Here is a 1,049,560-nt window from a genome sequence, read left to right as displayed (position 1 = left end):
GCGTGGTCTCATTGACTTTTCCGTGACTCGTTCACCACGCGAGGCGAACCCCGAGAATCCGATAAGTACTAACATGTATTCAAGTATTCACTAAGTAGCCTGCGCACTCACTCACCACCGCCCCCCCATTCCTCCAGGCACTGGTTGTGCCTTTTACTATAATTTTATTTTTGTTTTGGGGGGTACTGGGGATTGAAACTGGGGGCGCTTAACCACCTAACCACCTCTCCACCTCTCCAGGGTCTGGCAAAACTGTTTAGAGCCTCACTAAATTACTGAGGCTAGCCTTAAACTTGGGCAATCCTCCTGCCTCAGCCACCAGAGCCACTGGAATTAGTGGCGTGCACCGTGCCCAAAAAGAGTATGCCATTTTTAATGTGCTTCACCTCTCTTTTATCCTCAGACACCTGGTCCCAAATATGAAGAAAAGGACTTTATCCCACTACTTGACACCCAGTGAGATCTCAGGAAACACTGAACCTGAACATGGGCTTTGCATTCTACCCATTACACACACCACTGTAATTGGCTTGTCCTCATTCATTTCTCATCTTGGTGGAGTCCAAATTCATTCGTGATCTTTGGAGAAACTGGATCCATCTGTTCTTATATCAGACTCACAGCTCCCACCAACCCCCACCACACACACCGGCTCTATCAGGAGTTTAGTCTGTTCTACCATTTAATCTCTCATGTTTTCTCCTAATTTCGGTCAAATTCATTATATCTAGGTTTGCATAATTTCTTCACACTCCTGTGAGAGCAGCGTACCAGTGCCTCCGCTCACATTCCTGTGTAACTGCCTAAATTGTGTGTGTTTTATTGAGATGAACTGCTTACTGTGTTTTCAGCTTCCTTTCACCCTCTCATCAGCTGCTGATGTGTGAAATCTCTTATATCCCATAGCGATATAAAAGTCTGGTACCAGGGCTGGGGTTGTGGCTCAGTGGTAGAGCGCTTGGCTTGCATGTGTGAGGCACTGGGTTTGCTTCTTAGCACTGCATATAAATAAAGGTCCGTTGACAAATAAAATATATTAAAAAAAAAAAAAAAGACTGGCACCATCTATCTTACTCTCCAGTTTTCCAACTTTGTCTTTTTGCTCTTTCTTGGAGAATACCTCGAGTTTATCGTTTGGACATCTACAGAGTTTTTTTGTTTTTAACTCTTAAGAAGAGTTCTATTTTAATCTTCAAATGTCCCTTTCTTGTGTTATTTTATTCTTGCTTCATGTACATATTTATTTATCATATCCTTCAGAGAATATTAATATATTTTTTAAGTTTTCCTCTCCCTACTATTCATTTCAGTCGCTTTTTGCTATTAAATTGATCTCCTATCTTATTAGTTGTCTGTGGTCCTTCACTATTCACTCACACTTAATAGTCCTTAAAAACATGGAGTCAAGTGCTATAAAAACGGATGGGAAGCTCTCAACATGAGGTTAGGGCTTGTTTTTTGAGAGCTTTGCTGTAGGATAATCTGTCTGGGATGTTAGTTGGACACAGATGATATAAGTATCTGTACCGTCATTCTTTCTGGCTGGTCAAATTCCCTAAAAAGAAAATGAATCCACACTCAGCCTGAAGTAGTCTAGGAGTTGAGTAGGGAGCACAAACTGGAGTATTCCTATTTATTCGTTATTCCCATGGGACAATTCAAGTCTTAGTTTGGATTTTCTAAAAGGCAGACTGTGAGAAAGGACCTGAGTTAAAGTAGTCAGTGATGGAGGTGATCTTAGGAAACACTGGTAGCAGAGCAAGGGATTGAGTCAAGGAGGAGAAGAAATCCACTATGGGTTTATTATCAAGAAAGTTAGCATCATGGAAAACTGGAGCTTACTCCCACTAAAAAACTCTGAAAGCCAGTGTAAAGCATATAACCTCAGAGTTATTCCACTCAAAGGGTTAAGGAGATGGGAATTTATATGAAAACACTTATCAGTCATTTTATCACTGGAGAAGAGGTGTCCCCTCTACAAGGTCTGAGGAGTTCCTGGAAAGAAAGGGGAATTCAACTCAAGAAGGGCAGGGTTCTTGGCATAATTAATGAAAAGGAATTGCGTAGGCACCAGTTAAAGACATAGAGTAGGAAAGTACACAATAGATTCGGAGGAGAATGAGGGCACTCTCAAGAGACACCCTTGGGTATGAAACAAGGAATATGCCTTTAAGGGGGAATTTAGGTCATTTTGAGAGTGAGAGACACATTTTGGGGGTTCCTGTTTGTTGAAGGTGAGGAGGGTATAGAAAGGTATGTAGAAGTGATAACAGTTGAATGATCCCAAGACAAGTTCTAGTGGTTTGGTCAATTTCCAGATCCTCAGGCTCATGTGGTCTTCATTATCAGATCAATAGATAGCACTGGAAAGTAAATTATAGATGCTTATTTGCTTAATTACTGGGGGTGTAGGGCAGGCCCAAGATCACTACAGTTAGGTTCCCTTGCCAAAGCTTCCAGAGGGCTATGTTTTTAGTATATAGCCAAGATCATGAAAACCCTGATTCAGTGTATGTACTCAAGGTCATAAACATTTTGTTTGTGAGCATGTACTCACTTATGCAACCTGTTGGCAATGTGCCTTCTTTGGCCTATACATAAAACAGTCCTATGAAAATGACTTGGGGAGCTAAGGGCTTGGGGCTGCTGTCACCTTCAAATAAAGTATGTCTACTATCCCAACTGTGACTGGCATCTTCCTTCACCTACTAAGATCCCAAAACTCTTTCCCAGGGTCTGAGCCTCAACCTGACTGGGTTAATTCACGATTTACCAGTAGATTTACATATTTTTCAGAAGTTTGGGAGTAACAGAAAAACCATAGGCTTAGGGAACTCCTGCTAAGAGGCCCCACCTCTTACAAGTTTCACCACCACCAAAAAAACACCAAGCTGGGCACCTAAACATTAACATATTGAGTTTTGGGGGGTCATTCCAGATCCAAACACTAGATATATAGAATGGTATGCAGAAATATCATGGCCAGAACAGTGACATATGCCTGTAATCCCAACTACTCAGGAGACTGAGGCAAAAGGATCACAAGTTCAAGGCCAACCTGAATAACTTAGCAAGACTCAGTCAGAGCTTGGGCTGCTTACAGGTACTGGTGCCTCTCAGCTATCACTGCTGCACCCGCCTCCTGGGCCTCTGCCAGGCACTCGGGGTGGGGGATGGCAGGATCAAGACAAATCAGTTGGAGTTCCTGTGTTCCCAGAGGGCTTGATGCCAGGGGGTACTGGGCTCAGCACTGCCTCTGGAGATCAGGCCCCAAACAGCCCTGTGGCCTCCTCCACATGGCTTTGAAGGTGATCCAAACCGGTCCCTTATCTGTACATAATGACTGGGTGGTCTGGCAAGTGTGGCAGCTGCCTCTCTGGGCTGAGCATGGCCTGTCCCTTCTGGCTCCTGTAAATATTGGATCAGTGAATGAATAAAACTGCTATGAAATGAAAAAATAAATAAAATAGATAAAGGGTTGGGTATGTAGCTCAGTGGAGAGTGCTTGCCTAGCATGACCAAAGCCCTGGCTTCAATCCTCAGCTCTGAGAAAGAAGAAAAGGAAGAAGAAATATCTAGCTAAATAAAAACATGTCATGTATAAATGTGTTGTTTATATAAAATGACTGAAACTCTAAATAAGCCCCTTTTCTTTGCCCTCCCCTTCCTGCTCTTCCTGTCGTGCCTAACTTCCATGCACTGATATGTCTGTCATAATGGGAGGGAGCAGTTTAAAGGGGGAGAATGGAGTTGTCAGATTCAAATAGGAAAGCTCTAAGCTGATGGTAACCAACCTTCTTTTGCATGAAGAACAAATCCAGAAAAACAAAATTATTTCAGGAGGTTTTTTTTTTAATGTCAATTTTAAAAATCAGAAATACAAACTCTACAACAGTTTTTTAAAATTCTTGTATAAGTTTCTTATCACTGATTGACTAAAATTTCAAAAACTAAATTACTAAGACAAATTATATCTCAATCTCTGAATAAATTTTCTTGTTGAGTAAGCATCCTGGATACTGGTTTTTCTTTTCTTCTCTGATCTAGTTAGCTTTTTAACTGGGAAAAGGAGTTTGTCTTACACATCTCATATTCTTAATGAGTTTTTATCAAAAACAACAAACAAATCAACCAAAGGAAGTACTTTGCAATCACTGTTAAAACAATCAGCTAAGTTTGCTCCATTACTCTCCAAAGCTGATGCAATTCTCTCCAGACAGAGACCCCACCTACGGTTGCCCTCAAAACTGGTTAACTAGTCCCAGAATATACCAGAATCCAACACCAAAATCTGTTTCAGCTACTACCAGCAGAGGGTGTTCGTGCCTTTTCTCCATTTTTAAATTGACAGAGTGCTGACTTTGGTTTTTAGTACAAAAGCAGAACTTTAAAACAGACCTTTACCACACATGGGACTCCACTTATAAGGCATTAGGGAAATTACATTATTTTCTGGTTAAGGGATTCAGATTTCTGAGGAAACCCCCACACAATGAAAGATCCCCTTAGAATTAGTCATCTTTTATCTATTCTCTAGTTATCACAGCACTGCCAAATGGCAGGACAATCTCACTCTCTATATTAGTTTTCTATGCTATTATAACCAATTACCACAGACTGGGTACCTTAAACAATACAATTTATTATCACACAGTTACTGAACACATCTCACTAGGCTAAAATCAATGTGTCAGCAGGGTTGTGCTCCCCGCTGCAGGTTCCAAGGGAGAGTTGATTTCCTTAACAGTTTTTCAGAAGCCACCTGCATTCCTTGCTTCGTGTTTCTCTCATTCCTTCTTTCAAGTTAACAATGGTAGTTGATTCCTTCTTGGTAGGTAGTAGTTAGCAATGAGCAGTAAAATGTGAACCAATAGCACAATGGTCACAGGGTTTCTTTGAAATGGCCTTTAGTAACACTCAAGTAACTAGTGAACAACAAATGTACTGACTCAGAATAAACAGGAGGAAACAAAGGGAGTCAATTAGGAAATATGTCAAGAAAGGAAGACAGAAGGTGGAACATGCCTGTAATACCAGAGACTTGGTGTAAGCAAAAATAACCAACATGGTTTCCGCACCACTATGAAAACACAAATAACCAGGATGGAAGCGGACCTCAAAAAGCTTCCTTTATTCTGCATCAGAGTCAATCAATCAGGGACCAGAGGTACTCATTTTCTGGTAGAAAAATGGTCCCCAGTTACAGAAGGAGTTTGAGTTTTATAGTTTACAATGAGGGTAGTTTAATTATTGGAGACTGAAGCAGGAATTGTCCTTTGAGCAGTTAAGGAAAATGTTGTAAAAAGCTGAAACTCATTGTCTCTGGGAAAAAATCAGAACTCTTCTTCCTTTGGGACCCATTGCTACCCAGAGCTTCACTATATGATTTTCTCCTTCCAGGACTCATTGACAATAGGAAAGGGTAAAAGTCCAGGGCCCAGCATTTTAGTATCCACCTCCTTCCTTCAGGATCCATTGTGGTTGGAACGGGATGAATGTTTGCTTTTGGTGGAGACGCTTGGGGATGAACCCAGGAAGGAATAAAAGTTTGCTTTTATCCCCTCAGGGCCCTTTGTTACTGGGAAAGGATTTACTGGGAAAGGATTAATGATTGCCTTCCTTTTCCATCTTCCTCTGGGTCAGTTTTGGGGGGTTGTCATTTTTCATACCCTTCACTTGAGAAGCTGAGGCAAGAGGATCACAAGTTCAAGGTCAGCGTTAGCAACTTATCAAGTCCCTAAGCAACTTAGTGAGAACCTGTCTCAATTAAAAAAATTTTTTTAAAGGGCTGGGGATAAGACTCAGTGGCTAAGCACTCCTGGGTTCAGTCTCTGGTACCAAAATTAAATAAATAAATAGAACTTACCTCATGGCAAGGTCTACTGAGGTCATTGTAAAGTTAGTGTTTATGGTCACAAGTTCCTCAATGTATTTCTGAAGAGAAATTTCTTGAATAGCTCAAGTACACTAGGCTAAACTTTGTCTGGCCACTGACCCCAATACCCACATTAACAAAGGGTTGACTTGTAGATGAAGCCCTCTTGAATAGGATAGACCACTATGACAGTTCCAAAGAGGACCAACTAGGGTCACCCCCCCACACACCCAACCTGAAAGATGGTAAACATCTGATTGGTGAAGACTGCTGAATGCAATTCTTCTGACCAACATCAAACAGCAATAAGTTTGAAAGAAGCATCTTTTCCTTTGTCACTCTCTACTCAGAGATGATCCACTCTCATTTCAGAATGCTTTTTGCTTGGGCCTTTCTTTACTTTCACTTATATTAAATTTCTCTTGCATGGCTTTTCATGTCTGACCTTAAATTTTCTTTCACCAGAACTCAAGAACAGAGTTTTGTAGCTTCAGGTCCCCACTCACCTGTGACACTTCTTATATCACATCTCTCTTTCTTAGTCCGTCTCCCTCTGACTTACTCATACCTCCTCTTTCACTTCTAGAGACACTTGTGATTCTATTAGTCCCACCTAGATAATTCAGGGTTCTCTCCCTATCTTCAAATTGTTAGGTAGTAGTTGGTAATGAAGAGTGGAATGCAAACCAATAATGTAGCAGGATCACAGGGTTTCTTTAAATTGTCTTTAAGATTAATGAGTAATCCAGTAACTTGTAGGATAACAACAGATGTACTAACTCTGAGAATAAACAGGTGGAAATAAAGGGAACCAATTAAAAAATATGTCAAGAAGGAAAGATGAATGGGGCTACCTCCTGACAGGGCCAACTGGGATCATTGTTCAGTTAGAATTTATGGCCACAGGTTTCTCAATGTGTATCAGAATAAATATTTCTTTAGTAGTACAGGAAAACTTAAACTTTGCCTGGCCATTTACCTCAGAACCTGCGTTAACACAGAACTGACTTATAAATGAAACCCCCTGCCCCCCATGGATGGTCACAGTGACAGTCCTGGAAAGGACCAGCTACTGTGCATGTCCGCGTGTGCGTGAATGCGCGCGCGCACACACACACACACACACACACACACACACACACACACATGCGTGCATGCACACACCCCCCACACACATCCACCAGGGGGAAACTGTACAGAAAATTGATAAAATATGGTTGGCAAAGGGTGGTATTGTTCAAATTGGGTGCTGACTACATTAACTGTGGCTCTTCAACTCTTTTCTAGTTTAAGTATTAATAATAAAAAGTTTTTTTAAAATAATATATTCTTACTGAAAATTCAATGGATATTTTTTTCTCTTCTTGTTTCTTTAGTACCTAACAGGGAAAATTATAGGAATATTGAAACTGTACAAAAATATTGTTAAATGCACCAATTTGAAACACATTAGGCTTTCAAAAACTTTATTGAGAAAAAAATCTATGCATGATAAAATGCTGTTGACTTTTTATAAAATTAAAATTTTACTTTTGAGAAAATGATAGATGCATATCCAGTTGTAAGAATGAAGATCTGGTGTACCCTTTCCCAGTTTCCAACAATAACAACATCTTGCAACACTAGGACAATATCATAACCAGGATAATGAAATCAATACAATCAAGACAGCACACTTTCATCACCACAAATATCCTTCATGTTGTCCTGTTAAAGCCAACATTTTCTGTTGAGGTGAGAAATATTTACAAAATGTTCCAAATGAAGAGTTTTCCATGACTTTTACCTGCCTTCTCTTAGGACTTATTAGCAACTGCTTAAAATGACTAACACCTATTTTTCAGAGCCATCAGACATACTGCTTGGGTATACTGCATAATATGATATGATATAATATAATATAATATTGTCACAAGGCCTAACTCTGAACCTACATGGAGGAATGCTTATCTTGTTCATTGTGTAGCAGGGAAGTACTAACATAGAATGCTATGTTTTGGTACAGTGAGCTATCAGAACACTGGCAAGCGCCATTTCCTTGTTCCTTTGACAAGGAGTTATTCCCCTGTTGGTGCAAGGTTGAGCTATGTGGCCGTTTTTGAACTCTTGGTGTCTGGACTCCCGTAATATAATATGTTGTGTATCACCTCTGGCCTATCGTGACTGTTATATGTAAATTGGCACATACCCACTATAAAAGCTATTTTTGCTGTGCAATTAAGCAGACACAGTTTTCTGAAACCATCTCAGGAGGGGTTTCTCCACACCCGCAAGCTCCCCACAGTCAATGCTGGAAGGGCAGGCCCCTCAGCATAATATATTGCCTACTATTGTCAGGAATCATAGATTATCAACACATTAACTCAAAAAAGGGATTGAGACAGCACACAGAATAACAGAGATGTCTTGGAACTCCTAAGTTGCGAAGGAGAATCCAAGGGCAAACAGTTACATAGGCTTAAAGCTGGAAGTCTCCACAATGTGACAAATACTTCTGGTAGCTGCCTCCTCCAACATCCATTTTCCTTCTTCCTCTTAGTTTCAGGACTCATTTAAAAGCTCATGTTTCCTGGCATCTCTCACAGATGTATATTGCTACAAGCAGCAACTACACTTTTCCAAGGAAGTTTGTTACTGAAAGCCTAACCCAGAGATCCTCAAGAAACAGGACAAAGATGGAAAAGGGGAAGTGACCAATCCATTTGCTTCTCTCTATCGGTCCGACCAAAGCAGTTACAATTTAGAGAAACAAAAGCCGGGTGATGTACAAATATAGGCTTAGTTGACCTGAAGAGGTGGCATAATGAGACAAAAGGCAGGAAATACACATATCTAGATTTAGTTAGCCAGTGCTAGACAGGTCAAGGTCAGGCAGGGGACCATCTCCATTTTCACCTTTCTTGGTGCCCTGGGGAGTGAGGAGAGGTTTGTAGCCCTTCAGCTTCCACTCTCTGCATGAGGAACTTTCTGTTAATTCAGAGCGGGGCCCCCAAATTCAGACTGTTTCAATGAAAGTAGAAGGGTAGACTAGGACCTCTGGGAAGTATCTATATAAAATTGGCATTGATGGAATTATTCTGTGTTCATGCAATAGGTAACAGACATGACAGGTTGGAAAATGAGGTTAAGGGAATAATTTTATAAACTGGGCACACTGTGCTGACATCCCACATGCTTTCTTTCAAGCCATCTTCCTGCAGCCCTACCTGACTTAAGTCAACAGCATATATTACATTCCTCAGCAAACAACCTGTTATCTGCAGGAGAAATCCAGGCCTGAAATACTGATAAGAAGAGCACAACTTACCCTGGGGGATGGAGCTCTTTTTTGGACATTTACACAGATATAGATGACACAACTCAGTAAGATAACCATAAATTCTGTAAGAACAAGTTTCAATTAGAACTTGTTCAGCATGGGCCAAAGTGACCTAGAGTTGTCATGCATAGTGGGAGCTTGAAAGTCTGATGTAATTCTGCCCTCAGTCAAAAGTCAAGAGGTGAACCTGGGCGGGACTCTCTGGACTTCCCTGGGACCCCCCTATAAAACTGGAGGGCAAGAGGGATGCACCGTCCTTTTCCTCTGAGAGGATCCACTCTCTCTTTAGAGTGTTCTCTTTTCCTTTTCCATATCCCTTCAACAAACTCCTGCCTGCTATTCTGAGCAACATGGCACTGGAGCCACAAGCTGCCAAGTTATATAGTTCAACTATCCTAAGGTTGCCACATTTGGGGGAACCACAGCTGCATGGAGAGGACTCATAGATGCACTCTGATTGACAGTCCTGCTGAGCTCAGTGTGCAAGACATCTCAGCCCAGGTGCCAGACAGTTGAATGAGACTCCCAATAATTCTAGTCCCCAGCTGTCAAGTTCCCCTTCTTAACTCTCTAGTGATTCTGATCAGATTAAAATTGACCACAGATTTAGGAATTGTGACAGGTTAGAAAGTTCTTTTCATATCACATAACATAAAGGTAGCCTTAGTTAAATTCAACACTTTTCTAAAACCAGGGCTTACTTTGAAAATGGTATAATCATATTGTTATAAATCATCATTTATTTATTAAATTATATATGCATGAATATTTGTTGGATGGTTGCAAGCATGGATCTGAGCAATATCCAACTTATACCTTTAGTTGAACCTTTAGTCCTGTCAGAGGGACCTATTACTGCCCACATTTCACATTTGTGTATATGAGGCACAATGAGGTTAAAGTAGGAATTGTAGCTCCCACAGCCTAGCTTCCATAGTATTCAGTGTTAACAAGGAATTCCCAACAAACAAAACATTTTACCATTTTTAGAACTTAATTGCCATTTTTATGACCATGGTCTTGATAAGCATACATCATTTTCAACTGAAATAGCACATGGCCCATGATAGGGCTATCTTCTTACCAACTCTTCAGAGATCCTTGGAAACATTTTGCTATGCTCAAAGGTTGGTTAATGGAGCCATGTTATTATTAAACAAAAGTTTTAAAACTATACAAATTGGAGTTATAGAGAATGTTTCCATCCCAAATCATTATCAAAATGCTACAAAAACTAAAATTTTCGCAGCTACATTTTGTACATTAAGAGCACTGGCCCAGCTGTCTCTTCCCTGCATGTGGGATTATGAAGATGAAGCCACAGAACACCCTGGAATCTCCAATGCCTTGCTAGAGGTGTCTTCTCCAACAGTTGCAGCCCACCATCCCACACACTTCAGGGAGGGGCTTGAAGAAAAGGATGCTTTCTGGCCAAAGTGACCAGCTCAAAGCGAAACAATTCTGCACTGATGCAAGGGGGGCATCTCCATCTACACTGTGCCAAGGGAAGCAAGTCCCCATCTAAAAATATACACATTGTTTCACATGTTTTCTGTTTGTACAGAGAACCAAACTGCAATTACATTCTGCATATAACCTGCCTCCTTATATTACAAAGGTAAGCCTTAAACCTGAAAGAAAGAAAGAAAGAAAGAAAGAAAGAAAGAAAGAAAGAAAGAAAGAAAGAAAGAAAGAAAGAAAAAGAAAAACAACAACAATTATTTGGCATAAACTGGAATAAGCAGATATGCATTTTCCCTCAAGGACATTAGCTTTTGCACTATGGGAGTGGGAGGGGCTTCCATTATCATCAAAATTTGTTTTGGATACCACTGCTGAATAACAAACTGTCTCAAATGGAATTATGGTTATGGATTCTGTTGGGTCAGAAGTTAGGGAAGAGTATTGGGGGTGGAAGTGGATTGCTTCTGCTTCATGTTCTCTGGTATCTCATCTAGGAAGACTCAAAGACATGAGGGGGACTTGACAGCTGGGGACTAGAATCATTGGGAGTTTCATTCACCTGCCTGGCACCAGAGCTAAGATGTCTTGCACACTGAGCTCAGCAGGACTGTCAATCAGAGTGCAACTATGAGTATTCTCCATGCAGCTGTGCTTCCTCAAAACATGGCAGCCTCAGGATAGTTGAACATATAACTTGACAGCTTGTGGCTCCAGCATGAGGGTTCCAGTGGGCAAGGCAGAAGCCTCGCTGCCTGTTATAACAGCATTGGAACATTGGTAGTCACATAGTATCACCTCCATCCTATTTTATTGTTTGAAGTAGTTCCCAGTGTATCGTTTCCAGACAGGATACATAAAGCTCACACCTTGATGGGAGGCATGTACAAGGGTTTTATAGTCATGTTTTAAATCCCTCACCCCTAAGTGTTAGAAATGGAAGCGTAGGATCCTATGGAAGGCAGTCTTAATTCAGTTCACCACCCTCCAGCCTCATTTTCATTGACCCATATCATTCACTTTTTGTGAGAAATCAGATCTTTAGCCTCCCTATCATGCCCGGAATGTGCTGGCAACATGGTAGCAAGAAAACTCTCCCTCCTTTCCTGAATTCAGTGTTTATCATTGATTAAGCCAAATTTGAGAGAGGAACCCTTGGCACTGGCTGGACCAATGGCAGGCAACCTGCCCAATGTTCTGAACATTAACAAAACCAATGCTCTGTTCAGGACCCAAAAGTGAGATGACTACTGGGGGTTATGCCCAGGTGTGACCAGGTCATTTCTTGCCTTGACTTTACAAGGAGCCATTGTGAGGGAATTTCAAACTGCAGGTATATAATAGAGTGGCTGCTACCGAATTTTTTGTCCTTAAGTCCTTGTCCTTGGTGGTGACCTGTTGGACTCCCAGATAGTTAGCACATTTGGTGGTGGTTGGTGGATGGTGATTGGTGGCTGGTGGTTGTGGTCTTTGGATGTTGTGTGTGTGTGTGTGTGTGTTTTGTTGTTGTTTTGTTTTTATAAGCTAGCATCCTCATTCGGGTTTAGGATGAGCTATGAGAGTAGTCAGAGCAGTGTAGTGCTGCAGGGGCAGAGCTCCTGCTATGAGCCTACCTTCACAGACCATTATATGGTCCTGCAGGACATTGGGGAAGGGGTTTCACCCAGGTGAAACTTGCCCATCATCTGCTCACCAGGACAGAGGATGCGGTGAAGGTCTTAGCAAAAGTAGCCTCAACTCCCTGTTCCTCTCTGAACCAGAGAAGATGTCGGCCTTGGGCCCCAAAACATGATCCAGCTTTTCCAGTCATTGAGACTAGCGAATATATCTACCTCATCATGGAGCATGCAAGTGGGCGACAGCTATGGGACCTCATCCTGGAAACTGATGGCATGCAGGAGAAGCAGGAGGCAGGCAGACTGTTCAGGCAGATCTTGCCTGCCGTGGTGCAGTACTGCTAGAGGATTGTGCAACTTGACCTGAAACCGGATAACACCATGGTGGATGCCAGCGGCAAGGTCAAACGCATTGACTTTGGCCCGAGCACCAGATTCACAGCTGGGAAGAAGGTGAAGAGGTTACTTGGCACTCTCCTCTACATTGCCCCTGAAATCATCCATGGGTCCTGCCACCCGATATCTGGAGCTTGGGTGTGGTTCTCTATTCTATGCTCACAGGGAGAGGTCCATTCGCAGTGAGCAGCAACAGGAAGGTGAAGAAGCTGATTGAGCAAGGAACATACAGCATACCCCTGTATGTTCCAAGGGAACACAAAGCCTCATCCATGAGATACTCACAGTGGACCCCACATAGAAGCCCACCATAGAACAGGTAATGGGGTACCCATGGCTGAGCCAGGGCAAGGAAGCTTCTCCCAGACTTCCTGGTGAAACACTCCCCAAACTCCTGGATCCTGCAATTAGGAACATCATGATCGACATGGGTTACCACCCCTACAATACCTGGGTGTCTGTGGCAAGTTGCAAACTTAATGACATAATGGTGACATACCTCATCCTTAAGCACCAGAGAACTCAATGGGGAGACTTGTGCACTCCAGGTGAAGCCCAAGCCTGGCCTGGGCCCTGAGGATCCTCCCAGGGTCTGCCCTAAAAAGGGTTCTAGTGAGCCTGCCCTTCCCTTGCCCTGTGAGCAGCAGCAGCCTGAGGAGGCCCAGCAGACCCAGCAGAAGACTGCTGGAAGTGCCAGCGTGCCTGCCATCCCTCTTCACTTCCTCCATGAGGACACCCCCGCCCCCCAGCCTAGCCTCCCAGCCTCACCCTGTGCCCAACCACTCACCCTCCCAAGGTACCTCCACAGGGCAACCCCACCACAGCAGCGGGGGTTGGAAGAGGGTGAGGAGGAGGATCACCAAATGCATCCAGCAACTCTGCTGCATACCCTGCTTCCATCTGTCAGCATCCAGACACAGGATGTAGAAGGGTAAAGTTTCTAATCTGCAAGGCCTGAGTTAAAAAGTGAAGGACCAGGTATTGTTAAGTTCCTCTGCTACACCCAGAACCTGAAATTCCTGAGGCAGTTAAGACAACGCCCTACTGGCCATTTAGCCTAGGGCCCTGTGCAGCTTGTCATGTAGGCATACAGGGCCCGAACCAATCAGTTTGAATGTGTACCCCGCTTAGGAGTGACCAATCACCCCCGCCCGACCTGTTCCCGCCAATGAATGTGCTAATCATGTATGAGAGTTGTTGTTCAATTTTCCCGCACCTCATGCTGATTTGTTCTGATGTATGCAAAGCCCCCCCCACCCTCCCCAAAAAGTGTACTTAAGCACTGCTCGACCCCTCCCCGGGGCTCTGGGCTGCTCTCCCTTCTTGAGTGAGCACGGAGCCCCAGCGTGCTGGAATGGATCCCCAATAAATCCCCTTCTGCAATTGCATGAGTCAGTCTCTTGGTGGTCTCTTCTTCCGACTTTTCGCCGGACCCTTACAGGTGGCTCCAGTGGAAATGCCCAGGCCAGACAGACAGAACTGACAGCCAGCCAGAAGACCCTGAGCTCTGTAGATGCTGAATCATGGTGTGGGAGGGAGATGTGCCAACTGGTGACTGGCTTAGGCTTCTCAGAAAGTACTGTACTTCCAGTCAGGAGTACATCTGCATCCACCTGGAGTCTCCTCTGCCCTCACCTGAGAAACACATCATCATAGAGATTATTGCCTGGTAAACTTCCCCCTGTCCTGCTCTTTGTCCTCTCTCCCATACTTTAGGAGAAATTTATTTCTATCTTCTTTTTTTTTTTCCTTCTTCACAAATTGTATAATAAAATTGATGTTTCAATGATAGAAGGCAGTTTTTTGTTTTGTTTTTTGTTTGAGAGAGAGAGAGTCCTCAGGGCAAGGGCTGGAGCTCAGCAGCCATCCACTCCAAGGCCTGGACCACTGTGCCTCCCTCTGCTGCTCACTATATATACTCACTCACCTTGAGCCAGGGTAGATGTGGACTCACTTGCCTTAAGCCAATGTAGATGGGGACTTGCTCTCTTTGTCATAGTGTAGATGAAGATGCCCCCCTTTAGTCAGTGCAGACTTGATTCACTTTGAGCTGGTCACTTTGGCCAGAAGCCATCTTTTTCCTGTCTTCAGGCCCCTCCCTGAAGTGTGTGGGGATGATGGGTTGCAGCTGTTGGAGAAGACACCTCTGGTAAGGCATTGGAGATTCCAGGGTGTTCTGTGGCTTCATCTTCATAATCCCATGTGCAGGGAAGCAAACGCCGGGCCAGTGGCAGGGTTGGGCCTGCCTACAGCAGTGGCTGGGTGCTTTACCACATGCCATGGAGCCTCCTCACCCAATAGCTCTTCCTGGTGGCAGCTACAGGTTGTGGAGAGTGAGCACATAGAGAGCAGAGGTGTGACATTCCAGTTTAAGGGAACTAACGGTTTTTCTTTTAAAGGATTAATGATTTTCAGTGTAATATACAGTGGTATATTTTATGCCGAAGGTATTTGCAGTTTGTTTCTTTGCACAAACAAAACGCATGGGCCAATATTTTAAATTTTTCTATTATGAGAAAAACCATATTCCCTGTACAGTGTTAAAATTGTTTAAATGATTGAAAATTTTTAGACACTAATGTTTCAGTATATGAAAATAAGGTATTTACATACTGTCAGAAAAAAAAAGTATATAGTTACAATTTAGTATATGTACCAGGCATGCTCAAGACAACTTATATCCTCCCATCCATTCATCATCCATTTATCCATCCAGTCTGCCAACTGAGACAGGGGCAAAAGATGGATAGCTAATTATCAAAGAACAGGAACCCATCGCCAACACCTATGGGAAAGGGGAAGAATTGTAATTTCCAACACAAGCAATCACCTGCTGGATGGCTCTTTTCATGCCTTTTGGTCATGTAGGCATGTGAGGAAAAGGAAACCTAAAATCTATAAAGGGTCAAGACACCTCTACTCCCATAGGCACCAGCTCTGGGTCCCCTCCCCTCTCAAGGACTCTCTCTCTCTCTCTCTCTCTCTCTCTCTCTCTCTCTCTCTCTCTCTCTTTCTCTCTCTCTCTCTCTCCTGTCTCTTAAATAAAATTTACTTTTTGTTCTTGCCTTGGCATTTCATTTGTGTGTTCACGTTCTGCAGCATTTATTGTTGTATTAATTTTATTCCAGTACTCATGTCTTCTTATTTCTTTCATAGAAGCACCCACCTCCTATGACTTCATAGCTTGATTTTTTTTTCTGAACCAGACTTTTACCATTCACCCCTTGACTGACCTACCTACAACATTCCTAAAAGGGAAACCCAAACTGCTTTCCTCACGTAGCTCCCTCTCAGCCTGATGCAGCCAGAGGGGTGATTGTCCATTTCCCCTTCCAGCAGTCAGGGTTCGCTTATCAGAGGGGATATTGAGGCCCGGGGAAAAGGACAGTCAGTTTAGGTAAGAAAGATTGGGTCAGGAAGATGGGGGCTGATTCAAAAGGAAATAAAATGCTAATACCTCCAGAGCACTTCCCCCTCCTCCAACCTGTTACCAAGGTCACCTGCCTCTAGGAAATTGTTCCTCCCAGCAAGAAGTTGTTAATGAATACCCACTGAATGGCTCTCTTCCTGCCCTTTGTCATTCCACCTTTTGGTGGAGCAGAATGGGAGCAGGAGGGGACATGAGCAGAAAGGATGAAAGGGGCAAAATACCCCCACTCCGTCAGACACCAGATTTGGACCCCCTCCTCTACAAAGGAATTGCTATACCCCTCCACCCGGGCCATCTCTGTTCTCTCCTTGAAACAAAACTTTTTACTCTTGCCTCAGCATTTCTCAGGTGGTCATTCTTCAACACCTGGGCAATAGGGATCAATATGCATTAACTTTAAGTTTTTTTTTTTTTTGTACTAGGGATTTGACCCAAGGGCACTGAACCACCGAGCCACATCCTCAGCATTTTTTATATTTTATTTAGAGACAGGGTCTCTCCAAGTTGCTTAGGGCCTCACTAAGTTCCTGAGGCTGGCTTTGAATTTGAGATCCTCCTGCCTCAATCCCACAAGTCACTGGGATTACAGGTATGTGTCACCATGACCTGCCAGGTGGAGTGGATTTTCTTTTTAATTTTTTATTTGTAGATGGACACAATACCTTTATTTTATTTATTTAGTTTTTTAATGTGATGCTGGGGATTGAACTGAAAGGGTAAAGTTTCTAAGCTGGAAACCTTGAACTGAAATGTAAAAGATTAGGTACTATTAAGTTCCTCTGTTACACCCAGATTCCTGAGATAGTTAAGACAACGCCCTACTGGCCATTCAGCCTAGGGCCCAGTGCAGTTTGTCACAGGGCCCGAACCAATCAGTTTGAATGTGTACCCAGTTTAGAAGTGACCAATCACCCCTGCCCAGCCTGTTCCCGCCAATGAATGGACTAATCATGTATCAGAGTTGTTGTTCAATTTTCCCGCGCCTCATGATGATTTGTTCTGAGCCCCCCACCCTCCCCAAAAAGTGTACTTAAGCTCTGCTTGACCTCTGCTCTGGGCTCTGGGCTGCTCTCCCTTCTTGAGTGAGCACGGAGCCCCAGCGCGCTGGAATGGATCCCCAATAAATCCCCCTTGCCATTGCATGGAGCTAGTCTCGTGTGGTCTCTCCTTCTCCGACGTTTCGCCGGACCCTTACATTTGGTTCGTTGGCCGGGAACTGCGCATCACCGGACAGGGAGACCTAACGAACTGCTTTGGGGGTAAGTAAGGCGCCTTTCTCTCTCTCTTTCTCTCTCTTTCTCTCTCTCTCTCCCCTCCTTCTTCTCTCAGGTGCGATCGCTCAGGTTTGGTCTCTGGTGGCTCAATGGTGGGCGTCCCCAAAGGGCATAATCTCTCAGAGCCTCGGGTGGGGTTGGCAGTGTGTGTGTGTGTGTGTGGCTGTCAGTGGAGAGCGTAAGCTCCCCCTGGCGGTGACTGGCAGACGTGCCTCAGGAGTCACAGGCCACACCCCCAAGGGACGCTTTGGGGGACTCGGGGGGACGGAGGTGCTCCCCATCAGGTAGAGGGGCGAATGAACCCTCGTTGGTGTATTTTGCTGCCAACCCGTCTGGTTTTGCCGGCAACTCTTTCTGTTGAATTCACTGTCTTTAATTTGTGCTTCTGAATTTGTGTTAAACGTTTACTGTGTGTCCGCGTTTGCGTCACGTTTGTGTTGTCTCCCTGCGCTTCAGAGTGGCCCACCCTCGGAGTTGAATGGCCCCCAGGAGAGTCCCTCCCATTTCAGCCAGGGCTGCATGGCCATCCAGATCATGGTGATCTAACCTTTCAGGACCTCTGGGAATCTCTTCCTGCATGGGTGGGGTCCGCGCAGTCCGCTGGGAGGATTCCACCCAGCGGTATGGCGGATCTGTCCTGTCCCTGTTCCTCCCGGCCCCTCCACCCATCTGTCCTCTCCGCCCCCTGGCCGTCTCCCCTCCTGGGAGGGGAGAGGGGTGCTCCAGCGGGAGCGGCGGACGGGCAGACGGAATCGGGGGTGAGGTCAGTGGGGACCACCCCTCCTCCCCCTCCTCTGCCGGCAACCGGCTGCCACCGGGCGTATTTCCACCACAGCAGGGCGGGTGGGGTTGGAGTAGGAGTCCGCAGGGGACTGCGTCCCCCCCCTCCAGCTGTCTCAGGTATTTCATTACAGTGATGAAAAGCCGACTAATACAATGATTATTAGGAAAATAAAGCAGCAGTAAGAAAAAAAAATTAAGCTTTAAGTTCCATATCCAAACCATAACAAGTTGAAATGGAGCCTAAGTAAGGTGACTTGAAAGGTTAGAAATCCTATTAAAATCATTACATACATGGAAGTACTGTCAAGGAAATGGTAGGGTTGATGACTCATTGTGTCACCAGTCTGTGGGGCTCAGAGGCAGTGCTAAATGCTCCATCTCAAATCTCTTTCTTGTCTGTACATTGTTGACTATAGTTCTTTTAGACTCACTGTTGGGCAATTGCATAATTCAGCTCTTCCTGGTTGGACCTATGGGACAGTTTTCTGCAGATACGTTTATTTCACTATATGTTGATTTTACTATTGGAATCAGAGAGTTTTCAAATTCTCTTCTTTAGTGCTGAATGAGTGGGGTCTAAGTTTCAATCTTCATTTCCAAGATTGCCCTCTTGTTATTGTTCCTTAAAGCCATTTAAGCTAAGTTTCTGTCTCTACGCATGAGTCTTGGCTAACACACTAGGTGTGCTTGCCCTTCCTGTATTTTGGGGAATCAAGTGAGAGGTCTACATGAAAACCTGGGGTTTATAGTTGCCATGGTTTGGGTGTGATTTGAATTTCAAAGTTTCATGTGCTGGAAGCTGTGTCCTCAGTGTGGTGGTGAAGCCAGATTTAAAGTTAGGTAGTCAGTGTAGTTAGGTAAATCGGGTCTAATATCAAGTGAAATCTAAAATGGAGGCCATGCTGAGAATGACTCAGGGAAAACACAGGACAACTCATGGAATGTTAATGAACTCCCGAAAAGGCCCTAGGCCAAAGTCCACCTCAAAGAAACAGCCCCCAACAGATTTGGAGATAGCCCATCCCAGAGAAGTGATAAGCTCATCCCAAAAGTCCTTCCTGCCCGTTTGGCCCACCTGTGTCCTAACCCTTCCCACCTACATTCCATCACCAAAACTATAAAAAGGGGAAACAACCGCACTTCCACGGATTCCACCTCTTGGGTCCCCTTCTTCCTCCGGGAGAAGTCTTTTCTGCTGTCCTTTAATAAACTTCTAATTTCTACTCTGAACTTGCCTCGCCGTGTGCTTTTCTGGTGTTATTCTTCAACATTGGGGAAGCAAGAACTCGTCACCGGTCAACAGTGGTGGGAGATGTTATGGAATATTTAAGAAATAGAGTCTAAAGGGAGATTTTTGAATTATTGGGGACATGTCCTTAGAAGAGATTAAGGTATTTCTTGTGGAGAACCTTTGAAGGTCCCTAAAAAGGGTTATTAAAGCCCGAGCTGGGCCCACTCAGCTCTCTTTCTTCCCATTTGGTGATATCTTCATTTACTCCCTTATGAACTCCCCCTTTTGTCATTCATTATGATATGATGCATACAAGAGGGCCCTTGACAGAGCTGGCCAAATGCCACTATCATGTACTTTAACCTCCAAAACTATAAACCAAATAAACCTCCTTTTTCTTCTTAAGTAGCCTGTCTCAGGTATTTCATTACAGTGATGAAAAGCTGACTAATACAATAATTATTAGGAAAATAAAGCAGCAGTAAGAAAAAAAAATTAAGCTTTAAGATGGTAACAGATGTTTATCAGGATTAGAGCATCAGTCCAAAGCAAGAGGGCAATCTTGGAAATGAAGATTGAAACTTAGACCCCACTCATTCAGCACTAAAGAAGAGAATTTGAAAACTCTCTGATTCCAATAGTAAAATCAACATATAGTGAAATAAACGTATCTGCAGAAAACTGTCCCATAGGTCCAACCAGGAAGAGCTGAATTATGCAATTGCCTAACAGTGAGTCTAAAAGAACTATAGTCAACAATGTACAGACAAGAAAGAGATTTGAGATGGAGCATTTAGCACTGCCTCTGAGTCCCACAGACTGGTGACACAATGAGTCATCAACCCTACCATTTCCTTGACAGTACTTCCATGTATGTAATGATTTTAATAGGATTTCTAACCTTTCAAGTCACCTTACTTAGGCTCCATTTCAACTTGTTATGGTTTGGATATGGAACAGCCCCCAAAGTCTCATGTTGAAAGCATGGTCCCAGCACAGTAAGGTTCAGAGGTGGGGTTTTTACACAATGAGTGGATCATAAGGGCTTTAGCCTTATTTCATTAATTAATCTATTGAAAGCTGAATAGCTTAATGGGAGGTGGGACCCACTTGGAGGAAGATGGCCACTCAGAGAGTGTCCTGGAAGGGTTTATCTTCTTCCTGGCCCCTTTCTCTCTTTCTCTCTGCTCCCTAGCTGCCAGAGCTGAGCAGCGCTCCTCTACCATGCCCTTTCAGCATGATGTTCTGCTTCACCTCAGGCCCAGAGCAACGAATAGAGCATGGCCAACCAGGACAAGAGACCTCCAAAAATAAGCCCCAAATAAACTTTTCCTCCTTTAAGTTGCTTAGTCAGAATATTTTGGTTGCAGCAATGAAAAGAGGACTAACACACAACTCAACACTCTACAAGCAATCTTGAGATGCAGTTTTACATCATATGTTGCTTTCTGTCAGTACTACTTAGAACCCCGTAAAGGAGAGGAAATGGTCCAGATCAAAACTATTTGAGAGAGAGGAAAGCTGAACTGTACCTAGTAGGGTAAGTGCAACACCACACTTAGATGGTCCCAGGCAAAATCAGGATCTGGGGTTTGGAACTGGAAGGAGACTACTGGGCAAAAAGCTTATGCTTTCCAAGTCAGAGGCAGAGTAATCAAAGATCAAGTTGGAAATGAACAAAAAAAATTGGTAATTGCTCTAAGCCATTAGTAAATGGCTTTCTAAAAGCAAATTTTTCCAACTTTTAATAGGAAACATTAGTACAAGTCAATGAAGAGATCTACTCTGGGAATAAATAATGTAGGCAAATTTTATGTTTATATATTTATATAGTCCAAGTCATGACATATTAATATGCAAAAGGAAATTGTTAATTTCCAAACATTTTCCCATCTCTACCATTATGTTCAGGACAGTGGGGTTATTTGAACCATAAGTTTATAGTTTCCAAAATTATATAAATCAAAAAGATCATCTACTTCTAGCTTCTGAATATCATTTCTTCAGATACATTTATTTGGGAAAGAATGGCAAATTATGACCGAAAGGGCAGACTGCCAGTTTTCAAAAGAATGCAGTCTAGCCTTATTTCAGGACCTACAATAAAATCTGTTCATTCAGTTTTCTACAGAAGAGAATTTGCATTGCTAACCTTGAATAATACAGCATGCATCTCTAATTTAGACAGTATATTCATTCAGCCACAGCCATAAAAGCAATGCAGAAACATATGATAGTTTTAACAAATTTAAAGTTTTATTTGCAAAGCAGCAGCCCACTCTGTATAGCTGCTGCACTTACAATGAAGTACTGTATTATTACTTCCTTCCGCTGCCCTGCTTATGTTCCCAGTCTTGCTTACCTCCCCTCTCTTCCCTCTTTTTTCTAGCTCCAACCCACTATTTCTGGAAATGTTAGCTACCCAGTGTACATCCTTGCATATCTACTCCTACCCTATAAAACACACACACACACACACACACACACACACACACACACACACATCCCACATGGAGATTTTTCTCATTGTTTTCCAAAATAAAAGGCTATCATATTTCTGAATTTCCTTTTCTTAGTGAAAATCCAACTCAACGGATAGAGTTCACTTACTCTTTTGGTTATCTCATGTTCTATGTCCCTTGATATTCAATGAGGTGGAAATACTACAACTTTGTCAATCATTTTGTTATTAATGGGCATATACTTTGTTTCCAGTTTTTTTGTTGTTGTTGTTTTATAAAATACCCAATCTATATTTACATCCACATATAACAACATAATGTTAAGCTGAAATATATCATAAATAAAATAAGTCATGTTTACTGTTTCACAACTTAAGTATCAACAATTAAACAAATCAAACAATGAAATAAATACACACAAATCCAACAAATTATACCTCTATTATATGTACTGTTGTCTCAAGGGAAAAAAACACATACAAAACCAGTAGTATCCCAATAGTTAATACTGAACAAAAACCATACTTTGAAGTACATAGGGCGGTAAAAAAAATTTATATTTTTGTCCATTAAGACGTGGTTGGAAAAGAGAGACCTGAAAGCCCCCAAAATTTCAGCATAACACAAACTCCCTTGTTTTCAAATAGATTTGGTTATTTCTTTAAAAAAATATAGGTTTCAGCCCACTATTATCACATGCTCCCTTTTAAGATTTACATTTTCAGTCACAGTAAGCTTTCTGTAACACCCACTGGATTAGTCAAAGACGGAATCAATCATCTTGCAAATGTGTTAATCTTCAAAAATAGGCTATAACAAGTGCAAAACTATGAAAACAAAATCTAGATTATGTACATATGGCTCAGCTTGTGAACAGCAGAACAGGTCATAGTGTCCACTTTCCTGATTCACTGCAATGCCAGCAGACAGGTCTCGGACTGGATCTCCCTGAACACAGGAGTTAAGACTTCTATCAAGGACGACTTGCATTGCATAATGGGGAAAAAAATCAAGATTCTTTGAGCACTTTACCCTTGTTTTACGGAGAGGAATAGGGCAAGAAAAATCAGCAGTGCAAATTTATCTTTGAGCAGGGTGCAGTGACGCATGCCTGTAATCCTAGCTGCTCAAGAGCCTGAGGCAGGAGGATCATGAGTTCAAAGCCAGCCTCAGCAATGTCGAGGTGTTAAGCAATTCAGTGAGACCCTGTCTCTAAATAAAATACAAAATAGGGATGGGGATTTGTCTCAGTGGTTGAGTGCCCCTGAGTTCAATCCCCAGTAATCTGCCCCCCACCCCACACACAAATTTTTATCTTTGAATTGGGTTCTTAATAAAACATTTTGTGGTTGCTAAGCCCATAAGCTGATAATAAACTCAGCCATGGACAGCACATTAAAGGAACATAAAGTTAAAACATCTAGTGGGCCAGCTGTAAACCTGAGTTGCATGTGCACCAAGAAAAACAAGGTGGCTGCAAAACCCAACCTGGAAAGGCTGCTGATGTCTAGACACAGAGGTCCAGGAGGCAGGACTGTTGTAGGGACAAACAAGGCAAGGCACCTTGTTTGTAATCAATTAATCCCCTGAACCCCGAATTCAGGGAGTTTCAGAATTTTATACCCAGCATGTAAGGGGAGGGGCTCAGAAGTTCACAGTCTGCAGAAGTTCACATAAAAGCAGCTTTTTCTTTTACTGTTTTGGGCAAGTTAACCCTTCAAGGACAACACCTGAGAAGGGGAGAGCTTCTTCTCCCCTTTCTTTCCTCCCCCTGCCAGCTGTTACCTTCGAGCCCAATTGGTAACTTATTTTTATCTTAGAAATGTAGACATCTCTGTGAAGCTTCAGCTCAAGGCCAGAGGCCTTATTTACACATTTCTACAAACTACTATACTGGATACATGTTGTGAAAAATTAGTAAGGGGGTGTCCAGCACCTGGAGTGTTGATTTCTTCCTGGCCAGAGGCCAAGTAAAACAGGACAATACAAAAATAGGAAGTTTATCTACATTGAACTATTTTGTAGAGACTCTTTCGCTGACAGTCCTAAATCAGCCATGGTGAAGATTTCTGGAGAAGCCCAGTTAAGACTTTTCTGTGGAGAAAGGGGGTGCCACTACAGTACCAGTAGGTCCTGGGTTAGGACAGTGTCATGTCCATTAACTTCTCTGCTTAACCAAATGCCAGACACACCAAGACTTCGAAATACAAACCTAAAATTTTCTCAACAAACTCTCATACCCTTTAAAACTGCTTCCCAGTATTTGTAAGTTAGCTTTTTTATATACTAATTTAGGCAAAAACCTCCCCCAAAGCTGAATCCCCCCACGTCCCCCCACACACCATGATTAATGATAGAAAACAAACTGAAATTGTTCCACATAGAGTTTGGTATGTTTACTCAAGATCTGGAGGAAGAGATTCTTTGCAGATGCACTCCTGTAAAGCCCCACAAACCACCCTCAGTGAGGACTACAACTGGGAAGGAGACAGTCTCCTCCAGTGGACATGCTGGCAACATCTGCATTAAAAGGGTGCCAAGTTCAGAACAGCTGACCTCAAGATACCACCACACATTTTCAGAGAGGGTCCACATATCCATTAACAATTGTGTTAAGACAACAGACTGCAGAGGATTCAACATAATACAAATCATTGAGAATTAAAAACAAACAAACAAAAAAACCCCACACATTTAAAATGAGCATAAACAGCAGAAACTGCTCCACGTTTTGAGCTCCAAAAGAGAAACTATGAGAATTTCATTGGGAATTCACATTATTGACCAAAATGACAAAAAACTTGATTTATTATTTTTTTGGGAAAAAAATGTCTTGCTGGATATGTTTGTCCTTTCTGTGAAATTAAATTTTAGTTCATCTTTGAGAAGGCAAGTGGTAAAAGCTACTGAAATAAGCTGTGATTATACTATACATAGAACAGGTATAGAACATGTAAGGAACACTACAGCTTGGAAAGTGGTTCTGTTAACTTTTGTACCAAATAGCAATGAAAACTAGTTGGAACAGTTGAGCTGAGTATACAGTGCGGATTGGAAATCTCTATTTTGTCCCTGAAAAATATATACATGTTTTTAGAATTGACTAAATAAGTGGAGTTTTTGCATATTTGAGCTCTTCTGAAAAAAAAAATCATCTGAAGTCAGGTGGGTGGGGTGGGGGAAAGTATATTATACTTGCACCTCAGGTAAATTCTATAATAAACTCTATAATTTTAAACTACTTGTTTAAATACTGTGTGCTCCTTTTCTCTAGTGTTTCCAGTTTTCATTCCTACAAAACATGCTACAATAAAATTCAGTTATGTATGTTCTTACATAATGCTGCATTTATTTCTAAGGACTAGCAGAAGTGAGAGTACTATGGCCAAGGAATGTAATAGTTTTTATTTTAAAAGGTACTGCCAGATTGTGTTCGCTATAGTCTGCATTGAATTCACAGATCCAAAGGTAATACGCAAGCATGCGTGCTTCTGTGCTTACCCCATTGCCTCTAGCCATAAAGTCACTGTTCTTTTTGTTTGTTTTGTTTTCAGATTCCAGAGATTGAACTCAGGGGAACTGGAACACTGAGCCATATCCCCAGCCCTAGTTTGTGTTTTATTTAGGGACAGGATCTCACTGAGTTGCTTAGTGCCTTGCTTTTGCTGAGGTTGGCTTTGAACTCATATCTCCTACCTCAGCATACCAAGCTGCTGGGATTATAGGTGTGCGCCACAGAGCCCAGCTTCACTGTTCTTTTAATTGTTGCACTTTGGGAAAAAGTGATTGTTGTATTTTTATATTTATTCATCTTTATTAATATATTATATTTTATATAAAATTTATATATGTATTCATTACCTTTATTAATTTTACCTTGAATACACACATAAGGAGTTCTGGATCAGAAACAGATTTTTTATTATAGTTTACTATTATTATTAACAGTAAATAAGTTAATATTAATTGATATTAATATTAAATTAACTGGCCCTTTCTTACCCCAGCTCTGACTCAGTTGTCATCTGCATCATCCAAGGGAGACTTCTGAATCTCGATAGATTCTCGAATAGAGTTGTTTGGAATTGTTTTTTTTTTTTTCTCTTAGCAGTTTGTGAATTTTATTTTATTCTCTATATCTTCAGGTTTTTAATGAGAAATGTGATGCCAGGCTGATAATCTTTTCCCTTTTTAAATAATCTTTTCTTAGAATCCAACAGATTCTAAATTTATCTTTTTTATTATTTGGAGTTCTGGAAATTTCCCAAAACATGCCTGTAAGTATATTTTTAGGTTCTATTGTCTGTTGTTGTTTTATAATCAGTCTGATTGAAATTTGGTGTACTCAATTGTTCTTGAGCTCAGATAATTTTTCTTCTATTTTAAAATTATCTCTATCCTTCAACTTGTTTCTTTTCTCCTTTTTTATTACATGATTCTTTTTTTTCATGTAAACAACTTTTAGTTTCTATATAGTTTTCTTTTTTTTTTATCTTGACAATTCATACATTTGAATCAAATGGGGTATAATTTCTCATTTTTCTGATTGTACAGGTTGCAGAATCACATTGGTTATACAGACACGTATATACATACAGCAATAATAATGTCTATTTTATTCTGATGTCCTTCCTATCCCCCCTTTCCCTCCTCTCCCCTCCCATCACTTCTCTCTACCCAATCTAATGTAACACACTTCTTTTTTTCCCCTCACATCATCATACATGTATTCTGTATAATGATGAGGGTCTCCTTCCATCTTCCGTGCACATCCCCTTCTCCCTCCTTTTCCCTCCAACCTCTCTTCCCTATTTAGTTGTAATCTTCTTCTCATGCTCTTCCTCCCTATCCCATTTTGAGTCACCCCCCCTTATATCAGAGAAGACATTCAGCATTTGTTTTTTAGGGATTGGCTAACTTCACTTAGCATAATCTGCTCTAATGCCATCCATTTCCCTGTAAATGCCATGATCTTGTTATTTTTTAGTGCTGAGTAATATTCCAATGTGTATAAATGCCACATTTTTTTATCCATTTATCTATTGAAGGGCATCTAGGTTGTTCCACAGTCTAGCTATTGTGAATTGTGCTGCTATAAACATTGATGTGACTGTGTCCCTGTAGTATGCTCTTTTTAGGCCCTCACACATCAGATAGAGCTCTAATCTCTAGAGTATACAAAGAACTCAAAAAGTTAAACAACAAAAAAATAAATAACCCAATCAACAAATGGGCCAAGGACCTGAACAGACACTTCTTAGAAGAGGATATACAATCAATCAACAAATACATGAAAAAATGCTCACCATCTCTAGCAATCAGAGAAATACAAATTAAAACTACTCTAAGATACCATCTCACTCCAATAAGAATGGCAGCCATTATGAAGTCAACCAACAATAAGTGCTGGCAAGGATTCAGGGGAAAAGTTACGCTTATACATTGCTGGTGGGACTGCAAATTGGTGCAGCCAATTTGGAAAGCAGTATGGAGATTCCTTGGAAAGCTGGGAATGGAACCACGATTTGACCCAGCTATTCCCCTTCTCGGACTATACTCAAAAGACCTAAAAATAGTATACTACAGATACTCTTAATAATTACTTGTTGCATCTCCAGGATCTGTTTTCCAAGTCTTATGTTTTTCACCATTTCTATTGCTTTTTTTCTTCACCATTACTACCATTTATTTAAATATATCTGCTAAATTTTAAAATCAGAAACTTATGCTTAAGGTTTCCAGAAACTATTTCATGCTACAATTGGATCTCAACCAATCTTCTTTACTTCCTGTGATTGCAGTTCAGGTTGTTGTATTTTTCCTGCAGCAGTTTCTATTTTGCTAGGAGTCACCTGGTATATTAGTAAACTAAACAAATTACTTCAAAAAGCTATATAGTGTTAGAAACAACCACTGATATTTATTATCACTGGGGAATTCATGCAGAACAAAAGGGTGCACAGGAAAAGTGGACATCTCCTTTCTTCCCCTTCTATCCCAGGATAGCAGACCCATCTACCCATCCACTCATGTAAAGATAATTATATTCTATAGTTTCCAGAATATCTCTAAGCATATGCAAATATACACACAGGTAGCAAGGTAACATTTGGGGCTTCTTGTTTTGAAATAAATTTAGATTTACAGAAAAATTACAAAAACAAGACACAAAAAAATACATACCCTTCACCCAGACTCCCCAAATGTTAGTGTTTTACTATATTTGATATCTTATCCTTTCCATGTATTTTTTCTAACAATTTGAGATTAGGTTAAAAATGTAATGCCTCTTGAACACAAAATATGAGGGTGCTTCCAAAAAACAAAATCATTTTACTCAATAACCATAGTAAAATTATAATAAATCAAGAAATTAGCAACAATATTATATTATTGGTGGCTCCTCAGGCTCCGGCGGCAGCGGCAGCGGCGGCGGCAGCGCTCGCCTCGGTGTCTCCCCAGCGCACCCCAGCCGCCTCCTAGCTGCGCGACGCCCGCTCCTACGATTTGTAGAGGAATATCCATCCAGTCTGTTCTCTGCTTAAAGAAGTTAATAAGGGGGATCCAACATGGCCGCCGGCGAGGAAGCAGCGATTCCAATGTCTCCACATTAACGGGATCAGAAAGACCCATTGGAACAGCGGCAGTATACCTACTGAGGAACTTCTAGCAAAATTCTGTTAAGAGGGGACCTGCTGGGAATTGGTAGGTTTATTAGAAGTGTCAGTTTGTCCCAGACAAGTGGATCTTAGCTGGCCACGCGGGCGCGGAGGTCCAGTCCCGCAGCCACCAGCCGCTTCTGCAAGCGGCCAGCGGCCCCGAGCGGCGCGGCCCACCCGAACCCGCAGACGGCACCCACCATCCCGCCGTCCCAGGGAGGCCCCGCTCTCACTCAGCGAACGGCCACCCCGCCCGCCCGGATCTTAGCCACGCGGCCGCAGCTGCCCGGCTCTACAGGCAGCCCCCGGCGGCCCGACGCAGCGAGAAGTGTCCCCGCCTGGCCCAGCAGACAGTCCGTGCCCTCCCGGCTCTACTAACAGCCCCGCCCACCCGGCGAACGGCTCCCCCCCCCCCCGAGACAGCGTGAAGGGAATCTAACCAACCCTTTACGAAATAGCGAACTGGGAACTAAAACCAGAGATTGTGTCAGACCAGAGACAAGCCAGTTCCACCCCTCCCTTCGGACACTCCGGCAAGGAGCCAGGGGCCCGCCATAGCAGAGAGGGGAAGTCAACAAAGTTCGGCCAAAGAGATTCCTTCCCAGCGGAATCTACTTTAGCAGGAGTGTGACTCCCACCCACACCAGATACAAACAACCGGGAAACTTCAAAATCTCTCCGTGGGCGTGACCGTAAAGGCCAAAACACTCTCGACCTCCAACTCCCCTTACTGCCAGTGACGAGGGCGTGACTGTAGGGGCAGAGGGAAGCAGAGAAGACTCCCCACCCCCAAATCCCCCAACCGCGAACTGAGAGGGTGTGACGGTAGGGGCGGAGGGAAACAGAGGACACTCCAGACCCCCAACTCCTCCTACCGCCAGCAGTGTGGTTGTGACTGTAGGGGCTGAGGGAAGTAGAGGGGATCCTCGACCCCCAACTCCTATTACCACCAGCAGCGACACCAATGGTCTTAGCTGCCAGATTCCGAAGGTGTGCCCACCAAAGGGGTCCGGAAAAATTAAACAATTGACTCCCAGACTACAGCTCCACAGCACTGGGGCTTAGATGAATGACAGCGGGAGTGCTCAGTAGTTAGGGAAATAGAGCACTCGATGGGGCTGAAAGTGTAACCAAATCCTTGGGGAACTGCCTCCGGTGAGCAGGACCTGGCTGGCTGGCAGGAGGAAGGGGAGGAGGGGCCGTAGAAGTGAAATGGCTCTGGACCAACAGGATTGAGAGACTCCCAGGAGCCGCCTTACAGGGATTGCTGTTGACACATTGAGGGCAAAACTCAGCCCGGAGGGCACAGCTTTGCCTACGGGAAGAGAAGAAAATGGATCTCTAAGACCTAATTTTATTTCCTATTTCATTTTAATTTTTTCTCTACCTTTTCCCTCTCTCTCTCCCCTTCCAAGTTTTACTGCTCTTCCCATTCTCCTCTATGCTATCTATCTCCCTCTCCTTCTTTCTTTTCAAGAGCACCTACCTTCCCCTTCCCCCCAACTTTCATCCCAAGCATTACGTCCTCCATTTCACGTAACTGTCTAAATACAAATAGGTGTGCGCCCTCCCCCCGCGCCTGCAAGGTAGCCGGACCTGCAACCAACCAGCAGGTCAGGCCCAGCAACCTGGGAGTGGCAGAGCCGCCCCACGCGCCTGCAAGGTAGGCGTACCTGCTACCAACCAGCAGAACAGGCCCAGCGGCCTGCCGATGTGGTAGGCACAGTGCCCCAATTGGAGGAGGAGAAGAGCCCCTGCCCGCGCCTGCGCGGGAGACTTTGCAACTATACAAGAGTAATACAAATATATAGGGGGGAAATTCAATAACACAACAGTCTCAGTAAGCAGAAAGAAACACGAACAGTATGAAGAGACAAGGAAAGAAAGGACCACAAGCAATGCAAGTCAACTCAACGTTAGAAGAGGTAATATCTGCAGCAGATGGAATGTCAGATAAAGAATTCAGGAGATACATGCTTCAGATGATCTGGAGTCTCAAGGAAGACATTAGACAGCAAAATCAGACAATGAAAGATCTCTTCAACAATGAAATACATAAACAAATCCAGGAAGCAAAAGATCAACTATACAGGGAGATAGAGGTTATAAAAAACAAACAAACAGAAATCCTAGAAAGGCAGGAAGCAATAAACCAACTTAAAAACTCAATTTAGAATACTACCAGCAGAGTAGAACACTTAGAAGATAGAACATCAGACAATGAAGACAAAGTATTTCAACTTGAAAAGAACATAGACAGCTCAGCAAGACTGTTAAGAAACCATGAGCAGAACATCCAAGAAATATGGGATAACATTGAAAGACCAAACTTAAGAGTCATTGGGATACAGGAAGGCACAGAGCTCCAAACCAAAGGAATGAGCAATCTATTCAATGAAATAATTCGAGAAAACTTCCCAGACTTGAAGAACGAGACAGAATCCCAAATCCTAGAAGCCTACAGGATGCTGAATGTGCATAATCATAAGAGATCCACACCTAGACACATTACAATGAAGATGCCCAACATACAGAATAAGGAGAGAATTTTAAAAGCTACAAGAGAAAGGAAGCAGATTACATTTAGGGGTAAACCAATCAGGATAACAGCTGATCTCTCAACACAGACTTTGAAAGCTAGAAGATCCTGGAATAACATATTTCAAACACTGAAAGAAAATGGGTTCCAACCAAGAATTGTGTATCCAGCAAAATTAAGCTTCAAGATGGAAGATGAAATTAAAACCTTCCACGATAAACAAAAGTTAAAAGAATTTGCAGCTAGAAAACCATCTCTCCAAAAAATCCTCAGCAAAACATTACAGGAAGAGGAAATGGAAAATAGCAATGAAAACCAACAGTGGGAGGTAGGACAGTACAGGGGGGAAAATAATCAAAGAGGAAAACAAACCATATTCAGTAACATAAATAAACAAATATGGCTGGAAGGATAACCCATATCTCAATAATAACCCTAAATGTTAATGGCTTAAACTCACCAATTAAGAGACACAGGCTAGTAGAATGGATCACAAAACATGACCCAACAATATGCTGCCTACAGGAGACACATTTGATAGGAAAAGATATACATAGACTGAAGGTGAAAGGTTGGGAAAAATCATATCACTCATATGGACTTTGGAAACAAGCAGGAGTGTCCATACTCATATCAAATAAAATAGATTTCAAGCCAAAGTTAATCAAAAGGGATAAAGAGGGACACTACATACTGCTCAAGGGAACCATACACCAACAAGACATAACAATCATAAATATATATGCCCCAAACAATGGTGCAGCTATGTTCATCAAACAAACTCTTCTCAAGTTCAAGAGTCTAATAGACCACCATACAATAATTATGGGAGACTTCAACACACCTCTCTCACCACTGGACAGATCTTCCAAACAAAAGTTGAATAAGGAAACTATAGAACTCAATAACACAATTAACAACCTAGACTTAATTGACATATATAGAATATACCACCCAACATCAAGCGATTACACTTTTTTCTCAGCAGCACATGGATCCTTCTCAAAAATAGATCATATATTATGTCACAGGGCAACTCTTAGACAATATAAAGGAGTAGAGATAATACCATGCATCTTATCTGACCATAATGGAATGAAACTGAAAATCAACGATAAAAGAAAGAAGGAAAAATCATGCATCACTTGGAGAATGAACAATAGGTTACTGAATGATCAATGGGTTATAGAAGACATTAAGGAGGAAATTTAAAAATTCTTAGAGATAAATGAAAACACAGACACAACATATCGGAATCTATGGGACACATTGAAAGCAGTTCTAAGAGGAAAATTCATTGCATGGAGCACATTCCTTAAAAAAAGAAAAAACCAACAAATAAATGATCTCATACTTCAGCTCAAAATCCTAGAAAAAGAAGAGCAAAATAACAGCAAAAGAAGTAGAAGGCAAGAAATAATTAAAATCAGAGCTGAAATTAATGAAATCGAAACAAAAGAAACAATTGAAAAAATTGACAAAACTAAAAGTTGGTTCTTTGAAAAAATAAATAAGATCGACAGACCCTTAGCCATGCTAACGAAGAGAAGAAGAGAGAGAACTCAAATTACTAGCATACAGGATGAAAAAGGCAATATCACAACAGACACTTCAGAAATACAGAAGATAATCAGAAATTATTTTGAATCCTTATACTCCAATAAAATAGAAGATAGTGAAGGCATCGATAAATTTCTTAAGTCATATGATCTGCCCAGATTGAGACAGGAGGATATAGACAACCTAAACAGACCAATATCAATTGAGGAAATAGAAGAAACCATCAAAAGACTACCAACTAAGAAAAGCCCAGGACCGGATGGGTATACAGCAGAGTTTTATAAAACCTTTAAAGAGGAACTAATACAAATACTTTTCAAGCTATTTCAGGAAATAGAAAAAGAGGGAGAACTTCAAAATTCATTCTACGAGGCCAACATCACCCTGATTCCTAAACCAGACAAAGACACTTCAAAGAAAGAAAACTACAGACCTATATCTCTAATGAACCTAGACGCAAAAATCCTCAATAAAATTCTGGCGAATCGGATACAAAATCATATCAAAAAAATTGTACACCATGATCAAGTAGGATTCATCCCTGGGATGCAAGGCTGGTTCAATATACGGAAATCAATAAATGTTATTCACCACATCAATAGACTTAAAAATAAGAACCATATGATCATCTCGATAGATGCGAAAAAGCATTCGACAAAGTACAGCATCCCTTTTTGTTCAAAACTCTCGAAAAAATAGGGATAACAGGAACATACCTCAACATTGTAAAAGCAATCTACACTAAGCCCCAGGCTAGCTTCATTCTGAATGGAGAAAAATTGAAGGCATTCCCTCTAAAATCTGGAACAAGACAGGGATGCCCTCTCTCACCACTTCTGTTCAACATAGTTCTCAAAACACTGGCCAGAGCAATTAGACAGACGAAAGAAATTAAAGGCATAAAAATAGGAAAAGAAGAACTTAAATTATCACTATTTGCAGATGACATGATTCTATACCTAGCAGACCCAAAAGGGTCTATAAAGAAACTATTAGAGCTAATAAATGAATTCAGCAAAGTGGCAGGATATAAAATCAACACGCATAAATCAAAGGCATTCCTGTATATCAGCAACAAACCCTCTGAAATGGAAATGAGGACAACCACTCCATTCACAATAACCTCAAAAATAATAGAATACTTGGGAATCAACCTAACAAAAGAGGTAAGAGACTTATACAATGAAAACTACAGAACCCTAAAGAGAGAAATTGAAGAAGATCTTAGAGGATGGAAAAATATACCCTGTTCATGGATAGGCAGAACTAACATCATCAAAATGGCGATATTACCAAAAGTTCTCTATAGGTTTAATGCAATGCCAATCAAAATCCCAATGGCATTTCTTGTAGAAATAGAGAAAGCAATCATGAAATTCATATGGAAAAATAAAAGACCCAGAATAGCAAAAACAATGCTAAGCAGGAAGTGTGAATCAGGTGGTATAGCAATACCAGACTTCAAACTATACTACAGAGCAATAGTAACAAAAACAGCATGGTATTGGTACCAAAACAGGCAGGTGGACCAATGGTACAGAATAGAGGACACAGAAACCAACCCACAAAACTACAACTTTCTTATATTTGATAAAGGGGCTAAAAGCATGCAATGGAGGAAGGATAGCATCTTCAACAAATGGTGCTGGGAAAACTGGAAATCCATATGCAACAAAATGAAACTGAATCCCTTTCTCTCACCATGCACAAAAGTTAACTCAAAATGGATCAAGGAGCTTGATATCAAACCAGAGACAAGGCATCTGATAGAAGAAAAAGTTGGCTACGACCTACATACTGTGGGGTCGGGCTCCAAATTCCTCAATAGGACACCCATAGCACAAGAATTAATATCTAGAATCAACAAATGGGACTTGCTCAAACTAAAAAGTTTTTTCTCAGCAAAAGAAACAATAAGAGAGGTAAACAGGGAGCCTACATCCTGGAAACAAATTTTTACTCCTCACACTTCAGATAGAGCCCTAATATCCAGAGTATATAAAGAACTCAAAAAATTAGACAATAAGATAACAAATAACCCAATCAACAAATGGGCCAAGGACCTAAACAGACACTTCTCAGAGGAGGACATACAATCAATCAACAAGTACATGAAAAAATGCTCACCATCGCTAGCAGTCAGAGAAATGCAAATCAAAACCACCCTAAGATATCATCTCACTCCAGTAAGATTGGCAGCCATTATGAAGTCCAACAACAACAAGTGCTGGCGAGGATGTGGAGAAAAGGGTACACTTGTACATTGCTGGTGGGACTGCAAATTCTTGCAACCAATTTGGAAAGCAGTATGGAGATTTCTTGGAAAGCTGGGAATGGAACCACCATTTGATCCAGCTATTCCCCTTCTGGGTCTATTCCCTAAAGACCTAAAAACAGCATGCTACAGAGACACTGCTACATCGATGTTCATAGCAGTACAATTCACAATAGCAAGACTGTGGAAGCAACCTAGATGCCCTTCAATAGACGAATGGATAAAAAAAGTGTCGCATTTATACACAATGGAGTATTACTCTGCATTAAAAAATGACAAAATCATAGAATTTGGAGGGAAATGGATGGCATTAGAGCAGATTATGCTAAGTGAAGCTAGCCAATCCCTAAAAAACAAATGCCAAATGTCTTCTTTGATATAAGGAGAGTAACTAAGAACAGAGTAGGGAAGAAGAGCATGAGAAGATGACTAACATTAAACAGGTATGAGAGGTGGGAGGGACAGGGAGAGAGAAGGGAAATTGCTTGGAAATGGAAGGAGACCCTTAGGGTTATACAAAATTACGTACAAGAGGAAGTGAGGGGAAAGGGAAAAATAATACAAGGGGGAGAAATGAATTACAGTAGAGGGGGTAGAGAGAGAAGAGGGGAGGGGAGGGGAGGGGAGGGGGGATAGTAGAGGATAGAAAAGGCAGCAGAATACAACAGACATGAGTATGTCAATATGTAAATCAGTGGAAGTGTAACTGATGTGACTCTGCAATCTGTATATGGGGTAAAAATGGGAGTTCATAACCCACTTGAATCAAAGTGTGAAATATGATATATCAAGAACTATGTAATGTTTTGAACAACCAATTAAAAAAACCAATATTATATTATTAACAAATCTATAGACCTTATTCAAATTTCATTAATTATCCCAGTAAAGTCTTTTATAGCAAAAAAAAAAAGGAAGCAATTTTTTTTTTGGCCCAGGATTCTATCCAAGATTTATATTGCCTTTAGATGTTATTTCTCTTTATTGTCCTTTACTCTGGAAGAGTCCTCAGCTTTTCTTTTCCTATTGGTATTTTTTTTAAATCATAAATGTAACAACTCTAGGCAGACACTTTGCCATTGAGCTACATCTCCAGCCCACAAATAGAATAATTCTGTGCATAGTTATGTCCCTGTTATTTTTTAACTGAATATATTCTGGATATTTTCCATTTCATCATACACTCTATCTACCCCATTCGTTGTATTGGTTGCATAATATACTGTATTAGTCAGGATGATCTAAGTTATGTTGTGATAACAAACACCATCAAAACATTAAAAAATTTTTTCTTCTGTATTGTGAAGTCTGCTGTCCTTCCTGTGATGGCTCAGTGGCTGGGTTACTTCCATCTCATGACCCTCCATCCTAATATACAATTGCTACAGCAAAAGAGAGCATATAGAATCTCAATGGGCCCTTAAAATACTTCTCAAATTTCAGGGGCCAAAGAAAATCACATTGTCATGCAAAACCAAAAAGGGGCAGGGATGTGAATAATTTTTCTGTGCACCCAAAAGGAGAAGGTATTGAGAAATGTATGAGAAGCCAGGCACGGTGGTGCATGTCTGTAATCCCAGCAGCTTGGGAGGCTGACGCAGGAGGACTTCAAGTTTGAAGCCAGCCTCAGCAACTTAGTAAGGTCCTAAGCAACTGTAAGCAACCTAGTGAGATCCGGTCTCAAAATAAAAAATCAAAAGGGCTGGGGATGTGTCTCAGTGGCCAAGCAGCTCTGGGTTCAATTTCTGGTAAAGAACAAACAAACAAACAAACAAACAAAAGAAAAGAAAAAAAAGAAGGAAAAGAAAAAGAAATATACTAGAAATGAGTACTAGAAACGTCTACCATATATATTATTCAGGAAGTAACCATAGTATAAAAGAGAGCTGCCTCTACCTTTTATTCGTGGTGCTAGGGATTGAACCCAGGGCCTCATGCATTCCAGGAAAATGCGATACCACTGAGCTACACCTCCAAGTTCTTATTATTTTATTTATTCATTCATTCATTTGTGATGTCATTGCTGTGTTGTCTGGGCTCATCTCTGACTCCTGGGCTCAAGTGATCCTCCCATCTCAGTGAGTAGCTGGCGCTACAAGCATGCACTTCCATGCCCAATAAGCAGACCCTTGTTATCAGACTTTTAGATTGCTTCCAGATTGTTTGCTTTTGAAAGATTTTTATACATTCTTTTTTTTTTCTTCACACACACTTGTATGGGCTTGTCTACAACATAAATTCCAAAGATATATTGCAAAGGCAAAAGGAATGTACATCTGAAGTTTTGATAGATAATGCCTGACATTTGGGCTATGTGCAAGACAGAGGAATCCAAATGAGAAAACAAAAGGAAAAAAGAAATGAGAAGGCAGAGAGAGTAATTTCAAGCTCTACTACACCTCAACATGTGTTCAGTAAGCTCTTTTTATTTATTTATTTTTTTATTTACTTACTTACTAGTTGTAATTGGACACAATACCTTTATTTTATTTATTTTTATGTGGTGCTGAGGATCAAACCCAGGGCCTTGAATGTGCTAAGCAAGTGCTTTACAGCTGAGCCACAACCCCAGCCTAGAGCTCTTTGTTTTTACCTTGCACATTTGAGTGGGTTTCTGGTCTTCTATAAGTCATATTAGGCTCTAATGGGACAGAAAGAGGAATGTCAGGGTTGGGGTTGTGGCTCAGTGGTAGAGCACCTGCCTAGCACATGTGAGTCCCTGGGTTCTATCCTCAGTGCCACATAAAATAATAAAGGTATTGTGTTTACCTACAACTAAAAATAATTAAAAAGAAAGAAGAATGGCATAATCCTTATTCTCATTTTGATTTTCCACCTAGTAAAAACATTTGGGCACAGAAGGAGCTAAGTACTGAGTTATGCAACCCCAATGTTCTCTACTGGCTAATGTTTTATAAGTTGAGATGCTTCTAAACCAAGGCCAATGATTGATAGAAGTAAATCTTCCTCAGTTCTGGAACAAAAACACAGCCTGACAGAATTAATACTTGTAAAATGGGTGTACTAACAAAAGCAATATATAGATTCAATGGAATCCTTAACAAAATACCAATGACATTCTTCAAAGAATTAGAAAAAATAGTCCTGAAATTCATTTGGCAGAATAAAAGACCCAGAATAGCCAAAGAAACCCTAAGCCAAAAAAGCAATGCTGTAGGTATCACAATACCTGACTTCAAATTATACTACAGATCTATAGTAACAAAAATTGGATGGTACTGGTATCAAAACAGATACATAGACCAATGGTACAGAATAGAACACACAGAGACAAACCCACATATTTACAATCATCTGATTCCTGACAAAGGTGCCAAAAATGTACATTAAAGACAGGCTTTCTGACAAATGGTGCTGAGATAACTGCTATCCATATGTAGAAGAATGAAATTAGTCCCTTACTCTTACCCTTAACTAAAAATGAATCAAAGACCTCAGAATTAGACCAGAAACTGCAACTCCTAAAAGAAAATGTAAGGTCAATACTCCAGCATGTAGTCACAGACTATGACCTTTTCTATAGGATCCCTAAAGCTCAGGAAATAATAGCCAAGAGGTAACAAATGGGATGGCATCAAATTAGAAAGCTTCTGCACAGCAAAGCAAATAAGTAGGAATGTATAGAGAGAACCTACAGAATGGGAGAAAATATTTGCTGGCTACTCTTCTGACCTAGGATTAATATCTAGAATATATAAAGAATTCAAACAACTTAACACCAAAAAAAAAAAAAACCCAACCAAATAACCCTACTAATAAGTGGATAAGTGAATTAAACATTTTCAAAAGAAGAAATACAAATGGCCAAAATATATGAAAAACTGTTCAACAGCATTAGCAATTAGGGAAATACAAATCAAAACTATACCAAGGTTTCATCTTATACCAGTCAGAATGGTAGTCATCAAAAATACAAATAATAACAGCTGGAGAGGATGTGGAGAAAAAGGAACACTTTAACACTGTTGGCGGGATTGTCAATTAGTACAACTACTGTGGAAATCTGTATGGCGGTTCTTCAAAAGACTAGATATGGAACCACCATATGCCCCCACTATACCTCTACTTGGTATTTATCCTAAAGAATTAAAGTCATCAAATTACAGGGATATTGCATACCCATGTTTCTAGAAGCACAATTCACAATAGCCAAACTATGGAACCAGCCTAGGTGTCCATCAATGGATGATTGGATAAGGAAAATGTGGTATGTATACACAATGGAGTTTTATTCAGCCATAAAGAAAAATGAAATTTTATCATTTGCAGGAAAATGAATGGAACTTGAGACTACTATATTAAGTGAAATAAGCCAAACTCAGAAGGTCAAAGGTCATATGTTTTCTCTCAAGTGTGGAAGCTAGAAAGGAAAAAGGAAAAGAAAGTTTGGGGATGGGGAATCTAAGAAAAATCAAAGGGAGCTCAGAAGAGGTAAGCGATCACAGGGTGGGAGGAGGGAAGGAAGAGGGATGCGTTTGGGAGTGATATTGACCAAATTATATTGTTATATTGTGCTCATGTATGAATATGTAACAACAAATCCCATCATTATGTACAACTATAATACACCAATAAAAAATGTGGAAAAAGTTACATAGGTATTTTGACAAAATATTTACTACAGTTAAAAAAAATCTGCCCCTGCACATATACACCCACATGAGCACCTAGCATTTTTTTGAAATTCTATAAAATTCTGGTAAGTGAATTTTCACTAACTAGCCCAGTTTTATTCAGATTTGCCAATATGGCAATTATTTATAATTAGTCACATGGTTTGATCATGAGAATCCTGACTGAAGGCAAAACACATGTAGCCAGTGTGAATTCTTTGCTTAGAGAAACATGAAAATAAGGAAGTTTTAAAATGTAAAACAGAGTGAATTATGAGTCCCAACAATCCTGTGGTCCGCTCCACCCACTTTGAAGACCTTGGCAGATATTAACGTTCCAACTAAAGATATTGGTTCCCTAATCCCTGACAGAACCTTCCACTCTAAACAACATGAGCTACTATAGCAATTACCATGGACGCCTGGGCTGTGGCTATGGTGGTCTGGGATATATTGGGGCAGGTATGGTATGGCTGCTGCTACTGCTCATATTGTTGTGGAGGATATTGATCCTATGGATTCTTCTGAGACTTCTAGAGACACTCAAGATTTGTCTTCCTGTGTTTTCTGACGCTATTTTCTGGATTCTTCTCCTTTTTTAAAATAGTAATTATTCATCTAGGCTACTTGAGAAGGAGAGAATAGTTAAAATTCTGCATAGATTATCTCCATTGAATATAATCATCTGCAATGTTTTGCTTTATAAAAGAAATTTTTTCTCTTGTTACTATTTTACAGTTAGTGCTTTGCTATAATTTGTTCAACATCCATCATGTGAGATGAACTTTTTTTAAAGATTAGTTGTTTGAGGGGCTGGGGTTGTTGCTCAGTGGTTGAGCATTTGCCTCACATGCATGAGGCACAAGGTTGGATCCTCAGCACCACATAAAAAAATAAAATAAAGATATAAAAAGTATTAGTTGTTTTTGCAGACTTTACTGAAAACTTTGTAAAGGAACAGTATATATATCTATATATATACAGTATATATACACACACACACACATATATATATGAATATACACATATGTATATATAAGATTTGCCAATATATATTTATATACACACAGATACATAGATAGTATGTGTGTGTGTGTGTATGTATGTATGTGTATATATATATATATAATATATATATATATATATATATATATATATATATGTATTTTTTTTTCTTTTTAGTTGCTGATGGACCCTTATTTTATTTTTTACATGTGGTGCTGAGAATCGAACCCAGGGCCTCACACATGCTAGGCAAGTGCTCTACCACTAAGCTATAATCCCAGCCCTTGTGAGATTAATTTTATTTCAATTATCAAAAAAAATCTCCTGCACTGACAATTTTAAAAAAGTAAATTACACAGCCTGAGGAAAGTCTTACTTTTAAACTTCATATCTGAACCAGAATAAATTCTTCTCATTTTAGAAATCCCAACTCAGATTTCACTTACTTCATGAAGCTTCACCTACTGCTACCAGAGCCAATCCTGGTCTTCAGCTTTTCTGAATTCTTATAATATGTGACATACAAGGTAGCCAACAGTTGGTTTTATTTTTCTCTGTTGGCTTTATCTCTAAAATTAGATTTTGAAGTTCACTGAAAGTAGGGAAAATATTTTCTCTTCATTTGGAACATTCCATAATACCTTGCAGAGGTGTCATTTAGAAAAGATGAAACTGCAGACTAATTCTACCTAAGTCATGCTAACCTGATTTGAGTGTGTTTATGTGATCATTAAATGAAATAAAACTCAGCAAAAAGCAACACATTATTTCCATTTGCCAGATTTCTCAAGAATATAAATTAATTAGTGCCTGTTGATACAACTGCAGCAGCAATTCTGAACACTGATAACATACATGTATCTGTGGCATTCTAGTGACTTCAGATCATTTTATTAGACTTATGTAAACTTGGCTTTAGTAAGCCTACTCTTATCCTATAAGTATATTTATTTACAGAGTATGGAATTCACTCTAGAAGCACTTGTCCTATAATCCTATTTATTTTTAAAACTAAAAGTTTGGAAATTTATTTCTAATTTTTTTCTCTCCCTTTCTTGGTTGATCATTCTATAAATACTTTTGTATGACATTCTCATGCATTTTTTCGGATTTTTACCACATTCATATGTGTCTATGAATGACCTAATTGTTGTGCATAATTTAAAATTTTAAATGTTCTCATACTCTACTCATCATTTTGCAATCTCCCTTTTTCCTCTTCACAATATGTATTTATAATTTGTCTCATTTTTACTATACTCTAGATAATCCATTTTAACCTCAATGTAAAATTTAACTTTAGCAAACCTATTTTTTCTATTGTTGCACATCTAAACTATTTCCCAGGTATAAAAAATACTACAAAGAATGTTCATGTTCATATCTACTTATGCACTTATATGAGAGTTTTTCTGATATATATATATCTATAAATAGAGTTGCTGGGTGTGTTTTTCTTCAACTTTAATTTTGCCAAATATCTCTCCAAAATGGTTGCAATAATTTAGATTCCCAGCAGTAATATGCAAGAGTTCTCATTTCTCCCACATCCTTGCTTAGTTAATGTTCATGCGATTTGTCACAGTGCAGAGACTTCAGCCATCAAGACCCTGTTCTGCCCACTCACTGTATGACTTAATGGGATCAATGCCTTATGGTGCATCCAATGGGAAGCTCTACTCTGTAGTTCTCTACTATTTTTATTTTTTGGCCAGCTTCATCTGTCAATTAATTAAGATTTACTTCTTCATCCTAATTCTATGATTTTCCCTTTATTTATGTGGAAATACTAGTTCTTAATTGTTATGTCTTCCAGTAAATAATTCTTTTATCATTAAAGAGTTTTACTTTTTATTCCAAATGACACTTCTCGTTTCTAATTCCATTCACTTTCTATTAAGTCTGTTAAATGCTGTTAACATTTCTGCATAGTCTTTTTTAAAATTTGTATTTCTTACATCTTTTTTTTACTTTTATTTTCAAGTTTCTGGATGATTTTGTATGTGCATCTTGAACTTTAGGGTATTATTTTTATTTATTTATTTATTTTTGCAGTGCTAGGGATCAAACCCAATGCCCTGTGGATGATAGGTTAGTGCTTTACCATGAGGCTATACTGCCAGCCTCAGACCTATGTAGATTTATTTGTTTGCTTGCTACAAATGAAATGGGTGTTTTTGATCCTTTAATAAATGAGTTCTATTCAATTGTCTCCTATAGTGATTTTGGTACATTTGAATTTACCTAAGTCTTATCTTTACTCTCTTTTCTCTCTTTTTTCCCTTTTATTCCTTTTCTGTTTTCTATAAGACTAGTGAAGTATTCCATATTTTTTCATATTTGTTGAATTTGAAGTTACGCATTTTCTTTCTTCATTTTCTTTTTTTTCTTTCTTTCTTTCTTTTTTTTTTTTTTTTTTTTTTTGAACCTAGGATATTGAACCCAGGGTCACTTAATCATTGGGCCACATCCTCAGCCCTTTTTAAAATTTTTTTATTTTGAGACAGGGTCTCACTAAATTGCTTAGGGCCAGCCTCAGTTACTGAGACTGGCTTCCCACTTGTGATCAGCCTTCTGAGCCATTGGGATTCCAGGTGTGTGCTGTTTTACTTTAAAGATAAAATATATAGAAAATGTAACTGTCTGATAAAGCTAACAACTAACAAGTTTTTTCAATATATTGTAGCCTATTAAGAGAAAATAATAAAAAGAAAAAGAAGGAAATAAAAAGAGAAATAGAGGTACAAAAAGTAAGGGTTTTTTGTAAGAGGAAAGAAATATCCACAAATACATAAAGACATCCACATCCTCAAGGTCAGAGTTTATGAAGTAAAATCTTTTATTACAGCTAAAGTTCTCTTAGAGCTTTCCTTCCAGGTATTTAGTCAAGGTGTGGAGACTGTTCCAGCCTTGGTCATTCTAGCCCTAACTTTGCCTTAAGGTTTACTCCCTATTTATACGCAGATACTTGTAGCCAATGTGACACCTTGTGAGTACATTTCAGACTCTTCTGAACGCAGGTTTTATAGGAGAAGGAGAAGGAGGGGAAGGGGGAGGAGGAGGGGAAGAAGAAGAGGAGGAAGAAGAAGAAGAAGTAGTAGTAGTAGAAGTAAGAGCGCTGGTCTGCAGAGAAGAAAAGGGCATGAAAGTGGCTGCGGAGGTGTCTTAGCAAACTCTCCAATTTAGCCAGGACTGAATCTGCATCCTGGGCAAGCTCCTTTCCTGGCAGCCCCATAGTATAACAGAATGCCAGAGAATGCAGAAAGAAGGTCCCTTGGATAGTACTTCCTCCCTCCACCTTGGAAACCGACTTCCAGTTGAGAGCTTAAAAAAATTGTGTGATTAATTCTAACAGGCTTCTCTTTCTTGAGTACCTTTCACATTCACTACCTTGTTTAGTCTCACATCCACCTCCCTGAAACATTAAGAGTTTTTGTCCTCATTTAAAGGCCTGAAGAAATTGAGGTGGTGAGAGATAAAATAGTTTACCCAAAGTCAGGGCACAGCGTACTGAACACCAAAGCCCTTATGCCTTACCATGACCTCTCGTCCTGCGGCTACTTGCAAGAAGTGGTTGTTATTAAACAAGAGGTGTTGCCAGAAATAGTTTCCACTCCATTCACCCAGCTCTGAACAAGATTTAAAAACCAAAACAAGATTTAAATGACTATGGGCTGTGGTTGTGGCTCAAGTAATAAACTGCTTGCCTAGCACACGTGAGGCACTGGTTTCAATCCTCAGCACCACATACAAATAAAATAAAAATATTGTGTTCACCTAAAAAAAAAAAACCCTAAAAATAGATATTAAAAAAAAAAGATTTAAAAGACCAAACAAAACCAGTGGTTATATGAAAGAGTGAGCAAAAACAATGGTCCTTGGGGATTGGGGTTCCACACCTGGCCCAGATTTGCAAAGATGAGGTTTGTAAACAAGCTATAGAAAAGATCAAGAAAATTTGGCTGTACATTAAGGCAGCCCAAATCCTTCTAGGATATAAGACAGGAGGGATTCTTATAGTGGTAAAATGGAAAATAAAAGAGAATTCTTTCCAAAGGCTCTAGGGAGGCTGCAAAGAAAACCACTAAGCTGTTTTGAAAGTAAAAGATAAAGACACTTTTGTTATTTCCCTGAAAGAAGTGGAGTGTGGTGTTGATAAACACTGTTTTATGTACAGATAAAAAGCAAAACCAGGCCACGCAGTAGTGACTGGCAAAAACTATTATTGATGAAAGGAACAGGAGAGGCCAAGTGAAAGGCCTGACCTCCAAGGGACTAGAGGCCTCTGAGCAAGAGAAAGCTATTGTCTGAGTTTAATATTGTTTAATAAAAAGAATTCGTGCTTTCCTATACTTGGACTCTCAGAGACTAATAAAATTGTGTTGTCTAATATAATAGGTTATTTGAGCTTGAAATTGTGGGAGGGGGAAAAACCCAAATATAGGTATTCACATTTACACTAAATGTAAGAATTAGGCAGATTATCTTCAGAAACTTTTATCCCACTAAACTCTGTGGATACAAAAATCTCAGAAGATTAGAGACCTATTCTGTGAACACAAAATTACAAATCTAGGAGAAATTCAGTCATGATTTAAATTTCTGTGATTTCTTTGAAACATAAGCCATGGAAAGTCCAGTTCACTTTTAGGAGCCGTGAATTTCACACTGTTCTAGGAAATAGTACTGTTGCCCTTTTGGAACTGATTATTTGTAGTTTTTGCTGATTTTTATTATGAAGATCTATACTTTGATGAAGAGGAGACAGACAGTCTTTTTTAACTATTTGAAGTTTATTCTTTTTTGACATAAAACTATGGAACACTCAGATAATCTATGTCATGTTAGTATTCCTACAAGAGAAAACAGGTAAGACTATGTAGGAAGCATTAGCAGTAAACCTTAATGCAAACAGTCAATGTGTTTAAAAGTTATTAATCCATAACCTGTAAGTTTTAACTGTATATGACTTAAATGTTAAGTTCCCACATTTTAAGATTGTCTTCTACAGTACAAATCCATATAGCCAGATTTACCATTGGCTTTGCAAATCAGAGAAGTAGATAGAATGTGCAAGAATCAAAGGATAAATAATATTATGAATGTATATTACTTATATTACCTAGTTAAAGCCATAATCTGTTAAAACAGCTATGGGTTTATTTCAAAAATGTAATTAAATGCATTACTAATAGTGTAGTGGTGTTTTCCAATGTTGGTAAAATTATTAAAGTTCGTCACTTTCATAGAGTCCAGATTGAGCTGCCAGACGCTGAAACTCTCCTTCTGGGTTAAAAGCTTGTTTCACATCCAAACCTTTCCCATTGAGTGCTAAGTATTTGCTGAAAGTTGGTCGAACACGAAGCTGTTTAGGAGCTGGAAGTGTTTGGTTTGGATGGGCTGAAATAGATCAAATTAAAGTTAATTCAGAAAACCTATTCTAAACAAGTAAGTCAGTTACACTTGGTATTCATAATCAGACTTTCAAGAAAAAAAAAATGATTATGGGGAAAGTCCCTTAGGATTTATACTATACTGAGATTGGTGTTTCTTATTAAAGCTTCCTGGTTAGATTCTTTCTAGCGCTGGGGTCGATAGTGCGACTTACCTGTAACATCTAATCTCGTGTTACATGTGGTCACCCCAGCTTCATTCACTGCAGACACCGTATACCACCCAGCATCTTTCTTGTTTACATCTTTTATCAGTAAAGTCACTCTCCCAGAATTGTCATGATATAAGCTAAATGAACAACAAACAAATATAGGAATTAATTTTTTTTTTTTTTTGGTGAAAGTTTAAGGATGTCTCTGACCTACCAAGTCAGACTAATAAGAAGAAAAATAGTCGAAAATTCCAAGGCTGTATCTGATCATTGCCAAATAGCTATTGGTTTTCTTGAATTAAACATGTCACCAGTGGGTGTAGCTTACTGCTCACCTACTAAGTAGAAAACTCTGGATTCAATACCCAGCACCACACACACACAAAAGCCATCCCCATTCATCTTGTTATATATTTCCTTCATCCATCTTTCTTCATTATTAATACAAAGGTAAATCCTAGGCTATTTAAAATTTCAGATTAGTGGACTCTAACTTAATGAATTTTCATTACATTTCTTTATGCATTTTAAAAAATTAGACAAATTGAGACTATAATTGCATGCCATTTATAATGTATGTTAAAGTATAACTGTATTCATCCAAATCAACTCTAGGCAAATCTAGAAATACTTATCCTACCTTATTCGGTCAGTGTTGAATTGTACCATTTCATTATTCCTTTTCCAGAAAAGCTTTGGTGGAGGTATAGCTGAGATCTGGCATTCTAGTTTCACTGATTCTCCCTCAAAAACTTTTTTGCTCTGTGGTTTGTAGATAAACATTGGTGCTCGTTTATGTTCTTTTGCTACACATTAATAAAAAAAAATCAAGTGTTTGGAATATTATAAAATGATCTAAATCAAACTTGTGTATGTTGACATTAAAGTTTTTAAAAGCAGCAACAGAATTAGAAACTTTTTTAGTTTTAGTTAAAATGCTACAACATACATTACTATTTCATGATGTTGAATTCTTTAATTGTAACATAATGACTCACTGAATTTATAATTATGTTTTATTCAAAGAATTTAAGTCATTGATCTGTAGGGAAGTAGCATGCGTGGTGGTAATAGTTCTAGACTTGGGTTCATCTTCTCTGTTGGGGGCATGTAGCTCAGTGGCACTTGCCTAGCATGTGTGAGGCACTGGGTTCCATCCTCAGCACCACATAAAAATAAACAAATAAAGGCATTCTGTTCATTTAAAACTACAATTTAAAAAAATAGGCAAATATCTGTAATTATTATGACTTTGTGAAGCACATGACTGAAGGAAAAAGTGATGGTAGAGTACTGTAATTCTGGCTTTTCTGAAGGAGAAATGAGGAGACTGGACAGATGCCAGCCACGGTCTCTTTGAGCTCTAATACAGAATTTCTGAAGCCATCAGCACAAATAGACTTGCCCAAAGTTTAATCACTTGAATTATGTGTTTATTATGTTTTATTCCTAGGTCACTAGATTTTCTCTTAGATTTTCAGGCCTTTTCAGACTATTATAGAAAAATATTAAAAGATTTTTATTTAATTTTGACATAATACAAACTCAAAATGTCTGTCTTTTAACCTGATCAAGTATTCTATATAATAAACAGTGAATTAAGGCAAAATATCCCATATATGATAATACCATAGTTTAAACCATTTTAAATATGGTATGTTTAAAGTACTTACATTGTAAAACAGACCATGAGTTTTTTAAGAACTCTTCTACCAAAAAGAAATGTGAGGCATAAGTTTTGTCATGCCTGTTTACTAAAACAAGTGAATATATTTTTGTTATAATTAGAGACTGATTTCCTAGAAAAGTTACCATTTAGCCAGGTATGATGATACTCATCTATAATCCCAGTAACTTGAGAGGCTGTGGCAGGAGGACCGCCAAGGTCAAGGTCAGCCTCAGAAACTTAGTCTCAAAATAAAAAATAAAATTTTTAAAGTTTTATTTTTTTAAAACTAAAATTTTTAAAGATATATAGCTCAGTGGTAAAGCATCCTTGGGTTCAATCTCCAGCATAAATAAATATTGCCATTAACTCATTTAAAATTATGATAGTTTATGACAATTCTGTAATAACATGAGTCAGGTTGGTCATTTTAGACTATAGACCAAATAAATAATATAAAGTTTTTACTTTGAACCCCGATAGGTTCAAATTTAGTCTGTCTAAAATTTTATGATTTCTTTTCTAGAAAAGCTTTGATGGTAGATCTGTCGTTCTAATTTCACTGACTTTCCCTCAAAATGTCTTTTTAAAAATTGTTGTTCTTGTAGATAAAAATTGGCATTCTTCTAGGCTGGGTAGACATCAACCTGGAGCATGAATTCCTCTGGGGTTTTCTTTTCTTTTCTTTTTTTAAATACTTTTTCTGTACTGCTGGATTTGAAGGGTCTCTTCAGTCTTACCAAGGACATCCAGCTGCACGGTGAAGGTGGCTTCCCCTGCTCTGTTCCTGGCAACACATGCATAAGCCCCTGCATCTGAAGCTCTGACCACTTCAAAGATGAGTGAATGGAAACCCTTCTCAGATACTATCATTTTGTGCAACTCATCCGACTGAACTGGTCTTCCATTTAGATACCATGACACATCAGGAGCCGGCAGGCCACTCACCTAGAAACAAAAACACAGGGCATGACAGAATTTTAAAAGTATGGCATCATGGGAACCCACTTGTCCACTTAGGAATTTTTAACAATTTCAGTATCTGAGTGGGTTTGTGATAAAAAATGCAAAGCAAGAGCTTGAAAAGTTATTTGTAATTTTAAAAAGTGAAAGAGTGGAATTAAAACCCATGAAGTTAATATGTTATTTTCAGACTAGCTCAAGTCCCATCTAACTTTCATATACAACCTCAAGCTCTTTACGATCTTAATTAATATATTGACAACATTAATTTATGTTACGTTGGTCTCCTCAAGGAATATGGAAGTCGTATGGCTTTTCTGGCTGAATGTGACTGCAAAGGAAGTCCCAGAGGCACTTATCTAATTGTTGATTGAATGAGTAACTTTTTATTTTATTTATTTATTTATTTATTTATTTTTTTGAATGAGTAACTTTTTAAAAACAGCATTCTTCAGCTACATTGTTAAACGGCAGTTTGCTAAATATTTTTGGATAAGCCTTAACACTAACTTTTAATCATTTTTTTTTTGGAGAGGAGAGAGAGGGGAGAGAGAGAGAGAGAGAGAGAGAGAGAGAGAGAGAGAGAGAGAGAGAGAGAGAGAGAAATTTTTTAATATTTATTTTTTAGTTCTCGGCGGACACAACATCCTTGTTTGTATGTGGTGCTGAGGATCGAACCCGGGCCGCACGCATGCCAGGCGAGCGCGCTACCGCTTGAGCCACATCCCCAGCCCAACACTAACTTTTATTGATAAGAAATCTGAAAAAAGCATTTTCTAAGAATAAGATTTCCAAAATGAGAATAATAAAAATGTAGCCTTTTCTAAAGAGCTGTTCTAGCCTTAAAAAAAAATAAACACCTCTTCTAGGCCAATAGAAAGCAGGGTGGCTTAAATTTTTTGATGGAGGAGAATTAGAGCTGCATCATACTTTAGAATTCCTACTGTTATGAGACCTTTGGTTTATATAGAGTATTAATAGAGTATACCTATTTACTCAATTAATCATTATAAGTTTATAAGGTACGTGTCTTCGTCATTCCCATTTTACAGAAGAGGAGACAAAAGCACAGAGTAGTTGTTCTGGTTTGGATAGGAGATATTCCACCCAAAACTCACATCTGAGACAATGCAAGAAAGTTCAAAGTGACAGGAATGGGAGGTTATACTTCAGGTATGTATAATGTGTTAAAATACACTCTATTGTCATGTGTATCTAAAAAGAACAAATTTAAAAAATTAAAAAATTCAAAGGGAAATGATTGGGTTACAAAAGCTTTGACCTATATCAGTGCATAATTCACTTGAATGGATTAACTGGGTGGTAACTGTAGGGAGGTTGGGTGTGCCTGGAGGACACTGAGGAATGTGCCTTTGGTATACATTTTGCCTCTGATGAGAGAATCTCCCCCCTCTTCTCTCTCCCTCTCCCCCCACCTCCCCTCTCCCTTTCCCCCCACCTCCCCTCTCCTTCCTGTCATGTCCAGAGCTGCTTTTCCTTTGTCACACCCTTCTGCCTAGATCTTCTGCATCACCTTGGGCCTGCTGCAATGAAGTTGGCTGTCTAGGGACTGAGACCTCTGAAACCATGAGTGCCAAATAAACTTTTCCTTCTCTCATTGTTCTTGTCATGTCTTTTGGTCACAGCAAAGAAATAGCTGACTAAGACAGCAGTTAAGTGACTTGTCTAATTTTACACAGCTTAAAAGAGGCAGAGTCAGAGTCAGGATTCAAACTCATATCAGTTCAGCTCCAGAATTTGTGCTCTTATATATTTATATGTACTACTTTTCCGGTCTTTCCCTTTTCTTTTTTGGAATTTTTGTCTTTCCAAAAAAATATTTATTGGTGCATCATAATTATACATATTAGTGGGATTTGTTGTTACATGTTCATATATGCATACAATTTCATTCCCCTGTACTTCCCTTTTACCTCCTCTCCTCCCTCTCTCTGGTCCCCTTCCTCTACTCTACTGTTTCACTTCTATTTTCATGAGAACTCTGTCTCCTTCACCTGCTTTTCTTCTCTCTCGTTTTTATATGTGAGAGAAAAACTACAACCTTTGACTTTTTCTGAGATTGGCTCATTTCGCTTAACATAGTATTCTTAAGTTCCATTTGTTTTCCTGAAAATGACATAATTTTGTTCTTCTTTATGGCTGAATAAAACTCCATTATATATAAATGCCACATTTTCTTTATCCATTCATTCAGTTATGAACACCTAGACTGGTTCCATAGTTTGGCTATTATGAATTGTGCTACTTGGGTATGCGTGTATTCCTATAGTATGATGAGTTTAATTCTTTAGGATAAATACCAAGCAGTGTTATAGCTGGGTCATATGGTGGTTCCATTCCCAGCCTTTTGAGGCTCCTGCATTCTGATTTCTATAGTGGAGCATACTCTACTTTTCAAGCTGTGTACCAAGCTATACAGTAGGAAGAAAATATAATTTTCAAAATTTGGTATCTCATGGTCAATTTTCCCCCAGAATGTTAAACTCTTCTCTTACTTTGAAGTCCATTCTGCAGAATCTTCCTTCTTCAATTGACATGTTTTCTGGCACTTGAATGAAACGAGGTGGGTAAAATTTCTCCTGGATTGCATCCTGATCATTCACATCTCCTCTTGAGGATGATCTACTTCTACAAAAACATTTTAATAATAACAATGCATAAATGTTGTCATGCAAGTATAGTTTGGTCATGAAGTTTGAAAGCCCAGAACCTACTGTTTGATTTGTTAGTATAGTAACAATGGGCTGGACTATTAGAAATGGTAGCAATTCAAACATTTGGTACATTTTTGCAGGAAATGATTGCCTTGAATTAACGAAGAAGCTGATCTACGAGTACTCCACAGATTATTCTTATCATCTGCAAAGATTTATTAGAATTTGGACAACTTCTCATTGTCATGAGAAAGTTGTTTAACAAGAAAACATAATCTTGGCCTATATTACCAAAACATTAAAAAAAAACTTCCTCAATATAAATCTGATTAATATTAATTAATTAATTCTACTTAGTATTAATATAAAATTTAATTACTATTAATATAAAATTTTGGCTCATCATCTCTGACATGAGAAAATTCACATTGTGTTTTAAAAAGTAAAGTAGTAAACTTGAGGGTTTTGTAAATGTTACATTTTTAAGCTAAAAATATTCTAGGTAGCAAAACATCAAAAATGTTAAACTTTTTTTATTTTTATTTTTTTTACCTTACTTGTGATGTAGGAACCTGCAGTCGTGCATGTTCTGGATTGTGATGCTTGAAATCAAAACATAGTGAGAATGTTAACACACAGGTATTAGCTTAACATGAAGCAGAATTAAGCAGTTGTAGTTGAAAAGAACTTGTCTATTTGGCTGTATTTGTACAGTCATGGTTAGTTTTACATATTCAATTTTTAAACATTTTAAATAGACTACAAACTTCTTACTCTAGCAAGAAATGCCTACAATAAATAGTACTATTTAACAGGTATTATTTATAAAAATTAGCTACACTTGGGATTGATGAGGGTTCATTTTTTAACATAACTATTTTGTGACAAAGGGTGATGTGATCCCCCTGATGTGTTTGAAATGGGAGTACATGGGACAGATTGTCCTTTAGTAAAACAGGAATAGACATGAAGTCACTTTTGTTGGCAATAGATACAGGGTCTTATGCCTGCTGCTCAAAAGTGGCACCAACATCAGTAAACACACATTAGACTGGAAAATACTTCTCTTTATAGCTCGTGTCACAAAGTCCTATGGGTTGCCATTGGAGATAGGTGTAAAACTGTAAAAGAAAGCTTTGAAAACCAGCATGGATAACTTCCTGTTAATAAAGATATATTTACTTTAAGCAAATATCTTTTAGGATTTATATCCAAGTATCAGAAAATTATTTCTGTTTGAGAAAAAAGTCAGAAATTGATGGAAATTATAATATAATTAATTAATTATTTAGGGACACTTTTGTGTATTTTACTGTTCTTGGAACAGTGGGAGATAAAAAGCAGTGAAATATACAGTCCTTGTCCAAATAAATACCTGAAATAATCCATATGGGAGCATAGAAAATCTCAATATAAAAAATATATTTTGGGATGAATCTCTTTAGTTAATATGTCTTAGTTATAAATGGACACAATGACTTTATTTTTAAAATTTGTTTTTATGTAGTTCTGAAGATCGAACCCAGTGTCTCTCATGTACTAGGCAAGTGCCCTACCACTAAGCCACAACCCCAGCCCCTGTCTTGTCATTTTTAAACAAGTCTTAACAACTCTAACAATTTTTGGCTAGGCTTAAGGTTCTTTAAAATGTCAAAACAACTATTCATTTCAGTGATCCAAAAATCCAATAATTTTTTTTGGTTAAAAATTATTCAAATTGTTTTGGCTCTGGTTTGAATATATTTTATTCAGAGATGAAGTATTTCTGTTGTACCATAATTTGATGACATTTTGTATTATTTAGGTTTAGTATTTGAAGTAAGAGTTATCTTTTCTGATTCCAAATGATATTTATATTGTTCTTTTTTTCTGGTACTTTTGGCTTCATTTTAAAGGTTTTAAAAAATGAATGAATGAATGAGAAAACAATAGATTCTCACCCTTGAAATAATATACTGTGCATTTATAAGATAAACTGTCATCCACATAATGTTGCTCTGAGTAATTTCTACTATACAGATGGGGTTGTGTCTTATTCTTGTAATTTCCTGCACCAAGTTTGGAGCCCAATAACTAATGGGTGTTCCATGTAAATATGCTGAATTAATGAATGAACAAACTGCAGTCACCAAGATGAAATATAAGTTCTATTGTCAATGTTTACTTTTTTCTTCATTCAATCGTGCTCATCCTTTTTCATAGGTCTAATTGCATTTAACAGAAACCAAAACCTGATTTTCAATTTTCTATACTTGGAAGCTTGGAATTCTTGAGTTTCCCATTTCCTTCCCATGGGTCCCAGTTTCTTGTGGACTTTTCTGTAGGGCATTAGTGCTAATTATAAAAGGAAGATGTGTGCATCTTGGGGCACAGGCCTGTAATCCCAGTGACCCAGGATGCTGAGGCAGAACGATCACCAAGTTTGAGGCCAGCCTGGGGAAGTTAGGGAGACCCCCCCTCTCAAAATAAAAATAACAAAAAGGACTGAGGATGTAGCCCAGTGGTAGAGCACTTGTCTAGCTGCTTCTTCAACTGTATATTTTCCTTTAGGTTAAGTTAATCATTAAAAACAGATTGATCAGACACAATCCTATGGGATATTTGTTTTATGCCCTCTGTAAAATTAACCTCTTCGTGCAAAGGATTCTTTTGTTAATCTGAGAGTCATTACTTGTAAGAGTTTTTTGTTTTGTTTTGTTTTAAATACAGGAACATGACAAAAGGAATTGAACATTTCATTAGTACCAGGAGTATAATTTAAAACATTGAGATGATTGACATTTATGAGAAAAGGTTTTAATTATTTTGAGCTTTAAATTTTGTCCTGTTAAAGGTTTACAACACAAAGTCTCTGCCCCTGTAGAAAGAGTCCTAGGTCTACCTGACTCCTAAATTTCCAGATAAAAAGTAATATCATCAGCCTGGTGTTTTGATTTTATGTCAGCTCATCTGCAGACATTAGGACTACAGAAAATGTGGTAAAATTTCACACCCGCACCTATACCCACTCACCATCCATGATGGCCTTTGTATATTCTAATGGAGAATGGAAGTGATTGGCTTTTATTTTCAGTGCTGTTTATAAGCATTTAGAAAGGCAGACATTTAAAAATTGCACAGAATAAAAGTGCTTTAAGCTGGGTGTTGTGATCTGTGCTTGTAGTCACAGGAATTTGAGGCATCTTGAGCAATATAGCATGAACCTATCTAAAAAACAAAAGAAAGAAAGAAAGAAAAAAGTTTCACTCAGATAAAGGTTATTTTAATTTACCTGTGGTGAATCCTGTGCATCACTATTCTGAGCCTGAAATACAGCAGCTGCATTCTGTGGTCCCAGCAATCTGCGAGCCATCTTCTCCTCATATGTTAGTCGCTTTAAAGAAGTCAGTAGAAGATGAGCATCAGATTTACTACAAGGTATTCAAACAGATTTACCTTAAAACTACTACTGTAAGTCAGAACTTCAAAGAAGCATGGTTCTGTCCATTGAATTATAGATTTTATGTTTTAAGCCATTCAAAACATTATTTTCCATCTTTGTACTATTTCTCTCACGTCTAATAAAGATTCCTGTAGGATTTCTATTTGCTCCTAAGAAAAACAGGCATAATCACCCTTAGATAAGACCCTCCAAAGTAAGGGGGAAATCTTTCCTTTCCTCCTTATTTTGCATATTCTAGTCTCCTCCTTTTTAAAATATAGTATTGTATAACTTCACATTCAAAAATAAATTTTTATTAAATGAAATCACTGATCATTTGATTGTACACACTTCTGATTGATACCAGTGCAACTGATATGCTAAATGTACTTGGATTAAAAGGAGATAGCACTGTTTCAAAGATCAGTGATAATACCAATGTACACTGTGCTACATAAAAATTATAGCTTGATGTATTTATCCATCAATATTATATAACAAAGAACATGAAGAAGTTGGGTTGACAACATTTTCTATTCATTATTTGGCCATCAGACATTTTATGAGGGTGATGCTTAAAACAAAATTTTCATTAAATCATTCAGATTGATTTTTCATTAGATTTATTCTTTTACTATTGAAAACCAATCAGTGATTTCATGCAAAATAATATGAACTAGCCCACAAATATTCCTTCTTTTTAGATAACCCTATTCCTTGTTGCTTATATGAACAAAGATTTGTGAGACAGAAATAACTTTCTTATTGAAATTAAATTTTTATAGTTTAATTGGTCTTTTGTACAAAATAGACATCTTTACTTGATTTCCATTATGAAGAAGGGTGTCCTTGCATTTCAGCTTCCTCTCCAAATCTTGAATCAAAGCTTCTTTAGATCCCTGTATTTCGTGGTCAGGAGTCCTTGGTGTGGGCTTAGCATTTGCAGTTTGGGATGGCTTAGCATTTACAGGTTGACCAACCGAAGATTGTTGATAGCTTATAAAGGAAAAAGAAGAAAACTTCAAAATTTAAAAAAATAGAATCAACTTCATTTTGTAAGTCATCTGCAGATATGGTGAGAGCACCACAAAGAACTACTAGTGTTATTAAAAACACAAAATATATGGGAAATTAGGATATTTCATGCAGAATAATATGGACTAGCCCACAAATATTCCTTCATGGGAAAACTGGCCACTGCCCTAATGAGTATTTTGCCATATCATAATGAATGTTCCCTAGTTATACAAATGTGACAACCTTGGTCTGTTTTCTGACATGTTCCTGTCCAAATATTCACAAGGATCATTAAAAAAAACTTCTGGGCTAAATGGAAACATAGCTCCTCCCAGTGGAGCAAGACTTCACTTAAGCTGTCTTATGGGAATCACTAGATTGTAAACAGATTGAAGAAAAAAAGGTGTCTTATTACTTATCATTGTATCATTTTATATTCACTAAGCACAGGCATAGGAGATATTGTCAACTGAGTGAATGTTTTTCATTGTACTCAAGATATTATGTGTTGGAGTTGTTGATGTACATTTTCCCTCCTTCCATTTCAGTTTTCTTATTTTGACTCTATTAATCCTTAACTAAAGTCTGATTTGTTCAGTTAATAGCCAAACCAAGTGTTTAAATAAACAGTGAAATTTTTGGTTTTTTGCCCCCTCCAGATTGAATTCCTGGGCTAAAATTGCACAATTCCTTTCGTCATATAGATCTCAATTTACTCCAGCTGTCTGAAAATTTAGCCTATTGTGTGTTTTTTAATACCAGCCTGCCATCTTCATAAAAATCACACATTTGTTAAAGCAAATTAGAATTAGGTAATTTTAATTTTCAGACTATCATGATACCTCTTAGAAATCCTGGAGGATTAACAAAAGCAAGCCTGAGAATCACCGATATCTCTGAAACCTCAAATACTTTATTCACTGAATATTCCCATAATTTCCAGCTTAGATGGCTTGAGTGTTAACAGTTGATACCTGTTCCTATTTATAAACTAATATTTTATTTGTACACAGCTTTATGAGTCTGATTTTCTATCACCAATTAGCCCAACCCTTAATTTTGTTACAGATCAGAAAACTGAATCATTGAGCAAGTGTGGCACTTGTTGAATATTACAAAGCACATTTTTAAAAGAAGGAATACTTAGAAATTCCTCTCAATTTCTATTGTGTGTGATTTGATTAACTGAATGAAATGTTTGCTTACAGGCTTCCTACCAATGAAAAGCTAAATAAAGCTTTCAAACTTCTTTAGGTCAGAATTCAAGGGATTATCTTCGAAGACAGAGCAAACTTGAGCCCATCATAACAATGAGGGAGTTGTGCACTAATGTTCAAAGGTCCAGGGCTTTCCACCCTGTACAGCTGAACACAGAACGGGTATCATGTAGCTATGGGAAGATTAAAAGAGGTATCTCTGGTTGCTGAAAATGGAACAGCTAAAGCTGGATCTTTGATCTTTGGTTTGGAGACCTCCTAGGCTTTCTTTCTTATTCTCTCTATTTTTGTCTTTCTTCCTCTCTTCTTAGGTCTGTGCACAGAGCTGGGTACATGATTGAGCCTCTGTGAATATTTGTTTTATAACTTTCTTTCCTGGGCAGGAATTTGGAATGGAATTGAAAGACTTGACTAAGAGAAACATTATAGTCAGGAAAGATTATTTTAGATTTAAACATAGATGAAAATGATTATCTGGGTAAATGTAACCAAGAAAGATCTACGATGTATGATATGGGAATGATGGAATTTGGGGAGGAAGAGAGCAAGGAGCTCTTAATTCTTAAAGGCATCCTTCAAAAATATTAGGTCAGGGCTCGGGTTGTGGCTCAGTGGTAGAGCCCTTGTCTAGCATGTGTGAGGCAGTGGGTTCAATTCTCAGCACCACATATAAATAAAATAAAGGTTCTTCAACAACTAAAACAATTTTTAAAAAAATTAGGTCAGGTCTATGAGAATGCCATTTTTATAGCTCAAAAACAGTTGACTATCAGCCATTTCAAATGTTTTAGCCTAATATCCGTATGATTCTAACATGTGATTTTGGTTTCTCTGATTATTTTTTGAAATATGGAAAACGTTTATTTGCAGGTTGAATGTGTGTACTCGGTTCAATTAGGTTTCCAATGTTGTCACCAATACTAGACTTTCCAGAAAAATTAGCCTTTAGAGAAGACTGATAGAAATTAGCAAGAGTTTCAGGGAATGTGTCAATATGCCTACAACAAGACATATTCAATTCACAAGACAATTTATGAGATGCCTCTGATTGAATTCTCTGACGTCCTAGCCAGCCAAGAAATAGGAAAACTGATAGCCCTAAGTATGCATAAGCATGAAGTATTCAGTTCATGTTTTAAAAAAAGCCCAACCACCATTTCCTTCTTCATATCAGGTTCTCCTAGGACAGTCTTAGGCTGTGGAAATAGTACATGCTTGCCTAAGGCTGCAGGTATTTTTCCCTGGATTTAGATCACCCAACAAATTTAAACAAGTTATGGTTTTAATTTCCAAAGGAAGCCTTAAAGTCCTAAGTCTTCACCTATAACAAGCCTTCCTTTTGCTCATGGTAAACAAAATTCATACATGTGAGTGTCTGAATCCCAGATTTTTTAAAAAAAATTGTTAATTTAAAATTCTTTGAGCCAAATAGATATTTAGGATTAGAGGGGGAAATGGATAGGAAGAAAAGACTAAGGCTGAAAAGAAACTTAATAGCCTTTGCTTATGTGAGAGGAAATCCTATCTGAAGAAGGGTAGACAGGTGTTCTTCATCTCAGTTGAGCCCAGACCAGAGGAATTAAATTTACAGCAAGAGAGACTTAGCTTAGACCTTAACAAAAAGTTCACTGTTCTTGGGTATGTTAGAAATCTTGTTCTTTTTTTTTTTTTTTTTTAAGATGGAAACTAATAGGTAAGTAATAGTATGGGGTAATAGGTAATTTGAGTTCAGCTCAGCCTGGACACTGGAGAAAGGATCAGATTGACTTCTTGTTGCCAGTACTCTGGTTCAATGTGTTCTAGGAGGATTATGGGATGAGACTGTAAGGTCACATTGCATTTTTACATAGTACAGAATGAATTGCAATCCATCCCCCTCCCCCCAAGCACCTCAGATACAGGTTCACTGTACATACAGTATATATATAAAAAATCACTTACTTGGATTCCACAGTGGAAGGGGTTTTACTGGTACTGTAATCAGGCTGTGATGGTAATATGGAGCTGAGGAAGCTGGCCGGGGACTGGTTATAGGTGCCTGTAACCCTTTGGCCTGGGTTGGAGCCAGCAAGCGGCTGGGAAGCAGGGAAAGCTGAGGAGGACATGGTGATGTGAGAGCTCACTGTGGAGGTGGCAGAAAACCTTTGCTCTGTGCACTGGCGGGGCTGGATCATAATGGAAGACTGTTTGGTCTGGCTAGAGAAGCTGGATGTTTCCGGTCCAGGAGGCTGCAGTCTGGAGCCACATGGGTTTTGGGACTGGATGAAGTGTTTTGGACGTTCGTAGTTAAACATGCTTAGCTGGCAGATGGAAGATGAAGGCAAGTTATTACTACAATGATTTGTTCCTGGAAAGGCGGGGTCCTGAATGTGGGGCTGCAAGTCTGGAATTAGGGAAGGTCTTAACAAATCAGAAGCAGCCTTGGTCTGCCCCTCCTTGCTGGGATCTTGGGAATAGTGTGCTTCTGGCTTTGGTAGAGTGGGCTTCTCTTGATGAATATTGTTCCTTCAAAAGGAAAAAAATAATTAAGTTGTAATTTTTATTTAAACAATATTGTTTATTTGACTTTTTTTTTTCTTTTAAGGTTGTAGGACTTTCTGGCTTCTGGACTTTCCCTTCCTTTATCTGCATCTTTGCACACATGACTTTCCCCCTGAGAATAGGTAAAAATGATTCATTAGTGTTTGTTTGCCTGGGTAATAGCCTATATAGGGGCTTCAAAATGTAAAAGCATAAAATTGTTTTTTCCGAGAGGTTGTTTTCTAAAAATATTTTTTAGTTGTAGATGGACACAATATCTTTATTTATTTTTATGTGGGGCTGAGGATCGAACCCAGTGCCTCACAGTGTGAGGTAAGCACTCTACCACTGAGCTACAGCCTCAGCCCCTCCAAGAGGTTATTTTTAAAAAGAAATTATTTGATGATGCTCAGTGTGATAAGTGTATAATCTCATAATTAACTTTTACCCAGATGCTGAAGATTTATTAACCATAGAGATTTTATGATTTAAAATTAATAGCAGTTAGGGCTGAGAGCGTAGCTCAGTGGTAGAAGACTTGACTGGCATGTTCAGGGCCCTGGGTTCAATCCCTAGTTTCACAAAAACATAAATAAATAAAAAGATAAATAATAGCAGCTAAATATATAAGGTAAGCCTCTGTTCAGTATGAAGTCTTCCCATTGCTCATCTAAACAGATTAATTGTCCTTCTGATATACCAATTAATTAATATCCTGATGGTCTCTAATGAACAATATCTTGGTAAAACAAGGGAAGCAATATGCTTCATTTATGAAGAACATGACTTTAATATTTATTCTTTATTCTTTTGCCCTTTCTCAATTTTACAAAGTAGGGTGAACATCTACAACTCATTTTTTATCAACTTCAAGTGGATTTTTTTTTTTAGTCTTACAGTGCACTCTTTCTTTCCTCTTAATTCCAAGTTGGCTAACCTAGATGGTAATTAAGGATTGCCTTTGTGTATGCTTGTCTCTGTATATAAGTTACAGACTGCATTCCAAAGCCACTAGTAAATTTTTTTCTGTTATTTATAGATTATACTTTCTAGTTATTGGTCTTGATGTTCACTTAAAGTTTTACCTTTTATTACTTGTTTAGGATGTCTTTTAGACTAATTTTGGAAAGGTTTTAGCTTCTCTTACTTATTCTTTTAAAATAGCAAATAGGAAGTAGAGATGGAAAGCACTTAAGAAGTTAGTCTGTCCTTGGAAAAGATGATACTATTTTCCTTACTTGGCTCTGCAGTAGCCTTCTTGCCTTCCTACAGTAGTAGATTCTTATCTTTTTATTTATTTGCCATTAAAAGTAAACTTGATTAATAGCAGTTAGAGCTGGGGATGAGGCTCAGTGGTAAGAGTCCATGCCTAGCATGCACAAGGTCCTGGGTTCAAACCCCAGCACACACACACACACACACACAAAAGCAAAACAAAACAACAACAAAACCTTGTAGGATTATATTTGCTGCTGATTTTTTTCATTACTATGAAAAATCTAAGCAAGATTATAAATAGACATAATACACAAAGATTAGCCATATATATTATTGTAACATTGACCCTATTTTTATTCAAAATATCAGATAATTTAATTCAAAGTACATTTGGTTTGTTTCACATAGTATGAAACAATACTAAGATAATGATAAATCAAACTTTTAACCAAAAAAAATCAACCAAATTGTTTATCATCATTGAAACAAAGTCTTATAATTATTTGAGTTAAAACTGAAAGAAAATATCAGTATTAGCATTTTTTCCAGATCAAACCAACTTCATTCTAAGGTTGTATATGTAGCTTAGAGTTAAATTAAAACTGGTATTTTTAGGAAAGAATAAAATACAACTAAATAGTCAAGCAAAAGAGTCTCTTGAAAGAGGACACTTAAAAGATTTATATTCCTTAATTTAAAGTTTATGAACACAAATGCCTTCAACCAGAGAACATTATAGAAATCAACTAAATTAGGCCTTTAAATTGTTGGGGGAAAACATCCAGAGGGCTTTAAGTCAGTCTCCTCAAATAAAAGGTTTCTATTTTAAGGCAAGTCGTTCTGTAGTTACGGGTTTATTCACTCCATTGCAGAAGTGAATCTAGAGTTTATTTCCTAATTTCTTTTCTGGGTAGATAAATTATTTGGACTCATTCAAGTAACTCATTTCAAGTAACAAGGAATAAACTATTTAACAAATAGCCAGTACATATTTTCCCAAAAGAGTTTCCTAGTTTTCTTTACACTTATTTTCAGAATATCTTTACATACATTTTTTTTCTCTCTCTTTTTATTTTTTAAACATATGGTTTCAAGAATGTCAACTATCTTGTACATTTTGGGGATGGACCTACATAATTTCTGATATTTTTTAAAGCTCAGTTAAAAATATGATCTTTTAAGAGTTTCATTTTATCTATGTCTCAATAAACTTTTATGCAAATACTTATACAGATAACTCCAAAAGTTTTTTTTTTTTTTATATTTGTAGTTACTCTTCAACAATCCAATTCTATCAGAGGTTTGATTACAAGACAGTATTCTTTTATTCCAAGTATTGTTGAGTCAATTCAAAGATTTTATAAATAAAATAGTCTCCTACTTAAAAAATACTAACTTAAAATATTTTAAAAATATTAACTATTAAAAATATTTCTAATAGAGCAGAGACTGCACGAAAGATAGGGGGAGGGTTTTTGAGACCATAGGACATCATCACAATTGCAGTCAGATCAAGCGTTTCAAGGAAAAATGATGCTTTAAAAATAATGACACACAACCATCTTTCTCTCTGACCTTTGTATAAATGCCTTCCAGTTTCCATGGAATGAATAGGTTACTTTCTCTTTAAATCTTTATAAAACAAAGATTTAATATTGGGACTTTCAGACTTTTTAACTGCAGATTGTCTTTGGACCCATCCCTCTGATTTGGACAAAAAACAAAAGCAAAACTCCAAACTGTAGCATGAATAAAGAAGGGACTTACCCGTGGTTCCAGAAGTTGCCAGCTGGGTTTAACCCACTATTGAAGGGAAGGAAAAGGCATCTCCTTCCCTCACGGGCTAATCTAGTGGCTCTGTGCTTAGTATTATAGCACCACTGACTTTTATCAGCTGCCAAACAGTGACATCTGATGTGCTTGCCTGTCCATCTACCTATGCTGGCATATCAAAGTAAGAGTCCACAATCTAAACAATATCTCAGATGTCTTAGTGATATTTAAGGAGTGGGATTACATGAGCTTCTCTTGCAGGCCTCTTTATTTTAGACACGAAGTTTGACTATGAGCTTAGCAAGCTTCTGTCGGGGGAAGAGCAGTAAATTGGGAAATGGGAAAAAGTGTAAAGAAAACTCAATTTATTTACTGTGATGGGGACTTGGATTCTTCCCTGTTGAAGAGACGAGAACTAAAGGAAAAACAGCATTCTAAGATAAGGTTTTCTATCTAGTAAAACTTCTCCAGTGATAAGACCAGTGGTGGACTGGTTCCAAATCGACTTGTATTGCATCATTCTTCATCTGAAAGCTCTTTTTCCACTTGCCTAATGAGAGTGAGGGTGGAGTTTGATTCAAGCAGTTTGTTCAAAGAGGAGGTGTGGTCTGGGCAGAGGCAGAAGAGCAGGGTCATGCTGATATGTCACTGGGAAAGTAGGCAGATGGGAAAACATAATTTAGCTTTATAAGCAAGTTTCTGAATCTGTCTGGTGTATGCCCCTTTGACTTACAACTTTTATTCTAAAAGAGTTTTGAAATATTTAAGGAACAACCAAACAAATAAGCAATCTATGCAGGCTGTCAATCTTCCTTCCTTCCTTTCTTTCTCTTTTATTCTCTCTTTTCTCCCAACAGTTAGTTTCCTTTCTATTTTTCTCATGGAGACCATTATAGCATTTAGACTTCCTTTATTATTTTATTTTATTTGTTTATTTTGATGTGGTGCTGAAGATCGAACCCAATGCCTCATGCGTACTAGGCAAGCGCTCTACCACTGAGCTACAGCCCCAACCCTAGACTTCCTTTTTTTCTAATTGAAATTTTACTTATTCATTTTTTACACATGTAAGTAAAAAAACTATGGAAGAAACCTTCAAATCAACAAAAATGGTGGAGTGAGGTAGGTGGCCTGAGGATCAGGCCAATGGAGTAGAATTATCTCCATTTAATGATTTCAGTCCCTCTCCCTCACAGGTAGATACTCCAATCTGGATTTAATTACCACGTGCCTTCAAGTCCAACAAATAGATGTTTGAACACATTAAAACACACGTAAAACTCATCACGACTGACCATGTTGGGGTTCCTTCCTTTGATACTCAGTGAAAGTTTGGTAATCACTGCCTGAGCATGCAGCCATTACTTAGTAGAGAAAGCATGCTACACTTGATGAGTAGGTGGCTGCCTACAAAGTCTTATTTCAGGAATCTCCCAAAATATTTCTCCACATCTGCTCATTGATATTTCAAATTCCATTAACAGGAACAAAACCTTTCAATCCAAATTAAAATGAGATGCAAGTGACATAGAAATAATAATAGCTAACACATAACAGCATCTACTATGAATAAGATGCTATTCTAAGTATTTTAAATGTCATATATGTGACTGCCATTTGGTTCTGCCTGAGAACAGGATTTGATGAGGGTAAGGAAGAGGAGCTATTAGATTTTAGATCTCTCAGTACAAAAAATTTGAAATGCACTTGCCAAGTAGGTAAGATGGCCAGAAAAACTGCTAATCCCCAATTATAGTAGATTCTGAAAAATACTATAATTGAGGAAGAATTTCAGTTCTGGTTATTCTTTGTCCTTCAATATTTGCCTCTTCTTATCTTTAGGGGTTTGCAAGATATAATGTGGGCTGCAATGTAATACATGTGGTCACCTCCAGTGTTCATCAAGGCTAGTGTTCTTCCTATAATAAGGGAATTAAGGCATGATTTAGGTGTATTTTGTGACACCATTCTTAACAGTTAAGGATTCACATTTAATAATATATTATGAGTCTGTTTTTTTCTACTTTTTAATGAATTGTTTACTTTTTTGAATTGTGTTTTAAGTTCTGTCACAAATGTGGCCATATGAATGGTTATTTGAGAAAAATACCCACTGCTTTTATCTATTTGAGAAAAATCTTAGAATCCTAAGACTGAAAAGAATCAGGAAGATAGCAAGTGGGTGAACCTTATTCCAACTGTTTTCATTTCTTTTTCTAAGTTATCAGTTAGGGACTCTAAAAAATCAATCCAATGCTTAACAAAATGTGGTTATTCCCTACTATCTCATTGAAATCTTCCCTACTGCAGATTAGGGGAATTCCTTGACCTATTGTCAGAGGAAACAGGATTACTATTCAGCTGTCATTCACTCTTCTTTATATATAGCTATTATTGTTTTTTAAAATGTAAAGTGTATATTCGAAAAAAAGATTGATTCTGTGAGATACTTCTAAAGTCATAGTCAGATGTCCATGATAAAGATCATTTCTGTTATGTCAACTGAAAGGACTAATTAATGAAATTGTATTTACTTCAGGGTACACATAATTTATTATGGTTATTGAGATTCTGCACAGAGATATAGTGAAAAGGAATTTGACTTTTATAGAAGAAGAAATGTTCAAAACAATGAAGGTGGTGGATTGAGGCAGGTGACCTGAAGATTGGGTCAGTTGAGTAAAATGATCTCCATTTGATGGCATTTATAATTTGAAATACCCAGTTTGCCATTTGACCTGATCTGATAATCCTCTCAAGCAAGAAATGAAAATGTACTCCACTGAATTTGGCATCAAAGAGTAAAAATGATAATAACATTAATTTGACTAATGTTCTAAAGCTTTCTTGACATATTACCTTTTTTTATAATCTGTTTTAGAGACAGGAGTGGGAATATTCTACCACATACTTGCTATGTACACTTAGTCAAGTTGCTTGAACTTCAATCTTTAATAACCAATTGAAAATGGAGCTAGTATCTGCTTTACCAACCTAAACAAGGTGATGGTGAGGGACTTGAAATGGGAAGTCATATACAGACTATCCTATGGGCACAATATACCTCCTCAACCAGATTTAAATATTTCTGAAGGAGGGGCTGTTTAATTATTTATCTTTTTGATTGGCAAAGTATAGCTCATAGTAGACAGGAAAATTTTGTTCGCTTCTATGGAAATTTTAATCAATAGTTTTCTCCACAGATGATTTTATAAAAGAAATAAATAGATAAATAAATACATAATAGAAGTTCATGTCTCACTTTGTTATCAGAGAATTTCAATATGCAAATGGCTATTCAATATTTCTTTTCTTTCCTTTTTTTTTTTTTTTTGGTACCAGGGATTGAACTCAGGGCACCCAACCACTGAGACACATCCCCAGCCCTCTTTTGTATTTTATTTAGAGACAGGGTCTCACTGAGTTGCTTTGCGTCTTGCCATTGCTGAGGCTGGCTTTGAACTCACGATCCTCCGCCCCCGCCTTCCAAGCTGCTGGGATTACAGGTATAATGTACAATTTTACATTTAACAATCCTTAAATAATAACAACAACCAAAGATGGTAATCTCCCATAAAAGATACCATCTTACAAATTCAATGCCTTTAAAACCTTAAAGGCTCACTGATACTCATGAAGAAACCTTTAAGATGTCAGTATTGGCCAACTTCCAAGGCAAGTCTAGCACAAAAACAGACAAACATATAGAATGTGGTTAATAAATGATTGTTGAATAAATTGCAGTCTTATCTATTGTTCCACCCACTCACTCTTCCTGGACCCCATCAGGAATCTTTATTTATAAAAGTAGTTACTGCTTGGGCAACTAGAGATACCAGAAGCTAGAGTGATTCCTGGAGACTAACCCGGAAACCACAGTCATGGGCCCTTACTGGAGACCTATTGTTCCTGATTAAAAAGAAAACAATGCAATGAGAGCATGTTTAGTGTAGTAAAGTAATAGCTACCACTTATTTATTTATATTTGCAGTGCTGGGGATTGAACCCAGGGTCTTGTTTAAGCGAGGCGAGTGATCTGCAACTGAGCCACTTCCCACTCCTCTTGTTATTTATTGAGTCCCTACTATGTTCACATACTTTGTTTTGGGTCTATTAGTTTCCAAGTCCAAAGTCCCTCACTGTCTTCATTGCAAGGAAAACTTGAAGTATGTATCCCAAGGTCATGGAAACATGAGGAAGGAGCTCTCGACAACATGAGCTGATCTGCAATTTGTGTCATTTGTAGAATTAAAAACTTGAAGCAGATGGCCTCTAGTTGTTTCTATCAGACATGATATATTTCTCTTACCTCATAGACCTAAATACTACCCAAGAAATCTTTTCTTTTTTCCCTCTCTCTTCTCTTCTTTTCTTTTCCTTCCTTCCTTCCTTCCTTCCTTCCTTCCTTCCTTCCTTCCTTCCTTCCTTCCTTCCTTCCTTCCTTCTTTCTTTCTTTCTTTTTTTCTTTCTTTCTTTCTTGGATTGGAGGAACTCAAACGTACTTTACCTCTAAGCTACATACTCAGCCCTTTTTATTTTTTATTTTGAGCATGCCAAGCTTCCACCTTAATCTTCAGAGTTGCTGGGATTACAGACATGTGCCACCCACCCAAGAAAAATTTTCTTAAAAAGGATTTCAATATCTTTTTTTTTTTTTTTTTTTTTTTTTTTTTTGCGGGGGAGCACCAGGGATTGAACTCAGGTAAAATATTCCACTCATGTCAGGGGTATTCAACTACTGAGCCACATGCCCAGCCCTATTTTGTTTTTTATTTAGAGACAGGGTCTCATTGAGTTGCTTAGCACTTTGCTTTTCCTGAGGCTGGCTTTGAACTTGTGATCCTCCTGCCTCAGCCTCCTGAGTTGCTGGGATTATAGGCATGTGCCAGGTGCCTGGTGATTCTATTATCTTTTTATTTTCTGGTTAACAGAGGCCACAATTAGTTATACTTAGTAGTCAAGTATGATGATATATTAAGTTTTTAAAAGTGTTTAAATTAAAGATAACATTTAGGTTGGTGCAGTATTTAGTGTCATATGTTAAATATTGCTAAAACAAAATTTAAATTTAAAATGTGCACTAATTTTTAGGTTGGTTTCTTTAAATCAGTATTTTTGTTTGAGGTTTGTGTTGTGTTTGGTGTGAGGACTGGTCAAAATATGGTGAATTGTGTTATTTTAAACATAATCTGGCTGGCAAATTCACTTACTGAATTACCTCTTCATTTTTGCATTTATCCTTTAAACCCTAGAACAATTCTCTCTTTATTGTAAGATTGAAAATGAAGAAATCCATATCACAAAATATTTTAAGTATTTATATTGAAATGGGACACTGAATTCTATTTGGGGAAAAGATTCTAATTCTTTAATATCTCGTGCCATTTCAGCATTAATAATGTTTTTCAACAAGTCTCTTAAAAGTGCATGTAAGCGCGAGACTTGGGATACCATGGTAAAGGTGCACCGGATGTCAAGGGAGGATTGACAAAGATAAAGTGATTCATCTTGGAATGCAAGCTCCCCAAGGGCAGGTGCTTTGTCACCATAGACCTACAGGACCGAGGGTTTTGCTGAAGGAGTTAACGTTAGGTCTGTCTGTCCTTACCATTGTGGTTGTACCTCGGGGGAATTTCCATTGATGGTGCAGACATCCCTTTTCACCTCCTGGATCTCACGTTCATTGTAAGTGGCTGGTTCAGGATTAGATGGCATAAGGTTTATTGGGGTATCGTCTGGATTTTTGTCCTTTGTGTAGCCTTCATTTTCCCAGGGGAAGGGGGCCAGTTTGGGAGAGAATTTGCTCATGGAAAACTTGGGAGAACTCTTAGATTTTTCTACTTCATTTCCTTCTGAAAAATATAATTAATCAACAGTTAAGATAGAAACATACTTTTTCTTTTGGCTCAAAGCTGAATTGGAAGAAGGAGATTTCGAAGGGTAATTACCTGGGGAAACAAAGAGTCTGGCTGCCGAAACTGCGGTTCCAGCCTCATTTTCTGCAATGCACTTGAACTCCCCAGAGTCTTCAGGAAATGCTTCCGTGATGATCAAGGTGCAGACTTCCTCTGTTAAGGGAAAGAAATCCAACTTTATTGGTACATTAGGATGCTCCAAGTTCAAAAACCAAAACTTAGGATGATACCAGGGAGAGTGGTGATTCGGAATCGATTTGGGGGAATTAAAAAAAATCTATCCAATTAGATATTTTGCCATCTGAGCAGGCTTATGACTATAAATCTCAAAAATACAATCTAAAACAATCCCTGTATAGTTCTTCTTCCTGGACTCTCAGACATGTCTGTTTTCTCTTTTAGAATGAGGTCTTTGAAAGCCGGGATTACATAGGGCATGATAATTACACCTGTCGTCCCAGTGAGCAGGGAGGCTGAGGTAGAAGAATCACAAGTTGGAGGCCAGCCTCAGCAACTCAGTGAGGCCCTAACAACTTAGCAAGACCCTGTCTCAAAATGAAAAATAAAAAGGACCGGGGATGTGGCTCAGTGGTAAAGTAACTTTGGGTTCAATCCTCAGTACCAAAAAACCCCAAACCAAACCAAACCAAATCAAAACAAAAGCACTTTATTCCTTGACTTCTATGTTTCTGTAGCTTTAGTGCTTAGCATAAAAGAACTTTAGAAACATTTTCTGAACCGACCTAAAAATTATCGTTTCCTTGGTGCTTAGACCTAATTCTGTGTGATGGACACCCCACTTATAGCTATACAGAGAACGGTTGGGTGTTTGACATCAAGACTGCTTCTGTGTCAAGTTGCTGAGTCACAAATACTAAATCAAGTAGAATTAGAGGGGAATGTATGGTCTTTGAGGACAGGGATCTTATCAGTCTGGCTCATTGCTGTCTTCTTAGTGCAAAAAAGAACCTATCCATAGTATGTGCTCAGTAAACTTGTTGATGAGTGAATAAATGAATAACTGCACCGACAAATCCCAGGTTCCTTGCTTCTGTTGTTTCAGTTCAGAGCTGGCACAGGGTAGCTCCAAAAGAGCACATGACTTAGGAGACAAAGGTTATTGATGCTAATTTTGATTTAATTGATTATTAAGATGTTGAAGAATAGTACTTACCAGGAATGGATGATAAACAAGCTTCTGGAAGATAAAACAGGAGAAAAGAGAATTTAAATGATGATAATTAATTTAGTTGGGAGAGGGGGCCATGAATGTATGAGAAATAAACAAAGGCAAAATAAAAGATTGACTGAAGTCTGGAGTCACAGATTATAAATTCATTAGAAATTCTGAAAATGTGCATAATGGAATGAATGATTGGCAGAGTGCTAGAACTTAATTTTTGTCCTGGCTCTACCACGAAATTGCTCTGTGAATTTTAAAAATTACTTTACTTCTCTAGAACTTAGAACTTCATCTCTAATATGAAACGAAGACTAAATAAATATCACTTCTCTGGGTGTGAACCATTGGTGAGACACATTTTTTTCCCCAAAGAATCATTTTAATTTTTCTGATTAAATTTTTAAATTAAATTTTTCTGATTGTATTTCTGATAGCAGTTTTCTCACTAATAAAATGGGGGTAATAACATATATCAAAAATGTGTATGAAAAGTTGTTTATAAAGCATAAACTCAGACTATAACATGAGGTAGATCATCATTCTTGCTACACTTCCCTAATTATTTTTAGAAAAATTATGCAATAAAATGTATAGAAAGTTGTGCATCGATTTTCATCCATTTTACCCTTGAAAAAATATGTTTAGTCTCACATTTCTTTTTTTGTTTATATGCCAAGGACTCCTTAAGAAGAGAATTAGGATGACTCTATGAAAATAAACCAGTCTTTCCATAGCTATTAAAATTATTTTTTTCAGTTGAGTGCTGCGACATACACCAATAATCCCATCTGCAGAGGAGGCTGAGTCAGGAGGAGCATAGGAGCCCAGGGGTTCAAGGCCAGCCTAGACAACATAGGCATATGCCACCTCAAAAAAAATGTATTCTTTCATTAAAACAGTTATCTTTTCTTGTGTGTGTGTGTGTGTGTGTGTGTGTGTGTGTGTGTTTGTGTGTGTGTGTTGCTGGGGATTGACCCCAGGGCCCTGTGTGTGCCAGGCAAGAACTCTACCAAGTGAGCTCTATCCCCAAGTTGTTTTTGATAAGGAATTATCTGGATTTGAAAAAACAATTATTTAACAGTAGCAATGACTTAGCCTGTAACACATCAGCTATTGAACTACTTAAAAGCATGAATTTGATTTCAAGGTTAAGTAAATGCAACTGAAAAGTTTGTCATGATACTTTTCCTCAGAATCCGGAAGTCATCTGAGCTGGCAATCTGCTCTTCCTCTCTGTACCAGTGAACTTGAACTGAAGCCGTGGCCTGCACTCGGCATTCAAACACGACAATCTGACCTCTGGTTGTAGAGATGTCTTGAAGATGCTGAAGAACAGAAACAGAGTTCGCTGAAAGGAAGAAGCTCCTGTACCATGTGCCACCTGCAGGACATGTGCACACTTTGGCACCGTGACTGTTGAGCACTGTCTGCATGTTAAGCAAAACGAGGAGAGGCTGGGCATTGTTTGGGACCTTATATTTTACAGTCAAGTGTGAGTCATTTTCATCTTAACTTCATAGTGTACAATAAAAAAAAAAAATTGTTGTTCGCTTCCCTCAGAGCCATTTTTTCAAATTAGAAAAGAGATTAGTGGAAACGCCTTTGTTGTGATGAATTTGATTATTTTGTGGAGTATGTATCTAGTCACAGATTTGGTCTTTATTATTTTGTTTATGGTAGTATGGACAATATTGTTGATTTTGAAAGCCCCTGAATCATGAATTACAGGACCTGGGCCAGAATCTCAACTGTCACTGGCTGGTGGAAGCTGGTCCTAGGAACGTAGAAAAGACTCAGCCTCTGTGGAACTCAGGTTCTTTGTGAAACAGGGCTAGCAAAATGCACATCCTACCTGGAGGATTTGAGGCTCATTTCATATAAATAATCTAAAAACTTTCTGTGAGGCCTAAAAGTTATATTGATATATAAGAAGTGTTTATCAACCATCGCTAGTTCAGTCTCATGATGCACAAATGAGCGAGTTAGTGGTGTTGGTGGTAAACCTACATCTTAAATCCGGATCCCTCTTCCTTCCCTACCTGCAACCCCAAGGTCCTCTAAAACCCAGAATTACATTCCAGATTATAACTTGGTTCTGAGGCCAGAGAAGGATGTATCTAGATCCTCTGTCAGGTCAAACCTACATGAGACCTAAAGACAGCCTAATCTTGACACCTGCTGACAGATGTGTGCCTCATGAGGAGGAAATGCAGGTTAAATCCTGGCCCTGCTTTTCATGCTTTGGGCCAGCAGTGGGCAGTGGTTCCGGTTCTGTTAGATTTCATAACTAGGAAACTGACCAGAGAAGGCTCAGGTCTAGTTTTGTTTTAACCTACGTGATTGAATTCAGATGTTTTCAGTGGATGGCTGGGGAAATAGTGGCCTCTGACCATGACCTTAGCAGGAAGTAGCTACTACCTTGCTGGTTGACTCTATCAGAAGGGCATCTTATGAATCACTGGGAGAATTTGACTGTATCTTGAGGTCTGGCAGAGCATAGTCTCCCTAAAAAAGTTGGTCTAAGCATTGTTCTCCAGAGATAGAGGATTGACACAGAGCAAAAGTCTAAAGAGCATGGGATAAACCAAGAGTCGCTCTGGGACATCGAGCCAATCTTTTTACTCTTTCCTGGCTTCAGTTTTCTCCTATATGAAATGATAATAATCTCTGAAATCTCTTCTGGTTTCTCTTTCCTTCTTTTTACTCCTTCATTAATGTCTACCATTTATCTGTAAAATCCAATTCTGTCATGCAGTACGGATAGGTTACCTTGGTGAACACAGGGGCCACAACACAAATGGATCCTGACAGGCTACTGCAGGGGCTCTGCATCTGTGTTGGAGAATAAAAGAGAACATGATGCCATCAGCCATTATATCAAAGCCCCCAAACCCAAGTACTTAGTGGCCATAAACTAACTGCATCCGTTCTAGTTACTATGAACTAGTCCAGTTTTAGCCACTACCCACCATACCCTGAGTTTCCTTTTTGGAAAGGATGAGACTTCTAATTTAAATGTCAGTTTGGATGTCTGCTCTGACGCCACCCTTTCTTTTTCTTCCAGCATTCCATCAGCGGAGACGATGAAATAGAACACTGGGCAATTGCCTTTGAGAAATGGTTACTGGCATGCACTTAGAGACTGCATGTTAAAGGTTTAAATAACTTCTAAATTTTACCAACTAAATTTTTTTTCTCCCTTCATACAGTTGCTCTGGTCGGTTTTTTTTTTTAAAAAAGGCATCTCCAGCCTTTTTTTTTTTTTTTTTAATTAAAAGGGAATTCATTCCTTGGATTACTGGAATGCTCTGTTAGGGAACTGTTGCTCTGGTCTGGCACACAGACAAATGGCCAAGTCATAGAGCTACCCTGGAGTTATTCCTGACACCCATGAGTTTCCTTTCCTGTTCCTTCTGAGGTTGTGTACATGGAGCTGTTCTTGTGCACGCTTTTAAAGAAAGTTGTATCAACTTTTTTTCTTGACCTCAGCCTCCATTACTGGTACCCTCTCAGAAGGTTTCATTTTAATGAAACCTACCCTCTGGGGGTCAATACACAATGGTTGAACTAACGTAGAATAACTTGATCTGATGTTGGAGTTTTCATTAACTGGAGAACTGATGGTCAGAGAAACTCTAGTGGTTTTCTTCTTTATCCTGTGGGGAAATCAAAAGCAAACAAAACCCAGTAAGAGAAAGATTCAAGGTGACTTTGACAGCACAGTCTTACTATATACTTTTGAATGTAGCACATATTTTTGCTTATATTTCTTAGTTTTCCCTAGATTTTAGTAATAATTTCAATGCCTTCCCCCCCCCTTGGAAATAGATTTTTAGAGAATTAGATCTCCCAATAATTTCACTTTAATTTATTTTTTGCTTTAATATAGTAATCAATGTACTGTTGTGAAATAAATTATCCAGAAGAAATAATTCATAAAGCAAATAAATACTTCAGAGTTTCTCTGGGAAGTCTTACGGTATTTATTTTTTAAGTGGAATTTCTCCTATATTCATATACAACAAATGCACATCCACATGTGATTCTGTGCTTACCCTGACATGTCTGTAGTATATTCCAAGCACAATTCCAGAGATGACACTTTTTCTTACTTTCTTGGGCACCTATATGAAAGAAAAAAAAAGAAATTCTGTCTAAATTTTGCTAGCATTTCATAAAAATTAAGTCAAGTATATGGTATTTAGGACCAGCAAGTTAGTTACAGACAGCAGGTTAATCCAGAACATTGGAATTCTGAGAGATGGAACATTCTCAGTTGTAAAAGTCCAGATGTTTGCCTTTACACAATTAAAAAGCTTGTATCTAGAAAAGGTGTTGAGTCATTTCTCAAAAACATCATTTCAGAGGATGCTATGGCTTCTTCCTTCTGAAACTCAGGTTGAAATTTGATTGCCTTTGTAAGGGTGTTGGAAGGTGGGGCTCTTAAGAGGTGATTAGGTCCTTAAGAGGGATTGGTGCCTTTCTCAAAGGACTAGTTACCCTAATAGTGGGTTGTTGTAAAGTGAGACTGACCCTTGTGTTTTGCTTCTTCTGCATGTGCCCAGAACCCCTTTCAATTTCTGACATGTTATGAAGCACCACGAGGACTTTACCAGAAGTGGCCTCTCAATCTTGAATTCCCCTGCCTCCAGAACTGTGAATCTGAATAGACATCTTTTCTTTATAAATCATCCATTCTCAGGTATTCTGTTATAGCCACTGAAAACAGACTAAGGCAGAGGACATAGATTCATGTCTGTGAATTTACGTTTTGATCTGAGGCCTACAGCATATTTGTGATAAGGAATCCATTGAAATACCTTGCAGTATACCTTATTGAAACATCTTATTATATTTACAAAAAAGAAGAATGTTGTCTTGGTTTTGTGGAGCTACTATGACAAAATACCTTAGATTGGGTAGCATATAAACAATAGAACTTTATTGCTCATAGTTTTGGAGGCTGAGAAATTCAAGATTAAGGTGCCAGCAGATGAGATGTTCAGTGAACATTCACTTTGTAAATGGTGCCTTGTTACTGCATCTTCACATGGCAGAAGGGTTAAGGGAACTCTCTGGAGTCTCTTTCATAGGGATATTAATTACATTTATGGGGTTGGATCCCTTCTGATCTAACCACTTCCCAAAGATCCTAACTTCTAATACCATCACAATGAGTATCGGATTCCAACATATGAATTTTAGGGGATATCAACATTCAAACCATAGAAGATGTTGCCAATGTTCATATCATCTCTATGATGATTTTCTAGAGAAATGTATCTCATTTGTTAGTATCAGGAATAATCGGGCTTCTCCCATGGGACAAATTTAGTTTCTCTTCATAGACACTACGAATCTTAATATTGGTGTGTTTCTTTCTGTGTTAGCTACTTAAAAGTTTAGAGTTACCTTCAGAACCAATAATTCTACAGATATTAGATTTAGGATCTTCTGGACTTGTAAACTGATCCTTTAAAAATAAATCTGTATCTAGGGTAATTTATTTCCCTAAACCAACATTTAGATCCCATGGCTCCACAAAGAACTTTTATGTTATTACCAGGACAGGTAGATTGGAAGATTAGCCTTCATAACAATATATTGTATTTTCATGAAAGCTATTAGTTTATAGAAATAGAATATTTAAAATTAGTTAAGATTTAAAATTGACATTTAAAATTATAACTATTTCAAATCATAAAGTTACTTTATACCACAATACTTTAACGTTAATTGTACATATTGTGTTTGACATTATCATTGGGACTAGATTTGTCTAATCTCCTCCTAATCTTAATACATAATCCCTTCATACTCATGACTTTTTTCAGTCTTCAAAAACTTCTGATCATTTTGAAGTTTTATGATCTGATATTAGCTTGGTAATTGTTTAGACAACAATTTAGGTGGTGTACAAGATTTGCTAATACTACTTCATGCTTTATTTTTAAGGTGGATAATGGTTACAGAACATACATTTGTTTTTTTTTTTAAATATATACATACATACATACATACAGTTTATATAAATATGTATGTGTATGTATACACACGCATACACACATATATGTTTACTCCTTTGTATATAGTACCTCATAATAAATTTGTAAGATTAAAAATAAATCTATGGGCCGGAGCTGCCTATTGTTTTTATATTTGTAAGAGTTGATTAGTTACCTTTTCCTTCTTTTTTTTCTTTTCTTTTTTTGAGTCCAAAATTGTGCACAAACAGAAAGAGCACATACCTTTTAGGCTCTACACAAGGTGGATTCAAACCTAAAAGAGCTGCATTTGCTTGCCTTGGATCATTTTCCTAATGAATGAAAACTTCACAAACACTCAAACTCTTGAAGTGGTGAATGCTTCCGGATACCTTCTATGCCAGGACTCCAGGAGCAACACAAAAGAGTCTGGAGTTAGTTGACACAGTTAAATTATATGAAGCTTGTTTTAGTTAGCATTTTTGTCACTGTAACCAAAAGAGCTGACAAGAACAATTAGAAGAGGAAACATTTATTTTGGCTCATGGTTTCAGAGATTCAGTATGTGTTTGGCTGACTCCATATTTGTAGGCCTAAGGTGAGGCAGAACATCATGATGGAAGAGTGTGGAAGAGGAAAATAGCTCAGGACATGGCAGTCAGAAAGCATAGCGTGCTCCACTCACCAGAAACAAAATATATAACCCAAAGGCACAGCCTACCTTCTCCAACCACACCCTACCTGCCCCGTTAATTCATGTCAGTGGATTAAGCCATCTATTGAGTTACAGCTCTCAGAATCTACTCATCTCACCTCTGAATATTTTGCGTTGGTCTCACACATGAGCTGTTAGGGACTCCACATATTCAAACCATAGCAAAGCTCAATAATGCAAGATATACATAGTAATAATATAAGTTTCATGATAAAATGCCATAAGACATCAGTAAGATTAATATCAAATGACATTAAGTAGTGCCAGTGACATCATAAGAGAGCACATGATTACCTCACAGGATATTTGAAGTAGATATTTGAAGTAAATAAGGGGACAGAAGCTCAGTTGGTCTAAAAGCAGTTCTTGCACAGGGTAGGTCTTCAACTGAACTTTGCAGAATGTTTAAAGTTGGAAAAGGAAGTACATGGATGTGAATGAGGAATAGGGGTTGGGAGCAAGTAGTGGTGAAGGATAGAGGATATAGAAGGAAGGAAGCAAAATTTTGAAACACTAAACTATGTGCCATGTACAGTGCTATCCCTTTATCTCATATGTGGGAAAGCTGTCCATAACCATTAAATGAAGTTAAGAACTCTGGGGTTGCTTGCCTGGCTGTACCATTAGGTACCTTAGACTTCCCTGGAAGTCTAGTTTTCTCCATCTGTAACAGGAAAAATAGTTTGTTTATTTCTAGGGTTGTTTTGAGGATTAAATAAGAAATCCCATAAATCACTTAATTCAAATATGGCATATATCAAGCACTCAATAAATGTTAGTTGCTATTATTATTGTGATGGTCGTTAGAGATACAGGTGATATGCTGCCTTTCCTCAGAGGATTCTAATGTAGTTCTTGGTTTTTTGCTCTCTTGTAAACTTAGAACCTTGTATTATAATAGTACATTTTTATTTTTAACCATTTACTATCATATATTTTTGTTTGGAAGCTTCTTAAGTTCAGGGATCTTTTTACATGTCTACCATCCCCAAAGTATCTAGTCTCACATTGAATACATAATAGGGTCTACCATCCCCAAAGTATCTAGTCTCACATTGAATATATAATAGGTATAGAGTTGATTGGTTTTATTGATTTTTTTGCAGTGATTAGTTTTCCTAGGAGGCGAGTGTTGCTTTGTGGTGTTTCCCTCAATCCCACCCCACACATAAAAGCAACTGATGCAGAAGAATTTCTCCTCTTTTGACCTTGGCAGTAAGTCCTAACACTGCATAACCTATGTATGATTAATTAACCATAGAATTATAGACCAAGAGAAGGCATGAGAAATCTTTTTGTCTGGTATTTTTTTTTTATGTCATTTATCTGGCATCAGAGAGATGATATTATTGGCTCAGGTCATACAAACTGATGGTAGAAGACTAAGGATTAGGATATAAGTCTCCTATCTTTCAGTTCAATTCCTACAAGCCTATGCTATTAGGTTTTATTATCATATATGTTTGAAACTATGGCCATTAGTCTGTAAAGTTGAAATTAGAGCCAGGCATGATGGCACATGAGTGTAATCCCACTGGCTCAGAAGGCTAAGGCAGGAGGACCATGAGTTCAAAGCCAGCCTTTACGACTTAGGTCCTAAGCAACTCAGTGAGACCCTGTCTCAAAAAAAGGACTGGGGATGGCTCAGTGGTTAAGTGCCCCTGAATTTAATCCCTGGTACCAAAAAATTAAATTAAATTTAAAAAATATAGTTGAAATTAGTTTTCTTTTCTTGTTATCAGGTTACAGTGTATTTATGGTTCTGAATTTACTGGGTAATAGAATAGTCATTTTACTGAATATAAACTCCGTGAAGTCAGAGACAGTCTGTTTTGCTCATTCCTGTATCTCTAGTGCCTAGAATAGTGTCAGACAAGAGGCGAACAGTGTATATATATGATGAATGAGTGTGTTTTTCTTAGCAGTATTGGTTGAGATTTCAGCTGAGAATGTTTTTGACTTGAGAATATCTAACCTTCAAGTAGCGAAGTATAGAGAGAAACCAATAAACAACAGAGAAACTGGCTGTGGCAGGAAGATAAAAATGTAATGCTTCCCCCCTTGGGAAGAGAGGGATTAAGTGAGAGAATGTGCATGAAACTTCTGGAACTTCTTGGAAGAACCACGCTTTATAAATAAATATAAGGTCAGTTGGTGCAAGAGGCTAAAATTTCCTCTAAGCTCCTTGGCATTCTTAAAGGAGAAGCTGAAAAATATTAACAGAATTGTTTTGGTGGTGAGTGGGATTCAGGTTTTACCACTGGAAATTGTCCTATGCCCCTAGGCTAATGAGAAAAGCAACAAGAACAAAATCTAATCTTATCCAAGGGAAATCATGAGGGGGGCTCCCAATATTCCAGATGCTTCCTGTTCCAAGAATGAGCAATCCAACTTCATAGGCAAGGCACTAGGCAGCCCACGCTTTTCTTTTAATCCCTGGGATGAGGAGGCCAAGTAGGACTTCCAATTTCCTGCCTCAGATCTTCCAACCAATGAAAGGTGAAAATGATAACTAATGGGATCAAGAAATGCCCTGGATCTTACTGGGGGTGTGCCACTGAGTTGAAAAATCTGTCTGAATCAGTGTAGAAATGGACAAGATATAAAGAAATCATCATGTTGGGAGAGAGCACTAATTCAACACTAAGGAAGTCTGAATTGTGGTTTTAAATGTCATTAATTGGTTATGACTTTGGAAAAGAACTTTGGAGTCTCAGTTATCTCATATCTGATGAGAAGTGAGATACTCTCTAAAGGCTCTTCTAGGCCTAATATTTGTTCTTTTAAAACATTTTTTTTTAATTTGAGGGTCTGACCATGCTTTTAAGTCTCTGATCTTCAGAAATGCCAGAGTAGAGGAAATCTGTACCAAGTAAGAGGAAGAAAGATGTTGGTGCTAAAAGCAGGAGCAGTTAGTGCCTGAGACAGTGGCTTTGCCTGCCACTCCTTCATGTTGAGCCTTAGAAATTACTTAAATAGTTTTAAAAAAAGTTATTTATTTGTTAAAATAGCTCTTTCAGAATTCATTTAAAGTAAGTGATAAAAACAAAATCAAACATACAAAGGAATAATTTCTGAAAAAAATCTCACTCTTAAATATTGGGTTCTCTTGCTAAAGTCGCTGTAATCTTTGTATTTGATTCCTCTATATTTCCCTCTAGGGAATAGAAGAACAGATTTTCAAAAGAATATAATGTCTTTTGTTTGACTACTATGAATATACCATACTCCAGAATATCAAAATAAAAATATGGTCCCTACAATGCAAACTGCCCTGAAGTATTCCTTCTTGATTTTAGGTAGCACTGGGGATGTCCTTGAGAGAAAAAATAGCTAGGAATTTTACTTTGGTGATGAGTTATGCTTGCAGGCTTCATGTCTCACGTAAATGGTAACCTTTGCTGAATGTAACCCTAGCTCTTTGTAAAGAGAACAGAATTAGACTCCACCAAATGAAGAGTCCAAGACCTTGGCAATGTTACATTGGAAATATGACAAGATACATGGACATCATACAAATGAACAATGACGATGCCCTCATGGCATTGCCTGAATAGCTAGGGTGTATGCAGAGTTGTACTAGCTTCGTGGATATTATGTGGGTTCAGTGATCTGAAAAATAAGGCATTCAATCTATTTAGAAGTGAACAACTCAAGAATTTGATAGTAGTTCTATTAGAAACAAATGGGAAAAAAAAGAGAAATGAGGTAAAGAGGGTTTTAGTAATGCATAATATTTTAAAAGTTTTAAAATATCACCTTAGTGAGATTGCTTTGACTACACAATAAGCTAAAGTTGGTATGTTCTTTTAAAATGTTACTTAAGTTATTTGACTTGGTGACAAATTTTATTGTGCTATTCCAATCAATTTTCTTTTGTTGGGTTGGCCTATTTTATGATTCTATGTTTATTTTATTTTTTATTTTTTTTTTTAATTATTTTATTGTTGGTTGTTCAAAACATTACATAGTTCTTATTATACCATATTTCACAGATTGATTCAAGTGGGTTATGAACTCCCATTTTTACCCCGTATACAGATTCTATGTTTATTTTAAATATTTATTTCCTACTTGGTAACAGATACCACACTAAATAACATTTATTCCCATAAAGATAATTAATTTGAAGTCTCCATAAAGCAACAGTTATCATGAAAGATGCTCGTTTTTAATTTTAGCTATAAATATATTTACATATATATTAATACACTTAATATGGTTATTATTAATGTATAATATCATGTCAATGTAGAATGTAATATGTTAATATTAATTAGAACAACCAGTTATATATCATATTAGTATATAATAGTATGTAATATTATTTAATAATTATATATGTTATATATGTCCTGGATATACTCCTAGCCCCAAATAAATATCTTGATGTTGGCTTTGAAACATTCTTAAGGAAGTTTTGGTATATGGAAAATTATAAAGACGTGCCTTACCATTTCCTCCCTAGTTTATGTAGACCATTTTCTACTGATTTTAATTTTTCTAGATCTCTTGATTCTTTACCATACATCCTTCATATTTGTCTCTGTCTCTCCCCTTTTTTGTCTTTTAGAAAAATAAATTACATTTTTAAAAATCTCTAACATATTAAGCTAATGTCAAGATTGAGCTATTGTTTTCTGGATGATTTGAAATTTTACTTGGTTGCACTTAAAATTTTGCCTCTTACCCAGAGTTTTATCAAGTTTCTGGATTTTGCTCAGTGAAAAGAAAGAAGTCTGGGGGCTGGGGTTGTGGCTCAGTGGTAGAGCACTTGCCCAGCACGTGCAAGGCCCTGGGTTGGATCCTCAGCATCATAGAAATAAATAAATTACATTAAAGTATGTGAAAAAAAAAGGAGAAGAAGGAAGTCTATTCTGGCATCATTGATCATCTATCTCTCCATTTTAGAATAAAATACTCACTGTTCTGATTTTTAGTTTCCTTTAATATCTAATCAGTATTTTGATAGAGTTTCTAATAACTCCACAAGTTATCATAAAAGATACCTGTTATTAAAAAAGGTACTTTCTATTTGGTATCTATGTAGCCTAACCTGTAATTGTTTTCTTCTTGTTAAGGTCCTCACCATTCATGGCCTTTCTCAGATGGCTTCTTCATCAAAGGATATGAGACCAGGTCATGAATTACGCATGTTGCTGCTCTTCCCCCTGATGCGGAGATCCTAGTGGACTTGGAAACAACTGGGTCTTATCTTAAAGATTGCTCCCTGGGAGGCTCTTCTGGGACATGCAGTTTTTCTCCTGTGGCTTGTTGTTTGGGATCAGGAATTCAAGAAGAGCTAGCTGGGCAGTTCATCTCTAATCTGTGGGCTAGCAGATAGGGCATGATAATGCGTGTCCACAACGATTTCTTCACTCTCAAGTCTGTCACCTTGGTTTCCTTCTCTCTCCACATAGTGTCTCAGTCTTCAGGGCCTCTCCATGTGATGAGGGCTTCTCACAGCATGGTGACCTTAGAGAAGAAGTTGGATTCCTTAAATGGAGGCTTCGGGCTCTAGAAGCAAGTGTTCTAAGAGCCATCGCTTTTAAATGAAAAGTTCTTCCACTTTGTTTTGTTGTAATTTCTCAGACTCTCAATTTTGGAAATACAGGAACTAGTTTTAAAAGGCCCATTTTGTAGAATTCTTCCATATAAAAAATTCAGGCCTTAGGACTCAAATACTAAGTTAAATGGGTGTTTCGTTTGAATTATATGGCAAGGTATTTCTTGTTTTGTTAGGGAAATATCAATTTCAGGTAAAGATTGGATTTTGGATACTTTGTTAAATTTGATCATAAAATAATGACATTATTTGCCTTGGGGCAAAGGAATAGTAGGTCAGAAGCCCACATTTCAAGTGAGTGATCTACAGTGCTTTTTGGGTCTCTTTTCTCCAACACGTACAGTCATCAAGCTGATGAGTGATATCAAAAGAAAAGTTGCCTAGGGTTAAGAGCTTTATTGTCTTGGAAAAAATAAGTATCTTTTCCATCCAATTCTTAGCAAAATTCTGCCACTACACTTTGGTCAGTTCCCTCCCTAGATCTCTCTCCCATACACACGTGTTTTCTTCCTTTAGACTTATCCCTCCAAACAGATCTCTTCTCAAGGGTACATCAAAACTGATGTGTTTTATTCTAATAGACTGGTTCAAAGACACAGTGTCTTCATGAACACCCCCACCCCTCCATTTGTGTTTAAACTGGAAGAGCTCTCACTTCAACCCTGTGACACCCGATCCCGTGGAGGCATTCTGAAGCAGACAAGGCCTCTCAGAGATGGGGGAGATCAGATTCCTTTTAATGTCTTGTATATCCTACTGAATGCAGAAGAGACCTTCATATTTAACCCCAAAACTTTATGTCCTTAGATGTTTGTCTCAAATAGGAAGAGGATGTTTGTCTTTTAGTAATACGTTTTTATGTTATAAAGTCATGCCCGATTTTTAAAAGCAGTCATGGCACTTCTGTTTGTCCCCCACCCCCTACCTCCCGCCCCAACACACACACACACACACACACACACACACACACACACACACAAGTGATTGCCAAGAGGAATAGTGTTGTGTGCATAAGGACAGTTAAGACCATACACTGTCATTAGCTGGGTGTTAGGTTACCCACCACATGTGCTAGAGCTCTGTATAACTAGAAGACTCCTAAGAGGAGAATCTGTGGCATTAAGCAGGCTTTTCAAATTAAAGAAAAAGACCTCGAACAACCACCCTCTTTGAGCTTTATTTTTAATAACTGCAAAATGAAGTTAATCATACAGGCGCTGTATTAACCACTTTATATACATAACCTCATTCGCTCTTCACAATAACCCCAACATGTAGGGATATTATTATTCCTGTTTACAAATAAGGAAAAACTCTGAGAGTTTATATAAATTTTCAAGTAAATGAAGAAACAAGGAATAAAATCCACCCAACCCATCTTTAAAACAGAGAGCTCTTAACCTCTATCATACAGATGTACTTCCTTGACCTGTGCAATATGTCCTCCCAATTTGGACAAATTGGGAGGTTAGGGGAAAGGAGACCTAGGCTCTGAAGAGTAGCCTGAAGTTCTACTTTATATTCCAGCATTCAGTTTTAGGAGAGACCTCATAAGAATATGAACAGAAATGTCCACCATTAGCCCTCACATACACAGGATGCTGGGTCATAAACTTAACTCTGAGAATGGTCTCTGTTTATTGCTTGGATGTATTAGAAAATACATGTGTTGTCAAGATAAATTGAACTTTGCAGTGTGTAAAAGCTGTTTGTTAAATGTGAGAGAGATGTGTAATAATTGTGCTGATTCTATTTTTTTTTTTTTTGATGCGAAACATGGTTGGGTTAAAGTCCCAAAGACCTTGGTCAGAGGCCTTAGTGAAGGCAGAACAGAAAGTGTGTTCAGGAACTAAATATAATTAAGCAGCCCAAAGAGTAAATTATCACTAGGTCCAGGCCCCTCACTGTAGAATATGATGTAATGATATCCCACCATGGTTTTCTCAAGAAAGTCGTGAAGAATAACACAGGGGAGGAGAAGGGGGATTAGGGCAGGTTAGCAGGATGTCTTTCTCCAGAACTTTCTTCTATTAGCACGGTTTCATTTAGCTATTTGCCACCCTGACAGTGTTGAACTGTGTGAAGACTGAGAAGCTATGGTACAGAGTTGAAAAGAGACAGTGACAAGCTCATGAGTCAAGGGACAGTCTGAAGTGCCAGGATGTGAGAAGAGACAACCAGGTAGGGCAGGAGCTTTTGGAATTGAGGTCACGAAGAAAATGAGGCTTAAATGGAATGGAGTGAGGCAGGCAGGGTTTGTAGCTTCACAGTTTATCTCATGGTTGTCCTGGTTTCTACAGTCATTCCCGAGACAGTACAGAAGTGGTATCCCTAGAGTCATACAATCATTGAATATTAGAGTCCCATATAATTTTGGAACCCATCAAGTAAACCTATTCTCTTAATTTTAATTTAAAGGGAACTTACACAGTTTTCCAGTTGGCCCCCACACAGTTTTCATGTCTGATTTTCACATTAGGCTTTAAGGTCACTTTCCTTTGCAATTTACTTTCCTGTTTAATATCCTACCCAAGGCCTAAGGATATAGTTCAGTGGTAGAACACTTGCCTAGCATACATGAGGCCCTGGGTTCAATCCCCAGCATACCATACAAACATACACATGCATGCACACACAACACACATACACACACAAATTCTATCCATAAAAGACCCCATGAATGTTTGTATGAAGGAGATATTTAGGTCGTTGGGCCTGATCTATCAGACAATAGAATGGGAATTTGTAATTTTGTTTAACTTTGTAGCCACTAGAATGAAATTAGTCAATCTATAGATATTTATAGTTGCCATTCAATGTATTCCCTTGTTTCTGAGGACTGGCCAACATATTTTAGGCATATAATTTGGATAACCTTTTGCTTTCTAGGTGCCCAAACATTCTGCAGGGAAATAAAAGATGATGATAAAAGCCCCTCAAATATCACTGGGTCAAGCCCCATCATGCCCTCAAAATTTAATGTGAATATGTATTACCTGCAAATGTTTTTAAAATGCAGATGCTGATTCAGTAAACCTGGGATGGGATCCAGGAATTTACATTTCTCACTGACTTCTTGGTAAAACTGATGCTACTGATCTGTAGACTACACTTTGAGAAACAGCCTGAACATTGGTTAATGTGGAAAGCATGCACTGAGAATAGTGAGGAATTTGGTTTCCTGGAAAATACTGATTAGGATCAGATCTCAAAAAGCCTTGAATGCCACATCAAGGATTTACATATTACATGTCAAAGAATCAATGCAGATTTCTGTACTAGGCTGAGAGTGATATGATAGGACCTGTACTTAAGGGAGATTTATCTGTCGTCATGTATAGGACAGATGGAGTAGAAGTTTCATATTAGGTATCAAGTAGCAGAGATTCAACTCCTGGCCCTTAATGCCAAATGAGAAAAAGTTTCAGAAAGGAGAGATGCGGGGACTGGCAATATGGAAGTCCTATAGCTTTGCAAACTGGCCCTGAGTTGGCAGGTTAGGAGTTATTTGGATCATAAATTTCTTCAGTATGTCCAAATTCCAAGAGATCCCTGCCAATCTCTTGCTTTTTTTTTAAAAACATAGTGTCATTTTTTAAAATACCTTTGTTTGTTTGTTTATTTATTTATTTATTTTTATGTGGTGCTGGGGATTGAACCCACTGGCTTATGCAGGCTAGGCAAGTGCTCTACCATTGAGCTACGACCCCAGTCCACCATCTCTTGCTTTTTTAAGGATTCAGTCATCAAATATTTAATTGTCAAATTTCTCTGCTAGATCTAATTTTAAAAAATGAATTAAGTGCCAAGTACAGTGCTCTGCCATAACAGGCATTTGTGTATCTCCTGGAATCTTTTTATTTTTTAACTTTTTTGTACATGGATGCAAGACCTCTGTTTATTTATTTTTATGTAGTGCTGAGGATCCAACGCAGTGCCTCATACATGCTAGGCAAGTGCTCTACCACTGAGCCACAACCCCAGTCCCTCCTGGAATCTTTAATGCAGGTCCTACCCTTCATCAAACTCATGTTAATGGTGAATGAAGTAATCCATTCTGCTTAAATCTCCTATTTTAACTTAACATGTAAATATATACTCTTGATAAGAATATGTACAAAGTAAGGACATGATAAAGGCAAAATACAGGATAGTGATTACACTTGGGGAAGGGTAGGAGAAAGAGGAAAGAAGATCAACATAGATAATGTGATTATTAATACTATCTAGTTCTTGAGTGATGGGTTCATGGGGTTTGTTATATTTTTTTAAAATAAAGAAACGAGCCAGTTGTGTAATGCACACCTATAATCCCAACGACTCAGGAGGCTGAGGCAGGAAGATTGTGAGTTCAAAGCCAGCCTCACAACTTAGCAAGGCCCAAAGCAACTTAGCAAGACTTTGTCAAAAATAAAAAAATAAAAAGAGGCTGGGGATGTAGCTCAGTGGTAAAGTAACCCTGGGTTCAATCTCCAGTACCAAAAATAAGGAAATAAATAAATAGATAAAAAAGACTGTGGATGCAGCTCAGAGGTAAAGTGCTCCAGGTTTAATTCTCAGCACTACTACTACTAATATTAATAAAGAAAAAGAAATAAGTCAGTAGATAAGAGAAAGTAGAAGTCATGCATGTTAATTAATAATTCAAAATATGATTATTGTATTTTTTGTGCACCTGAGGACTATTAGAAAAACTACATGAACACACACATTCATACCTCATGGACAATCCATCCTGTCTACGTGTCAGAGAGGGAACTAAAGTTGCTACATCAGCCTATACCTATGGAGGGCTTTTCTGTGTAGAATAATGCCAGGATGCAGATAATTTAAATAGTTATCATATGTCTGACCTGATGCTTGGTGAGATCAAGTAAGGCAGTAGTAGCCCCAACAAAATATACCAACATTCTATTATCTAAATTTCTGTTCCATTTGGTAGTTTACAGAGTGCTTTCACAGCAGGTCACTTACTCAGAGTTGCATACTTGGATTCTTGAAACTGGGGCCAGGGCTTGCTTTATGAGTCTCTTAGAAGAATTTAATATGCTCTGAGTATTGTCATACTTAATATTCACCAGACATTAAAGCTTTCCTAATCATTGAAATGGTATCAAGGCATAAAGAAATACATTCTGAGAAGTCAAATCCACTTTCAAAATGAAAATGATATATGAAAACTGTTCTCTTTTTGTTACCTGTTTGCTAAGTGATTGCAATTCTGGCCCACTCTACTGAACATAAAGAAATTGCTAATTTTCAGGAGCTTAGGATTTAATAAAATATAGTCAGTGCTAAAACTACTTTGAATATAATTTAATTCTTTTGGTGCATAACTTATTTTTAGGAAATTGGGTGTCACACACACACACACAAAAATGAGTTTTCCAGACAACTGAAACCAAATTACTAGTGCCAAAATATTTTTTAAAAGAAAATTAGTAGGGCTTGGATTATGGTTCAGTGGTAGATCGCTTGTCTAGCATGTACAAGGCCCTGGGTTCCATCCTCAGCATCACATAAAAATAAGTAAACAAAATAAAGGTATTGTGTTCAACTACTTCTAAAAAATAAATATTAAAAAAAAGAAAATTATTAGATGTGTGAGGCAAAAATTTTAAAAATTCAGAGAGTATAAAGAGTATAAAGTGAGAAGGAATAGCTGATCCTTTCTACTACCCAATTTCTACTACTACTAACAGTTTCTTATATTCTTCCAGTAAATTTATCTGCTCATCCAGTTATTTATGTCATTTTTTCAAAAATGGGATTATATTACATATACTATTCTATATTTTGTTTTTTCACTTACTATATTTGAGTCATCATTGGATAATAGCACATTAAAAAATCTAATTTATTCTTCTAAATTTCTACATAGTATTTTGTATGGTTCATAATAGTTAACTTAATCAGTTCCCTGATGAAGAAAATGTGGATTGATCAAAACAAGACTTAAGTGATTATCTTTGTAAGTTTAACTTTGTGTACCTGTATAAGTATATTTATACCAGGGAATAAATATACTTACATGGGGGAAACGTGTTTAAAATTTGAATGGTTACGGTCAAATTGTCCTTTTCTAAAATAGTACTTTCTCATCAGTTTTTTGAGTACAAATTCTCCTAATCCTCACAATAGGGTATCTCCTTGTTTTGTAGACTTGCATCTTATAATAAAAAATGAAGTGCTATATCTTTTTTTGTGTGTTTATTGGTCTCTTCTTCCTTCATTTATAAAATGCCTCCAAACTCAACATAGAACATCGAGAATGTATTTTTACAGCTACATTTTCACAATTACTCTGCCTTCCAGGTGGACATTTAACAAATCATATTTTAGAACCTTGAGATTATATTTCTTTTTATCCCCTTTCTTTTTCTTGTACAATACATTGTTTCACCAAATATCTAACACTAAGATGATGACATTTGGTTTTTCCTATTGGATTTAAGGAACAGTTGCACTTTACCCAGACTCTAATCTATTTTGAGCCTCATAGAAGTTTGGAAAATTCCTGAAGTGGAAAGTGTGTGTGTGCGCACATACACACACACACACACACACACACACACACACACACACACGGGGGTGGGTTGTGATAATTGACTACATTTTCTCCCAACTCTGTCAAAACAGTACATTACTCACCTCCCACTTCTGAGAGAAATAACCTTGCAAATAAACTTGTACTTATGTATATAACTCCAAGTTTAGGGCTTATGCCTCTTTTTGTGGTCTATTCACTTTCTCTCTATGGCTGTTTAGGAAGTGTCCAAGAAAAACAACAATGCTGGTATTTGGTCTGACAGTTGTGGCTCAGGGCATCAGGGGGACATAGAGCAGAATTCTTGCTGAGGAATATGATCCTCACTTGATTCTAATTTTATCTTTGTGGTACAGCTTTTAAATATGAGAACAGCTGGTGTTGGATAAATCTGTCTTCACAAGCTGTATGAGATTGAAATAAAATTAAATATTTGAGGTTAAATTCAAATGCAAAGACATGGAAAGGACTGATTAATCTTTTGACATTTCACTTTCTGCATCTTGGTGAAAAAGGCATTATTCGTTGTAAGCTCCTAGCAATAGTCCTGTTTGGAGCTTAAGATTAGTAGAATGTGTGCCCTAACTTAAAGTTTAACAGCTCATAAAAGGTAAAGTATGATTCTTGCTTTTCACCCAATCCTCCACCCTGCTGATAAAATGATAGCCTATACATACCTGATTTTGTTAGCAACCTTTCTTTCTTTCTCTTTCTCCATTGAGTAAAAGGTTGCTACCAATGAAATAGTGAGGGCCTCACTTCCACTTGGGTTGGGATAAAAATCCTGTGTGGCCTCTGAAAGTTGGCAAATGATGGGACCCCAAACTCCCAGGAGAGTCTCCCCCAGGTGGCTAAATATCTTTCTAATTGTTAAGGAATAAATAAGGGTGTTGAGCTCAGAGGATAGTCAGGTTGCTGGCCCTTCTTCAGTTGACTGGATTACTAAGGTAGAAACGCACTAAAAATAAATCAGGGCACAAATTCTCCTGCCAGAAGTTGAGTATTGAGATAACTTGTCTGCCCAGAGGTGTTGACATCATCTATTCCCCTGATACACTGCAAATAGGAGGCAGAGTGAGGAACAGACTTGGCATGGACTGGGGTCAGTGAGTCCTCAGTCCTTGTCCTGTTATACCTACTGTTGTTCTTGGCCATATTCAGTTAATTGGTCCCTGTACCTCCTCTAGGAGATGGTTAGGTCCAACAAAGTGAGAACTGGAAACCAAACTCAGGGCTAATCTCAGGGGAAATCACTTGGTCTCTCCTAGTTTCAAATATGTTTTTGCTGGATCTCTATGTCAGTTAGGTTTCAGTGTTTCCCTCAGGGGGTCAGATTCTGCCAGAGCTGGAAATGTTGGAAGACTTCTCAGGAGCTCATTTCTCTGGACCTGAAGATTTCACATTGATCCAAGTTGCCTCACATTGAGCAAGGAGTCTGATTAGTGATTTTTTTGTTTCTGTCGTTGCTTCAGATGTTCTCAACAGAAACTTTTGCCAAGTCAGGATCTACAGCTCTCATTTGAACTAAAATGGGAGGAAACCCATGCAAATCCCTTCCTTCTTTACATCTGTCCTTGCTCTCTTTTAGTTATAGCAAGTTGTATTTAACTCAGATAATGCTTTCTCACCCTGATCAAGTGCTTGATACTCACAAAATGCTTTGACACAAAATAGCCCGTGACCAGAACAAAGTCTGTAAGCAAGGCAGATGTTCAGAAAAGCAATCAGATCTTGGCAGAGGCTCATTCTGAGAACCCCAGGAGCTCTGGGGTGTCATTCCAGTCTGACTGAGGGCTCTCTCTCTCTAAATCAGGAGTGTTTGTTTTTATTTTTGTAAAATAATTTATTTAAATATTTCTACAGGGGCTGGGGATGTGGCTCAAGCGGTAGCGCGCTCGCCTGGCATGCGTGCGACCCGGGTTCGATCCTCAGCACCACATACCAACAAAGATGTTGTGTCCGCCGAGAACTAAGAAATAAATATTAAAAATTCTCTCTCTCTCTCTCTCTCTCTCTCTCCTCTCTCACTCTCTCTAAAAATAAATATTTCTACAAAAGAAAAAAAGAAAGAAAAAGAAAAGAGCATTCTCATCGTTAAAAAAAAAAAAAAAACTTAGAAAATACAGAAGGAAGAAAAATGCAACCAAGATCCAGTTCACAAAACAAATCTCTGGGTTTCTTTAGTTTTTGTTTTTGTTTTTGTTTTTGTTTTTTTTTTCCTAATTGAATCTGTGGGCTGGCAAGAAACATCAATAGGTACTTACTCATGTTTCCATCCTTTCTCTGCAGTTACCATAATATATATAAGGGACTTTTTAATCCACCCTCCTCCTGTACAGCCCCTTCACAGATAGGCAGCAGTCAGGCCCTCAGAGCTGAGCTCTTAAAGGGAAGTCAAAGTCCCCCTGCCATCCCTGGTAGAGATCAGATATTAACATTCTCCTATCATCACCTTTGTCTCTTGGGCACATGTCACTCTTCCTTTCTTTCTGGCTGTATCAGTACATTTCCTGTTCATCTTTCCCTGCTAGTCATCATTTCCCATCTTAAAGTCACCAGTAGATTTTGCCTGACTTCCCTGGGGTAAAGTCAAGGACCCAGGAACCGATAAAGAGAAAGAAAGGACAAATAGGGACAGGGCTGCTTTCTCTAGTCTCCCACTCACTCAGTTTGGGAGAGCTGGGAAGGTCCATTGACCCAGGCAAAGAGTGCTGGGAAGTGCAGGAACTTTCCTAGCTCCAGATGTTTGAAGTCCGAGGAATATTGAGCTCCAACATATCTTTGAATACCCTCCTGAATTTTTCTTAGTTTTTTAAATAAGAGACACTAGTTAAGTGTTTTTATTGATGAATGTGGGAGTGAGGAAATGTGTTTGGTCCTGACGATAGTCGTCAGAAGCCATGGTACTGACTTCCCATATAAACCTTAGGATTGTATTCTCTGTTCTGCGCCCACGGAATTAAAATCACTTGATTCTCCTAATCTGTAGGATCAATATGCGAAAACCCAGCCAACCAGCAGTCTTGGTTCCAAAGGTACTCACAGCCTCCACGATGTCTGTCTGGTTTTCTCCTCCTGTTGTTCCCAGAGAGAGCCCCTCCAGGCAGATCCCTGCTCTCTGGCAAGAAGGGGCATCGACTGGGATGGCAGCTGTGTTCAAGGAGGTTAAGGGATCAACTGGAAGGGATGGGGAAGGGTCTCCCTATTTCATTCTATTTGCTGCAATCACAGCTTTCAATTTATCACACTTGGGTGGTGTGGGGGGGTGCTCATCCTCCCAACAGAGGACTGAAAATATGTGACCTCGAGTTAATCTAATAATTATACATCAAATATAAATGGGGACAAGGAGATAAAAGGCAGGGCAGAGCCAAAGGCTCCTAGGGAAAGGAAACATTTTTAGCTGGAATGTAAAGAATTTTGGTATTGGCATTGAAAGGAAATTCAAGCTGCCCTTCCTCTGCATCCCAAAGACAGGAGATAGCTCACAGTTGTTTGGGTCAGGATTATAATTTTACTGATTTCAGAAATCTAATATCCACCTTAGCGTTGGCTTTAGTGGAGGATCCCTGCAATGTTGTAGATCTTATGGAAATATCTTTTATGTCTAATTTTATTTTGACAAATAATTGCATATATGTGTGGGGTACAATGTGATGTTTCAATACATGTGTACATTGTGGAAAGATAAAGCCAGGATAACTAAAGAATCTATCACCCTACGTATTTATCATTACTTTATTGTGAGAACAGTTAAAATACTCTTTTTTGGCTTTTTTTGAAATAGTACATTATTTTAAAAATTTTTTTAGTTGTCGATGGACACAATATCTTTATTTGATTTATTTATGTGGTGATGAGGATTGAACCCAGTTCCTCCATATGCTAGTCAGGTACTCTAACACTAAGCCACAACCCCACCCCCTATTTTTAATTGTGGTCACTTGCTGGGTAAGAGAACACCAGGATTTATTTTTCCTCTCAAACTAAAATTTTTTACCTGTTGAACTATATTTCCTCTTTCCCTGACCACCTTCCTTCTCCATCTCTGGCTTCTGTTAACTATCTACTCGTAGAGAGGCAAATTTAATTGTCACACGGTACACTTTCTTTCTTGGAAACTTAAAATCTCTGTTCTAGGTGCTGTTGATGGATGTGCATTTGACTGTGCTAAATTAATCAATAAACTTAAAATACAATAAAAAGAGTGAAAGTTCAATACATAAAGAACTTTCCTATTATCATGAGCAAGCTGAAAATTTCGGTGAGAAGTGTAGACTTCCATTCTCTGTAACAAATTTTAGTATTCAATAGCAAGTTTTTATTGAGGACCTACTGTCTGCCCAATAGTGAGCAGCTGGAGAGTGTGATGGGAGATCAAAGAAAAGGAAAAAGCATAAATGTCCTACTACTACCATTTACAGTGACTTAAGTGAGCAGAGCATGGGACGTGCGTGGTGTCCATATTTTGACAGCCACTCACCTCAGTGAGTGTATTTTTAAAAAAATATCTTGGATTTCCTTTATCTTGTTTAGTTTCACACTCCAGACTCCTTCTCTTTCTAGTTGCAGCCAATTGTTTAAAAATCAAACAATGCTTGTTGGTCAGGACAGGAGCTCAGGGCACTGTGCTGGAATGATCCATTAAAAGCGTAGTCTCCCTCATCAAAGGATGGCATGTCCTATCATAAGAGTAGTAATTCATGCAATGTGGTCATGAGTGCTGACAGCTAAAGGGCTCTATTACCTGCAGGAATCTGTGACTCAGCATGTGGCCCCTGGAAAGCAGGCTCTTAGCAGCCATTGGAGCCCAAGGTGAGCTTCAGGTCACCCAGGCCAACACTTCCTTCAAACACTTTTTAAACATAAGAACCTGAGGTCAAAGAAGAGATCGATATTTGGCAAGAGAGCCAGTTGCTATCAGAAGAATGTCAGCCAAAAGTTGTACTATTTGGAAAAAAAAAAAACCATTTTCTGGTTTCAAAACATTTTCATCATTCCAAAATGAAACACCTTACCCATTCAGAAGTTTCTCTCCTTCCTTCAGAATGCTAAGCATGGACTAGTGGACCTTTCCAGGTTATCTGATCCTATAGCAATCTATATCTTTCACTATCTTTGAACAATTTTAAACGCTGTAAAGTTGTAGGAAACCGAGGGTTAATGCAAATTATTCTTGTCTCTTGAAAAGCAAAATGAAATTTGTCTTGTACCGATCACTACCTCCTACACACAAGCGATTAATTTTGCATCTTTTAAATTTACTTCCGTATTTTTAGTTGCCTGTAGAAGCAGTTTTTAACATCTTACTGGTACAGTTAATTAAATAAGTTAAATAAAGCCTTTGACATGTTCATTTGATATTAGTATGACAGTTACAAGTTTACCTTAAAATTTATCTTTTACCAAAAAAACCCCACAAAATTTTAGTAACACTCTCTATTGTTTCTATTAAAACAACAATATTTCAACAAATTTAAAGATGTAATTGGCTTTTACTAGTGATTCATGAATCAGGACAGCATCTCATTCTGTAAAATAGAATAGGTGCTCCACTGACCTTGACAATACAAGGTGAGAACAAGAAAACAGAATGATTTAAAAAGCAGACTGGTTATTATCAGGTTACTTTTCTTGTAAGAATCAAATCAGAGTGGATTTCCCTATGATGCTAGCTCTTCTAAATTACTTGGAATCTTCTGTTTGTACGAAAAACTGGGGTTCCACCTGCTTCATTAAAGTTTTGATGCAATTATATAGAACATAGTATGAGACTCCATTTGGCTGGTTTTCTGGGGGACCAGTGTAGGAGCTCAGTCTAAAACAATGGACTCACTGGGGAATGAAGTCATCAAAATCATAGTGTTATATTGAGTGCATGTATAAATATGTAACAATGAATTCCACTATTATGTCTAATCATAATGCACCAAAGGGGTGCGGACAATGGCCTCCTGTATGTTCTATTTAAACACTTTCTTAATTGAGAATAGATATTGGCACCAATTATATGAGTTTCTGAAATGAGTAAGCAATTTTTTTTTGTAAATTTTTAAATCACATTTTCATGTCTTCATTGACCATGCATTGTAAGTAACAATTTTTAAAAAATAATTTATTATGGTTAAGTTCATGGAACATAAAATTAACAATTTTTTTGAAATAAGTATTTCAGTGGCATTTAGTACATTCTTAATTTAGTGTAAAACATTATCTACTTTCAAAACATTTTGCTGGTCATGGTGGTGCTTGACTATAATCACAGTGGCTCAGGAGGCTGAGGCAGGAGAATCTTGAGTTCAAAGCCAGCCTCAGCAACTTAGCAAGGCCCTAAGCAACTAAGCAAGACCCTGTCTCAAATAAAATATTTTAAAAAATGGTTGGGGATGTGGCTCAGTGGTTAAGTGCCCCTGGGTTCAATTTCTAGTGCAAAAAAAATTTTTTTTTATCAATTCAAAATGAAACACCTTACCCATTAAGAAGTTTCTCTTCATTCCTCACTCTCCTTCCTCCTGACAACCACCCATCTGGATTCTATCTCTATGAAATTTCCTGTTCTGGATATTTCATATAATTGGAATGTGTTTGAAAGCTTTCATTGAACATAATGTTTTAAAGTCTATCCATGTGGTAGCATAGATCAGTACTTCATTCCTTTTTATGGCTGAATAATATTCCACTGTATATATATACTACAATGTGTATATCCATTCAACTAATGATGGCTGAATGAATATGGCTGGACATATGGCTGTTTCTACCTTTTAACTAATGTGAATAGTACTTCTGTGAGCATGCATGGGTATGTACTTGTGTGCATCTCATTTTCAGTTCTTCTGGGTATATACCTAGGAGTGAAATTTTGGCCTCACATGGAAGTTCTGTTTAGCTTTTGGAGGAACTGCCAAGCTTTCCATAGAGGATAAACTGATTTACATTTCTACCAACAACGAGTGACGGTTCTAGTTTTTCCATATCTTCGTCAACCCTTATTTCCTTATTTTCTGTTTTTTAAATCATAGCCACCGAGTGGGCATGCAGTGATACATATTTGTGGTTTTGATTTCCTCAGTAACTATGGATGTTGATTTTATGTATTTATTAATCACACAGAATTTTGAATGATGCATTTTTTGAATCTACTAGGGGAGTTGACTTTTGAAAAGAAATATTTGATGACACCCATAGTATTAAAAGTAATTATCCCCTAATTTATGTTTCTTAATTTCATATTTCATGTATTAATTTTCATTACCTCTAGAAAGTTCTCTGTTTTGGAGGCAGACTGGAAAGGATTTTCTCTACCTGCTACATGACTGTCTTTGCATGGCGTTCTTCACAGACCATGCTTGGGTCTTCAGGCAAGGGCTGTTAAAGAACTCAAAAAAAAACGTTGCCATGGTGATAATCTCTGTCCTTGTGAAACACTGCTGTGTGAGCTGTTTTATGCCCTACAATTTTGCTTGGAGCTGTTTCTTTGCAAGATTTATTTGCTGATTTGCTTTTTAAATGTGCACATGTGGTACATTTTTACTAACACCAACAACAGCCACAACAGCCATTGATATTTATTGAACATTCATTAGATGCCAGATTGTCTACTAGGTGTTTTAATCCCAGAAGAAAGTCAGTTCCTGAGATTGGATTTTATCTTTCTGTGTCCATTTTTGCACCCTAACATTTGTCCTGGCCCTGCATTGACTGACTGAATGAACACTCCTTTGAGGTAATTATTGTGATTATCTTCATTTTATAAATGAAGAAAAGGAGGTTAAGAAATGTAAAGCAATTTTCCCAAGGTCAAATGGGTAGGCAGTAGTGGAATGCAGATCAGAACTCAGGCTGTTGCTCCCAAGTGTCTATCCTATGGCCTGTGAGCCACAGTGCTCAGGAAAACACGTTCACCTCTTCCTTCCATATCCTACTTGGGCAGCAAGTTATTTTTATCAAAGAAGAAATAAGCTAGTCTCCTTTCAAGAGACTAATTGTTGGTGGGATAAATTAGTACAATCACTATGGAAATCAGTATGGAGGCTCCTCAAAGGACTAGGAATAGAACCACCTTAGGACCCTGCTGTCCCCTCCCCAGTGTTATCCTAAAGAATTAAAATCAGCATAGTATAGTGATACATGCATACCCATGTTTATAGCAGCACAATTCACAATAGCCAAACTATGCAACCAGCCTTGGTGTATGATTGGGTAAAGAAAATCTGGTATGTATACACAATGTTTTATTCAGCCATAAGGAAGAATGAAATCATGTCATTTGCAGGAAAACAGAAGGAACTTGAGAACATTATGTTAAGCAGAATAAGCCCAATTTAGAAGGTCAAGGGTCATATATTTTGTCTCATGTGTGGAAGCCAGACAGGAAAAAAGAAAAGAAAGATGTTGGGGGTGGGGTGGGGCAGATCTCATGAAAACTGAAGAGATATTTGTTGAGTAGAGGAAAGGACTAGAATGATGGAGGAGGGAGGAGAGGGAAAGGAAAAATACTGGGGAATAATATTGTCCAAATTATATTGTCATATCATATGCATGTATAAGTATGTAACAGCGAATCCCACCATTATGTACAACTATAATGCACTGATTAACATATGGGACAAAATAAATATCCGTTCGACAAATATTCATCCCCATTCAACAAAACGTTTGTCGAAGGTCATCTGTATGCCTAGACAGCTGTGTGTTTTGTCTTATGTCGAGAACTGAGAGTTAGAAAATACAAGATTCTATCATGGGATCTGCCATTGGCTGGGTAATACAGTCTCTCCAGACTTCAGACTCTTTAGCCTCAGCCCACCCCTGACTCTAAGAACTAAAATTTCCTTCCCCCTGGCCTTTCCTTTGAGAAGTATTATACCAGAAGGGACTTGATATTTTATAGTTTCTCGGAGTTCTCCTCTTGTCTGTGCCATGACTCTGCTGAGAAGTAGTTTGAGAAGGCCAGTGTTCAGAAAGCCAAGAACAATTGTCTAGTGCAATTGTGTAGAGATTCTCCATTTTTCTCAATCTTGTATTTCTCAGTCTTTTTGGTGCCCCGGGTTGTCTTATATCAAAATCTTAATATAGTGAATTTTTCTTTGAAATTCATTTGGTTAAAGAATACACATGCTGGGCTGGGTATGTACTCAGTGGTAGAGTGCTTGCCTAGCCTGTGTGAGGCCCTGGGTTCAATCTCCAGTACTACAAAACAAACAAACACAAAAACTCAAAACAAAACAAAACCCCATATGCCTTATACAGGGTTTTTTGCTTTTGTTTTTGTTTTTAGGATTCCAGGAAAAGAGGATATTGCCTAATAAGGCAGCAAAACTTCCAAAATGATGTGTCTAATTTTGGGGGGAAAAGATCTTAAAAATAAAACATTTAAAATAAATAACATTTATTTAAATAAATAAACATTTAAAAATAAAACATTTAAAAATAAAACACATATTTTAAGGCCCACTTATTTTATACTTAAAATTGGGCTGAATATTGTATTTCTTATTCTTTAAAATTTAGCCAGTAAATATACCAAAAACTTACCAGATATCTGATATGTACAAAACACAGTGCTGGATACCTAAGAAATTAAAAGATGAACTTTGCTCTCAGTCTTGTAAAAATTATGAAACCTATATAACTAGTCTCAGCCTGTGATGAGATGTCACAAGTCCCTCAAGCTAAATCTAAAGTGTTCAGGGAGGTCCTGGAGCCAAGTCTGAAGGATGTCAATACTGAGAAGAGACACACAGACAGACCAACAGGTGGAAGGAATAGCATGATTACTGGATCAGAAAGATGTATTGGGAGAAGGATAATGAATTGGAAGTTGTTATCAAGTTTACATTTTTCAATAAAAACTGTTAAATTGTTAGAAAGACCCCCTCAATGATTAGTTCTTTTAATTGATTTTTTAAAAATAAATATCAGTGGAATGCTGATTAGTTCTTTATATGCCTACAAATGTTCTTTTCCCACTCCCATAATAGTTAAAGCTTCCTTCCTGGGGTTTCAAAAATTGACTTCCAGACCACTCACGTATAATGGAATCAAGCTTTTATTGAAGCGCACCAGTGGTGGCTGACCAGAACATAAAGCTGTTCCCCTAATCAGCCCCGAACAATTGCAAGGACGCTCCTTATAAGCCTGAAAACCGCAAAAAGGATGTTTGGGGGTTCAGCCAATGCAAGCAAGCCAAGTTACAGAAGCAGGAGAGTGCAGTCAGGCGGAGGGACGCTTAGCCAATCATAATTAGCCCAGTCACCCCAGTTATAGAAACAGAGCCCTGTTACCCTAGTTACAGAAACAATGCCCCATTAGGTAGTTCTGTGTTCTTAAAGGTTTCTATAGCAAAAGGAAAAGAACATCTTACCCTGATCATGACCCTTCTACTTGGCATGGTTGTTTTACAAAATGGAGTTACTAAACAAAATGGAGTCACTTTTGCTTTTACTATCACACTCCTATGTCACTCCAAATAAAACAAAATAATAAATCATTAGTTCCTTCATTTCACATTCATTAGCTTGCTTATAGTCTCAGATACTTGGGAAGCTGAAGCAGGAGGATCGCTTGAGCCTAGGAGGTCAAGGCCAGCTTGGGCAACAGAGAGACCCTGCTTCAAAATAAGAATGTTTATGGAGTACTTGATCTGTCCCAGGTGCTTTGCCAGGAGTGTAAGCTATAAGATAAATTAGCATTGCCTTCAAAGACCTTACAGTCTAGTAGGATGAGCAACTCTTGGTTGGAAAAGGGATACAAAGAGAGTGCCCATTTTATTTGAAACGGGGCCACTTTGGAAAAGAATGAGCTTGGCTGCACTAGGCTGATCGCCTGAGCTCTGTTTTTAGCCCTTGGGAGCAACCTCAGGATGTGTAGCATTCCAGGACAGCAGCTGCGTACTATATTCTGAAAATGACGAAAGTGGCGCCTCTGTTTTTTCCAGACCCACAGCAATGACTCTCACTGGGAAGGAGAACCAAGCTTCTTTGCTCCTGGCTTGTGCTAATAGGCGTATTTAGAGGGGAAGTTTCAGATTTTCTTGCCTAAAGAAAGGAGATACGGGGGAGGAAAAGAATAACAAGATCAGAAACTATAGAAGTCATTTTTAAAAATTATAGAATCCACCTATTGAATTGATACAGCAAGATGATGATGATGATAATTATAATAATAGTATTTATTGAGTGCTTACTTTGTGCTAGGCACCACGTTGAAGGCAAACATCCAACATCCAATGTAACTCACACAACAGTCTGAAAAATGATAGCATTTACCCTGAAAGAAAGAATAAAGGAAAATAACTCCTACTTTAGAAAATTAGTTACTATTTTCGTCACCTTTTACAGAAAAGGAAACTGAAGCTTAAAAAGATTAAGTAACTTTAGTATGTGACATAGCTCATGAGTAGATATACAGTAATGACATGGATACTGGAATGAGTTTCATATTTCATATTTAATAGAGAAAACCGAGGCCACCAGAGAAGTGATTTGCCCACAGGCTCAGAGCAGAATGACGTCAGAGCCAGATTTAGAACACATGTCTTAATTTCATGACTCTTTTACATTTTTTCAACCTTTTATAATAGAAAATTTCAAATATATACATGTATAGATGTATAAGTATCTATCTCAGCTTTTAAAATTAAACCAGTCTTATTTCATCTATGTCCCCACCTTTTTGCCTACCCCTGCATATTATTTTGAGACAAATACTAAACATCATATTATTTCATCTATAAATATATCAGGATGTTTATCTAAAAGATGTCTCTTTAAAAAACATAACCTTAGTAGTACCATCACACCTAAAAATTAATAAGAATTCCTTAAAACCATCAACTATTTAGACAATTGCTCATTGTCTCATAAATGCCATAATTTTTTTCTTTACAATTCATTGGCTTGAATCAGGAAGTCTACACTTTACAAAAGATTGATATATCTTTTAAGTCTCTTTCAACCCCTAGTTTTCCTCCATCTATTTTTTTTTTGTTTTCTTATAATTTAATTGTTGAAAAACTAGCTGATTACCCTATAGAGTTTGCTGTAGTTTTGATTTTGTTGATTGGATACCTGTAGTACAGTTTAAGATGTTCTTCTGTCATCTGTATTTCCTAAACTGACAATTGGATCTAGAGAACTGATAATATTCAGATTTGATTTTTTTTCTTTTTGCAAGACCTCTCATAAGTGATGCTGTGATGCTGTGTTTCCCTAACAGGTGACACATACTGCCTGGTTATCTCTCCATTTGTGATGTTAGCAATTGCTGCTGCTTAGTACCTAGATACAGTAATTTATTAGCAGTTGCAGGACCTTTTAATTTACCCTCTTACCTTAAACAACTAAAAAACCCAACAAGATTTATGAAACAATGAGTTTTAGACACTGGACAGCAAGCATCGCTGACCATAGTCACATCCTTAAAGGAAGGGTAATGACACAATGTTTGCATTTAGTGAAAAATTAGTAGGCATGCAAAGAAGTGGGATAATATAATCCATAACATGGATAATCCTCAATTAATAGAAACAGATTACAGGAATAACACAGATTATAAAATTAGAAAGTGAAGATATTAAAACAGCTCTTATAGATATGCTTCACATATTCAACAGAGGAAAACATAAGCATTACAAGGAGAGAAATGCAAGAGACATATATGACTCAAACACCATAGGGAACTTCACCTTTATGCAGAGGTAGAAAGAATCAATTAAATATAAATAAATAGATGAGCAAAAGTAGTCTTAGTTGAGTAGAGGAAGGAGAATGGGAGACGGTAGGGAAAAGAGAAGGAAAAAGGGAGGTATCATGAACTGAAATCAAATTCCACGCATTATGAGTTTGTTGGGATGAACCTAACTACTATGTGTAACTACAAAGCTAAAAAAAAAAGACATCAAATTTATAGAAACAAAAAATAAATGTTTGAAATGAGAATATTGAATGGGATTAACAGCAGATTAGATGCAATAAAAGAAAAGATTAGTAGAATTGAAGGCATAACTATCCAAAATAAAACACAGAGAAAAAAGACTGGATAAAAAGAAAAAAGTTATCAGTGAGGCTATAAGACAATGTCAGTTTATCTATTATGAATTGGCTTGGAGAATGGACAATGACTTGGAGGACAGAGACACCAGAAAAACCTTCAAATAAATGATGACTGAGAAATCTTTCATGTATTTTAAAGGACTTGGAAACATCTTTTTCTAGACAAAAACTCTGCAGAGAAAGAGAATGGCTTCATGATGAGTAGGTAGAAAGCTATAATTTATAAACTAGCCCTTTTAGACTACAGGGTGACTTCTATATGGAATATTGTGTTCTTCTCTTAAGACCATCCTAGAAAAAAATTCACTGTTTGTGTTTTTGTTTTCTTATTTTTTTCCTATCCCTAAGTTTCTTATCCACTTCTAAAGTTATTCCCTTCCCTCACCTGACACTTTGAACTCCCTTGCTTATCCTAGGAAGTCATGCACCAGTTTGCTGAGCTGCTGCCTGGCTCTGGGTCCTTCCATCCATCTGTGCATCAATCTCTAGTTTCCACTAATGAAAGTTTAGTTCACTTTGGTTTTTCTTGTCAGCTCATCTTAAAGGCTTATCCTTGATAATCAATTCTAGTATATCCCAAGAAATTTATGTACAATACTAATAGGTCACCATTCACATTAAAAAGGCCATTCAGAAGTATGCTTTAATTCCCAGTTATTTATCTAAGGCACAGACAAAATACAATTATTCAACAATCATTTCTCTACTCAACTGTGTTAGGGTAAAATGAGTAAGACCTAGCTCCTGCCTTCTGGAGCATCACAGACTTGAAAAACAGACTTACAACAAAGTTGATATCACATAGTAGTACACTAAAGGAAGTGTGAGTGAGGGCACTGAGCCTTCAGTGGGTTACAGGCCAGCAGGACTTTCTACACTCCAGAAAAGAGAACTTTGCAATGGATCTGATGGGAAAATAGGAGTGAAAGAGTTTGAGAAGGTGAAGGCATCTCTGGTAAAGAGAACTTGACCAAAGGTGGACACAATTAACATTAATATCAGTTGCTATTTACTGTGGGTAAGCCCAAAGCTTTGCATATATCATGTCATCTGACTCGAAAAAAACCTTTTCAAATGGGCATTTTTATGACACCCACTTTACAGATCTGGAAATGAAGGCTTGGGAAAGTTCCATAACTTTCCCCAGGCTGTCAAACACAGCAGAGTACACAGCAGGGAATGAATCACTTGATTTGAAGTGAACAGAATTAGTCAAGAGATAGTGGTTCCAGTCCAGACTGCAAGTTACCAACTGCACAACCCTAGGTGAGCCACATAAGTCTCTCTGAGCTTCGGATTCTTCCATTGTGGAGTGGAATCACACCTCTTGCCCCCCCCATAGTTGTTGGGAGAATAAAATGAGATAATAGGTTTGAAAAATGTTTTGTGAATTATCAATCTCTGTGCAAATATAAAAGGAGGAAAAAGGATGCGGGAATTCCTCAGGGGAATCTGGGTTGCTAAACTCAAGACTGAGAAATCTTTCTTTCTGTATTGCCCTATGTGCCAGAAGGTGGCAGCAGGATCCTATCTTTGCTCCTGTTTTCAGTGGCGGATAGACCGAGGGAGAAAATTGGAAAGGTCTGTGGATGTTGTGCTATGCTCGGTTCTCCAAAGGTGAAGACAATTTATAGTTTGTCCCTTTATATCTGCTTGGGATTGGTTGCAGGACCTCAACTGGTATCATAATACAATGATTCTCAATTTTTTTTTTTATAAATAGGCATAGTGTGTCCATAGTACCTTCACACATTCTCCCATAAACTTTAAATCATCTCCAGATTACTCAGAATACCTAATACAATGTAAATGCTATGGAAACAGCTTTTATGCCATATTGTTTAAGGAATAATAACAAGATAAAGGGTCAGTCAGTACAAATGCAATTTTTAAAAATGATCAAGGACACATGTTTTCTCTCATCTGTGGAAGCTAGGGAGGAAAATGGAAAAGAAAGTTGGGAGGGGACAGGTCTCATGAAAATGGAAGGGAGATCTAGTGAGTTAAGGAAAAAGACTGGGGAAGAGGGGAGGAGAGAGAAAGGGGAAACCCTGGGGAATGACAGTATCCAAATTATATTGTTATAGTGTGTTCATGTATGAACATGTAACAACAAATCCCACCATGATGTGTAACTATAATGCACCAATAAAAAATATGAAAAAAAATGATCAAGAATTCAACCCACCATGGATGTGCATCCTATGGATATGAGGGCTGATTACATTTCTTTTCCACTTCCTCCATTTTCCACTCCACCAAATGCCTCTCAATGCCATATTAAATAGTTTCTCAAAGGACCCACATTCTCAAACCAGATTCTGGGAGTACTTGCTCCAGTATTGAAAAGACTCAGGGAAGGGAAATAATTTGTCCAAGATGAAGTAATCAGTTTATCCCAGAGGTAAGACTTCAGCCAGATTTCTTCTTATGGTGCAGTCTCTGAAAATGTTTCGGGGGGCTTGAAGCAGTTTTTTTTTAATATTTATTTTTTAGTTGTAGGTGGACACAATACCTTTATTTTATTTTTATGTGGTGCCGAGGATTGAACACAGTACTTCATGCATGCTAGGTAAGCACTCTTCCTTTGAGCCACAACCTCAGCCCTTGAAGCAGTTTTGACTCTTGCAGTGGAAAGAATTTTGAGGACTTTCTGAGGCAGAAGGTGATAAGAAACCTCTATATAACATCGATTTGAAAGATCTTTTGAAGAAATGTTGCCAGAGCACATAATTAGGAGCCCCCAAAGGTCTGAAAGACATGCTTTAGAAACTCTCGGGCAGAGCCTCCATGGCATATTGAAGGACTGACTTCAGAAAAAAGGCTGGGGCCTTAGCTTTGCCCTCCCAATTATATTTTTCCCAGAGGTACATGTTCTAATGAGGCCATTCTCAGTACACCCTGACTTCTGGCAAAAGATGGTAAGACTGAGGGAAGCCACCTTGAACACTCACTATTGATATTCCACATAAAGGTAAAGAGGGGTAGAATAAAAGAAGATGGACTTGAGAGTCCAACAGATATGGGTTCAAAGCCTGCCCCAGTTACTTACTTTCATATGCAGTTTTCATAAGTTCCAGTTTTCTGATCTATAAAATGAGGATAAAAGAACCTACCTTTTTAGCTAGTCACCTTGTACAAGTTGTTTGACCTCTGTATAAATCAACTATGTTGTCTGCATACTTAGAATAATAATAATTAAATTAAAAGTCCTAATTCATAGTTTTATAATGATTATTAAGTTGTTAACAAGAACCATGCATGATACATGGTAAGAACTTTGTAAGTATTATCCATTACTTTGGTATTATTATCATTACCTCCACAATAGAAAGTTGTGGTAAGGATTAAAAGAGATAGTGCACATAATGTGAAGGGGACCTCAGGCAAAGAAAACATGTTCAAAGGCACAGAGATAACTAGCTATATGATCCGTCTATCCACTTTTAGGTGCTCCCTTAATAGAAATAAAAGCATATGCCTACACAAAAACTTGTACATAAATGTTCATAGCAGCTTTATATGTAATAACCCCAAATCATAAGTAACTTGATGTCCATTAACAGGTAAATGAACTTTTTTAATCCATGGTATATTTAGCAGGAAAAAGAAATGTACTATTGATACAAGCTGCAACATGGATGTTTTAGTCACCTTTTTTTTTCCTCCTGTGACAAAAAGACCTGACAATAACAATTTTAGAGGAGGAAAAGTTTATTTGAGGGCTCACAGTGTCAGAGGTCTCAGTCCATAGACAGCTGGGTCCATTCCTTGGGGCCTGAGGTGAGGCTGAACATCATGGTGGAAGAGTGTGGGGGAGGGAAGGGGCTCACATGATGATCAAGAAACAGAGAGAGACTCCACTCACCAAATATAAAATATATACCTCAAAGGCATGCCCTCAATGACCCACCTCTGCCAGCCACACCCTACCCACCTTCAGTTTCCATTCAGTTAATCCCATTAGGGGATTAATTCACTGATTGGGTTAAGGCTTTTGTAACCTAATCATTTCACCTCTGAGTATTTTTGCATTGTTGAGTTTTAGGGGGACACCTAATAGCTAAACCATAACAATGGATAAATCTTCAAATAATTTTGCTGATTGAAAGAAACAAGGTTAATAAAAAAGGAAAGAAGAAGCATACATACTGCATGATTCTTTTTATATAAAATTCTTGAGAATGCAAACTCATATAGTGACAGAGAGCAAATCAGTGATTGAAGAGAGGAAGAATTGGAAGGGAAGTATTGCATAGGGAGAGGAGAAAACTTTGGGGGACAATGGATATAATGTTGTGGTTTGGATGTGAGGTGTCCCCCAAAAGCTCACATGTGAGACAATGCAAGAAGGTTCAGAGGAGAAATGATTGGGTTATAGCCTTAACCTAATTTAACCTGAGTGGCAACTAGGGGCTGGTGGGGTGTGGCTGGAGGAAGTGCTTCATTGAGGGTGTGGCTCTATGGTATATATTTTGTATCTGGAGAATGGAGTCAGTCTCTCTCTCTCTCTCTCTCTCTCTCTCTCTCTCTCTCTCTCTCTCTCTCTCTCTCTCTCTCTCTCCCCCCCCCTTTCTCTTTCCTTTCTGATAATGATGTGGGCTGGTTCCCTCTACCACACTCTTCTGCCATGATGTCTGTCTCACCTCAAGCCCTGAGGAATAAAGCCAACTCTCTGTGGGTTGAGACCTCCGAAACTACAAGCCTCCAAATAAATTTTTCCTCCTCTATAATTATTCTGTACAGTGAAAAAGCTGACTAAAACATATGCTAAGTATCCTGATTGTAGTAATGACTTGACAGGCACATACATGTGACAAACCACACCTTACATATGTCCAATTTTTTGTATATCAAAGAACTACAATCAAGCTGCTAAAAATATTTTTTTAAAGAACAAGAAATCACAAAGCATTCCCTCCAAGTCAAAGTCAGCAAACATTTTTTTTTTTTTTTTTTTAGCCACTACCTTGCAACAAGAACTCTGTCCCACATGGGAGAGGCGGCAAAGACAAATGAAACCCAGTTCCTGACCTTGAGGCACTTTTTTTTTTTTAATTTTTTTATTGATTATTTAAAGCATTACATAGCTCATGATATATCATCTTTCATACATTAGACTCAAATTGTGTTTTGAACTCCCATTTTCACCCCAAATATAGATTGCAGAATCACATCTGTTACATATTCACATTTTTACATAATGCCATATCAGTGTCTGTTGTATTCTGCTACCTTTCCTATCCCCTACTATCCCCCCTCCCCTCCCCTCCCCTCCCATCTTCCCTCTCTACCTCCCCTGCTGTTATTCAATTCTATCCCTTTTTTTTCCCTCCCCCTTGCCCCTCATAGCCTCTTATAATTTTATGTATCCTTGAAGGTCTCCTACCATTTCCATATGCTTTCCCTTCTCTCTCCGTTTCTCTCCCCCCATTCGTCTTTGTTTACTGTAGTCTTTTCCACATGCTCTTCCTTCCTGTTCTGTTCTTAGTTGTTCTCTTTATATCAAAGCAGACATTTGGCATTTGTTTTTTAGGGCTTGGCTAGCTTCACTTAGCATAATCTGCTCTAATGCCATCCATTTCCCTGCAAATTCTATGATTTTGTCATTTCTTAGTGCTGCATAATACTCCATTGTGTATAGATGCCACATTTTTTTTATCCATTCATCTATTGAAGGGCATCTAGGTTGGTTCCACAGTCTAGCTATTGTGAATTGTGCCGCTATAATCATTGATGCAGCCGTATCCCTATAGTGCGCTCTTTTAAGGTCCTCAGGGAATAGTCCGAGAAGTGCAATAGCTGGGTCAAATGGTGGTTCCATTCCCAGCTTTCCCAGGAATCTCCATACTGCTTTCCAAATTGGCCTCACCATTTTGCAGCCCCACCAGCAGTGTACAAGTGTACCTTTTTCCCCACATCCCCGCCAACACTTGTTGTTTGACTTCATAATGGCTGCCAATCTTACTGGAGTGAGATGGTATCTTAGGGTGGTTTTGATTTGCATTTCTCTGATTGCTAGAGATGGTGAGCATTTTTTCATGAACTTGTTGATTGATTGTATGTCCTCCTCTGAGAAGTGTCTGTTGAGGTCCTTGGCCCATTTGTTAATTGGGTTATTTGTTATCTTATTGTTTAATTTTTTGAGTTCTTTGTACATTCTGGATATTAGGGCTCTATCGGAGGTGTGGGGGGTAAAGATTTGTTCCCAGGATGTAGGCTCTCTATTTACCTCTTTTATTGTTTCTCTTGCTGATAAAAAACTTTTTAGTTTAAGTAAGTCCCATTTGTTTATTCTTGTTGTTAACTCTTGGGCTATGGGTGTCCTATTAAGGAATTTGGAGCCCGACCCCACAATTTGTAGATTGTAGCCAACTTTTTCTTCTATCAGACGCAGTGTCTCTGATTTGATATCTAGCTCCCTGATCCATTTTGAGTTAATTTTTGTGGATGGCGAGAGAAAGGGATTCAATTTCATTTTGTTGCATATGGATTTCCAATTTTCCCAGCACCATTTGTTGAAGATGCTATCCTTCCTCCATTGCATGCTGTTAGCCCCTTTATCAAATATAAGATAGTTGTAACTTTGTGGATTAGTCTCTGTGTCTTCTATTCTGTACCATTGGTCCACCCGCCTGTTTTGGTACCAGTACCATGCTGTTTTTGTTACTATTGCTTTGTAGTACAGTTTGACCTCTGGTATCGCTATACCTCCAGATTCACACTTCCTGCTTAGAATTGCTTTTGCTATTCTGGGTCTTTTGTTTTTCCATATGAATTTCATGATTGCTTTGTCTATTTCTACAAGAAATGCCGTTGGTATTTTGATTGGCATCGCATTAAACCTATAGAGAACTTTGGGTAATATCGCCATTTTGATGATGTTAGTTCTGCCTATCCATGAACAGGGTACATTTTTCCATCTTCTGAGATCTTCTGCTATCTCTCTCTTTAGGGTTCTGTAGTTTTCATTGTATAAATCTTTCACCTCTTTTGTTAGGTTGATTCCCAAGTATCTTATTTTCTTTGAGGATATTGTGAATGGAGTGGTTTTCCTTATTTCCATTTCAGAAGTTTTGTTGCTGATATATAGGAATGCCTTTGATTTATGCGTGTTGATTTTATAACCTGCCACTTTGCTGAATTCATTTATTAACTCTAGCAGCTTCTTTGTAGACTCTTTTGGGTCTGTTAAGTATATTATCATGTCATCCGCAAATAGCGATAGTTTAATTTCTTCTTTTCCTATTTTTATGCCTTTAATTTCTTTTGTCTGTCTAATTGCTCTGGCTAGTACTTCGAGAACTAAATTGAATAGAAGTGGTGATAGAGGGCATCCCTGTCTTCTTCCAGATTTTAGAGGGAATGCCTTCAATTTTTCTCCATTCAGAATGATGCTAGCCTGAGGCTTAGCATAGATAGCTTTTACAATGTTGAGGTAAGTTCCTGTTATCCCTAGTTTTTCTAGTGTTTTGAACATAAAGGGATGCTGTACTTTGTCAAATGCTTTTTCTGCATCCATCGAGATGATCATGTGGTTCTTGTCTTTAAGTCTATTGATGTGGTGAATAGCATTTATTGATTTCCGTATATTGAACCATCCTTGCATCCCAGGAATGAATCCTACTTGATCATGGTGCACAAGTTTTCTGATATGTTTTTGTATTCGATTCGCCAGAATTTTATTGAGAATTTTTGCATCCAAGTTCATTAGAGATATTGGTCTGTAGTTTTCTTTCTTTGAAGTATCTTTGTCTGGTTTTGGGATCAAAGTGATGTTGGCCTCATAGAATGAATTTGGAAGAGCTCCTTCTTTTTCTATTTCTTGGAATAGCTTGAAAAGTATTGGTATTAATTCTTCTTTGAAGGTTTTGTAGAACTCCGCTGTATACCCATCTGGTCCAGGGCTTTTCTTAGTTGGTAGTCTTTTGATGGCTTCTTCTATTTCTTCTTTTGTTATTGGTCTGTTTAAATTGTGTGTGTCTTCCTGTCTCAATCTGGGCAATTCATATGCCTTAAGAAATTTATCGATATCTTCATTATCTTCTATTTTATTGGAATATAGGGTTTCAAAATACTTTCTAATTATCTTCTGTATTTCTGTAGTGTCTGTTGTGATATTGCCTTTTTCATCCCGTATGTTAGTAATTTGAGTTCTCTCTCTTCTTCTTTTCGTTAGCATGGCTAAGGGCTTGTCTATCTTATTTATTTTTTCAAAGAACCAACTTTTAGTTTTATCTATTTTTTCAATGGTTTCTTTTGTTTCAATTTCGTTGATTTCTGCTCTAATTTTAATTATTTCTTGTCTTCTACTACATTTGCTGTTGTTTTGCTCTTCCTTTTCTAGATTTTTGAGGTGTTGTGTGAGTTCATTTATTTGTTGGTTTTTTCTTTTTTTGAGGTAAGAACTCCAAGAAATGAATTTCCCTCTTAAAACTGCTTTCATTGTGTCCCATAAATTCCGGTATGTTGTGTCTGTGTTATCATTTGACTCTAAGAATTTTTTCATCTCCTCCTTTATGTCTTCTATAACCCATTGATCATTCAATAACATATTGTTCATTTTCCATGTGATGTAGGATTTTTCCTTCCTTCTTTTATCATTGATTTCCAATTTCATTCCATTATGGTCAGATATGGTGCATGGTATTATCTCCACGCCTTTATATTTACTAAGAGTTGTCTTATGGCATAATATATGGTCTATCTTTGAGTAGGATCCATGTGCTGCTGAGAAGAACGTGTATCCACTTGATGATGGTTGATATATTCTATATATGTCAGTTAAGTCTAGGTTATTGATTGTGCTGTTGAGTTTTATAGTTTCTTTATTCAGTTTTTGTCTAGAGGATCTGTCTAATGGCGAGAGCGGTGTGTTGAAGTCACCCATAATTATTGTGTTGTGGTCTATTTGACTCTTGAACTTGAGGAGAGTTTGTTTTATGAACGTTGCAGCTCCATTGTTGGGTGCATACAAATTGATGATTGTTATGTCTTGTTGGTGGATGGTTCCTTTTAACAGTATATAGTGACCTTCTTTATCCTTCTTGATTAACTTAGGTTTGAAGTTGATTTTATTCGATATGAGTATGGCCACTCCTGCTTGCTTCCGAGGGCCATGTGAGTGGTATGATTTTTCCCAACCTTTTACCTTCAGCCTGTGTATGTCTTTTCCTATCATATGAGTCTCCTGAAGGCAGCATATTGTTGGATTTGTTTTTTTGATCCAGGTTACTAGCCTATGTCTCTTGATTGGTGAGTTTAGGCCATTAACATTTAAGGTTACAATTGAGATATGATTTGTATTTCCAGTCATGCTTCTTTATTTATTTATTTTAGTTTGGTTAGTTTTGCTTTTTGGTTATTTTCCTCCCCCTTTACTGAGATACTTCCTGCTGTTAGTTTTGGGCACTATTTTTCACATCCTCTTCTTGTAGTGTTTTGTTCAAAATGCTTTGCAGAGCTGGTTTTCTTGCTGCAAATTCTTTTAGCTTTTGTTTATCGTGAAAGATTTTAATTTCAGTCAAATTTGAAGCTCAATTTTGCTGGATATAGTATTCTTGGTTGGAATCCATTATTTTTCAGCGTTTGAAATACATTATTCCAGGATCTTCTCGCTTTCAAAGTTTGTGATGAGAAATCTGTCGTTAACCTAATTGGTTTACCCCTGAAAGTAATCTGCCTCTTTTCTCTCGTAGCTTTTAATATTCTCTCCTTGTTCTGTACGTTGGCTATCTTCATAATTATATGTCTTGGGGTTGGTCTATTATGGTTTTGAATGTTTGGGGTCCTGTAGGCTTCCAGGATTTGGCAATCCATTCCATCTTTCATCTCTGGGAAGTTTTCTAGAATTATTTCATTTAATATGCTGTCCATTCCTTTGGTTTGAATCTCTGTGCCTTCTTCTATCCCTATGACTCTCAGATTTGGTTTTTTTATGACATCCCAAATCTCTTGAATAGATTGCTCGTGGGATTTAAGCATCTTTTCTGTGTTGACTATATTCTTTTCAAGTTGATAAACCTGGTCTTCGTTATCTGATGTTCTGACTTCTACTTGATCAAGTCTATTTGTAATATTCTCGTTTGAGTTTTTAATTTGGTTTATAGTTTCCTGTAATTCTAGGATTATTGTTTGATTTTTTTTTAAGATCTCTATCTCCTGGTAGAGCTCGTTCTTTGCCATTTGAATTTGTTTGTTTAATTCATTTTCAAAATATATTTTTATTTCTTGGACTTGCTGTCTCATGTCTTCTCTAATATTCCTTTCCATTCGAGTTAGGTATGCCTTGAGTTCTTTCCCTATACCTGTTTCTGAAGTTTCTATTTCCTCCTGTAGAATTGATTGAGGCACTTTAGAGCAATTCCACGCATGTGCTATATTGTCACAATCCTCTGGGGGAGGGAACAAGGATGGCCTCAGACAGTAAGGGAACCCAAAAGGTAAAATATGAAACAAAATCAGCACTATTCCTCTCTCCCTCTCTCATCCTCACCCCCACATGCTCTCATCTACATGCTCTCATCTCAGAACTCTGGAATATCAGGATTAAGACAGCTTTATAGGAGGACTGAGGCTCAGAGGGGAAAGTGACTTGCTATTACCACAGATTTCATCAGTGGCAAAACAAAATAAAGACAGTTTTCTGGACCCCCACCGAGAAAGATTTTGGGAGCAAATTGTACCATATCAGTATTTTCTTTCAAACTGAGCTTACTTTAGTGTCTAATGACTGAGGATTCGTAAGCTCACACAGAGATTTTGTAACAGCAATCTACTTCTTGCTTTAAATATAAATTTTTTTCATTTGACCATGATGGCTTATTTTAAAACATATTTTTCCCCTTTCTCTTCCCCTCCCTAACTATGGAAGAAGCAACATGAACTTTCTTCCTGTCCTAAGCCAAGTGATCTGTCCTTCAGTTCCAGTGTTCACAAGACTCAAAAAGACTTCAAGCCTGGAAACTGGAACACCAGCTCTCTCAAGGATGCAAGTTTAACATTAGTTATATCTACTGACATTATACTTGGAAAACAGCCCTTGTGCCCTCCTTTTAAAAGCTCTCCAGAGAGAGAAGATGGCAGATTAGAGCAAGAATGCACTTCCCTGCAGTTCCTTAGCCCTAGATTTAAAAAAGTGGGAAGACTGCTCTGCAATGAGGTGGGTAACTAAGGGCACTCACTGAAACTTAATACTGGACAATACAACAACAAGCTCCAGATCCAATGAGAGAGAAAGAACTCCCTTTGTTTCTGGTGCTTCAGAAAAGCTATTGGAAAGACACCAATAATTGTCACACAGGAGCATCTGCACTCCAGGACTGATATCTGGTAATTCATGTTCGTAGTGGTGAATGTGAAACCTGTGGCGGTTTGGTCCCTATGCCCTAAAAGTGGATTTTACCAGAGACCCCTGACATCCAGATGTCCAACAGAGACTGGCATCTCCCCAGCAACAGGATTCATGGATCAAATCTCAAGGTGAAAGAGTTCCAAAGATCAATCAAGACTAAACCCCAACTACTGGAACTTCTAATTTAGAACTCTGCATCATCCCCACTACAGGAATGCACAATTTGTCAGCACTTCTCCATCTACCCCACCCTATACTGGGAAATGAGAAACTGAGAGCTCCTAGAACCAGTTTTCCCTCCCAGGTACACCAGGTGTGGAACATAAAGATGTTAGATTTAATAATCCTAGGCCTTGACCTAAGGGTTACAGAGCACAAAAATAAATATGAAGAACAAAAATCCATCACTGCCAACAGTTTTGTTCACCTCAGTGGCAACAAGTCCTTTATGTCTCATTAAGATATTTTGGATTTTTCTCCTTTCTTATCTCTTTTTTCTTTTTTTTTTTTTTGTCTGTATTCCCACTATTTTTTACTCTTCTTAAAAACTTTTAACTTTAAAAATATTTTGAATATTATTTCATTATAATTTATTACTTTTTAACTTTTTTCATTCTGTGAGATTTTATGTGCGTGTGTGTGCTCACTGCATGAATATGTTTTAAATATATATATAAATGTGTATGTGTTGGGCTGGGGATGTGGCTCAAGCGGTAGCACGCTTGCCTGGCATGCATGGTGTGCTGGGTTCGATCCTCAGTACCACATAAAAATAAAATAAAGATGTTGTGTCCACTGAAAACTAAAAAATAAATATGAAAAAATTCTCTCCCTCTCTCTTAAAAAAGTGTTTATGTATACATGTATATACATATAGTTTTACCTTCATCTTAATTGCTTTCTTCTGCACCTGTTTATTATTTAGACTTATTTTGTTTTGGTGGGGTAGAGTTATACATGGATTTGAATTGTTTTGATCTTACATTTGCTTGTTTGTACTTAGTATTTTTTTAACCTTTATTTTATTTTTATGTGGTACTGAGGATCGAATTCAGCGCCTCCCACATGTGAGGCAAGTACTCTACTAACTGAGCTATAACCCCAGACCTATACTTGGTTTTTGTCCCTCTTATTTCCCCTTCTTCAGTCTCTTCCCCTAATAATTGGGAAATTTTCTGGTTCCTTCTTCCTCTCTTTCATTTTTAAAATTTCTTTTAGTTCATTTTTTATTTCTCCTTCTTTACAATTGACATCTACTACCTATCTTCTCCTGCCTCTACTCTGTTCATTCACATTTTTTAAATATTTCAAACTGTCTCTTGCCTTTCTAGCTTATTTTCTCTTCACTTAAGAAACTATAATCTCACTATCTAATAAAATAATATAATTGGTGTAATTCCTACCCCATACATGGTGCCCTGATTATTAATACAGTGGATGATGTAATAACCTGCTATTTAATGCCCAATCTAGTTCATGTGTTTTTTAAAATTTTGATTATTTTTGATTTTTGATTACTGATGCTGATCCCACCATTTCTATATAGGTGTCAATTGGTGTTATAGATGTCAAAGTAGATACTGAAAATTTATCTAAAGGCTGTACATCTGTTGCTTGCATTAGTGCAATTCTTGGCTTTCCCTTCCTCTAAGAGGACTTGGGACAGTTCAAGTTCACAGAGTAGAAAGCCTCCTGCTGAGCAATACTCACCACTCAGCCAAGTAACAACCAATCTCACCACACACAAAATCTAGCCCCACTTGAGCCTCCATAATACTTCAACACATAGAATCAGGGAGACAAAACCCCCAAACCAACAAACAGGCCACAAAGAGGAATAACCAGAGGGAAACCTCAGGTCCCACTCCTGGACATCTACTCATATATCAAAAACAGAGAGAAGTCCCAGAACAAAAAAAAGATAACTAGGGCTTGGGTTGTGGCTCAGTGGTAGAGCACTTGCCTCACATGTGTGAGTCACTGGATTCAATTCTCAGAACCACATATAAATAAATGAATAAAATAAAGGTGCATCAACAACTAAGACAAAAATTAAAAAACAAAACTACACACAAAAAAACACATGTATAAAAGAGAAAGGGCAGTCCATCTCAAATGATGTACAAATCCAAGACCTCTGAAAACATAAAAAAACCAAGTAAACAATCTCCTGCTGAAATTCAGCAAAGAATCTCACCAATGGAGCAAAGACCAATAGAGTAAAACGGAAAACACGGAGACAAACCCATATACTTACAGTCATCCGATACTTGACCAAGGTGCCAAAAATGTTGGAGAAAAGATAGCCTTGCTAATAAATGGTGCTTGGAAAACTGGATAGCACCATGTGGAAGAATGAAACTAGATCCCTGCAAAAAGCCAAATCAAAATGGATCAAAGACTTAGGAATTAGACCAGAAACTTTTCAACTGCTAGAAGAAAATATAGTCAAGACTCCAGCATATTGGTGCAGGCACTGACTTCCTTAACAAGACCCCTAAAGCTCAAGAAATAAAACCAAGAATCAAATTTAAAAGCCATCAAATTGAAAAGCTTTTGCACAGAAAAGGAAATGATTAATAATGTGAAGAGAGAACCAGATTTTCTCCCATTCTATAAGCTCAAAAATCTTAAAATCAAAAAAGTAAATAAATAAACAAAACAAATAACTCAATCAATAAATGGGCAAAAGAACGAAATAGACATTTCTTAAGAGAAGAAATACAAATGGCCAACAAATATATGAAGAAAAGTTCAACATCTCTAAAAACCAGGAAAATGCAAATCAAAGCTATGTTAAGGTTTTATCTCAATCCAGTCAGACTAGCAATGATTAAGAATACAAATTATAATAAATGCTGGTGAGGATGTGGGGGGAAAACTTACACTCATACATTGCTGGTGAGACTGCAAATTAGTACAGCCACTTTGGAAAGCAGTATGAAGATTCCTCAAAAAAACTATGAATGGAACCACCATATGATCCAGCTCTTCCACGCCTCAGTATTTATCCAAAAGAACTAAAAACAACTATATTATATAGCTACTTCAATGTTTCTAGCAGTACAATTAACAATAGCCAAATTATGGAATCACCCAGGTGCCTGTCAGTAAATGAATGGATTAAGAAAATGTTAAGTATACTCACAATGGTGTTTTACTCAGCCATAAAGAAGAATGAAATTATGGCATTTGCCAGTAAATGAATGGAAATGGAGGAAATCATGCTAACTGAAATAAGCCAGACTCAGAAAATCAAGGGTTGAATGTTTTATATATTGAAGCTGGAGCAAAATAAGGGAGGGGGGATGGAATATCATAAATATATAGGGAAGATCACTGGAGTAGAAGGAGGAGATCCCGAGGGAGGCAGGAGGGATGGGAAAGAGTAGGAAATGTGGAATGAATTTAACAAAATAACATTTTGTGCTCATATAAATAGACCACAGGAAATTTCACCTTGATATGTGTGTGGAAAGAACCAATCAAGAGTGGATAAATGAATTAGCAAAGGGGGATACAATAGAGGAAGGATAGGGAGGGGGAAGGGGAGGAGCAGAGACTGAAATGCAGTGAGTCAGATTTCATGCAGGTTTGATTTTGTTAGGATGAGCCCAATTACGGTGTATAACTATAATTCGTTTAATAAAAACAAACAAACAAAACCCCAAACCAAAACTCTTCTGCTCCCCTGGCAGGGAAAATCCTGAGACTTGAGCCTGCTTTTCTTATTTTTTAGAAAAATCAATAAAACTTCTTTTCCCTTTTTCTCAAAACCTTCTCCTTGCTATTGAGTCAGCATCAGGGACAGGGACTGAATTTCCATAACAACTTCACAGACAATGCAGCCAGATAAGCTAACTTTTGTACCCACAGCAAGTCCTCAAAGCAATTTTATGAGCATCTAGGGTCAGAGCCATTGGAAGCTCAGTCAAGATTTCCACACCAGTTTTCTTTCTACTCAATTACCACTCGAAGCCTTCTCAAGGGCAGGACCTCTTCATATAGACAAAGGGGTGGGAATTGAGAAAGCTCGGCAGCTATCAGCATTTGTAGCTCCTGATCTCCCCAAGATGGACCATAACTCACAGGAATGATTAAAATAAATAAAACCACATAGACCTCAGTCATCTCTTTATCTATCCTTTCTTCCTCCTTCTCTTGCCCTTGCAAGAACCTGAAGCAATTCTATAGTCACTGCTGCTAGCTAAATCTACCCTCTCCCTTTTCCCTCCCTCTCAAATCTACCTGTTCAACTCATTCCCCCTACTTCCTAGGGGATGGATACAAGCTTTCTCCAAATCCAAGAAAGGAGTGAAGATAAGGAGAGAGTGAGCAAGATGAACATATTTGTCAGGATAGGCTACTATATTCTATGGTTAAAAAAAAAAATACCAACAATACTCTCAGGACCAAAGACAGTGGGACTCGCCATCTGTGGCTCTTCTACCTTCTTCAATTTCTTTTTTTAGTGTTCTGTGGTTTTCATTGTAGAGGTCTTTCACTTCTCTTGTTATAATGATTCCCATGTATTTTATACTTTTAGAGACTATTGTGAATGGGTAGTTTTCCTAATTTCTCTTTCAGAGGATTCATCACTGGTGTATAGAAATGCATTTAATTTATGGGTATTGATTTTATATCCTGCTATTTTGCTGAATTCATTTATTAATTCTAGACATTTTCTGGTGGAGTTTTTTGGATCCTCTAAGTTTAGAATCATGTTGTCAACAAATAATGATAGTTTTGAGTTCTTCTTTTCCTATTTGTATCTTTTTAATTTCTTTGATCTGTTTAATTGCTCTGACTAGTTTTAAGGACTATATTGAATAGAAGTGGTGAAAGAGGGCATCTCTGTCTTGTTCCATTTTTTGAAGGGAATGCTTCTAATTTTTCTCCATTTAGAATGATGTTGGCCTTGGGTTTAGCATAGATACCTTTTACAATGTTGAGGTATGTTACTACTATCCCTAGTTTTTCTAGTGTTTTGAACATGAAAGGGTGCTGTATTTGGTCAAATGCTTTCTCTGCATCAATTGATATAATCATATGATTCTTGTCGTTAAGTCTATTGATGTGATGAATTACATTCATTGATTTCCATATGTTGAACCAACCTTGCATCCCTGGGGTGAACTCCACTTGATCATGATGCACTATTTTTTAAATATGTTTTTGTATGTGATTTGCCAGAAATTTATTGAGAATTTTTGCATCATTGTTCATCAGGGATATTGGTCTGAAATTTTATTTTCTTGATGTGTCTCTGCTTGGTTTTGGCATTAGGATGATATTAGCTTCATAGAATGAGGTTAGAAGGGTTCCCTCCTTTTCTGTTTCATGTAATAATTTGAGGAGTATTGGTATTAATTCTTCTTTGTCTTGTAGAACTCAGCTGAGAATCTGTCTGGTCCTGGGCTTTTCTTGGTTGGTAGGCTTTTGATGGCATCTTCTATTACCTTGCTTGAAATTGATCTGTTTAAATTGTGCCCCTTGACTCAGTTTGGGTAGATCATATGCCTCTAGAAATTTGTTTATGTCTTCGAGGTTTTCTGTTTTACTGGAGTATAAATTTTCAAAATAGTTTCTAATTGTCTTCTGTATTTCAATAGTTCCTGTTCTGATAGTTCCTTTTCATTGTAAATTTTAGTAATTTGAGTTTCCTTTTTCTTCTTTTCGTTAGGGTGGCTAAGGGTTTGTCAATTTTATTTATTTTTTCAAAGAACCAACTTTTTATTTTGTCAATTTTTTTAATTGAATCTTTTATTTCAATTTCATTGATTTTTGCCCTGATTTTAATTATTTCCTGTATTCTACTTTTGGTGTTGGTTTGTTCTTCTTTTTCTAGGGCTTTGAGATATAATGTCAGTTCATTTATTTATTGACTTTTTCTTCTTTAAATGAATGAGCTTAATGCAAGGAACTTTCCTCTTAGCACTGCCTTCATAGTGTCCCATAGATTTTGACAAGTTGTATCAGAGTTCTCCTTTAACTCTAAGAATTATTTTTATCTCCTCCCTGATGTCTTCTGTTATCCATGTATCATTCAATAGTTTATTGTTTAATCTCCAGGTGTTAGAGTAGCTTCTATTTTTTATTTTATCATTGACTTCTAATTTCATTCCAAATATGCTCAGATAGAATGCAAAAGAGTAAGTCTATTTTTTTGTCTTTGCTAAGATTTGCTTTGTGGCATATGGTCTATTTTGGAGAAGGATCCACATGCTCCTGAGAAGAAAGTATATTCGCTCATTGATGGATGTCTGTTAAGTCTAAATTATTGATTGTATTATTGAGTTCTATAGTTTCTTTGCTTAGTTTCTTTTTGTTTGGAAGATCTATCCAATGTGAGAGAGGTATATTAAAGTTGCCCAGTATTGTGTTGTGGTCTATTTGGTTCTTGTAGTTGAGAAGTGCTTGTTTGATATACATAGATGCCCCATTGTTTGGGGCATAGATACTTATGATTGTTATGTCATGTTGATATATAAAACCCTTAAGCAGTATGAAATGTCCTTCTTTATCTCTTTTCACTAGATTTGGTTTGAAGTCTACTTTATCTGATATTAGGATGGCTTGTTTACGTAGTCCATGTGAGTGGTATGTCTTTTCCCACCATTTCACCTTCTGTCTGTGGATATCTTTTCCTGTGAGTTGAGTCTTTTGAAGGCAGCACATTGTTGGGTCATTTTTTAAATCCAATCTGTCAATCTATGACTTTTAATTGATGAATTTAGGCCATTCATATTTAGAGTTATTATTGAAATATGATTTGTATTCCGAGACATTTTGGTTTATTTTTGGTTTTAAGCTTGACTTGGTTTCTCCTTTGATTGGCCTTTATTTTAGTGTAAGTTCCTCCCTTTGATGATTTTCATTATTGTTTTTCATTTCCTCCTTGCAGAATGTTTTGCTGAGAATGCTCGATAGGGCAGGTTTTTCACTGTAAATTCTTTTAACTTTTGTTTATCCCTAAAGGTTTTTATTTAGCAATCAAATATGAAGCTTCATTTTGCTGGATATAAGATTCTTGGTTGGCATCCATTTTCTTTCAGAGCTTGGTATATGTTGTCCCAGGATCTCATGGGTTTGAGGGTCTGGGTTGAGAAACCTGTTGAGATACTAATTGGTCTCCTCCTATATGTGATCTGATTTCTCTCTTGCAGCCTTTAAGTTTCTATCCTTATTCTGTATGCTAAGCATTTTCATTATAATGTGCCTTGGTGTAGATCTATTGTAATTTTGTACATCTGGTGTCCTTTATGCCTCAATTCATTCTTTATGTTTGGGAAATTTTCTGATATTATTTCATTGAGGAGATTGTACATTCCTTTGGTATGAATCTCTGCCTTCTCATATTCTAATAAATCTTAGATTGGGTTTTTTGATGTTATCCCATAATTCTTGGATGTTCTGTTCATGGTTTCTTACCATCTTCGTTGTGTGGTCAACTTTATTTTCAAGATTGTATATTTTGTCTTCATTATCTGATGTTCTGTCTTCCAAGCAATCTAGTCTGTTGGTGATACTTTCCATTGAGTTTTTTATTTCTTTTTTGTTTGTTTGTTTGTTTCCTTTATTTCAAGGATCTCTGATTTTTTTTTCCAGAATCTCTATTTCTTTCTTGAAGTACTCTTTTGCTACTGTACTTGCTCTCTTATCTCTTTGTTGGAGTGATCAATTTTTGCCTGTATTTGGTCACTTATGTCATTCTTTAATCTGCAGATTATTTTAATTATGTACATTCTGAACTCCTTCTCTGACATTTCATCAACTGTGCTATCCATGGATTCTGTTATTGTAGTATCCTGGTTTGTTTGGGACACTTTCTTCCCTTGTTTTTTCATGTTGTCTATGTGTCTTTGTTTCTTGCAGTGTGGATCTGTGGTATTATAGTTTCTATTCTATAATTTTGTAGTGTCCTTATAGATTACCTGTACCTCACTTTGGTGTTGGGCTTCCTGTTCCTGGCCAGTGTCCCACGATGGATGCCACTGCAACTAAAGGTGGTGACAGCAATAGGGGAGGTAACTCAAGATAACAGTGGAGGTGTTCCAAGATGGATGCAACCACTTTCAGAGATGAGGCTGAAAGGGTGGGCCTTACAACAGCTTTGAGATGCCTGATTGGAGATGCATCTGCCTCCAGGCCCTATCTATTGGCCTAAGGTGGAAGCTACTATGTGGTAAGAGCTATGGCAATGGCTGCAGTATACCAAGATGGAAGTGGGCCAGGCCTGGGCTCCCAGGTGGGTCAGCAGGTCGGTTGGGGCAGGTGCAGTCCTGGGCGTAACCTGGGCCTGGGCTCCCACCTGGGTAGGCAAGGGCCATCCTTGGCCTGGGCTCCAGCATGAGTCTGCAGTTCGACAGGGCAGTCCTCTGTTCTTTTGTTCTCTTAACAGTATTTTTCAAGAGCAAACATTTTAAATTTGATGAAGTCCACATATCAATTTGTTCTTTGAAAGACCATGCTTTTTAATTATTTATGCAAATTTAAATGCAGTCATTGTTACACTCTAGTCCTTGAACTAACCTTTTTTTTTTTTTTTTTTTTGTGGTGCTGGGAATTCACAGTTAATCCTCAAAATGACAAAGGAAATGACAATAGACAATGTGAACTCTTGTTTCAAGATTGGTTAGTTCAAGGGCTGGGGATATAGATCAGTTGGTAGAGTGTTTGCCTCACATATACAAAGCCCTTGGTTCAATCCCTGGCACCACAAAAAATTTTTGAAAAATTAAAATGTTTGCTCTTTGTTTCTTCTCATAGTGATGAAAAATCTCAGCATTAGCAGCTTGGACTCAGACACATATAAGCTAAATCTTGGCCACCAGAACCCCGGAGCACTTCATGGTCATTCTTTGACAAAGCCTCTTCTCACCCACATGTCTTTTTAGAGCCTAATGAACTTCTGAGCATCAGGGAATCCCCTTTCATAGATGGCTGAACTGACAATTAAGTGATATGCATAGGGCTGCAAAATAAGTTCGTGGAAGACTTGGGATGAGAGTCTTAACTCCTGGTTTTAAAGGAATGTTGATAGTTCCTATTGCATTAACACCAGACAATTTTATTGTATGAGCATGTAGCCCCCTGTGACCTCTCAGGAGGATGAAAAAAAAATGAGATCTATGACTGTTTCTTATTACTTGTTCTGTAGAGGAATTGAGGTTCCTCAACTGTCGGTCTAGGTTCTACTGAATCATTAACTCCTAAGTCATATCCCAGACTCAGGCCACCAAACTAGAGGCTCAGCAGTTCATTAGGCTCTAAAATCAGATCTAACATTTGCTGAAAGATTTTGGCTGAATATTTTCCAGGACCAATTCTGAAATCTTGGTTTCATACTTTTCTCATTTTCCTGAAATCTGAGACAGAGGACATATTTCTTTTTTCAAAAAAATTCATCACTTTGTGAAAAAACATGCTTATTCTACATAGTAAGAGGAATACTTACCATCTGGACATCCACTTCCCTGGAAGATTTTTATTTGAACAGACTGCCAGTTTTGATCTACCTAATGTTATAGCAGAGAGCAGAGATATTGGTCAAGACCGGTCAGGAATACTGGGCTTCAGTTCCTGCTTTGCAAATTTACCAATTCATATAATCTGAGTGATGATGTACCCCCCAGATTTTCTTCAGAAGATAGAGAATTAGATTCTAGTGAATATATGTATTCCCACTCTGTCTCTCTTTCCTAAATACTTACGTTGTAATTGTCTGGATTACTGACAATTTCAATATCCTGCCTTAAACAGTGCATTCTTCAAAGGCAGGAATCTAATTTTATTGGTCTCTTTATCTTCAATGTGTAGCAGAGAATTTGCAGATACTTAGTAAATTATACCTAAATGATCAATAAGAGGGTGGATTTGAAGATTTATGACTATGCAACTTTAGGCAATTTAACTAACCATTTCCTTATTTGTAAACTAGAAAAACATTACCTATCCACAAAAGTACTTTAGGATTAAGTGAGTTAATGAATGGGCATACAAGATGCATGATATTGTTTGGACTCGGCAGCATGGAACACAGAATCACAAAATCACAAAGAACTAGGAGACCAATTAGCCCCACTTCTGTCTGGCAAAGGCCTAATCATTCTTTTGATCTCAGTTTAAAAATGATTTCTTCTAGGTAGTTTCCCTGTCTACTTCTTTTCCCCATTTCCCTCAGACTAGGTTAATTTTTCTTGTTAAGTTCCTTTATAATATTATATTTTCTTATTTATGGCCTTTGTACTCTTGCTAAAATTCAATTTCTTTTTCTTTTTTTGCACATATTCTAGGCCAGTGCTCTACCACTGAGCTACATCCTCTACCATCTCAATTTACTTTCTTTTTAAATATATTTTTTTAGTTGTAGATGGACCCAATATCTTTATTTTATTTATTTATTTTTATATGGTGCTGAGGTTCAAACCCAGTGCCTCATATAGGCAAGGACTCTACCACTGAGCCACAACCCCAGTCCTCAATTTATTTTCTAAAAAATATAATCTCTGATACATTGTAAACTGCTTAAGGGCAGGGATTATATCATTCATGCCCACTATTCTATTAAAACACGTAGTAGATACTTATTAAATATTTATTTGTTGAATGAATAGATGGATTAACTTTATAGATGAGGAAACTGAAGCAATTGGCCCAAAGTCTAAGCTAAACTTTATATCTCTTGAATTCTTGTACCACAGTTGCCTCATGGACAGGCAGTTTGAATTCTAAAGTTTTTTTCCCTTAAGTTTTTGTTTTTCTCTCTTCCATTAAAAAACTTTATACAAATAACACATGTTCCTAATAGAATATTTAGAAGATAAAAATGAGCAAAAGGATTAAAAACAAGGGGGTGGTAGAATTTAGTAGGCTAGATGTAAAGACAATAAGAACATCTTAAAGCCAGTGAATAAAAGATACATTATCTTAAAAAGAGTAAATATAAGACAGTTGATTTTCCCAACTGAATTTAGGGAAGAATAACTTTAAAATAATAAATGATTACCAATTTGTAATTCTAAATCCCATTAAAATAGTCTTCAAAAGTAAAAGTTAAAATAAATACACATACTCATTTTTGAACAAAGAAGTTGTTTGTTGGCCCCTGCTGGACAGTAAGATACAAATAATAAATTAAAAATGCAAGAATAAGAACAGAATATAAAACAGCCATTATTATCAAATGACACGATCATATTCACAGAAAATTAGAAATAAGCTACAAGTAAACCATTAGAATTTACTAAGTAAGTAAACTTGTAAGAACACAGAATATAAGGTCAACATAAAAATTACTGGTATTTTTACATACTAACAATGAATAATTTATCAGAGGGCTGGGTGTGCGGCTCAGTAGTAGAAGGTATGCTCAGCATGTGCATGGCTTTGAGTTCGATCCCCAGTATCAAAAATAATAAATAAATAAATGATATTTGTGGGGTTTTTAACCTTTAAAAAAAGAAGGCAAATGAAACAAAGAGGAAAGAAAGCTATTTTGCCTAAAAGTCTTATCATCTGGGGATAAACACAGCCAGTGCTCTGGAATGTTTCCTTTCAGATATTTTCCTGGGTGCTCTGTACATGTTCATGAACAAACATATGTTCAAATATCTGTCTTTATTTTTAAGTTGAGAAATTTCATACAATATATAAAAAGTGCATAACTTGACTCATCAAGAGAAAGGACTGAGGACAGTCTAGGAGTCAGGGACACCACTGCTGTAGGAAAACAGGTGGCATCTTCTGGGACCTCAGGATGCGAAAATGGCTTCTTAATCAGTAATTCAATAATTTTTGCTTTTAGTCTTTTGCTTTTATTTCTCACTAGGGAAGAAGAATTGGCTTACTGGAAATGATTTAAGTTGTGCTCTGCATCGGCCCTTTAGAGAAAGTCTGGCTTCTCTAATAGAATTATTAATGGTGCCACTCTCCTAGATGCTGGTTGCCCTGAATGGCCTTTTCTTTCTAAAAGCTAGCCATTCCAAGAACCTACCAATGCAGCTAATTAGAAATTAATAGAGCATTTTCTTCCAGTTCTAGGATCTTCCCAGTTAGCTGCTCAGTTAAGGCACAACTCTTACCGGCAAATGACATTTGAGCCATAGAAGTCCACTTTGCCCTTAAACCTTCCTATGACTAAAGTATGTTTTTGTTGGTTCTTGTTCTTGTGCATATTTCTCAACCTCTTATATTTCACATGGATGCTTGGCCTCTTCTTCTTCAGATACTGAGTCTAGGGAGGGTAAGCCTCACTCACTATGTGAATCCTTACTTCAAAAAAGACAAGCAAAGATCTGTTGTCCCCAGATGTTATTCTACATCTATTGGTTACAGGTATTTACTCTGCCATGACTTTGTGCCAGATGCTGAACTTGGCACTGGAACTACTAAAGCAGATAAGATACAAGTCCTTTCCTTCAGGGAATTCAAATGTTTTGTGGGGAGGCACACATGTGAACTGGTCTTCATGGAACTGTGCATGTGGTAGTGTAGTGGCATCCCCTTCTCCACAGAAAATTTTAACTAAGCTTCTCCAGAAATCTTCACCATAATTGATTTTAGAACTATTAGCAATAGATTCTCTACAAAAGAGTTCAGTGTAGCTCCTATTTTCCTGTTGCTCTATTTTACTTGGTCCTGGCCAGGAAGAGATCAGTGCTGCCTATTAGTTTTTTTTTTTAAATTATTATTTGTTTTAATTAGTTATACATGACAGTAGAATGCATTTATGCACTTTGATATATCATACATAGAAGGGATATAATTTCTCATTTTTCTGAGTGTACATGTTGCAGAATCATTGGTTATGTAGTCACATATAACACAGTAATAATAGTAATAACGTCTATTTCATCTACTATCTTTTCCATCCCAACATCCCCTCTCTCTCCTCCCATCACTTCCCTCTACCTAATCTAAGGTAACGCTATTCTTTCCTAGTGCCCCTCCCCACCCCGTGCCTTATTGTGAATTAGCATCCACATATTAGTAAATGGTTGGAGTTGGAGAATATCATGCTAAGCAAAATAAGTCAATCCCCTTACTACTTTTTTATAAGCACGTACAGTAGTTTGTAGAAGTGTGTTTACAAATGCAAAGTGTGATTAAAAATAAAGACAGATCCTTTAACAAGGCCTCTGGTCTTGAGCTGGAGCTTCACAGAGATGTCTACATTTCTAAGATAAGAGAAGTTACAAATTGGGCTCCATGGGAACAGCTGGCAAGGGGAGGAGAGAAAGTGGAGAAGAAGCTTTCCCCTTCTCAGGTACTGTCCTTGAAGGGTTAACTTGCCCAGAACAGTGAAAGGAAAAGCTGGTTTTATATGAACTTCTGCAGACTGAACTTCTGAGCCCCTCCCCTTACATGCTGTATATAAAGTTCTGAAACTGCCTGAATACGGGGTTCAGGGGGATTGATTGATTACAGCGAAAGCTTTGCCCTCTGAACCTGGCTATAGGCAATAAAAATCTGTTTCCTGTTCCTACTTGGTGTCTTGCATGTCCGTCCCCTGCAACAGCAATCTACCCAGGGTACTCGGGGAGCAGTGGTGGAGGGCATACTAATAGCTCTGAGGAATTACAGGAGGTTGTTGAGAAACATTTAGCAAATATTTTGAGGATTGTTGGCATTACTAAAATCTCTGTGTAATTAAGAGTATGCCTTTATGCTCTCATTAGATAATTAATGAAACACAGATTTGAAAACATTCAGGCATCCAACATGTAAGTACTGCCCAACTTTTTTTAAAGAAATAATTTTTAAAAATATATTTGTATTGAATGCTCTTTCCTTGTCTGTTCCTACCTTATGCACTCTGGAAGCAGTGAGGAGTCTGGTAGAGAATGAATAAAAGATATAAGAGAAAGTCTTCGAAAGTTCACCATTCAGCTGAGAAGAACAGATTTATCTGCCTAACAGAGGACATCAGGAAATAATCAACAGACAGATGGAAGATGGATGGCTTCCTCTCACCAGTACCAGGTATCTTTTCCTTCTCCCTCAGGGGAAACACTACCCCAGCTTCAAGGAATTTGATTTGGGTATAGGAAGAGGGAAAAGAGACCCTCCTTACCCCATTGGAAATGCTCATCTTCTTTCTCCAGTTTATTGTATGGGTGATTCCAGGGAGGATTTTATGAATTCTTCATATCAATCTTTTTTAAAAAAATGTTTTAGATGTTGATGGACCTTTCTTTTATTTATTTATTTATTTTTATGTGGTGCTGAGAATCGAACCCAGTGCCTCACACATGCTAGGCAAGCGCTCTGCCACTGAGCCACAACCCCAGCCCCTTCATATCAATCTTGAAACACTTTTTCTATTTCTCTCTCTTTTAGTGTATATCCACTTCTTTCCTTAGTTTATTCTCACTTATGAGTATGAAAGTAAACTGAGTCATTTTTTTGGCAGAGGGGGGTGCATACCAGGGATTGAATTTAGGGGCACTCGACCACTGAGCCACACCCTCAGCCTTATTTTGTATTTTATTTAGAGACAGGGTCCCACTGAATTGCTTAGCACTTCACTTTTGCTGAGGCTTTGAACTTGTGATCCTCCTGTCTCAGCCTACTGAGCTGCTGGGATTACAATTGTGTACCGCCACACCTGGCTTGAGACTTTTCTTTGATATGAACTATTTTAGTCACTCTGAACTTTTTTCAGGCAGCTTTCAACCTAACTTAAAATACATTAAAAAGCTTCAGAACACTTGTGCATTGTTGGCAGGAATTAAATAAGTACATCCATTATGGAAAGCAGTGTAGAGGGTCCTCAAAAACTTAAAAATAGAACTACCATATGATCCAGCAATCCCACTTTGAGTACATATTTGAAGGAATTGAAATCAGTATGTCAGAGAGTTGTCTGTACTCCTGCGCTCATTGGAGCACTATCCATAGTAGCCAAGATAGAGAATCAACTTAAGTGGTAACTGATGGTTGAATGGTTAGAGAAAACACACACACACACACACACACACACACACACACACAGGCAAACTATTATGTCTTTAAAAAAAAAAAGGAAATATGTTAGTTGTGACAACATGGATGCACCAGGACAATGTTATGCTAAGTGAAATAAACCAGGCCCAGAAAAACAAATATTGTATGATCTCACTTACATAGGAAATCTAAAAAAAGTCAAACTCATAAAATCAGAGGGTAAAATGGTAGTTACTAGGAGCTGGGAGTGGGTAGGATTGGGAAAATGTCCAAAAAAGGATACAAAATTTCAGTGAGATAGGAGGAATAAATTCAGGAAAATTGCTGTGCATCATAGTGACTGTAGTTTAATAACAACATATTATTCTTGAAAATTGCTGACTACATCTTAAATGTTCTCATAACAAAAATGAAAAGTATGTGAGATGATGGATATGTTAATTAGCTTGATTTACCAATTTCAATGTATAGACCTATCAAAGCATATTGTACACTGTATATGTATATAACTTTTATTTGTCAACTAGATTGTACATGAAAAAGTAAATTAAAAAAAAATTAAAGCCTTCGAAACTGAGACATTGAATTACCCCTCTGGCAAAAGCTTCAGTGAGAATGAAAATTCTTTAAAGCTGTGCCTTACAATTTTTCTTTACCTCACACAGTGCCAAGTACATTATAAAGGCTTAATATGTTTTTCTTGATTTATTATTATTCTGTAAAAACCAAAGCTTGCAGGAAGAGAGACAAGCCTTTTCCTTAGGCTGTTGAACTATGCTGTTGAACCTTAGCAGCTTCTTACTGCTGAATCCTTCGGCAGGTTGATTCATCAAGTTATTTCCACCTTTTTCAGAATATACATATCCCATATACTGAACACATTTAAACCACATTTATATAATCTATATTTTGAATAACTTTTGTTGTTGATTATCCATCTTGGAAATTGGGTAATTCTGCTAGGGATCTTTTAAGGGCAGGCAGAAAGAAAACCGAGGGTACTTATTGCAAGAATGTTTTAGCATTTTCTCATTCATCTCTGGTTCCCTGGATAGGAACATGCAGACTAGTTAGTTTACTGATTCTTTGAGTGTTTTACATGGATCTTTTTTTTTTTTGATCCTAGTAATAGTCTTCCCACTCCCTCCCCACCAGAAAATTCCAAAGATATGGGAAATCACTCCAACTCAAAATGATTAGAGGTCAGAGGATAGAAGATTTTTGGAGTACTAGCTAGAGAAGTCTGTTTCTAGGACAACATGGCAAATGTCATCCAGATTCCTAAAAAGGGGAATATAGGCCATCTGGCACTGCAGTGAAGCAACTGAGAAGAGGAAGTCTTATGTCATTTATTAGGTGGCTCAGTGGTACACCAAGCTGATGTGAACCATCCACAAATACTGTAAAAACAGAGGAAACAAGGCTGATTTCCCTGGAACTCTCATATGAGTTTCATCTCTGTGGGGCCTCTTGGTTTATATTTCCATGATACCTTCTTTACCAGCTACTTACATACCTATGTTCTCCTGCTTATCATAAGGTAAGTCCCTTTGAGGGTAGAGACAACCATTTTAAAAGTCCATTTTCTTCACTACTTTTTTTTTTGAGATAAATAAACAAGGAAAGACTATTATTGATAGTTATACCACTGGCGACTCGTTTCACAGGAGCTCAAGCAAAGTTTAAAAGGAAAAATAAAAGAGCTTTACAGAGGAAAATTGCTCTTGTCATGGAGCCAGACAGAATTAATATTTAACCATATACAGGGATTTCTTGTGAGTGCTACAGGTGGAGTCAGTGTTAGAGGAGACTGGGCATATGAGTGTGGGTGCCAGGAGAGAGTAGTAATAGGGTCTAATGCTCTTTCCTGTGTTTAGTGGTTTGATGAGGAAACCAGAATCAGTATTTCTTTATCAAGTAAATCAAATGTCACATTGGATCTTAGTTATAGGACTAACCACCATCACAAGACATGGAAAGGGTATCCAGGGAGACTGACTGCTTCCTGGATTAGGGGTAACAGTCCTGAACTTTAGGATTCTAAGCTGACACCATTTGGACTTGGTATTTAACTAAGAATATTTGCAACCAGTACTGTAAGACTGTTATGTTTTAGTTCATTGAAATGCTTTTGTTGTTCATTTATCCCAAAATGAAAGAAAATTAAAAAGCTGAAGAGAATTAGACAGAGGGAAAAAGAAAGAGGGAGGGAGGGAAAGAATGGAGGGGAAGACAAAAGAAGGAGAGCAGAAGAAAGGGAGAAAGGAAGACAGAATGGGAGAAAATTTTTCACCAGAAGAAAAAAAATCACAGGTATTCAGAGAATATTGAATTCAAAAGAAAATACATTTTTACATAAATAAGCTGCATTTCAAATTTTATAGGTATAAGGGAGATTCATCCAAAGAAGTGATAAAGCTCATGAGAATTTAATGAAAGTCTCTGAGCAAATGGCTGTTTAAACAGTAGTTTAGTAACTTTTTTTTCAGCATGTTTTTTAAATTTTTATTTTTTTTAAACATCAGAAATTTATTAGTTGCTCAAAACATTACATTGATCTTGACATATCATCTATCATACAATTGTTTCAAATGGGGTATGAATTCTCATTATTCCCATGTGTTTTTGAAAACAATCTGATTCCTGTGTATAAGTGACTCTGTTGGGATGAAGGATCTTTTAAAAATGTTTAAGTGACAAGATATATGCAAGGTTTTAAAAAAAACTGGGGATAATTATAAAGTTGCTACTGATGAAGTCCCTTAGACCTAATAAAAGAGTCATAATGACCCTTATTTAGTATACATAACCAATTCAGGATATAAAGCCATTTTGTATTGGAAGCTCTATCTCTATTGGCCATTAGAGGTTAGTTAAAGTGATTTCTAGCATAATTGGAGTGCTAAAGAATTTGTGGTCAGTTCTAATAACATGTATGGCATTGTAGTAAAGAAAATGTACTGTTGCCATAAACTAGAGAATCTGATTCAGGCATGGGAATGAATTGCAATTACAATACATGGTTCAAATGTTATGTTAAAACCATCCCTTCAATCTGGGTTTCCCCCCCCCTATTTTCAGGGGTTCATGACTTGGCCATTAGAGATGTTACTCCAAGAATTAGCATTAGCTTGGAGTAATCTGTGGGTGAGTGAATGTGTGTTGAATTTTGGTTTTCTTTTAACATGCATGTTGGGTGAGAGGGGAAATAAACCTAAATTCACATAAAGTACAGAAAACTAATTGGTTATTTCATTTTAAATACTTTTTTAAACTTCCCAACTTTAACCTTGTTTGAAACTGCTATTTGCAGTTTTATTAGGGATGAGCCAATGCATCTAAATTCTCAGGAGGGAATTTATTGGGAGATATACCTGAAGAGACGAAGCAGGCCCAGATCCCTAAGATGATAACTTTGTGATTTAGAAACCTGAATTTTTTCCCCCTCTTTTTAAATTCTGGAAAGAATAAATTGGCATGCCTGCAGTTTATAAAGCTGGTCCCCCTCCCAGTTAATTGCAGTCTGATGACAAGAGTCACCCTTTGTTAATTACCAAATAGTCTGTGTTACCAAGGACTAACATTTTAAATTACTCAGCTCTATCCTCATGGGCCTATATATTAAATACTTCCAATTATATTTTCAGGATAGGCTTTGTATATTTTTATTGGTTATTAAAATCCTATGGTATATTTGTGGTATAGGAATGTTGTGGTAAATTGTTTTTCTATAAATATTTTGAAATTTTAAAAAATCCCTTCAGCTTTAATGTAAACTTAATTAGTTACCTGATTAATAAATTATGACTTGTCTAATTAAATTGAAGTTACTTGAGTGAAAGTTACAGTTTCCACCTGAAAGTAGAAGTGACTCACTGCTAAGGAGGTATGGCATTGCTTTCACTAGGCATAGCCTTAGTAATAATTTCCGTGGATAATCCACTGAACAACAGACTCTGGGAGTGTTGTTCTCTACCATCTCCACTGCTTGTCTTTCTTTCTGTCTGCTTTCTCATTTTATTCTCCATCAAAAATGCTGGTGGCTGGGTTGAATTATTAGAGTTATTCTTTTAAGAAAAGGCAAAACGGTTGATCTATGCCTCTGTGTGTTAGAGTGTACATTGGGGCTTATGAGACAGACAGGCTAATCTGAAGCAAGACTGAGTATAAAGTTGCTATATTTTTTGGTTTTGGTTTCTTTCTGCACTCTGCCATTTTCCTCACCACAACCTCCCCATCTTTCATCGAAGAAGAGCTTTGGTATAAAACATCATCAATTTTTATATACCTGTTGGTAGGTGAGCCAGTTTTAAAGATCCCTTGGATTCATCTGTGTGCATAGCGGAGATGGCAATATTTTCATATCTTTCCCGAGGTGCAAAGCACCAACAGTGGTGAATTAACACCACCAGGTCCTTCTGGAAATTTTTGTTGAGAAAGCCGTAAAAGAGAGGGTTTATGCATGTAGAAACCATGGCAACCAAGTGGCAAACTACAAATACCAGGTTATGTTGGCAGCTCATCAGCACCTCGTGATACCAGTCAAAGATTACATTGAAGATGTTCAAGGGCAGCCAGCAGGCTCCAAACGTCACCACGATGGAGATCAGCATTGTGTTGATCCTCTTGTTCTCACTGAGCCGGCTCTCATTTTCCCTCTTCCAGTCTACTTTCCTGTTTCTTTTGCGGAGGCAGATAACAATCTTCAGGTAGCAGATGAGGATGAAGCCCAGAGGAACAAAATACTGGAGCATAAACAAGGAAGTGGAAAAGAGGAGCTGGTTTATTTTGGAGGGCCACTTCTCTATACAGGCCACTCTGTGGGTGTAAATGTCCTTGGGGAGAGAGAGGTTGCGAAAGGGCTCATCAGTGAGGTGGTAGGACAGGAACAAGGGAATAGACAACAGAAGGGAAATGAGCCAAATAAAGGTGATGCCCCAGTAGGCATGAGAGATGCTGGGCTTCCAGCCACGGGGGTTGACAATAAGCTGATATCTTTCGATAGCAATTAATACAAGTGAGAAAATGGACACAGAGATTGAGACACTCTGCACATAGGAAGTGAGTTTGCACATGGTGTTTCCAAATATCCAGTGGTCCATCAGAGTGTAGACAACTGTGAAAGGGATGCACATGATACACACCAAGATGTCAGAGAGGGAGAGATTGGCAATCAGTATGTTAGTGACGTTCTGAGCTTCTCTCTGCTTCTTAAAAATGATGATGATAAGAGAGAGGTTTCCAAAGAGGCCCACAATTAAGACCACAGTATAGACTATGAGTAACAATAGTAAGGCAAGATAAGGGGGTTGACAGGACTCAAAGTAGAAAAATGCAGAGTTATTGCTCTTTGCACTGGTTTTATTAGATGCTGGCTGGTTGAGGGAAGCTTCCATTATGTCAGGATGGGTAAGAAGAGGTTTTCTAACTGTGCTTGGATAGGATTTTGATAATCAATTCTTGGAGGTACCTTGTTCTGAGGCTTCCAATGAGTAATTAGTAGTTTAATCTTCCCTGATCTCTGATCGTGTTTGATGAAAACATGAAAGACTTGAGCCTGATCTTGAGACCCTAAAAATTAAAAACAAGCCAGAATATTAATGCAAATTCTTAACCATATAGATAATTCTGTAGGTGGAACAATGACCCTTGAGGACATAGACAAATATCCAGTGGATCTCTTGTATTTTTACCCTCTTCTTATCTCATCTCAGGGTCCATCAGCATAGCCTTTAGAGCCGGTGAGGCAGGAAATGTGATGGCACCCCATTAACTGGGTAAGACATCTCAAATACACATTTGCATCCCATTAACATCTGTCTTTTTTTTTCAGGGTCATACAAGTATGTAGCCACTTGAGCCCACAGACTTTAAAATCATAAGGAAAGAAATTATGCTATGGAAGTCAAAGTACTGTTTTTGGAATTGGGATCTAGTATGGTTTAAATGTTTGCATTCCCTCCAAAATTCATGTCCCAGTACAACACTATTAAGAAGTGGAGCTTTTAAGAGTTGATTAGCCTATATGGGTTTTACCCTCATGATGGATTAGTGCCTTATAAAAAGGAATTGAAGGAGTAAATTTGCCCCTTCTGTCACGTGAGGACACACAATTCTTCCCCATCAGAGAATGTAGCAACAACCATTCTGGAAGCAGAGAGCAGCCCTCGCCAGATCCCATACCTGCTAGCACCTTGATCTTGAACTTCCCAGACCCCTACAACTGTGAGAAATAAATTTCCAAAGTTTATAAATTCTGAAGTATGTGGCATCTGTAGCACAAAGGCACTAAGACATGTTCAAATTAGGGCATTTCTCTGTGGTATCTGTATGGCTTTGGCATAAATCAATTACCTTTTCTCTTCAATTTTCTATCTGTAAAAAAAAATCTGAGTTGTTTTGAGGAGATCATGCATAATAAGATCATGCAACTAAATTCTCAATGTAGAGCACAGAATAGGTGCTCAGAATATGTATGTTGAATAAAATTTGTCAGCTCCACTGTCTAAAGCTCATCTATAGCCTTTAGATTGAGGGCTAAAATCACAGCAAATACACGTTCTCTTTCATTCTTATTGCTCAGTTTCTTTTACCAATGTCATTATGCTTTTTTTTTTAAATCAACTTCCTAAAGAATAAGCCAACATGGAAAGTTGGTTGGGTTTTCTTTTCCCCCTTCCACTTCGACCTCTTACCATGTGTTCTCTTTGGGCCAGAAATCTCAGCACTTAGAATGAATGGCAGAGAGTTCATCATATGGTTGCTATGGAATAACATTTGTCTTCTCTTCTTTTCTCTTTTTCTATTCTCTGGGGCTGAAGTCATACTTTGTACAGGCAATTTTGGGGTACACTCTTCAGATTCTGGGGGTCAAAGCAAGACTGCTAGTACCTAGTGAGCTACCACTTAGAATTAACTTTATTTAGAAACTATTCCTCCAATTCTTCTTCTTCCAGATCCCTTCTGACTGACTTCTAAAGGAAAGAGGGGCCTTGGTCCTAAAGCTTAGCATAGTATATGGTGGTCATATTCCATATAAGGGTGCACAATAGGCGTGATGAACTCTCTGCCATTCATTCGAAGTGCTGAGATTTCGGGCCCAAAGAGAACACATGGTAAGAAGTCAAAGTGGAAGGCGGGGTGGGGGCAGGTGGGGGGGTGGAACCCAACCAACTTTTCATGTTGCTTGTTCTTTAGAAGTGGAGAAAGAAAAAAAAAAACCCATAATGACATTGGCAAAAGGAACTGAGCAATAAGAATGAAAAAGAACTGTATTTGTTGTTTGAAATTACCTGGCTTATTCACACATTCTCCCTGAGTTCAAAGGCTTAGCAGATTGTTATTGGAAATAAATCACCTTAAGAATACTTATGTCTGTAACCCTTTCAACAACTGATACCACAATAAAGAACACTGTTAAAATACCATAGATGAATGGAAACTGTTGATAAAGACAGTGTGTTTTACAAAGAAAGATTCAGGGACTTGTCTGTGGCCCCAATGTGATGTGGTGATAAGGAGAAAGAGTAACACTTATGAGGGTGGTAATAGCTAAAAATAATGGTCTCAGGCTTGGGTGATTCAGGGGTCCAATAGACCTGGAAAGGCTCAGAGATCCTGGCTGAAGGGGAATTTTAAGATAGATTAAAGGTCTTTATGACAGTTGATAGACTAGAACTAAAAATGAGAAACAGAAAGCTTTGATTGCTAATTAGAGGCCTCCTACCAAGCACTTCCTACTTGGAGGAGGAAAGAAATGAAAAGGAAATGAGTAATGACTACATGTATAGCTTGGTACTCTCAAATGACACTGGACTTTCTCTTTGGACTCATGTCCTGCTGCTGACTATTTGATTTTGGGCAAGCCACTTCTCTTGGCCTCAGTTTCTTCACCTGTACAATGAAATTTTAAAATGTCCTACCTATTTCACATCTTGTTAAAAGGGGCAATAAAATAATATATTAAAAACATTTTATAAGCTGTTAAAAACTGTGCAAATACAGTGCTCATTATTGTTATTATTATTTTTGTTGAATATGTCAGTCGTGTGGGTGGAATTGATCTAGCCCCTGTTGGGGCAGGCCCAAAATGGCTGAAGTCAGGGTCTCTCACCAACACTTCCGAGGGACTATGTTATGTTTCTTTGTGTGTAGCCAAAGCTGGGAACCAGCTATGTTATGGTTAGTCAAAGCCAGAAGCACTCTGATTCAGCACACATACAAGAGGTCATAAACATTAACATGTGAGCATGCTCCCCTCTCTATGTAAGCCAGTGTGCCTTCTTTGTTTGAACTGTATATAAAAAGAGCCTATGAAAATGGCTCGGGTGCAGAAGTAGGGATGGCTAATGGCTATCATCCAAATAAAGTATGACCAATATTCCTAATGTGCCTTGCATTTTCTTTCAATTGCCAGATCCTTGAACCTAAGTTCCTGGGCCTAAGCCTTGCCCTCACCCCAACACCCCCATCCAACAAAGGGCTGAAAGTGATTTTATATCTGCTGTACTATTTATTTCTCCAACATCAAGTTTTTGTTGGGAAGGGGTGGGAATATTATACCTACATCTCATAGAGCAACCAATGCACAGAAAGGCCCAGGAGTTAGCTCACACCATACAAAATCATCAGTCTTTTGAGTGTTTTTTTTCCCCCAACTCTTATTACTATAATAAAGAAAAGCTTCCTATGAATTCTGCAAAGATAGGTCTGAATCACAGTTTTCTCTTTACAGATGTAAAAATTCACATAATTTTGCAGAGTTCTTGGTTGATTGGTAAGAGATGGGAATAAAGTTGGTAACCCTTGTATTGCCCATTCTTGTTGATTTGGGATGTCTTCCTAGCACATGGGGAATCACTCACCGTCCTGCAATAGCAAGTCTGAAACTTCATGGAGACCCTTCTTTCCTGTATGCTGACTAGGAGCAAAGTAAACATTTGCTCCCAGTCTATAAATTCCTATAGAGGCTTGGAGCTCAGAAAGGCCAGAAGATTAGATGGGCTTCATCTGGGAGGGACTCAAAGAGGAGTGCAAGAGTTACATTATCCAGTTGCCCTCCGCACAATTCAGAGAAGATTAATAGGAAAATCCCCAAATATGGACGTTAAATTGCAACATGGATTACACTTTACATAATTGGTAACTATGAAGTTAAAATATTTAAATCTAGCCTATCTGAAAGCAAAGTAATGTTAACCCCTGATTCCTAAAAAAATTCTTGGGATACATTTCTATTTTAGGAAAGTTCATCTCTGGCTAGCTTGATTGAAAATGACCCAGAGATTGAGATCTCAAATTAACAAACATGCTTGAAAAATGCCAGTAATTTATTGCACCTACCTGGAACTGGTTCTATTTTTGTCTCCTAATGAAATACTACAACAACATTGCATTAATTTTTTATAATTTTGTGTTTGCAAGTTTCATGATGAATTAAATAAGAGCATAATGTCCACTAAAATCTCTCTGGACATATTTATTTCTGTATATGAATGTCTTTTTGTTAGCATGTATATTTCTTCTTTTTAGCCATATAATTCTCTTTTGGGTAGGGGGTAGGGGTAGACTTTCTGTGGATTTGCCCTTTGGGCTTTTTCAATGTTTTCTCCTGACCATTCATTAACTTCCTCTCTTTCTGTTTATCTGTCATCTCTACCCTGTTTCCCCCCTTTCCTTTAATTGTCTATAACACTAAAAAAAAAGTATATTTCAGATTATTTGCAACTACATGTTGAACTGGAAAAGACTCTGAAGGTCTTACATATATCTCTTTTTACAGATGCCGCAGCTCTCAGAGTTACATGTTCTTTCCACTATTTTCTGCTGCCTCCTGTTTTATATTTCTTGAATAAAGTTCAGTATTTCCTATTTTTAATTTTAAAATTACTCAAACAACATTTTCTATTTTTTTCTTTAACTTTAGACAAAATGAAATTTTGCACATGCCTTACTCCCCAAGTATGCATGTGAGAGGCTCAAAATCAGAAACACAATGCAAACTCCCCCTCCCTGAATTCTCTTTCCCTTTCCTTAAATTTCTAGGATTACAGGTTCTTTGATCATGCTGATGCAGATAATGTCTCACCCTTGTCTAGGGCTCAGTGATTTTCAAATTACTGGCCCATCCCTTACTTAATTCATCTAGAATACCGGTGCTGACCAGGTGGGTTTTCTTGGGCTCTATGGCAGTCTTGAACTTCAGATAGTAATAATATTTAATACTAATTTACAAACATAGAAGTAAGACTTGCTCATGTTTGCATACTTAGTAGCTAAGCCAGAAATAAGACTTCTATTTTTTAAATAATATACAAACCAATATTTCTAGTTTATTTGGCCATTTCATTTTGTAAAAAAAAAAAAAAAAAAAAAAAAAATCAGCCCAACTAATCTTTTCTGTACCATGGAAACAAAAAAAGAACTGGAATCTCTGTAAAGACACATCTTAGAGCTTATGCTAAGAACACAGCATTACATTAAGTATCCACAATAAGCACCTAGAAACAAATCCCTCCTCTCTCACAGCCTTATTAAAAAGTATAATTGGTCTGGTTATTCAACATTACACAAACTTATTATCCTATTCAATTATTTACTCATTAAAAAAAAAACCATTTTGTGTCTATTGTAGAAATGTGTGCTATCTTTAAAAATGTGAGGATTACATTTGACCCATGCATTCTTTTATTACACATAGTTGGATTTTCTCTGCTGGAAATAGGTTATGTGTTTTTTCTAGAATTTGACAGTTGCCTGAGCCGATATAAAGTGTCTATGGAAAATATACACATTTTGGTTCCCAAAGCTAGTGTTAAAATCAAGCCAACACAGATTGTGTCTGAATTGGCTTTAATTTTCTTTGAAGATTAATGACTGAGCTTGCCATTTTAGGGATGTTGAGGTTTTTAGTTCTTAAAATAACATTACATCAAATACTTCAAAAAAGGAGAGCTTAACTCTGTCAATGAAAATAAGTCTACCAGGTGTTTATTTACTAACTGATAAACAACAGTAGTCAAAATCACATTGTGCCAGAACTAGCTTTTGGTGATTCCTTTTGACAGTTTTTCTACATTGGTGCATTTGAAAGCTGTAGAGTTGTTTTTCAGATCACATTTAAAAAAAGAAAAAAAATACAATTGCTACAATTAAGCCTAAAAGCATTGCAATTTCAATGTTTAATGATTTTCACATATTTAAAAACTGGAATATTTAAACATGAAATACCTATCTGAAAAACACATCTGCAAGATTTTTTTTCAGCATTTTTGAGGTGGGTTTCCCAATTTCTTACCTGTTGGAAATTTTCAGTTCTATTGCTATTCTTTTCATCTTCTACATGTTTTCTTTCTTCATTCCCATTATTACTATTTTGAGTTTATTTCTCTGTCAAAGGAAGACATATTAGCCATCTCTCCAAGTCCCAACATCCCTTCTTAGCTTATGAATCCACTAAACAATGTATACTTTCATTTCAGAAGCTGCTCCCTAGAGTTGGAATCATTGCACCGAGGACCCAGCTCTGGAATCCAGTGGCGCTGAAGCCACTGAGGAGCTGGAAGGGAGGAGTCAGGAATCTCAGCAGCAGTGAGATTAGATGCAGCTGTTTAACACATGCATTCACAATGTAGCTTTCCATCATTTTGTAGCGATGATAATAAGAGGGCATCTTGAAATTCTGTGCCATTTTCTACCACACACACACACACACACACACATACACATACATAATAGCATATTATACTCCTTTGAGGTATCTATTTTATATTTATGCTTATTTAAAAAATTTATCTTTGCCAAAATCAGACATTTGACTTAAATATTCCTGGGGAAAATTATTTATTTATTTATTTATTTAGATGTGGTGCTGAGAATTGAACCCAGTGCCTCACACATGCTAGGCAAGCACTATACCACCAATCCACAACCACAACCCCCTTCCTGGAAAATTTTAAGTAAACATTAATAGTTGTTGAACTGGACGTGGTGGTACAGACCTGTAATCCCAGAGGCTGTGGAGGCAGAGGCAGGAGGATCATGAGTTCAAAGCCATTCTCATCAATTTATCAAGACCCTAAGCAACTCAGCAAGACCCTGTCTCTAAATTTAAAAAAGGGGTGGGGGGGGGCTAGGGATGTGGTTTAGTGGTTAAGTGCCCTGGTTCAATCCCTGGTATCAAAAAAAAAAAAAAAAAAAGAGGGGAGAAGTCTTCACATTAATTGTTGTTCTTAGAGAATTTACCAGTAGTTAAGAGATGGAATTTATTCCAGGTTTTTCTATAATTTACGAGATTAATAGAAATACCTTTAAAATTGAAATTAATCCCATTTTTCTCAGTAAAGTATGCATTATAATACAAGATTTTTGTCTAACATCTTGAAACTGACAACTGAGCTGCTTTTGGACTGTAACTCAAAGTGTGGACTGAAAAGCACTTTTCCTGTATTTGAAAAATTATCATAAGAAGGGGGCTATTCCTCATTGTACCATTTGTTTAAAAGGATATCTATTCCCCAGTGTACATTTTTGGTAACTTTGTCTAGTATCAGATAACTGTATTTATGTGGGTTTGTCTCTGGGTCTTGTATTCTATTCCATTGGTCTTCATGGCTGTTTTGATGCTGGTACCATGCTGCTTTTGTTACTTTAGCTCTGTAGTATAATTTGAGGACTGGTATTGTGGTGACTCCAGCAAAGCTCTTTTTCCTCAGGATTGCTTTGGTTATTCTGGATCTCTTATTTTTCCAAATGAAATTTTATAACTGATTTTTCTAGTTCTGTGAAAGTTTTCATTAGTATTTTGATTAGGATTACATGGAATCAGTATACATGTTTGGTAATATGACACTTTTGACAATATGGATTCTGCCTACCTAACATGTAAAATCTTTCCATCTTCTAAAGTCTTCTTCAGGATTCAGTTTTCATTGTAGAGGACCTTCATCTCCTTTATTAGATTAATTCCCAAGGGGTTTATTTTAGGTTATTGTGTATGGGATATTATTTTTCAGCAGATTCATTATTGGAATATAGGAATGCAATTGATTTATGTATGTTGGTCTTGTATCTTGTTACTTTACAAAATTTGTTTATCATCTCTAGAGGTCTTCTGGTGGCATTTTTTGATCTTTTAAATATAATATCATGTCATCAGCAGAGATAATTTGATCTCTTTTTTCTTATGTGTATCTCTTTAATTTCCTCCTCTGAGATTTCATCTCACTCCAATCAGAATGGCAGTTGTCAAGACTACAAATAATAAGAAGTGTTGGTGAGGATATGGGGAAAAGATACACTATATTGTTCATGGGACTGCAAGTTATTGCAACCACTCTGGAAAGTAGTATGGAGATTTCTCAAAAAAAAAAATAAGACTAAAACTACCGTATGACCCAACTATCCCAACTTCAGTATATTTCCAAAAGACCTAAAATCAGCATACTGTAGGGATGCAGCTACATCAATGTTTACAGCAGCACAGTTCACAATAACCAAACTATGGAACCAACCTAGGTGCCCTTAAAGAATGAATGGATAAGGAAATGTGATATATATACACAATAGAGTAGTACTCAGTCATAAAGAAAAATGAAATATGGTATTTGATGATAAACAGATGGAACTGGAGACTATTGTGCTAAGTGAAATAAGTCAGACCTAGTAAGTCAAAGGGTACATGTTTTTTCTGATAGGCAAAAGCCGTCCAACATAAGGGAAAAAATAAAAATGAAAAGAAAAGGGAGATTCCATTGATGGAATAGAAGAAAGATCAATGGAGTAAAGAGAGAGGATTGATGGGGAGGGAGAAGAGATGGGATAAGGGAAGAACAGTGGAGTGAATCTGACCTAACTTTCATACACACACACACACACACACACATACCACTTTCAATCTCACCTTCATGGATAGCCACAAGACACTAATTTATTTAAAAAAAACTAGAAAAATAATTTGAAATAAGAAAATAGACTAAAAGTTGCTCAATACACAAGTAAATATATGATCTCTAGATGGAGAAGGATTTTTGAAACTTCTTCCAATTTATGTGTAATCTCATCAAAGAACTCTTCCTTCATCACCCTGTCTACATAGTCCACCCCCACTGCTTTATTCTCTACTATGGCACCCAATTTTATTTCCTTAATTGCACATATAATAATCTATAGTGATATTTTTTTAAAAGTGTATCAGCCTGATCATTTATTGCCTTTCTTACTAAAATGCTGTTAAGGCCAAGAACTCTGTCTTATTTACTGCTGCAAATTCAGTGTTCTTGGAAAATAGTAAGTCTTCAGTGAATACTTGTTGAATGAATTAATGAATGTGCTTGAACTCAATAGAAGAAAGCACAACGTAAAGGTTAACTGAGTTTCCTCTTTAAATAAATTTTAGGTCGGGCATGGTGGCACATGCCTGTAATCCCAGCAGCCTGGGAGGCTGAGGCAGGAGGATTACAATTTCAAAGCCAGCCTCAGCAACTTAGTGAGGCCCTAAGCAACTCAGCAAGATCCTGTCTCAAAATTAAATATAAAAAGGGCTGGGGATGCGGCTCAGTGGTTAAGTGCCTCTGATTTCAATCCCTGGTACCAGAAAAAAATTTTTTTTCAAACTTTTGCTTCTAAAATGTTGACATTATCTAAATTAAGACACAAAAAGGGGAGAAATATTTGCAACAAGTATGATACAAAAGACAATATTTTACATTATCAACATATATTTGAATTGACAAGAAAAATACTAAGATCCTGATATGTAAATAGGCAAATGATATGGACAATTAACAAGAGAAAATATGAATTAAATATTTGAATAAAAAAGTTTCAACTTAATTAGAGAAATAGAAAACAAAACAGCAATGAATTTTCATTTTCATTTGTCAAAACATCAAATACTGAAAAAACAGGAAAATACCCTATCCTGAATACAGAGTGAAGGGGTACTATTTACATTATTGGTGAAATATAATGTGGAGCACCATATTAAAAAATTGAGGGCAAACATCCAGGAGCCTTAAAAATGACTTATTTCCTTAATCCCAGTACTTCTAGTTGCAGAAATGTTCTCTAAGGAAATATTTGGAAATGTAGGTAAAGATTTTTACATGAAGATATTAATTGCAATATTATTTATATAGTAAAAAAAAATCAACCTAAACTTCCAACAGTAGGGAAAAGGCTAAGCAAATTAGAGTATACCTGTATGTTAGACTGTTATGCAGCCTTTGAAACTGGTATTTAAAGAGTATCATTGGAGTTAGGGATATAGCTCAGTTGGTAGAGTGCTCACCTTGCATGTGCAAGGCCCTGGGTTTTATCCCCAGCACCAGGGGAAAAAGAAAAAGAAGAATACCACTGACATAAAGTTAAGTAAAAAAGGCATGATGTAAAATCCCTGGATATAGTATGATCTCAAATATATAAAACAATTTATAGAATAAGGAAAATATACCAATTTAATGGTTTATTTCTAGGGTTAGAATTATGGATGATTTTTATACTGAATGATGTTTTATATTTTCTGTATTTTTCCACTTTTCTATATGTATGAGTTATTTTCATAACTGGAAAAATATTTCATAATTGGAAGAATCTTGTTTTTTTATTTTTATCTTTTTTTAGGCATACAATGTTGAAAGCTTAAGTTTCTCTGTACTGTATTTGTTGGTAAGAAAATTTAGCAAGCATTAGGATTTTGTTTGCCTCAAGCTAAAATTCACTGCTCTAATTTAAAGAAATTACTTTGGAGAGTAATAGCCTGGGACAACAGGCAATATAGTTGATGAAAAGACCTTAAGAAAGAATTAAAACTGTATCTCCCATCTCTCCAGAGCCCTTCAGCACTTACATCTGTTCTTATTGTATTGAATGCTTGTATTGTATTGAATTTAGTTATCAAACACATTTTGTTGTCTCTAATCTGAAATACTTTAATTTTAAATTAAAACATTAGGTGAATCTCTGAGCCTATATTTTCCAAGCTTAAGAAGCGCTTGAAAAATACAAGTTGTACATTCTAAATTAAAATCCCAGGCATCTGTGCTATATAATTGATCAATTATGGCAGGGGTTTGGTAAAAAGAGGTTCCTGGCTTTTCGTTTTGTTTTGTTTTGTTTTCTTCACTGGGCTGCAGCTGTCCTTATTTCTATCAAGGATCCTTTTGACTTTGTTAACAGCTCTCTGATATATGTTTTTTAAAAGAAAAGCTGTTATGTAACCTGTTTGAATTTTTTTTTTCTGTACTTCCTAGATGAAATATTTACTCACTAAAGCTTAGCATGCCACCTGAAGACCTGGGCAAGAGTGGCCTTGACTTGAATCTTGTTTTGAAAAAACGAATGTCATTTGGGATGTAGCACTCAGCAGCACAGTACAGCCTGTAACCCAAACATCCCTTGTGGTGACTAATACCACAGATAACACTCCTCCTCATCTCTCCCTCTGTGACCTTGAGACAAAAGGTGGTTATGTGCAAACATTATGAAGCATGTGGGCTATTGAGGCTATGAATTCTGCTTTGGATTGTGGGAGAAATTCTTAAGTAAGAGAAAAGACTAATTAACTTAGCACAAATATGATAGATTCTTGTATAATGAGGTCCTAGCTCCCATTACAGCTGAGCCTCCATTTACTTATTTCTCTTTGAATTCCAATATGGAGTTCAGGAGATACTCATAAATTTAGGATGATATTTGCAACAGTGGCCTATGGCCATTGAAGACTATTTGCAACATAAAACAATTCATATTCCTCTCAAATATTATATGTGAAGGTCCAGACATTGCTGATATTGGCAATAGATGAGCCTTGAACCCTAGATTTGTAAGTAGTTCTATTTTTGTAAAAATATATAATAGGACTTTGATTCTTTTTAATTTACATAAAAGTTTAAACTTTATTATAATAACTTCACTTAAAATTTGGGATTTGCTAATTATTACTTGTACTTTGCCTTTTAACTTTTATAATTTTCAGTGTTTTAGAAGAAAGGTGACATTTGAAAGCAAATACAAATATAATTTAAATTTTTAAGTATTTAACATACATTTTTATGATGTATTCAGATTTTATGCAGTTTTTCTTATATCAACAATTTTTTAATTGACAAATGAAAAATTTGTTTATATCCATGTTATACTATGTGATGTTTTGATATATGTATAAATTGTAGAATGATTAAATCAAGCTAATTGATATACCCATCACCTCAGATCCTTTTAATTTTTTTATGATAAGAACATTTAAAGACTATTCTCTTAGCAATTTTCAAGAATAAATTATTAAAAATGTTATACACTTTAAATAAATTATAATTATTAATCCTTTAGATCCTTAATGGTAAAATGACACAAATTATGAGAAAAACTTTTTAATAAAAACATGATTCATAATTTAGATCAAAATAAGGTAAGAAAAATAAGTTTCCTGGAATATATTTTTATTTATGAATTATATGTCTTTATCCTATTATTCATTCAAAGGCACCAGCTCACCAATGTTATATCCAGACATGTGCAATGATAATTCTTAGTTAAATTCAATGGGGTTAGATAGTTTGCCAACTTTTAGTTATGTGAAAATCATAACTTTACACATTTAAAAAAAATTTTTTTGTTACTGGGGATTGAACTCAGGGTCACTTTACCACTGAGCTATATATCCCCAGGCCTTTTTAATTTTTATTTTGAGACAGGTTCTTGCTAGGCTGAACTTGTGATTCTTCTGCCTCAGCCTCCAGTTGCTGGGATTTAAAGAGTGTGCCACTACACCTGGCCATAACTTTACATATATCTCTAAAATTTTTATCAAACTTCCTAATTAAACATTTTATTCGACAAATTGTTTTATAACTTTTACACTTCTAGAGATGTAGTATGGGCTTTCATTTCTACTCTGGCACTGGACTCTGAAAACATTAGGCACAGATATGTTATATGCAATTATGAATAAGTCAAAATGAGCCCCATTGTTATGTATGAATATAATTCACTAATAAAACATTTAAAATACTCTTAAAAATGTAAATTAATGCTGGGTGCAGTGGCACATGTCTGTAATCCCAGTGACTCAGGAAGCTGAGGCAAAAGGATTGCAAATTCAAAGCTAGCCTCAGCAACTTAGTAAGGCCAAGCAACTTAGTAAGACCCCGGCTCAATAAATAAATAAATAAATAAATAAAAAGGGCTGGGGATGTGGCTCAGTGATTAAGTGCCCTTAGGCTTAATCCCTAGTACCAAATAATAAGTAAGTAAATAAACAAACAAACACGTAATTAAAATGTCAGATTTTATTTCTTTAGTGATACACTAATGTTTGAACATACATTATATATCCTCATATACCCTATGGTGCCATAGTAGATAAATATGTCAAAGCATAATTCCTCTGAAGGAACTTTTTACTAGGGTTTCATTTGGGATGTTGGGACCAGTTAATTCCAAATATTACTTTCATTTTTGTTATCAACAGTTTCCTGAAAATGTAAGCCCATTCAGACAAAACACCCCTCCTCTACCCTCTTGCCCATTTTCTCACTTTGTTTAGCACTTCATATGTGCTTCTCTTGAGAATAGATTCATTTGCTGACTTAAATGTGCATTCTCATATAGTCCAGGACTCATAGAAAGGAATATATATGTGTTATCAAATATATATATTCAATTGAGCCTGATTCAAGGATTGTGAATTTATGAACTCACTTACCTATTAGAATTATCTGTGACCCTCAAACCAATATTCAGAGTCATCTGTAGTTATACACAAGGTGGACACAAAATTGAAACACCCAATGACCCATTTCAGGTTGAAAAAAAGGGCAACATTCTGCCTCCTTGTTTAAATTCTCATACTGCAAAATGAGCTCCATTTTGTGGTCTATTTAGTATCATGTTTTTCACATTTTTATGCTATGCTCTGTGTGTGTGTGTGTGTGTGTGTGTGTGTGTGTGTGTGTGTGATTTCCCTGTTTAAAATGGCTGAAGTACTATCTAGGGTTCTTAAGTGCAAGAAAGCTATGATGTGCTTTATAGAGAAAATGTTTGTTAGATGAGCTTCAACCAGGAACAGATTATATTGCTATTGTCATGAGTACATTAAATAAAGTACAATTAAGCAAAAACACTCATAAAAGTTATGTATTGATTGGTTGTTAAGAACATAATGACCAGAGTCTCATGGGAACCTAACTCTGCATTGCCTCCAGGGGCAACACTTCATGAATCCCCTGTTCATCACAGCTTTAGAGAACATAACTACTGCAAATAATGGGAATTCGGTTATTTATTTTCAACTCTCCATTGCCACTTTAACCATTACTTTTTCAACTTTGTGGGATTTCAGTATATTCTACTTGTAATGCAGAATTACAGTTTTATTTTGTTCTCATAGATATTTAATTCTTCCAGTACCATATAGTACAAGGGGAATTCTTTCTCCTACTGCTTCACAGTGCCACTTGTTTATATATCCAGGGTTTATATGTGTGCGGTGGATGGATTTTTTTGTGTGTTCTCCCACAATTCATGTATTGAAACCATCATTCCAGTGTGATGGTGTTGAGGTGAGGCTTTGGTAAGTAGTTAGGTTGTAAGAGTGGAGACTTCATGTATGGCATTAGTGACCTTATAAGAAGTGGCCAATAGCTCTGGCTCTTTCCATAGTATGAAGATACAAATGAAAATCAGTAGTCTACAATCTCAGATTTCTGAAGATGGTCCTCTCCAGAACCCAATTATAATGGCACCTTGATCTCAGACTTCCAACTGCCAGAACCATGTGATAAGTTTCTGTTGTTTATAAGCTGGACAGTCTATGGTACATTGTTATTAGCAGCCCTGAACTGATTAAAACAATATGTAAGTTTAGTTTTGGTTATTTTGTTCTTTTTTGACCATCCTTGTATAAATGTCATGGTTTTTCTTAAGTCTTTGCATTTCCTTATTGATTTTAGAATCAGCATCTCAAACTTATAAGTAGATTGCCAATGGTTGTTTACTAGGATTGAATTGAATCTGTAATTCATTTGGGGAAAACTGAAATGTTTCCAATATCAAATCTTCTAAATTCCATGGATGTGTTCATCCACAGTGAACACAGAACAAAAACCAAACTGTCATTATTCTAAGTCTTTCAGATAGAGGATTCGTGTATAACTGCCACATAACCTGGACTTCCATGATTAAAACAACTAAGCTTATAATGTTTAAAGAGAGGAAATACAAACCTGGAAATATCAATGGGGAACAGGATGATATAAAAAGGGACAAAAAATATTTGAAAAAGAACCAAATAGAATGTCTGGAAATGAGAAATTACCAAATACAAACAGTGAAAAAGATTGACAGAAGATTGAGCTAAATTAAAGAGAAAATTAGTAAACTAGAGGACAGATCAGAAGATACTGTCCAGGATGCTTTGAAGAGAGACAAAAAGATGGAAAGTAAGGAAGAGAAATTAAAATATATGGAAGAAAAGAGACTACTGTTCATTTAATTTGGGATTACAAAGGAAAGGAAAGATGGAATAGGTGGAGGGAATAAAGATGAGATGACTAAAAATATTTCAGAATGAATTAAATAATAAATAAATAAATAAATACCAAGTAGGATAACTCAAGACAAATCTACACAAGACCTATCATGAAAACTACAACAAACAATAGACAAAGAGAAAAAAATTGAAAGCACCAGAAGAAAGACTGGATTGCTTTCAACAGAGTAACAGTTGTACCAACAGTTGATTTCCTAACAGTGGCAATGGAAGCCAGACGACAGTGGAAGAGTATCTTTAAAGGGTTGAAAAAATAGCTGTCAGTCTAGTACTTACACTAAACAAAAAATATCTTTCAAGAGTGAGGGAACAAAAAGACATTTTTTAAAAACAAAAACTGAGAGAGACCATCTCTGGCCGATTCTCACTAAAGGAAATTCTAAATAATATACTACAAACAGAAAGAAAGTAATCCTACAGAGAAGATAGAAGATGCAAGAAGAAAAGAAGAGCAAGAAAAGTGGCAAATATATGGGTAATTCTGAATAAACACCGTTAACACTGGAACCTAAATAACAATCAGAGAGAAGTGTTTTTTTTTTTTCCAAGAAATAAGGATATTATTTGGGAGTAATAAAGCATTGCAATAGGCATACAAATGCCACAGTAAACTATGAGCATCTTCAAAAAGGTTCAGGCAAGGGCAAGTTTTTAAGGGCAAAAATGAGGAGAATTACAATGATCCTTCGGCTACAAGGATTAATAACAAGCATAGATAACTCCAGTCGGAGGTTGAATAGACAGTAGTGGGACAGAATCCTTGCAGAAATACTGTTTTGTATAAGGTTGTCTTGGCTTTTGTGCAAGGTGTGGTTCTAGAAAAGTCTTTTGTAATAGTATCAGGCTATCATACATGAATACCCTTTCCTTCATAACCTCCTGGCTTCATTTGTGGGTTTTTTACACATAGTAACTTCATTTTAATTTGATAACTTTCATAGTATAAAAGAGTGACCTAGTGGTTAAAAAATTAAAATGCACAATAATAACCACAAAATGATCCAAAAGAGAATAACTGGATTTTAAATGATACTGATGTCATCGAGGGTAGGATAAATATATTCCTTAACTTTAGTTTGGAATATTAGTTTGGCATATGAGATATTTTCTAGGATAACTAGTAAAAGAATAAAAACCATGTATTATTCCCAAACCAGTAGATGATGAAAAAGGGAAAATAAAATACTCATTCTTTGTAAGTTGAGAGTTAGAAAAGCAACAAGGTTGAATTTAGTGTTTCTGGACTTGGGAACATGGTGGATAAAAGCATTCTTAACTGAAGTAGAGAACTGGAGGAAAAAGAATATGGTGAGTTTGATTTGGGACAAACTGAATTTGAGGTGGTTGAGGGATTTCTCAAGGTATTAGGACAGTAGGTTGTCAAATCTTTGGTGGAAGCTTGTTTTTAAGCTAAAGTGGTTCTTTTTTATGTTTTTTGTTTGTTTGCTTTGGTTTGAGTACTGAGTTCACTCAGGGTCACTTAACGGCTGAGCCACATCCCCAGCCCTTTTATTTTAGTTTTGAGACAGGATCTTGCTAAGTTACTGAGGCTGGTCTCGAACTTGCCATGTTCCTGCCCCCCCATCCCCCCCCCCCCCCCCCCGTCTCCCCAGTTGCTGGGATGAGAGGCATGTGCCAGAATGCCTGGCAAAGCTAAAGAGCTTCTGAGTTCTTTCAGGATTTATGAATTTGCCTAACTATCCTGATTTCCACTTGACTGTGTCATACTGGCACACATTTTTAAATGGGTTTTCTAACTATCAATTAGAGACAAATTTTGAAATTGATGTCTCTGGAAGCCTTCAAAAACAAGGTGATTTTTATTTATTTTTTTAAGAGGGTTGTGTTTATTCCCTGTCCATAGGGATAGACTTCTCCAAGTGTAAGAGTGGGGTCTTTTCTTCTTTAAAAAAAAAGGGGGGGGGGGATTTATTTTCTGCTCTTTTCTGCCATCTGGTGGCATGTTAATGGAAAACTGTACTTGGATGGATAAGGAATTGAGTTTTTAAAAATATTTAACTTGCTGAAAAAACAACATATGGTTGTGTGCATTTGTGATTCCAAACTTTGAAACCATTAAAGCACAGCAGTAATTTTAGGGCACAGAATTTTTTCCTGTGTGTGTTATTTTCAGGATTCTCTGCCCACTCTTTTCTTTATCCTCCTTGCTCTGCTTCAACACTGGGTATTTTAAACCTCAAAAGTAGTGATAATTAAATTAAATAATCAAACTTAAATTTTTCCTTTAGTACTTCCTTTAATTAAATCCAATTTTGACTTAATAACCTTGTACATATGAGTGGCTTCCTTTCACTCCCACTTATGCATGTTCTTCTCTTTTTTGTCTAGCCTTGGGGTAGGCAGAATAATAGTCCCCTTCCCCAAAGAAGTCCATATCCCAGTCTCTAGAGCCTATGAATATGTCATCTTATACCTTACCTGGTGAGAAGTGCTTTGTACTTTGCAGATGTGATTAAGACTAAGGAGCCTGGCCTGGAGGTGCATGCCTGTAATCCCTGTGGTTTGGGAGGCAGAGGCTGGAGGATTGATCAAAGTCAGCCTCAGAAACTTAACAAGGCCCTAAGCAACTCAGTGAGACCCTGTCTCTAAATATAATATAAAAAAGGGCTGGGAATGTGGCTCAGTGGATAAGCACCCCTGGATTCAATCCCCAGTAACCCCCCTCCACCCAAAAAAAGACTATGTACTTTGAGTTGGGGAGATTATTCTGGATTATCTGGATGGGGACAATGTAATCACATGACCCCTCTCCTGATGAAGGAAAGAGAGAAACAGAGAGATTGTGACAGTGGAAGAATGGCAGAAGAATGTAAAGTATGAAAATAACTAGATTCGTAGTTGCTGGCTTTGAAGATCAAGGAAGGAGGCCATAAACCAAGGAATGTGGATGGTTTCTACAAGCAGACAAATTTTCCCCTGGAGCCTCTAGAAAGGAACACAGCCCTGCCAAAACCTTTATTTTATTATTATTTTTTTTAAAAAAAAGAGAGAGAGAGAGAATTTTTTAATATTTATTTTTTAGTTTTCGGTGGACAAAACATCTTTATTTTATTTTTATGTGGTGCTGAGGATCAAACCCAGCGCCCCGTGCATGCCAGGTGAGCAAGCTACCGCTTGAGCCACATCCCCAGCCCTATTATTATTATTATTATGGGAGAATACCGGAGATTGAACTCAGAAGCACTCAACCACTGAGCCACAGCTCTAGCCCTATTTTGTATTTTATTTAGAGACAGGGTCTTGCTAAGTTGTGTAGTGCCTTGCTTTTGCTGAAGCTGGCTTTGAACTCATGATCCTCCTGTCTCAGCCTCCCGAGCCACTGGGATTACAGGGCATGTGCGGTGGCTAAAAGCTTAATTTAAGCCCAGTGAAGCCCACATCAGATCTCTGGCCTACAACACTGTAAGATATTAATTTGTATTGTTATAGGTCACTAGGCTCATGGTGATTTGTTACAGCAAATGTAGAAAGCTAACACAAGCCAGGCGTGGTGGCTCATGGCTGTAATCCCAGCAACTCTGGAGGCTGAGGCAGGAGGATCAGGAATTTAGTGAGGCCCTAAGCAATATATGTACTGAAAATGTACTGACTGAAAGCCGATCATATGGGGGGTGGCTGATGGTTCCTGACATGGAAAGATTAATAACAGTGCGGGATGAGCAGATGAGGAGAAAACAGCAGCAGTTCTCTGGTCTTCCTGATGCTATCTGCAATCCAGGGCCATCTGTGCCTAGGATCTCTGCCTTCCACAGTCCCTTTTCAAGGACTTTGATCAACAACAAATATTTTTTTTCTTCTGAGATATCAGTTTCTCCCTCTATTGATTCGTTCTCATCAACAAACATTTTCCATTATCTCTCATCTTACAAAAAAAAAAAAACCCTTCTATTTATTCCATATGCTTCTGTAGAAATAATCCCATTTCTTAATAGCCCTTTCCAACAAAACTGCTTTGACTCTACTCCCTTAATTCTCATTCCCTCTCAGCCCACCTTAATTGCCTTGTCACCATCACACCACTGAACATTTGCACATCAAGGTCACCAGTGACCTCCATGTTCAATCCAGGGGCTTCAACTCTAATTGAAACTCAGCAATACTTATTCCAGTTTTTTTTATATTTATCTTTTAGTTTTAGGTCGACACAATATCTTTATTTTACATTTATGTGGGTTCTAAGGATCGAACCCAGTACATCATGCATGCTAGACAAGCACTCTGCCACTGAGCCACAACCCCAGCCCTATTCCAGTTTGTTTTTTAAAAACAGTTTTATCAAGATATAATTTACATATCATATAATTCACTCATTTAAATTGTACAAATCAATGTTTTTAGTTATGCAACAATCACCACAAGCCAATGTAATTTTAGGATATTTTGTATCCCCAATCAAAACCAAGTACCTATTAGCAATCACTCTTCATTTCCCTATCCTTTTTCTCTCCCAGTCTTATGTAAACACTAGGATTAGTGTTTACATAAGAAACTTTCTGTATCTTTAGACTCACCTATTCTGGATATCTTACATAAATGAAATCATGACACTTGTGATCTTTTGTGACTGACTTCTTTCACTTAGCATACTGGTCTCTAAGTTGATCCATATTGTAACATGTGTCAGTATTTTATCCCTTTTAATTCTCAAATAATATTCCATCTCTATTTATCAGTTCATAGACACTTGACTTGTTTCCATTTTAAAGCAATTATAAATAATACTGCTATGAACATTTGTATACAGGTTTTTGTGTGGACATATATTTTCATTTTTCTTGGACGTATAACACTAATGTGGACTGTTGGCCCTATGTTTGAGGAACTACCAATCTGTTATCCAAAGTGTCTGTCCCATTTTACATTTTTTTTATTATAGTGATCCTCTCCCTCATTCTTGAGATATTTTCTTGCAGTGGCTTCTAAGACATGATACTTTCCTGATTTTTCTTCTGCCTCACTTACCACTCTTTCTTAGTCTTTGTATGTTTTCCTCTTCTTTCTGCTTTTCTTAAACTGAACTTCTAAACACTGGAGTAGTTCTGTCTTAAGACATTTGGCTATGTAGTGTTATCACATGTCTTTAAATATGTATGCAAATTACTTCCAAATTTATATCATTAGCCCTAACCCCTATATTCATTTGCTTATTCAACTCTTCTTTGACTATCTAATGGAGATTTCAGACTTAACATATTCCAAAAAGAATACACAAGGACACCTGCCTCCTGCCCTAGTCTTCCAAATTTTAGTAATTGAATTGCTATCTACCCATTTGCTGAAGTGAGAATCCTCTGAGTCATTCTTGATTAATCTTTCTCTTACACACTTTATCAAAACTATTAGCAAGTTCCTTTTGATCCTGCCAGCCCACTGTGTTTGAATTTATCCACTTCTTTTCACATATTCTGCTACCAGTCTAATCCCAGCCATCATCATCTCTTCCTTGGACTGCTATGGTAGACTCCTACTGATTTCTCTGCTGCTAGTCTACAATCCCAAATTCACATAGCAGCCAATCTGTTCAATCTTATGACACCACATCATGTTATGTGTGTCCTATTTGAAGCTCCCACACCCGTAGTTTCTATTGCACTTGAATTTTGGTTTCGTTGCCTGGTACACAAGACCCTGAGCAATCCTCCCTTGCTTACCCCTCTCCTTATTTCCCAGCAATCTGCTCCTCTGCAGATACTCTTCAACCTTCTGAAGGTCTTCCTTCTTTGAGATCTTTACTCTAGCTGTCCCCTCTGCTCTGCATGCTTTAATTTACCAATAAAATAAAAGAAAGGGGTATAAGAATCTTTACATATAATCTCAAATGTGGCTTATTTTAGAAGTGATACAAACTTTTAAATTCTCATCAATGTACTCATGAATAAACTTTCTTGTGGATGGCGAATAGAAAAAATTGAAGAGATTATTATTAAAAAGGTTTGATCAGCTGCCTGCCACCATGCAAAAGGAGATGACCTCAACCCTGGCCAGCCCACCAGCAGAAGGAGGAGTAGCAGACCATAGCAACCCCGGCAGGCCACGTGGTAGGAGCAGAGGAACCCGGCCCACCAGGCAGTAGGAGTAAAGCCACTGCACATGCTCACTAGGAGCAGAACAACCCTTGAATCCACATTGCCAGAGAGGAAGACATACAGATGATATGAATAAACAAGGGAAGAAAGTGCCCCAAACAAACAAAGCTGATACAATAATAGATTTCATTGACAGCACAATAGATAAAATGTCAGAGAAGGAGTTCAGAATGTACATAATTAAAATTATCTGTGAAGCAAAGCATGAATTAAGAGAGCAAATACAGGAAAAATTTGATGGCTGCAACAAAGAAATAAGAAAGGAAATACAGGTAGCAAAAGATTACTTCAAGAAAGAGATGAAGACTCAAAACAAAACAAAACAAAAAAAGCCGAAATAAAGGAAATAAAGGAAACAATAACCCAAATTAAAAATTCAATATAAAGCATCAACAAGAGACTAGATCACTTGGAAGACAGAACCTCAGGCAATGAAAACAAAATATATAATTTTGAAAATAAAGTTGACCACACAGTGAAGATGATGAGAAACCATAAACAAAACCCCCAGGAATTATGGGACAACATGAAAAGAACAAATATAAGAATTATCAGGATAGAGGAAAGGACAGAGATATAAACCAAAGGAATGCACAATCTCTTCAAAGAAATAATATCAGAAAATTTCCCAAACATGAAGAATGAATTGGAAAATCAAATACAAGAGGCTTACAGGACACAAGATATACAAAATTACAATAGATCCTCACCAAGTCACATTATAATGAAAATTCCTATCAGATAGAATAAGGATAGAATTTTAAAGGCCGCAAGAGAAAAGTTTCAAATTACATACAGGGAGAAACCAATTTGGATCTTAGCAGATTTAAACCAGATCATCAAAGCTAGGAGATCCTGGAACAACATATACCAAGCTCTGAAAGAAAATGGATGCCAAACAAGAATCTTATACCCAGCAAAATTAAGCTTCATATTTGATGATGAAATAAAAACCTTCCATGATAAACAAAAATTGAAAGAATTTACAACAAGAAAGCCTAAACTACAAGAATATTCTCAGCAAAATATTCCATGAGGAGGAATTGAAAAACAACAATGAAAATCAGCAAAGGGGAGAACTATACTAAAGGAAAACCCAATCAAAGGAGAAAACAACTCAAATTAGAAACCAAAAATAAACCAAAATATCTGGGAATACAAACCATATCTCAAAAATAACCCTAAATGTTAATGACCTAAACTCATCAATTAAAAGACATAGCCTTGCAGACTGGATTTAAAAATATATCCAACAATATTCTGCCTTCAAGAGACTCATCTTATAGGAAAAGACATCCACAGACTAAAGGTGAAAGGATGGGAAAAACACATACCCACTCACATGGGCCATGTAAACAAGCAGGGTTTTCCATCCTAATATCAGATAAAGTGGACTTCAAACCAAAGTTAGTCAGAAGAGATAAAGAAGGACATTTCATACTGCTTAAGGGAAACATACATCAACAAGACATAACAATCATAATAACTATGTCCCAAACAATGGAGCATCTATATATATAAAACAAACTCTTCTCAATTTTAAGAAGCAAATAGATCACAACACAATAATACTGAGTGACTTTAACACAGCTCTCTCACCACTGGATAGATCTTCTAAACAAAAACTAAATAAAGAAACTATAGAACTCAATAATACAATCAATGATTAGACTTATATAGAGTATTTCATCCATCATTGAATGAATACACCTTCTTCTCAGCAGCACATGGATCATTCTCTAAAATAGACCATATATATGCCACAAAACAACTCTCGGAAAATACAAAAAAAAAAAGATACTACCCTGTATTCTATAATATCATAATGGAATGAAAGTAGGAATCAATGGTAAAATATATAATAGAAGCTACTCCAACACCTGGAGACAAAATAATATGATATTGAGTGAGCAATAGATAGTAGAAGACATCAGGGAGGAGATAAAAAAATTCCTAGAGCTAAATGAGAACACTGATACAACATATCAAAATCTCTGGGACACTATGAAGGCAATGCTAAGAGGAAAGTTCAATGCATGAGCTCATTCATCAAAATATTAAAAAGTCAACAATAAATGACCTAACATTACATCTCAAAGCCCTAGAAAAAGAAGAACAAATCAACACCCAAAGCATAGAAGACAGGAAATAATTAAAATCAGAGCTGAAATCAATGAAATTGAAACAAAAGAAACAATTTTAAAAATTGACAAAACAAAAAGTTGGTTCTTTAAAAAAATAAATACAATTGGTAAACACTTAGCCATGCTAATGAAGGAGAGAGGAAACTCAAATTACTAAAATTTGTGATGAAAAAGGAAATATCACAATGGATACTATTGAAGTACAGAAGATAATTAGAAATGATTTTGAAAATGGATAGTCCAATAAAAAAGAAATTCTCAATGACATTGACAAATTTCTAGAAACATATGATCTACTCAAACTGAATCAGGAGGACATACACAATTTAAAGAGACCATCAAAAGTCTATCAACCATGAAAAACTGATTCTCAGCCAAGTTCTATAAGACCTTCCAAGAAGAACTAATACCAATACTTCTCAAATTATTCCGTGAAATAGAAAAGGAGAAAACCCTTCCAAATTCATGTATGAGGCTAGAATCACCCTGATACCAAAACCAAAGACACATCAAGGAAAGAAAACTTTAGATCAATATCCCTGATGAACATAGACACAAAAAATTCTTAATAAAATCCTGTCCAATCACATAAAAAATATGTTAAAAAGATAGTGCACCACAGTCAAATTGGGTTCATCCTAGGGATGAAAGTTTGGTTCAACATACAGAAATCAATAAATGTGATACATCACATCAATTGACTTAAAGACAAGAATCATATGATTATCTCAATAGATGCTGAAAAAAGCATTTGATAAAATACAGCACCTCTTCATGTTCAAAACACAAGAAATCTAGGAATAGTAGGATTATACCTCAAAATTATAAAAGCTATCTATGCTAAGCCCAAGGCCGACATCATTCTAAATGGAGAAAAATTGGAAGCATTCCCCCTAAAAACTGGAACAAGACAGGGATGCCCTCTTTCACCACTTTTATTCAACATAGTCCTTGAAATTCTAGCCAGAGCAATCAGACAGACCAAAGAAATTAAAGGGATATGCTTAGGAAGAGAAGAATCCAACCATCACTATTTGCCAACAACATAATTCTATATTTAGAAGATCCAAGAAATTCCACCAGAAAACTTCTAGAACTAATAAATGAATTCAGCAAAGTAGCAGGATATTAAATCAATACCCATAAATCAATTGCATTTCTATACCGAAATGATGAATCCACTGAGAGAGAATTTAGGAAAATTACCCCATTCAAAATAACCTCAAAAAATATAAAATACTTGGGAAACAATGTAACAGAAGAGATGAAAGACCTCTACAATGAAAACTACAGAACACTAAAGAAGGAAATTGAAGAAGACCTTAGAAGATGGAAAGATCTCCCATGCTCTTGGATAGGCAGAGTTAATATTGTCAAAATGGCCATACTACCAAAACTGTTATACAAATTTAATGCAATCCCTATTAAAATCCCAACATCATTCCTTACAGAAATAGAAAAAGCAATCATGAAATTCATTTGGAAAAATAAGAGACCCAGAACATCCAAAGCAATCCTTAGCAAAAAAAAGTGAAGCAGGAGGCATCACAATACTAGACCTTAAACTATACTACAGAGCAATAATAACAAAAACAGCATGCTATTGGCACCAAAATAGACAGGTAGACCAATGGTACAGAATAGGAGACACAGAGACCAACCCACATAAATATAGACATCTCATACTAGACAAAGGCACCAAAAACATACATTGGAGAAAAGATAGCCTTTTCAACAAATGATGCTGGGAAAACTGGAAATCCATATGTAGCAAAATGAGATTAAACCTCTATCTCTCACCATGCATAAAACTCTAGGAATTAGACCAGAGACCCTGCACCTAATAGAAGAAAAAGTGCACCCAAATCTTCGTCATGTCATTTTAGGTCCCAACTTCATTAACAAGACTCCTAAAGCACAAAAAGTAAAATCAAGAATCAATATATGGGATGGATTCAAACTAAAAGCTTCTTCTCAGAAAAGAAACAATCACTGAGGTGAAGAGCTATAGTATGGGAGCAAATTTTTACCACTTTTACATCAGATAGAACACTAATCTCTCAGATATATAAAGAACTCAAAAAACTTAATACCAAAAAAACAAACACACAAAACGTAAATGGGCTAAGAAATTGAACAGACACTTCTCAGAAGAAGATATACAAGCAATCAAAAAATATATGAAAAAGTGTTCAACTTCTCTAGCAATTAGAGAAATGCAAATCAAAACTACTCTAGGATTTCATCTCACACCAGTCAGAATGACAGTTATCAAGAATGCAAGCAATAATAAGTGTTGGAGAGTGTTGGAGGCCGCGACCAAGTCAAGATGGCGCCTGGCAGTTTTCCAGGAGGAGTGGCTTGTGAGGCAATGCCACGGAGGCATCAAGATGGTGGGAACTCTTTATTGGCTGATTGCTGTATCTGTAAGGGAGCAATGCTATGATTGGATGATGCTGATTGAGTCATGCTTTATGTAAATCAGTTAGATACATATACCTCTGCTATTCCGCAATAAAGCAGTTCCCTTCAGTTCCATTCAGTTCCCTTCAGTTCCCTTCAGTTCCCGCTTCAACCTTCACGTTTGCTTGTCACCTCCCGGTTACTTTGCCCAGCTGGATTGCAGCAGGAGAGGATGTACACTCATACACTGCTGGTGAGACTGCAAATTGGTGTAACCACTTGTAGAGTGGTTTCTTTCATCTCTACAAGTGGTAGAGATTCCTCAGAAAACTTTAAATGGAACCACCATTTGACCTAGCTATCCCACTCCTGGGTCTACACCCAAAGGACTTTAAATCAGCATACTATAGTGTCATAAACACACCAATGTTTATAGCAGCTGAATTCACTATAGCTAAACTGTGGAACCAACCTAGATGCCCATCAATAGATGAATGGATAAAGAAACTGTAATATATATATGTATATATATATATATATATATGTGTGTGTGTGTGTGTGTGTGTGTGTGTATATATATATATATATATATATATATTTATACACACACACACATACATACATACATACATATATACACACACAAATACACAATGGAATATTTCTCAGCATTAAAAGAGAATAAAATTATGATATTTGCAGGTAAATGGATGGAGTTGGAGAATGTCATACTAAGCGAAGTTAGCCAATCCCCAAAAACTAAAGGCTGAATGTTTTCTCTGATTAGTGGATGCTGATCAATGATGGGGGTGGGGGACTTGGGAAGAATGGAAGACTTTTGGATTGGGCAAATATAGGAAAGATGGTGGAATGAGATGGAAATCATTACCCTAGGTACAAGTATGATTGCACTAACGGTATGTCTCTACACGGTGTATAACCAGAAAATTGAAATATTGCACTCCATTTATTAGCAATGAATTGAAATGCATTCTGTTGTCATGTACAACTAAGAAGAACAAAAACATTTTAAAAATGTTTTGATCAGGAATTGCACATAGCCATTTCAAGTCTCAAACCTGTGTCCTTCTTTTCATTTCCTTACCAAGTAATCTAAAAACAATTAGGTAGTGCTGAGCAAAGTAGACATCTGTACTGAAGTGAGAGGGTGGCGGTGGTGGTGGCAGCCTGGCAAGGACATCAGAGCTTGAATGGAGCAAGAAAGGAGAGTGTAGCGGGAGGTGACAGTGGCCCACTTTGCAATTGGAGCCTAGAGAGGTGAGCAGGTTTTCTGCACAGGATGCTGGTGACAGTGGCAACCTGGCACAGGGTGTGGAGTTGAGTGAGGGAAAAAAGGTGCCTAGTTTGAGTATGGAGTTGGGAGCTCATTGATAAATATTGGAGACTAAGTGGGATAAGAAGGATGCTTACTGGCTTGGCACCATGTGTCAGAGCTTGACTAGGATGGGGAGGGCATCTCTGCCACAGGAAGATGATGGCTTGGTGTGGGGGCACTGAAGCCCAACAGGGTAAGGAAGGCATCTACCTGGGAGAGCCTGTGGCAGCAAGGATGGGCCACCACAGTGTATCACATTCTGAGCAGGGTGTTTGAGTCAGATTTTTATTTCTCCGACCAAAAACTCTGACAATAACAATTTTAGAGGAGGAAAAGTTTATTTGGCACTCATGATTTCAGAGGTCTCAGTCCACAGACAACAGACTCCATTGCTCTGGCCCCCAGATGAGACAGAATATCATGGCAGAAGATTGTGGAGCAAGAAAACAGTTCAGGACATGGTGACCCAGAAGCAGAGAGAGCTCTGCTCACCAAGGACAAAATGGAAACCCTAAAGGAATGCCCACAGTGATCCACCTCCTCCAGTCATAGCCCCCCAGCCTAAAGTCACCAACCAGTTAATCCTTATTAGTTTAAGATTCTCATAACCCAATCATCTCACCTCTGAAATTTTTTGCATTTCTTATACATGAGCTTTTGGGAGACATCTCATATCTAAACCATAACCCAGAGCAAGGAGGAAATCTCTGTGAGTGAGTGGTAGCAGTGAAGGAAACTGATAACACCAGGCAGGACTGAGCTAATAAGTAAATATATTGAGGGAAATGAAGGTCAGTTTTTCCATTGTCAGAGAAGAGAGATATTTAAAAATGGAAAAGAAAAGGAACTAGAATGAATTTTGGGATACTGGATTGGAATTGAAATATTAGTATGAACTCATGGCTACATAGATGTATGTAGAAATAAATATAGATGTAAATACATTAATTGCATACATAAGTGTAGGTATGAACATAATGAACAATGTGTATAATACATAAATATATTTTCTATCTCTGAAAGCAGCAACACTCCCAATAGTCAGAAACACATTTACTGCCTATGTCTTGGTGTCTTAAGTACCATTCTCCATTAAAGGGAATCAAGAATCCTTATTAGTCGATTCCAGGGCAGGGCAGGGAAAGTCTCGGATGAGTTTGAAATATCTCATTAGGCCAGAAATCAAAAAGTACTCCAAGAATTGTGGGGTAATATCAAAAGACCACTGAAGTCATCTTGAATGAGTTCCTAATGATCAAATCTGGTATACTTTGGGCATCAAAATAAATAATGATAATAGCAGATTACAGCTCAGCTCATTAAATAAAATAGGCATCTATGGGTACATACTGATATACACAAATGAATAGATAGTTGGAGAGAAGACAATTAGTAAATATAAGAGGAATGATTAAGAAAATCATCATTTAGAAAATATCAGGATATAGCTGGGGATGTAGCTCAATGGGAGAAAGTTTGTCTGACATGTGCAAAGCCCTGGATTCAATCCCCAATATAAAATAAAGTCATCAGATAATAATTAATTCAGCCAAGAAACATCAATGAATCTTAAAAATTAGTGATCCCAGTTTCTTGACAGGCTAAGGAAAGAGGATTACAAATTTGAGGACAACCTGGGCTATTAAGAGAGACTATTTCAAAATAAAATATTTTTTGAAATAAAATATTCTTTGAAATGCTTGCCTAGTATTTAGGAGGTCCTGAGTTCAAGTCCCAGTACTACTATAATAACATTTAGCAATGGTAGTTTATTGAAGAAAAGGATATTATGTAGACCTAAAATACCTCCATACAAAATACTTTATAGTGACAAAGTTGACGTAAAAAGAAACTAATGATGGAGAAATCTATCAGACACCACCTTGCTGAAAGTTAACATCACCAATAATGGGACAAATAGAAATCCTTACCACCTGATAGGATTCATTGTCACTTCTGTGACGTTCATGCTAAAAATGCATAATTTTGTTTGATGAAGAAATATCTGACAAATTCAAATTGTCTTGTATTTGGGACATTATACAAAATCACTGGTTTTGAAGGCTATAATCTTCAAGAGTCAAATTCAACAAAGTCAAGGAGACTAAAGGAACATGAAAACAAAATGCAAAGTGTGATCCTGGATGAGATCTCTTCTCACAATTGTCAAAACTTGAATGGGCCTTGTGGATTAGTTAGCAGTAATGGATCAGTCTTAAATTTCCTGACTGTAATGGTTATATTGTGGTTATGTAAGAGAATGTCCTTGTTTGTAGGAAGCAATTATACCCAGCTTTAGCTGTGGGCACTGTTGTATATCATTAACAATTTATTCCGGCTTGTTTCAGTAAAAATGTTATTTGTACTATTGTTGCAACTTTTATAGGTTTTAAATGATTTCAAAAGAAACAAGTTAGATTTATATTAGAAAGCTAAAGTTTCTTATGAAAATGTTTTGATATCTTATAATGCCTTCCCCACTGAATTTTTTTCAACCAGACCCATATAGATAATTACAAATTTTTTCCAGTTTATCCCTCTATATTATACACATATTTTTCCTCTTCTCCTTTTCTTTCCCAGTTCTGGGGATTGACATGATAGGCAAACATTCTGCCATGGAACCGTATTTCCAGTTCACAAATATTCTTTCCTGTGTGCACTGATATTAAAATTTTTGTGAAACATTATTTGAGGCAGAGGGAGCCATCTATGCAAAGGCCCGGAGCTCAGACAGCACATGTTTTAGAACCGCAAGCAGTTTGGCACATCTGGAAAGTAGAATTGATGTGGGCACAATTGTCAAATGAAGATGGTTAAGTTTACTGGATGGTGGATCTGCTCACTGATAGGGGTCACATGATAATTCACTTCTATAGCCCTAAAACTGATAACCAAAAGCAAAACATTAGCAAGGATGCACTCCAACTAATTATGACAACCTTTGGACTAGAAACTGGATGCTGCTTAACCTCAGAATTCAATCACAACTTGCCCTAACTTGTGCCTCTAGAAAGTGCATCTCAGAAATGTGAAGAGGAATTGAAGAGGAGGCTACTCAGTACTAGTTTTCAAATAATTTAGCAAAAAGGACACTTTATAAGAGACACATGTGATAGGATAATTTATTGAAATATGAATTTGCCTTTAGTTCTGTTTTCCTGCCCCATTTTAAGAATATTTTCTATTTTCTTTCTTTGAGCTTTTATTCAGCAGGGTCAAAGCACAAGTACAACAATATAACTGCCTTTCATTTTTTTTTATTGGTTGTTCACAACATTACAAAGCTCTTGACATATCATATTTCATACATTAGATTGAAGTGGGTTATGAACCCCCAATTTTAGCCCAAATGCAGATTGCAAAATCACATCGGTTACACATCCACAATTTTACATAATTCCCTATTAGTAATTGTTGTATTCTGCTACCTTTCCTATCCCCTACTATCCCCCCTCCACTCCCCTCCCATCTTCTCTCTCCACCCCATCTACTGTAATTCATTTCTCTCCTTGTTTATTTTCCCATTCCCCTCACAACCTCTTATATGTAATTTTGTATAGCAATGAGGGTCTCCCTTCATTTCCATGCAATTTCCCTTTTCTCTCCCTTTCCCTCCCATCTCATGTCTCAGTTTAATGTTAATCTTTTCTTCCTGCTCTTCCTCCCTGCTCTGTTCATAGTTGCTCTCATTATATCAAAGAAGACATTTGGTATTTGTTTTTTAGGGATTGGCTAGCTTCACTAAGCATAATCTGCTCTAGTGCCATCCATTTTCCTGCAAATTATATGATTTTGTCATTTTTTATTGCTGCATAGTACTCCATTGTGTATAGATGCCACATTTTTTTATCCATTCATCTATTGAAGGGCATCTGGGTTGGTTCCACAGTCTAGCTATTGTGAATTGTGCTGCTATAAACATCGATGTGGCAGTATCCCTGTAGCATGCTCTTTTAAGGTCTTCAGGGAATAGTCCGAGAAGGGCAATAACAGGGTCAAATGGTGGTTCCATTCCCAGCTTTCCCAGGAATCTCCAAACTGCTTTCCAAATTGGCCGCACCAATTTGCAGTCCCACCAGCAATGTACAAGAGTACCCTTTTCTCCACATCCTCGCCAGCACTTGTTGTTGTTTGACTTCATAGTGGCTGCCAATCTTACTGGAGTGAGATGGTATCTTAGGGTGGTTTTGATTGGCATTTCTCTGATTGCTAGAGATGGTGAGCATTTTTTCATGTACTTGTTGATTGATTGTATATCCTCCTCTGAGAAGTGTCTGTTCAGGTCCTTGGCCCATTTGTTGATTGGGTTATTTGTTATCTTATTGTCTAATTTTTTGAGTTCTTTGTATACTCTGGATATTAGGGCTCTATCTGAAGTGTGAGGAGTAAAAATTTGTTCCCAGGATGTAGGCTCCCTATTTACTTCTCTTATTGTTTCTCTTGCTGAGAAAAAAATTTTTAGTTTAAGTAAGTCCCATTTGTTGATTCTTGTTATTAACTCTTGTGCTATGGGTGTCCTATTAAGGAATTTGGAGCCCGGCCCCACAATATGTAGATCGGAGCCAACTTTTTCTTCTATCAGACGCAGAGTCTTTGATTTGATATCAAGCTCCTTGATCCATTTTGAGTTAACTTTTGTGCATGGCGAGAGAAAGGGATTCAGTTTCATTTTGTTGCATATGGATTTCCAGTTTTCCCAACACCATTTGTCGAAGATGCTATCCTTCCTCCATTGCATGCTTTTAGCCCCTTTATCAAATATAAGATAGTTGTAACTTTGTGGATTAGTCTCTGTGTCCTCTATTCTATACCATTGGTCCACCCACCTGTTTTGGTACCAGTACCATGCTGTTTTTGTCACTATTGCTCTGTAATATAGTTTGAAATCTGGTATCACTATACCGCCTGATTCACACTTCCTGCTTAGAATTGCTTTTGCTATTCTGGGTCTTTTATTTTTCCATATGAATTTCATGATTGCTTTATCTATTTCTACAAGAAATGCCGTTGGGATTTTGATTGGCATTGCATTAAACCTATAGAGAACTTTTGGTAATATCGCCATTTTGATGATGTTAGTTCTGCCTATCCATGAACAGGGTATATTTTTCCATCTTCTAAGATCTTCTTCTACTTCTCTCTTTAGGGTTCTGTAGTTTTCATTGTATAAATCTTTCACCTCTTTTGTTAGGTTGATTCCCAAGTATTTTATTTTTTTTGAGGATATTGTGAATGGAGAGTTTTTCCTCATTTCCGTTTCAGAAGTTTTGTCGCTGACATACAGAAATGCCTTTGATTTATGCGTGTTGATTTTATATCCTGCCACTTTGCTGAATTCATTTATTAGTTCTAGTAGTTTCTTTGTAGACCCTTTTGGGTCTTCTAGGTATAGAATCATGTCATCTGCAAATAGTGATAATTTAAGTTCTTCTTTTCCTATTTTTATGCCTTTAATTTCTTTCGTCTGTCTAATTGCTCTGGCCAGTGTTTCGAGAACTATATTGAATAGAAGTGGTGATAGAGGGCATCCCTGTCTTGTTCCGGATTTTAGAGGGAATGCCTTTAACTTTTGTCCATTCAGAATGATGCTAGCCTGAGGCTTAGCATAGATAGCTTTTACAATGTCAAGGTAAGTTCCTGTTATCCCTAGTTTTTCTAATGTTTTGAACATAAAGGGATGCTGTACTTTGTCGAATGCTTTCTCTGCGTCTATCGAGATGATCATATGGTTCTTATCTTTAAGTCTATTGATGTGGTGAATAACATTTATTGATTTCCGTATATTGAACCATCCTTGCATCCCAGGGATGAATCCTACTTGATCATGGTGTACAATTTTTTTGATGTGTTTTTGTATTCGATTTGCCAGAATTTTATTGAGGATTTTTGCATCTAGGTTCATTAGATATATTGGTCTGTAGTTTTCTTTCTTTGAGGTGTCTTTGTCTGGTTTCGGAAGCAGGGTGATGTTGGCCTCATAGAATGAATTTAGAAGAGCTCCCTCTTTTTCTATTTCCTGAAATAACTTGAAAAGTATTGGTATTGATTCTTCTTTAAAGGTTTTGTAAAACTCCGCTATATACCCATCCGGTCCTGGGCTTTTCTTGGTTGGTAGTCTTTTGATGGCTTCTTCAATTTCATCCATTGATATTGGTCTGTTCAAATTGTGTGTATCCTCCTGACTCAGTCTGGGCAAATCATATGACTTAAGAAATTTATTGATGTCTTCACTATTTTCTATTTTATTGGAATATAGGTTTTCAAAATAATTTCTAATTGTCTTCTGTATTTCTGTAGCATCTGTTGTGATATTGCCTTTTTCATCCCGTATGTTAGTAATTTGAGTTCTCTCTATTCTTCTCTTCGTTAGCATGGCTAAAGGTCTGTTGATCTTACTTATTTTTTCGAAGAACCAACTTTTAGTTTTGTTAATTTTTTCAATAGTTTCTTTTGTTTCAATTTCATTGATTTCCGCTCTGATTTTAATTATTTCTTGCCTTCTGCTACATTTGCTGTTGTTTTGCTCTTCCTTTTCTAGGGCTTTGAGATGAAGTGTGAGCTCATTTATTTGTTGGTTTTTTCTTTTTTTGAGGAATGACCACCAGGCGATGAATTTTCCTCTTAAAACTGCTTTCATTGTGTCCCATAGATTCCGATATGTTGTGTCTGTATTTTCATTTATCTCTAAGAATTTTTTCATTTCCTCCTTTATGTCTTCTGTAACCCATTGATCATTCAGTAACATATTGTTCATTTTCCATGTGATGTAGGATTTTTCCTTCCTTCTTTTATCATTGATTTCCAGTTTCATTCCATTATGATCAGATAAAATGCATGGTATTATCTCCACCCCTTTATATTTACTGAGGGTTGCCCTATGGCATAATATATGGTCTATTTTTGAGAAGGATCCATGTGCTGCTGAGAAAAAAGTATATCCATTTGATGATGGTTGATATATTCTATATATGTCAGTTAAGTCTAGGTTATTGATTGTGGTATTGAGTTCTATAGTTTCTTTATTCAACTTTTGTTTGGAGGATCTGTCCAATGGTGAGAGAGGTGTGTTGAAGTCTCCCATAATTATTGTGTTGTGGTCTATTTGATTCTTGAACTTGAGGAGAGTTTGTTTTATAAATGTCACAGCACAATTATTTGGTGCATAAATATTGATAATTGTTATGTCTTGTTGGTGAATGGTTCCTTTTAACATTATATAATGTCCTTCTTTATCCCTTTTGATTAACTTAGTCTTGAAGTCAATTTTATTCGATATGAGGATGGCCACCCCTGCTCGCTTACGAGGACCGTGTGCGTGGTATATTTTTTCCCATCCTTTCACCTTCAGCCTGTGTATATCTTTTCCAATCAGATGTGTCTCCTGGAGGCAGCATATTGTTGGATTTGTTTTTTAATCCATGATACCAGCCTATGTCGCTTTATTGGAGAGTTTAAGCCATTAACATTCAGAGTTACTATTGATATATGGTTTGTACTTCCATCCATGTTTGATTATTTATCCTTTTTTAAAAAAAATTTAGTTTGTTTCTCCATGATTATCTTTCCCCTTGCCCTCTGTCTTTACTGAGGCACTTCCCACTGATGGTTTTGGTTATTGTTTTTCATTTCTTCCTCGTGTAGTGTTTTGCTCAAAATACTTTGCAATGCTGGTTTTCTGGCTGCAAATTCTTTTAACTTTTGTTTATCATGAAAGATTTTTACTTCGTTGTCATACCTGAAGCTTAATTTTGCTGGATACAGAATTCTTGGTTGGCATCCATTGTCTTTCAGTGTTTGAAATACATTGTTCCATGACCTTCTTGCTTTCAGTTTCTGTGATGAAAAATCCGTTGTTAACCTTATTGGTTTACCCCTGAATGTAATCTGTCTCCTTTCTCTTGTAGCTTTTAATATTTTCTCTTTGTTCTGTAAATTGGATATCTTCATAACAATGTGTCTTGGCGTTGGTCTACTGTGATTTTGTGTGCTCGGTGTCCTGTATGCATCTTCAATTTGTATATCTGTTTCCTTTTTTATTTCTGGAAAGTTTTCTGTAATTATTTCATTCAGCAGGTTACTCATTCCCTTGGTTTGAATCTCTGTACCTTCTTCTATCCCGATGACTCGTATGTTTGTTTTTTTTAATGTTATCCCATAACTCTTGGGTGTTTTTCTCGTGATTTTTTACCAGCCTTTCTGAGTTGGCTAGACTCTTTTCAAGATGATATATTTTGTCTTCATTATCTGACGTTCTGGCTTCTACTTGCTCCACTCTGTTAGTGATAGTCTCAATTGAGTTTTTAATTTGGTTTATTGTTTCCTTCATTTCTAGAATTATTGTTTGATTATTTTTTATAATCTCTATCTCCTGATAGAGATGCTTAACTTCTTCTTTTATCTGTTTATGAAATTCATTCTCAATGTGTTCTTTCGCTGCTTGAATTTGCTGTCTTGTATCCTCTTTAAGGTTCCAATCCATCTGTCTAAGGTGTTCCTTGAAATCTTTATATGACCATTTTTCTGATGACTCTAGGTCCTCCTGAATATTTAGGCTGTCCTGCATTGTTTGTACTCCTTTTCTTCCTTGCTTTTTGAAGCTGCTCATGTTACTTCTTGTTCTGTTTGACTGCTGAGTTACTGTTTACTCCTATAAATTTATTTGATGCTTGGGAGGAAAGCTATTAGAAGGGAAGGGAAGAAGTCACTAAAGAGAATGAGAGTAAGCAGGTAGAATTCAAGGAAGGGGGGATAAGATAATTGAAAAGAAATGAAAAGACAAAAGAAGAAAAAAATAGGAAATAAAAAAAGAAAAAAATTACATATAAGTGGTTGTGAGGGGAATGGGAAAATAAACAAGGAGAGAAATGAATTACAGTAGATGGGGTAGAGAGAGAAGATGGGAGGGGAGGGGAGGGGGGATAGTAGGGGATAAGAAAGGTAGTAGAATACAACAATTACTAATAGGGCATTATGTAAAATTGTGGATGTGTAACCGTGATTCTGCAATCTGCATTTCGGGTAAAATTGGGGGTTCATAACCCACTTCAATCTAATGTATGAAATATGATATGTCAAGAGCTTTGTAATGTTGTGAACAACCAATAAAAAAATAAAAATAAAAAAATAATAAAAAAATTAAAATTAAAATTAGAAGAAAAAATTTAAAAAATTGTAAAAAAAATTTTAAAAAACAAGAAAGAAAAATGAAAATGAAAGAAAAACCTAAATCAAAAAAAAGAGAAAATAAAAAAAGAAAAGAAAAAAAAAACTAATAAATGCAGTCTTAGAGTTTGATTAACTTCTCTTCCAGTAGGTGGCGCTGTGCCCACCAGGCCAAGTTTCTCCTGTCAATACACAGGAACCAATCACTGTGCAGCAGCTCCTCCCAGACTGGGCGAGTCTCCAATCCTGAGTGCCTAGGGCCTCCTCTTGTGTCTAGTCACTTCCCACTTTTCCTCTAGCCAGGCCCCTCTCACGGGTGCCGCTCACCACAATACTGGCTACACGCCAGGTCTGCTGCTCCCGGGAGCCCTGTTTTCATGAACGACTGGGCACACTCTTCCAGTTTGCCATTCCCTCAGACCCTAAGTTTGTAGAGCTTGGGGCTGAGAATCCTCAGCGAATTTTACTTGCCCTCCGGTAGCCACACCCCCGGTAGCTGGTGCAAGAGACCTCAGCTGTCAGCCCTGGTGGGAGCGGTAGTTCCGCGCCGCGGGTCCCGCACCACCTCTGATTCCTTCGGGCTGGCTATCGCGCTCACGGGAGAGCTGGGAGGGGCCCTTATGGGAGAGCTGGGAGGGGCCCTTAAGGTTTCCCCGATGTGTGGAGAGGGAAGGCTAGGGAATTACACACCTGTACCGCAGGTTTTAATGAAGTTATCTCCTCCGCCGCAGTCTGATGACGTCAGTTCTCTGCCATGGTGGTGTCTCTTGCAAATGGCGACAGTTCGTTTCCCTTTGCCGGGTGACCAATGCAATGGGTTGGTCCTTACTGTCTCTCCCAAGCCCCGTTTCAAACCTGTGGCCACTACCTATGAAGGCTTGGTAGGCATTTACCTCCGTAGGATCAGAAGGGCTGACCAGTTGTTTCAGCCAGATGGATTAGTGCTGAGTCACAGCTGTTTGTTCTCTGAATTCTTATGTGACTACTTACTAAACCTTTAATCTTGTTCTGGGTATCAGTTTCTTCACTCCTTGCAAAGTTAAGGTTATTCAATAGGATATTTACAAAGTCTCCGACCAATACTGTAAGGAATGAAGAAGTAATGGCAGCCATTTAAAAGATAGAGAAAGGAATACTGATCATATTTGCTTAGGGAAAAAAAAAAACCATTTGCTTGGCATATCTTCTGCTAAAATGGAGGAACAGACATTTCCTGTATTGTCAAAGCTGGTAAGAACATCTTCAACATTCAAGGATCCATTATTATGTCTTAAGAAGATATGATATTCAGGATAGAAGACACTTGTATATTGGACCCATGTACCAGCCTCCTCTTCAGTTTCTGTTTTCTTGGCTTCTGTTACTGAAAACAGATTAAATGATTCAAATCTTCTTACAGACACATGTCGCAGGCAATCATCCAGGTGCTTCTGCCTCAGAACCTGCCGCAGGAGCTTCCATCGGGCGGCTCCTGCCTTTCATTTTTAAAAGCCTAAAATCATTGAAGTGAGAACCACTCAGGTGGTCCCAGAGAAGAAGGAAAACAAGCAAGAGCCTAGGAGGGAGTATCTACTAAGGAGGCCTCCAAGAGGAATTTATTTGAGGAGCAAAATACTGTTCCTGTAACTATGGTGTAACAGGAACCAGGATCTAGCCCCTATGTGCTGCTTCCTTGTAATCCCCAGGAAGTGACCCATCCTTAATGTGAAATGGCTTTGTGGCAAAGTGGAAAAGCTGAGCCGTTGATGTTGGGGTTCCCAGCCTTGGTAAGGAGCCCAAGCTTAAGTTTGAGGACTAGTTTCTGGAAGCAGCAGAGCCATCTTTCTGTAAGGGACCGTGTGGTCCTGGACCATGATTCTTAGCAGTAACCAGTCTGGACCAAAAAGATCAGAGGGCCCTTCCTAAGCACTCTGGACTGTGTTAAACCCAGGGTCTTTGCCCTTGGGATGGGATACTGCTCCGGAGCTGACTGAGGAATGTTGGTTTAGATTTGATAATATGAAAATAATGTGATATTTTCTTCACCTAGAACTGTGAAATAATTTTCATCATACTCACAACTCCCAATGTTTGCAAGAAAATTTCTTACATTTGAAAAGGCCTTTTTTTCAGAAATATTCCATATAAGTTTTTAGTTGTACCTTTTCTGAGAGAGAATGGATGAAAGGGTGTTTGATATGTGTCCTAGGAATGAATGCCAGATGAACTCAGGATGCCTTAACAAGCTTGGTTTTCTTTTATTCTTTCTAACTCAAAAGTTGAAATGATGGAAAGGAAGAAAAAAGCTAGTCTGACATTTGGTAGAAGTAGGTAGTGACTTTCTTCAATTCTCTTCCCTTTGCCAGAACTCTGAACTGACTTGGGGCTGAGAGCAAGACTGGGGTAAATACCAGTTCCATTCCAATATTCTTACAGCTTTATCTTCTGGGTGCAAAGTCTCATCGAAATACATAACCTTCCTATTTCTTTCATTTTAGTTTGATATGAAAGAGACTGAGCCCTGGAAATTCCACTGTGACAGATTTTGAAAAAACTTCTATAAATGATGACTGAAAGGATACAAGGAAGACCCACTCTCTTGCTTTAACAATGTTTCTATTTTCTAAATCAGGATGCTTATACAGGAAATAAATGAACAAAAGACTTATGGATTTACCATGTGTGAAAACTCCAGCTGACTGCAGATTAGAGGTTGTGACTGTCATTACCTGTCTGTGGCCCTGGGCATATCATTTAACTCTGTTTTGAACTGGATGGCCACTGAATGTCATGTTTATTTTTATAATTTTATAATGTAGAATAAGAGACCCTTTTGAAATTGAAATAGAGGGTTATGTGGGACCTTATCTATAGTATATGCTTAAGTATAAAGAAATTTATTATTTTTCATGGAAATTTTAAATGTATAAGATCAATGTAGTGCTTTTACAGAATTATGCCCCAAAACTTAGAAAATGAACAACTATACATTTTGGTTGAGTACAGCAGATAATTCATAATGCTAGCTTTAAAAAAAAAATCTGCTCAAACAAATGATGGAAATTAGCAAAATATTATAATTGGAACCAAATTATATGCAATTTTCATCATTGAAAGAAGCCCCTTTAATTGATACTGATGAATGAAAAGTGCTTTATATGTTATTTCAGAAGCTGGAAAATGAGCATAATTAAGTCCTGGGCTGCAAAGGTAAAATAGGTTTCACATAAGGCAGTCTGTACCCTTAGCCAATGCAAAACCAACTAACCATGGCTGTACACGTGGGAGATTTCCGCCAGTGCTCACTAGTGGGAATAGGTTCTGCACAGACCACATTTTATTAGCAGCTTAATTTCATAGCCACTAATCTTCATTGCATTGCATTTTGGATAATTATTATTTTTTCCACTTTTTTTTCAGTTTTAGTTGAAAATCAAGATGCATGTAATTTTGTTTCTCTAATATTTATGTGCTGAAAGTATGATAAAAATATCACTTAATTAAAAATATTCTTTAAAGGTCTTAAAAACAGCATACTACAGGGACACAGCCACATCAATGTTTGTAGCAGCACAATTCACAATAGCTAAACTGTGGATCCAACCTAAATATCCTTCAGTTGATGAATGGATAAAGAAAATGTGACATATATTTTTTTTATTACTCAGCAATAAAAGAGAATAAAATCATAGCATTTGCAGGTAAATGGATGGAGTTTGAGAAGATAATGCTAAGTGAAGTTAGTCAATCCCAAAAAACCAAATGCCAAATGTTTTCTTTGATAAAAGGAGGCTGATTCATAGTGGGATACGGAGTGTGAGCATGGAAGGAATAGACGAACTCTAGATAGGGTGGCGGGGTTGGAGGGGAAGGGAGAGGGCATGGGGTTATTAATGATGGTGGAATGTGATGATTATTATTATCCAAAGTACAGGTATGAAGACTCGAGTTGATGTGAATATTCTTTGTATACAACCAGAGATATGAAAAATTGTGCTCTATATGTGTAATAAGAATTGTAATGCATTCCACTGTCATATATAAATAAAACTAAACAAATAAACAAAATAAAAAGAATACTTAAAAATGTTCTTTATATATTGAATGATCCAGAAAGGCTTTATACATACTCTGAATTCACTGAACAACTACCACTATATAGAGTCTTGCAGTCAAGTGAGTAGACAAATCTCTCTTTGCTACATTCACTGTATACTTGGAAATGAGAAAGGACCAGGCCAGCCTCAGCAACTTAGTGAGACCCTCTTCAAAATTAAATAGAAAGAACTGGGGATGTGTCTCAGTGGTAAATTGCCCCTAGCTAGGTTCAATCCCCCAGCATACCTACTCACCCTTACCACCTCCCTCCTACCACTTAAAAAAAATGAGGAAGAAATCAGATTTCTCAGGACTCAACATGAACAAGGTAAATAAGAATGTTACTTCATTCATAGCTCTAAGTACAGGAGAGGTTATATTTTTTAATACTTATTTTTTAGTTGGACACAATATCTTTATTTTATTTTTATGTGGTGCTGAGGATCAAACCCAGTGCCTCATGCATGCTAGGCAAGTGCTCTACCACTGAGCCACAACCTCAGCCTTGAGAGGTTACATTATTACATTACACTTTTTAGGATGATGAAAATTTGATCTTAGTATATGTGATTTCCTTTTTCTGCATAAGTGAAGAAGAGAAGATTTCTAAATTGTTCTTCACATTTCTAACTATACTATGGGTTGAAACTAGAAGTTGAAATGTGTTTAACAGGTAAGATTAAAAGCTTTCTTTTCACATTGGTCTGACATATGCTCCATGGATATAAAAATATTCATTACAAATTCTGCTGAAGGAAATAAATAGTCAAGACATTTCAGAGTTCTTACTGGACTAAGTATGGTGCCCCCCCCCAAAAAAATAAAAGAAAAGAAATATAATACATAAATAAAATAAACTTTTAGGGTAATATAAATATTTACTTATTTAAATATAAATAAAAGCAATAAAATCTAAAACAAAAAGTCAAGTAATTTGTGCAATTTTTTAAATACTTTTTAAAGTTGTCAATGGACTTTTTAAATTCTAATTTGTTATGTATGACAGCAGAATGGATTACAATTCATATTACACATATAGAGCACAATTTTTCATATCTCTGGTTGTACACAAAGTAGTCACACCATTCGTGTCTTCATACTTCATACATGTGCTTAGGGTAATGATGTCCATCTCATTCCATCATCTTTCCTATCCCCATACTCCCCTCACTTCCCCACCCACCTTTTTGCCCTATCTAGAGTTTGTCTAATCCTCCCGTACTCCCACTCCCAACACCATTATGAATCAACCTCTTTATAGCAGATAAAACATTCAGCATTTATTTTTGGGGGATTGGCTTACTTCACTTAGCATTACATTCTCCAACTCCATCCATTTACCTGCAAATGCCATGATTTTCTTCTCTTTTAATGTTGAATAGTATTCCATTGTGTATATATACCACATTTTCTTTATCCATTCATCTACTGAAGGGCATCTAGTTTGGTTGCACAGTTTAGCTATTGTAAATTGTGCTGCTATAAACATTGATGTAGCTGTGTCCCTGTAGTATGCTGTTTTTAAGGCCTTTGGGTATAGACCAAGAAGTAGGATAGCTGGGTCAAATGGTGGGTCCATTCCCAGATTTCCAATGAATATCCATACTGCTTTCCAGAGTGGTTGTAGCAATTTGCAGTCCCACCAGCAATGTATGAGTGTACCTTTTCCCCCACATCCTTGCCAACACTTATTGTTGTTTGTAATCTTAATAGCTGCCATTCTGACTAGAGTGAGATAAAATTTTACAGTAGTTCTGATTTGCATTTCTTTTATTGCTAGAGATATTGCACATTTTTTCATATATTTGTTGATTAATTGTATATAATCTTCTGAGAAATCTTTGTTCAGTTCCTTGTCTCATTTATTGATTGAATTACTTGTGGGGTTTTTTTTTTTGGTGTTTAGATTTTTGAGTTCTTCATATATCCTAGAGATTAGTGCTCTATCTGATATGCATGTGGTAAAATTTGCTCCTCAAAAAATGTAGGCTCTCTCTTCACCTCACTGATTGTTTCTTTTGCTGAGAAGAAGCTTTTTAGTTTGAATCCATCCCATTTATTGATTCTTGATTTTAATTCTTGTGCTACAGGAGTCTTATAAGGAAAGCATTGTACAGATTTAATGCAATTCCAATCAAAATCCGAATGACATTTCTCATAGAAATAGAAAAAGCAGTCATGAAATTCATCTTGAAAAATAAGAGATCCAGAATAGCTAAAGCACTCCTTAGCAAGAAGAGTGAAGCAGGTGGCATCACAGACCTTAAACTATACTACAGAGCAATTGTAATAAAAACAGCATGGTATTGGTTTTATACATACTCTGAATTCACTGAACAACTATCACTATATAGCAGTCTTGCAGTCAAGTGAGTAGACAAATCTCTCTTTGCTACATTCACTGTATACTTGGAAATGAGAATGGAGCAGGCCAGTCTCGGCAACCTACCAAAATAGACTGGTAGACCAGTGGTACAGAATAGCGGACACAGAGACTAACCCACATATTTACAGTTATCTTATATTAGACAAAGACACCAAGAACATACATTGGAGAAAAGATAGCCTCTTCAACAAATGGTGCTGGGAAAATTAGAAATCCACATGCAACAAAATGAAATTAAACCTCTATCTCTCACCATGCACAAAACTCAACTCAAAGTGGATCAAGGACCTAGGAATTAAACCAGAGACATTGTGTCTATTAATAGAAGAAAAAGTAGATCCAAATCTCCATCATGTTGGACCTTTATTTATTTATTTATATGCCATGCTGAGATCCGAACCCAGTGCCTCACACATGCTAGGCAAGTGCTCTACCACTGAGCTACAACCCCAGTCCTAATTTGTGAAATTTTAATGAATTAATCTGTAACCCTTTATAGAATTCATTCTTTATAAATTACTAAATCTGTCAGCATGGTGGTGCACACCGGTAATCCCAGCGATTTAGGAGGCTGACATAGGAGGATCACAGTTCAAGGTCAGCCTCAGCAACTTAGTGAGGCCCTAAGCAACTCAGTGACACTCTGTCTCTAAATAAATACAGAAAAGGCTGGGATGTGGCTCAGTGGTTAGCACCCCTGGGTTCAAACCCCATACCTAAATAAATAAATAAATAAATAAATAAATCTGATATACCCTGACAAACAGGCCTTGGAGAAATCTAGACAAAGTGTATGGACAGCTTTGCAGGTACATGAGTAAGGTCTGATAGCCCTGAAAGTGGATACCTTCTTTAGGTGGATGTAGCAGTTTGATAGTGCTGCCACAACAAAGTACATAGTGTTTTTACAAAACCAAGTGGCTTCAAGAACAGAATTTTGTTTTCTCACAATTCTGGAGATTAAAAGTCTGAAGTCAAGGTGTCAGCAGGGTTCGTTTCCTCTGGGATACCTCTCTTCAGCTTGCAGAAGGCTGTCTTCTTGTGTCTTCATGCAGTCTTCCCTCTGTATCTGAGTTGAAATCTCCTCTTCTTAAGAGGACATGAACCATATTAGATTGGGCCCCACCCTAACAAACTCATTTTACTCATATTACCTCTTTAAAGATCTTGTCTCCTGCTGGGTGCGGTGGCAAACGCCTATAATCCCAGCAGCTCTGGAGGCTGAGGCAGGAGGATGATGAGTTCAAAGCCAGCCACAGCAACTTAGTGAGGGCCACAGCAACTTAGCCAGATCCTGTCTTAAAATAAAACATTAAAAGGGCTGGGGATGTGGCTAAGCCCCCCTGGGTTCAATCTCTGGTGCAAAAAAAAAAAAATCTGTCTCCAAATAGAGTCACATTCTGAGGTACTAGGGTTATGACCTCAATGTAAGAATGGGAGGTGGGGCAGGTGCAGTGGGATAGAAACCAGCCCATGGATTTATCCCCTCCCTAAATTCTAATGTGAGGACGTCTGTAATAAATCACAACTCCTGAAGAATAAGAATCTGTACAATTCTCATTGACAAAGGAATAAGAAAGCAAACAGGCAAAATGCAAAAATTTTTTTTTAATAAATTTCAGGAAACTGAATATGCCTTTGCTTTGCATAGCTTCAAACCTCCTTTCTGACTCTGAATGACTCAAGACTAGGTCCTGGTCTTTCTTGCAGCAGTCACAGGTTCCCTTCTGTTCATGGGACAACACACTCTCTATTTCATGTGGTTATTCATCCTCCAAACAAATCTGGTAGCAAAGTAGGGTCCAGTCTTCCTTTCTCCCACTGCTTTTGCTGTTTTCAGGCCAAAATCATGGGAAGTGTTATTAAGTTATGGGTTGTAGTACTCAGATAGGTAGCAGAGCTCTACAAAGATTTAGGGTCTGGAAATAGACTGAGTTCACATCTGGCTGTTATTTATTGATTGTGAAACTAGGACACATGATGCTCTCTGAGCCTCACTTTCCTCCTTGATTCTTTGTGGACAACACTGTTTGCAGAACCATGTTGAAGATTGTAAAATAATAGACTGTGTGTGAAAATGTTACTAATGCATTGTAGATACTCAATAAGTGGCAGCTATTATTTCAGAGCTTTATTTATAGTAAACATTAAGAGGATTGGGGGTCTGGGATAAAATGAGGGAATATTTTATATGAAAAGTTATTGTTTTATGAAGTCTTTCCATCCCTTTGGATGTGTTTGTCCTTGTTTTGCTTTCTGTGATATTTCCTTAGCCTTATATTTCAAGTTTTTTTGTTGTTGTTGTCATTGTTGTTGTCTCATCTCTGTTGTCCTGTTTAGTTTCAAAGAGTTCTTTGTTATTCTCTCCATGTTCCCATTTTTAAATCTCCTGTCTTTTTTCAGAGATTATATGTCTTCTTTTTATTTTACTGAAAACCCAGTTGTTTTTGTTGCTGGTTTAAAAAAAATTTCCCTGCTGCTTCTTACATTGATTTTATTTCCTCTGAGTTCCTATTTACTCTTCATGGGTTTTGGTCTCACATTAAAGGATTTCTTCTAGTGTCTGGTAATCCTTAGCTGTTTGTTCATATTAAACAATAAGCCACTAAAAAAAAAGATGATTAGAGGCTCTGTAAGTATCAGACTTAAGTCAAGGGTGACTGAGTTGTGAATATTGGAAATTTTTTTCTTTTGGTCTGGTTATTTTCTCATGAGGAATCCTCCAATCTCTTGCAGTTTTAAGTCTGGTTACTAGTATTCTGGCAACAAAATGGGGAACAGTGCTAGACATGTCAATATTATTCCTCACTTAGCAGTAAGACAAACCCCTACTTTTCCTGGTAAATATAAGCAGAGTTGCTTTAACTTGGCCTTTTTAGAGAGTAGGGTTTCTAATTTATGAGGGGAGGCAAGAGACTGATGGATGCTTGTAACCGGGGAGATGTGAGGATTTGGGGGATCTAAGTGTTTCAATTATGTGCTTTTGTGAAACCTTCCTATTTTCAATCTCATAGTTATACTTACTTTCAGAGTGATATGATGCCACCGATTTCTGAATTCTTTTGAGATTTTGCAAAGTAAACTGAACTTCAGTTTTCTCTGCTATTTTGTTAATCTTGATTAGTTATCTGCTTATCAGATTTCCCTAAACATGTTCATGTTCTTTTCCCCCCTTTTTTTGTCCGTAAGGATTATATTAGTATTATCAGGCTGCCGTAACAAAACACCACAGACTGGCTAACTTAAAATAAATGAATTTTCTCATAGTTTTGGAGGTTAGAAGCCCAAAATCAAGGTGGCATCAGAGCTGAATTTTGGTGAGACTTCTTATTCTTGTTTTTGGATGGCTACTTTCTCCCTGTTTCCTCAGATGGCCTCTTCTCTTGCCTGTGCAGAGACAGGTCTCCGGTGTCTCTCCTCTTATAAGGACATGCCAGTCCTATCAGAGTACATCCCCATCCATGATTTGTTTTAAATATAGTTACCTCTTTAAAAGCTCTACCCCCAAATACAGTCATGCTGGAGATTAGCACTTCAATGTGTGAATATAAGGAGATACAATTCAGTCCCTCACAAGGGTTTATGCCCTTTAAAATCTTTACCTGTCATTTCAATGGAATTTTAGGAGCTACAGAAATTACATATATTTAGTTCAAATTTGTGCATTTGTGAAATTTTTTCAATTGTAGTTCCTGAATCATTTTGAGATAGAGAATAAATAAAATCTAAGGATTCTATCATTAGATTTTATTCTCTTGAGCGTGGGGCTCAACTTCTCTCTTCTCCTTCTGACCCTATCTTTTGTGCTTCCATCTTTTAATTTTTCCTCTGTGCCTCCTTCACTAGAAGAATCCTCAAATATGAAGATGCAAATTTAGGTTAAACTTTGCTAAAGTTACTATTTTGCAACTACAGTTATGCATAATTTAACCATAAGGATACATTCTATGAAACATATCATTAGGTGATTTTGTGGTTGTGAATATCAGAATGCACTCATACAAGCTAAGATAGCTATGATGTCACTTGGTATTATGCAGGAATGTTCAGAGGTAAAAATTACCTAAGTGTTAAATTAAGAGAGAGATGACCTAATCAGTCCATCCAAGTTGGATGAATTGAGTGGTAACTGTAGGCAGGTAGGGCGTGACTAAAGCAGGTGGTCACCAGGAGTGTGCCCTGGAAGGGTTCATCTTTTCTACAGTTCCTTCCCATTTCTCTCTGTGCTTCCTGGATGCCATAAACTCAATAGTGCTCCCCTAACATGCCCTTCTTCCATGATTTCTGCTTCACCTTGGACCCAGAGCAATAAAATCAGCCCACCATGGACTAAACTTCTGAAATCATGAGCCAAAATAAACTTTTCCTCTTTGTTCTTGAGTATTGTGGTCACAGTCATGCAAAGCCAACTAACTCATTAGGTGATACAATCTTACAGGATTGCTGTTGTATTTGTGGTCAATTCTTGACTGAAACATGATGTAGTGTACGACTACACTACAAGCTATGCTCAGATGAGGTATATTAGTGATATAAAAATGACAATATCTTCACTGAATTCTTAAAAGATTTATAAATTTTGAAGTCAAGAAGGAAGAGATTCAGAAATATGTAATCATGAATCTATATCCTGCTTATAGTCCATTGCATTTCTTCTGCTTAACAGGTTGAGCATAACCTTTTTGTGTGTGATATTAGGCAGGGTAGCAAATAGATGGAAGACTGTGGATAACTTAATGTCTTAAAGGCTCAGTATTTTTTAACTGAAATATTAGCACAATATTAAAAAACACCTCACAAGATTCTTGTGAGAATTCAATAATATGTGATATTTAGCTCAAGGCACTGAATAACATTAAAGTTCCGGTGAACATTTGCCAGACAAAAGTAGACATCTAATCCTCTTTTATCCATGGGTGTGGTGGCGCACGCCTGTATTCCCAGCTATTCAGTGAGGGAGGACAGAGAATTGCAGGTTCAAGAATAGCCTCAGCAATTTAGCAAGACATGGAGAAAAAAAATCCTCTTTTATCAATTAGGATTAGAGGTTTAAGCAAGGTAGACATTTTATTCCTCTCTGACCTAAAAGCCTAAGATTAGGCAATCCAGCTGATATAGCAGTTCCTTGATATTCTGGGATCCAGTCTCCTTCTTGCATTTCTTATTTCATCAAAAGGGTGTGACTCTCAGCTTCTCCATGCAGGAGAATTACTAGGGCACCAATCATCCTACCCACATTGTAAGCAGCAAGATAGAGAGATAGAGGTAGTTGCAAAGAAGTTAGAAAAAGACATGTGTTAGTTGTCTTTGGAGAGTGCTTCCTAGAAACTTCCACTTAATACTTTTGCTTACAGTCTGTCTATAACTTAGATATGTGACTACAACTAGCTGCAAGAAGGGTTGGGAAATGTCTTTAAACCTTGCAGCCAAGTGCCCAACTAAAAATCATGGGCTCTATTACGAATTAGAAGGGGTAGACCACATCTCCACTCTCCCCTTTCATATACTAGTTTCCCCCAAATAATCATAGCTATTAAACAAAAAAATCCATCTGCTCTGCCTTCTCCCTGCTCCCACTTTTGGAGAATAAATCATGATCTACCTTATCAAAAATAAGAAAATTTATCCACTCAAATTAATTGATCATCATATCAAGTAAATTCCTACTCCTAAATCTCTCTTAAATAATTCATCCTTCCCATCTGTCAAGGAAAATAGAAACTCTGCTTTGAGGACATAAGACAATGGTTCATGGTGAGACAAATACAAGTTACCATGGCCTAGAAACAGATTCAGGTTCAATGGAACAACATGGTTCTCCCACAGAAGAAGTTAAGTGAGCTTTTGCAGTCACAAAAGAAAGTAGGTGGCAATGAATCAAATGTATGATATGTCAAGATCATTGTAATGTTTTGAGCAACTAATAAAAAAATTTTTTTAAAAAAGAAAGTAGATGGGGTCCTTAAGCTAAGTTGATGACAAAGAGGCAGAAATAGCTCATCTCCAAGATTCAAATGTTTAACAAGGTAAGAAAATCTTTCACAGGATTCAGATGTTATCACATTCTTAGCTTTAGGGTTGATGGAGGACAGGTGTCTACCAAGTTTGTTCAATATCCAAAGAGTTTTGTCTAGTAGTCATGCTGCCTACAGGACAACTTTCTAAATATAATTGTTATCTTTCTCCTTAAAACTCTTGAATGGCACCATGTTCTTTATAGGATTAAAAGCTGAAATCATTAACAAGATATGTATATATATATATATATATATATATACACACACACATATATATTTATTATATATTTATTATTCATTATGTATTTATTATGATTATGATACAAATATGACTGACCATGGCCCAGAAACGCAGACTCAAATTAAATGGTATGATATGGTATCTATACACACCCATATACACACACACACACATACACACACACTCTCTCCATCTTTCTTGATTCATCCCTTACTTACCTTTCCACCTCATTTTTTCTTGTTCCCTTCTGAGGTAGGAAAATATCCACTTTTTAAAGCTCTGGGACCTATAAATATGTTATAATTACATGACAAGGGTGAATTAGGATTATTGATAGGATTAAGGTTTCTTATCAACAGGATTTAAACTAAATTATCCTGGTGTCTTAGTTTGGGCTACTCTAACAAATACCGCAAACTGGGAGGCTTAAATAGCAAAAATTTATTTCTCCCAGTTCTGGAGACTGGAAGTTCAAGACCAGAGTGCCAACCAGTTTTGGGTTCTGGTGAGGGACTTTTTCCAGCTTGTTGTCTGTTGACTACTCATTAAATCTTCACATGGTAGAAAGAGAGTTAGCTAGCTTTCTGGCTGCTTCTTATAAGGGCATTAATCCAATTCATAAGGGCTCCATTCTGTTAATCTAACTATCTCCTTATTAATCCAATTCATAAGGGCTCCATTCTGTTAATCTAACTATCTCCCAAGGTCTCTGCACCCAAATACCATCACATGAGGATTAGAGTTTCTAACTTAAGAATTTTGAGGTGACACATTCAGTCCATTGCCCTGGAAGATAGAGGAGTTAACATCAGAGTGAGACAATGTGAAAAAGTCTCAAGTGGTTTTGAGAAGAGTGAGGGGACCATAATCCAATGAATAAGTGTTAAAGTCAAATGCTGGCAAGGTTGGGTTCTTCTGAGTTTCTTTTTTTTTCTCCTTTTGGCTCACAGATGGCCATCCTCTTGCTATCTTTTTAAATGGTCCCTGCTTTGTGTATGTGTGTCCCTAGAGTCTCTTTCTTTTCCTATAAATCTTATTGAATTAAAGCTCTGCCTTAATGGCCTCATTTTAACTTAATTATCTCTCTAAAGACCTTATTTTCAATTATAGTTACATTTGGAGGCACTAGTGGTTAGGTCTTTAATATATGAATTTGGGTATGTATGGGGACATAATTTAGTTTGTAACAGAATACCAACTACAAAAACAAACCTTGAGTATAATAAAAAGTTGATTAAATGAGAAAATCAGAGTTGATGCTTTCTGGAAATACATAAGGCCACAGTTTTCCCTTTCTTTCTCAGTTCACTTTTTCTCTCTTTCTCTCTTTTTCTGGGTATAATTTAGGTACAGTAAAATAGTGCCATAGTCTGGCTGGGCACAAATCACGAGCCACTCAAGCAGGAACAAACTTTATTTTCCAAACTCCCGGCGAACGCGGCCCTCCTAGGCACACCACACACCAACCAGAACTCCCTCCACCAGAACTTCACCAACAACTCGAACTCCCCAGGAATCCCCATGAGAACTCCAAAGTAGCGCCCCCTACCCCCAGGCGGACAGCAGGTGTCTATATACAATTGAATACACAATCTGTTTCAATCCAGTATCATCTTAATGGCTCGCCTTTCAACCATTACTTCTGGCAAAATGCCAGGGGCCATTCTGACTCTGTGGCTCTCAACAAAATAGACCCTTCTAAGTGTTGTGTAACTACCATATCCAATTAGGTTTTTATAATCAAGTTTACAGGATGGATAGGAATAAAATGTCTATATTTCAGTTATATTTTTAATTTTTTGTTTGTTTGTTTTGGAAGGCTGAAGCACCTATTAGTAAGTTAGAGCCAAGAAACAAAGTAAACAAACTTAGGTAATGATAGAAAAAGTAAAGTAGAAAAACGTTTTTCCTACTAAATGGTCTGAAGGGTAGAAGATTGATTGCCTTTTTGCAATTGCAGTGTTTATATTCCTTACAGACTATCCCTGTCTTTACCTATCCAAAAGAAATTTAAAATTCAATCATATTACATTTATCTTGACTTTCGTTTTTTTTCCAAATAAGTATTTTTTTTTTATAGGTGGACACAATACCTTTATTTTATTTTTAAGTAGTGCTGAGGATCAAACCTAGTGCCTCACGCATGCAGGCGAGTACTCTACCACCGAGCCACACGCCCAGCCCTATCCTGACTTTCTTAATGTTCCCAAATATGTTTTGTTTTCTCCATTATCTTTAGCCACTTTTATACGTACGGTCTATACCAGTCATACCTCTATGGAGCTCTTAGTCAATAAAGAATAAACCATGAATGGATCCCCACTTAGGTGGTGTAGACTATTATTTTAAAACAATACAGCAGAAAACTGTTACTTTTGGAATTCTAATTTAGGTAGAAAAATAAGTTATAGTCTTTATTACTTCAGGAATTCATATTACACTCTTTCATTTGAATGACGATAAAATAAATTTCTTAAGGTTGTATGTCTCATCTGAGCTATAGTCACATTTACGACTATTTTCATCATCTCAACCTCTCTGAAATCAGAGTTCCATTTCTTGGATTTTATTCCATCATGTTGGCATTTTATGCTTCCAGATTCCAGTGTTATCCTTTTATTTTTTTCCTTTCTTTGTTATCAATCAAGTAGGAAATTCCGACAAACTTGATTTGTATATGAGTGTGTATGCGTGTAATAATAAAGTTAATAGCTTCCTACCATCCTTGCCTCTATCAGTTGTTCCAATGGCACCTATCATTATCTAGCATGCAATTCAGCATTCTTGTTTGTTTATTGTCTGCTTCTCCCCACTAGAATGTAAGCTTCATGAAGACAGAATTTTGTCTATTGTTTATTGCCATACTCCCACAGGATAAATTCCACACCATGTTAACTTTCTATCACTGTTGACAAAGTACCTGAGAAAAACAACCTAAAAGGAGGAAAGATTTATTTTGGTTTAAGGTTTCAGATCCAGGTGGGTGGGTTGGCTGGTTCCATTGCTTTAGACCACAGGGCAAGGCAGAAGGAAAAAAAGGCTTGGGGTCAAGATATAGCTTTCAGGGATTAATCCATCCATGATATTAGAGTCCTCATGATCTAATCACTTTCCCCAAATCCCCCTTCTGAACATTGATGGAGACCAAGCTTTCAACACATGAACTATTCTGGGACAAACCGGATCCAAACTTTTAACAAGCACTTACTAGGGTAATGCTTACATACAATATCTCACTTAATTTTATCACATGAAAGAGGTCTTTCATTAGTTCCATTTTAAGATAATAAAATTGTTTATTTTTCTTTTCTTTCTTTCCCCTCCTTTTTTGTTCCCCCTTGAGATAAGGTCTGGTTGTGTTGCCCAGGACAGCCTTGAACTCATGGGTTCCAAAGATCCTGCCTAAATATCCTGAGTATCTGTGCCCAGTGAGTTATATTTTTTGAAAGACTAAATAACTTGCCCAAAGCCACACAACTGATTGTTCATAAAGTAAGTGGTAGAGCCAGATTCCACTTTCCCCCTAAACCTTAAGCCCATTTATACATTCATAACATTCAAATTCCTCAATCTAAGTTTTAAGACAGAAAATCAAAGACCCTCAACCTACCTTGTTTCTAATTTCTACCCCAAACCACCTGCTCTTGAAGTTTTCCTTCAAATTTTGCTCAGATGAACTCCCTATGGAGATCTTATCTAGCCTTTGACTCTGAGGTTCAGTGCAACATCACCTCTGCCCTTAACTATACCTGAATATTTCAGGATATGAATTCCCCTTCTTCAATATTTTCCACATGGCTTTGGAGGCTGTTGGTCACATAACACTTCATATAGCTAAGTCCCCTTTCGTGTATCTTTGTGGACACCCCAAAAATTCAATTAATGGATTATCTTTTGTATTCCTGCCTGAGTGAGGATTCTTAAGGCAGTAACTGGGTGTGTGATCTTTGTGAAGAGTATTCTTCTGTTTAATTCCCTAGGTCTGATACCACAGCTTAAAAAAGCTAGCATTTTAGTTGAAAGGAAGCAGCGCATAGGTGAACTAAATAAAGCATTTAAAGGGTTCGTGGAGGTAAAATGAAAATGTCTGCTGGACCGTGCAAAGGGGAACTGTAGGTTTCCTGCTAAGGTTCAAGGATGGCAGGAGGTTTGTGGGGATCTCGCGCCTCGTCGGGGTCCTAAGGTCTGAGGTGCCTTTGGCGCCCTGTTGTCTCACCCTGGCTCGGGCTCTCTTTGCACAGGACCACGTGTCAAATATTTTAGATTAACCACGCGTCAGGCCCACTGTAAAGGGTTAATAACCGCCTTTCTGGACTAGGCCTCTGCCCTCCATCTTTGTGCGAACAGGAGGGGCGGGGACGCCAGGTGTACCCGGCCGGCCCAGACGCGGCGGGTGGATACAGGCCCCCAACCCCAACAGTCAAGTTTTCAAAAAGCCCGCGCGTGGAGCCCCAGGCCGTATCCGTTGGGAACGGCCCCCAGCGCGCCCCTCATTCCCTCCCCTGTCAAGCCGTAGGCGGGAGGAGGCGCGGGGGTGACAGGCAGGCTCTGCACACAGGGGGCGCCGGGGGAAGCGCGCACCGGGGAGCGCGCCCGTCCAGCGGTCGCCGAAAACGGAAGTGGGTGCAAGGGGATCGCGGTGATTGGCTGAACTGACATGTCTCTCAAGGGGCTGGCGCGAACGCCACTGCGGAGTTGGGCGAGGGGATAACGAAAGGGGAGGGGGAGAATCAGTGGGAACAGCCGCGAGGCTGGAAGGAAATGAACCGCGGAGGTGCGCAGAGCGCAGGAAGAGTCCCTTGTCCTGGTACACTGGGACTACAGGGAATGAAAGCCGGGGGGTACGAAAAGCGGTGTAAGCACACCAGGCCCAAGGCTTGAATAGACCGCGGAGGGCGGGGAGTCCGTGATCGAGAGCGGCGCTGCGGCGCGGTAGGCGGGACTAAGGAGAACGAGGCGGGGATTGGCTGGCAGCCCTGGGCTACCGTACGTCGCTGGTGACGCACGCCTCGGGGAGGGTGCGCGCGCGTTCAGCGGCCTCTTTGTGTGGTGCCCAGATTGGGGAGCGGAGGTGGCGGTAGCGGCGGCCTTGGTTGTCTTCCAGTCTCCTCGGCTCGCCCTCTAGCCGGCACCTCTCCCCTTCCCTCCCCCTTCCTCTTCTCCTTCCTTCCCTCCCCTTCCCTTCCTCCCTTCCCCGTCGGTGGCGGCTCCAGCAACGGCTGGGCCCGAGCTGTGAAGAGGCCTCCGCTAACGATAACGGCGGCGACGGCGAAACCTCGGAGCTCGCAGGGCGGGGGGAAGGCCCGAGCGGTGGAGATGGAGAATTCCCAGTTGTGTAAGCTGTTCATCGGCGGCCTCAATGTGCAGACGAGTGAGTCGGGCCTGCGCGGCCACTTTGAGGCCTTTGGGACTCTGACGGACTGCGTGGTGGTGGTGAACCCCCAGACCAAGCGCTCCCGTTGCTTCGGCTTCGTGACCTACTCCAATGTGGAGGAGGCCGACGCCGCCATGGCCGCCTCGCCCCACGCCGTGGACGGCAACACGGTGGAGCTGAAGCGGGCGGTGTCTCGGGAGGATTCGGCGAGGCCCGGCGCCCACGCCAAGGTTAAGAAGCTCTTTGTCGGTGGCCTTAAGGGAGACGTGGCCGAGGGCGACCTGATCGAGCACTTCTCGCAGTTCGGCACAGTGGAGAAGGCCGAGATCATTGCCGACAAGCAGTCCGGCAAGAAGCGGGGCTTCGGCTTCGTGTATTTCCAGAACCACGACGCGGCTGACAAGGCCGCGGTGGTCAAGTTCCACCCCATCCAGGGCCACCGCGTGGAGGTGAAGAAGGCGGTCCCCAAGGAGGATATCCACGCCGGCGGCGGCGGCGGCTCTCGCTCCTCCCGCGGTGGTCGCGGCGGCCGGGGCCGCGGCGGTGGGCGAGACCAGAACGGCCTGTCCAAGGGCGGCGGCGGCGGTTACAACAGCTACGGAGGTTACGGCGGCGGTGGCGGCGGTGGCTACAACGCCTACGGAGGCGGCGGAGGCGGCTCGTCCTACGGGGGAAGCGACTACGGGAACGGCTTCGGCGGCTTCGGCAGCTACAGCCAGCACCAGTCCTCCTACGGGCCGATGAAGAGCGGCGGAGGCGGAGGCGGAGGCAGCAGCTGGGGCGGTCGCAGTAACAGTGGACCTTACAGAGGCGGCTATGGCGGTGGGGGTGGCTATGGAGGCAGCTCCTTCTAAAAAATTGAAAATGTCTGGGAGTGGCTATAGGGGTAGCTCTTTTCAACAACCCAGGTGGGGTCAACTCCTAAGTCCCTTCCCCCTCCCACCGCCTTCTCCTTTTTGCCCTTGGGGGAGCCGCTTCTAAGGCTGCTAACCTTTGAGGGGTGTTCCCCTGTTTGCCTGCCACCTCTCTTGTCTCTCCCTTCGAGAATGGACTCGGCCCCACATACACATTTTTGTGTTACAGTCATTGATGGACTCTATTTTTTTATTATTACTTGGACCTTGGTCGTTTTTATACTAGCAAAATGTCTTGTTTTAATTTGTGTTTTTTTTGGGGGGGGGGAGGGAGTGAACTTGCTGATTCTGTAGCAAAACCTGGGCGGGGGTTGGGGCGGGAGGGGGTAGTTTACTTTGTTGTAAGGACTTGATACCTGGCTACAGCGTTTTCTATGAAACCTACTTGGATCCCATGCCTGAAATTTGGAAGCATATGTAAAAAAATCATTTTTACGTTTTATTTTTAATAAATCATTGTGTTTGACCGTACATGTCCAACATTTTTTTCTAGGATCCATTCCGTACCGTTTTAAGGGATATTAGTTGAGATTTTTCGTGTTAATTCTTGATGTGTACTTTGAGAAACTTAAAAGGTCCTGTGGGTTTTTTTTTTTTTTTTCTTTTTCCCATTGCCCTGCTAGTGACTTGTTGAATTTTATCCCTTACAGGCAAAACTTTTAAAGTGGTGGATGTAGCTTTTAAAAAATCTTAGTTTCTGTGCATACATCTCTTGTACTAAGCGATTTGCTTATCTTGCCATGGTTGGTCACTTTCTATGAGAATTTACTTAAAAGTATGTACTGTGTAGTTCTAAACGAAATAGTTTGTGTTAAGCATGTGTTTTCATTCATATAAACTGTTTAAAACTTTTCAGATGGCCTAGTTTCATCCCTTTTATTGGTTTGTCTGTAATGAATGGTTACAAATAAGGGTTATATTTTACCCTCACTAAATGCATTTTTGTATTTTCAGAGCAGGTTTAAAAACGTTTTTTTCCTATAACTGAACTGTTGTCTTCATGAAAATCCTTCTCCCAGTCTTTGTAGCACCATCTAATGGCAGAATGACAGTATAGCTGTAAAATAATTTGTTAAATCTGTTCAGGACAATTGCATCAGATTTAGAAGGTTTGCAGTCAAAAATCTGTGCAAACTTGGAAGTTACATATTTACTTGTAACTAAGTTGGGCTTCACAGAAATGTAGTTATGAGTCCCTATCACAGTCGCCCTTATTTTACATGAGATTTGAAAATGTAAACTGCTATACATAGCTTGGGCAGAAGCCCTAAATTGCTATGACAACTAATGAACCAGCTGTGTGTACTGGTATCTTAGGTGCAAGTTGTAAATCAAAATATCTGTGTTCTGCTTGGTTAACAAATGTATATTTGTAGCCCTTTCATGCGCTAGAATTCAAGTTGTTGTTTATAAAAAAAAAAAAAAAACATAATAGGAGAAAACTGCCTTCCTGGATAGAAATCTAGAATAGCAACGTTTATGGATATCACAAATAAAGAATTCAATTCTTTACATGATTGAGTGAGAGTATGTATAACCTGGTGGGCGGGTTCAGAGTGACTATTAATTTAGTGTACTTAAGTTGATTTTATGTTAGCTTAAAATATTGGACTCATCTTGAAGTTGGAAGCCCAAAGCTATATTCTAAGAAACTTCTGGAAAGGAGAAAACTGGGTTTTAAAGTATAAGAATATTTTAATGTTCACACATTTTTAATTATTGTCACTAATTCCCAAGGTCTAATACTTGCCAAAATTTTTTAAATTGTTGGGCTTTACTTTTAAAGAGGTGATTGGTAGTCTAGGTTATGGCTTCTGGATAGTTGCTTTGACAAAGGATGGCTAATGCTTGGCACAAATATAGATGTACCTCTGACAAATGGGATAGGTGTTTGTTCATTGAGAGAAGTTAAAAAAAATTGAAATCTTTTGCTGTCAAATAGTTATACAGTTTCCTTAGATTTCTGCTTTATTTTTTTTTACACATAGGCTATGCTTGATAATTTGGTCTAGTTTCATTTGGGGCCACTAGGATTCAGAAAATGATTTGCTTAAAATTTTCAATGTTTGTTGTTAAGCATTTTCCTTGACTTAATTTTGGTGGAAAGACCTACTTCTGGATCAGTTGGAATAGTTTATTTTTTGGAGGTTTTTTTAGTCTAATAAGCATATTATCACTTTGTAGTCCCAGAGTGACACACAAAAAGTTGGCAAATGAATTATGTAAAAAGATGTCCTGTTAATTAGAAAATCAACCTATTCTGTTTGTGGTATATTAACATTTTGGTATCATGTCTACCCTTAAAAATTTCTATAACCTGGACTGGCATCTAGTGAAGGAAAAAACATAGTGATATTTATTCTTTCTTGGGTTTGATTTGTGAGTTTTTATGTGGATGTTTTTGGAATGTGGTGCTTTTTGGATGGGTGAATGGGTAGGTCAACTTTTTTTTTTTTTTCTTATGGGAACTAATCACAACATCAGATTCAAGAATCAATGGTAGGAGGTGGTGCAGAACATAGCCAATATTGAGTACAATTTTTGTGCCTTAAGTTTAATTTGGGAGATAAATTTAAAATGAATTTCTTTGTCTTAATGTAAATATTTTTGTTTTTGTTACTTTTTTTAGTGTAAATTCTGAATTAATATGTTGAAAGTAGTGTAAAGGCTTTTTAAAGATGGTAATGATTTCAAGTCTTAGTTTACAAATGGCTAAGGTTTGTAGAGCTAACTCAAATTTGAATGAGTACACTAATTGTTTATTTCTGTAACTTAGTGATTTTGAACATACCTTTCATATTTAAACCCAATTCAGTTATTTTTATTTTTAGCAAGGTTAAAGGATTAAGGATGCTTGAGAATTTTGAATTTATGATTCTCCCAAGACTAGAAGTAATGGTGTCAGTTGTTTGGTTTGTAGGTTTATCTATTTACCTTTTAAGTGTGTTTAAGTTTCTCAAATTTGCATTTTAAGTTAAATTTGATTTTTGTGTTTGCTGGTTGTAAGTGGGTTTTTAGATTCTAGATTGGTTTGAGCATAACTGCATCTAGACAATATATGGATTTTACCCCCAAAGACAACATTTGTCCATAAGAGTAAGTCTCTTTCATACTAACCATTTTATCACTGTTACAGTATGATCTCGTTGGGAAAAATTTCCTCTCAATTCTGTTTTGGCCTTTTGAAACAGGGCAGTGAAGACCAGGAATGCTTTTTCCTTAGTGTCTTTTTGCAGGTTACTTAGATGTGTGGTTGTCTCATGAAAAAACATTATGTATATTTTTCCCAAGTAAAAAGTTCCTTGAAGGGGCTGGGGATATAATTCCTTGAAAGTGCATTAGGCCTAAAAAATGTAATTTCTACTTTTGTCATTTAAAAAATTGCATAACATTTGGATTGCATTTCAAGTCACAGAAAATATTTCAGTATTGCTAGGGAACATAAAACACCGAAACCTCATTGCTTTTTAGAGCTGGTCTATATTTTAAAGTAAAATTCAATAACTGCTTATAAAACAGACTAAAAAAGCGAGTAGTCCTACTAATATGAGCAAATCTCTTTCCTGGGTAATCATTATTAGGTGTATAACCAGCAACATCCTTTTTGTGTGCACCTACGTTAATATTTTTGTTGTTTATATCATAAACATTCTTGCATATAAAGACAAGTAGACCTATTAATGCCTATATAATGTCCCATAGCATAGTTTCTGCTGTAACTTAGAATATTCTGTTGGTAGACTTTGCTTCTTCCATTTCTTGCTATTTTAAAACATGAGGTGATGGTTAGCCTTGCAGCTGTGTTCTTTCTCATCAAATGTATACTTCTTAGTTGGTGCAATAGCTACTAAAGTTAAATGTGCTAGATAGTGAGAATCAGCATTTCTCAATACAAGTGTTTTTCAAATCCTAGTATACACAAAATGTACATATTTGTGGCTTTTAAAAAGCCTTGGTAAACAACTAAATTTACTGCAAATTTTCAAAATTTTACTGAAAAAATTTCAAAGCTAGATCATATATAATAATACAGTATTAGTGACCTATGACAATCATTGTATTGCTATTTTCCCCTTTGTTTTCTTTAGTAGTTTTCCTGCATAGTATTTCTCAATTTCTCCATATGATGTCTGCATTTATCACTTAAATTTTGTTACTATTTGAAGAATAGTATTGAAAGTTTGCTATGTGCCTTGCACTGTGGTAAGTACTTTATATGCATCATTTCACTTATTTTTGTTCCCAGTAATTCTAGGAAGGAAACCTGTTGTATTTTGCACAATTGTATATGAACTCAGATTCATATACAGACTTAAAACTTAGGTAATTTACTCAAGATTGTGAGAATAAGAAAAGATCTTTTAGCTTAGCTTTTAACTTGCAGTGTCCAGAAATAACCTTTATTTGGTTTGTTTTCTTATAGTGCTTATTTTCATGAAATTTATATATATATAGTCTTGTAGAACAAAACTAGGATCATTTTATATATATAATATTTATATGCATAAATGTATATTTTACATCAAAGACATCTTTACCTGTACATATTACTCTTATCATACATGTGTGGTCTTCTGTTGCCTAGCTACACCATGATTTATTGAGATTTATTGATAAGCACATTCTGGTTTTTCTTCCACTTATAATTTAAAGCTCCTTTTGCAGTATTTGGATTACCATTTTAGAACAAAACGAAGAGGAAAAAAACCCTTGGCCAAACCCATTTGTTATAGTGGTATCCAGGAAATCTGTGAGAGCCCCACAAGAAATTTTGGGTAGTCTATAGTCTTTTTTTTTAAGATTTTTTTTTTTAAACATTTTTGTTTTTAGTTGTGGATGGACACTAGTTTTATTTCTTTTTATTTATTTTTTTATGTGGCACTGAAGATTGAACCTAGTGACTCGTGAATGTGAGGCAAGTACTCAACCACTGAGCTACAACCCCAGCTCCTACAGTCTTAAAATTTTAATTTTGTGTTATAATTTTCCCCCCAAATTTTTGTTTTCATTTTTTTATGAGACTTAATTTAAGAACATAACTTGTTTCCATTAAAAACGAGCCTTAGTACTCTTATTTTCTGAAGGGATTATACATTGAGGTTTGGGACTATTTTATAAGTAGGCATATGCCATTTGTTCTTTTCTATTTTATCCTCAAAATTTATGGCATGATATTCTAGTGGTGTGTTAATAGAGGGTTTTCAGTGCAGAAATTGTCTATTTAAATTTTAAATGATTTATTAAATATTCTCATGAAGCTCTCGTTTGAGAGAGCAAAGCAAACAGACTGGAAAGGGTATACTGGGAGAGGTTTCATCTGGATCAGAGGTGGACAACACCAAAATGTGAATTTCTAGTTGAAATGTGGATTCAGTTCTTGCTTGTAACCTTGGTAAGTCAACTTATTTTCTCTATTTTATAATTGATTAGGTCCTTTCCAACTTGAAACTTTTGTTCTTTAGTTCTATTTGGTATTTATTAACAACCTTCAAGAGGAACTCTTAGATTCATTCTTAAATGCATTCAATAAAATTTACTGAATATTAATTAGGACCAAACCCTGTTTAAAGTACCCATAGTTTAGTTTGGTGGGATTTTTTTTTTAGTCAGAGATACTTGAGCTGTAGTGACAGTGTGGGGAAAGGTAGAATGCAGAGAAGGCATTTAGATTAGTTTTGACATTTGAAAAGGGCATTGCATGATTTATGCTCAAATGAAGAGGACAAAGTATTGGCTTCCTTAACCTTTTTTTTTCCTCCCTTAGATTGTTACATCACAAAGACCTGATACATCACAAGTATCTTAAACGAATATCATCTGTTTTATTGACTGTTTTGTGAGTTTTGCCCAAGTATTAATAATAAAACTGGTGTGGGAAGCAGAACTTTAAAGTATTTTCTTTCTTTTTTTTTTTTTAAAGAGAGAGAGAATTTTTTAATATTTATTTTTTAGTTTTCGGCGGATACAACATCTTTGTATGTGGTGCCGAGGATCGAACCTGGGCCGCACGCATGCCAGGTGAGCGCACTACCGCTTGAGCCACATCCCCAGCCCCAAAAGTATTTTCAATGGTAGAAATATAAGTCAGTTGAGATCTTGAAATGATAGTCATTGTAGATTCATATAAGTCACAAATTGGAGCTACTTACGAAAATATTCATAAGTTGTGAATTGGAGCAACTTATGGATTGCTGTAGCTTAATAAAGAGGGTCACTTTTGGAGACTTATTAAGCTACACTGTGTGTTTGCTGTTCTTGAATTTTCTTACGTGTTCTCCATGTTTTGATTTAATAGGTAATTTTATAAATTTTTTTTGCAATGATTTAATCAGTTTTTGATGAAGATGAGACAATTTGCTATAATTGAAAGATTATGTATATCCACAATTTCATTTTAAAATAGTTAACTGTGTAATTTTGGCGGGGGGGGGGTGGAGATCGGTAGTTTGAAAAGTGATAAATGGGCATGGATTATTAGCCTCAAATTGAGGTTAGCATATTGTGAGTGTTCTTAGGCTTAAATTTAGTCTCTTTACTAAATATAACGTGTGGAAGATTTTACGGTGGAAATAGAATTTATGGCTCATTCCATGAAGAGGCACAGATCTGGTTTGAAAAATTAGTCTTTGACATTGAACCTGCTGTTGAGTGAACTTCATATGCTCTGAAAGTGAGAGTTTAAATGCTACAAGATAAAACATTGATTATAAAAAGAAGGTATTTGAAAGCTGTTACTTAAAAAGGAATTTCAAACTAGAAAGGCTAAAGAGGGCAATTGAGTCTCTCAGCTTTTTTCACCCATTTTTTAAAACTCACCTGAATCTTCATTTGAATCTTGAGAGAGGAAAAGGATTCTGGAAGATGCTGTGCCAGGCTAGACATTTTCTTTCTTCTTTTTTTTTGGTGGGGGAGGGGGGCTTAGGTTTGAACCCAGGGCCTTGTACATTGCAAGGCACGCATTTTGCCATCTGAACTATATCCCCAGCCCCATTTTCTTCCTTTTTATCTTTTCCTTTTTTTTTTTTTTTTGAATTACTGTGAATTGAACCAGTGACACTGTATCTCTTAGCCATATTCTCAATCCCCATTATTTTTCCTTTTATGTTGAGACAGGGTCTTGCTAAGTTGCCAAGGCTGACCCTGAACTTGTGATCTTCCTGCCTCAGTCTTCCAAGCTGCTGGGATTACAGACATGTACCACTGCACCCAGCTAAGAAGTCTTAACTTCTTTACTAAGGCTTTCTTTAGCTCCTTTGATTCTTTCACCAGTTTGTATGATTTAGTTAAAAAATAAACAAGCAAAACACTACCTGAAATTAAGTGTCACTTCCTGCTCTCAAATTGGCTAATGTGAATTTGAGCCATTTAGACAGTATGTTTATTTCCCAGTGTTTACTATCAGTTTCATCAGGTGTTTATTGAGCACCTTCTTTGTGCAGAACACTTATGATTTGCAGATGCATAGCAGTGGGACACACTTTGTTGCTGTCTTCATATAACGTAACATCGTGGTTGAAATTCATCATAAAATGATGCAACTTTTCCTTTTCAGCATTGTGATCTTAAGATTATTCACACCTTCCAAACAAATAGAAGTTATTGCCGTTGAATATATATTCTCTTGATTAAAATTAATGTTCTTCTCTCTTTCATTGGTTGTTAGTTTGATACCAAATGAAAGGTGCCTTTTGTCTTTGGTGCTTATGTTGCAAATGTGATTTGCCTTATAGCATCTGATTTAATATTTCATAGTCTGTAAGGATGTACATTTTGGCATGAAGTAGACAAGGTTCCATTCCAGACCTGGTTACTTTCCAGCTCTGACCTAGTATAAATTGATCTGTGCCTCATTTTCTTATCTCTTAAAAAAAATTTAAAAAGAGACTAAACTACTGGTAATAATTGCCTTATAGGGCTTATAAGAATGCACATAAAGGGCTTACTTAGATTCTGGTAAATAGTAATGTTAATAGTATGCCCCCTGATAGGGAGATAAGACAAACTTGCAAAATATACACCTTTATTTCACCCTCACCCTATCATATAGTATTTGCACAGTTAATGATATTAATAACTATTTTGAAGAGAGTTGTGACGTATGCATATGTTGTCCATGTAGCATTCTTAGTAACTGAAACTTCCCTCACTTGTTGACGGAGTGTTGGGAGCTTCCTAAACTTCTGCTACTTTAACTCAAGTAGGAAAGAGCTGAATCTCGTTAGCTATAATTATTTATTACTATCCAGAAGGTAATAGTGAATATGAATGTTGGGGAGAGGTGACTTCTAGGTAGGAAAAAGGATAAAGAAAAGCATGTGGTTGATAAAATGTTTAGCCTTATTGGTCTCAGAGAGGCAAGAGGAGAAAAGAGGACACTTCAGGTAAGAACAAATAGGCAGAAACATGGGACAGAGAAGTACGCCTATTATGGGCTACACACTATAGAAGACACATTTAAAATGTTCTTGTTGGAGCCATTCAGTAGCCCTCCACAGAGAAGGTAGCTGGGGAGCTCATCTCAGAAAGGTTAAGTTTTTCCAGGGGCACCTAACTGGTGAAATAATAGTGAATCAAGTGTCAGTAATCTGTGGTCATACTCTTAGCACTAAATATTGGCTTACAAATAACTAGCAATATGTATTGGATTCCAAATAACTAGCAATGTGTTAAGAGTTATGAAAATTTAATTAGGGAAAAGTAAGTTGGAATCATGTTACTGAGATCTCAAGTAGAAGGTTAAGGAATTTGGAACTTTATTTGGTGGGCAGTGGAAGTCACTAAAGGTTTTTGAGCTACAGTAATTGTGAAACTAATTCAGTAAGATTATTCCAGTAGCACCCAGTAAAATAAATGTCAGTGGGAGATGTTTCAGGTAGCAAGACTATTAAGACAACTCCTGTTAATGAGGAAAAAGAATTTGAATGTGAACAAAGAGTTAGCATTAGAAATAGACTAAAGAGGGTCTGGGGTTGTGGCTCAGCACTAGAATGCTTGCCTAGCATGTGTGAGGCACTGGGTTCCCTCCTCAGAACCACATAAAAATAAAGAAAAAAAAAGTTTATTTAAAAAAATAGACTAAAGGAATTTGAGGGAAATTATGAAAGTATAACTGACAAATGATTGGGTATTTGGTAAATGCCCATAAGGGAGAGGGGAGTAATTGAATCAAAATTACTGCCAGCAGGTGGTTTTTGGAGTGTGAGTGAAGGAGAGATCAAAACGTTTGTTTTTTCATTTCCCTAAATACGATTCCTCAGCAACAGGTAATTGATGTCCACAGTTCTGTTCCCTTGTCCATCTTTTATAGCTCCTGGTCTTTTCTGGCTTGTGATAACCACCATCTCCTATTGCTATATCAGGCTTCCTAACCCTAAGATAGTTTGCCAGATCTTGTTGATTTCCCTTAATCTGTGCTGACACCCTTGTAAGTAGTGCCTTTTATGAAAACTTCAGTAACTATTTGAGTGCATCATCATTTGTTATCTCTTCAGTGCAATTTGTTTAATCCCCTCCGTATTTTCTAATGACTTGATCGTCTACATATCACCAGACGTGGAGAAGACATGGTTTTCACTATCCCTACGTGTCAGGAGTTTCCCCTCCATTTCTGAAATGCAGTGTCAGTAAATTTTACCATCTGGTAAAATTTATTATTCTTCTGCTTGATGATTCCAGTGATAATACAGCAGAGAACAAAAGAGACAAAAATCCATGCCCTCATAGAGCTTATATTTAGTGGGGAGAGACAATACAACAATAAATTATATGATAAAAGATGAGTGGTATGGAAAAAATTGAGGGGTTGGGAGTACTGCAAGGCAGGATGTGCTGTGAGGATTGTGCAATTTAAAATGGGTGGTATGGGTAGTTTTCTGAGAAAGCGGCATTAGAGCAAGGAATTGAAGGAAATGGAGTTGAAGAACATTATTCCAGGTAAAGGATTAGGAGAGCAAAAATTGGGAGGCAGGATTGCCCCTGGTCTCTGAAGAAAAACAACTTGTTCAGGGTGGCTGTTGCTAAGGAAAGAGAAGGAAAGCAGTAGTTTTGAGGTATCTGGGTACTTCGTATACAGTCCTACTGTGTGCACTTTTCGTATCACTGTAACAAACTTTAGCTATGGGTGTAATAATTAGCAGTGTGGAGTTCTGTAAGTCCTAACAAATCTCTGAACATGTGATCTTAAGGATTCCTGACACAGGTATCTTTTTTTTTTTTTAACTGTAACCGAATTTTTGGAAAACATCAGGTTATAGATAAAAATTGCTGTTTGGGCAACTTATCACGTAAATCTGCCAACTGTCTAGTGGAGAGTTCCTCTGAGCTATTTCTGTTTTGTTAATTCCTTTCTCTAAAAACTTCCCTTCAATTGGTTCTAGTCATGTTTTTGTACTTTAGTAAAAATAAATTTTGTACTTTATTTATTGAAATTGCCAACAGTAACTTATCAGAGTGGGAAAAGTGTTGAACAAGGAAGGTCATCTAAAATATAGATATATTTAGTAAAAACTTAATTAAAAATTAAAGAATTTATGTATTTTTTGGCTCTGGGACTCTATTATTAGGAATTTAACCTAAGAAAACAATTCAATTGAGAGGAAAAAAGTCCTTGCATAAAAATGATCATTATAATGTTGCAAAAAGTCGGAAACCATATAAATGTCAAACATTTGGAAAATAGTAAAATCTAAATTGTGCTCTGTGAGAAGGTGAAATACTTACTAACCCAATGTCTATCAACAGGTGAATGGGTAAACAAAATATGGTGTGCATGTACAATGGAATATTATTCAGCCATAAGAAGGAATCAAGTTCTGGTATGTGCTATAATGTGGATAAGCATTAAAACAAGATTTACTAAGCAAATTAAGGCAGACCAAAAGGACAAATATTTAGTGAAAGATTGCAGTCATATGAGATAGCTAAGACAGGCAGATTCATAGAGATAGAAAATAGAATAAGGCTAGGGATGTAGCTTGGAGGTAGAGGGCTTGTCTAGCATTAGTGAGGCCCTGGATTCAATCTCCAGTATTGCAAAAAAAAGGAAAAACAAAAAACAGTTGAATAGGGCTGGGGATGTGGCTCAAGCGGTAGCGCGCTCGCCTGGCATGCGTGAGGCCCGGGTTCGATCCTCAGCACCACATACAAACAAAGATGTTGTGTCCACCGAAACCTAAAAAAAACCAGTTGAATAGAGGTTAGCAGGAGCCAGGAGGAGGCAACAAGGAGTTACTGTTGAATGAGTATACAGCTTCTTGGGATGATGAAGTAGTTGTGGAAGTGGGAATAGGAAGTGGCATGGTTGTACAACACTGTAAATATACTTAATATAGTAATATGAAGATACTGAATCAACAACATGAACGTTTAAAAGTGGTTAACATTGCAAGTTTTAATATGTATTTTACTATGATAAAATTGTAACCTAATATTAATGTAATATGTAAGTATATTAGAGTAGTGGGATTTAAAATTACATCTTTAAAATAAAAACATTTAAAATAATATCATGGGGAATTGAAATTACCTAATTGCAATTATTTAGAATTACAAATGCCCTTTTTAAAATGCCACAGAAAAGCCAAGTGCAGTGGCGTGCGTCTGTAATCACAGTGACTTAGGAGGCTGAGGCAGAAGGATAGAGTTCAAGGCCAGCTTGAGCAATTTAGCAAGACCCTGTCTTGAAATAAAAATAAATAAATAGGGCTGTGGTTGTAGCTCAGTGGCAAAGCGCTTGCCTAGCACTTGTGAGGTACTGGATTTGATCCTCAGCGCCACATAAAAATAAATAAAGATATTGTGTCCACCTACAACTAAAAACAAAATTTTAAATAAGTAGGGCTTGTGGTGTAGCGTGGTAGAGGGTTTCTGGATTTGTCCCCTAATACTGGGCCAAAAAGAGCCACAGAATAATTTATTAAGTTCTCAGCTTTAGTTCTATTCCTCATATCTTCTTCCTCTTTTCCCCAAACTGAAAATTGTCTCCTACTGAGTTCCCTTAGTACCTTTTTTGCACTTCTCTTGAGTCTTATTTTTCACCATTATGTATGTCTGAAATTTTCTCAAATAGTTCTTTGGCATTATATTCATATGGGATTTATGTCGTGACTTCCTGGTGCAGCATAGAGAGAGGAGATATTCAGTGAGAACTTTTTGACTGAATTATAAACATGTATGAAGGTAGAGATTTATCAATTTTTTTTTTTTTGCATATTTGCACATGGGTTTTTCCTTATTTTAAGCATGCGCCTACTCTGTACCTGCTAGATGTGCAGATCTGACCCTCACCAACATACACATCACTACATTGACTTTGGGGCTATGTGTCATTTCTATTTTGCTTTCTTATGTAAAACAGTCCTCTTTTCTTTGTACCCAGAGGAAGGAACTGGAGAAGTGAGGCAAGGGCAGCAGATAAGAGAATCAAGACAGTTGATTTAAACTAGCATGTACCTGTGTAAAAGTCATAAGAAAGAATTAATGCTCATTCTTCAGTAGAATGAGAAGGAAATGAATTTTTTACCCACCTAAACCTTCCTAAACCACTGGTGTAAAATTGTTTCATTTTTGTTATGGAGAGATGTACACTTTCACCAGCAGAGGGCATCAGTTGCAGATTTGGGAGAAGAAGGAATTCTCAGGAAGACTCAGACTGCCCCTTCTTGTTGCTATGTTTGGCCTGACTTTTGACTCTCCTCAGGTCCAGTGGTGCTTCTCTAGTTCTCCCCAAGAGCAGTCTTTTGCTAGGTCTGACTGGTAAGCTAGATGAACAGAGACCAGTTTTTCTTTTTCTCTCTCCTTCCTTCCTTCCTTCCTTCCTTCCTTCCTTCCTTCCTTCCTTCCTTCCTTCCTTCCTTCCTTCCTAATACTAGGTATTTAGAAGCCTCCAGTGCCAGCTTCTATGTAATATTTTTAGGGGTTCAAATGCTGTTGTTCCTCTAGAGGTGACATGGAAAGGGCATTAGGAGAGGTCTTGACTCACACCTAGCTTTGGTCTTCTGAGTTGACAGTTGTCTCTGTCTCAATTGGCTTCTCTCTAAAATAAAGGTAATAAGATAGGGATAGAGCCTGCCCTGTACAATAACAAATAGTTGCCTGTGGGGTTTGGCAGACCTGGGTTCAAATTCCAGCTCTGTCATTTACTACCTATGGGCCTTGGTCAAGTTATTTAACTCTCAGAACCTCAGTTCTCTCACATAACCTGCATAAGGTTAAGAATTCAATAAGAGTGATACATGTGAACTTCAGAGTTCAGGGTCTAGCCTAGAGTAAAAATTCAAGAAATAGGAGTTATTATTCAGGGGAATGTTATCTTGAGTCAGAGGAAATTATGGACATGGAGAATTTGTAAGATTAAGTGCTCACTTCAGCAGCATATGTAGTAAAATTGAAATGATACACAGAGAAGATTAGCATGGTTCCTGCTCAAGGATGATGTGCAAATTTGTGAAGCGTTCCATATTAAAGAAAAAGAAAAAGATTTGGAAGCTTAAAAGTGCAACATAAACATCATGGGTGATTTTATTTTAGTGTTTGGTTCCAGGGATTGAAATTGGGAGCACTCAACCACTGAGCCACATCCCCAGCCCTATTTTGTATTTTATCAGAGACAGAGTCTCACTGAATTGCTATGTGCCTCAACATTACTGAGGCTGTCTTTGAACCTGCAGCCCTCCTGTTTTCAGCCTTCTAAAGTACTGGGGTCACAGGCCTGCACCATTGTGCCTGGCATGATTTTATTTTTGAATCTTTTCAGGACATGGATTCTTTTTTTCATGGGGAGGGTACTGGGAATTGAACTCCTGGGTACTCAACTATTGAGCCATATCCCCAATCCTATTTTTGTATTTTACTTAGAGACAGGGTCTCACTAAGTTGCTTAGTGCCTTGCCATTGCTTAGGCTGGCTGTGAACCTGCGATCCTCCTGTCTCAGCCTCCCAAGCCGCTGGGATTACAAGTGTTTGCCACTGTGCCTGGCAGGACATGGATTCTTACACCCTCAGAGGACTAGTCCTGAGAAAAGCCAAGCATGCTTCTGGATAAGATGCTGTTCTGTTTACCTTTTGACATTTTGGGGCCTGAAGTTCCTTTTTCAGCTTTTGCCTGGCTTTTTGGGGGGGGTACTCTAAGCAGTTGTAGGGATAGCCTATTCAGCAAGTAGTCCAGAATCTGAGGGGAAGTTTTGGTGGTTAAAGGTGTGGGTGGGCCTTAATTTAGCTTTGGTCTTTTCTAGTCCTTGCTGATCTCTAGGTAATAGTGACCATTGGAGATGTTAAAATGGCTCCAGTGTAGCCCCTATCCTGGCCAAGTTTTTGCTTGATTCCAGGACTCAGAGCTCATAGAGGCATAGTTTGGTAGCACTGGCATAGACAATGAAATAGTAGCTGCTAATGGTTACTGAGCGCTTATTACAGGCCCAATTGTCTGCCAAATGCTTTGTATACTTTCACATTTAGACCTTAACAACCCTGGGAGGTGTTATTATTGTTATTATTTTTTTATGATGAAATTAAGTCTTCTAAAGTAACTTGCTTAGGGTCATGATTCTGGTAAGTACATTTGGATCCTGTACTATCTAACGGTCTAGGTTTTTTTCATTGTTCTAAGTAGTCTTTGCTCTAGCTGTGCATCATAGCCACTGAGGAAACTCATTAAAATTCCTGCTCCTGTGCTCTGATTCTATAGTGTGAGGTCAACCTGACCCTCCAGTGTTTTGTTTTGTTTTTCCAAATTTATTGAGGTAAAATTTACATAAAATAAAATACAGCCATGTATAGTTTGAAAACCATAGTAGTTGTATACAGTCTAATTATTATTATTTAAAAAAATTGTTTTTAGTTGTAGTTGGACACAATACCTTTATTTTATTTGTTTTTATGTGGTGCTGAGGATCGAACACAGCACCTCACACATGCTAGGCAAGCACTCTATCGCTGAGCCACAATCCCAGCCCTTATACAGTCTAATTATTAAGACAATCAAGATATGAAACATTTTCATAACCCTAAAAAGTTTCTTTGTGCCTTTTGATCCCATGATGCCTACCCTTTATTTTTAAAAATTTATTAATTTTTTAATGTACTAGGGATTGAACCCAAAATGTCTATACTTCTATCTAGATGAGCTGATGTTTCTGATGCACAGATGGATATAGGACCACTGTACTGTGTTATGGTGACTGCAAATATGAGGATTTCAAGTCCTGGGAAATGTAGATAAAAGTGCGGGGGGGAAAAAAAAGAAAAAGGCAATTAAAAGGAAGAATGATCCGTCTGGCTGTCTCTTGATGAACTATCTGTACACTGGCATAGCATACAGATGGAGTATGGAAGAGAGAACTTTCCAGACTAAACCTGGCTTAAAAGTTTTTTCTTCTATCAATATGATTTTTTTTTTTCCCAAGCAACACATGAGCTTAAAGATTTTAAACACAGTTGATGTACAGGGGGAGATAAATCACTTTGGGGTGGAGATCTGGGGTCACTAACTATACTTGGCAAAATGTGAAGCCTGGAAGGAACTTTGGGCTTAGATACTGCTGGGCAGTCCAAGGATGGGGCCTTCTCCAGGCAGACATTACTTTGGTTCCTTTGACTTTCTTCTGTAAGAATTCAACAGCAATACTCCTTAATCTAAAGACTAGTCAGAAAAATTAGCCTAGAGGCAACAGATTCAGGCTTTGTCCCAGAGAATGTTTGGGTAATCAGGTAGAAAATGAGAAATGGAGCTTTGAAACCAGAGAGGATTTACAACAGGAGTCCAGAGATTTGTGTAAGGAGTCCAGAGACTTTTGATTCTGTACTTGGTTTTGCTAGATGATCTTTCTTTTCTAGATGGCTTTCTCTGATTGTTCTCTGGATAGTGAGTGGTGAATAAAGTGTTCAATGGGTAGGTAGCAATATGATTTTTACACACATTATAATGATTTTGTTTAGCATGGCAAAAGTAGATTGCAAAGGAAATTCTGTAGGATCTTTACACTGGCTCTTAATAGTTGTATTTTAAAACCTGAATATGCTCAGCCCTTAAGTATTTCCTTTTCTGAACTTTTTTCTTTATCTGGTTTGTTAGATGTGGCATTTCCTCTCTTTCCTGCATGATGAAGATGTGAATAATGATATGTACAAAGGACAAGTCATCTCATTCTTATGTTCGTCTTATGAATCACCCAGTTGTTTTCCTGGTGGATGCCTGTGCTCTGGCACGGATTCTGGGATTCAGTTTCCTTGTTTGTGATGTTCAGCTTTTTGTGGTCCCTGTGATTGACCTCAAGAGGAAACATGGAGCAGAGCTACAAGGCTGATTAGAGGAGGAAGGGGCATAAAGGGACATAAAGGGAGAAAGATATGAGGGGTATTGTGGAAAGAAAACACGAAGCTACAGTGCTATAGAGTGTAGATAAGATACCCAGGCCTCTTCTCACTTGAGGAAAAGTGAGTTGGGGGATGGCCCCATCTAAGAGGACACAGATATCAAGGGGGTTAGTCTTGGAGAATGACATTCTAGCTGGTTTGAGTTCAGGAGGCTGTGTAGAGTTTAAGTGGTTTTTTTTTTTTTTTTTTGCTTTGTTTTGTTTTTAAGTCTTTGTCAATTCAACTCAATGTTCTTCCCTCCATTCTGAGATTTCAGGGCTTTGTAACAGTGAAAATCAGAATAAGAATAATAGATATACTGAGCATCTCTCTTGCTTTTATATGCATCATGCTATATCTTCCCCGAAGCTCCATACAAAACTTGAGTCCATTAAATATTTTTCAAATAATCACACAGATTACACTGAGAAAAAAAAATGGGATGTTAAAAACCTTTAGAATGAAGTGATTTTAGAGCTAAAAAGGCATTAGAGACTGGTGTGATCCCTTGTTTGAACAAGGAACTGAGCATGGGGTCCAGATCTGGAGATCAGAGGACATAAGAGATTTAGTGGAAGACTTGCTAGTTTGAGCCACAAGTTAAATAAATTTCAGTATAACAGACTTTAGGAAGATGTTTTAGGGTTGTACTGTGAAATCGGTGGTCTTTCAGCATGGCCTAGGGCAATAAGCCTGTGTAATATTCATTGTGGTGGCTTTGCTGCAATAGACTTTGGCCTCTTGCAGTAAAATAGGGTTTGTTTCATTTTCACCTATTTCTACCACCTCTCTTTTTCTAATTCTATGTTCTTTTCCTCTTGTGTTCTTTTCAGTTCTATCAAGTTCTTTCCCCTTATTTCTCTCCATCTGTCAGACTCAGGGCTACTGTAGATTTTGGGAGGAGGAATTGGAACCTGAACTGTAATCCACAGTGAATTTCCCCAGGTGGATAAACTCCAATATAGTCCACAGAGGGGCCTCCTCATTCCAGCAATCTGGCTAGGCTGACAGACTCATAGGCTATGCGGAGGGGTGGGGGAAGGAGGGGTCAATATTTCTTGGGCTAGTGAAGAACTGCTGGATCCTTTGCAGCATAGGCAGAGGAGGCAGGAGCCCCTGAGTGGGCTAGCTGCTTGAGCTGGGGATGCCTGGGCAGATGCAGAAGCAGCTGGAAAGGTGGCACTGCACTTGGTCGCAGAAGCTGCCGCTGTTCCTAGGAGACAGAGAAGCAGCAAGCCTGCGGGGGGAGGGGGAGCAAGTGGGTTGCTGCTTTTAGCAGCTGAAAGGACTGCAGGGAGCTCTGGGTAAGACATTTTCTACTGCTGTTGCTTCTGCGGTAGAAACTGCCGCGAGTAAGTCAGAGGAAGGAGGATCGAGAGGGAGGAGGCTTCAGTTGCAGCCATGCTGAATCACTGTTGCTGATCAGATCTCCCGCTGGGCTGCTGGGAGAACCGGGAACTGAGCTAGGATCGCCGTGTATACGCACTGTTCAGCAGCTACCACCCCTGCTGGGCCTCGCACAATGGAGGGTGAAAGGTATGTATGTGTAAGTGCCTGTTTTGTATGTGTAAGTAAATGTATGCTTGTGGTATAGCCACTAGCTTTTGTGTTTGTATTGGTTAGGCGGGGTTGGATAAACCTGGCCACTGATGGATCCCAAAGAGCTTCAGAGCAGGGAAGCCCCTTTCTAAACCCACCCCTTACAGAAGCTCCAGAGATGGGATTCTGCAAATGCAGATCTGGGTTTGCTGGGCACACGAAAAGAAGGGACTTCCTGGCTGGTGTTGAGGAATAGTTTCAGCACTGGGCTGAATCAGGATTACCTTTCTCAGGCTGTTTCAAGGAGGCGTTTCCCTTTCTTGGCGTCTTTCCCGGGGTGTTTCTTTGGTGGGGGGTTTTGATGTCATAGCAGGGCTGGCCTGGCATAGAGCAGTTGGATTTTTTTTATACTCAAGTGCCCAAATCTTCAGGAAGTATACAGTGCTGATCTCTTTCCTAAAAAATGTGTGTGTGTGTGTGTGTGTGTGTGTGTGTGTGTGTGTTTTCAAGGATGGAGAGAAACTCAGTCAGATGACACTTTAGTATTTGGAAGGCAGATAACTGTGGATTTAACCCAGGGGCAATTTATTACTGAGTTAAATCCTCAGCCTTTTTTTTTTTTTTTAAATTTTGAGACTGGGTCTCACTAAGTTGCTGAGGCTGGCCTTGAAATTGTGATCCTCCTGTCTCAGCCTCCGGAGCTCCTGGTATTACAGGCGTATGCTACCATGCCCATCAAGTTTTATCTGTATTGAAAAGTTTATGTGAGACTTTTTATTAAATAGGGATCAAAAGAAGGGATTCAAGTTATTGTGTTGAGTGAAAACTAACCAGGGTTTATTTCCTGGCAGGCACATTCATATAAATTTTTAAATTATTATCTGAGGATCTGATTTTTGCCTTATTAAGGTATTCAGTACAGTGCTGGGTGGGTCATTCCTCTGTCTGGATTAGAAATGTTAGGCCATGTCTTCGTTCTTCGGGTATGTGCTGGTTGAGAACAGGGCTTACCATTTACCTTGAGGACAGAAGACTTAAGGGAGAGCTCAAGCCATGGCAGTGTACTGCTGAGGGGGAGGCTGTTGCTCTGAGCTGTAGGTTTGATACAAACAATAACTGGCTGGTTAAATGAGAACAGTCTCAACTAAGCTCTGTCTGGAGAGCACCTTGATAAACACTTTCCTTTGCATGTGCCTATAATGGGGCAGAGTGATATCATTAAACAACTTTAGATCCTATTAGAACTAGCATGTTAGGTGTCATCTCAACCTCCTGTTTGGACAGGCTCAGGACTGTACTTCTTGATGTTACTCCAACAGGAAGAGTCTGGGAATTTTCAGATCAAGAATGCTGCTAGTGCATCCTCTTTTGCTCTTTGCTACAGGATCTCCTTGTGTCTTCATCAGGACCTTGTTGGTATAATAGCTAGCAGAGGGCAGGGTGATGTTTTGGTGGTGTAGAGATTCTGAATCACACCTGTTTGCTTGACCTATGGCCTCTTGGGGCTGAGAGACTGACATGAGACTATCAGCAGTTGATTGGCGCTTTGGGTCATTGACTATGTTCCCAGTTCTGTGTTCAGAAATGTAATGATCCCTTGCACCCCAAGAGCTCTTTGGCACAATGTTCCCTGGTGCTCTCAGCTGGAATAGAACGTCCATGATGTCTGTGGCTTTAGGACACCTGGTTGCAAATGTTCTTTTGCTTTTCTTCTATTAGAGGCAGAGAGTAGAAAAGAAATTCAAACCAAGTACTTCCAGTGTCATCAGGTCACTGAGCTCATTGCCTTTTTTCCTACTCCAAGTTTAGCTTACATGCCAAGCATTAAAGTGTTCTGATACCTGGCTTCTCTCTTCATTACCACTACTTATATGCCCACTAAGAATTGAGGAAATGAATTAGTCTTTTTTTGTGGTCACCCAATCTGTACATTACTCCATCTAAACTCTAATTTGTGGTTCCCAGGGTTCCTTTTGCTGGTTGCCTCTCCCCCCTCACACAAGTTATCTCTTAAGGATGTTTTAGAATTTCACTTTGTTTTGGAAAACCTGAACTTTTCTAGTTCCTGCTGGTGTTCTTAATATCTCTAGGCTGTATCTCACAATTGGGTGCTTTTGTTTCATTTATCTTTTAAGTTCCCAAACTTGGAGATAGGTCTTCAGACCAAGGATGGTACTTTGTATTTTTTATTTTTTTGAATACTACTTATTGACTATCATATCACTGCACAAATAGCAGGTATTGGGCAGTTATTTGTTGGTTAGCTGATAACTTTTGTGAGAAAATCTAATAAGTAGAAAGAAAATTATTGAGAAAGAGATTGAAACCTTTGGCCATAGGTTCATCCTTGGATATCAGCCTTATCTCACCACAGGTAATTGACCTCATGGAATGTTTTGAGGTAGGGGGAGTGCGGAGGGAAATAACCTTGTTTTGTAAGTACCCTGGAAACTGAGGCTACAGAGCTTGAATGACTGGACTAGGATCACATGTCCAACCTCCAGGGACTGGATCCTGAATCTTGCCCTTGTTCCACATTTAACCTGAAGCTTAATTTGGGCTGCTTTTAAGCATAAACAATTTTCAATCAAGAGATTTCTAATGAATAGTAATTTTCTTTCTTGGCCATGAGGGCATGGAATTACCTTCTACCTTGAAAGGCTGTTAATTAAAAGCATAGGCTTTGGAGACATAAACCTTGTAGTGAAACTTCTTTATAATTGGTATGATCTTGAGTGTGTCACATTTTTACAGAATTAATTATTTTTGTTGTTTTTAGATACACATGACAGTAGAGTGTATTTTGACATTATACATACATGGGAGTATAATTTATTCTATTTAGGATCCCATTCTTGTGGTTTTATACACTAGGTTTCCCTGCTGATGTATTCATATATGAACATAGGAAATTTATGCCTGATTTACAGAATTAACTTGCATTTTCTGTGTAAATGGAGTAATAACAGTATCTATACTTCATGGAGTTGTTGTGAATATTAAATATTAAAGTCTGTGCAAAATACCTAGTAAATGTTTCTGGCACTGAATAAATACTCAGTAAAGTTTAGTTGTTGTTATCATTGGTGACCAACTATTGCTGTTTTATCCTATGACTTGCTGCTGGGATACTAACAAGGGCATATTTTAGGGTTTTCTTATATGTATCATCTGAAACAGATTATGTGGGACCATTCTCATGGGAAAGCTAAGGAGAGCTTAGCAGGCCATCATCTTTTTATATAAACTATCTCCTTATAATAAGATACGTCCTGTAGTTTGGCATTTCCTCTTTTTTAGGTTTCACCAAGATCTACCTTAACCTTCCCTTTTATAGATGCCTTATCTAGAAGCCTTAGTGGTTTGGAATCCTGACCTGGATATTCCCCTTTTCAGGCCAAGATCTTAAGAAGAACTTGTGAATTGGTGCTTACTTTTGCTGCATTCCCCAAGCTCTCTAGCTTTCTCCTGGACGTTCTGATGCTAAATATTTCCCAGCTTCCTTCTTGGGAGAATCACTGTGGCTTGATCAGTCACAGGAAAGTGACTTTGTCTTTTGCAAAGGAAAAGGATCTCTGACTCTTAACTGCTACAGTGATAAATCATGCTTGTGTTGGTGTGTGTGTGTAGAGGAGATAGAATTGAAAATGGCACTTGCCCTTGCTATTGGGATTTATTTCAGTTCTAGAAATCAACCTTGTGGGTGGATTAAAACAAATTTCCCACTTACATGATTGCAGTTAGATTCATGGAGGCAGAAAGTAATATGCTTGTCAGAGACTGAAGAAGGGGAGGAATGGGTATTGTTTAATGGGTATGGTGTTTCACTTTGGAAAGATGAAAAAGTTTTAGAGTTGAATAGTGGTAATGGTTTTATGACAATGTAAATGTAATTAATGCTATTATATAGTGAAAAATGATTTGTAAATTTTATGTTAAATGTATTTTACCACTCACATACCTGCACAGTTTTAGGGACAGACTCTGAAAGACCTGTAAGAGTTTCAGAGAACCACAAGTTTTGGAAGAAGCAATTTGAAGAGGAAATCAGTTGTCCATTTTTCTTAAAATTGTGCTCATTTTCTTCATCGGAAGCATTGTGATGCTCCAACTTGATAGTGGCACCATGTACCCAGGCTTGTGCCATGAATTTTTATCAGGTGTCCTCAGAGGACAGTTCTTCATGGCTGGTTCCTACCAGGGAGAGCCTACCCCTGGACCACAGGGAGCTTCTGAGCTGAACAAGGTCCTTGTCTATTTATCCTTGATCCAAGAAAAACAAAATAAATAATATATTTGGAGGAGACATGACTTTGAAAGTCAGTGCTCCCTAAATGCTGAGTTCTGCAATGCCTGTAGAACTCTGGCAAGACCCAGGGAAGAGCAAGTGTTGAGCAACTATTTCTATTCCCACTGGCAAGTCACTTAATGTCTTTTTACCCCTCCCACTTTTGAAAGTCACAAGTAGAAACTTTTGTAGAAATTTTTGGGCATGACTGCTTTCTGAAGCAGATGTCTGTACATTTCAATGATAATCGGAACCAAATTTTCCATTTTGAAAATACTTTTTTTGTAAAATACGGTTTTCAACTGTAAAAACAAGAAATCTGTTGGCTGTTGAGAATTTTTCTTGCTAAGTTTTAGATTGTTAGGACAGACCCAGACAAGAAATTTTGTGTACGTTTTCTAAAGCAAGTGCTCTACCTTATGAAATTTGCTGTTATAGAATTGACCTAATTTTTTTTCAATATCTAGATAAACCCTAAAACTAAGTTAAAATGAATAGACCATTAATAAACTATATAAAAAATAACTCAAACATACTTTGTCCTTAGATTATTTTTTTCTTGTTAAATAAGTTCAGTGGCTCTCAGGTTAGAAATCTGTAGCTTTTCATAATTGATGAGAATTTTCAGATTCTCAGCACAATGTTCCTGGATGTTTCTTTTTAACTTGTGAAAATATATTTTGTATTTTCTATATGAGAGCTCACCTTTCCCATTCAAGCCAAAAAAACTTGGCTTCCAAGATATCACATAAACGAGGGATATTTTTATTTAGTCTCTCTCTCTTGTTTAGTTCTTTCTGTCTAAACTCAAGTGTTTTGCTAGTGTTTCATAGTCCTTTTCATTTTTATTTTGATTTGGGGTCTTGCTAATTTGCTCATCCTGTCTTCCAACCTGCAATCCTCCTGTTTTATCCTCTTGAGTCTCTGGGATTACTACAGAAGTGTGCCACCATGCCTGGCTTTCTCTTAGTTTTGAAGAAAGCAGTCATGAACAGGGCCTTTAGGAATGTGATTAGTCACATACCTGTTTGTGAGCTTGTTTATGAAAGAGGACATTATAGGAAGGGCAGCAGTTGCTGGTCAGCTTTCATGAATCATATTGGTTTGTGTGAAGCCCCAAGTATGGAAATTCTAAGTTCAAAGTAGTTGATAACATTGATTGGCTTCAGTACACTCTGTAATTACTCACAATCAGTTGAGTAAAATAGGGCTCTATCATAGGTCCCAGAAGATTTTTAATTTTTTTTTTTTAATTTGGCCTATTTTGGCCACACAGGAAGGAACTCCAGGAGTGAGACACAAGGGATTGCATTCCCCTTGGCCTGATGGTCTATGGGCTTTATCCTAAGTCAGTGAACATTGTTATTAAGAGCTTAGGCCTTGGGGTCAGGTAGACATGGGTTTGAATGTCAGTTCTTTATTTTCTAGTTATATGGGACTTTTAGACAAACTTTATGTCAGTGCTTCAGGAGATCATAACAACTACCTCATAGGATTGTTCTAAAGATAAAATGAGAAAATGGAGGTAAAGTACTTTAATATATTGTCCACTACTGTGATTAACAGTTACCTGGGAACTGTAACTTACTGATACAAGTCTTCTGTATCCATGTGGGCTTGTATTTCATAGCGTCAGGCTAATGCAGAACCAGGGTATCTCTGCTGAAAGATTATGACAGGTATGGGGCTCTGTGGTAGCATCTGCATAAATGGTATTTCCTGATGGCAAGACTGCTCATCCAGTCCTGGATCCTGCTGCCAGGTCCTTCATTAACCAAGAAGCTGAAATTTAAATTTGATCACTTTGGTCTTGAACTTTAGGGTTAGGATACTTTTTTTTGCCGAGTGTGTGGGTGGTACCAGGGATTGAACTCAGGGGCACTCAACCATTGAGCCACATCCCTAGCCCTGTTTTGTATTCTATTTAGAGACTGGGTCTCACTGAGTTGCTTAGCACCACACCACCGCTGCTGTTGCGAAGGCTGGCTTTGAACTTAGAATCCTCCTGTCTCAGCCTCCCTAGACTCTGGGATTACAGGCGTGTTCCATTGTTCCCAGCTAGGGCTAGGATACTTATAGAAATACAGGTTTCCTAGAGTTCCATGGATTCAGGAATTCTATTTTTTGTTAATTTTTTTAATAATTATTTTTTAGTTATAGTTGGACATGATACCTCTATTTTATTTCTTGATTTTTATGTGGTGGTGAGGATCAAACCCAGGGTCTCACACATACTAGGTGAGCACTCTACCACTGAGCCACAACCCCAGGCCATTTTGTTGTTAATTTTAAAATTTGTTCTTTTTAGATACACGTGACAATAGAGTGTATTTTGACTTATAGTAATATAGAGTGTATTTTGACATGTAGTCTAACTTCCCATTCTTGTGGTTGTACATGATGTTGAGTTACACTGGCCATGCATTCATATGTGAACACAGGAAAGTTATGTCTGATTCACTCTATCTTTTTCTATCCCCAGTTCCCATCCCTTCCCTTCATTCACCTTTGTCTAATCTAATGAACTTCTATTCTTCTCTCCCCACTTATTGTGTGTTAGCACCCATATATCAGAGAGAACATTCAGCCTTTGGTTTTTTGGGATTGGCTTATTTCATTTAGCATGATTGTCTCCAGTTCCATCCATTTACCAGCAAATGTCATAGTTGTGGTGTTCTTTGTGGCTGAGTAATATTCCATTTTGTATATATACCACATTTTCTTTATTCATTCATCTATTGAAGGGCATCTAGGTTGGTTCCATAGCTTAGCTATTGTGAATTGAGCTGCTATAAACATTGACATGGCTGCATCACTTTAGTATGCTGATTTTAAGTCCTTTGGATATATGTCAAAGAGTAGGATAACTATTTCAAATGGTGGTTCCATTTCAAGTTTTCTGGGGAATATCCATACTGCTTTCTAGTGTAGTTACACCAATTTGCAGTCCCACCAGCAGTGGATGAGTGTGCCTTTTTCCCCACATCCTCACCAACATTTATTATTACTTGTAACTTGATAATTACCATTCTGACTAGAATGAGATGAAATATTAGTGTAGTTTTAATTTACATTTCTCTAATTGCAAGTGATATTGAACATTCTTTTCATATATTTGTTGACCAGTAGTATTTCTTTTTGTGTAAAGTGTCTGTTCAGTTCCTTTGCCCATTTATTGATTGGGTTGTTTGTTTTTTTTGGTGTTAAGTTTTTTGAGTTTTTCATATATCTTTTTTTTTTTTTTAAAGAGAGAGAGAAGAGAGAGAGATAATTTTTTAATATTTATTTTTCAGTTTTTGGTGGACACATCTTTTTTATTGTATTTTTATGTGGTGCTGAGGATCGAACCCAGCGCCCTGCGCATGCCAGGCGAGCGTGTTACCGCTTGAGCCACATCCCCAGCCCTCATATATCTTGTTTTGATAGTGTCCCATTGCTGTCCAAACCTGAAGAAGCAGAGTCATGCTGATGACATCATGAGAACCTGAAGTATGACAGTCAGCATGTCCATTTACTAATTTTTAGTGAAAACTATTACTGGTGTCATATTCCTGAGGGCCTGCTACCACACTTCTCTCTAAAGGAGAACGGTTGGGGAAGCCCAATTGGCTAAAAACTGGGTTATGGACCTGAGTTATGCCATTTGAGTATTTTTAGGCTTTAAGTTCCACAAATAGGATCTCATCTGAGGCTGAATGAAAAGCTGATATCCCATGATTAAATCACCTTTCTTCCTAGATAGTGAGAGATGGGCTGGACCTAAGGTTTTCTGATTCTTAATTTTTTAAAAAATATTTTTAAAATGTTGATAGACCTATATTTTATTCATTTATTTTTATGTGGTGCTGAGAATCAAACCCAGTGCTTCCTACATGCTAGGCAAGCATTCTACCACCGAGCCACATCCCCAGCCCTGATTGTTAGTTTTTTTTATATATTTTGATAGATCTTTATTTTATATATTTATATGTGGTGCTGAGAATTGAACCCACTGCCTCACACATGTCAGTCAAGTGTGCTACCACTGAGCCCCCATCCCCAGCCCATGATTGTTAGTTTTTGATTATTCCTTTCTAAAGCACCCTTTCTTTGCTGAGAGTTTTTTTTTTAAGTCGTAGATAGACATAATACTTTATTTATTTTTGTGTGGTGCTGTGGATCGAACCCAGTGCCTCACACATGCTAGGCAAGCACTCTACCACTGAGCCCCACCACAACCCCAGCACCTATTGAGGAATTCTAATGTATCTAGCAGTCTTAATTTAGTTCAGCACCATTCTGCCTTCTTTACTCTGTCTCATCTCTAGCTTGAATATAATGTTCTGGGCCACTGTCAGCCCATGATTTCCAAACTTTGTTTGCATCTCTTAAAGACTTTCATAGGAAAATAATCTATAGCCTTTTTCAGAATTTCTCAGATTCTTCTTTCCTCCCCTCCCCATATTCTCTCACTCTAGATGCTCTGGAGCTCCTCATTTGTTAGATCCCCTAGTCACCTGCATAGTCAGCCTGTCAGCCTGCTTGGAGAATCTTCAGTCCCCTGTCTATCTGGCTTGATTTTTAGTGTCATTTTCACTCATTGCCTGGATTTTCCTCAGGGAGGAAAAAAAAAGAGCCTAACAACTGATATATAGTAAGCCAAAATTCTTTTCTGTTCTCCTCTTTAGTCAGTGCTGGCTTCCTATCTCCTCACTTCCTCCTGGTTTTGTATCACAATTGCAGGGAACTGGATTATATAATCTGCCCCCCACTATGGTGAGGGAAGTTGAGGGAGAAAAAGTCATAATTATCTAATGAGGAGAAATGAGGAAAGATGCAGTAGTCAGTAGTTATACCTCATTTACTTATCCATCTATTAATTTACTCCATAGTCATTATTGAGTACCTATCATGTGCTCCATGCTAAGAATACAGGGAACTAAGACACCATCCTAGTTCTCATGGAACCCAGAGTCTCAGAGTTAAACTTGGCAAAGGGTTATGGAATTTTCAGGAATTTTGTAACTGCTATTAAATATAGCCATTATTAAAAATCAAATTATGTAACAAATTATATTAGAAACAAATATAATAAATACTCACAACTCATTACTTCCTATTTATTTCAATGTTATACCTTTGAGAGAATGTCTGTCATATCTTACGTAAGCAATATTATATATTCATTTGGCAGCAACACACATCTCTTTCCAAATCCCATGTTCAGTGACATCATTTGGAGTCTGCCATAGTGGGATTATTTATACCATGGAAGTTGACAAATGTTATAAATCAGAGATCCCTTTCCCCTAACCAACTGTTAAACATTTACCAGCACACACTGTGAGGGGGAGAGAGACAAGTAAGAGGTGTTTTCAGTACAATAGAGGGAAGCACAGAGTACTGTGGGAACACAGAAGAAGGGAAACGAATCTCGTGGGTGGAGGAGGATGATAGGGAAGGCTTCCAGGAGGAGGTTTGAGGGACTGGTAGGAACTAACTAGATCCAGGGAAGGAAAGGTGGGGATAGAACGTTCTCTAGGCATACAAAACTTCAGGCAGAAGAACCTAGCATATTTAGGTAATTTTAAGCATTTTAGTACTGCAGTAAGGAGACATTCCCAAGGCAGTGATAGGATTATTTTCTCAGATTCATTTATTTAAAATTTTTTTGATTGGTTCTTTTTAGTCATACATGACTCTAGAATTTATTTTGACATGATTATAGTAACATGGAATCGAATTTGTTCTAATTCAATCCCCAGTACTTGCATTTCTCTTCCTCCCAACCCCTGTTCTCTTCTTTCCACTCCATTGATCTTTCTGCTATTTACTTAGTAGTTGTTTTTTAGTTAGTATCTTGCCAGATTCATTCTGAAGGTAATGAGAGATCAGCAAGATACTTCACATAAAAATGCCTCAACCAGGGCTGGGGATGTGGCTCAGCGGTAGCACGCTCGCCTGGCATGCGTGTGGCCCAGGTTCGATCCTTAGCACCACATACCAACAAAGATGTTGTGTCCGCCGAGAACTAAAAAATTGGGGCTGGGGATATGGCTCAAGCGGTAGCGCGCTCGTCTGGCATGCGTGCGGCCCGGGTTCGATCCTCAGCACCACATACCAACAAAGATGTTGTGTCCGCCGATAACTAAAAAATAAATATTAAAAATTCTCTCTCACTCTCTCCCTCTATCACTCTCTCTTTAAAAAAAAAAAATGCCTCAACCATATCGGCATTCTGGAAAGATCCTTCTGGGTTTTGAGAGGAGGTTACTGAATTGATCCAGGCAAGAGATCATACTAGCCTGTACTGTGGTTGTGGTGTTAGTGACTGTGAAAAGGGAATGGGGTACAGAAAAGACATAAGACTGATAGGATTGGTGGCTGTTTGTGAGGGACATGTATAAGAAAGAACTACCAAGGATAACAGCCTGGTTTCTGTCTTGGATGGTGGATTGGTAGTTGGTTATGCCTCTGAGATCAAGAATAGAGAAGAAAGAATTGGCTTGAGAGAGGGTGGGGAACATTGATTTTGGATGGTTTGAAGGAAATGGCAAAGAACATCAATTTTGGATATGTATGAGTTACTTATCTAACCTCTAAGTGAAGTTAAGTAAGACATTGGGTATGTGTATATGAAATTTAGAGGATAGGGAAGGTGGGTTTGTTATGAGAAGGGCACTGATATTTAGACCTTACATATGTATATTTTAGAACTTATGTATTTTTATTTTTAACTTTTATAATCAGTATTTTATGTATATTTATAGTTTAGTTCTGAAGGCCAACTGTATTTAATTGTTGGCAGTGGTTGGGTCACACTATCTATTCAAGTGAAGGGCTTTCAGGTCAGAACTCATTGATGACAAAAATGTAATGAGGGTCCACTGTTTGTGTGGCCCTATGCCAGGCAGGCTGAGTTGTACAAAGAGTCCTCACACACATGGTCCTCGCCCTCCAGGTATGTTGAATCTATTGTGAGGGAAATAAGTGGTGAGATTTGTACCATGAAAAAGGAATCAAACACAGGGCAGTATTCTGTATGCTAGTTGAGTTATAGACCAGAAATACTATTAAGAATTTAGGGAAGGAAGAGATCACTTCAGACTGAAGTGTTCATAAGGCATCCTAGAGGAGGCAAGGCTTAACTGTTCCTTGGAGAACAGGTGTTTAGGTTATGACACAGGGAGATCAAGGAAATATTTTTGCAATGGATTGTTTGTCTGCTTGATACATAATAGATTCTTAGTAAATATTTGAGTAAGTAAGGCAAAGCTGATGTGCAGTTCTGTTTTAGGGGGCCTTGCATAGTATGCAGGAATTGTGACTTTATCCTGCAGGCTGATGAATTTTCAGCTTTTTATTTGTAGAGTCCTTTTGAAGGAAATCTTACATAGACACTGATATTTAAAACAAATAGTTCTGATGGAACCTCCAGCACATAATCCTCATGCCCACTGTGAAGAGATCTATGGACAGTGAGAATCTGAAAGACATGATCCCAGTGGCCTTTTAGAAGATCCATTTGGCAATGGTGTGCAGGAAGCACTTGAAGAGAGGGCATCTGGAATGGGGAAGAGCAGGTGGGAAGCCACTATAGTTGTCTAAGCCTGGAAAGAAAAGAAGCAGAAAGCCCAGGAAGAAAGGTCCAGGGCCAGCTTTGTCTATCCTTATGGCTATGAGTCTTGACCATCTCACATATATGATTTCCTAAATGGGGTCAATAGGTATTTGAGAGATTGGGAGATTATCTGAACCCCCTTTCCACACTCTCTTTCTGTGGGCTGTTGATAGGTTGTTGGCCTTTTTACCAGTTGGGCTAGGGGAATAATTCACTTAAGTGAGTTCACCATTGCACCAGTGTTAGTTCAAACGAGTATGTTTTTGAGGAACAGGTCATTGTGTGGAATTGATTAAATTATTCAGCCAGATACTTAGTAGTTTTACAAAGTTGACTAGTTTGGTATGTTCTGATTCTGCTGTAGCTTGTCTAGAAAATGGCTTAGATGATCATTTCTTTATATTTCTATAGGAAGGAGTGAGGAGTTTTCCTGGTCCATACTTTCTCACTACATCTATGACTGACGACAAATTTGAATGCTAACTATGTTTAACTAGAATGTTTCTGGAACTTTGGACATCGGGGTGTAGGTTCAGCAACCAGAGCTTCAAGTCTTGAGAGGAGCATAGATAAATTGATATGGAGGGAATTTTGTAGGTAGCATACCTCTTGTCAGATCATGAGATGCTAAAGACTAAATCACCTCAGTTGATCTAGATGGAGATTCTTGGAGGCTGGTGTGATTTTAATGGGGCTGGAGTTAGTGTTTGCTTTGGAGAATTCAACCACTATGTGTTTGTAGCAAGGATGTTTACTGATAAATACTTTTTTGTCATAAAGCATCTTGTGGCTGAGTCTTCCCAGAGAATTTCATGAATGTGAGTAGAGGGAAAGTAAAGTCCAAGGTCTTGGACTTGGACAAGAGGTTGGTAATATAACTCAGTGTGGTCTGTGTTTTGCAGGGATGAGAGTGGATCTACCTGCTTATTTGGGATCAAGAACTGAGAATGCTGGGGATTGGGCCTTGATAGATGATGGACAATCTATTGCAACTAAGTCAAGATCTGCTATGAGTTGAGGGAGAAAAGGTTGGGGAAGAAATGTAGAATCTAGCAACTCTTGTTTCTGGGCATGTCCTAGGCTGAGGTGTGTGTGTGTGTGTGTGTGTGTGCGTGCGCACACACACATTTATGTACGTGTGCATCTACTCTATTGCTGGTGTGAGTGTGTGTGGAGGTGTAAGCTGTGGAGGAAATAGTTTGAGGATGTTTGTATTATCTTGTATGAGAGTCTTAACTTCTCAGATCCCTCAGACACTCTCTTTAACATTGTGTTCCTCTTGAAGGTCAATGAGTTGCCAAGAAACTTATACCTTCTAGAAACCAGGGAGCCAGAACTCTTCAGCCTTCCTGTGTCTTCACAGAGTTGTAGAGCAGGGGAAGAAAAAGGCCTTGGGTTCCTTCTGATGTCCTTTTGCATCAAGGGTGGAAACGAGTTTGGATGGATTGGGGAAACTGATGTCCTTTGCCTGGGCAACCCTATGGTCATCAGCAAGACACTGCTTTTGCAGGGAGGCCATAGTGTGAATTGCATTTTATTGGACTTTAATCCTCTGACAATAGGCAATCAATGTTTAGCAATGTTGGTAAATACAACATTGTATTAATGGGGATTTATACTGTTATTGGACCATTCTGGAAGGCTGGAAAGTACAAAGAGCAAAAAAAGGAATAATGAGCTTTCCTGTTCATTAACCACAGTGGAGATTATTCTCAGTACTTCCAAAGTGGCCCTACTTGCTCTACACCTCTTCCACATTTGTAAAGTGGAGTTAATATTTTCAGAATTCTAATCTTGTTCATTTCCTGTCAAAACCTTTCAGTGGTTCCTTGATCCATACCAAATTTTGTTTATTCATCTTTGCTTTTAAGTCTCTCTCTAGTTTGGAGACAATATTTGTAGTGAATATTTATGCCATGAATGCAAGTATGGTTTAGTATTAGAAAGTATTTGTTGTAACACATTGAAAGATTAAAGGAAAAAAAACTCACATCATTATCTTATTAGATAAATAAAACCATTGGGTAAAATCCAGTATATTGTTGTTATTTAAAAAAATCTTTACTAAAAGTAGAAGGGGATTTTCTTAATATGATAAGGAGCATATATAAAAATCATGTAACAAACATATATAGTGGGAAAACACAACAGGCATCTTTAAAATCATGAATATTGCAAGAATACTATCACCTTTTCTATTTGACATTGTGTGGACATCGATAGTCAGTGCAAAATTTCTTTCAAAATGAAAGGGCTGGGCGTGGTGGTACACACCTGTAATCCCAGTGGCTCCAGAGGCTGAGGCAAGAGGATCGTGAGTTCAAAGGCAGCCTCAGCAAAAGCTAGGCGTTAAGCAACTCAGTGAGACCCTGTCTTTAAATAAAATACAAAATAGGACCGGGGATGTAGCTCCGTGGTCGAATGCCCCTGAGTTCAATCCCCAGTACCAAAAGAAAAAAGGAAGAAATGAGACCTGTAAGAATTGGAATATAGGGGGAAAAAACTCTGGCATGATATGCAAATAATCTGATTTTCCTGATTGAATCTGTGGTCAAATTGTTAGGAATAATAGGCTCATTTGGTAAGGTAGCTGGATATATAAGATCAATTTGCATAATTTGATTGTATTTTATGAACTATGACAATCAGAAAATATATCTTTAAAAAGACAATTTTGTTAAAAACTATAACATACTTGAGAATAATTCTAATCAAATGTGTAAAGTCATTCTATAGAAAAAATAAAATTTGGGTGACATTTAAGGGAGTCTAGTAAATAGATATCCCATGTTTGTGGATAGGAAGGCATACTATAAGAAAGGTGTTGGTTCTGTCCAAACTGATCTACAAATTCAGTGTAGTTCCTATCAGAACCACATCAGGGTTTTTCATGGAACTAGATAAGCTCATGCTAAAATTTGTATGAATGAGTGAAGAAACTATAATAGACAAGAGATTTCCTAATAATAATAATAGCATTTGGGACTTGCCTTATGAGATATCAGGCCTTATTATGAAGCTACAGAAAAAAAGAAAAAAGTGGTACTGGTCCAGAGACACAAAGTGACCAGTGGAATAGGTTAGATCCCTGTCTATTTGGAACTTTAATTTGTGACCCAAGGTGGCATTACAGATGAGTGGGGGAAAAATAAGTATCAGTTAATGGAGCTTATGGGAAAAATTGGATTTTTGTTTCACCTCATGACATATAAAAGAATATCACATGAAATTAGGGCTTAAATATCAAGGGCAAATGTTCAACTTTTAGTAGAAACAAATTAATTATCTTTCTGGCTTTGGAATAAGGAAGGACACTAACTCTAAAATAAATTAGGTGTGTAGGATTTTTTAATATGAAGTTTTTCATCTTTGCTGGGTGCTTCCTCTCTGATCACATTTTCTGGCTTGAGATTTTCCTTACCTGCATAAGCAGGTGGTAATCTTTCTTGTATATCTCTCAATATTTATCTTCCTCTGCTCAGCTAATTTCCTTGTACCCAGAATCCAAACAGTTCCTAGTTCAGATATCTATGGCTTATATTTACATGCTGAACTGATGTAGGGATGGAAGCCAGAGGAGGAGTCTGTTATGGTCAGACAAGCTGTGGTTTGATATGCTGCTTATAGTTGAATCTCAGTATGAGATCTGTGTAGGCTACTGGAACATTCTCTTAATTATAACAGTTCCTTTCTCTAGCCATTTGGCAAGGACAGGGAGTAAGGACGGACAGAGGTCCGCTAGGGCAAGTCAAAGGAGGCTACAGTGTCCTAGAGTTGGCATAAACTGTGGGTCCCCAAATCTATACAAGCCGAGGAGGTTCTGTTTTCGTACTAGCAAAATAAAGCTTAGCTTGGTTGAAACATAGCTCCAAGGTAAGTCTGGGGCCTTGGAGCCAAATAATTTCACCTGTTTGGAGAGAATATCCTTTCCTTGCCCATTCTTTTGGTGGTTCTTCCAACCTCTACCCCGCCATCCTACCCCATGAAGTTAACAGATAATTCAAGATAGTTGGGTAGTTATCTGGTTTCCCATAGGGATTTGAGTGTTTTGTCTCTTGCTTTCAGTAGAGAGAGGGTGTTGAGATTATGGGTGAGTCTTGCTGGTCCCTACCTGCTCACTTGCTCAGTTAGCCTATCCAGATGTCCTTTCTTTTCACATCAATTATAGTCCCTTGTCTCTCTATAGGATTATGGTTTCTTAGAAACTTAAACTATTGTGCCACTATTCTCCATACCATAGCCAATGTGATATTTCTAAAGCACAAGTTCGTTCATCTGTTCCTGTTTCCCACTTCTCTGAAACACTTTGATGTCTTCTCATCGTTTTGGAAAGAGATCCAAACTCCCCAGTCTTCTTGATACTCTTCCTGTGCTCTCTAGTTTTACTGAACTGCCTATACTTTGAACACACTTTGCTCCTTTTCTCCTTTAGGTCTTTATGCATACTATTTCCTGTCTGACTTCCTTTTTACCTGGCTAATTTCTGCTCTTCCTTCGAATCTTTTCTTTTAGAAATTTTCTCTCAATCTGGCATCACCAGAATAGTTTCTCAATTGGATCATGATACTTAAAATGTGATGTTTGAATGTTTACTTGGCTTTCTGCTCCATTGGACTTGGCTGTTTGAATGGTTTTGGGACAGCAGATACTGTGCTTTATTTGTTTGCTTTCCTTAAACTTAAATATGGAACTTGACACATAGTTGCCTCCATTAAATATTTTAATATTTAATAAAATATTAAATATTTTAATACTTGTACCCTTTTTTTTTTGTCTTTTGCAATACTGGGAGTTGAACCCAGAACCTCCTGCAAGCTAGGCAAGCATTCTACCATTGAGCTACATCCTCATTCTGTCTGCATTAAGATATTCAATTAATATTAATTTGTTAATTAAAGTATTAATTAACAAATATTCCAGTGTGGTAGTGATAGAGTGCTTAGTCTCCCTCCAGTTTGGGAAGGGAGTTAGGGACAGCATGAGGATCTTTCACCAAGACACTCCGAATTTGTGGAAGAAGCAGAGCTAGAACCTGACTGCCACAGTCTGGCTGGGCACAATTCAGGAGCCACTTGTCAAAAGAAACTAACTTTATTTTTAGAACCACACAAGCCAAACAAAACAGCTCCTCAGGAAAAAACTCTCAGAGCCCAACTGCCACCACCGGCTTCCCACAAGCCTCTCACCCACTCAAGCCTCACCACCTCCCACAATCCTCCTGCTCTTGAGGCCGATTGGCTGGGTTGCATGGGCAGAGCCAAAGAAGTCCCCCAATGAGCAGCTCCGTGGAGGAGCCAATCAGCTAGAGGTTACTGGGGCTGCTGTGAGCCAATCATCAGCTGGCAGTCTGAAGGGCAGGGAAACAGCCCAATGAACGTCACCGCAGAGGAGCCAATCAGCTAGATGTTGCTGGGGCCGCTGTGAGCCAATCATCAGCTGGCAGCTGGAAGTTTGCTGGGGCCCCTTTGGCTGTGGCTCTCAACATCTCCCCCTCTCTGTTTAAACAACAAGCATGTGGCTTGGGGACCGTGCCTGCCTTAGGTTGTCCAGTACTACATATGGTCCTTACCCGTCTTCAGATGAGCTGACCTCAGGGCGTCAGCCTCCTGTCTTAGGTTGGTACCATTGTAATTGGATCTTACACATCATTGACTACTGGTCCAGTATACAGCCACACCTGTGGAGAGGTCTTTGTCATGACAAGCAGAAGGGAGGAAGATACACCAAGCCAATTGATGGCTCTTGTTGGAAAAATTGTACCACCGATGACATCATCAGCAAAAATACCCCAACACTACCACAAGTCGCTGCACCAACAGATAGTTCACAATGCATACAAGTGAGTTCACAATGCATACAAGTGACACATAGTTTAGGCAAGTTCTGCAAGCACTTCAGTGATGGCTATTGCAGAAACTGTAGATTAGTTTTATCTTTGTCTTCACCGGCACTGGGATGAAGATAGGAATTCTGGCAATAATGGCTAAAGAAAAAATTATGTAACATTCCAGAAGGTACTAAAAGAAAACAATTTTCTTAACAATTTACATTGTCTTCACTGGCACTGGGATGAAGATAGGAATTCTGGCCATTATGGCTAAAGAAAAAATTATGTAACATTCCAGAAGGCACTAAAAGAAAACAATTTTTTTAACAATTTACATTATCTTGAAGAGAATTATTAAATATAATGAAAAGGAAAGGTGACAATTATTAAATATAATGAAAAGGAAAGGTGAAAGTAAACAAACAGATCTGTTAACCTTCTTTTTTGTTTACATATTAAAACAATTCTTAATAGTTATTTACCCAATTTAAATTAAACCATTTAAATCATGTGAATAAAAAAAATATTTGGATCCATTTTTTCATGAGCACTCATCATATATGATATATGGACATACGTACATTCAAACATATAACACAAAACACAAGTGTGCACACATAATACATACAACACATAACATAATAGTAAAGGCCTTATAACTTTTTACAGGTGAAATCTCCATTGCAATGTTTAAAAACTCTGTAGTCAAAAAAAAAAAAAATAGAACTGTTCAGCAAAACATTAACTTAGGTCTGTATGAGCTCAAAAAACAAAATAGAACTTCATGATATGGGAAAGGGCAATAATAAAATAGATATTGAAAAAAGCATCCTGGTTCTGTTGCAGATGTAAGGATAGCCAAATTGGAGTTTTGGATATCAGCTGTTATGGATTTGAGCCAAATCATCTTCTTTTTGGTCTGTAGAAATCGCTTTAGTTAATCTCTCTGGAATCCAAATCGGCTGCTGTTCTCCCTGTGGAAACACACAAACAGGCCCCCGACTCCAGACAATCACTGGGTCAGGACTTTAGTTAATCTCTCCGGAATCCAAATCGGCTGCTGTTCTTCCTGTGGAAACACACAAACAGACCCCCGACTCCAGACAATTACTGGGTCAGGACCTTTCCATTGTCCTGTTAGAATATCTTTCCAAAGTACCTTGGGCTTATGTACATTTTTTGGACACATATGCCTTTCCACAGCACTAAGTCCTGATGAATCCAAATTTAAAAAGTTTAGAGTAAAAAGGGTTATTTTAAGTTTATCTTTGGGGAATATATACCCCTTCCCAATTCCGTCTTTTTGCTTTAATAAGTACATTTTAATAGTTTGATGAGCTCTTTCAACTATGCCTTGTCCCTGTGGATTGTATGGGATTCCTGTTATATGAGTAATGCCAAATGATGAGCAAAATTGTTTAAAAGAGGTAGAAGTATAACCAGGGGCATTATCTGTTTTTAACTGTTTTGGAATGCCCACAGTGGCAAAATTTTGTAAGCAATGAGCTATAACATCTTTAGTTTTTTCTCCAGCATAAAGGGAGCCCATCAAAAATCCAGAAGAAGTATCAACTGTAACATGCAAATATTTTAATTTTCCAAATTCTGGCAAATGTGTGACGCCCATCTGCCAAATATGGTTAGGTATCAATCCTCTAGGATTGACTCCAAGATTAACTTGTGGTAAAAAGGTCACACAATTTTGACATTGTTTTATTATTTGTCTAGCTTGTTCCTTAGTTATTTTAAAACGCTTTTGTAAAGTATTAGCATTGACATGGAACCTTTTATGAAAATTTATAGCTTCTTCTAGTGTAGAGAAAATATGTATGTCATGTGTAGTTTTATCTGCTAAATCATTGCCCAAACTAAGGGCTCCAGGCAATCCTGTATGTGCCCTGATTGTCCTATAAAGAATGGATCTTTTCTGTCCCAGATTAAACTTTGTATAGTGGAAAACAAAGAGAAAACAGTAGAAGAAGGGGAAATCCTACCAGCATCTTCAAGGGATACTATAGCATTAACTATATACTGACTATCAGAAAATAAATTAAATACAGAATCTTTAAACATCATAAAAGCTTGTAATACTGCATTAAGCTCTACCTTTTGAGCTTATTGTTTGGGTACTAAAAATGTAAAAGTTTGATTAGGTGTAACTATTGCTGCTGTACCATTATTTGACCCATCAGTGAATATATTTGGAGCATTCATGATAGGTGTTTTTCTTGTCATTTTTGGAAAAATTACAGGATGCAATGACCAAAAAGACAATAAAGGATTAGATGGTAAGTGGTTATCAAATGAAACATTAGATTTGCACATGATTATTGCCCAAGTATTTAACTCATTAGCTAATTCATCAATTTGATTCATAGTATATGGAGTAATAATTTTATTGGGAGAAATTCCAAATACTCCCTTTGCTGTTTTTATTCCTTTGAGTATTAATTGTCCTACAGCCTCAGGATACCTAGTAAGAATATTGTTAGGAGAATAAGATAAATGTATCCATAATAATGGACCTTCTTGTCAAAATACTCCTGTAGGAATATTTTTTGTTGGTAGTACAATAAATAATAAAGGCAAACTTATATCAATTCTATCCAAATGCATATTTTCCATATATGTTTCAATGATTTTTAATGCCTTTCTTGCTTCAGGCGTTAACATTCGGGGTGAATTTGGATCTGATGGACCTTTTAGGATATCAAATAAAGGTCCCAACTCTCCTGTTGGTATACCTAGATAAGGCCTTATCCAATTTATGTCTCCTAATAACTTTTGAAAGTCATTAAGTGATTTGAGTTGATCTACTCATATTTGAATTTTTGGTGGACGGACCATGGTTGAGGATAATAGAACTCCTAAATAATTAATTGGAAAATTTAATTGTACTTTATCTATTGCTATCTCTAGATTATAATTTTTTAATAAGTTTGTAAGTGTGGCATAACATTCTAGCAATGTGTTTTTAGCTTTGTGTGCTAATAATACATCATCCATATAGTGAAATATTTGTAGTTCAGGATTTTGATTTCTAAGTGGCTGGATTACTTTGTTAACATAAATTTGACACATAGTTGGGCTGTTAGCCATCCCTTGAGGGAGTACTTTCCATTCATATCTCTGATCAGGACCTTCATGATTCAGTGCAGGGATAGTAAATGCAAAACGTGGACTATCCTCTGGATGAATTAGAATTGAAAAAAAACAATCTTTAATATCTATAACTAAAACATACCAAGTTTTTGGCAAAGCAGACAATTGAGGAATCCCCGATTGAGCAGGTCCCATAATGACCATTTCATTATTAATGGCTCTTAAATCTTGTAATAATCTCCATTTACCAGATTTCTTTTTGATGACAAAAATGGGAGTATTATGGGGAGTTACAGAAGGTTGTATATGTCCTTCCGCTAATTGTTGTTTGACCAGATCATGGGCTACTTGTATCTTTTCTTTAGTCAAGGGCCACTGAGGAACCCATACTGGTCTTTCTGATTTCCATGTAATTTTTATTGTCTCAGTGGCCCTTTGTGAAAATCCAACCCATGTCTGTCTGTTCCTTGATCTATTTGTATTGGTGCTGCTATACCTTGTTCTTGTTTTTCTAATCTTTTTCCTTTCCTAAAACCTTGTCTAGCCATAATAGTGGGTGCATTTTTTCATTGGAATGCACTTTGTAATGTAAGATCCTGCAGAAATGCTGGACAGTGTATTTCCTTTTCTGTTGGTCTGTGATGAGGAGAATAGCCTGATAGAGATGTCCCTGGTGGGTGGGCAAATATGCAGACTTATGGCAGTTCCATGAATGGGTTTACTAATGTGTTCTCTTTCCCCTCCCTCTTCCTTCCTGTTTACAGTGTCAAGCCAAACTCCCAGCCACAGATACAGGCTGGGGATGATGAGAAGAACCAGAGGACAGTCACTGTCAATCCAGCCCACATGGGAAAGGCCTTCAAGGTTATGAATGAGCTTCGGAGGTACTTTTCCTATCTTGCCTGTGCCCTTTCAGAAGGAACTTGCAGGGAAGCTTTATCAGGGACCAAGAACAGAAGTCAGAAAGCCAGCACCTAGTGAATTATGACTCTTCCCCACCCACTCTCAGTCATTTGGCTTCCTTCCCCTTTTCAAATTCTGAGACAGGACAACTTTGCCAGAAAATCTCTTTCCTTTATATTTATTTAACACCTATCATTTTAGTGATTAATCACAGGGGAAAATTCCTTTGTAGTTAAAGCAGGTCTGTTCCTAAACTTGATTTCCACTGAACCAGCTGCTTAAAAACCAATAATAGAACTGTGACACCTACACACAATTGCAAACTAAAGATTGTAGATGTTATATATTTTCTTTTCGCCTCTCTTTCATGCCTCGGGTTGAGCTTAGCTTGGCAGGACAGCTACATGAATGGAAGAATACCTAGTTCCCTAAATGCAGTTTGACTCTGTAAAGAAAGAAATGACACACAAATGTACTCATCCTCATAGAACTAAATGGTGAGGGTCTGCAGGCTGTTGGGAAGGCCAGTGTGTGTTTGTGTGACAAGCTTGTTGTAATACAGGTTTAGGGCACTGAACATATTTTTCTTTATGAATTCTGCACATGCAATCTTCCTTACCAAAGAGCTCGGCAGCTTCCTTTGCCCACCTTTATTTACTGGATTCTTTATTGTATTATAAAGTGAAATTGTTTACCACCTTTTTTCTTTGTAGCTCTTGAGCTCCCAGCGGGCAGGGACAACTTCTGAGTAATTTTGATCTCTAGCACTTGGTACGTCATAAAAGATTTGATTTTTTTTCTTTCGTTTTTTTTTTTTTTTTTTTAACCAAAGATGCCCAAAGGTACTGCCTAGGCCTTGGGATGGGTGGGTGGAAAAACAAATCAGAAATGTAAATAGGTTAATAAAAATCATCTTTCTATAGTGTGACTGGGTCTTATGAAGGAGGAATACAATAGGTGTCTGACAGGTGGTAGGTATGCAATAATTTGTTTCTTAAATAATGTAGAAGAAACAAGTATGTTGACTAACTTCGGAGAATACTTCTTAAAGAGAGATGATGCTTGAACTGAATGTGGAAGATTGAGTCAGAGTTAAAGACATGAAGGATATTGGGGGTAGGGAGAAACCTTCTAGCCTGAGAAATGGCATATAGCCAAAGAAGTGTCTGTTGAGTGGGGCATGAGCTACTTTTAAAAGTTTGATTCTATGTTTGTTTCTTCATTTCTTCTTTTTGCACAGCCTAGTCTTTGGCATTAAAAAACAAGTTTAATTAAATTTTTCTTATGCTCTACTGCTCAGTTTTTATTAGGCCTCCTGCCAGATTTCTTGGAAGCTTTGCCCCTAGCTGTCTTAGCCATAGGGCAGAGCTGATGTTCTTGTCTATGGACTTGGTCTCTTGTCACTATAGACTTTGTGTGTTGTTCTCTAGACACTATTTGAATCCCAACTTAGTTTTTTTGGGTATGACTTGTGTCCTTTGTCTGATTTAAGAATCTACTTAAGAGTCTAATTCTCTCATCGGGCCTTATTTTGCCTAGTGCAGCCAACTCTGGTGACCATTGAAAGGGAGAGCTGAGGGAATAGATGTGCATAGAGGATTCTTCCTATCCCCACTTCCCATTACTAGCATCATTTCATTTTCTTCAGCAGCTTAAAAAAAAAAAAAGTCATCCTATGTCCTCTCTGCTTTTGTTACAAGTTACTAGCATTTGTATCTTTCCCCAAGAGTAGGGCTTGACTTGGATTTAATCTCCCACAGTTCTGCGCTGCTTCTCTTTTGTGTTATTCAACATTTGCCATAGTTTGTTCTGAGTAGTGTTTGTTTCCTCAGGATGCTCTGTGGGATAAAAGAGACCCATACCCAAATGAGTTTGAAAAAGGCTATTTACTACACCTCTCTGAGGTGCGTAATGTATTTAGGCATGTGCAATATACTTGTTTGAACATTTCCCACACATAATTGAGTGTTAGGTAAAGACTGAGTATATTGTGAAATTTGTTTGGAAAATGCTGATCTAAACATGAAACATAGTCCTCTGCTGAAATTTAAGTAAATAATCTGTTTTTCTTCTTTTTGATTGATCAAATGGACCACAGTCTGTATGTATTTGCCTAGGAAATTTTTAATTCAAATTTAGGCATGAATTTCACTTTTTAAAATTAATTAATTAATTAATTTTTATAAAAGGAATGTATTTACTGCAGAACATTTAGAAAATACAGATGAATAAAAAGTCACTTATAGTTTTAATATTAGTGGTAACCATTGTTAATACTTTGGAGAATATTTTCTCTTTTTTTATATATTTTTTTTTTAGTTTTAGGTAGACACAGTATCTTTATTTTACATTTATGTGGTGCTGAGGTTTGAACCCAGGGCATGCCAGGTGAGCACTGCACCACTGAGCCACAATCTCAGCTCCCTATTTTCTCTTTAAAATATGTCTAAACCTGATTTTTTTATTCATGTAGCACTGTGTCAAATAGTCACTGTTTTATAACATTGAATGAATGATATTCTTTTTTTGCTTTATTAAAAAACGAAACAAAACAAAAACAGTTCCCAGGTGTGGGATGTCTAGGTTTTCCCCATTCCATATATAAAAAATATCTTCAGTGGTTATCTTTGTAGCAGTATAATGTAGTGGTCACATAGACTTTGGTTTTAAATCTTGGCTCTAGTGCTAACTAACTGTGCAACCCTGGGCAAGTTAATTAATCTCCCTTGTCTTACTTTTGTTACCCGAAAAAGGAGGCTAATAATAGTACCAGTCTTGCTGGGTTGTTAAGAGGATTAATGAATAAAGTACTTAGAACAGTGACAGCACATTTATTACTATTGCTAAATATTTGTGCACATTCACGGTTATTTCTATGGAATTAATTCTTAGAAGTAGAATTGCCAATTTCCATGGTCTATAGTATAATACTAACTGTTCCTTAGATGTTGCTGTGAGGCCCTGGCACACAGTGAATATTGTGTGTCAGCTATCTGATGATGAGAAGGAGGAGGAGGTAAACACTCTACTAGGTGGCCGGAATATGACAGTAGGTAAGATAACTGAAGTCTTTCCCTCTATGGAGCTTTTGTTCTCATGGTGTTCAAAAGGCTGTATCAAATTCCAAGATATTTAAATGATAGTCTTCTAAAAACTGTAGTGAAATAGATGAAGCAGGCAGAAAGGGGACCTGGATTGATACTTGATTGATCTGGGTGACTTTAATGGGAAATGGAGAGAGGGTGGGCATACTTTGTTTAGAAGAAGGACTGGGTTAAAGCATTTTGCCATGAAGGATTAAGCTAATGAAATGTTATATGATATTCCAGGGATCTGGGGTTATTTTTTGTGTTGTTTTCACATTCCCCTCTCTTAATTTTATGCTATATTAGCTCAAGCACACTTTTTTTTTTTTTTGTAATTTATGAATCACACAATTCACGAGTTTCCTATTATTTTTTACTGCCATGGTAGAGAAAGTGCTGTTGGCATGGTAACCACCCAGCTTTCTCTCCCTTTAGCACTAAATTGCTCTGCTCTAGTCAAACCACAGTGCCTCTGGCAGCAGAGTCCTAGTGACTCTTTGGCCCCTGACTTACCATCCAGCCAGTAGTGGAGATGTGGTCCTTTCGCATGACATACCCTGACTGGTCCTGAAAAGAAAGAAGCAGGAATGACAAAGCAACCAATTAGTATTTAGAACCCACAGTATTTCCTATTTCGACTCAACAGGCCTCCCCACTCCCCCACTTTGCCAGGGGATTGAACCCGGGTCTTGGCACATATTAAGCATGTGCTCTACCACTAGCTTCATACTATCCCCTTCACAATTTTAACCTCTCATTTCAACATTGGAAACAGTTCTCAGTCCTCATTTTTTTTTTTTTAATTTGGATGCCCTGACATTATGCCTTTATTGCCAGCAACGAACCATCTAAACACATTACTTTCTGTTTTTCTTTTAGTGACAGCTTTATAAAGATAGAATTAACATGCCATACAGTTCACCTATTTAAGATATACAGTTTAATCACTTTGAATTTTCAGTGTTATACAACCATAGTCAATTTTAGAATATTTTTGTTGCCCCCCCCCCCCCCCCCCCCGCAGAAACCCAGTGTACTTTAGTAGTTACCCACTCCCATTTCTTCCCCTGTCTTCATCCCTTTCCCACTTTAGCTCCAGGCAATTACTAGTCTACTTTCTGTCTCTATAGATTGACCTATTTTAGAATCATGCCACATGTAGTCTTTTTTTTTTTTTATTGGATGTTCACAACTTTACAAAGCTCATGACAAATCATATTTCATAAATTAGAATCAGTTGGGTTATGAACTCCCATTTTTTCCCAAATACAGATTGCAGAATCACATCGGTTACACATCACATTTTTACATACTGCCATAATAGTGACTGTTGTATTCTGCTACTTTTCCTATCCTCTACTATCCCCCCTCCCCTCCCCTCCCATCTTCTCTCTCTACCCCATCTACTGTAATTCATTTCCCTCCATGTTTGTTATCCCATTCCCCTCGTAAACTCTTAAATGTAATTTTGTATAGCAATGAGGGTCTCCCTCCATTTCCATGTGATTTCCCTTTTTTTTCTCCCTTTCCCTCCCGCCTCATGTCTCTGTTTAATGCTAATCTTTTCTTCCTGCTCATCCTCCCTGTTCTGTTCTTAGTTGCTCTCATTATATCAAGGAAGACATTTGGTATTTGTTTTTTAGGGATTGGCTAGCTTCACTAAGCATAATCTGCTCTAGTGCCATCCATTTCCCTGCAAATTCCGTGATTTTGTCATTTTTTAGTGCTGCGTAATACTCCATGGTGTATAAATGCCACATTTTTTTTTTATCCATTCATCTATTGAAGGGCATCTGGGTTGATTCCACAGTCTAGCAATTGTGTATTGTGCTGCTATGAACATCGATGTGGCAGTATCCCTGTAGTGTGCTCTTTTAAGGTCTTCAGGAAATAGTCCGAGTAGGGCAATAGCTGGGTCAAATGGTGGTTCCATTCCCAGCTTTCCCAGGAATCTCCATACTGCTTTCCAAATTGGCCGCACCCGTTTGCAGTCCCACCAGCAGTGTACAAGAGTACCCTTTTCCCCACATCCTCGCCAACACTTGTTGTTGTTTGACTTCATCATGGCTGCCAATCTTACTGGGGTGAGGTGGTATCTTAGGGTGGTTTTGATTTGCATTTCCTTGACTGCTAGAGATGGTGAGCATTTTTTCATGTACTTGTTGATTGATTGTATGTCCTCCTCTGAGAAGTGTCTGTTCAGGTCCTTGGCCCATTTGTTAATTGGGTTATTTGTTTTCTTATTGTCTAATTTTTTGAGTTCTTTGTATACTCTGGATATTAGGGCTCTATCTGAAGTGTGAGGAGTAAAAATTTGTTCCCAGGATGTAGGCTCCCTATTTACCTCTCTTATTGTTTCTCTTGCTGAGAAAAAACTTTTCAGTTTAAGAAAGTCCCATTTGTTGATTCTTGTTACTAACTCTTGTGCTATGGGTGTCCTATTAAGGAATTTTGAGCCCGTCCCCACAATCTGTAGATCGGAGCCAACTTTTTCTTCTATCAGACGGAGAGTCTCTGATTTGATATCTAGCTCCTTTATCCACTTTGAGTTGACTTTTGTGCATGGCGAGAGGAGGGGATTCAGTTTCATTTTGTTGCATATGGATTTCCAGTTTTCCCAACACCATTTGTTGAAGATGCTATCCTTTCTCCATTGCATGTTTTTAGCTCCTTTATCAAATATAAGATAGTTGTAGCTTTGTGGTTTAGTCTCTGTGTCCTCTATTCTGTACCATTGGTCCACCCGCCTGTTCTGGTACCAGTACCATGCTGTTTTTATTACTATTGCTCTGTAATATAGTTTGAAATCTGGTATCGCTATACCACCTGATTCACACTTCCTGCTTAGAATTGTTTTTGCTATTCTGGGTCTTTTATTTTTCCATATGAATTTCATGATTGCTTTATCTATTTCTACAAGAAATGCCATTGGGATTTTGATTGGCATTGCATTGAACCTATAGAGAACTTTTGGTAATATCGCCATTTTGATGATGTTAGTTCTGCCTATCCATGAACAGGGTATATTTTTCCATCTTCTAAGCTCCTCTTCAATTTCTTTCTTTAGGGATCTGTAGTTTTCATTGTATAGGTCTTTCACCTCTTTTGTTAGGTTGATTCCCAAGTATTTTATTTTTTTTGAGGTTATTGTGAATGGAGTGTTTTTCCTCATTTCCGTTTCAGAAGTTTTGTCACTGATATACAGAAATGCCTTTGATTTATGTGTGTTGATTTTATATCCTGCCACTTTGCTGAATTCATTTATTAGTTCTAGTAGTTTTTTTGTAGACCGTTTTGGGTCTTCTAGGTATAGAATCATGTCATCTGCAAATAGTGATAATTTAAGTTCTTCTTTTCCTATTTTTATGCCTTTAATTTCTTTCGTCTGTCTAATTGCTCTGGCCAGTGTTTCGAGAACTATATTGAATAGAAGTGGTGATAGGGGGCATCCCTGTCTTGTTCCAGATTTTAGAGGGAATGCCTTCAATTTTTCTCCATTCAGAATGATGCTAGCCTGAGGCTTAGCATAGATAGCTTTTACAATGTCGAGGTAAGTTCCTGTTATCCCTAGTTTTTCTAATGTTTTGAACATAAAGGGATGCTGTACTTTGTCAAATGCTTTTTCTGCGTCTATCGAGATGATCATATGGTTCTTATCTTTAAGCCTATTGATGTGGTGGATAACATTTATTGATTTCCGTATATTGAACCATCCTTGCATCCCAGGGATGAATCCTACTTGATCATGGTGCACAATTTTTTTGATATGTCTTTGTATCCGATTTGCCAGAATTTTATTGAGGATTTTTGCATCTAGGTTCATTAGAGATATTGGTCTGTAGTTTTCTTTCTTTGAGGTGTCTTTGTCTGGTTTCGGAATCAGGGTGATGTTGGCCTCATAGAATGAATTTGGAAGAGCTCCCTCTTTTTCTATTTCCTGAAATAACTTGAAAAGTATTGGTATTAATTCTTCTTTAAAGGTTTTGTAGAACTCCGCTGTATACCCATCCGGTCCTGGGCTTTTCTTGGTTGGAAGTTTTTTGATTGCTTCTTCTATTTCATCTATCGATATTGGTCTGTTTAAGTTGTGAGTTTCCTCCTGACTCAGTCTGGGCAAATCATATGACTTAAGGAATTTATCGATGTCTTCACTTTCTTCTATCTTATTGGAATATAGGTTTTCAAAATAATTTCTAATTGTTTTCTGTATTTCTGAAGCGTCTGTTGTAATATTGCCTTTTTCATCCCGTATGTTAGTGATTTGTGTTCTCTCTCTTCTTCTCTTCGTTAGTATGGCTAGGGGTCTGTTGATCTTATTTATTTTTTCAAAGAACCAACTTTTTGTTTTGTTAATTTTTTCAATAGTTTCTTTTGTTTCAATTTCATTGATTTCTGCTCTGATTTTGATTAGTTCTTGCCTTCTGCTACATTTGCTATTGTTTTGCTCTTCCTTTTCTAGGGCTTTGAGATGAAGTGTGAGCTCATTTATTTGTTGGTTTTTCCTTTTTTTGAGGAATGACCTCCAGGCATTGAATTTCCCTCTTAAAACTGCTTTCATTGTGTCCCATAGATTCCGATATGTTGTGTCTGTATTTTCATTTATCTCTAAGAATTTTTTGATTTCCTCCTTTATGTCTTCTGTAACCCATTGATCATTCAGTAACGTATTGTTCATTGTCCATGTGATGTAGGATTTTTCCTTCCTTCTTTTATCATTGATTTCCAGTTTCATTCCATTATGATCTGATAAAGTGCATGGTATTATCTCAACCCCTTTATATTTACCGAGGGTTGCCCTATGGCATAATATATGATCTATTTTTGAGAAGGTTCCATGTGCTGCTGAGAAAAAAGTATATCCACTTGATGATGGTTGATATATTCTATATATGTCAGTTAAGTCTAGGTTATTGATAGTGATATTGAGGTCAATAGTTTCTTTATTCAACTTTTGTTTGGAGGATCTGTCCAATGGTGAGAGAGGTGTGTTGAAGTCACCCATGATTATTGTGTTGTGGTCTATTTGATTCTTGAACTTGAGGAGAGTTTGTTTTATGAACGTCGCAGCGCCATTATTTGGTGCATAAATATTGATAATTGTTATGTCTTGTTGGTGAATGGTTCCTTTTAACAGTATATAATGTCCTTCCTTATCCCTTTTGATTAGCTTAGTCTTGAAGTCGATTTTATTCGATATGAGAATGGCCACGCCTGCTTGCTTACGAGGACCGTGTGCTTGGTATATTTTTTCCCAACCTTTTACCTTGAGTCTGTGTATGTCTTTTCCAATCAGATGAGTCTCCTGGATGCAACATATTGTTGGATTTGTTTTTTTAATCCATGTTACCAGCCTATGTCGCTTTATTGGAGAGTTTAAGCCATTAACGTTTAGAGTTACTATTGATATATGGTTTGTACTTCCTGCCATGTTTGATTATTTATCTTTTTTTTTTTTCCCCCTAATTTAGTTTATTTCTCCATGGTTAGCTTTCCCCCCTTCCTCTGTCTTTACCGAGGCACTTCCCGCTGATGGTTTTGGTTATTGTTTTCCATTTCTTCCTCGTGTAGAGTTTTGCTCAAGACGCTTTGCAATGCTGGTTTTCTGGCTACAAATTCTTTTAGCTTTTGTTTATCATGAAAGATTTTTATTTCATTGTCGTATCTGAAGCTTAATTTTGCTGGATACAGAATTCTTGGTTGGCATCCATTGTCTTTCAGTGTTTGAAATACGTTGTTCCAGGATCTTCTCGCTTTCAGCATCTGTGATGAAAAATCCGTTGTCAGCCTTATTGGTTTACCCCTAAATGTAATCTGTCTCTTTTCTCTTGTAGCTTTTAATATTTTCTCCTTGTTCTGTATATTGGATAGCTTCATAACAATGTGTCTTGGCGTTGGTCTACTGTGATTTTGTGTGCTCGGTGTCCTGTATGCATCTACAATTTGTATATCTGTTTCCTTTTTTATTTCTGGAAAGTTTTCTGTAATTATCTCATTCAGCAGGTTATTCATTCCCTTGGCATGAATCTCTGTGCCTTCCTCTATCCCGATGACTCGTAAGTTTGTTTTTTTTAAGTTATCCAAAATCTCTTGGATGTTTTTCTCGTGATTTTTTACCAGCCTATCTGAGTTGGCTAGACTCTTTTCAAGTTGATATATTTTGTCTTCATTATCTGACGTTCTGGCTTCTACTTGCTCCACTCTGTTAGTGATACTCTCGATTGAGTTTTTAATTTGGTTTATCGTTTCCTTCATTTCTAGAATTATTGTTTGATTTTTTTTAATAATCTCTATCTCCTGATAAAGATGTTTAACTTCTTCTTTTATCTGTTTTTGTAATTCCTTTTCAATGTGATCTTTAAGGTTCCTTTCCATCTGTCTAAGGTGTTCCTTGAGTTCTTTATATGGCCATTTTTCTGATGACTCCAGGTCCTCCTGAATATTTAGGCTGTCCTGCATTGTTTGTACTCCTTTTCTTCCTTGCTTTTTTATGCTCATGATATTTCTTATTCTGTTTGACTGCTGAGTTACTGTTTACTCTTATAAATTTATTTGATGCTTGGGATGAGAGGTATTAGAGGGGAAGGGAAGAAGTCACTAAAGAGAGTGAGTGTAGGCAGGTGGGGTTCAAGAGAGGGGGAATAAGAAAGTTGAAAAGAAATGAATAGACAAAAGAAAAAAGTGAGAAGAAAGAGAGAAAAAACGAAAAAATAAAAATTTAAAACAAACAAAAAAAATTATAATGGTATTAAAAAATGGAAATTAAAATTAAAAAAAATAGTAATAATAATAGAATAAAAAGAATTAAAAAAAATGAAACCATTGATAAGAAAGTTAAAGAACAACAACAACGTCAACTACAAAAAGTGAAAATAAAAAAAAAAAACTAATAATAATCATTAAAAAAAAATAATAATAATAAATGCAGTCATAGAGCTCGATTAACTTCTCTTCCAGTAGGTGGAGCTATGCCCACTGGGCCAGGCTTCTCCTCGTGATAGGTGGGAACCAATCACTGTGCCTCAGCTCTTCTTCCCATACTGTGCGAGTCTCCAGTCCTGAGTGCCTAGGTCCTTCTCTTGTGGTTCCTCAATCCAGGCCCCACTCGCCTGTGATGCTTACGACATTACTGGCTACACGCCGGGTCTGCTGCTCCTGGGAGCCCTGTTTTCAAGGATGCCTGGGCACACCCTTTCTGTTTTCCTCCCTCGGACCCTACGTTTGTAGGGCTTGGGGCTGAGGACCCCCAGCGAATTTGTTTGCCCTCAGGTAGCAACTCCCCTGGTAGCTGGTGCAAGGGACCTCTGTTGTCAGCCCTGGTGGGAGCGATAACCGCGCTCTTGGGCGCCACGCTTGTTCACGACCTTAGCAGCGCCGCCGCGGCCTCCGCTGCTCCTCGGCCTGGTGCCTAGCTCCCAGGGCCCAAGCGGCTGCCGCCGCGGCTCTCCAACCCCCTCCTCCAGGGCACGGGTCCCCTCGCAGGGGGGTGCCCAATGACCCCAGAGCAGGCTCTGCCCCAAGGTGCAGCAGGGAACAGGCGACCGAGGCGCTTGAGGCCGTGGTCCAGCCTTCAGAGGACAGGGCTCGGCACGCCGCCCAGTTCCAGTCTCTAGATGTGGCTGCTGGACAGTGTAGACAGGGCCATCAAGGCAGCATGCCGAAAGCAAATGGCGGCTCCCGCGGAGTGGATTTTCGGCCCGAAACCCCAGCCCAGCCAACAATTTCAGTCCACTAACTCTCCCTGTATATACAATATTAAAAAAAAAAAAAAAAAAAAAAGGGCGGGGTGTACTGAGCTTTCTTTGCCTCAGGTACTTAAGATCCACTGCTGATTACCCATTCAGCTTCTCTGCAGGGAGCAAAGTGAAAGAGGAAGCATATGGGCGCAAAGCGCCCGCGGCTCTGAACAGGAAAGCGTCTGGGAGCCAAGCGTCTCTTTTTCAATCTTTTTGTTTTTTTTTCTGCTGCTTGGCCGGGTGGTCCACTACAGACTAATGGTGAAAGGAGCTCTAACAAGCTGTGCAAAGTCCCTATTAAAGCCGCTACTCTGAGCACCAGTTTCAGCAGTTCAGCAACCCCCGTACGCAGCCCAGTTCGCTATTTCATAAAGGCTTGGTTAGATTCCCTTCACGTCGCCTCCTGAGCTGGGTGGGCGGGGGGGCTGTTTGCCGTGCAGGTGGGGACCCTTATCGCCGCGCCGGGCCCGGCCACCGGGGGCCGTTTGCAGAACCGGGCAGGCGCTGGCGGCCGTTTGGCGGCGGCTGGCAGGGAGACTGAACCTCTGCACCGCGTGGCCAAGATTCACTCATCTGGGACAAACTGTCACCTCTCATAAACTTACTGATTCCCGGCAGGTCTCCTTTCCACGGAATTTTGCTAGAGGTTCCTCCGTAGGTAGATTCTAGGTGTATTAATGGGTCTTTCTGATCGCGTTACTGTGGAGATCCTGAAAATACTGCTTCCTCCCCGGCCGCCATGTTGGGTCTCCTCCCACATGTAGTCTTTTATGTTTACCTTCCTTTCACTGAGCATAATGATTTTTAGGGTTCATCCATGTTGTAGCATATCTCAGCTCTTATTCCTTTTTATTGCTGAATAATATTTCATTATATAGACACAGCACTTTTGGCAATATTGAATAATTCTTCTTCAAACATTCACGTACATGTTTCTGTGTGGATATGTGTTTTCATTTCTCTGGAGTATATATTTAGGAGAGGGATTTACAGGATCATATGGTTATGTTTAACCTTTGCAGGAAATGCCAGACTACTTTCCAAAACAGCTGTACCATTTCCATTTCATAAGCAGTGAATGAAGATTTTAATTTTTCCAATTCCTCTCTTAACACTCATTATTATCTGTTTTTTTTATTATAGCCATCCTAGTGAGTATGAGATGATATCTTATTATTGTTTTGATTTGCGTTTCTTTGGTGACTCATGATGTTGAAAATGAGTTAATGTGCATATGAACAATTTCTATATCTTATTTTGAGTAAAGTCTATTCAGCTCCATTGCTCAATTTCCTAAAAAAAAATTGGATTATTTTTATGTTTTTTATTGAGTTCCCAGAGTTTGGGCTTTTGTGTTCTAGATAAAACCCCAGTATCAGATAGATGATTTGTAAAAAGTTGTTCTCATTTTGTGAATTGGCTTTTTGTATTCCTGATGGTGTCCTTTGAAAAGTACAAATGTTTTAAATTTAGATGTCTGTCATTTTTTTCTTTTGTTGTTTGTTTTTGGTGTTATTTAAGAAAACATTGCCTTTCCTGAAATCATGGGCTTTACTCCTGTGTTTTTTTCCCTAAGAGCTTTATAGTTGTAGCTCTTACACTTAGGTCTTTGATCATTGTAAATTAATTCTTACATATGGTAGGCGGTAGGGATCCAACTTGATTCTTTTACCTATTGATAACCAATTATCCCAGCCCATTTCCCAGTTAAAATTCTTGGTGCCCTTGTAAAAGAATCAAAATCAATTTCTGGACTCTCAATTCTGTTCTTTTGATATGTATAGTTATCTTTATGCTCGTTCTACATTGTCTTTTTTGCTGGCTGTCCCTCCATTCACACACACACACACACCCAAACACATGTGCACACACATACTTTTTCAAAAATAGAATCAGGATCTTACTCTGTTGCCCAGGCTGTCCTCATACTTGTGATCCTCATGACTCAGACTCCTTAGTAGCCTGGACTGTAAGCATGCATCACTTCACTGTGCTTGGCCTTCATCCTCTTACCCATCTCCCATCTTTGGACTCCAGATCTGCTTACTTGATAACCCTACTTAGATGCCCAATAGACAACTCACATTTATCATGTCCAAAACTTCTATTCTTAAAGAAAATACCTTGTGGGAATAAAGAAGAAAAAGAATAAGCTAATATTTGCCAAGTATTTACTATTAGCACTGTGCATTATGTCTTTTATGATATCTCTCAATTCTGTGATACTCTGGAGATGGTGTAACTCTCCTATGCTACAGAGCAGTGGGACAGAGTTTTGAATTTCAGTTAGTTCGATTCTAATACCTGAGCACCTTCCTAACAGCTACACTATACTTTTCTACAAATGGTAAAGCATATAGTCCACTTTTCTCTCCTTAAGATTGTTCTTTGGAGTAGTATCATAGCTCAGAAAAAAATGAAAGGAATCCATAGGATTTTTGGTAAGTGAAACAGAAGTGCTTGTGAGCCTTGTAGTGCTTTGGTACTGCCTTTTCCCTACCTTCAGGAAAAGCTTACCTTGACTTTTTGGCAAATTTCTCTTGACCATTTACCCAGGTAGATTTATTTGGCCTTGAGTTTTGTTTTCCACCTGTTGGAACTGCTCTCTTTCATTTATTTAACTGGATCATCTCTATTCCCCATTCCTTCTTATCTCTTTCTCATTTGTTCACAAATTATCAGCCGTTTTGGATATCTGCAATAAATTTCATTCTGACATTTGTTTGCTTCTAGCACTGAAAATTTGACTCTTTTTTGTTTCTCTTTAAAATATTGGTATCTAAAAAATTATTATTATTCATAAATAGCAGTAACTATAGCAACTATAAATAGCAGTAACTAAAGTCTCCTAAAATCCTTAATAGAAGTGAAAGTATCCAAGGTTTGTCTATTCACGTTGGGTATATAGTTTTTACAATAGTTTTGACCAGACTTAAAAAACAGCCTGTTCTCAGGTGACTTTCTGCCACTCCGTTTTATTTCTGTGATATGTGTCCTAAGGGCTGCTAAGACAGGTGCGAAAGCTGTGGCAAGCTTACTTGTTCATGTTCTCATAGGGGCAGCATCAGTTGTGTTCCTGTTTGTGCTGATGTATTCTGATAAGGTTGGTGTGTGAGGTCTGCTGCCCACTGTGGGGTGAGGTCCCAACTCCTAGGTTTTACCTCTTGGTTCCTGCAGGTCTTACCTTCTTAGAAGCCTACCACTGGTACTTTACGCCATGTGGTGGACATTTCCTGAACACCTGTTGTGTTGGAAGCCCATTGTCTTCTGTCTTTTCCCATTCTGAGTGTCAGCCACTTGTGAGGCATCATGGTCGAGTGGGAAAAGCACTATTTCTGGAGTCGAGAATTGGCCTTCTCAGGCGTCTCTTCACTTCTCTGGGCTTCATAGACCACACGACCTCTCAGGGCATTGCAGCTCCAGCTGTCTCAGGCTTTATGATCACAATTCTCTAAGTGAACCTGTCTTAATAGTTGACAGTGGCTTAATGTGCTAGACCTGAGATGGCAAATATGTAGTTTCTCTTCCATCTGCCAAGCATGGCAGACTCATTAATTGGTTTCAACATCCTCACATAAAACCCAGACATGACTTCAGATTTTTTGTACCAGTATATGTGTGCTAAACAACCACTACCAGTGAATCATGGTTGAGATGTGTTTGTTGTCCTGGTCTTCCCTCCTATCTGTAGTGCTTCCATCTAAAGGAGGCACTAGTAGGATTAGGTACCATAGAATGAGTTCTAGGGATGAGATATGTGCATGAAAATGCTGTCTCTACTTTCTATACTCCCTTTCTGTGGGACCTTGGGAAAGTTACTTAATTTCTCTGGGCCTCAGTGTCCTCATTTTTTATGTGGAAAGTAACAATTAGCCCCATATCATCATGTTGTAGAGAGGAATAAATGAACTAATATGTGTTAAAAATGCTTAGAACAGTTCCAGGCACATACAACTCAATAAATGTTATCCATTATATTAATTACAGATATGATAACAACTTGGAAGGCTGATAAAGGAAAAATTCTTGGTTTGACAGGGTCTTATGGCTCCCTGTCAATCTTTAAATATCCATCTGTCTATGAATATGAGTTGATTCCCATTTATTCATTCACTTATCCAGAAAAATGAAGGGTAAAGCTTTACCTTGACAGTTGTAGTGATTGGAGCTTGCAAAGGGTCTTCAGTTATGTGTGTGCAGGTAGAGGGCTCTTGGTTATAGTGTTAAATCTGGATGTGAAGAGACATGCTGGAGTCTGGCTTGCCTCTTACAGTTTTGCATGTGGGTGAACCCTCAGGGAGTTGTTAGCACTCAGTCTTGCTGGTGGCACACTTGGTGGTGTGCTCGTGTACCTCAGCATTCAGTCATTCACTAGCAGCCTGAGGTATTGCCACTGCTTTCTGAGCCTTTGTCCCCCTAATTCTCAGTCAGAGCTGATGGTATTGGGAACAGAGAGTGAAGATTAATGAAGCAGCCTGACTTACAGCCACAGAGTAGTTGGATATCTCTTTGTGGAAGATATATCAAATACTTGAATGAAGGAGCCCATCCCTTTGCTTAACTCAAGATAGAGCAAATTTCTATGGCTACTTCATGTGGCAAACCAGTGTGAAGTCTGGGTGGGAGAAAACAATATCCTGGTATGATGTGGGTAGGTGTTCGTGCTGTGACCCATCCTGTCCCTTCACTGGTGTCTTGCAGTAAGCAGCTGTTGTGTGACGTGATGATTGTGGCAGAAGATGTGGAAATAGAAGCCCACCGTGTGGTCCTGGCAGCCTGCAGTCCCTACTTCTGTGCGATGTTCACAGGTATGGTGAGGGGCACACAATAACCTATGGTGTGGGGCTGCTGCCCCCCTGGGAGGACATTGATGGTGGTGGCACAAGGGGAGGGAGGAATGAGAAGGCTGTGAAGCTTACTGTGAGGAGTTTCCCTTTCTCAGCTTTGTACCATAGAGAACTTCTGGAACCAAAGTCTCAACCAAGCCAGCTGGACATGTAGACCCTTGACCACTACGAGGAAGAGAGGTGGAATCGTGTAGTCCATTGGTTCTCAAGCTTTAGCATGCACCAAAATTAGGGAGTTTGTTAACAGTGCAGTCCTAGGTTCATTGCCAGGCCTTCTGGTCTCCCATTTTGCATGAGGGACACTGAGGCTGAGTGAGGGGAAGGGACTTGCCCAAGGTCATACAGTGAATGAATGGGACTTGGATTCTTGACACCTGGCCTAGTGCTCTATCATTGGACCCACATCTTGTTCTTCCCTAGCCTTTCCTTCCAGGCAAGCACCTGGGGTCTCCTCTAGCCTTTATAGAGGTATGGAAGAGATTTGAAGAAATGATGGTGGGGATTGGTATTGAGACATGAGAATGATCAAAATCTAGCATAGTTTCAGCACCTTTGCCAACTCCCCCGGGATCCGCTTCCTGGGCACATGTAGGAAAGGATCACATTTTACACTTAAAACTCTGGGCTGAATTTCTTGAAGTCCACAGGCTTCCCATCTGTAGTTCCTCATAGCACCTCCCCTGAATCAGATACATGCAGTGCTGTAAAAATCACTGCTGATAGAAGGAGGCCATCAGAGCTCAAAGGACCCTCTGACTTGGTCAGGTGTGCCTATCTCATGTTTTCCAAGAACCATTTTCCTGCTCTGAATGTAGTGACCATCACTCTGCATTCTATTTCTCTGGTCTGTTTCCTGGTGTAACACTCTCTTTGGAATGATCACAAACTCAGTTTCAAGGTTTTTATTTCCTTTTTACCCCTTTCCTTCATCCATCTCTTTCTAAAATAATTTATCTTGTCGCCAACAGTTATTTAGGTGAAACATTAATGAATAGCTATGCCAATATAGCTCTTTTTGTGTGTGTGTGATTTGAAAGTCCAGTATTGAGAGAAACCTGTTTGGAATTGCAGTGAATTGTAGTGTTGGCTTTGCTTTTGACTGATGAACTTGTTTCTAGGATAGATGAAATGCCTTAGAAAAGACAAAATGATTTTAGAGCTTGGGAGAACACATGCTTCTGGAGCAGGTCTTGGATTCTAGTAATTGAAGGGAGACTGCAAGAGAAGAAAGCTAGTCTCATGTAATGCCCAGCTCAGTCCTTCCCTTGGGTCTGGTTACCAATCATTGTTCCATCCACTCATTCATCCTTCCACCCATCCATCCATTTGCCCATCCTTGAAAACACTATCCACATATGTAGATTACAAGAAAAGATCAGAAAATGTTAGCAAGCAAAAGTAAAAATAAATAAATAAAAAATTACATGTATTACATCTCCTAGGTAAGATTATGGTTTATATCCTTTCATTTTTATATTTATAAAATGGACATATACAAAATCATTTTTCAACATCAGTAAGTTCATTTTACATGTACAGTTGAAATGTCTTTTTTGATAGGTATAATTTTTAAAACTCCTATTCATTTTCTGAGGTGTTTTTCTTGCCTCTTTGCCCATGTAGCTCCTATTTGTCTTTCATTACCCCACAAGCATCCCTTCCTCAGGAGGGCCTTCCATGACCCCTCAGACTAGGTTAAATCCCTTTGTTACTTACTTCCAATGTACCTTATACTACTACTCTCTAGTATTATTCCTAATCTCAATATCTGATTTCCCTGATCAATATAAGCTCTATGAGGCTAAGAATTGTACTTTCTTAACTGATGCAACTTTATTGCCTACCATAGTCTTCCATGCAATATGTGCTTAGTAAAAATGTTTAATTGAAGTTGGCATTATATTATGAATATCCCATGTTGATGAAATCATACCTACATTCCTAATTTCAATGACTTTGTAAGATTCCATCATATGTATCCTAATAGAAAATCCATCTATTCATTTGTTGGAAATTCTAGTTTTAATATTTTCCTATTGTAAATAATGCTCTAATGGGCATCCTTGCATCTTAATCTTCATTTTGATTATTTCCTTATAATAGATCCCTAGAACAGGAAATACGTGGTTAAAGGCCATGCATATTTGAAGAGCTGTAAGATGTTTGTCACCCTTCAGCTGTTCCAGCCTGTACTCCCATCAGCACTAAATGAGATTTGTATATTCTTGAGGCCCCTTGGCTTTGCTTAAATAGATATGAAAAACATTGCAAAATTCTGTTCTAATTATCAGATTTGGCTTTGAAATGCATAAAGTTCATTGTGAAAAGGCCCAGCTGACTCTTGTTAAATCTATTTCCATCAGCATGTTTAGGGCCCAAAGAAAATACACATGGTTTTATTCCAACTGAGTTGTATGATTTTGATCTTTTAGTCAGGCTTAGGTGTTTTTATGTGTATATTTTTTGTCCTTTGAGTTCATGTTGTCCAAATTTCCTGTGGCAGTTCCAAATACCAGCTCTACACTCCTTGACCATGTTCTGTCCACATGGAATACAAATGGTGAAACTGAGTGTCTCTCCAGAGAGTGTTCAAATCCAGCCAGGGTGTAAGAAGATCTAAGATGGGCAGTCACCTTACCTGCCCTCTGTTCCTTTCAGGATAACATGGGTAGTGTGTATGCTGCCTACCTTTGTCCTGTAAGTATGGAATACTTACAGCTTTTACACTCTCCCCATCTAGTATCTCCATTCCAGGGGATGCAATTTTCCTATAGAATGGGCTAGTCGAGATATATACATATATATATATATATATATATATATTTTTTTTTTTTTTTTTTAACCAGAGATTGAACCTATGGGTACTTAATCACTGAGTCACATCTTTAGTCTCTCCCCCCCCTTTTTTTGGATTCTGGACCTTTATTTCATTTATTTATATGTAGAGCTGAGAATCGAACTCAGTGCCTCAAACATGCTAAGCAAGTGCTCTACCACTGGGCTGCAATCCCAGCCCTCTTCAGCCCTTTTTTATATTCTATTTAGAGATAGGGTTTTGCTGAGTTTGCTTGAACTCATGATCCTCCTGCCTTAGCCTCCTATGCTGCTGGGATTACAGGCATGCACCACTGCACCCGGCTACTGGACTAATCAATTTTTTTTATCACGCCTTTTACTCTGGGCTCTCTATGCACTATAGTGTTTGCACTCCATATGAGTCTCTGACATGTCATTCCCATTTTATGGTGTTAAAGGAACTGAGGTCTAAAGAATATTGGGGCTCAGGGTCTTACATCCATTATTAAGGCTCAAAGATGTTTGGGGTTAATCCCACATGAAGACCTGGGAGTGTTATGTCCCACACTCTTCTGATTTTTTTGTACCATATACAGTATTGATTTCAATGAGTCATGATCCAGTTTATATTAGATTTAGCCTGATGTTCAACTCATTCCTTTGAACATATGAGTAGAAATAGGGAGAAGAGGTCAGGAGTGTGCTGGGGTTTTAGAGGCAAGGGGGTTAGAATTCGAGTGGACACCAGTCATTCACAAAGTAGAACAACAAGGGCCTGGCTCTGTTACCCCTAGGCATGCACTTATTCCATAGAACATTTGTTTTACCCTTTCTGCCTGCCAGACCCTCCCAGGCCCCAGTTCATGGCCTGTGCCTGTGTCCTGGGTGATTGTGTGGTTTGTCAGTGCGGGAACTCAGCAAAATCTAACATAGACAACAGGGCATAGAGGGAAGGAGAACCAGGGAGCCGAGTCCTTTCTTAGGGCCTGGAGGCAGTAGAAGTAGAAGATAGGCTCTGGTTTCTGAGAGCTTTGCCTCTATTGAGTCGGAGATTGGACAGAATATTTCATTAAATGCTGGAGGTACCAGAGTAATGTGGTACTCCAATAATGACTAATGGCCTCACCTTCCATGTGACTATCTTCTTGAGTCAGTCACCTTTGGACAAATGACAATGATGTAGGGTTTCTTCTTCCTATCCTTGAAATATCACATCAAAGTCAGATATCCTTTTCTAGCTTAGAAGACTCAGAATGGGGACTGAGAAATACAATACAATAGTTATGTCTAATAATGTAACTTATTATTAGATAATAATAAGGTGTCTACCATATCACTGTCTTGATGTAGAAATGGCCTTTTAAGCAGTGATTTGGATTGTGGTTCCACAGAGGCCTTTTTATTGCCTAGGAATGGAGACTGCCATTTATCCTCAGCATCTCCCCATTAGGTTGCACCTGGTTTGACTGAGATGGCTTAGGGAAGACTTGTGTGAGCTTAGAGCTCAGCCTTAAAATACACATCATCATGGGAGGTCACTTTTGCTAAGGAATGTTTTATGAATGTTAACAGGAAGTGATATAGAGGCCTTTTTGCTAAGGATTTAACACTAAAGTGCTGATGCCACCTTGCTTTGGGAGATAGCATGGTATCTTGGAGAGGGCTTTGGAGCCACAATGACGTGGCTTCCAATTCTATTCTCAGCCCTGAACCAAGGAACTCACTCACCCTCTTTGGTCCTCAGTTTTCTTATCTGTGAGACTGGAGTAATAATAGCTAGAGAGCAAATATAGGTAATGGGTTTAAGGCACCCAGCACAGAATAGGTACTTAATGCAGTTTACTCCTATTTGTAGAGCAATTCATCATTTCCAAAGCACTTATGCATTTAAGGGGTAGCTATGAAACTCACCATCCTGATGGTGTTTAGGATTGATATGAAATGTTTATGTGGCTACATAGGTGTTTCCTTCTGCCACTAGCTGGGCAGAGAAACCTGTGCAGGTGGAGGAGGTCTGAGATTCCAAGGAAGGTGGGTGATGAGGTGATACCTACCACTATGGCTCTGCAGGATCCTGCTGTCCCAACTTTCTCTCTTTGTCTCATTTAGCCCAGAAAATAAGGCAGGGCAGGGAATGTCCTTATTTCACAGGAAACAGAGGTCAGACTTGTGCAGTCAAATGGTCCAGACCTCTGATTTGCAGGAGGATTGGCTTGGATACAAGGAGAGGGCAGAGCATTTCTTTCTCATATGTGAGGTTAACACTTGACATAGGCCTTAATGCTCAGCTCTATCCAAACAAGTTGGCAACTTAGAGATTAGGACATAGATGGATGAGGGTTAGGGAGAAGACACTTCAATATCATTTTAACATACATGAAGGATCATTGTACAAAAGATAAGGTTCGCCTGTTTTCTTTCTACCTACCATACAAGATTATAAATTGCAGCACAGAGAAGCCAAATTGGGAATGAGGAAGAATTCCATAATGTAAGAACTCTTGAGTGCACCTTTTTCTTCTCTTTGAGGACATCCAGTTTTGTAGGGGCCTGGTAGCTTAGCTTTGGTTCTTCAGAGAGACCTGCCAGCCAATCTACCATTGCTTTCCCATTCTCAGGGCTTCATTTATTTAATAATAGCATTGAGTTTATACCAGTGACCTAGATGATGAGTCAGTGATTTTTTTTTTCTCCAGATTTCTTGAATTTTCTGTGATAGTAAAATATTTTTCCTTTTACTCCTCAAGTTGAGCCTCCTCCTTCTTGCTCTTCTTTGGCAATTTTTCACCTATAAAGATCTCAGTTGTACACATGGTATGCTTACTAGGATCTAGGATTAAGACTTGAACACTTGTACCTGATAGAGGTGTGGAATTTTTTTTAATTGGTTCTTTTTAGTTATACATGACTGTAGCATTCATCTTGATAGGTGTGGAATTATTTGCTCTCCTGGGATCTCTCTGGTTCTTGGAGGACCCTAAGGTAGGGTCCAAGAATTTAAAGAAGTTTAAGACACTGTCCCTTAGACCTGGCCATAGCATCTTCTACTTGATATTCTGCTGCAGTCTTCCAATTGTTTAACCTGCTTCCACTTCTGTTTGTCCATCCCAACTCATTTTCCACATTGTAGCTATAGTAGTCTCCCCCAAATAGCAATCTGATGTATCCCTCGCCTCCTAAAACATGTCAGGGGCTTCCAGTTACCTTTGAGATGAAGTCTGAACTCCTTAGCATGGGCTGCAAGACCCTCAATTGGTCTAGACCCTGCCTCTGTCTCCAGCTTTGTTTCACTCTCCCTCCTTTTGTAAGCTGTGCTCCAGCTAGACTGAATTTATTATGGCTCCCAACAGGCCTTGTTCTTTCTTACTTCCAGACCTTTCCATATACTATTCTCTTAGGAGTGCTTTTCCCTCATTCTCACTTCTCTCCTGAATAATTGTCACTCCTCCAGAGCAGTTGTTCTTAACTACTGTGAATCAATCCAATGAGAACAATGGATTCTCCCTAGAAAAGCAGGCATGTGCTCCCATGTGCTTATCACTTTGCACACAGCTTTAGGATGCAGGAATCCCTTACTGAAGAACTTTTGAAGCAGAATCTCCTATTCTTGCATTTGACACTCTTTGTAGTTGTTGAGTACTTGTCTCTTCTCTGCTAGACAGGTTCATGAGGGCAGGGTGAGGACTTGGTCATCTTTGTGTCCTCTGGGCCTAGCATAGTGCTTAGCTCACGGAGGCACATTTGATATATGCTTGCTGAATGAATGAACCAGTCTTACCCTGAGTGGATCTTGTTCTGTTTGGAGAAAATGATTTAGAGAACATGTATATTTACATACAACAAGTGGAAGATGGCGAGTGCCAAAAGGATATGCAGCTGATGTACATCTTTGAAAGTTCAGATCCTGAGGTAGCTGCTAGGGCCCCTTGTGAAGAACTAGCAGAGCAGGGCTCTTGTATTAATGTTAGAGATGGAAAAAACTTATGGAATGCATGTTCTCTTTTCTAGAAATATTTTGTCAAACTGTTAGATGTGGGTGAAGAAGCAAAAATGATCAAGCCCTTGATGGTTTCTACCCCTCAGGAGGTATTGAAGCCCATGGACTTGAGATGTCAAGAGAAAACCTCCCTTCTTCCTTTTTTTTCCTCTGACTCCAACAATAATTTTCGAAGTGCTTATTTTATGCCAAACTCTTTATTACATGTTGAGGATATCTTTACTAATAAGCCTAGCAAGGTCCTGGCCCATTAGGTTCTTGCTTGAAATATATTAAGTGCTATCTTGTCTCCAGAATTTGGAACGATGCTTTGAATTTGGGAATATGTTTATTAAGGTCATGGTTAGGGTCATATTTAAATTATAGAGGGGTTTATTAGAAATGACTCAGGATACAGAGTTAGGCCCAGCTTCCAATCCCAGCCCTGCTCCCTACTGTCTACATGCAAATACATCTTAAAGTGCCAGTTCTATAATTTGTCAAGTGGCAGCAATTATCATCCACTTTCAGGGTTTGTTGGGAGAATTCAATGAAATAATGTGCATGAACCCTTAGTAGAGGGGATGGTACACAGTAGTGACTATAACTATTCCCATTTTTAGGGCCTGTTTAAACTGAAATCTTAATTTGGTGTAATTGTTTTTGCTGATTCACAAGAAGCAATAAGATTGGATTCTATAAGTCTGTGTGACCTATACCAGTCTCTACTCTAAGAGAGCTTTCTTAGAAGATAACTATCATTCAAACCCCTAGTTTTTCTTTTATGGTGTCATTTTTTTTGGGCAGCTTATTAAAATTTTAGGTGCTTAATGTAGAAAATGAAAAATTTCAGAGTTATGCAAAGAAGCAAGAAAAAGTCCATGTAAGTCCCACTGTTCAGAAAACAGTGTACTAATCTTTTGTGGAGTATGAAAACCTGTTAAGAGTCTGGTAAAAATGATCTGTCCTGGGCTGGAGTTGTAACTCAGAGGTAGAGCACTTGCCTCGCAAGTGTGAGGCACTGGGTTTGATCCTAACACCACATAAAAACAAATAAAGGCATTGAGACCATGTACAACTAAAAAAAAATTTTTTTTAAATGATCCATCTTCCTTTCAGAAAAAAACAAAATACTTTTGTGTATGTATACAAATATTTTATACAATTTCAGGAGTTTCCCTTTGTTTACCTCAAAGTTATAAACCCCTCACCTGACCCCCAAGCACAAAGTCCACCCCAGAAAACAATTAGCTCAGGTTCCAGTTGCGCTCTTACAGGAGGGCTTCTCAGCCTCTTGGTTCTTATAGTCAGCCTGCTGCTTTTTTCAGTATCATTTTGTAAGTCTAAGATCTTAAACCAAGAATTAGCTCTATTTGATTATCTTTTGCAGTATATTTACCAATTGGACCCTCTTTAATGAACTACTTTTTTTTTTAAGTTGTAGATGGACACATCTACCTTTATTTATCTTTTTATTTTTATGTGGTGCTGAGGATTAAACCCAGGGCCTCACACATGCTAGGTGAGTGCTCTACCACTGAGCCACAACCCCAGCCCTTTAATGAACTTCTTATTAGCTGTTGAGAGAGAGAGAGAGAGAGTGAGAATTTAACCACTGATTTCTTTGTCTATGCTTGTTTTTGTTTGTGTGTCTCAGCATAAATTTGAGAGATTGCGAACCTAGCTTATGGGTGTAGGAGGAATCTACCATCTTTTCCTGTTTCCCCTTCATCCTGCACCAGGGCTCATTGTGCTGGGACCTTTTTCACTGGTCTCCATAGCAGTTAGAGAAGAGAGAACAAAGTAGAGAGAGGGTCTCTGGTCCTCCTGGTCTGGCAGTGAAGCCAGTGGGCAGGATTTGGAAATCACTCCTGCTGTCCACTTGTCTCCCTGTTCCACAGTCACTCAGATCTAGAACTGTGTCAGAGGAATCGTGTGCAGTCCGAGCAGCTTGGAGGTGGGTGTCTGCAACCCACATGCTTTACTGTACTTTATTTTCTTGGCTTCAGTTCCTTGAATTCCACAATAAACATTGGTTGAAAACAACTGCCCAGGCTGTTTTACCACTCATGTTAGGGCTTCTGAATGACTTTGTTTTTTGCAGTCAGGTTGTCCTTTATTTCATGTGCTCTCTGTTTCCTTCTGAAATCAGCACTTGCTGGAGGAAACTGGCACTAGGGAAACCTAAGTGCTGTCTTTATAGTGTAGGCAGGAATGTGCTGCTGCTGCTACAACCCTCATTCATAGCCCTGTATCCTTTATTTCTTGTTTTATTATCAGGGCCTCCCAACTGTTCTCCCTGGGTCGATCCAGCTTCCTCCCTGCTTCCAAAATTTCATTCAGAAATAGCCATCTGTTGATGTCATTCCCCTGTTTAAAACCTCTCAGTGGTGCTGGCCTCTGGATGAAGTCCAAGTTCATTTGCACAACTTATAGGGCTCTGCAAGTCCTGCCCTCAACCACCTCTTGAGCTTCCTTCTTCGCACCATGACCCGTGCAGCCACAGCAGCCTCTCACCATTCCCCCAGATGTATCCTTCTGGTATTTTCTTCCCTGTATACATATGGGGCCCATATCTTGCTCATCCTCTAATGCCCAGCTCAATACTGATCCCCTACTGCCTCTCTGGAGTTCCCAGGTGGGGTTTGTTGCACTTTCTCCGTATTCCTGGGATTTAGCGTAGTGGTTATAAATGTGGGCTCTTAAATCAGACTCCCTGGCGTTCACCCCATCCTGGTCCCTTCCTACATGTGTGACCAAGGGCAAGATGAACTACCTTCCCTCCTGTGTCTCATTTTCTTTTCGTGTAAAATGGGGATAATATTAATAAGCCCAATAGGTGGTTATGTGGATTGAAGGAGGCAACAGTTTAAAGTGGGGTTTCATTAGCACTCAACAAGTGTTATTTTTTTCTTGTCATTTTGGTACTTTGTACTTACCTTTGCTGAGTTCTTATTTTTTTTTTTAAATTTAGTTGTAGGACACAATACCTTTATTTTACTTATTCATTTTTATGTGGTGCTGAGGATTGAGCCCAGGGCCTCACATGTGCTAAGCAAGCACTCTACCACTGAGCCACCACCTCAGCCCCAAGTTCTTATTCTTTTATAAATCTTTTTATGTATCTCTTACTAGAACCTGTGCTCTTGGAGCACAGGTGCAGGTTTTGTTCATGGCCCTATGTGTACAAGTTTGCAGTAAACATTGGTTGAATGAGATACTGCACATTGATTTGCCTTCACACTAAAAGTAGGGGATGGTTAAGATGGGGTTTGTGGGTGGTCAGAGACTCAAGGCTATGTGGCCTTCCCATCAGTGGCTTACAATCTCTGCCTCAGTTCCTTCTGCTTCGCAGAGCTCAGGCCCTGTTTTCCTATTTCCATGACAAGGCAGGAGGCCTCTTAGAAGTTAACTCTACCATAGGTGCCAGATTTGTGTCCTTTTTGTTCTTGTTGTGAACTGCAGGTGACATGTCTGAGAGTAAAGCCAAGAAGATTGAAATCAAGGATGTGGATGGGCATACGCTTAGGAAGCTGATTGATTACATCTATACTGCAGAAATTGAGGTGACCGAAGAGAATGTGCAGGTGAGCCTATCAGTGAATTGCATGCTTGGGACCTGCCTTTTTCTAGCATTGTTTCATTTAACCCTCATAACTCAGGGGTCACTGAAGAAGAAACCAACACTGCAGAGAGACTGGGTGCCTTCCTGGGTCATAGGGCCAGTAGGTGGGCCAGCTGGCCCCTAAACTCCTGCTTGGCTGGCATGGGCAGCCATGTTCTTGACCACTAAGCCAGGATAACTCTGGGTTCTGGGAGTGAAGAATTTTTAAAGAGTGTGTGTGCTTTTTTTTTTTTTTGTAGTTGGACACAATACCTTTGTTTATTTATTTATATGTGGTGCTGAGGATTGAACCCAGTGCCTCACATGTGCTCGGCAAGCACTCTACAAGCCACATTGAGCCACAATGCCAGCCTTTGGGAGTGAAGAATTTTTAATTCATGTTGATTCAGTATCTCATGAAGGAAGAATCAGAAGCTTGGGTGACCTCTCTTATCTCCAGGTCATCTTCCATCTCATAAGAAGGGTTTTTCTGTTTTTTTTTTTTTTTTTTAGCATAAAACTTCATATTTACTTGAAGCTGAAACCTCTGTAGTGACAAAAATAAAAAAAAAACCTATTTCCCTTTTCCAGAATATCACCCCGTTTTCCCAGATCTATGTATTTGAGAGGCTGAATTGAAAATTGTTTATTCTCTCAGTTCATTCCAAATGTTTGAGTTCCCATTATCTGCCAAGCATTTTGTTTAGCTTTTGTGATAACAGCAGTGAACAGGGCTGATCCTATTGCCTGCCCTTAGGGAGTTTGCAGTCCAAGGGTGAAGAAGGCATTCAGCAACGAAGCACACCAATAATGTCTGTGCACAAATTGTGATAAGTCCTTTGAAGGAAAAGAACATGTCCCAGTGAGAGAGAATCAGGGAGCTGCATTTGGATGGAGGAAGGGATCTTGGAAAGTTGATTTCAGGACATAAGCTTTAAGCTGGGGCTATAGCATGAGTTGGGTGTTAGCTCCGTGTGGTGAAGCATGCTCTCCAGGGTCAGGGTGCAGGTAAGCAGAGCATCTGAGGTGCAATGCATTGAGTCTTGCAGAGCCTGCCTTGTCTCTGGCCCCTGAGATCATCTTCTGGGTGATAACAATTTCTATATCCATTTGGCTTAATCTTCCCCCTCCCTTTTTTAGTGGAAGTGTATTTTATATGTGCTGGAATGCACAGCCACTCTGTTTTGTTACTGGTCTTTCCTGTCCAGAGTAAAATGGGCAGTTCAGTGGTTATATGCTGGGTCCAGTGAGAGTCCAGACAGCTGAATGAGTTTTGGCCAGTAACAGTAAGTGCAAAATAATTTTAGTATCAGATGATTAAAGGGGAGGTCATATAGCTATCTGATTAGAACCTGTTTTCTTCTCTTTTCGTCATTATTTAATAACTTTTTCCCTGTAGAGTATAAAGTATTTACAAATTTGGATAATTAGAAGACGTTCTGCTCTAGATTGTTATTGCCTGCTTAGGTAATAAGGCAATAATAGCAATAAGGTAATAATAGTAGTAAGATAATAAGTAATAATAACTAAGGTATAAATAAGTAAAAAGTAACAAGGTAATAATTGGTAGTAAAGTAATAAGGTGATGTTTTTTGGTCTAACCCGGTGTCTGTCTCTCTCTAAATTAGCTTAAATGAGTATTTTAAGATAGAGAAGCAGCCAGCCCAGCCAGAGGACTTGGGAGAAAATGGCTTCATCACTGCTCTGTAAAGTACTTTGTGGGGAGGGAAAGTGAAGATATGAGCTCAGACAACTGGTGGAAATAGGGGCGAGGTGGGACTGGAGTAGCAAGGATGACCTGGATCCCAGCTCAGCCTGGGCACTGGTTCACAGAGGGTTCTTGCCCTGGTGCTTTCCCCCTGCAGGATGTCTGTTTCCTCATCTATAAAGTGAGGGCCTGGCTCTGTGACCTCTGGCCAGGGAAGGCATTCATGCTGCCTATCTCCTACCAGAGCTTCTCCAGTTCTCCCACTGACACTCTGTCTCACAGATCCAGTTTTCTCATCTGCAGAGCAGGAATCACAACAGTCAGTGAGTTATAGACTGTCTGTGTTCAAATCCTACCTTTGCCATTTTCTGTCTGTGTGGCCCTAGCAGGTTGCTTAACCTCTCTATGCTTCAGTGTTTTTATCTCTAATATGGGCATAGTTATAGTGTAAGGATTAAATGTATTGATATAGGTAAAGCACTTAGAACAGTGCCTGACACATGGTAAACAATAAATGTTGTCTATTGTTACCTAAAATGTGAAGGTGCTCATGGAGTCACATAAGTGTAGAAGGATTTGCCTGATTTCTCCTCTGCCTTAGGGCTGATGAGGACTGAAAGGGAAGAGTCAGAGAGGGTGTAGGCACCATGATAAGGCATGGGAGGTACGGATTAACCTGATCTGGCCTGGAAGTGGCTGGGAATTGTCCCAAGCAGAGGATAGTTTGGGATACCTCCTGCTCTGGGTGTGCCTGGAATGCTTGGCAAGGACAGAGGCCAAGGCCAGCTGCCAGCTGCTGCTCTGAGGCAAAGGCCCTTTAAAGGAGCTGCTAAATAGTTAGGTGGAGGGGAAGCATGCTGTAGAAGGCACCAGGGAAGGGGCTGGTCCCTCTCCTTCTTTGTGGCTGGTTTTATAGAGTCTCATCTTACTCCTTTATTTGATCAGTCATTCAAAACATGTCTTCTGAGCTCCTGCCCTGTGGGCAAAGAGGGTGGGCAAAGAGGGTGCCATGACAGGCTGCTTCCCAAGGAGCAGCTGGGCTGCAGGTGGAAACAGATGGCTGAACATGTGGGTGTCCTCCAGCATGGCGGGGTGGGGGTCAGGGTGGGCTGCCCTGATGAGGGCCGTCAGGTCACACCTAACTGAGGAAATACCAAATATTTGGGCCGAATCTTGAAGGAAGCCTGAGTGTCCAGACCTACCTGTGACCCACTGGCCTGTGACCCGCAGGGCCTGCTGTCTTCATCTATAAGTGTGGAGTGGGGCGGGGGGCAGCATGTGCAGGGCTCCATGGAGAGGCATCACGTGGGACTATAGGGGAACTGTCATTTGGAATCAGTGCAATATATGGTAAAACTATTCCTTTTTCTTTTCTTCCTCACTCTAAAATGTGGTAAGGTCAGGGATGACCTTGAGGAAAAACAAATCAAGAAAGGTTGAGGAGAGAGTCTGGATCAAAATGTAGATTCCCCATCATGCTCTTACATTTCTGCTGAGGCAGCTGCTTACCCATTGTCTACAAAGACATAATTTGTTGAGGATTTGTGCACTGAGGAGATGAGCATGGAGTCCCAGGGGCTCTTGCTGTGTCAGAGATTTGGGTCTTGGTTTAATGACCATGGGAGCCACACTTGGTCTCTCCAAGAAATTTGTAGCTTGGAAGAGACATTGAGTTGTCTTCCTGGGGCAGAGGTCACAACAATCCTAACTGATGCTTATTAATATTCATTATAAGCCAGGTAGATGAAAGTCACAACTAATATGACCCATCTTATACAGTTGAAGAAGCTGATGCACAGAGAGGGAAGTGACCTGCTACAGTCACGGAGGGAATAAGTGGTACAGTGGGGAGCTGAACCTGGCTCTTTCCTACTATGTTCTGCAGCTGTGGTGAGCTCACATCTTTGCTAAATGAATGAACCTTGGCTTCTGCTCATAATGATTAATCATAATAAAAGCTGATAACTGAGCACTGTCTTTGTACCAAGCACTATGTTCACTGTTTAAATGAATTGCCTCATTTGATCCTCACAAGCATTTAAAGCAGTACCGTTATCTTTACTCTCCTGTTGAAGAGACAGAGAGGTTAAGTAATTTGTCCTCAGTTACATGGTTGGTAAGTGGAGAAGGCAAAATTCCAAGTGACCCTTGTAATGTCAGTGCTGTTCTGTCCACTGTCCTGTTCATCTGTGCACCCCTCCTCTCTTCCATTCTCTCTTCTTTCTCTCAACAGGTTTCAATTTAGCACTGTTTCTGTGCCAGCCCACTCCATGGCTGGCCTAGAGACCCTGGTGGCCCTGTCACCTCCCCCTGTGCCTGGCCCCTGCCTCCCTGTAGGTGCTTTCTGAGGCAGGGCATTTCCTTTTGTTTTTGCTAAAGGAAACAAACTCTGTGACGGGATATCCTCTGCTGTGTTTTCATGTTATCCGAGGGAGAGAAAAAACAAAACTGGGCCTGCACATGAAAAATGGAGGGTTGACCATTTGCAGGCTGAAGGGGAACCCAAAGGCTCTTTGCTAAGGGCGACTTGAGTGCCCGTCCTCCCAGACATAATGCAGAGGCAGCGATAGGCGAGCAAGGAACATTTTGACTTGGGGTACTCCTCCATCTTTATGGGTGGTTCCAGCTTCCTCTCCTTAGGAAGAGGGAGTACTGACTAGTGATGCCACCAGGGAAGTCTCACTCCAAGCTGAGTGCCTGAGCTGGTCTCATGTTCATGACCTTGTCACTCGAGGAAGAAGTGTTTGACAAGAGAAGAGGAAATCCTCTGGAAGCCTCCTGATGTCAGAGCAGGGAACTCGAGAGTCACCTCATGGATATTTTGCTAGGTGGCGATTTGCCTTGCGTTTGTGCCCAGACCCCAGGGCTCTGTCTAATTGGGCCCCACTGTACCCCTGAGATGCAGTGGTGTACCTCCTGGCCTCCGAATCATCCCCCTCAGCATTCTGACTTTCTTGACTTTTTTTCATGCCCTCTTGTATGAAGTGAAGAAAGAAAAGGGCCTTTGACTCACCGCTGATCGCAGTGAAAGATCAGAGAGGGAATTGAGCAATCAGGGAAGCCACAAGCCCTGTTCATTTTAGGAAGCCTGTTCAGGAATGCTTTTGGAGGGAGTGGACCCAACATGATGGGTGTTGTGGAGAGGTGGGAAGCCTCATAATTTTTGCCCAGTAAGTGGGTTTTGTGACCAGAAAGGAAGATGAAAGCTATGTGGGTAGCTGTATCCAGGGATGTTTTAAAAACTGAAAGTGTAGGGGCTGGGGATGTGGCTCAAGCGGTAGCGCACTCACCTGGCATGTGTGGGGCACTGGGTTCGATCCTCAGCACCACATAAAAATAAAATAAAGATGTTATGTCCACTGAAAACTAAAAAATAAATATTTAAAAATTCTCCTCTCTCTCTCTCTCTTAAAAAAAAACAACAACAACAAACAAACCTGAAAGTGTAACCTAAGGAGTGTGTTCAGGAAATATTTATTATTATATTTCTCAGATTGGTTGTCTCATGACAACCTGAGAATTTGAGCACCTCAAGCTACTGTCTTGGTGAAGAAGAAGAAAAAGGGGAGGGAGTGTGTTGCTGGCATGATCTTGCTGGGACTTGTCAGGGAGTGCATGACTCTGGGGGTAGACTGGACTCTCAGGTATCCTTGGACTTCCTGGTTACCCCAGCCTAGGGCAGGCAAGTGTTGCACTTTGACTACAACTGAGCCATCTCCTGAGACGTGTGACTTGTGTTAAAACTGGCAAGGCCCCAGGAGCGTCAGGATGATGACTTGTTGACCTACAGTCTTAACTGCAGGCTTTGTCACTGGTGCTTGGTCAGGGTGTGCCATGGAGGTCATTTGGGAACTTGGAACAGGGCTTTCCATTCCTGGTGTGTATTCGGCAAGAATGGTTAATGGATCTCCATTTAACCAGCAAGCAGAGACTAATCTGGTCTTGGGATCAAGCTCAACCCAGGCTGAGCAAGCTCACAGATTAATTGAGTTTCCTAGTTTATGGCTGCTTGGGGGGCTGGTGACTGCCTACTGGGGATAGAGGTGGGGGAAGTGGTTAGATTTGGATCCTGGCTGTGTTCACTTATGTCTGAAACTCTCCGGCTAGGGTGATTTTTATCTTTTTTTCTTCCCCAGGAATTAATCAGTGGGTCACAAAATACCAAGGACATGGAGCTAATTTATTGCTTTCCACTGGGGACATAGGCAAGTGGAGGAGGGGAGAAGGAGCGGGTTTTCTCAAACTCAGCTGTGGTGAGGGGGACTTTTAGCTGTTAGGAGGCAGAGCCCTCCTTGTTGACTACTAGTAGACACTGGTAGTGGGGGCCTTGGTGATTACTCACATGGGCAGGGATGATAAAGGGGGACTGATTCTCCCAGTTTTAGCACTGAGAGTCTTGGGAAACTCTGCAGTCCTGGGAAAACCAGGACAATTGATTACCCTCTGAAGGGACAAGTCCTAAGAGTAGGGCATTATGTGTGCACTTAAAGGTGATGAGAGTCAGAGCTGAGGGCCCAGAGCTGTTTTGGGAGAAAGTCAGGGTCCAGAATCTAAATCATTTAAAGACTTTCATGGTGCCCAGAGTAAAGAGCAAATGATCTGCAGACTGTATCTTTCTGGGCAAGCCTTGTGGTTGGGAACAGCTGGGGGTCTGGCTGTTCTCAGTCACTCTGAGAGCAAGGGCCTGGGACGAGGGGATTGTTTTAGTGTGAGTGGATGCTGGGGGTAGGAGGAGGGGTCCACAAACTAAGCAGCCATCAAATTATTCTGCTCCATAATTTTTTTTTAAATTTCTTTTTAGGAATCATATATGTTCCTCTGATGGGGGTAGGCCAGGGGAGCAGAGCTAGATGGAGTAGGACTTTGGCCTTCATCCTTATTTTAATCCAGAGGGCAGACTTCAGCAGCTGTAGGGAAATCCTAGGGAAGCTTGACTGAGGCTGGCAGTCTGAGCCTGTTCCAGCCAGTCTTCCCTGACTGCTCGGAAAAACACATGCACTTACGCCTGAGCAAGAACTGCTTCTGTCTTGCAGGATACGGTGTAAATATTCATGTGTCTTGTGACCTTTTGAAAGAAAACTCACTCTCTAAGAATGTATCCAGAGGTAGATTTCACATTTTATCTGCTGGATAGGAGGATAAATATGCCTGAGTCCTGAGGGATTTGGGGGTGAGCCTCTTATTCCAGTAGATATAAGCTCCATGACAGTAGGATCTGGTTTGTTTTGTTTACCATGGAACTTTAGAGCCTAGACCAGTGCACAACACACGGAGGCTCAGCAGCTAAGTAGTGAGAGAGCTAGCGAGCCGCTCAAGTCCTTTCTGAATGCGTAGGGCAATGGTTCTCACACTTGGCTGTCCGTTAAAAGCTCCTGGAGAGCTTTAGCAACATCTCAATGCCCAGGCCATACCCAATGCCTATAAGTTGGAATCTTTGGAAGTGACATCTACACATGAGTATTAAACTCCAGTGTTGTAGTTTGACTACAACTAAGGAATCTCCTGGGACATGTGACTTGTGCTAAAACTGGCAAGGTGCCAGGAAAGTCAGGATGATTTGTTGACTCAGTCTTAACTCCAAGATTTATCTGAGAACAAGTGCCATACCGTGTGTGTGTCACATGTGGCTTTATTACTTTAAGCATGATTCATGAACCAGTAGCTACAAGCATTCCCTGGGTTTTTGTTAGAAATATGAGCTCTCAGGTCCCACTCTAGACCTACTGAGTCAGAATCTGATCCGAATAAGATCTCACTGATTGATATCACCGTGGGAAGCACTGCAGTGTGTCTTGGGGATAGAGAATCCCCTGGTGCTTTGGGTTGATGAAATGAAGAGAGCAGTGGGAAATAATGCTGGGAAGTTTGGACCTAATAGGCAGTGTCGAGCCATGAATAGATCTTAAGCTTGGGAACATGATTGGAATAGTCCCTGCCAGTGGGATATTGTGTCTTAGAATGTCACCTTCTCTTGTAGGTGCTGCTCCCAGCAGCCAGCTTGCTGCAGCTCATGGATGTTCGGCAGAACTGCTGTGACTTCCTGCAGTCTCAGTTGCATCCCACCAATTGCCTGGGCATCCGTGCATTTGCAGATGTGCACACCTGCACCGACCTTCTGCAGCAGGCCAATGCCTATGCAGGTAACCGGGAACTGGAACACTGCACCTCCTCTGTGGGCTTGTGGATTTAATCTCCTGGCCTGCTGTGTACTCCTCAAAGATTATGAGAAGTGGTCTCTGCTGTGAAGCAGCTCTGATTTAGTTAGGAGACAAAGCACAGGTGGGAAGGTAATTAGCAATAGGTGCATTTAGCTCATTGCCAAGTGGAATATGATTAATTGCTAGATGGGTGGTATAGTAGAGGAAGGAGATCTGAGAAGTCTTTGGGGCACAATAAATTGAACTGTTGAAAGAGATCTTTTGTTGTTATTGAAGAAGATTTTAATTTTGGTCATGATTATTAAAATTAATTACAGCATGTTCTGTAAACATGAAGTTAAAAGTCAGATACTGTTTGTTGCTAGCCTTCTATTGATAAACACATCCCCTGCTCTTCCTTTCCACACTGTCTTGCTTTCTAGGCTACTCACTTTCAGTCCTAACAACTAAAATGCAGGATCTGACTCAGCTAAAACCTGCTTCATCTGCTATCTACCTCCATTGATCTAAGCAGTTTGTTCCTACCATTAATTTTTGGTTTGTTGACTTTAGAAATTATGTGTTGACTTCTGCACAAAAATCCCACTGGGCTTTCTAAACCTTATCCTTGTCCACACACTCACCTGCTCTTCATTATTTGACAGTCACTCCCACAAATGAACCAAGTCATGTATTAATTTTTAATCAGAAAATTCTTTATTTTTCTTCAAATTAGACAGGAAGCTAGTAATTGTGTTTTTCTTTTGCATATCAGTGCTACAACCTCTATCTAGTTTTTGTCAAATACAACTGAACAATCCTCAATCTGATAATGTGTTGATTCCATTTTAGTTTTCTGGGAGACATTCTCCCTGCTAGAGCTTGTCATTCCGTTATTTTAATGGGACCCTGGAGGGAATAGAGATGAACTGAAAATTCAGCCCACCATGTTTAGCAGGACAGAAATCTTCATTACCATTTTTTTTTTTTTTTTTTTTTTTTAGCTAAAGGAAAGATCATAAGGGACCTAGGAAACAGGTCCCCACATTTTTTTGATAGATTCACTTTTGGCTGCCTCCTGTCCTTGCAATAAAAAGCTTCATTTTACCCACTCCCCAGACAAACTCTGTTCTCTGCCTCCTGTCCAGCAGTGTGTGGCAGGGAGCGGAGGACCAGCTGGATGCCCACCTGTAGCTCCCTGTGGTTCATGAGGTAATTAGTGTGTGCTGTGTCTCTTGGCATCCTCTTGTTTTCTCACCAAACCCCTGACTCCAGGAGACAGCACAGATTCTCATTTTGCCCGGAGTCTGTGAGGGCACAGATAGGACTGGTTGTTAAGATGGGCTTGGTGGTTATGACATTTGTAAGGACATTCCCTAGTAGCCTCACTTCTGAATCCTGTTGCCTCTTGCCATTCTGAACCTCGACTCTCCTGTTCCTCTGCTGTCCCTCTTGTGCTGTCCTTTCCCTTGCATTTCCCCACCAGACTTCTGCCTTTTCTTAGGTCCCCCTTTCTCTTCAGAGTGATGGATCCCCAGCCCAACCTCTGCAGAGGCCACTTTCTTGATGGATGTGCTCTGGCTTTTCTCCAGCAGGAGTTGATAGCTTGGCCACAGCTGTTTGCTTGTGTGGTGGCAAAGAAGGAGTGCTCAGGTGCCAGGAATTCTGTGGCTCCTCCTTTGTCTCCCTCACCAGCCCTTTCCTTCTGCCCAGTGTGTGCATGGATCTGTGCACATGCAGCACATGTTCCATCCTTCTGTAGTTGGCTGATAGGATTGTCTGAGATTTAGGGAATGTGATGAACTCTCACCTTTAACAAAGGCTCCCAGGCTCATGTGGCTTGGCTTTTCCCCTCTTTCAACATCTATATTCTCCCTTTGCCCTTTTTTCTATCTGGTGGTGCAAATGCATCTGTGGGAGAGAGGGGAGGATGCAGTTAGGACCATGTCCACCATCATTGTGTTTCCTGGTGCTGATGCTGTCATAGTGTTTGGGTTCGGGCAGCATTGAGGGTGCATGTGCATGTGCAGATACCCCGATGGATTCTCTTTAGCTAGCATTTGATGGGCTCTCGCTTTGGGTCACATCCTGTGTGAAGCATTTTATGGGCATTACTTTGTTTAATTCACAGAACAGATGAGGAAACCACAGAGAGGTAAAATAACATGAAGCCATATAGCTAGCAGGGACAGAAGTGGAATTCAAACCCAGACAGTTAATCCAGAGCTGACATTTGTACTACCACTGTCTATAGCTTCCAGGCCCCATTTGGACGTAAGAGACTTTGTGAGTCAATGAGTGAGGAGTGCAGGTGGCTGCAGATGGCATTTTCCATTAGAAGTGTGTGCCTAGAAACCTGTGCCATGTAGTCACCAGATTCCAAGAACAGACAGCGTAGACAGACACCCAGCTGTCTGCTAGACACAGGGTGTCTAGTCATTTTGGAGTAGGGAAGCATCATGTGGGCGTCTCCTTCTCTTCCTGGTTTGGCTGTTTCCTCCCCACACATGTTGCCTGTTGCCTCACTGCAGGAGGGAGCTGTCTCACTTTCCCTGGCTCAGTCATTATCATCCTCAGGCTGAGGGCTTCCTCCCTGTGTGCAGGCCCATGACCATCTCCCGGATGGCTTTCTTTGCAGCCCTCAACTGTGCACACGAAGGAGGTTATGTAATGGGATGGTGCAGAAGTTAAGACAATTATGAGAAGAAATTAGAAGTGAAGGGCAGGAAGCCTGTAGTGTCTAGAATTAAAATACAATGTGTTATGTGTGCCTACCCCTTGCAGTGATGTGGCTCTGCTTTGTTTTCTTGGTCTTGCACACTGGTGTTTAAATGGGGCCTGGTGCTCTTTACCATTGCTGCTTCTTGAGAGGGACCGGCTGCTTTGTCCCTTCATAAAGGTAGGCACCCACAAGAGACAGTGTTGTTCTGCCCAGTGATCACTGGTCTCCTGGGCCCTGACTTTTTTTAGGTGTTTCAAGCCAACAGATTGTAAGGCGACCATCTAATGCTTTGGAGCTAATTGACCCTGGGCTCCTTTTCTCCTCTATGATGGGTGTAGTCCATTCTGTCCTATTTCTAGGATGGTTTGAAGATTGGGTCAAGGAGGAGAGGCCGAGCAGACACCCTGGGCTGGGCTCTGCAGTCCTCCTGCCAGCCTCCTCATTTGCACTGAGAGTCTCAAAGCCGAGTCTAGGCTAGAAAGCAGGAGTCCTTGAGCTACCTCCACTAGTGCTGCAAGCCACACACAATTTGGGGATGGAGGATCATTTCCAAGGATTTCTGCCTTTGGTTTCTTTTTCTCCAGGTGCCCCAGGCAAATATGTCCTTACTGCTTCCTCATCCTCCCCAGGCTCTGGCCAGCTGGGCTGTGCCTTCACTTGTCTGCTTGTTCCTTTTCCAGTGAAAGATTTCTTTTTCTGTTATTATTGCTGCTATTCTACTTAAATACAAAACCCATCCCTGATCAGTACAGAAAAAGTGGATAGGCAAAAAAGAACATGAAAAGCACCACCATCTATCCAAAGAGAACCACGACCAACACCTTGATGTATATCTTTCTGAGGCCATCTGGATCTTTCTCATTGTATATGTGTGTTTTCCAGCTTTAAAAAAATCCTTAGCCGTTACCCATGTTGGCAGATACATTTCTTTACCATTGTTTTAAAACTTTAGAGAATGTAGTCAGTAAAAGCAACTTACACTTGTGCAAACAGTACATACATAAAAGAGCAAAGTCCATCTTCTAGGCCCTCTCTTTGAAGAGGACAAAGGGAATATATTAGGTAGCCATATAAAATTTGTATATTATGATTTTTTTAACTGACATAAATAGAATCATTCTGTACTCATTGTGTTTTTGTTTGACTAAAAACAAAGTCTTGGAATTGTTTCCAGATCCTTGTGGATGGCTGTATCTTATTATAATTTTTTATCTGCTGTATCATGTGGATGAAGTATAATTTATTTAACTAGTCCTCTGTCGATGGACACTAATGTTTTCAATTTTTTCTTATAGAAAATGCTTCAGTGAGAATTCTTATACTGTAGGGATGCCGCTTTGATACTATTGATCGTTGGACCAAAAAGAATGTGCATTTTTAAACATTCTGATGGAGTTGGGGATGTATTCAGTTTAGAACACTTAGCTGGCATGCACAGCACCCTGGGTTCCATCCCTGGCACCACATAAATGAATGAATTTATAGGTATTGCCAAATTTCTCTCTCAGTAAAACAAAGGAACCTTATTTTTAAGGCCAGTTCTGGCTTTCTGAGAAGTCTTCAGCCTCCCTGGTGACAGCAGGACTTTGGGAGGGGGCTGGAGCACCTTCCTTTCTCCAGGAGGCTGTTTGGGTCCCTGACTCCTGAAGTCTCTTCTGCTTCCTGTAAATCTGGTTTCCCTCTTAGAGTGATACCCCTGGGTTTTTTACTATGATATTTGTTCTGTGGTGGAAAAGAGTGGGGCCCACATTTAGAGGCTGCCTGTTCAGATTCCTGCTCCCAAGTGACACTCTCCCAGTCCTGTGTAGCTGGTAGCTGGGAAAGGGACCCTAGTATCTTATGCAGCCTATTTCTTATATATTATTATTGTTGTTTCCAAGGACTGCTTAATTTTTAACCTCAGAGGCCAGGGCCCAGGTTATTGTTATTTGGCCATGCGCTGGGCTATCAGCAGAGCTGGTGGGGAGGGATGTTAATGGGACTTCATTAATGAGATGGCAATTAAAATTCTTTGAACATGTTGTTTACATCAGTCTGCCAAAGTTGAGCTGAAACCCTCCAGCCACAGGATGGAAAAGCCATTGGATTTCACGTGCTCATGGAGAGAAATGGGCTCCTCCCCCACCAAATTGATTGAGTCATTTGAGACCTTGGAATGAAGTAATTAAATTAAGGGCTGTAGGAAAGTTTGGCAAAGCATTTTAAAGTCATTGACCTCTGACTCACTGAGGATCTTCTTATAAAACTGCTGCCCCCAACTTGGCATCAAGAAGTGGTGGTGGTGGTAGTGGTGGTGGTGGGAGGTTTTACCATTTTTGAACACTTGCTGGGGTGCACACACTTCACGGGCATTGACTCATTTTAGTCACCTAACTATAAGGGAGCCTGTTATTTGCTTAGTCTACAGGTGAAGACACAGAAACTCAGAGAGGTTTAGTAACTTGCCCAAGATGACACAGCTTATGAGTGGCAGTGCCAAGGTTCATGGTGAGGCGTCTGACTTCAGAGGCCTGTGCTCTGAGCCCCTACTTACCTCCCCTCCTGCACTGGCCAGTGCATTCTGTCTGCTGCTAGTGGTTGCCTCCCTCCTGCCTCCCTTTTATTTTCCCTTCTATCTTGAAGCTGGAAAATGCAGCAGCAGTGCAGACACAGATAGCTTTTGCTGCTAGCTCTTCTTTTTTGGGTAATTTCAGGACACTTCCTTTGTTTCTTCTATTTTCTAGGTAACAGGGAACTTCAGTGTTGCATCCATGGCACTGATAACTGGGCAATTTCGATATAGCGCTTGGCTCTGTATGTGTGCATGAGGGGAAAGAGAGAGAGGAAAGGTGGGACAGTACATATAGTTCTGGATTCAAAATGGAAAAGAGAGTCAATATGGAAAGAAAGCTCATTTCCTTTCATCCCTGGGGAGGGCGGATATAATTATATTTAGTCTGAGGGCTGGTGGTTGTGGCCCTTCTGGAAAGAGGTCAAAGTAGGTCTCCTTTACTTCCCTGTGGCAGCAGAATCTTCTCCCTGAAGCAGAGAAACTGTGGGCCTGGAAAATCAAATATTGATTCAAGAAAGCTTGCCTCCGCTCTCCAAAAATAGGATAATGAGGACCAGAAGAGAGAGACTTATGGCAGTTCTATTTCATTTTTTTTTTATCTTGCCAAATGTTTTAATTCTGTTTATGTGCTCACCTGTATTCAGCTGAGTTCTCCTGTAGTTGTGACCAGTGGTTCAACTCAGAGGTATTCACACATGTTCCCTGGGGCCACTGGCCCTGGGGATTATAGGGTTCATTTCATCTCTGCAGGTCAAAGAAATCACAAGTGGATTATCAGTTCCATTTGTTCTGGGCTGACAGCTTAGATGATCCAGATCAAATGATTTGGTTTACTTCTTCCCATAAAGAGAAAGGAACAAGCTTGAGGCTAGCTTGGGAGGTAGCCTGAGTCTTAGTCCTGAAGAATGTGAAATTAAGTGCAGTAATTATTTCATAGCTAGTAATTATTTCAGACATTGTATTGAACACTGAAGATTCAGCTTCCAACAAGGCAGACATGCCTTTTGGGGCTGCAGTCCCAAACAGACTTCATATGGTAAGGCAGGGCGATTGGTGATATGACAAATTATTATTTCCTGTTTTGGGGTATTTGGGAATATTGAATACCACTTTATGTAGCCTGTTGGAGAAAGACATATATATGTATGTGCACACACATACATACACACACATATATTTATAAATATATATATATTTTATACTAGGGATTGAACCAGAGGTGCTTAACCACTAAGCCACATCTCCAGTCTTTGTTATATTTTATTTAGAGACAGGGTTTTGCTGAGTTGCTCAGGGCCTCAGTTGCTGAGGCTGGCCTCCAACCTGTGATCCTCCTGCCTCAGCCTTCTAAGTTACTGGGATTACAGGTGTGTGCCACCATGCCCCGTGAGAAAGATCTAAGTGATAGGTTAGGTCTGGCTTTGGAACAGAGGACCGACTCCAAAATGCTTAGAACAACTTTCTCTCTCTCTAGCACCCCTGAGAAGAATTCTTAGGATTTTATGGTTTCCATATTGAGCTTTACCCCAATGTCTTGCTCAGGACTGGTTTTTATGATCTTAGGGATTAAGGTACCCATCAGAATATTTGTTATGATCAGACAGCCTTGGTTTCAAGACCTGGCTCTACCTCTTACTATTAGGTAAGCTTCTGTTTCTCCATCTGTAAAATGGGCATGTTGATATGCACTTCAGTATGTGGTAGCTACTATTAGGAGATGCCTCAACCTCCTCTACCTAGGCCTCCAGAGAAATCTTTTTTCTGGGATGCCACCAGTTTTCTCATCTTTTTAACACTGGAAGTGTGTGTGTGTGTGTGTGTGTGTGTGTGTGTGTGTGTGTTGCATGGTGGGGGAAAAGACTGGAAGTTACATGTTGGCTCTTCCTCTTCTCTATAATTTCTCATCCTAATGGAAAGGAGCACACACATAATGTTTCATGAACTAGGATTTAGAACTTAAACTTTTTAGTTAAAGTCTAGCTAATTAAGGCTCTTAACTAGAACCTTAGTTAATTAACACTTTTTCCACTGTTTCTAGTTTTGGTTAAGGAAGAAGCAAAAAGACAAGAAAAGTTAGTTTATTCCTGGAGCGCTCCCCTGTAAGGAGCTAGACTGTGGTTAAAGAATGCCTTGTCTCGTGGGCATTTGGCTCTTCCCTGTGATCTAGCCTTGCCTGTCTGTCCATTGCATATCCTGGCGCCTGGCACAGGTCCTGACTCAGTGAGTGCTCAGTAAACCTTTGTCAGGAGACTGACATAGTATAGTGTAGATGCTCACTAGACTCCACTACTGCTGTTCTTTACATGTGCTCTGAATTTTCCTGCTTCTCTGCTTTTGTTTCTACTTGAAGTGCTTCTCCCTGTTATGACCTTATGGACTTGGGTTGGGAATATTGATGCCTTGCCTTATCTTCTTATGAGCCAGGAGGCCCCTTGTGGGCATCAGCTTGTTTTTCTTCTTTTTTGAAGCAATGCTGCATTTGCTACATCAGGCATTAACAGTTATCTAGTTTTTACAATAGTTTCAATAAATATGAGTTTTATATATTCGCTTATTAGCCTATAATACTTTTATGAGATATATACTATAATTAGTGCCACTTAGTAGGTGAGAAAACTGCTGCCAGAGGAACTTGAATAACTTGCATTACAAAGAAAGTTTGTTGAACTCAATGGAATTAAACTTGGTTGGTAAGACATTGCAGGTCCACAGTCTTGTAGTCCTAGAGGATGTCTTGATGCTATGGAAAAACTTTTCTGTTAGAGTGATGCTGCCCCTAGAACTGGACTTTGAAACAGAAACATGGGTTGGTAATAGTCATCCTTTGTTTCTAAAGAGTTTCTTTTTTAAAAAATGTTTTAATTTTATTTATTCTAATTAGTTGTAAATGATAGCAGAATGTAATTCAATTCATATTACACAAATAGAGCACAATTTTTCATGTCTCTGGTTGAACACAAAGTAGAGTCACACCATTTGTGTTTTTAAATATGTACTTAGGGTAATAATGAGTTCACTGTCTCATTCCACCATCTTTTCTATCCCATGCCCATTTCCTCTCCCCTGCCTTTGCCCTATCTAAAGTTCATCTGTTCCTCCTATGCTCCCGCCCCGCCACTGATTCATCCCCGTTATGAATCAGCATCCTCATATCAGACAAGACATTCAGCATTTGTTTTTTGGGGATTGGCTTACTTCACTTAGCATTATATTCTCCAATTCTATCCATTTACCTGCAAATGCCATGATTTTCTTATCTTTTAATGTTGAATAATATTCCATCGTGTATATATGCCACATTTTCTTTATCCATTCATCTACTGAAGGGCATCTAGGTTGGATCCACAAATTAGCTATTGTGAATTGTGCTGCTATAAACATTGATGAGGCTGTGTCCCTGAAGTATGCTGTTCTTTGGGTATATACCTAGGAGCGGGATAGCTGGGTTAAATGGTGGTTCCATTCCCAGCTTCCCAAGGAATCTCCATACTGCTTTCCAGATTGGCTGCACCATTTTGCAGTCCCACCAGCAATGTAAAAGTGTGCCCTTTTCCCCACATCCTCACCAACACTTATTGTTGTTTGTATTCTTAATATCTGCCATTCTGACTGGAGTGGGATGAAATCTTAGTTTTGATTTGCATTTCTCTAATTGCTAGAGATATTGAGCATTTTTTTATATATTTGTTGATTGATTGTATATCTTCTTCTGATAAGTGTCTGTTCAGCCATGCTAATGAAGAGAAGTACAGAGAAAACTCAAATTACTAATGTGATAAAAAAGTAAATATCAAAACAGACACTGCAGAAATACAGAAGATAACTAGAAATTATTTTGAAAACTTGTACTCCTATAAAATAGAAAGTATCAAAGGCATCGACAAAATTATAGAGTCATATGATTTGCCCAAATTGAATAGGCAAATGATTTGCCCAAATGATACACACAATTTAAACAGATAAATTTTCAAAATCATAGAATTTGCAGGGAAATGGACAGCACTAGAGCAGATTATGCTTAGTGAAGCTAGCCAATCCCTAAAAAACAAGTGCCAAATGTCTTCTTTGATATAATGAGAGCAAATATGAACAGAGCAGGGAGGAAGAGCAGGAAGAAAAGAGTAACATTAATCAGTGACATGAGATGGGAGGGAAAGGGAGAGATGAGGAAAATTGCATGGAAATGAAGGGAGACCCTCATTGCTATACAAAATTACATATAAGAGGCTGGGTGGGGAATGGGAAAATAAATAAGGAGGGAGATGGATTACAGTAGATGGGGTAGAGAGAGTAAAAGGGAGGGGAGGGGAGGGGGGATAGTGGGGGATAGGAAAGGGAGCAGAGTACAACAATTACCAATAGGGCATTATGTAAAATTGTGGATGTGTAACCGATGTGACTCTGCAATCTGCATTTGGGGTAAAATTGGGAGTTCATAACCCACTTCAGTCTAATGTATGAAGTATGATATGTCAAGTGCTTTGTAACGTTGTGAACAACCAATAAAAAAATAAATAAACAGATAAATTTCAAGTGATAAAATAGAAGACACCATCAGAAGCCTACCAACTGAGAAAAGCTCAGGACCAGATGGATATACAACTGAGTTCTACAACACCTTTAAAGAAGAACTAATACCAATAATCTTCAAATTATTTCATGAGATAGAAAAAGAAGGAGCATTTCCAAACTCATTCTACGAGGCCAGTATCACCTGATTCCAAAATCAGGGAAAGGCACATCAAAGAAAGAAAACTTCAGACCAATATCTCTAATGAACATAGATGCAAAAATTCTCAATAAAATTCTGGCAAATCAAGTACAAAAATATATCAAAAAGATAGTCTACCATGATTAAGTGGGGTTTATCCCAGGGATGGCTCAACATATGGAAATAAATAAATATAATTCATCATCTCAATAGATAAGAAACGTGATCATCTCAATAGATGCAGAAAAAGCACTTGACAAAATATAGCACTCTTTCATGTTCAAAACACTAGAAAAACTAGGGATAACAGGAACATGTCTCAACATCATAAAGGCTATCTATGCTAAGCCCCAGGCCAACATAATTCTATATGGAGAAAACCTGAAAGCATTCCCTCTAAAAATTGGAACAAGACAGGGATGCCCTCTTTCACCTCTTCTGTTTAACATAATTCTTGAAATACTGGCCAGAGAAATTAAACGAAAGAAATTAAAGGGATACGTATAGGAAAAGAAGAACTCAAATTAGCACTATTTGCTGACAATATGATTCTATACCTAGAAGGCCCAAAAAATTCCACCAGAAAACTTCTAGAACTAGTAAATGAATTCAGTAAAGTAGCAGGATATAAAATCAACACCCATAAATCAAAGGCATTTCTGTATATCAGTGACAAATCCTCTGAAATGGAAATAAGGAAAACTACCCTATTTACAATAGTCTCAAAAAATAAAATAAAGTACTTGGGAATCAACTTAATGAAAGAGGTGAAAGACCTCTACAATGAAAACTACAGATTGCTAAAGAAAGAAATTAAAGAAGACCTTAGAAGATGGAAAGATCTACCTTGCTTTTAGGCAGAATTGATATTGTCAAAATGACCATACTTCCAAAAGCACTATATAGATCAAATGCAATTCCAATCTTAAGAGCTCTTAAAGATTCCAAAGTAGACTAATAAGTCTCATCTTTGACCTTCAAGTGAACAATCTCAAGACATAGGTCATGTGTTCTTCCATTTTATGGATGAAGAAGACAAGGTGTGGAAAGAAGTGACCATAGGAGATCACTTAGCCAGCTTTTCTCTTAGCCAAAGCTCTTCATCATGTTCTCCATTAGTACAATCAAGGCAAAGCAAAATGAACAAAAAAACCAAGTAATTGTTAAAAGTAGATGACGACTCTCAGGGAAGTATCTTCTGGAAGCAGAGTAAATACTTTCTGGGAAGCAGCTGTTAAGAGAGCTGAGTAATAATCTTCTACCAGAATCCTCTTCCCAGAAAATCAAGGGCAATCCTGTGTGTGTGTGTGTGTGTGTGTGTGTGTGTGTGTGTGTGTGTGTGTGACTCTCTCTCTCTCTTTCCTCTCTCCCCTCTTTCCCATCTCTCCTCCGCATCCCACCCCCCTCCACTCATATATGCTAGGCAAGTCTTCTGCCACTGAGCTATATTCCCAGCCCTATCTATCTATCTATCTATCGATCGATCTATCTGTCTGTCTGTCTATTTATTTAGTGAGACAGTGTCTTACTCAGTGGCCCAGGCTGGCCCTGAACTTGTAATCCTCCTGCCTCAGCTTCCCAAGTAGCTGGGATTATAGGTGTGTGCCTGGCTCTGTTGTTTCTTAAGTGTTGCTAACAGAAAGGGGACTCTGGCCAAAAATTTAGGGGCTCCACCTTGACTCTTTAGACTTAAAAGAGAAAAGAAGATGGTGTTTTCCTCCCTCTCCTTATTTCCATATTTCCTTTTCAATCCACCTTTACTTATTTAATGTTAATTAGTTTTAATCTTTGAGTGGTATAGCATTACATATATTCTGTGACCTTTACAGGAAGGTTTCTTCTAATTTTGGCACAAGTGATGCCAGTGGTCATTTCCATGGGCACCAGTTACTTTTCCCCGGATTACTCTGGTTTTGGTCAGTTTCCCTCCAGGAGTCACCATGTTGTTCTTTGCTTTGTATACATAACTTCATCCCTTGTCCAAGTAGAATTTGTTTCATCTTGGGCATAAACATCTTCAATTTTAGGAACAGCTATCTGCTCACTTTGGTTCCAGAAACTCTGCTCATGGCCAATAAAAGTGGCCTTGCATGGAGGCCCTCCAGATGCATTTGCCTTGTACATGCCCTCTTCCTAGCAGATCTCACAGGCTCTAAGAGCAGTGAGATTACTTCTTTGATCCCTTTCTCGGTCGCTTCCTGCTCATGCTCTGCAAATTCCTGGGTTCATGGGCACCAACCTCGGATGAGAGGCTACTGACATTGATCCCCTTATTGCATGCTCCCTACCAGATACTGCGTCTCGGGAGGATTTCAGGGGATGGTTCTGTATGAACAAAGAAGCAGTCCACTCTGGAAAGAAGGGACTTAGATTAAATCTGTCAGGCCCACAAAGCTAGAGATGGAAAGATGTGGAAGATGATTACTTCCTGCCTTCATTTAGCTCTGAGGCTTTCTGGTTTTTTCCTTATACCACCTAGAATATGCATTTCTGCATATCCATTGTCTTTCTTTTCAAAATCCAAGCCCATCTACATTGGGCTTTATGAGCTTGTAAGGAAAAAACCTTTTTTTTTTTTTTTCCCACATCATAGAACTTACTTTCTAATCTCTTCCTGTTTTCTTCATTGTTTTTCCTCTTCAAATGATAGTTCTTTACTCAACCAAACACAAACATGGGAAGGCCAGATGTGGCTCTGGACCAGATAGGTTACTGCAGTGTGCAGGACTCTCCTCTGAACCTGAAAGCTATAGGCTTTCCTGCTGACTTACAGAAGCAAAGACCAGCTTCCTACCCTGCTGACGCTGGCAGTTGTTTCCCTTTATGAAGAATCTGACCTTTAGGTTGGGTGTAGTGGCATACCTGTAGTCCCAGTGACTTTGGAGGCTGAGGAAGGAGGATTGCAAGTTGGAGGTCTGTCGTAGCAACTAGCGAGACCTGTCTCAAAATAAAATAAAATAAAAATCAGGGTGAGAGTGTGGTTCAATGGTACAGCACTTGTCTAGCATACATGAGGCCCTGGGTTCTATCCCCAACACCATGAAAAGAAAGAATCTGACTTTTAGGTTTTTCTTGTTATGTACAAACATAGTCCCAAGTTTCAGGATGGAGAGGTTTTAATAGTGTTGACAGAAATCATTAGGCTGGCAAGGAGCAAGTGGAGAGCCTTTTTTTTTTGTTGTTGTTGTTAGTGAAAGATGAAAAAGATTGTTTATAACTCCATCTTTGAGAATAAACTAGTAACATTTAAAGTTTCTGGGATGACATCATTACTCTAAGTACATGTATGAAGACATGAATAGTGTGACTGTATGTTGTGTCCAGAAAAGTTGTGCTATATATGTGTAATATGAATTGAAATGCATTCTGCTGTCATAACAAATTAGAATAATTTTTAAAAAGATGTACAAATAATAAATATACAAATTTTCAACATTAAAAAAAAAGAATCTGGGATGAAGGGAATTCACACAAGAGTCTGAAGTTATTTTCATATAGAAAGTTAACAGTGATTTTTGCAAGAAATAATTACATCTTAATTTCTTTGATTTTTGAGAAGTTGATGAGTGTGAAAGGGGCTTACCCATGATCTGATTTTATTTTTCATTATGTAAGTGCAGCTGGCTTGATATTTCAGGAGCCTCCCTGGAATGGAGGGACCCTGAATCTCATTTAAGAGGGTAGCCAGACCAGGGCTGGGGTTGTAGCTCAGTGGCAGAGCATTTACCTAACATGTGTGAGGCACTGGGTTCGATTCTCAATACCATCTATAAATAATAAATAAAATAAAGGTCTATAAACAACTGAAAAAATATTCAAAAAAAAAAGAAGAAGAAGCCATCTAGACCAAGCAGGGATGCTCTATAGTGAGAATTGGGTGATGAAGCCCAGAAGAGAATCCAAGAGGTTACCAGGTTGGGTGGAGTTGCAAAGAAAGAAGTGGGAGGCTTGGAGGGCGAGGAGCACATGTGTTCCTCCATGGTGCAGGGTTATGAGACAACTGAGAAAGGAGTGAGGTCTAGGACAAATGACAAAGATCCTGTGATCCCCAGAGCTTGCCAAACTAGAAATCATCTATCTTTGGGTGAATTCACTTTGGAAGAGCTTATAAGACACAGATCTGTTCTCATCGGGGCAAGGGAGTGAAGCAAGACAGGTAGTGTTACTTTCATTTTACAGAAGGCAGTTGTGAAGCCTAGGGAAGTGATGCTTTCGTCCCAAGGACACAACTCATAAATGGCAAAGCCAAAATTCGAACATAGGTTCCTTCTTTCTGAAGCAGGTGGCATTTCACTGAATATAATGCTCAGTACTAGCAGGATGATGGCCCAGGCAAATGTCAGGGTAGGAACTGCCCCTGGAGTTTTCCTTGTGTGGACCTCACAACTGTGGGTATTGCCTTGTTCTAATTGTCCCCAAATTCTCTTCCATCTTAAAGCTTTACACCTTATAGCTGGGTGTTAGTTTGGTACTGCTGGTGAACCAGAAACCTAATATAATAGGTGTGACTTTGGGCAAAAAAAATATGACCCCATCTTCTGATCTCCTAGTGTTGACCACTTAAAAGAATTCTCAGAGACTTCTAGTCAACCAGCTGTTCTGACCCACTTGGGTTTGACTGAGCTGCAAGGGGCAACGGTGTTTGTGCCTTGAGGGGAAATGAGCTCAATTATGTAGGCAGGTCCCAGTGGGGCTCTGCAATGCCATTATTAATCTCATGGAGCATGAAAAATATATAACCTCAGATTTCTCTGCCCCATATTTTTCTGTGTTGATATTCAGAACACAGGATCACACAGGGCGATGGATGCCTGTGCTGCTGAATTAAAAAGCCGGTTTCCCTTTGGCCAGATTCCTCTTTGTCTCTCCCTCTTCCTCCACCCTGGCCCCAGATCCTCCAGCCTGAGTCCACAGTTTGGCATGGCCTTGGCTCTTGGAAGAGCTGGAGTGTGCTGTAACTTTGTTTTCTTTACTACTACTACTAGTACTTTTTTTTTTCTTTTTTTCTTTTTCTTTTTTTTGGAACAGAGCAGCACTTTCCAGAGGTGATGCTGGGGGAAGAATTTCTTAGCCTAAGTCTGGACCAGGTGTGCAGCTTGATATCCAGTGACAAGCTGACCGTTTCTTCAGAAGAGAAGGTATGGAGTGGGCTTTGGGTGAAACAGGAACCTCACTTTTTGAGGTGGTCATGGGATGAACTTGTGGTTCAGTAAGATCTTTTATTCAGAGGCAGGAAAAAAAAAACTTACTATTTTTTCATCCTCCTAAAACAGAGGTGGTGGTGGTTTTTGACTAATGATCATTATATTCTGTACCTTTTAAAGAAGAAATGGCAGGGGCTGGGGTTGTGGCTCAGCAGTCGAGCGCTCGCCTAGCACATGTGAGGCCCTGGGTTTGATCCTTAGCACCACATAAAAATATATAAATCAAATAAAGGTATTGTGTCCAACTACAACTAAAAAAAAATATTAAAAAAAAACCCTTAAGAAAAAAAGAAGAAATGGCAGAGGTTATGGTGGTGATGGCAAAGCTGCTTCTATTTTCTGTGCACCGTAGTTTGTCAAACTCTGCGTGAAGTCTTTATGATCTTCAGTCCATTCAGCCTTAACCATATCCTTGAGGAGCAGGCCTTGCTGTCATACCTTGTTAAAAAGAGGAAAACTAGTTCTGATTCCTCTTCGTCCAGGAAGAACTTCTTTGCTCCAGAGGACATAGTCTGCTACAGTGAAAATAGCAGAAGCTTCCGTGTTGGCCAACAACTTCAGAGTTTACAAATTAGCTGTGTGACCTTGAGTGAGGAACTTTGCCTCTCCTCTGTTCCCTTACTGGTAAAGTGAGGATAATGGTATTAGAATAGATTCTTCAGAGCCTTTGAGGTGATTAAATGGGATAATATTGTACACAAAATGCCTGGTACTGTACATAGTTGGTGCTCGGTCAGTATCAGATGAGTTTATTCTTTTTTTTTGTTTGTTTTGTTTCTGTAATTAGATTCCTTTATTCTTTTTTTTTTTAATTTTTATTGGTTGTTCACAACATTACAAAGCTCTTGACATATCATACTTCCTACATTAGATTGAAGTGGGTTATGAACCCCCAATTTTACCCCAAATGCAGATTGCAGAATCACGTCAGTTACACATCCACAATTTTACATAATGCCCTATTAGTAATTGTTGTATTCTGCTACCTTACCTATCCCCTACTATAGATGAGTTTATTCTTGACCTTGCACCTGGAATCAATTTCTTCCTCTAGTATAACAGGATAACACTCACCTTGTCCTTCTGTCACTGTAGTTAGTTCTAAGCTAATCTTACTTCCTATACCCAACTATTAGGTCCCTAATCTTATTTCTTCATCCTCAGTAAATATTTCTTGAATCATCTTAGTCCACTGTTAGTATCCCAACTTGAGGTCCTTTCCTGAGATAATATTCAAGGAAAACACTTGAAAAAGATTTTACATCACACCAAACTGCCCAATGACATGGGTCTAGAGAATGGGGACATATTCGCAAGTCCCTACCTTTCATGCTGGGAAGGTTTGATTGAGAAGAAGAGCAGTTGTTTATTGGTCCCCGAGTCCTCCAGTGGATCCCCCAAAGTGACTAGCACAACTGTGGGCCCTGATTCCTCCCTCTAGTGGATCCCCAGAAAGTGACTAGCACAGCAAACTCCACACTCCCATGGGGAGGAGGCCTCTGCTTCTAGTATCTCTGATATGAAACAGTGCCTCCAGGGAAAACAGTGCTCTGGCCAGGTCATACATAGTTCCTTTCCTGCTTTAACCTCAGAAACTGAATGGACGCCTTTGCTTCTTTTCAAGTGTATTTACTGTCATCTCTGGGTTTTGCTTCCAAATTGGCACATTTGGAAGGAATGAACCAGTCAGTTAATTGGCTGTGTGAATGATGAGGCAGTTGGTGAATTTGGGGCCTGTTTGAGCATATTCTCAACTGTAAACTGAGAAACAGAAGAAGTCATATAAACAAAAGAGTGTTCAGAAGTGTTTGGGTTGGCTGTCACCCTGCTACCTTGAATTCATGCTGGCCTATCCTGCTCTGAGATCATAAGTAAGTTTTCTTCAAGAAAGGGTCTATAGGGCTAGAGTTGTGGCTCAGTGATAGAGCGCTTGCCAAGCATGTGCAAGGCACTTGTTCAATCCTCAGCACCACATAAAAAACGAAACGAAACAAAACAAAACAAAACAAAAAACAAAGTTATAAAAAATTTTTTAAAAGCTTAAACCCATTTTTTTTTTTTTAAATCTGTGCTTACTGTGGCAGGATTGCAGTTGGGATCAGGTGAATTGTTAGGGAGAGGCAATCTGGTGATCTGTAGACCATTGGAGTTTTGGACCGAGGCAGACCTGGTTCCGATCTCTGCTTATTGGCTGCATGACCTTGAGAAGTCACTGGTTTCTTTGAGTCTCGGTTTCCTGAAATATAAAACAGGCAGTCTAGTAGTACCTCCTTTATTGAGTTGTTATGAGGATTAGAGATGATGGATGTAAAATACCAGATAGTGTTTGGCAGGTACTGAATAAATGGAAGTTGTCATAATTGCCATAATTCTCCATTTTGAGACACCGTTGATAATAATAATGGTATCAGTTTTGTCATTGATAATGTTAAAATATGCCTTTGAGTTAGCTGAATCTTTTTGGAAATATGACTTTAAATGTACACTCTTAAAAATTGTTTCTAGTGGCTCTCATTAATTAACATGCTTATATATGAGTTATTTTTTCTGTATAAGCAGAGTGTTTTTCACATTAATGAAATTCTGCTGAAATGTTTGGTTGTAAGAAATTATGTATAAATTTAGGATTATGTGATACTTTTCATAAAGCGTATTATTTGTGCTCTTAATCCCTTTAGTACCTTTACACTGGCAGCATAATTTTACTCTTATCAAAGAGTAGTAGGTTTTTGTCTTTATTTCTCATTGGCTAAATCCATAGTTTTATTTTCCCTTGACAGATCAAGTATTGCTGGAAGCTAAATAACTAAAGACTTCTGACAATTAGATGTTTGTCATCTGAATACTCATCCTTTAGGCTTTGAAGATTCTGTGTCTGTTCCAGATTTTGTGATTTCTACTCCCTTTAATCATATTGCATATGATAAGTGATCTCTTGTACGTTCGATAGCTTTTCCTTTCAATATTGTTTCATAGTGGGATTTGGGTATGTGTTTGAAGTAATGTTAGGATGTTAATTTAAGTGAAAATTCAACTCTAGATAGTGTTAATTTTTGTAAGAAAATCAACTGAGTTCATAATCAAATAACCCGTGTTCATCTAAATCCTTACTTGAATAGTAATATGAGATATATCATGACTTACTTCCCTGCCTACAGCCCACATATGTCTTTCAACATATATTATAAATTGCAGACATGAAAGTGGGAAAAAGCTGTGCATCTTAAACTAGGAGATGTATGGTGTTTTATTGTTAATGATAAGTGAAAGTAGCAGTGGCCTACTGGATAGGTTCTATAGTCAAAGTGGCTGGATTTGAATCCCATCTTCCTTACTTGAATAAGTACCCACCAGAATGTATGCACCACATGGTACAAGACTTTTTCTGCCTAATTTTCACTGTTACAGTAGTATGAAGTTTCTGGTTGACACAGAAAATATTTGTTGAATGAGTAAATAAAAGAATCTCTTCAAAGCTCAATTTTTTCATCTGTAAAAGGTAGTGACTGTGTAAGAATCTATCTGTAGAGATGTTCTAAGAATGAAATGAGATAACATTTGAGAAATGCCTAGAACACAGGAAGTGTATGCTACTGTAAGATACTATTATTGCTGTTATTATTATTGTTACCACTGCTAAACTATTATTACTGTTACTACTGCTAGTAATAAATGTTGACCTGGGCTTTTGTCAGGGGGAAGTTTTTTCCAGTGCCCATGTTGGTTGGGGCTATTGGTGTAACCTGGGGTTCAGTGCCCAGAGGGGCTGGGAGTGGTAGTGACCTCATGCTCCCCAGCTTCCCTAGCATCTCCAGTCCCGTCTGGGCCTCTCCCACAGCTCAGAGATTATGCTTCTTCCAACGTTGCTCACTTTTTCCTGGACTCTCATCCTCCACTGAACTCATTCTCCTTGAAGCTGAGGATCCCATGGTTATCTTTGTGTCATGCACAATGCTGACACATGCCCTGGGAGGCGCCATGGAGGTGCTCAGCAGATGTTGTCTGAGGGAGTGATGAAGCAGACAGGCTGGACTCTGGCCTGAGCTAGCTGAGGATACAGGAATCATTTTAATATTTTTCCAGAGAATAGGACAGATAGGTGAACTAGAGGGCAGGGGAGGTCTTTGGCCTTTGTCATTTCTCTTGCTTTTCCTTCTTGTGTTTTCTGTTTAAAAATCCCTGTTTCTTGAGAGAGGACAGGTGGATCTGGTAGGTCTTATGGAATCTTACTATTTCTTTGGATAGGACCCTCCCATCCCCACCCCACCTCACCCCCATCAAGTTAAAGCAAACCCCTCCCTGGCTTCTGAGTTCTTTGCTTGGGTGGTGCAGTAGGGACAGAGCTAAGCTTGTGAACAGACAGCCTGATGAGCATATTTTCCTTTGAGAGGTTTTGGCCTTGGGCATCCTTAATGTCTTAGGGAAAGGGTGAGCAACCTTCCAGCCTAACATACTCTAAGGAAAAAAGAAATGGATTTGACTCCTGAGTCCTAGTGTGTTCTGCCATTGAATTGCTGCAGGACCTCGCCAGTTATTGGATTTCTCTGAATCTTTACTTTCTTAGTTAGTGAATGTTTTTATATCTTAGGAATCCCATGTTTCTTAGGAAACACTATCAAGGCTTTTCAGAGATAGCTCTGAGTGAGTATTGGTGGGAAATGGCCTGCATTTTAGGTATCAGTCAGAAAGAAATTAGTTGAGGCTCTTTAAAAAATTAGACTATGTGTTTTAATGAGAACTACAGGTTAGTGCTGCACTGCATGTCAGGAGCCAGATTGTAGCATTTTATGTTCTGGTAGGGACTGTGTCTTTGTCTTCCAGGATCATTAGTGCTGTTTGCCCTTCTGTCTGAATTTCTAGCTTTGGCTGAGGGATGCAGGCTGCTGGCTGTGGGATGCAGGCAAGATTGCTGTGGGATGTGTTATCTGGTGACCAAGTAGGTACCTTTCACTGTCTAGGCTGAGCTGTGGGCAGTCCTGCCATCTTCTGAGGTCAGTTGCCAGCTTCTTAGCCTGCAGGTGGTGATTTGGCCTAGGACCTTGCCTCTGTGTTCCTCTTTTGACTTTTCTTTGGAGAGAACAACTCCATAATCAACTATGTGCAGAATACCACAGAACTATGAGCAAAAATTTACCACTATGACCCACTGTTCTCCAGGCACATTTTGCACATTTTTTTTAAAGATGAAGTTTGTATTGTGGTAAGTTCATAGAGAAGTAAAATGTATGAAGCTCAGCACTTTACAAAGTAAAATGTCCACATAACTAGCACCCACATCAAGAAGCAGATCCAGGGCTCCTTTCCTCTCAGTACACCAGGCCCAGGAAGGGTAATTACTTCTTCTACCGTAGGTGAGTTTTACCAGTTCTGGAACTTTATATAATTGTAATAATGGAATACAAATACTTTTGTATTTGATTTCTTTTGTCCAGCATACTGTTCAGCATATCTCTTTTAATCTCCACAGTGACTTGCAAGGCAGAGGTTATTGTCTCTGTTTTGCAGAGGAGGAAAGAAACTAAAGTTCAGTGAGGGACATAATTTATTAGCATCAGATAACTCTGTGATTTGAAGCTGTGTCTGCCTTTTAAGACCCTGCCCTTCTTCAGTGGAGCACCCTGATAGGAGGATACAGGGATGAATGATACCTAGTCATTACTCTTCTGTAAATCCTCTTTGGGTGGGCAACATACTGGAAATATGTATCTATACTATGTGACTGAAAGAAGTTATTGCTTATAATCAAAGATCAAAGAAAACACCTTGGACTATTTTACTCCCAGTTGTTGGGTACGAAAGGCATCATGGAAAAGGAAATATCTGAGCTCAAACTTGGAATGTGAAGTTAGGATTTTGGAAAGCCATTCATCTTGGAGGGATAGTAGGAATAAAGACATAGAAGTCAGGAATGCTTATTGTGCTTGGGAGAGGGAGTACCCTGTGTAATGAGAATTGAGGATATTTAAAGAGGGGGTTGTGGGAGATGAGGCTGATTATGGAGTAGGGATCTGTAAAGAGGGAACCTTCTTCTTTAGGTTCATGTCAACTGTGTCCCATTAAACCACAATATTGCAAGGTGTTTATAGGTGCCCTCTCACAGTTAGCTGGGGAATATTTGGGAAAGTAGTTGGTCACTTTCTGCCTCATTTTGTCCTTTTGTAAGTGAACAGCCTAGCTCTTCTGCATGGCACTTGTGAATATGAGATGAAGCAACTACAAGAAAGAGCTCTTAGGTGTTATACAAAACCTTGAGATAATGGTGTTGCCAGATAGATACATGCAATTGGGTAGGTTTCAAGGGGGCGGGGGAGCCTTCAGACCAGGACATCTCCCAACTAGTGGTTTAACAATTGGCTTTCCAAAAAACAAGTAAATAAACAAATAAAGAACAGAGTAAAATCTAAAAGCCCTGATTCATTTGATGATTCACTTGCTGATTGCCACAGTGTAAATATATTCACCAAGGCTGATTTCAAACCATCAGTGTAATGTCAATAAACCCTCAGTTGGGAAGAGACATGCACAATGAGCTCCAACTGCCCACCGTTGTCCCTGTGTTGTATGTGACTGTGAGGTGGGAATATGGCTACTGTAGCTCTTGTTAAGCTTTCCTTTAAGAAACAAAACCAGGAGGCTCTCAAAATCATTCTTGTGTCTACAAGTGCCATCTTCTTGATTTAAAAAGATGGCAGCAGATTGGGCCACTGTTATTGCCTCAATCCCTGGGAAAGGAGGAGGATCCTCAGAGTTGATGTCCCAGGAGGGTGTGGAGGGCTTCATTGGTATTATAGAATTAAGAACTTGGTTTCCCAATTCAGTAGTCTGCCCCGGGTGTTCAACTAATTCTGCCTCTTAGAGGCACTATTGCATAACATTTGAACCTTGGTTTTTGGGGTTAGAACTGAATTCACAGCCCAGATCCACTACTTCCTGCTGGTGTGACCTTGAACAACTAGCTATCTCTCTGAGGCTATTTCCTCATCTGTAAAATGTGAACAGTAACACCTTCATAGAATTATTTTTGTGGTTTAAATGAGATCATGCATGTAAAAATGTCTAGCATTGTATGTGTTATTGATAAGATTAGCCCTCCTTCAATCCTGACTAACAAATAAGGTCCTACAGGACCTAGTCCCCCCATCTCATTTGTCAAAGTTAGCTTCTCCCCCATTTTGATAACAGTCACCCTTAACTTGACCCCTCACCTTGCCAAATCATCAATCACCCTGCCTTTTTAACTTGAGTTCCCCTTCTTGATTTTTAAAAAACATTTTGAAAGCTAGAATCCCTCATTTTTTCTTTTTTTCTTTTTAAAATTTATTTTAATTAGTTATACATGACAGTAGTATTGTGCACTTTGATATTTTATATATAAATAGGGTATAATTTCTCATTTTTTCTGATTGAACGTGTCATAGAATCATATCAGTTATGCAGTCATATATGTACATAAGGTAATATGTCTGCTTCATTTCTACTATCCTTCCTATCCTCATATCCCTTCCCTTCCCTTCATTCCCATCTATCTAAAATAACTCTTGTTTTCCCCTGGCACATGCCCACCCCCCACCCCCATTGTGAATTAGCATCCACATATCAGGTCCAACCTGCCTTGGCTGCTTGTCTAACCAGAAGGTGGGGTGGAAGGATCCAGTTAATCTGGTGTCCTCTGGCCAAGTCTTGTGCTTATATCAGAAGTATGGTGACCTGTGAACTATAGTCTTTTTCTCTAACTCTTCTGCACATAACAACCTTGTAGCACCCAAGAAATTGTGAATGAGGAAATGATATTATTTCTTTGTTTGAAAGTGAAACCCCAAGCCTGTCTTGTGGGTAGCTGATTATTTTCTCATGGGATCCACGAAAGGTATTATCATTTGAGAGAACATCATCCTGCCCTGCTTAGATTTTAGAGTAGGAGTTAACAAATTTTTCCAACAAAGGTCCAGATAGTGAATATTTTAGTTTTGTGGGTTAATAGATTCTCGGCTCTGCTGTTGTAGCAAGAAAGCAGCCCAGATTGTCTGTAAACACATGAGTATGGCCATGTTCCAGTATAATTTTATTTACCAAAGCAGGTGCAGGATTTGGCTCCTGGGCTGTAATATGTCAACTCCTGCTAGTAGACATTTGAGAGGCAGCTAAGAGTATGAGCATTAGAGCTAGGTTTGTTCTGCCTCTTTTCTAGCTCTGGGACTTGGGCAAATCACTTTATAAAGGGTAAGAGAAACTAATCATTGGATTATCATGAGAATTCAGGAAGATAATGTCTACAAAGAGGGCTATTGGGAATGACATTGGATATTTTGAAGGCAAGCTATTTAAATGTTTATTTGCTTGTTTCTTTTTCAAACATGAAATCTAAATGAAAAAAATATATATACATATGTGGTCTTCTCTAGCTGCTAGAAGGTCACTGCTATTGCTGACCGCTGTGGCTTTTCATGGCTGAGTAGGTAAACAGTGCAACTAAGCGGAACCTGTTAGACTAGTCAAGCCAAAAATGGAGAGAAGGTTAAATATCGACTTTGGTAGACTCAGCTTGCTTTTTAGCTTTTATAGCAATGATTAAGCTGGTCGATGGGGGAAGAATTGCCACAGTCTTGGCTGGGCACAGAATCACGAGCCACCACACAGCTTTGTAGATTCAAACAGCAATTCTTTATTCCCGAACTTACACCGGCCTCCACACACGCTCTGGGGCAATCTCGTTCTCCTCCCAATTCACCTACTCCACGAGGCTTTTTTTTCCAATATCCTTTCTGAATCTCACGAGAACTCAACGGGAGCTCAGGCAGCAGGAACACCCTAATCCCAGCAGCAATAATCCTCAACCTCCAACTTCCCTAAAAGCCCTATTGTCTTAAACCGGGAACGCCTTAAACTCAAGGAGCGGGATGCTTCCTCAAACCTGATCAGCTCTAAACCCGGATCCGCCCTGGTCCTTGAGCAAGGTCACCTTACATGCAATGTCAACAGCGAAATTCTAAGGCAAGTCCATATAACATGGGGTACGCTGGCAAGGAAATTTCGATGCGTCATTCCTACTTGGCAATGGCCCTCAGCATCTCCCCCCTTCTGATTAATTAAACAACAAGCAATGTGGCTTAAGGACCGTGCCTGGTAGGTTGTCCAATTCAACATATGGTTCTTACCCGTCATGGGAGAACTGACCTTTAGGCGTCAGCTTCCTGTCTTAGGTTGATACCACTGCAATCAGATCAACCCGTCACTGACTACTGGTCCAGCATTCAGCCATGCTTGTGGATAGGCCTATGCACCAGTGGGGGGGTGAGGTTCTTGCCTCACCTCTGTTGGCCCCCAAATTTAGCCTTGGTGCCAGTGTGGGGGGGTGAGGTTCTTTGCCTCACTTCTGTTGGCCCCCAAATTTTAGACCAATCACTAGTAGAAGGGAGGAGGATACAGAAATGCCACGACACCAAGCCAATTGACGGCTCCTTTGGAAAAATTGCGTCACTGGTGACACCATCAGCAAAGATATGCCAGCATTACCACAATTAACATGGGTGCGCTGGGAAGGAAATTGCATCACTGGTGACACCATCAGCAAAGATATGCCAGCAGTACCACAATTTGCTGCTCCAGACGATAGTTCACAATGCATGCAACTGATATATAGTCCAGGCAAGTTCTGCAGGCAGTTCAAAGTGGAAGAGTCTATCAATATGTTCATTTCTTCCCAAAGTAAATCGAGTCCTTGATTGAGCATTACTTGTTGAGTTATATTCATTGATGCATCAGTTTATACAGTTTACTGTGATGGCTATCATAGAAGCTGTAGTTTGGTTTTATCTTAGTCTTCACCAGCACTGGGATGGAGATGGAAATTCTGGCAATGATGCTAAAGAGACATTATCCTGAACAGAATTATTAAATATAATGAAAAGGAAAGATGAAAGTAAACAAACAGATCTGTTAAACTCCTTTAAAAACAATCCTTAACAGCTGTTTACCTAATTTAAATTAGTAAACAAACAGATCTGTTAACCACCTTTAAAAACAATCATTAACAGCTGTTTACCTAATTTAAATTAAACCATTTAAATCACGTGAATAAAAAAAAATTCGGATCCATTTTTTTATGAGCGCTCCTCATATATGAAATATGGACATACACACATACAGACATACAACACAAAACAGTGCACACATAACATACAACACATAAGACAATAAAGGCCTTGTAGCTTTACCTAGGTGAAATCTCCATTGCAATGTTTAAAACTCCACAGTCAAAAAATAAAACACAGTCAAAAAATAAAACTGATCAGAAGAACATTAACCTAGGTTTGTATGAGCTCAAAAAATAAAATAGAACTTTATGATGTGGGAAAAATGCAATAATAAAATAGATATTGAAAAAAAAAACACCTTGGTTAATCACTGTCCCAGATGTAAGAATAGCCAAGCTGGAGTTCTGGATATCAGCTGTTATGGATTTGAGTCAAATCATCTTCTTTTTCTGTAGAAATTGCTTTGGTTAGTCTCTCTGGAATCCAAATTGGCTGCTGTTCTCCCTGTGGAAAAACACAAACGGAACCCGGACTCCAGACAATAACTGGATCAGGACCTCTCCATTGTCCTGTTAGAATATCTTTCCAAAGTACCTTAGGCTTATGTACATTTTTCGGATACATATGTCTTTCTGCAGCACTAAGTCCTGATGAATCCAAATTTTAAAAGTTTAGAGTAAAAAGGGTTATTTTATCTTTGGGGGATATATACCCCTAAGATCCTTTTAAATTTAAGTCATTCAAAAGCATTCTGCCTTAGTTTTTAGAATTACTTTAGTCCTTTTAATTTTTTGATGTGGTTTTAAATCAATTTTCCTTCTATTTTAATGTTTTCTAAATTGGCTCTTGCCTATAAATTTTAACACCCTCATCTGAGACTTGTAATTTCTGCACCACCAAAAATTAAAATTGATGGGCTTTTTGAAAAACTTACTAATAATCTCCTTGTTCTTCTATTTTATCCAATATTTGACTTTAAAATTCTCTCTTCTACCTTTTTCTATCTAGAATGTCTGTATCTAATAGTTATCTTACCTTTTTGCATTTTCTATCTGAAATACCTTTACTTGACATTTTCAACCATTTTCTATCTTATTTCTATCTTCTAGTTTTCTTCTAAGGTTTTTATATTTACCCTTAGTTGCTTTTTTCTCTCCTAGTTTTCTTTTGTTTCCTATTTTGTGGGTTTAAAATTCTTGTCTTTCTACGTCTTTTTTATCTCCCTATATATTTTTTATCTTTCTACATCTTCTGTTTTCTTTTTTTTACCCTTCTGTACTTCTGTTTTTAAAGTTTTCCACTTCAAATTTTTAATCTTCTTTATCTAAATATCTTTTCTTATTATCTTCCCATTTTCATGGGTTTTTTTTTCTCCATCATGAAGCCATCTTAACCACCTTCAATTTAACCTTTTACAGCCTTTTGCAACTTATTTAGACATTTTACAACTTTTTACTTTACCACACAAAGATTATCTCATCTCCCTCTTTTTGGTTTAAAGTACATTTTAATAGTTTGATGAGTAAAGCAATCTTTTTTCCACCATGAAGGTATCTCGACCACCTTCAATTTAACCTTTTAAAGCCTTCCAATTATCATCTATACTGTACTTTTAAATGTACTTTTTCACTACCTACAGCTTCACTCTTTTAAATGAGGCTTAGATTCTGTTTAAATTGCTTTAATGTTAGTTTACATGGCTGCCCTTCAACCAAAGGCTTTTTTTTTTTCCATTAAGAAGCTTTGTCTCAATCTGCCATGTACAAATATCTTTCTCTTCTTTCTTCCATTCTCAAGCTTTTAAATTAAGTCTAGTTTCCTCAAAATCTTTTTAAATGGCATTTTACAACTTTTTACTTTACCACACAGAGATTATCTCATCTAGAAACATTTCTTTTTCCTTTAACCTTTTATATTAAAATATATTTCCACATCTTGAATCTTTTTATATCTCTTTTTTAACCATTAACCCTTTTTATAAATTCACATTCTGAAAGAACTCTTATAAAATTTCTGATTTAGACAAATTATCCACTTTAATAAGATGAAATACTTCCATGTTTTTTATGGTACTATTATACTGTAATTGAAACCCAACTGAAACTTCTTATACTCTTTGTATATAAATTACACATGATAGAATCTTAACTCTTAGTAACCTTGTTTTAGCAAAGACACAGACCAAAGCAATATTAAACTTTTTTCTATTTACCAATTTATGAAAACACACATAATGTTTAAATATATTACCTTATGGAACTTAATAAGTAAAGAGTACTTGATTTTATATTTAGTGGTTGATATTTTAACACTTTAGCTTTGTAAATTAATCAGATGTCTGTAAAAACCAAGATCTTAGACAAGTATAGTAAACAGAACTAGCCATCTCTTTCTTGTTGAAGAAAAATCCTTCTACAGGATACCATGATGGTCCCATTGATATACTTAATAACTCATCTTTAAAAAGCCATGGGCTACATTTTTGTACTGTATCAACATATGCCCTTATTGTTCTTGGTCTTACTGGGGTGCCTCCTTCTAACAATTTCTCTTCCTTGGAGGCAAACAACCTCGAACCTTGAGTCAACCATTTTCCCCAGTTTGCCTGAGAAAGTTCTATGAACAGGCAACTTGAAATAAAAACAAAATAAATCAAAACAAGAACACATTGTTTTTTGAAATGGTCACCCATTTTTTTGCTCTCCTTCAGGAGCGAGCAAATTCACTTACCCCCAAGCTTCAGACGTTCCCCGTACGGACCACCAAAATGCCACAGTCTTGGCTGGGCACAGAATCACTAGCCACCACACAGCTTTGTAGATTCAAACAGCAGTTCTTTATTCCCGAACTCACACCGGCCTCCACACACGCTCTGGGGCAATCCCGTTCTCCTCCCAATTCACCTACTCCACGAGGCTTTTTTTCCAATATCCTTTCTGAATCTCACGAGAACTCAACGGGAGCTCAGGCAGCAGGAACACCCTAATCCCAGCAGCAATAATCCTCAACCTCCAACTTCCCTAAAACCCCTATTGTCTTAAACTGGGAACGCCTTAAACTCAAGGAGCGGGATGCTTCCTCAAACCTGATCAGCTCTAAACCCGGATCCACCCTGGTCCTTGAGTAAGGTCACCTTACATGCAATGTCAACAGCGAAATTCTAAGACAAGTCCATATAACATGGGGTACGCTGGCAAGGAAATTTCGATGCGTCATTCCTACTTGGCAATGGCCCTCAGCAAAGAATGTGATCAATAAATCAACCCTACTACTCAAGGACTTGTACTTCATTGTTCAGCAAAGCTTTGTCCGACAGCCACTTGGAGCTTTACTTGGCAGTGTGTGGGAAGGAGGCCCAGAGACAGAGCAAATACCCTTCTCCTGCAAAAGCTCTTGGTCTGGTGGAGGGGAGTAGGAAGAAGTGTGGATAACCATATGCAAGGCAGAATATTAATGTGGCCGCCCATCTCCTCCTTCAGCAAGGCCAGCTTCTCCATCAGCCTCCAGCTCTGCCCTCCTCGCCAAGGTTCCAGCCCCGCGTTCCCAGTCATGCTCTCTGCTGTAGCCTGGGCAAGTCCCACCCTACTCCCTACTGACTTATTAAGAACTTATGTGTCCATTCATTCATTAAAATAGTATTTGAATATATATTATGTGCCAGCAAATAGGACAAGGTCCCTGTTCTCATGGATCTTTTAATAAAGGGCTGGTGGGGAAAACACATTGACAAAACAATGCTATGAGGGTAAGGACCATAATTGTAGGAAAGTTTGTATTTTTGAAATGTTCTAGGCAAGGAGGATTTCCATGGTGTTTCCAACTACATAGACACACATAGGCACACACATTGCTCCTTTCCTTTTGCTGTGTTCCATAAAAACAAAAAAAAAATTATTTATGGCACGCCATGTGATGTTTTGAAACATGTATACATTGTATAATGTTTAAGTCAGGGTAAACTTCCATGTCTCCTCAAAGTATCTTTTTGTTATGATTCAAAATTTTATGATTCTTTATGATTCAAAATCCTGTTCTCTAGCTTTTAAAAAAAATAATCTATTTTTTAGTTGTAGTTGAACACAATATCTTTATTTCACTTATTTATTTTTATGTGGTGCTGAGGATCGAACCCAGTGCCTCACACATGACAGGTGAGTGCGATACCACTTGAGTCACATCCCCAGCCCTGTTCTCTAGCTTTTTGAAATGTATAGTCCATTATTGATAGTCACCCTACTGTACAGTGCTTGCTACACCAGAGTTTCTTACTCCAATCTAACTTCGTATCCACTGATCAACCTCTCCTTACCATTTGTCTCTGTTCCCTTCTTTACCTTTCTGACAACTTTATGATTCCTTGGCCAATTAAAGTTATGCCTGGGCTGGGGATGTGGCTCAAGTGGTAGCGCGCTTGCCTGGCATGCATGCAGCCTGGGTTCAATCCTCAGCACCACATACAAACAAAGATGTTGTGTCTGCCGAAAACTAAAAAAATAAATATTAAAAAATTCTCTCTCTCTCTCTCTCTCAAAAAAAAAAAATAAAATAAAAAAAGTTATGCCTGTTCAGACTTAAGATGTATCTAGAAAATAGAACTAAGAATTTTAGGTAGAAAGCATTATTAATGTAGCAAACATAAAGAAAAAATAAGTTAAGAGAAATTGGAATTTTTTTTCTCTTAGTATATAAGCTTTTATTTCAACTTTATGTCAGGTTGTAAATTTTATTGCCCCATCTATCATTTTCCCTTATAATTTATCTTTTTTTCTTCACTTTTTATTATGAAAACTTTGAACATATTGTAAAGTTTGAAAGAACTTTACATACTTTTTACTGAGATTCACTAGTTAATATTTTGCTTTATTTTACTCTCTACAGACTTGATGTCTCATTTTGATGAACCATTTAGCAGTAAATTGTAGATACATGATACTTCACTCCTAAATATTTTAGTATGCACCTCCCAGACGTTTTTTTCTAACCATAAAATCATTTTTATGCCAAAGAAATTTAACATTGATAACATAAGTGTTGTCTACCAAATAATCAGTATTCAGGTTTTCCTAATGGTCCCCCTATTTCTTTTTAATCCATAACCCAAAGGTTTGTGTATGGTAGTTAGTTATCATGTCTCAAAATCTCATTAATCTATAACCATCCCTCTGATTCTTTTTAATTTTTCATTATATTACATTTTGAAGAATTCAGCCCAACTATCTTGTAGAGGCTCCAAACTGATTTGTCTAATTGTCTCTGTACTATAACATTCAGGTTAAACATTATCGTAAAAATACACATTGGGGGTGCTGTGTCCTCTTCATTAAACCACAATCAGGAATATAAGTTTGTCCTATTATTGGTGGTAAGTTTGATCCCTTGTTTAAGGTGATATTCGTCTGTTCTCCTGTTTGAGGGTATCCTTCCCCTGCTGTGTAAATAAATCTTTGGGATGATAGTTTGTGAATTTCTTGTTTCACAAAAACTTTTGATTCTAGCTTTCATTGGTGATCCTTGCTGAATCAGTTATCACATTGGTGGTTTTTGCAAAATACTGTTTTTCTAATTTTGTCATTCCTTCTCATTTACCACTTTTCTAAAGAAGAGCCCTTCTGATACTTTTCAAATTATCCTAGGAATTAATGGTTTCTTTATAAAATTTATTGTATTATAATCCATTACTATATTTTTAAAATTAAGATTCTGTTGAGGTATGGTTTGCACACAGTGAAATGTACAGATATTAAGGTACAATCTGATTAGTTTTGATAAATGTGTATGACATATAGTGTCTACCCTATAAAGATACATATCCATTACCTCCAAAAATCTTTGGCCTCTTCCCTAGTCATTTCCTGAAATCTCACCCCACCAGAGCAGCCCTGATCTCATTTTTTCATTATTCTCTTTGATGTTTGAGTTGTTCTAAGTGTTGGCAGTGAAGGTCCTATCCAGTTATTTCTGTGTCCTTTTGGCATGATCTCTTTAATCTGAGAGCACTTTTTTCCCCTTTTAAATTTGTTCTAATTAGTTATACAAGGCAGATGCATTTTTTGATTCATTGTACACAAAGGGAGCACAACTTTTCATTACTCTGATTGTACACAATGTAGAGTCGCATCATATGTGCAGTCATTCATGTACTTAGGGTAATGTTCATCACATTCCATCATCTTTCCTTCTCCCATATCCCCTCCCCTCTTCCCAGAGTTCCTCCATTCTCCCAACATGTGCCCCCCCCCCCCACCCACTTTCCACCATTATCAGAGAGAACATTTGGCCTTTGTTTTTTGGGGATTGGCTTAGCATGATATTCTCCAACTCCATCCATTTACCTGCAAATGCCATAATTTTATTTTCTTCTAATGCTGAGAAATATTCCAGTGTGTATACCACAGTTTCTGAGAGCACTTTCTTGTTTTCTTGTACAAGAAGGCGTCTTGTTTTATTCTTTTTGAAAGCTGAAACCAATAATAGAGATGATATTTTAATAACTTCTTTGTTAGTGGACTTTAGGTTGTTCCTTTTTTGTCCTTTTATGAAAGTGCTGCAGCAAACATCTTGGACACTTGTTGTTCTTGTGCTCTTCTATGAGTGTTTTTTGTAGTCTAGGGCTCTAGAAGTGGCATTTCTAGGTCACAATATGCACATTTACACTTTTGATTGATATTGCCAAATTCTTCCCTCTTCTCTTAAAAAGCCATATTTATCTAGTAAATTTCCACTGACATTACTGGTTTCCCCACAGCCTCACCAACACTGTTTTTTTTTTTCTTGTCTGTACATGGTGGTGCAGAGTTTGAATTTAGACTTAGCTTTGAGCAAAATAAACATCCAAACCACCTATCCTGTTTTTGGTTCCAAGCCCTCCAGTTTTGATTTACATAGAAATGAAATCTCTCCTCAAGAGAGAAGTTAAATCCAAGGAGAAATGTCTGCCCTTCTCTGTATTCGGTGTCACAGTCATCATCACAGCCAACTGCAGGCAGAAGGCCTTTTTACAATTTTCATTTTGCACTGAATGTGCAGGGGAGATTAGAGAGGAGAGCAATGCTGGAGGAGTGTGGCATTACCCCCAGGACATCTGGTCCTCTGCAGCCACCTTTAAACATTTGGTTCACAGTTATTGCTCTGTATTTCTACCCTTAAATAACTATTGGAACTGATTTTTATTTTAGAATGAACCATGATGATTCTACATTGGGGAGAGCAGGTTTATTGCAGGCATATATGTGCGTATTCACTCTTGAGAACATATAATAAAAAAGCTTTTGTTTTATTTTAAATGTTGAATCTTATGTTAAACACTTTTGCAGATGAATTATAACTTTTTTCTTTTTATAGATTGAGCAAGTTATTTGAAAGTGTTCCTTCTTTTCTTTATAGGTGTTTGAAGCTGTGATTTCCTGGATCAATTATGAGAAAGAGACCCGTTTAGAGCATATGGCAAAACTGATGGAACACGTCCGACTCCCTCTCTTGCCCAGGGATTATCTAGTGCAGGTGCGTGCTGGCCTGTCCACCGAAGCCTCAAGGGATAGCAGAGGCCACTCTGGTTGCATGGCATAGTTGAGATCAATAGATCTTCTGTGTGTGTTGTGGGCACCAACCAACTGGGTTAAGTTTGAAGTAGAGCTTAAAAGCATAGGTTTGAGGATAAGCTGTGTAGGTTTCAGTCCATGCTCTACTACTTACTAGTTTTGAGTTTTTATTCAAGCCTCAATATCTCCTTCCAGAAACAAGTTGTCAGTATGTAAGCCTGAAGCCTGGCTTAACAAGTGTTCTATAAAATTAGCTGCTTTCCCTGTAGATGCCCAAAGCCAGAAGAGTCATTTTCATAATATTTCTATGTTACCCTTCTGCTCTAAACAAGTTGGAGCCCAACTCAGGACTGTGAAAATCAGCTTTTCACAGGTGCCTAGAACACAGACTACCTCTACTTCTTCCAAGAAAGGAAAGAAAATTTTAAAATTATGGGATGTCCCTATAGTGCCACCTATTTCCTTACTTAAACCTTGTAATCAGCCTGTGAGGCAAATATTACAACACTCTATTTACCACTTTGGCCCTTGAGGCTGTGGATTGTGTTGCCCTCAGGGGTCACCAACCACCTGGGGAGAGTCAGGATTCAAATCCACAGCAGCCAGACCCTGAGGCACACGGTTCTGCCAGCTGCCACCTTTGTTGCTCTTCATTCCATTTCCCCATTACATGGCTCATTTTGAACAGTAAATGGCATTAGATACTCTTACAAGCAGGGAGTCAAAGCTTAAAATATATGAACCAAACTAAACATCGAGGAAGTAGGCCACCCCTCAGCTGTCCCGGAGGGTCTCTGGAAGGAAAGAAAGGTATGATGCAAGAATAAATGAGGAGGCTTAGCAGTCTGACAGCCAGCTCCTGTTGCCCTGTGCCATACTTAACCCCTTGAAACCTCAGTTTTCTCATCTGGTCAAAATAGCACTTGCCCTGGTAGGATTGTTTGGAGCAAAATGAGATGGTCCACATAAAGCCTGTCACACAGTGATCAGTGAATACTAGTTAATATTACCGCTGTCCTTGGGACTACGAGTACCATGCTGTTCTTGTGAGTACTTGTAAAGTCCTCTGCTCCTGACGCTGCTGGCCATAGGCCTAAGGCGTCAGTACAATGTCTTCTGAATCTGTACACCCCAGCCTTCTTTGCAGCACTGAGGGACACCCTTGAAGCCTCTATAAGGGCCCTGCATGCTACCTTGGAGGATACTAGTGCCACCTGGTGGCATGGTATCCCTGCTGTAGGAGAGGGAAGCAGAGGGACTGAACTTGCCTCTCATTGTCACAGTAGGTCTTCCCACTGTCCTGTGGGAAACTGACTGAAAGCAGGGTGGGCAGCCAGGGACCTGGGTTCCAGTGAAAGGTAAAGGGGACTTACAAACCTCCATTAAGTGTCCACGACTGAAACTTAACAAAGATATTAGGAGATAGTTCCTGGATTATTATGGCAAAATACGGTCTGGACCTGGAAAAGGAGGAGGTCAAAGGCACTGGGTGTGAGAACTGTTGTGTGGGACTCCTTTTCTAAAAGGACTTTTATTAGGCCTCACAGGGTGAACACTTTTGGGAAAGGATGTTTCCTCAGCATTCATTTGCCCTTGAAACTTCAGACCTGCTGGGGATGGCTGACCATGATGCAAGAGGGAGGGAGAGAGGGAAAACTCTTGCAACTAACACTGCCTGGCATCTGCGCCTCACAATAGCTAAAGTTAATTAGGCTTTTACTAAGCATTTTTAGATATTCTAAATTTATAACATGCTGTGTTTTGATAATAAACACATATACATATTTAACACAAACTTTGTGATTTTTTTTTTTTTTTTTTTTTGGTACCAGGGATTGAACCCAGAGGTGCTTAACCACTGAGACAACTCCCTAGCCCTTTTAAATATTTTATTTAGAGACAGGGTCTTTCTGAGTTGCTTAGGGCCTTGCTTAGTTGCTGAGGCTGGCTTTGAATTCTTGATCTTCCTACCTCAGCTTCCTGAGCCACTGGGATTATAGGCGTGTTCTACCATGCCTGTCAAACTTTGTGATTTTGACTGTTTTTGAGTATATGATACAGGGCATTTATTATATTCACAGTGCTGCACAACCATCACCATATCCATTTCCAAAACTTTCATCATCCCACATTGAAACTCTGTACCTATGAACTCTCTAGAGGGGAACTTTTAGTTCAAGCTGAATGAATTCTTTGGGAAAAGTAGCTGCTTGAGCAACTTTCCTTTCTCCCTAGCTTTTCTAGAGATTTTCTCCCACCCCTTTTATTTTTTAACCCCCCACATTTATGATTTGTACCATCCTGAGTGAGGCCCCTAATGGGAAGTTTAAAAAAAATCTTTCAAGGCTGTAGGGAGTTTTCTTGAAGAAGAAGATGCCCAGAGGTGGCAGAGGCTTTGACTTGCCAATTCTTCTTTTTCCTGCCAGCTCCAGCATTGCCCAGTGGATGATGACCCTGGCCCTATTTTCATTCTTAGCAATAGATGGGGTCCCAGGAGAGGCTCAGCCAGGTCTTGTGCTGATTGTTTGGAGGGTTGAGATGATTGAAGTGGGAGCCCTTTCTCATTCTGTGATTGGACTTGAATCAGGTCCAATCCTCAGGTCAGAAACCTTGTCTTATTCATCATTTTCTTCCTGGGGGCCAGCACAGGGCTGCCCAACCAGGAGATATCCAATCAGTGTTAGCTGTTGAATGGAATTGATGTTTCCCACCATCAAGTGGCCTCAGAAGACCCTGCTGTTCATTCCAGATATGTCACATAGTGATGTGAGCTGGGCTGAAGAGATGCTATTTAAGAGCCAGAGTACCAGAATGCACCCTTGCCTACTCATGGAGCATGTAGGCTTGCACTTGCTGAAGTCCTGCTTAGGTCCTGAGGTCTGAATACCAGGTAGAGAAGCGGGATCCCAGCGTAGATGGGGTATCAGATGAGGTCAGTAGATGGGATTTTGTATAGGACATTCTTTCTGCTCTAGTGTCAGTACTCACTTAGAGCCTCACTGGCCAGTTTTCTCCCTGAAACTTTTGCTATAAGAAAATGGATGACCATCTTGACCATCTTATTTTTCCAGTGCCTTCAAAGTTTGGCCCGTGGATCCTGTCTTCTTTCTTCTTTCCCTCCCTCTCTCCCTCTTCTCTCAGATCTCTGACCATTTGCCCTATACATTATAAAGCATTCAAACCAAGAGGAATGTGGGAAGAGATTTTCAGGCAACTCCTTATTTTTTACTTTGCATAAATTCATCTAAACCTCAATGTAAAAGCAAACAAAACTAATGGGGTTTTAGGTGCTTTTAATATACCTGTTTTACAGATGAGAAAACTGAGGATCAGTGACGAGTGGTGCAGCTGGGATTTGCATCCCTGTCTTAGGCCAGAGCTTGATCACTTAATCCTGTGCTCTTAAAATCCAGGAGGTGAGCACTAAGTTGTAACTCTGTGGATCTTTCTCTTTGGGTGTAAGATGAGATGATACAGAAATGAATGAGAGAATGCAGGAATGACCCACCCCAGAGACAGGGCTTGAGAAATGGGGCCAGGCTCTGTTCCAGTGTTACCTGTGGGTTGTTACCTCCAGACAGTTGAAGAAGAGGCTTTGATAAAGAATAACAACACCTGTAAGGACTTCCTCATCGAGGCCATGAAATACCATCTGCTTCCCCTGGATCAGAGACTCTTGATTAAGAACCCTAGAACCAAGCCCAGGACTCCAGTAAGCCTGCCTAAGGTAAGCCCCAGCCTGGCCACTGCCCAGAGTCAGGACCACATCCTAGAAAAATGCTTTTCCATTCACACTCCACATCCTTCCTCACTCCTGCCTACCCTACCTACATCTTGGTTGCATTTAAGACCTAGGACACAGAATCTGCTGGTTCCTTTGGCTAGTACCCCTCTCTTCTGGGGTATTCCTTTCCTAGGAGTTTCAAGGAAACCTCCAGTGTCATTGGGGGTGAGAATAACTCATAACTCTTCCATCCTGCCCCACCTTCTCATTTCATGCCACGGTTTGTGCTTCCTTCCTATTAGAAGAGGGATGGCTCTGTTGGTCTTTGCTTAGTGACAGCCGTAAACATTCTTATAGTGTACTATTCTTCGAGTCAGAAAAGTCCCAGTTCGGTTCCTCTCTCACCACAGGGAGGGACATAAAGGACCATTAGGGCTGCCAGAGAAGAGAAGGGGCCTTGAAGAATCCCAACAGGTAATGAAGTAGGGGGAGTAAGTAGGAGAAATGAGAACTTGTGAAGAAGCAGCCAGCAGAGGGAAGGACGAACACAGGAGGGGACCCTCTGGTTGAGAGGCTTGCTGACTGCTTGGTTCTAGGTAGGGTTCTTGCCTCTGGCCCTCAGGTCCCTTATTTGCAGAGAAAGGGATATAGCAATTGATCAGTCTTTCTGGGATCCTGACATAGTGTTGTGTGGGGAAAGGTCCCAGGCAACATGGGAGGGAAGTTGGGAGGAGAGGATGACACAGTGGGTAGCACAGGAAATTATTTAGGCCCTTGTTTGTCATCATCCTCCCCTCTCTAGCTGGCTGCCATCCTCTTTGCCTGCTGCTTCTAAGAAAGTTCCGTAGGGATAGAGAACAATAGGTTTTGTTGTCCAAAACTTGATGTTGGGATTCTTTGAGGTTTGAAGTTCCTTCTTTACACTCTGTTCCACGACCCTGGATCATGGCGAATAGAGTGGTGGCAATGTGAACAACTGTCACAAATGTCCCAGATAATAATATGAACAGCTGATCTTAAGTGCATGTTATGGGCTAAGTCCTAAGTGAAGGTGTCACATATGTAGCTTTTTATTTTCATGGTACTGGGGATTGAAACCAGGGCCTTGCACATACTGAGGAAACACTCTACCACTGAGCTACATCCCCAGCCCTTTCTAAAATTTTTATTTTACTTTGAGTCAGGGTCTTGCTAAGTTGCCTAGGCTGCAATCCTCCTGCCTTGCTCCCCTACCCCCCACCCCCCTAACCCCCCTTGTCATCCCCCCTCGCCCCAAGTTGCTGGCATTACAGTGTACATCACCATGCCCAGCTCACATGTGTATCTCATTTAAACTTCACACCCCAAGAGGTAGAGACAAGTTATTACCCTGGTCTACAAAGAAGGATATTGAGGTGATTTGTCCTGACATCACCACTGTTAATGTGGTAGAACCTATGTTTTCACTGAGTCATCCTCACCCTCCAAACCCTCTGTGAACTCTGTCCTTCTGTACCTAGCTTTGCCTGTGTATCTGATAGTGTACACTTAGTTGTCTTCCCATGTGTCCAGTGCTGGTCAGAGGAAGGTGCAGCCTCAAGGAGAGGGCCTTGGCCTGTCTGGCCATTTGTCTGGCTGCAACTTGATGCCCTTTTTAATTTTGTTGTTGTTGAAATTTTGCATTGAAACATCTTATTTTTTTTAAGTAAAAGTAATTTAGCTTTCTTTAACAATAGAAGTATGTGCTCATTGTAGTTTATTTAAAGGATGCTACAATGTAAAAATAAAGTTAAAGTCACCTGAACTCTCTCTCAGGGACAATCACTGCTACTATTTTGGTGAGTTTTCTTTCCAACATTTATCTCTGTACACTTTCTCACAAATAGATGAAAATGTATACTTTCAGATTAACGCTCTTGTTATACAGATTGAAATGTTTTCCCCCACACAACTATATGCCATAGATTACTTTTAATGTGATATCAATATGGGTGAAACCAGCATTTAAATTGTAATGGGTACATAGTATTTGTGTTTTCTGTACCTATGTATTTAATTGTCCTCTCTTGGTGGACTTTGCAGTATTTTCCATTTTTTTGTATTATGAACATTTCTGTGCCAAATATTCTTTATAAGATGACATTTTGTTTTAGTTTGCATTGCTTTAATTGTGAGATTAATCTCAGTTTCATATGACTATTGTCTTTTGTATTTCTGTTGGAGGGAATCTCTTTTCATGTCCTTGCCCATTTTTCTGTTGGATTGTGTTTTTTATTAATAGTTTTAAAGGGCCCTTTCTACATTAAAGAGATGAGGCCTCTGTATGTATGTACTTCAAGTATTTTCTTCTTAGTTTACAGGTTACTTCTTAACTTTGTAGTATTTTCTCCCAATCTGCCTTATCTTTTCATTTTCTTAACAGTATCTTTGGAAGAGCAGATTTAAATTCTTTTTGATAATTTGAATTAATAGGGAAAGATTATATGTATTTGTCATGTACAACAGGATGATTTGAAATATGTGTACATTGTTGAATAGCTAAATTAAGCTACCTAACCTATGCATTACCTCACATACTTATCATTTTTAGAGTGAGAACACTTAAAATTTACTCTTTTATTGATTTGTAACAATATAACAATACAACTAACTATAGTTACCATGTTGTACAACAGAGCTCTTGAGCTTATTCCTCCTGTCTGAACAAAATTTTGTATCCTTTGATCAATACCTCTCTAACCCTGCTCCTTCCCCTCATCTCCTAGGAACCACCATTCTACTCTGCCTCTGGAAGTTTGCTTTTTCAAGATTATGCATCTATGAGAGATCATGCAATATATGTTGTTCTGGCCTGGCTTCTTTCACTTATGTCCTTCAGATCCAATCATGCTGTAAATAATAAGGTGTACTTCTTTTTAAAGCTGGAGTGATATTCCACTGTGCATATACACCACATTTTTCTTGTCTCCTCATCCATTGATGGACAAAGGATGACTCTATCTTTTAGCTATTGTGAATAATTTGCAGTGAATACAGGAGTGCAGGGTATATTTGCGACATACTGATTTCAGATATATTCGTAGTAATGGGGTTGCTGGATCGTGTAATAGTCCTACTTTTAATTTTTTGAGTAATCTCCATTTTCTTTTTCATAATGGCTACACTTGAAAGTACAGAAATTATTATTTTTTCCAGTTTTGTTGTTATAGTTTGTTTTGTATTCTATCTTTTAAAAAAATCTTTGTCTTGCCTAACATCACAAAGATTTTCTCCTGTATTTTCTTCTTGAAGTTTCAAAGTTTTAGATTTTACATTTACGTCTATAGTCCATTTTGAGTAGTTCGTTTTTTAAAATATGGTATGAGAGTTAAGAATCAAGTTTCATTTATTTTGCATGTTAATATACAGTTGTTTCATACCATTTATGGGAAAGATTCTTCTTCCATCAAATACTTCACTTTTGTTGTAAATAATTAATTAACACATAATAATAATATATGTGTTAGTCTATTTCTGGATTCTGTTCTGTTCCATTTTTCAATTTGTCTGTCTTTATACCAATACTGTCTTGCCTTGGTTACTAACTTTATAGTAAGTCGAGATAGTATGAGTTTTCCAGTTTTGTTCTTCAAAAAGTTTTTTTATTCTAAAGTCCCTTTAATTTAAGAATCAGCTTGATTATTTCTACAAATAAGGTATGCAGATTTGATTAGAGTTATATTTAATCTCTAAATATAACTAAAGGGAATTTCCATCAATACCAAATCTTTTGATTCATGAACACACCATGTATTTCCTTTCATTCAGATTTCCTTTGATTCCTCTCACTGATTTTTTTTTTTGGTAGGGATTAAACCTCCCCCCCCCCTTTTAAATTTGTTTTTTAGTTGTAGGTGGACACAATACCTTTATTTTATTTATTTACATGTGGTGCTGAGGATCGAACTCAGGGCCTCACATATGCTAGGAGAGTGCTCTCCCACTGAGCCATAGCCCCAGTTCCCCCAAGCCCTTTTTATATTTTATTTAGAGACAGTGTCTTGTTGAGTTCCTTAGGAACCCACTAAGTAGCTAAGGCTGGCTTTAAACTTGTGATCTTCCTGTCTCAGCCTCCAGAGCTGCTGGGATTACAGGCATGTGCCACCACACCTGCCTTTCTCTCTGATGACTTATAGTTGTCCATGTGCGGGTCTTACATGGCTTTTGTCAGATTTACCCTTAATTTTTGAGTAACCTCCATTTTCTTTTTCATAATGGCTATACTTGAAAGAACAGAAATTAAATTTTTATGCTATTTTCAGCATCTTTAAATTCAAATTTTTAATAGTTTATTTCTAATATGTAGAAATGCAATTGGTAGAAAGGTTATTTAATGGAGAAGGAAGGGTTTAGGTGGTGATGACTTCACTGGAGTCTGAACATAAGGCAAGTATCTTCAGGAGATTGCTGAATACCCCAGGCTGACTCTCTGGGCAGATTTTTTGGACTTGTCTTCTATAGCATCAGTTCTTCCACTAAACTGTTGGTTCCATGACAGCAGGCATTACTCATCTGTGTCCTTGGCACCCAGCCCAGATCCTGGCACAGGGTGGGCAATAGTAAACATTTTCATGAATGAAAGATACATTTTTAAAGAAGTAATTTTATGGAGCTTTAGACCTGACCATTTATATCATCCCTCACTATTTCCCCCCAATGCTTTTGGCATTTATACATGAGCTTTTGCATCGATGTAATAAGTATTTATGTATTTATAGCCTCTTTTGATCACTAATGTAGGTTAGGCCTAGAAATTTGGTTCAACCCCAAAGGCATTCAATATTGCCCTCATTCATGAGAGATTAGAAGAATTGTGAGGAACCTGGATTGAACAAACAACTTCCCTCTAAAACTCAGCAACAATCTATAGGCTCTCACATATTAACTTATTAATTCACTCATCTAACACACTTCTGTAGAGAAATCACTAATTGCTAGGCAGTGAGGTAGGTGCTAGTGCCTCAAGGGCTCTTGTGAGGTGGTCTGTCATCTAAGGAATTCTCTGGCTGGGGAGGAGGGTAGACAGATGTGAAGGATAACTAGAGGGTAAAATTTCAGTGCCACCAAGGGGGACTGTCAGGGTACTCTAGGAGCATAGAGACAGGTAGAGGAAAACTTTCAGTAGGGAGCTAAAGCCTGAGCTGAATCTTCAAGGTCAAACACAAATTGTCCCTGGGAGCACACACCCAGAACCTGGTTCAGAGGACCACAGGAGAGAACTGGCTCATACCTTCTGATGGCCACTTAGGGTTATGTGTACTTTACATTTTGTTTCTTCCTGGGTCATTGTTCATATCACCAAAAGCATCGATGATGATGAAGTAGTATTGTTTAAATGTCAATGACTGAGCAGTTTGTTTGTAGTTTAAACTCTAAATATACATGATTTTGTCTTCACAATGAGTGTGGAAGTGCTGATGTTGGAGAAAATTAAGACCCAGTAAGACTAAGTGATTTGCCTAGACTTTTATAGCTCTTAGGTGGCAGTGCAAGGACTTGAATCCAAATTTGGTAACCTTGAAGCCTAGGCTTTTTAGCATTGCACAGTACTAATCTCTACAGTGATGGTAACAGCACATCTCAGTTACTAAGCTCTCATGATGTGCCAAACACTGAGCTAAGTGATTTTCATTTATTATCTCACAGGATTTTCATAATTGTAATTATCCCAATTTTGCACATAAGGAAATTGGATCTTAGGTTATATCACCTGCTCATTAGTTATCTATTTCTGCATTACAATTTTCCCTAACCTTGGTGGCTTATCATAAAAACATTGTTTATCTCATAGTTTCTGTGGGCAGGCATCCCAGAGTGGCTTAGCTGGGCCCTTCATTCTCTGGGTCTCTCATAAAGTCAAGGTATTGGTCAGGGTTGCAGTCATTGACAGGCTTATTTGGGAACGACCTGATTCTAAGCTTGCCCACATGGCTGCTGGCAGACCTCAGATTCTGGACATGGGCCTCTCCATAAGCCATTTGAGAATCCTCATGACGTGGTGGCTGGCTTCTGCAGAGCATGTGACTCTAGAGCAAGAAAATGAGAGGCAGAAACTTCAGCCTTTTTATAACCTCACCTCAAAATCAATGCCTCTTACTTTTGCATATTTTATTTACTAGATGCAAATCATTAAGACTAGCCTGCACTCAGGGGGAAAGGAATAACGCCCATATGTGAGTGTAGGAGGATCAAAAGATTTGTGACCAATCTTTAAAGCACAAGTAGTCAATGGCTGAGCTCAAATTTAAGCTTTGAATGACTGGCCCTAGACCTAAGCTCTGAACTGTTCTATGATATTGCTTCTCAACTCCACAGTAGGCTTTTAGATGGGTCATGTATGGAAAGTAAACTGATTCCTACCCTTTAGAGACTCCTTAAAGATAGAACTTTGTCAAACACCAAATAAGTGGAGGAAGAGGAGGAGTCAGGAGTTAATTACGCTAGTTGGAGGAGCAGCCTCAGGAATTCCAAGGACTTTTGGGCTTTTATGAATTCAGTCCAGATAAGCTTTCTGAAAGAGCAACTTCAGGAAAGGAACTGGTGGAGAGAGATTTGCACCATCCTTTGCAATTCTTGCCAGTGAGTCAATTTACCAGCCAAGTCCCTTCCCTGAAAGGAATGGGATTGTGCCTTGAGATCCCTGTGGAAGGTTATAAGGGTGTTTTTTCTGAGCTGTTGATGCACAGATCATACTGACACATTCAAGCCGGAACAGCTAATAGCATCATCTTGGCTCCCACACATTCACCGCCCTGCACTTTCCCTGAGGCTGGGTTGCCATGGACAACCAGAGGCTGTCTCTCAGCCACTTGGAGCCCTCCTACGTCGCCCTGCTCCACAGATGGCAGCAGAGAAATGAGGTTCCAGGAAGATGTAAATGAATCCTTTACAAGTGTACTGAACCTGGCACTTTTCACTGTCATTCTTGTTCAGTTGGCATCCATGCTCAACTCTTTAAAAATGACACCAAAAAGTCATTCAGGCTGGAAGGAGGCAGCTTGCTTCTGAGTGGGCTGGCCTGCTTTCAGATGATGTTGGAAGTAGAGGCTGCTGGCAGGTGGGTAGGATGACCTCTCATCTGGGCCAGGTTCCTCAATGGGCACTGCCTCTCTTCCATGTTGGTCCATACCCTAGCAAAAATCCTGGAGGGTGGCAGGTCTTGAAAATGTGCCCGTATCACCCCTGGAATTTTTAGTAGTACTTATAATTCCATCCGTAAGTTTCTTTTCTATGACTTGTTAAGAGTTTGTTTTTTTGTTTTTTGTTTTTTTTTAAAGAGAGAGAGAGAGAGAATTTTAATATTTATTTTTCAGTTTTCGGCGGACACAACATCTTTGTTTGTATGTGGTGCTGGGATTGAACCCGGGCCGCACGCACACCAGGCGAGCGCGTTACCGCTTGAGCCACATCCCCAGCCCAAGAGTTTGTTTTTTAAGCAACTGTTTTAAACAATAATAACGATGCTGGTGTTGATCTAATAATATGATCTAAAATTTAGTAGTTACTATTTACCAAGATGTATTTTATATTATTTAAGCCTCCTGACACCCTATGAGAAATACCCTGTTATCATGATGCTGTGGGTGTTGAAAATAAGGCTTAGCAAGGTTAAATGTCTTGCCTGTGGTCACGCAGCCGATTAGTGACATGTGAGTCCAGAGGTGTCTCAAGCCAATGCCCATTTTTTCATCCTTTCCATCCTCTCCCTGGGCTTTGCTCTCATGTTGCCTGGTTCTCAAACCCCCATTGTCTCTGCACCTTGCCTGTCGATACTTACCGGGAGCAGCTGTTGCTCAGGAACCTGCTGGGACAAGTCTGCTGGCTCGACCTGGACGCCCTCCTTCGGATGAATTTTTGGTGTTAGCCCTGCGGCCCCACGCACCAGGGTAAGAGAGACTCACTTCCTGCCCTGGCCCGAGGGACCGACTGGCTGGGCCTGCCTTCTGCCCAGCTCGCTGGTCATGGAATAGAGTTTGGACATACTCTGCTCTTGCCCTGTGAAGAAACTGTGCAGAACCCAGGTTGCTCCTTTCACCCAAGTGGAGATGCCAATTACTTCTGTAGCCCTAGGCCAGGATTAGGGTCTTGAAAGCTCTGTTCTGTTCACCAACTGTCCCTTTTCCTGACTAGTCTCTCCTAACTAATGGTTCTTAGACAGAATGGTTATCATTTCAGTGAGGAGAGACCAACATGCCTTCAATCCCAGTCATACTGGTAGAACCAGAATGATCTATGCAAAAGAACATTATATATATGTATGAAAAACTTGTTATTCTGGAATTTCTTTTCTAAGAAATCAGGTTGTTTTTCCATGGTCTCACTAAAGCAAATGTCCCTTTTACCTTCCGAAGTGAGAGGGTGTTTTCTTTGAGAGATGTCGAATAACCACTCATGTTCTACAAACCAGAGCTTTCCAGGCACCAGAATGTCTGCAGCCTTTAACACAGTGGAGACCTGGGATCAGGACCCTGAGGCAACTAGCAAGACTCCCAAGGACACTGCAGTCCTCAGGAGTGATTAAATGATGTTCAGTCCAGCATCATTGTTAGACCAGAACCAGTTCTTGGGCTTATTAGGATTCCTATATTACCAATTATGCTTATACAAAATGTTAAAAAATAGTAATCATTGCTAGGTGTGATGGATGGAGCCTGTAGTCCTGGGAAGGCTGAGGCAGAGGACAACTAGAGCCCAAGAGTTCGGGGCCAACCTAGACAACATAGTGAGACCCTGTCACTTTTTAAAAAATAGTGATCAATAAAAGAAGCTGATGTGATTCCATTGTCTTTGTTGAAGACCTCATAAGTCTTTAGTAAGCTGGGGTTTATCAGTGTTGGGGAAAGAAAGGGATATCCCTGTTGAACTACCTGGGCCTGGGTGAGGGCTCCCCAGAGAAAATGGTTTAAGTCTGTCCTTGCCCTAACAGCCTGTGGTCTTAAGCAGCAAGAAGTTTGTAATTTCAGAGATGTAACACATGTAGACTTTGGGAATACTCATATTTGCCTAATTGGTTGTTAAGATCAGGTATCTATGGAAACAACTTCTCTATAGTAGTCAAGATAGGAAATTTATTCTTTATACTCTGCATGATCACCACAATGGGGGATACTGTGCTCCTTGTACAAATGGCTTCTTGCAATAACTGCCATAAAAATTGGATTTCTTATACCTGCAAAGAAGCAGAATGTGTACTCACTTCTCCTTGCTGCTTTGATCCACCATCCCCGCCAGAAGTGACCATCCTACCCTACCAAAACCTTTACAGTTCCTCTTTTCAGACTATCATACAAAGTTTGAATGTTAAAAGTCATTTCTCATCAGTGTTTTTGTGAGCTCAGAGGCAAGTTTATTTTGAAAATGTGTCCTGTATTATTTTTGTCCTTGTACTCAGGTTTTATTTTAACACGAGAAACTTTCCATTTCTGTAATATTGTTTCTGTGTTACAATGAAAGTTCTTCCACAAGTGATGGATTTTTCTCCAGTATGAATGTGCCCCCTCACTTGGCAGGAGACAGTTTCTAGGACATGGTGAGGTTTCCTGAAAGCTTTACCTTTTTTTTTTTTTTAATTTAAAGAAAAAGCTTGATACTTTGTGCAAGGAACAAGTAATGCTTTGTTCTGATGGTTGAGTCAAAAGGTAGGAAAATCTCTTACTTTTCCTTTTTTATATCATTTGTTTTCCTCAATATTGCCAGAATTGTAATCTAGTGTTCCAACACATCTTAACCAAAGAAAGTGACATTCCAGTTTTATATTTTTTTCATTTGATAATTTTTTTCATTCGACTCCTTGCTACTTACTTTTTATTCATTAATTTTTTAATTTCAAAGAAACATCTGAGCCCTGAGTTTTACCTGGCAATATAAGGACATTATTTGGATTATTTTGGTAACTGATGCAGACAGATTTTCTGTCCTGCTAGGGTTTACTGTCTAGGTGGGAAGACAGACAAATCACTAAATGGTCACAGCACAAGGCAGAGCACACAGGGTAGCTGAGCACTCTGTGGAGGGACATGCAACTCAGACACAGAGTCAAAGAAGCCCTCTCTGGAGAAGAGACATGTAAACTAAGACCTGGAAGATAAGCAGGTGTTAAAACAAAAGGATTAAAAAGAAGAAGAATATCTAAAGTAGATGGAATGTTGTATTCAAGAGCGAGGGGTGGCATCCTGCAGAGAGAAAACTAAAATCTGGGTTTATTCCCTCTCAACTCCAGAAATTAGATTTCAAAGAAAATCCTTGCAACATCTTGTCTTCAGTTTAGTTTAGGACAATGCAAGTTCTAGGTATGCTTATGAACATAGGACTAGCCTTTCTGCTCTGGAGGAGTACGTTGGGCATAATCTGAAGTTTGCTAAGAGGCTGTGTTCATTAGTATACCCTGGACCTGCTTATGGCTACCTATGTAAGCAAAGAATCACAGATGGGAAGAATCCAGCTTTTCTCTGAAAAAGGCTGCTCTTGACACAGAGCAGTGGGACCTTCTGAGTTGAGGCATGGAAGAAAGCCTGCCTGGAAGCAGTAGTAGTTTAAGCCTGACCTGTGTCCCGAATTCCTGTGGAATGCTTTAGAAGTTAGAACTGATTTCTGAGCTTTGAATGTTTTATGACTCACATTTGGTGGGCTAACTCTGGTGATCAGCAGTCACCATGTGAGCAGTGCATGAGCCTAATCTGGCATCTTGGGGCATAAATTGTTGATCTTGGGCAATGGTTGTCTGATCTGGTTTTGCTTCCCCTTTTGGTAGATAATGTCCATCTGAGAGTTGTGCTCCTGTGTGCTCATGCAGGTTTTGATGATCTATCCTCTCCCCCAGAGTACATTGTGGGGAAGTAAAAAAGCATTATGATTATTAGTAATGGCAAAAATTGTTGATGGCATACCATTAGTATCATTATGAAATTCCTACAGGCCATGAGTTAAAAAAGTTGTTCTCCGAGTATGAAAGCTAGAACAGAGCAGCAGCATTACTTGGGAATTTGTTATAAATTTATATTATCAACCCTACTCTAAACCTGCTAAATCAGAAATTCTGAGTGGGGGACCACAGTTTGTGTTTTCACAGCCCTTCAGGTGAACCTGGTGCACACTGAATTTTGGGAACCATTGGGTGAATAAGACAGGTTGCAGGAAACAATCCCGTGGCTTGTATTGGCTGCCTGTGGCCTCTACCCTTTTCTCTCTGCTCAGGAAAATGTATTGGGATGCAATTGAGTGTACTGTGTCATACAGTAACAGTGTGAATGTGCCCAGTTATTAAAATGTGTAAACTACAGTTAGCTCTGGTATTTTAATTCTTATTTAGTGGTGGCATGTGACAAGAGTCTCAATAATGGGGATGTGCCACAGTTAGGTACGCACTGCAGTTCTGTTAATGAATGCAGTCAGAGTGATGGCTTTCCTTTATTTCTTTTATTCTGATTTGTTATATATGACAGCAGAATATATTACAATTCATATTACACATATAGAGCACAATTTTTCATAATTCTGGTTGTACACAAAGTAGTCACACCATTCATGTCTTCATACATGTACTTATGGTAATGATATCCATCTCATTCTACCCTCTTTCCTACCCCCATTCCCCCTCCCTTCCCCTCCTTCCCCTTGCTCTATCTATAGAGTTCATCTAATCCACCCATGCTGCCCCCCCAACCCCATTATAAATCAGCATCTTTATATCAGAGAAAACATTCGGCATTTGGTTTTTTTTTTTTTTTTTAGATTGGCTAGCTTCACTTAGCATTATATTTTCCAACTCCATCCATTTACCTTCAAATGCCATGATTTTATTTTCTTTTAATGCTTAATAGTATTCCATTTGTATACATACCAAATTTTCTTTATCCATTCATCAACTGAAGGGCATCTCGGTTGGTTCCACAGTTTAGCGATGGCTTTCCTTTTTTTGACCAAGTCCTGCAGTAGGAAATGCCATCTGGAGGACACACAGGTGTCCTGGATATTTCATGACATAGCATCCTTGCTATGGTATTTTCTGTCCTGTTTACAAAAATGCACTAGTTGTAACCCACTGAATTGGTTTCATAACCCACTAATGAAATGTGACCTACATTTTGACAAACAGATGCAATGACCTGTGTTTTCATGGGCTACGGACCTAGTCTTCAGAACAGGAGGGGTAGGGCCAGCCTCAGGCCTGTGTCAGGTTGCCTGCAGTTTTAGCCTCTCTTCTGCCACCCCTACATGTGTGACCTTGGGCCTTGTTCTCTGAGCTTACTCCCCTCATCTGTCAACATGGATGATAATGTCTGTCTCACAGGGTCATGGTGACAAGTGAATGATGACACACTTAGCACTGCCCGACAGTGATAGTGACTGCTGTACCTGTGGAAATAGCCACTGTTAGTGCCATTTTTCAAAGCATCATCAGTTAAATAAGTTTTGTGATAACCATCACACATATACTACTGTACAAATATTTTTTTTCTATACTGCAATGAGTGTGCCCTGCAGGCTAGACATTTAGAAATACTTTTAAATAATAATTTTTTCTTAATGCATCCAAATCTGCACTCTTCTAAAATATATTCAAGTTTGTTTCACTGTAAAATTGAACTTCCCATCCCAGTCCTCCAGGATACTGAGATTGCGGAGGATGCTTAAGCTTAATGTACCCCCACCATTGCCCCAACTAAGGTATTTTGGAACTATAGAACTTGTGGTTGTGTTTCTGTAGGAAGATGCTTGTTAGTTTTTTCTTTAATATTCATATATGTTGGTGACTTGTGGCAGCATCTTCACATACGTACCTCTGTAACTGTGAGCTCAGATAACACTCAGCCCCTGGGCACTAAGCATGTAGAAGAACCAGGGATAGATCACCCATTAATCTGGTGTTAGGAAGATCCAGCTAATGTCCCCTTGTCTTTCTGGAGGTCATGATTGTGGTTGGTGGCCAAGCACCCAAGGCAATCCGCAGCGTGGAGTGCTATGATTTTGAGGAGGACCGGTGGGATCAGATTGCAGAGCTTCCATCCAGGAGATGCAGAGCCGGTGAGTCCCCCAGTCCAGCAGCTGCGTTTTCCTGGCTGGTTAGTACCCTGTGTTGGAAGTCACACAGTGCTCCTTAGTTCTTCAGACACCTGTGTGTTTCAGGCTCCCTTGCCTTCCCTACCTGCTCGGTTTTGGGCTGTCCCTTCTGCGGTCAGTTCTTTCGTAGCTGGGAGAGTAACCAAATTCAGGCATTTGCTTGAATCAAGCAAAATTAGAAAAGCAAATGGGAAAAGAAATCCAGTGAGCCCCACAGTGACCCACAGGTGTCTGTAGTTGGAGATCGTCTTCTGTGGTGAGTTATGTGTTGCCTGCCTGCTCCCACGTTATCATGCATCACCACGCTCAGCCAGCCACCTGACCTAACCTTCGTGCCTTGGTTTCCTGTGCCTCAGGTGTGGTGTTCATGGCCGGCCACGTGTATGCTGTGGGTGGATTTAATGGCTCCCTGCGGGTGCGGACCGTGGACGTGTATGACGGTGTGAAGGACCAGTGGACGTCCATTGCCAGTATGCAGGAGCGCCGGAGCACACTGGGTGCGGCCGTGCTCAATGACCTGCTATACGCGGTGGGAGGCTTCGATGGCAGTACTGGTAGGTCCAGGACCTATTCCCTCCCCATCCCCACCTGGGTACACCCTCCATGCAGCCTCATTTTGTCCAGCCAGTTGCTGGGCTGACATCTGTCCTTCTGCAGCACTGCCTCAGCAACACACACATCCGTGTTACTCAGCTTTCCTCTGGGATAGTTATAAGGAGAAGATTTATTTTGGCTTATGGTTTTGAAGGTCAAGTCCCTGCTCAGGTCACCCTTTGCTTTAGGCCTGTGGTGAGGCAGCACCTCATGGAGAGAGCACATGGCCAAGCAGACCTGCCTGGCTCATCACCAGGCAGCAAAAGGGAACAGGAAGTGGGACCCACACTGCCATCAAAGGCACATTCCTAGTGACCCGGAGACCTCCTTCAAGGCCCCTTCTGCTGAAGGTACCCTATAGCACTGATCCAGGGACCAAGCCTTCAACAATGGGCCTTTGGGGGCAATAGGAACCAAACTACGGCACCATCCTTCCTTACCCAGCTTTTGGAGCCATAGCCAGGCCCCCAAAGAATAGGAACATATTAATACAGACTATGAAACTCTCCATGTATGATCTCTAGGGCTCTGGGAAGGAGCCTACACTCAAGTGTCCCTAGTCTGCACCTTCTACTGAACAAATAAGGGAACAAAGGCTCAGCAGTGGGAAGAAGCCTGGCCCAGGCCACACTGGCAGCCAGGCTTGTCCATTGCCCTTTCTACTGCCCCACTGAGCCTCACTAGACTGGGCCACCACAGGTGGACTCCTTGCTCCTAGATTTTACCTTGCTTCAAAAATTTCAGTCTGAACCATTAGAAGACATGGACTTGGAGAGAAGATCTCATCTGTACTCATACTGCTGGGTAGATGTCTCTGTAGACACCAACTCACTAAAATAAAATGGTGTTCTTCAGCCACAAGGGAAGAAAAAGTAAAAACACAATACTTTTTTACTTCTCTAAAGTTTCATTTATGTCTTCACGATTTGGTGATGTTTCTCATTCTTCATGTTGCTCCACAAATTCCATGGTCTTTAGCTTTTCTGGAGGCTATGTTTATTGAGCAGAAGGGATAGCGGTACATTGCTTCATTTAGGACCTGCTTTTTTGGTTCTAAGTAGAAAGTCCAACTATACTATGGCTTTAAAATAAAGAATTTTTGTTTTATTTTTGAGAAACAAGAAAAGGAGTTCCTGACTTGATCTAATTGCTCAAGGAAATTGGGGCCAAGTTCCTAAGATTCTCTGGGCCTTTTCCTTCTAATCACAATGTGGCTGTTCTATTTCCAGCCAATACATTTGTGTTCCAGGTAACAAGAAGCAAGAAAGAGTGATGCCTATCTCAGAAAAGTAAAGGTTATTTCAGAAATCCCAATGAGATTTCTACTTTGATATCATTGACTTGGTCACCCCTAGCTGCAAGGGAATCTTCAAAGGCAAGTTTTTAACTTTCTCGCTCCGGAGGCCGAGGAAGACCAGGGAAAAGGGGGTTGGAACAGGGGCTCGATGAGGCAGCCTCACGTCTGGAATCAAAGCATTCCTTTCTGTGAGTTCAGTGACTTATTTACCTTGGCAGAACAGCTCAGGCACACCCCCGTCCACTCATAACCCGTCCTCTGAGTCAAGTCTTAGTGTCCCCTCAGGTGGCCACTGCAGATGTGTTTCAGGGAGTCGTCAAGGGCCACATGGAGAGGCAGAGGTGGCACCAGGCCATGCATGCAGATCTGCAGCCCCCAGGTTTGGACTCCCCACTGTCAGCGGAGGCCTGGTGCCGCAGAATCTCACGAGTCTCTTGTCTCCCAGGCCTGGCGTCAGTGGAAGCCTACAGCTACAAGACCAACGAGTGGTTCTTTGTGGCCCCGATGAACACGCGGCGCAGCAGTGTGGGTGTGGGCGTTGTGGAGGGTAAGGAGGCAGCAGTGGGCGGCCAGCCCTACCCTGGCCCCCAGACCTTGTGCTGGGTCTGGCATCATGCCCGATGCTCTAACATGGCTCCATTTTTTCAGATCACTGCTGAGTTAGGAGCCATTGTTCCTGATTTAACAGAAGAGGGTGGTTGAGACGAGGGAGGTGAAGCTTTAGCCCAGGGCTGAGAGGTGTTTGATTGGGTTGGGGAAAACAGGAAGAGCCCAGAGGAAATGCCATCCTATCTCTGTCCACTTGTCAACAGCTCTGCTGAGGGTAGGAACCCAGAGTCCCCACTGTGGTGGATTAATTTTCTTGGATTAATTTTTTAAAAATATTTTGTTAGTTGTTCATGGGACTTCATTTATTAAAATATGGTGCTGAGGATTGAACCCAGCGCCTCACACTTGTTAGACAAGTATTCTACCACTGAGCCACAACCCCACCCCCTATTGAACATTTTTCTCATATGTGCAAACATGGCACATTAAGCAGAGCCTCTTCTCAGGTCTGACAACTCTCTCCGCAGGGCAGTTGGAAGTGTGCGGGGTGAGGCAGGAGGCTGGATGGGGGCCTGGCCAGACAGTGTGCAGTTGTTTGTAAATTATCCGTCTCTCATTTTATTCCCAAAACTCTTCTGAAGAAGATAGGCAGAACTCAGAGTTTCTCCACTCTCTCCAGATGGAGAAACTGAGTCCCAAAGAGTTTCAGGGATGAGCTGCACACCGCGGTGGTAGGGAACTGCGCAGCCAGTCCTCAGCCTGTCTCCCAGCTCCAGCCCAATGCTCTTCCACTGTGCTGTGCTGTCTCTGCTCCTTCAGACCATTAACAAGTGCTAATGGGTAGGAGTTTTACAAATATGTGTGAATTCAACGTGCCAAGGCATAAAGTATTTTTTGAACCAAAAAGGCTAGAGTTTATGGGATGTCATTGGCCCATTAGCCTGTCCTGATGCGTGGGGACAACTGGAAGATTTCTTCACTTGGACGTGTACATAGATGTGTGTTTCTCTCTCTCTCTCTCTCTCTCTCTCTCTCTCTCTCTCTCTCTCATGCACACAGCAAGAACACGCCCATGTACACATGCTTTGGGCTGAGTGGAATATGCAGTTAGACAATAATAGAAATATTCTTTTTCTGTACTGGTTTGCATAGTTTAAATTTTCATTTAAAGCTATTTTAACACACAAAACAAGTCATCTTAAGTGACTACAAGGATTTTTTTCCCTCCAACCAAGATAAATTGTTTCTTGCTGTCTCATCCTCTTGGTGGAACAGAAATTGATTTGTCTGCCAAATCTAAGTGCTTTGTCTAGCCACCTTCCCATTCCCCCCTTGTTCCTCAGCCAGGAATATGAAACAATAGACCAGGGCTTAAAAATAGCAAATCCCTGTTAATAGAGTCAAGGAGAAACCTTGAGTGGGTATTTTTTTCAGCTGATGCAGGGTTGGAATGGCTGGTGGGGGTTAGAGGAGGTGCCTTAATGGTAGTAATTTAGAACACTCCCCTTGACAAAGGCTTTTGTGAGCATGTTCTGTGTGTGGAAGAAGCATTGTCTTGGAGCCTGCCCTGTGGAGGTGGAGGACAGATTGGAACTAACTTTTCTTTCCCCTCCTGAATGTAAAGCTCCGTGGGCTGTGAGTCACCTGGGGCAGCAGTGGGACTAGGTGTGGAGGCAGGAATGCAGCTCTGTTCATTGTCTGGTTTGCTCCCCTCCCTGGCATCCTCTCCTGTACGCTGTGGAGTCTGAAGGACACTTAGAAAACATGGAGGAAATTAGGATAGCTTCTCCTGGCTTCTTGGAAGAATCTCTGCTCAGGAAAAGAGAGTATTAGGATCAGAGTGTAGGCAGAAGCTCCCTAGCAGAGTGGGGGTGTGTTAAGGAAAGGTCACATTGAACCAGCCACACCATGTGGGTGGCCTGGTTTTTTGTTGTTGTTGTTGTTTGTTTTGTTTTTGTTTTTGGGTTTTTTTTGCTTTGACTTTGGTGAGGGCTGAACGAGCAGGAGAGGTCTATTTTTTTAGAAGTGTCAGTGGAGAGGACTCTGGGGAAGAAAACAAAACCAGGCCCAGTGACAATAGAAGAATAATTTTACATTTCTTACATACATCAGTAACCCTGGTGGTAGGGTATAGTTTTGAGCCTAAAAATTTAACTTCAAGTATTTATTTCAGGTTTTCTCATTTTTGTTGTACTCTTATATAAGCATATAATGACCCCCAAAATGTATTGATTAAATAATCCTGTCAAAAAGATTTGCATTTGGTAGTGTTTACTCAGCCTATAGCTGGTTTTCAACATCCTTGTTCTGTAACTCATGCTCCCCGCCCCCCAAGATCAGGTGAAGTAGGGTTACTTCCTCTCCCCTACAGAAAGGGCTGTCCCATCGAATTCTAAGACTAGACATTAAATCCAAAAGGTTCAAATCTCTGTTGTCAAGCAGCTAGAATACCAATTTTCTGCTCCTTTGTCCCATCTTGCTCCTAGTCCCCGGCCCCAGGAAGAAATGATGCTATTGGGTAATAGCTTTGTGGTATTTTTATTTTAAAAATAGATGATGGTGCTTCAGGGCCCTCATGCATGGCTTGGAGCTCCCAGCGTTGTCTGCACAAAAGTCCAGCCACCTCAGCCCAGAATCTACATAGAGCACTCCACACACAAGCTCTGCCTGTGGAAATACGGAAAGAACAGAAACAGTGGCTCTGTGCTCGAGTCTGGGCTCTCACTGAAGAAGATTTTTCCACATTTATCCCATCTGTTATTGGAAGCCGTTAGCCAGATGGTTAGCCTGCCTGGTAATAGCCGAGAGCCCTCCAGCTCTCCATCTATCCAGTACAGGTGCTCTGTTCTAGAGAAGCATTAACCTAGTTCACCAGCAAGAATATGTTGAGCCTGGTGGTGCCAAGTCATAGGTTCAACTGGGTCTTTGGAGTTCTTATTTAGAACGAGGTTCAGAATTGCTTCTAGAGAGCTCAGGACTTAGGAGCAAGTAGAAGGCAGAAATGTGAAGATGGTTTCCCCTGCTGGGGACATAAGCCGGCATTCCTCTGGAGGAAGGGGGCCCAGCAGTCTAAAGTAAGAGTGCCCTATGGGTTAAAGGTGGGCGTCAGCCAAGCTTCAGTGCCCTGCTAGCATCCCTGGCACCATCCTCATCCTCTTTGTCTGTTCCAGGGAAGCTTTATGCCGTTGGGGGTTATGATGGGGCCTCCCGCCAGTGTCTGAGCACCGTGGAGCAGTACAACCCAGCGACCAACGAGTGGACATATGTGGCTGACATGAGCACCCGCCGCAGTGGTGCAGGTAGGGGAGTCTCAGGATGCAGACTGGCTGCTTGGCGCACAGCCAGGTCTGGAGCCCAGTGACATAACCTTACATTGTAGTTTACTTTTCTTCTTTTTTTCCTTCTACTGTATATAATCCCATTAGCACCTTTGCAGCTACAGTGCTTGTAAGTGCACCTTTCCCAGAGATCCTTTTGCTAGAGAGTGGAAGAAATAATGTTCTTTATCATCACCCTGTTTGTATGGAGGGTCTATATCTCCTCAAAGTGAAGGCTTACTAGGGACCAGGCACTGTCCTAATAGGCCCTTTCTGTGCCTCAGTATTATATTTAGTCAGTGTAACCCTGAACGGCAGATACAATATTGGTTATATTACAATATTGATAATATTGATTCCACTTACCAGATTTTGGAAGTAAGTCTACTAAGGGTTGAATAATTTGTCCACGGTCATAAAACTAGTAATTGCCAAAGTTGGAATTCTCTCTCCAGAGTTGTCTTTTAACCCCTAGATTAATCACGAGAGGCTCATTCCTGTGAGGTAGTAGGACAAGCGCCCAGACTTTAGTGGACACAGCCCAGCCTGCCTGTCTGAAATCCCTGTCTTGAGGTTGGAAGTCTTCATATCTGGAAATAAACCTGTGTCCCTCCCTCATCCCCCCTTTGCCTCACATCCACCCCCTTCCAACATGGGAAGAGAATGACTTCCAAGTGGTTTTCCACTAGTGCTTCTGTGGTCCTTTGGGCTGTTTCAGGAACTGTGGCAGCAGTCCCTCTTTCCCTGCTTGGTCTCTCCATGTTCCTAGAGGCCCCAGGAAAAGGACTAGGGGGTAGGCAGAGGCCATGGATGCAGTTCCTCTGGTGTGTGGCTACTGATTCCCAGCCACAACTCAAAGTAACCATCTGTTCCCCCCTCCCCCGCCTCTCTCTCCCCTCTTCCCCCAACCCCTCTGATATGTTCCTGTTTGGAGTGCTATTTTCGGGAGCTTGCCTCTGCTGATCCTGACAGATCAGCCCTTCCTGAGTGTGGAGCAGATGCCTGGCAGTTAGGAAACTTGGGCTTCAGTGCTGGGTCTGTTCTAACTTGCTCTGTGACCTTGGATAAGACCCCCTCCATTTCTGATCTTCAGTTTCTCAGATATGAAATGAGTGGGTTGGAGCAGATGTTCCTTAAGGACCAGTTCAACTCACAGATCCCATGATTTTTCCCTTCCATAAAACTCCTATAGTAACTTAGGATTTTTAGTGTCCATACATTATACTTCCCAGAAGTCCTCTCCTGTTCTCCAGGCATGAGAGCAGGTGCTCAAGGCTCACGCATGTATGAACAGCTCAGAAGAGCGGGTTATGCACACTGTCGTGCTCGGCTGTTCTGAGGAAGCTCCCCAGGGGAAAGTGTGCTGAGGCAGATCTACTGAAACTAGGACTTCTCACTTGCCTCTGAAAGTTCACGCTCATCCATGTGGATGAAGTAACCTTTGTCTGTAAGCTGCTTAGAAGGTTACTGTTGAGTGGATGTTACTAAGCCCTGATACTGCCTTTTAAACCTAGGTAAAAGACCCAGGATTATGTCACCTTTGTCCCTAGGAGACACAGTGACCTTGACTTAGGGAATGAACTCTTTGCTCAGATTATTGTTGCCCTGGCTGCTTCACCCCTGGCAAGTCTCACCCCCTACTTGGGAACCTACATACTGTCTTAGGGGTGTTTTTTGGTGGCTGAGGGCCCAGAGACCAAAGGCCCTGTCTTCCAGGTGCCTGAGACCCTTGGAGGTACCCAGGCTGGGCTCTAGATACGGGAAACCTCTGCATCTGAGTTCATGGATCAGGCCGCCCACGAGTGCCTGGAAGACTGCTTCCTTCCTCAGTAAGGTGTGGGCAACACCAGAGGATATTTAGGGGAAAGGAGGCCATCTCAGGGTTCCAGGGGTAGCAGTTCTTGCCCACCTTAGAGGAAGGGAAGGTGGAGCTTAGGAACCCATTTGACTTGCTAGGCCTGCATCTATTAGCTAGCCATCGCCGGTACAACAGCTCCATCTGCTGTTAGTTTAGGGCAATTGCTAGGAACCACTAGTTTGCTAACCTAATTGCTGAAGGGAATTTTATACACTTTGTCATTCAAATGTCTGCTGAGGACTTAAACTACCTGGCACAGGGAACAAGGCAAGGATAAGACAGTTCTCTGTCCATATGAAGTTTATGTTTTACAAATTTAGTTCTTGAATTTGAAACCTGGCTGCACATCCTAATTACCCTTGGAACTTTTCTAGGCTCTTGACCAGTGTGTCTGGGAGTGAACCTACCTTCTCAGAAATCCCCCAGCTGTTGGAGATGCAGCCTGTCCACCAAGGGGAGTAGTCCACAGGCATTTCTGACCCATTCCATCCCCCTTCCTTCATAAATGGGAAAACTGAGGCCCAGAAAGGAAAGGATCACCCAATGGAGGAATTAGAGGCAGGTCTAGAACCCAGGTGTCCCAGTCACCAGGCCAGTTGCTCTTTCTAGGTGCCACCACCCTCCTTTATTGATTTTTGTCTCCTTGACTTGTATTAAAGGATTTTAAAAGGTTGCACTGAAGCTTGTAAATGATGCCTCAGGCTGGCCAGCTCAGTGCCTGGTCTAATGCCCTCTGGCATCCAGGAGAGAAGTGGGCAGAAAAACAGCTTCCGCTCAAGACTATGAGGGAGGTCTCTTTGGTAATAATCTTAGCACACTTACTGCATGGCTAGTTTCAATTTTTACCCCTTTGACTCGATTATTACAATGCTGAGTAATACAATAGTTTTGGAAGGCAAGGCATTATAGGTAGGCAAAAAAGAAAGAAATGTGATTTTACTCCCCAGAAATAACTACTTTGAATGTTTGGGTGAATTTCAGTCTTTTTTTTATGTTTTTAAAACAGGAATGGGGTCATATTTGCCGTATATTTCAACATTTCCACGTTGGCAATCTCTTGAGGAGGCGGGAAGGGTATCATTGTATCTGTTTTACAGATGAGAACACTGAAGTCCAGGGAGATAAAACAGCACTCCCCAAGTCACCTTCTGGTGGTGACTATCTGGGGTTGGACATCAGGCCTCATGGTGTCTGGTTCCTGTAGCCAGCCTAAGGCCGGACACTGCTCTGCCTTTCAGGGGTTGGGGTGCTCAGCGGACAGCTGTATGCCACAGGCGGTCATGATGGGCCCTTGGTGAGGAAGAGTGTTGAAGTTTATGATCCTGGAACAAATACCTGGAAGCAGGTGGCGGACATGAACATGTGCCGACGCAATGCAGGTAATGGGACGTGGGAGTCCTGGGCCTCTTCGCTCTGCACGTAACAACTCTCCATGAGAGGAAGAGGGGAGAGATTCTCAGCATCTCAAGCTGAGCTCAAACACTGAATAGGGAGGGAGTATCCATCTGCTGGGCAGGCTCTAGGTGAGGGGCGGGGAGAGCTCAGGACACAAAATACTTGCCACAGGTCTCTGCATTTAGATGCACAAGGGTCGTCATCCCCCCCCCACCCCATCCCCCTATGAACGGTGATTATTTTCCTGCATGCAGTTGACAGAAGCAATGTCAACTGTCTCCTTCCTTACAGGGAAAGGTGGGCCCTTGACTGTTCTCCAGGAGAACCACTTCCTTTATTCCCTTCTTTGTACTTCCTGTGTCTCTTGTCCTTTCTTTCCCTTCCACTGTTCCTTCCCTAGGGGGTTCAGATGTGTATCTCCTGGAGCCTGAGAGTCCTGTCAAGCTATTTCCTTTTGGAGTTTTGTCCTTTTGGTCATGCCTCTGTGCTTTGGGAAAGCATCAGCTGAGCCCACCCTCCCAGGCTGGAAAGACAAACAGGTTTCTTTCAGGCAGAATTATTACCTTCATTCTCATATTACCTGTTTGCTAAACCCATTTGTGGCTGACTTGTTGGAAGTATAAACGGAGGGGAAGTTTACTGATTTACTCAGTGCCTGAGTCTGCTGTGATTTAACTTGGCATTTGACCTTAAGCCACATGAGCAGGGAATTACAGACCCTAAGGCAGGATCTGAAGTCTGAGAAAAAGTTTAAATGTAAACAGGAGTATATGCAAATATTCACATATAGATATTTCTGCTAATAACAAATATGGAGTCACACTATAACACTGTTTTATAACTGCTTTTAAAAGCTCCCTTCACCATCTTTCATCAACATCCTATGAGACGCTGAATTTGTTTACATTATTTTCTTGTCTTAGAGTCTAAGTAGTAGTTTGGTTATTGTAAATGGTTCTTGTAGTTAAATCAATGCACATATTCAAAATTATTTCTTATAATAAAAGGTGAAAAGTGGAAGTTTGAGTCAGAGGGAGCACCTGTGCATTCAGGAAGGTGGTCCATTTTATTCTCTCACTAATATTTGAGAGTATCCTCACCAACGCTGATACCAACACTACTTTTTAGGGCATCATCTTAGTTATACGTTCTTAATCTTTAGTCCCCACTTCTTGAGACCTTGCCCTGCAACTGGTTTACTCTGAGATTAGGAGTAATCTAATCCCATTAAGTAATCCCATTAAGGATAGGAGGGGAGCCTGGACCCTGGGAATGGTGTGTGAATTTAGAACCCTGTCTTGTGAAGGAGTTACAGACACTGCCATTAGCACCACACAGGGGAAAGCTTACAAGCAGAGAATTAGTAGCATGTACAAAATCACTCAACTGTTTTGTTCTCCAGCTTGCGGGGCTGGGAGGTCTTTGTGCTGGGTGCTCAGTATTCATTGAGAGAACTCACAATGCTCTATCAGAAGGGATGGAGGGAACATCTGAGGGACTGTGTGGTAGTGAGAGAAATAACTGTTAGGATAGGGGATCCTCAGAGCCTGGTAGTGGCTGTTGGCAGCATGTGCCGCCTCTGAGCAAACCCAGACCTGCAGAGCTGGATCTCCGTGGTCCCACCATGTGTGAGAGAATGAACCTCCAGGGCAGCCAGCATGCATCTGCTGCAATCCAGGTCTCTGGTGCCCTAATGTCTCCGGTGACTTCTGTTTGACTTCCAGGGGTCTGTGCAGTGAATGGGCTCCTGTATGTGGTTGGAGGAGACGATGGATCCTGCAACCTGGCTTCGGTGGAGTACTACAATCCTGTCACAGACAAGTGGACACTGCTACCAACCAACATGAGTACTGGCCGGAGCTATGCAGGTCTGTGTTCCAGCTCCACCCACCCTGGGCTGGGGAGGGGGGGAGGAGATGTGAGCTTGCTTAACTTGGGACTGAGTGCCTCCTCCTGGGGTGGCAGGTAATTGTCACATTGTTACCACTCCTTCACTCTGTGCCCAGGAAAGATGCTGATAATTAGCCTGTCCCCTGTGAACCTGAATGTAGCCTTAGCATTCTTATTGTAGTGTTTCAGGGAGCTTCTTCCAAATGATCTGCGCTGCCACAAAACACTTTAGAGTTTCATTGCTATTCCTGGCTTATTTTGTACCAGGCTCCTAGGTGGCACAAGTACAGTTCTTGCTCTCTGGAAGTTGAGTTGGAAAGATAAGCCCTATCTGCACAGAACAGGGGAAATACAAGATGAAGTACACATGAGTTATGAGTGGAATGCCCTGTACATCTTTATTACCTGATAGGGTAATAAATTGAGAATTGGCAAGTTCGGGACCTCCACCTGGAGGAGATGGGCTCCATCAATCCTTAACAGTGGGTCACAATGACACAAAGAACTGCCCTTTGCTGGGAGCCCCTCTCTGTGCCATGGGAGGGTGTGTTAGGTACAGTGTACACATTTACCTTCTTCTTTTCCATCCACCCTAAGGCTGAATGGGACTGTATCCTTCCATTTTACAGATAATAAAACCGAGCTTTGAGAGTTTAACTTGGCAAAGGCCACAAAACTAACATGGCAAAGTCAGAATTCAGTCTTGGGTTTGACTTCTAAGCTATACCCCTTATACTACCCTGGCTCAGGATTGGGGTAAGAGGTCAGTAGGAATAATGGTAGGCTGATGTGGAGTCTACCTATTTCTTGTGGAGTGTGAGTGGGGTTTGCTAAGGTACAGGGGCTGGGGAGACATCAGGGTTGATATTGTAAAAGTCCAGGTTCTTTGGGGAGACAAGCAAATGTATAGCCACGATGTAGCCCAGCTCCTGAATCTGGTCTCCAGAAACTGGAATAGTTAGGCCAGACACTTACTTATTGAGCACACAGAATGTACCAGATATTTATCCTGAATATTTATAAACATTTTCTCATTTAGTCCTCATCTGGACTCCATTGGTATCAGGCAGGCTCCAAAGGGTTTTATCACATTCTTTCAGCACAAGGCTCCTATTGCAATGAACTTCTTTCACTTTTTTCCTCTTGTAGGGTTTTTTCTCACCTTATGAGAAAAAATTATGTTTTTTTTTTGTTGTTGTTTTGTTTTAGCTAAATAGGAAAGATTTCAGAAGCATTTTGTTCCTAGAGCGATTCTGTTCCAATGGCTAATTATGAAAATCAGCACCATCACTTTCTTAAATTGTAGAGAGATGAGCAGGCTGTTTTCTAGGATAAGACATTGAGACACTGGTGGGATCTCCCCTTGGCTCTACATGTGCCTTAATGAGAGAGGAGGGCTTCACTATGGCTGGTGAGAATTTCCTACATGTACTGAATATTTCATGTGCCTGTTTTCACTCTCTACCTACACCAGATGTAGGTGGGAAGCAGACAAACAAGCATGTAATTTTGTGTTCAATCCCTTGCCCCAGTGAATCTTAAAGTCTGGGGACATTCTCAGAAAAGTAAAGATTCAGAGAGTTATTTATTGGAGTGTTAATTATTTAGCAAAAAAACAAGAACTACTTAATGTCTTTCATAAGGAAAATACTTAATCTTTGGGCTATTTTTTCAGAAGTGTATTTTTAATGTCATGAGAAAATATTTGTGACAGGTGTTCAGTTAAAGGGGGCTGGGCAGTGTGAACCCTGTTCAATCCTGTAGCTCTGTCTTGGGGCAGTGGTGGGCTTGAACAGGTACTGCTTCTGGGAATGGATAATGGAGTCAGATCTGAACTTGAATCCTGGCTCTGCCACTAGCCCTGGGTCTCTGGACCAGGTATTCAGTCTGACTTAACCTCTGTTGTATCACTTGTAAAATGGGAACAAAACTACACTGAGCCTCTGAGGGCTGTTGTGAGAATGAAATGGGATAATATGTGTACAGTGCTTTGCACAGCGCCTGCCTGGCACCGAACACCTCTCAGTAAACAAATGTGAAGCTAAGAAATAATCACTACGCAAATTAGAAGCTAGGAAACAATCCAAAAAGATAGTGGCAGTTGTTTTTGTGTGAAAGGCTGAAAGATTTTTTTCTTTGTGTTCTACATTTTCCATAATGAGAATATATTACTTTTATAATCAAAAGAGAATGCTTATATAAAAAAAAGCAATACAGGAGCCTGTTTTAAAAAATGTTACCTGCTGGGTGTGGTGGGCATGCCTGTAATCCCAGCATCTTGGGAGGCTGAGGTAGGAGGATTATAAGTTCAAAGCCAGCCTCAGCAGCTTAGTGAGGCTGTAAAGCAACTCAGCAAGACCCTGTCTCTAAATAAAATAGAAAAAGGGCTGAGGATGTGCTCAGTGTTTAAGTGTCCCTAGGTTCAATCCTTGGTAAAAAAAAAAAAAAAAAAAAAATCAAATCAAAAAACAAAAACTACCTTATGAAAGAGTTGTCCAGGGTGGAGGTGAGATGTTGTCAAGGTCATATAGATTCCTTTTTCCAGACTCAGGATTCTCTGCTTCCACGCATCTTTGTTGTCACCATTATCCAGGAAAGGACGTTTGGCAGAATCTGTCGTATGGGGTATCCTGGGCTTTCTTTTAGCAGTGTTCTCTTCAACCAGAACATGTTATAGTTGTGAGAATATGTTAAAACAAGGCTCCCATAACCATCTTAACTGTAGACACTGTTTAAGGTAGGCTTTTGTTTAGCAGCAGGTGCCAGAAAAACTGACAGACTGTTGCTTGTATAAGAAAGGAAGTGTATTTGTCTCAGGTAGGAAGAAATCCACAGTTTCACTGGTGACCCAGACTGTCACTGAAGAACCAGGTATCTCCCTCCATTTTCCTTTGCCAGCTTTCTCATAGCTTGACCTTGCATAAGCATCCCAGGAAGGATGAGGACAAGTCCAGGCTGCAGCACTGGCTGACTTGCATTCACAATGTCATTGGCCACAGCTGGACCACCTGGCACTTCCAGCTGCAGAGTAGTCTGGGAATCTAAGCATGTAACTGGCTGGTGTCTGTGGCAGAGGACTTGGTCTACAGTGTCTTTCATGTAGCGTCAGTCTACTACGGAGAGATTGTAGGTCACACATGGATTCACCAAGTCGTACTCTTTCACCTTTTACCAAGTTAGGTGCTGAAAGAATTTAAAGAATTTAGCACTGGAAGAGCCTCTTGGTAAGATGACATTAAACAGTGTGGGAACTGGGTGTAAGGAGGTGACTGGACTTGGCTTAAGGCCACAGTGCAGGATGACAGGTGGCAGAGCTAGGGTTACATTCAATATTTTTTTTGCTTCCATGAAGTCAGTCTTCTGTTCTTCCTAACTCATTTCAGTGTCTTCTAAAATCAGACACAAATCATTTCTCTGTGGTGACACAGGTACAGAGCTGTGCAGGGCCTCTGTATTCTCAATGAGGGTGCTGCCTGCAGATTAGCTGAGATGTCTCAGATCTGGATGATCTTTGTGATGGTGTAGGATGAGTCCACCCACCTGCAGTGTTTGAGGGACTGTGCCCGTGGGTTTAAATGTCTTGCCAGGAATTGGCTGTTAGAGTGGGAAATAGCTGAGTGCTGGGAGCCCAGGTTCACAAACCCTTTAATATTTGGATAAAAAGTGTACCCATTTCCCTCAGCTGTGACTTAGGCTGTCTTCCCTGGGACTCTGAATAACTTTGGAGAAGCTAAGGTGATCACTTTCTTCCTCTTTCATGTTAGGTGTTGCTGTGATCCACAAGTCCTTGTGACCCAAACTCCCAATGCTAGGAGACGGAGGAAGGAGCAAGTGCTGCCTGTGACTGGGAGCCGCAGGACCGTAACGACTGGATTCAACTCACTGGGAGGGTCCGAGGTGGTGTGAGCAGCACCCTCTCCCACCGGTGCAGCCTCTCGCAGCGTGGACTTGGGTGACCCACCTCCCTCTCCCCCAAGGTGCTTTGGCCTCCACCCTGAGCAGCGGACTTCCTGACAGCCTCAGCAGCACCTTTGGGCTTTTTTTCTTGTTTCTACAGGGACAACAGAGAACCGTGTGTGTGTGTGTGTGTGTGTGTGTGTGTGTGTGTGTGTGTGTGTAAAACATGGTGTTTCTCTCGGCTGGGGTGTGGGGATGTGTGATGTGATCATCCCACTGGATTTCTTTACTACTGATCCCTTCACCATGCTAAAACTCAAAATCACAGAAACCTCTCTTCTGGATTTGTCCCATGGAAACCCCAAGACTGCCATAGCTGCTGTCTTCTGGGGATCCACTTGGATAGGCTGGGCATGTCTAGGAGTAATCGGCCAGGGCAGGGCAGTCCTCTGACCGTACCTGTACAGGTGACTTGACTACTGTAGCTCTGGGCCTTTCTTGAAGCTGCCATGTCCTCTGGGTACCAGGCCAGGGAGCAAATAGAATCTGTGCTCCTCGCCAGACATTCTTCCTCAGGCTCTTCTCTGGGAAGGTGAGAATGGCCCAGTCTTCATATCTGGGCCTCTGATCTTTGATGTCATGGATTCTGGGTTTGGTAGATTTTGTGTCTCTTCCATAGGGAAAACAAATTCTTCAGAGAAGCCCAGGTATCACACTGGAGAAAAAAATATACAAGAAAAAAACAAAAACAAAAAACCAAAGTGGTAAGGATTCAATCCCTGCCCATAGTGGTCTCAGAAAGGGGTCTGACTTCTGGGTTTCCCAGGACAGGACAGCCCCCATGTATACTTATCATTTGGGTCTCATTATTCACAGCACCAAATTATACTGACAAGTGTTCTGATTTGGAGGATAAGTAACAGGTCACCCTTCCATCAAACCCAGAGATAGTTCTGTCTCTGTGTTGGCTGGGGTCATATGATTCGGATGGCCGTGAAGGACTTCAAGGAGTATACCCACTGGTGTCAGCCCTTGGACTTTGTGACAAGGGTCAGGTCTGTCTCATGCTTGTCTCCCTTTTCTTGTGCTCTCCTTCCAATTCAGGGTTTGTGCCTCAGCCTACAGGACACCTTCCCTCTTTGCTTCCCTTGTGAGGGGGGAGATGGCAGTGGACCCTAGATTTCAGATCTCTTCCCAGGACACTTGCATTTTAAAAGAGGAGTTTGATGAGAGCTTTGCTAAGTCATTGGTCAGAATTATCAATGATAGAATTTCAAGCATCTGGAGTGGCATATTTGAGGGTGCAGGGGTCATTTGTACGAAAAAACAAAACCTTAAAGCCACGCAGTTTCCAAGCTAGAAAACTATTCATGTTGGAATTGTGACATTGACATTTTGTGTCTTGAATAGTCTCACACTTTAGGAGCTGGGTTAACCTTTCCTGATGTCGGGAAGCCAAGGGACTTTATGAACCCTGATGTTGGCTTTCTGATACAATTGTGCTTCTTCCAAGCAGATTTTCCAGGAGATTGGCACCCCTCTGTCCCCTGCCCTTGCAGTTAGAAACCTAGGACTCTCCCCAGCTAGTTGACCACTTTGACTAGGACTCTCTCCAGGTAGTATATTTATTGTGCACTCCTGTACAACACTCCTGTAGTTGAAATTTCTCTTCCCAGTATTTAGCAAGTGTTATTTCAGTGAGATGTTTGGAGAGCATCAAGGTACCCAGGAGATTTTATAGCCTTGGTAAGAGGATATTTTAGTACAGCTTGGGTGGAACTAGAAGATGTTTCCGGAGGAATCAAGGCATGCTTGAGTTAGGTGCTCTGGTCTTACCCAGCAGGGATTTGTCTCACAGCAGGGATGGCTGTGATTTCCAGAGCTCTGCCTATCCCTGGGTTGGAAGTTGATAGAATAAGCTTTTTATTCCAAATGTCCTTCCTCTCTCTCCAAAGAAGTTCCAGCACTTGTTTGGGGGACGGTACGTGTAGTAAGAATGAGGTTGAGGTATGCTGTTCACACAAGCCCTCCAATCAGAAGAGAGGCGAATTCCCATCCCCTCTCCCACCACCAAGGAGCTAGACATTTGTGCTTACATGGGGAAGGCTAGTTTTTATGTGTCATCTTCCCAGAAAGATCCCTCCCCTGAAAGCTAGTCAGCTGTGTTTTCCGCCTTTGGGTTTTCGCTGTTGGCCCCACCTGGCATCTCCCTGCCTAGGAGGCGCTGTCCCTGCTGGCAGTGCTGCTGAGGCGTGTTTATTTCATCCTCATGCATCCTTTCTCATGGGGACTAGGACACTGGCATGTCACTACCAAAAAGCCACTCTTCTGTGGCTGCCCACAGGTGCCATCCTGAAACTGCTGTCTCTTTATCCCCAGGTATTATTCTTTCCCCACAGTGGATACATCAGACTGACTTTAAGTCAGTGCAGGTCACATGGTAGGTGACATCTCCCCCTTCCCACCCCCATTGGGGTGGCCACTACTGCTTGCAAAAGCGGCTTTGCCAGTGGCATATCTGGAATATGATTGCGGTGGGGAAATGGAATTGAGGCCCAAGGTTAGAAGCAGCTTAGATGCCACTTGGTTACTGATTTGGACAGTGTAGAAATCAGCTTGTGAATTCCAAAGTTATTTCTCTTAAGTACCCAATGGCATCTCTTCATCTCAAAAGTTGCAGTATTATGCAAATGAAGTGACCTCATTTTCTGCTATGCAATAAGAATACTTAATTCTATTTCATGACAAGCCAGTTGCAATATCCCCTCAGATGCTTTCTGAGCTGTCTTACTTTGGTATCTGTTGTGTAATGTTTGTATATTTCTGAGCCAGATCCTTTCAAAGATTGTCTTTTTATAAAATTGAAGCTATAGCTTTCAGGCTAAAATTTTAATGTAGATATTTTTATAAGATCATTTTTCAAATATCTGACTTGCTTTTTATTGTCCACCGTGATGAAATGTTATGTTCTGTACTTCATTCAGTCTCACACACAATCTGTACCTGTTGCTGTCTTCCCTTTGTTTCTCCCCCTCCTCAAACAGATTTTCAGGAGCTCCAGGTAGATGGGCCTCAATTTTTATACCATATTCAAGGGAAACTGTTAAATTTAAATGCAATTGGGCTGGGATGTTGCTCAGTAGAGTGCTTGCCTAGCATGCATGAGCTCCTGAGTTCAATCCCGGCACCAAGGGGTGGGGGGAAAAGAAACTGCAGTCACTGGTGTTTCTTAAATTGCTAGGGCCTAATGTTAAGCTTAACTTAGCACTTACCCAACTATACTGCTTGTCTGTCTGTCTGTCTAGCTGTTTTTTTTTTTTTTTTTTTTGGAGTCTGCTTCCTGAGGGGTGAGGCTGGGTTGGCCCACCTCTTGGTAGCTCTTACTGTCTGGTACTGAGCCTGGCCCACGGGCATGGAACAACTGCAGAGTGTGGCCTGCCCGGCAGCCCACACTCTTTTGAGTTTTCTGGGTCCAGCAGACCATTCCTCATTCTGTTCTGTTCTCTTATTCTTCTGAAACTTCCAGGACCTAAGGTATTTGCTGCTAGGTCTTTTTTGGAAGCATCTGTCCCTGTCTCACCTGGAGGGGTCCACCATGGTCCCTAAGAAGAACGTGTTCAGCATGCGCTCTGCAGATGTTCACGCTACACTTGGGACTTATCTCCCGAGCTGTGTCTCCACTCCAGGCTCTGTTTTGTGTATTTATCTAACATAGCCTCATGTTTTTTTTTAAACATTTATTTGTATTGTTGTTGGGACAGGTGCCATTTAAATCACCTCCATGCTCCCCATTTGCACCTCGTTGGATCAAGTTGGGAGGCTGAGCACACTCATATTCCAGTTAGGTGGAGTTTTTGAGGCTCTGTTTGCCAGTAGAAGCAAGGAGGTTGGAATGTATATTTTTTAAGTGTTTGCACTATTTAGAGTCCTGAGCCCCTCGTATTCAGCTGTGTTGTGTATCTACTGACCAAGCAGGAGAGCGGCAGCACTTCCGGCATCTGGGAACAAAAGAGGCTTCTTCCAGGGTGGATAATCACAACCTCATGACCGTGTTCAACCTTTGTCTTGGGACTCAGTGACTGGGATGCACCATCAACTGGCAGGAACGCATGGGACTATGGCATTTGCAGAAACAAATTGCCCTAGGGCTCTGTTCTTGCCTTTGGTTATGAGATTGTAAATTATTTCCCCCCATTTTCAGTGGCAATAAAGGACTCTTGTTGGACTTTGTGTTTAATTTGTACATGACGTGTGAAATACTTTCTTTGAAAGAAAACTCAAGACACTGAATATGTATGTCTGTGTGGGCTCTTTGTCTCTGCTTGTCACAGGCAATCAACTGGATCACTGGCACCCCACACAACATATTGCACAGGTAAGGTCCTCGATCCGGTCTTCTCTGCATGGGTGTTAGGAACTATATATCTTGTAAAAGAACAATGTCACATGCTTGATCAGTTACAGTGATAGTTGGAGAAACATTTCCTCAAATGTATTATTTTAACAGGGAATCAAGTTCTGGTTCCCCCATATTGTGTGTTTCACTTTAATAAACTAAGCTATGAGAACCTTTCTTGGTATTTCCTTTCTATAGCCAAGCCTTCCACTACGTCTCAGACATGAAAAAGACTTATTCCTGCATGTCTTCAGATTTAAAGATTTATCAGTTTAAGATCTGCTGGGCAGGGTCTGGGTTTTCTTGGTCTCTGTTGGCTGGTCCTGGCACAGACCCACAAAGACCTTCTTTAATGAGGCCTAGACCTAGACAGGACAGTTCCTCTGGGAGCTGCAAGGTGGCTTGGGCAATGGCCGTGACTGGCAATCATTGGTAATTGGGCCTGGAGGGGAAGGTGCCAGCTACACTGGGTACTACTTTGTGGGAGATGAGCCTCTTGTGAAGTAGATGTGGATGGTTGTCTCGGTTGTGACAGCAGACCCCCAGGCTCCTTCAGATTGTTGGAGGCACTGTCTTTCAGGTGACAGATGGACTGCACAGAGGGCTCAGGCTCATCTGCATGCGGGAGAGACCCTAGGTGTGAGTGGGAGCCTCTCAGCCAGATTCCTCATATTTGGGGAGTGAATTTCATATACCAGAGGGCACAGCCCACTTGACTTAGTCTGCACCCCTTGTTCCCAGCACTTGGCCAGCATGCAGAAAACAGGAGGAGGGAGGACAGACATGTGAGTGTGGCTCGGGCATGGTGGCTTCCTCTGCCCCACCTTCTCTCCCTTCCCTTGGCTGACCTGACCCTAGCCTCTGCTCTTTCACCCCTCCAAGGGGTGAAAAGGTGAACGGAAGGTGGGAGGCTCAGCCCAGTCCTGTGGGTAATGGGCAGGGCACTTTGTGTCCCCACAGGGTAGAGGAGGGCCAGAGAGGAGAGTCCATTTATCTGTGGGGGTGTTGTGAGCAGTGGAGCAGACCCAGGAAGAACCAGCTAGCTCCTTGACCCATCCATCTGAGAATCACCATAAGAGGGCCTGGGCTGCAGCTGTTTCAGTAATCATAGCAGCTATGTATTAGCATTATCATTAGTATTTACTGTGCATTTACCGTGTGCCAGGCCCTGTGCTGAGCACTTCAATTCCAGTTTATCACATACCTCATGGAAGCAGATGACATGACACCATTTTGCTCTAATTCAGTGCCACAGGGTCCCATTAACAGACCCATGAGAAAAGGTGCAGGCCCCCTCCTATTGAGGCTGTTGTTGAGATGTGTCATTCTTAAATTCTGAGTGCATTTTAGAGTAGGGGGTTGCTAATGTCTGGCCCTCAAAGGCTGCTCGCTGGAGATCTTGACTTTCCCTCTTAGGGGTCAGAGTCTTCCACTGATCCAGAGTGGAAGGAAACCTTGTTCATAGCTGTGTGACCTGCAGGACATCTTTTACCCTCTTTGATTCTTCATCTATAAAATGAGGATTTACTCCACTTGCTAGGTCCTGTCCTCGTTCCCATTGACAAGCAAGAGATGAGGCCAAGGGATAGAGGGAGCTGAGGTTTGAACCTCCATCTTCCATGGCAGTTTCAACCACTGTAATACCTGTGTTTTTAATCTCCCAGACCACTGGGTCCTGCCAAAAAGCACATGATGTTCTGACAAATCCTCTAATTGTAAACATGCTAAGGGATGGAGAATTTGGCTTTAGACTTTTTCCTACCCTCCCATTCCCAGTTCCCAGCTGCCTCTAGGAGAGACCCCACCATCTTCCCTAGTGCTGGGGGTATCATCCTCCCTTTTCAGTATGTCCAACAAATACTTATTCCTTCAACAAAAATAGATTCAGAGCCCACACTGTGTGTTGTACCAGGCACTTGAGAACCAACTGCCAACAAAGCAGATGGCTCTGAGGACACGGAGGTTAGAGGGCCAGGCAGCCACGGTGTGGTGTGCCAGTGGGATGCCCCCAAGAGACGGAGTCACAGGGAGCAACAGAACAGACAGACCCAGGCCTGGGGTAAACGGTGTGAGACGGGAGGGGGCTGGGGGGACACAAGGTGCCCTCCCCATTAACCACAGCACTGGGCTGAGCCTCCCACCTTCCGTTCACATACACACACAAACGTCAAGAGACAGAACAAAGAACACCCATTCAGAAATACAGATGCAGAGGCCCACAGAGACAAAAGCAACAATCATTTTTTTATGTTATTACTGCATTATAGTTCTATAGAATATTGGGGCCATTTTGACATAATCACACATGCATGAAATATAATTGTCTCTACTTTAACCCCTAGTGCTTCCCTTTTCACCCTCCTCCTGTCTTCCCCGTGTTTCTCTTCCCCTGCATTTCACAAATCAGTATGGTGGTTCATATCAGAAGCTTTAGAGCCTGGAGACAGGAGTTCAGGCCTGAATTCCTGCAAGGGTATCCTGTGGATTAGTGCCCTGACCTGTAAAACATGGGCAATGTACTGGTTTATGGGCACTGGAGAAGATGAAGATGAGAAATCTTGAACAGAAGGCAGCCACTTCCCATTCCAAGACAGGCCCTGGGCAGGGGCAGCCCTTGGAATGAGGCTGAGTGTCCTGTGGTGGCTGGAGAGGTGCTGATGGCAGGCAGGCCCGGGGTGCTGGGACGTGTGAAGGGGAGGTATGCACGAGGAAGAGGACCAGCTCTGGGTCCCAGGGTCTTGCCTGTGGGCGGGCACTTAGGCCTTCATTTCTGCAGGAGGCCCACGTGAAGCCATATGGAAGGCCTGGTTTCTCCTGGCAGCGACTTGGCTTTTCTATTTTGCACAACTGAGCTGAAATCTCTTTGTTTCCTTCTTCCCTCTGAGTGGGAGTGGGGGGCATGAATCCATAACTTTCCTTCCTGTGCTGAGGTAGGGCTGCTTCCCCCTGGCTCTGCCTCTGCCTCTGCCTCTGTCTGCTCCAGGCAACGTGGGCTTTGATAAGTACCTACAGAACAGGTCTCATTGCTGAGGCATTTGGAGCCTTGTCTCACTTGAGCCTCACAGGAGTCCCACAAGGCAGCTCCAGGGGGCATTCCTTTTTGAAATATTTTTTAGTTGTAGTTGGACACAATACCTTTAACTTGTTTATTTTTACGTGGTGCTAAGGATCCACCCCAGCACCTTGCACGTGCTAGGCGAGCCTTCTACCTCTGAGCCACCACCCCAGCCCCCAAGTGGGCATTCTTGTGCACACTGTGTCTCTGCCTATTGTATACAGGGGTGGCTTTCTCAATTCAGTGGGTAATGCCTGCCAAACATTCCTCATGGTGCCTGTGCATAGTCACAATTATTATTCTTGTCATCTCCCTCCTGTAGATGGGGAAAACAGGCTAATGCAATGTGTTAAATTCCCAGTCATAAGAGCTTGAACTCTATAACCCAGGATTATGTTTAGTACCATATGACAGCATAATGACCCCTGTGCCTTAACAAAAGAGAGGGTTATTTTGTTTGCATAACCACAAGTCTGGAGGTAGGATTTCAGGGTTGGTGCAGTAGTTCCACAATGCTGTTGTGTTCCAGGTCCTTCTGTCCTTCCGTCCCTAACATGTTGCAAGATAGATGCTCTGTAGCTATTTCTATATTAGCAAAGCTAGCATGAAAATAATGAAGTGGAAGGTAGAGGGTGTAATGCCTGTGGCAAGAAAGCAAAAATCTTTCCAGAAATCCCTAGTAGAGTAGTGCTGATAGTTCTTGCAGTGCCCCAGCAACAAATGCGTTGGGGTAGAGGGATACTGTTAACTGGGTGTGTTGCTTCCCCAAAACAAGCTGAGTTCAGCTTGGAAAAAAGGAAGGGAGGTCAGATACTGAGGGGACAAGTGGCAGTGTTGGCCATAGTCAAAACTCCTGTTAGTCTTTGTCTCCAAATGTCATGGGGCTTCCTCTCCACTGGTCAGCTTGTACTTTGCCTTATTGGATCCAAAAGTCCCCATCTTTGTGGCCCACCCTCTAGCATCTTCCTGTAGGTTATTTTAGCTGGACCTGCCTGTATGCAGGTCTCCTTGTCTGTGAGTGCTAATGATACTCCCCGCAGGCCCAGCCTCTGCTGAGGGGACACAGAGCCGGGGCTCCTGTCAGGAGGGGCAGGGGAAGCTTCTCAGAGCCCCACTCCAGCCCATATTCCTTATGTGACATCAAGGGTGGATGTCCCTCTTGCAGGATAAATGAGAAATCCCTAGAAATGGAGACCTTTAGGAGCCCGTGGCTGAGGCTTTTGAGACAGCTCATTTATCAGCAGTGGAAGTTTTCCTGAAGCACTGATTGAGGAGGCCTGTCAGCTGCAAGATCTATGACCTTTATCTCAAGAATGACCCATCTGGGCAGCACAATAAATCTTTCTCGGCTGCAAACTGGAAGGCGGAGGTGGGAGAGATGTGGTTTGGGCATCTTGGAGGTAATTTTCCCAACTCCCTTGTCCTTCTGTCCTCCAGGACATCTTCACATTGGATGGTAGCACATCAAGGGGTGTCGCCAGCTGAGCTAAATTGAAGGAGGCCACAAAAATGATGTGCACAGCCTAGTTGCCAGGGCACTGTTCTGTCTGTCCTTACTGTATTACTCTGACTCCAGCCTTGGCACGGAGCTACGAGAAAGGAATATTTGCACGGGATGCAGGGGCAGGAACCTTGCCCTGCACCTCACAAAGAGATCTAGAGGCAGAAAGAAGAGTGGACTGAGAACTGGAAGACCTCGTCTCAAAATGTCTTTGTCATAATTGTCAGGAGCACAGGCTCTGAGAGGAGCAGTGTGGATTTGAATCCTTGGCCACCAATTCCTGGCCATGTAATCCTGGTCATAAATGCAGGCCATCCCAGGACAGGCAGGTTATCACCAGCATTGAATGGCCGAAGTGAGGGACCCATGCCCTCTGGCTACTAAAAGCCCCCTTGAAGGCCCTTCCCCAGTTCTGGCCTCACCTCCACTTTGGTGCAGTGGCCTGGGTTTGAGGTGAGGAACACAGGGGAAGGGCTGAGGCTCCAGAGGGCATTCAATGTGTTTTGCAGCCACAGATCCATCATTTTAATGTAACTCGGCCTCCTATTTGAATGATTAACTAAGGAACTGACTGTCCTGGTGCTGGCGACTGCTGCAGAGCCCTGATAAGGAAGCCCATAAAACCATCTCCAGGCAGCCAGACAAGGCTTTATGCATGTCCTAGGAAGGACGGCTTGATTTCTAGCAGCTTCTAGAAGACATTTTCTGCCTGGATCTGCCCAGTTCTGCTAGGCACCAGTAGCCTGTGAATGTAGCAGGACCAGCTCCAGGTTGACTCCAGGAGGCCTGACACAGGTTTGGGTGCTGGGGAGAAGATGAGTAGGGCTTTGCTGGGCCAAAGTGAGCTCTAAAACCCTGCAAGAGCATCAGCAGAGCTCTCCCACTGCTGGTCTAGGCATCCCTGTCTGCTCTGAAGCCCCGAATAGAAGCCATTTTCTTCTTGAAGTGGTACAGTGGCTGCCTTCTCTGCATGGATTCTGTACTTTATATGTGTCATGCATTTGCTGTATATTTATCAAGCTCTTTCTGTATGTCAGGCTATGGCCCTGCTCTACAGATATAGCATAAATGACAAAATGCCTGTCCTCGTGAGGAAATTGTGGAGATAAAGTTGTAAACAAGGAATTTCAATGCAGTATGATAAGCATAAGGGTGGGGAGTCAGGAGACCTGTGGAATCACAAAAAAGGGTTGGGGACAGTGTTCTGATGGGAATGACAGTCAGCTGAGTCTTTGCATTGGATAGATGATGCGTGTTTAGCCAGGTAAAGGGAGGGAGGGACGTGTTGTGGAGGAAGGAGGAAGCAGTTGCTACAGCAGAGGCCCAGAGGCTAGGGAGATGACCTTTTTGAGAAAGCACAAGTAGTTGAGCGTGGCTGAATCATGGAGGATAAGGAGAAGGTGCATAGAGAAGAGTCTGGAAAGGAGCCATGCCACACAAGGACTCAAAGGACTTGAAACCATGGTGACTGTCTTAAAGTCAGTGGGGAAACATCAAAAGTGTCTAGGGCTGAGTTTCCCCTCTGAAATGCTGAGATTTTCATGCAGAAGGTTATTCAGGGTAGCCCCTTTGGCAGTGATACCCAGGAAAAATTGAGGGAGACAGGACAGGACAGAGGGAGAAGCAGACCATACGATACAACAGCAGCAGAGGACTCAGCCTCGGGAGTTCTGGAGTTGGGTGGCCCTTCAGTGTTGTCCTGAGTTGACCCAGGGGACAAATCTATTGTTTCCCTGAAAAACCAGTCATTGACACCCAAAGCCTAGGCAACCAAAGAAAAAGTAAGAAAGTTTAGACTTCATTGAAATTAAAAACTTTTGTGCTTTAAATGGTACAATTGAGAAAGTGTAAAGATAGCTTACAGAATGGGAGAGAATATGTATCTGATAAGAGTCTAGTATCCAGAATATATAAGGAATTCCTACAACGCACTGCAAAAAGATAAATACTCCAATCTTAAAAATGGGCAAAAGTTTTGAATACACAATTTCCCAAAGAAGATACCCAAATGGCCAATAAGCACATGAAAAGATGTTCAATGTCATTGACCACCAGGGAAATGCAAATGAAGACCACAGAGAGATTAAACTTTGCACATTAGGATGGCTGTAATCAACAAGACAATAACAAGTTTTGGTAAGGATGTGGATAATTTGGAATCCTCATCCACTGCTAGTGGGAACATAATATGGTGTATCCTCTTTGGAAAATAGGCTGTCAACTCCTCAGAAAATTAAATTCAAGCCAGGAAGGTGGTGCATACCTATAACCCCAGCAGCTCAGGAGGCAGAGGCAGGAGGATCGCAAGTTCAAAGCCCATTCAGCAACTTAGCGAAGCCCTAAGCAACTCTATCTCTAAATAAAATATGAAAGGGCTGGGGGTGTGGTAAAGCACCCCTGGTTCAATCTCTGGTACCAAAAAATAATAAAAAGTTAAATGCAGAGTTACTGTGTGATTCGGCAATCTACTCCTAAGTACACACTCCAGAAAATGAAAAAAATGACCACATGAAAACTCAGAACTGAATCTCCATAGAAACATTATTCATAATAGCACAAAAGTGTGGAGGTGGGACTCAATTCTATGTGTCCATCAGTTGATGAATGGATAAACAAATTTTTGCATAGCCATACGGTGGAATATTATTCTGCATACAAAGGAATTAAGTATTGTACATTCTGCAATATGGATGCTATGATTCGACTATGTCCCCTCAAAAGCATGTATTGGAAACAATGCAATCCATTAGGTGGAGTCTAATGGGAGGTGTTTAGGTCACGTTAGCTCCACCCTCATGAATGGATTAATGCTAATGGGGAAAGGACCGGAGGCTGCAAGTTCCATCTCTTGCCCTCTTGTGTTGTCCTGCCCTTCTGTTTTCTCACGGCATTATACAGCATGAAGCCCTCGCTAGAGGCTAGCACCTTGATATTGGGCGTTCAGCCTCCAGACTATAAGAAATAAATTTCCTTAAAATTAGCCAGTCTGTGATATTCTGTTATAGCAATATGAAAGAGACTAAGACAATTGGTGAAGCTTGAAAACATTATGCTAAGTTACAGAAGCCAGACCCAAAAAGTCATCTATGATTCTAGTTATATGAAAAGTCCAGAATCAGGCTGGGGATGTTTGTATCTCAGTGGCAGAGCATTTGTCTAGTGTTCCAGTCCCTGGCTTGCACACACACATGCACATATACACACATACACACAGAATCCAGAAAGTCAAATCCATAGAGACAGAATGTAGATTAAAGGTTTCCGAGGGCCGTGGGAAAGAGGGATGTCAGTGGACATGGGGCAACTTAGTGTATCTTTTGGGGGTGATGAAAATGTTTTGGAATTAGTGGTGATGCTTGTACAACTTTGCAAATGCACTAAAGTCACTGAATTGTACTTTAAATGGGCAAACTTTTATGGAACATAGATTATGTATATTATGACTTCAGTTGAAGAAACTTGTTGACTGTGCACACCACCCCTACCTCACAGGTCATATCATGTTGGGTGAGGCAGCACCCTTTGGTAGTGGGCAATGTCTGCAGAGGGTCTCAGCTGTAGGTCACTAGCAGACCACACTTCAAGCAGGCTGGGAGGTGTGTGTGTCACAGATGGCCACTTTAGCACAAAAACTTCATGACCACCCTAAGTGATGGGCATTACTACCCACAATTCACATAAGTGAACTGAAGCTCCAAGAGGCTGAACAACTAGCACCAGGTCTCAATGGCTAACGGGAACTTGAACAGAAATGTGAGCTCATGTCCGACTGAGGCTGAAGGTGTGTCCCTTCAGGATTCCATGCTGTTTTGTGTTGATGCATTTACAGATTGTGTCCGCAGAAAGATAAATTTATTTAAAATTGAGGACATGCCTCAGCACCCAGAACACAGCATAAAGAAGGTGCTCAAAAATATTTACTAAACTGAAATAAAGAGTTCCCATCCCAACTGCTAACTAATATGTGCCACACCACCACTAATATGTGGCCACAGGAGGCAAACTGAGGGGATAAACAGAATTTCTTCATTTTTAATCTTGTTTTTGGATGCAAAAATTTTGCTTATACTTTGACAACTTGTTTGTACTGAAAATCTAGTATGGGAAGGCATCTTATTTATCAAAAAAAATTATAGACTTCATCAATATTTCAGTGTCCTGTCAGATGTTCCCACACCTAAGCACATTCCCTTGATGACATGGGGAGAGTTATGGATTTCAATAAATTGAAGTCAGGGCTGATGGAGATACAATTTGACTGCTGTTTTCCCCACGAAACTGCTTCGTTGCAGCTGATAGAGAATCAAGGACATTATCCTTGACATATGTGCCATCTTGCTATTTCCAAGGCCCCTTATGGGTACCTCTTGGATACTTCCTGTGTTGAGAGCCACAGCCAAAGGGGCCCCAGCAAACTTCCAGCTGCCAGCAAACTTCCAGCTGCCGGCTGATGATTGGTTCACAGCGGCCCCAGCAACATCTAGTTGATTGGCTCCTCTGCGGTGATGTTCATTGGGCTGTTTCCCTGCCCTTTCAGACCACGGAGCTGCTCATTGGGGGACTTCTTTGGCTCCGCCCACGTGACCCAGCCAATCGGCCTCAAGAGCAGGAGGATTGTGGGAGATGGTGAGGCTTGTGTGGGTGAGAGGCTTGTGGGAAGCCGGTGGTGGCAGTTGGGCTCTGAGGGTTTTTTCCTGAGGAGCTGTTTTGTTTGGCATTTGTAGTTCTAAAAAATAAAGTTAGTTTCTTTTGACAAGTGGCTCCTGAATTGTGCCCAGCCAGACTGCGGCATTTGGTGGCTCGCACGGGGAGTGACTGAGGGTAAGTAAACTGCTCGCCCCTGAGGGCAGGGCGAGAGGATGGGTAGCCATTCTAAGATTCCTCTTTTGTTTTGCTTCATTTTTGTTTTAAGTTGCCTGTCCCTGGAGATGAGTGAGATGGAAGAAAAACCGCTAACATCTGAGGAAAAACTATTTGCGTCTGAGGAACAGATAGGGAGAAAGGACGGATGCTCATGTCAGGAGGATAGAAAGGCTATAATGAATTTTTATTGTTCCCTTTTTATTTCATTCTGTCTCGGTTTTGTTTGGTGTTATCTTGTTGGGTTGTATTATAGTAGAAATACGGGATCAGAAATTAGTAAAAAACAAACTGAAAGACTGTTAAGTAAATTATTAGAGGAAGGAGGCTTCCCAGTAAAATCAAGAGCAGTCAGGGCATATGTTGATATAATACAAAAATGTAGCCCATGGCTTTTTAAGGAGGAGTTGTTAGATATATCACAATGGAACCATCATGGTGAAGATTTAAAAAGAATAGAAAAGAACAACCCAGGGACTCTGCCAGTTGGCACATTGCCATTGTGGGCGTTGGTATCTGGTTTGCTTAGTCCAAAGCCTTCAGTTCAGACAATGGTAGAGGAAGGAGAAGACATATTGATTCAAGTAAAAGAGAAGGTCTCTCAAGTTAGTCAGAAAGAGGAAAAGATTCAAGTAAAAGAGAAGGTCTCTCAAGTTAGTCAGACAGAGGAAAAGATTCAAGTAAAAGAGAAGGTCTCTCGAACTAGTCAGACAGAGGAAGAAAGTGTAAAGCAGAAAAAGCCATCAGGGGAAAAGTTACAAAAGGAGACTGCTACTAACACCATTCTATCACCAGAGGGCATAAGTGTCCAATCAACAGCACCACCTCCATATGCTAGGAGGCTCCCAACCCCCGCAGTTGATAGTTGGGATCCAGATATTTGGATATTTGGATTCCAGAGAGATTAACCAAGGTCCTGACCCAGTAATTGTCTGGAGTTGGGGGTCTGTTTGTGTGTTTCCACAGGAAGAACAGCAGCCGATTTGGATTCGGAGAGATTAACTAAAGTCCTGACCCAGTGATTGTCTGGAGTCGGGGGCCTGTTTGTGTGTTTCCACAGGGAGAACAGCAGCCGATTTGGATTCCAGAGAGATTAACTAAAGCGATTTCTACAGACCAAAAAGAAGATGATTTGGCTCAAATCCATAACAGCTGATATCCAAAACTCCAATTTGGCTATCCTTATATCTGCGACAGAACCAGGATGCTTTTTTCAATATCTATTTTATTATTGCCCTTTCCCATATCATGAAGTTCTATTTTGTTTTTTGAGCTCATACAGACCTAGGTTAATGTTTTGCTGATCAGTTCTGTTTTTTTTTTTGACTATAGAGTTTTTAAACATTGCAATGGAGATTTCACCTGTAAAAAGTTATAAGGCCTTTACTATTATGTTATGTGTTGTATGTATTATATTATGTGTGCACACTTGTGTTTTGTGTTATATGTTTGAATGTACATATGTCCATATATCATATATGATGAGCGCTCATGAAAAAATGGATCCAATTTTTTTTTTTATTCACGTGATTTAAATGGTTTAATTTAAATTGGGTAAATAACTGTTAAGGATTGTTTTAATATGTAAACAAAAAAGGTTAACAGATCTGTTTGTTTACTTTCACCTTTCCTTTTCATTATATTTAATAATTCTCTTTAAGATAATGTAAATTGTTAAGAAAATTGTTTTCTTTTAGTGCCTTCTGGAATGTTACATAATTTTTTCTTTAGCCATTATTGCCAGAATTCCTATCTTCATCCCAGTGCCGGTGAAGACAAAGATAAAACTAATCTACAGTTTCTGCAATAGCCATCACTGAAGTGCTTGCAGAACTTGCCTAAACTATGTGTCACTTGTATGCATTGTGAACTCACTTGTATGCATTGTGAACTATCTGTTGGTGCAGCAATTTGTGGTAATGTTGGGGTATTTTTGCTGATGATGTCATCGGTGGTACAATTTTTCCAACAAGAGCCGTCAATTGGCTTGGTGTATCTTCCTCCCTTCTGCTTGTCATGACAAAGACCTCTCCACATTAGTGACTGCAATCTGTATTTGGGGTAAAAATGGGAGTTCATAACCCAATTGATTCTAATCTATGAAATATGATTTGTCATGAGCTTTGTAATGTTGTGAACATCCAGTAAAAAAAAAAAAAAGACCTCTCCACAGGTGTGGCTGTATACTGGACCAGTAGTCAATAACGGGTAAGATCCAATTACAATGGTACCAACCTAAGACAGGAGGCTGACACCCTGAGGTCAGCTCATCCAAAGACGGGTAAGGACCATATGTAGTATTGGACAACCTAAGGCAGGCACGGTCCCTAAGCCACATGCTTGTTGTTTAAACAGAGAGGGGGAGATGTTGAGAGCCACAGCCAAAGGGGCCCCAGCAAACTTCCAGCTGCCGGCTAATGATTGGTTCACAGCGGCCCCAGCAACATCTAGCTGATTGGCTCCTCTGTGGTGATGTTCATTGGGCTGTTTCCCCGCCCTTCAGACTGCTGGCTGATGATTGGTTCACAGCGGCCCCAGCAACATCTAGCTGATTGGCTCCTCTGCAGTGATGTTCATTGGGCTGTTTCCCCGCCCTTCAGACTGCAAAGCTGATGATTGGCTCACAGCGGCCCCAGCAACATCTAGCTGATTGGCTCCTCTGCGGTGATGTTCATTGGGCTGTTTCCCTGCCCTTTCAGACCACGGAGCTGCTCATTGGGGGACTTCTTTGGCTCCGCCCATGCGACCCAGCCAATCGGCCTCAAGAGCAGGAGGATTGTGGGAGGTGGTGAGGCTTTTGTGGGTGAGAGGCTTGTGGGAAGCCGGTGGTGGCAGTTGGGCTCTGAGGGTTTTTTCCTGAGGAGCTGTTTTGTTTGGCGGTTGTAGTTCTAAAAAATAAAGTTAGTTTCTTTTGACAAGTGGCTCCTGAATTGTGCCCAGCCAGACTGCGGCATCCTGGTTGTTGCTAGGTGCATCTGGGTTGCCTTGGGTAGATTTTTCTCCACATGGGAGAGGGTGGGAGGAGGTGCATGTGTGGGGGTTGGGGAGACAGAGTAAATACCTGGAAAGACACCTTTTAGATTAGATAACTGTAGTATGATTTTCAAGACCCCAGGAAGGACCCACTTATGTCACTCTATTGTATGTCACTATAACCTGAGGTTTCATCCTTGGAGCTCAGCTAAGGAGAATGTTGACAATAGGAAAATGCAAATACTCTGCTTGCCAACATTAACAGCCTCAACAGTCACTCCTAACTCAGTGTGAATGCCCAAGCAAATTTGAAAAGGGGAGGAAGCAAAGGACACTGGGGACCTATATGGTGGCCAAGAGAGCAGACAGTGGGAATCCAAAGATCAGGATAGCAAAGTGGTTAAGAGGGCTCTGGAGATGCACTTGTCTCCTTACTGCTGCTGTGTGTACAGTCTTGGGTACAGTCTCTTTGCATCTGCTACCTCACCTTTGAAATGGGGTAATAATTGTTCTCAACTCACCGAGTTGTTGGAAACATTAAATTCAACACTACACTTATGGTAGGTAAATACAAATATAATCATAAGAGCAGAGAGAGGCAGCCTCTGTTTCTCCAATAGTGCTCTGATTTTCCTCACAAGCCTCCCACTTGCTAGCTAGTGGGAGGAGAAACTCTTCAATTTTAGACAAATTTAGTCTTATTCAAAAGTTGAAATAATATTTTTCAGCAGTTCTCAGCCTTCTTAGGTAGAAATGCTCAGTCTTTCATAATTGTCCAGTTCCGCTCTCTTTGTCATCCTTAGGATAACATCGACGTATGTGAGGGGTTAGATCCTCATGGCAATGGAGGGGATTTGGTCCTTTTCTAAATCAGGGCTCAGTTATCAGACCAGGGGTGGGGGGAGGGGGTGGTCAGGTCATTTAGTGACTTGTGAAGTTGCTGGGAGAAATGAATAAACAGACTCTAGTGTGTGATGGTCTCAAAACTGGGCTGCTAAGCTCTGCTGTCGCAGGAGTGCTGCCTCTGCCCCCCGTCCAGCCCAGGAGGCTTTAGAATCAGCCAGAGCCACACAGCTTCTGTGGGATGCATGCCACCTGTGATGCCCACACCAGGATCATGGACACTCTACCTCTCCCCACATCCTCCACGCCCAACCCCTGTGCCTCAGCATCTGATTAGCTGAACCTAAACCACATCTGAAACCCTAGCTGCAAATGAAGCTGGGAAATGTAGTTTTTAGCTTTCCAGCCTCTGTGTGATAAAAGGGGATTGGAATGCACGCTGAGATATTTTGGTCCTCATGATCTGCCATATTCCTCCTATTTGGCTATTCAACGTCCATCCATCCATACCTCTACGCCACGTGTCTAAACAACAGTGGCAACAACTTGCTTCCTTGCCAACCTAATGCAACTGTCCCCATCAAAGCTCACTATGTGCTTAAACCTCTTCTTCAGAGGGGAAGCTCCAACTTTCTCAGTTACTGCCTCTCTAGATGACATTATTCTTTTCTAAGTTCAGTGGCCATTTGGCTTGATATTATATAGCTTTAAGACTAAATATAAAGCTAACAACCACAGTGTATACCAGAGCCTATAGTGTTGTGGCATGTTTGAAATTAATCACCAGGTCAGTCTTGAAGCAGGGAATGGAATTCTATTCACTGGCAGGCCAAGGAGCAGCAACCAAGTTGCCTCTGCAATCTCAAGCCTTGCAAAAGGTGGGGTATCTCTTTTATAGCCCCAACCACAAGCTACCAGTAAGTCAAACCCATAGCAATGTAGGAAGTGCATCAGAATGACCCAGTTTGGGGTACAGTACACTGCCCAAGAAAAAAATGGGAACTTAAAGGAGAACATCTTACAAATGCATTCCTTAATAATACACTGTATAGGAATAACAGAAACCAAACAGGGTGTGCTTGGCAGGAGGTGGCAGAGGTGGGGTTTTCTCATGGGAGAAGCATTTCTTACATGAAATGGAGTCTCAGGGTAAAAATGGAGTTTGTCTGGTCAAGCAACATAGTTTGGCCCTTAACAATATATGATGAAAAAAAAAAGAAGAAGGAAAAGGCTAATTGCGGTGTATGTGTATATATGTTTGTATGTGTGTTATACAACATACACATGTACTAACACACATCATCTGCTACTTATTGATGCATGACAAGCACTCTAAAACTTAGTGGCTTAACACAATCACCATTTATTATTTCTCATCATTGTATGGATCAGCTGAATAGTTTTTCTGGTCTGACATGGTTCATCTGATCTCTGTGGGCTTGCTCATGAATGTCATCAGCTGGTAGGTCAGCAAGTGGCTGGAGATCAAGAATCAATCAAACATTATTCAAATATCTGGTGTTTAGCAGGTTGCTGGATGGGGGTGTCCTCTTTCTAGCTGGCTAGCTCAGGCCTATTCACATAGTAGTCTCAGGGCTTTGGCCATAGCAAGAGGTCAAGCCTCAGCCTATATTTATGTTACATCTGCTGATGTGCAATTGAGCCAAGCAAGCTGCACGGCCAACCCAGACTCAAGGGTTGAAGGAGTAGACTCTATCTTTTGGGCGATGAAGAATCAATGGCCAGTTTAGCTGTACCACAATATGCAGGGCCATGAAACATGTCCCAACCCATTTTAAAGTATTGAAGTCATGCAGAGCAGATTCTCTGGCCACATGAAACTGAATTGGAAATCAATAATAATAGGATATCTAAAGAGGGGGAAAGAATCTCCAAATATTTGGAAATGAAGCCAAAGTCCTTATCAGGCTTGGAGGAGACTGACAGGAGCCTGTATTCACTTTCCTTCATTCCCATCTGCTCTTCAGTTTTTCACAAGAAGGCAGAGACTTGGGAGACTTGCCAGCGAATGGTTCTTGGTTCTCTCTGGCACAACCTGTTGCTGCATTTGCTGATGGAAAAAGAAACTTTTAAAAGACTCTTAAAAGAATTTTTAAAAGGGTTTTTTTTCTTAAAGACTACTGTTATCAAAATAACTATTTTGATCACAGATGCCTCTTGTCAGTCCCAGTTGTCCAAGCTCTGCTTTTCCATTTCCTCCTGAGCAGCATGCAGCATGGGGCAATCCTCTTCCTGACAGTAGCGTCTCTCTCCAGGCCACCCTTGCTGCTTTCTTAATCAGTGAGCAGAATCTGATCATTATTGTTGGTATTCCTAATCTTCTAAGTATCTGAAGAGTTGGGTAGTATCTAATAATATCAAATACGTACCAAGAGAGCCTCTCATGTCCTATCCTAACTCTAAGGCAGACGTCACTAATCAATTTTGATACTCTGGTTTACTGACTCCTATAGGACAAGGCAGCAAGCAGTCCTTGCCATCAATCAAAGTTGGCACCAGAGATGCCACTGATTTGCCTTTTCAGTTTTAAGTACTCTTCCTTGTGTTCTTTGGTGCAGATATAATATAATACATTGTGCTGATGTTTCAGATGTAGGGGGTGAGGGGCTGGGGAAGAGAATCACAGTATAAGAATATACTACAACTGTCAAAAGCACTTGAAATTGGCTACATTATGAAACAAAACAAGTCATGTCTTCCTGCAGTAGTGTGAAAGTTGCAATTTTTTCCTGTTTGAAAAAAAAGGACCATGAACGGTGCTATGTAGGAAGATTTAGCACCAAGCTGTCTGTGTCCTCCCCAAGTGTTTTTCCCTCAAAAAGCTGTTTTCTCCCCTATTCCCAGATCTTAGATCCTAGAAGCTTTTTCCTTTGTGTGAAGAGATTTTCAAATATTTTATAAGTCAGTTCCATCTCAGGACTTAAGAAATTACCTTGCTTGCACACCAGAGGCCCCTCTTTGATTTAGATATGCCAAGTTTAATAGCTACGAGCTCTTGAACTCTCATGTGTATCAGACACTCCGCTGAATGGCTTATTTATATCAGCACATTTACTCCCCACAACAGACCTAAGGAACTAGTATTAACATCCTCATTCTACTGATGATGAAGGATGAGAGTGTTGAAGTAACTTGTCCACCATGGCACAGCTAGTAAATGGCCATACTAGAATATGAATCCAGGTCTGTCTGTTGTCAAAGCTTTAGTTAATATTCTCTTTAGTCTCTCCTTCAGTGGTGGGCTGCTCTTGGTTTGGGAATTTCTGGGTTGTTCTTCTGCTTCTCCCCTGCCCCTGCCTTCTCCTGTCTTTTACTGACACAAAGCCAAACATTTTTCACTTTCAGGCTCTCTCCATCCCTCTCCTCTTAGTCTGCAAAGGCTGGTAGGGAGAGCGTCTATGTCTCAGGGACTCTGTGAAAACACAGGAGTTCTGGGGCAGAGAAAATTTCCTAAGAGCTAAGTAAGTGCTGGCGGCAAATCCTTCTGGAAGCAGAACTTGAGAGGTGGGGAGCTCAGCAGGGCAGGGGAAGAGTGGAGCCGGTGAGCTGGGAGATGCAAAGTCAAGTTGCACTGACCTCACGGACTTTCTGCCTGAGACCTGGACAAACAACCCCCACCTCAAGTGTCCATTGTGTGCCAAACTGTGCTGGGCTCTGGGTTTACCCACATGGGTAAGAACTGCCTCTGGGAAGTCACCTTCAGAGTGGGGACAACGATAGGTGCGCATGAAAACTGCAGCCACTGGAGGTGGGGGCATGTGAGGAGAGGACCCCTTTGGGGCTGAGTCCTACCAGAGCTTCAGGCCATGCTCTGGTATCTTTCTCTCTGTCCTCTGTTTGGCTAGTTGGGAAGATTAGCTCCTCCCCCTTTGTGGCTCAGATAAATCATTAAACATCACGAAAGAGGTAAATTGCTGGTGCTGCTCACTGCCTGGTAAGAGGCTGCCCCATCACAAACCAAGGGGCTGTCCCTTGGATGTCAATAGCTATACACTGGTTTCAACTACTTTGAAGAAAGGGATCCCCTTTTGCTGCTTTCAAAGTGACAACTACGTGGGGCCTTGGGGTGTGGCTCAGTGGTGGAGCACTTGCCTAGCACGTGCTAGCATCTGGGCTCTAGCTTCAGCAGCAGTGGGGGGAAAAGCGACTATTCTATGTACCTGTGTTTTATGTCAGACTCTCTCAAATGTACTCTTAAATAGGAGGAAAAAAATCTACAGCCCTTTTCGTTTGTTGTGCTAAGACAAATATAATTTTCTTTATGCACTTACTTAAAGCCTTCCTCTGCTCAGTTAGTTGCCTTTCCTCTAGCTTTGGGAACAGTTTGCTAAAGACCCCAAACCAAATGAGAAAGCTTCATTCCAACTCACTGATCCCAAATATGGAAGAGAAAGAAGTACTGCTGCTGCTGTTTGTGACACTGGATTTCTTCCAGGCCCCAGAGGTTGGTCTGACTTCCTTGGTATTGGCCTGGCTCTTTCTGTTGCTATTAGACTTTGGCACTCAATATTAGCATGTGATATTAGACCTGGGCCCTGGAGCAAACTCCTTGCATGCCTGCTTGCTTGGCACTTCATATTAGACCTGGGCCCTGTGCTATCCAGTGGAGCAAACCAACCTCAGGACCTGTGGCATGGGCGTCTGCGTCCCCGGCTCCACCTTCCGCGCAAGCTCTGTGCTGCCAATTCCAGCACTGTTTTTGCAGAAGTGCTATCTGGAAATGGCAGGAGAGAAGCAGAGCGCTCCCAGGGTCCCAGCATAATTTGGTTTTATTACAAGGGTTTTCATTTTGATGGCAACATTATTCTTTTCATGGAAGAAATTATCTTCAAATTATTTAATCTTACAGTGTTATCTCCGGGGGTACTTTGGGGTATATTGCTGCAGTCTTTCCAAATTGCTGGGAAATAGGTGGCCTGTCTGTCATTTTAATCATTACTACAGGCCCACATTTGGAGGGAGAGAATGTAGATTGTTAGCACAGAGTCATTCGGTTCCTGAAATAATCCTGAAATATGTGTGCTTTCTGGAGTGGGAGTACTGGGTTGTTCCATTGCTCCAGAGGAAAGTGTTATCAGCTAAGGAGGAGCTGAGTGTTCCTATGAAGGGGACAGATTCTACTCTCATCTTTCTTGGGGTAATATGTGTGTTACCATGAGATGCAGGTCTTGGGCAGAATATTCATTTCCTTTCCTCTCTCTCTCTCTCTCTCTCTCTCTCTCTCTCTCTCTCTCTCTCTCTCTCTCTCTTGCTTACTCATGCATGCCTAGAATCTAGGAGGCATTGAAAAATTGTAGAAGTTGTTGATAATAGTAAAGTAGCAGAATCAGCTGGCTCAGTGAAGCCTGGGAGAACCCTGGAGCTGGAGCTGGAGGAGATGGCTTCCCAGGGTCAAGTCATGTGGCTCAGCCTGCTATTGCCACGACAAGTGCTACCATAGTCCCAGCTCGTGGCCCAAAAGCAGCCCTGGAGGAAGACAGGAAGGGAGGATTTCATGTGAACGTGAGATCACTGATACTTGAGCCTCTTTGGCTTCTCTAGCCAGTGTTAGTAGACAAGCACCCCCAGACCACTGTGGCCTGGAGGGTGGCCACTTGCTGGCATATCATGGCTCCTGGTTGGGTGAGCATTAGGTGGTCTGAGGAATGAGCTGGGGTCACTGCTGGGTACTAGTCTTGTGGGCTGGGCCACTACACAGATCCATGAAGATGGGAACACAGGCAAAGTGGCTGCTTCAGTTGTAGGCCTTGGAAGCAGCCCTCAAATCCTGGTTCTGGAATGCCCTCCCCAACCACATTTTCTTTCCTGGCCCAGGTGTTTCTTCTCCTTGAAAGCCTATGCTTTTGACCCTCCCCTCCCTAGAAGGGTTTGTTGCTATCCTCTTTGTATCCTGAAAGGACTTCGTGCAGGGCCTTGGGAAGTACCTGCACTGGAATTGCAGTCATCTGTTTATGATGGCAGGCTTATCTGTCCCCAGCAGACCTTGAGATCTATGAGGATAGAGACTAGAATAATTTCTGGCCCAGAATATGGTCTCCATCAATGAACAGTAAAATGCTCTTTAGTATGCTCTATGCAGGAAGAAACCAAGAAAGGGTGTGAAGTGATGGGACGTGCACTGGATCTGGGCCTGATTTCTGGTTCCCACTACATGCTCCCTGGCTGTGTAACCTTGGGCAAGTAACCTTCCTTCTCTGGGACTCCATTGCCACATCTGTGGAGAGACAGTGTGATCTCTAAGGGCTCTGATGAGGTTCCATGCTGGTCAGATGGAGGAGTGGTGCATAACCCCACTCTCCTGCATGTGGACAAGGACATACCTACATCCAGAAAGCCTTTTAGGACAGAATGACCTGATCAACTCCATTCTCATCAGATGGATGAGGCCTCTTTCAGAAGAGAAGGTGTGAAGCCAGCCAAGAACCAGCTGTGTGCCACAATGTGCCTGCCTTATCTTATCTTCTCCTCTCAACAGCTCCATGCAGTGAATATTATAATTGTCATTCCTATTTTGCAGGTGAGAAAACTGAGACTCAGAAAAGGGAAGAGATTTTCCCAAGGTTCCTGAGATTGTGGTCCTGGTGGCTCGACTTCAGTGCTTCACTCTTAACCACTGCTCTTCATTGCTTCTCTCTGCCTTGGAAGAGTCTGAAGGCAGGGGACCATGCCCGGTTTGACCTCTCTACCACAGGCTTGGAGGCACGTGGAGGTGGTGTAACAGTGTCAGCCTGGTGACAGGTGGAGAGGGGAAGGAGAACCATCAGCCTCAGTCCTGGATTTGGGACTCCTAAGCCTTTCCTTTCTGAGAGATGCATTCCAATGGCCTCAGGCAACCCAGCACCCAGCCCTTGGCTTTCAGCTCTAAGGTGGTCTCTCTCCTTGTGTCAGCCCAGCAAGCGATGACAGGCCTGCTGTATGGTAGAGGAAAGAATTCCTCTGTTCTAACTGCCATTGCAGAAGAGGGAACTGCCATCCAGTCTTCCCACTGCTGGCTCCCAGCTGACTAGGGGAGAGTAGCTCATGAGGGCCCCACTAGGAGGTTTACAACTAGATTGGGGTATAGTTCAGAAGTCAGATGGACCCAGGGCTGGAGTCCAGGCTAAGACATCAAGAGTTGCTTAACTCTTCTGAGTCTCAGATTCCTCATCTGGGATGACACTACTTTTCTGAACTATTGGTCTGGCTTCCAATAGGTATTCAATAAATTGTAGCTATTATTATCATTAGTAGAGTAATGATGGAACCTGTCACCCTGTGGGGTCGGGGTGAGAGAACAGGGGCTTGTAGAGGGCTTGGGGCTGCCCCAAAGGGCTGATCCAAAAGTGGGAGCAGCTTAGCCTAGCTGTTGGCTCCCTGGGCATGGTGCCATCTGTAGGTAGAATTGTGGCCTCTTCTCCTTTCTCGAATTCAAACATTTGATAAGGACTATTGATCTTCTCTAGTTTGAGTTGAGATAAAGGATAGCATTTATAAATGACTAGTTATCTGTTTCTTTACAAAACATTAATTTGGAGCCGGGCACAGTAGCACGCACCTGTAATCCCAGTAGCTTGGGAGGCTGAGGAAGGAGGATTACAAGTTCAAAGCCAGCCTCAGCAATTTAGCAAGGTCCTAAGCAACTCAGGGAGACCCCGTCTCTAAATAAAATACATATAAAAAAAAGAGCTGGGGATGTGGCTCAATGGTTAACTGCCCCTGCGTTCAATCTCTGGTACCAAAAAATAAAAACTCAATAAAAAACACTGATTTGGGATTTGGGCAGGTTTGGGTTAGATTTTCCTGCCTCTTGTTATCTTGTTCCTCCCTTTTGTGCGGCACACTGGTGACAGACATCTTTATTTTTCCTGTTTTTCCCCCAGGAGTGCCACATTCTTCCCTGGCTCCAAGAAACCCTGATTAGGGACAGCCTTTTAGCTGTCAGTGGGGAAGGACCCCCATGAGAGAGAAAGATGGGGATTGAGTACCCAGAGCTGCCCTTGGCTTTCTCCCAGGTACAAGGGGTGGTGGTTGGAGAGGCTGAGACTCTCACCTCACTGTAGCACTCATGGTTGGGCTATTGCCCCTGGAGTGCTGCCAGGCTTGGCTCTTCTCAGTCTTGCTCGCTACCCCCCCTCACACTAATCCTCACTGAAATGTCATTAGACCCAGCACATCTCTCACTAACCATTTCAATCTACCACCTTCTCAGGGCTTTCTTCTGCTCCCCTGGATGAAGCCGTTAGCCTCACAGTTAATCTCTCTGCTTCCTGCTTCCCTCCAGCCCCCATCCGTACTCTGCACCGCAGCGAGGGTTGACCTTTGCAGGGAAACTGCTCTTGTCTCTTGCCAGCCTCGTTATTTCTCATGTTGCTGGAAATGCAGTACAACGCTGGGAACAGAGCTCAAAGTGCTTGACCCTCCTCCTCACCTCACCACAGTCTCCTGCAGCCACACCAGCCCCTCTCTTCAGTGCCTCAGCTGCTAGGACTTGGCACATGTTGTTCCCTCACCTTGTGATGCTTTTCCCACCTCCACCCTCCTTGGCTTGATGACGTCCTACTCATCTTCTATGTTTCTGCTTCTGGGTCTTCAGGCCTGTCATGATCCCATAAAACTAATTCAAATTATTATATTAAACACCCTCAAGATTCACATTTCTTGGGGCTGGGGTTGTGGCTCAGTGGTAGAGCACTCGCCTAGCACACGGGAGGCACTGGGTTCGATCCTCAGCACCACATGAAAATGAAATGAAGATATTGTATCCACCTACAACTCAAAAATAAATATTTTCAAAAAAAAGATTTACATTTCTTTCATGACATCCTGTTGTTGTTAATTACATGTGTATTTTTTTTTTTACCTTGTTCCATTCAGTATCTCTCCCTAGAAGCCTGAGGGGTCTAGAATGGTCTTGCATAGAGACACGGGTATATAGTAGGTGCTCAAAGTTGTTTGCAGAGTATACGAGTGAAAATTTCTCTCTTTCCCCAACATTGGCTTTACCCCACCCTTTTCTTCTCAAAGAACTTCTCCGGAGATGATTTCCTTGTATTTTTTGAAACTTGTGAATTTTCACTGAATAGTAAATTGACAGGAGAAAAGCAGCTCACATAGATTCAACACCAGGCGCTACCCTCCCCATATCTCCACTCACTTCCAGCCTTTGGCAAGGGCTGTGGCACCTTTCCCAGAGGGCTGTGCAGGGCCTCCCTCCTTTTCTTGCAATGTGGTGACAGGCACGTGTGAGTGTCCTCCCAGAGCGCAGCGTGATCTGCCACTCTTCCCGTGAAGGGCTCCCTGTCCTTGTACCATATGGACATACTCACTTCTCAACATGCACTTGGTGAGCACCAGGCATGGTGCCAGACCCTGGGGGACGCTGTTAGAAGCGCAAGCTGTCGGGTCACTAAGTCCCAGATTTGTTCCCAAGTCCATTGCTGATTAGCAGTGCGACATCAGGCCACTGATTCAAATTCTAGTCCTCGGTTTTCTCATCTGTATAAAGGGGTTATAATGGTGCCCAAAGCAGAGTGGTGGCGAAGGCTGCAGGAGGCCAAACCTAAAAAGCACTTAGGACAGTGCTTGGCACACGGTGACACGCACAGATGGAACAACTGCTGCTGCTAGGATTGGTGTCAGGAAAAGGAAATGAACATTGGTTGGCCAGACACTTCCACAAATCCCCTCTGTGGTGTGCCTGGGTCTTGGGTACTGTGGGTTCCGGCTGGGAGGAGTGGAAGACTGAGGTAGGTGGGCTGTGGGGAGGTGCACGGAAATCTGGTGGCCCTGTGGGGCTCTCAGGAAGTTTGTTCTGGTTGGGCTCCCACTCAGCATATGGGGCTGCTTGGCTGGGAGCCACATTTCCATGGGAATCCAGGGGCTGGTAGTTCTGGGCTGTGTTCGGAGAACCGTGGAATATATTATCTAGAGGGGGACAAAAAAAAAAAGAAAAAAGAAAAAAGTCTTCCTCTGGATTTCCCACTTCTCAGGGGATACCTCTTCTCTTCTGACTTATGAGACCTTTAGACAATGGTGACTGGCTCCTGCACACGTAAGAGAGAGCTGGTGGGGATGGCGGGAGATGTGAACATATGTTCCCCTTCACCGTGTGGTGGAGGCAGTGTCTTTGCTTTTCTTGAAATCACAAATTCTTAGAGATGAAAGGGGCCTTGGAGATCATGAAGTTCGATCCTGTAGTTTCATAGATGAAGCGACTGAAGTGCAAACAAGCAATTTCCCTTTGCTGTGACCCAGTTTCCTTGCCTGCTAAATAGGGACATTAACATCCCCTTTGCAGAGCTGGCGTGGGGACACAGAGTATGTAATGGGCTCAGCAGAGGGTCTGGCTTGTAGTAGGTGTTCAGTAATTTAATGTCTTTCCTCTGTGCCGACCACTCCCATGTTCTGCTAGGCTTTCTCTTATTATATTAAGGTAATAAGGGGGGTTTCTCAGAGGATTTCCAATTTAATCGTGTGTGTGTGCATAATGAATAGCTTTAGCCCAGGAACTACAAAACTTGAACTTGAATTCTTGTTCTGATATTGTTGGAAAACAAAAACAAAACAAAAACAACACCTTGGTCAAATCTCAGGACTTCTTGGGGACACAATTTCCAGGTATGTCTGCCTACTTAGCTCACAGGTAAGCTTTGGTAACAAATTTTAAATGGAATCGTGCAGAAAAGGGCATTGCAAAGTGTAAAATGCCTGGCGAGTAGAAGGCACCATCCCTCTCTCCTGTCTGTACCATGTCTTCCGTGCCTAAAGTGAATTTTTCTGCTAGAGGAATAAGGTTTCAAGGATGAACTGTGAGTGGGAGTATGAGTTAGGGTTTGGTTTGGCCCTTTAAGTGAATCTCAAAGTACGTAAACGCTCTGAGCTGGTCTAATTCATTCCCACATGCAGACTTTCTTCCCCCTTCTCTTCCCTCTCCCCTGATATGTGTGAAAGCTGGGCATCTCCCCCCTATATTTCACTTCTGGTAATGATCTGTATAACCAAAAGTGAACTGCTTCTGAATTGGCTGGAAATAATTCGAGACTTATTGCGTGAGTGTGTTACAATCTGATCCTGATTCATAAGAGCTGAGGGTTGAATTCCATTACAGAAGAGACAAGTCTTTGGTTTATTTGCAGGAAAAAGGGGCAATTTAGTCTGATGCATGTGATGAGGTTCTTTTTGAAAACAGCAATGGTAATAGCATCTTCCTTAGGTTCAGTTAATCACATCTTTTACTATTTTTTCTTCAACGGCTTTTATTCTTTTATCTTCCAGGCATCCTTGCTAAAAATCACCTGTTCTTTCTCATTAATATGTTCATTAATCCTCAAACAGTTATTATGCTTCATTAATCAGGTTAAAGGATTAACAAAAATCAGGATTTCCAGCAATTAAAACTACAGGCAGGTCAGGATCACAAAACATGGAATTTTAGTCTGCTGATGGCTTCATTACCCAGTCTCAGGATTGAGGATAAGGAAACAATTTGCTTTTCTTTCTGGATGTTGTTCTCATTCCAGTCTCTGGGGCTCTGGGAGCATGAGAGGTACATTCTTTCTGCCTTCAATCTGTGTATGTCCTCCAAAGCATGTTCCAGAGAGCAACAATGTCACCATTCACAACAAGTTAGGATTTAGAGTTCAAAAGTAATTATTTTAGAATCCAGTTGTCTTGCCAAGCCTTTTTGAAGCTCTAATACTTAGTTTCTTCATAGGTAATGTGAAAATGTTAATCACAGCATTAGCAATAATAATGAATTTCTATGAAACTGAATATTCACGGAGCCAGGATACTGTGTAAGGCACTTTACATGAATAACCTCATTTGATCCTCACGGAACCCAAAAAGAAAGGTGCTACAGTTGACCCACTTCAACATGTGGGAAAATCAGGGCACAGAGAAGGTAATAAGCTTATTAAAAAATATGCAGATGGGGAGTGGGAGAGCTGGAGAGATCAGAGAATATTGAGTAAGCACTCGATTGGGATCAGAAACTGGTTATTGATTATTGAACGAATTCTGTGACCTTGGAAGTCAATCAATTTCTCTGAGTTTCAGTGGATTTTTTTGGGTTGTTTTGTATTGTTTGCTTATAAATGAGAACATTGAAAATGTGAACTTTCTTTAGACTTCTTTCTAGCTCTGACATTCTGGAAAATTGAGAAATTATATTGAGAATGAAAAGGCCCACCAAAGTGGGCTGAATGGAATTATCTCCCATGCAGAACACTCCAGCTGGCCTTAATCTCTAACTGTGGCACCTCTGTGCTGGTGGCTGTGATTACTTTGCAGCCTGGTCCTCCCCAGCCTCTGAGCCATTCTCAACTGCTAATGCTCCAAGCCCCTTGAACATTGCCCTCAATTTTGCAGTTTCTCCTCATGTGTCCTGAAGCTCAGACAACACGTAAACAACCAGACCAAGAACAATAATTCTGTTTCTTGGTATTGAGGAGTGTATCAATTTTCTGTAATTCCTTGTAGCAGAGTGAGCATACATTATAGAGTTCAAGTGTTTTGAAAATAAACTATGAAGAATTGTTATCTGCTGAAAGAAACTGGCAATTTGTCAACTTTCAGCCGCTGAGTGGGCTGAGTGTCCTCACTGTGGTGTGTGCTGTCAGCACTGGCCTTCGGGAAGTATGAGCAGGGGAGGAGGAAGACAAGGAAGGGGTGCCCCTCAGCCTCTCAAAGAGAAAAATAATTTAGCTGTTGGAACCGTGATGGGGCTTTCACGAGTACCTGAAAAAGGCTGTGTAAATTGCGATACAGAAAACTAAATTTGCATCAAAATATAAAAAGAAAAACCATGAAAACACTGGTACAACATGATTCAATCATACCGTGTCCACCTGCCTGCTGTCCTCAACTAGCCCTAAGAGCTTAGGTACTTCTGTCAACACCAGAAAACCTCAGCATCACTTGGTACTTGTGATAAATTTCCTACTTTCCTTTAGCAATTTTGCAATTCCTATTTCAGTTATGGTTGGCTGTGGCTTCTTGGTAAGAACAATTGTTTGAACAATGAAACAATATAAAAGTCTTCTCTTTCACTTGGCTAATCTTTCAGCAGTCTCTACTCTCACAATTGTCTTTGTTAGTTTCTCCATCTTTCTCCTCCTCCCCCTTTCCCCTCATTATCCTCTTCTCTTCCACCCCTACCTTTTCCCTCATTCAGAGTTCTTTGAAAAGGTTGCTCAGTGGTCACTGCTGTGACAGGTGAGAAGAAAAACCTAAGGAGCAGGTCCTCAAGCAGGACCAGAACCACGGACAGCGCTTCATGCAGGTATAACTATCTGCAGATTTACCCTTCTGCTTAATTAAAATGCATTCAACAGCATCACCTTAGGGCAGGATGAAAAACCTGTAGAAAAAGTTTAAAATCTCATTTAGAAGCTAAAGGGCTGAAAGTGGACTCATATGTGCCCTGTTGTTTTAGAAAAGAAAATGTTTTATTCCTAGCAGCCTGAAAGCCCCAGCCAAAATTTGCGTCAGAGAGTTAATTGTTGCCAGCTGTGAAAAGGGTGTGAGGATTCTGTGACAGTTGATGAGATCTGGGATAAAGAAAAAGAGGAAGAAAAATCCAGAGTTGACTTGACTGGAGTTGGGGGGCTGAGGTGGGGTCTCGTATTCCTTAGTGGAAAGCAGTGAGAGCTTGGTCAAGGGAGCTGTTGTCTGCCGAAAGGAGCTCTGTGGACATTTACCAGAGTAATGGGGTGGGAAGGGTGTGCACTTTCTTCTCATAGGAGTAGGGTCAAGTGACCTACAGGTGAGATGCAAATTGACTGTCACTAGCTTGTGTAGTTTATAGAATGTCACAGAGCTAGAAGAGTAATAATAATACAAATATCAGAAACATCACCCAGAAGTTAGGAAGAATCTAATATGGTAGAATACTGTCCCCCAAATAGCTACGGATAAGAGAGGATCTCTGTTGGGGAGTGACAGCAAGATGCTTTGCTGCTTAGAACTGGCCCTGGGATGGATGGTAGAGAGAGGGACAGGGGTGTTATAAAGACATTATAATGTCAGAAATTCAAAACATTTAAATATTAATTACTTTATTTTTGAACATGTGGAACATATAATTACATATAAAATTCTAAATGTATAAAAGATGTTGTGATATTTTTATTGTGATGCAGGATCCTTTAACTTTTGGTAATTTTAATTGGTCCATTTGTTCTTTTATGGTGTTTTGGTTTTGTGTCATGTTTTTTCCCCCCTGTTTTTCTTTCTTTTTTTTTTGTGTGTGTGTTGTGTTTTAAAAAGGCTTTGACTTTAAAATGATACAAGTTATAAAATCATAAAATATATATTGCTATATTTTTTCTAACACTTTTATGATTTTATTTTTTAAATGTTATGAAAAATTTCAAGTCTCTCTCTTGTTGTCTCTTTTCCAATATCTACTTATTTTCCACAGGTAATTGTTGTTACCAATTTCTTGTGAATCCTTCCAGAATTGTTCTATGCATATAAAAACATATGCTTACAATGTTTATCCCTCTTTATACACAAGTAGTAGCCTGCCATACACGTTATTATGTCTCTCTTCAATTCACAAGATGTCTTGTGTGAGGACACATCTAATGACCTCATTTTCTATTGCTAATGAAGGCCCTTAGGGTATGTGATTCCATTCAGGATTTCAACCGCCCTGTTATGTAAGTGGGCAGACATTCTGTGATACAGATGATGGGAACAGAGTTACCAAGAGGTTCTGTGACATGCCCAACTTTTATCTTCTCAATAGTAAACAGGGTCAGTACAAATTCAGGTCTTGAGGTTTCATTGCTAAACCTTCTCCTCCACTACATGCAAAAATAATTCCAGACATTTCCCCCAGAAAGATTCCTGTCACCTTATTCTGCTAGAGTTGAATTATCTGTTTTCATTTGTCTTTATTTCTCTAGATCTAGACTGGTAGTGGTTTTCTTTCAACACATGTTCAGGTTCTCATTGTACTGCTCATAAATCAGCTGCTGATTGGATTAATTCTTCTTTGTCATTTTCCTCCAAATTCTTTTGTGTTTTTTTAAAATTTTACCTTTGTGTTCCGTAGTTTCACTAACAACAAATCTCAAGGTGATTGATTTTAAAACTTAACCTTGGGATTTGTTGGGCATCCTTTATATAAGTTCTGGAAAATTTTCTCCAATTTTTGTCTCTGGCTCATTTTCTCTTCTCTCTTACTTTTGGAATTCTGGTGAAACATGTTAGATGTTATTCACTCTATCTCCCTGTAACATCTTATATTGAGAAGTAATTAACACACCACACTGTCCACCAATTTAAAGTATATAGTTCTATGATTTCTTCATATTTCCTGTAGAGTTGCAAAACAATTACCATAATCAGTCTTAGAACTTTTAATTACCTGAAAAAGAAATCCCATGACCTTTAACTACCATCTCCATCATCTCTCAATTCCCATCCTACCCAACCCTAAGCAGCCATAAGTGTACTTTCTTTCTGTATATATTTTCATGCGTTGGACATTTCGCTTAAATACAATGCGGTCTTTTGCTTGTAGGTTCTTTCACTTAGGAAAATATCTTCAAAATTCATCTATGTATAAATGTATCAGTGCTTTGTTCCTTTTTATGGCTACCTATTATGCCATTCAACAGATATACCACAATTTGTTTATATATTCATCAGTTGATATATAGGTTGTTTCTACCTTTTAATTATTACAACTAATGCTACTGTAAATGTTCATGTGTAAATTTTTGAGTGGACATATGTTTTCATTTCCTTGGGTTTATACTAAGGAGTAATTATTGGGTCAACCAGTAACTTTGCATTTAACTTTTTGAGGAGCTTATAGTTTTCCAAAGTGAATTCACCATTTTACATGTACACTCACAAAGTCTCATTTCTCCAAACCTTTGTAACACATGTTATTATCTGACTTTTTAAAAATTATAACCATTCAACATGCAATTCCATGTGAAGTGGTATCCCACTGTGGTCTCAATTTGCATTTTTCCTGAAAACTAATAAAGCTGAGCATATTTTAAATTAAGCATGATTACTGGCCATTTGTATATACTCTTTGAAGAAACGTCTACTCAGATTTTTGCCTATTTTAAAATTGGGTTATCTGGGTTTTTTTAAGTGTGTTTGTATATGTTTTAGATATAAGTCCCTCAGCAGTATGGTTTGCAAATATTTTCTCCAATGTCATCAGTTGTCTTTCATCTTTGTGATGGTGACCTCTGAAGCAAAAGTGTTTTTAATTTTGGTGAAGTCCCATATATACATTTTTTCTTTCATTGCTTGTGCATTTAAGAACCATTGCTTAGTTCAACATTGAAGAGATTTATCCTTATGTTTTCTTCTAAGACTTGTACAGTCTTGTTTTTTACATTTAGGTATTGATACATTTCGGGATAATGTTTGTATATATGGTGTGAGGTAAGGGTGGTAAAACCTTATATTTTTTGCCTTGCCTATCCAGTTTTCCCAACACCATTTAAAAAAGTGTGCTTTCCACACAGATCCTTTGTGAAAATTAATGCATCACAAATGTACAGACTTAATTTTGGATTCTCAATTACATTCCATTGATCAAAATGTGTGTTCTTATATCAATAAGACAGTCTGAATTACTGCAGCTTTATAGTAAGTTCTGAAATTGTGAGCAATCAGCCCAAGCCTCTTTTGATCAATTCAACTTGTGAGAGGCAGACAAGGCTTTATTGGGACTTATGCTGCAGCAAAGGGTGTCAGTACATGGGTAAGCATCCCTGGACTGGTTCTCTGAGGAGGTGTTGGACAGTTTATTGTGCTGTCTCTGCACAGATACACAGGCAGTTATTGCAGGATTCCTGCCTATGCCTTGTCTGATATTTGCTCTTGGCCTCAAGGTCTGCCCTCATACCTTGCTCATGTGCTATGGGTCCATTTGTGCTCCATTCTCAGAAAAACAATGAAGAAGGGCTCACAACTGCCACCCTAGAAGGTCATATTGAGGACATTTGGTGGGGGGTTCTTTTGTAAGCTTTGGAGGAAGCAGGCAGTTCCTGGATCTGGTTATCTGTGGACATATCCTGCAAAAAACAAACAAACAAACAAACAAACAAAAACCAGCTTATTTTGGGGGAGAAAACCTTGGCAGGGGAATCAGTGCCCTCTCCATTCTGTTTCAAAATCAGGAATTGTGAGTCCTCCAATTTTATTCTCCTTTTCCAAGAGAGTTTTGGCTATTCTGGGTCTCTTCTGTTTCCATGTGAATTTTGAGATCAGCTTGTCAAGTTTTACAAAGAAACCAGCTGGGAGTTTGACAGAGATTGCCTTGAATCTGTAGATGGAGTATTGCCATCTTAACAATATTAAGCCTTCTGATCCATGAATTAGAGATGTCTTTCTATTTATCTAGATCTTTGTTTCCTGTAAAAATGATTTATAGTTTTCGGAGGGTAAGTTTTGTCCTTATAGTTAAAGTTATTTCTAAGTGTGTTTTTGATGTTGTACATGAAATTGTGTTCTTAATTTCATTTTCAGATAGCTAAGGGTATAGAAATATGAATGATTTCTTTAAATTGATCTTTGATTCTGTGGCATTGCTGAACTCATTCATTAGTAGATTTTTAGTGGATTCCTTAGCATTTTCTATATACAAGATCATGTCATCTGCAAATATAGTTTTAGTTCTTTCTTTACAATTTGGACATTTCTTATTTCATTTTCTTTCCTGATTGCCCTATTTAGAACATCTGATACAATATTGGATAAAAGTGGTGAGAGTGAACATCTTCTGTTTCTCCTGATCTTAGGAGGAAAGCACACAGTTTTTAAATCATTACATATGATGTTAACTGTTGGATTTTTGTAGATTCCCTTTATTGTGTTGTTGAGCATGTTGGCTTCTATTCCTTATGGTTGAGGGTTTTCTTAAATCATGAAGTAGAACTGGATTTTTTCCCAATGCTTTTTATGTATCTGTTGAGATAATCATGTGGTATTTGTTTATAATTCTTTTTATATAGCATATTACTTTAATGATTTTCAGATATTAAATAGCTTCTGTGTCTCTTTTCCATATTTCTACCTCATTTTTATATTTCATTTTATTCTATTGTATTTACTTATTTTATTAAAGTTCATTTTTTCCCTGCTAAAATAGGAGTCTGATGAAGGTAGAGGCTTGGTCTTATGATTCTTGAGTTTCAGTAGGGAGCTCTCTGTTGATCCTGAAACATGTGAGCCCCTCTGTAAAATGTCACTGAGGGAAAAAGTAGAGAAAAGCTAAATTGAAGAGAAAAACTCAGTGTGTATCCTGGGTAGTCAGTATGGTTCAGTCACTAGGGAAGTATACTTTTCTTACAGACCAGTTTTCAAGCAAGAAATTTAAATTTGTGCCTCAGCAAAATGATAAACCAAAGGCCTTCAGGGTCACTCTCGAATAGCATAATTTTCCAATGCTACCTTCTCTGGGGTCATAGACCACTGGTGTTCACCCCTACTATATCTGGCCTGTAGTGTAAGGATGAAAGCTGCTCATTTTATTAAGCTGGGGTACCAGTGCTAAGCATGGTCCTTACCTCCAGGCACTCAGGATCAGTGAAGGTCAAAAGACAATTGAAAGATGGGGTGAAGGGTGCTGTGGTGGATAAGCACAGGGATGGGGAAGAAGAGGCTTCCTGTAGCAAGTGAATTGTGAGCTTCGCTCCCCACCCCCATGCCACCTCCTGGCTCACCATCTGCCCTCTCCTGGAAACATGCAGGAACCTTCTCACGGATTCCTTGCCTTTCCTTTGCCATCCATGCAGCTCATTCTCAGCACAGCAACCAGAGTGAGCCTTTAAAAGCTGGTGTTTTCTTAGGTCTCTCTTCTGCTCACAGCCCTCACCGACTGCTGTCTATCCAGAGTGGGCGCTCGTTGCTGCCATGGCTACAGTTCCTACTTGATCAGGCCTCCCACTGCATCCCTGGCCTTTCTGTGCTTTCACTTGGATAAAGCCATGGCACATGCTCTGATTGCCTTGCTGGTCTGCAACAATATCTCCACCCGGGGCCTTTGCATTTGTGGATTCCTCTTCCTGGGACGCTTTTCCCTCATCTCTTCAGGCCTCTGTGCAAAGCCCTGGTGAGCCAGACCTTCTCTGTCTTCTGTATATAAATGGGAGGATGCCCTCTTCCCCATGCTCCATCTCACCTGAACCTGTCTGGGTCTTTCTCTAAACCATTCATTTATTTATTTACCATCTGCCTTCCCTGACTAGGATGCAAGTTTCATGAAGTCAAAGATATTTTTGCCCATGACATTTGTCGTCCCCCCCCCCCCAGGCTTCCTGGCACATAGTAGGTACTCATTAAATATTTGCTGATTGAATGAATGTATTACCATTTGGGAGAATGAGAAGTCACTTAGGGAGAAAAAAATGGTCTGGGATACAATGTAGATAGGGTGTTTGTTAAATAAATGATAAAATTTCCCCACATATATGGTTTGGATTTTGGACTAAATACTTGCTGATGACCATTTTCCAGCTATCTCTGAAACTGCATGACAAAATGACAGTTTTTGGAATCATAATAGATCAAAGGTCCATGTAAAATAGCAAGTGAATTGTAAGCTTTGCTCCCCACCATTTTCCAGCTATCTGGAAAATGTATACACTTTGAGAAGTGGTTCTTTTCATAGGCAGCTTGGGATGGGATTCAACTCACAGAGGCTGTTCTTGGGATTAAGGAGCAAGGTATGTTCAGAAGTAGCACTGGGTGCAGCTTCTGGGTTGCATAGTAGGCAATAAAGTGACATACCCAGATTATGTTAAGGACAGTGTTAGAGCACTCTAGGTGACATCGTAGCAGTCCTGTGGGACCTTTGGCTTTTCAGCATACTGTGAAGCACTAAGGAAAGAGCTGTGGCATTTGAAGCTACAGAAGCCATTCATGCAGGCCCAGTATGGCTTAGGCCTGTGTAAATCCCAGTGTATGTACCATCTTAAACAATACCTACCTCATGGCATGGTCCTCAGGTCTAAGCTGGGGTTGGAGGGAACCTTGGGGATCCAGGAAAGGCTAAGTCATCATCCAGCCTTTCAGCCAAGGTGTTGCCTCTAAGCCTCTTTAACACGAGGAGGATGCTGGGGATGGCCATGAAGCAGATGTAGTTTTGGTATTTTGTTAATTGTCAAGAAGTTCAATGCAGGGGGTGGGGAATTCAAAGAGAGGCATGACATTTTGGTCTCTGTTTCAGCTTCTTCCTAGTCTCTCTTGTGCTGAGGCTACACTCAGACAATTGTGAACAGCTCTAAGGTGAGTTCGGCCAGCTCAGGCTTATCAGCTACATCAGGAAACCTGTGTGGGGGAGTAATTTTGTGTGTGTGTGTGTGTGTGTGTGTGTGTGTGTATGTGCATGTGTGTGATTAGAGGCCCATTGAATTTATGAGGCTGCCTTACTGCCTCCACAATAGAGGCAACTCTGTTTTAATTTTGAGTTCTTTGTTTTCACAACTCTCTACCCATAGCACATCCTAGATCAGGCTGTCTGCTCCCCTGGTTCATCTTAACCTTTTGCTTCATTTTGGACTTGAGTTTGGTTCCTTCATTCAACATCTTGAGTTTTCCCTATGTATAAGATTTCCTACCTCATTTGAGTTTGTTAACTTTCCAAGAAAGCTTACCTGACATAGTGTTGATACCTCTTGCTGGCTGCTCAATTCTTAGGTGTGCATTCTTTTAGGGGATTTATGCCCACAATGTATCAGTCCATGGACTAACTCTAAAGGTGCCCACTTTCTGGGCAGGTCAATGGTCCAGGTCCAGGTCTTCTAACCATGGAGAGAAAGATCTGGCTGGAGGAACCTTGGGAACAGGAAGTAAAAAAAAAAAAAAAAAAAGGAAGCATGCAGAAGGAATGCTCCCTCCTTTATGTGGGAGTCATGGGAGATGACTGGAGAGAATGCTATTGTGCAGGAGATGTTGGGCTCTGTGTATGTTTCACAAGCTAATTAGGAGAACAGATTAAGCTGCTTTGGTGTCAAAATAGCTGTGGGGAAAACAACCTTAATAGCAGGTTGCATATGAAAGAAAATGAAATGGGAAAGAAATGAGGAACATTTTAAAAGAAAACAATCAGACTAAAGGGAATGGAGGGAGGAGGATAAAGCAGAGTATTTATAAAATTTAAAAACTTGGCACGGGGTGGCATATGCAAGTCTGATGAATGACAGAAAAGAGCTCTACCCCACAGTTTTCTCAGTCATGGTGTTTGCCATGTTTAAAGCTCTGCAGGTCCCAGGGGACAGAAGATAGGGCAGGGTAAGCAACTTGTGGAGTTCACCCTTGAACTTCCGGAGGCTGTGCTCTGTCCCTGCTGGTCTCGGTTTTGCCACTTCTGCCGTTGTGCCCTCTGTTTATCTCTTCTTATTCCTCCTAGTGAGGTTCCTGGTCCCTTTCCTCTCACGGCTTCCATCCCCTTCCCTTAGTGGATGGTTCTCAAATCTGGCTCTCTACCCCAGAAGGAACTCTTGAGACCTCTAGTTACTGACCACCCCTGTGGCATCATGTCCCCTAACGCCTAAAATGAAATCATCTCCTTCCCCAGGCTGCCCATACATGTTCCCCTCTAAGCTTCTCCATCAATGCCACCATCCACCCGGCCATCTGAGTCAGAAAACTAGGAATCTTTCTTGACTCTCTGTCCCTCACACACTCATCAGTCATGTATCGTGTCACCTCCACCTTCTCTGTGTATAGTAAGTCAGCCCAGCACCTCTCTCCCCTTCACGGCCATGGTCATCACTCACCTATACCCCTGCAGTAGCCCAAAGAGTTGTTCTGCTTCATTCTCCCGCTTTCCAATCCATCCTCCACATAGCAGCCAGGGCGTTCCTTCCAAAACAAATATAATCATGCCATTTTCCTTCCTAAATATCTTCAGTGTTCCTCTGCTGTTCAGGTTATATATTGGTGCATAAAACAAGCCCTCAAAATTTTCTGGCTTAAAACAACTATTTTATTAAATCTCATAATTTGTGAATCAAGAATTCAGGTAAGACTTGGCTGGGTGATTCTTCTGTTTGATGGGGGCATCAACGGAGGTCAGTTGGCAGCATTCAGCTGGTAATGGGCTCCACTCAAGATGGCTTAACTTATAGGTATAGCTCTTTGGTGGAGAGGGCCAGACAACTGGGCTTAGCTGGGGCTATCAGCTGGAGCATGTTCATGTGGCACCTCTAGGATAGTGATCTTAGGGTAGGTGATATTTTTTCATAGTGGCTCATGGTGTCAAGCAGAGAATCCAGGGAACAAGGTGGAAGCTTTGTGGTTTTATGGCACAGATTTGGAAGTCATGTAGCATCGTTTCCATAATACTTTATTGCTTGAAGCTTTTATAGTCCTGTCAAGTTTCCAGGACAGCATGCACAGACCTCATGTGTCAATGGCAGGAACATCAAAGAATCTGTACATATCTCCTAAACACAATCAGAGTGAAGGGTGGTAGAGACCATAGTGTGTGTTGTCCTGCATGACTAGCCCTGGCTGCCCTTCCTGTTCAACATTTCCAAACTCATTACATTTTATGTTCCTTAGCAACTTATAACTCTGTGAATAGCCTGAGCTCTCTGGCACTGTTGGATTCTTTTCTGCATTTAGAATGGCCTTCCTACCCTTTCTTCATCTGACAAACTCCTAATTCCCTTCAAGTTTTAGGTGAAGTGCGACTCCCTGCAGGAAGCCTTCTGTGAATCTGCTCGTCTAGATTAGATGTCTTCCCATGTGGTCAAATAATACTTAGTATCGTAATTGCTTAACAGCTTATGTTTGATACTAACCTAAAAATTGTTACAGGGCAACACTAGGTCTTGTTCATCTTTTTACCTTCAGACCTAACACAAGACCTGACATACATTAATTGTTCAAGAGAGGTTTATTGACTTCCCCATCACCTTGGCATCTCAGTTTCCTCCTATGTAAATTAAGCAGGTTGGTTAATGTCAGGGATAGTAAGTATGTTAATTCTCTGGGGTGTTGTCATATTCCATTGCTGTGTCAGCACAGAATTGAAAAGGATTCTGAAGTTGTAACTGGGTTCATAAGAAAGAAGATCATGGTCCATGATGTCTACCCGCAGCACATCATGGGGAAGATGCAGCAGGTATGCTTACTATGCATTTGACATACCTACATTAAATCACCTCCAGGGCTTCTCTAGTTTTAAATTTCTATTCCGAAATCCCAGACCCTAAGAATTGAAAATTTTCCATGGGCCAGTCCTGTATCTTCATTGCTTCCATTAGAAAACAGACTTAGAGGAAAATTGATTCTCCGGAAGTCAGAATCTGAGTCCAAGTTCAGGTCTAATGTAATGAATTAATTTGTGAAGCAAGACAGGGAGAGAGGGTTTTCATGTAAGATGGTAGATGCCAGTCCCAGCTCAATGTTAACTTCCTCTCTTGTTTACTCTGAGGCTTCAGACAACTTGGCAAAAGAACAAACTGGATTTAAATCCTGGGTGCAATTGCTTACTTTTCTAAATTTCGTTTCCTTTCCTGTAAAATGTGGGTAATATCTATTGTGAGCTAATACAGGAAGAGCATTTTCAATTGTTTTTGGGGACATAGAAAGGGCTCCAATAGTAACTATTAACAATGGAAGTATTAGTGTTAGGGCCACCTGAACTATTATCACTATAGTTTTTACCTGACTTACTTCCTGGAGCCAGTACAGAAATCCTGAAAATATGGATCTGTGAGACATGAGATTCACACATCTCTGAGACATGAGACTCAAGTTATCTGACTTCCTAGGGATGGTTTGGAACTGTGTTAAGGTAAATTTGAAGAGTCCCATTTTCCCCAACCAGAAAGCTTTGGAACTTAACCCAGTGGCAAATTATAGCTTGCTTCCAGGTAACGTCTCTAGGTCTCTATTGGAGAAGTCACATTTTTCAATCAGGTGCTAGATCAGATATAAATAAATTTGTCTTTGGTGAAGAGAAGGAAGAAATGGTCAACATCAATAGAACACAACTGACTTCAGGATAATTTATCTCTATAAGTATGTATGTGTGTATGTGTGTGTGTGTGTGTGTATATATGTGTGTGTGTGTGTGTGTGTGTGTGTGTGTGTGTGTATTTTAGTCTAATAGAGAACAGAATCAGAGTCCCTTAGAATTGATGTTTGTCACTAAGAGTTGCATAGAAATGAGTTAAGATAAGTTGATTATAAAGTTAAAAAACAAGTAGTAATGTATTAATGTAAGTTGATTACAAACTTTAAAAAAAATAAATAATTTGGGAAAAAAATCAATGGAGGGCAATTATTGTAGAGTCTTGGCACCACATTGAAGACCTGGGGAGTAGCAGGAAATGATTAGGTGTTAACCTAATTTCAGGAGGGCTAATGTATGAAGCTCTCCAAGCAACAATGACAAATGCACTTCTAATCATCCCCATATTAAATTTAGTATCAAGGAGAGGGGCACTTCTCTCTCTCTTCAGTTTCATAGAATGTGATTAACATGGATATGAAAAAAGTTAAAGGAAACAGAATTTAATTTGAACTTCATAGTCTATTGCAGAGTGAAAGTTAAGATGTATTTGTAGGATTTTAGTAGAAAGGTCTCCAAGCGACTCTAAATTGTGATGGAACCAATTGCATCTTATACTTTTCCCCCTTTCCTATCCCCTTTCCTGGAGGTGTAGATCTGCTGAGAATAAAGGACAATAGGGAAGAGTTCAACCTCCAGAATGTGGGGAGGATGCCATGGGGGCAGGGCGTTGGGCAGGAAAGCCACTTTGGCAAATTTCATTGTGACAAATTCCATTGTGACAAATTTCAGGCTGGTTGTAGACAGGGGAAATGATTCCCTTGATTGGCCATGAACCCTTTGCCAGCATGAGAAGGTGTCTGTAATCTTGGTTGGAGAATTGGACACAAACAAGAAGGCCATCTCTTTAAAAAATTATAAACCTTTGCTGTATTTTCAAAGTAATAGCAGCAATACTTGTATTAAAAATACTTGTATTAGCAGCAATACTGGCTTTTATGGTGACGTGTAATCAGCTACAATTCCATCCACAGTTGTCCATGTGGGACACATCCAGATCCTGTTCTTCCTCCATTTCCTTTCCCTTGCCTTTTGAGTAAAAGGCCTTGGGTACTTTAAAAGCCATCTGTGGGTATCTACACCTGGAAAGGTCTCTTCTCTCCTAAGATTCTCTTCCTCAGTTTTAATCATTTTGAGGCAGAGTAAAGGGGAAAAAAGAGGGAGAAGAAATTGAGGGCTCTTCTGGCTTTGACAATGAGCCTGTAGATTTCCTGTGCTTCATAGCTATCACATTGTGGTGCTTCAGATTTTTTTTTTATATAAGTTTTTTTATATTAAGTTTGCACACAAAAGTTTATCTCTTTGATCAGGGAAGGCCCTTCTTAAAATGAGCTCTACATTTAGTAAATAATTTAAGAAACAGAGATGCTTAGTCTGACTAAGCATTAGAAAACAGTGCAATTAAAGGGATGTGTTTAATTGGGAAATTGACCCACAGCCCATTTCAGTATCATCATCCAAGCCAGAGAGGACCAGACTGATGTTAGTGGGAACGTGGCTGTCTCAGGAGTAGGGGACAGAGCTTGCTTAAGATGTTTCCTGGGAAATGGAATTAAGCCTAATGATTTCCAATGGAAAGGACTGCTAATTGGGGAGGCAATGTTGCTTAATTGGGACACCTGCAGGTAATTAAGAACTCCCTCCCAATGGCCTTCCCTGCTTATGACTCTGGGAGGTTAAGACAATATGAGGCATATAGATGTTCTCAGCCCTTATGCTGAGTCTCTCCCTTAACCCTCTGTCCAAGGACACCCAACTGGGCCACTTTTCTATTTCTTGTCAAATAGCACTTAGAAAGATGTCTACCATGCTCCCTCAGGAGTCTGGGTGAGTTTAGGTCTCTGGAGCTAAGCTACTGTCAAGGAATTGAGTGAACTCTCTGGAAAGAGGAGAAAAAGGCAGTAAGGTTCCCATGGCAGTGCCAGGTGGTGCCCTGTGTTTTGGTCTTGATACTCAGACCTCAGAGATCTCTGTATCATATGAGTCTGGCTGATGGAGACTTAAGTTTGAGGATGGCACCTTTTGCAGAGATAGGCAGCCTGCCCCATGTGGGAGAGTAACCTTGGTGGAAAACACTAGATTAGGAATTGGAAAAACTGTTGTTTACTGGCATTGAGAGTCTTATCTCTTTAAGCCTCAGTTTTCTCAACTGCAGATGGGAATCATTATACCTAATTATGGGCCATTGAAAAGATTCCAGGAGCTGGGTAAGGGACTGGGAAAGGAAGAAATTTTAATCTGTGTTCTAAGAAACTCAGTCCAATGGGGCAGACAGACCTGTAAGCCAACACTTGTCATTTGGAACAGGCCCTACTGTACAATGGAGGAAGAAGTCAATCATCAGAGATCAGCTTCAGAGAGAGGGGACACTGAAGAGAATTCATTGGGAAGAAGTTTTATGGTTATATAGAGCAGTGGTACAAAGTATGCCAGGCAGAGAGAACAGCATGTGCAAAGGCTCAGGCTCATTTTGAGAACTCTGCATTTCTATTGAGCAGGAAGGATGTGTACTAAGGGGAAGAGGAGAGTTGGGAGTGATGAGCCAGTGGGAGTTGCAGAAAATGGATCAGAGAAGGCCATGTGTGTTCCTCCAGGCTTGCTTGGACTTTCTCCAATGGGCAGTAAGTGGTTACTCAGTAGCGTTCTGTGTAGGAGTGACAGGTCAGAACCCAGTTTGAGAGAAACACTCATGGAAGTGTGTGGTTCTCATCTGGGAATTGGATTGAGAGGATAAGGCAGGAGGCAGAGAGATGACTAGAAGAGCCAAGAAGACGGGCAGTGAGTCATTCCATTCAGGCAAAGGCAGAAGAACTGAAAAGAGCGATCAAGTTAAATTTGTACCATGGATTGATTTGCTTGGTGGTGTAAACCCTTTGAACTTCTGAGAATTCTTGGATCACAAGTCCCATTATAGCCCCTGCTTCCCTCACAGCCAAAAGGGCCCTTTCTTCCCACTTCTTCACCTGCTCTCACCCCTTGTTCTGCAGAGAGAGGCTCCCTGGGACCTGACTTTCCAAAGGGAAACTTTGATGAGGCTTGTGATTGCCACCCAGTGTCCTCAGACAAGAGGAGCAAGATAGGACAAGAATTTGGGGCCTCTGGTCTTCCCAAGAGATTTAGGAGAGAGCTCTGGCAACAGGCAGGAATCTTGCCCAGTGCTTGAGTTTCAGTGGGTTTTGGAAGACTACGGAATTGAACAGCAGCCAAGATGGGGGAGCGCAGAGGTGAGCTGGAGCCATGGGTAATTGTAGCTTTCACTGTGACTGCCGTCTCATGTTCTCTCCTATCACACCTGGCAGTTTGGGTAATAGGCACAGCATTCATGCTGCAATGGATAAAGTAGGGTCCCATTTCCATTTTTTTTTTGAAAAGCTGTTCACAAGAGTTGGGTCACCTTAAAGACTTGGTACTGGCTGCTGATGCCAATTCAGACTCTTAGGACTAAAGATATTACCTCCAGCCCCATCAAAAAGCATCTTCAGCATTGAGTTTTTTGAAGTGTTCGACCATGATTCTCTCTAAAGTGCCTCTGTGAATAACTTTTGTATGGAGGATAAGTTAATGGGGCTGAGATGAGCTCCATGGGGGTGGGAAGGGGCTGAGAAAGCTATATTTTCTTGCTTTTCCATCTGAAACTTTTTCTGGTCCACCCCTCCTCCTTTTAACTCTTATAGAACTATCTGTGCCATCCCTTAGTAGAGAATGCCTTACATTGAGATTCAAATGTGTATGTCCATGTGAAATGGATTGCTAGCGACATTTTTCAGAATTCTCATTATAAAGTCCAAGTTCAGTTCCTTTCAGCTTGTCTTGTTCACTTTTGAAGGCTGAAGTTAAAAGAACTGATGTGGAAGTGTGTGGTCTGGAAGGGCCTTTTCCTATTTGAGCGCTCCATAGTGACCTACCTCTCCCTCTGGCTTTTTGAGGACAGGAGTTGTGTTTTCTGTGTCCCTGGGCAGAATGAAGCACCCAGCCATTCTTCAGGACCAACTTTACCATTGACCATGTGAGGCTGATTTTCTCAGAGGTGTATGAGACTTATTACCTTGGTATACATTTGCTGGATGAATAAATGTATATACCAAGAAAGTGTTTCACAAAAGAGTAAAGTAGGAATTCTGCCACAAAGTTATAAAGTCCAAATGTCTCCAAATGATAGAAAGAGCTGTCCTGCATAAGTAACTTTCCATTGTGCTTAGGATAAAATCCAAATCCCTTGCCATGGCCTACATGGTCCAGCATGACCCAGCTCCTGTGGATGTCTGTGGCTTCGTCTTGCCCCTACTGCTGGCTATTTCAGCTGCACCAACCACTTACCAAAGTCCCACTCAGGGTCACAATACAGACTGTTCTTTGGCTGGAATGCTCTTTTTCTCTATGTCCAGCAAATTCATATTCAATCCCAGCTGCCCCCAGGGAGGCCCTCTCTGACCCCTAATTTACATTAAGCCAACTCTCCATATTCTCATCAAACCTGACATTTTCACCCTTTGTCCCTTATTACAAGGTGTCCCTCTACATTTACATGTGAGATTATTGGCTTGGTCTGAATCCACCTCTGGACTCTAAACTCCAATGGGCAGGAAACTTGCCAGTTTGGGTCACCACTAAGTCTAGTGCCCATTTCAATGCCTAGCACATGGTAGGTTCTTAATGAGTATATTTGAAGAAATGAATGGCTGATAGTGATTCTTCCTCCAGAGTGGCAGCAAGGGCCTGCAGAGCAGGCATGCATTAGCCACAGTGGAGACAAGCCTGGGTCTGGCCTGACCCAGTAGCAATGAGGGCCACAATGCTTCTGGAACATTACTGCATCTGCTCTATAGGGGCCAGCAGAGTGGGACAGCAGAGGATCTTGATTCTTCTGACTCAGTAGTTCTGCTTTTCCTTTCCTAATATCTTTAAGTCCTGAAAATACCCATTTTCTTCTGTCTGTGTAAGGTTGGTCTGATGGGTTGGGAGTAAGGTGGGGAAGAAGAGGGAGGAAGTTTTTTTTTTTGCCAGATTGGAGGCCAGCAGAAAAGTTTTATTAACATGTTGTCTATTGATCAAATTCCATTGCAAGATCATTTCCCATAGTCTGGTATCCACATGGGGACAGAACAGCCACTGGCACTTCTGGGAAAGAGGGAATTAATGGCATGGGTATTCTGGTCCCCAGCCCCACAGGGCTTCTCAGATTCTAACTGCTACACGCTTTTGGAGGAGATGTGATATTCATTCTGGGAGATTATTAATCATTACAGTTATGGAATTATTACTTTGAAAAATGTCACTTTGATCATCTTCCTGGTTGTATTGGGAGAGGACACGGTCTTCGGTGTTAAGTCAGAGGAGCAAGCAGGCACCAGTGGCACAAGTTGGCACCAGTGACTTCCCAGCTCTTTCTGAGGACCAGGAGGATGCCTGAGCAGACAGGAGTGTTGGTCTGGTGTGGTGGGCTGCTCAGGGATCCAGCTATTCTGACTCAGCCTATTGTTATCATAGGGAAGAATGAATGGGTCATTTGTGTGTGGGTCAGACAGGCTGAGCCAACTGTGAAACTATTAGTAGAAGCCTGGACTCAGAGCTGCAGAGCCACTGGGAGCCATTAGCCACTGAGTGGTAGAAAAATGTTAACAGAAAAATCTCTGCCTTTGTACATAACACAGGCCTGAAAGTATAGGTGAAAATTGAATAGGTGCCCGTTGAACAATGAACTTATGTGTTACAAGAAAGTCTCTGTCCTCAGAAACGAAAAAAGAAGAACAAAATTCTTCAAACATTTCACGTTAGTTAAACATAATCTTAACTAATATGGTAATGTTTTCTGGGTGTTATTTTAAAATAGAAAATGTAGTTTGATCAAAGTAATATATACTCATACATTAAGGAGCTTATAATGAGCAGTAGAAAGAAGCATCCCTTTTCATTTCTGTCCACAGAGTCGATTACTTTTAATACCTATATCATTTCTTTTGGAGATTTACCTCCATAATTGTAAATAATATGCTAATACTGCTATTTCTCTACTCAACCATATTGGGCATTACTAGATTCTTGTTAGAGATGAGTAGGTTTAATAAGGCTTATTTATGACCTCCTACCCACTTTCCATATCTCGCCTAATTGTGGCTTTCCCTTATTCTAGTAAAATTACATAATGTGTTTTGGTTGAGTTAAAAGTCTGTGGTTATATTATTATGATTATGTAATAGTAGTTCATTGATTAGCCAAGTAAAGTGTTACCATTATTTTCATTCTTTGAGAATTTTTGCTCTTCCTAGATTGTATCTCTCTTTTTTCTTCCCACATTTTCTTCCCAGTTTTCTTTGGACATACCTTATTTATTTTCATTAAAAAGCCTCACACTTCTGTCAAGAATCTTAAAAAGATACTCACACATAGATATTCTATTGCTCTGTGATGGTGGTGTTTTCCTACTAGTGTTGTCCTCCCTGAAAACTCCTATTTTCCTGCTTCTTATTTGGACCAAGTATTCTTTAGGCCTCCAGCACAGAGTCATTCATGGATACTGTAGCTTTTCTGTTTCAGATTCTCAGCTTAAGTTTTGAGTTCTTTCAAGTCTCAAATGTGCTTGTTTACTCTTACACAAGTGATAGTTCAACTAGTTATAAAAGCTCGGTGCTCCATTTGTCTTTTGCACTCCATGTTCAATTTACTCCCTTTCTTTGGTTTGTCTGTCTAGAAAAGAGCAAAGTAGGCAAAAACTACTTCTGGGATAAATTTTTTACTTTGGTCTTTGAAATCTTCTACTGAATTTTCTATTAGAGTTTATTTTAAATTTTAATGTCCTTTCTTGAGCTCTATTTTTTTTAAAGTATAGAATTCTATTCTTATTTTTGGATATAGTGTCATTTTTTTATGAAAAAAATTGACATTTCTTCTTTTTATTAACTCAGTTTACCTGCTTCTCTCCTTCTTTTCTGTTTTGTTCTTTTGTATTGATGGAATTCTTCAAATACTAATTGATCCTCTGCTCACTGTGAATATTTAACAATAGGGTTCTAAAGGGATGTTTAGTGTGTATGTGTGTGTGTGTGTGTGTGTGTGTAAGAGAGAGAGTAGGGGTGGGGTGGGGGGAGACACCACCAATTAATAGGCTTCACTGTATTGCACTAGTGACAAGAAAGAATTGTAAAAATCTGGTCATCTTTTCTCTGGATAAAAATTGCCTAGTCTTCAGCCTGGGAGGAAAATGCTCATTTTTAACATTCTGGGAATAAGGTGGAGGAATGGGAATTGCAGATATTAAGTTAACTTACTTTTATATCTAATATGCTGATTTTTAAAAAAAATTCCAGGGCCTCTCCGGTCTAATTTTCTTGGAGAATGAAACTTTCATCTTCTTGGAGATAATGTGAGTGAAGATAGTCAGCTGACTGTGGGGTTGAGTGGGGAATTTGGGGCACTGCAAGTGCTTCTGAATTGCAACTTTTCAGAAATCCTCCTATTTTCAGATTTGGGTCTCAGACTCCCCAGTTTCACTGCATCTAGAACCTGAAGTCTTGAGCCTGTCTGGGATGCTATGGGTGAGGTATGGGGAGGGAGGAATTGGCTTATTTTTCATAGCTATCTCCATTGTATGGGAAAATTATGGTACATTCCTCTGCCCTGCTGAGGAATTCTCAATTCATTTTGTCTTTCTAAAGTTTTTGGAAATTTTAATTCACCATTTCTCCTTTTTTATTCTCTTTTCCCTTGGGGAATTAAAACGTTTTCTTAAAAAAAGAAAAAAAAATTTCTTTACTATTATTGTAGTGGGATTTTCAGAAGGCGAAACAGTAACTGTGGTAAATTAGTCATACTTAACTGGAAATTTTATATGTTCATGTTTTTGTTCTTTTAAAAAATTGAACACATACATGACTGGCTTAAGTTCATTGAACACTATTGGGACCAAAAATGTATGGCTCTTGCCTTTCTAAATAAATCCTATCTTTCCCCCCCCCCCCTAATGGTACAGTATGTATATATGCTTTTTTCCTCTAGGAATAGGCCATAATTCTTTTCTCCACAACCTAATATTAAAGTATTTGTAAGATAAAAATAAAGAATTAGATGTAAATATAATAAAGCTAACAAAATTGAACTATTGTTTAGAGAATAAGGCCACCCAGTAACACCTTGAGTAATTTGTCTGGCTTTGGAATGCAAAAGCAACTTAAAGGTAACAAAATGTTTAAGATAAAAAAGTCATAAACATGAACATGAAGGACTGGTGAGAGATATAAGAATTTTTTTAAAAATGAGGTCATACATTGTGCTTTTCACCAACTGCCTTCCATTGCTTCCACTGGGTCTACCTATTCTGGCAACCCCACCAGCCTGAGCTCTTTCCATCCATCTTTAGCACCTGATCCAGAAAGCTCCACCATGGAAACCTGTCCTGGGCAGTGCTGATTGCTCCTTAGAGACTTTGCTCTTGTTTTCTTCCCCAAACCCATGATTCTCCAACTCAAAAGTACTTCTGTGAACTGATGCTGAGCATTAATAAAATCTCACTGGTTTTTAGAACAATAAGCTATGTAAACATGTGCTCATGTATAGTGTGAGTAGACGCATGGTGTGAAGTTCTAGCCTTCGTGGTGAGGCTGTTTTTTTTTTTTTTATTCTTAAGTCTTGGTGAAGTTTCTTTGATTAAAAACAATCATGGTAGTAAATAGTAGTCAAATGAGTATTCACTTGTAGAAATAGCAGGTTGTAATATGCCAAAAGCTGAGCCCTGCTTTAAGGGATTAGAATGTCACAGGGAACAGACATCCCAATGAACTAGCTATGATCATGGTCACACATAACATTTTCCCTTACTTTTTGCCTTTCTTAAAGAAAATACCTCAGTCATGAATTTCCATCCTTGTAGTCAGTGTGTAGAATCCTTAGAAGACAGGATATCATTGGTAACTAATGGATGGATTGGTCACATTGCAGGTTTAGAAGCTGGTCTTTAAGGGATTGCCACTCTTAGTCTTGGACTTGGGTTTTGATATTGATACCATTGTGTAGGTTTGTTTTTTTAATTTTTTTTTTTTGAGAGAGAGAGAGAGAGAGAGAGAGAGAGAGAGAGAGAGAGAGAGAGAGAGAGAAGAGAGAGAGAGAGAGAGGATTTTTTAATATTTATTTTTAGTTCTTGGCGGACACAACATCTTTGTTGGTATGTGGTGCTGAGGATCGAACCCGGGCCACACGCACTCCAGGCGAGCACGCTACCACTTGAGCCACATCCCCAGCCCGTTGTGCAGGTTTTGTGGAGTCCTTTCTGGTCCTCCCATCCCATTTGCAGCCTTCATGAGGTGGCAAGTCCAAGCTTAGCAGCCCCACAGGATAATGATGTAACCACGTCTCCCAGCACTTCCTCTTCCTCCCTACTGAACTGAGCTCCTTAAAGGATCCTGTTTATTTCTTTTTTTTTATTGGTTGTTCAAAACATTACATATCTCATGACATATAATCTTTCATACATTTGAGTCAAGTGGGTTATGAACTCCCATTTTTATCCCAAATACAAGTTGCAGAATCACATCGGTTACACACTCACATTTTTACATAATGCCATATTAGTGACTGTTGTATTCTGCTACCTTTCCTATCCCCTACTATCCCCCCTCCCCTTCCCTCCCATCTTCCCTCTCTACCCCATCAGCTGTTGTTCAATTGTCTCCCTTGTTTTTTCCCCCTTTCCCCTCACCATCTCTTATATATAATTATGTGTAACAATGAGGGTCTCCTTCCATTTCCATACAGTTTCCCTTCTCTCTTCCTTTCCCTCCCACCACTCGTCTCTGTTTAAAGTTAGTCTTTTCCTCATGCTCTTCCTCCCTGCTCTGTTATTAGTTGCTCTCCTTATATCAAAGAAGACATTTGGCATTTGTTTTTTAAGGATTGGCTAGCTTCACTTAGCATAATCTGCTCTTAAGCCATCCATTTCCCTGCAAATTCCATGATTTTGTCGTTTTTTAGTGCTGCATAATACTCCATTGTGTATAAATGCCACTTTTTTTTTATCCATTCATCTATTGAAGGGCATCTAGGTTGATTCCAGAGTCTAGCTATTGTGAATTGTGCTGCTATGATCATTGATGTGGCAGTATCCCTATAATGTGTTTATTTCATTGTCACATCCTTACTCTCTTCTGACAACACAGCAGGCACTCAGTTAATGTGTGTACAATGAGTGGTAAAGAGTCCCACATGAAAATTTCATGGTACATATAATTTGCACATACCTTCACACATTTACTAGAAATAAAGTAATGAACACTGAACACCTTGTAATTCACAAATCTTAAGGAATTCATGGATGGACTTATTGGACTTGTGAATCTCTGAAAATTGCATGAAAAATCCTGTGTATGTTTGGTGCATGTGCATTTTTTCTGGGAAAGTGTTTTCATAATCATACCTTTAAAATCTTAATAACTACCAAATAAAATGAGGCTTGAATTATGAACATCTGAATATATTCTAAGGTGGCCCTGTCAGACCAACATGAGGGGTTGTCTTCAGGAGTCTTCTACTTTGGACTACTTCACCACATGCTTTCCTGCAATCTCCATTGCATTGGCCCTAGAATTTTATTACTGAAAACTAAGCCTGGAATCTTCAAGTCAGAATTAATGATCTTGGTGCATGAACCTGAAACTCCAGGTGATCCAAAGAGTTTTTTAGGTTGATAACTAGCTGGATTGGATAGAATGTTTTGTTTCATAAACATGATCATAATTTGTTCTTATTTACTTTTAAATTATAAATGATTATTCAGTAGTTTTTTTCCTTCCTTTAAAAAAAGCTCTTGAAAACATTGCTTTAATGAAAAGTAAAACTTAAAGGCAGCTGTGGTGTTGGTATGTAATGACTGAACTGTAATTAAGAGTCGCAATTATTCCCAATTAGGCATTTGGAATGCCAAAGTAGGAACCCCAGTCAACACAAACCACGTAAGGCAGGGTCAGGCTTGACACAGGGACAGGCTGAAGTGGGCGGGGGTTGATTTAGGGACCCCTGGGTGTCCAGTAGAAGAGTTTAGTCACAGGATGGGTCTCTAGGTACTGATTCCTTATGTGTGGTAGGATCTCAGGTTTGGGGAGGAAGGAAAGCCATGTACAAAGGAAGATGTTTTTAAATGCTGTTTTCCTGGAGACTTCTCTGAGTCTTATCTATTTGAGAGCAGACAGACATGCTGTAGAACTTCCTCCCCTTATGAAGATGTGACTCACTTGAGTGCATATCGCAGGCCAGTACTGTCTTCTCTTAGCACACTGGGGGGTCCCATGACCTGGCAAAATTTCCAGGCTGTGATATTCCCCATTGTCATAATTTTTGCTGCCTTACCCATACCTATCTTTCTCATAACTCCAATAGAAACCTTAACTATGTTCTCCTTGTTTTCATGGTTGACATGACCAGGGTTTCATGCTCCTGTGGCCCTACTGTTCACTCACAAATGAATCCAACCTAGGACTTGAAGCTATTGGGTCCTAACATGGACAGCAGGAAGTCAATGCCTTTGTCTTTTGGCTTCTTGGGATGATCTTCCTGATGGTATTAAATTCCACTGAGCTCTCTGCCTGCAACTGGGTGATACTGAACCAGGGTGCATGGTGCAGGATGAGAGTAGGGGACATTTATGAGAAATGACATACTTGGCAGACCTGATGGCTGGGAGTATAGCACATGTGGCAAGTTCATGGTGAGATGAGACTGGAAAAGTACCTTATTACCAGGGTATTGCCAGGGTACCTATTACCAGCTCACAGCACTAGACTTTGGCATTTGGGTTTGACCTACCAGTATGTGCTACTGAATAAGAGACCTGGCCAGAATTGGCCTTTAGAATATGTCTCAAACATTTGTGTGTGTGTGTGTGTGTGTGTGTGTGTGTGTTTGGGTGTTGATAGGTAGGGGAAGCCTGGGAGAAGAAAGATTTATTTGAGACCACTTCTGCAGTCCAGGGGAGTGGTGATGACTGGGAGCAGGATGGCCATTGGCCAGCGTAATGGTAGGGCCAATAGATGGTGAGTGGGGAGCAGCAATTCCAGGTGCCTGGCAGAATAACTTGGGGTAGTATGGAAGAGGGGATCAGATCAGCAATGTTGTAGCTGTGATATTTTGAACTTGGATAATTTAAAGCATTAAGAGAAGGGGGGAGGTGAGACTGTTTGGAAATGACCCATGGAAGAGAATGAGTTTGTGATGGGTCAGTGTCATCTGGAAGTGACCATCCAGCATTAGGAGTATAGAAGCAGGGTTGGGACTTCCCTGGTGAGAGAGCAGAGTGATCATACAAGAGCATCAGGGACAAAGTCCCTTGGGGTTGCCTGTGTGAACTGAGGACCAGAAGGAAGCCCCAGAAAAGAATAATCTTGCTGTCACATGTCATGGTTTTCTCCCATCTGTAAGGACTGGGAGCATCTGGGGGTTGGATCTGTGGACTCATGGTGACTCTTACTGTACTGACGAGAAAGCTCTGACCCTGGAACTAGGCAGATCTCATCCCATACCCACCACTGCTAGCTTCATAACACTGGCTAATTTATTTAGGTTTCTGGATGTCAGTTTCCTTATCAGCAAAATGGGATGATAACAGGACCTGCCTTATAGGCTCATGTAGCAAATATTAACTGATCTCCTTTTGTGCTCAGCACAGTGAGTTTACAGAGATAAGGTGTGATACATCCCCGCCATCAAGCTGCTTACCCCCCAGAGGACAGACAGACAAGATACAAACAAATGGAACAAAATGTGTACTACAGAAACTGAACCAGAGAGAGTTACAAGCTTATGGGAGGGTCATCAAACCTACACTTTATGTGTGTATAGGGGCTGGGAGAGCAAGTTCCTTGTTTCCTAGAGGTGATGTTGCAGATGAATATTGAAGACTGAATAGAAGTAGATCCAGGGTTTTTCTCAATCCTCTCTGTACCTAGGAATCATCTGGGAGTCAGGGTTCTACCCTGGTCAATAAAATCAGACTCTCAGAGTGGGGGTAGGGATGGAATGATGGGTCCAGGCATTGATATAGTTTTAAGGTATCCCTTGTAATTCTAATATGTAGCCAACATGGAAGACAACTGGATTAATCAAGGTAGGAGTAGGGAAGGAAAAATGAGCCCACCAGAAAGAGTGGCAAGTGTGAAACCTCAGAAGGGAGAGAGGGAAAGATAATGTGGATGGATGGCAGAAGTCAATTTAGTACACTGTTTTACAGACTGCAGGTCATGATTTGTTAATGAGTCATGAAATCAATTTAGTATGTCATGACCACCTTTAAAAAACAAATAGAAGAAGATGGGGCTGAAATCATCAGGGCACATGGTATCTAGTGAGTGTCACTGTTTATGGAAACAGATGTGAGTACATGCACTGGGGTCCCAGCAAAATGAACCTTGTGCTGCAGGCAGACATAGGTGTGTGAGAAATGCTGTCTGCTGTGCTGCGTGCAGGGAGTGGGAGACAGCGGGAGGCTGTGGGGACAGGGTTGTGCAAGGTGCTCAGATTCTGTCCTTAGGGCCATGGGGAACCTTTGAAGGTTTTAAACCAGGAGTAACGAGGTGACTTGCACATTGCAGAGCCATCCCTCACTGCAGAGCTGGCAGCGTGCATTAGGAGGAGAAATGCCCCTGTGGTCATGGTCTCCATGAGAGCTGAGACAGTTTGACAGGTAGCAGCTTAAGGAAGGGGTCAAGGGCATATGTAAGGGACACACCAGGGCTTTTCTTTTACTTGCTCCTCTGTGACAGGTCCCTAGCCAAGGTCCCCTCAGGCCCCAATCGCAGCTCCTAATTCAGGACATCAGCCGCCTTTTCCTCTCATCTCTCCCCGCTTGATGTTTCCATCTGGGGAGCTCAGCATCAATTCAATGATTCAAGCATAGGAAAGAGAAGCCTCCAGAATCTTTCTTTAAACTGAAGCACTATTTGGATTTCCTGCTTCCCTAGATGCAAAAATAACAGAACAGATGTAACTAATGCTTCTAGAGAAAATTTCCTTTGAGCTGATATCAAATGTAAATGTTGAGCCCCGAAGGGGATGTTCACAAAGTTCTGGGCTGGAAAACACTCCATTTTCTGTCTTCTAGGGGAGCACTCTGTGGGCTTCCTCTGATTGGCAGGGTTTGTGGGGTGTTGATGGTGCTGGAAACTGAAATTGGGGGCAGGAGCAGCTTCCTCCCGTCCCTCCTGGATCAGGCATGGGGTAGGAAGATGAGTGACAGGCAGCCTGTCCTTAGGCATACACATGGATAACGAGTTCCAGCAAGGCGTGGCCCCTCTTACTGCCCCCTCCCTCTACTTCAGCCACACTGGTCAGCTTGCTTTTTTGGGCAAACTTCCTCCTGCCTTAGAGCTTTCATTCCTGATCTCTCTTCATGGACTACTCCTCCCCAGATCTTCACAAATGTCTCTGTTCCAAGGCCACCTTTCTGCAGGTGGCCTTTCTTCCCACACTTTAAAAATTCTCTCACCTTGCTTTGCTTTTCTTGCATTGCACTGTTCCTTACATGGGGGTGATTTACTTCTTGGTTTTTGGTGATCTCCTCTTCACACTGGACAATTTCCACAAGGTCAGGGACCATGTCCATCCACGTCTATCTGGTTCACTGGTGCATCTCTCATGCAAGAGCAGGATGTGTGGCATTGTGGTGACTGCTGAGCAAGCGTTCCTTTAATGAGTGAATGGAAGACACAGGCATCCCTGCTGGACTGATTCACTCATTGGTTGTTCATTCAATCATGTGCCTGTTTTTGTTGCTGGTGAAGGGGATTCAGGCACCTTGGTTCATGTCCTAGGGTTTTATGGGAGGAAGCTACTTGCAGTGTGACACTGCAAGACTTTGTACCTCAGCATCTTCCCCTGGGGATGAGACTTTCTGATCTGTTCAGAGGACATGCTACTTCCCTGGGGTTTGTCCTGGGGGATTGACAATTTGGGTCCAGATACATACTGAGATCATTTTGGAAATGATTGCTAAATAGCCACTGTGTGGTTTGGGGTCAAATTTGGGCCACTAGTCTCAGATCTGGGACTCAATTACATCCCTTCTCTGCCACTAGAGTCTGTGTCAAAGTGCCTTCTCACATGTTCTCAGTGACTCCCTCCTTGCAATGAGGCTGAGAGTCTCCTCTTTCTTAGTTCCCTGAATCCTTCTTTCAGCTAGATTGGAGGCCAGTAGGAGTCTCAGGTCATACACTTAGAGTTGAAACATGTATTCTTTTCTATGACTCTCAGTCCCCATCCTACCAGGCTATTAGAAATTCAGGCTCAGTTATTCTTAGACTTTGCATCACTTCCTCTCCTCAGGGGAGTATCAGGTACCAGGTCTCAGGTAGTACCAAAGGGCTGATAAGGCCCTGGCCTTTGGCCACTCTACCATCATCCTCCCAGTCATATGGTCCTTTAGACCCCTGTGCCTCCTGTTTCTTTGCTACCCCTGAGCCTAGTGTCCAGGGTCTAATTGTTCCCATTGAGTTCCTCCTAAGTGTGTGATAGAGAAGTAGGAGACCCTGTGTCTGCCCTGAGATGCCAGCCTGTTTAGCTACAAGTCACGGAGGGTCCTCATATAAAAACAATAAAGTCATCATTCAAGGTGCAAAGTAAATATTAGAAAGACTGAGGACTCCCGCAATTGGGAGAAAAGTGGGGAGCAGGGAAAGTGGGGTTGGAGAGATGGTGGAGGCCTCCTGGAGGACATAGTGGTGAATCTGTGCCTGGAAGGTGGGCTGATGTTGAGAGTTCACTATGGGGAGAAATTAATCCCCATCCTCATATAAAACCAGCCCTCCAAACTGCAGTCACTCTGAGTGAGGAGGATTTGTTGGAATAAAGGACCAACTTGAACTCCTGAACTCAGAAGGACTTGAAAAAGTGTGCTGGGCTATTTCTGCCTCAGTGCTCGGCCCCCTGCTGCCAGCCAGGCCTGACAAAGTTGGGTTTGGGATGCTGCAGCCCCCAGATGGCATTGCCTCTCTTTATGACAGCGTGTGACTTTGAAGTGTAATATAACAAGTTCACCTGTCACAGGCCTGTGCGGTTCCTCAGCTGTTGCCCCCAGCTCTGCTTCTACTGCAAAGGGGCACATTAGAATCCAACCCCAGAGAAAATGGATTTGGAGTTCACTGAAGACGGCAGGTGCTTTTTATAGCCTTCAGTGGGTTCTGAGTGGTGCACGGAGCTGACAAAACACCTCTGAGGCGGCGGCTTCTCTGGACAGAGTGTTTTGAAAAGGATTCAATTCCATTTAGATGATGGCATTTTGAATATTTTTTTTTTCACATTCTATAACCCCTGTCTTCCTTTTTTATTTTCTATAGGAAAAGCATAAATGTGAATTAAAATTGCCTGGGAAAGTCTAGGCATAAATATTAAAACATTTGGCTGCTGGTTAAAGGGAATTTATGTCCTCATTTTCTCTCTGTTGCAGAAACATGTTTTTATTTTTGGTGGCGGTTGTTATCCCAGACATCACAAGATGTCCTTCTGGGTGTGTTCTTGCTCTTTCTTTAGTAATCCCTCTGTTCCTCTGCTCATCCCAACTCTGTGTCTGGCAGTCTTGGGAACAGGTGCCTATCATTTACAAAGCAAGGTCCAGAGGTAAATAAATGTTACTTTGGCTGGGGTGGGGGGTGGCGGGAGTGAACCGGAGCAGGTATGCCTGTCAGAAGGGGCAGTTGCTGCTTGCTAGTGGGCGAGCCACAAGGTTGCAGACCCAGGGTGCCAGGCCTCCAAGGTTTCAAGGTGTTCCAGTTTGGAGCTGCAAAGTCCTCCAAAGGTTCATGTGGTGAAGGCTTGATCTCCAATGCAGCAATGTTGAGAGGTGGGGCTTTTGGAAAATGATTGGATCGTAAGAACTCTGATCTCATCAATGGATTAATCCATTGCTGGGTTCATAATGCACTTTTGGAAGGAGATAGAAACTGAAAGAGGTGAGGCCTTGTTGGAAAAAGTAGGTCACTGTAGGTGTGCGCTGGAAAGGTTCATCTTGCTCCTGGTCCCTTCCTTGTTCTCTCTTTGATTCCTGGTTGCTGGGAGGTGAACAGCTTTCCACCACTGTGTCCTTCTGCCATTATGCTCTGCCTCCCCATGGGTCTAAAGTCAATGGAACCAGCTGACCATGGACTGAAACCTCTGAAACTTCTGAACATTAACCTTTTCTTCTTTAAATTGTTATTCCTGGGTATTTTGCCACAGCGGTGGAAAGCTGACCAACCCAAGAGCTGGCATCCATACTCTAAGGTAACTCAGAAACAAGTCCACTGGGCTTGAGTTGTGGCTCAGTGGTAGTGCACTTGCCTGGCGTATGTGAGGCACTGGGTTCGATTCTCAGCACCACATTCAAATAAATAAAATAAAGGTCTAACAACAACTAAAAACAAAACAAAACAAACAACTCCACTTTGGGGTGGAATAAAACACGTTTACCAGATTCAGCTGTAGGCCAGCTTGCAGCCTCTGCTTTAGATGCCTCTGGCTCTTCTGCTCATGATAAGCTCAAGTTCCTCATTGCCAGGCCTGCTTTGCCAGCAGCCACCTCTTCAGGGCTTATTTTAGTTTGAAAGTGTGACCTTGTTATGTAGAGGAAGGAGCCTGGATTGGAGAGGCATAGGGGCTGTACTATTCATGCTGTGCTCTTCTGGAACTGGGTGACATTGAACAAGCCACACTAACTCCATAGGTTTCATTTTCTTTATCCTTTTAAGTAAGGAAAATTATATCTGACTTACTTACTAGGTTTCCTGTGAGACAAGAGGAGAACATCAATAACCTTGATTGGAAAAATATAGCTGCCAATTACTCTTCTTACTTTATGTGTTGTGAAGGAATCCTGAACCTGCACAGGTTCTGGGGTTATGAGGCTTGGGGCTCTGTCCACAATCTGCCAGTGTGAGTCCCCAAGCCCATCATAGTACAGACCACTGAGAGCAGGGCAGGGAGGGCCTCAGGGTGCAGGCTGGTGTCTCCAAGTCCCTATGAATCCCCATGCTCTTATGGCTCAGACTACTCTTGAGAAATTGTATATTCACTGATTTTTAAAAATAGATTACTTAAACACAGAAACAGTCTCCTGTATAGTGTTTCCAAATTGGTGTTCCAAGGCCACGTTTTAGGATGTGGAAAGGCATGAGAAAAGAATTTCATACTTAGCTAAGCTGGGAAATGGTGCATTGAACAGTTTCTCCTCTGCAGGGCTGAGTTTTTATTTGATATGCTTACATGTATTGTGAGGTGGTAGTGTGCAGAATTTCTCAAACCTTCATTTATTAACTCATTAACGTTTCCTTAAGAGGTAATGCTAACTTACCATCAGCTGATGCATTCCTTCTGTCCACAGATCATTTTTGTGTGCGGTTTGAGTGGTGGCAATGGGATGATGGGGAGTCAAAGTAGACCTGGTCTAGCCCATCCCTCAGGACCTTGTTGGTCTAGTGGCATGGGTGGGAACCAGCACTGATCAAATATGTAGACACCTGGTGTAAAATCATAACGGAGAAAGACTGTGCAGGAGAGAAGCATGGTGCCCTGGAGCTTTGTCCCTCCGTGTGTGTGTATGTGTGTGTGTGTGTGTGTGTATGTAGGATTGAGGGTGCTTTGAAGGATACAAAGGCATGAGCCAAATCTCAGAGCTGTTAGCCAGGGGTGTGGGTGCTTCCCAGAAGCCCCAGCCTGGCCAGAGCCTGGATGGTGAGGGCTGGGGACATGTGTGGGAGGCTGGAGAAGTGGAAGGGTTGGGCCACGGGAAGGATTTGGCCTTGATCCTTAAGGGTAGCAGGATCTCCAGAATCTCTTTCTGGGGAGAGAGGGAGACAGAACAAGAGTATAATTTAATTTAGATCTTGGGGTGGTTTGTGGGAGAGCTGATGGAGATTACGGGGGACAGGAAAGCCTTCCTAAACCATGACTTGGTGTGGTCACTGCCTGATGTCATTGAAATGCTGGGCGGGTGGGAATGTCTGCACAGGAATGTCCCTTTTTACTGCCCTCTGGCAAAAGGCCTGATGGGTAAACCCCGGCTGCCTGGGAAATACTGAATTTCTTGCTGCTGTGCCTGGCTGCTAGACCTATGGGCGCAGGCAATTTTCCATGCAGATGTATTGTCTGCATGACAGCAGCATAGGTGCAGGCCTGGGCAAAGGAGCTTGACAAATCTCCCCTTTCCCTAGCTCTGCTGGAGAGGATTCCCTAGAAAGTGGGTGGTGGGGATGGCATGTGGGGAGGGATCCTGAGTAGTTTGGGTCACAGTCATCCAACACAATTATATTTTGCCTTCCGAGCAACCAGATCCCATGCCCACCAAACCAAGTTGTTTTTCAGTTACTGCTTATATGAGGGGACCTTGACACACGGGGCATCAGAAATTACAGAAAGTAATTATTACATACTCTGGAGCACCCTTACTGCTAAAGAAGCCTTTGCATGAATACCCTGAACCCTGCACCCAGGTCTTGATGTGACTGCAGTGACAAAGGACAGCTTTTTTTTTTTTTCTTCATTTAATGAGAAGGATGGAGGGGTAGTGGGGATATATTTGCCGCAGTGACCTTTCACGGTAGGCAGTGATGTGCCAGTGTTGAAACAATTATCTCAAGTGCCCTTGGGCACCAACTTCCTGTTGATAACATGTGGCGCTAATTACCTTGAAGAATTTAGGGCAGATGTTGGTGCCTGCAATTAACCGGCCCACGGAAAGGCTGCGCCTGGCTCAGGACCAGGAGCGGAGCTGTCAATCTCCTGCGCCAGGTTCACGGGGCAGCTTCACCTTCCCGCTTCCCACTTCCAGGACTGCAGAGGCGGTTCCACTCTCCTCCAGTCACTATGCTTTACTGCACTCTCTTAACCTTTTCAGCGAACCAAAAATTTGATTGGCTGACCATTCACCCCTCTGTTTATAGTCTCCTAGACCTGCAGGGGAGGAATCAGCAGCCAGTTAATCAAAATACTCTGTGCGGAAAAGGTCAGCATGGTGGGGCCCCTACGATATATTTTCCCAGAACGAGAGGTATTAGCATCCTTTCTCTGCATTTCTTATGGTGTTGCCCAGGTGGTCAGGAGATTGATCATTGGTGTGGATTCTCAATGGCCATGATTTTAACTAAAAAGAGTAATGGTGCCAAGTCTGGTCAGATTGTCCCTTCTTCCTATGGGCCTGTATTTCCAGGAAAGGTGGGCAATGACCCTGGGAGATGGCTGCTCAGTGGTTTTCCTGTTACGAGCTCCCAGTCCCTCTTCTGTACCCTCTATTCTTTCACAGCCATTCATTACGAGCATAAGTGCTTATGACAGTATTAATTAACCTTCCTCCAGGGCCACTTCGTGCCAGGCCCCGTGCCAAGCATTTTACATGCATCATCTAGTTGGATCCCCATAACATCCTTATCAGTTTATCATGCCCTTGATCAGACAGGAAGCTGAAGTCCAGAGAGGTTAATTAACTAATGACTAGTCCACCCACCTGTAAAGTGAGGAACTAGGATTTGAACTCAGAGGTTTTTGCCTCCAGAGCCACTTTGTGAGTTCCTTCTCTCCTCCAGATCCTGAGTTCTGTGGGGAAAGAGGTGGTGCCTGTTTTGTTCACTTCTATGCCAGAGCTCCTAAGCAAAGCCAAGCACACAGGAGAGGAGGCTCTTGAAGGGTTTGCTAAGTAAATAAATAAACCCAGATCTGGTGGATATGTGAGAGCAAGGAAACCCTCTGGGGCCAGGTTCACACATTGTGTGCTGTTTTTGTATTTTGTAGACAGTTTGGAGGGGTAGCAGGTGTGAGGGGCCAGGTGGAGTTTGATGATGCAATTTGTTTTGGTTATCAGGGTCTCAGTTTGAGGCATGAAGAGACTACTAAACACTGCGGACTATTTGGCATCTTTTCTTATTTTCCAAAATCTTTAGCTTGGAAACTAGTTTGTAATATTAGTTCCTAATAGTTAGCTAACCAAAAGTGGAAGAGATTCTAGACTCCATCATTTACCTTTCAGATATCTTGGGAGAATCCTGTTCACCAACAGGGTTCTGTTGGAGTGTGTGTGCCTTTGTGTGTTCCTGAGCATCTCCATTACTGAATTTTCTGCAGTGAACATTTACTCATTTTTACCATAGAATGCTGTTTCATTTTGAAAATTTTGAAATTACATAAATAAAACAGAAAGGCATAAAGGATAAAATAGAAATTTTGTGAAAACCCACCACCCAGAGCTAGCTAGTAGATAACTGGGTGAACATTCTTTCAGTATTTGTGTGTGTGTAAAATACAGTTTTTCAGAGAGTAAAATCCTGTAACTGTTGTTTTGTGATCTATTTTCCCACCTTCACTTAGTATTCTGGGGAGATCTTTCCTTGTCAATGAACATGGTGCTCCATTGTTCTTTTTAATGGCTATGTAGGACTCTTTTGTATGGCTTTTCATGATTGATTCAACCTGTCCCTTATAATTCACATTTAGCCACATTTATGTAGCACTATAATTATCCATTTAATCATCTGTCTCTCCCTCCAGGCTGTGCTCTCATCAAAAACAGGAACACATCTGAATTTCTCAGGCATTCAATAGGTACCCAACAAACGTTGGGATGGGTGGATGGATGCGTGAGTGAGGAGAGGAAAAGCCTTTGTTTTCCTGTTGCTGTGCTTTGTTTCTGGCTAAACCTGAGTTCTGAATGACAGTCCATTAACCTGGGGCTGGTGAGGGCAGTTTAGTGATTATGTGGCTGGCTGGTCACTGTGTTCTTAGTGCCATGGGTTTAAATGCTGGAGTCACAGTAAGTATTTTTGACACCAATCAGATTATACCTTGTTCTTCTGAAAGGAAATCCTTGGTTTTTTGACCTTATGGGTGTCTTTCCATGCAATTGCTGTCTCGCCTTGTTCATCTCTTTAAAGCCACATCAACTGCCCAGAGAAGACACTTCCTCATATTTAGGGAAGAGGGAACTGGCTTTTCATGGGAGGTTGAGGGGCAGTGTTGGGAGTGAAGGCTACTCCTCCCTTTCTCTTTCCCTTCTTTTAGAGTTCTGAGTAGGGTGCTTTAGCCCAATTCCAGCAGTAAAGAATGTGCTGCAAAGTAAAGATCTGGGGGTGGACACCAAATCTCCAAGATCATGAGAATAAAATTGAAACCCCAGATGCCTGCTTCTGGGGAGAGTGGAAGATATGGCCAAGGCAGGGTTCTTAGTCTGGGCTACACTGATGTTGGGAGTGTATGGATTGCCTTCATTGTGTCCTTAGCTATTGTCAGGTTCTCATAGGCCTTTGTACCTCCAATAGGTTCAGAATCTCCATATTTGGAGTAATTTAAGTACCTGAGACTCATTCTTCTTATTTGTAAATTGGAACAACAGCTACTACCTCACAGAACTGGGTGAGAATTGATAAAATAAGTTGTTTAAAGTATCTGACGCTGGGGTACATCAAATGGCCACTGCTGCTGATACTCATGGGGTGACGTGGCCATACCTTCTCTGCTGCATGGGAAACTGGCTGTCTCAGCATTGCTGTGTGTATTGAATGGACTTGACCAGTGATGCATTTTAGCAGCTGCCATGTCTTGAATGTTTGTGTTCTTCCCAAATCCGTATCTCATAATCCACATTACCTAATCTCCAATTGGTGGTACAAAGGTGTGGGACCTTGTTGGAGGTGATTAAGTCATGAAGGTGGAGGCCTCATGAATGGTATTAGTGCTTTTATAAAAGAGACCCGAGGGAACTTGCCTTCCTCTTCTGCCATGTGAGGATGCATAGAAGTCACCAGTTACAAGGAGCAAGGCCTCACCAGACTCCAAATCTTCTGCTGCCTTGATATTAGACTTTTCAGTCTCCAGAACAGAGCAATAAATTACTATTGTTAATATGTTACCCAGCCTAAGATTATTTTGCTATAGCAGCAGCCTGATTGGGCTCAGATAGCTGCCTTGCTCTGGCACAGTGCTGGTCTCATGGACCAGCAGAAGAAACCTGGACACCTTCATTTGTCTAGGTGTGAGGCTGGCAGTACTGAGGATGGTGGGGGAGCAAGGCTAGGAGGAAAGACTCATTAGGATTTGGTGGCTAGGAGTGAGGTTGACAGACAGGATTAAGAGGAAAGGGGTGGGGACGGGGTTTACAGCAAGATTTTAGAGTACTCATGTTGAGTCCAAGGAGAGGTGGGACATGGAAGTAGAAATCTCCACCAGAAAATACAGACCTTAAGAGATTTAACCACTTTGGACCCTTTAGTTCTTTATTTCATGAGCTGCAATTGATGGGGATTTTAAAATTCTGGCTGAAAGAAAGGGACTGACTTCCAGGAGCACCTGGAGCTGAGGAGCAGGCAAGCATGCAGGGTTAGCCTCGTGTCAGTTCCTGCCCAGTCCCTAAATTTCATGTTGAGAAGGCTTAGGAATAGAAGCTGAAGTTGTTGTTTTCACAAAGGACCCAGGAGTCATAGAGGTGCTAGAGGATGTTCTTTGTCCATGTGACAGTTGACATAGGATCAGAGAGGATGTTCTCCCATTTGGGTGTGGGAGGCAGGGTGGCTCTGAAAGCACTGGGGGGCATCAGGAGAGAGAGAAAGCACTTTGGGTGTAGATGTTGGCATGTGCTGATGTGTTCATGGTGGACACTGTTGGGAACAACAGGGATGAGACTGTATGCAGCGTGCAAGGAGGACATTGATGGGTCAGAGGAAGGACATGCAGATCTTGCATAGTGACCACAGATGATAGTAGGTTTTTGGGCTTACTGGGGATGCTCCTTGGAGATCATTAGGAGATAGAGGATCTCTAGGGACTGAGGACTTTTGTATGTGGAAGGAAAGAGGAAGGGCTCTGAGTTTTTAAGTTCAGTATGTCTTTATTTCCATCTACAGGATAGAGAGGCCAGCAGGCTTTGGATAAAGTGGCCATCTGGTTTTTTTTTTTTTTTCTTTGTTTCTTTTTAGTGCCAGGGATTGAATCCAGGGGCCCTTAACCACTGAGCCACATCTCCAATCCTTTTATTATATTTTATTTAGAGACAGGGCCTCGTTAAGTTTCTTAGGGTCTCACTAAGCTGCCGAGGCTGGCTTTGAACTTGTGATTCTTCTGCCTGAGCTTCCAGGGATCACAGTCCTGTGCCACCATGCCTGACCCTTAATGGCCATCTGAATGTTGAATTCACTGTAACTCAGTTCAAGAGTCTGGGAACCCAAATAACAGCTTTATTCTTTTCCTGGATTTCACTAACCATCAGCCCTCTGGGAATTGCTCTCTCTACAGCAGGAATCTGCACCTCAGAGCTGTGTCCTGAAAAAGAAAAGCCAGCAAATCATTCTTGATTAGCTTCCAGTTTTCTCAAGCCCACTGATGGGGACCCATCCCTGGGGACTTCATCACCTCCCAGTTTTCTTCTGGGGTGTGTGCTCCCTGGAATGTGACATGGGTGGAAATGTATGGGAGCCCTCTGTTGAGAAGGGATCGTTGATTTCTGAGTTTCACTATGTGAGGCTTGAAGTCCAAAAGGCCTGCTGGGCAGAGATGCCTGGTCAGCTCTGGTTCTGTTTATATTGTCACCAACCCCTAACAACTCAGTGGCTGAACTTACAGCCTAGAGTGTCTTCTTTCATTCTCTTGAAGTAACACCTTTTGCTGCTCCCTACTCACAGGAATAGTCTCAGTCTTCACCCTCTCCAGGAAAAATAAGGCGGAGAGGAGGAGCCCGGTCCCTGGTGGGCAGATTTCTCAGATTTTAGGCTAAAGATAAGTATTTGGTTTCCATGGCCCCCCGTCTTTTTGGCAATACCACACCTGGTGCTCAGTGTCTGCTGGAACTCTCACACCTGTCTCCTGCTCCTTCAGGTAGTAGCTCCTACTTGATTCTCCCTTTCAATGATGCCAGTTTCCACCCTCCCTCCATTGCCATGGGCCCTTGCTTCGCTGGGTGACCATATAAGATTACATGAACGTCTCCTCCTGTGACACCTATTGGAGTTTCTACATCTGTCCTAGATCTCTATATGTTCATCTCCTGTTGGGCTTGAATTGTGGCTCAGTAGTAGAGCACTCATCTAGTACATGTGAGGCCCTGGGTTCAATTCTCAGCACCACATAAAAATAAAAGTATTGTGTCCAACTACAACTAAAAAAAAAAAAAAAAGAATCTCCTGTTGGGGCAACAGTTTCCATATGCACAGTGGCCAATATCATCAAGGAATTTATTCCTTTCATGGACAGAACCTTTTTTGCTTCAACCACATTTTCAATGGAAATATTTAAAAATTATATTATAAAATTCCTTGCCTTTATAATCAAAGTATTGGACACTCGGAGTAGGAACAATAGGATTTAATTAATCCTATTGGAAGATATATCTACATCTATACAATATCTATATCTATATATAAAAATTCAATCACACTGAGGGCTCACTGTGTCAAATACAAATATAAAGCTGAAAATACAAGTATGCAGAAAGTATTTTTTTCTCATCCAGTTTTCCCTTTTTCTTTCCAGGTATGTATAAAAATTCAATCACACTGAAGGTGCATGTGCTGTGGTTTGAATGGGGTTTGTCTCCTCCAACACTCATGTTGAAATTTAATTCCAAGTGTAATATACATATATATATATATTTCCTTCCATTAAAAAATCTGCATCTTGTTGAGCTAGACTTTTCCAGCTCTGTGCCTGCTTTTTTTTCACCCTCTTCTTCATGAGCAGGCATCTGGCTATCACTTCTCATGTCTTTGCCTCCTACTTTTTACTTTTTCACTCTTAAAACTGTTAAAATTTTTCTGATTGTGTTTTAGTCAGCTTTTTTGCTGCTGTGACTAAACAACCCAACCAGAACAATGGTAGGGGAGGAAAAGTTTATTTAAGGGCTCACTGTGTCAGAGGTCTTAGTCCACAGAAGGCCAGCTCCATTTTGGGGGGCTTGAGGTGAGGCAGAACATCAATGCAGAAGAGTGTGGCAGAGAGAAGAAACTCACATAATGATTAGAAAGCAGAGAGGGACTTCACTCTACAGACACAAAATATACAGCCATGCCCCCGTGAGCCACTTCCTCCAGCCACACCCCACCTGCTTCCAGTTGCCACTCAGTTAATACCATCAGGATTGATTCACTGATTAGCTGAAGGCTGTAACCCAATCATTTCTCCTCCAAACCTTTGTACATTGTTCACACAGAGAACTTTTGGGTGACACCTCACATCCAAAACCATAACAGATTGTAATGACCATATTTACATAAAAAGTCAGAAAAATACGAATATGAAGAAAGCATTTTTCTCTCATCCAGTTTTCCCTCTTTCTTTCCATGTATGTATAAAAATTCAATCACACTGAAGGTGCATGTGCTGTGGTTTGAATGTGGTTTGATTCTCCAAAACTCATGTTCAAATTTGATTGCAAGTGTAACAGGTAGTGAGAGGTGGTGGGGCCTGTTAGAGGTGATTAGGTAGATGAAAGGGGTGATTGTCCTTCTTGTGGGAGTGGGTTGTTATAAAGCAAGGCCACCCCTAAAATGTTGTCTCTGATGCCTGTGCCTGCCAGTCCTTCTGCTTTGTAGCATCAGGCCTTCACCAGGAACTGAGCAAAGGCTGGCTCCATGTTTTTGGACTTCCCAGCCTCCAGAACTATGAGCTAAATAAGCTTCTTTCCTTTATGAATTATCTAGTCATAGATACTGTTATAGCAACAGAAAATAGACAAAGAATGTGTGTTTGTGTGTGTGTGTATAAAATGTATTATTGAGCTTTTTTGCAAAGTGATAGTTGCATTATAAAATGTGGAATTTTAATTTAATTTGTCTGTTATGATTTAACATTCAGCTGACTTGCAATTTCTAAACTAATTAATGATATGATGAGCATTTTGGGTTATCTTTGCCCTCTTTTCTAATTTTTCTAAAGGATGAATTATCAGATACAAGACTAATAGATTAGGCCTTAGAGTTTGGATCTACTTTTAAGCTCTTGACACATATAGCCCAGCTTTTTAGACTGCCCATACACATTGTTGGTGATGAGTCTCTCACACATTGCTTGTGAGAATGTAAAATGGTATGTCATGTTTAGAAAACAGCTTGTCATTTTCCTAAGAAGCTAGACATACACCTACTATGTAACCCAGGCATTTGCTCCTAGGCATTTACTTAAGAAAAGAGGAAGTTCATGTCTACACAAAGACTTTCACATAAAAGCTAATAGCAGTTTTATTTTATTTTGTAACAGACAAAAATTGGAAATAACCCAAATCCCATCAGCTGGCAAATAGATAAATTCTAGTATATCTGCATAATGGAATACTACTCAGCAATAAAGAGAAACCAACTATTTTTACATGCAACAACATGGATGAATTTCAATATCATTTTGTTGAGTGAAAAAAGCCAGACCCCCCAAAAAAGAACATATTGTATGATTCTGTTTATTTAAAACTCTAAAAAAATGAAAACTAATCTATAGTAACAGAAGGCATATCAATGGTTGCCTTGTGATGAGGGTGAATGAGAAGAAGTGTGATAAGGACTTACAAAGGATTATAAGAACACTTTTAGGGGCAATGGATATGTTTGCTGCATTAATCGTGATGATAGTTTCACAGGTATATATGTGTCAAAATTTATTAAATAGTACATTTAAAATATGGACAATATCAGTTAATATTCTAACTAATAGTGTGTGTGCAAATATTTTTCTCACCAAATTCTGGACATTTTCAGATATTGTACTTTTTAAGCTGATAGACTGAATAGGTAAAAAAGCGATATCTGACTGTGTTATTTTATACAGGTTTCATTTCTGGCAAGTTTAAACCTTAAAAAAGTTCTCACAGACATTTGTACTTCTGTGCATAAATGTTTTGTTCATGTCCTTTATTGATTTGGTGCTCTCTGTTCTACTTATATATTTGTATGTGTTCTTTATATAATAAGGCTATTAACTGTTTTACTTATGTTTATTTCATATGCTTTTTTCTTAGTTTATGATTTTAATTTTTATGGAAAAAAGTTTAATACACAGGAATGTTATAAGGTCAAATCAATTGAGTGTTTTCCTCTGTGTTATCCCGTTTCCTAATCTGACACATTTAGTTCTGGAAAATGAGTATCAGGCATCATAAAATTCCTTATAAAATAAGAATAAATGAGACTGCACTGTGGACCTGTGAGATTTTTCTACATTTGAATATATGAGCTTGGTAGCAATTATTTCACTCCTTCCAGAGTCATTGCTTTCTAACTTTATTGTGTCAAGGAGCTCTGTTTAAAGTAAAAAAATAGTGGACCCCCCTCCCCCCACGATAAGGATTGTACTTTTAGAGTCTGGTGATGGAAAATACATAATGACTAAAAACTCCTACAAATTCAGTTAATTTAAAAAGAATTTTCCTTGTAGCAGTTACCACAGCACCTTCTATATGTTTTGAGAAAATGTGCACCTATTGTGTGCTGCATGTATTGTGTCTACAGGCAAAGTCTGGTGTGAGGCGGATGCTTGACCCCTGTAAAAATCTCAAGGCTGTGTAGGTTTCGGAGCCCCCTTCTTGGGAACCACATCTTCAAAGACAGAGCAGAGACTCAGCTATTTTACCTACACTGAAACTGCCCCTTCCTCTAAACTGCTTTCCACTGGGAATGGTGAGGACACAGGCCTGAGGCTTCTGGGAAGCAGGAGGCCCAGCAGACTTTTAAAAGCTTTTGTCTCTATCTTGCCTTTTTTTTTTTTTTTAATTTTGAAGGAGCCTCTCCTTTAAGTGTCTTGGGAGTAGGTGAAAAAGATATTAACTGTATTCTTCCTAAACATTTTCTTTCCAAATGGAAGTGTCTTTACCCAGCACAATAAGCATGTGGCTTTTCCTGGGCCCTTTGTTGTTTCCTCCAGGGGACTCTAGAGCATGCCTGGTTAGGGGAGATAACGTATGTGAGCTACCTAGCACAGGGCCCATAGTTCATGCTCAATAAATCTTTGCTCTTCTCTCCTTCCCTCCTTTATTTGATGGCAGGTTCCAAAGTCACTTACAGATGTAGGATTGATCTCACAGCAAATATATTTTGGCTTAGCAACGAGTCCACTCAAAAGAAGGCAGAGAATTATTTAAATTATTGAAACACCTTAATCCATAAGCTCACATAAATGTTGTTTAGAACTAATAGCTTTATGCACTTTGGTTCCCATATTCCATCTTAGGGTGGTTAATGTCTCTTGCTGTCACCTACCAGGCTAAATATCTCTGGCTGTCACATACTTTAAAAATTCAGGCTTTTGAAATTTTCTTTTGTGTTAAACTTGCATTGGAGTATTGGATTCCTCGGTTCGTTTAAAAGAAAAGCCCTTTATCAAAATGTTAAGCTTGGTTAATTTGCATAAAATATTTCCTCTGCAATTTACTCTCTATTACTTTTGAAACGCAAATTGCCTCTGCTGCAGTGCCGGGCGGTTGGGATGGCACGCCAGCTATTAGGACTTTCCATTCTAGGGATGAACAGGTCTCAGGTTTGAAGCTCAAGGAAATAAATTGGAATCTTGCCTTGCCTGACTCCCTTGGGCAATCTGAGCTGATCAGAGGAAGAAAAGGAAGAAAAGGAAGCAGGGGTTACCAAGAGAGGGTTCAAAGGCCGAGGTGGAGCACACAGAAGTGTGTGGTTGGAAACTCAGGGAGTGGAGGCAGGGGAGGGGAGCCTTGGAGTGTGCCCAGAAAGCGGCCCAATGACAGCAAATCTAACAGGCAAGTTCAGCCAGATTCTGCTCACATGCAGCTCCTGTATCACTATTCCTGGGCTCCACAGCTCAGAATTACTTCTCTACTCAAACAGAGAGTCAGAGTAGCTGCTGGACATCAATGCTGAAGGGAAGAGACAAGCTTTACCACATCCTCAGGAAGCCAGATCCTGAGACCTTCCTCGGGCTTAGTGATGGGGGCCGTGATATTCTGGCCTTTGCTCCTCTCAGACCCCAGTTTCCATGCTCTATGAAGTCCTGGGTCATGGAAGGGGGGGTCTCCACTTAATAACACCCCCCTTTTATAAGGCAAAGCTGCTTAGCCTGAAAAACACTAACATTCACAAAGTGCAGACAGGCGGGCCATAATTAGGCAGCCGATGTCTCCTTACACACCACTTTTCTTAGAAAGGGGGAGACTCATAGAAAAGAGGCAAGGGCTCCCTTATTGGGGAGGGTCTTCCCTTTGTATGCCAGAGGTTCCTTCCTGATTCACTCTAGACTTTTCTCTGGAAGCCAGTGTTAGTAGGAGCAAATGAATGTATTCGATGAAAGGTGGGATTCGTGTGTGAGGAGATGGGGTTATATTTAGACCTGTGTAATTAAAGATCCATTTATGTCTGAGCATCCTTAAACAGACAAATATAAAACTCATGAATACCAAATTCTATTTGGGTAACTGGCTGGAAGCACACACACACTCACACATACACACTCCGAGCCTGTCTCCGTCTATTCAAGTAGAAGTAAAGGCCACTATCAGTCTAGGTTTGATGATTCTCACTAGTTAGGGCCATATATGTATCATTATAGCACAGCCAAAAAAATTAAAAATATTAATCAGGCATAGAAAAAGTCAATACTCAGGTCTGGGGCCGTAGCTCAGCGGCTGAGTGCTTGCCTAGCATGCGTGAGGCACTGGGTTTGATCCTCAGCACCACATAAGAATAAACAAATAAAACAAAGCCATTCTGTCCATCTACAACTACAAAACAATTTAAAAGAATTCAATACCTCCACAAAAAATTAACGAAAAAGGAAGTCTTACAACTGTCCATTTAAATAGGAAATCCATGTAGCTGTTTGAGGGAAAACACAGCCAGAGAGTCTTCCCTAGGTTTTAGTGACAGGGCTCTGACAGTCTGCCTTTTCCCAAAGACAACTACCTCAAGCCTGAGTGTCCTGCTCTGATTTTGAAAGTCAGATTTTGATGCACCACAGAGCCAAGGATGATCTAAGATTGACTGACAAGGGAGAGTCCAGCCTTTCTTCTGAATTGGATCCCAGTAGAAATGAGGTTGAAAATCTTTAAAAAAAAAAAAAAAAAAGAAATCAATGATTTGTACCTATTGAAAAGCAACTACTTTGTTATCTAAAAATACTTTTAAAAGAAGAAAAAAACCAAATTTTTAATCTCTTGAAAGCCCAGCTAATCTAGACTCTGGAAAAAGTTACCATTTTCAATGACTTGGTGGAAAGAAGCCACCAATTCCTATATTTTCTCCACCTGTTATCACTCAGAAAGTTAGAAAGTTCATGTGAAATTCCCGAAGTCATGGTTATTTAAAAAAAAGGCGGGGGGGGGGGCACAGTTGGATCTTTGGTTTTCAAATATGGGAGAGTTTAACTACTGCATTCTTTACGCTAGAGTCTCACAGAAATCCTCTCCCTTCCTCCCTCTCCTCTGAATACCACAAACATGCTCCACACAGTCCTATGCTGACCTGTCAGGTGTTTCTTCCCCTGAGATAGAGTGTCCTTAGGAGAGAAAAAGCAGTCATGGAACCGTGACTCTGGGTGTTATTATGAATGTCATTCTGAATCACAGAGGGGACCGCACGGGAGAGTAGACATGCCAGGGACCAGGGAGGAAGTGGTCATGTCGATAGGAGATTTCTTATCAAAGTTTTGCATGAAGGTGGAGACAGTCTTCTCACAAATTTGTGGATGACGGAGATGAGAGGGATGCAGGACAGATTCAGGGGTCACAGAGATCTTGACTAGATGAAGCTAAAGTCAGGACTCTAATAAGGCAAAAACTATGGGGGCTAACGTAAGGCCTTCAATACAAATGACATGCACACAGAATGCACTCACAGTCAGCTACAGCCCCAAATCACATACACAGGCTAAATCCCTCCTTCCCCATTCTGTGTATGTGTCATCCCTGAATCTGTCATTCGTCCCTCCCATCTGGGATGCATGGAAAAAAAGTAATCCCTTGCTATGTTATTAGAGGTATGACTACTGGAGTGAAGGAGGTGACAATCCCCCTGGGGACCTGTCATGTTGGAGCATCCTACTCAGATCAGGACCCCACCCACACCCCACTGAGTACTGCACAGATAAACAGAGGATATTAGAAAAGGGTCAGACCTTGGATGAACTGGAGACCATACCAATGAGAAGGGTTCTTGTACTTAGTTTAAAGTATCAATGAGACTGACCCATGAATGAGATTTGACTTGTTCTCTGTGGTCTAATACTGGGGTCAGCAAACTAAGGTCTGCTGCCTGTTTTTTATACATAAAGTTTTTTTTTTGGAACCCCAACCACACCCATTCCTTTATATTATATACTATTTCTGGCAGCTTTACGCTGTGATAGCAGTGCTGAATAGTTGCCAAAGAGACCATCTGGTCCATAATAAGCCTAAAATATTTACTATCTGATCCTTTTAAACAAAAAGTGTGCTAAGCCCTGGGAATGAGGCCCAATTTGGAGGAACCGAGGGTGCAGACTTTAAGAAGGTATACTTTTACAAAAGTAAGGTCAAAATTTATTGCATTAATTGAAGGTAAGAGCTGAGTTACATTCTTGGAGGGATTGCTGTAGAGGCAATTCAAATGTGAGTGGGTATTTGGCTTTAGGTACCCTTCAACCCCTTTCCAATCTTGGAAGTCTGATTTGCTGCCTGTGGTATTACTGAAAGGGCTTCTTGTTTTATTTTCTAATGACCAGGTGTCTCACCTCTACCCTGTCCTCCACTGCTCCATGTCCTTGTGCACAGAGCTTACATCTTCCTCTGCTTTGTAGTTCTTGCTATGGCAACTGTTGATCTGCCCTGCACCCTACCCTCTTCAAGCATGTATACATCTTCCTCTGCTTTGTAGTTCTTGCTATGGCAACTGTTGATCTGCCCTCCACCCTACCCTCTTCAAGCATGTATACAAGCATGTATACAAGCATGTATACAATGAGAATTCTAGAAGGACCTCCTCTTAGAGTTTCACCTGTAAGGATATCCCAAGGGGTTATTTCAAGGGAAGATTGCAACAAAAATCTAAGGAAGTGGCATGGATTGGGAATAGTATGGGTCTTAGAGCCAGACAGTCTGGGGTTTGAGTCTCAGGTCTACCATTTACTGTGTTCTTGGCAAAGTTGAATTCATTCACTCATTTATTCCTTCAATATGTATTGAGCGCCTACTCTTTGCCTGGCATTATTTAAGGCATTAATGCTGTAATAGTGAACAGAGGAATAAAAATTCCTGCCACCTGGGTGCTTATAGCCTTCTGGTGGAGCCAGATAGTAAATATTGTACATGGTAAATATGGAAATTATATAATATGTTAGAAGGTGATAAGTACTGTAGAAAAATAAAATGCAGAGCAGAGTAAGGCCTTTGGGCATTGTGGTTTGTGGCTTTAAAATGGATGGTCAGGACAGGGCTCATTGAGAAAGTGACATTTCATCAGACTGGAAGGAGCTGAAGGAATTGGCCAACCAGACCTCTGAGAAGATCAGGGCACCAAGTCAAGGTGAGTTGTCCCCCATGTGTTCAAGGAACAGGTGCCAGTGTGGCTGATGTGGAGGGCAAGACAAATGTGGGCAGGGGGCCATCAGAAAGCTGACCTCGGGTGGCAGGAAGCAGATCATGCAGGGCTTTTGTACCTACTTTGGTTTTTGCTCATGGAGAAATGAGAAGTCACTGAGGAGCTTCTCTCATGAGCAAAGAAAGGATCAGATTTGACTTCTGATTTACAAGAATCCTCTGGCCACTGGTTGAGTTCAGGCTGTAGTGTTTTGTACTCACTTCCTGTGGCTGCCACAACAAATGACCACAAATAGGGTGGTTCTCACAGCTCTGGAGGCAAGAAGCCTGAAGTAGAGATGGCCAGGCTGCCAACACCTGGGTCTGAACTGGTCAGAGTTCTCCACAGAGACAGAACCAATAACATACAATATTGTGTGTGTGTGTGTGTGTGTGTGTGTGTGTGTGTGTGTGTGTAAGTATATAAATAGATTATAAGGGACTGGCCCATGTGATTGTGATGGCTGAGAAGTCCCAGGATCTGTGGTCAGCAAGCTGGACACCCAGGAGGCCAACGTGCTGTTCTGGTACAAATCTGAAGGCCTTCCAACCAGCAGATACCATGGTGAATGTTCTAGTCTGAAAGCCAGCAGGCCTGAGAGTTGGAAGAGATGATGCTTCAGTTTGAGTCTAAAGCAAGAAAAAAATCAATGTCCCAGCTCAGTCTGTTAGGTAGGAGAAGTTCCCTGTTACTCAGGGATTTGTTTTGTTTTCTGTTTTTTTTTTTATTATTGGCTGTTCAAAACATTACAAAGCTCTTGACATATCATATTTCATACATTTGATTCAAGTGGGTTATGAACTCCCATTTTTCCCCCGTATACAGATTGCAGAATCACATCGGTTACACATCCACTGTTTTACATATTGCCATACTAGTGTCTGTTGTATTCTGCTGCCTTTCCTATCCCCCACTATCCCCCCTCCCCTTCCCTCACATCTTCTCTCTCTACCCCATCTACTGTAATTCATTTCTCTCCTTGTTTATTTTCCCATTCCCCTCACAACCTCTTATATGTAATTTTGTATAGCAATGAGGGTCACCCTTCATTTCCATGCAATTTCTCTTTTCTCTCCCTTTCCCTCCCATCTCATGTCTCTGTTTAATGTTAATCTTTTCTTCCTGCTCTTCCTACCTACTCTGTTCATAGTTGCTCTCCTTATATCAAAGAAGACATTTGGCATTTGTTTTTTAGGGATTGGCTAGCTTCACTAAGCATAATCTGCTCTAGTGCCATCCATTTCCCTGCAAATGCCATGATTTTGTCATTTTTTCATGCTGAGTAATACTCCATGGTGTATAAATGCCACATTTTTTTTATCCATTCATCTACTGAAGGGCATCTAGGTTGGTTCCACAGTCTAGCTGTTGTGAATTGTGCTGCTATGAACATCGATGTAGCAGTACCCCTTATTGTTTTCTGTTTTTTGTTCTATTCAGACCTTCAACTGATTGGCTGAGGCTCACTCACGTTAGGGACAGCAATCTGCTTTACTCGATCTACTGGTTCAGACGTTACTCTCATTAGGAAAGAACCCACACAGACACACAGAATAAGTTTTGATCAAATATCTGGGCAACTGTGGCCCAGTCAAACAGACTCATAAGATCAACCTTTTACAGGGTCTCTGGGCTAGAATCCCTTGGTTTGTGGCTGTATATTTCTAATCTCTGCATTTCTTATCATATGGTCTGCCCTTCTCCGTCTCAAATTTCCTTCTGCTTGGCTCTTCAAAGGACATTTGCCTCTGGATGTAGGTTTTTCAGAATCCTGGGTGATCTCATCTAGGGATCCTTGCAACTTAGTTACAGTAGTAAAGTCCCCTTTTGAAATAAAGTCATCATCACAGGATATAGGATGAGGGTGTGGGAAAATGACTGCTGGGGAGTCATTCAGCTCACTCCTGGGATCAAGGGCAGAAGCAGGGAGATCGATAGGGACTTCAGAAATCCAGGTGGGAGGTGATAAGGGATTAGGCCAGAGTGGTAGCCAGAGAAGTTGTGCACAGCCAGAGAGCTCCATGACAGATCAGATGGAGGTGTGAGAGGAGTGAAGAATGATTCCACGTTGTTGATGGGAGAAGTTGGAAGAGCAGGACTGTCTTCCATGGGTTGGGGAAGGCTGATGGTGCAGCAGAGTTTGATTGGCTGGTTGATTAGCTGTTCAAATTTTGGTGGGATAGTTCTGCAGCTCAATCTTGGACATCTTAATTTGGAGTGTCTTTGGGACATCAGGGAGATACTAAGGTAGTGGGACTCATAAATCTGGAACTGACAGAGACATCTAGACAAGAGATGTGAACTGGGAGTCGTCAGCAAACAGAAGGTCTTTAAAGCCATGAGACAATGTTTCTTAGCCTCCAGGAATAAGGGTTCAGTTGTGCAGAAAAACTGGAATCCTGTCTGGATGGAGGATTTTTTGGTCCCTGGGATGAGACGCTTCAGTTCCCATCATTTCTTGGAGCAGCGGCATTGGCATCTCCTGGGAGCTTGTCAAAAACAGGATCCCAGACCTCATCACCCTGACCCACTGAATCAGAACCTGCAGTTTGCAGGATCCCAGGTGATTTGAATGCAAGCTGAAGAATGATAAATGTTGTTTTCATCAGTACAATTACCAACCTCCTGTTAGGTGTTTCCGGCATGGGCTTAATTTTGGTTTTCTGGGCACAATCATTTAGAATTCCTGCTAGAGCACAACAAAGAAGCAGGGAACTTTCCACATACAAGAAAGCGCCTAGTGGCATTTGGACCCCTTTGATATCACATTTTGAAAAGTGCTCCCAGGGGCCTGGCAGGGTGCATGACTTCAGGGGAAAGGGTATAAAGGGGCAGTCCTGGAAGAGAGCAGGGATCCTCTTGTGCTCACCTGACTCCACAGGACTGGTCTCTCCACAGCCAAAGGATACCCATGGCATTTCTTCTCTTCCCAAATCCCTTTCATCATCTCCTTATCTAACCTGTGCAGCCCTTAGGGATCTGGGTCTTCTCAGGTGAGGGGAGGTTACTTTTTAACAGACAAAATGTGATTTCTCTAAAAGTCTTAAAACATATGTTTTAGAAGGGGAGTCTTCCTTTTTCTTCCCCTCAGTTCAGTAAGGTTTGTACAAAATAATCTATAAATCATTTTGTGTGGAGGTGAATAGACTAATTTTGGGAGATGCTTTTTTTCTGGGAGGTTGGAACATAGCCAAGGACAGACATGTTGGTGTTATTCATTTTAGCCCAGGATTTAAGAAATCTGTTTTCAGATGTTTGTTTTATAAGGATTTAAAAGATAGATATGTCCTTTTAGAAGACTTCTCTTGAACTATAATATCTGAAATCAAGCTGGTTTCCCCCATTGATCACTGGAGTCATCTGGAGGCTCTTTACCCTCATTTCTGAGTGAGGCATAAATAGAATTTACACTAACTTGGGAACATAGGGTGATCAACTGTCCCTGTTTGCCTGGAACTGAGGTATTTCCCTGGGATTAGAATCTTTTAAAAATTAATTTTTAAGAGCAATTTTTAGATTCACAGCACAAGTGAGCCCAAAGTAAGAGTTCCCATAGAGCCCTTGCCCCTACACATTCAGAACCTCCCCCACTGTGGACATTCCCCACCGGAGTAGGGATTTCTTACAACTGATGAATCGACACTGACACAGCATTATCACCCCAAGTCCATAGTTTGATCAGGGCTTGCTGCTGGTGTTTTATATTCTGTGAGTTTTGACGAGAGATGATGTGTATCCACCACTGTACTATCATATAGAGTGGTTTTGCTTCTCTGAGTACCATGTACTCACTCCGCCCTCCCTTGGATTCCCTGGTGAACACTTTTCCTGTCTCCACAGCAGGACTTTTCCCAGGGTGCCACATTGTTGGAATCACACAGTATGCAGCGTTTCTACACAGGTCTCTTTCACTTACTAATAGACATTTAAGGTTCCTTCGTGTATGTTTATGGATTTTTCATTCATTTCTTTTTTAAATGTTAATTCTTTTTATTTGTCTTTTAATTTAATTGACATAGTATTTGTACTTATTTATGGGATACAGTATTATAGTTAAACACATGTATGTAGTGTGTAACCATCAAATCAGTGTAATTAGCATTTCCATCTCCTCAAATATCAGTTTTATGTGTTGGGAACTTTCAAACTCTTCCCCTCTAGTTATTTGAAAACATATGATTAATTGTTGTAGACTGTAATTACCCTGCTGTGCAAAAGGATGCTAGAACTACTTTCTCTCCTCTAACAGTATTTTGACATCGATTATTCACCTTCTCTCCATCCCCATCTCCCTAGCCCTTCCTAGCCTCTAGGAATCGCTAGCTATCTACTTTCTAATTCTGTATGATCAATTTTTTTTTTTAAACTTCTACAATGATAGTTTGTTTCTTTTAGTGATGAGTAATATTTCATTCTCTGGAAATGAATTAATTTATCTATTTGCCTTCTGAAGGACATCTCAATTGCTTCAAAGTTTGGGCAATCATAAATAAGGCAGCTATAAACATCCATGTGCTGGTTTTTATATGGGTATAAGTTTTCAACTCACTAAATACCTAGGGGCATGATTGCTGAATGGCATGGCAAGAACATGTTTAGTTTTGTAAGAAATTGTCAAACTTTCTTTCAAGGTTGCAGTACCACCAATAATTAATTAAAATTCCTGAAACTTTGTATCCTAACCAGCATTTGGTGGTGTTAGTTTTCTTAAAGAAATTTTGGTCATTCTAATGGGTGTATAGTGTTTTATCATTGTTGTTTTAATTTTCAATTCCCTAATGACATTTGATGCATCTCTTCATATATTTATTTTCTATCTGTAGATCTTTTTTTGTGAGGTATCTGTTCAGGTCTCTTGTTATTTTTCAATCTGTTGTTCTTATTATTGATTTTTAAGAGTTCTTTGTGTATTTTGGTTGAAAATTTTTTATTAGATACATCTTTGGCAATATTTTTCTTCTAGTTTGTATTTTCATTCTCTTGATAGTATTTTCATGGAACAGACAACTTCAATTATGATGAAATCCACATCATCGATTGTTTCTTTCACAGATCGTGCCTTTGAGTATCACGTCTATGAAGTATTGCTATTCCCCAACAATCCAGATTTTCTTCTAAGAGTTTTGTAGTGTTATGTTTTACATTTGAATATATGATCCATTTTAGTTAATTTTTGTGAAGGGCATAAAGTCTGAATCTAGATTCATTTTTTTCCAGTGTGTCTAGTTGTTCCAGCATCATTGATTTAAAAGGTAATCTTTTCTCCATTGTATCACCTTTGCTTCATTGTCTAAGATCAGTTACCTATATTTATGTATATCTATTTATGGATTCTCTATTCTGTTACATTTATCTATTTGTCTATTCTTTCACTAATACCACACCGTTTTTATAGTTAGTCTTGAAGTTGGGTTGTGTCAATCCTCCAACTTTGTTCTTTTTTATTGGACGTATTTAAGGTATACAACATGATGTTTGTGTAGTTATCTTCATGCATAGTGAATTGATATTTATCAGCCCATATTATTGCTTTTTCTGGTAAAAATAATACCTAATGTCCACTGTCTTGGCACATTTCCAGTGTGCAATTTAATATTGCCTTTCTTCCTTTTAGTTTTGATAATAAGATGCTGAGGCTGGTCTTGAGTTGGCCATCCTCTGTCGCAGCCTCTCAAGCCGCTGGGATTACAGGTGTGCATCACCACACTCAGCACATTCCGTTCTTTTAAACAAGGGCTCCTACCAAAGAAATGATTTTACCAGAGCCTGGCCTACTGGGGTTTTATCAGAGTCTATTTGCCAGAGGGAGGAAAATAGCCAACTCCAACCCACTCTAGCTATCCTTCCCCATAGAAGGATTAGGGAAATACTAAGAAAAATTATGAAGTCCATGGTTCAGGGACACAAGCTTGCCAAAAGGCTGCAAGTTAATCACAGACCTATAGAGCACTTCCCTTTCCCTCACACCCTGCACCATATGAACAGATGCCTATTTATCATAACTCTTTTTACCCCGTACATTCATCAGGTATAGCCAAGCAAAAAAAAAAAAAAGCAACTAAAAGATAGCTTAAAGAGAGATAACAAACAAACATCAGAACCAGGGTCAAATATTTCAGGAATGTTGGAATTCCCAGACCAGGATTTAGGACAGCTGTGCTTTATTTGGTAAGGAAGGATTCTAATGGAGAAATCAAGAACAAATGGATAATATAAAAGCAATATGGAAATTCTAAGAATCAAACAGAAATTCTAGAGATAAAAACCATGAGACAGAAATGGAGAATGCCTTCCAAGGGCTAAGTAGTAAATTAGAACAACTGAGAAAAGAATCTCTGAACATGAGGCTATGTAAATAGAAACTTCCAGAAATGAAAAGCAAAGAGAAAAGGAGATTGAGAAAAGGGGATACACAGTATCCAAGAACTATGAGGATGAGTGTAAAAGGTATTAACATATATACAATGAGAATTATCAAAATAAAAAAAAATAACCCTGGGGATGTCAGGAAAAGAAAAAAATAAAATTAAAAAAAAGAAGGCTGGGGTGTAGTTGTAAAGTGCCCCTGGGTTAAATTGCAAGTACCGAATAATAAAAGAACAGAGTGCTCTGGTGTATTTCAAAGTGGCCACTTCCCCCATCTTTCTGCTAGCAGCATGAGGGGATCATTATCCCATCTTCTTTTTGAGAACTCCATAAGATCCGGGTGGTAAAACTGACACAAGTGTGAGTGCCTCCCTAAAACTGGGCCCCTGGAATTTATAACTCTCAGCCTTGTCTGAGCCTCTAGCAATGAGTGAATTGTAGTTCAGGCTTTCTCATCCCTGCACTGGTGGCCAAAGAGTGTCTATTCATGAGCTTCTGCTTTGGACAATTGCGATTTTTTTTTCTCCCTTGTCTGGGACTCCAATTTGGGGGTGGTCATTTTACCTGTGGCTTTATTTCTCTGACAGATCTAAGATGGGTGGTTGTTTTTCAGTTTGTTTACCTTTCTGCTAGGACAGAATGACAACTTCCAAATTCCTTACATGCCAGACGAGAAACTGGAAGTCAAAAAGGGCTTTGTAATAATAAAATGGGTACAAGTCTGGGAAATCCAGGATAGTTGACCACCCTAACTGGGAGTAAGAAACCTGGGATCTTGGCTTGGCTTGGGCAAATCACTTTGGGCATGGCATTTGACAGCTTGGAGCCTCAGTTGCCTCCCATGTGAAATGAAAGAAAGTCGACATTGGGCTGCCTTAGTACTATTTCTGAGTCATGGGATCTGATCTTCTTGATGCTGGTGTTCTTAAAGCAAAGAATTTCTGGATTTACACTAATGAGGTTTCCTGGCTAGGAGATAAAACCTAAATTCTCCTACGAAATGTCTTAACCTGGAATAATCTTGGTTTGGTAGGCACCATGGTGCTTTGCTCTCAGAGAAAGGGCCTCCCTGCTGATTTCACCCATGAGGACATTTGTCACACAATAAAGCATTGCCTATTTGAAAATGGAAGAGTGCTTGGTGAAGCCAACACAGGCTTTTCTATCCCTTTTGGTTGAACTTGACTGAAAGGATTCCCAGTAAAAGTGTGAGTGACCTAGGAGTGGCCTCAAGGGCTGGACCAGCTGGAAGCCTAGGACATAAGTCTTGTGGGTTGGCTCTGTTTTTTTTTTTTTTTTTCTTTCTGAACACTTTTCAGTCCCTGCTTTTCCAATTATTCCATGGTCCCTGATTTGCCTAGCAACGTAATCAGAAACATTAAGTGCATCATTATCTCGCAAAGTCCACAGCAGAGGAATAGCTAAGACAATTTTTTATGAAATTGTAATGTGCCCACTTGATCACAAACCCTAATTTCCTGAAGTCTGGCTCTAGTTTGAAGAGCTGCCCTGATTTTTTTTTTAATTGAATTTTGCTGTCAGAGAAACTGCCAATACTTACTGCCAACGTTGTTATTTTTCTTTACATATTTTAGTCTTAGCTCTTGAGTGTAAAAAGCTCTCTCTTTCTTTTCATTCCAAGAGTTGAGATTCAACTGCGTGACCAGATTGTGCAATTTTGCATGGGATTATGGCCTTGCAGGGTAATGGAACATGCTGCTGTCTCATTGTCTTTTCTTGTAAATGACAGCGTCTGCCAGTGGCAAATAGACATAGGCAGACATCAAACAATTCTAAAAAATAATAAGGTCTTAAGAGGTTCCCCTGCCCCAACTCTTTGCCTACTGGCAGAATTGTATTCAAGTTGTTCTACATAGAGAAGACAGCGTCACAGGGGTCCTTTGGGAATCACCTTGTGGAAGGTCTTCAATTTCAAGCCAAGTCAGTCAACAACCACAGAGGACAAGCCTATGTAAGAGATGCTATTTTAAGTACTGGGAACACAGCAGCTAGCCAGTAGATGAATAAATGAGAAAATTGGTGACATAAGTTATGAAGAAAACAGAACAGGGACATGTGGTAGAGAGGGGTGCAGTGAGATTAGTAGAGTTTGAAAGGGACTGTGCTAGGAAGGGTTGGGGTGAGTATGTGGTGATTTGTAAGATAGACTTGAAAGCCAATCATTTAGATTCTGACAACTTGGAACCAGGAAAATTTCTCAGATGGGCAAACATGGTTTCTCCAATGCACACAACAGTGCATTAGCACATGGAGAAAAGTGTACAGGTCTTAATTTATTTTCTATAAGAAATTGTGAGTTACATAAAAAAAATACTGGGATTCACAGGAACCCAGTGACCTTGTGTCTGAAGAGGCCACTTGTTCCTTATTCCTTTTGATTTCAACATTGAGATGTCTTTTCCTTTGCCCAAACAGGTACTCAAAGGACCTGGCTTTCTCAGATATGCTTGCTGTTTGACCCGGGTCAGCCTTCTTTGGGACCAATTTGCCCATCTGTAGATGGATGAGTGCCCTTAAGAGGGTTTACCTACTTCATATATTTTGAGTTTGGTCCCTTTTAGGCCCACAAGAAGGAGGGTGTGTATTTGGGTAGCAGGCTGTCGTTGTGAGCTGTCTTCTCCAGTTGAGTAATGATAAAGCAGGAAGCCATTTCCTCTCCTGTGTCCTGAAGGGAGAATCCCAGGACATGCTGAGTCCCTGCTGAGGTTCTGTCAGCCCACTTTGAGGTGTTCCTCCTCTTTGGGTGTTCACCCCACATTTCATATGGTTCTTATAGTCAGTGGATACCCACATGCTTCTCTTCTCGTCCCACCATCCTGTTAGAGTGGCTGTTTATTACAAGGTGATGAGTAAAACTGAAAAAAAAACCCTTCATCCCTTTTCGAAAAGTAGGTCAAACATATCAAGTGTGCTATCGTGTTATTTAATCTTCAGATATTAACTCCCATCTATTCTGCAACCTCCCCCTGGGGATCCTGCAATGAGAAGGGATGTTTTATAGCTTGAAAAGTGTGTTTCATGATCTCTGCTTCATTAGATTGGAATAGAACCCGTCATTTGTTCTTGTAATAGATACTTGAACAACACACCATATATTAGCACTCTGTCACTGTTTCTCTTTGAGATACCTGAGCTGTCAGAAAGAAGCCAAGAGCTTCTCCCCAGCCTTTCCTGCCCCAGTGCACTGAAGCCTTCTAGGGCAGTTTACAATTGGTGTGGGAGGAGTCCTGCAGCTGTCACCGAACCAAGGCTCTGCCTCGGGTTGGTGGAGATGTGGCTATGAATTAACACAATTTTTTATTGTGATCAAATCCACATAACATAATGTTTCTCATGTTAGCCATTTCTAAGTATATAGTTCATTGGGATTATATACATTCATATTGTTGTGCAATCATCACCTGCAATCTCCAGAACATCTTGATCTTGACAACTAAATTTCTGTACCTATTAAATGATAATCCCCCACTCCTTCACGTTCCTGGCAACCACCACCCTACTTTCTGTCTGTATAAATTTGACTACTCTATGTGCTTCATGTAAATGGAACCATACAATTATTGTCTCTTGGGGACTGGCTTGCTTCCCTAGTATAATGTCCTCAGAGTTCATCTATGTAGTAGTGCATGGCAGACTTTCCTTTCTTTGTGAGGCTAAATAATATTCTATTGTGTGTATCTACTACACTTAGTGTTTCCATTTATCTGTCAAAACCCCTTTTCCTTTTGATTGACAAATCCTGAGATTCTTTTTTTTTCTTTATTCCTCATGATGCTTCAGGAAACAGGAGTAAAAAATATGCTTAATTGTGAATATGTATGTATGTATATATATTTATTTTAAATAGTGATAGAATGTACACAACATAAAATTTACCATTTTAACCACTTTAAGTGTTCAAAAAGTGTCTCAGGATGTATATTCATGTTGTTGTGCAATCATCATCAGCATCAATCTCCAGGATTGTTTTCATTTTCCTGAATTTAAACTCTGAACCCACTAACTTCCCAGGCTCCTCTCTCCCACCCATTGTCAGCAACCACTCTACTTTCTGTCTATACAAATTGCACTATACCAGGAACCTCATACCAGTGACATGCGACATTTGCCCCTTTTGTGACTGGCTTCTTTCACTCAGCACCATGTCTTCAAGGTTCATCCTTGCTGAAGCATATGGCACAATTTAAGTCTGACTATTGTTCTCTTCTGTGTATATGCCACCTTTTGTTTATATGTTTATCTATCAATGTACATTTGTGTTGCTTCCACCTTTTGGTTATGATGAGTAATGCTGCTGTGTATGGGTGTACAAATAAGTGTCTGAGTCCCTATTTTTCAATTCTTTGGGGGTATTCACCTAGAAGCAGAATTGCTGGGTAATATGGTAGTTCTATTCTTTTAATTTTTTATTAGGAATTGTCATATTGTTTTTCATAGTGACTGCACTATTTTACTGAATATATCCATGATTATTTCTATCACTTTAACTTAATGATATAGAATTCACTATATATTCAAATATTTTACAGAAAAATACTCTATTCTTAAAACATTTTTTGTATGTTTCCTCTTCATCCTTTACAGTAGATCTTCCTTTGGAGTCATCTTTGATTCATCTTTTTCCGCCCCCAAGTGTAACATCCAAACCATGAGAAAATTGTGTCAACTATGTTTTTGAACTATATCCAGAATCCTATCAATTCTTCCACTGCTGCTCGCCTGCCTTGTGGGTCTGTTCTCCCCACAGCAGCCAGAACAATCCTTCTAAAACCTGTCAGATCATGTCCTCCTCTGCTCCAATCCTACGAAGGTTTCTCCCACTTCATGGAATCCAAGGGCCTTGCCAGGACTGTGGAGTCCTTCAGGATCTCCCCCACCCCTACCCTTCTGACCTACCTTGTTAACCTACCCTTCCACTACCTTGTTCTTACTGTTCTGCAACACACAGGTGAGTCCTTCCTCAGCACCTTCCATGTAATATCTTGAAGCACCCCCACTTCCACCCCTGGCCCCAGTTCAGCTGAATGCTTGGACTCTCCTTATTCTACTCAAAAGTTACCTTCCCCCCAAAGCCTTTCCAGGTGACCATAATTAAACTAGCTCCCTTCCCACCCACTCCCTATCATTTTGCCCCGATTGGTTTTAGTCACTATCCTTATCTCTACCAGCTACATCTGTCTATCTCCTCCTTCAACTGTTCTACCAGAAGGCAACGTCCATGAGAAATATTACCTGCTTCTTTTTGTTAATTCTGTATCCCAGAACTAAAAAAAAAAAAAGGCCTAGGACATATAGGCATCTCTACATGGTTACTGAATATATATGTTCATACTTATATTTTCATACAGTAAAAATAGCTTCTAAAAGAGAAGTTGCTTGACTCAAATTTTCTGTCTTCTAAAATGGGTTCCAGCTGAATGGGCATTTTACTTAACCTGAGTCTCATATTTCCTCACCCCCAAAAATGGAGATAAATATTAACATCTACCTCAGAGTTATAGTTGAGGACTTAGTGAAGTAATGCATGATGCGCTGGTCACTTTATCTGCACACAGTAAGTGATCAAAAATTATTTTGTTGGGCTGGGGATGTGGCTCAAGTGGTAGCGCGCTCGCCTGGCATGCATGCGACCCGGGTTCGATCCTCAGCACCACATACCAACAAAGATGTTGTGCCTCAGTCTGGCTGGGCACAGAATCATGAGCCACTCAAGCAGGAACAAAACTTTATTTTTGAAAAAGCCACCAATACTCCGTACGCGACTGCAAGCCAAAAACCGGTCCACCCCCGCGCGTGTCTACCGGAACCGGGGGTCCGGACCTCCCCCGGAATTCCCTCCTACTATCCTTCCCCAACCAATGGGAACTCTCCAGGAGTCCCGTAACATGAGTCCGTAGCAGGCCAAGGTGAACAGCAGGAGTCCAATTTCCATATGAATGTAAATCTTAACATAATCATATCATCTCAATGGCTAGCTGGCGTCACCTTACAACCGAAAGTGCCATGCATCATATTATTTGCTTGTGGCTCCTAGCAATGTTGTGTCTGCCGAGAACTAAAAAATAAATATTAAAAATTCTCTCTCTCCTCTCTCACTCTCTCTTTTAAAAAAAATTATTTTGTTATTCTTTTGATGTTATTCTTTTGTTTTCTACATTTTTCTTGATACTGTTTCATATATATGCACAATAGTAAATATTTATTTTTAGGGCAGGATCTCCATCCTAGTAATCCCCCCCCCCCCCCCCCGGGAGAATTCTGGGTTTTCTCTTCATTATCAGTAGTGTTATGATGAGCCCCTTTGGACACATTGTAAATTAAAACTTTTCATTCATCATTGTTAGATACAAAGTGTTTGGCATTGGTGTTTTATCTGGAATGCCAGGCGAGAGGTGTGGAGGTGTCTGTCTCCTCTCCCCATTGCTCCAGGCCACCTCCAATGACACCGACTGAAACACCAGCCTGCCTGTTTGTGGCTTTTCTGGTCAAATTGGAAGTTGAGAATGCAGAGGAACTTGGCATAGAGGAAAGGAGCCTTTCATACCTGGGGAAGAACATAAATGCTGCCATTTCCTTGCAGTAGGATCTCAGTTAAGTTATTTAACCTCTTTGAACTTGTCCTTTTTTAACAAAGGAGACTCAGGTGACCTACAGCAAAGGATTGCTCTGAGGGCTGAAGATATTGCCTGAAGCATATCTACTTTAGTGCCTGGCATGTGGTAAGTGCACAGGGAATATATGCTATTTCCTTTTTGTTATTGTTTTTTGTTGTTCACAGTAGATAGTCTTGCCCTTTGGAGACTGGTTAACAGGGGAGGGTGAGTCTAATGTTAAGGTCTGATCAGAACGTGGCACTCAGTCTCAGCAAGATAATCTAGTGCTGTACAGTGGAAGATTGGCTTTCTCCTGGAACCTTCTGGAAGATGATTTGATGCGATTTAAACACCATTAGAGGAAAAGAGTTCCTTCCCCATCAGTATAACCTCCACATATTGGTTAGTCCTGTGCCATTAGGTGCTTTGCCCAAGGTAACTGAGCCTGGGAGTTGGTGGTGGCTGGCACTAAAACACAGCCTTGGCCACTTGTATTCTGGCTGCCCCTCCTGTTAGGATAAACCTCCAAGTTTAACCCAGACCACTCAAGTCTTTCTCTCCATCTTTTCCTCATCTTTAAAGTAATACTATTTATTTCAGAGTTGAAAGAAAATTCAGTCTGAGTTACAGAGGTTTCAAATGTGACAGACACCTGAGGAAGGAGGCAGGTGGGACATTTGTCTGCTCTGGGAAGAGGTGATATTTGGAAATGATGTTGAGTCTGAGTGAGAGGGAATACTAGGGGATGTAGTTACAAAGATCAGACTTATAATGGCATAATAGAGTGGGTACATTTAGAGACTTCAAATAAAAGCCTTTTTTCTTGGTCTAGAATTCTTTATTTGTAATGGTTTACTATATTAGTAAGTATTAGAAACCCAATTAAAGCTGGCTTAAGGAAAGAAAAACAAACAGAATAAAGAAAGAAGGGATGTGCTGACAAATGTCCAGGGCTGCTCCAGGGCCCTCCTTCTGGGCTCTGCTTTCCCACCTGTGGGCCTCAGTCAGGTTCACTTCCAAGAATGGCAAGATGGCCACCCTAACTCTGGTCACCTTAGTGTCATCATTGAACAGAGACTTTCTTGTTCTTAATAATCCCAACAAAAGCTCTAGAATTGCACCTCATCAGCCAGACTCGAGTCCTGAGTGAATGACTACTGTTGGAGGGATTCCAGATGTTCCTAAGCATTCCCAGGAGATTGGTTTCTGGACCTCTATGGTTATCAGAATCCATGACTACACAGCCATGGCCACTTGTAATCTGGCTGCCTCTCCTGTTGCAATAAACCTTGAAGTTTAACCCCAGACTATGAAAGTCTTTCTCCCTCTCTTTTACTCATTATATATATATATATATATATATATATATATATATATGTGTGTGTGTGTGTGTGTGTGTGTGTGTGTGTGTGTGTGTTATTTTAGAGCTAAGAAAAAATTCAGTCTGCATTAGAGGTTTCAAATGTGTAACACCACCTGGGGAAGGTGGGATACTCATCTGCTCTGGGATGAGGTAAGATTTGCAAATTGTTGAGTTCTTATATAAAATGGCATAGTGTTTGCACATAACCTGTACACATCCTCCTGATGCTTTAAGTAATTTCTAGATTAGTTATAATACCTCATTAAATGTAAATGGTATGTAAATTATTGTGATACAGTATTGTTTAGAGAATAATAATAAGAAAAAATGTCTATATGTGGTCAGTACATACACAATCTGGTAAGCCTAAATACACAGACTTGAGGCAAACATTGCTCCAGTGAGTGCTGGAGAGAGACTGAGGCTCTCTCTCTCTCCAGGAGGCTGACGCAGGGTGTGCCTGCGCATTTCTTCATTTGTGTGGATTTAGTGTGTGCTTGGTGCATGAGAAAATCAGGTTTTACTTTCTGGAACTTTCTTGGAAAAAAATAATTTGAATATTTTTGATTTGAGCCTTGCTGAATCCATAGATGCAAACCTGTAGCAGCTGTGGGCTGACTGTGCTCTTTGGGCAGCTGGGTCCCTGAGCCTAGCTCTGTGGGCACCTGATTCATATAGGCTGAGAGGGGAGGAGATGGCATATTTAGCAGAAGAAAAAAGAATACTGGGCAGGCAAAAGCCACAGGTCTCTGCTCCATTTGTAACGTGCTGACGTTTTCTCACCTGAACATTTTCCTTTGTGCAAATGAAAGAGTGCCCCATGGAAGGCTCGCACCGAGTGAAAATACTCAACCTTCATAAGAATATAATTATAATGTATCACCTTTTATAATTTGCCTACAACCTTTGGATACACCACAAATAGGGGAAATGTACATGACTATTGAATTTGAGTTCAACAAAAGATTTGTACCATCTGAATTCCATCTCTACACACAAGATAGGATACATTAACTTAATTGCTGTTGAATTCAATATCATAGGCCATTGCCCTGGGAATTTGTCTTCTGTGGTACCCAAAGAGAGAAACTGGGCATCATTTCTAAACACAGTCAATTTCCAATTATCCATGCTAACAGAACAACACAGCACGAGGAGGCTGTAAATATACTTTCTGTTTGGTTTAAGGAGTGGACATAAGTTTTTATTTTTCTACCTGTGTTATTTATCTTGTTTGAGCTTGGATAATACTAAGAGAAATTTGCATGATTTGGGTCTATTCTCTCTCCCTCTTTCTTTCTCTCTCAGTTTAAAATTATAAAATGTATTTTATTTTTTGTTTTGTTTTTTTAAAACTTCCATTCTGAACAACTTTAGACATAGAATAGTTGCAAAATAGTATATAGAGCACCCTTTCATTTCTTTCCCAGTTTATCTTAATGTTAACATTATATAACCAATAACCCCAGGAAACTAACATGGACACAACACTATGAACTAAACTATAGACTTTATTTGAATTTCATTGGTTTTCCACTAAGGTCTCCGTTTTCTGTTTCATAAACCCCACATTTATTTATTTATTTATTTACTTTTGCCTTTATTTTTATGTGGTGCTGAGGATGAACCCAGTGCCTCACATGTGCAAGGCAAGTGTTCCACCACTGAGCCACAACCCCAGCCCATAGTTGTTATTTATTTTTAATCTCTAATTTTTAAGAATTCCTCAGTTTTTTATGATCTTGCTTCTTTTGAGGAATACTGATTAATTATTTTTTTTTTTTTTTTGTGTGTGTGTGTGTGTGAATACCCTAAATTTGAGTTTGGTGTTTTCTCAGGCTTGGAATGAGGTTATACATTTTTGGTGAAACACCAAAGAAATGAGTTATGTCCTCCATGCACCCGATCAAAGGTTCATGATATCAGTATGTCTTGTTACTGGTGATGTTCACCTTCATCACTTGGTTAAGGTGGTTTCTGCCAGGTTTACCCACTAAAATTTCTTCCCTTCCCTTTGTAGTTAACTAATTATCTTGGAGGAGATAATTTGAGACTATGCAAATCCTGTGCCTTTTCAAACTGTCATGTGCTTATTTTATCATTCCTTGGTAGATCTTGTTTGCAGCAATTAGTATAATAGATTTTGCCCAACAATGATTTTCTTTTTAAAAAATATTTATTTTTTATTTGTACACAATACATTTATTTTATTTATTTTTATGTGGTGCTGAGGATTGAACCCAGGATATCCCACATGCTAGGTGAGTGCTCTACCACTGAGCCACAACCCCAGCCCCCCAACAATGATTTTCTATTTCCTGCCTTCCTTCTACATTTATTAAGTAGAATTATATATTTCTATTTTATGGGTTAAATCCAATACTATCATCATTTTATTTCCAGAAGTTTTCTGGCTTTGACAATTAGGAACTCCTTTAGGTTGGACCCTATTCCTTTATTCCTTTATTCAACGAAATTTATATTTTAGAGCAATTTTAGGCTAACAGCAAAATTCAGTGGAAGGTACAGAGATTTCCTAAATACTTTCTGCCCCCAAAACATGTACAATCTCATCCCCCCATTATCAACATCCCCTACCAGAGTGATACATGCATCACAATGGGTGAATCTGTACTGACACACCATTATTTTCCAAAGTCAATAATTTATATTGGGGTTCACTTTTTTTTGGTACTGGGGATTGAACTCAGGACACTCGACCACTGAGCCACATCCCCAGCCCTATTTTGTATTTTATTTAGAGACAGAGTGTCACTGAGTTGCTTAGCACCTTGCTTTTTCTGAGGCTGGCTTTGAATTCTTGATCCTCCTGCCTCAGCCTGCTCAGCTGCTGGGATTACAGGTATGCGCCATTGTGCCTGGCTGGGGTTAACTCTTGATGTTTCACATTTTATGAGTTTGGGCAAATGTATTATGACATGTATTCAACATTATAGTATCAGACGGAATAGTTTTGCTGCTCTAAAAAAGCTTTGAGCTTTGCTTATTCATTCTTCCCTCCTATCCCTAGAAACCACTGATATTTTTATTTCCTCCATATATTTGCCTTCTCCAGAGTGTCATGTAGTTGTAGTCACACAGTATGAGTCTTTTCAGATTGGCTTCTTTAACTTAGTAATATGCATTTAAGATTCCTTCATGACTTTTATGGGCCGACAGCTCATTTCTTTTTAGTGTTGAATAAGATTCCATTGTCTGAGTGTACCATAATTTTTTATCCAGATTCCATTTTTTTTGACATATAACATCCTTTTTGAGTAATTCCATGTTTTCTGGCACTACAAGGTGTTGCAGGCTCATCTTGTATTTTTCCCTGCCTTGGCACTAGAATCAACCACTTTGCAAGGGGTCCTAATTTCTTTTATTAGAGGCTGGGGTTTAAAGGTTGGCACTAAGTATGCTCTTTGCCTTTAGGGTGTGATTATTGTAGACCCTCTCCATAAATAAAGCCAAGAAATATGTATACTAATCCATGCAGAAACCCTCATTGTTATGGATCAGATATGAGGTATCCTCCAAAAGCTCATGTGTGAGACAATGCAAGAATGTTTCAGAAATGAAATTATCAGATTATGAAAAGTATAACCTTAATCCGCGGATTCATCCACTGATTTGGATTAATAAGGCAGTAACTGCAGGCAGGTAGGATGTGGCTGAAGGAAGCAGGTCACTGAGGTTATGCCTTTCAGGCTTTTATTTTGATATGGAGAGGGGAGCCCTCTCTTTGCTTCCTGGGTATTATGTCCTGAGCTGGTTTCCTTGGCCACGCCTTTCTGCCATGATGTTCTGACTCAGCTAGGGACCAGAGATATGGAGTCAGCTGACAATGGACTGAATCTCTGAAACTGTGAGCCAAAATAAACGTTTTCTCCTCTATATTGTTCTTTTGGTCACAGAGACAAAAAAAAAAAAATAGCTGACTAAACCACCTGTGTTTATTTCCTGCACAATAGGTTAATAAATGGAGTCACCATAATGGCAGAGAAGAGAGCTATGTATGATCCCAACCACAGGGCTTCCTTTTCCCTGAGGCTAAGTTATTGACAAATTGTCATTGCTCAACCTGCAGAAAGAGAGACCCTTGCTCAGCTCTTTATAGAGCAGACCTCTTCCAGCTTGAAATGGGAAACAGTTTGTTCTAATTGGGGTTAACACATATTTGAGAATCAGACACTGCCTGCAGCATCTCAGCAGTATCACTACACTAGGGATCAGATCATTCTGTTCTCCTGACATGGCATACCACATTACCTTGGACCAAGGTCCATGTCATGGCAAAGGAGGTATGATAGTAAGCAGATATATGGAATCCACTGAAATTCTTTTATATATGAACATCCCAAAGCTGCTAGACTGATTGGAATAGCCTTTTGGAAGTGTAGTGGAGAGACCAGTTTAGGCATGATATCCTATAAGAATGAGGCAGCATCCTATAGACTGAGTTGTATCTTAAACCATGGGTGTTATATGATGGTGTGTCCCAGGGAGACAGAATATACAAGTCAAAGGAAGGATGGAGGAGTGGAAGAAGGAGCATCCTGCTCACCATCACTCCCAATGCCATGTTCTTGCTTGGTTCTTTCTTGTGCCTTGCTTCCCTAACAGCACACTCTCAGTCAGTCACTTCCTTATGAATACGTGCTTCAGGTGCCACAGCTGGAGAACCAGCCCAAGATGATACAAATTGGTCCATTTTAATTCAAGTAATGACATATTTTTCTGACCGTTAAATATTCCCCAATACCATGTCTTTTCCACACGGTGTTTTGTTATATAATTATAGTTTATTGAACCAATCCTCTCTTTCTAGACATTTAGATTGATTCCCAGTTTTTGCTATTTTAAATAATGCAGAGAAGAATGCCATTACTGATAAATACTTATAAACATTCTTAATTATCTTTTTTAGTTAAATTCCTATAGAGGAAGATATCAAGTCAAAGGTCGCCAACATTTTTGTTTTAGTCAGTTTGGGTTTTTTTTAGCTGTGACTAAAAGATCTGACTAGAACAACTGTAAGGAGGAAAAGTTTATTTGAGGGCTCATGGTTTCAGAGTTCTCAGAATGGAGGCCAACTCCATTCCTCCTGGGTCAAGGTGAGGCAGAACATCATGGTGGGAGAATATGGCAGAAGGAAGCAGCTCACATCTGGAGGCAGAGAGAGAAATTCCAGCTCCAGATACAAAATATATACCCCATAGTCACACCCCCAATGAATCACTTCCTCCAGACACACCCCACCTGCTTCTAGTCACCACTCAGTTAATCCCATCAGGAATTAATTCTCTGATTGGGTTAAGACTCTCACAATCCAATCATTTCTCCTCTGAAACTTCTTGCATTGTCTCACAGGTGAGCTTTTGGGGGACACCTCATTTCCAAACCATACCAATCTTGTGGCTCTTAGCATAAATATCATGAACTTGGTTTCCAGGAGGATCATTTAGTGCTCAGAAATAGTATAAGAGAGCAACTTTTCTCCATATTTGCCAGCCAGAGAATAATGATTGAAAAAGCCTGCAAATTTGATAGATGACTTATCATTTTAATATGTTTATTTCCATTACTAGGCAGTTGCCTCATTTTTAGTTTGGCCATTTGTATTTCTTTGGAAAATTGCCTTTCCAAGGATTTTGCCCATTTTTCCTTTGATGTATTTCTTTTCTCATTAATTTATTTGAGCTTTCTTTGATTCAAAGATTCAAATTGATTCAAAGAGCATGGAACTTCCAGTAGTAGATTGGAAGGCACCACATACCTCTATAGAGAGTAAAATGCCAAGGTAGAGGTACCACAATCCTGTTCCCTCATTTTGCAGGAGAAGAAACCAAGTCCCAGGGTCAACCAGAAATATGCATCATTAATTGAGCCCAAGCCTGTTGCTCTGAATGCAGTTTTTTCTCCTCCACCTTCAGCAGAAGTGATAACTGAGAAGAATCAATAGATAGCAGCCAATATTGGCCAATTGCCACTGATGAGGAGTGAGGTTTCTGCTTTTTCTTATGAATAGCCAGTTAACATTAATTGAACACTTGGTAAGTGTCTGATATGGTACAAAGCATTGTTCATATTTGATCTCATCTTCTTAACATCCTGATGGGTTCATGATGTAATTGTCACCAGTTTACTAATAAAGATTCTGAAGACACAGAAGATAAAGCACTTGTGGAGCTCATACAGCTATTCATGATGGAGTTGAGGTTAAAGTCATACATTCCAGAATATATGATTTTAATGAATATTACATTGTGTAAGTTAAATTCCATGTTAAACCAGGTGTACTGGTGCATGCCTGTAATCCCAGTGACTTGGGGGTGGGGGTGTGCTGATACAGGAGGATTACAAGTTTGAGGTCAGCCTCAGGAAATTAGTGAGGCCCTAAGCAACTTAATGGGAGCTTATCTCAAAATAAAGAATAAAAAGATCTGAGGATAGAGCTCATTGGTAGAGAGTCCCTGAGTTCAATTCCCAGGTAAAAAAAAAAATCCATGTTAAAGCAACTTTGAAAAAAAACCAAAAAGTCATTATCCACAATTGCACAATTGTGTCGTAACAGTTACCACTCATTCCCATGTGCTTCCTTTCACTTTTTTCTGTTCCTGCTGAAAACATTCTGTACATTTAATTCTGTAACATGATTTTTTCCACTCTACATTTCTCCATGTTGTTTCATGGATTTTACAGCCATCATTTTAATGCCTTGCATAATATTCCTTTGTTGGGCAGATGCTAAATTCTTGAATTTAGTGTTCTCCCACTGAAGATGTTGGGAGAATTTCTGGGGACCCCTGCTGTCTCTCCCCTGCAATTCTTCCTGGATGGATAATTCCCTTTTCACTTCATGCTTTGAGTGAAATGAAACAAATTCAACTTGCAAATTGCCTAAGGATGTCTTTCATAATTGTAGGCATCTGTACATTATATGTGAATATGTGTGTAGCCAGGTAAATCCTTCCTAACACTTTGACCTTAAGAAAAATCTAGTGGAGATGAGTGTGGAAGTAGTTAAAAATTCAGTTTCTCAGTCTATAAAGGGGTGAAACAACCTGCTGTGGGAGCCTCCTTCATGAGACTTTAATAAGAAATTTCATGGTAAGTCAAAATGCATCTTCTTAGAATGGCATTGACACTGCCATATTATATATAATGTTTCTCATGTGCTGACTCTCTACACTGTGGGCTTTAAATACCTCTTAACCCATTAAGTCCCAGGTGTTTAATTCTGTGAATATTTCAATGAAATTGACACAGATGCATTAAAGTGGGATGGAATAATATTCTAGAGCTTATATATTATTGTGTTAATTAATATTATAATCAATTAATAATTCTTGCTATTATTCAATTGTTTTATGTATTATATGCTATATTTAAGTTTTCAGAGGTGCTCTACTTCCAGGAAAATGGGACAAAATGAGTTAATCTTCCCCCCACAGTCCTAGGAAGAGTGCACACCATTCCCATTTTATAAATAAGCAAATGGGCCCAGAAAGGTTAATCAACTTGTATGAGGGTCCATAGATAGTAGGAGATAGAAATCAATATTTGAACCAAATTTTGCCAGAGTGTGAACCTGCATTAATGGCACAATGATGGAAGCTTGTGTCTTTCTGTTGGCATCAGGGCATTCTGGGACTATTTTGCCTTAAGATGATATTATTCCAAATATATACAGAGTTCCTAAAAACCAATAGTAAAATTCAATAATTGGATTTTAAAAATGGGCTAAAGGACTTGAATAGATATTTCTCCACAGGAGACATACAAATGGATGACAGGTATATGAAAAGATGCTCAATAACATTAATCATCAGGGAAAATGCAAATGAGAGCCACAATGAGATATCACCTCATACCTGTCAGGATGGCTATTATCAATAAAACAACATACAACAAGTAGAGGTGAGGATGTGGAGAAATTGGTAGCTTTGTGCACTGTTGATGGAAATGCAAAATGGTGTAGCCATTGTGGAAAACAGTAGGAAGGGTCCTCAAAAAATTAAAAATAGAACTAAGATACAATCCAGCTGTACCATTTTTGAGTATTTATTCAAAAGAACTGCGGTCAGAATCTCAAAGAGGAATTAGTGCTCTCATGTTCATTAAAGCCCTGGTCACACTAGCCAAGATGTGGAAATAACCTAAATGTCCATTGATGGGTGAATGGATAAAGAAAGTGTGATATATACAATAAATGGAATATTATTCAGTCTGAAAAGAAGGAAATCCTACAGTGTGTGTCAGTATGGATAAACCTGGAGGAAATCAGGTAAATGACATAAGCCAGTGATGGAAGGACAAACACTGCATGAGTTCATACATGACGTATCTAACATAGTCAAACTCAGAGAGAGAATGAGGGTTTTCAGGGATTAGGAAGAGAGGAAAATGAAGAGTTGCTTATCAATGGGTGCAACATTTCAATTTATAGGAGATAAGTAAGTTCTGGAGATCTGCTGTATAAGATTATGCCTATAGATTATAATATTGTGTTGTATACTTAAAAATCTGTTAAGAGGGTGGATCTTATGTTCTTACATTGATGATGATAGTGGTGGTGGTGGTGGTGGTGGTGATGATAATGATGATAATGAAAGCTCATGCCTTCCTGAGTGCTTGAGCTGGTTCAATTTAGCACATAGACCTTGCTGACCTCTCTATACTCTATTTTAGAAATTTGGGTAGGAAATATTTATAGAAAGTTTGGTTTTGGTTTGACCTGGGTAGTTTTAGAAATTTTGTGTTCCAAGAAGACTGTGTCTCTTTGGGCCTCAGCACACTAATTTGGTTCATTTGTTGTATTTACTAGACGGATTAGGCCCTGTGAGGCTCCTCCAGCTCCAGTTTTGCTTTCTTGTTTCCATCCCAGCTTGAAAGTTTCTTGAAGAGCTTCTTCCACAGGAAACTCACTTTGCTCTCTGTCTTGGGATCTTTGCTGAGCCGAGGCCACTTTTTAGCAATTGTGTCTTTTGGAGGCATGGCCAAGCTCTCTGTTGATTTAACATTTACAGGCCTTCAAGTCTCCAAGGAGTGAATCTGCATTGTATCCGTACTGTGAGATTGTTCTTAAGGCAGTGATCTGGCGGGACCCTGAGAGAGGAGAATGCCTCTCCCAGCCTATTTCAAAGCTTTGTAGTGTGCATAGAGGCAGATGCCAACACATGGGTGCATTTTTCTTTAAATGGATACAGAGTAAGAGAAAAAAGGAAGGGAGTTGGGATGACTTTTCTGAGAAAGGGAATAGAAAATTGTCTTGAAGCCTCAGAGGAGGGCTTGTTACACAATCACAAGAGATCAAGCGCTTCACATGTCCACCTTAGAGTGTAATGTGGGGGAGAGAGTGCATGAAGGCTTAGACCATGGACTCAGGAAACAGAAAGAGTATTTTTCTGGGTTCAGATGCCTTATAATCTTGAGCAAGCCATTTAGCCTCTGCAAACCTCAGGATCCTTAGCTGTAGAAAGGGATGATGGTGGCCTCTCCTTCGTGTTTTTAGGTGAGGCCTTTTTGCACTTTTAACTTGACAAATAAGCACGTACATAGCATTTACTATGTGGAAGACCTTGTTCTAGGCACAGTGCAAATTTAAACTTGTTTAATCTTCTTGATAATCCTATGAGGCAGGCATTATACTGCTTTACAGATTCTAAGATGCATGCTATTTTAGCTTCTCTGAAATTGGGATGCATATGACAACTGACAATGTCTTATAAATTACAGTGATTATTTCAGTCATTGGAGATTTGGAGGGTAGGACATTCCAGACAGAAGGAGATCAGAGTTTATTGGGAACCTGCCAGAACACAGAAGAGTCAGACAAACCCTTTCCTGCTGGGTGAAGCAAGCTTTCCTCAGTGTTGTGAACAGGTTGAAGTCTTCCCCTGTTGGAATAAACTCCACGAAGATGGGCCATGTCTGTCTTAGTCCCCTGGTGTGTCCCCAGAATCATCTAGTCTGGTACAAAAGAGTCAACTGAGAAGTTGATTATTGAATGATCAGATGAAGATTTTGAGGAATTGCCTTCCCCCCAGCAACTCAGGTCTTCCCTCCCCACCTCAGTGACTTTTCACAAATGCATCAATCCCTAGAAGTCTTTCTCTGGCCATCTTGTTAGAGTTTGCCCACAGCACTAGATGAGGGTCAAGACACAACCTTATGCTATTTCACCAGGTTATTATGTAGCTGTCATTACTATTAGTGTGTGTGGTGGGGAGGGGGAGGTTCCATCATCATTATGGAACGTGAGTCACATAAAGTCCTTTGGTACTGTGTTTAGCGAGTCACAGTTGTCGGTATCTTTTGGTGCATATACAATCTTAATTGAAAATAGTTCCCACTTAGTGTTTTGCTCAGTAAACCACATATTTCATGGAACAGACACTACGTTCCACGAGGACAACACACATTATGCATAAAATCCTGTGCAGACCAAATGGTGACTTTTCACTAGTAACAGTGAGTATGGTGGGAGATGGCAGCTGTGGAGTTGAGTGCTGGGGTAGGTCACAGTGGGAACCTTGACATCACTTGGTCCTTGGTTCAAATCTTGGCTCTTTCATTTACTTTGAGGGATTTTGGGTAAGTGATGCTGTGGTTTGGATATGGTTTGTTCCTAAAAGTTTCTCATACTGGAAGCTTGGTCCTCACTGTGGTGATGTTGAGAGGGGGTGGAAGTTTTAAGAGATAGGGCCTAGTGGGAGGCTGTTAAGTAACCAGAGCATCACACATGAAAGGGATTAATGCTGAGCTTGAGGAGTGAGTTCTCAAGAGAGTGGGTTGTTGTGAGGCTACCTCATGCATTTTGGCCCCTTCTGTATTTCAGTGGTTCCCATTTCATTGTTTTGCCATGTTGTGACATAGCCATGGGGAACCATACTAAGAAACTCAATAGATGGGGCAGGCTGATCTTGGTTTTTCAGCTCCAAAACTGAGCTAAATATAACTCTGTTCTTTATATATACCAGACTCAGACATTTTGTTATAGCAAAGGAAGATGGACTAATACGGGTGGTAACACAATTATGGGACTCAATATTTCACCTGACAATTTGGACTTATTATAATGCCAACTTCACAAGGAATGCTCACGAGGATTAAATCCGATAACACATAGCTGGGCATAGAGGTACACACCTGTAATCCCAGCAATTTAGGAGGCTGAGGCAAGAGGATTGCAAGATCAAGGCCAGCTTCAGCAACTTAGTGAGGCCCTAAGCAACTTAGTGAGACTCTTGTCTCAAAATAAAAAATAAAAAGGGTTGGGAAGCCAGGCATGGTGGCACACACCTGTAATCCCAGTGACTTGGGAGGCTGAGGCAGGAGAATTGCGAGTTCAAAGCCAGCCTCAGCAACTATGAGGCACTAAGCAACTCAGCGAGACCCTGCTTGTAAGTAAAATACAAAATAGGGCTGGGGATATGGCTCAGCGGTTGAGTACTCCTGAGTTCAATCCTTGATACCAAAAAAAAAAAAAGGTGGGGAATGTTGCTCAGTGATAAAGCACTCATGGGTCAGTCTCCCCTACCCCATGGAACAGTTTCAGCATGTTTTAAGTGCTCATATGAACCAGCCCATGTTGTTATTAGCATTGTTGTTTTCATGATGTTTTTTTCCTCTGTGGTCAGGACTTTGCTGTCCTCTTCTCTGTCCCTGCATAGTTTCTTGGACATTAGGTCTTTTGGGTGGTTATTTCCATTTGCTTAAAATCAATTCCTCCTGAGCCAGGTTGCCCATTCACCCTGGCTCTGCACGGGAAGAAGAAAGAAAGAAGCTCTATGTAGGGGGGTGGGGATGTCTCTGGGGGATGTGAAGAGATGGAGTGAGTCTGGCTCTGCTGAATACATATAATCAATAGGTGAAATCGATGTGTTCATAAAAGTTACAGGCCCTTGCTGGGTGAGCTGTTTTCCACAATGCCAAGGAATGCATCTATTTCATTCTTCTCTTCTTGGGCCCAGATATATTCCCATAGCATCCCCAAAGCCTGGGAGTGGAAAGATTATTGTCATTACCTCATTGTTTGTACCCTAAATCAGAGGAGTGTTCAGGGGTTAAAATCTCTGAATTAAACCTCAGAGTTTCTTTGCTTCTAAGAAGGAAAGAAACTACATACACTGAGCTTGGAGCATTCATTGATTCAGTTAGTATTTATTGTGCACCTACTATGCACCAGATGCTTTTTTAAAAGCACCATGGATTCAGTACCAAGTGAGATAGATCCATTCCCAGCCCCTGCCTATGTGCCACCAAGTGTCTGGCAGGAGATGGACATTAAGCAACTCTGCAGCTGTGGTGAGGGCCTTGAACCTGTGGGGATCAAGGGAATCTTTTCTGTGGACTTGGAGTAAAGCTATGGCCTAAGGGGGGAGTGGAGGCTGGCCAGGAGAAGGGTGGGCACAGAGAACATCCAGACCCTAAGGAGCCCCACAGGAAGGGCTCTATGGTGCAAGGGTGGTGATCAGAGAAGGAGGGACAGGACTGGGTGGGGACATAGGGGCCTGGAGACCTCTGAGCTTAGCAGGAGGCACATGGTTTCAAAGTGAAGTGCCAGGTCTTTGACCTGTGAGCACAGGAAGAACAATAAGTAAAGATAAATGGTCACATTCATATGGAGAAGGACCACTCTGTCTCCTGTGTGGAGGAAGAATGACATATGGTGATCTGAGAGAAGGAGACCCCAGTCAGGGGCTCGCTGGCATACAGGTGAGAAGGGGGTGGTGGTGAAGAGGCTCTCGGGGTTCAGCAGTGAGGGAGGATAAGGGGAATTGGAAATAGTGTAAATAGGGCTGGGGATGTGGCTCAAGCGGTAGTGCGCCCGTCTGGCATGCATGCGACCCAGGTTCGATCCTCAGCACCACATAGAGACAAAGATGTTGTGTCTGCCGAAAACTAAGAAATAAAATATTAAAAAATTCTCTCTCTCTCTCTCTCTCCTCACTCTCTCTTTAAAAAAAAAGGAAATAGTGAAATAAAATAAGACTTGATCAATGGGGGAGCCATTAAAGGTGAACTGAGGTCAAAGTGACCCTAGGGTTTTTGGGGGGGTTGTCTTCCTGAAGTAGGGTCGGAAGAAGGGAGCAGGTCTGGCCAGGAGAGGCAGCTCAAGCATTCCATTTAGACACATCAACTTCAGGTATTAAGAGACAGTGAAATGGAGATGCCAGGTAGCAGATTGACACATGAGTTTGCAGCTAAAAATAAATCCAGGTTGATGAGAGTTATAGTCACCCTTTTAATCTGATGCAGCCCAGAGGGTGGTTCTAATTCTAGTGGGATAGCGTTGTGAGGGGGTGCTACACCTAGAACTTTCCACCGCTAGACCATCTTTCTCTGTGGCTGTGACCTTCACGATTTAGCCTTTCTGTGCTCCCCTTTCCTCCACATAAAGCTGTGATGGCTATGTCTGCTTCAGTCTCGCCTGGAGCACATGTTTGAGGATCCATTAAACTGAAAATAAAACATGTGGGGCACTTTGGAAATAAGAACTATGTTAAAACAAGGAGTTATTATAGTTGTGCATAAGCCAATGAAAAGCAGAAATACAGCCCCAAGGCTCAGTATCGATCTTGGTCCCGGATGCTTCCCGCAGCCGAATAAATCTGACATTCCTCCCCAGGAGTGCAGGTGGAGTGGATGGCAGGTCTCCAGCTTCCAGCCTCCCTACCCTACTCCAAGGTTATGTCCTTTCTTGGCTCAGGCGGGCTCTAGCACCCCCGTCCCTCCCTGGGCTGTGCTGGCTGCCCTTCTGACTCATGCTGGTTACCGGGAAGATTCCAGTTGTGAGGTTGGAAGGTGGCCAAGAGTAGATGCCCTCTCATCAAACTGGGGACAGGTTTCCCCCCCTGAAAAAGGAGATCGACATTGTAGAACAAGGGATTTCAGGGTGTCCAAAGAGATGCTGTCGACAGAGTTTTTGAAATTTAGGATGCATTAGGGGTTATGGGATTTGCTTAATTAATTCATTCGATCACTGGATAAGTATTTATTGAGTGCCCACTGAATATTGGGCTGTGAGGTAAGCCGGGGGATACAGGAGCAAAACAGACAATACATTTGTTCTCTTGGAATGAAGATTGCATTGAGGAAGAGATGCTGAACACGCTTGGTGTGTTGGCAGAAACATGAGGAAGAATGTGCCCAGAACCTAGGGCACAAAGGGCAGGGGCAAAGGATTGTATAGTGCAGGGCTTTGTCAGTTATGGGAAGGAGTTTGGGTTTTTGTTTTGTTGTTATGGCAAGTCATTGAAAGCTTTTATGATTCCAGTGATTGGTAATTCTGTTACAAAAATATTGCTCTCACTCATGAGTAGGATAACTGGCTGTAGAGGAAAGAAAAAAATCAAGAAAATTAGTAAGGAAATTACTGTAGTCCTTTGGGTGAGAAGTGATGGTCAAGTGGACTGGGTGGTACTCACAGAGTTGGCATGAAGTAGATGCATTCAAGGGCACTTGCAAGTGGAACAAACCGCTTGCTGAGGCACAGGAAATGCGGGGTAAGGAAATGGAGAAACCGAAGATGATCCACAGGCATCTGGCTTAAGCATCCATGTGGATGAATACCTTTACTGCAGAGTACAGGTTTGGAGGGAAAGTCTGTCATACCCAGGGGTCATCTGGAAGAGAGGTCCAGTATGAAGCTGGATGTATAATGGAAGTCCTGAGAATACTTGCAGGCTGGGCTTGCACCTGTGTATTCTCAGTGGAGGACTGGACAGATGTGAGAACCTAGGGAAGGGCTCAGATGGTGATAGCACAAGGTCTCATTCTGCACCCTAAAAAGCCCTGGTATAGATGCAGGAATGACCAATGGGGACAGGAAAGTCAGGAGGGACAGCACTACAGGAGCCCACAGAAATTGCTCAAAGGCCCCCTAGGGGAGGCTTGGAGGTGACTGCTGAAATGACAAGTCTATTCAGTTAGCGAAGCCGACAGGCCGATTGGAGCGGGTTGAGGAATGAGTTGGAGGTGAGGAAACAAAAATGACATCCAGGGATGACTCTTTGGAGAAGTTTTGCTGTCAAACTGGACAGAGCAATGAGAAAGTGCTGATTGCCTGGGTTTCTATGAACAGAAGAAACATTCTTTGTATCATTTCTAAGCCTCTCTCCCGACTCTGATACACTCAGGTCATGACATTGAATACCTAAAACATTTCCATGATAAAATACACACAACCAAATTATGGCAGCACGACTCACAACTGGCTGTACCCCAGTTGTTGGCTGAGAGCATGGTTCAGCTTTCTGGGGTGCTCATTCATCAAATATTGTTTCAGTGCTGCTATGTGCTAGGGGCGTATGTCCTGGACACTGGGAGCAGCTGTGGGCAAGGTTACTGTCCTCATGGAGAGGATAGACATGGAATAAGAGACTTCCAGTGTAGTGAGCTTGCAGCTAGAGCAATATTATATTCTCAAGAAAAGTATCACCAGGGTCCTTGCCTGGTCTACAAGCTAGCAAGTCTCAGAAAAACTGAGGACAAATAAGTGGAGGGGTACATTAATGAGGCTTGAGTTGGGGTAGATTGGTCCAGACAGAGGTAAAGGCCAGCCTGTCCCAAAAGTCAGGGCTGGAGGAGGAGTGGGGTGAGAGGTAGGTGAGAGGCAGTGGGGTGGACAGGGGTAGTGGGGTGGACAGGGGTCAGATGTTCAGGGATGAGGGCTGCAGCCAGGACTCTGACCTTTCTCAGGAGAGTATCATGAAGTGTTCTGAGTTTGTGTTGTGTGGGGGTGTGTGACAGTGTGGCCAGACTTGTTCTAAAAGAACGCTTGGTGTCTGTCTGGAGAATAGGTCTGTAGTACAGAGAAGGTGCAGGTAGAAGGTGAAAAGTCCTCCCAACCTTATTTAATCAAACACGAATGAATATTTGGCAAGGGGTCAGGGGTGGGCGGGCAGAGTAGTTTTCTGCTTGTCTCTGTCCCAAAGCCTCATCCAGTTCTCCTCTTTCCCTTTCACCCCCATCTGGGAAAACCCAACAGCTAGTGCTGGGGCCAGTTCTCAAGGGGTGGGGACAGAATCAACACTGAGGGATACCACAGGGCTAATGCAGGGACAAGAATGTAGAAATGATAGAAGGCTTCCACAGGGGACTAACAGCTGTGGGCCCCCAGGGAGCATAGAATGCAGAGATGTAGTAGGTGCATAACTTTGGACAAGCAGAGCAGAAATTCACTCAAACTCTGTGGTGCATAAAAAGCATCAGGGAGCCTGTTAAAAAATGCAGACTCTTGGAGACCCTCCTAAGGAATGCTGATTCAACACATTGGTTCAACACATAGCTAACAATCCTATTTTAAAGAAACTCTCTCCAGTCTTCATCAAGATGATTCTGAGCTGAGTGATCCGACGACCTCTCTTCTGAGAATGCCTCAGCGCTGGAATCCTCTTGGCCTTCTATCCTCAGTTCCCTCAACTATCTTGCACCAGCCAGGGCCTGAAAGCTGGTGTCTGCCCTGCATTGAGTTGTGAATAACCCACATTCCTGGCTCTGGCCTCCTGACTGCCCAGCGGGCCGCACGGCAGCACATAGCCGCCAGGGGGCGCCAGAGGCCTCAGCTCCCGCTCTCCAGCTTCTCCGCCTGCGGACGCCGCGCCCGAGCCGGCGAGCGAGCCAAGCCAGAGCGCTGCGGGCTCACAAAGCGGCCGGACGCGCGGCGGCGGCGGCTGGTGGCAGGAGCGTCGGGAAGCCAGCCAGAGATAAGCTTTCTCTGTGACCGCGCCAAGGAGCTCGAGCAACTCGGACGCGGGGACGCGGGGACCCGGGCCGGCCCCCCAAGGTACGTGCCCCGCCGAACCCAGCTCCCCAACTTGGCGTAGTTGGGACCTTCCTTGCCCACCCGGAGGGATGGCAGGGTCAGGGCCTGGGGGTATCTCCTCACGCCCCTCTTGCATCCGAAACCGCAGGGCGAGCGAAGCTTTCCTTTCCCTTAGCTAGGGACTGGAGACCCCAGTTGCGGGCATCCACCCCCGCTTCCAATTTTGCCCAGAGCCTGCGCTGCTGCTGGAAACCCTGCTCACCCTCTCCAAGCCTCAAAGCTGTGGGCACCGTCTGTGCGAGTGCGGCTTGCGGATCCCGGGCTCTGGGTTTTTGAGGAGGGGTACCCACACCCCTGACCCGAGAGCAGTATTCTGTGGAGCACCCAGAGAACAGGTGAGAGGGGTCCTCTGTAGTTTGCTAGCTGCACCTAATTTATGCCCCAGCCTCTGCATTTGTAGCCGAGTCCCCATGCGTGAGACAGGTCCCAAGGTCTCTAGCTCCGCGGAAGCGCCCCAGGTGTGCTAGGGACGACCCGGTCCCCGCTGTGAGGTCTCCACCTCTACGGCTGGGGCCGGTTTCCGAAGCGCTCAGACGCGGGGTCCCCGGGCGAGAGGCTCACGGTCGCCCTAGGGACTCAAGGGTCGGTCGTGCCCCTGCTCCGCAGATGCCAGCGATCGCGGTGCTCGCGGCGGCCGCCGCTGCGTGGTGCTTCCTCCAAGTCGAGAGCCGGCACCTGGACCCTTTCGCCCGAGGCGCGGGCCTCGATAACGGCAATTTCCTGGACAATGACCAGTGGCTGAGCACCGTCTCTCAGTATGACCGGGACAAATACTGGAACCGCTTCCGAGACGTGAGTACTGCTGCTGCTAGATCCTGCGGGGCAGGGGAGGGGTCTCTTGGAGAGGAGGGCTCTGGGGCCTGGTGGGAAGGTTGTCAGGTGCAGACCTCCCACGGAGGGCGTCAGTGGGTGCGTCTTGCCTGAGAGGAACTTTAAAGGGAACTTTGAAGGCTTGATGCTCTTGCCCGTTACCTGTTGTTCAGGTGTATGTATTTGTAGGACTGGGGCAGGTGATCGCACTAATATCCAGCACAAACCCAAGCAACTGTGGAGAGACAGACTCCCTAAGCTTCTGAATTCTCCCGATGGCAATGACTGACTTTGCCAAGCCCAAGGGAGAAGCTTCCTGGGGCAGCAGTGATTTGGACCATTTTTGGGGTGTAGTAGAAAATTTTTTACTGGAGAGGTTAGGCTTGGGGATGAGCCCAGGTCATTTATTTCGGAACCAGTTATGGATGGTATGAGAGGAGTCATGGTGGAGGGCTGCCCTGACAATGGGCCTGATAAAATATTGGGAAGGACCATGGAGGTTTTGACCCTTTGAATCTTTAGGGAAGGGGGAAAGAGAGCAGGTGGCCCATGGAATTGGCCCAAATCCCTGAAGGAGAAGCCTGGGAAGGAAGAAACTCACTCCTGGACTCAGAAGCACCTGTGCTACCTGTTTCTGCCCCAGGATTGGCTGCCACTTCCCAGGTGTGCCCCAGAAGATGTGGGAGCAAGAGGCACCCGTTCAGTCTTTCAGCAGATGGCATCCCTTCTGTGTAGTGGGAGCTTCTGCCAGCTCCTTCAAAGACTGCCCCAGGTGGCTGGGGCCATGCTCTTCAAGGGGACTTGGAAGTGTGATATTTTATGGTACTTAACATTAGAAGGTTTTGTCTCTCCTATATATGCCTTAAATATTGTAAAATGTCTAATACTTAACAAAAAGAAAATTTTTATGTTCAAATGCATTGTTTTGTTTCTGGAGCAGTTTTAGGTTCAATTAATATTTTTGCTAAATTACTGTTAAACTAATATTTTTAGCAGCATGCATGTGTTTTTAAATAGCTTGATCCATACCACATAGCCCTCCGTTTTGTCATAGGCATGTTTATAGGTTCTTCGAGGTGGAAGATAAGTGGAGGTCTTCTACTCATCTCCACTGGATTCCTCATAGTCCCATTTCCAGTATCCCTTGCAGGGAGAAGGTATAGGGAATTGAATGAATGTCAGACGTTTGTTTCCTTGTGCTTTCTAAAGAGCATCCCCTTCAGGTCCCATTTTAGAGCAGCAGATGGACTCATAGCCTTGAGTGGGGTTTGCTTATCTCTCTATTCCCCATTCTTTCTTTTTCCCATAGTTGATGGTGGGCTGCTTCTCCTAGAAAGGGACCTTCGAGCACTTTCATTGAACTTCCACAGTTATTTGGGGTACTACTTTTGTAGCAGATATACTCCCTGCAGTCCTCTCCCACTCCACCACATGTTCTGGCCTGCTCTGTTAACCATCCTTGGGCCCCTTTTCTGCTCAGATCTGAGGAGCCCTGCACTGACTACCTTTGACTTATGACTGAAAAAGATGCCCAAACCATGAAGCTTTTGTTTGTTGACTCACCTAGGTAGAAATAATTTTGCTTGGTGCTTTTGGTTTGTTTTACCAGTTTTAGATAGTTGGAAAGGGCAGATGCTAAACTCTGCTAGAGCTGGGCAAATTGGGCCAGGTGTAGAGGTGAAGGGCTACCTTTGCCAGTACCTTGATTCCCAGAGCAGGGGTGGAATGGTGGGAGTGCCTTGTGCTTGTTGGGATCTTTGGATTGTGGAAAAGTCTACCCTGCTTTTGTGCTTCTTTAAGGTTTCTTTCTCACAGTATCTTAAATGTGACATTCTTAATTCTCCTTTACTTTTATATTTTTAAAAATTGGGCTTCATTTCTAATCTTGCTTACGGGTAGTGCTGACATTTTATATCCTTGGATCAATGTTTTTTCCTAAACCTGATTGATGATGAGGCCTACCTGGGGTGTTTGCTAAATTATAGCACCCAGGCTCTTCCCTCCTGTAGGTTCTGATTCCATATTTCTGGGGTGAGTGCTAGGATTCATATTTTAAACAAATATACAAGGTAATCCCTATGTTTAAGAAATACTGCCTTAGCTATTGTAAAAAAAATTCGAGGCTTACCAATGAAAAGAGACACTTTTAATGTTCAAATACATTGCATTTTGTTTCTGGACCAGTTTTAGGTTTTAAACTACTATTTTTAGCAGTATTTCATTTGTAAAAAAGATGATTCAATCCAGAATAACATTAAAAACATCTAAAAAAATGTCTAAAACAATCTCAAACATCATCAATCATCAACCTTTTTATATGCTTCATCTTATACCAGCAGTGGCTCAGACACAATTTACTGCCATTAACCTCTTGAAAGTGTTGCAAAATTCAGACCAGATGCTCTTTTAGGGCAAGTTCAAGTGTCTTCAGTTGGGTCATTTACTTGGAATAACCACAAAGCCCGAGTCCTCTGGGATCAGAAAGTAAAATGTTGCATTCTCTAGAAATCAGCTACTCAGCGGACAATAGTCCCAGTTAGCGCTGCAGTTGCTCAATCAGGCTGATCTTTTTCGCTGAACCAGGCCTTGCTTTAGGTTGAGACAGCCTCCGCCTCTTTGCTATGGTTTTTGTTGTTGTTGTTTTTCCAGAGCCTTGGATAACTTTGAAAGGCTGTGTCCTAAGATTACTGTTAAGATGCTTGTCAATTTTTGAAACTCATTGTGTGAGAAACTACTTGCATTACCCTCTGCTTGCTAATTTGTTCAATTTTGGGGAAAGATATATAGAAGTTAAATTTGAATGTGGGAAACTGAAAGCTAAGAGCTCTTTTTGGAGAGGTGATGACATTCATTGGTGGTTTTTACTGGACCAACATTGAAATGGATATGATGGCGAGATGTGTATTCCATGCTCCCTTGACTACTGTGTGTACTGTGATATAGCCAGAGACAACTAAGCAGCCTCTACTCATCACTTGTGTGCTCTAGGCACACAAATATCTACTATCTCTGTTTCAGAAGTAAAACCTTCATGGCTTGTTGACTACAGTTAAGGATCCAGGAGAAATATAACAACATTCAGATGATTGCTCCTAAATGCATTTGTGTTCTATTAGTTTGGTCATTATTCTTTTACAAAGACTAGAAATTGGGATGTTTTTGGTCATAGGAAGGCCTGAACTTTTGCACAAATACAATATAAACGAGGAGGATATGAAAAAGGCAAATGTTTGTATTGCTTGTAATAAATTCTTGTCTCTAGATGTCATACAGCATAACTCCTTTGTGGTTTGAGATTTAGACATCAAGATACTACTAATCTGATATGACTTTGACTTTCATGACCTTTACCACAAGGAAAAATCCTTCTGTTCATTTTTCATTCATTTGTTCCAACAAATACTTGCTTACCACGTGCTAGGCACTAGGTTGTAAAGGTGAATGGGATTAATAAATGAAATCTCTTATGTAACCTCTCATCCATTCTTAGGCTGCTATACATTTCTCTTTCATTTTTTAAAAAGTACGGTTTTTCTTATAAAGGAAATATGTTCTGGTTGTAATTGAAAGGGTAAAATATTGCAGAAATAGATAATAGCTAACATGTATGGAACACTTATTGTGCCAGGCATTGTTAAAAGTACTTCCTATATGTACTGTATGTTATTTCAATTACTATTCATAACAATCCTATAAAAGAAGTGCTATTATTTCCTATTTGCTGGGAGGTTTAAGTCTCTTGGTTATAATTTCAGAGCTGGGATGTGGAAGAGCCTGGGTTCCACAGCCACTCAAGGGCTGGGTGGATTTGAGTGTGCAATTCTATTGACATCACATTACAAATCTTCCCTGCTTAGAGCCTGAGAGCCATCAATGGAGAACCTTAGGCTAAGACAAAGTGCAGTAGGAAGCCAGGTGGACACAGCTTATTGCAGAAGTCATGTCAGCCCTTATCGGCTCCTACTAATAAGCTTTGGATTTGATTAAAATAATATTGTTGCTTACACTAAACATGACATTTTCTTTCTTTTACACACATGAAACTAGCCCTGACATTTAACTCCAGGATAATTGCCTTTATCAGGCCCAGAGACTCAGAAGTGTTGCCTTGGCTGGCATTTATCTTACTCCAGAGTGACCTGGGTTTGTAATTCTAATGAGAATGCAAGGACCAGCCTATGCTCTTTTTTCCTTCTGGTGCATACCCTGTGGAATTCAGTGGTCTCTGTAGCAGAACTGGGGTGGCAGCAAGCATCAGATCTGCTAATTTGATCTTAGCATCTCAGCTATAATGAGTTTCAAGGGCAAGTGGAGCTTATTGATAGAACAGGGGCTGGCTCAGTTGGTGGGGCTGATTTCAAGAGAGGTGGTATGGCTTAGTGGATCAGTCATTAATCTGTCACCACAGAAACTCAGCTTGTAATGGAGAGTAGCAGAAAATCATTTTGATTAAACAGGTTCAAGGAGACTTAAATGAGTCTGTGATCCTGACTCTCTTTAATGAACCCACTATCTTAAATCCCTTGTACCAGATGACCACTGATAGAAAAAATTATTTCACAGAGATCGTTATAAAGGGACAATTTGAAAGTGGATAGGCCTAAGAGCATTCTTGTCTTTTCTGTCCTTACCTTCAATTCTCCCTTGCCAGAGAAAAGCTAGGTCTTGCCTGGTAGGTGTTGTAGAGCTTTTTGCCCCAGTTGACCTTCTCAGGCTGAATGCCCTGTCTCTCCTGGGTCTCCTCAACCCCACAGGATTTCAGTTGGACTGCGTTGCTGGGAGGATAAGTACTTCCCTCTCTGCTGATGAGGCTGTTTTTAAAACCAAGAAGTGGCTCCAAGTGGATAATTGGACCTATAATATTTCCCTAGAGCAATGGGACCTAATCATTAGCTCAACTATTTTATCTTGCTTGAGACAAAGTAATGTTAGTAATTAAATATTTTATAACACATCATTTCTTATTTATTTACTCAGTATAGTGCATTTCAAACCCAACTTAGTATCTCACATTGGACATATTCAGAAGGACTTATTTTACCTTTCCTATGGTAAGTTCTACTATGTATTCCTTGGGCAATTCCTCAGATTCAAGATCATGCTTGATCATATCTCCCCAGGTGAGATAATTACAAACAAAAGAAATTTCCTATAAGAGGTTAAATAATTTGCCTAAGCGTACAAGTATTTTATTTTTTTTTACCATATGTTACCTAGTATTACACCAAAATATAAGATGTGCTCGGGATGAAAAGTTTAATAGATCCCTGCAGAAAGATGGACTGCAGAGGCCAGCACCCTCATTGTGGAGGTAAGCATGAAATTAACCCATCACAAATGAAAGTGACCACAGCCAGACAAATCACCTGTCTCCATTTTGTCATTGATGGATAGAGAGAAAAGTTATGCCCTGAGCCACTGAACAGATTGGTACTCTTGCAGATTTCTGGTTTAAATGCACCATATAATTACATAGTTAATTTAAAGCAGTCTTAAGTTGCTTGTCTCTGAGCCTCTGACTCCTCATCTGTTTTATTGGGAGAATACAATACAATATACTATTGTTGAGGACTTGGAAAGTGACTGAAATCTAGTCCAAGCTGGCTTAAATAGATTAGAAAACTTAGTGTGTAACTGAAAATTCTACTGATAAAACTGTGGTTTCTTGTAAGGCTACACCCGGGGGCTCAAGTTAATATCATGGGATTTGGAGTTTGTGTATGTCTGTCATTCTCTCTCCTGCCCCTCTTCCTTTGGACTTTATTTTCCCTTACATAAGTTTTATTCTCAGGCTGATTAATTCCATATAGTAGCTCATTAATTTCTATAGTATCAAAGTTACATCATTGTATAATTTTTATGTCTCAGCAGCGCCAATGAAAGTTCTAGAATGAATGAGACTTGTCAGATTTACCTGTGTTATGTACCCATTCCTCAGTCCCTTTGCCCAAGTTGGTAGAATATGAAGATTTTGCAGGGCTGTGTTACATGCCCAGAGCTGGAACTGAGAATTGGCACTAGTGGTTGTCGGGCTTCACTGGGTCCCATGTTTTGAGAGTGGTAGAAGGGCAATTCCTTAAGGAGAAATGCGTGCCTGGAGGGCAGATGTCAACAGATGTCCATTATGTCAACAGATGTCCATTATGTTGACTGGCTGCACTGGGTTGGCATGAAGAGTAAATTGGCTTAATGCATTGTCTGGCTTATTAAATGCTCGATAAGAGGAGGCTGTTATTTTTATTAATATTAACTTCTATAGCATTTTTATGCATTATTATTCATAGTTGTGTATGCCTATAGTCTAGCTTCTTTAATAGTTGGATGCTTCTTGAAGTAAGATCCTAACTCTCATGTCTTGCACACAGCAGGTGGTCAGCATTTTGTTGACTTGAACTGCATCCTAAGCACACTTCCTGGATCAATCCCTGGGGAAGGAAAGTCTTTTGGAATATAATAAGCACATGGGGTGCTAGTGGTCTGATAGGTGAGAATTCTAGGTGTCACACACATTGAAAAACTATTTTTTTTTCTTTTTTGGCCAACCTCTATCTCTAAGCCAGGACTTCACAACTTTGTAATTCCTTTCAGGATACACTATTATAAAGAACTTGCTATCTCCAGACCTTTACTATAGAGCCCAGGGCAGGAAGCTGCTCAGGGAATGTTTAGATGAATTAGAATCCATGAGAGAACTTTCCACACCACCATGGATTGTGGGGGTTCATTGTAAAGGGGTGACCCCAGTAATTCATACTAGCTTTGAATATGTGCTCATTCTATTAGTAATTGACAATGGTGGTGGGTACCAACATATTGAGTGTCTTTGAGAGTCAGGAGGAATCTGATACAGGGGAAAAAAATCCGAAAAACTCCCTCACCATTTAGGCACAGTCTCCCATCCTGTACAGAGCTCCTTGTGGCTGAGTGAGATCATGGTTAAAAGCCACACTCTTAATGACAGTTCTCAATCTAGTCTTGTCCCGGATAAGCTTGAGTCTTTGACTTGGGCATACTTGGGATGCTCCTGATCTCTGAGTGGCCAGTGTCCCTGATGTTTTGATTTGTTTTCCGAGGCTCACTTCTATTCTGCCTCATGAGTGTGGGCCATGGCATACAGCCATGGATGCTGCTTTCTGTCTTAGAAGCATGTTGGGGAAATTCATTCCATGATCCTTGAGCCTGTCTTTGCTCCATTGGTTGCCCTCTGTAATCTTAGAAAGTCACTGTCAGGGCTTGTTTTAGGTACAGATTTCAGCCTGCTAGTCTAGAGCACAGATGTCAGTAGGTCAGGAATGGCATCCAGGAACCTGCATTTTAAATAATCAGTCCAGATGATTCTGATGCAGGTGTTATCAGGTTGCATTTTTAGAAAACTCCTGGAGAATTACTATTTATTCCAAAGAGCCAACACTGATAGCTCCAACAAGTAATATATTAGACAAATGAATATTTTATTTTGAAGATTTGCAGTAGATTATTATGAGTGTAATTATTTTCTCTTTATGCCAGTAGGGCCCATTGATATCAGCGGAAAGAAAGATCTTATCTTCCAGTGTGTGTGTCTGTGATGGTTTCCCTAGAGTGGAATAACAGTTAACCTTTGACCTGTACCAAGGGCATAGGGATACTTGCACACAAGAGCATAGTGGAACTGATATGGGATCCTCCATAGATTAAATCTTAGGGGGATCATCTCAGCAAATCTTTCTGTCTCCAGAGGGCTTGCCCAATTCCATTCGATTGTAGTGTGGCTTTGCATCTTCTCTAACAGAATTGGTATGTTTTCTGCATAGAAGAACTGAAGGAAATTGACTCTGGCTTTGGTTTTAGTGTACAGTGAAAAGGGTATTGAATTGGAAGTGGTGTTAAGGGCACATAATAGACAAGGAGTGGTGAATGTAAACAAAGGGTGTTTGCTGTCCTAGGAAGTATGCTCTTAGGCACAGAGATGCAAATGCTGGAAGCTCAGAATGTCTGAAGGATCTGTCCTGCACGATGGCACCACTTGATCCTCTCCTTGGTGTAGAAATCATTTTGTTTGGTTGCTCAGATTATTTTGGAAAGATCAGAGGGTATCAAAAACAGATTCATTAAAATTTGGAAAACAAGAGTTGGCTGCATTCCTTCTTCTGAAGCCCTTCCATTGCTCCCTGAGCAAACTCTGAAACTTTGCTTTACTCTATATTTGGCTGAATCTCCTGTAATTAATAGCTCATTAATGATAACCTAAAATTGATAAAACTGTTGCCAAGAGGGAGAAAGCAGTTAAGGCTATTGAAGAGACTTGTGTGGCTCTCTAGCGTCTTCCTGTTGCCCCCTTGTTAAGGCCTTCTGGAGAGTTTCAGGTTTCACTGGACATGGTGACTCCTTTGGGACTTTGGTGGGCTTGGTTGGTTGGTGTCCAGCTCTTTCTTTAGGTCACAACATTACTCCACATCAGAGCCAGCCAGCCTTGCTTGGACTTGGTGATCTGGTCCATAACCTTTGACCAGCCCTCTTAAATGAGGCCTGTGTCACTTTCAGTGAATGAAAGTGAAAATGCTTTTCACAGTAAAGATAAGATAATGCTATATTCTCTGGTGTTTTGAGAAATTGTGAGATTTTTATGTGCTGGGTTGGTGGCTTAAAGACATTGGTACCTCAGGAAGAGCTTTGCTATGATTGTTTGAGCCTTATCTTTAGTCTCCTTCCATTGTTACCCTGGACCCTAATTCAGTGGGTTTTATTGTTCTTTGCCTTCGTGGCAAGGCTCCTGTTTTAGGCTCACTTAGGACATACCAGGAGAGAAATATACATGATTACTTTCTGAGACAAAGCACAGAAAAAGAGTTGTACAGTGGTTGGGAAACCTGATGGAAGTTATTCTACAAAGAAAAAGTTTGCAAATGGACTAACACTGTTCTGGGAACTGGATTTCCTAAGGCATTGTCCTTCTTGTGACCCTGGGCCATTTCTGACTGATGGTCACTTAAGCCTTCATCTCTATCTGACTGGTGATTTAGTGACCTCAGCTTACCTAGACTCTTACTAAAATACATCTGCAACCTCTGTCTAGGGACCTGAATACTGCCAATAGGAGGAAGGTTGTCAGTCTGTACACTTGAGGGGGAAGGTTTAGACGAGGCAGAACTTGATGTATGCATAAATGCTGAAGTGGAGTGAATTTAGCCTTTTCAGGGCTCTAGGTCAAGGTGTGCAGCAAATGGTGACATAATCATGAAAAAGATCCCCTGGCCTCAGCAGCCCTGAGTTGCTGGGGAGTGTGTTTCATTGAAATATAAGAGATCCCAGGTACCCAAATTGAATCCACCCTACAACCAGCAAACAGGTCAAGAGGCAGAATATTACGAGTATCTGAGAAGTCCACCTTGTGCTTCTTGCAGTCACTGCCTGCCCCCTGGCAGGAAGAACACTCTTGGCTTCTAACACCATGGATTAGTTGTGCCTGCTCTTATCCTTTCACAAATGGAACCATAAGGATGTGCCATTTTGTGCATGGCTTCTTGGAATCAACATCTAATTTGGCACTCACTGCACATGCTGCTGTTTCTTCATTCTCAGTGGTATGGATGCTCCACAAATGATTTGCTTGTTCTGTTATTGAGGGGCATTGTGGTAGTTGCCTGGGTTTGGTTATTATGTGATAGCATCCTCTTGGGCATGTCTTCTGGTGACTCCATATTCAGGTACATTTCTAGGTGTGCAATACTCTGGTTACCATGAACTTTTTTTTTTCCCCTCAATACTGGGAGTTGAACCTGGCACCTTGTGCATACTAAGCAGATGTGCTACCGCTGAGCTGTGTTCCTGCCCCACCAGTCACCAGAAGAACATTCAGTTTTAACTGAGGTGGTTAAATAGTTTTCCAAAATGATTGGTCCAGTTTACTCTTTCACTTCTAGTATATGAAAGTTCATTGGTAACAATATTTTTGTTTTACTGATTGAGAAATTTTTTAAAAAAGCAAACCTATAGTCTAACTCATATATCCAAATTTCCAGAATGTGTTGAGCATCTGCTGTGTGTCAGGCACTTGCCTTCCTTTATGGGGCTTTTGCTCTAGTGCGGAAAGGGAACAATACAGAAGGGAAGATAGAAGCCATGAATTTATGCTCTAATCATTGGTTTTCCATTATTTTTTGACTTTATGTTGCACCTTTTTTTTAAAAAAAATTAGTTGTAGATGGACCCCATACCTTTATTTTATTTATTTATTTTTATGTGGTGCTGAGGATTGAACCTACTGCCTTACCCATTATAGACAAGTGCTCTACCACTGAGCTACAACTCCAGTCCTAATTTAAAGAAAGATAATTTTTAAGGATAATTTAGAAGGTATCCTCCAAAATACTGCACTTTTAATCCTTTTTGGGGGACATCTATTTGTTGTCAATAGACATTTAATTTTTAAAATTTTTAATTTTTTTTAGTTATTGATAGAACTTTTATTTTTTATTTATGTATATGTGGTGCTGAGAATCTAACCCAGTGCCTCACACATGCTAGGCAAGTGCTCTACCACTGAGCCCCACCCCAGCCCCTGTCAGTAGACTTTTTAATACCAAAGTTTTTATTTTCATGGTTCGTATTGTGCTGTTTTATGATCTGATGCATTCCTTCTCCCCCTCTTTCTCTATCCTTCATTTAATAGCACAATATTAACATTTTAATATGATATTAATCTTTGTAAATGACATTTTATTGGTATGTATTAGTCCAGTGATTGTATATCTTACAACATAGCAAACCAATGTGTCTGATGATAGGAATTAGTTATTTCTGTTTTTTCCGAATAATTGTATAACGAATGTTTGGGGCACATGAGTCTAACTTCATTTGAATTATTTCTTTTTGATATATTCCTAGAAGTTGAAATGCTTGGTATACTGGCATATGCATTTCAAAGACCATCTACATATGTTAGTTACCACGCTGTACAAGTTTCACCCCTAGAATTATAGAATGTGTGTTTTACTGCATCCTTGCCCCAGTATTGGGTATTAGTGGTTTGTTTTTGTTATTTTTTTGATTTGCTTTGTTTGTTTGGCCAAGAAGGAGGATGGAATAGAGACCCCATTTGCCAAGACATGTGCAGGCACTGATTCAGCCCAGGTGAGAGGCATAGTCCTCAAGTCTTACTGGCTGGGCTGTTTCTCTGATCCCTGGGTGTTTTGCCAGGGAAACAGGTGTGAGAGGCTCAGGTTGTCCACAGTTGGGAGCAGAACCAGTTGCCCTTCCTCACATTTGCGCCTGGTCTTGCGAGCGCTGGGCAGAGCCTGTTCTCTGAAGAGCCTGTTGAACTCATTGTGGTGATATTAATGAATCTCAGCCTTGCTTATAATCAGGAGCAGATGCTCCAAGCTGGATTTTAAGTGAAGTTGCTGCTGATGGATCCCCTGCTACTGGTACAATGTATAGATGCTTTAATGCCCTTGTGGTTGAGAAGGGTTAGAGGAGATCATTAAAAACCAAGTCCATCCTCACTTCGGCAGCAGGGGCTTCTCCTGTGGAATACAGACAAGGCCTGGGCCCACGGCTCAGTCTTCATTTGTGTGTAAGACATCTGCCTGCTTTTCATTACCAAATATTTCCTCCCACCCACAGCTCTCACCACAGGCCTGTCTGGTGCATTCACCTCAGAGTGGGAAGGGAGTAGGTAGGATTTCCTCTAACGCTGTCTCAGGATCATGAATGAGATGAAAAACAACAGTTTTCTGGGTCTGGGTCAGGTCTTTGGGAGCCCTCTGCGGGCCAACAACAGGGATTCTCAGCTGGGTAAGATCGTGTCCCATGGAGACAGTTTTGGACCATAACTGGGCGGGAAGGATGCTACTGACATCTTGTGAGAAAAAGCCAGCAGTGTTGCTAAACATCCTCCCATGCAAAGGACAGCCTCCCCACCTCAGGAAACAAATGGTCTGTGGAGTCAGGGCTGTGAAATGCCGACCTAACGGTAGGTTGTTCCTTTTATAATTAGTATATATATATTTTTTAATGCAAAGTATAGTTCACATGGATGAAGTTGGGAAAGGGAAGCATATTATTAGCCATTCTTTCCTTTATTCTTTTAAGAAATAAATGCTCCAGGTACTTTTCAAGGCTGTGGGACATACACAAACCAGACAGACAAAACACCTTTTTCTCATGGAACTTAATCTAGGGTATAGAGCTGCTCTTGAGACTCTTGACTTTGCCAGAATCAGAATAGAAGACGGGGGGATGGGGCTGTAGCAGTGCGCTTGTCTAGCACGTGTGAGGTACTGTTTTGATCCTCAGCACCACATAAAAAATAAATTAATAAACGAAGATACCTTGTTTCCCTCTACAACTAAAATAAATTTTTAAAAAAAGGTAGAAAGAATTGAATGAATATCTTTCATGTGCTGGGGAGATTTGACAGATTATTGCAGCCAATTTTGTTTAATAAAGACCATAAAATTTTTATTATTTTTGCCAAGATAAATGGCAATTGGGAGTTGTTGTGGGAGATGTCATGTCTTTACCTGTGAGTCACAGTAGATTGGATGCACTGTGAGTCAGAGATCCTGTTGGATTGTGGTACCCTGAGGAGTGCGGAAAATCTAGCATAAAAATATTTCACTTCCCCAAAGTAACTGACAGTCTCCAGATGAATGGGCTGGTATCCACTGTGCCTTGATTCTTGTTTCGCTGCACATCTTGGGGTCTATACATTATTTCCAACAAGATGATCCTTGTTCACAACTCACCTCTTTTTCATATGCTGCACAGTACACTTTTGATGACCTGCTCCTCCGAGTTTTGCAGCAGTGACAGCAGGTCCATGTGACTCATCTTTGGGGTCTATGTTTTACACATTGTCTCCAATTTGGCCTATTAGAAGTACATGTGGATTCTGAGCTCCTTTATTTGGGGTCTGGGCACATGTTTTAGCCTCTCTAAGGCTCCTGACATGTTCATTACATATTTGAGGAAGTGATTGGAGGCTTTTGCCCTCTTTGTTGGGGCAGAAACAGAAACACAACCCATGACAAAGTGATGAAGCTTCACAGAGGATGTCCTCTCCTGATTTTACTTTGGTTCAAGTAGTCTGTGAGTCCACAGTTAGTCCTTGTAATGCTGGAGATGGGGAGAGTAATGCCTTTGGTCTGTTTGGATGTTTTTGGAGTTTCTGTTCTGGATGCGAGTCTTAGGATGATAGGGTGAATCATAAGGCCCACCCTGGAGCTGGGGGAGAGTTCCCTTGGGTATGTTCCATTGTCCCCCCTCCCCCATCTTTATTCTGCATCCCTTCCCAAGCTCCACCAGTGACTATGCTGACATCCAGTCTGGGTTGCTCTCTTTGCTTGACTGGTCCCATCCCTATGCAAGGTTCAGTGTGGTGGGCATGGGTAGCAGTGTGGAAGAAGGCCATCTTTTTGGTTTGATCTAAAAGCCCTTTTCAGTTTGAGGATTCACTTCAGGCTAATATAACTCCTATTCAATGCTAAGGTAAATGTACCTTTGTCCTTTCTAGCTTTGAGTTAACTTCACAAGGCCCATTTAGCTTTTTGGCATAGTTTAAAAGGCATGGATGAAAGAGAAGTCCTTTGCTCCCATCACCTGTTCCCCTGACCACAGTTGTGGAGAACCACTTTCTACTTGGTTCTCATACAGACATGCAAGTGGTTTTGCTGCTATTAACAGTTGTCTCACCTGGGACCTTGACCCTCAGACTAATATTCTGGGGTAACTTTTTAGAAGTTTTTAAAGTCTTATTCTTTCTCCTCTGTTCCCTTCCCCACTGCACAATTAGTCTTCATGCAAAATGTTTTCTTAATACATAAAGCCGACCCGCAGAATAGTTGTTCTCTGCAGAAATAACAGGTGTTGATGCAGAGGAAATAAATTTGGCTTGTGTTCTATGGACAAGGGGGACAGGTAAGGATCACATTTCGCCCATTATTTGGGTCAAGTAAATTTCTGAGTTTGAGACTAGGATGTCTTGGTTATTGAACACCTGTGTATTAGGCATGGTGCCAGGCTTGAAGGTGTAGAAATTCAAGACTAAATCTTGGCTCTGAGCAGCAGATGTTCTACTTGGATAAACAGGTAAAGAGACAATGGTAATGCAAGGTGACATGACATGAGTTACGCTAGGGACGCTCCCTCTGTGGGAGCCCCAGGGAAGGTCATCGTTCCCCCTGGTGAGGTCAAGGAAGCTAGCGAGGAGGAGGCACCTGCTCTGAATTGTGAAGTGCCTTCCAGAGAAAATCAGTTACAGAAGGCAGCGGGGGGGGGGGAAGGAGGTTGTCAGTGAAGATTTTCTGCAGAAGAATCTGCCACCTGGTAAACCCCAGGGCCTTCCAGAGTCAAAGGTTTGTTTAAGGTCCCATTCACAGATGCACGTTCTGGAAAACAAAGGATTTAAAGAATTTCAGTTTCTGCTTCTATCTTTTGAAGAATGCTAGGGGAAAACTTACATCATAATCCACAGCCCCGGTTCTCACAAGCCCTCTTCTCTTCCTCCTCATTGTTCTTTTGGTCCCTGGATGTGCTCAAGACTCTTCTAAGACAATACCATGACACTCTTCTCTTCCTTCCCCTTCTCTCAGTGCCTCATTACGTAGTTTTCTCAACTTGTACCTGGCTACATACTTTATGCTTTCCTTGAAATTCTTAGGTGTTCTCCCCTCCTGACTCCCAGGCTGGAAAAAGACAAAAGTGTTCTTTGGTGGGCACGAGGAGGGGAGAAGTAGGGGGACCCTGATGTGTTAATAAATCACCCTGTCAGCCCCGAGGGCCATACCGTGGCTATTCAGTACTCACTCTGCTTAGTAACGATAGTCGAGCTCTAATCCACTTGTCTGGACACATGATTTTCAGACATCTTAATCTCTGTCTCTGTAGGGTATACCCTCTCTGTGCAGTGTAGAACAACGATGTCTCTAAAAGAAGCGGGAAGGCTGCATAATAGGATTAGTACACTGCAGCTGGTAGGGCTGATTAGAACTGATTGTCTTGGGGCAGTATTGATTGTCTTTTGAAAATGATTGCAGCAATATGTGTGGTGGTGTGTGTCCCTGTGTGCTTTAAGGATTGCAGATGTGAACAGCTGCAGCTTTCTGAGACCAGTCACACACACACACATATCTCTCTTTTACCAAACATGTATGGGCAACTAGTTAGTTTGAGGAATTTCAATCTGGGGAATAAATGGGAGGCAATTTTGTTTTTAATCACCTTCCCTTAATAATATCTTGGTAGACTCTGTAGTTTTCCCTCATTTTTTTTTATCTTGAAAACTAAGTTCACTTGTTGAAACTCCTATCTCATATCAGATTTGGGACTTTCTCTTTCTGTTCCCTGCAGACTAGACTTGTGGCTTGAGGAGCTTGTGTTGATGAAGGCATGGCTTATTTAACTCTCTTCTTCCCAAGATTGAAGTCAAGGTGGGCCGTCTGGAGGGCCCAGCAGGGAATCTGCCTTTTACACAATTCCTTGATGTGGTGGTATGACTCCAGGTTGACCTCTTGCTCTTGTCCCCTCTTATTAGTCAGAATGGGTTAAGTGTATTGCTGTGGTAACAACTCCAAAAACCACATTTTTTGGTTTAAAGCAACAAAGGTTCATTTCTACCTCATGGTGCCCATCTCTCATGGGCCAGGAGGGGCTGTGATCAGTGACGTCTCTCGATAGTGGTTGGCTAGAGGCTCCATGGGATGCATTTATCGTCACTGGCAGAAGGAAGAGTGTGCAGGGGCCTTCCTTTAGCAGTTCAGTACCTCTTAGATAAGACGCTATTTTCAAGAGCAAAGCAAGTCACCTGGCCAGAACTCACATCCAAGGGGCAGTTAAAGGCAATGAACATAGAAGGGGAAAAGTCACATGCTTGCCAGTGGCATTAATGCGTCCCCAATGACATCTTCTGGAGATCTACCCCACTGCCTTAAACTCATAAGGCCCTCTGACCCTGGAGATATGTCCCCATGGAGAGACGTGACACGGTGGCTCCCCCCAAGCTGCTCCTTATGTTGTTGTTGTTTGTTTTCTAATCTCATCTTCTTGTTCTCTAAATCCTGGGGACAGAGGTTTTCCTAAGGCTGTCCCTTCTCCCAGTTGGACCAGTCCTCTTAAATTTTCTTTTCCATGTTTTTTTTTTTTTTTTTTTAAAGAGAGAGTGAGAGGGAGAGAGAGAAAGAGAGAGAGAATTTTTTTTTCTTAATATTTATTTTTTAGTTCTCGGCGGACACAACATCTTTGTTGGTATGTGGTGCTGAGAATCGAACCCGGGCCGCACGCATTCGAGGCGAGCGCGCTGCTGCTTGAGCCACATCCCCAGCCCATCTTTTCCATGTTTTTAGTTAGTCACCAGACAGATTAGCAAGCTCATTGCCCAAAAGATATCCCAAATAGTGAAACAAATCTTTCCTTCTTGCAGGGGCTCCAGGTTTTGAGCCCATTCTCATATGTTCTCATATAATACCCCCTTAAATGATACTCAGTTGAGCCATTCACTGCATTGGAGAGCATTGCATGTCCCCAAAGCCCGGTGACCTTGGCCTCCCCTCTCCAGTCCTCTCTTCATGCAAACTAGGGGCTGGGGAGGGGTGGGCTAGTGTGGAATATTGGTTGGGGTCAGTTCTTTTTTTTAATATTTATTTTTTAGTTCTCGGCGGACACAACATCTTTGTTGGTATGTGGTGCTGAGGATCGAACCCGGGCCGCACGCATGCCAGGCGAGCGCGCTACCGCTTGAGCCACATCCCCAGCCCCAGGGTCAGTTCTTTCTGTCCCCTTTATGAAGCTTTCTAGCTAACAATTGTTCTTTAACATCTGGAAGTTTGTCGCCTAACCCCCTGCTTTTAAGAATGTTCAAGAATTAGGAGTTCAGCTTTGATCTTTGGTCAGATTTGGGGGGCAAATAAGTCCCACTTGAACAACAAACCTCCATTATAAGGGTCTTAACCCTGTGCTTGGCAGCATAGTAGTTCATTGATAAATAGAAAATCTTACTAATATGTGCCAGTTTTAAAATCCTCTGGATTTGTTACTCTGCTTGTATTGGTTAACACTGGAACTTTGAATGCAAATTTCTTTTCCTGCTCAAATTTACCACATACTAGGGAGGAAAGCTTGTTTAATTTCTTTTAAAACAAATATTTTATAGGGTTATTTAAAGAAAAATTTATTTGTCCATTTAAAGTAAAACTGGTGATTATTTCAAATCTGAATGTCTGTGATGATATGTTAGATATGGATGTATTTTTTCTTAATTCAGAAACTTTTTCCACTTTTGGGGATACTGACACCATCTTATCCCCTGGAGACATCAAATCTTGCTACAGGTGTGTGGTCTGTCTGACCTGCTGGTGAATGTTGGTTCACCAGTTCTTAATGGAACAATAGCAACAGCTAATATTTGCTGAGACTGTATGTACCAGGTGCTGTTGCAGGACAGCCTTGTCACCATTTGGCTCTGTTTATCAGTCTTCCTTTTGTGCAAGTGAATATCCACACATACACTGAACTCCTCCTCTAGGCATTTTATACATAGCTCGACTAACCTCTGAAGCTCTACTGGAAGATGGAATCTAAGACTCAGATTGGTGAAGTGGCTTGCCCAAACCTGGGTATGACTCTACTCGTAACTTCCCGAGCACGCTGTGCTGCTGAATGGAGTAAACCACATTCTATTGACTGGCTTGGCAGCCAGCATGTTGACAGGACCAGGGACACCTACAGCTTGGTTATGTGAAGCCAGCATCCCTCTTCCCAGAGTCACAAAGATACACTGATGTGTGGGAGCTGCCTCTGTCAGCTCTTTACAGCAGTCCTTAGCCTCAGGAGCTGTCTGAGCTGACATGTGGCGCTTAGCAGGGGCGCTCTGTTGAAATGAGCTAGGTTTCCCCCTCAGATGTGATCGTTCCCTGGGGAGGAAGCAGGGCAGTGTTGTCATGGTCCAGTGGATGCTGACCTACTCTTGCTGAGCTGCTTGTTGGGGTTGCTGGCAGGTTGACAGATTTGCTTTGTATCCTGGCCACAGGCGGGTCCCACCCCCTTTCTTTCTGGGAGTCATACTGAGAATGTTACATGAACCAGATGCAGGACTCAGCTACCCCCAAATCTGAGTGGTCTGCAAGAGCCTCCACGACTCGACTCTGAAGCTGGTGAGAAAGGCATGCAGATTATACCTCTCCAGAGCTTTCTGCAAATGACTTTCCAGTCTCACTTATAAAAATAAATTCACAACTTAAAAAAAAGAACAACTTACTAAAAAATAACTCATTTTTTTTGGTGAGGAAAAAAATAGGAGGAAAAATATAAAGTACCTGTAATCTGTCATCCCAAGATAGTTTTATTGCTTTATGCATTTATATACCTACATGTGTGCACTTTTAAATAAAAATGTACCAAATATGGCCTTTTTTTTTCCTTTTAAAAGACTACATAAACATCTTTATAGGTCATGCGATAAACTTTGACCACATCTTTCTCATATTCCTTTGGTGTATATTCCAACAATTTATTTAAATTTTGGTTAAACATTGGAAATGATTTCAGTTTTTTCCTGTTATAACAAAGCTGTGATGAGCATTTTTGGTGGATTTACTCTCTATCCATCCTTATAATTACTTCCTTGGGATAAAAAAAAAAAGAATTGCTGTGAAATAAGAATATGCAAAAATGTGACTTTTTTGTGGAACTAGAGATCACACATGCTAGACCAGTGCTCTAACTGCTGAGCCACAACCCACTTGGCTCATAACTTTGTAAGAATTTCATGTGTTTTATTGAAGAGTATATCTGCTGTGTGTATTCAGCCTGAGAAGAACTTGTTTTACAGTAAGGAAGACATCATTGATACCTCTAGAAAACCTTAAGGGCCTCTCCTTGAAGGTCCCTGGGTTTTTTCATTGATGATTCCTTCCACTTTCTTGGTCCTTGGATTTCTATTCTAATGTATAATTTTCACTCTTTTTCTTTTGAGTCAATACCTATGCATTATTCAAAATATTTTAAAAATCATACATCATATATATTTCTTCCCACCTCTGTCTCTTAATCTGCCTTCTGTTTGCTACTCTGCTTTATAACCTACTACAGGTAACCACTTTTATTAATTTCTTGTACATTCTTCTATAAATAACATGTACATATCCAAGCAAATAAGACTGTATAATTTATCCCACAAACTTTTTAGACCAAGTTTAGATTTTATATAAACTATTCTGTATCAAGGTTTTTTACATAAATTATGGTAAAGAGATGTAAAATAACATAGAACACATTTTCATTCTTTGTTTAAAGATACTTTAGCTGACTTATTTCCTAAGGACTCTACATTTTCAAAAGTTATCAGACTCAAGAAATTTAACATTAATACAATGCTACCTAGTATATGTTAAACATTTTCTTACTTTCCAAAAGCATCATATATAACTTATTATTTTTTTTCCAGGATCTAGTCAGGTAGTGAATATTGAATTTGATTATCATGTCACCTTTTGTGTGGAAAAGAGAAGAGTACCTTTACCTTTTGGGGGAGGGAGGATCTTTCAGGATGTTAACATTTTTGAAGATCTGAGACCAGTTGTCCTTTCGAGTGGTACTCACTCTTTGTCTGATTGCTTCTTCATAATGGGATTTAGATCAAGTCTTTTGACAAGAAGATCACATGGGTGATATTATGTACTTCCCACTATATTACATAAGGCACCTAATGCCACTTTGTCCTACTATTGGGCATGCTTAGTTTGATCATTTGTTTTAGGTGGGCTCTGCCATATCTCTCATTGTAAAATTGCCCTATTTCCTTTTTATGTATTCATTAAATCCGTGAGATGGAATTTAGAGGCCATGTGAATATCCTGTGCTTCAACAACCTTTTGCCCAATGGATTTAGCATCCATTGATGGTTTTGCCTGTATCAGTCATTCCACTGGGAGATTACGAAGAGATGATTTTTCGATTCTACCATTATTCCTACATTTTTGACCTAGCATTTTTATACCTTATATATGTGTATTAAGAATTGCAATGCAAAAAAGTATTTATATGTTTAATGGCATAATTTGGCATGAACATACTTTATATACATAGTTATGAAAAATGGTGCTGTATATGGGTAATAATGAATGTAATGCATTCCACTATTGTCATGTATTTAAAAAATAAATTAAAAAAAATAGAAGAGCTCCACTTCTTGTGGAGGTACATATTTCCAATTCATCATGTTATCATTCAGTGTATTGTCATTACTACCTTTTTCCCTCTTGATGCTCAAATTGCCCCAAGTTTGATTATGGAAATCCTTTCAAGTTTGCTTTTGTGTCCTTTTTGGCATTCTTAATTTTTTTGATGTATTAAGATGTTCTAGTCCCTCCCTTATATTCTCCCATTCCTGGAATCGGGCATTCATTCTAAGATTCTCAGTTCCTCCTAATGAGAACTGGTATTTATAAGCCAAGAGCTGGATATGTTTATTACTATGGGGACTTGCAATTACTCTTAGGCACTTTAAGTTCAGAAAGGTAGAAATCACATAAATTATGAGCTTATATTGATACATTCAATGTAAATCTAATACTAAACCATTAGATTCCATAAATCTGTTTTTTCCCCACAGTGAGAATCCTGATTCACAATAACATTGAATGTACTAATTTATTTATTTTATTCTACAATGCATACAGGAGCCTAGGAATTACACTCACAACAAATCTACTGAAGTTCAGGACTTCTGTACATTTCTTTCTATTCTGACTATATACCACCAAAGGTTTTATAGTCAGAGTTGTGTGTTGAAAATACTTGAAAAAATATTATAAGTGATTTTGTTACCATCTTAGTATATAATTAGGTTTATTACTATTTGTAATCAACTTCAGTCTTTGATTTTTTGTCATTTTAAAATTTATTTCTTGAAGACATATTTACATGTTCAAAACTGAAATTGTATAAAATTGTGTACCTAAAAATTGTAAACCCTATTGCTCTCTGAATTTCTTCTCTGTTCCAACATACCCACTATAGATAACCACTTTTATTAGCTTTCAGGATTTTTTTTATTTCTATGTCTTTTTCTACAAACACAAGTATGTACATGTGTTTTGTTGTGTATATAAAGTCATGTGTTGCTTAATGATAGGAATATTCAAGAAATGCACTGTTATATGGCTTCTTCATTGTGCAAACATCACAGAATGTGGTTATATAAACCAAGATGGCTAAGGCATCATTAGGTGATATCATGTCATGGGCCTATGGTTATGCATGTGGTCCAACACTGATTGCAATATCCTTATGTGGCACATGGATGTATAGATGTATATATGTCTCTGTGTAACGTATGTGTTATGTATGTGTATATCTCATATGTACCCTTTATCTTGATTGGTTTTCCCCAATTAAGTGGTTTGTGTGGCTACAGAATTGTTTATATTGTGTGCTTTAATAGTATTTTATTTGTTCAGTCTTCTCTGGAGCGGATTTAGGTTGTTTCAACATTGGCTGGCATTTTCATGATGGCAAGTGAATAACTGTGCATCTGTTGTTTTGTATTTGTGGAGGTATATCTTAGGGGTAAATTCCTAGAAGTGGAATTGCTGGTCAGAGAAGAAGCATATGCAGTTTTGAAAGCTACCAAATCCCCCACCATGGGGCTAAGACATTTTGCACTCCAACCAGCAACATATAATAGTGCTTGGTTTCCCATAGCTTTACTGACATAATATTTGTTGAAGATTTTGGATTTTCCCAAATAGGGTAGGTAAGAAATTGCTTCACAGCATTTTTATTTATTTGTTTGTTTGTTGTTTTTTGGTGCTGTGGTAGATTGAACCCAGGCCCTTAGTCATACTAAGCAACTGCTCCACCACACCACTGAGCTATAACTGGCTCTTTTAAAAAAATTCTCTTTTAAATTTTGAGACTGGGTCTTGCTAAGTTGCTGTGATGGCTTGAACTTGAGAACCTTCTGCCTTACCTCATCAAGTACCTGGGATTACAGGTATGTACCACCATGCCCAGTTCATAGTATAGTCTATATACATATATTTCTCTTATTGTTAATGAAGTACAATATCTTTTCATATATCTTACATGTTTTTGTTCTATAGACTGTTTATAAATTTTGCCTATTTTTTTTCTATTGGATCCTCATTCCTTTTTATACTTTTAAAAAAGTTTCATAGTACTCCATTTTCTAGATAAACTTTTAAAAAATTATCTTTTCTCCTATTAGTGGAAGCTGAGGTTGTTTCTTATGTTTTGCTGTTAAAATATTGCTACAATATATAATATGGAAACTTCACTTCACATTGTCTTTCAGTTAAATTTCAGAAGTGGATTTGCTTGGTCAAAGTGTATATGCGTTGGTTACTTTAATGGATTTTTAAAATTATGTTTCCCTTCCATGATTGCCCCAGTTAACACCCATACCAGTAGTGTATATGAGCACCTATTTCACAGCCTCCTAAGCCAACTGGATTATTGCCTTCTAATAGGTGACACATAAGATCTCAATGAAGTGTAAATTTGCATTGAGCAATTTTTGTGTACAGTGACATTTGTACTTATTTTCCTGTTTTACCATCTCCTATGTTCTTTTAAAGTTTGGGCCTTTTCTTCCCTGGCAGAACTCCTGTCTTCCTGGAAAAGATGATGACATAGCAGGGATCTCTCCTGTTAACAGAAATTCTGCCTCTGGGGAATTGCAGCCACATGCCAAACCATTCCCGAAGTCCCTATTCCCAAGGGACTCTGCATGTGTGCACACAGTCTGATGGCAGTGCTTGAGCCAGGCTCCCTCGTGGTGTGTCCTTCCATGAATTCATGGTGGTTCTTGGTGACCTGTCCTCCAGGTGACTCCCTTAGTGGGCAGAACTTGACTCTGGGACCACAACTTGGGACTTGAGGGATGCTGTTATCACTGTCATTTCTGCTCGCCCTGTTAGTTGCTCTCTCTTCCCTCTCCTGCCCAATCTACCTGGACTAAATCACTCTGCTCTGTTATTTTCCATGCCCTTAAGGTCCCATGACATGTGATTACCTCTCTCCTGATTGCAAGGCTGCAGAGTTCCCTCATCACCTTGTTCTCAGCCTCTTATTTCCCTGCTGAGAGATGGAGAGTCTGCAGGGGCCCCTCCTGTTCAGGAGAGATACTCTTTTTTTTTTTTTTTTTGCTGCCACACCCTGCCCTCCCAGACTTGGTTACACTTTGCTATGGGTCTAATCTGCTAACTGATGGCACCCAGCTGGCCTCAGGAGCATTGTTATTTCTTCTGGGTGGCAAAAATCCCGCTTTTGGGTTTTTACGTTATTCCAGAATAGCCTCTCAGGCCATGCAGGCTCTTACAGTGTTTGTTACCTACACAAAAGTAGCCAAGGAATTGGTGGTGGATCTTTCTCTTCATTCTGGTGAATATAACTACACAAATAGCAATGTGGCTGCTATCAATTGGGAATTTATCATGTGCTGAGTGCTTTTCTTGTATCTCCATCAAACCTTTGTCACAACTGAATGAATTAAGTGCCCTCATTATCTCTATTTTTACAGCTGAGGAGTCTGCCCGGATCCTTATAGCTATTGAAGGGCAAAGCAAGAAAACACACACGCAAGTAGACTGTTTACAATTTGGTAAGGAGGGCAGCAAAATATGCCAACCTAATTATGTGAAAAACAATGTTCACTTTTCGAACATATATCATCTGAATAGATCAGTCTGGGATCACCCCTTGTGGGACCTCAGCCAGGGAGGGAGAGCTGAGCAGAGTTAAAACCTGCACAGAGCAAGCAGCGGCTAGGGGGAGATGTTGATTAATAATGCCACTGTTTAGTGAGTAGTTATTATGTGCCCCATGCTGGGCTAAGCACTCTGCAATTATCCCACATACTCTCACAACAACCTTATGAAAAAAGAACTATTTTCACATGAGACTGATGCTCAGAACATTAATCAAGTTGCCCAAAGATGGAAGGTTCATCACTAGAGAGCCATGGTTCAACCCTGGTCAGTCTGCCTCTAGTTACCCAGGCTCCTAACTATCTTGCTCTACTGCCTCCCAAGAGGGTGGGGAAATGTCACCAGTCCACCAGGCAGTTTCCTCCAGGCAGATCTTCCCTTCCGGTACTGGAGAGAGAGAGACCAGGATTGTTGTTATTTGCTGTTAGTTGAAATAGCGACCAGTGATTTCAAAAAGGCAGACTTCCTTTCTGTCTTGCTGGCCCAGTTACCAAGCCAGTCTCCATGGGCTAAAGAGCACATGACCCTTGAGCAGCCTGAGCCACCTGTTGAGCCTTTTGTGGTCTTGAGGGTGCTGTACTTATCTACCCCTTTGGGTTTGACCTTCTTACTGACGCCAGCATCACAGTGGGGGACAGCTTCAGCTCCAAAACTGTGCCAGATAGAAGACAAACAGCTCAGTTTTGATCTCAAGAGGGCCACCACCAGGCTGGCTTACCCAACTTTACTGATCTCTCTTTAAAACACTATTATTTATTTTTCCTTAATTTTTTCTTGGACAGTCAGCAAAAATTTGAGAGTATGTTTTCAGTGCTGTAGGAAGGCCACAGAGACTCTGCCCTTGTGGAACATATGGTTTAATTGAAGATATACCCAAACATCCATCCACCATGAGATGGTCACAGAGGACAGTAGTCATCAATGGAACCATGGGAAGTTTTGCAGGCAGTGCTTAGGTGAGTGCCAAGAACATGGTGTGGGCCCTTTGTTGTCTGCAGGGAGCAGAAAAAAGTCAGTGTAGACTGGGGTCTTTCTTAAGGTGGTGGGACTTCAAGGGTGGAGAAGCACATGGTGGAAGAGAGTTCTAGGACCCAGGAGGGTTTCACAGCCTGTCTCTGGGTGCAGAACGCATTATCATGGGTGAGCTTCTCTAAGAGCCCACCCATTAGTAGGGATGTCAGTAGCCGAGCACGGTTGAGCGGTATCCAGAGCTGCCATCGGTGAGCAGCTCATTATAGCATTGGTGGCCAGGGCAGAGGAGGCATCTTCTATGCAGCAGCTCATCCTCAGCAACCCATTGCAATGATTGAGGCCCACCGAGATGATACTGAGCTTTTGAGATCATTTGACTTATGGAGTAAAGGACCTGTGTAGCCCAGTCCTTCCAAGGAACATTGTGTAGAACCTTCATCCCATGCACTGATTTCCTGGAGAAGGACATTGTATATCCCCTTAGATGCTCACAGATTCATTTTTTAAAGACTCTGTGAAGTCCTATAGTTAAAGAACCTGTTTTCCGAATTTATTTGACCATGAGACTTTCTTATCATTTTCCTTTTTTTCATAACTCTTATTAATACTACAAAGAACCAGTGTTTATACTTAAAAAAAAAAAAGAACAACTTTGGAAATCAGAAATGATAGTATATTTCTGGAAGATTTTCATCTTATAAGTACTGAACTGTTAAAAGCTCTTGTACTTAAAAATGTGACTACCAATTCTCTGAGGGCCGAATAAGAGTCATTTCTGCAGGTTTTGGAAAACTGAGGTTTTATTACATATTTTTTTTTCCTTCTGAGTGAAGAATGTTAAGTTGCTTGAGGGCAAGAATTGGAATCTGAACTCTCTTTGTATCAGCCCTACTGCTTTCTTGGTGCTTGCTGTATAATAACTACTCAATAATTACTTGTTAATTGATTGATTGAAGATGTTTTTTTAAAGGCCAAAAAGTTAATTAGTTGAGTCTGGAATCTAGTTCTTTCAACTTCCAGCCAGAGATTTGTTTTGCCAGCTAACAAACGCCAAATTTAGGGTCCTTCTGCCTCCTGCCGCTTCCCAAAACAACTTTAAAAGCTTAATGAACTTCTTTATTAAGTAATTTTCTCCTGGCACATACCTCTTGACTTCCCTTCTCCACATTATCATGGACCTTAGCCGTGTTGAAGGGGGTGATACAACAACTGTTGACAGGTGTTTTATGCTGTGTGTGTGTGTGTGTGTGTGAGTGAGAGAGAGAGAGAGAGAGATAGAGAGAATGAGAATATGTGTGTTTGTGTGTGTGTGTGGGGGGTGGGTGCTGTTCTTCTTTGGTTTTATCTCACTACAGCTTCTTGCCCCAGGAAAGCATGCAACTTTGATCACTTCTGCTTTGTTCTGTCTGTGGATTTTACCTTGGGAATTCCATTCTGGTGTTAGGTCTGAGAGAAATGGGGCTGGAGGCATGCTGTTCCCAGAGCTGGCTTATGGATGACATTCAATTTTTTGAGCATAATAAACACATCTTACCAACTCTCAAACCTTAATTGCATTATTCTGGATATATTGACTACTGACAGAATACTTGAGGTTTTCACAGCATCAGTAGGAAATGTGGTCCTTTGTTGATAGGATTACAATGCGAGCCATTTATCAGCCCAGGTTAACATGGATATAAGTAGTCACTAATTTCTTTTCCTGTCCAATTGTATTAGATTTCTTGTGTATTGAAATATGTCCTTTTATAGCTGTTTGACACTTGAACCTGCATCTTGGTGGTAAGCTGGAGAGCGCATTGAGCAGAATTTGAATGTCTTGGAAGAAAGTTCTTTGTTTAAACTCACCAGCTGGGCTGCATCTATTTCTGGGCCTAATCTCTAACCTTGGGAATCAACAGAAAACCATCTTTGAGTGTTTCAGTCTTGCTTCTGCCATTTATCAGTGTATCCCTGTTCTCTTTAATCCCAGGAGTCATTTAGCACTATTATTCATGGAAAAATTGATTGCATTTAATGAAATGGAATGAGAAAGTAGTCTTCATTATTCTAAGTGGCTGTCTTTTGGTTAGCAGGAAACCATTGGAATGAGATCCCATTTTGGTTAGGGGCAGTGTGTCCTATTATGTAACACTGTCCTCATGACAACTTATTAAAATATAACCCTTAACCCTCACGGCACTGGAGGTTTAAAAGTCTGGAAGATGGAAACTGAAGTGGGTTTTATTAACTCTGTTTATCTCGATAATTTGTTTTGGGTCTACCTTCAACCATAAAATGCCCAAATATCTAAATTATATTTTACAAATATGATTTGGTTGAGAACAGGCCAGTTTGCAATGTTCCTGTTCAGGGTTGCTTGGACACATACCTCTTTCCATCCCATTTTGAAGAGCCTGTGTGTTTGTCAGCTTTCTGCTGCTGTGGCACAATATCTGAGAAGATGAATTTATAAAGAGGAAAGGTTTTTTTTTTTTTTTTTTTGCTCATGGTTTCAGAAGTTTCTGGCCATGGTTGCCTGGCCCTGTTGCTTCGGGTGTGTGGTGAGGCAGAATGTCATCAAAGAGAGTACATGGTGCTGCAGAGCTGCTTTCCTCATGGTGGCCAGGAAGGAGAGAAAAAGAGACACGTGGAGGAAGGGACCAGTGTCCTGATCTTCCTTCCAAGGGCATGCACGTAGTAACCTACCTTCCTCTAACTAGACACCACCTTTTAAACATTCCTCTACCTTTTAGTAGTGCCATAGACTGATGACCAAGCCTTTTGGGGACATGGAAGATTTAAACCGTAACATTCTGCCCCTGGCTTCCAAAGACTCATGTCCATCTCACAATGCCAAGTGCATTTGGCCTAGCTTCCAGAGCCCCCAAAGTCTTCACAGTTCCAGCATTGCTCAAAAGTCCAAGTCCAAAATCTCCTCTGAAACTGAAGACAAACCCTTGACCATGATCCCCTATTTTAAAAAAGGAACAACAAATTACATACTTCCAAGATACAAGGGCCCTGGATAACTATTCCATTTTCAAAAAGGAGGATTGTGAAAATAACAAGGGCAATCAGACCAAAGCAAATGAAACCCAGTAGGGCCAACATTAAGTCCTACAGCTCTCTGACTGGCATCCAGGGCACACAGTGACATGATGTGAGCTTCAAAGGGCTTGGGTAGCCCTGCCCTTAAGGGCTTGTCCGCTGCAGTCTACATGGTCACTCTGGGGGGCTGGCTCTGCTTGCTGCCTGCAGCTTCTCTTGGCAGGTGTTCCACAGCCCTGTCATCTCTAATTTCCTGGGCTTTTCACTGCAGCTTCAACTTCACTCTCAGTTTCATGCATCACCCTATCAGCAGAAGCTTGCAGAGTCTCTGACCCTATGCCCCACTTTCTTGCCTCTCAGGCTTTCCGTGGAAGTCTCGACGGAAGCCTCCATGACCCTACAGCTCTTGCATTCTGTCTACTTACAAAACCAGCATCTTGTGGATGATGCCAAGGTCTGCTGTGGGCTCAAGCAGCAGCTTGGGAAACAGCTTGGCTCAGCCGCAGAACATGAGGAAATGAATCTCAGGGAAACAATCCCCAAGGCAGCCCTATGCAAGCAGGGCACCTGTCAGGGTTTAGTTCTGCAATGTCCCCAAGTCTGTCATGTTCCGAGATGGGGCTTTTGGGGAGTGATTGGATCCTGAGGGGCCTGACCTCATCAGTGGATTAATTTGTTAATGGCTGAATGGACAACTGAGAAGTGGGACCTGGTTGGAGGAAATAGATCAGGGTAGGGGTACTCTGGAAGGGCTTATCTTCTCCCTCCATTTTTTTTTCTCTTTCTCTGCTTTCCAGCTGCCAGGAGTTGAGTAGCTTTTCTTTGCCACCCCCTTCTGCCATGGATGTTTCTGCCTGAGAGCCAGCTGCTAATGGGCAGAATCCTCAGAAACTGTGAGCCAAGATAAACCTTTCCTCCACGAGGTTGTTATTGTCAGGTATTTTGGTCATAACAGTGAAAGGAAAAGCTAACTGCACTTTTCCAAGGTTATCAAACAAAAGTCTTTGACTCTGACCTGGTTATTGGGGTCTTACTAATTCCTGAGATGCCCTCAAGACATTTTGTTCTGATTGTCTCAGCGCAAAGTACTTGACTCTTTAAAAAATTTTTCTGTCTTTCTTTCTTTTTTTTTTTTTTGTTGCTACTGTGGATGGGAGCTGGGACCTCATTCTCTACCCTTTTTACTTTTTGAGACAGGATCTCACTACGTTGCTGAGACTGGCCTCAGACTTGTGATTCTCCTGCCTTAACTTCCCAAATGACTGGGATTACAGATGTCCTCTACTCCATCTCGCCTTGGCTTCTTTTTAATGGGACTAATCGTTTTAGCACCCTCCTTGGCTGCAACTTTGAATGTGCTTCTTTCCTGGCCAAACTGCAAATTGTTCAAATCTTTCTCCTCTGCTTTTTACTCCTAATTTTCACTTACAGTGATTCTCACTATAAATTTGGCCCAAAGCAGCCAGCAATACCCATGCATAGCTTGAATGCTGTGCTGCTTTGAAATTTTCTCTAGCAGATAAAGTCCATTACCTTTAAACTTAGTCTCTCACAAAATCTCAGGGTACTGGCAAAATGTAGACAAATTCTCTCCCAGAAAGTAATGTGAATGGTCTCTAATCCAATTCCCAGTCCTCACTCCCATCTGGAACCTCATTAGCGCAGCCTTTACTCCGCATTCCTATCAGCATTCTGGTCCTCTGAATCCTCACCAGAATTGCCCATCAAGATCTGCTTAGAGCGTTCTAGGGCTTCTCTATCTTTCTCTACACTCTTGAAAACTGTTCCTGCAAACTAGTTTGTCCAAAGGCAGCAGCATTGGATTTCTCTTTTGAAATTTGCTTTTGGATTCTGCCCCATGTGCTTTCTCTTGTTTGCTTTTTCTGATAGAAACTAGCTGCAGTGTTGTAAGCCTCCCTATGAGAAGCCTGCACCATGTGGGAAGGAATTGATGGAATCTTATAGTTGCCTGCCAGGGAAGAATCAAGACCTCAGGAACATACCTAAAAGGAACTGAATCTTGCCAACACCATGTGAGTGAACTTTGAGGAGGTCTCCTCTCTGCTGATGTTTCAGAGGAGACCCTGAACAATCCCTTGATGGCAGCTTGGGAGAAATCTCAAGGAACAGGCTTTGAGCTAAACTGAGCTTAGGTTCCTGACCCACAGAAACTGAGATAATAAAGTTTTATTGTTTTAAGCCACTAATTTTGGAGATAATTTTTGGAGATAATTATATAGCCATAGATAACAAACACACAGATTTTTCTCTATTAGCTTATTAGAGAATATTAATCTGACCATGAGAACTTAATATATACCAGGTCTGGTGGTAAGCACTTACCATGCACACTCTTATCTATTACTCACTTTGACTCTGTGATGTAGGTTTTGTTATTTTCATTTTACAGATGAGAAAAATAAGGTGGAGAGAGGTGAAGTAACTTGCCAAAGGTCTTGGCAGAGCACTGCTAGTGTAATCCTGGATCCTGTGCTCTTCATCATCACTTTAAAGGAAAAATCTAACCCAGGGTGGTGCTGGGCTCCTTCCTCAGTCACCAGGGCTCCTGATTGTGGGCATCCAAGACTCAGGGAGGGTAGAATGTGGGATTGCTGAGGCTGGGGATTTGGGCAATGGCTCAGCCTGGACCCTATCTCTTTAAGGAGCTGGAATAAGCCCCTTTAGGAGAAATCCAGCTGTCACTTTATTTAGGCACGACCCTCTTAATGCCCCGCAAATTAGCATGCTTAGTGTGAAAGCCCAGGGAGAAATTCCAAGTCAGCCACTCCTCTTGTGTCCAAGAATAAAATCCAATCAGGAACATAAAAGATGGTGGCTTTGGAATAAAATGAGCACATCCACCGTGATTACAGCTTGTTTTTCAACTTCTGCATGATGAAATTAAATTGAGTAATTGTTTGCACATTTAACCCACGACTCGGGTTTGTCTGAGGCAGATTGTGCTATGGTGAATATTTTAACCAGTAATAAAGCCTTGAAAGCTTATGTTCCCTTTCCTCTCATTTATCTATCTAAAAATACAACAGAGTAGAATGTAAGACTTTTGGGGAAAAAGATGAATGTTGTATAAGATCACTGTGTATTTGGGTTATGCAGTTCCAAGGTCTTGTACTGGGAGCTAATTTTGTGTGCACATTGATTCTGAGCCCTGGATTCTGGAATATGTGTTGTTTCACAGGAATCTTGGAAGAGCAAACTTCGTTGTTGTCTGTTTCCCCGTCCTCTGGTGTGCTTGTTTATCTCCTGCCTCGGAATTGATTTTTGCCAACTTTCTTGTGCACCGTGGAGTTGCATCATAATTGCTCACTCAGATTCATTTTGAGTGATGGACAAATAGCCAGGCATGTATAGATTGCAAAGAAGTATTGGGTATAAAGCATATATCGAGTGTGTAACTATGTGAAATGTCGCTTCACATAAGACCTTTTATTCTGGAAATGTACCTGTGTGTCTCACAGTAAAAAACCCCAAGGATCAACAGAACTTTTCCAGATAAACAAGGATCAAGTTGGGGTTCTTAGGAGAAGATCAGTTTACGATTTTTCAAAAGTATAAAGCTTGGACGTTAATCCTAATATTGTCATGAGAAGGAATTTGGATGGAAGTTGGATTTTATATTGCAAGCCTTTACTTTGCCCATCCTGTTCAGCTGTCGGGACTTTAATATTTTTTTTTTAGCTGTCATAATTTGGAAGTTTTTGGAATCTATAGTAGTTTTTTTTTAACCTCAGATCACAAATGAATTAAATTAGTGTGTTGTGTCTGAGCATCTCTTCAGCAATTTGGAGAAATGTGTTCATTGATATTGGAATCTTATATTTTCTTCATGGAATTTTGTGAATGTAACCAAAATTGATGGCCCCAGCTACTTGCTAGTTCTTCCCGTTCAGCTGTGAGTCCTGAATTCTGGTGATTTCTGGAACCCTCTTCCCTTCCACTGGCTTCTATAACACAGTTCTCTCATGGCTTTCTGATGTGGCCTCTTGGATAGCTCTCGCTCTGTTTTCTGTCCAGGTTGTGTTCTTCCAAGATTCAATATTTATTGGTGATTCCCCAGGATCCTTCCCTCAGACCTCTTCTTACTTCATTAGTGTCTCCTGGGTAATTGAATTTACCAGGGAAGTTTTTAACTACCACATGTGTGCTCCTGCTCTCAGTACATGTCTCCAATTTAGGTTGCTCTCTTAGGTTCAAGACAGGGCTGGTCCAGCTGCTCAGTGACCTTGCCACTTGGAAGGCCCTCCACCTTGGCAGCTCACACTCAGCATGTGCAAAACAGTGCTCCTTTTCTTCCTAGACCTGTCCCATTTCCTCATCTTTCCTTGTCTGCGTAAGTGGCATTGCCATCCATCCAAGTCATCCAGGTCAGGAGACTGTCCTTATCCCTAGGTTCTTCATCTCACCCTACCCAGACCTGTCCATTGCACCCTTTTGATTGCTCTCCAATCCACCTTTTCTTCGCTAGCTTCATGTTATTCTCTTAATTTAGGCCTTTATTGTTTTATTTTTTTCCCGTAGCCTCTTCAAGTCACCTTTCCTATGGAGCTTGCTTCCAGCTCTATATTTCTGAAACCTAAATCTGCTCACAGCTTAATATGCTTCATTGGTTCCCCATTGTCCTCAGAATTATGTCTGAATTCCTATTGTCAACTCTGAAGCTCATGTACAACTTGGTTTCTGCTCACCCCTTTAGCCTTATCCTTTGTATTTCCTGAATTGTTCCCCAGCTTCTAGCCATATCAAATCTTGTTGTTCCCCAGAGCTGATGTACTGTTTTCTGCCACCGTGCCTTGAGCAGGTCCTCTTTTGGATGGGACTTTCCCCCCGGGGGACATTTGTAAATGTCTGAGGACATTTGTGGTAGTCATAATAGGAGGGAGAAGGGGAAGGAGTTGCTCCTGGTCTCAGGTGAGCAGAGTCTAGAGATGCCACTAAACCTCTGATAATGCACAGGGCAGGCTTCACAATGGATTCTCAGGTCCAAGGAGTCAGTAGTGCTAAAGGAGAGAAGCACTGCCGTCCTGCCTGGTGAACTCTTTTCTTGGTACCAAGGTAAGCACAATCAACCTCTGCAGTCTTTGATGAGCTGTGTGACCAAGTTACTGCACTTTCCCTTGTTTTGGTTTCTCCCCTGTAAAATATAGGTAATAACACTTCATACATTTGTTGGGAAGATTAAATAAATGAGGAGTACCTTAGGATACTGATTGAGAATATGTTCAAAAAAATCTTAATTGCTTACATGATCATTATTATAGTTATTACTGTATGATTTATGATTTGATTTTTTTTGTCCTATGCAAGTAGGATTGGTCACCCTTACTCAGGCTACACCCAGACTGTGAAACCTAAACCTAAACCTAAATTATTGTCAACTCTGAGGCTCATGTATAATTTGGTTTCAGCACCTTGAGGAAATGATCTATGACTTATTTATTGGTATATCTTAATGTCTGGGGCAGTATCTTAATGTCTGGTATAGTACACCTAATAAGTGTTTGATGAATGAAAGAATGACTGAATGGAAAATTCCATTTGTGTATAGTTTTTGTATTATAAATTCATAGTTTACAGTTGTTGCAAAATAAACTAAAATGTAAGTTCTTTGTTAATACAATGATTAATTTTTCAAGCATTTTCTCCCAGTGAAATGTTTTGATGTCAACATTTCAATACAAGTGTGTTTCCCACCAAGGCTGGGGAAGAGATCTCCTAGTAGATTCTAGCTCCTTATGATCCTGACAGTTTGCTGGAGGAAGCCCAGGCTGTGAGAAGGTTGCCAGATGCACACATCTACTGTCTTTTCCTCACAGCAGTGGGTGAAGACTAGGGTCTTTCTACTGCTCATGGTGGATGTCCCCTGGTGCTGGAGAGCCCTTCTTCTGCTGGGTGAGGAATATTGGGGAACAGAGTATGAATTACCTGGCTTAACTGTCTAAATGCTTTGCTCTAGAAAGACTGAGTGGAGGGTCAGAGCCTAAGTAGACCTTTGCCGCACTTTGGAGCCCATGCCATGGGAGAACGTCATTGACCTTAGAGAGTCTCAGAGGCCTAGACCATGGGAAATAATTAAGGTCAGCATACATTTTCTCTCATAGTTTCCTCCTTTTCTATTACCTCCTTTCTCAATTTGGAAAAATTTCTCATTCTTTAAGATTCCATTTGGTATCTAGTCATCAATGCAGCAAATTTATTGAGCATCTACTATATGGTAGTCATGGTTCTAGGTCCTGAGAATGAATTGAGGAAAAAAAAAAACCAGACCAAACTTCCTGCTGCATGCAGCTTATATTCTGATGAGTTGGGTAGTAAGCATGTGGACACATAAGGTCATTTCCAATTGATGGGTACTGTGAGGACATATAGCAGGGTAACATCAAAAGCATAGATGGCTCCTCTAAGGAGACATTTGAGCCAGCCTTGGTAGGAACTGGGGATAGACCTCTCCAAGCAAAGGAAACAGCAAATGCAAAGGTACTGGTGCTGGAATGAGCTCAATCTAGTGGATGTATGGTTTTGTATTTCTCCCTTCATCTGTTTTGTTCATCTCTCCGGAAGATTAAGCACACTGCATTCTAACTTATGTGTGCTTCTTCTTTCCTGGAAGGCTTTCTTAACCTTCCAAGAGCATGGTATTTGAAATGAGCAATTATGAGAATAGCTAATATGTATGAAGCCCCTGATTAACAGTGTTAGTGTTAGGCTCTATTCTACACGATTGCAGTGTTTTCTCACTTAATTCTCACAGTAGTGGTCTCATGAGGTCCATACTGCTGTTGTCCTCATTTTCAGATAAGAAAACAAGGCACAAGTTAAGTGACTTGCTCTGGGTCACTCAGGTGGAAAGTGGCCATGCTGTGATTCTATTCTGCCAGTCCTGACTATGAATCTGCCCTTTAACCAAAGCACTGTCTAGCTTCTCAGTGTTGGGGGCTTGGAGGAATTGGTCTGAGGTAAGCAGACCTTTCTCCCCTGTGTGTGAGCTTTGTCTGCATCTGGATGCTCTGGACTATTGGGCCAGAAAGTCCTGAGTGTCTGGAAGCACCAGGCTCTGACTACAGCCAAAAAAAAAAAAAAAAACAAAAACAAAAAAAAACCACCCCCCAAAACAGCAGACAGGGTTGCTATCTTTGGGACCTTCCTGTGCCCTGTTTTTTTTTTTTTTTTTGTGGACAAATGTGCATGCTTGGAACAACTGGAGGGAGCCATCTGTATGGACTCAGGACAAACCTGGCTGTGAGCCTCATGGTGTCCCTGGCACAGAAGGCTGAGCACAGGGATTTGTAGGTCATGGTAGTTATTCTCATTTCCAACCTTGTATGTGAGCAGGTGCAGACTGGAGGTCACCCTCCTCAGCAGAGGCAGAGAATCTTGTTTGAGACCTCCTTTGGCCTCCTCTCTGGGACTCTATGCCTGTCCCCTTATCTCCCTGAGCCACAGTGACTTTATCTGCAAAATTCTGACCTCCAAGAGAGTTTGAGAATCACACAAGATGATGGGATGTGAAAGTACTGTGTGAGTGATCAAATGCTATAGAAATGGAAGTAGTTTTATTATTAGATCATGGAGAGGTTTGACTGGAAGATGTTCCTGAATTATCTAACGGGTTCATTTATTGTCTCTCCATCTCGTTAGTACCAGTAAGTGAGATATAGCTGCATTTTTCAGTTTCTAGGCTAGGGACAAATTTTCTTAAAAGGCAGATCTGCTTTTTATAAAGCCTCATTAGAGCCCAGAGATGGGGGCAGAGCAAAGACAAAGGGCCCCTTACGGCCTAAGCCTTCCAGGACACCTTCTTATTTCAGTTGCAGTGCAATGCTTGCTGGTGATTTTACCCTTCTTTTCCCAGCCCTTAACTTCATGTTATGGGAATTATATTACCAACATTGACAGCATTTCAAGGGGCTTCCCCCATAAGCTGCTTCATTAATGAATACATTTCGGGAAGTTTCTTTTCTCACTGACTGTGTGTTCAGCATGTTCCCTATTGCTTGCCTCCGTTTGATGTAATACATGCAGTATCCAGCTGCCAATGTTTTGGATACAGATGGTTTAAAAGAAACTAGAAATTCTGTAGCTGCATTCTCTGTAAGATTTGCTTGAGCGTCACATACTTTTAAACAGATTTTCTACCCATGAGGGGTAGAGTTTCATGGATTTTCTAAGACATGGATTGATTGATTAATTATTCCACTTATTTAACAAATATTTATTGAGAGCTGCTGTGTGCCAGGCACTTTTATAGACATCGGAGAGGCAGATGAGAACAAGACTGCAGAAAGTCCCTGCCCTCCTGGGTTTTCCATCCTTAATAAGGTCATGGGCAACAAAACCAAGCAGAGATGCAAGTTAGAAATTCTGGTAGAGCTCAGTACAGTGAAGAAGATGAGGCAGGGTGGTGTGATGGGTGTGATGCGCCTCTTTGAGGACACACAGTCTAAATAAGAACAGTTCCAAAGGCCTCACTGAAGAGTTGCAAGGTGAGCAGAGCCAGCCAAGTCATGATGTGGGGACAGGCATGGTGGATGGAGAAGCAGCAAGTGTAGACACTCGGGGGGGGGGGGGGGGAACGAACTGAGGGCCAAACAGCATGTAGGAGTGCATGAAGTGAGCACAAGTAATGGGAATGGGCAGGCAGGGTTTTTAGGTTACTCCAGGTCTTGTGGACCAGTGTATGGAACTGAATTTTATTTGAAGTTAGCACCTTCTCTATACCTTAAGTTCAAGTACAGCAAGTGGAAACCCAAAGTGGACTTGCCTGGAGAGATTTGTAATTCCACGTGAAAGAAAGTCTCTGCTGTTCTTCCTGTGTGTTCAGGATTCAGCCTGGAACTTGAATTAAGTCCTTTGGCTGGCTGGACAAACTTGTGTTATGTCTTCTGTAAGGTCAGGGTGCCCAGGAAGGGCTAGTGGCAGCTACGGATCTATACCTCCTGGCTCCTCTGTGTCCCCTAACTGCATTGAACAGGCTGATCCTCGATCTGTTCCTTGACCGGGAAAACTCTCTGGAGGCCTCCCAACCCAAGGAATTGCTTTGCTGCAAGAACACGGTCAGGCATACAGAGGTATGGACAGGAGAGTGGTGCTCAATAACCTTCTCAGCCCTGCAGATTGTGGAGCGAGGTGTGCCGGGCTTCCTGAGTCTCTACCCATTCCTCAGCATGGACTTTCCCCACCCACACCATCTCACAGTCTGCTTCATGCTGATCTTTCATGTCATCCTCAAATGTACCTACTTGAGTGCTTTCAAAGATGGCCCAGTATCAATGAATTAAACCCACACCCTTAACTTGGCCTTTAAGGTCCTTTACGAATCAGTCCTACTTACTACCCCATCTTCTCCTACATGGACCCTTTCCCATATGATATGTTTACTTGCAATCTTTAAATATCGCTTACGTGTTCTGCATTCCTACATGACACACCCTTCTAGAACACCTTTCCCATTGTCCTAACACCATAGGTACATCTTTAATTTCCAGTTGCAGACCTGCCCCACCAGGACATCTTTCCCAACGGATGTAGTTCATGAGGCTCTTTTGAATACCTCTGAGAAGCTCTAGTGCTTACAGTTTGGGGGGCTCTAATAATGGCCTCATAAGATGGTAACTATTTTTTTTCCTTGTATTTCCCAACATTCCATCAACTTGGAGATGGCATGGCACTTACATTATTGATAGTGTTGATAAAAACCTCAGGGATAGTGGGAATCTGTGAATAAGCTGGAAGCCACATTCACCTCCTTCGGGTAGGTCAGGGTAGGAGGACATTCCAGATGAAACTGTCAGAAAGATAGAGCATCACTTAAATTCCTAGGCAGTTTCTGCTAGCTTCACAGATAGTGGCAAAAGGGAGTCCCTTATTGAAACAACGCCTTGGAACTGCAGGTGTGGGCAGTGTTGGTTTACTTATTTATTTTTGGTGTTAGAGTTTGAATCCAGGGCTTCAGACATGCTAAGCATGTGCTATATCACTGAGCTAAGTCTCCCAACCCTGAGTAGAGGTTAGTCTTCCCATAACCCTTGAGTTAGCCTCTGTCCTTTTGTAGAGGGCAAGGGTATCTTATTCTTGGAACAATCTCTCATTGAGGGGGAAATTCCCCTAAACTTTGGAGTTTTTTGTCCTTGGAGGAATGTCAATTCTAGAGATGGTGGGGCCTGGTCACAGAGACTGTTTCTGATATTGGTTTGATAAATATACTTGTCTCAGACATCAAGGAGCTTCTCCTGTCCTTGAATTCAGTAATGAGTCTTGTTTTAGTTCCTAGGAGACTAGATGACACATACATCTACCCCCACTCATCTTGAACAAAAGGAGGCCTCTATCTGGTTCAACATGCAGTAACCAACAGACTCTCACAATAGAGCATCTGATCTGGGCTGCCTGGTCAACGACCTGGCCTGCTCAGCCACCTGAAATTGTGTGTATAGCTTCATTGAGAAATGGTAAGATGCAGCCAGAATATGAGGAATACATATTAGTTCCTTCTTGTGTGTGTTCTGTTTCTGTATTGTAGATTTCGTTTCAAATAAACACAGCTAACTTGGTGGTCCATCCTTATGAACTTAAAATATGGTAAAATTACCCAAATCAGCTTCCTCTAGTATCCATTTTGATGTGCTTCTATAGTGTTTTATACTAGCTAGAAGGTTGATCTGTGTGTTTTTTTGATTAAGTGCTTCCCTTGTGCCTATAGATCATATGTTTCCTCAAAGGGGAGATTTGATATACACAAGGATATTACACAAAGGGAGAAACCCTTTGTAGTAAAAACTAGAAATACAAGAAATGAATCTCTAACTATAGGAGAAATTTGAATGTAGCAAAATGAGATAATTGAATAAAGCAATGTTTTCTAAATCTCATAGCACACGAGTTCTTGCTGTATCTTATAAAAACACAATCAAAGGCTGAGATTCACTGACTTTCTCAAGAAGAGTGGATTATTTTACAAAATTAAGGTGACTGAGCTGAAAGATGTCCCAAGGAGTATTTAGGACTTCCTGTTTAAAAAAAATGATCTATTGCAAAAATGATAATCACACATATATTCATCACAGGAAACTAAGAAGATAGAGTGAACTTTCTTTTTTCCTAAGACTGCTCTGGGCCAGGAAAGAGAACCTTATTAAATAAAGCTCCACTTCTGGAAATGATGACCAAAGCTTGTGGATTCTTGAGCAGCATTTTGATGGCTCACTGCATATCCTTTGAACCTAATGTGAGAGTGTGTACTAATGTGAGTCATTTGCCAGGTCCCCTCTCCCATGCCTTTTCCCTTTGAGGTGTACTTCTCCAACCAATCAGTGAGAATCCAAGCTAACCACGTGCCAGTTCCTCAAGAACAAGGAATGACGCTGCTGTAGTCCATGCTGTCTCTCTTTAGAAAAAAGACACCTCCACATTTCTTGAAGTATCTGCTTGTATTTCCTGGCAGTGTACTGACTTCCACTGTTAGTTTTATTTTCAGTAACCACCAGGCAGAATTGAGTCATTTCTGTGCATTTTCTTATTTTGTATCCTTTGGTTTGTCCACCATATGCAGTTCCCATTTTATTTAAAACTGAAAGATATTTATCTTGTTGGAGGAACAGATTCCTCTTGTTTCTCTGAGATAATTAGAAAAGCAAACACATCCTTAGAGCAGTAAAAGAGCTGTGGTGTGTCTATGGAAGTGGGCGAAGTGCTCTTTAATCCTTGCTTCCTCAATGGCTTTCATACTCCTTAGCACATAGTAGGCACTCAAGCAAGGAAGGTTGGTCAAATTACTGAATTAAACAGTGACACATCCTCATTGGTTTATCTCATTGAACTTGCACATGTGCTGCTTGCTCTGTGGCTGAAGACAGCAGCTTTGTCCAAAAGTGGTAGTTAACTAAGGTACGTGATTTGAATGCTGTCTTGGTTCTTGATATGGTTTTAAAAAATTCAGATTGGCATTGAGTGTGGAAGCTTGGGATCTGCTCATGCTCTCCTACTATCCCGTTCTGATATTGCTGATGTGTCTCTTCCAGCCTGGAAACATTGTGTTCTGCTTAAACTCATCCTGCATGGATGTCTCATTCTGCTTCAACCCACTCATGCCTATCTTCTCTTTGATCTTCCTCTGAAAAATTTGTAAGGACCTCTGCAGGTATCTGCCTAGGTGTGGGTTTCTGCTCAGAACCAGCCATATGTGAAACTCCTTCTTGATAGTGAAGCTTCATCCTAACAAGTGGGTTTTTTTCCTATCAGATGACTCATTCTCAAATTTCAGTTTATTCTCTCCTGGATATTTGAGCTAAACTGAGAAACTCTGGATCATTAAATGGATGACTATTAGAAGGCTAAACAACTTCAGACTTCTTTCAGATTTATTGCATGGTTTCTTGAAACAAAGGTTAATATAATATACCCACCAGGAGTTGGTAGTGTGTGTTAACAATGAATTTTTTTCTGTAGACATCAAGCTTTTCTGTATTATAGTCATATACTTGGTATCATTATTATAGTCTCAGAGATAAAAATAAAATTCATAGAAACTTCTTATTGGCTCAAGGTGACTACTGTTTGGGTCCACCCTGGTATCATTACAGACATCTCTCTGTCCCTAAAGATCAACATTTTACTGATTATGGGTCCATGCTTCCATCAATTAGTATTTTCCTGAGGACAAAGACTTTCTGTTTTCATGCACATTTCTAGTGGTGATAATTGTGCTAGTCCATAGCACTGTTCAGAATTTGTTGATTAAATAAATACATCAAAAGTCTTAATTAAGCTGGTGGGTGAAAAAGCACCATTGAGTAGTTTAATATGAACACACCATTTGGAATTAGGACTTGCCCATATTTCTTAGTATTTCAAATAGTTGGAGATTCAGTGGGAAGTCATAAAGGGCACATTGCTTTCAATTTACCAAAACTAGAGAAAAATTATTACATTTGTCAGAATTAAAAGTATGTGCAAGAAACTACATAAATCGTGATACATGAGTTATAAGAGTTTTATGATACCATAAAATTGTATTTCCTCTCCTGTCAAAATGAGAGTTATGAACCAAAGATGAGGTAGGAATCTCCCTAAACACTGGAGAAACTCCAGAGAGCAGCAATGATTAAGCACCTTGGGGCAGCTACAGAGGTTTCTCAGGTTCATACTGTGGCCTCTAATGTGACCAGTCTAGCTTGTTAAATTAGACTAGGAAAATAATTTTTTATCTAAATGCTAAGCCACGAAGAAAAGTGGTGGCTATAGGAAGGAATCATCCCATTTTAAGAGCAGATCTTCCAAGTGTCTCAGATGCCAGGGGATACAGGTACTAGAGACATGGACCAACCTGTCATTGTGGACCACAGTCACACTCACATTCATGGCGAATGGCTGCTGTTGTTTAATGACATCTCAGGGCTATGGATTTGGCTGGCTACTTCTTTAGTATTGTCTTTATTTAGGCTCCATGAAGCAGCTGTTTCTTTCACCTACCCTGTTAGGCCAGCATGGGTGCTGTCTCCTAGGAGACACACATGATATTCTGGGAGCAACTATCTTAGTTTGATTCAGGCATCCTGGTGTCTACAGCACTACCCTAGAAACAAAAGCTTCTGTAGGGAAGGATCTTTCTTGATGAGTTACTGTGGGACCCTGGGCAAGTTCCTCCACCTGAAATCCCTTCAGAGAAGATAACTTCTTCATCATCCTCATAATAAGGTGGTATATCCTTTGAGTTGATAATGATGATAAGCAGGTGCATTCTTTTGTGTTAAGCTGTAGTCTGTTAAAGCTTCAAAACTTAGCCTCATTTCTCCATAATTTTTAGCTCAATGTCCTGATCATATAGAGGTTTGAGAACTGAATGTGTTATCTGAATAGGCCTTTAAGACATCAGAGGACTGTTTTGGTGATAAATTTAATTTGGAAAACAGAGACCATTTTCTCATATATTATTTTCCCCGAGTACAAAAACAGTGGAACAGACAGATTTAAGCTTTATCTTCAAGTGCTCCAAATTATATTTGACAGCTTTTCAAAAAGCTTGTATCTAAAGGCAAAAATTCCCCCTTTGCATATATATGTGATTTGACAGCATTCGTGGTCTGGGATTATAAAAGATCTGTCAGTTATTGCTATAATTCAGCAATTGTGATTAATTGTAAGGGACTTCATTGTACTTTGCCAAAACAAAATTAAGGAAAACAACATTCTCATCATGCAAACCATGTAACTTTCATGTTTATTAATCCTTCCATAGAGGAATCAATATCCACTTTTGAATGAGAGTGCTAATCATTGTGAGCCCCTCTCAAACATTGCTGGGAGAAGTCATTTTGAATCTTTCTAGGGGACTTGCCTCATAACCCCAGCAAATCTCTTGATGCACTGTCACTTCCACCTCCCTCACCAGGTTTTTAGGCACTTGGATGGATTTGCAAGGATGTAGCACTGGATTCAGGGTGTATTGGTGCTGTAAAAGAGTTTTAGTCATTGTTCATGTGAATGTTATTGACTCATATTAAGCAGCAGCTGAGTGATTCTCTGAGTGTGTTTCCCATTCTTCTACGTATTTTTTTTTTTTTTGTCGGCTATGGAGTAGGAATCTTTGTAGTTGCCTCAGACTTCACCTGATGGTGATGAAATTGTCCACAAGTGTAAGGCCGGCTGCCCTCTTAGGTCTGGCTTCCTTTCTGTTGCTGAGCCCATATCAATACCCAATTCAGATAAGCCATTCTCAATTTGTATGAGCTGGGTCACCCTAACAGAGACAATTGTGATTCCATTTTATCCTACAAAGATTTGCCTTTGCTATTATCACTTATTCTGCCCTTAAATACAATGGATGGACTCAGATTTTGTTTTCCTTACATTTCTTTTCCTGATACCAAAGAATGGGATCTTTTATTCTTGCTTATGATATCCTTATATACCAAAACATTTGACACTCATGAGCACGGTATGCATTTGCATTCATCCAAGCAAAAATAGCTAAATTTAGCTTGGAAAAGTGAAGCCCAGGGGATAAGGGGACTCCACAGCAGTCACATTAGATTTCTGAGACCTTGATTATTCATTTACTTTCTATTTTGTTCACCTCTGCCTCATTGAACAAGATAAAATAAAACATGCAGTGATACTTTAATCCCCCCTTTTACCCTCTAAGTTGTATCATTATAGTAATATGGAAACTTAGGGAGCTGTGAGGTAGCATTCCTTGCTGGGCAAATTCCTTGGAACTGTCCATGGTTCTGGTAGACGTGAAAGAAAACTGTTGAACAAGAACACAACCTTGGGTGGAATGAAATCTTTTGCCCTTTGTGCTTAGAGCAATATATTCCCATTGCTGGATTTTGCCCCACTCAAGACATAGAAAATCGAGGATAATTGTTTTACTGGTTTGAGCCAAAATAATGTTTCAGTACCTTGATATTTTGAATCTAAGTTCTCTTGGTCTTAAATATTGGGAGAGTTTCTCGCTTCTGGGCTATTTTTGGTAGATAAAGATCTTGTTTTCATTTTTCCTTTCTTGTATCCACCCAAGAGTATCACAGAGCGCACACAGGGAATTGACAATTATTTTTAATGAGAGGTGTATGTGAAGCAGCTTCTCACTCTGAATTCTCTGTACTGCTCCTTAGTGGAATCAGGGGGTTTGGGATGTGTTTCTGGTGCCGGTTGCATTGACAGTAAATTTTGTAATAACTTTCTGAAAGCACCAAATGGGCTCTGGTTTTCAGTTTTATTTTAGAAGCATCGTGTATTTTGCTTAGCAAATCAGCTAGCAGTGACATTTGAAGAAAACAGTCCTCTAATATTTGCCTTTGGTTTGAATGAAGGTGATGAAAACAGAAAAGAATTTTTAACGTTTTAAAGTCAAATAACTTCTACCTTATCTTTTTCTAAAACCCAGATTCATGGGCTTGAAGGTGCTCTGGAGTTTTAGGGACTTAGACAAATTTCCAGGAAACAAGTGAGGGCTTTCTTCTTCACCCATGTGCCAATTTGATAAAAGTACCAAGAATTAAAGTGATATTCAATTTAGTACATATTTATTAGGAGCTTATAGCTGGACTTTCGTTGAACCAAGAATATAGTGGAGAAAACAGACACAGGATAAGTCATTGCTGATGTGCTAAGGATGCCATGTAATCAGAATGATTACATGCATCCAAAATGTAAGGGATAAAAATAAAATTAACATAGTGGGTCAGAACCATAGTGTAGGACTATGATATTTTTTCCACCAAAAATTATTTAAGAGCTATAGGATGAGGCATGTCACCCACACACATTGTAATATTAATCATTAGGGTGTTTGTAAGATGCATTCAAATTAATGAGGGTGTTCTTTCAAAACTATGATGTTATAATCCTTGACTCAGATTCACTTTCATTATGTTCCTAAGTGGCAATAGGTGATAGCCAGTTCACATGGGAAAAAGATAACTAAGTCTCTTAGAAGCCCATAGACCCCACCTTTTAAACACGACAGCTTCATAATGACTTGGCAAACACTCCATTTTTAAAATTACTTCAGTTTGTGCAAAAATAAGACAGCAGAATTGATTAAAAATAAAATTCATTGGCAAAAAATCTCATCTAATCATATTATCATTGTGATTCAAAATATATAGTAATTGATGGAGCAATTATGTAGATCATTAGATCTTGGTTTCTTTTACAGAACATATGCATAAGATTCTCTATATGGTTAGTGACGTAAAATACACAGTTGTTTTAGTATCTGAAATTATACTAATCTGTAGAACTAGGTAACATACATGCATTCTTACTGAGCTAAGATGTTTAAGACTCACTGAAGGAAACTTACCAAAAAGGAATGGAGCAAACCAATGGATTCATTTAATGCACACCAGAGTTAAGGTGCTGCAATAGGATTAAGATTGTGAGAGGAGGTATAAAATGTCTGCACACATCCAAATGCAGTCTGAATGGGGTAAATCCATTTTTTATTTCTATATCGACCAAGGGAAAGAAGTTTAGTATGATGATGCTTGTTAAATATTCAAATGAGAATTTGATTTCATTGGATTTTGGAGGGAAAGCACATTAACTGGATTAGTGAAGATGTTTCATTTTACTTTAAGGTAGATTTCAAGAGTCTGTTTATGCTTAATATAATTCCTCTGTGTGTTTTGTGACTAAAAAATATGAAGGAACAAAGAAGATGACAGATTTCCTGTAAAATTGAATACATGGTAAAAAGTGCTGTGATGACATTGATTTCACCCCTGCTCAGGCTAAAATTCCAGCTTGGGGTAACACTGAAAATGTGTACTATGAGTCATTTGTAACAATTTTTGCATCCTGCAGGAGTGCTTGAGGTAAGCAGAGATGGAGTGATCAAGCTTGGATTCTGACATCAGGAAGCACACAGTACAATAAGGATGATGTATAAATCAGAAGTGGCGGTGTGTGTGTGTGTGTGTGTGTGTGTGTGTATGCACACTAGCATATGTGTGAGCGTGCAAACTGTCCTGTTTTGGAATAAAAATCAAGGAGGGAGAGGGGACCCAGTTTCTGAAAGGTATGAGAACCCTGGATGGGGTGGATCTCTTCCTAGGCTGGCCAGGGGTGGGTGTTATCAGTAGCTATGGAGCAGTGGAGCCACTATACAGGACTGAGGGGCTTTGAGCAGGGAAATGCTCTGATCACTCTTGCCTCACTGATATTAATCTGGCATGAGTGGGCAGGGTAGATAAACTGTACAGAAACCTAGGGGAGGGAGACCAGTTGGGGGGTGCAGAGAGCGCACATGTATGTGAGCATGAGTGAGCAATCGGAATGGGTAGGAAGATGTGAAAGCAAAATAGAATTGAAAGCACCTGGATATAGAGGGCTGGTGAGGGGGAAGGGTTATGATTTAAAACCCAGGTAATGGGGAAAGATAGAGGTGCCATTAAGAACAGAGAGGGAGAGAAAATTTTGAGAAAAGCTGAATGCTGTGAAATATGGAACTCAGAACCTAATTTTTAGGACACAGTGTAAGATTAAACTCATTAAAAAATTAAAAACTTTAAGATGGTAGCAGCAGACAAAGGTCCTTCTAGCCATGAGGCCTACTTGAATGTGCAAGTCACACACCCTGCTTTGATTGACCCAGAGGCAACGAAATGTGCCTTGGAATGCCCAGATAACAGTATGAAACGGGTTCTCATGCTGCAGTTGCTGGATTCCAGAGTAGAGAGACCAAGACTGAAAAAGATAACAATCTCTAGGTGGAATTGAATCCAGTCTATTCCAGTGTTGGCAATAGGCTTCTTATCTCCTGTGATCAGTTCTCAACAATAGGTAGGGAGCCAGAAATCCTCTTGAAATTTGCTCCCAATTAAAATTTGAATGAAAAATATTAACACCAAGAATTCTTTGGAAGGAGTTCAACCTTCTGACCCTTCTCTGATATGTCACTCTCCCAAGGATATAGCTTGAAGAGTCTCTGGACTGTTTTGCATTGGGTGAAAAAGATTTTGGGGGGTGTGAGTATCTACCATGTTTGTGTTAGACTCAGTCTCCTACAGAGTTTTAATGAATGCCAGCTCATTTAATCCTTAGATGTGACTGCTTACATCATTTTACAAATGAGGCGTCTGGGGCTTAGAGAGGCAAGAGTCTTTAAAATGTCACAGCTGCCAATTAACAGAGTCCATCTCTCTGATGCTGTGTCCTTGTGATGGCCATACAAACACAGAACCATGAAAGGTTCTTTTTTTTTTTAAGTCCGGCAGAGCTGATGCTAAAACTACCTGCTGAGGAACTGACTGGCTATTGTTTACAGGGCCTGGCAGAAAGGTGAGGCAAGGCTGAGGACATTCAGGGGTTACAGTTATGGTGTAGGTAGCAAGCATTCCCAATATGGTAGCCCAGGGGTGCCGCTGTCTGCTTCAGGAGGCTGGTTCTGTCTTTGCCTCAGTAGGCAGAAACTTTTAGACTCCTTGGATCAGTTGACAAGAAGTCATTTTCCAATTTGTGATTGTGACCAAATGGCAGGCTGGAAAGAGCACCAGGGCAACTGATCCAGTAAATGTCTCATCAAAAATCAGATCTCAGGCCAGATTGCTTCTGACTGGCAGACTTTCGTCCCCCATGCAGGGCTTTTTTTTTTTTTTTTTTTTTTTTTTTTTGGATAGGGCGTTGGCCAATCTGAAGGAGAAAAATTGGGAAGGGACAGAAAGTAGAGAATTTTCCAAATGTAGGATGTGTTTAAGTGTCTTCTAACTCTGTGAACAGTAGGAGAATGGAGAACCTGATATATTAGAATCCAAAATCCCTCATTGAATTAGTTCTAAAATAACAGTTCAAACTGATAGGGAAAAAAATATGTCTTAAATATAGTGCTATTTGAAAACTTAAGTCCAGGGGACTCTTACTAGTAAAATTGAAAAATATGTCTGATTATCTTTTACTCATCCTTCCTTACATGTACTTGAATTTCATGTATAGCTGTGCCTGATGGAAAGGGGTCTGCTGAGACTTGTCCCCAAGCACCCATGCACACTGGGATCAGATGCATCTGCAGATGTTTGGGGGATATCACAGGTTACACTTCACAGTGGAATTCTTTTGTCCAGTCCTTCCTGCCCAGGAGAGAGACCTGAAGGAATTGCCAGATTTCTTAGCAAATGATTTTGTACGAAGAGGGATGGGCACAGCCTTACCCTTAGGGTGTGTGCTTCTTAGTGGCCCAGCCATGAGGGTGAGTGTGGTTCTTATTGAGATACCAAGTGAGTTTGTATTTCTTTATTTTTACATACCAGTGTGTAATGCATACTTGATGTTAGAGACTGAATGTGAACATCAGGAAAAACCAGAGATCTAGTCCCTGGTCTCTTGAACAGAGCCAGACTCTATCATATTCCTTGGGGCTGTTAATATTTCTGGCTGGCCTAATAAAGGTGGGTGGTTCATAAAAGAATTGTCACCACATTGGTGCACTCATTTTCATATCATATCATTGTTCACAGTAATCCACAGGGGGAAGCAATCTGCATGCCCATCACACTTGGAAGAATGGATAAACAAATGATATAGATACATACAATGGAGTATCATTCAGCCTTAAAAAGGAAGGAAATTGTGTCACATGGTACGATGTGGAAGAAGATTGAGGATATTATGCTAATGAAAGCTTATTTTTCTGGTTTTAGCCATAAAACTACAACTGCTTTCTGATTCCATTTTATGGGGATTTAAACTAGTTGGAGTCATAGAAATGGAAAGGATGGTGGTTTCCAAGAGATAGGGAAGGAGGCTGTGAAGAATTGTCTAAAGGACATAGAGTTTGTTCAAAAAGATGAAAAAGTTCTGAATATAACGTTATTGATAAAATTGGTTATGATGATAAATTCTATAGTATGTGTATTTTTTAATCACAGCTTAAAAGGGATCATCTGTAGTCCATAAACCAATGGTTGGCTGGTGCCTGTCTTTCATCCAGTGTTGGTACATTCCTAGTTTTCTCTTACTGTGCACCTCACATACCTTCCTCCTGGGGGAATTCCTTAGAATCCAGGTTAGACTCAGTTTGGGATTTCTTACCTGTGGGATCCTGCAGAGACCAAAGGGAAGGCTGCCTTGGCTCTGGGCCCCTGCTGTGATGGGCTTCTAGTCGCCATATCTGGGCAGCATCTATGAGTTGTGTTTTTTTTTTTAGATCCAACTGCTCTCCCAAGATCCAAATGTAGTGTCATTTTCTGCAGCTGCATTGATTAGTTGCATCATTAGGTTTGGTTTAATTGCTGTGGCTCTGCTTTTAACAAATTTGCACAAGGTACAGAAGGAAAAAAGTCTGTGGGTACTTGCTTCTCCCCCCAAAGATAAAATGTAACCATTTTTCTGTATCATTTGAATTTTTACTGCTAATAAATGCCCAGCACTGCTTTTTGGTATGATTTTTAAGTCCAAAGGGATATTGTGGTGCCTGTGTATACATAATTGAATGTAGAACATAGAATTTTAATTCTGGAAGAGATCTCCGAAATATTTTATATAAACTTCCTTTAATTTTTTTTAAAGAGAGAGAGAGAGAGAGAGAGAGAGAGAGAGAGAGAGAGAGAGAGAATTTTAATATTTCTTTTTTAGTTTTTCGGCAGACACAACATCTTTCGTTTGTATGTGGTGCTGAGGATCGAACCCAGGCTGCACGCATGCCAGGCGAGCGCGCTACCGCTTGAGCCACATCCCCAGCCCCTAATTTTTTTTTTTAAACAGAGGATAGGTTTAGAGCCCCGATTAAGGAAGTTGTTAACAGTGGAGCAAGAACTAGGCATATGTCCTAGCTGAATTGTGATCTCCTATTCCTTGAGGCATCCTCTTGGAATTTATGAAATGTTTTTAATTCCAGGGAGTGAGCCGGACAGTATTTATTTCAGAGCATAATGTATCTATTAGCTTGAAGTGATTGTGTGCCCAGTCTGTTAGCTGGACAAAGTGACTGTTCACCATGTTTGTAGACCTATGCGGCTTATTCTCCCTTTATTCAGAAAAATGAGCTTCTGATGCCATGTGTAAAAGCCAGATTTTGGATCTAGTACTTCCAAGGAGTTGACTATTAGAAAATTTCTGGATTAAATCATTTCAGAAATGGATAAGTTCTTCTATAACATGAAAAATAATATCCTTGAATTAATGTTTCTCGGGAAATAATGTTTATTTTCATCTTTGACCCCCTCTTACTCTTCTGTACTTGCACTTACATGATACTCTTCAGGTACCTTGTGAGTTATTCCCTATGAGGTTATAGGGAGACCCTCTGTGTCCTCTAGCTTAGTGACCAACAAACAGGAGGGACATTTTCAGTCTGGCTGTACTGAATTGAAATAGCCCATTCTCGGGGTTGAAGAAAACGTATGACCAATAAAATGCAGCTTCCTTAAGCACTGTGAGCAGTGTTTTGTAACGGGATAGAATTAGCCACGCAAATCTTCATGGATGAGGTGAAATTGGTCTCAGTTCTGAGGGAGAATTTAGAGAGTTCTTGCTGAGGAAAAAAATGCATACTCAGGGGGAAGGGAACATAGAGAAAGGGGGAGAATGCAACTTGCCTAGGGACACTCCACCCCATTCCCCACCATTTATGGTAATGGGCACCAACATGGCCATTTTGTCTTGAAACATTTTACCTTATATCTATACTTGGTTGAACTAGAATGGGCCCCTGACCCAAGGCGGGCTCATCAAAGCCTCTTTCCTGGAAATTCAGACTAGGAACTGGGAGAGGTTTTGTATAACAAAAGCTATTTGGAGAGGTTTGGTTCTGATCTCAAAGGCCAAGCTTAGTGATTGGTCCCAGTGTGCCTGGGTTCATCAGTCATCTCTGCTGGGATTCAACACCTCCACTGGACCTGGGGTTAGAACCTAAGAGAGGGGATCATTGGTTGGATGCTTCCATATTCATTCGATCAACCATGGACACCTGTGCTGCTACTTTTGGCACCAGATGCTGCTGTGACACCAGGCAGAGTCCCTGCAGTACCTGCTCAGACTGAGGGTATACATGCAGGACCTTGGTGGTGTGACCAGGGATGCACATCACAGAAAAGGCACCATGGGAGTGTAAGTGGAACTTGCCTCGTGGACAGTAGGAGCATGTGCCTGGCTTGGAGAACATGACACATGGGGGCAGGGAAAGGTCTAAGAGACCAGAGGAGGTGGTGTTAGATAATGGAAGGCAAGTTGTACCCCAGGCAGGAGCCAGATCTGAAGGGCCTTGTGATCCTGTTAGGTGTATCTTTCATGGATCACATGATTGTCCATTGATTTTCCTCGGCTTATGCCTATTACACTGGTATAATGGTGAACAGTCCTCCCCCCATCCCTGCCTTAAAAGTGTCAATGTTTGATTATAAATGCTATCTTCATTCTACTTGTAGATCACAGTTCTCACTGCAGAATTTTAAACATTAGAATGACAGAGCTTTGAGGTTAAGAATATGACTCAGGCAAAGGCAAGGTGGTGGAGCAGGAACCATGAGGGGTGGTCAGGTGTGTGAGAAACACTGAGCTAAGCAGTGGTAATGGCAGGGGAGAAGGAGCAGTAATGACAGCTAGCAAGAAGGTATACACCAAAGTGCTTTGTGAACCCATGACTATGTGCAGAGGGGGCTATGAGAATAGCTGAATGAGAACAGGCTTCGGTGGAATGGCTTTCAGGTTTGTTTTAAATCCATGGTTTAGGGATAAGGGGAAGACAGATAGGGAAGTGTGGAACTGGAAATAGTCATCTGGGGTCCAGGTGATATGACTGGACAGTATTCAGCCATCTGGGAGTCATTCATCTCTGGGTGCTAGATGGAACCATGAGCAAGAATTAGACTATCTAGGGAGACTGTGTGTCAGGAAAGAGGGTGAAGGTAAAGAAGCAGCTGTGAGGATACTAGCCTTTGGAGGGTGTAGGAAAAAAGGTAATGCACACAAAGGACAGTGATCAGAGATCACCAGAGAGGGAGGAGGAAATCTCAGGGCATGGCTAGAATAGCTGTGGCCATGTACCTAAGGTCCACCATGCTGCAGGCTTCATGTATCTCACCCTTTAAGCTCAAACAACCTTGTGGTTGGGTGGTATTAGCTATATTTATGGCTCAGAGTTCAAATAACATACTTAAGGTTAGCTATCCAGCTCCATTGACAGACCTGTCTTTTCCATCCATGAAATTGTTGCAGCTGAGATGGAAGTTCCAGAGCCCAGAAAACTCTTCTCTTTCAGGTGACTTCAGCAACTTGGGCAGATGTCAAATTGGAGGAATTTGACCCTTGCAGGTATGAGTCTGTTGGTGGCCACTGACCTCATTTCTCTGCTGGTCCCACTGAGCATGCCACATAATAGAGAGATGGACAAGGAGGCTGTTTTAAATGGAACATGGAAAACAATGCCAGTGGTTTAATTGCAATGTGAATTGTGACCAGAAAAGAAGCCTAGTAACAAACTAATTTTCTGTTGGATACAAGGCACAGAGGACCAACTATAATTAATTCTGGTGTTTTTTTTCTTGTTGGTAAATGAGTCTATTTTTTTCTTTCTTGAGTGCCAATGATGGATCAGATCTTAGATACTGGTGTTAAAACCACATAAGTGCAGTTTGAAGAGTTTGTGGGGGTCCTCAGTTTGAATGAGCACACACCCACATCTAATATTTTATGAATACCTAGTGTGTGCAAGGTAATGCACTCAAGTGTTGTACACACATTATTTATTCCTTAACACACTGTGAGCTAGGTGATATTACCATTCATTTTACCATTATTGTTTCTCCACTAATCAGGAAAGTTAATTTGCTCAAGATCCTGTGACTAATAATCGGCAAGTTCAGGATTTGAATCCAACTCTAACCTTCCTGGTTATTCTTTACATCTTCCTTTATTTGCTCTGGGTTAGCGTCTTATCGAAGTCAGTCTTCTTGGCCTGGATCTATTTTCTTATATAAGCTATGATTATTCTTGAAGACCTCAAAGGGCTACCAAGCCTGCTTAAGAAGTAACTGGTTGAATAACCCCAAAGAGTTGAAGCAACTTGTGCAGAGGTGCAGTCTGTAGTGGAGTAGCTGAGGCCTGGGGATTAGCTGGAGTTAATGTGGTAGTGGATCAAGATGTGCAGGAATGTCATCAGTAAGTGAATGTTCCAGGCCCATCATCAGCAGGCTTTGTTCTTTTGCTTCAGTTTTTGGATTGGTGCATTACAATCATATATAATAGTGGGACTCATTATGCCATATCCATACATGCACATAACATAATTTGATCAGTCTAATTCCCCAGTACCTCCCCTTTCTCTTCCCTCCCTCTCCCCCTAATTCCTTTGATTGACTCTACTGGTCTCCCTTTTATTATTATTTTTTAATTAGTACATTATAATTATATATAAAAGCAGATTCATTGTGGTATATTTTCATATGCTATGTGGTATGAACATAGCATAATTTCATTCCTCAGCCCCTCTCTCTACCCTCCCCTCCTCACACCCTCTCAGTCTCTTTCCTCTACTCTCCTCGTCTCCCTTCTAATTTTCTTGAGAGCTCTGTTTTCCTTTTTTTCATCTCTAGCCTCCACACATGAAAGAAAACATTCTGCCCTTGACTTTCTGAGTCTGGCTTATTCCAGTTATTATGATGAGGCTATTTCTAAGATGCAGGAAATTATGATGCCACCAAACTCTGTGGCCTTTGGGGGCAGCCCTGGGGCCCTTCATTATTGCAGGATGCAAGCTTTCTGGCTCTTTTGGGAGCTCTGCACCTGCCTAATTGTGAATAGATAACTGCTCCTCCCCAGAGACTTGAAGTGTCCTTTTAAAAGTCAGTGTCTTAACACATAGAAACATTTTCTTTGTTTGAGGCTTCTTGCTTATGGATTTTCTTTTGTTACCAGGGTGGTTCTGTGCTCTTTTGCTAATGAATTACTCAGGAGTCAATGGCCCGTGCACGCTGGATTGGTGTTGCAGTGCATGCAGCATAAGTCACAGCTGCCAGCCCTGTGTGGCTGGGACCTGAAGTCAGAGCTTCCAAGTGATTACAAAGCCTTGCCATTAGCCACTTTCCTGTCCCCTTCCTGTATTCTACGCAGTCCTGCAAACACACATTTGCTCACTTGCCTGTGGTGAGCAATGGTTTAAGCCTGGCAGGTGGCTAAGACTGCTGATTTGATTTATCTTACTTAGTAGTGTCATTTGATAAAAGTTGCAATCACAGATTTTGGAAGCTGGAAAGAACTTTGGTTCATTTCCTTTATCTTGCAGCTGAGGAAATGTGAGGCTGGGAGAAAAGGGAATTTCCTTGACTAGGTCTTGAGGAGACTCAGAGGGAGGGCTGTAGTAGTCCTCTGCCTTATACCCCAGGGATTTTTCTGTGCCACCACTTCAGATGACTCAGTGGCAAGTGCCCAGGAACATGGGAAAGAAGATTATAAAGAGATTAGAAAGAACTCATTGGTCTTCCCGTGACTGTTGCTGTTGGGTGGGTTCCTTCTCAGACACTGACACTGAGTGTTGGTTTTTTTCCATCCAGAATCACAGTAGTTATGACGAGTGTTCAACCATTTACAGACAAGTGTGTGAGGATGAGTTGTCATGTTAGAAAACTTCTTTGCTCTTCAGTTTATTAAAGAACTATTAGTGCCCTCCAACAGTCACATAACAGATGAGGCCTCCCGAGACTGAATGGCAGCAGTAAGTGCCTTGTTTGCACCCAGTGATCCTCTTGTTCACTCAGCAGAATCTGGGTCAACAGACATCATTTTCATAAGACATTTCTCTTTCCATATTAGACAGGCTTATTTTTTTTTCTGGAATTTGCTTTTGGAGAAATAAGCTTTTTTTGGGGGGGGGAGTAAAGCTGCCAGATTATAAAAATAAAAGCTTGAATCAAATTTAGGTATAAAAAATAAAATATAACTTCTAGGGAATCAAATCACTACACTGTTTCCATTTATATCAACACTTCACCATAATGTGGTTTAGATTGAAAAGTTGTTTCTGAGTTCTGTAGCCAAGATGAGTTATGCCCAGGAGATGGTACTCAGATAAGTTAAAGAGGTCATTAAAACAAAACAGTGAGTGACACGGATTAACCCATGGCATAATTAGATGATTCCATGTTGGGAAGTCTGTTGTTTGACCATTCCTGTTGGTTTTGCCTTTTCTCTTTAAGGAACATGCCTCCAAAGCCAGCTGTATACCTTCTTCCTTACAGTTACATTCTTGGGCTATGGAAACTTGATGTCCTCCTTCCCTTCCTCTCTCCTTTCTCCATCTTTCACTTCCTATCTCTCCTTCCTTCCCTACTTTCTAAGAGATTTTCCCAAGTTTGTATCCAAACTCTCTATTAAATTTTCCATTTCCAGGTAGCCTTCTATTATGCTATACTATGATTATTTCATGGTTACAATATCCTTTCTTTTCTCTCTGAGATATTAATGGTAATTATGTTTAAGTTTCTCCTCCTCCCTTTAGGTCGTCTTCCAGGTTTCTTACTTTCTTTTCTCCTCTGAATTGATCTCTTGTTTTCCTGCTGAAGGCTTTCCTCTAATGTTAGATAATATCAAATTGCTGGTCCAGTTGTCAGGGGCCTACAGAGCTTTCTGGGACTTTGGTGTGTAGGTGGGCTTGTTCACTCTGAGCCTCACAGAACAGGGATCCGCCTGCATGACAGGATTAAGCATCAGTGTTGGTATCTCTAGGTCTGTCCTCCTGGGCTGCTCAGACTTCTTGGAGAAGACTCTCAGCATCTCCTGCCTGGCGAGTGAAGGTGGAGCTTCCAGTGTCCCTAGGAATGGGTACCTGGGAAGTTTTGGGGAGTGGGTCCATGTGTGAGGAACTTTGCTTGCTGAATCTGCTTTTTTTTTTTTTTTTTAAGTGAGGTGCCTCAGTGCTCAACCTGATCCTGGAGTCCCTAAGACACCCTCTGATGTACCTGTTCATAAACTTTCTGGGCTTTGCTGCGGTAGAGGAGCATGTAGCTCATTTATGCAGCATGGCAGAGGGCATTGATGACCTGACTACTGCTTGATCAGAATTTCAATTAATCATCCTTCCTTTCTCTGCCTCTCACCACACCTGTGGAGAAACGAACAGCATGGATTCCTCAGCCTTTTAGGATTTGTCATGTTAAATGGGTTGATTCTTAGCTTCCCCTGTTCCTCCTCTACAATTCAGTTCACTCAGGTGAGACTTTCATGAGGGAGGAAGCCCAAGGCTTGAGAATGGAGGGGAGTTGTCTGTTGTCATGTGACTGGTTGGTAGAGAACCTAGAAGCCAGGTCTTTAGACGACTCCTCCAGCATTGAATCTACCCTGCATGCTTAGCCACTAGGTAAAAGGCACGTGCGTCCACGTGGATGCAAAAACAGTCCAACCCTCTCCCCTTTTTCCTCCTCTGTCCTATACCACCCCACCTCCCTTCCCCTCTCTGTTTTATTGAACCCTTCTACAAATCCTCTGAGTTGACTTGATTATCTTTATTTTACAAATAAGGAAACTGAAACTGAGATGATAAGACTCGCCCTTGGCCACAGAGCTATTTGGTGGTAGAGCTGGTGTCTTCCTCCCAAGTGCATACTCTTAACCCTTACCTTGTGTCCTCATATGTCACATGTTGGGCTCTGCCTTCCAAACTGAACATCTGTAAAACGTACCTGTGTTTATGGTAGTTTTTGACAGTTGGTATGACTTGGGAAACCTAAATAATTGCTATTTGGGTTATCACGGGGACACGATTGTCTGATCCACCTCTAATTATGCTCTGTGGTGTAGCGGCCTGTCCCTCAAGTCACTTGGGCTGGGAAGGGGCACTTTATCTTCCTTCCTTTTCTTAGCTACTAGTGACAATTCAGCAGGTCAACAGGCTAAGCTCTGTGGCTTTCATGTTCATGAGTGTGCATACACACATGTGAATGCCTCACAGTGAAATTTTGGAAATGGAGTTTTCTTTCTTTTTTGGTTTTAAATAATTTTTTAGCATCTTTGATATTAGAGCTTTATAGTTACATATAGTAGTTGGGAAATTTTTTGAATTATGTAATCAAAGAGGAAAGGATTTTGGAATGAACGTGCAATTCTAAATACTGGTCATTGAGAAGGTCACATTTGAGGAAAAAAAAAAAACCCACTGTCTCCATACACTGAAAGAGGTGAAGAGATGGCCATATGGTTAGACTTCAGGGCAAAGCATCCTATACTGAAGGAACGTTACTGATGGGATGATGCACTCACTGCATTGGAGTGTAACTTATTAACATGCCAATGGTAAAATCCAGTCCAAAGGAGGAATTGCTGATGCTAGGGAGAAAGATGATTCCTGGAGTGAATCCTTGAGCAATTAAGGGCAGACTGAACCTGATGTGTGGTGGAAAAGTTTTCCACAGATGACAGAGTGGACAGTAGAAATATACTAACAGGTGATGAGGAAGCTTGATAGGACAAATACAGGCATTTGGGTGAAGTCATGACAAATAGAAGATTCTGAAAAAAACTTTTTTTAAAAGAAGAACTTGTTCATATATTTTTTTATTTTTAAAATTTGTTCTTTTTAAATTATACATGACAGTAAATTGTATTTTGACATATACATACATAGAGTAGAACTTCCTATTCTTGTGGTTGGTTGTACATGATGTGGAGTTACACTGGTCATGTATTCAAATATGAATATAGGAAAGTTATGTCCAATTCATTCCACTATCTTTCCTATTCTTATCCCCTTTCCCTTCCCTTTATTTCCCTTTATCTATGAATGAACTTCTATTCTTCCCTCCCCCTCCCTTATTGTATCTTAGTGTCCCCATATCAGAGAGAAAATTTGGCCTTTGGTTTTTTGAGATTGGCTTATGTCACTTAGCATGATAGTCTCCAGTTCCATCCATTTACCCGCAAATGCTATAATTTTATTCTTCTTTATGGCTGAATAATATTTTGTTGTGTATGTATACCACATTTTCTTTATCCATTCTTCTGTTGAAGGGTATCAAGGTTGCTTCCATAGTTCAGCTATTGTGAATTGAACTGCTACAAACATTGATGAGGCCATGTCACTGTAGTATGCTGATTTTAAGTCCATTGGGTATATACTGAGGAGTGGGATAACTGGGTCAAATGGTGGTTCCATTCCAAGTTTTCTGAGGAATCTCCATACTGCTTTCCAGAGGGCTTGCGCCAATTTGCAGTCCCACCAGCAATGTAAGAGTTTGTTTTCCCCTACATCCTCAACAACATTTAGTGTTACTTATATTCTTGATAATTGATCAGAGTGAGATGAAATCTCAGTGTAGTTTTAATTTTCATTTCTCTAATTTCTAGAAATGTTGAATGTTTTTTCATATATTTTCTGAACAATTGTATTTCTTCTCTGAGAAGTGTCTGTTCAGTTTCTTTGCCCTTCATTGACTGGCTTCTTCTTATTATTATTTTGGTGTTAAGATTTTTGAGTTCTTTACATATCTTTGAGATTAATGCTCTATCTAATATGCAGGTGGCAGAGATTTTCTCCTACTCTGTAGGCTGTCTGTGTACATTCTTGATTGTTTCCTTTGCTGTGAAGAAGCTTTTTAGTTTGATAGCATCCCATTTATTGATTCTTGACTTTACTTCTTGTGCTGTAGGAGTGTTGTTAAGGAAGTCAGTTCCTAAGTTGACATGATGGAGATTTGGGCCTACTTTTTCTTCTCATAGGTACGGGGTTTCTGGTCTAATGCCTACATCCTTGATCCATGTTGAGTTGAGTTTTATACAGCGTGAGAAGTAGAAATTAAATTTTGTTCTGCTACATATGGATTTCCAGTTTTCCCAGAACCATTTGTTGAAGAGGCTGTCTTTTCTTCATTGTATGTTTATGGTGCCTTTGTGTAGTATAAAATACCAATATTTATGTGCATTTGTCTCTATGTCTTCTATTCTGTTCCATTGGTCTTCATGTCTATTTTGGTGCTAATACCATGCCATTTTTTGTTACTATAGCTCTGTAGTATAGCTTAAGGTCTGGTATTGTGATGCCTCCTGCTTCACTTTTCTGAAGATTGCTTTGGCTATTCTGGGCCTCTTATTTTTCCAAATGAATTTCATATCTGCTTTTTCTATTTCTATGAAAAATGTCATTGGAATTTTAATAGGAATTGCATTAAATCTGTATAGTGCTTTTGATAGTATAGCCATTTTGATAATATTAATTCTGACTATCCAAGAGCATGGGAGATCTTTTCTTCTTCTAAGGTCTTCTTTAATTTCTTTCTTTAGTGTTCTGTAGTTTTTATTGTAGAAGTCTTTTACTTCTTTTGTTACATTAATTGCAAATATTTTATTTTTTTTCCAGGGTATTGTGAATGGGATAGTTTTCCTAATTCCTCTTTCAGGTGATTCATCATTTATGAATTGGAACATGACTGATTGAGTGTTAATTTTATATCCTACTACTTTACTGAATTCATTTATGAGTTCTAGAAGTTTTATATTTCTTTTTAAAGTAGGTGGACATAATGCCTTTACTTTTATTTATTTATTTTTATGTGGTGCTGAAGATTGAACCCAGTGCCTCACACGTGCTAGGTGAGTGCTCTAGCACTGAGCCACAACCCCAGCTTTGAGTTCTAGAAGTTTTCTGGTGGAGTTTTTTTTGAGTCTTCTACATAGAGAATCATGTTGTCGGCAAATAGGGATGGTTTGAGTTCTTCTGGAAATGAAGTTTTCTTATGAAGGCAGATGGCAGTGCGCAAGTGGCTAATACATTCTAAGAGGGAGAGAGACTATAGACATTCTTTTTTTTGAGGAGTGGGATAACTGGGTCAAACTGTGATTTGACCCTGATTACTGATTACTCCTTGGCTTGGTTCCAAAGGTCAGTGTCATTGTGTTGAGCACTGGTTTCACAAATTTGGAGCACTTCTGTTTCTTCTTGGAGTTACTCTGGAGTAGCACCCAGGAGCCCCTTGATGCTTGCTTCCTCCTTTTCTCCTACCTCTATCCCTTGAGGTCTCCCCTCTGTGGTAGTCAAAGTGTTGTCCTTAAGCATTCATCTTTCACTCCCTCATCAAATCCATCACAAACCCTGCCATTCTTTGGTTTTATTAATTCAAAATATATCTTAAATTCACCCACTGCTGTTCATTCCCCCATCTCTTCCTGGGCAGGTCACTGTTATCTCCTGCCTGACCACTGTGGGAGCCTCCCCACTGCTGGCCTCCTTCCTTGCTCCCGTTTTCTCTCTCTCACTTTGTCCTTACTTCCCCCTACCTTATTTTCTTTCCTTTAGAAAAGCTTATAATGAATTTATCCTTGAAATAGAAGGAATTTCTAACACATGTGAAAACATGGCTGAACCTTGAGGACATGGAGTGAAATGAACACAAATAAATACTTTATGATCTCACATCCAAAGAACTTAGAGCATGTAAAAAAAATCAGACGCAAAGTAGAACGGTAGATGATGGCTGTGGAGTGAAGAAATTAAAGAGTTGTTTAATGAGCATAGACTTTTGGTTTCATAAGATAAAAGAGTTTTGGAGATTGGTTGTATGACAGTATGAATAGACTTACCACTACTTAACCATACATTTAAAACTGGTTAAGATGGTAAATGTTATGTGTGTTATACTACAAGTAAAAAATTTATAGTATATGTAGTATTTCTTTGCGGGGGTGAGGGTGATAAAAATATTCTAAAATCCACTTTGGTGACAGTGCATACTTCTGTACTTTCAAAAAACAAAACAAAACAAAACAAAATCCCATTGAATTGTGCACTCTATTCATTTTGTGGTACTGAGGATCAAACCTGGGACACCCTCTTTCTGAGCTACATCCTTAGCCCCCACTTTTTAAAAATCTTAAGACTTGTTGAGGCTGGCCTCCATCTTTCTGCCTCAGCCTCCTGAGTAGCTGGGATCACAGGTGTGCACTGCTATTTAAATGAGTGAATTGCATAGTATGTGTCTGATGTCTCATTAAAATTGTTAAAAGTTTTCTCTTTTTATTGCAGACCCTCTTTTTTCTGTGCTCCTCTGCAGGAACTTACAGGTAGTTTTCATGGGGAGTTATTCCTTGGCTTGGTTCCAAAGGTCAGTGTCATTGTGTTGAAAACTGAAGTCCCTGAAAGGCTTTGGCTTGGTTGTGCTCACTCCTTCAGATGGGCTACAGGATCAGGAGAGGTGGGAGAATCTACCATGATGGTGGAACTACCAATGACGGTTGCATGATTGTTTTAAGATGACTTATTTATTTTTGAAAGTACAAAGTTAGCATTGAACATGAGAGAATCATGGTGAGTCTGCTACATGGTCTAACCAACTCAGTTCTGCTCAGACACTAGGGCTTTTGGACTCAGTAGTCACTCATTCATTCAAGAAATACTGAGCCCTTTCTTTCAGGCTGTGGAGAGAGAAGCATGTCTCTCTCTCTGTGGCATTAGAATGTAGACATACCTTCCCTACATGGAGTAGTTTGCTTAGGAGTAAAAATATATAAAACAGGAATAATTTAGCAAGAAGTGTTGCAGAATCCATATGAAGAAAATCACAAAAATTTACTGACAAAAGAAGACTTCAACAAATGGAGATGTGCACTGCCAATTTCTCTCAGTGTGATAAAGATGTCAGTTCTTTCCAAAGTAATGTATCATTTCACCCCATTCTAATCAATGTCTCAGCTGGGGTTTTCTTTCTTTCTTCCTTTTTTGGAATGTGTCAAATTGTTCTCAAATACTTGAAGAATAAACTGGCTGGAATTGCCAAGAAAATTTTGAAAATGATGTATAATCAGAGGAGATTTGCATTTCCAGATATAAAATGTACTCAAATGATGCTAATTAAGACCATGTGGTTACCAGTGCAGGAACATACCCATGCATGGAACAGAGTGATCCAGAAACAGAACCTAATGTGAATGAGGGCTTAGTGCACAACAAAGGGAAAGGATGAATTAACATATTCAAAATTACCTACTTGGAAAACTAATAATTAAAGCCTTTCCTTATACAACATACCAGAATAAATTTTGGTTGGATTTGTTTAAATCCAAAATTTATTCTGTTTGGATGCAAAATTTGCAATTATACAAAAATAAAATCTAGGAATAATTGTGCCTGGCCAATATCAGGAAAGTCAATAGAAGAAAAATGTCAGTAGAGGAAAATGACTCATTGTTTCTCATAAGATTAACACTTCTTTAAGTCAAAAATTTGCCCCCCAAATTAAGATGCTGATTTAAAAAAATACTTGGAAAGACATTTGCAACAAAGGATTAATTTTTTAATATATTAATGAATAGGAACAACATTAAAACACTAGTGGGTAAAATGGCAAAAGATGTAAGCTGGCAATAAATAGGACAAACATGAAAAAGTTTCCAACTTTTCAACACCTCTCACCTTGCTGAAAAACTACACTTTATGTGTATGTGCTTATGTAGAGAATCGTGTTTTCAAAAAACCCTCAATATTCTAGGGAAATGAGTGTAATGTGAAGAGGAAACAACAGGAGACAAAACAGCATCTCCAAAATATTTAGAACAATGAGAAGCACACACAAAAATTGGTAAGGAATTTCCTGAAAGTTTAATGATGCTATTGGAAAGGGGGACAAAAAAGCATTTTTCAATTTGGACTATTCATTACACTGTTGGTAGAAATGTAGATTGGCATAACTTTTAGTTAAAGCAATTTGGCAGATCTTATTAGGAACCTTAAAAAGTCAATGAACATTGTCCCAAGAGTTTCTTTTTGAGAATCCCTCTTAAAGAATTAATTAGCGAAGCAACCATAGGCTTACTTACGTGCATGTGAGGCAATTTATTGGTGCAAGTTTAAAAATTGAGAGAGCTTTTTAAATAACCCATATTGCTAGACTTAAAGAAATCATGTTAAATGTACTTTATAATATCTTTATATAATGCTTACTGATAGAATAAGATGTAAGATTGTAAGATTATAAGTATATCATGTTTACACACTATAAAGTGAGTAGACTTAGAACATTCATTGGAAGAACAGAGACCAAAATATTAATTGTAATTGTACATGGTTGGTGAAATTATTGGCAATCTTAATTTTCTTCTTCATGTTTTCATGAATTTTGTATATTTTCTTCTTTTTTTTACTATTTTTATTTATTTATTTTAGATTTTTTTTTTTTACCGTACGATTTATTTTTTTTCCTCTCTCTTTTTTATTGGTTGTTCAAAACATTACAAAGCTCATGATATGTCATCTTTCATACATTTGACTCAATTGGGTTATGAACTCCCATTTTTACCCCAAATACAAATTGCAGAATCACATCGGTTACACACTCACGTTTTTACATAATGGCATATTAGTGACTGTTGTATTCTGCCACCTTTCCTATCCCCTACTATCCCCCCACCCCTCCCCTCCCATCTTCCCTCTCTATCTCATCTGCTGTTGTTCAATTCTCTCCCTTGTTCCCCCCGCCTTTCCCCTCACAACCTCTTATATGTAATTTTGTGTAACATTGAGGGTCTCCTACCATTTCCATATGCTTTCCCTTCTCTCTCCCTTTCTCTCCCCCCACTCATCTTTGTTAATCTTTTCCTCATGCTCTTCCTCCCTGTTCTGTTCTTAGTTGCTCTCTTTATATCAAAGAAGACATTTGGCATTTGTTTTTTAAGGATTGGCTAGCTTCGCTTAGCATAATCTGTTCTAATGCCATCCATTTCCCTGCAAATTCTATGATTTTGTCATTTTTTAGTGCTGCGTAATACTGCATTGTGTATAGATGCCACATTTTTTTTATCCATTCATCTATTGAAGGGCATCTAGGTTGGTTCCACAGTCTAGCTATTGTGAATTGTGCCGCTATGATCATTGATGTGGCAGTATCCCTATAGTACGCTCTTTTAAGATCCTCAGGGAATAGTCCGAGAAGGGCAATAGCTGGGTCAAATGGTGGTTCCATTCCCAGCTTTCCCAGGAATCTCCATACTGCTTTCCAAATTGGCCTCACCAATTTGCAGTCCCACCAGCAATGTACAAGTGTACCCTTTTCCCCACATCCTCGCCAACACTTATTGTTGTTTGACTTCATAATGGCTGCCAATCTTACTGGAGTGAGATGGTATCTTAGGGTGGTTTTGATTTGCATTTCTCTGACTGCTAGAGATGATGAGCATTTTTTCATGTACTTGTTGATTGATTGTATGTCCTCCTCTGAGAAGTGTCTGTTCAGGTCCTTGGCCCATTTGTTGATTGGGTTATTTCTTTGAGCACATATTACTTTTATAGTCAGACTCTTATTTTCTTGGAATACTTAGCAAACAATTCATTGATATTATACAACTTCTTTTGTCTGTAAATATTTAAGAGTTGACATTTTTAAGAAACTGAAAAAGGGAATCTTTTTCTCAACCACTTGAAGATTTGAACCTGCTTCCTTGAGACCTGCTGTAGTTTGGCTGTAAGACCTCAAAGGTGAATGGTGAGAGGGTTTTCTGTTTATCCTAGAGATCTGCTGGAGATCATTGGAATGGGGGATGTGTTTTAGGAGCTGAAGTAAACTCTCTTGTGAAGGACTGAAGATCAATATCAAAATGTCTCTTTTTCCCCCACAAATGACAGTTGAGAAAGAAAGATAGACCATTACTCACTGCCCATTTGGAGGCTATTCACGAACTGCTTTTAAAAACCAGTGCACGGTTCAGCAGCTCTGCCATTTCTTCAGACGGCCAGTTTCTGTGGATCTATTTAATTAGATTTCAACACGGCATCTGTAGCCCCAGTAAATTCAAATAATTAAGCTTCATGATTTCTTGTGTGTTATAAATGTCACTAAAATTGCTGTTGCAGAACCGATCATTTCTTTGGTAATTGCAATTTCTGTCATGAATTGTTTCATCACTTATAGCGATTAGAACTTTGAAATAATTTCTTAAAATTGGACTCAATTGAATACATTCTTTTTATTTTTCCTGCTTGGGTCTCCTTGTGCATTTTTTCTCAGTTACTTGTGCTGGTTCCTTTGTCTTCCATATAGAGAGGGACACCTGTCCTTCTCTCAAAATGTCCAGGTTTGGGCTGTACTGGGAGTGTGGGCTCAGTGTTCATTGCCCTGGTTGGTTAGACCCCCTCCTGGGGGCATGCATGATAGAGACTTTGGGGGGTTAGGACTGACCTGCAGTATCCATCACTAACCAAAGACCTTTTAAGGTGTTTGAGTGTCTGTGTGTTTGCTATGGCTCCTTCGTCTCTTGGCAGAAGCCGACATGATACGGGCGTGTAAGAGGTGGTCTTGGCAGCAGAATGGGACCTGCCTTAGTCAATGATAGTCATTTGGAGGGCTCTCCAGGTGCTGCCGAAGGGGTCGACAGTTTTTGAAAACTTAAAGGTGTGTTTAGAAGGGTCTTAGGTGATGTGGATGCCAATACACGTGCCCGTCTTCCCTGTGAAATCAAGGCATGACTTCCCCGCCCTGCGCCTGGCTCTCGTCTTTTCTATTCGTCCTAATGCTTGATTTCCTCCAACCAAACAAGACACACTGCCATCTCCACTCACGTTATTGCTATTTCTACCTGGAAACATCTTTAAAACCCCTACTTCAGCCCAGCTCCAGCGGTATCTTTTCTTTGAAACTTAACTCCAAACTGAAAGCCAGAAGCAGTGTCTGCTTTCTGAAGATGCCCTGCTTGTCTTCGGCTCCCTCATGGAAAGTGTCGCATCCTGCTTTGCACAGGGCTGTTTGTGGATGTCTTTTGCTTTCTTTAAGGGGAGGAAACTATTTGACTCATCTTTGGTTTCCTAGGGAGACAAAGAAGTGGGTCTGTTTTCTGCGTAAATAAAATACCCTTTAGATATTGATTTGGGACAGATCCAAATGGGACATGACCCAGGGTGGTAATCAGCCAGTAGTGGTGTCTAACAACTTATGAGTTCATTAAGATGTTAGTGTCAAAATTGCAGGCTATAATTTTAATGAAAAATTATTTGTCTTTTATTAAAAATAATTTTAAAGTATGATAAAATATAAAAATCACGATTCTAACCATTTCTGTGTGAGTTCAGCCTCAAAAAATACATTTCCATTGCTGTGCAGGTATCACCAAGAGCTATCTCAGAAACTATTTTTCATCTTGCAAAGTGGAAATACTGTTTATCTTTTCTTCAAGTCCCAAGAAGACACAGTTCTACTCTCGCTATTTAAATGTGACTAGTCTGTGTACTACATCTGAGTAAAATTGTATAGTATTTGCCTATTTTGTGATCAGCTTTGTGTCACTTACATAATGTGTTCAAGGTTGATTCATCTTGCAGCATGTGTTGTAATTTCTCTCCTTTTTAAAGCCAAATAATAGGGGAGGGGGGATAGTAGAGAATAGGATAGACAGCAGAATACATCAGACACTAGAATGGCAATATGTAAATCAATGGAAGTGTAACTGATGTGATACAGCAATCTGTATACGGGGTAAAAATGGGAGTTCATAACCCACTTGAATCAAACTGTGAAATATGATATATTAAGAACTATGTAATGTTTTGAACGACCAACAATAAAAAAATAAAGCCAAATAATATTCTATTGCATGTATATACCATTTGCTTATTCACACTCTGAGAGACATATGAGTTGATGCTCATATGAACACAGAGTGCACTGATGTGTTTTTAAGTCCGTGCTTTCAGCTCTTTGGGATAAAAAGTGCAGTTGCTGAATCATATATTAATATTTTATGTGTAATATCTGGAAGAGCATCCCTGCTCTGTTCCATAGGGGCTACACCATTTTACATTCCCATCAGTAGTATGCAAGCATCCCACTTCCTCTAAATCTTTGCCAACACTTGCTATTTTCTTTTTCTTTTGTAGTTGCCATTCTAATGGGTGTGAACTGGTACCTCATTCTGGTTTTGGCTGGAATTCTAATTATGAGTGATAGTGAGCCTCTTTTAATGGGATGATTGATCTCACTTTGTCATTGGAATAGTTATTTTGCTAGGCTTTGCACAGAAACTCTTTATGTGCATTGTCTCAATTATTCCTAGCCACAAATCTGTAATATAGGCAGTTAAAATATTTTCATTTTATTGAAGATGGAAACTGAACTCCAAGGCATTTAAATAACTTGTCCAGGCCCATGTAGCTAGCAAGTGATTGAGTTGGTACACAAACCCAAGTGTGTGTAGTTCAAAGTTCACGTGCTTAATCATACCTTGAACTATACATTCCAGGACTGTTTGGCTGCAGGTAAAAGAAAACCTTCCTACCATGGTTCTAACAACCAGGGATTTGTTTTTCTTACTTAATAAGTAGTCTCTTTAAAAAAAAAAGTATGTTATGCACATACAGATATGCCACAGTGAAACCCATTATTCTGTATAATTAAAAGGTACTAATAAAATATTTAAAAATAAGCAATCCGAGGGATTTCACTCCTCTTTTTCCTCTCAGCAGCTCAACATTAGGACTAACATCTCTGATTCTTTTGGCCTTTCTTGTGGTGGCTTCCTGTCTGCAAGAGGGCTTTTATATTGCTTCATCTTGAGGAAGATGAAGGGCTAAGCCAGCTCTTTTTAAAATCAAAGTAAAAGCTTTCCTAGAAGCTGCAAATAGATTCCCATAGACATTGCAGTGACTGGAACCAGGTCATATCATGACCTGTCTATGAAAGGGATGCTGGCGGGTAGGTGTCTGACCATTGAAGTCCTGCAGTGAGGGGGAATAAGGGGGTTTGCTTTGGGGAAGCCACATAACCATCTGCCATGGTGTGGTTTCCAGAGGAAGCCATGATCCATTCCCCTCTATGTAGAATTCTAAAGCCAAAATGAGGGGAATTAAACCTCAGCCTAATTTTAACTGGGAACAAATTTTACATAAAATTCTTCTTAGACTCAGAGAAGCATATAAAGTACTAATGATAATACCAGAAAAGATGGATGAAATTTTTATATAAAATCACCTAGTAGATCATGGAGGGCTATGCTGGGTGTCTCCTGGGGTACAGGCTGTCTCTCATCATTGGTCAATTCTCAGAGATTGAAACATCATGGGGAAAATAATAGGTGATTACAGAATTGGCTGTAGCATCCTTTTAATATGCCAGTGGCAGAAATGCTTCCAGGATACACAGCTTTGCTGGATGAGGCAGGAAGAAGCTGTGAATCGATTATGAGCTGGGTGATGGATTACTTTTGTGCCCACATGTGAATAGAGCCTTTGGTATATTCAATAATAATACTATAGGTACATTTAAATCAAAATTTGATTCCTAGTAAATACACTGCTGGCAGAAATCAGTTAGCCAGCAATGCCATCTTTTTAAGATGGATGACCTGCCATGTGGCTCCGTGTGCTGGGATGTTGAACACAGCGCTGTGTGGTTAGATCAGTATCATGTGTTTATCAACCTTATCAAACACTGTTTGCTGGCTGCCTGGGGGAATGGTGTCTTCTCACTGTAAAAATGCTTTCCTGACTCCCTAAGGACTTGGATTTTCTGTCCTGGATGGAGAAAGACACATGGGCCATATATGAAAGGGTACATAATCTGGTGTCGTGGTGTACGCCTGTTATCCCAGCAACTCAGGAGGCTGAGGCAGGAGGATAGCAAATTCAAAGCGAGCCTCAGGAATTTAGTGAGGCCCTAAGCAACTCAGTGAGACCCTGTCTCTAAATAAAATACAAAAATGGGCTGGGGATGTGGCTCCGTGGTTAAGTACCTCTGGGTTCAATCTGTAGTACTGAAAAAAATAAAAAGCATATAGGATTGAGATGGAAAGTGAGATGTAGGATCACAAAAATATTTCAGAGATGGAGCAACCTGAGAAATTTAGAATCCTTCTGTATTTCAGGAACTGAATGCAGACCTGCTGGGGGGAGTAGAATGAGTGAATAGGAGAAAAGCAGAACCCCTGCTATAGAAGTAAGGACTGGGCCATCACAGTGTCCTGAGTACCACGTGGAAATGTGGGAAGCTATCCTAACAGTAATAGGAAGTCAATCAAGGTAGGGGAAAAGTACTACGATCAGCTATAAGTCTGTGAAAGACCCCTTTTACTGTGCTTCCTGGAAAACAGGTTGGCGGAGGGCAAAGCTGGTGGAAGGGGTTGCTTCCAGACCATGTGAGAGCTGTCTTGAGTGACGGTGCCAAAGTGGAGAAGGAGAGGGGCTGAAGGCCTTGAGGGAGATTCAGGAGGGAGAAGTGACAAAGGAATCAGAAAGGAGGAGGAGTAAGGACAGCTCCCGCCATTCTGGTCATCTGTCTTTGGGGCTGGGGTAGGCTAGGGACCAGGCGGGGAGAGCAAGAAGGGAATCAGAGGTAGGCAACTGAACACCAAGGGGATAACTTACTGAACTGGAATGAGCTGGTCCATTTTTAAAGCTCATTTGAAAGAGAACATGAGATTTCTGTTTAATGAATAGAGCCTACAGATGTCCCAGGGAAAGATACAGGATGAGGTGATTGATGGGAGCAGAATGCAGGGAACTTAGACTCTAGACAGCCAAGCTTCAGGAATCCCAGGAAGAGGTGAGGGAGTGGCTCTGAGTGGACTGGGGGTGGGTTCTCTCCTGGCCATCTCTGCAGTTGGGTCAGCTGTGATGATGGCCTCCTGTGTGGGCTTCTTGCCTGATGGTTCCCCATGTGACTCTCTCAGTAATGTGAATATATCTTAGAAACTTCTTGCTCAAGTGGTTAAGATCCTGCAAGATCTTTGTTGTCTAAAGGACTCAACCTCCCCTCTTACCCTCCCTCTACCACTCTTATTTGCTTTTTTCCCCCTCCATGTAAACTGAGTGTGGCAGGATATGAAGAGGTGGGTATGTTGGCAGCATAGCTTATAGAATGTCATGGCTTGGTTTGTCAGTGAAAAGCTCTGAAGCAGAGAGAGATGGAATACTCTGAGACCCTACAGTGCAGGTACCAGTACAGAAAAGTTGTTCTGGCACAGCAAGAACTTAGAGCATGGAACCTGGATGTGGCCAGGGTGAGTAGCCAAAATACTGTCTTCTGTGGTAGAATAAGTCATTTCTGGATTTTGACCTGAGTGGAGGTGGTAGAGAGACCACAGTTCCAGATTCTTTGTATTGTTGGCATTGTACCCCCGGGACATTCCAATCTCTCAATTGCACTTGTAGGAAACAAGGACACAATGGAGAGCTTGGCCCTCACCTATATCCCTGGCTTCTTCCTAACTCTGTCACCACTTACCTGTTCCCTCTAGAGTAAAATAAAGGAATCCAACCTTGTTGTTACGGGGGCCTTGGTGAAATATATGAGTATAGCATACACTACTTTGGGTCCCAAGCATCAAAGTATCAAGTGATGTTGGAGAGAAGTGACTTCTTCCTACCACACCATAGTATTTTTGCTTAAAATAATGCTGGCTGCTCTAGGAGATAAATCCTGACATCTCAGTGGGTTAGGGGAAAGCTCTGCTCCCAGGTCTTTCTCAGTTTGGAGATGACTGACTCCAGTTCTGGGACTTAGCTATTTGTGGCTTGCTCTCTCTGTTGGTGAACGGAGAAAGGAGCAGCACTAAGAAGACATATCAGCTTTGTAACCATTTGACCTGGAAGTGACGTACTTTATTTCTACTGATTTTAATTGGTGCAACCAAGTCCCAGGAAATGGAGCCCTTGGCTTGGTGACTGTTTCCCAGCAACCCCTCTGCTCTGTGGGACATGAATGTTTGATGAACCATTTACTCTCTGTGCCACATGTAGCAATATTTTGTACACCTTTTGGGAGTTCTCTAGGAGTGTCTACCTGTGGCAGAGAAGACCTTGCGGTCTGACTCTAGTTTTTCGAGGTCACCTCATATCTAAACCAAAATAGAAGGATTCTTGGTGACACCTTCAAGGACTCCTAGAAATATCAGGATGAGACTTCTGGAAGCAGGAGGTCTTACATCACGGAAATTCAAGCTACATTTGGTAAGAATTTCCCAGTGTTTTGCTAGGGGATTATCCAAATTCTTTCAATAGATGTACCCTTGAAAACATGTAGGAGAATAACCCATCAGGCTGCCATTGTTAGGAACATCTTTTGAAAACTTGCCATTGTCTTGTCTCTCATCTTGTACTCGTAGACACACTTCTGATCTGTGTTGAGCCCAGCACAAAGGGGCCTCTTTGGGTGGTTGTCTGGCTCTGGATCATAGATGCTCCTGTTGTATACTAATGTATAACTGGATAGTCGGAGTTATAAGTTGATTTTATTTTTGTTCAAAAAAGAATGAGTCAATTCTTAACCCTATCTTTATCACAGTGCTATTGAGGAGCTTGCTTCAGGTCATGTTTTGAAGCTCAGCCCAGAAGAGCCCTTCTTTCTTTTACCAATGTTCACTGTTAGCTGATATGCTATAGAATATACTATGTCTGAGTAAGATTAAGTCCTGAGAAGCTGTGCTTTCAGATTGGGTGTCCAGAATTCTTGTTACCTCCCTGTATATTTGAGAACAAGCAGTCAATAATCTGATTACTGAATGGATTGCAGTTGGTGTGTAAAATAGTAATGCCATGGTGTATGTAGATTCAAAACAATAGTTAAATGATAGTAACAATGATAGGCACCTGGCATTTATTGATCACTTACTATTGGCCAGGTGTCTGAACTGAAATGTGCTTTACAAGCCAGTTACTGTTGTCATCTCTGTATAAGGGATACAAAGTAGGGCAGTTTTTCTGAGGTAGTACTATAGAGATGTGGCCAAGGCAGGGTCAGAGCTCAGCTGCTGGGTCTAGCAACTGCCTTCTGAAGAAGAGCACAGCCAGATGAGTTGGTGGGAGGCTAGGAACATGCAGGGATTTGAGCCCCCTCAGTTTGGTTGTTTTGATCATATCCTGTTGTCTTCCGGTAACAACTTCTATTTCTTTCTTTCTATTATTATTCTGGTCATTATTTTTGGAATGCACCCTTAACAATATAAACAGAGAATATATATTCCAAAGGGGTTTTAGAGTTTAACCTGTGGCATCTCTTGAAGGTGGCAAATGTCTTTGAAGTATCTTTTAAAAATCTAACAAATTATGTGAATTTTGCTTTCTGTTCTATAAGGTAGTGTAACTGTGGCACCATAAAAACATTTCTTCCTTTTTAAATTTCCATGTAAAATTGATACTCCAGATAAGATGCACCATTATTTTGTGGCTTGCTGTGCTCACAGGTAACAGGCAGAGCACTGACAGGGGTAGGCAGGTCTCAGCTGGAGAAGCTGGGGTCTATGTTTGGCTAAACTAGAGGTTATAGATGTGTTATCAGTGTCCAGGAACCAGGGTGCAAACAGATGATTGGACAAGCTTCAGTTCTCTGCAGAGCTGTGTCGTATTGCTATTCATCAACATTATTAGAGCTGTTTGCTTCACTAAACGTACACACATATTTCGTTTTTAGAGATGAATTTGGCAGCAGAATTCTAGGTCTTTCTGTTTTTGAGGGCAGGTCATGGAGGACATTTGCCTGGTGACACAGATGGAAAGATTCACAAGATATATATATATATATATATATATATATATATATATATATATATATATATATATATCCTATGCAGTACGATATATCTGTGTTGAATATTTTGCTGTGTCTCTAACATCATTGTCTTTTGCCATACCAGTGACTTTATGGGAATCCAGAAAACAAACAGCCAAGACAGATCAATAAGTGCATTAGTAATAAATGTATCTCCACTAGGTAAGGCCATTCTTTGTATTAAGCCCAATCTTAAGTGTTAGTTTAAAATATTAGCTTTGTGAAAGCATTTTAGAAATATTTAATAGAAACAAGGGGCAGCCTGACATCTTTATAACTGTATCTTTTATATTTATGAACAAAGACTTTTTGTTAGAGTTTTAGAATAGGAAACCCATATTGATAATAGGGAAGCCTGATCTTTTAAAAATCAGTTACATTGGGGAATAATTTGCATGCAACAAAATGTACCCATTTAAAGTATATAGTTTGAGATTTAACAAATGTGTAGACCCATGTAAATCGCAACACAATCAAGATTTAGAACATTTTCATCACCACAAGTTTCTTCATGTTCCTTTGCAATCAGTCCCTCAGCCCCAGGAGACCATTAATCTACTTTCTGTCACTGTCGATAAGTTTTGCATATAAATGGAATGATATAGTATCTAACATTTTGTTTCTGGAGTCTTTTGCTTAGCATGATCTTTTTTAGATTTTTCCACATTATTCTGTATATCAGTGATTCTTTTTTATTGCTAGCTAGTTTTAATATAAATTGTTTATTCATTTATTTGTTGCTGGAATTTGGGTTGTTTCTAGCTTGGGACTATTAGTTATAGGAGTGCATAAATATTCATGAACAAAACTTTTAGTTCCTCTTGGGCAAATTGGGATACATTTATAGATCACTGAAAAAAGATGGAGTCCAGAAATAGACCTGCATGTTTATGATCAGTTGATTTTTTTAAAAACAAGAATATCAAAGTAATTCACTGGGGAAAAGATAGTTTTTTCAATAAACACTGCTGAGATAAACAGATATTTGTATGGAAAAAAAATCTTGACTCAAATGCCACAATATGTGCAAAATATGCTTGAGATGGGTTACACACCTGAAAGTAAAAGTAAAATGTAAAGGTATAAAACCTCTAGGAGAAAACAGAAGAAAATCTTCATTACCTGGGTCTAGACAAAGATTTTTAAAATGAAATACCAAGAGCATTAACCATATAAGAAAAGTAACAGGACTTCATGGGCATTCAAAACATATCGTTTTTGAAAGGCCCCATTAAGAAAATGAAAAGACAAGACAGGCTAGAAGAAAAGATTTTGTATATATACAAAGGTCAAATATACTCATATGTGTGTGTATGCATATATATGACAAGGTCGAATGTAGATTATATAAAGAAGTATTACAGCTTCATAATGAGAAGGCAATCCAATAAGGAAATGGGCAAAATATTTGTTTTTTCCCATATTATTTTATTGTTGCATTATAATTGTACACATGGTGGGTTTTGTTGTTACATATTCATACATGCATACATTATAACCATATAATTTGGCCAATAGCATTCCTCAAGACTTCCCTATTCCCTCCACATCTTCCAGCCCCTAGTCCCTTTTCTGTATTCTACTCATCTCCTTTTGATTTTCAAGAGAATATCTCCACCACCATCTTTCTCTCTCTCTCTCTCTCTCTCTCTCTCTCTCTCTCTCTAGCTTCCACATATGAAAGAAAACATACAACCTTGATGTTCTGAGCTTGGCTTGTTTTTCTTATCATAATGGTCTTAAGTTCCATCTATTTTCCTGCAAATGATATGTATTTCTTTTTCTTTATGATGGAGTAAAACTCCATTGTGTATATACACCACATTTTCTTTGTCCATTCATCTGTTGATGGAACCTAGGCTGGTTCCACAGTTTGGCTGTTGTGAATTGTGCTGCTATAAACACAGGTATGCATATATCACTAGAGTATGATGACTTTAATCTTTAGAATAAATACCAAAAATGATATAGCTAGGTTATACCGTGGTTCCATGCTTAATCTTTTGAGGAGCCTTCATACTGATTTCCATTAGTGGTTGTACTAATTTGCAATCCCACCAACAGTGTAAAAGTTATCCTTTTTCTCACATCTTCCCAAGAATTTATTATTGTTTGTAGTTTTGATGGATGTCATTCTGACTGGTGTAAGATGACATCTCAATATAGTTTTGATTTGCATGAAATGAGAAAAATATTTGAACAAATACATCACAAAAGGGAATCTGTAGGTGGCCAATTCACGCATGAAAAGTTGTTCAAAATCATCAGTCACCAGACAAATACAGATTTCACCATAACAATATATTCTTTCACCTTCATGATAGTGGTTAACATTAAAAAAAACCCTGACAATCCCCAATGTTGGTGAGGATGTGTAACACATAGAAATCTCATTAATTGTTGATAAGAATGTAAAATGGTATACCCACCTTGGAAAAATGTTTGGCAGTTTCTTATTTTGGTGGTGGAGAGAGGACGAGGGAATGTGAATGAATGAATCCAACTACTTACCATTTCTACAACTTTTCATATCTTTATGTAAATCCAGGTTTCCATCTGGTACTATATTCTTTTTTGCTTAAAGGAGTTAAATTTTTGTTTTGGTGCTGTCTGCTATTGATGAATTAAAATAAACTAAAATAGTTTAAAATAAACTAAAATAGTTTTGTAAGTCCAAGAAGTTTTTAATTTCAACTTCAGTTTTGAAGGATATTTTTGCTGGGTATAGAATTTTAGCTTGACTTTTTTCCCCCTTAAATACTTTAAAGATGTTGCTTTCTATATTCTTGTTTGCATTATTTAAAACCAAGAAATTTTTCCTTTTCAGTGGTTACTTTGTATGGAACAAGTCTACTTTCTTTTCACCTGCTGTTAATATTGTCTCTTTACCACTGGTTTTAGCAGTTTATGATGTGACTTTGTATGGTTTCTTCATATTTCTTGTGCTTTAGGTTCATTGAGATGGGTTTATAATATTCTATGCCTAGGCTTCTGAAAACTAATGAGGTGATCCGAGAATCTGTGATATTTAGGAGTATGTGATTTCTTAGAGTTGCCAAGGTAACTCCCAAGAGTGCCAGCTAATGTATTCCCATTCATTTAGTAAGCAGGAAAGTAAGTGAATATAGTTCAATAAGAGTTTTTCTCTTTTTCAGAAGCCTTAAGTGACTTGCTGGCAGACTCTCGCTTAGGAAAATGAGGGATTTTATTTTAATTTTGGTTCATCTGGGCAGTTGACCAGTTAGAGATTTTCCATTTGTTTTCTTGATCAGTGCTCATTAAGGTCTGGTGAATGATTCATCTGGACCCAAAACCAACTGCCTGCTTGCACATTTTGGGGATGATATGGTTTCCACTATAGTTTACAGTGAAGGGAGAAGACAAGATCTGGATTTCATTGACCCTACATGGGTCCCTCTGCCCTAGGCCTGTGAAGGTCACAGTTTGCCCCTTACCTAGTGACCTTCAACAGCCACACAAACACCTGGTTTGGGTTTATCCTCTTCTCTAACAGACCCAATTTAAAAAGCCAGTCCAGAGGGTACCCAGTAGCACTGATTCAATTCAGAAATATGTGTGCTTGTAAGATAAAGGACTGCCTTTTATGCTAGAAATACCAAATCATTTGGGACCCTCTCTGTCTCACCTTCTTTCTTGTTCAGGAATTATTCATAAATCTCTATTTACATTTATATCCTAAAGTATCTTCTTCCATTATCTACTTGGAATCTAATTCTCAAATGGCTTGTATTCTCCAGGTAGGGCTTTGAGGTAGGGCTTCTGGTTTACTTATAATTGTGCTAATTCCCATATTTCAATACTTCTCTGGTTTTAATTGAGTGCTCATTTATAGGTTCAGGCCAAATTCAGAATCAAAAAGGCCTGTGATGGAACAGGATTTGATCAGTAAGGATACAGCACATGAGAGACAGAATGGAATATCCTCTCATTATTAAGGGAGGCATGGACATACTGAAGATTATTTGTGACTCTATTAGCACCAGAATACGCAGCATTTGAAACTATGGACCTTCGTGTTTAAATATGAAGCCTTAGAAAATGTCTTTTAAAAAAATTCCTCCCAGGAAAACAGAGCATTTATTCCAGTATTTACTGAAAATGTAAATCTCTTATTGTTTTCTTTTCCCCACGAAGTAATTGATAGGTGGATACATGGTCATATCCCAATTTAATACAATCTCTCCAGCAATAAATCATGATCAGAAGCATATTTTCAGTGTTTTGCCACCAGCAAGTGAATGTCTTTCACTTGGTATGGGGAAATGTAAACAGAGCAAGCATTCTGTTTCTTCAGGCTTTAAAATCATTAATAAAGATGTCTTTACTCTCGAAGGGAAGAGTGGTGAGCAGTCACATTTTTATTATTCTACTGAATAAGTGAATTTACCCAGCACATAAATTAGCAAATACATTTTCTCCCTGCAGCACATGTTGACATTTTCCTGCAGATGGCTTGGCAGAAGGGGAAGCTCAAAAGGTGATTAGTGACAAAGGACAGGATGTCTGGTCACTGTCTCTCACCACCCAAAGACACTGGCCTGCTTGCTCCTCTCACCCAGCCAGTGCACTCACTGGCAGAGAGAAGCTATGTGACTGCAGACACCACTGTGAAGGACACAGGGGAATAGGAAGAAGTCAAATCTGCCTGACCCATTGGGTTCATTTTTTGCTCTCCTGCATTGAAGTTGTTCAAATCATTGTGAGTTGAGCAAAGCATTTGTGTTTGTGTATATGTATGTGCATGTGCACAGGGACATGCTTTATTTGCATTTGGCACCATTTTCCAGCAATAGTTTGTCTTCAGATGATCTATTTTGGAACTCTTGGGGTATAGGCTATTTGACCAGCAGGTGTTCAGATTTCAGTTTTAGGCAAATTGGAGGGGCAGGATTTAGGGAGAATAGGTGAGTGAAAAGGGGGTGATCTCTGAAAAATATGTGGTGAAGAGCCAAGTGCATCCCCAAATCTGGTGAACCCTTAAGATCCACAAATTAGTTGTTGATGGAAACTGTTTGGCATTTCAAGTAGATGAAGGGAGGAAGATTTAATCAGGTGTTTGGTATTGGAGTTTACGTAGGGGGAGAAGATTGGCAAATACGTTCATAACAACAGCCAGACATGGGATGGCTTCCTCCAAAGGTGTGACTCCATCTTGGTTGAAGGCTGTGATTTGTACTCAGGTTGGATGGAGCTCAATCCAAGACCTGAGAAAGAGCAGGTGTGGCAGAGATCATCAGCCAGAGACTACCCAGGGGTGAATAGAAACCCCATCATCTGTTCACTCATCTATTAATTATCAACTTATTAAAACTGTTCAGTATCACAGCAAGTTTTGGAATAAAAGAAGAGAGTAAAGTCAGATGGGATTTTTTTGGATTGTTATTTTTGCTTGTGATTTTTTTTTCAAAAGAGAATCTTATTACTTGTTCTGTAGAGGAATACACACACACACATACACACACACACACACAATATTTAGAATGAAGTTTAATGCTAGGAAATATCCTCAAGATAAACTACTGGTGCTTGTACTGGTTTATGAGAAGCCAAGTCTAATTCTTCATTCCGTAGACTTGATTGAGAAGAAAAGAATGTTGATTTAATGTCCCCATTTATAAAATCAGGCAATAGTGCCTGACCCATAGAGAAGTATATGAGATGATGACTTTTAATTCTTGGTACCACACCCCAAAATATTCACTTTTATGATTTGACAAAAATATAATTAGATTCTACACATTGTTATTGTTTTCAGTTTTTTTTTTTAAACACATTTCCCCCTCCCTTTAATACTAGATTTTAGACAGCATTTTGGGTTATAGTATAGAGATCTGGTCAGATTATTAGAGTACCTTGGACTCTACTTTCCAAGTCTTCTGATAAAGGAAATTTAGATCCTTTGCACCTGTCTCCCATCACAGTGTGTCCAGGATGTTCATGCACAGTTATCTTGGTGTGCTCTCTGGAGGGTGGCATTTCCACTGCTTATGCTAGAGGCCCGTAATAGGTACCCCATGCTCTTGCCTTGGGTCACCAGTCCTGGTTGAAGCTTCATTGAAGTTCCCAGGCTTCCTCTGCTGTGAGGAATTGTCCTCTTTCTGTCCCATGAAGTACTGACCTTCTTGAGCCTGAGGGACACCAGTGAGTTGATGCAGCTCTTTCCAGATGGCCTAAGAATGACGCTTTCCAGACTGAGACCTTGTGCTTCCCTTGTGTCCCTAAGTGGACAGCCATGCCGTTATTTTCTAATTCTTTAATGTCAAGGTAGCAAATTTTGTTTGGGCATCATCTACCTATACTTAGCTATCTCCCAGGAGTTGTCTTTTTCAGCTTAGTCAGGTGTGAAATGGAAATCTAACTAACATTTTACTTTGGCCTAACTTTTCTAGGATGGCCAGATGTTCTGTTTGATGCAAGGAACCCCGGTGTGCAGAAGTTGGACGACAACATCAGCTCTGCACTGGCCCCTTGTCAGTGAGGCCTGAGGCAGAGGGGGCCTGCAGGGTGCACACCTGTGCTCTAACTTAGAGAATTTGTCTGAGCTGTGTGGGGCTCTGAGGTCCTGGAAATGATTGCCTGGTGAGAGGAGAGCCTTTGAGGTCACAGCTACGTGGGGCTCACATACTCCATCTTTACGACATGCAGTTATTTCCCTCAACTTTTTGTAGTTTGGGTAGATTGCTTATCTTGGGGGTCACTTGGATTCTGAGGCTCTACCTTACAGACTGCCCCTTGTCCCCTCTTCTCTGGCTACTGTGATAGCTGCAGAATCTTTTCTTTTCTGAAGGGGTGAGAGCTGTAAAGAGCACTGGGAAGCACATTCAACCTTGTTTTTCTGGTCCAAGTAGAAGTTTCTTTTTGAGAAGGTTCAAGCTACTGGATGAAGTGACATTCTGTATCGGGAATTGTTATTAGTTATTGAATTTGTTAACTTGTTGCACCTTAGGTACTGTTGTTTGCAGCTTCGTGATGCCCTGGGGAGATCAACAGGGCCCGGTTGTGGTTAACCCCATTTTACAGATGATAAAGTGAGGCTCATGAGGGGAAGTGATTTATCCATTAAAAATACAGCTGGGAAAAGGCAGTGAGGAAAGAAGCCCTGAATCTCTTAGTTTCAAGTCCAGGGTGCCTTCCAGAACATCATGTTGTCTCCTCAGAAGGATGGTTTTTAAATGCCAATCTAAGCATGTCTTTCCTGTCTTCAAAATCTTTTGAGGCTCCTTGTCACCTTCAGAGTAACACCCAGCTCTCAATAAGCCAAGTGAGAGTGGTTGGTGATTTGGTGCTGCCTCCCTCTCTGTCCCCATCACAGGTGCCCTCCTCATCTCAAATCTTTTCTCCAGCCTTATACAACGTGCTCCATCCTGCATCTTGCTCTGTGAACAGGCTCCTCTCCCTGCCCATCCTCCTGTGTATGATCACAACCTGTCCTTCAGGACCCTGCTCAGAGCTCCCTATGTCTGGGCGAGTCTTGGCTCACCCCAGCCTGATTTAAACAGCTGTCCCAATGGCTCATACAGCACCCTCTCTACAGAATAGTAATGGCGTGTGTCTGTGTGTCCCCACTGGGCTGTGAGGAAGGGATCTCATCTGTCTTGTACTCTATGCTGTCTTCAGTAGGGCCCAGCATGTCCTCAGCATTAGAAGTTGCTAGTAAAGCATTTCTGGCATGGAGCCATGCTGCCACTGGCTTTGAGAAGCATGGGGATTTGTGACTTGATTTCCTACCATTTGTGAGATGCTAGGAAACATTCTTTTCTGAGGCTCCCAAACTTGATGTGCTTATCTGTGAGGCTTGGCGTTCTGATCAGGGTGGCATTTCTGCCTTTTTCTTATGTACCCCCTGCTCTCTCTGTCTTCATTGCTGCTTCCCTGCCCATGTGGGCCTTCTAGAAGAGAAAGCAGTCTCCTTTGTCTGTGTGCAGTCTGTCTCTGACCTTGCCTCAGAGACCTTGCCCACAAGGGACCTGCATGGCACGCTGCCACCTTCACATGATCTAGTGTCCACGCCCACCTTGACTGCCTGCTCTTTATGGGTGCTCTACACAATCCCAGAGCTGCCCAACAGTTTGTGGGGTGCAGTCTCCATCTAGTACTTGTTGGCTGCAATAAAATGCAGAGATGTCTCCTGGGCTAGTTATCCAGTGGGCACGAAACAGAACTTACTGGGAATAATGAAACTAATGATGAAAGCTGACAGTGACGATCCACGCAGCCACTGCGAAGGTTATCAGAAAGCAGCTTCTCTCTCTCTCTGCAACAGCCTCCTTGTGAAGTCTTAAAAAGGCCCTGTTGTCATGATAAACCTACATGGCCATCCGTTTCCTCGGGCTGATTCCCCTTAACATCTTGATCAGTTCTTGAAATTAATTATCATCAGGAACAAGTCAAATGATACCTGGGAAAGATCTTTTTAAACACTCACAGGCGCTGTGGTGGAGTTCCCAGATAAGGAGAAATATATCAGCTGGAAGATGTTGTAATAAACCAGCAGAGCACGTTGATTAAGTGCCTGTGAATGCTGAATACCAGGAGCATGATAATAATGGTAGAAAATGGGGAGACTTGGAAAGGTAATCAAGTCTGTGGTGCAACAATTTGGGATGCAGTCGAGCAAAGGGAGGAAGTAAAGTTTTCAAGGCTTGAGGGGGCAGCTGGGGCTTGGGCCAGTTGCACAGTGTCACCTGGAGTGGCTCATGACGGTCCATTTACAGAGTACATCTGACTTGTCTTCTTTCCATCCAATTCTTACCCCTGGCCTGCAACACAGGATGTAGTTGGTAAATGCTAAATAGAGCTAAACTGAATTTCCTCTTGACCATAAGTTCCCCAAGGGCCAGATGTCTATTTTGCTCAGCAGTTAAAACTGAGCCAAGCACTTAATAGACATCCAATGATTGAATGAATGGAGTACGTGTATGTATAGACTTCTAAAACAAGAAACAAAACTAACTGTACCAACCTAATAATTGTGAACACACAGCTCATCTTCGGTGAGCAGCAACACATATACTACTTGAACACCCAGATAGTATTTACCATGTGCTAAGTGCTGTGATTATAGTGTGTGTGTTAAAACGCTGCTAAGGTTAATTTCATTTGACTCCTGCACACAAGCCTGTGAAGTAGGTATTCTTATGCTATCCCACACAGTGGAAAACAGAGGCTAGCACATTGCAGATTTGGGCTGTGTGCCTGGGTTGTCTGACTCTAGATCCTGTGCTCTGAATGGCTGCCCAGTGAACTGCCTCCTCCACATCTCCTTTAGCCCAGAACTCCTCAGTCTAGCCCCATGGGAGCCCCATGATGGCGTGCACAGGGCAGGTTCTCTCTCCACCCACACATTGGCCATGGATCTGGCCTTGCCCAAATCCTGCTTTTCATTCAGCTCACCTGTCCAGGGTGGTAACAGAGGGCTTATCCAGCCCTTTTCAATTCTTGCAATGGTACTGCCTCCTTCAGGCTGTTAATAAAAAAGCAAAAATCCTCTTTGGGAATGGGAGGGGGCAGCCAGGTTTGCATTTCCTGGATGAAGTTGGGGATGTAATAGAGATTATATGGGGTCTAGAGGTTCCTTATAAATGAACTTCCCTCAGGCTTAGAAGTTCCTTTTCAGAAGTCTGGAGAGCTGTGTTCTGTGCTGTGTTTGGGAAGCTGATGGGAACTGAGTTCATGACACGTAAATTGTGCACCAGTCATGTGTTGTTCTCCCATGTACCTAGTGAGGTGGGTGGAATTATCCTACTGTTAGATGGGAAAGCTGAGGCTCAGAGAGGCTAAGAATACAGTCAGGGTCACACAGCTAGTAGGCGGCAGAGCTGGGATGCTCCCTGTCTGTCTCAGTAGGGATCCATGTTCTTTCTTTGACCTTTTTTCAGTGTTCTGGGGAAATCAGTTCTTGGTAGAAAATGGAGTCCTTTGTGGTGACATAAAGTTAGAAATATTTGAGCTGAAAGTGACCCTAAGAGTTACTCAGTATACAAAATAAAAACAGGCAGTTTTCAGAAAGAGTAAGTTTTTTTTCCATGTTTGCCATAACTAGGAGCTGAGACCGTTCCCTCTTCCCTTTACTTTTCTCAAGTTGGGTTCAAAGACAAACCGAGCTCATTGTAAGGAGGGCAAGGAGTGATGTATTTCAGGGGCATTGCATTCTAGAATGGAACTTTTAAGGTGATAATAATCACAGCAAAGTGGTGTGATCTCTCTTCTCTATTTCTCTTTGTAGTTACTTGGTTGAGTATCATTGTTGAGCTCATGTGAGAGGAAACAGAGATATCCATGCACCTATCTCTCCTCCCTATCCTCACTCCCTTCATCCAGTTTTCAGAGCCCACCATTCATGATGGAGTTAGGGGAGACCTAGCTGCTTCTGCCTGCTGTAATTCATGGGGAGTGCTGGCACACAGCACTGAGTAACAGTCAGGACCTTGGTCCTCATGGGCCTTATAGTCTACTAGAGCAAATAGCCAACAAACAAACAAATCATCTATTTTCAGGTAGTGGTAAGTGCTATGAAGGATATAAATCAAAATGCAGTGAAATAACCTTCCAGAGAAAGGAAATAGCATCTGCAAAGGCTCCCAGGTGGCGCACAACTTGGCCTGTTGCAGGGGCTGCAAGGAGGCCGGGAGTCTGGAGGCAGGAGAGGGGACAAATTGGCACAGGCCCTGCAGGGCCTTGGGGCTTAGCAGCAGAACTTTCGATGTCATTCTCAGCATGGAGGAACTGCTGAGGGGTTTTAGGCCAGGGTATGATGTGATCTGACATTGGTTCCAGATGTTCTCTGGCTCCGTTTTTCTATGAGCTGGTAGGAGTACAACGACTTGTGCGTTTGTACAGAGCAGAAACACTTGAGATCTGGTTTTGTGTGAGGGTGGGAAGAAAAGGAGGTCCTTTGTGCTAGCCTGGAGGATAGGAGTTCTCTGCGGAATCCAGTCTGAATCACTGGTATTTTCTGTTGGAGTCTGAGTTCAGGAAAGCAATGCTTCTGTTGCCATATATTTTTCACAGAGACCTTGGTAGGGGGAGATGGGCCCAGGCATGATTTAGGCATCTCTGAGTCACTATCTAATGCTACTATTGCATAGTTCCCTAACTAATCACCAACTTCCGTCAGTTTCACCCAGCTAGTGAGTAACGCAAGACCCTCAGGGTCCTGTGTCCCAGGCAGGTCTAATTTTTATGTACCATCCTGCCCTCTGGGTTAAGCCTGTCAGTGCTGCCCTTTCTCTGTCTCCCGTGTCTTCCCAAGTTTCTCCCCAATTGTGAAATGTAGCTTGAAGTAAAAAAGCAGTGTTGTCTTCTTTCCCTTGAGACTAAGATCAATTGCTCTAAAATTGCTTATTCTCCTTGGGCAGCAGCTAGTTCAAAATGACAGCTGTGGAGTTGAAGTAAAGATCTAATATCTGTTTTTCCAGACCATAAAATTATATCCTGCTCCAGTACGTATTTCACTGGTGTAATTAAGCTGTTAATTCTCTACGGGTTTATTTCTGCCATATTTTAGCAGCACCCCAGGATGCTGTTAATGCTTCAGAGTGTCTAAGGTTGAGACCTCAGTTCCAGACCCAGCTCTGCCACTTACTACCTTTTTGGCCTTAGGCAAATTTCTTTCTTCTGTGTCAATGTCCTCAATATAAAATTGATATAATAGCAGAAGCTAATGGAAGCTAGCATTCCTACTTAGGCTACGGAAGCACTGTCTTGAATAATTCATTTATTCTTTTTAATAATCCTGTATGGCAAGAACTGTTGTTATTTCCATTTTATGGCTGTGAACACCAAGTCCCTGATGCGAGACCATTTCTTCTGCTAGAAAGTAGCTGGGATCTGTGCTCTGGGCAACTAACTAAACTTATTCATCGAGCCTCTTTCTGAGGTCACTGTGAGAATTCAATGGAAAAATATGTGGCTGTCACATAGCCAATGTTCATCTGTCTTCCTTGAATTCTGAGGAGTCCCCAATATCAGTCTAACAAAAGAGTTGAAAGATCTCTACAACAAAAACCATAGAACACTTAAGAAGGAAATTGAAGAAAACCTTAGAAGATGGAAAGATCTCCCATATTTTTGGATAGGCAGAGTTAATATTGTCAAAATGGCCATACTACCATAACTGTTATACAGATTTAATGCAATTTCTATTAAAATCCCAATGACATTCTTCATAGAACTCGAAAAAGCAATCATGAAATTCATTAGGGAAAATAAGAGACTCATAATAGCCAAAGCAATCCTTAGCAAGGAAAATGAAGCAGGAGGCAACACAATACCAGACCTTAAACTATACTACAGAGCAATAGTAACAAAAACAGCATGGTATTGGTACCAAAATAGACATGTAGACCAGTGGTACAGAATAGAAGACACAGAGATAAACCCACATAAATACAGTTATCTCATACTAGACAAAGGCACCAAAAACATACATTGGAGAAAAGATAGTCTCTTCAACAGATGGTGCTGGAAAAACTGGAAATCCATATGCTGCAAAATGAAACTAAATCCCTATCTCTCACCAGGCACAAAACTCAACTCAAAGTGGATCAAGGACCTAGGAATTAGACCAGAGACCCTGCGTCTAATAGAGGAAAATGCAGGCCCAAATCTTCATCACATCAGTTTAGGCCTTGACTTCCTTAATAAGAGTCCTAAAGTGCAAGAAATAAAATCAAGAATCAATAAATGGGATGAATTGAAACTAAAAAGCTTCTTCCCAGCAAAAGAAACAATTATTGAGGTGAAGAAAGAGCCTACATTTTGGGAGCAAATTTATGTCAGAGAGAGCACTAATCTCCAGGATATATAAAGAACTCAAAAAACTTAATACCAAAACAAAACAAAACAAAACAACCAAAAAACTCCAAACAACCCAATCTATAAATGGGCTAATGAACTGAACAGACACTTCTCAGAAGAAGATTTATAAGTGATCAACAAATATATGAAAAAATTATCATATTTAATAGAGAAATGCAGATCAAAACTACTCTGATTTCATCCCAGCCCAGTCAGAATGGCAGTTATCAAGAATACAAGCAACAATAAATGTTGGAGAGAATGTGGGGAAAAAGGTACACTCATACATTACTGGTAGGTTGCAAATTTGTGCAACCACTTTGGAAAGCAGTGTGGAGATTCCTCAGAAAACTTGGAATGAAACCACCATTTGACCCAACTATCCCACTCCTCGGTCTATACCTAAAAGACTTAAAATCAGCATACTATAGTGACCTAGCCACACCAATGTTTATAGCAGCTGAATTCACAACCTAGGTGTCCATCAATAAATGAATGGACAAAGAAACTGTGGTATATAGATACACAATGGAATATTACTCAGGATTAAAAGAGAGTAAAATTATGACATTTGCAGGTAAATGGATAGAGTTGGAGAATATCATGCTTTGTGAAGTAAGCCAATCCCCAAAACTAAAGGCCCAATGGTTTCTCTGATTAATGGATGCTGATCTGTGATTGGGAGTGGGGGCATGGGAAGAATGGAGGAACTTTGGATTGGGCAAAAGGAGAGTGGAGAGGGGTTATGAGGGTAGGAAAGATGTTGGAATGAGATGGACATCATTACCCTGTATGATTGCGCAAATGGTGTATCTCTACACCAAGTACAACCAGAGAATTGAAATGTTGTGTTCCATTTGTGTACGATGAATTGAAATGCATTCACCTGTCATGTACAACTAAGTAGAACAAATAAAAAATTTTAAAAAGGAATCCTGAGGAGTTGTCCTCTTGGAAGCCTTCTAAATAGAAGGGGAGAAGCATGAATCCAAATGAACTTTCTGCTGATGGTGACAGTCTGGTAGAACCCAGTGCTCAAGATGGTCTGCATGTGAAGTTGTGAGGTGTTGACAAGGTAAAACTACCTGAAAAGTGTTGGTCTGCCACGATCCCCCAGACAACTGCCTTCCGTACATGGACAGGCATCTGCTCCTGCTAGGCTCTGTTGCTCCTGCCAGGGTGCTCTCTCCTGGATGTGCTCCTCAGCCCGTGCATTCCTGTTTTCCTTAGGATGACCTTGGCAGCCATGTGGTTTGCTGCCAGCATGGAATACTGGGTCTGACACCACTTTCACATGTCAGTAGGTGTGACTGTCCTAGTGAGTGGCTGCCTTTGTCAGGATGCCTGGCCCCTGGGCTGGGAGCCTCTTTCATGGTGAGATTGCTCTGTAGGATGCTGGGTTCCTCAAGCCAGGAGCATGAGTTTTCTCATCATGCTCCCTTGAAACGGAGGACATCCTGTTAGCCATTGTGACAGGAGCTTGGACAGCAGCAAGGTCCCTGGGGACGTGGGATGAACATGGGATGGTGACAGAATCGGGACACTGTCCAGTCACAAACTCTTCTGTTTTCTCTTTCCTTTCAGATGTCTGGGCCATGTTGGCCAGCAGGGTAGAGCTGGGGACTCGGCCACTGCAGGAAGCCTGTGGAGCCGTGCAGCCCACCAGGCTGGGTTTCCAGATGTGTGTTGGAGTGGCACATCTGATCCACCACACCGCACTGTGGCCCTTGCTTCCTTTGCTAATGAGGAATCAAGAGGCGTCCTCTCAAATTAGAAATTCAAATATTTGTCTAAACGGGAAAAGGAATTCGTCAGGCTTTTCTCTTCCCTTTTCCCTCTACAGTTGGGGTTTGGTTAATGGGCCTGTTCCTTTTGGTCCATCTCTATCTGAAGACTCACACCTGGGAAGAGAACAGAGAGCGCCTTCCCTGCTTTGTGGGTTATTCATGCCAAGAGGGGCTGGACTGAGGAGCAGGTTCTGTGGCTGCTCCTGGGCCCTGGGCTGCCCCCAGAGAACCCTTGTTTCTGCCTGGAGGAGAGGACGGAGGAGAAATGGCTGCCACCTTGCCTCTGGCCTCTCCCAGAAAGCACACCCCAGGCTCTCCCGCCTTTCAGTGACTTAATAACGAGCAGTTCAACTGATTTATGGGGCTAAGATAAGCTCATTATGGGAGTTGTCAGTAATTATATAAATTGATGAGGGTATTTCCCTGTTCTTCCCTTGGATGCTCGCAAAATCATTTCACGTTGATTTCACTTTCTTGACCTAAACAGTGATGAATTTAGACATTAGCCTTTTCCAGTTCAGAATAACTTCTGATCTCTCTCTGCATCTGTCGCTTTGTAACAAGCTCATCTTTAGGTGGGGTTTCTGAGGAAGTCTTCCAGCACTATGGGTGACCAAAGGCTCCCTGTGTCTTTGAAAGGGCTGCGCGATGTCTTCATTTTCCTAATTATTAAATATTTGTTAAGAGCATCACCTGGAAGGACCTCAGCCTGCTGCCTCCTGTTATAAATGTTCTTGGCATTGGCAGCCAGATTCAAAGGGAACGATGGAGTGATCTTACAGATGAAAACCCCGGAGCACCTGAAAGCATGGCTTTGTCGGCAGTGCTGATGTGGTGTGACTCTTCATGTATTAGCAGGCCGGTTTTCAATGATTAGTCAGATCATTAGCACCAGGGGTGACAAACCCACAGGGTCAGTCTGGCTTGCAGATATGTTTTGTGAGGCCTGTACAGTATGTTAAAAATATTGTTTAAAAATAAAACGAGAACATATCATGAAGAATTCATATGTATGATTTTCTTATTTCTCAGACATGGACCTCCTGTCCACAGTCCCTTATGGAGGGAGGCAGGTGGCTGCTGTTGAGTAGTGGCTGCCCCTCCACTGTCCAGCTTTACTTGGTTTGCCCCTCATCTACTTTACTTTTGGAAGTTTGCAGTTTGCAGTTTGACCTCAGCTGGCATTTGAGTTTGTCACTCCAGGACTGGACTAGCGAAGGTGGCCTTGCTCAGGGACTTTCGCTCATGAACTCTGTCACACCCATTCTGGCTCAGGTAAACACTTCTCATCTGGGCTACTGCAGGCACCTTCCAACAGGCCTGCCTTTTTCTACCTGTGTCCTTAGTTCTCCCACACCCCCAGTCTATGCTCGGCCCAGAAGTCAGGTTGGTTCTTTTAAAACATGTTGGAACATATCACTCTTCTGTTCAAAAGCCTGCTCTGGCTCCTCATATCCCTCAGAAGAAAAGCCAAAGTGCTCACAATATCTAACAGGGCTATGATGATTAGCCCCCTGCTATCTCTCTGAACTGGTCCCCTTCTATCCCCCTCACTCACTCTGTTCCAGCCATACTGACACCCTTGCTGTTTCTTGAACATGCCAGACCTTAGGCTGCTTGCCCATTCCGCCAGGAACACTCTACCCTAGATGCCTGCATGGCTACTTCTTTCCTTCCTTGAGGTCTTGGATCAAATCTCCCCTTTTCTCTGAGGCTGCACCTGGCCTTCTTATTTATTACTGTGACCTACTCTTATCCCACGTCCTGAATTTCTTATTCCCCCTGAGCTGGCCCTACTTTTTCATTCTCTAAGCATTTATTCTGTTTTAAACACATTGGATCTTTAAAAAAAAATCGTATCTAATTTTTCTCTTCTCTTGCTGGAATGTGAATTCGACACTGACTGCTTCATCCTGAGTCCCGTGAGCAATGCCTCACACCACAGCATTCAAGAAATTCTGCTGAGATGAAATCTTAGAGTAGTTTTGATCTGCATTTCTCTAATTACTAGAGATGTTGACCATTTTTCCATATATTTGTTGATCAAATGTACATCATCTTCTGAGAAGTATCCGTTCAGCTCCTTAGCCCATTTATTGACTGGGTTGTTTTTTTTTTTTTTTTTTTTTTTTTTTTTTGGTGTTTTTTGAGTTCTTTATATATCCTGGAGATTAGTGCTCTATCTGATGTACATGTGTCAAAAATTTGATCCCAAAACATAGGCTCTCTCTTCACCTCAACGATTATGTCTTTTGCTGAGAAGAAGCTTTTTAGTTTGAATCCATTCCATTTATTAATTCTTGATTTTATTTTTTGCACCTTAGGAGTCTTGTTAAGGAAGTCAGAGCCTAATCTGAGGTGATGAAGATTTGGGCCTGCTTTTTCCTTTATTAGGTGCAAGGTCTCTGGTCTAATTCCTAGGTCCTTGATCCACTTTGAGTTGAGTTTTGTGCCTGGTGAGAGATAGGGTTTAGTTTCATTTTGCTGCATTTGGATTTCCAGTTCTCCCAGCACTATTTGTATATATACACAATGGAATATTACTAAGCATTAAAAGGTAACAAAATTATGGCATTTGTAGGTAAATTGATGGAGTTGGAGAATATCATGTTAAGGGAAGTAAGCCAGTCCCCTAAATCCAAAGGCGGAATGTTCTCTATGCTAAGTGTATATTGATCCATAATGGGGGGGGGGCATGGGAAAAATGAAGGAACTTTGATTGGGCAAAGGGAAGGAAGGGGCGGGGAGGGGACATGGGGGCAAAAAAGATGGAATGAGATGGACATCATTACCTTAGGTACATGTGTGACTGCACATATGGTGTGACGCTACATCATATACAACCAGAGAAATGAAAAATTGTGCTGCAGTTGTGTACAATGAATCAAAATGCATTCTGCTGTCAAATATATCTAATTAGAATAAATAATTAAGTAATTAAAAAAAGAAAGGTCTGCTGTCAATATTGTTGAAATCATGGAGTTTCCTGAGAGCTTCCTGGGCAGGCCATTTGGAGCTGGGATCTCTGTGCCGCTTAGCAGCAACCTCAGTGGAGGAAGTGGTAGCCTGAATCTATGCAGCCCAGATGGGAGGGCCAGATCCCAGCGCTTCCCCTTGGTCTGGTTTGCTATACTCAGTCTCCTTGCTTTTCTGCCCTTTCTCTGTAAATGAGAGTCAAGATGGCAGCATATGTGTCAAAGAGAGCCAAGAAGGAATAGAGAAAGGGGGGAAGAAATAGTTGCAGAGCTCTGAGTCATTGAGCTGGGGACCTCAGGCCCATTTCTGGGCTCTACCATGTACAAGGTAAGCCTGTTGTTGGAGAGATTGTTCGAGATCATTTGCAGCTCTGTAGTGCTGTCCAACGATAGCTCTAACAAGATCCTGGTATTGCAGCCGGTGTCTTGCACTTAGCAGGAGGGCCTGCAGGATCACTGTGCCTCTCCCTGGACCTCTCTTGCAGCTGTTTCCTAAACCTGAATCAATGATATTGAAGATATACTTTTTCTTAACGCTTCAGATTTTCAGTAGTCTTTTCTGAGTCCAGATATTTTCTCTGCACCCAGTGAATTGCAGCATGGTTCCAAAGTGTCCTAGATGCTACCTTAGCCATGGTTTTAATGGTCTTTCTTGGGGGTTTGGGAGGGATAGGCCGAGTTCTCACCTATGTGGCTGCTTTGGGGAGCCAGAATTCATACTGTGGTGTCTAATGTAGTACTGGTTTCCATTTCCATTTCTGCTTCCTGATAGAGAATTAATTATAGTTAAATATGAAACAACACAGGCCAACCTTGGCCTTGGCCAAGTGGCATAAAACACACCTCATTCCCACTCCAGATGGTTGTCAATAAAAAGTGACATTTAAAAATGCTGACTAAATCCAAGCTCGTGAAACGCTTTCTTCCATAATTTAAATTTGTTTTGGAGGAGACATGCACGTCTGTTTTGTTCTAATGCCTGTGAGTATATCAATCTCAAATGAACTAGAGTATCTACAATGGGTGTATATTTTTCTGAAAGTTTTTTCAAGAGAAACCTAAAAGCTTCTACCGAAACAAACGAAAACCCCTCTGACTCAGGGGGGCTGAAATAAATGGGCCTATTTTCTCTAAGACACGGCAGTGCTGCACTGGTAACCTGGCTCCTTTGGCTTTTCAGTGCTGGCCTCAAGGTGAAATTGTCATGAACAGATGGGGCTCTTTGTAGCTCTTTGAGAGGGAGATAGAATACCTCTGAGATAACACTAATAAATGTGCCATTTCACAGTAGCCCCTTCTGCCCAAGGAAACCTGAGTCTCGAATCTGGAGATCTTAGATGGAATGGAAGCTTTTCCTGAGTGAAGACACCTTTAACTTACCCCTAGAAGAAAGATCCAGGGACTCAAAGGAAGGCAGGTGAGAGAGCAGGCCACAGGGAGTTTGTGCACATGTACACACATGTGCTCTCATATCCGGATTTTTTTGGTATTTGCTGTGTGACTTTGGCTAAGCTATATAACCTCTCTTGAGTTTCCATTTCCCAACTTTGAAATGACTTTTATAGTACCTGATAAATAGGGTCTATCCAAGCACTCAATAGGGCAATGCATATAGAACTAGAACATAACTCACACTTAAAAAGCATTAGCTCTTATTAATTATCATTTTCCTTAGTTTCCCCTTATCTCCCTGCATCTCACTAATCCTACCTCTGTTGGAACAACGGAAAGATACATAGAAGCTTCCTGAGCATTGCGTTTCCTTCTGCTTCAGTGTTTCTATGCCTGGGACCTGGTACCCATCATCTCTGTTGCCGCAGTTCCCATTGCTCCATATGGATTGTAAGGAAGGGCCCCAGGGTCTCAGCTGGCAGCTGTAGGTGGGGTTTGATGCCAGGATGCACCACAGTGCCTGCTGCGAGATTGGTCCTGTCTTTGCACTACCTGTACATCCACTGAATCTGGCTACTGCCAAAGCAAAACATTAGAGGGTGGGTCTGCGAGGGGCTTCCAGGGGATGCTCAGTGGGCGAGTCTGTGGAGAGGACTCCCTCTGAACAGAAGCCACCCCTGATTTGTGCAGCTGGAGTTTTCCTTTTCTTTGTCATCTTCCTCCCCCTTCTCCTCCCCTTCCTCCTCCGCCCCCTCCTCCACCTCCTCCCCCTCCTCCTCACCAGCAGTTCTTTGGAACATTGTGTTTGGGTATTTGCCCATGGAGCACCCAGCTCCTTGGCTGAGAGGCAGTGCTTAAGTCCCCTCTAGAGCCCTCAAAAGTTCTGAGTGCCCTGTGTGCTGAGGGCCCTGCAAGGATGCTTTTGAAAGCTGCCATGGCCATCAGCCTGCCACAGCTCTCTATAAAACCCCAAAGACCAGTTAGGCTGAAAGCTCTTCCTCTTGATCCCTTGAAGCAGGGGTAATATGTTATAATCCAAGTCCCATTTTCTAGGAAGTACCGTGAATCTTGTAGATTTGCTGTTCTCGCTGGGTGGTGGATAAGGCGGGAGCAGATAGCTCTCAGCACAGGTGTAGGCAGACCTCAGTGTCTCCTTATCCATTTGTGAATCTTTCCGTTCAGAGCTGGCCTGGGCTCCTTCTCGTTGAAGCCTCCAGCATAAGGAAGGTCTTTCCTGAGTCCTGTGGGGTCTTTCTAGTCTGGCTAGGTACAGACTGGCTGTAGGGACAAGCAGCAAGAATCTGCACATGGGGGACTATGTGTGGAATGCTGTCCTCTTTTACCCTGTGACCTGAGCTGGTAAGACACTGTCGTGTCTGTGACCATACCCATGTGAAGGGATAAGGAGACAACAGCCGTCTTCCTACCCATGGTGAAACCCAGCACTTGTACATGAGTCAGGTTATTTGCAGTTCAGTAGAAGAGATGAGCTTTGGGGCAGAAAATCTTGAGAGATTGAAAAGTAATTCTGATTTTTAGGAAATGTTGACCTGAGATATGATGAGTCCAGAAAAGAAATTAAACTCTCCCAGCATTAACAAGCCTGGTGGTTTATTTATTCTTTATTAAAAATCAAGTTATACTCGTGTCTGTAATCTCTAGGGCTCAGGAGGTGGAGGTAGAAGGAGGACAAGTTCAAAATCAGCCTCAGCAATTCAGTGAGGTTCTAAGCAACTTAGCAACACCCTGTCTCAAAATAAAAAACAAAAAGGGTGGGGATGTGGTTCACTGCTTAAGCACCCCTGGGTTCAATTCCTGGTACCAAAACAGACAAGCAAAATTCCAGTTTTAAAATAAAAATCTAAATGACATCAGCTTTTGAAATACAGTTTGAAAAGGTTGACTTTTAGTCAGGGCCTAAAGCTTTCTTCTGCTCTTAGCAGGGTTTTCTCTTTACAGTGCAATTGTTCCGAGCCCAAACTAGGCCTGATCTTTGGGGTGCATCTGCTCACGTGGTTGGGAGGTGTGGAGGGATGGCAGACTTCTGCAGGAAATATGTTTTTCATGGTGGAATCAAAGTTACAGATTTTTTTTTAATACTTAAAGAGGTAATATAATAATAGTAAGATTGTAATACATGATCTCTAAACTTATCGAATTGTCAATCAGACCTCAATAAAGTAGTTAAAAATCAGTAAGGAGACAAAGTAGCCCAGCAATGAAGGGTCTGGGCATTGGACAGTCCCTGGGGTGTGTTAGAGTTAAATGAACTCGTGCTTGCAAAAGCTTGCTGCTCACCAGTCCTCAGTATTATGATCATGGCTACATTTTTAGATTCTTTCTTTGAAATCGCCACTCCTGGCATATTTCACACCTTGTCTGGCATTACCTTCAGAGTCCTAATATGGGCTATTGGTACTCAGAAAAAAATTGAACTTTCAGGAAAAATAGTTTAATAAAATATAAATGCAAGTGTGTCTCTCAGGTAGCACATGCTGTCTCCTTGCCTGTCATTGTTCACAATTGAGGATAGGGTCATTTGCATGCAGATGGTCCTCCTCCCTCTGATTCAGTTGGCAAAAATCTCAGGCCTTCTTCAGTTCTTCCTAGTTGCCTGCATTGTGAGGTTTTCTTTGAAAATCCCAATGGCTTGGTGCATGCTGTACCTGTTAGGTTGGTCTTTGTCTTGCCTGTGACTGCAGGTTATGGCAGATGGACCCATTTGGAATCCTTCTTAAAGAATTTTTCTTGCTGCTTGTTCATTTTCAGAAATAAACAAGTGTTATAGTATTAGATTTTATCGATCACTTAACTAAGAAGAAATTATGGAAATATTATCCATAAAATCATCATAAACCCCTGTTAATCTGCCAAATTTTCAAATTAGAGAATCAATTAGATTTGTTGAATATTTGTTTAGCTGTGGTCTCTGGGTGACTCCTGCTTTATTTACACTCATAATTTCCCCAAAGATTTGTTTCTGTCTTCCTGGGAGAAGAATGTGTTCTGCATATCCTATCAGTAGCTGCTTGAAGGGATTGGGGCAGGGAGATAAATTAAGCAAATATTTCAGATTTGTTACTGTATTTTTTGTGAGCCATATAAGTTAATGATCCAAGGCCAGATACATTGCTTAATGCCAGATACAATCACATTAAGTTCTGCTTTTCCTGTGGGAACAGGGGATGGATTGCAGCTCAGGTTTCTCTGGCCCATCTCCTGGGGTGATGGGAACCTGCCTCATGCCACTTTTTCTTGGACTGAGCACTTGGTCTCCAGGCACCAATTATTTCAGACACGAGTTATTGTCATGGTGCCACCTCATTGCAACCCATCAGCTAACAAGGCTGCCTCACTAAGCTTTGCATGTGCCCAGAAATGTCAGGCAGGCCAGCCTCAGGGAAAGGGTTTTCAGTTAGCAGAATGGGCTTATGCGTTGATGATATTGGTAGCTATCTGTAAGGTGCAAGCTGGTCCTGGGAAGGCTCTCTAGACTACTGAAGATTGGGCCTACCATTGTCATTCCAGTAGTTTGTCTTCCTTCTTTTAGGTTCTGATGATTTTTCCCCCTCTTTTGGAAAATTTTCAATATTCACTTGATGAGAATTTATTGAGCATCTACTATATGCTGGGTATAGTACTATCTGCTGTGGGCAGGAGAAGGGTTTCTGGAGCAAGCTAGGTCTCAGCCAATTCCTAAAGGATGTGTAAGAGAGCCAGGTGCATGGATTTGCATGAATTAGCTTAATTGGACCACCTAATAACACTAAGTGAGTGCACTGATGTTATTCCCACTCAGTGAAGGAGCGACTGAATTTCAGAGAGGGTAAGTAACTTGCCCAGTGTTAGGAGCTAATGTCCTTTGATGACCCTCTGGAGCCCATATTCTCAGAGCATTACCAGTGGACGTGGGCAGCATCTACAATTTGACCCACTGTTGGCAAAGAAACGGAGTACCCATTTGTGTGGAGAGAGGACAGCAAACAAGCCCCACCTCCCTCCGGCTGGCTCTGTGAGGGGAGGGGAGCTTGGGATGAGAGAGACGTGATCATCATCCTTAAGGAGTTGATGATCCTGTTAGAAAAGTAAGACTGGGAAAACTCTTGTTGATAGAAACAGGTAAGTACAGCCACAGGTACTCCCCAGATATCAGTCTCTGAGAGAGGACAGCAAGCAGCTGTACACACTGGCCTGAACATGTGCCACAGCGGGGTATGGTTCTCAAACTGGGAGAAGGGGTGGCTGTGGCTCCTTCAATCTTGGATACCAGCCTTTGCTGCATGGGATGCCACTGCTCTTCTAGAGGGTCTCCAGCCAGCCATGGAGCTCCCTGTACCCCATTTCCTAAAGGAATTTCTTGAAAAAACTCTGGCTCATTAATCTAGCAGAGTGGAAGGACGGCAGGGTTTTTGGCTTTTGGACCAAGAATCTGGAAACATGAGTTCTAAGCCTGCCCCTATTGCACACTTCTCTGTGATGTTGGCAATTTACGTAATACTTCTGGGCCCTGTTTTCTTCATTTGTCAAATAAAGTAATATGTACCTTAAGGTAAGTAGACATTGATGGATATGAAAGTATTTTGAAGGATTCACAGTAGTTTTAGCGTAAGGCTCTTTGCAGAGTAAATTCTTAATGTCATTACACTTTCCAAGTTTGCTGGTGAGAGGAGGATAATGGCCACTGAGACCCACTCTGGGGTGGCTGTGAATTGGCCCTGCCATATTATAAGGCCAGATGAGTCACTTACTACACACAGCATTATTAATTAGTCACTTTGGATGGGCACTTAGTGTCTCTCTGTCTCTCCCATGACTACAAAGTAAATGAGACTGAATTCTACCTTGCACAGTTGTTATAAAAATTATATAAGATGATGCCTGAAAGCCTCCTGAAGTCTCATGAAGCAGAGAGAATGCCCAGACAATGTTAGCAGCCCTCCCCCACACCACCTTAGATGCTGTGGGTGTTCATAGATAGCTTCAGGTACAGCAGGTATGGGTCTTTCAGTCTAGTGACTTGTGAATAGCATTGTCCTAATTTCTGCCACATTATCAGACATATGAATTTATTTAAAAATATTTGGTATTAAATAAATCCCCCTTTCTTCCAACTTAGTCTTAAGTAATAATGCATGTGGAACCATAGGTTCAGTGCACATTAACATAAATTATTTCTATGGTGTATGTGTACTCCCCACATACTTATACATATCTTCAATATGTGTGTTTCATATTTTGAGAAACATGGTGCTCATCAAATCCCTTTGAGATACCTTCCTGTTTACTGGCAGGGTTTTCTGTTAACATCTCATTAATAAATACTCTAGGAGATTCCTCAGAAAACTTGGAACAGAATCACCATTTGACCCAGTTATCTCACTCCTCAACATATTCCCAAAGGACTTAAAATCAGCATACTATAATGACATGGCCACATCATTGTTCATAGCAGCTCAATTCACAATAGTTAAGCTATGGAACCCACAAGGTGCCTTTCAACAGATGAATGGATAAAGAAAATGTTGTACATACACACAGTGGAATTTTACTCAGTTGTAAAAAAGAATGAAATTATGGAATTTGCTGGCAAATGAATGAAACTTGAGACTATCATGCTAAGTGAAATAAGCCAATTCCCCAAAACTAAAGGCCAAATGTTCTCTTTGATATGAGGATGCTGACTCACAATAGGTGGGGGTTGGATAGGGGAGAGGAGTGGAGTTTCGCTGAATTAGACGGGGTTGGGGTGGGGTGGGAGTGGGAAAGACTGTAGGATGAATTTGACATAACTTTCCTATGTTCATATATGAATACCTGACCAGTGTAACTCCATATTATGCACAACCACGAGAATGGGAAGTTATATTTCATGTATGTATGGTATGTCAAAATACATTCTCCTGTCATGATAACTAAAAAGTACAAATTAAAAAAAAAACAATGAAATACTCCAGGTATTTTATAGGAGGGAGTTTGGTAGTGGGAAAGTTCATACCTGAGGAAGTTTGAAGAATAGAACTGGGTGACTTTCAGCAGGGAAACCCAAATCCCATTTGGCATGTGGGTCCTGAGGTTTGAACCCTCCATCTCTCTGTAGATAGTGGAACTCAAAAGCCTCAGCTGAAAGGGTCTTTGACAAAGTTGTAAAAATTGAGCAACATCGCTGGTTGCAAAGAACTGCGGCTTACGCTGAAGAGGCATTCAGTGTTATGAATGCCACTAACGTGTGGTCTTCTTGTTAGTGTTGGGACATTTGGGATCCTTCTAGGAGGAAGTTTAGTGAATGACTTTGGTTAACTTTCCTGCCTAGGCATTTCTCAAGGGACAAGATAAAATCCCACTCAGGCTAGCAGCATGCTTAGCACTGGCTCCCCAGACCAATTCCTCCTCACCTCTTAGGAATGCAGTGCCCAGGCCTGGCAGGAGTTGACTTGTATCTCTTTCAAGCTGCACTGCAGGGACACTATTTCTGCTCAGTCAACTGCCTTCCCTCACCATGACCCTGGGTTCTCCTTTGTTCCAGCGCATGCACTATGTGGCAGCTGCCTACATTTTGGCAGGTAGATGGGTGATTGTCTTAGTTATTGAGCACAGTCAGTTGGGATTGAGTCAGCAGGTCTGGAGTGCCTGACTGGGTGTGGATGAGATGTGTCCTCCTGTGATTGCTCATGGAGACCAGCTCATCCCAGACCAGAGAAAATGTGTCCTGTTTGTCAAGACTTTCATTCTCTTCTGAAGAGAAATATGCTTTTAATTCCAGAGATCAGATGGGATGACTGGTATTCACATAGCTGATATATCATTTTAAAGAAAATTACTTTGGCATGCTTGACATCTATATGAATTGCTGATGAATTAAAGGAATGAATCCAGATCACATCAGAAATATTTCACCATTACAAAACGTTGTGGTCTGCGGAAAACAAAATCCGATAAGGCTATAAAGCTCTCTGACTGTCCTTCTGAGCTGCAGACATGCAGTATGCTGGGACTGTGTCGTTGGCATAAATATGCTACCTAGTGCACAGTCTAAAAGGAAGAGAAAAACCCCAGGATAGAAATGAGAAGGTCTGGGTTTGTCCACAGCTCTGCCCATTGGCCACCATTTGTCATTTCATCATCTTGGATTGTATCTTTTCTGGGTGGTTGACTCTGCTTGAGTATCTGATAAAAGCTTTGCCCTCTCCCTGGGAAATGTGTACACATCCAAGAAGCATTTCTCACATAGTGCCAAGGCTTGGTGGACCCTTGGAAGACCTCATGGGCCTCACGGGCCTCAGCTTAAGGACTTCCCGACCTAATGAGCCCTACAGTTTCTTCCTGCTCAAGAGACCATCTCAAGACCTCATTAGACACTGGAGCACTCTTCTGTCACAGAGAGACAGGGAGAACCGGCCTGAGAGCTGACTTTCTCACTCGCATGAGCTCTGTTTTCCTGGTTCAGCTTAGCGAACATTGACTGAGCCGCATTACACACGAGACACTGGATCAGAGGAGAGTTGTAAAGGTGAATGAGATCATTCTCCATATTTGCAGCTCATCTCCTAGGGGGGCCGTTCATGTGGTCACCAGCCTGGAGGTGGGAGAAGGCCACAGGGGTGGGACAACAACATTAGAGATCTCTGAGGTCTGATTCTAACTTTGTGCTGTGAAGAATTTTGTTCTTTGGTATCCTAGACACGTCATTGTGCCTCAGTTTCTTTAAGGTCACCAATTCTTACACTTCCTGCCTCTCCACATTGTGACAGTTAGATCTGCTCACGTATGAGTTTTTAGAAAGCTGGTCATTCATTGCTATGGTATGGTGTAGTGTATAGAGAGGTTAAATGATAAAACTCTTGTAATTAATGAAGAGTTTTACAGTGTACTAGTAGAGACAAGTTCTTTGCCAGTAAAAAGTGAATAAAGTTGTGAAGGTGAATGATAGTACAGATTCAGAGTTTGGGTGAGGAAGGCATTGCCTGGTTTGGCTGACTGAGGGAGCCTTTGACAAAATGTAGGTGTCTTCCTGTTGATAGATTAATTGTAACTCTTTACTTTATTGTACAGATTATCCATGTCAGTTGTAGAAAAATAGAAAATACTAATTATTAAGAAACAGACTTAAAATACATGCTACCATCCACCATTTAAGCATGTGGAGATAACCATTTTTGATCATTTGATATAAAACCTCTTAATCTTTGGATGCAGGCACGTATATGGAAATTTCCTCTTTTGATGGCACTTGATGACAATATGGAAGAAAAGAAAAATAAATGTATATTGAGAATATACAAGGCTCCTGGCCTTGAGTTAGTCACTTAAGTCTATAGTATAAGTCTATAGTAAATGAAGTTAATACAATTTCTCAAGAATATTGTCTTCTAGGCTGGGAGACAGGCATTAGACAAAAAATTATTATAAATCTATAATTTCAGCTGTGTTACCTACGGTGCAGGTAAGCACACACAGACACAGCTGGATCCATGCTCTGGGTCATTGCTTTGCTAACACTTTCCTTCTGTAAGGTACTGTGAATTTTTCTCCATGATAACTACTGTATGTGTCAGCTATCTGTGGTCTATTCAGCCATCATAGAACCTCATGGATATACTATAATGAGTGTTTATGTCTGTAGTCAGTTGGGATTTCTTTATCAGGCTGGTCTTATGGCATGTCTGTGGGTGTTCTGATGTAGGATGGCCTCTGCTAGAACAGCTTTATGCAGCTCATATCCCCAGCATCCAGCACTGGTGTAATTTCATGGAGATGCCCACGCACAAGAGCAGAAGCTGAAACACTCAGGTGCCTTTTTTAAGCTTCTCCTTGTGTCACTGTTTAGAGGCATGGTCAGGGAAGTGTATACAGAGAAGGGTGAAGAATTGGGGCATTTTATGCAATTGATCTACTTCAGTAAAAGTTCTTAATTCTGCTCAGGATTCTATTACATTATTACATGCCTGTAGACGGTTAGGAGATTAGACATGGGTGTGTGTTGGCAAAGGTGTGGAGCAGCACTGCATATTGGGATTGGGTCAGTCATTTGCCAGGGATACAGGGAACGTGGAGGGCTTTATGTATGAGGAGAAAGAAGTTGGACTTTTCAATAATGGAGGATGATACAATTGGAATAGGACCTCCCTCAAAAAGTAAATCTAAAAGTAATATTTGGGATGCATTTGGGTGAATAGAGGCTGAAGAAAGGGAGAGAAGTTACTGTGTGTTGGAGTAATCCAAGCGTGGGCACAGAGGTAGAAGGAAATGGATGGGCCAGGTAGATGGATTACACTGGCTTTGGGGACTGGATTCTTACTGGCTGCTAGGTGCTATGCTACACATTTGCCTGCAATCCTCAGAGAAGTGCTCCTATTATTCCCTTGAACAGACCAGGAAACCTGAGGCACAGTGATTAAGCATCTTATTCAAGGTCACACAGCCTCCTGGTGGGAGTGCTGGGCTGTGAGCCATGCCAGTTGCCTCCGGAGTCTGCAGGCGCACTGTGACTCCAGGAGGTGCCACTGAGGGAATTTGCTGTGAGAATTGATGACACTATGGAAGAAAAGAGAGAAAGAGATAAGTTACAGAAATAACTGAATGCTGTAGTCTAGGAGTAGTACTTTTGACAGATTGGAACACTAGGTGACAATCATTTTGCATGTTGGGGTTTTAAAGTCGCTGAGGTTAAGTTGAATTCAGATGTGCTTTGGGCAGTTGAATGTCTCTGGACTGTGGATGGAAGAGCAGAAAAGCCCTGGACCTGAAGGATTGGTTCCAGGGAAGGAAAATGTAGGGATCAAAGAAGGCTGATAAAAGAGCCTGGAGTCAGGTTTACTTGTGTGAAAAGAAAGCAGAGCCAATAAAGGAGTGACCTGAATGGCAGGTTGGACACACACATGGAAACCTGTCATTTCTTTCAGACTGAAGGGGAAACGTTTCAAGATGGAGGAATGGTGTAGGGTCCCTAGTAGGAAAAGATATGGGAAGAGAATTGAGAAGAGTTCTAGGGTTGGCAGTTTGGAGGTCATTGGGAGTGTGGGAGAGGGAGGCTTCGAGGGAGCTACGGAACCACCTGGAGGACAGGGGACAGTGTCAGATTTAGAGCCTGTGCTCAGGGGGCTTGGTGGTCAAAGCAGGAGCTTTGTGGGGCAGCAGGACTAAGGGAGAGGGCCCTCTGTGTGTCAGTGAGTAGAAGGGGACACCATGACTGAGGGTGCTCAGAGAGGGGCTGATTAAAAGAGCAAGTCCAGGAGGAACACAAGGCCTGCAGAAGAGGAGGAATTAACCATGAGGTATGGAGGGAGAGAGACATGGGACCCCTGTGGGAAGACCCTGAGTGACTTTGAGTTTAGGTGGGGCTGGGAGAAAGGGTAAGAAGCCCCTCTCAGATGCAGGACAGTGGCATTATTGCTGCAATGCTTTAACTGATTGTCACACGGGAGCCAGTGGGCCTTCTAGAAATAAGACCTTACACACTCCCTCAGAGTGGCTTCCTCTCCTTAAGGTGGCCTTAAGGATTTCTGCTGGTTCTTCAGCCTCATCCAGCCATACCTTCTGCCTTGGGAGCTTGTTCTGTTTCACCCGCCAGGTCCCCCTGTCTCCTGGCCTTTGTTCAGATGGCTAACCTGTGACTGTGTTCTGTGCTCCTCCTCCAGGAAGTGCCTTCTTCTCTGCTAAATCCCAGCCCTGATACCTGCCCAGCACTCAGTAGGGGCTCAGCACAGATTTTCCGAAGGAAATTGAGACAGGTCTGGTGACACACAGAAGGAAGCCCTGTTGCCCGTGGGGACAGAGAACATCAGTGGCAGTGGGGATTCCTCCAGAATTTCCGCCCCTTTGTGGTGGTCATCAGGAGAACCACTGTGTCCTTTTTTAAGCCTGACGACCTGTCCTCTGCCCCAGTGTCCTCTTTCTCTTTTTTTTAGAAATGGAAATAGAGCAGACAAAGCAGACCTCATGAGGACCTTTTTTCCTTTAGACAAATAGCTGGTATTCCTATTAAAATGGTAATTTCCTTTGTTTAAAAAGGCAGATGTGGTCAAATTAAGCTAATCTAATTTGCAATTTTTCATTAAAAATATATACGAGTTAGGCTGGGAAGCTGTTCAGGTCCCAGGGGTCATTGCGTTTAGCAGCCACGGGAACAAATGTCCTTTATCTGCTTATAGATACATACAGTTTCCAGGCAAGCATCATTTCCTCACACTGACTTCTTTGTGACCTTGTTTTAGACCATGGGGGATTTTTATCTGCTCACTGGTCTTGTATTTTGCCTTTTTTATTAAATAGAAAATCCCTAAGTACCTCTAGGTTGCAAAATGCCTTGTGGAAAGAAGAGGAGAAAGATTCTCCTCTAATAGGGAACACAGGACAAAGACATGGAAATTTTTATATGAGAGCCAGGAAAATGCAGAATCCTGCATTAAGCTGAGAAGACATAGAGACCCCTCTCCATAATATGGAACTGTGTGGACAGTGCTCTGGTAGATAGGGTAGGGGGCAGGGTCAGTGGTGTCCTTGCATGTGGAGGAAACTGTAGACATTGTCATCCCAGAATTTGTTGATACATTTGTCACCTAGGATTCTCCTCCCAGAATGCCATCAAGAGTGACTGAAACCTACATGTCTCCTTTCAAACTTTGATAAGAATTCGTAAGCTTGGCTGGCAGCATTAGGCTCTTAGCACCCAACAGTTTTTCAAGAGTTGGGACCATATATATTATATCCACAGAGTCAGGGGTTGCTCCAGCTTCTGGCTAATGTCACCAATGACACCTTGAACTTCGATGAAGGGTGTGTGGCCCCGGGATTCATTGTAGCATCAGAAACTTAAGTCAGAGCAGTATAGATGGGGTCCACAAAGGCGGTGCTCACCACAAGACATGAAGTATCAGCTTCTGAGAGACATACAGGACTTGGGCCAAGTGTCCCTGGAATTCTTTAATTTTAATTTTTTTTTTTGTTCCTGGAATTCTTGAAAGCTCCTGGCCCTTCTGGTAGTCCTGTGTGAGTTTATGAGAAGTTGGAGATATTTCTGGGTTATTTTAAAGGGGGCTAATATACATGGAAGTATGCTTACTTGTATTATCATTTGTAAGCCTGTGATAAAACCATCTCCCAGGACGTGTGGCAGTGAGCTTTGGACCTCTTGCATCCTGTCCTGATTGGTCTTTGGAATGAGCCTTAGGTGCTCAGCCGTAGCTGTCCTCTTTGCTTGCCTACCTACATTATGCCAATTTGTGCAAAGTGCTGGGTCTGATGACAAGCAGATCGTAGGTGGTGAATTCTCTCTTCCGCAGCCCTTTTCTCTTCAGTGTCAGAATTGGGAGTGTTGGCAAGTCCTCCTTTTTTTCCTCTTAAATGTTTGTCTAAGATAAATTTGACTGTTTTTAAAGAGATTGCTGAGCAGACGTGGGGTTTTCAGAACAGATTCTGGAGTTCTGGCAGAGGCACCAAAAGCATCAAGTTCAGGGTGAAGTGTGAGTGCCACACCCCGATGGAAACTGGGGACATGTCCATGTAGAGCTGGAGTGTGAGAATAGCCATCCAGGCCACTGAGCAAACCTGTCTGTGGCCTGAAATGCTGTCACATTGTGTGCACTTTGAGGGCCAGGAATGGCATGTGTCATCATAGACCCATAACCCTGGACTTTTGGCTGAATATCAGGAAAAAAGTGTTTTGTATTTAAAATTATTGTTCTGTGAACCTTGCTTTTGCTGTACAGTATCAGATGAATTCAACAGCAGCTCTCTCCATGCCCCTTATTCTCCAGGGTAGCATCAAAGAGCACAGAAGAACTGGGCTTAGTGTTTGTGGAATTTCTTTTATGCCACGTGGTTGTGACATCTGTGTTTTCAGATAACATCTAGTAGAGATCTGTCACCAGAGGATCACACTCTGACCACTGGGTCACAGGCTCCATGAGAGACTGGGTCTGCTTTGCTTCCTGTTACACCCTTAGTGCCTTGTAGTGGCCCAGCATACAGGGAACTCAATAAATGACTTTTGAGTTATATGAGCAGACTCTTCATATTTGTTGATTGGATTTTTGTTGTGAATATTTCCCTTATGCCACCTAACAAATATTTTGGTGTACTCTTCCCACTTTGTCCATTAAGGGCACTTTGAATTGATCCTGAATGGACCATGTAGGACACAGTTCAACAGCCTAATGGGGGAATGGGAGACTTGAATTCTCCTCTTAGCATTTTCTCTTCTCTGTTTGAATTTTCTCATCATTGTGAGGATACCAAATCTCTACATAGCCTCTCGGCACAGTCTCCCTCACTATCAACAGCCCCCACGAGACCCCCCACATGTTACAATTGATGAACCTACAGTGACATATCATTATCACTCAGAGTCCATAATTTACATTACTGCAGTCTTTCTTCTTGTACATTTTATGTGTTTGTACAATTGTATAATGACATGTAGTCATTGTAGTATTGTACTGAGTAGTTTCAGTCACCTGTAAATCCTCTGTGCTCTGCTTGTTCATCCCCCTTTCCCTCTAACCCCCAGCAACCACTGAATATCTTACTGTCTCCATAGTTTTGACTTTTCTCAGGACATTGTATAGTTAGACTCTCACAGTGTGTAGCCTTATCAGTTTTGTTTCTTTCACTTAGTAATGTGCATATAAAGTTCCTCTTGTCATTTCAGTGAACTCAGTAGCTCATTTATTTGTGCTGGGTGAATAGTATCTATTCACCTACTGAAGGACATATTGTTTCCAAATTTTGACAGTTATGAATAAAACTGCTGTAAATATCTGTTGGTTTTTGTGTGGATATAAGTTTTTAACTCCTTTGGGAAAATATCAAGGAGGGTGATTGCTGGATGCCATGGTAACAATATGCCCAAAAGGCTGTGCCATTTTTGCATTCTCTCCAGCAATGAACGAGAGTTCCTATTCCTCCATGTCCTCGTCAACATTCCGTGTTGTCAGTGTTCTGGATTTCAGCCATTCTAATACATGTACAGTGGTATCTTGCTGGCATTTTAATTCACATTAAAGCAAATTTAATGACATGATGTGAAGCATCTTTTCATTTGCTTGTCTGCCATCTGCATGTCTTAGGTCTCTGTTAGGTATTTGGTCTGTTTTTCAATTGGATTGTTTGTTTTCTTATTGTTGAGTTTTAAGAGTTGTTTGCATATTTTGAATAACAGTTTATCACATATGGCTTTTGAAAATATATTTTTTCAATCATTGGATTTTCTTTTTATTCTCTTGACAGTGCCTTTTGCAGAGAAGAAAATTTTAACTTTAATGAAGTCTTGCTTACCAATTGTTTCCTTCATGGACTGTGCCTTCAGTATATCCAAATAGTCTCATCAAATCCAAGATTATGTAGATTTTTGTCCCGTGTTATCTTCTAGGAGTTATATAATTTAGTGTTTTCCATGTAGGACTGAGATCCACTTTGAGTTGATTTTTGTGAAGGGTATAAAGTCTGTGTCTAGAGTCTTGTTTTCTTTGTTTTTCTCTGTCTCTCTTTTATATCATACAGATGTCCACTTTGTTTCAGTACCATTCATTGAAAAGGCTACCTTTTCTCCAGTTGCTTCTTTTTCAAACATTCATTGACTTTGCTTACATGAGTCTATTTCTGGATGCTGTGTTCTGCGCTGTCTTTATAACTATTGCTTCATAGTAAGTCTTAAGGTTGGGTAACGAGTCCTCCAATATGCTCTTCTTTTTCAGTATTGTTGAAATGTTCTTCTGAGTTTTCCCCCCACAGAAACTTTAGAGTCAATTTGTCAATATAAAATGTCAATATTAAAAAACTATGATTTTTGACTAGGATTACAATGAAACTATAGATTAAGTTGGGAAGAACTGACATCTTGACAGTATTTTCTTCCTATCCGTGAACATAGAATGTCTCTCAATTCAGTTCTTTGATTAATCAATTTTTTTTTTAGTTTACCTTATACAGACCTTGTACATTTTTTTTCTTTAGATTTATACCTTAGTATATATTTTTGGGTGCTAATGTCAGTATTATTGTGTTTTTAATTTAAAATTCTAATTGTTGCTGGCAGAAATGAAAGTGATTGACTTTAATTTAGTATCCTTATATTCTGAAACCTTGCTTCAACCACTTATTAGCCACCACCTGTTCTTATAAGTAAGGTTTTATTGGAATACAGCCATGCTCGTTTGTTTACATGTTGTCTATGGCAGTTTTAATACTATAACAGCAGAATTGAACAGAGACCATATGGCCCAGAAATCCTGAAATATTTACTATCTGGCCCTTTAGAGAAAATGTTTGTTGATCTCTATTCAAGAGATTTCAGGAGGTGCTTGAGACACAGTAGGTAACTGTCAGAGTATGTGTTCAGTAATTGCCTGAAAAATGAATGAATGAAATGGTTTAACATTCTGTATATAGAATGTTCATTCCTATGGGCCGTGGAAGAGGTAGGCTGTGGGCTTAATCCCAGCACTGCCTCTGAGAACCAAAGGTCTACACAGGGATATAGAAGATTTAATGTGATCTGGCACCACCAATGGATTAGAAGGCAGAGTGGCTAGTGGTGTCCATTTATTTAGTTATCAGACATTTATTGAACAATTACAGAGTACCAGAAATTAATTATTATTTTAGCTATGGAACATGGGTTATTTGCTTTTGGGTGCTGTGCATGCATTTTCTGAGATATTCATAACATCTACAAAGCTGGCAGTACTCCTATTCTTCAGATGATAATGGTGAGGCCTACATAGTAATTTCCATATATGATATTTCATTATTAAAAAGTGGTAGAGCAAGGTTCCAGCATGGGTCTTTCTGAAGCAGAAACCCATGATATGATCTTGCCTCTGAGTCCAATTGTCTCTGCACTCTTAGAGGTACTTTGTAAGTGGATAGCAACAAGCATGGTCCTTGCTCTCAAGGTGACTGTAACCTAGAGAGAGTCTGAATTGTCTCAATTTTTTTTCAATGAGATATCAAGATGGCATTCTGGAGAAGGAGGAGGTGAAGATGATGACTGATATTAGTAACATAACATTTATTGCTTATTGTATGCCTGATACTATGCAAAGCCTGCTGCTGCCGCCTTTGTCTCTTTTAATCTGAATAAGCCCATGCGCTCATGGGATTGGCTCTGCAGGGTTGAACTCTGTCACCCCCAACCTCATTCCATAATAGTTGCATTCAAGTTCTAACTCTTGATACCTGTGAAGTTGACCTTATTTGGAAAGGGGGTCTTTCAGGTATAATTAAGAATTTTGTGATGGAATCATCTATGATATAGTGTGGTTCACAAATTCAGTGACTAGTGTCCTTATGAGAAGGAAAAGGGACATGTGAAGACAGAGGCCAAGATTCGGATAATATTGCTACAATGAAGGAATCACAGGTGCCACCAGGAACTGGAAGAGGCAAAGAATGATTATCTCCTACAGCCTGCTTGGCACCTGGATTTTGGACTCGTGGCCTCCAGAAATACCAGGAAAAAATAAATAAATTTAAGCTACCAGGTCTCTGGTTATTTGCACTAGCAGCCACAGGGAACTAATATAGGTACATTCATCATTCTACATAGACAATTGAGTTACTGCCCAGGGTGGCACACCTGGTGAACTTGGATTCAAACTCTGCTTTAGGATGCTGGAGACTGATTTGGGTTCAAGGAGAGAGGAACATGATTACCATACTGTTATGGGCAGAGCAAATTCTAAGTGAGCTTTTATGATTCTCAGATGCTTTTTTCTCAGTCACAGAGGGCAAGCACCCCTCTGCCTCTTGTGTCCAGAGGTCCAGGTGGAATCCCCACAGGGAACTTGCTGGACATATGTCCTTGCTGGGCTGACAGTCCCTGGTCATGACCCTTTTAGCTGGAACAGAGCCCATGTAGCTTTTGCCAGCTGAGGACTTAGAGGGTGGCCCTGGAAAACATAGCCTGGAGCACAGGCTGTGGAGATAACAGGTCTGGGGGATAAGGAGGACAGCATATGCCTTCTGTTGTCCTTGAAAGAACACTGACTTTGGTTTGCCTGATGAGGAAAGAGCCAGTGCTGAGTTTAGGTACTTTGTTTAAAATTGCACATAATTCAGAGATCTCAGGGAAAGCCAGGAGGTAAAACTGACCCCAAGGCCCAAGGAGTGGATGCACATCCTGAGAGGAGGCCACTGGCTGACCTTCTCAGGCTGAAGCACCTAAAGGCCTGTCATAGGTGCCTGTTGGCACAGAGAATGGTCTGGATCTCCAGGGCCTTCACAGTTAATTGTGGCTCAGACTCCTCCAGGATCATTTCTCTCCTCATCAGTGGACAATCCCATTTGGCCCAAGCCTGGGCCACTGTTCTCTTCATTCTTGCACGGCCTTGGTTTGTCTCAGTTTGGGGACTGTTTTAACAGGGAAGAGGAAATCACCCTGATTGGACCACCCTGCAAAACCTGCCTTGCACATAGGCTGGCTGGACACGTACATACATTTGTGGAGTGAGGCAGGTAGTCAGAGAGCTGCCAAAGGTTTCCTGCAAACCTGTTCCTCACTTTCTTTGGATGTAAGGATGGCTGAAATGCTGCCAGTTATTTTCAGAAATGGCACTTCATCAGATCACAGGGGAAACTGAGAGGTGGGTGGGCCAGAGGGTGGGGAGGGGAGAGATGATTGAAGTTGCCATTTGTTGAGCCCTACTAGGCATTGTGCTAAGATCTTAACATTTTTTGCACATTTTAATTAAACTTGAACATGACAGCAGTTCTTTGAGATAAGTCCTCACATCTCCATTTTCCAGAGGGAAAAAGGAAGCTCAAAGTCTGAAGTCTTAAGAGACTAGCCCAAGGACTCACAGCAAGGGACAGTGCTGCCTTTTGTACCCATCATCTTTCTGACTCCAAATGCTGTGCTTTAACTGCTGCTTCTGGGGCCTGAGGTGCTGCTTGGGAGGAGCAGGCCAGGTGGGAGGTCACCAAAGATGCTGCCTGGCTGGTGTTTACATGTAGACTGTGGAAGGGGAAACTTTACTTGTTTCATAATTGTCATGGATCATGACCCAGTTGACCAGACTTTGAAGCCTTGTCATATCACATGCTTTATTTTAAATGTTAAGCTCCTCCTCTGGGCAGTGCTGCCCACCCTCCCCTCACTTTCCCAGCCTTGGCATCCTTCAGAAGCTGTATTAGATACCTCCAGGCACTTTGTCTTCTGCCTTCTCTTTCTCATTGCTTAGAAAAGTACATCTGGAAGGTATCACAAGGATGATGCCAAAGAAGCAATTCCACCAATGAGCTTCCTGTTGGATTATATCCATTTTCAGCTTTGGGTGTTGTCTGACCTGTCCCAGCTCCGCCTCTCTGCTCTCCTCCTGGTGGAGGGTGCGTGTATTACGCCATAGCCGAAGCATAAGCCACGCAGGGAGCATTCGCTCTGCCAGGCTGTTGGTTGGTCTGGTGAGTTTATTCAGTGTAGATCTCAGGGAGTTGCTATATGAATATCTTTAGAGGAAAAAAAGGAGAGTGATGAATACTTGGAAAGCTCTTCCCTGACATTCTAATTCTAGTATTTAGTTTGATGATTCCATCTGAGCAGGGGAATTGGTTTAGTGCCATCACCATTGGGGCTCATGAATTGATCCACCACTGAAGTCTGAATTACCTGAGAGATGAGTTTATTTGGACTTCAGGAAAAGAAGAAAGTCTTAAATGCCACTGACCCCATAGCTTCTGTTGTCATTCAAGCCCTGGCTAATGACTGATGTCGCAGTAATGCCAGGTATATTTTGGCTCATTCCAAGGAACATTTCATATTCAAATTAGGTGCTGATTTAATGTGTGATTTATGCCTGTTAAGCCAAAGAAATGAGTAAAGTTTAAAAATCACTGACTTGTCTTGTGTGATTTTTTAAGTAGAACTGAAATCCCTCTGGTTAGCAATGAATGGTACTCAGAAGCTTGTGGGGGTGGGTGGGAAAAGGTATTATGAGACCTTGTCACTTGTGCAGTGTCTTTCTCAACATTAAACCCTCCCTTTTTTGTTAAAGCCATGGGATTGCTCAGAAATACATTCGTATATTACTCAGGATTATTTTTTCCCAGTGAAGATAAATCTGTATGTTTGATCTGACTTGTGTTTGAAGGAGATTGAAATAGATTCATTATGATGAAACTCTCTTGAAATGATTAGTCTGTTGTGATGGAAATCTAGAATGAGTTTTCATTCTGTCGACTTCAAAACATGAACCTGGCATTATCAGTCCCAGGGTGGGGATGGAGTGGCAGGTACTCCTTGCCAACTGCTATTTGCATAGCATCCCCCCAGTCCTATAGTCAAGTGTTTTAGGTTGATGGTGATGGGACAGTGCATATCCAGGCTGCTAGCATCAGAGGCTTGCTCAGGATCCTGTAGAAGACCTGAATATACTGCAGAGCTACAGAGGGGGAGGATAGTTGAAGAGGCTCAGGAAACAGCCTTAATTGCACAAAAACCAAACCTTGCCACTGGCCATCCGTATGGAGCCCTGGGCCCAGGATCCAGCAGCAATCTGTCTTGGGGGTCTGGCTCCATGGACATCTCAGAAGGTAACAGTTTGTTTCCCTGGTGACTTGCTGCCTCTCTGCTGCTTTTCTCTTTCTGGCTGCTGGCTCATTCTATCTTCAGCCTCATTCAGACTCTCTAAGAGGACCCTGTGTTATTTCTAATGATCATGTTGCTAGCTAGTCTGTAAAGGACAGGCTTTGCCTCAGGCTCCCAGCCCTGACTTGGTTGGCTGTGGCCATGAGGAAGGACTACCTGGAACCACACATGCTCACCTGTGGTCATGGAGCCCTGTCTGGCTGATTTGCTTAAAAAGAGGCCATCAGAGTGTAGCCCTTATATCTTAGGTTCTTCTCCAACTCAGGTGGGGATTCCAACCTCATTTGCATGGAGGACCTTTGGGTTCATTCCTATTTCCAGCTCAGAGACTGTACCCCTATATGCATGAGACAACTTATTGTCATTTAGCCCACCATTTGAGATAGTTTCTGATCAACGAGCCCATCCATAGTTGATAGAGGTGGAGTGGCTGTGCCAGTCCCACCTGTATATTCAGGGTTACTTCTCTCCTACTTCCCACTAGACCAGACTTCCTCCTCCAACTGCAGAGCCACCAGAACCCATCCCTGTTCCTGTGGCTGTCACAGCCTGTTTCCTTTAGGTGGTAATTCCCATGCAGAACAAAGCTGAGGGGTAGAAGGAAAGAGGTGACTGCTTTGCATTTCTGCCAGCTGCTCCATCTCCTGATTCTCATTTAGTCCTGTCTGATTTCTTTTAAAACCATGTCTGATTTCTCTTTAGGACACAGACTTACTTTCAGCACTGATTTGGCTAATTTGTTGACTTTGGAATTTGTCCATTACAGAGAATGTCAGACAGTTTCTTCTGAACATGTCAGAGAATTCTGAATTCCACTGCAGCTGGTGGTCATGCCGAAGCATAAGAAGTAGACCCCCTCCAACGATTTATCTGTCAGCTTATTTAATTGCTTATGTCTTGCCTTGTTTCAAAAACTTAATTTATTATTCCACAAGTAATACTTGTTCCTTGTAGAAAATTAAAAAATCATGTAACAGGAACAAATGGTTCCTTGATACTTAGTAAGATGTCATACATTACATTTTGTTCCCCCTAAAGTTAAATCAACTTTAAACATAACTTGCTGAGATAGATGAGAAAAACAGTATCAGGCACTCCTCAAAGCCCTTTCTGTGGTCAGGATCTGTGAGATTCAGGATGGGGGAGCAGGAGTCCTGCAGGGCCTGGCACGGAATGCTCCCTCCTCCTGGGCAACCGCCAGGCCTTCCCCGCATGAGCTCATTGCCCTGCTGAGCCCTATGTTCCACAGGAGTCCAGCTCCCCCATTGGCAGCCACAGAGCACCCTTGACCACTTCTCCAAGCCTAAGTAAGGCCATCCCCTAGCTCAGGGCTTGAAGCACAGACCTTTGCCTCTTTCCATTTGGAGGTACTACTAAGTTAAATTTCCCTCATTGGGCCAAGAAATTGAAAATACAAAAATCAGAGTAGGGCTTATCTGTCTGTTCCTCCTTCTCATTCTGAAGACCAAAAATAATTATATTTACCCTTTTGTGGAACAAGAAGAACTCAGGCCTTAGGGAATTTCAAGCTAGTCTCTCCATCATGGGTTAGAGAAGCACAGTGACAGATTGCCGAGAATCTGCAGCAAAAACAATGTACAGAATATACCACTGATATTCTGTTTGCCCTTTTAATGCACAAGTATGAAGAATGCATGGGTCACTTGTGGTCCTGCCCACCATTCTTAACAGCTACTGACAGGTTATTGTTGACCTCTTAATGTGTTTTTTTTTTTTTTTGCTTTTTTGTTTGATCAGTCTGTTCAGAGGTACATCAGAAAAATGGAGGATCACAGAGATCCAGCATACAGATGTATTTAATAAAAGAAACTGATCCAAAGGGAAAACAATGGCCTGAAAATGAGATAGATCTAGAAGTGACTTTTCCCATAAGGTTTCTTTGCTTCCTCCCTGCACTAGAAGAGGGTTTCTGTGTCAAAGACTCTTCCACAAGGAGCTTAAGAGTGAAACCTGTTCATCTGGTGGGTCTAATTTCCTTTTTAACACCCCCCACACCCCCAAACCCTGGGAGAGCTCTACTGACTGAGGACCTTGTAATTGCGGAACTGCAATTCAAATCAGAGTGTGATTGTGATCAAACCAAGTGACTCTCATTACTCCTTTGCCTCTTGCATCAAAACCACTCACACTGACAGCAAGAAAGGCGAGCACACGCAGCCTGTGATTCTTGGCAGGCCAGCTTCACTTTTAATAAGCTGGGAAGTGTGGGAGGGAAAGGCAGCTGGGTGTTGGCTGTTGGGGGAGGGTGGCAGGTGGCCTGAGGGCACCTGTGCTACTTCTTACTAGGACCAGAAATACCCAGGGTTCTGGATTCCTTGCTGGGGCTGTAACTGGGCATGTGCCTGGACTTTTATTCTAAACCCAGCTTGCTCCCGAACCTGGAAATAATTAGAGGCAAGTATGCCTGCAGTGGTCTGTTGTATAGTGAGAGCCTGGTGGGCCATTGGTTTCCTTTTGTTATCTATACCCATTTTACCTCATGAGCTTGGTTGTTGAGATGGCCCTTGACAGTTTTATTGCATTCAATGCTTTTTAGATTGCTTTTGAGTTTCTTGTGGTGCCTTCTTAAAAGACCTGATGTTCCTAGGTGCATAGGAAGGGAATATTCTTCTAAGCCTCTTTGAAGTGGCAGACTGGGCTTTGTTCTCTGTGGACATGTCTTCTGAGAATCAAACTGTGGCTCTCCCCAGCAGGTGGGCTGAGGGTGGCTGGAGGTCATACATAGCCCATGCAAAGCTGGAGCACAAGGCTCCTGTGAGCTGACTCCATTGCTTGAGTGTTTTATTATTGTTGCTGAAATATTTGAGGGGGAATTATTTTTTAAAAAGTCTGTGTTTTAGAACCAAGATAGACCATTGCTTTCTTTCTTCAAGGAGCCTGAACTTATTCTGACCTAAAAGTAGAACCTTGGATCAAAGAATTTATTGAGATACTCTTGAGTCTTTATTTTGGGTTATCATATACATAGATAAACAGTATAGAGATCTTAAATATACCATCAGTGTATATATACCTCTAAATACTCCTCCCTAGCCTCATCCAGATTGATATAAAACATTTCCAGCTCCCCATAATACCCCCCCACCATGCCCTTCACAGCAGTACTCCTTTACTAATGACCACTCTCTAACTTCTATCACTAGATATTAGTTTTTGCCTATTTTTGAATTTGATAAAAAATGAGACTATATAGCCAGACTCAGTGGTGACAGCCTCTAATCCAGTGGCTCAGGAGGCTGAGGCAAGAGGATCACAATTTGGAAACCAGTCCCAGCAACTTAGTGAGATCCTGTATCAAAAAACAAGTAAATAGATAGATGTGGCTCAGTGCTGCAGCACCTCTAAATCCAATCCCTAGCACCCAAATAAATACAGAATATATCTTATTTACTTATTTATCTGTCTTTTCTCACTCATGATGTCTGTGAGATGGTCATGTTATGGTGTCTGTCAATGGCTCGTTTTCATTTTTATTGTTCTATTATATTTCTTTATGTAACTTTATTACCACAGTTTATCTATCCTAATTTTGTTGGGTATTTATTTTTTGATTTTTTTTTGTAAAGTTTGGCATATAAGTCATTTTCTGATATTTGCTATCATTCATTCGAGTGATTTTAAAGGATTAGCAGTGGATCTCTCTTTTTATCCAAAGAAAATTTCATTCACAGAAACGAATCCGTTCACAGAATAGCTGTGACTGAACTGGGCACAGGTGGCTGGACGCGACCTCATTGTCTCCCTTTCTCCTGTGGCCGGCCCTTAGGTGAGGTGGTTTACCTCCCTGGTTTAGGACCTGGTTTCTGGAAATGGGCTGCCTGCTAAGTTTCTCTTTGCTGTGCCTTCTTGGGCAAATTATTTGACCTCACTTTCCTTATCTGCAAAATGGAGATGTTAAAAAAAAAAAACAACGAGTTCGTATATTATAGGGTTAAGATAAGCGCAGCACATTCAGCCATGTGTGTCAGAAATGCTGTGGTAATGCTGCTGTCATCATTGTAGTTGGCATCATTTCTGTCTCTGCCCATTCCAAGTACTCTCCAGGGCACCACTGGAAAGGCTGGCTTCACACCAGTGACAGGGTTAACTGCCCCCTGCCCCTACTGTCTCCAAAGTCACATGAATATGTGATATGCCACAGCCTGTTGGAGTGTTTCTGAGGCTTTTCTTTCTGTTTTCTCTCTGCTAGTTTGGAGGCAGGCATGTTGCTTGACATGGACCCTGCAGAAGGCTGGCACTATTTTGGTATTATGGTCTGGATCTTGAATGTCCTCCAAAGGCCCATGTGTTGAAGACTTGATCTTCAATGTAGCAGTGTTTAGAGGGGATTTGGGGAAGTGATTGAATCATGAGGGCTCTAACCTTATCAGCTGATTAATCCATTACAGATTTATAATTTCAGGACATTATTGGAAAGTAGTGAAAATTGTTGGTGGTGGGATTCTAGGTGGAGGAAGTGGGTCACTGGGGTCATTCCCTGGAATGGTGTATCTTAACTTTGGCCTCTTCCTTCTTCTCTCTCCTCCTGGTTCCCATGAGCTGAGTAGCTTTCTTCTGCCACACCTCACACCATGATGTTGTGCCTCACCTTAGGCCCAGAGCAATGGAGCTGGCCAATCACGGACTGAAACTTCTGAAATAGCTAAAATATCTCTTTCTTGTTTTTCTCAGGTATTTTGTCACTGTGATAAAAAGTTGACTAACACACCTGCTGGTGGAACTGTATCCCCAGAGCCCTATTTTCCAGACTCACCTTTTAATATGTATCTGGGCTTGGCAGGACTGTTGAGTTTGTTGAAGAAAACCATCTGGGGCATCTTTGTGGCATCAGGTTCTTATGGCATGAATACTGGGAATCCAGGAAGACATTAGGACATGGATAATGAAGCCCCTTCTGTGCTTTTATTCTACCTTGGCTTCCAGCCAAATTGGACTTTTGGAACCAGGCCCAGACTCAGGTGTAGCTAGAAGGTTTAGGTATTACATTGTTACTACTTGTAATGACATCAAATGGCATTTATTTAGTGCATACAGTCTACATTGGATGTGTTATATTAATTGTCACAAAGCTCTGTGAGGTAGGTATGGTTATTGTATTTGTTTACATGTGTTGTTTTGTGAACTGGGCACCTCCCCCTTCCATCCAGAAGTAAATTTCATTGGAGGGGGAGTCTTTTTTCTTTACTATTATTGCTAGGAGCAGGAAGAATATAAGCTAAATTACTGTTTTTAAAATGAATGAATGATTTTATTTAAGAAGAAAAACTGAAACTTAGAGCAGTTACATAACTCACATGAGGCCACATGTGAGCCAGGTCTATTGGATACGAGACCCTGCTGACACCTGTCCCCTATACAAGAGTTGGAGGCCTCTCTTGAAGGGACCGAGGTCCAGGTTTGGGCTGATAGAGGAGACAGGATGTGATGCTAAGCGGTTGTCTGTCCCCATGATTGTGGACCTGGCATGCTGTGGGAAGCATGTGGAACATGCTGCCTGCTCCCCAGGTGGGGTCATTCAGGACCCTTATCTGTATGGCCCCAGGTCTTGGCTGCCCCCTGATGACCTGGAAAGGCAGAGGACTTGTGATGGATATCAGTCTAGTCCTTCGTCCTGGGGCTACCTGTATTGGGCAGACATTTCAGTGCTGGACCTTTCTATCGGGGGTTGAGAGAGTGGAAAGTGAAACCCACCCTTGCTACAGGAACCTTGCATTGGTCCTGCAGTTAAGCCAAGGACTGTCCATGCTTTGGGGATTTTCATCTTCTTTCTCTTTCAATTTCTATTTAAGTTCCCACTAGGAAACACTGCGGGAAGAGATTGTGGATTGTGTTAACCTCATGAAGGCTTTTAAGGCCATCTTTGTTCTTGAACGCGCTTTCACTCACAACACGATTGGCAGCAAGTTCATTGCCACTATGCTATTGTATCACAAATGGTAGCTGAAAAAGTTTCTGTCCCTAAGCATTGCCCTGTTTTTTTAAAAAAAATATTTATTTTTTAAGGTGTAGATGGACACAGCACAATGCCTTTATTTTTATGTGGTGCTTAGGATCGAACCCGGGTCCCGCCTGAGCTAGGCAAGTGCTCTACCGCTGAGCCACAATCCCAGCCCCCTATTGCCCTGTTTTTGAGGTGACAACTCAAGACTGTATGATGTGAGACATGGGACAGTTAGTGGCTGCTCTTCTCCTAGCCTTCTTTGCCTGCCCCCAATCCATTCCCTGCTCTGTCTCCAGTTAAATATATATTTACAGCAATCTGTATACGGGGTAAAAATGGGAGTTCATAACCCACTTGAATCAATCTGTGAAATATGGTATATTAAGAACTATGTAATGTTTTGAACAACCAACAATAAAATAATTAAAAAATATATATATATATTTACCCATTGCTACTGAAGTATGTATTGTCTCCTCGTTTATTCTGTGCTTTCCTGTGTTGTTTTCTGATATTTTATATTTGAATTCTTACCCAATCATAGCTAATCTCTGTAATGTTCACCCTCTTGTTCTGCAATTGATTAGAGTTGATTTTTCTCTTTTTGGATAGCTCAGGAACCACCCTCTGACATCAATTGGATGCTATTGCTTAAGTGCTGGGGTCCTCTTCCTAGCTATTTCTCATCCTGGAGTCCTTTACAACAGGGTCTAGTCATGGTTCCTTGTCAGGATTTACCTTTAAGAGTTAGGTAGCAGGTGTCTCTCTGTGCTTTCTTATCATGCAGGACAGGGTGTGAAGTCCCTGTGATGAGGGACAATGCTCCTGTTTCTTGGGGAAGGTGGTGGATTTAGCAGAGTCGAGTCTGCAAAATGTAGTACTTAGGAAATGGGCCCTAGACACAGCCTACCTGAGTCCAAGTGGGGTCCTGGCTGGCTTCCTTCATTACTCTTTTAACCTTTATATGTAGTACAGTAACCACCGGCCAGGAGCAGCTACAAAACCCTTGAAATAAGTCTGTGTCTGAGTTGAGATGTGCTATGAGCATAAACACAGACCCTAGATTTTGAAGTCTTAATATGAATAATCATTTATGCTTTAAAATATTGATGGTATGTTCAAATGATACTTTAGATGTGTTGGGTTAAATTAAATATTGAAATTGCTTTTGCCTGTTTCTTTTTAGTGTGGCTGCTAGAAAATTTAAAGTAAATCCATGGCTTACATTTGTGATCAAATTTGGCATAATGCTCTTGGACAGTGCCCATCTTGACTAAGGATGATAACAACCTCTTCTTCCTGGGTCATTTTGAGGGTTAAGTGGTTACAGAGTGAATGATGTTTAGCTTGGTACCTGGCTCATCCTCATTTTCTCATCCAAGGTGACAACCTAAGCTGAGAAAATTTCGGTTGGAGACGTTTGGGCTGTGGTTGTAGGTGAGTTGAGCTTCCTCCTTCCTGAGAGGTTGTACGTAATTTGGGGTGCCCAGATGTCATAAGTAATCCTACTCACCTTGGCTCCCCGTTTGTATTTTTAATGGTTGTTGGTTCACTACTGAGCAAACCTTGTTACCTAACGGGAAGGCTTCTCCCTGCAAATTTCTCTGTAGAATCCCCAGAGGTTTGCTTATTCTCCCAGCTACTTTAACTATTATAATGGATCAAAAAATCAATTTTTTATGTAAGCAGTTATAAATAGCTAACCTTTATGACACTTTTATCATAGCTCTATGGTAAGTGCTTTCATATCTTCCTTTATTTAATGCTCATGATGGTTCTCGGGACTAGTGCTGGCCTTCCCAATTTACAGTGGAGTGAGCAAGATTTAGAATAGGTAACACGCTCAAAGTTTCCTAGCCAGGGTGTGAGGGAGTTAAGCTTGGTGGAACCCAGGTCTGTCTGATTCTGAAGTTATCATAGTCTCTATTCTGCCTCATTAAAATTGAAAGCAAATTTCTTGCAATCCTGGAACCTTATGCAACACAGACTGGGTATTTCAGAATGTCTGAGACCCTGGAGAGGTACAGGAAACTCAGTAAATGGTTGAGAATCTTCATGCTGAGGCTGAACTGGGCTTCAGACCCAGCATGAACTCCATGGTGGCCAGGCTCTGACCAGCTTGAGAGCAGCACAGCTGTGTTCCTGGGCCTGCCTTCTGTCTCAGCCAGGCAGATCTGGTATGATTCTTCCATGGGCCCGAGGCCTGTCCACTAGAAGTCTTTGCAGGAGACTGGAGAGGTGGAGACCCTTGATCAACACATCCACTTTGCCAATGCTGCTTAAGGGAGGCATTTGGTACAACATTTCTAAAACTCCACTGTTTTCTTGGAAAAAAAAAAAAATCTAACCACAGCTGAACTCCAATGACTGCACCGGTGTGTGTCACAAAAGGACCTTCTCTTCCTTTGAGGCCTGATATAAATTTGCTGGTGACTTTATCACTAAATGGCAGGAAAGATACATGTCACAGAGCTGGCTGTGGGACACTACCCAGCACTTTCTTTAATGAGTGAGTGTCACTGATTGGAGCAACTGCCTTTCAGGGAAGCCGCTGCCGTTGAATAAAAGATTTCTATTTAGTATCCTGGTTATTTCCTCTTTGACCCCCTTTCAGTCAAAATATGCAAGGTTTATTCCTCACCTCTTGACATCCGATGGCTGTTAGAGCCTTATTAGCATTTGTTCTCATTGATGTTCATTGCATTTTAAATCTGGCAGGGACGTGATTAAGAGGTGGAAAATCACCGGATTTGGTCGGCGTGTGACTGTCGGATTGTGGCATGATGACCAGCTCAGCATTTAATCACATCTCTTGTGCTTTCATTTTCTTTTCAGACCCCCGGAGGGGGAAAAGTTCAATTCCAAGTCACGCTCCAGCTCAGCAGGTGGAGGCAGGGAGCCGGAGGGGCTGCAGAATCTGTTGGGCTTGCTTGTGCTGAGAGGCAAGCTGGGGTCTGGGAGGCAAATTCTATCTGCTGTTGACCTGAGGCATACTTACATACTTAGGCAGGCTAGAGTGGCATTTACATGGCACAGCAGTGTGCTCAGTGTTGTAACTGGGGAATCCCAGGTATCTCTGTACCCCTCTCCCAAATTCATGTTGAAGCCCTAAACCACAACATGATGGTATTGGGAGGTGGGGCCGTTGGGAGGTAAAAAGGTTAAGATGAGGTCATGAGGGTGGGTCCCTCGTGATGGGATTTGCGACCTTATAAGAAGAGACACCAGAGATCTTGCTTTTCTCTCTCTTCTGGTCATTTGAGGACATAGAAGACAGCCTTCTGCAAACCAAGGATAGAGCCCTCATCAGGGAACTGAATTGGCCAGCATCTTGATCTTAGATTTTTGAAAATGAATTCCTGTTGTTTCAGCCACCCAGTCTATAGTATTTTGTTCAGGTAGCCTGAGCTAAAATAGTGGTCTACAACATTGAGAAACTGACACCAGGTCCCCAGTCAGTAAGTGGCACCCCCAGGCCAATCTGGGGGTACCAGCTATTTAGTGGTCTCTTTAGCTCCTCTCCTGTGTTTATTGCTTGTGGGTTGTTGTTGTTATTGTTGTTTAATTTGTGTCCTCCTTGGGAGGATCTCTTATGGTTCTGTTGCTTATCTCTGGGTTCCTCACAAAGCTGTATGGAGAGTAGACCTTGAGGAGATACCTCACAATGAATGAATGGACATGACAGGCTGGGGTGGAAATCACTAAGGACAGAAGAGCACAGAGGAGGCCATGAGTCACTCCCTGTTGTCTTCATTCAGGTCCTATGCATGAGTCTGTGAATGACGGTTCCTACAAAAGTCAGCGTACCTGGCCTCTCTAGAAGCACCCACCCATAGAGGGAATGGCCTGGGTCATCTGGAACAGCCCTCGGAGTGTCATGTTGTCCTCTTCCTCATGGGTCCAGCTCAGCCTACTTTATAAGCTGACACTACCTGACTAGGCACCCAAACCTCTGCAGCCTGCTGAGAGTCAGGCTGGATGGCAAAGAAAGGGTTAAGGTCTGCAAGTATGAGTCTGTTGTACAGAGCAGCATCTAGGTCATTCCTCCAACACAAAAGAAATGAAATGCAGCTCGCCCAGCTGCCTCTTGTCTCACGAACCCTGCTGCTCTGTGCAGAATAACACCAGGCAGGCACCAGGCTGTTTTAATAAGATACAGCAAGATTAATCAGGGAGCAGATCACAGATCCTCCGGAGCACACAATCCTGTGTGTAGCCATGAAGGGAGATGCAGTAGGGACAGAGGCAGCACGGACAGCAGCCCAAGAGACTTCAGGGGAGGAAGGGTAGCATTATGGCAGGGTCCTTGACCTTGGTGCAGGGTGGGCTTCTAGCAGTTTGTGATGCCCTGATATTGTATGTGGAATGTGGAGTGTGTACCCTTGTGCCCTGCTCTCTAGCCTGGCCAGCTGTGTTGGGGGCTGCATGGGACCTTTGTGCCTGCTGTTCTTCTGCCTGGATCATCCTCTCTGTGTAGTTAACTCTCACTCTTTTTTTCAGGTCCCTTGAGCCGTCTTAAGGACCTTTCAGATGAGGTCATCAGTGTTCACTGTTTCCTCTCAGAACTCCATGTACCCCTCCTCCTTGGCACTTTCCAGCTGTAATTTAATCATCAATTATAATGTAATCTCTCTCCTCTCTCTTTTGCTCACCTGGTTTATTCTTCTACTTAAGCACCTGAAGTTTCTGTGCTTGTTTTTCAATGTGCTCAGGTCTGAAACGAATATTCCTACCCTGGCTCAACATTTTCTGGTCCACTTGCCGGCATGAGCACACCACAATCTCTGTGACCATAAGGTACACATATTTGAGCCAGAATTCAGTTGGACTGTTTTGGGCTCCTGAGTCTGTCTTCTAGGATCAAGTGTTACTCTGAGTTTAAGCCGTGTTGTGAGAGGTTGTGTGATTGGGCAGCTGCCCATTGGTGGAGAGCAGACTTGGGGCCAGAAATTCCCATTGCATTTGTCTCACTAGAAGGGCCCCTGTCCCCTTTGTCCTCACCTTGGTTACAGCCCTTTTTTCCTGCCAGGGTGGTAGGTGCTCTGCCTTCAAGGGCAGGAATTTCTCTTTATCTTAGCATCCCAAAAGGTTGGCACAGTTCTTGATAGTTGACCCCAAACTAACATGTGAAAGAAGATGCAACAGGGATGTTTCCAAACCCTTTAGGCTGAGAAGCTTTATTGGGGTGTGTGGTTTAGAGGGTTTGGCATGAAGGGCTGTGGACAGATAAAAATGGGCAGCCATGGAGAGCCTAACATTTGATGATCCTGGTGATAATAGATCACATTATGGCACTTCAGTGGTCTCTTCCTGGTGTCTGCGAGCTCATCTGGTGTTCCTGGGGCATGTCTTGAACAGTTTATATTTTTTCCATTAAACTATAAACTTCTCAAGAGAAAGTATTGCCCATCTGTCTCATCTTGGGCTGTGATCTCCTGGGGCTGCTCTATAAATACCCAGTGACTTGAATTCTTTAAGTGTCAACTTTATTTTGCTCCATGCACAGAGCTCTTCTTGCCGACGGGTGCTGCTTCCTCTTTCTGAGTGTTGCCTGGAGTGGTGAGTGTGGCTGTTTAGGGGTGTTGTATGTAGCTGTATGGGGGTTGAGGAGAGGCTGGGACTCCTTCTGTGGATAATGTGTTTTGTACCAGTTGTTGCCACTTGGTGATCCTCGGTGTTTCGCTCTGGGTAGCAAAAGGAGCATGTTAGCTCAGATGGCAAAGCCATACAATGGAGGCAAAGCAGAATAACAGGCACACCCCTTTCCTGCATCCAGGGCTGAGACAGGCAAGTGCAGTCCAGGCCATCTTACTTCATATACTGTAAAACACACAAGTAGGGGAATAGATAGGAACCTTAGAAGTCCGGAGTCACTGCCATTTTACCCAGTTGCCCCTCACCCCCCACCCTAGGTACTTGCAACTGTGGTTCAGCAATTTAAGCAGTCTAAGGTCTGATGTTTAAAAATTGAAACCACAATCATTTGCTATTTTTATTTTCTTGGTCTGTTTTCTTTCTTTTCCTTGTTTTGCTGGTAGTTGGTCCACACTTAGTGATCTATCGCCCTTTCTCACCTTTTCTCCGAGCTGGCTTCTCTTCCTTCTGATTCTGACTTCCCCTGCAGAGGCCTATGACGGATTCCCCTGCCCCAACTGCTATGTAATCATCAACTCCTGTTTAATCATTCATGTCTCCACATTACTCAGTGACCTGCCCATTCAAAGGAGCTCAACTAATCTGACAAGCAGTTGATCAGTGTTAATGATTCAGACTCCTTTCCACTGAACAAAATCCTACATGATAGAGCTGGCATAGAATAGGCCTTGAGCTTCGGCCTTCCAGGCCAGTTTGGTTGAAAGCATTTAGGGCACAGCGGTTAGAGTCCAGCCAGCATACCCTGCTCCTACCTGGCTCTTCCTGGGTCATGGGCAAGTGTGTTAATATCTCCATCTTATCTAGAAATTAAATAGGGTGATACCACCCTCTTGGGGGTACTGTGAGGATGAAATGAGATCTTATTTATCTCTACACTATTTACTACAATGCCTGGGGATGAGTATTCAATAAATGATAGCTACTTAGGGTATGTTTTCTAGCTTGCAGGTTCTGATAAGACAGAATAAATACCCAGTGACTTGAGACAGTCTCAAGTTTTCTATTTTGAAAATGTCAAAATTGTCCAGTTTCCCCTGTAACATCCTAGAACTTAATACGATTTTGCAAACTGCTACCTTGTCCTTGGAGCCATGGGAGAGTTTTCTTGGGGAGATGTCCATGACTTTCTTGATTAGCACACAAAGAGCCTCCACCTTTGCTCTGTTTGTCTGTTCATTCACCTCCATAAAGAGAACGCCTCTGGAAGCCTGTCCCTTATCCCTGTCTCCCCCCAAGGGAACCAATACCCAGCACAGAGCCTTGGCCATTCCCTCTGGGACAATTCCTGAGGATTTTCTTTTTCCCAGTGCTGCGAGAAGTTTGGGGGCTGTACTTTTGTGTGCCGCTGTGTGTAAGTGACGCTACAGAATATTTAATAAGGTCAACTGTAATACATGTTTGAAAACTGTGTAAGTTGAGTTAGGAAAACACTTTGATTGCATGAGTAATATTTAAAGTGCCTGCTAAAAATACAGTAACTTTTCTGTCAATAATGGAAAACCTTCTGAGCTCTGGAGAGATTTTTAAAGCAAGATCCAGTGGCTCTTGCCTATTGTGGTGAAAGTTTTCCATTAAACAGATGATTCATGCTACGAGAGTGGAATGATTAACATGAATTATGGGGAAATTATTCTAAGACTTGAATGTCTGATTTATGAATGGATTAGGAGGCAGATTTCTCCACAATTGGTTTTTTTTTTTTTTTTTTTTTTTTTAGCCTAGGACCCTCTAAAAGGGGAGGTTGTTCCAATGTCAGTATTTCTTTTAAAGTAACATCTCAGGGTCCTTTATTTAAACAGGGAAATCTTGCAGGGAAGAGGAGCTACCTGCTTTTGAAAATTCTAAAGTAAATTCTAGAATTCTTCTAAAACGTGACTCATAAAGGTTTGAGACAGAGCCTGTGTGTGTGTGTGTGTGTGTGTGTGTGTGTGTGTGTGCATGTGTACACTTGACCATAGAGTCTGTTCAAAGGCTGAGAAGAAACCAAGATTAACTGAAGCTGACAGAGACTCTGGAGGTGACAAAGCGAATGGTGGAGGCTTCCCTTAATCTGTTCACCCGCCATAGTGTTGCCCTTGGAAGAATCTTGGCAGAGGCCTGGGGCTGAGAAATGCAGCCGGGGTGGAGGGGCTGCTGAGCAAGGAGCAGCTGCTAGAAGCTGAGTGCTCTGTCCATGCAGCCCCAGTGCTGGGTCAATATCCTCATCAAAGCATGACCTAAAGCCCTGCTGAGTGCAGGCTCTGTGCTGGGTGCTTGGGCATGATTCCGTCTGTGAGGAGCTCCATTCCATCAGGGGCAATGATAGCACCCCTGCAGTGAGCACTTGTGGACAGTTTGCAGGCCTCCAGGCCCCTTGTCTTCTCTGCACCTCTTATCAGTTCCATTTCATAGGTGAGGCAACTTCAGGCCACACAAGTATAGAGTCATGGTTGTAATCCACCTTTACCAAATCCCAAGCCTTGGCTTTTAAATCCTGCCTGCTACTCAGTATGAAAAGGTAGCTACTGCCACAGGGCCGTGTGCGATAAGCAGTAAGTATTGAGCACAGTCCTGACAGCAGAGTCCCCAGGAGGGGTGGTTCCGAGTTTGGCCCTTCTTATGTACCAGCAGCATAGGTGTTACATGAGAAGACTGGGTAAATTTACCCCATTGTCTGTTGGCCACTATCACCAGGGCTATGGGACCTTTGTGTAAAAGCTCCTCATGTTCTGCAGATTTGCGTGAAATCACCCCAACCCAAAGGCTTTATAAAAATGACTGTGTTTTTCTTTGGCTTTTTGTGGATTTTTCCATCAGGTCACTCGGGTATCAAATGGCAGATAAACCAAAGTGGCAGTACCATTTAGAAATGAAATGCACAGGGCTCGGTATGAAGGCAGCTATCGTTTTTCTATAGGGTAGGGCTATGCTGTGATTGGAAAAGACTGGTGGGTGATTTGTAGTCTTACTTTTCAAGAATTTAAAGTGGGTAATAAATTTGTGTGTGTGTGTGTATGTATATGTATTATTAAAGTTTTTGCTCAACTCTAGGAAGATGGTATTTGGTCCTTCTGAAATATCTAGGGAACAAGTATGGGTAGCAGTTTGTTTATTTGTGCATTCATTTGTTTGTTCCTTCATTCATTTATTCATTCCACAGATAGAATTGAGCTGGAACTCTGTGTCAGTTCCTGGGGATTAAAGGTGTAAATGATGGATGTAGTTACTGCCTTTGTGGAACCCATATCCTGGATGGGAAACAACCCGTAAATGAATAGTCATCTGCCCTGTCATTGGAATACTATTGCCATAAAGGAAAGATCCAGGGATAGGAAAGGAGAGGGTGATAAGGCTATTGTGGCTGGCATATAGTGGACAAAGGTGAGATCAGGACCCAGGTATCTCAGGACAAAGGGGAAGTGGAATAAGATGAGTGTATTTAGGGGGGAAGGTGGCTGCCCAGTGCCTTGGGCAAAGGTGGGAGAGGGAGTCAAATAAACTTGGTCAGGATGAAGCCAGGTAGCACACATCTGTAGTCCCACTGGCTTGGAAGGCTGAGGTAGGAGGATCACAATTTCAAAGCCAGCCTCAGCCACTTAGGGAGGCCCTAAGCAACTTAGCAAGATCTTGTTTCGAAATAAAAAATAAAAAGAGCTGGGGATATGGCTCAGTGGTTAAGCACCCCTGGATTCAATTCCTGGTTTAAAAAAAAAAAGTGAAAATACCTACTCTTCAGGATTGCAAACTAAAATAAAATAAGTTAAAATCATATAATCTGAATGCTCCGCCTCATGGTCCCTGCTGGACACATTGCTGATGCGAGATGTATCATTTACCTTCCACATTCCTTTGCCTTGGCTTTGGAGGTTGCAGCCACAGGTGTGCAGATGGTGGTTTAGCCCTAGAGAAAACTGCTTGTAAATCTGGCGTTGAACCCCCACCCTCCACCTTGCTCCTCTATTTACCCCTGCCCCCATCAAGGCCCATGGAGGGAGTAGGCAGGTGGGAGCAGTGCCTGTGTCTATTCCTCTGTTTGTTGGAGTAAATCAGGTCAGAGTCACAGAGTCAAAAGTTGGAGGCAGCTGTTTAGGGAAGTAAGCAGCTGGGAGCTTAGAGGTGAGATCAGGACCCAGGTATCTCAGGCTATTTGTGTGGCGATAGGTGAACCAAAGCCTTGTCTCCACACCCTGAGAGGGTGATAAGGCCATTGTGGCTGGAATATAGGATGCTTACTTTTACTCTCACCCACACCTGCCTCTGGCAGTAAATGGCCTCCCAGGCTCACTCCCAGGATGAATTTATGTATCTCAAGGCTCTTCCAAGCTGGCTTCGCAAGACAACTGTTCTACGCTTTCAGGGCTAGATATCGTTTTCTGGGATTTTTTTTTTTTTTGGTCAAAGAAGTCCTATTTTTCTATTGACTTAGGTGATTTCAGAAATTTTCCACTTTTATTCATGTCTCTTCCTTTAGTTTGCATCTGCTTAGTGCCTGGTGTTGTGAATATGATGATGGACAAGACAAAAATAGTCCCTGCCCTCTGGTACCACCATTTTGTCTCCAAGCCACCCTAGGACAATACCAAGTCCTAACTTGGTATGCAGGTGAAGTGGCTGAAGCTTAAAGCAAATTGGTCATTTACCCCAGAACTGGGATTACTCACAGAGCTGGGATTCCAATCCAGGTTCTTCAGTCCTCCTTGCGTTCTTAACCATAAAGCTAAACTGTGACCCAGTACAGGGACTCCTGCTAGGGGCTCCTTATGGTGCAGTTTGCTTCTTGGCTTCTGTTTTAGTCAGTTTTTTCACTGCTATGATTAAAAGATCTGACAAGAATAATTTTAGGGGAAGAAAAGTTTATTTAAGGGCTCACAGTTTCAGAGGTCTCAGCCCATAGACAGCTGGCTCTATTCCTCAGGGCTCAGTGTGAAGCAGGACATCGTGGTGGAAGAGTGTGGCGGAAGAGAGCAGCTCACATGATGATCAGGAAACACGGAGAGGAGTCGCCACTTGCCAGATACAAATATATACCCCAGAACGACGCCCCAATTCCCACCTCCTTCAGCCACACCCACCACAGGGCAGTCTGTATTTCTTTCTTAGTAATTTCCTTCTTTAAAGTGTACTTTTTGTATGGATTATAAATGTAACACATGCAATTTGTGGAAACATGAGAGATGAAGAAAACTGTAGCAATCAGTCCAAATCTTAGCACCCAGAGATAACCACTATTAACATTTTTTTTATTGGTTGTTCAAAACCTTACAAAGCTCTTGACATATCATATTTCATGCATTAGCTACAAGTGAGTTATGAACTCCCATTTTTACCCCAAATACAGATTGCAGAATCATATCGGTGACACATCCACATTTTTACATACTGCCATATTAGTGTCTGTTGTATTCTGCTACCTTTCCTATCCTCTACTATCCCCCCTCCCCTCCTCTCCCATCTTCTCTTTCTATCCCATCTACTGTAATTCATTTCTCTCCTAGTTTATTTTCCCATTCCCCTCACAACCTCTTATATGTAATTTTGTATAACAGTGAGGGTCTCTCTCCATTTCCATGCAATTCCCCTTTTCTCTCCCTTTCCCTCCCACCTCATGTCTCTGTTTAATGTTAATCTTTTCTTCCTGCTCTTCCTCTCTGCTCTGTTCATAGTTGCTCTCATTATATCAAAGAATACATTTGGTATTTGTTTTTTAGGGATTGGCTAGCTTCACTAAGCATAATCTGCTCTAGTGCCATCCATTTCCCTGCGAATTCCATGATTTTGTCATTTTTTAGTGCTACGTAATACTCCATGGTGTATAGATGCCACATTTTTTTAATCCATTCATCCATTGAAGGGCATCTGGGTTGGTTCCACAGTCTAGCTATTGTGAATTGTGCTGCTATGAACATCCACATGGCAGTATCCCTGTAGTACGCTCTTTTAAGGTCTTCAGGGAATAGTCTGAGAAGGGCAATAGCTGGGTCAAATGGTGGTTCCATTCCCAGCTTTCCCAGGAATCTCCATACTGCTTTCCAAATTGGCCTCACCAATTTGCAGTCCCACCAGCAATGTACAAGTGTACCCTTTTCCCCACATCCTTGCCAACACTTATTGTTGTTTGACTTCATAATGGCTGCCAATCTTACTGGAGTGAGATGGTATCTTAGGGTGGTTTTGATTTGCATTTCTCTGACTGCTAGAGATGGTGAGCATTTTTTCATGTACTTGTTGATTGATTGTATATCCTCCTCTGAGAAGTGTCTGTTAGGTCCTTGGCCCATTTGTTGATTGGGTTATTTGTTATCTTATTGTCTAATTTTTTTGAGTTCTTTGTATACTCTGGATATTAGGGCTCTATCTGAAGTGTGAGGAGTAAAAATTTGTTCCCATGATGTAGGCTCCCTATTTACCTCTCTTATTGTTTCTCTTGCTGTGAAAAAAACTTTTTAGTTTAAGTAAGTCCCATTTGTTGATTCTTGCTATTAACTCTTGTGCTATGGGTGTCCTATTAAGGAATTTGGAGCCAGACTCCACAATATGTAGATCGGAGCCAACTTTTTCTTCTATCAGACGCAGAGTCTCTGATTTGATATCAAGGTCCTTGATCCATTTTGAGTTAACCTTTGTGCATGGTGAGAGGAGGGGATTCAGTTTCATTTTGTTGCATATGGATTTCCAGTTTTCCCAACACCATTTGTTGAAGATGCTATCCTTCCTCCATTGCATGCTTTTAGCCCCTTTATCAAATATAAGATAGTTGTAACTTTGTGGATTAGTCTCTGTATCCTCTATTCTGTATCATTGGTCCACCTGCCTATTTTGGTACCAGTACCATGCTGTTTTTGTTATTATTGCTCTGTAATATAGTTTGAAATCTGGTATCGCTATACCCCCTGATTCACACTTCCTGTTTAGAATTGCTTTTGCTATTCTGGGTCTTTTATTTCTCCATATGAATTTCATGATTGCTTTATCTATTTCTACAAGCAATGCCATTGGGATTTTGATTGGCATTGCATTAAACCTATAGAGAACTTTTGGTAATATCGCCATTTTGATGATGTTAGTTCTGCCTATCCATGAACAGGGAATATTTTTCCATCTTCTAAGATCTTATTCTACTTCTGTCTTTAGGGTTCTGTAGTTTTCATTGTATAAATCTTTCACGTCTTTTGTTAGGTTGATTCCCAAGTATTTTATTTTTTTTGAGGAAATTGTGAATGGAGTGTTTTTTCTCATTTCCGATTCAGAAGTTTTGTCGCTGATATAAAGAAATGCCTTTGATTTATGCGTGTTGATTTTATATCCTGCCACTTTGCTGAATTCATTTATTAGTTCTAGTAGTTTTTTTGTAGACCCTTTGGGCCTTCTAGGTATAGAATCATGTCATCCGCAAATAGTGATAATTTAAGTTCTTCTTTTCCAATTTTTATGCCTTTAATTTCTTTCGTTTGTCTAATTGCTCTGGCCAGTGTTTCGAGAACTATATTGAATAGAAGTGGTGATAGAGGGCATCCCTGTCTTGTTCCAGATTTTAGAGGGAATGCCTTCAATTTTTCTCCATTCAGAATAATGCTAGCCTGAGGTTTAGCATAGATAGCTTTTACAATGTCAAGGTAAGTTCCTGTTATCCCTAGTTTTTCTAATGTTTTGAACATAAAGGGATGCTGTACTTTGTCGAATGCTTTTTCTGTGTCTATCGAGATGATCATATGGTTCTTATCTTTAAGTCTATTGATGTGGTGAATAACATTTATTGATTTCCATATATTGAACCATCCTTGCATCCCAGGGATGAATCCTACTTGATCATGGTGCACAATTTTTTTGATGTGCCTTTGTATCCGATTCGCCAGAATTTTATTGAGGATTTTTGCATCTAGGTTCATCAGAGATATTGGTCTGTAGTTTTCTTTCTTTGAGGTGTCTTTGTCTGGTTTCGGAATCAATGTGATGTTGGCCTCATAGAATGAATTTGGAAGAGCTCCCTTTTTTTCTATTTCCTGAAATAACTTGAAAAGTATTGGTATTAATTCTTCTTTAAAGGTTTTGTAAAACTCCACTGTATACCCATCCGGTCCTGGGCTTTTCTTGGTTGGTAGTCTTTTGATGGCTTCTTCAATTTCATCCATTGATATTGGTCTGTTCAAATTGTGTGTATCCTCCTGACTCAGTCTGGGCAAATCATATGTTTTAAGAAATTTATCGATATCTTCACTATCTTCTATTTTATTGTAATATAGGTTTTCAAAATAATTTCTAATTGTCTTCTGTATTTCTGTAGCATCTGTTGTGATATTGCCTTTTTCATCCCGTATGTTAGTAATTGAGTTCTCTCTCTTCTTCTCTTCATTAGCATGGCTAAAGGTCTATCAATCTTGTTTATTTTTTTGAAGAACCAACTTTTAGTTTTGTTGATTTCTTCAATAGTTTCTTTTGTTTCAATTTTGTTGATTTCCGCTCTGATTTTAATTATTTCTTGCCTTCTGCTGCATTTGCTGTTGTTTTGCTCTTCCTTTTGTAGGGCTTTGAGATGAAGTGTGAGCTCATTTATTTGTTGGTTTTTCCTTTTTTTGAGGAATGACCTCCAGGTGATGAATTTCCCTCTTAAAACTGCTTTCATTGTGTCCCATAGATTCCGATAAGTTGTGTCTGTATTGTCATTTGTCTCTATGAATTTTTTTATCTCCTCCTTTATGTCTTCTGTAACCCCTTGATCATTCAGTAACATATTGTTCATTTTCCATGTGATATTGGATTTTCCCTTCCTTCTTTTATCATTGATTTCCAGTTTCATTCCATTATGATCAGATAAGATGCATGGTATTATCTCCACCCCTTTATATTTACTGAGGGTTGCCCTATGGCATAATATATGGTCTGTTTTTGAGAAGGATCCATGTGCTGCTGAGAAAAAAAAGTATATCCTCTTCTTGATGGTTGATATATTCTATATATGTCAGTTAAGTCTAGGTTATTGATTGTGATATTGAGTTCTATAGTTTCTTTATTCAACTTTTGTTTGGAGGATCTGTCCAATGGTGAGAGAGGTGTGTTGAAGTCACCCATAATTATTGTGTTGTGGTCTATTTGATTCTTGAACTTGAGGAGAATTTGTTTTATGAATGTCGCAGCACCATTATTTGGTGCATAAATATTGATAATTGTTATGTCTTGTTGGTGAATGGTTCCTTTTAACAGTATATAATGACCTTCTTTATCCCTTTTGATTAACTTAGTCTTGAAGTCGATTTTATTCGATATGAGGATGGCCACCCCTGCTTGCTTGCGAGGACCGTGTGTGTGGTATATTTTTTCCCAACCTTTCACCTTCAGCCTGTGTATGTCTTTTCCAATCAGATGTGTCTCCTGGAGGCAGCATATTGTTGGATTTGTTTTTTTAATCCATGTTACCAGCCTATGTCGCTTTATTGGAGTGTTTAAACCATTAATGTTTAGAGTTACTATTGATATATGGTTTGCACTTCCAGCCATGTTTGATTATTTATCTCTCTCTCTTTTTTTTTTTTAATTTAGTTTGTTTCTCCATGATTAGCTTTCCCCCCTCCGTCTGTCTTTACTGAGGTACTTCCCACTGTTGGCTTTGGTTATTGTTTTTCATTTCTTCCCCATGTAGTGTTTTGCTCAAGATGTTTTGCAGTGCTGGTTTTCTGGCTGCAAATTCTTTTAGCTTTTGTTTATCGTGAAAGATTTTTATTTCGTTGTCGTACCTGAAGCTTAATTTTGCTGGATACAGAATTCTTGGTTGGCATCCATTGTCTTTCAGTGTTTGAAATACGTTGTTCCAGGATCTTCTCGCTTTCAGCGTCTGTGATGAAAAATCCGTTGTTAACCTTATTGGTTTACCCCTGAATGTAATCTGCCTCTTTTCTCTTGTAGCTTTTTATATTTTCTCTTTGTTCTGTATATTGGATATCTTCATAACAATGTGTCTTGGCATTGGTCTACTGTGATTTTGTGTGCTCGGTGTCCTGTATGCATCTACAATTTGTATATCTGTTTCCTTTTTTATTTCTGGAAAGTTTTCAGTAATTATTTCATTTAGTAGGTTACTCATTCCCTTGGCTTGAATCTCTATCCCTTCCTCTATCCCGATGACTCTTAAATTTGGTTTTTTTATGTTATCACATATCTCTTGGATGTTTCTCTCGTGATTTTTAACCAGCCTATCTGAGTTGCCTAGACTCTTTTCAAGATGATATATTTTGTCTTCATTATCTGACGTTCTGGCTTCTACTTGCTCCACTCTATTAGTGATACTCTCATTTGAGATTTTAATTTGGTTTATAATTTCCTTCATTTCTAAGATTATTGTTTGATTCTTTTTTATAATCTCTATCTCCTGATAAAGATCCTTAACTTCTTCTTTTATCTGTTTATGTAATTCATTCTCAATGTGTTCTTTCGCTGCTTGAATTTGCTGTCCTCTTTAAGGTTCCATTCCATCTGTCTAAGGTGTTCCTTGAGTTCTTTATATGACCATTTTTCTGATGACTCTATATCCTCCTGAATATATAGGCTGTCCTGCATTGTTTGTACTCCTTTTCTTCCTTGTTTTTTCATACTGCTCATGTTGCTTCTTGTTCTGTTTGACTGCTGAGTTACTGTTTACTCCTATAAATTTATTTGATGTAATTCCTGGCAGGTCTCCTTTCAGCGGAATTTTGCTAGAAGTTTTGCATGTAGGTGTGTTAATGGGTCTCTCTGATCCCGTTACTGTGGAGGCATTGAAAGTGCTGCCTCCTCGCCGGCCGCCATGCTGAGTCCTCCACTATTAACATTTTCAGCATATTTCTTTCCGGATTCTTAATCATGTGTAAATGTTTACATAATTAAAATCGTATTGTTTATGTAATTTTATTTCGTACATTTTTCTTATAACCATTTCCTCCGATATTGAATGTTCTTCAAAATCTTAATCTGTTCATGTACATGTACATCCACTCACCTGCTCATCTAATTCCCCTCCTCCCCCATGCACCCATCCATCCATGCAACAGATGTGTCTTTAGTGCCTCTTTAGATCTCAGGCCCTGTGCTAGGTGTCGGGGATGCAGTGATGAGCACAACTAGACCTTATGCCTCCCTTATGGAGCTCACAGTCTCTAGTAGGGAGTATAGACAGATCATTCATCATTATAACATTGTCTTAGTCAGCGTGGACTGCTATAACAAAATACCACAGACTGGGTGGGTTAAACAAGAGACATTTACTTTCTCAGTTCTGGAGGGTAGAAAGTCCAAGATCAAGGAGTCAGCAGATTTAGTTCTCAGTGAGGCTCTCTTCTTAGCTCCAGTCAACCTCTTGCTGTATCCTTACATGGTGAAGAGAGGATGCTTTAGAATCTCCCCCTCCTCTTATCAGAGCTTCTTATAGAGCCCATCATCTCATCATGGGGGCTCTATCATGATGACCTCATCTAAGCCCAATCACCTTCCCAAGATTCTACCTCCAAGCAGGATCACATTGAGCTTCAGGGTTTTTCAATATAAGAATTTAGGAGAGAGAGAATACAGCGTTCATTTCATAGCAAACACCATGTGATAATCCTTTAATGGGGGAAAGCAGAGGCTATGTGGGCATGGGCAGAGAGGCCACATCACTGCTGTTGGAAAGGTGAAGAAACAAAGCTTCCCAGAGGCTGCTGGTGTCAGCTTCAGGGACATCCCTTTGGAAGACACTTGAGGAGTCCTGATCTGCCAGGTCTCTTTGGAGCACTAGGCAATCTTCCAGGAAATGTGTGCTAGAATGAGATGTAAGGAAAGGAAATAAGTAGTTACTGTCAGTGGCAGAACTGCAAATATTGCCGTGCTGCGTTATTGTTAAGACAGTCTTCCTAGCATGGGGCACTTTAGAAGTGACGTGAGGCACTGCTGAGATAAAAGCAGGCAGACTCATTTGATCATATTGAGCATATTTCTGAAACAAGAGGCATGTTCCCAAGGGAATCCCCTATCTAGATTTAGGAGCATGCCCTAGAAAGGGTAGTATTTAGAGATGGTCTTGATTTATGGAGATCCAGCAGTACTGTTATGAAATCAGGGTTTCTGTGTGCCTTCTGGCCATTTTGGAGGTGTTCAAAGTCCATGTGGGTTCATATGACCACTGGATTAGTATGGAAAGGGGTATATGTGAGGTGCGGCATCATAACATAGGAGTACATATGTCACCATGAAGATCTGTAAAGTTGCTGTAGGATGAATCTATGGGTTGCAGCTGCCTCCCAGCAGTAGACAGGGAAGCCACATAGTTTTGTGAAGAAAGTTCAGTGCTATATTAAGTTCAGAAAAAAACAAAAACATGTAAACAGAAAAAAATATGTAATTCAGAAAATGTATCTGTGTATTTCGTCTTGACTTTTTATCTTTATCCAGGTCAGGCAAGCATATGAAAATGCTGACTGCATTTGCTTCTTAGTATGGACTGTAGTGCTTTATTAAAAAAATAAAATAAAAATGACTTTTCATTAGCAAAAGCCTGCAAGCAAGGCAGAAACTAACAAAATTTGCATTTCCTCACCTTCATCTGTAAAATGTGGGAGTTATCACTACACTGTAGGGTTTGCTGTTAGGATTAAATTAGAGAGCACATGTCCTTAACCTACAGCCTGCTGTATAGTAGGTACTCAATAAGTGGAAGCTATTATTTTTATTGATATAATAGCTAATTTTGATTCGGGGTTCAAAGTGCTTTGCATATATTAACTCTCTTAATTGATTTTATATCCTCTGGATCTTCCATATTTTGGTCTTTAGTAAGAGTTGGAGCTGTTGCTGAGAATGCAGGCTGGTGTCTTGCTCACCTTCCTGGGGACAGTTGCTGTCCTGGTGATGAATAAATAGGGAAGTATGTTATATCCAAATGAGAGTATCATCCACATGCAAATTACTGGCTCAATTTCTAGATTGCTTTCTAAGATACAGTAATACTACTGTAAAGTGATCCAAAGTTTTATTCTGGAGAGGATCCTTTGCCCCAGTTAGAGGGAGAATTCTTATTTCTTATGGACACATTGCTCAAAAGATTGCTCCTAATATAGGTCTTATACCATAGGCTCCCTGTGGGCTTGATTTATTTAGACATCCTTTGAAACTAACTGGCTGTGATAGACAATTTTTAGCCTTCATCCCAGAAATGATACCTTGAGCTGCTGTCCTCTGTTCTCCACCGAAGGCTTTGTGATGAGTTCATACTTTCAGAACTATCCAAAAGCACCTATTAAATTGGAGTTCAGGGTACCTAGATTCTTGATTTGATGGTGTAAGTCTTGAAATTTTGTCCAGGAGGCAGAGGAAAAACCCTTCAGAGTTTTGAGCGTTTAATCTGTTTGAACAGAATCTCAGAAAAGGTTCAGCCAAAGAATATCAAACTCTGATATAAACAGTTTATCAAAAGCCAACAGAGAATATCTTTTAAACACACAACCACCTGGAGCACTCCATTTTTGCAGGAAACAGCTAAAGACCTGTGGGAGAAATTCAATTTCTTACCATGGTTGGTAGACAGTTATGCTGTCTGGGGGCATATTATGGGGACGAAGCCTGTCTGTTTGTCTATCTATATTGCATGAAGGTAACCAGACTAAATGTCTCATACAGATGTGGGGCAAGACAGTATTGCCCGAAGTCAGTGCTGTGTCATTTTCTGTCACTTGGCAGGTACAAAGGATGATGGGAAAGAGACATTTATGGGAAAGAGACAATTTGGTCTTGTTTGTTGCTCAGTGATTTCTCTCAGGGACACATAGCATGCAGCCACACAACCCCTTCACCCCTTCCAACTATGTAGGCCTAATTGGGTCATTTGTTGCTCTCTGATTTCTGTATAAAGAAGCCTTAAGGATTTGCAATGATTGGTGTAGTCCTCAGGAAGGAAACAGGGCTTCAGGAGTCCTTGTTGGAAGGCAAACTTATTCCTGCCACCACCCCCCTTTTGCCTTTCAGGGTGAAGTGAGTCTGGCAATGATTTCTTGATTCCCAGGAAGATCCATAAGGTTTAAATGGAATGGAACCTTAGGGTAATAATGTTTTATTCTGATGGAAGATGGATTATTAACAGAGGGTAAGGAGAGGAGATTGCAAAGGTTCCAATTATTCTGTTAAGAAGAAATGAGAAAAATTCCATTTCCTTCCAGCTTCAGAACCATTAGTCATGGATGAGGTGGAAACACACTGACCTCTTTAAAGGAAATAGTGTATGTACAGCAGGTCCCAGTGGTACAAGCTAAGTTGCATTCTGTCCCTTAAAGCATCGGTGTATGTGAACCTGCCTTCAGCTTCCCACATGGACACCAGTGTATGGTTCAGGAACTTTGCACATGTTGGTCCTTCTCACAGCGTCCTTTCTCCTTGTCTTCCTGGCAAACTCCTTACCCTTCAAGACCCAGCTCAGTCATCTCTTTTTCTGTTCAGCTTGCCTTGATCTTCTCATTCCACAACAGAGTCGATCACACTTCTTTGTATCCCCACAGACCTAGAATATATAGTGGTTATTATTCTCACCCCCCAGGGCCTTCTAGGTCCATAACAAAGTGGACATCAGGGCTAATTTGTTTTGTAATGGTCTATTTACGGGCACAACTACCTTTCTGATATGTGAACTTAATAACAGAGAATGTCTTCTATTCATCTCTGTGTCCTCAGCAAACCATCCGTATCAAAGTTATAGATATGCAGTTATGATTAACTGCATGGATAGACTCAGCACAGTGACATTAAGAAATATTCATGTTAGAAGGCAAATGCAATGGGTGTTTGTCAGTGTGTCCTTCACTGGGTTCCACAGTAAGTTCTTATTCTCTGTTCAGAGGAACTTCCACCACTGATTCTGAGCTGTGGGTGAGCAGATTTCATTGTGTGCAGAAATCGTTCTTTGCAGCCATATGAGGGATGGAGAGGAATAGGGAGCAGAAGTCTCAGCTCTTACATACCAGGCCTGCAGTGAATATGGTTTCCCTTGGTATACTTGGGAGGCAAGGTAGGCTGCTATGATCAATGCATGCTGCAGCTATTGTGAAGGTAGAGTCCTGGACCTGGGGGCTGGGAGAGAAAACAGAAGGCGGAGAGGCAACAGGGACACATAGTCTGCCCTTAGAATGGTTCTCACACAACTCTAAAATGGTTTTAGGAGGAGATTAATGGAATCCATCTGCTCAGGTTCCTGACAAAAAGCTCGACATCAAGAGCAAAAACAAGTGCTCTTTGCTTCCTGGCATGATACTGGGCAAATGCCTGCTGCCTTTTAAATTTCCCACCAAGTACCTTAAATGTCCAGATGGCAATTTTTGGGTGAATAATTTATAACAAGATATCTTATGCATTATGCAGTGTAGATTTAAATTATAAATTGATCTCACTTGGCAGTTTACCTTAGTTAATAAGTGGACTTTGTGGGGGTAGGCTTGTTTGGCTAAATTGGAGCTGAGTTGGTGTTAGTCAAAGGGAAACAGAATGGTTGGCTCAGTCCCACCTGCAGTGAGATGAAGTGGATGCAGATGAGTTCTGGGTGCTTGGGGTGTTCTGATTTAGTGGAGTCCATTCTCGAAGGGCCAGCTTGGGGTAGGGCTGGTCCATGCAGGTTCTCAAAGAAGGGTGATGGAAGTGAATTACAGCCATAGAATTAAGCCTCTATTCTAGTCTGTGACCTCCTGGGAGGAGCATTCTCTGCATCCCAGCAGATGTGACCCAGGTGGCAAGCTGCCCACAGGCACCTGGTCCATTTAGTCCATAGTGTTCACCAGCTACTGCCCCAAGCTCTGGTGGCCATTCTTGACTCTTTAAGATGACCATATGCAGGACCCCATGTGGGAGTGGGCTCTGATCTGAGCCAGAGAAGGAGACAGGAGGCATGAGAGCAGAAGGACCTATCAGAAGAGTATTGTTCAGATTTTTAAAGCAAACTGGGGTGAAAGAGGTATGTTGGGGGAGCAGGGATATGATGGCCCAACTCTCCAGGATGTCTTTGCATGTGTGTCCTGTCCAGCCCCATGACATGCCCTCCTTCTGTACCCTACTAACTCCCCAATATGACTCTTTGAGATGGTTCTGTCCTGTTCCCCAATTTTACTAAGATGAGAACCAAGACTTAGAGCTAGCTGCTTTCCCAAGGGGACACAGCAATAAGCAAGGCTTGAAAGTAAGTAGTTCAGTTAATAAAGTATTTACTGAGTGCCTTGTAGGATCTGGGTCTACTTCTGGGCATTGGGATCCAGCAGGGGAGACAAGAAAATAGGTCCACGTCCTTGAATATTTCTCTGGTGGTTAAAACACAAAATAAAGCTATCCACAAATGAAGGGCATGACATTTGCAGCTGATGCCAAAGACCTTGCTCTCAAGCTTTCTGCTGGTAAAGATGGAGTAGCTGGTCTGTTACCAGACAGTGATCAAAAGCTTGCGGTGTGGGTAGCTCTCTGCACCATGAGAGCACACAGGGTGGGTATGACATAGTCCTGACTTCAAGAAGTTCGGAGTTGGGGATGTTGTATATGCGTGTGTGTGTGTGTGTGTGTGTGTGTGTGTGTGTGTGGTGGGGGAGTAGAGCACATGAATAACACAGGACAGGGGTGTGGCTCCAGGAGGAACTATTGAGGCCACCGGGAAGGTTGAAGGGATGGTACTCATGTCATCTTAGGGAACTGTGGAGTGGAGACACCTCAGTGGGAGGTAAGGTTTGAGGTATCCTTGAGGAGTGGGGACTGTACCAATGAGGGCTAAAACCCATGGTGGGCATTCTGGGAAGGTTTTGCTGGAGGAAAGGATGTAACTATAGGAATGGAGGAGACTAGAAGGGAAGAGACTGGGAATAGGGATTTGTGCTTAGAGTATGGTGAGGAACCCATTGTTGGTTTCTGTGCAGTAGAGGGCTAGAGAGGCACATCTTAGGATGATTTGGGGCTGGTGTTGGAAGTGGGATGATGTTGGAGTGGGAGGTCTGATTGCAGAGTTCCTGAAGGTCTGAAGGTCTGAACTTGAGTGAAGATGGTAGGAAGAGAAGGGAAATGGAAGACATAAGAATTTCTCAGAGGCAGCATCTTGAAGTATCTTTTCAGCTTTTGTCCTAGGTAGACATCAGGAAGTCAAGCTGGTGATGATCTCTGGGAGGGAAGATGTGGCATTTAGCTTTGCTACATGGTGCAGCACGTGTCTGTGGAGGCAGGATGTAGACAAGGAGTAAAAATTTGGGTGTTTCCCTCTGGATGAGATGGGCCTGGATGAGAATTTAGTTGGATAATGAGAAGGGGGACACCTCTTCTTGCCCCTGCTGAGCCTCCCATCTAAGAATTAGTTTTAGGCCATGAACGAGTACTGTGAAACACTGGCTGAGTGTTCTGGGGACCTTTGAATTGAACGTCTCTGTAGTCCCTGCTGGTAGGATTGCAAAGTTAGTTCCCAGGAGGGATCTGATAGAAGTTAGAGTTTGAAAGGACTGAATAATTTGTGTCTGTCAAAGGGGAGCCCTCTGTTATCTGATCAGACCTTTGTTTTGATGTGTTCAGAAAACCCAACTGCTGAGGGGTTTGGTGGCAGGTGTGGGGCAGCAGGAGGGTCTGTGATCAGGCTGTCTGCCTGGTTTATTGGTCCAGTTCTCATCCAGGTTCTTTGTATTTGCCCTCTGCCAGTCCGTGATCTCTGACTTGACTAGTCCTATAGTAATTCTTGGTAAGTCCAGAACCCTAAAGATGTTTATTGTGCAAATTCCAGAAAGCCTTCAAAACGCCCTTTCAATCCACATGTGGAAAATCACCCACTCTACCTTCCCTACTTATGTTTCAGAATAGAGAACTTATTTCACTTGCTTTGGCAAGAAATGACAGATTCTCCTTGGCTACAGCCTCTCCATGTCACTGAGCTCCCACAGAAGCTGTGCCAGGCACCCTACTAGCCCTGTAACAGATGTGGTCTGGTCCTTCCAGGGAGGGACAGTCCTATGCATAAAACAAGCATTAACAACTTGATGAAAAATACCAGAAATTCCCCACAGATCGTCAGGCTAAGAATGATGAGCCCTGAGCACTCACCACATTATGCCTATCTTGAGATGAGGCACCATGCATCTTCTTTTTCTACCCCCACAATAGTTGACTGTATTAGGGGCTTATTAAATATTTAATGAGTGATTAACAGAGATTTTCTAAAGATGGAATTTAGTTCTATGCCTTGAAGGAAAAACATTTTGTCTATTTAAATATTTACTGGCATAATAATAACAAGAGTAGTTGACTTTAGTTAGAGGCCTGTGGTACATCAGCTCTCGTTTTAGATATTTCTCCTGAATTGTCTCAAGCCTTCTCGACAACTCAGCAAGGCTGGATTTTACTCATGAGGAAGAAGAGAAGGCACAGAGAAGTTAGAAGACTTGCTCCAAGTAACACAGCCAATAAATGGCAGAGAGGATTCTAATTCTGTCTGTCCTGTCTGGTTCCAGAACCTGAGCCCTCTGCATCTCTCTACAGGGCCTCCCTTATTTCAGGGCCTCAGCTTCTCAGAGGTGCCTTCTAGAGCAAGGCTGGTTGGAGGCCAGGTTATGAGTGATGATCCTTCATGACTGTCATGTGGTTTTGGTTTAGATGAGTTGGAAATGGGATGACCTGGGGAGGTAGACTGCTGAGGCTGGATTCCTGCTTCTCACCAGAGAAGACAGGCTCTATAGGGAAAGGGTGCAGTCAGATGTGCTGACCCTGTCACTCAGTGGCTGTGTGCTGCTAGGCCACACACTTGGCTGCTCAATCTCGGCTGCTAAGATGAAACACAATGCCCTCTTCTTTCTGTCCTGGTGACAACTGCAGCTGGTTGCTGGAAAGCATCCTCTATAGCAGATATTCTCATTGTCATGTTGTTGATTCCAATGGTTCCCCTTAAAAACCACAGTCCACTGTTGTCCACCTCCTGATGCAGAGGCTGGGACCAAAACCAACAACCACTGTACCCTGCCTCCTCATCTCAGACAAGACACTTTGGGATCTTGCCTGCAAAGTCCCTCCCAGTCATGTGACATATTCAGCTCTCTGCCTAGCAAAAGGGCCTGACTCCCAGTGAGTGAAATTGTTTCCAGGAGAGGGTCATGTTTTCACCACATCAGAGGCCAGTGAGTTCAGGTACATTGCTGCAATCAAACATCTCAACATCCAAGAAAGCATGCTTTAAAAACAGGAAAAAGCACTTAAACACTAAAAGCCTCTTAAATATAACACACCCCTTGAAACACTAAAGAGATATTGTCATGTAGATCAGAGCATCTTCTCAACCCAGCATCCTGCCACTCTGAGGCTCTTGTCTTCATCCATATTTCTTCTTTCTTTTAGTCCAGCTTACATGATTGCGGTCCTTTGTGGGTCTGGCTTATTATTACAGCTGTTTTCTGAAGCACATGTGGCTATTTGCCAAGCCTTCCACTTTTAAAGATCTGTTTTCTTTCCCCCCACCCTCATTTTTCTTGGTACTAGGGATTGAACCCAGGGATGCTTAACCACTAAGCCACATCCCCAGCCCTTTTTATTTTTTTGAGACAGGGTCTCACTAAGTTACTTAGGGCCTTACCAAGTTGCTGAGACTGACTTTGAACTTCTGATCCTCCTGCCTTAGCCTCCTGAGCTGCTGGGATTACAGGTGTGCACTGTTGTGCTTGGCCATTTTCTTGCTTTTTGAATAACAAGGTAACACATGTTTTTTTTTTTTTTTTTTTTTTTTTTTGTATTTGACCTCACAAATCCATTTGGCTGCTAACAGTTGCTTCTGCTAAGAACGGAAGGATGAAGAGATGTGAACCAGACAGAGCCCTGTCCTCAGCCCTGCTCCTGAGCCCTCCAGTTGGAGCAGCCATGTTGGGCACTCCCCTGGACAATTTAAACTGAGCCCAGCTTTCAGCCCATTTCCTCCACAGCCCACCCCACTAGGGGCCAGACAGCCAGACACGTGTGAAGCCACGTTGAACTTTCCAGAGCAGCCCATTCTCTGGGTGAATCCCACTGAGTGACCTCAGGTGATGCCACGTGGAAAAGAACTGCTTCTCAGTTAAACCTACCTGAATTCCTGAGGCACAGAATCATGTCATAGAAAAAGTGGCAGTTTGAAGCCACTGAGTTTGTTCCATGGTAGTAGATAACAGGGATAATATAATTGAACTGGGAATCGGCTCTTCCCTTCAGACCATCTTATCCCTCGACCCTACAAATGTTCTGGGTTTTCTCTTGCCTCTTTGGCAGCCACTCTTCCATCATCTATTTCTGAAGTGCTGAAAATCTGAGGGCTGTCTTCCCCTTCTCTCCATAGCCCTGTAACCTCTTGGAGAAATCCTACTCATGTCTGAGCATCTTTCTGTTTGAACCAGTAAATGAACCTACTTCTCTCAACTCAATATGTATCTCTTGTGAAAGTTTTCCTTTGATCTCAGGACCCAAGCATGCACAGATAGCCCACCCACAATATGCTTAACTGGGCTCAAAATCTTCCCTGACCTCCATGTCTGTGCTTTTGCCTCCCCTAAAGAGATTTGCTGCAGTCCTCATCCCCAGTACCTCTGAATGGGACTGAACTGGAACTAAGGTCTTCAAAGAGATAATCAAATTAAAATGAGATTATTAGGGTGGACTCTTAATCCAATATAACTGGGGTCCTCATGAAAAGGAGAAATTTGTATGCTGGCACAAACCTGCACATTAGGAAGAGCCACAGCTATGTGAATTTGAAGGCAGAGATTGGGGTGGTGCATTTATGAGCCCTGGATGCCACAGTTTGTCAATATACCACTTAAGGCTAGGAGAGAGGCATGGAACAGATTCTTTCTGCAGCCCTCAGTAGGAATTAGCCCTGCCAGCCTTGATCTTGGACTTCTAGCCTCTAGAATTGCGAGACAATAAATTTCTGTTGTTTAATCCACCCACTTTGTGGTACTGTGTTATAGCAGCCCTAGAAAGCTAATATACTCCCCTACACCATCTGTGCTGCAAACTTAATCTTCCCCTACAGTCTTGGTCTCAGCAAATCACTTTACAATGTCTCTATTCACTCAAGCCAGAATCTGAATCCTCAGCTTCAAGAACTGGACTGGCTGGATGTTAGGCACTCGATAGTATTGACTATTTACATAGATGCCCTCAACTACTGCAGGTCTTTTGGCAATTATAGATATTATCCTGAGGATGTTCAGAATTGGAATTAAAAAGAGATGCAAACCCTAAACATCTTTTATATCCATCCCATTCCCTCTGTACTTCAGGTTTCCTGAGAAGAACTATTGATTTCTTCTTTCAGCCATGGGGCAGGCATGTATTGAGAGTCACATGTATGTAAATAAGGACTCAGCAGCCTGCCTGCCTTTCTATTCTTCAGAGAACTATTGATTTTGACTTGAGAGAGTTACCTAAAAGTTCTCTTTTCACCAGTTTCTTCTTCATTGTGTGTGACCTGAACCAATGTGTTGAGTTATACAATGTGGCCTTTGTAACGCATCTTGCAAGTTTGGCCGAGCTCTTTGGAAAGCTTAGGTCGAGCATGGCCGTTTCAGAGCGGTATTGATCTGAAGTGGGTTATTGAAGTTGTTGCAAATGCTTACTTCCATTTTTCCCATTCAGTGATACTGAAATCACTGGTCTGCAGAATTAAGAGTCAGATTTCCAAAGAGATGTTGTACTATTTTTCTCTTGATGGTAATTTGAACAAGTCCCTGTGCTCTATCCTTTCTGAGCATCTGGATTACTCTTGGCAACAGAGGAGCCATATAATTGTTGCAATTTATTTTATATTGAAATGACTTCAACACATTTCCTATACTTGGTCTATGCAAATTGCTTTTCCCCCTTGCAAAGAAATTATAGTTGTGTGTGGAAGCCCTAAGCAGGGCACAAAGACATCAAAGATGGTATAATCATAAAAAGCACATGTAAATCTTTCACATTAATAATTCACAGTTAAGCATAGGCGCAATGGCCCCCTGTCTGGGATGGCAGCAAGTGACAATTTATTTAGCTTTAGTAAAGGGCACAGCATCACCAAGCTCAAATGTTTTATTTTTTGTCTTTGTACTTGCTTTATGTATTTGTTTTAGTCAAATAATCAACTTTATAGATGGATTCTTACATATCACCAGGAAGGTCCGAGTTGTAAGGGACGGTGTTAATTTTGTAGAAGTTGTCAAGGTCATTGTTCCCGTGGTCCTGATGAAACAATCAGAAACCCCAAATTTCCAAGTGTCTACCTCCATTCTCTACTTTCTTCATTTATTCATTCTGAGTGTCCACATGGGGCAGGTTTGTGTTGGATGCTAGGGACGGGTGGTGACTAAGAAGAGCATGACTCGTGCTGTCTTTGAGTAGCAAGGTCTAACCTTGGTCATGGTCCAGGGCCCAGCACCCGTGTTGGCATCACTTGGGAGCTGGTTAGAAATGTAGCATCACAGGTTCACTCCAAACCTACTGAACCAGAATATGTGCCACTTAGCAGAATTGCCAGATGATTCCTATTCCTATGGATAGGAAATACGCTTTCATTGAGTACTTAGAGTATGGTGTGAAGACATGTGGGTAGGGCAACCTCAGGGCATTCTGAGAAGACAGAGCAGGAAAGAGCTACGTGAAATGGGAGAGCCTTTGGAAGGAAGAGACCATTTCATCTGAGCCTAGAAGAATAAAGAAGAATGAACTAGACAGAGATTGGGTGGGTGTGTGAGCTGTCTGGTTCTAGTCAGAGATATGTGCTTAAACTCTGTGGTGACAGGTTGCAGCCTATTGGAGGAACTACAGGCTTTGTAGCTGGAGCTCAGAGTGCTAGGGGGCAACGTGGGAAGCTGAAAGAGGCTTTAGGTCCCCTGACAAGAAGTTTGAACTTTCCCCAGAAGGTGATGGGGAGCCTTTGAGGCATTTAAACCTGGTTGGATTTAAAAGCATGATTGGACTGTGGAAGGGAGAAGTATTAATGCAAGGAAGAGCAGAGGGCTCTGCATGCTGCAGATGACAGGCCTGGACCAGGGTGATGTTACCATGGTGAGTAAGTGGACGCCTTCGAGACCTGCTTTAGGGGCAGCACTGGAAGGACATGAGAGTTGGGGAGGGAAGGTCAAGGGGGCATCCACCAAGACGGGCCACTGGCTGGTACCCTTCAGAGGGTCCAGCAACCTTTTCTGATTCTTACATCTTAGAGGCTGTCCCACCAGGTCTGTGATGTGTGGTTTTTGAGTATTTCTCAGTTCCCTTCTTCATCAGATCATGAGTTTCTCAAAGACAGGGGTGTGTCTTATGCATTTTTGCTTGATTTACATTGCCTAGCACAGAGATGTGCATATAATGTTATCTAGCCATCGCTTCCCTATTTTGAGGTGTGGACCACTTTTCAGGAGAACTTGACCTTCCTTGGTTGACCAAGGTGAGCCTCGGGAACTTGGCTAGGAAAGCTGGGTTTCCCATTGGGTTTTCTCTAGTTTGAGTGATAATTCCTGTTTGTACTGTACTTCACAGTTCAGGCAGCATTTTCATAAGCATGGTCTCATTTGCATTCCTCACACTCTGTGCAGTTTTAGAAAAGGTTGTGCTTTCACAGCTCGGTGTTAATCAAGATCTGATTATCTTAGTCTTTCTCTCCTCCCTGTTCTGACTTCCTGCATTTTGACTTGGGAGTTGCAGCTGGAAGCAGGTTGGGGGTCAGTGTTGAGTCAAAGTTATGCCTCCCATTGGAGGTAACCGTTCAGAAGAAAGGAAAAGCCTAAGGAAGGGAGGAAAGAAGCTGCTGCTGATGCTGGGGCTCAGGCTTCTAGAAACAGGCTCCCCAGGGCAGGAGAAGCCCCCAGGGAAACAGTCTCCAAGACTCCAGGGCTTCTCCTTTGGGATCTATTTGGCTGTGTCCTGAGAGAGGAAGCTGAAAGGAATTTGGTGCAGGAGAAAGGGAGGTAGAGGCCTTTCTGAAATTTCCTCTTGAGAGATAACTTAGGTAGATTGGGTAAAAGAAGAAAAGGAGTCCGAGTTGGAATCACTGGCCCCATGAACTTGGGGGGTGCTTAGCTCCTCTAAGTCTGAGGAGCACAGGTGTGTGAGGGTCAGGGCAGGTAGATGAAGGCTCATTAGAGTAGTGTCCCCCAGCATCAGCGAACAATGTTGATGTATTTATGTCTATCAAGCATCCTCTACCCCAGCCTTATCAGAGATAGCGCTTCCATCAGGCAAGGAAGGGCAAAGTGTGGTATAGGATTTCCACATAGAATGCTAGGGCTCTCAAACTTAATGTGCACCAGAATCATTCAGGAGTTTGTTAAATAAACCCCCAGAGAGTTGGGCTGGTCTGCAATGGTGCCCACTTGGCTTTTTCAGAGTCTACATTTTGGGACAGTTTGGAATATAGCCAGAGCTACTGAGTCATCTAGGCTAGAAAGTTTGCTAAATATAGATTCTCAGTCTGCTTCAGATGAACTGTGGGGCACTCTTCAGAGTGACAACCTGTATTTTTGCCAAACCCTGGGTGATTCTCAGCATAAAGCAAGTTGGAGTGGCACTGGGTTATAGGATCCAGGTAATGTCCTTCTGTGGAGGTATTGGGTACAAGAGACATAAGAAGCTGGAGATGTTCAAAGGCAGAGATGGGCCCAGCCCATAACTGGGAGGAGATCTTCAGGGAAGGGGCTCTGTCTCCCTGAAATGCTCAGCTCTGGGACTCTGAGTCATATTTGCCTCAAATTTGCATCAAGATCAGTGTGGCCAGAAGAATTATGTTCTTTTTTTTTTTTTTTTAAGATAAATTCCCTCTAGACCAACTGAAACAGAACCTCAGAGGATAGGATCCAAAAACCTGTGTTTATGGGAATTCCGGTATATGAACCTCACGCCCAGTGTTGTTTGAAAACCATTATTCTGTGGTCCGGTTTCTCAACCTTGGCACTGTTAACTTTTTGCAGAGGATGATTCCTCGCTGTGGCAGCTGTCCTGTGCAGTTCAGAATGTTAAGTCACATCCCTGACCTCTTCCACTAAATGTCAGTAGCATTCTCTCCTCCCCATTTGTGACAATAAGAATTATTTCCAGACACTGCCAAATGTCCCCTGGAGGACAAAACCACTCCTGCTGAACAACTGCTGTTCTAAAGTGTACCTTGGACATTCAGCCCATTTTAGTGACAGCATGTGCCATAAGGTCACTGAAAGTTGAGATGTGACAACTGCCTTCATAGAAGGTTATTAATGAAAATGTGGAATGGCTTTTGACTTGTTAGTGGACTAAAACAATCAGGCTTCATGATCTTTGTTTTGATTTTTAAATAGAGAGGAGAGTTGTAAAGATTGGATTGGCATTAACAACCCACTACACATTGGTGGGAGCCTCTGAGCACCACACAAACATCCTCAGGGGGCCTTTCTGGGGTGGATATGTCAGCTTCACATGGCTTGAGCCTGGAGGTCTTTGGGGAAAAGTGTGGAGGGGAAATGTTGCTTCATTTCTCTTAGAATCTCTTTGAAATAATTAAATTCTATTAGCTTTTCCAGTTGTGGGAAGATGCTGCCTATTGTGTGAAATATAATTCTGCACAGACAACAAATATTCCACAATAATTACAGAAGACACTTACTGTGGGAAAGGATAGGAAATTTGCTGGGTGTTCGTGTGGATTCCAGCCTGTTTGCATGAGTGTTGCTGAGCCTGTTCTAGGAAGTAGAGCTGAAGTCCCCTGTGTGGCACCTGGTCTGACTGTCCCAGAGATGACTGCACTTGTCTTCCCTTATCATGGTTTTGCTTTCTGACATTTCAGTTACCTGCAATCGTCTGTGACTTACAGATATTAAATGGAAAATTCCAGAAATGAGCAACTCATAAATTTTCAATTCTGAGTAGTATGATGAAATCTTACACCATCCTTCTGGGGATAGGAATCATCCCTTTGTTCAGTGTATCCATGGTGTATACACTACCTACCCACTGATCACTTTAATAGCCATTTTGGTTAGGTTATCATGTAGGCATGGTGTCATCTCTCATGGCCACAAGAAGAAGAAGAAGAATGGTGATTACAGTAGAATAAGACATTTTGAGAGAGAAAGAGAGCTCACATTTACATAACTTCCATGATAGTATACTGTTTTAATTGCTCTATTTTACTTTTTGGTTATTTTGTTAATCTCTTACTGTGCCTAATTATAAATTAAACTTCATCTTAGGTGTGTATATATATATATGAAAATATATAGTATAAATAGGATTTAACACTACCCATGATTTTAGGCATCCACTGGGGGTCTTGGAACATATTCTTTGAAGATAAGGGGCATTACTCTACTGGCATTTAACACTTCCAATGAAAGGTAGATAACTGGGGAGAACCCATCAGGACTTCCTATAGAACTGTCTTGTAGCACCTCTTATCTTCTCATTCTAGGACAGGGATCTCACTGGAACAGCCAGACACCAGGGGAACTCATTGCAGGATGAATGGGTATTGTAGAGGTGACTGATTAATGTTCTTTAAAAGAAGAGGGTTGGTACTGACCCCAGAGAGGTTCTGTGTGAGAATGGTCTGTTTGATCAGGGATTTCACAGCAGGGATGAGAGCCTAAGAGCTTCCCAGTGGCTATGATGGAGCTTCTGAGTAGAGGCAGTTGAGTGGGTTGGAAGAAACCAGGAAATTTCCACAGGCCTCTTCCACTGGTTCTCTGTGTGCTCTGGAAAAGTCCCTGGCCTTCTTGGGGCCTGTTTATTCTACTGTTGAATAGGAGGTAGAACTTGGATCTCTCTAGGGCAGTGATAACCTCACCACTGTGTGGGTTTCGTATCTCTTCTGTTGTAGATGAGCCTAGACAGGATCCAGCCAGCCCTATCATCTGTCCCTTAGGTGACTGGTACCCCTGTGGCTTCCTCTGACACCCACGGTGGTGACCAAAGGTTAGGATGTACTTGCATTTCATTGAAGGCTTTCTGCTCAGAGACACTCACTCCCTGGCCCTCTGATGCCTAAGAGCCTAATTTGGAGGTGCAGTAATTTTGGCTAATGCTGGATGTGGCATCAGATCATTTATCTAGAATACATTGTTGCATTTTGATACCTTGGAAGGTCAGCTCATTTCTGAGATCAGATTTTGCAGCAAGAGGAAAATAGAGATATCGCATTATGGAGAGGGTCAGGTAAGAGCAAGGAATAGAACAAAAAGCCAGGAGGGGAAAACAAAACACAACAAGAACAGGCACAGAACATAGAGACCAGAGCTGATAATAGAAGTTTCTACTTGACCAGTGTTATCAAAGTGCAAAGTCCTCTGACTCCTTCCTGAGCCACAGGTAATTTCTGTGAATAACCAATCACCTACCCTTCTGATCTGCTCTCCTCTGCTAGTCTGAAACCTAAGCCTCATTTCTTCATTTTTAAATAATCTGTGAAGATCCTCCTTCCCTTGCAGAAGCCTACTGCCTCTGTTGTTCTACAGCGGTACTGTTCCCACTTTTCCCTTACGTCCTTCCGTTGGACATCTATTTTATTTAGTTCTGAATGAGTAGGAAGGAGGTCAGGAAACATCTCTCTTGAGGTTACAGTTATTACCACCCTCAATGGACACAATAGAGATTGGCTGGGCTAAACAGATGAATTTTTTATTTATGTTTTCAATTATTCATGGTGATCAATTCCAGGGGGTGAGCTGAAAGAAGTGCCCCAAACAAGATGTCTTTTAGTGGCATAAAATAGAAAATGCTTTCCAGAGTCTTCATTTCATGTTCTCCCATTGAACAAAACTCTTGTTCTAAAATAAACTGGGATTGCCCATTGGCATGTGGGGTCAGGGCATGCACAGGTGAGGAGGGACAGGGTGATGGTGAATTTCCATGCTCACAGTAGGTCTCCTTCATACCCCTTCTTCAAGTTCAGTGTTTTTTCAAAGAACATCATCCCTTGAAATGTCCCATGGATAAGAATTTGTCAATGTGGTATATTTCTGCAAGGTTTGCTCATCTCCTGGAGTTGGGCAGCCCTGGGTGCCCACATGCTATAGCCCAGGCTTTCCCTTGGCCAGTCACTGAGCATGTTCACAAGGTAAAGAATCAGAGAGCTTCTGCATTAAAGAGACTATTTTGTCAGTTTTTAAACCACTCATTCTCAACTAATTTGACCACAAAACCTTTTATTTTTCTCCCATGACACTTTTATTAGAAGGAACAAGGTTTTAGAAATGTTGCTCTATGAAATAATTTTCTCCTGGGATAGATGTTACCCACAACATTGGGAACATGAGGTTTTTGCAAATCTATGTGAGCCACTGGCAGGAGATGCCAGGCAGTGATATCTCTGCTCTCAGCATGAGGACAAGGGCTGTGTCTGGCACATTCAGGGGTATGGGCTCCAGAACCTGGCACATAGGAGCTCTGTAAAAATTAATAAAACATGTAGATAAGAGAAGGTTTGTTTTAAAAATTTGATCGTTTTGTCAAACTTAGTTCAGACACATGTGATGTAAGTCATACTAGTAGGCACAACCTCAAAAGCTAAGAGGTTGACACATTTCATTTTGCTTTCTTTGCCACAATTTTTCCTAACATGAGACATGATCACATCCCTGAGGCCTAAGCTGTCTTCCGTGGCAGCATCCTGATTCCTTTTGTTTGATGATACAACTGTTCAATGGCTGAGTTTTCTTGACACTTAGGAAGAGCAAAGACTCTGTGAACAGGTTTTGTTTATTCTGAGCAAACCTTAAATAAAACTACATTTGTACCTGGAAGGCACCTCAAGCGCGCGCACACACATGTAGGAAATCATGGAACTTGCTTCTTGCTTCTGAGACCTTGCCTTGAAGAGTGTAGTTTCTGCCAAGCATGTGGACACTTGAAGTTCCCCCTCCAGGAGACCAGAACCTGGATGCTATAGTAGGTAGAGATGGCTAAGAGAGTATCACCAATGTAGTGATGGAATTCTCGAGAGACCAGCCTTTCCGTTCTGTGGAGGGATGCAGCGGGGAAGAGCTCTGATGGCAGACCTAAATTTTGCAATTATTAGCTCTGAGACTTAGTGATCACAAAGCCACTTTGAATGCCAGTCTTCTTGCATGTGAAACTGAAGTTAAGACCTGCTGCCCACCCAACTCCTTGTTTAATCCTTATAGCTATTTGATGAGGGGGTACGACCATTGTTCTTATTTGCATATGTAGAATCTGAAGCTCAGAGAGGTAGAATGACTTGTGTTAGGTGGTCATGGATAGTAATGAGATTGGGAATCCACCAGCTCTGGCTTTACTGGAGCTAATTTGTGGCGCTAACCCCTCTTCTACGTTGCCTCAGGTAATGACCTGCCTGGGGAGAGCTGGGGACAGGATCCAGAAGAGAGGGATCAGAGGGAAAGTTCAAATGTTGTGATAATGTTAAGCTAATGTTGTGTTGCCCCTGTGCAGTGGAGGAAAGCATGTCATCCAAACTGTTCCAGTTCCTCTTTCTTGCTAAAATCCAAGAACAAGATCTCCTTCAGTGATGACAGCTGGAGATCAAAAGTCCCTTAACTGCCTACCTTCTGTGTGTGCTTTAACCAAGTATTTTTTTTTTTTTTTAGTCAGTAAAATAGAATTTATGAGGAGCTTCCACACTGTGCTCCGGAGAACATGGCCCTTGTAAATGTCACGGTACTGCCCACCTGCAAGGATGAGACAAATAGGAAGTTGGAAGCTATTAGATGCAGGAGCACAGTGTACGTCACATCTGAGCTGGACACTGTGGGGAGGCCAGTGGCTCTTGGGTTTGGAGAGTGTTGTCCTCAAGTCAGGAGCACATATACCAGGAGGCTCAGATTTGCCATCTCTCAGCCACTTCTTCAGGGCATCTCTTCCATTGTCCAGTATGGATTGAGGCTTGGCTTAGAGGAGGAATGGTAGCTCAGCAAGCATCATTTGAGCAATCTCTGCTCACTCTTCCTACCTCTCTACCCAGCCCCAATCACTCCATTTATCAGTCCAGAGTCGCCCAGCGGGATGAGACAAAATACTTATTTCAGAAGGAATTTGAAAAAAGAAATTTTAAGGCACAACCAAGAATTCAAGAGGTAGTTCTGACTTCAAATGTACTTTGGGGGCTGGGGCTGTAGCTCAGTGGTAGAGCGCTTGCCTAGCACATGTGAGGCACTAGGTTCGATCCTCAGCACCACATAAAAATAAATAAATAAAATAAAGGTATTATGTCTATCTACAACTAAAATTTTTTTTAAAAAAATTTAATTTAATTACTTTGATACAGGGGTCATAGATGCTATCAAGACCTGGGTTCCAGCTTCTCATCTCTGAGATCTGTTCTCTTCTATGCATTGGGTTATTCTTGGGCGGCCCTGCCCTTATGGGGTAAGCCAGCTGTAGCAGATCCAGTCTTAGAGCCCTGGAAGAAAATGTCTTTTAGCCATTCTGGCAAACATATCATTACATTTCTTTGACTCTGATTGGATCATGTGTCCATCCATGAGCCAGTCACTTTGACCAGGAAAAGGCAGTGTATTGGTTGGCATAGATCTTAGTCATACACTTTATCCTGGAGTTGGTGCAGAGTCTGGCACAAAGTCAAGAACTGATGTGGCAGATATGGTTCCCCAAAGGAATGCAAAGAAGGGGATATGTTTGCTAGTGACCATAATATAAAAATGTTTACTGTCTCACACATCTTTGGTTCCTCCATTCCCTTGAGAGTATGCTTTCAAATATATTCCTAAAGTAGACATATATTTGTACCCTGGCCATGTGCTTCCACTGACATGACACCTTATACTTAATATAGTTATAGTAATGATTGTGATCATCATTGAATCACTAACACGCACCATTAGATACCTTGCTGTGCATTTTCTGACGAGGCCTTTACCAGAGACTGTTATCCACTTTACAAATGGAGAAATACACTCTGGGAAGTGAATGCCATGTTGCAAAGTTAGCAGAGAGGACATGATGATAAGTCTGTCTGACCTAGTGGCCGGTACTCTGGCTACCAAATTATTCTCCCTCTTCTGTGGACATACTCATGTGCCAGATAATTAGATGTTGATTAATGTCTCTTGACAGACCAAGAGCAACAGAAAAGCATCTTAATTTAGGAGGGTCAGAACTCAACACAATTGTAAACTAAATTCTCTCACTATTTGTATGTGCATGTATACCTTTGTATATGTGCTCTTATAGGAATGAAGAGAGTTGAATACTTGTTTTAGTGTGAATTGATACTTGTTCTTTGCCTTAGTTGGATGGATGGTGCAATTGATGCTACATCTTTGGACCCTGAGTTATGTACCTGTGGTTAGAACATCTGGAAGTAAGGGATCATGTAGACCACAAGGTTCAGTAGACTTAGTATTTTCATGGTGTGTGACATAGAATGAGAGATGTTGCATAAACTTACTCCTCTAACTATTCCTGCTGATCCAGAATATTTTGCAGCATCTTCCTGTTTCCTGGGCAGATAAATGTGCTTTTCAACTTTGACTTTGGTGTATGCAACTTTTGGAGCCTGTGCCTGGAATTAATTTTTGCAAAAAGCAGATGCTCACCAAATACTTACATACCCATTAGCTCATCCAGCAGGTAGCAGATTAACCTACACTTTGTGTCAGGTGCTGTTTTAGGTGTAGGAGATACAGTGACAAGCAAGGCAGGCATTGTCTCTGGCCCTGCCCTGGGGGAACTCTCATTCTGATCTTTATTGAGGGAATCAATCAATCACTCCCGAGGCTCCACTGGGCTTCTTGCTCAACACTTGCCCTGGGAGCCCTTTCCTTAGGAGGTGCTTTTTGAAGCTCTGTGGGTCTCCACCCCTGGAGAGGAAAATGTTTCATTCCTCTGGTTGTCTTTGGCTAGTACCTTCAAGCAGAGAGCTGAGGGAAAAATTTCTTATTTTCAGAGTGGAATTTATTTTATAGGTTTTTTTTATTCAAGGCTTCTTTGGATGTAAGTCACAAAAGTCATTCAGACTAAAAGGAGGAGAAATTATAAGACTCCAGGGATATTTTGTACAGCCTGAGAACTGACTCACAGGGACTGTCACCAGGACCTAGTGACCTACTGGAGTCAAAGCCATGCTTAATTTCTTTGTTAGTCAGTTTTTCATTGCTGTGACCAAAATACATGACAAGAATAACTTAGAGAAGGGAATATTTATTTTGACTCATGATTTCAGAGATTTCAGTTCATGGACGGTTGGCTCCATTGTTTTGGACCTGAGGCAAGGTAGAACATCATGGTGGAAAGGTGTGGTAGAGGAGAGCTGTCAGCTCCTTGCAGCCAAGAACCAGAGAGAAAAAAGGAGAAGGAGGTGCCAGGGATAAGATATAGTTCCCAAGGACATGCACCCAGTAATCTAATTTCTTCAATAATATCTCATCTGTCTGCAATTTCTCCTCTCAGTAGTCCATTCAAATTATTAATTCATCAAATGTACTAATTCACTGATAAAGTTAGAGCCTTCATGATCCAATAATTTACTAAAATCCCACTTCTGGATATTGCTACACTGGGCACCAAGATTTCACCTCATGAGACTTTGGGGACATTCCAGATCCAAACCATAACAGTCTCTTATATCTGTGTTCTTGGCTTTACTGCCTTGCCCTGCTGTCTTGAGCCTGATTTCCATGCTTTACTGTGTACATTGGTGGAAAATGACTGTGCTGTAGTTCCAGAATTTATAGATCCATCTTTCAAATGACCAGAAGAGAGCAATAATATTGCAAATTCTAGTACCTAACATCAGAAGAGAGAACAATTGGGCCAGGGATCTGCTTACTGCCCTACCAATTGCTGTCTGAGAGGGGAAGGTGGGTTCTGTAGTGCCAGCCAGGCTGTGGGACCAGTATCAGAGATAGGGTGGGGATAGGGGAGTTTCTTAGACAAATGCTGAGACTGAGGACACCACCCTTGAGGTTTCTAGCTGGGTAGGTCAAGGAACCATTTTTTTTGTGTGTGTGTGTTTTTTTGCTTCAGTTTAGGATACTACTTCACACTACTAAAATGCAGAATTGGCCTCAGCTGACCTTTGTTCTCAGTCTCAACACCTATGATGGAGAAACTCCTGTGTAGCATGGTACAAAGTATTTATTGTCTTAGAAAATTCCGTGTCATTAGAGTACCTAGAGATCCAGTGTGTGATATTAATTCCCAAGGATAGAAAATCATTAGTTGGGGTCAGTAAATCCTCTGTTACAGTAAGACTGTGTATTTCAAGAAAATAAAGAGCCTTTCTCATGGAGAAAGGAGAGCATTTGTACAAATACGCCGCTCCGGGTTGGGGATGGGCACCTCCGGGCTTGGGCGTCTTAGTGTAGATCCAGCTACTCTTGCTCAGATTGAATTGAGGTGTGTTAACAGGGAGCTGGTGTATGCATGTGCCATATGTGACTTAATTAACATTTGCTCTTCTTGTGCGGGACCCAACCCCCTCTGGGAACACATGAAGTGGACCTCTGAGGAGAGGGAATACAATCTTTCTAGTTGGAGGGGGGAGTCTTCATTCTTTTAGGTCCCTGAGTTTCAGCAACAACCAGGGTATTAAATACCTGCTCAGTGGCAGAAACCTAAAGTGGCATCTTCTTAAACATTGCTGCTAATTCTCTTTGTTTTATCTTCTGAGTTGCTGTGTAGCTGCTTTACCCAATCACAGTTGCAATTCTTGATTCTGAAAGTGGTTCCCTTCCATGATAGAAATTTGGATATGCAGAAAATATAAAGAAGAAAATGAAAAGCATCTATAATCCCACTGCATAGAGAATAATCATTATAAACCTTCTGGCATATTTCTTTCTCTTCTTTCTCTTATGCTTATGTGTGCCAGGATGTGTATTCTTAAAGTTAGAATATCAAATATCATTTGCTCCTATGTTGCCTTTTTATTTTATTTTCCACATACCATTAACTACTCAATGAATGCATTTCTCTTACAGTTTTGTTGAGGTATAATTCAGTATCATAACATTAGCCCATTTCAAGTGTGCAATTCCATGAGTTTTAGTAAAATTTTCAGGTTGTGCAACCATCATCACAATCCAGTTTGAGAACATTTCCATTAGTCCCCCAATTCTGAGTTCCCCTTTCCACCCCTGGCCCCAGGCAACTGCAGTTCTGCTTCATGCCTCTCCAAATGTGCCATCTGGGGACATTTTATAGGAATGTAATCATGCCACGTGTGGTCTTTTGCGTCTAGCTTCGTCCCCTCGGTGTAAAGTGGCAGCCCCATCACTGGGAGGGCTCCCTTGGGGGCCACACTGGAGTGCCCATATTGTGCCAGTGACTGGTTTAAATATTCTTAAAGGTGCAGCTCCTTTCACCACCTTGGGAACTGCAGTGTGAATTCTGTATGCATCCCTCTCTCTGGGGAAAGGCAGGGCAGCATAGGTGTCTATGCTCAGGATCCAGTTGGATTCTTGCCCGAGTGCCCAGAGGGCAGCGATTACAAATGTTAACATGACTGAGAGGAGAAAATGAGGCGTCAATGTCAGCATCTCGTTGACCTCAGCAGGGACCTCATCTCAAGGCCTGGGCTACTGCTTCATCTTGAACCAAAGACTATGTTGCAATTATTGATTTTCCCCATGAAGGTTATCTTTGAAACCAGAAGGCCAGAAAAATATTGTCTGCTTTGGAAAGAGTGTGGAGCAACAGGGCAAGAAGCACAGGGATCCGGTGCTGTGACAGAATCCTCCCTGCTCCCAGAATTCAAACACTTTGGCTCTCCCTTTGCACTCAGCTAATTAGAGACCTTTCTCGAACCATTTACTTTCTTACTCAGAGCTTAGAAAACTCCCAGAAAATCTTACTGGGATGTTTACAGCCTGTCTGCCTTCAGACAGGTGGAAATGATGTAGTTCTCTCTGCCTGGAACCTTGTTCATACTTTTCAAAAAGGAAAGCTTTTTAAAAGTCACCTATTCTATTATCTCAGCAGAAAAGAAACTTGTTTGGATGCTCTCGCACTCTGTCATCTTGAGTCCCAGTTATGTATCTACATTGTTTTGAGGCAAGTCTGTCTCAGAGAATCCATGCACTCTTGTGAAGATAGCATTTTCTTCCCCCCTCCCCTTTATAACTCTCAGGGAAGAACCACATAGTCACAGGGAGAGAGGGATGTTTGGCTCTGTTGGTGGAGACCCCAGGAGAGTGAAGCTCCCCTGGGGCCAAGTGGGGCATCATTTAAACTTCCCAGTTAGTACAGAGACTGCTTCATTTTAATAATGATGCTTCACATGTGATATTTATATATCTTCCCACCCCTAATTTTTCTCCTTCATTTTTTTCCCCTTTCTGTTTTTTTTTTTTTTTTTTTTTTTTTTTTTTTGAGTGGTAGAGACCATTGAGATTCATCTCCCAACCAATGGACACATCTGTTTGGAAAATATCACACTACTTAGTGTTCATAGAAATATTTGTATAATTATAGATATAAGATGCATGTGTGGGTTTTCCCCAGCAAAGCTGGTTCTCAGCTCTGACTGGATTAACACTGATTATGTATTTGTTTCCAAGAACTGGGGCACCTGATATACTTCACATCCCTGCCAAATACCAGTGCCTGAGCACTCGAATTCTGAAGAATCTCTTACTCTCTTGGCCCATAAATAAGATGTTCTCGTTCATTACTTGAAACCCTTGGTGTTTATTTTGTCATGAACCCTTAGGCCTGCATTTATCAGCAAGGCCAGAGCAGAAGCCTCTGCAGGAGACCTGGGAGTCTTCTCCAGTGTCTTTGCTTGACTCTAGAGATAATGTTGTCCCTGTCTAGCTCATGTTGTACTACCTGGTGGTGAAATGGGGGCCTGAGCCTAGGGAAGGGCTCTGTTGGGTCTGGTGTCTGCCAGAGACTTGGTGACCTCCTGATTATTTCTCTCCTCCCTTAGCAATCTTCCAGCCCCTCCTAAGCTACCTCACCGGCTTTTTGGAATGTCCAGATCAGCCTCTGGCATTCAAAGCCTTCCATTGTACAGCCTTAAGATAAGCATTGAAGTTTGCATTTCTAAGTTTTTGTTCCTTTTAAACCATATTCTTTCAAATTACTGTCCTCAGACACAGATGTGTGCATTTAGGCTCTTTTGCCTGGTGGGCTCAGTTGGTATTTGCCTTTAATGTACAGCAGAATCTCTGGAGCATGTCGTGAATGTGCAGACTCCCAGGCTCAACTCTCAAAGCTGATGCTGTCACTCAGGGATGTGTTTAACCAACAGCTCAGGTAATGCTGACTCCAGGGGGTAGGGGCCACACTGACACTGTTCTAAGCTGCTGACATCTATATTCCGTGCCACTTCTTGGTGCCTGACTGAAGTCCTTTTTTCTCTAGGGAACCTCCCTTGCTTCTTACCACCACCCCCCCCCCTCATTTTTGTAACACTTATAATTTGTGATGCTTACTTTACACTTAGCATATTCTTCTTTGGATTTACATGTTCGTCATATATGTATTTTCACACTTAACTATATATTTTAAAATCCTTTATATTTGCATAGTAATTTATAGGCTGAAAACACTTTTGTGTGTGTTACTTAACTGCTAAAGAACAGAGACCCTGATTTCTGCATGAGTACCTTATCTCCTCACCCGCCAAGCCTGCAGAAGCTGAGAAGGACTCCTGGTGTTGGCCAGCCACTCACTGATAGGGCCTATGGAAATTAGCAGTATTTGTTCTTTTGACATTTGGTGAGTGTTATGGACTACTGGTCTTGCTTTAGTCACTCTGCTATGTGCTGGGTGCCCATGGTGGACAAAGCAGAGTCTTCTTGGAGAGAGGAGCAAAGAACCAGAGTAGAAACATGAATAATTGTGATATTGCTGCAAAACACCAATCAGAGGAATGGAATAGCAAATAGCGTCTGGGAGAGCCTCTCAGACCAGAAGGCCTGTAAGCCCAGGTCAAAGGAAGGGTACAGTCTTGTGAAGAGGGAAGGAGAAGTATCACAGACAGAAGAGCGGGGGTCCAACGAGGGAAAGAACTTGCAGAATTGGTGAGTTGCAGTGGTGAGCCAGGGGAGTGAGGGCCAAGGCAAGGCTAGAGAGGGAAGAAGGAGCCAGAGTGACCACTGGCACCTCCCAGGCCCTGCTTAGGAGTTCACTTAGCCACATTAGGGCTGGCTAAAAGTGTTGTTACTTACATAAAAGTGAAAAGTGCTACTTTTAATACAAAAGAGTAGTGTTATCTGAGTTAAATAAAACTCGAATATATAAACAGTACCTCTGTGTTGTCAAGTAAAAGGAAACAGAGCAGAAGCATGAAGGGCAGTGGGGCCCTGGTGAGGGTTTGTGTCCTAATGGAATGTGGCCGACACAGGGTTTATGGAGCCAGTGTATCTTGCTGGACCCCTGTGAAGGGCTGGTTGTGGTGCTGTTAGCATGAGCCAGAATGTGTTAGGGCTGCCCTTGTTCAGTGTGCCCATTAGATACGTGACGAGGCAGATTCAGAGAGGGGGATGCAGCTGACGTGAAACCTGCAGCAAGAGCCTTGCCAATGAACCCTCTGGTCCTCTTTTCAGACAGAGTCTCTTGGTCTCAAAATAGTGTGAGGGTTGTCATACAGCCACATGAGGAGTAGGCCTCCAGTGAACCCCTTGGGGATCCCAGTGGATGCCCAGGAAGATGTATACTTTGCCATCAGATTGGGACTATGAATCCTAACTTCACCACCCTTAGCTCATTGGTTGACTTTGGGCAAGTCAATTTAACCTCTCTGACCCCCTCTCACTTGTAAAATTAGTTCAAACTGAGGTGGGGGTTGAAGGTGTCCATTAATAACATGGAGCTCTTGTGGGCATGACCTCATCTCTCAATTTCTCTACGGCCTATGCCTGGCACATAGTAGTTCCTCAGCATTTAATGAAGTGTTGTCTTGGTGAATATTTTTCTTATCAAGAACTTAAAGCAGATGACACACCTTAGCATCAGCCTTGCACTGATGTTCATTCTTGACTTTAGCTTCTAGCTTTCCATGTGAATTTTCACAAGGAATGTGGCGATAGGTTTTGGGCAGTGTTGTGTCTTGAAATCTAAAAGACATGTGACTTTAAAATAGATGCTGATGTACGTAAGGAGTGGATTGAACTGGCTTTCCTCTGATGTTACAAAAGAGGAGTTGTTGGTTTGCTCTTTGGCTGAAGCTGGTGAAAGGAGCTGGAAAGGCAGGAGGCCTATAGGTGCGTCGCCTTCACCTTTTAAAACATCTCCCACCACTGGACAACTTCCCCTTGTGGTGTCTAGGCATCTCAGAGCCAGCCAGCCAAAGGTACAGAGTCAAAGATAGCATGCAGGAAAGTGGCCGCAACATAAATATTATAAATTGGGCCCACAGGTCATCTCTTAGTTCCTGTGTTTTTGGCAGCTCATCATGATGAAAGAGCTAATTTTCAGGGGCAGTGGCCTGGTGGGAGGCCTGGTGGAGCAGGGGGATGCTCCCAGCTCGGGTTTCTTATATGCCATGCAAGAGCACTGATCTGACTGCAGTCCCCTAACAGATTCATTCCCACTGAGCCCAGTTTGTAGGCCAGAGGTGTCTGTCTTGTAAATGGGAGAGAGAAACAGGAATTGCAAAGAAGCTTCTGACCTCAAAATAGCTTTTCTTTCTGCCATTTGTTCAGACTCTCCCAGACCCTTATCTGGGAGACCAGTGGGCAGTGGGCTAAGAGCCCCATGAAGGTAGCTTCTCAGGCTCACATGGCAGCACACAGAAAGTGTGCAGAGGGACGTGGTGTTACAGAAGACAACAAAGCCGCGATGCAGGAAGGCTCACAGGAGCACTAGAGCACTTGCTCCCCCTAAGCTGCCCCACACCCCACCATCACCATAGCCCACGCCTGCCATCATTTCCCGTTTTGTTTCCAGAGAAAAATGTTTTGCTTTGCTTCTTCCTGGCTGGATGTTTCTCTAAAGTTTAGTTTTTAAAAACTGGACTTTTGGATACTTGGCATTTAAACAATGTGTAAAAAATCTCTGCTGTGAGGACTTTAGTTGGATTTTTGTGATGATTGACATCTGTATTCATGAGGCTTCTCCAGAGAAACAGAACTAGGAGGAGATAGATATATACTCATATAAATGTATATTACTTATGTAAAAAAGAGATTTATTGTAAGGAATTGGCTGGAGTCTGAGAAGTTTCAAGATCTGCCATCGGCAAGTTAAAGGCCCAGGAGAGTGGATGGTATAAGTTCCGGGCCAGAATCTGGCAGGCTGAAGACTTGGGCCTATTTTTCAATCCATGTCCAAAGACAGAAAATAATTAATGTCCCAGTTCAAAAGGTCAGGCAGGAGAAATTCCCTCTTATCCTATTTGTTTCTTCCAGGTCTTCAATTGGTTGTTTAGTACTTTCATTAGGGAGGATAATCTACTCTACCCAAATTAATGTCATCCAGAAACACTGCACAGACATACCCAGAATAATGTGCAGATAAAATTCTGGGCACCCCATAACCCAGTCAGGTTGATACGTAAAATTAAACATCATGGCATCCAAAGGCTGGGTTGGAGGAAAATGTACCAGCTCAGGGGTAGCTTAACAATTTTTAAAAGATGCTCTGATATATGAAAATGATTCAGTTTAAATGTAGTGATGCAGAGGGCTTGGGCTGGTGGTTTAGCTCTGCCACTTATCAATTGTGTGATCCTGGCAAGTCTCCTAGCCTCTAGGAGTGCAGTTATCTCAGCTGGAAAATGTGAAGGATAATGGCACCTGCTCCTCAGAGTTTTTGTGAGGAAAAGATAAGATCATGCATATGAAGCACTTAGCATTGTGCCTGGGGTGTGGTGTGCTGCCTGTTGTCACAGTTATGTTCTGTGTCAATGAGGATTGACTGGAGTCAACATTTATTAGTGAACACTGAGCCTGGCATGATATTAAGTGCTTTGTCTGCACGTGTTCCCATGTAGCCTGTGCTTAGGAGCAGGGTTCAGGTCTCAGGATATGATTTGTTTTCTTACCCAGAAGACTACAGGGTTCATGTTTTCTCTTCTAGGTTTTTCTTTTATCATGTAAGAGACATCTGCCACCTTTGGGTCATCCTTATGAACTGTCACTTTTCCTAAGCCTGTCTTGCTACTGCTGTCCCCAGAGTGCTGGTGAGGATAAGGACATGTAGGTGAGGTCCTTGCTGGTGACATTGGCTCAGGTTTCTCAGGTCTCTGAGCCATGCATGCCCAGCTTGTTTGCCACCCAGTTGGGTGAGTTGAAGAGTGTGCAGAACCCTGAGGCTGCCCTTCACGTGAGCTACTGGCACACCTGCATCGATGGGTCCAATCACATTTCACAGTTTGTTCTCCAGTTACTAACAACAGTCAGTCAGATGGCAGGCCACAGAGAAGCTACTGTTCTTTCCTCCTTATGGAATCATAGCTCGGATGAGTAATGGATGGTGAGTTTCAAAGTGTGATGGGCAGAATAGGTACGAACAAAATGGCATGTCTTTTTCTTCTACCAAGGCTTTTCCCTATTTTTTTTTTTTTATTCTGTAGATTGAGAATCCAGACACTTTCCCAAGTTATGAGGACCCACTAGGAAGGACAGGTGGACATGGCTTTCCAGAGCTAAGCCTGGCCACTGCTGTGTGTGCAGGGCAGGGTTTGTCTGCTCTAGTGCTTCATTTTCTTCAGAGCACCCCTAGAGCCTGGGCACCCTTATTTTTTCCCACTGTAACAAGGAGAAAGATGGAAGCACAGACTGGTTATTTATTTGCTTTGCCCAAGGTTACATAGCTTGCATACAAGAATTAAGGCTTGTATTTAAATAATGTACTGGTTTATTGGAATAGGAAGCCCCAAAGAATCATTTAAGGAGTTGTGAAAGGCTGGGCCTCTTTCCTCCCAATTGTCTTCCTCTTTTCTGGGAGGTTGAGACCAACTGTCTCCTCTCTTGGTGTCTCAGTTTTCCTGAAAGTGAAATGGATGAAATTGTGTGGGCTTCTGCCAGTGTCACAGGGGTGTTTAACACTCCGATAGTTTGTACCTAATACTTATTATGTATTCTTGTGGGATGTCTATAAGATTATGAAAATAAACCTATATTTTTTATATCAGCAAAGTAAGATGCTATTAAAAACCTTTAGCTCAATGTTTTTATTAGCATCAGTTTCTATTTTGGGGATTTGAGTTTCCAGCATTTCATTATTCCAGATAATAATTGTCTCTGACACTTATTGAATATTATGGGGCAAGCAACATTGCAGGTGCATAACTAAAGCAATCTTTTAAATCACCCTGTACAGTAGACACTGCCACCAGAGAGCTAGGACAGGAAACCAGCCTGACTCAAGTTCATACTCTTAACCATAGTGTTTTATCCCTCCCTGTACCAGAAAGGGTAACATTGGTGCTTTTTGAAAACTTCCATTGAAGTCAATGATGAATGTAAATAATTATTTTTTAGAATTTAAGTGAAGTGTATCCCGAGTGAGCCTGTTTGGGACAATATCTCATCAGAATAATGAGGTTTAGTGCAATATGTATTAAAATGCACCCTGTTTGAGGACATCCTGAGAGAAATTACTTGGCTGATTTTTACAATAGGCATAAACACAATGGAATGATAGATGAGACAAATTCGGTAATCTCCAGATTAAAATTCTGAACAGTGAAATCGAATCTTTCATGAAAGGTTGAATTTCCTGATAAGCTCCAAATTATATTCCCACCTTATTTAAGAATATGTGTTGGCAGGTTTAACAAGATCTTGGCACATTCTAATTTGAGATTTATTACAAGATGTGTGCATGTTTAATAGGGGCTTAATTATTCATATCCACATCTTCCTGACAGTAACTTACTTCAGCTTTAGATAAATTCCTGGCACATTGGGGAATATTGGCTTCTGCTATTAAAAAAAATCCAGTGAAAGGAAAATCAAATGCATATGCACGAAATAATGGAGGGCAACCATTTCCATTCAGGCTGGGATCCCCTTGTATGGTATTGCCCCCAAAGCATTTTAATTTCCGCGACCTAGGAGGCAGCCTGGGGTGGAAAGAGCTAAGGCCCTAGACTCAGGCTTACTTGGAGTCCTATCCAGTATTCCAAGGGTCAAGTGCCCTTGGCCTGACTTCCTAAAGTCTCTAAGCTTCAGATTTGATTGATGATTGATTGATTGCATATAGAAGCATGGCCCTAAGTCTTCTCTCAGAGGATCGACTTGAGGATGAATTGCACAGTGGGGCACACAGGGCCTGAGACAGGAAGTGCTGAATGGAAGCTGCCTCCCTTTCATTTCTTCTCCTCCCATCTATACCTTTGCATCTGTCTCTTCAAAGCTCTTGAAGAGAACACGGTGGTAATTAGTTGTGTAGAAAATAAAGGAAATATGGATAAATGAGGTGGTGGTAAAAATGTAGGGGGGTATTGCTGATGGAGTATGAATCAGTGCATCCATTTTAGAGGCCAATTTGTTGACCTCCTTCCAAGCTAAAAGTCCCTGGGCCTTGGTACTTGTGACTTCCTCTACACTTTTGCTTTTCTCCACATGTCTGTGAAGCTTCCTTGCTCTTTTTATTTCAATCTTTGGCTCAGAAGCTATTTTCTCAGAGCGATCCTAATTAAGTGCCCTGTGTAAACTATCTCCACCCATTACTCTACCAATTATTTACCAGATTTGGTTCTCTCCATCTCTCTTAACTCCCCGACATGGTTAAATATCTATAAGTGACTATGTGTGCCAGTCTCCCCATGAGTGTGGGTTCTCAGAGGGCAGGGTCTTTGATTTTTTTGTTTGCTGTATTCCCAGCACTCAACCAGGGCTCTGTCTTGAACAAAGAGGGTGTTTCCTAAATAATTGTTGGATAATATATTACAAGTTACTGTCTTGAAGCAATTCTGTTCTGGAAATCAAAGCCTGAGAGTTGGGTTCTCAGCACCCATGTATGCAGAAATCAGTCCGGGCAGAGGCTTGGCTACTCTTAAAGTAGTGTCCTTATGCAGATATGGCTTCCCTGAAAAGAGAGGGGGAGGGTGCCCTGGCTTGGCCTCAAAGCATAAAGGACAGTGAGAAGAAGGGCCAGGAACCATGTGGCTTCCTCATGTCGGGTGAGATTCCCTGGACCTGAGAAGGGGTGTCATGACAGGGAAGACTTGTGTATTTTTATATTATCAAGAACATACCCTGAGAGCTAATATCACAGCTGACTGGCAAACAGATTTTTAATCAAGAAATATTATTTTCATTACTTCAAATTATCCAATTAAATCATTAACATTTTTCTTTAAAACTATTCTAATATTACTCATAAGACTCAACTATCTTGACAATCTCGTATTCCAGTTGCCCCCTGCCCCATTCCCCCCTCCTCCCAGAATGACAGTGTTTTCATTACATAGATTTCCAGGTACACTTTTGTGTGTCTACATATACACATCTCGGACTCCAGGGCTGCAGTGGGATTGATGATGTTTTAGATTCCTTGGTTGTGCAAATCCCTTGTGCCATTTTTGGACTGAACCATTACACTTGTCTACACACCTTAGTGTTGGTGGTACTTTGCTCTCTGCTCCTTTGGAAGCTAAATTTGGGGATGGAGAAAACTACCTGTGAAATAGCTTGTGTTCAGATTTTTCAGAGACTTTGAGCTTACACAGGAAGCATAGCCTGTTTTTATTGTAAAAATAACACAATGTCTAACTTCATAAAAATTTGAGTTTGCTGCACAGTTAACTGTGCATGCATCATTGTAAGCTGATTTCTTAGACTTGTCTTCTTGCATAACTGAAGCCCTGCACCCACTGAACAGCAACTCCCATTCCCTCCCCGCCCCTAGCCCATGCAACCACTGCTGGACTTTGACTACTTTAGTATCTCATTTGAGTAGAATCTTGCAATATCTGTCCTCCCATGAATGACTTATTCCACTTAGCAAAATTTCCTCCAGGTTCATCCATGTTACAGCATGTGACACAATTCCATTCTTTTTAAAGGCTGAATTATGTTCCAGTGTATACACATCCTATGTCTTATTAGTCTATTCCATCTATAAATGGACATTAAGTTATTTTTGACTATTATGAATAATGCTGCACTGAGTATGGAGTAAAAATATCTCTAAGAGATCCCAATTTCAATTCTCTCAGATATGTTCTTGGAAGTAGGACTGCTGAATCAGATGGTAGTCCTATATGTAAATGTTTGAGGACCCTCCCTATTGTTTTGCATAGCAGCAGCTCCTTTTCACATATTTTACATTCCCATCAGTAGTGCACACATTGCCTTTTCTCTACATCCTTGCTAGGACTTTATTTATTTTTAAAGTGGCCATCCTAACAGATGTGAGGTGGTACCTCATTTGCGTTTGCTTGATGATTAGTAACATGGAACACCTTTCATCTCCTTGTTGGTCAGCTGTCTTCTTTACAGAGACATATATTCAATTTTATTGTCCATTTTTAAATCAAGTTGTTTCTCTTACTGAATTGAAGGAGCTCCTTTTATGTTGTAGGTATTGACCCCTTACCATTTTATGGTTTGTAAATATTTTCACTCATTCTGCAGATTGTCTTTTCATTGTGTTGATTTGTTTCCTTTGTTGACCTGAAACTTTCTAGTTGGATGTTGTCCCACTTGTCAATATTTGCTATTGTTGATGCTTTTGTGTCATATCTAAGAAATTGCTGCCTTAAAGCAGTCACCAGTGTTATATATCTTGCCTCCCTTTGCTTTCTTCTAGGAGTTGATTTTTGTATAGGTTGTAATATAATGTCCAGTTTCATTCTGTTGCATGTGCATCTAGTTTTCCCATTGCTACGTCTAAGAGACTGTTCTTTCCAAGTTGTATGGTCTCAGCACCCTGGTTGAAGATCACTTGTTACCTATGTTTGAGTTATGTCTCAGCTGTATTCTGTTTAATCAGTATATATGTGTCTTTATGCCCCCACCATACTGTTTTGATTACTATACTTTTATAATATGTTTTTAAGTTGGGAAATACGAGGTCTTCAGCTTTATTCATCTTTTTCTCTTTTGTTGTCTATAGTTTGTATACTGGGGGGTTTATCATAGGGGATTGTGCAAAATATTTAATATTTATAATAATGTATTTTAAGTTGATAACCTAATTCCATCACATAAAAAACCTATTATTTATTTCCCCACATTTTTGTTATAATGTCACAAATACATATTTTTGCTTGTTTATCTGATAAAATGGTGTCATACTTTGGTGTTTCAACTCCTATACCAGAATTAAAAATAGTTTTCCTGCCATTGTTAAAGTATCACAGTATTCTGTATTTGTCTATATATTTACTTTACCAGTAACCTTTGTAGTTTCATATGCTTTTGTGTTGTTACCTAGTATCCTTTCTTTTCAACCTGGAGGATTTCCCTTAGCTTTTCTTGTGAGAAAAGCATAATGATAAACTCCTTTGGTTATGTTTCTTCTGTGTTTCTTCATTTTTGAGGGTCAGTTTTGCCAAATATATGATACTTTATCAGAATTTTTTTCCTCATCCAGAACTTTGAACACATCATCCCTTCTGACTTTGGAAGGTTTTTGCTGAGAAATATGCCAATAGTCTTATGGGGGCACTGTTATACAAGATGAGTCACTTTTTTTTTCTTCTTCCAAAATTCTCTCTCTGCCTGATTTTGACAATTTGATTATTATGTTTCTCAGTGTGGACTTCTCAGGGCTTACCCTAGTTGGGATACATTGGATTTGTTGGAAATAGATGTCCATTTCTTTCTTTCTTTTTCTTTTTTTTTTTTTCAGAATTGGCTAGTTTTGGACCATTATTACTTAATATAAGCTTACTGCCCTCTTATCTCTCTCTTCTTCTTTTAGAATATCCATAATACACATATTAGTCTGCTTCATTGTGTGCCATAAGTCCCTTAGGTTTTCTTATACTTACTTTACCAGTGAGCTTTGTAGTTTCATTTCACTCTTCATTTTCTTTTTTCTCCTATGGCTGAATAATTTCAATTGACCTGTTTTTGAGTACATTCATCCTTTCTTGCCAATAATTCTCCTTTGAATCTCTGTAATGCTTTTCAATTTAGTTATTGTGTTTTTCATGTCCAAAATTTTTTCTCTAAAAAATGTTCTTAATATTCTCATTTTGTTATGCATAGTTTTTCTAAACTCATTGAACACATCTTTATAATGGTTGTTTTGAATTTGTCTGGTAATTTATATGCCTCTGCTTCTTTAAGATCAGTTTCTGGATATTTCTATTGCTATTTTGATTGGATCTTGTTTCCCTGTTTCTTTGTGAGCCTTGTCATTTTATGTTGAGATTTGCAGATTTGAAAAACATCACCTTTTCCAGTCTAAGGGATATGTTCCTCACAGGGAAAAACCTTCACCAGTCACCACAGCTAGAGATCCTAGGAGTCTCTCAAATATTTTCTGTGGAGGTGTCTTCTCTGGGCATGTGCTTATAATTTCCCAATTAGAGAGGTATTGTCTATTCATATATTTTTAGGAGGTTGTAGTCTTTTGCTCCCTCTGGTGTCTGAGTATTGTTGGTTTTCTGGTAATATTTTCTGTCACCAAGTTACCAAGTATCCAAGGTTTTTTGGATCTGTCAGTTCTCTGGATCAAGCAAGATAGAACAAGGCTCTCAGGTGATCCCTGCAGAGCCAGAAACTTGGATGCACATTTCACTTTTCTATTTCCTTCCCAGTGGAGAAGCCATGAGCTAGGTGTGTTCTCTCAGTTGTGGAAGCTGTTCTGGCTTCTTAGTGTGGTATTCATAGTTCTCTGGTGCTGCCACAGCTGCCCAGTTTGCTTTTGCCCTTTGTGGTCTCCAGGTGTCCACAGTATGCCAGCTCCCTGTTTTCTCTGAGTCAGGCAAGACAGAACCTGTCCCTTGGGCAGCCCCTGAAGATCTAGCACATTGAATAAACGTTTCACTCCCCTTTTTCCCTCCTAAGAGAGATTCTACAAGTTGAGATTATGGCTTTTGTTACCCATTTTGATATAGTAATTCTTGGTCTTGAGCTTGCTGGGATGGTGGCTTTTTCACGGATTTCTGAAGTTCTCATAAAGGCCACATATAATAATATGTTTTTGTGTGGGAACGGGGAGGGAGCTTCCTCTTTTTTCATCTGGCTTATGTGACTTGAACAGCAAGTACATCTTATGGCCTTTCATAAAATTATGTTTTAGCATCACTTTATTGGAATCATAGCTTCCTTCTAAGATCATATTTCACAAATATTAAAAGTAACTTTTCTTCAAGAGATGTCAATCCATTACCTATAGTGATCAATAAACATGCTGGGAAGATGTGTCAGATGAAAGAAAGAGATAATGAAGAACTTTAAATTAATAGATAATTCATTCAAAGGTAGCCAGTGTTACTTGCACATCAATTAAAGGCCAAGGGAAATCTCCATGATTGAACTCTATGGGTTTTTACTTGCAGAGAGATTTTCCTCCAAATGCATTTTCCCTGGGATCTATGAATCTTCAGTTCTCTGAGGAGAAGCAGCTTAAAATTCAGCTGGATGATTTTTGTGATGTCTCATCTAGCCTCCATAACCTTCATGATATACAGCCATGGAATTTGTCTGCGTGTACCTACTCTTTTCTCTGAGGCAGAGAATGGACAAACTTGAACTGCTGAGATGGAGGAAGTGACTTATTACCATTTTTTAGCTTACAACTGCATTGGTTGGCAAATTTTAGGGGCTAAAGCATGAATTGTATGCCCTAGGTAGAACGACATCCACAAAATGTTCTCTGTGACTGAGCAAGTCTGTGAATGAATGAAGTTTTATTTCCTGTAGGGAAGCAGGTGAATTGGTCAGCAAATCTACACTACTGAGTGCCTCTGCCCTTGGCGGCAGGAAAAATTTTTATGTCAACTGGGTGAAATGTTCAATATGTGCTTATGGTGTATTTTTCTCGTGCATGCTCTGGGTTTTGGAGTCTTAGCTTGACCCTCAATTACCCTATTGGGAAAGGAGGAAAAATTAAGCAATAGGCAATCCTTATTTCATCTTTGATTCCCATCTCACCAAGGGGTGGATCCCTGGTAACATTCTCAATCTGTGTTCCCACTTAAGTTCTGTTCAGCCATCTACATAAATGAATTGGTTCACCATCTGCCAGAGACTTGGTCACAGGGAGAACCTCAAACTTGCTAACTTTACCTTTTCTCAAGATACTGAGAAGGGCTCCTGGGGGAGGGAGCTGAGAAGACCGACAGAGCCCCCACATCTCAATCAGGTGGTCCCTTCAGGGCTGCTGCCTGGAAATAGGAATTCTGCTTGACATTCCAGATAATAGAGCCACACTTTTTTATTATTTAAAGACAGCTTTTTCTTTCCTCTCAGGTAGTCGACAGCTAGCAATTTAAATGAGCTGGGTTTATGGATGGCTGCAGAAATCCTCTTCACTCACACCCAGTATCTATCCATCAGCCTCTGTGCAGCACTTTACTGCGGAGGCAGCAGGGGGACAGCTCATCAGAATCGCCCCAGTGGAATGTTGTGATAGGAAAAGAGAGGAATAGATTACATATTTATGTGGTCTTTGAAAATGCAGTGGGACAGGAAGATTGCTTGTAACGAATGCAGTTACATTAAATGACTATTAACCTTCACTGGTTGCGAATGTCTGGTACGTACATTTGTGCCCATGTGTGTTGTACGCCTTGAAAAATTAATGAGACTTTTAAAATAATCAAATTAAAAGTATTTGTTACCCCAGGTTCTAGTAAGCTATCACAACAAAAGTTGGTAGAGCTTACAAAAATAGTGTCTACGGAGGGGAAGAAAAGTATATACTGAGAGGCGAAATTATAGCTTTGCAGATTTGGGAGCTAATTTCATCTGATGGACTAAAATAAGAGAAAATATGCCCATTGTTTCTTGCTTTCATTTGTAGTTGGTAAATGAACTGTTTTTTCCTCAATGTGTCATACTCTGGAGGGAGGAGGTGGCCTTGCAAGTCATGTTTTATTTTTGCAAGAGCCAGACTTCCCTTCACCCTGCTGACTGGTAGGACTGGTTTGCCAGACACAGTGAAGAATGACACCTGCTGAGCTGGACCTTCACTGTCTGAGGCAGGGTGTTTCCAAGAGTATCTGTTGACAGGCACAGTTCAACTCTGCTATAGGTTCGTTCATACCATTAAGCTTAGGTTTTGTTTTTTTTTTCTCTCAACATGTTTCTCTCATTTTCTCTAAGCCACTCTCTGTTACCAGTTTGTTTGTTTGGTACTGAGGTGCTTTACTGAGCCACTTAGCCACATTACCAGTTCTTTTTACTTTTTGAGACAGTGTCTCCCCAAGTTGCTGAGGCCAGCCTTGAACTTGCCCTCCTGTCTCAGCCTCCCAAGAGTTTCTGGGATTACAGGCGTGCATCACCATGCTGGCTGGTTCACCATCTGCCTCTGTTCTTGAAGCTCACCATTTTTTGATCTACTGAGGCCCATGATTTTCAGTGTCTTGCATGCACCAAAGCAGCAGTCGTATAGGTCAGGGACAAATCCCTTGGAGCTCATGAAGGTTGGAGACTGCCAGCTCTCTCTACTCTCATGCTATGGCCATGCAACAGGAGGGATAAAGAGGCAAGGAGTTCCAGCAACTTTACTAGAGGAGCTAGGAACAAAAGATTTTTTTTACGCTTTGTGGCTTCACATTTTTTTCCAAAGCCCTTTGTGTTGACATAGTGCTAGTGGAAACTGGAGAGGGAGATAGGTGACCAGGGACTCTCCCTCTAGGACACCTACACTCCACTCTTCCAACAGTGAAATCGGTGATCGGTTGTATAATAGCTAGAGTCTTCAGAAGGAGCAGGGCTCTGCTCAGGCAGCTGGGACAAGTGACTATTCAAGGCTCTTATCAGCTTGGAAAAAAGAGTCATCCTCAGAAGGGTCTAAAGTGTCACCCCTCTTAGATGATGTGGTTCCATGGGGACTCCAAAGGCAGGTAGATTTGTTCACCGGTGTGCCCATACTGAACTCAGAAATGGTGTTAATTAATTGTTAAATGAGAGAAATGACATGTGTGAGTTAAGCTAATTGATCTGCAGAATTGTGGTTTCCTGCAATTTAAGACTCCATCCTGGGCATGAATGAAATATTCAGAGAGCAGAGGAGCTCGAGATGAAACCCATAGGGGAAAAAGGAGCTAGTATAAGGTTTTGCATGTACAGGTCTGAATTCCAGGGATTTAAAAGTAAAGCCTTCCACCAGATCCCCTGCTGCCACAGCCAGGTTGTTAGTAATGAGCTGTGTGAGCTGAAAGTCCTGTTTGTGGGCTGGAAGCTAGCAGAAAGGGCATTGAACCTGGAAGGCTCTCTGGCTCTTAGCTCTTTGGGACTGAGGCTTTGCTCTGAATTCCCTGAATCATATGATATTCCGGGGCCAGCAGGGAAGACTAAAAGAAAGGACAACTCCAAGTGCCCAGGAGTAGAAAATGGAAGTACCTTTTTGAAAAGAAGAGGAGAAACTCCAGCTAGCCAAGCCTCCTACAGCTTGAGCCTGACCTCTCAGAGTGAGGTCTGTTTCCCTGAAGTGGCAGCCAGAGCCTTGACACCACCTGGGAGCTGGCTAGACATGCTGACACTCAGGCCTCACCCTAGACTACCTCTCTGTCAGTCAAAAATCTGCATTTAAACGAGCTCCCTTGAGAGACAGTATTAATAAGGAAGTCTTAGAAGCAGGGAGAGGCAGAGGAGCTGTCTGCATTATTTTAACAAATCTCCACAGGAACCTAGCCTGGCCACCCTGCTACTGCTGGACATAGTGCACAAAGAAAGACTTGTGCTTAGTCTCAGAGCGCTAGGCATTTAGGAGGAGGATGGCACATCATGATCACAAAGTGAAACAGAATGATCTCATCGGGGTTCCTGGAGAGCTGCAGTCAGTGCAACAGGAGCCCTGCTCTGCAGCAGGTATCCCCACATAGGCATACAGCAGTTCTTTCCCTTCTTGGTAAAGCAAAGGGGATCAAGAACTCAGCCTTCCCCAGCTACTGTTTCCTCAAGCACAAAACAGCAGGGAAAGCAATATCTTTTAATCAAGGCTGGTAGGTTGTTCCCTAAAAGTTTGCTGCAGCCCTGTTCTGCACTCATCATCATACCTGGTGCTGGGATAAAGACAGATCCTTGGAGCTCATAGCTTCATGTGGATGACAGACAAGATGAAGAGGAAATTACAGTCCCATTGTTACTGTCTATAAGGGTTTGTTGTCTCCATTTAGCAAAGAATTGAAGAACAGGACACAGAGATAGCAAGCCAGCCCCAGGTTTATTGCAAAAGCGACAGAGATAGACTTCTCTGAAGAGAAGGGGCTGCAGAGCTAGAAATCCCATGGGGGAGTTTTAGCCTGTTCTTTTTATGGTTTCTGGAATTTCCTTATCTCTTCCCCTGTCCACACTCTCCTCACTATTGGTGTCCCCTCTGTCCACAATCTCTTCTAGTGTTATTATTGGATTCCCTGCTTAGGAACTCTAGTACAGAAATGTCTGTCTGGTTGGGTCTCCCTCATGTGTCCATGAGTACTTTCATCAACCAGGAAGTTGACTTCATCAGAAGACGCTCTCTATGCTCCTTTGTTCTGGCCCTGCCCCCCCCCCCCCAACTGCCTTCTTCACTGACCATTTTGCCCTGGCTGCCTAAGCCCTTCTATATCTCCCTTACCATGCAACATGAATTTCAGTGAGGCCCCGAGGATCAGCATTGAATTCTGTCCAGGGTGGATCTTGGAAGGCTTCCTAGCAGAGGAAGATGGATTTTTAGCTGAGATAATGCAGCTCTTGGCTGGCATAGTTCCAGTTCTAGCTTTTGTCATTCTTTGTTCCTGTCTGAGCTGCAGAGGGTCATTGACAATTCAAGTGGAGGAGAGGAGGTGCCTGAGGGAGTTGGCAGGATGTGCAGGCAGGTGAGGACTCCTACTTTAAGGAAGCCACAGGATCTCACCAGTATTGAGGTTTGGAACATACAACAATTGTTTCAAATGTTGCTGAAGACAACTTGATTCTTTCCGGTATTGAGACTGAGCTGTACAGAAGTGGAGAAGATAGCTCTAAATGCTATCGATCTCACTAGAGCCAATTAAAGATGTGAGCTAGCTGGGGCTGTCCTGTGAGCTTAATTTATGGAGCCCCAGCTTGGTGCTGAGCTCAGGGCGAGATGCAGTAATGGAATGAGGAGACAATGGAAAACATGGTCCAGGTGCTCTACAACTTTTGAATATGGCAGGATCCTTTCTGTCCTTTTAAATAGAGCCTTGCTGTAACTCTGTTGCCTGTAACTCAGTCACTAAAGATCCTGGCCTGGGATAAACAATAGACTTGTGACCAAAAGTTATAATGACTACTTTTCATAGATAGCAGAGTGTTCCAGAACACTGTGCTGTGTGCTTTATTGGTGGCATTTCTAATTAATTTTTTAAAAATTTCATAGCAGTTTTTATTATCTTTGTTGTAACACATGAGGAAAATGGGGCTCTGAAAATGTGTCATTGGTAAAGCTGAAACTCCAGTGCAGCTTTGTCACCTGCCCGGTCCTGTCTTCTTTCTGCTGAACCAGGTGTCAAGCCCAGAGAAGCTAGTGGGATTATTTTCAGGCAAAGGGGGTAGTGTTTGCGAGGTTGGACTTGGAGGTCTTTGAACTGTGGTTAGAGAAATGGGGATTCTCCTAACATTATAGGAGAGAGAATTATGCTTCCTTGTTCTTACCAGCCCATAAGCAATGATGTGACTGGTTGCTTCGTTAAGTGAAATAAACCAAGCAGAGGGAATAAGGTGGGACTGCTCATCCTTAGAGGCTGCTGGGCTTCAAAAGGGTGGAGGAGAAAAGGAGGGTAAGTCAGGATAAAGCCCCTGGGCAGGGCATCCTAAAGGGTAGGGCTCAGAGCCTGATGCCAGACTGAATTGAAATGCTTTAGGGAAAGGAAACAGAAAGGGAGAGGAAGGAGAAACAGAGCTGAGCCTGAGTGTTTGCTGGGCACTGGGTACAGAATCCCCCTGGGAGAACAAGAAGTGGGAATGGCCAGAGGCTCTGTACCACCCCGTGGGGGGCTTCTGTCTGTTCTGCTGTGTTCCACGGGATGCATTTGCAGATGCTTCTTTACTTCCTCTGGGATGCGCAGCCACCAGGTCTTGCAGCAAATAATCCAAAATAGCCTTTCTCTTGTCCTGCATGAACACAAGTGTACTGAATGTGCCCTTGCCTGGGGAATTGAAGGCACTGTAGGGAGCAGCAGTGCAGGCCAGGCTGGGGTCCTGGTCAAGCTGTGTTAGTCAGCTTTTGTTGCTGTGACCAAAATACTTGGCCAGAGCAACTTAGGGGAAGAAAGTTTTTGTTTTGTTTTTGATTCATGGTTTTTAGAGGTTCAATCTATGGTCAGCTGACTCCATTGCTCTGAGTCTGAGGTGAGGCAGAACATCATGGCAGAGGAAAGCTACTCATCTCTCATGACAGCTGGGAAACAGAAGAGGGAAGAGGCCAAGGATTGATAAAGTCTAAGGCTATGCCCCAGTGACCTGCTTCCTCCAGTCATGCCCCACCTACCTGCAGTTACCACCTAGTAGTTCATTCAGATTATGAACTCATCAGATGGATTAATCCACAGCTTCCATACTCCAGTCTTTTCATCTCTGAAGAATTGCTGCATTGCCTAACACATGAGCTCTTTGGGGGGACATTTTTAGGTCCAAACTGTAACACACACAATGGATGGGTTGCAACTGTTTTCCCCCAGAGTATCCTTATTTGTGTGAAGTAGCAATGTGTTGTGGGAGCTTAGAGGAATGGGGCAAGGTTCATTTTGAGGTGACAAATGAAGGAGGTTAGATCCTAGGACTCCTACAGGGTGCCCTCTGAGGCTGCTGTTGTTCATTCCCTTGGATGTGGCTTCCAGGTGCCAACCTGCTCTTCGGTGATTCCCTGAGACCACTCCTTGCAGCAGGGGAGGCACCTTGTACACCTTGCGCCAGCTCTACTTTGTCTTTGACCTTGTGCTCCCATCAAGCTCTTCTGTCTGCCTATACCTCAACTCTGTTGCTAACTAGATGAGTGTTGAATTAACTAATTTATCAGGACTGATATATATTATATTTTGCCTGTATTAAAACTCACTCATCCCCACTTGTTTCCTTGGGGAGACTCTAATGTGTGGATTTCAGGTTCCACTGGGAATTAATGTGGAGATACCCTGTGGTCCAGGATGCTTCAGGCCACCCTCTGATGCCCTGTGCAGGCAGCGCCGTGTTCTGCTGGGTCCAGCCTGCTTTTAATCTCGGTGCTGCAAGGGCAGAAATGCTTTTGGTTGGGATAAATGGTGACCTGATGGTGGGAAAACAGGCCCACCCAGTCTTCCATTATCTGGTGGGAACTGAGATTGGCAAATCTATGCAGAAGTGGTGCTCTTCCTCCAGGGCCATTTACTCTTCAGAAAGGCTTTCTCACACAGCTAACCTCCTGGTGGGGTAGAGTTGATTTGGGAATTTGGAGAAGAGAAAGCATTTCATCTCAGAATCTGGAGACTCTGAGCTTTAGCAGGCTCCTGTGCCAACCACCATACCCCACCTGCTGTGTGCCTGAAAGACGGGCTGTTGCTTCTGAAGGAGCTCAGATTCCCAGCCCAGATCTTCCCTGGCTTCCTGACTGCTATATGCTCTTGTCCTGACTCTTTTGGGGAGGCAGGGGGGCGGGTCATTTGGCTTTTAACTTGTTTCTGAACTTAGATTAAGAAAAATAAAAACTCAATCTTGCTGCTCCCACACTGGTGTGGCGGTAATGGCATTTGAATATTTAGTGCCTGGTTTCCCTGCAGGTTTTAGGAACTTTTTACTAAATTCTCAAACCTTCCAGAGGAGGGCTGTGCTGGCTGAGGAGAGACACTCTCCTTTGAGTGCTGTGGGATGAGACCCCCTGAGGTCCGGAGCCTAGTCAGCGCCAAACCTGGGCTGGAACTCACTGTGTTTTCTCCTTCAGCAACACATGGCTCTGAGTCGAGGCGCCTGGAGCCTAGCAGCCTTTCAACCCTTCCCAGGAAGCCCCACTGCTGCAGATTTAGGGGAGCTAAGTTTGAATACTGAGCCATATCCTAGGGGGTTTCCAGGCATTTTTTTTAAATGAGATGTGTCTGGGATCCCTTTGAAAAAGAAGTGCCCCTAAAAAACTGGCATGTTAATGCAGCTACATGCCAAGCAATGAAAATGTCTCCACATTTTCAAATACCTGACTACCTGATTTTTCCAGTTTGGGGATAGAAATGGAAGACTAACTTTTGCCAGACAGTAAAACCTAATTAATTCAGACGAGCTAAGTAAATTAGGGCAGAGGCATTCATGGCAATACTAGGCAGCCACTAAAATGATGCTGTAGAATATTTAATGACATGGAGAAAAGTTCATGCTTTATTAAGTGTAAAAAGCAGGTTACAAAAGAGTGGGTGCAGAATTATCCTATTTTGCTTGTAATTTAAAAGGAAGTATAGAAAAAGACTGACAAGGCAGACATCCAAATGTTAACAGTGGCTCTTTCTGGGAGTTTAGCCTGTAGGTGATTATTTTTTTCTTTATTTTTATCTATTTATGCTATTTTTAGGGTATACATCATAGTTTTCAAACAAAAGAAGAAAAGTCAGTAAGTGTGCTTTGTGTAAAGATTAGACCCAAGAAAAAGAGAAAGACATACTTTGAAATTATTTTAAATTATGTTGGACAAATTACATATGCTAACAGATGAAGAAACTGAGACTCAGCAGAACAGGAATAGCTTTATCTGTTATACAGGCTTATTGTAATTATGAAAAGAGAAGATTCTTTGTAAAGAATCTAAGATGGCAGTATTTTTTTAAACACTCTCCAGATGGTGTGTGTGTGTGTGTGTGTGTGTGTGTGTGTATTGTGTGTGAATATATATATAAGTATATACACATATATATGATGTATACACACACATATATACATATGTTTATATATGTGTGTATATGTATATATGTGTGTGTGTATATATATATGTGTGTATATATGTGTGTGTATGTATATACACACACACATCTATATATAGAGAGAGAGTGTGTGTGTGTGCGCATGCCAGGATTGACAACCAACCATTCATGAACACACATAACACATAAATAATCAGGAATGAACCTCCCCCACAGAAAGAATCTGGGGTGCTGCTTCACACATAGTTTGTGCTTAAAAAAATGGTTAGTACCACATACACATCAGATGGAGCACTAATCTCTAAGATACATAAAGAACTCAAAAATCTTAATACCCAAAATCAAATAACCCAATCAACAAATGGGCCAAGGAACTGAACAGACACTTCTCAGAAAAGGATATACAATCAATCAACAACAAATATGTGAGAAAATGTTCATCATCTCTAGCAATTAGAGAAATGCAAATCAAAACCACCCCAAGATTTCATCTCACTCCAGTCAGAATGGCAGCTATTCAGAATACAAACAACAATAACTGTTGGTGAGGATGTAGGGAAAAAGGCACACTCATACATTGGTGGTAGGACTGCAAATTTGTGCAGCCAATATGGAAAGCAGTATGGAGATTCCTTAGAAACTAGGAATGGAACCACTGTTTGACTCTGCTATCCCATACCTTTATACTCAAAGGACTTAAAAACAGCATGCTACAGTGATGCATCCACATCAATGTTTATAGCAGCACAATTCACAACAGCTAAACTGTGGAATCAACCTAAATACCTTTTGGTGGATGAATGGATAAAGAAAATGTGGTATATATACACAATGGAATATTACTCAGCATTAAAAGAATAGAATTATGGCATTTGCAGGTAAATGGATGAAGTTGGAGAATATAATGCTAAGTGAAATAAGGCAATCCACAAAAACCAAATGCTGAGTGTCTTCTTTGATATGAGGATGTTGATTCATAATGGGGATGCTGGGGGCAGTGTGGGAGAAATAGAGGAACTTTAGATGGGGCAAAGGGGAGGGAGGGAAAGGGAGGGGTCATGGGGTGGGAAAGATGATAGAATGAGACAGATATCATTACCCTAAGTACATGTATGAAAACACACACATAAAAATGGTTAGCCATCTTTTTCATGGAAGCAGTATTTTACTTCTGATTACATTAAAACCCCGACATTCTGAAGCAAATGCGGGAAAAAGACTTTGAATTCATCCCTTTTGGATTAGCTGTGTTTGTTAAACCAACACCAGAGGCTCTGTCTTGTGGCCTGAGAGATTAGTCCCTACTTTGAAACATGTGCTTTTAAAGATGAAAACAACATAGAGTTTTGGGCTGGTCTGTTGGGGGTTTGCTCCAGAATGAGAGAAGGGTTCCCTGGGGTCTGTCTGCTCACAGAGGGTGCCCGTGTTTGGGAACAGAGCAATCTTTCCTGTTCCTTTCTAATAAGAGCCAAATTGATTTGAAAGCTTGTGTCTTACCTGCTTCAAGCGGAGGCAGTTTTTTTCCTCCTGTTTGGCATCACAGCCTCTCACTTCCTGGGTTGCTTTTGCAATATTTCATGGACATTATTCAGTAGAAAATAGCCAGTAAATATTCTCTAAGTTATTACTTCATTAATAAACCCATTAAACTCTTGCTGCTTTGTGATGATTGATGGAAAAGCCCGTCCTTCCCTGCAGCTGGTGTTCTCAGATGCACGTCCCACCCTCAGGTGGAACAGGGCAGGGATGGGGGAGACGCTGATGAATTGTTGGATGACATGGCTATAGATTTTTGTGCAAATCCTCCTTTGTCACAGAAAGAGAGTTTTACGGAGGCTAGCTCATCAAAGGCATGTTGCTGTTTTGGTGATTAATGATTCTGGTATGTTGGTCCATCCTACTTTCTTGAAAATAATTAGTTCAACTGTAATCTCCCGTGGGGAATTGCTTCTTAGGGTTAATAAATCCATTGACAATGTAAAAATTCTTAAATGAAGATGACACTAGTGTGGTTCCACCTGGATGCCATTATGCCACAGTATTAATAATTGTATCAAGGTTGGCTTGCTTTTTTTTTTTTGTAAGCTCAGAAAAGACCACATGAATGAAGACTAATATTTGTAGAAGCCTCTTACACCAGGAGATGTATTAAGCACTTCATATACTTTCCTCGTTTAATTCTCAGAAGATTTTTTTTTAGAAAATATTTTTTTCTTGTAGGTATACATAACTTTATTTTATTTATTTATTTCTTCACGTGATGCTGAGGATAAACTCCAGTGCCTCGCATGTGCTAGGCAAGTACTTTAAAACTGAGTCACAACCCCACCTCTCTTTTTTTATTTTTTTAAAGAGAGAGAGAGAAAAGAGAGAGGAAAGAGAATATTCCAATATCTATTTTTCAGCTTTCGTTGGACACAACATCCCTTCATTTTATCTTTATGTGGTGCTGAGGATCAAACCCAGTGCCCCGCACATGCCAGGCGAGTGCATTACTGCTTGAGCCACATCCCCAGCCCAAGAATTGTTTTGAGGAAGCTGATGGTGTTTCCATTTTACAAGATCAGCTCAGGGAGGTTCTGTAACTAAGACACATGGTTAATGAATGGTGCAAGCTGAAGATAAAGCCCAGGACTCTGACTCTAAAATCCATGCAGTATTTAGACTTTTGTGCCACTTAGGTTATTGTCCCAAGAGGTGGGCATTGTCATGTGAGGGTTTCTTCACGACTAGATTTGTGACAGGGATGTGTGAGAAGGGATATCAGATAACACCTATTTATAAAGTGCCTACAGTGTGCTCTGTGTCAACCCTTCTTGTGAAAGCAGGACCTATATAAATTGTGGGGGAGACTCCTGGTTTGAATACCTTGGCAGGTGTGATATTAGATTTGTCATGTGAGTTTTCTTATTTAATCTTTGTGATAATCCTATGTGATAAGTGTCTGTAGCCTTAATTCATCGCTCTGTGAAGATAAAGATGTGCTCAAGAACACACAAATCCAAAGTGTCAGAGTCAGGATTTAGACTCGTTTTCTGAGCTTATTATAAACAAATAATTACAGTGAGTGAGGATCATGCCAATCCATGACAGAGGATCAGTGTGTTTAGTTAGCACTATGTTTACTAGTTATCCAAGAGGGAAGAATAATAGCTGCTGGCAGAGGAGAGTGGGAAGAGAGATTGACTTTGGTTAGGAAGGAGCTGCAGCTGCTGCTGGGGAAAAGGTTGGTGTGTGCAAAGCCCCGAGGCCTGTCTGGGACGGCAGGAGGAGCCACATGGCGCCTGGCACCCTGAGCAGAGATTCTGGCAACTCTTTGCCCTTCTCGCTTCTCATCACCCATGCCCTCTCCCTACAGGCTCTCTGCTTCCTTCCTCTGTGCCAGGAACATGGTGGGAAAGGCTTTCCTGCTAGGAGGCTGAGTGTTGCGGAGGAAAAAGGCAGATGGCAGTGGAGTAGGTGTCCTTTGCTCCTTCCTGAAGATCTTTCTCTTTTTGGATGACTTTCCCCCAAAAAATGGAATTGGATTTTTTTTTTGTGTGTGTGGAGAGGGTTTCTGATATAGATGTAATTCCTATGTTTTAACTTTTGCAAACTCTTTAGAACATAGGAACTCTTCCTATGTTCAAAGTCTTCAGAAAAGCACAAAAAAATGAAACAAAATCTATATAGTCTCCCCAGCTGGAAACAACTGCATTCAAAATGTTCTGGATGTTTCGACAGCTATTCAGGGGCATACGTGCATCCAGCTCTTGCTGTCTGTGTCTGGGTGCAGGGCTGGTTCACAGCCTGGTTCCCTTAGCACAGCTCTCAGTCACAGCACATGTCACTCACGTCAGCATTTTCAGGGGTATATTACTGTTCTAAGGGCTGCCAATATGCTCTGTGCATTGGTTGTACAAACTTTCCTCTTTGCATAGTGTATTGATCAGGGTCCAGGGAAGGAAACAGGAGCCTTTTTTAGGGGTTTTCAATGGAGAAAATGTGATACCGGGACTTGGCCAGAGAAGATGGAAGAATTGAGAGCAGCAGGAATTTGCAGCCTTTCCTGGGCTAGTCCAAAGCAGGAGGTGATGACAGAGGTCAGGAGCCCAGGGTTTTTGGTGGGGAGCTAGATTCCTAGCTGGGCAGTCCAGCCAGATGTGAGACACTGGGGTGGTGGAAAGGCTGCAATTATAGCTGAAGTGTCACTCAAAGAAGGGGCAAGAAGACACCCCCCCAACTTCTCCACGTGTCACCCCTGTATCCTTTCATCTGGCTGCCCATTGGATGAAATGCCTTGAGGCAAGTGGAGGTCAGAGAGTATGAGAACTGTCTTCTCTCTGCTCTAGAACAGAGTTGGGAAGAGCAAGGGACCATTCTGAGATCAAATAGGTAAATGACTAGCATGGCTGGGAATCAGATGACTTAGTTTAAAGGCTAGTGTGTATCTGAGAAAACTTGGAAGAATATATCTTTTTAGCTGTATTGTTGTGCCTTGCACTGGCTCAAGTCCAGTTGGGATGCAAAGAACTGGCAGATAGGAGCCCTGCTCCATGTCAAGTTTAGCGGAGAGAACACAAGAATGCTACTAGCTGCAGTTTGTTGAGCACCTGCTAACTGCCGGGCACTGTGCTCAGCTCTTTATGTATATTACCAATTTAGTCTTCATAGCTCATTGCACCACATTCCATTTCTTTTTAACATTTGCCTCCATTTGCCATTATATAAATGCATACTTCATTCCATGCAGAATATGTTCCTGGAAATGAAAGTGCTCACTGAATCAGCACTCTGGAAGGGCACGTCCCCTGATGCTTCAAATGTTGGCAGTCACCCTTCTGAGCACATTCCCAAAGCCATGACAGGTGTCTGTCCATACTTGTCCCACTCCCCATTTCTGCCAGTTGTGGGATAGTCCACCCAGGCTGTAGAGGTCATTCTGATGTCGTCTCTATGTCACCCGTGTGGCGCCTCATCCCTCTCTGCATCTTTCAGGTTTTCATTTGGAAAACTTCCATGTTAGCCTAACACCAGGTTCTTCCTTTGCTGGACACCCTTTGCAAACCATTACACATGATACCCACAGTGGGCAAGAAGTGCTGACCAGGGCACAAACTAAATGATGAAAAAAGAGGCCACAGCAGGGCAACCAGACAACTCTGGAGAGGGGCTCATAGTGCCCTCTCTGAGAGTTTTGTCTGCACTACAAGCTGTGCTTCTTCTTCCTGGCTGGGGCATAAACAGTTCTTGGAGAAAAGTAGACACATGTTAAAACTGTACCGTTGTCCGTGCAGTTTGGGTTGTTAGGAAAAGATTGTGAATCCGTGGTTAAGTGGATCGGCTGTCATGTCAGCAGAGGCCTGCTTCCCCTGCAGGCTTCCAGAACAAAAAGGGCCACGTCTTCCTGTCTTCTTTTTGCTTGTGAGTCTCTCTTGGTCTCTCTAGCATACTACTCAGACATTGAGTAGCATTTCTCTGGGACTAGATACATAGATTTCCACATAAATTATTCTCATTTTACATCCAAGGAGATTGAGGCTCAAAAGAGGTTAGATGAACAACCACCAAATGATGGAGGTGGGTGATGGTGAAGTCTGTCTTGACACTCAAGTGGGCCTGCCTGAGGGCCACTTGACACTGATATGGGCACAATGCACCATCAGATCCTGGATTTTTCAGAGGGAGCATAGACCCAGCATAGTTTAAGCATGTATGGATCCAGCTTTTATGGGGCCCAAAGCCCATGCAAATGTAGGGCCCTTTTGGTATTAAAACCCCACAGGAGTATGTGTATGTGCGTATAATATATATATTATATACTATATATAAATGGAGAAGTGAAATTACTTGTTTAGTCTGAGAAAATGAACAATCTCAAAATTACATTTTTTTTCTCTTATGCATTTATTGGGGAATCTTGCTCTTCAAAATCATCATCTGAAGGGAAATGTACTTTTTAAAAAATTCTTTTAGGTTTATGTGACAGTAGAATATGTTTTGTCATATGACATACGTACATGGAGTATGACTTCTGGTTCTTGTGGTTATACATGATATGGAATTATGTTGGTTATGTATTTATATATAAACATAGGAAGGTAATACATGATTCATCCTACTATCTTTTCTATTCCCATTCCCCCTTCATTCCTCTTTGTCTGATCCAAATTACTTCTACTCTTCCCTGTTCTCCCCGCCCCCTCCATATTGTGTGTTAGCATCTGCATACCAAAGAGATATGCAGATTTTGGGGGGGGGGATTGGCTTATTTCACTTAGCATGGTATTCTCCAGTTACATCCATTTTTTTTGCAAATTACATATTTTTAAAAGCTTATGCATATTATAAATATCCAGTCCAGAAAAAGCAGATTTTTGTCGTAAATAATTGCCCAACATATCTCTCTACTAAATTTTCCCTATATATTTTTGCTGCATGTGCTTTGTTCATCTCTTCATGTGACATCAGTTTGGTAGTATTCTCTACAGAGAGATTATAAAGATACTTCAGTCTTCAAGCATGGTTGAGGAAATTTGTTTTTTTATTTTTGATTATTGGGTGCACAATGCACATAACTTCCAACATGGGCGTACTTGACTTTCAGGCTATGTGTATAAGATATGTATGAGACATAAATGAATTTCATGTCTGACTTGGGTTCATCCCCAAGATATCTCATTATAAAGTATGTGAATATTCCAAAATGAAAGAATAGAAACCTGAAACACTTCTGATCCCAAGCATTTTGGATAAGGGATGCCCTGCATTTCCAACCACCAGTATTTATTGAGCACCTACCTTGTGATAGTCCTGAAAACACTATCTTGAAAGTGACTGGAACAAACACAGCTACAAAACTGCCCAAAGCGGAGTGGGATGACAGGTTTGGGAATGGAGAGACAACTACTTTAACTTGAGCTCCTTGACCTTGAACTAGGAACTCCTAAGGGATGTGAAAGTACCCGGACATTGTGGAGGGAGTACCCAATTCCTGATTTGTAACCTATCTATATGTGTATATACTTTTTTCCTTGGGAGAAAAATACAGTTGAAGTAGAGTTTTAATGGTGTCTAGAACAGACTTAAAGGAAATTCAAGGTAAAATCCTTTTTGCAAAGGAGTCTTCATCAATATAGATGCCTTGCCACAAGTTATCTGTTCAAAACTACTTAAAATTTAATTTTATTTTCTCCTTGCCTTTACATTCTAATTCTAAAAATCCCACTTCCCTGCTGTAGAGCTAGCTTAAATTTCTGGAAGTCTGTTTATAGGTCCTGCATTATTATCTGGTAGTAAGTTCAGGCCATTTCTGATGCCTCTTCAAGAGCCAGTTCTTTTATAACAGTTGTAAACATATTGTTTTAGAAACATCATGGCCTTCAGCACTAGGGGCCACCTACAGTGGGTTTGAGGATGTCAGTCACCATACTCCCATCTTCTCCTGTACTCCCAGTGTTTAGATGATTCACTCAAAACTCTAAAGCAGTGATGTGTAGGGGAAATTTGTGAATATGGGGTTGTCAAAATATAAAACTGAAATCAATCTGGTTTCCTTTGTTCTCTAGATTGCCTCTTCTTATATATAGGAAATTGTGTAGAGCATAAAATCATCATCTTGCCAACATTAGTAAACTGTGTGATTGTTCTTCCTCTTTTGCCCTGATTAGATCTTGACAAAAATGAGAATACTCTTAAAACAGCAATGACTAAATGCTTAATTGTTTGCTGATAGCGCCTTATGATTGCAACCAGAGTTCATATCCAAGAAAAAGATGAGATATTGCCTTAGTAGTTACTGAATGTTCCAGAGCAGACCAGGGAGGACTGACAGTGGAGGTTGAAGGAAGGTTCACGTGGGGTTATTCATGCTTCTAAGAATCTCTACAGGCAGTCTTGCTCCAAATAGTTCCTCTCTGGCTGTCTCAGGTGTAAACAGTAGAATTGTCATGGATGCCTCTCAGTTGGAGAATGGCTTGTCGTAACAGCAATCCCTACCAGTTCATCAACAGCTATGGGTATCTATAGGGATCTCCTTTTTGATCAGGTTCCAAGAGAAGATCCTGAGGATGTCAATAGTGCAATGTCAGTTTCCTTTTGGGATGCTATTTAGGCACCAGACATCCCAAGTGTGGATTCCAAGGCAGTAAGAGAGTTCTCATTTATGGATGAGGCATGGATTAAAGAGACCAAGAGGTTAAGGTACTGGAAGGTTTTCAAAGATGTCTCTCTATTTCTTTCTTGTCTGACTAAGGATGAGTCTTTTCCTTTATGAAGATCTCACGATCTCAGACTAGAGTCCCAACGCAGCCTCTTATCTCTTAGGAACAAACCCACTGGCTTAGATGTGCTACCAGAAACCAGAGGGGAATTGACCATTAAAAAAAGAATTATAATTGGTAACATTTGGGTTTGTATTTTGCTCGAGGGTACTTTCCATTTATGAGCATCGGGTGGCAGAAGTTGAGCAGAAAACTATGCTAGTACAGGCTTGAGAAGTGAGAGGACAGAATTCAGAATTGTCAGAACAGCTGGAAAGTGAGGGGGGAAATTTAAGAAAGGAGAGAGCCACAGAAGTGGGGACCAAACCATTGTAAGCTCTACCCAAATCATTGCACCACCTCTGAGTCCACATGAAGGGGAGAGACTCCAGTGTTCCTAGCAAAATTCAACAGCTGGAAGGAACTGGGTAGTTTCGTCTGCCACCTATTTCAGGGGAAATAGTTTAGAGTTTGAGCCAAGCCAGATAAGCTGTTAGAACACAGAATCAACATAAAAAATTAGATAAATGAGCCTAGACTGTGTTGTCAACAATTTCTGCCATATGGTAAAAATTACTAGACACATAAACAGTAGGATATAAATCATGGTTATGAGATGAAACAATTAGACAAAACTGACCCTGAGATAATCCATATGTTGGAAATAAGAAACAAGTACTTTGTAACAGCCATTATAAATATGTTCAAAGATATAAAGGAAAACTGAGTTTAATGAGTAAACAGGGTGAAGAATATAAGTGGAGAAACTATTTTAAAAGATGAAAATTCTACCCAAACGACTTAAAATCATACTGCAGTGACACAGCCACATAGATGTTTATTGTAGCTCAATTCAGAATAGCTAAACTATGGAACCAACCTGGATGCCCCTTCAACAGATGAATGGATAAAGAAAACATGGTATATATACACAATGGAATATTACTCAGCCTTAATGAAGAATGAAATTATGGCATTTGCAGGTAAATGGTTGGAGCTGGAGATATCATGCTTAACATAATAAGCCAAACCCCTAAAACCAAAGGCCAAATGTTTTCTCTGATAAGCAGGTGCTGATCCATATGGGGTGGGGGGGTAGGAAAGAATGGAGGAACTTTGGATTAGGAGGAGGGAGGGGAGTGAGGTAAGGGGATGGGGTGGGAATGATGGTGGAATGAGATGGACATTGTTACCCTATGTACCCGTATGATTGCATGGACGGTATGACCACACCATGTCTGAGGAATGAGAAGTCGTGTTCTATTTGTGTGCAGTGTATCAAAAAATGCATTCTGCTGTCATGTATAAATAATTAGAACAAATAAAAACAAAGACATTCTAGTACAGAAATATAGTGCCCAAAATAAAATTTATTGCAGGGGGTAGTAGCATGTTGAAAATGGCAGAAGAGTCATTGAATCAATGAAAAATTGGATCAGTGAAAAAGTACAATATGAAAAGCAAAAAACAAAACAAAACAAAACAATGAATGGATCAGTTGGGACCTGTAGGGCAATGTGAAGTACTCTAATATATTTATAATAGGCATTCCAGAGGGAGGTAAGAGAGAGGAAAATGGGGCAGAAAAGTATTTGAAGAAATAATGACTTAGCATTTCCTAAAACTTGTGAAAAAGTTAGATACAGCAAACTCCAAAGAAGAACATAGACAAAGAAATCTGCATTAAGATGCAGTACAGTCAAAGCACTAAAAACCATAGAAAGAGAGATTTTGAAAATAGGGGGAAAATACATTATTTATTATGAGGATAAGGATAGTTTAGAAATGTGATTCCTTATTAGAAATAACAGAGACCAGATATAATAGAACAACATATTTTAAATACTAAAAGAACATTTTAAAAAGTCAACTCTTAAATGCAATAAAAATATTCATCAAAAATGAACATGAAAAAGTATTTTCAGATAAGCAAATGCAAAGACCTTTGCACTACCAAGACCATACTTCAGGGTATGCTAAAGGAAAGATCAAAGTGTGTGTGTGTGTGTGTGTGTGTATGTTTATGTTTGTGTTTCTCTTGATTTATTTAAAAAGGAGATGACTCTACCAACTACTTTTTTTCTTTCTGAAACTGGGGATTGAACACAGGTCATTTTTCTGCTAGGCAAGGGTTCTACCACTAAGCTATACCCCCAGCCCTCAAATTACTATTTAAAATAAAAGTTTTAAAAGTGTATAATTTGTGTAAGTCATATATGCATATATTCACTCATATTCTTATGTATGAACACCAGCAATAGCCAGTAGGAGCAGGATGGATGAAGAAGGTAATTAGAATTATTTTGTTTCCTTCATTAAATGGTACAAGATGAGTCCTGAGTAGACTGTTATAAATCAAGGATATGGTGATAATTCACCATATCGGTCATTTAAAAAAGTAAATAAAAAGATACAGCCAAAACAGCCAGTAGAAGAATTAAACTGGTATCTTTAAAATATTCAGTATACCCCAAAGGAAAGGAGAAAGGGAGATTAGACAAATAAAGAAGGAACAAGAAACACATAGTGCTGTGCCTGTTGTCCCAACTAGTCTGGAGGCAGAGGTGGAAGGATGGCTTGAGCCTGGGAGGGGAGGCCAGCCTGGGGGACACAGACCCTGTCTCCAAACAACCCCCTTCCCAATAAAAACAAATAAAAAGGTAAGACCTAAATCCAGCTGTATCAACGATTATATTACATGTGAATAGATTAACCAGTCATGCCAAAAGCAGAGACTGCCAGACCGGGTAGGAAGGTAAGGTACTCAAGGCTGTCTACAGAGGGATGGGTAAGTTGAAAGTAAAAAAGTAGAGATAAACCAGGCAAAAGTAAGAAAACTGGAGTGACCATTTTAACATTGAATAGTCTACCTCAAGACAAGAGTGTTACCTGAGATAGAGGGACATCTCATCAGAGGGTCAGTTTACCCAGGAGACCTGTCAATCACGAGTATGTATGTGCTGAATAACAGAGTTTCAACTTAGAGACACTAACAGATAATTAAAGGGAGGGTTAGATGGGTTTTACACTGTAGCTGGAGATTTCAATATGCTTCTCTCAACATTGGTGGAACAATGGGGAAAAAACAGAAAGAACACAAAAATCTGAAAACACAACCAACCACCTTAACCTAATTGATTTCATAGAATAGTATGCAAATTTTTAATAAATGTGAATGGATTTTTTTTTTGCAAGAGACCATCCTGTGTCATAAATAAAACTCAAATGTCAAAGGTTTCAAATCTGACAATTTGTTCTTTGTCCACAGTGGATTGAAGTGGAAATCGCTATCAATAAAATAGAAACTTATATCCAAATAAATGGAATTAAATGGTACTTTGTCTGTAATTCCCATGTGAGCCTGGGAACATCCTTTCTGGCGTCCAAAGTGGAAGGAGAGCCTGAACTCCAGGTGGGGAATGGTGAGTCCACCCAGTGACTGGAGAAGGCAGTGACGTTCACCAAGCCCCTTTGTGCAGAAGTAGCACCATGTATCAAGTACCTTAGGTGAATCAACTCATATAGCTGTCCCTCCTCTAGAGGTGAGACTGTTGAGGCTCAGAAAGCTCAAGTATCTTGCCCAGTTTCCCAGTCAGTGGGTGGGAGTGCTGAGGTTAGGGCCCCTCTCTCTGATTTCACAGAGAGTACTCTGGACCCTGTGGAAATATGGCCTGCTCGTTGTATTTCTATGCATTGCCTTTTCTTTCTTAATAATATTTTGGAAGTGTACCATGATCTTTTCTGTTGAAAATTTGTTTCTTGTCTATCTTAGTTGTACCTTTTCATCTAGTTTCTATTTTCTATTAAAATTAAGTACGCACAGAATCCTTTCTTAGCATCCTTTTGAGGACATCCACTGACTTTCTCCCCCAAGCTGGGTGTGAAAGCCCTGGCGAACCTGGCTCTGCCCACGTGTGTGCTGCACAGTGTCTCCCAGATCTGCACTCCTACCGCCTCCCTATCTCATCTCCTGTTCCTCAGGATTTCAGTGCCTTCTGTGTGTCAGGCACTGTACTGAGCTGATGGGCTCCTCCCTCTTCATCATCAAATTCCTGCTGGCTCCAAGAAAGCATAAAGGAGGAAAGGGCTCTCAGGACCAAGAGTCATCACCTTTTTTTTTTTTTTTTTTTTCTGGTGGTTCTAGGGATTGAACCTCAGGCCTTATGCCTGAGAGGCAAGCACTCTACCAACTGAGCTATATCCCCAGCTCCCTAGGGTCACCACTCTTAATGATTGCTCTGTGGCACGTACTGGCTCCTGTGGGACTTGGACGACCTTCCTTGCTGATCTGCTCGAGGCTCTCCTGACTAGATGTTTTGTGCTTGAGCTCCGACGGGTGCAGGGTTAACACTGGGCTCCACCTCTGTCTACCTAGGTGGCCTGTGGTATTCCAGAGGTGTGCTTAGACTCCCATCTTAGTTTGGGCTCCTGTAGCAAAAATACCATAAGCCGGATAGCCTATAAACACCAGGCATTTATATATTGCAAGAGGTTGGAAGTCCAAGATTAAGGCACTGGCTGATTCTGTATAGGGTGATGGGCTGCTTCTCCCAAGAGCCTTCCCTCTGTCCTCACATGGCAGAGGGCCAGGGGCTCTCTGGGGCTGTGGGAAGAGTGCTAATCCCTGAACTTCCTCTACCAGTCACCTCCTGAAGGCCCCACTGCCACCCAGCCTTGTGTTGGAGGTGAGCTGCAGCATGTGGATTTGGAGGGGACACTTACCTATAGACCAGCGACTTCTTAGCAGGAAGGTGAGTGAGTCAGAAGATTCAATGAGGGGACCCATCAGGGAGAGCACTTGGCAAAGTGGTAGGCTGCATGCATTTATTTTTTTATATATGATGTAACTCCTCTGATGCTTGATTAATACAAATCAGAGGTAACATCCAGTAATTAATGAATCTATAGCTTTCTTAAGTACATTTATGAATGTGCCACAGTGAATCTCAACATTGGGTACATCCACAAGAATGGGATCCTAATTAGAATAAGATATAGTCCATGTTTGTATAAATATACCAAAATAGATTCTATTGTCATGTATAACTAAAAAGGACTAAAAAGAAAAAAATCTGTATCTATGTAATTTTTTTTTTCAAGGATAAAGCTCTGTGTTATCATGCTCGGTCAGTGAGGTGTGCACTCCCCTACCTTCCCGATGCCAGCATTATCACTGGTGTCTATAGTTGGCCTTTGCTATGGAAAACATCCATGTAGCTACTTCAATAAGTGCTGGATCTTTTAATTTGTTGCCTCTGATGTAATTGCAAAATTAAGCTGGTTTTTCTTTTTCTTTAAGCTGAGAACATTTGTTGGCCAGCCCTGTGGTTGAGCTCCTTGGTGCTGTAGATTTGGTGAAATGCATCTGTGACCACCTCTGTTTCAAGGGTTGTTAGCTCTGTGTCATTGTTCGAGGAGCTCCAAGGAGGAAAAGCAGAGAGGAGGGCAGGTGTGAGGCTGAGGAGGGCTACAGGAAGGAAATGTGTTAATTTAGGCTGGTCTCAGAGGGAGATGCTTATTGTAGAATTTTAGAGACACAAAAGCATGAAGGACAAAAAGTAACAGCTGTATTGGAAACATGGAAGTATACTTTGTTGCATCTTTGTTGCACTCATTTGGAGTGTCCACAGGGAGTCTCTTTTTGGAAAAGGGGCTGGGGTGCATAAGAGTCCACTCCTGCCCTCAGCTCCTGTCCCAGTGTGAGCAGACAAGCCAGGTGAGGAATGAGTGGTGGATACTACAGAGAAAGATCACTGGAGAAAGGCAGTGCCAGAGTAGTGCTTTGTGGAGTAGAAAGAGGACTTGTTGCTATTTTTTAATGATGAAGGAAAGACTCATGTATATGGATTCACTTACAAAAGTTGAACCAATCTAAAGGAGGAGGAGGTAAGCTATGTCATATGTGAAGGAAGAGCATTTCAGGTAAGAAATCAGCAGGTGTAAAGGTCCTGAGGCAGGAGTGTGCCTGCAGGAGATCAGTGGCAGCAGATCAGTGGCAGCAGATCAGTGTGCTTGGAGCAGAATGAACTAGAAGGAGAGTTGGAAAGTAGAAGCCACAAGACCTATGGTGTTACACATTGACAGCTCTGAGGACCTTTTCCTTTCTCACTGTGGCACTCTCTTTATTTGTAGAACCCTGCACAGGAATGCTATTTGATATGTGGAAGCTAATGAAAAATGTCAGGAGTTTAGAGAAGGGAGGTAAAAACTTCCTGAGCTTTGTGCTTCAAGTAGGGCTTATCCCCATGGAGGCCAGGTGTTGTGTCTTTATAGAAATGGCACAGGTGTTGGAATTGCAGGACTTGACTACCACCCTTGACTCTGTCAGATCCATCCCTGTGACCTTGGGAGATCATCCAGTCTCTTTAAGCCTCAGGTTCCTCATCTATACAATGGACCTGTCAGACCTTTTGAGACAGTTACAAATACAATAGGCACTCAAACCAAGCTGTTTTGCCTCTGTCTACTGATAGAAGAAATTTGCTCTGAACTTGCCATGACAGAGAGGAATACGGTCTAAACTGGTGTACTTTCAATGTGTTTTTCTTAGATGCTGCTGTTTATCTAGAGCTGCAGGGTTCAATAAAGCAGGTAAAGGCAGTTCTGTTTATTTAAGTGACATTTAATAGAACTTAAATACAACTGAACACCAAATTTTTCCGCCACCCTAGTTATGTTTCAAGTGGTGGGCAGCCAGGCGTGGCCACCACGTGGAACAGTATGGACTGTGGAACATGCCCAGCTCGGTGCTGGTTCTTTGGCCAGAGCTGCTCTAGAGCCATGGCAAACTTCACCTGTTTCAAGCTCTGGCCCGTGTGTGAGGGGACAGTGGCAATCCCTTTCTTAATGGTGGCATTTCATGGTGCTGTCACACCTTCAGGATGACGTCCCTCTGGGGAGAAGGGCAGGGGGATTTTGGAGCTCCATGACAAGTTCCATGACTTGGAATTTCTGAGGGTAAGGCACCCGGAGCCTTCTCAACCATTTCCTCTGTGCTTCTGACGCCGGCTGAAGTTTGAGCTTGGGGCTCTACAGGGCATTGTCAGAATTAATTAAGGCACGTGGCGCCTCCGAAGATGCTCAGATGAGGCGAGCTACAAAATTGCAGAATATTATTACTAATTGCATATTGCTGTGGCGGATCACTCCCCTTCCTCATGGTCCACTTGAGATTACACTAATTTGTTGGGCTCTGATAACTCCCCAGCAGATAGCATTTCATGTGCTTGAATAAAAGCTGCCAACGAGTTGTTTGTACTTTCAAAATATTCCTGAAATAAATGGTGCTCTGCGTTGGTTTATTAAATTTACTAAAAAAAAAAAAAAAAAAAAAAAAAAAAAAAAAAAAAAAGCCCAGTACCCAAAGGCCTATAGTATATGTCAGAAAAAAAATTTTTTTTTTCAACAAACCAACAACAAAATTGAATTAAACATCAGTGGCCATAGTTTCATTAAGCGAGTGGGCCAGATGGGCCCTGGCCACAGGAGGTTACTAGACCAAGAAGACAAACAAGATTAAAATGGAATTATTTCTCATTCCAAATCGGGATTTGCCACTGTGTTTGCGGTGACTCTGGGGGAAATGTGGCCTGCGTAGAGTTTACTGTCAGGGTGCCAGTTGTGTGTGTGTCCAGAGATAAATCAAAGGATTTATGGATTTAATTTCCTCTCATTGCCGACTCCTTTCCCATCGAAAGACATGAATTTAAAAGTTAGGGTGTGTACCTACAGGTAGTAAAATACCGTTTTGTTCCGTCTCCAGGGCTGAATCCTCTGTGGAATTAAAATCACAGGAAAATCTTGTTAAAGAGGAGTCAATTCATTATGCTGTAGAGATTCACGTGTCGAGGATGAGCCTGTCTGGGCCTCGGCCTTGCCATGCAGGGGTTCTGTCTAACAGCTCTGGCCATGACGAGGACGAAGGGTGACTCACCTGTTGCAGATCATACCTGCATCCTCCATCTCTGCCCTTGGGTGCTACACTAGTGAGTGGAGACAGCCTAGAGACTTTTCATGAAACAAAACCTTCCTTTCCCAGAGGCCGGTATGTTTGTCTGTGTTTTCTTCATTGTGACCAAAATACCAGCAGGGAACAACTTGAGGGAGGAAGGATGTACTTTGGCTCACAGTTCCAGATGCTTCAGCCTGTGGTCAGTCAGCTCCAAGGCAGAGAAGTCATGGTAGAAGAAAGCTCCTCGGCTCATGGAAGCCAGGAAGCTGAGCGACACAGGGACAGAGAGGCTGGGGAGAAGAGAAACCCTTCCAGGGCATGTCCCCAGTGACCAGGTCCCTCCACTAGTGCCTCCAGCTACCAGTGGATTAATCCAGTGGATGGATGGGATCAGAGCCCTCATGAACCAGTCATTGCCTGAAAGCCCCACCTTTGAGCCTGGCTGCATTGGGGACCATGCTATCAACACTGGGGGACATGCTTTCTGGACAGGGGGACAGTCCAGAACCAGTCCATAACACTGAGCAGGGGTTTAGGGTTTTCTTTTTTTTCCTTCTTAACCAGTTTCCTTTTAAAAAAAAATTTTTAGATTAGTTTCTTAATTTTTAATTTTTTTTTTTTTTTTTAGTTTTTGGTAATAGAGATTTAACCCAGTAGCACTTAACCACTGAGCCACATGCTCAGCCCTTTTTATTTTTTATTTTGATACAGGTTCTTGCTAAGTTACTTAGGGCCTCATCAAATTGCTGAGGTTGGCTTTGAACCTGTGTTCCTCCTACCTCAACCTCCCGAGCTGCTGGGATTATAGACATGCACCACTGTGCCCAGACACTAATTCCAATTTAAAAGCCTCCTCCAATATAATTAATTCTGCTTAGTTTTACCTCATTCATTCTGCGGTTGCTTGATTTAAATGTCCCTACATTGGACTGTACTTAGAGATCTGCACTGTGTTAGGACTTTTATGGTTGCAAATGAATGAAACCCAGTTCATACAATAGCTTAAATACAAGGCCAGGTTATCATTTCCCATAATTTGAGAACCCAGTGTGTGGGCATGAGGCATGCCTGTATCAGGGCTGCTGTCACTTTCTTCTCATCTTTTGGCTACAGCTCCTTCAACTCATTGGCTTTATTCTCAGAGATGCTTTTCTCATGTGGTAGGGAAGTTGTTCTCTGGCAGTTGCAAGAGAGCCCCTTCCGAATAGTGTCACATGGAGATCCTTTTGGGCATTCATATGCAAACCCAGGGAGGACTCTTGCTATGGATGGATGAATCACTGTGGCAAGGAGGGTGAATTCATATTGGTCACACCCCAGACATCTAGTTCCATGTGGCAGGGCTGGAGTGGGGTAGGTTAAGGGTTTCCTTAGAAGGAGGAGGCACACTTATGGGACTGTCAAAACATATCTCCCCAGCTCCATCTCCCCAGAGGCCATCTTTGGGTCTCCCTTTAGCTTTTATCTGTGTTGGATCCTCAGAGCTCAGCTCACTCCTGTTCCTGCATAGGAGAGCTCCACTCCTGCTTGCTGGGTTTGACTGTGGCCTGGGCCTGGGCCTGTAAAGCACCCATGTAGGCATGACTGCCCCCCCCCCCCCGCCCATCACATCAGTGGTGGGGGCCTCCCTGGAGTTTCCATGGAAACACATGACCTCAGGGCCTATGGGACCTTGGAGACATCACTGGCCCTTCGAGTGAAGGAGTCATGGGCCCATGTCCTGCCTGTGCCCTCTCTGGCCATGTGGAATTACTTCACTTCTCTGAACTTCAACTTTCTTCTTATCTCAGATAGAAATAATAACAACAGGAGCCATATCTGAGGGCAGCTGTGAGAATCCAATCCCATCTGGCATGGACACACACTTAGCCCCTGGGCGTGCACAGAGTACATGCTTATACACAGGGGACCTTGTGCTGAGGCAGGCGAGTGGACTGCCTGTCCCATACATCATCAGGGACTGGTACTGCTATTGTCAAGTGTGTGGCTTTTGGAGCAAGACCTGGAAAGCATCCAGGCTCAGCCTCTTCATAGCTGTGTGACCTCAGGCAGGCCCCTAAACTCCTCTGTGTTTAGTCATTCACTTGAAAAATGAAACAGGAACTTGGAAGGAGGATTACATGAGTTAATTTATTTTAAGCATTTAGAGTGATACCAGCATGGTGTAAGGGACGGATGTGTTAATTATTTGTGCCCATGCCCCTGTCTTGCTGCCAGACATGTCAGGACTGAGACTGGACAGTGGCCTGCCCCTCCCTGACTGTGGGGTGTGCCCATCTGGAAATGCCCTCATCTGGCTCAGAGTCTTTCTTTATTTCCAAATAAGCAATGACCCAGCTAGATCACATGACCACAACAGAATAGATTCTTTGTTTTTCTCACATCTTCACCTTTTTTAAAAAATTTGTTCTTCTTAGTTACACACGACAGTAGAACGCATTTTGACATATCATATACACGTGGGGTATAGCTTCCCACTCTTGTGGTTGTACATGATGTGGAGTTACATTGGTTGTGTATTCATGTATGAACCTAGGAAAGTTATGCCTGATTCATTTACTGTCTTTCCCATTCCCATCCCCTCCCTTCACCCCCCTCTGCCTTGTCGTCTTGTTAATTGAAGTATCACATGCACATGTACAAAGGGCTTGGACAGAAGAGACACGTCACCCAGCAAGCCCTCCCGGGTAGGCAGCTGCGGTGGAGGAGCATTACCAGCCTGACCCTGCCTAAGTCTTTCCAGGGTCCCTGCTGTTCCAACTGTTCATTGTGCGTTAGTTTCACCCTTTGTTGGACTTTATATAAATTGGATCATGCAGTTTATATTCTTCCATGTCTGCCCTTTCCCACTCAGTGCCACACATGTGAAATCCTCCAAGTGCACCGTGAGCTCCTGGGTTTTTTCTGCCTTCTGGGATTTCATTTTGTGAACCCAGCACTGGATGTTTAATTGCTTCAAGAGAGGACTCTGGGGGCTGGGGATGTGGCTCAAGTGGTAGCGCGCTCGCCTGGCATGCGTGTGGCTCGGGTTCAATCCTCAGCACCACATACAAACAAAGATGTTGTGTCCGCTGAGAACTAAAAAATAAATATTAAAAATTCTCTCTCTCTCTCTTAAAAAAAAAAAAAAAAGAGAGGACTCTAAAGTCTTTCTGCCTATGAACCTTCTCATGTGTGTCTGTCTCTGCACCTGGGCTCATTTTTGCTGGGTGTGCTCCCAGCGGTGCTGTTGCGGGTTTATGAGTGTGTCTTCAGTTGATACCATCACAGTTGTCTGGAGAGACTTGGGCTCTTCTGTCACCCCCTGCTCGCACAGTATGAGGGTTCCAGTGGCTTGACATCTTTTCTTTTATGTGGTATAGACGTACTTTAGTTTTCAGCCATTCTGGTCTACTTGGTCCCATGGGAATCCTATCTTTGTGAGCTATGTACTCAGACCTCTTGCCTCTTATTTTTAATTGGGTTGTTTGTCTTTTTCTTACTGATTTGTGTACGTATCTTGTGCCTTATGGATGCAAGCCATTTGTTGGTTTTAAACGTGCAAATATCTCCTCTCACTTATATGTTCTTCCATGAGGGAGATGCTTCATGAATTTTCTCCTCTGTGTTGCTTTATTGTTATGAACTTTACAGAAACATGCGAGGCTGTGTGGTTTTCCTTCTTGTGCTAAGCAGAGTGCACATCTCTCTCTGGCTTTGCTCTGGCTTTGGCCAGTGAGTCTCCAGTTAGAAGACTTGTGGTCTTTTACCCTAAATTCTTTCTTTATGTTAAGACAGGACCACCTTCCATCACCTTAGCTTCTGGCTTGTGTTAGGTCATCTTCTTTTTAAAAGACTCTAAGTCACTGACTCTGGACAACGTTTTAGACCATGGTGCCAGGGTACCCATGTGTTCAAGAAAAGCAGCAGGTTTCCTTTAACCTTTTCTCCCTTAAATGGTGATGTGATGGGCAGGCCTGGAAAAGCAGAGGAGTTGTTAAAATGAACACAATTGCTAATCATCTATTACATGCTGTATCTGCTGATAATGAGCTGTTGTGAGTCCTTTGTTTTGTGCTTCATGTGGGTTAACTCGTTGGCACTTGGTTGACCTAGGACGCTGTCCTGTTGATACCCTCATTTAGAGGCAAGAAAAATGGGGTTCTATATCATTTTGAGGTTGCATAGTCAATAAATGTTAGAGACAAGATTCAAACTGGGCTATGGGCCAACAGAGCCAAGGACTCTACAGCTCTGCTATGCCAGGGAAGGCACCTCCTTGCCCTTTCCAATGTGGATCAAACCAAAGTACATCCATACCTTCTGTGCCAGCAGCCTGGGACTGATGACAGATTGGTAGCTCGTCCCTCCCCAGTTCTTCATCACAGAAATCAATCAATGAAGTTGAATGTCTCTGTAGTGCCTTTGAAGGTTTGTTCTTATTCATTCTGAAGGCAGAACATCTTGTTCCCCTGGTGGTCAGCAGGACTGAGAGGTCAGGGTCAACCATGGTGGTCTTCAACACTTAGTAATAGCCTGGCCTACATCTATGTATGTAAAAATCATTGTGTATCCATGAAGCAGGCCAGAGAGCCCCACCCAGAAGACCCTCACCATAATTGTTCTTGTTAACAGAATATCAGCAAAGGTTTCTGCAAAAGAGTTCAGTGTGGTTGGAACTTCCTATTTCCTGTTGTTCTGTCTTCCAAAAGCTAACTTTAACTGAGGGCTTACTGATGTTACTACTGGTTTTGTGGTAAAACATATAAAACTTCTGACTGTTCTAAAAAAAAAAAAAAAAAGAAGCAAAAAGCATTTTCTGAGAACTCAAAGGAAAACAATTTAATTTTATGTAGACTCTTGCAAAAACATAAATCTCCAAGCCCTCCACCCTCACCCCACTGGATATAAGGTCCAAAGAATTTCTAGACTCTTGGTCCAGAGAAAGATTTGGGCAATAGCCCCTCTGGACTGTGCAGTCGATAAGCCTTCCTGAAAAGACCTCAGTGTCTGGCCTCTTCTATCCTACATCATCCACATTTTTCATTTAAGGGTAGCCTGGAATCCACATGTAGCAGCAAATGACTGCCAGGCCTCAGGAACTCAGGCCAGTGATCAGAACCTCAGGCTGCTTCCACACCCTCTCTCTGTTCATTGGGTGAATGTCCCTACTTTCTAGTCTCCTGGCCAAATGCTCACAGCTCTGACGACAGCTCGGATGAGGTCAAAGAAGAGAGCTGGAATTGGCCATGGTGGAGGAGCTGGGGAAGAAGCCTTGATTAGGACTCGGGTTGCTCTGTTGGTCTGTGTTGTGGTCTGCATTGTCAGGACCTGGGACATTTGGGATTGGCTACATCCAAGGGTTTCCAGGTCCTTGATGTTCTTGGCTTCTGGCTGGAAGGGAGTAGCAGGTGCATCACTACTGATCTTATAAAACGTCAATAGCACTGTGTTGAGGTGTACACTACCAAAGTTCATTTAGAAACCACATCTATGTCATACGGTTATGTACACAAAAGGAGATAGTTACACAGGAGCCAGGGACCAGGCCTAGCTTCCTTTTGCTGGGTGAAGCATCTTCAATGCTCTTGGGGCCATGACAGTGTTGAAGTGAAGTCTCTGGGACCAGTGTAGCACAGTTACTTGTGATCTGGAGATGGCTCCTGACCACTTTCCTTTGCCCTTTCACCAGAGGGTCCTATCTTCTTGTGCCATGGGTCACCTCTCCCCGTGGTACTTCTCTTCACATTTAACTTGCAAAGAGTGTTTTCTCATGTTCTGTTTTCTCATGTTTCTCATGTTCTGGTGGCTTCCACCCACCCATTGCCTCTCTCCCCATAAGGCACCACCTAGAGCCTAAACAGCTGTTTTCTGGGTAATTTTCCACATTGCTTTTGAACATTTAGCAGTAGTAAAGGGCTCTGGGAATGATCGCCCCCGCCTGAACCAGCCGTCCGTAGACACAAATACAATGGCAGCATAAAGATGGGCCGTTTAGGGAGTTCAGAGCTTAGTAATTGCAGAGAGCAATTTGCTTTCTCTTCTCACTAGTGTCTGTCTAGAGAAAATTGCAGAAACTTTTAGGGGCATCTGAGAGAAATCTTGTCCTTGGACGCAAAGATGAAAAAAATAAAGAGCATGTAGTTTCTTTCATTTGTTAACTAATTCCTAACAATTTAACTAAATCTTCACCTGCTGCGGTCTCTGGAAAGCAACTTTGAGTTGATGTTTTTGCCTTGGTTGGGCAGGAAAGAGGAGGAAGGCAGCCACCCAGTGCTTCAGGGCTCTGATGGGGCCCTGTCACTCCAAGGAAGTCTTGCCCAGGCCTGGACTATGTGTGCAGGGCCTCATGGAGCACCTGGTCAGTTTACCTCCTGAAAGTCTAAGCCAGGAGGGGACTTGGGACCTGAGGTCAGTCTCAGGGCTGACCCTGGCTGTCTTTGGCCTGAGAGTTTTGGGTACAGACACAATGTGTGCCATGGAAGTGTAAGGGTCCCTGGGGCCCCCACAATGTTTGGTTTCTGGAGAGAGGGATGATGGCCCCATGGGGTGGAGGGGCCAGTGGGACCACTGGAAAACCTGTCACTGTGGGCTCTGGCTCCCCTTCTGGGCTCAGCCTGTTGTTCAACTGGGCTCCCGCAGAGCAAATTCCAGGGCATTAGGGATGCTTTCAGCACCTCCTGACTTCCTGGAAGGAAAGCTGCACTGATCACCAAGAGTCAATGAGTGTCTGCTGAGCTCATTAGAATTTGTATAACTCTTCCTTTACAATACCTCTTTTCCTTATTACCACCTAGTGAAATAATGGAGTCTGTGAATTCACACAGTTAGTGATCTGTCTTTCAGCTTAAGGCAACACTCTGTTCTAAGGTTGACTGAGACTGATGCCTGTGTTTCTGTCACCTGCTTCCCTACCCTCTTTGCTCTGTGATTGTACCCACTTGAACTCGGTAAATTCTCCTTTCACTGTTCCAGGCTGTAGGCGCCCCTGGCTTTTGGTGGGGCTCCTCCTCTCTCATCTTGCATTGTTGGGAGGTACCCTAGCAGGACTACAGCAGCTACCTTGGGGCCTTAGTGAGAAATACAAGAAGGGGACCCCTCTGGGTGGGTGAAGCCCAGCTCCAAGGTGCTTGGTTACTGAGTGCAGTGCAGGTGGTATTTCAACCCCCCACTTCTTTCCTGACTTTGTATTCTTATGAGGTGACCAACTTGTGCAACCAGCTCTGTCTTGGAGGGTGAACCCTCTTTGAGTCGTCCCTGCCTAAACATCTGGTGCCCAAAGTTTCTATTTCACAGCCACAAAGGCCAGTGAGGGCCAAACATGAAAATCTAATCAAAAGGGAAATTCATAGGCATCCTGTATGTGATGTCATTTTCCTCTCTCTGAGTTCAAAGCTCATGGTGGACCACCTGTGCTCATTATAGCAGATGTGAGTGGCTTTGGGTAATTTCTCATAAATTATCATGTTTAAGCTGAGTTTCACTGATGGTCTTTAAACTGGTTGTTTATTTTCTTAGAGAAATATAATCCACGATGGCTTGGTAATGAACTGCTCCTGTTGTTAGGAGACTGGTTCACATTATGATGAGGAAGATTTATGTTCCCAAGTAGATTTTAGTTGCAAAAGAGTCAAGAATAATGTGGTCCTCTAAAGAGCAGAGAGACAGTGTTAACAAGCACACAAGGTCTGTCTGGCTGTGGTTGAGTATGTGTTCATAATTTATTTAATATTTTCTCCAGTTCTGTCATTCACGCATAATTGTTGCGTGGAAGAAGAATACAGAAGCCACAGGAATGCAAGCAATGAAAAATCAAATTTGTATCCAATGTTTAGTAAAGTGGATCTCAGGATTTTTAACTCATGGCACCAATAGCCGACTTGCCTGTTGGACCAGGTCTGGGTTTGCACTGCTGCTCAGGGAATGTTTTAGTCACCTTTTTCACTGCTGTGACTAAAGGACCTGACCAGCACAATTATAGAGGAGGAGGAGTTTATTTGAAGGCTCATGGTTTTAGAAGTCTTAGTCCATAGAAGGCCAGTTTCATTCCTCAGGGCTTGAGGTGAGACAGAACATCATGGTGGAAGAGTGTGGCAGAGGGAAGCAGCTCACGTGTGATCAGGAAGCAGAGAGTAAGTCCTCTTACCAGATACAAATATATGCCCAAAGCCATGGCCCAATTGCCACCTTCTTCAGCCACACCCCACCACTTCAGTTACCACTCAGTTAATCCCTACCAGGGGATTAATTCACTGATGGGTTAAGACTCTTACAATACAATCATTTCTCCTTTCAACCTTCTTCGTTGTCTCATATGTGAGCTTTTGGGCGTCACCTCACATCCCAGCCAAGGCAAGAGGCAAACTTGTCCAGGATGATGATGGATCAGACTGAGGACTGGTGTTCCTCAGCTAGTTGGCCTCAGCAGATTGAGATCTGGCAGTCCACCTCACCAGGGAGATCCCCCTTTGATCCCCAGTCCTCCACCGCAACGGGCACACAGAGGTCTCCAAGGAAGGCAGGCTGGTGCGGAGCAGCTGTCCTCATCCTGGGGCTGCTGGAACTTCCCTCACAACCTCTGCTTGCTCTGCCCTTACCTAATCACAGAACTGGCCCCTCTTCAAGCCCACAGCCCCTTCCTCAAGGAGAACTTACTTGCATAACAGATATTAGCCAGCCCCTGGGAATTCATCCAAGACCTTGTGTGGGAGTCTGAGGATAAGTCTCACCTCACACACGTGGCAGCAGACAGTCTCAAAATGTACTAAATGTGTATTTTCTCCCTTTGAGGTCACCCTGCCACTAAGAGCCCTTCCCCTTTGCTGGCTTTCTCGCAGGGATAAGAGCAGAGCCAAGCCCGGAACCTTCCTTCCTTCTCTTCCCTTCCCCATCCCTCCAGATGTCTCCTGAGAGTTCAGTTCTTCTCCTCTCTTTTTAGCCTCTGGGTTCCCTATTTTAGCCCTTGAGGCTCAACTTCCCTGAGTTTTATCAAGGGTGGTCCTTTCCTTTCAAATGAGTAGAATTGCTAGCCTCTAAGAGAAGCTCAAATGTGTGCATAATTAAGCCAGCTTCGATTCCACTGACAGCTGTTCTCAGTCTCCACTGGTTACTCAGATCTGAGTTGGGTGGAACATCACCTGCCCTCCAGGGCTCGGTGGGACCCTCAGCCACCATGCAGTGCTAGGCTGTCATGGTGCAGGGAAAGAGCCCAGGGCTCTGCAGTTAGAACTGACTTCCAGTCCCTATCCTGCTGCCTTCTGCCTGTGTGACCCAGAACAAATTACTTCCCCTCTCTTGAACCATAGTCTCCTCAAGTAAAATGTGGAGTTCTGTCCATCTTTGCACCATCCTTGCTGTAACTCTGAGATCATCTCTGCCAAGTGCAGGCCACAGTACTTGGCAGGCAGTGGATGTTCAGTGAGCATTCATTTGCTTCCCCCTGTAGGTTGAACACAGGCTCAGGTTGCTCTTCCTTAGCCTCAGGGTACAGTACTTCCCCTAGGACCTGGGCCCTTGCTCTGCCACCCAGTTGTCAATCTCAGGTCTGTAGTAGAGCATAGTCTCACCTTGGCCATGCTCATTTTCTAGGAAGGCTACTTACAGAACATTTTTCCCTTTACCCTGTCTAATGGTCCTTCACTATCTTCACCTCCCATCCTTTCCTGGACTCAGGCTGACAAGTATACCATAGACTTGGGGGCAGACACATTGGCAGGATTGTCACTTGAGACTTAGATTCTTAATGCAGTGTGATTGGCCTGAGAGCTGTTTCACCCTCTTGACTCTGAAGGAAGGGTCCAGGAACAAGTTTCGATGAACAAGGTTAGGGGGGGATGATCATGAGGGCCCAAAAGTCCCACTGGGAGGTGGAGGCAAGAAGAGTAGAGTCTCTGAGGTCAAGCCTTGCCCTAATCAAAGTCACCCATTTGCAGGGAGCATATCTCCAGGGAATAACACCCACTTCTGGACTACAGACTGCAGAGGCATCCTGAAGTGGCCTTTTTAGAAGTTCTGCATTTATCCAGAGCATAAATGGCACACCCAGCTAGTTCTTGGCACTTCGCAAGGCAGCCTTAGTCAAGGGGAACCCATGGGATTTCTGAGGTCATCTTTTGGGAGAAGTCAGGTCTTAGAACAGCATGACTGGGGCTGGCTGCCTCCTTTGACTTGGTCTGCCACTTGGCACTGCTGAGTCAAAAGGAGGCAAAACCTCAGCCTGGGAGGAGGCTGCACCCCACATGGTAGGAGCTAGAAAGATTAAGCTAGAGATTTCCTCCTGCAAATGTGGCCCTGGGGCGCCCTGAAAGCTGAGGAAGGCACCTTTAGGGGCTAACTGGGGACCTGGCAGCTCTTCCCCAGACAAACATTTCTGTTCATCTTATCACCTTATTATGAAGGCATCACCCCTTCCTGCTGAGTCTGTCTGTACTGATAGCTCCTGGAGGGGCCTGTGCTCCTGCTAACGTAGATGTTCCCAGCCAGGACGCCTGCAGACAGCTGAATGGACCGCAGTGGCAGCTGACAGATAATGAGAAATCCATCACACACACCCATTTGCAGCTCTGGGTCACGTGCGTTCAGCTGTTAGTAATGTGATTACATAAGTGGCATTTTATTTACACTTTCTCACAGAGCGGTGGCTGCTGTTTTTGCAAAGCAACCATCACCCAGATTTGATGTCTTAAAAATCTCCTTAGAGTCCGGATGGCAACATCACAAATATACTAATCCAGAGGAAACCAGTGGCGCATTTTTAAAACTCTTGTTATCAGCTCGGAGCAGAGGATATGCTGGGATCAATTAAAAAAATGTAGTTGCCGTTTCTTGGTGCATGTTCTTTGCGGACCATCTGGTGTGTATGTAGCTGATCATCCTTGGAAGCAGGCACCGCTGTCCTCATTTCACAGATGAGGAGGCTGAAGCTCGGACAGGTGAAGTCACTTGTCCAGAGTCACTTAGGCGATGGCAGTGGGAACGTCAAGAGGAGTTACCAGTTAAGAAACTGCCGTGGGTGTTTATGTATTTTATGTTTTCGATTGGGAAGCAGAACCATTGATTTCAGTTCCAAGCTGGGCTGAGAGCTGAGTTTTGTGAAATGAGAGGCGTGAGAAACGGCCGTCTGAGGCTCTGATGGGCAATGTGAAAATAACCCATGCAGTATTGCTCCCAAATAATTCCAGCAGGCAGCCCTGACAAGGTGCCTCTGATTCTAGCTGTGATTTGTGTGTCTCGCTGGTAAATTAGATGAGGTATCTGGGCCGCGAATGCCTTATTAAATCGAGCCACAATTTGGGTTTGTTGCAGGAGCTGTCACTGCCTCGTGGGAAACGTGTGATTTCTGCTGTGAGCCCTGGGCCTTTCTCCTGCATGGTTCTGGCAGGGGCCGTGGGCTGCATGCCGGTGGGTGAGCTGAGGGTCACCCCTGCTTGTTTCAGATCCTTCATTTCTTAATAAGGTAGCAGAAATGCCAGAATAAAAGGGATAAATTAATGGGTGGCAATGTTTACCATCCCAGAAACAGGCTAATTATCAGAGTCTGTGGTTTCATTGAGCTGCTGGAAGTGTTCCTGGGCTTTGTCCTTGGACTGGCCCAAGAAGTGCTTCATTCTGACTTCCCATGTCTGGCTGGTGGGTACGTTTCTAGGAGTCTAACAACTGGTGTACATGGCTCCTTCATGGCAGGTTTCAATGCTGTGTGAATTCATGTAAGAATGACTTTACCTCTTCAGGCTACTATCTCCCAGATTGTAATATTAGGGTAATGCTATTTTGATTGTACTCATCCCATAGGACTTTAAATGTACGAATAAGGAGACAACATACATGTTGAGAAGCAATAAAAAAAATACAAACATGAAGAAAACCCTCATAGTCTCACAACTATTGATAACCACTGTTACCCTTTTCTGTATTTACTTCATTTCTTCTTATGGTGGATAATGGGAACATTGAAAGAGAGTAGAGATCCTAGAAAAGTTGATCTTGCAACTGACTACATAAGACGAACAATTATAACAAATCCCAGAACCAGAAAAGTGCAGCCAGTTGCCCTGGCTTGGAGCATGTAGGTGGACAGGGATACCCTTGTTCTTCTGTAGGCTCCTAGCGGGAGGGACTTGAGGTACTAGGAGGGTGTGTCTGTAGGATAGGAGAAGTAGCCACTGTTGCATCTTTTTCCACCCCCTCCGCCTCCACCCCCCAATATTCTCCCCTTATCTTCCTGTGTAACCTTCCTTTAGGAGTCTTCAACATGCAGAGGTTAATTTTGCTAAGGTTGAGCAGTGGTATCGGGTCTAGAAGAATATATTTACCCACGGCATGCCACTGGTCTTGGAATTTGCTCAGGAGATTGTCTCAGTAGTTCTGTGCATCATGCATAAAACCCAACTGGAATCTTTCCTAATGTTCATAAATTATTTATTAGAAAAGGGGTTATAAAGATCTAGGATACAATTACTATTTGTGTTCATTTTAGGTCCTTAAAATTTAAAAGCAAAAATAAAAATCAGAGCAAAAACAGCTTATTGCTTTGGTCCACCTTGGATTCTATCAGTACGTTCTATTCCTTACTAGTGCCTGAAAAAAATGTTCCTACTTTATTTACACAAAGCTTTCAGGCATATTTGATTTATTATTTGACATACTTGGAATCATAGAATTTTAGGACTTCAAGGGATTTGCATTGTTATTCCCCAAATAATAAATGAAAAGAAAGCATAAAAATAAAAGTATTACATGGCTTCTGCCCGCTGAGTGCTCCCCCACAAGAAATAAATATGTCCTCATTGATGTGTATTTTGTTACCATATAAATGATCTCACCTGATCATTTTACCCTGGAGGATTTTGATTTTAAAAGATGGGGACCAAGGAACTCCTCTGCAAACAAGTGTGGGGCCCTTCAAAGGTAGTGTGAGGACAAAAGGCCATTAGTTGTTTTCACTGTCTGAGGGTTGGGAGGGGATCCTTCAGGGTCCTATCTTTCAGAGTGGGGTCACATGACATGGTCCTTATTCACCAGAAGCTCATCCTCAGTGGGAACCTCGCTTAATTACTTAATGAAGAGAAGGTGGAGCAAGCTGTCAATATGTCTTCTCAGGAGGAGGGAGAGCAGACAGCCAGGCCAGTCAGTTCTAATTGTGTTTCATAATGATGCCCACATGCTCTTAGCAGGTGGCATGGGGATTCTTGCTGATGGGATGGACAGGACAGGCTGCGGGCTTGCTCTGGTCCCTGGAGTGGCATGCCATGGGTCAATATGTTCTTCTAGACACGATGCCATTGCTTAACCTTTCAGCTAAATTGGCAGATTATGAGTATCATCATGTGCCCCTCCAAACCAGTCCCAGTAGCAACAGAGCTTGCTAGTCTCAGAACAGAGGGTAGACTGAGAGGTGAAGGGACCTTTGTGTCTCCTGCTGTCTCTTCTCCATCATGGCACCTGGGCTCAGGTGTTGCTGCCTCATTCAGGAGCTGAGGGCACTTGCTGCAAAGACTGCACATGCTGGTCTGTTCTGGGTGCCTATCTGCAATGGTTGCTTCTGCCCCGCTGTGTGCTCCTTCCCTGGAATGCACTTCTGTCCTTCAAGACCCAGCTTGATGCCTCTTTCTCAGTAGGGTCTGCCCTGTCTCCCTGAAGTGATTGGTGGCTTTCTCCTTTGATCTTTTTTTTTTTAAATGACCACATTTATAAGGTACTGCTCTGCTTTATCTACTTGCATGTCCAGTTTCCTATCTGCTAGGTAGACACTGTGGGCTGCATTAAGTATGGGTTGGTTGTTATTCAGCATGATGATGGTAAACTTGTACAATGAACTTTTTCATTGGGACTCTTGTTTTTACTTGGGCTCCCTCTAATCTCTCCCCACACAGGGATGAGAATATTTCGGAAGATATCAATTTTAATGAATCATTCTCCAGTAAAGTCCTCCAATAGCTTCCCAGTGCCTGTAGATTCAGTCTGGTTGTCTCATCAAGAATGCAGGTGTTGAGTCTCCAGCCCTGGGTTCTTTCTAACTTTACTCTGCCTCTGTGGGTGCCCCAGTCTTGCAGTGAGCATGCCTGGATCATGGAAATGTGCCTGGAGGGTGACAAGACAGCTATATGTCCATAGAGTAGACTCCTACTGGGGGACCCAGCATATTGCTCTTGGTGTAAGGATGATTCTCTTACAGTTCCGTCTTGTTCCTATGACAAAAAGTATGGTATCTTTATGTCCCACAGCCAGGTGAGCTAGTTCTTAGGGGAGGAGCCTGGCTGAAGTGCCTGTGGTCATCTCTCTACATCTTCTGAGTATATCAGGCTTATTTGGGGGGAGTTCTGGGATTGAGAGACAATTCACTACAAAGTTCCATCAAAGCTTATTGGGAGACAGGCAGTGTGGCTCAGGTCTCTAGGATCCAGGTTTTCTTGGGCCCAGCAGACTTTGAGAATATGGGTAAAATCTTCAGTAAGTCTCAGGAAACTCTCGTACCCATGTGCCAAACCCTGATTTTAGCCCTGGTAGTACCTCAGCAAGAGGGTGCCCACCCTCCTCCATGGAAACCTGCTGGTAACTGCAGAGGCAGGCGGGTTGGGGCAGGTGGGCCCATTTTTGGCAGGCTTGCTTACTCTGGTTACCCCTCATCATGGGGAAATGTTGACTCAGAAATTGCAGATTTCACACAAGAGCCTTCAAATCCTGACCACCACTGTGAGTTTGGAGTGGACAAAAGACCCGGGTTCTTTTTTTTTTTTTTTTATTGGATGTTCACAACATTACAAAGCTCTTGACAAATCATATTTCATACATTAGAATCAAGTGGGTTATGAACTCCCATTTTTACCCCAAATACAGATTGCAGAATCACATCGGTTACACATCACATTTTTACATACTGCCGGGTTCTTTATTAAGGTTTTTATTTTGGGGTCTTTGTTAAGGAGCATCTGTTCCATAAGTGGTCTGAAGTCTGGGGCCTCAGGATGTAGAAGATCATTGGCAGAGTGGTGCTGGGACAGTTCTAGGATATTATGAAGGGAATATTTATTGCAGCCCTTTGGGGATGTTCCTTGGAAGAGAAGGGGTTGAACATTAGGGTTGGGAGCTGTGGTGGTAGCCAGAGCTATGCAGCTAATGGAAATTTCGTGCTGAGGCTATGGTTGTAGATTTCCAGAGAGACTTGGTGCCCAGGCTGCCATTCCTTGTTCAGTACTTTGATGTCAGTGTTGGGTGTGTCACTTTGAACTGGGCTTCTGGGAGGGCCAGCGGCAGACAGGTTTGAGGTAGCACTCAGTCCAAGGGACTCCATTACACCTCTGGAGGCCAGCTATCAAGGCTGCTGTCCTTGGTCCTGAAGGCCATCTTTCTGCCAGGGGAGCCATCTTAGTGAGGCTGGGCCTGGGGTAAGTGTGGATTGGGAAGTCAGAGCATCCTTCCTGCTTTCCTGGGTCAGAACAACAGATGGACTTTCCGTCCAGTTTCACAGAGACTTGGTGAGGCAGGTGTTTCCATTCTCCCATTTCTCATATGGAAAAGCTGAGGCTTCAGATTGACTAAGATCCCAACAGTGGTATTAAGTCTTTTGCGGGAGGACTCTGGTCTGGGCGCTCATCTCTCCCATCTCTTGATGTCTCCTGTAAGCATCATAGTCCATCTCTGTGTGGTAGCCCTCTCTCTAGGGTCTCCAGTCTTCACATGCCTCACAGCCCCTCCCTTCACATGGTGCCATCGAGGCAGGGTGTGTAGTGGGGAAAACATCATCTTTAAAGCCTAGCAAAATTGGAGCTCAAATCCTGGTTCTGCTTCTCACTTGCTGTGTGATTTTCATCTAAGCTTCGGTTTCCCCAATGATGATGCAGGGGTGGTGATTTGTGCTCTACTCAGGTAGTTATTGCAATGGTTAAATAAAACACAAATCAGCATTGGGGCAAACAGATTCCAACCACTAAGTGGTAGCTGCTATTATTGTAGTGATAATTATTAATATTACTGTTACTGTTTTTTTTTAATTGGAATTCATTTTTTTGGATTTGTACTTCCATTGGATGCAGGTGCTAAATTCTTGCATCCGATTTTAGTTTAGCTCTGGTAAACCAAGATTTAAAGTGTGCATGTTCCTTGGGTGACTTGGGGCATCAGTGGGGTGAGGATATCAAGTAGATATTCCTCTATACACCTCGTGTGTAACCTGACCTATCCTGCTGAACCCTTCTGACATCATTTCCACTGGTCCCCCAGGTTTATGTTGTTATTTTACCTTCCTCAGAAAACTCCAGGCACAGAGCCTATGGTCTTTAGTTAAAGGGAAAGAAATTAGGGAATGACAACCAAAGATACTGACGTAAAAAGCCAGGCTGAGTTGCCTGTGCTTATTCAGTAGATGTTTGCATGCACTTGTTAAGAATAAAAATTGCCCTAGGTGCTGAGGTTCTGTGGGGAGGCCACCCAGCCCTGGCCCTGGGCATTTCCACCCATGGAGCCAAGCCACAGAAGAGTAGCCAGCTATGGTTATGTGGGTATTTCAGCACTCAGCACTTGGTAGGGGGCAGCATAGGGGCACAGATCATTTAGTCAGGTGCAGAGGGATTAGGGACAAGGTGGAGCTTTCCACAGGAAGCAGTGTCTAAACTGGGGTTCTGTAGAACAGTACACGTTAATCAAGGAGGGGTGAGGAAGCCTCTTTCAGGCACAGAATGGGGCAGAAGGGGCAGAGTTTTGAAAATTGAGAGTGTGGGAGCATGCCCCCAGGGAGATAGTAAGGCTTTGCAGGGTTTAAGTCTTGGGGAGGTTCTACAAGTGGAGCTAGTGGGTTGTCACGAGCCTGGAAGTTGCGCTGATATTTTAAACAGGGGAATGATGTCAAGTTCCTCTGTTGCCTCAGTCATCAACCAACACATCCTTTGCCAGCCCCTGAGATTGGTGCCTCCCAGAGAGAATGAGTAGGGAGGAAAGAGTGAGGGATCCATTCCTAGCTCATGTTTAGTTTTCTAAAAGGCAGCATCTGCCTTGCTCATGGAGGCCTGCCAGCTCTGGGGGTGGGGGTAGGGGACATTCTCAGAAAGATGGCTGGACCTAGTTAATTTGGAATCTGTGATACTTGGACAAGGCTGGGCCTCAGGCCAGTGCAACTTGTACTTTCTGGGAAACAAAGCTTTACATGATACAAGATGGCAAGGGCCTTGTTTGGTGTGCCAGCGAGATGGACCCTTTCAGGGTTCCCCCATCTGTTTTCAGTGTAAATTGATGATTACACAGAAATTTGGCCTGTTCGGGGTCATTTCCTTATCAGGCTGCAGTTAATCGTATTTGAAACTTTAATTTGTTTATATGATATCTAATACCTTACAGTGGTCCAAACACCACACTTTTGATGAACAAAAGAGCCCGATGGTGAGTATTATAGACAGGTCCATTTAATAGATGGGGGTCACTGAAATTAAGAGAGTGGGAATCTGGACTTTAAACAGAATCATGCCTGCTTGAGTCTTCATATTTCACTGAATTTTTTTCTCAAGCACTCCTCATATGTGAGACTAATAAAATTACATGCACTTAAAATATTTCATAATTATTTTTCCAGTTGCAATTGGTCTCCCTTCACTTGGGCCTAATTGATAACATTCAAATGTATAAGAAGTCACATTACTGAAATTTTAAACATATCATTATTTTCACAAACCCAAGTTTCCTTATGTACCTGGGATGTCCCACTAACATAAACCTCTGGAGATGAATGTGAACATTGCTTTTTGTTTGTTTAATTAATCAATCAATCAATTAATTTAAATTAGGTCTATATGACAGCAGAATGCATTTCAATTCATTGTACACAATTGCAGAAAACAATGTTTCAATTCTCTGGTTGTACGTGATGTAGTGTTGTACATATGTGCAGTCATACAAGTACCTATGGTAATGATTGCTTTTATTTATTAATTTTATGTGCCAGATAATATACTGGGCACTTTGTATATGATTGTGAATCTTTGAGATCATCCTTCAAGGTAGGTTCAAGTGGCTTTTTAAAAAATTTTTTATTGTTGGTTGTTCAAAACATTACATAGTTCTTGATATATCATATTTCACACTTTGATTCAAGTGGGTTATGAACTCCCATTTTTACCCCGTATACAGATTGCAGAATCACATCGGTTACACATCCATTGATTTACATATTGCCATACTAGTGTCTGTTGTATTCTGATGCCTTTCCTATCCTCTACTATCCCCCCTCCCCTCCCCTCTTCTCTCTCTACCCCCTCTACTGTAATTCATTTCTCCCCCTTGTATTTTTTTCCCTTTCCCCTCACTTCCTCTTGTATGTAATTTTGTATAACCCTGAGGGTCTCCTTCCATTTCCATGCAATTTTCCTTCTCTCTCCCTTTCCCTCCCACCTCTCATCCCTGTTTAATGTTAATCTTCTTCTCATGCTCTTCGTCCCTACTCTGTTCTTAGTTACTCGCCTTATATCAAAGAAGACATTTGGCATTTGTTTTTTAGGGATTGGCTGGCTTCACTTAGCATAATCTGCTCTAATGCCATCCATTTCCCTGCAAATTCTATGATTCATTTTTTAATGCAGAATAATACTCCATTGTGTATAAATGCCACATTTTTTTTACCCATTCATCTATTGAAGGGCATCTGGGTTGGTTCCACAGTCTTGCTATTGTGAATTGTGCTGCTATGAACATCGATGTAGCAGTGTCCCTGTAGTATGCTCTTTTTAGGTCTTTAGGGAATAGACCGAGAAGGGGAATAGCTGGGTCAAATGGTGGTTCCATTCCCAGCTTTCCAAGAAATCTCCATACTGCTTTCCAAATTGGCTGCACCAATTTGCAGTCCCACCAGCAATGTACAAGTGTACCCTTTTCCCCACATCCTCGCCAGCACTTGTTGTTGTTTGACTTCCCAATGGCTGCCAATCTTACTGGAGTGAGATGATATCTTAGGGTGGTTTTGTCAAGTGGCTTGTTTTATGGATAAGGAAATGGACTCTGAGAAGCCAAGTGGGTTGTGCAAGGCCACACAGTGGGTGAGTGCTAGAGCTGGAAGTTGAACCGTCATCTGCTTCAAAGCCTGTCCTGTTTCTAGTATTTCCTTTTCCTTAACCTCTTCTCTTCTTCCAAGATACTGAGAAGATTGCCCTTGGTTAGCTCAGACAAGTTGATAATTTTGCTAATACAATGAAAGGTATTGGTATTTTTGAGTCTGCAAAGACATGCTTGTCTTGGTCAGAGTACATATGGAGCATCCTGTGCCCATTTATATCCCCAGAAGAAAATCCCAAATGCAAAGCAGAGCTTTAAGAAGAAACCTTGTTCAGGCTTAACTTTTTTTCTATTTGGGAAAAGAGCAAGTTAGTGAGTCACTTCCCTTCACGTTGGCTTACATGGGCTGACAAAAAGTCCCCAAGCAGGGAAAGCTCCTTGTGATGGCACTAGTCCTTTAATCAGCTGGAGGGGTCATACCAATCCTATTCATTTCACATACGTCCTAAGACCATAAATTCATGTTTTTCTTAGGTCTGAGCCCACCTCCAAGATATTTTGATGCTGCAAGGCAAAACAATTTCTTTGCAGGAATGTAAAAGGTCTATTACTCTTGGTCCCTAATGTTATCTTGATATTTTTTCTTTAATTGAATTTTGCCCTCTGGACGGATGTCACAGGCCCATTGAAATTCCTGCAGATGACCACCAGGGCTGGATGTTTGGATTTCATCATGATTTTGCTAGTCCTTTTGTAATAGTGCGTAGATCACCGATCACCGAACACACTCAGATTTCTCCCATTTTGGTTATTCTACCCCATAACTTCTAGTCCTTTCCCGTGAACTTCATGAATGATGGGACCTTTGCAAAGGAATGATGGTAGGTAACTTAAGAGAACGTATCTAGCTATGACCTTTCTAATGTTATGAGAATTTGAAATTTTAATGCAATTATCAAAATTGTATACATTCTTTCCTATTGTTTGATGTGATTCTTTTATTTTTTTTTCTCATTCATAATGCTTTCGTGCTCAGGAAGTTGAGGTAGGTTTTTGACTTTTCCACTGTATGTAGACATAGCATCAAAGTAGTTGCCAAATGACATGTAAATTTTATCCTGCATCCTAAATCTTGGTGGTAAATATTTGTTTTTGTTCAGTGAACCGGTATCACACACATTTGTCTTTCATTGGTATATCCAGGAGATGCAATTTATCAAATGCATATAAACGGTCCGTTTGCTGCTTTATCTTTTCTCATTAGTTACAGTACAAGTATGATTGTCAGTTATTATCTGTGTTTTACTGGTGGGTTATTTATTGAAAGAGCAGAGCAACTGACATTGTTATTTTCTAAATCATTTTGTCTAAGGCCTGCAGGACTTTACACCAAATGTCAGATCAATTTATCAAAGAATTGCTCTATTTAGGGTGAAAGTGATTTAGCGTGTGTGTATAAACATACACCCACCTGTGCTTACACACACCAGCAGCAGTTATGGGAATTTCACAGGGATTGCAGAGATGTTACGGGAGCTGAAACAGCTTCCTTACCATTTGATGCAGTTCAGCAGGGATTTATCAAGTGCTGTTGAGTGATGCCTTAGGGAATATGAAGGTAAGTAAAGGATGGCCCTGCTCAGCAGACTAGCCAGGTGTGGGGGTAATATGTGCACAGGGAAGGACTATAGTGCACATAGCTCCTAGTTCCTGGTGGACAGGGGTCTCATGGGTGGTGTCTGAGAGTCCTCAAATCACTGTCCAAGATGGGCCAGGTGACTGGGCTGTTTCATTCAGAAGAATTCCCACTGGGGCCTTCTCCAGGGACAGGGAGGGACAGGCCTGCCTGAAGTACACAGAGAGCACACTGCTTGTCCAGAGGTGTGAATGGACGTAGAGAGGTAAGGTGACTGTATGGGTAACTAACTTCTTTTTCAGTGAACAAAGTGTTTTGTACCTCACAGTAGCTTGATTAGCAGGGATTTCCATTGCACAAAAATTAAATGACAATGAAACATTGCATTATATAGTGGGTACCCTTACATAGCATTGTCTGAAAATATCACTTTGCTAGTGACTTCTGTTGTCATTGTAGGGATTCTTCTCACCCACCACCCAGCCCATCTTCCTTTTTTCTCCAGTCAAGCAGTTTGAAAAATGAACTAGTTTGCACTGAATCCCCTTGAGAACAATTTGGCTACAGTCCCTTAATTGATTTCTTTCTGAAAGTTTTGGGTTTTGTGTAGCAAAGTCAGCCTTCATCTGGGATCTGCAAACCTGGCCTTAGTCCCCTTGACCTTGTAGCGGCAGGGCTTCTCCTGTTGGTATTTCCTTGCAGTGGGCCCACAGGTGACCCCACAGTGGCTGCCATGCCTTGCTGTACCTGGCTTCCTTCTTTTCAGGGCTGCGTGGCTCACCCCAGCTCCCATTCACTTTCTAGGCTGGTAATTTGTATTATCTCAGGTAATCTTCTGATGGAACTGCAGGGTTCAAACGGTTTAGCTAAAATATGTATGAGGGAGAAATTATCTGTTTCATGTGAGCTAAATGCCTTTGATCTGTGGCATCTGAAGCTGTGGTATATAATAAATTATACCCTCATCCTCATAATCAGCAGCCAAAGCAGTTGGGTTTCCAGAGTGGCTTGTGTTTGTTTCTGCCCCCCAGCTCTTGCTCTGAGTTGGCTTTGACGTTCTTTGGAGCTGAGATAGGCGCCGCTTGAAAGGCAAATCCCTGGGGAATATTTGAGCTAAATTGCATCAGCCATTTTTGGGCTTGGCACAAGGAAAGGAAATTCACATTCCCATTCTAAATGGGCTGTAACCATAGACTTTCCCATTGCTTATGATCATCCCTGATCAAAAGACTTAAGTACCCATATTATAGCAGGAGTATTTTGGCGTCATTTTGTGTTAGGCACACTTAAAGATTACATTAGAAGATGCATTATAGAATGGGATGTTCTTGGCATGTACTGTCATCCCTTAATATCTTTGGGATATTGGTTCCAGGACCCCTGAGGATACCAATATCTGCAGATTCTCAAGTCCCTTATATAAAATAGTGTAGCATTTGCATGTAACTTGCTCCATCTTCCACATATACTTTAAATCATCCTGAGATGACTCACCTAATACAATATAAATGTATTATGAAAATGTAAAACTAAAGGTATAGTTGTTAAACTATATTAGTTAAGGAATAATAACAAAAAAGCCTATACATATTCAAGACAGACACATTTTTCTTTCAAATCATTTTGATCCTCGTCAGTTGAATCTACGGATACAGAAAGCCAACTCTGTGTGTGTTACATCATCTACGCTACTCCTATTAACTATTAGTAGACATGTCTTTACCAATGTCTATTATATGTAATTTGTAGGGTTATATATGCAGTATATATATATATGTATACACACATATATGTATACATACTTTTTTTCTTTCTCATGGATGCTGATCAGAACAGAATATCTCTAAAGTAGTTGAAAACCCAGAGTTAATTCCTTTGTACCAGCTACTGGGAGCCAAAAATTTTGTAAGCTCCATCCTTATCATAATGTGATATTTAGTTAGTGATATGAATGGAGAAATATTGTTTTATCTATGTCAATCAGCTGTAGAGGGTAACGAAATAATAGTAGCAAGGGTCACTACCAGCTTCTAATTCTTCTACCCTTAACTCTACCTCCTTCCTTCATCCTCACCTAGACCTGTAATGATTCAGCACTTTCTTGCTATGATCTTTGTGCTGACTTTTTAGGATTATTTTCCTACTGCCCTGGAATACTTCATGATTTTGGACATCCATCAGTGTGCTCAAGTTTGAGTCTCTGTTTAAATTAATAGATTCTTCTGTATTTTTATCAGTCCCTAAAAAAAAGAGTTGGATGAGTTTCAATTATAAAATGTTCTAGTGGAATGGAATCGGCCTTTCCTCCTATGGATTAGTTAGAATTTAGAGCAAACTGTTCTCCACTTTGTCCAGTGGAGGCCTGACACAATTATGTTCTGCAACGTGGACCATAAAATATAGATGGGAAGTAACACTGCCATCCTTCATCGCTAAACCAGTATAATACATTAATGGGAGTTATTCAATTTAATAAATGGCTATATTTAGATATGCATCTTTATAGCAAGGTTTATGTTTTAGTCAACTGTTGCTGTGGTCTCTGCATGTTTATTTAAAAAAAAAAAAAAGCTTCATCACTAGGTGATAAAATTACCAGTCAAGAGGCCAACTCAGACACATTTCATCTGACAAGTTTCATCTACCCAATACGCCTTTCACCAAAGTCTGAATTTCAATAGGCTGCAACTTTCATGGGCCATGAGGGAGGTCAGAGATAAGAGCTCTTAAAGTCCTGGACCTTGCTGACATCTGGACTAGACTTTGAGGTCCAGGCTACAAGAACACACTTTCAGATAATGTAGGGCTAGGTGTGTGGGGACAAGCACACTGTCTCCCGGGGTGGAAACCAAAGAACTGGCAATAGCACATATATCCTGTATATTTTAATTAAGTTAGAAAGTAAGATAAAAGCTTGGCTTATGTCTCCTGGGTCATAGGCCCTGGAGAAGTGACTAGCTGTGGTACTGGTAGAGCATTGGTTCAAGACCACATACAGCTGTCTTTATGTCCTGGGAGACTCCATTTTTAGGCAGGGCACAAGGATTAGCAAATTGTCAGGAGGTGAAACTCTGGGAGATGCCTTCTGTTATTTGAAGGTTTTTGCACATAGGTTTGATATTGCCTTACCAGCAATTCTCCCAGATTCACGGAATTAATCTAAAGCAGCCCCAGCCTGTGTGAACTCACTGTGTGGCTACTGTGTGTGGAAGGGTGATCACGTGTGCCTCCATGGCTTATACTGTGACCTTGACAGCAGCAGTGACTGCAGAGTCCCCTCCCCCATGGTCATTGACCATCCCCCAAGTGGGCTCTGGTGCATAGAATATTTACACGTACTCAAGATCTTGACCCCTGATGGGGCTTTTCTATCACCTGCAGCCAAAGCCGTGACACCTAAGATTTCACCCGCTTCTGGCTTACTGGTTTTTGCTTTGGCAATCTCCTTTCTTGAGGCAGAGCAGAAGCAATCAGATGTGGGAAATAAGTTTCCTTCCCTGTTTGGCCTTGCTGGGCAGGGGACTGTTTGAAGGGCTTATTTTGCATAATGAGTTTTAACTCAAGGTGTTCTTTCACATTTTGACAGTAATTAGGCAGTGTTATTACATTTTCAGTGGGTTTTAAATATTCTAATGCAAATATCTGCTTTAAGAGGGTATACATTTAAACCCATGGTTTTCCCCAAGAAATGTATAAAATGACAATCGTAGTTAACCTGGGAAAGTGACAAGGTCCAGAAACATATTTCCTCCCAGTTATGGAGTGTGTTGGGATGATTAGAGAATATTCAGTTCTTGAGACTTGCTCCAACCTTTCTTTGACATCAAAGAGAATGTGACATGTGAAATTGAAGCAGAGGGACTGGTCTTTGGCTCCAGCCCTTCCCTGTCAGACTCACATCCCAAGCTTCCAAGGGCTTCTATGTATCAGTACAGCATACTCAAGTAGAAAAGGTTTTGTAAGCTGTCACATTGCCATTAGACATGCACTGTCCCCTGTGTGTGGACAGAGCATTGATAAACTGCAGTTGGAAGGATGGACAGAGTGTTACTTTTTTCCCTCCAGTGGTAAGAACAAGTTCATTTTGAGTTCTTTCTTCTCTTACCCTGGTGAACAGTACCATCCATTGGTAAGAGGGTTGTGTCAGGTAAGAGTACACTGGCGTCAGACCCAGACATCAGGTTCTAAATTTCTTACCCACCATTCAGTCCTTAAGTTAAAATAATTTGATTCTGGTTGTCCAGTTTTAGCAGAATTTCAAAATAAAAAGAAATAAAAAGTGGAGGGAGATGTTGAAGAGAGATTGTTTTAAACTTTCTCAGTGATATTTCATGGTGTAGATCTTGGAGACTCCCTAACCAGTTGGGTGAGGAGGTCAGTTATGCCAGAAAATTAAAGCCAGAGCAAAGTGGGCCAATTCCTTGGAGTTCAAAATAGTTTAATGCTGCATCTCCAGGATCCAGAGGAACCCGTTCATGTTTATTCATGCTCTGGAAGATGGAGTCACTGGCCAAGAAGCAATATGTTCTGATTTTACTCTAAATCCAGTTTCCTAAAATCTATTTAAAGGCTTAGGTGAACTCAACGAGGATCTAATAAAGCCAGGTAATTGAACAACACAGAGGCTGATAAAATTCACAGGAGATTTTGTTGGAGATAAACTGCAGCAGGAGACAGTCTGGACAATAATTTAAACTAATTGTGTACTTTGATGTAAATTAACTTCTCTGGAAGAGAAATTGAGGCCTTATTTTGAAAATCTTTTTGAAAGTATCTGAAGCATGCAAGGCATCTGCCAAAAACAGAGCAAATAAGCTGGATATTAACAAGAAAGCGGCCGAGGTCTTAGAGGCAGTCTGAGGTCGATAGAAAGGAGTGACATCTCTTCTCCTGGCAAACTATTCAGTTTTGTTGACAGTGATGTACTGGGGAACAGTGGGACCAAGAAGTATGGAGGGGAAGGACCAAGTGAGTGGCTATCTGAAGGGAAGGGTTATTAGAACTGGGGAAGAAGCCAGGTGTGGTGGCACACACCTATAATCTCAGTGGCTCAGGAAACTGGGGCAGGAGGATCTAAGCCAACCTCATTAACTTAGCAAGGCCCTAAGCAATTCAGTGGGACCCTATCTCTAAATAAAATACAAAATAGGGTTGGGGATGTGGCTCAGTTGTCGAGTGCCCCTGAGTTCAATCCCCAGTACCAAAAAAAAAAAAAAAAAAAATGTGGGTAAGGGATTAATATAACTCTAAAGCAGTGAGTGACCTAGCTCTTACAATTTCAAAGTAACAAAGTGCCCAGCCTTGGAGAATAAATTGATGCAAACTATGTGCAAGACAGACGTGGTTATGAATAGACTAGATTGACTGGCCTTTCATTTTTTCATCCTTGCATGCCCAGAACAAATGGTATTAAGCTGAATGTGTGCTTTGCTTAATTCTAACGTTTGAATGGCCCTCTGTGTAGGTTTTGTGAGTGTTGGAAAGCTGAAACTGCACTGCAAGATACATGCCTCTATGTAAAAGAAATGTTGACAGTTGAATTATCAGCTGTTAAAAACCCAGAGGCTTAATCATAAGTGAGAGCAGCCAGGCAGCACCTGTGGTATACTTGATAGCAAATGCACCTCGCTCATAGAAGGTGTCTGGGTTTATGTGTCAAACCAAGAAGAGCAGTGCTGTTTCCATTTTAGACTGGAATGTTTTTGCTATTTTAAGTGTTTAATGCAAACAGTATAAAATATAAGAATTTGAAAAGTCAATTGTTATTTTTGATTGGACATTAATGCCTATTTAGGGAAAGACTTCCAAGTTGTGTTTTCCTTTGTGTTTTGGAAAATGGGGAGAAGGACAAGTGTTTATGCAGTTCTGTGAGAAGCTTCCTGAAACCTGACCTTGGTTTTCTATTTTTTTCCTTTTAGGATGATTATTTCAGAAACTGGAATCCCAACAAGCCCTTTGACCAAGGTAAGGAATACAACATGTCTTGCTGTGTATAGTCTATGAGAAATACTGTCTTTTCCTTCCTCGTGTGCTGAGTTAATGCTCACAAAGGCCAGCTAGCTGTCTTGTTTTATTGATTTGGGGGACCGAATTGAGTAGGGTAATAACAATTATTTTATCAAGGTGGTTATTTAAGGTTATGTCTAGGACAAATTTAGACTTTTTTTTTAAATTGAATTGACCAGTACAGTCATTGATTAGTTTTGTTTAGAATAACAAAAATAGTGGACTGATTATCAGACTGAGCTGGTGAATCATGGGCTGAATCTAGTGCTTTTAGCCCTAGAACCCATTCCTAGAAATGTTCTTCAATTCACATGAGCCATAAAAATGAAACTTTCTTAGGAAAATGTTGATCCTGGAGGTTTTCAAAGGCACTGATACTTCATTTGTTAAGTACCTACTTCATGGTTTCTAAATAGAAATCTGTTTCTGCAATGACTGACCATTTGGGTTTCACTGGGTCCTCAGAGGGCTCTTTTCATACACCCCATCAGGCATAGAATAGTAGCTTGATGACTGTTGTAAATCACTAACCACATCCTCATGTGAGTTATTTAAGACACAACAAGGACCTGCCATGAATCAGGTCCCTGCTCCCATCCTTCCATGTGGGGCTGCTCTTAACACAGCCCCTGCTGCTGAAAATGATGGTAGGTTGCACTTGAAGTACATTCCTGCCGTGACGCTGAGACTCAGAGGAAGATATTGCCTCCCATGTCTCCGAGGGCCCATGCTTCTGAGAATCAGCTTTAGTGTGTGGCTTGAGTACTAAATGGGACGGCGCGGTCAATTTGAAGGGAGGTATTGACATGTCATCGGTGTGGAGTCCCCTTTTCTGCCCTCTGCTTTGTCACTTTAATTGACCACTCACTCTGGACTCTGGCTTTCCTACCAACAGAACTAGTATTAAAATTTTCATACGTGCTTTTGACTTATGCCTTGAAGGAGTGCAATAGTTTGTGCATTCGTGCATGCATTCGACCATCCCATCCCTCTCAGATCTTTACTGAGCTCACCCTGGTTGTACAAGTCACCAAGATACTGAGGAGAGAGCAAAGAAGCTGAGGTGCCTACCCCAGGAGAGCTCAGCAAGGAGGAGCAGGGAGAGAGGAGCAGGTCAATTGCAGTGGGTGGGATATGTTAATGGGTGGGAGAAGCAGCATGGGACTCGGCAGGTGGGGACTCTAGGGGTGTGAAGGTGGGTGTACAGGAAGACTTTGCTTTCTAGGCTGTCTGGGTTCTCCATGCCCTGGGCTGCCAGGCCTCACTGCTTTCCAGATCTAACCATGACTGAAACATCTCAATCATTCACCCTGATGTGTATGAAGGTATTAGTAATTTAGTTTAGGGATTTCCCATGAAAAATGATCAAAATTGGAGAAGTTTCTTTAAAAGGATAAAACTTGGTTTTTGAAGAATATTCATAGATGCTGAGCCACAAATTCCAAATTCCCTGTCCCTGTCTGATAAATGAGCCCTTCTACAGATGTCCCTAGCAGGCTTTTGCTCACAAAGGCAACTCGACTGATGGTTACAGTGAATTGATTTTTTTTTTTTTAAGTTAAGAACCAGAAATAGGTTCTTGTCCTACAAGGATCAAATAGCTGTCAGATGTACTCTTCTCCCCGGATTGCAAACAAGTATAGAACCCTGACCAGGACAGACATTTTTATTTTCTCTAATGTACATAGAAGAAGGGAGTACATGAAAGGTGGGTATCATTTCATTACTGGGAGTATAAATGATTACTTCTGTGGGCACAGGGGGTCACACAGAAACTTTAAGCACCCCAAACAACCCGATATTTACATTTGCTTAGGAAAAAGATGCAAACAAGGATTTTTCTCTCCTAGAAGTGATGGTCCATCCCCTGCTTGCTTTTTTGAGCTTGCAGGCTTAAAAACTGGGTCTGCTCAGATGAATCCTTCCAGAAAAATCTCATGGCTTTATGGGGTTGGTAGAGGGCCTTCGTGAGTATCCCCATTTCGTACCTGAGGTGTAGCCGCTGTTGGCTATTTCTATACAGAGCCCTGGGGAGAGCAGGCCGAGCTGAGAATAGCCTTCACTTAAAATATCAGCCCTAGCAGATGTCATCCATTACACTGTGGGCTGCTCAATAAAAATGGGAGGTCACTCTATCAGGGCTGACACGACTGGGTGAAATATAAACCACAGGCGTGGAAGATGCAGAGCATTTCATCTTCCAGAAAATAGGAGAATTGCTGAGATTCAGTGCAAGTTGTCAGCAGCAGAGAGAAGTCCTTTTCCCCTCCTAAACTGAAAAGAGACTCAAATGTAGTGGGTTTGTGGTGGGAATCTTATTCTTTGTAGGAATAGAACTTGTTGAAAAGCACTTTCAGAGTTCCAGAGGACAAATATGGGATACAAGGGGGTGGAAGAGGCTTCATGATAAAGGTGGGTCTGCAGCGGGGTGGGCAGGCAGGTGGAGAAGGAGGACCCAGCATGGGGCATTTTAGTGCATTGCAGTCATAAAGTGATTGGAGACAGATTATGGAGGTCATTCCATATCAATCTACCAAATTTAAACTTTCTTTTCTCAGCAACAGGGAGCCATAGAAAGTTCTTAAGCAGATGAGTGACATAAGGAAGGCAATATTTTGGAGGATTTTGTTTGGTGATGTGATACTTGTGATTAGGAACCTCAGACATACTTGCTAATTGATGTCACTCCTGTAGGACTCTTGCATACATAACTTCTTCAAGTCGTCATCCATGGCCATAGAACCCTGGGCTCTGGCTGTCACAGGTAGTCAGAATTTTGAACCCAGCTTTCTATCTTGACCTTTGAAATGCCCCTGTGGCCTCTGATTATCTTAGATGTTCGTGTGAATAGTTAGAAGACTTAAAATATTCAAGAAGTAGTTGCTGGGCTGTAATTGCTCTCTCTGCTTAAAGATATGTACTGAACTTTGCACAACAGGGTTTTCTGGAGCCTGCACTTATCATCATGTAATCGACTCTAAAGCAGTTAGAAGAAAAGTGCCTTACCTGGCCTCTAAAATGAGGCTCCAATTTCTTTAACTTGTTATCTTGAAACGAATCATTAATGCTCTGTCTGTGAAATATAATAGCCATCAACTTCAGGCTTTCAAATACGAATTCTTTCTGAGATTAGGATAAGGAAGTCTATCTTTTTTTTTTGGTAATGATTTAATGCCAAATCTCCTTGCAGAAGGGATGGACAGCAGTTCAGAAAATTGAAGGGAAGAATTATTAACTCAGATGAGAAATTTTCTTTGTGAGGTCCACCAAGAAAGACGCCCTGCTGAGAGCAGCATGTGGGCACAGGTGAGGGGAGCCCTGGGCCACTGCAGAGGCCTTTCCTGTCTTGCACAGGCAGGAGCAGGGGAGGCCCAGGACTGGACTCTGCAGGAGGAGGGTCCAGGTACAGAGTTCTGAGTGGCTGCAGAGTTTTCCAGAGCCTCTGCTGCATTGCCCTGTTAGTCACATGCTCCTTCCAGTGGCCCCAGGCCAACCCAGGAGCTCAGACCAGGGTATTGCTCTCAAAGTGGGATCTCATCCCCGTCCCTAGTGTGGAACACTCATGTACTCAGTCATCTCTTGCAAATTCCTCATGGTCATTAGCAGTCTCAAAACTCTGGAAAAAAAAAGTTTTCAGTAAAAATGTTCACTTAAGCCAGGTGTGGTGATCCCAGCAATGTTATCCCAGCAATTCCCGAGGCTGAGGCAGGAGGATTGCAAGTTTTTGAGACTAGCTTCAGCAACTTAGTGAAGCTCTAAGCCACTTAGATCCTGTCTCAAAATCAAAAGGGCTGGAGATGTGGCTCAGTGGTTAAGCACCCCTGGGTTCAATTCCTGGTACCAAAATTATCTAAATAAATAAGTACAAAAGAAGAAAAAATTCAATGAACTTACCATTTTTTAACTTTGCCTTTCACCACCTGTTTTCATTTTTGTGGATACATGATACACTTCCTGGTTACACAGAGGAGATAGTGTGTTCTGCGGGGTACACTTTGGTAAATGTAGTCTGAGGTCTTGTAGTTCAGAATCGGATTCTCTATCAATTTAAAACATGACCGCCAGTACCTAGCTGTGTGATTCTGGGCAAGTAGCTTAACCTTTCTGATTCTAAATCTTTCTATCTAGAAATGAAATAGTAATAAATAGTAATAGTAAGTAATAGTAGAGAAGATTAAATGAGTTAATTTGTACCACATTAATTTGTGTAGCAAGTGCTGATTTAGCAAGTAGTGGATGCTTTTTATTTTCTCCTGTGTACCTGCCTGTCCTTTCCCACACAGGTTTTAGTTCTTTCTCCTTTGTTTCCTTCTAGTGGCTTCAGCGTTGGGATGCTCTGAATCTCTTGGGGCTGAATTGGCGCTGGCCTGTTCTGCTCTAGGTGGGCCACTGTGGTGCTGCTCCCCTGTTTCCTGTTATGAAAGCTGAAGCGGTTCTGGCTCCTTTTCTTTCTTGCCACCGGAGATTGAACCCAGGGGTGCTCAACCACTGAGCCACCTCCCCAGCCCTGTTTTGTATTTTATTTAGAGACAGAGTCTCACTGAGTTGCTTAGGGCCTCGCTAAGTTGCTGAGGCTGGCTTTGAACTTGCGATCCTCTTGTCTCAGCCTCCCCAGCTGCTGGGATTACAGGTATGCACCATCGGTCAGCTTCGGAGTTCAGGCTCGTGATGCATTTATACAGTCACCCCATAAATAGTTATCCTGTGCTCCATGTTGAAGCCCACTGTGCTGGATAACGGCACAGCAGTGAGGAAGACCCCTCTCCGGGACACTCCTAGTTACCCATCCCAAGACATCTTGTACAGGAATGGAGTGTGTGTAAGCCCTGGGGCTGGTGGGGTAGGGAGCAAGAGTGAGCACGGTGGGCGTGAGGGCGGTGAGTCTGGGTAACTGAGAAAGCCCTGAGGTATCAAGTGTTCCTACAGGTGACACAGCCTGTAGCTGCGATGGTGTGTTCTTTGGCTTCACTGCGACCTGGGCATTCTGGGCCTCCAGTCTGTGGACCAGGCTCTGTGGTGCTGCACAACTAACCTTGCTGATCACGATCACCCTTGGTGAAATTAAGAGGTGGTGTCCCTTTCTTTCTTCTTCCTCTTAGGGAGGGGGCTTGATGAGGAAGGTTATTCAAAAGACCTGGGTGGAGGAGATAGAATTTATTGAACCATTAAAAAAAAAAATCTGGGCACCATGGCACACACCTGTAATCCCAGCAGCTTGGGAGGCTGAGGCAGAAGGATTGCACATTCAAAGCCAGCCTCAGCAACTGAGACCTTAAGCGACTCAGTGAGACCCTTTCTCTAAATAAAATACAAAATAGGGCTGGGTCTGTGGCTCAGTGGTCAAGTGCCCCTGAGTTTAATCCCTCGTACCCCCCAACCCCCCCCCAAAATGTATTGCTTTGGGAATTGATTTGGGGATGAACAAAATGCAAAATGGATTTTATCAAGTTGCTTCAGAGTTCCTTACTAGTTCTTACTAGTCCTTTTTGAAAAATAAAATCAAAGCTAAGCCACAGTATTTTTTTTTTTTTTTTTTTTTTGGCCTGGATAAAAGTGTTTTGCTGCTACTGTTGTTGTATTTGGGGCAATTTATATATGTATACATAAAGACTTATATATATAAATTTCTACATAAAAGGTAACGTTATGTATATAATCACCACCTCACTTTAGGATGAAATTCTGATTACATGAAGGTGTCCCAAAGTGATGGAATGCAAATGAGCTGAGCTTCTCTGATGTAGCCCTGGTCCACTTGGGAAGGAGTGTGTTTGGGTGTTACGTTCCCCTCTAGCCACATGAGGAGATCTGCCTGCAGACGTTGCTCAGAACTGATGTGAAACAGGGTTCCTTTAAAGTGACATAAATGAGGATTTTAGAGAAAGTGTGCAGCCATAGGCTTTAAGGATGATAGATTTTTTTTCTTCTGGAGTGAATTCTAATTCTTTTTTTTTTTTACACAGAGAATTATTTTATTCATTTATCTGTTTTCTCAGAAGAGGAGGTCTCCATTAAAAAAAATCTTTTTTTTTGTGAGTTTTTTTTTTATTGGTTGTTCACAACATTACAAAGCTCTTGACATATCATATTTCATACATTAGATTGAAGTGGGTTATGAACCCCCAATTTTACCCCAAATGCAGATTGCAGAATCACGTCGGTTACACATCCACAATTTTATATAATGCCCTATTAGTAATTGTTGTATTCTGCTACCTTTCCTATCCCCTACTATCCCCCCTCCCGCAGCACATATACTAAAATTGGAACGATACAGAGAATTCTAATTCTTCTCGGCAGCCCATCTGCAGCTAACCCTCAGCTGAGGCCAGGGATCTTCAGAGCAGAATAGGAGCGGGTGGAAATTGATCTCCAGATTAAAATAAAGCCTGTGTTGCCCGGGACCCCTGTTCCTCATGCTGTTCACTTGAATAGAAGAAAAGAAGAAAACCCTGGCCCTTTGACTTCCAGTCTATTATACTGGCATCTTGACAGGCTCAAATCCTGACCAAAGCCCGGAACTGTTTGAAGGTAGAAATCCTACAACTCAAAAGGAGAAAGTTCTTCCCCTCTTCTACCTGCGTTTCCAGAACCAGAGCCCTTGGATTACTGCAGCGTTGGTGTTTTGCCAAGGTTTACAGGTGGGGGTGGGGGTGGGGTCAGAATTCCTTATTTCTAGAATTGTTCTTTAGGTATTTTTTTTCTTTAGATGAATGGGAAAATTTATATGATAAGCCTGATAGAAATGTTGATTCTGTAGCATTTCTCTGATGTGGAGATGTGGAATTAAACCTCACCCCTCAAAGAGCCTCTGATTCGCATTCTTAGGACCTTGAAAAAAATTTGTTTTTTCAAGGATCCATCCACCTTCTCTGATCCCTGATTTTCAGAAGCAGCTGGCCTGCTTTGTGGGGCACATCTTAATCATTTTCTCTTGACTCCCTCACATTTGGCAGGATTGGTGTCTCCTGTTATAGACTCTTTTTCCGTATAACAGAGATGCATTTCCTACACCAACTCTTCTTGTTCACCTGCACCCTGCTCCAGACTGCCTCCCATGCCAGCCCGATTTGGCTCTTCCCCACTGCCATTCCCTTTGTGTCTTGATCCTGACACTAAAATAGTTACCATTTAAAAAATGTTTGTGGAGGACTGACTTGTAAATGTTCTGACTCGATTCTAGCAGAAAAGAAATGGAAAACTGTTCATTCAGATGTTGGTGTGCACTGGCTTTCACTTAGACTATCTGCTTTGATGTCAGATCAAGTTAAAACATTCCTTTTTGATCTTTGTCTGATTTTTGCCTGTTTGCTTATTTTTGAGAAATAAAGCCCAAGATTGAAATCCCATGCATGTTCCCTGGGTCCTTTTCCATTTTCTTTTTTTCTAAAGGTGACCAGATCATTGATCCGTGTTTTGATACTTTTATGCCATATATGTGTGTGGCCACGTACATTACACTAAATTATACATTTTACAGTAGAAAATAATAATTCTTTCCCTAACCTGTTTAGTTCACCTAATATTGTTTTTTTGGTGCTTTCTCTTTAGATACTTATAGATGTGACTGACACCTATTATGTCATTTTCGTAATATGCCATGGTTTATCTAATTATCCCCCACTGATGGACATTTATGTTGTCTTCATTTGCTCTGCTGTTGGGGCTGCTTTTTTAAACATTGTTAACATACTGACACTTTCATCTACCCCTGGGCCTGGAGAGATGTATCCCAGGAAGATGGCCCAAGTGGGATATGGCTCTGCCACTGTTAAAATGGGTAACTTTGGGCACATCACCTGGACTTTCCTGACCTCAGTCTGTCCATCTTGGAAATAAAGGGGGTGAACTAAATGGTTCCTGAGACCTTGCCATCTATGATAGTTCAATTCAGGCCCCCTAGGTTTCTGTGTATGTTTTCTTACGAAGGAAAGATGAAAACTTTGAATAATGTTCTTATTTCAAAGGTTACAATTGAACCAATGAGGTGTGAATATAAATAACTTCAATAAAACCAGTAGAATTAAGTGGGCCTTTTGGCCAAGAAGAGAAGGGTGTTATACAGGGAGGCTTAGGATAAACAGCAGATAGTAGGCACAGTAGGAAGTAATTTCTCTTCTCATAGGGTCCTGTGGGACACTTTGAGGTGGGGAGGAAAGAGCAGGGGTTTAAAGGGCTCAAGTCAAATCTTAACAGTTGCATTAGCTTGCCTACATTTGAGTAGTTTGCTTCATCTAAACTTTACTTTCTCTTCTGTAGAGTGGGTCTATTGGCTCCTATTTTTAGGGCATTTGTAGATACTAATGTGATGTTTGCAAAAGGCTGCCTACATTTCTTCCTGCCTCAGTCAACTCTACCAGGCCCAACTGCATAGGCTCCACTTCCTCACCATGGACTGGGGTACAGGGTGCTGGCGTGGCCCTATGAGTGTTCTGCTGTGGCTTCTCAGTGAGCTCCCAGGACCTTGTGTTTCTAGAACAAAAGCCCAGCTGGGTTGTGTTCCACCCTTTGAATGAAGTAATAGAGAATCATGAGCGTATAAAATCCACCTTGCAATTATGGGGCACTGTGGCTTTCTATTGCTGTGTTTAAGAGGTTCTTTCAGCACAATCAAATCCATTTTAAAGACATGTTTATTACCTTTCCCCAAACTCATGAAATGTGGTGTTTTATAAAAAGGGGGAAAATAAAACTCTTTGCTGCTCTTCCACCTGCTAGGTAGAACAGCCCCTGAATTAATTATACTGTATTTGTTGAGTCTTAATGAACCAGCTTTGGTTTGGGTAAATTCTCAATAGGGGAAAAAAATGTCAGTTGAATTTTAAAATTGATCAATATCGCTGCTTAGATTTTTCTTCTTGGAGAGCATAGAGCAGATTAAAGTGTTTTCCCAGGAGGGAGAGGGCCTCTCCAAGAAAACTGCTGAAACCCCTAGTGTGCCCCATTCCTTCTATACCCAAACGGAGTGTTTTGTTTTGAGTGAGACCCTCAGTTGTACTATATGCTGCAGTGCATTGCTGAGGACCTGTGGAATGTTCACTCTGTCCCAGCGACCAAGTGTGGATGGGCAGAGACATAGTGTGATGGGAAGCTCTAGGCTTTACAGTGAGAGAAATCAGGCCCAGTTCCCACCTCTCCCCTTGAATAGCTGTGTGTACCAAGGCTAGTGCCTAACTTCTCTGAGATCCAGTTTCCTTATCTGTAAAACAGAAGTTATGGCATTTATTGCATCTGTGACATGAGGGATCTTTAAAACTCCTGATCTAATCTAAAAATACGATAAAGAAAGCTATGACATAAGATTAAGGACTGAAGTTTTGTTTTGGAGACTCAGATTTGGAAGGATCTTAGCACTTTTGGATGTATCTACTTATCCTTTCAGAGTGTGAGCTAATTGATCCATTAATCATTGAACCAATTACTTATGGATCACCTTGTAGGGACTGTGCTGATTGTGGTTTATGTAGCCTGGAGATAAACACCTGAAATAAAATCAGCCATTTGAGGTACCTTGACAGGAGCTTGCAGAGTGGAGACTTGGCCCTAGTGAGTGAAGGTCAAGGTCAGGAAAACAATCCTAGAAGTGACCTGGGAGCTTCTAAAGATCAGCAGATGTTTGAGGGTGAACAGGAGGGGGAGGATGTGATGGAAAATATGTTCTGACAGTGGTCAATTCAGTATAGAAGTGAAGTGTGACAATGCTTTGGCCAGTGGGGGCTACTGTGACAAAAAAGCCATGACTGAGTAATTCACAAACAATACACTTGGATTTCTCACAGTTCTGGAAGCTGTAAATACAAGATCCAGGTGGGAGCATGGTGGGGTTATTATGAGGGCCCTACTTCATTAGAACCTTGCAGATAGTATGCCTCTCTTTAAAAATATGCGTGTGTGTGTGTGTGTGTGTGTGTGTGTGTGTGTTTGCATGTGAGCATGTTGGGGAGGGAACCCAGGGACACTCTATCACTGAACCACATCCCCAGCCCTTTCTAATTATTATTTTGAGACAGGGTCTCACTAAGTTGCCCAGGCTCGCCTCAAACTTGTGATCCTCCTGCCTTGGCCATCCATGTAGCTGGGATTACATGAGTGCATCACCACATGCAGCTTCGAAACACTTATTAAGAGATAGGAAGTGCATACAATTTATTACTTAGCAGGCTGTTTCATTCTTTACCTACTTATCTCTGAAGACTGTTTCTGATGGGCATCTTGTAGTGCTCCTTGAGCCAATCCTTAGCAGCAGGGGGGACCTGATGCAGTGCCTGAGGAATGGGGAATTTTGACCCCTTGTATCCGTTTCTCTGGAGAGCAACCATGACCTGACGTGGCTGAGGTATTCTTGAAGGCTAAGCTAGGTACTCCCAGAACTTCTAACGTCTCAGGGGTAGCTAAAGCATAAAGATGCTTTTGGATGTTTGAAATCTACTTGTTCTTCATTCCTGGCCAAGCAGTTATTTAAAAGAATACCAGACAGGGTCGGTGTGTCTTTGGGCTCTTGGTGGCTAGACCTGGTCTTTTGTCTCAGTGTGTGTGTGTAAGTGCTGGAGGCTGATGAGTCCTTGGGGTCCCTCTGACCTGAAGCAGCTGGGTGGCCTGAGGGGTGGAGGCAGCACCTAGCAGAGCTGGGGACACATTACCTTAAGCTGAAGTTGTTTTTGTTTGGAGCATGCTCGGGGACCAGGAGGCCTAAGGCCACATGAAATAAGCATACAAGTCTGAATGGTGAGGCCCAGTGTCCTGCAGAGTGGTGGATCGTGCCTGCTGTTTCCACGTGGCCTCCTACATCACTTTAAAATGGATTGTTTTAGTCTCTAGAAGAGGGAAACACACGTGTGCCCACATGCATGCACCCTCACATGTGCAAAACTTACACAGAATATGGTGTTAGGACTTAGAAACATCAACCACTGCTCTAAGAACCTGGGTGGAGCCTGTTTGATCTCAAGAGCACCAATGGGTGGAGCTGGGTTTTCTTGTTCCCTAGATGGCGGGGCAGCATCTGGCCTGACAGCCTGGCCAGAAGGAGCTATTCATAAGAGGGTGGGAGCTCTGCAGATGGCCCTTGCCGCTCCTGCTTGTCTTTCACCCCAAAGATACTGAAGGTGGAACATGTCAGATGTAGTCAGCCAGTTCAAGAAGATTCCCCAGTCGGATGAAGAATTGTCCTCTGAGGCTCCTGAAGCCACTGTGACATTCCAGCCTTGAATTTGCCCAGGGATTACCCCCTCCATAACATGGGTCCTCAGCCTGCTCTCTGCTCCTGTCCCTCTCTTTGCCTCTCTGACTCCAGGATGTTGATCAATGCCTTTCACTCTGGCATCCACTTCAGGAAATGCTCCATTTTCTTGCAGGAATTTACTTGAAATGGCACTTAGTTATTCTCAGATCTGTAATCAAATGCATGATAGTCTGACCTGGATTTATTCTTTTTTTAAATTTCTCTTTGCTGCCTCATTCATCAAAAGGTAACTTACAGGCGTATGTGACCGTCAAGTGGTAAGATGAATAGACGGTAACCCTTGAACATAAGGAAAAAGGAGGCACACTAAATCAAGCCACAACAAAGGTACAAGTCAAAAACCAGGTACAAGAGTTTTCTGTACACTTACAGGAGTCGACACAGGATTACCTACCAACTGAAGCAGGGAATGAAGCCCGAAGCCCCATGTTAATGCCAGGTGAAAAGAACGTGAACTAGAGGTGTCCCTGACACTTAGACTGAAGCTGCCTTCCCCTGTGGGTTCTCAGGAGAGGGTGTGCCAGGGTGCATCTGACAGGAACAGAGATCTTTCTCCACAACTCTCAGCATGGGGCAGGGCTTACTGCCAAAGTACAGTTCTATCAGTGAATCCCGTAATATAGAATCCATGGTCCTCTAAAGGTCTGGCTTGATAGATGGGTAAAATTGACAACCTCGTTGGCCTGCACCTCTGCCAGGGAATATTCTGATTGTTTTGTTTCTGGTAACTGTTAAGCATTGGGAACAGGGAGTTCTGGACTTTTCCTGGAAGGACCAGAGAATTTGAGTGATCTGTGCTGCACATTAGTGGAAGCCAATGGATCTTCAGTTTTCATTCAAGTGGCAGGCAGAGACGCTCTGGGTCAGACATTTCAGAATCCAAGCCAGATGTTGATATCTGAATGTAGGGTCACTTTCCTTCATGCTGAGGTCAAGTCAACCACAGACAAGTGGGTGGTTGAGAATAGCCACATTCTTCCCTGCGGACATGGAATCTCAGGCAGATACAGTGGTATTAGGCGGAGCTTCACAGTGTAATGTGGGCTTTATCTGTGTGGAAAACACTCTTCTTGCACAGACGTGTATAATTACACTTCGAATTTCCAAATGTGTGCAGATACCAATGTGCTTGATGAGTTCCACATTTTATCTAAAGACATTACCAAATTCATTTTAGATCTTGTTACAGAATTGTCACTAAGAGCCATTAGCATGATGGTTACTTTTGGAGGGGTGAGGGAGAGGTGTAGTTCACAAAGTTTCTTTTTCTTTTTCTTTTTTGTAATAGTAAGAAGGGATCCTCATGGTAGAAAAAATTGGACACATTGCAATAATGTATAGATATAGGAATATTATTTTAGATGTTTTGAAGCAAGGGTTATGAAGCCAACATAAAAAAAAAAACCTCAATAGAAATTCACAGAATACCTAATTCTAAGTCACATTTCTTTTTTTGTGATTCAACTAGGATAAATTATTTGTAAAACAATACCCTTGGGGAAAATACACTTTTTGGAAATAAGCCACATAAATGTTGGCAGGATTATGCTAATAATTATGAGTTTTGCTTTCAATAAGGTCAATCCTGAGTAATTTCTTTCTTTCTTTCTTAGCTAAACAGCCCCCTATCCCCTTCCTCTCCTCTCCTCTCTCTCTCTCCCCCCCCACCCATTCCCTCCCTATCATACTGGTGATTGAACCAAGGGGCACTTAACCACTGAGTCACATCCCCAGACCTTTTTTTTTTTTCTTTTTTAGAGGCAGGGTCTCACTAAGTTGCTTAGGGCCTCACTAAGTTGCTGAGGATGACTTTGAACTTGCCGTCCTCCTGCCTCAGCCTTCTGAGCCACTGAGATTACAGGCATGGGCCACTGTGCCTAGTCTGAGTCACTTTTTCTACCTGTGATAAGATAGGAGAAGAAATTCCCAGTTCATGAGGATGCAATGATTCTTTCAAGTTAGAGGTGAATGCTCATCATTCTCCTGTCAGCAAGGCCCATATATATATATTTTTTTGTCCTGAAATGAGTTCAAGTGAGTTAATGTACAGGTGTTAAAGCAGTGGTGGGTGCTAGAACCCCATGAGGGGTGGGAAAGCTCAGGATCACACAGTGCAGTGCATGGAGTTTTAAACTTCTCCCAACCCAAGAGCTGTGCCTGGGTACTCAGAACATTGTTGGTAGTGGGGTCACTGAAGATGTTCGCTACAGATGGTAGCTCTGAAATGAGTGGGAGGGAGTTACAAAGGGAGGGATTCTGGCTCAGTCCAGTTATAGAATTTTTGTAGCATGAGACCTGTAGGGAGAGCATCAGACTGCCATGGAGGAAACCAAGTCACCATCCCTGGGATGCACACACCAAAGAGTGGGCAGCCACACGGAAATTGAGCACCAGATGGGGTGGGGTACCGTTGTCATTGCTTCTGACCTTGATTTTATGTAGTTCTTGGAAAAGGCAGATCTGATGAGAGGTGATAATTTCTTTTTGAAGTGATTCCTCATAGGATTTCCCAAACAACCTGCCTAGCTGCTATGTCTGAGGTGTATTTAGTTTACCAAAGTCATGACTGTGCAGCTTGCAAGACAACTAAATAAATGGGTTAGTTATACAGTCCAAGCCTCATTCACTGCAGATATAAGGGACTAAGATAGAAAGTAGCTGAATTACTGTATGTTCCTAGTGAAGAAAAGTAATCTAACCCATCAGTTTAGAGCTTCAGTTTCATGAATTTGGAACTAACCTATTCCTTGGAATGGGTTGTATTGTCTTTGGCGAGAATGGCAGGCAAATAAATGACCCTGGAGCCGTGTTTTGTCTTGCCAGCGCTGCAGATAAAGGCATAAATTTCCAAATGCTGTGCAGTTTCTTAGTGTGACTCATGTAAAGGTTGGTTTCTTCTATTGAGAAGGGAATGCTTTCCCCTTACAGTGAGGAAGGTGGGGGAAATGTGAATGAAGAAGGATCTGGAAAGACCACATCTTTACAGAGTGCCCATTGAGCACTTGGAGAACAGATTAGCCTGGCCTCTGTTCTCAAGGAAAGCCCAACATTGACCAGTGGTCTCTTCCCCAGCTTTGAATGGTAGAGCCGCATTCTGGCCATCGCTGAACTGGACTTCCCTGGAGGAGAAAGGAGAGGGACTACTTCTTCCTCCAAGGTCCTTCAGGTTCAAGAGTCTAAGGCTGGGGAACACTCAAGATAATGCAGCTGTCTGGCCAGTCACTCTGTAGGAACTTTTCAGTAGGATATTTTCTGGATTTTGTATGCTCATGACTCTGTTATGTGCCTTTTCCTTCTGTTCCATTTTTCTTAGAACCATGTTTTCCCAACTGTACTAAATGAAAATTTATACTGGTGGTATAACCTTCTAGATGATATGGTGGGAGATACAGTTTTAATTAAGAAACCGAGTTATAGGTTTCTCATCTCTTAGCTCATTGGAAGTTCCTTTAAGAATGTCCTATAACATTCCTTTAAGAATGTCCTTTAAGAATGTGGCTCAAGTGGTAGCGCACTTGCCTGGCAAGTGCGGGGCACTGGGTTTGATCCTCAGCACCACATAAAAATAAAATAAAGACGTTGTGTCCACTGAAAACTAAAAAAATAAATATTAAAAAAAGAATGTCCTATAGCATTTCCAAGCCCTAATTAGCATAAATTTGGTCCAGTAGCATTAGTACTTTTTCAAACCCTAATTAGCATAAGCTGGGACCAATAGCAGTGAATCATATACTATATAAGCTCCTAGACTAGCACACTCAGGCAGACAAAACCTGCTATGGGTCACTCTTGAACTACAAGAGTTCTGTTCCTGTTCTTCAATAAATCCTACTGTTACACTAAAAAAAAAAAAAAAAAAGAGTGTAGTATGATATTATGGTTAGTTCACAGCTTGACCTGGGGTCTCCACACATTCTGTCCCCCAGCTTAGTCCTGTGCCCCTTCCTTTGGCCTGTCCAATTCATTATTGAGCTCTCAGTTTTATAGGCTACTCATTTGAGGAAGGCTTTCTATTTGACCCTAAGACTTTTTTGGTTCACCTTCTCCTAATAGCCTATGTTCAGCATTGTCACATAACTATAATTTAACAACTTTTTTCTCAGGAAAAAATATTTATTATGGGCTGGGATTGTGGCTCAGCTATAGAGTGCTCGCCTAGCAAGGGCCGGACCCGGGTTTGATCCTCAGCACCACATAAAAATAAAGTTTGTCTACACCTAAAAATAAATAAATAAATGTTAAAAAATGTTTATTATGCATCTGCCATGTAATAATCTTAAAGACTCATCTACTATTTGCTTTCACAGCTAGAGAAAGATCTTTTGGGGAGCAAGCTTACTTATGTCCCACATATTTCTAGAGTCCAGCATAGGACTGGACACTAAGTAAATGCTAAGTTAGTAATTGTTAAATAATTGTCACTTGATGAGCACTTATTCTTCTACTCTACTCTTCTCTAAAAATGCATTTTTATGAGAGAGAGAGAGAGAGAGAGAGAGAAAGAGAGTGTGAGTGTGTGTGTGTATGTATACATAATCTTAGCAAGAACCTACAGCCATGGTTGCTCCTATTTTACAACTGAGAAATAGTTCATTTCTTGAGACTAGAATACTCAGAGGATTTTTAAAATGTTGAGGACATTCATATGTAGCGATCTGGAAAAGTATTCATGATATGAGTATCAAAAAGCAAGCAGTGTGTCTAATATGATTCTCCTTATGTAAAACAAGTGTATTTGTATGTATACATCTGATGAGTGCTTCCATTTACATATAAAATATCTGAATCAACACCAAATCGTCACTAGTTATCTCTGAGGAATTGACTGGGAGGGCCATGAGGAACTTTACTTTTTGTTTTGTATAATTTTGAATGTTGTCATTTGAAAAATTTAATTCAAGCCTTTCTGTTTCCAAATAAAAAGAGAGAAAGGCAGCCTGGTTGGTGTGTGCTGGTCAGGGGGATTTAAATGTGCTGTTCACACCACCCTCTCTTGTCTAGAAAAGTGATTCTCAGTGGGGGAGTTTTACTCCCAGGGGACATTTGGCAATATCTGTAGACATTTTGGGTCATCACAGTTGGGATAGGGTAAAGGCTGGAAGACTCCTCCATACTTACCCTGCCCAGAATGGTCTCCCTGACGGGTGCCTAGACAGTGGTGCTGAGGTAGAGGGGCCCTGCTCTAGGGGCACAGCCAGTCCTCTTCACCAGAGGCTCTGACTCCCTGACGACTGGTGCCATCACCTCAGCCTCGCTAGGACCGTCAGCCATGCAGGTGGCAGATGCCCAACACTGGTCTATGAGCAGTGGACTCGGAGCATTCTGAGGCCAGTCATTTCAGTGCCCAGTGAACATAGCAGAAGTGAAGCCATGTATCACCTTTTCCCTGACCAAAGCTTTTAAAGAGACAGAGCTACAGAGACTGGCATTAGTTAGACTGTTAGAGAGGCAAGAACCAGGAGAGAGGGGAGGCCTGGAGAAGGTACACGGTGTGAGGAGCCATTTATGTTAGCACAACCGAAGGGAAACTCCCCTTCATTTAGGAGGGATGGTATAGTCTGAATTTTTTTCATCATCCTGTCGTTAATGATATGCAAGTGTATGTAACCACCTAGAATCAGCTGTCATATGAGTGAGCAGCCAAAAGGAGTGGCCATCATTTCACAGGTGACTGTTTAATTCCTACCTAATAAATTCCCAGTGGTGTGGTCATTATGGAGAGGAAGCCCTCTAGGAGCTGTGGGGATCAACAGTGAGCAGGGGGCAGGGTGGCTGTTCTGCTGGCTTTGGAGCATTAGCCTTATTGTTCTGCAGGGAGGACTCTTGGAAATCATCTAATTTGTACTTGCATTGCTCAGAGAGGAAAATGAGGCCAGACAGGAGAAATCACTTGCCCCAAATTCCCCAGCTGGTTATTGGCCAATGAAGACTGGCCTTGGGCCCTCGGCAAAAGGTTTTGCCCTCAGCCCTGTCAAGACAACAATGGAATCTTTTTATCCCTCAAATAAATAATAATATATCCTATTGTGTAGATGTGGTTGGGTAGGATTTGGAGTGGGGACAAGTAGGAGGTAGAAAATGTGGTGACTGGGTAAGGGCTTTATATTTCCCAGTACTGCATAAATAAATAAATAAAATAGAAAACAAAAACAAACAAACAAAAAAACCAGTTACTTGGGACTATAATTTAGTAGTTTGCAAAAGTGTGGCCCCCAGGTAGCAGCATGGGCATCACTTGAGGACTTGCTAAATATGCAAATTCTCCAGCTCTGCTCAGACATGCTGGATCAGAGACTATGGGTAGAGGGTCAGCAATTCATGTTGGAACAAGCCCTCTGGGTCATTCTGATGCCCACTCAAAATTGAGAACCACTGGAAAAATGGAAAGAAAATGGGCCTTTGCCTTCCAGTGCTACCCTGCTGTTGGCTGGGACCTGACTTCTGGCACATGGCTTGCCTGGCTGTGTAGAATTGGTATGGTGATACCTAACCTGCAGAGTTGTTGGAAAAATCAGTCAGGAGCCAGTGTCGGTGAGAGTTGAGTTATACAGTGTTAGCTGCACAATCCACCTTGGGACACGTGTCTGCTCTGATCCTCATAGACTGGCATCACTCTTACTTTCTCTCACACTCTTCAGGCTGCTTTGGTTCTCCCCCTTCCACACTAGCATAATGCAGCCTGAATGCCGAGGCTGTTCCACGTGTCCTCCTGAGGATGTCTTGGAAACACTCAGGTTTTCCAAGGCTCTGGACACAATCAGCTTGTGTTGTCTGGAAAAAGAGGAGGGTGTAGTTGAGGGAGCAGCCAGAAGACTGTACAACTAGGCCTACTCAGCTTCTGTGAAGGGGCCATGCAAATCTCCCTAAAAGACTGGTTCTATAAAAGGAGGTGGTCACTAGGCATCACCCCTGAGTGGGATAATCACGTGGAGACTTTAGTGGTCAGAGTAATGATAATCATGACCACAGACAAAGCATTAGGTAACCAACAGGGGCAGACTCAGATTTCCTTCATCTAAGGTACAACTCTATTTTTATAGACCAAATGAATCATACTGTCATCCATTAATTGTTTAAAAAAACAAGACCAACAAACAAAAATCCTACTGATTTCCACGTTTAAAATATTATAAACCAAACAGGGCTGCAGATATATTTCAGTCATAAGAGTGCTTGCCTAGCATGCCTGAGGCTCTGGGTTCAATCCCCAGTACTGCATGCATGCATGAATGAATGAATGAATAAATAAATAAATAGACAAATAAATAAATAGAATTTTTAAAAAACCCAGTAAGTTCTGAGTGTTTCACTTATGACATTCCACTCTTTACAACTTCTTTGTGAATTGGGGATATTATGATACCTGTTTTATAGACATGGAAATTGAGCAAACTTTTTCTATAGAAGGTCAAATAGTATTCTAAGCTTTGGGTTTCTATCAGAACAACTGAATTCTGCCTTGGAGGATGGAAGTGGACATAGACAACATGGAAATGAGTGGTGTGGCTGGGTTCCACTAAACTTTATTTATGGAAACTGAACTTTGAATTCCATATACTTTTCATGTGTTAGGAAAGATTGTTCTACATTTTTCAATTACTTAAAAATGTGAAAATCATTCCTAATTCATGGGTCATACAAAGCATGTGGTGAGCCAGATTTGGCCTTGAACCACAGGTTATTGACTCCTAGCTGAGGGTCCCCTGGAGTCTGAGTTCAGACCCAGGTGTCTCCACTATGTTATGCTGCATATAAGGAGAGAGGGACCTGATTGTCAAATGGTTTGTTTCTAAGAAAAGAAGTCTAAAAGTACTACCTGCCTTCATCATGGTGTTTGTCAAGTTTTTCCAGAAAGGCCAACTTTTAATTTCTTCTGAACTTTTTCTTTTAGCTCGGTGTTAATTGTAATTTGGTGATGAATTTTGGCTTTTGAACTGACAACTTGTAAATGTAAAGGTTTTTTTTTAAGGGAAAAAAACATGTGTGAGGTATAAAAACTTCAAATGCTACAAAAGTGAAAAAAACGAACTTAAATTTCTTTTACTCTTTGGTTCCCCTTTATTCCATAATTATTCTCATAGATTCTACTATTAACAGCTTCTCAGGTAACCCCCTTTAGAAGTTGACTCTGTGATTAGAGCAGTATGTGTGTAAACATATTCATTTTTAATGCATTCTAACTCTTTCTAGAGAGCTGTTCATGTGAATTCATCCATCAAGACATTACTTTTTAAAAATTTTATTGGTTCTTTTTGGGTATACATGACAGTAGAATCCATTTTAATATTATTACCCAAGCATGGAATATACCTTATTCTAATTAGGACCCTAGTCTTGTACAGCATACTATACTTTGCTGATGGACATGATGCTGAGATTCATATATGTACATAGGAAAGTTATGTTAGATTCATTCCACTGTCTTTTATTTTCCTATACCCTCTCTTCCCTTCATTGCACTTGGTCTAATCCATTGAACTTCTATTCTTCTTCTCTCCCCATTATTGTGGGTTAGCTTTCACATATCAGTTCCAATCTTTGTTTTTTGAGGATTGATTTACTTCACTTAGCATGATGGTCTCCAGTTACAACCATTTACCTGAAAATATCATGAAATCATTCATTCTTTATGGCTGAGTAATACTCCATTATAGATATATATACGTGTGTGTGTGTGTGTGTGTGTGTGTGTGTAAATATAAAGGTTTTTTAAGTGAAAAAACGTGTGAGGTATAAAAATCACAATTTTTAAGAATTTATTCTTCTGTTGAAGGGCACCTAATTGAGCTCCATAGCTTGAATTATGCTGCTATAAACATAGATGTGGCTGCATTACTATAGAATGCTGATCTTAAGACCTTTGAATGTATACTGAGGAGTTAGGATCACTGGGTAAATGGTGGTTCCATTCCAAGTATCTGAGGAATCTCCATACTGCTTTCCAGAGAGGTTAAATCAATTTGTAGTCCCACCAGCAATGTATGAGTGCACCTTTTTCCCTACACCCTTGCCAAAATTTATTGTTACTTGTACTGCCGATTCTGACAGGAAGAAGATGGAATCTGAGTGTAGTTTTTTTTTTTAGTTGAAATTTATTTATTATAGTTCTGGAGGCTGAACAGTCTCAGGTCAAGGTGCTGGTATCAATGTGTAGTGAGGGCAGTCCTGTGCTGTCTTTACATGGAAGAAGGGCAAAAAAGTGCTGTTCAGTTATTCCACTGGTGGATGCCTTCTTCAGGAGTTGGGCTCCACAGGTTTTCTTTTTTTTAAAAAAAATTTTATTTGTTTCAATTAGTTATACATGACAATAGAATGCATTTTTGACACATCATACATAAATGGAATATAACTTCTCATTCTCCCAATTGTATATGATGTGGAATTAAACTGGTCATGTAATCACATACGCACATAGGATAATGATGTCCAATTCATGCTATTATCCTTCCTATCCCCACGCCTCCTCCCCTCCCTTCATTCCCCTCTGTCTAATTGCAAGAGATGCTGAACATCTTTTTAAAAATTTGTTGACTGTTCATCCAATACATTATTTTAAATAGTATTCTACTGTGTATGTACTTCTAAATTATAGTTTCTTATTTAACTATGTTCTCATTGTTGAATTTTAATTGTTTCCAGTTTTTAGTTATTATCAAAGATGGTTCATAGAATGCACTATAATGAAATCTATCATGCTTCTGTACTTACTACTGTAGGATAAATTCCTAGAAGTGAAGCCAGTATATTAAAGGAAATGTGCAAGTTTTTGTTACATGAATATTTTTTCAACATTAAATTTTGAGGAAGTTATTTGCCTGAGCTGAAAATGTCCACAACAAACAGCGTTGCTGGTGGGAAACCGAGTCCCTCTTGTCTCCTGTGATGTTTCCAGTTGTCTGTTATTTTCTGTTTGGTGAGGAAAATAGGCCATGTTTCCTCTTCAGAAGATTTTGTTGGGGATTAGCACATGGTGACACTAAAATTTTGGGCTCCAGATCTCATCATGATCTTGACATCTGTTTAAAGAAAAGTCACCTTTTCTTAAAGATCATTAAAAAAAATTGAGTTGTATTTTTTTGGGCCTATGTGTCCAGAATTCTCTGATAGGGAAGCATTTATGGTTTGTGAAAACTGTAGCTTATCTTAGTCACTATTCCTCTAAGCCTGATGGATCCTCTAAGCCTATGGATCCATCGACATCTGCTAATTTTGAGGACTGGCTGTGTCCTATGTTCTGGCTTCTATGCTAAGCCCTTGATGTGATCATCTTTGAATTTGTGCATTGATTCTGTAAGACTGTAGCTATTCTCATCCCTGTATTCAGATGAGGAAAATGAGGCGCAGGGTCACAGTGCAAATAGATTGTAGAGCCAGGCTCTGAACCCAGAGTGGACTTCTAAAATATCCCCAAGAATATTGTCTTCTATCACTAGCTATCTCAAAATTTTATTAGTATCATCTACGTTGTCATAGAGATGGGCCAGTCGGTTAAGAAGGAGGCTACAATGGAAGATATTGCTCCTGCTTCATTTCATGACTAGTTATGGAAAGGCTTTCCTACTGTGCTTTGAATCCCAAGATCAGGATGATAAGTCACTCACACTTATGACCCGAGCAGAGAAGGGTGCTCGGCAGTGTTGACTGAGTGAGTGAATGAATTTGACAACTATGCATTAAACGGAGAATATGCCAAGGTTTCATATTATTAGGTAATGGGCTATAAAGATTAGGATGCCATAAGTCTTTAAGTGTGAAGGGTGGCTCAGAAAGTTTATACTTCTCTACATGTTCTCACTTAGTCATGAAACCAAAAGATTGGTACATTAAAAAAAATATGTTGAAACTTTGCTTGGTAACTAATCCTAAGCCTCCAAGTCATGTGTGGAAAAACAGGTCAGAAGAGTTCATATGAGAATCTTTTTTTTTTTTTTGTAGTAAAGAAACATTAGTCTTGTTGTCGTCGTTGTTTTTTAAGTGTTCTGTGAACACCTATGGTGATGATTGGTTGTGTACCTGAGGTCCAGGAGATATAGGTGTTAAGTCTCCTGCACTGTGGTCAATGATGGATATATAAGCAGAAGAGAGATTGCAAAGAAAGTATATGATTGCATCAGTTGATGATTGGCATCAGTTCCACAAACATAGGGTGAGGGACTCCCCATAGCAGAGTCATCATTTCTACTCAGATGTTGGCCCCTGAACCAAAGGAGAGCCTAAACTTGGTGTTTTTGTCACTGACCTGCAAGCTAATGAGATCTCAGGGGGCTCTTCTAGGTTTCAGTGAGCTGAACTTGCTACATGCCAGGCCCTGGACCAGACCCAAACCTTCACCTGCAGCTTCTCTTTGCAATACCCTCCCCCAAGAGGCTTTTCTCAGAGCCTTGTTTATGGCCTCTGCCTGCCTTGTTCCTCCTCCCTCCTCAATCTCTTCCTTAACCCAGTTAATTTCTCTTCCTTAGTTCATCAGACAGTTTTGCAAAGTGAAGTTAAACTTTAGATGTCCTCCAAACTGTAGGTAGTGTTCTTTTAGTTTTATTTATTTAATTAGTTAATTTGGTACTGGGGATTGAACTTGGGGGGAACTTGACCACTGAACCACATCCCCAGCCCTATTTTGTATTTTATTTAGAGACAGGGTCTCACTGAGTTTCTTAGTGCCTTGCCATTGCTGAGGCTGGCTTTGAACTTGCGATCTTCCTGCCTCCTGAGCTGCTGGGATTACAGGCATACACCAATGCGCCAGGCTGGTCCTCCAGTTTTAATATCATGCTTGATAAAAATGTGGATCTTGGATTCTACCCACAGAGATTGGATTCTGTAGACCCATTATGGGGTCTTTGATTTATTTGACCCAAGGACCTACCTTAAGGACTTGTGTAGCAGAAACTTCATAAATGTGATTCAGTGCAGCGGCCAGAAACCCACTCTGACCTTCAGCTTTGTCTTGGGTTCTTCCATTTACTCCCTCTTATGTCCCAGGCAAGGTAGCTTAGGAAACTTTAGGCAGAATTTGTGTAGCAGAATAAGATCTGGAGTGGTGGGTGGAAGTGATCACTGATGGGCAGCTACAAGTGTGAAGATCCCTTCAAATCACTATCTTCACCCAGACCTTGCCAGACCCATCAGAAAGGGAGTTTAGTACAACACAGTGAGTCACAGTGTTGGAGACAATAAGAAGCACTGAAATGTGGAGGTGACCATGGAGGGTCTGAAAGCCTTGGCGGAATGTTGGGAGGACTCAGGATGTTGATTTTGGAAAAAAGCCAACGTGATAGATGGAAGTGGGATAAGATATGTTCCATTTGATTCCAGGAAGTAGAACTAGTCTCAGTAGGTGTAAGGTATAGGGAGGCCAACTTTAGCTCAATATAAAGGAAAATTTCATATAAGACTAATAATATTAATTGACCCCGAGTAATTTATAGTCACTTTATAGATAGAATGTCTAAGTTTTATGTATATATATAATCATGACTGTAAATAGTTCCTATTAACACCACTTTATAAATGATGTAACTAAGGCTTACAGGTAAGTAAAGAGGTTGGTAATGTTACAGTGGTTAAGGGGATAGTGTGAATTTGAATATTTGATCAGATTCACATTAAAAACCTGAAGTGAATCTAACAATATCCTTTTAATAATTAGAGTTGTCCATAGTGATTGGATGGACTGCTTATAAGGTGGTTAAGTCCTGTCACTAACTATCTAGTTAGAATATAGGAGACCACTGAGAAAATCAGAGAGAAACGTTTCCTAAGGATGTTCTTCACCCTGTTAACAGGTATTAATAGGTACACACACACACACACACACACACACACACACACACACACACACACATATGTTGGTGAGAGAAGTTGAAAATATTAAAATATTAATTTGGCTTCTTTAGTCCAGGACTTCTCAGAGTCTTTAGTATGTTAATGGACATGATGCTTCTTCAAAGAGAGGCAGGTATATAGTGATCTCCAAACTTATTTGACCATAGATCATATTTCTAAAGAATGTCTCAAGGAAGTTAAAGCTTTTTAGAAGTTATTTCTTAGAAGAAATGCAGCTGTGAGATAATTTATGCTCTAGAAAATTCATGGAGGAGCTGTGTCTTAGTCCGTTTTTCTGTTGCTATAACATATGAGACTGGGTAATTCACAAAGAAAGGAGGTTCATTTTGGCTCATTATTCTGGAGGCTGGAAAGGTCAAGATCAGGCAGCCACATCTGCTGAGGGCCTTGTGCTGCATCATGGTGGAAAGCAGAAGATTAAGTAGGAATGTGCAGAAGAGGAAGGAGTCCTGAACTCTCACTATAACAAAGGCATTATGATAAGAAGAGTATGGAACTATGCGTGAGGGCCCCAGCCTCATGACCCAAAACCTCCCACTAGGCCCAACACTGCTACCTTTAAGAATTAAGCCTCAACATGAGTTTTGATGGGAACCATATTCATACTACAACTGGTCATGTGAGGCCCCTGGAGGTTATTGCCATCTCAGGGATTCCGATTCTATCACTACCTGGTGACCTTTGCAAAACTGAAGCCCTCTGTTCTAGGTAACTTTCACACCAGAGCGTGGACTTCTGTCACTCCTGTGGGTTCTTAATGCCTGTATTGCTTCCAATTTTGCTCTCATTTTTAAGGAGCAATTTTGAATGTTTAATTAATTCCCTCTTCTTATGCCCTTAACTATTGATTAGAACCAACAATTGGTGTACTAATCATTAGAAGTATAATTATTTCTTATAAAGTTCTATGAGTCCTGGGAATGGCCTCGTAAAGCATCAGAAAGTAATGGAAAGATACACTTACATCCATGTGTTTTTTTTCCCATTTCTGAACCAATTATTTTTTTTAAATTGGTTTTTAGATTGGTTATTAAGTTGAAAAGATCATTGATTTTTTTTTTTAATACTAGCATCAAGAAGAATCTCAATGAAACAGGATGTGTCTACTATTAATTATGTTTGCTCTCACCTGGAAACCTAATATCCATAAAATTTATTTTCTACTTCTAGTGGGACAAGTTGTCATGTTCACTAATGCTGCCTCAATTTTGTGGGAGATCAGCTGGAAAGCGAGTAATTATCATATTATTTAAGTCTACAGAGGATGATTTGGCCTTACTGAGTTAAAAATCATACCTTTGAATTTGTTTTTCTTATTAGATATAGAGGTAAATTGTACCATAGACATTGATAAGTAATAGAATTAATGTTTTTAAATAATCCTATAAGAAAGGTCTTGTTTGGAAGAGTCTGACTTCCTACTCTATAGTCTTTGAACTCTAGTCCCCAGGTTGGAGGACACTAGGTGAATGTGACAGAAGTTGACGTGGCAGAGAGCACCTGGCCTCCCAGGTTACAGGGATACCTGGATAATAGCCCTTTGCACCGAAGGCAGGCCCAGCAGGGATTTGAGTTCCTTCCCACTGGTGTGAGCATTCCATACCTTCCATTGAGAGCAGAACCAAACCTGAGTGGCCAGGGTCAGGTGGGACTCTGACTACTGGCAGGGCATCCCTTAACTGAGACCCACAGACTTGACATTCTCGTGGTTTCATACTCAAGACTACTTATTCCTGTTTTTTAGTTCTTCTCTCAGAAATCAGCATTTCCATTTTATTGTTTCAGCTTTTTTGAATGTAGCTAGAATTCAGATCTAATTTGTGTCTATTTTTTCAGATATATCAGTACATTTTTTTCCCCTTCAAATTGGACTTTCATTTCTTCCTCCTGAAGTCTTTTATTTTGAAAATCGTACAGTGGAAGCCAGGGCCCTGCAATTACCTAAAGGACAGTATGTTTCTCACAGCAGTCTCTCCAAGTCCAAGCTCACGTCAGAATTTTGTACACACTGAGCTTTGGGATTTTGCTTTTTGTGGATCCCTATGCCGCCAGCAGACTCTCCCAAGTCCCTAACTTTGTGTTTTGTATATCTGTATTGAACACAATAGTTTCTTTATAGGCAACATGTTATTTTTATGTGCCTTACTTTATTACACATGAAATGAAACCATCTCTGACATTTTCAATACTCACTGAATTTTTATTAGAATTCTATCTTTCATCAATAATAGCACAAGCTGCAACTCCCTTCTCTGGAATATTTACTGAGATTGCCATTTCTGTCGGGACAGAGAGCTGATGCCACCTTATTAGAAATGGCTTCATTCTCGTTGCTTTTATCTTGTTAGATAATCCTTTAATCCCTGTTCATTGCCCATAGACTCTGCCTCTCTTAGGCAGGGCTGTTAGTACAAGCCCACAGAACAGCATGGAGGGGAAGGCCAGCCTGCTAGTTTATCAGTTTTGAGTCGTTACAGCATCATTAGTTCTGGTGGCTGTGGCGATTAGAACTGGAGGTCTCATACTTGTGGCCAGCCGTGTTCATTCATAATAAGGGATTTAACAGATATTGATGCAAGCAGAAAATTGAATCATCAGTACCATCATTGCATTAAATTATGGCATTTTTTCCTGTAGAATTCCTATAAAAATGCAGAAGTAAAAAAATGGGCAGAAATATTTCTTAGGTGGGTTTGCTGAACATCTTTGGGTAACACAGGATGCTAAGAAGTTTTCTGTGTGAATTGGTCTTCCATTATTTCAGGGACTTCAACCAGTTTTTTCAGGTTGATCCTCACGTATCATGTGGCAGTCCACGTTTACATACTAACCTTTCTTCTATTTTTTTTTTTTAAAGAGAGAGTGAGAGAGGAGAGAGAGAGAGAGAGAGAGAGAGAGAGAGAGAGAGAGAGAGAGAGAGAGAGAGAGAGAGAATTTTTAAAATATTTATTTTTTAGTTCTCGGCGGACACAACATCTTTGTTGGTATGTGGTGCTGAGGATCAAACCCAGGCCACACGCATGCCAGGCGAGCGCGCTACCGCTTGAGCCACATCCCCAGCCCCCTTTCTTCTGTTGATCTTGGAAAATCACCTTGATGATGTCTTTGGTCTTTGGGAAATGAGACTGAAAATTTAAAACATGGAATATTAGACTGTCTTTGACATTTGGGTGAAATTCATCATAATTCTAAGAGGCTTAAAAAATACCTGCCAATTATATGGCATCTTAAGACCTCAGTGTGCTTCCCCCAAGGAAAACATGGAGTTCAAGAGAGAGCAAGGGTGATGAGGCACTCCCCAGGGCATGATTGTATAGTGATTTCCAAATAATCATCCCACAAAAGATCACATTGCTTTTTATGTTTTTTGTTGAGTATAGTTCTTAAGTAGGTGATATATTCAGTTAGTTTCAAAATAAAAATAAATAGGAATATAGTAAAAGGGCTCTTTGTGCCAACTATTCTCATCCTAGGGTCACTATTATAGTAGTTGCTTTCCAGAGATGTTTTGATACATGCATTAACATACATATGACTATTCTTTCTCCTATTTTAAAGACATAAATGTTAGCCTGTTTTGCACAATGTTCTCCACTTTTGCTTTTGCAAGAAAGAATATGTCTTGGAGGTGCTTCTCTATTTACTCATAGAGACTATCATTGACTACTTTCTTCTTTCAATGTGTTTGGTGTTTCAATGTGCAAATATACTCTATTTAATGTATTCCCTATTGACGGGCAGTTGAGTTGTTTCCAGTACTGTACTGTCATTAGCAGAAATGCAACAAATAACCTTGTATAAATTATCATTTCACACTTCTTTGCCAGTTCTTCAACATGCTATATATTCCCAGAAGAGGAGCTTCTGGGTTGAAAATACGTTCATTTGTCATTTTGGTGACTATTGCCGAATTTCTGCCTCTGGTAAGGTATTTAAAAATAACTGTTCCAAACAGCCTTGTTAATAGATATATCTATTTGTATTATTTATCCACTTTCCTGTTGGATTCTTGGTCTTGTTAATTTCTAGAAGCTCTTTATATAGTGATAGATTTGTTTCTTATCTATAATTTGAATGTAAAAAGGAAACTCTCAGTGGTGATATTTGTCCTTTGACTTTACTTAGGGCCAAGTAAATTTTCATTTTCATTCATTCAAATTTATTAACTCTAAATTTCTTGGATTCTAGATATTTAGGAATGATTTGAAAGGTGTTCTTTTCAAGGTTAGTAAGGAATTTTTTCCTCTCATCTTTTAATACACATGGAATTGATTTTGATGTAAGATGTAGAACTGACTTTCTTCTTGAGGTGCTGTTCAGTTTCTGTTATATCAGTAGTTGAATATACCATTTTGCACACGGATTTGTGATGCCACTTTTACTTTATGTTGCATTCCCATTGTATTAGGTGTGATTTCTGGTCTTTGTATTTTGGTCCATTTGTCATCTAGCCATATTTCAGTACTAGAACCACACTATTTTAATCACTGCTCTGTAATATACTGCCAGAGCTCTTCTTCTTCGTGACTTACCTACTTCAGATTTGTTTTCCTTTTTCTTTATAGGCTTACATATTTATTTTTCTAAATGTACTTAATAATGATAAACTTGTATAATCTCCAAACTAAAATCAGTGTTCTCAGTCAAAAAGCATTTATGAATTGCCTCAAGAAGAATTGATAACTCTGTGAATTTTTCTCCTGTATAAGAACATGGTATATCCTCTGATCTCTGCAAGTTTTCTTTTGTGTACCTTGAGAGGAGTTGAACATTTCTTCTAATAGATCTTGCACATTTCTTAGCTCCTTGGTATGCTATTTCATGTGTACTATATTAAATGGGATTTGTTTCTTCTTATAAGTATACTGACTGGTAGAGGTTTATATGTAAAAAAGCTATGAATATTTGCAAATTGTTTGTACTTTGCTAGATTTCTCAATTTTTTTTTGTATTCTTTTTGACTTTCTAAGCATATAATCATTTGTTTTTCAATAGTTTGGGTTTTATTTATTCCTTTCCAATTTTTATGTTTATTTCAGCTTTCCCTGGTTCATCTTATATTATGTAAATTAGTAATGGTGATAATAATCTCCTTGTTTTAGTTTTCTTTAGGTTTTGATTGTTTGTTTTAGTTTTTCCTTGTTTTTGTTCTCTTGCTCACATATTAAAGGGAAAATTGTTTCACTACACAAACAAATCCATTCTCTTACAAACACTAATGGGGTGTCCTCTGATTCTACTTAATTCTGACACTGTCTACCTAGGGTTAGTGTTCCAAGTTGGGCATGTCCCACAGGTGAAAGGATTCAGTCCCATGAGATGCCCTCACTTCAGGTGCCGGTAACAGGTTGACTACTGTACTTCTAATGCAAGTTGCTCTTCCCAAGATTCCTTCTACTCTCTTCCCATGTTTGCTGTCATGGGTTACGGTACTCAGGGCAACACTTTACTATTACAGGTTCATTCTGAAGGAGTAAGAAGGATATGTATAAGCAGTAAGATAAAGAAATACATAGGGCAAGGCCTGGAATGGTCTGGAGTGTGGGGGTTTCTGCCCTGTGCAGTTGGGCAATACCACTGTCTTGGTAAGTGGGTGCATTCACCCAGAAATTCATGGAACCCCATCTTTTAGGGCTTATATAGAAGCTTGTGTTAGCATAGCAATGATGGATTACATCATTGGCCATTGGTGATTAAGTTAGTCTCCTAGCCACTTTTCCTTCCCTGGAAATTAGGGGCAGGGGATTGAAAGTTCCAATCTTCTGATAATATCACATAGTGGTTTCTCTAGCAACCAGCCCCTATCCTCTTAGAGCAGATTCATCAGCACAAACTCAGGTATGGCTGAAAGAGTTTTACTGTAAATAACAAAAGATGTTCCTCTCACCCAATCACTAAGGAAATTCCACGGGTTTTAATACTTTTGTTCCAGGAAAGAAGAAGGAAGACTAAACATATGTTTCTTATTATAGTACAGCATTACACATGTATTTGACTCTTATGCCACTAAGTGTGATCCTAGCTTTGGGATGGAGGTAAAAATATTTTATCTGTCAAGGAAGTATACGTCTGTTCCTTTTACATTGAGCACCTGCAGTTACTCTAATCAACATTGATGATCAAATTTTTCTCATCTTTGGGATGGTTACTTGATTTTACTCCAGAAAAACAGAAACTAGCATATTTACTAACATTGAGCAACCGTTGAGTTCCTTGTTTAAACTCTGCTCATGATATTTCATTCTTTTATTGAAATCCTTGATTCTATGTGTTATTTTCTTGTTCTCTGATAGTCATGAATTTAGATACATCTAGAGTTTTCTTTTATGTGTTATAATTATAAGGTTTTGCTCCTATTTCAAACAACTTAGATTTTTTTTTTCTGTGAAGGACAGTTTCCCAAATAATCTTACACTGTGAGTAAGATTGTAAAGAGCATGTTTAGCTTATTAAAAAAAAAAAAGAAGAAGAAGAAGAGTTCAGGGCCAGGGTTGTGGCTCAGTGGCAGAGCACTTGCCTAGCATGAATGAGGCACTGGGTTTGATCCCCGGCACCACATAAAAATAAAAACAAATAAAATAAAGGTGTTGTGTCAATCTGCAACTAAAAAGAAAAAACTTCTTAAAAAATAAAAGTGGCTTCAAAGGCTGAATTGTGTTCCTGAATCTAAGTGGATTTTAAATTTAATGAAGATAGGATTTGTCTGCAAATACAAAGCATGGACTATAATTTATCAACACTTAATTAGTACTAATAAGAAAATATATTGGTAATTAAGTATATAGTAGGTTGGCTTTACATACACTGGCTCATTTTTATCCTTTGTTCATTCATATGAGGAATTGCTTTCAACTTAGAGAAAACAGATTTCAATAGTTTACCCAAGATCACACAGGTAGTAAAGGTTGGAATCACACTTAAAACATGGATCTATTTGATTCTAGCATCCATATTTTTAACTACCATGATATATTCTTTAAAGCAAGTTGAGTTTTTTAGAGGTAATTAGAAGTAAGAAAATTATTTCCTGAAGCAGTGGCCTTAAAATGCAGTCCCCAGACCAACAGCATAGAAATCATCCAGCAACTTGTCAGAAATGCACATTCTCATCCTCCTTCCCAATATGAACTGAAGCAGAAACTCAGGGAGATGAGCTCCTGTAGCCTCTGTTCTACTAAGGCCTCCAGGTGATCTATCCTCCAGTACACCAAAGTCTGAGAACCATTGCCTTAGAGATCCCATACTTTTCTTCCCTTCTGCAGCCTCAATGTTAGGAGTTACTAACTTGTTGACTCTATAAACAAGGGCAAAATATTCTTTATTTTCTCCATTTACTCTCCAGAAATAGAGGCTAATCATTTGTTTGACACCATATGGCTTGCTCACAAAAGGGAGTATTTGCTGAGCCTGCCTCCCTGTGAGACTTGTGAGAATTAAACACTCTTGTGAAATGTCAATAGAGCATCATTTACTCGCAGCCTCAGTCTAGACAGAGGTTTTAAGCAAACTAATGAGACTTCATTCTAGGAGTGAAAGCAGTTTGCAGATGTGCACGTTTTCCATGTATGGCCTCTATGCATGATGTATAAGCACTTCCTGGGTCCAAGTGGATGGAGGACAGACTGTGAAGGCAGAGACCTAGCCCCTCAGTCCTCTGCCTCCCAGAATGAGCAAATGCGTGGAGGAAGGCGAAATCATGGTGGGCTGCCCACTTGACCTCATCTCTGTACAATGCCACTAAACCAAGTAAGTAATGATAACTCATTTAACCTAAAAGGCTCAATCCAGTTAATGATTTCCATGCAGTTGCCAGTCGCTTGCCCTTCCCTTCTGGATGTAGAATTCATTTCACTGGCATCACTGATTTACAAAAGGAAGGCTGCTTACAGGCTAATTGGGTGAAGTCATTACAGAGGGCAGCGTGGCTATGAGCTGGAGCAGCACTAAAGTGGTTTCCGATAAAGTCCCTCTCATTCCTGCATTGGTTGTCACCCCCAGAGTAATTAGATCTGAATGGCATCGGTTTGGGGCTATGAGTACACTGTGGGTTTGCCAGTGACCAGGTAGTTTGCTGAAACTCGTTCTTTCTTCCTTTCTCCCTCCCCCTTTCCTTCTTTGTTTTCTTTCTTTCCTTCCCTATATTCCCTCCGTCCTTTCTTTCTTTCCTCCTCCCTTCCTCCTTCCCTGTCTCTTCACCCCCCCACCCCAGTGCCTCCCATGTGCTAAGGCAAGTGCTCTACCAACCTCAGCCCCCTGAAACTACTACTTAATTTTATCTGGGAGTTCCCAAGCTAGATTTATTTCTGTGCCCAGCAGGGATTTCTGGAGTGCAAACACATATATGGCTATGGGAATTTGATATGATAAAGCCACTCCAAAGATTTTAGGGTGTGTGCCTTTGTGTGAACAGACTCAAGTAAACCACATGTTCTCTAGTTCAGGTCAGATACCACCACGCCCCAACTGGGATTATCAGAACACAAAGAAGCCCAGGAAGCCTGAACGTACGTACACCTGTGCACAGCCTACCTGTAACATTTTCAGGACCCATAGCGGAGCATAAGTGGAGGTTCATATTTCTGGGTCTAATAACTGAATCATAGATCAAGTTCACCTGCTGTGTAATAGTAACGTGTGTTCTGTCCTCCTGCCTTGTTAATTAACCTCAGTCATGACTGGGGTGTGGCACCAGGGGGACAGCCTTTCTTCTCTTCTCATTCTTGGCTTCATTCTGCTCCACAAAGGGCCTGGTGTGTGCATTGCGTGCAGACAGCTCACCTTGTGCACGCTCAGATCATATCCCCCTCCTCACGGCACACCACTGCCCTGTGGCCTCTCCTGGGCCTACAGGGCTGTCATTGGCAGCTCAGGCCATCTGGAAAGGATGGGCTGGAGAAAAGGCCCAGATAGCTCTGGAGTTGGCCCAGGGCCATTCGGGCAGGGAATTCTGGGATCCTAGGGACCAAAGACACATCTAGAAAGGGAAAGCCTGAGCTCTGGAAGGATGTGTCTTCTTGGCCCCAGGGAAGCCCCACCCCTGTGGGAGGGACACAGCCAGATGAGGGGCAGAATAGGCTCCCACTGCCTTTGTCCCAGGACAGTGCTGGTTAAATGGCATGTGTCCTTTACCAGGGCTTCAGTCAGAGGAGGGGCTCTAAACACAGCTCTGGTGTTCATGTACACCCCACACAGACACGTGTGCTGAAGATCACAAGCTGAGCCACTTATGAACTACCTGTCTAACACATTCCATTCTTACACACTCCAGTGCTCCTAGCATACACACTAGCTCTGCTTTTGTGTATAACTACACAGACTCAGGAATTTTCACCTGTCTTCCTTTCTGTGGCACCCATTCCCAGACACCTGCCATAGATCTTGACCAGCAGGCATCTTCACATGGACATGTGCATCTACAAGCCATGCACACATATGCAACCTTCCAACCTGCTTGTGGGTATATCTCCACACCCAGGCACCCTTCTGCCCATACTCGTTTCTCTAACATGCACTGATACTTACCATGTTTTTCTTGTCAATAGTCATAATAATTGGTGTTTCCAGGAGTCAGGTTGAAAGTTGTGGCTAAAATGAGGCTTTAGGGTTTGAAAATGCAGTTATTTATATTTTTTAAAATTGACACATAATGATTGTATATATATTTTAGGGTACAATGTGATGTTTCAATGCATGAATACGTGGCATAATGATTAGATCAGGCTAATTAGCATATCCATCACCTCATGTATTTATCATTTCCTTTGGTGAGAGCATTAAAAAACTTCCCATAGCTATTTTGAAATATCCAGTATGTTATTGTTAACTATAGTCATTCTTATGTGCAATATGCCATCAGTGTTTATTTTTCCTTTCTGTATGTAATTTTGTATCCATTGATCAACCTTTCCCATCTTCCCCTATGTAGGTACCATTAAAATTAATTAGCAGATAATGAAAACTGGTCATATTGCTCTTATTGATGACCATAAAGTACTCTGGACATAATTACCCTGATACCTGCCTTGTCTCTGTAGGTGACACACACTCTTTCTGAAGGTTGACAGTTGTCATTCAGCAGGGCACTGCACTTGGTTGTGGCTCCCTTATCTGGAGGCTTCAGGAACAGCATTCAGAATTCCTAAAAATATCCCACATCAGAGAAGCCATACGAGGGAACCACACAGGGAAGGTTAAGTGATGCTGGATCTCCCCGAGAGCCTCACTCCCACTTTGTCAGTGACTCAGTTCCTAACAACTGATCTCCAGATCAGTGCCCTCTGGAAGGAAGGCAGTCATGAGCAGCTCACTCTTCTTAGACACTTTGATGTCAGCGCTGTCCCTGAGATGGAACAACATGTGCTTAGTGTGCTTATTTGGGCCAGAGCCCTTTAATGTCAGCGTCTTTGTCGGCTTAAAGAAATGTTCAATGTGTGGTAAGATATTCTTATTGGGAAGCATGTTTGGTATTTAGTAGTATCTTTGTAAAGGCCAAGACACTGACATTAGGATACTACTAATTAACTGAACTCCAGACATTACTCAGCTGCTAAAAGTCATGTTTTCCAGGATTTTCCTCTGAAAAAGCTAATACTTTCCCCTTTCCTTCCTCTCTTGTTTTTTTTTTTTTTTTTTTTTTTTTTTTTTTTTTTTTTTTCCGGTGGTGGGAAGGAGGTACTAGGGATTGAACTCAGGGGCATTCAATCAATGAGCCACATCTCCACTCCAGCCCTATTTTGCATTTTATTAAAAGACAGGATCTCACTGAGTTGCTTAGCACCTCACTTTTTCTGAGGCTGGCTAGCTTTGAACTTGCAATCCTCCTGCCTCAGCCTCCCCAGCTGCCTCCTCTCTCTTTAGAAGCAAGTCACTACTCCAGGCTACCCTCAAGGGGAAGAGGACAGGTATTAGTTTCTTTCTTCTGCAGGGACCAATATCTACATACATTATTTGGAATTCTACTAGAAGAATTTGCTCACCCTAACTTTTAAGAAGATATAGAGAGGTAATTGGTGTGACTTATCTTTGGTCTGGACAAGAAGATGCAGGCTTGTTCCTTCTCCCTGTTAAGTATTACAACAATAAAAACTGGGAATTGCGTAAGAGACAAGTAGAGGAGAGCTCTGAGAGATGATGAGAAGCAGGTGAATTGGTTTGGGATCCCAGGGCTGGAGCAGTGAGCAGCAACTTCACTGTGTCTTTCTCTCACCTCGTGGGAGAAGCTGAAACAGGTATGGCATTTCCTGATCCATAACCTAGCAACAGAAGGCAGCCCAGGTAGGTTCATCCCTCCTTGATGCCATAGAAGTTCCTTTGACAGCATTAAGTAAACCTAGCACCTGGGTTCCATTAATAACAGCAGCCATGGGAAATACCATCTTCCTGACAGTCTGAGTCCTGTCCTCCACTGTGGCTGAGTTCCACCAGCAAAAGAAGCCTTACCCCACAAGTGGCCCAACCTGGGAAGCCTCTTTCTCCTTGTGAGCCTGAGACTCCTTTCCCTACCCAGAGCCTCTTGGGCAGCTGGGAGGTACTGCAAGAGGGCATCCAACTATAGCAAGCATTCGAGAAAGTCTTCTCATCCCCATGAACCTCCGACTCTCCTTCATAGCTCAGTGATACCAGATGGCCCAGTCTGGGGAGACCAGACAAGAATGTTGGCTGTCACCGCTCTTATTCGACATAGTACTGGAAATTCTAGTCATTGCAATAAGGTAAGAAAAGAAAGGATGAAAGAAAACGGTGTCTATTCACAGATGACATGGTTGTCTACATAAAACATTCCAAAGAATATTTAAAAAGAAAAAAAAAAGCCCACCAGAACCAATAAGTGAACTCAGCAAGGTCGGGGGATATAAGATCAATACACACAAATCATTCACATAGCTGCAAATTCACAACGGATATGTGAAAATTGAAATTTAAAACAATATTACTTATGATTACGCTAAAAATGAAGTATTTAGGGGTTGGGGAGGTAGCTCAGTGGTAGAGTGCTTGCCTAGCATATGTGAAGCACTGAGCTCAATTCTCAGCACAACATAAACATAAATAAGTAAAATAAAGGTATTATGTCCACCTATAACTAAAGAAAAATTTTAAATGAAGTATTTAGATATAAACTTAAAGAAAATGCATGTGATCTGTACGCTGAACACTGTGAAACATTAATGAAACCAATAAAAAACTTAAAAAGACATGTATTATTTGTGGATTGGGAGATTGAACATAAAGATGTCTATTCTCCTGAAATCTACATAATAGATCTAAAGAAATTCCTGTCTAAATTGTATAAATTTAGACAAATTTAGACAAATTGTATAAATTAGACAAAATGGCTCAAGCACTTACATATGAAATGTAAAATGACATAACTTGTAGGAAAATGTAATCTTCAGGATCTAGCCCTATGTCAAGCTCTTAGACTTGACAATGGTCTGCAAAAACAAAGTTTGATAAATTATACTTCCTCAAAATTAAACAAAAACTTTTCCTCTGTTCAAACATTAAAAATGTGAAAGGATAAACTGTAGACTGGAAAATATTTGCAAACTACACATGCAGTAAAGAGCTAATATCTAGAATATGTGAAGAACTCTCTAAACTCAAGAGGGTTTTTAAAAAGCCAGTTCAAAGTGAGCAAACGTCATGAAGAGACATTTCACCAAGGAACTAAACAGATGATGAATAAATATATGAAATGTTGTTCAATATCACTAGCCATCAGAGAAATGCAAGTTAGAATTTAGCAGTGAGATATCACTTCATAACAGTCCGAATGGCTAAAATGAAAAATAACAGCAATGCTCATTGCTGGCAAGGTTGTGGAGAAACTGAGTTGCTGTGAACCACTGGTAGGAATGCAAAGTGGCATGGTCAATCTGGAATGCAAGTGCCGTACAACTGAGCAGTTTCACTCATGGACGTTTATCCCAGAAAAATGAAAACTTTTGTTCCTACAAAACCCTGCATATGAATATTTATAACAGATTTATTTGTAATAGCTAAAAACTGGAACCAGGCCAGATGTTCTTCAGTGGGTGAGTGATTACACAAAATGTGATACATCCATACTTTGGAAATAGTACTAGGCAATTAACAAAAAAAAGGAAAGAAAAGAAAGCACTAGGGATTGATGCAACAACCTGGGTGAATCTTCATGGAATTTTGCTGAGTAAAAAAAGTCAATATCAGAAAGTTTACATACCATGCAGTTCCATTTTATATAACATTTTGAGGTGCTAAAATTTTAGAAATGGAGGAACGATTACTGGTTGCCAGGGATTTGGGACGGTAGAAGAGAATAGGGGTCAGGAAGGAGGGAGGTATGGTTATAAACGGGCAATAGCTGGGATCATTATGATGTGACTGCTTTGCATTTTAACCATGGTAGTGGATACAGGAACCTATGAATGTGATAAAATATAGGGAACCAAACACACACACACACACACACACACACACACACAGCACAATTTAAATTGGAGAAATATGAATAAGATCAATGAATTCTTTCAATGTTAATATCCTGATGGTGATAGCATACTACAGTGTTACAAGATATTTCCTTTGTGGGTGAATGGTATATGTGATGTCTCTGGATTATTTCCTACAACTGTGTGGTGTAAATCCACGATGATCTCAATAATAATTTCAATGAAAAAAGTTATGTGATATAGTGATATCAGATATAGTATGATCTGAAAGTACTAAAAAATAATTAATATGTCCTACCATGAGATTTTTAGGAGAGAATATAGAAAAAGACTAAGTAAGCATTATGGCATCTTTAATTCCTGTTCCCAGAGTTGATAGATTAACAGAAAGTTACACATACACACACACACACACACATGCACACACACGCACACTACACACAAACACATACTACACGCATGCATGCACATACACATACAGCTATAAATTTTCTTTTGATCTAATGATGTTATATATTTTTAAGATAAAGTTTTATTTTTCTTCTTACATAAATACTGAGGGTTCATTGTATTTTAAATTTACACATAAGCCCAAAGAATACAATAAATAGTATGTGTATATTTGCTTTTTGGTAGCTAGCTCAGACTATGGTGTTTTCTTTTACTCCCGTTAGTTCCCCTTATCATTGATTTTGTTGTAGACTGGTAAGATGACTTTTCTTTCCACACAAAATCCCCAAGCCCCTTGGTGTGAAACTCTTTCTGCAAATGAACAGAGGTTGCTTTTCTGTAGGAATTCTGGTGGTTTGAGACAAGCCTCTTGTACAAAATTTAAGAAGCTAGCTGCTCAAGAGACCATAGCCAAGCTTGCTTCCTCTGTGCTCCCAGCACATCTGAGTTGCTATTAGCTGGTAACCTGAATAGGTTTGCCAGGAGATGTTTGTATATAAGGAAAGATGGGGGAGCAATCCTGACTATGACAAGCCCCTTTTGTTCAGAGTAGAATTTCGAGTCTTGGATTGCCTTTCTTCAGAGGCCAAAGGTGGTCCTCATTGATCACTATTCTACAGCCCAGTGACAAAGCTGCCCTCCTCTGAGCTTTCTGTAATGGGCTTCCATTGTTTCATCCTCCCCAAATGGGCAGTGATTCATCTTTCTTGGAGATGTGCCACTCTTCCTCTGACCTGGCGACTCAACTGAGAGTATCGCCTTCCCATGTTGAGTTTCCTTCACATGCATTCAAGTGTCTGATTCATACTCTCCTCAAGATCAATATTCATCATTCTTTTTCTTTTTTTTTTCTCCCCTGTATCTCATTGTAATTAGCGGTAGACAGAGATATCAAAAGAAGTAGATCATTTTTATGTTTTTAAAGTTCCCTTCTGAGTTCCAGACAAAGTCAGTTGAAAATTTACCTTTGTGTGTCTGGTGAGGATCAAGTGCTTCTTCCGGAACAGCTCCAGTCAGACCATTATCAGAACAAAAAAGGCCCAGGGGCTCCCAGTGCCTCTGGTTGCAGTGCATGAGCTCATCTTGTTGCTAGAGAGATGGATGTCATCAGCCAGGCCAAGTACTAACGAATTCATGGATCAGGACCAGTCGGTGATGGCAGAGGTATATTTAGATTGTTCCCAATTTCTGACATTGCTTCAAGGTAAATCCATTATCTGGGTAAGCGCTGCCATATAGTAATTACACTGAAAATATTATATTTGTACATGCTTTCTCCCCCTTAGCAAAATATATTTTAAATATTCTTAGAGGTGATTTTTAAAATCTTGGCACTTCTGGACTACATTTCTACCTAAATAACATCAAGCAATATTGCAAAGATGATTACTATTTCTGTCTTGTGTGGGTGGGGTCTTGCAAACAGGTGCTTCTGTGGTCTGTGCAGCCTGAGGTCCCCCTAAGAAGGCTGGGCTTTTCCTGTGGCTCAGGAGCCTTGTCTATAGTCTATAGCCACCTCAATCATTGATTTTGGCCAAAGACCCCCTCAGTGGTTGTACTAACTGTGTGACATTTGTAAGTCTCACAGCTCGTTTGAATCATTCAGGGATGTTCAGTTCAACTGGCATGGATCAGGAAGCCAGGCATTCCTGTTTGCCGTAAGTAAAGAGGGAAGAGACAGAAGCAAACAGGCTTGGTTCACCCCTCTTTGCATTTCTAGTGACATGGGCTTTTTTTTTAAGGAAATGGAATTTGTACCTTCTTTTTTATTGGATGTGAATGAGGAAATGTCCAGATCACAGAGTTTTGTGGTTCCTCCCCATAGATATATGCACGTCACAATGGGCCCCAAGAAGTGGAACAAGATAGACCCAGAGGAGGGGAGGGTCTGAGAGACCCACACTTTTGGTACCAATCCACCTTGTGGCCTGCATTCTGGGGGGACTGGTGGTGTTAGCTGTTGCTTTGCTCCTGGAAGGCCTGCCATTACCCCCTCACCTGTTTTTACATAGTCCCAGGGGCTGAAGTGAAGCTGAGACCTTTCTTCAGAGTGTCACTGAGAATTGGATTACTGCCCGTGTTTCATCCCTCCACACATGGCTGTGTGGGTGGTTTTGTTTCTTCCTCCAGAATGGAGGCTCCTTCTCAGTCCTCAACATCTGGTGCTGAGCTGGGCAATAGATATCATATTCCCAAAGATTCTTAATTTTGTTCTGATGATTCCAGAACTGGAGGATCATCAGAATTTCAAGACCTTGTGATAGGATCTGGCTTAAATCATAATTCAGTGAGCAGTTGTTTTCTATCCCAGAAAACCTTCTTCCCAGAGACAAGGCAGCTGATCAACTGGACAAAACAGCTTGGCCTTTCAGATTTCTCTCTCTCTCTCTCTCTCTCTCTCTCTCTCTCTCTCTCTCTCTCTCTCTCTCACAAGTGGCAACAAGAATTTTCTCCCAAAGGAAATCTCACCTAGAATTGAGTACATAAAACCTATTAAGGCAGAATTTCTAAGATTAGCTTGTCCCTTAACTTCTATGATAGATTTTGAGGCAATTTCTTATAACCCTAGGGTTTCAGGGTCTCTGCCTTGAGAGATGCTGGCTCTGAGTCCTTCTTGACTGGCCTGAAGCCTGAGGGATAAACAGATCACAAAGGACAGATTTGGCTTGGCGCAGGGTCTTCTGATTCCCCTCATGCTCCGAACTATGTGTCTTGTAGCTATTCTCCAGCTCCCTGGTCACAAATCTTGTTTGAAAGTCCTCAATCAAAATTTCTCATTTTGTAGATGGATAAAGGAGGGAGGCTTCGCAAATGGAAGGGAGTGGCTTCATTGACTCATTTGTAACTGTTTGTTGAGCACCTGTCACATGAGATGTTTTATGGGGTACTTTATTAGATATGACATTTAGCCTCAGAAAGCTTACAATCAGGGTACAAATAATGATTAGCAACATGATTGCTATGATGGGTGAGGTATGAAGACACTGTTGAGCACACAGCAAAGACCCTCCATTTGTTTCCAAAACCTTACAGACCCAAACTATGTAGGTGGCACTTTGTAGTTCAGCATCACTTATTGAGAATAAATGTGGATGTCTCTGCAGCATGACACTTTAGCCCTCAGGGCAAGAAGATCAAGCCACAATGTGTGTGGTAAACAGATTAATTTGGTCAATAGTTTAATTCTGGCAGAAGCTGAATGACATTATAAAGAATGCAGTGGCATTTCTCCTGGAAATGTCTGCCTTCATTTTCTTTTTGACATGAGGAAAATAAAGGCTTCCCAACTCCAGAAAGAATTAGCATGAAATATGCCCATCAATCTCCCTGCAAAGAATCATTATGCCACGGAATTGTGTTGACATGGAGGAGCAGACGATGAATGAACAGAATGGTGTGCAACCTGCTGATAGCCTTCTTTTAGAAAGCCCATATCATTCAGGGTCCAGCTTTGGTCTGGATGTCCCTGTTGGGCTGTGACCTTGGGTCAGACAGCAGTCTGAGTCCCAGGGATGTGGTGAGGCAATGTCCTCAGGCTTAGTGGGGCTGCTTCCTGTCTTCTTTGAAGGCTGTGCTCCCTTTGGTGGGGAGCTTCTCAGGATGGGCTTTGATTTCCACATGTCCCTTTCTGAGTCTTTGAGCTTGGCCTTCTTTCTCCTTTCAGTTATCACAGTGGTCTTCAAATGTGAACCCTGGGTTGGTGGTATTGGACATACAGGCTATAGGGTTCTACCTCAGATATACTGAACCAGCATCAGAAGAGAACAGGAACCTGTGTTTTTATAAGTCTTGCAGGAGATTCTGATGCCTGTTCAAGGGGAAGCCACTGTTTCATCAAATGTGCCTGCTAAGGCCTCATACCCCATGCTTTAGCATATAGAAGGGTGGGTGAGCTAAGCTTGTGTTTGAGATTGAGTGTACATGTTTAGAGAAGGCTCTGTGTAGGGAAGTCATTATATGGGACAGGGGGTAAGGGCCTAGTGAAGCTCCGGGGTTCTTTAACACCCCTTGATACCTAATGTTGATGTAGATGACAATATCTAACAGTCACTTTGTCAATCATTACAGGCTTTATCTCATTATATTTCCATAGTAACCCCTTTGAGTTAGTGGCATTTTCTGTCTCCATTTTATGATGTCTCAAAGCGAGGCTCACAGCAGTTAATTAATTTGCTCAATTTCACCCAACCAGAAAATGGCAAAGACAGAACCACAGCCCAGGTCTGTGCTTCACTAGTGTAGTTTCATCTCTGTCGTACTCTGCTCTTCTCTCAGCTCTTCTGGGGATGGTCGATTTCAGGAACACGTGAATTTCCTACACCGGATTTTTGAGCTGGCTTGGTTGAGGTGTTTCCATATCAAGTCTGCAAAGAGATTGAGCGTGAAGGGCTTTGATGCTCTTGGGGGAGAATAGTACTTAATCTTCCCTCCAAGAGTAACTTCTAGAAGCACAAACAGGAACCAAGAAAATGAAACGAGCTATTTTACACTTGAAATGCATCACAAGTGAACCACTGCCTATTAAATTGGGCTCACCTGTGCTCCCAGCCTCCTGTGATATAGGCTATTAAAATGGGGAGCTAAGCGGCAGGGGGGAAGCCGGTTAATAGCCTCCCTAGGTTGTTGCAACAGCCTGCAGGAGGGACAGGGGTCTTGTGCTGCCTACATATCTCTGCGGACTTTCTTCTTGTTAATAAACAGGCAGCAGTAACAATTTCATTTTATTTAGGAGGTTCAGAAGTCTTCATGAAGCCATGTATATGAGATTTTGTTTTATTAGGCTTAGTGGAGATCTCTTCTAAATCTCAGCTTGCTGCTTCCAGGTGGATGAGTGATAGTTTTTCAAGTTTTTCCTCTGTTTCAGAAATCTGTAGGTAGGTGAGTGCTTTGGGACTGAGGTATGAACTGGCCTTTTGATTTTATACCAGCTTCCTTTCCCAGCTAACATTCTTTAAAGATTGCTGTTTGGTTCTTTTCTCCTTGTGGACCCCAATTTTGCAGTCTGTCCTTTGAAAGCATGTCACTTATTCCAAGGAAGCATCTGCCTAAGTGTGGAGTAAGTCACATTTACCTGCTTGCCTACATGGGAAGCAATCTTCTGTCCATTATCTGTCTCACCACTGTATGAGAGCCGTCCAGCAATGGACTGCATTCTCCCCTGATTTCACTCTCCCAATTAGCTTATAGCCAAGTTCCAATAACATATTAAGCCAAGAGCTTTTCTTGTTAATTTCCCCATAGAAAAGATGTGGCAAAGCTGCAGGGAGGCTGAACTTAGCCTACAAACAGTGCTGAGCTATGCTGTTCTTCCTTTCAAATAAGCAGCTGCTCCCTTGGAGAATAACTTTGTTTAGCATCTGGAACAATGTTGGAGTGTAACAGAGTTGGAAACTTTGTGGCATTCCTCAAGTAACTCTTGTAACTTATTATCCCATAGGTGAATACTCTAAGGGAGTCTTTTTTTTTTTTTTTTTTTTTTGGTCAGATTCAACTACTGCATAAATTGTACTTTAGCACATTATGAATTAATGCCCATGAATGACCTTTCCATCACTAGTTATATCTTTGTTCAGATGTTTGCCTGGCTGTCTGACATTCTCAGCTCTGACCCCACAGCTAACAGTTCATGTTTTTGACCAGATCATTACCTTTGCTTGTACAACCTTACATATTTGGGCAACTTCTTGAAAGTTTAGTGCATTTTGATTTTGCCCATTATCTCTTAAACATGTATGACAAAATAAGAATAACGGTGCTGAAACTTGGGTCTCATGAAAATGGAGAAAATACTGGGAATCATTAAAGTTGCCCCCAATGGCCACTCATTAGTCTCAAATGGATGGACACTGGTATTAAAACAGTCAACTGGGTATTCAATTGTGAGGAAAAAAAGAAAATTAAAGGGCACAGATGAAATGCTAAAAAAATATGTTATCTAAGATAGTGTTTAAAAAGCCACATTGTTATGCTGTTTTTGACACTGGGGACCAGACAATCACCCTCCCTTAAAACATGTAAATCTGTTGTTTTGATTGTCACACTTTCTAGTTTTTTTCTCTTGTTTTTGTACTGTAGCACATTATGCACAGGGCTGCCCTAGTCTATGGGGGCTATCCTTTTAACTTGCTATTAGAATTTCTTTTCTTTCACATTGAAGTCATAGATTTCATTAGCATCATGATTAGAAAAAAGTTGACGGATCAGTTGATGGAAAGGGATACTTGTCATGCTACTCTCTCTCATCCTGGGCCTTTCTTCATCTCTGCCCCTGCTTTATATTTTCATAGCATTTGTACTTAATAAAGTACACATTTTATTTCCTGTTGATCATCAGTATGCAGTAGAGTATTAGAAAGAAAAGGAATTTTTGTCTGTTTTATTCATCATCTAGGCCAGAGTTTCTCAACTTTATTTCACTATCGCTCCCCCTAAGGAGACTTTTCAGATATTTTTCTACATAACACCTACGCCCTCCATGGAAGTTGAATACCTCAAATGTATTGTGTTTCTGTTTATATGTTGTCTATGTGTGTTATATGTGTGTGCTTTATACATAAAAGGAGTACAATATTCTTTTCACGCCTGAAAAAGTGCTTCTACCCCCTTGAAGGACAATACCCCTTTGAGAATGCATCCTCTAGATCCAGTATCAAAAAAATGCCTGGAATATAGTAGATATTCAATAAATTTGTGTTGCACTAATTTGACTTATCTAGAATGTCTATCTTCAGGAAAGCTGTTAAACCCATGCCTAAGTAATATTTTTGCACGTTCCATATGTCTGATTTTAGATTTTTTTCAATAAAGGTCAAACACATGACTTGACAGGTTTTGAAGGGAGTTGCTCTTGTGGTAGTATTAAGTCCTCCCCGTTTTGAGTTCTTGATTTTCTGGGGGAGAGAATATTTTAATTGAGGGCTTTATTTAAACCTCTAGTCAATTAGTCCTGATGATTAATATAGACAGAGAAAACCAATGCACAAGTTTACCAAATGTTCTTACTAACAGCCTCCATTAGACTCTGTCTTTACTTTAGCTGTGGTACTGAAACTGGATTTACAGAGCCCCTGACAATATTTTGCTGGGCCCCAAATATGGCCTTACCCAAACAGAACATTTCCCTGTGTACTCCAGAGTGGCAGTGGGAACCAAATAGAGGCACTTCAACAAATCTTAATGTGCCCTGGATATGCCTAAGTACTCTGCTGTGTTTTCATTTTGCTTGATACTCTACAGCCTGTCTGTCCTCTGCCCTGATATCTATCATGTGTGTTGCATGATAAAAGCCAGCAGTTTCGAGTGCATTAAATAAAACAAGAACACTCAAGGTTCATGCAATGTGCTTGATAGTAGAAGCAGAACAATTGGTGCATGTCCACTAAGATGCCAGACACTAGGATGACCCTCTCAGAATGGAATATGACCGAGGCTCTCTCATCACTTACAGATTTGGTGTCTGAAACCTGGGAGATTTTCTTTTTTTCATTCCTCAAAAACAGCTTCTACTCCCTTGCTTCCCGGAGGTGTCTTAGGAGGAATAACTGGTTGTATGTGCACCCAGAAGAGGAAGCATTCATTCATCTTTGTAGCCTTTTTTTCTCCACAGATATATTTCAGATGCTAATTTCCTTGGAAGAGAAGATTGACATTCACACTTTTATACCAACAATTAAAGAAAAATATGAATATTCATACCAAGAAAATGAATTTAATTACACTCTAAGCAAACATCGTAATGAATGGTTCTGATGGTTTGACCCTCATTCTATAATAAAGTTAAGTTCCTAAAATTGGACTCTATTGTTGTCTCTCTTATTGAGAGGAAGTGACAAGGCTTTGAAGTTTTTATTTGCTTTGTTGGAACAGATTGCTTGAAATGAGACTTAAGTATGTCATATATACCACCCTCTAGTAATTCTCAGCTTAGTGAAATGAGGGATGTCATCTTTGAGACTTTGTTACAGACCAGTGCACCTGCCAGTTTCTGATATTGGCCTGAACTTTTATAATACGAACCCTGCTTTCTTCTTAGTTTTTATATCTAATGATCATTTGCTTTGGAATGGATTGAAGTTTAGAAGATAGGATTTTTAAGGGTGCTGAAATCAGACATTGAAAACTGAAATTTCCAAGGCAACAGGGTGTTCAGAGGAAACTCAGGGTAAATCCTTTTTAAACTTTAATGCCTACCTTCATTTATATTTACACAGACATTTAGATCTTCTGATCCCAGTGTTCTCATTGTGAAGCACACCTGTCTAAGCAGACATATTTCTGCTGGCCATGTTTCTGTAACTGTTGGTGGAGTGTTAAGTGAGTAATTTTAAGGGAATCATTAGAAAAATTCCTTGAAAACATGGGTATTAGGGCAAATATATTAATGATAAAAATAGTTGAGGAAATTTTTTATTTGAAAAAGATCTGTTAGTTTTTTCCTTTTTTTTTTTTTCTCTGGAACTGATTAGACACCTCCCAGAGGTGGGGGATTCAGTATGAAGCTCTGAAACCTTGACTGACCTGCTTGCTCTTAATTCTTCATACCCACGCTTGGCGACCATTTGCTCAGTGTCTGCTGACTGCTGGTCCTTCTGCAAGGTTCTGGGGAGAGCAATGCTCAATGCAGCTTAGTCCTAGCACTCAGTGTCCTCACAGTTTTGTCCAGCATTGATAGTAGGAAGAGTGGAGACCACGGTGGTGAAGACACTAAACTTAGGTAACAGCGTGACCACTTATATTCTCTGTGACTTGATTCACCTGTAAAGTGGGATTCAAATAGTAACAACCTCACCGGTTCCTTGAAAAAGAATAAATAATGTAAATTCATGCAAAGTATAGTGCCTTCTACCTGGTATTGCTTAGAAAATCATGATCCATTCAATAGATGCACAGACAGGTTCAAAAAATATCCAGGAAAGCACTATCAGGTAGGGCAACTCAGATGAATGAATTAGTTGTATGCACCCAGAAAAAGATGGCAAAGTTATTTTCTTCTTCCACATAATTGATAAAATGGTGCTTTTGGGAGATGAGGAATTGCTAATATGAGATATGAAGGTATGATTTTTGAAGTCATTTCATTTTGTTTGGCATGGCTGTGTTTCTGCACCCTTCTGTTCCTCCTCCCCACCCACAAACATTGGTTTTTAATGCTCTGCTAAGAAACAACACACTTCATGGTCAGGAGATGTTGGTGGTCCCACTGGAGTTATCTAGGCATCCAGAAATCTCCTCAGAGAACATGCTGCTGGGTGGAATACTAGATGCCTTGCCCAGGGCTTAGACTTGAGGGCAGAAGACTCTTGATATATGCGGCTCTGTGAAAGTTCCCATCTTCATGTGACGTCTTCAGCATCCACCTCTCTTAGGAAACAAAGCAACTCTAAGTGACAGGATGGAGACCTTATAAAATTATCATGTTTCTCCAGGGGGGAAAAAAAGCCATACTAGTTTACTTTCAGTACTGGGCTGGGAGCTCATGAGGGACCAAGATCTCTGCTTCTGAAGCAGTTAGCACAGGGTCCCATTCATGATAGACATTTGTGGAATGAATGAATGAAGGGGTTCGGGGGATAGATGAATCTCTTGATCATGGTGAGTATTGGATAAAGGCACTGTGCCAGTCATTGTTTCTCTACATCTGTGTGCTTTTCTGGTAATAGGGTATACTTTCCCAAGGAATTGGACCTGAGATTTTGTTTGGCAGTATTTTGAGCTTCTATTCATTTGGAGAAGAAAAGGCATGATTCTTAATTGGTGTAATTTTACCTTCGTGAATTCAGAAACACGACTTCAGGAATGAGTTCCCCTTTTAGAAAGAAACATATTTGCAGAAATGCCAACTCTTGGCTCATTAGGCCCATCCTAGCAGGGAGATATATGGCTTTCCCTGGGGCAGACCCTGCAAGAATTGGGATGTGCTTACATTTCCCGTTACCGGTAGCCCCCAATCAGCTCTGCTTTATACAAGTAAGAGTTAATATTTAATGAAAGGACCTTTGAGACTCCCATTGCCAGAGTTCTGCTTACTTGCCACTCTGCAAATAATTTTAGATGAGTGGTTTTTATCATCTTAGCATCATTATTCCTGTTCACATAAAGACCCAGAGTCCTTGTGTAAATAGGCCACTAGGCAGATTGATAAGGCAATGATAGCACTTCCTGGGTGCAAATTTATCCACTATCATCTCTTTGGAATGATTCCAGGTGAGCTCCCAGGGAAGAAATTTTTGTATCAAACAGATTTCTTCTGATGTACCTCCTTAAAGTCCTCTCGCCCCCCCACCCCCAACCAAGGGCTTACAAAAAAGGAGTGCTTTGTTGGGAACCCTGTACTTTCTGATTGCCCCACTTCTGCCCACTGGGAGCCAACCTGGACACTGCTTTCTTCCTTGTTTATGATTGTCCATTTTTTGTTGCTTCAGTAAGATAACTGAGACTGGATAACTCCTAAAAGATAGGTTCTAAATAGGCTCTGACTGCTGGGAATTCCAAGAGCATGGCACTGCCATCTGCTTAGCAATCTGTTGAGGACCTTCTTGTTGCATCATAACATGGCAGAGGGCATCACATGGTGACATGCCTCAAGCATGCTAGCTTGGCTGTCTCCCCCTCTTCTTGTAAAGCCTTTAATGTCATCCTGGGAACCGTATTTTCAAGACATCATCTATTAACAACTACTTCCCATAAGGCTTCACCTTCAAATTTCATTAAAGTATGAATTTGGGCATTAAGTTTTAACACATGAACTTCGGGGGGCATATTTAAACCATACCAATGATCTTCCTTCATGTCTTCATATCTGCCTGCTTAATTAGGTACCTGGAGGCTGCTCCTTCCCTCTTGAGGTGTTGTTGTCTGAGATTCCCCATCTTCTCTTCCACTGTAGTGGTCTGATGAGAAGGAAACCCTTACTTGGGCAGACCTGCAACTGTCTGTTTTTGTATGCTTCAAGGACAGGGGAAGAGTCTGGCTGGATCCTACAGGACCCAGTTCTGGGAGCTTGTTACACAGAAATGGCACTGAAGGTTTTTGTAGCTGAGTCATAAAACATGTCAGTTTTCCCTGCAAAACTTGAAAAAAAATCTAGTCCCTTCAGAGGGTAGTAAATAAATGGCATTATGGTTCTTTTGTTTAATTTGTGAATTTTTGGGGAGTCCCAGTTCAAATATTTGTTACCTTGAAAAAAAGGGTTATTTGTATTCATTAGTTTGAAAAAGGTTTATTTGGCAGCAAATAATTTTATAAATTATTTATTCCAGTCAGAACAAAGCAGGAGAGCTATTTTATAGTGGCCCACTAATTGGATAACTTGCAATATCATTTTAATATGTCAGGGCTGGATTTAGAAGTTTCCTCCTGGCGCTTCATGCGGTCACCTTTGGTACCTCTATTTTACCATTTATCTGAGTCAGCTAGAAAAGAAAAGGCACTGTCCATTGCATAGAGAGATCTTAACACCACCCTGCAAGATTCTAATTTCTGCTTTGTCGCTGAGAAGTTGTGTTACTTTAAACCAATCATATCCCTCTGACAGGATTCAGTGTTTCTGGGCAGAAATAAAGACAAAAGATCAGGTTTCATCTTGAATTCTGATTAGTTAAAAATGGATCTGTGGTCATAGTGGGAAAGAATTCTGTGATTGACTAGCTGTGTTTGTCATAGGTATGGAAAAGGTGAGTGTGATATGGCTAAGCCAGATGATTTGAAGGCCCCTTTTGCATCTGATACCTAAATAGTAACATAGAAGCAGTGGGGTTTGCAAGTGAAGTAGCATAGCACAGGGGAGAGGAATAACTTGGAGGAGAAGAATGGAGTTGGAACCATACAGATTTGGAGTTGGTAAGTTACTTAGCCTCCTTAGGCTGTGATTTTTCTCATGAGTAAAAGAATACTGTAGTCTTTCATTCATAAGATTGTCATGAGGATGGAGTCAGGTACTTAGTACTTTGCATAGTCGATGATCAATAAAAATATAATCAAGCTGATATTACTAATAAAAGAAGTACAGCTTGTACTTCCTTCAGTAATGGGGGCTGACTTTGCAAAATAGTTTTTAGTTCCAAACCACAATGTGATTTTCTGACATTATGGAGGTAAAGGACAACCTCAGAACAGTTCAGAGGTAGATTGCAGACCTTTTCTGGCAAAGAAAATCATCTTTAGAATCATAGAACATTTGAGATAGAAGGGATCAGAGCCCATATTTTATAGGTAGGAAACTGAGGCTCTGGTTGGGGGAGGCTTATCCTGTGTCCCAGATGAGGTGGAAACACGGTGAGATTGGTGTCAGCCTCTAGCCCTTTCTTGGCCCCTGTCTCCCCTCTGCTAGTGCTGGCCAGCTCAAGGGCTGTGCAGGAGGGAGACCTGGCTCTGTGTAATGGTGCTCACTCACTGCTCTGCAGCCACGGGCTCTGGGGAGCAATTTAGATGGAAGTAAAGTGCTGCTTTGTAGTCACTGGAAGAGTATTTATTTATTCATTATGTTTGAGAAGAGCCTCCAGTACTGGAAAGAAATGCTTCAGTCAACTGAGTTTTGTTTTCTTTGTTGTTCCATCTCGGTTTGTGGCTTCCCCAGGGGGCCCTCCCTGACTGTCTCCGTTCCTGGTGTCAGGTCTGAGCTCTCCCCATCAGGTCTTCAGCATCCTTGCTGTGAGCCCCTCCATGCCATGCCACCACGTTCTGTACTCCTCCCCCTGACCTCAAGCCTGCAAAGCCCTGACTGATGCCCATTTTAAAGCCAGACCTCTGTTATACACATGGGGCTCCCTGTGGCCCCAGGATGCATGACCCCTGCTACCCAGCCACACCAGGCTGCAATTTGGGGGCTCCCAGGCTTTTGTCCATTTCTTCTCCTTCCCTTGGAATGCCTTTCCCCCCTACCTTTTCATTGTGATTTTCTACTTATCCTGAAAGACAGCCCCTGTGTCCCCTTTTCAAAACCTTTCCTGGTGATGATCTTAAACCAACCAAAATTCCAGACTCCTGCAGGCAGCATTTCGTGGCGTTTCAATTTCCTCTACTCTGCTCTCATTTCATTCTTGTTTATTTTACTAATACATTGCATGATCCTTGGAGGAAAGGATGCTGTACTAGACAATTATTTATCCTGGAGCGAGTATTTAATAAGTGTTTGAATGTCTGACTGAAGGAGCCCTAATAGTTAATACACATTGCATGCTCACTCTACACCCAATACTGTGTTAGGCCATCTACAAATATCCTATTTGATTATTTTGAGATCCTTGAGTGGTAGTATCATTTAGGATCCCCAAAGGAGAGCTGAGAAAAACTGAGGTTAGGGAAGATAAATAAATACTGTGGAAGGTTCAACTAGTGAGTGAGGGCTCAGGACTTGAATACAGGTTGTGAGAGATCGATCCCCCACTCCCGAGGCTGTGCTAAATGAAAGCCACAAATGGTCCACGGTCTTTGCTCAAGAAGGTCTTCACCTGTAGAATATTGCCCATTCTCCTTCTCTGCCTGGGTTCTTTCTACCATTTTGGGTCCACCTTGGTGTTCCCATCTTCTGCTACATTTATTTGATAGGGGATGCTTTGTGGTGAACCATCTTTTTATTATGCATCTCTTGTATGTTCCCAAGAACTTTTAGTTAGTCTAGTATCCAAGGATTCACCTCCAAAAGGAATCTTCATGCATCAGGTAAGAATGTATAGTTATCATAAAAATACCCTGTTGCTCCCAGATTTGCAAAGTTTGACAGACCAAGAGATTTACAGAACTTTCCACTATAAGCTTCTCATGGCAGGGGAACACAAACACTATTGTCAAAAGATTTGAGGTGTGTCCTAAAGCAGTCTTCCAGGAACCTTAAATTTCTTTGATGTCTTATGTTTCATCTTAAAAATCCATACGCATTTTGAATTCTACTCCTTAATGTATCTGTGTTTACTTTGGTATGAAAATGTATAAAATTTATGTTCCAGGAAGGTGCTCTCACAGCTTTGCTAGTTCTCCTTGCAAATTAGGTATGTTGGCATTCTGGCTTCCCCATATCTCTCCCAAAGCATGGTTGATGTGCATCTTCCATGCATGTATGTGGAGGTGGGGACTTCTGATATCAGGGGTCCTGCAGAGCATGGTTCTCCCTTTGTAGTCTTAAAGGCTTGACCTTGGTAGAGCTTGAGTTCATTAAGGGGATGAGGCTGCTTAGAAGACAATTAAACTCTTTGCCCTGGGAGAGCCAGATTCTTAACATCAACTTGGAAATAATTTGCCTGTTTTCTGTAGAGGTAAACACAGCTTCCTCATAGATCTCATAAAAGAAAGTCTGTGAAAAACCTCATTCTTGGCACATAGTAAGTGTTCAAAGATGTTGTTTTCTCCCATTGAAATTGTACATCTTGTCACCCATCCCAATCCAGCCAATATTTACCCAGAACCTTCTGTGGGTAAGACTGTCTTTCATTTACATGGGCCATAGTGCATTTTTGTGTTTAAGGCATAATATTCTTTGAAATGGGCATAATATCCCTTGAAATGGATGCAATAATTTTTTTTAAAGTTCAAGGGTAGTATTTGCTAATCCCAGCATATGTTTGTACAGGAATGGGTTATTTCTACTACAAAATGTTCATGGTTTCACATGGTATGAATTTTGCCTCATATCATCTCTTCTTATCATTATCTCTTCTTAATATTATTATTAGATATTCACATAGTGACTTTCTTTAGAATTCAGCTCCAGCATAGCTCTGTGACTACCTCAGGCCCTACTGTTTCTCCTCCAATCTTCATTATCCCTTATCATTTGTATCCTGACGCTGAAAAATGGTATGTGAGGTATTTATTGTTTCTGTTTATCTGTTATGACTTTGTATTATTATTTATCCTAATTGGGTTGAGAGTATAGTACAATAAATACTTATTCAATCAGTCATTTGACCCTTTCTGTTGTTATAAAGTGAATGTAATGTTACAAAACTGTGCTAGGCTGTAGGGGGAAATGGTGAAGCAGATAAATATGATGGCTTCTTCATAAATGAATAATGAAGCCCCATGCTTCCTCAAGGGCACTTTCAGTCCTGTGGGAACCTCCTGGAGTTGGGATGGTTTTCATTGCGCTTGGATGGCAATGTTGTATAGAGGCTCTCGTCCTCATTTGCACAGGCCTGGGTTTCAGTTCTGGCACCACTGCATACTGAGTTTGGCCAACTTCTTTCTCCCCTCTGAACTTCAGGGTTTTTTTTTATGTGCAAAATAGTAATAAAAATAATCTCTTTCTATAGGTTGCAGAAATAAATATAGATAGCACAGTGCCTGATTCATAGCAATATATAATGGTCATTTGTTACCTATTTATTAGTATTTAGAAATGTTTGTGCTCCCATTGTGTTATAGTCAGGGACTAAGTATAGGATATTTAACAGTGACAAAGGCCATTGCCCCTAAAGAGTTGTAGAAGTCATCTCATTTATTCCAAGTCTCTTGATGCTAATATAATTGAATGCAGACCTGAATAGGTACACATTCAATACTTGGTGGTTTTGTTATTGTTTTGTAGTAATTCTGTTGGCAGTATTCTTGCTTTAAGAATGCAATGAATGAAAATGATTTGTACTGTGACAAGATTTGAGTCTGGAGCTCTGCTGTACTCAACAGCAACCACAGATGGGAGGCAGAGCCCTTCTTATCATAGTAGCAACCACTTTCCTGTGTGTGTGTGTCACACCCTAGCATTGTAGCACTGAACTTCAAAAGCTGGTACTGTTGTCCCATTTCACAGATGGTAAACCAGAGAGGTCCATCAAGATTTCTCACTTATGCAATGGCTGTGGCTAGTGAAGGGTGCTGATAGGGCTACAACCAGGTTTCCTAATTTTTAATTTAGCACTCTCACGAACATAGTTAGAGGGGAGACTAATGTTGTCACCCATGCACATGAAGAAATGTCTTGAGTTTCAGTTTCCTCTTCTGTAAATGGCTAACAATAGCACTTCTTGGACAGAGGTTTTAATGGAGGTAATATAAATCATTGTAATTTCTTTGCACAGAGCTTAGCTCAGAAGTCTAGAAATATGAGCCATTCAGCATGTTGTCAGTATAGTCAGTGTGGGATGTCCTGAGTGTGAGGTTGGTTTCTGCCACTTGTGTGGCCCTGGGTTAGCTACTTATATTCTCTAAGCCTCAGTTTCCTCGTGAGTAAGTGGGGATAGTCATCGTGAACACAAACAGTCTGAACAGCAAATGCTTAGTAAAGGTTAGTTATCATGTGATGGTGATGAGGTTGATTGTTTTGCTTTGCTTCACCACTCTTTGCCCTCATCTAGAATGAAACTTATGAACATGTGCCTCTGATTTACCCTTTCATGATCTCTAGCAGTTGCATTAGCTGGCTTCTCCTTCCTGAAAGGACCTGCAGTGAGTTGCAAAGGCCCTTGCTTTGCACAGAAACCAGGGCTCCTTGCCTTGACCTCCCCAGACTGGTTCAGCACTTGCCTCCCGGACAGCAGCAGCTCAGGTCTGTAGGTCTGGACAGAAGGTGAACCTTTCTTGATCCAAACAACCAGTCAGGGCTGTTATCACATGCAAGAAGTCTGAGCCTCTGACCTTGTGTACTACAAGAAAGTTCAACTGCAAGAGGAAGTAAATCTGGCACAATATGAAAACTTAGGGGAATTTTGGGAATGCAGCCCAAAGGTCTAAGCCTCCTTGCCTTGGGGCCAGGGTTTCTAGGTTAGTCTTGGACTGAGAATTTAGCCACGTGGGATCCATACCTGACCAAGACAAGCTTGTTCACAAGGCACCATGTAAGCAGTTCCAGCCAAGGTCAATGCATGGTGCCTGCTGCTGTCTGATTCTGCCACAGTCAGATCCACAGTGCTTGCCACAAAGTATATGTTCTATATATATATATATATATATATATATATATATATATATATATATATATATATATATATATTTGCTAAGTGAATAAAATTAGTCCTGAGAGCACTGTGGTTTTAAGGAATGCTAAGAAATTATGCCATCATCATTGTGTTAGTTTTAGCATAGTGCATACTTATATGCCAGGCACTGTGCTAAACACTTCCTATGAATTATCACCTATTCTTGGTCTGAGAGTTTAAGAGGAAACAGTGTTTTTCTCAACTCTCACAAATGAATACACTCATTGCAGAATATTTCACCATTGGTCACCAAAAATGTGTGGGCATCTCTCTCCAACAATTCTTCAGCAGTCTCTAGCTGCATGTCCTATAGATCACACGATTCTAACACTATCTCCCTAGAGTAACAGTTGCATCCCACAGATTTAGGGCTCAGTTGTTCACTTCAGATGCCCATCATAAGCCTCAGGTTGTGATTTGTTCTTTTGACTAAGTTGGGGTCTCCAAGAACCTCTCCTCATATTTTATTAATTCAGCAAAGCAGCTCACAGAATCCAGGGAACCGCTTCACTCTCACTTGCCCATTTGTCATAAAGGATATTAATTACAGGGTGTACAGCTGAGCAGCCAGGTAGAAGAGATGCATGTGGGGAGGGATATGAGGCTGGCATGCCCTCTCCGGCCATGCCACCTTCCAGGAGCCTCTCGGCCTGTTCAGCAATCTGAAAGTTCTGAACCCTATCCTTTGGGGTTGTTATGAGGCTTCACTGCATAGGCATGACTGATTACACAACTGGCCATTGGGGAGGCCCAGAGGTTGGGGCATGAGGCTGAAAGTCTCAAGCCTCTAGTCATGCCTTGGTCTTTCCGGTTGGTGATCAGCCCCCATCATATGGTTACTAAGGGTCCCAGCCACCAGCCATCTCGTTAGCCTATAAAAATCCCTCAACACTGTGGAGATTTCAAGGGTTTTAGAAATCATGTGCCAGGAACCAGAGCCAAAGATCAAATACTACAACAATATATTCTCTTGGGTCCCCCATCGATAAGGATTTTTAGGAGCTCTGTGGTAGAAATCAAAAGCAGGTACCAAATACACACACACACACACACAATTAATTTATTTATGTATCACAATATCACACTTAGCAGAACCCCTCTTGATATTGGGACCATTATTCCTTGTATAATGAACCTTTCATTATATGATATGGAACCTCAGCTCAGTGCCTTGCTTAAGTGTTACACAGCTAAGGGGAAGCTAAAGTAGAAATCTGAAATGTGTTGGACTTTGAAGATTCTGCTCTTAAATCTTATGCTCAAAGAAGATTCAGAGTGATGGTGACTCAAGTATCTTTACCTATCCAGGCCTCCTTTTTTTTTTTTTAATCTTCAAGGAAATTATAGAGTGGGGCTCTGGGGATCCCCTCCAGAGATGTCTTGCCTGTTCATCTTTCTCTGTGGGTGTCAGGTAGGGCTGAAGGCTGACCTGAGCTCCTCTTCCTTCTGTTGAGAATGAGGAGAACTATGTTTCCATAGTGCTTGGCTCATTAAAGAGTCTCAGTTAACTGACTTTTGGATAGAGTACTAGGGAATGAACAACCTTAGGATTAAGGCCACAAACTCCAGTCACTTATTCAGGCCAGACTTATTGGCAGTTTAGCTGTAGATATCTCTCTTCCATAACTGGCACCAATCAAGAAAGGGGGAATCCAAATACCAAATTGGAAGAAGAAAGCTATAAAAGGAATGCTCCCTTTTGCCTCCTCCTGGTGACTGGGTTATCCAGAAGATGAAAGCCCGGGGCTCACAGTGGTGGCGTATTGGTAAAGTCTCATCTGTACTTCTCCAGATGCCCCCTGGTCCCAGACTGGTTATCTGACCTGTATCTTTTATTCTGTGTAAATATACCTCCCCATCCCCGTGTTTTCTCTGACACCTTCTTAAGTTAATAAAAAGGTTGCTAGAAGGCTCTAAAGAATGGAAAGAAACAACTCAAGCAAAACTGATATTTCTAAAACATTTCCCAAACCAGCACACATGGTTAATTTTTAATTCTCCAAAGACTAAGAACTGATATTACTTTAAGAGTCCTATCGATAAACAGCTTACCCAGTTCTAACCTGGGAAGTATTAAGAAAGTAAGGCAGCTCTCTGCTTTCTTCTTCAGATCATCCCATTTTCAGTATTTCTTTGAGATTAATTAATTAAAAAAAAACTTGGTCCTGTTTGTTTTGCCTATTGATGAGAGGAGGAGGATGTGCATGCCTAATCCTTAAAGAAGGAGGAAGCTGACCAAACCCAGAATGTAACTGACACTCACTTAACTGATATTATACAACTAACATTTTCCCATCTACCCTCGATTGTCCTATGTAAAACAGGGTGAAAGTGTCGCTCTGAAATTTTATAGAATTGGAAATGCAAGAAGGAAAAAATTGCTGCTCTTGATCACACATTTGGTCCCAGAATCTTTCAGTTTCTGGCTTTGTAACAAAAAAATCAATAGCAAATCTAGTTGTGTTGGCAAATACACAAGTTTGAAAAGACTATAGTGGAACATTGAGAGCACTAAAATCCTAGAGTCTTAATGCCCAAGAACATAAATATGGATTTATTACCTTGAGTGGTTGAGAAAGTTCATCTTTGCCTGAATTTCCTGTGGTTTTGTTTTTGTATATAAAATGTTTTATGTGTTTCTTTTAAAACTTAACCCCAGTAAGTTTATACTAATTGACTGGATGAATTTATTTTTTGCCTTCTAATACAGTATAGCTTTCCTGGCTATTCTTTGGCTGAAGGCTTGGGTTCTTGTTTTGTATCCTATTTGACTGACACTGAGACTGAATTCTCAGGGGACCCATAATGGAAGCAAAATACAGTCAAGCAATATGTGGTTAGTCTGATTCAATCAAGCCCCGTGCCTCCTCATCTGTCACACAAGCCACTCTCAAGGTTCTTGGCTCCAGAAATTATTATGAAAATGGTTTCACATTTGCTGCCAATGGTAATGTTGCCTGCTTCCAACTTTAGGAAGGATATTTACAGTGTTTCTATCAGTTTGAGTCATATCAGAGCAAAATCAACCTACCTCCCCATCTAACGTATGCCGAGAAGCAATTCATTTATGGTGTGCAGGTCATGCAATGCTGGCTCTGATGCGGTCTGGCTGTTTAGGGCTTTGGCAGCCTTAATAGTTTTGAATTACCTAATGCAAAATATGCTTTGGAAATAGGAAATAGTAAATACTCTTTATGAGTAATTCCTAACATGGCGTGGGATTTGAGATTTGATAGTGAAAGAAAAAGTTGTTGCTGCTACATTTAGGGGGACACATAGTGATTTTTTTTTTTAAGATGGCTCATCAGGTTGAAGGGAGGAAATAACATTTACTGAGAATGCTCTTGGAATTCTCACAATGCTCCTGTTAACCAGGCATTCTTATCTCTGGTTTTACAAATGAGGAAATGGAGGTCAAAAGGAGATGTGCTGACCAACTGCATCAGGAAAGAATGAAACTGGCTTTACACTAACTCTGCAGCCTGTGTTCCTCCCTCTACTTCATGAGGCCTGAAATATGTTCCGTTTTATTTCAAATACAAAAAGATATGTTTTGGATGGTACAGTCTTTCTGAGGGAGCAAACAGGGTTTTGAAAAACTCGGCATCCTATCTGAGTTGGGCAGCCTTTCTTCAACCTCTTAGACATCATCTCCTCATCTAAAGAGTGGGGACAATATCCCCAGGTTCACATGGTTACCCATATTGGTAAGACTGAGATAGGATGAAAATTCTTAACATGGGCACATCCACAGAGGCCCCTGCTCACCAGCCACCAAAGAGAATCCTGTAATTTCTGGTCCCATTTTTTTTCCCTCCTCTTCCTTATGAATAGGGGAAATTTTGTTGTTGTTGGGAGAGAGGTTAAGCCAGTCAAAATAACTAGAGACCAACAAACAAGCAAAATTTAGATAGAGAGAGGAGAAGAGGTTTCTTGGGGAGTGCACATAGTGAGGCCACCTATTCTGTGGATGTGAGGACAGTAGATGGGTGGGGCAGGGTTGGTTTTATCTCTATGGATGGAGATGATATATTTAGTTCCTTTAAAAATGATTTTAGAAACAGAAATTCCTTGCTCTTAAATGAATGTACTGTGCTCTGAGTTTAAACCATGTGGGATTTTGGATTCTTAGAGTATAACAATTTATTAGTCATTTTCATGCTGTGGCCAAAACTCCCAACAAAAACAACTTAAAGGAGGACATTTTTCTTTTGGCTCATGGTTTCAGAGGTTCAGTCTGTAGTGGGTTGACTGCATTGCTCTGGATCTAAGATGAGCCAGAATGACATGGCAGAAGGTGGAGGAGCGCTGCTCCATTCATGGCAGCCAGGAAGCAGAGAGAACAAGGGGAGAGGGCTGCAGGGAAGCTGCATCCTTCCAGGGCACACCCCAGTGACCCACCTCCCCCAGCTATGCTACACCTGCCTCCAGTTAGCATCCAGGTAGTCCATTCAAAGTAGGATGGACTGATAAGGCTGAAGCTTTCATTATCCAACCATTTTACCTCTGAATATTCCTGCATTCATATAGCAGTTTTGGGGGGAGACCTCATATCCAAACCATAACAATAAAAAAAATAAGAGATACAGTAAATCACAAAGGCACGATCAGCATGTGTAGAACATATGCTGAGTAGGCCCCTGGCTGAGCCCTCTCATGTGTTCTATCATTTAACCTGCCATCATTCCCAGGAAGCCGAAGGACAGAAACCAATGCATCTGTTGTGTTCAGTAAATGCTAGCTCCAGATCCCCTTTCTTGTCCCTGAATTGCACTGCAGGATAGCCCCCTCCTCCCTGTCTCTGCTTCTGCTGTAGGGATGTGGAGGCCCGCAGTGATTGAATGGGGAACCCAGGTGACCTGCTATTATCTGGAGTTTGTTAAGTCAGTTTCTTGTCACTGTGGCCAAAGTACCTAACAAGAACAACTTAGAGGAGGAAAAGTTTATTTGAGGGCTCGCAGTTTCTGAGGCTTCATCCATGGTCAGCTGATTCTTTTGCTCTGAGCCTGATATGAGTCAGAACATCATGGCAAAAGGGCTTAATAGAGGAAATTTGCCCCATGGCATCCAGGAAACAGAGACTGAGGAGCAGGGGACGAATATAATCCCCAAAGGCATGCCCACACCTAGTACCTACTTCCTCTAGCTGTACCCCACCTGCCCGTAGTTACCACTGAGTAATCCTTTCAAATTATTAATCTACCATATGGATGAATCTACTGATTAGGTTACAGCTATCATACTCTGAGCATCTCACCTCAGAACATTGCTGCATCGCCACATGAGCTTTTTAGGGGATATCTCATATCCAAACTAGTTAAAGCAAATACAATTCCAGGGCCACCCCTAAATGAAATGCTGCAACCAAAGCCTGTACCTCTTTCCTGGCATTTAAAAAATAAAATGTTAGATTGAAAAGAATCATGAAATGTAAATGCATCTATAAATCAGGTATACACCATCCTTAATCATGACACTAAATCAAGAGCATGCTGGCACAGGATGTTGGCTCCAAATTAGAGTACCCCCCATTGGAAAGTCTCTCCTCTGGCAAGTTCCATACTGGTGGGCCTGCTCCAGGCCTGCAGGTGTTCATTCTAGACAGCTGGGGTTGCCAGTGACATAGGCAGAGTGACAGCAGTACTGATCCATGGTAAGTATGGAAGGGCTTCATCAGATAGGCAACTCAGATCCCCCAGAATGGATTCCAGAGAACCCGGACAAGAGGAGATTCCTGAGACCTGAGAGTGGGTCTGAGGAAATCAACATTACCGAGGACAAAGGACTATTAATTTTTAAATAAATTTCTATTCAGGGGCCAACATGTCATTCTCTCATGTTCTTGACAAACTGGTAGAATCTGTGGCTCAGCATATGGCCTCTGGAATCACTTGGCTGGGTTCAAATCTGGGTTCTGTCTTTAGTCATCATGTGCCTTTGGCCAGTTCTTTCATCTATATGGTTCTCAGTTTCCCCAGTTGTAAAATAGGGTTCATAATTGTGCTATCTTTATGGGACCTCTGAGGAGTCAATAAAGCAAGTGAAATATACTACATAAAACATTGCCTGGCATATAGTTAATACTCAATGAATGTGTTAGCTTAGAAGTTTTTTCTATGTTAATTGTGATGGTTATAATGTATTAAGAGCAACTTTAATTTGTAGGTTTATCTTAGCATTTCCTAAATACTAGCTTTTATCTCACAACAGCTCTGAGAAGTGGTTGGGTGTACAGGTGAGAAAACAAAGACACACTGGGACAAATCTCTTGCTTCATGTACCCTAGCTGATAAATAGGACCAAGAATCCAACTAAGTCACAGCCAGGGCTTCTCCTGTTCTGCTATGTACCTCACTAAAATAATTTCCCTTTGTTGCCTTCTCCATGGTAAGGACTCCTAACCAGCCTTTTTCTGCATTTGGCAGGCAATTTGAAAGCACCTGCAGGGACATGCAGGAGAACCTGGTAAGGGTGATACGGATGGTCAGTGGCCCAGTGCAGGAAACTCCATGGGTCTGGAGGGAGTTCCGAGATCATGCTGAAAGTCTGGGGTCTGTGCTTTCAGGGAGCGCAGGGGAGATAGGAAAACAGGGAGAGATTTGTCAGGAACCCCTTCTTTAACCTAACCCTAAGTGTTCTGATTTAGAGGTTTTTATGGGTTTGGGGGAATCTAGCCTAGCCTGGTAGTCTTCACAAGGATTTTTTCTTTATATTTAATTTTTAATGGTAATTATAATTATATATAATAGGAGGATTAATTATGGAATAAATTTGCCATAAGAATATTAAATAGATTTTTTTAAATGAACAATGATTCTACTAGATGAATTGCAAAGGATCGGTACATACTGAATCTTCTTGCCTTTGAGTTCCTCGGCTGCCGGATGGTGTGGGGGTTACCATTGTGTTTTCCGGTCAGTCTGCCTGGTTACTCTTCCTGGCTTTGCCACTTGTAGGATATTTGACCTTGAATATTGTGTGTTGACCTCCCTTAGTGTCTTGATGTTCTCATTCATCCATGGTGGCAGGGATCCTCCCTTTCTTATAGGGGTGTGGTGAAGACTAGGTGAATAAATGCCTACAGAATGCTTAGAACTGTGCCAAGTGCATGTGAATACTCTGTAAAGCATCATTTGTTGTGATTTTTTCCTCTTAACTATTTTTCTTCCCAATGACTAGCTTAGGCTAGCTTGGCACAGAGATGGGACTCAGTTTGTGTTTGTAACAAGTAAGAAGTGTTGTTTTTGCCTTTAGCATCTTCTCTAGAACTGAGGCCAGGAAGCTGTGTTTCAGGATCTGAGGACACTGGGACACTTGCAATCACAGTGGCAGCTGAGAGACCTGCTGCATCCCAAGTGCATAGTCCTGCTGTCTCCTCTCCTACCACCCCACTGGGATGATTCATCACTGCCAAGAGCAGGGCCTTTTTCTTCTCAGAGTCACAGAGGTGAAAGCCACCTGCCAGGCTGTGTAGTCCAATCAATCATTTCCTATGAACTATTGACTAATCCCTGCTTGAACACTTTCAGGGTTGGGAAACTCACTACTCTCGGAGCAGGCAGCTCTTTGGAGAGGAAGATGGCTTCCTTGCACTGATGTGCAGTCAGCTCCCTCCTGCTTTCCACTCATATGATTTTTCTCTTTATTGTGAAACCATGCAGAAAAAAAGCACAGATCTCACTTTGCACAATGACAACATTTTAATAATTCATTCTTACCAAGTACTGTGCCAAATACTATGCTATGTTCAGGCACCATGGCAGTGAATGAAAAAGAGACTATGATCACTCTTGTGACTTCTACAGTCTAATGAGAAGATAGTTAAGGAAAAAAAAAGGAAAAATATCACTGCCTTGAGAACATTGTTGTAAAGAAACAAATAGGGTTGTATGATAGGGAGTAAAGCATCTTCTCTGGAGTCATTGGGATTATGGCTTCTTTGGAGGAAATGTTTTGGTTGCATCTTGATGATAAAGAGGGGACCAGTGAAGAAAAGAGTTGGGGATGGAGGAGTTAGCTTTCATGCAGAGGAAGCACATGTGTACGTGGCCTTGAGGTGACACCAGGCTGAGCATGTTTGAAAAATGGAGTTGGGTACTCGTGGAGTGTATTGCCATGGGGGAGAGGTGGGATGTGAGATTACAGGGGTCGGTCTGCAGAGGTTTCTTGGGATTTGGATCTTATTCAGAAGGCAGTAGAAAACCATTCAATAGTTTTAAGCAGACAAGTATAGCTGTTGGATGGAGATTGGATTTGTTGGGAAAGGAGAGTGCCATAAGTTTGGAAATAGAGACATTTGTTACAAAACTAGTTGCAATGTTGCAGATGGTGGCTTGGAAGTATGAGAGAGGAGGGCATGATTTGAGGCACGTTTTGAAGGCAGAATCTATGATACAAAATGATGGGTTGAACAAGGGGATAAGAAAAAAGAGGTGAAATTAAGTATGGCTCCTCAATTTGACCACCAGGTGGGGGATGGTGTTCACCTCCTTATTAATCTGCTGCCATGCTTCTCCATCAGAGCGAAGCCATTTCTGGCAGAACAGTTCTCTCTCCACATACAGAATGGGAATGCATAAAGGTCTTTAGGTTTCATTCAGTCAAGTTTATAAACTCATCTGTTTATTGGTAAACACTTGCATCAATGGCTAGACATCACTAAGAACTAGAAGAATGTAATTAAAAATAATATTAGCACTCAATATTTAGCCAGACTTTGAAGACATGATGTTAATTGATGCCTCATAACAAATCAAGAGTAGTCATTTCCATTTTATAGAGGAGAAAACCAAGGCTTTGTATTGGTTAAATAAGGAGCCCCGGGTCATGAAATAAGTGGCTAGTATAGGATTTCAATCCAAATCTGTCAGAATCCAGAGCCTAAGCTCTTCCCCCACTCTCCAGAGTTCTTTGCATCTTGGCAGCTTTTCATTTCAGAAGGATTCTATTTCCCTCCCCTTGGAAAGTGGCAGGAATCACGAATCCACCTTACTTTACGGGGATTTTTCACAATGTCCCTCCAATCAGCCTGATTAATTTATGAAGGAGAGACAGTTATGCAAGAGTGACATTGCTCCTGATCTAAGTAGTTTCTTGTTTACATGTGCAACGTTAGAAAGCACCCTATAAATCAAAAAGTTGTAAGCTGGGTAGAGTAAATAACTTCTGTTGATGACTTGGTGAGATACTTTAAATTCATTTACACAGCATCATATGCGACGTTCTCGAGGATTAGAGAGAGAAAATGATTTTCTCATTTAGCTAAAGTGTGCATTAGCCTTCAGGTAAACATGGTAATGCCATCCTAAGGGGGAAAAAAGTGTAAATAGCAGTAATGATAAGGAAATCATATACTGAACATCAGTAATTAGATGCAGTGCTATAGGACTTCCCTGGGGAGTTAACAGTAGGAAGCTCAGGTCCGAAATATGTCCCTTGCCCTTTTTTGCTTCAAGGCAGTCATTCTGATGCCCTTTGCCTTGTCACCTTGATTTTGGAAAATGTTCTCATCACAAATGGACAGCAAAGCCAAAGTGCTCATGAACCTTTTTAGTAAAGGTCTCAGATCAGATGTCCCTTTTCCTTCAACCATGAGTCTGAACCATCATTTGGGGGTAGGAGAGTGGGGCATCAGAACATTCTTTGACTGCTAATGTCCAAACCCAGAAAAGTGATCAAAGTTGATCAACCTTGCCCTCAGTGTCAGTTACCACATCCAAGGCTTTAGAAGACAGACTGACATCAGCTAGTTATTTGTTAAACCAAGGTAATCGTTAGCCTAAATGAAGTTTCATTAAGGGTAATGTACTCATTAAGTATAAAATGGCTTGAAAAAGCTTAACTATCATCATTTCTTAGAATAACTCAAACCTTAGCTGAGAAGGTTGACTTTCACCTTTGTGCAACAAGCAATCAACATTTAATTAGTCGAGTACTTGGATTTGTTGATTAGAGCACATCAAGGACTTGAATATGTATGACGTTCTTAAAGCAATGCATTCAGATCCACGGCAGCTTTTTTTGTGAGGCTGCTTGTCCAGCAAGTCTAAAAGGCTCACAATGAATATGGATGCTAAGGATTATTTATAGAATAACTCTTCTATTCCCATCCTTAGCCTTTACAAAGTTATTTTTGAGTTTACTGTGACCTGATTTTTAATTCCAGGAAGAGAACGCTTTGCTGTTATTTTTCTTTTCGGAACCCAAGTTCCTCAAATGAAGGAGACATTGCAGCCCACAAATGTCTAACTAACTCATTTACAAGCGGAGGAAATGATTTTTGAATTCAAAGCCTCTAAGTCCTAGTCAACACAAATTTTTTACTCATTTGGTTCTCCTGGAGGCGTTGATACATGCTGGGAACACCAAGAAATTGACATGTCATGTACATTTGTGTCTGTATATTCCTGCATACATCTATATCGGGATGCATAAAATCTAATCTCAGGAGGAGTTGAATACCAGCTTTTCCTGGGCATGTCTGGCTTCTCTGGTTTATATGAAGCCTTCTGGCTTTCTCTTTATTTCCAACATAAGAACATTTTTTAAAAAATTAAATTTGTATTAGCCATATGTCAATATAATAGGTCTTTTGTCCAGTTTTATGAAAACGTAGACAAACCTTGCCTTCACGAACTACTCCTTTCTTTCACTTTGCCTTTTCACTGTTCTGTTAGTTGCTTTTTCTGTGTTGGGATTGGAAGTCATGAGCATCATCGCCACAGCTGCCACCATCGTGGTTGTCATTAGGAGCTGGGTCGTGAGAATGGGATCTGTATTATTTGGGAATGATTGCATCCAGTGATGGGAAGCACGTGCTCTGCCCTGATGATTGGCGACATATTGTTCTCTGGCAGCCTTAATGTTCCTGTGCAGTGGAGTGTTCAGGCTCAGACTGTGAAACTAGTGGGCTGGGAGCCGAGGTACCAGTTCACATCTGGGCCTCTGTTAGGCTGAGGGCTGTGTGGCCTGCTGTGATGTACTTTGAATCTGTATTTAAGTCACATGAATTTTCTCTGTTCATTTTTCCTTCTGTGGAACAGAGCTGGCTGTATTTTCAGTAAAGTTCTTTAGAGTTAAGGGAGAATAGATGTTATGTAAATCAGGAAGAGACAGCGTGTGCCATTTGCTGTAGTTTATCCTCCTTGGGATTAAGCAGTCTTTCTCAATGGGGTACAGGTAATTATTTGGTTACTCTTTCCATTTTTCTAGGGGAAAGTTTGCATCGCCTTACTTGTTCAAATGAAGCATGCACATGAAGTATTTTCAAAAGTTAAACATTGGAATCGGCACCAGGGCTGGATTACATCCCAATTGTGGCATCTCTGGGACTTAGTTAATAAGGTTCTGTTTATATTAGCAGGGAGAATATTAAAATTTTCCCCCAAACAGCTTGAAATGTTACAGTGGCTTTGTTTCAGGGGCATAACAGGAATGAAGCACATTATTAATTTAAAAACAGCTAGGTAGAGCGGTCCTTCTTCCCCTTTAGAATTTAATGATGAGAATGGGCATTTGTGAAATTGACTGAATGCTCTTTGGGGGATGCTTATTAAAATCCTAACACCATTGCAGAGTTTTGCAGCAGATTCATTATCAGCTGTAATCTTATTAGGACTGTTTTGTTTTGTAATCACTCCATCGATGGAGCCCCTAGACACATACCATGCTCCTCTGCTGGTCCAGCCCTTCTGGTCTCTTTTGTTCTGATGAAATAATTCCTCTTCTTGCCTGTCAATCAGACTCTTCCCTCACATCTCACTCAGTGCTGGGCATTGCCTTGACGATGCCTTTTCCCCTTCCTGAGCCCACTCAACAGGATAGTTGCTTTGATGTTTATGCTGCCCACCCCACCCCCGCACAGCCCTGCCAAGAAAGTGTATTCTGATGATGCCAGTGGACAGCTCTCCCTTTGCATTATAAAACAGGATGGGACTTGCTAAATAGATTTACTTTCTATTGGCAGTACCACCATCCCAAAGCCTCAATTCACATTTGCAGTGTTATAAACAGAGACCTTGGTAGAGAATCAATTCTGAGTTCAAATTCAATCCTTGAGGAGGTTTTATAGTTCTCTAAGCTTCCATTTCCTTGTATGAGAGGTTCCTTTATCCATATGTTTACTCATGGATTCGCTGACTAGTAAGTACCTACTGCATGCCAAGCACTGTACTAGCACTATAGGTCCAACAACTAGCAGAGAATATGCTGCCTTTGTAGGGCTTAGATTCTGTTGAGAAGGAGATCAACAGTCAAGCTTAAAAGGAAAAGTAAAATGTGGAGATTATTAGTAAAATGGTCAAGGAGGAAAAGCAAGGCAGGAGAGGGGGATCTGAAGTGGGGATTTGACATTCTGTTTTGTATTTATTGGGAAGAGGTTGACGTTTTAGATCAGATCTGGGAAGGTCTTACTGAGAAGGTCACAGTGAGCAAAGACCAGATGCAAAGGGGAACCAAATAAAAGGACCCCTGGTTAGAGGGTTAGCAGGAACAGAGACTGAAGATGGGCCTGTGTCTGGCGTGTTGCAGGAGTCACTGGAATGTTTGGGAGGGTGAGCAGTAGGGAGCGTTCCAGGCAATAAGAGAGTCCATAGGCCATAGCCACACAGTAAGGACTTTAACCGTGAATGAGCTAGTGAAATCATTGCCTACTGGGTTGAGAATAAAGGGTGGTGTGGGCAAGTGAAGGAAGTGCAGGGGAAAGCTCAGGCGACTTGCTCCAGCGCAGGCCTGGGTTCTGGGGGTGGAGCCCAGGTTGCTGGGAGTGGGGGCTACAATGGGTTTACCAATGGACTAACATGGGTTTAGTAGCAGGTATAGATCCTGGAGTCCATTTCAGGATGTGTTGAAGGTTCAGATGTTGATGGTTGAAAATATCAGTCTGACTCTCTGGGGAGGGACTGAGTTGAGCCTGTAAACATTTGGAAGTCATCAGTCTGTAGTTGGTGTTTAGAACTGTGACACTGAGTGCAGTCACCTTGGGAATGAGGGTGGGCAGAAAAGCATAGAGAGGGCTGATGTCTAGGAACTAGGGTCTATGATGTTCAGAAGTTGGGAAAATGAGGAAGCAGTAGTAGTAGAGGCTGAGAGGGAACTGCTTTAAGTGAGGAGGAAAATCAGGGTATGTAGAGTCCTGGAAGCCACATGAAGAAATAGTTCAAGGAGAAGGTAGAGATCAATTGGATTAAATGTAGCTGATGGTCTGGTGAAGCAGAGATTGAGAGCTGAAGATGTTTCACAAATAGCTGAGAACCAGCTACCCTGGCTAACATTTTGCTCAACAAACTGGTCGTGCAGTGACTCATGCAGTCCAGGAGGCTCTTTTCTAACCCACCTGGACTCTAGGTGACATATGCAGAGAACAAAACCAGACTTCAGTGTGAAAGAGAATCCAAAGAAGTGAGGAGGGTGATTGCTAGCCTGCATGGTGTAAATGACACCAGAGACATGTGTCAAAATGGCACCCTGTTCCTCTGCAGCACAGGGGCTTTGCATTCATGTGCAGGTTGGCTCTGTGGCAGGACACCGTCATATGTAGGAAGGGGGAAGCACCCTGTGTTCTTCTGGATCACAGTGTGCCAGGATCTGCTGCCTTGATTTCTGAGGAGGTGAGTTTTTTCCCCATAAAAGCTCAGTGTGAATGATGAAAGGAATCAGCAGTTAAAACAATGGGCTAAAACAAGGCAGAAATAAACTCTGATGATTGTTGGTAGGTCTGTGGCATATGGTTATTGCAGCATCATACACACACATACACACTCACACAAACACACACACACACACACACACACACACACACACACATCACTCTACAGATGGTGCTGGGAGACTGCAAATGCTTTCAGGTAGATAGTCATTTCATGCCAACCAGCAAAATGCATCTATCTAATTACTGAGTATCTAGAGGAGTTACATATACAAAATAAGAAGATGGGGTTGAATTTTCACCTACCATAAAAATTGTAGATCTTAAAAGTTGGTCGTTGGCTACACTAAAATTAAACATTATCTGTCAAAATGAAACAAAACAAAATACAAAGCAAATTAAAAAAATATCTCCACAAGTAAATCAAAGAGATGATAGTCTTACTACATGAAAAGCATTTACAAATCATTAAAGTGCTTAAAACTTTGGTAAAGACATTGGCAAAAAAAGAAATCCTAGACAAAATATAGACAATAAGAAAAAAATGTTCAACTTCATTTATATTCAGAGAAATGTAAAATGAAACAAAATGCAATTGTTCTATTATTAGCCAATATTTTGTAATAAGATGATATTTACTATCCTTTCTCCTTTTGACAGCTGAATATACAGCCCCTCAATATGGTAGGAAATGTGCTAAGACACCGTAGAAGTATAAATTCTGGAAATCATTTGCCACTTATTGAGAATTTTTAAAAATCCATGTGTTCTGCTAAATGTAATTCATCTTTTAAGAGTCTGTTCTAAAGAAATAGCTTGAAATTAGGACAAGGACATATCAGAAATACATTTATTGCAGCATTATTTATAAAATCAACATTTAGTAAAAAAGTAGTGATGAACTATTATGATGGATTAATTATGGAACTACCATATAATGTAGTCGTATGGAAACATTTACATGGTGCTTTTTAAATAACAGTGATGAAGTAAGAAAAATGCAAAAGTCAAGATATGACAAAATTTATATTGTATGACCCCAATTTTGTGAAAGAAAATATTGATGTGAATATAAGGAAAAGCATTCTAAAATGTTTATGTGTGGGTGGGGTATTACAAATTATTTTACCTTTCTTCTTTTTATACTTTTCTTTACAACAAAGATAAGGATTTTAATAAAGTTTGCTGAGTCCTTACATTGTGTTAGACATTGTATCAAGAGCTTTATATAGTTTCTCTAATTCATGTTCCACAACCAGGCTATAAATTGAGAAATACCATCATCCCCATTTTATAGATTTAGAGACCAAATTCTGAGAGTTAAATAATTTGCTAAAGTTTTAACAACTATTAGGAAATGAAGCTGGATTTGAACCCACCTAATGTGTTCTTATCTCTTGTTCCACATGCTTCTCAATAAAAATGTATTACTATGATAATCATTGAAAAGTAAAGTACAAAATTTAAAAGAATACATGGAGAAGTCCTATGAAGTAGGAATTCTTTTTTTTTTTTTTTTTTTTTTTCAAGTTTAAAAATATTTGTATGAATTTATTGAAAAATAACTACCAAAAGGAATCTGCAGTTTAAAAAAATATTCATACATTTTCAGTAAATAGAGTATTTTCTTTTTTTTTTTTTTTTTTTTTTTCTTTCTTTCTTTCTTTTCTTTTTTTTTTTTTTTTTTTTTTTTTTTTTTATTGGTTGTTCAAAACATTACACAGCTCTTGACATAGCATATTTCTTACATAAGCTTTGAGTGAGTTATGAACTCCCATATTTACCCCCAACGCAGATTTCAAAATCATATCATTTAAATATCCCCATTTTTACAAAATGCCATATTAGTAACTGTTGTATTCTGCTACCTTTCCTGTCCTATACTATCCCCCCTCCCCTCCCCTCCCCTCCCATCCTCTCTATCTACCCCATCCACTGTAGTTTATTTCTCTCCTTATTAATTTTCCCATTCCCCTCACAGCCTCTTATATGTATTTTTGTATAACAATGCGGCTCTCCCTCCATTTCCATGTAATTCCCATTTTCTTTCCCTTTCCCTCCCCCTTCATGTCTCTGTTTATTGCTAGTCTTTTCTTCCTGCTCTTCCTCCCTTCTCTAATCTTAATTGCTCTCATTATATCAAGGAAGTCATTTTGTATTTGTTTTTTAAGGATTGGCTAGCTTCACTAAGCATAATCTGCTCTAGTGCCATCCATTTCCCTGAAAATTCTATGATTTTGTCATTTTTTATTGCTGCATAGTACTCCATTGTGTATAGATGCCACATTTTTTTAATCCATTCATCTATTGAAGGGCATCTGGGTTGGTTCCACAGTCTAGCTATTGTGAATTGTGCTGCTATGAACATCGATGTGGCAGTGTCCCTGTAGCATGCTCTTTTAAGGTCTTCAGGGAATAGTCCGAGAAGGGCAATAGCAGGGTCAAATGGTGGTTCCATTCCCAGCTTTCCCAGGAATCTCCATACTGCTTTCCAAAGTGGCCTAACCAATTTGCAGTCCCACCAGCAATGTACAAGAGTACCCTTTTCCCCACATCCTCTCCAGCATTTGTTGTTGTTTGACTTCATAATGGCTGCCAATCTTGCTGGAGTGAGATGGTATCTTAGTGTGGTTTTGATTTGCATTTCTCTGACTGCTAGAGATGGTGAGCATTTTTTCATGTACTTGTTGATTGATTGTATGTCCTCCTCTGAGAAGTGTCTGTTTAGGTCCTTGGCCCATTTGTTGATTGGGTGATTTGTTATCTTGCTGTCTAATTTTTTGAGTTCTTTATATACTCTGGATATTAGGGCTCTATCTGAAGTGTGAGGAGTAAAAATTTGTTCCCAGGATGTAGGCTCCCTATTTACCTCTCTTATTGTTTCTCTTGCTGAGAAAAAACTTTTTAGTTTCAGTAAGTCCCAATTGTTGATTCTTGTTATTAACTCTTGTGCTATGGGTGTCCTATTAAGGAATTTGGGGCCTGACCCTACAATATGTAGATCGGAGCCAACTTTTTCTTCTATCAGACGCAGAGTCTCTGTTTTGATATCAAGGTCTTTGATCCATTTTGAGTTAATTTTTGTACATGGTGAGAGGAGAGGGTTTAGTTTCATTTTGTTGCATATGGATTTCCAGTTTTCCCAACACCATTTGTTGAAGATGCTATCCTTCCTCCATTGCTTGCTTTTAGCCCCTTTATCAAATATTAGGTAGTTGTAACTTTGTGGGTTAGTCTCTGTGTCCTCTATTCTGTACCATTGGTCCACCCGCCGGTTTTGGTACCAGTACCATGCTGTTTTTGTTACTATTGCTCTGTAATATAATTTGAAGTCTGGTATTGCAATACCGCCTGATTCACTCTTCCTGCTTAGTATTGCTTTTGCTATTCTGGGTCTTTTATTTTTCCATATGAATTTCATGATTGCTTTATCTATTTCTACAAGAAGTGCCATTGGGATTTTGATTGGCATTGCATTAAACCTATAGAGAACTTTTGGTAATATTGCCATTTTGATGATGTTAGTTCTGCCTATCCATGAACAGGGTATATTTTTCCATCTTCTAAGATCCTCTTCTATTTCTTTCTTTAGGGTTCTGTAGTTTTCATTGTATAGGTCTTTCACCTCTCTTGTTAGGTTGATTCCCAAGTATTTTATTGTTTTTGAGGATATTGTGAATGGGGTGTTTTTCCTCATTTCCGTTTCAGAAGTTTTGTCGCTGATATACAGAAATGCCTTTGATTTATGTGTGTTGATTTTATATCCTGCCACTTTGCTGAATTCATTTATTAGTTCTAGTAGTTTTTTTGTAGACCCTTTTGGGTCTTCTAGGTATAGAATCATGTCATCTGCAAATAGTGATAATTTAAGTTCTTCTTTTCCAATTTTTATGCCTTTAATTTCTTTTGTCTGTCTAATTGCTCTGGCCAGTGTTTCTAGAACTATGTTGAACAGAAGTGGTGAGAGCGGGCATCCTTGTCTTGTTCCAGATTTTAGAGGGAATGCCTTCAATTTTTCTCCATTCAGAATGATGCTAGCCTGAGGCTTAGCATAAATAGCTTTTACAATGTTGAGGTAAGTTCCCGTTATCCCTATTTTTTCTAATGTTTTGAACATAAAGGGATGCTGTACTTTGTCAAATGCCTTTTCTGCATCTATTGAGATGATCATATGGTTCTTATCTTTAAGTCTATTTATATGGTGGATAACATTTATTGATTTCCGTATATTGAACCATCCTTGCATCCCAGGGATGAATCCTACTTGATCATGGTGCACTATTTTTTTAATGTGTCTTTGTATCCGATTTGCCATTATTTTATTGAGGATTTTTGCATCTAGGTTCATCAGAGATATTGGTCTGTAGTTTTCTTTCTTTGAGGTGTCTTTGTCTGGTTTCGGAATCAGGGTGATGTTTGCCTCATAGAATGAGTTTGGAAGAGCTCCCTCTTTTTCTATTTCCTGGAATAACTTGAAAAGTATTGGTATTAATTCTTCTTTAAAGGTTTTGTAAAACTCCGCTGTATACCCATCCGGTCCTGGGCTTTTCTTGGTTGGTAGTCTTTTGATGGCTTCTTCAATTTCATCCATTGATATTGGTCTGTTCAAATTGTGTGTATCTTCCTGACTCAGTTTGGGCAAATCATATGTCTTAAGAAATTTATCGATGTCCTCACTATCCTCAATTTTATAGGAATATAGGTTTTCAAAATAATTTCTAATTATCTTCTGTATTTCTGTAGCATCTGTTGTGATATTGCCTTTTTCATCCCGTATGTTAGTGATTTGAGTTCTCTCTCTTCTTCTCTTCGTTAGCATGGCTAAGGGTCTGTCAATCTTATTTATTTTTTCGAAGAACCAACTTTTAGTTTTGTTAATTTTTTCAATAGTTTCTTTTGTTTCAATTTCATTGATTTCTGCTCTGATTTTAATTATTTCTTGCCTTTTGCTGCATTTGTTGTTGTTTTGTTCTTCCTTTTCTAGGGCTTTGAGATGAAGTGTGAGTTCATTTATTTGTTGGTTTTTTTTTTTTCTGAGGAATGACCTCCAGGAGATGAATTTCCCTCTTAAAACTGCTTTCATTGTGTCCCATAGATTTCGATAAGTTGTATCTGTGTTTTCATTTATCTCTAGGAATTTCTTGATTTCCTCCTTTATGTCTTCTGTAACCCATTGATCATTAAGTAACATATTGTTCATTTTCCATGTGATATAGGATTTTCCCTTCCTTCTTTTATCATTAATTACCAGTTTCATTCCACTATGGTCAGATAAAGTGCATGGTATTATCTCCACACCTTTATATTTACTAAGGGTTGCCCTATGGCATAATATATGGTCTATTTTTGAGAAGGATCCATGTGCTGCTGAGAAAAACGTATATACACTAGAAGATGGTTGATATATTCTATATATGTCAGTTAAGTCTAGGTTATTAATTGTGATATTGAGTTCTATAGTTTCTTTATTCAACTTTTGTTTGGAGGATCTGTCCAATGGTGAGAGAGGTGTGTTGAAGTCACCCATAATTATTGTGTTGTGGTCTATTTGATTCTTGAACTTGAGGAGAATTTGTTTTATGAACGTCGCAGCACCATTATTTGGTGCATAAATATTGATAATTGTTATATCTTGTTGGTGAATGGTTCCTTTTAACAGTATATAATGTCCTTCCTTATCCCTTTGGATTGATTTAGTCTTGAAGTCGATTTTATTCGATATGAGGATGGCCACGCCTGCTTGCTTGCGAGGACTGTGTGCATGATATATTTTTTCCCAACCTTTCACCTTCAGCCTGTGTACGTCTTTTCCAGTCAGATGTGTCTCCTGGAGGCAGCATATTGTTGGATTTGTTTTTTTAATCCATGTTACCAGCCTATGTCGCTTTATTGGAGAGTTTAAACCATTAACATTTAGAGTTACTATTGATGTATATTTTGTACTTCCAGCCATGTTTGATTGTTTATCTCTTTTTTTTTTTTTTTTATAGTTTAGTTTGTTTCTCCATGGTTAGCTTTCCCCCCACCATCTGTCCTTATTGAGGTACTTCCCATTGTTGGCTTTGGTTATTGTTATTCACTTCTTCCTCGTGTAGTGTTTTGTTCAAGATGCTTTGCAATGCTGGTTTTCTGGCTACAAATTCTTTTAGCTTTTGTTTATCATGAAAGATTTTTATTTCGTTGTCGTACCTGAAGCTTAATTTTGCTGGATACAGAATTCTTGGTTGGCATCCATTGTCTTTCAGTGTTTGAAATATGTTGTTCCAGGATCTTCTCGCTTTCAGCGTCTGTGATGAAAAATCCGTTGTTAATCTTATTTGTTTACCCCTGAATGTAATCTGTCTCTTTTCTCTTGCAGCTTTTAATATTTTCTCTTTGTTCTGTATATTTGATATCTTCATAACAATGTGTCTTGGCGTTGGTCTACTGTGATTTTGTGTGCTCGGTGTCCTGTATGCATCTTCAATTTGTATATCTGTTTCCTTTTTTATTTCTGGAAAGTTTTCTGTAATTATTTCTTTTAGCAGGTTACTCATTCCCTTGGTTTGACTCTCTATCCCTTCCTCTATCCCAATCACTCTTAAATTTGGTTTTTTTATGTTGTCCCATACCTCTTGGATGTTTCTCTCGTGGTTTTTAACCGTCCTATCAATGTTGGCTAGACTCTTTTCAAGATGATATATTTTGTCTTCATTATCTGAAGTTCTGGCTTCTACTTGCTCCATTCTATTAGTGATACTCTCATTTGAGTTTTTAATTTGGTTTATAGTTTCCTTCACTTCTAAGATTATCGTTTGATTCTTTTTTATAATCTCTATCTCCTGATACAGATGCTTAACTTCTTCTTTTATCTGTTTATGTAATACATTCTCAATGTGTTCTTTCGCTGCTTGAATTTGCTGTCTCATATCCTCTTTAAGGTTCCATTCCATCTGTCTAAGGTGTTCCTTGAGCTCTTTGTATGACCATTTTTCTGATGACTCTAGGTCCTCCTGAATATTTAGGCTATCCTGCATTGTTTGTACTCCTTTTCTTCCTTGCCTTTTGAAGCTGCTCATATTGCTTCTTGTTCTGTTTGACTGTTGAGCTAGTGTTTACTCCTATAAATTTATTTGATGCTTGGGATGAAAGGTATTAGAAGGGAAGAGAGGAGGTCACTAAAGAGAATGAGAGTAAGCAGGTAGAATTCAAGGAAGGGGGAATAAGAAAATTGAAAAGAAATGTAAAGACAGAGGAAAAGAAGGAAAGAGAGAAAAGGATAGAGAATTAAAGAGAATTTAAGGACAAATAATAGTAATAGAAATGAGAGATGAAGTTTAAAAATGGAATAAAATAAGATAAGATAAAATGGATTAAAAATATCATTTAAAAAAGACAGTAACAATAAAAAAAATAATACTAATAATAAAAAAAATAATAAAAAAAAAATAAAAAAAAATAAAAAAAAATAAAATAAGATAAAATAAAATTAAATTAAAAAAAATTAACAAGAAAAAAAAAAAAAGAAGAAAAAAAAAATTTATAAATGCAGCCCTAGAGTGCGATTAACTGTTCTTCCAGTAGATGGCGCTGTGGCCACCGGGCCAAGATCCTCCTCTCAGTGGTCGGGATTCAATCTCTGTGCAGCAGATCTTCCACCCGGACTGGGCGGGTCTCCACTCCTGCTGTTCGCCCTGTGGGCGGGGCCTGTTGCCTAGCCCGGCGGGGGTCGTTTGTGGCTCTGGGCTGGCAGTTTGGATGTGGTCGTCTGGAGCCCTGTACCGCCAGAGGGGGTTCAGAGATCTGGGCCTGCTGGAGCCGGATAGGCAGTGCCCTCTCCCCCACTCACTGCAGCATGTGGGCAGCGGCCGCCTGTCTGCGGCTGGTGTCAATTTACAGAGCTGGACGGGCTCGGGCTCAGGCAGGCAGCGCCCGTCCCCACTGTCGCTGCAACGTGTGGGCAGTGGGCGTTTGGCGGCAGCTGACGACCACTCACAGAGCCCTATGGGCGGGGGCCCAGGCAGGCAGTGCCCGCTCTTAAACTGGCTGCAACATGTGAGCAGCTGTTGGCGGAGGTTCACAGAGCCGCCAGCGCGGGTCCAGTCAGGCCGCGCCCGCTCCCACAATCACTGCAACGTAAGGGCAGCGGCAGGGGCCGGTTCACCGAGCCGCCGGCGTGTGTCCGGGCGGGTAGCGCTCGCTCCCAAGGTCGCTGCAACCAGCGGCTGGGGCCGGTTCAACGAGCCGCAGCGTGGGACCAGGCAGGTAGCGCCAGCCCCCTAGGTCGCTGCAACCAGCAGCCGTGCCGTTTCCCAGAGCCACCGGCTTGGTTCCAGGCAGGGAGCTCCCGCTCCCAAGGTCGCTGCAACCAGCGGCCAAGGCCAGTTCACCGAGCCACCGGGATGCGTCCAGGCAGGTAGCGCCCGCCCCCAAGGTCGCTGCAGCCAGCGGCTGGGGCCGGTTCCCAGAACCGCCGGCGTGGGACTAGGCAGACAGCGCCCGCTTCTCTGTTTACCGCAACGTGTGGACTGCCGCCATTTGGCGGCAGCCGGCGGGACTGTGTCCCAGCTCTGCGTTGCCGAGGTTCAGGCGTCTGGGACACGCTGCCACCTCCAATTAAACTTACTAGTTCCAGGCAGGTTTCCTTTCAGCTGAATTTTGCTAGAGGTTTCTCAGTAGGACGCCTGTGGGTGTATTCTTTCTGATCCTGTTACAGCAGAGGTACTGACAGTGCTGTTTCCTCGCTGGCCGCCATGTTGTCTCCGAGTCTGAAGTAGGAATTCTTTTGATGGAAACTAAAATTTGAATATCTGCTCCATTGCAGGCATGCCACACACATTATCTTATTTAATCCTCACAGCAATCTTTTGAACATAGATATTAAGATTCCTATCTTGATTTCATGCATGAGGAAACTGACCCAGAGTGGCACAGCAACTTCTCTGTGATCGTGTAGCCATTGCATGGTGGGGTTGGGATTCATAGCTGTGCTTCCTTTCCAAGCAGGTGCCCTCAGATTTCTCCCTGCAGAGGACCATGATCTTTCTGAGACATGTCTTCTGAGCCATGTCTTTTCAGTGGAGCAAAACCAAACAGGCACCTGCAGTTACTCAAGACAGACAGTTTTTACTCATGCAAGAGGGTTCTAGACCTCCTGGATGTACAAGATCCAGAATAGGTTTTGGTTGTCCAATTGGAGAGACTTCTCAGAATCACGGAGTTTCCAAAAGTGTTCAAAGGGCTTAAGAGCCTGATCATTTGAGGAGGATTAAGGTGACAGTGGCCTCTGGTGGGTACTCTGCCTGGTTTGTTCTCTTCAGGTCACAGGGAGCTTTCGTTATCATCATGGCTTGGTTTTCTCCAATTCTTCGGGACGACTATGATATTTTCAATGCTGGTGGTCAATTTTCTTGAAATTAGATGTGGATCATCTCATGAACTAGATTACCTTTGCAAGCCCCTCCATGCCAGGATTCTTTGAACAAATATTTACTAAGTTAATATTGTGTGCTGGGAATCCTGCTGATGCTGGCCATACATCCATGAAAACTAGCATGGTTCTTGCTCTCTTGAAGCTTATAGTTTAGGAGAGAGATCTATTAATTAATTGACCACATGATCACATGGAAGTTTTAAACAGTGATATGTGCCAAGTAGAGGACTACAATGCTGCAGAAGTTTTAAAAAAGAAGATTTGACAGTTAGAGGTGGCCAGAAAAGGCTTCCCTGAGGAGGTGGCATTCAAGCTGAGAGGCACAGATCAGGCAGAAGAGAAAGTACATTGTAGCTGGAGGAAAAAGTGTGTGTAAATCCCTGTGGCCTAAGGCAGTAGAGTAGGAGCATTTGAATGAGAGCCACAGCCCAGAGAGCACTGGGATGCCTGCTTGGAGGTGAGGTGGAGAGAACAGGTGAGACCAGACCACATGGAGCTGCATACAGTCCCTCATCCTAGTCTAGAGTATGTCATTCCAGCAGTGAGAGGAACCCACTGAAAGCTTGCTTTATGGGTGGGTGTGGAGGGTTAGGTGACAACATTTTCTTTTAAAAAGCTCTTCCTAGTTGAAATGTGGAGGATGGGTTGGAGAGGGAGGGCTGGGATTTGGGGACTGCAGCAGGAGATTGTCTTAGCCAGTCTTAGGTTTGCCTAGGAAAAGATGGTGCTAGAGGTGCTGGCAGGGGGATGGACTCCACGGAGAGGTGTAGGAAGGCCTGAGGTCATAATTGATGAGCTAATGGGTGGGGAAGGAGTTTCCAAGTCTCCAATTTTTTAGTATCCTCCACAGCACATAGTGTTGTCCGGGGGTACCTAGTAAACGTTACTGTGGTTGACTCAAGGGCACTCAGAAGGCCTGAAAGAGCTATTATCTCCCCTCCTCATTTTCCACCTCCCCAAGTGTGACATCTTAGTTACTTTAGGAGTTGTACTTTGTTTGTGGTTATAGCTCTAAGACACTTCTGGGAGCCTGGGAGGTGCACAAGATTCTGTGTATTTGTTGCCACCTGGAGGGTTGACATAGGCACTCTTGACTTGGATGAGCTTATACCAGTCATCTCTGGAGGGCTGTAAACCTTGGTGCTGCTGACCATACATGTACTCTCTCGAACTGTGGGCAGACTCAGGGCATGACATGCCTACTGATGGCAGTCTAAGCTCAAGGGTGACTTACTCAAGCCTGTGTCCAAATAAGGTGTCTGTCCAGCCCAGTCCTCATCCTTTATCTACTGCTTCAGCTCCATGTTTTCTTCTGCCTGGTCAGAATGACAGTGACATTAGGGCTGGGTTTCAGAGCTAATTTCACAGCCATCTCTACTTCATTAAGATGTCTTTTTAGAAATTTAACCCAAGGTAAGAACACAATCCTGTAAAGTAACCATTTTTACATATCTGTAAAAATTCAGTAAATTGCCCATTTCCTATATCAGGGAGAGTTGGCAAGGGAGTATCTGAGACAGAGTCTTCCTTGGAACCCAAACCTCTGAAGGCAGAATATCCTTGAAGTTGGAAAAAAAAATCTATAACCTCAGAAGGGGATATTGGAAACCTCAGGCGGGGACACATGTGGTAGCTGTGCTTTTAGTAAAGGGGCATTTAAAGGACAGGCTAAAGCAGTTTATTTACTTTGGTTTAAGAGGGTCATTTTACATGGTTAGAGTGGAAGAAAACAAAAGAAATGATGGATGACCACTTTGCTCCATGGTGGATTCAATCACAGACTGGTACCTGGCTGTTCTGTCTTCCTTGTTTTCATGTTAGATATAAGAGTCTGAATGAAATTGGGAGAGCCTATGGCTGCTCCTATTGTGTTTAACCTGTCACCTCCTCAGACAGGACCAGGTTTTCTTGTAGTGCTGTGCATGGTGGTAACATTCTCTATCTGATGGTTCTGATCAGAAACGAAAAGAATAACTGCTGCCCAGAGAGATGGGGAGATGATATTTATGGAAAGAGCAGATGGGATCTCTGGTCAAGTCCTGGTTCTTTTCTGGGCCTGGGAAGGACTGTAGAGGAGGGATGATCCCTGGGTAAGAGCTGCCCTCCTGGAGGGGAATCACAAAGGGCCTGGTGTAAGGAGCCAAGGTCTTGTCTTGGGAGAAAGTGAGGAAAATTTGGCTCATCTCTCTAACTGGCCAGAATAGGGTGGCCCAGGGCTGGGTCCAGGGAAAGTAAAGCCCAGTGCTCTCATGGACCCTTCCACTCTCAGCTCTCTGAACTTCTCACCTGCCCCTCCCTGAAGAGTTGCCACAGGTCCCCTCACAGGCAGCAGATTCACATTGTCCTGGGTCTTACACAAGATGTGGCCTTGGCCAGGATCACTCTCTTACCTCCTTCTAGCCAACACCCTGGCAAGTTGGTCCATACTAAATACCTCATTAACAGCCTTGAAGCTGCTACTTTTTTTCAGTGAGGAGAAAAGGGCTGTTGAATCTGCAAAGCATGAAGGAAGGAAAGCTTCTGCTCTGGTGTCTTTTTTCCATCTATGGTGATACTGTATGGAGTGGCCCAGATTCACACCTTATGGGACTGCTCCTCTGAAACAGGCCCTTTGGCATAGTGGGTGCACTGAAAACCAAGACCCTGAGCACCTATAAATTAGATGAGCAATGAAATGCTTTCCTGCCTACCCAGGAGAGTGGGGTAGGCATTTTGAGGGGAAGGGAGGGAGCTGTTCAGGAGGGCTCAGTCCTGCCTACAGGGGAGGAGAGCAGACTTGGGACCACTGGTGAGGGGGCTGGAATTGCCTGATAGGTTATCTGTATGATTGCCGTGTCAACTCTCACCCATTCTAATTTCCACACTATTAAATCTGCCTTTCCTAACATATCCTTAAAGGGGAAATAAATTAACAGGGCCCTGTACCTATAGCCCTCTGTGTTATTACCACTAATGTAACTTCTCAGGGGCAGCCAGGCGCTGTTCATATTTCATAGTCATCTGCACCCCGAAAGCTATATTGAGCTATCAAGTATTCATGGACACCATCCAGACTTCCCATTTTTCTCTGCTGGTTGAACTCAAAGGGTTGAGGGCAGAATTAAGCTCTGGCTGCCTTACTATTTGGGAGCTTCAGTTCTATCCTTTCCATTTTCCTTCTTTAATTGGGTTATTTCATCTAAAGCAGGCAGCCAACATCCTTCTAAAAGAATTCTCTCAGCATTTGTTGGTGACAGCCCATTATGGGTCTGGGAGGTGTTTGTGTCTCATTTCATTTGCTATAAAACAGTTGTGGGAATGGTTAGTTCTGAAACTATCCCTGGAGTGGCCACTGCCTTCTGCCTATTCAAGGGCCTCCACCACTCAGGTACAGTAACCAGAAAATGGAATGTCAAAATGCCTCCTCCCCTTCCATCCACTTCCACCTCCTCCTGATATCCCATCAACATCCAAGGCCTCGGGTCCTTTCTAAGACCTGTACAGATTCTGTCCACTTCTCTTCTCCATTGTCTGGACTATTGCAGAAAGTGTCTTATCAGTCCACTTGCTTCCAGTCTTGTCCCCTCCCCTCCAGTCCGTTTGCCATATAACCATATGTCCTTTATAACTCAGCTTTTTCAAATCATCTCTGTGTCCACCTGTCAGTTTTAACACAGTCATATTAGCTTTAGGGCTTTTATTTAAAGAAACAGAACATCATGGACTTATAAATGATGACCCAATATGCCCTTCTGCCCTTCCCAGATCTCATTTTCTTCTTTTTCCTCTGTGGAAACTACAGTCCTAAATCTGGCCATGCCCACACTTATGTTTTTATTATGTACATATGTATCTGTAAGCATATATACAGACTCTTATTTTACATGTATTAAACCTCACATAAATGCTATCACATTATGTTTTGTTTCTTGAAATATTTTTGAGGATTTTTTCATGTTGATCCATGTATTGCTAGCTCATCCACATTAGCTTCTGGACTAATGTGTACACAATTCATTTGTCTATCCTTTGAAGATGGATTTTGAGTCATCTTTTCAAAGTGTAAATCAATGCATGTTTCTTCTTTGCTTTTAGCCCTTTAGTGGCTTGCATAGAAGGATTGCCTTGTGTGGTAGTGTCCAAGCCAGTGACCACACAGGATGAAAACACAGGCCAATCTTGGGAATGAGGGAAGCCCTGGGAGTGGGAGGGACCCTTTTAACTTATGCTAGCTTCATAGCTCCCCTGTTCCCACCTGGCAGTGGATGCTCTGATAGATAATACTGGACCCTGCTGCCCTGAATTTGTGTCTAGAGGACCAGTCAATGCTCCATTTCCAGGTTTCTACCTGTGCCTATGCGACTCACTCCCCTCAATCTCTATACACAGCATAAAGACCCAGGAAGGAGTTTCTTTGACTTGCTTTTAATGCTGCTTACTTTTTGGTCATCATTTTCATATATCTCTAAGGACAGTTGGTGAGTTTGTTGGAATGCAGACCTGGCATGCAGACATTGGGAATTTTGTGGAACCAGACACCTCAGTTTTAAGACTTATGGGCTTTAGCACTGTTTTCCCCAAATTGCCTTCCACTCATCAATATCTCCAATGACCTTGTCCACAGAAGTGAGGTCAGTGGTGTGTGTGGCTCATAGAAACCCATTTTCTATAATGGAAAGTAACTTCAAGTTCATTCCACCTGATAGGCTATTGGTGCTGTCTGGATGATGAAAGGGTGTGATTGACCTATTGATATTTTAGGCCATATTTTGCTTCTTTGAAAAAGAAATTTGTGATGGATGCAAATGTTTCAAATAACCATTAGAAGTGAGCATTTTTTCAAACAAAAATTTGTATGTTCAAAATCCAAGTATATCAGACTTTTCAGCTTAGCCTTAAGATACATGCCATGTCTTGGGGTCCTCCGTAACAGGTTTTTGTCATAGAGCAAGTCTTCCCTGAACACCATTGAGTGTGAGATGGTGTGGTTTGTTTAAAGAGGATTGCAAAAAAGTGGGGGTGGGGTGGGTTGATGCAGGGAAGTTACGTATTAACTCTGGGCTCTGCAAGCCACATGATTACTTACTTATTCTTCATAAAGCCCATTTGTGGGGATGTTTTATGTTTCTGTTCTACAAAAGAGGAAACACTTGGGTTAAGTAATTTGTTCAAGATCACATAGCCTGGGAGAACTGGAGTGGGCCTTCTGTATCCTGTAGATCTTGGCCCTCTGCTGACTCAAAGTAGGAAAACAAGACAGAGAAGCCAACCTGCAACCAGGTTGCATCCTCAGATGCAAAGGAACGACTCAGACAGGAAACTCCTTCAAGGTTGTCTTCTCCTTATCTTGAGCATGTTTGTTTCTTAAGACTCTGCAAGAGGTGGACCCCAACAATGAACTCTCTTTGGGTTGTTCAGGAAATATATAGAGAGCTGTATCCATTGCCAGTGGCTGGATCAGACAGCAGCTCTGCTCAGCCCTGTCCTTAATTGTATGGAGGAGCAATAAGAAGACTATAGAGAAATAGGGCTCTAGGATCACTGAGGAGGGAAGTGGTTGGCCAAGATTTCTTGGACTATAACATAGGATCCAAAGGACCTAAAAACTAGTTGACAGAATGAAAAAAAATATTTTAAGCAAAGGAGAAATATGCAAAAAGTACTAAAGTCTTGGGAACACAGAATCTGAAAATGGTGGCATCATTTAAAGGATTACTAAGATAACATCACATGGGTGGTTCTTAATCCACTATGGATCATGTTCTCATATGAACAAGTGATGTTAAAGTACAGCAATAGGGAAAAAGCTACTTTCTCTGGAAGGAAGAGTGAGAGAGGGAGAAAGGGAGTAGGAAGGAGGGGGAGGGGGAGAGGAGGAGGAAGGGAGGGAGAGAGAGGAGAGGGAAACAGAGATAGAGAGAGACAGACTCCTGCTTTCATATTCCACCTGGGCCCTTAACCTATTGAATGATATGAGCCACAATGAAGGTATATCTTTCCTACTCAGTTTTCTGACCCACATGCCCATCTTCTCTGGTAACAGAAATAATGCTGTACCCGTTCTCTAAGTATCCCTCAATATGGTCAATATGACACCCAAAATTTACCATTGAAATTCTCTTATCAATTTGTCACCCGAACACATATCTATAAGCCATACTTAATCTTTGAATAAAGGCAGTAGGGTGGGGTCATAATTCCACTGTAGCCTGATGCAAGTATCCTGTGTACCACCAAAATCACACCAATCCCTTCCCCAGAAGATGAAGTAAAGTTTGAGAGGTGCTTAATTTCTAATAGCCCATGAATTAAATAATATGATATAAATTTAGCAGTAATTAAGTATTGATATAAAACCAATAAATCTTATATACATGAAAAGGAATGAGAGGAAACAAACATTTATCAATGTATGTGTATATATGTACAAACATTTTTGTAACAAAATAGGGAGGAAATAGTCATGATAATTATGGTCTTCATTTTTGTAACTGGGCACATAGTCATTTGTAACTACTTTCTTCTATTCTCCATTCTACATTTGCTTTGCCTTCACAAACACCTCATTAGATTACCGTTCTTTGCCTGGTGAGATGACCGACACCTTTGTTCCTGAAGAGACTGGACCATTAGTGCTCCTGCTTGGACTGAGTTGTTGTAGGTTTAATCATCAGGCATGATAAGACTAAGAAACATTCTGTGACATCTCTTGTAATCCTTATGGAATGCTGTTTTGGATAGGCCTCTGAATGGCTAAACATGGTAAAATGACTTCCTAGGCCTCCCTGTGTGAGCAGGATGCCCCAAAACCTCTTCTTAAAGAAAATTTTCCTTCTATATCCTTGAACCTGTAGTGGGTATATCCTTGCAAATTCCTAAAATGCTTTGAAACCATCTTTCCTTTTGTCTCTATGGGAAGTGCTTAGCATCTATTTAGTGACTATAATCTCCTTAACAGTCATACCTTCCTTGGCCCTAGTTTTACATACACCTTTAAGTGCAAGTTTTAAAAATTCTTCAGCTCTGATTTCTGCTTCCATTTTCACATTAAACCTGGATAAAATCTGATAGCGATATACACAAAATGGACTGAATGTTGTGTGGCCTTGAAATTCCTTTTGCCTGATTAATTAGTACATCACCTTTAAATCCAACCTCACACAAAGTCTCACAATGTAGACTTTTTTTTTCCAGAATATAACATGTGTATTCCCAAATGTGTTCTCATGTCCCTCTAAAACCTTATGAGCACAGTTTGCATTCCTATAGGCATTCTGGTCTTTTGACCTTCCCCCAGAATCACCCATTAAGTTCTTCTTACAACATCCTAAAGCTTTTTAAGTCTGTATTTCAAAACTTTTCCAAATTCCTCCCACAAAGGTTTATTGGATTGGACTTGGGGAAGATGGGGAAAGAGAGGAGAGATGTAAATGGGAAAGTCTGTAGAATGAATCAGATATAACTTTCCTATGTTCACATATGAATACACAACAAGTGTTAACTCCACATCATGTAAAACCACAAGAATGGGTAGTTATACTTTATGTATGTGTGATATGTCAAAATATATTCTACTGTCATGTGTAACTAAACAGAATAAATTTTTAAATTTTTTTTTCATTTAAAAAATAATTCAAAAAAACCTCTCCCACAAACCATTTGCAAATGCTTCTCACATGCTCATCTTAGTACAGAGCAATGACCCCACTTCTTGGTATCAATTTCTGTGTTATTCAGTTTTTTATTGTTGTGAGCAAAATACTCAATATGAACAACTTAAGGAAACATTTATTTGTAGCTCATGTTTTCAGAGGTCTCAGTTCATAGATGGACAAGACCATTAGTCTGGGCCAAAGGTGAGGCAAAAAATGATGGCCAAAGGGCAGAGCAGAGGAAAGACAGACATGGAGGTGAAGGGGCCATCGTGAATATGAGCCTTTATAGGACATGCCCGAATGACCCATCTGCTACAGCCATGCCCCTCCTGCCTATAGTTACCACCTAAACTAAGATGGACTGATTAGGTTAAAGCTCTCATAACCTAATCATTTTACCTCTGAATATTCCTGCATTTAACACAGAAACTTTTGGAGGACACTTATATCCAAACTATAACATTCAAGTACCCCAGTCAATACCATAACTCCCTTCTTGGTCTGTTGACTCACAGGCCTGAGGAGCTCAAAGTGGTGAGGTGGCAGTCTTAACTACCAGTTCAATGGAGTCACTCTTGTGCCTCCTGGTAGAAGCATTCCCCACTTTGGAACTAAGGCCAACAGAGTACAAGCTTGTAGGAACAAGAAGCAAACATTTTTGCCCCAGGACTTTAGGAGTAATGGAGAATGGTGTCACTCTCATTTCTATCCTGTGATTTCTGGACTCATGAGTCCTGGCTATGGGAAAAACTACCATGTATTGGACATCAATTCCAACATTATCAAGCCTTCTTAAGAATCTTTCTTCATCCCTGTATCATATTATTATGTAGTTGTATTGCAACCTCCTCTTCAGAAGGCCGTTCAGCTCCATCTTGGGCCAGTTGCTTCAGGATAGTAGGCAGTGTGGTGAGACTAGACAATTCCATGAGCTTGGGTGCACTCCAGCCATGAAGTGTGTTCTGTGGTTAGAAGCAGTGCTGTGCAGAATACCATGAAAGTGGCTAAGGCTCTCTGTAAGCCCACCAGTAGTAGTTTTGGCAGAAGCATTATTGCAGGGAAAGTAAGTGCCTCTCCAGAAGTGTGTCTGTTCTGGAGACAGTATTACCCCTTCATGATGGAAGCAGTCCAATGTGATCAACCTGCCTGGTCAGCAAGTGAGGTTTCCTAAAGTCATAATAACTGTTGCAGCCCTCCATGCCCCATGACTTCCATCATTTTGCCATTGTCTTGTGGGGCTGGAGGAATGTTGCCAATATTATCTTGTCCAGTTTGATGGAGAGCTTTGCAGATGTTTTCATGGAGTAGAATTGAGTCTTCCCAAGGTGACTCTGGTGACAATAGTGCAATCCAGATCAGCTGGAGCAAAAGCAGTTCTGTCCTCCATGTCGCCATCTAGCCACTCAAGTAGCCCTACCCTGAGGGCTGGAGGAAGGGTCACTGATGAAAGTGCTTTGTCCAGGTTATCAAGTCTCTATATGTTTGTCAGTATTATTTCTTCACAAACTTCTTTAAAAAGGCTGATTGTAAAAGAAAAGCGAGAGAGGAAAATAGCCCAAAGGGGTTGTGGGCCTGAGAGTTTTCTTACTTAAGATGGGGTGATTCAAGCCTGATCAGCAGCCCCGTATGCACATCTGGACTGAAGGAAGCTTTGTGCCTATGAGGACAGGGACATTATGGATTCTCAATAATCACCTCTTTCTGTGGTGCAGATAAATTTGGTCTCAGAGGGAATTTGCTTCCATGTGCTGCCATCCTGTCTTTGGTCCCTTTAGGAGACTTTGCTTCTCATGACTTATCAGGACAAGCACTGTATTTTGTTCCCACCTGTCTTGTAGCAATACCACATTCATTCTGTTTTTCAATTACTGGGATGTACTTTGAAAGGCCTTATCTAACAGAGGCACAGTGTGCATCTTCCCTGCACAGTGCCACTCTGCCGTCCTACAGGGGCCTCCCCAGAGGCTGGCCTGGCTCACATCTATTTTCTGCCCTTCAGCAGGATGGTCTCCTCTGGGTACCCCAGCACCATGGTAGTCTGTCACCTAATCACACACCAGTCCCTACCCTGTTCAGCTCATTCCTTTAGAAGATTTTCTTTATTTCTCTATTTTATTAAGACTTAGGCGCCTCAGAGGGCTCTGGATCGAAAAGCGATTGCTACAAAGCTGTCAGGTATTAAAGCCATACAACTGTAGCTAATTTGTCTGCTCTGTTTCCCGAGTTAAAAAGAGAAACTCAACAAATTAAAATAATTGCTGAGATGCCTTAGTGCCAGAGCCAGAGCCGTGTGCATGAGGAATTCCAGGGTCCTGCCTTGGCTCACCACCCACAGGCTCCTCCCAAGGGCAGCCAGGCAGGCGGTGGGAGCTGCCATGGCTGTCATTTGGTGCCAAGGGCTTCCGAGCAGGTGGCCTCAGCCCTGGAATGGGTAAATTTGAAATGTATGGAGCCATGCCTTCATTGTCCTCCAAGCCCCAAAGAACAAGAAATAAAAATATCCCTGGCCACCCAGGATACAAGAAAGGCTGTTTCTCCTCTGTTTTGCCCTCTCTGTCCTTTCTCTCTCCTCTCCCGTTCCCTCCTCCTGCAGGACCTCAGCCTTGCCCCCTCCTTTATGTGTCCTTCCTTCATTCACTCTACACCATCTGCTGTGCTGGGTGCTGAGATACAAGCTGATGACAAACATGGTTCAGCTCTGAGGAGAGAATAAGGAGGCTCCCATGATAGAGAAGGAAAGGGGCACCCATGAGGAGTGGTGCTTTAGAGATGGGGGCATGTTAGACAAGGTGAAGCCTGTGGGTAGGAAGGAGCCAGGCAGAGGATATCTGGAGGGACAGGGCTCAGAGGGAGCATCATTCCCAAGTCCTCCCAGGAGGAAGGATTGTAAAAGAGGCATTGGGTGTAGAGGTGAGGAGGCAGAAGGAAGGGTGGTGAGTTGTAGGCATTTACCTTTGGATTCTCATTCTTGGCCTTCCATCCTCATCCCCAGGGCTGCACTTTGATGTGGTTCCCCTAATATTACCAGTACTGGGCTCTGAAGGGCAAGGGCCTCTTGTTTGATTTCAACAGTTTATGGATGGGATGCTGGCTTTGCCTGAACCCATGCACAGCTTCTGTGGAACTGGAACTTGCCAGCTTCTCCCAAACAGAAGTGTGGGCCAAGCTGGTTAGCAGGTACCAAGAGCTGATGGCACAAGAGAAGGGGTACCATGTCTGAGTTGTTAGTATCTTGTATAAAAGCCAGGGCAGAAAAGGGCTTCCTGAGGTGACACTTGGATCAGTCAAAAAGAACAGCTAAAACACCCCTGCACCAGGCTTGTGCCTGCCTCTTTGGTTTCCTTGGACTGTAGTTATGCAAATCATGTCTACTTATAAGCTCCTCAACACAGCTGTATTCCTGTGGCAGAAAGTCAAAGCCCAGAGCTCATTGGAGATTGCCTACTTTATACAATAATTAAAGAAAGTAAGATTATGTTCTAACATTGGTAAAATTTGCTCTTGTCCTGGGAAACTCTCCTGCTGTCAGTCACTGAGGCCAACCTCTAGTGCAGGCTAAAGCTTCTGCTGATGATAGTTGCAGATAAGCATTTGGTGATGTCAGGTGTCCGCCTGTATGGAGCATATTAGATGGGTCATCTGCTATGGGGTGGATGATACTTATGATTCCAATCTATAAATGAGGAAACTGTAAGCACAGATGGGGCTAAGAGATGTGTCCAAGTTACTCAGCTGGGAAAATGGAGTTGGGACTTTAGTCCAGGCAACATGGCTTACAGTCTAGGTGCTCTCCTTTCTGCTCCCAAGGAGTTCCTGAGAGGCTAAGGGACTTACCCAGTTATGCAGCCAGCCAGAGGACTCAGCTGACCTTGTCTTAAAATCTGAGGCTTTCTCAGTCTTCCCTGAGCTCCCTCCAGCAGGTCTCTGATGGCCTAAACCAGTGGCTCCCACACCCAGCCCCATACCAGTACCAAACAGACTGCAAACAGTCACCCATGCAACTTAAAAGTGCAGGATCTTGGGTGCCACCACCAAAAGTCTTAATTGTAGGTGAGATCTAGGGATCTGTATTTTGAAGGCAGGTCCAGATGTTGACACCGATGATGGTTTGCAGGACAGAATATCTTCTGTTCCCCCTTTGTGGACTTTTTCCTGACACTCCTCTTAGTAGAACTGGCCTTTGCTCCACTTGACTCCATGCAGGTCTGTCACTCCATGTATAGACAGACCTTAGCACCTGCTCCCTCTTACCAATTGCTGAATGAAGATGGTTACTTTTTAATCACAGTCTCTGCTATACGCTGAGTATGCCATAAAGGTCCATGGGCTTAATGGATGTTTGAAATGATACATAGGAAAATGTGTTTGCACATGGAGTTACTGATTCTTTCCTGGTGGAGACTGTAGGTACCTAAATGGGGTCCTTATGCTTGAATTGTAGCCATAAATATAGAAAACACAATGAAGGTGTCTTGTACCAGTATACATACAAGGAACTTTTTTTTTTTTTTTTAGATTATGGGGTGGATTTCCACTTACTCTTTTTTTTTTTAGCTTACAAAGAAAATAGTTTTATTTGGCTTACAGTTTTATTTAGTTTATAGTTTTGTAGATTGAAAGTCCAAGATTGGGCAGCTCTATTGGTTCAGCTCTTGTGAGGGTCTTCTTTTCTGTCATATCATGGCAGACAGCAACCTGATGGAAGTGTGTGCAAGAGAGAGAGATCATATAGACAGGAAGCCAGGGGAGTGAATAAATTTTGAGAACAAGAATATATACTATTTATTGTATTGCTAGATCTAGGAAAGAACAATGATAGAATAGTCAGGAGGCAAGTTTTGCGGGCTAAATAAATGGTTTGCAACTTGCTAAAATATTGGGAGTATGTAAACCATAGACTCTGGCTTGTTTTTTGGAGGACTTTACTAAACTTTGATTTTGGAGGTGGTGGGAATGACTGCTCATAGAGCAAAAAGAGTCATTTTAAGGATTTTAGTATTCAGGATGTAAGTTGGAAAGCACCCAAGAAATGATTTGGTGGAGAAAGGTTAGTCAACTCATTGGATACCCTTCAAATTTGACTACAAAAAGGGAGAAGAGGCTGGCAGAAGGTAGAGTGTCAATCTGTTTCTTTTTTTATGATATATATATTTTATTTTTATTTTTTTATTTTTTCCCTTTTTATTTATTTTAGTTAGTTACACATGACAGTACAATGATCTTGACATATCACATATTTGAATTAAATGGGGTATAATTTCTCATTTTTCTGAGTGTACAGGTTGCAGAATCACATTGGTCATATAGTCATGTATATACATACAGCAATACTAGTGTCTAATTTATTCTGCTGTCCTTTCTATCCCCCCTTCCCCTCCACTTCCCTCTCATCACTTCTCTCTACCCAATCTAATATGACACACTTCTTTTTTTTCCCCTCACATCATCATACATGTAATCTGTATAACGATGAGGGTCTCCTTCCATCTTCCGTGCAATTACTCTTGAACATTCCTTCACTTAGTCTCCATGGACATCAATGACATGGCCTGGAAGGTAGTTGGAGAGATTTGTGGATGAGTTTAGAGGGGAGGATGTCGAGTTTAGGAGTTCAGCCTGATGGTGCCATGGTTACCTGTACTGACCTTCAGTTCAGGGCCTCTTGAATGAACACCTGCAGCAGCCCAGCAGCACCATACTGGTCAGAGAGATAGGTCTGATCATCTCTGCCCTCCAGGAGTTCACAGGCTAATGGAAAAGACAAACCCCAAACCACAGGTGTTGACCCAGAGGCTAAGTGAGGGAAGGATGTTGTTCAGACAAGGGCTCTGAAATCTAGACTGGAATGTGGGGTGAATCCAGGCTATTTCTGTGTGGCCTTCAGCAAGTAAAATTGTCTGCTCTCCATCACAAAGTAGGGATTGTAATAGTACTGAGCATATACAGAAAGTAAAGAGGGACCGACATTGATGGAATGATAGCTGGGATACTGTCCCAAAGAAGACTCCCCAAAAAGAAGACATCTGAATTCTATTTTGAAGAACAAGTAAGATTTAGCCACAAGAGGGGCTTTTCAGATGTAGGGAAGTACAACATCAAAGGCCTGAAGGTGCCTGTGGTGTATGAGGGTGTTGTATTTGTTACTGAGGCATGAAGTGTTAGGTGGCACTGGGTGTTTTGACGCACAGAAGGTGGATTACAGAATCCTAGATATCTGGGAGGCTAAGGGCTAGGGGCATATTTCAGTGATAGAGCATCCCTGGGTTCCATCTCCAGTATAAAATAAAATAAAACAAAATCCAAAACAGCAACAGGAAGTATTAGGGGGCAGGGAGCCACAGGTGGTGAAGGCTAGAAAGGTATGTATTTTACACCTTATTCCAGAATTGATGTTATCTACTGAAGGATATTAAGCAAAGAGTTGGCACCATTGAGCCTTTTGCCTTATATATGTGTTCCACATACGCAGAGAAGCTCTGATCTCTTTAGTTATGCCTTGATCCAGCTGAGGACTGTTTCCATGAGCCCACTGCTGCAAAATTATTTGCAGATTATGTCCTCATGTTCCTTTTAGCCACCAAGGGAAGTTTAGCAGATGAGTGTCTTAGGGGCTGGACCAGTGGGGGCATGTTAACTTCATAGCCAGGTCCTGTCTGCCATGTCCTATGGTCTCCTGGGGGATGAAAGGGAATCATCAAGCAAATCCTAATCAGATTTCCCAGGCAGGCATCTGCCCAGCCTGATTTAGATTATCATACATTATCCTTAGCTCAGAGAAATTGTGATGGTGGCAAGATTAGCTCACACTTTGCATTTGCCCTGGGAGTTTACACAGCAGCAAGCCTGTTTGTCAGCTAATGCTCCGAAGTTTTCAGCCCCCATGGGGACCATGTTTTCAACTCTGTTTAATGTTTTATTCAAATGCAGCAAAGGGGAGTTAGAGAGATGATGGCAAGCTGGAAGTTTCTAGGATGAGAAATTGGCATGGGGGTCCTCTCCCCAGTCTTTCCCTGTGACTTTCTATCACTCCCTGAATCCAGAACAGCCAGTTTCTAGCCAATTTCCAAGTCAGGAATTGGAGAGAGCCCTGTTTTGTGAACAGAACCACAGTCCCCTATGGACTGATGCTTGTAGTCTACTGGAGTTCCCATTGCTCATAGAATAAAGGACCCTACAGCAGTCCTTTTGTGTCACTCCTCTCCTCAGAAACTCACAGTGGCTCTCACTGATAATGAATCAAGTTACTAGCACAGTGCTTATAATTCTTCACATTCTAGTTCCAGATTAGACCATCCTATGTGTCCACACACACATACAGATAGTAATGTGCTACACTAGGCCTCAGCTTACTCTCCTCCCTGTGTTTGCTCACACCACTGCTTCTACCCAGAATGCTTCACTTCCATCTCCTGGAAATCCCCTGTATCCTTTGGTGATGTGCACCCAACATAATCCTAGTACTCCACGAGGCCTTTCCATTTCTGCTGGTTGGCATCTTTGTTTCCCTCTCTGATTTTGTACTTGTTAGAGGTGTTTATGAGGTTGGCATGATAAGTTGGAAGATCCTCAAACTCATGATCTTGAGGTCACCTTTACGCCCCATCTCTCCCCAGTGCCGAGCCTAAGGCCTCACAGGCAGCTCATGATGAGAAAGTGGAATTGAATTCCATTTCAGGCCAAACCTGCTAGGCCATCCACTGGATCACACATTAGTTCAATTTTTCCATCCTGAGGACCAGGAAATGAACAGCTCACTTGCGGCCTTTTGTGTTTCCCATCATGCTGGTGCCTGAACCCTGGGGGTTTCTATTTTGAGACTGTATTCGTCAGAGTGTGGGCAGGAGGAAAGCTAAGGAGGGGAAATTAGGCCTCCTCAACAGTTCTGACCTGAATATTCTGGAACTAATTGCTTACCTGGTTTCCTTTCAAACAAACCAGGGTGAGGGGGCGTGTCTTAGCCATAGCTAGAGGTATTTATGGGGTGGCAAAGGAAATTGTGCCAGTGAATCCCCTTGGAAGAGTGATTGTAAGCACTTGGAATTTTTCTAACAGTGACTTTGGAAAATAAAACTCACTAGTTTTAGGTTTAAGAAGCTGGAGATTTCTTTTAGCTTGGTGTTCCTCCTATAAGATGAGGATAATAATGTATAGATCAGAGCCATTGAAGGATCACATAAAGTAATCTTGGGTGCCTTTTTCTTGCAGACAAATATTTCTTCTCCCTTTTCCACCCTACCCTGTCATTACCCCTTTATTTAAGCTGATAGAGAGCAGACTTACCAACATTCCTATCATAAAAGGTAATATTAATAGTATTGCATTTTATACTTGCATCTTTCTTTTTGCTTTATAAATATGTTACACTAACTTGGTAAGTGCTCACATGTGCCGTGTGCCTGCTGGGTCTCGCCAGCCAGGCTGGGAAGACTCAGAGATGACTAAGAGGCAGCTGGAGGCTGAATAGCTGAGCTTCTGCCTCTGTCATTTCCAGAAGTGTGCCCACTCAGTCACTCAGGAGCTGTGAGACCTTGGGCAAGTGCCTTAACTTTCTGAGCCTCAGTTTCTTCACTGTAAAATTAAGATACTAATAATAACTTCATGGTGTTTTTTTTTTTTTTTTTCTGAGGATGAGGGGAATTTGTTCCTGTGGCATTCCATTGCCTGGCATCTAGTGAGGAATAGCAGATATTAGCAAGTGGCAGGGTAAGAGGGAAGCAGGGCTTCTTTCTTAGGGAGCATATGCCCCAATGGGAAAGGTGGTCTCTCCTGTTTAATCCTCACAGAAACCTTGTGAAGTAAGTACAGCCAGTTCTATTGATCCTCCTCCTCCTTTTTAAAGCAAAGTCAGGGACCTGCCCTGGATCTTACAGCTGGGAAGTTAGTAGATACAGGTTTAAAGCATCTTCTGTCCCAGGTTCCACCCCTGGGAATGAGCTTAATGCAATCTCTGCTGGGAGTAAAGCAAGGTGAACAATCCATCATGATACTATGCAAAGTTTAGGCTGCTACAAGGAAAAAATTTTAGCTACAATTGGTTAGAGGAGCAGGTGTCATGAGAGGAAGACGGAACCAGGACTCCAGGACACTGATAAAGTGAAGAAGAAACTGGATGAATCCTGCAGGTCTGCCGTCCCTATGAGCCTGTAATTCACCCTGTGTGACAACTTAAACGTGTAAGTTAACTAATTGGTGGCATTATACCCTATTAAGGGAGAGCAAATGTCAGTGCCTTTTCTGCAATGAAATCAGAGATGAAATCAGATGCTCTCAGGAGGCATTCAGAGCCAGGGCCTTTATTTTTAAATCAAATGGGGAAAAGGGGACAGATATATATTTTTTTCATTCAATATGGTTAGAAACCTATCTCTTTACCCCTTCTTTTCTGCCTCTCTGCCTGCCTTCCTTCCTTCCTTCCTTCTCAACATAGAAGTGGCTCTTAATGGGCTGAGGATGAATTCTGCCTTTTTGCATAGTCCCATTTTTATAACAAAAATCTATTTTTAATTGGAGGAAAAATAATCCCAGAGTTTAAGTAGCCTGAAATGCTCCTTAAATAGACATTTGTTAACCAGCTGGGAAACAGAAGTCACTATTCATTGCCCCACACATCATTAATGTATGAAGACCTGCTTTTCTGACCCCACTCTGTGGCAGTCCCTAGGGATAGAGAGGGCCATTTAGCCCTTCACTAAGGTCCTACTGAGCTCCCACTCCATGCTGGGCCCAGGGATCGTGATGGTTAACAAAATAGGAAAGATCCCTGTCTCCTGGATTCCTGGATATGCTCTTTCCTGGGACAGAGTACAGCTGGGAGGCCAGGCCAGGGATGGGGCAGTGGTCGACTACATCTGAACGAAGCAAACTTCTTATTTCTGTTCCTTTCCCACCCTGAGAGTACAAGACTGGTGTGGGGGTGGTCCCAGCTCTGATTCCTCAGAGGAAAGTAGGCTGGTTAGGCTGACACTAGACCCTGCCATCCCCCTCCTTACCCAGGACTCTGTAGTTAAAGGAACTTGGTCTTTTTTTCAAAATAATATTTTAAAAGATAATTTTTTTAAAAAAATTGTGTATTATTTTTTGTTATTTATTATTTTGTTATTATTTGTGTATTATTTTGTGTAAAACTGTGGACACCAGTTTTACATTCTGTGGGATTCATTCTGACATATTTATAAATGCAGATAACATAACTTGCTCTGTTTCAATCTCCAGTACTACCTCCTTCCCCCTGATCCTGTTCTTCTACTCTTAGTCCTTCTTCCTCAGTTAAGCAAAGTGTCAAAGGCATTTGACCTCTGACCCTTAGACAACTTAAATGTAAGTTGTGGCTCCTGATGCTTCCTCATGGGAAGCTGTTAGGATTGATTGCCCTCATGTGCCCCTTCAACCAAGTGTCAAACACAGGACACTGCTTCTCATGTCCCTGAAAAGATGGTGCTGACAGCACTATTCATGTGATCAAGGGTTGGAATTGTTCACACGTTCTGCAAAGCATGTGTTTACCTTATGTCAAATACAGGGGATTGACAGATCAACAGACAGACAAATTCCCTCTTTTCATGGTGCTCACATTCAGTCAGAGAAAAAATGGTATACCCAAACACATAGATCAGCCAACGTGAGAGCATCTTCATGGTAAAGTGGTGGGATGGTGGAGGACTTGGAGGAAGCGGCCTTGGCACTGAGCTGGGCAGAGATGTGTATGGGCATGAAGTGTTTCAGAGGTTCCTCTTTTCTCTGCTCACGTTCCAGGCTTTGGGGGGGATTTCCTAAAGAAAGCCTGGGTCCTGGAACACTTCCCTGTCAACTTGTGGTCCTTGAAGTTCTTCTGTTTCCCCTGGGCTTTATCACTACATCTTTTCTTACCTACACTGGCTCCATTTAGGACAGAAGGACATGGGTACTTGGCTTTCCTCTTATCAGCCCCATTTGGGACACTCTTTAGGTGGTTATCTCTCTCTCCTGGGCCTCCTCTCTATCAAAGATCTCCTTTTCCTCCCACTCCGCCATTTTATCTGCAGACTCCAACCATAGTTCTTAAAAAGGCTCTTTTCAAAGTGAACGCTTGAGGCTTCCCTTCCTCTTAGCCTTGAGTCCAATGGCATTTCTGTGGGAGGTTTTTTTTTTTTTTTTTTTAATGTGCATTAACATTACAGGAAGTTTTAAACTTTGTTATCTTATATGCTCTCCATCCTTTCCTTCCCAAACCTGATATTTCCCTGCCCCAGCCTCCTGGAGCTCTTTTCCCAAAGCCTATGTCCTGTTCTCTCCTGGCCTATTTTTCTCCTTTCCTCTTCACCACTCCCTCTTGACTCTCAGCTCTTCTGGTTCTGATTCCTCCTGGGTTTTCTCTCGCCCTCACTTTCTCTCTGCCCACACTGAATCTTCAGAGCTTCTTAATCCAACTGTGGCCAAGGGCTGTTTTCTAAGCAAAGGGGCCTCTGGCCTCCTCCTGCCCCAACATCCCTTTGAAGATGCCTTTGATAATGCTGGATGGCCCCCGGCAGACCTGGACCACAGGACACTTATTTGCCCACTGGCTGAAGTTGCCCTGACTTCAAAGAAAGCAAATGTTGTCTTTAACTCCACATGGTGGATTTTTGCTGGGGGGAATTTCTGCAGGTACTAAAGCATACCCAGCATTCAATTATTGAGGGGCAGATGCCACTCTGTAAGGCCATTTACTCATCTCCCGTTCTCTGAGCACACTGTAACCAGACTTAAGGTTAATTAATTTCTTCCTTTAGTGTCTGGGAATTTACTTCTTTCCATAAGTTATTCCTAGTCTTTAGGAATTGCTGAAGAAATTCTGGCAGAAAAGAACATGTTCTGAACTTGAAAAAAAGAGAAGAAAGCAAAAAGGATTGTGGTTATAACGTTGGAAGGCCTGATCACCATCCCTCTGCTCACTCTTAATCACCACAATCACTACAAATGCCCTTTAGGAAAATATGATTTTAAGAAGGGTAAAAGGGTTCTTGGAGTTTTGTTGGCAGTTCATCAACTATTGTTGCATTTCCTAAACTATATACCACTTATTAGCTCCATATGCAGTTTATAAGCACCATTTTTTCTTTTCTATCCATGCTAGCCTTCTGCCTGTCTTGTCCCTCCAGCTAATTTGTATTGATGAGAGCATCATTGTAGTTTATTGCCTTTTCTAATGAAGGATTCACCTTTCCAAAGACTTAATAAGTAAGGGGTTCTTACCATCATTTTTAATTATTGATGCAAAATGTATCTTTCTAGTAAGGTGAGTAATTACACATATGTGTGTATATGCACACATGCATGTACATACATGCTTACATACACAGTAGATTGTGGTGAGGGAGATTTTTGCAATTACTGAAAACCTATCAGGATTCTGAGCCTTTCTATTATAATATTTCAAGCTCATTTTTGCAAGGTCTAAATGGTAACAAGACATCCAAAGACTTCTCAGCTTCTTGGGGTTTTGCCAACTCATGTTATTGTATTTACTGCCAAGGAAAGATTAAGTCATTTTCTTCCAGTGGTTTTTAAGGTGCATAAAGACAGTACCTGGCTCTGAGCCTGTTCCAGATGACCTTGATGGCAGACACTGAAGTGAATTGAAGACATACTGACCATTTGTGTGATTAAGGAACAGAGTCTTCCTTACTTAAAGACAAATGGAATGTTGTGGGATTTGCTGGGGTCTTGTTATTCTAGGAGTTTGTAAAGCAAGAGGGTGGCAGTTAATGGTTGTTGCCTTAGATTAATTCAGTCATTAGGAATATTGGATAGAAGTTTAATACTGTTGGCATTCCACTATGTTTAAAAACCAGGTCCAAAATCTTCTTTCTGTGGCATTAGAGTTAGCATAAGCATAGTTGCAAATAGATGTGGGGCCATGTGAGCCTCCTGTCTTTACTCTTATGACACAAAGTTGGTTTTATTTATTTTTTAGTTGTAGATGGACATAATACCTTTATTTATTTTTGTGTAGTGCTGAGGATCGAATGCAGTGCCTCACATGTGCTAGGTGAACACTCTACCACTGAGCCACAACCCCAGCCCCTGACACAAAGTTTTAGATCTGCTGTGAGTTTTGAACAAATTATACATTTCTTCAAAGAAGTTGCTGTTTACTGATTGCCTTAAGCATGCAAATGTGTGTGTGTGTGTGTGTGTGTGTGTGTGTGTGTGTGTGTATTGAAGCATATCCACATATGGATGTCTGAATAATGCTCATGCATGGTGGAGGATTTTGGTGGGGATGGAGGTGATGTGTTGGGAGCTTGGTTGAGCACATTCTGAATGCCAGGTACTCTTCAAAGCACTTTCCATGGACTGCCTGCTATAGTATTTGACAGACCAGTGAGATAGCTATAATTATTTTTCCAATTCACAGATAAAGGAACTGAGGTCAAGTAGAGTCAAGTAATTTATTCAAAATCACAAAGTTAGTAAATGGTGAAGCTAGGATTAGAACCTGGAGCCCAAGCTTTTATTTACTATGCTGACTGACTGATAGTAACACTCAATAGAACAATCTGGCAATTCCCAGTAGTGGATAAATCAAACCATAACAAACATTTATTAATTTCCTACAATTCAATTCCCTGGCACAATCATATGCTCTGCCCCTAAGCAGCTTATGTGTTAATAATAGAGATAGAACATTTGCATTTATACAAGACCGGAATCACATGCAATTCCAATCTTATTATGATTTTTGCTCAGAAGCCTCAGTTGTCCCCTGCCTACGCAACCTTCTAGTGCTTTTATGGCCTTTGGTCCTTTGGTCACATTACCCACAATTTATTTGTACCTTGTACTACCCATTTTTTGGAGCCACCTGCACCATCCCCACCTCCAGTGACCCCTTTCTATAAGGCTGCCTTCATGCCTAACATAGGTAGTAATTTCTCCCTCTTTGTAGCTTTCATTTCCATAGTAATTTGTCACTTTTTTTCTTGTGACATCTAGCACCTTTCTTTTTATAAACCCCTTGAGGCCAAAACTAAATTGTAGATTTCTACAGAATGAATAGGAATTAGCCCTGCAAAAGGTGTGTGACGGGATTGGGGTGAGGACCCTGTGAAGTTGACTGCGTAAGATGGTGGTGATGGCTTCATCCTGGCATGGGACCAGTCCTTGGGGAATGCCCTCTCTATGAGAGACTTGGTACCCTTTATCCTTTCACTCCTTTTATGGCATGTTCAGGGGCCCTTCTCTTTGGCTGTCTCGATCATTCATTAGAGGATACTGAGGCTGGTAGAAGTTCAGGACTTCTCTTATTCCCAACCAGGACAGTATGTCTTCCCTGGCCAATACCAGATTATGGGTACTTGGCCAGCCAATGACTTGACTTTGGAACAGAATCTTCCAAAAGGAAGGCAAATGCTTCCTTTTGGAATTGGGACTGTCATCACTCTCTGGAATGATCCTTTTCACTTCTTGGCCCTCTGATGTGGATGCCTAATTCAGGCATGAAAGGATGGATAAGATCGGGCCCCAGGGCACAGTGCCCATGTGTCAGAACCACTGACTGCAAAGGACAGCCAGGATATGGCTTAAAGGAGAGCAACATATTTGATTGTGGAGCTGGAAATTAGGGCATGTATGAAAAATAATTAGGAATTGTAGCCTCAGGAAAAGAAGGCTGCAGGGAGATCTAGCAATTGTCTTGAAGCATATGAAAGCCAATTTACCACCAAGTTAGGTCAGCTCGTCTCTTCCCTGTGGAGAAGAAGAGAAACATGTTTAAACTTGGGAGGAAGGGTTTCAGCTAAGTGTGCAATTGTTACCTCCTGGCATGAGCTGTCAAAAAGGTGCTTTCCTTTTCCAGAAGAAACACTTAAGCAGAAGCTGATAGTTGTCCTAGGTGTGCCTCAAGTTTCTTTTTGTCCCCAGGACTTGGTCATTAGAATTAACTGTGAGAAGAACCTTAATATGTGCCTGAGAGTAATCATTAAATGATGTAACTTGATAGTTAGATTAGATACAGGTGTTTTCCTCATAAGGTAGGTTCAGGTCTCAGCTGTGTGAGTGGGGGCCAGTTACTTATCCTTTTAGGCTTCTATCCCCTCTATTATAAGCTAGTAATAATGCATATTTTTTGGCATTGATGTGAAGATTAAATGATAACAAGTACACCCCAAATTTAATATCTTTTACTAAAAGATACATGGTGGCTGGATATTTGAGATAATAAATGTTGTTCAGCCTTTACTCTGAAGCAATCAGTACCCTGGTTAAGGAAAATTGACTAATGCACAAATATTTGTTTACTAAACAGAGCCAGCCTGAAATGTTCAAGATCTCGAAGCTTTGACCTCATATGCAATTCAAAATAAAAACAATGCTAAACTATAAAATAAATGCACAAAACAACAATCTGTATTGTTCCTGATATTTACCATGATTCCAGTTCACAGCTTGGTATGGTTTAGTTTTTGTTTTTGAAATATCACAGTCTTAGAAAAATATTTTTGGTATCCTAAGCACATGCTCATTCTGCTGCTGATGAGGTAGAGGAGCAATTAGATAATAGCTTCGGTCTTTTCATTCAATAAACAGTTATTGAGTACTGGATTGGTCAGGAACTTGGTTCAGGAAGTAGGAAACAGTGCTAGCAAACTTAAGAAAAGGGTGATTCATTAGAATGACAGGGTCTCCCAGGAGACCAACTTGGCTGTGGTATATTTGATCTTTAAAGTTTCTTTGAGTCACTCCCTACAATTTTGGAGGTCCCAGAAGGAAGTCTGGTGCTGAGCTCAGCAGTGTGCCTTCCCACAGCTATGCCAGGATTCAGGACAAGAGGGGACTCAGTATCTTTACTTACAGGATGACAAGCAAGCACCAGTGGAAATTGCATTCCCACCAACCCATCATACAAGATATTAAAAATATTAGGTGGGAGAATTTAAAAAATATAGATACCCACTAGAATTAAAAAAATATATAGATTACCCACTGTGTCCTTTACAATCCAGATCCTATGCCTCTGCAGAGACAGGGACCTTGGCTTTGTATTCCCCAAAGTGGCACTCAGTCAATGTCCAGTGATCAATTATATCATTGCTCATTGGATTCTGAAGTGAGTTCACCTCTGTCACCATAAATAGAGGCGGACTGAGAGTCCCTGGGGTAAAGAACATGTATTAGACACTGGGAGAATGTAGTTAAGACTAGAAACAGCCCCTTGGCCTCAGAAACTCAGCAAATTCATTTCTATCATTGCCAGCTGACTTGCAGCACTGTGTGTACTGCAGGCTTAGGGTCTCTGGTGGAAAGGTTGAAAAAATAAAATAAACTCGTCCCCTCAATTGCTTTATTAAATAATGCACAGATGACAGTGCATGAAATATTGATGTACAGAGAGCTCACCCTCCTGCAGGGGAGAGGAGCCTCTGTATAATTGGTTTTTCTACATAGCAACAGAGATAGCTTAGAAATATTGTTACTATTCCTCTTACTGCATAAAGCCTTGTCTGGTAATGGAGGGATGGACCCAAGTGATTCTTGTTTTCCAAATCCTTATTATCCTTTCATCACTGAGGCCTCAAAATGAATGAAAGGGCACAGAGAAGTACTGGCGTTTTCATATAAATCAGCTTGCAGGATCAGGTTCTTCTTGTGGGTTGAGTTTGAGGAACATTCTGACCAGTTTTTTAAAAATTGGTGGAGTAGTATGCTGTTTTCTTATCTGTCTGAAAGATTTAGAAATGATGTGAGTTGGGTGTGGAAGACCAGGGCTGCATTATTTGATGGTGCTAGGTATATAAATGAAGTCATTGTTGAATTCCTCCAGAAAGCTCTTTATGCAAGTGAAGTATGAAAATCTGCAACTCAAAGGCCATGTGCTCAGGCCATTAGCTGGCCACAGAGGCGAATTGTCCGTGGTGATTTAATATGTTAGAAGGGCATGACAGGAGCAGCTGCTCTGGTGCTTTTAATGGAATTTTAAGTTGCAGTCACCTTTCTAATTGGAGGCACAGAGATAACATATGTTTATTAGAGAAGGCAGGATGGGCGGTATGTAGCCCTCTCGATGTGAACAGCAATCCAAACTCTAGTTGGAGCTTTTCTTTGTAGTTGTTAGCGATAAGTTCAGAAGGTCAAGGAGCACTAATTGAGTGCCTACTGTGTGCCAGCATGGGGTTTTCCTCTCTTGTCTTCATTTTTTAACTTCTTGTCATTTATAATTGTTTTGTAACAACTACATAGGTCCAAGAATAAGTTGAAGCCTTCTGGGTGTAAATACAGATAGGTCTCCATTACTTAAAATGGATGAGTGGATATTTCTTGGTTCAGCAAACATTTATGGAATGCCTAATATGAGCTACCCCCTGACCCTTCACGTTGATCATGTGGCCCCTCCTTTAATGAGGTGGTGATTTCATGTGGTGGTTTCCAGAAGGTCACTTCTCAGTTCAGCAAATGTTGATTGATGCCTGCTTCATGGCTGGCACAGGGGCAGCCAGTGGGCATACGGAGATGAATGAGATCTCTTCTCTGTCCTTGAGGAGCTCAAGTTAGGGACAAAGATAAGCAGAAATGGAAAAAATGACTGCATGACTTCCCGTGCCTGTGAAGTTGAACATGGACCTTGGGAGGCTTTCTAGACACAAGCCCTGTAGTCAGAGGTGGGCTTGTCCATGTTGAGGCCTAACCGGATCATGGCCATGTGGCCTGAGGTGCATCAAGGGAACTTGCTCTCTCTGAAGGTCTGTTTTGTTTGAGTTTCATTGGAGGCTCTTTCTGCAAGCTCTATGACATGCTCCCCCTGGGGACTTCCAGGACATACTCATTCACATCCTACTGTAGTGATGGTCTCTTCCCTGCTCACTGTGGAAGTGGTGAGTTTACAGCATGGTGATAAATAGTAAGGACTGTACAGTTACCTTCAGAAGGCTCTGGATCAAAGCTTATAACTCACTTAGGAGAGCTGCTTAGCCTCTCTGAAGTTCAGCTTCCTTATCCTTAAACTGTTCAGAGTAAAAGCATGTTCCTTAGCTTGGGACACTGTAATATAATGCTACCATCTGAGTGGCTTAAACAACAGAAATGTATTTTATCCTAATTCTGGAAGCTGCAAGTATGAGCTGAGGGAACCAACATGGTCAGACTCTAGTCAGGGTGCTCTTCCTGGCTTGACCTGGCTGTCTTCTTATTGTGCTCATGAAAGGCCTTTCCTCAGTACAGAGACAGGGAGAGGAAGGGAGGAGAGAGAGAGAGACAGAGATATTAACAAGCTCTTCTATATCTCTTCCTATAAAGGCAATTATATGATCATGCAGCCCTACCCTTAGCATCTCATGTAAGCCTAATCACCCCCAAAGACCCCAATTCCAAATTCCTTTGTATTGGGATTGGGGCTTCAACATATGAGGCTCAACTGGGGAACACAATTCAATCTATAGCCGACCCATTCCAACTGGTTTTCACTAGATAAAACCAGGGGAAAAAAAAAACATGACAGTTCCCTGTGGTTTCCTTCATGTAACCTCATCAGAAGTTTGAGAAGAGTTACTGTTCCCATCTCAACAACAACGGCAGAAATAGAGGCTCAGAGACTTTTGGTTACTGCTCCGGGGCACACAGCTAGGACCCAGGCCAAGATTCAAATCTGTTGTTCGGAATCCAAGTTCTCCATTGTTTGTTCTCTTTCACTGACATTTTATGGAAAGCCTAGTCCAGTAACTAGCAGGAGGTACACTTATATTCTGTAAATGTTGACTCTGTAGTTTCCTGGTACATCTCTTTTCCCTATACAATTACAAGCTCCTCAAGTCCTGGGCAGTATTTTATTTGTGTGATTACTTACATGATTATTATAATGGAAAATGCCAGCGAAAGGAGAAAGAATGGCGAACTTGGATTTAGAGCAGTAGATTTGAATCTTGGCCTGACTGTATGCTAGCTGTGTGCCCCAGAGCAATAACCTAAAGTCTCAGAGCTCTGAGACTTTTTTTTTTCTTGTTGGCAATAGTAACTCTTTTCAGATTTCTGATGAGGTTATCTGAGGCAAATCAGGTGAAAGCATCTGTGTTTTCTGATATGTAGTGAATATTCTTCAAATGTTGGCTGAATGAGTCCTCAGACCTTTCTCTGTGCAGCAGTAGCTGCAGGTAAGACTGCAGACTACCCTGCAGTCTTGCCTCCCAGGTTCCCTGATTCTGCTGCTCTTTATGTGGACTTTCTGGCCCCAGTCGGGGTTTGCCTGTTCAGGTAGCCATTTAATGATATTCCTGGTGGGAATTAAAAAAAAAATAAAGATAAACTAAATCTGATAGAGAAGCAATGACTTAGATCAAATATTCACAAAGAAAAATGGGTTATTTTGAATGTTCTTGGTCCCATTAACAGAATTTAATCTAGTGGGGAAAATTTATGGGGCAGCAAACAATCCGTCTTGCCTGATGTTGTTTAGAGGCACAAATGAGCACTTCGTATAACCTCCCTGATTTTCAGAGTTTGACAGCATATGAGCATTTACATTTCAAACAAGGTGGTCTTCACTCATGTGTTTTTTTCTTTTTTTATGTTCGGTGTGAGATACTGAGTTTGTAATGTACAGTCTGTTAGCAACTTCAATTTTCTGAGACAGCACTTAAACAGAAATAAATGATATATTCATGAAGACTGTTGTTTGGTGTAAGACCTTGTGGATGATACACATATACAGATTGGACCATGGTGGAGGAACAGGGGAACTGAGCCACGTGTTGGTGTGGAGTGGCTGCTGTGCTGATGGTTTGACATTAGCTCTGGAAGTTCAAAGACTCTTGATGCTACCCAGCCTGCTCGTTAAGGGCATCATCCTGGGAGGCAGCAGACCCAGGAATGAGCTTCTCTGACTGTATGATTTTGGACTAATTATTTTGTCATGGAACCCAAGGGTCTGTCTATAGATTGGGATGATATCTACAGCACAGAATTACTATGAGGGCTTGATGTCAGGCACATAGCACAGTATTCTGTACTTTTTTTTTTTTTTTTTTTTTGCAATGCTGGGGACTGAACCCAGGGTCTTGAGCACATGAGGCAAGCACTCTACCAACTGAGCTATATCCCCAGCCCTTGCCCAATGTTCTTGTTATTACTATTGCATTAGCTGATAATGAAATTGTTAGTGTTCCATGAAATTTTTGGAGCTTCAATCACAATGATGCATCACCCTAAGTCACCTTTGTAAATGTATTTATTGTATCTTAATAAATGTATGTTACCTGACATTGAGCCCTGCAGAAGATTTCAGGGAATAAGACTGACCTTAGACTTCTGTTTAGCTTCGCTGCCTTTCTCTGATGACCACTTTTGCGTGTATCTCTGGAAAGCAAATCCCAGGATGATAGGTACCTTGTTGCTCTCATCCACTGCTATGCTTCTAATACCTAAACCAGTGCTTTTCATATTGTAGGTGCTAAATATATATCTGTTGTTCAATAAATTTGTCAGTTTCCAATCTTTAGATGGTGCATCTTGTTCTTCTTTGGGCCATCAAGGTCTCTTCCCATGCCTCATCTCTCTTAATGAATTTAAACACCAGTGGTAGTTTGGGACCTGGATTTGTTTTTCTGTTTTTTTTTGTTTGTTTGTTTGTTTGTTCCTTCTTTTCATCATCAGCCTAATGGAGTAGATAGATGAGGTGCTGAGGTGGGATGTGAGATCAGGGTTCTAGTTTCTGCTCTGTGTCTAACTTGCTTCAGAGACTTAGACAAGTCACCCTCCCCTTTCTGCACCTCAGTTACTCAACATTATCATGAGGAAATTGGTTTCTATAATTTATGAAAGATCCTTCCAGTGCCAACATGGAATATGTAAGTTTTCTGGAAAATCATAAAGAATAAACCCAGTTTCTTGCTTTTCTGTTTCCAGTCCCAGACAGGCTCACTTATTAGCCCTCCACAGACTCAAAGAAGATTTTAGCTCCTCCCAACACATCTTGTACACCTAAGCTCAGTTTTCTCAGCCTTTGCAGATGGGCAGTTTGGCCTGGTAGCTATGCTGTACACAGTGTAGCTCATTTGGACCCTTCCTAGCCTCAGCCCACTAAAAGCCAGTAGCATTCCCCCAGCCCTATGTATCAGTTGTGATGAGCAAACATGTCTCCTGACATTTTGCAGTGTCTCCTGAAGGGCAGGCAAGGGGAGAGCATCCCTGATGTTAGCTTGCATTCTCTCATAGCCTTTGTTCATGGTGTTACAAGAGGAGGGAAGGTTTTCTCAGGAGATCAGAGCAAATGGAAACAGTATATTGATCAGAGGCTTCTTTTCCCCCTAGGGATGGGGGAAATAAAAAAAGAAAAAGAAAACAACCTTCTTACCAGCTTGAAAGTGAAAAAAAATGTAAAACTAGCCCAAGTATTTTGCTGGGGACCTGAATTCACACTGAGATAATTCCATGTCTAATATATCACCAAAGATGAGAATAGGGAATGACAACTCTTAGATCTTACCTAGAATATGACAGCTATTGGATCTTATTCTTACATCATGGAAATTGGGTAGCTGTGGGACTGAATACTTGATGAAAAAGATACATTTTAAAAAACCTTCCATCTTGCTCACATCTTAGACGTGGGCAAGAGATGTTTTAATACAAAAACTGTTTGGAGACAGAAACATTTTCAGTGGTGCCACGATAGTATAAACAAGGCATTTATTCTAAACTTGTTGATAATATTTTTTCAACAAATGTATAATGCTGGGTTCTTAGAGAAGAATAAAAGATATTTATAAGACATGAGCTCACAATTTGGTAGGTGTCACAAGACAAAAAAAAGGCAAAAATCATAAATAAAAATATATAAATCATAAGAAAAATTTTAAATGAAAGGGGTGCAGATTTTATAGCCTCAGTGGAGCCCTGGGAAACACAGGCATGGCTCAGGCTGGCAGTCTTACCTGAAGACAGAGTTTAGAGGCTTGTGAGGAACACAGCCTAATACCCTGACCAGACTTTGACGAAAGCATTGAGAAGCTGACTATGATGTGGAGACTGGTGAGACAATACACATTTGATATTAAGTGTCGGCTATGAACTGTTTATTCCAGTGGCTTAGAATATTCAAAGTTGAGGTGATTGCAGTTTTGAAACTTGCCTCATTGCCTCCTCCTGAAGTTGATGTCCTTTGAATTTTCCTAGTTCTCAGCTTCCCATTCTCTAGGAACATTGTATCTCCATCAAAGAAAGGAAGAAGAAAAATCTACCCATGGATGTGATTTGTCCCCCAAAGATTCAGTGTGTTGGAAGCTTGGTCTTTAGTTGGATAGGGTAGCATCTGGGGTTGTCCATATCAATCTGGGAGCCATGGCAGCCATTTTCTCCATGAAGCCTAGAGAAGCCTCGTGAGAAGTGGACACTTGACCATCTCTGAGGAGATCCAGGCACTCACCTGAGGAACAGGTCATTGCAGGGCCACCCTGTGAACTGGATGCGGTTTACTTGCAGTCTTCTCACACCCCCAGCCTGCCCTTTCTCCCTGGTTCCATCCTTGTCACAATGTTCCTAGGATTCTTCCCCTTCTGTGGCACAGCCATCCACCCCTCCACAGCTGCTCTTCCTGAAACTGTTCTGTGTAAATCATGTCATACCCAATTTGGTGACATGCACAGTGTTCTTCATCTCCACAGGACAGCTTTCTGTGAGGTGTGTTGTGGAAAAGGATCTGCTCACCGCCATCATTGGAACCTTCACAGAAATGAAGGTTTAGTGCATGAACCTGTCCAGATGGGGCTTGATTTCAACTGATATGAGATGTTCCATCCCCCAAACTGTGGTTTCTAACCACAGACCCCTTTGAAGGTCCCTGGAGAGAATGAACCAATGTTGTTATATTTCTTTGGGTGCAAACAACGGAACATGACTCAAGTATAATGTGAAGGACAGCCACAGCTTGCAGGGTCCATGAGAGGCTAGAAAACCTGGCTTGGACATGGGAAAGGACTAAGAAGACATGGGAAAGGCCAAAGGGGTAGGCAGCAGGAGTCACAGACTGATTACCCTGAGTGTCCCTCCTACCCTGGAGCTGCTCCTTCAGTCTCTGGAAGATCACTGGGATTGAATGATCCAGGGAAGGGAAGGATCAAGTGACTTTTTAGTGGAGAGTGGGCATTTGGAACCACTGTTGCACTCAGCCTGCACACAACAGGAAAAGATGCTTTGGTGTAAGGGAAGAAGAGTATTGTTAGGAAGGGGAGGGTTAAAGGGTTCAAAATAAACCCACTCTGGGTTCCTTGCACCACAAAAGTTCCCATAAAATTTTGTGCATGGGTTTTAGACCCACTGAAGCCTGCCCACAGATTTCTGGTCAACAACCTTTCATCCAAAGGGATTTCTCTTCATTCATTTGCATTTCTAAGGTCAGTGCCCAGGAAATGGGACTGAGACAAAGTGATGAACAAAAAGCTCTACTGAGAATAAGTTTGTAAACCCAGCAGCTCAGGAGGCTGAGACTGGAGAATCACTAGTTCAAAGCCAGCCTCAGTAACAGCGAGGCACTAAGCAACTCAGTGAGACCCTGTCTCTAAATAAAATACAAAATAGGGCTTGGGATGTGGTTCAGTGGCCGAGTGTCCCTGAGTTCAACCCTCAGTATTGGGGGAAAAACAAAAAAAGCTCTACAGAGAGGAGCTATGTTGACGATATCCTCAGTTGCCTCCTTTGGTTATGCAATGACAGAAGATCAGCCCAGGGGACATTACTGGGTAGAAGAGATCCCATGGTTGCTTCTGTGGTGTAGAGTCACCTCTGGGATCTGACAGCATTTAAGATGGCCCAGTGAAGACTGGAAAAAAAAAGAGTAAAGCCTGTTAGGAGGAGGGCATATTGTCTGGATAGAGGATTACTTAATTACTTGAAGTTTAGCAAAATTGAAAGGAGGAATAATTAGCCTGTTGAAGCTAAAAAAGAAGTTATTAGGTTGTTTGCCAAATCGGGAAGTGCTAAGGTTTGGGAATTGCTTTTTGACTACAGAGAACAAATCCTCCTGGAGCTTTCCCATCCCTGGCGTCCTGGGAGTCTTGCCGAGTAAAAGCGGCATGGGATGTGAACAGTATGGTTGTTTATTTTTTGAAGAAAAGCTGTGTTCTTGTGGAGCTCGAGGTGTACAAACACAAGTGCCTCTGAGGCCAGTGGGCAGTTCATGTACCACTGAAAGATGGAGGGAGGGAGGAAGGCTAGGAGAGGAAACCAGCGAAGGAGGCAGCCCTGTGGAAGGACAAGCCCAAGTGCAGCCAGACCTTCCAGTTAAACATCATCCAGAAATTTGTACCAGATTTTTGAACCATGTTTCAATGCTTGCAACTTTTTTTAAAATTATTGCCTATTAGATACACAGAATAATAGGCTTCACTGTGGTAAATGCATGGAACACACATTGATGATTTCCATGGTCCTGTTATCCCCCTTATCCTCTCCTCTACTCTCCCCTGATCCTCTTCCTCTTTTTTTTTTAATTGTATCATTTCTACTTTAATGTCATCTTTTTGGAACCAGAGATCATCAGGTTAAGCAAAAGAAGCCAGGCTCAAAAAGATAACTAAAACTTGAAAAGACGAGAAAAGATTCTCCCCATATGCGGACTCTAGCAGCTTATCTTAAGAGCACCTTTTGTGGTGGTCAGAGTACACCTGCAGGCCCTGCTTGTTCTGGCCTCAGGGACAGGGTGGCTCTGAGTCTACCCCTGGTTAAATTCTTGCTCTGTCCCTTTTCTGTTCTGGGCACTTGAGCAAATTCTGTGTCCTGTCTTTAACAGATATCTCTGTGACCTTGGCTGTGAAATGAGGAGAAAGGTCAGCCCTGTTCTCTGGCGTTGCTCTAAGGATCCCACTAGGTCATATCTGCTTGTGGTAACTCTCACAGGTCTGAAAGTGTCACAAGCAGAGGGATTGGCCCTCCCTTGTTCAGCAAGTGAAATGATGCCTGGCATGTAGTTGATGCTCAGTGAAGATCTCTGCCTAAGAAATAAATTAATTATTGGTATCAGACTACTTTAGAGTAAACACGGTTTCCCCTGCTGTTTTCCTCTTTGGAAATAAAGGGGGGGATGGGTTGTCATAAAAGGTGTTTTTAGGAAACTCACAGAACTTCTGGATAAGAAATATTTCAGTTGCCAAGGAACATGTTAAAAACCAAAATAGAAAACTCCTTTGGTGAATGAAAAAGAACCCAGAGGCATACCAGGAGGTGAACATAGCAGTGAGCTGGAATGGGTTGAGGGCAGATGTACTCATGGCCCTGGAAGCCTATAGTACCAGTCACCAGCTTTGGACAGCAGACTGTGTCCAACTCACCACTTCATTTTGCAGCAATACTCCATGAACCTTCTGCCACAGGCCCACCCTCATCTCAGGTGCAAAGGTACTTCTGCTTCCCTAGTACCTAAAGAACCATGAGTGTACTCCTAAAGCCCCTTCTTTGTGGTGCTGAGAATTTCTACCCAGTCTTGATACCATGAAGTCTTATCATTCTTTGTCCATCAATGCCACTGCTTGGTAGCTCATTTTGAAACTTCATCCAAAAAGCTTCCTATACAAAAATTACTTAAAATCAGTGGTGTGCTTCATCAGCCTGAGTTCAAAATTCTGGATTTTGACTTGACTTCCTATGAGGAAAACTTTTAAGGCTGGAGCTTGGGGGCCTGGTAGATCTGCCATTGTGACTGGGACATTGAATTAGCATCTAAGACCTCTTGCCCTTGTTGATTGGACAGGGCCCACAAAGAGACCAGACGGAGCTTTTGTTTGTCAGAGAAAGGAACACACCAGGGAGATTTGTTGCCCATTTAAAAAAAACGATTGGGCATGAAATGGCTAGTGTTTGGATTACACAGCAACACATACTCTCATTAGCCTTTTCAGGATCACAAAAGGCCTGATGGCTGGTTTAGTCCCAGCCAGTGGAATCTGGTGCCAAAATCTCTGTTAAACATTTGCAAGGGGAAGGAGTATTTGGGGAAATATTATATCATTATATCATCAGTTTTCTTCTCCTTTCGTGCCATACCTGAAGTTCATGGGTGCCAGGTATAGATTTTAAGCTGGGCCTTACTGAGTGAAAGCCATAAAACCACCCATTCCTCGTTGACTGTGTGGGTGATGGCGGTGGAGTGATCTGGTTTCTGAGGCACGGAGTTATGAGGGTGGAGTCCAGGCCCCTGAGAGGGGGACTGGCCAGGGGTGGCTTGCCATGGAGAGTACAGTTCTGGAAGCAGAGATTAGAGACTAGGTGATTTCAGGACTGTGCTTCAGTTTAAAGATAACTTGGAGAAGAAAAGGGCTTAATTTGCAGCTGTGAGGAATGTTTAAGAGGAATCCAATGGCAAAGATGGGAGCTAACATTTACTGAGGACTTGTTAAGATCATTGTTAGACACTGGACACAGTGTCTCATCAAGCCTCCAACTGCTCTATTTCCCTTTAGAGCTCAGAGAAGCTGTGTAACTTGTCCATGGTCACGTAGCACCCAAGGAGCTGAGCTCAAATATGGATCTGGCTTGGTCAGTTCCAAAATTCATGTTCCTTTGACCTTTTCCTATCATTCACATCACACATATTGGTGACTTGGTTGTCGAGTAAAGAGACTGTCCAGGAAGCTTGAGATCTGGGTTCTCTTTAGATTATTTGGCTTTGGCAACCTGAGAAGTGGCCCATCAAGATCCCGTACTGAAGCAGAGCCCTGGCCTGTCACATCACAGTGGTGATCCTGAAGATGAGTCCAGGTCTGGAGCAAGGCCAGCACGTTGTTGCTGATATATCTCCACTAGACATCAACATGTCAATCCGATATCTGGTCACTCATTGTTCTAAGGATACACATCTGAGAACTGGTCATTTTTAGACCTAAGTTCTGCTCCACCACAATGGCATGTCCTTGGAAAAATCCTAAAATTTATTGAGGCATGTCCCTTTATCTAACACTGCAGGGTCATTTCTCACCCTGCAGCCTCTGCCATCCCTCTGCTGGAATGTTACTCATCTGATCTTCAAAAGGTCTTGTCAGGTCATAGCTGAAATATCACTTCCTCTGAGAAAGTGTTCCTGACCACTTAATCCAAAGTGACCACCCAGGAGTTCTGTATGGCATTGCTCTTTTAAAACCAGCTGTTAAGCTCCTATCCTTATCTAATATTTCCTCCTCACCTCTTTATCTTCTTCAGTTCTCCCTTCCTTTCCCTCCCACTTTCTTTTATTTCTCATCATCTCTCTACAAGAATGTATGTTCCCTAAGAGCAAGGATTTTGTCTCAACTATCTCTGAGTGCCCAGTGCCTATAGTGTATTACTTGGTATATAAAATGAGTTTCATAAATGTGTGTAGAAGTGATGAAGTAAGGTCTTCCCTATGTTGCTATTCTACGTGTTGGGCTGGAGATACCTCTGGGTCTCTTGCAACTCTGAACTTTGTGATCTAGAAATCTAGGGGAGATCCATCCCAAACTGCCCCTTGCACAGAGTTTATCCAGCATGAACTGAGCACATCATTTGAAGTAGACACATGTCAGGAGACTTCAAGTCAGATATGGTGAGCAAACTTGGTCCCTGGCCTCACAGAGCAGGCTAAAGAAAGGGTGACGCCCATGGACCTGGGCTTAATACCTGTAACAAACCCCATGAAACTCCAGGCACTGTTTATGGTGCGAGACATGTGGTAGTGAAGAGGATGCATTTTCTCTGATCTTTCAAGCCTTCGACTGGATTGAGACAGACTTGGAGTCACATTTCAGATTGGCCCTTTAGTTGCATAGTCTTTGGCAAGATCTAATTTTGTTTCTTTTTCTTGTCAAGTGTGGATATATTGGACTCATTCTGTAATTGTCAGAAGGAAGTGATACTTTGCATTGGACAGTGCCCTCTGGATGAGGCAAAAAAGATACCACATGTTTGAGAATGTGTGAGTTATTTAAGGTAACTGAAAGTCAGGTAAGTATTGGGTGATAAAGACAATGTGGGCATGGAATGGGAACTAAAAAGTTTGGATCAGACTACAGAGGACATAGTCATGAAATTCTTTCCCCAAACCCTTGAAATTTAGAGTCTGTATGAAAAACAAAAATGTCAACTCCCTCTTTTGGTGGAAGGAATACTATAGCCCTATGGTATCCAGGAATGTTCTTCTTGCTATTCTGCTTTCCTGCTGTGTACTTTGTATTTTTTTTTTTTTGCTGCAGAACAAAAATAAAAAACTTTACTCCTTGTGTTTGTTTCATGTTTGTCTTAGGAGGACCCATTGGTATTTATTGTTGCATCTGTCTTCCATGCATGGTTAAGGCCTGATTTATATTTTATATTAGATTTTATATTACATTTTATCTTAGAATAAAATAAGGGAAGTAATTGCCATTGAGTGGCACATTGGTAGAGAGACATGTACAGAAGAGAGCTAGTTGTGGGCAAGTTTGGAACATGAATTGCTTGGCTTATTTGGGTGCATATGACATATTTTAGCAGTGACTGAATATTATGGGACACACACACAAATAAGAACAAGAATAAATAAGACTTACATGGTATAGCACTTACCAAATCCTACAAAGGGAGAGGCAACATTCTTCTCTCAGCTTGAGATGGTTTCTAATAGTGTAGAAGATGCCCCAAGAAACCCTGCCTGCATTCAGCACTAACTTTGTCATGATTACTTCAATGTTCTCAGTTAAGGAATGACATTTAATGGCCTTGGGAAACATCCCAAAGAAGCAGAAATGAATCTGCCATAATTGGGTAAAGAAAGGACTTGGAAATGAATAGTCTCTGATTAGTCATTTATAAATCCTCAGCCAAGAGTTTCTGAAAAATTAACAGTGGGAGGGACAAAAGTAATAACAGCTTTAATTATGATATTAAATTTGATACCTGGGGAGCCACAAATGCTTTATAACTCACTAATACATCTTGTCCCATGTTTGCCACATAGAAGGTTCTCAAAAAAGCTTTAAATTATGCAGGGTCAGTGCTCTGAACCACCCTAGGACTTTTTTCTCTGTGGGACTGAGATCCCTGGGAAGAAACATGGAAGTTTATTCTGGGGACATAGGATACATTTCTGATTCATCAGCTCTAATGGTAGCTGTTTTCTGATCCCACAAGAATGAACTATTTGCTTCTAAAGGTTCTTTGTACTTTTACTGGCATTGATTTTCCATCTTAGATATCAGTACCCTGGAGAGCTCTCTGCTTCCTTCTTGGCCCCCTGTAAACTTGGTAAACACTTCCGACACTTTTCAAACTTTTCTCCCAAAGATCCTCTAAGAGCAAGTGTGAGCAAACACTCTGATGCTCTGGGGACAGAACACGCCATGGGCACATGCATTCTTGAAATCTCTTCTATATCCATTTAAATGAATTTTGCATTCTGTTCTTAGTAGATGGGTGACTGCCATGATATAGGTAGGTTTTAAGTTACTCACCATCTAGTAAAATAGATGCTGCAGGGAGATTGTAGATTTGTGTTCTGTTTGACCTCCCATACATTCTGAGAGCCAAGACTTAGATTTGATTGTGGGAAAACAAGAAAAAGAGAGGGTGGGACAGGCTGTGCTAAATACATGCAATGTGGGTCTGCCTGTTTCTTTCTCTTCAGCTTGGTTTTAGGTTTTTCAGAGAGGTGACCAGTGAAGGAGCAGCATGTGGCCTCACCAGAGTTCTGCACTGAAGTTTGGCTCCATGGATGCCACACTACTGAAGTGACAGCCTCACTTGAGGCTTTGAGAGTCATTTGAGTATCACCATCTCTAATTTGGGGCAGGTTTTTCCTTTTACTGTTCTGGTTTCTGTTAATACCTGTTCCTGCTGAGCTTTATAGGACAGGGCAGAAGGCATCAGGTCGACTGAAGATCGGAAAGCACCAACTTTATATATGCAGCCTACCTTGCTGAACTTGCTCATCCAGCTGTCCCCAAAATATATGTTACTAACTTCCCTGGACTCGGACCCTGGTCTTCTTGAGTAAACAATCTTTACCAGATTCTTTTTGTCTTGAATCAGGCTCCTTTTTTCCCCAAAACCTTTTACCAACAGTGTTTACATGTATGTTCTTAGGGTACTTTAACACTCAAATTGCAGGACTTTCCAGTTACAGATTTTTCAAAGCCCTTAGACCTTCTCTTGAAAACAAACAAACAAATAGTCTAGTGGTGTATGTTGTATACGAGGCATTGTGAGACCTTAGTGCACAGTTGGGTGGGTTATTTTCATCTTTCATTCTCAGCCTTTTAATTCTTTGGGAAGGGAGGAGACAGGGCTCCACTAGAGATACATGAACTCCTTTCTTGTCCTGTCAGGGTTTTAGCAGTGGTGTAGACCTGGGTAATTAATTAGCAAGAGTTTTCTAGACAATATGGACCCTGTGCTAGATGCTAAAAATGAAGCTTCAGTATTTCTTCTTATAGAGATGAATATACCATTTGGGGATTAGAAAGACCAAACAGAATCATGGCCTCAGGATCTTGCCTCTCTTAAATGTTCAAGGTCCCTTCCCCTTGGGTGGTATCCCTTTTCTGTACTTCAGGAGCAAGCTAAAAGGAGTGGGTAAGAGTGATGAGGATGACAACTGAGTGTGTTCCTGTGCTGAGCACCTTTAATACATTATCCCATCAGATCCTCACAAGACTACAGTGAAGTGGATCTGTTTGTCTGCAACTGACTCAGTCAAGGAACCTGATGAGATCTCACTCAGGCAGGAGGTTGCAAAGTAGCACCTTTCCTCTCAAACCCACATCTCTCTGATCTTGATCCTTCTATTCTTTTTTTAATTTAATTTGTTTTAATTAATTATATATGACAGTAGAATTAATTTATGCACTTTGATATATCATACATAGATGGGATATAATTTTTCATTTTTCTGAGTGTACATGTTGCAGAATCATATTGGTCATGTAGTCACATATATACATACAGTAATAATGTCTGTTTCATTTTACTGTCTTTCCTATCCCCACATCCCCTCCCCTCCCTTCACTTCCCTCTACCTTATCTAAGGTAACACTATTCTTTGTTAGTGCCCCCAGCCTTATTGTGAATTAGCACCCGCATATTAGAGAAAACATTTGGCCTTTGGTTTTGTGGTATTGGCTTATTTCACTTAGCATGATATTCTCCAACTGCAACCATTTACTGGAAAATTCCATGATTTTACTCTTCTTTAAAGCTGAGTAATATTCCATTGAGTGTATATAACACATTTTCTTTATCCTTTCATCTATTGAGGGACACCTAGGTTGGTTCCACAGTTTAGCTATTATGAATTGAGCTGCTATAACCATTATAGTAATCTGATTTTAAGTCCTTTGGGTATAAACCATGGAGTGGGATAGCTGGGTCAAATGGTGGTTCCATTCCCAATTTTCTGAAAGGAATCTTTATACTGCTTTCCATAGTGGTTGCACCAATTTGCAGTCCCACCAGTAATTCTATTCTACATGCACTAAAAATCTTGAAGGGTGAGGGGAATTCTTGAAGCTTCTGAGTTTTCCAATCCTTTTATGGTCAACAATCATAGCTGCCAAATAATAACAGAATAACCAGTACCAAAGGAGTTAGTTCTCTGGATGCCTTTGGTTTAGGAAAAACTCCACATTTGATGGGAATTTTAATTGCATTTAAATGAAGCACAGATACAAAAGATAGACTTTATGAGCCACAGTGATCTTTTAAGTATACCTTTTTCCTGGAAATATTTGATTTTTATTGTGTTTTTTTATGTCCTCTTATTCTCCTAGGTTATAGAATTTGGTTCTTTTGTATTTTGAGTAATTCTTACTCCTCTGCTCATAAATGTCTTATGAATAATTTATTCCAATTATAATGAAATAGAATCCAAGTACTTGTACTGCTATAATATTTTAATAAATCCTGGCGATTTTGATGGATGAGTATGTTAAGACTTCTCTGTGGATGGTGTCTTGTCCCTCTACTGAGAGATGAGATCAGTCTCAGGTGCTGTCGTTATCAGGTGATATGTTTCTCAGTTTGTGTCTTCCAGAAAGAAGGATTTCAGGTGGAAGACATAGATAGAAGAAGCACAGAGCATTTATTTAGTGAAGTGAAAGTACTCTGCAGGAAATGTGAAGCAGGGTGTCCCAAGAGGAGGTAGCCCAGGGTTTTCCAAGTGGTCAGCTTTCATATGGGGTTTGGAAACCTCCTTCCATGTGCATTATGTATCAGGAGTGGTTACTGTGGCTTCCTGCCATGGCTCAGTGCACCCGTGATGATTCTGCCATGTTAGAAAATTTCCCACCAATACCTAAGTGAAACCCAAAGGGTCCAAACCACAGTGTAAATAATATAATGGACCCAGGGCGACCCAAATGACAAGGCCTCTGTCCTTTGCACACATTTTGAGGTTGAAACTCCCTTAATCTGGTGACAACTACTTTCTTTCTTTTTTCCTGTTGTATTAAAGTTTTCTTCCTTTATTTCTGTATTTTTATTGGTGCATTATAATTATACACAAAGTGGAATTTGTTGTTACATATTCATACTTGCACACAATATTACAATGTCATTTGGTTGATATCATTCCCAATTTCTCTAGTTTTAAGAAAATAAGTATCTGACCGAGAATGAGGCAGCTTATGTGTGTGGTTTTCTGAAGTGGAACCATCTTCCGCCACTTGACACTGAGCCCTGTTTTCTCTCCCTCCAGCCTCTTTGCCCATTCCATCTCCCTACCTGCTGTAATCCTATTATTCACGCTGCCCTGTTTCGTATTGACACCAGGTTTCATGAGTCTCCCCTTCTATGATGTGAACTGAAAACCCCTCGTAGAAGGAACCACACATACATGGTTCACCTGGCCTTGCTATTTCTTAATTCAGAGTTAAGTTCACTGGTCAGCAGCAATGCTTTTGAAAGAAACATTGACTCTTTATTCATTATAAAAGTAACAGAAGCTTCTTAAAAAAAATCTAACAATATGACTTTAATTTCTGATAGTGCAGTCAGTGTGTTCTACACAGAAGTTTCCCCTGGGGTCTTCTGGGTGGCGTGATTCCTAGGGAAGGTGGCCATAGTAGTTTTGTGTGCTGCTGCTCGGCACTGTTGTCTTCACCTTTAGCCTAGTGGCTCTGAGCATCAGCTTTAGTGTGAGACGTACCATGATCGAAATCCAGGCTCACTGGTGGTATGATCACAAACAGATTCCTTAATCATCAGTTACCAATAAATTAAGAGTAAACTGATCTCTGTGTCAGTTTGCTCATTGTTAAATTAGGATGGGCACTGGTACATTGTTCTACAGATTGGTGGATGTCACTGTTTCCATCATTATCCCCTTAATTAGCTGATGTATTATATAATAAAATGCTTCCTCTTCCTTTCTACTGAATTCCTCTCCCCTGCTCTCTTCCCCCTCCCATTTCAAAGGGAACTCGGGTTCTTGTTGGGATTATTAAGCGAGGTCCCGTCTTCACATCCCAGAGCAGCTGGGAAACAGGCTAAGAAAGGGCGGATGGCTGGCCAGGCTAATAAAATTTTGTGGCCACTGATTTTATGGGGCACATTTCCACAGCTGCTCTAGCAGACTCCTCTTAATGCTTTCTTTTCTAATGATCAGGATGTGTAAATTACCATGTTGGGCTTATCAGTGGCTGCCCATAATGTCTTGTTTTGTATGTGAACAGAGGGTACAAGCTCTTCCTAGCATCTGTCATTAGTTCTAGCCAGTCCTGGGTAGTCTTAACTCCTTTATCTCAGAAGCAAATGCCAGAATCTCCCAGGGATAGATATTACCTTTGGCTATGGTCATGACTCGGTGTCTCCTGGCTGCAGGCAGGATTCTCCAGGGCTTGAAAAAGGGGACTGTGTCTTTTGCATATAGTTTTCCAGTCAGTGACAGACAGCAGTGGTGTTGGCCTGGGATCTCTGGGAGTTTGAGTTAGTTTAGGGTCTATTTCAGGGTTGGTCCCAGGAGACAGAGGACAGTTAATCAGAAAAAAACTGGGATTGAGGTGGAAACTGGGGCTAGTGGTGGTGGTGGGAGCTTCTTTTCAAGGGAAGCAGGATTTAGAAGGGAGAGGGTGCCTTCTTTGGAAAGAATGAGTCTGGTTTTGAGTCTTGGCTTTGCCATTAGAACTTGGTGGTGCTGAGAAGTTACTTGCTGGTTGGTTTCTCAACTTACTTTTCTACTTAATTCATCACAAACATCTAGCCATATTAGTACATAAAGATCTACTTGCTTCCTTGAAATTCCTGCATGCTATTTCATAAATGAATACCCTATAATTAACTAAATAATTAACCTATAGTTGGTGTTATAGATGGAATATTTATGAATCCCTCCAAATTCATATGTTCAGGCACCATATCCCAGAATGGTTATATTTGGAGATGGGACCACTAAGGAAAGAATTGACATTACATGAAGTTATAAGGGTAGAATCCTAATCCAATAGGTTTAGTATCTTTTTAAGAAAGGCTGGCACATACCTATAACCCCTGCAACTCTAGAGCCTGAGACAATAGAATCACAAGTTTGAGGCCAGCTTGGGCAACTTAGATTATGACTCAAAATAAAATTTTTAAAAAAAATTTTAAAGGGCCAGAATTTGGCTTAATAATAGTGTCGCTGGGTTCAATCCCTAGTACTTCAAACAAACAAAAAATCAGAAAGCTCATCTTCTATTTCTCTCTTTTTCTGTACTAAGGAAAGGCTATCTGAGGACATGAGTCAAAGTTGTCCATCTTCAAACCAGGAGAGAGCCCTCATACAACCAAACTACTCTTTCACCCTTGTCTCAAATTTTCAACTTCAAAAGCTATGAGAAAATTATTTTTTTTGTTTTAAACCACCTATTCTGTGGTATTTTGTTATAGCAGCCTGAGCAGATTACTATAGATGGATATTCAAATTATTTATAATTGTTTCTTATTATAAACTATCTTTGCCTAATGTGTTAACCTGCTGGGTCATCATATTTCTTTTGTATATTAAAATATCTTTTATTAATATTTGGCATACACTAAAAAGCTGAGAGGATAATATAGTAAATGCCTACACACTCATTCATGTAGTTTTAACCACTGTTATCATTGAAATTAATAGAGTACCTTCCCAAACAGGCTGTTATCAGTTTATCTGCAGCCCTACCCGAAACATACTAATAAAGTATCAGCGAAGATGCTTTGACACAATTGGCACATAAAGAAAAGAATCCTCAGGCTCACAGTTTACAGGAGAAAGAAAAGGAGTCCAATCTTTGGCCAGATGCGTCTTCTCATCCTGTGCCTCTTTGTCTTCTCTGTGCCGTGGCCCCTTCTTTCTCATTGTCCAGTCCTTGGGCACACCAGTGTAGCCTTCCATGTCACTCAACTGACTGCCCTATCTAGTCTCATAACCAGTAGTCCCCTTTGTTTGGCTTCAAAGAACTTGGCCAATCCCTTGAATATGAAAACTGAGAATGGTGAAGTAAGCTTTCTTAGCTGCCATTCTTCCCTGGTTACAGCAAAATTCAATGGGCAGAATCTTCTATTTTGTATTCTATGACGCTCTGTCATCAGCTGGTAAACAAGCCCCTCTATAGAGGTGGGGAGACAAGATTCATGCTTAGGTTACCATGGGGACAGACAAGCTGTAATAAATGTTCAGAATCCTAGCCTGATGAGGTTTTCACAGTTGCGAATAATTTCTTTGTCAGTCATCCATTAAGTCACTCCTAATGAATCACTGGCCCTATTTGCTCTTCAGAAGAGTCTTGGGTGTGCATGATTCAGACAGAGGGAAATCTTAAAAGCAAGGAGGAGACAACAGGTCATCATTAATTTGGAGACATTTTGCAAATTAAGGGACGTTTTTTTCTGAAAAAGCTTCTGGGAGTTACCAGACTGGACCATGAGTTTCGTGAGTTGGTTTTGATAAGTTTTTTGCTTACTGGTCTCAGAGGGTGGACTTGTGGCTTCCCAGAATGCTTCATGTCCCTGGGGAGAGGGAGTAGGGAAACTTCTCTAAGAAGGAAAGGGAGCCCCACTGGGCCCTCTATCCCAGATTTCCTTGCATCTCTTCTTATTAAAGTGCCATTTTCTAAATATCATATGTGTACATTGTTCCTCTCTTCCAGTTTTGGAATGCCAAGGTGTGCTATGGTTCTGCCAGGTCACCAGGTTCTGCCATGTTTGAAGTTGCTGTGGAACTTGGAGGCCATGGCTGCCCAGAATTCTTGCTGTGGCTTCTAGGCCCTCCATGAACATGCCTGATCACCCTATCCAGCCTTACCACACACTACCCCCACTTCAACTTGCTACCAACCTATTGAAACTCTTCACTTCCTCAACCTTGCTTGCCAAGATCTCGCATACCCCTGGGAGGAGAACTTCCTTTTCACCCTATTGCCTGGTTCAAACCACTTTTCCACAGATGTGAGTTTTTCCAGGAAATCTTACCTCACCCTCTGAAAAGCTGGGTCAGGCATCTCCCACCTCCCCCTGTCTCCTCTCTAGTTGTGAGCCCTAGAGAGCAGGTAGGACATCTTGTGTGCAATACAGAGGTGCTGGCCTCCAGCCTGCAGAGGTGGCTCACATAAAATGATTCTCTGCAAATGTTAATTAAACACACACAAGCATGTGTGTTGTCCCTAGGTAACTGAGGGACCCTTTGGGACAACCCACAAAATGGAACCTTCCTCTTGTCTCAACATCTGTGAGGTAGTATCAAGCTCTGCTATTCCTGGTACCATGATCCTTTGCCAATTAGCCTACACAGTGTGCCCAAGGACAGAGAAAAGTCTTGATTTTCAGATTTTAAAATCAATGTAGCTAATTAAAAAATAACTAATTGAACTGAAAACAAGTTCAGAAACAATTAAGATAATTAAAATATCAGCACCTTAATTGAGACCAAGCAGTGAGCTCAAAAAATAAAATTAATTAAAAAAAAAGAAACTTAGATGGAACTGGTAATTAACTGGCTTTTGAATTCAATACTCTGAAGCTCAACAAATCTCTTTAAATTAATTCATTCTTGGGCCTTTTTCTTTGAGAAAAGTTTTTGTAAAATTTATTTGAGAAAGATAATTGGACATGTGTCCCATACCATTTGACCCTTGATTGGCTTTTGCAAGAAGACAGGCAGGAAAGATGGAATTAACCTTCAATGCATGCCTGCTCTGCTAGGCACATTGTCTAGTTTAGGTCCACATGAGTCTTATAGGTATGGTGATGCAAGTGGTACAGGGCGCTCATCTTCTAAAGAGTGCTGCATGCTGTTACCAAGCATGTGCAGAGGGAGATTAAAACTCGCAGCATAATCTCCAGGAAATCATCAGCACCATGACAGAGAGGCTTTGAGCCTGGCTTTGGGCTTTCACTGACACTCAGCGCTTTCTCCCTACCTTCTCACCTCTGCAGTTTCCTCCATCTTATGAAAAAGGCTTCTTAAATGCCACTTACTATTCAGATCTCTTATCATTCCCTTTAGAAAGAGGAGCCACACATCCCTGTCCAGGACCAGTGGTTGTGGGAGCCTTTCAGGAGTGTCACTGCTGCATTGAAATGGAAATGACACCCTCACATCCCCTTTCAATCCCCATATTGCTGTTTTTCAAAATCAAAATGCATCCTGGTGATTAAACAAATGCTGACAGCTTGATTTGTTACTGTTTTGTTGTTCTGTGAAGTTCATTTACTCTAAATAATTTGCATACATGTTTCAAGTATTCAGACCCTAGTAATTAATTTCTAGCAGACTTGATTTCTGTATGCAAATTGTTAAGTATGTATGTGGAGTTAAATGATAATTTCATTATTATTACTTTTTGTTGGATTTATTATTATTATTTTTTTATTTGTTAAGAAATGTCAGCTTCTAGGATCCCAAGGGTTATCTATACTAGTTAGACTAATGGCAGGATGACAAGATTGCAGAAGAAGAGTTGACCAGACCACAGGTCAGGTGACTCATTTGGAGGATTGCTGCATCCAGAGAGGGCAGTTGTTTGGAGATGTCCATCCTACCCTCTGGGGAATGGGACTGGTAACCTAGTCCTGGGGGCATACAGGCAGGGTATTGCTATAACAGTTTCAGCAGCACCCGATGCCCTGGCAGCTCCCTCTTACTTTTGGCCATTAAATCTCAGTTGCCTTTCAGGGCTCTCAAGAATATGGTGCCATCTGAGCTTCAAACCTGGGTAAGGTTGGACCCTTGCCCAACAAAGATCCTAGTTGTTTCCCATGCTGGAGTCACGTAGTGAGGAGTTCAGGTTCACAGACCTGGTTTTCAAATACCCTCTGCACCTCTCATCAGCAGCTTTTTTCTCAGACCTGTGTTTATAAAATGGGGATGTTAGCAGCAGCCACCTCCTTGGATGCTTGCAAGGATTAAGCAAGGTAATCCAATTAGAGGGCTGGGTTCACTGGTTGCATGTCAGAAGCACTCAGTGGTGCTAACTATTGTTCTTGTGATTATGAAGGCTTATTATTCAGTCTGGGAACAAAATACAAACCTGAAGAACCTAACCCATAAGAGGTGCTTAACACATACCAGGTCTGTTGTAAGCCCTTGCAGATATTAACTCATTTGATACTTAAGACAACCAACCAGCAATGATAGATGTTATTATTCCTCTCTTACAGAAGAGGAAATTGAGGTATAGAAAGGTTAGTAAATTGCATAGCCAGGGCCCCATCCCAGAAGGCCTATTCTGGAGTCTGTTCTCTTTCCTTTTATTTCTGCTCAGCTGATTGACTTTCTTTGTGACTGCACCATCCAATCAGAGCTGGCAGTGTGAACATTGCATGGTTGAGAAGTTGTCTATAGAAGCAAAAATAGTTCAGATTCTGCCTCAAAGCTTGTCATGTCCTACTGCAGATTTCAATGCCCATTCTTCTTGTCCAGCCTACTAACCTCCATCTCTGAGAACTACTTAGTCCAGATCCCGAGGTCTCTGCAGCTCTTGGCACCTACTGGGGAAATAGCCTACCCTGGTAACTATGGCGGGACTGCTAGTCATTGGTTCCCAGGTTTCCTGAGATCCATAGTGGTGGATGGAAGTGTGAGAATGGGCATGGCCATTGTTGGTGGTCATCTGGTAATCCTTTTAATTGTTGACTCAATTTTGGAAAAGTCTTGGAAGGTAAGCCCATGTTGACTTGGCTGCAGCCCTGGAGGTGGGGGTGGGGAATTATGCATAAGGAAAAGTCACTGGCAGAAACTATACCATCATCCTGGCTTCTCAAGTAGACATCCCTAGAAACTAAGGAAGTTCTATTTGGGGCCAGAAAGCTCTTGCTTCAAATTTCTAGAAGGCCTAGCCTTGGAGGAATCTGAGGGCAGATATAGACCTCTCTCCAATTTGTCTCCAAGGCAGCCCTCAGCTTAAAACAAGGAATGAGCATGTGGGCCTTGGCACTTGAATCAGCTTCTCTTTTTTTGCGCCTCTTTCTGTATCAGAGAACATGTTTTGAGGGTTAGGCTTTTCCAGTGGCTTCTCTTAGACCAGGACCTGGATCTTGTTGCTGTCCTGACTAACCTAAGAATGTACCCTGGTCCCATTTACAGTTGCTTTGGGAGGGAGCTGCCTTGAGCTGTTCACACAGCAGAAATGCCAGTTTGCTCTGTGTTCAGGATTTTTGAGGAGTTCTTGGCAACCCTCTGAAGGAAATGGTACTCAGAGCCTGGACCTGGGCGTGAGGAGGGAAACTGCTCTTCTCTCTGTGACAGCTGAACGAACTGGTGGACTGGATGATGGCATTTGTCATGTAGTTTTGTTATCCCTGCTTGCAATGCCATTTCATTTAACCAAATGTCTGCATGGGGAGGAAATTGAGAAACCTCACATCCCTGGCTGTAGAGAGCAGTTATGAAAGATTTACCTCCTGATAGACATTAGGCTCCAGATCTGGGATATGGCACAATTGCTTTTGTTTTGCAGGAAGTTCCCTTGGGCCTCTTCTGGGCCCAAGATGAGCATGTGCACCTCAGCATGCTAAGTGCTGATTAGCCAGGAGCCTGCAGCTCAAGTTTATTCCAGAATATGTTGCTGTATATGAACCTCTGTCTTTGGGGATGCTTTCTTGAGTTACTTCTTTGTGTCAACTCCCTTTCCCTCATTACCCACCCACAGACCACACTTAACAGTCATTGAATTTCTCATGATTGCCCACACAGGCCTTCCTGCATTTGCCTGTGCTTGTCTCCCTGCCTGGTTTGCCTGTTCTATCTTTGCTTTTCAAAATCCTACCCATCCTTCAAGATCCAATTCACATATTAATGCTTCACTAATCTTTGCCCTAGAAATTGATCTCTATTTTTCTCTCAAGCTCTGTTATCATTTTATATGCCCATCATGGCCCTTATCTAATTCTGCTTTGCACAATAAATATTTATGTGTAAGTTTTTTCCCCCTCTCCCGCCCTGTTACGTTGTAACTTTGTGTGGCACAAAACTGTCTTAAGCATCTGGAAGTTCTCTACAAACTTAAAATAGGTTATTAATGCACATGGCCTGTATTTATTGAACTGAAGCAAAAACCTATGTCCTTAAGGGCTTTTTAAGGTGATAGGAAATAAGTAAAAGTAAGCATGAATGAAATCATAAAAACCAACACCAGATAAATAACCAAACGGGGAAGCTTTGGTAGCTCTTGTTCCTCCGATCATGTAAGATTCTAAAGGATTTTTTTACAGTAATTCCTGCTTGAAATGAAGATGCTAAAACTCCCAAAGCACCAAGGAATCACTATCCTGATGTTCAAGAAGAGCATGTGTGATAGACACAGAATTCCCTCTGGCTTGGGTTTTCATTTTAATCCCCACCAGTCTCAGAAAACAGCACAGAGTTTTCTCTGTGCAAACACACAATTGGTTTATTTCCCATTTGTTTATTTGAATAGCAGTGGAAATTAAATTTCCTTGGAGGTCCTCATGCCCCTCTTCTTTCTCCTTTCGCCTCAGCCCTGGACCCATCCAAGGACCCCTGCCTGAAGGTGAAATGCAGCCCTCACAAAGTGTGTGTGACCCAGGACTACCAGACAGCCCTGTGTGTCAGCCGCAAGCACCTGCTGCCCAGGTAAGACAGGAAGCAAGGTGGGTGGAGGGTGGGAGGCGCTCTGCAGTTGGTGGATCTAAGGGTACCTGGACTCGATTGGGGAACATAGGAGAAGGGAGAGCATAGTGTTTGTGCTGCCATTTTGTAGGATATTTGGTGCCTATATCCTTGCTTAATGGTATGAATCTCAGTTTTCAAACACAAATTTGCAAAGAACATTCATCTTAATTCCTTTAAATCTACTTAATTTTTGTTCTGCATTCTCATCTGAGCAGATGAACAGAAATCCATTCTTGGTCATTATTTTGTACCTTCCTTTTCCATGAGTGACCTTAAGATCCACTAAGGTTATTGCTAAGAAATCAGAGGTTGGACCTTTTGTCCCCTGGTTGTATCTGATTATGCTAATCCTTTGAGTCCTTGAGGCCAGAGGGTCTCTGCTGCCATAACCCTCCTGCCTTCTACCATTCTACCTTCTACCTTCTACCTCCTGCCACACTACCATTCTTTCCTAGATTATGTCTTGCTATTTGCTGGGGTATAGCAGGCCTATCCCTATTTACCAAGCCCAGGGGGAGTTCTCCCCAATTTTCTCTTCTTCCTTATAGCCCTTATTCTCAATGCCACCCCACCCAGCACTAGCCACCCAGAAGTCTTAGACTTAACAATGATGGAAACAGACTTGAATTCAGGCTGCTTATATTTTCAGTCCCATAAGAACATTCAAAACAAGAAATCAGACACACAAACTTGTGCGTGCACACATGCGCGCGCACACACACACACACACACACACACGGAGGCTTTCTTTAAGAAAGGGGCTGAGTGGAGGTGAGAGGAAGGTGATTTCAGTGCCTTTTCTACACTCCCCCTTGAACTGCTTGTGCAAGTGAGCAGTGCAGCAACACCATGTCGGAGTTACGCCCAGTTGTGTCTTGAGCAGCTTGCTCTGCCACTCACCTGGACTGCACCATAACTTAGGAAAATATAGCAGGCTTTCTTAACTTCATTCCCACTGAAATTGACCTCCCTAGAACTTTCACTTTATTAGCTCTGATTAACCACCTGAGATCCTGAAGGATGGGTACTCTTCCCTCTCTTAATCCTTAAAGTCTAACCAGTGCAGGCTCCTTTAGGATGTTCTTGTTAAAATACATTTTAATTGCCCTTCCTCCCCTAAGTGATTTTCTCTAAACATGCCTGTGGAAGTGCCACTCCTGGGATCACGATCTGGCAGAAAGACAGTACTCCTATCATGGGGTGACTCTGCCGTCTCTGGCTTCTCTAAGCATGGCCCCTGCAACCATAAACCTGACCTTCATCTCCCTCATCTCCTTCAGAATCATCTCGTTCAACAAGACTTTCAAGGTTGTTTTAAGCATAGTCAGACAAAAATGCAAGGTATTATAATGAGCTTTTCTTGTCCTCCTAACTGGAAGGGTCTTCCTTTAATAAAGACCCATCCTGTCCCTGGAATGTGTAGCACATTCCAGGTGTTGTGCTCAGCATCCTTGTCCTTGAATTCTTTTTTAAATTTGGTATTGTTTTTTTTTTTTTTTATCTCCACTCTACAAAAGAGAGAACTGAGGCAGAGTGAAGCATTCGTGATTTGCTTGTATATCTAACAAGTGGCAACCATTATTCAAATCCAGGATTATCTATCTAGCTCTAAAGCTTACATTTTTCACTACTACAATATGTTAGCCTTTTCATTCTACCTTCCCTTGTCTATGGTTTATTTGCTGTTATTTAGCAAAAAGCTGTGGAATACCTACTGTGTGCCAGGCTTTTGTTAGGCCCCAGGGTTTCAGGAGGTCCCTATTCATATACTCAAGGAAAATCAAGGTCACTGGGAACTTTGATGTAAAAAATGTATTTTGGTTGATATTTGAAATTCTTTTAAAGGTTATGTACTCTAAGAAAACATGCCTCAATCTCCTACTGCATGTGATTTCTGCCTTCCCTGATGGAGAGAAATGTGGTTTCCTTTGTTGAAAATTCCCAATTACTCTCTGGGATAGTGTCTAGGTTGTTCAGTTATCTGGTTGTGTGTGTGTGTGTGTGTGTGTGTGTGTGAGAGAGAGAGAGAGAGAGAGAGAGAGAGAGAGAGAGAGAGAGAGAGAGAAAGAATATCCCTTGCTTGTTTCTTCCTAGATTTCAAAATTCAGACTTTTTTAGAAATACCAGAGGAGAGGTTTGTGGTTTTAAATTCAAATCTATTTGAGACCAAGGCAGCAACCTTGCTTGTATTCAGACATATTCAGGCAAATGATATTTTCCTGGGCAAGTCATGTTTCTGAGCATCACATTTTTGCCTATGTGAAAAGTTTAATCTTCATCTCCCATATCTCCTGGTGACCACAAAATCATAGTGGCTTAGAGCATGGATTTGGGAATAAGACCAATCTGGGCTCAAGTCTCATCTTGGCTACTATTTGACTATGTGAACTTTGCAAGTTACTTTACTCCTGAATTTGTGTTTCTTCACCTGTTAAATGGGCTTGATAGTTGCACTTACATAGGGGATAACATACACAGTGTAATGTCAAAAAAATGTTAGATATTCTTCCACTTACTGAAACAATGACTATAATAGTTATTGTTACTGTAAGGTTCATTTTGCAATTTAAGCTAGAAATCCCCAAATCTGCATACTCCTAAGAAAAAATAGCTCCCTACAGATGCCTTCCCCCTCTAAGGCTCACGGTGCTGTCTTTACTGTTCTTGCAAGGGTTAGTGTGAGGATTACAGTGCACTTCTGTTGTCCCCTTGATGATTCACACAGGTAAGGACCAAGAAAATGGCTGCATTTCTGATACTAGGACATTTACTGGAAAAATAGTTCAAAGAGGCAGCTTTGACTGAGGGGACATGCCTACTTCCCTTGTTGGGACTGGGAGGTGGAGTGGCTCCTGTAGTGGTGTTCGCTGTGGTTGTGGGTCCAGCCTTGTCCTCGACCTCTCAGAGGCTGAATTACTCAGCCCACATGATCAGCCGATTGCATACATCTTCTGAGGGTCTTGGACATCTTCCCAGATGAAACATCTGTCCTTCCACATTATGCTTCAGGGGTCCCCTCTGATCAGGGAAACCATGTTGACAACTCTATTTATTCATCAATCAGGAAAGTAATCTTTCTTTCTTCAAAACATCTGTGGACAATTGTGCCAGCCAAGCTGGCCTCTATAGCAGCACAGTGGGTGAATCCCGCCCTCCAGACAGTCAGGAGTGTGCACATGTGGAGAGGCGGCTGAGCCAGCCTTAGGCTGAGTATGAGACTCCAGATTCAGGTTGCCTTTGCAAGCGGAAGACAGAAGGACAGTGAACGAATCATTGACAGAATTTCATTAGCTTTTGGGTTTTTTTTTTTTTTTTTTTTTTTTTTTGGTTGGTGCAGATTGAGTGATTGGAGAAGCCCTTGGGTGCACACATCTGTGACCACAGCATTTCAGGGCCAACCAAGCAATTTTGTCAGGGATTGTGGAGCGGGTAGAGGGTTGTGTAACAGGGCAGGGCAACACAGCCCTCCTTTTGCTGGAATCTTCTCCTTGATTGAGGTGGTATTTGTATTAGGATTTGTATTTGGTTTCATTCTGAAGCTTCAGCTCAATTCATGTTGTTTTTGAAGAATTCTGGAAATTCTTTGTTTTACTTATTATCATTAAGCAATATTGGCAGGGGTGGGAGAAGGCTGATTTTTGGTAGCATGTCCCCCCTCAAGGTCTCCAGGGACATTTATGCACTAAAGAACAGTGTGTAGTGGCTTGGATCAGGAAACCTTCTCTTAAGTGACTTTTCCAAAAATATTCCAGGCTATTTTTGATTTAACTATAGTCAATGCCTATTATAGGAAACATTAAAAGTTAGAAAAATTTAAAAAATAACCCAAAGGAAAGAAGTAGGGGTCACTGTATCTAAAAACAATAATAAAAATTTCCCAATGTATTTCTGTCTTTTATTTCTTCTTGCCATAGGTTTTGTTAGGTGAGTTGTTTTTAATTAACAAGCAGTAACATACTGCATATAAAAATATGGATTGGACCCTCTTAATTAATTTATATAAGAGATTTTTTTTGATACTACAAACTATGTATGCAAATTTTAATGACTAAAACGTACTACACAAAAGAAGTTAACTTGAGGTGGGTCATAAATTTAAATGTAAGAGCTAAAACTATAAAACTTCTAGAAGAAAACAGGAGCAGTGACCTTGGTTTTGACAGAAATTTATTAAGTAGGGCACAAAAGCCATGAGCAATAGATGCAAAAAGAAAGAACAAATTAGATTTTACCAAGATTAAAAATGTCTGATCTTCTGAAGATACTTTTACAAAACTAAAAAGGCAAGTCACCCTAGAAGAAAATTTCGCAAAACACATACCACAAAAGATTTGATTCTGAAATAGGTAATGAAAGCACATGTACTCATGGATGTTCAGCTTTATTTGTAGTAGCCAAAACAAAAACAAAACAAAAAACACAAATAAAACAGAACAACAACAACAAAACCCTGAAGTTTTATCACTGTATAAATGGATAAAAACATTGAGGTCCATCCAATATAATGGATTACTACTCTGCAATAAAGAACAAAGGGGCTATTGATACATCTAACAACATAAATGGATCTGATTATTATTTTGAGTGGAAGAGAAAAAAAAGACCAAAAACCAAGCATAATACTGTATGATTTCCACTTACATGAAAATTTAGAAAACATAAAAACTCATCTATGGTGACAGAAAATCCCTCACTATTTGCTTGAAAAGAGGACGATGATCATGGTCAATGGTTGCCTAAGGCTACAAGGCTTGATAATGAAGTAGATCCTTCTGGAAAAAGTGAAGTCAAACTCTGGTCTTAGATGCCAGAGATCCCACTCACTGGTCAATGGGTTTGTTTGTTAAAATAAAATTTAAAAAGGCTTTATTACAATGGAGTATTATTCTTTTGGCAGGTTTTAAATACATATATACCCTGAGGAGTTCTTAAGGAAAATTTTCTCTTAGGAGATAGGATGATAGAAAGTCCTCAGGCCTGCAGAGGACTCTGTGCTCAGGGTTTCTCCACCAATTGGGATGGCTGGTTCAGATTCATTGTTCTGTGTGAGTAGGAGATAGGGTAAGGGTGGGATTTCCCCTATGGAGTGCTGAACATTGATTTTACCTCTCTGTTGCTATTGATTTTCATTCAGAGAATAGAAAATTGAAGCATTTGTTCTAAGCTTCCAGAACAAGCCACATTCTCAAATTCTGCAAGTGTATTGTGAATGGGAAGAAAGCATGTCAGGATGGGACTTACAATATCTAAGTGTACCCTTCAAAGCCTGGGGGAGCAGTGGGAACTCATCTATTTTTAAATAAGGAGCAAGATGGCCCAACTTCCCAAAGGGCTGGGCCTCTCTAATGTAATAGCCCTTCATCTTCGCTTCCTAACTATCTGGAATAACAACTAATTCTCTACACTAGCAAAGAATTCAGATCCAGTCGAGGCTTTCGGTACAGTAGACCAATCTGAGAGCTTTCTCTCTTTTATGTGAACTTGAAAAAAAGAATCAAAGTGTTTGAGGTCAGAGAGAAGTACATCACAGAATGTGCCTCAAATACCAAACTCTCAGAGGATATTTGAAAGGATGATGGTTATTTCATCTCAGTTTTGTTTTACAACAAAGCACTGCCTCCTGATACAGGGGCTTTGAACCGATTGATTATACATACACATATCTGTTGAGGTTTGGAAGACACGTGGCCATGCAGAAGGTGGGTAATTCCTGGGTGCCTGGATGGATTTCTGGTGCTTTCCATCTCAAGGCCTTGCCAATTACCAATGTGCCACTGTGCCCACATCATTACCACGATAGGGCCCATGCATTGCCTTGAGTTCTTTTTTAAGCTCAGAGGACCTTCATTAACCATGCTGTGGGTCTGAAGACAGCGCTAATGAGAGATTGGTGCTGTTTCTAGGATGCTTGCAGCTGAGTTTTGGGTGTGCCTTACTCTAAGTCAGTCTCTTTTATAAACAGAAGAAACACTTCACTGTGGTCCATTATTTTGCAAATGTATACCTCTTCATGTGTTGTTCCAACCACATGCCAAGTACCTGTTGCTGAAGAAGAGACATGAGAGGAGGGAAAGCAGCTCTTTCAAGAGAAGTACTTACTGAGCACTTACCCTGTTAGGCACACGTTGCAGGGAGAGCTTGTGGACTTCTCACAGCAGGTGGGCCAGGTCTGTATTATAACATCCACTTTGCTATTCAACTTCTCTAAATAACTGCCCTCCTTGCACAGGAACAGGAAGGGGTGGATTGGGAACCAGATTAGCAGTCACTTCAAAGCTGCCTCTGCAGTGGGGTATTAGGGGTGAACTCTCAGAGAGCTAGTTTGCTTCATTCCTAGCCAAAGCCCACCAGCCAGTGTGCTTGTGGTCCTAGAAGTGCTGCTATGCAGGACCCTAGGGTCCTAGCTTCTAAACCGTTTTCTCCTTTCTAAAGCAATGACTCTAGGTTCATTATTCCCCTTTGTGATTCTTTCACATGTCTCTTAAATTTAGAAGTATTTAATTACTTCAAACCCACAAGACACAATAAGAAAGAAAAAAGAAAAGGTCTTGTCTTGCTCTGCCCAACTTCTCCTAGGACTGTTGTGGAACATGAATTCATAACTCAAGCAAACTATTCAACTTCTCCATTCCTTTGTTTTCTTCTCTGAAACCAAAGGTATTGGTTAGATGATCTTGAGGACAAGAACAGCAGAGACTAAGAAGCTGTTCATGATGGAGATGCAAATAATTGTGTGAATTTTTTTGCATGGAACTTTTAGTCTTTGGAGCAGGATACAGAGTAAGAATCAGATATTACATTTAAGAAAAATTCACTAGGCTAGGTTTACAGGTATAATTTTAAAAATAACAAATGCGAGACTTCCAATAAAATGTACCATACCCATATTGTGTCCTATCCTGGCTCCCCCCCCCCCAACACTTTTTTTTAAAATAAGCTCTTTTCACGGCCATCAGAAGGGGGGGGGGTGTGGAGCAGGCTTACTCAGCAAAGGCTCCATAAGTCTCTTCTGCTTGTGGGGCAGTTTTGGGGTATGGCCCTCAAGGACCAGAGCCTCTGTTCTGGAAGCTTGTCATCTCTCCTTCCTAGGCTCTTGGACTGGGTTGCCTCCCAGCAGGGGCGATTCTTGTTCCCGCTGATTCCAAAGCATTGAATCATTGTCTGACTTTTTTTTTCTTTCCAAGCCAATTCCTATCTGTAGACGATAGATGTTTTATGGTTGAATTTCCAGGATGTGTGCATGCCCAGATGTTAATAAGCTGGGTGTCTCTGGAGCTGGGAGTGGCTGTTTACAGAGCCAAGGGTTGATTAATGACATCCTTTCATTTCCTACCTCCATCTCTGGAAAAAGGCATATAGTACACTGTGATGCTGACTGGGTGATGGAGCTGCAGGAGCTGCATTTATGGGTGTCCTTGTGCATTAAGGTACGTGCAGACTGGAATATTTTCTGCCTTAGATTTAAGTGTTTTAGAAAGAGGAGGTTGAGGTGAGTATGCCCATTTTGAATAGATAATCACTAGCTATGATTTCTACCATAGATCGGGTCTTGCTGGGCAGCACACAGGTGTGAATCATATTAGCCTACCTGTCCCTACACATTGAGAAATAAACAAGCTTGAGCCCCTTGTAGTTTGCTGAAGATGTTAAGCTGCCCATCATGAGGGCTGGAATCCCTATGAATTCTGGAGATGCATAGCATCCAGGTACATCAGGGCCTGTGTCATCCTGAACAAAAGTTATCAGATTGAATTTTTCCAGTTCTGCTTTTATCTGTTTTAATTTTCTCAAATCTTATCCCTTTTCCATTGTTATTAATAAATCTACTGTCACCTGCTTGCTGCTCTGCAAAACTCATCAGAATCCCAACTTACAGGTTTTCAGTTTAGACATTTTATATCAGATTGATTCAACCACTGAACTGTGAAAGACATTCTTTATGGATATCAGCCACCATAGTAGGGCCCATCTGGGGCACTGACCACGCAGGTTCTTGGGCCAGAAAATGTACTCAGGATGATTTAGATGGACATCCAAGGCTATCTTTAGGAGGCCTGGTGTTTTAAATAGAATGTTCTCAAACTAATGATCTGACTTTAATGTTCTTCATGGAGGGGATGGACAGAGGGCAGCCCCTCCAGGCACAGAGGAACAGGAGAGATGAAAGTTAATTAGTCTGGGGACCTTGGTACTTTTCCAAGGATCTCTTATGGTGTGTTCACAGGTGCACAATGAACCTGATGTGGCTTTGTGACCACGTGATAAAAGGCCTGCTCACAGCTGGGGGACTGGAGTGTCATGCTTCTCAGTGAAGTGCAGGGCTAGTCTCTGGTGATATCTGCCTACTGGGTCAAATGTCCCATACCCTCGAGAAACCCTCAAGTGGAAAGCAAGGTAGTGGGGGCTCTCCTCCCCTCTGGGATGAAACTAGATCTTTTCTCTAGGCAGGGACCAGGAAGGCCATTGGTGAATATGGTTATGGTCATGAAGGTCCTCAGGGCTTCAGTTTTTCCTGCTGTAAGTTTGCTAGGCTAGTTCAGAAAACTGCTCAGATGCACTGGGGATGGTGTGTCAAAGGTTGCTAATTCAGATTCTGCTAAGTTGGAGTTAGTAATAATTTCTTAAATCAACAAGTATTTATGGCTGCCTTGCAGGTGCTAGATACTGTGCTGTGGGTTTGGAGTTCTGTGATGAGTGGCCATATTCTACCCTTGTAGATATTAAAGTTTATTGGAAGGTGCTGATGATATTATTAAGTATCTAATCACTTATGATAAGTGTTCATTAGTATCAGAGCAGGGTTCCATAGAATTGCTTTAGGTTGGTTGAACAGGGAAGGCCTCTTGGGGAGGAGAAGAGTGATAAATCCCAGCAGGGCAAAGAGTAGGGACGTGTTCTCAGTGCAAGAGACAGCTTCAGCAAAGGCCACCAGTCCAGGAGGAGGGGAAGGGAAGTGAGGGCAGCCTCACTTCTTCTTTAATGCAGATTCTATGCTATGTGAGGGAGGCTGGAGGGGTGTGTGTGTGTGTGTGTGTGTGTGTGTGTGTGTGTGTGTGTGTGTATACGTACACATACAAAATTCCTAAAGCTCTCCTTGTTGAGTTTGCATCCTAGTGAATGAGATGAGGGATATAAATGTGTTTAATCAACCAAGAAAGGAAAAAATCTCAGGATGTAAAACTGAAGTTCTCAGAAGTGAATGACCACTTCTACTCTCATTGGGGGTTGAGGAAGGGGTGGAAGGCAGAGAAGGGGAAGCATCAATTGGTGGTATTCATTAGTATTCACAGGTGTCTTAAGAGCTTGTGATGACTCTCAGATCTACTGTGATATTGACAGCTGTTAAGTGACAGAAATGAGGACCAGCACAGTGTTTCCCCCAAACCCATCTTCTATGGAAGAGCTCCTCTGCCCTCAAGCCACTTGCATGCTTTTCTTTATAAAATGATGACTTTAAACTTTGCATCATGACTTTGTTTTAAGGAAATCAGGGAGCATAGCACTGGTGTCTAGTAGGTGCTTAATAAATTTCACACATCTGAGCCTCTAGTTCCTCAAGGAGCAATCAGATGGGAATAATAATAATTGATACCCTCACAGTTCCTCATGCTTGTAGAAGACCATATGTGCCAAGAGCTCTGCAGTTTTCAATGTTCTGGATGGTATCCATTGCTGTCTTGGTCATTTGGGTTCCTATAGCAAAATACCATAGACTAGGTAACTGATAAACAAGCTAATGCTTTCTGGTTCCTACATAACTATGTTTTTGCTGCATCCTCACATGGTGGGAGGGGCCAGACCTATCACTGAGGCCCCTTTAGAAGGTCATTCATCCCATTCCTGAGGGGCCGTCTCTCAGGACCTAATCTCCTCCTAAAGGCTCCACCTTCAAATACCCTCACATTTGGAATTAGATGTTGGTATACAAATTTGAGGGAGAGAGAAGCCAAAGCATTCAATCTATAACATTCTGCTCTATGCAAATTCATGTCCTTCTACATGCACAGTTTTCAGCTGGGGTTGCCACAAAGTTGTAACTGGGGATCATGTTGTGACTTTTGACTCATGTTCCTGCAGGAGAAGATTTCAGGTAGGACATATTTATAGTAGAAATATATATAGCAAAGTATTTTAGAGGGGAAAGAAAAATTGTCTTGGTGGCACATATCTGTATTCCCAGTGACTCAGGAGGCTAGGGCAGGAGGATCACAAGTTCCAGGGGAGCCTTAGCAATTTAGCAAGACCCTCAGCAACTTAATGAGACCCTGTCTCAAAATCAAAAAAACAAAAAACTTAACCCTCCTGGGTTCAAGTGTGTGTGTGTGTGTGTGTGTGTGTGTGTGTGTGTAGAGAGAGAGAGAGAGAAAGATTGAGAGTGAGAGAAAGCAAAGATGCCTTTAAGGCACAAGTTGTCCCCTCTCAAAGAGGAGACCAACATCATGTCCCTCTGTCCCCTAGCTTTTTATTGACATTTTAGGGAAGTTTCTAGAGAGTCCTGCTCTGGTACTACCTCTTAACTTTTGCATCAGATTTTAAAATCTCTACTGCTCATGACTTTATCCACAGGTACTCAAGCAAAACCCACAGAGGAGAGAACTTTTACTGTTACAATGAGATTTTAAATGACATGCTAAAGGAGACCCAGAGGTGTTAAGATGGCTGACCCATACTCATCCCCTAAAGGATGCTAAAGGCAGCCCTGGGTCATTCTAGCCTGCTCTAACCCATTCTAATTGGAACTTGGTTTTACAGAGTTTATGGCAGTTTGCTTTTAATCATCTTGTCTTCCTGATTCTTAGAAATTTTGGTCTACATAAAGGTCTCAGAAATCCTCTTTCAGTGTAACATGGGTTCTTCCAATCAAGGACATACATTCCACAGCCCCAAGAAAAGCCCTGCAGATAACAGGTTGTTTGTTCAGGAATTTAATATATCCTATTGACTTAAACCAGAGCAGAGCTGTAGTGGCCTTGGGTAAACTGCTTTTTAAAAGAAAACGTGAAGGGCCAGCATGTAGGCCCAATTTATAGAATTATCTTTTTAACTTTATGTTCCTACCACTCATATCTATCTGCTACCTCTCAAATTCAACTAATTTCATTCAAATAGTACCCAAAATTTTCAACTCATTTCAGTATCAACTTTAAAGTCTAAGGACAAGTTTCATCTAAATGTCATCTAAACAACACATGCGTGAGATTTGCAGTACCATTTATCCTCAGGCAAAGTGCTCACTAGCTATAAGCCTGTGAAACCAACATGTCATATGCTTAAAAAAATCACAAGGTGGGCAGGCATGAAATAAGCAGTAAGCATTCTTATTCTAAAAGAGAAATAGTTAATAAAAGAATAACAGGTTCCCAGGAAGTCTAAACTCCCAAAGTTCAGACCATACTAAAACCTCAAGGCTCAAGAATGATCTTCTTTGACTTAGTGTTCTATCTTTAAGACCCATTTGGGCAGAGGTCCTGCCTTTCAGATCCACAGAGGCAGGCATCTCACCTTCTGGACCCACTTGGGTGTGGTATTGGTCACTCCACCATTGTTGCTGAGAAAGAGTCAAGACTTTGAGGCAAAAGGAGACCCTTGCCCCACGGTGACATTGTATGTCGGTCTTATGTCCATGACTCCCCTGGTGTGGAGTTGTGTACTAGGCTCCACTGGTTTGGGGTTGTGGGGATGACTCCACTCGCTTTGTTCCACTTGCAGCTAACGAATTGAAAAGTGCCAATGGGAACTCTTTGTGGTGGCCCAGTAGCACTTGCTAGGGCTCATGCACTCTGGATCTATGATGGGAAGGGTAGCCCTGATGGCTTCTTAGATGACTCTCTTGATTTAGAGAACGTTCTTCTAACATAGGTAGGCTGTCTGGGAGAGAGAGGGGAAGAGATCCTTACCAGAAAGGAGACCCAGAGGTGTTAAGATGGCTGACCCATACACAGCCCCTAATGGGATTGGTTGCCCACATCCTGAGCTTTTTCTCCTGAACATGGTTTCTTATTCTTTAAGGTATGAATAGGCCAAGAATTTTCCAAATCTCTAAGTTCTGCTGCCCCTTAGATTAACAATTCCATCCTTAAATTATTTTTCCATAGGAGGGGGAAGCACACCACGTTTCAATACGTTAGTTAGATATTTCCTCAGCCAAATGTCTACTTTCACTGTTTGCTGGTTATAGCTACCACAAAACATTAAGATACAGATACAATTCAGCCAAATTCTTGTCCACTTTTTTTTTAAACTTTAAAAATGTCCTTTATTTGATAACATACCTCTATTTTAAAATTTATTCTTTTAAGTTATACACAACATCATGATATCCACTGGCATAATCACGAAAGCGTGGAACTCAACCTGCTTAAGTTCAGTTCCCAGCATTCTCCCAACTTCCCTCCCTCCCTCCACCAATCCTTCTTTAATCCATTTACAGTTTACTTTTTTCTTTTTTTAAAAAAAATATTTTTAATTGATTTTATTTTTAAAATACATGACAGTAGAATGAATAACAATTCTTATTACACATATAGAGAACAATTTTTCATATCTCTGTATATAAAGTATGTTCACACCAGTTCATGTCTTCATACATATACTTTGGATCTTGTCCACTTTATAAGAAGTGTGGCCTTTTTTCCAGTTTCTAATAACATGTTCCTCAATTCCATCTCAGCCCTCATAAGAATAAACATCACTATCAATTCTACCAAAATTCTGTTCATGATTTCTCAGATATCCTCTAAGAAGGTTGAAGCTATCTCTACAGCCTTTTTCTTCTTTTAGGGTCCTCACCAGGATTTCCTTTAAAGGTCTACTCATAAAAATATAGGCTCTTTCTAGCACATACCTCAAAACCCTTCCTGCCTCTATGTATTATCCAGATCCCCAAACATTTCTATATTTGTATGCTTGTTATATCAGCACTCTGTTGCTTGGTGCCAGTTTCTGTCCGAGTCCCCTTTGGCTGCTATAACCCAAATAGCATATATTGTGTGGTTTTAAACAACAGACATTGGTTCCTTACAGCTCTGAAAGTCAGGGAGTCCAGAGTCAAGGCACTTGCAGATGCAGTGTCTGGTGAGGTTCCATTCCTCACAGATGGCATCTTCTCACTGTGTTCTCACCTTGTGGGAAGGAATAACTGGTTTTCTGTGTTCCCTTTTACTGAGCACTAATTACATTCATGAGGGCTCTGACCTCAAAACCTAATCACCTCCCAAAGGCTCTATCCCTTGGAAGTTAGGCCTTTAGCACATGAATTTAGGGGTGTCACAAGCATTCAGTGTGTAGCATTGTCACCTTTCGTTCTCTACTAGTTGAATGCACACTCCTCTCCTTGCTGTGCTCATCCCAGTTATAGTGATCAGACTCACTCTGAATGTCACCCCCATCTTCAGGACAGAACCTGATCACTTTTGTATGCCTGATTTAGACTTTGGTGCACTGGGATGTTCACAGCGTATTTTTTTTTTAAATGGTGGTAGTTTTTTATTTACCTTAAGTTATGACTTTCTGCAAAGGTAAGTGTTTTATATTAAGAATCCTTTCCTGAGCCACTCATCTTCAAAAAGAAACCTTTGCTGGTCAACTAGCGTCATGTCAGTCTCTGAATTTAAAGAACATCATTTCATGCATCTCCTGTAAGCAGACTTCTTCCACTGCTTCACTTTCTGACATGTTTTTCCATCCATTTTCTAGTTATGTCAAGTCAGTAATGACAAGTCAAAGTTTGAAGATCTGATCTTATTTATTTGTTACTGATAAAAATTCTTATTTTGGACTGGACTCAGAAGTAGAAGCTCTCAGAGAAGACAGCCTGCATCTCTTGGTAATCTGTTTCTGGTGTTTTTCTTTGGCTTCTTTCATTCTCTTGGCCAAAAGTTTGGCATATTCTGCACCCTCTTCCTTATTCTTCTTAATACGCTGGTTCTTCAGAGCAATACGCCTGCGCTTGTGTTGCAGGACACGTGGAATAACAAGATACTGAATCTTTGGTGCTTTGGTCCTGGGTTTTTTACCTTCCTAGTTTAAGGGTTTTCTGACAACATATTGGCGGACATCATCTTCCTTAGAGAGATTGAAAAGTTTGCGGATTCTACTAGCTCTTTTGAGTCCCAGTCTTCAAGGTACAGTAGTATCAGTAAGTCCAGGAATATCCTTCTCTCCTTTTTTTACGATAACCAAGTTGAGAATGCTCAGATTGGCATCCACAATACAACCTGAAACAGATTTGCGCTTTCTCTCTCCAGTTCGCCTGGATCTGTAACAGGAATGCCCCTTACTCAGTAGTAGGCGAACATTGGCCATGGGTCAAGACACCCTGCTTCATGGGAAAACCTTGTTTGTTGTTCCTGCCACTGATTCGGACCACATAACCCTTCCATTCTTCACCCAGAGCATCTGCAGCAACTTCTGTGATCATAAGCTTCTCATAAAAAGTACGAAGTTTGCATTCATCGTCCACTTCAATGAGTTTCTGACAGCCAGTAGCTGGGAAGGAGATATTCAGTTTCATCTTGGAGCCACAATGTATTTAATAGATGAATGAATTGGTTAAGAGAGTACCTGGAGATGCAGGGATAGATTGGTATGTTTCATTAGGAGCTGGAACAGGTCAGCCAAGTTGCAGAATAATAACCAGGGCAAGCTTAAGGTTTTTGATATCATGAAGTGTATCCATTTTCCTTTGTTTTCTGCATTGAACCTAACATATTCCTGGGCACACACAAAAAAACTCAGAAAATGCCCACGAAACTCCCCCGGAAAATTGGAGGTAACATGTCAGTCTGGTGTGAAAGTGACCTTGTTCTTGGGAAAAAGCAATGTTTCCAGGCTCTGTACCCTGCCTGACCTGCTGCCTGTTTCTTCAGGGTTTTGTCTCTCTGTCTACTTTCTCCCTGTGCTTAGTGACTAGATGTATTTAAAGGTCATCTCTCCTACGGGGCCATGGATAAAATGTCATTTTTTCCATTGACCCAGGAGTCCCTTAGAGTCAGTCTGGTAATATTTAGAGTGTACAGAATGGCCTTTTGGATCTGCCACAGGGAACCAAGGAAAAGGATACCTGCTCTGCTGGCCATCTCCACCAGGCCTGACTTTACTACTGCTGAGTCCTTGGGCCCCTTGGGTCCTTTCTTGATGGGCTGAAATCTATCCTCAAGGACTTCTCAGGCCAGGAGATTTGCAAGCTCCAGAATCTTTTCTCTCTAGAATTTTATCCTATTGTCCCAAGATATTTGCCTTCCCAGCCTTTTGGAATAGCAAAGAAAAGAGCTGCCTGAGGCCCATATCAAATTCTCCACCTGAAGGAAGCCTGGGAATGCAGTGAGCAGTATTCTTATCTTCACTGTCTAGGCAGGGAGAAGCTCAGTACACAGGGCTGGGTAATGAACTACACACTGATGATACTGCTCTCTGCTCTCTGTCACACAGGAGCCTGGGATACAACTGCAGACCTATTGAAATATGCTATGGTGATATGGGATTTCTTGCCAATATATCTGCTCTCCAACTTTATCAGTTTTTCCAGGGGCCAGTTTCTTCTCTTGTTATGAGGAGAAAGGGGCTTTTTGTTCCCACCGATTCTTCTGATTATCTATGGTCCTCTTGTGGTATGTCCAAACCCTTTGATGCATCCACTCTGTGGGCCACCAGAGAAATTCTCAGTTCAATCCTGATATTACTGATGGAATGCAGGGTGGGTGATGGAGTAGTTCTCCATCAGTAGTAGTGCTCCCTGCTGAGCCTTGACATTGGGAGTACACTGTACAATTCTGGTAGGCATTTGGCTTTATTGATCTCCTGATTTCATTTTGGAGAACCCTTCTTATGGACAATACACTAAAGGTTTATGTATAAGGATGTGAAGTGCAGTTGATTACATTATTCCCCTAGGTGACCTCTGCTTGAGCTCTTGCAGTATTGAGAGTCTTCCTTCCCATCTTTTTGAAGTAGCACCTCTTTGTCTTTGAACAGCTCCCACTCAGCATTTGAGGTCCCTTCCTTAGGGAGAGGCAAAAGGCTTTGTTCTTGGTAACTTGAACACATTAGGTCCAGATTCCACTCTGATACAGCATTGTGACATGTTAGCTGCCTACTTCCTGTGCCACCACATCCTTGAGCATCTCTTCTCTACCTGGGGGACATCTGGGCCCGCCTCTGATGATAGTCCAGTGTGACCAGTGATAAAGAGCTGCCGTATAAATGTAGGCAAGCATGCTGAGGGGTAGAAGTGGGCCTGCACTCCACATTCTTAGAGAGGGGTGGCAACTTTGCTGGCCTGTGGGAAAGGGTGGGAGACTACTTGTAGAAAAAGATCAATGTAACAAAACCAAGGAATCTAGGCTTAGCTCTTGGGCACTCATCCAGAAAAACCCCTACCTGTTGGGTCCTCAAAGCTGGGAGGAGCTTTTCCAAGGGTCCGTCCTCTCTCTCCCCAACTCTGACTATGAGGAAAGCTTCAGAGAAGGGGACACAATGTATGCTTACCTGATTGCACCTGGCTCCTGTTGCAATTTTTGTGAATGACCAATGTTGATGGCTGGTGGGTGCTGATGTTCTGCCTGAGCTTCTCAAATCCCATGTCTCAATCCATATCCAGCCTCTCTCCAAACCTGTGCTAAAAGTTACTGTGTGCCACTTCTGCTCCATTTTGCTGACTTGCAAGTCAGATCTTATACAACCCTCCCAGAGAGGGGTTTTTGCTCCTGGTGACTAGAAAACAAATAAAGGTGTTTTTTTTCCCCTCCTCACTTACACTCCTCCCAGGATAATTAATTACCCCCAAGAAATGCAAGCAAATGTTTTCTTGGATTATAACAGCAGAACCCACGTGGAATTGCATGGGCTAGTCCTACCCTCTTGTGCACACCTGAGCTTACAAACACTTAGCCAGAAGCTGTGTTAGCAACCCCCCCTGCTGCTCTGGCCCCTCCTGTGAAGAGAAAGAATTATGAATGCTTAGAGAGGGAATGCAAAATGAAATTCTCAACCCTGGGCTTGCTTGATTATTATTTACTTTCTTCCAATTAGTTCATCCAGTACTAAAGATTTCCTCTAAGGTCTCAGGGTTAGAGATGGCCCTCTCTTCACTGGGTCAGTGAACGAAGAATAGCAACAAAATAGGAAATCAAACCATAATGCCAAAGGTTAGTGGGTAAAAGTAACAATTTCTTTTCTGTCCCTTGTTAGGAAGAAAGAAATGGATTTTGAAAACAGAGTACATCACTAACCATTATCCTAAGGGAGTAAAAAAAAAAAAATCTCAACTGTTAGTTTACATTTCCCTAATAGCTTGCTATTACACTGCTGGTATGGCAATTTTCTTTAACAAAGCAGAATTTTAGTTGGAGCCTTTAAGTCAGTCTGTCTCTCTCTCTCTCTCTCTCTCTCTCTCTCTCTCTCTCTCTCTCCCTCCCCCATCCCCCTCCCTCCCTCCCCCCCCCACCCCCATGTGGTGTGTGTGTGTCTATGTGAACAATCTTTGCATGTAGGTCCCAGTAGCTATGCTTGTCATCAAACCAAACTTTAAGTTAAACCCCCACCAGTGTCTGCTTTACAAAGCTCCTGGCTGTCACCGGCTGCCACTGGTTATGGTCTGTTACTCTCTTAATGGAAGGTGACTACAGATGCAGTCTCCAACCAGTCAGTGGCATTTTCATAATCACATCAACCTGCTAATCTTAATTATCCATTCAGGAAACACTGAGAGCGTTTGTGAGTTTACAGCTAGAGGTAAGTTTGACCAGATCCCTGGACATATATACTTGGTTTCAAGTCTAAAGAATCCTTAATGCAAGTAATGGAAAAAAGATGTCTGACCCACCAGAGATCTGGATTGCGACCAGGCAGGCTCCTTTTCTTCATGCTGTTTTCCCATTCAACACACAACTGCTCCTGGTTCTCTTAAGTATAGAAGGACTTGAAGAATTCTTGAAAGTAACAGCAAATTTCTTGACAGATTTTTTTTTTGGGGGGAAAAGTTAGCAGTCTGTGATTCTTTAGTGTCTTGAAATATGAGTAAGAAAAAAACCAGTAAGGTAGTACCTCTTCTGAATAAATTCAGCTATTTGGAATAATATCGTTATGTTTAATACTAATCACTACATTTAACATATATTAGAGAATTACATTTAATACAGTTCTAGCCTTTGCATTCTTTGCTCAATTTCTGGCACATAGTTTTTATTTTTTTACACTTATGAATAATGTACTCTCTCTAAATTCCTAACCATGTTTGGACTGTTTATATCTTCAGGATTGATAACTATGCTTAAACAGATTCTCAAAATATTAATGTGAAAATTTAATTTTCCTAAGGTGGAACCTAAGTCTTGGTCTCCACTGAAACCTTTGAGGACTGGTCAGAGAGATTTTGTGTATGTCAACTCTTCCCCCCCCCCCCCATTTAATTCTAACAGCTTGGGCACTCTCTTTAAACATTTCTAGAGAAATGAGGGCTGGTAAGTAGGTGTGAGTTCAGAAGCTTGCACTTCTTTAAAAACTCTGGAAATGCATTTCATTTTTAGATTTTGAATCACTTAGAGCAGCAAGACATGGTTGTAAGAAGCTCACACAACAGAAAGACATATAAAATCACAAAGCATGTGTTCTGTTTATCATATCCTCAATCCTGTTTCTCTAGTCTGACCAAGGACACGTCCAATGTTTGGTATGTATCTCCTGAATCATTTTCCCTCCATTTACATAAGCATGTACAGTTTGGGGAAATTCTTATTCAGGGCTGTTAAATCTGCTCATTTATGAAAAGTAGATTCTTTCCCATCTGCATTGGCCATTCTACAGCCCAGGTGACGAGCAGGTCATGGAATCCAAAGTTAACATGAACCGCAGTCTAGAGATTGGCATGCAGGTTTATCCAGAGATATTCACACTTTGAGAGCTGCATCTATATTGGGCACATTTTTGCCGCAGTCCGGCTGCAGCAAAATAACCGGGGGGTGACGAGGAACTTGTGTACATTGATACAGCAGGAGTGGGAGCCGTTTATTGTAGGACAAGAGGGGTATATATACATTCCACACAGCTTATCTTAATTAACATAAACTAGATACAGCAGTCGACCAATAAGGAATCTCCACACTTAATGGCTCGCTGGTGTTACTTCACAAACCACTCCCTCTGCCAAAACGCCAGGCGCCATCTTGACTTGTTTACAGACCCTAACACATTTTTGATGACTCTGGCTCTGCACTAGGACCTTTAAAATATGTGCTCTGTTAATTGGTTGAGGATGCTTTAAGAACCTGACTCAGGGCTGGCTAACAGATCTCTGCTTGTTCTCGGGCCTGCTTTTCTCTCTTGTCACGTCCAAGCCTTTATCTGGGATGTGTTATGGCCATCACCCTGACCAATCACAATGGGGTAAGCCTCATAAGGGCACCAGCTTTCCTGTAGTAGACCTAGATGGACCAGCTTAAGTCAGTGGATGCAATCCATCTGACGTATAGAGCTCTCCTTAGGAGGGTAGGTCCTTCCCATTGCTGCAGATCTGCTTTGCCCATGACGTCTCCCAAGCTCATTCCCCCAACAGCTTCTCATGCTCTGCTATAACTTTTCTCCCTCTTAGGGCCGTTTTGGGAGAAGTAGGTGAGGCAGTTCATGAAAAGGCTTAAAGCCATGCTTGGAATATTGTAGAGGCACATCACCCATCATGTTAATCATCAATAGTAGTAGGAATGGCCATAGTACCAACAGCAACATAGGAAAACCCCAATAAATGTTTAACTACTGTTATCATTATTACATATTTGTCCTTTTAAATGTCAAGCTTCTGTAAACAGTATGTCTTTTGTGCCACTGAGTATACAGTGGCACTTGGGACATTACCTGGCTCATGGTAATGATTCACCTTTTGCAGTTGTCTTTGCCTTATTAGGAAAATTGAACTTGTCTTTGGATAGGATCTCATGTCTAGGACCTTCTCCATTTGGAAAAGAAAGGGACCCCTGAGCCCATAATACAGAATGAAGAATCTGTCGCATAGAAGCCTGTCCCTTTCATCAGAGCAGCATTGGTAGATGCCTTTCCCGTGTCATTTTATGACTTAGCATAATGACTGCAATAGCCCTAACAACAGAGGACTTATAGCATCATTTTCCATGACAGATCATTCAATGTTTGACGTGTTTTCCATTTCAATTAATGGTCATTATTTTGTCTCTGGTTCAAAATACGCTACTATGTCAGCTATCTGAGTATCTTCCACTCTGCTTTAGAAGCAATTAGTTTTGATTTTTGTAAACAAATTCAATTTTATTTTTGAATGGGCAGTTTGATATTAACATGAAAATCAAATGCTCGCAGACCCTTTGTGCCAGCGAACAAACACTGTTATTACTGGGAAGGGATCATTCTTCGATGGGTCCTCCACTGACAGGTCTGTCTTATAGATCTGGTGAGAGAACAAAAGCAGGGCAGAAAAGAAGGCCCAGTGTCTGGTAAGCCTCAGTTTTCTACCTATGAATGGGGAGCCTCTACCCTCAGATGGGCATTGTGTATGAGGAAGCAGGAAGATGCATTTAGGGTATGTAGACTGGCATGTAGTGGTTACACAAAGCAAGTGGAGTGCCACTGTCATTATTTATAATCTTTATTATTTGGAATCACTTTATTCTTTCACACCAACATTTTACATGCAGAATAAAACTACCTGGAGTTATGCAAACATGTTAGAATACACAAACATATGGAATAAAATGAATGACCCTTCTTCACTGACTGAAAGAAAAAAGCCAACAATTCAGTAGAATTGAGGTGCTTGCTTGGAGATAAGTTGAGGAGCCTGACCCTGCTGCAAGAGATTATAGTGCCTGCAAAGGGGTCCCCAAGAGATGGTTCCTGGGAAGGTGGTATTTGAGTTGGCCTTGAGAAAAGGAGGTTGGAGGGAAGAAATGAAGGTGTATCTAGTGGAGAAAAAAGTACATGTGGCTGGAACAATAATTGGTGGCAATCATGGTGTGTGTGTGTGTGTGTGTGTGTGTGTGTGTGTGTGTGTGTGTGTTATACACCTGTTTTGGGGGGATGGGAGCACAGGAAGCACTGAACCTGTGAATTTAGATTATACCCTGAGAGGAGAAAATGGAGGTTCTAAACCCGGAAGTCTTGTGATAATATCTACTCTAAGAACCATTCTTTTGCTTGAAAAGTATAAATGCTAAGAATTTTGATAGATTTTTTTTAAAAGATTGGGAGTAAATAGTTTAACAGATGGCAATAGGAAATGCTGGTGAAATCTCAGGTGTCTGACTTCTTTCCATGAGAAGGAGAGCTTGTTGCTTGGGATTTTCTGTGTGGTACCATCAATCTGCAGGAAGCGAGGCTGCCCCTCAGCACCAGCCAGGCTGAGGCAGGGTTGGGGCTTGGTGGTGAGTGGGAAGGACAACAAAACAGGGCCTGCTTACAGACTAGATCACTGTGTCACCCCAGTTGACTGATTTCTGTGATACTGCAATCTCATCAAGATGTCTTCATTGCGTTTTATTCTTCATCAACTTAAGAATTAGAATTGTGGGTCAGAAATCTTAGTCTTTTGCCTTGACTGGTTGGTCACTTTTTATGATTTGCATTCAGTTGCGGGGATTGAAATATACATATAATATCAGGGGAAGTTATACATTATTAGATTCAAAGATACATAAACTTATACACTTGGCCTCTGGAAAAAGACCACAGCTTTTGGTGCCATCTCTAGGGCCCTACCTCGTTGAGGTTAAGACCACCTGGACTTATCCCAACTAACAGGTATGCTAGTTTCTTTAGAATTAGGAAAATCCAGAGTGGCTTAGACTTTGTACCAAAAGCACCCAAGGCATTCTAGAATGGAGAAGTCAAAGATAGTGGGTAGTTAGCTATGGGGACAGTGTTTCAAAGGAGTTCTATTTATAAAATTGAATATTGGTAATGAAAGTACAGATTCCAAAACTGGAGATTGAAACGGCTCTGGATCTGTACAATGCTCTCCTTTGACAGTCTCCATTTGGCACATATGTCTGTTGTAACTGCCACGGGCCTCTGTGACATTGCAAGTCACTTTCCCTCTGCCTCTAATTCCTCATCTACACAATAAAGTGGCTGGACTAGATTAGTTTGAAGGTGTTTTCTGGTTCTGACATTCTGTGGATTTGTGATGCTTTACTGAGGAACCACTGCAGTGATCAGCATGGACAGACCTACCCACGTGCCACAGTGAAATCTTGAGCACCTAGGGTGCACCAGACCTTCTAGAGCACACTGGTCAGCTTCACCCCACTGCCTCCCCAGAGACAGAGATGACTTGTCATTAACTGGGTGATTGGCAGCTGGCTCCATCTTTTCCTCAAAGCCACTGATTCAGTGTTTGCTTCTTCCTCCCCTGCCTTTGGCTAAGCTCCGTTAGGCTTCTTTTCTCTGGGGCATCATTGTACACGGCTGTTTGCTCCAGCAAAGCTGCCACTCTTTGGACTTTATTGTCCCTTTCTGGGAACTTATAACAAGAACTACTTTAGCTACCCAGGAGAGGGGCTGCCAGATGCCAGAACTTCTTCCTGCATTTGCTGATTCATTATCAGTGTCAGACAATCTGCTGTGTGAATGATGATAAATGTGAGGTGTTCTGCTGAAGGAATCATGTACTCTAAGGTTAACCCCATGCTGACAGCCTGCTCCTCTGTTGCAGAAGTCCCCTCCCCCACTCCATCCCTTTACCAGCAGTCCAGAATAAACACTGAAAGAGTCAGGTGTTTCTGATGAAGGATGATGATAGACCTCAAATCCATGTGGTTTATAAATGCAAATGATGTTTCTTATTACATACAGAGGGGCAAGGCTAAGGTGGGCAGCTTCTGTGAAAGCAGAGTGACATTGAAGACCCCAAGAGCACCCAAGTGGGTATTCCTGTAGAATTTTTAAGCTAGTATTCTAGGTTGGAGTGAGATGGATCGAGATTCATCCTTGAGTGCTGTTCCACAGCTGTGTGAATGCCACTCTAGGTCTTGCTACAAGTCAGCTACATGGCTTCAGGCAAGACTCTTCTCCTCTTTGAGCTTTAGTTTCCCTCCTTAGTAAAAAAGGAGCACATTGAGCTTTAGTTTCCCTCTTTAGTAAAAAGTCCTTGTGGGACTTTCTTCTCCAGGGTTTACCCAGGGTCAGCACGGTGGCTTCTCCAGCCTGAATCCTCAGTGGCCCCAAAGGCTGGGTTGTGGATGCACATTTGGTCCTCTGTGAAGTCACCCTCAAATATAATCCACCAAACAGACCTCCTTCTTCTTACTGCCTCTCGAATACTGCTGAGACAAATTAATGGGTGCTTCTTTGCTTTATTTGTCCTTCTTTCTTGCTCACTTCCCATCATTTAGAAGAGGGCAGGTCATTTTCAACATCAAACCCAAATTCCTGAGGATCCGGAGAATCATTTCTCACTTGGTAGAAAAGATATCCTCCTTCTGCCTTCATGGATTCTTTTGGGACATGGATGTCTTTCCAAACCTAGGGCTTGAAGGGACCAATCACATTTCTATGGCAATGGTAATTTTATTCTCTATTATCTCATCTATTAGGGAAAATAATAATTGTAGTCATAGGTACTATTTTTATTGCTGCCTGTTTTGCTGGCTTTATACTGAGTTGTACGCATCATCAGCTCATTTAATCTTCTTAATATCTGCTTGAAGTAGATTCTATTTTCACCCATTTATAGATGCGGAAACTGAGACTTTAAGGATTAAATATCTTGCCAACGTCGTGCCATGAAGAAGTAGCAGAGCTGAGTTTGAGCTTGTCTTTTTTTGAGAATCCAGATGCTAACCACCGTGTAGAACTGCCAGGGCAAAACACTTCAAGGGCACCATAATTGCCTGATTGATGGGCAGCCCAAAGACACTTGTCCTCTATCCAGAACTCAGCCCTTGGGCCATGGGAGTTGCTCCAAGTGGCTTTGCGGGAGAACAGCTTCAGCTGAAGGAGGAAGGGTGGCAGTTACTGCAGGCCCTATTTCAGTGGTTTATGATGCAGAGATGGGGTTCCTTCTGTGGACATAAGCCATCCTAATAGTGCCATTTATCATTATGACATAGGTTAGAAAGAGGGGAAGCTAGAGCTGGCATGAAAGAGTAGAATTCTGATTATTTTAACAGTTGGAAGTGACATCACCTCAGAGCTTCTATTGAGTGGCAAATTGGAGGCCAGACTGAAATTGCTTTAAAATGAATCCAGAGATAGTTTTCTGCAGCTGTGATGAAGTCTTTTGGTTGTGTTTGGAGATGCGTTTCTATCTAAAGCACTCATGGAGTAGCCTGTGTATCACCCAAATGGAAGGCTGCCCATCAGCCCCAGGAGATTTGAAGGCTCCAAAGAGCTATTCTGGGCACTTGTGATATGCCACACCTGACATTGGGGATGATTGAGCCACCCTCCCTTATTGTTTCTTTAAAATATACTGTTTGTGGCTTTATATGTCAGCAAATAATGCTTAATATTTAGTGGCCACACTGTTTCTTTGGTCCAGCTGTGAAGTTAAGCCTCGGCTTTTGGAACAAACTCTTCCACCTCCATTGATGAGTAGAAAAAGTGGGAGTGCTGTCTAAGGGCCCCTGGGATTCCATTGTCCACTGCTCTTTAAGGGGTGCTCCATTTATTCATTTGACCTTGGAGGAAAGACAAATGAGAACTGGAGTTTTAATTAACCTATCCCATTTTTTTTTTCATCTTCAGGCAAAAGAAGGGGAACGTGGCCCACAAACACTGGGTTGGACCTTCAAATTTGGTCAAGTGCAAGCCCTGTCCTGTGGCTCAGTCGGCCATGGTCTGTGGCTCTGATGGTCACACCTACACATCCAAGGTGGGTCTTCATTATCTTATTGTTATTATTATTATTGATCATAAAAAATACTGTAGGTCTTCTTGTCAAATCTCTGCCAAAACAGGGACCTGGAAAGGTTCAAGAACTCTGAGCCCTGCCTTGGAGAAGCTGTTACATAAATAGACACAGAGATATTTTCTGACCAAGGAGGCAAGCAAAATAAAAATGTTAGTCCTATGTAATTGGACTGTCCAAGGCTTAGAGGAAAGGGTGGTTCTGTGAATAGTGTGTGATCCCAATGTTAATGTACAGGAACCTGGAGATGATGTAGGACACACAGCTTAGCTGATGTGGAGCAACCCAGGGAGGATGGCTTGGGTTGCTGCTTAGTGGACGGTGCTGTGGAAGGAAGGACTGTGATGTCAGCCCATGTTTGTCAGCACTTCTGGGCATCTAGGACTCACCCAGCATTGCATGGGCCCTTAATATGGTATTACTTGAGGGGGGATAGTAGGGGATAGGTAAGGTAGCAGAATACAACAATTACTAATAGGGCATTATGTAAAATTGTGGATGTGTAACTGACGTGATTCTGCAATCTGCATTTGGGGTAAAATTGGGGGTTCATAACCCACTTCAATCTAATGTATGAAGTATGATATGTCAAGAGCTTTGTAATGTTGTGAACAACCAATAAAAATTTAAAAAAAATATGGTACTACTTATTTCTTAGGGACATTTGGGGACTCCCAGTCTCAAAGGACGGAGGAAAGTATGGTGATGTGACATTTTAGCCCAAACCAACAAAAAGAAAGTGGTTTCATATAAAAGGGGCCAGGGTAAGGCAGGTCTATTTATTCTTATTGGAGGGCTGAGGAGCAGCTTTGCAGAGAGCATTGAACTGGGCTTGTTAAGCAGGATTTATAAGCAGGGAGGCACAGGGGTCAGGGTGGAGAAAGGAGGTGATACTTTGTTCTTGGAATTTCAAACACTCTCCTTGGGTAAAGTTGTCCACCTGTATTTGAGAATGGGTGCATTTCACTGGTATATGAATTAAAGAAATGGAAACCAAATGATCTAAGAGTTTGCTTACTTTACAAGTTCATATTTCATACCCAGCACTGCCTTGGGATCTGGCCTCGTGCTAGGTGTCAGGGAGCTAGTGTGTCGCCAGTTGGCTGTACTGGCAAGATGAACTGGGTTCAAAGGAACTGGCTGTATCAATAACTAAGAAAACAGCAAAGAAACCACACAGCACATGAACATGAGTTTCTAAGATGGAGGGTGGGACTGCTCAGTGACCCCAAGGGTCAGCTCCATGCTGGCAGTGCTAGAAGGAGAGTGGGTGCCCAGATTCTTTTTATTTTATAGGGGGGGGGGACACATACAAAGGAGGTCCCATGGAATGTTCTTCACCAAATAAGGCAGAGAATAGGGTTTCAAAGGTGGAGTCTTGCTTTGTGATGTCTTGTGGTCAGCAGATTGATTGACTTCTTGGCAAGTCACACCCATCTCAGGTGCTGTGTGGGATCACAGGCAGAGCATGAAGAAAGGCACATTTGCATCGCACAGCCCAATTAGCAGGCAATGCCCGACAAGTCCCCTCATACATTCAAATGTGCACAGCTCACACACACAGCCCATGGATGGCTCAGGACACTGGTATATGGGTACATGTCTCAGGAATTTTCTGTATGACATGCTGCAGGGGTGCAGCTGGCCTCCAACCAGTGCTGCAAGGCCTTTATCTGTCACTTTGTGTTCCTCTTGCAGAGTAGTCTGTGGCTAAGGAGTTGTCTTAAGGGAATCACCAGGATACTTTTGACCATACTGCCCTATGATTCTGAGCTTTTCTGCTGAGTGCCTTATTTGTCCTTGCCCTGTTCACAGTTGGTGGTCTGTGTTCTCAATAAGCCCCATGCTGGTCCTCATACCATGGAGATTCCACAGTCCACAGGCTGAGGTGGACCCTTACTGCCTGCCATTCTCAAAGGCTTACTTGGGTCACTTTGAGGCTATGGCAGCTCTTCCCTGGGGATTTTGCAATGCATACATAGGTCCTATATTTTTATTCATTGAAAATAGAATTTTATTCCAACCAGATTTCTAGTTTTCTTCCCCACCAACTAAGGGGAATACATGTTACAAAACAGGAAGCCAGAAAGTATACCTCAGTCTGGCTTGTACTCAGACCCATGTAATTTACTTGAGGACCTCAGTAGCATAGCCATTATACAATCATTTATTTCCTTAATTTATTTAATAACTATCATTTGAGCCCTCTGAAGTTCCAAGCACTTTGCTAGGTGCTGGGGACACTTATAATAGGAATAAAAAATTGACTCTTTTCATGACTTGAGTCAGTAATCCTTACCTCCCCCACTGTAGAACTGCCCTGTGAGTTAGAACTTCTCTACCCAGGGTCACAGCTGGTACCTCCTGGCTAAATAGCCCCATCCCCAAGCTTAACTCACTTTTCCCCCTTTCTTTCCTCTCCTTCATCTCTGATAGAATCAAAGTTTGCAACAGCTTGCAGTGATGGGCCTCACTTGTGACACCTTAAACACATCTGGAATAGTAGATATACAGGAGACACTGATAAATAATTTTTATCCCCCATCCCAAAGGCATCATTGTCTTTCACCAGGGTCCAGATGCTGGGTGTATAGACAGTGCTGAGAGGTCCTGTAAAAATGCAGATTCAGATATAGTGGGTCTAGGTTGGGACCTGAGATTTTTGCATTTCTGACAGGTTTCCTGGTGATGGCCAGGCTGCTGGTTTAAAGACCCCATTTTGAGTGGCAGGGACTTCAGCTTGTACAGCCATCTCCTAATAGGCATCCCTACCTTCATCTTCACTTCTCCAAGCTTGGAGTCCATTAGCACATAAAAGAAGAGGGGATAATTCTGTAGGAAAAGTCTGCTGGTATGTCTCCCCTGCTTCACTGTTTGTTTGGGAAGTTTTGCCACTAGAACCAAACTGACTCTTCATTGTCACTAACAAAGTCCTCCAGAGTCTGATTTGTTCCTACTTCAAAATCACCCACAGAAAGAACCTTTCTTCATCCATTTATTCAACAGCTGCTTGTCGAATACCTTCCAGTTCATCTAGGTATTGTGCAAAAAATGATGGATAGTGGAAGAGTTGGGAACAAAATGGATATCATTCCCGCACATGTGGAGGTCACTGTCTGGTAGGAGAGACAGAAATAAATAAGTAGCGAAGCACATTAATTGTAATTTCAAATGTTAATAAGTACTATAAGGCTTGGTGTTAGGAAAGAAGTGGAGAGAGATCTGCTTTGTAGGGGCCAGTGAGGGAAAAGTCTCTCTGAGGAGGTATCCTTTCAGCTGAGAATGGGAGCGGGGGGAGGTAGGATGTTCCAGACAGAATGGCATGGGCAAGGGCATGAAGGCAGCATGATGTCTTTGCAGGACTGAGATGATTCCCACTTGGCTCTAAAGATGAGGAGAGAGGCAGGCATGTAAGATGAAGGGGACAGGGAAGATGTCAAGAATAGTTTAAGACAGGACATTTAGCAAACTGGAATATGAGAAGTTATAGAGAAATTCTAGGCTTATGGGAAAATGAGTGTTTCAATTGCCTTAAAAATGTGAAATCCCCAAAGTAGAGACAATGCTTGTCACCATTTCCTCTAGGCGTGGGGTGTGGGATGTAATGGGTGCTCAGTAAGAATCAGTGACCAGAGAGGAGCCAACCAGGGCTCTAGCTGAGGAGGACTAGGAAGACTCCAGTCTGCCTATCTCATTCTGGATTTGAGAGCACAGGATGGACAGAGCTTAGTGACTAAGAGAAATAAGCCATCCCCATCCTGGCCAAGTTGCTTAGCTAAATCCCCAGCCTGGGGCTCTGGCAGAGAGTTCGTGGCTTCTTCTTTCTTCTCTCTTTACAATGATTCCAGCTTGTGCCATTTAAATCATTCCCTCCAGCTCTGGAATAAACCTTCTGATGCTCAAGCCTGAGATGGGAGCCATGGGTGTCAGTGAGAATCATGGCTGTTTGGGCAAGTGGCAGATTGCACATCAAGCCCCCACAAAAGCCTGCTGTTATGGTTTAGATATTAGGTATTCCCCAAAAACTCATGTGCAAGACATGGCAAGAAGGTGAAATGATTGCATTATGAGAGTCTTAAGCCAATCAGTGAACCAATCTCCTGATAAGGAATAACGAGGGGTTACGGTTACGTAAGCAGGTAGGGTGTGGCTGGAGGAGGAGGGCCATTAGGGGCATGCTTTGGGGGTTTATATTTTGTATCTGGTAAGTGGAGTTTCCCTTCCTCTGCTTCTTGGTAGCCATGTCATAACCTGCTTTCCTCTGCCACACACTTCCATCATGATGTCCTGCTTTAATTAGAGCCCCCCAAATGGACCCAGCTATCTATGGACTAAGATCTCTGAAACTTTGAGCCCCCAAACACTCTATCTCACAGTCACAGAGGAGCTTAAAAGGCCGGCTTCCCATGACCCCTGAGCACAAGGAATGATAGCAATCTGTCAATTGCCTAGGGAATGTTTTTGGAGATATTCATTGGTCCAGAACCCCAAGGGTCTAGGCAGAGAAGTTGGCTTTTTGGATATGAGAAGGTTACCGCTTTCAGGTGCTGGCAAATAGCTAATTTAAGAGACAGGATTAGAGTTTAAAAGAACTATCTGTAATGACTTTTTTTTTTTTTTTTGATACTGGGGATTGAACTCAGGGGCACTGGATCCTAGGCCATATTCCTAGCCCTATTTTATATTTTATTTAGAGACAGGGTCTTTCTGAGTTGCTCAGCACCTCACCATTGCTGAGTCTGGCTTTGAACTTGGAAACTTCCTGCCTCAGCCTCCTGAGCCGATGGGACACAGGCATGCACCACTGCGCCCAGCTCTGCAATGACTCTTGATTAGTCTTCACAGGACAGTGTATATCTATATAGTATTGAGCAGAGCCCTTGAGGCCTTCCCCAGTAGGGTGCTGCTGGGACAATAGTGTCTTTCAATTCCTGCCCTGGTTTGACTGAGATCTGAGTCTTCCAGACCTGCTCAACTCTTTTCCAGGAACAAAAGAAGAGACCTAAAGCTGCCTTATCAGAAATTGTGGTATCTTTCTCCTGTTTTCCATATGTGGTATCTTAGTCAGTTTTCTATTGCTGTAACAAAATGACCGAGATAATCAACAAATTTGGTATTATTAGGAAGAAAAGTGAAATTGTTGGCTTACAATTTTAAAGATGTCAATCCTTCCTGGCTTGGTCCTGTGGAAGCACAATTCACCATAGCAGGAGCATGTGGCAGAAAAAACCTGTTCACTTCATGGCAGCCATGAGCCCAAACCTAGCTTCCTCCCACTAGGCCATGCTTCCTAAAGGTTCCATTACCTCCCAGTGGTGCCACTAGCTGGTGACCAAGCCTTTACACATAGTAGGAATTTGAAGAATATTTAAGAGACAAACTATAGGCCCCAAGGGATAAGGCAGGTAGCAGAATTTGACACCCATGCCCTTCTGACTTTTTGTGATCTATCTACTTATATCTGAAGTTAAAACAAGAAGAGGGATGGTAAGAGGGGCAGCATTACAGTAAAAAATTGTGTTGGTGCTTGGCCTTTGTGTCCTAGCCTTCTTTCTTTTGTTTTCTCTTTATGAATGTAATTGAGCAAATATGACTCAGTCAGAAGCTGTGTGCTGATTGCTCAAGACCTGGAAGCCCAGCACAGATCTAGTCAGTAAGGCTGTGCTAGTCAGTAAGGCTTTCTTCCAGGGGTCATATTTTGCTCTGATCAAGTTTAGTACTGGAGTGTTTTAACTATCGCCCTTAAATATATGGTCACATGTTTTTTGTTGAGGTTCTAAAGGACATTTAATCTCACAGACAGAGCACTGAAGGACATAGGTGAATTCTTGACTAATAGAAGTGAATGGGTTAACTATAAATGGACAGTTGACTTCTCATCCTAAATGTTGTAGCCTTTTTTGGATCATTGCTGTCAGAAAACAGGACAGATGGGACCCTGCTTCATGTGTAACCAGAGACAACTTGATATCATTAGGTCAAAGTCTTAAAAAATAATTTGGGCAAAAGTATATTATAGTCTGAGTCCTATTATCACCATACCCCATGATGAATAATCACACTTGTCCAGGTACATTTTTTCCCCTTCAGAGCTGAGGGGCATTATCAGAGGAAGAAGAAGAAGAAGCCTGATCACTGACTTGTCCTTGATGCTCATGTCTGTCCTTAGGTCACATAAAACAAGTTTTCCTTCTGCACCTTGGCCTCTGATAGAGGCTTCTAGAACTAGGGTCTGCATTTAGGAGTCTCATTCTATAGCAGGTCTCTTCTGTCCCAATACTTGTGATAGCACTCAGAGCTCTGTGACTCCCTGAGGATCCAAAATAAAGTTCACAAGACTGCCCAGTTTTGAGAATAGAGATAAGAGATGTTACATGACAATCAATGTTCATTCCAACTCTGTAGAGCAGAGCCTATAAAAGATAAGGAACGGAAGGGCACTGTTGGGATGGACACATGGAAAACCAATGCCACCACCGGTCAGAGAGGGTGAAGCATGGCCTGACCCTGGACCTCACTTCCAAGCAGTATCATATCATACCACCCTAAGTCATTTCTTAACTGTCCGTAATGTCACATTATTCCAGCCAGGAAAATGATATAGTACAGAAATTCAGTAAATATTGATGATCGAGTTTTTCCTTACTCTGTTATGTGCATTGTGCTAAATACCAGGGATTGGGCAAAGGACAAAATAGGCCAAGTTTCCCTTTTCATGAAACTTATAAGGAAGATAGACAAATTGAAAAGTAACTGACTTTCATTATAATCATTCCTATGGTTCTCCTCCCCACCAACCAGTGAGGCATTGTTAAAGTGGTAGAACCTTTAAGAATTGGAACTTTGTGCAAGGTAATTAGGTTGTTGAGGCTGCTGACCTTGGGAGGGATGAAACTGATATGGTGGATTAAGTTCTTTTGGGGATGGGTTATTAAGCAGAGCAAGACTGGCCCCTCCTTGGGCTCTGAGTTCCTGTCTTTCCATGTGATCCCAACTCATACCATGATGCATATGTAGCCAAGGTAGCCCTGTGAGCTAAGTAAAAATATTTTCTTTATACATTACCCAATCTCAGGTATTTTGTTATAATAACAGAAAGTAGATTTAGACAGTAGATACTTAGATAAGAGAAATTTGGGGTGCTTCAGTAGTGCTGAATAGGGCCACCTGTGCCAGTTTGGAAGTATGAGCAGTCTTCTTAAAGGAAGTGGTGGTGCCATTGAAAACTTAAGGCTGGAAAGAACCTACCAGAGCAGGAGTGGGGCCAGGGATTCATTGGGTCAGAAGGAGGAGGGGCTTCAAAAGGATGAAAGAAAAGAGAGGCACCTTGACACGGGTGCAGTGTTGGTGTGGCCAGGTCACTTGTGGAGTGAGGGTAGGGATGAACCAGCACAGAAATGAGGCTTGACAAATAATCAGGGTCACACTCAGCAGCCCTTTGAAGACCATAAGAAGGGGGTTGGACTTTACCTGGAGAGCTGTGGGGATCCCATTGAAGAGTGTTGTTTTGAATTTTCCTATACTGGTGTAGCATAGGAAAGTTTGGAGCAGGACTAGAGAGGCAGGTGACTGTGTAGGTCATGAGCCATGGTAGCTTCAGAGATGGGTAGAAAACAGTCTGCAGAGGTCTTGAGGAAGTTAAAGCTGACCTTGGGACTGTTTAAATTTCAAATATAGAAGGCCAGTTTATCTCTGAGCTCAGGACATCTTCACCATCTTCCTCTTGGCTGGACTTGCAAATCCTGCCAACAGCTCCATGGCCTCGCTGCTTGGTTTGTCTGAGGACCCGTTGTCTCTGAAGTGCTTTTGGATCTCTGCTGTTAAATGCATAGAAAGATGAAGGCGTACAGAAGTGGGGCCAGAAAAGGGTCCTGGCTGCTAATTTTTAATTCTATCTGCAAGAAGAGAGGCCTGGATTCTGCTGACTAGACTTTGACATCATTTGACTAGAATCTAGATATCCTTCAGGGGGCTACCCTAGGGTTTTTCACCCCAGAGGGCAAAGCTGTTTTGGAAAATAGGGACAGATTTGATATGATGCTAATGTTTTGGAGGCTCAGAAAGGGACAGGGGAGGGGGATCTCACTGCCAGGCATCCTTCCCTGGCACTTCGCTGACTTGTCCAAAACCTACCCACCTGACCGAAGATCAGACATGCAGGCTGTGCCTGCTCCCTTTCCAGCACAAAGCCCAGTGCTCAACGTGGCCTCTGAGGAGAGGGCTCCCTGGGTGGTGTCAGAAGTCCCGAGAGCCAGCCCTGTTCTCTGGCATCAGCCTAGCTATTGGTAATTGGCAACCAAGCAGGCAAACGCCCATCTGCTCTCCCTCCTCCTCCCCCTCACATTTTCTTCCTTAATCGCTGTTAAACAATTAGCAAATGGCTCATTTATGTCTAGACGGGGAAGAGAGATGCGGAGTTAAGAACCTCTGTAGAGGAAAATGTTTCTCTTCCGTTCTGAATGTGCACACGTGAGGGAGGGGTAGGGAGCACTTGCTTTACAAGGTTGGCATTTCTTGCAGCGTATTGTCGCTGCAGACTGTATTATTTTTTTCAGAGGCATCTTAATAGTTTCCAACAATTTCTACCCAGAAAAGGTCACGTTTGAAGTTCTTGGCAAGTGCAGTCTCTGTTGGCCGGCATTTCCCAAGAACAGGCTATTCTCAGGGTTGGAGCCAACGAAAGGTGTGGATTTGTGAGAATTCTCCAGATGGCTTCAGGCTCACTCTGTCTTTCTCCCAGACTTCTGACCCTGTGGGCATGTCAGGCATGAAAGGTTTTCATGTGTGGCAGAATTGAGGTTGTCAGTTGTTTGTGTGTGGGGGGATATTTGGGGTTGGCCACTCCCTCCAGACCTATGGATTGAGAATGATCTTTCCTTGCAAATGGCTCATCTGCAGGGACCTTGCAGAACGTAGGTCGCAGAAGGTAGAAGCTGAGGGGAGAGGGCTTGCATTTGTACATTCCATACCCTGCAGGACAGAGGACAATGGCAGTAGTACAGGCACAGTGACCAAGGGCAGCAGCAACCAGGCAAGCCAGGCATGCTCTGCTCTGGGCAGCACTGCAGGGAGAAGTTCCTGACCCCATCCAAGGGCGTACTCAGGTGATAGTGGAAGAAAAGAATCATGTGCAGATAGATCCCAGTGGGCACCAGCAGTCTGAGAAAGGGCTCAGGTAGTAGATTTCATTTTTTTTTTCTCTTTCCTAGAAGAGGCCAACAGTAGAGCTTTTATGACCTTAGAGATATACTCATGGCATCTAGCCAACTCTAAGCAATTTCGCTTTATATATTAAACAGTTGGAGTTTTCGGGACAAATCCCCCATGGCAGATGCCCTGATTTTGCATTTTTCCCTTAGGTTTTGTTCACTTATAACTTCATTTCCTTTGTCTGGGGAGCCAAATATCATTTGATAATGCGAGCCCGTTTACCTGGTGTGAAGACCCTCAACTGTTATGTTAAATAGAATTCTTGCCCCTGTTTTGTTGTCATGGTCCCCTTTCTTCCTTCACAGGGCTTTTGGAAGGAACAAGTGTGAATAACATTTAAAATATTAACTATGCATTATTCAGGATATAGTTTCTGGCTGCTGGACAAAAACCCAAATGAAACAGAAACTTAAATAGGATCCTGTTTTGTTTCTCTCTCATGTAAACATTCCACACATGAGCGGCCCAAGGCCAAAATGCTACCTACAGACTTTTGATGACCAAGAACATTTTAGCTTGTTATTCACTTTCTCTGTAATTGGAATCGTTGAGCTTCCGTGTCTGAGTTGAGAATGGCTGCTGTGCCCAGCTAGTAGGAAGAGAGAAAGATAAGGAGGCACAGCCTGGAATTCACGAGCATCATTTCTGCTCATGTTCCACTGGCTAGAACGTAGTCGTAGGCTGCACTCACCTACACAGGAGGCTGGAGAAGGTAATTTTTATTCTAGGCAATTATGTGCCCATCCAAATATATGAGTTGTATGGTTTGAAAAAAGGGCAGAGTGAACATTGGGGCTATCTGGGATTCACGACTGTAGTTACATTTAAATAGCAATAATGACAGTGACAACAAGAATAGTATTTAGTTATTGAGCATGTGTTAAATACTGTGATGTTGTGCTAAGTGCCACAGTATTATTTTATTTTCCCTATTATATTACTTCATCTCATTTTATAACAGACCTTTGACATGGGTGCTATTATTAGTTCCAAGGTAAAAATGACACAACTAAATCTACAAAGCTTTTCCAAGATCAACACAGCTAGCAAGTAACAGAGAAGATTCTTGAATCCCAGCCTGACTCTGGAGTTACAGGAATTACTTCCAAGAGTGAAAAAGCCATCTGATAAGTGATGTAAAATACCAGGTGTAATCATCAGGATGCTTTTAAGTAACAGAAACATATAACTCATCCTAAATCAAAAATTAAGATTTTTGGTATAAAAAGCTACAAAGTATAGTGGGGTTACCAGGCCTAGGAGAAAGAACGAACCTTCTCTACTGGTAACTGCCTTTCCTGCTCTCTCTTCTCTGTCTCTGCTTCCCTTCTCTCTGCAAAGTGTCTCTTTCTCTTTTGCAGAGAATATGAATTTTGGAAGGTCCAGATTCACTGGTTCCCAAACTAGAAATTCCCAAGAATTTTATAGTGTGTTTCAATCCCAGGAAAGAATTCCAGTCAGCTGGTTGGAATCTGGTGTTCATCCCGTCATCAAATATGATGTCCAGGCTGATGAGGTTCTACGATTGGTCTACTCGGGTCACTTGAGTCTCCTCACCTCCATCTTAACTCTGAATGAAAGATATTTTTAGTAAAAGAAGATGGAAAAAAAGAATGTATGCTAAAGAGGTTAAAATGTAAAATGTGATAAGCTTCAAATCACTTTTTAAAATACCAAATATGCTAGCCTCATTGAAGTTTTCATCTAAGTGACATTCCTTTGAGCCAGGATTAAGGGATGTTGTCTATCTAGGATAGACATTCACAAGAGGCATACAAGATACATTTTTATACCAGGCCTGTTGTCTACTTAAAGAGGAAGTTTATCTAAAATAAAGCAGATTCAGTGTCATTTTAACTCAGAATTCTTTCAACCCATTTGGCCTAATGCTTTAATACTTTCTTCTGATCACAGGATACATTTATCCTCAATTCTCTTCAGCCTTTATTTCTTCTTAGAACATGCCAAGATAGCATAGTCATTTTGGCTCCCGAGGATAGACTTTCAGGCAAAATGGTTATTGTGACATTTTAAGAGAACACAGATGTTCAGATGCCGTCCACGGTGATAAGACATCTATGGGATTCACACAGACTACTGCAGCCTGCAGATTCGTCATGAAGTTAGAACAGAAGGAAGCAATTCAACTAATGATTTCACCACTTATTTCTATGTTCTATATACAAACACACATTTAACCGAGATTTGAAGAATAGGTTTTCATTTCTTCTCCTCAAATGCCCTGAGTACAACGCCATGTAATTAGTTAGCGCTTTTGTTAAAAACACATTAGGAAGAATAACTTTCTTGTTGTCAGTTGTGTTGAACGCATAATTAAGCTATTTGATAAAGCAATTACCTGAACATGATGACGCTTGGCCTCCCCTATCAGGAGATGAGATTAAGGATTAGGTAAGATTGCAAAGCACATGAGATCTCTACCTACCAATCCTTTAAAAGACAAAGAGGTCCCTGGCCAGAATGAATATGTACAGTGCAATAAATGTAATTAAATCATTACGAACAACTTTAATTAAGTTCATAATCATGTTGCTTTTGTTCTTTAAAAGGAACAAACAAAATATTCCCTGTTGACCTGTGAGTAGTCAGACTTCTTTCAACATTTTCCAAGAGAACATTTCAGCACCGGATAGGGGTAGTGCTCAGAGAAGCTGAGCTCATTTTCTAAGCCTTAGGCTAAGACCTGCATGTTATGTGAGGGAATTAAAGAATTCCTTATTCTTTAATTAGAATTGGGTTAAAACTTACTATGAATTGTTGCCATAATTGAATATTGGAGGTAAGGTCTTTAATGATGTTCTCATTTTCAACAAAGCAAGATGTTCTTCCAACATTTTGGAATCTTTGAGTGCCATGTGTGAAGCAGAATGCCTCCTCTGGGCAAGGGTGGCCTTCTTGAGATGCTAGGTCATGTTCACTGAAGTTGAAGCTGTTGGAAGTCAGAAGGGGCAAGTAGAAGCATACAGAAGAGGGAAAAGGAGGTCAAACCACTGCAATAGCTAATGCATTCTCACTGAAGTGCTTGGAACAGCATCAGGAGAGATCTTGTGTCCAAAAGAGTGATGTTTCCCAAGTTCTTCTCCAAAGTCCTTGAGGACTGATTTGGAATCCAGAACTCCCCAACAGCAGGCTGTGCACTGGTAGCCAGAGGAGAAAACAGATGCTATAGGAACCTAGGATCCTTACCAGTTTAATCAGAGGGAGCTCATTAGAAAAGTTTCTTTGCTTTTTCTTCCTAGAAAAGAAGATTGAATAATGTTACTGTGCATCAGTGAAGGGGTGATGCCTCAAAGGTGGCTCTGAGCAAGACAGGCTGTACCTTTCCTGTTGTCTTTGACCTTTTCCTACTAGAAGTGGTCTAGACCAGCTATCCAGTCCCTCTTTAGAGTAAACCAATACATAATCCAGTTCCCTGGCACTAAACAAGGATCAGGTAGGGGATGGACAGATAGAGAGGAAGCATCACTTTTTTTCTGTTCTAGGAACTGAACTCAGGGCTTCGCATATGCTAATAAGTCTGCACACCCAATCCTCTTTTGGTGTTGTTGTTGTTGTTGCATTTTAATATATTAGAATAGGATAGAATAGATTAAGCCTCTCTTGCCTCAAGCTCCAGGTACTAGATTTATTTGCAGGGCCTCAACTCTCGATTAGATTATTGACAATTGCTCTGATGGGTGGGGAGGTAAGAAGCTAATCTAATCAAGAAGCTTTGGGGTAACTTTAAAAGTTAAAGCTGCATGCAGATGGCAGACAATTCTTAAATCCTAAGAATGTGGAAAATTGGAGCTGTACGTTTAGTACATTTACCCTGATTTCAAGGGTAGTTTAGATCATTAAAAAAAAAAAAAATCTGCCTGATGATGAAACAGGACAATAGCAACATTTAACTGTCTCAACTTGGACTCTGAATAGAGAAAGAAAAAGTCATTTGTGAAACTGTAAAAAATAAACTATCATGTGTTAGAAAAGATGTGAAAAAACTGACATTCTACTATGCCACTGTTGGGAATGTAAAATGGTACAACAGTTTGGGGAAAAAACTTGGAATTGTTTTAAAAACTACTATATGATCAAGCCATTCCACTTCTAGATACTTAACCAAGAGAAATAAAAGTTTATGTCCAAAGAACTACCTATTACATAGCAACATCATTTGTAATAGCCCCAAACTAAAAGCATCTCAAATGTTCGTCGACAAGTGAATGTTAAATATGCTGTATCCATATGTCTCGGTCCATTTTCCTTGCTTTAACAAAATAACTCAGACTGGATAATTCATAATGTAAAGAGGTTTGTTTTAGCTCATCGTTCTGGAGGCCTTGCATTGCTTTATAACATGGCAGAAGTCAGAAGGGGCAAGAGAGAGAAAAGAAGGTCAAACTACTGCAATAGCTAATGTATTTTCATTAAAAAAGGCACTAATTCATTAATGAATTACCTCCCAGTAGACCTGCACCTCCCAACACTACTTCACTGAGGAATTAGGTTCCAACTTGTGACCTTTACACCCTACCATAGCACCCTACCATCAAGCTATAGTATCATACAATCAAGTACTACCCAGAAATAAAACATCCTGAACTATTGATGCACATAACAATATAATGCTAAAATAATTATGCTGAGGAAAAACCAAGCCAAAATAGTATTTATTATTTGAGTAAATTGATATGAAACCTCAGAAAATATAAGCTTGTCTGTACTAACAAGCAGATCAGTGGTTTGCTATGGTGGGCAGAGAGGTAAGGTAGGGAGGAGAGATTTCAAAGGGCATGAAAAAACTCTGGAGAATGATGTTTCTGTTAATTATCTGGATTATGTTGTTGGTTTTGTACACATTGTATTTATGCTTATCAAAGGTCCTTGAATTGTATACTTTAAATATACATAGTTTCTTATATATCAATTATACTCCCAGGAAAGCTGTTTACAAAGTTAAAAATCTGTGTTGGACCTGTAAGAGGATGTCCAATGTTACCCATGTTACCCATGTTTTGCCCCACGTTGGTCACTTTTGATGATCTGTCATTTAGAAAGATCCTACTTGTTCTCTTATCTAAGCTGAGTAATGACAGAAAATATAGCTGACACTTTCAAGTGCTTTGCCAGTGAAAAATTAAAAGATAAAGATCATATGGAGTTAACCTGAAAACTCTAGCACTCTGGATTTTTCTTTTATGGAGAGTTTTCTGTGCTTGAAGTGTATCCTGGGTTTTAGCATCCCTTTGGGTAGGAAGCCCAGTTTTCATTTGTTGATGTTGCCCTTCTGCCCTATCTTTGAGAAGAAGAGGTCTTGTGGGACTGAACAGCAGTCAGAAGAGCCCAACCAAGGAATAGCTGTGGTTGCAAAACAGGTCTCCAGGGGTGTCCTGTAGAGCCTGTGGATCCAGTGGCATTTTGGAGAAAACCTGATTTTTTAGCTGGGAGGGACAGTGAATGTTCATTGCATGACAAGAAGAAACTATTTAAAGTGTGTACCTATCTAAGACAAGAATCAATGGTCATTGCAGGTGAGGGAAGAGCAAAATGTTTGACATGGCCTCTGTGACTGATGTGACAAAGCCATTCATCCTGTAGGTGACAGGAGAGAAAAGGAGATGGGCCCTCTGAATGCCTTGTGGTTGAGAGGATCTGCTTTGTCTTCTAACTCTGTAGGGGTTCTGGCTCCCTTCATTGACTCAATAATCATCTAGAAGAGGCCACCAATTTTTCTGGGGGCCACTTCCAGGGTGGCTCCCCAGAGATAACAAATATACCTAACACATGCTAGACACTTGCTGGGCATCTGTCCTATCCCAAGTTTGCACCCTGGTTCTGGGGAAGGCAGACAGTGAAACAGTTTTCTAGGTCAGTCAGGTGAGATCGTGGAGGTCTGAGCAGGAGGAGATGCTATGTGGAAGGACCAAGGAAGGCTAGCACATACATCAGTGCCATAGTTCAGAGCTTGTCCAATGGAATTGGATGCTGAAGACTCAAGTTCTAACTTGACTTGTTAGATATGTGACCTTGAACAAGTTATAGAACCTCTCTGGACCCCAGTTGGCTTGTCTACAAATTCAGGATGATGATAATATCTACAGCAAAGGATTTTGGTGAGAAATGAATTAGTTAATCTATATTAAGTTCTTAGAATAGTGTCTGTCATATTGATAACCCATCTATAAATATTAATTGATCCATCCTTAGTCCTCCCTCTGGCCCCAATGGCTCAGCTTTATATCACATTTTCTATTTTCTTCATGAGTCTTTTCTGCCTCCCACTTCGAAGTAGGTGAAATTGTGCCATTTTCTGAACATTGGAGGTGGTAATCCTGATGATAATGACAGCAGGGATCTGTTGTTGAGGGCATACTCTGCAGCAGGCACTGGCTGTGGCAAGCATTTTCTTACTTATTGATCCTGTGACAGCCCCCAACATGGTGCGTGCTCAAGCTTTTGGTATGAAATGGCACTGAAGACCATTTGCATTCATTTGGTCAACATGGAGTGAGCAGTAGTTCACAACAAACTCAGGCATGGCCAAATGCCTATTAGTGAAACCAGGGTAGGCCTGAGCTTGGAATGACCTTTCATAGGTTATGAGGTAGTAGGAAGTGGATGAAAACTTGCTCAGCATTGCAGGTGGGAACATTTTTTTGCACACTCGTTTGTCTAAGGATCCCCATGATATCAACTCATCTCCACGTCACTAGTCATCCAGCTGTCAGATGCTTGCTGAGCTCTGAAGTCCTCAGCATGTGTACAGGATGCTGAGGTGTGTGGATCGAGCTGGCTATACTTTACAGAACTTGGGAATAGACATTTGGGCTTTGTTAAGGTTTCTAAGCCAAGGCTCACATACCTTTGAGGCAGCATCCTTTTGGAGGACTAAGTGACCTGCAGCTTTGGTTGCTGGACCGAGGAGCATGCCTGTGCTGGAATCTGCCCAAGTCTTCCAGATATGCAAGGGGACAGGCAACTGAGCTTAGGTCTCCTCCTGCCTGGGAAGCCCTTCAGCCTAAGAAATTAAGCAAAGGCAGTGCCTCTACTCACAGGGCCAGAGACCAGGACATGAACCAGAGCCCCTCTCTAGAGGACAACCTCCCATCCCTCAATCTGGCATCAGATCCCAGCTCCTCCATGTTTGCTGTATTGACCAATCAGGTGCCATCCAATCCACATGAGCACCAGTAACCATAACACATCCAGTACAACTGTGTGCCATCATCTGTGCTATGCTCATGCCATGACATTACAAAACTCTCCTATGAGGTGGGCCCTAGTACCAAGACTCTTTTTTGAATGACAGAGAGAGGGGGTGGGTCGGGAGAGGATCATTCCTGTCACCCTTCAACACAGTATTACTCAAAGTCCCAAAGACAATATCAGAGACGGGTTGGATTCAGTTAGAAATGGCAATAAAATGAACCTTTAAATATTTTTTAAAAGCATTCTTAAAAAAATAAATTTCAAGAAATATTATGGCTGCACACTGAGTGTCTATTAATCCTGCCTGGGCAAATAAGTACAAATAATAGTGTGGGCTGGGTCATCAATTTTTTAGATTTAGCTCTGCTGCTATAATGATTTGTTCCCAAGTGTCACCAGCAGTTTGTGTTCCTGAGTGGTTGAAGTGCTCCTGCTGCAGTTGGGTCTACATTAACTCCTCCCCTAGTGTGGACCTTTTCTTTCTCAATGTGTAATTGGACTACCCCAACCCATCCTGGGGAGGTATTGCAGAATCCTGAGCTAGGGAGGCTGGGTGTTGATGGGAGTGGACAGAGGATTCTGTCCCCAAGGATGTAAGTGTCCCTGTTGACACAGCCTCTGTGTGGCTGTGTCACCTCACTCCAAAGTGGTTTTCATAGAAACCCATTTTTTTTTTTTTTTGTCTTGGGCAGTGGTCATTGTTTTATTGTTGCTGAAGAGAGGAGTGCCAATGAATAAGTATAGCATACTACTGAGCAGTTTCTGGGGTCATTGTAAACAGATGGAGGCTGAGGATGGGGGTACCACAGGTGCCCTTCAGGTCCCTGAACACACCACCTTATCATATGAACAGAGTGCTTCTGTCATGCATTCCCAGTGCTGTCAGTCTCCTGAAATCTAGTCTTCTCAATGTCCCACCCCATCAGTAAGAAAGGCTTTCCGCTTCCCCCTGCCCACTCACCACCCACCCAGATTCTTCTGTTGGTACAGAATAGTACAGCGTGGGAGGGAATAAAGGTTCCCGAGGTTACTTGGTTTTCACAGCTCACAGGTTTTCTTGATTGCATGTTTTGTAGATCCACATTTTTATCCCTGTAGCTGTCATTTTTCTTGACCTGCCATTTCAGTCACTCAAAACAGTATTACTGTATCGCTTTGGAATTTCTCGGCCTTTTTCTTTCATAAGGTTTCTATCCACCCAAGGATACTAATAGCTAATGGTAAGAATGGAGAAGCTGAGCTGACCTCGCTGTGCTCCTCGCCAGTGGGGCCTGCCTCTCAGGGAGCATGGGGTCAGCCATGTGCCTGTACTCTCTGTGCCTGGAATCGCCCTGGCCGTTGGCTGCTCACCAGCATATCCTGTCCTCCCAACAGTTCTGGGATGCACAGGCCTATTTTGGCTTCAACAGATGGAGTTACCCACTAATAGTTTGTACTGTGCCTAGGATCTTACAACCTTATGTGACAGACAGCAGAGGTGGATCTTGAGCACAGATGTAGCTGAACCCAAGTAATTTTGGTCTTCTGTCAGTACTTGCAGCATATAACATATTACACATTCCTGGTATTTACAGAAAGTTTGCTTTTATTACACATGAGCTTTTGGGGGACATTTAAGATCTAAACCCAAACAGCATCTTACATTCACCATGGCCAAAAGAGAGCTTTGATTCCCGTCAGCCACTGGTGCCTCCCCCAATCTGCCAGTGACCCTACACTCTACCCAGTGACTCAGGTCAAAGACCTTGGAGTCATCTTTGACTCTTCTATTTTTCTCATCCTCTTCAGCCAATCCATTAGCAAGCCTTGTCTTCTTTACTTCTAGACCTTATCTCAGTTTCAAACACTGAACACCATTGCTAGTCTTACAACACTGGTGCAAGCCACTTTCTTCTGTACCTGGGCCCTCACATGGCCTTCGTGTCGGTTTTTCCCTTTCCATCTGTATTGGCTTGTGGTCTGTTCTTCACAGACCAGCTGAGTGGTCAGTTAAAGGGGCCCAGTGTTATCCTTTCACTCATGAATGATGCCCTCACCCTGCTCCCCCAGGTTCTCCTTGATCAGACCTGTCTTGTCATGTCTTAACACATCTTTCTCTTCATTGCTCAGCTCTGGGCATCTTGGCATGATTTTCTGCCTCCCACATGGGGGTTTTCGTGTATACCATTTCCCCTGCTTGACTGCTATTCTCCTTGAATGTCCCATGACTGACTTCTTGTAATCTTTCTGTTCTTAGCTAAAAGGTCATCTCTGAGTGACCTTCCTGAGCAACCCACCTCAGAGCCAGCTTTCCTTCAGTTCTTTCTAGCCAGTTTCTATCTTCTCCATACGAGTGACCTGTATCTGAAATAATCTTATTTCACTTGCTGCTCAAGACTGTATGCTGTATGAGGGCAAGACCATACCCATCTTATTTCCAGCTGAGTTGCTCTAATAGGGGCCAACACACAATGGATGCTCTTGTGAATCAAAGATCAAATGCTTGGAGCACCCTCTCTACAGTGTAGTGACTGGGTACACTCTTGGACTTCTTTTGTTCTAGAAGGCTGGCCTTTCCTGATTGCTCTTCTGGGACCCCAGGGAGTCTAGGAGAGCACAGGATCATGATACTAAATGCAGGAATGCTTTATGCAAACACACATGCCTGAAAGAGGTGGGGGGAGCTAGTGTGAGTGGCCAGAACTTCACTATCCATCTATCTTTTCACCTATCCCTTCTTGTTCCTCTCTTGGTACTAGATAAAGTCCCTGACCTTATGGAACTCCCAGTACAGATGGAGAGATGGCCAAGTGCATGTGTTAAGAAGCCTGAGAAAAGCAGACAGGTACCAAGCACCATGTTGATTTGATATGTACTAGGAAAGCACGTGGCCTCAGCTAGTAATCAGGGAGGGTCTCTCGAAGGGGCAGTGGCTGAGTTATGCAAGGGAAGTGTGAAGGACTTCTTGCAGAGAGAACAGCGTAGGCAGAAGCACAGAGGTGGGAGCCAGCCCTGGATGCTCCACCCTTCCCTCTGCACACCTGTGGCAAACACCCACTCATCCTTTAGATGTCAGCTTCTAGATCACATGGTTTTCAGATGCCTTCCCTGATGCCCCCAGTCAGCCCGGGTCCTTCTTTACCCATCTCAGCAGTACCACCTGTCGTTTTCTTGGCACTCATCAAAGTTATAATTTAATTTTGCATTTGTAAAAATCATTTAATTATTACCCCTCACTCTTTATAAACCACGAGGAATTTGGAACTGGAATTTGGAACTTATTTTTTGGTGGTCCATTTTATCCCCAGCATCTTGTTCAATGCCTGCCTCAGGGAAATGACTCAACAGATACTTGCGCATTAGGAGGCAGGTGGTTGGGGCAGAAGGAGAGACAGAGCTGGAGAGATGAGCAAGCATCAGATCAGGAGAGTCACTATGTGGCCTGCTGAGAGACTTGACAGGAAAACAATGGAAATGTGCATTTCTTGTGTTTATTGGAGCTGACGTGATTTAGCGCTTTCAGGGTTCTTCCTTGCCTTGGTGGATGGAATAACTTCATGACTATATATTATGAAGAATCTGTAAGGACAACTGAGCTCCCATATGCAGATATTTTTTCAATTCTCTGTTCAGTTTTCACATGCTTTGATGCCAGGCTTTGTGTCCAGCTCTGGGAATGACAATGAGGAACAGTTCAAGGTCCCTGTCTGGAGGTGATCTCCATTTGGAGGGGAGGACCAATCTGTGATTGTGTGGGGAAGCTTGACTGCTGAGGCAGAGGGAGCCTCAGACAGCCCGTGAGCCAAGGGGAGCAATTAAATTAAATGTGGCCATCCAAAATACGGTTATTTTAATTTTTTCCTTACCCAGAAACCAAGACATAAATGTAAAGGCAGCCAGTGGGCACATTCCTCAGAGGGGCTGAGTACACGCCTTCTCCACGCACAGCCCCAGGCATGTACCTGTTTGGCATTGATGTTATTATGAAGGAATTGTGCCTCGGTCTCATCTCCAGTGAGGGTTTTATTATTCGTTTAGTTTCCTCTTGGGGTTGTCTTCTCATCTTGGCTTGACACTGTTCTGATAGAGCCTTAGTTTTATATCCCCAAGCACCTACCACAGTGCCTAGCAGCTAGCAGGTGTTCGGTTGCATTTGGCGGAAGGATGGGAGGCAGTGGAGTTAGTCTTTGGGAAGAGGAACAAAATGACTTACAAGCTGCCAAGCTTGACTACAGAATCCCCACACTCATTCACAGAAACCCAGTGATATGTTACGTGTATCTTTGCATCCCATTTAGCCAAATCCCCTGTGCCTTTCCTTTGGGTCCTTCAGCTCTCCTTTTCCTCTTGGCCACTGAGCACAGAGGAGTGGAACATGGAGTAGCTTATGGCCCAATTTTATTTGCATTTGTGCTGCCTGGTCTTGGCTCTGTTCCATGGCAGGATTAGGATGTAAGGAGGTGGGAGGCGGGCAGGGGAAGGGTTTAGACTGGAGTTTGAAACTGAGCCAGAGAGCCCTGTACAAATGAGACGATGCTTCATGACTACAGGTGCCTAAGAGTTTCAGGAGAATCAAGTTGCATCTTGTCAAAGTCCCTTGCGTAAAAGCCCAGGGGAACAAAGAACTTTTCCTTCAAAGAACAAAACCCTGCCTATTCTGTACCATGACCCCTTTCTTCTCCCAGCTTGGGGAATATGGAACATTTGAGAGGTGTTTTATACTTTCATAGTGAAACCCTACATAGCAGCTGATCTTGAATAGATTCTACTCTTGCATTAATTGCAGCCAGCAGGAATGTGTGCTAGATTCTGGTGGGGACTGTGTGTGGTGGGGGAGCTGGATGCAGTCCCTGTCCGCAAGGAGCTGATATTTATCTTATGCTGGCTGGACGCTGAGTACCACTACAGTAGAAGGTCACAGGTCATATGTCCCTGAAGTACTTTACATTTGAGTGCCAGATGTGATATGGTCTACAGAGGGAGGAAGGCCTGGATGTACTACAGACAGAGCCTGGGAATGACATTCCCTCTTATCAACCTGGAAAAGAGAGGTGTTCTGGCACTCAGAACTGTCTACTGTCTAACCGTTTCTCTGTGAGAAGCTTTGAAATTACACAACCATTTTGTTGACAAAAGGACGAACTTCAAATTGCCCTTTTGAAATAAGTGATTTGTTTGTTCTTGAGGAAGGCGCAACCCTTTTTCATCAAAATAGAATCTTAAACCAGCAGCATGTCTTGTGAGGGATCCATGCGTTTTGTTGGAGAAACTATTGCTTTCATCTCTGTTGTACTAAATGATGGACCATCTCCGAGTCTGGTTCAGGTCTCTAGCATCCACGTCAGAGGGTAAAAATGCCAAATATCTAGGTGTTAGATTCTGTTGCTTACACTCAGCTGGGTTATTTAGGAAGTGAAATCTTCCATCCTGCTGGTGACCTCTGTCACATCCCTGACTCATGTCCTGGGTAATTTCATAAGATGGGCTTCATTTCTTTGTTTCGGGTCGAAAGTGGAGCTGTCTTGTAGCTATAAAGCCCTATAACCTAAGGCTTCAGAAAGTATGTTTAGAAATTTAATTTCTAAAAGCTTTCCCTCAATTCTTTTACTTATTTTATTGCTAAAATCAGTGTATATTTGATGATGTTTTTGTCTCAATGTAAGAGGTGAATCTTTGAGACTTTGGAGTTGAGAGAATGCTCTGGTTTGGGTTTGCTTTGGGTATAGTTTGTATCCCCAAAAGTTCTCATGCTAGAAGCTTGTTCCCCACTGTTGTGGTACTTTTAAGAGGTGAAGCCTAGTGTAAAGTAATTGGGTCATGGGAATGTCACCTTTGGAAGAGATGAATGCTAGTTTCACAGAATGAATTAGTTCTCAGGAGAGTGGGTTATTATGAAGAGAGGCCATGCACTCACTTGGTCTCTGCTACAAGGAGTTGTTTCCCTTTCTGCTTTTCTTCTATGTGGTTAAGCCTGGGTGGCCCTCTCCAGAGACTGAACAGATGGGACAACCCAATCTTGGATTTTCAGTCTTCAAAACTGTGATTTAAATAAACCTCTTTCTGTTATGAAGTCCTCAGCTTCGTGCATTTTGTTATAACAAGAGAAAATGGACTAATGCAGAAAATCTGTACTGAGAATGGGGTACTTTCTGGTGCCCCCAATACTCAGAAATATGTTAGTGGTATTGGAACTGGGTAAGGGCAGAGGTTGGAGGAATTTGGAGAAGCTGGCTAAAAAAAGTCTAGAATGCTATAAATGGAGAATTATGGGTGATTCTGGTGAGGGCATAGAAGATGAAGCTAGGAAGGAACTGAAATGTCTTACAGATTGAATGCTTGGCTGTGACCAGAATGCTAATGAAGTCTTAGACATAGTTGTAGAATATTCTATTGGAAATTGGAGTAAAGGTCATCCTTGTTACACTATTGCAAAGAACTTGGATGAACTATGTCCATACCCTCGGGCTGTATGGAAAGCTGAATTTAAAAGTGATGATCTAGGGTATCTGGCAAAAGAAATTTCTAACAAAAATATAGTTAGAACTGCCTGTGTACTTTTAACTGGATACGGTAGGATTCAGGAGCAATGGTGTGACCTAAAGGTAGATTTATAATTAAAAGGTAATCACTTGAGCCACATCCCCAGCCCATATAGAAATAAAATAAAGATATTGTGTCCACCTAAAAAAAAAAAAACTAAAAAAAATATTTAAAAAAACGGTAATCAGAGTACAAAGATTTGGAAAACTCACACCCTGACCAGGAAAAGAGCAGATAAAAAGCATGTAAGGGTGCAGCTGGGCCACAACTTGTGCAGAGATTAGCATGGATTAAAAAGAAGCCAGGTGCCTTGCATCACCACAAGGGGAAAAAGACCCAGATGGCAACCCAGAAATGTGAAGCCACATTTGCCATCACAATCCAGAGGCCTAGAGCAGTTTCAGGGAATAGGCCTGGGGCACTCTCCATGGGCTGCCTTGGGATGCTGCTCCCTGCTTTTCAGCAAAACACTCAATGGCCACTCCAGCATGGTTCAAGGGAGCTCAGAAATGGCTCTGTCATAGACACTAAAGGAGCAAATGGTAAACCTTGACATCCATGTGGCATCCACTGGCAGCATGCCAGGCCCATATAGGAAAACTTCGGGCATCGGCTTGCAAAGGTTACCTTATAGAACAGCCATGTGACCAGTAAAGCCATGCAGGTAGAACTTCCTGAGGGGCTTACCCCTGCCACAATATGTATAGGGTGCTCGATTTGGAGCTTCACATTTAACATCTGTTGTGCTGGATTTTAGTCTTGCTGGGGACTGTTCCTTTCTTTAGAGTAGAATGTTTGCCCTGTGCCTGTGCCATTCTATCTTGGACGCAAGTAACTTGTTTTAGATTCAACAGGCTCATAGCTGGAAGGGGTTTGCTTTGATTCCCAGATGTTCTTCTGTGTGGCTATAGGAATTTGTGACTATTGAGGATGAAATGGTTTTATTTTGCAATATGAGAAGAACTAAAACTTGGAGTCTGGACGGAATCCTATGGTTTGGATTTGGGTTGAATGCATTCCCCAGAGGTTCATGTGCTGGAAGCGTGGTCCCCAGCATGATGATGTTGAGTTGGTGGAGGCTTTGAGAGATGGGATCAGGTGCAAGATAATTGATCATGAGGACACCACCTTCAGGAAGGATTAATGCTGGACTTGCAGAGTGGGTTGTTTCTCATGAGAATGCATTGTTATAATATCAGGCCCCTTCTCTACCCAGTGATTTCCCTTTTCCCTTCTCTGCCACATTGTGACATAGCCAGAGGGGCCTCATCAGAGAGCATATAGGGCGACTTGATCTTGGATTTTCAGCCTTCAAAACTGTGAATTAAATGAACCTTTTTTGTTATATATTACATAGCCTCAGGTATTTTGTCACAACCGCAGAAAATGGACCAAAAGAGGGAGTATCCACTTTTAGTGGAAATATTTTCCTATTAAATCATCATGTTCTTTACATGACTTCCAAGAACCAACCTCTGATTTTCTTGGTAACTTCTGACACAAGCAGGTGAGGATGAGCTAGGTTACTGAGAAGAAGGCAGTGAGAGACAGTTGTATAGTTTCCCCTGTCCTGTGTGTAAAGGAAACCTTATTGGTGTCTCACTGCCCTGAGGTTACTTGTTCCAAGGCCCCCTGCTATCACCTTGCTCAGGCATGAGAGGGGGAAGAGGGTGACCCCCCTGCGAGTTAATATGTCAGCTAGGGTGGCTAGTATATTTAATCTAAGGTATGAGTTGACACCCCAATTTTGAGTCAGGTAACCTGCAAGCATTTCTTGTACCTGCCTTCCCTGGCAGGACTAACCAGAAAGTTGGAAGGTGCTATGGAGACAAAGTGGCTTTTGAAAGGTTGTTTTTGTTTGTTTATGTTTCAGATTGATTCAGAGGGAGTATCAAAGACTTTGACGTTCATAAATGGAAGAGAGAGGGATGGGGAACCTGGCAGGGTGGGGATGTGGAGGCCCAGTTAGACACAAACCCTCCCTTCTTTGTTCTGGGCCTGGTCTAGCTCCTTGTTTCAGTCCCTCTGCATGCTCCAACTCTTCCTTCCCATAATGCCCTTCCAAGCCTCCTCTCTTATCACAGGAACCAGGCCTCTCTTTTGTGTGAGAACCCGCAGTCACTATTTTCTTTTTGCTCCTCACAAGACGAACAGGCTCCAGTCCAACTTCGACACCTCCCTAAGTGCTTCTTTGCTCCTAGTCTGCCCACAGGGTTTTCCATCCCTAACTCCCACCATTCTTAGGGTCCCCTTGTCATGGTCTACCATATTCACCACCATTCTGGTGTCACTAGTTCATCCATCCTTTGGTCTGCTTGAAACTACTTTGAGGGTAGGGACCATGACTTTGCCATTTTGTTGCTTGTGTCTCTCAAAACACATTCTCCACCAAAGCAAAGGTGAGTGTGATGTTGGATGAGATGAGGGGCAGGAGGATTGGCTAACTTTTTCTCTGAGGTTGATAGATTTGACCACCAGATACTGTTCTTTTTATCTTTACAAATGCTTAGGAGGAAGCTGATCAGGTGATTTATCCCAAAGTAGAAACAAGCGCATATGGAGACAGACACATACCATCTTTCAAATGTGTGAGAGATTGCTAAGTATATGAAAAACATACAGCCAACTACCTTATGTTGAAAACACCAATGGACTTAAGAAGTGAAGTTTCCCTAAGGAGTGTGCAGGAGACGAGGGTATGACTTCAAGCCCACGACAGAGCTCAGAGACTTCATTCACATTCTGTGGGAAGGCTCGTAGGAGTGGAAGCCGTAATCCTGCCCTGGAGAGGAACTGGGTCCTCCCTGGTGGGACATTCTGTTGGCTGGTGAAGTCGCAGTATACTTGGACCAGTAGGAAGTCTAGAACTCCTCTTGTCCCTCTTTCCCTGGTCTTCACTTTATGACCCCCCCCCCTCTTTTAACCAATGTGGAAAATGAGGCCTGAGAATCTGGGTTATTGCCTAAGCAGAGACCAAAACTCAGGTGTCCTGACTTCTACCAAGGGCTTTGTATGGGAGGGTGGTGCATGCTCTGGGCACTTAGAGAAAACACATAGTAAAGGCAGCTGAATTTTTTTACAGAAAGGTTTTTTTTTTTTTTTTTTTTTTTTTTTTTTTAAACAGAGATCCTGGGTGGGAGGTTCCTATATAGAGCTACCAATATGTTTCTCCTGGTTTGCATATTTTACTATTGTAACTTTTTCTGTCTATTTCTTGATCTCCTTTCTATGTTTCCTCAGTATTATCCCCCCCCCCCCGCCACCCCGGGTCTGGAGAAACCTTCTTTGGGCCCCCAGAATGATGCAGGTATGATGGGGCTCTTGACTCCAGCCCCTCCTCTGTGGCATGGCTCTGATGCTCCCCTGTCTCCCTGCACACACTCTGTACCATTCACTAGAAAAGGTGTTATAACCTCTGCTTCACAGAGAATCAAATACCCAGCTCTCCTTGTCATCTAGAGGCCCAAGGATTCAGGGTTTTTGAGGGTGGGCTATGTTGGGGAAGTAGCTCTTTGAATGAACTTTATAACACAGTGACAATATTAATAATGATGGTGATGGTTATGATAAAATAGTTACCATTTATGGAGCACTGCACTGTGCCATGAGCTTCCCCTCTATGATATAGCTTAGTACATGGACCAAAGATGTCAGAACTAAAATTTCTCCTTTAGAGGAGGACACAGATGCTTGGAAAGGTGCAGCGTCTGGGGTGTAGCATCATACAGCTTGATCTCACACCCAGAGCTCTTCTTCAAGGTAGCCTTTTCAAGTGCATCTACACATATGGCCTTCACCTTTATGGAAGAAAGGGGTCACCCAGTGGCCCCTTTGCAGTTGATTAGATGGGAGGGAAAGAAAAAAAAAGGGCCATGTCCAGCTCTTATGCTCTGTAGGATGCTTTTCCTTGACGGCTTCTTATTGTATTGATTTAATTTATTTCAACAAATATCTACAAGGATTTCCCTAGCAGCTGGGGAAATGACAGCTTGTTACATAATAAGTGCATCTGATGAAGACTCAAAAAAAAGTATTCAAGTCTCAGCTTTACCTTCTATCATCCTACTATCTGTGGGCAAATCCTCTGATTTCCCTGTTTCTACATTCAGCCTATGAGGTGACAGTACCTTCCTTTGTGCCTGGGAGGCCTGCTGCATACAGCCCAAAATGTGGAAGGGTGCTTTCCCAAGAATGAGGTATAAGAGAAAGTGAGGTGCTTCTTCAATTTTTTAGAAACTTGAACTGAAATTTAAACTTTCTGAGAGCAGGAGTTAGATCTGCCATCATCTTGTTCATTATAGGAGTGCAAGTGCCTAGTGATGCCAGGCATGTGCCGGGTGTCAGTAAGCATGAGTGGATGACCAGTAGCTGGATAGATGCATAATGCATGATGGAAGGGAAGAATGCCCTGTGAGTGGTCACTCCACAGAGTGCATAGGGCCCCAGCAAACCACCTCTCCAGAGAGCCTTTGTTTAGTTCAGATTCTCATAGATTGCACTCTGCCCCTCATGCATGATTTTGCCCACTTCCAGAGCAGACCAAGAGCTGCCTCCTGTATGATCTCCTCCCGCAAGAAATTTTACTGAGGGCTACAGAGTCTGCTCGACTTTGGGTGGCCTTTGTGACCAGGGCTGTGCCTTCTCCCTCAGCAGACACTGCTACTGTCCTTGCTCAGTTTCCAGCCCCACCTTGATGGGGATCGTAAAGGGAAGAGGAACCCTTGACATCTGGTAGCCCTCGGGTATCTTATTTTGTCCCTAAGAGAAACCTTGTACTTGGGCAGAGTGTGAGTTGTAGGAGGGAGGTAGAGACAAGCAGAAGGAAGGAGCCAGAAGTTCAGGCAGACATTCTTTGACTGCTTGGTGGAGCTCAGGTGTCCTCCACCATTAGGCATCAGGAAGTGGGATGGGAAGATGTAGGGCTCTTCCAGGCTGGAGAAAAGGGAGAGGCGCCACATAGGGAGCCCCTGTGCTTAATACTTTATGAGGAATTTTAATTTTACTTGCCTTAAATGTAATAGCCCTTGAAGTAGGCACTATTACTTTCTGTCTACAAATAGGAGAGCTGGACTCAAGTAGCGTGTGGCAGAATTAGGATCAAACAGAGGTCTGTCCTGCCCATGTCCCTAGCCTTCAATGGCCTCATGAAGAGGTGTGGGGGGTGTGCCTGCTGCAGGTGAGGTGGTAACCTGGGAGGGACAGACTCCGCCCAGCAGAACTGTGGAGAGTTTAAGGAGCCAGCAGACTTACCTGAGAGGACTACGTGAACCTGTGGATAGACACACTGCTGGTGGTATTACCCATGGCTTCTGTCATTGTCATCACCATTGGGCACTCACTTTAGTAGTGGCTGAGGGAGGGGAGTGGCCTTCCCCTTAGGTATGGGCCTGGACCTGGCTTGACCTTCCTTTGTCTCCTCTTCCTAGAAGGTGCATTTTCTTCCTTGACAACGTGGAGACCAGAACTGTTCTTAGTGTTCAGCAGGACAGTGGTCCCTTTTACAAAACCAGCCCCTGAGCCCTCTCTCAGCTGCCCTGCCTTCATCCTGGATGGGGGCAGCAGCATCTCTACACGGGTGCAGACGGCATGGTGAGAAGGCTCATCTTGCTGAGGCTGAGCTACTCCTTGGAGGAAATGTCACTCTGCTCTTGCTTTTCAAAGGCTTCAGAGCTGTGGTTAGAAATGGCTCTAAATTTAAATGTTGGCCTTTTCTTTCTTGCAACTCATAGGTCCTTCCCAACAGCTACCAGGTCTGCTTCACACTTGGCTCTTCTTGGTGGCTGTCCCTGTGCACGTGTGAAGCAGTCAGGCTGCTGGATGCTCTCAGGGTGCCACTCAGCGAACCGTCACATCTTGAGGCTCCTTGTGACTTCCTCTTGTGGTCCTTCACTCTAGGTTCTAGAGGTCCTTGCTGTAGAATTGCATATTTGCTTATCTTCAAGATGCATGGAACATTGTGTTATTTTAAATCTTGAGGGGTTTTTCACTGCTCTTTCTTATTAGAAGATACGGAGACCATTGGTGTGACTGGGAAATGTTTTGCTTTGTATAAACTCCTTGCCTTCTGCTGATGGCAGATCCCAAAGAAAGTAATTCTTTTGCTTCCTTAAGGGATATGAGTGTGAGGGGTCAGAGAAGAAGCATCCAGAGCTGGTGAAGTGGGGTTGCCCAGAGTGGGACTCAGCAGCTGAGGGGAACTCTTGGTGGTGATTGATGAATCCCATAGAGACTTTCTTTTCCCTTTAAAAAAAATGTTTAATAGGTCTCTGTGATTTAACCTTCTCCTATAAAGTCTTTAGCGGAGTATTAATTTCTCACTAATTCTTCCTACAGAGGACTTTATGTAGGATAATCAAAGACTATTAGACATGTTCCTCTCTAATAGTGGCTTCTCAGTGTCCCCTGGACAGATTCTGCTTCAGCTTGCTTTCCTACTTCAGGCATTCCCTTGTCCCAGCAATATACCTGGCCCTGGCACTCAGGGAGGTGGTGAGCCTCTACCCTCCAGGGGCCCATAGACCACAGGACAGAACAGAGAAGCTAGCCCTGCTGTGGCCCCAGGTTCAATGGCAAGTCTCTGGGACATGTGCTTCCCCAATCATTCTGCAACCTCTGAGAGGTCCCCTTCCTGCTCCCTGCTCCACACCAGTGAGCACTAGGGGCAAAGCCACCTTGTGGGGGTGGAATTTATGGCATGTTTGCAGTTGAGAGTAAGATGACATAGGCATCTTGAACACAGTCTTGGAAGTGGAATGGAGTTGCCTACACTATCCACTCACCTCTCCCTGAGTGTGTATAGGGGTGAGGGTGAGCGTATGAACTCCAAGCCAGGTACTGGGCTCAGCTCTTGTTATAATTCTGGCTAATACTCAAAATGACTCAAAGAGGTACTGTTTACTCTTATTACTCACATTTTGCAAATGTGGAAACTTAAATGTCAAAGGGCTAAGTGACTTGCTCAGGGTCACCGAGTAAGCAAGCAGGAGCCAGGGTTCCAGCCCATGTTCATCTGCCTCCACATTCTTTTCTATGATATTGCCTTGTTCTTGGCCCCAGGAGAACTCTGGCTGTATTGTCACTTATTCCTGCCCCTCTGAAAGGACAAAAGCCCAGTACTTCCCCAGTACTGAAGCTAAAAGAATACCCATTCCCTTCATGGGCTAATGTAGAAGGAGAGATGTATCATGAGGTTTCTAACTCACAAAAAATTAGGGCTCTGTGGCTGGCATTGTGTTGAATGCTTTCTATACATTGTTTCATTTAATGTGGATTTCTTTTTCTGATATCTGACTTCTTTCTCTGAATGCATGCCAAGGGGACAGGAGTTTACCACTGTATCCCTAGCCATGAGAACACTGCCTGACACATAGTAGGTGCTCCACAAATATTGGTTAAATAGATGGTGTGCAGCAGCCATTTATTTAACCAATATTTAAATCGGTTCTACATTTCACACATCAGGAAACTGAGGCACAGGAGGCTTCATTAATTTTCTCATAGCGAGTAACATTAGAGCCAGTTGAGATTTGAACCCAAGTTGGTTTATTCTAGAGTTTTAAATTCCACCCCTCTGCCATTCTGGGTAATCAGCAATGCAGTTCCCGAGGATTTAGTGGCTGATGTATTGGCTTCCCTGTGAGCCCCTCAAGTGACATCCTCCTAAGGCAGTGAAGAGAAGGAGATAATTGATGAGCTTAATTATCTGTAGCAATGACATGATGAGGGTGCCACACCATGAGTGCTTGTCATTACTTAGCAGCCCAAAATTCCCCCAAAACAAGAGCACACATATTGCAATAGGCGCTGCAAGGCAGGAGCCATTCCCGTTTATTCACAAGGGACCCCCCCCCCACCCCCTGCCCAGAGCTTGGTCTTATGGTGTTTGAAAAATCACTCGGCTGTATGAAACACAAATTATATTAGATGGAGAGCAGCTCGCTTCCTGGAGATCACAGTGGAACTTCATTAATGAATTTTGGCCTGATTAACACAGGTTCCGGATTAACATCAAAATATGCAAGGAGAAACTTTGTAGGGATGGGAGGAGACCAGTTCACAATTTCTAACTTTGAAATCAGGGGAAGAGACGGTGCATGTGGAACTGGGAACTGAGGGCTGAATGTGTAATGAGCTCTTGGGTCTTTGAAGCTGCCCATTTTGCTCAGAACTCTGTAGGCCAGAGCCCCCTCCCCCCAAGACTCTGAAGCCTTCTTGGCCCCATTCCATGGCCAAGGACACACAGCCTGGATGGAAATCTAAGGTTGATTGGCCCTCAAAACTGCAGCAACTGCTTCCCTTGTGTCCCACTTCCTTAGAACCTGGATGTCTGTGATGTGCCCTCCTTTAAACTCACCATCCCCTGAGATGAGTCTCCCGGGGACTTCCAGTGGCTTCTTCTCCCTGTATACATGGCTCCTCATAGCTGGGTTCCTATTCCTGCACTCCTGTCTGGACCCATCCAGTTGCTCACCTTGTGGCTTTATCTCCATAACTATCCTTACCCACCTGGTGAGGGTCTTGGCATCTCCTCCCAAGACTGAGCTTTTAGCAAGTAGCCTGTATTCCCCTGGCCCTATCTGCTGACCTCATGGTTTCAGTTCTGCTTCATTCTATATATCCCAAGGAATTTCCAGGATCAGATTCCTACCTTGACACCCAGCCTCTTGAGTTTGCCTGTGTCAAGTCATGACCATCTCAGGATCACTGGGCCTAGAATTCTGGCCTCAGAATACAATACAGTAGAAAAGAAGGGAGAACTTCCCATGAACGGTGAGACTTAGACATTTCTGGTTGTGGAATGAGTCACAGTGGGTGGGAACCATCAGTTCCCAACTTGCCTTATAGGGCAGAATGGTCACCAGGGCAAACTCTTGGGACACCTGTTCTAGCTGGCTCATCTTTCATCAGGTTCTGGGAAAAATGAGATCAGACCTGATGGGGGGAAACTGTGTAATCAAAAGAAAGGGAAAAAAAAATGACAGTCTTTGCCTAGCCCTCACCAGTTTCACACCTCAGCTCCATCAACAGAGAATGGACTCTTACAAGGGCGTTTTATTACTTAAATGTATTTTCCACAGAGGTGATGTCAAGCAAAGAAAATCCTCTTTGAGTTATATGGCTTTTTCGTTCAGCATTACAGGGTCTTTCATCTCTAAGCAGTGAAATCAGGCAGTAATTCAAAGTTTAAGTTACTGTTTCATTTTTTTAAAAAATATCACCTTAATCTTGTTGTATTTGGTCAAAAGCCTCCTTTGGTGTTTTTGGTCACCTTTATCCATGGTTTTATTTCTGTTGGCTCTTATGAACATATACAAGCTTTATCCAAAAAGATATTTGAGGTTTATTTTTTCATGAGCAAGTAAAGTGGGGGAGAGAAAGAAATTGGGCTGAAGAACAGATGTAAAGTAAGGCTAAATAAGTGGTGGTTATCTCCTCTCAGCCCAAGGTGAGGTTTTAATGGTTTTTGTTGTTGTTGTTGTTGTTGTTGTTTTTTACCTTGGGAACTGTTAGCTTTGAGCAGGGGGTGGTGGGTATGCTTAGCAGGCACTGATGTTTTTTTCATTCTTCAGAGTGCAACTGGCAATGGATGCAATATAGACTCTATCACTTAAGAAATCTGCTTCTCCTCTTTGTCCATCTACATTTTTCCTCCCTTATCTGTGAAGTGTGTAGGTAAGTGAAGGGAGGGTATTTTGTGCAGAAACTCCAAGAGAGGCCTTTGCTTCAGAAACCAAGAATCAGGAGCCTGCCCTCTGTGTTGTGTTGCTGATGAGAAAGAAATGCAGAGGACATGAGGAGGGTCAAACCTGATCTGGAACCTCCCCTCCAAAGTCTGACCCACAGGTGTCCCAGGTGGAGTGCAAGCCCTCTTGCTAAGGGCATCAGAACGAGCCCAGACTCTATTATCTACTGTCTGAGCTCCAGCGATAAAGTGCCTGTGGAACCTGCCTTCTCTCTGTTCAGAGCCAGGAGAAAATTAGTTTGAAGGCACAAAAGAGACATTGCTGGTCTGCCTTATCTCAGTTATTGATCTGATGTAGACTTCTGTTCATGCTGACCTTGCTTTTCATTACTGACCTGGTCATCCCACCCCTGTCTTTTAGTGACTTTTAAGTTCTCTTTCTGCTACTGCCCCTTAGAGTGTGATATTTTTCCTCAGTTCTCCAACAAATTCATTCTTTCTTTGGTGATAAATCTGGCAGGGTTTGGGGGCTGGAGGGTTGTTTTCTTATTCACTCATTCATTAAACTAATGATTGAAGGGTACCCACTATGAGCTGGGCACTCTTCTGAGTGCATGAAAGGAAATGATCTGGAGATGAAAAGAGCAAGATCCCTACCCTCCAGGAGTCTATGTTCCAGTGGGATTGTGGCAAGGACTCTGTAGAGACACGTGGGAGAGATGCCCCCCTCTCTGTCTTTCCAGATGCACAATGATGTAAATCTAAATGCATGCTACCCTGGCATATTTCACAGAAAATTCACAACTGTTTTGTGGAGTGGCTTTCTTGGGCAATAGTAGTTCCTTCCAGTACCATTGGCCGTCAGAATTACTGAAGTTGTAAAACATCTTAACGTGAGATCACACATTTAACCTCTTCAGAGGACAGATTTTAGAGACTGATAGCCGGGGTTTGCATTCTGGCTCCTCACCATAGAGCTGGCTTTCAATGAGTAGGCAGCATTTCTGAGCCTCAGTTTCCTCATGCAATAGATGGGTGTTACAGTTTTTATCATGTAGCACCTGGGGTGAAAGTTAAAGGAGAAAGTATAGGTAAAGCTTTGAGCATAACACCACATTCATGATCAGTTCCAGTAAACCTTACAAATAAGATTGACTTTGTAAACTGTTGCTACCAGCACTGTTTAAGGATATAGAAATACTTGGTGCTCATATATGTACCATGAAAGATACATAGACATATTACAAAAGTCCTGATATCTAGCAGTTAAATTCTAATTTTGAGGAAACAAGAGGAGCAGGCATGGAATAGGTGGCTGAGAAGAACAGGTTGGAAATGTGGCTGCAAGCAAGAGGGGTCTGCAGGAAGCCAGTGGTGAGGAAGCATCCAGAGTGGGCACACCTGGAGGGGTAAAGTTTAGGATGGGGGAAAAAAGAAAGGATTTATAAGAGAGCCTCTTTGAAATTAAAAGCCCCCAATTGATTTTTCCCTCCCATTTCCTGGTTTAAGTTTGTATTACTTTTTTTTTTTAAATCTTTGTTTCCTCATACTTAGAATGGAAACTGAGGAACAGGTCCCAAAGACTTGGCAGGCATCAGCAAAGTTTAAAAAACTGGATTGTCACATGTTTGCTGGTTATGCTACATATGTATATTTTCTGACTTTTGTTTCTACAAATTATACCTGCTTCTCTAGGGCTGGAGGAGGTAGGTTAGCTGCCTTCCCAGTGATTAGTTTGTGCCTAAATAGTGATTATATTAATTTTTTCTTGTTACATTTTTTCCTTATTTGGGGATGAGTGGAGGCAAGCAAATCTAGTTGGTTGGAATCCCAATCAGGGCCTCTGGCCTGGGGTACCAGTAACTGCACCAGGTGAGCAGAACGTAGGTATGGAGTAGGGACTGGGAAAGGGAGGGTAAGGTTGAAGGCCTGAGCATGTTGATATTGCTGGAAAGCAAAAAAACTGGCCTCCAAAAGGAGGACTTAGGTTTTAATCAGGGCTGGTGAGGAAACTGTTAAGGGTTTGGGATTGTGGGCTGACTTCCTGGGAAGCAGTAGAATCATCAGATGGGGTAGCAGGAGGGGCCATCTAGGCTTTGCACCTGCTGGACTATGAGAGCTGTAATGCAATTCACAGAGCCTAGAGTTGGATGGCAAGCCTGTCGTTAGATGGCAAGAGATGACTTAATTTGAACTTGACCTAAGAGGAAAACAACAAAGCTCTGTGGAATTTTTCTGCAAACCATTAAGATAGGTGGGACTGGTGTCCATCTCTCCACTTGCCTGTGCATCTATTTATCTGTCCAACATTTTTTGCTCTATTTTAGCTTTTTTTTTTTGATGGGTGCCAGGGCTAAACAAGTGAATTAAAATGTAGACTTTTTGGTGCTTGTTAGAGATACAGGGCGTGAGACCCTGTGAGAAATGGGCACAGAAGCTGGCAGTACCTGGGAAGGCCTTCCATAGGCTTCCTGGTGACTGCAGACAAAGCCAGGCACCTAGAGGGAGCCTTGAGCAACATAGTCCTGGGTGGACCATGTATCATATACCTGGGGGCATGGGAGCCTCAGATCTGGAGCTGAGCGGGTACTGATTGGGAGAGACACCACGGATGTGGGTGGAGGGATATGTGGGGTGTGAATCGCCAGGAGCCTTTTCTCCTGGGCTATAAAGCTTTACTTTTCATCTGAGTCTACAGAAAGCAAGGAATGGTTGTAAGCTGCTGGTGGGTGTCACAAACAAATTTGCATTTTACAAAGACCACTCAGCTATGACGCCATTGGAGGAAGGGAAAAATGAAGATGGGGCTAGAGGGAGGTGGAAAAAAGGAGGAAGATTTATTGTCTGCCCAGTGCCAGGAATGCTGCCAGGGGATCCCCTAGTTATCCGTCTGTCCTCCTGACAGCTGCAGGGGGTGGGATTATTTTATTTAGTGGTAAGGAAATGGAAACTTGGAAACGTTGTGCAAATTGCTCTGATTCTCACTGCTATTATCAGTGGAGCTGGGATACCAACTTCCCTGCTAGGTTTGCAGTGAGAGCTGCAGATGCACCTTGGGTAGGAAGTCCCTCTCCTTCTGGCATCACAGCCCAAGAGGTGAGACCATCATAGATAGGAGGTGCCACCTCAGCTTGCCCTCCATCTCCTGTGGATCCTGTCTGTGGCAAACACTTCCCCAGCAGGTGGGGGCACAACCAGATGGGAGAGAAGATTTAGTGTGGACGGGGCCCTTCCCAGCCACAGAGAGACAGGCATTGCGGGGGCATTTATAGCAGTGGAGATATTATTTTAAGCAAGTGCTGGTACTTCAGAACATTTTCTTCCTTCCTCCTGGAGCCGCCTGAGCCCACATACAACCAGGCCGGGTGTGAGAAATGTGGCCCGGGTCCTGGGTCCCCGCCACCTCCTATTCCTCCTGCAGTCCCTCCTGGGTGTTCTGTGCATTTCCCCACACTAGAGCATCTTCTGAGCCTTATCCCTTGCTTTTCTTCCACTTTTTATCCCTCCTCTTTTTTCTGCCATGTCACCTCTGACTTCTTTTTTTTTTATTGATTGTTCAAAACATTACAGAGCTCATGATATATCATTTTTCATACATTAGACTCAACTGGGTTTTGAACTCCCATTTCTTTTCTTGTCCTCTCCTTCTCGGATTCTTAGGTGTGAGCCTTCTTATCTTTTCTCCTCTTATCTCTCTCTCAAATAGAGTTGATAGTCTAGATTGTAGAGTTTCTGGCAAGATGGCTAGTTAATTTCAGTAAATCCTTCCTGAGCAATTTTGAGGCACAGGTTCATGTCCAGCTCCTATGAACCGCACACTGCTGGAAATGCTTTGATCCAGAGAGTTCCCATGGGAGCATTGACAGTGGTCTTTATACCTCTAGGAGAGGTGAAGTCAGGGTGCCGTGAGTTTCTGGAACACTAAGGGAGTGCCTGCATCCTCTGATCTAGGCCTGTGGCCTAATAACTTCACTTCTGTAAGCTCCCTTTGCTATTAGCAACCATTTGAGTATCTTTGACTAATGTCATTATTATGAGTGACAAGTTACAGTTGACAAGCAGGTTTTCATGGGGCATCATGGGAGAAGTGGCCTGTGGGCTCCATTTTCTCCCTGCAACACTGCACCATGTCAGCCTCCAGCAGGGGTCCCTGACCCTTCTCCCTTTCTCCTTCTCTGACATCTTTTTATTTCTCCATGCTTCTCTGTCCTCTGCCTTGTCATTCAGCTTTCCTGAGGTTCCCTGAAAGGTTTTGCCAAAGCCCTTGCTTTTGTAGAAATCTGTGAGTCATCACAGGCACCATTGGGCTAGGGAGAAGTTGAGGGATTGGATTAAAATGGAATCTGCTATTTCCTGGCCTTAAGGCAGTCATTTGCATTCTCTAGGTTTCAGTGTCTTAATCTATAAAACGAACATGCTGACATCTGCTCTCATGTGGGGCTACGGAAGGTACATTTCTTGAATAAACAAACATGAACTAAGTGCAGGCTGTGTGCTAGGCTGTCGACCAAGATGCCTGTTTCCCTCAAGAGGCAGATAAGCAAACAGAGAAGCTCAGTGTATTGAGCGCTATGGAGGAGAGAAGAGGGAGGAAGAGAGACTCACCCTGGGGCACAGACTGAGGCCCAGAGCTCCTGAAATCCTGCCTGGAAGAAGAAAACTGGAGTAGGCAAGGAAGTGGGGGAGGCTGAAGCTAGTCTGACTTGGTGTCCCTGAAATAGCGTACTTCTTCACTTCTGTGTAAATCAGTTGCATGTGTGTTTGAGTCCTTGCATTATACAGCTAGGAAGAAACTTGATATTGATCGTTTATGGATTTGGATTTGCATCCTCCACGGGTTCCTGTCGAGGTGTGAGCAGCTACTCACAGTCAAAGCCTTGGGGTTGGGGGGGACATGCGGTTCTGCCAGTCACCTCTGCACATAGGCCATTGTTTTTGTTTATCTCTTTACTCGATATATTTTTATGGAGCACCTAGTGTGTCCAGGTACTGTACTATGTAGTGATAGAAAGCAGCCTGGGAACTCCAAGTTCTTCTTTATCTGTCCCCCTCAGTCCAGTTGGAGGAAACATCCCACAGAAATGTAAAATTATAATGCATTATAAGGTCCTCAGATGGTCCCAGGCAGAGCAGGCAGCAGGGAAGGACCTGGCAGTGAGAAATAGAGAGTACCAGTCAAGGAAGCCCCAGTGGTATGATGTGGGGAGTCAGAACAGGGCCCATGGCTGAAGCCAGCCACAAGGGAGTGCAGAGTGCATGTGGGCAGGGCATACACCTGGGAGATCAGCTCTCCTCACCAACTCCCATGGTACAGAGGAGTCCCCAGTTGGAGGCTGTAGGGGTTGCTCAGAGTTGTAACCTGTCATATGCATTCCCACCCCTGGGGAGATGGCATCTTTTTCTCAGCCTCCCTCACATGGATTCTTACATCTTCCTTTGGCATTTCATGTGCAAGACTCTGAACTGGTTTTGTTACAAAATCCAGAGAAACCTTATTCATCTTTGCCTCTAAAAGCAAACATATGACAAGTTGTATGTGAACCCAACTGAAATTTGCTTCCTTGCTTTCTGAAAAGTGGTTTGCTAAATTGACAAGATACACAAGGGAAGGAGAAGGTGAGGAAGTTATTTAAAAGAATAACCATGGACAAGAGGTCTATCTTTTCCCAGTCTCAGTTTCTCCCTGTGTCACAGGAAAGGGTGTCCTTGAAGATCTAAACTGCTGCAATTCTATGCATCTGTGTTTGGCCTTCTAATTGTGGTGTTGCTAGCTGACATCAGTTAAAAGGATTTGTGCTTCAGGAAAACCTCAATCATTTTCCCTTTAACAATTCTTTATTGTAGGCCTGCTTCTTTGCAAGTGTAGGCCATGTCCCCGATATAGCAGAAAACAGGATCTAGTTGCATCCCTCAAGTAGCCTGCCCCCTAGTGGGAAGCTGGTCGAGGAAAAAGGGATTGCAGTGGCTGAGAGGCAAGTCCTAGAGAGCAGCAGGAGTGGTTTCTGGGAAATGTTCCCGTAGCACAACTAGGTGATGCAAATTAAAAATTTTCCTTCTGCTCTCAAATTAATAATCATTCAGCACATGCATAGCCTAAATAATAATGCACTGAGCCCTGGAAGGTCATCACCATGATGTGACACTTGGTAACATTTGACCACACTTGCCACCCCGTTCCACCTGCCTTCTGTATACACATACACACTTTTCCTTGAATTATTTAGAAGAAAATTTATAGACATTGTGATGCCTCATCCCTAAGAAAAGCAAAGGGGTCTTCTTCTGTATAACCATGTTGGTATTATTACACTTAAGAGATGAATAATTTTACAAAATCACCAAATACACAGTTCAAATTAAAATCACTGTTTTTTCCCAAAACACCTTTATAGTTCTGTCTCCTTACTATTATTCAAGAACTAATCAAGTTTTATTCATTGCATTTTCCCCCTAATCTTTGAATCTGGAATAATGATCTACCCCTACCCCATGTTTGTAGTGGTTTTATTATTTTCTTTTTAGAGTCCAGGCAGTCATCTTACAAAGCATCCTCAATTTGAGTTTGTCTGTTTCTTCCTGAGTGGTCTCAGGGGCAGCATTTTTGGCACCAGCTCTTCCTAAGTGCCAGCATGTAATTTTGTGGCACATCAGGAAGCACATACCAGTTGCCCTACAGTGGCACTAACTTGGTCCCTAGATCCCTTTCTTAAGGGGTGACTGCCATATGTTTTATTGGAAATGTGCATTCTCCTCTCTGTAGTCATCAAGTATTCTGTGGGGCACTGAGTCTATGTGAATGTCTTGCTCCCCAACCACTTTTACTCCATTTCTTTCTTTCTTTCTTTTTTTGCAAACATGAAATGACCTTTTCCTGATGCAGTTATTACACAGGGCATTGGCAATGGTGATTTTCTAATTCTGGTCTTCCTTCTAAATTTATTTGGCTGGCATTCTTTCCTTGATTTCAGTCCTATCAGCTTGGTTTTAAAGGTTAAAGTTTGACTTCTTTTGGAACTCTTAACTCATGAGTGTGTGAATGAGGAGGGGGAGCTCATGCATACAAGACTCAGCGCTGGGTCACACGCAGGTCAACCATCAGTTCAGCTGCCATGGTCCCTGGCTGATGGAAGAGCAACCACCTGTCTCTGCCTCGGGCTTGAGTGACTCAGAGATCATCTGAAAGGAACCACACAGAGAAACAAGGGAGAGGTCTTTGGTATCACTCAAAGCCCAAATGAGTATTCATGTGTGTGTGTGTATGTGTGTGTGTGTGTGTGTGTGTGTGCACGCGCGCGCGCATGCTTTGGTGCATTCACCAAATTGTCACAGAGCACCTGCTAGTCCCAACCCTGAACCAGTAGGACAAAGGTCGTTCCAATGAACTTGATATGGCAGGTGCTAATGAAAGAAAAAGAGAAATAGAGAAGAGTGGTGAGGGAGCTGGTCTTGTACATGGGGTAATAAAATCTTCTGGCAAGGCAACATCTGAGCAGAGAACAGAATAAAGTGAGCTGTGCCACTCTCTGGGGGAAGGGGTTGGTCTAAGCAAAGGGAAATGCAAAGGTCTTGAAGTGGAAGGTTCCGACAACACTTGAGGTAGAGCAAAGAAACCCATGTGGCTAAAGAGGAGAGAGGAGAAGGGAACATCCGAGTCCTGCTGTCGGCAGCCTCTCAATTCACACCCAAATATTAAAGCCAGCAAAGCCTGGGAATTACTTCCCCCCCTCTACTGTGACATGATTTTGGTTGAATAAAAACAAATCAGAATTCATCAACTGTGAACAAAATTGTCAACTCTGCACTGTCAACAGTCTGGTTTAAAAATAGATGATAGGTTGATGAAATACAGTGGAGAAAGCAATTTAAATAAAATGTTAAAAATAATACCCAAACAGGCGAGGCAAAGTGAGGAGTATGGTGTGGTGGAGAAATGTACTCAGTCAAGACCTGCGTGAGCAATGAACCAGAGAGAAGTTATTAGTTTTGCTTTACAAATCATTGAAGAGAAAGATTTACGGGCCATTTGCAAGAAAACATTCACTCATTCCAATGTATTTGTGTGTTACGCAAAACAGAAGCGGAGATTGGTTGGGAAATCTGCTAGCACCTTTATTTTTAAGTAGGTCAGTATTTTGAATATTTCTGCCTGTTCGTGAAGTCTACGGCTCTCTGTTTCTGTGTTCTAGTAGGTCAAAGGTCTGAAGTCTTGGACTTGTCTGTTTGGGTATGGGTGCCAGTGCGTATTTCAAAGCCCTTAACTTATTTCTCAGATTCTCACTCTCCTCCTTTAAAGAGTTAGTACTAATTATTTATTTAACTGCCTTATCATAAAATCAACATAAATGCTTGAATGTTTTGTATGTCCTCTTTTCTGGGCATGAATGACCACCAATCCAATTATGGCCAAGTTCTCTAGGTCTGACCACCTCCCATCCTGTGAGTGCCGCTCCAGGGTTTTTGTTATTTTATTTTTTTCTGGCCAGTACACCTGAACCATCTTACACAAAGATCTATGGTGTTTAAACCGAAGATAAAGCATTTCCATTCCTTTGAGTCTATCTCTTTAAAAATCTGGATGGAAAGTATATTGGTTTGCCAGGGCTGAGACAACAAAGTACTGCAAACCGGGTGGTGTAAACAATGGAGATTTATGGCCTCACCCTCCTGGAGGCCCGAAGTCTGAAATCAGAGAACTGAATCATGCCTGGTTCCTTCTGAGGGTGGTGAGGGAGAATCTGTTGCCTCTCTCTTTGCTCCTGGTGGCCCCAGGTGTCCCTTGGTTTATAGATGGCTGTCTCCTTACAGCACCTTCCCTCTCTGGGTGCCACAGAAGACTGGGGACCTGAAACTCCAAACCTCGGTTCTTGTGTTCCGACAACAGAACCAGGGGCCACCTTCTGCACTCTTTGTCAATCTGGTGTTCAACTCCTCCTTCACGTCGGGTGGTGGAGTTTTTGACCTTGGTTGGTCCTCTCCTTAACACTGTCATGGTGGCCATCCTTTTTAGGGGGGCTTCATCTATAAGTAAGTCCCATGTTAATGTGGGCATTGGGGCCAGTAGTTAGTCAGAGATTACCTTACTATATATGAGCCACCGAAGAATACCCACTTCTGAGATAGTAGGGAACACTGGGGGCCATAACTCCCAGTTTTATTTTGACCTTTATGGATCCTATTAAGAGTCCTATCAATCCTTCTTTCTAGAGGTCTTTCCCACCCTGGCCATTACCTCTTTTACTTTTATTTGTTTATCCTCAAGGTTTGTGAACTGGTATTTTTCTACAGATTATCTACTACATCTGACTTATTTATCTGCCTTGGCAGCAACTTAAAGAAAACTAACTTAAACCTGTGACCTTGCCATGCATTCCACTGCTCCTTGCTAGTGCCTACCTAACTCGAGGATTTGTTTCTGTATCCAAGGACACCAGTAATATTGGAGCAGGGCTTACCCTAACAAGCCCATTTTAGGTTGGTTACTCTGTTAAGACCTTATTGTCAAATGAGGGCCCGTTCCGAGTTACTACTGGGTGGAACTCACTGGTGTCTTTTGTGAAGGATGCATATCAAACTCCTAACAGGCGGCAAGTTGCACCTTTAGGTGGGTGAGCAGGGGCTTCGCTGCAGAGTAGGAGCCATTCCTCCCCTCAGTTCCACTGCTAGTGTTGGCCAGGGCTGGAGGAAAGACCCTCCCCAGAGGGCAACAGTGGCCACTGATGGCAATCTGTCTCCCTGGATATATCCTTATTACCCCCAAGAAGGTCATTGTTTTTAGTCTGGTTCTTGGTTTTCAAACTCCAGGCTATACATGTGTGATGGGTGGCTCGCCATCAGTGCCTGGGAGCTCTGCATGTTCTGACTGTGCCTGGAGCCTCCCTACCCCAGGGTAGATGTAGAGGCAGGACACAAAGGCTGTCTGAGCAAGTGCTTACTGCAAAGCAATCATCATCCCTTATTTTACCAGTTTTCAGCTCCTGTTTTGAGCACAGTGTAGGAGGGAAGATGCTGAATCCCTGTCATTTGGTCTTCAACTCAGGAGGAAGCCAGTGATGTCCCTGTGGCTTGGGTGGTGCTGATTTCTCCCTCCTTGTGTCTCCCTAGGAAAATCCTTCTATTCTCTTATTTTCTGTTCCCAGCCATCTCTTTTCCAGGAAGGATTATTTAGGCCTTTATTTGTAATTGTTCCAGCTATATGGAGACCTGGACAATTGACAAATAAAAATCATACACATTCAAAGCTGTATCTGTCTTGATCGATGGGAGCCCAGCCTCTCTTGGATCGTGCACCTGTATCTAGCAGAGAATGAGATTGCTGCATTGGAAAGCTACCACGGCTGCCTCTTTTCCTCTTGGTTCCTGTTGTCTTGGCAGGCCTGTACTCACAATGCAGCATACCTTCTTTGGGTTTCTGTGTGTGTGCAGACCAGGGCACATGTTTGCAAGGTCTAGCCAGGTCTGTGCATTCTCTCCAGCTGGGGATGTATGACATGCACCATGGGAGAGGGAGTTGGATGCTTCTATTTGCTGTTAAGGTCCCACTCATTGTACGGACCACTTGGCAGGAAGCCCATTGGATAAAGCTGGAATGGGGAACACTTTTGTTTTCTGTGTCTGTTCTGCTCTAGCAGGAGCAGGTGCCTGGGAGAAAAAGGAGAATTGTAAATGACTGAGAAGGTGACTAAGAGGATGGGACGTGAGCTGGAGGAAGGAAACATTTGTGAGATGCCAGAGGCCTCTGTGATGATTCAGGACTCAGGTTCAGAGATTTGCACTCTCCACTGTTCCCAGAAGGCCCCTCACATATGCACTGTCACTTGTCGTGATGAGTTTCCCAGGAGAAATGTGGTTCTAGCGTGCTTTCACCTCCAGAGAAGCCTATGTATTTTGTTTAGATTTTATTGTAAAGTATTTGGGGGCATAAAATATCTATATTATTTATAGCAGTTGTCAAGCCTGGTAACAAAGCGGAAGTCCCCGAACCAAACATGCCCATTTTTGTGCTGCATCCTGTGGGCTCCTGTCTGCCTCACCCTGTTGCCTTCCTGGGGAAGTGACCCCTGCCTTGATGGTATTTGTCATGCCCCTTTGAGAGGAATTTTTAACAACTATGTCTGAATCTCTAAATAGCCTGTTTTGAACTTTATAAAGAGATGGAATCATAGCCTTTTGAGCTTCATTTAAATGCCACATATTGTCCCAGAAGATAGAAAACAGATCTGTGCCCTTGAAACTTGGATTTTGCTGGTGCATATAAGGACTGTTTTCTCGGTGGCAGTCAGGGAGAGGGCTGGATGTATCCACTGATTGCTGTCAGGGGCTGAGCAGGGGAAAGGGTTCTGCAGCCCAGCCAAGGAGGTGATAGAGAAGTTAAAGTCACAGGGCTCCTGGTCAAGGTAGGGTCACCTCAGGAACAGATGTCTGGGAATCTGGAGGCAGGTAGACTAGGCTCTGACTCCAGCAATAGGCTGAGGTGAACAAGAAGACTGAGAGCAAGAGAGCTGATTGTGGAGCTCAGAGAGAGGACTTAGAGTAGATGTGGGAGAAGGATGGGGCAGGATGAGCAGGGCAAAGTCAGATCTGTAGCACCTGCATTCCTTGTGGAGGCAGGTTGGGAGCCTCCTAGTGGGCAAAATGGAATTTAGAGCAGCAGAATGAATACTGCCACCCTTCCTTCTTGCCTTTATCATTTAAAAGGCTATTTACTGAACATCTATTATGTGCCAGAGCTAGCTGTGTAAGATATCATGCTGGGGATAAGACCGTGGCACAAGCTTTTCCTGATGCAGTGTATTTCATCATGTAACAGGAAGTCAGCCACTTCCTAGGTTTTGCTCAGTTCTGCTGCAGTAACAAATGATCCCAATCATCACTGGCTTAAGACAGAAGTTTATTTCCCTATCCATGTTGCATGATTGCTGTGGGTTTGCTTTAGCTCTGTCCCATGTCCTCTGACTTCTGGGTTTTAGGCAAGAGCAAACATCATTTTCTGGCTCACATCACTTACATGGAAAAGAGCAAGTGAGGTGATGAAACTAGACAGTAGTTCTTGAAGTATCTGCTTAAACTTGGCTTCATCACTTCTGTTGACAATCCACCCAGGAGAGCATGTCACATGGTCAGAGCTGGTACCCTGGGAAGGAGAAATCAAGCCTCCAATAGGGAGGTTCCCTACTAAAAGACAAAGAGCTATGAGCAAAAGTGTAGATTCTTCCAGGAGTGCAGAGGTGATTTGGAAAATGCATTACCATCTATCATAGATATAAGCCTGCAATTACAGTAAAGAGTATGATAAGGCTTTCTGATAAATAAATGTAATAATTTTAACGTATAAAATCAATTTATACACAAAAACATATTTTCTCCCTAAATTAGAGATCCCATTGAGAACATGGTTTGAAAACCACTAGCCTGAGACAAATGTTTATTCCAGAGAGCTAACACAGGGGCCAGCTGCTGTGGTCCTCACTCTGGTCCCAGGCGTGGGCACATATGCTGTGCTGTCTGAAAAGAAGCTTCTTACACTAGTGGCTCACCTGTCACCTTGTGGCATTCCTCTCCACTCACCTGAAATCCATTTGGGTTGTCTGTAGCAGACCCATACCTATGGGCCTCTTCGGTGCTCTGTGCCTACAGACATTCTGTCTCACCTCATAGTCATGTCCACATGGCTTTAGAAGGGCATGCTCCTTTTTTTCTTCATCACTAAGTCTGTTGATGTTAGAAGCTTGGGCCTTAGCTTCTTTTCATATAATCCCCATAGTCCTGCTACCCCATGGGGCACATTCTGGACACTTCACAAGCATGTACGAAATGGGGTTTTGCATCAAGAGAAAACCAGGACTCTGTAGGCTTGCTCTGCCACTCTCTCCCTGCGAGGGTAGCCAGTGACTGGATGGGTGACAGTTGAAGTTACACAGAGTGCCTCCAGTGCATTAGAAACAGGTTTAAAACACTCTCTTCGGGGTTTGTAATCAGTATGCTGACTGAATAGCCAGTCCTCTCACAAGGAGCCAGTATTCATCTGCACTCGTGTGTGTTGCTTTGCAAATGCTGGTGGCCTTTTCTTTTTCCCCAAAGGTATGCATTTGTGTTTTCCAAGGGCAAGGACTGTATCTCCTCTTTTCTTTCTTTTAAAAGATCCCCCATGGCACTTGATAAGAGCTGCATGCATGGTGGGTGCTCAGTAAATTTCACCTATCTCTTCTTCCTTTGAACTTCCACCAGATACTCACATGGTGCTGGGTGTGGGACTTTACAGAGGACTGATTACACTGGGCTTTTGTTCCGGAAAATTTTACAGGCAAAAAAGAGCAGGTTTTCCAGTGGCTCAGATCTAGACCAATAGCAAAGATGCCTAATTAGCCACGCCCAGGATATGACACTTGGAATGTCTGTGCTCTGAGATGGCCACATGATGAGAAGTGTCCTGGGACCCTTGAGGGCTTAGCCTTGCAGTCAGACATGACTTTTAATGAAGGTAATGACCTTTCACATGTCATTCAACTTCTCCGAGTCTCAATTTCCTCTTCCATAATGTGGGAATAATAAAAATGCTGGTACCTGGTTGGATGTGTTGCAACTATAAATACCATTTCTCTCTCCTGCATCTGTTGAGACCTAAAAGTAAAGAGCCAGGAAGAAACTAAGCAAAATATGACTATTGCTGATGGGGGAGTGGCAGGAGAATACAGCTTATGGGATTCTAATATTGAATCCCAGAATGATTGATTTAACTGAGTTACTGGTTGGTTAGACAACCACAGGCATCCTCCAGCCAGGGAACGATCAAAACTCAGGTTTTAAGCAACGGAAGCAAAAATATTCATTTCACATTGGTCCCAAGAAGAAGGGGCCAAGCCTCAGATATCCAAACTTACAGAAGAGACTGTCACTCCTCCCCAGCAAGAGGGGTGAGCAAGCTGTGAGGTGTATTCTACACGCAGAGCCTTCCATATGTGGGAGGAAGTGTGGGGAAGATGCCTTCAGTGCTGAGGTGGGAGGGCTTCCTGGACCATATGGGACTCTGCAGGTGTAATGTTTCATATTAATAATCTTATTTTATAAATAGTGACAGTTCAGTTTGTCATTTATTAAAATAAGCCTTCCAGTGCTTATATGGTGTTTTAGAAGTTATCCTGTGCATTTGGAAAAAAAAAAACACATGAAAGTCCTTTTCTTACTTAGTATTCTGTAATTCAGACCTTTAACTGAGATGACTTCATTCTGTCTTGCTCCCCTGAAACAAAGGGCACTGGCTGTTTTCCTGGGAACTGAGCAGGCATTTCTGGTGACTGCATTTTCATGGCCTCCTCTGTCTCTCTCTCCTGTAGTGCAAGTTGGAGTTCCATGCTTGTTCTACTAGCAAAAGCCTCACCAGCCTCTGTGATGGGCCTTGTCCATGTCTCCCGGAGCCTGAGCCACCAAAACACAAGGCAGAAAAGAATGGTGAGTGGGGATCTTGGGGAACTCCCTGCAGGGGATATGGGCAGTCAGGGCAGGCTGGTGCGGTCCAGCTTTTCCCCGCTACCAGGAACCTGTCATTCAACAGAGCTGTTGGGGCCCAAGCTGGAAAAATGGGCTGACTTGTTAAGTAGGTCCTCCAGCTTGTTCAGCAACCCTAAACCGAATTGTCTTCAACTGCCATTAAAGAGAAAAAGAAGAATTGAGAGTCTTTGAAAATAATTCTGTTTAGATCAAGATATGTACTGGGTTCCTTTGGAGGTCAAATTGGGCATGATGTGGGTGAGACAGATTTTTCAGTATCTAAGACCAGGGCCTGCCCTGGATTCTATATTATAGTCTTTTTTGAACTGTAATCTCTCAAATCCTTTGAATTTCTCAAGGCCAAATATCAAAACAGAGACTACAGAGATGTCACAACAGTGGAGAGTATTCTCCCATAAAGCATTTCATTATTAATATATTCTTCTTGGAGTGCAGCACAGAGCTAGGGGGCAGATGAAAGAGAATACCTCCTTAGGGGCTACTGTTTACCCTTTGTGGCTGAGAGGAGCAAGAAAGGTTGGACCTCTTTGCATGTTTTCATGATGTGGAAAGTTACGTCATCCCATCGGCCTCAGCCCTTTTCTAAGCTTTCCTTAGTGAGACCTGAGAAAGAAGCTTGAATTTGCCTTCTGTGGGGCTGAACTTTCTCAGCTATATCTGGCTGTTCTATGTGTGCCTGTGTGTAAGTGGGCGTGCCTGTGAGTGTCCACTCATGTGTTCTAAAGACAGAAACCATTTGAGATGGAGGAGATCGAACCAGGTGAGAGGGATCATCCTTTGCTTCTTTACAAGCTGTCTTTTCCATGGCAAATAGATAAAGGGTTCAAGTCTAAATTTGTTCGTGGTAACTTCAGGAAGATTATGTGTAAAGGCTCTTTGGGAGGTTGAACTCAGGATGTGAAAGATGGTATCAATCATAAAGCACTGTGACCACAACTCATTTCCAAAGGTTATTCTTGATTTCCAAAAAGCTGGTTTCATTGCTTTGACTCTTACATGGTTGCTGCAAGAAAAGTTAATGGATGTAAGCCTCCTTGTAATCTGGTCAGAAAATCTAAAGCTGTGGGGTTAATAAGTATCTACGTATTCAGAAAATTAACTTTTCCATCTAGAAATTTCTCAAGAATCTTCTTAGGAAAATTCAGTAACTTCTACTATTCCAGGCATTTTGTTTGTTGCTTTTATTTGCTCTTCCTTCTGAAGCTGGGGAGTAAACCACAAAGGCCATCTCTGCTTTTTGCTTGTAGTTATCTATAGATGAGGGTGAAGGCCTCGCTCTTAAGGACCTGCAGATCTGCTAAGGTTGCCTCACTTGCCATAACTATTTAAGATGGACCATTTTCAGGGGGGAGATTTTTAGTTTCTCAAATGAAGAACAACCTTTGTTTCTTACTATTGGTCCTTATACATGACTATATGAGATATACTCTTAAATAGGACACACCAGGTATGACCTTGCCATGTTCTCTCTGTTTGTGCAACTAATTTACTTGCAAAAATTAAAACAGATTCTTATTTAACCTATGTAAATAAGCACATTGCCATTAAGCATAAAGAGACTTAGGGAAAGCATTGATCCTGATTTCCAAAAGGTCATGAGAACAAGATTACTGTTTAAAAATGTTTCAAGACATTTGCAAAAGTGTAGATTATGAAGTTAAAAGTAAAAGACAGTTCAGAAGAATAAGAAGGAACTTCATCATATCAGGAAAAAAAAATGAATGTTAACTCATACCAGCACTATTCCAAAACAACCAAGATTTTAACTCCTCCTCAGTTGCTTAGGTCCTATATAATTATTTCCCATTGGGTTCTGAGAATGTCCTTCTTTGTTAAAAATCTGATTTCTGGGCTACAATTTATAGCGGCATTTTCACATAAGCATGAGGGGAAGCAGAAAGCACCTGTTAAAGGTAAAACTTCATGGCCATAGTTAACTTATTACAGTGTCTGATGGTATCCTAATGGAGGAAAGCAGAATCCCCTGTAGGAGATAATGATGTTCAATATTTCACATGGATTTGATCCAAGTTTCCCTGGAGGATGAGGATATCTCATGGTGATGAGGGCATTGACCATCCCCAGGGTCATCATGTGAAATGAAACTTTTAAATTAGTAACATTTTAACTTGACAAATTTGATCAAGGAAAGGCCAAACTTTTCCTTTGATCTGACCCTTCTTTCCACACAGCTCTCACAGTAATTTATGAGAGTCAGTGAGGGCTGGGCTGAAGTTGGGCAGTCAGAATAACAGAGAAGGGCTGGAGGAAAGTGAGAGCTCAGAAGTGACATAAAAGGCAGCTTTCTGTTGACGTGTCAGCTGTGGGGCGGAGGGAGGCGGGAGGAAGCACAGAGCAGGAAGCCCCGTCCCCTTACCTGTCAGTAGCCCTTCCAGAAGCTGAAAGCTGTGGGCAGGCTGTCCATGACAGTTTCTGCCTCTGTGAGACACATTGTGGCTTTGGACTGTGTCAGGAGCTCTCTTGTTTCTAGCCTGTTGCAGAAAAGATATTTCATAGATTCGCAAATGCAGGTCAGTCAAAAACGTGGCAATAGTTGTGCTTTTGCTCTTGTTTTCAATGTTGCCTCTATTTTGAACCTCAGTTCCATCTGGTCATGAAAAAACTCATGGATCTACTTGTAGGCAGATTCTGTTAATTCAGAATTCTATCTGAGCTCCAGGAAGTAGGGGTGAGGTGGAGATTTATGAGCTGTGACATTGGTGGGAGACCTTTCTGGATGGTGTCTGTTACTCTTTGGCATCTAGCTGCCTATGTTGAGTTCTTGACATTTTTGTTTAGTTGGCTGTCAGTGTTTATCCTCACCAGAGTCCAGTAAGAGATGTTGGAGATTCTAGGCATGACTTCTGCACACCATGCCCATTAAGATCACAGAGAGTCCTCTTTCTGCTAAGTCAGTCTCTTCTGGATTACTAGCTCTTTCACACCCATTAATGGCTCCCTTCAAGGGCACAGAAAGCTTGAGGATGCCCTTCTGTGATTCCATGACCTCAAGAAAGATTGGAGTCTCAAAGCTGCTTCAAGATTTCCCATAAATACCTGGGAAGGCGACATACCTGGGGCCTCAGCCCTCCCTCAGCATAACCTCATTTTATACTTTACTTCATGGATCTACCTGCAGCCATTCCTGTCCTGCCTTAAACTGGTTTTCAGATTGGTAGCAAAACACAGGTCCTCTGTACTATCAAAGGGCCTCTCCCCTTGTCATGGTTTTCAGGAAATCCTCTTCCCAATCCAGGACCCAGAATTGGGTAAGATATTGGAAGAACTATGGTGAGCACAAGTTTTCCTGTGAATTCACTTGCCTTTACCTGATCTTCCCAGCTCGTAGCTCCAGAGTTGACCAGTACTGGAGTTGGATGTGGAGAGTGTGTGAGGGCAGGGTTTAACTCACTCACTCTTCATGTCAGAGTGTTTTGCTTCTTTTAGCCTTTGGTCTTCTGAATTAATATATGCCCAATTCTTGCAAATCAGTTCTTTTGTCTCTATTGTTTCAGCAGAATTTTTTTTTAAAGTCAAAACCAAGTGGTTGATTTTTGTTTGTTTTTCTGAATCTTTCCTTTGAAATGTCTTCCCAAGAGCTGTTGGTGGGTGGGGTTATACTTTAATACCCCTGAATCTTTCCTATCACCCTTCTCAATTACCTTATAACCTTGGGCACATTGCTTAATTATTTTATCACTTTGATCTTATAAAGCCTGTATAGCCTCTAGAAAATAAAGTAATGATTATCTAAACAAAACAGAATAGAGCAAATGCTTAGCATGTGTGAAGCTCTTGGTTCAGCCTCCAGCATGGTTGAGCAGAAGGAAGGAAGGATGGAAGGAAGAAAAAGGGAAAGGAAAGGAAGGAAAGAAGAGAGGGAGTAAGAGAAAAAGAGGGGGAAAAAGGCGAAATGGAACTGTATGTATTGAATACATTAAGCCTGAGTTTTTCAGGAAAAATCTCTCCCAGTGGTATTTTCTAGTACCCAAGAGCCAGATCGGTCAGGAAGTTACTTCTTAGATGGAACCCTACTTCTTAGCTCCAGGGTATCGCTGCTATTTTCACTTCTATCCTCAGCAAAGGCCATGAGGAAAGTCAGAGGTACTAGTTTCTTGATTCTTTACAGTGGTGAAAAAAAATCTAAGAAAGAAAAAATAGAGGTCTCTTAAAATGAGAGGCTCTAGAGGTGCATTTGTCAACTAACACTTATATAGACCTGAGCATCTCCCTCTCCTGCCTCACCTCCCCACTTTTCAGAAATCAGACCATCACCCTCTTGGCCTGAGCTTGGCAGCCTTGTTCCTGGGCACCATGGAGGTGCCATCTCATGAGTTACTCCTCTTCTAAGGAGGGATTTGGAGCTTCCCCAGGCTGAGGTGAGAACCTTGCAGAGAAGTAGAATTTCAATTTGGGAAGGGTTTCATTTGTCTTCCACAATACCATGTCAAGAGGAACCCTCTGTTCCTCAAAGCTGCTTCAAGATTCCCCATAAATACCTGGGAAGGCTGCATGCCTGGGGCCTCAGCCCTCCCTCAGCATGACCCCATTTTATGCTTTACCGTATTAGATTGCATCTGTAGCAGAGTTTAACCACCAGTGATCCTTATTCAATCTCCATATACCAAAAGAGAACATTGGAGAGCCCCTGAGAGAGAGAGAGACACTTGCCTAGGGTCAGACATTGGGCCATTTGTCTCCAGGTCAGGCACAGTTGTTGCTGCTATTTTATATACAACCTCAAGTCACAGCTGAGTTCTCAGCCTGAAGATGATTAAAAGGTCTATATAGTGGAAGTTAAATTTAATTTCTCCTGGGCCTGAAATCTCTTGCCTGAAACTTTTAATGTCAACCAGAAGTAGAAAATGTCATTATCTTCCTGAAACCAGCAAGGTTTTGAATGGTACTCTGTAGAATCTATCCCATCCTCTCCTCCACTCTGTCTCTGGAGGAGGAAACAGAGAAAACCGTTCTCTTCTTTTCTTCAGTTGGCTTAGACTAGCTTTGCAAGAAGGGATGTAGGTTCAACTAACCAACCTAAGAAATCCTGGAGAAGACTAGTGTGGTTTCCCTTTACTAGACTGACACATGAAAGAAAATAGGCACAGGGCAGGGCACTTTTGTTCAGGGAGGAAGGAGAACTGCACCTTTTCCCAGCAGGCTGTGCTAAAAAGGAAATAACAACTTGCCTCCAGCAGAGCTATTTGGAATAGGAGAAAAATCATCTACAATGATTTTTTTCCCCCTCAGATAGTGTTTTCAACCTGAGGGCTAGATTCTGGAGAGGCAAAAAAAGTCTTGGGTTGACAGACGGTTGTCTAATTCTATTACTTATCACAAGTGAAGTTAGGGAAATGTGTTTAAATGGGAATAGGAGGCAATGCAAAAGAGATGGGGTAAAGAATTCCTCCTAACTGTAATATCTCAATGGAAAAATCCTGAAAGAATCCTGCTTCAGAGGCACCTAGAAAAATGGAGATTTATCTTTGCATGCAGGAAAGAACATTTCTCTTTAATGCCTATTGTGTAACAGGACGAAGGCCTCAGGCTTGCAAACCTGCAATTTAAAAGCAGTTTCTATTAACCTTTCCATACCCATTCAACTTCAGTCACTTATTATTCAGTACTGTATTATAGTCAAGCATTAAACATATAAAGGAATATTTAAGTTTTAGAGACTTGTTATTCTAAATGTCATGACCTTAAAAGAAAAAAGAAAAAGCTAGAAAATTAAATTGGCAACTGCATCAAAGAAAAATTCATTCATCAGGACTTGGAGGTAAGTGGTGATGTTGGCTTTGATCTCTGGTTCTTCCCATTCTGTGAAATCAGCTCTGGGCACCAGGTTCTCCTGTTCCTTCTGAAGCCTGTTTGTCAGCAACAGTCTGTGGAGAGCTAAAGGTAAAAAGAGAAAGAGGAGTAAACTGAGGCAGAGGGGAACTGGAATCATAATTGAAGTTGAGGAGAGGATAGAGGTTTGTGCTAGAAAGTGGTAGGTCTCTGTATTAGTCAGGTTTGCATCACTGTGCTCATGATACCTGATAAGAACAACTTAGAGGAGGAAAGATTTTTGACTCACAGTTTCAGGGGATTCAGTCCATGGCTGGCTAACTCCATTGATCTGAGCCAGAGATGAGGCAAAACATCATGGTGGAAGGATGCAGCAGAGGAAAGCTGCTCAGCTTATGGGGTCCAGGAAGCACAGGAGGGACAGGGAAGGGGCCTGAGAGAAGATCAGACCTTCTAGGGCACACTTCCAGCAACCTACTTCCTCCAACTGCATACTATCAGTGGATTAATCCACCAAATGGATTAATGTATTGATGAGGACAGAACCCTCAAGATTCAGTCGTTGCCTGAAAGTTTCACCTCTCACCATGGCTGCAAGGAGGATCAGGCTTTCTACACATGAGATTTGGGGGGCATATCCCTGATCCAAACCATAACAGTTTTGATAGTTTGCCCAAACCAACAGTCTTTTTCCCCTGTTTTCTACTTTTTAAAAAAAGTTCACGAGTTAACATACATTCTTATCCGGAATCTAAATGTTAAGGGTAAATGTGTTCATATTCCCAGTTATGTTACCTTACGTTTTCTGCACATCTGCAATTATTTTTTACACCCTCATAGACTTTTAACATTTCACTCATCCAAAATTGGAACCAAATTCTGTTTTTTTTAAGAGAGAGTGAGAGAGGAGAGAGAGAGAGAGAGAGAATTTTTAATATTTATTTATTTTTTTTTAGTTCTCGGCAGACACAACATCTTTGTTGGTATGTGGTGCTGAGGATCGAACCCGGGTCGCACGCATGCCAGGAGAGCGTGCTACCGCTTGAGCCACATCCCCAGCCCGGAACCAAATTCTGTTTTATAACCTTTTATATATCATAGATTTATTTCTTGAGCATACACACAGATCTACTCATGCATCTGAGCATGCGTGTATCCATCTCTCTCTTTCTACCAATCACCAACCATCCTGCTCTCAGTGCTGCCTTGACATTCAGACTTAAACCCATAGTGATGACTCAGCATTTCCACTTGGATGCCCCATAGGCACAGCAAGCTTGACATGTCCAAAGGCAAACTCTCAGTCTTCCTCCCAAATCTGCTCCTTGCTCCTACAGGATTTGCCATTTTAATTCACGGTGGATCCATTTTTCTATTTGCTGAAGTAAAAACTCCTCTCTCTCTCATATACACATATAATCCCATTAGCCAATCTCAAGACTGTACTTTCAAATAGATTTTCACATATATACACTTGCCATTACCCCAACTGTGACCACCCTAGAGGTTCAGGACATCCTCACCTTCTATTTTAATAGCTTCCTAATTGATCTCCTGGTCATATCATACCTTTTCTTTTGAACACAGTAGTTCAACTGATTCAGTGAAGTTCCCTGTCCAAGACACTCCAGTGATTTCCTATCTTGTTCAGATTAAGAAGAAAAGTTTATGACCTCTTGGTGACCTGCAAAACTGTATATATCATGTCTCTGTCCCCATCTTCTGTTCCCAAGTTTGTTGCTTACAGACACACAGACCTCCAAGGGGCCCTTAGCTGTGTGTACACACTACTGTCCCCTCAGTTTAGACCATCTTTCCCAGATACCCCCATAACTCATTCTGCCAGTCATCTCTAAGTCTTTGTACAGCTGTCACCTTGTCAGGAGCCTTCCCCAGCACCTCCTATCCTTCTTCCCTGCTTTGTCTGTTTATCACCTTCTAATCTATTAGTTTGCCTACCTATGTTATTTATTATCTGTCTTGTCCACCAGAATGAAAGCTACCTGAGAAGTTTTGTCTATATTATCAATAATTGCTACCTGTTCAACAAATCTATTTATTCTTTTTAAAAATGTTGTTTATTACAACTTTTAAAATTTACAATGTTTGGAATAGTTTAAAAATTATTATGACGCAAGATAATCTGTATAAGGTGCTTAATTTGCGCACTGTGCTAAGTACTTTGTACATATGTTTACTTCCTCTGACAACCAAACAATTATATTTTTACTGCTGGTGAGAACATTTGAGACTTGGATTGGTTCAGTACCTTCCTATGGCCACCCAGATACTAAATGATGGAGCAGGGGGTCAAAGCCTTTTCCTGAAACGTGTATTCTAACTCACATGTTTTACTGTGTTAGTAACCTAAACTGAATGTCCATCAAAAAAGACAGGCTTCTTTGGAAAGAGAAACAAATGCACATACACACGTGAACATTTTAAACTAAATTTTACTATGCTTTTTGTACCCAAAGAATGTAGCCCTTTACTGATATCACAGTCCTCGCTGATGGGATTTTTCCAAGGTGAGAGAATTAATATCCTCATTCATTTTCTTCTCTTTCTTTGTGCAAGCATGCTTAGCTCTCTGAAGTTTATCAAAACAGTGGTATGGGCTCATTGTTCACCTCCACATTATGCTTCTCTGATAGCCACAAGTTTCCCACCTAGCTCCTTAAAGATAAAAATTCACTTGTAATCTGTCCTGCCTGCTATCTATTGCTGTGAAAAGAAAAGACAGCATTACAATATAAAGTAAATTGAAATTATAATCAGAAGAAAGCAAGTGGCTGCCAACCCATGAAGCAGGCTGCTTAATAAAATGTTGGAAGGACTATTTCCAACATTCAGGAGTTAAAATGGGAGCTGGGCCTTGGACAGGGCAGGGAGCAAAGAAAGGTTCAGCCCCACTCACTCCTAACAGGTGAGAATCAAAGGAGCTGGATTTTTGCTGTAAAAATGCAGTTAAAGTTTACAAAATATAGCTACTTTTCATTAGTGGGACACTGGCATCCCTTGCCTGTGTAGTATTGTCATTGTCATGATGGTGTTAATGGTGATGATGATGATGATGATGATGATGGTGATGGTGATGATGATAATGATTCTCTGTTTCAAAACTCAAGTAGCATCTAGGCATGAAGGAGGCAGGATTATCACTTTATTTTACTTGAGGAGTATGTATTTGAGGAGTATGTAAGCCCAGAATAAGTAGTTGTCTACATACGTAGTAATAGATATCAGATCAGTTAGAATGGCAGCCAAAACCAAAACAAAATAACAACAAGGAACTGACCAGTCTGAAGAAACTAACAGGAAAAAGAGGGAGCTGAGAGATGTGTCCAAATTGTGATGGTGTAATTAGAGTGAAACCTTGTGTTTTTCCCCCTCCTTCTTAAAAAAGAGGGAGTGGTATGGCAAGAGAGGGCTACTTACATAGGAGGAGTTCTACTCATGCTTCTCATTATTTTAAGAACTCGCATGAGCTAAAAGGAGAAATAGCTTCAGGACAGTTTAGGGGAAACACTGAGATATTGAGACATGAAACTACTTTTCAAGTTCTCAGTTTCACAATTGTGGGTCTTGCTAGGGAAAAGTCCTTCATCTTTGAGTATCTTTTTACTATGTGGAAGGATCTTTGAAGAAAAAAAAAATCCAGTCCTCTTCTTGCACATCAGGCTTGGATCCCAAAAAGGTAGTTGTGTGTCCCTATCTCCTCCTGACCTAGAGGAGGGAGTATGCATTTATGGTGACCTCCTTGGCCAGGCTAGGCAAGGGATGCTGATGTGAGATCAGACTTAGAAGTTGGATGTCAAAAGCCTGAAAATTAATGCCAACAAGGGTTTGATCATAATTCTGTTCATGTGCCATGGCGCAGGGCCAATAAATGCTCCCCACAAAAATGACTTCCAAAATTGCTTTCAGTCCAGTTTCTTTTTTTAAAGTTGTTTTGCGAGGGCTACCAATCCTGTGGAACTACTAAGCTGAAGATGTCAACGAGGCTGAAGCTGCCTGGATCCCTGTCCCTATATTTCTTCAAATCTTAGAATTGAGTAGATTCTCTTCTAAGCCATGTTAACTAGGGAGTTTTCAGACCTTAAGTAAGGCAGCTTAGCAGGGACAGCATCCTGTCTCCTGACTTCCTTGGCCTTAACTGCCTCCGGATCCCAGTCTGTGGCCTCATTCCTTCCAGCTGGGGGTACTGTTGGCTATCCCAATCTCCAGGACCTAGCATCTGTACTACCCACAGGCTCCTTTCCCCCTGCCCCTATATTGATGAGTGGCTGCTGTGGCGTCTCTTTGTCTGCCAGGATCCTGTAATTCACACCTGCTGGTTTTGTTCTCTCTATGTGATCTCCAGCCCCAGCTTTCCTCACACACTGTTAACTGCTGTGTGCACCATGCCCAGCTCAGTGCATGTACATGATGTAGATTAGGCCAAGTTCATGGAGATAGAATGAATTATTAACGATAGGAATGTACCACAGGCATCTACACATTTCCATCTGGTTTGGAAACAGTTGCTCTCATCCCAACCAGGCTTGGAAATTTCTGCTCTTTCCTTGCATCCTGCTTCCCTGACTTGGAGAAAGGGCTTGAGGTTTCATAGGAAGCAAATACCTTTGTGCCAGTTGCAGAAGTGTAGCATTCTTTGGAATGGAGCTTGCTGTACAGTGTTTCTTTGGGCCCCTGGGACAACACTAAGAACATTTCTAGGTGAAGGAGGGATTATATGGAGATTGCAAGAATTTGTTCTCATTTGAGTCTCGAGTTTCTGGTACAAGAACCATACATAGTTATATGTTGTGAGATAGTTGGATTCAAATCCAACTACCACTGTGCTCAGTAGGAAACTTGCCTATTCAGGAGAAATATAGTGAACTAAAATAACACTAATCTGTTATTTCATACACCTTGCTTCTGAAGACCTCTGAGTTCTATTTAAAAAAGTTGAAGGTAATATCCAAAGTACTTTTTCCCCCTAAAATTGAGCTATTTTCCCCTAAAAGCAAGGGAGCGATTGAGTCTGTTGATAGCAGTAGTGCATTTTCATCCTTCCTTCCTTCCATCCATTCATCATCTATGGAAGCCAGCATTTATTAAGTGCTCATTATGTGCCCAGATCCTGTGCTGCTTCTTCATTAAGAGTGGTAGAACAAGAAATCTTCATACCTAGCACAATAATGAGTTGTTTGTTTGTCTGCATTTAGAGCTTGCTTATGTCTCAAGATCATAATTATCTGGAGCTGAACTGCTTCTGTCTCTTTATGGAGTTGGTTTTATAAGCCCCAGACTCCGAGTTTTTTTTTTTAATAAATGCATCTTCCTGAGTACTTTTGTATAATTTTGATCTCCTTTCTTTGTCATTTCTGTGATCAGTTTTCTAACTTAAAAAGATAGGCAATACTGTTACATTTTAGATCCTGAAACAGGGATTATGGCTAACTTTATATTTCTAGCATAGGCTCTATTGAATACATGGATACAACTAAGTATAAGGATTATTTTGACACATACCTGTTATGTGTTTTATTGTAATGATATTTAAATAAATAAATATCTAGGTTAAATTTAATGTCTATCTGTCTGTCATGAGTTATTAATCCTACATGTGTGGAGACCCACCTGCTCCTTGAACTTGCTTTCTGTGATAACCAGGAGTAACCACATGGCCCTTTTGGCCCTGTGTACCTGGTCTTGACTGCTTGTCCATGGGTAGCAGTTAAGGGATATCTCAGAGCCTTGGCCTCTAGCACACATGTTGCTTTCTGTTTTTTTTAGGAAGTCTTCTCTTCACCTGACCTCCCATGGGTCTTTAACTGTATCTTCATGTTTTAGGCAAACTTGTTTGTACTCAATTGTTTGCCCTTCAGTTATACATGATGGGTCTTGTTGAGAGGCAGCATTATGTACTAGAGGATGTGTGGCCTCTGAAGCCAGTCAGCTGTGGAAATGAAGTCTAGCTCCAAGACTTACTAGCTTTGCAGCTTTGGGCAAGCTGCTTGACTTTTCTGAGTCTAAATTCCTTATCTGTAAAAATAAAGACAATCAGTCTACCTTGAGAAGTTGTTATGAAAATGAAATGAATTCAATGAGAAATTAATTCAGCAGCTAGTCCTGCAAGGTGCTTAATGAATGTTGGGGTTCTTTTTTTCAACACACACACACACACACACACACACGCACACACACACCCCAAAACCTGAATCTGTTCTTTGGAAAGATCTTGGAAATTCTAGAACAGTCTTGCCAACACTGTCAGCTGCCTACCCCATGCCCATTTAATCTTGCTTCTCTTCAAGGAAGAATACACTGGGCTGCATTCTTATTTTCCCAGACTCTTGTAGCAAAGGCTGTGGCCCTGTGATTCAGTTCTGTCTCATGGGATGCAGGTCAAACCTTCTGTTGATTTCTGGGGAAAGTTTTACCTTCATCCTGTATCACAGGCAGTGAGGACTTCCACCTCATAGAGGTATGAATGGAGACACAGCAGCACTTTTGTAACTGCAAGATACCAAGCCTGATGATTACAGTCCACCACTGAGAGATGACAGAACAGAGCTCAGAAAGAACCTGGGTCTTTGGTAGCATCATGGAGCAACTGAACCAAAATCATGACTGCTTCTCTCCTAACTTCTTATGTCATAAGTAAATCTTCAAGAACTTAACACCTCTATTAATTAAGCTTTCCGTTATTTGCAGCTAAACATGTTTGCTCCTGGACATAGAGTGCATCCCTTTTAAAGGCCATTTCCTTTGACATGGGCAGTATTGCTATTAGGCCTGGAGATCCCAAGGAGTCAGGGATAATGGCAACTAGAAGGAGGAGACCTAGATAACCTCAGTGGCCACATTCAGAGTGTTGTGAGGAATCCTGAGCGTCTAGGAAGCATGTGGTTTCCAGATCTATGTGAAGGGGCTTAGCATGGCCTGGAGTGAGAGCAACTGACCAGTAAGTATGGTCACTCATTCTTTGCCATGACCACTGACAGACGAGCAGAGAGCATGTCCCATGGTTCAAACTAGTGAGACATTAGCAAATCCAGCATGTGAAGGAGAGAGGCTGCCCAACTGGAGAAGACAAGCATGTGGTACAAGACTGCAGATACAGGCAAGATTTAAAGTAGGATTCAAAAAAGAAGAGTTAGACATGTTTGTTATACATCATTTTTAAAACACTGAAAAATAAAAAGAATACATTTTTTAAAAATTACGTGGCCTCCCAAACTGAATATAATCACACACTCTTTTAGTACCTTTATTATTAGCTTAATAATACTTAATAGTATTTCCATATCATCCATTGTTTCTTTAGAACCTTATTTTTAATGGCTTCATGGTATTTGATTATATAAATGTACTATAATTTTTATAACTAGTCCTCTGTTATTGAACATTTAGCTTTCCTCTAATTTTTCATCATTATAAACACTGCTTTTATGAACATAGTTGTATATTAATTTTGCAGACATCTTAATTACTTTCATAGGAATGTTCCTAGCAGGATAATCTCTGGATAAAAGTATATCCATATTGTTAGTCTTTTTGTTAAATACTGTCAGGATTTCTTCCAGAAAAGATGTTCCACAAGCAATGTATTGAAAAATGCCTCTTCAAAAAGCCTTTGTCACCTTTGGGTACTATAACTCTTAAAGAATCTTTCTACTTTGTAGATTAAGAAAAATGGTAGCTTTATTAACTAGAATTTAGTTAACATATGGGATTGATAAATAACAGTTGTCTGAACAGAAGAGGGTTTATCTCATTACCACTAAGTCAAGTGGTACAAAGTCTAGGGTTGGTTTGGGGCAATCTCTATCATCAGGGAACTGGCCTCCTTCCATATAGATACTCGGAGTTTACCCCATGGTCCAAGATGTCAGTAGGGATCCAACCCTTCCATCTGTAGTCCAGTCAGCTGGAGAAATCAAAGAGCAAAGTATGCTCCTTTGCTGCATGCATACCTCTGAGAATTTGGATATAATTCTGCTTATTTCTCAGTGGCCAAGTCAGTTGGAATTTAGTCTGAGACTAGTCACACACAGGGTCCTACTTTAGATGCTGGGAAATGTAGACTGTGAAGCTGGAAAGCAACAAGCCAGCTGAAAATCAAGGTTCTTATTACCAGAGAAAAGCAGAAAAATGGATGTTGAGAGGCAATTATCTGACTGTTAAATTTTGATTTTTCACTTTTTTGATTACACTGCAAGTTTAAGGGGCGTGTGTGTGGGCACGTGCACGTGCATAAATGCTACTTGTAATTCTTTTAAAATTGTCCCATATTCCTGTCTGCTCTCTTTTAGAGCACAGATCTTTTTCCTCAATAGTTTATAAAGCAGTTCTTTTAATATTATGTATGCATTTTTACATACACATTACATATAGGTTTTTATATATTTACATAATATATGTGAATCTTTCATATGTATTTATCCTCCTTATAAATGTATAGGAATCCTTTATATATATTTCACTTTTTAAAAATGGGTCATTTGCCTTTAATGGTATTTTTTTTGTAAGACTAAGATTTTGAGGTTTGTATCCATTCAGGTCTTTTGTTTATTCCTTTAGAGTTTCTGGCTTTGAAGTGTGTGTAGAAACCTCTCCCCTCCTATAAGGCCAGGTAAAAGTTTCACCTGTTTTCATTTTGTTCTTCCATGGCTTGAATTGTTCATGTTTGATGCATTAGGCCCATGGCATCCACACAGGAAGAAACAGAAACAGTTCCACTATGAGTCTGCACTTGAAGCTTTCACCAAGTAATGCTCAGCATACGCTGTAGAATATGCTGTTCTCTATTCTCTCTCATCTGCTTTATGTTTTAGAAAGTTATGTTCAGGATACACTCATGGATTTGCAACCTCAGGTTGGAAAAACACTGTTTTAATCCATCTGATACTTTTCAGGATATGAGAAATGGATCCATTTTTTTCTCTTTCAAATAGCCACTTTTTAAAATGATTTTTGCTCCATAATTCATCTTTTCAATTTTTGCATGGGTAGCCCTACCTATTCATTCTCCCAGATGATATTCAAAGTCATTTTCAAAAACTTTTAAAAAAATGGGATGCAGATTGGATTTGCAAAGTAATTTGAGAACAGTTGATAACTTTCCAATTAGGTTGTTCCATCTGGAAACACGACACATCTCCTTACCCAGGTTTCCTCAGGAAGGAAGTGTCTGCAGTTCCCTTTTATGTTGGCTTGCATCTTCCACACTGCATCCACAATTCGAGAGTTGATGTTTGTGATTGCTTTTTGTGAATGAAATCTGTTTTCCTTTTTTTTTTTTGTTAAAATAATTATTTCTTTCACATAGGAAATCTTTATCCTGGTAGTATTTTTTTTAAGTTTATCATTTGGGATTTTATGTAGGAAACTATATCATCTGCAGATAATGGGTATTTTGTTCTTCTTGTCCAATGTGAATTTTAAGAAATATTTGCTATTTATTAACTATTTCTAGACCCTGTGTACCTTGTTTTCCATTTAATCATCCCAAATGCCCAGTGATGGAGGTAAAGTTTTCTCCATTTTAAACATGGAAGATTAAACCTTCTAAAATTCAAATTGTTCCAAGTCACACATTTAGCAAAAGGCAGATTCAAGGTTTGGAGCCAGATCATTTGACTCCTAAATCTAGAGATTTGAATACTTGACTCCCTTAGCTAGATGCATGCTATGTTTCTTTTTGCATCTTAATGCTTTGATGACAACTTCCAGAATGGAATAAATAATAGCACTTGGTTGCTTGGCCCATCGTAGGGTCATCTTTCATTTCTCTCAGGTGTATAAGTATGAGTCAGGGCTGGGAAGGCCTTTGCATAATCTGACCCCTGTGATTAGACTGGCTGCATTGCTAACAGAGGCCCTCCTCACGTCTTGGTTTGGTCAATTCTCCAACATTCCTTGTGCTTAAAGCACTGTACACTTATACCCCATGCCTATTTTCTTTCTTTTTATTTTTCTCTTTAGCAATTGTTACCCAACAAAGCTCTACTATTTTCCTTATTACCTTATTGCTTATTTTTTTAATTTAAACTTTACTTTAGAAAAGTTCTAGCTTTACATAAACACTGTGCACTCTGTGTACTCACAGAGTTTCCAGATACTACCCTGTGTCCAGTTCCTTTATCATTAACATCTTATGTTGGTATGGTACATTTGCCGCAGTAATGAACCAGTATCAATGAACTAGAATCAATTAAAGTCCACATTTTAATTTGTATTTCCTTGTTTCTTATCAGATTTCCTTTTTCTGTTTTAGAATCCCATCCAGGATACCAGAGAGTAGCATTGAGTCATCATGTCTCTTAGGCTTCTCTCTCATTTGCCTTGTTTTTGCTGACCAAGACGTTTTGCATACCAGGCAGTTACTTTCTAGAATGTCCCTCAGTTGGGATTTGTTTCATGTTACTCTCATGTATAGATTGTGGTGATAGGTTTGGAGGAGGAAGACCAAGTGAACATTTAATTGATGCAAACTTAAGAGGTCAAGTGCCACTCTCTTCACTTCAGTTCAAGGGCATAGCTCTCTATGTGACATAGCACTGTTGACATGAACCTGATCACTGAATGAGGTTTCAGCACTGGAAGGTACTAATTTCTCTTCCTTCCCATATCATATTCTTTTGCAAGAAAGTCCCCACACAGAACTCATACTTAAGGAGAGGGTAATGCTTCGTCTCCTTCTGTGGAATCTTGAGGGCCAAGTGTCTACGTAATTATTTGGAATTCTTCTGTATGGGAGATGTCTCTTTCACCCGTATTTATTCCTTTAATCATTCACTTATAAAAATATGGGTCATGGACATTTATCTTATACTTGAGGCTATTAATCTAGTACTAAGATTTTGTTGTTTAAATCATTCAAGTTTTGGCTATTGGAAGCTATTTGTTGAGGTCCTGTGTATCTTTGACATGTTCAGATTATGGTTTATTTTGTTTACTTAGTTTTGAGTAATTCTTTAATTTCTGGCAATGAAAGATGCTCCAGGCTCATCTCGTATACTCCTCATCCAAGTCATAGAATCAGCTATGTCTCTAAACTGCTCTCTCTAAGCTTCCTTCTATTGGAGAATAGTATTTAGAAACCAAGATCTGGACACTAGGTGTGCTCACTACCATTGAATTGTCATTGCAGAATAAGGATGGATATGTATAATTTCTCTCTCTCTCTCTCTCTCTCTCTCTCTCTCTCTCTCTCTCTCTCTCTCAGTGTAGGTAAAGATATCTATAGATATGTGATTCTTTTTGCCTTTAGTTTTATAGACCCCACTAATTTTCAATGCTGTTTATCTCAGGTGAGCATACATTAATAATACAATAATACATTTAGATGGTTTTGTCACAACATATTATCCTAGTTTCTTTTGGTCTCTTCAATGATTTTTTAAAGTTTGGAATAATTAAATGTTCACTCCTTATGCTATAAGGTACATGGGTTTTGAAAAATTTATAGTGTCATATTATTGACCCTTCCAGTATCATAAAGACTAGGGTCACCACTCTAAAAAATTCTCAATGTACTCTGCCCTTTTAAGTACTGTATCTTTACCACAGATTTCGTTATCTTCTGTAATAGTTTGTATTTCCTAAAATGTCATGTAAATGAAACCACACATCATAGAGCTCCTTGCACTGGCTTCTTTTACTTAGCAATATTCATTTCAGATCTATCTGTGTCTTTTTGTTGTGTGATAGCTTGTTTTTGTGTTACCATAAATTTTGAGATCAGTTGGGTAAATACTTAGGCCTGGGTTGCTGGATTATATGGTACTTTGTTTAGTTTTATAGGACAGTGCCAAAGCAGCTGAAACCATTTTGCATTCCCACCAGCACAATCTCTGTTGCTTTGCATGCTTGTCTACAATTATCAGGTTTTCATTTTTTTGTTTTTGTTTTAGAAATTATGTGTGCAGTGGCTTGTCATCTTGTTTCATTTTGCATTTCTTAATGACAAATGATGTTGAGGATCTTTTATATGGTTATTTTCCATCATATGTGGTGAGGTATCTCTTCATATATTTCATACATTTTTAACTGGGTTGTTTTCCTGTTGTTGAGTTCTAAGAGTATTTGTGTCTAGGATATAAATCCTTTTTTATCAGAGATGTGTTTTACAAATATTTCCTTCTAGGATGTGTCTTGTGTTTTTATTTTTCTTAACAGTGTTATCCACAGAGCACAAGTTTTTAATTTCCTAAAGTGCAAGTTATCTATTTTTTTCTTTCATAGATTGTGCTTTTGGTATTGTATCTAAAAACTTATCACCAAACTCCAGGTCACATACATTTTATCTTTTATTTTCTTCTAAACATTTTATGGTTTGCAATTAACATTAAAGGCTATTGTCTGTTTTCAGTTAACGTTTTTGCAAGGTGTACAGTCTCTGTGTTTGTTCTTTGTATTTGGACGTTCAGTTGTCCCAGCACCATTACTTGAGAAGATTATCCTTTATCTATTGAGTTGCCTTTGTGTCTTTTAATGACATCAATTGACTATAACTATATAGGTCTATGTATCAGTCTTTTATTCTATTCTGTCTGCTTCTTCGCCACATCTACACTAATTATTATAGCCTTAAAGTACCATAAACTTAGAAATCTTGCAGTATGAGCCTTCCTATTTGTATTTTCTTTCTTCACTATTAAAATGCTCTTATAAAATTATAATATAAAATATATTTTTAAAAGAAAATATGTATGATTCCTAGGCTTTTTCCTGAAACATGTACTTTGGATAAATCAGTGCTGACCAAGCACATTATAGGTCTTCACCTGTCACATGCAGACTGCCTAAGAAGACTTTGAAGAGAATGTCCTGAGAGTGAGTCACAGATGGCTAGGTATGGCCATCTCAGTGGGCCATTGTACTTTAGCATCTCTCATGAGGCAATAAACACTTGTAGCTTCCAAGAGAGAATTTATTCCTAGTACTGATGGTTAATCTGAAGAGAGATGAAAAGGTTCAAGAAACTGATGGTTCTTAAGAAAAAAAAAAAACAGAGATTGGGACAAACTGGAACTCATAGTTGAATAAGGATGAGATAAAATTATCTTATTTCATATGGAAATAAGAAAAATTGTTCATGAAATAGGTGTTGGTGAGTATAAAAACGTATGGGTCACATGTTTTGCTCTGGTGTTGTCTGGCAAACTTGGACTTGATGCATGTCTAGGGAGATGTTCATCCTCTGTGCATTTTGTGGGTCAATATCTGTCGTATGTTTTCCCCACCTGTCTTCTCTTTTGCTTTGAGATTGTCTCTAGCATTTGTCTCTTCTCTGCAAGGCATATGCATGCTTTGTAATGAATTTTCAGCTACAGTGCAGTGCTAGGGCCAGGAGACATATGCCCAGTGTGGATTGGCAGCAGATGGAGCTCATCAGGATGCATTAGAACAGTAGTCCAAGCCCTCATGAAGTGCTAGCCTGCTGTTAACACTATCCTCGTCACCTCTTTGGATCACTGGGTGGGCCCACTTCAGCTGGAAGCCAATCAGTACTGACAGTACTTTTGGCTCCAGGCTCAGAGCCCAGTCTCTATTGGCAAAGATATCCAGCAGGCACTGGACAGCTGCTGGACACCCTGAGCAGGGAACCAAGTGCAGGAGAAATGAAAGAAACCCAATGAAAATCTGGCTGTGTGGGATAGTTCCACATTAACCTTTAGCAAACTCTCCTGGAAGGGATTCTTGGCAGCCCCAAACCTGCAGCTGGTTTTATTACTCTTCAAAGTGTGAGAACAATGAACAGGTTGCCTGCAGGGATATTTGGTCTTAACCAGAGGAAGGCTGGCATGGAAGGGAAGCTTGTTCAGGTGGTAGCCAACCAGCTGCACACCTGTAGATATCCAGCATTGGCCCTGGTGCCTAGGATGTTCCCTTTGACTGGGCTGCTCTGTTCTTTTCCAGCAGAACCTGTTCCAATATGGTAGCTCAAGAGAAGCTTTTGGGATCTGAGGCCTATAGGCTAAAGCATTCTGAGAGCCGGATGCCAGGGCTGCTCCACTCTTGTAGCCATCATTAGCAAAACTTTGCCTGATGATGATATGGACCCTGACCATGGGACCTGGTCCATGGATATTCTGGGTGTAAGGGAGCCAAAAAGTGGCAGATGAGGGCTTGTGATAGGAATTTTCAATTCTCAGTTTGGGTCTTCTGCAAAAGCCAGCATACCTGGTGGAGTAATGAAGAGAAGTAATAACTGAAATTCAAGCACTCAATGGGTCATTTGTGTAGATATGGTCATTGTGGTCCTCAAGAATCCAAATCCATAACTTCTTTTGTCTGCACATGTTTCAGGTTTGCTCCTGTTCTCCTGATTTCCCAGTACAGGCAGAATGTCTCTGTTGCAAAGAATGTGTGGCAGGCAGACAAGCAGAGTGATGAAAATCATTTTTCTAGAGCCAAACAAATGTGTGTTCAGTTTAGAAACTTATTTGTTGCGTGACTTCTAGCAAATTCTTTGCCTGTTTGAATGAAATTTAAGATTGTTTTAAGATTGAATGGGGAAAAAATTCAAAGTAAAGCACCAAGAATTTGGCTTGATACATAACCTCATACCAAATGACTTTATTACCACCACCACCACCATCATCTGCATTGCTAACAGTGACAGGCAGATCTACGTAACAATATCCTTTCCATTATCTTTCACCAATTCTTTAAAATAAATCTAAATCAGAATACCCCTCTTGATTCCTGGAACATGTGGGACATATTTAAGCATGTACAGACATGCCCACATGGTTGAGTTTCTGCTCATAAAGCTTCAAGGGTAAAAAGTCATCAATTCATTACATTTTAATAATAAATATAAAAATGAGGAAAAGTAACATGTGATTTTTAATTGCAGGGAAAACCAAAGTAATGGTATTCAACTCCTTACCAATAGCCCTGACCCACAGGTTGTGTCCTTGACTCATATAACTGGTCAATCTGCACCACTAGAATACTGTTTCCATGGCAAGCCCAAGGACACAGGAGCAAATCAAAGCCAGGGCTCCTCACTTACCATTGTTTGGTCCTGGTATTGAGCTGTTGTACGCTTCTCCCTTTTCCTTTCTTCTTCCTTTATTCCTTGAATTCCCACATTCCATCTTTCCGTTCTAACTCCCAAGCTACCTGGTCAGTTGAAATCTTGGTACTCAGAAGATTTCTGCAGGAGGAGGGGAAAAACATGTTTCTTATGTTCTTCATCCCTTCCCAGGCCTGGTTATGGGCATTGCCTGCTTCTTTCCTGCCAGATGCCAGCATCCTGTATTCAGCAGAAGGGGATTGTGAGGTGCAGATTATCCCTGAGACAGAGTAATTTGGTATCCAGTGAGATCTTCCATGAATCCCAGACTTGTATGACCTAAAGTATGGATCTTGAGTAACTTCTTATGAAGCTATTCTTGCCCTCTTTGTGTTAAAAAGAGAGAGAATTCTGTGCCATTTCACTTTCTAATCCCATCCTGAGAGATTCTTCCCCTATAACAGGCCCTTGAGGGAGATGCCCCTACCCAGACAAGAGAAAATATTCCAACTCATCTTGCTGTTAGGAATAAGGGAATGCTATTTCCTAATACCTAGTTTTCCAAAGGCAATTTTCTATTCTGTTACAAATTTAATGTAGCCTCTGCCACAAACCCCTATTTAGGTGATCATTAAAATATGTAAATGCTGACACTGGCAGCACACCACCAATGTGAATGAGACTGGCACCTCTGGGTCACCTCTTTCTGCTCACCTTACCTTGGCCCCTAACATCGGGGATAGGTGACTAGAGTTTCTGAAACTTCATTTCTCTCTTATTCCCAACACATGTTTATGTATCAGAAAACTTTCCTTTTAGGCCAGTGATTTCTGTGAGTTCAAGGGGCACAGCCTACTGCAGAGAAATCTGCAAATGAGGCCCAGGGAGAACATGTCTGCTGATCTTGCTCTTCCTTGGAAATAATGGATGGTTATGCACTTCCTTATACTAAAAACACTAAAATTTTAAGAAGTAGTTGTTATTGCCCCAACCAATACAGAAATTAATTCAAAGAGTATTTATTGAGCACCTGCTATGAGACAATAGTTGTGCTATGTGCTGGGACCCTAACAAAAATGGATGCAGAGGAAGGTTTGCTTCCATGGAACTGGACTCCTAGGGTGACACTCATCTGTTTAGCATGTGCATACACGTGTGTTCTGCCCACACAGTGGCTCACCACAGGGGACAAGGGCCATGTTTTTATGTGCTTCCATGTCCCTGAGACCTATTCCCATGGCCAGAACTTAATAAAAGGGCTTGAAACCATTGTGAATGACATGGATCAGAGGCTCCTGATCCTGGCTCCTGGGGAGGTAGAGCTCCTGTCTTTCTTCCTAAGCAGGGGAGGAAGATGCCTTGCAGCAAGTATATACTAGAAATCAGCTTTATTTTTCATTGTCTCATAGAAAAGGGAGCTTAAGCCTCTAATTGCTGCTATCGGAGCCAGAGCACCTGCTGGTTCCAGCTCTGCCTCCATTAGCGGGCTGCCTCTCCTCCAAGGCTGCCAGGCTGGTAATCTGAAAGGGAAATAACTTGTGGTTGGGGGTGGATGGAACTCATTGTTGCTAACTGCTCACCGTGTCTATCACTGTCTCACCTCTCTTCTTGAGGAGAGAAATCAATAGCATTTTAAATGTCTTGCTAAGTAAGTGTTTATGAAGCAGGTTCCCAGGGGACTTAGCCCAGGGGCACCTAAGAGCCTGAAGTAGGAAAAGTCTCTGAGGTGAGAGCCCTCCCTCCCACCCCATCCTTGCCTTCCTGTCTTCCAAGGTGATTTTTTGCCTCCTGCCTGGGCTTTTTGAGTCAGCCTAATGAATTGGCATGTGCATGAGGGTAAGAGGGAACGACCCATTTATTCCATGATTCATTTGCTGGGCACTGTGTTGAGTGCTGGCTGCTCACCATCCCTGCCCTCGAATAGCTCCTGTTTTCAGGAAACACAGTCACAGAGCTGGTGAGAGTTGTATGATAGGATAGGACAGGATGGAGGGAAGTGGAGCTTAGGGAGGACAGAGGGGTAGATGCCATAGTGAAGGCCTCCTGATGGGACAGAAGGACATCTTCAGATTTCTTGTCACAAACTATTTTTCTAAGAGTTGCTGATAGTGAGGGAAAAAAAAAATTGGTCAAGTCCTGGACAAGGCTGAGAAATCCAGGACTATACCATTAGCACTTGCTCAGGGACACTTGATGGGTAAGGGTGAATTAGAACATGGTAAAGTATAGACCAGCCTGGGAGTCCAGCTCCGTCTCCCTTGGGAAGTGGACACACTGCCCCTTGTCCTCCACTCTCGGGTGTGGCTCAGCCTTTTCTACTGAGAGGGCCACACCGCTTCCCATGGGAGCCTGGCTTTCTTTCCTTCCTCCTCTGTGTGATGTTCTCACAACCCCTTCTCTTTTATACTAGGACCCTCCATCTTATCCTTACTGGGTGCTCCATGAAGGCAGCTCCATCGCTGTACTGTTCCTGGTTAATCCCCAGCATGGAGCATTGGCTGACATATAGAAGGCATCCAAGCAGATAAAAAATGCAGGACTGCTCCCATCCTGGCAATTGGCCTCTCTTCCCCGAAACTTCCCTGGGATTCTTGGCTTAGACTGCCAGCCCCACTGGTGGGGAGAGCCATTGGACTGGCGGACTATACAACTCTCACCCTGATGTGGCATGCTGCTAGGCTTCTAGCTTTCCCCCTCCTCCTTTGGGCAAAGGAGGGAAACAAGTCACAGCACAGCTACCTGCAGAAATAGTACTAATTTGGTCTGATTTAAATTCAGGTGTTGACTCGCAGTAGTCCTGTGGGCCAGGCTCAGCCTGAGGAGCTGCTTTTGGTCTCACTAGTGGGCAAGGAGCATGTGTGACAGAAGAGCTCAGGGAGCGACAAACCTCAGCAGCCGAGTCTGCTCTGGAAGCATCCTGGGACCCCTCTCAGCCCTAAAGGCTCTGTCAGCCACACCTGGACCCCTGGCCACCTGCACATAGCATTCTGTGCTCTCCTGTTTCTTCCCAAGCAGGGTTTGTCAGCTGGAAAGGACAGCTGCTGTCATCCATATCTGCTGTCCAGGCCAGCCTTGCCCCTGATGCCAGATCCACAGTGCCCTTTCTCAGCTCATTGATCTGTCATCACCATGTGCTTCTCTGTGGATGGAATATTTCCTAAACTGCAGCCTAATATTTGCCCTGGAGTTCCACAGACCTGGGTTTCATGCCTTATTCTGTTACCTCCTAGCTTTGTGACTGGACAAATCATTTAATCTCTCAGAGCCAATATCAGTTCTCCCAGTTGTGAAACAGATATAATGATAACACTCAGCCTTCAGGAGTTGACAAAGCTGCAAGACGATGCCTATGAAATGTTCAATGCTGGGCTTGGATTATCGTAAGTGCACAATCGTGTTACCTGTTGTCATTGTTACCATCAGTGCAATGGGTCCTGCCAACAGAGAGCTGTGTGTGGGGATCTATAGCCCTTTCATGGAGAACCCCCTCTTCTTGGCTCACTTTGGGGTATTGTGAGGAGCTCCCTGAGATCATCCTAGTAAAGTGCCTACACTGAATGTGGCACCTGCTAAGTTCTCACCAATGACAAGAAGTTTCTTCCATTGATTCTGAATGGTGGGGAGATTGTCTCTCAGCCCCATACAGGGTATCCTCGCCATATTCTTTATTCCTTATGGAAAAGCCTTGTTCTTCTCCTAGGCCAAGCACTCTTTGGTGACAGAGACCTTCTGTGTGCTAGGTCCTGAACCACAGATGCCTGACACAGTCTTGCCCCCTGAGTCTGTCCTCCAATTCAGGAGAGAGCATGGCATGGGAATAATTAAAGACAACTTGTGCACCTGCTATTTATTTGGCAAGAACATCCTGAGTGCCTGCTCGGTCCAGCCATCATGCTAGGAGAGCGGGGAATAGTAAAAAATAAAAGGTCTCTGCCCCTGTTGAGCTTATAGTATAATGGTAGACATGGACATTTATGGTGCAATTATAAAAAACCTAGTACATGATTAGGAGTGTGATAAGCATATTAAGAGGCTGCCTGGAGATTAAGCATAATATGCTGTAAGACAGACGAGCAGTGGGCCTTGATTTTTATCTGGGCTGGGTCATGGAAGGAGGGCTTCATTAGGAAGTCATCTTGGATCAGATCTGAAGTTGGAAGGATTTGTAGGGATCAGCAAGGCTGAGGAAAAAAGCTAGATTGAGGCTACAAGTAGGGAGGCACCTTCTTACATTGGAGGACTTTAAGAGAGCACGTAGGATGGGTGCCAGGGAAGGAGGAATAGATGGATTCAATTCAAGGAGGGCGAGTGAGGGAAGAGCCTCCAGTATGGCAGCAAATGCAAAGGCGTGCAAACTCTGGGCGCGTGGCATGTCCATCTACTGCTGTCCAGTGTCCTCTGTGGAGTCCAGCCCCTGGCGGACACTGTGGCCCCACAGTGTTCCAGCTCCCCTGGCTTTCCCTCCACTCCAGGATGCAGCATCCTGGCCTGGAGCCCCCTCTTTCAGATCACTAGTTGCTCTATCCTCTTGCCTCACACAGATCCTTAGCTCCCTTGAAGGAATTAATAACTCCTGACTCTCTGGACCCTTGTTCAACTGCTTGGCCCGGGTGACCTCACCTGGGCCCTCTGTAGTCCTGCCAAGCATAAATGTAGACTTGCTTCTTCTCTGGCTGCCCTCAGCCCTCTAGCAGGTGAACCTGCTTCCGACTTGGCTACAACGAGGCAGTGAAGATCCTCCAACCTTCCTTCTCAGGAACAGGAAGAGGAACCTGCATCCCGATGGACGCCCATCTTCCTCTTTCCTGCTACCCCTCCCTCTGTACTTGTCCTGTCCTCAGCCATCTCGAACACCTTCTAACCCTCTGACTTCCTTCACTGCGTAGAATCTTTTGGTTCTCTGCTCACTCCTCCACAGCAGTCCTGGGGGCTGAGTCCCTGGGCTGCTTGCCCACACTTCTTTCTCTATGACCTCTTGGTAGAATTTGAGGGTGCTGACCACCTTGTCCCTTCTGAGACCCCTTCTCCCTCCTTCCTAGCTGATTTCAGGACCTCCCCTTTGATTGTGCCAATTTCTCCTTCCCTGGGTGCTTCTCACTCATGCTGTTGTTCTCAGCACTGGGCTAGTGCATGACCTCTGCTCATTAGAGAAGTGTCAGGCTTTTTCCTGCCTAGTGACCTCCAGCTCCTGATGCAACAGCCTGCCCACCGCCTTCCTGCCTTTTCTTTTTTTCCTCCTATTCCCCTGGACCCCAATTCTACATTAGTGTTTTAAAACCACTGCTTTGGGAACTATTGTGCCTCCTTTTGGGCATAACCATGTTCATTACCTCTCTATATCCTGAAATTGGTGTGACTCTAGCTATATAGTTCCCAAGCTTGGAACAAGGCTTCTCTTTGTCAAACCACAAACCAACCAAACTAATGGATATCTCTTATGAAATATTATATATTTTTAACCACTTTTTAAAAATAATTATTTTACTTTTGATTAAGATGTGTTAACTGAACATATCAATGGGGTTAAGATATAGTGTGGTGTTTCTGCACATATATACAGTGTACGCTGATTGAATCTAACCTTCCTTTATACACCCCCAGACTTCTTTCCCAACCTTCAGTAATCACTATTCTATATTCAGGTCAACTTTTTGTTTTATCTTCCACATGTGAGAAAGAATATGAAGTATTTGTCTTTCTGTCTGGTTTATTTCACATAATGTGATGTCTTCCAATTCCATATATTTTGCTGAAAACAACAGGATTTCATTCTTCTTTATGACTGAATAATACTCCATTATATACTTATATCACATTTTCTTTATCTGTTCAATTGGGGATGAGCACTTAGGCTGATTTCCTATCTTAGCTATTGTGAATAGTGTTATAAGAAACATGGATATCCAGTTCTCTTTGGTATGCTTATTTTATTTTCTTCTGATATATATTCAGAAGAGAGGTAGCTGGATCATATCATAGTTCTATTTTTAGTTCTTTGAAGAATCTACACACTGTTCATCATACTGGCTGTTCTTTATATAAGGAACTTAAAAAACTTAACAATAGAAGAACAAGTAATCTGATTTTAAAATGGGCAGATGATCTGAATAGATACTTCTCAAAAGAAGAAATACAGATGGCCAACAAATACATGAAAAAAAAGCTCATTATTTTTAGCTACCAGGGAAATTCAAATATAAACTACAGTGAGATACTATCTCACACCTGACAGAATCACTATTACCAAACAAACAAAATAACTAATACTAGTGTTTAGTCAGATTTTTATCGCTGTGACCAAAACACCTGACAAGAACAACTTAAAAGAAGAAAAGGTTATTTTGGCTCACAGCTTCAGAGGTTCAATCTACTGATAGCTGGCTCCAAAACTGAGAGCCTGTGGTGAGACAGAACATCATAGCTGATGGGTGTGGTGAAGGAGAGTTATTCGGTTCACAACAGCTGGGAAGCAGAGAGAGAACTTCACTCACCAGGAACAAAATATAAAACCCAAAGTTAGGTCCCCAGTGACCTACTTCCTCCATTCACAACCTCCCTGCCTGTAGTTACCACCCAGTATGTGAATTAGCCATATCTCTCATAATCAATTCACCTCTGAACATTCTTGCATTGTCTCACACATGAACTTTTGGGAGCCACTTCATATCAAAATTACAACATTCCTCCCCTTGTCCCCCAAAGATCATGACCATCTCACAATGCAAAGTACATTTAGTTCATTTCCAAGAGTCCCCATATTCTTAACAGTTCCAACACTCCCTAAAAATCCAAGTCCAAAATCTCATCTGAGACTCTAGGTAAACTCACGATGTTTTTCCATGTAAAGAACAAAAGTAAGCTCCAAATACCCAATATATTATGGCACAGAGTAAATATTTCCAATCTACAAGGGAACAATGTGGGGGAGAAGGAATGGAACTAAAGCAAGACTGGAATCCAGTCGGACAAATAAATAGGTTAGGAAACTTGATGTCCAGCATCTAGGGTACATGAAGTTGTGACATTCTCTCCAAAGAGCTTGAGTAACTCTGCCCCTACAGCCGTACAGGCTGTAGACTACATGGCCTCTCTCTTCATTTGTCTCTGCCTCATTCTTGCAGTTTTCCTTGTCAGATGTTCCAGTTACTGGTATCTTTTGATCTTGGGGGTCCATTTTCCATTGCAGCTTTGACTTTCTTCTCACATCTTCATACATTGCCTTATCAGGGGTTGCCTGTGGGATTCTAACCCAGATACACTTTGCCTGACCTCCCAGGTCTTTCTTTGAAATCTCAGTGGAAGCCTCTATGATTTCCTAACTCCAGTATCTTGCATTCCTGCAGAACCAGCACAACATGGTCAATGCCAAGGTGTACTACCATCTTGAGCAGTAGCCAAGCCTCCTGGGACCATGGCTGCAGCAGCCTCTGAGTGGCTGAGGTGAAAGAACTTTCTAGGCTCCCCTGTGAAAGCAGAGTGCCCCCTATGGTCACTTCTTAAAGGAATTTTTACTTTTACACCCTTGAGTCATAGATATCCTCAAGTCATCTTTCCTATTGTCCCTATGCAAGTCACTTAGCATCTTGTTAATGGTTATAAGCCCTTTAAAAACCACACCTTCCTGAGCCCTGTTTTACTGACACTTTGCTGGCTGAAATACAAAGTTTTCAAATATTTTTTTACTCTCTGCACCTGGTTATTACAGTAAAGTTAGCTAAAAGGTGCCAGCAATACTGATACTACTGCCTGAATGTTGTGCTGCCTTAATATTGCCTTCACCAGATTTATCAGTCCATCAGAAAGTATCAGGAGATGGGCTAAATGAGAATATCAGGACATGGGCTAAATGTAGACAACTTTTTTGCCAGAACATAACATCATTGGCTTCTAGTCCAATTTTCAACAGAGGCCTCCTTCTTCTCTGAAACCTAATAAACCCAGTCTTTACTGTTCACAGTCCTATCTACATTCTGTTTTATGGAGTTCCCACCAGAATGGCCCATTAAGCTCTGCTTACAACATTCTAAAGCTTTTCTGGCTTGTATCTCTAACCTTTTTAAAACTAATCTCACAAACCAGCAACAAAGGCTTCTGAGCTACAGGGCCACATTTGTCACAGCAACAACCCCACTTCTTGGTACCAATTTTTGTTATAGTCAACTTTTTGCATTGCTATGACCCAAAGACCTGACAAGAACAACTTAGCAGAGTAAAAGTTTATTTTGGCTCACAGTTTTAGAGGTTTAATCTATGGTCAGCCATTTTAATAGCTCTGTACCTGAGGTGAGGCAGAAGAACATGGCAGAGGAAACTCAGACATGGCAACCAGGAAGCAGAGAGAGAGCTTCATTCAACAGAGACAAAATACCACCCCCCCAAAAAAAAAAATAAATCAAGTGACCTACTTCCTCCAGCCACATCATACCTACCTATAGCTTCCACACAGTTAATCCATATCATTGGGTCAATTCACTGATTAGGTTACAGCTTTCATAACCCAATCACTTTACCTCTGTTGCACCGTGAGCTTTTGGAGAATACCTCATATTTAAACCATAATAACTGGTGAGGATGTGGAGAAAAAGCAACTCTTATGCACTGTCGGTGGAAATGTTGTTTTTAGTGGGACATCTTTCTTGTTTGACTCACAGGTACTCAGCAAATATTTATTGATTTCCTATCTTGTATCATGTAGTTCAAAAGTTTTTATAGTGTGTCTAAGGAGATAGACAGATATGGATAAAGTTAAAAATAATGGCCCTCTTGCCTGTGGAATACAATGATATATATTGTTATATTCTAAACTACCCTTTGACAGTTCACCCATGAGTGAGACTCATACTCTGTACATTTGTTCATTATTCCCCCGACTGTCATTTTTACCACCCTCTTAATTCCTGACTTCAGGATTATGATGAAAGGAGTTTTGCAGGGATAAAACCTGGGCTTTGTGTATTTTATATTTTCTCCCTGAGATGTATTTGCTGTTTAAAAATAGGGTTTGTTATTTCTGATATCTCCACAGTGGTGGCTGGTGGGGTTTTGTGTTTATTAAAGGAAATGCTTTCAAATGGAATGTCTTTGAAATTAGACCCCAAACATGGGCTTTCTTGGCAATTATACCATGTATAATTTACAAGAAAGAATGTGCTTTCATGATTCTAAGGGAAAACACTTATAAAACAAAACTCTTCATTAGTTTAACATATTATCATTTAAAAAATATCTTTTGGAAGAATTAGATATTTTTTTTAAAAAGTAGCTGCTATATGTTTTCCCATTGGGGAGTATTTACATAGAGAGAAATGGCATAATTATATTTGCTGATCTCAAAGTCAATTATGGTGACTCTGAGAAGTTCAACTCAGGATCCAAAGAATTGCCTGACTGACAGAATATAAGTGTAATTGGAAGAATTCTACTCCTGAAATGACATACCAGGGCATGAGATCTGGCTCACTTTTAGTAAACAGAAAGCATTGGGCAAGTGATTTCTTCTCTTTCTATGTTAGGACTGTGGGAAGTAAAGAGAGAGTTAGAAAGTGGTAAAAAGCTTATGCCATTTTAAAAATAATTAGAAACTCATATATAGTAGTCATTGAATATTTAAGAGAGATTATTTGAACATAGAGTAAATACATAAAAAGGTAGAAAATAGTAATTTTTTAAAATTCAAAACTGAGGGCAGGAGTTGTAGCTCAGTGATAGGTGAGCACTTGCCTCACAAGTGTGAGACATTGGATTCTATCCTAGCACCACATAAAAACAAGCAAAGGCATTTAGTAAAAATAAATAAATAAATAAATAAATAAATAAATAAATCGAATGACTTTATAGCTAGTGCTCTGAAATGGAATAGAAAAATTTCCCCAGATCAGCATTGGGCGAGGGGATTTTTAAATTTTGATGGCAGTATAACATTGTAATATTAAGTACTTAATCATTTACCAGGTTTAGGTTTACATTTTTTGACTATTCTAAATAATTCTTTCATAATTTTTTAAAATTTTTGTAACACTTGGAATTGAACCCAGGGACACTCTACCAATGAGCAGCATCTCAGCCCTTTTTAAAAATTTTGTTTTGAGTCAGAGTCTCTTTAAGTTACCCAGGCTGGCCTTGAACTTGTGTGAACATCTCTGCCTCTGCCTCACAAGTAGCTGAGATTACAAATAAATGCCATCATGCCTGCTCATAAACATCTTTACACATATATTTTATATATGCCTTGAAGATAAATGGTTGTGATAAAATAATGGGTCAGAAATACAGATAATTCTAGGTGTTTTGATACTTTTGTACTGCCAACTTATCTGCTAATAGAAATGCCATATGAATTTATACTCCCACTTTGTTAGTCATTTTCAGTCCTGAACATTGTTTCAAAAGATGGAAGTTTTTAAAAAAATGTTACCTATTTGCTAGACCGCTGCAGAAATTGATTCCTGTTTTAATTTGTAGTTCTGGGGAAGATTTGCAGAAACCCTAGGGAGGGTGAACATTTTCTCTATTTTATTTGGCAAGCTATAGTTCTTTTGTAAATTCCTGTTTATGTCCTTGGTACTTAGAGGGCATAGTAAACATCTCTTGCATTGAATAGAGACATGGTCACTAATTGTTTGTTAAGCTGTATTGAGTCATCTTGGACCAGATCTTTGAACTGATCATATGTGGAGAAACAAATTTGGTTGAATAAATTCTAAATGAATCATAATGTTAGATGGTCATAGTACCAAGAGCTAATAGCTGTTATCCCTAGTAGAGAACATTACTCCATCCATCATTCTACCCAATGTATTTTCCAGTGTGCCAAGCTATGTATTAGGTTTTAGCTCCTGTTCTTAATAAGTTTAGTCTAAAGGAGAAAAATTTACAACATGATATGTTAATCCATGAAAGGAAAGTTTTTGGAACACAAGTCCATCTTTGAAAGGGTAATAGACTAAACTTATTTTTGACTCATATTAAGTACATAGGGGTTCACAAAGTAGCAGGAGCAGCCCATCTCACCTTATTTCTTAGGTGCATATCTATTCTCTCATGCTTCCTTTGGGAAGTATCAAACAGGTAAAATTCAGTTTGTGGAAAGCAAAGCCAAACAATCATAGAATGTTTCTATAGATGCTAATAGACTTACTTTCTTCTTGGCCTCTACCTTGCGCTTAGCATAATGGTTGACCTGTGCCTATACAAGTTTGAAAATCCCTGCTGGAATCAGGTGGGCAAGGACTTTGAAGCCAGGCATACTCAAGGTCCCAATCTCAACTCTTCCACTTGAAAATTCTTAGGCTCCTTACTTATCTTTTCTAGGTCTCAGTTGTTTAAATGGGCAAATAAACCTTACCTCATAAGGATTATTTAAAATGTCAAATATGATGATTTAAAGTATCTGGGGCAGAGTAGATATTAAACAATAGCTATCATAATTATCGGTGGTAAAATAATAGGGGCTTATCATTAAGGGAGTCTGGTTGGCTCATTATGACAAAAGGTCATGCAAAATAGCTTTTACTTCAACAAATTATTAGTTTGAATCTGTTAATTTTAGTTTTACAGATCTGAAACTTGATTTTATTTCCACAATGAGACTGACTCACTCTCTCAGGGATGAGATCGAATTAGCCAAATTTTTAAGAGACCATCTTAAAACCTATAAACAAAGTTGCCTATCAAGTCTGGACAGTTGTCAAATAGAGAGAGACTGGAATACTCAAAGCATAGGTCAGTTCTTCTCTCCCTTGGTGGGTGAGAAGTGGGAGTTTCTGCCAGGGTCAGATTATTAGTGCTTGTTAAATGAGCAGGGAATTGAAGGAAAGGACTTAGCTGGTCATAAGAATCCAGGCCCCTTATTCTCAGCTACTATAACTTGGGATTTGCTCATCTTAAAGGATTAGTCTTGCTTACTTGAGCATCCATGGACCACGGTCCTATCACCTTTAAGGAGTTATTTGATGGACACTGCCAGTTCTTGCCTGTCAAGATGTCATTTTCTTCTTGGTTCCATACTTATCACTTCCTTTTCTTATTGACAAATCAGCTGTTTGGTCATTTCAGTGTCTTTAAACTGTGCTGTTAGTTACCAATAAGTCATCTGGGACCAAAGCTCTGTGCGGGATTTTGCATGTGTCCACTTGCATATTGATTCTTTCATTTACCTCTTTAAGACCAGTCTCATTTCTGGAGCACCTTGGAGTGAGTTTGTAGGTGAAAGGTACATGTCTTGTTCATCTCTCTACTCTATGAGCCATCTGCAAACTTCCTACCTTAAGCAGTGATTTGGGATATGAACCCTACTCACAGGGATGACATGTCCAGCAATACATATATATATATTTTTTATCTTTCTTTGTCTCCAGGGAGCTGGAAGAAAACTGAAGGGTTTCTTGTTGCTCAAAGGAGCCACAGAACATATTTATAAGCACATTCAAAGCTACCAGCCTCATGTTGCCATGCTAAAAGGAGCCTTTTCCAGGGAACATTATCTGCCACATTCTGTATTCTGTCATTTAAGTCAGCATTTGGTAGTGGTGCAAATTACATTTCTTTTGAGACATAACATTTTGCCCAGTGAAAATCTGGCTGAGATGATTTCCCTACTGTTTCACATGGCTGGAGAACAGGTGCCCTTGCACTGTAATTGCCACTTCTTCAGGCCTTCACCTCTGATCCTGAGAAAGCAGTTTGCATCGCACAGAGGAGATTCACAACTTTGACAGCTAAATTCTCTGATGTGTGAGAATAACCCTCACTTAGAGGAGCCAAGGAGGAGTGGGTGGCCCAAGGCAGAAAGCCCCTTCCCTTTCAGTTGTAGTATTTCTGGCTGATTTCAAAATTTTTTTTTTAAATTTTATTTTTTTATTGGTTGTTCACAACATTACAAAGCTCTTGACATATCATATTTCATACATTAGATTGAAGTGGGTTATGAACTCCCAATTTTACCCCAAATGCATATTGCAGAATCACGTCGGTTACACATCCACATTTTTACATACTGCCATATTAGTGACTGTTGTATTCTGCTACCTTTCTTATCCCCTACTATCCCCCCTCCCCTTCCCTCACATCTTCTCTCTCTACCCCATCTACTGTAATTCATTTCTCTCCTTGTTTATTTTCCCATTCCCCTCACAACCTCTTATATGTAATTTTGTATAGCAATGAGGGTCTCCCTTCATTTCCATGCAATTTCCCTTTTCTCTCTCTTTCCCTCTCATCTCATGTCTCTGTTTCAAGTTAATCTTTTCTTCCTGCTGTTCCTCCCTACTCTGTTCATAGTTGCTCTCATTATATCAAAGAAGACATTTGGTATTTGTTTTTTAGGGATTGGCTAGCTTCACTAAGCATAATCTGCTCTAGTGCCATCCATTTCCCTGCAAATTCTATGATTTTGTCATTTTTTATTGCTGCATAGTACTCCATTGTGTATAGATGCCACATTTTTTTTTTATCCATTCATCTATTGAAGGGCATCTGGGTTGGTTCCACAGTCTAGCTATTGTGAATTGTGCTGCGATGAACATCAATGTGGCAGTATCCCTGTAGCATGCTCTTTTAAGGTCTTCAGGGAATAGTCCGAGAAGGGCAATAGCAGGGTCAAATGGTGGTTCCATTCCCAGCTTCCCCAGGAATCTCCATACTGCTTTCCAAATTGGCCGCACCAATTTGCAGTCCCACCAACAATGTACAAGTGTACCCTTTTCTCCACATCCTCGCCAGCACTTGTTGTTGTTTGACTTCATAGTGGCTGCCAATCTTACTGGAGTGAGATGGTATCTTAGGGTGGTTTTGATTTGCATTTCTCTGACTGCTAGAGATGGAGAGCATTTTTTCATGTACTTGTTGATTGATTGTATATCCTCCTCTGAGAAGTGTCTGTTCAGGTCCTTGGCCCATTTGTTGATTGGGTTATTTGTTATCTTATTGTCTAATTTTTTGAGTTCTTTGTATACTCTGGATATTAGGGCTCTATCTGAAGTGTGAGGAGTAAAAATTTGTTCCCAGGATGTAGGCTCCCTATTTACCTCTCTTATTGTTTCTCTTACTGAGAAAAAACTTTTTAGTTTAAGTAAGTCCCATTTGTTGATTCTTGTTATTAACTCTTGTGCTATGGGTGTCCTATTAAGGAATTTGGAGCCCGACCCCACAATATGTAGATTGGAGCCAACTTTTTCTTCTATCAGATGCAGAGTCTCTGATTTGATATCAAGCTCCTTGATCCATTTTGAGTTAACTTTTGTGCATGGCAAGAGAAAGGGATTCAGTTTCATTTTGTTGCATATGGATTTCCAGTTTTTCTAGCACCATTTGTTGAAGATGCTATCCTTCCTCCATTGCATGCTTTTAGCCCCTTTATCAAATATAAGATAGTTGTAACTTTGTGGATTAGTCTCTGTGTCCTCTATTCTGTACCATTGGTCCACCCGCCTGTTTTGGTACCAGTACCATGCTGTTTTTGTCACTATTGCTCTGTAATATAGTTTGAAATCTGGTATTGCTATACCGCCTGATTCACACTTCCTGCTTAGAATTGCTTTTGCTATTCTGGGTCTTTTATTTTTCCATATGAATTTCATGATTGCTTTATCTATTTCTACAAGAAATGCCATTGGGATTTTGATTGGTATTGCATTAAACCTATAGAGTACTTTTGGTAATATCGCCATTTTGATAATGTTAGTTCTGCCTATCCATGAACAGGGTATATTTTTCCATCTTCTAAGATCTTCTTCTACTTCTCTCTTTAGGGTTCTGTAGTTTTCATTGTATAAATCTTTCACCTCTTTTGTTAGGTTGATTCCCAAGTATTTTATTTTTTTTTTGAGGATATTGTGAATGGAGTGTTTTTCCTCATTTCCGTTTCAGAAGTTTTGTCACTGATATACAGAAATGCCTTTGAATTATGCGTGTTGATTTTATATCCTGCCACTTTGCTGAATTCATTTATTAGTTCTAGTAGTTTCTTTGTAGATCCTTTTGGGTCTTCTAGGTATAGAATCATGTCATCCGCAAATAGTGATAATTTAAGTTCTTCTTTTCCTATTTTTATGCCTTTAATTTCATTTGTCTGTCTAATTGCTCTGGCTAGTATTTCAAGGACTAAATTAAATAGAAGTGGTGAGAGAGGGCATCCCTGTCTTGTTCCAGATTTTAGAGGGAATGCCTTCAACTTTTGTCCATTCAGAATGATGCTAGCCTGAGGCTTAGCATAGATAGCTTTTACAATGAGTCAGGAGGACACACACAATTTGAACAGACCAATATCAATGGATGAAATTGAAGAAGCAATCAAAAGACTACCAACCAAGAAAAGCCCAGGACCGGATGGGTATACAGCGGAGTTTTACAAAACATTTAAAGAAGAATTAATACCAATAGTTTTCAAGTTATTTCAGGAAATAGAAAAAGAGGGAGCTCTTCCAAATTCATTCTATGAGGCCAACATCACCCTGATTCTGAAACCAGACAAAGACACCTCAAAGAAAGAAAACTACAGACCAATATCTCTGATGAACCTAGATGCAAAAAATCCTCAGTAAAATTCTGGCGAATCGAATACAAAAACACATCAAAAAAATTGTGCACCATGATCAAGTAGGATTCATCCCTGGGATGCAAGGATGGTTCAATATACGGAAATCAATAAATGTTATTCACCACATCAATAGACTTAAAGATAAGAACCAAATGATCATCTCGATAGACGCAGAGAAAGCGTTCGACAAAGTACAGCATCCCTTTATGTTCAAAACATTAGAAAAACTAGGGATAACAGGAACTTACCTTGATTTCAGAAATTGGCTTTCAGAAATTGGCTTTCTGAAATTGGAAGGAAATAAGGACTGGAGAGTGATTAAGTTTATTTCAACCACTGAACTCCACTTCTCCCTTTTTCCCCTCCGTGATCCATTTCGTCATCTCCTCAGTTCCTTGCCCAGCAGGCCTTTTAGCAAAGCAGCCTCAAGGTGTCTACTAAGGTTTAGCTCCCTGCTGGTGTTGTGCAAGAAAAAAACAAAAGGGGTGATAAGTAGTGGGGCAGGAGGAGGGATTATAGCCAGACAGATTGCTTATGAGTTCCTCTTGCTCTAACTGGGTTGGTGGAAGGAATGTCCCCAAACCTGGAAAGACCTGATCTGTTAAATACCCTTGTGCCACTAGCTACATACAATGTTAAAATTTTTGTGCCTGTTAAAATATATAAAAATTAAGTCAAACCAAAAATTCAATCACTTGATCATACTAGTCACATTTCAGGTGCTCAATAGCCACTCATGGCTACTGGCTACCATATTGGATTCTGATGATACAAAACATTTCCATAACCACAAAACTCTCCTGGACAGCATTGTTTCAGGGGTGATTACTAGTTCTACAATGGACATTCAATAAATATCTATCAAAGGAATTGATGAATTACCTCTAAAATCCACCAAACCATTCAGTCTTCTTTTTGTTCTTTATTCCCCATAAATCTTTAGGGGTCCTGGGCCCAGCAGCTCAGACCAGCACATGTGAGGTATCTTTGGGTTAATTATGCTCCCAGCACAATTGGTTATTGGAACAGGTTTCCTAGTTCTATATCATAATGTACTCATGTTAGTGAGGGTCCCAGGAGAAACAAGACTAATAAGGAGGAAAGAGGAAAAGGAGATTGATTTTAAGGGGTTGTCTCATGAGATTATGGAGAATGGCATTCAGGGAACAGTTGATGCTACAGTTCAAGTCCAAAGGCAGTCTGTTGACAGAACTCCCCTCTTCCTTGTGAGAAGTCTTTTTTTTTCCTTATAAGGTCTTATGCTAATTAGATGCCCACCCACATTATGGAGAATAATCTGCTTTATTTAGTCTACTGACTTAAATATTAATCTTGTCTAAAAAGATACCATCACAGAAATATCTAGAATAATATTTGATCAATTATCGGGGTCCCATGGCCTTATCTATGATGACCGATTAAATTAACGAGCAGCATTCTTGCCTGTTTGATATAGAGTATTAGTCGGCTATCTCAAAGACCTACCCCTTTTTCAACTAGGACCTACCTCCTTTAGTTTCTACTGCCTCCCAATTATGCCACCAGCTCAGGACCAAGCCTTCAACACATGAACCCTTAGGTGACATTCCAGATCCAAACCATAACAATATAGGGTAGTCTTGGAGACCGATTTCCTTGACCAGGCAGTCCTCAGTGGGGGTATCATTTCTCAAGCTACCCTACCTAATTTCTTCTCCCTCCTGCAGCTAGGAGGAAGCTCATGATAATGTGGAAATATCACAGGTTTGGATTTAGGCAGACAAGGACTGCAGCCTTGTTTCTATCTATCTCTGGCCTACCCTGACCTCTTTAAGTCTTAATTGGAAAAATGGGATAACAGTTGTCTCCTTAACCTTTGTAGCACTTTTCATTTAGTTTTGGAATTTCCTCTTGGTCTTTTTGTCCCTTTGTCTTTGAATATAGGATCTCTGTTTTAGTTTTTGTTGTGTAAATACAGCAGTCCATAGAATATCACATATGCTCATGAAATAACTGTAGATTAAATGTCAAATATTCAACGGCACTGATGGGGCCAGAGGTGATAGTAGCAGATGCTTTAAGTGTGGGTTTCTTCCCTAGTGCAGTTCGGCTTGCTGTGAAGGCTCTTTCCAGGCCTTCTCTCTCCTGGGATGCCTCCAGTCTTATATGCATCTGTGTGGTAAGAACACTTCAGATGAGATCTGCCCTCTTAACAGAAGTCTAAGTATCCGATTCATATGGTTACTATAGTTGGTACAGATCTCTAGAACTTAATATCATGTTTTCTTTATCCATTCATCTGTTAGTGGACATTTAGGAAGTTTCTACATCTTGGCTATGGTGAACAGTACTGCAATGAACATGAGAATGCTCTCTCTGAGATCCTGATTTCCATTTTTTGGTTGAATGCCCAGAAATAGGATTGCTGGATTATATGGTAGTTTCCTCCAGTCTTATATCAACTGCATGGTAGAGTTGATTGACATATGAGATGAGTGGATATTCAGTCTTTTTTTTTTCTCTCTAGCTCCCTGACCCTCCTACTTTTCTTACATATCAGGTGGATCCCTTCCTAGGACTTGTTCTACACAACCAGAAATTAGTTTTCATGATTATGATTAAGGTGTTCAAATTGTTGGGCAACAGTAAAGTAGATAACTGTAAGCAAGGCATTTTCTCTCATGTTCTGCATGAATACCTTAAAATATTTTGATGGGTCAAAGGTTGGTGTTTCTTTTATTCCAAAAACCTGGTGAGATTTCATTAATCACAGCTGAGTTCCAGGATCCCAGCTTTAAATCAATGTTGTATTTAACAAGAAATGAGCAGTCAATTGTATCTTTTTTTTCCAAGTAAACTGATGCAATTTGGTGCTTATGGAATTTATCTGTCTGGCAGATCAGCAGCCGAACATAATTTTAATTACACTTGTCACCCTCGGCCGCACTCTCTCATTCTGTGCTAACCTTATCGGGGTAGCAGTACCTACCCTGCTAAATTTCATTGGTCAAAAGCCAGAGTTTTCTTCCTTGTCATTTAGGGAACTGCTTGGCACTTTAATTTCGGAGAGAAGCTACTTTATTAATATAAAGCGACTTAATAGGAAGTACAAGCTGTTAGGTTGCATGTATGACTAACAAAATCTTATGCAGACGTCCTGAAATAGCAGAGAATGCAAGTGTGAAAGTTAGCAAAGAATACTATATTGACATTTGCTAATTAGATCCAATTTCACCACCATCACCTGCTATGGTTATGTGAATTTTACTAACTTGATTTGCATTGTGCCATAGAAGCATTTCTTGCTAAGGATACTCAGCGTACTGGGTGTGGGGGAGTCTTTTAAATGAGCTAAATCAGCTCCATTCTCATTCCTTTCTGTGAGAGCAGAAAGGGTAAAGGGACAGAGAAAGAGCATCACTTAGGATGAGAAGGAATTGGCATTTTTTTCTCCCTTGTGATAATGAGGGTATTGAACATGTCTGAGCACGCATCGTGGATGAAAGGAGACCTGCCTCATGGCACCTTTTCTCCATCAGTAGCAAAATTTGATTCCTATTTTCTAAACCATTCTTCTAGCTCCTGTCTGGTTTGTGAGTCACACTTTCCATGTCAATTCTTTTGGAGAACATTTCATGTGTTACAGACTTTAAAAGTAGAGTAATAGTTTGTCTGTCAAACCCTGCCTGCAAATCTACCCCTCCTGGCTGTTCAACAATGGTTACCTTCGTTTCTTAACAAGATGTCACTGTAGAGGAACACAGCCCTCTGGCCAAAACCTGCTTTACAATGGGTGACTGGCTGGAAGTGAAGCCAGACTTCTGTTTTACTGAGGTCTACTTTTAGCATTACCAAAATAAGCTGCTTCCCTCCATCTAATTCAGTGAGCAAGCACTCTCAAGGCTTACCAAGTTCTCTTGTGAACCAGTTCTGAGCACCATATATGTTAATTCATTTAATTTAATCCTCACCATCGCCCTTTGAAGTAGATACTATTATTAATTCCATGCTTAAGGAGAAATGAGGCACAGGAAACATACCATTTTCCCAAGATTGCAAAGTTGGTAAGAAGCCAAGCCAGAATTCAGACTGGGCATTGAGGCTTCAGAGTCTGTGCTCTTGGTGGCTGTGTTATGCTGTTGTCTGTTCTAATGGCCAAGGAATGGGAGAAAAAAAAAACTGTGAGAGAAAAGTTGAATCAAATGATTCCTCATAGGAGAGGAGCAGAAATGGTCAGTAAGCAATGGGGAATTCTACCCATGGCTCATAGGAGAATGGAGGAGATCTGGAAAATAACTGGAGCCAGCCAGATGAAATTTATCAACACCAATGATATCAACATCTATTGTTTTCAGTAAACGTTGCACAAAACATTTTTATGTGACATCAGATTCCCTATGTTTGAAAAGCCTGGAGAGGTCTAAGGTGACTTTGTGTGTGATGTGTGTGTGATTGAACTCAGGTGCACTGGACCACTGAGCCACATTTCCAATCTTATTTTTGCATTTTATTTAGAGACAGGGTCTCATTGAGTTGCTTAGCACCTCGTCTTTGCTGAGGCTGAGTTTGAACTCTCAATCCTCCTGTCTCAGCCTCCCAAGCCACTGGGATTATAGGCATGTACCACCTAAGGTGATATTAATCCACAACAACTTTTCACTTACAGAAGTTGAAGCTCATAGAAAAATGGGGGTACACAGCTATTTAGTGTAAGGGTCACGTTTAACATACTAGGTTCTGATACAAGTTTTACATTCCCCATCATTGTTCCTTTACTTGCCTCAAGGGAGCTTAAAAAGAGTTTGTTCCAGTTACCTACTGTGGTGTAACAAAACACCCCCTTGGGGCAAAAAATAACAAATTGTTATCAATTGTTATTACCTGGTATGGTTCCTGGGGTTGGCTGGGTTCAATTGGGTGGTTTGCACTTGGGGACTCTGTGGTTGTAGTCGGATGATGGCTGGGGTCGGAGTCATATTAAAAGCATGCTAAAAGGGTTAGCATTGATCCTGGCTGTCAGTGGAAACCCCAACCTGTGGTCTCTCTTGCACTTCCTCACAGCTTGGCAGCTAGATTCTAAGAGCAAGTTTCTAGAAAGAAACAAAGAGAGGGAGTAGAGAGAGAGTACAGTGGGGAGGTGGAAGGAGGGAGAGAGAGAAAGGGAGAAGAAAGGTGTGGAGAGGGGAAGAGAGGAGGCTTATCACTTTTAATGACCCAGACTTGAAGCCACAGGTCATTATGCCTTCCATTGTCTGTTCATCACAAATATCTGTCCAAGGTCAAGGGGAAGAAATAGACTCCACCTCCCTATGTGAGTTACATCAAAGTCATATCATAAGGAAAGAGCATGTTTTTGATCCTATTTGGAAAATGCAGTCTGCCATGTCATTTTCCCCCAATTGTTTTCTTTTACAGCTGAAGCTTCTCCATCAAGCATATATTTCTGTCAGCATAGATATATCTCTTTCAATTCATCATCGATATCAGCTGTTTTTCCAGTGAGACATCCTGAGTATCAAACAAAAATCAAGTATGCATCTTGAGTAGTATCAATCAACAGAAAATATTTTATTCTTTGTCTCAAGCTAAGCATAAACAATTTAGAGTAATTCCAGGAATGTTAAACATAACCACAAAAATTCATAGTATGGTTAGTTGAATTCCATCTTGGTGTTCTATAGTTCACAGAGAGCTGCCTCCTCATCCTTTACCAGATTATTGTGAATTGGTTTAGGTTCAGGTGTACCTTAGTGAATAAACACTTCTAACCATCATATTTATTTTTAATTTGTTGGAATTATTTTATTTAGTATAAATAATTTTTAGTATAAATTATTTTTTATTCATGAAACATGTATAAGGAATAAATAGTAAGAAGACAGGGAACACTATCAACATTAAGAGATGGTTGCCATTAACTTCATAGTCACCTCATGTCACTTCCTGACCCAATTTCTTTTCCTCTCTAGTTTGAGGTAACTGTTATCCTGATTCCTGTGTTTATTGCTACATTAATTTTCTTTATGCTCTACTACATACTTCATCTCTTAATGATATTTTGTTTAGTTTTGCTTGCTTTAGAACATTTTCATAGTGGAAAATCATACTGTATTCTTTCAGAAAATGCTACATTCTCAAGATTTATCTATGTTGCTGTGGGTAGCTGGATTTCACTCACATTCACTGCTAAATAGTATTCAATATTGTAAACATAGCGTACTTTGTGATAGGCATTTCTCTTTTCTATATTTTTTCCCTTCCTCTCAAAAACAGTGGTGACATTAAATACTTACATGTCTCCAGGTATACATGCACAAACTTATTCTCAGGGTACATATCTTGCATTGAAATTGATGAGGTATAACAAATGCTTTTTTAAAATTTTATTATAAAAGCTAAATTCTGTTCCACAGATATTGTTCCCTTTTATACTTTCCTAGGATATGAACGTTTGCATTCCTTTACATTCCTCACCAAAATTCACTTTCTGGATGTTTGTTGTTTGTTTTCATTGTTACCAACCTGATGTTTGTGAAATGATATCTAGTTTTGATTTTCTTTGGTATTTATTAGATTCTTTTCTTCTTCTTTTTTTTTTTTTTAGTCCTGGTTTTCTCATTCAATAAGATCTTTTTTTTTTCAGGTCTCATTGATTTTTGTACAAAGTCATTTTTTCCTTCTTTTTATATATAGGAAAAAAATTTCTGTTCTGGATACTAACCTTTATTTTTGTTATATGCTCCAAATGCCTTCTCAAAGTTTGTGGGCTGCTTCTCTTTTATTCTCTTTGTGGCACCTTTTAATACATAGAAATTGTTAATTTTGTACCTTCCCTACCTTGAAGCCATATAATATATTCCATTATTTTTTCTTCTAAAATCTTTATAATGTTTTTCTTGATATATAAGTGTGCAATATGCCTGGGTTGACTTTTGTCCCATTGAAGAAGACCTTGCTTACTGGCTATGAGAACCTCTAATCATTATATTCTGGATATTTTGATAGTCTTTTTGCTTCTAATTTTAGACAATTAAGAATTCCAATATTGCAGTTCTGATATTCTGATCACGTAGCCACAGGAGCTCTCCTGGTGTGCCATTTTTTATCCTTTGCATTCACTATTCCCTTATCCCCTTTTCTAGGTTATCTGTTATCAGGAAATAGCTAGGTTTTATTTTTTATTGTCTTAAAATATTTGTCTTAACAAAAACATTTGGCTCACATATATTTATCATAATTCTACTTTCTTATTAATATTTTCTGCTTTTTTGTTTTGCCTTTTCCATGATTTATTTCCTCTTTTTTTCCTTTTAGAGTTTTTTTTCCTAATTTTTCGCTTGCTCCACCAAATTTGAAATCTTCAGTTACCCTTACAGTAACTAATTTAGAAATTCTCACACACACACACACACACACACACTATTTCCTGGAGTCTAAACATTCTCAGTATCTTTGCTCTCCTCGCAGACAACCCAGACAGAACCTTAGAGCATTTTAATGCTTACTTATATGGTGGTGCTGATATGGATTTTTGTTTTATGTTTTTCTTTGAACTCCTAAAATGTTATCATTGTTTTCTTTTAATTTTAACTCTATATTTGCCTTTGCTTTGTCCCATCCCTTTTTATCCTTTAGAAATCTTGTGTGTAACCATTTTCTTCTATCTGAAGTTTACCCTTTGGAGATTTCTATGGTAAAAGCCTGTTGATGACAAAGTATCTGATTTGCTTGTTGCAATATCTGTATTCACCTGTCAATCTAAGTATAATCTAGGTAGATAGCAATCATCAAAGATACAGAAAATATTGGGGCCTGATGATGATCTGCATGGCATTATTCATGATGGGGGGAAGAAGGTGGAAGAGGAGGGGGAGGAGGAGGAGGAAAAAGGTGAGGAGGAGGAAGAAGAAGGAGAGGAGGAGGGGAGGAGGATTAAAAGAATCTACATGTCCAATAGTCAGGGAGTGGATAATTTCACCAATACATTCATATGGCATTATACTTCCAGGAATTATCATGTTTTAAAAGATATACCAGTCGAAAAAGAACACGATCATCACAGAATAACTAAGAGATGAAGAACAAGGTATCAAACTGTGGGTACTATATACTACACACTCTGACACAAACATGAAGAAAACCTAGGAATGATACAGCAAAAAAGTTAAAATTCTTTCTCAGGTATTGAAATGATTGGTGTTTTTATTTTCATGTTTATACTTTTTGATATCTTATAAACTTTCTATACAAGAAAAGTGTTCATAACTCAAAACCAGTGATTTGATTTATAAATGACTTATATGCAAAATTATTTTCAGGAAGGCTGGATCATTTACACTCACATCCAACCCCAGCAGTATATGACAAGCAGTTATATTTTTAACTGTCTGCCAATTCTGTGTCTAGAGGTATTTCATTATTATTTCCATTTACATTATTTTAATTACTGTTGAAATCAAACACTTTTTATGTCTGCGTTTATTGGCCATTTGTATTTCTTCTTGCTTTAGAGCATTTGCTCATACCCACTGTCGATTTTTCAATTACATTCTTAATGGCTTTCCTATTGATTTGTAAGGGCTCTTTATATATTAAGAATATTGACTCTGCCTTTTTTCAAATTGTTTTCTGACTTGTCTTTTAATATTTATAATAATGTGTTTCTTTTAATTTTCTCATTTAAAAATGATTCAGGTATACATTTGGAAAAAAAGAAAGTACTAACCATAAACAGGGTAGTCTAGATATTCAAAGAGATTCTAATATATATTTTGAGGATAAGGAGAGAGAAATTAATGAAATGTGCCTCTAAAATAAGGTTTGAAAAAGCATAAGAGAATGAAGAGTATCTCTTTGGAGATTTTAACTGATGCTGAATGGGGGTGATTTGTCTCAGAGTCACTCTGTGGATGTATGTTTGGAAATCTTTGGATCTATATATTTAATGGCTAATATAGCCCTCTGTCACTATATCCTACATTTGGGGTTGGTGGACAAAGAGGAAGGAAAGCATTAGAAATCACTCCTATACTCAAGTCTATACAGCGTCTACTAGGAATTAACACGATGGTGGTTCCACTTTTTGCCAGAAGTCCTGAGGTCTGGTCCTACATCTATTTCTTCCTCCCTATCACCTGAATGATGATTATAAGTTGTGAATATCAAAGATTGATCTCTTTCCTCTTGTAGGTTGGGGTTTCTCAACCTGGGCAACAAGTCTCATTTGGGGTGAGATAAAATTTTGGTATGTGTGGGGGTGGTTACTTGGGATTGAATTCAAAGGCACTCAACATCCCTAGCCCTCTTTTGTATTTTATTTAGAGACAGGGTCTCACTGAGTTGCTTAGCACCTTGCTTTTTGCTGAGGCTGGCTTTGAACTTTCAATCTTCCAAGCTCAGCCTCCCAAGCTGCTGGGATTATAGGCATTCGACAGCCACTGTGCCTGGAGGGTGAGATAATGTTTGTGCTGGATGTTTAGCAGCAGCCCTGGCTGATAAATGCCAGAATTATTGTTCCAGTTGCCAAAAAATGTCCCAGACATAACCAAATGTCCTCTTAGGGGCAAAATTGGCCCTAGTTGAGAACCACTGTAAATTGACACAGGGCATTGAAAACCAGAGGTTTCCTTCTAGATTTTTGGGAACTTTAGATTGGATTAAAATTGGGAGAATTTCAGGCCCAAATTGTTTTGATGTCAATTTGATGGAATGGTGGCTGGTCACCCACAGGTCTTCCTTCCACAGTGGGAGGCTATAGCAAACCTTTTAAGAAGAGAAAAATTTTCATTTTTATATTCAATTTTATTAATATTTTTCTTGGTAACTACTTTTGTTGCTTTGATATGTGCAGAGTCCCTCTTTATTCATCTTCTCATAATTGGCACTGTTAATTGTTTTTACCCTAAGCCTTTAATCCCTATAAAACTCACATTGATGTGATTTGTGAGGTACCGCTTTAACTTTTTGCAGTTTTTTTTCTTTTAAAATGACAAATGTAATGATGCCATTGCTTGAATAATTCCATTCTGCTCCTTAAGACATTCATTATTACTTTTACAGAGTCATACGTTCCGTTTCAAGATTCTGTCAAGAGTCTTATAGTATTATGTTTTTAATTATTAGAACAAAGAAGCTCTTTGTACATTAATTATTTACACACAACACCTAGGTAGACAGTGGGAATCTATATAACTCAAATATTTAATCCTACTTTTCTTTTGTGAGTTTTTTGAAAAACATTTAAAGTTTTCTTTTGGAATTTGACTAAGAAAAGTGGCAAAGAATGGCCGTCTCAGACTCTCTTAATTGGTCGAAAGTGTATATTAAACTCCTACCGCGTCAAGGGACTACCATAAGAGGCAACCATCAGGCTGTCTGTGACTGCTGCAGTCAGGCAGAGAGACAGACTTGAAAGAGGAAACCATGGGCACTGCCTCCTCTGGCCCATGCGACTCTTTCCCTCCTTGCTCCAGGGTTGCTGGAGTCTCCTTCAGGGTAGCAGCAGCAGCCTTGAGAACCAGCCACAGACTCCCTCTTGCAGAACACCAGGACTGTGAGGCTCCCTGTGGCTAGCCTTCTTTCCTCTAGCTAGTGATGCCAACTAGAATAATGGGGAGGAAGACTCTGTATACAGCATGCCTGGGGCTTCCTGGACTCACCAGTTGGAGGTACCCCATGTGTGTGAGCACCCAGGATTGGTTCAGCACCTGTTCTCCAAGCAAAGCTTCTCTCATTCTTGGGTTTCCTATCTTTACTCCTCCTAGGCTCCCTTCATAGGACCTCCTCAGGCATCTCACACTCCTGGGGCCATATTGGAGGAGTGTTTATGATTGATTATTTTGTTCTGTAGAATTTGGCAAATGGTTTTGACCCTGGGCAGCCTCATTGGGTGCCTGAGCAGTCTTTCCTTAATTATAAGATGGGTTGATTGGTTTCCTTCCAGGAGTCTAGAAAACCATATCCAACCCCTCTGGTCAAAACTATGTAAGAAGTAGGTGACTCCTTTGTGTCATAGCTGGTTGACATCCGTTGGTATCAAGTTAACTGTCTGATTTTTCCAAGTTCTTATAATCTGGGTTTTGCTATTGGTATGAGCCTATTTTCTACAGATTTCTATGTCTGCTTATTTGGAACTACTATTTGAATTTGAACTTGTGAGTTATTTTCTTTTCATCTTTTCAGTTTCAATGAGTCCTAAGCATGTAAGCCAGAGAATAATGTCCTTGAAACACCTGACAACCACCCACAACATGCTGTGCTCACACTTGAGGTTGTGCATGACCTTCACTAATCTGCATGACAGTGGGAGAGGTGGGGACATTATTTTTCCAGGATGTACATGAGTGTCACATCAGAGCACACAAGGAGAGCACAGCAGCTTATGAGAAATGGTCACATTTGCAAATATCCACAGACAGGAATGCACAGGGCTTTCCTTGGTGATCTGGTTTTGCAATGAAAGTGGCCTTGTTCCAGAGGGACCTATGCATCTTGATACCACACCCTCTCTGCCCAAAGCCCTTTCCCTTTTCAGCAGCAAAGTTGACCTCCCTAACTCTAGCTATTTCAATAAAATTACCCTTCAGACTCTGAAAAAAAAATGTCTCCAAAGTATGGAACACTCTGTCTTCTCTCCCTCAGTGCTGGATGCTTTCTCTTCAAGCCATCTGTGTCAGAAGGCTCTGTGTCAGATGCTGAAGTGCCAGGGCTTTCTAAGATGGTGTGCTGACCTGGATGATGTAAAACCAGTCCTTTTTTTTTTGGCCCCTTCCCCATCTACCCATACCTCCAGGTGGCAGATGACACCTGTGGCCCAAACAAACATGGCACCTCCTGAGGATATGAGTGCAGAAGGGTGGGAAAGGAATTGCCCTCTGTGGTCTACTATATTCACATGTGTATATGCAAATAACAGACCCTACTTTTATTCCATGCCAAGAACTGGCAAGAGGCAACTGGGTCAGAAGCAGGACCTTTTAGGGTTCCACCTGTGCTTTCCAGCATGTCTTCAGATCCATCAGCCTTCTGTTTGGGAGAGAATGTGCCCTGAATGCAAATGTGTATATTACAAAACATTAATGTCTGAATCCTTGCTCTGCTCTGTAAAAAAAAAAAAAAAAGCAGACTGATTTCTTTCCCAAGACTAATGTGATAACCATGCTATAAACTCTTTTCTACAGATACTTAAGGCACCTCTTGGTGAAGAGAGAAAAATGAGGCTTTCAGAATTCACTTTTACCCAGAGAGGTCTGAATTAGTTCCAGCCTAATTTCACAGGAGAAAATCTGCCCATCTTGGAGAAGTCTCCTCCAGACAGATTTGGCCTTTGTCCATTTACCTTTTCTCCATGAGACCCTTGCTGAATGTACTGTAATATAACTGTCAGATAAGTGGGTGATTTCTGTCAGAGTCATTGGGGGTTTTTCACATCATTACATAGGATGACAAAAGCAAAACAAACCTAAATAAAAGATGATGTATTTCGACCCTCTCAGGAGTTTGTTCTTGTCGGTATTCTAATATCCCTTGAGATAGAAAACTGGATTAATGGGTCTTAGCTATGTACATAGTCCATGATGGGTGATAAGCTCAGGTATATGGACATAGAAAGACCCTCCTTTAGATTGCTCTTAAAGACCTAGGAGTGTGTCCTCTCCTCCCTCTACCTCAGACACAGTTTGGGCACAGCAGGCTCAACTACCTACTAAGGTAGATCTGATTCTGATCCCAAATTGTGATGCTCCAAGACCCCCCTTCATGGACTAACAAGAATACACAGTGATCTTGGATGTCTTTAGGTCACACCCCCACCTGGAACCACATGGCCTAAGAAAGAGGGTCTGTAAGGAACCAGGATAACCAGAGCCATCGCTACTGCTCCGCTATATACTTATTCCATAATATCAGGCTACAACTGTCCCAACCCCCTGTTGCTCTCCTCTGAGTAATATTGAGGCTTGATAATAGGACTCCTAGGCCAGCTCTCAAGAAAAGTATAGCTCTTAGTGACAACACTCTTGGTGATGTTAGCAGCTACAGCACTGAAAAAAGAAAGTGTCTCATACTTTCAAAATGTCTTAAGCGCAGATCCAGCTATCTCACCTCTAGAATGATTAAGAACCTGGCTTCTTTGACTTAGATTCTAAAAGTATTTATAGGGTTTGCAGAAAGGAAGACTTTCATTAGTTTCTCTGGTGAGAGAGGAAATTCCTAGAAAGAGAGTTTGGCATTTGGACTATATGCATGGCCTGTAACGATGAATATTGGGAACACATTTCCCAATCTGGCTTCCTCAGATCTGCATAATACCAATCAGGTCCCCTATAAATTTATATAAATTAGGAAACCTAATTAAGCAAACTTTAAATACGTCCTGACAGGAGACTGGAATGCAAGTCACCAAAGAAAGATGGAAAATTTGCCAAATAAATGTCACCATGAAACATGTTTCTGAAAATATCCACATACTCTAGACTCTGAAATGTTGGTGTGGTCCCCAGTTATCTTTTCTAGACTTACTGGGCCATTTTGTCTTACCCTCAGCTATATCCAAGTTGTTTGGCCTAAAAAAAATCTGTTAGGGTCGTAAACAAGTCAATATGGCACCTGGCATTTTGCCAGAGGGAGTGGTTTGAGAAGTAATGCCAGTGAGCCATTAAGATGTTAGAGATTCCTTAATGACTGACTGCTGTGTCTAGATTATGTCAATTGGGCTAAACTGTGTGTAATCATTAAGATGATGATTCCTTATTGGTTGACTGCTATATCTAGTTATGTTAATTAAGATAAGCTGTGTGTAATTAGTTATGTATACATACCCTTGCTGTCCTACAATAAACGGCTCCCACTCCTGCTGTATCAACCTTCACAAGTTGCTTGTCACCCCCCGGGTTAGTTTGCTGTGGCCAGACTGCAGCAAAAATCCAAGTTTTTTTTTTTTAAATCACAAAATTATGGATAGAATGTTAACAGAAGAAAGAACACACTCAGCATGCTCCTCCTGTGGAGTAGACCTGTTGTTAGCCTGTGGTTGTATCTCCATGTCCCCCCCCCCCGCCCCATCAGTCTTTCACATGCTTCCACACTACCCATCTCATATCAGAAAAGTGGGATCAAATCAGAGATACTGCTGTTATTTGCTTTTTTCCCAAGGAATATAAGTATTTTCCATTTCATGAGATCCTTCTTTCTCATACTTTATAATGGCTTCTTAGTTTTCCAACATATTTCTACACTGTAATTCCTAATACTAAACATTTGTTTCTGGGTGAGGCTTTTTTGGTTTGTTTTTATTCCTGTTATATATGTTGTTGTCAATTGTAAGTGAATAATTAAATGTTTGTATTCATCTATGCTAATTTGACTTAGGTCTTATAGAAGATCTACTAAAGCATGATAATTTTCACAGTTCGTTTCTCATCCTGAGACAGTCCTAGTTAGAGCTAGCTGATGAGCCATCAGCAATGGTCTCTTATTAGATTTACTAGTATATAAATTGTGTCAGAAAGTATAAGACTTAGAGTCAGACAGCTTTGGTGCAAACCCTGACCCTGCACTTAACAGTTTGCTTAATTTCAATAGGTCATATAACTTTCCCAAACCTCAGTCTTAATAGCTATAAAATGGGAAAGATCAGAGTGCCTGCCTCATTGAACTGTGGTTAGGATTTCACTTGTACTCATGTGTGTGTACTTGTGTATTTTGCATATTTTGTGGGATAGACAGGAGGACAAAGGGGAAGTACTGAGTGACAGGGACCAGCATGATTTCTGCATGCCCAAGACACTTCTTCCCCAGGTCTTCCTCATTGTCTGGCAGTGGGGACCCCTTTTTAAATGGTGAGAATGAAGGACATGGCAGGACAGACTTGGCCGAACCCTGAATGTGTCACCCAGCTCTGCCACTTAGGAGCTCCTGGATTTAGATATGTAATTTCTTCTCATTCACAGCCGAAGTCCCCGCCTCATAGAGTTGGTGTGATAATTCATGAGGTTGTGTGTGTGTGCAATGCTTGTGTTATAATAAATGGTCAGCAGGAACCAGAAAAAAAAAGTCACTTACTGTCCCTCTGCTTCAGTGTCTACATTAGTAAGATAGAAATAATAATAATGACTCCCAAGGGTTATCACTAGGATGGGGGGGGAGGGTAGAGAGAGCACTAGTGTGGTCTTGGCATTGTTTCACACATGGCAGCTCTAGGGGCATATTATTACTCCCAGTGTCAAGTGCTGGAGCTGCACAGGTACCACCTAGACTCTTGAAGTCCATAGCTGGCAGTTTGAGCATTGGAAATTAACTAGCCCTGTAGATGCAATGCCTGCAGACAAATGAACCACCTCTTCTGTAAGCCTACAAATTGGGAGCCACTTAAGCTCATCTACTATAACGTGACTTGTGCAGGAATTTTAAAGTCTACAATGTGGGCTTTTAATGTTTCCCTTACAGAAGTCAAGCTTTTAATTACATCTTCAGTGTGATTTATTGCTGATGAGATAATTAGAAGGGATTGAGGCAACAGGTCCTGGTGGAGAAACTGTGTGTAATAGATTGCAGGAATGCTTTAACTATTGTAATGGTTTTTGAGCTCAGGGTGGGCCTAGAATTTTCTCTCTAGGCCCATGGAGAAAAATATGTACTGGGAAATTGTGTGAAGTACGAGGAGTCACTGTGGAATTGAGTCTGAATTGTACAACCTCATCACACCATGAATTCAATCCCAAGACATGTTATGGGCTATAACTCTTGGGAGTCCTTAGAGATGCTATAATACCTTTTAAAATTAGACCTGTTCAAATTCTTGTTCGTGCTCATGCTTTGCATTAGAAACCATTATTTTCCATTCATATGTGAGCTCAAGTATTCTTCCAAACAATAATTCAGTATTCCTTTCAGAATGACTCTATTGCACCACAGTTTTCTTGGAAGGTACCTTTGTTTTCTTCAATGCTCTGAGGTGTGAAGTCTACATAATTTACTAAATGCATCATGTTTACATATGCATAAGCCAGTTACCTCCAAATCACCATTTTCTGCCTGCACTATTGGCTGGATGCTTCAAGAAAATGAAGCTTAATTTTCTGTAAGCAGCGTTCCATGGTTTCCAAATAAGCTTGCAGAGACACAGACAAACTAAATTATGTGGTGGTAACTATAAAGACAGGAATGAGATGCCAGTGTGGAAACAAGCCAGGTGTGTGCAATAGGTCTAGCATCATGCGATCATAATATACAAAGAAACATGGAAATAAGATTTGAGGGACCCCCCCCAGGCTGTTGCCAGGTTGGGCTGAGGTCTGAGATGTTAGCAGTAGGAGTTAGCACCAATCTGAAAACCAGGAGACCCAATTTCAGCACAGGAAATCTCTGAATTTGGAGCTGTCAAGCATGATAGTTTTAGCTTTCCACCTCATCCTCAAAGGTATACAATGGTCACTTGATTGTTAAGCCATTTTACCATGTATACTAGTGGTGGTTTTATGGTAACAGAAACAGCGTTTGCACTTGGTTTAAAATATTTACTTCTTTTCTTTTGTGCCTTCTTCAAATTTATCCCTATCTGCTTTCATCCAGGCTCTCTGCTGGGAACTGGGGGCAGTTAGATGTGACTATCTAGCATCCTTGCTACTCTGCACTCAGTCCAGAATGGACAACAGGTTGTGTAATGATGCACAGAAGCGGCACCTGTGGGACCTGTGCCCGCGGACATCCCCAGGAATCTTCCTGGGTGGATGTTGAGAGGAGATTCCCTAGATGAAGACATATTTGAGCAGAGCCTTGGTTCTCCAGGAAGGAGCATTCTGGGAGAGAAACAGCTTGCGTCTCCCTCATTAAAATTCCACCAACTCAATGGAGAGCAAGTGTTCTCCTTTTACAAATCAGGAGAGGGGAGACCCAACACCAGGCAAGGGCTGTGTCTTAATCATCTCTGTATCCCCCAGAGTGTCTGGCTCAGGGAGTGCTGGAATTGAATTTAGATCTGCCCAAGGTCCCAGGGCAGAATGGAGAACAGTACACAGATTGTGTTGATTAAAAAATCCTGCATTTAGGGATTATTTTTCCCCTTTGGGCTAAAAAGAAAAATGTTAGCATGTGGCATGAGAACTGATGGAGCCGTGCGAACTATCTTGAGTTACATCTAACAAGTCTCCTGTGGTCCTGTCACTCACGCTCTCTCCCACCTTGGGCCTGTGGCCCTGCACTACATTCCTCCATTTACTCAATCATTCAGCAAACCTCACCCAGCTATTAGTGTTGGGTTGTTTCAGGTCTTGAACACAGTGCCAAGGAGATAACTGAGTGAGTAAGACATGATACCTATTTTCTGAGAGCCTGTGGTTTGGTGAGGGAGGTAACAAGGAAACAAACTTTAATTTTTTGAAGATACATATTTATATCACAACCAAAATCATTCAAAGAAATACAGAAATTGTCCCTCCCATTCCTGTCTCCCATCAGCCTGACTTCCCGCCTCCTCCACAAATAGAAGCCATGATTATTAGTTTTTTATCTATCCTTCAAGAGAAGTTTTTTGTTGTTGTTGTTGTTGTTTGCACTACTGGGCTTGAATCCAGGGTGTTCCAACACTGAGCTACATTCTAGCCCTTTGTGTTTTTTAATTTTGCAACAGGGTGTCACCAAGTTGCTGGGGTTGGCCTTGAACTTGGAATCCTCCTGCCTCACTCACTGGAGTTGCTGGGATTACAGGCATGAGCCACTGTACCTGGCTCCCCTTGATAAGGTTCTTGATGCATATAGAAACAAACACAAATGCTTGGCCCTTTCCCCTTAACATAGTCATATATGATACATGCTGTACTTTGCTGTTTTAATTTAATATATCTTGAAAATTCTAGCACATCATACAGCTGTGTCATTTTCTATTGTGTGGGCATATTATAGCTGATTTAACTGTGAATATTTGAAGTATTTCCAGGTTTTGCTATTTTAAACAATACAGTAGTGTTGCTGCAAATAGGTATTTGTGAGTGTAAATCTGAATCCCACAGGGAAATTTGAGAATCAAAACAGCTAGCAACCTTTTAAATCCCTTTACTATTGTTCTATTATTTGTAATCAGCATATGGTCATGCTTTTCTTTGTGACCAGGTCTGAAATTATAATCTTATTTGTTTTCGGGGTAAATTTTGACTCATTTATATTTATTGATATAAAAAGTTTGGTCACAACAGTTCTGTTGGTTTTTGTTTTCCTTTGTGTATTTTTTTCTCACTATGTATTCTGTCTTCTTTGTGAGAGGGCATGTGCATATAATTATTCTGATATTTAGGAGTATTATCCCTTTGAACAGTGATGAAATTCTGCCTCTCTCTGTCCCCTCCCCTTCTTCTACCACTTGATAATTAATATACTTATCATTTTAGGGTTTACCTTTGTTCTATAAAATTTCATTAATTTTTTTGTCTTTTGATGCTTTTATGTTGCACCAGTTATTAAGTAACTCACAAGCTGGACCTACTTCTTCCCTCTGCCTGTTTTGTTGTTACTTTTACCACTTCCTCATTGCTAGAGCATTCTGTTGCCAAATTTTCACCTTTGTTTATTGGAAGAAAATGTATTTTTCAAGTCACCTTCACAGCTGGCATGAGTCACCTAGTAGGTCCTTTGGAAGGGCTCATGGGAACAATAGTCCTCAAGTTCTGTATTCAGAACCTCTTTTCTGTGTTATTTATTCTTCAAGGAGAGTTCAGATAGACGTAAAACCCCAGATTCCGCATTCTATTCTTACGTAACGTGTAGATACTGCTCTGTTGTTGACTTCAGGCTTTGAATATTGCTGTGCTAAAATCTCAGGGCAGCCTTATTTCTCTTAAGTCTCACAAGTTACTTGCACATACTTCTGCTACCATGTTGATGTTTCTTTATTTTGAAAATCTAGTACATAATTTAATTAGGATGAACCTTAGTATTGACCATTCCAGGTCCATTTCCCTGGCGCACACTAGGCCTTTTTCTTATGTGGATTCAATTCTTCTTTATTTCAGGAATGTTTAGATGGATTATATTTTAAATGTGTCCTGTTCCATCATTTTCAATGGTCTCTTAGGGGGATCAGCCTCATGTGAGGTTTCCCCTGCCTCTTCTCTAGAGCTCTCACTTATTCTCTAAACCATTGGGATTTCCTCTTTTCTTTCGGACATCCTTCCCTCTTACTGTGTTTTCTGGTGTCCATTAACCTTGTACTTCTTCCAGTTCTGGCTTCATCACCTGAACTGTCTCCTCATCTCTGAGTTTTTGTACACTTCATTGTCTTTTTTATTTTTTTAGTTTTCTAATTTATTTTTTAAAAAATAAATGACAGCAGAATGCATTACAATTTTTATAACACATATATAACACAATTTTTCATATCTCTGTGTATAAAGTATGTTCACATCAATTCGTGTCTTTATACATGTACTTTGAATAATGATATCCATCACATTCCTTGCTAACCCCCTGCCCCCTCCTTTCCAATAAGGGTGATTGTTTCACTTGGATACATGATATTATAATTGGTCCATATTTTCATGATTTTCTGTTCATTGTTATGTGGTAAGTTTTGATGCCCTTTTCTCAAATTTTTAATTAATTTTTAAAATCAACGTATCAGCCACTTTTATAACAACAACAAAAAAACTATTATTGGAATAAGTTAGGTTTTACTGGTCTGCTTATTCATAAAGGAGTCCTGTGGATGAAACTGAGGAACGAGGCCATCCACGGACTTCAGAGTCCAACAGCCCCTAGCTTGAGTGGTTCACCCGTGACAGATGGATTCCTATTAAAATGGCTCCTCTAGCTAGTCCTATCTTTTTCTGTTCCTATGAAACAGATGGGGCCCCAAAGAGTTTCTCTCCTCAGCTGTGTTCACCCCCTCTCTAGTTCTCTTGCTGTGCCAACTAAGTGCTTTGCAATGAGCTTCTTCCTTACACAGAAACAATTTTGTAGGCATCTTCTGAGATCTGTGGCCCCTGGGCCATTTTCCTCTATCCTACCTTTTCATTTCAACTCTAACCTATCCCTTAGTTCTTGCTGAGCAGGAACTTTTGGTCTATCACTTCATAAGGAACCCTTTGCCTGTGGGAAAGATATTTGTGCTGATTTTTATTTGTTTGCTTTTTTATTGGCCCACTTGGACCTTTTACTTTTTAATTTCCATCTGGGTGGCTTCTGCTATACTGTTGAAGCCTAGAGGCTCTCTTTCTTTTTTTAGTGTAAGTGTAAGTGAAATATATGACTTTTCTCCCTGTTTTCATTGTTAATTATATCTGATATGCAGGAGGGGAAGAGAGAAGTTGCTAGTTGTATTCTGTCCTACCACCTGGTTAGATACTGTATCTCTTAACCCACAGTTTGAGCAAATACAACAATTTTACTAGAAACAGAAATAATAATAGCTAATATTTTATCTCTGTGTCAGTCACAAGGTTTTCTATGAGTCCAGAGGAGGTCCTTGAGGCTGGTTGCCAGGTGCTTCTTATACCAGGTCACTGTTCCCATTCATGCCCTGAGGAAGAGAGGGGACAAACTGAGAATGAGTTGTATGATCTGAAGGGTAGGAGAATTCATGAGTCAAGTACTCATCCTGGTGGCATTAACAGTAGCCTAAGACACACTTTATGGTTTCAGAAGGTTCTTCTTGGGCTCCTGATTTGTTTATAATGATATTTTTACTAGTTTGTCTACCAGATGTATAAAAGTGAAAAAGTCAGGCTGCATTTGGCCCAGGCTTCTCCAGGACCCTTCTGTTAGGTCCTCAATGCCAGCTTCAGCCTAGACCCCTGGAGATGCTGGTGGACCTTTGTCACAGAAGGGCATGGAGCTCCCACCTGTCCAACCAACCAGCCTGTCCACTTATGTCACCATCCATCTAGGTCAGGGTAGAGTCTTGGGGAGGATCTGAGAGAAGTAAGAGGAGCTCATGTACCTAAGTCCACTTGTGGTCCACCACCAAATCTGTGTATGGAGGTTTCCAGTTGTGTCCTTCTTTCACCCCCAAGTAAAAGAACCATTCAGTTTCTCAATGCCTCTTAGGCTTCCTATATTGTCAGGATAAGATCTAAGTTCTCAAGTTTGTCACTCATGGTCTTCCACCAATCCCTGTGGCTTCATGACCCATTAAATAACAATGTAGGTTAGCCTCCTTTATAAGAGTAAAAACATGCATGCATATGTTGATGTTTTAAGCATTGAAAAACAGAAGCTAAAGCTATGTTTAATAGCACCTAGATTTGGATTCAGAATTCGAGATGGTGAAACTGGATGCAAATTGCCCATTAGGAATAGAGGTTCTTATATGTATCCTAAAAACACATTTTCCACTTACGTACCCTAAAAGCCATTTACAAATTTAGGCTTCAGGATGAGTCCTGGAATAGTGCTATGTCAGAAATCAACCCTTGGAATGTATATGTACATATGTGATGTGTAGTAGAGCAGAATTTTTTAAAATAGATAAACAAAAATTAACAGACACACTTATGTGCATTCATATTTTTATATACATTTACAGTTTAGAAATAGTTTTTTTTTTCCTTCTTTTCTGGTACCAGGGATTGAACCCAAGGACACTCAACCACTGACCCACATCCCCAGCTCTTTTTATCTTTTATTTTGAGACAGCATCTTACTAGGTTGCTTACAGCCTCACTAAATTGCTGAAGCTGCAATCCTTCTGCCTCAGCCTCCCTAGCCACTGGGGTTACATGCATATGCCACCACACTGGCTTAAAAACAGATTTAATCCTATTAAAATTGATTTGAGTAAAGCTAATCTTAAGTATAAATCAGCTTAACCAATAAATCAATCACTTCATTCAAACTGTCTTTGTTGTTTTGAAAACCTGCCTAGAATGTTTCCCTACCTCCTCCCTACATGTGAACCTCAGCTCAACTTCTGCTTCCTCCCAGAAGCCTTCCTTGACTGCCATTGGCTATTTGAGTTTACACATTACCAAAAGTCACAGTGACTTTCATACTCTTTCTGCAGGGATGTGGCCCAGGCAGAGATCAGCTATCACTACACCAACCCCTTTCCCAGGGCTCTGTCCATCCTGGCTCTCGTAGTCCTGGATGAGCCCATTCATGTCTCGTCTTGTAGCACCTACTATTATTTTTCAAGTTTCGTCTTTATTAGTTGAAGACCTAAGAAGTTTGGTTGGCCATTGACTCCTTCAGTAAAACTGATCATTATAATTCTGTTTTCTACATTCACTGCCAATCTGTTCCAGGTCTCCCATACATATGAGGAAAAGGAAATGCTGAACCATTAGCTAGGAAATACAATTAAATCCCAAGTTGGCATTTCTAACCAACATTTTGCATATTCTTTTTTTTGGCCCCAGAATGTGGAAAAGACTGGATTTTATCAGACGCTTTAAAAGCTTATTTTTTCTAACTAACCTTTCTGCTCTAGATTATTCAGGGGGAAAAATAAGTGTTACTCCACTAATGCATATTTACCAGTGTTGTGCAAGTTCTAAATGTATTTCTTTTTCCAGATGAAGGATTACCATTAGAATCAAGGGAAACATTAAAGTCTCCTCAAATCAGGTTACCAAGAATAGTCTTAATGGCTTTAATAGGGAAATTTATCCATCTTTGCTTGTAGGTTGTAGCATAATTAGTTTAACTCATATTCTAAGTTTAATGTCAGTATTTTAAGCTCTTGCAAAAACTGTGTTTTAAAAAAGACTTTGTTAGCAAGCGCCTGAATAATGGGGTCCTGATTCCTTTCCTCATGCCCAATTTTATATAAAATGATGCCTTCTCTGAGGGTAAAAGAACATGAATATATATTGATGTTTTAGGCACTGAAAAGTAAAAACTGGAATTGCATATAATACAATTTAATTTGAGCAGACATAACCTGGCTCAAATCCCTGTCAGATGAGCTCCAATTAGAAATGGGATTCATCCGTTTATGCTTTGGAAGTCCCTTCCTTGAGCCCCAAGTGCATTTTCTGTCATTGCAGTTGGTTGTGGCTGGGAGCATACTATTAGCCTCTCAAGGGTGAATGCTACAAGTTCCTGAACATCCTCAGAGCAGAAGATGACAGTGGCTACCTGTTAATTTTTGATAGCTTAATATTCATGCTAAGCACTTATGCAGCCTGAGAGGTTGATGGTGCCTGTACTATGGCCATCCCCATTTTACAGATAAGAAGGCAGAGGCTCAGAGAAGATCCCTGACTTTCCTGACAAACAACAACACTGGTATTCAGATGCAGAAACCTGAAGTCCCAACCCTTTAACTTAAGTGCGAGATTGTTACCTTATGACATAGGCCCTCAGTGTGCTTCTGGGGACTGTGCAAGAGCAAATACAGGCAGCTCTGGGGGACTTGGGTCATGCCCTAAGAGCAGATGAGTGAACTCCTAGTTAACAGAGCTGGGTGTCATCTCCATTTTGCCATTGACCATCTGTAGGTTCTGGGAGAGATCATTGAACTTCTCTGAAACAAGACAGAGGAGAATTGTATCTTGCTGGATGGCTTCAGGAGACCATTTCCTGTGCAAATACCATATCTAGGATCTCAATTCACAAACTGGTTGATCACCATGCTACCCTGGGTCCACAAACACAAAGATCATGGCCAGCAGCTACTGTGTGTGGACGATGTGGCAGATCTGGTGCTGAGTGCTTAACTACATTCCAGCTTAACCTTTATAATCCTAGTAACTAGTTTGCTTTTCACTTTCCTTCTGCAGATGAGGAGATCGAGGTTTGAAACTAACTTGTCCACAGTCCCAGCTGGGGTGGCAAAAAAGGGATTGTGCTTAGTTCCACCCGATTCCAAAACCTACTTAGTCTCTCCTGCCTCCCCAGGGTTCTTTGAAAGTTCAATGAGTCTGGTTATTGCTCTTAAAACTGTATTAAGCAGCATCAACTGTAACTTATTTGTGTTCCAGTTTATTAGAGCCCACGTGCCTAAGGGAATTGTAGACTCGCTGTTTCTCCCTCTTTCAAATTCCATGGTGTACAGCATCCTCAGCACTTCTGCAGATTGCTCCAGCACTGGATTACCTGCTGTGGACCAGATATACAACAGGAGGGACCTAGTGATGTTGGTGAGGAGGATTCTAGAGTCCTGCAGGCTTCCAGCAGCCTGAGAATGCAATAGTGCAGGGAAGAGGCTGGGACCAAGAAAGGCAGTTTAAGAAGGCATCTCGCCTTTGTTCCATTCCAGGCTCGGGAAGTGTTATCCCAGCTTCTACTCTCCACCCTACAGAAGGCTCATCTGGACCTTTTTCAGGAACTGCTAATTGCAAACACTCTGGGTGCATTGATCCAGAGCTGCTCTGATGAAGTAATTATTCCCAACAGCACCTAGGAGGGCTGAAGGAGATTAGTGTGAAAGGGCCAGCCCCAGGTCTCCATTGCTGAGAGGCCTCCCAGCCTGCTCCCAGCGAGAACTTGAGCCTGGCCCAACTCTTTAATTACCTTCAGAGGCACTAAAGTTTAAATTAAATCCTGGTTGTTTCCATATTAGCTTCTGCCAGAACCTTGAGCTAAACATCAGTGAGGCTGGGTGGGAGAGGGAGATTGGTGTGTGTGTGTGTGTGTGTGTGTGTGTGTGTATGTGTTGTGGTATTTTTTCCTTGGGCCCTTTACCTGAAGGATTCCATACATTCAAGAGCAGACCAGTAATTGGTTTCCTAGCACAAGTTTATAGATATTCTATGATGCTCATATGTCAGATTTGCCATTTCGAGGCATCCCCAGTCAAGTGTTCAAATGTGGCTTCAGTTAGGATTGCTAACAGACAGACACCTGGTCACACTTGCTCCCTGTCTCCCTCTGGTAGATATTAGCAATCCAGCTTTGAATATAGACTTTTTATCCTGTTCCCATTTCCATTTATTTCTTAATATCACCTGCCCAGTATTTTCTGTACCTCTTTCTTTCCCTTTAAGTCTAATCCTCTGAAAGGGCTTGCTATCATTCTGCCCCCAAAGTCATCAATAAGCTGAAAACAGGTTCGGATACCAGTTAAAGCCTTTGGGAGTACTTTTTAAAGAATTTCAATTTTCTAATTGAAAATTGTTTTTCTCCTTTCAAAATTTTGAAACTTTCTTCCTAGCTCTTCATGAGCCCTTGACTTTGGGAGGGAGGATGGAACACAGGGGCCAGGGTTAGGCAGAGATAGGCTAGTGACATTCATTCAGATCAGAAGCAATGCCTTTCCTCTCCCATTATCTGCTGCCCAGGCAGCCTAACTGCCCCATAAGCAAATATTATGAGATCAGTCCTCTCCCTTGCCCTTCTATAACCTCCAGGGCTGCAGTAACCCTGGAAGAGCTTCTTCTACTGTATTGGCAACAGTGAGCCCTTTCCACTTCTGTCAACTGGGTTGCTTATGCTGTACTTCAGGCTTTACTTCAATGCTGTCTGCATTCAAATCCAGGCTAGCTCATGGTGCTTTAAAGCTCCACACCCTTGGATGGAGGGGCGAGAAGGTGCCCAGGTGGAAATGGCTATCACATCTGTTTCCCAGTGCTATCTACCTTCCATGGATATGGCATGTGCCTCATTTACATTTGCTTATTGCATTTCAGTCATATTTTCCAGACAGGCAAAGTCCATTGGGAGAGCCTCAGATTACCTGGGCCCTTCCCTGACTGTGTGCTCTGCTTTCCTAGGGGAGGGACCTGTCTTTTTTTCACATTGTGGAGTAATATGCAATGGCACTATGCTTTTCTCTAATGAAGCCCTAGTGGCTGCCCATGTGACGTGTAGCAGGCTGTTCTGGCAGTCCTCCCAAAAGGCCATTGTTCTCACACCAAAGCTAATGAAGGTAAGGGCTTGCTCTGTCCTGTATCGCTCAGCAAGCTGCCTGCCTGTGTCATTATAGAGCATCCTTTACATGCGAGGACCTGACATTTGTACTTCTTTCAACCCAGAGCTTGGACCATGTATATTAATGGCATACATGAGGACTAGAAACTTGTAAGCCCAATCTATCCAGGGAACCAGTCCCACACACAGGGATGGCATTCAAGTCCGGACTCTACAACATAATAGCATTTGACCTTGGGAATTTGTAACTCGTGTGTCCTTTCATTCATGTTTTCTTTTGAACAACTACTACATACACTTTATGGTAAGTGCTAGGAACATAGGTGTGGGCAAGTCCGACCTATCCCCCCACTGTGGAGTTTATCCACTTGAGAGAAGGCAGACAGAAATTGCAACCCAAATCTCTTGAACTTCCGACTGACTAGCCTATAAAAGAAGTAAGGAGACATGTTACTCTTTATGCTACCAGCATTTCCCCAGGCTTAAAAATAAAGCATAACAATACAATTCTAACATTATGTAGACTGTTGGGGTATGGAAAGGAGAATATAAATTTATTGAGTCCCTGCTATAGGCCAGAAGCTATGAGCCATGTTTTACTGATGCTATTAGCTAAGTTTTATTATGCCATTTTGCAGATGGAAAAATTGTAACTTTCAAAAGGCAACAAGGGGGTTATGACAGCCCAGCAGTAGGTATATATTGAGAGCATTTCTATGCCAGGCTGTGTTTGATGTTGAGGAATCTCAGAACATGTTTATGTTGCTATTATCTAGGGGGATATGGGCATTGAATGAGAAATCAGAGGTGGGATAAAAGTCATCTGAGGAGCAAGTCCGAGTGTTAGGAAGTACTCAGAGAGGAAGTAACCTTAAAACTAAGATATAATGGAGACATTGGCATTGTCAAGGAGACAAGGAGAGGTATGTCCAGGTGAAAGAGTGAAGGAATGGGAGGAAGGACAGAACATGGAGGCCAAGGCAGGTGAATGCAGAATGGAGACAGCAAGGTCTTCAGTGATGGACCCTACCATCACTTAGGTCATACCATGAAGTTATGACTTAACTTACAGAGGAAGTGTGAGCCTTTGAAGTAGCTCAAGCAGGAAAGTGACAAATGTCCATTTTAGAAAGGTCACTCTAGCTGCTGGATGAAAGCGAGAATGTGGGGAGAAAGATGGGAGTTCAATTTGGAGCCTGTATAGATGTCCCTGGGGCATTATGGACTGGAATAAAGGCAGAGATAGCAAGAAGCAAACATTCTGTGGCCCACTGATAAGGAGGGTGCAGAAGACAAATCTAGGACAATTCCTAAGTGTTTACCTGAGGCTTTGAATATCTGGGTACCTCCTGTGAGAGGAGGCTCACCTTGGGGATCAGTGGATCCCAAAAATGATGCCAATGTACCAGCCACGTTGGAGCAGATTGGGGTCACGTAAGAAAGGTACGAAGTGACCTGGAGAAACAAGAAAGGCAAATGGGGAAACATCATTGAGATGGAAGATGCTGAGCAGAGACTACTGGGAGAATGAGAACAACGCAAAGCAAGCTGAAATCCAGGTGGAAGCCAGAGGGGGATATAACTGAACATGGGAGAACAAGGGGGCTAGCTGGTAGTCACCCACTCAGGAAAGTAATGTAGTGGAAAAATAGCTCAGCTCTCTGATCTTCATGACTTAACCAAATGCTTCCCTAGACAGCACCATATTTCCTCTGAAGACTGATGCTGAGCACCTTCATCTCTCACCAGGAAGGGTGGAGAGCAGCAGGACTCCTCATTAGAAATGATAAGACTGGCCCACTTCAGGGCAGAGTGCAGGAACAGCAGGTGGATATGATTTTACACTTTCCTCCCCATAAAATTAATTTTCCTAGGGGCTGGGAATGTGGCTCAAGTGGTAGCGCGCTCGCCTGGCATGCGTGCGGCCCGGGTTCGATCCTCAGCACCACATACAAACAAAGATGTTGTGTCCGCCGAAAACTAAAATATATATATATATTAAAAAATTCTCTCTCTCTCTCTCTCTAAAAAAAAATTAATTTTCCCTAGGAAGGTACTAAGTATATTGCAAGGACTCTTGGGTCCTTCACTTCTGAAAGCAAGAATCACAGGTTAGAAATTTTTTTCGGGGTGGTGATGAACCCTTAAAAGGCAAGTGTTTTCCTCCCATGTACAGCTGTGTACTGTGGCTGGAGAACCAAATCTGAACAAATAGCTCTCTGCAGGCTGTCATCTTTGATTATTTTTTTCCTCTGGAATATAGCAAACTCTAGGCTGGATATGCCTGACTTTCTCCTCCCAAGGACTTCTCTGTTGAGGGCACTATGAGTGAACAGGGTTTTGGACTTCTCTGTTGAGGACCTATCTCCATTTTGGTTTTACAATCTCTCTCTATCCATGCCAGCAGCTCCCTGCTTGTGGATCTGTCCCTGAGTGACAGATTCACTCTTTCAAGATTCCAGTGCCTGATTCCATCAACCATCCACAGCCTGTGTACTTTGGGAAGCCTATGGGAAATCCAGGAGTCTTGTGAAGATACAGATTACCTGCACATCTGTCAGGGTTTAGTTAAACACAACTGAGTAATTTATCTTGCAGTGAGTGATTTCCTTTGCAAGTTGACTTGGCAATTTTCTCTGCTCAGAGAACATTTGGAATAGATGGTGTGCATAGCGAGAGAAAACATAGATGCTATGAATTTTCCAATTTCAATTGTGAGATTGACCACAGAGCCCACATCCTTTTATGTGGTCTGTGAAGACATTTCTTAGTGGCTGTTTTAAAATATGGTCATGTCCTAGTTGGTAAAAGCAAGGAAGTGTCTTGAGGTAATTAGCAACTTGGGTATAAGCACTGAACACACATCCAGGTGGTACTTTGCAGAGTTTAAAGTCTGGATATTAGCTGGAATGAAAGTAGCTTTTAGGTTGCATAGAGCCAGTCTGGGCCTAGTCACTGGTGAATGAGGAGACATCTTTCCTGCCAGAGGTCTGGGAAGCTGGCTTTTCTACCAGGCTCCGGGCTTAGGAAAGATGAGCTGGACTGTAAAGCAGACATGGAAAACAGAAATAAGGAGAGGCTCTGTATGGTGGTGTTTTCTTCTGGTGAAGAGTCACCTGGCCTTTGCAAGGCAGATGGTAGCTGGGCACCTCAATTCAGTCAGGGTCTGTGCTGTTTGGAGGCTGGTTAAGTACCCAGGTGAGGATGAGTCTAGATGTGCGGTGGCTTCTGAGCCTTTAGCATCAGGAGACACTCAGAACTTGGCTCACTGTGCAACACTGAGCTTTTGACTGCTTAGCTGCTTGCTTGTGGAGCTTTAGAATTTGGGAAAAGTGACAGTTGTGGGGTTCCTCCCCACATCCCTTATTCATTGGGATTTTGGCTATGTGGGTTTCTAATTTCTCTCCCCAATTGCTAAAGGCCACAAAATGCATTGCTGGTTTTTCTGTCTCTTGGTAGCAGCCCACTGCCTGGATCCTTTGCCAGGATTCTCAAACTCAGAATTAAAGCATTCCCTGAGGCAGAGTCGGGAAAATAGGCAAAGTCGGCTCCTGTCTGCATCCTTTTCTCTGCTTTAGGGTTTCTCCTATCAAGTCTTATTCCAGACTTCTAAGACAACTTCAAATAGCTGTACTCACCTGCTCACCTGCCTGTGCATCCATCCATCTGTATTTTCTTTCCTCAGGAGTATCCATCTGCCCCAACTCATATCCCCCAAAATGAGCCAGATAGTTATAGATGGGATGAGACATAAAAGACTCTTCTATGGAGAAGGCATCCATCTGTAAATAATAGAAAGTAAGACTGAGTCCATAGGAAGCCTAGAAAAATAAGTCCCAAACTCAAATTCAACTCTTGAGCTAAAACAAACTGGAGAGTCTGCTATTACTGGAATCTTTTGGTGTCCTAAGCAGCCTCTCCCTAAGAGCATTAGCTATTGCTTGGTGTTAATCTCTTGGCATGAGTATAGTGGAAAATGTAATTTGCTCTGGCAAATGTGCAATAGCAAGTTGTATGTGGTTAGCAAAAAGGATCAGTGTTGGTCTTTGGAGGATTCTGCACACACAACTGAGAGGCTTGTGCAGCTTGCTTTACCAGCATGCAGGCTATCCAAATTTAAGTCTGAACAATGCTGGCTGTCCTGGGAATTTAGGCTCTTCTTTATTTTACTCTACTTGTGATGGCAGCATCCTTTGGAGTACTTTCAGAGCAAAGGTGGGATTTACATTGTGTTTGAGGTTTGCTTTGAACGTGACTTTCCCAATAGCCTTGCACACTGAGGGCAGAAAACGCAGGACTCACTGTTTGTTCTATTTGCTTTTTTCCAGCCTGCACGGACAAGGAACTGAGGAATCTTGCCTCCCGGCTGAAAGACTGGTTTGGAGCTCTGCACGAGGATGCAAACAGGGTCATCAAGCCCACCAGCTCCAACACAGCCCAAGGCAGTAAGACCACTCTACTTTTGCTAATTTATCTCACTGCAAGTATCACATTTCTTCAGTTATTAGACATTATTGATTTAACAATAGCATTTTGGGGTTAAAGAAACCCTACATTAAATGTACATGTTGATTTTAAAATATGTCCCAATTTTAGAAATATTAAAATGTGGAGAAGGAAGCAATGCTTTGGACTCAAAAAACAGTTTGTGTTTTGAAAAGGCTAATTTAAAATATTGTGTTTACTATAGACATTTTGGAAAACACATTTGGTGTACAAAAAGAAAAGGAAAAATATATACTCCCACCATTTTAATAACTATGAGCATGCTGCAGTATAAACTCGGAGGGCTTTTCCTTGTCCTGTATGAAAGTACATGTGTTTATGTGTATGACTGATTACAAAGTTTGGGTCAAAGTTTACAGATTGTCTTATGACCTTTTATTTAGAAATATGACTATTCAGTCATATTGTTGAGAAGTATTCTTTGCAATAGCTACATAGAATTCTAATTTTTAGATATAACAATATATTTATGTAGACCTTTATTTTGGGGAGTTTAGGTTGTTGGTAAGGTTTAGCTAATATAACCAACACTGTTGCAAGTATCTTTGCTAATGTCTTTGTATACATTGGTCAGACTGCATTTTGTTATCTCTTCAAACTCCCAGACAAGTGGGCCCTACCCCGCATCACCCTATAGTTTCCTCAAGGAGCCACCATTGGCCCCGCCTGCTGAATGGGCAGAAGCCATATTCTGCCCTGTCATCAGCCAGAAAAGAGGCTCCTGGGCCACCAGTATTTGCACTTCAATGGAGTCCCTCCATGCATTTAACTCAATGGTGGTTAGAGATGGGCTCTCCACACTGTGGTCAACTGGCACAGAATATATTGCTGAGTGACACACATGTTCAGATGCATATAGTTCTGCCACAACCTATTTTGTATAGCCACTTAGATATAAAAACATGTTGTTTAAAACAAAGCATTTTATCCCATCCCTGATCCTCCACTTGTTTGGATGGAATTTTCAAAAATAATGCTCCTGGTTCAATGCAGAAGGTAAGAACTTATATTGCCCACTATTAGGATCCAGTCTGGGCAACACAGCAAGACCCATCTCAGACATCATAATAACAACAACAACAACAAACTCACCTTAATCTTTGATTGTTCTTTGCTGCTCATAACCTTCTAGAAATACCATGAAGAATATATACCTAGGGGATAATTATTTTAATAGTTTTAATATTTTATCCTAAGGGCAAGGTAGCATTTGTTTCCCAGGATCTAGATGGGAAGGCTGGTTATTGGATGGTTATATCTATAGGAAGGGTGAAGTGAGATAATTTATTTTGCATTCCTGCAGAGGTTCTTTGGGAGTTTGTAGGCAATTAATTCTCAGATGATCTAGGGAAACTTTTTCCCTGGGTCCTCTAGGAGCAGCCTGGCCCTTGGGCTTTCTGAACAACCTTTCAACAGAGAGCAGATTGATGTGAAGAGAGCTGCTCCTTACAGCTTGCAGTCCCAGGAGACTCCTTCCACAGACAGCTAGGATCCTGCAAAAGACTTGTTTGGCCAGGAGCAAATTAAGTCCCCAAAGAGGCTTTAGGTTTGATGTCCTGAAGCAATTGGTGTGGAGGGAATATAGAGGAAGGATGCATGGTTAGCCCTGAAGTCCAGAGAGGGAGCAACATTTTTATTAATCCAGGAGCATTGAAGGGGGAGCTTTGGAATTGTGCTGGGCCCTGTGCACTGGAGGCCAGCTAGGCCCTCTGCCCCTGGTAGCCACAGATGCCAGATACAGGTGCCTCTTTCTAGAAGTTTTGAATGAGTGCAGAGTGGGCTAACCTTTTGATTATTAGCTAACTAGCTTGGGACATCTTTTTGATGACCCATCAGCAATAAACCCCTCTTTTCTACGTATAAAATGTCAATATCCTATAAAATATATTCAGATAATGTAAAATATCGCCTATAAAAGTATAGAGCCAGGTGTTAGTGTCAGTCATCCTGTAGCAGCCCTTAGGGTTTTCATCAGCATAGAGACTCTTGACAGTCATCATGTTCAATCAGAGAAGGGGACACATTACGTCTTCCATTCTAGAAAGGGGGGATTTTTAAAGATATATTCTGACATATCAAAATTAATGAATTTTAAATTGCAGATATTTTATGTTGGAAAAGGTAAACTTAAAAGTAGCTAGAAAACTTCTCTCAGCAATAATCATAATAATGAAAGGGGATGGTGGTGACTGAGGCAGGCCTTGGCTTGTTTTAATGACACTGACCATGTGACTGTCATGGTGACTCTATGGAATGGGTTAAGACATTCTTTGCCCTCGGGGTATTTAAAAATCTGATGAATAAGTGTGGACGATGAGGGGCAGCACTGGGCTCTCTGAAAGCTCAGAGGGGAGGTGTTAAACTCATTTTATTGACTTCTGGACAGTGAAAACTTCTTTCCAGTTACAGCTTTTATAAAGTTGGGTACACTTTCCTGCATCTCATATCCTACTGCCTGAGCAGGGGCTCCTGAAGGTACATAAAGAACATGATGACCAGGCTGTCGGTAGGGACCGCTGGAGTAGGCAACTGAATCCATTAGGACCCTTCATAATAGTCATTGTGTCACCCTTTTTCTTGGGCTGTCCCCAAATATGGCATCCTGAGCCAAGTGGATGTCCTCTGAGGGTAGGAATACCAAGGTAACCCTGGGAGAGGAGTCACTGAGGACACAGACTCTGGATTGGGCCGCCTGGGTTTGAATTCCAGCTCTACAATTACAGGATCTTGTACAAGTAACTCAAACCTTGAGCCTTATTTTTTTCATCCATAGAGACCATGTGGTACCATTTCATAGGACTGCTACAAGGATTTAGTGAGATAATTAAGTCTAAAATGCTTAAAGGAGAGCTTTGTATATAGCAATACAAAAGTTAACTTTTATCAAAGTATTCCAGGAAAATGAAACCAGCCCTAGAAATCCAATTTATAAAATAACCTGAGATTGTATCATGCCTTTGACTCTGAAAGAAAGATGAGATTTAGATTTGGGGCATGTCTTCTCGGGGCAAGGGCGGGCGGGGGGGAGGGTTGTCTACAGTGGTCTCAATGTCCCAAGTGTTGAGCTAAGTATTGTTATTCAAGTGCATACAGTTTCCATTGTGGAAACAAATAATTCTTTAAGAAAACTACTTCCCCTCCCCTGGGGAAATAAGAAAGAAATTATTGTCTGAGTTGGTTTGGATTCCATCTCATGCATCTCTTTAGGGGATTGCAGAAAAGAAGAATGGGGACGAAGGCAGTACCTGGCTTGTTTTGCCATTAATGTTCAGACTGTTTGGATTTAACAGCCCTCTGGGATATAATCAGTGCTTCTGGATTATACTACATAGTTTCATTTCACTGCTATCCTTTTCACAATATTTTGTGTTGGTTTTTTCATTTTTTTTTCCTAAATAGAGAAGTGTAGTTTTCAGGACGTTTGTATCCTTCGTTTCAGGCATACTCTGTTTTAAGCAGGTCTAGTAAATGAAAACCCATATTTACATCACAGATAAATTAGAATTGGGGATTTGTTTTCTTTAGCAGATATTTTCCTCAAACACTGACTTCTGTTTTAGCACATTTTAATAAGTTTCATTTAAGAAACCCACGACAAGAAGAAAATATTCCATCAGACTAAGGAGACTATATCTGGGCAAGAAACCAGCCTGAGTCCAGGAGGAGGTGGAGCCCAGCCCTTGTCTCTCCTGGGGGCAGAAATCTGAGGATCGGCAGGGTGGGAAAGGCCATGCTGGGTGGTAGCTGAGATGAGCTTTTTTATTGCAGGATTTGATACCAGCATCCTGCCCATCTGCAAAGACTCCCTGGGCTGGATGTTCAATAAGTTGGACATGAACTATGACCTGCTTCTTGACCACTCAGAGATCAATGCCATCTACCTGGATAAGTACGAGCCCTGTATCAAGCCACTCTTCAACTCTTGTGACTCCTTCAAGGATGGCAAGCTGTCTAACAATGAGTGGTGCTACTGCTTCCAGAAGCCTGGAGGTAAGGCTGGAGGGAGGTGGGCTTCAGAGCCCAGGGCAGCCAAGTGAGTGCCAGGGAAGATCCCATCACATAGCAAGCAGGAAAACAGGGACCAGTGCACAGAAAGACACAGCTGGAGAAGGCAGAGCTCATACCATTTAAAGGCCATCCCAATGGCTCATTTCTCCTTATTTATAACATGGTACATTAAAAAATTAAGAATATAATCAAGGAGTCTCTTATTTGAGTTGTTCCTTTCTTTGGGAAAGTCTCCAACCCTATTGTATCTCAATATTTTTACCTGTAAAATGGATGTGTATAAACCTTCACTGCATAATCCCCAAGGTCATTAAGAGATTCTCTGTGTTGAAAAATACTGTGCAAATGTAAGGGTATTATAATCCCCATTGTGACGTGAATTCTACATGTTCCCTTAAGTGAAGGTTACTTGCAAGTATTATACTTAGTGTCTCAGACAAGGACATTTTAGTTATAAATAAATTGCAGCTATTGAAAGAAAAAGACAAGATTTGAAGAATATATCTATATCTCATGTAACCCACACTCAGACAGGAACTTGTAGGAATCCTGTTGCAGATGTCTTGACTTCCTGTGAGGCTCTGGGGCCTCCCTTTACTTACATCTGTCTCAATTTCCTTGGGGTATGTACAGTTTAAGGAGCCAGCACAGCTTGGTTTGCTTTGGAATTCTAATCCCAAGCCCCAGGAAAATCTGGTTCAGCATGAGTGAGGTATAAAGGACAATCTGCTACAGGCAGGGATGGCCGACCCCACCCCTGGGAAAAAAGGATGGCTACTAATAGTCTTTAAATTATGTATATATTTTTATTTATATATCCATAGACAACATACATACATAGTAAAACTATGGGCACTACAAAAGGGCATTCAGTGGATTTTCACTGAATGATTTCCTATGTACACATTTATAGGATTAAGATACATTCCTAGAATCAGAATTACCAGAGGAAAAGTAAACACATCTTTAATTTGGGCATTATTTTGAATTTGCCCTTAAAGTGTTACACTAGTTTTTATTCTTACTCAAAATACCTAAGAATACCTATTTCTCCATGGAATAACCAAACTGTGATCATTTCCCAATGGAAAGAAATATTATGTCCAAATATGATGATAGAGATGAAATAAATCCTGAGTTAGGTTGAGCATCTTTGTGGCACTCTTAGATTTCCCTTATTTTTGAAATGTTTATAAATGTTTATGTTCATTATACACTTTATCAGACTTTTGTGTTTTAATAGGAAACAATATATTAAGGAAATTAGAACTATTTTAGTCATATTTTCCCCACTTTGACCATAGATTTTTTTTCTAGAAAGAAATTGAGACAGTTGAATGTCTCCATTTTTTTTTATTTTGTTTTTTTGAAATCATAAATCTTACATTAGCCTTAGAAAGGTATTTGTAATTTTTAAGATAGTAAACAAGTCTTCTTATGCTTTCTTCAATACCTTTAGTTTTTGTTGCTTATTTAAATCTTGTATCACTCTAGATTGTGCAAGTATCTAAACAAAATCAAGTAAGGACTCACTTCCACCCCAACCCTAGAGATACTTATCCAGATGTCCTTGTGTGTCATTTATTGGCTAATCTTTGAAATGGTACCTATAAGATATAGATCTTCCTGAATACTCTGTCCTAATCATAAATCAATTCTACACTATTACATCTCAGTTGTTTTACAGTAAGTCCTAATATCCGGTAGGCCAATTCTCTCGTAGCATTAATTTTTTTTTCCAAAATTTTCTTGACTCTTCATATATTTCTCTTCCTCTGTGAACTTTCGAAGCCATTTGTCCAATTAAAACAAAGTTCCTGTTAGCTATATAATATTGACTCTTTTTATCTTAGAAGAGGATTTGTCCTCAACCACTGGAGTTACATTTTTAAGCTTTGTTCTCACCATTAATATTTCTCTTGTTTTTACTGTTATCGTAAATGAAATCTACTTTTTTTCCATTTAACTTTCTCACTAGTGGTTGTATCAATACCAATTTCATGTCTAACCATCTTTATACCTTCTCATTGTGTTCATAAAGATATTCTGGTTGGTTTGCTTGGATTCTTCAGGTATGGGATGCCATCATCTGCAAATAATTTCTTTTACTTTTTAATACTTCATTTCTTTGTTTTCTAATGACATCAGCTAGTATGTACAAATTGCTGTTAAGTACTAGCCATGTTTCTCCTGGAAGCTAAAGGCAGTCTTTCTCTTCTTTTCAAGCACATTCATTTCTTAGAGGAAAAACTAAAGCATGTTCTGTGTCACTGTCACTTTTTCCCCAAGATGTGTTATGCTCCTTTGAACTGAATTCTTTTTTTTTTTTTAATCCTAGTTTTCAGGGAACTTAACTTTATCCTTGAAAACTGTCTTTGTTTTGTCTGATTCTTCCTTCCTCAAGAACATTGATGACATGGATGTTTCTTATAAATTTTGTTGCTTTGGAGGTGGCCTTCATTTCTTTAATGGCCTAATTCTCTTCCATGTCATTTTTTATCCTTTAGTCTATACATCTGTGCATTGAAATCTTGCTTTACACAGTTTAGTTTTCATTAAAATCCTTGCTTTCTTAGAGGAATCTATGGTGAACATGTCTCCCTTTGGAGTTTTATCTCCTCCCCCCCCCCTCTATTTTTGAGTAGATTTTGTCAGATTAATTTTTTCCTTAAGAGTCTTAAAATTTGAAAGAAATTGGAAACTTGCTTCATAGTAAATTGTCTGACACGGTGTTTATAGATGATTTTGATGTTCCTCATTTTCAGGAGCAGCATTCCAAACATCCAGTTTCTTCTCATCTTTCTAAATAGTTATAAAGAGGAGAATTTCCATTTGCAAAAGAGGAATAATATAGGTACCTAGCTTGTAGGGTGGTTGTGAGGATGCAATGAAGACCTGTAAGGTTCTAGAACACTGCCTGGCACATTTTTAACAGTTCAGTAAAATGGTAGTTATTTGTTGTAATAAATGCTACCTTTCATAATCACAGATGGAATTTGGTTCTACTCATATTTGTTGTCTTTCACATTGGATCTTTCTCCTTTACTCTGAAAGCATGCTAAAACCAGAAGTCATAATATAACCTGTTTCTCTCACAGGAAGACCAGATAGTATTGTGAAATTCACAAAGTAAGAGATAGAAGTCCCACACATATGAAGGATCTAAGTGCCTCTTAGATCCTTCATATGTGTGGGACTTGTAGAAAGAGTCAATAGGAGTCCAGGGAACTGGAACAGTGGCCCAGAGGATCATAAGCAAATAGCAGAACCTCCCAGAGATGCAAGACCTGCCAAAGCAAGTCAGAGTCAAATTCTAGAGATTTAAGGAGGTTGCATCACTATATTTGGAAAGGAAATCAGTTCTCTAGGGAGGAGAGAGTGCTACATACTTCCATATACCCCACTGAGCCATGTGGCCCCCCACTATAGCTGTCCTTTCCTTGAAACCTGATGGTTTCTTGGGGGCTCATACAACATGCATTTTATAACTAAGGATTTAGTGGCTGACAGAGGTAGAGAGGTTGGCCAGAGTACAGAGTAGGGGCAGATCCTAAATTTAAAGGCTCTTAACTGTGATGGGCATTGCCTCTCTAGATCTCTTCTGTATTTTCATCCTTGTCCTGGGGGTAGTTTTAGTCCTTTTTCTCTAGTAGCAAGATGTGGGGTAGATCACAAATTTGTCACCTCTGCTTATTTGGTCTGGGGCTTCAGAACACTTACCCACTAATAAGAGTTAGTCCCAGTTTTCAGCTCACAGAAGCCTTTGCTGAAATCTTCCTTCTCGATATAAAGGGAAAAAGTCGATTTGCAAATCACCTATTAGACACTAGGCATTTGCTTGAGTTGCTAGAAGGAAGAAAAATTCCTGTTACAATGCAAGTAGCCCCTAAATACTATTTTAAGTACCTCGTGATATGGTTTCTTTTTTAATTAGTAACTCTAATGGCTTGAATTTGTTTTGTTGCATAATAGCAGCATATGGAGCAGTTCTACTCCCAGGTGTGTCATTGTCTGCATTTCACATCCAGAGTGAAGTCAATCATTAGAGATTATATCCATACCATCTGGAAACTGACTTCCATAAATTATTTTTTAGGTCTCCCTTGCCAGAATGAAATGAACAGAATTCAGAAGCTGAGCAAGGGGAAAAGCCTGTTGGGTAAGAACAATTTCTTGCCACCCGTTTAAACAACTAATTAAACCATCCATGTCCCTTGTAACGTTCAGCCCTGCAATGGTTATTCAATTAAGGCCAGTGTCTCATGAAGGAAATGTTTCGTTTTGGCCCAGGCCAAGCTCTCACAGGCAGCTGGTAGTATGCCGCAGACATCTGGCCATAAATGGGACTGGCTGGCTAAGAACTGCTGCATGCTCTACCACCGGGAGGAACCACAGGTCAGGCTGGGTCTAATGGGCAGCTCAGTCAAGCTGGAAAGCCAGTGCCATCTCTTCTGCTAGGTCCTGCCTGATATTGGGCCACAGCAAACCTTGGCTTTCTCTTCTTTCAGGTAGGGGCATCAAATGGAGTTCTCAAATATTCTTTTCAGCTCTAAACGTATGAGGCCTATAAATGAGACCATGTCTTCTAGTCTCCAAAGTAAGCTGTCCATTCAAGGAGGAAGACAAGCTGTGCCCCCTTCAGAGTTTATTAATCATGGAGGGCTGAGGGGTGTCTGCAATTTTCCCTATTTCTGCTTTCACCCAATCCCTGGAGGAAAGCGCTCAGGCTGTTTATAAACTGCTCATTTCACCTCCAGTGTTAAGGCATAGACAAGGGAGTTGTGCCTGTTTCCCTAATATACAAGTCTGTGACACACAGGTCTGTTTGAGCCTTCCTGGCCCCACCACTTGGGGGAATGGTGGCATTCAGAAGAGGCTGTCACCAAGACATTGGCAAACCTCATTTTCTGAAAAAAGGAGCCTACTTTGCTTTGCTTTCTTTGCTTTTTAAAAGAGCTGACAGCTGCAACACAATAATCCAGAATTCTCCTTGTTAAGCATACAGAGGCAGGTGCGCTCCCTAAGCAGCCTGCCATTTCAGAAGTTTATCTAGTTATTTGAAAGAAACGGGCACATTTTCTTGCAGACTGTAAAATGTAGCAGGCTATGGATTCTGGAGATTTCTCAATTTCTTGATCACATCAAAGTAAATATTCTCTCTTCCTTCTACATTTGAAAATTACTTCCCTGGTTTGCTTCATACCTTTGACTTCTGATAACACCCCACTCAACTCAGAAAATACTCTAAAGATGTCTTGATTTTTAACGTGGAGTCTAGGTTCTTCTCCTGTGTGAAAAAGACATCACCCTGGCCTGAAGACAAAGTGGCTGGATTCCTCCTGCATACGTTTTCCAGTGCAGGGACTTAGGCAGGCTGATCTTGCTCCTCCACATGAGATAACATTTTGGATTTCAGTGACGTACCTAAGATCTACATGACATTATGCAATTAGTATATATATTTTAAAAAGTTTCCATGGGATATGAATATCTTGTTATTGCCTCATTATTTAATAATTAATGAGAAAACTATAAGGTCTGTCATCTGAGATGTCTCATTTTTCCATTTACCCTAGCACACGTGAATAAAATGCCTTTCTCCTACCAGGAGAAAGACACATTGTCTTTTCACATCTTGTATATACAGAGTTCATACTGGCTAAAAAAAAAAAAAAGCCATTTATTTGCATACCAATTATTTTATGCATGGGGAAATCTAATATAATAACCATACTAATATAATAACCATATTCAGGGATATTCAAGCAACAAATTATAATCAGTTATAATTACTCCCTACTTAGAAAAAGCAGTAATCTTGTTAAATTATAGATTTAGTGCAGCACCTGCTTCTTACCAACCCAGGGGCTCAGCCCAATTTTTATTTATTTGTTTTAGGTCAATTGAGTGCTGTTGTTTTCTAACTATAGCTCCAGGGGGAGGATCAACATTTCCCTACTCTCTGCTTGTTCTCTTTCTTTGCAGTCTTTGAGAATCTGTTCACAAATTTCTCTTCTCCTTGGTTTTGGGGACTATCGACAGCATGTATTTTCTGTATTTCCTTTTTTCCCTTTGGTTTTGGGGACTATTGACACCATGTACTATCTCTATTTCCTCTAACATTCCCTGAAAACTAGGGATAATGCACACTGGCATGTGCACCTAAGAGCCTCGAACTGGGGCATCAGCATCCTTTTCTTAGTGCTTACTATGGTTTTGAGGGTCCCCAGGGTACCTTCCTCTCCAGGATCTCATTTGATCTCTGAGACCCTGGTCATGTTGGAATAGTTTGGTGAGTAAAATGTTTAAATTCTGGTTCCAATTTGTCGAAATGCCACACTCTTTTTCTGGGATCATTCCATGAAATAGAAAGTAGATTTGAAAACTCAGTCCCTCTAAAAGACACAGAAATAAGATTAGGGAGTAGAAAGCCACAAAATCAGGGGCCTGTGCTCATGAGGTTGAGGCGAAGGTAACACTAAGAATCCTCCCACAGAAGATGAGCACATAGTCACGAAGCACACTCGGATATCTTGTTAGGAAAACAAAAACTGCAAAACAATCACAAAGATTTTCAGGTGGACATCAAACTTATTAGTGGCAGAGCTAATTTAAAGAAAATTTTATTTCCTAAGTGCTAAAGGGAAAGAACTTTGAACCTACAATTTTAAACTTATCCCAATGATCATTCAAGTCTGATGACAGAGTGATTCTCAAACTGAGAGTCAGTAGGCTTAACAATCATAGACTTACTAAAATATCAATAAAGGATCTACTCTACCAGGCAAATTATCCCAGAATTACAGATTCAACTACAAAAAAAAAAAAAGAAGAAATGACATGCTGCTCACTCTAAATAAAAATAGTCTACAAAAATATAGCAAACTGCTGGGTGTGGTGGTACACACCTGTAATCCCAGCAGCTTGGGAGGCTGAGGCAGGAGGAATACGAGTTCAAAGCCAGCCTCAGCAAAAGCAAGGCACTAAGCAATTCAGTGAGACCTGGTCTCTAAATAAAATACAAAATAGGGCTGGGGATGAGGCTCAGTCTGAGTGCCACCGAGTTTAACCACCAGTATCCCCACCCCCGCAAAAATAGCAAACCATAATTAAAATTTCAGATTATTGGGGGCAATGAATAAACATGGTATAAATGTGTGTGGGATTTTGTTTGTTTCTTCAGTAAGAAAGTATAAATTAACTTTAGATCTTGCTAGGAAAAACTGCTTCTCTAGAAAACTTAAAAGTAACCACAAAAATATTAAGATAGTTTTTAAATGCATAGAAAACATGGAGAAAATTAAACTGGATGATTTCCACAGAAGGCAGGAAATGTGAAACATAAGAGTAAGTCATCCATCATCACAATAAATGTAAATGGGCCAATCTCATTTATTATGAGACCAAAACTATTGATTGGTATTTTAAAAGAAAGTTAGACTTAAAACAATTCCATGGAAGCTGAAGTTTAAAGATAGAAAATATTCCTTTTTATAAGTGTTCATATCTGACAAAATCAAATACTTTGCATTCTAAAAAGCAAAGAGTATCATCTTGTCAAAATGTTCCTTTTACCCTATTATACCATCAAACTGATGATGTAATCACAACTTTAAAACAAATTGTCATAGAATTGCAAAGAAGAACTGTCATTTCCATAATCATACTTAGAGCCTTGGAAAATTACAGTTCAACTAGACAAAAAAAAGGATAGAGAAGAACTGAACAGCAAATTATCATTCACATTTATATATGTATCCCTGCAGATAGGCATAAAGTATACAGTCTTTCAAATATACATGAAATGTCCTTCCATGGACTATACCACAAAGTCAACAAATTTCAGATAAATAATAGAAGTAAAATGAAACTCAAAAGCACTGTGTACCAAAACCTATTGGAAACAACTAAGGTGAAGCTTAGAGGAATCTACTTACCTTCTGGTGCATTTGTGGAAAATGAAGATCAAAATAAAATAAACAAGCTATAAGACAATACAGTAAACTGAAATGTTAAGATTAAAGCATAAAACAATGAGATAATAAATAACACAACAGCAAATCAGAAGTGGTTTCTTTGAACAAACTAATGAAATGGAGAAATCTGGGACAATGAGGTGAAAAAGCTCAAATATTTGAGTGATATAAATGGGAGGAACTCTGGATTTGTGGCTCTCAAACAGCTTGGAGGGTTTTTCAAAGCAGAGATTGCTGGGCCCCACCCTCTCAAGTTTTTGGCTCAGTGCTTTGAGTGTGGGGCCCCAGCATTTGTATTTCTAGGGGATTACCAGATTCTGTTGCTAGTCCTGGGGCCAAAGTTTGATAACTAGTGCTAAAAAAAAAAAAAAAAAATTAAACAATCATGAAAACCTAGATGGAATGGATACTATCAGTTACCAACTTTTGGTCACAAAAATGAGAGGACAGCAATAAGTCAAAACCATGAAATGAATCAAGATGCTGCTCTCACCTGCCGGAATAGGCAACAACAGGCCCAGAATATTTTTATGGAAAAATCCTCAAGGAAGATATCACTCTCATTTTATATAAAATGTCCAGCATATAGAAAATTACCCAAATCATTTTATAAATAAATTAGGAGGGTTTTTTTTCCATTTTACAAAAAAAGGCTTTTAATAGTAACATGTTTATAAAAGAATCCACATTAAATCCACAGAAAGGAGCATTCTAAATGTTTTCCAGTATTCATTTCATTAATAGTATATAAAGATAAAAACCATGATTTTTCTCAAGTGTTAATAAAAGCAATTAAGAGTAGTACCCACTTAAAGGGAAATGTAAGAATTCATGAAAGAAGGAATCCCGACTAACCTTGGGCAAGTAATTTATCATTTCTTCCATATGTAAACAGGGAGGTAGACACAGCACCGACACCTTTGGTGATACTAGGATGATGCTATGAAATAATGCAAGGAAAGCTCTTAGCTATCATTGCCTTTTTATAGGCAGGATGGCAGGGAAGGTGAAAGACTGGCAACTATGTGCTCTGTGGTAATTTACAGGACACATTACTGCTCAGAAGTAACCACAGAAATTGATACATTTAGAAACTTTAATAGCAGTGTCATCATATGTGGTTGGACCAAGGATTGGTCCACAATAGATTGGAAGTTAAAACAAGTACGTTCTTCATTATAGAAGTTGAAGAAGCATTGCTTTAGATTCAGAATGACTGACATAAATCTGGACTTGATATTTACTAGAGGGTGCCTGAGACAGATTACTTAATTTTCCTGTATTTCAGTTTTCTATTTACTAAAAAGTAGCAAGGATACATACGCCTTAGACTCATGGAGATTGTGTGTGTATACACACTTGTATATGTGCATGTCTTAGTGCCCAGAATACATGTCAGCATTCAACACCTGACAGCTATTATCAAGCCTTTTGGAAAACTGAGTTCAATTCATTTGGGCTCTTAAAGGCCATGGTCCCTATAATCTTGACTAATCACCAAGCAGCCACATTCTCTCCTGCCAGCCCTGCAGCAAATATTTGTCCTGATGTGTGAATCCTCTTTTCTGTCTTGGATGGGATTAAACCTAAATGTGTCTGTGCTTCTCTGATTAAAGTTGGACTTCCTGTTCCCCTAGGGGCATTCATACCACGGTGCAATGAGGATGGCTATTACAAAGCCACCCAGTGCCATGGCAGCACAGGGCAGTGCTGGTGTGTGGATAAATACGGGAATGAGCTGGCTGGCTCCAGGAAACAGGGTGCTGTGAGCTGTGGTGAGTAGGACTTTCTGCATGAACTCCACAGTGAACCTGGGTGACCTGTGGGTCCTGGACATGGAAAGATCACAGAAGAATTTCAAGAGTTAGCTCTGGTCTTCAACAAGTTTACGATAGATACACATGAACCCAAAAGTTGAAGGAGCTCACCCATTGCTAATTTTGCAAGGGGTAGGACCTATGGGTTAGACAACAGTTTTTGACAGGGAACTGTCAGTGGCACCGAGAAATAGGCTGTTGTCACTTCTCACTTAGGATTGTAAATCTCCTAAGAATGTAGAATCAACTCAAAAATCTGAGGGTTCATATCCAAACAGCTTATGGTCCATGCTGTAGAGACTCACCCTCCCTGGGTGGTGATGAGATTTACATCATCAGAAGTAATTTCCATGCATTGTACCCCACCATTTAAGTCTCAGGCAGAAGGAACCTCCCAATGTGGGACATGAGATATAAGTAGAAACCAACCTGAAACCATTTTTTTTTCCCTGTGTCAGAAGAGGAGCAGGAAACCTCCGGGGACTTTGGCAGTGGTGGCTCCGTGGTCTTGCTGGATGACCTAGAGGATGAACGGGAGCTGGGACCAAAGGACAAAGGGGGGAAGCTGAGGGTGCACACCCGAGCTGTGACAGAGGACGACGAGGATGAGGATGACGACAAAGAAGACGAGGTTGGGTACATATGGTAGTGCCCCCATGAGGAAGAGGACATGCGTTTTGCTCAATATTGCAAGACACTTCCTGTTCCTGCATTTGTATCTAAGACTCCAAGGCACCAAGGTCTTCTCCACTGTTGCTCTCTGTACCCAACCTAAGGTTTGGAAGTCAACTGCTTGTCCCCAGAGCTTTCTGATTTTGCATACAGTTGTGTGGGAGAAAGGTGTTGTTTTGGGTTTTACTTTTATTATTTTTTTTCTTTTTTATGTTTTTGACAAGAGAACGGTTGGCTTAATTAGAGCCTCCTTCCCTCCTGTGAGATTTCTGCCACAAGCATGTGATTTATTGGAATTCCAGCAGTGCAGGGAGCCCCCACCCTCTGAAACGTCAAAGACCCTTTTTGATTACCCACATCGGTGGTTATCACAGCATGGTTCCCAGCCTTACGGTGTCTCAGTGCTTTTCTTGTGTCCTGTAGATGTCGTGGAAAACACACCACACTGTACCTTTTCCTCCTGCCCCACCACCCCTGGTGTTTATTATTAAAAAGATTTTTTTCCACATCACTATACCCGGCTTCCTACAAACAACAGCCTTAATTCAGTCAAAGAGTCCCTTTGGGGAACTCATCTTCTTTATTAAAAATTGGTGTCTGAATGATTCTTTCTGCATGTGCTTACATATGCATGTACAGGGGAGACCATATGTATGTGCATTGCACAAACACACACCTCTGAGAAAAAGTGTCTGGTTAGCTATTAAAAATTCATTGAAAAACAATAACAAATTTGTCAACTTGTCCAGACCTGGAACACAATTTCTGGAATAAGAAAAATTTGTATCAAAGTCCTATTTTGCACTAACAGTCAACCCTTGTAGCCTGCAGGCTGAGGAGGTTTCTTCTCTATGCATTAGCAGAGTTACTGGAAGCCTCTTTGATTTGGATAAGCCTCCATTTGCCTGAATCATTTTCCTTGCAGAAGCCATGCAACTCCCACTCGGGCAGCTTCACAAGCCATCCTCATCATTTTCAGCTCAAAGCCCCCCTCAGGCTGCAGCAGCGCTGTCTGTTGCATCTCCCTTCCCTTCCCTACCTACTCAAGGGCTTTTTCTAAGGTGTGCACACACTCACCCTGTTCTCTGAGAAGATAGTACCATGGTATTCCTTAGAAGAAAAACAATTAGGGTTCTTAATATTTTGCTTTCCCGCTTTTCTATCCATGAATTGTGTTGAGGGTACAAAAGTTGTAGAGATTATTTTTTTCTCACTCTCCATCCTTTGTAAAGAGTCCCAAATGGAGTCCAAGAAAAAAATTTCATAGAAACACATGGATGCTAGGGCTAGGTTTTTAAGTGCTGGTCCTCCCCCTGCCCCTCCCCACAAATGTCTGGATAACTACTGAAGAAAGCTTTTCACCATTGCATTTTTCTTCCTTGTGATTGGAGTCTAGTTCCAAATTTGGTAGGGGCATCGTCTGTATATCCTTTAGGATTTTTCTTGCGCAAGTACCAAAGAGTAGTCTTCACAATGGCCCCATTCCATAAGCTCCTCTATAGGTTTTCTACAGACCCGTTTACCCTAACCAGCCAGGGCCACATCTCTCTGGTCTTCCACATGAGCTTCAGCCAAGCCACAAGACAACCACATCAACTCAGGCAAAAAGTATATTTGGCCAAATCATGCTCACCGTGTGGCTGGCCAGCCCTCAACCCACCCCAAATTGACCATTCGGTATGTAGTAACCTACTAAAATTAGCATTTTCCACTCCTTGCGATAGACTGGGCAAAGTGGCATTCTCCTCTGAGTTGGTCCCAGATGAAAAATGAATATACTTAGTGTTGCTAACTCCTTTGGCTTGGAAGATACAAATTACAGCCAGGATCCTGAGGATGTGTGTATACTCTCCCCAAGTAGAGACCATAGGCAAGCTCTGCATTGGGATCTCAACTCCATCACCTCTGTTTCCATAATTTTTTCCTCAGACAAAACTCTGAGAGCATAGTTTAGAAGACAGGTGTTTAATTGCCGCTAAATTACAATAGAGTACATTAAAAATAAGACATATTAAAGAATCTCAGGTTAGACCATCAAAGAAAACCATTGTTACTATTTCCTCAAGCTTGGAAAAATGCACAAGAGAACAAATTAAAATTGACAAATTGATTTCACTTAGAGAAACCTCTGTGATCAGAGTGAACCACTGATTTTAATTTGCCTAATTATCTTATGACAAGTATCAAATTAAGATGACACTTAAAGATCCTTAGCATTAACTTAATGATGGAGAAGAGTGCTCTGTAGGCAATTCCCAGGAAGGTAATGAGATGCCATTTTCACAGATATTCCAAGAAGATGTTTTGATTCATTAAAATATTAAATAAAAAAGCCCTCTTAAGACTGGACCCCAAACCAATGAAGCAACATTAACAATGCTTTTCATGCCTTACTTTGGCATGTTGGCATTAGGTTTTTTAGTGATCTTTAGTACTTTCCACAAGTTCTTTAGATTTTGAGATTTTGAGTTACCCAATCCTTACAAGTCAAATTTTTATTTTTTCAGATGGGTCCTTTAGTTACAGTGACCAAGTATACCTAAGATTGATTTTTTTTAAAAAAAGAAAATAGTATTATTGATAATCCAGTCCCTTTTTGAGACCGATGTTGAGTTGGATTCTCACTCATTTTGGGAAACTCTGTAGAGAGAATAGTTTCATTCTTATTTTATAAATAGTTCTTTACTTAATTCCATTACTGTGGCAGCCAATTTGAGCCTCAGAATCTTCTTCCACCATGGTTAGTTGTCTGCCATGTAAATGTCTTTTTGTTTCTACAAATATTTTCTAGGCATGGGAATACCTTAATACTGGATTTGAGGGGTTTTATCAGTTTCTCCTCCTTTATGCCCCTTTCCCTCCCCCCAGAAACAAGTGACCACATGTGTCTCCAGGTCTGCCCCTCTGCTCTTCCCAGGATGCCATGCACATTTGGTTTCAGTTCCGCTTTATCTTGACCACACTGCACAGCAACATCCAAGAGCCCTTTCTACAGTGGGTGGTTTTGGTCTTTTTATACCTTTTTCTCAAAGTCACTGATGTTTGTCCCTGTTAAATGTGTAGCGTTGTAACAAGAGCCCATCAAATCCAAAGTGTCAGTTTGTTGTCCCTATTGTAGATGAAATAGTGATGTAGAAAAACTAGTATTCTGAATGCTTTTCCACGTAGACTTATCTGGAATGTGAACACAACTCTTTGGTTAAGAGCAAATGCTTAACTGTAGTCCTGAGTAGGTGCATTTCTGTCTGTCTCAATAAATTTTACTTTGTCTGCAATACCTAAGTGTTCTTATTGTGTTAGCTTGGATGTGAACTTACCACATCACCACACAATTACTATAGAACAGTCTGGGCAGCCAAAGGGAATTGCCACCAAGGTCCTCGCGCAACACTGCCATCGTGGGGAAGTTGATCTGCTCGTGGTCCACCTCCTGATCTTACTTATCACTCCCTGGCACATGCATGTGCTGTCTCTGCTCAGAGCCATACCACATGGCCCCTCTGTTAGCTGCTATTACTTGTCTCAGGCCCCAACTTTACTCCTTATCCACCAGATGTCCCTACTGACATCCTATTTACAACTTTACTTATTCCCTTCCTCTCCAGCCAGTTATTCTCCTGTACTCCTTGGGGGGAGGGGCATTTCTCCTTTTTACAAAGACCCTAATTTCTGCTCCATTCATAAAGTTACACACCAGACGCTTGTCAAACATCCCTAAGTACCCAGATTAGAACAGCCACTATTCCCTCTCCACTTTTATCCTCACTGGGGAAAGTGTGTCTATGACTTAATTACAACTTGAGTGAGTAATTTCATCATAAACTGAGGTAGAAATTATCACATAAATAATTCCATTCCTTTACCCCATGGATGAGATTTTACAATTTACACATTGACAGTTCAAGAAAAAGTGCTTTCATATATTCACAGAGTAACTAATGTCAGGAGAAAAAATGACTAAAAGGACGCCTCCAAGGTAGTAAGGTCGGCCTTTGCAGACATACCCCAAAGTCCTCTGCAATGAGCAGGTGTTTTATAAGCAAAGCACCATATTTCTTTTCTTTTTACGGGTACAAGATATTGAACCCAGGGATGCTTAACCTCTGAGACAGATCCCCAGCCCTTTTTATATTTTGAGTCAGGGAATTGCTAAGTTGTTTAGGGCTCACTAACTTGCTGAGGCATGCTTTGAACTTTCGATCCTCCTACCTAGGCCTCCCGAGCTGCTGGGATTTCAGGTGTGCTCCACCATACCCAGTCAAAGCCCCATAATTGCAAAGCCTAAAGTTACACCTTCCTGGATGGCACCTTGGTTCTTTTAAGGCTGAGACCAAAAGAAAGAGACCAGAAGCCAGGTCTTCATCTTTGGTTTTGCGCCTAAGCAAAAAGGTAGTAGTAATTTCTGAATACGTTTGACCCTAGATTTGTTTTGATGCAGTTATTCAGAGAAAGGGGAAGATTTCAAAATTTATTCAATCACCAGGCCCTTCTAGTCTCATTAGTAGATTTATAGACTGATCCAAGTTGGATGAATGTATGTCAATGTGGGTAGGCCAAACTTAGCTCAAGAATGTAAAAATAGACCAACTGCCTGCTCTGTAGAGTTATCTCCTTGATAAAAGACACAGTAAAGCATTGTGACAAAAGTAGGTGGAGGGATGTCATCACCAATGCCAGTGGCTACCCAAACCTTAGTAAAGCTTGCCTTCCTTTGTTCCTTTACCCATCATTCCCTGGATTTTCTCCTACCCCTTGGGCCATTCATTTTCCATCTCCTCAATATCCTTTTGTTCAATCCATTGTTAATATTGCTGGTACTCAGATCTGCATTCCTGATCCACTACACTTTAGTTTTCCATGCTTTCTCTGGATAGTCTTATGCCTATGGTTTCGAACCCTGAAGAAGACTTAGTGGGTATCTTCAGGTTTTGACTTCTCCTTTCTGCAACCATCATCTACTGTTTATATTATTCTACTTGAATTTCCCACTGGAATCTCAATTTGAAGGCTTAAAAAATAGAAAAATGGTGAATATGCCTATGCAATAGGTGTCTGCAAGGCTTTTCTTAAGTCCTAACAAACACAAGCCATAAAGAAAAAGATGAATAAATGTGCTTCCATAAAAATTAATGACACATCATAAACAAACCTAAAATATAAACAAGAGGCTAAAGAAGATATTGGTGACATAAAACAGATGAAGGATTAGGGGATAAAGTATCTTTTTAAAACTCCTATAAATTCATAAGAAAAATACAGCCAACAGATGAGTGGATAAAAGATAAAATCAAGCAATTCATAGAAAACATACAAAAGGCAATGAAACCATGCCCAATTTCACCCATGATTGAAGAAATGGAAATTAAAGCAATGGTGTATTAGGTATCACTAAGAAAAGAAAGTCACCATCATGTCGAGTGTCGATGTGAGTGTGGGCTAAGGGGTGTTCCTGTGTACTGTGGAGTCATGTGAAGTTTGGCAATTGCTACCAATGTAAGGATGTACACTCTAGGACCTAGAAATTTCACTTCTCATTAGCTACTCCCAGAGGGAAAAAAAATTATAGCAGTTTACAAGGATATCTGTAAAAGTATCCATTGCAGCATCACCTGTTAGAATGGAGAATTGAGAAAGAAACTGCCCAGCAAAAGGGACCGTGAGTGAGTCTATACTCTGATCAAAAATAATGTAGTAACTTTATATGTACTGACTTAAAAACCTCTAAAATGTTAGTTATATGAGGGGAAAAGTCAAGGGACAAAGTATGAAATATGCAAGTTATTTATCTAAAAAGTGATACTTCTTGGGGCAGAGGTAGAAATGCACAGAAGGAGGACTTAAAGGGTACACACCAACCTGACAACAGAGTAATCTAAGGGAAGAACAGGGATTGGGGCTGGTGGCCCATGAGGGCATGGACATGAGCCTCATTTCTAAGTTTTGTTTTGTCACAAAGCAATACATCATATCATCTTGTGTGATTTTAAGAAAATAAGAAAAACAGCATTCATCATTCACAATGCCTCTTCCCCAGCCCTGAGTCTCAGGAATGGCACTGCCATCTGTGCCTCTCTCTCCCACTCAACCAGCGAGAAGTCAGTGGATTCTGTCAATTCTAAGCACCTCTTCCTCTCTGTCCCATCGCTTCTCAATTTCTTCACTAGTGACTGTTCTTGCCCAGCTCCATTCCATCTTCCCTGATGCTGCCACCAGAGTAATTCTCAAGGGCAAAATTGATTGTGTCACTGTCCCCACTTAATTTCAAGTTTTCCATCAATTTGTGGTCCAAATATAAACTACAGTAGTCCCACCTTATCTGCGGGGAATATATTCCAGGAACTCCAATGGATACCTGAAACTGTGGTTAGAACTAACACCATGGTTTTTTGCTATGCATACATACTTAAGATAAAGTTAAGCACAGTAAGAGATTAACAGTAAGAGAACAATTAAAATAGAACAATTAAAACAATGTTATTATAATGAAAATTATGTGAATATTGCCCCCCCCAATACCTTGTTGCACCAATACCTTCTTGTGACGATGTGAGATGATACGGTGATGATGTGATTAGACAAAGTGAGGTGAATGGCATGAGCACTGTGATGCATGGTCAGTCTAGTCTTGACTTTATGACCTTACATCAGAAAGGAGGATCATCTGTTTGGGGTTATTCTGGTTCAAACTGCAACAATGTTGATGGTAATCAGGAACAGATGATGTAAATAACTGGGGATCCTTGATAGTTGCAGGGTGGTTGGGTTTTTTTTTTTTTTTTTTGCCAAAGTCTTTTAGAAAAACATTGTAATTGGAAGTTGTTTTCTATTTCTTTTTAATTCATAAATGTGTTGCTGAAGAGATTGTAAGCCATTAATGACCATCTGGGTGACTTTAATACAGGAACACCCTGTGCATTCTGTACAAGGATCAGACTCCATAATTTTGTCCTAATGTCGATGTGAGTGTATTTTGTATATGTCTATGCAATATGAAACATTTTGGCAAATTTCAGTAATGTCCACAGTGCTCATTCTGTTTAATTTTCTCCTTCTTCCTCTTTAGATAACTCCACAAGTTCTTCCAATTCCTGTTAATAATTGTCACTGGCCTTCAGTATGTTCTTCCACTTCTTCATTAAGTGTGTCAGCAAATCCTTCTCTACCAACTTGTCTTGCTATGTAAATGATTTTTCTAACTTCTCCATCAATCCCTAGGAAGCCTTTAAAATCATTCATAACTTCATAAGTTCTCCCAGTAGACATGTATGGTTTCTCATTTTAATACATCCATTGCAGCTTTGATGAATGTTTTTGTGTCAGTAGTTGCGAATGATTTCCAGCACTGCCTTATATCAAGATTAGGATCTGTATCAATTGCTGACTGAATGTGATCAAGGGCCAGGTGGGGGTATGTGTGACCTTGGCAGCCCTATCTATGGTCAAATGGATGAAGCATTGGGGTTGTATTTGGAGGTAAAATTACAATCTTGACATTTTCATAACAAACAGATTCAGGATGATCAGGTACAGTGACTACTATTAATAAGACTTTAAATAACAACTTTTTCCCTTTTAGATATCTTTTCCCTTGGCTTAGTAAAGCATCAATAGAACCATTCCATTTATGAGATGGCTGACACCCATGCTTTCTGATAATGTTGTTAGATAATTTTTGCTTTTGAGAATACAGGGGTTCTTTGCTCACATTTCAAATTCTAACTTTCCCCCCAAGAACCTCTAGTTCTTTCAAAGGAATGGAAACTTGAATCAATTAGTCATTGTTTAGAAACTCTTCTAGATTGTTCTCAGAGGAACAAGCATGCCTCTACTCTTCCTCTGGCACCCTATACACCTCTGACATAGCGCTTGTTTATTTCCCATGTTCAACTGTTCATTCAAATAAAAGCTGTTGGAAAATGAGTGATGACAAAATGGTGAACTAGGAAGCTCCCCAGCACTATTTGCCACAAAGACACACACACACACACACACACACACACACACACACATAACCTTATGGGAACTCTGTAAAATAGGTAAAGGTTTGCATCAATTAAGTGAATTTCCAATCAAGAAATGGGTACATTGAAAACGGAGATCTTATAGTCCTTTAACTTACTGTTGATCCCCTGCTTGGTACAGTATGGTCTTGTTCTACAGAAGGTTGCAGCCTAGTAACCAATCCCCTACCTCAACCAGAAGAAACAGAGTAGATCTTATTTGAAATTGCCTAATCTTTTTGCCTACATAAAGAACTTCACTTGAATCTCTGGTAGGCAAAAGGAGCAGGCAATGTTCATGAAAGGTGCAGTAGACCTACAGACATACACTTGCCTGGAACAAGAGGTTATGAGTACAGGAATGCAGTAGGCCACTTAAGATTCCAAGGAGAGGCTTCTTTAAAAAATTAGGAGAAGCTTCTTTGGAAAAATGACATTCAAAAGCAGCTATGCATATGGAGGTTTTGAAAAAGCCATACATACAATCCCAGTCAAGACAAATAACTCAGGTAAAACAAATGAATGATACAACCTTAAATTTCCAGCCTGAGTTAATTCCAAGACTGAGATATGCCTAATTAATTAAACAAGGACTACCCTGGCAAATGCCAATCTGAAAAGAGAGGTGGCAGGTTTTTTTTTTTTTTTTTTTTTTTTACAATATACCTGATTTTCAATGATGACAAAAACCAAGGTATACAAAGCAATATAGAAACATGGCCCATTTAAAGGAGTCAGGAGCTGCCATATACAAGTTGAGCACCCTTAGCCTTGAGTGGTGGAGGTGTGGAGACTGGTTTCCACTGCATGTGGAAACAGGTGGATAAAATACAAAGGAAAATGATATTTGGTTTTTTTTTTTTTTTTTTGGACTGGCGATTGAATTCAGGTACACTTGACCATGGGGCCACATCCCCAGCCCTATTTTGTATTTTATTTAGAGACAGGGTCAAGACAGGGTCACTGAGTTGTTTAGTGCCTCGAAGTTGCTGAGGCTGGCTTTGAACTCAAGATTCTTCTGTCTCAGCCTCACAAGCTGCTGGGATTACACCACTTCCAGCTGGAAAATGATACTTGAAAAAAATGAGAATATGATCAAAATAAAAATTATGAAAAGGAAGCAGGCAAATTCAGAGCTGATAAACACAATAACTGAGCCAAAAATTCATAAGAAGAGTTTACTAGACTATTTAAGCAGGTAGAGGAAACAATCAGTAAACTTGAAAATATGACATTGGAAATGATCAGTAGGAGAAACAAAAAAGAAAAGGGAATGAGTGAAACTGAACTCCTCCAGGAGTTAGAGGCCACCATGAAGTGAACCAATAGGCATATTTTGGGAATCCAAGAAGAAAGGAAGGAAGGGATACAGATATTACTGGTGGGGGTCGTGGAGAGGGGAATCCTAACTTTGAGGAAAGTCATGAATCTACAAATCCAAGCAGCACCATGAACTTCAAGTAGGACAAACTTAAAGAGACATATTCAAGGTTGTTATCATCAGACTATTCAAAGTCAAAACCAAAGAGAGAATCTTGAAAGCAGCATGAAAGAAGTGACTCATCATGGACAAAGGATCCTTAATAAAATTATAAGGTGGTTTCTCAGATTCTAAGAATTTTTTCATCTCCTCCTTTATGTCTTCTGTAACCCATTGATCATTCAATAACATATTGTTCATTTTCCATGTGATGTAGGATTTTTCCTTCCTTCTTTTGTCATTGATTTCCAGTTTCATTCCATTATGATCAGATAAAATGCAAGGTATTATCTCTACCCCTTTATATTTACTGAGGGTTGCCCTATGGCATAATATATGGTCTATTTTTGAGAAGGATCCATGTGCTGCTGAGAAAAAAGTATATCCATTTGATGATGGTTGATATATTCTATATATGTCAGTTAAGTCTAGGTTATTGATTGTGATATTGAGTTCTATAGTTTCTTTATTCAACTTTTGTTTGGAGGATCTGTCCAATGGTGAGAGAGGTGTGTTGAAGTCACCCATAATTATTGTGTTGTGGTCTATTTGATTCTTGAACTTGAGGAGAATTTGTTTTATGAATGTCGCAGCACCATTATTTGGTGCATAAATATTGATAATTGTTATGTCTTGTTGGTGAATGGTTCCTTTTAACAGTATATAATGTCCTTCCTTATCCCTTTTGATTAACTTAGTCTTGAAGTCGATTTTATTCGATATGAGGATGGCCACCCCTGCTTGCTTACAAGGACCGTGTGCGTGGTATATTTTTTCCCATACTTTCACCTTGAGCCTGTGTATGTCTTTTCCAATCAGATGTGTCTCCTGGAGGCAGCATATTGTTGGATTTGTTTTTTTAATCCATGATACCAGCCTATGTCGCTTTATTGGAGAGTTTAAGCCATTAACATTCAGAGTTACTATTGATATATGGTTTTTACTTCCAGCCATGTTTGATTATTTATCCTTTTTTAAAAAAAAAATTTTAGTTTGTTTCTCCATGATTATCTTTCCCCTCGCCCTCTGTCTTTACTGAAGCACTTCCCACTGATGGTTTTGGTTATTGTTTTTCATTTCTTCCTCGTGTAGTGTTTTGCTCAAAATGCTTTGCAATGCTGGTTTTCTGGCTGCAAATTCTTTTAACTTTTGTTTATCATGAAAAATTTTTATTTTGTTGTCATACCTGAAGCTTAATTTTGCTGGATACAGAATTCTTGGTTGGCATCCATTGTCTTTCAGTGTTTGAAATACGTTGTTCCAGGATCTTCTCGCTTTCAGCGTCTGTGATGAAAAATCCGTTGTTAACCTTATTGGTTTACCCCTGAATGTAATCTGCCTCCTTTCTCTTGTAGCTTTTAATATTTTCTCTTTGTTCTGTATATTGGATATCTTCATAACAATGTGTCTTGGCGTTGGTCTACTCTGATTTTGTGTGCTCGGTGTCCTGTATGCATCTTCAATTTGTATATCTGTTTCCTTTTTTATTTCTGGAAAGTTTTCTGTAATTATTTCATTCAGCAGGTTACTCATTCCCTTGGTTTGAATCTCTGTATCTTCTTCTATCCCGATGACTCATAAGTTTGGTTTTTTTATGTTATCCCATAACTCTTGGATGTTTTTCTCGTGATTTTTTACCAGCCTTTCTGAGTTGACTAGACTCTTTTCAAGATGATATATTTTGTCTTCATTATCTGACGTTCTGGCTTCTACTTGCTCCACTCTCTTAGTGATACTCTCAATTGAGTTTTTAATTTGGTTTATCGTTTCCTTCATTTCTAGAATTATTGTTTGATTATTTTTTATAATCTCTATCTCCTGATAAAGATGCTTAACTTCTTCTTTTATCTGTTTATGTAATTCATTCTCAATGTGTTCTTTCGCTGCTTGAATTTGCTGTCTCGTATCCTCTTTAAGGTTCCATTCCATCTGTCTAAGGTGTTCCTTGAGTTCTTTATATGACCATTTTTCTGATGACTCTAGGTCCTCCTGAATATTTAGGCTGTCCTGCATTGTTTGTACTCCTTTTCTTCCTTGTTTTTTCAAGTTGCTCATGTTACTTCTTGTTCTGTTTGACTGCTGAGTTACTTTTTACTCCTATAAATTTATTTGATGCTTGGGAGGAAAGTTATTAGAAGGGAAGGGAAGAAGTCACTAAAGAGAATGAGATTAAGCAGGTAGAATTCAAGGAGGGGGGGATAAGATAATTGAAAAGAAATGAAAAGACAAAAGAAGAAAAAAATAGGAAAGAAAAAAAGAAAAAAAATTTAAAAAAATTTAAAAAAATAATAAAAAAATTAACATTAAAATTAGAAGAAAAAAATTTAAAATAAATTGTAAAAAAAATTTAAAAAACAACAAGAAAGAAAAATGAAAATGAAAGAAAAAAACCCAAATCAAAAAAAAGAGAGAAAAAAAAACTAATAAATGCAGTCTTAGAGTTTGATTAACTTCTCTTCCAGTAGGTGGCGCTGTGCCCACCAAGCCAAGTTTCTCCTGTCAATACGCGGGAACCAATCACTGTGCAGCAGCTCCTCCTCCCAGACTGGGCGAGTCTCCAATCCTGAGTGCCTAGGGCCTCCTCTTGTGTCTAGTCACTTCCCCACTTTTCCTCTAGCCAGGCCCCTCTCACAGGTGCCGCTCACCACAATACTGGCTACACGCCAGGTCTGCTGCTCCCGGGAGCCCTGTTTTCATGGACAACTGGGCACAATCTCCCTGTTTGCCATTTCCTCAGACCCTAAGTTTGTAGAGCTTGGGGCTGAGAATCCTCAGCGAATTTTACTTGCCCTCCAGTAGCCACGCCCCCGGTAGCTGGTGCAAAAGACCTCAGTTGTCAGCACTGGTGGGAGCGGTAGCCGGGAGTTCCACGCCGTGGGTCCCACGCCACTCCTGATTCCCTCGGTCTGGCTATCGCGCTCACGGGAGAGCTGGGGGGGCCCTTACGGGAGAGCTGGGAGGGGCCCTTAAGGTTTCCCCGATGTGTGGAGAGGGAAGGCTAGGGAATTACACACCTGTATCCGCAGGTTTCAATGAAGTTATCTCCTCCGCCGCAGTCTGGTGACGTCAGTTCTCTGCCATGGTGGTATCTCTTGCAAATGGCGACAGTTCTTTCCCTTTGCCGGGTGACCAATGCAATGGGTGGGTCCTTACTGTCTCTCCCAAGCCCCGTTTCAAACCTGTGGCCACTACCTATGAAGGCTCGGTTGACATTTACCTCTGTAGGAACAGAAGGGCTGACCAGTTGTTTCAGCCGGATGGATTAGTCCTGAGTCACAGCTGTTTGTCTGCGGGAAGCAGGCAAACGGGAGCTTGAATTCAGCCGATCTGGGCTCAGTGTGTGTTCTGAGAGGCCCAGACTGATCGCCCCAGATCCATGTCAGTTCAGCAATGCCTAGTGATCCAGGCAAAGTAGCACACCAGCTGAGAGGGGGCACGGGGCGCTGCTCGCCTCAGTTCCGAACTCACTGCTGCCCGGTCTTCCACCACTGCCAGCTGTGACAGAAAGAGGAGCACAAGGCGGCCCAGCACAGAAGGAAAGAGGAAGGGAGGAGAAATTACAACTTTCTTATATTTGATAAAGGGGCTAAAAGCATGCAATGGAGGAAGGATAGCATCTTCAATAAATGTTGCTAGGAAAATTGGAAATCCATATGCAACAAAATGAAACTGAATCCCTTTCTCTTGCCATGCACAAAAGTTAACTCAAAATGGATCAAGGAGCTAGATATCAAATCAGAGACACTGCGTCTGATAGAAGAAAAAGTTGGCTACGATCTACATACTGTGGGGTCGGGCTCCAAATTCCTTAATAGGACACCCATAGCCCAAGAGTTAATAACAATAATAAATAAATGGGACTTACTTAAACTGATCAATAACTTTCCACAGTTTGAATTCATAAAAGTTGAATTTTTAAAATAGCTCTATTGAGTTATAATGCATTTGGTAAGAAACCATCCATTTTTAAGTGTGACTTTTATTAAATTGGAGGTAATTAACCACACCACATCTAATTTTCCAACATTTCCACTGCCCCAAGAAGAAACCCCAGGTTCTGTTTCACAGTCCTTCCCTTTCCCACCCTGAGCCCCAGGAGACTGCCAACTACTTCCTGTCTTTCGTGAACTCTTCGTGTTAATAGAGTGGCACATGTGGGCTTTATATAGGACCACTGATGACAAATCAGCTCTCAGGGCTTTCTATTGTTCACAGCATGAAGATTACAGATCAGATGGTAACCCTGGTGCTAAGTAATGATCTGTAAGGTTTTCCACCATGGGTTTGAGAGTTAAAACAGGTAACAACATGTGCCCTCCAAAGTCAGAAAGTAGTTCTCTCTCCCTGACATTCCTGCTATTCTACCCTAATATTCCTGGTTTAACCATTCACCACCCCCCTTTTCCTTCTAAAAAGAACTGAAAATGTGATTATTTGCAATAAAAAAATTCTTTTCTCTCTTATTTTCCACTAATTTGAATTCTATCTAAACTTACTTTTAAGAAGTTTATCCAATCTACATTTACTTTAAAAAAAATCATATCACTAATCACATTCAGGAAAAAAAATTGAGACTAATTAAAACTCAAGTCTCAGTTCTCATGAAAATTCTGATCACTTCTTAAAATAGAGATCTGGATGATATGTCTGTGTAATCTGATGTGATCTGATGATATGGCTTGTAGATCTGAGGCTCAAGGCAGTTTTCATTCACCTTTTGATTATTGTTGCCTGTTTTCAAAAATCAAAAGTTATGTCAATTTAAGTCTACTCAGCAGCCCACATTCTTCTCACATCAAGAAGAACACTGTCAGGTACTATCTTTGAAAGCTAGAAAAAAAATAGTGCCTTAAGTTTTGTCCCATCATCCCAGATATCATCTGTCTAATGTCCTATCTATAGGACACTATATTGTCCCAGTGTCCTATGTATAGGACAATTTTTTTTTTTTTTTGGTAACTAGATTGAATCCAGGGTATCTCAACCACTGACCTACAGCCCTAGCCCTTTTTATGTTTTTATTATTTTGAGACAGGGTCTCATTAAGTTGTTTAGGGTCTCACTACGTTGCTGAGGCTGGTTTTGAACTTGCAAATCTCCTACCTCAGCCTCCTGAACCATTGGGATTACAGGTGTGCACCACTATGCCAGGCATACATTTTGTTCTTAATGATAATAAAAGATACTTAAACTCTTGATTATGATTTCCAACCTACTTTAATGCACCTGTGTCAATTTCATTTGCAGAATTGAAAATTTGGGACTTAATGAATTTGTAGAGCGATGCTATGAGAACACTGTATCCAAAATAGTCAAAGTGCAACCTTGGTACAGCACTGTTTGTCATGGGACAACTGGTGTAGGTTTAAGTTCAGATAAAAGGGAAATGTTGATAACTACAATTTGATGCTAATACTGTAAGCTGCTTTTATGTCTAAATTATCTCATGGAATTCTCATGATAGTTCTGTGGATAGATACAATGATTCTTCTTATTTTATAGAGAAGTTAAGCAATTTTCTAAAATCACACAGCTAGTAAATGGCAGTGAGAATCTAAAATCCACATAGGTAGTTTCCAAAGCTCATGCAATGGGGCTGTTATGCTGTAAGGCTGTGTGATTTTACTTACAAAAAATAAAAAATAAAAATAGATTAAATGGAAGGTAACTACATATACACACATGCACAACAAAGTAGACTCCCTAAACTTTGGGGGAAAGTCCAACAATACATCAATTCACATTGATCAGCCACCAGGTATCTAGCATTTTAAGAGGAGGAAATGAGACTTTGAAAGAATTTCCCCTGCAGGAGAGAGAAGATGGACCATCAGGTACCTCACACTTAGTGGGGTGTTAATAGGCTAGTTTGAACAAAGACATCTTGGGTGAGAATTTTCCGGGCTCTCTTTGGCTCCTCAGGTCAGTATCTTCCCTTTCTGGGACTCAGTTTTCCCCTGTGAAATGAACAGACTGGATTTGCTGGTGTCTGAGGTTCTATGATTCTGTACTCACCGGCAGCCTATGGTCTCAGGGCTCCCTGTACAACATACTTTCTGCATCTCCAACTTACACCCATTGGATTTTCTCTGATTTTCACAGCTTCAAGGACAACAAAACTCCACATATTTCTTAAACACAAGCTGCACCACAGGGAGTAGCTTTCTCTTACAAATGGGGGTGAATTAAGATGAATTTTGTTTGGAGAATTGCTTTACACTTCCATCACACACTGCCCTCCTTCTCTCACTCGATCTTAGCCTCCCTATGGTTTCTCAAAGTCCAGGTCTCAACTTCGCAGTGCCCTGTTCACCACAAACTGCCATATTTCACTTGCAGCTGAGTGGAGAATTCATTTAATTTCACTGTTCAGTCTCAATAGCGCAAACATATATTCAGAGCTGACATATTTTCATTATGGAAAAGCAAAGCTCTCAAACAGACGCTGCCCGTAGGGATTAATGAGGGGAATGGTTATTTATTCTGCCACTTGACATTTCATGCGGAATAATTCCCAAGTCGTTTTATACTTTAACAAATAGTTCACGAGGAAAGGAACTTAGCACTCTGGATGAGCACCAAACCAGGATTTAAGGAGCTGGCTGGTTACCCAGCAGAAATGAAGCCACTTTTCAGGGTCTGGGTGAAAAGTACAGATGCTCTATAATGTCACAACCAGCTGGCCATGGGAGACAGTCCTCCAGCTGCCACATAGACCACCTCATCTAGACACAACCTCACCAATCACTCCCAGGAACTCTAAGGACGCCCTGAAATTCCATCATCAAATTCTTGGCCTATCTATGGTTTCAGTCAACCACCTTTGTTAATATGAAAATATCCCAGACCATTTGTGGTCAGAAGCCCATGTCTCCCTTTGGCTACATAAACACCACACAAACTCCACAGCTGGTTTTCAATGTCTACAAGGCCTAGCATCATTGGACCTGACCTCCTTTTCCCTTTTCATCTTTTCCCTCAACCTGATTTACTTTTATTTGATTGTGGGTTTTCTCTGTTGCTGAAATACTCCCTCACTCCCCCATCTCAGGCCAGGGCTTGGCCAAAGCCCATGCCTGGCCCTGACGTCTTTGAGGTGATATTCTACTACCCCATGTGGCTCCCCCTCAAACATCAGAATAGGCCATTTCTCTGTCACACAGAAAGCATAGTCTGGGCCTTTTGGTTGGTTTGGATGCTCAATGCAACTCTTTTAGAAAGTGGAGGCGGCAGTGGGGGGAGGGGGCAGGGAAGGAAAATAATAAACCAGGTCTATCATGCATTAGAATTACTAATTATGTTCAAAGCTCAGATAAATCTCTGTGAACTTGATCCATTTAACGTTTATTATAGTACTCTTTCATACTGTATTCATTTATGATTTTTCCCCCATTCTAGAATCTGTGACATTCAGAGCAGAGAGATTTTCCCAACTCTCCAACTCTTATGGCCCCTCTGTCTGAGGGCACCACAGTTGCTAGACCCAAGATAGCCAATGGATTGGTGATTCTACTCCATCATTTTCCCATAGAGGGAGACATTGGGCTAATGAATGCCGTTCTCAAACCACCATAGAGGGTACTCCATTATCAAAAAACGAACAAGGACCAGGTGTTTATCCACGATATCGTGGAGAAAGGCATCGGGCTCCATTGCCAAAAAATGGACAGGGGGGCCCAATGCTCCGGGGCCCCAAACCACAAATATACGGAGCACTGGAGGAACCCAGCAACCCCATCAGGGTAGTGCCCAGGACACATTGTCCATCAGATCCCTCATCAGACAAACCAGAGGGAGCTGCATCCCAATAATAAGCCTACTGTTCCTTTGGGAAGAGGTCCTTTTACCCCTGTGGGAATGATTTGAACTCCCATCTCTGGAGTTAGTACTGCTCTGGCGGAGGCGCAGATGTCCAACCCTGCGCTCCCTCTGGCTGTGGCTCTCAACACTCCAACTCTTATGGCCCCTCTGTCTAAGGGCACCACAGTTGCTAGACCCAAGATAGCCAATGGATTGGTGATTCTACTCCATCATTTTCTGATGTTCAGCTGTCTTCTCTGCTGTTCCCTGAGAGCATTTCAGATCTGAGGTCTAAGGTACCCGAGGGATCTGATCCCAAATATCTACCTTCTCCAATTTGCTGCTAGGTGATTTTCAGGCCAGAAAACACTGGGAAAATCAGAATGAGGCATGAATTCTTGTGGTCAAAACCCTCATGGGTCACCCCATAGCATTTGAACCTGCCTCCCACCCTATCCCTCAAGCTTATGAGCTAGTGTAGTCTCCAAACCACCTGCTGAGTGCTGAGCCTCATATAATCACCAGGTCTAGACACCCAATGAGGAGTTTTGGGTGACAATAAGAACTTCAGGATAGAGGGATTAGATATTTCAAGCAATCCTGATGTTTAGTAATTTGGCTAACAAGGTGCTCAGAGAAAATATCTTTGATGATGCATTTCATAAAATGTTGAATAAAACAAATTTATAGACTTTAAGATATAGATATATTTAATTCTTTAATTAGCTAAAAGAAAAGACAAAAATCCAGAGAGTTAATTAAGCCAATGCTAGAGCTAGAGTTTGCCTCCAAGTACCTGCTAATCTTTCAATGGTCTCTAGCTGTGTACTAATAGTCTGTTCATAGGGAATTAGTAGTTAAAGCTAGGCCTCAGCAGGATGAGGGTAAGCTTAGAAAAATTGGGAACTAGAAAATGGGCACTAGAGCAGATTATGCTAAGTGAAGCTAGCCAATCCCTAAAAAACGAATGACAAATGTCTTCTTTGATATAAGGAGAACAGCTAAGAACAGAGCAGGGAGGAAGAGCATGAGAAGAAGATTACCATTAAACAGGGACGAGAGGTGGGAGGGAAAGGGAGAGAGAAGGGAAATTGCATGGAAATGGAAGGAGACCCTCATTGTTATACAAAATTACATATAAGAGGATGTGAGGGGAAAGGGAGAAAAAAACAAGGGAGAGAAATGAATTACAGTAGATGGGGTAGAGAGAGAATATGAGAGGGGAGGGGAGGGGAGGGGGGATAGTAGAGGATAGAAAAGGCAGCAGAATACAACAGACACTAGTATGGCAGTATGTAAAAATGTGGATATTTAACCGATGTGATTCTGCAATCTGTATATGGGGAAAAAATGGGAGTTCATAACCGACTTGAATCAAATGTATGAAATAGATATGTCAAGAGCTATGTAATGTTTTGAACAACTAATAATAAAAAAAAACACAGTAACTTCTTATACATGTGTACAGTAATATATGGTACCCTATTAATTTAAAAAATTTATGTTTTTTATATTATAAAAATTTTTTAAATTCTATTAAAAATGATGTATATATGAGTTTGGTTTAGATAATTAGTTAATCTCAGTGCTATAAAAATGTTAGCATTATTTTAGCTATTGCAATTATAGTTGGAGAATGTATACACATACTAAATTCAATTCCAGGTAACAGAAATCAACTTTGAATTTCTGAAACCTTTAGAGTTTAAAATCATTCAAAGTATTATATGTGTGCGTTTGTGTGTTTGTGTTATTTTATTTTTTGGTACTGGGGATTGAGCCCAGGGCCCTTAACCACTGAACCACATCCCAGTACTTTTTATTTTTTAATTTTGAGACAGGATCTTGCTTAGGGCCTAAATTGCTGACTGGCTTTGAACTTGTGATACTCCTGCTTCAGCCTCCTGGGCCCCTGGGATTACAGGCCTGTGCCACTGTACCAGGATAATGCTATATTTTAAAAATAGTAAGATTAACTATTTTGCCTCTGAGTGAACTAATTTGTTAATAAATAAAAGCAGAATAGAGAAATGGGCAGGGTATTGGAGGATTGACATGCCAGTCTTGGCCTTGCCTCCCTACCGAGTAGGATAAAAGCAGGGAAACCATTTTCTATGAGAATTTTTGAAAAGTCCACGATTCATATTGCCTTTGTTATCTAAAACCCCAAGAAAAAAAATCAAAATTAATGAGTCCCTATCAGAAGCACATTCAAATATTTAGGCACAGATGAAGAAATGACTGCATGTGTAGTGAAGATACCAAAGATATGAAAAATACAGGGAAATTATTTAAAAATAAGGAATATAAGGTGAGGAAGTCAAATAGAAGTCTAACTGGATTTTTGGAGGCTCCCCATCAACCATCAGAAGAGGCCACTTCTATATCACACAGAAAGCATAGCCTGGGACTTTTGGTTGGTTTGGATGCTCAATGCAACTTTTTTAAAGTGGGGGCGGCAGACAAAAGGAAAAACAAAAATAATAAACCAGGTCTCACATGCATTCGAATTACTAATTATGTTCCAAGGCTCAGATAACTCCAAGGCTTAGAACTCACTGTTGAAATCTTCCAAAAATTAATTAAGTCACCAAAGTCTAAGAAATTCCATTGAAATAGATAATCCATTCCTAGATATATCATAGTGTATCTGGAAACAAACAAAAAACCTTAAAGGCAGCTGGAAATAAATGATGTGTTACCTTCATCCTTCAAAGGAATAACAATTGGATCATGAAGTATCAAATTTAGTATTGCAGAAATAACTGGCAGACATTTTATTTTATCTTATTTTTTGGTACTAGGGGTTGAATCTGGGGTGCTCTACCACTGAGCCACATTCTCAGACCTTTTTATTTTTTATTTTGAAACAGTGTCTTACTAAGTTGTTGACCTCAAACTTGCCATCCTCCTGCCTCAGTCTCCTGAGTACTATGATTACAGGAATGCACCACTATGACCAGTCTCCTGGTGAATTTTCAGAAACACATTCCTAAACTTCAGTTGCAGATTTTGGATTCAGTAGATCTGGAATATGGTTTCAGACCTAATAATATTTTATATATATATATAAATTTCCAGTGCATTTACTGTAAGATCAGTAAAAGAGTATATAACACCAAATTAATTAACAGGAAAGTATGAAATGAGAGAAAAATATTCCAAACAAATTCACAAAAAGTAAAAAGTAGCAGGTGTGCTGGCACATGCCTGTAATCCCAGTGGCTCGTGAGGCTGAGGCAGGAGAATTGTAAATTCAAAGGCAGCCTCAGCAACTTAAAGAAATCCTGTCTCAGAATGAAAAATAAAAAGGCTGGGGATGTGGCTCAGTGGTAAAGTGTCCCTATGTTTAATCACAAGTACCAAAAAAAAAAAAAAAAAGGAAAAAATAATAAGAATCTAAATATGCCAGAAAACAAAGTCAGTATCAACAAAATTCTCTAATAACTACATATAGACTATCATATTGGATTCAAAAAAATAAGATCCTGCTCTTCATAAGATGCAGTTAAAACACAAGGATATTAGAAAAGTTAAAAGGAAAATGATACAAAAACTGTATTAAATGAATACAAAGATGTGATTATGCAATCTGTATCTGTATTTGGGGTAAAAATGGGAGTTCATAACCCACTTGAATCTAATGTATGAAATGTGATATGTCAAGAGCTTTGTAATGTTTTGACCAACCAATAAAAAAATAAAAAAATTAAAAAATATATTAAAAAAATAATAAAAAAATAAATTTATACAAAGGTTGTTTTTACAGTTCTGTTACTTTTAAAACACACTTTACAAAATAAGAAATTACTTAAATTTATAGAATTGCTATATGTTAATAAAAAACTTCAGTTTGCTCAATGTATGTTTTGGGGAGTCTACTGTGTGTGTGTGTGTGTGTGTGTGTGTGTATACACACACACACTATGTATATAGAACAAAACAGGTGAAGACGAACAAGTACTTTTGGGACTCTACTATGCTTGACACTATCAATAAAGCAGTAAACGCAACAGAAAATTTAAAACAAGTGAATTAAAATTCTGAGTTTGTATGTATCTAATAACATACTTCAAACCCTAACAAGCAAAAAATTGAATGACCACTAGGCGAAATTGACAAAATCACCATAATAATAGACTTTAAAACATGCCTCTCAGTGATAAAACAAACAGGAATAGTAAGGTTATAAAAGAACTGAATGCCATAGGAGCCAAATTTAACAGATAGGATTTAGTTCTATACCTATGTGAGAAAACACATGTATATACCAGGACATATAGCAGAGTTCAATAAGTTTCAAGCAATAACTATCACACAGACCTATTCTCTGATCTCAAAGTTAGACATCAATAATAAAATGTAAACGGAAGAAAAACCCATATGTTTGAAATTTAGGAGTAACTAATGAGATTGAGAAAAATATAGAATAAAAAGATGAAGATCAACAAAAATCAATATTGAATCTTTTTTTTCTTAAGAGAGAGTGAGAGAGGAGAGAGAGTGAGAGAGAGAGAGAGAGAATTTTTAATATTTATTTTTTAGTTCTCGGCGGACACAACATCCTTGTTGGTATGTGGTGCTGAGGATCGAACCCGGGCCGCACACGCATGCAAGGCAAGCGCGCTACCGCTTGAGCCACATCCCCAGCCCAATATTGAATCTTTTAAAAAATAGAAATAACATAGAGTGCCGGGGATCCCAAAAGCCAACGGTGTGACCCCGGAGATCCAGGCTGTCTGATACGCGCGGCCTGCCCCGAGGCTACAGAAGGCGTGGCGCCCCAGAGAAGGGGTTAACTAGTCAGCAGGGAATTAAGTGGCTGCGACACGGTGGTATCCCACCAGCCAAGCCCAAGCCCGCACTGACCCCCGGGCTGAGTTCGGGATTGCTGACAAGGACGGAAGCGGTACAGCCCCACCCCCCACAAGGGACACTCCACTAAGGTAACCAGCGGCCACCATCTTGGAGAGCTGAAGTATCCACCGCCACTCTCCGACAGATTGCAACAACAAAACAGGCACAGAGTACAGTTTGAACTGCCGAGAATCATCACTGAGGGGAAATCTGGTCTAGCAGGAGAAACCAAGGCTAGCAGGAGAAACCAGGAGCCTAGAGGCAAGGCCCTCGCGACTGGGCAGCGGTAAACTGCAGGCCCGCCGGCGACAGTTCACCCACTGCCCGCGTAACTGGGCGGTAGGAGAACGCCCTCCCGCTGGTGACGGATCACCTGCCCGCGGCCTGTGATACTGGGCGGCTGGAGTCTACCCGCCTGCCACGACCGGGAGCTGAAACCACAAAGAGACAGTCCAGTCACACCCCCCCATTAGGGCACCCCGGCAAGGAGACTGGGGCCCGTCATAGCAGAGTAGTGTCGTCACTGGAGCTCGAACGTCGGAATTCCTTCCCAGCGGAATCCACGTTAGCAGTCATACTTCAACAACACAAAGGAGAGACATCAGAGTAATACAGAAACAAAACAAATCTATAGAGGAGAGCAGAAACATGACAATCAAAAAGAGCTGGAAAGTAACGTGGACAACATGAGAAAACAAGGGAAAAAAGGATTACAAACAATGCAAGACTACTCAATTCTACAGGAGGAAATAGAAACTTCAGAAACAGGTATAGGGAAAGAACTCAAGGCATACCTAACTCGAATGGAAAGGAATATTAGAGAAGACATGAGACAGCAAGTCCAAGAAATAAAAATATATTTTGAAAATGAATTAAACAAACAAATTCAAATGGCAAAGAACGAGCTCTACCAGGAGATAGAGATCTTAAAAAAAAATCAAACAATAATCCTAGAATTACAGGAAACTATAAACCAAATTAAAAACTCAAACGAGAATATTACAAATAGACTTGATCAAGTAGAAGTCAGAACATCAGATAACGAAGACAAGGTTTATCAACTTGAAAAGAATATAGTCAACACAGAAAAGATGCTTAAATCCCATGAGCAATCTATTCAAGAGATATGGGATGTCATAAAAAAACCAAATCTGAGAGTCATAGGGATAGAAGAAGGCATAGACATTCAAACCAAAGGAATGGACAGCATATTAAATGAAATAATTCTAGAAAACTTCCCAGAGATGAAAGATGGAATGGATTGCCAAATCCTGGAAGCCTACAGGACCCCAAACATTCAAAACCATAATAGACCAACCCCAAGACATATAATTATGAAGATAGCCAACGTACAGAACAAGGAGAGAATATTAAAAGCTACGAGAGAAAAGAGGCAGATTACTTTCAGGGGTAAACCAATTAGGTTAACGACAGATTTCTCATCACAAACTTTGAAAGCGAGAAGATCCTGGAATAATGTATTTCAAACGCTGAAAAATAATGGATTCCAACCAAGAATACTATATCCAGCAAAATTGAGCTTCAAATTTGACAATGAAATTAAAATCTTTCACGATAAACAAAAGCTAAAAGAATTTGCAGCAAGAAAACCAGCTCTGCAAAGCATTTTGAACAAAACACTACAAGAAGAGGATGTGAAAAATAGTGCCCAAAACTAACAGCAGGAAGTATCTCAGTAAAGGGGGAGGAAAATAACCAAAAAGCAAAACTAACCAAACTAAAATAAATAAATAAAGAAGCATGACTGGAAATACAAATCATATCTCAATTGTAACCTTAAATGTTAATGGCCTAAACTCACCAATCAAGAGACATAGGCTAATAACCTGGATCAAAAAAACAAATCCAACAATATGCTGCCTTCAGGAGACTCATATGATAGAAAAGACATACACAGGCTGAAGGTAAAAGGTTGGGAAAAATCATACCACTCACATGGCCCTTGGAAGCAAGCAGGAGTGGCCATACTCATATCGAATAAAATCAACTTCAAACCTAAGTTAATCAAGAAGGATAAAGAAGGTCACTATATACTGTTAAAAGGAACCATCCACCAACAAGACATAACAATCATCAATTTGTATGCACCCAACAATGGAGCTGCAACGTTCATAAAACAAACTCTCCTCAAGTTCAAGAGTCAAATAGACCACAACACAATAATTATGGGTGACTTCAACACACCGCTCTTGCCATTAGACAGATCCTCTAGACAAAAACTGAATAAAGAAACTATAAAACTCAACAGCACAATCAATAACCTAGACTTAACCGACATATATAGAATATATCAACCATCATCAAGTGGATACACGTTCTTCTCAGCAGCACATGGATCCTACTCAAAGATAGACCATATATTATGCCATAAGACAACTCTTAGTAAATATAAAGGCGTGGAGATAATACCATGCACCATATCTGACCATAATGGAATGAAATTGGAAATCAATGATAAAAGAAGGAAGGAAAAATCCTACATCACATGGAAAATGAACAATATGTTATTGAATAATCAATGGGTTATAGAAGACATAAAGGAGGAGATGAAAAAATTCTTAGAGTCAAATGATAACACAGACACAACATACCGGAATTTATGGGACACAATGAAAGCAGTTTTAAGAGGGAAATTCATTTCTTGGAGTTCTTACCTCAAAAAAAGAAAAAACCAACAAATAAATGAACTCACACAACACCTCAAAAATCTAGAAAAGGAAGAGCAAAACAACAGCAAATGTAGTAGAAGACAAGAAATCAACGAAATTGAAACAAAAGAAACCATTGAAAAAATAGATAAAACTAAAAGTTGGTTCTTTGAAAAAATAAATAAGATAGACAAGCCCTTAGCCATGCTAACGAAAAGAAGAAGAGAGAGAACTCAAATTACTAACATACGGGATGAAAAAGGCAATATCACAACAGACACTACAGAAATACAGAAGATAATTAGAAAGTATTTTGAAACCCTATATTCCAATAAAATAGAAGATAACGAAGATATCGATAAATTTCTTAAGGCATATGAATTGCCCAGATTGAGACAGGAAGACACACACAATTTAAACAGACCAATAACAAAAGAAGAAATAGAAGAAGCCATCAAAAGACTACCAACCAAGAAAAGCCCTGGACCAGATGGGTATACAGCGGAGTTCTACAAAACCTTCAAAGAAGAATTAATACCAATACTTTTCAAGCTATTCCAAGAAATAGAAAAAGAAGGCGCTCTTCCAAATTCATTCTATGAGGCCAACATCACTTTGATCCCAAAACCAGACAAAGATACTTCAAAGAAAGAAAACTACAGACCAATATCTCTAATGAACTTGGATGCAAAAATTCTCAATAAAATTCTGGCGAATCGAATACAAAAACATATCGGAAAACTTGTGCACCATGATCAAGTAGGATTCATTCCTGGGATGCAAGGATGGTTCAATATACGGAAATCAATAAATGCTGTTCACCACATCAATAGACTTAAAGACAAGAACCACATGATCATCTCGATGGATGCAGAAAAAGCATTTGACAAAGTACAGCATCCCTTTATGTTCAAAACACTAGAAAAACTAGGGATAACAGGAACTTACATCAACATTGTAAAAGCTATATATGCTAAGCCTCAGGCTAGCATCATTCTGAATGGAGAAAAATTGAAGGCATTCCCTCTAAAATCTGGAACAAGACAGGGATGCCCTCTATCACCACTTCTATTCAATTTAGTTCTCGAAGTACTAGCCAGAGCAATTAGACAGACAAAAGAAATTAAAGGCATAAAAATAAGAAAAGAAGAAATTAAACTATCGCTATTTGCGGATGACATGATAATATACTTAACAGACCCAAAAGAGTCTACAAAGAAGCTGCTAGAGTTAATAAATGAATTCAGCAAAGTGGCAGGTTATAAAATCAACACGCATAAATCAAAGGCATTCCTGTATATCAGCAACAAAACTTCTGAAATGGAAATAAGGAAAACCACTCCATTCACAATATCCTCAAAGAAAATAAGATACTTGGGAATCAACCTAACAAAAGAGGTGAAAGATTTATACAATGAAAACTACAGAACCCTAAAGAGAGAGATAGCAGAAGATCTCAGAAGATGGAAAAATGTACCCTGTTCATGGATAGGCAGAACTAACATCATCAAAATGGCGATATTACCCAAAGTTCTCTATAGGTTTAATGCAATGCCAATCAAAATACCAACGGCATTTCTTGTAGAAATAGACAAAGCAATCATGAAATTCATATGGAAAAACAAAAGACCCAGAATAGCAAAAGCAATTCTAAGCAGGAAGTGTGAATCTGGAGGTATAGCGATACCAGAGGTCAAACTGTACTACAAAGCAATAGTAACAAAAACAGCATGGTACTGGTACCAAAACAGGCGGGTGGACCAATGGTACAGAATAGAAGACACAGAGACTAATCCACAAAGTTACAACTATCTTATATTTGATAAAGGGGCTAAAAGCATGCAATGGAGGAAGGATAGCATCTTCAACAAATGGTGCTGGGAAAATTGGAAATCCATATGCAACAAAATGAAATTGAATCCCTTTCTCTCGTCATCCACAAAAATTAACTCAAAATGGATCAGGGAGCTAGATATCAAATCAGAGACACTGCGTCTGATAGAAGAAAAAGTTGGCTACGATCTACAAATTGTGGGGTCGGGCTCCAAATTCCTTAATAGGACACCCATAGCCCAAGAGTTAACAACAAGAATAAACAAATGGGACTTACTTAAACTAAAAAGTTTTTTCTCAGCAAGAGAAACAATAAAAGAGGTAAATAGAGAGCCTACATCCTGGGAACAAATCTTTACCCCCCACACCTCCGATAGAGCCCGAATATCCAGAATGTACAAAGAACTCAAAAAATTAAACAATAAGATAACAAATAACCCAATTAACAAATGGGCCAAGGACCTCAACAGACACTTCTCAGAGGAGGACATACAATCAATCAACAAGTTCATGAAAAAATGCTCACCATCTCTAGCAATCAGAGAAATGCAAATCAAAACCACCCTAAGATACCATCTCACTCCAGTAAGATTGGCAGCCATTATGAAGTCAAACAACAACAAGTGTTGGCGGGGATGTGGGGAAAAAGGTACACTTGTACACTGCTGGTGGGGCTGCAAAATGGTGAGGCCAATTTGGAAAGCAGTATGGAGATTCCTGGGAAAGCTGGGAATGGAACCACCATTTGACCCAGCTATTGCACTTCTCGGACTATTCCCTGAGGACCTTAAAAGAGCGCACTATAGGGATACGGCTGCATCAATGATTATAGCGGCACAATTCACAATAGCTAGACTGTGGAACCAACCTAGATGCCCTTCAATAGATGAATGGATAAAAAAAATGTGGCATCTATACACAATGGAGTATTATGCAGCACTAAGAAATGACAAAATCATAGAATTTTCAGGGAAATGGATGGCATTAGAGCAGATTATGCTAAGTGAAGCTAGCCAAGCCCTAAAAAACAAATGCCAAATGTCTGCTTTGATATAAAGAGAACAACTAAGAACAGAACAGGAAGGAAGAGCATGTGGAAAAGACTACAGTAAACAAAGACGAATGGGGGGAGAGAAACGGAGAGAGAAGGGAAAGCATATGGAAATGGTAGGAGACCTTCAAGGATACATAAAATTATAAGAGGCTATGAGGGGCAAGGGGGAGGGAAAAAAAGGGAGAGAATTGAATAACAGCAGGGGAGGTAGAGAGGGAAGATGGGAGGGGAGGGGAGGGGAGGGGGGATAGTAGGGGATAGAAAAGGTAGCAGAATACAACAGACACTAATATGGCATTATGTAAAAATGTGAATATGTAACAGATGTGATTCTGCAATCTATATTTGGGGTGAAAATGGGAGTTCAAAACACAATTTGAGTCTAATGTATGAAAGATGATATATCATGAGCTATGTAATGCTTTAAATAATCAATAAAAAAATTAAAAAAAAATAGAAATAATTATCTAGCAATAACAAAAAGGAGGAAAAATACAACTATATGTTAGAAATGGGAATGGAACATAACTCTAGATAGATCCAAGATTTAAAGTACAACAAAAATAAGTATAAACTTCATGCCAATCAATTTTAGAACCCAGATGAAATTAAACACTCAGGGGGAAAAAATAAACTATAGTTGTTGCAAGAAAAAAAATGTAAAACTATTTTTAAATTAATTAGTTTTTAAAAGACAAATTTTTCATCAAGCATACACAGACTCAGATGATTTACAGAGGCATTTTATGAAATACTAAAGAAAAGGTTTATGATCTACACAAACTTTTTGGAGAACAACACAAAGGTAATACTGAAAATCCTTTGAAGTTAGTATGAGCTTAATACCAAAACCAGGGAAGTAAATTACAGGAAATAAAAGAATTACAGCTCAGCCTTACTCATTAACATAGATGTAAAATTCCTTAAGAATAAAAACAGCCAGGCACAGTGGCACACACCTGTAATCCCAGCAGCTCTGGAGGCTGAGACAGGAGGATCACGAATTCAAAGCCAGCCTCAGCAAAAGCAAGGTGCTAAGCAACTCAGTGAGACCCCTTCTCTAAATAAAATACAAAAAAAGGACTGGGGATGTGGCTCAGTGGTTGAGCACTCCTGAGCTCAATCCCTGGGACCAAAAAATAAATAAGTAAGTAAATAAATAAATAAATGGAATAAAAGAAAAACATACTGCATTCCACATAAGAATGCAACATAAGAAAATAAGAAATACATCAGGACTGAGTCTAGTTTATCCCAGAAATTCAATGCAGGTTTAATATCAGAAACTATTAATTCATTTTTTACCATGCTAAACAAACTGACTGTTTTTTCACCTACAATCAATAGTATATACACAATGTACTAAATAATGTAGTTATTTAAAAATATTTTTAAATTATCAAACTAGGAATAAAAGGAAGCTTTCTAAAACTGATAAAGAAATGTCCTCCATAAGAAGTACACATACCACTCGTGTGTGGGAGAGAAATGGTAGACATTTTATGTTTTAAAATCCATACCAAGGAAAGACTACCACCATGCTCAGTATCAAATTCCATCCAGTGCTATAAGAAGGAAAGTTACCTGGGCAACAAGACAACAATAAAGGCATGGATCTAAAGGAAGCACTTAGACTATCATTAATTGTGTTTGATAGGATTTGACCTCATAGAATGACCCCAACGATTCTTAAAATGAGTTATTTGTTCAACAGAAGAGCTACTTTCATAAGTGAAGCATTGTTCTGGGTGCTAGAGAACAGCAAATAAAACAGATACAATTCTCTGCCTCAGCAACTTAGATTTTTTCAAAGGAAAACATATAATGAACAAAATAAGAAAATTATACAGTATATTAGAGAGTGTTATGTGCGGAGAAAATAAAGCAAAGGGGATAGATAGGTGCTGAGGACAAGGTGGAAAGGGAATCGTGCCACAGCCTAATTATATTATGTTATCAAATTCTAGGAAATGTAATAAATAAAGACACCATTTATAATGCAACCAAATATATATTACATGAATCAAAGTTATGTAAGACTTTTATGAAATGTTAGCAACTCTACTAGAAGATGTTCAGAAACAAACATAATTGATGAGGAAAACTTTTTTAATAGATGAGCTGAAACATCAAAGAAAGAAAATTAGCAAGCTGAAAGACTGAATGAAGGAATTCTTCCAGAATGTAGCCAAGTGGTAATCAGATGAAAATGAGGAAAGATAAATTAAGTATGAAAGAGAGATCTAAAACAAACAAGCTACTAATGGGAGTTATAGAGAGGGTGAGAATCAATAATGAAAGGATAGAAATAAGAAAGAAGCCAGGTGTGGTGGCACACACCTGCAATCCCTTTGGCTTGGGAGGCTGAAGCAGGAGGATCATGAGTTCAAAGCCAGCTTCAGCAACTTAGCAAGATCCTAAAGCAACTCCATGAGACCTTATCTTAAAATAAAACATAAAAAAGGGCGGGGATATAGCTCAGTGGTTAAGCACCACTGAGTTCAATCCTTGGGGGAAAAAAAGAAGAAAACAAAGAAAACAAATAAGAAATAATAGCCAAGAACTAAAGGTCAACAAGCCTTCAGTTTGGAAGAGACTATTAAAAGTGTTATGCAAGACAGTATCAAAGATTCACATGAAACTCCAAAATCTGCTAGGAAAACACAGAATACCTATAAGTGAATAAACCAGATTGCCATGAAAGACTGATAATTCAAACACAAATTGGTCAGACTATATGTAAGAACCAAATCCTGACCCATATTCTGTCCTAGCCAGCCCAGGAAGCCAAGCTATTTTCTATAGAAATCGTAAGTCAGATTTGTACAAAGTCAGACACGATATCTAACAAGAATCTAAGAAACCAAGCAATAACACATGTAAGAACTCTCTCTAAACAGCAAAGACTTTGCTAATAACGGATGATTCCCCTAATTTTATCCCAATTTAGGACCAGAGAAAGCCAATATGTACCCCCATAGGCTGTCTCACTACCAGTTACCCTGCCTTGGTCCTCCCCTTACCAGCCACCATCAGGCTGAACCCTTCTCCTTTTTGTACTCCTCTGCCTGCCTTTTGAGTCACTCTAAGCACAGGTGATGGTGGCCGACCTCCTTGCTATAGCAAGCTCTGAATAAATAAGCTCTGCCTGTTCCCATTTGATTGATCTTCATTTATTCCCATAGTCATTGTGGAGGCATCACAAAGACCCATCTGCACTGTGCCCTGCACAGACCCCAGCGTCAACAGTACCCAGAGGCCCTGAGTGCCTCCCTGATCAGCGCTTTCCAGCTCTAAGGCAGTGCTGGCTCTGAACTCTGCCCCTTTGTGCCGAGTCCCTTGGCTATTCATCCTGTTGGGTTACAGGCTTTGTTATTGGATCCTATTTGTTTGGCATTCTTGGCTGAAACAGGTCATTCCTTTTCCTCCTTTTTTTTGATGTATTTTGTTTGTGAAATTTGTCACAATCAAGAGTTACTATGTCAAACCCTAATAAAATGGAGTCAGGAGGCCATGAAGGCAGTTGCTCCTCACATGCTTGCTTGTTAACAAGAACTGCTGCAAAAGACTCTGCCAAGAGGTTGTGGTCAACCTTGCAGTTAAGGCCATTTCTATGAGGACATCTTTTCAGAAACATCCAGTCCTAACCACCACCTAGCTAATAGCGTTACTAAAATGCAAGCTTATAGTTGGGGATGCTTCTCTGAATACCCCCTCCTAGCAATGGCCAGTACAATGTCATCACCTATGAGAAGCCTTTGTAATCCATGAACTCTCATTTCAAAACAACCTGCATGTACTTCTTCTCTTTGCCTTTAAAGTTTCTACTTGCCTCATCCTCCTGGGATGGCCTATGATCTGCCACAGTACGCACATCCTATAGCATAGTTCCCTGACTTGTCCCTAAGCAAATTCATTTCATTGGAAAGCCACTCTCTCTGTTGTTATTTTAGGTTGACATGCATTCCTGTTTTGTGCTGTGCTGTCTAAAAATGTTTTTTTTTTTGTCATCAGGAAGAGAATCAGGGTGGAGAACAGACAATTTCCTGTAAGCCTGTTTTTGGAGCTGGCCTTACAAACCATAGTTTTCAGTTCCCACTGGACATTAGACAGACTACTGTGGGTCACCAACAATCCAGGTGAAGTTCTCCTTCCAATTTGATTTTGTTTACTGAGAGTTTGGCTTTGATCCAAAAAGTGTTCTTTCTACTTCCCCATCTGCCAGGGGCACTGACTGTCGGGTCTGTGTTCAGAGGAAGCTGTAGTATTTATACATCTCCTATCTCCAACCCCTAAGGTGGAGGTTGGAGATAGGAGATGTATAAATACTACATGGCTACTAACCACACTGTCACCCAGGAGTCTTCTAAATCCTCCCTGCTTGGAAAAAAATCTTGCTTTTAGCATGTATTCTGATCACAACCCTTATTCCTGGGCCTAATTGACATACTTCACCAAGAATAAGTTAGGCTTTCAGTACCACTCTGGGGGACGTCTGATTTGGACAGAATTGTCCATTTGGGAGGCACCTGAGAAAAGAAAGGAACTAAAGATTCTATAAACCCCCTGGGCAGCATTTTTAAATTAGAATTCAGAGATTTCCAAATACAATTCTGAATAAAAAAACGGCATCACTAAAAGATTCTTTGACTGAACCAAAAGACCAAAATGACAAACTTAAGAGCAAACTAATTTCCATAGTGAACTCTCCCTGTCCTTGTCCTGAAGCTGCCTCTGTACATCCAGCTCTCTCTTCTCTTTCTGATCTTTCTGTGCACCTCTACCTTCCTCTCTCCCCTGTCTAGACACCAATACTATTTCCCAAAAGCCCTCCTAAAATCCCACAATGCCAGTTGCCTGGGAGTTCCACCCCTCCCGGGAGCTAAGCATGCAGGCAACTGTAGAACCTTGGGCCTGGGGTGAATTAAGAGCTATAATTAAAGATTTCTCTGAACCCAAACAGGACAGCAAATACTCATAGAAAATTTAGGATTCTTTGGGGTACGTACAATCTGGGGTTACCTGCCCTAGACCAACTTGCACACATGTTGGTCTGAACCTCGGATGCTAAATCCTGATGGACTGACCCAGAAAAGAAACTACAGAATCCTTTTCCCACAACAAACCTGAGGTTCAAAGATGGGCTAGAAAAGCAGCTCAAAGTTTTCTCAAACTCACCTGAAACATTTCCAGTAAAAATTGATGGAACTGTCTTTGAATCATGCAAAGACACACACACACACACACCGCCCATTAAACTACGGGAGCTTTTCAAGACAGACTGGGAAATCCCTTCAGACATCAAGCTGGAACAGAGGGTGCTGAGAACAGAAGCCCTTTTGTCTCATTTAGTCAGTGAAGTTAAACTTGAACTTGCAGACCTAATCCAAATTAAAAAATGGCTTCTTTTTCTAATCTACCATACCTGATATAACATTTTGATAGGGCTTTAGGACAAAAATGAGATAAGAAACAAAAGTAAACTTATGACCCTGGAGATTAAACAGCTGGGTGGATCATTCCCCAAGTAGCTACCTAATGACAAGGACATTTCTAGAATCATTAACAGAAGAGACAGTGGAAGAAAGATTATTCCATTTTGTGCTGGAAAAGACAAAGTAAAAAAGTTCCTTAATTAGGATCAATGGGGGTACTCAAGGAAGGCAAAAATACTCAAAATCCCTTAAGCACTCAAGGTGAATTAACTATAAATATGTCACCCTCATCAATTCCTGATACTCCTTCTGCAACACACCCTATTGCTGTTGCTCAACATTTTCCTCAGAGCATATTTGCCACGCAGGTGGTAGGTATTTCAAATAATGTATAGATTTTCCCTGTCTCCCAGCTTTCAACCTAATTCATGGGCCTTGCACTGAAAAAAAATTTTTCCTGCTGTTATATGACCACTGCAAATTCAGTGTTGAGAGGTATATTTTGCAAATGGAACAGTGCTATCAAATGCCCAACAGAGGGACCATTTCTTAAGGTTCCAGAATATTCCCCCATTCATAGTCAGGTTATGCCTGCTGTTTATATACCATTGCTTCCTCCATTATATTTAATGTATGCCCTGGATAAGGATCTTGACATTGGACTTGACATGTCGTGGGCTGAAAACTTCATTGATATAGGCAAAATATTTGAAGAACCTTTAAAAACTCAAATTCTACCAAACCATTATCTAAACTTCCCCGTTTTCCTTAAAGACAAATGCAAAGCAAGAGATCAAATTTAAAGTTGAAAGCCCAAGTCTACAGATTCATAGTCTTCTCAAACTCTGCTCTAGCCCTTATAATACTCCTGAGAGTCAAGAACACAAAATGAGTAACGACATGTTTTGTTCAAGACCTTGGGCCATCAACAATACTATTAGCGCTTGCTTCCCAGAAGTATCTAATCCCAACACCATTGTGCCCCTATTCCTCTTGAGGTCACTTGCTTCACCATGGTGGACCTTTGCTCTTTTTTAGCATGCTTCTAGACCAGGAGAGTCAAGAGTCAACGCCTCTTTGCCTTCACCTAGGAAGACAAGAGCGCACCTATACAGTCCTGCCCTAGGGGCTTACTGAGGTCTTTTACTTTTTCCAAGTGCTTCTCAAGACCTATAAAATCTAGGTTTCCTTTGTGATTCAGTTTACATACTATGTGTATATGATCTTTGTTCAGAGAACAAAGAAGCCTATAAAACAGACTTCATGTACTTATTGCTTATCATGGAAAAAGGGGACATAAAGTTTTAAAAGATATATTGTAATTTTGCCAGAAGAGTTATTTAAGGAAGGATCTAAAGAGGGGGAGGCCCTCTCTGTTGATAGACTGAAGGCTATTCAAACTTATCCTAGAAATTTTTCAAATGAGAACTGAGGATGTCTATATTTAACTGGGCTTTGTGGACAATGGGTACCAACCTTTTCTGAGACTGCAAAACCTATTTATGATTATGATAGGTAAAGACCCTCTGCTCAGAGAGATAAACATGAACAGGTCTTATAGGATGAAGGAGAGCCTCTTCCACAGCCTCCTTTTCTAAGCATTTCTAGTTTCAAAAAATCATTTTACCTATTTCTGCATGAGTATTCTGGAAAGCCCTTGGGTTTTAACTCAGCTTCATGGAAACCATCAAAACCCATCATTTATTGTAGCTTTTCCCTTGACCCCATGGCAAAGGCTAAGCTGCTGCTACAAGCTTGAATTTTCTGCTGAACTATCTCTTGTTTCCCTCTTTAGCCTCATAGTTCCTCCTGCTCTATGGATAGCACTATTGACTTAAATGCAGGACACTTTTCAGTCAGCTGTTTAAACTCTTAGGAGATTTAATACTGTCTCCCTCTCACCCGAGTATCTGCTTCTGCAACACCAGAAGCCTCCCACTCTCCTGCCCCTATGAGGGTGGAGACTCATGATTGTCTATTCTCTGTTGGGGAACTCGGTACCGGTACCTTACTTAGAGTACTAAAGACTCCCAGTAAGTAAACCTAGATGTGATGTTATCTGATGGGTCATACCTCAAAACTGAAACTGGACCTATCAAGCAGGATGAGCTACCACTAGTCTAAGCACTTCTTCAGATAATAGTCCTCACCTGAATCAGCCCTAGTGCCAGGACTTAACTGTACTTACTGCAGTTTATGAACTAGCCAAAGACCAGAGAGTAAACATAGATATGGATAGCAGCCATGCTTCCGGAGCAGTGCATAACTTCAGGATGCTTTGGAAGCAGAGGAGTTCGCTCACCTTGCTGGAACCACCAGCTATAACAAAAGGACATTGGGTTAAGGAAATTCTAGATGCATGCCTGCTTCCTAGAGATGTGGCTATCATATGATTGAGACCCCCACTAAGCAAGAGAATTATGGAAGTTAAGGGAAATGTCCCAGCAGATCATGGTGCCCAGCAAGCTGCTTTAACCAAGCTTACGATCCTATCAACCCTTTCAAAAAGGTCTGGAGGGATTCAAAAAAGTCCATTATAAAAAAGTGATACAACATAACAACAAAAGTGGCCACATGCTCTTACAAAAAGTATATCTGAAACGAAGTGACATCAAAGTGATGAAAATATAAGGCAGGAGATATCAACAAAGCTAACTATTAAGGCAAAAACAAGACAAAATGTGAAAATGGATTTAAAATCCTGTTTCCATCATGACTTATCCTACCTTGTTTAGGGTAGAGGCTAATTTGCTGAAGGGTATTTCTCCAGTTGTGCTCCTGCTTGGCTTTTCATCTCCTTGCTCATCGTTGGTGTTCCTTACCCTGCTTCCCAGAGAACATTTCTGTTTTGCTGCCCCCGTCCGTGCTCCAGGGCTACTTTTTCCCAATGATGTCCTCTAATCCTCTGGTTGATATTAGTTGTGGGCAATCACTGTGCCTGATCTTAGGGGGGTGGCCTCCAGACTAGGGCCCAGCTTCACATTCTTCCTGCCCTTCTGCCCCAGGGGGCGGAGCTTTTATTTATCTTTTCCCAGCTGCAATTGATTGCCTCTAGCACCCTAGGCTATAGTTTTTGTTGCTCTTCTTTCTGAAGATTGACTTGTTTTATAAGAGCAGGTTTCAGTGGAGCGTCAACAGGAGCTGCTGACCCCCAGCCCAGTCAGCTAATGGGGCTCCTGAGGGGACCCATGCTTGTCCAGCCTTTGCAAACCTGTTCATGTCTACATCCCCTAAAGGATTCAAATCAAAGTCAACTCCAGCTTTTCCTATTCCTTTAAGTCTTCTACCTGGCTCTGTCAATGGGCTGTGGTAGTGGTAGTCTACCCAAGTAAAGTACTGCTTTGGTTTTATTTCTCCCTCTCTCCAAAGACAGAGTAGAACTTCACCTAATTCCTGCACCTTCAGCGGCCAGCAAAGCACAAGAAATTTGCCTACAAGTTTGCTTCCCGAGTAACTAGTTAGAATTCTTTGTTTCACTAAAACCAGAGAGATATAGAGGTAAACATTTCCAGTTCAGCTGAATGGGACTGCAGAACAATTCCATCTGCAAATCAGCCCACCTGTACCTGGTCTACTCCTCTCTCTAATAGTCTAAGGCAAAGAGCCGAGACACTCTGCTCTTTGAATCTCAGGTGTTCTCCATATTGCAGTAGCTTGAATATAATCATGTCCTTAATAGTCTGGCACATTTTGTCTTTGACACCAAATTTTAGTTTAGCTATTTGTTCTGTGACCTTGATTCTTTGGAAATTTAAGAAAAGTCATTCATTTGTAGTTTATCAAGCTTTTTTTTTTCTTCCCCCTATTTTTTTCATCTTCTGTCACTGTGGGAACAATGCTGTTTTTTTTTTTCTCTGTTTCTGAGCTAAAACTGGAAGTCTTGATTCTTTTATTTACCACTATCAGAATAAAGAGTTTGTTCCCTAGCATTTTCAAAAGGTGACCAATCAGGCACTATTTTGAAGTAGCAGTATGAGCTAATGGATTTTAACATTTTAAGATTCTCCATCTATTGCAGTTATTCTTTTTATACTCATATTGCGTCACCTTTGGCCAATGGGAGCCTCTTAACCCTGTGATACAACTCAAGTCATCTTTGATAGCTTCCTTGATTTCTGTATAACAGGATGTTCCAGACTCATTCTGCACATTTCCCAGCCCATTTCTGAAATCAGCCATTTCTCTAGGAGGTCTTTTCTCAGTTCTGTGGAAAGTGAAATTTATAGACCATAATCTGGGCAGTAGTGGTATTTTAACTCTTCATATAAAAAGTCTTTATTTTATTAAGCAAACAATATGTGAATAACAATTAGTATTGCTCATATTATTATATTAAATAAGGTAAGGGATACAGTCAAGATTTTTAAAAGGTTATTTTTTTATTCGGCTTAATTAGTTATACATGACAGTAGAATGCATTTATGCACTTTGATATATCATACCTAGGTGGGATATAATTTCTCATTTTCCTGAGTGTACATGTTGCAGAATATATTGGTCATGCAGTCACATATGTACATACAGTAACAATATCTGTTTTATTCTACTATCTTAAACCACTCTCTCTCTCACCCTACACAAAAATCAGCTCAAAGTGGATCAAAGACTTAGGCACTAGAACAGAGACCCTGTGCCTAATAGAAGAAAAAATAGGCCCAAATCTTCACCACGTTGGCCTAGGCTGATTTCCTTAACAAGACTCCTAAAACACAAGAAGTAAAATCAAGAATCAATAAATAGGATGGATTCAAATTAAAAAGCTTCTTCTCAGCAAAGAAAATAAAAACGTGAGGAGAGAGCATACAGATTGGGAGAAAATCTTTACCACAAGCACCTCCGATGAAGCATTAATTTCTAGGATATATAAGAAACTCAAAAAACACCAAAAAAACACAAATAATCCAATCAATAAATGGGCTGAGGAACTGAACAGACACTTCACAGAAGAAGTATAATCGATCAACAAATATATGTAAAAGGTTATTTTTCACATTATTCAAAAAATAATTTATTGAGCACATGCTTTGAGCCAGTTAGTTGTATTCTAGTCTATAAGGATTAAAATATTTGTCTGCCCATTTGAATGGAAGGAGGCAAACAATAAACAAAAAATATAATGGTATTTCAAATTATAAGTGGTGTAAAGAAAACTAAGGCAAGAAAGGGGACTAGGGAGTACTATTGTTATTTTTAGTAGTTGTATTACTACTGATAAGACAAGAGTCCAAATTCTCTATAGGTTACCTTTTCCAAGCAATAAAACTGGGAAGGCAAATGTAATTTATGGAAGCAAAAGCTTATTTTTAATGTCCTCTTACTATGGTTTGGATAAGTGTCCCCAAAGGATATGTTAAGGCTTGGTCACCAGAGTGGTGTTATAGAGAAATGGAGAACTTTTAAAAGGTGGGGTTTAGTGGGAGGTCGTTAGGTCACTGGAAGCATGCCCCTAAGGGGGGATTGTGAGTCCTCAGATATCCTGTTTCCCTTTTGGTTCCTGGCTGATGAAATGAGCAGTTTTGTTCTGCCATGTACTCCCTGCCATGGTGTGCCGCCTTGCCACAGGCACAAAGCAATGGGTTCAATTGATCATGGAATCTCCAAAACTGGTCCAAAACAAACCTTTTGTAATTGTAAGTTAATTACCTCAGGTATTTTGTTATAGTGATAGAAAGCTGACTAGAACACTTATCGAGACTCATTTTGTGAAATCTTCATATCCTCCTCCTCCTGAACCACGCACTCAGTGGGTAAAGACATCATCATAGACTGAGTTTGTTTGCAGAAAGAGGCATGTGCATAGCATTGGTGTCTTAAGATGAGGACAAGTGTGTTCCCTCTATGCTGGCAGATTCACAAGGCACAGGGATATGACCATCCTCTGGACATGTGAGGATTTGTCTTATAAAATTCTGTTAGGCTCCCTCCTTGCCAATAAAGGTGAAGTGGCCAATAGAAAGAGCCATCCTTTCAAGAGGCAATAATCCCCCAGCTCTGCCTCCTCGTCTCACTGATGGGTCCTTAGAGACCCTCAAGCACCCCTTGAAAACATTTTGAAGGGAGCTATCATACCTAAGTACAAGGAAGTTTTTATTTTAATGTCTATTGACATATCACCAAAGAACCAAATAAAAACATTTTATTTGGTGATACTTTCTTAAGGCAGCAACTATTTGTGAAAAACATTTAAGTGCCAGAGATGAATGACAGCCCCAACCACATTTCCAATGTATCCGCATAAGAAATAGGAACGTTGCTGCCTGAATGCCATAAAGTATTTTTATGGAGCTCTAAATTCTGTTGGTGTATAGTAAACCAGGCACTAGAGACAAATTTCTGAGATTGTGTATATATCAATATAATAGACAGTCCAATCTATTTCTAGGGTAATCGTTGTGTATATCTTAAAGATACATTTTTATTAAAAATGAGATTTATTCTATATGAACAGCATTACACAGTTGCTACCCAGTGGTGTAGCATCAACTTTTTAAGAGTATTTTTTATAATTGGTACTACAGATGTGTGTCTTGGGCAGGTGGTTTGGGGTCCCAGCTTACCCTTAAATCCCCTAAGTCTTAGCTATTAGATTATTATATATTTCTTTTTAAAATCTCCTTAGGTGTCCTTTAAAATGATAAGGCCTCAAAGAGGTTGCACTAATGACCTTCTAGGCTTCCTCTCCTGCCTTCTCTGTATGACCTAGCAAAATATGGCTCAGATACTGAGAAACCAGAATCCTTAGCCGATGCTTCAGTTTTGAAACGTGCAAAGGTCGTGCCTATGGTTTCCAACATTTGCTCCTCTTCCCACTAGACTGTGGACTTCTCAAAGTTTGTGCAGCATCTCACTTCTCTCTACCCTCCCATGTATAAAATACCATAGTAGGTATGATTCCAGCAGGATATGAGTGAGCATGAGACATACTGATAAGTGAATGTGATTTCATCAGTCTGTGCTCTTACTAAACTTCTTTCCTACCAACTCCACCATTTCCAAAGCATTTTATGTTTTATGCATACTGATCATGTGAACCTCCCCTGCACAAACCATGGGCTTTCCTACTACCAAACCTTTGCAGTCTGCTCTGCTAGAATGCTCTTTCCTTCCATCCTCCAGGAAGTTGTTTCAACTAACATTCACCTTATAGTACATTGTTGAGAGGCTGGAATCAGATAAACATATAAATACATCTAGCAGATGCTTGGCCTAGTGAACTGGAGTTTCTACCTCACTGCCATAGACCCCGCTCACCTTCTGGCCTTCTGAGAAAATGCATCTTGGCCACATAAATTCAGTTCTGTTTCATGTTGCTCAGAAATGATCTCTTCTAGGTATCTCTGGTCTCTCCAACCAGGACCATAGGGTACAAGGATTTATTCTCTTGCATTCATCCTATCATCTAGAGCACAGTAAGATAGTTGGAAGGCAGTGGCAAAAGCTGGCCAGTGTTCTTTCCTGAGCTCCCTCCTCTCCTTTTTTTGTGATATAAACATTTTTGAGACTTTTTTTTTTTTTGTCTTCAACTCATGCTGTGCTTACTCTGAGCCCCTGCATCTGTGAATCACAGTAAATTGATCCAAGGTGGAAGACTTACCAGGTTCTCTCTCCTAGGGATACATAAAGAAAAAGTAACCCAGAAGTCTCTGGACAGCTAAGATGAGAACGTGCAATATTGCCTGTATGGGACACCATAGTCCACCCTGTAGACCAGAGAGTCTAAGCAAGGGGTGCATGCAGAGGAGGAAGAGGTGGTGAAGCAGAATAGACAGAGAGGGAGAGATGAGAGACATTGATTCTGACACAACAGTCACATTTGTGGGCCCCATGCAGGTAAACATATACAAACCTTTGATTCCCTAGAATCTAGTTAAAAGGACTCAAGTCACTCACCTATCTTCCCTGAGTGGACCAAGGGCTGATAGCAGGAAAGACTGTTTAGATGAAGGAGGAAGGGAGAGAAAGGTGCAGTCCCCACCCACCCCGCTTACCCTCCCAGCAACCCCTGCCTCTCTTGTCTGGATGTCATAGTTTGCTCAGGCTGTCCTAACAAAATACTCTAGACTGGGGCTTGAACAACAGAATCATGTCTTCTCCCACTTCTGGAATCAGGCAGCCACGACGGGGACCCTCCTCCTAGCTGTGTGTTCATGAGACCTTTCCTCAATGCCTGGAGGGGAAAGGAGAAGGTGAGGCAGAGGGAGAGGTCTTCTTCTCCTTCAAGGGCCACCAGTCCTTTTGGATTGGGGCCCTACCCTTCTGACCTCACTTAACTTTAATTACTTTCTAAAGCCCCATCTTCAAATACAAACACTTTGGGGGTTAGGGCATCAATATGAATTTGAGGGGCACCACTCAGCACTGAGAGCTTGGGCAAGGAGTAGAGAGAAAAACAAAGTGAGTGCATCTCTTCTCTTTGCCACAGTCATACATAAACATTAGACGGGAGAGAGATGCAAATACAGGCAAGAGCAAGATATCATCACTATCCCAGGAGGAAAGGAGCTGTTACATTTCAAATTATTAAAGATTCAACCACACACACGGAATAAATGTATCTCATTTAGTTCTGGAAGTTTTCTGCCTTTATTCTTATTTAATTAGAGCATTTGCTCTGTAAAGACCTCATATTTTTGTGAGAAGCATCATCAGTAAATTTAACTCCGGAACAGTAATTAATTTCAGAAAGGGAGGCTGTCAGTCGGTTATACAATGGCATAAACCATCTCACTCATGAGCGGCCATAGCCTGTTTTTTTTTTTCCCCCTGTGACTTCTGTCTCAGCTCTTGGGCTAAGCTGAAATGGTTCTTATATTGTTCTGAAATTTTGTGGATACTGATGTAGAAATGGCCAGCTTACACCCTCTCCATGCACTTAAATGTTTTTTTTTCTTCATTAACCTTGAGAATTTGATTATTTTAATCAGCATTCTTGGTAGTCAAAAGCCTTAGAACTTCAGGCAAAATAACCACAGCATGAGTAATAAGGGAAAGACTTATTGTGAATGCTGAATACAATGAAGGATTGTTCTGCTTGGAGGAGATGAGGATGCAGTCTGACCCACTCCTCTGATAAGATAAATTATATTAGGCTTCCTTATGTCAATCCATCTTTGACATCTGGGAATAAACCTAATTGGTTGTGATAGGCTATTTCATGCAAATAAATGCTGCTGAGTTTTGTTTTGTAGCATTTTATTTAAGGATTTTCTTTTTTTTTTTTTTTTTAAACTACCAACCAGGAGAGTGGTGGGTGCGTACAGCATGTTCACTTTTTTTTTTTTTTTTTTTTGGTCATATTAGAGCATCAGAGACAGGCTTGCTTTGTAAAAGGTATCAGAAAATTTGAAAGCACTATGATGTGTAAGCAAAGTGTTTGATTCAAATCTCTTATGATACCGGGTTGGAAAGAAGAATAAGCCAAGGACTCCGCCATGCCTTGCCGCGGTTCATTGTCACTTCTCTGCTCTTCCCATTGATCTAGCTCCTCCCACTGGTTCTTCTCATAGTGCACAGCTCATTCTCTGTAGCACCTGCCATATTGCATAGCTAAATGGTTTGCTTACTTGTTTTTCTACCTTCCATTGAATATTAAGCTCCATGAGGGTGAAACTATGTTCATTTTATTCACCAAAATATGACCCAATATCTAATATACTGCCTGAAGCACAGCAAAAGTGCAATAAATATAAGCTCTATTACTGAGCTAGAACATAAGGAATTTATAATACCAATGGTTACCATTTATTGAATATTAACTCTACATCATACATATTAAAATTGTGACTTATTAAAAAATGTGACTATACTTCAGATTGGGCATAACTAACCTGAAAATCCTAAATCTGAAATACTCCAAAATTCAAAATCTTTGAGTGCTGACCTGATACCACAAGTGGAAAATGTCCACTTGTGACATCATATGACAGGTTGTCATTAAAACAAGTACACTAAAAGGTGCAATAAAAAATATTAGATAAAATTATCTTCAGGCTATCTGTGTAAAGTATATCTGAAACAAGTGAATTTTGTGTTTAGATCTGTATGTGCAAATATTCCAAAATACACACAAAAAATATTGAAATCTGATAAAGGATACCCAACCTGTCTATGCTAAAAGCATTGTGTACTAATGAGTCGATACATTTTCATTAATTCGATCCTTTCAAAAGCCCTATACATGGGCTCAGAAATAATAAATACTTTAAAGTTACCAGTTCATGAGTTAAAATTTGAATCCAAATTTTTTCAACTTCAAAGGCTATGTTTCTTACAAGTATGAAAATTTGATTTCTCTCTAAAACAAATTGTAGCAGAAAACTGGGCTCAGTTAAGTTTTCACTGATGGGAGGCCACATCTCAGTTTATACATTCCAAATGTGAGGTTTCTTGGGCCAATGTTACATTAACATTTAGAAGGATTTTCACTATATATAATGAAACTACTGTTGCATGTAGAATAAATATGATTGTTTAAATGCCTAAGGAACTTCATTTAAAATGCAACATTCATCTCAAGAAAATAATCCTCCTTCTCTCTCTTTTGTTCTTGATAATGTGCCTGGAGAGGCAAAGAAAGGGGTGGGGCCTTCCTCTCTCCAAACTCCAGTGTTAGGCTAAGAGCCTGGCCATAGGGGACCCAATTGTGCTGAGAGCTCTAGCCACAGAGAGACAGAGGTCTCTTTTCAGCAGGATGATTACCATAATGAGGGACCCACTCCTGCTGTTCCCTTTCCTAAACCAGCCCTCCCCACCTTATATATCAATGATTAATTTAGTATAAACTAATCAAAAAGGTAACAATTCTGTGGAAGATATATTAATAATTTTTTTCTTCTTTGGTGTTGGAAAAAAGTAGGACCTGGAAAACAAAAACAGTATATATGGTATGGTTGAATAGAGTTGGTTCATGCAACAACTATTTATTGAGCCTTTATGCTTGAAGAAAGAAGCAGAATTGGGGATAGATCCCAATAGAGTGAGCATATCCAATAAATTATTACTTTTAGTAGGCACACTTATAAAGTGGGAAAATCCATGGTCCTCTGAGGAAGTAAGCAAGGGGTTCTCCTATACTTGGTCTGAGGATAGGTCTCCCTGAGGCAGTGACATTAAAACCGAAGCCGTAAGTATAGTGATAGCATTCAGGCAGGGTGATCCTTATGGGCAAATTTTCTGAAGAAGGAAAGAGAAAAGGTCCCAAAACCATATAGTGGTGAGACTGGTGTTGCTAGAGTAGGGAGCAAAGCAGGGTGAGTGGCAGGGGGCACAGACAAGCTCAATCAAGCAGAGCCATCCAGACACTGTGAAGACTGACTGTCAAGAGCAGTGGAATGCCAGCAAAGGGTTTGAGCTGGAAGGGTGGAATATTGGTGTGAAATAACCAGACCCATTATAAACTGCAGCCTCATCGCACAGAGGAGAACCAACTGGAAGGGTTGCGGGTGGGTGCTTGAGACTGGGGAGGGGGGCATTTCAGGTGGTAGAGAGAGATGAAACCCTGTAGTGGGAGAAAAGGGAGTGTATATGAATTTTTATTTTATTATTATTATTATTATTGTAGATTGTCAGGTCCTGATGTCTGACTGGATTAGGAGGTGAGCACTATGGTGTTTTATAAAAAGTAGTGTCCATCAATCTGGCTGGAGCAATTAACTGGATCAATGGAGCTGCCATTGTGGGGATAGGGGAATCAGGAAGGGGGAAAACTGCAGGGAAAAATCAAGAACTCGTTTTGACTGTGTTCTGCTTTAAAAGGTTGAGAAATCCCATGGATCATAGGGATAGGATATGCTTGTCTGTAGCTTAGAACTAAACTCTGAGCTGGAAAGTTAAATTCAATTTAATATAATAAATACCAAATATTTATTCTGAGCCAAACATCATGCTTAGGGCCAGGGAAGCTCCTTATTGTCCCAGAGATAATCAGACTCCAGCAAGAGACCATATTCTGGAAATGTCAAGAACAAAAACCATTTGATCTAACTATCCCACTCCTTGGTCTATACCCAAAGGACTCAAAATCAGCATACTACAGAGATGCAGCCACATCAATGTTTATAGCAGCTCAATTCACAGTAGCTAAACTATGGAACCAACCTAGCTGCCCTTCAATAGATGAATGGATAAAGAAATTGTGGTATATATACACAATGGAATATTACTCAACATTAAAAAAAGAATAAATTATGGCATTTGTAGATAAATGGATGGAGTTGGAGAATATCATGCTAAGCAAAATAAGCCAATCCCCCCAAAAACTAAAGGCCAAATGTTCTCTCTAATATGTGGATGCTGATCTATAATGTTGGAGGGTGGCAGGGGAAGAATGGAGGAATTTTGGATTAGGCAGAGGGGAGTGTAGGGAAAGGGAGGGGCATGGGGGTTGGAAAAATGGTGGAATGAGATGGACATCATTACCTAGGTACGTGTTTGATTGCATGAATGGTGTGACTCTACATTGTGTACAACCAGAGAAGTGAAAAGTTGTGCTCCATTCATGTACAATGAATCAAAATGCATTCTGCTGTCATGTATAACTAATTGGAACAAATAAAGATAAGTTTTAAAAAGAGTGAGATCTAGATCTACACACCCCATCCTAGAAAAAGCCCTAATGCTCATAACTGATTGTGATAAGCTGCCAGGAGGTGGGTGACAATAGCAGGAATGAGGATGAGGAAGGGATTCCAGGAAAGTTTTCTGGAAGAGATTAAAGTTAATAGGAGCCTCAAATGTTGAGGAGGGTTATAGCCAACAGAGAAGGAGCAGAACTCCCTCCGGGGAGAAAGGAAACCTGGAAGCAGAGCTGAGAATTCTTTGGGGGAGATTATTCAAGTTTGTATCCTTAACACTTTTTTCGGGGGAGGGTGTACTGTAGGTTGAACTCAAGGGCACTTGGTCATTGAGCCACATCCACAGACCTATTTTGTATTTTATTTAGAGACAGTTGCTTAGAGCTTCATTTTTGCTGACGCTGGCTTTGAACTTGTGATCCTCCTGCCTCATCCTCCCAAGCTGCTGGGAATACAGGAGTGTGCCACCATGTCAGGCTCCTTAACACTCTTAACCATTGAAAGTTGGGGTTTATGGTTTATAAGAAGAAAGCCAGAGACCCCACGGGATTCTCCTAGGGCATCCATAATGTAGCATATATCAGAATTTCCTTCACTTTTAATAATGAATAATTTTCCATGGTTGTGTGAGTGTGTACATTTTGTTTATCCACTCATTCATCAGTGGATACCTATTGTGAGTAGTGCTCCTATGAACACAGGCGCACCTGCTGGGGAGTTTTTAAGCAACTGAGCATTCAGGTGGCACCATAGACCATCCAAATCTAACAGGATCCAGGTATCAGTATTTAAGAGCTCACCAGGTGAATCCAATGTGCAGCCAAGGAGAGAATCACTATTTAAAGTAAAAGGAGGTTGTTCCCAGTGGAAGCAGAGAAGAAAATAGAAATGCCTATGTTTTGATTCCTCTTCTCTTTCTTCCTGCCAAGTCCTTCTTCCTCAGGCATCTCCACCTAGGAGAAAAGACATACCTCTGAGGGAAACTCTTAGGATGAGGTAAATGGCATAGGGACATGAGTGGCAATTCTTTAAATTTCTTCATTTCTTAAATGAACTGCATGTCAGGCATTGGAGTGCATTTTCATGACAGTTTTCTGGATTTGTTTTGCCACAGTGATTTTGACCAGAAACAGCCTTAACCTGGTCCTTGGTTTCCAGGACAGTTATCACCCCAGGTTGGGAAGCTCAGATTCTGCTGGGTGTAAGGTTTTGTGAGTTTGGGACCTGGCTTTCACATGGCGTACCTTCCTACAGCAGCAGTATTGAGGTTTCAGGACAACAATAGGAAGGAGCAAGAGTCTGATGGAGAAGGCAGAACAGTCTATAGAAGCGCCATCTTGGGTTGTCAGAGAATTCTGGATGAAGTTACTGGGAAAGAGAACAGATGCCAGAGAGATTAAAGAAAGCTGGAAGGGTTCGCAAAGCTGGAAAGGAGAGAAGCAAATAGATGTTAGTTATTTTCCTAAATAGATACCTATTGCTGATAGGGCTCCCAATCCACTCTAGCAGGGTAAGTACCACTTCAGTGGAAGACTAGCAATTCACTCTGGCTATGGTGGCTCAGACACATATGCTACATATCTTGAAAACTGAATTTTAAATTCCCCATTATTTCCAATATAATAGTCCTACTTTGGGAGAACTAGTGTTTCCCAGGTAATTCTGGAAAAGCCCAGCTGTATTTAATAAGTAAGTTGAAAATCATCTGGTCTGGCATTATTTTATCCTTACACAATTATGCTCATTCCTTATGTATAATCAAGAAAATAATACTTTTTCCCCAGCTGCTTTTTTATTAGCATTAGGCAGCTCAATGCTCCAACTCCCATATTTATATGGCAGCGAGAGAGAAAACAGATCAATATTTATAATTTTCTACCAACACAGGGGCTTTTATCAAGACACCAGCAGAAAAGGGTAAAGTGCAGAAAAGGAGAGTCTGCCCAAGAGTAAACTTGCAGCATCTCAAAATTCTACAGGGAAAAGCAATGAACCACAGCTATATTAAAGAAAAAAATATGTCCTTCCAAACCAGGCGCAGAGTTGGAAGATGGCTAGACCAGGGAAACGAGCGTAAATCCAATGGGAGAAGAACAGCATACAAATGACCTAATTCAAACTCTATGCATAAATACAGAATCCTAAAGAGTGCAGGCTAGTGGTTGCCATCCAGGGTCCTGGAATCCTCCAGACCTAAGTTAAAGTCTCTTGCTCTGTCACTTACCAGATCTCTGGAAAACTGCTCTCTTTCAACTCCAGTTTTCTCATCTGTAAATGGAAATTCCAGGTGCCTACCATTGAAAGTTGTGTGACTTTGAATGAGCTAATCCATGTGAAGTGCTTACAGTGAGGGGTAGTCTGGTCCAAGTGTCACTCAGAAGAGGCTGAGGTCTTATCCTCTATAGCCAACTGAATGCTAGTTTTCCATTTTGGTATAGATAGATTCTGTTTTAGTTTTACTCTGTAGTTCCATTTTCTAGCATTACTAAAATAAATGCAAATTAAACAACCCCGAAGTATGAATTTCACCCATCAGATTGGCTAATATCCTAAATTTTGATAACACTCTGATGTGGAGGCTTTAAAGAATCAGGTACTCTCAGACTGAGGACCTGAATGTAAATTGGCACAACCACTAGGAGGGTAATTGGCAATATGTCGAAATTGCAAATGCAAAACCCTCGGAGTATGTACAATGTTAGTCATTAAAGGATTTTTTTCTAACATCAAAAGATTAGAAATAACCCAGACACCCATCAATACGGGGCCATTTAATTAAATTATGCTGCATCCATCCAAAAGAATGCTTTGTAGCTAAAGGTATTCTCTGGGTATTAATATGAGAGTTCTCCAAGATATATTTTAAGTTTAAAAAAAAGCAAGGCACAGATCAATATGTGCAATATGCCAGTTTTTGTGTGATAAAGTAGAAGTAAATAAGAATATTTATTCATATTTATCTTTTATAAGCATAAAAAAAACTCTGGAAGGTAAATAAGAAATGAGGAATAGTGTATATCTATGCTACAGGTAGAAACTGGTTGAGGAGGGAAAGAAGGTAGGCAAGGAGACTTCTCGCTGTGCCTATTTACTTATGCATGTTTATTCTTTTAAGGTTTCAAGCTATATGATTATATTACATATCAAAAAATTTAATCAAATCTCAAAAATTCAATTTTCTATATCCAACTAATGTGTTCTGTGTTCAGTCTTATGGGCTTGAACCTCACCCTGTTGGAATCATCACGGCTCACTTTCTGTTTATTAAAAGATATTGTTCATGTATTTACTTCCTTGTGTCTCAAATCTTGTTTACTTTGGGCAAAGTAAAACAGGCACTGTTCCCTGGATGGAGGCAGAATTGCTCGCCAGACAGGGAGAGAACAGAGGAAAGGATGAGCCTGATCTTTGCCTTTAAGTGCCTCAACTTGACCTTGCTTGGACAAGCTGCTTCTTTTGCCTGGGTGTCTCAGTTTAGTATTATGTAAACTAAAGATGTTGCTCTAGAATTTATTTCTTTCAGTTATTAAATTCTCAGATGAATATCAAATGACAAAAAAATACTTTTCTACTCAATCTCTCGTTTTCTTTAATTTTCTCACATTTTTCCTTTTTCAAATACTTAATAAGTTCCTGTTGTGCACCAGGCGCAGCAGCACTAGGTCCTTTAAGAATGCAAAGATGAGAGCTAAAGAGCCACCATCAAAGAACTCATGGCCAGGGGAAAGGGAAAGACAAAAGGCAAGTACACTTCAGAGGGAAAGTTCTATAATTAATGAAATCCTGTCCATGAGCTCTCAGAAATAGAGTGCTAATGTGGCCAGTAGGAAGGAGCTCCAAGTCTCTTAGTGCTATGGTCTCAAAAGTAAATGCCAAATGCTTTATTTTCCCCATAATGCATATACCCCCATTGCCTTGAAACTTGAGGGTCCTTGACATCTTCCCCTTACTCTTTTGGATCTCCCCCTTTGTTTGGCCTAATTTAACCCTTTCCTTTTCACCTCTATTGCCCTCAGGTTCATGGAGACCTCTTCCTCTTCCTGTCTGGATTTATCCTGAAGCCTCACAACTGGTCTCTACATCTCCCATTTCTCCTTCTCTTTCCCTTCATCCTCCTTTTTTTCCGGTCTCCTTCTCTTTTTCTCCCCTATCCCCACCCCCATACCGGAGATTGATCCCAGGGGCATTATACCACTGAGCTATATCCCAATCCCTTTTTAAAACTTTCTTATTTTGAGACAGGGTCTCACCAAGTTGCCCCCAAATTTGGCAATCCTCCTGCATCAGCCTCCTGAGTAGCTGAGATTACAGGCATGGACCATCTTACCCAGCTTTTTCTTTACTTTTAACCCAGGCTTTCATGTATATACTTGCTGTTCAAATATACCTAAAATACCCTTTCATTTAGTGTCCTGAAAATCCACTCTCTGAACACCAAAATGTCAAGTGAGCAAAACCTATGGCAAGCTGTGCCCCTCAGCACCAGCCTAATCTGAGCTCTCCATGGATCCTCTAGAGAGTAAGAAATGACCCATGGTGGTGCCCCTCATGGCATTTTAAGCTCCTGAGGCAAAGAAAAAATACAGTTGATCTTAATTTAGTGACACACCTTTTATTATATTTGAGGTGTATTATACATGTGATAGCTCTTTATTAAACAGTATATTTGATTAACCAGAAAACCCATGACTTTAAAAACAGAGTAACACACTACCTAATATATTTTGTATCACAAGCATTTTTCAAGACTGTAGATTTGTATATTATGTCAATGAAGAAAAAAAATGAATATTTTTAAAAGATTAGAATAAATTTATTATAATATTTATGTATAATTTCAGTTGTTTCCATCCCCTCACCAAAAAAAAAAAACTAGCAAAAGATAAATAACAACTACAAATTATCACCAAAAACAAACCTACACAGACTAGAATAAATATCATTGTAATCAGCTGTTCAGAAAAAGAATGCAAAACAGTTGGGTAAATTGCTTAGCAGATTATATAATAGGTGTTGGGGAATTTTAAATGTGTCTCAATGGAAGTGCAAATATTTATCCTTTCTATTTCTTGGTATAATATATAGTCAGTAAACATTTCCTTCTAATGTACAAACTGCCTGTAGTACTGTACACATTGGAATTTAATTCATTTTCAAATCCTTTCCTACTATCTTGGAATGATTTGCTTCTAACCTGACTATTGGGGTCCTAATATGATCAAAGCTATTTTCTCCTTTGGTACTTTGGACAGTGCCCAACTTACCTAGGTATCCTGGTAGGCACTTAACATGCTTGTTCAGTGCAGAGGGAAAAATAGGTATTTTAATCACTAAGCTCAGGAAATCTCAGTATTTATAAAGCAAACAGGATCATGGTTTTACGTTCATTTGCCAGAATTTTCTTTGCTGAGAGTTTCTCAAATTACAAAATCTCCCAAAGCTATTCTTGCGGAAATAAGGATACTTCCTCCCCACCCCCGGTGGTTACAGGGGGTGGGGGTAGGGGTGAGGGTTGGTATTGGGAATTTGACCCAAGAATACTTTACCATTGAACTGCATCCCCAGCCCTTTTTATTTTTTATTTTGAGTCAGGGTCTCACCAAGTATCTTAGGGTCTCACTACATTGCTGAAGTTGACCTTGAACTTGCAATCCTCCTGTTCAGACTCAAAGTGGCTTGGGTTACAGGTGTGCACCATCATGCCTGGCATAGGGGTACTTTTACATGTAAAGAAATATGAATTATTGTTTATTGTCTGGTTCCCTGTATTAGTTCTTTTATTCCCATCATTAAGATCAGAATCTTGCCAGTTAACCCTTGGACCATCAGAGCTGACAATCCTAACACCAATGTCTGGCCAGGTCTTGCTCCTGTGTAGACTTGGAAGCCTAGTAGACTCTGCCCAACCAGGGCTTTAGAAGTGCAGTGACGGCACTTTGTGGCTTCTCTTCTCTCCCTGCTGAAGGTGTTTAATGGAAGAAGAGCCTGTCTTCTGGCAGAGATCAACACTTTTGCTTCCCTCCTACAGCTTAGCTTCTCTTTATAGCTTTGTGGGGGGGATCAAAGTCATGAAGGAATGTTTCCCTGGAGTAACTTCCTTGCCTTTGGTCTCCCATTTTGTGTTCTAGTGGGTAGAGTAAGCATGACTGTCACCACCACTGCCAACCACCACCAGTCCTATAGATCCCTGACTTTAGGAAGGGAGTGTCATTAGCTCATCCTTAAGAACAAGAAATACCATTAGAAAGGACACTCTACCCAGGCAAAAACACAGGCCAAGGACCTAGAGTTCTCATAGGTGAGAACCCTGACTTCTCTGCCCTGGAACCCAAGCTGTAGGAGACATTCTTCCCATCAGTAGCTAGAACTAGGAGCCATGATTCAGTACCTCTTCCACCTAATGAGGAGAGACCTGCTTCTGCAGGCTGCTCCTGTGCTGGCCTGCTTTCTCTGGTGAACTGACCTACAACTGGTGACTGTGCTGCTGCTTTCTTTTCTCATGGGAACACTTCTGATCCTCATCCTGGCTCAGATGTCCCAAATCTTCTGTGTTGACCATTCCCCTCACTAAATTCCAGACCTGCATTTGCTCCTGAGTTATAGGATGCAAAGCTGGATTACAAGTGTCTTGTCTTACTCACCACAATATGCTCTGAATGCTAAAAATGTTCAGGGTTCAAGTGTTTCCATACAAGTAATACCTTCATATTCTTCATGAGATTTTTTTTTTCTGCCTATCATAATGAAACCAGCAGGAGCTAAACAATATAGACCTAGGTCTTTGGGCAATTATTCCCAGACATACTCAATTTCTTGGTTCTACAGTCCCACTCAACTATATTGTGTGCCAGGAAGGAATCAATGCATGATCTCTCACTGCCAAAGTATTCTATCTCATTCTGAACATCCTTTCTAAAGTCCTTGATCATATTTATAATGGTCATATTTGTAACTTTCCACAAGTTCTATCAAAATAGAGCTAATTTGTTCTTCCTTCTTACTTGAGTTATGCCCAGGTCTGAATTTAAGTAGATGATTTAAGGATAATATATGTTCATGCCTAGAAAATAAATGCTGGTTTAAGTTTAGAGGTTCATAGAGCATGGCTAATATGACAACCTATACCCCTGTCTTCTCTTCCCTTACCTCCCAAACACTGTGCTACAGCTGGATGCAATAAGTTCGTTTTGCCGAATGGCTTGGAGCACTCTCATTTCTAGGTCTTTGCAAATGCTGTTCCCCCTGGCTTAACCACCATCCCTTCTATTGCCTTGCAAGCCACCCCCCCCCCCCCCGCCATGCTCTGTGACTTACCATGGTCATTACTTGTGTCACCTAAGCCTCCCTAACCACACCTCTTAAACTAGGTACCATAAGATTTATCACACATTGTTATTGCTATTTGTTTTCTCTACTGGACTAAATTCCTAAGGGCGTCATACTGGGCCTATCTTGCTCACCATTTTGCCCAGGGCTTAGTATATTGCCTGTCATGTAACAAGTCACAAAACAAAGATATGGGAGACAAATGGATGAAGGAATGAATGAATGAACCATCAAATGTACCATAGCACTATGTGATTGATTATGACATAGTCAATAACAAGGACAAATCACATCTATCAGTATTTTTAAAGAAAGATCTGTAGACTATGTTGTGGTGTGAATAAAGCTAGTTCTCAAAAAACAAAACAAAACTACATATAGTCATTTATAGAAGAGTATATTTTTCAGAGACAGAGAATGATTGACACTGCACTGTCTGGAAGATGCTTACCAAAATATTAATTAACACTGGGGCAGAGAAATCGGGGAATATGGCTTTATGACTTTCTTCTTTTTACATTTCCATAATGCTTGAATATCTTATATGAAAATAAATCATGTTTATATAAAACCTCCCACTAAACAAAGCTATTAATTTTGAACAGATAAATGCAAATGTTTGTGTTTTGTTCTCTGGAAGCCTGCAGGGCAGAAGTGCAGCTCCTTGAGATGCAGAGCCATGAGAGGATTGCAGCACCCCCAGAGCTGAATCCATAGGATGCTGCCTGTGCCTGTGGTGTGCATAGGAATTAGCATTTACATGGAGTGTCTGGAAAGAATGAAGTCTCCACATACCTCACACATTCTTCTTAATTAAGAGTGTGTTTTCCTCATCTCTACAGGAGATTTCTGTTGCTTTCTAATTAAAAACACAAAGAAACCAAAATGAAAATGACAACTATGTGCTTCCTAGGGTTCAGTTGTCCTTTTTATTGTTTGAAAAATATGTAACTGATCCCAGAAGTGAAATCTCAATGGTTATCATTTGTATTTTTAGCTTTGTCTCTCTTCCACCATCCTCAGAATAAAATACAGAGAGTCTTGTAATCTTACATTAGAAATGAGGTTTTGAAATCTTGTCTGTGTAATCTACACACTAAGGTTGGCCAACTTCTGTCATTGTTGGTAACAAGGAAGCAAAAAGACACCAAATCCTCTGAGGAATATAGAAATTTTCCTTTGTGTGTAATAGCAAAGAAAAGAGAACAAACAACATAATTGTGAATAGTGGAACAGTGAAATAAAATGTGGTACTACCTTGTTAGGAAAAACAAAACAGGAATTTAAAAGAGTGACCCAGAACTCTTACCAATACTCTTACCCAAGACACACTGCTGAATGTGAAAAGAAAATTATAGCATGAAAGAGATAGTTAATTCTACTTACAGAACAAACACACATACACACACACACACACACACACACACACACACACAAAGCACTATCTTGCTTCTATAGGAATCTCTGTGTGTAAATGCATAAAAAATTCTGGAAGGACATACCACACTGAAAAGGTGTTACTTTGGGGTAGGGCAGCAGAGTCTTGAGTCAGAGGAGAGGCACTGTGATCAAATTTGGCTTCAATGTTAAAAGTGTTTGAAGTTTTATAAGGAGGATGTATTGAGATATTTTTATTAGCAAAAATTTGTTTTTAAGATTATATAGCACTGAGACCCCTGCAGAAGCTCAGGCTCTGGCCCAGATCCACCTCCTCAGACCCGCAGACAACTGGCCAGATCAAAGAACTATAGAATTCCATCAACCTGCATGGGAACCCAGGCCCTGGGTAAGCCCAGGTCCATCCCTCCAACAGCAGACCCCTTCTAGAGCTCAGGCCCTGGCTCTGATTCACCTTCACAGACCTACATGAGCCCAGGCCCAAGGTAGGGCAAGGTCCATTCCCTGACACCTGGGAGCCCAGGCCTAACCCATTTCCATCTTGGGTCACCTCAGCCATCACCATAGCCTTCCCCAAGAAGTAGCCTCTACCTTGCAACAACAGACAGGTCCTGCATCTAGGAGCAGGCATCCTATAGAGAGTGTGAAGTCCACCAGTTCAGCCTCATCTCTGAAAGATGTTGTATTCATCTTAGGGCATTTCCACTGCTATCTTGAGTTACCTCTGCTATTGCCACCAACACCTTTAGTTACATGCATCATGGGTCACTGGAGCGGTCTGGAAGTCCAACACCAAGGTGAGGTACAGATTATCTGCATGGGTACTACAGGATTATAGGGTAGAAACTGTAGTACCTCAGAACCACACTGCAAGAAAGGAAGACACATAGACAGCATGAAAAAACAAGGGAGGAAAGTGCCCCAAACAAACCAGGACACTATAATAACAGAACCCATGGACAGCAAAGTTGATGAAATGTCAGAGAAGGAGTTTAGGATGTTCATAATTAAAATGATCTGTGAATTAAAGAATGACCTAAATGAGCAAATACAAGCAAAAATTGACCATTCCAACAAAGAGATAAGACAGCAAATACAGGCGTCCATTGATCACACTAACAAAGAGATAAGGGAGCCAATATAGGTAGCAAAAGATTACTTCAAGAAAGAGAAAATGATTTTGAAAAAAAAAAAAGCAAAAATCTTTGAAATGAAGGAAACAATAAACCAAATAAAAAACTCAATAGAAAGCATCACCAACAGTCTGAATCACTTGGAAGACAGAACATCAGATAATGAAGACAAAATATACCATCTGGAAAATAAAGTTGAACACAGTGTGAAGATGGTAAGAAACCATGAGGAGAGCATCCAAGAATTATGGGATATTATGAAAAGACCAACTCTAACAGTTATTGGGATAAAGGAAGATGCAGAGTTTCAAACCAAAGTAATGCACAATCTCTTTAATGAGATAATATTGATTGAAATTTTATTGAAAATTTATTGAAAATTTCCCAAACATGAATGAATTGGAAAATCAAATACAAGAGGCTCATAGGACACCAAATATACAAAATTACAATAGATCTATACCAAGACACATTATAATGAAAATGCCTAGCATACAGAATAAGGATAGAATTTGAAAGGCTGCAAGAGAGAAGAATCAGATCATATATAAGGGGAGGTCAATTCATATCACTTGAAAGCTTGTACTACATAATATCCTTGGCAAAATATTCCATGAAGAGGAATACTCACTGAAAAACAACAATGAAAATCAGCAAAAAGAGGTATTACAATAAAGAAAAAAGCTAATCAAAGGAGAAACCAAGACAAGCTAAATACCAAAAATAAACAAAAATGGCTGGGAATACAAATCATATCTCAGTAATAACCCTGAATGTTACTGGCCTAAACTCATCAATCAAAAGACATAGACTGGTAGATTGGATTTTAAAAAATGACTCAATAATATGCTTCCTCCAAGAAACCCTTCTCCTAGGAAAAGACATCCATCCACAGACTGAAGGTAAAAGGTTGGGAAAAATCATACCACTCACATGGACAGTGGAAGCACGCAGGGATTTCCATCCTCATATCAAATAAAGTAGACTTCAAGCTAAAGTTAATCAAAAGGGATAAAGAAGGACACTTAATACTGCTCAAGGGAACCATACACCAACAAGACATAACAATTATAAATATATATGCCACAAACAATGGAGCATCTATATTCATCAAACAAACTCTTCTCAAGTTCAAGAGTTAAATTGACCACAACACAATAATTCTGGGTGATGTTAACACGCCTCTTTCACCACTGGATAGATCTTCCAAACAAAAGCTGAACAAAGAAACTATAGAACTCAAGAATACAATCAATAACCTAGACTTAACTGACATATATGGAATATTTCATCCTTTAATGAACAAATATGCTTTCTTCTCAGTAGCACATAGATCCTTCTCTAAAATAGACCATATATTATGCAACAAAGCAACTATAAGTAAACAAAAAAGTAGACATACTATCATGCATTCTATCAGATCATAATGGAATGAAATTAGAAATCAATGATAAAATAAAAAATAAAAGCTATTCCAACACCCGGAGACTAAATAATATGCTACCGAATGAACAATTGGATGCAAAAGACATCAAAGAGGAGATTAAAAATTCTTAGAGGTAAATGAGAATACTGATATAACCTATCAAAATCTCTGGGACACTATGAAGGCAGTACTAAGAGAAAAGTTCATTGCATGAAGTTCATTTCTTAAAAGAAGAATAAGTCAACAAATAAACAACCTAAAATTACATCTCAAAGCCCTGGAAAAAATTGAAGAACAAATCAACACTCAAAGCAGTAGAAGACAAGAAATATTTAAAGTCAGAGCTGAAATCAATGAAATTGAAACAAAAGAAACAATTGAAAAAATTGACAGAACAAAAAGTTGATTCTTTGAAAAAATAAATAAAATTGACATTGACAAACCTTTAGCCATGCCTATGATGAGGAGAGAGAAAACTCAAATCACTAACATACATGATGAAAAAGGAAGTATCACAACAGACACTACAGAAATACAGAAGATAATTATAAATTACTTTGAAAACTTGTACTCCAATAAAATAGAAAATATTGAAGGCATCAACAAATTTCTAGAGTCATATGATTTGCCTAAACTGAAGTAGGATGATATACACAATTTAAGCAGATGAATTTCAAGTGATGAAATAGAAGACACCATCAGAAGCCTACCAACCAAGGAAAGCCCAGGACTGCATGGATTCACAGCCAAGTTCTACAAGAAAAACTAATACCAATACTCTTCAATTAATTTCAGGAAATAGAAAAAAAGGGAGCATTTCCAAACGCATTCTATGAAGCCAACATTACCCTGATTCCAAAACCAGGCAAAGACACATGAAAAAAAGAAAACTTCAGACCAATATCTCTAATGCACATAGATGCAAAAACTCATAATAATTCTGGCAAATCAAATACAAAAACATATCAAAAAGATTATGCACTATAATCAATGGGATTCATCCAAGAGATGCAAGGTTGGTTCAACATAGGAAATCAATAAGTGTAATTCATCACATCAATACTCTTAAAGATAAGAATCATATTTTGGATTATGTTTGATTTAGGCATATTTATATAGAAGATCAGAAAGTTTCAAATTTTGGAGCAGACTTTGGATTTTGGGATCAGAAATACTCCACCTTTAGAAACTTTTGAACCTGTGTTTCATAATCTCCCAAGAATTAATTATACATTTAATCACAAGAAAACTGCAATTACTCTAATTTTCAAGAGCTCACCATGGAATGCAGTTCAGGGCAAGAGAATTAATTAATATAATAACCTCAGAGTTTAAAGTTTGAAAACAAACTGAAATATTTAATAAGTTAAAACTATAAGATATTTTATAACAATTTTATCTATTATAAAAATAATTCCAAGCATTAATTGCCAATATTAGGTTTTTAATAAATATAGATTCCAGGAAAAAAAGATAAGAATCATATGATTATCTCAATAGATGCAGAAAAAGCATTTGACAAAATATAGCACTGCTTCATGTTCAGAACACTAGAAAAACGAGGGATAACATCATAAAAACTATCTATGCTAAGTCCCAGGCCAATACCATTCTAAATGGAGGAAAATTGAAAGCATTCCATCTAAAAACTGAAACAAGACATGGATGCCCTCTTTCACCACTTCTATTTAGCATAGTTCTTGAAACACTGACCAGAGCAATTAGACGAAAAAAATTAAAGGGATATGGATAGGAAAAGAAGAACTCAAATTAGCACTATTTGCTGATGATATGATTCTATACATAGAAGACCCACAAATTACACCAGAAAACTTCTAGAATTAGTAAATGTAGCAAACTTCTAGAACTAGCAAAGTAGCAGGATATAAAATCAACACCCATAAATCAAAGGTATTTCTGTACATCAATGAAAAATCCTCTGAAAGGGAAACAAGCAAAACTACCCCATTTACAATAGCCTCAATAAACAAACAAACAAACACTTGGGAATCAACTTAAGAGTTGAAAGACCTCTACAACAAAAACTACAGAATGCTAAAGAAAGAAATTAAAGAAGACCTTAGAAGCTGAAAAGATCTCTCTTGTTCCTTGATAGGAAGAATTAATATTGTCAAAATGACCATACTACCAAAAGCACTATACAGATTTCATGCAATTCCAATCAAAATCCCAGTGACATTCCCCATAGAAATAGAAAAAACAGTCATGAAATTTATCTGGAAAAATAAGAGACCCAGAATATCTAAAGCAATCCTTATCAAGAAGAGTAAATCAGGTGGCATCACTATACCAGACTTTAAACTATACTACAGAGCAATAGTAAGAAAAACAACATGGTATTGGCACCAAAATAGACAGGTAGATCAATGATACAGAATAGAGGACACAGAGACAAACCCACATAACTACAGTTATCTTATATTAGACAAAGGCTCCAAAACATACTTTGGAGAAAAGATAGCCTCTTCAACAAGTGGTGCTGGGAAAACTGGAAATCCATATGTAACAAAATGGGGTTTAATGATATTAAACACCTATCTCTCACCATGCACAAAACTTAACTAAAAATGGATCAAGGACCTAGGAATTAAATCAGAGAAACTGCGCCTATTAGAAGAAAAAGTAGGTCCAAATCTCCATCATGTCAGATTAGGCTTTGACTTCCTTAATAAGACTCCTATAGCACAAGAATTAAAAGCAAGAATCAATAAATGGGATGGATTCAAACTAAAAAGCTTCTTCTCAGCAAAAGAAACAATCAGCTAAGTAGAGAGCCTACATTTTGGGAGCAAATTTTTAACACACACATGTCAGACAGAGCACTAATCTCTAAGATATATAAAGAACACAAAAATATTAACACTAAGAAACTCAAATAACCTAATCAATAAATGGGCCAAGGAACTGAACAGACACTACTCAGAAGATGATATACAATCAACAAATATATGAAAAAATGCTCAACATCTCTAGCAATCAGAGAAATGAAAATCAAGATTACTCTAAGATTTAATTTCACTTCAGTCTGAATGTCAGCTGTTAAGAATACAAACAACAATAAGTGTTGACAAGGATGTGGGGGAAAAGGCACACTCATACATTGCTGGTGGGACTGCAAATTGGTGCAACCACTATGGAAAGTAGTATGGAGATTCTTCAGAAAACTTGGAATGAAACCACCATTTGACTCAGCTATCTCACTCCTTGGTTATACTCAAAGGACTTAAAAACAGCACACCACAGGGACACAGCTATATCAATGTTTACAGCAGCACAGTACACAACAGCTAAACTGTGGATGGAACCAACCTAGATGCCCTTCAGTAGATGACTGGATAAATAAAATGTGTATATATACACAATGGAATATTATTCAGTAATAAAAGAGAATAAAATCATGGCATTTGCAGGTAAATGGATTGAGATGGAGAATATAATGCTAAGTGAAGTTAGTCAATCAAAAAAAATGCTGAATGTTTTCTCTAATTTAATGATGCTGATTCATAAAAAGGGTTGGGGTGGGCATGGAAGGACTAGATGAACTCTAGATAGGGCAAAATGGAGGGAGGGGAAGGGAAAGGACATGAAGTTAGGAAAGACGGTGGAATGAGATGGACAGCATTATCCTAAGTACTTGTATGAAGATGCAAATGGTGTGACTCTATTTTGTGTACAACTAGAGATATGAAAAGTTGTGCTTTATATGTGTAATATGAATTGTAAGCATTCTGCTGTCATATATAACAAATTAAAATTTAAAAAAGAGAAAAAAACATTTCCACATACACACAAAAAGATTATTTGGCACTTTTATGCCAGGCATGGTGGCCCACACCTGGAATCCCAGCATCTCGGGAGGCTGAGACAGGAGGCTTGTGAGTTCAAAGGAGGCTGAGACAGGAGGCTTGTGAGTTCAAAGCCTGCCTCAGCAAAGGCGAGGCAGTAAACAACTCAGTGAGAACCTGTCTCTAAATAAAATACAAAATAGGGCTGGGGATGTGGCTCAGTGGTCAAGTGCCCCTAAGTTCAATCCCCAGTACCAAAACAAAAAAGATTATATAGCACTTTAAAGTGCCTAGTAAATTAATAATAAATGGTAGTTGCTTTTACTTAAACAAACAAACGAAAAACTGAAAACAAGCAATACTGATTTAATTATTTCTTAAAGATGCTAAACATTGCCAAAATTATTCTATGTGTTTCAATGTTATGTGAAATTTCATGTGCCCACTTATATACTTTTAAAACCGGGTAGAAAAGTAGAAAGAGAAACAGATAACACAGATTAGGTACTATGCTATCAGTGAAGCAAACCGCTTTAAAGGTTCTTAAAGAACAGAGGATTCTACTGCAGCCCCAGCAGTACATTTCACTTGTGCATCCCTATTAATGGGCCATAGAGGAGGAACGAGTATTTTAAATATTCCATGCACTCCCCAAAGGAGCCTGTATGACATTTCCATGGAAAAGAAACTTACACCATATTACCTCTTAGAAGTATATAAGCTCACAACTCTACAATGATAATTGAGAAATCCAATTGGCTCTCTCTGAGGCAGGGAAAATGGATTTGAGAGGAGATGGAATTTGGGCAATGGCTTTCGGGCAGCCTGGTCAATAGCTCTAAAAGACCAGATTGATTGCAGGCAAGGAGCAAGCTGAGGAGGAGGAGAGGGGCTGGGGCGGAAAGGAGAAACCAAGCTTCTGGTTGGCTGTCTGTTACTGCTCTGCTGCAAAGCAGGGAGGAGAGGATTCGGCTTCTTTCCTGCTGAGTGCCTGCATCCAAATATAGGCCATTTCCCTGTCTCAGGGTGGATACTCCCCAGCCCTGCACTCTCACACTGATGGGTTAGGATAAATTATGAGGGGGTGACTCACATAATTTGTCATGAATAATAATCAAGACACTAAAATGTGCAAATGGGTTCTTTTCTTTCTTTCTCCCTTAAATAAATTGAGATTCATGCTTAATTTTTAGCGATGTCAGTCTTGCTCATTTATCTTTCAGTTTGCTTTCTTTAGTGGGTAATAAAGATCCACTAACCATGTTAAGAGATGGAAAAGGCAAAAAAAAAAAAAAAAAACCCCTCTGAATCCAGGGAATGGGTCAAAGTCCTCCCCACACACTTATTCCCCACCTGGGCTGAGCCTAGCAGTCCATGGTTCCCATTCTGACTTTGGCACACCCCCCCTAAGAAATCTTGGGCAAGTGATAAAAAGTATCTGAGGCTCGCCAGGTGCAGTGGTGCATGCCTGTAATCCCAGCAGCTCAGGAGGCTGAGACAGGAGGATCGCAACTTCAAAGCCAGCCTCAGCAAAAGTGAGGTGCTAAGCAACTCAGTGAGACCCTGTCTCTAAAGAAACTACAAAAACAGGGCTGGAGATGTGCTCAGTGGTCTAGTGCCCCTGAGTTAAATCCCCAGTAACAAAAACAAACAAAAAACAAACAAACAATTATCTGAGGTTCAGTTTCCTTCTCTGTCCAATAGGGGCCGTGAGGCAGCCCCAGCAATGCCAGAAGATTGCATGCACTCAATACCCAGTGGTTTCCTCCCTATGGGATGCATGCCCCAAATGGACTAATAAACAGCCTCTCTCTGCCTACGTGTTTGTTCCTAACTTTATTTCCCGAATGGTTCCACAAGTCAGTTCTTAATAAACTCCAGTGCTTTTTATGTTTCTGTTTCCAAGTGTGAGTTTCATTTTCCCCAGCTTCTAGCCTCTCCTACTAATTCTCCCTTATTTATTTCTATATATGTATGTATGTATGCACCATATATATGTATGCTGTCCTTACTGGGGAACACTGGGGACTACGGTTAGGACAGTTCCTCTTCATGGGAACTGATCTTCTAATTGCCAGCCCTGATCCATGTTCTATGGACCATACCATTAACTTTCTAAATGCAGTCAGTGTAGATATGTGCCTGGGGCCCACTTTGAGGCCCCTGCTCAGAAGGCCATTGTGCCTGGGCACTCTGGATAGGAGGAGAGGAAGTTTGATACTGTTATTCCTACCCAAGTGTCAAACACAGGACATTTATTGGTGAAACATTTATGTCAGGTAGACTAGTAGGTCAGTCTAAACTCACTGCCATTGGATTTCTTCTCTGTACACCTCCCTAATAGGATTCTAGAGAAAATTTCTGATTCTGGATATGATGGATTAAGGCAAACTCCATCTCCCAGAGAAAACAACCATTCACCCTGGAAATTCACCTTCCTGAGGTGCTGGCAAGTGAAGAGAATATGCAAATGCGGAAAAAGGATCTGCTGGTTTGGAGGAGGGATCCAGGGAACTACATAAATAAGGTCCCCTCTGCAAGGCTTTCAGCCTGGGCTAAACTATATGCACAGAGGCAGGTGGGGGTTACATGAAAATACCTGTAGACTTTCCCACTTGGAAAGTAGGAAGGTGAAGTCAGGCAGTAGAGCTGGTTGTTGAAGAGAGTGATGGATCCTCAAAAGGGAAAAAACAAACAAGAAATTGTCAAGCATACTTGCCTGTATCTCTGTATAACCCAAAATCTAATTCTCATGTTAAAGCAACAAGGTTTTCTTAAAACATTTATGCATTATTGATAACATCTGTAAAGAACTGACTTAAAGAATAAAGATGTGTGCTGTATCAAAATAATTTCTTGTAGCTAGTGGGTTTTCATTACTTAGGAAAACAATCTCAAAAGAATTATAGTTTAAATCTTTTAAATGATTGCTTTTCAACTCTAAATAAATAACTATTATTTTAGGTTGTATTTGATACTCTGAATAGAGATGTGCATACATCTGAGGGCTAAATATGCCATGTATATGGCTATCATCTTTGAACCAAGATAGTTAAATATGACCAAATTCTTGGAATTCACTGATAATCACAAACTAAACTCTTTTTTTTTCATGTAAAACTATAACTGTTGCTTGTTAGCGTTTTGCAGAAGTGCAACTTCTACCAGAATAACCTGTGTTGATTTCAGATAAGAAGTCATAACTTACAGGACAGATAGGATATGATACTGACTCCCAATGCAAACAATGGCCCTGATTAAATGGAAAGGTAAGTAAAAAATTATAAAAGATATTAAAATGTACCACTTGTATTTCAATACTGGTAGAACTGACTGCATGTTCAACAACTGAGACTTGGAGACCACAGTCAAAGAAAATAAAAGGGCTAAAGATTTGCCAATGTTTTGACCCTTGTCCTCCCAGGTCAACCAGGGAATAATGGGTCCCAATCAGGAGTCACCCAACCTGATAATCATGAAAATTGTGAAACTCTTAGAGAATAGGAAACCAACCAGTGTACATTCTTTAAAGAAGAGGATCATTGGGGAGGAAAATGTCCCTAGTGCTTCCAAGGAGGCCGCATGTGGTCATTAAGACTCTAACCTATCTAGGAAGAAGGCACAATTGGTAGAAGAAGACTGAAGGAGCCAAGAATATTCTCTCACATTCCTAAAATTAACACCTAAGAAATTCTTGGCTGACATTAACAGTAAAACAAAACCAAAACCAAAACCCATTATTTTTTGGTCAACATTGGGATCACCTACTTGGTCTTAAACACCCAACAGGAAAATATAACTAAAGACAAATGTACCAATATGATAGTAAAAGAAAAGACAAAGAAATATAGCAGTCATGCATGGACATTTAAAAGAGAAAGAAAATGGTTCTTTTAATTGTGTCTTAAAATGTGCACTGTGTCAGGTCTACCAAAATTAAAATGGGGTCTTATGCAAAAGTGTATGGTGATAATTATCAAAAGAGACTAAACCAAAATCATAAGTTTGTCCTGATTAAATCGGAGTCTGACCTAATGGACCTTCCTTTTAAAAACATCCAGATCTTGAGATGCATACAGTTGGGAAAGTATTACAATTTACTTACCTAACCTCACCTGCTGGTTACCACTATTAAGACCTTTGGCTATTATACTTCTTAATCTCCCAGAAAAATTTGTATCTTCCGATTACATCAGTTCCATGGTTAAGTGCTATTGTTCTTCTCGGACTCCATGTTGCACCAGAGGCTCATCTCCTGCTTAGCCTTTCTAAAAACTTACATGGTAGCCCACTTAGGAGTGACACTGACCTGCCTTGAGATTGCTGATAGCCTTGACACCATGGTGGAGGCTCTCACTGGCTTACAGCAGGTCAATTCCCTGAGCTTTAGACAGAATCATTGCTTCAGAGGGAAGAGCCTGTATAATACTACAAGAAGAGTGGTATTTTGGGTGAACAAAGCAGGACAGGTTTAAGAAAACACTGTCAACCAACCAACTATACATCACAATTTAGGAAGAAGGCACAACGGGCTCTCTTGGAAGGGGAATTGGACATGGTTCTCCTGGCTTCTCCCCTTTATAGGGCTATTAGTCTTAATCCTCTTGCTTATTTTGGGGGGCCCCTGTTTACTGAAACTCCTCATTAAGTTTCTCTCTTCCCACCTATAAGCTGTCAATCTCCAGATGCTGGTGAGGCGTGCAGGTGACTACCAACCTATTGTGCCTAAGGCCCTGCTGCCAGCATCATCTGTATTAGACCAAGTGGGTCAAAGATTCTGCAGTACTCATCTGCCATCAAAAACCCTAAGCTAAATTAAGGAGCCTTAAAATTCCCTATCCCAAGCCCTTAACAGTTAACGAGGACTGAGAAATCTTCATCCATGGGGTGGGGAACTGTGGCAGCCACCCCAAAAGCATAGTACATGAAGAGGGAGGTTTCCAGATCAAACATGAAAACTGGTCACAAGGAAAAACCTCATGCCACTTCTTTTTTTTAAAAGAGAGATAGGGAGGGAGGGAGAGAGAGAGAGAGAGAGAGAGAGAGAGAGAGAGAGAGAGAGAGAGAGGGAATTTTAATATTTATTTTTTAGTTTTCGGCAGACACATCTTTGTTGGCATGTGGTGCTGAGGATCAAACCTGGGCCGCATGCATGCCAGGTGAGTGCGCTACTGCTTGAGCCACATCCCCAGCCCTTATTTATGTTCTTATCTAAAATTTTTCTTTCAAGCAGACAAGAACAGGAAAATATATCCCCCAATAATAATATCTCTATAGCTCCTTTAGATGTTAAAAGGATAATAAGAGAATGTTGTGGGCAACTTTATGACAATACATTTGATGATATAGACAAAAGTGTAAAAATTCCCTGAAAGACACAAACTGTGAAAACTGACCCAAGTAGAAGCAGAAAACTTTAATAGATCTATACTACTTAAGAAAATTGAATTTATAATTTTAAACCTTCCCATAAACAACAACAAAGGGGCCTGATGACTTAGTTGATGGATTCTATCAAATATTTAGGAAAGAAAGAATTTTAATTTGTCTGTCCTGAAAAACAGAGTAGGAGGAACATCAATCAATTTTATTGACTGAAAACTTCATCAATGCAATTGACTATATTAGTAAAAAAGAGAAAATTTTCAATAGATGCAGAATACCCCACCTCCCAACACACAAATCTGATTCCCTTTCATGGTAAAAACTTTTGACAAACTAGCAGTAAAAGGGAAATTGCTGGGTACAATGGTGTACACCTATAATCCCTGAGACTCAGGAGGCTGAGGCAAGAGGATTGCAAGTTCAGGCCAGTCTCAGCAACTTATCAAGATTCTGTTTCAAAATAAAAAAAAAATAAAATAAAATAAAAAGGACTAAGATATATCTCAGTGGAAAGAGAATATTGGGGTTCAATCCCTAGTACAAAAATAAATAAATAAAAGAAAGAGAAAAAAGAAAAGAATTAGTGAGAGGTATTTCTTAATCCAAGTCAAAAGCATCTATGAAAATCCTGAAGATAACACTGTGAAGCTTAGTAATATCTTCTAAAGATCACAAACAAGGCAAGGACATCCTCTATCACCACTTGAATACTGGAGGTTCTAGCCAGAGCAATGAAGAAAGAAAATTACATTTTAAAAGTATTGAAAATGAAGAAAGAAAATTCTTCTTCTTTGCAGATGATAATGTCCAGGTGTGACTAAAACCTTAAAGAATTAATGCACAAAAAGTTACTGGAGTTAATAACTGTACTTCACAAGGTTGCATATACAAAAATATGCAGAAAAGGGGAATACACATTAATTGCATTTATATATGATAGCAATGAGTGATTAGAAAATTAAATTTAAAAACTCCATTTATCATAGCATAAATACTTAGAAATAACTTGAAGCAATAACTGAAATTACAAAATACAATAAAGGGAAATCAGGGGAGACATAAATAAGTGGAGACATATGTTCATTGATTCGATGACTCTATTTTCCTAAGCTGATATTGTGCTTAAGTTGATATATAGGATCAATGCAATTTATTTCAATAAAAAGATCAATAGACTTTTTTAGAAGAAATTGAGAAAGGGATTAAAATTGCCAAAACTATTTTTTGGGGAAAACATAGCCCAGGAAACTCCACTATGTAATTTCAAGCTACACATAATCAACACAGTGTGGTAGTGGTGTAAGGATGCACACATAGTTGAATGGAAAAAAAAATTGTTTAGAATTAGCTACATTTTTATGGTCAACTAATTTTTTTGACAAAAGATCCTAAGTAATTTAATAGAGAAAAGACATCCTTTTAAACAAATTATAACAACTGGCTACTCGAATATAAAAACAAACATAAGAAACAAAATCTCAGCCCTTATCTCAATTGCAAAATCTTCACACAAAATAAATCATAAGCCCATTGTAAGAACGAAAAGTATTACACTTCTTGAGAAAAATCATAGGAGAAAAGGAAAAGTAATCCTGGCTTCAAATCTTCAAAGGGCAGACTGACTCTATGGCTAATGCAGATGGCCTCTTGAAGTTGACGTCAACAATTCATTTACCATTCTGAAAATTTTAGGGCCCTTAAGAATTACATTCAGTCTTCTCTGTCAATGTTTCATAAGGGCCCAACCTAGTCTGGATATCAGTACATCTGTTTACAAAATGGTTTACAGAATATTTTCAACCAATTGCTGAGCTTCTGACCAGAAGAAAAGATTCTTTTCAAAGAATTACTTCTCATTGACAATGCATCTGGTCACCTAAGAGCTCTGATGGAGATTAATGTTGTTTTCATGTCAGCTATCACAATGTCCATTCTGTATCTAATAATAATAATAATAATAATTTTGACTTTCAAGCCTTATTATTTAAGAAATACATTTTGTAATGCTATAGCAGTCATAGATAGCAAATTCTCCCACGGATCCGGGCAAAGTATACTGTAAACCTTCTGGGAAGAACTCGCCACAGTAGATGAATATTCATGATTCATAGGACGGGATCAAAATATCAACATCAACAGAAATTCAGGTGAGGTTGATTTCAACCCTCCTTTGAGGAGTTTGAGATTCGGTGGAGGAAGTAACTGCAGATGTGGAGGAAATAGCAAGAGAACTACAGTTCGAAGTAGAGCCTAAAGATGTGGCTGAATTGCTGCAATCTCATCCTAACATTGGAACAGAGGAGGAACTGCTTCTTATCAATGAGCAAAATGGTTTCTTGAGAACATACTCCTGGTAAAGGTTCTGTGAACATTGTTAAAATGACAACAAAGGATTCAGGATATTACATACACTTAGTTGATAAAGTAGTGGTGGAGTTTGAGGGAATGGACTCCATTGTTGAAAGAAATTCTACTGTGGGTGAGATTTTGTCAAACTATATTACATGTTACAGAGAAATATTTCATGAAAGAGTCAATCAATATGGCCAACTTCATCGTTCTAGTCTAAGAATTTGCCACAACCACCCCAATCTTCAACAACTTATCAGTCGGCAACCATCAACACTAAGGCAAGACCCTCCACCATTGAAATCATCATGGTTTTCTGCAGGCTCAGATGATTATCAACAATTTTTTAGCAATAAAGTAGTTTTAATTAAAAAAGCACATACAATTTTAAAACAGAATGCTATTGCATACTTTATAATACAATACAGTATAGTGTAAACAAAATTTTCATATGCTTTGGGAAACCAAAATATTTCACGTGTTTTACTTTATTAGGATATTTTCCTTATTGTGGCTATCTGGAACAAAATCCACACCATTTTCCAGGTGTGCCTGTGTGTGTGTGTGTGTGTGTGTGTGTGTGTGCATGTGTGTGCATGTCTATCTGTCCATCTTTCTTCTATTCTTTCTCTTTCTTTGGAGCACACTAATGCTCACATGAAGGGATTGTTTCTAAAATATATAAAGAATTTTTACAACTCAATAAGACTAAAAGTCCTAACTTAAAAATAGACATGAGATTTGAACAGATGCTTTGTAAAGTAGAATGAGCAAATGTCCAGAAAATTCATGTAAAGATGTTCAGCATTGCTAATCTTCAGAGAACTGCAAGTTAACACCAAAATGAGATGCCACCACATATTTACCAGAATGGCTAATGTTAAAATAATTGGCAGTAGAAAGTCATCAAGAATATACAGCAGTCAGAACTCTCAACCTCTGCTAATGTGAATACAACTTGAACAGTCAGTTTGGAAAACAATATGGCAGTATTTTCTACAGCTTAATATATGCATATCATATAACATAGTAATTCTACTCCCAGGATTGTACTCAAAAGAATTGATAACATATGTCCACACAATGTTATGCATGCGAATTGTCCATAGCAACATTATTTAACAGACAAAAATCTGAAAAAAAAAACCATTTGTTCGTAAATTGCTAAGTGGATGAAGAAATTCTGAGACTTCTACTATAAAACACTACTTAGCAAATACTAATATATGGTATAACTTGGATGAATATATGGTATAACTTAATGAACCTGCAAAGAGAAATAATTTGTTATAAATGACTATGTTCTACATGATTCATTTACTTATAAGACTCTAGAAAAAGGTAACACTAGGATAGAAAGCAGAGTAGTGGTTTGCAGAGCTTGAGGAGGAGGAGAAAACCGTTGAAGAGGAATAGGAGAAAACATTTTTAGGGAGAAGAAACTGTTCTGATGATACTGATGGATTTTACATATATAATTTATTAACATTCACCAAAATTTAAACTTGACATAGATTTTATTATTTATTTTATTAAAAACACACTTAACAAGTATAAATTAGCGGCTCAGAGGATTAGCTATGTTTTTTGTTTTCTTTATTTTTTGATGCTTTGACATCTGGGGCCTTGCTGACCCTGGAGGGAATGCCCCTTCCAGAATGCCCTGGCCAGGTCCTGGAGACAGCCCAGAACCCATCAGCAAGCACAATTCATGAGCAAAAGCCATTTCAAAGACCCAACCATTATTTTTTAGGCTTTTATACTCTAGGCCACTATTCTACCACCCAGATCACCTCAGGGTCAGGTCTGAGACAACTCAGGACGTCCCCTCTATCCCAGCACCTACAGAAATTATTCAAACTGGCCAATCTTTAGCCTGCTCACCCCGCCTCACCTGTTCCTTCCTGCCACATAATAAAGCTCTTCCCCCTTCCCCCTCATTCCCTCTGCCCCTTGACCAAAGTTGGTGCATCCCCACGTGATCCCACAGGCAGCTGCTTGTTTCTGGAAGCTATGAGTATAAAAACTCCTTCCTTCAAGATAGCCATTTTCCTGTCTTTGTGCCTGATTAAAACAAATCCCAGGCTCCTTTACAGAATTACCAGAGGAAATATGGTGTTCTCTGGTGTTAAGTGATCCTCATCCCACCACATTGTGTGCCCAGTGTCACAAGTTTAGCAATCAGGGCTGGGGAAATGGTTCAGTTGGTAGAGTTCTTGCCTTGCATGCACAAGGCCCAGGGTTTAATCCCTAGCAACACACACACACACACACACACACACACACACACACACACACGTGCGCGCCTTCTGTTCCTCCTGATGGGAAGAATCATAGCCTCTAAAACAGGAGTCCCCTGTATTTCTCCTTTGCCAGCAAAGCAATAAACCTTCTTGAAAAACAACAACAACAACAACAAAGTTTAGCAGTCAGATAAAGAGGAGCATCCTGGGAGCTGAGGTATAAGTGAGGAAAGCAAAGTTTAAGAAAAGCAAAGTTTACCAAGTGCCTGCAAAGGGAGAGCCTCCACCCAGATGATGTGGCAATATCCGACAGTTCATGATATAGACTCTCTATGGTCCAGCAAGTATCCTTTTCTCTCTCCAAACCAAACCTGGATTTTTAGCTAAGCATAGGTCCTCCCAACTCAAGTACTACATTTTCTAGCCTCCCTTGCTCTTGGTGTGGGCTTGTGACTAAAATTTTCCCAGTGAAAGATACATAAATGAAAGTGGTAGATAGGAGATAAGGTATGGGAAAGGGCTTCCCAGCTGCACTCCACCTGAAGACCCTTCCTGTGAGGGGAAGTTGAGCCATCTTGGTATTAAAGGGAGAAATCTGGAGACCACAAGGGGAATTCAGGACCACAAAGGGAAAGCTCCAGTCTTGGGCATGTGCAATAGACCAAGGAACTGAACTAAAATTAACTTGTTGCTATTTGACATATCATTAACATGGCGGTTTGCTCCCCATCTGTGCATCTTCTGGGAGGAAAAAGAAGCTTAAGCATCAATAGTAGAAAAAATTATTTGAAATTCAGCTGTCAATCAAGATGCCAATCAACCCCAGATTCACCCAGGGGAAAGGGGGAAGAACTAGCACAGTCCAATAAAATCAAGCTCCACTGTGCAGACTGGGCCTTGGGCTACTTTGCAGTTCAGCCCACTCTGCTCTCCTAAAGGGTTACTTTTGCTGTTAATAAACCTCTGCCTTCCCTACAAACCTCATAGGAGGACTTTTTATAACCTTGGGATAAACAAAGATTTCTTAAATATGACACAGGGTTTTAACTATACAGAAGACTATTTTAAGAATAAAACTTCATTAAATGACACCTTCAAGAGAATGAAAATTCAAACCAGAAACTGTGAAAAGACTCTTATAATTTATATTTTACAAAAGAATTATCCAAAATATATAAGAAATTCTTAAAGTCAAGTCAATTAGAAACAAAAAGTGCAATGGAGAAATAGATAAAAGAACAGGCACTTCACAAAATAATATATTCAAATGGCAAATTAACATGAAATTCTTGCTTAAATATATTACTCTTTAGGTAAATGCAATGAAATCCACAATATTATACCCACAGAAATGACAAAAATGAAGAGGAGAAAAGAATAAGTTATGTCAAGGATGTGGCCCAAATGGGATAATGGGAGTGCAACATGGTATGAGCTCTTAGACAGAGTACATGGTGGTAGCCACTAGAATGAATATCTACAGAGGCTATGACATAGTGACTCCATGGGTAACCAAGTCAAAACTAGGCAAAATTAATGTGTGCTATAAGCAGTCAACATAATCCATAGGGTGGTCATATTAGGAAGGTGGTCCAAAGTGGGAAGAAATGTTCTAGTTTTTCATTTTGTGTGTCACTACACAAGTTGGTTAAGCTGTCCATTTTTGATTCATATACTTTGCTCTATGTTCTAATTCAATAAAATGTTTGTTAATAAAAATGAAAGAATAGATGTCTATGACAAGCTAGAAAATCTAGGCCAATAAAACATATACATCTGATAATAATAGAACAAAGCGAAGAATTATTAGGCCAAGATCCACCAGAGAACAGAAACATAGAGATCTGAGCCTGGGATGGGAGGTGACTCTTTCCCAGGGGAATTTCAAAGTCCAACAGAGATTGCTAAGAAGCCGAGATGTACTTTTGATAGTATCATTGGAATAGAGGCACAAAAGTTGAGTCTAAGGTCTGCTAAAGAAGTGAACTTTCTCTGACAAACCCTCTGATTGAGATGAGACTCCTACAGGGCTTAGTGTAGAGTAGACAAGCTCTCACAGGACAACAACCCAGTTTCAAATCATTTCAATCCTCAAAACTAGTGTAAGGGGTCCTTTATCACTAGAGCCCCCAGGGTGCCAGCAGAAGCAAATACAAACTCTTTCTGAAAGAAGATTTCATCTTCTTACTTTTCACATTGTCTCTATGTTTTTATTTAGACACAATTACTGACATCCAATAAAAAACAACCATGTTCATGAGATAATGGAAAAGAGCAAACAAAAATATTAGACAAAAAGAAGACATCCTATCTGGAAGGTCTCCAAATATTGAAAGTGGACTTACTTACTATGTTCATAGATTAAAAAAAACAGCTATGTGAATTTTGGCAGAGATCTGGAAAACTGTAAAAAATAACAGTAGTTTTCAAAAAGCATCAAATGGAAATTATGGAACTGAAAAACAAAAGGTGAACCTAACTCAGATGGTTGGGTTTAACAGATTAGACATAGCTAAAGAGAAAATTAGTGTGTCAAAATTTAGGAGAGAAAAAAAATATATCAATAATAACACAGGAAGATAAAAAGAGGAAATCACAGAAGAGAGGGTAAGAGACATAAAGAGTAGTTAAATGGTCTAATGTACATATAATTTTCTGAAGGAAAGGAGAGAGAAATGGGACAGAAGCAATATTTGAAAAGAAAATGGCTGAGTGTTTCCCAAAATTTAATGAGACATGGAAATATATATTTAAAAGGGATGTTGAACCCTAAGTCAAATAAATAGAAATCAGTAGGTATGCAAATGATAGTGAAATCCCTGATACAAGAAAAGAGAAAAGCTTTAATGGTAAATAGAATGTTTTTTTTTTTAAATGTTTTAATGTTGCCTTCAGTGTGGCAACAATTATACTGACCTCAACAGAAAAAAAATTCAAAAAGGAAGATAGAAGAAAATGACGCAGAGATGCAAAGAGAAATAAAAAGCAAAGCAAGTGCTTAACATATGTGTGAATACAGTAAATCTAAAGTGCACTAAAAATAGTTCTTGCAAGTTACAATATATATAAGCAAAATTCGTGACAACAGAATTAGAGTTTTCTTATGGCCCTGAATTGTGTGGAATGGGGTTGTAAGTCACAATTAATGCTAGAACTGGTTGCATGTTATAATCTCTATGTTAACAACTACAAAATAAAGAAGCAAAAGCTTGCTTCATTGACAAGATAAAGGAGGAGAAATAAGGAATAACAAAAATAATCCCAAATCAACCAAGAAAGGAGGAAAAAGAAATGAAGAATAATTAAGATGAAAAGAAAATATCAAAACTCCAAATGTAACAGGACTTTCCTTAATCACAATTGGATTTAAATCGCCAATTAACAGACAAAAATTATCATATTGTATTAAGAAAAAATATCCAGCTGTAGGGAAAAAGACCTACATAATACATAAAGGCACTAAAGTTTAGCAAAGTGATGAGAGATACCATGCAAACATTAACCACAAGATAAAATAGTATAGTCACATTTTTTTCTTTTGTTAAAATTTATTTTAATTTGGTACATATGACAGCAGAATGCATTTTGATTCATTGTACACAATTGCAGCACAACTTTACATTTCTATGGGTGTACACGATGTAGTGTCGTACCACGTGTGCAGTTATACATGTACCTAGGGTAAAGATATCTATCTTATTCCACCATCTTTTCTGCCTCTCCCCAACCTTCCCTCCACTTTGCCCCACCAAAGTCCCTCCATTTTTCCCATGCCCCCCCCCAACATCCATTTATCAGAGAGAACATTCCACCTTTGGTTTTTGGGGATTGGCTAACTTCACTTAGCATTATCTTCTCCAACTCCATCCATTTATCTACAAATGCCATGATTTTATTCTCTTTTATTGCTGAGTAATATTCCATTGTGTGTGTGTGTGTGTGTGTGTGTGTATCACAGTTTCTTTATCCATTCATCTGTTGAAGGACATCTAGGTTGGTTCCACAGTTTAGATATTGTGAATTGAACTGCTATAAACATTGATATGGCTGTGTTACTATAGTATGCTGATTTTAAGTCCAAGCAGTGGGATAGGTAGGTCAAATCGTGGTTCCATTCCAAGTTTTCTAAGAAATCTCCATAATGCTTTCCAGACTAGTTGCAACCAATTTGCTGTATCACCAGCAATAAATGAGTGTGCCTTTCCCCCCATATCCTCGCCACCATTTATTGTTGTCTGTTCTTGATAACTGTATTCTTACTGGTGTGAGATGAAATATCAGAGTAGTTTTGAATTGCATTTCTCTAATTACTAGAGATGTTAAGCAATTTTTCATATATTTGTTGATCGAATGTATATCTTCTTTTGAGAAGTGTCTGTTCAGCTAGTAGTCACATTAACATCAAGATTTAAGTCAATGGGGCTGGGGTTGTATCTCAGTTGTAGAGCACTTGCCTAGCACATGTGAGGCACTGGGTTCAATCCTGAGCACCACATTAAATAAATAAATACACAAACAGACAAATAAATGAAGTAAGTTATTGTGTGTCCATCTACAACTAGAAGTTAAAAAAACCTTTAAGTCAAAAAGCTTCAATGGAGATGAAAAGGTAAGCTTTACAAAATAAGTAATGGAATTTAACAAAAATATATGAGTTTAATACCTAAATGTATATCTGATAGCATAGTTTCAAATTTTTTTAAAATGAGAAAAAAAATCTGGAGAAATATTAAAATTTACAATTATACACATTTATAATTTATATGTAATAATAAAAGAGATTTGAGTAACAGCATATTCTACCTGACTTAAAAGGCTTTACATAGAACATTGCAGACAGACTATCTAACAGAAGTTGACCATATGCTGGGCTGAAAAAGAGTCTCAACAAGTTTCAAAGATTGAAAACATAGATAATATATACTGTCTAGGATTAAATTCTGCTAGAAATAAATAAAAATGAAAAATACAAAGTCCTTAATTATGTGAAAGTTTATAGATAAATGTCTTAAAAATCTATAGGTCAAAAAATAAAAATTACTGCATGTTGAAAGAACAAAATGTTTGTAACTGAATGATAAGGAAACATTCACATAAAAACCCATGGTTAAAGAGCTTTATACATATATTTGAAAAGAAGGAAGGCTGTGAAAAAAATCAAAAAGTTACAGTTTATCTAAAGAAGGTAGAAAAAACTAAGATATTAAAGCCCAAAAGGGTTTTAGAAAGAAAGTGCATAAAAATAAAGGAATATAGTGAAATGTTATTGTAACAAAATAGAGAGGATCAAAGTTAAATGTTAGCGTTTTAATAAAATTAATAAATTTCTTGTTAGATCAACTTGAATAAAATAAAATGGCAGAAGTCAGAATGACACATCAATTCATGTTCCACAGACCTTGAAAAGATAAGTTATTATGCCAGGAAGCTGAAAATTCAGATGAAATTATTCAATTCTTAGAAAATATACCTTAAAACTAATACAGGCAGTGGAAAATTAGCATAGCTTTATTCATTAAAGAAACTGGATCCATAAAACCTTCCTACAGAGAATCCCCTTAGAGAATTCTACCAAATATTTAAGGAAAAAGTATCATGAATTTTACACAAATTCTTTCAGCCAGTAGATAAAAAATAACTTCCCAAATCTTTTTACGATCTCAGGATAACTATACAACCAAAACATCAAAGAACCCTAAGAAAGGAATAGTAGAAGCTAAATCATTTATGAACATAGATGCAAAAATTCTAAGTAAAATATTAGCAAACCAACTTCAACAATATACAAAAAGAATATTTCACAAGCAAGTTGGGTTCATTTCAGGAATGAAAACTTCATTTCACAGGAGGAAAAAAATTCAATGTTATTCACCACAATAACAAAGTAAAAGAGAAACATAATATGATTTTCTCAATAGATACAGTGAAATTAGTTGATAAAATCCAACAACCATTTATGATTTTTGAAAACCTGAGAATAGAAGGTAACTATCAGTCTGAAACGTGATGCTTTCAAATAACTTACAGCAAAGAATCAATGTAGTGGTGAAATGTTGGAAGGATTCCCTTAGAGATCACAAACCCAAAAGGGTGCTATTATTATTTCAACTCAACCTTAAAGTAGAGGTCTTAGAAAAGGCAATGAAAAAAAGTATAATAAAAATATGAAAAGGTATAAGGATTGGAAAGATTGAAATAAAACAGTCATTATTTTTATGCATACAGTTATATAAGTAAAAGATCCCCCAAAAAATCTATAGAGAAATGATTAGAATAAGTGAGCTTTTAAAAGTTATTGGCTACATGATCAAAATATCAACATTCATTTCATTTGTACATACCAACAAGAAAATGAAATTTTAAGGTATAACAACAGTGAAGTTATCAAATAACTAGAAATAACCTTTATGTAAGACTTTTACATATAGGTTACTATAGAAATTAATAAAATATTATTGAGAAAAGTCGAAGACCCAATTAGAAAAAAAAAAATGTGCCATGTGCATAGATTTGAAATGCAGTACTCTACCAATGTCATCTGTTCTCCCCAAATTTAATCTATAAATTTAAGGAAATTCCAATCAAGACCCCAAGAGGTTTATGCATGTGTATGTGTGGGCATGGATAACCTCATAAACCAATTTTGAAATTAAATACAAAGGACCAAGAAAAGTGAAGATATTCTTAAAGAAGAAACTGAAAGGACAGGATTACTAAATATGAAGACCTACTACAAAGCTACAGCAATTTTTACAATGCGGTATTGAATAAAGGAGAGACAAATCAATGGAATAGATTAGAAAGCTCAGAAACACACCCATATGTATATGGACACCCAATTAATGAAAAAGGGTGAAACTGCCAAGAAGAGGGGAAATGATGGATTTTTAAATAAGTAGTTCTATAATTACTGCATAACCAATGGGAAGCACTTGACCTTATTCCACACATACGTAAGAATCAGACCTAGGAGGATAGGAAGTCAAAATATGAAAAAATAGCAAATCTAGAAAACAATGGTAAAATTCCTTTATGATCCCAGGTTAAAGAGAAATTTCTTACTAAGACACAGAAGACACTAATCACACACACAATAAAGCTAATTTTGACTACATTAAAAATAAAGGCATATACTATCAGAAAATAGTCTTATGGGAATGAAAAAGCAAAGCCGTGGAATATAAAAAAAGTTTGTATCACAATTGACACACTGTATCCACAATAATTTTTAAAAGCTCACTTATTCTAATCATTTCTCTATAGATTTTGGGGGGGATCTTTTATTTATATAACTGTATGCATAAATAATGACTTTTATTTCAATCTTACAAATAAAAGAGACAGAAAATGCAAATTAAAAAAGGATGACTGATTTGAAAAGGTAATTTACAATAAAAAATTATTCAAGCTAAAATCCACATGGAAAAGCGCTAAATTAAAATAATAATTAGAGAAGCAGAGAGGATTGAACACTACACTTAAACACCTCCTGACTCACCTGGTTTCTATTAGGGCAAAGTAAGTTCCAGTTCTCTACAGAGCTCAGAACAGGCCCAGCGACTGCAGTGAAAAGAATCCCAGGAAGAAACTCTAGAATAAAAATGGAGAAAATCATACTTCAGGATGAAATTTCCAGAAATATCCAGGCACTGAAAAATGAAAAAGAAAACCAGAAATCAGGAAAGCTCTCAGTTCAGTCAATTAAACCACCGTGGAGCAACCAGGAAACGTAGAACATGGGAATTTCTTGAACATGAAGTAACTTCAGAATGAAGAAAATTCATGTAATATTAAGAACACTTTTACAGTGTCTTAATCAGAGAAGCATAAAGAAGAATTGGAAAAATGTTCCCACATGCTGACAAGTTTGCAGGATCCTTCCTGGGCTATCCATGAGACCAATGAGAGCCAAAGAAGTGAACCACTGCCTTCTCCTTATGGAGAGGCTCTATACAGGATCCCGGGATACAGACAGAAGGACAAGGACCTCTCAGGTCCTCTCTGTAAAGATGCTGTAACTGACCTCCCATCAGCCCAAGGATAGCAATATCTCCATTTCCTTTGAGGAGTTGCTGTGGTTCCCTTCACCTGTGATCTTCATGGATGATCCTCAGGTACCTGGATGGGAGCCCTGGAACATGAACTTTCTCCATGGACAATTCCATAGATGCTTCCTGCCATTTCCCCAGGAGCTCCCACCCTGCAACAGAACAGTACAAATCTGCAACTGGTGATTCCTTCCTTTCCCCATCCAATTGAATGAGAATAAAATATGAAATTTTAAAAAATTTTAAAATCAGAAAAATGCAAATTAAAAGGACAGTGAGATTCCATTGTCCCACCCAACAATGCAAACCATTTTTATACACAATAATATTAAGATCTTATAAACACAATGCAGAGAAAAAGAAATCAGGAATAATAGCACATATTATAAGATTCCATATATAAAGATCTTAAAAATAAGCGTTACTAAAGTATAAATCTATTGGGGAAAAAGTTGTTTGATAAAACAATAAAGAAAGGAGCAGAGAGCTATCAAAGTCATTTCATTTTTAAAGAGATGGTAGTGATAGGAATATGACAGAAAACTTCAGAAGTGCTGCAGACATCCTCTTTCTTGGTCTATGTATTGGTTATATGTTTGTTAGTTTTCCGATAATGGATGGACATTCATACCTTAGTATATATTTCTGTATGTGTGTTATAATTCTCCATGAATAAGTTTAAAAGTAAAAGAATGAATGACATGCCTTTCTCATTTTTCAGATGGGAATAAGGACTATCAGTACAGATGGCAGAGGGAAAACTGGGTATCATGATGATGCCAGGTCAGGCCTGGACTGCCTACCTCTGTCCTTCTTCTTTTTTTAATCCATTGCATTTTTATTCTTTCAGTGTATTTTGTAGAGCAGAAATATTTTTTATTTATATATGACAGTGGAACGCATTACAATTCTTATTATACATATAGAGCGCAATTTTCAGATCCTAAGTGTATTCACACCAATTCGTGTCTTCATACCTGTACTTTGGAAAGTAATGATCATCAGATTCCACCATCATTAATTACCCCATGCCCCTTCCCTTTCCCTCCCTCCCCTCTGCCCTATCTAGAGTTCATCTTTTCCTCCCATGCTCCCCTTCCCTACCCCACTATGAATTAGCCTCCTTATATCAGAGAAAACATTCAGCATTTGGTTTTTTGGGATTGGCTAACTTCACTTAGCATTATCTTCTTTAACTCCATCCATTTACCTGCAAATGCCATGATTTTATTCTCTTTTATTGCTGAGTAAAATCCCATTGTGTATATATGCCACATTTTTTTTTGTCCATTCATCTATTGAAGGGCATCTAGGTTGGTTCCACAGTTTAGCTATTGTGAATTGTGCTGCTATAAACATTGATGTGGCTGTGTCCCTGTAGTATGCTGTTTTTAAGTCCTTTGAGTATAGACTGAGGAGAGGGATAGCTGGGTCAAACGGAGGTTCCATTCCCAATTTTCCAAGAAGTCTCCATACTGCTTTCCATATTGACTGCACCATAAATCAAAGGCATTTCTGTATATCAATGACAAATCCTCTGTTCTTCTTATATGCTACAGAGAAACCAGCCTCAGTCTGGTTTAGGTCCCTCTTTGGGGGATGTCTGCTCATTGCAGCCAAATCAAATCCCAACTCCTGCAAGGTAAGTGTTAGATTTAATACAACTCACACCTAGCAAGCACCTATTATATATTACACCCAGTGATTTGTTCCATGAATAGCAAAGGAATCATCAACTAGAAAATAGGAGACTAAGAAAAGAGACACTGTAGGGATCTGAGAGAAGCATTGAGGCTATCACGATTAGTTAGAATTGGGCAAAGTTGATTCCTCTGTTTCCTGGAAGAACTTAGAGCTGCTGCCAAGCTTCAGGGGGAAGTTGCGACCCCTCTAGGCTTTTCTTAGTTTATGGAAAGCCATTCTTATGGTCTCCACAAAATAAGTAAGGATGTTTTTATTAAATTGGCTGTAGACCAAACTTGTTTGCTTAAAGGGGACTTTTCAAATATCCTTGGATCCCGGGCACAGTTAGACCAAGACCTGAAAGATTTATTTCTTAGAACTGAGCTTCATTTAGCTTTCTATGTGGGGTGCAGGGTCTTTAACTGAACACCAAGCAGGAAGTTGGGATGGATTACAGTCACACTCATTTTCCAAATCAGATGGAGCCCAGGTTAGTTTCAAGTGAGCTATGAAGCAAATCAAAGTTGTTTTTAAATACATAAATCCAATAAGCCAGTTGGACTCAGAACTAAACCTATATCTTTTCTAGAATTATTCACCCAGAAAATCAAAATATTCCCTAAACTGAATCTGAATTGAATTGTACCATCATTGCATTTGGATCAAGATAGGAGGGGAGAGGTTTGTGCGGGGAGCTGAAGAGTGGGAGCCTATGTGGGTGGCAGAAGATTCTATGAGTCAGCTTGTTTGGAGAATGTAAAACAAAACCTTGTTAGGGATCTGACATGCAGGAGCTCCCCTGCATGACAGCAATTCAGCCATCAAAGGGGGAAGATGACCTATATTTGTCTGTACAGACTGTGCATTTGCTGTTTAATCAGTCCTCCAGAAATCAGCTGCAGCCCAGGGAAGATTGCAGAGTTTGGCCTTGCGCTTAATTCTCCCCACGATGGGCAGCCTACCTGACAGGTGTGATTTGTTACACAGAGAATGCAGTGTTTTCTCCAAACATACTCCTCAGGCATAGCAAAGACAGCGCTGTGCCTTTCCAGTCTATGCAGTTGTAGTGCTTGATCAAGGGCAGGTTTCTCTGTACAGACACCTGGGCTCCGGAATACAATGCATTGTAATGCAAATGGCTTCAATCCTTCCCAGGGAATCTGGAGCTTTTCAAAGAGATACCAGAAGAGGGAACAAATAGCTGCTCAAAGCAAAGTATAGAAATGAAACAAAGCAGTGTCACAGCATCTTGTCTCTGGGAAGCTCAGGGCTGCTTAAAAGCAGAAACAACTCTGACTTAGCTGTGCCAGGGCTTCAGGGAAGGCCAGTAGGCAGGCCCCATGCCCGCCCACCAACCATAAGGGCAGGAATGAAAAATGATCTGGGTGGGATATCTTGAGCCCCTAATATCAGTACGGGTGATGTACTGAACATCCACCATTTTTGGTGGATTGATTTAGGCACCTAGGGTTTGATTAGAATAGAAAAATAATTGTTACCACTTTTATTTAGAAGCATGTTCTCTAGTGGGAGAATGCCAGACAGGAATGGTTAGAGACTCAAATTGTTCAGCCCCCAAGATTTGTACCTGGCTGTGCGGCTGCTGAGATGGCTTAGCTGATGATGTCATGAAGGAGAAAGCATCAGTTGACTCAGTGGTCAGAAGGCCATGTCCACATCTCATCTCATGTTCTGTCCAAAGACAGAACAAGACAGTAAGAGGAAGTTACCATATCACTCCCCTGCTCCCATGAGTTTGTCTTGATGGCTTCTGCTGCTCTTTGGATCAATGGCAAAATCCTTACCTTGCTTCCAAAGGCTGTACTATCTGGTGCCTGCCTGTACTTCCAGCCTGTCCACCTTCTTTCTGCCCTCAACAGCACCAGTCTGGTCTCGTTTTTTTTTTTTTTTTTTTTTTTTTTTTTTTTTTTTTTTTTTTTTTTTTTTTATACATGGTTCTGTTCACCCTGGGTCCAAAATCCCAAATTCTAAATTCAATTGGTATACTCACTTTGCAGATGGAGGTTTAAAGAGAGGGTGATTTGCCCAAAGTGACCTAACCAGTGAATATCTGAGCAAGAATTTGAGCTTCGATAGTAGAGCTCCAGGATCTACAACAGAGCAGTAGCTCAAGAAATATTAGTTGAAAGAATCCCCAAATGCTGTTTATAAATTATCTTCATTTGTAAATGAATGAATGCAATTGGGTTGACCAACAAGAGGCAAGAGTTGTGGGGTATGTTTTTGTTCTGCCTGTGACAGATGCTAACATTTATTAAATGTTTATTACAAGCACATTCTCTTGTTTTGCTGATAATGAATCTAAGACTTAGAGAGTTCCATAACAGAGAAAATAGCTAAGAAGTGGCAGAATTTGGATTTTAAGCCCTCTTAAACACTGTATTGTATTGCCTCCCACGTAAACGTGGTAATAACAAACCCTGGTATAAAACTGAAGAGAGCATGCCATACTTGTGGATTTTAATCACGTGCACCCAAGCACACAGACAAAGCCTTTTCAAATGAAAGAGCAAAGTGGATGGGATTTAGATTCCTTTCTCGATTTCCTTGATGAATTCAACCCAAGCTAAGGTATAGAAAATGGCCATTGATGACAGCTGGGATCTTGCTCTAGCAGACAAAAATTCTCATTCTTATTACTCAGACATAAGCACTTGGCATCTCACTCCAGCAGGTATTACATCTTTTCCTTTTGCTGGGTCCTTTCCCCTCTTCCTCCAGTTGTTCTTTCTAGATGCCCTGACCTCAGGCATGTATTCTGGCCTTGGACTCAGAGAAGACCAGGCAGCCTTCCTGGGGTTGGTAGAAATCACGCTTGTATGTAGTCAGATTCTAACTTCTGGTACTGGCTTGAAGTTCCTTCATTCATTCTGTAAATACTAACTGAGCACCTGTGGTGTGGCTGGTCATGTGCAAAGTGTTGAGGATGCAAGAATGAACTGTAGCACCATAGTGCAATTTCTGCCGCCGTGAAGAATACTGCCTCTTCCAGCAGATGGAAAACTTACATTCAGTACTTGGTCACATAATTTATTATGGAATTATAGGACAAAATGATGTGAAGTGTCACTAAAAGATGCCCTTGCTGCTCTTTCTGATTGTCCACTGGTCCCTGCCCCCATCAGTTCCCAGTTGTCAAGGCATTTCACAGCTCATAGCCAGAGAGGCTATATCCTTCATCTTCCAAAAGAGAAGAAATATGCTTCCTGGGAACAGCCTCTGCAAATCTACACCAAGTTGAAAATAAATTTCAACTGATTTAGTGCCTTTTGCAACCCAAACAGAAGGAATAAAAAGACTGGCAAAGAGAGAAGAGGAACTCTGGGGAAAGTCAAGGAGGAGCAAGACCTACATTTCCCAGCTGTTTTCTTTCTCTGAGTAATCTCCAGGGAATGTTCTTGATAATTTAGGGATGACTATGAACACAGGAACTGGTACTCAGTTCTCAATTGGTGTTACATAGCAGTAGCCCTGTGGGTGAAACAGACCAAACGGCAGAGACGGTAGGGTGACAGAGTGAGGAAGTAGGTGGCAAAGCTTTTTCCCAACCTCCTGCTGGCCAGACCTGGCATGGTAGATCCCTGTGTGCCTGGAACAGGTGAGGAAATAGCAAGGAGGTTAAATATCAAGTATACCAAGCCAGGCAAAGGCAGAGGCACAGAGGCCACGAAAGACTGGTGGAAGCTTCCTGCCTCTTGCTCTCAGAGCAGGGAGAAGGGGCGCAGAGAGGTGCAAGGGCAGACATCCCCCACCCTTCTGCCCTTTCAGTTTCTTAAGGGGAATCAGCAAGTGTGTGTGTGTGTGTGTGTGTGTGTGTGCGCGCGCGCGTGCGCGCGCGCGCAAAACCAGGGCAGGCAGTGCAGGCACTTAGAATTACAAATAGCTCATAAATAATAACAGAGGGTAAATTTGACTCAATGCTTAGGAAAGATTTCTTTCAGCTACAAGTGACTCAAACACTATAGGTTGGACAGAATATAGTAGATCAATATAAATGTAATTCTCTTTTTTCCACATGGATGAGGCTTGTTTGAGCCAGTTCTTGTTCTAGGAACCAGTATTGGCCCCCACCAGGAGCAGCCCCATCTCTTTCCCTAGCTCTGGACTATGTTGTTCCTTGTCCACTGCTGGCCACCTGTAGGAACCACCCTGGGAAGCAAGATGGCCATGATCTGGGTCCTCTGACCTTAAAACAAGCTTAGTCCATGCACCAGAGGCAGATGCTATGGGAAGAACAGGGTGAACCAAATCTCAGAAAGTGTGCACATCTCAGCCTACAGATCCACAAGTTCAATTTATGATAAGAATTGTAAAAAATTTCCAATGTTGCTTCTTCAGAGTAAAATGAGAGCTCTCCTCTGCTAAAGGGAATGCTTACATTTCTGATTTTTCTGGGGAAACTAATGGAATAGAATGAGCCCATCAGGAATGGGACAACATATCTGCCAATCAAGAACAGAGGCTGCTAACTCCTTTATAATATAGGACTTTTAGCTTAGGGATTGCAAAATCCTCTTACAACTTTGTCATAAAAATGAGTACAGGATCTCTGAAGTCCAGGTCCAATAAAATGCAGAAATGAAAACAAATGTCTAAGCCCTCTTGTTTCCAGGTATGTGAGAAGCAACTGCATGGAGAAGGGAGAAAGAGGGAGAGGTAGATGGAAGGACACCAAGGAAGGGTTGGAGATAATGCAGAATATGGGGCTAATTATGGATTCGGTTTTTTTTTTTCATCAAAATGGTGATATTACAAGAGGTCCAGTTTTATGACCACAATGGAGTATTACTACTACTATTACACTAATGACAGTAGATATGCCAGAGAAACAAAATATAAAGTAGTCTGACATTCTGTCAACAGGAGACTTGTTGGGTGAATGATGGTAGTGTTTGATGATGTACTTATGATATTAATAGAACATTTAGGATAACATGTGACTGTTAAAAATATACATTTATTTATAATATTGACAATAGACAGATGTTTATGAATTGTAAAAAATTAAAGGACAGTATGATCTGTTTTTGTAAAGCAACAAGAACAATATACACAAACTTAGGGAAAATAGTCCCTGATATTTACACATGCATTAGTGTGAGTAGAGACGAAAGTGTGAGAGACATCCATAAAACATATTACTGGATGCTTGTGGGAGCATGGGTGAGGTGCTGGAAGGAAAGAAAGGAAGAGTAAGGTTTTTTTGCACAACTCTGTATCATTTGATTTGTCACAAGGAACACATGTTACTGGAACTCAAGATGAGAATAATTTAAAAATTAGGAATTTAAATTACTTGGCCTATAAAATAACACAGAGTGTTAAATGGTAATAGCAAGCCAATATATGCTGCCTGCTCTGCGTCATGTCCCCTGCTAAGAGCTTTGCATAGACCTGTTTGCATCTCAGAAGAGCTCTATGCTCACATATACAGGCTCCAATGTGCTTACTAAGTAGCCTGAAATTCACCACTGAAATGTGAAGTAGTTGAGATTTGTTCCAATTCTGGCTGACAGCAGGAGGCCTAGGGATGGAGTATAGCTACAGAGCTGCCAGGTAACAATAGGTTGAGCAGGGGGCCACTGTATAGGGCTATCAGGTGCTGGTGAGCTGTTTCCTTCTGTGTCCAGTGACAGGACAGAGAGAGTAACACCTGTGAATCAAACCCAGAATGAGAGTGACTAGAATCTCAATTCTCATGCTGGGCTGGGCTGAGGGAGGGGCTATTACCCATCAGCTTCTATATTTCATTTCCTAGGGAACAGGTTGTTAGGAACTTTCTATATCTGAAAGCATTTTATCACCAAGACACACTAACATCACCTGCCTACTCTCCTGTGCCCATGGACAGAGAAATTAGGACTATTTGGGTTCAGCGTCTGTGCAGCATGAGGCCATCAGGTCTTATTAATTTGGGTTTTGTGACAATTTAACCTGAACCTGGTTGAAGTTCGCTCCTGCAACATCTGTAGATAAAAGATTTTCCAAATGAATAAGGAAAACAGACAAGTGAGAATGGGTGGTGTTTAACCTCCCTCAGAGATTTAAATGGTTTTATTGTTGTTTTATTTGTAATAAACTTAAGGATGGTGTCTGCCTGAAAATGCCAACTCCTTAATAGTTCTTACCAATGGCAAAATCAGATTTAGCAAGATTTCTAGGTCACAACTTTGCAAGAATTATCCAAGTAAGTCTACCTGCCTTTAAATAATACTCTGTTTCTTCCACAGTATTGTTTCCCTAAGTGACTAGACCTTCTCCAGTCAGAATGGATGAAGATGTACTGACATGTTTCCTCTGAGACTGAAAACCCCAAATGGAAGGCATCTCATTTTTTCTCTCAGTTTATTCATATTTGGTTTTTCAGATGACCGTGTTGACTGGCTGAGGTCTTAACTTAAGAACTTTACATTTCTCTCTCTAGATCAACACAAGCAAGCTATGCCTTTTTTTTTTTTTTTTTTTTTTTTTTGAGGTATACCAGGGATTGAACTCAGGGCACTCGACCATTGAGCAGCATCCCCAGCCCTATTTTGTATTTTATTTAGAGACAGGATCTCACTGAGTTGCTTAGTCCCTTGATTTTGCTGAGGCTGGCTTTGAACTTGTGATTCTCCTGTCTTAGCCTCCCAAGCTGCTGGGATTAGGTGTATGTGCCACTGTTGTGCACTCTTAAAAGAGGAGAGATCACTTTCTAGAGGACAAACCTGTTCCTCCCCTTTTGTTCCCTTCTGGGTTTTGAAACTATATTTTCTCTTGCCTTTCCATTTTCCATGATCCCCATTTCCTTGTGTCCAAGATTGCTCCCATCTCTTCTTGCAGTTACCATCTCATCCCTCTGGGTTTTGGGATGGGAGAGGAGCAGTCCACATCTGCACTCTCTATTTCTTAACAAACTACTCACTATTTCTTTCTGTCTTCAGTCCCCACCAACAGAAACCAATCTCCCAAAGGTCACCAGTGACATCTGATCAGCAAATGCAGTGACCTTTTCTCAGTTTTCATCCTGTTTGACCTTTCTGAGTATCTCACATTATGGACCATCTCCTACTCATCTTTTTGGGAAAATTCACTTTTTTTCCCATTATATTCTAGTTTCTATATTCTTTCTCTGTTTCTGGTGGTCATTTTTGTTTCTTTCCTTTTTTATTATTATTATTTTTTTTGCTTTCCCCTTTCTTCCCTTCACTTCCTTAAATACAAACATTTTCAAGTTTTCCTCTTTTTCTGATGGCACTGGAGGGGGTTATGTTTCATCCTCTCATAAGTCTCAGTGGGCATCTTTGTGGATTACTTCCAAATGTGGGGTTAAAATCAACTCTAAAGTCCAATATACCAAGTGCACATATTTTTCTTGTAGTCTTTTCTTCTTCTTCCTAGTGGTACCACCATATTCCTGATCAACAGGACTTGACATTTTGGGACTATTTTTAAAACTCTCCCTCTTCCTTGCCCACCCATCCCAGCAGTAAGTGAGCCCTGGTGGTTAGACTCTGAAATGTCTGTCACAAACTCGTGCTCAGCATTTCTTTCACGAATGAATTAGGATAGTCTCAATATTTCTGAGCCTCAGTTTCCTAATCCTTGCCCTGTAACTCCTGACAAACACATTGCAGGTGTTGTAGAATCTAATAGTGCTGCCACTGAAGCACAGAGGGACTGGTACAGAGCAGACACTTCCAGCTGATTCTCATTATTCAGAGTACTTATGTTATAGTTCATAAAGTTGGCATAGACACTAAACCAGTGTTCCCAAGGAAGTACAGAGCTGGCTCCTACGAGCCTCTGATCAAAACATTTTCATCACTTGATGAACTTATATCCTTGTTCTTGGTGGTTTCTGTTTAATGACGCATTATTTAGTACTTTGTTGATGCACCTACATTGGACTCATGGCCCAAATCATTATAACTTGTGCCTGAATGAAGTTTATTTAATGTAGAGTATTTTCTTACTGCAGGGTGACCAGTACCCTGCCACAGGGTATGTTCCTGCCCAGGAGGTGTGAGCTGCCTGGGAAATGAAAATCCTGAAATAATTAGTAAGAAATTAGATATAGTGGAGTGCCTGCTAGGTCTTCCAGTCCTGATAGGAGTTGGGTCTGAACAACTGAAAAATGGCCCCAAATTCTTTATTTAAGGGGGTTGTACATCAAAGGCAGGGGTAAGGTTTCAGCGGGAGGAGTCTTGCTTCTCTGTGTGGCAGGGGTCTTGCAGTAAACAGGTTGGTTGGCATTTTGGCCAGCCATACCCATCTCTGAGAGGCTGTGTGGCTCCAGTGGGTCTCCCCATCTCTGATGCTGTGCTGAACTTGTGTAAGAGCTAGGTAGGAAGTCACATGATGAGGCCACTCTCAAACCTGCTGGGTTGCTACTGGGAGTTCCTGACACCAGACTTTCCTGCCTAATGCCTTCCATGTGGTTTTATTTCTCACACAGTTCAAAGATGGCTCATGGATGGCTTCCGGCATTTTCTCCAGAAGGCACACCACCATCTTCTTGCACTTATGTAAACTAGGCAGCACCTAAGCATTAGGCTTGGAGGCCATTTTAAACACGCAATCACCAATGAAATGGCAAAAATGTAAAGCATATGGCGTCAAATAACTGCCAAAAGGACACTTCTTGACAGTTGGAGAACTTCAACAATAAGATAGAGTATTTCTTTGCTTATCTCAGCTGGGCATGTGAGTGTCAGTCAACTCAAATTGTCTGACTCTCCATGCATGTCCATGAATATCAGTGGAAGCAACTTGGGTATTGATTTTGAGTTTACAAATAAATTTTAGCCAGGAGGCAAACTGGCATATATGGAATCTGTGAATAATGAGACCCGACTATGCTTTCTTCTTCTCTTACCTGATACCCTTGCCCTTGCTAAAGCCACTGGTCCCCCTTGCCAAGGTATACTGTAAGGACGCTCCTAAACTGCCTTTCTACCCAACCTAACACTTCAGCCAAGTCCAACTCATACTGCTCTTCTGTGTGTCTGAATTCACTGCTTCCGGCTGACAGGAATTCTGTTTCCTCCCTGCAGAGCCCCATCCCTGAGAATAATACCCTAAGTTATAAATGTATCGTTTTAAACAAAACCACATAAGTTCATTTTCCTGCTTTCTAGAATGTGCTGATAGTGTTTGTCCTATTTCATTTATGGCATTATTATGGCAATCATGTAATATAGCAATTCTCTAATTGTCATGCATAAGAATTACTGGGGAAGTGGACCAGAAAGGGAAAAGAGAGAGAACTTGCTTAAATTCAGTTTTCTAGGGCCAAATCTCAGAGGTTCTGACTCAGAAGGTCCCAGGGATCTGCTTTTAGCAATCTAACTGTTTCATGGGCCTGACTTTGACGAACCCCAGTATCAGTCACCCCACATGAAGGTGCCTTGCAGACTAGAATGCTTTCCACCTTTATCCACCAGCAAGGAGCCTTTGAGCACCCACTGGGTGTCGTCAGTGGGAAAGTGTGGGGATCTACCAGTGGAAAGGGCAGAAGAACACACACAAGAGGTGAGGAACTGTAGTTGGTATGTTCAGTATGTTTTTTTGATGTTCTTTCTCAAAAATACCACACAAATTAAGCCAAGCTCTATTCAGAAAGAAGTAGACAAGTGCGACATCCTAGAAATAAGGGTGTAGCCATACCCCCCAAATCAAGCTCAAATGCTCCTTCTGACGCCCTGGTTCTGTGGCAATGGCTTGCATGCTCCTCTCCTTTATCCTGCATATGGCACTCTCCTTGAGGACATGGGTTAACAGTGTGTGTCTAAAGGACCATACCATGGACCTTGCTCCTGATGTGTGCTCTGCAGATGTTTGAATGGATCACTTTTTTTTTTTTTTTTTACACATCAGTGAATCTGTGAACAGATGGCCGTTTTGAAAATAGCCAGTCACTAACTTCTTACTTGTGAAGTGACTTGTAGGCAAGGATAACCATTGGCCACTTAATGAAGTAGGTAAAGACAGGAGTGAAGATAATAACAGACATATATTAACAGGCCTACTGTGTGCAGTTACTGTGCTCACCCTTTTGTAACCAGTTCTGTGACCCATCCACCCAGCACAGGGCCAGAGGGCTCCTTGAGGACTTTAGAGGGCTGGAGGTGTCTGCGGACTATTCAGAACCGTCTGACCCACAGATCTCAGAACAGGGCTTTTTAACCACCACAGATCTTTTTGGCACTCTGGTAAAATCTATGGTTCTCTTCTTAAAACCATGATTTAAAAAAAAAAAAAAAATTGTACCAGGGCTACTTAATCACCAAACATTCCCAGCATTTTTTATTTTTTTGTTTTGACATAGGTTCTCACTAAATTGTTTAGGGCCTCACTAAGTTGCTGAGGCTGGCTTTGAACTTGTGACCCTCCTGCCATGGCCTCCTGAACTGCTGCAGCAAGGGTTGTGAGCTACTAAGCCCCTCAGAACCATATTTTTCGACACACAAAATTATGATACATAGGATTCCATAGGTAAACAATGTTATTAAAAAATGGTTAGCAAAGTATTTTTTTAAAAAAGATGTGATATAACAGTATATGTGTTTTACTGTAGCAGCAAATAATAGATCTATAATTTCAAAGTAACAATAAATGTAAATAATATGAACACTTGTAATATGATATGAAATATAGGAGTTTTCTACTGGTGACAAAGTCACAACAATGGGGGTTCTTTGCCTACACTTATAACTGAAGGAAATTCTAATTTGCAGCTAGTCATTAGTAAAAATAAAAATGTAGTTTCCCTCCATCCAAGTTCATAGGCCCCTTAATTTATTCATGCACCTAATCTGCCCCACGTTTAGAACCTGTGTTCCAGTTGGTGGCACTTGTTGACAGCAACTCAGCTTCAGAGAGACTCCTATTTGCTGTTAATACAGCCACATAGCCCTGACAATCTGCCTCTACTAGGCATTTCAATTTTCACTCCCTAGTGGTCAAGAAAATATTTCAAAATCCAACTGAAACCTTTATACATATAATATATAATATTTTTATATATAATATATACATATAAAATTTATATATTATTATATATATATATATATATATATATATATATATGTGTGTGTGTGTGTGTGTGTGTGTGTGTGTGTGTGTGTATAATTGTTTTGTTTCTTAGTTGTGGATGAACCTTTATTTTTATTTATTCATTTATATGTGGTGCTGAGAATTGAACCCAGTGAGTGTCTCACATATACTAGGCAAGGGCTCTGTCACTGAGCCACCAGCCTCAGGCCTGAAACCTGTTTTTCTTGAGCCAGCTTTGATAAGTTTTCCATTAGTGCAAGACACTTGGATCTTCTGTTCTTAACTTGAGGTAAGAATAAACAAGTGCTTTAGGAAGCTGAGGAAGGAGGATTACAGGTTCAAAGCTAGCCTCTGCAACTTAGCATGACTCTGTCTCAAAAATAAAAATTAAAAAAGGGGCCAGGAATAGCTTAGTGGTGGAACACCACTGTTGTTAATTGTTCCTTTACTTTGTTCTGTTTGGGTTTTTTTTTTTTTTGTTTGTTTGTTTGTTTGCTTTTTAGTACTGCGTATTGAACCCAGGGGCACTTAACCACTCACTGAGCCACACCCCAGTCTTTTTTATTTCTTTATTTTTATTTTCAGACAGGATCTTTCTAAGTTGTGTATATACTTTGAAACTTATAAAACATGTGCCTGTATATAGACAGACTTATAAAAATATGCCTGAATATATAGAGGCTCTTATATCTTAGATTGGGAGTCCCCCAAAAGCTCATGTGTGAGACAAAGCAAGAACTTTCAGAGGTGAGATGATTGGGTTATGAAAGCTTTAACCCAATCAGTGAATTAAACCCCTGATACGATTAACTGAGTGGTAACTGAAGGTGGGTAGGGTATTCCTGGAGGAGTGGGTCCCTGGGAGCATGCATTTGGGGTATATATTTTATATCTGGCCAGTGGAGTCTCTCTCTGCTTCTTGATCATCATGTGAGTCACTTCCTTCTACCGCACTCTTACACCATCCTGTTCAGTCTCACCCTGAGTCCTGAGGAATGGAGCCTGCTGTCTATGGACTGAGTCCTCTCATACCATGAATCCCCAACTAACCTTTTTCTCCTCTAAAATCATTCTTTTCAAGTCTTTTAGTCACAGAAGCAATAAAGCTGATTAAAACAGAAACCAATATTTTAGGTAAAAATGAAATGATACTTTATACTCTCTTAAAACCCATTTTCTCACACTTAATACATTATAGACATCTTTGTAGGTCACAGTATTTTACACCATTATTTTCAATATCAGAATGGCTGAATTCCATAGTAGAATTGTGACATCACTTAACAATCTCAGACTTTAAAGTTGTTTAAATTTTTTTATGATTTCCCCAAATACCTAATAATCAAAAACTTGATTTTCCAACTTTCTATAAGTTAGGTGACCCTTTCTTCAAACAAATAAAAAATACAACATAATAGTCCCACTTTCATAAGGTTGTAGGGAATAATAAATGAAATAAAGCCAGTAAATTGCTTTGCATAGAAACATGCACATAATAAATGTGTAGCAGGTATTAGCTATGTGTTTTTTCCCTTGCTACTGTTGTTATTATTTTTGTTTTTGGTTATTACTCTATAGGATAGATTCCTAAGTATGAAATTTCTAGGCCAAATAATATACCAAATTTGAAACATGTGCCTTTGACCCAGAAAGATTATTTCTTAGTACCAGTGACTGAAAGAGTCTGGCTGGCTCCCTTGCATTAGTTTTAAAATATTTGCCATTTTGCTGTATCTTTGAGTTGACTAGGAGAGGTGAATACATTTTGTATAATTTGGGGGTATTTGAATATTTATTATTATTTCTCCCCCCCAAATTTGCCCTTTGACATAGTATGAGGTTTTTTGTTTTGTTTTGTTTTGTTTTTTCCAGTTCTTACTATCTACCTTTTAGATTTGTTTAGAGTGTCTATGGTATGAGGAAGCTTTAAGGAGCATTCAAGTCATCCAGTTGCATCTCCTCTCTTGCCTCCTCTCCCATGGGTTCAGTCTCTGACATCATGCTGGAATAAACAAGCTCTGTTACAAGTTTATATTAATGATGTTTAAGTAGTTTTAAGTTTTAAATATTTATACTTAAATATTTAGCTCCCCTGGAAATAATTTGGACACATCATGTTAGGGACAGAATTAACTTTGAAAGTGTTTAATAGTTGTACCAAAGTAATTACTAAATTTGTAGATCCTTTTCAACAAAGAGATGGTTCAAGAATTTGTTCTAATCCTGTGGAAAGCACATTTCAAAGAAATAGATTCGATTATATTTTAATTCATTACATTTTGACTTCCTAGTTCACAGCAGCAGGACGGATTGATTAGACAGAGAAACATTAATTAATCCTTCCTGTTCCCTAATTGGTAATTCCCACCAAGTCCTTACAGGTACTTCAGTTTTCTTTTCCTTCTCTTTCCTAATCACATTTACCCTTCCAGCTTTGTCCACTGATTTCATTAAGGAGACTGGAAGAACAATAACATAACAGCTAAAGCAGAACTCTCACTCAGCCACTTATAATAGTGTTGACTTTTTTTTCTAACACATCAAAGTACTGCCATAGGTGGATTGGCTCTTGAAAACCAGAATGGTACCATTGACTTATTTTGTGTGATGTATAGAGTACAGGAAAATGTTTTATAATCTTGGGAAGAGGCAAGTATGAATACACTCAAGTAAATGAGATATTTTATTCTTTTTTTTTTCTTTTTTGGTAATGGGGATTGAACCCAGGTTGCTTTACCACTGAGCCATATCCCAGTCCTTTTTATTTTTGATCTTGAGACAGGGTTATAATAAGTTGCTTAGGGCCTCACTCAGTTGTTGAGGCTGGCCTCGAACTTGCAATCTTCCTGCCTCAGAATCCTGAGTCTCTGGAATTACAGTTGTGCGTCACCATGCCTGGCTTATTCTTACTGTTTTTGTTCCTGCCCTCTTCTGCAATATTCTGTTTAATTCAACAAGAATTTTGCATATTTTTTATGCTTGGGCACCAGCTTAACTGGCACAGTGCTTAAAAAAGATTGGCCTTGATAGTAGCTCCTCGTATTGCAAATGGAGTCAGACCACTCTTGTTTAGGAGATAAAAAAAAAAATAATAAAATAAAATGGCCATAGGGTATTAAAAGATATCAAGATAGGAATAAAGCTATATAGAGAGACAAGGGGTCTTTAAAAAGAACTCTATTGACCAAGAAGATCTAAAATGTCAAAAGGTATCAGTGAAAGAAAACGTAGATTCCTATCTTCCCTACAGAAAAACCTACCGGAGGGCTGGGGTTGTGGCTCAGTGGTAGAGCACTTGCCTAGCGTGTGTGAGGCACTGGGTTTGATCTTCAGCACTATAAATAAATAAATAAATAAATAAACAAACAAATAAATAAATAAATAAAATGAAGAATTTTTGGAGCGTGATATTCCCTTTAAAAAAAAAAGAAAGAAAGAAAGAAAAAGAAAACCCACCCAAAACCATGTTAGTCTCTTTACCAACCCAAAATTGAGATGAAGGATTGAAGCAATTTCTTGCTTCCCCAAGGTCTTTCCAAAGGCCCCTCTGAAGCTATGTACATCCTTCTTTTGAATGTATTGTATTTCTTTAGATTGTAGGTCTTCTACCACAACAGTTCACTCTACCTGTGAATACTAGGGCCATTTCAATGGAATTAACACCATTATGGACAGAACTGAGCTCTAAGAATTCACTGTATTTATTGGTCATCTGCCAATGGCAGCCATGCCAAGTGTCAGAGTCAAAATGTAGGTGGAGGAGTAGAAAGCCTGACTCTTCTCTTACTATGGTTTGTCCCTGCCAAAATTCAGGTTGATGTTTGGGCCTCAGTGTGGCAGTGTTGGGGGTGGAGTCTGGCAGGAGGTGTTTGGGTCACAGGAAAGAATCTTCAGGAATGGATTAATGCCTTTCCGTATGAGTTCTCATTCTCTCAGGGCTAGATTCATTACCAGAAAAGCTATTTTTTTTATAAAGCAAGTCCACCCCTCATCTTCTCTTTCTTCCTAATGCCTCTGCTTGCCCTTTCACTTTTCACCAGGAGTTGATGGCATGAAGCCCTCACCAGAAGACATCAGATGCTGTCATCATGCTCTTTGACTTCATGGCCTTCATAACCGTGAGCCAAAACAAACCTCTTTTCCTTATAATTATCAAGTCTCAGGTATTCTGTTATAGTAACAGAAAACAGAATAAGCCATCTCTCTTTCTTCTACTGTATTTCTGATTTTTGTAGGACATATCTACACAACACTGCCTCCAACCTGCTTTCCTATAAAGAAGGTGATGAACAGGGACACAGCCACATCAATGTTTATAGCAGCACAATTCACAATAGCTAAACTGTGGAGCCAACCTAGATGTCCTTCAGTGGATGAATGGATAAAAAATGTGGCATTTATACACAATGGAATATTACTCAGCACTAAAAAAATAAGATCATGGCATTTGCAGGGAAATGGATGGCATTAGAGAAGATTATGGTAAGTGAAGTTAACCAATCCCCAAAAAACAAATATCGAAATGTTTTCTCTGATATAGGGAGGGTGATTCAAAGTGGGGTAGGGAGGGAGAGCATGGGAGGAAGATTACCTCTAGATAGGGAATAGGGGTGGAAGGGAAAGGGAGGGAGAAAGGGAATAGCAAGGATGGTGGAAGGAGATGGTCATCATTATACAAAATACATGTATGAAGATGTGAATTTGGTGTCAACATACCTTATATACAAACAGAGATATGATAAATTGTGCTATAAAGGTGTATTAAAAATAAGAGAGCTCATGTATAATGGCATAATTTGGTTTGAACATACTTATATACAGATTTTGGAAAAATTGTGCTGTGAATGGATAATTATGAATGTAATGAATTCCACTATTGTCATGTATGTAATAAATAAATAAATAAAAAGAAAAAAAGGAATTCTTTGCTACTCCAATCTCTTAAAACAAACAAACAAACACAAAACAAAACAAAACAAAAACTCCACACTTTATTTCTGTATCTCAGCCCAATGACCATAAAACATCCATAGTCTCCAATTCCTGTGATCTAACTTCAACAGTTGACTTTTCCTCCCAGTGCCCTAACCTTTCCTGGAATATACCATGTTCGGACAGAGCTCTCTGACATTGAGCTCTCTGACATTGAGCTCTCTGACACTGAGTATCTTTTTTTTTTTTTTTTTTGGTATGTTCAACCAGTGACAGAAGTAAAGCTATAAACCAGGTAAATAAATCTACAATGGAGGAAGAGACAGTGACAGCCAATGAAAGATACACTCTAGTTTCTTCTACCCTCTTCCTTTTAACTCACCCTTCTTTGAAGTAGCAGCTTCAAGCGATGCTTAGGTAGGTATTCTTATTGGATGCTGGGTGGGACAAGAAGGAGGGGTAAAGCTGCATTTGTTGAAACTAAGAAAATGTCCACTGTGTCTATTCAAGGATAGGGGCAGGCAAGGGGAGATCAAGGGAGCAGTCTTTCCTTGTCCACCATCCACTGCTTCTCTAGATCACATCTCCCCAATCCACATGGCGCAGACTGCCTCTGGTCTGTGGCCCCTTCAGAGTGTTACTTCTTGATTTCCCTATGGCTCTCTTGTCTTAACTAGAAACAATATTAGTCTCCAGTGGATGCAGGATTTGCTTTTTATTTCCTCATCAGTTCTCTTCCCTTCCTAGAATTTCCTTGTTCTTTTATTTGGCTCATGCCCTACTTTCAAAGGCCCAACATATGTCCCATTTCCTCCAAGAAAACTTCCTTGGCATCTTAACCTCTCAATTCTGGAATTTCAGAATGCTCGTTACCTGAATTGATCATCCTGGTCCCTTACCAGAGGGGACTCTATACCTCGTCAACTCCACACTTCCTGCCCGCTGTCTCATTACTTGAAGAGCATATGTGGAATTCTCAAAGTTAAACACATTATGTGATAATGGTTCCTTTACCTTATGAAGCCTGCAAAATTCTGAAACTCATATGTCTTCTTCCCCTGATATCTCAATTCTAGAGTACATCAGAAGTAAAATGAGTGCTTAGAAGTTAAAAAAGTACCAGAGTAGTGATCACTGTTGCTTAGCACTATCCAAGGTCCCAGGATGAGGAAACTATTGAACTATTGAATCTTTCTAAAATTTACTTCCCTCATGTTAAAATGAGTAATGGTAATCTCTAACACATGAAATCTACTAGACACACACACAAGTGTGCGCATACACACACACACACACACACTACTAACACTTGCCTGGTCTGGTAAAATGTTAAATGCTATTATTTTGTTCCTCTATCTCTTCACTGTTCCCCAACATCTCCTGCCATCTTCCTCACTCACTATTTTTAAAATTTTATTTATATATGACAGTGGAATGCATTATAATTCTTATTACATGGAGCACAATTTTTCATATCTCTTCTTGTATATACAGTATATTCACACCGATTCATGTCTTCATACGTGTACTTTGGATAATAATGATCATCCCATTCCACCATCATTAATAACCCCATGCTCCTTCCCTTCCCCTCCCACACCTCTGCCCTATCTAGAGTTTGTCTATTCCTCCCATGCTCCCCCTTCCTATCCCCACTATGAATCAACCTCCCATTTGTTTTGGGGGGTTGGCTAACTTCACTTAGCATTATAGAAACAGTCTCTGTAGGTACTTACTACTTTCCATTCCTACCACCCAACCCAGTTAAGCCCCTGATATAGCTCCTAGTAGGCAACACTTACTTATAGGCATGACCTATATCATGCTCTCCTGGCATCTACCCCAGACCTCCTGCCTTGCATGATGTGTAAGTGCATGAATGATTGAATGCATAAATGAGTGAATGAATAAATAAATTTTAAAAAATGATGCCTGCTTTAATATATGTTTATATCAAAATTGGCTCTTGCTGGGTCTGCCCACACCAGTGGTCTCGGTGTTTTAAGGACGGGGACTGTCAGGGTAATTGGTTTTGCACCACAGAGCATGCAAAAAAGATCTAATTGATGATAACATTTCTGTAGCCTATAACTCTTGAAGTCAGAAAGGATTTTTTTTAGCAGCATCTTTATGTTTAATGAAACATTCAATCCTCTTCCTTAAGAGTTTTATTTTCTAATTTTCTCAAACTGCATTTTTAGTTTCTACATGTTGCTTGTCTCTTGGTGACAGTTTCAGGCATCTTCCCAAATGCTAATGATACAAAGGATGAATGATAGTGTGGGTAAATTGCTGCAGAGCCAAGCTTTTGAAAAGATAAAAAGAACAAGAAATGGGACTTCTCTAGTTTCTGTTCAATTTAAACGACACGTTTCTTATTAGCTGTCTTTGTTTTTACTCTGTGGGTATTTAAATTTTAGCAAACTGAGTAGTTTCTCCCAGAGAACTACCAATTGAGTACTTTTCAACTATGGCAAATAGAATTTTTCTCTTTTGAAGCAGATTATGTTGTTGCTCAGAATAACTGAAAACAACCTTGAATTGTTGACTTGGTTCCCAAAGTGGTTGTTTCGTTGCAGGGAACACAGCAAAGTAAGAGGTATTAGAGTGGGCTCCATTCTTATTCTAAGAATATGCTTCTAGCATGTTTATAGGTCTCCCCTCTGCTCCTTCAGTCCATAGTCCACATTGTAGTCAGAATGTGTTTTCTAAAATGCACATTTGATAACATCATTCCACTCCTAATATTCTGCAATGGCCTCCTTTACCTTACACATAAAATGCAAACTTTGTACTTCTACAGGCCTAGCTACTTCTGTTCTTTAAATGTGCTATGCCCTCTTGGCCTTTGGCATAGAGTTCCCATTGTTAGAACCCAGAACAAACTCTCGGTTTTCCTCCCCAACCCTCAGCAGGCACACTGCTTTCTCTTAATTCCTGTGCATCACTCAAAATTCCACCTAGATGTCACTGTTTCCAGCCTGTCTTCCATAACTCCCTTTTGGTCTAGGCGCACCTCTCTGTGTCAAGTCAGTTCCAAGTCCACCCTAACCATAACTTGTTTTGTGATTATCTATTTGATATCCCACAGCAGACTGCTCAGGGAAATAGATGCAGGATCTAGCCCACTGAACACTGCACATCTTTGTTGAATGTTGGGCCAGTGTGATATTTTAGGGGTAGAAAGTAAAATCTAAAGAAATATCTGGATCCTAGACTCATTTTGCTGAGGGTAGATTCAGATGTTTAGCTTATACCCTACTTGAACTTGATTACTTTATTAATTGTAATCTGCTGAGTGATCTGATAGGAAGCCTCCTGCAGAGACCTTCCTGCAATAGGTAATCCATATGTACAGCTAGCTTTGTGAATCTTCTCCATAAATAGTTTTTTTTTTCTCTCTTTTAATGTCTATTAACAATCAATAAAGCTTGAACACCTAGTGCTTATTTTTAGAATGGAAGATAAATTATAATAACAAGTTTAAACTATAAAGGAAGATATTGTTGATCATAAGGATTGTCAGTGTTAGTAGAATTTATAGACAGAGGTGACCAAATATTGCCTTAGGTTCTGCATTTTAGTCATGTAAGCAAATGAAGAGTCAATCGGTCCTTTGCTTTCAAGATGAATCATACTACCTTGATTACCACCATGGTCACAATTGGCTGTGATAATATATAGGACAATATTCCACATAAACCTAAGGACTTATTCAACAGATTCTGATATAGTTTTTTTTTTTCATGCCGTCCTTTTATTAAGTTATACCTACTAACATTTGACACATTTTGGTAAACATTTCTCTAGGAATTTACAAAACAATCATGAAAACACGTGCACAGAAAATAAGAGTGGCTTAATAGAAGGAAATGTGTCCAATCATCCCACACATGAATTAAGGGACAAAATTAGGCTATCAATCAATAGTGCCTGAAAGACACATGGTAAAATTCACCAGGCATTTGTACAAAATGCTTAAGAAAAGCAAAAGTAGAAGGAAGTTCTTCAATCATAATAAAGATTGTTTACCCCAGAACAAAATTTAAGTGGAAAAAAGTTAACAAATTTTATTGTAATCACAAATTAGGAAACCCTATCACTACCCTTTTTGTCTTTTTTTTTTAAATACATGACAACAGTGGAATGCATTACACTCATTATTACCCACATAGAGCACAATTTTTCGTAACTCCATATATAAAGTATGTTCACGAGTTTTAATACTCATAGAATTCAGCTTTGGTGTTCAAGATTTCCAAAATAGCAGCTGGACCAGAAGAAGCTAATAGAAGAGTGAGGATCAGATCACAGCAATTATCCACTCAATGTGGCATTTATCTGAAACACTAACTCTGTGCAGGTCATTTAGACCAACCACTATTTATTTTATGAATACTTGCCTGAAACTAGTAATAATCATAAAGATAATAATTTATTGCAAACATAATCAATTCAAGGAAGATAATTAACATGAGCAGTTATTGTAGGAAAATATTAGCTATCCATGAAACATATGCCTAAATCTATTTCTTGCTCCCCTTGGAAGAGATTAGTTACATATGGTTTATATGGCATGCCTGTTGCAGATGTTGATACTTTAAAAAAAATTATGAACTAGCATTATTAATCTTTTTGTGAAGAACAAAAGAATTGAGAGCCTTATTATCATAGATGATTGAGGTTTTAGATGATAATGGCATTTTATTTCAAAAGTTCATCAAATAAGATTTTAATTGTGAGGCTTGACTAATCATGACCACTTTGACTCTTGATAATTATGTATCAAGATGGAAGTTTTTAATGAGTTGTCTTGAAATTAAGGGTACATTCTGCCATTGTGCATTTGATATAGGAAAAAAATTCTCCCAATTCTAATATTTGAAAATGTCAAAAACCTACTTCTAAGCATACTTGTTCTAAAAATACATTTTGAGAATTTAGATTAGAAGTAGAGGAGCTGAGAAACGGGATTGTATAGTGGTTTACAGCAGCTGAGAGGGAATAATCAGGGGACCAACTTAAATAATTAGCTAACAAAAGAAATCAACAAATTCTTTGTCTAAGGAATTGCCTTCTAACTCAAAGCAAAAGGGCTAAGGCGAACGTGAGAGGATTCCAAATACCCATGCACTTGATAGACCTCTAGGAAAATGTCCTGCTGCAGGTTTTTCTTCCAACTCCCCGTGACAGATGACTTAAGAGCACATTTACTCTAATTTCAGAATAGCAAATTGGTGGCATTAATGGTTCCATGGCTGATACCTAGCATCTGTGATGGGAACATACAAATGTACCCCTAAGGCAGCCTCTGCTGAGGCTGGTGTAACCTTCAGAACTGAAGCCAGGAGAAGAAGACACTGATTTCCCTGAAAATTAATGACCATTTTCCCCCATGACTTTCACTTTGGTTCAGACGTAAACATTAGTTAGGAAAACTGATCTTTCTTTTTTCAGGTGGCATTTCTAAAATGGGACTCAAGAAGTGAAATTATTTCTCATTTACATAAGGAGATAGAGGCTCAAAAAGAGTATAAAGAATTAGAGGGCACAACGCCCTCTCTAATCCTTTTCCTTGGGTCCCACCAGGTCCTCGAATGCTGCATATCAATATTGGGATATAATTCCTGATCATCAAAATTCCCAACTAAGTATATCCAAATCAAACATAATTTAGGTTGTATTCAGGAGCCAGCTGGATTCTGAGACATACTGCTGGAAAATATTTTCACTTCCTGTGGGACTGTTACTGGGACCTCCCTAAACTGACAGCTTTTCTGAAGCTTTAGTTTGCAGAACCAAAGATGGAGGGCAATTTGGTATCACACGACACACTATTTCCTTTAAATGGCAGACATCCTCTGAGGCAGAACTGAACACCTGAGTTGTAAAAATATTAGGCAAGCAAAGTAAGCTCTGTGAGCCAACACGTGAAGCAGATCTAACCAAAGGCTGAAACTGGAGTGCATCACCTGCTAACACAAAAGTGGAACAAACACAAGACTGTTTAAACTCCTCACCTGAGCAATGTTTGCAGAGATGGAAAGAGGTGGTCAATGCTTATTTAAAACCTTCCAGAGGAGATACAGGGTCCCTGGCCCTGTGTTAGACAGGCTTCTTCACAAAACAATCAATAAGATTGATATCAACATATATAAAGATATTTATTATGAAGGACTGGCTTACAGGATTATGGAGGTTAAGAAATCCTATGATCTGCTGTCTGCAAGCTTGAGGCCCAGGAAAACCAAGGATGTAGCTTTGTAAAAGGGACCCTTTGAATTAAAAACCCCAAATTGGTTTTTCTTTCTTTCATTTCCTGGTAACCTATATATCTCTATCTCAGCTTCCTCATGCTCAGAATGGAAACTGAGAAGCAGCCGCCTCTGGCTCCTGCACATGCCAATGAAACCTGAATTGCATCACTTCGGTGGCTAGCCCAGCTTGGCTAATCAACATGCCTATATTTCCTGATTTCATTCCTACAAACTATAACTTTCTATAGGACTAAAGGAAGTCAGAAGCAGGGTAGCTGCCTTCCTAGCTTTGATCAAACTATGATTAAATTCGATTTCCTCTTTATGCTGTTTTCTCTGTTTCTGATGCAGATGGGTGATTGAATCCAGCCTGTGGCACACCATTTAGCAGGGCCTCTGGTCTGAGGTGCCAGTAAGAGTCCTGGTTCTCAGACCTTTGTCTGAGAATCAGAGAACCCAATGGTGTGGGACGTGGTCTGAGTCTGAAGGCCAGAGAACCAGGCTTGACATCTGAAGGCTTGAGAAGAATGGCACAGCTCAAGCAGAGCACAAATTTGCCCTTTCTCTATTCTCAAGAGTTTGGGGATCCTGCTCACCTTGGTGAGGGCCATCTTCTGCACTCTGTCTACTCATTCAAATGCTAACGTCTTCCTGAAGACACACCCAGAAATAACATTTTCCAGCTACCTGGGCACCCCTTAGCCCAGTGAAGTTCACACATAAAATTAGCCATCACATTCTCCTCTCTCTTTTATCCATTGTTTCCAAAGGAGACAGAGTTTTTACGATTTGGGTGAAAAATTGATAAACACTTTTTACTGAGAAAAGGGTAATAACTCTAACTCTGATTAAAATTGGACAATAAAGTAAATACTGATACTGGAAACAGTGGTGCATACCTGTAATCCCAGAGGCTCAGGAGGCTGAGGCAGGAGTATCACAAGTTCAAAGTCAGCCTCAGTAAATGAGAAAGGCCCCAAGCAACTTAGTAAGACACTGTATCAAAAAAAATAAATAAATAAAAATTAAAAATGGGGATATAGTTCCGTGGTTAAATGCCCCTGGGTTCAATCCCTGGTACCAAAATAAATAAATAAATAAATAAAATAAAGTGGTAAACATTGAATTGATCCTTCTACTAAGCTGTACAGTGCTTTTCTTCACATTGGAAAAGACACATAGCCAGTGCCAAGAAATTCTACTTTGGCAAGCTATGCAAGTATGTGAGATGGCCCTGTTCAGAAAATGTGGCATGCAGTAAATTTAGACAACATGGGCTCAGCGCTGAGATGACAATTAAAATCAAGGAAAATGCACACACATTTTCTTGTCTGTACAGTTATATATGCTCATAGGGGAGGATAGGCAGATTTATGGCTATAAAGTCAACATTCATGTTTGACTGGAGAATGAAACTTTGACGTTGATTTCAACAAGTCCATGGACTATTTGGTGCCTGCAAACTGTGTTAATTCATGCATGCATAAATGCACCTTTCCTCAGCCAGGCCATAAAAGAAGCCTGTGTGTTCACTCCTCCCTGCTCTCATTCCATTTCTCACAGGTGCTTGATCCCTATTCTACCCTTCCTGTTGGATTTTTCTACTTCTGTGGACTGATAAATACCTCTGGATCTCTTGGTTTGAGAAGTTTTGACTCCTGGGGGCTGCCTGGCCTTGGCTTCTCACCTTTGGCTACATTCCTGCTTTGTCTTGGAGTTCTTGCTCTAGTTCTGCCCACAGTGGTCATCCTCCCTAATGATACTCTACTCAGATGAATAGAACTGAGCATGTATTCACATAACATTCAACTTCAACAAAGGATGCTGTCCTATCCCTGCCATACACAAAGTGGATGTAGAATAAGTATTTGTTGAAATACTGCCAAATAAATTAGCAACTCAATTTTGCCACTGGTCATTTCTGGACTGCTAGTTAGCCTTATAGACTTGTGGATTTATCTCATTTATTTGGCTTCAATTAGGGCTTTGTTAATCAATCTATCTCAAAACTGTATTAGCTGCATGGTTAAGCCTATGATGAGGACAATTTATCCATTGGTGACTGAGAACTGATTGCATTAGCTAAACATGGCTGATCTAAATTAGCTGAGGGGAAAAGGGTTTTAGTCATTTGGAGCTAGTCATCCCTTGAACAATTCCCTGGATCTTCTAAGCTAAGACCTTATCTAGCCACCCATGTGACTGAGCACCAAATAGCTACCATTGATGAGCGGGCAATATGCTACAGGTGCTTTAACAAAGAAATCTCACAGCTGAAAAATAAGTCTTATTTTGCTTAAAGATGAGATACTAAGGCAAAGAAATGACTGACTTGTCCAATACAAATAAGCAGGCAGATGCCATAGTCTGAATTCAAACTCAGGTCTGGGTAATTTGAAAGCTCATTCCTTTTCCTGTGTTAATGTAACTTCCATATTATGGTCCAAGCACAAGCTAGACCCCTGAATTCAACAAATATAAAAGCAGAGCTTCAGGTCCCAAGGAATTCCCAGTCCAATAGAAATGAAGACCACATTTAGAACAGCCACATGGCAAGAAAGAGGAAGATTGTCATGAGGTATGAGGTGGTTCACTATGGGGGAGAAACATAAGGACAGTCCCTACACACACACACAGCCCAGCAGGCTCCTTAGAATACCCCTACCAGAAGTGTGTGTTAGTGCAACCCATCTTTTACTAGTTCCATTTGGTTTTCCCTTCTTTCTGTTCTGAAAAAAAAAAAAAGCTGAGGATCCCCATGAGAAGCTGCCTGAGGCCACAATCTCCCCTGTTGTCCAATTCTTTGTAGTCACTCTTTTGCTGAGCTCCCTGCTCCCTGCTGCCTAGTTGTAGATGTGGGTGAGGTTTGTTTTACTCTCTCTGAATCCTTTGAATTCATGTGAGCCTTAAATAATGGGCAGCTGCAGGACCTGCACAAATCACACCTTGCACCCGAGCTTCCTTTCTTCATGGCAGCATGGATCAGGAAGTCCTAGATATCCAATTTGATTTATGGTTTTCCTTTCTCCTTCAGTGCTGTGATCCTTGGAGGCATTTCATCCTCCTCCATTCTGAGCCTGAGGCTGGTGACTTGCAGTGGCCCCAATTCCACCATCAACAAGGTTCCTCGGGTCCTGTGCCGGAAGGGATCTGCCTGTCAAAAGGAAATTTGATTACTGTGTTGGGAACTAGGTGTGAGAGTAGGAAGAGATTTTAGAGAAGTCAGCCAGGTCCTTGCCCTCAGGGGTTGGAGAGAGGACATAAAATAACTCAAGAAGGGCAGAATAGAACCAAATGCTAGTGTGATTGGAAGTGGTTGTAATAGTTACTGTGTTAACCCTTATTAGGTGCCAGTCACTGGGCTATCTCCAATCCTCACAGTAACACTGATTGGCATTTTACATCCATTTATACATGAAAAAAAAATGGAGTTTGAGAGATTGATGAACCTAAGGTACAGAACTTGTATGTGTCAAAGCTGGTTTTCAAACATAGGGCCACCAGAATTCTGTTGATGTTGGTACTACTGCACCATGCTACAAAAGAGTAGTGAACAGCCCGGCTTGCAAGTCTAAGTAGGATTTTTGAAGGGAGCTCTGAAGGAGCTGGAATATGCAGCTGTACCAGGAGGCTGAGCTGGGGGCCAGGAAGGGCATGTGGGCTCCAGGAACAGTGGTATAAGCTGCAGCAAGAGAGAGCCAGGGGCTACAGTTGAGGGTCAGATCAACCTTCCTCTTTGAAGCATCCGGCTCCACTTCTTTTTCTGCACAAAGGACAAGAGGACACACGAGCCTGAATTCACTGATGAGCATAATTCCTGGCTACACAGAGCTCATGCCGAGGCCTGGAAAGAGATGAACTGCTTTGGACCCAATTGCAGAGCAATGAGTAAAAGCCAGCTCTCATTTCTATCCACTGAAACCCAGACCTAATCAAACTCCCACAACAGTTTTAAAGAGAATGTTAGTTACAATCCAGAGCTAATTAAAACTTTCCATAAAATGACTCTTTAAAATTTAAGTGGCTTTGAATGCTAACAGCCCAGGCTTGTCTCTAACTGCAGAATTATTATTAACACATTAGCACAGCAATACCAGCCATTGAATTTGCTCTGCAATTTCGAAATAATGATGTTTTGAGTGTTTCCAGCTGAAATGGTGTGTCCCTTTCAATCCTGACCCAGCAGGCCATCAGCCTCCTCCCTCCATGGCTTCCCCCATCCTGATCCCTCCTTCTGAGTTTCATGCAGCTCCGCTTGTAACTGCCCAGGGCTCCTAGGTTTCTCTCTGCCATGATGCCCACCTGTTTAGTGTGCACTTATTTTTATCGCCTTTTGAAAGCAGAAACTGTGATCATGTGGGATACAGGGTGCCCTGTGGTGAGGCATGGAACAGATCTGGCTCATCCAGTTCTACTGCTATCCTTTAGTGACTCTGGGACTTTAGGACAAGTTATTAAGACATTATTGCTCCTAATGATAATAATTGTTAGCATCTGTTGAGGACTTACAATGGGGCCAAGCACAATTTACACACATTAGCTGATTTCCCCCAGTAACCCCTATTTTTATTTATTCTGTTTAACTCACAGCTAAAAAATACTCACTGCAATGCTCAGTATGTACCAGGAACTGCTGTGTTATCTGTTCATAACAATGTCAAAGTTGAAGGTACAATTATTAATCCATCTCATGGATGAGTGAACTCAGATTCAGTAACCAGAGATTAAATAACCCAGGTGTTTTAGTAAGTTTTTTCACTGCTGTGACTGAAAGACCTGACTAGCACAATTGTAGAGGAGGAAAAGTTTATTTGGAGGCTTATGGTTAGTTTCAGAGGTCTCAGTCCACAGACAGCAGGCTCCATTCCTCCGGGGTCAAGGTGAGGCTGAACATCATGATGGAAGAAGAGTATGGTGGAAGGAAGCAGCTCACATGATGATCAGAAAGCAGAGAGAGCCGTCTTCACTTTCTAGATACAAATATATACCCCAAAGTCATGCCCCCAATTCCCCACCTCCTCCAGCAACACCCCACCATTTCAGTTACCAGTCAGTTAATCCCTATCAGGGGATTAATTCACTGATTGGGTTAAGACTCTCACAACCCAATCATTTCTCCTCTGAATCTTCTTGCATTGTCTCACACATGAGCTTTTGGGGGACACCTCACATCCAAACCATAACACCAGGTGAGAAAGCTGAAAAGTAGGGAAGGCCTGGGATACAAAGCATAGTCAAGCTGCAGAATACACACTTTCAACCAAATGCCACTGCTTCTCTGGGCTCCGGCATATCTTAGAACCCCCAGGTAGGCTTGTTAGAACACAAGTTGCCAGCCCTTCCTGCTAACCCCTGCTTGGGCCTGAGAAAATGCTTTTCTAAAAAGTTCCCAGGTGACATTTGTGCTGCTGGTCTGAGGCTATCCTAGACTAGGTTGTCAGTGCTCCAAGCAGCTCCCTTACTGCAGATGAGGAAGCTGATCTCAGGTTGAGGAAATCACACAAGGTTCTACAGAAAGCAATAAACATGACTGTCTATTATGGCACAGAGTAGGTACACACTTCACATCCAAACCATAACACCAGGTTAGAATACCAGGTTGCTTTCTCTTCATCCTGAAAAATCTCATTTGCAATGGGCGCCAGACAAATGTAAAATTTTAGGTTAACTAAAAAATTAAATTTCTAGATTATTTTGCTAAAGCTTAGCTTCTGTTTTTATTTAGCTATAAGATGTCCCCCAAAAGCTCTTGAGAAAATGCAAGAAAATTCAGAGGTTAAATGATTAGATTATGAGAACTTTAACCTAATTGGTGGATGAATCCACTGGTGGATTAACTGGGTGGTAACAATAGGCAAGTAAGGTGTGGCTGGAGGAGGTAGGCCACTGAAGACATGCTTTTAGGGTTCATATTTTGTCTGTGGTGAGCAGAGCTCTCTGTTTTCTTATTGGCTCTCATTTCCTGAACAGCTTTCCTTGGCCATCTCTGGGCTTAATCTCTGAAACTATGAGTCAAAATTAACTTTTCCTCCTCAAATTGTTCTTGTCAGATCTTTTGGTCACAGTAATATAAAAGCTGACTAAAACAGTTCCCTATTGCCTGAGCCTTGACAATTTTGTATAAGCAAAGTGTTCTTTTATCACTTATTTCCCTTTTAGGAGATATATACATATATGGCAAAACAAGCAAACAAACTAAAAACTTTTGCTTTCAAAATAGAGCAAAAGTAAAGTATTCAAGCAAAGAGAAAATAAATTAGAAAAAAATTTAATTTGGCAATATCATTCCCAGGAATTTACCCCAAAGATTGATTCTTGACAATGCCAAAAGTGGACAAACAAACCCCTAGATGAACAATGCTATTCACTGAAGCATCATTTGTTATAGAAAAATATCAGAAATGAATCAAATGTTTATTCATAAAGCATCAGTGGCACACAGCAAAGTGATATGCATTTTTAGAAGTCAGTGAGGATGGTATTTATGAACTGACCTGGACAGATTCCCAGGATATGTCTCCTTAAGGAAAACGTAACAAGGTACAAAATATTAAGTGAAGTACTTTAATCTTATGGAAAACAAAATCAAACTCAGAAACTTCTTTACATTAATCCAAAGGAGTTAAAAACTTATGTCTATATAAAAACCTGAAAATAAATGTTCATAGAAGCTTTACTTATAATTGCCAATACCTGAAAATAACCAAGAAGTGGTGAATGTATAAATAAATTGTGAATATAGTTGAATGCTAAGAAGAAATGAGCTAACAAGTTGTTATGGTTTAGACATGAGTTGTTCCACAAAAGTTCACATGTGAGACAATACAGAAAGTTTAGAGGTAAAATGATTTGTTTATGAAAGCCTTAACCTAATTGGGATATGAATCCACTTTAATGCATGAATTGGGTGGTCACTGCAGGCAGGTAGGGTGTGGTTGGAGGCACAAATGTGCCGTCTTCTGCACACACCTGTTTGCCATTCTTATTTCCTCTTTCACTATGTCATCTTGTCTGTGCTCACTAATTTCCCTTCGATGTTTCCACCATAAGTTGATACAGCATGAAGTCCTCACCAAAAGCTGAGCAGACATCTGCCAGGACTTTCTCATACTTCAAAATCATGAACCAAAATGACATTTTGTTTCTGTAAATTAACCAATTAACAAGTGTTGAAGCAATGGAAAATGACTAAAAGCAGAAGCCTCTCTGAAAAAAGTACTTATTGTATAGTTCCAACTATATGACATTCTGGAAAAGGAAAAATTATGGAGACACAAAAAGTGGTTGCCTGTGGTCGGGGATGGAAGAGAGTATGGTGGATTTTTAGAATAGTGAAAATACTCTGCATGATATTATAATGATAGAATTGTGTCATACACTGTCCAAACACACAAAAAAATGTAAAAAATCAAGAGTGAACCCCAACATACTATGGGCTTTGGTAATAATGATGTGTCAATGTGAGTTTAGCAACTTTAGCAAAAGAACCTGTTTGGTGGGGATATTGACAGTGGGTAGTGCTGTGCATGGGTAGGGTGAGGCACTTTACAGGAAATCCTTGTATTTGCCTCTGAATTTTGCTGTAAACCTAAAATTGCTCTAAAAAATTAATGACTTAAAAATCTAAATAGGGAATAATAAAGTAAGTGTGTGTGTGTGTGTGTGTGTGTGTGTGTGTGTGTGAGAGAGAGAGAGAGAAAGTGTGTTATTTTTGGCAAAAGAAAGAGAGATGGGTAGGATTAAGGTGCAGGTGTAAGGGAAGGAACTGTAGCTTCTCTGAATGTATGTATAGCTTTGCCTTTGATTCTAAATTAATGGTTTATATACTTCAAGTAATAAAAATAAATAAGTAAATAAAGATGGAGGAAAGTGAAAATTAGATTTAAATACAAATTTTCCTACTTTAATATCAAAGAGCAAAACCACGCAAAGGAAAAACAGAACTTACTTGGATAACTTTTGAACACATTACTCTAAATACCCTTGTTGGGATTTAGTTTAAAGAGGAAAAGAACAACCAAAAGTACCTTTAAAGTTATTTTATGAGATTTTTTTTTTTTTTGGTTGGAAGTGGTATTGGTGTAGCAATTCTGAAACTACTTATCTGTGTATTGTAGATTTGAGAAATGAATAACTGTACTGATATGGGGAAGCAGAGTTGTGAGTATGTTTACAGAATATTAATTCTCACTATGGGAGAAAGGAAATACATATGTGGAATTTAAGGAAAAGAGGAAGAATTCTATGGTACTGGATCAGAATTAGAGATAATAGTATAAACTTGTAATTCTAAAAATGTTCTAGTTTTTTTCCGCTGAAGGCATAAGAGCAATGATACCCCCTGGCAATGAGTACACCTTGTACCCAGATCTTGATTTCTAATACCATTTCCCACTGAAAGAAACATATGGTGTTTGGACAAATGGCCAATTCTAGGTCTTCTACATAGAAAGAACAAAGAAAACCTGAAACATCTTGTTGGGATAAAAAATAAAAATTTGCTCAAAGACTAAAAAGAATGCAAAAGTCAGCTTTAAAAAGTTCTTACTTGGCCAAATTAGGGAAACTTAAATATAAAAATGAAAAATAATAGGAATGGATTAAAACAAAACACATGAGTGTATGTTGATAAATATCTTTGGCCACAGGGGCCAGGGGCCTCAAATTCCTGTAGTAGCCAGTATGTGTAGATACATGCATATACACCACACAATTACTGGTTTTAAGACCATGTATGGTGGGCGATACAAAGTCCTATCATAGAGAATGCCATGGGATGAATGTAAAAGAAAAAATATAAATATCACAATTCCATAGCCAGAGATTAATAATTTATTCCAACAGAAAACATTAGTGGATACTTTAGCTATTGAGAGAAAGAATGCTTAGGATTGGGATATTTACAGATCAAATGTCTCCCTATCTGTTCCATATTAATTACAAATTTGAAGGATTCTTTTATGATGGAAAAACCTGATGAACACCACCTTAAACAACAGATCAAATTTAACATCATCAGTGGAGGAAAAACTGACGTTCTGTGTCCCCTGAAATGACTACTTAAAAGGGCACCACATAACCAAAGTGGTATTTCTTCCTGAAAAGTTCAACCTGCACTGAATTGTTGAAAAGCATTTGGACAAACCCAAACTTACAGACATTCTGAAAAGAGTAATGGTTTCGATTCTTAAAAACTGTTCAGATAATCAAAGGGGCCCTTCCACCTACATACTCACAAAGTTTGGACAAGTGTTATACATTGAAGAAAACTAAAGACACATAACCAATTAAATGCAATTCATGATCTTTGATTGGATAATGGACCAAAACCATAGCAATTTTGGGGGGAAGATTTGGAAATGATTTAGATATTAAATAAGCATGTGAATCTATATTAAATTTTCTGAAAGTGATAATTGTCTTGTACTTATGCAGCTGAATAGTCTTTGGAGACATGTACAAAAATATTTAGATATCTGCCACCCTTAAGAGGTTCCGAAAATAATGTAGCCATCCATATAAAGAGAAAAATAAAGCAAATGATACAAATATTAACAATTAGTGAATAAAACTTTGGGCTTAACAAAAGAAAAAAACCCATAAGAATAGAAACAGCATGAGTTCCAGCTTTGGGCCATCAGCTGGAGTACTATCCACAATTTAACATAGATACCATGAACAATAACACTCTTCTCCATGCCATAGCTGAGTAAAGTCTTCTCTGTCGTTTAGTTAATTCAAATTGGGTAAATGGGTGTCTAACCAACTCCATGGCTGAGCATCAACACCATATGCAGTATGCACACAGCCTACCTCATTTGATGAGAAAAATAGGACACAGCTGAAATCCTTTTCTGAGAATGATAATCAAAATTCTGAATCCACATTTCATTTGTGATTTAGTTTCTTGTCTCATTCCCTCAAGGTCTTTGTTTTCAGCTCTGACCTGCAAAGAGCTGGAAAGTCATTCATTACTCCCCGTCCTTACAACAAGAATGAAAAGCTGAACAAGCTGAAAATCAACAGCTTTTCTTTGACCCATCAAAGAATCCAGGTTACAGAATGGATCATCACCCCCAGATCTGAAGAAATGGACGAATATAGAAAAATCACACCCAGGATTAGTTTATCTAGAGCAGAAATCCCTGGAGCCACAAACTAGTAGCAATGCTTTGATGCTAATTTTGATGATCACTGGAGACCGAATGTGACTAGCTTGAGACTGAGAAACTCCTCAGGGTGACAATCCTAGACTGTTGTGGGTTCTAATTTTGGTACCCCCAGAATCTCAGGGTAAAGATCCAAGGAAATCATCTCATGGTTCCAGCTATAGAAAGGAAAAAGTAACCATTGTAAAAGACATCTGGAGCATTCTCCATAAGGAAGGACTGTTCTCCAATAAAGAAGACTTTATTAGAACCCCCATCTTACCGAGGCAGAAGGGAGAGAAGAAAATAACCTACTTCAGTCCCCTTATAGTATTTCTGTCTCACCTTAAGATGGAGGGAGCTAAGAAATATTTGTTGAAGATATTTTAAATTACAAATAAAATAATTTACAGAAGGACAAAATGAGATGTATGGGTATAAATCTAACAAAATATATACAGGGTCCTGATAACATAATATCCAAAATGCTTGTTGATGCTAAGCATGGAAACACAGTCTCAAAAAAAAAAAAAAAAGAAGGGATGTAGCTCAGTGGTAAAGCACCCCTGGATTCAACACCTAGTAACAAAAAAAAAAAAAAGAAAGAAAGAAAAAGAAAAGCAAAAGACCCCGCCCAATTAAAAAAAAAGGAAAAAAAGACACTATTAAAAAATACTATGAATAAATTGCAGTAAGATCAGCAGAATATCTGGAAGGGAGCAGGGGAAGAGAAGAGGATAGGAGTGCTGGAAACTGAATTAGAACAAATTATATTCCATGCTTTTGTGATCTCGTCAAAATGTATCCTAATATTATATGTAACTAAAAAGAATCAATTTTTTAAGTTGCATTTTTTTAAAAAAGAAACATATCTGAGCCATGGAATACCCATTTTACTGTCATGGGATAATCCCACCTTATTTCTCTTTTAGCATTCAATTTATTTCGATCATTAATTAGCATATTCATTATATTCAAATGATATAATAAAATTGGTGCTGTTTTCAAAGAGAAAGAGAGAGAGAGAGAGAGAGAGAGAGAGAGAGAGAGAGAGAGAGAGAGAAGGGAAATGGCTGTGGAATGATAGAAAAGAGAGCAAAAATCCTTTTCTGAGCCCCAGAGATTTGCTGAGAGTAGTAAATTACCACACAGACAATATGTTGGTAACTCATTCTGCCAGAGGGAACAACCTTATGGGATCTAACAAAGCCTTGCAAGGTGTGAGAAAAATCTGAGTGAATAGTTTGTCTCCTGACCTGGACGTGCCAAAGCACTCACAAAATTTACCACCACCCTGATTTTCAACTGTTGGACTTACCCCAACCCTGCTTATCTCCCCCAAAGAACACTAAGCTGCATGTACCCACTTCTTTAGTTTATGAAAGTCCAAGTCCATCTTCCTTCCCCTGAGGAAATATTCAGTCTAACTGAATCTGTGTTTCTCAACTTGCTAATCTAGTCTGCACCCAAATAAACCTATCTTTGCTTTTATTTTAACCTCACTTGTGATATGTTTGTTGCCTTACAGTCGATATGAAGAAAAATACAAAACTCTGATAAGAGAAGTAAAAGATCAAAATAGATGGAGATATTCTGTGTTTATGAATAGGAAGATTCACTATTTGGGGAATGTCAATTCTTCCCAACATGTTCTAAAATTTCAATTCAATACCAATCAAAATCCCAGCAGGCTATTTTGTAGATATCAACACACTGATTCCAAAGTGCATATGAAAAGTCAAAAAAAAACCAGGATAGCCAATACAACACTCACTGAAGATCAAGACTGGAGGACCAACAGTGCATGACTTCAGGACTCACTGTGAATGTACAGTAATCAAGACAACATGCTACTGGTCAAAGAAGAGATGCACAAATCAACAGAACTGAATAGAAAGCCCAGAAATAGACCCATACAGATAAAGTCAATTGATCTACAATGAATGGGTAAAAGACAATTCAGTGGAAAAAAGATATCCTTCTCAATAAATGAAGCTGGAACAATTGGGTTGATCAAAATGCAAAAACAAATAAACACATACACACAAAACCATCTAGACATGACCTTACACCATTTGTAAAAAGTAATTCAAATTGATCATATATTTGAATTATAAACTCCAAAATTATACAGCTTCTAGCAGAAAATGTAGGAAAAAATCTAAGTGATTTTGGATTTGGAGGTGAGAAAAAGATAAGTGGTACTTTGTTAAAAGTAAAAGCTTGTTTGTGAAAGACACTATTAGAAGAATGAAAAGACAACCACAGACTGGAAGAAAACATTTGCAGAACACATAGCTGATAAGTGCCTTGATTTGTATCCAAAATGCAAGTACGCTTAAAGTTTGATAATAGGAAAACAAACAACACAATTAAAAAATGGGCAAAAGATCTGAACAGACCCATCATCAAAAAAGATAGACAGAGGAAACATAGCCATATGAAAAGATTCTCAACGTTTCTTATCATTAAGGAAATTAGATCAACAATGAGATAGTGCCACATAGCTATTAAAATGGCTAAAATCTCCCCAAACCTGACCATAGCATATGTTGGTGAAGAAACAAAGCAACAAGAGCTCTCGCTCATTGCTTATGGGTATGAAACTGTAACGTTGGAAGACAGTTTATGAGTTTTTTTAAATAAAGCTACACATAGTCTTACCAGAATCCACCCATCATACTCCCAGATATTTTCCCGACTTATTTGAAAAATTGTCTAGAAAAAAATGATAACTGTTTATGGTAGCTTTATTCATAAATGAAAAAAACTGGGAGCCACCAAGATATCATTCCATAAGTGAATACGTAGACATTCATGCAATGATTTTTTAAAAAAAGTCAAACTATGAAGCCACAGAAAGATACAGATGAACCTCAAATGTGAATTTCTATGTGAAAGAGGCCAATCTGAAAAGGCTACTTACTATATGATTCCAGTTATGTGACATTTTGAAAAAGAGAAATCTATAGTGATGGTAAACAGATTGGTGTTTGCCTGAGTTTCACAGGGAGGGGAGAGGGTTAAA

At 40.6% G+C, this 1,049,560-nt stretch overlaps 6 protein-coding genes, 3 long non-coding RNA genes and 1 pseudogene across 17 annotated transcripts; 5 read left to right on the top strand and 5 right to left on the bottom strand.

Moving 5' to 3' along the window:
* Positions 1 to 45,293: 45,293 nt before the first annotated feature.
* On the bottom strand, positions 45,294 to 62,744 carry MYOT (myotilin). The gene is made up of 10 exons (XM_081297607.1): positions 62,589 to 62,744; positions 59,025 to 59,588; positions 55,671 to 55,845; positions 54,700 to 54,801; positions 51,981 to 52,030; positions 51,270 to 51,402; positions 48,531 to 48,738; positions 46,765 to 46,930; positions 46,128 to 46,261; positions 45,294 to 45,919 (listed from the first exon to the last, which is right to left on the bottom strand). The coding sequence occupies exons 2-10, from the start codon at positions 59,375 to 59,377 to the stop codon at positions 45,747 to 45,749; spliced, it is 1,494 nt and encodes a 497-aa protein (XP_081153733.1). The 5' UTR covers positions 59,378 to 59,588; positions 62,589 to 62,744; the 3' UTR covers positions 45,294 to 45,746.
* On the top strand, positions 59,600 to 71,017 carry LOC308651001. The gene is made up of 3 exons (XR_014022459.1): positions 59,600 to 59,746; positions 65,937 to 66,100; positions 70,886 to 71,017. It is a non-coding gene; the product is annotated as an uncharacterized lncRNA (long non-coding RNA).
* On the bottom strand, positions 66,138 to 71,125 carry LOC308650993 (protogenin B-like; the record flags this gene model as incomplete). The annotated part of the gene is made up of 5 exons (XM_081297619.1): positions 66,138 to 66,275; positions 68,203 to 68,446; positions 68,543 to 68,662; positions 69,684 to 69,707; positions 70,876 to 71,125. Coding segments are annotated over 5 exons (639 nt in total). The 3' UTR covers positions 66,138 to 66,274.
* LOC308651007 lies at positions 71,048 to 82,974 on the top strand. Its single transcript, XR_014022460.1, has 4 exons — positions 71,048 to 71,184; positions 72,757 to 72,847; positions 74,258 to 74,348; positions 81,473 to 82,974. It is a non-coding gene; the product is annotated as an uncharacterized lncRNA (long non-coding RNA).
* Positions 71,200 to 91,675, bottom strand: LOC308651012. Of its 2 annotated transcripts, none has more exons than XR_014022462.1 (4): positions 91,548 to 91,675; positions 73,748 to 73,816; positions 73,231 to 73,348; positions 71,200 to 72,524 (listed from the first exon to the last, which is right to left on the bottom strand). It is a non-coding gene; the product is annotated as an uncharacterized lncRNA (long non-coding RNA). The 2 variants fall into 2 exon arrangements; XR_014022463.1 differs by lacking the exon at positions 91,548 to 91,675 and adding an exon at positions 89,182 to 89,311.
* A 36,525-nt stretch (positions 91,676 to 128,200) lies between these two features.
* Positions 128,201 to 139,375, bottom strand: LOC308648841 (neuropeptide Y receptor type 6). Its single transcript, XM_081293912.1, has 2 exons — positions 139,155 to 139,375; positions 128,201 to 133,429 (listed from the first exon to the last, which is right to left on the bottom strand). Exon 2 carries the CDS (start codon positions 133,252 to 133,254, stop codon positions 132,139 to 132,141), a length of 1,116 nt encoding a protein of 371 aa, XP_081150038.1. The 5' UTR covers positions 133,255 to 133,429; positions 139,155 to 139,375; the 3' UTR covers positions 128,201 to 132,138.
* A 47,696-nt stretch (positions 139,376 to 187,071) lies between these two features.
* On the top strand, positions 187,072 to 190,084 carry HNRNPA0 (heterogeneous nuclear ribonucleoprotein A0). The gene has a single exon (XM_081310840.1). The coding sequence runs from the start codon at positions 187,599 to 187,601 to the stop codon at positions 188,508 to 188,510; it is 912 nt and encodes a 303-aa protein (XP_081166966.1). The 5' UTR covers positions 187,072 to 187,598; the 3' UTR covers positions 188,511 to 190,084.
* A 15,939-nt stretch (positions 190,085 to 206,023) lies between these two features.
* On the top strand, positions 206,024 to 330,661 carry KLHL3 (kelch like family member 3). Of its 6 annotated transcripts, none has more exons than XM_081286816.1 (15): positions 206,033 to 206,456; positions 228,041 to 228,160; positions 243,700 to 243,806; positions 254,083 to 254,204; positions 261,907 to 262,069; positions 277,079 to 277,188; positions 294,672 to 294,788; positions 298,404 to 298,553; positions 311,474 to 311,591; positions 311,984 to 312,181; positions 313,964 to 314,065; positions 317,238 to 317,366; positions 320,481 to 320,621; positions 322,362 to 322,505; positions 326,292 to 330,661. In XM_081286816.1, exons 1-15 carry the CDS (start codon positions 206,443 to 206,445, stop codon positions 326,318 to 326,320), a joined length of 1,764 nt encoding a protein of 587 aa, XP_081142942.1. In that variant the 5' UTR covers positions 206,033 to 206,442; the 3' UTR covers positions 326,321 to 330,661. The 6 variants fall into 6 exon arrangements, with proteins under 6 accessions (XP_081142945.1, XP_081142946.1, XP_081142942.1 ...); XM_081286818.1 differs by lacking the exon at positions 206,033 to 206,456 and adding an exon at positions 231,125 to 231,232 and having other exon boundaries at positions 228,124 to 228,160; XM_081286817.1 differs by lacking the exon at positions 298,404 to 298,553 and having other exon boundaries at positions 206,035 to 206,456.
* A 101,909-nt stretch (positions 330,662 to 432,570) lies between these two features.
* SPOCK1 (SPARC (osteonectin), cwcv and kazal like domains proteoglycan 1) lies at positions 432,571 to 936,895 on the top strand. Of its 2 annotated transcripts, XM_081296283.1 has the most exons (11): positions 432,571 to 432,733; positions 433,379 to 433,564; positions 653,881 to 653,926; positions 780,389 to 780,503; positions 805,248 to 805,374; positions 852,364 to 852,478; positions 918,990 to 919,106; positions 922,936 to 923,157; positions 927,272 to 927,334; positions 932,789 to 932,926; positions 933,427 to 936,895. In XM_081296283.1, the coding sequence occupies exons 2-11, from the start codon at positions 433,379 to 433,381 to the stop codon at positions 933,615 to 933,617; spliced, it is 1,320 nt and encodes a 439-aa protein (XP_081152409.1). In that variant the 5' UTR covers positions 432,571 to 432,733; the 3' UTR covers positions 933,618 to 936,895. The 2 variants fall into 2 exon arrangements, with proteins under 2 accessions (XP_081152409.1, XP_081152410.1); XM_081296284.1 differs by lacking the exon at positions 927,272 to 927,334.
* On the bottom strand, positions 794,082 to 795,054 carry LOC308654079 (small ribosomal subunit protein eS6-like; annotated as a pseudogene). Its single transcript has one exon. The product of its transcript is annotated as a small ribosomal subunit protein eS6-like (transcript).
* Positions 936,896 to 1,049,560: the final 112,665 nt, after the last annotated feature.

Source organism: Spermophilus citellus (assembly GCF_964194105.1).
Source record: "Spermophilus citellus genome assembly, chromosome: 1".
Taxonomy (NCBI): domain Eukaryota; kingdom Metazoa; phylum Chordata; class Mammalia; order Rodentia; family Sciuridae; genus Spermophilus; species Spermophilus citellus.
The sequence above is the reverse complement of the archived record's forward strand: the minus strand, read 5'-3'. Positions and strand labels throughout refer to the sequence as shown.

Bases quoted from the DNA above. Each gene is read 5' to 3' on its own strand.
- KLHL3 (XM_081286816.1), top strand. The intron at 320,622-322,361 runs GTAATGGGACGT...TTTGACTTCCAG, and splicing joins CATGTGCCGACGCAATGCAG to GGGTCTGTGCAGTGAATGGG. The intron at 322,506-326,291 runs GTCTGTGTTCCA...CTTTCATGTTAG, and splicing joins TACTGGCCGGAGCTATGCAG to GTGTTGCTGTGATCCACAAG.
- SPOCK1 (XM_081296283.1), top strand. From the start codon at position 433,379: ATGCCAGCGATCGCGGTGCTCGCGGCGGCCGCCGCTGCGTGGTGCTTC. The intron at 653,927-780,388 runs GTAAGGAATACA...CTTTCGCCTCAG, and splicing joins CAACAAGCCCTTTGACCAAG to CCCTGGACCCATCCAAGGAC. The intron at 852,479-918,989 runs GTGAGTGGGGAT...GCTTTTTTCCAG, and splicing joins ACACAAGGCAGAAAAGAATG to CCTGCACGGACAAGGAACTG.
- HNRNPA0 (XM_081310840.1), top strand. From the start codon at position 187,599: ATGGAGAATTCCCAGTTGTGTAAGCTGTTCATCGGCGGCCTCAATGTG.
- LOC308648841 (XM_081293912.1), bottom strand. From the start codon at position 133,254: ATGGAAGCTTCCCTCAACCAGCCAGCATCTAATAAAACCAGTGCAAAG.
- MYOT (XM_081297607.1), bottom strand. From the start codon at position 59,377: ATGTTTAACTACGAACGTCCAAAACACTTCATCCAGTCCCAAAACCCA. The intron at 55,846-59,024 runs GTAAGTGATTTT...TTCCTTTATAAG, and splicing joins CCTTCCACTGTGGAATCCAA to CTATCAACAATCTTCGGTTG. The intron at 52,031-54,699 runs GTAAATTAAAAT...TTTGATTTCAAG, and splicing joins ATGCACAGGATTCACCACAG to CATCACAATCCAGAACATGC.